The sequence below is a fragment of the Lissotriton helveticus genome, chromosome 7 (genome assembly GCF_964261635.1).
Source record: "Lissotriton helveticus chromosome 7, aLisHel1.1, whole genome shotgun sequence".
NCBI lineage: Eukaryota > Metazoa > Chordata > Amphibia > Caudata > Salamandridae > Lissotriton > Lissotriton helveticus.
In genome coordinates, this window is record NC_136068.1 from 565,705,727 (window position 1) to 566,611,976 (window position 906,250).

Sequence of the window (906,250 nt, forward strand, 5' to 3'; positions counted from 1 at the left end):
ATCTGAAGACGCTTAAACCAAAGATTGATAAAATAATTACATCTCTAAGACGTCTAAGCCACGGCCTGGCCAGTCCCTCTGCAGATCCAATGCTGACAGTACTTAGGGCTAAATTGATCCCCGCCATCACGTACGGCCATATAGCCTATCCAGGGGCTTTTGAGAAAGTGGTCCAAGCGGCTCAGGTGAAAGCTTATAAGATGGTGCTACGAGCCCCCAAACAGGCGCGGAATAACAGGGTGAGACTGGAAATAGGCCTGAAACGTCCTGAACTGGTACTACTGGGGGAACTGCTAAAATACTACATCAGAGTTCTGAAGTCGCCCGAAAACACCTTGAAGCACTCGCAAAAAACCATCTTTGGGGAGGAGGGCTCCCCATGGCAAGCCAAGGTGGAACTGGCCATTGACCTTCTGAAGATCGATGGGCGGAATCTGCACTTACACGAAATCCCATATTCCGCCTGGGCAAAAGCCATCAAGCGCCAAGTCCAGTCTATTTCCTTTGAGCTAGATCTTTCCTCGCTCCGGCCCAACCCGCTAACGTTGGCCTTGGACAAGTCCTATATTCCTGGTAAACCTCAACCATACTTCCAAGACTCACTAACAATCGAAGCAAGACAAAAACTTCTGTATATGCGCCTCTTGGCCCTCAGGATAATGGACTTTAACCCACGTTGGGCACGCTCGGACGGAGCCACTGCCTGCCGACTTTGCAAATATCGCAGAGAATCCTGGCTACACTTGCTATGTTGCTGCGCTAAGCTGGCCAGTGACCGACAGCGATTGCTACGTCCAGCACTACGTATCCTGGGTCTCAGAACTTGCAGAGAAGCCTCGGATTGGTGTTTCTCTGAAACCACAACATGTTTATTAGCCAGGATAGGCAAGTTCATCCATCAAGTTAAAATGGCACTCGAAAACCAACTAAAGGACACCATCCCGAAGAGCCCTGTGACCCGCCGCCCTAAAGTTGGTAATCCACAGATAACACAGGGAGTCGCCGGAAAGCTGGGGCCGACTCAGGGGCCGATAAAGCCCACAGTGCAACTGAGGATGTCGAACTTTTACACCTCTTCCAGACTCTAGTAGCAAGGTCTCATGATGACACTAAAAACTTTAATTCTTTTTAATATTAATAATGTATAGTACCAGTGAACACAGTCAGTATCGAGACCACATAGCTGCACCAATGGTCCCCGACCGGTGTAGGTCGAGCAGGGGGGGGGCGTATTTTACTGTATTTTATATGAATCAAACTGCATATTTATACACTATAATGATTTTAAATAATCGCACAGTTTATCAATAAACTCTACCACTGTCAAAAAAAAAAAATATGTATGGTAGATTGCAGGAAGGAATAATTTCTGTTCAAACAGCCTGCTTCTAGGTTAGATTTACTTGTTTTCTATCCTGATTACTGTTTCAGCAATGCAGATGGCCATCAAGTGTGAAGCCCTCATACTTTTCTGTGCCCCTGTTGTGAGTACTCCTTCTACTCTCTGCTGCAAGTGCTTAAATTCACACAGAGACTGTGGAGAGAAACCTGAAAATGGCATTTGAAAAGGAACAACCCCATATCAGTCTTAACACTTGGTACAGGGGATTCACATCCCCTGTGTATAAAAGCAGAATCCAAACCACCCCACGTTTTTCCAATTCTAAGTTCTTCTTGACCAAGTAAGAGAATGCTCTAGATTAGAAGAGAATGCTACACAGAGTACTTAAAGGGATGCTGTGCAAACAGTGCTGGTGTCTGCCTGACAGTCTCTCAGAAGTGTGGTAATTTCACCTGAAGTCAACACATTGTGTTGGTGTAGCCGAGTAACTTCTAAAGAGCCTGGAAGCTTAACGGTCTGCTGAGAGAGAGAAGGAGTATGCCTGGACCTGCAGCAGTTCTCCGGAAGGAGAAACACAGTATGTTCCTGACATGAGAAAGCCCTAGAGAAATCAGACAACCCAAGTGAGCAAACCAGGAGTGGTCCATGGTGTTAAGGGGTCCCCTGTGTCTCTATGCACAGGCAGGTTCATAACATGGTACTGGAACATATATTCCTCTGTCGCCTGGCAGTCTGCCACAGAATCAAGAGACTGGTGCTGTGTATGTGGAGAAGATACCTGGTTTGTCACCGAAACAGAGCCCTCACAGTTTCATCTCCCTGCGCCTGTCCTGATAATGGTGTCCTGAGTAAGGTGGTTACTGCAGCCCCTGTACACAATGAGTCAATGCAGTGGTGGTGTGAGTGCAATCTATGTCTGCCACAAATCCTGAACTGTTGTATGTAGTTAGCAGGTAAACTTCAGGGTTTAGCCTGCATCTTTGTAAGAGAAACTGCAGTGCTATGGTTGTTTTATCCAAGATGGTTTCGGGTCCTGGGATCTTTCACATGATAAGCATGAGTGAGAACATGGGTAGCATTCTAAGATCAAGAGCTGCTGCAGTGGCCACGTGTATGAAGGCATCTTCTGGAACCCTTGAAACAATTACAGCTAACGGCCTTAACACTTCTTTGCTGGCAGACATGATATTCACATGTCTGTTTCACTCTTCAAACTTTCAACTGACTATAAACCATACATACAAAAAAATCCCCTGCAATAGCTACCTCATAAAACGTATGGTATTACCTGATGTTCTATAGCAGTATGATAACGAAATTTCCTTTTTTTTGTTGCATATTATAAGGCAGTGTAAACACCCATTGAAGTTCGTTATCACAAGGCAATTATGCATTTTTAATTCATCCTTGGCCCCCACCCACCCCGCGGGAATTGGCCATCTTCCCTTATTTGTGAGCCTCTATGAAACAATGTGTAGTGTCGTCATTAAATTGGGTTCCTCTTTATAAGTTACCCATTTTTCTCTATACATCTAGTCATTGGTGCCCAGATTTGTAAGCCTTTCATTTGTGAGCGTATTCCCCTCCTTGCATAAATAGTCTTTTCCAGATTATAGTTTGCCAACAGGCGAGAAAGCCATTGCTGGAATCCGGGGGGCGATTGGGATCTAACCATGTCGTTGCCCACTAGTTGCGTTTTGCCCCGATAAAGAGTATACCCTGAGAATGTCCCATAGTGGCCAAAGATATTTGTGATTAAAGGTTGGCAGGTGACCAAGTCCTGTGGGGTCTTTAACTGAGTTTTCTTGGTAGTATCACACTTCTCAGTATTATCACTTTTTTCACTCTTCCCCCCATTCTCCTTGCCCCCACGTGTGTCGATTCGCTTCCCCCGATTTTCGATAGCCATCGTGATAGGCTGATGGGGCTGCAGATTGTGCATATTTGACTCTGGTGGTCTTCCCACCCCGACCTGCCATCCTTATTTGAATTCTGCGGAGTCTTTCTCTGATACAATGTTTCCTTTGTGAGTGGCTCTGTTTCTGATGACGAAGAGCAGGAAGCACCCCTCCGTGTCGTCCGTGCGGATGCAAGGATGACAAAGGATTTCCCTGCAGAGCCAGCAAGGCCCCAGGGCTCACAGAGAGTAGTCTAGTCAGCTGTTCGCAGGAATCCCGCCGCAGGCTAAGAGACGTCAACGATGCCGGATCGAGCCGCGCCGGTGCTGGAGCTCCCGGCGGTACAGGCAGATAACTCTCCTCACATGCTCCGCATAGATCGTATCGGCACACCACATCAATCACAAATCAAAGGTATTTCATTTGCTATGCAAATGTCTTTACTGTGCTTCAGTAGGGTATTCTGTAATTTTCTGGTTGCTCTGGGGGTCTGACTGGGGGAGTGTCGTGAGTAAGATGCTACTCAGACGCCATCTTGCCTCACTCGATGATAACGGAATTTCCAATCAGTTTGGTGACAGAAAACCAAGATACACTATGAGACTGAGGGAGATTACTAAGGGACATGCAATAGTGGGTGGATGAAGTATGAGACAAAAAGATTGCAGGGGAGGTATAGTAGAGCACAAGTGCAGCTGCACTGCTACACCATAGATGACAGTGCAGATCAGATATGTAGGGAGGAAAAGTAAGTAAAATATGATAGTAACGGATAACAAGTGGAAATGGGCAGTAAACAGTTGAGAGGTGGAAAAGGGCAGCAGGGCTAATGGTAGGAAAACCGAGATAGGTAGGGGGAAGAAAAAGAAGGAAAACGCCAGAAGAGAGGAGAGGATGAACAGGTGAGTAGAGGATGTGGGTTAGGAATGACTAGAGGAAGGAAATGGATCGTCAGGAGATATAAGAAGCACAAGATCACTGTCAAGACAAAATGTATGGCGAAAGTGTGAAGGGAGAAAGGTTGAAAAGAGAGAAAAGTGGGAAAAAGCGATGAGAATGAGAATAAGGAAAGAGAACAGGATGGCATACCTATTGTGCTTTAGCCTGCTGCCGCATTCATTAGTTCAATATTTCAGAATTTTAACACACCATTACTGTCTATTTTACTTTCACATTTGAAATTGTTTACTTCTCAAACATTTTTTTTACTCCTCCACAATCCTTCTTACCAGTAGCTGAAGAACTCATGCGTTGGCAAGATTGGAAGGAGTATTTTTTTAATGCATCTGTTAGAGTTATGTACCTTGTTCAAGTAGGGACCCTATAGTCTAGTCAGGGTAAGAGAGTTACACGTCTGAATTAACCCCTGCTCACTCCCTTGGTAGCTTGGCACAAGCGTTCAGGCCTATCTCAGAGGCAATGTGTAAAGTGTTTGCACATAACACACAGTAATACAGTGAAAACACCACAAAAGGACACCACACCAGTTTTAGAAAAATAGATGATATTTATCTGGCTAAAACAAGACCAAATGATAAATTGAACTCCATGCGGTTGAAGTCAGGAGTGGCGTCAGGTCTGCCATGTGAATTAAAGCAGTACGACATGCGGTGCCCTCAAGCCGCGGTGCAGACAGGGGCTCGCTGATGGCGTCCAGCGACATCTTTGAGACTAGGGCTGTCAGGTAACTGTGCAGGCAGCGGCAGCTCCATTGCTGAAGAGCTGTCGTCGATAGACAATCTGGAGTCCATGGTGCTGGTGTCGGTGGGCCAAGCCTGCTGTGTGGGACAGGGTGGTGCATCAAGTAACTTACAATCGGTGCCCACAGGCCACGGTGTAGGTAGCGGCTCAGTGGCGGTGGTGGTCGGTGTCGCCGGTAAGACCAGGGGTGTGGTGCAAAGCAGGGCGGTGCTCTTTGCGGTCCCAACAGGTCACAAAGCTGGCAGTGGAGTCGTTGACAGCGTTGGGTTGCCTGTTCTGCTGTTGCAACGCCAAACACACAGGTCCCAGTGCTGGTGACAAATGATCTTGAAGTCTTTGCTATTCCTGAGACTTCTTGAACAGGGGACAAGCTCTACCTCAAGCCCAAACCCTTGGAGAAACCCAGGAAAATACGTTGTATAAAGTTCAGTCCAGTCCTTTCACTGCCAAAGGCCTCTAGTATAGTTACGTTTTTGGATGGGTTGTTCCAAAGCAAAACCCACAACACCGAACACCACACACACTAAAAAAACCATATGTGTACTCCTCGCACACTAATCTCAAGCATGCTCCTTAATGCCTGCTCATTCAGCAAGCACACCACAGAGATATGGGACCTACTGGACGCTGCCACCCAGGACCACCTCTTCCTCATAGAAACAATGCTGACTACAGCTTCAGCACTGGACGTTGCTGCCACCATCTCCCCCCACATGCAAACTCACCAAGTAGAGCTGCCTAAACTGGCCCGGAGAAGGAATCACCATCATTTATAAAGACACCTTCAAGTGCACCACATCCACAGAAGACGGAACAAACTGCATGGAACACCTCAATTAAAAATACAAATTACAACAAAATTCACTGGGTGGAACTTTAATCTACCATACCACATGCCCTGAGTCAACTTTGCTATCAAGATTACAGACTTCATTGCCCAACTAGTCCACGACTCCTGTGTATTCATCCTCCTAGGAGACTTCAATATTTAGAAGACAGGAACAACTACGAACTCTGCTGCTATTCTTCACAGCTTTGAAAACTTGGGACTAATCAGGCACGTCACAGTGTCCACCCACGCCACTGGACACATCTGATTCCATCTTCAATCCCTTCAATAACATTATGATCAATTCACCTAGACCGACTGCGTCATACTCCATTTCACAATCAACATACATCGATGAAGAAGAACCCCTTCAAATTACTTTAACTTGTATACCTCCGTACAGTTTTGTCAACTCGCATGCAAGACTACATGAACTAGAGCTAGACACTCCACCATGCAGTGTTCTCACAAATTATGTCATTTGATGTCAGTGCTGTTATGAATATTATGTTTTCACATAGTATATGTGATGTAATATGAAAGGGTATGCGCATTGCATCATAAAAGCATGAGCTTTAGTTAATGTAGTGTGGCTAGGGAATTGACAAAACTGTGTACTGAGATGCTCAAGTTATAGTAATTTGAAGGTGGTGTGTACATTTCTAATACATTTGTAGCTTAAGTTTGGTTTCTATGGAACAAATACAATTTTCCTAACTATAACTCGCTTTAACCTTTGTTCTTTTCATTGAATTTGTATGGGTTTCTTTTAATTTTTCTGGATATCACAAAGGATATCCATGATTCCTTTTGTTTTTATACAGTGGCTTGGAGTGGCTTAACACCTTCACTGCGGCGGCTATTCCGCCGCAGTGCTACCGAATTTGGGCGGCCGCGCGGCGGCCGCATGCTCGTGACGGAGCCGCTCCGTCACGAGCCTCGGTTGAGCTGTGCTCGTGACGGAGCGGTTCTGTCACGGCCCGCCCCGCTCAATAGAACGCTCAGCGCAGGCGCAGAATTCGTGCCGCGCATGAGCGTTCTATCGAGCTGGGCGGGCCATGACGGAACCGCTCCGTCACCAGCACAGCTCAACCGACGCTGGTGACGGAGCGGTTCCGTCATCAGCACAGAAGGGGTTAAAGTAGAGTGCCGTAGAGTAAAGTGGGGCATTGCACAGTAGTGCAAAGTAGAGTCAAAGGGGTTGAATGAAGCAGGGTAGAGTGAAGTGGTGTAGAATAAAGTGGCATAGAGGAAAGTGGAGTAGAGTGTAGTGGCGTACAGTGTTGTGGCATAGAGTGGACTGGCCTATAATATTGTGGCATAGAGTAGAGTGGTGTAGAGTGCAGGTGCATAGAATGGAGTGGCATAGAGTATAGTGGCATAGTGAGGAGTGGTGTAGAATGCAGCATTGTGGAATAGCGTAGAGTGGCGACTCATATGGTGGAGGGCCATGGCGTGGAGTGCAATGCCGTATATTAGAGTAGCATCGAGGGGAATAGTATAAAGTGGTGTAGGGAGGAATTTCATAGAGTGGAATGGCGTAGAGTCGAGGGGAGTAAAGGGGCATATTGTGGAGTGGAGTTGCGTGCAGTACAGTGCCATTCAGTTGAAGGGCCTAGAGTCAAATAGCATAGAGTCGAGTGGCGTGGAGTGGATCAGAGTGGAGTGGTATAGAGGAGAGTTGCCCAGAGTGAAATAGAGTACAGTATCTGATAGAGACATCTAGCCGCAGATTCCTTAACTTAGAATATCCCCAGGCATCAAACTGGATCCGGAAATTTTTTGCAGCAGTACCTCTGCGTGCCGGGGGATGGCATTGGCGCCACATGACCCTGCCCTGACATCGTCCACGTACATGACGTCAGCGAGGTCATATAAGTCCCTCCCGGCACGCTGACGTCCGTTTCCTTCTTTTCCACGTGCAGCGTGGATCCGGAGTGAGCGGTTCTTATGGCATGTTTTCAGGCCTCCTTTTCGACGCTTCTCATCAGGAACAGTGTGCGATGCCTTCGAGCATTAAAACTTGTAATTCCTGTTTGCGGCAGATGTCCATGACGGACCCGCATCTTATTTGTATGTGGTGTCTGGGCGAGCATCATGACTCCACGGACTGTAAAGCCTGCCAACACCTGAAGTCGAAGTCTCGGCGGGAGCGCCGTATGAAGCTTCTCTCTGCACGGCCGTCCCGGTCGGAGTCGTCTCGCCCCCAGCCTCTTCATCGCCAGCAGGCCCCTCTACTGTCCTGTTCCACCGTCGCTCGCCCTCTGGGGCCGTTGCTCGCCACTTGGTAAGTCGAGGCGCTTGACCTCCCTTTCTTCTGTTGTCAGGGGCACTGGTTCCCGAAACATTCTTGACGTGCACTCCCGACAGTCGCCCCCCACTATCCACCCTGTGGGGGTGACGGGCCCAAATGGAGGCATATGCTGTGGCTTTGTAGGTCCTCCCTTGGGTCCTCTCCCGTTCCTGGGGTGTCCTCGGGCCTCCACTTCTTGTGAAATCCGCGACGGACGCACCAGCGGGTTTGCCCCCTCTGCCAATTGAGCCTTTGCCCCCCAGGAACGTCGGTGATGTAGTGTCGTTAGGGTGCGGCCTGGTTGGGTCCCCCTCTACGGTCCACATGGAGTCATCAAGGTGTGGCCCAGATGGGTCCCCCTCTATGACCCACGGCGCCTCTGCTGCACCGCATAGGTGACTGGTGGTTCTCATAGCCCTGCCTTCAGCCTACCCTGGGCTTCTGGCCAGGCGTCGTTCTGGCGCTGTAGGCTCGCCTTCCCGGCTGCGCCTCCACTTCTTTCTCCAGAGTGGAAGTCTGTCATGGATGAGGCGGAGTCGGCGCTGGTGCGGCGCCGAAAGCTTGCCTCCCTAGCTCCGGCGCCTTCTTCTTCGATAGGGGAGCTTGTCGTAGTTTCGGCGCCAGACGGCGCGACTCGAGGCCAATGCAGCCAAGTTGGCTACTGACGAGACACAATCAGCGCCGGCACACATCGTTTTGCCGCCGTGTCATCGCCGGGTTGTGGACTCTTCTCTAAAGGCCTCTGGAGAGTGTTCGGCGCCGCCCTCACGCCCGTAGACACCGGAGGTATTGTTGCCAGTGGCCCCTTGGAATTGTGGAGCCTCCTCAAGAGCTCCCAGATCTGGCAGGCTCCTCCCCTCCCCAGGAGCCCCATCAGGATCCTCATTTTTTAATAGGGCTCCCTTCCGTGGGTCATTGGTCGCACCAACAGTGTCTTGGGAGGGTCAGCTTACAACCTTCTCCCACTGAAGAGCTGTTGTCCCCTCAGTGGAGGGCTACCGAGGCTAGTGCGGCTTTTCTGAGAGTGGTCTCATTGACCGCTCGCATTTTAAATATGCAACCCCCTTTCGCTCCTTTGTCTGTGGACCCCTTGCTTGAGGTCCTTCCAATGTGGAGCCGCTTCTACCCTGTGAGGCTTCCCTTTATGATGCCCTTTTGGGTACCTGAGTTCGGCCTGCTTCAGGTGACCCGGCGGCTCATTTAGTTGTGCACCGCCACCGTCCAGCTCCACATGATCCTGTTTGTCTTTTTGTGCACCCTGATTCGCAGGGGTTTGTGTTGCAGACTGCCGCCTTCCCTTCTCTGCCCCCTCTAAAGCTTCCTCCCTCCCGGGAATCCAGATGGCTCGAGTCTTGGGGTAGATTTTGGAAAAGGTGATGGACAGAGTTTCTGAATGATGCAGAATACTCTTACCAAGTCAATAGATCATGGTCTCTTGACTTGGTAAGAGTATTCTGCATCATTCAGAAACTCTGTCCATCACCACCCCCCTTTTCCAAAATCGAGTCTTGGGGTAGGAAAGTCTTTGCATCCACTAGTGCAGCCCTACGGTCTTTAAATACAGTATGTGTTTTGGCTCTGGCTACCTCTGACCCATGGGACTCTGCGGAGTCTTTGCTTTCTGCCACCTCTGAAGGTGCTCGCGTTGATCTCCTTCACCTCCTCTGATATGGCTGCGACTTTGCCGAATTTACAATCCACTCGGCCTTAGATACTGAGGATTCTTTAGGTCAAGCTATGGTGGGTTCTGTTGCCTTAAGGCGTCACGCTTGGTTGCGAGATAGCATTTTCCCTGAAAATATCCGGGAGCGACATGGTTGACTTACCCTTTGATGGGGTTTTGCTGTTTGATGCTCACGCCGAACCGGCGGTTCACCGGCTCCTTGACGGATTTCGTCCTCCCACTTAGGTCTTCTTAGGCCTGTCTTCCGTGGTGGTAGTTTTTCCTTTAGCATCCTTTAGATGCGCTTTGTGTTTATCATGGGCAGTGAGCCTTATGTCTTCTTTTTCTGTGGTCAAGGGTAATTACCCTTTTATTGGCATCCCTTGGATGTGTTTTGCTTTGAGCTGACTGTTGGCCTTTTGTGGCAGTGTTCCACAGGTTGCTGCATCTGGTCCTCTGACTGTGGTATTAAGCCGGTGGCTCAGCTTGGTAATGTCATAGGGCTCGGAGATTTACGGGTTCGGTTTGTTAATGTACTAGGGCTTTATTGCCCTACGAGGTGTTCCCTGTTGTTTGGGGTGTGCATACTCCATGTGGGGTACTTGTATGCTATTATATAGCTCTGCTTATCTCACCTGGGCATGGAGATCCTGTGGGCTCCATGCTCGGTGTTCTATGTTTTTCCCTGGTGCCATCTTCTATATGCCATGGTCATCCTGCCTGTTGCCTGTTCCACCTCCTTGGGAGGTTTCATGATCTCTTCTTCTAAAGCGGCCCCTGCCTGCCCTTACCTGCCCTTACTGTACTAGGTGTTATCCGGTATGGACATGTTCATGCTCCTGGCTAGCTCTGTCTCTACATATTTATACATTTATGTATAAATGCCGGTTGCCTTGGTATTCCTCTTCTTACGTCGCCACCTCCTTAGAGGCTGTGAGGTCTGGACGTGTGGGGAGCGTTTCTGAGTTGTTTGCACGTTGCCCAAAAGTTCCTCCTTGGTTCCACTTACTGGGGTGATTTCCCAATTTGACAACTGCCCCCTTTTTGGTGTTAGACACTGTAATTGCCTTTTCTGCAGTGTTTGATCTCCTCCCACGATTCTTTACCTTGGTGTTTTTGGCCACTTCCTTCAGGTACGCCTCTTTCCAAATGATCACTAATGGGATCTTGGAGGAGTCTCAGAACGGATTCCGTGCTAAACATAGCACGGAGTCAGCCCTACTGGCCGTCACGGAACATCTAAGGGTGGCACAGGACAGGGGTGACACCTCAGCTGTGGTGCTGCTGGACTTGAGTGCGGCGTTTGACAGCGTCTCCCATGGGATCCTAGTTAGGAGGCTATGGGAGATAGGTGTCAGAGGTGATGCTCTGGACTGGTTCGAGTCATTTCTATCGGACCGTTCCTTCCAGGTTCATGCTCCCCCGTACTCTTCCGGCAGTTTTCCATTAGGCTGTGGTGTTCCACAAGGCTCTGCCCTCAGCCCCACGCTGTTTAATGTGTATGTCCGCCCCCTGGCCACATTGGCCAGGGAACGTAACATTGAATTAATATCTTATGCGGACGATACACAGCTGATCTTCACCTTCTCCAATAACATCGTGGGTGATCAAGCCAAATTCCAAGAGGATATCCTGGCCATCTCCAGCTGGCTAACGGAGAATTGCCTTCAGTTAAATTCATCCAAGACTGAAGTCCTCCTGGTTGGCTCGGACACTCAAAAGTGGGATGAGCGGTGGTGGCCCCCTACATTGGGCTCTCCGCCTACGCCTAAGAAGGAAGTTAAGAATCTGGGTGTGATCTTAGATGACGCCCTCACCCTGGATTCCCATGCGAAGAGAATAGCTGGTACTTGCTATGGTCGCCTGCGCTCTCTGAAACCTATTCTTGGCTTCTTTGAACCTTCCATTCGTCAGACAATTGTCCAGGCTATGGTCTTATTCCATCTAGACTACTGCAATGTATTAATGCTTGGGTCCAATCTGACAGTCATCAATAGACTACAGAAAGCTCAGAACGCCGCAGCTCGTACCCTGTTTGGCCTGCCTAAACGCTGCCATACCTCTCAGGTCTTGCGAAGGCTCCATTGGCTGCCTGTCAAACAGCGCATACAATTTAAAACCTTGTGTGTTATGCATAGAATGCTACACTGTTCAGGTCCTAAAATCCTGCAAGGAATTTGCTCCTTCTATGTTCCGCAGCGTGCACTCCGGTCTGCGGACCTTTTCCTTGCCTGTACTATCAGGATCCGGAGATGCAGAGCGGGTGGCCGCTCTTTCAAGTTTTTGGCCCCTAAACTCTGGAACTCTATTCCTCTAGGTGTACGTTCCATCACAAACCACCTACAATTTCGAAAACAAGTAAAAACCTGGCTGTTTTCTTCTATTTAGGGTTCCGCGGTGAACAGATATCTTGCCGCATTCCTCCGGCTGTTATGTGATTGGACCTGTCTGCAAGCGCTGGGACGCCCCGTTGTTGGGGTAGCCATGCGCTATATAAGCGTTCTATAACATAACATAACATCACCTACTATGGTAAAAGCTACTACCTGCAAGTCTATATTGTGGGTTGTTTCTCACTTTGGCTTCATACTGACCGGACGGGCACTCTTATGCTTCTTGTGTACGCCACTTTACGGTCTCTATGGCTGTTTGCCTGCTCATGTTTCTACCTGCTTCAGCGGGTTTAACATTGATGCTATTCGCCCCTTTTTCACCTTTTTGGGATTGGGTGTGCACTTGTCGTGTTTCTTGTCCCGCCGGCTATTCCCAACACATTGCTCAGGTTCTAGCTCTTGCCTTTGGTCTCTTGGCACTGGCTCCTTCAGCTTTCCTTCTATAGGCTAGTCTGTTAGGCTCTGGTTGCATTGCTTCAGGTTCTTTTCGAGCTTGGGTCGGTGTACTCATTTTGCACCATTAAGTGGAGAGTGGTCCTTCTTCCTCTCTCTCTCTCTTTCTTGTTCTGGTATATGGCTCATGCCGTTCTAGCTGTCATTTTTATACGGGTATGGTGTAGCGCCATTTTGGCATTTTTCGGATGTCTACCATCCAGGTATTTCTGCTCTTCTTAGCTGCCTAGGTTGCTGTCTGGCTGTTCCGCCACAGCCTCCCCTCTTTATCCGTCACTCTGTTGCCAGATCACATGCTGGCACTTTCTGTTGTTCTCTCACGGACCCACCTCCCCTTTGGGGTATGGCTGTGGTATCTATTCTAAGTTAAGGAATCTGTGGCTAGTGTCTATCAGATGTATGAGTTACTCACCTTCGGTAATGATGTATCGGGTAGAGACGTCGTCTAGCCGCAGATTCATTAACGCCCATCCAGGCTCCCTGTTCTGCGAGAACCTTGCTGAATGGTGTTCTCCACTGGCCTCTTCAGTTGCTATTGGGTCATCTCTCAAGGGAGTTCAGTTAGTTGCACCCCTCTGAGTGTTTCCATATACAGTTAACTTCTGCTGAGGGGCTTCTTTCTTGTAATATGGTGCTTTTTGATTCACAAGGAGATTCATTTTCCTCTCCAGTTACCTTCCCTTCCTTCCGTCTTCTCTATTAACTCGGGGTTCTGATCTCCTCCTGGTCGTCCTCTTTGGGGGTCGGTTGTGCTCTGTTTCCAACCTCTGTTATTATAGGAAACAGACCAGTCTTTTTATACCTTCCCACAGTGGACTGTTCTTCTTTCTGTGCTCCGTTCTACATGGCAATATCAGTCTATTTCCGTCTGTTGAGATGTTATTCCCTTGTTGCACTTGGGGAAGAGTCTTCGCTTAGCTTGCGGGGTTCTTTCTCACAGCTTTTCACTCATATGTAGGCAGTGTCTAATTCTGTCTTTTACGATGGTGTCTTCCACCATCCCCCTTCTTTATGTATGGATTTTTCATCCCTTGCACACTGTTCCCATACTTTCACAGTTTTTTGTTGGTGGCTCCATGTTGTGCCGCGGCAATGTTTCTCTGAAGAAAACTGATGTCAGCGCGCCGGGAGGGACTTATATGAACTCGCTGACATCACGTACGTGGACGTCGTCAGGGCGGGTTAGTGTGGCTCCGTCCCCAAGCACAGAGGTGCTGCTGCAAAACATTTCCGGATCTAGTCTGACTCCTGGAGATATTCTAAGTTAAGGAATCTGCGGCTAGACAACGTCTCTACCAGATACATTGCTACCGAAGGTAAGTAACTCGTATATCGTGGTGTAGAGTGGAGTGGGCTAGAGTGGTGTGTTGTAAAGTGGAATAGCATAGCATGGAGTGGCATAGGGAGGAATATCATAGAGTGAAATGGCCTACAGTCGAGGGGCATAGTGTGGAGTAGCGTTGTGTGCAGTAGAGTGGCATTCAGTGAAATGGCCTAGAGTCAAATAGCTTAGAGTGGAGTGGCGGAGAGTGGAATAGAGTGGAGTGGCATAGAGTAGAGTTGCGCAGAGTGCAGTTGCATAGAGCGCAGTGGTGTAGAGTGAAATAGTGTACAGTATTGTGGTGTAGAGTGGAGTGGGGTAACGTAGCATGGAGTGGCATATGGTTGATTGGCGTAGAGTGGAGTGGGGTAGAGTGTTGTATCATAAAGTGGAATAGTGCAGCATGGATTGGCGTAGAGTGGCATAGAATGGAGTGGATTACTGTGGAGTAGCATACAGTGGATTGTCGTAGAATGGAGTGGCATAGAGTGGAATAGTGTTGAGTGAAGCGGCATACAGAGTAATAGCCTACAGTGGGGTGACAAAGAGTGGAGTGGCATAGAGTGTAGTGGCGTACAGTGGAATTGCATAGTGCGGAGTGGTGTAAAATGGCATATGGTTGAGTTGCATAGAGTGGAATACCGTTGATTGTAGAGGCGTAAAGTGTAGTGGCATAGAGTGAAGTGACATAGAATAGAGTAGCATGAAGTGGCGTAGAGTAGAAATGCAAAGAGTGGTGAGGTACAAAGTGGAATGGCATACAGTGGAATAGAGAAGAATAGCGTACAGTTGAGTGCTGTAGAGTGGAGTTGCATAGAGTGGAATAGCATACAGTGGAGTACCTTTGAGTGGCATTGAGAGGACTGGTGTAGAGTGAGGAGGCATGGAGTGGCATAGAATGGAATGCCATAGTGGGTGGTATAGAGAGGAATTTCATACAATGGAGTGGTGTCCAGTAGAGTGGCTTCGAGTGGTATAACGCAGCTTGGAGTGGCGTAGAATGGAGTGGAGTAGAATAGAGCAGCATAGTGTGTAGTGGCATAGAGAGAAGTGACATAGAATAGAGTAGCATGAAGTGGCGTAGATTAGAATTGCAAAGAATGGCGAGGCACAGTGTGGAATTGTATAATGAAATGGAATAGAAATGAATAGCGTATAGTTAAGTGGCGTACAGTGGAGTGGCATAGAGTGGAATAATGTGAAGTGGTGTAGAGTGAAGTGCCATACAGTGGAATCGCAAAGAGCGTAGTGGTGTAAAGTGGCATATAGTTTTGAGTTGCGTAGAGAGGAATATCATTGAGTGTAGTGGCGTAGAGTGGAATGGCATAGAGTGGAGTTGTGTAGAGTGGCATAGATTGCAATGGCATAGAGTGGAGTGGCATTGAGTAGATAACCGCCAAGTGTCGTGGTGCACAGTGGAGTGGTGTAGAGTTGAATGACATGCAGTAGAATGGTGTAGAGTGCAGTGGCATAGAGTGAAATAGCATACAGTGGAGTACTGTTGAATGGCATAGAGAGGAATGGTGTAGAGTGAGGAGGCATAGAGTGGAGTGGTATAGAATGGATGCTATAGTGGAATGGCATTGAGTGGAATCCAGATATCAAGAGAGGGACCCCTTTACCTTACCAAAGGAAGAGGGTACTATCAACAAGTGAAAAACAAATTTTCCTTTGGTAACTCGAAAATACACACCACTCGTATTAATTCACCCAAACCGTTATAATCAAAACCAATCACACTTTTTAAAAAAAGGAACTATGAGCCCAAACAGTACATAAAAAAATGCATACATAGTAGGAAAGGTACACATTTTATTAGATTAAATAGTTTGCAGATCAGATGTTTCATATACAATATAATTACATCATCATAATAACAAGAGCCATAGGAGTATTATTCAATGTCCGCATAAAAGGAAGGGGGAGAGAGATGATAAAAAAGACAGTACCCTTTGGCATTAGGTAACATACATTTATGTTAATCACTATCTAGACTGAAATACGCTACATAAACACTCGTATTGGTATCTGTAGTTCCAGCCAACTTCATAAATTCTGTGACAGATGCGTCGAGGTGTTTTGATGGTGTACTTCAACTTTAAACCATCTTTATCAAGACAGTCATATGACTCTCGTAGTTAATCATTTAGTTGATCCTAATCACATTCCTGTACATTAATACAAATATGAATATGTATCAATGCTATGTTCGCAATCTAAAGTAAACAATGATAACAAAAACAACCATTTTCAATCCTACCATATTACAATAATATAAAAAGTGCATTTATAGATAAAACAAATTTGTGCTACAAACATATTTTGACACACTGAATGGCCATTATTATAAAAACGAGACTAAGGGCCAGATGTATCAAGCGGTTTCCCCTTCGCAAACGAGCCGATTCTGCGAATCGGCCTGTTTGCGAACGGGAAAAAGCCTTTTGAGATGCATCATCCCAAAAGGCAGTCGCAAATTAGGTAATCGCAATTTTTGTGATTACCTATTTTGCAAATGCATTTAGGGAATCACAATTTGAGATTCCTTAAATGCAATGCAGGAAGCAAGAAAAATGTGCGACCTGGCTTTAAGGAATCGCAAATTACCACCAACTTTCAGTTGATGGTAATTAGCAAAATCCTTTAAAAATGCACTTTTTAGTATTTTTCTAAGTGGTATATGGTGCACACACATGCACATGTCAGGGGTGCAACAGGGTGTCCTTCTGGCACCCTTGAAATTGCATGCCCAATTTGCGAGTACCTATTTGCTACTCACAAATTGCGATTGCAATCCTATTCATTCCTATGGGCATCTTGGCCATGCTTGATACATCTTGCCCTTTAAGACATCCCCACTTTCCCACACACACCATACCAACTTAAAAACCACATCCTTTCATGATTCCAGGTCAAGCCCCTATCTATGATGTTCGATCGATCGTGGCGTAGAGTTGAGTGGTGCACAGTGGAGTGACGCACAATAGCGTGGTATTCAGTGAAGTGGCCTACAGTCGAATAGTGGTCAAGCCCCTATATTGAGGAAAAAGTATCCTTTCTATGATGTTCGGTCGATCGTGGCTTAGAGTTGAGAGGTGCATATTGGAGTGACACACAGTAGTGTGGTATTCAGTGGAGTGGCCTATAGTCAAATAGTGTGGAGTGGTGTAGAATGGTGTGCTGTGGAGTGGCATAGAGTAGAATAAGATACAGTGGAGTAGTGTACAGTAGGGTGGAGTGGCATAAAGTGGAGTTGTGTAGAATTGAGTGGCATAGAGTGGAGTGGAGTAAAGTGGAATAGTGTACAGTGTTGTAGAGTGGAGTGGAGGGTCATACGTGGAATAGAGTAGCATGGAGTACCGTAGAATGTAGAGGCGTAGAGTGGATTGGTTTACAGTGGAGTGGCGTATAGTGGGGTAACATACAGTGGATTGGCATACAGTGGAGAAGCATAGAGTGGAGTGGTGTAGAGTGGAATTGCATTGGATGGAGTGGCGTACAGTGCTGTGCTCTACAGTGAGCAATGAAGAGCAGAGTGGCAAAGAGTGAAGTGCCATGGAGGGGAGTGCAGTAGAGTGTAGTAGTGTACACTAGAATAGCATCCAGGGAATTGGTTCAAAGAGGAGTGGTATAGAGTGGAGTGACATAGCATAGGCATACAGTGGAAAATCATACAGTGGGGGGACATAGAGTTAATTGGTGTAGAGTGCAGTGGCATAGAGTGAAGTGTCACAGACTGGAATAGCACCAAGTGTTGTGGCATACAGTGGAGTGGCGTTGAGTTTAGTGGCATAGAGTTGAATAGTATGCAATGGAGTGGCATAGAGTAGGGACGTATAGAGTGTAATGTCATAGAATTGAGTGCAATGGAGTGGAGTGGCTTACAGTGGCACAGCATACAGTAGAGTGGTGTACAGTGGAGTAGCTTAGAGTGGAATTGCGCAGCTCGGAGTGGCATAGAATGGAGTGGAGTAGAACAGAGTGGCATAGAATAGAGACGCATGGAGTGGTGTAGAGTAGGATAGCGTAGAGAGGTGAGAGGCGCAGAGTGGAGTGCCGTATAGTGTAATGGCACAAAGAGGAATGGCATACAGGAGAGTGCTCTAGAGTGGAGTGCCATAGAGTGGAATAGCGTAGAATGGTGTAGAGTAGAAAAGTGTAGAGTGGAGTGGCATAGGTAAAGTGGCGTAGAGTGGAACAGCACAGTGGAGTTGAGTAGAGTGGAGTGGCTTAGAGTGGAATTGGGTAAAGTAGAGTGGCACTCAGTGGAGTGTCGAATAAGGGTAGAGTGGAGTGGCATATAGTATAGTGGTGTAGAGTGGACTGGCATAGAGTGGAGTTACAGAGAATAGGATGGCATAGAGTGGAGTAGCATAGAGTGAAGTGGCATAGAGTGGAATAGTGTATAGTGTCATGGCATATAGTGTCATGGTGTAGAGAGGAGTGGTGTAGAGTGGAATACCATAGAGGGGAGTGGCGTAGAGTGGAGTTGCGCAGGGTGGAGTGGATTAGAGTAGAGTGGAGTGGTGTAGAATGGAGTAGCATACTGTGAATTTGCATATCGTGGAAATGCATAGAGTGGAATGGTGTAGAGTGGAGTGGTGTAGAGTGGAGTGACGCACACTAGCATGGTATTCAGTGGAGTGGCCTACAGTCGAATAGTGGTCAAGCCCCTATATTGAGGAAAAAGTATCTTCTATGATGTTCGATCGATCGTGGCGTAGAGTTGAGTGGTGCACACTGGAGTGACACACAGTAACGTGGTATTCAGTAGAGTGGCCTACAGTCGAATAGTGGTCAAGTCCCTATATTGAGGAAAAAGTATCTTTTCTATGATGTTTGATCGATCGTGGTGTAGAGTTGAGTGGTGCACAGTAGAGTGACGCACAGTAGCGTGGTATTCAGTAGAGTGGCCTACAGTCAAATAGTGTGCTGTGGAGTGGCATAGAGTGGAATAAGATACAGTGGAGTAGTGTACAGTAGGGTGGAGTGGCATAAAGAGGAGTTGTGCAGAATTGAGTGGCATAGAGTGGAGTGGAGTAAAGTGGAATAGTGTACAGTGTTGTGGCGTAGAGTGGAGTGGAGTGTCATAAGTGGAATAGAGTAGCATGGAGTGGCGTAGAATGGAGAGGCGTAGAGTGGAATGGTTTACAGTGAAGTGGTGACAGTGGAGTAACATACAGTGGATTGGCATACATTGGAGTGGCATAGAGTGGAGTGCTGTATAGTGGAATTGCATTGGATGGAGTGGCGTACAGTGCTGTGCTGTACAATGAGCGATAAAGAGTAGAGTGGCAAAGAGTGAAGTGCCCTAGAGTGGAGTGCAGTAGGGTGTAGTGGTGTACACTAGAATCGCATCCAGGGAATTGGTTCAAAGAGGAGTGGTATAGAGTGGAGTGACATAGTATAGGCATACAGTGGAAAAGCATACCGTGGAGTGACATAGAGTTAATTGGTGTAGAGTGCAGTGGCATAGAGTGAAGTGTCACAGACTGGAATAGCACCAAGTGTCGTGGTATACAGTGGAGTGGCGTTGAGTTTAGTGGCATAGGGTTGAATAGTATGCAGTGGAGTGGCATAGAGTAGGGACTGATAGCGTGTAATGTCATAGTATTGAGTGCAATGGAGTGGAGTGGCTTACAGTGGCATAGCATACAGTAGATTGGTGTATAGTGGAGTAGCCTAGAGTGGAATTGCGCAGCTTGTAGTGGCATAGAATGGAGTGGAGTAGAACAGAGTGGCATAGAGTGAAGTGGCATAGAATAGAGACGCATGGAGTGGTGTAGAGTAGGATAGCGTAGAGAGGTGAGAGGCGCAGAGTGGAGTACCATATAGTGTAATGGCACAAAGAGGAATGGCATACAGTAGAGTGCTCTAGAGTGGAGTGCCATAGAGTGGAATAGCGTAGAATGGTGTAGAGTAGAAAAGTGTAGAGTGGAGTGGCATAGATCAAGTGGTGTAGAGTGGAACAGCACAGTGTAGTTGAGTAGAGTAGAGTGGCTTAGAGTGGAATGGGGTAAAGTAGAGTGGAGTGGCATATTATTTATTAAATCTTTATTTCGACATATGACTGTCATAAAAGAAACACAGTAAAATACGACTTTAAAAATGTTAAAACATCAATTGCTATGAGGAGTTTAAAAAGAAATATACACACATATCCAACATCATGGGATGGGCGTATCCCTTAAGCTATCCCGTTAATACAACAGGAACTCATTACCCCCTACCAGGTTACACCACTCAAAATAGTTCATTATTCCAGACATTTCCTCCTGATGTTCCTCATTGAAGCCAAAAATGTTGTGACCCCAAAAACAATACATGGCGACAAGTCCGTTTTTAATATTCGATATGACTGGTGGTACTGCCTAATGCCCAGATTTTTGCAGATGGGAATAATCCACTTCTTCCTAGGGGTCATATAGGAGGGGCAGAAGAAGACCATGTGTACGTCCGACTCTAGTTCGGCATCGCACACTGGACAGTCTGCAGGGGCGTCATGGTACCATCGTGCTGTTAGACCTCTGAGAGGTAGGGAGTCATATCTCCATTGGAGGTATAGCTTTCTGTGGACGCTCGGGCTGATTATGTCCAAGACAGGTTCGAATTTGTAATTATCCTTTTGCTCAAGGAATGACATAGTTAATGGCCCTATTTTGGGGTTAGATTGGTAATCAGACACATTTTTGTGATAATATGTTTTCACCAATTCCCGCCGGGGTAGCCCACTACACGCTTCTGCAGGGTTCCTCCAAGCTTGGGGATACCCCAATCTATTGAACTCTTGCCTGATATGTTTTAACCATGGGATATTCCAGATGTTTGGCAGCTGTAGGAGTTCAGTCAATTCATTCCTATAACTGGCCAATTTGGGAGTCGCCCATAGTCGTCTCCAGAAGGTAAGAGGTTTTAGACCTAGTTCCTCCTTTATTGATCTGGGTCCCAAATCTAATCTAGTGGGGAGAAGGGGCGTGCCGGGTGGTAGAGATAGCAGCTGCCTAATAAACCTGTTTTCAGTGGTGATAATGTCTGGGTGGCAGCAGTGTCCCCATAACTCGCCCCCATAGATCACCGCACCCCGTGCCTGCAGCTTAAAAATTTCAAGAGGGGGAGATACAGGTTTAAAGGTAGTTTGTTTAAGGAGTTTAAAAATCCCGCCTATTTTTTGGGAAAGCTTTAATTGGGATTTGGTCTGGTGGTGTACCCAGGTCATATCCTCGTTCAGAGTTAGGCCCAGGTATTCGAATGTTGAGACTCTCTCCAAGCAGACACCTTCTATGATAGGGTTAGGGCGAGACGTTCTCGGTGGGTTGAAGATCATATACTTTGTTTTGGATTTGTTTACTTCCAGGCCCCTGTCATGGCAGAAGGCAACAAAGGCATCCAGGACTCTCTGTATACCCATAGGAGTGTTTGCGAGCAGCAAGGTATCGTCTGCGAACATGATCGCAGAGATACCTGCTCCCACCAACCTAGAGGTACAAAAGGGGGTGGTGATGGACGGAGCATCTGAATCAATCAAACACTCACACCCAGTCAAAAGATCTGGGTTTAATCCATCACCCTTCTTTAGCCCACTCTGCCACCCCAGTTCTGACATGGCTATATGCAAATCAGTCTGACCCTGTGCCTCATGGGAACAGTCCAGCCCGAACTGCCAAGCCATGTCTTCCCTGGACCGGAAACAAGCTTCCGAGGACCGGTTTCTGGCATTCCAGCCGTCTTCAGCCCGGCTTGCTTGAATCCAGTGGCAAAGTGAGCAAGGGACTCACGTCTGAGCATACCCTGCCACACTTATGGTGGCCAAAAGAGGTACAAAAGGGGGTGGTGATGGACGGAGCATCTGAATCAATCAAACACTCACACCCAGTCAAAAGATCAGGGTTTAATCCATCACCGTTCTTTAGCCCACTCTGCCACCCCAGTTCTGACATGGCTATATGCAAATCAGTCTGACCCTGTGCCTCATGGGAACAGTCCAGCCCGAACTGCCAAGCCATGTCTTCCCTGGACCGGAAACAAGCTTCCGAGGACTGGTTTCTGGCATTCCAGCCGTCTTCAGCCCGGCTTGCTTGAATCCAGTGGCAAAGTGAGCAAGGGACTCACGTCTGAGCATACCCTGCCACACTTATGGTGGCCAAAAGAGGTACAAAAGGGGGTGGTGATGGACGGAGCATCTGAATCAATCAAACACTCACACCCAGTCAAAAGATCTGGGTTTAATCCATCACCGTTCTTTAGCCCACTCTGCCACCCCAGTTCTGACATGGCTATATGCAAATCAGTCTGACCCTGTGCCTCCTGGGAACAGTCCAGCCCGAACTGCCAAGCCATGTCTTCCCTGGACCGGAAACAAGCTTCCGAGGACCGGTTTCTGGCATTCCAGCCATCTTCAGCCCGGCTTGCTTGAATCCAGTGGCAAAGTGAGCAAGGGACTCACGTCTGAGCATACCCTGCCACACTTATGGTGGCCAAAAGAGGTACAAAAGGGGGTGGTGATGGACGGAGCATCTGAATCAATCAAACACTCACACCCAGTCAAAAGATCTGGGTTTAATCCATCACCGTTCTTTAGCCCACTCTGTCACCCCAGTTCTGACATGGCTATATGCAAATCAGTCTGACCCTGTGGCTCATGGGAACAGTCCAGCCCGAACTTCCAAGCCATGTCTTCCCTGGACCGGAAACAAGCTTCCGAGGACCGGTTTCAGGCATTCCAGCCGTCTTCAGCCCGGCTTGCTTGAATCCAGTGGCAAAGTGAGCAAGGGACTCACATCTGAGCATACCCTGCCACACCTATGGTGGCCAAAAGAGGTACAAAAGGGGGTGGTGATGGATGGAGCATCTGAATCAATCAAACACTCACACCCAGTCAAAAGATCTGGGTTTAATCCATCACCGTTCTTTAGCCCACTCTGCCACCCCAGTTCTGACGTGGCTATATGCAAATCAGTCTGACCCTGTGCCTCATGGGAACAGTCCAGCCCGAACTGCCAAGCCGTGTCTTCCCTGGACCGGAAACAAGCTTCCGAGGACCGGTTTCTGGCATTCCAGCCGTCTTCAGCCCGGCTTGCTTGAATCCAGTGGCAAAGTGAGCAAGGGACTCACTTCTGAGCATACCCTGCCACACTTATGGTGGCCAAAAGAGGTACAAAAGGGGGTGGTGATGGACGGAGCATCTGAATCAATTCAACACTCACACCCAGTCAAAAGATCTGGGTTTAATCCATCACCGTCCTTTAGCCCACTCTGCCACCCCAGTTCTGACATGGCTATATGCAAATCAGTCTGACCCTGTGCCTCATGGGAACAGTCCAGCCCGAACTCCCAAGCCATGTCTTCCCTGGACCGGAAACAAGCTTCCGAGGACCGGTTTCTGGCATTCCAGCCGTCTTCAGCCCGGCTTGCTTGAATCCAGTGGCAAAGTGAGCAAGGGACTCACGTCTGAGCATCCCTATTGGGGACCCTGTTCAGATAGTCAATCACCCCATTTACAAAGAGGCAAAACAGGGTGGTGCTAACACACAACCCTGCCTTACCCCTCTGCCAATGGGGAAGCTTGCAGACAGGGTCCCTTGCCTCCCACATCTTACCCTTGCAAAATTCTGTGAGTGGAGGCGAATTAGAATGTTTAAAAGGGGCGGGTTATACCTAAATCCCTTAGTACGCTCCAAAGTTTCCCCCGTGGGACCAAGTCAAAGGCCGCACGGAGGTCAACAAAAACAGTATGCAGTGAGCCCCCCTTTATTTTGACCGTTTTCCAGAACAGCATCTTTAATCTAAAAATCTGGTCGACGGTGGATACCTTCTTTCGGAAGCCTGCCTGGTAAACACTCAAGATTTCTGAATCTTCTACCCATTCTAAAAGGTGGTCCAGGATCAACCTTGAAAAGAGTTTCTGCGAGACATCTATAAGGCTGATAGGCCTATAATTCAGCGGTAAGAGAGGTGAGCCCTTCTTAAATATTGGCACCAACTCGGCCCCCAGCCAAGTATTGGGAGGAGCCATTCCCCCTAGAATTGCATTAAAGATTTTTTGGAGATAGGGGGCCCATATCTCGGGTTCCTGTTTGTATAAATCCCCCGGTACCTTATCCAGGACTGCCGCCTTGCCCGTAGGGAGGTTTGCTATAGCTGTTCTTACCTCAGTCAAAGAGAAGGTGAGCTCTGGCCGGTCACATTCGGGGAGTATGCCTTTGGAGGTATGTGCCCCGAGGGGTCGTTGGGTGCTTCCTTATAAAGGTTGGCAAAGTGTTTTTCCCAAACCTCGGGTGAAATGTTCGTTGTCACTGCTAGTTCAGGCTCCACAGAGCCTGTACTTACAATTTGCCAAAACTTACGGGCATCTTTGACCACCAAAGCTGAGGTTAGATCGGCCCATTTGTCAGCTTCCCATTCCTCCCTGGCATGGCGTGTAAGGTCCCTGTATTTTTGCCTCCTTATTTTTATTAGGGGCCTGCTAGTGTTTTGTTTTAGCGCCTCTAAAAGCTCCCTTTTTGCCTGTCTGCACGCCTTATTGTACCAGGATGGCTTCCTGTAGTGCCCAACCTTTGTTACACCGACGGGATTTAAGGTTTCTTTTATGGCACTAACTAATGCTTTATGCAAATTGCCTAGTTTTAAATGGAAGTCACCCGGGGGCATATACTATGGCAGTGTAGAGTGGAGTAGACTGTATATGGCCTGGTGTCGACCGACCACCAGGGCTCCAAACACGCACAACAAAATTAAATATTCCTTTTATCAAAATATGGTATTTTTTATCCAGTATATTTCATCATGAAAGGTTCATATCATTACAGTCATCATATGCTTTTGTATAATGGATCACGAACAATCATGAAAACTCATATGTACATCAAAACTTAATTATTAAATCAATGAATCATAGATTATAACCAAAACATTGCAATGACACCCAATGCATTTCGGGGCCAAGCCCCTTCGTCAGGGGTCTGTGTAAAAGGAGAAAAGGAAACAAGAAGAAAAAGGAAAGCCTTGTTACTCTTGATGCCAAGGGGGGTTGTTGTATGCACACTAAATCTGTAGTTATTTACATTATGCTTACCTAATAGTTGCTGTTTTGTGTATTGCCACTATTGTTAATAGTGCGCGTTATCTTCTGCCTGCAATGTTCTGTGGAGGACCAGTACAGTTACTTAATGAAGGTAAAACAAATAATAGGCTAGTGATAGGAGAATTGCCATGATTTTAGAAGCTCACCTGAATTTTTCTAGATGTGTTCAATCTGGAAAACGTGAAATGGACATAATTAAGAGAAATTCTAATGAATGTGCGATTTAAGCAAAGTGTACAAAAAGCGTAAAAAAAGGCGAAGTAATCCTGTTTACCTGTGGGGTATGTGTTAGTTCTAAACCCCCAGTTAATCACTCATATGTCGAGGTTACCTGCAAAACATTAAAATTGGGGCGTGGAGATTACTTGGATTGCCAGGAGCATATTGACTTGAGCTATCGCCTCGAGGGGCGCTTCCGCTTACCTGCGGGATAAGGAGAATGACAGGTCCCGCTCTACAACTTCAGGCCAACACGTCCGTTCTAAGAAAAAGAGCGCGTGTTACAAACCTTGCCTGAACTTTCATTTCTCGTATTAACAAAGGGCGGATAGCCGAAGCTTCCGTTTCTTACCGGCTAATATTGCAAGTGCTCGCAAAAAAGAGCTGACGCCTCCGCGTTTCGAGTAAGCTGGGAGTATGAATGGAGTCCCTTTTTCTTGTTTGCTAGTGGCTACAACATTAAAGAAGGACTCATGAAAAAATATGTCGGCCATTTTGGAGTGGTGTTTTTGTTTACGGTCATATGTGTACACTACCTGACGTAAAGTGCGTAGCGAAAACGAGTAAAAAAAGGATGGGAAAGGGCAAAGTCCAAACTGCAGAAAATGCGCTATCAAAACCGAACATTAACTACCTATTTACATGCTAAATCTTATTTTCAATGAGATTTTTAACAATTGAATTTCAATCATTCAATTCAAAACAATATTTACCTATATTGTTATCAAAAAAGTTGTGCAACATGATCAACATTTCCTGATAGATATGTGCTGACAATTAAATCATCCAATTCAAAACAATGTTTAACTACATTATTATCAAAACAGTTGTGTTACATAATCAACGTTTCTTGATGGGTATGTGCTAACGTGTGAGAGTGCTCTAGGGGTTCCTATGTTTTCAAGTTCTTATGTGTTTATAGGAAACATGCCATGTCCATTTTATCATTGAGCCCCGAGGGGGCCAGTGTTTGTAATTTTCGAATCCAAAACGCCTCTCTCTGCAGTAGGATTTTGGAGTTGTCTAAACCCAATCTTTGTGGCAATAATTCAATCACCTGAAATCTTAATTGTGCGATGGTGTGGCCAGCTTCCCACCAATGCTTTGCGAGTGGCGATGTCAAATTCTTATTTCTAATCCGACTCTTATGTTCAGATAATCGCAACCTCAACTTGCGCTCAGTTTTGCCTACATAAATGAGGCCACATGGGCATTTGATTGAGTATACTACATATTCTGAGTTGCAAGTTGTATTATGCCTTAGTTGGATCTTTTCGCCTGTCCGCGGGTGTAGTAAAATGCTTCCCGGGATTATATTATTGCAATTTTTGCAATTATAGCAGCGTGTGGTGCCTTTGTACTCTTCAGGTTGTTGGTTAGAATCGATATTGCGTCTGGGTTTATTGAGCAGTTCTTTGAGATTTTGAGCTCTCTTATATGCAAACAACGGTTTATCACTGAATAGGTTGCCAAAGTCTTTCTCTACTTGTATGACTCCCACCTCTTCAGAATGATATGTTTAATGTCTCTGGAAGCAGTAGAGTATTTCGACACAAATACCATCCTTTTATTCTCAGTTTTTGGTCTTTTTTCCAGTAGATCTGACCTCGGTATGGTCTTGATACATTCCACGTGAGCTTCCAATAATTTCCTTGGATATCCTCTGTCCAAATAACGTTGTTTTTGTGCTTCAATTTGCTTATCGCAGCTGATTTTATCTGAAGAAATTCTTTTAATTCTCATGAATTGTGAGACCGGTAGGTTATTGATCAGATTTGAAGGATGAAAGCTTCCATAAAGAAGTGCGGTGTTTCTGTCTGTAGGTTTTTTATAAAGGGTTGTGTTGATGGAGTTTTCCCTGAGTTCAACCCAAACATCCAGGAAAGGTAAAGCTTCTTTATTGATGTAGTGTGTGAATTGTATCCTAGGATGCGCAAGATTCAAACTCTTGATATTTTGAATTAAATCCGCTACTGGTCGTTTCCATATTATGAAGACGTTGTCAATGTACCTCTTATAATACACGAGGCCTTCTTGCCAGGTGCAATCTTCCAGAATGTAGTCCAGCTCGAATTTGGCCATAAAGATGTTCGCATAAATGCATGCCCCTGGAAAGCCCATGGCTGTCCCAGTGAGCTGCATATAATACTCTTTTTCCCATGAAAAATAGCTGTTCAACAAACAAAATTCCAATAACTGTAGTATTAGACATTTCAACTCCTCCGGCTTGTCCTCTAGAAGTAGAGCCCACTCCATAGCTTCTAAACCTTCTTTGTGAGGAATGGATGTATAGAGGGCAGTTACATCGATTGTGCATAGAACCCAATCTGCTGCGTCTGTTGTGTCGATAGTTGAAAGACTTCGTAAAAAATCAGAGGTGTCTTCCAGATAAGTCGGCCATCTTCTGATGAAAGATTGCATATGTGCATCGATGAAGATACCTAGGTTCTCAAAGATGGAGGCGCATCCCGAAACTATCGGCCTGAAAGGAGGATCTTTCAGGTCCTTGTGCACTTTGGGCAAAAAATATATCCTTGGTCTTCTTGGATAAATTTGCCTCAGGTACCTCTTGGTTGTGTTGTTTAGCCAACCCAATTCTTCCGATTTGTCCAGTAGTGCATCCAAATTTTTAACTATTGCATTTGTTGGATCCTCGTTCAGTCTAGCGTATGTGTTGGCGTCTTGTACATGTTCACAGCCTTTCTTCACATAGAAATCCTGGTCCATTATTACTAAGCTTCCACCTTTGTCAGCCTTTTGAATTGTAATTTCCTTGTTATTAGCCAGTGCATGCAGAGTGCTGTATTGTGCTCTTGTGAGATTGTTGATTTTTTTCTTGTATTGGATTTTACTCAAATCCGTCTTAACTAGTAACTCAAATGTATCGAGACTTTTATGGGAGACTGGAGCCATGAAAGTGCTTTTAGGCTTGAACTTGACAGAGGTGTTATTTTCATTCTCGATGGGGTTAAGCACCGTGAAGAAGTGTCTTAATCTTAAGACCCTCATAAATTTGTAGAGGGCTATTTCTGTCTCAAGTTGGTTAGTATGGTAGGTATGGACAAAAGATGTCCCTTTATTAAGCAAATGTTCCTCTGATTTCGTCAGTTGATAGCCCGAGATGTTAATTACAAGGCTTTGGTCTGACTCCTTAAACCCTGTTTTTTCTTCTCTACCTCCTTTTCCTTTTCCTTTTCCTTGTCCTCGTCGCGTCTTCTGTCGCTCTCGACATATGAGTGATTAACTGGGGGTTTAGAACTAACACATACCCCACAGGTAAACAGGATTACTTCGCCTTTTTTTACGCTTTTTGTACACTTTGCTTAAATCACACATTCATTAGAATTTCTCTGAATTATGTCCATTTCACGTTTTCCAGATTGAACACATCTAGAAAAATTCAGGTGAGCTTCTAAAATCATGGCAATTCTCCTATCACTAGCCTATTATTTGTTTTACCTTCATTAAGTAACTGTACTGGTCCTCCACAGAACATTGCAGGCAGAAGATAACGCGCACTATTAACAATAGTGGCAATACACAAAACAGCAACTATTAGGTAAGCATAATGTAAATAACTACAGATTTAGTGTGCATACAACAACCCCCCTTGGCATCAAGAGTAACAAGGCTTTCCTTTTTCTTCTTGTTTCCTTTTCTCCTTTTACACAGACCCCTGACGAAGGGGCTTGGCCCCGAAATGCATTGGGTGTCATTGCAATGTTTTGGTTATAATCTATGATTCATTGATTTAATAATGAAGTTTTGATGTACATATGAGTTTTCATGATTGTTCGTGATCCATTATACAAAAGCATATGATGACTGTAATGATATGAACCTTTCGTGATGAAATATACTGGATAAAAAATACCATATTTTGATAAAAGGAATATTTAATTTTGTTGTGCGTGTTTGAAGCCCTGGTGGTCGGTCGACACCAGGCCATATACAGTCTATGTTTCAAGTGTGCAGGCACTAATCCTTACACAGCACACGCACTGGTTTAACTTGCATAAAACTGTAACACTTAGAGTGCAGCCCCCGTTCATACATTTCTATAATTCACACTGCCACACGGGAGCGAGCACCTTTAAAAATGTCGTTTGAATCAATAGCTGGAATTACAGACAACAGAGCTAACATCAGAGGATACTCTGCAGAAGAAGCATCGCAAATTTACAAACTAATAAAGGAAACTAAAACTTTTGATACTCAAGGAGGGTCCACCGCGCAGCAGCTCAAACAACTTGAGTACCTAATGCGACGTGAATTAAATCAGCGACTACATGCATCCACACTTATTCAATATCATCGTGTGAGACGAATTCCTAGGGGATTACGACTAGCAATTAGACCTATGCTATACAGACTAAATAACAACCCACAATTCATGGAAAAATGGTTTGAGATACTCAATAAATGTTCACTAGACTTAATACTACTGCTAGTGGAAGAACTGGCCAAAACTATCCAAGAACTTGAAGAGGAGATTTTCAACGTCAAAAAAGAACTGTCTAAGAGGTTAGAGGAGGAACCATGGAGCAAATTTCTAGAGGAACTTGACATTAAGCTGGACAAATATGGGAAGGAACTGCAAGAGACCAAACTACGCAAATTCAAGCGGGACACCATCGACTACAAGTTGAATGAAGCATACACCTGGGCTGAAATCTACGCTAAAAGACGTTATACAAGTAGGAAACAACATACAGCATCATCGGAAGAGAGTGGGGTATCGGATAGTGACACCAGCGCCACCAGACAACCTATGGATAAGCAACAACAACCCACATCTAAACAGCAAGATCCGACATCTAAACAGCAGGATCGTTCAGGTGCAACCGCAGATTCGTCAGCTTCAACATCGGATTCTTTTTTAGACAAGGACAACACACAACACAAACCTCCGGACATACCACCTACAGTGAGCGACAGAAGACGCGATGAGGACAAGGAAAAGGAAAAGGAGGTAGAGAAGAAAAAACAGGGTTTAAGGAGTCAGACCAAAGCCTTGTAATTAACATCTCGGGCTATCAACTGACGAAATCAGAGGAACATTTGCTTAATAAAGGGACATCTTTTGTCCATACCTACCATACTAACCAACTTGAGACAGAAATAGCCCTCTACAAATTTATGAGGGTCTTAAGATTAAGACACTTCTTCACGGTGCTTAACCCCATCGAGAATGAAAATAACACCTCTGTCAAGTTCAAGCCTAAAAGCACTTTCATGGCTCCAGTCTCCCATAAAAGTCTCGATACATTTGAGTTACTAGTTAAGACGGATTTGAGTAAAATCCAATACAAGAAAAAAATCAACAATCTCACAAGAGCAGAATACAGCACTCTGCATGCACTGGCTAATAACAAGGAAATTACAATTCAAAAGGCTGACAAAGGTGGAAGCTTAGTAATAATGGACCAGGATTTCTATGTGAAGAAAGGCTGTGAACATGTACAAGACGCCAACACATACGCTAGACTGAACGAGGATCCAACAAATGCAATAGTTAAAAATTTGGATGCACTACTGGACAAATCGGAAGAATTAGGTTGGCTAAACAACACAACCAAGAGGTACCTGAGGCAAATTTATCCAAGAAGACCAAGGATATATTTTTTGCCCAAAGTGCACAAGGACCTGAAAGATCCTCCTTTCAGGCCGATAGTTTCGGGATGCGCCTCCATCTTTGAGAACCTAGGTATCTTCATCGATGCACATATGCAATCTTTCATCAGAAGATGGCCGACTTATCTGGAAGACACCTCTGATTTTTTACGAAGTCTTTCAACTATCGACACAACAGACGCAGCAGATTGGGTTCTATGCACAATCGATGTAACTGCCCTCTATACATCCATTCCTCACAAAGAAGGTTTAGAAGCTATGGAGTGGGCTCTACTTCTAGAGGACAAGCCGGAGGAGTTGAAATGTCTAATACTACAGTTATTGGAATTTTGTTTGTTGAACAGCTATTTTTCATGGGAAAAAGAGTATTATATGCAGCTCACTGGGACAGCCATGGGCTTTCCAGGGGCATGCATTTATGCGAACATCTTTATGGCCAAATTCGAGCTGGACTACATTCTGGAAGATTGCACCTGGCAAGAAGGCCTCGTGTATTATAAGAGGTACATTGACGACGTCTTCATAATATGGAAACGACCAGTAGCGGATTTAATTCAAAATATCAAGAGTTTGAATCTTGCGCATCCTAGGATACAATTCACACACTACATCAATAAAGAAGCTTTACCTTTCCTGGATGTTTGGGTTGAACTCAGGGAAAACTCCATCAACACAACCCTTTATAAAAAACCTACAGACAGAAACACCGCACTTCTTTATGGAAGCTTTCATCCTTCAAATCTGATCAATAACCTACCGGTCTCACAATTCATGAGAATTAAAAGAATTTCTTCAGATAAAATCAGCTGCGATAAGCAAATTGAAGCACAAAAACAACGTTATTTGGACAGAGGATATCCAAGGAAATTATTGGAAGCTCACGTGGAACGTATCAAGACCATACCGAGGTCAGATCTACTGGAAAAAAGACCAAAAACTGAGAATAAAAGGATGGTATTTGTGTCAAAATACTCTACTGCTTCCAGAGACATTAAACGTATCATTCTGAAGAGGTGGGAGATCATACAAGTAGAGAAAGACTTTGGCAACCTATTCAGTGATAAACCGTTGTTTGCATATAAGAGAGCTCAAAATCTCAAAGAACTGCTCAATAAACCCAGACGCAATATCGATTCTAACCAACAACCTGAAGAGTACAAAGGCACCACACGCTGCTATAATTGCAAAAATTGCAATAATATAATCCCGGGAAGCATTTTACTACACCCGCGGACAGGCGAAAAGATCCAACTAAGGCATAATACAACTTGCAACTCGGAATATGTAGTATACTCAATGAAATGCCCATGTGGCCTCATTTATGTAGGCAAAACTGAGCGCAAGTTGAGGTTGCGATTATCTGAACATAAGAGTCGGATTAGAAATAAGAATTTGACATCGCCACTCGCAAAGCATTGGTGGGAAGCTGGCCACACCATCGCACAATTAAGATTTCAGGTGATTGAATTATTGCCACAAAGATTGGGTTTAGACAACTCCAAAATCCTACTGCAGAGAGAGGCGTTTTGGATTCGAAAATTACAAACACTGGCCCCCTCGGGGCTCAATGATAAAATGGACATGGCATGTTTCCTATAAACACATAAGAACTTGAAAACATAGGAACCCCTAGAGCACTCTCACACGTTAGCACATACCCATCAAGAAACGTTGATTATGTAACACAACTGTTTTGATAATAATGTAGTTAAACATTGTTTTGAATTGGATGATTTAATTGTCAGCACATATCTATCAGGAAATGTTGATCATGTTGCACAACTTTTTTGATAACAATATAGGTAAATATTGTTTCGAATTGAATGATTGAAATTCAATTGTTAAAAATCTCATTGAAAATAAGATTTAGCATGTAAATAGGTAGTTAATGTTCGGTTTTGATAGCGCATTTTCTGCAGTTTGGACTTTGCCCTTTCCCATCCTTTTTTTACTCGTTTTCGCTACGCACTTTACGTCAGGTAGTGTACACATATGACCGTAAACAAAAACACCACTCCAAAATGGCCTACATATTTTTTCATGAGTCCTTCTTTAATGTTGTAGCCACTAGCAAACAAGAAAAAGGGACTCCATTCATACTCCCAGCTTACTCGAAACGCGGAGGCGTCAGCTCTTTTTTGCGAGCACTTGCAATATTAGCCGGTAAGAAACGGAAGCTTCGGCTATCCGCCCTTTGTTAATACGAGAAATTAAAGTTCAGGCAAGGTTTGTAACACGCGCTCTTTTTCTTAGAACGGACGTGTTGGCCCGAAGTTGTAGAGCGGGACCTGTCATTCTCCTTATCCCGCAGGTAAGCGGAAGCGCCCCTCGAGGCGATAGCTCAAGTCAATATGCTCCTGGCAATCCAAGTAATCTCCACGCCCCAATTTTAATGTTTTGCAGGTAACCTCGACATATGAGTGATTAACTGGGGGTTTAGAACTAACACATACCCCACAGGTAAACAGGATTACTTCGCCTTTTTTTACGCTTTTTGTACACTTTGCTTAAATCGCACATTCATTAGAATTTCTCTGAATTATGTCCATTTCACGTTTTCCAGATTGAACACATCTAGAAAAATTCAGGTGAGCTTCTAAAATCATGGCAATTCTCCTATCACTAGCCTATTATTTGTTTTACCTTCATTAAGTAACTGTACTGGTCCTCCACAGAACATTGCAGGCAGAAGATAACGCGCACTATTAACAATAGTGGCAATACACAAAACAGCAACTATTAGGTAAGCATAATGTAAATAACTACAGATTTAGTGTGCATACAACAACCCCCCTTGGCATCAAGAGTAACAAGGCTTTCCTTTTTCTTCTTGTTTCCTTTTCTCCTTTTACACAGACCCCTGACGAAGGGGCTTGGCCCCGAAATGCATTGGGTGTCATTGCAATGTTTTGGTTATAATCTATGATTCATTGATTTAATAATGAAGTTTTGATGTACATATGAGTTTTCATGATTGTTCGTGATCCATTATACAAAAGCATATGATGACTGTAATGATATGAACCTTTCGTGATGAAATATACTGGATAAAAAATACCATATTTTGATAAAAGGAATATTTAATTTTGTTGTGCGTGTTTGGAGCCCTGGTGGTCGGTCGACACCAGGCCATATACAGTCTATGTTTCAAGTGTGCAGGCACTAATCCTTACACAGCACACGCACTGGTTTAACTTGCATAAAACTGTAACACTTAGAGTGCAGCCCCCGTTCATACATTTCTATTAGTGTAGAGTGGAGTGGCATAGAGTGGAGTTACAGAGAGTAGGATGGCATAGAGTGGAGTGGCATAGGGTGAAGTGGAATATTGTATAGTGTCATGGCATATAGTGTCATGGTGTAGAGTGAAATGGTGTAGAGTGGAATACCATAGAGGGGAGTGGCGTAGAGTGGAGTTGCACAGAGTAAAGTGGATTAGAGTAGAGTGGAGTGGTGTAGAATGGAGTAGTGTACTGTGGATTGGCATATTGTGGAAATGCATAGAGTGGAATGGTGTAGAGTGGAGTGGTGTAGAGTGGAGTAGTGTCAAGTTGAGTGGCATACAGTGGATTGGCGTAGAGTAGAACAATGAAGAGTGAAGTGGCATTGAGTAGAGTGGCATCGAGTGGAGTACCATATAGTGGAGTGGCGTAAGGAAGAATAGCATAGAATGGAGTGGCATAGAGTGGTGTTGCTTACAGTGGAATAGCATACAGTGGAGTATTGTAGAGTAGTGTAGATTAGAGTGCCATTGAGGGGAATACCGGAGAGTGGAGTGGCATAGTGTGGAGTGGCATAGAGTGGAGTGGCATACAGTAGAGAGGCATACAGTAGAGAGGCATAGAGTAGAGTGGTATAAAATCATTAAAAAATAGCATACAGTGGAAAGCCATATAAAAGAGTAGTGTGGAGTGGAATAACATAGTTTAGTGTCATAGAGTAGAGTGCAGTGGCGTACAGTGGAGTGGTGTATGGTGGAACGGTATGGAATGGAGTAGCATAGAATGGAGTGGTGTAGAGTTGAATAATTCAGTGTTGTAACTAAGCATGGGCGTAAAATCCGTTCCGCTCGCGGATTTTGCGGATTTTCGGCAAATTCGCAATCCGCGAACTCTCGCGAATTTGACGAAAATCCGCAAATCTGCAATCGGTGTATTTTTTTGTTTGGTGATACAATATTGCGGCGCGCGGCGTGGCGCGCGGCGTTCACTTTCCGCCATTCAGCGTTTGCCGAGTTGTTTTTCTCGATATTTTGCGAGTGCTGCGCCATTTTGGATCTTGCTTTGGAATCCCGCGGGAGTTTGGCGCCCGCGAATACGTAATCGCGGCTTGCCAGTTGCCACCACCTTGCACAGCACGCATCGCGAGAGTTTGCAATTGCAAACATGTAGGTGCGGCGGGCAGGAACAATCTCGCACTCGCGAAATAGAGATTTTGCAATTCTGCACAAGAAATCCACCAGCAAACAGCATAAACCTTCAGAAAATGATGATTTTTATCAGAATCACTCCTCAGGTTGACATTTGCCTGCACTTTTTTTTGCAAGGAGTCCATTATTTGGGGGGGGGAGGAAGGAAGTGCCCCACAGTCTCCAACTTCCTGTTCCTGTCCAGCAGGCTCCTCCCAGTGCTTTCTTCATGTGCTGGTCACTTTCATTTGGACCTTGACCTGGAAGGATTACTTTTTGTGGGTGCTGCTGGATATTTGGATTTGAGGCCTTTTAGACTTTCTTTGGATCACATTTGGATTAGAAATCAACTTTCACAAGTAAGTTTGTTTGAGGCATTACAGTTGCTGCAACTACAATTTTGGAACTTTTTCAGAACATTAAATAAAATATATTGTGGGTAGCCACAGTATCCAGTAGGACCAGGGTTGGTTATGGGTGCATGATACAACTGTTTTGTTGAATTTAAACATCATTGAGGCCATGGATGGGCTGGGATTGTGCTGATTTTTGTGTTTTTTGTCGATTTTTTGGGGCTGCTGTTGGGGCCTTTTGCCCAGGGGTAGTGGTGCATGGACTGAGTCTGCCTGTGGGGTCTCACTCTCTTTAATGTAAACATCCTGGATGGCATTGGATTGTGGTGATTTTTGTGTGTTTTTCGTATTTTTTTGGGGTGTACTGTTGATGTGGACTGGCCATGTGGGTGGTGGTGGTGGCCATCTTGAGTGCTGGTACAGGCAACATGTGCTTGGGGTTCAACGGGCCATTTTGAAGATAGGCAGTGTCTGAGGCCTGCACCCATTTTGCCCAGCTTTCATCCATTATGCCTAGGGGTAGTGAGTGGTGCATGGGCCTAGTCTTTCTGTGGGGTGTCTTCTTGAATTTAAACACCATTGAGGCAATGGATGGGCTGGGATTGTGCAGAATTTTGTGTGTTTTTTGTCGTTTTTTGGGGCTGCTGGTGGGGCCTTTTGCCCAGGGGTAGTGAGTGGTGCATGGGCCTAGTCTTTCTGTGGGGTGTCTTTTTGAATTTAACCACCATTGAGGCCATGGATGGGCTGGGATTGTGCAGAATTTTGTGTTTTTTGTCGTTTTTTTGGGGCTGCTGGTGGGGCCTTTTGCCCAGGGGTAGTGAGTGGTGCATGGGCCACCTTTGAGGCCATGGATGGGCTGGGATTGTGCAGAACTTTGTGTTTTTTGTTCGTTTTTTTGGGGCTGCTGGTGGGGCCTTTTGCCCAAGGGTAGTGAGGGGTGCATGGGCCTAGTCTTTCTGTGGGGTGTCTTCTTGAATTTAAACACCATTGAGGCCATGGATGGGCTGGGATTGTGCTGAATTTTGTGGTTTTTGTCGATTTTTTTGGGGCTGCTGGTGGGGCCTTTTGCCAAGGGGTAGTGGTGCATGGACTGAGTCTGCCTGTGGGGTCTCACTCTCTTTAATGTAAACATCATGGATGGCATTGGATTGTGGTGATTTTTGTGTGTTTTTCGTTTTTTTTTGGGGTGTACTGTTGATGTGGACTGGCCATGTGGGTGGTGGTGGTGGCCATCTTGAGTGCTGGTACAGGCAACATGTGCTTGGGGTTCAAGGGGCCATTTTGAAGAGAGGCAGTGTCTGAGGCCTGCACCCATTTTGCCTAGCTTCATCCATTATGCCCAGGGGTAGTGAGTGGTGCATGGGCCTAGTCTTTCTGTGGGGTGTCTTCTTGAATTTAAACACCATTGAGGCCATGGATGGGCTGGGATTTTGCAGAATTTTGTGTGGTTTTTGTCGTTTTTTTGGGGCTGCTGGTGGGGCCTTTTGCCCAGGGGTAGTGAGTGGTGCATGGGCCTAGTCTTTCTGTGGGGTGTCTTCTTGAATTTAAACACCATTGAGGCCATGGATGGGCTGGGATTGTGCAGAATTTTGTGTGTTTTTTCGACTTTTTGGGGTGTATAACTGATGTTCCTCTGTCTTCCATTGCTTGTAGGTGCACAAGAGAACCACCAGTGCCAGGAAGAAGTCCTGCTGCGGTGTGTGCAGCACAACGTCACGTGTGGCCACAGACAACTCTGCAACTTGTGCAACTGCGGCCTGCTGTTCAGAGTGACATCGGAAGAAGATGGCCCCCAAAAAAGTTCCCCGTAGCTCCTCTAGCAAGAAAGATGCCAGAAAGGAGCAGAAGAAGCAAGTTACCAAGCAGACTGGTGTGCCGCCCGCCACATTTTTGGGGAATAAAAAAAAAAAATACGCCTGCAGCAGCAGCGGGATCTGCTGGGGACCAAGCTGGGAGCAGCACCCCCCCTCCATTGGGCTCAGTGCCACGACCCCCACGCCAACTTAAGTCCAAGACCTTGAGTGCTGCAGAGGCAGCCAGTCTACTTGTTCAATCACCATCGTCCAGTGATGTTGGCTCATCGCAAGAAAGCAGCAGCAATGTCCCTCAATCAACACAGGTTGTTGTAACTCATCTGACGAGTGTTGAACAACCACAGCCGCAACAACAACCACATGTGCAAGTACAAGCCCAAGTACATGTTGAAGGAGAGGCAGCGCAAGGAGATGCACAAGCAGAGGTGCATGGAGGGGCACAACAAGTGCCCACAATAGTTGTTCCTTCAGAAGTAGGGGCACATCTGGAAATCGAAAATCAAGCCGAGATATCATTCGAGGAAGCCACTCCTCCTGATGATCATTCATTGTCTTCCACATCCCGAGCAAGGAAAAGATCAAGGGTGGTGGTGTCTACATCTTCTTCAAGCCCACCTCCTTCTGATGATATGGATCTTACTTGGGAACCAGCACCACTGCCGTCTGAGAGTGAGCCTGAGGCACACCATGATCTGACAAAGGTAGCTAAGCGTAAAAGGAAGGTCGTTGAAACTCTCATAGTTATGGAGTGTGATGACGCTCAACAAGAAGTGGCGTATACTCCTGCTGCTGAAGACTCTCACGATGACGACGCAGTCATCACTAACGTCACTGAAGCCCCAGCGGGCATGCAGCAAACAGACATTTTGACCCTAGCCCGACAAGCTGCTGAGCGTGATGATGAAGTCGACGAGGAGGCAATGGGAACACCACAATCATTGAAGTTAACTAGGACACCACCACCTACCGCTTCCATATTTCTTCCTCGCCAGAAGGGACCTCCATCCACCTCGACCTCATTTAGTGGTGGGCAAAGTGCACAAAGTAGTAAAGTTCAGCAATACGCATCCTCCACTTCATCTGGCATTAGCAGCATGACCACCACCAGTATCGCCTCCTCCGGCCCCCACAGACATTTCATGTCCGCAGTTTGGGACTTCTTTAGTGTTTGCCCAAAAAAGGAAAACCTAGCCATTTGTAGCATTTGTAAGCTTGCAGTTAGTCGTGGTAAGCTTGGTACCAACTATGGGACTGGAGGCCAGAGAGGTCATCTTGACAGACAGCACACTGTCCAATGGTTTGCGCACCTGGAGGAGATCAAGAAAGCCAGAATTGCAAGTCGAGAAAATGTTGATGTTCCATCTGATGATGACGAGGAGGAAGAAACGTCACACGCTTCACTTACACCCAGTACCCCTGTCAGCACACCCCTTGTGAGCCACACTAAGAGTGTGGGACTGAGTGAGACACCAATGCGAAAAAGTTCATCAGCGAGCGTAACTGGGTTGAAGAAGTCATCATCATCCCGTAAAATGGTCCAGGGCAACATTAAAACCATGTTGTTTTCAGACGCGCCATATGAACGCAACCACCCAATGGTGCGTCTGTATAACACTAAGCTGGCTAAAATGCTAGCGCTGGATCTTCTCCCTTTTTCTTTTGTAGAAGGGGTTGGTTTTCTAGAATTAGTGGCAGCGCTCTGCCCTAAATGGAAGGTTCCTAGGCGGTTCTATTTTGGCCGAGTTGCGGTTCCAGCACTACATGAAGATGTGCTGGAGGTGATTGGGGCAGCTTTGCAGAAGAGTGCTGTTCACACTATACATCTGACAACAGACATGTGGACCAGTGGCGCAGGCACTGATTACATGTGCATCACTGCACACTGGATCTCTTTTTCAGGGGTTAAAGCAAAGCTAAACGCAGGTGCAGACCTGGACCAAGTTTTTAAAGCTGCTCGGAAACATGCAACACTAGCCATGTTTGGCTTGGAGAAACGTCATACAGCACAAAACATTTTGAATGAGTTCAACTGAAAAGGTCTTTCACTGGCTGTCTCCAAAAAAACGCGGCATTGGTTATGTTTCCACGGATAATGGCGCCAATGTAGTTAAGGCCATGGAACTGGGTGACTATTTCAGAGTGCCGTGTTTGGCGCACTGTATAAACCTGGTTGTTAAAAAATTCTTGGATAAAGACAGTCCAGCATGCCAGTTAGTGGTCACCTGCCGAAAAATGTGCAACCATTTCAGCCATTCTTTTAAGGCCCGGAAGCATCTGAGGTGCCTGCTACATGAACGTCGAATGCCAGTGAAAGCACTCATCCAGGAGGTGCCAACACGTTGGAACTCAACCTTCTACATGCTTGAGCGTCTGTATGAGCAGTTTACGGTACTCGATCAGTATTTCTTAACAATGGGTACAGCTGTGAAGGAGGACCTGAGGTTAAATGCGGCGGAATGGGAGCTAGTTAAAAGCCTGACAGACATGCTTCGTCCTTTTGAGGTCTTCACGCGTGCAGTCAGTAGGGAGGACTGTAATTTGGGAAAAGCTATACCATTGTTGCGCATGCTGGAGCACAAACTGAAGGCGGTGTCTTCAAAGTTTCAAAAAGATGAAGAAAAGCAAGAAGCTTTTGTTTTGGCAGAGAAATTATTAGAGCGCCTACTTGGCGATGAACGTCTTCAAAAGATCCACTCCGAACAGCATTACATTTGTGCTACTATTCTGCATCCACGCTACAAAAAGGCGCTGGCAGGCTGTGCATTATTTCCTTTTAGTGATGAAGATGTTACAAAGTATACACGTTGGCTAGCCTTGTCAGCCATCAGGTTTGAAAGAGAACGGAAGCAAATTGAAGGAAAAGGCAGTACATCAGCATCAGCAGGCCATCCCCAGTCAAAAGACTCCACTTCTGCAGCTGTGGCTGTGGCAGAAGTGACCTCTCAGCCGTTAAAGACACCGGCAACCGCATCATCTGCACCAGACACAACAGAAATATCGGGTGATGAAGAGGATTGGCTAGTTGAGATTGGTTATGGTTCTCAAAAGGTCCGAGCAAAAATTCAGCAAAGTGGAGGAACCGTGGAGAACTTTGAGTCGATGGTGCAGGACTATCTGAATGACTCAACAGAGGTCTATGTTAATGCTGACCCATTGGCGTATTGGCATGGGAAAAAAGAATTGTGGCCAGAGATCACCCGCCTGGCTATACATTACTTGTCTTGCCCACTCGCAAGTGTGTCTTCTGAACGTGTTTTCAGTGCTGCTGGTGGCATTGTAACTTGCAAACGGACCCGCCTCTCGCCCAAAAATTTGGAGATATTGACAATGATCAAGATGAATGAGCACCTCATACCACCAGATTTCAAAGTACCAGATTGCACGACGGAAGAAGAGGAGGAGGACAGCAACTTAGATGAGGGAATTTCTTCTGTGTTAGGTGACACTGACCTACTCCTGTCTGAATTTGCAGAGTATGAGGACGAACTCTTCTTCCCTGACACCGAGCCCTGAAAATGAGCCAATGAATTCAAAAATTTTCTTTTTCGTACTTATTCACTTTTATTCCTGTGTTTCTGTCTTTCTTTGTTTTGCACAAGTTAATATAATTAAAACTTTAATCACCTGTACTTTTGCTTTTTGGCTGTTTGGGGGTCTTCTACTTGTTTTCGCCTGGGTTGATGGCTCTGGGGCCATTGCTGGGAAGGTCTAATACCGGATAAAACTGGTTTAAACAACATCCATGAGGAAAAAGGTTTTGCATTTTCTGACTTTTTGCTCAATGTAGCATTTTCGGGGGCCTGTTTGGGGGGCTTCCTGGTGTTTGTGGGTGGGTTTCGGGGTCTGGGAGCACTACTGGGTATGGATAGTTTAGATAGCAAGAGGTTTGAAGGAAATCCATGGAGGCAGAGGGGAGTTAGGGCCTAGCTGCAGAGCGCGCGCTGAGTGATTTTGCAAATTTTCTGAAAAGTGACCAAGTCCACATTTTTGTACTTTTGCTTTTTGGCTGTTTGGAGGTCTTCTACTTGTTTTCGCCTGGGTTGACGGCTCTGGGGCCATTGCTGGGAAGGTCTAATACCGGATAAAACTGGTTTAAACAACATCCATGAGGAAAAAGGTTTTGGCACTTTTTGTAACTTAGGGTTCGTTAGGGTTAGCCCTAGCAGCAGGATTGCATGTGTTTCGGGGTGTTCTTGATTTTTGCAACTGAGTTCTGGGGTTTTAGGGCACTCGTGAGAATGTGTAATTTTTGTTGCAAGTGATTTGAAGAAAATCCATGGTGGGAAAGGGGGGATCACTTACTCTGTGAGAGGCACTTAGTGTTGAAAACATTTAGCCATTTACACTTAAAGGAAGAAAATGACACAGACTTAAGTTTCAGGAAAACAAACTTACTGTTAAACCACCACCCACCAGACTCAAAAGCAGTAGAAAACAGGTATGCTCAGATAAAGTTTCAAAAAGTATATTTGTATAGCCCTAACAAAATAATCTCCCTCAAGACCCTCCCTAACCCCAACGATTGTCTTTCGAAAGTCCCAAAAAGAACCCAACTCCCAAATCCCACCCCCCAAAAGTCTCTAAAAAAGGGGCAAGGGACACTACGGCAGGATGCTGTTCACTGTAGCGGCCAGGGCATCATACTCCTTGCGGAGGGTGGCATGGTCGAAGCGGAGGCCCTCCACCAAGTTCTTATAGGTTAAGACCTCCTGCTCCAGGTAGGACACTCTGAGGGATAAGCGGCGCTGGCGTGCCTTGCAACTCCTGTGGGGGGGCAGCTGATGTCTTTGCTGCTCGGCGGTGGCGGTTGGCTTTGGTAGCCCGGCTCCGTACCGCTGGAGCACTGCGCTGGCTGGCAGCCCGTGTGGGCCCGGAGGAGGATGCAGCTGTCGCAGTAGATGTACTAGTAGACTGCATGTCCTCCTCCTCCAGGGCCAGCAGCCGCCGATATTCTGCAACAATGGCATCCAGCCTCCGTTGCCGGGCCATTCAAGCCTGCTCCTTCCTTGATGGTTTGTTGGATTTGGAAGGAGCAACTATATAAAGAAAGAAAGACATAGTCTGTAACCAATGCTCTTAAGATTAACACAAAATGATTGAGCAGAAAGTTGTGTCACAGTACAAGTAGCAACTTGAAAGCACAGTACATAACTATTGAGGCCAGTATCTATCTAACCTCCCACTTCTTCATCCTTGGCTTGCTCTAACATTAGTGTGAGTTTAAGGAACAAATTCTACGAGCACTATGGACTTCCATTACAGTCGACTATGACAGTAGTACACCAGTCTTATTCTTCTTCTTCTCTCTTGTTTATGAAAATTGGTACGTTATCTTCTGCAAGCCGGCATAATGCCAGCACAGTGAACTTGCACCCGAGAAAAACAGACGCACACCATAATGAGTGAGACAGACTTGCGTTACTGTACCGGTACAGTACATGCAGGTGGTGAAGCTCATATTTTTCCATTACAGGTGGCACTGAGAATACCCTGTTAAAAGGGCTACTGCTTAATTAATTTAACTTTCACCCTACAGTGCAAATGAGTACTAGAGAAGGAAAAAGAAGAAACTAAATAATCTGATTATCTATCACTTCACATGGGATGTATTTGATTACATATGGGATGACTTTAGGTGCTTTGCTTTTTTGAGTGAACAGTGATACACCCACACATGAATGATGTACTACTACTAAACTAAAATTATTAAAAGAGGTAGGGAGGGTCCACTGTAATAACCGGATATATGCTGTGCTTGCAGTTGCATACAAACTACTGCTACTATTCATGGTAGTATTTGGACAAATTTACAACTTATTTTCCTTGCCTATCCTACACTGGAACGGACGTGCGGGTGCGGTGTTACATGCTCTTCAAAGTAACACTTAGTTCAGGGGTCTCTAAACCGGTCCTGGAGGTCCGGATCCATGCCAGATTTTTTGGATATCCCCATTGAGATACATGTAGTTATTTTTAAAATCTGGCATGTATCCGGCCCTCCAGGACCGGTTTGGAGACCCCTGACTTAGTTCATTCAGTGACCGTCTACTCTCTCTAGATACACATATGCTATCTAAGAGTCAGATAGTACCATGATCCAGGCATCCATCCATTCAAAGTATATGCACACATACAGTTTCTGTTTCACCCACCAAGGCTGTTCTCCTTCCACCCATTCTTGCTTCATCATTCACCCAGCCATGCACCATACCATATTCTTCTCAGCCACCTTGGGGACCAAGCAAACACATATCATTCTTCTTTGCCAGTCATCATTAAATTTCTCGTCCTTCCACACTTACTTACACCCTTCTTTTGCTTTTCGTTTTTTTATGTGCACACTAACAAAAGAATCTCTGTGACAAAAGCAGTAACCACAGACATATGCACATAAAATACTGCTTTTCGTTCATCCCATCCATCAAGTTCATCTCAGATCTGATTGGGATTCTTCTTGCCAAAAACTTCACAGCTAAGTCGAAGTACATTTAGAGGAGGCTATTACCTGGTTGATACACCCGTGCAGAAAGCACACTCTGCAGTCTTCAATGTCAATAAGTAAGGAATATATAGCTTACCTCTGCCCGCCACCACCGTGTGAACCCTCACAGGCACATTGGTGTCGTCCGGCACTTGCACCGCCTCCTCCCCAGAAATGTCCTCCAAGTCCTCATCCACCACCTCCACCTCCGCGCTGGCCCCGCCACCAGATGTTCCACCTACAAAGTACATTTAAGAATGTTAGAATACACCACTCACTACTATATAATATTTGGTCTAGGAATAAAGAAATGTGAAAAAAACCCAGAAAACAATGTAATAATTTGTGACTGTCTAATCTAAAGTAAAAAATTTCCTTTTTCCAGGGAAGGCTCAGTGCATAGAGCTATTGCTGACTAGAATGGGAGTCCAATGGAATTGCCAAATGTGCAATCTTAGTTAGCTACACAGACAGACTAATGAGAATAATCTAGTAATAACACAGGGAGTCATAGTCGAGGCAGGATAAGAATTTAGATACAGTCTAGAAGAAGATCAAAGACGATTTATAAAAAATCGAATGAGGAACGCTAGGAAAAAATAGGTACTCTATATTAAAATGAAAACTTACTAGGGCCACTGCCCTCGCCTGGCCGATCCTGGCCTTCTACAGCAGCAGCAGCAGCCTCCTCCAATGCCCTCTTGCCCCTAGGGGGAGCTGATGTACAACATGAAAGAAAGAAAGACCAGAAAACATGGATGATATTTGTCAACCAAATCAAACATTTCAAAAGAACAATAACAAAATATTTTGGCGAAATAGCAAATAGACAACTATTCCACGGGATATATTGACCGATCTCATGTGGTCTACTACGTTATTAGTATTGCTTGATTTGCGGACCGTCGACTTGGAAAGTTCTTATGTAACTCACTAAACAAACTACTAAAAAGGTTCGCCTAGGCCTGGCAGGCAGCAGTCCGCAGCACGCAAAGTGACAGACAAAGTCCATCGTGATTGCAGATCAGTGAATACTCAAACTATCAATCCACCACCACTATTTCTTCTTATCCCCATGTGTACAAAGGAAGGACTGGACTTGAGTCTGTAGGGGCTAATTTAGAAGCCCCTTGCGGCTCTTTTGCTCCATTGTTGCGTGACTTTTGTGACGCAGCGGCAGAACAAAAGAGGCGCCATGGTGCGGCGTATATTAACAACGTGACGCATATGGGAGATGCATCACGTTGTAAAGCCCTGCGCCATCAGGGGGCGTTCCGGCGCAAGGGAGGGCGTTCCTGCGCAGGAACGCATCCTAAAAGTGGCTGAGGGAAATATACAAGATGACAATCAGTCACTTTTAGGACAATGATGCGTGACTCAAACCCTGCGCCTGCTTGAAGCAGACGTACGGCTTGATGCAGCATTGGGGAGATAGGGCACCCCAGAGCATTGCTGGAGCTGCGCCATCGTTGTCACGCAACTCCAGCAATGCGCCATCTTTACGGCACAGATGCGTAAGGCTTCTGTAACGTTTTGGGCCCATGGTGCGCCACATTGTAAATACGGCGCACCATGGGTGGTGGTGGCATGGCGCACAATTACTGGCGCATCCCTGCTACTTTGCAGGGATGCGCCGGTAATTGAAAATCTGACCCTTAGTGTCTAGCATTACGCAGTTCTTTACACTACACTCATACATAATTTCTCAGGCCAATGAAATGAACACAAAATAGAAAACAAATAAGCATAGTAGCAAGGCTACTGAGAAGGAGAGCAGTGCACCTGAAATGCACAGAAGATTTTGAAATATAATTTACCTACAAAGTAATCGGCAGCATTATTGCTCTTGGTAAATAACAAAAATTTGCAATATAATAACACACAGAGCGGGAGAAAACAGAGTAGTGATGAAATAGCTAGAAATAGCTACTACTACTCACCAAGCCCGGGGATCTCTACGCCGAGCACGTCCAGCAAGTCGCGTTCCCGGTCCATGAGATCCGTCCAGCGGTGGGTGGCCTGGTTATAGGTGCGCCGGACCCCAGAGTGTTCAAACATGGCCCGGCACAACTTCTCCCACCGCTTCCGGCGCTCCCGGATCCCGTAGCCGGTAGCGATCTTGCTGCCTCCCATGATGGTCTTGGGGAGGCGGCGCTGGACGTGAAAGACTAGTGCGGCCACCTCCTCCGCACTAAAAATCTCCCGAGCTATAACTGTCTCCCCCCTCAAACGCCCGGACGGGAGCCAGGCACGGGGTGCGGGACCCTTCCCCTTCGCGGGCTTCTTCCCGGCTCCCTTTGCCATGATCTGGGCAGAAAGGAAGCAAAATAATATAGAAGAAATAGAACAGGGAAGAAGAAAAGAAAAGCGTTTAAAAAAGTAGTTTAAAATTAACAAAAAGTAGCAGAAAACACAAAAATATAGAGCTAGAAAAATAGAGGGATAGATAATAAGTAAAATAGATTAAAAAAAACTTCAAACAAGCAAAGAATGGCAGAGATTCAGAGAGGATACAGAGAGCATGCCCAGAACCATAGCAATGAATGAGAAACAAGATGGCCGCGCCCGTTCACGACCGCGTGGGTAAGTTCGCGCGAGATTTTCCTCGCGATCACACGCGAAATTGTACTAGCGAGCCGCACACTTTGCGAGATTACACATAGCGCCCGGAAACGGAATTACGTCACACAAACAAGATGGCCGCGCCCATGTACGACCGCTAGGGTAACTTCGCAAACGTTGCGCTACAAGCGGCTTGCGAACACGCAAAAAATCACGCGAACAAACACGCCGCAAAAAAAACAAATCGGGTATTCGCACGAATTCGCGGCTTCCGAAATCGATCTTGCACGGATTCGCGCCCCGCAAATCGCGCGAAATTGCAGAAAAACGATTTTTGCAAAACTGAAAGCACTCAGCAGGTGCAAAAGTTCAATCTTAACATTAGTAACCATTCACTCTAGTGCTTCCTGAGGGGCCCCTCCAGAGTTCAGTTGCCTATTTGCAACTATTCTATGACCCTGCTCTGACCCTCACAGCAGGCTCATAGAATAGCTACAAGTAGGCCATAAAGGTCCTGTGAAAAAAAATTGCATTGCAACAGAAAGCAAATTACAGATAAGGAAGGAAGCAGGTGCCAGCCAGACTGGAAGTTTAAAAATCAGTGACACATTAATCAACCCCAAATTAATTCATGGCAGTTGAAGCAGTGCAGGTGTGCTTGCTTTTTTTCACCCCAATAATCTACAGTGATAAACCAACCAGAGGGTGGCAGTGATGTACCAGAGGGTGGCATGGGTGTACCAGAGGGTGGCAGTGGTGAAACAGAGGGTGCTGTGAACCTGTGATGATGAACCAGTCGTAGAAACAACATAGTCGCAGCCGTTGCGAGCCGACAAGTAAGTTCGCAATTGCGAACTGGTACACAAACCTCACGAACTGGCAGAAACCCTTGCGAACACAAAAAACCACAAAAATCCGCAAATTCGCGAGAGTTCGCGGATTTTGCTGATTGCGAATCCGTAAATACGCAAGTTCGCGTACGCCAGATTTGCAAAATCCGCCCATACTTAGTTGTAACATAAAGTGGAGTGGTGTAGTGTAGAATAGTGTAGTGTAGAGTGGTGTAGAGTGGCATAGAGTAAAATGGCACAAGCTGGAATAGTGTACAGTGGATTACAGTGGAGTGGCACAGAGAGTGTAGAGGCACAAAGTGGAGTGGTGTACAATGGAGTGCCGTGGAGTGGAGTACAGTGGAGCAGCGTACAGTGGAATAGTGGAGTGCCGTAGAATGGAGTGGCATAGAGTAGATTGTTGTAGAGTGGAGTTACATTCAGAGGAGTGAAGTAGAGTGGAATGCCACAGATTTGAGTTTCATAGAGTGGAATAGCGTAGAGGGGACCGGCATAGAGTACAGTGGAATAGCATAGACTATAGTGGAGTATTTATAGTGTGGAATAGCGTAGCATGAAGTGGCAGAGTGCAGAGTGACCTGTAGTTGAGTGCCATATAATTGAATAGTGTACAGAAGAGTGGCATAGAGTGGAGTACTGTGGAGTGGTAATAGGTAGGGAAAAAATACAAATAGGGAAAAAATGCAAAACCTTCTACTTACCTTTCTCTGAGGCCCTACCCAGAACACAGCCAAAGTGAGGTAATAACAACATGGCTGCCTTTTACTTTTGTAAAGGCAACCCTTAGCCAATCATATACTGACTTGTCATCAGTAAGTACTACAGAGTGACTGTGTCATACTGCTGCTTGGGACATCACTAAGATTTAGCACTCTATACGTTTAAAAATAATTACCCTGCTTGCCTCTACTACCTAAAGGTTCATCTATGCACCACAAGCTATATGCCTGCAAAAATTCATTGAAGTTGTACTGCTCATTTTCCCGCTACATCCCTGTAACAAATCTATGGAAATAGCATTGGTGTAAAAAGGCATTTTGGAACACCACTTATTGAATTATTATGAAATTTAGCTTCATTCTCCGATGTAGAAAAAGCAATAGGTCTGCACAATTTCATGTAGATTCATCTAACAAGGGCAAAGTTATTATGAATTAAAATTTCAAGTAATTGCTATCATTGGGAGTCCCAAATATACCTACAGAGCCTATAGAAATGTGATCACTCACAGTAACAAATAAGATTTTAAACATTTTTAAAATCCTTCAAAATTCAAAAACATTAGTTACAGGGATTTCATAGTTAGGAAATAGAACTAAAAAAGCTTAAGAAATTTCAAAGGTTTTTTTGTATTTCCTAACTAAAATGTCCATGTAACCTTTGTTTTATGGTGAATTTTGAAGGTTTTTTAAATTTTATTTCTGAACTATAACGTCCCCGTAATCACTGTTTTTTTTTGGTGAATTTCAAAAATTTTTCCCCATATTATTTCCTAACTATAACGTCCCTGTAACCTTTGGTTTTCATAGTGAATTTCAACGTTTTTTTACATTTTATTTTCTAACAGCAACATCTAACATTTGTGAGTGGGTATGTAGGATCTTCCCGTATGGGTCTGTGGGTGGGTGTGTAACTGGCTGTATGGGTCTGAGAGTGGGTGTGTGAGTGGCTGTATCGATCTCTAAGTGGGTATATGAGTGGCATTGAAGCTCCCTCTTGATACCCAGTGTTGCACACTGGGATCCCTGGGTGGGCTACAGGGCACCCAACAAAAAGAAGCGGGCCCTGGGGTCCCTAGGGCCAAAATCAGCCCTGAGAGGGGAGCTCTGTGCCCGCCTCCTTCATTAAGTTTTGGCCAGGCCCCAGGAAATGAGGGTCTCTGGGGCCACAATTTGCCTGGGGAGGGGAGTTGCGTGGCCCCCCTCCCTCATTAAGGTTTGGGCAGGCCATTCTGGCTCTGATGCTCTGTCCATAGAAATGAAAATCCAACAAGAGACACTTACAAACATAAACATAGCAGGTGCCCCAGTTGAAGTTGCACTTCTGTAAAGAACAAATTATTCTAACTTCCTGTGCTTGGCGAAGGCAAAGCAATTGTATTTTTCAGCACTTCCACATTGAAAAATTATTTGAAACCCTTGATGAAGGTGAAGGCATTGTTGATCTATCAGTGTGCAATCTGTAGTGACTGTTATGAGTGGGTTCTTTCTCAGCCTCTCCGGGTGAGAGTAGACTCCATGGTTCTCCCTTTATATGCCTACGGGTACTCAAAAGTTGCAAATCACCTGAAGCTCTGCCCCATCCAACTTAGTAGTATGCAAAGGTAGTCTAGCCTTTAACCAGAATGATGTATACCTTACCAAAAGGCCCCACCAGCGTGACTCCTGACGATTTTAGTATGGCCTTCTTGATGCCGAAGAATATGAGGACATCTCCACCAAACAAAGAAGCACTTGCTTCATATAGCTAGGAGGAAGTACCCTTGTTTAGCGGATATTCACCTCTTTGTAGTCTTGTTGTCTTTGCTATAGTATAATTCATGTTGTCACAGATTTCTGGATGAAGCAGCCAAGGAACCCTAGTAGTGTGCAACTCACAGACACATACAGCTACTCACAGATGTACAAAACCAATCACATACCCACGCAGTACTCATACACCCAGTCACATACCCATACAGCCACTCACACACCCACTCACAGACCCATACAACCACTTACAAACTGACTCACAGACGCATACAGCCACTCAAACACCCACTCACACACCTAGGAAACTACTCACACACTCATTTATGCAGCCACTCAAAAACCAACTTATAGATTCATAAAGCCACTCACACACCCAGTCACAGACCCATACAGGCAATCACTCACCCGCTCACAAAGGTTAGATGTAACAGTTAGGAAATAGAATTTCTCAGAAGTTCACAAAATAACACAAAGGTTACAGGGATGTTAGGTATTTAACATGAAAACTTAGGAAATCAAATTTAAAAAACCTTCAAAATTCACAGAATAAAGTAAAGGTTACAGGGACGTTATAATTCAGAAATAAAAATGTTTTAAAACCTTAGAAATTCACCGAAAAAACTAAAGGTTACAGGGACTTTATAGTTAGGTTCAGATTTCACTCGTACAAAACCAGTTAAATTAAGCAGTTCTAGTTACCTGAGTTAACTATAACTTAAGCCCCCACACTTCACTGCTTATGACCTGACATATTATCTCATTCATGATCCTGATATATAGTACACCCGCTTTAAAAATTGGTTTATAGATCAGATGAGATATGTTAGAAATATTATCACTCATTAATAGTACAGAATGTATCGTAATTTCACTTTCGCAGTAGCTCAGTGTATATGTTTCAGTGTCAAAAACCTTTAGGAAACACACTCACTGGAGGATGTTATCAGTGATGTCTTATAAGATTTCATCTGTGTTGTCACTGACCATGCCACGTGTAATGTAATAAGTGAGGTCATAAGCAGTGCATTGCGGGGTAATAAGTTAGAGTTAGCTTAGGTAACTATAACGGCTGAATTTCTACAATTTGGTGTGCATAAAGTTTGAACCAGCTATAACGTCCCTGCAATCTTTGCTTTTTTCAGTACATTTATAAGGTTTTTTTAACTCTATTTCCCAATTATAACGTCCCTGTAACCTTTGTTTTTTTCTGCAAATTTCTATTTTTTTCCCGCTGTTTGCTAACAATAATGTTTCTCTAACCTTTGGTTGTTTAGTGAATTTCACATAAAAAATTTTTTTAATTGTAACATGATTTGACCAATAAGTTCAATTTACCAATATGAATTTTTAAAAGTTAATAAATTCATTTTGTTAACATATTTATTCTTATTGAGCATTTATTTTTTGTCCTCATTCAACAAATAGTGCTCTGATTTCAAGAAGATAGGGCCTAGTCAGACCAGTAAGAGGCGAGAAAGAACCCGTCACTCCACACCCGAGGATAGGTATATTTTACCCCGGGATCAGTGGTAAGAGTAAACCTCCTGGATTGACTATGGCACCAGTTCTTCTACAGGCCAATGCGTTGAGATAAACTGAGCCGCCACCATAACTTCCTGTACAGCAAGTTGGTAATCATTGGACCATTGAGCACACCACTTAGTTTCTTGCTTAAATAAAAAGGAGAGAGTAAACCCCACAGAAAAGGGACCATACCTTAGTCGCGGCTAGAAGGACTTGCAGCCTAACCTTTTTAAAAAAATTGGTATGGTATGGAGGATGTCTTCTATAGTAATAGGGTTACTCAGCTTATCTATATCAGAGTCTAGCAGTGTAGGGAGTTGCAAGGGAGTTGCAAGTCTAAGAGAAAGGTTTCTACAAGTTCTTCGCTCAATGCTAAATCTTCAGAATAGAGATCTTGGAAGAATTGGGTGAAGGCCTCCTCAATCTCAGCATCCTCTGAGGTTGGGTATTTCATGTCTTTTATCATATTCCTGGTGTGGTCTGCCTTGGCTTTCCATGCCAGGAATTTGCCACATTCCTCCTCGTATTCATGAAGAGACAACCTGCTTGCTTCCCACTTCCTCTTAGTTATTGCTTCTAGATAGTCCGCTAACTAATTTTTTGCCATGGTTAGATTTTGTATGTTCTTTAAATCATTTGGTACATGTTCTAACACCACCTGTTGTAGATGTATTGTAGCTTCTAAGGTTCTAATTTCCTCCTTCACTTTCTTATTCTGGGCTAGTGAGAGAGAAGTTAATATGCCTCTCAAAAAGGCTTTATATGTATCCCAGACTATGTGCGGGGATGCATAATTTGTATTAAATAGAAATAATTCATTTGTATCTTTTTTAGCCTATCAATGACTAATGGCTCTAAGAGTATTAAGTGATTTAATGCATGGAGGTACTCTTTGACAAAGTCATTTCCAAGAGGATGGCTGAATGATCGGACAGATGTTTTGGGACGTGACTAACTTTAGTCGTGTGCTTGCTAGTGGAGAGATCTACCAGAAAAATTCGATCCTGGATCGGTGACCGCATTTTTTATTATAAAAGGTCAATTCCCCCCCCCCACAATGTCCCAGAGTTGCGTCTCTTCACCCTCCATGTATCAAGGAGTCCTATATCTGACATCAGTTGTTTCAGAACATTTCTTGTGCTCTGTGTAGCCCCTGATGCTCTCTTGGACGTTGAATCGTGCCTCGGATCTAAAGGTATGTTCAAGTCCCCCCCATTATAATAGGATCAATAACGTCAATTAAGTGGAGGAACAAAGCTTGTAAAGAGGCTGGGTCATCTGTATTAGGGCCATAATAGCCCACAAAGGTAACCCAGGAGCTATTGATTTTGGCCTGGCAATTGCCCACCTACCATGTGGATCTACTGTAACATTCCACCATGGATTTTCTTGAAACCACTTGCAATCAAAATTAGACCTTCTCAGCAGTGCTCCAAGACCCCCCGACCCACCCCCACAAATCTAGAACACCCCCAAACAGCCCCCCAAAAACATGCAATACTGGTATATTCAAAACATGGCAAATTGCGCTGTTCACAAACAATTGCTGTTTTCAGCACTTCCACTACTTCGATCCTCTTGAAACTTACCTGGACACTTGTTCCAGCGATACCCAAGAATCTCAGCAAGGCAGAACAAAATCGAACCACTCTTTGAAGAAGAAGAAGAAGAAGGTCTACGACTAGTTTTCACTGCAGTGCCATGCAGACGGTCAAGGCAGGTACCACTGAGTGAAGCAACCTGATGTAGCATACCTAGGCTCTTTGTCAGACAGACAAAGCATATCTAATTGTATGCAGCAAACCACGTAGGCCCAATTTTACATGAACTGCTGTCAGGAGTGGACTCTGCCTGGCATAACAACAACAGTACACTGCCTCGCCCTCGACCACTACATACCACGAAAAGACAGACATGTAGTTCTGCTATAGTAGTTGTTGTAGACTGGTTTACCTGTTTGCCACTCACGAATTGGCCATAGTTCTTCTGTAAACCGACGCGGATGATCCATCCATTCCAGTGAGTGACTGTAAAGAAAAAAAATATATTATTTAATCAATCATCATGGTATATTGGCAAGTGAGTCCACTCCAAGGACATTTTGCATATTGTAAAATGCAACATAGGGCCCCTGAATTTGAAGTACAATTTGAATTAAACAAGGTAAAAAAACAGAGTAGTAAACATGAGTTACAATTACTGTGTAAAAGATTAAATAATAAGTAAGACAAGACATATGATTCATTTCATGCACAAAAAACAAACAGCAATTGGTTTCATCAGAGCCAGACAGCCATTGCTGTCCACTGCATGCCATCTTCTCATTATTCATTACCTGTTCTACTTTTTGTCCGCATCTTCTTCAGAAAGTGAGGGCCCACAGGTCAGCCTCTCCTGTCAATTTCAGAAGTAACTCTGTCAGCAATCAGTAAGCATGTAGTCAGTCAGTAATTTCAGTCCCACTTGAGGGGACTCGTCTACGAAAACAAAGTTTCTTTATTCTTCGTAATCCATCCATCTACTTCGAGGGAAATGGATAGGGGGAGTCTGGAGGAGGAGGATAGAGGAGCATGATTGAGTTGTGAACTTGTGAACCTCAGGAATGCAGACTGCGGCACCTTCAAATCAATAAGGAAAATAAGATGAAGATAGTGCTGCTGATGGACTTGTTGTGAGAGTTTTGTTGTGGTAAAAGTTGCAAAACAAAGAAAGACACACAGGAATAAAAGTGAATAAGGACGAAAAAAAAGGAAGTCATTTTCAGGCCTCGGTGTCAGGGAAGTAGAGCTCGTCCTCTATGAATTGAGACAGGAGTAGGTCAGCTAATAGAGAAGAACTTCCGTCACCTAAGTCGGTGTCCTCTTCTTCCTGCGTGCATTCACGTATTTTGTAATCTGGTGGTATGAAGTGCTGATTCATCTTGATCAGTGTTAACCTCTCCACATTTTTGGGCGAGAGGCGGGTCCTTTTTGAAGTTACAATGGCACTAGCAACACTGAAAACACGTTCAGAAGACACGCTTGCGAGTGGGCAAGACAAATAATTTAGAGCCAGGTTGGTGATCAGTGGCCATAGAGGCCTTTTCCTATACCAATACAGCAATGGGTTCTGATTAACAAAGACCTCTGTTGGGTCATCCAGATAGGCCTGCACCATCGACTCAAGGTTCTCCACGGTTGCTCCACTTTGCGTATCATCTGTGGCCTTTGCAGCACTGGAACGAGCAAACCCTTGATGAGTTAGCCAATCCGCTTCCGACAATATTATGGCTGGGCCTGGTGCAGGTGAGGATGATGATACGGTTGCTGCTGGTGTCGTTAACGGCTGTGAGGGAAAGTGACTCCCTTCGGCCACAGATTCAGAAGTGGAACTTGACGCCAGATGGCCTGCTGATTCAGTTGTACTTCTGCCGGCTCCTTGAATTTTCTGCCGCTCCTTTTCGAACCGAGTGGCTGACACAGCTAACCAATGTTTGTACTTTGAAACATCTGCTTCATCAAAAGGAATGAATGCTTTGCTGGCCACTGCCTTTTTGTACCGTGGATCCAGAATAGTGGCACAAATGTAATGTTGTTCTGTATGTATGGTTTTAAGCCTTTCATTGGCAACTAGGCGGCTTAATAACCTCTCCGCCAACTGATATGCGTCTTGCTTTTCAGCATCATCTCGGAATGTTGAAGACACCGCCTTCAGTTGGTGCTCTAGCATGACCAACAATGGGATGGCTTTGCCCAAAGAACAGTCCTCCCTGCTGACTTCACACGTGAAGAACTCAAAAGGACGAAGCATGTCTGTAAGGCTTGCAACTAGCTTCCATTCCTCCAACTCTAGCCTCATGTCTTTCATAGTAGAACCCAGTTTATAGACATAATCATTTATTACCCCCCACTGCTCAGACAGACGCTCAAGCATGTAAAAGGTTGAGTTCCAACGTGTTGCCACCTCCTGGATGAGTCCTTTGACTGGCAGTCTACCTTCATGTTGAATGCTCCTCAGCTCCTTCCGGGCCTTAAAAGAATGGCTGAAATGTGTGCAGATTCTTCGGTAGGTGGTCAGTAACTTGCTGACTGTGTTTTATTTTTCAAGAAGTCTTGCACCACGATGTTAATACTGTGCGCCAAACACGGCACTCTGAAGTACTCACCATCCTGCATGGCCTTAACTATATTACTGCCATTATCCGTGGAAACATAACCAACTATGCGATTTCTTGGATGCAGCCATTCAGAGACCTTCCTATCAAACTCGTCCAAAAGGTTAAGTGCAGTATGAGTTTTCTCCATGGAAAACATGGCAACTGTTGCATGTTTCTGAGTAGCTTGAAAAACTGTGTCCGGGTCAACACCTGCATTTATCTTGTCTCTAACCCCTGCAAAAGAGACCCAGTGTGCAGTGATGCACATGTAATCAAGGGCTTGGCAACTGGTCCACATGTCTGTTGTCAAGTGAATAGTGTGAACAGCACTCTTCTGCAAAGCTGCCCCAATCACCTCCAGCACATCTTGATGTAGTGCTGGAACTGCAACTCTGGCAAAATAGGACCGGCTAGGAACCTTCCATTTAGGGCAGACTGTTGCCACAAATTCCAGAAAACCCACCCCTTCCACGAAAGAAAAAGGGAGAAGGTCCAGCGCTAGCATTTTAGCCAGCTTTGCGTTATACAGACGTGTCGTTGGGTGGTTGCGTTCAAATGGCGCATTCGACCAAAACTTGCTTCTAATGATGGGCTGGACCTTTTTACGTGATGATGATGATGCAGACTTCTTCAAACCAGTTAGGATCATTGATGTACTTTTTTGCATTGGTGTCTCTCCCAGACTCTTAGTGTGCCTCATACATGTTGCAGGGGTAGAGGGTGTGGGCTCTACCACTGCAGTGCTGCTGCCAGCGGTACTGGGTGTACCAGAAAAAATGTTGGTCGGTTCTTGACTTCCCCCCCTGCACAATCAGCCCCTCATCAGCATCAGATGCAATGTGAATGGATACATTTGGATCAGTTCTACTTTTGGCTTCCCGGATGTTCCTTAGGTGCGCATCCCACTGGATAGTGTGGTGTTTTTTGAGATGACCTCTCTGGCCTCCGGTACCATAGTTGGTACCAAGCTTACCCCGACTAACTAATACTTTACAAATCGAACAAACGACCATGTTTTCCGCCTTTTCGCTAACAGTAAAGAAGTCCCAAACTGGGGACTGGAGATGTCTGCTGGTGGTGGAGGTGCTACTTTGACTTTCAATGCCAGATGAAGTGGAGGGTGGGCGTTGTTTGAATTTTTTCCTGTTGTTCACTTACAGCACCACTACTTGAGGTAATGGAGGTCGAGCTGGATGGAGGTCCCTGCCGGCCCTTCTGACTAAAAAACTATGGAAGCTGTAGGTTGTGTTGGTGTTGTAGTTAACTGCGTTGATGGTGGTACCAGTGCTACGCCGCCCACATCCCGCTCAGCAGCCTTTCGGGATAGGGTGAAAATGTCTGTCTGCTGCATGCCCGCTGGGGCTGGAGTGACATCTGTGATGAATGAGTCGTCGTCAGACTGTTCATCAGCAGCAGAAGACACCACTTCTTGTTCGTCGTCATCACCCATAAGTCGAAGCCTTGCGGGAACCTTCCTTTTAGGCTTAGCTACCTTTGTCGGCTCACGGCGTGCCTCACTGTCAGACTGCATTGCTGGGTTCCAATCAAGATCAAGGTCATCAGAATGAAGGGGGCTTGAAGAAGAACTTGTAGTAGTAGTAGTAGGAGCAGCCCTCCTTGACCTTTTTCTTGCTGGGGATCTGGAAGACAATGGATCATCATCAGGAGGAGTGGCTTCCTCGGATGATACCTCCGCTTGAATATCAATTTCCTGATGTGCCCCTACTTCTGGAGGAACAAGCGTTGTAGGCAGTTGTGCCGCTCCATGAACCTCTAGTTGCACCTCTCCATGCACCTCTCCATGCGCCTCTCCTTGCGCCTCTACTTGCGCCTCTACTTGCGCCTCTCCTTGCGCCTCTCCTTGCGCCTCTCCTTGCGCCTCTCCTTGCGCCTCTACTTGCACCTCTCCTTGCGCCTCTACTTGCGCCTCTTCTTGCCCATGTACTTCCGCTTGTACTAGTTGCACCTGTGGTTGTCGTTGCGGCTGTGGTTGTTGAACACTCGTCAGCTGAGTTACACCCGGCGTTGATTGGATGGTACTTTCTTGTGATGAGCCAACATCACTGGTCGATGGTGATTGAGAAAGTAAAGTGGTTGCCTCAGCAGCACTTATGGTCTTGGACCTAACTTGGCGTGGTGGCACTGAGCCCAATGAAGCGGAGGTGCTGCTTCCAGCTTGGTCCCCAGCGAACACCGCTGCTGCTGCAGGCGTAGTTTTTTTTCCCCAAAAAAGGTGTCGGTGGGCACACCAGTCTCCTTGGTAGGTGGTGCCACTTGGTTCTTCTGCTCCTTCTTACTGGCAGTGGCACTGGCAACTTTTTTTGCTGAGGCGCTACGGCCACCTTTCTTTGGGCCCATCTTCTTCAGATGTCAGAACAGCAGGCCGCAGTTGCACGAATTGCAGAGTTGTTTTGTCTGTGGCCACACGTGACATCATGTGACGTTGTGCTGCACACACCGCTGCAGGACTTCTTCCTGGCACTGGTGGTTCTCTTGTGCACCTAAAAGCAATGGAAGCCAGAGGAACATCAGTTACACACCCCAAAAAGTTGAAAAACACACAAAAATCACCACAATCCAATGCCATCCATGCCCTCAATGATGTTTAAATTCAAGACACCCCACAGAAAGACTTGGTCCACGCACCACTCACTACCCCTGTGCCTAATGAAAGAAAGCAAGGCAAACTGTTTGAGGCCTGAGCACACTGCCTGGCTTCAAAATGGGCCCTTGAGCCTTGACCCCCACCACATGGCCTGGCCCTGCTTGGACCATGCCTCAAAATGGCCCCCACCCACATGGCCAGGCCCCAACAACACCCCAAAAAGTCGAAAAACACACAAAAAATCACCACAATCCAATGCCATCCATGCCCTCAATGATGTCTAAATTAAAGACACCCCACAGAAGGACTTGATCCATGCACCACTCACTACCCCTGGGCCTAATGGCTAGTGAGGCTTTACAGGCACCCCAAAATTAAAAAATATATATCAACATATAACAGTGAGCTAAAATTCCATGACATAAATGAGAATTAAGTTTTTAAAAAATCACAGAAACAGTTGTATCATGCACCCATGACTAACCCTGGGCCTACTGGACACTGTGGCTACCCACAATATATATTTTTTTAAAGTTGTAAAAAAAGTTTAAAACTGTAGTTGCAGCAACTGCAAAGCCCCAAACAAACAACACCAACTTACTTGTAAAATCTCAAGTCTAAAAGTGATCCAAACTCCAAAGTCCAAAAAGTCCTCAAATACAAATATCCAGCAGCAGCCACAAAAAGTAATCCTTCCAGCTCCAGATCCAAATCAAAAGTGACCAGGACATGGACAAAGCACTGGGAGGAGCCTGCTGGACAGGAACAGGAAGTTGGAGACTCTGGGGCACTTCCTCCCCCCCAAAACAATGGACTACTTGCACCAAAAAGTGCATCCAAATCTCAATCTGAGGAGTTATTCTGATCAAAATCATCATTTTCAGAAGGTTTATGCTGCCTGCGGTGGATTTCTTGTGCAGAATTGCAATTTTTGCAATTTCGGGAAAGCGAGCTGTTCAAATCTCCCGCCGGAAGTCAGCTGCGCCGCATCTACATGTTCGGCATTGTTTACTCCCGCAATGCGTGATCGCGGGCCCTTATGATGTACTCGCGTTGTCAAACTCTCGTGCAAGATGGCGGGCCGCGATAACGTAATCGCGGTCGCAAAACTCTTCCGCGATCACGCAGCAAGATCCAAAATGGCGCTGCACACGCAAACCAGGAGAAAAACAACTCGGCGAACACAGAATCACGGTAAGTCAACGCAGCGCGCGCGATATTGTTTTTTTCAAGCGCGACCAAGCAAAAAAATCCACAGCTTGCGAATTTGCGGATTTTTGGGCAAATTTGCGCGATTTGCGGATCTCGAAATTGCCAAAAATCCGCAAATTCCGGGAACAAAACCGATTTTACGCCCACGCTTATATTGCACCCCACCTTTGTTCCCTGGAGAGTAACCTGCTGTCGAAGGCTACAGTTTGGCCCAGGCACTCTTTATTGAGCTCTGATAGTACTGGCCCTATGCTATGTTTGTGAGGCTTCTGTCTGAACGATAAACTCCTGGGAGAAGTCAGGGGCCCTGAGCACAGGAGCTGTGCACATGGCTTGCTTCAGGGAATCAAATGCTTTTTGCATGGCTCCTCTAAATCACATTTCTAGGCTGCTTCTTTGAAGTCAGATCTGTCAAGGGGGCAACAAAGGTGTCATATCCCTTGACAAACCTTCTATAGTATCCAGTAAGGCCCAAGAATGCTCTGACCTCAGTCTGGGTTTTGGGGGGCTCCCAGACAATGATACTCTTTATCTTGAGCTGGAAGGGCTGCACCTTCCCCCTGACCACCAGGTGCCGCATTACACATGAAGCTCATTTTCCTTCATTGCACCCAATGTACCTTTAAAAAGATGCACTTGGCGCAGTGAAGGAAAGAGTGGCGCATTATGGTGAATGCGTTGCCTCCAGGGCAGCCACGAACTCGTGCTGCCCTGGGGGCAGCGCATTCACGTGAAATACAGAGTTGCTGCTTTACAGCCACTCTGTGTTTCACAGTGCATGCGGCAACCCACCTCCACTTTGAAGGGGGATTAGACATTTCCTTGCAGGCGAGTGCAGTCAGTGACTGCACCCACCTGCAAGGGGATGTCTGGGGGGTCCATGAGACCCCCTTTCTCCCCTCCAGAGGGTTTATGTCAGGGGTGACCTGGCAGTGCGCACAAGCGTCTGCGGCCCCTTCTATAACACCAGAGTGCCCCGGGGTTGTGCAAAGCAGGCGCAAATGCCAGCTCCGTCCCCGGGGCACCCTCGATTATGCTTCCACAGGTGTCCCAAGTATATCCCAGGCCCCTGCCTTATCTGGTACTTACTGGTGAGGCATGCCGATTGTAGACCCTGAATTGGAAAAAAAGGGGGTGTTTGGCTCAATGGGATAGAGGGTAGGTTGAGCCACGTAATCTTCTCAAACAAGGGGGTTTTACCTAGACCTCTAACATGAATTTAAGCAACCGATTTTTGAAAAAGGATAAACATAATTTATTAGTAGATCCCAACAATTATTTTTGTGTCATTTTTCTTTTCAGTCATATCTCAGAAACATTTAAAGGCAGAGCAAAAACGTCATCAACTTCACGTAGTGCCATACATTTTTCAACATACTATACAACAAATTAATATTCTGTACAGTGAAAAAACATTAAAAAATAAACATATAATTATACAAAAAATTGTGTTTCAAAATCACAAATATACATGTAGAAAAAATTACCAAAACAGTGAGCAAAAAGAAATTTTCAATCATGCGTATAGTTTATATGGGGCGAACAGAGGGAGTTTTTAGACTGCTGCCCTAGATCCTGTTGGAATCTCAAATTGTTTTTTTAGCACTGTGGGTGTGAGCTTGTGTAATGCAGAATGGTGTTTCTGTCTGTTGCTTTTTTATGTAATGTAGTTGTCAGTGTTTCTTCGCTAACTCTTACTGTGACGTCAAGAAAAGTCATTTTGCATCTACTGGATTCCAATGTAAATTTGATGTCATTGTGCCTGGAGTTCAGCCATCCGTGGAAGAGGTCTAACTCAGGCTGGCTCCCCTGCCACTGGAGCCAGACGTCGTCAATGTACCTCATCCACTGAATTATTTTGTCTAAAAATGGGTTGTTATTATATATGAATCTTTCTTCATATTGTGCCATATAGAACACTGCCATTTCCGGCGCATAAGGATAGCCCATGGCTGTGCCTTTGATCTGGACAAAGAAGTAATTTTCGAATTTGAAATAATTGCTCCGTAAGGTTATTTCTGCCAATGCTACAATAAATGTGGTGGGTACCCTGTGGGGTCTGTCACGTTGGTCTAAATATAACTCTATCACCTCCAATGCCTCTTCCTGGGGAATTTGAGTATAGAGTGAGGCGACATCAAGTGTCACTAATAGTTGTGTTTCTTCATCAAATGACTGCCCTTCTATTTTGTTGATGAAATCAGTGGTATCCCTGAGGTACGATTTGACCTGCACGACAAAAGGCTTTAAGAAAAAGTCAATGTATTGGGAGACTGGCTCCAGTGCGGAATCACAGCCAGACACAATAGGTCTGCCCGGTGGTACCTGCTCATTTTTGTGTATTTTGGGCAGGAAATAGAGAACGGGCATTCTCGGTGATTTCTTGTTGAGAAATTCATACTCCTTTGGGCCTAAAAAGCCTTCGTCCAGGCCTGTCTTAGTAACTGTTGCAATTTTGTTCTGAATTGCAAGCAAAGGGTCCTCCTTTGTTGGCCTGTACCACTCACGATTGTTGACCTGAGATTTGCCTTCTATCAGAACACTACCGCCCGCCTTTGTCAGCCGGTTTTATTAAAATTGATGAATCTGCTTTGAGATCACGAATTGCGGCTGTTTGTCCTTTACTGATGTTGTTATATACAAAGCTTTTTGTCTTTTCTAGTTTGGTGAGGGATGAAAGGACCGCTTGTTCAAAGGCAACAATTTGCCTCGGAATGTTTTGAGTTGGGGTGAAGCTCGATTGTAGACCCTGAAGCACTTCCTGGAGGTGAAAAAGGTGGTCCTTCCAGCTGCTGCTACAGAAGACAGCTATGTCATCCAAATAAGAAGATGCGAAGGCCTCAATACCAGCAAAGACCTGGTTCACCAGCCTCTGGATGGTGGCTGGGGCATTCTTTAATCCTAAGGGCATCACTGTAAACTAGTAGTGACCTTTGGAGTGGAGAAGGCTGGCTCCTCCTTTGCTCCCTCTGTTTGGGCAATCTACCAGTACCCTGATGTAAGATCAAAGGTACTTAAGTACTGGGCAGCCCCATATCTGTCAATGAGCTCACCCGCCGGGGGATGGAATGAGCATACGTCTTTTCACAGAATTTAGCCTTCTATAATCTACACAGAATCTCAGTTTAGGTGTGGTGCCTGGTGGGGCAGCTTTTGGTACCAGAACCACAGGACTGGACATGGGGTTACTGGAGGGTTCTATCCCCTCCAGCATCTTAAAGACTTCAATCTTGATGCTCGCCCTCACCTTATCCGACAACTAGTAAGATTTAATCTTGATAGGGAGGTTGTCTCCTGTGTCCACATAATGGATACACATGTGGGTAATCCCAGGGAGTACTGTTCGAACACTTGGCAACAGTCTCTCTTCTGTTCAGGAGTTAGAGTGGGGGAAAGGATTACCCCTTCCATAGGCTCATCCTTCTCCTTGGAGGCTAAGAACTCATGGAGTGGTTCACTCTCTCCCTCCTCTGCTCCACCTGTCACCAACAGGGTGGCGAGCTCAGCTCTCTCAAAGTGTGTTTTTACTTGATTGATGTGAAGCACCTTGTGTGATTGCCTGGGGGTCTTAAGGTCACCATGTAGGTGGCCTTACCCGTCTTCTCAATCACTTCACAGGGACCAGTCCAAGTGTCCTGAAGGGCACTGGGCTCAACAGATTCAGTGACCCACTCTTTCTATCCATTCTGTAATTTCACAGTGCTAGAATGTTGTTCATACTATTCCTTTATCACAACCTGAGTGGCTTCCAAGTTGGCAAGAGCCTGCTTCTACAGCGTAGCCATTTGGCTTCTGAAGGTCAGCATGTAGCTCATTACATCCTGGGGAACTTTCCTAGGAGCTTGCTCTGACCCCTCCTTCGCCAAACCAAGAGTTCCTCTGACGGGGTGTCCATACAGAAGCTCAAAGGGTCTAAATCCCATTCCCTATTGTGGTACCAAACTGTAGGAAAACAATAGGCTGGGCAAGAGGATATCCCACTTTTTTCTCAGCACCTCAGGCAAACTTCTGATCATGCCTTTCAGGGTCTTGTTGAATCTCTCAACAAGCCCATTGGTTTGGGGGTGGTAAGGTGTGGAGAACCTGTAAGTTACCTCACACTCTTTCCATATTGACTGCATATATGCAGACATGAAGTTTGTGCCCATGTCAGACACAACTTACACAACTTCTTTGGGAACCCCACTTGGATAAAAATCCCCATTAGGGCCTTTGCCACCGCAGGTGCAGTGGTGTTCCTCAGAGGGATGGCCTCTGGGCGTCAAGTTGCATGATCCACCACAAACAGGATAAACCTGCTGCCTGAAGCAGTCTGGGGATTAGAAGGCCCAGGAATGTTGATGCCTACCCTCTCAAAGGGGGTGCTAACGATGGGTAAGGAGGTAAGGGGTCTTTCAGCCTCTGCCCAGTCTTCCCACTGGCCTGGCAGGTCACACAGATCCTACAGAACACATATGAGGAAGTCCTGATCTTAGGCCAATAAAAGTGGGGGACAAGCCTTGCAAAGGTCTTGTCTTGACCTAAATGCCCTGCCAGGGGAATCCGGTGAGCCACCTCCAGTAGGAAGGCACAGTACCATTGTGGGACCATCATGGCCCTTGTTGTCTCATGTGCAGGAACCTTAGGCTCACTTTAAAGGAGATTGTCCTCCCAGTAAACGTGATAGATCCCAGAGACATCACCTGCTGCTTGGATTTTTACCTGTTTCCTCATGTCATCATGTGCTTCTCCTCTGTGCCCTACAAAACTCCTCCTTTGTGGGTCCTCCTTCTACATGCCAATCAATAGGTGTAGGCAGGTCACCAAGGGAATCAATGTCCTTCTAAGTGGACTTTGGTAGGCCACTGCAGGTGCCCCATTCATCTCACTGGGGGTACATCCAGGGGCTGGTTTCCCACACCCTCTGCCTTTCCCCTTTCAAGCAGCTGGCTGGGCCATTTTTTCAGGCTCCAGCCCTTTTTGACTTCCTTCCCGGGCAGCCGTGGACCTTGTTGTTGCACAGATCCAATCAGGTAGCACTAACATCGCTACATGAGCCTTGAGCACCACTTCCTTCCAAATAGAGTGCCTTTAAAGAACTCCTCCTCCCCTCTTTCTTCTGTTGGGGACCCTGATCACCCTTTTGGAAGTCTCCACCAGATACCTTCATGGACACCGTGGTGCTGTCCCATATGTCCACCTCCTCAACAAGCTCCCTAGAGTCAGTCAGCTTGCTATCCACCAAGTGTTGGTGCAGCTTTGGAAAACAATTATTAAGAATGTGCTCCTTCAAAAATAAGCTGTACAACCCTTCAAAATCATCAACTTTGCTGTCCCTATCCCAGCCCTTCAGTGCCCTACCAGCATGGTCCAAGAAATCCACCCAAGTACATAAATAACCTTTAGTAGAGAGTTCCCTACCATTTGGCTACCTAAGGCCTACCTTAGGGGTGACTATCTGTAATAAAAGGAGAGTTTAAGGCTTGCAAGTGGTTTTAAATACCAAGTCAAAGTGGCAGTAAACTGCACACACAGGCCCTGCAATGTTGGGCCGGAGAGAGGTTTGAAAGGCTACTTGTGTGGATGGCGCAAACAGTGCAGCAGGCCCACTTGTAGCATTTAGATTACAGGCACTGGGTATATGGTATGCCACTTTACAAGAGACTTGCAGGTAAGTTAAATATGTCAATAAGTTATATACTAATATGATTATGTTTAGTGGAAAAGCACACAGTGGCGGCACCTCTGCTAAGACAGAGGAGTGTTGCCCCACTGCTTTTAGCCGTCAAAATTTTCTTTGAGAACTCGCATTATCATTTAATTTGTTTGTGCTGCGACGTCTCGGCGGGCGGATCTGCTCTGCTCTGAGAGCAGGGGGAGAAGTGGTGTAGACTATGTAAGTGCGCCAGAATGTTTGACCAGCCTTGACTGGGAGCCTTGGTGCTTTCTGCTTCCCGTTTCCACAGAAGAAGTCAGGAAGAAGACGAAGGGAAGGTGGTGGCGGCCAGCCGGAAGGTAAGTGATTTTTTTTTTAACCCCCCCTCATCCTTTGTCCCCCTTCCCACCCCACTGCCGCTTCCGGGAGCAGCCATGATTGAAAGCACATGCACTTTAACACTGGTCAGTAGTGGTAGACTTTTCAGAGTCCTAAGCTAACAAAAAGATACAGCAAAAAAATGAAGGTAAGCAGGCAAAACGTTGACGGGAGACCACTCTAAGGATGGCAGGTCTAACTAATAGGTAACCATTCTCCTCTGAAAATATTTTATAACAATTTAGTTGATAGCTATTGTAAATGGGGAAATGTGTTTGCAAGTTATTATTGTGTTAGAGCTGATTAACTTTCCATTTCTCTTAAATGTATGATGAAACATGACTCTCAGAAATGCTTGGACTTGGGGGATTCCAGGATTGGCAGTTGCTGACAACGTGAAGAGGTGGTGATTGCTTGTTTTAAGCATGTGGACTAAACTCACTTCGTTACTGGAAACAAGTTGCTCTCATTGTTTCAATGTTCATAAGTTCACAAATATCCTTCTTGGCCATGTAAGAAAATATTCTGTAACGCTGAGTAAAACATGCACTTCCAATGGTGGCAGCAGTCTCTCAGTTGATCCTCTTGGGTGCTACTGCAGCTTCACCACAGGGTTTTAATGAGCAGCTAGAGTGTTTGCATTCTATATTATTGACAAAGTGGGGCAATACAAAGCATAGTGTTGCTGGCATAGGACCTGTTTTTATTTAAAAAGCTTTCCTATGGAACAGGCTGATGTAAATTAGTGTAGAGGTGGAAATGCAGCTATAAAACAAGCTGGTTTAAAGCATGTGAAGGGAAGCATAGCTTTTAGTCATTTATGGCATAATATATTTTAAAATCTGCTAATCTGTCATGAGAGAAACCTCTACCTATGTCCAACTTCCTCTCCCAACATCTGTTTAATCAGGCTTTCCATCCTCTCTGTCACTTAATACATTAAAACGGTAAGATTTTGGAAGATATTGTAGGGTTTTTCAATCTTCCATTTAAGTGTGTGGGGATCATTTTAGAGGCATATCGCATGGAAACAACTAAGGGGTCCATTAGGATGATGGGCGGACTTTGTCCGCCCGTCATCCTACCGGTGAATGGGACTACCCGCCATAAGGGCGGGGGTCCCGTTGTACATATTAAGATGCGCCCGACACAGTGGCGGGCGCTTCCCGCATTTTTAACATTGCGGCGGGCGGTGCTGAAAGCAATGCTAAAAATGCACGTTGTGCATTTCAATGCACAACATGACAGGCACCGCGAGGTGCCTGTCATGTTGTGCATTGAAATGCAGGGGGGTACCATAGGTACCCTCCATGTGCACGCCCCACCCCCACGGAGTCCCTGGGGGCCCGCAACGGGCCCCTGCAGGGGGACTCCGCATGCCTTTCCGTGGCGGCATTGCCGCCACGGAAAGGCATTCCCAAATGCATATCCTAATATGGCTGGCGGTGTCTAATAGACACCGCCACCATATAAACCCTTTTCCGCCCCGGCCGCAAGGCGACCGGGGCGGAAAAGTGGCGGACGGTCTTTCCGTCCGCTGCGGCCAACCATGCCATGATAATATGGCGGGGGGTGTTTTTAGTCAGGCCGGCGGTGGCTACCGCCTGCCTGGCGGGGGCAATCCGCCCGCCATCCTAATGGACCCCTAAATGTTTACTCAAGTGGGTAGTGAGAGCCTCTGAATGAGTTGCTATTTGCACATTTAATTTTTTTCTTTTGACTTTTTCCCACTTTCTCTTGTCAGACAAAGCAATGAAGACACTATTTTAAAGCACAGTGAAGGCTGTTGTCTAGTACACTGCACTACAGATTTGAAACAATTTAAATATGCAACCCGAACAAACTAAGAGGAATGTTTGCAGGTAAATATCGTTCACAAATAATCTTTTACAATGACGACTTTGACCCCACATACCATTACTCCGCATAGTGCACCTACCCTGCATACCATTACTCCGCATTTTTTTACAACAACGCATGTGCATTTACCCCGCATGCCTTTACAATGAAATTCGTTGTAAAGGTATGTATGATAAATGCACATGCCTTGTAAAAAAAAAAAATGTGGGCGATCCACGTCCTGAGGAAACAGAGGCTTTTCCGGTTCCGCACATCAACGTGCACCGCCCCTCAGAGACAGACGACATGAAGCAGGAACCAGGAGGCGAGAGAAACCACAAGGAGAGATAGGTAAGGGGGATTGGGCATGGGGTGGGTGTTAATGTTTTAGGGTTTAGGGTAGTGTTTGTGTTGTGTAGGATAGTGTTTGTGTAGTGTAGGCTAGTGTTTTATGGTTTAGAGTAGTATCGGGGGGTCGTGCAGGGTAGTGTTTGAGTGTAGGGACAGGATGGGGGTCGGGGGGGTCGTGCTGGTTGTAGTGCTTTATGGTAGTGTTGTGGTGTTTGTGTAGTGTAGGGTAGTATCTTAGGGTTTAGGGTAGTTTCGGTTGTTCGAGCAGGGTAGTGTTTGAGTGTAGGGACTAGACTGGGGGTCGGGGGTTTGTGCTGGCGGAAGTGTTTTAGGTTTTAGGGTAGTGTTGTGGTATTTGTTTAGCTTAGGTTAGTGCTTTAGGGTTTAGGGTAGTGTCGGGGGGTCGTGCAGGGTAGTGTTTGAGTGTAGGGATCGGACTGGGGGTCAGGGGGGTCATGCTGGGGGTAGTGTTTTAGGGAAGTGTTGTGGTGTTTGTGTAGTGTAGGGTAGTGTTTTAGGGTTTAGGGTAGTGCTGGGGGGTTGTGTAGGGTAGTGTTCGAGTGTAGGGACTGGACTGGGGGTCGGGGAGGGTCATGCTGGGGGAAGTGTTTTAGTGTTTAGGGTAGTGTTGTGGTGTGTGTGTAGTGAAGAGTAGTGGTTCAGAGTAGTGTCAGGGGTCGGGCTTGGTAGTGTAAATATAGGGAGAGGACTGGGTGTCGGAGGAGGGTCATGCAGGGGTATTACATTAGAGTGTAGGTTAGGGCAGGGTACCCTCACTTACCTTTAAAACCTTTAGTATGAGTATATCTTTACCATGCATGCCTTTGCGTTGTAATGGCATGCGTGGTAAAGGTATAGTTGTGGTAAAAGTTTGCCTTGTCAAAACTTGCGGGGTCATTGAATTTGCATTGTAAAAATTTCGTGGTGATGGTATGCAGAGTGATTGTTAGCGGGGTATCGTCATATATTCATGTTTGCAGGAACTTGTTTATTTCAGGAACGTTTAGCATCAGAGACAAGATCTTTTGTGTGTGTGTGTTTTTAGCATTTAGTTTTCTCCATAGCAAATTGGATGATTCGAAAGCTTTCTTTCCCAGCAGCGTATCTCTCAGTGCAGGCACATTCTGTGAGCTAGGTGAACACTCCAGATCATTATCAGAGCTCTCTGATCTTCACAGACATCTGTCACAGGAAGAAGGTGGAGTGATATGGAGGTTAGCACTGTAATGAGGGCCACGCCAGGTATAGATTTGAATATCCTTAGTAGATATCCACCAGCTGAGAGCCGATCAAAATGCAGCATTTTCATTAGAATACAGCAGTGTGACTTACAATCTCTGCTATTTAGTGAGTGACTGACAGTTTTCACGGAGGCTTTTACAGCGAGCACAGAAGTGCAGCGGCGTTTCTTGCACCAATCCCGCCCACACCTCGCCGCACCCGCTCCGCGGGTGCCGCATCGTCTTGTGGGTTCCAGGGCTGCATCCGCAACGGAGTGATAAGCAAGGCGGCACCGGGTGAGAGGCATCAGCGGGGCTGCGAGCGTGTGGGGACTCCAACATCCAGGAGTCCCTGCGAGACCGACATCCAGCTTCCGGTCCGCTCTCCCTGCTGGCCCGCCCCCCGCCCAACGGAGGATTTTTAAAAGCGCTCTTCCCCTTTCATCTGTGGGTTACCTGGCCTGACAGTTTTCACGGAGGCTTTTACAGCGAGCACAGAAGTGCAGCGGCGTTTCTTGCACCAATCCCGCCCACACCTCGCCGCACCCGCTCCGCGGGTGCCGCATCGTCTTGTGGGTTCCAGGGCTGCATCCGCAACGGAGTGATAAGCAAGGTGGCACCGGGTGAGAGGCATCAGCGGGGCTGCGAGCGTGCGGGGACTCCAACATCCAGGAGTCCCTGCGAGACCGACATCCAGCTTCCGGTCCACTCTCCCTGCTGGCCCGCCCCCCGCCCATCATGCCCCCTATTTCTTAGCTCTGGATTCCCGCAGCGCGGGACGCAGCTCGGGGCGAAGACCGGGCAAAGAGCGGGCCGTTTGAGGCTGGGAGAGACTGGACTGGGCCACTCTCTTTGGCCCTAATCTTCGGTTTATTTGATTAGCCAATATGTCATCCCGTGAGTACAAAGAGAGGGCAGCTAAGTCTAGACTGAAAAATGGTACCCTAGATGATTTTATCACCAGGACCCACACAGCCATTGACACAGAGATTGCCAAAATGCAGCACCGAGTCTCTATTGAACTAGATGCCGCAAGGAGACTGTCACAGGAGTTAGTAGCGGCCAAAAAAATCTTCATTAGGGCCCATAGCCTTCGCTAAAACTCCTGATCGTTTAATTGGCCCACCTCTCATCTTGATTGAAACCAAGGCAGATATTCACCAGCCATCAGTACCCACTACATCCATATCAAAGGGGGGCTCACCATTAGTATCCTCAAATTCCCTAAAATCTTCTATGGTCGGGATAGACGGGGAAGAGAAGGAGGGTGAGGGCGGTCCCCCGGAAATGGCGCTAAGACCCAAACCCATAGAACTGGGTGAGGGAAATTCTTGTATTAAACAACGAGGGCCACAAAATAAAAGGAAGCGTAACTACTTGACAGCATACGCAAGGAAAAAGGCTAAGATTGCGAAGGCACAGTTACCTACCAAGGCACTATTTCCGCTACCCCAACATTCACCCCCAATGAGCAACACACAGCCATCTGATCTAACACCAGAAATTGATACAGATTTGCTGGTGGTAACTCATGAAAATAAGAATCTCGTAATAGAGAATGAAACCAATGGGGTGCCATTCTGCGTCATAAAAGGGAAAGACGTAGATTTCCTGACTGTGGTATGGGAAACACTCAAAAAGCTCCTAAATCCCGTTGAAGAGAGACTTTCACAGATAGGATCCCAGCTCTTGGACATGGAAAAAAGTATTTCGAATTTATATAAAAAACCAACCCATAGTCAAGATAAGGACCTTATGGCCAGCCTTGAGAAGCTGATAAAAAGCCTGCTGAATCCCTTGATGGAAAAACCCCAAATCGTTAATCTAAAACTAGATCAACTAGAGTTTTTAACATCTAAAAACACTGCTTTGCTGGAGAGTCTTGTAGGGAATAGCAAACAACCCGTTGCTACTGGGGGTAATAATACTAGTAATACTAGTTTAGCTAATAAGGGTGCTAAGAATAACCAGACACAAGCACAGCAACCTAAAACTGCAGTGTCTGCAGACCCTATCGGTATTATCCCTTGTACAGCACCAGCTACCTTGTCCAAAACTAAGCTGGTGACTACTGCAGGATATAAGCTAAACAACTCTATGGTGGTGGCTACACCAATAAACACAGCTGCCCCAATCCTGCCAAATACTGAAGGGAAAGAAACTCCAGTTAGCAAACCCCTAGTTCCTAGTAAAACCCCCCTACATGGTAAACAGATCTATGTAAACATACCCCCTGAGGCTGCCCCGTTTATGGCAATTTTGACAGGTGTTCCATTAATTGCAGAGAACAAATATGAGAAAATGGAGGACCTTTTAAATAAAACAAAATTTTGGCTAAATAATAACAGGCCCCTATCCGAAGACACTGCTACAAAAATCCTAAGTGTGCGGAGGGTTCCCTGGGTTGGGCCAGACAAAAAAGATCTGGAGGGAGACTGCATCCTGATTAACTTTAGAGACATCTGGGTTAAGGATATTATCTGCAGTAAAGCGAGGTTTGGTAGGATGGGGGATATCCAGTGTGTGGGTCTGGAATATTTCTATCCCAACCTTTATCATACTGCCCCAAACCCCAACCGCCGCGGCTATAGAACAAATGGTAAAAATCACGGGGGTTGGGCACATAATTTGAACATGAATCAAGGCCCCCAAAACTATTACGCCCCTTGGCATGAGACAAATGGCCCCTTTATGGGACCACCAAGTATGGGCCCTTTTACACAAGTCCCGTTTAACCCACGAAGACCAAGGTTTCAGGGCATAGAATATCCAGGATGGATCTCAAATAATAATAATATCCCATTGATGAATCGCTTTGACCCATTAATGGGTATGGACGGGGTAGACTGACCACCAACTGGGTTTGAGGGCAATGCGCCTACCGTCCTAGTTTCGGGAAAGAGGGAAAACTTAGGGATATCTTGCAATGATGACTCAGTGTTGGTGAATGTTGATTGCGATACTGTGAGTATTGGCCCCCCATATGTAGAGAATGTTGTTACTTTTGGGGGAAATATCCCTTTGGGTTGTGAGAACCACACATTACTACCTGAACAAGACCCCTCAAGTACAAGAGATGCTTTGGGAAGCAACTATGGGATACAGGGGTCGTCTTTAATATCCTTAATATCATGGAACATTGCCGGACTAACAGCCAGATTGGAAGATGAGGCATGGCTGGACTTTGTGGGAGCCCAGGGAATCCTGTGTTTACAGGAGACTTGGACTAGGACTACCTGTGACATTGAGGGTTTTCAATCATTTACTGTCTTGGCTGTTCCATCAACATCTGGGAGGGCAAAGGGTGGTATAACGACAGCGTTGTCTATAAAACTACAGAAGTTGAAAACTTCGAAACTGGTGGACACAAACTGGTACCAATTGCTGTTATTAGAACATCTTTTCCCAGAACCTGTGTTGTTAATCAACTGGTATTATAACATCTTTAATGGACATGACATATCGATAATTCAAAGTTTGGAGGACGCAGTGGGTAAAGCACGCAGCAGACACCCTTTATCGTCTGTCATTTGGGTTGGCGATTTCAACTGCACGTTGTGCAGTTTTGGAGGCTCGAACGTGTGTGGTCTGGAGGACTCAAACGCTCAGCCCTTGACCCACTTTAAACACACACCTCAGGGGGATGCTCTGAACAATATTATCATCATGAATGACTTGTGTGTGGTAGATCCTGGGTCTGCCCCCGATACACCGCATATACCAACTTTTCAGGGTACAAGGGGGGAGATGAGCACAATTGATTTTGTCCTGGTATCCAGCAGCTTCTTCAAATATGTTGATAAGTTGGAGGTGGTGGCCAATCCCGCAAGTGACCATAACCCCCTAGTGTTGTCATTGTGCGTGCCAGCACAAGAATCACCAAAGATCTGGGAACAGTCAATTAAGTACAGTAAGAATCAGGGCGTTACCATGAAATGGGGGAAGGTAAACGCGATAAAATTGGAGGAAGATATTGTTGTTAATTGTAAAATGGAAATAGAATCATGTTTAGTCCCAGTATCTGACCCCCATGAGGTTATTGAGAGCTTTGAGAAATTGTGTGGTCATGCAGCAAAGCACCTTAGGAAACCCAAGGGGAAGGGTGGTCACAAGGCCTTTAGATGGTTTGATTCCGTGTGTTCTGTCACACACCGATCGCTAAAAGTAGCTCTGCGTCAAAAACCAAGAAACAAAGAGCTTGTAAGAACTAGCAGAAAGGCCTATAGGGAGGCTATTGCAAAAAGAAAGCAGGACCTAAAAAACATTGCCTGGGAAGACCTTGAAAAGGCTGCAGAACTAAAAGATAGTAGACTCTTTTGGGAGGTTCTAAATCGCCCCCTTTTTAAGAGCGACAATAAAGAATCTATAGTTATGCAGGTCACCGCTGAACAATGGGTTCAACATTTTACTAAGATTTTTAATCCCAATTCTATTTCAATAATGGCAAGTACGGAAAGGACAGGGGAATTGGTGGCACCTCCCTCGGCTTTGACCCTCAGCTCTTCACTTACACTGATAGAGATTGAGGAAGCCTTAGGGAAGGGATTATCACTAAAAGCCCCAGGCCCAGATGCTGTCCATTTGGACCTTTTTAAATCTAGTGTTAGTTTGTGGACACCCATACTACTGAATGTCTTTAAGGCTGTTGTGGTCGGGCGCATCCCTGGTACATGGGAGGAGGCAATCGTAGTGCCGATTTTTAAGAAGGGTGATAGGGGCGACCCACGTTGCTATCGCCCGATTTCCTTAATAGATGCTTCATGCAAAATCCTGGGTAGGGTAATCCTAGCGAGATTAGAAAGTTGGGCAGATTCTACAGGACTTATAGTTGACTCCCAATACGGTTTTAGGCGTGGAAAGGGGACCAACGAGCAGTGTCTCAACCTGGCACTAATTCTAGGCAAGTACACGAAGGCAAAAAAGTCCTCAATATATCTTGCCTTCATGGACTTGACAAGTGCATTCGACTCTGTTTGTAGACATAAGTTGTGGCGGATGATGGATGACATGGGCTTTGAGGAACCTTTGGTCACATTGCTTCGTAGGTTACATGCAGTAACAACTGTATCAGTTAGATTCGGCTCCGGAGGTGAAATGACAAAACCAATCCTTCTACTGAGGGTGTGCGTCAAGGATGCATTTTGGCGCCTTTTCTTTTTCTGGTTTATACAAATGGGCTAGAAAAGTATCTACTAAACCAGGGTTGTGACTTTCCAAAAATTAAAGGCAAAAGTATTCCCATGCTTCCTTATGCAGACGATACTGTCCTAATGACATTAACTGGAAATAGCATGCAAGTATGTCTAGATGCCTTCAATACTTTCATGCTTGACCTTGACTTAAAAGTGAACTTTGATAAATCCTTTGTAATGTCTTGTGGCCCTAAAGGGTCAAACATTAGGAAGTTTGTGGTAAATAATCGCATAATTGGAAAAGTGGAAAATTTTAACTACCTTGGTAACTTGTTTAATAGCAAATTAAGCTGGACGCCAGTCATGAAGGTTCGAGCCCAGAGCGCGACACGGGCTATAGAGGGCATCTTCCGTTTCTGTAGCAAACTGGGGCAGAAACATGTTACGCACCTCAAAACTCTCTATACATCAAAATGTATATCGGTGGCCACCTATGGGGCAGGGGTGTGGGGGACTGAAACACCATCTGTGATACAGGTGGTGGAAAATAATTTTATAAAAAGGGTTTTATCAGTTCCCAAAGGCTGCCCAAACATCTTCTGCCACAAGGAAATTGGAATGGTCAGTGTTTCGGACACGATTCGTTTGTCCCCTTTATTGTTATGGGGCAAAGTATGGCAATCTGATGACCTGCAACTTACTAAAGACATTATCACTGATTGCATGGCTTTAGAAAATTCAAAACAGATCCCCTGGTTGTCCTATGTTTGTAACATGTTAAACAAAATTGGATTGGGTTCCTATTATGACAATCCTGAAAAAATAGAGGGAAATCATAAGGTGGACATAAAGGCAATGTATTGGAAATCATTGAATCCACCATCCTCGGACAATGTTAATGTTTATACTCGTAGGCTCCAACCTCAGCTTTACCTAACATTTACCCTTAATGTGCAATGGCGATTCCTACTAACAAGGTTTAGACTGGACATTTTGCATTTTTTGCTTGCCTTCCCGAAACAAGGGGGTTGGTGTGAGAGGCTGCCCCCTTGTCCATGTAATAATAGGGATAGCCAAAGCACTATACATGCGGTCCTTTTTTGCTCCTTATATCAAGAGCCAAGACTCCGGTTCATTAAACCAATCTTGAAGGGGAGGCAACCTTGCACCTATAAGGAAGGGTATGATTATTTGTCAGCATTATCCTCTGTAGAAATTTGCTGTGCCATGCTAAATTTTATCAGAGTTTCGCTAAAGATCAGGAAGGCCTATGGTTAGCATCACATTGTATAGAATATCCTCTGGTGAAAATCATGTATTATATATTTTTATAACAGTCATTATTATGTCTTTTAAATTTGGGAAAAATGTGTATTTAAACAAAACTTTTCTTTGTTATGAGGTATGAAATATTGTATGTTCAGTACTTTTATGATCCATTTTATGAATCGAATAAAGTTTTTGAATACGAAAAAAAAAATACGAGTGGCTGGGTAAATTTAGAGACTTGTTTGAGATTTGCCTGGCCACCTGCCAAATACTACATCATCTTTGTTATTGACTTGGCAGTGGGATGAGTAGAAGAGAAAATTCACTATTTACCTGGTTGGCAGCAAAATAGCCACCGCCATAATTCAATATTTCTAGACTCTCATGCTCATGATGACTTTGTGATGATTGTGAAGAAGCTTTACTGGATTGTCATAACATGGATATTGGCACTTGTGTAATCAGAGTACTTGGGAGGATGAGGTGATGGGAGGAATTAGTGAGGAAGGTGTGGTGTATTTGCTGTGTTGTGCTACATCATCCTCAAGCACCACGAAGGGCTTTGTATCACATTTAGGAGATTTAGTGGGTTGTTGAGCATAGACAATCTGAGCAGGCAGTTGGCCTGATCCTGTGGTTGGCTGGGGTTGTTAAAAAAAAGCTCCTGTGTATTTGACCTACTACCATTATGAGAATTCCTTACTTTACAGAAGGGTTATGGGGTATAGGTGGAAGAGCGTGTAGCTAAGAACCAATGTGGAAGCAACATCAGGGCGGCTAAACTGTAGGTAGCTCAGGGTTGTGAAGGAGGTAGAATGCATAGGGTTTAATGTATGGAGCAATGTATGCAGGAGTAATATTGGGAGGGTCAAAAGGAGGGTGGCAATAGTATGTATTTGGGACTTCAAAGGGTTCTATAGTATTGTTGAGGCGAGTTAAAGATTGTATGTATCCAGGCAGAGGTGCATGGGGACCAAATGTACGACCATTTCATTTTGCGACTCGCTCATTGCAATTTTTAGCAACGTGCAATGAGCGAGTCGCAAAATGAAATGTACTGATGTGTCTCAGACACATTTAGCGATTCCCAAAGGGGTCACAAATGAGCTACCTCATTAATATTCATGAGGTAGGTGGCAATTTGCAACCCATTGGGAATGGCCTGTTACCACAGGGAGGGTGGCCTGCTGGGGACAGCAGTCCACCATGTCTGTGATTGTTTTTTAAATGAAGTTTTCCTTTTTAATGCAACCCGTTTTCCGTAAAGGAAAACAGGATGCATTTCAAAAAGAAATATTAAAAAATGTATTTTTATTTTTTAAGAGTAGGCAGTGGTCTGTGGGACCACTGCCTGCTCTTAAAAAATGTATGTGCCCACATTCACAAAGGGAAAGGGGTCCCTTGGGGCCCCTTCCCATTTGCGATTGGGTGACCACCTCCTCCATGGACTTCCCTTATGAGCATAATAATAAACATGAGAGGAAGTCTGGGTGGTCGAAGGTTGGTAAAATGTCAGTATACACTTTTCAGATGATTTGGGTTTATTTTGTTGGGAGAATGTCGGGTAGAAAACAAGGGGGATGAAGTAGGACAGTCTTGCCCTTTGAAAGGACACAGAGGACTGGAATATCTATGTAATTAAGACAGGTAAAGCAGTGGGAATCTTAAAGTTAGTAGGCAATCTTACCAGAGGACGAGTCAGTCTTGATAGAGGACAAGTCTGAGAAAGTGAAGCAGTCCCAGTCAAATAAACAGTAGATTAATGTAATTTAAAGTGGCTGGTGGCTGCTCAAGAAACATTCACATTGAATTGTAAAAGAACTAGAGATGCAGGGCTGGGATTAAGAACAGAGTGGCTGGAAGGTCAGTGAAGGCGGCCCTTAGAGCCCTTGATGATTCCTCTCCCTTCCACGTTACTGGATAAGCTCCTATTTATCAGCCACTACTGGATGAACCTCTCTCCAGTACCCATGAATGATTAAGCCAGTTCCTTTGCATGCTACTTGATTAGCCCTCTCCCTCTGCCATGTTGCAATGAGCCCCCTCAACCACCGATGAAGAGATGGGTCCCTTTTCCTGAACTATATCTAAATATTTCTCCCTTCCTTGCCCATGTCTGGGGGAGCGCCTCTCCCTTTCTCAAGACTAGATGAGCACCACAGGCCCCTGTTCATCAGGTCTGGATGAGCCTTTCCCCCTTGTCCATGTCTGGTTGAGCACCTCTCCATCTCTTTTTTGTTGTTGATATTTTACAGTTTTAAATCAAGCTGATTAATACATCAAGTTACAGGTTACAGGGGATTGGCTTAGAGTTGGGACCATTCAATTAATGGATTCCAGATTTTCAACCCCCTGGCCCTCCCCCTCCTGCCTTTTCTTTTATAAATAGCCATTTCTAGGTTAAATATGGCTAACAGTCTAGAAAACCATTGTTGGAAAGATGGAGGATTAGGATCCAGCCAGGCGGAGGCAACACAGATTCTTAAAACCGCCATGGCAATAAATACTAGTTCATGTCCCGGGCATGGTTCAGCGAGACTAGTGGCCCCGAGCATGATCAGCGCATCAGAGAGGGCTAGTTCAGTTTTTAATACGCTCGTTAAAAACCATTCAATGCTAAGTTTTAGGGAGGATAAGTTTATACAGGAAGAAAATATATGTATGCAATCAGCATTAGGTGTCATACATCTAAAACAACAAGTGCCCGTCCCATTCCCCCATTTAGCGTTTCTGTCAGGGGTATAATACATGAAAAAACAAGTTTTATAAAATTGTGTTTGCAGTTTTGTTGACATAAAAATGGTGCGGGACAGATTATACGCATAATTAAACTCTTCCGTAGTGATAGCTATTTTCCCCTGCCACTTCTGTGCTGTCAGGAAAGAGGGATAATAAGAGAGAATACATCCCCCCAATGGTGAATTTCTTGGAGTTTTTTAATGTTTCGCCTACCATTATTTTATTAAATGTGGTATTTGCTCTGATCCGTTGTAATAAAAAATCACTGATTTGCAAATAGTTAAAAAAATCCCTCCAATCCAATTTATATCTTTTGCTTAAGGTTTCGAAAGAATATAACCCTTAATTTGGAAAAAGACAGCCAATATGCGTGATTCCAGCTGTTGTCCACCTATCAATACAGGCTCCTCTAAAGATTTCAGGAAGGATCGGATTGCTGCATAGAGGGGAATAGTACGAATGTCGTCCTATACCCAACAGTTTTCTAATGGCTTTACCAGCTTTAACCCCCCCCAGCAGGCTCTTTTGACGGATTTTTTTGTGGCAGCTATCATAGAGAAATCGCCATAAATAGCCCTTGCTCTTGTTACCCAAAACTAGCTGATGGATTGAAGGTTGGTCTTCCACTGAGGCGGTCTCCTTGCTATCTAATAAAAAAAGTGTGTGATTATATAATAGCATAGATGCCCAATAATAAACCTTAAGATTAGGGAGGGCTAAGCCTCCTTTTTCTTTGGGAAGGGTTAGGAGCTTGTAAGCTCTTCGGGGTTGTGAATATGACCAAATAAAACTAGAAAAAGTGCGTTCCATCAATTTAAACCAAAGTTCAGAGATTTCCAGATTAATTGCCCTGAACATATAGAGTTAATTTGGGGAAACATTTTTTTTAAAGCATTTGCCCGACCTATCAAGGATAGATGTAGGTTATCCAAGCGGCGGAGATCTTTCTGCATTTTATCTAGCAGGGGGCTCATATTTAGGTCAACAAGTTTGTCAAGTTTGGAAGTGATACATACCCCCAGGTAGGTCGCTTTTGATGTCACACGAGGGTCTATCATAATGCATTTTTCATTTAGGACTACTTTAGTTTTACTCTGGTTGAGAGCGTAGCCGGCCACATTGCCAAAGTTTTTTCCTCAGTTTCAATAATAGGTAAGGCTGATGCGGGATCAGGTGTAACTATGGCAATGTCGTCGGCATAGGCGAGAGTTTTGGTCATATAGCCTTGGGTCAAAATAGGAGCAATACCAGCATTGGTTTCCAAGACGCGGATAAGAGGATCAATGTAGATTACGAATAGCAATGGGGAGCCTGGGCATCCCTGTCGAGTTCCCCTTGATATTATTAGTTCTTTGGAAAGATTGCCATTTACCATCACTACTGCTTTAGGGTCGATGTATAGTTTTTGTACCGCGTGGATAAATCCCTGTTTAAATCCCAGTCGACCCATTGCCAACCACAGAAATGACCAGGAGACCCTGTCGAAGGCCTTTTCGGCGTCTAAGAGTAGAAGCGCCATTGGGTTTCCTGTCACCTCTGTGTTGTCAAATAAACTGATCACTCTATGGATGTGATCTGTGGTGCCTCTTCTGGGCACGAACCTGTGCTGGGATTTTGAAACAAGTTTGTGGATTAAAGGTGCAATACGGTTCGCTATTAATTTGGAATACATTTTAGAGTCCACATTGATTAAGGTGATGGGACTATAGGAGCCCATCTGTTCTGGAGGTTTATTTTTTTTCAGAAAGACTGCTATTTTGGCTTTTGACCACCATCTTGGTGGATTACCCCCTAGAAATATGTATACACATAGATTTAGCAGAATCTCTTTAATTTGATCTAGAAATGTAATATAAAATTCTAAGGGGAAGAGTCTAAGCACGTTGCCTTCCCTAGCGGTAAAGCTTTAACTGTCTCTAGAATTTCTTCAAGGACTGGAGTCTCCTCTAGTGCATCTCGGTCTTCATCAATAAGTCTACTAGGTGTATCTTGATCTTGATCTAGGTATTGGCTCATGCTGCTTATTTCAGCCGTTCCTTCCTCAGAGAATAAAGCGCTGTAGAAGCGCCAGAATGGTTCTCTAATCTTATCGCTCTCTGAAACCAAACCTTCCACTGGGTCTACCATTTCCCGTATGAGGGTCTGAGATGTCTGTTGCCTCATACGTATAGCTAATTGATGACCGACTTGTTCGCTTACTTCATAGACTTTCTCACTATGGGCGGTGGCTTTTTTGACCATTTTGGTGGTGAATGTGTTCATGATAGCAGCTTTATTAATTGCCACCTGATATTGGATTGCGGTCAGTTATTCTATCGTTAACAAGTCACGGGTGGCCCGAATAAGTTCTTCTTCAGACCCCTTTAATTTCTCCAGCAGCGATCTATGGGAGTTTATTAACTCTCATTGAATATTGCGCGTTTTCCCCGTGGATCCCTGCTTTTAGAGCATCCCACATCATTTTTATAGAGGTGCTCCCTACATTATCTTCTAGAAAGTTGGGGATCCATGCTCGCATATGATTACAATAGTCTTCCTTGAGGAGCAGTGATTTCTCAAAGGTCCAAATTCTAGGTTTCTGGCCCTTTTGAGTTAGTCCTAGAGTGCATACAAGGGGGTTATGATCAGAGAGTAAGCGGGCAGTTTTTCTATTTGTATGATAGATGTTAATGACTGTGATACCAGTAAGTAATCAAGCCTCACATGAACCCGATGTGGGTTGGAAAAAAAAGTGTAACTTGGATCCTCAGAATTAGAAATTTGTCACCCATCCAGGAGTCCGTGCATATGACATAGATTTTTTAAGGCTTTACAGACTTTAGTTTTTCGCCCATGGTACACCCAGTTATCATTTATTGACCAATTGGAGGGTAGGTTGATATTAAGATCCCCGCAAATGAGTAATGGTAGTGGCCAATGTGCGAGCTCACTGGAGACCTCATCGATCACGGTAGGATCATCACAATTGCTCCCATAGATTGAGCAGATGGTAACTGGTTGTGATTGTTCAACCTGGCATTCTGCGATTGCCCACCTGCCGAATTTGTCTGTTTTGTGTCGGTTGAAGCTAAGTCCTCCGCCTCTGGCTAAGATTGCCACCCCCCTAACGCGAGCTCCCTGAGAAGTAGCACAGACTAAATTGTACCCCAATGATTTTAACAGATGTGTCTGTGAGCCCTCGATATGCGTCTCCTGCATACAAACTATGTTGGGGGCTGCAGTTTGTAAACCAACTGCAAAAGTTTGTCTCTTCTTGATATCGTTTAGGTCGCAGATGTTAAGTCACATAATCTTCAGTGCCCCCATTCATTTGTAAAAAAAAGAAATCCTGGAAAAGCATTCCCCCATAGGTAAAGTATTAGCTTTAGTTCTGTAGTTTGCTTTTTCACTATAATTTTTAAAAATCCTGTCTGACCTTCCTCCTGAACCCCCCCCCGAACTCCACCCCCCCACCCACCACCACCAATGGAGGTTACCTGGCCCCGGGAGGGCCAGGGACGTGACATCCGTCGAGAGCACCCCAGTGATCCCGCCGAGCTCCCCCCGAAAGTGAAATAAGTATATAATTCAAATAGCCTGAAAGGAGAAAAAAAGAGAGAGAAAAAAAATATATATATATATATCTAATATTTCCGACCCGCTATACCGAAGGTGCAGTCTATATAACAAGAGAAGCCTCCCTTAGTATGAAGTCTAACACATTATATACATCAATAACTTGTAAAACCTGCTGTCTTTACTTATTTTGCACAGTCCTTCCTAGGGCATAAATAGCGTTGAGTATGGAGGGAAAAGCAAAGTAGTAGATAAGGAAAGAAAGAAAAAAGGGCAAAAACAAAGAGAGAAAGAAAGAAACATGTAATCTACGGAATTTAACCCGCCGGTTTATGGTCCTAAAAAGAAAAGAAGGACAAGTGGAAAAAGGAAAAGAGAAGCACAATATTCCATAGTTTTATCATACTGTCCATTGCATTATGCAAACTAATTGTATGAATAGTTTTATCTATATTCATAGGATTTTACTGAGTGACTAAATTCTGTATCTCCGTTCCGGTTTATTTATGTCCTGAGATCTCATCCAGGTAATTTTTTGCTTGAATCTCAGAGACAAAGCTGCGTGTCCGACCCTGATAAACAATCTTTAGCCTTGCAGGGTTCTGGAGAAATACTGAGTCTCCTATTTTTTGGAAGGGGTCAAACAGTTTCCTCAAACACCATCTCCTCTCAACTGTTGCGTGCGCGAAGTCTGGCCTTGTAAAAAAGGTTACCCCTTCGAATGTTCTCTTACTGGTGGGTCGGGCTAGGTCATAGAGAGCCTGTCGGAGTAGGAAGTTTCTGAAAAAGAGAAGCATGGCTCTGGGATGTTGTTGAGATGGATTTTGATGGGTTTTGATCATTAAGGGAAACCTATGAGCCCGTTGAATCTCTTTCTCCCAGTCCCAGGATTGAAGTTCCGGAAAAGAGTTTTTGAGGAGAGTGATCATGTACTTCCTTGCTTCATCCTTTTCAGCCCCCTCGGGAATACCGAGGAAGCGGAGATTGTTCCATCGTTGCCGATTTTCCTGTTCTTCCAGTTTCCACATAATGTCTTTGACGGCTTCCTCATGTTCCTCCGATTTGACCTGGAGCGATGTAACGTTTTTCTCAAGTTGTTCTGTCCTTTCCTCGACAGCCGCCATCCGACCTACGATCTCTGCACAGGTTCTGCCCACCTTCCTCACTGTCCCTTGAAGTTTTTTTGCTGCCATGCGGGATCTACAGCTGTCTGCCTTGGCATCAGCTTGAAAGATTTTAATGGAACCCAAGATATTAGCCAGGGCGGGTTATTTGTCGTGCCTGTCTTGTAAATCCTCTGATTCGATGTTAGCATCAACGATGGTCTCGTTCCCCCTGGACAGGTCGGTAGAATTCGAGTGCACCAACAGAGGTGGGGTTCCGCTATAATCCCATTTTAGTTCAGGAATGGCCTCTTTATCGGAGGAGTCTGGCTCTTTGCTGTGGCGTAGGCTACCCCTTTTTTTCTTAAATAGTTTTTTAGAGGGTGGACACGGCTCCTGCTGCCCCGAGTTCGAGCTTTTGTACCAGTCTCCTCCTGCGGCCTCATCCTCTCTGGATAAGGAGATGCTCAAGTCTGACATTACAGAGTCGTCGGTTAGAGAATAATAGAGGTCAGTGTTATCTGGTGTGTTCATCAGCCCTCCTTGTGGCTCTCTCCCCACAGCCCCAGATAATTGCCAAGGGGCCACTCCTTCAACTCTTGGGGATGTAGATTGGGGGGGAAGATGGGCCTCTGGCTGCTGGATGGCAGGGAGCTAGTGGGAATATCAGGGCATAGAGTTGAAGCTGTATTAGCACACTGTGGGGTTGAGGCTGCTACGATTTGCGGAGTGTTGGTTACTGCCCCTCAACCGGTTTGTCCAGTCTTGCTGCGACCACCTCGTTATTCACTGCTTCGAAGCTAGCAGTGATAAGAGGCTGGCAGCCAACGGGTTTTTTCAGGGAGGATAAGGTGGGGGCCGAGGAGCTTTCCCCAGGGAGTCTGGCTGCTGCGAGATCTTTTTTCTGTACTTTATCTATGCCAGCTCTGCTTTTTGCCATCGGTGCCTCTGGCTTCGAGATATCCTGCCTGAGTGCATCAGTTTTCCTCTGCCGGAGAGGCATAGAGGTAGAGCCCACATTATTCACTGTGTTTGCAGCCTTAGCTGGATGTTTTGACTTAATCATCGCTCGGCCCCCCTTACCCGACATCTCCGTTGTTAAGGTACAGACTTCAAGTTCGGTAAATTCCCTTTGCTGTGCTGCGCTTCGCTTGTTTCGCCCGCCTTTCGCGTTGGAGCTGCCCCGCTGAGCTTCAATCTGCCAGTGCTGACGCATGTGTGCAATGCTCGTCAGCATCAGCCTTGACGCGCACGCTCTGTTAGATCCGGAGGAGCCGTGAATCCGTCTGCTGCTCGGTTGGCCTGTGCGGGGCTTACTCAGACCTGGCAACATCCATGGAGCCAGAGCCTGGTCCAGACTGTCACGGCAGAGCAACGGCAGCCGCGGGAGGCTGTATTCGATCTGTAAGGAGCAGGTAAGGACAGTGAAAACCTTTGTCCTTTGGTATAAGTACCGCATGCCTTCCTGGATTGTCTCAGTTCTTTTTAGGCACGTTTCATGGCTTGATGATCAGGTCGGTGATCAGAGATCGGGGATGCTCGGCGGAGCATCACTGCCGTGCAACTAGCCGGACGCCATCTTGCCTCGCCTGTAAGATATTTCTGAAAGGTGTAACAGAAGCTAGTAACTCTCCTTTCCACACCTCTCCATCTCTAATGACTAGATAAACTAACTGTCATGTCCCAGAAATATATGATCCTCTACTCATGAGCCATGACAAGAAGAGCCCCTTTCCCATGAGTAGATTTCTCTCCTTCCTGCACTCATGTTTGAAGGAGCAATTCTACCTCAACCATGACTAGATGAGCTTGTCCCTCAACTCCATGACTAGTGAGAAAGTCGACTGGCTGAGCCCTGTTCCCATGCTCATAGTGGATGAGCTCCACTCTGACTGACTAAACCCCTCTTTGTTGTCCATGTTGGGGCAGCTCTGGTATTTATGACCATATGAGCCCCATTCTCTCGTCATGACTATATAAACCAATATTTCCCAGCCATGACTGAAAGGGACATAATCCCTTGCACATGCATCTATGAACCCATCTCCTTTGCTGATGGCTAGATGTTCGCTCCTAGGTTCTCAGGTTTCACAGCCTTTACAGGCTTCTTGATTACTGCAGCTCCATCACCAATTGCTTCAGGACATTCACACCAAGAAATGCCACGTGATGGGCAGAGCTTGACCCCGGAGCCCCTCACGGTTGAAGCAAGTGGCTGCCTCAAAGCTGTGATCTCCTAGGTAGGAGTAGCAGTGGTGGAAGCAGCCTCCCCCTCCCGTGGAACCAGCTGTGGTGCTTGCGCTGCAGCTGGGTTCGCTTTAAGGGGTCTTCCTGCTTGCTCCTGGTCACCGCCCACCATTCCCTGCCATTCACAGCTGTTGCACTTTCAACTGGGTGGCTCACCCCCACGCGGATACCAGCAATTTGGGGGTTCCCCATTGAAGAGTTAAGGGCTAAGACATCTCACAGTGCCACAACCAGCCCTGCAGAAGATACGATTGCATTACCCCACAGGTGCCCATGTGAGACACCACTAATCAGCCACATAAATATTTCACCAACATTTATGCCCAAAAGTAAGGCGAGGATCGGGACTATAAGGACCCTTCCCTAGTACCAGCGCTAACACCTCCACTTGAAGCACGAACAAGGCAAAGAAGGTACAAGAAGCACTCGATCTACAAAACAGAAGACCTATCTTCGTAAAGGACAATTACTGATTCTCTCATCATACATGATCTTTGTCAAAGTAATCTCCTGCCTGAAACTCCGATCCTGTGCAACGACCCAAGCTTCCATTATTCATTTGTTTCATCACCTGCAATATACATTGCCTGGAAGCAATGTGGACAGATCATTTACTAATTATATCTCCCCGAGTTACTCAGTTTTTTCAAGGGCCACTTGGACCTAGGTGCCTGCACTGTCAAGGCTGTTAACTTGTCCACTAAACATGAAGCTGATTTCACCCAAACACAAATTAATTACCTTTTTAGGTCTCGGCCTGCGTAGGCTGCGCTTGTGCTATCTCGCCGGCGAGATCTTATGTCTCCTTAGTGTGGGGCTTGAACCCGCCCCTCTTCTCCATTGGCTGGCTTCCTAAACGGAGGCCAGCCATTAGAGAAGAGGGGCATCTGTCAGTTTAAGCCCCGTCATTTTGGGATTCGGGGGCGTGTTTTTTCATGTTCTTTCTCTCCTCTTCCCATTGGCTGGAATTTTACATTCCAGCCAATGGGAAGAGGAGAGAAATAAAACACGCCCCCGAATCCAAAAATGACGCTGCGTTTCTCCGAGGCATTTCTGCCTCGCCTCGGAGAAACATGGTGGTCTCTGAGTGTCTGTCCTTCGGGGCCCGGCTTGTTCCGGTACCGGCACCGGCACCACACAGTGCCAACAGAGATAGGGATCCATGCCTCCACCAGGGCTGTCCCGCCAGTAAGTTTTCTTGCCTCTGTTCCCTGGCCCGACATGATAAACAGTAGTGTTGTTTATGCCCGCCGACATGATAAACAGTAGTGTTGTTTATGCTCCTATATAGAGCACCTTACACGTGCTGTGCCCTCGCCTCCTCAGCGCCACCTACAGAATTTCCAGTTACTGGTAAACATCTCTCAAGATGCGATGCCCTCCTCCTACTACTATCGGGCAATCGGTGTAACTACCTCCTCCTATAGCGCCAGTTCATGCCTTGTGACATACAAATAATGACCATTACATGTAATGGGGTGACCTTGTAACCCTCAGAACCTGGGTGGGTAATAGAACAAATAATAATGGTTCTGTCGGACCGAAATACATAATGATATAGTATTTCCTATGTGTTGCTTAAGACATCCGTCCCTGTAAGGGTAAAAAGATAGTGGTACCTATACCAATATAGACAAAGCACACTGACCACAATGAAAAGTAAAGTTTTAGTCATATACTTTCATCTTCTCTGAATTGTATTAAAACCTTAGTTTTGCTGTCTAAACAAACATAAAACATGTAGACCACATACATTTTGTGCAGGACTGATATACATTAAAAACAACATACATAAATGTCAATTCACAGAGTTATTAGCAACGTCAACTATATACGCAATAATCCAATAGGTACATCAAATAATTCTTGGGTCCTAGTAGATTTTGTATAGTTGATTCATGAAAGAGAGAAATGCGTCGACGTTTCGACCCTGGGGGGAGATTCGCTGGTTGTGCGCATCAAAGGCGGGTCTTCATCAGGACTGTGCAGTTGTGGGACAGCCTATGGACATAATGGACATGTGTCAGGGGTAGGTCAGTGGTAGCGTGCAAAAAAGGTGAGACCACTATCAATGCTCACCTTTAACGAACCTCGGCTCCTCTTGGATACCTGGTCCAGTAAGAGTGGTATTGCTGGTCAGCCGACTCAGCCAATATCAAGATAGTCCTTAGATCTATAATTGAAGTTTTGGTAATTACTTCACACACAATAAACTTTGGTGGTAACTTCTCACATATTAAACTTAGTGCCTGTAGAAGCTTGAGATTGTACATACCTCTGTAATAGTTAATTATACAGCTCGGTAGGATGAGTAAGGCGTTGTTTTCCGCGATCTGTGAAAGGGATGCAAGGTATTCTATTAAAAATTGGTTATAGGGGAGGAGCTTTGCGCGCAACCGGGATGGCCGCATGAGCACAGGGCTCCCGAGACCTTCGCCACCTCCCGCATCTATCCTGAACATTATCTTGATTATGACGATGGGTTATTGAAGACGCAACCCAGCTTATATAATAGCTGCTTTCAGAAATCGATTTGGACTCCGGGAACCGTAACTACGGCACTTCGAACGTTTGTGGCCTGCTCCATGGCACTGCCCGGGGCTCGAGTCAATGTGGTGCCCAGGTAGTAATTGAACAACAACGGCCTACGGGGCCCTGCTCACAACCCCGGAGTTAACTTTCGGTTCCGTTTTTGGCTCCTCGGCCTTCTCCTGCCTCGAGACCGCTCTGGCAACCCGGGATGCAATCTGACCCAGCAACTCCACTGTTTGATTGCCATCGAGTGTCTCTGGTCGTGTGACATCGTGCAGTGACTTGTTTTTTGGTGATCCCGGTGGGTGAATCGAGAGGAGCCATTTTTACCAGGTCTCGAAGGCCCCTCAGGGGCGCAACACCCAATATGGCGGGCAAACCCGAAAGCGGGAAACGGAAGACCAAGACCGTTCACCGGGGGGGGGCGCTATTCAATCGAATATCATGGATCGTTACACTCATCCTAAGGGGTCCCCCGGTGGTACGAGTAGGAGACGACTCAACGGCGGTGGACGACTTGACCCTGCATGATGTCATGGGTGCCATTGCTAGTATGAAGAGCTCTATCGGCCAACAATATGAGGCTCTGGCCCTAAAGCTCGACACTGTGGCAATCGATGTCAACTTGATCAGGGCGGATTTATCAAAGACTAACGAAAAAGTCAAATCCTAAGATTTGAAAACCTCCAGCCTTACGACTGATGTGTCCGATTTACAGACGGAGGTTCGCAATCTACGATCCTCCAATGATCTCTTTTCTCGCCGGCTGGAGGATTTTGAAAGTCGGGCCAGACGCAACAACGTACTTATTATTGGGGTCCCTGAAAAACCGGAAGACCCAGCCGTGGATCTCCTTGTTGAGGACCTCATCCTAAATCATCTTGCCCCCAAAGGCCTGAGCAACTTCTTTGCGGTGGAACGCGCACACAGAGTGCCTGGCGGGAAGCCAAAGTTGGGCGCCCCTCCGCGTCCCATTCTCGCCAGAATTTTTAACTTTAGAGATAGAGACGCTATCCTGCAAGCATCGCGAGTGGGCGGCCCTACGAAGTTCGAAAACACTACGGTAAGCTTGTACCCAGATTTCACCCAGTTCGTTCAGAAACAAAGAATGGGGTTCCAGGGGGTGAAGCGACGATTGAGAGACATGGATATGAAATATGCGATGCTCTTTCCATCTCGGCTGCGTGTAGAATACGAAGATCGGACGTTTTTCTTTGACCGCCCTGAGAATGTGAGTGACTGGCTCGATACGTTGCCCATGCAGCGGAATCGCCCTGAACATTCCGAAGGAGCTGAAGGTGGCCCGTTGGAACAGGAGTGAGCAGTGGTTTCGGATTTCTGGACATTGTACACAACTGGCAGCTGTGGTTCGATGACTTTTACACTTGCACTATTTGTGGTGGGATACCCAGAGGTGGCGGGGGGGTGAGACTCTTTCCTCCTCCGGGTTTCTTTTTGTAGACTAGTTTAATGTTAGGGCGACAGGCACACTGCAAGTTGGGGTGGCTTTTGAGTCTAACGCAGGGGTGCAGTGTGGGGGGTGTGTTTTGGGTATTTGTTGGGTGGTGGTGGGGGGGGGGTTTGTGTGTGTTTCACTTTGTTTCAAGGCAACGCATTGTTTAACTTTTGGACCTGGGTATTGTGCTCGCTGTGGGGTGGATTCTGCATTTATTTCCTGGGGTGGGGGGTAGGGGGCTGAGGTTATTGTGCTGGAATGTTAACGGGTTGGGGGATAGGATAAAACGTGGTGTAATGCTGCAGCTACTGAGATACCTATCCCCTGATGTAGTGTTACTCCAAGAGACACATCTGATCGGAAATACATGCTACGCCATGAATAGGTGAGGTTATCGTCTCCTGGCACATTCTGGATTCACTACTGGTTCTAGGGGGGTGGGTATCCTAGTCAGGGGTTCCCTCCCCCTGGATGTCGACGATATAATCCTTGACGACAGGGGGCGCTACGCTGCTCTCACTGGTAGATGGGAGGGAAAGACTCTCTCCCTGCTTTCCGTTTATGTTCCTCCTGGCCTGCAGACTATGACCTTCGCTGATTTGGGGAGATTAATTCTTGGGCTTCCGGAAGGCATCCTGGTGATGGGTGAAGATTTTAATTCTGTTGTTTCCGGTAGGGAGGACTGTTACCCCCCCAGGGATCTCACGAGATCACAGTCTTGGTTGGGTGGCTTTTTGGAAACACTGGGGTTGGTAGATTGTTGGAGGCTACTGCATCTGGGACAGTCGCAATACACCTTCCACTCTGGTGCTCACGGCAGTCTCTCTAGGCTTGATTATGTCCTGATGCCGGCAGCGCAGGCCTCTTCGGTCAGGGAAGTCAGACATCTGGCTAGGGGTATCTCAGATCACTCCCCACTGTGGCTTATGATGGATACGAAGATGGGAGTCGAGGGTCGAGTGGCCCCGATCAATCCTTGGTATCTCCGTGATCCCAAAACCCGGGCGGAGTTGATCAGGTCTCTGGATCATTATTTTGCCGAGAATGTGGGGTCTGTGTCCTCTTCTGTTTCGCTGTGGGAGGCTTTCAAGATGGTTATCCGTGGCCAGGCACTGTCGTTGATAGCTGGCGCCAAGAAAAGCAAAAACGAGGCGGTAGTCTGCCTTGAGACCGAAATAGCTGAGTTGGAAAGGGATTTGGAATTGGGTATCACTCACGACAAGATTCATCTCCTCAGTCTCAAACAACTTGACTATAGGGCGTTGGTAACAGATGCCGCTAAAGTTATGAGTAGAGAGCAGCAGGGACGTTTATATGATGTGGGAGATAAGGCGGGGAAATTGATTGCTTGGTTGGATAGAAAGGAGAGGGCGAGTCGTGTGGTCCAAGTGGTTGAGAGAGAGGATGGAGTGAGAGTGACTGGTCCTGCCGAGATTGTGGAGTGCTTTGCGGAATATTTTCAAAAAGTGTATTCCCCAGTATCCGACAGACCAGAGCAAGACTCACATCTGCTACGAGACATTGCATTGCCTTGCCTGTCGGACTTAGACAGGGAACTGATGGACGCAGCACTTTCTGTTGACGAGTTGGCAACTGCTATTCGCTCTGTACGCTCGGGAAAAGCTATGGGCCCTAATGGTCTCCCCATCGAGCTTTACAAGCTGCGTCCTGACAAAATGGCGCCGTATCTTTGTTTTATGACCCTGGAGTCGTGAGACATCAGCTCCCTCCCTCGTGATCAGCGACTTGCTACCATTGTGGTGATCCATAAGGAGGGGAAGCCGAGGGATCGCTGCGCATCTTATAGGCCTATTTCGCTTCTGAATGCGGAGCCCAAGATCCTCGCAAAATTGCTGGCAAACCGTTTGATAAAGGTGATTAGCGACCTGATCCATCCGGATCATTCCGGTTTCATTCCACATCGTAATACAGCATTGAACTTGCGGCGCGTGCATGGCGTTCTCGCGAGAGCAGCGTCACTGCGTGAACCAGCCATCTTGGCTTCCTTAGATGCTACCATGGCCTTTGATATGTTGGAATGGCCGTATCTCTGGCCCGCTCTTGCAAAGTTCGGTTTTGTTCCTGGTTTCATTGGCTGGGTGAAACTTTTGTACGAGGAACCATTGGCTCAGATTGTGGTAAATGGTCGGGTTTCTAAGTCTTTTCTTCTTGGAAGGGGCACGCGGCAGGGGTGTCCGCTGTCCCCGCTTCTTTTCGCCCTCGCCTTAGAACCCCTGGCTGCTTTTCTGCGGTGGGAGCCATCGATGAAGGGTATTCGGTGGACCCCGGATTTTGAGGACCGGATATCACTATGTGCAGATGATATCCTGTTGTATCTTACGTCGCCTCGAAAGTCGCTGATTGTATTGTTTGATGTGCTGAACTCGTTCGGGAGAAAATCTGGTCTTGTGATTAACTGGTCCAAGTCCTGTATCTATGTACTCTCTGGAGACTCTCCTTCTTTGCCACGATTGTCCCATACAAGTGGTGCAGACTGGATTTAAATATCTGGGGGTCTTTATCGCCTTGGACCCCGTGGTCCGTTATGATCGTAATCTGCTTCCCCCGCTCCAACGATTAAAATCCGACGTTGTGGCCTGGCGCAGACTGCCATTGTCCCCCCTTGGGCGTGCAGCTCTTTTCAAAATGATGTCTTTGCCGCGGTTTTTATACGCGCTGCAGAACACAATTGATGTCATTCCGGCGAGGTATTTTCGGGAAGTGGAGAGTTTGCAGAGACAATTGATATGGGGCGGGCGGTCGCGTATTGCCCTCGCCAAGTTGCCGCTTCCCTAGTATGATGGTGGTATTGCACTTCCGGATATAAGGCGATACTATTGGGCTTCCCAGCTGGGAGCGATTAATCACGAAATGTACGGTCCTGCGTCAAATCCTGCATTTGAAATGGATAAGTGGCTGCTGCCGGGTGGCGATTATAACAGGGCGCTTTACACCAAATCTGCTGGGAAGAAACTTTCGGGACCCACTAAGATAGCTGTACGGGTGTGGCAATGTGCTTATGCGGCAATGGGATGGAGAGATCGACTGACTCAAGCGACTCCGCTCTATGCATCTGAAAGATTGGGCAGCCTGTGGAAGACGAAAGGTTTAGAGAAGTGGGATATGATTGGTATCTGCAGGGTGAGTGATGTCTGGGCCAAAGACAGGGTTAAGACCTTTGAGGAGTTGAAAGTAGAATATGAGTTGAGTGATAAGGAATTCTTCCGTTATGTGCAGACTCGCCACGCGCTGAGTTCGGTTTTTACTGCAGGTATTATTATCCCGGAATCATCCCCACTTGAAGATCGGGTGCTTGATGGATACGTTCCCGACAGCACTATTTCCTTGATATATAAGAAATTGATTAATGATCAAGTTGATTTGTTGGCCCAACTTAGAGAGGTTTGGACTAGTGATGGTCTGGAGTTGGATGACGAGGACTGGCAGTCGGCGATATCCCCACCGAAGGAGGTCGCGATTCCGGCTCATCTCCGACTCGTACAGCTTAAGATCCTGCACCGGATTTATGTGACCGGCCCTCGCCTGATTCGTATGGGATATTCTGTGGATGGGTTGTGTAAGCGTGGATGCGGTTTAACCAGTACTTTCCTCCACATAATTTGGGAATGTCCGGAAGTGGTGCGGTTCTGGAGTCGAGTGCATGCTGTGATGGAGGAGGTCACGGGTATCGCGCTGTTGCCTGAAGCAATACAAAAGGGGGTGGTGATGGACGGAGCATCTGAATCAATCAAACACTCACACCCAGTCAAAAGATCTGGGTTTAATCCATCTCGTTCTTTAGCCCTCTCTGCCACCCCAGTTCAGACATGGCTATATGCAAATCAGTCTGACCCTGTGCCTCATGGGAACAGTCCAGCCCGAACTGCCAAGCCATGTCTTTCCTGGACCGGAAACAAGCTTCCGAGGACCGGTTTCTGGCATTCCAGCCGTCTTCAGCCCGGCCTGCTTGAATCCAGTGGCAAAGTGAGCAAGGGACTCGCGTCTGAGCATACCCTGCCACACTTATGGCGGCCAAAAGCGGTACAAAAGGGGGTGGTGATGGACGGAGCATCTGAATCAATCAAACACTCACACCCAGTCAAAAGATCTGGGTTTAATCCATCACGTTCTTTAGCCCACTCTGCCACCCCAGTTCAGACATGGCTATATGCAAATCAGTCTGACCCTGTGCCTCATGGGAACAGTCCAGCCCGAACTGCCAAGCCATGTCTTCCCTGGACCGGAAACAAGCTTCCGAGGACCTGTTTCTGGCATTCCAGCCGTCTTCAGCCCGGCTTGCTTGAATCCAGTGGCAAAGTGAGCAAGGGACTCACGTCTGAGCATACCCTGCCACACTTATGGCGGCCAAAAGCGATACAAAAGGGGGTGGTGATGGACGGAGCATCTGAATCAATCAAACACTCACACCCAGTCAAAAGATCTGGGTTTAATCCATCACGTTCTTTAGCCCACTCTGCCACCCCAGTTCGGACATGGCTATATGCAAATCATTCTGACCCAGTGCCTCATGGGAACAGTCCAGCCCGAACTGCCAAGCCATGTCTTCCCTGGACCGGAAACAAGCTTCCGAGGACCGGTTTCTGGCATTCCAGCCGTCTTCAGCCCGGCTTGCTTGAATCCAGTGGCAAAGTGAGCAAGGGACTCACGTCTGAGCATACCCTGCCACACTTATGGCGGCCAAAAGCGGTACAAAAGGGGGTGGTGATGGACGGAGCATCTGAATCAATCAAACACTCACACCCAGTCGGTTCGGGCTGGACTGTTCCCATAAGGCACAGGGTCAGACTGATTTGCATATAGCCATGTCTGAACTGGGGTGGCAGAGTGGGCTAAAGAACGGTGATGGATTAAACCCAGATCTTTTGACTGGGTGGAGTGTTTGATTGATTCAGATGCTCTGTCCATCACCACCCCCTTTTGTACCGCTTTTGGCCGCCATAAGTGTGGCAGGGTATGCTCAGACGTGAGTCCCTTGCTCACTTTGCCACTGGATTCAAGCAAGCCGGGCTGAAGACGGCTGGAATGCCAGAAACCAGTCCTCGGAAGCTTGTTTCCGGTCCAGGGAAGACATGGCTTGGCAGTTCGGGCTGGACTGTTCCCATGAGGCACAGGGTCAGACTGATTTGCATATAGCCATGTCTGAACTGGGGTGGCAGAGTGGGCTAAATAATGGTGATGGATTAAACCCAGATCTCTTGACTGGGTGTGAGTGTTTGATTGATTCAGATGCTCTGTCCATCACCACCCTCTTTTGTACCGCTTTTGGCCGCCATAAGTGTGGCAGGGTATGCTCAGACGTGAGTCCCTTGCTCACTTTGCCACTGGATTCAAGCAAGCCGGGCTGAAGACGGTTGGAATGCCAGAAACCGGTCCTCTGAAGCTTTTTTCCGGTCCAGGGAAGACATGGCTTGGCAGTTCAGGCCTGACTGTTCCCATAAGGCACAGGGTCAGACTGATTTGCATATAGCCATGTCTGAACTGGGGTGGCAGAGTGGGCTAAAGAACGGTGATGGATTAAACCCAGATCTTTTGACTGGGTGTGAGTGTTTGATTGATTCAGATGCTCTGTCCATCACCACCCCCTTTTGTACCGCTTTTGGCCGCCATAAGTGTGGCAGGGTATGCTCAGACGTGAGTCCCTTGCTCACTTTGCCACTGAATTCAAGCAAGCCGGGCTGAAGACGGCTGGAATGCAAGAAACCGGTCCTCGGAAGCTTGTTTCCGGTCCAGGGAAGACATGGCTTGGCAGTTCGGGCTGGACTGTTCCCATAAGGCACAGGGTCAGACTGATTTGCATATAGCCATGTCTGAACTGGGGTGGCAGAGTGGGCTAAAGAACGGTGATGGATTAAACCCAGATCTTTTGACTGGGTGTGAGTGTTTGATTGATTCAGATGCTCTGTCCATCACCACCCCCCTTTTGTACCGCTGTTGCCTGAAGCAAGGTGTTGCTTGCTGAATGTTTGGGAACCGACTGATTACGATGTGGCACAGACTCAGTGGGGGACCCTCGGGAATATGGTTGCCAAGATAGATATCGCGCAGTTGTGGGGCTCCCAGAGACCTCCCACGGTCCTGGCATGGAAGGAGAATATGGACTGGTGTATGTTTAGAGAGAAGACGGTGTATGTGGCCCCCTGCTCCCCCCTCCTGCACTGATGATTTGTATCAAATTGTAATGCACTTCCTTCCTCGCTGGGCGCTTATCCATCTGTACTGACTTATTGCCTTGTTTGTTTATGTTTATTTGATAATAAAAAGAAATATATAAAAAAAAAATTGGTTATGGCCTGAAGTGCTACTTTCTTATGACATGAGTGCCCGTGTTACATCTGGTCAAAAAGTGAGGCCGATTGAATTGGGACGTGGCGGAACAGTGCGTACACATGCATTGCGTGATTCTATAGTCGAGTATGTTACTTCATAACCTTCAGAGCCTTAGGGGCCTTTAGAAGCCTTTTACTCGTGGTGGTGTGCTTCAATTAATCAGGGGGATTCCCTCGAATCGTTAAGCTGCAATACATGTATAAATCTTCGTGCCTGGACCCTCGATGGTTAAATGAGTTTAAGTTTAAACAGGGGGCCCATCCCTGCCATATCGCATGAGTCTGGTGGATGTTTATAATGGAAAGCGAATATCCTTAACTTGCAGCATGTGCCCTCTGGCGGAGTAATTATCGAACACGGCGTGTATTTAAAAAGCCATATAAATGCTTCGCGCGAGGTCCCTCTACATTGATTTAGAAAAAGGTATACATGTACACCCTTGATGCGCAGCGTGGGCCCTCTACCGAAGTGATTTATCAAACAGGGCGTGTATTTAAAACAGCCTGGGAAGTTAAAATACGGTGAATGTGCCATCCACATGCTTGGAGTGAAGCTATCCGTACTCGCCTAATCTCACTTTCCACTTACTTAGAAACAGGTTGACGGCGTCTATCTCCTTCGCTTCAACATGAGTGAATGCCGACCTGCTCTGTTCAAAGCTCCTTTTTATCCCTACGTTGACACCGTGCCTCGTGTCTGAACGTGACAATTGATCTGTACTCTACTGCTAATACTGCTGGCAGTAAGAAGGTAGATACCGTCATCTAGTGGTGGAAGAGCGAAGCTACTTTTCCCTATTGTGATGCAACTACTGTTATCTCCATACTTTGGTGATGTTGCGGAGTGGTGGGCCTAAAGGGGGGCTTGGGGAGGCAGCCGACCGCAGGGAGGTGGAAGGGGTTGGCGGGGTGGTTGAAGGGAGATTACTAAAAGGAAAATACATTCAAGACACAGGTGTTGGCACGGATGATGGCTTTGAGGCAGCTGGAAGTAAGGTTGAAAGTGGTACAAACACTGAGGCTGCGGGGAGTGTTAAGGAGCCCATTGCCAGTAAAGAGTTGAAAATAATTAAAAAACTTCCGTATATGGGAGTCACTAAACCTTTGGGAGCTCATTTAATGTTAGCAACAAAGGAGCGCATTTGGAAGGGTGAATATGTGGAAATTTTGAAGCTCCTCCACCGTGAGGTCCGGTCCAAGGAAGGTTCTAAGGAGGAGGAGTATGAACTGGCGAAGTGCCCTAAGGTTCCATTGACTATAGAGAATTGGACGGCAGCGTTTTTAATATATGCAAGAGTTTACTGCGATAAATTCCCAGAGTGCAGCGTTTCGATATTCAAATATATGGATGTGATTAGAAAAGCACAGCTTACTGGAGGTGGGTATGCATGGGCCCAATATGATGAGGAATTTCGGGCCAGGATGGTATGGGATCCAGAGGCTAAGTGGGGGGAGTTGGATACGGATCTCTGGCAGCATACATTGGGGGCAGCCTCGGGGGCAAAACTATTTTCACAGCTAGCGGTTTGCCTTTAATTTATCGGCCCTTTCAGGCTAAGCCCACCCGGGGTGGGGTGGGAAGTAGCTCAAGTGCACAGTCAGGATATGGTGCTTGCTGGGACTTTAATAAGGGGTCGTGTGTTAGGGAATACTGAAGATAGAGGCATGAAGGCTCAAGCTGCGGCAGGCGACACCCTCTGTTTAAATGTTGGGGTCCCAAACCTCCAGGTGGACAACAAGGGAGTCAGACAAGTACAGGTGTTTCAGGATCAGCTCAGCAGTTTCAGGGGGGTCGGGGAGTTAGAGGAGCGCAAGGTTCTGGACCCAAGGGCTCATACTCCAGTTAAACTGCCACAATTACAACGGGCCCTCCAGGATTATGAGGATGAAGGTGTGAAACGCAAGCTTTTGGAGGGATTTCAATTTGGTTTTCGTTTGGGCTATTTGGGGCCAAGGCAGAGGCATTGGGCGGACAACCTGAAGTCTGCATCTGAACACAGTGCGGTGGTGAGAGAGAAATTGAGTAAAGAAGTTCGTGAAGGACGGATGGCAGGCCCTTTTCATGACAGGCCGATCCATGATTTGATAATTTCACCCATTGGAGTGGTACCTAAAAAAGAGCAAGGGCAGTTCAGACTTATTCAACATCTGTCATGGCCGGAGGGGTCTTCTGTGAATGATTTCATTGTTGAGGAGGCTGCTTTGGTATCATATTCCTCAGTTGACGTGGCCATGTCACTTGTTGTGACCGCGGGCGCAACTGCAGAGATGGCTAAGTGTGACATTAAGTCTGCTTTTCAGCTGCTTCCAGTCCATCCAGATGACTGGAGTCTTCTGGGCATCCATTTTGAAGGAAAATGGTACGTGGACAAAGCATTGCCGATGGGTTGCTCCATTTCATGTGCTCTATTTGAACGTTTCAGCACTTTTTTGCAGTGGCATTTCACCCATCATTCTGGTCACGTACTGGTAACGCACTATTTAGATGATTTCTTTTTTGTTGGTTCCCCGGGCTCCGCGGAGTGCCAGGCAGCTCTGGACACTTTCCATGGGCTCATGGAGGATTTGGGTGTGCCTTTGGCTCCTGAGAAAACAATGGGTCCTGCCACAGTATTGTCATTCTTGGGCATTGAAATTGATTCAGGGGCAATGCGGGCTCGCTTGCCGGAGGATAAGAAGCTGAAAATGCTGGATTTGTTGAGTGGTATGTTGTCAAAACAGAAAGTGAAGGTGAAAGAAATTCAAGTTTTACTGGGGCACCTTAACTTTGCGTGTAGGGTGGTGAGAGCAGGAAGAACTTTTTGTAGAAGACTGGGCAGGGCTCTTTCAGGACAGCATTTGCCTCACCATCGTGTGCGACTGTCAGGGGGTGTCAAAGAAGACCTGCGGATGTGGGCATTTTTCCTCACTTCCTTTAATGGTGTTTCATTGGTCAGAGATGTGGATTTTCAGTGGGATGTGCAGATGTTTTCGGATGCTGCGGGAGTGCAGGTTTTGGCCTGTACTGGAATGGGAGATGGTGTGCGGAGCAATGGCCTGCAGAGTGGTTGGATGGTGGGAGGAGTATCACATTTCTTGAGCTTTTTCCTTTACTGGTGGCCTTGACATTTTGGGGGGACGCCCTGGCACACAAAAAAGTCCTTTTCCGTGTTGACAACATGGCAGTGGTTGAGATTGTTAATCGGCAGTCGGCCAGAGATGAGCAGGTATTGAAACTGATGAGAGTTTTTGTGTTGGGTTGCTTGAAGCATAACATCACTTTTCGAGCCTTGCACATTCCTGGTGTGGACAATGACATAGCGGATGCTTTGTCTCATTCGCAGTGGGGGAGATTCCGTGGACTGGCCAGGGAGGCGGACCGCTCACCAACCCCAATGCCGAGACATCTGTGGCATGTAGGCAATGTCGGGTATTACAACTGGTGGTAGGTTCTTTGTCTGTGTCCACGCGTTCTGCTTATTCTTTGGCATGGAAGGAATTTTTGGATTCAGGCGCTTGCAGGCGTGAAGAGGTTTGGCGCCGTTCCGAGGATGTCATTCAGTTCATACTAGACCTCATAGACAAGGGTCTTTCTAGAGTTACCATTGCAGGAAAGTTGGCAGGGATATCTTTCATGGGTAAGCTTTTTTGGGGCTATTCTCCTTCGGCTGGCGAGATTGGCAAAAGAATGCTTGAGGGTTGGGCCAGGGAGCGAGGGGGTGCGAGAAGGTCTAGAGCCCCTTTATCTTGGCAGACACTGGCTCGTTTATTGGCGATTCTGCCCTCTGTTTGTAGAGACGATTTTGAAGTTTGTTTGTTCTCCATGCTGATGGCTTTCATGTTCTTTGGGGCTTTTCGAGTTTCGGAATTGTTGGGTTCTAAATCTAAGGGAGGAATTTGTTGGCGTGATGTTCTCTGTTCAGAACAGGGTGTGCATGTGTGGCTTTCCAGTTCAAAGACTGATCAAAGCCTGTTGGGTAAAGGGGTGTGGTTGGAGGCGCATTCTCCAAAAATTACATGTCCATTGCTGCTGGCTCGCCGTTGGCGCATGCTCTCAGGGGGTTGCGATTGTGATCTGGTTTTTCAGCATATTAATAAAGCTCCTGTGACAGCATATCAGTTGCGCATGGTTTTGCGTGAAGCTTTGCAGCAGATTGGTCTGGATGGAGATCAATACGGAACACACTCTTTTAGGATCGGTGCTGCGACTGAAGCGTTTAATAGGGGCTGGTCTCAAGCAGGGCTCGACAAATTCACTCGACCGCTCGCATTTGCGAGTGAGATTGATTAAGGACGAGCTATTTTTAGGTCCTACTAGCCCTTTCTGGCGAGTAGGAATACAAACTTGACACTTGACCTCTGCCTCTGAAAGCAGAGGAAATGTGACAAGATAGGAAGATTTAAATGCATCTTTATTGCTCACAAAGTAAATGAGAAATAAAAATGCCTTTAAATCTTGTTAACTTGTCACATTTGCTCAGTTTTCAGAGTTTGAGGTCAAGTTCATTTAAGTTAGGTCGAGGAGATTTTGCAGGTCTAGAGCATTTTTTATGATTTGTCGAGCCCTGTCTCAAGGGGACATCATGAGGTTGGGGCGCTGGTCGTCTAACTGCTTTCAGCGATATGTGCAGAGCAACGCGGGGGAGGCGCATGCGTCATCTTCCTTTTCTTGAGTATTAATTGTTTTTTCTTTTACAGGTTCAGTTGCTGGGCCTCGTTCTGAAGTGGTGACGATTTGGATAGTGGGGCATTCGTTCGTCAAGTGGGCACGGGTTCAGGCGGCTCAAAGTTATTTTGGAGAAATGTTGGGTGACAAAATGTTCAACATTGTTTGGAAAGGAAAAGGGGGGATGCTTTGGAGGGAACTAGTTCCATGTCTTAATTCAGGAGTAGTTGGGGGTTGCTGTCCGGATATTTTAGTCATTCATTTGGGGGAGAATGATCTTGGTGCGACCAAAGGAGTGGTTTTGTTGCGGGCAATTAAGAGGAACTTAGCTGTGATTAAGGAGCGCTGGGCTGGTTGCCATGTTTTTTGGACGGAATTGCTTCCGCGTAGGATCTGGAGAGGAGCAGTGAATCCTAGAGCGATTGACAGGGCCAGGAAGAAGGTGAATGCTGAGGTTTCCAGATTTTGCCGTCAGCTGGGTTTTGGAAGAGTGTCTCATAGAGAGATACGATTTAAGCTGGCTTAAATTCTTTAGGGATGATGGGGTTCACTTATCTAGATTAGGCATAGATCTGTATTTGTTGGAATTGATAGAAGTCTTGGCGAGGTCTTTGACCGTCCGGCGGTGAGTAATATTCGGATCCCTCCCTTTTTCCTACTGGGGGGGGCAGAAAGGGGGGGTAGTGTTGCTCCCCCCCCCCCACCTTCCTGGGTGGCGGGGTCTAGTTGTTTCGGGGCAGTTTTGTGTCAGATTTTGGTGATTAATGGTCAGGTTGGTGTTATTGGCAGGGAAAGGATAAGTTGGTCATTAGTTGACCGTTTATAGGTTTTGAGGGTTTGACAGAGGTGAAGGGGCAGGCATGTGATTGGTTAATGGAGGGCCTGGTATTTATAAGTTATTGGGGTTGATATGATGACGTAATGTTTATATTGATGATGTAATGTTTTATAATGTTTTATAATGTTGTTGTAATTTTTGAAATGTTGTGTATATGGGTGGGGGAGGGGCTATGAAATTTTAGGGGAGGGGGTGGGGGGCGGGGTCAGGGTTAATTAATTATTTAGTGAGGTTTAGTTTTGGAAGGCATTTGCCAAGGTTTATTTAATCTGTGATGCGCACCTGTTCCTAATAAAGCGGCCTTTTCCATACTCAGAATTTTTCTTGGTCTGCATATACCCCCCCCCCTCGCCCTCCCTCTCAATGTAAGTATATTCGTACGTGTCCCTTTGTACTCTCGCTCATCTTGTGGTTACACGTTCTATTGGTGACACAGGATTGTTCATAGGGTGAAAAATTGTTCAATTTCACATTTATCTATAAACATATACTTCATCATTATCAATCAGCGAATCAATCGAATTGGACACTATTTTGCCAATGCTAATCTGGCGAACAAGATCTGTTTGTACATATACTACGTCTAAATTACATTTAACCAATTATTTATGTTGGTATACAATCATTTTTCATAAGCATTTCTGTATAACACTGTTCTATGTACATTGTGTTGATTTCAGCAGTAAATTAGGACTTGTGCATATACTTAAGCATTTTCAAAAGGCAAACATTGTCAATTCGCTTATTCAACCCTGCTTGAAGTGTAATGTACCAAAGGACACTATACTGATGTGAGATGTTGTCAGGTCTAGTGTGTGTGCACTCATTAGGATCCTATTGTAAAATCCTCTAAGAGCGTTGTGTGACTACAGGCGGCTCATTTGAACAAAGGTCTGTTCCTGGTCGTTAAGACCCTGTGTTGTCGCTTCCATGGTGTGTATCCAACCAAATTCCTTGTAGTTCAATTGGTTGGAAAAGTCACCACCTCTTGGATGCAGGACGATCTTTTCAAGTACTGTCCATTCTATCTCTTCTGACATGTGTCCTAGTCGTGAATAGTGCTCCACCAGTGGTGCGCCCACCACTTTACATTTAATTCTACTTTGGTGTTGGAGAATCCTACTCTTTACCTTTTGTGTTGTTTGACCTATGTAGATGAGTTGACAGGGAAATCTAATAGCATACACCACATTTTGACTATTGCAATTAGTAAACTGATTCAGGCTGTAGGGTTTTCCTCTGTGTAGAATTTTGTTGCCAGTTAAGGAGTACTTGCAAGCTTTGCAAGCACCACATCTTTGATGTCCTATGATGGGTGGCAACCCGAGTTGTGTCAGAATGTCTGCCGGTGGAGTTGTCTCTAGAAATGAGGACACCACATGGTCTTTAATGTTCTTAGCCCTTTTCAAAGCGAGCATGGGTGCCTCTGGTATGCCAATTTCTGGGCCAACCAAGTCCCAATATTTTCTGACAATGTTATTTATTTCATGGCTCTTGGTGTTAAATGTTGTAACACATATTAGTCGGTCGATTTTGCTTTCCCTTGGTTGGATTTCCAATAGCGTTTCTCTTGGTCTATACCATGCACGTTTCCTTGCACGATTTAAAAGTCCTTTGGGGTATCCCCTGTCTCTTAGTTTGCTAATAAGTTGGTCACTCTCACAGAAATAATCCTTTTTGGTACAGTTCCTACGTACTCTTAAAAACTGACCATAGGGTAGGTTGTCCCTCAAATTTCTAGGGTGGTGTGAATTGTATTTGAGCAGAGTGTTCCTGTCTGTCGGTTTTTTTAACAGGTTTGTTATGATTCTTCCGTCTTTTGCTTCCAATATTAGGTCAAGGAATGGGATAGATTCGTTCTTATTCGTCATAAAAAATTGTATGTCATCTGAGCGTGAGTTCAGCCATCCCAAGAACAGCGTTAGTTCTGTGTTTGTTCCCGTCCAGACCATAATGACATCGTCAATATATCTATGCCATGAGGTTACATTTTCTTTATATGGGTTGTGATCTGGGTATAGGTGTTTATGTTCAAAGTTGTTTATGAACAAATTCGCCAGACTTGGTGCATAGCTTGCGCCCATGGCCACTCCCTTGCATTGGAAGTAAAAGGAATTATGGAATACAAAGTAGTTTTTCGTCATTGCTATTCTGAGTAGTTGGATTAAGAATTCCATGGGTATCCATGTTGGTAAAGGGCGACTTTCCAAGACTTCTTTTATGACCTCAGTGGCTTCTTCTTGAGGGATACTGGTGTAAAATGAACATACATTAAGTGTTACAAATATTTGTTTGGATTTGTCAAACCGTTGACTCTCCAATATATTTATTGCATGCATGGTGTCATGTATGAAGGAAGGGGTCTCCAGTACGAATGGCTGTAGGAAATGATCCAAGATCTGGTTCACCGGTTCCAAAATGGAACCACACCCAGAGACTATGGGTCTTCCGTTTGGATGTTGTAGACTCTTGTGTACCTTCGCAATTGTGTATATAGTTGGAATCCTTGGTTTTTCATTGTTTAGGAATCTGTATGTGTACGCACTGTTCTGACACGCCCCAATTCAATCAGCCTCACTTTTTGATCAGATGTGACACGGGCACTCATGTCATAAGAAAGTAGCACTTCAGGCCATAACCAATTTTTAATAGAATACCTCACATCCCTTTCACAGATCGAGGAAAACAACGCCTTACTCATCCTACCGAGCTGTATAATTAACTATTACAGAGGTATGTACAATCTCAAGCTTCTACAGGCACTAAGTTTAATATGTGAGAAGCTAGCACCAAAGTTTATTGTGTGTGAAGTAATTACCACAACTTCAATTATAGATCTAAGGACTATCTTGAAATTGACTGAGTCAGCTGACCAGCAATATCACTCTTACTGGACCAGGTATCCAAGAGGAGCCGAGGTTCGTTAAAGGTGAGCATTGATAGTGCTCTCACCTTTTTTGCACGCTACCACTGACCTACCCCTGACACATGTCCATTATGTCCATAGGCTGTCCCACAACTGCACAGTCCTGATGAAGACCCGCCTTTGATGCGCACAACCAGCACATCGCCCCCCAGGGTTGGAACGTCGACGCATTTCTCTCTTTCATGAATCAACTATAGAAAATCTACTAGGACCCAAGAATTAATTGATGTACCTATTGGATTATTGCGTATATAGTTGACGTTGCTAATAACTCTGTGAATTGACATTTATGTATGTTGTTTTTAATGTATATCAGTCCTGCACAAAATGTATGTGGTTTTCATGTTTTATGTTTGTTTGGACAGCAAAACTAAGGTTTTAATACAATTCAGAAAAGATGAAAGTATATGACTAAAACTTTACTTTTCATTGTGGTCAGTGTGCTTTGTCTATATTGGTATAGGCACCACTATCTTTGAACCCTTACAGGGACGGATGTCTTAAGCAACACATAGGAAATACTATATCATTGTGTATTTTGGTCCGACAGAACCATTATTATTTGTTCTATACAAATAATAACAGCATAGCACTGTAGCGCGGGTGCCGTACGATAACACTGTCCTATTCAGTGTGGGCGTATCCATATTCAGTGGGTGGGGGTGATGGGCGAAAGAAAAACAAGCGGAACAAACTAAGCAACGGCATGCATGTGACACGAGACCCTCTGCCTTTGGAGACACATGCTTCACACATACCAATTGACTCGTGTGTGCCTGGTATGTGTGAGAGTGAGATTTGAATGCGAATATTGATCAATCACGTATGAATGTTGTTTTTCTACTCGTGCACTTTTTATGCAAATGTCATTTTTATGAAAATAGTTTTTTGTATTGTCCGTTTTGTTAATTGTTTTGAATTTCATGGTGAACTTTAAACCAACGAAAAATTACAAATTCTTAAAAATAATAAATGTGATTTATTCTGACAAAACTGTCCTAACTCGTGCTTATTTCAATTCTTAGTGCGTAGGAATTCATGTGTTTCTTCAAATAGAAATTTCAGTATTGGCTTTTGTTTAGTTGTTATAGAAGTCTAACACTTGCTAGTTTCACCTCTGGCCATTTTTGCCTGAACCCAAGCAGACCAATATGCTGCTCGTTGGTACCGGTGAGTGCTGCCATCCCTAGATTTCAGGCTAATTTAATTAGTGTAACTCTAACCCTGCTTCGCACACGGTAAAGGACTCTGTAGCTGTTTATCATGTTAGACGTGCTGAGGCCACCGCAAAAGTGCACCAGGCGCGATTCCTGTCATCGGTGCATCTGACCACCCTGTGTTTCTGGGCCAATTAATTAAGCTCCCTGTGTTGCTCATTTTGTTACACTGTACAGTGGGTGTTTTACAACGTGCTGCACATAGCCACTGATGCATGCTATCGTCATGAGATTCCGGGCTAACTAGTTAAGCTCGCCATTTCACTTGATGTAATTTAAATATGTCACAGTAATGTTTTCCCAGGTGTAGCAAAGCAATTTCTGCCATGGTATAATTGTTCAGGATTTCAGTAGTATAGGTCGAAGTTTATTCAGCATTCCACCTTTGTAATGTATTGAAAGGAGAAGTTTTGCAAGGCGATCTAAGGGCCACATGTAGGTAGCCAAATACCGGTCGTTAACGGCCAAAAATCGGTAAATTTGCCGTTACCGACCGGTATTTAGCTTTTTCCAATGTGTGTGGGTATAAATAAGATTCCGTAATTTACCAATTCGGTAATTTAAGGAATCGGTAAATTACCGAATCCTAGGACACCGAATAGGTACATTACCAAATCCTCAATGTAGGGAGCACTCAAGTGAGTGCATTTGTGATATGAGGATTCGTTATTTACCACCAACTACAAGTTGGTGGTAAATATCGAAACCATTCAAAAAGCAAATTTGTGCTTTTTGAAAAGTGCGATGTGGCAATGTGTGCCACATGTGCATACATGCACGATTAAGGAGTGCAACAGGGTGTCATTGTGACACCCTGCCACCCTTGAATATGTTCCGCCTATTACCGATTCGGTATTTACCGAATCTGTAATAGTGAATGGCTTCCCATTCATTCCTATGGGCCTCCAGGCCCATAGGAATGAATGGGAATTTCCGAATCGGTAAATACCTAATTGGTAATACCGAATATTACCGGTTCGGTAAAATTTACCAAATTTTTATCTACATACTATTTACCGATTCTGAAATACCATATTGGTAAAATTCGGTATTTTAGAATTGGTAAATAGGGATTACCTACATATGGCCCTAAGTTTCTTTCAGTTTAAATGTTGCATGGGTAATGGTTAATTAGCATTGTCAGGAATATAATATGGAGGTTATACTTAGGTTAAGCAGCTTTGAACCGCGGTCACAGAGGTCGGGAACTCGCAGATTGCCTGCAATTAAGTTCCTTTGCCTATCAACTCCTGTAAATCACACAGGCAGCTGTGCAAGGTGGCCCCAACGTGAAGCAGAGCCTGCCTCCCATCAATGCTCTAAGGGTAATCGGGGCACTGGTTCGTATATGGTTGACAATGGATGGTTTGTATAAGGTTGACAGTGAGCTGCCTTTCACACACTCATAGGAGAGGGAGGGGCTGATCGTGTGAGCACTGTGACTTGGCCTGCCTCACAGGTTGCGTTGCCACTTTTCCAGGAACGAAATACAAGCCAGTTGTTGTTTATAGAGTCTGTAGAGGCCTGAGCAGGATAATGAATAGGACATGTGACCAAAACCGAATATATTCATTTGTAACATGACTCTTCCATAGTTGTTTACTTAATGCAAAGGTCTTGTGTTCCGGGGCAGCTCATTGTGGCAGAATGTAACAGGTGCAGGCCCTTAATCAGGGGAACAGAAAGTTTTATTCGGGAAATACCCATTACAAAGCGGTCGTTACAACGCATACCATTACAGGGCAGTTGAAACAACGCATGTGCCATTACAATGCATTACCATTCCAGCGCAAAATTTTACAGCGCATAAGCCTTTACAATGCATGCCTTTACAACAAATTTCATTGTAAAGGCATGAATGGTAAAGGCATAGGCAGTTTAAATGGAAGTATTAGGTAACTAGTAAGTGTTTGAATGGCTTTTTAGGGTTTAGCGTGGGTATGGGTTTTTGGGTGGCAAAGGTAATTTTTGAGTTTAGGTTGGGTACGAGTTTTTGGGTGGCAAGGGAAATTTTAAGGTTTAGGGTGGGTATGAGTTTTTGGGTGGCAAGGGAAATTTTAGGGATTAGGGTGGGCATGGGATTTTGGGTGGCAAGGCTCATTTTAAGGTTTAGGGTGGGTATGGGTTTTTGGGTGGCAAGGGACATTTTAGGGTTTAGGGTGGGTTTGAGTTTTTAGGTGGCAATGGTAATTTTAGGGTTTAGGGTGGATGTGGGATTTTAGGTGGCAAGGGTAATTTTAAAGTTTAGGTTGGGTAAGGGTTTTTGGGTGGCGAGGTTATTTTTAGGGTTTAGAGTGGGTATGGGTTTTTGGGTGGGAAGGGTCATTTTTGGATTTAGGGTGGATATTGGTTTTCGGGTAGCAAGGATAATTTTAGGGTTTAGGGTGGGTATGTGTGAGAGGTTGTGGGGTTTTAAGGAAATGTATATATATACCTATTGGCTTTTACAGTGCTTGTCTGCTTATGCGACTACAATCTACTTATTTTTCAATGAAACTCCATATTTCTAAGCTTTCTGAGTTTTCAAGTGTGAGCTTATTCTGCAAATGTTTTCATACTACTTCATATAAACATTGTGTGGCTCATTTGAGAAATTAAAGCATAAATCTCCTCTACTTTCATCTGTATCCTCGAGCTCAAAATCTTCTATATCTTCAATAGCGGCTAATACCATTCCCTATATGTTACCTACTGTTAGTCCAAAACCAGTTACATCTTCTGCCTCCTCAATATCTCATACTACATCTGAGACCAAGAGACTCAAACTAGACCCTCCCCACCTGACAAGCCATCCTCATCCATTTGCATGGAACTCTTACTGGAGGAAATCGGAGCCCTGTGTCCAGGAAACTAAAAAGCTCATTCAGAGCCTAGTTGATAAATGTTTTTTCACTGAAAGAAGGATCTCTGAGGTGGAGCAAAGAGTTATTGATATTCAGAAAGACATCTGCAAAATTAATGTTTTGGAAAAGAAGGTAGCATTGCTAAAGAAACAGTAAGAAGACTATAGAATAGGCGGAACACTCTTTGCATTTATTGCCTTCCAGAGATAGAAGGCACAGATCCTGTTTCATTTTTTGGCCCCTTTTAATCTCAGCTTGTAGATTTGCTGCCTTTGACTGTGTTAAATATTCAAAGAGCACACAGACTTGGTCAACGTCTGAATTCTTCTACTTCTATCACCAAACACCAAGTTGTTATTATTTTGTTTTTGGAGTTTATGGATTTCCTTAAAGTCCTAAAAGACAGCTGTTGTGGTCAGGTAAAAAGATTTTCCCATCTAAGATGTTGCCAGAGCTACTGCAAATTGACGGAAGGAATTTCTGGTTCGTCATCCGTTGCTTCACGCTTTAAGGGGTCGCTGTGTATTGTTTCACCTTTGTGTCTTCAAAGCCACTTATAAAGACAAGATTACTACTTATGATGATCCAAAAGACGTTCGTAAGCTCCTCCAAAGTCGTGCTAATGAAATCATGGATAATTCTGGCCATCTCCAAGGGTCTGACTTTTTTGACTGATACAGCTTATATAGTTGAAACATTTCCCTTTATATGTAAAAACTTTGTTTCTTCAAACTGCCTTTTTTGGTATCTGAATCTTCATATTTTCTCCCTGCAGGCCTTTATATTGAATAGCGCTCTAGTTTTCATCATGTTTATCATTCATTCATCTGGTGTCAACGTGCTTTGCTCCCTAGTTGTACTGTCTTTATCATGTGTTGCTGTCACCACCCCATCCCCATTCTTGTCATTTCACTAAGGGTCGTTCTCTTCAGTCATCATTTATTTAACATGTACTGTCTTTTATGTCTAAGTCTTATTTCCATTTTCTATTTATTTCCTGTCTCCCTCTCTTACTTTCTAAGATCCCTTGTAGACTTCATTATATTTTCCAATTCTTATTTTATATTTTTCTTATTTGTTTTCTTTCGTTACTCTTGAAGACCATATATGTTTTATATGTTTTATCGTTATTATCGCTTAGAGGCATCTCATGGAATGTTAAATGTTCTTCTAATCCTATCAAACAACAGAAAATCCTATCACATTTGGGTCATTTTAATCGAAGTTTGGTCCATTTACAAGAATCTCATCTCAATAAATCTGAAGCATTGAAAATTAAACGCAGTTGAGTTGGTATAGCTCTTCTTTCCCCTGCGCCTAATAAGAAAAACAGTGTTGTTCTCCTCTATAATAAGAAGCTAGATTGTATTTCTCAAACAACATTGACTTACTCCTGGAGACTGTGTAACCACACTATCTGAGACTATACTTTTTATTCCCCAGCTCATGAATTAAAAGTTGTTGGGTTGGTATAGCTCTTATTTCCTCTGCGCCTCATAAGAAAAACAGTGTTATTCTCCTCTATAATAACAAGCTAGATTGTACTGTTATTACTCATTACATTGATAACGAAGGCAGATGGATTGTTGTTAAATTGTTGATTAACAAGATTCGTTTGACAGTTTTAAATGTATATGGCCCTGTTAAAAATTATTTAAATGTTTGTCCTAATTTAGCAAAGACATGTACTCAATACGATGATCCCTATTTTGTTATGGGGGGCTGATTGCAATTAAATCATAGACCCTTTTCTTGATCGCCAGTCACCATTGAAATTCATCCCTCATAAAATGCACAAACGATTTCAATCTATTATTTCTCAAACAGCTTTGACTTACTCCTGGAGACTGTGTGACCACAGTATCCGAGAATATACTTTTTATTCCCAAGCTCATGGATCTTTTTCCAGATTAAATCATATATATTTGAGTAGACAGTTGTCTCAGAACATTATTTGTGCTGAGACTGGGTCAGTCCTAATTTCAAATCATGCTCCAGTCACTTCTGATTTGGATTTAATCCCCGCACAATCTTCTTTGGGCAGATGGAAATGTAATAATTCTTTGTTGAAGGATGCCAAATGTTATTCTTCCTTTATTTCCTTTGTTTCAGAATTCTTCCAAATACATGGTGACCCTACAATATCAGTCCCTACAATATCAGTCTCACTGCTTCGGGACATTTTCAAAGCTACTGCTTGTGACTTTATTATTACTTATCTACGACAGAAGAGGAATATGTTAAAGTACATAAGACATTACTCACTTGTATTGAAGGTTTGAGCATCAACACTACTCATCCAACTCCCCACCAACTGAATCACAATGATTCTTTTTTGATATCTCAAAGAACTTATTTTAAAAAGACACTGAAATTCCCTGTGAATTGGAAACGTTTCATAAATCGTTAAACTTCCCTGATATTATTACCAATCTATCTGAGTTATATATCAATTTAAGCAATATGGCAAACCAGAAGATTGATGACAGAGACTTCTCCTCCCTGGAGAAAGACAAATCTCTCCAAGAAACAATTTCTGCTACATCTTCACTTAAAAAAGGTAAGAAACCTGGCCCAAACAGCTTTACAGTGGATGTTTTCCAACATTTTGCTGACATTTTTATACCACAGTAATTACCAATAATGAATTTCTTTACCTTAACCATTTCAACGACTGGCGCATTTCAGGAAGCTTAAATCTGTCTCATTCATAAAGAAGGTAAAGATCCTACTTCTTGCAAAACCTAATCTCCCTTGTTGATGTAGATTATGAAAGTTTTGCAAAAATGTCAGCTTTACCTATAGATTGCTTTTACCTACACTAATTGGAAAAGAGAAATCCAATTTCATTAGACATAGGCTTGCCTCTGATTACACAAGACTGTTTTTTAATGTCTTGAGTAGACCCAACCCCTCTGTTGTCTTACCCCTTGGCGGCAATCACAATTGATGGTGAAAAAGCCTATGATAGAGTGTGATGGGATCTTATGCTTAAATCTCTACAATGGCACAGCTTTGGTCCAATTTTTTTTTATTTCCTTGCTATTTAAAACACCTATGGCTTTGGTGATCATGAATGAGTGCTTGTCCCATTTCTTTCCACTTCACAGAGGTGTACATCAATGTTGTCCCTAATGTCCTCCCTTATTTTTACTTGCTTTGGAAAATGTTCTTGCCTACATTCATAACAATCCATTAATATCTGGCATACCACATGGTGATTCTCAATTAAAATTGACAGGCTGCGCAAATTATATTCTTCTTTTTGTATCCATTCCTGACATTTCAATGCCTGCCTTATTAAATGAACATTCTCTTTTATCACTGGTACATGGTTAAACATCAATATTGACAAAACTAAAATAATATAATAATACTTTATTGTTTAGGGTTAATAAAAACCTTTACAATCTAAAACACCTGGTGAGTTTCATAAAACAGAAATGGGTTAAGTTGAGAAACGTTCATACATGTTACAAAAATATTATATCACATTGGTTGGCTACGTGTGAATAGCAGCTAATTATTTGTTGATTTGGGCAGCACCACCTTGATTAACCCGTTCAGCGCGGCGCGAATTTTCGCGCTGTGCTGAACGTTCTAAGAAACGGGTGTGGTCATGACGGAACGGTTCCGTCATGAGCACAGCTCAACCGACGCTCATGACGGAACCGCTCCGTCATGAGCACCGAAGGGGTTAAAGTTCAAATACTTGTAGACAGACATTTTCACATAAATAATGTGAAGATTAGATGCAACAGGTGGGATCACATGAACTGCTCAATTAATTAGGTAAGTTGTCCACTGTCTTTTTTTATGCTGCCTGTGTTTTACTGCAAAAACAGAGAGTCTTTTGTGGGTATTCTCACCTCGTGAGATTCGCCTCAGCTTCAAAATGTTCCATGGCCTATGTACAGTGCCTAATGCGTGGGAGCTAAAGGCACGATTTAAAAGAGACTTGCCACAATTATGTTTATTAAAAAACATTTTAAAACCTCTAAAACATACCATGATTTGAGTCCTTTCTTAAAGTGCTTCTACAAGAAATGGTGGTGTGCTAAAATTTCTTAGTTGGGGAGAGGTACTTTTGCACCGAGGCATAAAGTGCTGGAATGATGAGTTTGCCTTGGATACCAGAAAGTATGCACAAAGGACTAATAAGGTTCTACTCAGTGCAAAGACTCATAAACCAATGGAAAACCTTCTACCACGCCAGACCAGGACTCACATGGTCTCTCTTGGTATTTCCAACTCCTTGACCGCTAGGGTCCAAAAATTCACAGCCTTGCATGCTGACTGAACCATGAACCCTCAAAATAGCTTAATCACGGCTGGCCGGCATGATCTTATTTGCAACTGTCTTAGAGATGGACATAGTAGTTTCTCCCTAAGTGATAATAACACTGGGCAAATGCACAAGGGGAGGAATGTTTCACTACTGTGTCTACAGAGTCGACACTCCGTGGTGGACCTTGACTATTTCCTTGCCGGGGTTACGTTTTTTGATAAAAAGAATCAAAGCCTAATAAGCATTAAGTCATGCTTCTTTGACTCGGAGAAGTGTGCGGACAGATTTGATTCTGGTTTCAAAACGTTGTATGTAGGCAAAACCACCCACGCTTGCCTTTTGTTTACCAAAGCTGCCTTGTCTGTTAAAAATGACTGACGTTTGGCTGCTCTCTGTTGGTCACCCTTTGAACGCAGTGTATTTTGTTATGGTGAAATGATTTACAAAGGACGTCTAGGATATAACACCGCACTTATTCGTGTTTTGGGAATTTGTTAGCATATGGTGCGATGATCAAAGGAAACAAGACCCGAAAAAATCCTACAAGGGAATTAAAAGACAAGCGTTTCTTTGATTGAAGATTTCAATACCGTAGAGACACAGGTATGGCTCCTCTGAGAATGATGCCTCTAAATTTTGAAACAGGATGTATGAATAAATAGATAAGCCGTTAAGTGATTATAATATCTCATTATCTTTACTTATCTCCCAGAAGAAGTATTGCAAGGTCTGCTCAATTTGAGAAGAGGCAACACTCATGCACTATTACGGATAATTGATGAGGTAACCACACAATTTTAAAAACCTCTGTTTAGGAGCCACGCGCGTGACCAAGATGGCCGCATGAGGGCTCGGCTCCGCCGACTTCCGATACCAGCCTCCACATCCTGGCACCAATCCTGAGTCCTGACCCGCTCCCCGCAAAGGTACGGAAAAGCGACGACTCCCACTGGTCTACCGGGCCGCCTGCGGCGCTCGGCAAGGAAGTTACGCCGCGTTGAACTCCATGGCCTCCAAGCCTCGGAAGCAGGGGACTCGAGTTGCCAAGGGGCCCGACACTGAGTGTAATAACACTGGGGCCGGAAACCGGAAGTTACCGGTCCGACCCCATGAACTTCCCCAGATACGCGTTTAGCGTTATGACGGACCTGGCGAAATCCTCCCTGGTTTTCAGTGGCACACGGAGGGAGAGATCGGCAGTGGGCCGGGACCGACGGTGCTCCGGCACGACTCGTGGGGGGGGACCCTCGCACGGCGGCCCCTGTGGACAGTGTGTTGGGGGTGCCGACCCACCTGGATACATACCAGCACTCCCGTAGTTACCGTGTGTGGTGCGATGGTGCAGGTCCCACACAGGTGGTGCCCACTGAATGGGCTGAGTGGCGAGCAGAGTTAGCCTGATTAACACCCAGCTTCAATGCACAATACTATGGACTGAGGAAAGCGGTGCCCAGGAGACTCCCCTACACGCATTACTTGACTTTGCTGTGGTGTATCTACCCTCCTGGAGTTGTTGTGGGGTGAGCCGTGCAGCTAACTGGAGACGCGGTGGACGCGCAAACCCCGCTGATGCCTCCGTTCCTGATTGTTGCTGGTGGGGGCAAGTAAGAGTCTGGGCTGCTGTTGGGGGGGATGAAACATTTGCCATGGCTCGGCCTCGTTGATTGGGAGCTGTATGCGACCGGAATTTGATCAAGTGGTCTAAGCGACATTTGCCACGGCTCGGCCTCGTTGATTGGGAGCTGTCTGCGGCCGGAATTCGATCAAGTGGTCTAAGCGGCCAGATTTGTGGGGGGGGGGTGCACCCTGGTGAAGGGTGATTCATGCAGTGTGTCCTTGCCGCCCTCCCCACATATTGGCAGAACAGGGCTGGACGTTGACCGGTCTGGGGCCCTCGCTAGACGTTGGGATTGGGTGGCCTGCCCTGGAGTGAACAGAGGACGCTTGGGGGCTTTGGGAACCCGGGCGCCGAAAATACCTCCCGTTATACCATGCCCAAGAAGCGAAGCACACGCAGTCAACAGCGGGAGACACGGCAGGCCCTTTCATCAATCCTACATTGAGAGATGTCATGGCAGCCATAAATAGGGTTCAAAACGTCCCTGGGGTAAAAAATGAAGGCTCTGGATGATAAGTGATACACGGTCACAATCGAGGTGAACTTGATACGGGCGGATCTCTCTAAGGCCAGTGAGAAAGTCAAATCGCTCGAGCTTAAGACCGCTAGCCTGATTGACGATATGGCGTCGCTGCAGCAAGAGGTGCGAGACCTGAAGACCTCGAGAACCCTGGCGGATTGCAAGTTCGACGAATTTGAGGGGAGGGCTTGTCGTAACAACGTTCGCCTTCTTGGAGTGCCTGAAAAGTCAGAAAACCTAACCCCGGATCTGTTTGTCGAGGATCTTGTCCTTAATCACCTGAAGCCCAAGGGGCTGAGTAAATTCTTTACAGTCGAACGCGCACACAGAGTGCCGGGGGGAAGGCCCAGGCCCGGAGCCCCGCCTCGCCCGATGATTGCGAGGGTTCTGAATTTTCGTGACAGGGATGCGATCCTCCTGGCGGCTCGAACAGGATCCTTCCTCCGAAATGAAAATGCGACGATCTCTTTTTTCCCGGACTTTACTCAATTGGTGCAGAAACAACAACAGAGCTTTCTGCTGGTAAAGAAGAAACTCAGGGACAAGGGACTGAAATATGCTATGATGTTCCCTGCCTGCCTGCGGGTGGAACTCAACGGGAAAGTCTGTTTTTTTGATAACCCTGAGATTGCATTGGATTGGTTGGACAGCAAGCACGCGAACGAATCGGCAGACCAAGACCGCGGAGGAGAAGACGAACAACTAGAACGTGAATAGATAAGACTGTGGGAGTTATTGCATGTGATTGTATTATGGAGGGTGGGGTGGTTCCACTGAAATTTTTTTGTCTAATGGGAATTAGCGTGGACTGACCTGGACCTGAATGTTTGTCTTCGGGAGGCTGGGGGAAGGGGCGGGGGTTTTCTATTGGCCCTCCTCCATTTACTACGTTTAGTTAATTTGTAGATTAGTGTTTGGGCGACAGACACACTGCTAGTTGGGGATAGGCGACAGCCATATGCAGGGGTACAGGGAGGGGGGTGGGGGGCTGTATGTGAAGGGGTTCTGTGGTATAGGACTGATACTATGTGCAGTTATATTTGCAATTTTCTTTCAATCTGTCCTCCTTTTTCTTTTGCATCAGGTGACAGTTTTGCAATTCAATGTTACTGGTGTTGTTATAAACTAAATTGCAGCCCTAACATAGGTGCTCTCTTTCAGAGGCACAAATCCTTCGTCCCACAGAGACAGCCAGGCCCTTTCACCTAGATTAGCCCTCCCTTTACAATAACGAACAACAGTGGGCTGTCCCTTATTTGACGTGTGCTCTGGGTGCAGAAGACGGTCCATCCTGAATACTTCATCTCCATGTTCAACAGTGACTAACCTATGTCACACAACAAATTCTTGGAAACAGGCCCTTTCTCCAAGAACACAAATTCTTGGAAACAGACCCTTTCTCAAAGAACTCATCTTCCTCTGACCAACTTTACGTCAATCCAAGGCACCTATCCGGTATAAGTATACCTCCCTTTGCCCAAGCAAAGCAGAGGAGACCGAGACTTCCATGGCGACACTCTGCCTAAGACACTGCAACCTGCATCATGCCGCAGCTCCAGCTGGCAGAGGTCCATCACCCATCTTTGGGTGTCCAGCTCGAGATCAGGATGAAGTCCCACTAAGGTAATGGGGTTAGACAAAATCCTAGGGGGATTTATGGCTCTCTAAAACCTACACACATGCTAGGTACACTTGGGTACATCTAGTTAGGCATCATAGGGGTATAGGCTTTATCTTAATGCATTCTGTATTTCATGTTTGTTTTCAATACTATTGCAAAATGGTAGAACTATACAATGCCTTTTTATTTAACTGCACTGCTGGCCATAATTCTCTGCTACTGTCCAACAGTTGTCGCAGCACATATAACCAGTACTAGAATAACAACTGTGCGCTAAATTTTATTGTAAACACACCCGACTGTTTCTTCTATGTACTTCTCTGAGATGAGTCACTGAATGAAAAGTAGTATATTGTTTCCACGATCCTGAGGGATCAGGATTTTATGTTATATGGTTGCCAGAAGCTATTCCCTTCTTGTCTTCAAGAAGTTTCTAATGGCCTCTGAGCTAGCTGGTACACAGTAATTAAGTTTAATATACATAATAGGGGCATACTGACCTCAGTCCTATGCCAAGCCTAACGTGTATGTTATTCCAATGCGCAGAACATATAAGGGAAATACGAACTACACTACATGGCACCCGACCGTGATTGTGGCACTTATTTAACAGTAGAATCTGAGTATTTCAGTCATGCTTCTTCTCAAAGACCCCTACTCACAAAACGGAGACGTCTGCAGTGGGTAGGCACAAAATTCTGCCACAGCTGAGTAGGCAAACTTCCTATGTATTGGCTGTTGGTTAATCAAGCTTGAAGGAAAAAGTTCCCGAACAATTGTGCCTTTTTAAAACCTTATCTGAAAACCCTTTTTTAGGACATTTTATTTTCACAACACAATGTCTGCCGAGGCAGCTGCTTCTGTCACTGGGATACAGGTCTCAAACGACGAAGAAGAAGCAAATGCAATACATTTTGCACCCAAAGTCAGGCATACACTCACACAAAAACTCCTCTGACATGGTTTAACAGACTGAGGAGGCACAGTGATAATTATAGAGGCACACGAAGATTATCAAACAGATGTGTTCTATTCTTGGGTTACATTCCCAGCAGTAAATGCAACAACTCAGACTTTTCATTCTTACATACATGAAAAAGTCCCAGCGGTCTACACTCCTTTTGAGGAGATTAAGATTCCGCTCACTAACCAGGATCACAATTTCTGGTTTAGTGGGGGCCTACAAACAAATAAATAAAACAAGGCTCGGTCCACTAGGTAGACCAGGAGCTACATGGCCGACATTAACAGGCTACACACCACATCGTGACATTGATATAATGCCACAAGCCGCAATGCTCTTACAACACAAAGAGTTGGAAAAACTCTTAGAGCCATGACGCAACTAGTCATGAGGACACTTCGTGTCCAGCCCACAGTAGCTACAAATAATACAGCTCCTACACAGAGCACCGCTACTAAAATCCCTCCACAAAACTCACACACAGTAATGGGTAAACTGCCCAAGAAACGTGAACGGATTCCTTTCTGGGTAACTCAGAAAATTACCCAGTTAGAAGCAGTATTTCTAAATACCACACCATTTGAAAGCATATAATGCTAACACTCTGCTTGTCCATAGGGATAACACCACAGTTAGAGGACTACACCAATTGGGGTACAGTCTTTGCTGCCATTATTATATCAGAACTCATGGTATTCCTTCCTTAGCTATATTTCCAGATGTCTTACGACAGATACAGAACAAGTATGGAGCTGAACCAGCTCTGACCTTAGGTATGCAATTACTAGGTAATTATGACCAGGTATCAACAATAATACTAGCTAACATTAAAGGGGAAGCAGCTTCAGTGGCGATCCGCCAACACCTAAGAGAGGTCAGTCTTATAGACCAATCACAAGAACTTCCCAAAATAATTAAAACTGCATATGCAGAACTGGGAAGGGACAGTTTGGGTGGGAAAGCTTTTGAAAACCATAGCTAATGGGCGGTCCTGAGAAGGACACTTCTAAGCAGACACCTACTTCTTCTAAAAAGAAGTGGGATAATAATACAAAAAATATATATATATTTTTCAGAAAAGATTCTCAGTCCCGAGGTAGGTCTCCTCAACAGGAGCCCTCTGCAAAGAGGTATATCCTTTGGAATAGGGATAATATTAGGAAACCTGCAGTGCTTAATTTGTAAAAACAAGTAGTACCGGGGCTCTTGACAATAGGACACTAGAGCTTGCATCATCCATTACCCCTGGCAGCACTGCCAATGACAGCACCAACACACTACTAATCATCACACTCTTAAAAGTGTGACAATTCATACTATAACAGGCCCCCAAAGCTATAAGAATGGCTTTGGAGGCAAATACTACTAATTGGAAATTTAAATTTAAATAATGAACAGAAGTTGTTGTGCTCGTGCCTAAATTGGCAGACATCACTATCATGTGGCAGACCGTCAAAAGCCCCACAACTAACTAAGCACTGGAAACCTGACAGGTATCAGGATACTGATACACATTCCTCTCGATAAACAACACAGGGGGAGAAGGGAAGTCAGCACACAAAGAAGAGCGCAAGCAGTCCAGGGACAAGCACGCTCAGGACTCTTCTAAAACAGAAGACAAGCCACACCTCAATTTAAAATAAATAAATAAAAAGAAGAAGGTTGCAGGTTTTAAAGTTAAGACATGCACAGAATACTAAGGACTGAACTTCTGAACAGGGATTGGGATCAGACAATGCTAAAACAGAGCGGCAGAAGTAACAATAGCTCACCAGAATTTCTGGACAGCAAAATTGAATGATTACATCACAGTGGAAACACCAGACAAAAGGGTGTGCGTCCCAACCAAGTTATATGAAATGACACTCCGCATAGAGGAGGACGAACACAGGAAAGTAGAAGGTCTCTTTGCGAATAACCTATAGTCTGGTTTTGACTGTTAGCAGAATAAGATTAGCTGACAGCATTCGTCAGGGAGCGCTCCAAAGGGAGAAAGTATATTTTTCCTGCATTTTCCAACCATGTTCCCGTTCACCTTATACATACATATGCACAGGAGTGGGCAGTAGCTCAAGCTCCAGCATTGTATAAAAATCACGCTGGATGGGATGAGGACTCAACCCACCATGTGATCCCGTTAATAGTTTCACCACATGCTCAATGACAATGTCCTATTAAGCAAGAAGCTAAAAACACAGGTCAGGGAGATCTTAGATCAACTTGAATACCAGGAGATCATTTGAAATGCACTTCACAAATGAACAATCCCTTGCATCACTTATCAAAACTTGATAATATATTTTACAGGCACTTGAACACTTGCACAAAGACATATGCTGTCCAACATGCAGATAGTGCCGCAATAATGAATAACATTATGCGGGAGAAAATACAAATCAACACTTGTTGTCTCAAATGGATGTTTCTGTCAAACTATAGCACCTGAAAACAGGTACCTAACAGCATTTAGTATATTAGAGTCCCAGCGGCAATTTTTTGTCATCTCCCCCGTGGGTATAAGAACAGCTCAGGGGTATTTTCTGAAAGAATTACTGAATTGCTAAAGCACTTTGATGAAGAAGCGTTCTATATTCTGTGATATTTATCTAAAGGACAACCTTTTGGGGAAACACTGGATCAGAGTGAGCACCATTATTATGGGATTGGCCTCTGGGGGCTACAAATTTAATTTTGAGAAATCAGAAATTGTCCACCTCAGTATGTTATTGTTGGGATATGAGCTTTCAAGTGAAGGGAAAAGCCTGGCAGCTAACTTTTTAGAAAAGTTGCGCTGCTCCAGCCTCCAAAGACATTAAACACCTTCCAATCAGTACTGGGATTCCTAGATTTTGGCAGAACATACATTTTTGATTTCTCAGAGAGAGTAAAACCTTTCTACGACGTTTTACAAACCTGACTTTTCAGTCAAACACTGGACATAAGAACACACCAATATTCTTTGTTCACTCCATTGCTTCCAAATACATACACACACGTGTAAACTGGCACCACTTGGTACTCAGTATCATTTTGGGTAAATGTGGGTACACTTATTTTATCTTTTAAAGTTGAAACTGTACCAATCAAATGCGATTCTCATCAGTACACAAACACAGAAATGAGTTTTAATTCAACAGAATAAAAAATTCTGACAACTATTCAGACTGCTGTAGTAAAAACAAAAGAACTGGCTCATGGGAAGAGGCATTATTGTCGTCACCCCAGTACCGGGGCTAGCATTCCTAATGCCAAAGCCTTAAATCCAGAATGGATACAAAGGGCTATCTCTTTTGCTGCATCAGACTTTGAATGCAGACTTGATCCAAGTTTAAAAACACAGGCATTCCTGCAATATGAAAAAGAACACTATCTACCAAATGAAATCTTGCCGCTAGATCAGTATGAATTTTAATTTACACTGATGGGTCTGTGTTATGAATCACACTGGAGCTGTAAGGTGACTTCTAGTTGATTTATTAAAAGCGGCACAGCAACAGGTAAAGACAGCTACTCTGCAGGTAGGAACAGTCAACTGACCTGACGCCTAGCAGCCGGTATAGTTCTAAATAGAACTCAAACCATAATAAGGATTACAAGACAATTAAAGGTACAGAATAATAATACACAGGTGCATAGAGATAATATAAACAGGTGAATAGAGAATGTAACACATCTCCCTTCATTAAAACAAAGTAAAGACTTCAATACAAAAATTAAGATAATATAGAAATACAGGTGATTACGAAACATAGTCAGCACATTTCCTGGGAGTACACCTTGGTCGGAAAGATGTCTTAACCCTAGATGCAACAGACTCCATTGTTTTCTGTTGTAGATCAGGAAACCTGGAATCATGAACATCAGGACATTTAGCAACCCGTTTGATGTTCCACAACTGACCATCTTGAGTGATGACACTGTTTTTAAAAACCCTGACTAGTTTCATAGGTTTACCAAATTTGTCTGAACATTTAGTAAGAAAACCTGGTCTTCTAATTAGAACCCAATCACCCACAGAGAAATTTGGAGTCTTAACATTCCATCTACTATCATACCACTCTTTAGTTTTAGCTTGTTTAGATTCAACTTTATGGCAAACTTTCTTAGCCAGCTCCTTTGAAAAGGAACTATTTGAACATTTATCCCTGAACCACCAAGGACAAATATTAGAAGCAGGATCTCGCCCTTAAAGAAGGCGAAACAGACTAACTTCAGTAGTTGAGTGTGGTGTTATACGATAAAGCCACATTTTTTCTCGCAATAGATTTTTCCAATTGGAACCAGACTTGACAACATCTGACACAAATCCTTTGAAAACCCTGTTGAAGCGTTCTACTAAACCATTGTCATGGGGTTCATATACAGAAACAGTATGATGTTTAATATTTTGTTGTTTAAGAAAATCTTCCATTTCTAATGAAGTCAGCTGAACCCCATTGTCGGTAACAAGAGTTGAAGGACACCCTTCTCTAGAAAACACTTCTTTAAAAAATTCTATAATCATATTAGTAGATGCAGAAGAAACAAATTTGACCTCGGGCCATTTAGAATGGTAGTCGATAAGAACAAATGCATAGCGAGAATCATTGGGAAGACACATAAATGGACCAGAAATATCGAATGCTATTTTTTACGACTGATCAATGGGCGAGGCTATATTCTTTAACGGAGGAACATTCACCTTTAACATTTTCTCACTTCCCATACAAACTTCACACTCTCTAACTTTGCGATCAACCATCCAATCTAAACCTGGCCACCAAAAACAATTCCTTATTAACCGTTTCATTGCAGACATACCTGGATGCGTTTTATGGGCTTGATCCAAAATAACATTATGCATAGCAAATGGTGGTACACATTTCCCAGATTTGAAAATCAAATTACTTTCAAATTCCAATTCATTATAAACTTTAAACATTGGCATAAAGTTTTCTGTCATATTCTTCTTATCAGGCCAACCCTCCAAAATATATTTTTTAATGGTCTGCAAAGAAAGATCTTGATTATCTGCAAGAGTCCAAGACTCCTCAGAAATATCTTCAAAAGAACCTAATAAAACATCTTGTAAACAAGTGACCACATCAGTATCATCCGAGATTTTGTTGCTAGAGGTTTGACAAGGAAGGCGAGACATGAAATCTGCAACCACATTTTTTTTTCCTGGAACAAATTCGGGTGTGAAACAATACTCTTGTAACCTGGACGTCAGTCTGGAAATACGTGCAGTTGAATTCCAACCCCCACCTGGAGCAAGGATGATGGCTAACTGTTTATGATCCGTTCTCAAAACGAATTTACTGCCTGTTGGACCTGCGATGGGCAAGCCCAGCATAAAGGGGGTAGCTTGGCACAAGTGACAAGGCGAGTGAAGGCTGTAGTGTTAAGCCGGCTTTGACCCAATAATAACCCCCTGTGCAGCCACACCAAAAAGAAGGACACCACACCACTGCTGTAGAAAAATACGATTCCTTTATATAAAAATTTGTGAGGGAAAGGTTGATTTTAAAAGCACAAATACATTTCCTTCAGTATCAATTTCGGGGACTCAGTTCAAGAATAAATATCATAAATAATGTCACAAATAAGTAGCATTAATAAATAGGATAGATTTCACAAATAAACATTGGTCAATAAATAGCGTCAATAAATAGTATAAATATCACGAATAAATATTGTTCAATATATAGAATAAATAGGATAACTATTACATTTGCACACAGAATCAATACTGGTTCGTTTTGGCTTATCAAACACTTGTATGTTCTGGTATCGCTGCCACCAATTAATTACTTCAAAGACATTGCATTTGCCAAATGTTTCAATAAGGAAAGATTACTCTTACAGTTTGTGCTGATTAGGGCATACAGGTTTTCCTCTGAGTACTGAATTACTTTTGGGACTCTTTTGGGACCAACCAGGGTGTATGCGCGTGAATCTAAAAGGCAAGGAAACACAGTGAACACTTCATTTCGCTTTCGGCTGCCACCGGGGGAAGACCTCTGTTGCCGGTGGAGTCAATGTGCGCTTAGGGGCTTCCAGACACTGTTAGTACTCGGGCCGCACCAGATCAAAGTCTGTAGACTGACGAACGGGCTGCCGGCAGAGTCGCACAACATTCGCGCTGTTCTAAGCAATGCCGGTTCACAGTTCTTTCCCAACGCTGCACCCCACCTCACAACGGCTGCAATCGGGGAACGATGTAGTCGGGCACAGTTCTCCTCTCGTCAGCGACGGGGTTCCCAGGGGCTCCGTGGCCTTTCCTCCGACTTCCTTCTTCGGGGTGGTTCCCGCCCACAGCTACAACTCCCGGGTCACAGAGGAGGAGCAGAGACGCTAGTCCCGCCCAAGGAAGGCCGGCCTTTCCCCGCCCCGGCGCACCACCTCACCTTCAATATGCGCAGGAAGCGCTCTACGCTGATGGGGCTCGGAGACGTCCGAGCTCCTCACTGGAGGCGCCTGTCACCAAGGGGGGCACTTCAGGGATCGCGGTCGCGGCGAACTTGCTCTCGCCTCGCGACTCGTGAAATCAGTCATGATTCACCACCGGGGGGGCGGGGAGGCACACGACACGGCCAAAGTCTTTGGGGCAATTGAGGCACTCGCTGGGCAGGCGCTGTAGGCGCTAGGTCGTTACACACGCAGCTGACTGGAACGCCAGTCAGGGTCAACGCTAGGAGCCTTAGCCACTCTACTGCCTGCGCTACCAGCCGCCTCAGGGGTCAACAGGGCAGGTGTCAATCTGGTGTCAAGTCAGGAATCTAATCTAATCTGCATCTTCTATCTTAATCCTAATCTAAAATGGCCGCCAGGGACTGGGCCTTATATAGCCAGTGCCCTGGGGTACTGGCACGAGCCAGAAGGTTCTAGAACCTTCTCTGGCTGTGACAATGACATGGCACTCTTGAGGGGTATTTTGGACACTTAGAGCCACCGTACTGTGGTTCTAGAGCAGCCATTTTGTGTACCTAAGGAAAATAAAGGAATTCCTGTCAGAAATGCGTGCCAAACAAAGGGCGCCAAAACCTCAAAAGGCCAGGGTTCATGAAGGCTCCAATGGGAGTCACTTCACATAAGGAAAAAGGGTGTCCACCATTTTAGGTCCATTTATACAGGTTGACAACCCCAGTTTGTAATGCCACAGGTTTGGGCCAGGCGCCTTGTAAATAGGTGCCACAAACCTTGTGAGCAACTGGGCGTCAAGGAACATCTAACCCCATGAAACAACACATAAAAAGTCCTGGTAGACAAAGAAAAGCGACAAATTTTGGGAGGTACAGGGGAACAAAAGAAATCATAGTGGTGAGGGGACTCTCAGAAGCAGACGGGTCTAACACGCGTCCCCCCCAGCTGAAAGTGGGGAGAGCTACCCAACCCCTTGGGAGTTCTCAACACTAAGGCAGAAATACCTGGAGAGACCGTCTGCATTGGCGTGGTCAACTCCGGGTCGGTGTTCCACCCGAAAGTCCATTCCCTGTAGGGAGATAGACCACCTCAACAGTTTGGGGTTTTCCCCCTTCATCTGCATAAGCCAGCGAAGGGGTCGGTGATCTGTCTGAACAAGGAAGTGCGAACCAAATAAATATGGTCGCAGCTTCTTCAGCGCCCAAACCACCGCAAAGGCTTCCCGCACAATGGTACTCCATCTCTGTTCCCGGGGAAGCAGTCTCCGTGACAGGAAGACCACGGGTTGATCCAGACCCTCTTCATTGAGTTGCGATAACACAGCCCCAATGCCAATGTCGGATGCATCTGTCTGGACAATGAATTCCTTCGTGAAATCTGGAGCCTTCAGGACTGGAGCGTTACACAATGCTTGTTTCAGAGTGTCGAAGGCTCGCTGACAAGCCTCCGTCCAGATGACTCTCCTGGGTTGCTTCTTGGCCGTGAGTTCTGTAAGGGGTGCCACGATAGTGCCATACCCATCCACTCGCCACTCCGCGGGGATAGGCAGATCCTCCAACAGAACCATGTCCTCCTCCGCGGACTCCGGGTCCACCTCCGCAGGTGGCCTATCTGTCTCACGGGGCACGGACATCGAGGCAGGCTCCTCCTGTCCTCGAGATGCTCCCTCATCAGCAGCTGGGTGGGCCATTATTCCAGGCTCCAACCCACGCAACTTCTCCTCTTGAGCAGCCGCAGACCTGGTACTCCCACAGGCCCAATCAGGTGTACCCAGCATCTCAGAATGAGTCCGGTATTCCACCTCCTTCCAAGCATTGTGCTCCATATCATTACCCAGCAGACAATCGACTGGCACGGCGGGGCTTACGGCAACTCAAAGTGAACCTGCAACCCCTCCCCACTCAAAGGGAACCTCGGCCACAGGATAGTGGCCCGTTCTGCCGTCAGCCATCGCGGCTGGATGAAGTACGCCTGGAATCACCTGCTCTGAGGACACCAGATGACTCCTTACCATAGTCATACTGGCTCCTGTATCTCTCAGAGCTTCCCCTCTATGGCCATTGATGGTGACCCATTGCCCATACTTGGTAGTATTTGAGGGCACCTGGATCTTTGGAACCATCTCCCGATCACCCAGGGACACTAAGGTGACACCCGCCCACTCCCTCCCCTTAACTAAGGGCATCTCCTCCCCGAGCGCTACACTAGCGACTCCCGGGGCCTTTCCTCCAGTGGGAGGGGGTGGTCTCTTTGGGCATTTCACGTCTCCCTTATAATGTCCAATACCACCGCACTCAAAGCAATGGATAACCCTTGGCTGCTGACTCTGGCCAGGATTAGGGTTCTTCTGCGGGTTAGCCTTAGAAGTGGATAAGAAACCTTTCCCCTTAAAGGTATTTTGGGGGCCTTTGGAGAACTCCTGCTTCTTGTTATCTCCCCCCTCTTTCTTCTGGGGAGCGCCCTGTCCGGACTTCTGAGAATCTCCTCCCGTCCCCTTCGTGGACACTCGGGTACTTGCCCAAATGTCCGCCTCCCCAGCAAGCTTACGGGGGCAAGTAAGTTTGCTGTCTACCAGGTGTTGCCTCAGCTCAGGAAGACATTTCTCGAGTAGATGTTCCTTGAGTATTAGGTCGTACAACCCTCAATAGTACTCCACCTCATTACCTTGGACCCACCCATCCAGGGCTTTCTTGGCAAAATCCAGGAAGTCAACCCAATTCGGTGAGCTTAGTTTGTGGCTGCCCCTAAACCTTTGCCGGTATTTCTCGGGGGTCAACCCAAACTTTCTGATGAGCGCCACCTTCATGGCGGGGTAATTTACCTGTTCCTCCCGGTCTAGGGCCAATAGGGCATCCCTACCTGTCGGGGGCATGTACCGGTATAATCCACCACCCCAATGCTTCTCATGGATCCCATGGGCTCTTAAGGAGAACTCATAGGCTGCCAGCCACTTGGCTATGTCGTCTCCAGCGGTATAACTGGCGACTACGTCCTTGGGTAAATGGGGCCTGGACTCCCTGGCAAATTCCTTTGACTCGACACCCTACGGAGTGATGTTAGGGGCCTGGAATTCGAGTTCTCGTAGCTTGAACTTGTGTTCCATCCTTTTCCCTTACATCTGCAGCTTGGACTCATGTTCCAACCTCCTCCCCTCCCTCCTTTCTTCCAACTCCATTTTTGCTATTTCCCACCTTAACAGTCTTTCCTCTCTCCTGTCAGCTAACTCGGTTTCTGACAACCCTCTCGATGACACACTGCTGCCCTCCCGTGAGGTTGCTTTGGGGCTGATTGACATCTCACCCACCCCCGGGGGACATTCCGCAGTCCTATCAATGACAGTACCTCTGTCCGATTCCTCCTCCTCCACCGTTCCCTCCGTGTGTGCTTCCACCCATGCTCGCAGACTAGTACGGAGCTCCTCTCTTTTGGCCCCTCGCCTGACAAACACTCCCCTCTCCTGACAGAAATCCTTGAGCTGTGCCACTGTATAGGTCTCCAGCTCTGACATTTCGAATTCCATCTTGTCAGTGAAAAGTGTGGACAACCACCCCGAAGTAGGTGACCAGGAAAGAATTTTGAGGGTCACTTCCACCCACCTCCAGGAAAGAATTTGGAAAAAGCAAAACGTTGAATTTGAGGGCCGCTAGGAGAAAACTCCGGGTGTGTACCTGTGGTGCACACTGAATTATTATGGGGTACAAAACAAGCACGGCTCGCAATCCCACCCATTGCGCACCAATTTTATGTTGGACCTGCGATGGGCAAGCCCAGCATAAAGGGGGTAGCTTGGCACAAGTGACAAGGCGAGTGAAGGCTGTAGTGTTAAGCCGGCTTTGACCCAATAATAACCCCCTGTGCAGCCACACCAAAAAGAAGGACACCACACCACTGCTGTAGAAAAATACGATTCCTTTATATAAAAATTTGTGAGGGAAAGTTCGATTTTAAAAGCACAAATACATTTCCTTCAGTATCAATTTCAGGGACTCAGTTCAAGAATAAATATCATAAATAATGTCACAAATAAGTAGCATTAATAAATAGGATAGATTTCACAAATAAACATTGGTCAATAAATAGCGTCAATAAATAGTATAAATATCACGAATAAATATTGTTCAATATATAGAATAAATAGGATAACTATTACATTTGCACACAGAATCAATACTGGTTCATTTTGGCTTATCAAACACTTGTATGTTCTGGTATCGCTGCCACCAATTAATTACTTCAAAGACATTGCATTTGCCAAATGTTTCAATAAGGAAAGATTACTCTTACAGTTTGTGCTGATTAGGGCATACAGGTTTTCCTCTGAGTACTGAATTACTTTTGGGACTCTTTTGGGACCAACCAGGGTGTATGCGCGTGAATCTAAAAGGCAAGGAAACACAGTGAACATTTCATTTCACTTTCGGCTGCCACCGGGGGAAGACCTCTGTTGCCGGTGGAGTCAATGTGCGCTTAGGGGCTTCTAGACACTGTTAGTTCTCGGGCCGCACCAGTTCAAAGTCTGTAGACTGACGAACGGGCTGCCGGCAGAGTCGCACAACATTCGCGCTGTTCTAAGCAATGCCGGTTCACAGTTCTTTCCCAACGCTGCACCCCACCTCACAACGGCTGCAATCGGGGAACGATGTAGTCGGGCACAGTTCTCCTCTCGTCAGCGACGGGGTTCCCAGGGGCTCCGTGGACCTCCCTCCAACTTCCTTCTTCGGGGTGGTTCCCGCCCACAGCTACAACTCCCGGGTCACAGAGGAGGGGCAGAGACGCTAGTCCCGCCCAAGGAAGGCCGGCCTTTCCCCGCCCCGGCGCACCACCTCACCTTCAATATGCGCAGGAAGCGCTCTATGCTAATGGGGCTCAGAGACGTCCGAGCTCCTCACTGGAGGCGCCTGTCACGAAGGGGGGCACTTCAGGGATCGCGGTCGCGGCGAACTTGCTCTCGCCTCGCGACTCGTGAAATCAGTCACGATTCACCACCGGGGGGGGGCGGGGAGGCACACGACTCGGCCAAAGTCTTTGGGGCAATTGAGGCACTCGCTGGGCAGGCGCTGTAGGCGCTAGGTGGTTACACACGCAGCTGACTGGAACGCCAGTCAGGGTCAATGCTAGGAGCCTTAGCCACTCTACTGCCTGCGCTACCAGCCGCCTCAGGGGTCAACAGGGCAGGTGTCAATCTGGTGTCAAGTCAGGAATCTAATCTAATCTGCATCTTCTATCTTAATCCTAATCTAAAATGGCCGCCAGGGACTGGGCCTTATATAGCCAGTGCCCTGGGGTACTGGCACGAGCCAGAAGGTTCTAGAACCTTCTCTGGCTGTGACAATGAGATGGCACTCTTGAGGGGTATTTTGGACACTTAGAGCCACCGTACTGTGGTTCTAGAGCAGCCATTTTGTGTACCTAAGGAAAATAAAGGAATTCCTGTCAGAAATGCGCGCCAAACAAAGGGCGCCAAAACCTCAAAAGGCGAGGGTTCATGAAGGCTCCAATGGGAGTCACTTCACATAAGGAAAAAGGGTGTCCACCATTTTAGGTTCATTCATACAGGTTGACAACCCGAGTTTGTAATGCCACAGGTTTGGGCCAGGCGCCTTGTAAATAGGTGCCACAAACCTTGTGAGCAACTGGGCGTCAAGGAACATCTAACCCCAGCAAACAACACATAAAAAGTCCTGGTAGACAAAGAAAAGCGACAAATTTTGGGAGGTACAGGGGAACAAAAGAAATCATAGTGGTGAGGGGACTCTCAGAAGCAGACGGGTCTAACACTGCCCCAAATGTAGTTCCTGAAATGTTCAATCGCCCAAACACAAGCCAAAAGTTATTTTTCTATAACTGCATATCTGCGTTCGGTTTCATTTAAAGTACGTGATGCAAAGCACACATTCCATTCCTCTTTGCCAGATGTCTGAGATAAAACTGAACCAATACGATACATGCTGGCATCAACAGTAATTATACATGTTTTATTTAAACAGAAAGGCTTGAGTGTTGGAGCATGTAATATCTCTGATTTAATAACCTCAAAAGCAGCCTGTTGTTCTTCTTCCCATTCAAAAGAATTTCCGTGTCTGACAAGTTTCTTAAGAGGTTCCATTTTACCAGCAAAATTATTCACAAATTTACGATAATACTCGCACATCCCTGCGAATGAAAGTAACTGTTCTTTGTTGCAGGGAGGAGGAGCATCACTTATACCTTCTACATTAGACTTTTTTGGTACAGCACCATCACCAGATAAGGTATGACCAAGATACTCTACTACACAGCGCAAATGTAAGTAATGTTCCTCACTGGTACTTAAATAGATCAGGATATCATCCTGAAAACACTTGACAAACTGGTCTACATCCCTGAAAATGATAAAACATAACCCTTTGAAATATAGAGGCCGCCGACGCTAAGCCAAACGGCATTCTTGTATATTGATACAAGCCTTGGGGAGTGATAAATGCCGTGAGACATTTAGAATCATCTGTCAGGGGAATCTGATGATAGGCCGATCTATGATCGAGCGTGGAAAAAACTTTAGCTCCCTCCAACATAGAAACTACTTCATTTATATTAGGAAGAGGATGACAGTCCACAATAATGGCAGAATTTAAAGCCCTGAGATCGACACACATTCTCAAACTTTTATCCGGTTTCCTCACCAAAACAATGGGAGAAACCCACTCCGCAGACTCTATGGGTTCAATGATCCCCTCTAAAACTAATTCATCCAAATTTTTCTTGAGTTCTTCTCGAACGTTGATCAGCACCCCCCTTAACCTCTGTTTGACCGGAATCACACCAGATTTTAGCTTTATTTTGTGAGAATAGTTCTGAATCATGCCCAAATTATCAGAAAAAACATCTTTGAACTCAGATCTGATAAAATCAGTTTTCTCTTCAGTTATAACAGAAGAAATATTTTCAACAACAACTGTTTTATCTAGCAAAACAGGATCTTTAGCACGATGATTAAGCATGATGCCAAATTTCCACTGATCCTTCCAACCTATGACATTAACACCCTTAACTGCTACATATAATTTGACATTAACACACCTAGTTCTAAAAGTGATGTCCACCAGGAAAAAAAAAAACATGTAAATTTTTGAACCATTATAACTCACTGGACATATGTCAGATGGTAAAATATTCACAAAATTCAATACAGCTCCTAAGCGCTCATCAAAATATTCTTTAGAAATGATCGTCCAGGGCGAGCCTGAATCAGCCATGAGATCAAGTTTGACCCCCAAAACAAACATCTCACATATGGGTTTCTTAATGGAATCAACTTCCAAAGAGTCATTAACATTGGAAATACCTTCGCTCAGAAAAACAACAAACCCTTTCTTTTCCTCATTACACCCAATACCACTACCACAAGTGCATTTACATACCTTGGGTGTCTCTTCAGTTACATAAGCTATTTTGCTTCTGGGATTTTGAACAATTTTCTGACATCTCTACAAACCGTAGAAAAATGTCCCAATCTTTAACACTTCCTGCACTCTTTATTTATTGCAGGACATCCAGCATATGAAGCCACATGTCCCCTACTACCACATTTAAAACACGTAATAGATTTGTCACATTTTTTGAATTTCAACTCTGAGACGTCGGTCTTTAAGAATGGCAACCCCCCTAATTGAGGAATTAAAGGAAGAACAAATGATAACTTCATAGCCAAGCTGTCCCAGTAGTTTCCTATCTTTATAAGCGATATGAGTCTCAGATAAAAACAAAATGTGGGTCGTACAATGCTAGCTCTTCACGAACCAAACGTCTTTTATTCTTATTATTTAAATCTGCAACATTCCATGCCAAACATTTTAGCCGTAACATTCCAAAATGTTATTCACGCGTATCTTTCCATACTGCGAAATCAAAACAAATAAACCTTTCCCTAGTGCCTCCATCAAAACTCCTACCCGAGTTGCTTTCTTTTTTAAACAAAAACCCTTCCCACCCCCCTCCCCCTGAGAGGCCCACGCCCCTCCCCTGACTCCCTCACCTCCCTCAGGAGGGAACACCTCTCAACACACTGCTGCCGCTGTATTGGCAGCTACCCTAGGGAGCAGCAGGGGGCTCAGCCCACTACCTTACCCGGAAATATGTGATCAGAGAGATAAGTAAGCAAAGAAGCAGAGAGAAAAAAAAATAAGTATTGAGTTTAAATAACTAGATTCTCATTCTCTCTGAATGAAGCAAATGTAGATAATACACTCCCAGCCTCCCTTTTGTCAGTGAAAAAATACGTGCGACCTCCCTTAATAACTTTTAGGCGTGCAGGTTCCTGCAGGAACACTTGTGCGCCGAGGGACTTAAACGGATCAATAAGCTTACGCAGCTTTCAGCGCCTGTCCATGGTGGCTTTGCTGAGGTCGGAACATACAAAAAAAGTGAGATTTTCAGTAGTCACGGGTGAATTAGGCTTAACCTTAAATGAGACAGCCTGTCTCAGCAAAAAATTTCCGAAATAAATAAGAAAAGGGCGGGGAAATTTATTCTCTTTGTTCTGCAGAACTAGTGGTAATCTATGGACTCTTTGGAGTTGGGAGGCCCAATCCCAGTCAGCTAAATCTGGGAATGCTTTCTGAAATAGATTAACTACGTAAGCCCTGGGATCAGCTCCCTCTGCCCTCTCCGGAATACCAAAAAGCCTCAGATTTGATCGTCTTTGACGGTTTTCTAGATCTTCAATTTTTAATTGTAAAGACGTAATCTGGGCCTCATGTTGACCCACCGTCACTTCGGTGCGGGCAGACCCTTCTTCAAAATTAACCATTCTGCATTGTAAATCCTCCATTTCTTGTGATATCCCCCCTATCTTGTGTGTAATCTCTTGCAAAGAGTTCTGCAGTTTAAAGTCTGCAGAATAATGTCAAGAGAAGAGTTAACAGCCTCTTGTGCTCCTAGTGCTCCTGGTATACTTGATCCAGGAGCAGTGATTGGAGAATGTGGTACCTCAGGAGTTGGTGAAAATGAAGTTGGAGAAGTAGATATGGTTAAGCTAGTAGGAGGTAAAGCGGCTGAAACAGTCTCAATAGATACTGTGGAAGATAAAGAATTGGGAACAGGCAGCGATAAAATACTATATATAGGAGAAGTATCCTCTAATGAAGCCGAAGAGTCTCTGGTGGAGTCGTGGTATGATATGCTCGAACCAGACAGTCTCAGAGTCATATTTTTCACCAACCCCTTTGCCTGTATCCATTTCCTAAGGGGGCTTTTCTCTACAGGATGGAATTTCCTAATAGGTGGGGCAGAAATTAAAGATGGTACGTTTACTAAGCCAAGTGAGTTCCCTCTTTTATTCTTCTTCCTCTGTAACTAATAGGCAATCAGTAGGTATAACAGCAGATTCAGGTGCCGCCTCTGCATCTGCTGCCTCGTAATTTACATCGTCCCCAACTAAATTCAAACACGTAGTGTTCTCTGTTTCCTGGTTAAAAAGCCCATCAGAAATGGTCTCCGACTGAGGGGCGACATCTAGCTGACTACTATGATTTTTAAATATCTCAGGAACATGTGGTACGGAGGGCGCTGGATCAATTAAACTGGAGAATTTCTGTACAACTTTTCGCATCAGAGACCGGTGTCAGATCAGTAGTATCAGTTCCGGTATCTATCTCAACAGCTGCCACTGCATCAATGTTATCACCAGTCTCAATATCCACCTCTCTCTTGTTATTCTTAATATTCTTATTAGACCTTGTTGGACTTGGCCCTTCTGGCAGGTTCAACCCTAATCTTTTTGCTTTTAGTATGTGATCTGTGTTAGTGATTTTTGGTCTCTGCGCACTTTTTCCTCTGTGTCCCAGAGTAAAGTGCGTGCGTGTAGTGAGGCTGGCCTGCCATCCCATAGGAATGCATGGGGAATGTGTGTGTCCATGTTAATTCCTGATGTGTGGGGAGTGCAGGCTCGAGTTTGGTATGTGCGAACTCGTGAGATTGAATGCTGCGCAATGATATATGTGGCGTGTATGTGTCTAGTGGGGAAGTTCCACTTCTAGACAATGGTGTGTGTGTGCAGTGAGTGTGCTGGCGTGTGATTGGCTGGGGAGCCTGGCAGCAGGAGTCTGGATGGGTCTGCCCGGTGGTGAGTGGAGAGATTAGCCTGAGTGATGTGAGGGAGGGGGCGCACCTGGGTCCTGAATAGGGCTGGGCTTTCCCCACACAATGCTGGCTCCGCCCCCTGCGGTGCGACTGATGACCCTAGCCTGCCTGGTGAATGGAAAGGGTGGCTGGGGAAAACAAAGTACTCCAAAACCAGCTGCGACTGGTTTCTCCCCCACCCTGCACCTACAAACAAAGGATTTACCTGTATAAAAAGGGACTGTGTCCCCATGAATGTGTTCTCTTCCAGGATCCTTTTGCTGAGGGGGGCTGCTGCTGCTGGGCGCCAGCAGGACCACCACTTGGACTGCCTCCCTGCCTGGAGACTCTGTGAGCTGGCTCTGGACCCAGCCTTGCCCCCCTGCCTGCCTCCAGAACTTTGCTGGAGCTTTATTCTTGCCCCTAGCACTTGGGAGCGCTTTACCTTGCCCATAGCACATGGGAGCGCTTTACTTTTAGCCTCCTGGCCCCCCTAGCGCTCGAGGGCGCTTCACTTGTTCTTCTCCGGTGCCCACCCGGCATTTGGCCCGTTTTGCCGATTTCAGGCCCCTGGCAGGTGCCCACCCCGCCAGGGACCTGGTGCCGTTCTTGTGGGCCCGAGCGAGTGCCAACCATGCTTTATATTTTAATTCAAGAGGGAGCCTACCCCTCGTTTGCCCGGGAGATCACCGCCGCAAGCCCGAGTCTCCGCAACCCGTGAGAAGCCTACCCCTCGTCTACCTGCGGATCTCCAGCCGCCGCACTGCTCACGGCGACCCGGAAGCAGCTAGCTGGCTGGCCAATCGTAGCGCGGCCACGGACGCAGGAACCGGAAGTCCTGCCTCCGCAGCCGCGACGAGGGAGACAGCCGGTGTCTCTCCCTCACCCCGGGGCTCCCAAGAGCGAGAAAGAGCCCCGGAGAGCGCAGGAGGGGTACGGAGAGGGCCCCAAGGAGCAGGAGCTCTCCTGCAGCAACTGCCAATGACGACGGAGTTCCCGCCGGAAGAAGCCCCAGAGAGGACGCCGCCTCCCAGCAAGTAGCCGGTGAGTGCGGGTGACGCGGGCAGGGGCCTCCCAGTAAAGTACCGAGCGGCCCCGACTGGCAGTGGGCCGCTCCGACGAGTCTCCCTAGTAGGGAGAGGGGGCAGTTGCTTCCTTTGAGTCCCCCGAGCGGGATTCCAATGGGCCGCACCAGTGTATTCAGAGCCCCGAGATGCTCACACCGCACCTTTGTTTGTTTAGAGCCCAGAGGGGCTCTTGAGGGCAGTTTATTTGACATCGAGTCTCCCGAGAGGGACTCCGACGATCCCGGGGGCATTTGTTGTTTTAGAGCCCCAAGAGGCTCCAGCCCATAATTGTTCTAGAGCCCTGAGAGAGGCTCCTGGGCCCCACAGTTGATTACGAGCCCTGGGAGGCTCTTGAATGCCATTCTGTTTGTTTAGAGCCACGAGGCTCTTAGGGGACACAAGTCAGTTGTTCAGAACCTGTGAGGCTCCCACGTGGCCCCCTCATTGTATCTTCAGCTGCCCAGCACTTAGTGGGCAGCTGCTACGTTTAGGCTTATTCTTGGCTGCCTGCGCAGCCTGCCCTGACACTATGTGCACCTTGCGCAATTTATGGTTTACTTGCTAACTTCATTTCTGCACAATTGTTATTACCTGCACCTCTGAATGTTTTATGCATCATGTGTTTTGCTTCTTTCCCTTTGCTATGTGTTTGATGCTTAGGTGATTGTTTTTCCTTCTATAGGTCCTACTAGTAAGGTCCTGGCTCCCTGCGTGATTTTCCTAAGATGGTTAGGGTTGCATAGGAGGTATTTACCCTTTACCAGTAATTACTGGTTGTGTGCTACATGTACTATTTTGGTGCTACAGTCATTATATGTTCTATGTGCTAAGTGTTATACCTACAAGAATTATTATTCCTACAAAGTGCTAATTACAACACGTGCTAGTTCTAAAAGTGCATTACCCTGACAGTGGTCCAGGTGGCCCTGTCCTGTGCATAATCCCCTGTAAATTCTGCCCGTGCTTGTTGGCACATTGTAAAGTGTGTGTTTATATCTAATGTGTTTTACTATAATACAAAAGCAATTTTTAATATAACCTTGTGTGGAGTTTCCTTTGTGGTGGGCCTTGGGTGTTGTTGCTGGGGGTACATGCGCAAACACTTAACTCACATTGCCTCCGAGTTTAGTCTTGCTGCTCGCGTCACGTCACCTAGAGGGTAAGCAGGAGTTATCTTGGTGTGTAACTCCCTTGCCCTGACTTGGGAATGGTGACCTCTGACTGACTTTGGCGCAAGCCTTGGCCAGCCAGGGGCCCCGTTTCTAACATTGGCTGGCAGCGGAGGGATCCAGATTTGTGGTTGCGTTGTACCGCAGTGGCAACAGGCCGCACTACAAAACTCTGCATTTTTAGAAAACCAAATTTTGGGGAATATTGTTTTTTTGGTGAAGTTCCAGTATTTCTTCTCCTGAAAGGTGTCATTTTGTAATTGTGTCCAGTACATTTGTTCCCCGCCCTGCTCCCAGAGTTGGTACCTGTGTCGCTTATGGTCAGGTTGAGAAATCAGGGGTGGTAGAAACTGCCTTACCGAGGGGGGTGTGTGTGAATGAGTGGTGTGTTACACTGGACAGAGGAGTGCAAGTTCTCTGAGATAGGGAGCTTGCTGAATTTTTTTTTAATTGTATACTCCTGTTAAGCTCAGACCCCTAGGTTCCCTGTGTCAAACTCTTTTTTGAGAATGTCCGCCAAAATGGAGCCTGCTTTTGATCTCTGTGGTCTTTTTAGATCCAGTAGGTTAGAGCTGGTCAGATTCTGTGAAGAGAGAGGTATGGAGGTGAGTGAGTCGGATACGCAGTCCCAGCTTAGGGACAGCCTGATCCAATGGCAAAAGGGTCAATGGGATCTTGAGAGCAGTGAGGAAGATAGGGCCCAGGCCGCACGCCATGAGGGTGGTAAGTCTGTGGAGAGCCCTGAGGAATATGAAGAGGATAAAGATGACATTGAATGGGCACCAGCAGATAGTGAGGACCCCATAGATAGGGAGTCCCTTGCTGGGTCCAGTGTCAGTACCAGCACCCCATCCCTTGTCCTGTCCCCAGAGGAGTGGGAAGATAGGAGGCAAGAAAGGGAGCATCAGCTAGCTATAGAAAAACTCCAGTTGGAGCATGCCCAGGCTATGGCCCAGCTGGGTGTTAAGAAGCAACAGCTAGAGACCGAGAGGGTCTTAGCGCAGGAGAGGATAGAGGAAGAGAAGAGGGCCCTCGCCAGAGAGAGATTAGCTCTAGAAGGTAGACTATCCCCTGCACACAGTTTTAATTTTCTGGATTCCCCAGGGAGGGTTGAGTCCAGTGATGGCAGCTATTTAAATTTCAGTGTAGAAAGTCCCACTCCCAGTTCCCCAAGTATGGTACCTGTTTCCCCAAAAGAGGAGTTCAGGTTGATGTTCAGGAACCTTAGGAAACCACCTCACCAGTCTTGGGAAGATTTTGAGGATGACTGTTGTGGGGCACTGTGTGATTGGGTACGGGTTCCCACGAAATGTGATTGGGGCGCGTTGTTCGGCATGATTGTCAAAGAGCACCTGCTCAGTTGTTGTTCGCTAGGATTGCGCCAACACCTGTTGGGGTGTGGATTGTCTACAGCATGTGAGCTTGCAGATGAAGCAGACCGCTGGGAAAGTGCGAGAGGTTCTTTAGAGTCATTAGTGAGCGATTCCAACAATAGTGGGTCAGGTGTCCTCCAGCCCAGCATGGTGGAGGAGGGTCAGGGTAGCCCAGCTAGGTCCCAGTATAGTGAGGAGGGTGTAGGGGCTTACTACCTGTTTTAGTGGAGCGGGAGTGAGTGTGTGACTGAGAGTCCCCAGATGCCCGAAGCCTTACCTCAGAGCCTGGATGGTTTCTTTAGGGAACAACAGGTTGGGGACCTAGGCTTTCCTGTTAGTCCACTTGAGGGAGATCTCCTAGTGTGTAGAGGACCTGGAGCATCTGTAAGCGGAGCTTCTATTGTTCTAGAGTCTGGCAGTACCGCTCCGGTAGGGAGGGTACAGGAGTCCAGCAAAAGGAGTGATTGGGGAATAGTATGTGAGTCCCCATAAGTCCTGGAGTGCCAGGAAATTATTCCACCAAAGGTTTTAGACCAGAGGTTGGGAGGCCAGGTTCCGGTTCAGCCTGACCTGAAGGGTGGGACTACCGTAATCAGTGTCCTGACCAGTTCTTCTTTCAGAGGTAACACCCTGGTTGGGAGGGAGTAGGACTCTGGAAGGGGGTGCAGAGGGTGGCAGAGCCCACCTCTGACCCGGTACAACCTGAGGGGTTAAACCCTAGGTTGGGAGAATGGTGTTCTGAGGCTACCCCTCGCAGGAGGAGGAGGAACCCTAGAAGAAGAGGTAGGGGGAGGAGAGCCTTCCCTGAGACTCCTGGTCCGCCCGAGGTTGTAGACCCTAGGCTGGAGAACCAGTGGCAGTCTAGCCTTGTCTTGCAGACAGGAAGAGTGGAGAATGGCTACTATGTGCCAAGGGTTACTACCCCCCAGTCTGTGAGTAGGCAGGAACCAGTGGCACCTGGGTGGCCTAGGGCCTGGTCCTGGACGAGGACAGATGGGGAGTACCAGTGGGGTAGCCCAGTTAGTCCCTACAGTAGTTTTAGAAGGAACCCCAGGGGTTCACCGTGGCGTAAAACAGGAGGGTGTCCCTGCAGTTGCGGGCCCACGTCCGTGTTTTATCGCCCCAAGCAGGAAAGCCCATCACGGTGGTGATTGGTCTACCCTGCGTTTTGGCTGGAAGGGGGTTGTGTTGGACTTGGCCCATCTGGCAGGTTCACCCCTAATCTTTTTGCTTTTAGTATGTGATATGTGTTAGTGATTTTTGGTCTCTGCGCACTTTTTCCCTGTGTCCCAGAGTAAAGTGCGTGCGTTTAGGGAGGCTGGCCTGCCCTCCCATAGGAATGCATGGGGAATGTGTGTGTCCATGTTAATTGCTGATGTGTGGGGAGTGCAGGCTCGAGTTTGGTATGTGGGAACTCGTGAGATTGAATGCTGCGCAATGATATATGCGGCGTGTATGTGTCTAGTGGGGAAGTTCCACTTCTAGACATTGGTGTGTGTGTGCGCAGTGAGTGTGCTGGCATGTGATTGGCTGGGGAGCCTGGCTTCAGGAGTCTGGATGGGTCTGCCCGGTGGTGAGTGGAGAGATTAGCCTGAGTGATATGAGGGAGGGGCGCACCTGGGTCCTGAATAGGGCTGGGATTTCCCCACACAATGCTGGCTCCACCCTCTGTGGTGCGACAGATGACCCTAGCCTGCCTGGTGAATGGAAAGGGTGGCTGGGGAAAACAAAGTACTCCAAAACCAGCTGCGACTTGTTTCTCCCCCACCCTGCACCTACAAACAAAGAATTTACCTGTATAAAAAGGGTCTGTGTCCCCATGAATGTGTTCTCTTCCAGGATCCTTTTGCTGAGGGGGCTGCTGCTGCTGGGCACCAGGAGGACCGCCACTTGGACTGCCTCCCTGCCTGGAGGCCCAGTGAGCAGGCTCTCGGCCCAGCCTTGCCCCCCTGCCTGCCCCCAGAACTTTGCTGGAGCTTTATTCTTGCCCCTAGCGCTTGGGAGCGCTTTACCTTGCCCATAGCGCCTGGGAGCGCTTTTCTTTTAGCCTCCTGGCCCCCCTAGCGCTCGAGGGCACTTCACTTGTTCTTCGCCAGTTGGCCCATTTTGCCGATTTCGTGCCCCTGGCAGGGGCCCACCCCGCCAGGGACTGGTGCCGTTCTTGTGGGCCCGAGCGAGTGCCAACCTCACTTTATATTTTAATTCAAGAGGGAGCCTACCCCTCGTTTGCCCGGGAGATCACCGCCGCAAGCCCGAGTCTCCCCAACCCGTGAGAAGCCTACCCCTCATCTGCCTGCGGATCCCCGGCCGCCGCACTGCTCACGGCTACCCGGAAGCAGCTAGCTGGCTGGCCAATCATAGCGCGGCCCCGGAAGCAGGAACCGGAAGTCCCGCCTCCGCAGCCGCGACGAGGGAAGCAGCCGGCGTCTCTTCCTCACCCCGGGGCTCCCAAGAGCGAGAGAGCTCCGGAGAGCCCAGGAGGGCTGCGGAGAGGGCCCCGAGGAGCGGGAGCTCTCCTGTAGCAACTGCCAACGATGACAGAGTTCCTGCCGGAAGAAGCCCCAGAAAGGACGCCGCCTCCCAGCAAGTAGCCGGTGAGTGCGGGTGACGCGGGCAGGGGCCTCCCAGTAAAGTACCGAGCGGCCCCGACTGGCAGTGGGCCGCTCCGACGAGTCTCCCTAGTAGGGGGAGGGGGCAGTTGCTTCCTTTGAGTCCCCCGAGCGGGACTCCAAAGGGCCGCACCGGTGTATTCAGAGCCCCGAGAGGCTCACGCCGCACCTTTGTTTGTTTAGAGCCCAGAGGGACTCTTGAGGGCAGTTTATTTGACATCGAGTCCCCCGAGAGGGACTCCGACGATCCCGGGGGCATTTGTAATTAGGAGCCCCGAGGCTCCAGGGCCCCATTGTTGTTTTAGAGCCCCGAGAGGCTCCAGACCATAATTGTTCTAGAGCCCTGAGAGAGTCTCCAGGACCCCACAGTTGTTTACGAGCCCTGGGAGGCTCTTGAGTGCCATTCTGTTTGTTTAGAGCCACGAGGCTCTTGGGGGACACGAGTCAGTTGTTCAGAGCCTGGGAGGCTCCCACGTGGCCCCCTCATTGTATCTCCAGCTACCCAGCACTTAGTGGGCAGCAGCTACGTTTAGGCTTGTTCTTGGCTGCCTGCGCAGCCTGCCCTGACATTTTGGGACTAAGGGCATTTCAGCCCTTGCGAGGCCAGTTGGCCTGAGGGGCAATTCTTGTGTTGTGCCATGCACACCTTGCGCAATTTACTTGCTAATGTGATTTCTGCACAATTGTTATTACCTGCACCTCTGAATGTTTTATGCATCGTGTGTTTTGCTTCTTTCCCTTTGCCATGTGTTTGATGCTTATGCACAGGGTCAGACTGATTTGCATATTTTATTTATTATTTATTTATTTATTTTATTTATTTGATTTATATAGCGCGTTATAACCCAGGGGTCTCTAAGCGCTTTGTCAGGGTCCACGCAACCGAGTACAGAAAGCAGCTGGTCATAAATTACAGGCCACCCCACGCTTGCTGAAAGAGCACTGTTTTTAATTTCTTCCAGAAGGACAACAAGTTGGTTTCCTTCCGCAGTTCCATTGGCAACTTGTTCCAGAATGCTGGAAGAGTAAAGGAGAAGGCGCGACCACCCACGGTGGCCAGTCTACAGCGTGGTTGAGTGAGGAGGGTAGCTTCTGCAGATCGTAGCGCCCTACCCGGCCTATAAGGAATCAGGCGGGATTTCATATAGCTTGGCGCCCTTCCATACAGGGCTTTGGGCCAGATGCATCAAGATAAAAACCGGTCGCAAAGGGGCAGATTCTCAGAATCTGCCCCTTTGCGACCGGTATTTTTGCATTTGGGATGCATCATCCCAAATGGAAAAATCGCAAATAGAGAATTCGCAAAATTGCGATTGTTTGCATTTAAGGAATCTCAAATTGAGATTCCTTAAATGCAATGCATGAAAGTTTCAAAAATAGCGAATTCGCTAATAGGGCACGCAAATTACCACGAAGTACAACTCCATGGTAATTTGCAAAAACTTTGAAAAATGCACTTTTGTGCATATTTCAAAGTTTCATGTTGCGCACACACATGCCCTAAGGGCATGTGTGTGCGCAACATATGTGCACAGATCAAAATCCGGGGTGCAACAGGGTGTCCTTTGGACACCCCTGCACCCTTGAACTCGCAATCTCAATTTGCGAATCGCTAATAGCGATTCGCAAATTGAGATTGTCTTCCCATTCATTCCTATGGGCCTATGGGCCCATAGGAATGAATGGGGAGGTATTCATTAATTGCGACTCGCAATTTGCGAGTCGCAATTAAGGATTTCTAAGGAATCGCTATTTTTGCAGTGATTGCTTCATGCATTCCATTTTGCTATTCCTTATTAGCGATTCCTTATTTTTCGCTAATAAGGAATCGCAAAATGGATGCTTGATGCATCTGGCCCTAAGTGCACAATGCACAACCCTTTAAACATTATCCTCTGCTTAACTGGCAACCAATGCAGTTCTCGCATGAGGGGGGATGCATGTGTGTTCCTCGGCTTTTTAAAGATAAGTTTTGCAGCGTCATTCATGACAACCTGCAACTTGTCCAAGAGTTTTTGCGGCAGCCCTATGTATAACGAGTTACCATAATCCAACCTGGCTAGGATCGTGGCAGAGACCACACGCCTCAGGGTGGAAAAGGACAGCAACGAGGAAATTTTCCTAAGTTGTCGAAGAAGGCCGACACAAGTGCCCACAACAGCTGTAACTTGCTTCTGCATGGACAACTTGCCATCCACATGGATGCCCAAGCTTTTAACAACAGCCGCAGGTTCCGGGGGTGACCCTAGTTCTCTTGGCCAGAATTGATCATTCCATGGGTTGCTAGCGATGGTACATCCAGTTGGCTGTGCACTTCAGAATGTTTTGTAATCTTGCGAAAGCACCCAGACCATCATCCAATTTGATGATGATCTGGGTGTCATCCGCATAGTTGTACACCTGACAGTCCATCCGGTTAAGCAGCAGAATCAGAGGCTGCAGGTAGATCTTGAATAAAAGGGGTGACAGGGCAGACCCTTGCGGCACCCCGCAGGTGATCGATGTTGTGGTGGAGAGCAGATCACCAAGCTGCACTCTCTGTGTCCTCCCCTGGAGGAATGAGGAGAGCCAGACATGTGCTGTGCCCTGCATGCCGAAATCCCTCAGCCGCGACAATAGTTGTTTATGACAAACGGTGTCAAATGCCGCGGAGAGGTCCAACAGCACCAGGGCACCTGGAGTTTTCTTGTCTGCCCTGTTCCTCAATTCATCCAAAATAGACAACATATCAAGCTCCGTGCTGTGATTCGCACGGAACCCAGCCTGGTTCGGCTCAAGCAGGACGTTCCTCTCCAAATGTTCCGACAAAATGGTAAGTACATGTTGCTCTACCACCTTCGCCAGGAACGGTAGCTGAGAAATTGGCCTGAAATTTTTCAAACATTTCACATCCTGCATGAACTCCATAGTCTGCTCCTTATTTTTCCTAAGTTCCGTAAGGACTCTAAAGATTTCTTTCTGGGGGTTCCTAGCAGTTACAATCCTCTCCTCAAAGAACTCGGCTTTCCTAGCTATGATCGCCTGCTTGTAGCTAGCGAGTGCCTGTGTATACCGGCTCCGGGAGTTGGAGTTATAGTCCTTCCGCCAAGCTCTTTCCACTTTCCGTAGCCCCCGTTTCTTCTCCCTAAGTGATTTGTTATACCATGGGGCCCCGGATCCTCTGTCCACTAAGTTCATCCTACGTATTGGTGCCACACAATCCGTAGCCTTCCTGAGTTTATCTAATAATTCCTTACAGAGGACATCTGAATTCTCTTCCCGGTTGATAGATGGTGGATAAGTTAGGAGGTAGTCTACCATTTTGTCTCCGTTGATGTTTTTCCACTTTCTTACTGCCTTCCACCCTTCCCCGGACTTCATTTTTAGTTCATCCAACAGGATCTCGCCCCTCACCAAATGGTGATCGGACCATACGCACAGCTGGACAACTACCGAGCCCTGCGCTGGAGTTGTCAGCCAGACCAAGTCAAGGGTATGACCCTTGACATGTGTCGGGCCCCTCACTTGTTGGACAAAATCCAGTGATGTCAATGCCTCATCAATCTGCCATAGCCATGTCTGAACTGGGGTGGCAGAGTGGGCTAAAGAACGGTGATGGATTAAACCCAGATCTTTTGACTGGGTGTGAGTGTTTGATTGGTTCAGATGCTCCGTCCATTACCACCCCCTTTTGTACCGCTTTTGGCCGCCATAAGTGTGGCAGGGTATGCTCAGACGTGAGTCCCTTGCTCACTTTGCCACTGGATTCAAGCAAGCCGGGCTGAAGACGGCTGGAATGCCAGAAACCGCTCCTCGGAAGCTTGTTTCCGGTCCAGGGAAGACATGGCTTCGCAGTTCGGGCTGGACTGTTCCCATGAGGCACAGGGTCAGACTGATTTGCATATAGCCATGTCTGAACTGGGGTGGCAGAGTGGGCTAAAGAACGGTGATGGATTAAACCCAGATCTTTTGACTGGGTGTGAGTGTTTGATTGGTTCAGATGCTCCGTCCATTACCACCCCCTTTTGTACCCCATTTTTATTGGTGGCGCGGGTGGATCTCGGCACATTCTTAGGAGCCATTGATATCCACAACCCCCACAGCGCCCCTATGGTACGCTCTGCTGTAGAAGGCGAGATCAAGGCGGGTCGACACCACAAACCGGACCAGCCGAGAGTCGAGCTACTGACCAGCCACGGTATAGTTTGCTGTGCGGTCCAATAGGGAGCTCGAAGCAGCCGTTGCATCCGCGGTATCTGCTGTGCGGATCCGTGGTATCTGCTGTGCGGATCAGGTTGATCTCAATAGCTACTCAAGCTATGGGTGAATAAAATGCAGTTTTAGGTGTTATCCTGAAGAAGAAAAAAATAAAAACGGCGGCACCTTTCAACCAAAACAGTGAGCAGTGAGTTTTCACCAGGTTTTCACCGGATATCCGAATCCAAATCCGAAATCTAAGTCTGAAGCCCAACGCGACTTCTCTCCGTGTTTACTCTCTCTCCCTCTCTCGGGCTGACGCTCTCCGCCGCAGTACCATGTTTTACTGATCACTGAGTTCGGACCAGAACGCTTGTTCCGTCCCGCTCTGAGTGGTTTTCCCCGTCGAGTCCCTTGCAGTTCCCGTATAGCTCACAGATCCACCGATCCACAAAATCACTGATCCGTCGAAGTGTGGGAGAAAGGGAGCATCTCAGCAGTCTACCGGGTAAGGTAAGTGGGGAGCCTCCGGCTAGCTACTGCTCTGTGGCGTCCTCAGTCCGCCATCTTGCTACATTTCATAAAACCATTTGTGATAAAATCGGACGATGGGCTATTGTGCAATTATCTATCGAAAAATGTAACTTTGTATTCTGTGTGGTTTATGGTTCCAATTGTGATGATTCTTACGTTTTTGACCAGCTGAATATTGAACTTTTGGACTGGGTGGGAGAATTAGTTATTATGGGTGATTTCAACTGTATTATGGATTACCAATTGGATACTACCAGACACGGTGCGTTCCAACGCATGCGCAGGTCCCGTGCTGCTATCTTAGAAATAGGACGAATTCATAATATTAAAGATGTCTGGCGTAGTATTCACCCCAACGATGCAGGCTACACCTACTATTCTGCCCCTCACAAATTGTGCTCTCGCATTGACATGGTCTGGGCATCTGATAATATATTGAATACTGGCTCTATTGCGCTATGTCCTCGAATCACCTCTGATCATAATCCTATTTCTCTTTTATTTAATATCCCGCAAATTCAATCAAGCCCCAGGATGTTTTCTTTTCCTAGACATTTGCTCACAAATACAGTGTTTATTTCTCAACTTAAGGCTCATATCACAGATTTTATTCTAAATAATCTTAATTCTACTTCTTGTATTATTGTGTGGGATGCTTGTAAAGCCAGCATCCGGGGGTTTACCCAGCAATTCCTTTTTAGACAAAAATCTGAGCGCCGTGAAACCAACAAAACTTTAACTAATGATATTCTCTCTGCTGAACTTTTATTGGCCAACGCGTTACAAACATCTTCCTCTAATGTGGTGGAACTGGGGCTTAAACTTGGACATTTAAAAGCTACTTTAAAATCATTACTTTGGGAAAAAAGCATCATCAAATTACATAAATCCCAAATTGCCCAGTATGAAAGTGGAGACAAGGTAGGGAAACTTCTCGCTTATAAAGCAGCCGATGAGAGAGCTACTTTTCCCATATCCCGGGGCACCCGTCAAGGGTGTCCTTCGTCGCCTCTATTATTTGCTCTCTCGATGGAGCCATTTCTTCATGCTCTGCAATTGCAATCTTGTATAATACCCTTTTACTCTGGTCCTCATTTATTGAAAATTACGGCATATGCAGACGATATTGCTATTTATTCCACGGACATTGTAAAGGCTTTACATGGAATAACTATGGAAGCTAACGGATTTGGCATTGTCTCCGGCTATAAATTAAACTTAAATAAAACCCAAATTATTGCTAATTATACACCGACAGCTACAGTACCGGGGCTATGTCATACGGCCACTTATTTAGGAGTTAAAATTTCAGCAAAAATTACAGAGATAGTATCAATTAATTATGATGCCTTAGTTAAAGCGACTACCACTCAATTAAAGAAACGGCATAAACTCCCCTTAAATATTATTGGTCGGATTAAATTAATTGATATGAAAATACTTCCCAAATTTCTTCATTTATTCCGCTCTATTCCTCTTTCTCTTAGCAACATTTAAAAAAAAATTAGATGGAATCTTTAGTAGTTTCATTTGGGGATATCGTAAAGCCCGTCGCTCCATGTCACTACTTAAAGGTTCCCTAGATAATGGGGGACTGAATTTCCCGGATTTCAAACTTTATTTTTGGGCAACTTTTATTGGTCGTTTACAAAGCTTACTTAATACAGATAACCAACTTTACTTTCAAATTTTCATGTTAAACTTGGATTCTAATATGTTCCTACTAAGAGCTAATGACCCCAACTATTTTAAAAGAGTTAAATTTAAGACTGCCAGGGATATGATTAAGATATGGTTTAACATATTGGCTTTTTGTAAAACCTCTTTCTTTCATCCTAGATTGGTATTGTGGCGTAACCCCGGACTTCCAGGGATTTTTAGTGATAATTTGACAAACATTTGGTGCACTCTCGGCATAAAGACATTGGGGGACCTATTCGGCACTCACGGTGTTTTGTGCTTTGAGACACTCAAAAATGTATATAAAGCTACAGAATCAATAAGGTTCAAATATATGCAAATTTATGATTTTTTTCGTCGCAAGATGAGAATACAAGAAATATTGGATTCTGACATCTGGGACTGCTTTTATTCATTAAAGAGTGAATCGCTAATTAGCAGCACCTATTGGTGCCTTACCTCTTATAAAACCAGTGATTGCTCAAAACTAGCAGGAAAATGGAGTGCTAAGCTTGGGTTTAACATCACCTCCACCATGATTACTTCATCTTTTCTTAATATTAATTACTTAGTACAGTCCTCAAGTTTAAGGCTACAGCAATTTAAAACCACCTGTATGCTTTATCATATACCCGAAAGGATATCCAAATGGACCACTAATGTCTCGTTTAGTGACAGGACTAAATGCCCAAAATGCGGACTAGTGGCCGCGGATCTGGAACACATGTTATTTTCTTGCCCAATTTTATCCGATTTTTGGTCTTCTTTGGATAAAATTTTGAAATTAAAATTGATCTGTCCCCCTCCTCTCACAGCAGCTTCTGTATTACTCGACATTCATCTGCTACCCAACCCGCAACAAGCCGTAGTCACTATTATATTATCCTGTGCCAAATTAGCAGTTGCACGTGCCTGGATTTCCCCTAAACCCCCGCATATTATGGAATGGTGGTCACTGATAAACGACGTTTATTCCATGGAATTGGCCTTGGCCAAACTTAGAGGTACTTGTTCTTTAACGAAATGTGATCAAATTTGGGGTTCTTTTTTCAATTGAATGGATTCTGAGATTTATTTTGCTGAATTTACTTGCAACATCATTTGCTTTTTTTTTTTTAACTGTGCTTTGTAATTGTTTTATTTGTCTCATTCTGCGAATTCTGTTATTTCTTTTCCTTGTTTGCCCTGTATTACTTAATTTGTATCTTTTTCTCTGTACCGAGTTGCGAAATAATAAAAAATAATTAAAAAAAGACATTATAAAAAAATGTGCAAATATATTTCTTTAACTTACACAAGAAAAAACCAAAAAAGATTTGTCAAATTTTTTATAGTGCCCCGCATTATTAAATCTAGCAGAATTTTCACTGGCTTGACCATCTATATGTTTAACCAAACGAACTTCATCAGCAGAATCAGATTTATGCTCATTGTGTTTTTTAACTGTAAGCATCCACTTTTCAGATTGCTCTAATGATTTATCAATGGCGATGGCCTCAGAAAGTTTTGGATCCCCCAACTCCCAAAGGCATTCTTGCGTTTTCTTATTCTTAACATGAACAATAATTTGGTCTCTCAACATTTCATCACACATACTTCCAAAATTGCAGTGTATAGATAAGGACCTTAGAGCAGTAATAAAATCATCGAATGATTCCATGTCATGTTGTGCACATGTGTAAAACTTATACCTGTTTAACCCCTTCCATGCTCATGACGGAACGGTTCCGTCATGAGCGTCGGTGCTCCGGTGCTCATGACGGAACATTTCCGTCATGAGTCAATGTGATTTATGACCCTTCAGCACTGCAGCGAAATTCGCGCAGCACTGAAGGGGTTAAAGCTATGTTAGAAACAGGTTTGAATCTCTTCTCTATCCTAAGTAATGCTTTTTTATAAACATTAGAACCTTCACTTTCACCCTCCGCAGGTGGAATTGGTGGTAAAGCCCTAAATACCATTTGGCCCTCTGACCCCAAGCAATGTAACAAGATGCTTTTCTTTCTCTCAGCACCCATACGTTCACCGTCAATAGCTTTCATGTAATTGAAGAATTCCTCCTTCCATCGTGTCCATGTAATTGGTGGGTCCCCTTTATTTTGTAGAAATTTTTCTGGCGGATCAAATTGCATTTTTTTAAAAACTTGACAATGAGGTGATAAACCGTCAAATTCTATAAAAAAAATAATGTTCAATGGAATGTCATATAGTAGACACACACAAAAAAAACGTGCTTGTTCCCAGCAAATTCCTGTATGATAGATGTAAATTGTTTTTCTTGCTTCAATGCCTACAAACAAAACAATTGCTGAAGCGATGTAGTGAAATAACAAAAAAACGATCCCAAAAACGAAATACAAACCCAAAAACAAAATGCTGTCCCAAAAAAACGCAAAAAAGTTTGAAAAATGGGAAACAGGATGTCACTTACTTAAAATATGGCACAAAAACAAAATAGATTGATGCCTCCAAATTGCGAATTTCTTCACCAAACATCGATGTTTTCACTCGGTAATGATCACCATGGAAACGAGAATAACACACAAAATGCCCGTCACGTTGCAATGTGATGATGCAGCAATGAAGGAAATCTAACTTAGCCGAGAACTCGCGTTGTTTCGACGTCATATACCATGACACTCCGGGCTCGCTCCGACTTAACCGTCACGTACCTGGAAACTCGGAGCGCGCTTGTTCCTCGTCACGCTGGAACTGTTGATCGGAGAAGAATGCTCTCGTTCCTCATCTCGCTCAAGATGCTGGTGAGGATAAACTTGAAAGTAAACCTTGATCATATTATCTTAAAAATACTTCAAAATCAGCCATTCACTGTTGGTTAGAGTTGTAGAGAAGGGAATTTCAGTCCAGAGATCCTTGAAAATGATGGTACAGTCCGTTTTCCCTTCGTAGTAATCCAAACAAAGTTGAAGTTAAATAAAAATAAAAAACTCCACACCTGTGCTGCATATATGGTTCTTCCTCTCCTCGTCGCCAAATGTTGTTATAAATCACACAGGAGCTGTAAGGTGACTTCTAGTTGATTTATTAAAAGCGGCACAGCAACAGGTAAAGACAGCTACTCTGCAGGCAGGAACAGGCAACTGACCTGATGCCTAGGAGCCAGTATAGTTCTAAATAGAACTCAAACCATAATAAGGATTACAAGACAATTAAAGGTACAGAATAATAATACACAGGTGCATAGAGATAATATAAACAGGTGAATCGAGAATGTAACAGTCTGCCCCACCGGCCGCTTTTGTTAAAGATCAGATGCTGGATCGCAAGTTCCATCCTCATTGTAATAGCACAGCTTGGTTGGCAGCTTTAAAAGCCCTGATACTTGCACTTGTAAACACGGATCGAGAATTCCCAACACTCATTGTGTGTGATTCCTTTTACTGTGTGCAATGATATAATAAATATTTACACCATTGGGAACAACATGGGTTTTTAAGATGAAACAAGGTGGCATAATTAAACACAAAAATTATGGAAACAGGTAGTGGAGTTGAAAAACGACCTACCAAAAACTCACGTGATTAACACGCTGAGTCATCAACGTGATGGCGTGCACGTTGAAGGGAATTCAGTGGCTGTTGAAGCCACAAAGGGGGGCTGTTCACACAGCTTCCATAGCTGCGCACACTCCTCCAACAACGAGAATAGACGGTTAGAATATGGTGGCTGTAATTGCTTCACGCAAAGGCAGCACAGCAGTGCCTAAGAAATTTCCACTCATATACTCCTAAAAGTTAGGTGCAAACAACATTCCATATGCTCAGATTCTTGGAGTGGGGGATAGAGTATTTCCAAATATGGATAGTAGGCAGGAATTAATCATTTAAAGCACACAAGGGCTTGGGCTCCGCGAATTCAGGGGTAATAGCTACTATTTCTTCATTGCAACAGTGCTATTGGTGGCCTGGGATCAGAAGTCAGACTATTGGCTTTGTCTTGAACTGCAACATCTGTAAACGAATGCCAGGCTACACCATCACAAGACCCGCGCAGATCCCATTGCTAGACAGCTTCAGACTGTCCACTTGATCGTGTTGTGTAACAGGACCACTGCGGCCCCTTAAATGTTGAGGTGGCTTAAAAATATATCTTAGTGGCAGTGGGTCCTTGCTCAAGTTTCCTATAAGTATGGCCTCAACACTTGGCTGACGCTCAAAACTGTTATAAAAAGATTTGCGAGTCCATAACAGGAGATACGCAATCGACGTTACACCCTGACTGTGGCCCCACACTTGGCTCTCGAGCCTACTAAGAGGCCATGGAAGGGATGGACGTAGTATTGCGGTACTCCTCTCCAACGCCATCTGAGGAGAGGAAGGACTGGGGCATAGAGCAATCCTTAACAGCTAGGGTATTAGGTGGGGGTAGTGGGGTCAAACACTTATATGGATTCATGGGGCAATACACACTCAGCCAAGAAGCTCTTTAGGAGGTGTCACTCCATTTACAAATGTGGGAACCTGATCATACATGTGAAGGCACAGTGGCGGATGAAAACCATTCTGTATCTATGATCGTTTGGCTGTTTTACAGGAACTAAAGGAAACAAACAAACAAACAAAGATTCTGTCAAAGTGAAACTGGCCGCCATTGGGAAGTCGAGGTAATCACGGCAAGTCCTGTCTGAATCCCAAAAGTCGTGGATCTGGGCAGAGAGAGAAAAAGATCGCGGACACAAAGGAATTTGGGCCCTCATACAGAAATACATGAGCCAGTCCTGAAAGTGAAAGGAACAAGAACTGTACTTCTGCCGCATCCTGCCGTGATAAAAGCACCAGATTCATTTCAAATGAAAGAATCCACCAAAACCTATGTGGCCAATACTGAGCAGTAGGCCTCGTGAATTTCACATTAGTAGACATCCCTCTCACTACTATTCAAGAAATTCAAACAGAAAGGCTCATCAAGTTTGAGAAATCATATCCATGGAGTGGGGGACTATGCAACAATGCAATGGAACCAGTTCTCCTTGAACCAACCTTTCAAATTTAAAATAAAAGTCAAGACAACACTCAAGTTGCAATTTGGCCAAAAACAAATGTGTACACCAACGTTTTTTCAACAAAAGCATCTATTAATAAAAGCTTCAACGTTTTTCAACAAAAGCATCAATTAATAAAAGCTTCTACGTTTTTTCAACAAAAACATCAAATAATAAATGTTTCAACGTTTTTCAACAAAAGCATCAAATAATAAAAGCTTCAAAGTTTTTCAACAAAAACACCAAATAATAACTTCAACATCTGAAAGTTTTTCCACAAAGACATCAACTATTAACTTCAATATTTCAAAGTTTTTCAACAAAAACAGCAGAAATAACTTCAACTAAATACGATGCAATTTCAACAATTGATCTTACAGCTACTGGCTATTTCATTAACTGTGATACGTTTTCCATGGCTCCACATGAACAGGAAGCGATAGCCAGCCCAAAAACAAACATGCAAGTACAAACTTTTGAACCTTTTCCTTTCCAAAAGATACAGACCTGACTTTACCGTGAGTAAAACTATGGGGTATTTCTGGGTTCATCTTTTTCTGTTCTGGCTTTGCTTAGAGCTAGCTTTTAGTATGACTCTTAGTGGACATTTTTCTACAACACAGGATCAACATAAAACTGAAACCACTTCCATTTTTTAATTCAAATGCAAAAGAGACTTATAAATGTATTCAACCTGAACAAGCCTTTATATTCTAAATGATGTACTTAATAATCCAGTTTTTAATTCTGATTAATGTATTTTATCATTCATTCAGTGATGTCATTACCTTCAGTCCATTTTTCTGAAAATTGGGTTACTGATACAGCGTATAATATGCTGTCTGTTTTAGGAATAATTGCTACATTTTCAGATCCTGAACTTTTGGAGATTTATTCATATTGCAACGCTTTATACCTGTTACCTTCATTAAGGTTATCAACTTCTACAGAATTGAAATGCATCTAGAAATGTGGTTGTTTAAACACCAGTAGGAATGTTGCCAAACACCACCAAACACCATCACATGGGGGTGGGATAGTTGACACACACCAGTAGTGGCAACATTAGATGCCATTTACAACACAACATGACAGACCCAGTTAGGAAAATATGGGTGGTGTGGCCTTTTGACACAAATACCTGTCACAGAAATGATTCCTGAACGTCACCAAGGGACTCAGTATACATAGGCCAGACCTACGTTATGTACAGATAACATCCAGAGGTAGTGAAATCCTACAGTGTAGGGAGGTTGTGCCTTTTTTGTTTGGCTAGAAGCACCAACACTTACAGTAGTGAAATGAAAGTTTCCTTTGTAAAATTAAAATGCTTAAGGCTATCTGAAAACCATGCTTGTGCAGCACTTTTATTTTTCATTTCACATCAGCTAAAGAAATATTTTTTCCTTTTTGCAAAATAGCACTCTTAAACACAGACTGCCCCTCTTTCCTTTTTGATAAATGTTGTCAGTCACATACAAGCAGTGTGATACACCTTGGGAATACCTAGAACAGGAACTATGCTTCTCATGGTTTCTAATATTTAAAAGACCAGTCTGAAAAAGACTGCAATGTACCTGTTCTCTGATGCCTGTTTTTTTGCAATGAAGAATGAGTGGTCATCCTGTCTGACACTTCCAAAGGAAGACGCCAGTGGCATTCAACAGCTGGGTCTGCTGAAGTCCCATGCTTGGTTGTGTCCCAAGCGCATTCCCATCAAACCAAAGCATTCCTTGCAAATCCAGTGAGTGCCTTTTGCTTCCTTTAGCAGCACCAAGGTATCAATTACTGCACCGGCTGCCTCAGAACCAGCGACTGGTAGAACTGTTCTTTTTGTGCTCCCACAATGATTCTGCGAGGTATTAAAAAGGTCTGTTCCCTGCAGCAACTAGAAACAAAAATGTTGTGTCTACCAGCCAGCACTTTTTATCTCTATTTTTTGCAAAAAAAAGTCCTGAAACACTTTTTTTCTCTTATTTCAACTTTCACCGAGTGCTTGGAGCTTTCCCTCTAAATTGACCTTTTGTTTTTTTTGTTTTTTTCTCTAAAGAAAGCATGGTCTTCTGAAAACAGCATGGAAGAGTTTTCAATTTTATAAACAGAAACTTTTTTTTTTTTTTGGGGATTATAAACTTTTATTCGCCATCCATGCACACACACAGCTTTCCGCCTACAACCCTGGGGCCGGCAGCAAACTAGGATTATGTCAATATAATATGCAAGTCCAATGCTTCTGAAAGGGAGAAAGAAAGAAATTGTACCAGACACTGCACCGGCGGCGTCTGGTCTAGTTGTCCAAGCTTCAAATAAAACAACAACATTATTGTTGCATGAACGCCGTTGCCCCAAGTCCTTACCCCCCAGTTCTCCGGGAGAATGAGTCCGGCGGCCTCCAGTGCTGCATTGGTAGTCTCATGGGGTGTGCGCACCCGACAACGTGGTCTAAGTCTAACCTTCCTAACCCAACATAACCACTAACCCCCCTCCCCTCCCCCCTCGACTGCCTGTGTGCCTTGCCCTTTTTGCTACTGTCTTCTCATTGTTATGTGTCTTATGCCCAGACCTAAGCTTCCCGCACCCTCCCCACCAGCCCATTCTCTCACTCACTTTGTGCCCCTAACCGGAATATCTCCCTGTGAGGGCAGCCTATGTGTCCTGTGGTCTCCAGTGTCAGAGATAACCTAGGTGTCCCACTTGTGCGGCCCCTCCGGGAACATTGAAATTATCTAGTCCTCGTTGCCTTCCCCCCCCTCTCGTTGCTCCTCTGTCTGTAAAGGATACACGGCGATTCTGCAGGAGCGTCAGGAATCCGAAGTATAATCCACAGCCTTCCCCTGCAGCCTTCCGACTCTATCAAGCACTAGAGCACAGGAGGCAAGCCAGGGGAAAACAGGGAGACAAAACAAGGAAAGGTAGGGGGTAACAATTGGTGTTGAGGGTCTTCAGACTGGTCGTCTCAACCTTCTTGTGGGCTTGGCAATCAAGAGAGACTGTAATGCAAAGAGTTATATTCTTTGATCTGAAGAGGACAATCACATTCCCAATTACACAACATAACCCTTCATACCTATCTGGTTGTATGTTAATGTTCCTGAATGGATATGGGAGAACCTCTGGAAATGGATATAACTGGAGCTGCAGTGTAGAAGACAAAACCCTCATAAATCTAATGACTCAATGTATATTTGTATTATGAGTGACTAACAAAACATCCTGCTCACTTTGATCTTTTGTCTTAACTGCCACGAAGCACACCCCAAAGGTTTGTTTGAATACAGTTGCCAATATTCTTGATAGTGGGAACAACATCTACAATAAACAAAACAGGGCATCAAACACTTCAATACAGTCTTACTAATACCAAGTACAATGTGCAGCGCAATAATGCGCTGTTACCGTGTTTCTGGAACAAGTAGCTGTAGCCCAATCCTCACTGGTCCACGCAAGATATCAAGTCCAAATAGGTGAAATATATCACCAGAGCTGAATCACCCCCAAGGGAATGGTGTCAGAAGGGATGGGCAGGGGTAAAGAAAGGCCCTAACTGACTAAGGAAAGAACACCAGTAACAACCCGGCCGCCAGCGGAGAAGAACCCGGCCGGCAGCGGAGCAACCCGGTGTAGGGGAAACAAGGAAGGGTGAAGGTGCGCCCGGCCTGTCAGCGGAGTCAAACCCGGCTGACAAGCGGAGCGGAAATAAGGCCAACAGCAAAGAGAGGATGCCCGGCTCGTCAGCGGAGCACAAGCCCGGCTGACAAACGGAGCAGTACTGAGGCAAAAATGATAGGGAGAGGAATCCCGCCGGATGGCGGAGTAAGGCCCGGCCGCCGGGCGGGACACCAGAACACTGGAAAGGCAGCAAAATCGGGAACCGACACGGAACGTGTCAAACTGGACAAGCGCGATGGTGAGGCACTCGGCAAATGAGAGGGACAGGCTGCGGAGGCTCACAATCGAACCCACGGAGCCGAGGACACTCTCGAAGCAGAAGAACGCCAGGACGTAGGAAAACGGAAGTCAGGCACAGGAAGTCAGGCAGAAAACAAACCCAACGGAGCTAGACGCTAGAACGTGAAGCGTCGCTCCCTGGGTCAAGGACACCTAAATAGTGCACAATTAAAGGGACAGCGCACTGGGAGGGGGCTTGAGGCATGACACTGTCTCCTCCTGATCCTCAACCGCGTCGTTCCTATTCGAGTTGTATGTCAGGTATTGGTCCCAGAAGTTCCGTGGCCTACTCACAGGGGGTAGGAGCTCACTATACAGCTGGGATTGCGTGCAACTGTACAACATATCCCTTTCCCATCCTCGTTTAGTCGGAAGCGGGCCACGCATCCAACACTTCGCGACCGCTCGCCGTGCCATAATTAACCCTATGCCAGCCAGGCGACGCGTAGCTAGAGGTAAAACTCTGGTGTGTCCCAGCAGAGCCAACGCCCGATCCACTGGGAGCTCAATCTCTAGTATCCGCCCCAGCTCAAGAAAAACATCTTCCCAGAAGTTGTTAATTCCCGGGCAGGACCAAGCTAGGTGTAGGAAGTCCGCCACTGACGCATTGCAACATTCACATTCGGGCGTCTGCCGGAGCCCATATCTGTGCAAGCGTTCTGGAGTGTAATACACCCTCTGTAGAAATTTAAACTGAATGAGCCTATGTCTAGCATTCAGCGACACCCGTTTCGTGTTTTGGCAGCAATACTTCCACATTGTGTCACTTATCTCCGTCTGTAAGTCTCGTTGCCACGCCTGTCGGGCCTTCGAGGGTTCTTGTGTTCGGTGACACTGCCCCATCTTGTACAATCTCGCTATCATCTTGCAGCTCGATTGTGTTTTTATTACGTAAGTCAGTTCCGGCAGTTCTGATGGTTCCTCCATATCAGGCCCCAGCAGCTCCTGCAGTGCTGCGCGGACTCTGTGCAGATGGAAACGGTGCAGCAACGTCGCAGCGATCTGGGAGGGAGCGACCTGGTCCCAGGTGACTACCCTCCCGTCCTTGAACAGGTCCCCCAACTTGAGTATGCCTAGCTGATGGAGGGCACGCGTGACTCCCTTTTCTCGCAGCGGTGGAAGCCATACAGCCTATTCTATCGGAACCAGTGGGGAATACAGCAGCGAGCAGTCATGGCTTCTAGCCAAAGAGTGCCAAGCGTGATTCGTAGTCGTAATAGAATCCAAAGTGCCCACCCGTCGCGTGGTCGGTTCGAATATAGTAGCCGCTGGCGGGTGGGGTTTCGTGAATAGCGTCTCTAGAATCACGTGGGGGATATTGCTATCCCCATGTATCCAAGTATGCAAGTGCATTGCATGCGCGACCCTTTAGTACTGTTCTACATCCGGGGCTCCCAGTCCGCCTTGGTCATATGGGAGGGTCAGGACTTGCCACTTAACCCTAGGTTGCTTACCTCCCCATGCCAGTCGCGTGAGGGTCTGAATTAGCGTTTTGAAGAATGCCTTAGAGAGGACCACCGGTAGGTTGTTAAAGAGAAACAAAAACCTCGGGAGTACCAGCATTTTCATGAGCACGATGCGGCCCATGAGGGACAGCGGCAACCTACACCATCTGTCAACATCTTCAGTCAACTTCGTGTAAGCTACACCGTAGTTTTCCCTGACTAAGACATCCGGGTCTGGGTGTAGCTGTATGCCTAAGTACCTAACCGGGTCTTCCGACCACTGCAATGGGTAGTCCATGACAAATTTGTTCGTCACCGGAGTCAGCGGGAATGCCACCGATTTGGACCAGTTCACCTTTAGCCCAGATAGGGCGCCGAACTGCACCACCTCCCTGCATCACCAATTCGTAGCCTGGCAGTTGGTTTATAATACAGAGCGCCTATCATTTGTAGAAAGGGTTCACCCAGGCCCAGTTTCCTAGGCACCCTGGACATGAATGGCCACTCCACGGAGTCGAAGGCCTTCTCCATATCTAGAAATATTGCCAACGCCTTATTCTCCGGCTTCACATGTTGCATCGTCCCCAGGACCGTGCAAATGTTGTATGTGAGGTTCCTAGATGGGATAAAACCCGCCTGTTCCGGGGCCACCAGTTCCGGGGCTAGAAGTGCAAGCCGCGTCGCCAGTACCTTTGCGTACAGCTTAGCATCAACATTGATCAAGGAGAGGGGTCTGTACGAGCCGCATTCCGAGTCAGGCTTCCCTGGCTTAAGTATCGTTATGATAAGTGCCTCTCGCATAGTCGGGGGCATGGAGCCTTCCAAGCATATATCATCAAATAATGCTGAGAGGTAGGGGACCAGTTGTTCCTTAAATGATTTGTAGAAGCCGACAGTCAGCCCATCGGCGCCCGGAGCACTACCAGACCGCATACTATCTAAGGCCTTCTCTATTTCCTCCCTTTGGATGGGCATCATAAGGAATTCTCTTTGCGAATTGGACAGTTGTGGCATCTGAATATAACTCAGGTATTCGTCAATTGCCCCTTCCATTCCCGTTGATTTCTATTCGTATAGAGCAGAGTAGTACCGCCTAAATTCCCCAACAATCTGTTCCTCGTCTGTGAGGATCTCTCCCGTACTCGAGATCAGCTCGCCAATTAGTAGTGGCCGTCGCTCATGCCTAATCATCTTAGCCAGTAGAGAACCAGGCCTTTCACCCTCGCCGTAAGTGCGGGCCGTAGCATATTTGCCCATGTGTTGTACCTCTCTGTCTGCCTCTGTGTGATATTCTGTCAGCAATTGTTTGATCTGGTCCAGTGCGTCTCCCTCTGGTTCCGCCTGATGCCTCCCTTCAAGGTCTGTTAGCTGGCTCTCCAAATATTTAAGCCGCTGCCTAATGGACTTCAGGACACTGGAGTGTTTGGCCATGGCTATCCCGCGTATGTAGACCTTAAAGGTCTCCCTTAGCGTCTGAAAACTTTCCACGGATCCCGTATTCGTCTCAAAAAAGGTTTCGATTTCATTCGCGAGTTCCCCTCGGAACACCTCGTCCAGTAATGAGTACGGGGGGAAGCGCCACGTAAATGGGGGGATCCCGCGCACTGGCGTCTCCAGGATCAGGAGCAGAGGAGAGTGGTCCGACAGAGTGCGTGGCAATATTTGGCAGTCCCTCAAGTTATTGGATAGCTGTTGTGATGCAAGCCAGTAATCTATTCTAGTGTGTAGAGCATGATACGCTGAATAATGAGTGTACCCCCCTCTGGAGTGATGTCTACTGCGCCATACATCCAAGAGTTCCAAGTGCACCATCTCAGTTTGGAGCGCCGTGGCAGCCGCCGACAGGCTCCTGTGTGGTCCCGCAGATCTGTCCAGATCCGGGTCAAGGACCAAGTTAAAGTCCCCGCCCCAAAGCATATACGTGTAATCATACTTCTTGCATCTCCGGGCTAAGTCCACGTAGAAATCAGGTGAATCATAGTTAGGCCCATATACATTCACAAGCAGCAAGTCATGCCCCTGGCCCCTGCATCTGCAGATGACGTACCTCCCCTCTGGGTCCGTCTCTAGAGACGTCAATATGAGTTTGGAGTGCGGGTTTACCCATATTAGTGTCCCCCTCGAGTGTGTGGTAAAGCCCGCTGCAACACTGCATCCCGCTAACCCTCTGTGTTGGAACATCCTGCTGGTGAGAGGTAAATGTGTCTCCTGTAAAAGGGCGAGATCTATGTTATGCCTGCGCAGGTAACTAAGGACCTTTCTCAGCTTCCTGAAGTCATCGAGGCCCCTGATGTTCCACGTCAGTGCCCGCAGATGAGTCCGTGCAGTGTCGGACTGTGGTGTAATGATCTCAGCCCCAGCCATAGTTTGCAATGTGTGTGTGAAGACTAACTTGCAAAAGTATCCATCGCACCCGCGAAGCGGGGTCTGGTATTCGGCATAGTGTAAATTCGTCGGTCCCGAAACTAGTGGGACTCACCCAATTGGCAGCTGGCAGCACCTTGGCAGTCAAACACAATAACAACTGGCACCCAAATACAAATACAAACCCCAACATTCCCCCCCACCACCCACAGCAGACCAGCCCCAATTTGGCCTCGCAGAATCCCGTCCCACCCAGCCCTCCCTAGCAACAAGTAAAACATTCCCATGTGCATAACGCTCAGAGGCAAAGGTAGCCAGCCGGCACGACCCAAGCGTCCAACTTCCGACTCTGTTGCCCGGCCCCCTTCCCTCCGCCCTGCACCATCAGTAATGTGTAAATGCACCAAACCTCAGGTCAATGAGTGTAATTTCCACGCAGTCCTCGTGTTGGTTCCCCTGTCCTCTCATTTCCATATGCAATCCCCTTACCCCGCCCGCACCACACCCGTCCGAGACCTCCCCAGAGCTTGGGACCAGAGTGCACTCCAGTATTAGTCATTCCACATGTCCATTCCCCAGCCCCACTTATCTGTCTCTGCTCATCAGTGAGTCTCGCATCCGAGGTAGTCTGCCGCGGTCTAGGTAACTATGGATCCCTCTCACGAGTTCACTGCGCTCCAGACAACATAGATTCAGATCACTCTTGCTCTTCAAGGCGGCTTGATTCCGCTTCCTGCCGTTGCTCCGCTTGTCCATCCGTCTTCTCTCGCGCCCACGTCTTCAAAGCTTTCTGCAGGACTGCTGGGTCCGTGAAAATATGCGAGTGGCCTTGTCTGTTCACTCGCAATTTGGCTGGGTACAACATTGCGTAGTCTAGGCCCAGTTCCCTAAGACATTTCTTGTGCGGGGCAAAGTGTTTGCGTGCTTCCTGTACCCCCGCTGTGAAGTCTGGGAATATGGAGATGGATGACCCCTCAAATTGCAGTTCTCCTTTAGCTCTAGCCAGTCTCAGCGCAGTGTCTCTGTCTCTATAATTCAATAGTTTAGCCATTATTGGGCGTGGTGGTAAGCCCGGATTGGGTTTCGGGCCTAGCGTGCGGTGTGCACGTTCCACGACAAACATAGTTGAGAACACTCCGTCACCCAAGAGCGTAGTGAGCAGCCGTTCTATGAATAGTTCCATTTTCCCACACTGAGTTGTCTCTGGCAGCCCTGTAATGCGGAGGTTACAGCGCCTCGACCGCGCCTCCAAATCCTCCGTTTTGTCTTGCAGTGTCCTTATGAGGTTTTCCGCCCTCCGTCTCTCCGTGTCCAGGTCCGTTTGTGCCTCCTCCACCTCTGTAATTCGCCGTTCGGCCATATCATGCCTTTCCGAGTGTTTGTCTAGACGCTCCGCCATGCGGTCCATTCGGTATGACATGGCGTCCATCTTGGACCCTAACGCCGCTATATTCGTTTGGATATTTTGTTCCATAGAGCGGAGCATCGTTTTAATGTCCGAGGTTTCATCTTGCGGAGTCGCAGTATGCACCTCATCATCCCGCTGCGTCGGAGTACTTTGCACTGGAGCTCGCCTCTGCGAGAAGGGAAGCTTACTCTGGGTTCTGTCGCCTTTTCCCATGTTCAGCAGCGTTTTGTGGTGGCTTCGGGAGTCTTAGTTGAGTCCGCTGTGGCGCCAACCCCTGGGCCAGCTAGACACTCGGTGCCCAATACGCGCAGCGTCTGAGGTCGTCGCGCCAACCCCACACCCAGTCCGCGCTGCGAGGCCGCGATTCTATTAGGCCTGCGGGAGTGTGCGCCCCCACTATGGCGGGCGATCAAGTCCCGGTGGGCAGATAACGGGTGTATAGTGCCCTCAGGGCAGCCACCGCCGACAGGAGGGGTTCAGTTATGCACCGCGACGAGTAGGCACAAGAACCGACATCCGCTGATTCTCTGGTGTACTAGATGTCGAAGAGCACCAATTAGTGTTGCACCAGGCGTAGCGCGTGTGTGGGAGACGGGCTGCTGTGTGATCAGTCTCGCTGGCGCCCTATCAAGGAGCTGCACCCCGCACCCTCAGTGCTGCCGCCGTCTCCTCGGCTCCACTCACTGACCTCGGTGTAATGGCGCCGCCGGATCCCTCCCCGTTCCGTTGGGCAGGCTCACCTCCGCTCGCCTGCCGACTTAGCTGCAGGGTCCGGGGCCTCCAACTCCCGCTCAGTCCGCAGGGGCCGCCAGCCGTGGTAAAATCCACCGGAGGGGGCGCACTCGTGTTCTGTCGCGCACGCCTCTTTACGCACCGCGGCTGCCCAGCGCACCGGAGGCTGCGGTCTGATGCCCACTTCACGCTCTTGGAAGCGAGCCGATTCCCGTCCTTTTCGTTGGTCGGATTCGGATTTTGAGCAGATCCCCCGGGTCCGCAGCTGCTCCGACCCACTCGAGGGTGTCAGGGGGGTGCAATCAGTTGGGTTTGTGCAGGATTTTATCAGGATCGTCGATGATGCCGGCGGAGCCCGGGAACTATGCGGCCATTTTCTTCGCTCGCTAGCTCCGCCTCCATAAACAGAAACTTTTATAAGTAACTACTGACTCGAAAGAGTATTCTTTTAATGACACTATAGATTTTTCCTGTCTCCACAGAGTCTATAGTAATTTTACATATTTTAACATGTGCTATTTTTTCAGCTCATAAACAACTCTCATGCAACTACCTGCCAATTATATATAAATGCCTATTTTAGTCATGTAGTTTGATTTTAATGGGTTATTCACGATTGTCCATAGATTGGAGTGGGTGTTATAAACCAAATTGCGGCCCTAACATAGGTGCTCTCTTTCAGAGGCACAAATCCTTCGTGCCACAGAGACAGGCAGGCCCTTTCACCTAGATTAGCCCTCCCTTTACAATAACGAGCAACAGTGGGCTGTTCCTTATCTGACGTGTGCTCTGGGTGCAGAAGACAGTCCATCCTGAATACGTCATCTCCATGTCCAACAGTGACTAACCTACGTCACAACAAATTCATGGAAACAGGCCCTTTCTCCAAGAACACAAATTCTTGGAAACAGACCCTTTCTCCAAGAACTCATCTTCCTCTGACAAACTTTACGTCAATCCAAGGCACCTATCCGGTATAAGTATACCTCCCTTTGCCCAAGCAAAGCAGAGGAGACCGAGACTTCCATAGCAACACTCTGCCTGAGACACTGCAACCTGCATCATGCCGCAGCTCCAGCTGGCAGAGGTCCATCACCCATCTGTGGGTTTCCATCTCGAGATCAGGATGAAGTCCCACTAAGGTAATGAGGTTAGACTAAATCCTAGGGGGATTCTTGGCTCTCTAAGACCTACACGCATGCTAGGTACACTTAGGTACATCTAGTTAGGCATCATAGGGGTATAAGCTTTATCTTAATGCAGTCTGTATTTCATGTATGTGTTCATTACTATTGCAAAATGGTAGAACTATACAATGCCTTTTTATTTAACTGCACTGCTGGCCATAATTCTCTGCTACTGTCCAACAGTTGTCGCAGCACATATAACCAGTACTAGAATAATAACTGTGCAATAAATTTTATTGTAAACACACTGACTGTTTCTTCTATGTACTTCTCTGTGATGAGTGACTGAATGAAAAGTAGTATATTGTTTCTACGATCCTGAGGGATCAGGGTTTTATGTTATGTGGTTGCCAGAAGTTATTCCCTTCTTGTCTTCAAGAAGTTTCTAGTGGCCTCTGAGCTAGCTGGTACACAGTAATTAAGTTTAATATACATAATAGGGGCATACTGACCTCAGTCCTCTGCCAAGCCTATCGTGTATGTTATTCCAATGCGCAGAACCTATAAGGGAAATAGGAACTACACTACAGTGTTGGGTAAATGTCTTGTACTGGTCAGGGATTAGGGATAAGAGTGTTGAGCTGGAATGTCAATGGTCTGGGTGACAAGATCAAGAGAGGGATGTTGAATCAACTAATTAGAAGACACTCCCTGGAAGTTGCCCTATTGCAGGAGACGCATCTGATGGTAATCGGTGCATGGCCCTTCAGAAAGGGGGATATAAACAGGTGGCGCATGCTGGGTTTACATCCGGGTCTAGGGGAGTTGGTATCCTTATTAAAAATTCCTTCCCATTTGAACTACAGGCTACATGGTTGGACCAGAGGGGCAGATATGTGTGTGTTTCGGGGCAACTAGGAGGTAGGATGGTTACCTTCTTGTCCATATATGTACCGCCAGGCCTTCAATCAGATACTTTTAAAGATTTGAGTGCCGTCTTTCTGCCCCTGCCCCTGGGTCTCCTGGTGCTGGGGGGAGATTTCAACGCAGTACTCGATAGGGGACTAGATAGACTCCCGGCACGGATTCATACAACATCACAGAAGTGGCTCCCTGACTTCCTTGAATCGCTGGGGTCGGTTGATAGTTGGAGGGTGCGTAATCTGATTCAAAGACACTTCACTCATGTCTCCGCCGCACACAATAGTATGTCCAGATTAGACTACATACTGCTACCAGCGGCTATGGCAGACAAAATTAGAGAGGCAAGATATCTGGGGAGGGGCATCCCAGATCATTCCCGATGTGGTTACGGGTTGAGATCGGGCAACCAGCTGTTGGCAGAGTTGCTCCAATTAATGCATGGCTCTTGAAAGACCCAGCCACAAAAAAAGAGATACGGCAAATTTCGGAACACTATTTTCGGGAGAATGTGGGCACCGTCGACTCAGCACAGTCTCTGTGGGCGGCATATAAAGTAGTACTGCGGGGCGAGGTCCTCTCCTTGATCACAGGTAAAAAGAAGAAACATCAGGCGGAGGTAACCAGTGTGGAGGAGGAAGTTGTGGGGTTGGAGAAATGGGTGGCTGAGACTGCTGCTCAGGGAGACCTGCATCTGTTGAAATTGAAACAAGATGAGTACAAGGGCATACAAGGGCCTCTCCAGAGAGAGGGCGGTATCTCAAAACAATGACATGCAAAGTCGAGTATACGAACACGGAGATAAGGCCGGTAAGTTAATCGCTTGGTTAGAACGTGGAGAGCGGGCCTCTCGTCTGGTGCCTGAGCTGGAAGGGTCGGGACCTGATAGAATTACTGATCCGCAGGCAGTGGCAGACAGGAATATATACCTCTGACAATGGTTTCACTGAGACCGAACATGGCGAAATGCTCAGAGATATAGGCATGCCAAACCTCTCGGTGGACAATAGGAAGTACTTAGACTCCTCCATGACAGATGATGAAATCGCGCAAGCAATTAGAAACAAAGTCTGGGAAGGCAACAGGTCCTAATGGGGTGCCTATAGAGCTATATAAATTGAATGCCCATAAAATCGCTCCGCATATCCGTGCCATGTTTCTAGAAAGTAGAGAAGTGGGACAACTTCCATACGACCAGTGGGTGGCAAATATTGTGGTAATTCATAAGGCAGGTAAGACTAGGACATCCCCTTCCTCTTATCGACCCATTTCGCTTCTCAATGTAGAGCCCAAGATATTGGCGAAAATACTCGCTAGTAGATTGGTCAAGGTCATTGCAACCCTGATACACCCCGATCAATCTAGCTTCATGCCGCGTCGTAACACAGCCCTGAACTTGCGAAGACTCCACAGGATTCTGGGTGGCTCCAGTAAGATACTGGAGCCAGCAGTTCTGGTGTCTTTGGATGCCACTATGGCATTTGATCGGGTTAAATGGGCTTATCTATTTGCAGTTTTGACTAAAATGGGCTTTGGCTCGTAATTTATCGGGTGGGTTCGATTATTGTATGCCGCTCCTTTGGCCAGAGTGATCGTAAATAACTTTAAATCAGCTGATTTTACCCTCGGGAGGGGCACGATACAGGGATGTCCGTTGTCCCCACTTCTCTTTGCACTGGCGTTGGAGCCTCTGGCGGCTAGGGTCCGGTGGGACCGGTCGATACGTGGCTTGCGGTGGACGCCAGAGTGGTAGGATAAAATCTCGCTTTATGCGGACAATATTCTGTTATATCTCAGTAACTCCAGGGCATCTCTGAGTAATTTCTTGGATGTCCTGGCCATATTTGGTAGATACTCCGGGTTTGCTATAAACTGGACATAGTCGGTATTATTTGTTATATCGGGTGAGCCACCTGGGGTCCCGCAGTTATGCCCTATAAAGATCGAACTAGTGGGATTTAAATATCTTGGCATATATATAATGCTAGATCCGAGGGTTAGATATGCAAACAACTTGGAGCCCCCCTTGAGTCGGTTAAAAAAGATGTGGAACGCTGGAGGGCACTCCCCCTGTCATTGCTTGGGAGGGCGGTGTTGTTTAAGATGATGGCCTTGCCTCGGTTCTTATACGTTCTCCAAAATACAATGGATCCAGTGCCTGCTACTTACTTCAGGGAGATCGAGACACTTCAGCGGCAGCTCCTCTGGGATGGCAGGTCCACATAGCTTTTGTTAAGCTGACGCTCCCGTGGTATGATGGGGGCATCGGTCTCCCAGACTTGAAGAAATACTACTGGGCCTCGCATCTTGCGGCGGTGAATCATATGATTTATGGCCCCCCCGGGAGACCCTGGCTATGCAATGGACTGTGGGCAGGCACCAGGAGGAGATATCATTAAAGCCTTGAATGCCAAGCCCCGAAGATTCATGTTGGCGGGCCCGGCGGCGCATGCCGTGCATGTCTGGCACGCGGCTACCAGGGGTTTGGGATGGGAAGGGAAACTGACAATGGCCACCCCCCTGTTTAGCTCAGAGAGGCTCGGTAGCTTGTGGAAGTCTAAGGGGTTCAATAAGTGGGACCTCATCGGAATTAGTCAGATCAAAGATGTGTGGGGGAAGGGCTGTGTGCAGACTTTTGAATCTCTCCAAAAGCAATACAGCTTGCATAATAATGAACACTTTCGGTATTGGCAGATTAGACACGCCGTTCTTGCCCGCATCCCTAGAGATATGGAGTTTCTGGAGGCTTCTCCCCTTGAGGACCGAATACTCGACGTTCACATCCCAGAAAAAAACATCTCCCTAATATATAGGAAGCTTGTAAATAATATGAAAGACCCACTGGGGAGCATTAGAACAGCATGGGGAGCGGACGGATTGGAGTTAGATGATGAAGATTGGGTGGAGGCTGTTTCCTCCCCCAAAGTGGTTGCGGTTCAGATGAGGCTTAGGTTGGTGCAACTTAAGATCCTACATAGATCATATATCACAGAGCCCAGATTAGTGCACATGGGATGAGCGGTGAGCGGAGACTGTAGGAGAGGTTGTGGAGAGCTGGGCACTTTCATACACATCCTATGGCACTGTGAGGAGATACAAAATTACTGGATGAAAATACACGATGTGATCACAGAAGTGCTGGGGGAGGGGATACGACCGGAGGCCCAGAGATGTATAGTGAATGTATGGGAACCCACGGATTTGAATGGGTATCAGAAACATTAGGTGACGTTGGCTTATATTGTGGCGAAGCGTAACATTGCTCAATTATGGGGAGCCAGCCAGTCACCCCAGCCTACCAAGTGGGCTCAGGATCTAGACTCTGTATGTTTTGGGAAAGGGCAGTGTATGTGACTGGGGTTGTCCGGAGAAGTGGGGGAAGATCCGGGGGGCCTGGAATAGTCATCGCGGCGACTTGTGTACACCCCCGACGAGACAAAGGGTAGTTGAAGCACAGGATTCCCCGTGATCCCAAATTCTGTATCTATTGTGATTTATGATTGTGTACGAATGGCACCATGCAATGACGTTATATGTTGCTCACCTGATGCTAATGGTTTTTTTTTTCTACATAATAAAAAGAGTTTAAAAAAAAAACTCTGTTTATTATCTTTTCTTTTACTAGGGTGACTTGTCACAAGTATTTATGAAAGTGTGTTGATCTCCCAACGATGCTAAACAAGTTTGTGCATCGCTTCATCAATAATTAGACTGCTTTGTTACAAGCGTTTACCTAGGCTTGTTGTTTTCCCAATGATGCTGTTCATAGTTACATGAGCTTGTCTTATTTGAAAACTTTTACTTAGGCTGTTTCTGCTCAGCTTGTATATATGTATATAAAAAAGTATATATTAATGTATCAAGCGTAAGACAGTACTTATATAGAAATTTCCCATACTGTCTTACTAATATCAATTGTGAAAAATATGATTTGGCACTGTAAATATGAACCTATGGAGTGGAGTTTATAGAGGGGGGAAACATCCTTTACCACGCAACTTTTACCACGCAGTGCTTTTACAACGTAGGTTTTACAACGAAAACCATTACAACGCATTGCACTGGGGGGCGCTCTAGGATAGGGAATAGTTTTAATTTACTATCCAACACCTTCCCTACTATCCACGGGGACTGGAGTTGGAATAGTAAATTAAACTATTCACTAACCAGCACCCCTCAAAGCAATGCGTTGTAAAGGCTTGCGTTGTAAAACTTGCGTTGTAACAGCATGCTTGGTAAAAGCATGCGTTGTAACAACGTACATCCATAGAGGGATCAGGGCCTTACATTTAACTGACTGTTCCGCCCAATAACAGTGTAAATATGTAAATAGAGGAGTAAAGGATGTTTATATAAATTGTGTCAATAATTCTGATTGTTTACGCAGTCGTTTTTATAAAAGGTTTTTAAAATATTGTATGTTGTCTATGTCTTGTCGCCCTGAAGAAGTCCTTAAATAGGACAAAACACGTTGGCTACCTATGAAGAAAATAAAATAAAATTCAAAGAAAAAAGAAATGTGTGAACTACTTCACTTGGTGGAACTGAGTCTTTGTCTTTAACGTGTGCGGATCAAATTATCTTTGTAAATATTTTGTTATGGTGTACCAAGCCTCTTCTAATTCTAGGGCTGCTATTGACTGCTGTAATAGAGTGAGTCCAGATTTTTTGGCGCTGGCCTGTTTTTCTATTTAGAGCCAGCATTGGTGGGCCAATGAGTTTGCGTCTGCTACCCTCATTCACCAGTAATATTTTATTAGGGCGCCCTGTCTGATGGGGATTTGATTATATAGCCCAAACTCCAGCCTGATGTGGGCTTGTGATATATGTCGTGGGATCCCGAACAACATTTTATAGGGACAATTTTGTAGAGTGTTCCAACTCACTGCATCTTTGCTTTTCGCTATGGAAGGGATGAATTTTGCTCCTACAACCTGCAAAAGAGGATTTGTTGAACAGTCTCTTAACTTTTGTCGCAAGGTTTTAAATGCAAACAACAATTTGTTTGGCTTTGCTTGCCTAGATAGTGCTTGCTGTTTGTAATTCAGAGGGTGGTCTGAATGCACTCTGAGATATTTGTAAGTTGTGAACTGTTTCAGAACGTTACTATTTGCCTTTCGGGTAAATCTGGGTTGTCTGTAATGCGTGCTCGAAAAACATATTACCTTTGTTTTGTTATAATTAACGTCCAAAGGCATTAGTCCAGTAATTGAGCGATTGACCCCTTCAGGTCCTTTGAAGTTTTACTAAGTAGAACAATATCATCAGCATATTTCAAGCTTCTTATTGGTTCATTGCCCAACCTCGGAGGGGGGGGGTCTCCCTGTACTTGGCATAGATGGTTCTCAAGGTGAGCTGTATAGTTGTTGAACAGACAGGGTTCCAAAATGCACCCCTGCTTAAATCTATTATTAGTGATGATTTTATTGGTTTTGCTTTGGCTGTCTCCTAGCTTTATTTGCACCCATATGTTTGAGTAGAGATTAATAAATGCCTCCAACAATTTTGCAGGCACTCCCCATTGTGCCATCTACTTCCATAAGATGGAAGGCTGCTTTGAGGTCAATAAAACAAGCGTAAAGTTTGCTGGTTTTGATGATAGTTTGCCCAGTCAAAAGGGTGACTACTGATAGATTGGTTAAGGTGCTAATTCCTGCTCGGATGCCTGTTTGCGTTTTGGGGACTAAGTTTGTACTGGTCAGCCAGTCCTCTAATTTGGACAGCAGATTTGAGACGTATATCTAATCCTCTGAAAAAACACTCTCGCAAGTGAGAGAGAAGGGTGTCACCTGCCAAATGATAATATTAGAGCGTTGTCACGTCTCAGAAATAATAACACACAAAAAGACTAAATATAGCCTCAGGGTGAATGTGATACAAAATAAATGCAAAAATTGTAATACAAATAAGCACAATTTATTCGAAATAAAATGAATACACTGAATTTAATTTATCAAGAAATATATCAACAGGCAAAATAAGCATACATAACACAAATATATAGTGTGTTGTACAAAAGGATTCAAAAATGACAAAAGAATTTTCTGGTTACTTTTTAGGCCATTGTCAAATCAGTGAATAAATAAAGATATTTCATCCCCAAATACAGAGATATCGACAATAAAAAGCGGATCCCAAACACATACACAAAAGCTCTCATTCGTCTAGCTATTCAAACAGTCAAACCAACTCACATCCGGCATTTACACAATAAATATATACACACAAATGCAAAAGAAAGGGCAGAGACCACAAAGAGAAATATATTAGAATGGGCAATAATAAATAAACATTCGCTGGAAGTTCTAGCCCAAGGGTCTCTGTCTTGGACAGTGCCAACGCGTGTTTCGGTGCTAAGGCTACCTAGTAACCACCACCTTCCTCAGGGCACTGAAATTACAAATCTCTGTTGTTAAGTGACACAAGTGGGGAGAAAAAGAGAATAAAAACAAGAAAAAAACAAGGCAGAACAGCAACAATTTATATATGCAAAAATTCAGTACGTGGCACGGATCTCAAATCTGGTATATTTCATGTACGGATGTTCCATCCAAATGTAAATCAGGAAAGGTACATGCCTAGGATGCAATCCGGATATAGCGTGAAACGCAAACAGCTGATAAAAATTTCAAACAAGCAAAGTGGGCCGGTGGCTCAAGTAAATTAAACAAGAGGCTTCATCCGGATGGAAACACAAAAGCTACTGGTTCAAAAGGCTGGAAGATAACGAAATCCCGAGAGCGCAGCAGCTCCTAGTTCGATTCAGGAAGTAGGACTCCAAGTGCGAATCAAGTATGTGGGCTTAAAAATGGAGTCATGTAGGTTCAAGGAATCTTATGAAGAAAGTGTCGTCATCATATGGTGGCGCGTGGCCGGGCAAAGACGGCAAGAAGAGTCCGCAGGTCACCCGGGAAAACCGTGGAGAATCCTCCAAAGGATGGCGGTAGGAAACGATCAGCGTCCCGGGCTCCAAACAGAGGTCAATGGTGTCCGTTGGGTCAGAGATGGTAAGTATACAGCTAAGTATCTAAGCCTCCACATCTCTTAGGGAAATTAGTCTATAGTTGCTAGGGTTTGAGCGTTCCCCCAATTTATATATTGGCTGAAATATTCTCATTGCCAAGATTCTGGGATGATGCATGTTTCCAGCGCGTAAGTAAACAGGGGGGCTAGATATGTTGGCCAGAAATGAAGCATGTGGGAGGCCGTTTGGCCCCGACTCCCCCTTGGACATGAGTTTTTTAATGCCATGCACAAGCCTCTTTGTCTCATAATGGAGAACTGATCTGAACCACTTGCTTGTTGACGGTGGTGATGTGGTTTGCTAAAGCAGCTTCTGTGGAGTCAGGGTTGTTATACTCTGCTTGCTTTTGCTCTATCTATAATTGGTTAGCCTTGGATGTTTTCAGAGTTGGTTGGGCCCTGAAAGACTCTGCATGTCTTGATGGTAAACTCGCCTGAGACGCTTACTTGTAAATTGTGGTATGGTTTGTCCAAACAGGTAAAAAAATATTTCCTTTCAACAAATTTTGTACCAAACCTATGTTTGCTTCATTTGGGGTTACTTGGAATTCTTCAAAGATTAAATATTTGGATATCTGGTTTACTGCTTTTATCAACAAGACTATTCACATCAATCTTAAGGAACATTTATCCAAATCTGTGCTTCTCTTTTCAAGTTGGAATTCTCGTTTCCTAAACTGGTGGGGCCACTAAGATTCTAATAAAATGATGATGTTATCCATTATATTTCATACTATTACTATGATACCAGTCACCATTCTTCTCACTTATTTTAAAAGACTCGACTCTCTTCTCTCAGCTTTCTTGTGACAGAAACAACATGAATTTCTTTTTGTAAACGTAGGAGACCCAAATGCTAGGGAGGAATTCCATTCCCTGATTCTCGTCAATATCGTAAGGCTTTTTGTCTTCGCCAAGCTTCTCTCTGGTTGCAAAAGGGGGCTTCACCTTTTGCTCCATTATGACTAGAATTTAAGAAAATGTTCCTTACTCCCTTCTCTTTTTGTGAGGCCATTTATGTTTCTTTATGCTCATCTATCATATCCACTGCAGTTCTATATCATTTTTTTTAACAATTGTCAGCGCACTTCCTTTCACCCTCTACTTCTTGCATGAACTGTTTTCAACTACTCTTATGGCATAACAAACTTCTTAAAATTAATAATAGATCCAATTATTGGAAAACATGGAGAGAACATGGTATTATCTGGATATCTGATCTTTTCCTGGATAATGACCCGATCTCCTTTCGTAAATTTTGATTGAGCTTTCATTACCCTACCTTATATCAATCTAGATTCTCGCGTTTATTAAACACAGTACTGGATTTTTTCCATTCTTTAGAGGATTGTCAGGACTCTTCTTCCCTCCCCACTAACTTATCTCAAATGTTGCACTCACATCCCAAAGCCTCCCTTATCTGTTGCTCCTATCTTATCCTCAATTACGACCTAAAACAAAGACTGAGGGGCATATTCTCAATTAGCCATCACCAAGTTAACAGCACTTTATCGCATCCAAAGTCGCAATAAAGATATCACTCCATTCACAAGCTGGTGCTAACAGCCCATTGCACCAGTTTACCCACGATAGCAGGCACAAAAAACATTGCCACAGACGACCCCGGCAACTATCCCTAATGAGATGCAGAGTAGGCGTTCCCATGCAAAAATTCCACGACAACACCACTCCGCAGCATTCTCAACGACCTGCCAGATCGGCGATACAACCACAAAACATGCGATAAGGTGCGTTAGCAGCAGGGAATTAACGCCTGCTTTGACCTGGTGTAAAGTCGGACGGCAGCCGGCACCAGAAAAGGGAGCCCAGCCCGAGCCACACCTGAAGAACAACAGATACCATGGAGCTACTGATCATGCAGCTCGGAGCCCCAACAGGCCCACAAACCCACCACCACCATCACCAGCCTCCCACCAGCCCCCGGACCCCCCCTGCACCACGCCAGACCACCACAGAGGCAGCACAGATACAGACTACGGATCTTCAGAAAATGCACCAGCTTCACAGACATGACACCAAAGTATCTCATTTGCCCACTACAGGCTCAAAAGGACAACCATCCTCAGCATCCTGAACCTCATTGCCCACAGGCTGACGGTACTAACACAGCGGACAACCAACATCCCTCTGCATACAAAGCTGCTGGCTGTGCTGCATCTGTTGGCCTCAGGTACCTTACAACCAACAACTGCCAGAGTCGGAGGAGTCCCACAGCCAGCCCTATCAAAGTTCCTCAAAACTGTCCTGGAAGCCCTCATCAGCTTGGTACCCCAGTACCTATACTTCCATCACACTCCGCAGGTACAGCTGGAGACCAAGCAAGGCTTCTACGCCATAGCTGGATTTGCATGTTTTGCAGGCAATAGACTGCACACATGTCCTACTTGTGCCCCCTGCCGACACTGCACACAATCACCGCAATAGAAAGCACACTCATTCCATTAATGTGCAGGCAATAGTGGACCACCGGGGACTCTTCACCAATGTCGTCGTCAACTACCCAGGCAGTGTGCATGATTCCTTCATCTTCCGACAGTCCATCATTAACTGGCGCTTCCAGGATGGCATCTACGCAAATGCGCTGCTCGTTGGTAAGTACCAAATGAACACACCACGCACCTCAACTTCATAATCATGTAACTCACAACTCTTGGAATACACACGTTACAAACTCACATACAACATGCCAAACAACATGCCCACCCACCAGACACAACAGCACAACTTACTGTGGGAACCTGGGCTAGCCATGTACACAAGTCACAACGGCATGGCATCTCAGCCACACAATAGCAGATTTTGGGGAGCAGTATGAACCAGGCATGTGCAAAGGAGGCAAGTGACCCAAAAATAATCAAATACACAATGCCAAGTGTGGCGTGGATGTGCTGGCCAGACTACAGTATGCAGACCACACACATATCCATGTCAACACACACAACTGGTGTTTGGAGTGAAGTGGACAGTGGACGCAACCATGTAACCCCAGCCAGTGGGGGAGATCAAGGAATGTAGCTTGTCACGTCCCCCCTGTAAGCTAGATTGAAATGGGCTGGCCCGGCGCCCGCCAGGCCAACATAGGGGTGTGGATAAAAGGCACTCAGGGCGTGGTCCACTTCTGGAATGCCCAATGTCTTTGCCAGGGTGGTCCTCTCACACCGCCACGAGGCCAACGCTGTAGCCATGAGCGGGGTTGCCTGTGATCCTGTGCGCCTGCTGCACTCCGTGCCGGTGGACCCCAAACCCGTCTTGCCCGCCCCTGCACACCCAGACCTCAATTATTTCACTGCCGACACTGGCGTGTGTCGTAGAGGGCCCACCACGTGCTGGTACAAGCTCCTGGCATGAGGCCCACGACCATGGCAGCCTCCTCGGACCATCACGGCCTCCGCGACACAGGCCCGCAGGACTCCATTCTCGTTGACACACTCCACTGGCATACACAGCCGACAAGTAGAACGCACATTTGGAACTGAGTCTTGATTACACCATGGCAGGGACATTTTTTAAGGCTGAGGTTATGTCACTATACTCCCTTCAATATGGTGCCACCAAGAAAGTGCACAGGACTCGCACCAAACGTTTCTGTGGGCACTTGCTGGCTGCGGCCTTCGGCCTACACTGCGGTCCTGCAGGCCTCACACCAATCCAATGCAGTCCGTCACAGGCAGGACACAGCCTCATTGCTGGCTAAACACAGGCTCAGCTCTGGTGCCACTACCTATGTCACCCACACATCTAATACAAATGCCATTCCAATGTTGTGAGTGAGAGATCCAGGAGGAGATGGCTAGACAGCTGTTAACCCGCGCTGACCGCAGCCTCCATCCGACACTGCGGCCAACTATGTCGCATTGAGTCTTGATATCTTCATGGCAGTGTACATGTCACAGTACGCAAGGAGATGAGTAAGGGGAAGACGCACTTCAGTCCGGAGGAGAAAAGGCTCACCTTTATGGAGGTGATGGGACACTACCAACAACTGCACTGGTGACCTATTCCTAGGACACCCCCGCGCCGCACGGCCACCAGCTGTAGCGTGTGCCCCCCGCCTGCCTCGCTGACCCTGCCTGCTGCCGGCTGACCACGCCCCCTGCCGTCGCTCGGCGTGGTCTCCTGCGGTCTGAGTATATGTGATTATCTGTTGCCTACTTAGGCATTTGTGCCCCCTATTCTGCTTCTGTTTGCCCCATTGTGCCTTAGTCTGTTTTCGCCTGTCCCCCTGTGCTGCTCTCCCCTCTGTTGACCCCTGTGCCCTCCCGCCCCGCTCCCCACTTCCCGCCTCCGTTAGGTTGGTCACGCCCCCTTTTCTTTCTGTGCCCTCCCCGCTCCCGCCTCCCAGCTGCTCCCCCCTCCCTCGCACTTCGCCATAAATGGCGACCGTGCGAACGCGCAGCGTTGACGCGCAGTGGGCGCGCCGATTGTGCGCCGAAGGCGCGCCAAAGGTAAGCCCGTCTGCGCCCGTCTGCGCCCGTCCGCGCCTGGACCGCGCCCAGTGCCAGGACCCCTGTCACCCGCAGACACCAGCCCACCCGCCGGACCTACGACGCCACCGAACTCTACGGACTCAACGCCGGTAGAATCCCGGGCTGCTACCGAGCCACCCCGAGACGCACCCACGGACCCTTCTGCTGCCTCTCCTGCAAGTTCACCTGCTTCCGGACCTGCACCACACCAGCACCGACCAAGCCGACCTCCAGCAGCAGCCACCTCAAGTGCATCCTGCTCAACACCCGCTCCGTCCACAGACACGCCGTCGAGCTCTGGAACCTGCTCGACACCACAGCCCCAGACGTCGCCTTCCTCACGGAGGCCTGGATGAACGCATCCTCAGCGCCCGACATCGCCATCGCCATCCCAGACGGCTACAAGATCATCCGGAGGGACCGCGTCAACCAAACAGGAGGAGGCATCGCCATCGTCCACAGGAACTCCATCCGCATCACAACCAACACCGACGACACCCTCGCACCCGCCGAACACCTGCACTTCCAGATTCACATCAACCCCAAGACCACCCTCAGAGGCACCCTCATCTACAGACCCCCGGGACCACGCACACAATTCAGCGAAGACATCGCCGACTTCATCAGCCCGAACGCCCTCCCCTCCGCTGACTACATCCTCCTCGGGGACCTCAACTTCCACCTGGAGAAGAAGAACGACCGCAACACCACCACCCTGCTGGACAACCTCGCCAACCTCGGTCTCAAGCAACTGGTGACCACCCCCACCCACTACGCCGGACACACACTCGACCCCGTGTTCTCATCCAGCAAGGACATCACCTTCAGCCACGCCACCGGACTCCACTGGACGGACCTCAGCTGCGTCCACTTCAGCTTTAGAAGGACCACGATCCACCACCACCAGCAACAGGTCACACGCAGAAGTTGGAACAAGATCACAGCCGACCAGCTCGCGACCTCCCTGAGCTTGAACCCCCCCACCAGCGTAACGAACCCAAGCCAGGCGGCCACCAACCTCACAAAGTGGATCAGCAACTGCGCAGACGACCTCGCCCCTCTGAAGCCCCCGCCCAGCAGACCCGGCAGCAAGAAAGCCCCATGGTTCACCGACGAACTCAAGAGCTCCAAGAAGAACTGCCGAGCCCTCGAGAAAGCCTGGCGCAGAGACCCTACACCGTACAACATGACTGCCCTCAAGCTCGCCACCCGAAAACACCACCAACTGATCCACGCCACCAAGAAAACTGCATTCAAGGAACGACTGGACAACAACGCCCACAACAGCAAGGAACTCTTCAACATCGTTAAAGAGCTCTCCAACCCCAACGCCGGAAACAACGACATCACCCCTTCGCAAGACCTCTGCAACTCCCTCGCCTCCTACTTCCACAACAAGATCGCGGACATACACAACAGCTTCTGCACTCAACCGGCGCACGCCACGACCGCCCCCCACCACCACCCTCCGCGCCTGGACCCCAATCAGCACCGAAGACACCATCCGTACGATGAACTCCATCCACTCCGGATCTCCGACCGACCCCTGCCCTCACCACGTCTTCAACAAGGCCGACGCAGTCATCGCACACCACCTGCGAGACATCATCAACACCTCCTTCGACACCGCTTCCTTCCCGGAGAGCTGGAAGCACGCCGAACTCAGTGCTCTACTTAAGAAGCCATCAGCCGACCCCACCGACCTCAAGAACTACCGCCCCATCTCGCTGCTCCCGTTTCCTGCAAAAGTCATCGAGAAGACCGTCAACAAGCAGCTGGCCGCCTTCCTCGAGACGAACGGATCCCTCGACCCCTCACAGTCTGGCTTCCGGGCCAACCTCAGCACCGAGACCGCCCTGATCGCAGCCACCGATGACATCCGAGCCCTGCTCGACAACGGAGTAACAGCGGCCCTCATCCTCCTAGACCTCTCCGCGGCCTTCGACACTGTCTGCCACCGCACCCTATTGCAGCGCCTCAGCAACGTCGGAATCCAGGAGAAGGCACTGGAATGGATCACCTCGTTCCTCGCCGGAAGGACACAGAGAGTCCGCCTCCCCCCGTTTAAATCAGAAGCCACCGAAGTCATCTGCGGCGTTCCTCAAGGCTCCTCGCTCAGCCCAACCCTCTTCAACGTCTATATGAGCCCCCTCGCAGCCATCGCACGCCAACACAACCTCAACATCATCTCCTACGTCGACGACACCCAGCTGATCCTCTCCCTCACCAACGACCCCGCCACCGCCAGAGCCAACCTGCACGAAGGGATGACAGACGTAGCCAAGTGGATGATGAGCAGCCGCCTGAAACTGAACTCGAACAAGACGGAAGTCCTCATCCTGGGATCTTCACCCTCTGCCTGGGACGACTCCTGGTGGCCCCCCGCCCTGGGCAGCGCACCCAAACCGACAGACCACGCACGCAACCTGGGCTTCATCCTGGACTCCTCCCTCTCCATGACCAGACAAGTCAACGCCTTCTCCTCGTCATGCTTCAACATCCTGCGCATGCTACGTAAGATCTTCCGGTGGATCCCCACCGAGACCAGGAAGACGGTCACCCAGGCCCTCGTCACCAGCCGTCTGGACTACGGCAACTCCCTCTACGCCGGAACCCCCGCCAAACTCCAGAAGAGACTCCAGCGGATCCGGAACGCCTCAGCACGACTCATCCTGGACATCCCCTGTCGCAGCCACATCTCCAGACACCTGAGAGATCTGCACTGGCTCCCGGTCAACAAGAGAATCACCTTCCGTCTCCTCACCCACGCACACAAGGCCCTCCACAACCAAGGCCCAGGATACCTCAACAGCCGCCTCAACTTCTACGCTCCCACACGCCAGCTTCGATCGACCGGCCACGCCCTCGCCGCCGTCCCCCGCATCCGAAGAGCCACCACAGGAGGAAGATCCTTCTCCTACCTGGCCGCCAAGACCTGGAACTCCCTCCCGACCCACCTCCGCCTGACCCAGGACCACCTCGCCTTCAGGAAGCAGCTCAAGACCTGGCTGTTCGAGCAGTAGCGCACCCCCCCCTAGCGCCTTGAGACCCTCCGGGTGAGTAGTGCGCTCTATAAATGCTATGATTGATTGATTGATTGACTGGTGCCACTGACTCTGTGCAGCGCATGCCTACCACACGTGACTGTGGGCCCCTGATGACCGCTGGCTCCAGCACGCACCTCGATGGAGTAGGTCACCCATTTTGTAGTGAGTCTTGCCCTCTACATGGCAGAGTCAATGTCATTGTACAGGCCTCATCTCAGACTGCATCCCCTTCCAGCTCTGGTGCCCCTGAGTGTGTGCCCTGAAATTCATGGTCGATCTCTGTTTGCACATCGGTGGCATCTGGGCCCATGGGCTGGAGGTTGTCTTCTCCAGATGTAGCTGACACTGACAAGGTTAAAAAGTGGAGTCTGTAGCATTCAACTCCACCATTTGCCTGTCCTGCTTGCTTCTGCCCTCTGCATCATGCCCTGGAGGGACACCTTTCACTGTCCTCCGCAAACCTCCACGACATTCTCCTTGGACATTGACGAGTACACTCTCAGCTCGCATGGCCCTACCTCAGTGCACCGCAAGACACCGTCCCATGGCGGTGTGCCTGTGCCGGCCACTCTGCATCCGGGGCTACAAACTCTGTGCTGCTCAAGTCAGGGACCCATGATGTCCGTACCTTGTACTGCTGAATGTCTGCTCACTGTTGTGGTTTTTGCCAGCACCACCCAACCCGAGTGGTGACTTACACTATCCAACACCCATCCAGCATAGGCGTCACTGGAGATGCAACCCTGGCAATAAAAGGGGCCGGGCGCACATGCTCGTAGCCAGTCCCACAAAGTCACTCAGTGTGTCCGTGTGGTCATTATGTATGCATGTGGGAACGGGGCCATTCCACATTACATTGTGCTGTGTACAGCGTGCGCAGCCATGTCACCGCAGGCAGTGGTGTAGACCTGGGACATGTGACCGTGTCGTATCTTCATGTGAGCTTAAGGGGGATGGACAGGTGTACAACAGTACTGCGTAGGGGTGTGGCTCCTCCACACATGGATCTGGTTGTGGTTCAGTGTGGGCCTTGCCAAGGATGTGGCTGATGCGTGTATCTCTGTTGTTGTCCTCGCCACCCTTCCCGCAATGGTCAATGTTGCTATGTGGCATGGTCGTCAGAAGGGGTACATGGGGGAGGGCATGCCCGCTCGAGGTCAGGGATCACACTTGTCAACTGTTGTGTGTTTCTATTAGTGTAGCATGAGCCAAAGATGTACCGTCAACTGCATGTCGAGTTCAGCCAGGCAGCTGCTCTTCATCTGTGTCAGCCCTGACCTTGCAACGGGTCTACACACACGTGGCCAGCCACATTCTGCATGGCATCATCACTGTGTCGTACTCAGGCTTGTAGACATGGGCAGACATGCATGTCAATGGTGTGCCGTAGGGGTGCATCTGATACGATTGCGCTGCACACACTAGTGAATGTGCTCGGGGGGAGGTGCAGCAGTGAGGCTAGGCAGTACATGCCGTTCAGGAATCGCTAAGTCACACATATCACACACCAATGAACCAGTGAGCCTGCCAACACATCATGCAGTATGAGGTCGTGACTCATGTCTCTCTGCACTGTCACAGGTGATCAAAGATATGCACTCTGCGCTTGGATGATGACACCACCCGAGCCCCGAACACACAGGCCCAGAGGCAGTACAATGTGGCCCACAAATTCACCAGGGGCATCGTAGAGCACACATTTGGCATGTTGAAGTCACGTTTCATGTGCCTGGATATCACAGGTGGTAAGCTCCTGAACATTCCAGACCTCGTGTGCAAGATGATAGTTTCATGTTGTGTGCTGCACAACATATGTGTATGCAGCAAGGCCCCATGGATATGAGTGCCAGATGGACTGGGCAATGATGATGAAGATGAGGCAGGTGGACCATACCCCACTGCAGCCGCAGCAGGAATAGCCCATAGGGACTACATCATTGACAATTTCTTCTCTGTTTGACGTCACATTGTGTGGGTCCTTATCAGTCATGGAACAGTACGTTGACTGACCACATGCACTGCATGTGCTAATAAAGGCATTCCGATACACATTCCCTGCATGCATGTTACTCAGGTTCAGGTTTTTAAAGTCTTTATTGCGATTTTTACATCATAAAAGACAACTTACAACAGAATAAGATAGAAATAAGACATACATGAATACTAATTTAAAATCATCATAATTACATTAACAATTCATCGTTAAAAAAGGAATTAAACAGTGTGATAAAGACCTCATATACAAACACCCCCCCCCCAATTTTTTTTTTTATAAAGAATCAGGATGCCTGCAGATGTCTGGCTCTTATAACCCATGCCCATCCCAGGAATTTGGCAACACCTACGACCACCACCTCGGAGGTGGTCGTACGTAGCGGCCACAATGCCTCGGCACTCCCTCGGACTCTGAGAAGGTGACAGATGGGCCTAATCCATTTGTATCTTGGTATGTAATAGGCAGGGCATGCAAATAGGAAGTGTCCAACACTCTCCTTATGGTCAGTGCACCAAGGGCAGCAATCTGTTAGGAGGGCGGACCACTTCTTAGAACAAGACCTTAAAGGCAGAGAACCAACTCAGAACTGGTGGTAAAGCTTTTTATCTAATGTCTTGGTTATGACATCCCAATAGTTCTCAAAAGAGGGGTCCAATTTGTGGGACATGAATCTGCCTGTTAGACTGGTGACATCTGAACTAATGACAGACTCCTGTCGAACAAAGGCCCAGTACAGCGCTTTAAAGTCTTGTTTAGAGGGAAACGTAGGGGACCCCGGAGAGACCCACAGCTGGTTACAGCCCATGTCTTGCAAGATCAGTTTCACTTCGTGCAGTCAGGGTATATTACTGGAGCCCCAAGCTGATCTAACTTCCTCTAATTCCCTGGCAAAGAGACTTAGTTCTGGGGATGTCCAAATGCGTCTCCACAGAGCTACTAACCGATATCGGGCCATCTCGTTAATTGGTTTACATCCCATATCCAAATAAAGTGGTTTTGTAGGAGTCGATTGGGGAAGTCCTACCAGTTTTCTCAGGAATTTATTTTGTACTTTTACCAAAGTTGATAAGTCCGTAAACCCCCAAAGATCTGCCCCGTACAAAATTGCGGAGCTGACCTTAGTATCATATATCCTAAGAGCTGGTTTAACCCGTTTGGTTAGAGACCTTTTTTGCTCCTGCAAAAGACAACAAGTAAGACGTGCAAATCTTAGGTAAAGAGTGTCAACCTGTGGTTTCCAGCTGAGACGGTGGTCCAAGATAACTCCTAGATAGGTCATAACCTCTACTTGTTCAAGACTTACTCCATTCATGCTCACAAAACTTTTAATGGGGCGGCTTTTGGTTAAGACCATGAATTTGGTCTTGCTCACATTAATTTTCAAATCGTTGGCCAGACAAAACTCCTCAAATCTATTTAGTGCCGTTTGCAGACCGCTACGAGTCTTTGAGAGGAGCAAAGTGTCATCGGCAAAGATGAGCATGGGGAACTTGGTCCCACCAAGTGAAGGAGCATCAGTGGGGGTATCAGCAAAGAACTTCACCACCTGATCGATAAACAACAGAAAAAGCGTGGGTGCCAATACACACCCCTGACGGACGCCTCGATTTACAGGGAAGCAGTCCGTCACCTGCCCTTGGCCTCCCCACCTCACCCTAGCGAAATTGCCCTTGTGTAGTCGTACTACCAGGTCAAGCAGTTCTGACGGCAGTCCCAGGTGTTTCAGGACGGCCCACAGTTTAACCCTTGGCACGAGATCGAAGGCCGACTTTAGATCTATAAAGGCAGCATAGATGGATCCGCCGCCCAACAGCACCACCTTCCAGTATATCAGAGTAAATCTGAAAACCTGGTCGATGGTGCTGGTGCCAGATCTAAAGCCGGCCTGCATGGGAGACAGAATGCTTTCTATCTCCATCCATCCCTGGACTCTAGCAAGGACCATCCTAGCAATGATTTTTTTTAGGGAGTTGATTAAACTTATGGGTCGGTAGTTGCCCGGGACCGAACGGTCCCCTTTTTAAAGATGGGAAGAATTTCAGCCCCCTTCCAGGAGACCGGAATCCGTGCCCCCTTAGCAATGGCATTCGCTACCAAGGTTATGTAAGGAACCCAGAGTTGGAGATTAGTTTTAAATAAGTCGGCTGGGATGGAATCCATCCCTGGCGCTTTCCCACGCTGGACCAAACGAATTGCAGACTCGGTTTCTAAAGGCGTAAAAATTAACACTTGGTTGTGGGTGGGGAGGGAGATTTCCCACTTAGCTTGTCCTTTACAAGATTCCAAGTCAGGATCCATAAACTGACTGGAGTAAAATTCAACCCATGCTTCTGCAGACACATGATTAGCAGGGATTTGTGAATCGGGGGGTTTCTACCCCACTTCACTATTTCCCAAAATCTAACCTGGTTAGAGGAGCTACAAGCTTCTAGGAGATCTGATAAATGGCTTTCATCCCACTCTTTTTTCGCCTCCCACTGTACTTTTTTGTACCTTAAACAAGCCTTTTTTATGTCGCTGGTAATCCTGGATTTAACTGCTTTAATTAAAGCGCGATGCGCAACCCTGCAGTTTTTATTGTACCATTTTTCCTGACAGCCCTGTGCCTTCGCCCTTCCTCGTGTTAATGGGAGGGTTAGAAGGGCCTTTAGTTTAATAAAACACTGTTCGTGGAGGTCACAGATCTGCTCAATAGCAGCCTCTGAGGGCGATAATTTCGAGATATCACTCAGAGTCGATGCCACTACCTCCGATATACCGTCAAGGAGGGAGGGATTCTCCACAACCCTTGACCATTTGAGCCTTCTTCTATCGTTAGTCAGGAGGGCATCACCCGTTAGGTGTGCAACAGAGGTAGACCTACAGGGGTAACCAGGGAGTCTTAAACTAAGAGACAATGGGTTATGATCACTTTCGGGGCGAAACATGGCTTCCATGTCGTCCAGAAATGACCAGTATTCCATTTTTAGCAGAATATAATCTATTCTGCTTTTACTAACCCCATTGTCAAAGGTAGGTTTGCCGGCCTTATCAGAGGCCGTGCGACCATTCGCTGCTCTCAACCCCCAGTCCAGACACAACCCCGCCCAATGTAGTGCCGCTTCTGTACCCCTGTTAATGTTATTCAGGGACAGCATCGGGATATTCCACACAGTGTCGTCCTCCAGCCCCAAATCCTCCCCCGCACTAAGCAAAGGTTCGAAGGTGCAGTTGAAATCCCCCGCTACAATGAGTAACTTGTCTCTCCTTATCCCTTCAAGGTAGGAATCTAATGCATTTAATATAGCAGGGCTGCGCCCTCCAGGACGGCCTCGGGCATAGATGTTAATAACTACTATATCCTGGCAATTTTTCTTACATAATTTGATTCCCAGGAGATCTGGGTTATCCACATCAATTTCCTCTGGCCTATAGCCAATGGACTGTTTGACCCAGATAACTAGGCCCCCTGAAGCTCTACCCTTATGACCCTTCACTGCTGGTTTGAAGAAATTTAAAAACCCCACCCTATAGATTGGACCGGGAGTCCAGCTCTCTTGAAACAATAAGATGTCATAGGTGTCAATGAACTCTACCCAATCCTCTGAGCCCAAGCGCCCCTTTAGCCCCGCTATATTCCACGAAGCTAGTTTAAGCGTCACTGCCTGACTGGGGGGTGCAGTGATATTCTGGACACATTGAACCACTCCCAAAATCTCGCTCTTGTTGGATTGAGGGCCCCCCTCCAGATTAACATCCATCTTATGTATTGGGACAGTCCCCTTCTCTATCTCCAGTGTACCTCCCCCCAGACCCAATGCCATGTTACAGACTACGACAGCCCCGCCTACACAATTGTTGGAGTCACTCTCGTTTCCAAAAACAGGATGAAGTCAATCGATGCCCTCCAGGCCGGAAAGGGATTCGAAGCGGTCATACAGTATGGGGCAATACGGAGTAAGGGGAATTCTATCCGCATGGAACCTCCTAATAGGTCGTCTTGGAATTACATGGTTAGGGGTAAACTCACTGAAACGATGAGGATAGAAATACCCAAGACCCAATGTCTGCACATCACCCAATCTACCAAACCTTGCTTCCCTGCGTATAAAATCCACAACCCAAGGGTCCTTGAAAGATATAATGACACAATCCCCTTCTAAGTCCTTAGTGCAGTGGCCCACCCAGTCAACTCTTCTCACATACAATATGTCTGTGGAAGAGGACGGAGGGAGGGGACGATGTTTATTCAACCAAAATACAACTTTGTTTTTGAGGTCCCCAAAGTGTTCAGTTTGATCCTCCCTAATGGGTGCGACACCTGTTAGGACGATCGTGTATGGGGTGGCTTCAGCAGGTAAATCTGTGCTGGGGGGCCCCCGTGTTTTGACCTTCGAAGAGGGTATCAAGGGATTGGTGGTTCTACTCCCTAATACTCCATCACTTCTTTTGGGCTGTGTAAATGTATTGGAATCACCCCTCACATGGGTTTGGGCCAACAAAGCCACGTCGGGCTTGGAAATACTCAGCTGGCCCAAATGGTTGTTTTTTGAACTAGCCTTCTTTGGGACCTGTAAGGTCGTGGCCAATGTGGGTATGTTATCATTATTCGTCGTGGTTCCACCCCTTGCCCCTAACCCTTCTGGTTTATTTAGAGCAGACCTTATGGATACTGGCTTAGCGGGAACTATAGGTGGCAACTTACCCGTAGCCACTGCTCCCTGTGATTTAAAATTGCTAGGGGGGATCGGGTTCAGCAAAGCACTTTGAGAATTAACTAGTTTTTTTAAGAGACCAGTATTAGTGTTAACAAAATTCTCAAGTGCATCCAATTTTGAGGTCATCAATCTAGTTCTTTCCAAAACGGGCAGTAAGAGGGTTTTAACTAAAGATTCCATTTTGCCCAACAAGCCGTCGTCACTATTATAACACGTAGGACAAGGATCTGAAGACCCATAAGTAGTTCGGAGGATGCAGGGGATCATTTAAGGCCGAGGTAGTAAGAGGTTTAGTGAAAGCTTCAGGGATAATAATTGGCTGAGATAGCCCGTTTGTTTTTGGAATCTTGGTTACGCCACCCCTCTGGCGGCCCTTACGTCTTTTCCTCTTGCGTGATAAGTTTCTCATGGGATCCTCATCCGAGGAAGAATCCGGCTGAGATTGACTAGCCAGAAGCACACTACCCTCTGCCCCACTACCGTGTGCATTGCCAGAGTTAATCTCACTGTCAGAGGAGATCAAGGACAAGCCCTCCCCCTCTGCCTCACAATGCACGTCCACCGGTGCTGTGACCAAAAGGAGACTAGCACCCGGTGCCGGTGCCTCAGGACTAGATATTGTAGCGATGGTGCCTAGCGAGGAGCGTTTCCCACCGACTGAATCAATTGACAGTCGTTTTTCGGCCATAGCTATCTCTTTTTCCAAAATACCTGTTGCCCTGGTGATAAATGCATCTAGAGGGCCAGAGACCACCCCCTTGGTGGGCTGCAGCTGAACAGTTCGTTCTTTTCCAGAGCGTAAAGGCATGCTTAAACCAAAAACATAAAAGATATATCTAGTTAATACAACGAATCAGATATATCAAAACAAAAGGGGGGTGGCCCAACCCAACCTCGGCCGACCACGGACGGCCACAGACGGTCCCGCCCTTGTCCCGGGCTTCTCCCGGGACGCTCCCGCGCAGCGGAAGTGGGTGCCGTTAATAAGGGTTTTTGGTACAAAGGGGGTGGAGCAAGCAGGGAGAGCGGGCCAGGTGGAACCAATTGGCCAAGCAGGGACTCCTGGGAAATTGAGTCCCCGCAGTTCCGCTCGCAGCCCTGCCTCAATGCCCCTTCACTCCCCTGATGTCACAATCCACCACAGTTAGTGCAAGATCCCCACTGGCTTGGACGGCGAGCAGTTGATGGTAAAAGCAGGGGAAAAACAGAAGAACAGCCCACTCAAAAGTCCAGGTAAACAGGTCCGCTCAGGATAGAGTCAGTGCGCTGGCAGTCCCAAAGTGCAAGGAATCAGGGGCGTTCTTTCAATGCAGCCTGTGGGGAGGGGGCGGGGCAAGCAGGGAGAGCGGGCCAGGTGGAACCAATTGGCCAAGCAGGGACTCCTGGGAAATTGAGTCCCCGCAGTTCCGCTCGCAGCCCTGCTGCAATGCCCCTACACTCCCCTGATGTCACAATCCACCACAGTTAGTGCAAGATCCCCACTGGCTTGCACGGCGAGCGGTTGATGGTAAAAACAGGGGAAAAACAGAAGAACAGCCCACTCAAAAGTCCAGGTAAAAAGGTCCGCTCAGGATAGAGTCAGTGCGCTGGAAGTCCCAAAGTGCAAGGAATCAGGGGCGTTCTTTCAATGCAGCCTGTGGGGAGGGGGCGGGGCAAGCAGGGAGAGCGGGCCAGGTGGAACCAATTGGCCAAGCAGGGACTCCTGGGAAATTGAGTCCCGGCAGTTCCGCTCGTAGCCCTGCTGCAAAGCCCCTACACTCCCCTGATGTCACAATCCACCACAGTTAGTGCAAGATCCCCACTGGCTTGGACGGCGAGCAGTTGATGGTAAAAGCAGGGGAAAAACAGAAGAACAGCCCACTCAAAAGTCCAGGTAAAAAGGTCCGCTCAGGATAGAGTCAGTGCGCTGGCATGTTACTCATCTGTACAGGCACTTCACTCAGACAAGTGTGGGTGCAACATGCTGTACTGTCAATTGAGGGATTTGTTAATTGATGGTGGGTGTGTCACCTCTGTGCAGTGAGGCTGTTTATGGTGTCACGCATTAGAACTGCCAGTTTTTACTATCCCACTCTTCGGCGTTTCACATGTGTCCCAAATTATTCCATTTTGGCTGTCATTTGTGGCCTACAAGTGACAATAGGGATTCTTTTGTGCTCTGATATGTGCCGCCATGATGCAGGGATGCACCCTGTGTCTCAAGTCCCACGACACGGGTAACACATACGTAAGGGGGGGTCACTGCTTCTACATTAGTCCGTGCTTTCATTCTTGTTTGATCATGGACATGGCACGTCGGTGTGCAGGGGGTGTTGTTTGTCCCTCTGCAATGTGAGGGGGAGATGCGGTTTCACTGTTTGTACCATGTTTGTTTCCACATTGGCGCAGGTTACATACTGAATGCATGTCGATGTGCATTGTGGCTGTTTGTGGGGAATTGCCTATCTGATTTGGACAATGGTCATTTGTTCTGGGTCACAGCTGTGGGGTTGTGCTAGCATGTTGTCATTTCACCGTTTATTTGCTCTACTTTTATGGTGCATTTTCCCACCAGGCGTGTGGGATTTGCTGGCCAGTCGCTGGTTTTCGGTGCTTTCTGTACCGTGATTAGCCTAATCGCAAGATTTTTTGAGTTCGCGTTTCGCATTCTTGTGGCGTGGTGTTGATTTTAAAGTGGAAATTTGACACGTTATCCGGAGACTATCACATGGTACCGCCGTGTTGAGAATGCTTGGTTAACACAGCATAAATTTCCAGCGGTATAGACTGAGATATTGGAAGTTGCGTTAAGTTACTTTTGCAATGATTACGTTCTTGAGAATATGCCCCTGAGTTGCTATGGGAGCAAGATATTGGTCTTACCTGGACAATCTCTTTTTAGAACAAAATAATTTTCAAACTTCATAAAACTGCTAGAACAGCTAGCATTACTCGGACTTTATTCTTTATTTATAAATAATACACTTAATGTTACTCCTACAATCTCTGCTAAATTCTCCCAAGCAACTTCTCATCATTGGTAGACATGTAATCAACCAAATAGTGATTTAATGCATATTGTTTTTGGTGTCCTGATTCATTTGGTCTTTTGGCAGAGGGACTGGGGTCAAATCAGATTAATCTTTAACACCTCATCCGTTTTTAGCATCATTGCTATATTTCTTGGAAGTCTTGCTTCGGCTCATGATCCGACCCTATTCCTTAATACGAATAGGGTTAGATCCATTATTAGCCATTGCTTTTCCACAAATAACCGTTAATTGGAAATGTTCTTCAAATATTTCCCACAAAGCATGATGGTATTCATCACCATCGATTGGATATAGCTTTTGCAAGTACATCACCTCATGTGGCTAATAGAGACACAATCTGGCTCCCATTAACAATCTATTTAAATACTGTTTCTAAAAATTATTTGCACATATCTTCTTTCACATCAGGGAATTTTAAACCTACTTCAATATCTATTATGTTTCTCTTTATGCACTTGTAGCATAATTGACATTTAATTTCTGTTCCAATCACTGTTATAATTTCTTCTCTATAGTTTTTGTTACTACCATTTATACTTGGTCTTCTTTTTTCTTTCACTCCATTCTATTTTTCCTGTCCTACATCTATCCTTATAAAAGTTTAAAATAAGCTCAAGTGTATTACTTATTTATTATAGATTGAATGATTTAAACTTTCCACATTACTTCATTGTTTTGTTTTGACTGATTGCTAGTGTGTGTGTTATGGTAAACTGAGCGCTGTTGTTTGTTTTAAAAACTGCTATTTGCACAAACTGTTTTTTGGCACTCGAGAAAATCGTTTTTAATAATTAGACAGTGTCCTGAGGCGGAAAGCCGGGACCTGTATTTAAACATTGCTTGCTATTTTAAAACTGATTACTATGTTTTAAAAGGAAATTGCACTCTGTTTTACCTGATTACAGCCGAGTAGAGGCTGGTTGGGGCCGCCATTTTGGGTGAGGAAAGGGAGGAAGAGATAGCATACTAGCGCTAAGCCCCTCCCGCCCTTTTCTAGATAAAATGGCACCCTCATACTGGAGGCGCAGCGGACGGGCGCAGCGGGGGCGCCGACGGGGCACCGAAGGCGCGCCAAAGGCAAGCCCGTCTGCGCCCGTCCGCGACAGGCCGGGACTAGGGACCACACCCCATGCCCAATTACCCACAGAAGATATTAACTGCACTATCTCGTACTCCTGCGCTGAGCTTAGGAGTTTGAACAAAGTAGGGGCAAGAAATACAACACATTGTGCTCGACTGGGACCATATGATGCTATGGGCCCTTTTTGCTGTCGGCACTGTCAATGGGGAAGTGATATAGGGACAGAAGTCTGTATAAAAAATACCCCAACTCTGGCCCTTAAATGCATCTATCTCAACGCAAGATCCCTACCCAAACATGCGATAGAGCTATGGGACTTATTGACAGAAATCAGACCAGACTTAGTTTTTATTACTGAGACCTGGCTCGATACCCACAGCACCCCAGACATCGCGACAGCCCTTCCAGCGGAATATAAAATACTCAATCTGAATAGAGTGAAGAAAAGAGGCGGAGGAGTAGCCCTGCTATTTAGGGAATCCCTTACCTGTAGACAAGAACCGATCACACAGTCCAGCAGTCATGAAGCAATGGCATTTTCAGTATCCGTAAACACTAATATTATATTTGGGGGAGTGATAGTTTATAACCCCCCTGCAAGCACTTTAGATTTTAGTGCCCAACTTTTTACCCAAATACTACTGGTTTGTCTCAAAAACAAGAATATCCTTGTGATAGGAGATTTTAACGTACACTTTGATAGCTGCAGCAACCCATTAACCAAACAGTTAGTGGAGGACATGGATACCCTTCAGCTGACACAAATAATTAATCAGCCAACACATAGGGCTGGACATATTTTAGATCTCATCTTCTCCAATATAGGAGCTATTGACATCAATGCAATTAAACCATTGATATGGACTGACCACTCTATGATTTTGTTCACTATTAAAGTACCTACCAAACTCTCTAAATCCATGCCCCCATCAACAGCATCAGCTAGGAGCTGGAAAAAATGTTCTGTGGAAAAATTCCAGAATCATTTTTCACAGGTATCCATAGGAAACACCAATATTAATAATGAAATAGAAGAGCTCCAGAATAATATCAAGTGTGCGCTGGAACACTGCTCAGCTCCGCTCTCTAAACATAAACGGAGAGGCACAGTTTCAGAGAAGTGGTATGGACCTGAACTAAAATCTTTAAAAAGGAAATGTACATCTTGCGAACACAATTGGAGGCTCAATAAAACCCTAGAAACAAGAGCCATATACAAAAGGGAACTTGCGCTCTACAACAAAGCTATTAGGAAAGCAAAGAAAGACTATTTCTCACAGAGGATAACAGAAAGCAAAAATTCATCAAAAGAACTATTCAAAATAGTCAAAGAGTTATGCAGCCCAGTTAATTTATCAGTGGATCTTACCCCCTCACAGGAAGGCTGCAATAAAATTAATGATTATTTCTGTGAAAAAATTGATACGATCTATGCCTCTTTTTCCAACATCGAATCAAAGCAACCACAACCTTGTGTAACATCCCCAGTTCTGGCTAGCTGTCCTAGATTCGGCCCTTTCTCAGAGGAGGAAGTGGGCAAAGCTATGTTGGAAGTAAAATCAGGCTCCCCACTGGACCCATGCCCGCATCATATTTTCTCACAATTAACATCAACAATCTGCCCAGCTGTAACCAAAGTCTTCAATCTATCATTGAACTCTGCTGAATTCCCGAAGTATTGGAAAAACGCCATAGTTACTCCCTTACTAAAAAAAGCAGGATCTGATATTCATAACCCGGCAAACTATCGGCCCATTTCCCAACTTCCTTATTTGTCTAAGGTGCTGGAGAAATTGGTCAACAGGCAGCTCTACAAATTCTTAGAGACCTATGATCTATTGGATAGTTCCCAGACAGGGTTCCGGGCTAACAATTGCACTGAGACAACACTCCTGGCAGTGTCAGACAATATCAGAACCAAGGTAGATCAGGGAAAGACAGTCGCCTTGATTCTACTAGACCTCTCGGCGGCATTTGACACCGTCCCACACCACCGACTCCTGGAAATCCTAGCAGCCAAGGGTATCCGGGATAAGGCATTAGGATGGTTGCAGTCTTTCATGCAAGACAGAATACAGTCAGTACGAATGGGTGGTTTTTTCCCCCTCCCCTGAACATCAAGTATGGCGTCCCACAAGGGGCCTCATTGAGCCCAACCCTATTCAATGTGTTTGTCTCCTCACTAGCCGATATAGGGAGAAAGTGGGGTGTTGGGATCTGCTCTTACGCAGACGACACCCAACTAATGATTTCATTAGATGAAGAAGACGACCCTAAGAATAGGCTACTGAACTGCTTGACCGAACTAGCCAACTGGATGCATAGCCATTGTCTCAAACTAAACGCAGACAAATCTGAGATTCTGCTGTTTGGTAGACATACACACCTATGGGATAACAGCTGGTGGCCCACAACTTTGGGCACCGCCCCTATCCCAGCATCAACGGCCAAAAATGTAGGTGTGACTCTAGATAATACCCTGAGTATGAAAACGCATGTATCCACAATCTGTGGCAAAGGCTTTGCAATACTCAAGATGCTCCGGCGAGTTTTTCCATGGATCCCCACTGAATGTAGGAAGATACTTGTCCAGTCTTTATTAATGAGTAGGCTGGATTACGGAAATTCCCTGTTTATGGGAATGGCGGACTATCTGTTCACGAAACTACAAGTTGTACAGAACGCTGCAGCAAAGGCAATTTGCAATAAAAGGAAGTACGACCCAGCCAAAAGCTGCCTGCGTGAGCTTCACTGGCTACCAATGAGACAGAGAGCTATCTTCAAGCTAATGTGCATAACACATAAAGCATTGCACAATACGGGCCCTAGCTTCCTAAAAAATAAAATCAGATTCTATGCTCCAACGAGGAACCTGCGTTCCTGTACGGCTGCTAGAGCAAGCAACACTCGTGTGAAAACAGCTAGGATGGGTGGACGGGCGTTCTCCCACCTGGCGCCAAATAACTCGAACAAGCTGCCGCAGGAACTCAGACTAACAGACTGTTATTTGTCCTTCAGGAAGCAACTAAAAACATTTATTTTTCCAAAATCTGACTAAACACAATCCCTACTCTGTTATCTGTTAACTATTCACTACTGTCAGGATAGCGCCGTGATATCCCATTGGGGATGATTGTTTGCGCTCTATAAATACCATAAATACAAATACAAATACAAAATGTTGGACGATTTATCTTTTGCTTGTAAACTTTGTTCCATGTTATATTGATTAAATAAAGCTTTTAAACTTAAAAAAAATTGGGGCATAGCTGTAACCCTCTGTGTTGAACAACCTTATCCACGCATCTTTGAACAGGAAAACATGCCTAATCATCTAAATGAAGTAGCCCGCAAGTACTGAGTCGCATACAGATCTGCGTTTATTTGTTCCATAAATTTTCTGGCCAAAGACAATCTCCATAACATAGACATATGCATATGGCAGCAACCTGGGTCTAGGAAACCTCCATCAAACTACAAAAGGGGGCTTAACTCTGATCCTTATCCACAAATTGATTTGCATGAAATTACATTTCAGAGGTCCTTTATCACCTAGACAAGTCAATAACGTGTAGCTCTCCCATAGGTCATTTGCAACGCTGGCCCCATTTCAAATCAGGTACAACTACTTAGCTCAAATATCACCAGATTACCAGCAAAGTTAGAGGGTAATGAATAGGTATGTTTCATTAAATGTCATCACATTTGCTGGCTACAAGAATATTGTGCTTTGAAACCATAGAGCTTGAGTGTTACGTTGCATTCAGTGTTCCTGCGATTAAATATAAAAAAGAGAGACCAAGGTCTAAAAGTCTGGCTTTCTATAACTTTTAACATCCTAAGACATGAGCCTAATATAATTAATGACAATGCCCAACATCTGAAGGTAATTAGTGAAAACTTCATGCTGGACATTTTCAATGACTATTTTCTACCCCTAAAAGGTAATTTCCAACTTTCAATGATAAACTCACTTGAGCAGATCATAAGACCGTTCAGGTATGACACCACCTCTACTCAACAAGGGGTGCCACATACTAAACCTAAGATATTGCTGATCTGTGGTAACCTGAGCATCCACCCACAAAGCAGTTTCCAGAGGAAAGAAAAAAGGTCCGAAGATCCCTCTTGGAACGTGCTGGACATTGTGTCAAATTGTACAAAGATATCAAACTAGTCAAAAGATTGGACAACTTCATGTCATCAAACATTCTTCAAACTTTAAATGGCCATACGATTTCTCAGCAAGTATGTATTATTTCAAAGAGAGAAACAGTAGTCTAATCGATTACATGACAATAAATCTGGAAGCATGGAACGTAGTTTTAGACATGAGAATCTGCAAGCGAATCACAAGCAGTCATGATCCCTTAGGAGCAGCTCCCTACACTCCCTGACAAAATTAAAGAAAATCTGGGCTCCAAATAAGTGCAAACAAAAACGTAAGCCTAATTAGAAACACATTTCATGGGTGAACACCACAAAAGTGCAGGGGAGGCTGCGCATGTCAATAATTTCTTCAAGTGAAGGAGCAAAAAGAATTGCAAACTTCTAGAGCTGGGTAGGCACCAAGATAGAGGCATGGTTCAGGGTTTTGAACAGCTGCTAGCACTTACTGATAAATGGGGAAGAAACTAAATGCTAGGTCAAGCAGCAAACTAAATTCTAGCTTCAGCCGTAGATCTGGAGAGCGACTCAGAATGCTTGTCTCAGAAGAAGCTGCTTTCTTGTGCACTCAGGGCAGGCACACTTTTGAGAAGGACAATGACCACCTAAAGGACCCCAGGAAACAATCGAAGTACCAAATTACATTTAAAAAGGGTCAACTGAAAGACACAGCTTGAAGACTTATGCAACTGGCCAATAAAGGAACACATTGCAATCAGGTTCTTGGATATGGTGAGGTGAGGATGTGAGGTTCCCAAAAGGATTCTGCAATGCAAGTTCAATAGTATGACCTGCACAAATGATTTCATCTCCATGTACCAACAAAGAGACCTCAGGTATCACCAAGGGAGGCCAGAGAATCACCAATCCTGAATAATTTTAAATTAACACAGAGGCTGTGTGACTCTCTTCCTTCAGCCCTAGCTTCTAAGCCTAACAATGATCCCGACGCTTCGGCCGTGAATAACCAGGATTTACGAAGAAGAAGTTCATGGGTTGATATTAAATCTGAAACCAAAAAGAACTTCTGACCCAGACAGCATGCCCTGTGATGTTTTCAGGAATGATCTATCAACCTGGGTCCCAGTGTGTGGGGTCAGGTTAGTGTGGAGCCTAAGAAACAGTCTTCACACTGAGCGGTAGGTTCTTCGTCACTTTATTCTAAAGAACACAGTGTGGGTGTCAGTCCAAAACAATTGAAAGAACAGAAGAAACGTAGCACTATGTCCCAGTCTTGGCTCTGGCTGGAGCTGCTGACGAGATGTTAGATGATACACCGAGGCTGCTGCAGGGGTCCCGGATACTTCTCCAGAAGGGCCAGCTCAAACAGAAAAGAAAGAACACACCCTGCGTTACTAAACACTCTGGGGGGGCTTGTTTTGAAATGAGGAGGGACGGGGTGTGAGGGGATCACCGGGGTTCTAACACCCACCACAACCACAAAACAGCCGTGAGTGCAGGGAAAACGAAGAGCGACAGGCAGACAACCCTGTGACCTCCCTCGCCCACCCCTAACTCGTCCCACCCCGTGAAGAAAACAGACCCCTTAACCGGCCCCGTACCTTGTCCAGCCACACTTCTCCTGAAGCGTGGAGGGACGGCTCGCGGTATCGGTGGCCTCCTGGCTTGTCGGCAGGCAGGACCGGGTCGTCGTTCACTGCGGGTTCAGGCGATCTGTCGGTCACCGCAACTCTCTGGGCTTTGGGTGCACCTCCGTCTCCGGCGTTTTCGTGTTCCTGTGAGGCCTCTGCTTCCTTATCCGCCCCCGGCACGTCTGATTGGGCCGACCATGATGACGCCGACTCCTCGTATTGGCTGCTGAGAGATGACGCTACGGCCGAGGGCTCACCCATTGACGTCATCCAGGAAACGTTCAAGGGGCCGACAGGGTCCTGCGGACGGGGCGGAAACGAACAGGGATTAAGGTCCGCACCCCGTCCGTCCACGTTAGTGACCCCATGACACATCCCACCCCCGGGATTGACCCGATCGGGGGAAATCGGAAATCGAGACAGAAAGTCCACATTTCCCTGCTCAGAACCCTTCCTATGTCTAACCTCAATCTGAAACGGTTGTAAGGCCAAAAACCAACGCAGAATGCGTTCGTTATGGCCTCGGTTGCGCTGAAGCCATTGTAAAGGGGCATGATCAGTATAGAGAACAAAGGGTCTGCCCTCCAAATAGTACCTCAGTTTCTCCACTCCCCACCTGACAGCAAGACATTCTTTTTCGATTGTTGAATAAGCCTGTTCTCTAGGAAAGAGTTTGCGGCTGATATAGAGAATGGGCCTTTCAGCACCCAGCTCATCTAGTTGGGACAGAATGGCTCCGATGCCCACCCCGAGGCGTCCGTCTGCAATATGAAGGGCTTCCGAAAGTTAAGCGAGACGAGAACAGGGGAGGACATGAGAGCAGTCTTTAAAGCAAGGAAAGCTGATGTTTCTTTGTCAGAGGGGACAGGCAGCGTAGAAGATTTTTGGGACTTCCGGAGTAGATCGGTGAGAGGTCCTGCCAGATCAGCAAACCGGGGTATGAACCGGCGGTAATAACCCACCAGACCCAGGAATGCCCGAAGGTCTTTCTTAGTGGAAGGGTAAGGCACAGCTTTTATAGCCTCCACTTTTTCTGACTGTGGTTCGAAGCGACCCTCACCCAAGAGATAACCCAGGTACTTGACCTTCTGGAAAGCTATTCTGGATTTTTTTGCATTGATGTGAAGCTTAGTATCTTGTAAGCTGGATAACAGTTTCTGTAAATGGACACGGTGGTCTTCCCATGTTTTACTAAAGACGACAATATCGTCCAGATAGGCCGATGAGTAATCCTTATCTGGGGCCAATAACTTGTCCATGACCCTTTGAAAAAATGCCGGAGCTCCATGCAACCCGAAGGGGAGGACAGTAAAATGATAGTGGGCTGATGGTGTAGAAAAGGCGGTTTTTTCTCTATCAGCCTGTGCGAGGGGTATCTGCCAATAACCCTTGGTGAGGTCGATGGTTGTTATATATCGGGCCTCACCAAGGCGTTCAAGAAGTTCATCAACCCTCGGCAATGGGTAGGCATCTAGCTTGGAAACACGATTGACAGCTCGGAAGCCAATACAAAAGCGAATGCTACCATCCGGTTTAGGTACCAAGACCACTGGCGAGCACCAATGGCTGAGGGAAGGGACTATTATCCCGGACTTTAACATGTTTTGCACTTCAGTTTGAAACCCTAGGCGCCTTGCCTCCGGAATACGGTATGGTTTTGTTAAGACACGCAGCGGAGCAGCACAGGTGACAAGAGAGGAAGAAATACAACACCCAGGAGCACGCCCGCCAGAACTACCACTCCCAGAAGGCCGTGCGCGTCAATCGCGCTATGCGGGCGGGACCATTTAAACAACCTGGATGACAGCGGTCGGCGTCGGATATTCTGAACCGTAGACGCAGGTTCGTGGAGCTGCGAGGAGGAAGGTGAGCTCCGTCGTATCCAAGGCTTTGGAGCAGGAGCCGTCCGTGTTCACGGTGAGCTGTCAAAGCGCTGCCTTGACCTGTGTTTGCGGGGCTAACTGCCCGCAGCGTTACCTTGTGGACTTCGGTCCTTCCGTTCAGTCTCAGTCCCCGCTCGAGGGTTCTCGAGTGTGTTAAGACTGCAATACTCGTAATACTTCCAAGACTGTCCCCGCTCGAGGTTAAACGAGCATTACGGACACCCGTTCTTTTGGTACATTCGTGGCAGTCCCCGCTCGAGGGTTATCGAGCGACAGGACGCTGAACATTGATTGTACCATATTGCCAGTCCCCGCTCGAGGGTTATCGAGCGCCAGGACGCTGAACTTTGTTTGTACCATAGTACCAGTCCCAGCTCGAGGGTTATCGAGCGCCAGGACGCTGAACTTTGTTTGTAACATATTGCCAGTCCCCGCTCGAGGGTTATCGAGCGCAAGGACGTGTTGACCCATATTGCCAGTCCCCGCTCGAGGGTTATCGAGTGTGGAGAACAGACCCGTATTATTTGCGTTGTTCATTGCGTTTGCCCTCCATTGGAAGCGTGTCAGGACGGACACGCATGCGGAGGACGGTACAGAAGGAGTAAGAGACCCAAGGGGTTCTTTTCCGTATCGAGTGGCATTGTCGGCCATTAATTAGCACAGTGTCCTCTGTTGGAAGGTGCTAGGACGAGCATCATTGCAGAGGACGGTTAGATACGTGACCGTGACATTTCGCTACCTCCATTTGTTTACCGTTGTACCCTTCGGTGGGCCTCTCTTAATAAAGAGCTTTTGGAATCCTCTAAAGAAGCCTGGTACGTCCTCTGTGTGGTTAACAGGGGGTGTGGGCTGGGTTGCTCGATCCCGAGGGACTCAGGATTACAGGTTTCTGTTTCACCACTACCCCTGGTGGTGTAGGGATGTAGTGTTCAGCCAAATGGGTGCGTCCGGGTTGGTCTGAGAACACTTCAGAAAAGCTTAGGAGGAGAGAGAGGACTTCGTCTTTCTGTTTTGGGGAGAGTTCGGTGTTTATCGGGGTCTCTCTGACGGTGTGAGGCGGTTTTTCTTCGGTGGAAACGGTATTGACTGGTTGTGGGGGTTTCCCTAGCCACTTCTTTAGTAGGTTGATATGATACATCTGGGTTTTTCTTCCTTCTAACTGTATCAGATATGTGGTGCATCCTATTTTTTTGAGTATTGGGAAAGGTCCTTGCCATTCTTTTCTCAATTTATGGGTAGAGGAGGGTAGCAAGATTAATACCCAATCCCCGATGTTAAGCTCTCTCCACTTCTTGCCCCGATCATAAAACGTTTTCTGTCTAGTTTGGGCAACGGCCAAATGGTCATGTGCAAGGGTTATAAGTTTGTGGAGACGGGACTGTAATTGTTGGGAATAGTCCAACAACGCCTCTGCTTCTTTAACTCCTTGTTTTTCCCAACTGTCTTTGGTAATCTCTAAGAGAGTTCTCGGTTTCCATCCAAACAGTAGTTCGAACGGAGAGGTGCCCAAGCTGGACTGGGTCTGGCTGCGAAGGACAAAAAGGGCAAGTGGTAAAAGCTGGTCCCAATTTCTACCGTCCACAGACAGAAATTTCTTAAGGGTTAGCTTTAGGGAGCCGTTGTATCGCTCTACCAGGCCGTCTGTCTGGGGATGGTATACTGAGGTTGTTATGTGTTTGATGTTTAGTTGTTTGCACACTTGCTGCATTAGCCTAGACACAAAGGGGGTGCCTTGATCGGTAACGATCTCTCTAGGGAACCCCATGCGGGAAAACACCTCTATCACCCTCTGAGCGATGGCTGATGATGTAGCGGCTCTAAGGGGAAAAGCCTCGGGATAACGTGTTGCATAATCTACCAACACCAGGGCATACTGGTGTCCTCTACTGGATTTGGGCAAGGGTCCGATCAGGTCCATGCCTATTCTGTCAAAGGGTACACCAATGATGGGCATGGGACACAACGGGACAGGAGGTGGTATGTAGGGATTACGCTTCTGGCATATCGTGCATTCCTGACAATATTTCTGAACTTGAGCGTATATCCCGGGCCAAAAGAAATGACGTAAGATATATTGCCCTGTCTTCTCGGCCCCGGAATGGCCAGCTAGGAGGTGTGCGTGGCCAAAAAACAAGACCTGATCGCGAAATCCGTTGGGAACCAGCAGTTGAGGTTCTGCGTCTGCTTTAGCCAACCTATAGAGAAGACAGTTTTTTTCTATGAATGTGGGGTATCTTCGGTTCAGAGGATCCTGAGCGGTTCTAGCAACTTGCCATGCATTAGTAAGGCTAGCATCGTTCAATTGAGCCGTTCTGAAATGGGTGTCTAATGCCCATGATTCTTAGGACAGGAAGCTATCATGTGTCTTAGGGATGTTTTGAAGTGCATCAAACAGCAAGGTGTCGAAAGATGGGTTGTCTGTCCCTATGATGACAGGCTCAGGGAGATCTGGCATAACCCCTACTGTTACTCTGGTTCCCTTTCCTGTCTGGCTGTAGAGTGTTACTAAGGCTACCGGGTACTCCCTAATGTCTCCGTGAACACAACGTATGTGGACTGTCTTTCCGGGGATAAGACAGGACTGATCAACAAGTTCTTTTCGCACCACTGAGTGTTTACAACCGGAGTCCAGTAAAGCCCTAACGGAAACCCCGTTAAGAGTCACACTTACATAGAATACAGTGCCAGTTTCCTGTGCATATAGTATGGACCTAGGAGCATAGCTCACATCCATGGGCTCATCCTCCTTCTCCTTTTTCTTTCGGCAATACCGGGCTATGTGGCCCCATTCCCCACAGTCATAACATTGAGGACCCGAGACGTTAGGGACTTCAAGTCTCTGAGGTCGAATACGAGGGGATTCTATAATCCCCTTTTGGGGCTTTTTTTCTTGTTTCAAAGGTAGGTTGCTTTTTGACGGTTTTTCCGGCTCCTTTACAAAAGGACGCCCCTAGGCTCTGGCATAACAAGTGGCCATTTCTATGGCATGTTCTAGCGTCAGACCTGCATGTTGTTTGAGCCACCGTTGGGTACTATAGGGTAGAGCCTCAATGAACTGTTCCAAATACACTTTGTTCATAATAGCATCAATGTTACCCTCTTGGGGTTTTAGCCACAAATCAGCTGCTTCCTTGAGCCTGTAGAACAAGGTTTTGGGCAAATCCCCCGGAGCACCTCTTTCCTGGCGGAATTTCAACCTATGCGTCTCCTCATCCACCCCTAGCCGATCTAATATATATTGTTTGACTACGGCGTAGGCGGTTGTTCCGTCGCGGTTAACCATTTGGTAAGCTGCTTGTGCTTCTCCTGTCAGTAGGGGTGCAAGATAGAAGGGCCACCTTTCTCCTGGCCATGAACTGGCTCTTGCGGCCCTTTCAAAGTTAAGGAAGAACGCCAAGGGGTCTTCTCCTGGGGTGAACTTCTGGAGGGGAACCACTGTCCCAGGTGGTGGATTGGACCTGCCCTGTCCCAGTACAGTTAGGAGTTGAGTCTGTCCTTCTGCTAGCTTCAGAAGGCTATCGGACTGTATCTGTATAGCCTGTGTAAAGGCCGTCCGGTCAGCCTCGGCCTGGGTGGTGCTCTGTTCCATGGCCCATTCCAACTTTGCTTTCCCTCCTTCATCTGGGCAATCATGTTTTCCATTCTGTATCGAATGGGGCTCGATCCAAGTCTCCTATCTGGCTCGCCACTTGTGGGGTTCAGGTCAGTGTGGGGCCTAAGAAACAGTCTTCACACTGAGCGGTAGGTTCTTCGTCAATTTATTCTAAAGAACACAGTGAGGGTGTCAGTCCAAAACAATTGAAAGAACAGAAGAAACGTAGCACTATGTCCCAGTCTTGGCTCTGGCTGGAGCTGCTGACGAGATGTTAGATGATACACCGAGGCTGCTGCAGGGGTCCCGGATACTTCTCCAGAAGGGACAGCTCAAACAGAAAAGAAAGAACACACCCTGCGTTACTAAACACTCTGGGGGGCTTGTTTTGAAATGAGGAGGGACGGGGTGTGAGGGGATCACCGGGGTTCCAACACCCACCACAACCATAAAACAGCCGTGAGTGCAGGGAAAACGAAGAGCGACAGGCAGACAACCCCGTGACCTCCCTCGCCCACCCCTAACTCGTCCCACCCCGTGAAGAAAACAGACCCCTTAACCGGCCCCGTACCTTGTCCAGCCACACTTCTCCTGAAGCGTGGAGGGACGGCTCGCGGTATCGGTGGCCTCCTGGCTTGTCGGCAGGCAGGACCGGGTCGTCGTTCACGGCGGGTTCAGGCGATCTGTCGGTCACCGCAACTCTCTGGGCTTTGGGTGCACCTCCGTCTCCGGCGTTTTCGTGTTCCTGTGAGGCCTCTGCTTCCTTATCCGCCCCCGGCACGTCTGATTGGGCCGACCATGATGACGCCGACTCCTCGTATTGGCTGCTGAGAGATGACACTACGGCCGAGGGCTCACCCATCGACGTCATCCAGGAAACGTTCAAGGGGCGGAAACGAACAGGGATTAAGGTCCGCACCCCGTCCGTCCACGTTAGTGACCCCATGACACATTGCTAACGTCTGCGTTCAAAGTAATTCGACTGCCTCAGGAAACTCCAGCGTCATGGCAAAAGGCCATTATAGTTCCAATACACAAATAAGGGCCTACCTAGTAATCCTGCAAATTACAGACAAATTTCTTTGTTAGATGCTGCCGGCAACATTTATGGGAAACTGCTGCTAATTTGCCTACAGAATTGAGCAGAGGATAATGACATTCTGTCCGAATGTCAATCTTGTTTCTGAAAGGGTCTGAGATCAATTGACCAGGCAATAAGACCTTACCTTCTGTGCTTGAAATGTACTTAGTTTAAAAAGTCCCATCTATACATGGTCTTTTCTGACTAGAAATTAGGATTTGCCTCAGTGGAGAGATCTATATTATAAGCATGTTTAAGGGAGAAAGGGTTTCGGAAAAAATGCTCATCTGACATACAGAGTCTTTATAAAAGGAATACAGCAAGAGTTCGCTAGTGTACTCTCAAGGAACAAATTGCAGCCTGTCTTGGGTCACATGATTGAGTGTAGCTGACAGTTAGACTTTGTGAATTCCTCCCAAACAGTCACACAATAGAGGGATTAGGTGTGCCTCAACGGGCCATCAACTGGCAGGATGGGTGTGGAGCTGAGCACAGCCCACTTGCACCTGAATAGGCAGTGTCCTATTTCCTCATAATAGGCCTAAAAACCCTGTAGTGTCACTGCAGTCAGTTCAGAGCCAGGGCAAGGGAGTTTGGAAATTCCATGCACTTCAAAGAACCTTTCCAGAAGCTTCTCCCACCTTCCAGGAGAAGTGCACCAGGGTATAAAAATATGAGCTTCAGACCCACTCTTCAGTTCACTACTGGACCTGCGGAAGGACCCTCAGAGGAATGCCTGCTGCTGCGACCTGCTGTGCACTCTACCAGACTGCTGCTGTACCTGGAAGGATTGTCCTGCTGCCTGGAGCCTGGCTTGATCCCTCAGATGCCAGACTGCTGTTGAGTCTTGCATATGCACCTACACTAAGGACTACCAGAAGTGACTTCAAGGGCTAGTTTGCTGGCCTTCTGTTCAGAGCCACAGGGGCATAACAGGCTCCCACAATCTTCAACCCGCACTTGGAGACAGCCTGAGTAAGTCCTAAACCTGCAAGAGGTCTTCATCCACTCCTGGAGCATTGGTTGTGGTGCTAAGGGTGCCCAGATTGCCATTTTCCAAAACTAAGGACTTCGACAACATTTGGCCAAAAGGTGTTCTATAAACCAGGAGGAGACTGGGACCGACCTGCTTGTCTATCCACGTGAGGTGCATCGCTGGTCGAATTGACCTCGAGGCTTCTCCTACTACGTTCTTTTCCGCAGTAGCAAATCCGTTTACGTAGTCTTTTGCCGAAGGGGTATCTGACCTCATAGAACTGTCTTTGGTTACAGCTCTCTGCTTCATCCCACTGGAGATTTTCGACTTCCATTTCGGAAAAAGTGTCTGAGGTATAAATCTTCCGTGCGTCTTTGCTCCACGGCCATCCGACGATGGCACTCCGTCCTCGGACACTCTTGCAGCCTTGCCCCACTGAGCTTCTATCATCTCAGACTTTTATTTTTCAAACTTTTTCCAAGTTGGAAGGTAAGCACTGACCAGGCCAAATGCATTTCTTGTATTCAAACTTCGCTCCATCTTAGTCTGCCTTTACTTTCAACTTTGATCCGGTCTTGTGTGACTAGATGTACGCTGTTGCTGCTTTGAACTTTTGGGTGCTAGATTTTACTTAAAACTTTAAAAAATCATAACTCTGATTCTACTGATTCAATTTTTTTTGTCACTTTGTTGTCAAATGACTTCGACATTGGTTTCTGATTTTTCTTGTGTTCTCAACTGTTGGTGTTTGTGTGCTGCATAAATACTTTACACTTTGCCTCTAAGTTAAGCCTGACTGCTTTTTGTGCCAAACTACTCAGGGTTAAGGACAAGTTAGTTTAGTGACTTTTTGTGGTTCACCCTGCAAGGGATTGTGGCTGGTACTTGACAAGGCTCATACCCCAGGCAACCATTAACCAAATTTCTTATAGAGTAAAAATGCCAATATTTCTTTTTGCCAACGACACAGTATTTTTGATCCCAAACAGAACAATCAATGCATCAATTACTCTTGGGTGTCAAGAAACATTGCACCAATAAAAGGTAATCAATACTGCCAAAACAAAACTTATGGTCTTAACAACTAGATAGAAGCTAAGACCAACCTTGTGAATTATGGAGTAAACCGAGAGAGAGTCAAACGTTTTGACTACCTAGGCATATTCGGTCACTAAAAGTGAGGTCACAATGAGCTAATGAAGCCATCTTTCACTTAACTAATAGATTTGGAAGAAGGTCCCTCAAACCTATCAGTGGCGCTTACAAAGCCAAAGCTATGCTGATTGCTTCTCATGGGGCTGCATTATGAGGGCTTAAGCCTCGCTATGGGCTGAAAGAAACGGAAAACAAATTCCTACACCAGTTACTAAACTTACACCCCAAAATACCAATGGCAGTAGTTGTAAAGGTAGAGCTGGGCTTCCTTGGAATCCCTTAGGGCTAGATGTAGCTGGCTTAATACTGGTCGGTAAAGCCGAAATTCTGTAAATTTCAGCGTTACCGACCGGTATTTAGCCATGTGCGATGTAGGTATTACCGAACGTCATCGGTAATAACGATTCGGTAAATTTAAGGGAAACCAGTTACCGATTCCTTATTTACCGATCGGCCGACACCGAAACACCAAAATACCGAATCGGTAAATAAGAAACCGGTAACAAATCGCTAATGCGATGTACCAAAAATCCGTAATACTGAATTTGTCAAAAATCGGTATTTAAGAATCGGTAATTACCACTGACCCAGAGCAGATGGTAATCAGGTGCAGTGCATATAAACAGCTCCAAAATGCGAACACAATGGCAGCCCTCTACGTCATAGCAAGGCGGCTACATTTGCAAGCAGCAAGACTGAGGGTTTTGAGACAGGAAGAGCGTGTGTACAGACTGCATGTCACACTGTTCCAATTGACTGAGGCAGAAATACATGATAGGTACAGGCTACACCCACAAACCATCCTAGACCTGATACGGGACGTGCACCCATACCTGGAGCATCAGACACCAAGGGCGCATGCCATAGGAACACATGTGCAGGTGCTCTGTAGCCTGCACCTACTCGCATCAGGAAGTTACCAGGGTGTGATAGCTGCGGCAGGTGGTGTGTCACAGAGTTGCCTGTCCCGTTTCTTCAACTCCTTTTTGGATGCCATGATGCAGAGAATACATAACTACATACGCTTCCCCAGCACACAGACGGAACTGCAGAAGACAAAGCTGGATTTCTACCAAAAGTCACAGTTCCCACATGTAATAGGTTGCATTGATGGGACCCACATACCAATCTGCCCACCTGTAGTTACAGAATACATATACCGCAGCCGCAAATCCACTCATTCCATCAACGTGCAGGTGATGTGATGCAGACTACATCATTACTGACATTGTGGCCAAATTTCCAGGGAGTACCCACGACTCCTACATATTCAGGAACAGTGGGATCTATACACGTCTGGCTGCTGGTGAATTCGGAGAAGGATACTTGCTAGGTAAATCAATGTGACACACCCTGATGTATACCTTGGATGAATGTATTGGTGACTCAAATTAATGGCACTTTCTTTCCCATTTAGGTGACAGCTCATATGCCGTGCGTTAATTTATCCTAACACCATACCTCAACCCATCCACCCCAAGTGAGAGGAGATACAATGTGGCACATAAAAGCACGTGCAACATTGTGGAGGGCACCTTTAGACTACTAAAAAGCAGGTTCCGTTGCCTCCACAAAAGTGGAGGTGCACGTCAGTACCGCCCCATCATCTGCTGCAAAATAATAGCAATGCTATAACCTTGCCACAAAGAAAGGAACAGCAGTGAAACTAACTGATTCTGAGGACGAGGGTGAGGACTCTCCACAGCCAGAGCACAGCCCAGCAGGTGTGGCAGCAGCACAGGATGGGAGACACGGACGGGCTGAGATAACACGCAACTATTTCTGAGTGAGTAAAGAGACATAGCCAGTTACTGTATTTGAGTGATGGTGTTTAATGATCAGAGCACACCACCAAGATCAAAAGCAGTGTCCATACAAACATGGGCTACATCACCCATTTCAGTACAACCATATCACGTGCTGCACTGCCATGTTCCTTTGCCCCACTGTCCGTACTGCCAGTCTGTCCAGGGCCAGCGCTGTGGCATTCGCTGCGCCTCCTGGTCTCTGTGGGAGGAGGCGTGATGCTACTACGGCTAGTAGCCTCCTCACTTTTATCCCATCAGCTGTAGTGGCCACCTTGTCTGTTTGGAGCACTTCAAGTGCAGTGGTCACTGTGACCAGCCCCCTAGCCACATCCTGACTGCAGTGTGCCATCTCCTCCTGCACGGCTATTGAGCGTCTGCACATGAGAGAGGTTGCAGTGGACAGGTGGTTCACCGCCTTCGTGTAATTATCCAGTTTCTGCCTCTCCCTGTGCCTAGACAGACAGTCCTCCTCTAACTTGCTGCAGGGCAGCCTCACAGCCTCCGCCACGTCACTCATGCCCTCAGCCATGGTGGTGTTCATGATTATTCCTAACAATAGTTCAGGAAGCACGAAACAAATCACAATTTAGAAAGAACCAGTGCCTTTCTTCTTAGAAGAAGAAAGGCACTGGTTCTTTCTAAATTGTGATTTGTTACGTGCTTCCTGAACTATTGTTAGGAATAATCATTGACTACCCCTGGTTCAGGTTGGTGGGTTGCCCCTGTTGATATCAATGGTGGTGTTCATGGCACTGATGCCCTTGTCAATGCGATGCATGTGGGCATTCATGTGTGCCATCTCCTGCTGCACTGACCTGATTGCTCTCCCTTGCAGGCGCTGGACTTTCAGCATGTTGCCTTCAAGCCCAGCAAACACACTGTCATCTTCGCCCTGGTTGTTAGGCTGCCCTTGCCCTGCGGTGTCTGGAAGATGTGTGGGCGTGCTCTGTTGGGGACTGTGATCCTGCCCTGTTGCCGTCCTCAGCCACTGTAGACTGTTGGCCCCCTGTGCTGTCCTCCTCGGACACCTCCATCAGCTGGAGGGTGACCACTGCATGCCTCCTGCCTGACGGTGGTGGTGGTGTTGATTGTGGCGGTGGTGATGGTGATGGTGGTGGCGTTGATGGTAGCTGTGGTGATGGTGATGGTGGTGGCGTTGATGGTGGTGGTGGTGGTGGTGGGGTGGTGTGCCCTGCAGGCGACTGGTCCTCCTCCTCTTGTCTCCTCTCTGGCCTGGGTGCCTTTCCTCTGCTCCCCTGCGAGATGTCTCGTCTGTGAAGACAGAATGTAGAAATGCTCACTTATCTGGCAGCATTTGCATTGTAATAAATGTAATGCCTGCAATCACACTGACTGTCCTCTGCTTGCTAATCGCTAATTGGTGTCACATGCCTTTGGGTTTGCTGGACTGACTGTTCTGACATGTGTTACTTCTGACTACATCTCCCATAATGCATTGCAGGTTATGAGTAAAACATGTACTGGAGTGGGAGTCCCTATGCCTCTCTGGGGATTGGGGGTAAGGAGGGGGTGCACCGCATGCTGTGCATGCATCTTACCTTGTTTGTTGGCAGCTCTGGCTGAGCTGTCTGCGTCGCCAACCCCACTCACACTCTCCGGCTGGAGGGTGGACTCAACCAGGAGCTCCAGAGCAGTTCGTGCAGGTGCTGTGTTCCTCCCTCCACCAGTTTTGCTGGCCTGCTTCTGCCTCTCTGCCATCCTTGCCTTAGCAGTCTTCCTCAGATCGTACCATCTTTTTTTATGATCATCAATAGACCGTGGGTGACTCCGATGGCATTGATTTTTTCTGAATTGCAAGCCAGATCTATCTTTTTTGAGACTCTGGCACGTGCAGGGACTGCTTGCCAAACAACTTATCATGGTACTTGGTGACATCTTCATGAGGACCTCCAGCTTCCTCTCGCTAAATTTTTGTTTTCTTTTCCTTTCAGCTCCTTCCTTCTCCCTATCCTGGTTTGCCATTTTGCTTAGTTTTGGTTGCAAAATAAAGCTGTGTTGCTCCTGGCTTCTCTGCTCTGCTCCCTGCCTCACAGTCAGCTCCAGGTTCAGTGCAGCTGCTTGGGTGTGGCCACTTCCTGTTTGGGAGGTAATGGGGATGCACAGGATTGGCTGATTCCACAATTACCGAATTTTTTAATTACCGAATCGGTATTTACCGATTCGGTATTGGGGATTCAGTATTAATGATTCGGTAGTGGGGTTTCGGTATTTTTTTTTACCGATCCATTCCGAATCGCTATTTTTTAGCGATTGATACCGATTTGGTAAATTTTACAGATTCTATATGTACATCGGAAATACCGAGTCCTTAATAACGAATCGGTAAGATTCGCTATTAAGGACTCGGTATGTCTGGATTACCTACATCTGGCCCATGGTCTCTATCAAGCCCATTTTATATTGAGTCAGACTTTGGACCAACAAGAGCACAATAAGATAGGAAGCAATCCTTTCAGAAATTTTAGATAATAGCTGTTCCACAAACTTACCTGGGCTGGGTCATATTGCCACTATCTTAAAAAACATAGGATGTCCTGATTTTTGGTCTAACCCTTGTCTCAGCACAGCATAAACATTATACAAATTCTATACTTATTAGATCAGAATACAGTGGGCTCTAAAGGAATGCAGTTTGTATAAAATGTATTTTGATCTTAAGCTATCATTTCTCTATAAACCATATTTAAACAACTTGGGTCCTAGAGCAGATACAAATTCTGTACCTGAAATTTCGACTGGGCATTTTGCCAGTGCTGGCCTATACCAGTAAATGAACTAACAGCCCAACTAGTAGAGACCAACATACATGCAAGATGGGAGGTCAGGAGACCGTTCTTCATTTTATGCTTTTATGCATTAACACACTTGCAATAAAAAGGCAGATCCTTTGCCTATTGTTTTTAAACTACTAAATTGGGAAATGCAGAGAGGCCTTATCTCTCTGCCTTTGAACAGACATTAGAGGGTGGCCCTCTGCATTGCTCTTGCATGGAAATTGATACCATCAACCTGCCCATTTTAACTTTTAAGTATCTTGACACTCTGGCAGCTCTATAGATATTAATTGAAACTTATATGCCTCACTTTTTAGCCGGCATCTTGCCATATCTTCACTGATCATTATTTTAGTGTTCTTAGGCTTTAGTGTCTTGCTGCTTCTTGTTTGGCTGTAGGACTGAAACAAATAAAATATTTATAGATTGATTGATTGCACCATGAGTAGATGAGCTACTGTCACTCATGCTTGGATAATTCCTGTCTCCTTATTCAATTCTGAATGAACCCACTCCCTCACCCATAACTGGATGACCACCTTGCCTGCACTGATGTGTCCCTCTGGCAGGACTGGATGAGCACCTCTGCTTTGACTGCGAGTGCATAGAGCCCTCTTTAAATGCAATGACTGATAAGCACCCTAATACCTTGGCGGGATGAGCCACTCTTACTAAAAGTTAACCTGATCTGTGTTAATATAATTGATTGAGATATTTCTTAAAAGTTAATCTTTCTTGTTTGCTGTGGTGGGGAAATCTTTTCTGTATAGTTCTGAATATGTATGCTGAAATACAAATGATATTTCTTCCCCACTATCGGAATTTGGGTTGTTATTTGAGTAGGATGAAACCCTACTCATGCAACAGCCACAATCCATGTCAGGGTGAAACTCAAGCAAAACCCTAAATTACCTGTGCTTAACCCCAGGGTAGCTTAGCACAGAACAGTTAGGCTTAACTTAGAGGCAATGAGTAAAGTATTTATGCAGGCACACACATAGTAATAAAGTGATAAGACGACCGAGGAAACATCCCAAACCAATCTAGACAAATAGAGTAAAATCTAATGGATATTTTAAGACCAAAACAACAAAAATCTTTTCAGTTGAACCAGAACCATATGCAACTCTAAAGATTTAGGTCAAAGTAGTGCCTAAAAGCACAAAGCACTGTGGTTTTCTGGTTACACAGGAACAGAACAAAGTCACAAGTTCAGGCTGAATATGATTGAGCGTGGGCTGGTTACAAGGAATAAGTTAATTGTGCTAAGAAATGTACCTTAAACCCTGGTTGAGAAACGTTGTGCCACGCTGCGGCATTCCCTATAAGCAATGCAAGGTCCACTTTGGGAATGGTTCACTTAGAGGTGGTTCTGATGAGCTCCGAGGGCTGAAATGAGGGCTTGCGTCAAGGATGCATCATAAAGTGGCACTTCTAATGAGGAGCTGCGAAGGCCACGTTGAGGATGAGTCATGCAGCATCAGTTTCGATGAGCTGCAAGGGTTGTGATGCGGACTTGCATCGAGGCTGCATCTCGCTGTGTCTGTTCTGATGAGGTGCTGTGTGAAGCTGCATCAGGTTTGTGTCACTCTACGTCGGTTCTGTTTGGGTTTACCGTTAGGCTGACAGAGCACCCTAAGCCCCACTTTGAAGGGCCCACTACTGGAGGGGCACCACTTGGAGTGGTTAGGACTCACAGAGGCAGAGTCCAGGTGTTGGGTTCAAGATGGTTGGACTATTTTCTGTCCCTGAGGCTCTTACCAGTAAGTAAGATAACTAACCCTTGGAGTCTTTCACAGGCCCAAAAGAGTACTGAAGAGTGGGTTTGAAGATTCAATAATTATATCGGATGCCTTCTTTGAAGTGGGAGAAGCTTCTATAGTCCTCTCCCTACAGAGGTATTTGGAATTTCCTTCCTTCCTGCCCTGGCCCAAGACAGGTGTGGATCCCTTGTGAGTGTGCTGAGGTAAAGTCTTTGGGATGTGCAAGTATGGTAGGTAACAGCAATTCTCCCTCATCCTAACAGAGACAGCTCATCCTGCCAACAACTATTCCCCCTTTGTCTCGTTGTCTTGGTGAAATACATAAAGACCAACTGCCAGATAACCTAGTCATGTGACCCAGGATACAGACTGCAGGCACCAAATGGTTAGGATAAGAAATTGTCAACTTTCTAAAAGTGGATTTTTATTTTTTAATAGTAACTTGAAATCTGACTTTACTGTTATAGAGGATTTAAATGACCATTCTTTTGAGACCAGACCAATACAATAATAGCATTTAGTAATTGTAATAAGGTAACCCAATGTTATCCTATGGGAGAGGTAGGCCTTGCAGTAGTGAAAATCAAATTTAGGAGTTTTTCACTACCAGGACATGTAAAACTTAAAAGTTCACGTCCACCTTTCTAAAGGCACTGCACTCCGCCCTAATAATGGTTTAGGGTCTATCTTAGGGGTGATATATATATATTAAAAAGAAAGGTTTAGGTTTGGCAAAAGGTTTATTTTGTCAAGTCAAATTGGCAGTTTAAAACTGCACACAGGCTGCAATGGCAGGTCTGAGACATGTTTTAAAGGGCTACTTAAGTAGGAGGCACAAGTGCTGTCGGCTCACCCGTAGCATTTAATTTACAGGCCCTGGGTCACTTTATTAGGAACTTATAAGTAAATTAAATGTGCCAAATGGGCGTAAGCCAATTTTGCCATGGTGAAAGGAGCGAGCACAAGCACTTAACACTGATTAGCGGGGGTAAAGAGTACAGAGTCCTAATGCCAACACAAATGAATTTCAGCAAACAAGAGGGGAGAAGGCAAAAGATTTGGGGGAAGACCACACCAAAGGCTGTCCGGTCTACCTCATACTCTTCCAACTGGTGCACAGTCTAAATATCGATTCCGAAATATCGACCCACAGAAATATCGAGTTGGAAATATCGAAGGTACAGAATATTGATGTCAAGAATTTGTTGGACAGAACATCGACTCTAATGTAAGTAATATCAATTTGTTTTATATCGATGTAAGTGATATCGAAGTTAGTAATATCGATATCAAATATATCGATGTTACTAATCTCGATGTTACTAATATCGATATTTGCATTATTGTAATGTATTTTATTATGTATTTAATATGTATGTGTTATATGTTTTTTGTTAAGTATTCTACTGGTTTTAAGTTACATGTATACTATTTTTATATATTAATAATGTTATTTTTAAGTCAATTTTGTGTTTTAGTACCGGAGCGGGTTGTGGGTTTATAGGGGAATAGGGTGGGAAGTAATTTAATTATACTAAATTAATTATTCACTTTTAGGAATTATAAATGAATTTTAATACATTTTGGTGTTTAAGTTCTGTAGCGGGTTGTGGGTTTAGAGGGGAATTGGGTGGGAAGTAATTTAATTGTAATTAAGTAATGATTTTTTTTATTTATTGGTATTGATAATTATTTTATTTTCAATTAATTATTAATTGGCAAATAATTTTTTAATTGGTAATTAATTTTTTAATTGGTAATTAATGTTTTTAATTGGCAATCAATTTTCTTAAATATTAATACAAAATAATAACTGATAATTCATTTTTTAATTCACAATTAATATTTTTATTGGTAATTAATTTTCATTGGAAACCATTTTTAATTATTTGGTAATTAATGTTTCATAAAAAGTATTTTTGGTATAAAAAAGATATTTTATCGTTTAATATTTTAATTGTTACTCAAGTTTTAATAATTAATATGTTTGGTATGAAAAATATGTTATTGTTTAATATAATTATTTGGTAACTAATATTTATTAATTAATATTTATTGGTATTTATTGTTAATTCATTGGTAATTAATTGTTCAATTGTAATTATGTTTTTAATAATTATTAATGGGTATTTGTAAATTATGTAGAGTTATTTAAAAATATAATTATTTTAAATATAAACATTATTTATAAGTATGATATATTTTACTTCTACGCTATCCAATGCTTTCTCTACTGTTGCACTCTCTGGAGTTGGAATAGTAGTTTTTACCCCTACTCTATCCAAAGCTTTCCCTACTGTTGCACTCTCTGGAGGGTGAATAGTAATTTTTACCCCTACGCTATCCAAAGCTTTCCCTACTGTTGCACTCTCTGTAGTGGGAATAGTAATTTTCACCCCTACGCTATCCAATGCTTTCCCTACTGTTGCACTCTCTGGAGTGGGAATAGTAATTTGTATCCCTACGCTATCCAACGCTTTCCCTACTGTTGCAGTCTCTGTAGTTGGAATAGTAATTTTTACCCCTACACTATCCAACGCTTTCCCTACTGTTGCACTTTCTGGAGTTGGAATAGTAATTTTTACCCCTATGCTATTCAACGCTTTCCCTACTGTTGCACTCTCTGGAGTGGGAATCGTAATTTTTACCCCTACGCTTTCCAACGTTTCCCCACTGTTCCACTCTCTGGAGTTGGAATAGTAATTTTTACCCCAACGCTATCCAACGCTTTCCCTACTGTTGCACTCTCTGGAGTGGGAATAGTAGTTTTTACCCCTACGCTATCCAATGCTTTTCCTACTGTTGCACTTTCTGCAGTGGGAATAGTAATTTTTACCCCTACGCTATCCAATGCTTTCCTTACTATTGCACTCTCTGGAGTGGGAATAGTAATTTTTACCCCTACGCTATCCAACGCGTTCCCTACTGTTGCACTCTTTGGAGTGCGAATAGTCATTTTTACCCCTACGCTATCCTACGTTTTCCCTACTGTTGCACTCTCTGTAGTTGGAATAGTAATGTTTACCCCTACGCTATCCAATGCTTTTCCTACTGTTGCACTCTCTGGAGTGGGAATAGTAATTTTTACCCCTACGCTATCCAACGCGTTCCCTACTGTTGCACTCTTTGGAGTGCGAATAGTAATTTTTACCCCTACCCTATCCAACGCTTTCCCTACTGTTGCACTCTCTGGAGTGGGAATAGTAATTTTTACCCCTACTCTATCCAACGCTTTTCCTACTGTTGCACTCTCTGGAGTGGGAATAGTAAGTTTTACCCCTACGCTATCCAATGCTTTCCTTACTGTTTCACTCTCTGGAGTTGGAATAGTAATTTTATCCCTAAACTATCCAATGCTTTCCCTGCTGATGCACTCTTTGGAGTTGGAATAGTAATTTTTACCTCTACGATAGCCAACGCTTTCCCTACTGTTTCACTCTCTGGAGTTGGAATAGTAATTTGTACGCCTACGCTATCCAAAGCTTTCCCTACTGTTGCATTTTCTGGAGTGGAAATAGTAATTTTAAGCCCTACGCTATCCAACATTTTCATTACTGTAATTTTTTTGGGACTTTGAATAGTAGTTTTATTTCATTAGCTATTTTTTGTATCATTTTAGATAATCTAGTATGTAATCAATTTTAAAAATATTGAAAGTATATTTAATTTTTTAAATGTATTAAACATATTTATGTACTTTTTATTTATGTTTTTGTTTTATTTGTGTGTAGATGTATTTGGAATTTATAATATTCATTAAATAATTTATAAGTTATTAAAATAAATATTAAAACTTATTATTAAGTAGGTTTATATTATATATTTTCTGTATATGTTTACTTAATGTTTTATTATATATGTATTATTTATTAATTTTAAACATTATTAAATATGTTTAACTATGTTTATTTTATTTATAATTTTTATTTACTTTATTTTACACATTTTTTTAACAGAAAAAAACGATATTTTTAATTACGATATTTTTAACATCGATATTTTATTTTCCATATTTTTGTACTTACCATGTTGTAGATAGGATGTCGATATTCTTGTCTTTGATATTCCTGCGTCGATATTTCTGTAGGGCAATATTTTCTATGTCGATATTCTGTCAGTGATCCCTTTCAACCATGTGTAAAAATTCAAATGTGATAAGAAGAAAGCAAGACTTTGATAAGCACAATGTATTTATTCAATCCTCATCACTATATACAATGGAGTCTCCTGCTAAATCACTTTTGAAAAGTACACTAAATATAGTTTTCAATATTAAAAAAACCATGAAATATTCATAATGCTAATTTAACGTACTTTTATTGTACAGTGGATGAACTTTTTTTAAGTCTTTTTATTAACCAGTTGCTTAGTACACATTGATATATATTGTTAGTACATGCTGAAAAAGGGCATCCTGTTAGTTTAGAAAACAGTACCATTACCAACAATGAGATCTCACATTTCGTAGCTAATCATCTTCAGCAGTAATCCCTTCAAGGTTAAAGATTCCGCGGCTTCAGTGTTTATTAACTTCTATACTTTTCCCTATTTTTAGGGGGATTCTCTACTTGCATAAACCACTTTTTCGGCCTGTTGACACCAGTCTAGGTCTTGTTTTCAGGCCTCCACCCTTAGCGGTTCAGCTGCAACCCATGCTCTTGCTATGTTCCTCTTTGCAACTCCAAAGGCCAGCACCAGCCACGTTTTAGTATGTTTGGGCCAGGTTAACACTCCTGTCACACCCAAGTGCCATCGCGCCTCAACGGGAACCTGCATACCCACCACTGCTGCCATATCCCGGGATACCGCCTCCCAGTATCCCTGAATCTTGGGACAGGCCCAGAGGATGTGGAAAAAGGTGGCCTCCTCCCCACAACCCCTAGCACAGTGACTGGAGTCACAGAGGCCCAATCGTTGCTGCAGTGTTCGGACAATATAGGTGTAGAATCCTAAGTTGACCTAATCGGAATCTTGTGAATAGGTCAATTTCCTTAGGGCTCTGTTTGGCCTCCTCTCAGTCGTCATCTTCCAATAGTCCCAAGTCTGTCTCCCATGCCTCTCCAAGGGGCCCAGGGGATCTGCTAGGTAATTTATAATCTTGCTATATATGAGGGAAACAGCCTTGCCCACCATTGGGTCCATCAGTAATCTATCCTCCAGTGGGGAATAGTCAGGCAACCGCCCTCCCTCCATCACATGGCACCTCGGGCGTGCCTCAGCTGTAGATATCAGTACCGCTCCCCCTCTGCCAGTTTATATTCTGTCTGCAGGTTCTCAAATGTACTAATTTTCCCGTTCCACCAGACATCCCAGAGCTTGTCGATTCTGATGAGGCTCCATCTATGGAAGCCCACCAGGCGGCCAACCTCTGCCAACTGATCATAGTCCCATAATGGGGATTGGTCCGTCAGTTTGGATTCCCACCCCAGTAGTTTTGTGGATGGCCGCCATGCCTAGATTACCGTCCTCGTATGTGCCGGCAGATGCAACTAGCGTCCTCCTGCAGTGAGGCCTGAGCCTAGCTTGTTTTCCCTGTTATGTTAGCATGAGAAGTTTAAATGCCATTTTACCTTTTTGCCGCTTTTTGCACACGATAGGTGTTGTTGTACGTTAGGCTGCGTGAAATGCTTTACATGAGAAAAGCTTGTTTTCTACATCTCGAGACTTACATCGTGCCCCTAGTCTGCACAGTGAGTGCTGAAGCCATCAAGGTTATCATAACATAGTAACTGTTGTTCTTATTGATCGGCTAACAGTCTTAGACACAACAAATGGCAGCTGCAGACCTGCCGAGATCTGGCGCCTTTATTATTACACTGCAGCTATGATTTCTCACACTTGGAAGATTTTCTGTTTCCAGGGATGCAGAGAGCCTTGTCTGATCCTGATGTGATTCACTCTTGCCGAGCTGAGAGGTAATGGGGTCCCCCAAACAAGCCTCAGAGACCTTCTTCTATACTAATATAATAAAGAGAGAACCAAACCTTTGAGGCGGGTAATCTCAGGAACCACAGCACCAATCACAACACCCAATACAGCGTTGGAAAGGGCAGTTGCAGCAGAAGGACATAGGCTATACAGACGCCCACAATATACATTTAAAAGGTAAAAGAACCGTGCCAGCAAAGTAGTCCCTTGTGGGCATGTCTGCGTAGTGCTGTGGGCGTGTGCTGGGGGCGTGACAAACGCTGGGGGCGTTTGGTACATTCCGCCCTTCAGGCCATGTCTCATATCGTGTGCTGTGGGCCTGTGCTTGGGGCGTGGGCGTGTTCGGGGCGCGGGATTGCGGAGAAAAAAAAGCGAGCATTGTGCCCAATATTTCATTATTTTTTCTTCCCAGGTTCTGTACATTCCAGCTCTGGGTGTCCACCCTGCTCCCTTTAAATACCCCTGCACCCCATAATCATAACCACCCTTACTCCTTAAAATACCCCAACACCCTTAAACACTAACCCATCTTAACCCTATAAATATACCCTGTACCCCAAAACCCAAACCTATCCCTAAACCCTAAAAATACCCCTATACCCCAAAACCCAAACCTAGCCCTGAACCCTATAAATACCCCTGTACCTCAAAACCCCAACATACCCCTGAACCCTAAAAATACCCCTGTACCCCAAAATCCAAACCTAGCCCTGAACCCTAAAAATACCCCTGTAACCCAAAACCCAAACCTATCCCTGAACCCTAAAATACCCCTGTACCCCATAACCCAAACCTAGCCCTGAACCCTTAAAATACCCCTGTACCCCAAAACCCAAACCTACCCCTGAACCCTAAAAATACTCCTGTACCCCAAAACCCAAACCTAGCCCTGAACCATAAAAATAACCCTGTACCCCAAAACCCAAACCTACCGCTGAACCCTAAAATACCCCTGTACCCCAAAACCCAAACCTAACCCTGAACCCTAAAAATACCCCTGTACCCCAAAACCCAAACCTAGCCCTGAACCCTTAAAATACCCCTGTACCCCAAAACCCAAACCTAGCCCTGAACCCTAAAATACCCCTGTACCCCAAAGCCCATACCTATCCCTATACCCTAAAACTACCCCTGTACCCCATAACCCAAAACTATATCTGAACCCTTAAAATACCCAAACACCCCAAAACATATACCTCAGTACCTCCAAAACATACACTCCTATACCCAGACTTACCTTATCCAAACATTAAAAAAAAACATGCTTTTACCATTCATGCACTTACAACGAATTTCGTTGTAAATGTATCCATGGTAAAGCATATAAAATGTAATGCCATGTGTTATACTGGCATTGCGGAGTCATGGTACTTTCGTAATGAAAGTATGCGGAGTGATGGTATGCGGAATAATGGGTGTTTACCCTCCCCCGGTAAGTACATTGGTGGCACGGCGGCCCACATCTCCAGCAACATACTCATATTTTTTCACCACCGATTTGAAAAATGCACAGATCTCTCTCATTGATGGCCAGCAATGACATACACTTTTAGACACACCTCCCGCCACAAGTTCTATAATTGCGAACTTTAGAGCTGGGGAGCTACGTTCGAATCTTGGCATCAGCTCAACATCCTGTGATTCCAGGCAAATCGCTTTGTCTCCCCGTGCCTACCACAAATGAATGTGTTCTTCTGTAATGTAAATTGTGCTCATGCCATGTTGTCGAGTTCGCGCTATATGATATTGCTAGGAAAAATAAAGTAGGGAAACTCGAGTTCACACACTACTGAACGCGCACTCCTAAGTGCATCAGCAGTACACTGTGAATCGGAGCGTTTCACAGGCCTGTCACAGATAAGAAATGCTATCAAAACGAAATCCTACAAAACAATATACTACTGGCCGGCAGCAATTCATACCTGGACAACGTCGGGACGGGCTGCTAGTTAGTATATAAAACAGAGTACCTATCTAGGGAGGGTGATTTACTAGGCGCTATAATACCTATTTTCACCATCATTGTAATATGATTTCTCCTTTTGTGTTTTATGGAATGGTAACAATGCTGATCAAATTATTTCTAATAATATGATGTTAGCAAAAATACGGCATCTACTAAGGGGACGTCATTAAAATAAACATTTTAAACTTTCCGTGTCTCCTTTTACTCCTGTTGTGGACTGGTATGAGAGAATAACAAAAGAGTGTTCTTACTTCCCACCATTCCTGAGTATAATATAAGTCGCATGTTCTGGGTTGTCTAATCATTGGGTGCTTTGCTATAGGACAAACAGCTAATGTGACACTTATGCTAGCTGGTTGGGGTTTTCTAGGCACTAAGGTGAGTTTTTGGTACACCACAATTCACTGAGGTCCTGGTTCTCTGTGCACAGTTCTGTGTAGGAGCAGAATCCTTACGACACTCCCCTATACAGTGCTGCAGGATATCCCTGAGGCCCTATTGCATGGCGGTCCGCCCTGTAGATTGGTTCCACGTAGGTGTAAATGCCCAGTCGTTCATATTTACAAGCTGAGACGCCAAACAGTAACTACTGACGTCGGGTACCGCCAGTCCCCCATCAAACACTCCCCTCTGTCAACCAGTCAATCATGGGTTTGTTAAGTGTGACTACTCACCCGTGAGGGTCTCAAGGCATTGGGGAGAGGGTGAGGGGAGGCTCAGGGTCCTGTCCATCAAGGGGGAGGGCTATTGAAGAGCTTTGTTTTGAGGTCCCTTGTGAAGATATGGAGTGATGTCATCTGTCTGAGGTGGAGCGGGAGGGCGTTCCAGGCTCTGGTCAGGAGGAAGGAGAGTGAGCGGCCTCGCGATCTGGACTTCCTGGTGCGGGGGACCATGGCGTGGGCGAGCTGGGCTGATCGTAAGGTCCTTTGGGGTGCTTGGAATTGGAGGCAGTTGTTCAGGTATGCTGGTCCAGTGTTGTGGAGGGCTTTGTGTGCATGGGTGAGAATCTTGAAGGTTATTCTTGCCTCAATGGGGAGCCAGTGAAGAGTGCACAGGTGCTGGGAGATGTGGCAGTGTAGTGGCAGGTTGAGGATTAGTTGGGCAGCGGCGTTCTGGATGTTTTGAAGCTTGTGGGTGAGGTTTTTGTTTATTCCGGCATAGGGTGCGTGGCTGTAGTCAAGTCTGCTGGTGATGAGGGCGTGAGTGACAGTCTTTCTGTGTTCAAGGGAGATCCATTTGAAGGTTTTGCGTGGGAGGCGGAAAGTGTGGAAGCAGGAGGATGCGACGGAGTTGATCTGGCGGTCCATTTTGAGTTCGTAGTCCAGGATGATTCCGAGGTTGCGTGCGTGGTCCCTGGGGTGGGCGGGCTTTAGAAGACCGGGGGCCACCAGGTGTCGTTCCAGGCGTTGGGGTGTGGGTCCATAATGAGTACTTCTGTTTTGTCCATGTTGAGTTGCAGACAGATGCTCTTCATCCATTTGATGACTGATTTCATGCCTTCTTGAAAGTTGTGTTTGGCTGAGTTGGGTTTGTTGGTAAGGGAGATGATGAGTTGGGTGTTGTCTGCGTATGAAACAATGTGGAGTCCATGCGTTCTGGCGATGGGGCGAGCGGAGCCATGTAGACAGCTTTGAACAGCGTGCGGCTGAGGGAGAATCCTTGGGGGACTCCACATGTAGTCTGTGTAGGGTCCGAGAGAGAGTCTGCATGCCGGGCGCGGTGAGAGACTGTATTGAAGGCCGCTGAGAGGTCGAGAAGGATGAGGGCTAGTGTCTCTCCTCTGTCCAGGAGGGAGCAAATGTCGTCAGTTGCAGCGAGAAGGGCGGTTTCTATTCTGTGGTTCTTTCTGAAGCCGGAATTGGGAGGAGTCGAGGATGTTGTGCTCTTCAATGAAGGTGGCGAGTTGGCTGTTGATGGCTTTCTTGATGACATTCGCTGGGAACGGGAGCAGAGAGATAGGCCTGTAGTTCTTGAGGTTGGTGGGGTCCGCCGAGGGTTTCTTCAGGAGGGGGTTGATCTCGGTGTGCTTCCAGTCGTTGGGGAAAGAGGCGTTCACGAGGGAGCGGTTGATGGTGTGGCAGAGCATGGGGGCGTTAGTGTCGGCGGCTCTGTTGAAGATGTGGTGGGGCAGGGGTCCGTGGGGGCCCCAGAGTGTATTGACTTCATCCTCTTCATTGTATCTTTGGTGGTGAGGGGTGTCCAGCTGTCAATCGTTGGCTTCAAGGTGACGGGGTGGTTGGTGAGGGTTCTGAGTGTTGGCTGTCTTAGTCGAAATTGTGGTAAACATTCTTGATTTTGTGGTGGATGTCTGTTGTCTCGCTGATGGGTTGTGCGAACTCCTTGATGATGCTGAAAAGTTCTTTGCTGTTGTGCGCGTGTGTGGAGAATCTGCCTTTGATTGCTTCCTTTCTTGTGTTTCTGATGAGTTGGTGGTGGGCGTTGGTGGCAGTTCTGAAGTTGTTGTGGGCTTCTGTACATTTGGAGTTTCTCCAGGCCTTTTTGAGGTGGCGGCATGTGTGTCTAAACTCTTGGAGCTCGGTGGTGAACCAGCTGGCTTTCCTGGCGTGTGTGTTATTGTTCTTCTTGAGGGGGGCTATGGTGTTGGCGCAGTTGGGATCCATCTGTGCAGGGTTCGGTTTGCAGTGTTGGGGTTGTCATTGTCCATGATAGTTGGGGTGGAGTTGCCGAGTGAGGTGGTGAGCTGGTTATCGGTGACTTTAGTCCAATTTCTTCATGGGAGCAGGTGCTGGGTTCTGTGGATGGTGGGTGTTCTGAAGGTGAAATGGATGCAGCGATGGTCTGTCCATGGGAGTTTGGTGGTATGGTTGAAAGTGAAGGAGTTTCCTTTTGTGAAGATGGGGTTGAGGGTGTGTCCCGCTGAATGCATAGGTTCAGTCACGGTCCGGCGGAGTCCTATGTTGTGGAGGTTGTCCAGGAGGGATGTGGTGTTGGGGTCTAGTTGGTTGTCAAGGTGGAAGTTGAGGTCTACCAAGAAGGTGTAGTTGGTGGACACGATGGCCTGCAGGATGATGCTGTTTGTGATGGAGTTGGTGAATGGTCCACAGGGTCCGGGGGGTCGGTAGATGAGGGTTCCCTGGAGGGTTGTGGTAGGGCTTGCCTGTATCTTGAAGTGTAGGTATTCCATCAGGTTTGTGGGCTCATCCGGAAGTGTGCTCAGTCAGATGGTGGGTTTGTGGGTTTGGGCATGTGCGAGACCAGAAGCTTCTGCCAGTTTGCAACATCTCTACGTAATCTCTCCAGCTGAGGATATAGATTCAGTCCTAGGAACCTCTCTGCCGACTTAATGACCCACATTCCCAAGTATTTAAATTCCTCTTTCTGCTCCAAAGCTGCACATGCAGACGTAAAGTGTCGTTTTTGGCCCGCCAAGGGAAAACCCAATGATTTATTCCAATTTATTTGGTAGCCTGAATAATTACCATATGTTCTAAAGATATGGATAAGTCTATCGATTGTGTGGTGTGGTCTGTCCGCGTAGAGGAGGACGTCATCCTCATATATGAAGATACATTCCTCCTAGCCACCGCCAATATCTATTGCTTGCACCAGGGGATCCTTACACACCCATGCCGCAAGTGGCTCCAGAGCCATTGCGAATATTATCAGTGATAGAGGACATTCCTGGCGCGTACCTCTAAAGAGCGCACATGGTCTAGATATCGCTCCATTGACAAAAACTCTTCCCATTGGGTCAGAGTATAAAAGCTGGACCAAGGCACAAAACCCAAGCCCAAAGCCCAACTTGGACAAAACGATTAATAAATATGGCCACTCGATACTGTTGAATGCAATATGGGCATCCAACGACACCACTGCTGCGTCTTCTGTCGGGCGCGCAGTCACCTCAGGCATTACCCCAGATAGGCGACGGAGGTTCAGTCTCGTGCTTCTCAGAGGCATAAACCCCGATTGGTCCAGGCGAATTATTGTGGAAATGATAGGCTGGGGTCTATTGGCCAGCACTTTTGCCAGTACCTTGGCCTCAAAATTGAGCAAGGAGATGGGTCTATATGAACCACATAGCCCAGGTGATTTACCCGGTTTGGGAATGACCACTATTGTATGATGGGCCGGAGTCTATTGGCCACCAGGGGATCCTTACACACCCATGCCGCAAGTGGCTTCAGAGCCATTGCGAATATTATCAGGGATAGGGGACATCCCTGGCGCGTACCTCTAAAGAGCGCACATGGTCTAGACATCGCTCCATTGACACAAACTCTTCCCATTGGGTCAGAGTATAAAAGCTGGACCAAGGCACAAAACCCATACCCAAAGCCCAACTTGGACAAAACGAATAATAAATATGGCCACTCGATACTGTTGAATGCAATATGGGCATCCAACGACACCACTGCTGCGTCTTCTGTCGGGCGCGCAGTCACCTCCAACATTACCCCAGATAGGCGACGGAGGTTCAGTCTTGTGCTTCTCAGAGGCATAAACCCCGATTGGTCCAGGCGAATTATTGTGGAAATGATAGGCTGGGGTCTATTGGCCAGCACTTTTGCCAGTACCTTGGCCTCAAAATTAAGCAAGGAGATGGGTCTATATGAACCACATAGCCCGGGTGATTTACCCGGTTTGGGAATGACCACTATTGTATGATGGGCCGGAGTCTATTGGCCACCAGGGGATCCTTACACACCCATGCCGCAAGTGGCTCCAGAGCCATTGCGAATATTATCAGGGATAGGGGACATCCCTGGCGCGTACCTCTAAAGAGCGCACATGGTCTAGATATCGCTCCATTGACACAAACTCTTCCCATTGGGTCAGAGTATAAAAGCTGGACCAAGGCACAAAACCCAAGCCCAAAGCACAACTTGGACAAAACGATTAATAAATATGGCCACTCGATACTGTTGAATGCAATATGGGCATCCAACTACACGACTGCTGCGTCTTCTGTCGGGCGCGCAGTCACCTCAGGCATTACCCCAGATAGGCGACGGAGGTTCAGTCTCGTGCTTCTCAGAGGCATAAACCCCGATTGGTCCAGGCGAATTATTGTGGAAATGATAGGCTGAGGTCTATTGGCCAGCACTTTTGCCAGTACCTTGGCCTCAAAATTGAGCAAGGAGATGGGTCTATATGAACCACATAGCCCAGGTGATTTACCCGGTTTGGGAATGACCACTATTGTAGCCAGCCTAAGGTCCTCTTACAGACGTCCTACCACCTGTGCAGCACTGAACATATCAAACATAGGCTGCGCCACAGTGTCAGCCACACATTTAAACATTTCTGTAGGCAGTCTATTTGGGTACGCTGCTTTCCCAGACTGCAACTCTCTTATAGCACTGGCAACCTTCTCCACTGCCAGGTCTTGATCATTTGCCTCGCTATCTTCCACAGTGAGTGTCAGTAGGGCAATATCCAAAAGGAATGCATTGCAGCCCCCTTCCGTCCTGCCTGAGGCCGACCGGTATACCTTTTCATAGTGTTGCGCAAATGCCTCTGCTATTTCTGATCTTGGCCTATAGCGTGTACCCTCTAGATCCCTGATTAAAGCCACCTAGTTCCTTTCTCGATCCCTATTTTCCAGCCAGGCAATTACCTTATTAGCATTATCGCCTACATCGTATAACTTCCTTTGCGTTGCCACTGTGTGGAAGCGGGTAGCTTCTTCCTCCAGATCCCTAAGCTCTTTTTGTTTTAGGCCTAGCTTATGTCTGAGTATCAAGTCAGTCCCCCCCCAGCTGCACCAATTGTTGTTCAAGTGCTGCAATCTCTTGTTCTATTGCAGCTCACTGACCCCGGTGCTCCTTTCTCATACCTCCCATCGCCGCCTGGACAAAGCCCCTTGCCACCACTTTGTACCCCTCCCATAACACACATTGTGAAGTAACCAAACTCTTTTTTCCCATAAAATATTGTTCAGAGCGTTTCCTAAACTTATCTTGAAATTTGTGGTCCCAAAAAAGCCAGGGATCTATTCATGGTGGAAAAACTTGGTTCCGGACCGGGCCTCGCAGGGAAACCTCCACGTGGAAATGATCCGATATACCCCTGGCTTTATGCTGTGCATCCCTAAATTGTACAACATGAACATACTGCGGGGAAATGTAGTCTAGTCTTGATCCATTACCATGTGTTGCTGAAATATGTGTGTATTGTTTAGTGGGTTATGCTCTCTCCACAGATCTATGAGACCCATTGCCTCCACAAATGTGCACAATAGCTCGGGCCCCCGTCCGGGATGTTGGCTAGGCTCTATCTAGATCCTGGGACATCGCATCATTCATATCTCCCCCCAAAGGTGATCCTTGTAGATCAATAACATACTCTATATTGTCGGTACTTTGTAAAAGGTTGCTCAGACTGAGTATTCCTTCTTCTATACTATCCCACACTTGGGAGTAGTGGGCGACCGTAACTGAAAAGATTTACTTTTGTTATTGTTAAGTAATTTTCATTGCTTTTGTCGCTTTTCAAACATTACCACTGTAACCAGTAATCCATTGGTATATGCCTACAGAAAAAACAATAAAATCTGTTTAAAAAAAATCATTCATATCTCCCCCCAGCAGGAAAATCCCAGGGTAAGGTCCAGTATTAGCTTGCTTAGCATTGGCGGCGTCTCCGTGTGAAACCTAGAAGGCACGTAGACAGAGTATCCATTAAGAGTACGTCCTTCCCAAGTCCCAGTCAGTGCCACATATCTACCTAGAGAATCATATCATATACCCCCTGGTATAAAGGGCACTGATTTTATCGCCAATATAGCCACCCCTCTAGAGCCAGAGGTAAACCTCACATGTGCCAAAAGTGTGTAACTAAACCTGTTGAGGGCCAAGTAGGAATTGCCCTTCAGGTGTGTCTCCGGAAGAAGGACCAGGTCAGGAGAGTGTCTAGGTAGGTATTGCAGTACCATAGCCTGTTTAATTTTCGGATTAACTTTTAGACATGATAGTGTGTTTTAGTAAAGCCTCCAGCCGAATGGATGACCTTCTCTTTAAGTTAGAAACAGCCATCCAAATAGAAAGTGCTTGATCTGAAAGTTGAATCGAAATCTTAGAGGGAAAAATGTAAAGACCTTCATAACAAAAAGGAGAGCAAATATTTGAATTGTCAGCATTCTGGAAAAATCCAAAGGACTGTTGCCAGGATAAATATTGGAGAATTGCTAAATTACTGAGGAAAAATGTATTTGGGGAAGTTCAGACTTTATTCCCAGAAGATCTAACTATTGGAAGAGCTCACTGGGTATCATCTGTGTCTCCAAAAAGGGATGCCCTACCAAGGACTTTTCACAATCTATTTTCACGCCTTCTCACCCAAAGAAAATATCCTAGCCAAGACTAGGAAGAAAAGAAACCTTTCAATGCCCTCTAGCTTCTCATTTTCAGTCTTCCCAGATATGGAAGATTAATATTATATAACATGATAATGAGAGCACCCACGAAGTACATATGTGGTGTTGTCTAAAGTATGGCCATCTTTTTTGCCACATAAGCATCTTCCCCTCATGTTGCCCTTGCTAGAGCCTTCCTTGTCTTTAGTAGTAAGTCAGTTACTCATGTTTTAACGCCCAAGATTGCTTTGCTCTGTGATTTGAGGTTTTAATAAAGGGAGACTGCTGCAATGCATACTGAGTTTGGGAGCAGCGTGCGTGAATCACTGGGAAAGAAGCTCCTTGGACATTAGTAACCCCTTTTCGTATTATTTTTTTTCTCTCTGAGGCTTCAGACAGATCTTTATCATGGCTCCCCCTCTGTGTGCAAGATTCAATTCTAGCTCTTTTTAGCTTTCACTTGCATACGCTTGACCTGTGATTGGGAAATCTATTGTATTTATTATAAATCTTAAAAGGGGCTTTCATCCTGCCCCCTTTGCTTATTTGGCTTTTCATTGGCTCCTGTGCTTGCTACTTACTTTTCTTCCATTTCTATTGGCTGCAGCACATTGTTTCCTGGTGTTTCTTCATTTTGTTCCTCTGTGCTTCTCTTATCAGTTTTCCATCGCTGAAGTAGCGTTTACATCTGCTTTTTTGGAACTATTTTTTAATGGTGTTTACCTGCACAGCGCTAGCGCTCTGCTTGTTGCTATTTTTAAACTGCTTTTGGAAAGAACAAAATGCCAACCCCACCACTTTTCAAATGCTCACCAATCTGAGCAAACAAATCAAAATAAATTCAGATTTGTTCGGTATGTTTTATTTATACCTTTTACTTAAGAAATTTTTAAACACTTAAGAATGATCATATGTCTGAGAAAGACACTCAACACATAACATACTACAAAAATGACAATCACATAACTAAATTATTTAAACAAACAAAAACCATGTTATACACCTTTTCTTTTTGAACAAAAAGCAGTAAATCTTTCTATATGTTCAAGAAAAACAATATAAACAATATTTCACAATTTTTCAATTCAATGATAGAGACACGTTCAAAGAAGAAATCAAAGAACACAAATCAATTAGGGACATTAATCAAGATCAGAAATTAATCCTGTGTGATTCATGTATTCTTTATATTCTGCCGACGCGTTTCGAATCGCTCATAGTTGTCCAAAATGCATCAAGGACAGCCTTGATGCATTTTGGACAACTATGAGCGTTGGACGCATGATTGTATCGGTGACCTGTTGAGTACAAGAGCGGCAAGGCGTTCATACGCCGGCTTTTTTGAAAGAAGCACATCGGCTAGGCGAGCGAAGCGGTAGCATACGAGCGCAGAACGTTTTTTCATACACTAAGAGGCCTTGCTCTGAATTGAGATTGGGACGGATAATTCTTGAAATCCAGGCTAAAAGAGGACCCATAACAAATGGAATAAATGGAAGGGAGGATTACATATACCTGTCTAAGATAACACTGTCTCGAATAAGTGATGGCACCATAACATCATCGTGACAACTGCTCCTGATTTACTAACAGAACCCCATTGATTGAGCCCTGATGAGATTCCGTACATTTTCCCACGGATTCGAAACGCGTCGGCAGAATATAAAGAATACATGAATCACACAGGATTAATTTCTGATCTTGATTAATGTCCCTAATTGATTTGTGTTCGTTGATTTCTTCTTTGAACGTGTCTCTATCATTGAATTGAAAAATTGTGAAATATTGTTTATATTGTTTTTCTTGAACATATACAAAGATTTACTGCTTTTTGTTCAAAAAGAAAAGGTGTATAACATGGTTTTTGTTTGTTTAAATAATTTAGTTATGTGATTGTCATTTTTGTAGTATGTTATGTGTTGAGTGTCTTTCTCAGACATATGATCATTCTTAAGTGTTTAAAAATTTCTTAAGTAAAAGGTATAAATAAAACATACCGAACAAATCTGAATTTATTTTGATTTGTTTGCTCAGATTGGTGAGCATTTGAAAAGTGGTGGGGTTGGCATTTTGTTCTTTCCAAATATAGTATACGGTCCTGCTGACCCTACGTCCTGGGACCTACCTCCTTAACTATTCAACATTTTTAAACTGCTGGCATTTCTGTTAGGAGGCTTAATTACTTTTTCAAAAGTATTCACCATCTGATCCGTAGTTTATCTGGTTTCTTCTTTTTCACTTGCGCTGTAAATTTTATTACTTGCATAAGGCTTAAAACACATTGTTTTCTAAGCCTCACTTTCAGCCCAAAGCCCCACCCCTGGGTTTTGCCACCGGGCCATCATTTCCCTTGCCCTATCGCTCCAGCACAGGAAAGAAATAACACCTACACGAACCCAGAAACATCATACCATGCACTTCAGCGCGCTCATGAAGCCTGCCGAATCCACAGCGCCTGTTTTATTATTGCTTTTGAACATGCACCGAGTGCATGTTTTTATTATTTATTTATTAAACTTATAGAGCGCACTATCACCTTGCAGGCATCCTGGCGCTGAGGCTCCATGAGAGGCGGGAAATGGGTATCGTGAGGCACTAGAGGACTAGAACTTAGGAAACAGCCAGTATCTAGAGTCTCTTGCTTGCAACAGCCCGCTTCCTCCCGCCCTGCTTGGCCTCTCCCCTCCCAGAGGCATGCTGTCACATTAAAGAGAGTTGGAGACAGTCCCCCCTTTTAATCTTTTATGGCAAGGTTAAGTTAAACATATTGCAAGTGATGTATATTAAAAACAGCATTACCATCATGTTCACACAGCTTTTAGAAGGTACATGTTCTATTTATAAATAGAGAGCGTTTAAAAATGTCCTTCATTATTTCACAGATGCAGCCTGACATGTGACCTACAGCTCTTTAAATACAGAGTAGCTGTGATTGTACAGTTTGTGCATGCCAGCTGCTGAGCCTCCATTCTCTCACAAGGTCCTGCTATGCAGTTATAGAACGGCAATATCCTAAGAGCAGGTGCATTCAGAGGTATCCAGTTCCTAAAGACAAGGAAAAGGGAGTCCGGAAGTGCCCGATGTATCAAGTCAGGGGATCTGATCCTTCGGGAGAAAGAGCCCTCACCACCCCAACGGGTGTCCTGCATCATCATCGGGCAGCAGAGAGCGGTAGCAGAGATCGGGGTAGGAGGCATGCTAACAACGTTTGTTAATCAACCCTGGTTTGAAACTATTCAGTGCAACTCGCTACTGACTGTGGGGTCACATCCCACCGTGAAGGCGGTCAGTTCATACACTCATTGCCTAAAGGTATACTATATACCTTTTACAGCTGGGGTAAGGTACGGATTTCGAGAACACTTGTACTTTTGACCAGTCTACCCTTGAGTAGCGTTCTCACATGTTTATGGTCCTGAAAAATTGCTGCGATCATTATTGACACATTAATGGCAAGAAACACGTTGTCCTTCCCTTGATTTTAGAGCCAACGTTTACCACCACCTGTTTTCATCACAACAGATTGATCCAAACATTAACATTAATTCTCTGGATTACCGCTATTTCATTTTAGGCTCACTGCACACCAGTCTATTCACTAACAGCACCTTCACACTGCACCTCAAACTTCAAATTCAGCAGCATCAAAAGAAATCGGGCAAAGAGCCCCCCTGCGGGGCCGTTGGACATTGCAGCGCCGGCCCATTGAGGAGCTGCCCGATGATGAAGCATGATACATCCGGCACGTCCGACTTCCCTTGTCCATGTCTTTAGGGACTGCATACCTCATGTCCGTCGTATTTAAATCATCAGCAGAACTATATGGGACATGTCATTATCCCCGTGTCTAGATTTGGCACCACTTTCTGACAACTGCTCGACTTTTCAATTGATGTATTCAGTTGTATTTCTAAGAACGTAGCACATTCACATATTTAAAGGAACATTTGCCGTGTCTGCTGTGCACAAAGTAAATATTGCAATTTGTTCGGAAAAATAAGCTAAACAGAAAACTTTGAGGTCACCTTGCAGCGAAGTATCAAATGCACCAAATGATAAGACTCTCCAATGGTTCCAAACGTTGGCCACTGAGGGGTCATCAGAAAAGCCTTACATGTAGCTCCAATTCGCAATTGTTGGCCATGCGAGTGAGTGACAGCTCAGCTGAGTGCACTTATCCCTTCGGTCCAGCACTGACACAAGTCATCCTCCATTCCTATAAGTTACTGGCACTGATTTTGTTCATTTACTTGCACCAGACGATCCGCACCAATTCATGCTAATTGTACTATGCCTGTTTGATCTACAGCTTATTTTGCCTACAGTGCTTGGGTTCCTCTGTGTGATACTGAATCCAGGGACCCATTATATTCTATATGCTAATACTATAATACCGTTTCAAATAACCTAATATGCAGTTCTCTGACTGACACTGGTTCTGGGCATCCACACTACCCCATTGTGATGAGGCTGGAAATATCTTTTTTGCAGGAGGTAAGTCTGCACTTTTGACTACATCATAGGCAGACTATGAGGGGTAGATCAGCAGCATCATAAGAGCTGCCTCTGAGGATATGCAGTGTAAGAGTCTGGCACTAGGCCAGTGCTCCCTCTGACCTGTTAGTCCTAACACTGCCTATTGGATTTTCTCATATCCTTTCTCAGTGGGCCCCACATGTGCATTTTTTTGTTCTTTTCACACTTATACTACATAGCCACTTACCGACCCCCTGTGCTGGCCAAGGTTCAATTCCAGGCACTCATTGACACAGTTCACAGACAAAGACTATCAAAAACAGTCACTGAAGGATCCATGGACAGTCACTGACCAATCGGTGTAGCCATTCACCCACTTTCCCACCTCTGTGGTAAAGCTTCTTTTGTATCAACCAGATATCTCGTCTCCTCACCCACTGACCTGTATATCAATCGCTTAATGATTTTACCATTCTTCTACTTCTGAATCTCTCTGCTGAAACACTGGCTCTGCTTGTCCTGGCACTGATCCTAAATGGCTGATCCACAAATCCCGATTCAGAGGCACCAACTCTTTCCGATATACACTGAATACTTCTTTGTAGCCATATTCGTCCTCTTTCTAGTTACTGCTACCCCTTTCCCAATCTTTCATTTATGCACTGTCTTATGACTTCCTATGTACAATCCTATCTAACTAATGAATCCCCTGACAAATAAATTACTCCCCAGTAGAGTAACACACTCCCTGTGCCATTACCGACCTTATCCCTGACTTTCCAATCCATCCACTGAACCACCATAGGTAAGTCGCTTTCCTTCTCCTACCACCAATAAGACACCAAAGTCCAGTTGCTGATTCCCTTGTTAGATTTTGCCTGCACAGCCCTTGTGCTTTGCTTGTGAAAGCTATTGCATGTAATATAAATATTAAAAGGGGCTTTTTTACGGCCCGTTTTTTTTTTTGCTTTTCATTGGTTCCTGGGATTGCTACTTATTTTTCCTCCATTTCTATTAGCTGCAGCCCACTGTTTCCTGTTGTTTCTTCGGATAGTTCCTCTGTGCTTCTCTTATCAGTTTCCTGGTGCAGAAGGTGGCATTTTTTAAGACTTATAAGTGATTCAATTATGTTTACACATGGTCACATTCATGTATGTTCAATACCACATAAATGCACCCCACATTAAACCACTCTATATCAGGTAGCAACAATCCACATACATACATGCCATATCATATCACATAATTCCAATCAGCATATTCCACTCAAAACCACATGGTTCCGTGCATCACAATTCAACTCCACACATTTCCATTCCACACCACATAATTCGACACAAAACGACATAATTCAACTTACTAACACAATTACACACACATAAATCGAATCCACTCCATAAAATTCAACATCATGACACAAACTTCAAGAGCACAACAAAAAATGTAAATCCACTACATACCACTCCATAGCACAAAATACCATCCCACGTAATTACACTCCATGACACACAATTCCACTTCACATAATTCCAGTACATTCAATACCACATAATTACTATCCACATAATTCCACTGCACACCATGCCACATAATTCCAGTACACAAATCCACTGCACAACAAAAAATTTCACTCCACACAATTCAACAACTAACAAATCCTTTCCAACCTACATAATTCCACTCCACACCGCATCTACTCCATAGCACATGGGTAAAAGACTGTCATTTGACAATGTCAATAGCTTTAACTCTCACAAAAGCTAGACCTATTCACTGGGGGGGGTGGGTCTGTCTTATGTGTTTATCACAGTGACGTCTTTTGCATGGGTGTGGGTTCATTTATTTAAGCACTGATGCATATTCAAGCATATTGCTTATACTGTTGCAGCAGCACTCAATTCCAGGTCACATTGCGTTCAAGTAATCTGTGTTCCCTTTGCACAAATTCTTTTTACGGGCTTTTATGTACGGACAATGTGGTAATGCAGTATTTGTTATTATGCTTATGCTTCAGTGTCATTTTGCTGGGCCGCTGGTGATACGATCTCTACGGCCGCTGCCTCTCGACATTAGTGAGTTTTGACCAACAGTAGCAGGTATTGGTTTCGTTGCACAGCACATGTTAGTTGGGCGGTTAAAGTGGGAGCATGGGGGCACAGCTTAATTAACCTTGAGTTGTATCAATCAAGGTTCGTTAATGACAGCGTTTCATTTACGCATTTTACCCGGGGCTTGACAGATTCTTGTGTTTCCTCCTTAAACAAAAGTGTGTGGTGCAAGTACAAAGAGCACTTTGTTTAAAACAAGATGCATGCTGGGTATTGGAGTCACATGGACATTTGTTATGTAAGACACGTTTCTTGTCTACAACCAGTGGTAGAAGTGGGCGGGGACGGAAGGCCACGGCGTGCCCCTACTTCTAGAAATTATTCCAGTCCGTTCCCCTACTTCTTGCTTTCAAAAAAGCATCCCGGGACGGCAAGAATAGTTCTACCTAATAAAAACGCGAACTTTTTTTTTCATCTTTCAGGGGCTGCTCACACTTCTCTGTTGTACTCCAGAGGCTGCAGCAGCCCCTCCCTGAGCCCCTCCCTGAGCTGATGGCAGGCCCATTGTCATTCCGATTGAGGCAGATTACCGCCTTTAGAATGACAATGCGCCCGCCATCTGCCTTTAGCATGTCATGTGCCACTGAGATTGGAGTTAGTGATTACAGAGGAGCTTTCCCTGAAAGAGCGCTTCGACACCTCGTTGGGGGTAGTAAGCACTATATAAATGCAATTACAATACAATGATTGTGTCATGTTATGTGAGAAGGCCTGGAAAAAAAAATGCCTTTTCTGTGTATAGGGTTAATCTCATTTTTTTTTCACTGATGCACTGACATTTTTTGCACTGTTCCTCAGGAAGGCAACCCAGTACAATCTAAAGAGACTGAGAAAAACTATTTGTCTCAATCTCCTCGTAAAGGGCCTGTGTGCTGGGGAATCTCTCGTTGTGACGCTACAGTGGCTCTGACAATATGATCCCCCTTGACACCCATACGACCAACTTTTCATGACCTTCCAACACTCACAGCACAATTGGGGCAGGGCTTTAAGTGGGATGAAAAAACTGGGGGGCTCTCAAAGGGACGTGGCCGATATAATTAAGGATGTGGCTTAAAACATTTATGCTAAAAATATGCGCCCAGCGTAATGTGCTGCCCGACTTGTATTTTACTGCTTCTGTTATTGCCTCCACATATATAATACAACCAGTAACATTACACCTACAACAAGCCAAGACTATTGGCTTTGTCAAAGATTGTTGGTTGGAAAAGATAAATATACTACATTCATACAACTATGGCTTTGTTGTATATAATATTGAAAATGCTTTAGTTTCCGATTGAAAATGCTTTAGTTTCCGATTGAGGCCGATTACCCCCTTTCGAAAAACAATGCGCCCGCCGTCTGCCTTTAGCATGTCATGTGCCAGTGAGATTGGAGTTAGTGATTACAGAGGAGCTTTCCCCAAACAGAGTACTGTGGGGAATTTGCCACCTTGTGTATCTTGTCAATGTTGTACACAGAATGAATGGGCCAGGAGCAGTGACGGGACAGAAGAGGCGACAGGAAAGGAGAGGTAATAGGGCAGGAGAGGTGACTGGGCAGGAGAAGTAACGGGCAGGAGAAGTGACAGGGCAGGAGAAGTGACAGGCAGGAGAAGTGACAGGCAGGAGAAGTACAGATAGGAGAAGTGGCGGGGCAGGAGAGGTGACGTGTCAGGAGCAGTGATGGGACAAAGGAGAGGTGACGGGGCAGGAGAAGTGATGTGGCAGGAGAAGTGAAGGGGCAGGAGCGGTGATTAGGAATGGGCAGGAGCAGTGAACGGATAGGGGCAGTGAACGGACAAGAGCAGCGAACGGGGCAGGAGCAGCGAATGGGGCAGGAGCAGTGAACGGGGCAGGAGCAGTGAACGGGGCAGGAGCAGTGAACGGGGCAGGTGTAGTGAACGGGGCAGGTATAGTGAACGGGGCAGGTGTAGTGAACCGGGCAGGAGTAGTGAACGGGGCAGTGTGAGAAGTTGGCCTGATATATGATGTCCACTATTCTAGTGGGCACCTTGCACCAGCCCAAACAACCCTTATGGTGATGGTTGTAAAGTCAACCTTATAGACCAGCTATCCAAGTGGTAGCATGGACAAAGCAGTTTTAGGCTAAAACTTCAGAGAGCATGTGAAGCCAGCTGTTTTACCATATATAATCCCTTGAATACCAAATGAAAGGACACCACACACGGTATATATAAAATATATATGTATTTATTACTAACACAACCCCTCTGCACTCTTTATGAGGTCAGAGTTCGAGATACAGCACAAGTTACTTAATAAGCATACTATAAGTTGCACAAATACAATTCTGCCCTAGGGGCCTCACTAACCATATACTGAATAAGTGGTATAAGAACCACTTCGGGAAAGGTGAGTAGGAATAATCGCTGGGGCTACACTGAGCAACCAAGGGATTGGAAGTAGGAGGCCCACGGGAAGCGTGTGCAGTGTCTAAACACACACGCAGGTTACCATGGAGTTTCAATGGGATCGTAAAAGTTACGAAGTAGTAGATTTTGGACACTTCCGGATGGACTACGGGAAAACCCTGTTAAACTAGGACACTTGGATAGTTAATACCCACGGGGGCACCGGAGTACTCGAGTTACCTCACCCAGGGAAGCCGGTTTGCATAGGTGTTCTTTCGTGTCGGGTTTCGTCGCTGTTTCCTATGGAGAGCTGCAAGAAAGTGCTGCAGGCGACCAGGAGAAAATTGTCCGGGTGGATCCAAGGGTAGATCGGAGTTGAGAAGAACCTGAAAGCAGAGGGGACAGAGTCTGGGTCACTAGCCAGTGACCAGGAAGGGACCAGGAAGGAACAAGGCGATGTTGAGATGCAATCAGGTGAAGAGGTGAAGCTTGTCTCTGCAGCCACGAGGACCAGGAGGCGTCGACGATGACCAGGAGCTGGAGTCGAGCTGTCCCATGACGGATCTAGCTGTTGGCGGTGTCGGTATCCAGATTGGACCCAAGAAACCTTGGCAAATGCAATCCACGCAGGATGGGAAGATTGGCTTCAGTTCAGAACTGCAAGTCTGGGGAGCTTCTCCTTCACAGAGAAGCTGGAGCAAGCCCGTTTCTTGTCTACACAACTCACAGGGTCCTGTGGTCACGTTCTCCTTTCGGCTTTTTGAACAGCAACAGATACTTTACTTGTCCACTTAATCTCTCATGCACAGTGCTGGCGCTATAATCAACAGCTCAGGACTAATCAAAGGCATGACACGAACCCATTGAAAACTGCTTAATTCCTTTAACTGTTCAGCAAATTGTTCTTTTATCCATCACCATGGAGACGATTGGACCGAATTGCTTATCGAGCATGGAATGCGTGTCAATATGCAGCATCAATTAATTTGATTTTAACAGCATTATGGCAAATTCATGATTCCATGAACACAGTTTGCAAGAAAGCATTGCTTTTCTCAATAAACAAGTCACAACAATTTAACAGACTTTCAATAACTTACACTGCACAACTGCTCATCATGCTACGACTTACAACAAAAACCAGCTTATTATTAATCACATAGGAGAAACCTAATGCATTTAGCAATGCTTGTTTGTCTTGGCTGCTGGCATTCTTCGTGCTGAGACAGCACTATTTCGCTGAATCACCTAAGTTGGCCTCTGATTTAATGAGGCTTTACAGCCAGCCATGTCCTGCATTTTGGCCCCTGTTGATCCTGATATCAGCAGGAGACTGACAGCAAGTAATCTTTACACGAACGTCTACAGAGATCTTTCAGTTTTGTCAGTGCTTTTTATCTTTATTAGTAAACTGTGCGATTACTTAAAATCATTACAGTATAAAATACAATGAACTTCAATAAAATACAGTAAAATACCCCCCCCCCCTTCTCAGCCAAAACCAGGTAAAACCATTGGTACAGCTATATTGTCACAAGACTAACTGTGTTCACTACTATTATACATTATTAAGAGAATAAAGGTTTTGAATTCACCATGAGACCATGCTTACTAGAGTCTGGGAGACATATAAAAGTTCGACATCATCAGTCGCACTGCGGACTTCATCAGACCCTTAGTCGACCCGGGTTAAATACCTCAGTCCGATGGTACCAATTTCTTTTCGGCGTCTCCCTGGATTAACTGTGGGCTACCAACTTTGGGGCGACGAGGAAAGCGCTAAGCCCACTATCGGGGCTCATCGGAATAGTAGCCTTTAGTTGGGAATCGAGTGCCATTTTAACTTGATGGATGAACTTGCCTACCCTGGCTAATAAGCAGGTCGTGGATTCTGAGAAACACCAGTCCGAGGCCTCTCTGCATGTTCTATGGCCCAGAATCCGTAATGCCGGACGCAACAATCGCTGTCGGTCGCTGGCCAACTTTGTGCAGCAACATAGCAGATGTAGCCAGGATTCTCTGCGATAGTTGCAAAGTCGGCAGGCAGTGGCTCCATCTGTGCGTGCCCAAATTGGGTTGAAATCCGCAATCCTGAGGGCCAAAAGGCGCATAAACAGAATTTTCTGTCTTGCTTCGATTGTTAATGAATCTTGCAGGTATGGTTGGGGTAATTTACCGGGGATATAGGACTTGTCCAGGGCCAGCGTTAGTGGGTTATGCCGGAGCGAGGAAAGGTCAGACTCAAAGGAAATAGACTGGACTTGGCGCTTAACGGCTTGGGCCCAAGCGGAATATGGAATTTCGTGAAGATGCAGGCTCCTTCCCTCGATCTTCAGAACTTCAATGGCTAGTTCCACCATGGAGTGCCATGGGGAGCCTGCCTCGCCAAAGATGGTTTTTAGAGAGTGCTTTGAGGTGTTTTCGGGCGATTTCAGAACTCTAATGTAATATTTTAGCAAGTCCTCCAGTAGTGCCAGCTCAGGACGATTCAGGCCTATTTCTAGTCTGAGCCTGTTGTTCCGTGCCTGTCTAGGGGCCCGTAGCACCATCTTATATGCTTTCACCTGGGCCGCTTGGACCACTTTCTCAAAAGCCCCTGGGTAGGCTATATGGCCGTACGTGATGGCGGGGATCAATTTAGCTCTAAGTACTGTCAACATCGGATCTGCGGAGGGACTGGCCAAGCCATGGCTTAAACGTCTTAAGGACGAAATTATTTTGTCTATTTTTGGTTTAAGCTCCTTCAGGTATTTAACTGCAGTGGCCCTCTCTGATACCCATGTACCCAGATAGTTATAGGATGGGGCCGTGGTGATTCGGTGCTCCCCCAGGGACCATGAACCTTTTGTTTTGTGATGGTATTTGCCAAAGATTACTATCTTGGTCTTGCTCACATTGATACGTAGCTCGTTCTCCTTGTTGTAGGTGGCAAGACTATTTAAGGCTCTTTGAAGGCCTACCCTGGTGTGGTCCATAATTACTGTATCATCTGCGTACTGGAGCGTTCCCAGGACCAGCTTCCCCAGTCTGGGGGGTGCTAGGTTGGCATCTTTCAGGGCATGCCCCATGTCCGCAGTGTACAGATTAAAAAGTAGGGGGGCCAAAACACACCCCTGCTTTAAACCAGAGTTAGTGGCAATTCTTGTGGTTGCAATTGTGGAGCTTAGTTTCACCTGGACCCAGGTCCCCTCATAAAGTGCTTTTATGGCTTTTAGAAGATCTTTGGGGATCCCCCAGGTCTCTAGTTTTGCCCAGAGCTGACTTCTGTTCACTCGGTCGAAGGCCGTTGAATAGTCTATAAAGCAACAGAACAGGGGCAGCTTATTCCTCGTGTTGGCCTTCTTGGCGAGGTACAAAAGCGCTATGATGTTGTCCAGCGTGGCCTGAAGCCAGTCTGTGAGGGCGGCAGAATACCGTTCTTATCCACCCAGGTCTCCAGGTCCTTTAGAAGAAGGCGGGCATACACCTTAGCTTCAATATCAAGAAGGGCTATCAGTCTGTGATTAGCCGGGTTCGAGTGGTCGCTGTTGGAACCCGAAGGTCTCTGGTTGGCACAGGTAGGTACTTGTGACAAGCAGGGACCCTGAGCTCCAAGTCAGGGCAAGGGAACTACTCCTTTGAATAACCCCTGCTCACCCTCTAGGTAGTGTGGCGCGAGCAGACAAGTCTAATCCTCAGGGCGATAGTAAGTTATGCATTTATGATCACACACAGTAAACCCACTGACCCACCACAAATGGACACCAGTCAAATGGTTATATCAAAAATACGTATGCTTTATATAAAAGATAGATTCAAGCAGGATTATCACAAGACCGTATAACGTTTAGCAATTCGAGGCCACCAGATTATAATAGGCGAGAGTTAGTCTTTCAATGTTCGTTGTTCAGCAAGGTACGATGACAGGGAAATAAGAACGTTGCGGACCCTGGATCCGATGTGAACTCGGGACAGAGTTCACGTGTACCTTGCTTGTGGAAGTCCGAGGCGTTTCAGGCGCGGCTGGTGAGGGCGGACTCCGAACGAGCCCGACGGTTCTCCAGAGGATCTCTCCGGCTCAGGTCCTCCTCGAGGTGCGAGGTGGAGGAGCTAGACTGTGAAGGGTTGCGGCGATCCGGGGTCGATGCAGCTCACGGGGCGAGGCGCCGTTCAGGCCTGCGGGACGTACTACTTCTTAGCACGCCGGGTCGTACTCGTGGATCTGTGAGGGGCGTCGCGTTCTATGGCAGACGAGTGCAACACCAGGCTTCCGGTACCACTGTACGGGGAGGCCTTTTTTTGAGGTGCGGCACGGGTCTTGGTATGCAGGAGGGCAAAGCGAGACAGTCGGGTACGTGACAACGTACGGACCGTCCGAGGCTATGGAATGCGCTCCGTGCAGATTCCGGCGGGAGAAGATGAGAGGTGCACAACGCGCTCCGTTAGCGGCGAGGTGACAGGAGAGCAGGCGGCCCGGCACTGAAGCGGAGAGCGACTCTGGGATGAGCGGGCTCTCTACGGCGGGGCAACCAGGCTCCGAGCTGTCACGACCTGGGAGGGGGCGAAGGCACCCGAGTCACAACTCCGGCGAGGGAATAAGAACTAAGGCCCAACAGCAGACGGGCACAAGCAGATAGAACCCAATGGTCCTGGGGTTCCGTTCAGGGGGCAAGCTCTCAATCAAGCCCTTGGAGATCGTTTCAGGCACAAGTCTACAAAGTCCTTTCTGGTCCTTTCCTCTCCGTTCTCAGCAAGGCACCACTGCAGGCCAGTCTTACAGGATTCAGACCTGTTTCCGTCCTTCAGCTTCTCTTGGTCCTTCTAGTCAGGCAGAGGTTCGTCGTGGTCAAAACTGGATCTGATTTGTAAGGAGCGGAGCTCCTATATTTATACTGCGATTCTTTTGTCTTTGCAGGCCAGGGGGCCTGAGCCTAGTTCAACCCGGTTCTGGAGTACTCTGTTTACAGGAAGCTGCCGTCTTCTTTCAGAGTGCAGGCAGGGACATCAGACGCTCCGCAGGGGGGTGGAGCCAGCATTGTGGTGGGGGAGCACAACCCTACTCAGAGTCAAGGACTACTCCGCCCACCCATCCTGGTGCAAGCACCCTATTCACCACCTGGGGGTCCCAACTGTCCCCGGGAATCTCCCAGCCCTGTCACTCACACAAACCCAGACAACCGATACACATCCTGGCAGAGGCGGGCTAAATAGTTAGGCGCGCAAAGGCTATCTTTCTAAAAGTAGCATTTGCAAACCCAGGATATTATAAAAAACCTTACTAAAGGAAGTATTTTATTATTCTGAGTTCAGGCATACTAAACTCGACCTGCTACCGTGTTCCCTGAGTCTGCCGGGACTATAGCGTGTAATAGTTCCGACAGCTCATCTTGGCCTAAGAGAACCGGTAGCCCTTCCATAGTGAAGAACGAAAAGGGCGGTAATTCACTACGAGGACATGCCACACTCTAGGCTTGTCCTACCTGACGCTTCAATGCACCCTGCCCGTAGGCCTACCATAGGGGTGACTGATATGGAGGTTAGGGAAGGTTCATGGACTGGCAAGTGTGGGCACTTGCGCAGTCAGCGTGACAGTACGGGACTGTACGCGGGGTCGGCAATGGCGGACCCGAGTCATGTCTTACGAGGCCGCTTCTGTGGGTGGCGCAACCAGCGCTGCAGGCCCACTAGCAGCATTTGTATCTACAAGTCCCGGCACTCCTCGGGCACGATACTGGGGACTGATAGTAAACCAAATAAGCCAATCGTGGAAATCAATTGTACATACACTTTACATTGGAAGCACTTGCACTGTGGCACGGGTTGGCCGTGGCGCAGTTCCCTGAGCGTCGAACACCAGCAAAACATCGGAGGCACATCAGCAAAAAGAGGAAGGGAGACTCACGCCATGGTGCCAGGTCTAACAGTCGCCTTTTTTATGAATAGGCAATAGGATTGAGGCTTTCCAGGAAAATGGCAAGATTGCGGTTGCGAATGAGTGGTTAAATAAAGGAGTAAGTTTGGTTGCGAAGAAGGCCGGAACGGTCTTGAAAACCTGGGCGGGAATCCCGTTTGGGCCGGGGGCGCCGTTGGTTCTGATGGCCTTGATGTGCTTTACTATCTCCGCCTCCGAGAATTTTCCGGGTCGGGTCGGTCTTAATTCTTCATTCAGGGCGCTTTCAGTTTTGATGGTAGCAGCTGCCGCCTTGGACCAGCCGGTATTGCAGTGAGACGGCCGATTTGGCACGCAGGTATAGAGCCCCTTTGCATACTGTTCCCACACTTTTCCTGCAACACTGTTAGCCTTATATGCGCCTCCTGATGACAGGCTGTTGATGTAGCGCCAGAGCTTGCTATTGTCTTTTCCTTTGATTAAGGGAAACACTGTCAGCCAGTTCTGTTCGGTCCGCTTTCTTTTCAATTCCCAGATGTTCTTTTTGTAATTGTCTCGCAAAACGGCAATGGGGGGCCCCCCTGGCAGGTGGATACCTTTCTTTTTTGCCCTAACTGCCTTGTTGAGTGCATGCTTGATCTGAGTAAGGCTCTGGGTTTTTAGGTGGCCTGGCCTGAAGTTTTTTTGACTGCTTCTTGATTGATGAGTATTGCCCAGGCACTTCAATATATCCTTGTTCAATGTTTCCCATAGGTGTATGGCGTTCTCACTGTCTTGTGGCCTTACTACTGCCACCCTGTTGGCTACAAATGCTGAGAGTCTGTGGCTAAGATTGGTCGACCATTTTATTCTTTAAGGACTTGGGGCCAGATGTAGGAGGCCATTTACCGACCGGTAACGGCCGATTTCGGCCGTTACCGACCGGTAAATGGTTATTTGGTATGTAGGGGGCTATTTTACAGATTCGGTAAATTTACCGAATCGGTAAATTTACCGAATCTGTAAAATTCCGAATCGGTATTTTTACCGATTCTGTAATGGCCAGATGTAGGTGGGACTCTTCAGAGTCCCTAAGGCCTTACAGAATCGGTATTTTACCACCCAATCCAATTGGGTGGTAAAATACCGATTCCAGGTGTGCATGCACATGTGTGCATGCACACCTAGCCATGTGACAGACAGACATGCCCTTAGGGCATGTCTGTGTGCCACATGGCACACATGCCCGTCTTTGGGGTGCTAGAGGGTGTCAAAGTGCCACCCCCTGGAGGGGCGCTAGAGGGCGCACTGCAGTATGGCCGCACTGCCGTGAGGCTCCTGCCGCCCGGAGCTTCTATCCGTGTATTGATCCTCTCGACCGTCGCCCATCCCTGCTGTGACCCCGGATTCTGGCTGGGGGAGCTGCCGGCCACACTCGGTCCGACTCCTGTGGCGATTGGAGCATGTTGACCGGAGATACGGGGGCTTGAAGTTCCTCCCGCCAGACACCCTGGAGGACGGGTGCTCCGTGGTCCGGCGTCCCTGCCAACTCCAGACCGCGGCTTTGCACGTGTGGTAGAGGCCCTGTCCCCTCCCCCTCTGAGCGTTTTGTCCGCGGCTGGACTCTCTGCCGCAGCGGGCGATTGGGGCCACTGCCTGTGACCCAGGGAGGCTTGTATGGAACATTGGTGCAGACGTCGCACCGGACCCCGGAGGTGCAGCGCGGCGGGGCCACGTCTGCAGTCCGAGGTGAGAGGCGGCCATTATACAGGCGGGAGTGGCGGGGTGTTCCCGCCTGCTCGTGCCCCCGGCTGTGGAGTTTATACGTCCGCTGGGACAGCTGCCGGCGACGTGAAGCGGTGGGCACAGCGTGAGCTACAGGGGCTGGAGGCGGCTGCCCGGACATTTATTGGCGCCTTTTTCATCACGGCGGTGGCTGGGTGGCGGAGCTGGCCAGTATCGATGGCGCCTGCTGCTGAAGCGCTGCACTTTTCCTTTTCCTTGTGCATGGTGGCACCTTCCTGCTGTCTAACCTCTTGACTGCTGTTCCCTGCCTTGGGCCACGGGCTATGTGATCCGGAGTGTTATACTTGCTGTTTGTGCGACATCGCTGGTGCAGGTCTGTGCGTGCCGCCCTTGGTGCAGCCTTTGCGTGGCGCTTCTCTCCTTGCGCTATGGTGTGCTATGCTTAACTACTGCTGTGCCCCCCTGGCCTACTTTTGCCTATAACCGAGGGTGCTCTCCTCTGCCACTACAGGGGCGGCTGGTTCTGGATCTCTTGGAGGGGTCTAACCCCGTAGCAGAGCGACAACATTGTGTGGCTGGCCGGACATTCCACGCTGTTCTGGGGCTGGTGTGCGCTGTGTGTTCTGGCCGGTGGGACACTCTGTTAGGGGCCCGTGGCTTTGGACCCTGCAGGCTCTTGGCTTCTCATCGTGCACTGCTGTGGGAGCTACCACACGCTGAAAGCGTGTTATCATGGGGAAACCTGACAACAAGCAGCCTAAGCTGTCCTTTGATTCTGTGGCGGCCAGGAGGGGTGCTCGTCTAGTGCAGGAGGCCAGGAGTTCGCGCTCCCCCCCCCCCACCTGCCGCTGATATTGCTCCGCAGCCTCCTACCCCAGACTTTCAGCAGATGATGCAGGAGATGCGGCAGGGTTTTGCCTCTATTGTGGATAAAGTGGACAAATTATCCTCGCGCATGGATGCAGTGGTGCAGAAACTGGATGTGCATGAGGAACGCCTGACCACGGCGGAGCAGCGCATCTCGGATCATGACGACACTGCCGCCACCCATACCACCCAGTTGGCAAGAATGGACAATATCCTGCGGGTAATAGCCGCTAAGAATGAGGAGTTGGAGGCGAGAAGTCGGCGCAACAACATACGCGTGGTAGGCGTGCCAGAGACGACAAATGTGGGGAAAATGGAGACGAATGTGGAGAGACTCCTGGTTGGCGCGATTGGCGCGGAGGCGTTCTCTACACAGTTTATTGTGGAACGGGCGCACCGCTCCCTTGGGCCACGTCCGGCCACGGGGGCTGCACCGCGCCCTATCATTGCCCGTCTCCTGAACTACCGGAACCGGGATGCTGCTCTCCGGGCGGCTCGCACTAGTCGTGCGCTTTCCTTTGAGGGGGTCAACTTCACCATATACCCTGACTTTACGCCGATGGTGCAGGAGCAACGGCGTAAATTCCTGGCGGTCAAGAAAAAACTTTGTGACCTGCAGGTGGACTACGCTTTACTGTATCCTGCTAAGCTGAGGGTGACTCATCAGGCTAAGCAGCATTTTTTCACGAATCCGCAACACGCAGAGGACTTTGTAAAGCGCCTCAAGAGGGAGCGGTCTGCGCATGACCGGCAGGATGTGGAGGAACGGGAAGGCCACCGCTCAGCGGGCGAGGAGGAGGACGTTTGACTGTGCTGCTTTCGTCACGACTGCTGTGGTGCACGCTGTGCACGGACATTCGTATAGCTGCTCTTGTGGCCTAGGCTCTTCCGGCCTTGTACTGTTGGAGGTGGACGTGAGGGTGACCGTTTTGGTCCGAGTGGCCGCTATTGAGGGTCACTGAGGGGGCGATGGTTGATGACATTGCTGTGCTCCGGGCACCCACCCCCACGCTGCGCCTGGGCTGTGTATGCGCCCTGTGGGTCGGAGTACGGCGTAGTGTGTGGGAGTGGTGATGTGCACCTCTGGTGGGCACCCCACCGGGAATGCCCCATTACTTTTGAGTTTCTTTGTGAGATTGACTTGTTGGTTGAATGGACGGATGGATGGAGGGAGGGTGCCTGGGGGTCCTGACGGTTTGGGGTTGGTCAGGTGGGTGGGGAGGGGGGACGTTGTGTTGGCGGCGCGTGTTCCACTTGCTCCTTGTGATTGTGTTGAGGTTGGCTGCGGCTGTGTGTCTGTCCTGGCGGTGACCTGGGATTACTGTTCTGCTTCGTCCTCGGCCGTACCGGGTCTAAATTGTTCTGTTGCGTGCGGAGGGGGGACTGATTTGTCCGCTCATTGTGGCCATGGTCGCAAGGGAGGGGGCGTACGAAGGCGGGCTGCTCCTGGGACACTCATGGTCATTGCTGCTGATACATGGTGTGTATGTCACGTGTTACCTTTTGAGCTGTCTGCGTGCCTGTTGCACGGATGTTGTTGTTTGGGGTTGGGTGGGGGGTGTCTGGTTTGTTGGATTGAATATGGCAGGGGTGATTGTGGTGTGAGGTTGTTGGAGAGGTTGGTATGTGCGATGGTACCGTTCCACTGCCTTGCCCCGAGAGAGTGGGATGGTGCGCTGCTTGCATATGCCCCGTTGCACATTGCTCACGGGTGATGTCGATTGATGCTATGGATAAGATATCGATCTTGTCTTGGAATGTGCGTGGACTCAATGATGCCAGGAAATGTCGTAATGTACTACATTATTTGGATAGACATGCAATACAAATAGCTTTGCTGCAGGAAACGCATCTGCGACGTGTGCCTGCTCCTACGTTTGGAGGGAGGTGGGCTGCAGTGAGGAAATTTGCATCGTGCTCCTCGTATGCTCGGGGGGTTGTTATACTTATCAAGAAGTCGCTCTCCTTTCGGGAATTAGGGTCACATGTGGACCCTGAAGGGAGATATGTGTTGTTGTGGGGGAGGCTTGGGCAGGTCACTGTGCTCTTTGTCAATTGTTATGCACCGAATGTCGATACACCTGCTTTTTTTCTTGCACTTTGGGGTCATGTTCTTGCTGTGGAAGCCTCACATATTGTATGGGGGGGAGACTTCAATTTAGCAGTTCAGTCTTTGGTGGACAGATCGGAGGGGAGTCCTCATTACAATACACAAGCTAGGGATGTCTTGCGGGGCATTGTGGAGGAAGCAGGCCTGATTGATAGTTGGAGGTATGCTCACCCGACGGATAGAGAGGGGACGCACTTCACTGCATAGGCTCGCTCCTGGGCGAGACTGGACTATGTCTTCCTCTCCAGAGGGCTGGTAGCGGGGTTGCGGGAGGTGATACACCTGGCCAGAACGTACTCTGATCATTGCCCGGTTAAAGTTGTGTTATCGGTGCCCGGGCTGCACAGGCCGCGGCCGCCCTGGAGGCTCTTCCCCTCTGCCTTGCTGGATCCCGTTTTTAAGGCGGAACTTGGCGAGGAAGTGGAAGCTTTCTATCCGAGAAATAAAGGATCTGTAGATAGTGTGGAGGTGATATGGGAGGCATTTAAGGTTACGATTAGGGGTGTCACTATCTCCAAGAGCTGTGGGGTGCTTCGGTCTATTGTTCGAACTCTCGCGGGTTTGGAGGCTGACTTACGACAGCTGGAACGCAGACTGCAGGCTGGTCCGGATTCTGCCCTCATGCATCAGTTTAGGGGTAAGCTTTCAGAGTACGAGGAGGAGGCTGCCAGAGAAGCTAAACACAGGGGGAAATACTGGGCGGCGAGGAGATATTGCGAGGGTGAGAGGCCTGGGAAGGTCCTTGCCGCACTTACGAGACATCAGAGGTATAGTTCGGATGTGTTGGAATTGGACTTGCCGGATGGCACGCGTTGTAGAGACACGAAGGAGATTCAGGAGACGTTTATCCACCACTACACTCAGTTGTACACCACTCAGCAATCGGGAGATGTGAGATATGGGGGATTCCTTGATGATCTGGCGCTCTGCTGGTTATCAGACGATCACAGGGCGTTCCTAGGTAGGCCCCTTGAGGAGGAGGAGATTAGAGGCGCCATCATGTCTCTGAACAACGGGAAGGCTACAGGGCTAGACGGTCTTCCCGCCGAATTTTATAAATGTTATGTAGATGTTATGGCTCCAGTTCTCCGTGAGGTCTTTGAAGAGTCCCTTGATGTGGGGAAATTGCCGGGGTCTATGAGGGAGGTTGCTATCACCTCGTTACTCAAGCCGGGTAAGGACCCCCTGGACGTGGGATCCTATAGGCCTCTTTCATTGCTCAACTGTGATGTCAAGATTCTGGCGAAAGTGTTGGCGACACGGCTTTCGGAGCTCATGCCTCTTATTGTCTTGCCTGATCAGTCCGGGTTCGTGCCTGGCCGGGCGACGTCCCACAATCTCCGAACACTGTTTTCCCTAATCCCGACTATAGCTCCGGAGCTCCCGGTAGCCGCCGTTTTCTTAGACGCTACGAAAGCGTTTGATTCTGTGGAGTGGGGTTACCTGATCGATGTCCTATGCAGAATGGGGTTTCCTCGGGTCTTTATCTCGTGGATCAAATTGCTGTATACTGACCCGGTGGCGAGGGTGGTCGTGAATGGTGTGCTCTCCCCCCAGTTTCCTATCACTAGGGGAACCAGGCAGGGATGTCCCCTCTCTCCCCTCCTGTTTGCCATTGCCATAGAGCCCCTAGCCTGTCGGATTCGCCAACTGCACCAACAGAGTGCGTTCAATTGTTTTCAGGGCCAAGTGGGAATCTCGTTGTATGCGGATGATGTCACGCTTTATGTGAAAGACCCGCAGGCGAATCTTAACGCGCTTTTGCGAGAGCTTGTTGCCTTTGGAGGTGTCTCTGGGATTCATATCAATTGGCAGAAATCCCAATTCTTCCCGCTCACTGCAGCGGTTCATCGCTTTCCGTTGGACTACCCTCTGGAGTGGTGTGATTCGGAGCTGCAATATCTTGGTATTGTGGTTTCTCTGAGCAAAGAGGAGACTATTAGGCTTAACTATGGCGTCGCTATCACTAAACTGGCGGATAACATTACGAGGTGGATGTCTTTGCCGCTGTCCATGGCAGGCAGGGCGTCTCTTATCAAAATGGTGGTCTTACCCCGCTTTTTGTATCTTTTTCAGAATGTTCCGTATCACCCTGGAGCGTATTTTTTTAAACGCCTCCGCTCGGAGCTGATTCGTCTATTCTGGGGGGGTAAACAACCGAGAGTGGCATGGGCTACCCTGACGTTGCCCTATGTCGATGGCGGTTTTGATGTTCCTGACTTCGAACTTTATTATTTGAGCGCTCAAACACAATATGCATACCACTGGATGCGTCCCACACCGTTTGTGCCGCAGATTGCGGCTGAACAGTGGGTCGCCCATCCTCTCCCATTGGAAGGCATGGTACTGGGCAATGTTGCCGATGTGGACACACACCAGACGACGGTAACGTGCACAGTGGATGCTTGGAAACGTGTGGCGAGGCTACTAGGTGTTTCGTTCCTCTACTCACCTGCACTACCCCTAGCGTATCATCCTGCTTTGTCCCTATTACAGGAGACCGGGTTCCAGCGTCTGTGCAGGCGTCTTGGGACGCTTACGTGGGGGAGCCTTTTTCGCGAGGGCGCCTTTCGTACCCGTGAACAGTTTTTTGGCGGTGTGATTTGTTCCCCCTTGGAAATGTTTTATTATGTCCGCTTGCGACAAGGCCTGCGGTCCTTACTGCCTGAGTTCCCTAAGGAGCCGGACGTGACCTTACCGCTCCACGTTCTGTTAGTCTCTGACAGACGTCATTTGGTTTCTAAACTGTATGGCGCGATCAGACGGCAACGTGTTACGCCGGCTAGTCGGGTGCGGGAGCAATGGAACGCTGAGCTTGGGATTACCATCTCTGATGAACAATGGGCGTACTGTTGTGGTGTGACTGCCAATCTCTCCTCTAGTTGCCGTTTGAAAATCATACACTACAAGTTCATACAGCGATTTTATTACACCCCGGCCAGGAAACTTAGATTTCGTTTGTCGGAGGACGATAGGTGTGCCCGTTGCCGGGCAGCGGGTGCCGATTTCCTGCACCTGGCATGGGAGTGTGAGGCCGTCTCGGAGTATTGGGTGCAGGTCCATGCTGCTCTTCAGACTATGACCGAGGATGGGGTACTGTTCGACCCCGTGGTTCTACTATTGGGGTATACTAAGAGAGTGCCAGCACTCCACCGTAGATTTGTAGACGTGGCCTTACTGTTGGCCAAACGACGAGTGGCTTGCTGTTGGGGGCGGGGCAGAGTACCAAAGTTCAAAGACTGGTTGGGTGATATCATTTACTGTCAGGACCAGTACAACGTATATGCGGAAATGATGCCCGTGCGCTGTAGGCCTAGGGATTTTTGGAGCCCATTGCAGGTGTACCTCCTCACTAGGGCGGCGCAGGACTCTGACTCTGAGAGTGAGGATCGGGTTGGGGTTGGTTAGTGATACGATGTTTGTTGGACTACGCTAGCACCTACCGGTCACCATGTTCTGCAGTGAATGGTGATGTCTCTATGTTCTATTGCTATGCTGATCATGCAAGTCACACTGTATTGTCCTTGTGGGCGGTATGGTGGGCCGATGACTGCTTTCCTGTGGTGGTGATGGGGGTCCCTCATCTGACCGAGTGTTGAGTGATGGCTCTACATCCGCTGTGTTGCTGCTTTTCTTCCTTCATAACCGAGTGTGAGCTACGGGTCCTTGCCCCTGCTGTCGCCAACTGTCCTGAGCGGATGCGCTACACGCAGATCGCTTGCTGTTGTTATGTGATCTTCCATTGATGTCTACACTGTACTATGCCTGGACATGGAGCCTGGATCTTTCAGGTCTATTGCTGCATTGCACTATCTCTGAATATTTGTATGTTTGTGAATGTGCCACTACTATCTCCTGCTTGTCTTCAAATAAAGGTTTAAAAAAAAAAAAAAAAAGTGCCACCCCCTGCACCCTTGCTAAAATCGGTATTTACCGATTCTGTAATTACAGAATCGGTATTGCCCATTGATTCCTATGGGCTTCAAGGCCCATAGGAATCATTGGGCAATACCGATTCGGTATTTACATATTGGGTAAATACCGAATCTTAACGATTCGGTATTTACAGAATCTGTAATACCTACATCTCCCCCCTTCATATTTACCGACTCTTAAATACCGAATCGGTAAAATTTGGTATTTAAGAGTCGGTAAATATGAATTACCTACATCTGGCCCTAGATGGCGTTCTTCGCCTGTGGTCGTACCAATTAGTTCGTAGGGGTCCGCCTGTTCTCGTGTCAGATTGAATGTGGCACGGAGGGGTCTGTGGTCGCTTTCGGCTCTGTCATCCACGGTGAAATTGCAAAGTTTGTGAGCCAGTCCTACATTGATAAAAATGTAATCTATAGTGGATACATTCCTGAAGGTCGTATAGGCGGTCCATGCGGGGTGGCTCCTTTTTTGTGTCCCGTGGGTGGATTGCAGATTGTAGTTTGCTAGAAGTTCAATCAGTTGAACTGACTTCTTACTAGGGGGTGCCACGGGGATCAGGTCCAGGCCTCTCAGATTAAAATCACCCGCTATAATTACGTCGTAGTGCAAGCGGCTTATTAATAGGTCTTCCAGGGCGATGGTAAGTGATTCCAAGGCGTGAGGGGAATGAAGTTTTGCTGGGTTGAGATAGCAGTTGATTAGTAAAAGCGGGCGGAGTGTTTGATCCGCTCTCAACCCTTCTATTGTGATGGCTTGCAGGTCAGGTAACTCCAGATCTAGTTCTTTTACATTAAATTTGCAGGCATGGCTTACGAAGATGGAAAGACCTCCTGACGGGCGACCAAAGATCGTCCTTTTGGTTGCTGATTTGAAATATTCGTAAAAGCCAGCTATTGGGGTCGTTGACCTCGCCCAGGTCTCCTGGATGCTCAATATATCCCCCTGTGCAAGATAAATAAGATTGGACGTGTCCCTGCGGATATTATTTAGCCCCGCAATGTTCCATGAGATGATGGTAAGCTTGCGGTCTTGGACCCTTGATGGATTTACGCGTGCACTGTTTTCATAGGTGTGGGCGGGGTTAGGAACCCTGTCTCCATGTGTCCTCCGTGAGAGCCTGTCCTTGCTGAGGCCGCTGCACACTGTGCTGCTTTTCTTTTAGCAGGAATTTTATTTTTAGCGGGGATCTTGGTCTCCCTGATATCAACCCCCTGGTCTGGGCTGGTGGATTTTGTGCCTTTGAGGACAGAGATAAGTTCTTGAAGGCCATAATGAGGTCTGAGGACGTGCGGGTATTTTGGAGCCCTGGGGGCGGTGACTTCTATGCCCCATTCTGCCATTCTGCCAGTTGTATTGCTTCGTGGAGGACAGCTTGTTGGGCTTGCTGATTAGCAAGTCCGACTATGGTGGAGTCACCGTGGGTATCTGTCTCCAGGCTCTTGAACATCACCCATTCGATCAACTCCAAGGTGATATGTGCCAGGGAGTCACAGGGACTGCCTCCGGCTCTCTGTCTTCTGGCCACGGAGAAGCCCGGGACCCGTTTTTTTTCCGGCAAGACACGGCTGTCGCAGCCTAGCACACGCTGTACGCCGCTTGCCACCGCCGTCGCTCAGGCACTTCCCTCAACTGCTCCGCTCACTGCACTGCTCACTAGCGCCCCTCAGGCAAAGGTATCATAGGTTGTCCTACAATGTCAGTGTATATTAATGCTTGCTTGACCTTTCCACCATCTTTGTCTGACAAGTCAAAAGAAATCTCGACAGAAACATTGTTAGGCAAAGACGAATATCCTTGAGTAGGATTCTGCTCTTCTGGGGGTGGTTTGGGACTATGAGAGAGTTCTTATGAGCTCTGTTAATATCTTTTTCAAGTTGACTTTTCTGTGTGTCCGGGTGATTCTATCCACAGTACTTTCTATTTAATTCTCCTACATATGTAGTGCAGATTTACAAGCCCCTTGCGCCACTTTTGCATCACTTTTAACATGGGAAAAGTGACGCAAAAGGTGCGCAAAAGCCTTGTAAATCTGCCCCGTATTATTTAGTGTGACGCTTTCGTTGCTGCGTCATTGTTTCCTTCAACTTTTCCCTTGCCCTGGGAGCCACAAGCCATCTCTTGAAATACTTGATGTCTAGTGCCTTCCAGTGAAAGGGCTTTCATAAACACGGTGGGCCTATTAGCAGCCCCAGGTAGGATCTCCGCCAGGGAACACCTCGCACTTCCTTCTGTGTCGCATTGAAGTTGCGTATCACAACCTCTCACAGATTGCAATGTTGGTTTCAAATTACAGAAGGTGTCGTTCAAAGCAGTTTTAGTGCCACTAGCGTGATTTGTTTTCACAATGGAGGTCAAAGTAATTTCAATTAGTACATTTGATATGGGTGGGCCAGTCCCTGGAGTTTATGCATTGCTCAGTGATTAGTTCACTTCATCACCCATTGCCTTCCAACTTACCATACTTCATTTATTGTCACAGTATTTCTTTTCTGGAGTGGACCATTTGGCACTGATTTCCTTGTTGTACTCTTACCTCTCATACCTGTTTTTCCAGTCGTGGGGGTTCGGTGTGTTCTCGCGGGGCAACTCCTACACTTCTCCTAGAACCCCATATTAAGAAAGAGCCCCTCTTCATCACCAATTTATTTTTTTAATTATACGGAAAAGGTGCAATCGATTTATTCTTAGGACATATTCCTATCCCTGAGCACATTAGAATTTTAGTAGCCCAGATATAAAGATCTGAAAACTCAAACCTTTAAAGAGAGGCACATTTATGTTTTTTCAACCAAGAAAGAATGCCCTGCTCTATGGTTCTAACCACCCCATTGTGCGCTTGAATGCGGATTATAAAATCTTTATACCATTCTACCCATTCATGTAGCTCAGTCACATGAACTCCAATGGGCAAATGTACATTTTAGACTGCCATGCCGCTCTTTCTCGTCCATACTAGTCTGCCCTCCTTGAAATGGAAATCGCAAGCAAATTCAAACAGAAGGGGCACAAATGAGTTTCTTCCAAACAATTCTTTAATTAAAGTCTTTAAAAATATAACCAGATGCTGGCCAACACGAACTTTGATAACTGGCCAGAAAAGGGTCTTATTTTGCCTTTTTGCTCTTGAATGACCTGAGCATAAAGAGATTGATTCTGAAGTCAGTGCATGTCTTTAATTGCTTGTGGTCTGATAGTTTTTAGTAAGAAAACCACAGCGAACAACTGTTCGGTACACAAATACATTTGAGTCAAGCAGAGTCTTGGAACTTTGAACTTCAGTAGCCTGTAAATAAACACAGTGGTTTATTATCATACACCAGTGCTGTGTGTGAGAGACCCCATATTATGTTTAGATGTCATAGCTTCACTAACTAAAATGGAAGGAACCACTGCACGAGCCACATACACCACATACTTATAGTACCTAATGTGGTGTGAGTGGTAGTGTGTGACGGAAGAAGCCGAAGTCGCAGCTGACATTGGAAAATAGAAACTCAAGTAGGGTGAGTATAAACATCCCTTGAAGGTGCTGCTTTCCTTCTACATAATTAGATGAACCCTCTCTTCAGCCCAGGACTGAAGAAGCCCTAATCCCTGCACTGAGTCCACCAGTCCCTCTTCATCTCACATATTTGAATATTCCTCTTTCCCTCATGCAGGTTATGGTGCCCCATTTCCCCCCTCCATTATAGGACGACTTTACCTCCTTTATCCATGACAGAAAGACACCTGCTGCTTTGCCCGTTACAGGATCAGCGCCTCACCTGACTGGACAGTACCATTTCTCATGGGTACCGCTAGATTAAGCCCATTTAATCTCTATTTCTGAATGAACTCCTCTAACCTGCCCAAGACTGGATGAACCTCTCCCCCAGTCTATGACTGGGTGGCCTCACTGATGAATTTATACCTGCAGAAGCCATTCTCATTCGTCCATTGCTGTAAGAGTCCATATTCTCTAGCCACAAAGTCTCGAGAAGCTCTCACTAGCCATTTCTGGAGGCCCCTCTTTTCCTTACACATACCTCGATGCAACGCTTACCATCTAATCTACCTTGTCTATTAATGGAGGATCCCTATTCCCTCATACGTGATTGGACGAACACATATTCCTCACTCTTGACTGGATGGTTCCATCTTCCTTGTGGATCCTTGTGGACCTGGATAGGGCCTTATTTAGCAGCCATGACTGGATTATACTGTCTCCCCCAATCCTGACTGGACGAAACCTCTCTGTTGTCCAGGACTAGATCTTTCATTCTTCCTCACCAGTGACCAATGACGACACAAGCCCTTCCCTCACCCAGGACTGTATAGCCCGGGTACTTTAGCCATGAGTGGATGTGTCCCTTCCCCATGACTGGAGCAGTACATCTCCCTTTCCTGTGACTGAATGATCCCTGCCTCCTCCCTCATAACTAGATGTGCCCTTTTGCCTCTGTGATGACTGGAAGACCCTATGGTGTGATGGAACTGAGTGTCTGTCCCTCACAATGACTGGATGTCCCCCTTTACCTCGTCCATGACTGAATTTTTTATTTTTTTATTTTTAATTGAATACACCATTGCTGAAATAGTCTCTCTCCCTTTTCAATGGCTGAGTGAAGCTGTCTCCACTGATGAGGTAACTCCTGCCTGACTCCACAGTGCCTTTAACATTATTGTACACTTCTGCCTCTTTCCCTTCCCTGTCTACCATCAGCTTTATCTCTTCGCCGTCTGTGACCTTCCCGCAAACCCTGACAGTTTATCCCTTTGCTAGCTACTGCCTGACACTGCTAACTTGAGTTCTGCTGCCTGGCGCTACTCTGAGCACTAGGTTTTCTTGAAAGACCCACCATATAGATGCATTGATCACTTCAGACTTAGAACAGTGGGGCAGCTGAGCTGTTGTTTTCACTCATCAGTGATGACTGAATATTGTGAAAAGTCTTCTTGTGGCAAATGCGGTGCATTCTTCCTTCTACAGTACATGTCTCACATGTGTTTATAAAGTGCGAGACAAAGCACAGACACAGTAGCCCTAGCACATCATTCAAAGTAATATTGTGTTATACACATGGAGCTCAGCCCCCACATTCTTACAGTGTCAGATGAAGATTGGGAAATATCTCCAGAGATAAGGAGAGCGAACAAAGAACTGAGAACAATTGTTGAGCTCTAACGTGGGTAACATTCACCCTCATGGAGTCTTTGCAACCACTTACAGAAGCCTACTGTTCATATTACAAAAGTGATCGAAACACCAATTTTCCTGTAGCATAATAAGCAAAACATTTAATTTTCCTGTAGCATAATAAGCAAAAGATTTAATTTTCAAAGAGCATAGTGTAAAATAAACTCACTCAAAACATAAACCGATAAATAGTGCAACAATGTGCAAGTGAACAGATAATCATGGTTTAGAATTTATTACAATCACCAGAAGAGAGTTCATTACAAAAACATCTTAAATATCTCCTTTAATAATTCTATTTGATTTTGAAGAGTAAATATCCCTGTGCAACCTATTTATTTCAGCGTTTGCTATCCAGGACATCACCCATTGCAATATATATCTAATCATTCTTGCCTTTCATGAGAACCTGTGAAGCAGCCATGTATGTTCTGGTTCCATATTTGTTTTAAGTTATCTTAAACACATAGAAATATTAAGCTGGGACAGGTAGAACATGTCATGCATTGCGAATCAATAAACGTTTTGATATCCATTTAGTATATTTTAATTTTATTCTTGAACAAGATTTTTTAATGTAAATACACGGCTGTATTTATTAAAGTCATACTTTAAATACAAAAACAAAATAGATAGTACTGAGAACTGATCATCATTTAGCAAAACGCATTCTCTCGCATTAATTAGCAGGGGATACAAAAATAATATTTCGTACTCATAGTCCGTTTACATCAATCCAATTCCGTGTAAAAATCTTAATTCCGTTAAGTGTTTATTTGCATATTTTTTTATTTGTAGAGAACAAACAATGGCAGACAGTGCAAATGTAAAAGCATATAAACCACCAATGTACACAAATAATCACACATAATAACCCAGATCAAACGGCTAAAAAAATTAGAAAAACATACAACTGGAGTATAAGTTACACATAATAGCACAGTCTATGTCTAGTAATGCAAAGTAGTCATGAATGTACATGAAAATAAAATGTATAAATTCTCTCGAACTAAAGGTCAAAAGTGCTTGGTTAAAATGTACACCCCACAAATTGCAGACCTTATCAAAATGCAAAAATAAAATTAACAATTGGTATAAGGTAAAAAAGGTAAATGCAGTACACCCCAATATACTGATGAGGATGGATAGAACCGAAAAGAATCATTGAGTTTCCATTAAAAGGAAGACAATTTGTGTATTACCCACTTATTAAACGATGTATTTCCATAATCTGGCGTAGAAATATTTTAGAATGATCTCTTAACTTTTTCTTTTTTTTATTCATTTTTTTATAATCAATTTCTTTTCAATAATCCATGTAATACAAAGAGACCATCATTTTACCTCAAGAAAACCCCAACCCTTCCCTGCTACACAGTTAATCAAAATCACATTAAGTAACCACAGTCCAAATCATCAATTCATGAATGATAAAAAACAAGGGGATACATAAAACTAGGTCCCACCTCTTAACTGGTCATAGTCATAGTCATTTCTGAATCGGCCTCAGTCAGACCCCGCAGATCTGTTGTACTTGTTACAATGTGTCAGGTTCATCAGGTAGGAGGACTGTTGATAAATGGAGTTCCACATAAGGCACAACATCTGCTTCCTAATTTGAAAGGCTATGGTTAGTACACAACCTAAGCCACTGCCCAACCCTTACACAGTGTCTTTCCTCATTAGACCACAAACGAAACAAAATGCAGGGGTTTGCACTGGCTCATGCCTTGGCAGCAAACACACTAATGAACAGTGCTAACATCTCGCTGTAAACACTGCTTGTACTAGCGCAGTTTGTCACCCTGGGGCGAGGACTATCCAATTAGCGGTATTAGATGTAGATGAAATGTGCAGCTTTTAACCCTGCTTGAATCTGTGCTTCAAAGGGTGAGTGGTCATCAAAATGAGAGCACATCTCTTGGAGAACACTAATGACAGGAGTGAGAGAGCAGCCCAGCAGGGCTGGTGACATAAATGGAAGATGTTCATGCTACACTCCAACACCAGAATCCCAATGTTATCACAATTTACATATAACGACTGATCTTCCACCCAAGCATTGGTTGCTGTTTGCCAGTCTAAGCCCTGGGCATCATCGTAGGAGTGTACATGTAATGATACAAAACATGCCGGTGATCAGTCAAGTCTAATTAAACCTGAAGCAGAGATGGGAACGTTTAGAACCTTTAAGGACTCAACAACAGAGTGCGCCCCCTGGAACTGTAAATTGCCCCACATGCACCTTATCCTTACCCCAGCGGAGTCTGATGGCTTGGTGGTACTGCGGTGACATGTGTTTGATCCCAAAGCCACTGGTTCAAATTCTGTCCAGCCCACTCTGCCTTTCATCTTTGTGAGGTCAATAAAATGAATACCATTGAATTGGGTAACAATAAACATCTGCTATTCAGCACCAAAATTCCCTTATGGGTGAACATGCACTACAAATACTCATCTGTGTAAGGCTGTTGAGATCACTGTGTAATATTCTCTTCCATTGCTTCGGTGTCCTGTAGAAGTATTGACATTGACCTGAAGCTTGCTGGGGTCAAATTATCTTTTTTTGTAAACTGAGAGAATAGCACTTCGTTTTATCTCCCTTGGATGAGTGCATCTTTATGCTGGGGCGTTAATAATACAAGATAAAACCGCCCCATAGAGATCTTTGTTTTCCTTAATCTCTGTAAATGGTCAGATAGCTGTTCTAGATCCCAAGAAATGTATGGAAAACGGCAAGAATTCATTACAGCCCAGGCATGGCACAGAGAGTAGAGTTCAGGATATGCATAATCATCTGTTGCTACACTTCACCATTTGTCAATAATGTGGCCTCAATTACAGCACTACTGTGAGCTAGAGACAATAGACGAAATATTGGTACCAGGAAAATACAACTCTCAATACACTCTGCAGTCTAAGAGACAACATGTCTTTACCATTGATTCAAGAGATCCTAAGAAAAACTGCACCATCCCAAGATCCCAAGAAAAACTGCACCATCATCATGGAAGCTGTAGATATTTTAGCTCCTGCTAAACAGCATTACTCCGCTAGAAAGAGCCCTTCTGCGCCCTGGTTCTCTGACAAGCTCAGACAGTTGAGGCAGGATTGCAGAAGACAAGAGAGGCTCTGGCGCGGTAATCTCGATCCCACTGAGAAGATAAAACATAAACATCTCTTAAAAGAATATAAATTAGCGATCATAGAGGAAAAAAAGGCTTTCTATGTTAATCTTACAACCTCTCTGAAATCTTCCAAAGATCTTTTTAAAATCATTGACTCCCTCTCTGCCCCCAAGACCATCGCTCCTATTGTTGAAACACAGGAGCTCTGTGACAAAATTTCCACTTTCTTCCACACTAAAATTGTTGACATTTATAACGCACTGAAATGCCTTAATCATCAGCTGGATCCCTCCCCCCTTTCCCCTTCCGCAGCAGTGCCTTTGGCTCCTGTACCTGAGACTAGCCTGCTCTCTCTCCTTTCTCCTGCTCCTGTAGCAGGGATCCAGGCCTCGGAACCTGGGCCGAGTCTGTCCGTCTTCCGCTTCTCACCCTCAATGAGACTAACCGCCTCCTTGATAACATCAAATCAGGCTCCCCCTTGGACCCTTGTCCGCTTAAAATTTTGAAAGCCTGCAGGGAGGTGGTTATTCCCCCTCTTCTTGAGGTAATGAACCTGGCAATTACTGAGGGAACCTTTACCCTCTCCTGGAAACAGGCGGTTGTCAAGCCTCTCTTGAATAAGGCATCTCTTGATCCTGCGGTACTGAAAAACTTTCGACCGATTTCTCTGCTTCCGGCCCCCGCCAAGATTCTCGAGGCCCATCTTAATTGCCACCTTACCACCTTCTTGGATGATTCAGGCCTGCTGGACACTTCGCAGCATGGCTTCCGAAAGTCCCATAGTACTAAGTCTGCCCTTACGGTGGTCGTTAACAACATCCGCTCGAGGGTCGATAGGGGCCAGATTACTCTTCTGGTCCTGCTCGACCTCATGGCAGCTTGCAACACCCTGTCTCCCCTAGTCCTGGTTGCCAGGCTCAGGGAGATAGGAGTTGGAGGCTCGGCATTTAGTCTTCTTACTTCCTTCCTACATCAGAGGGAACAAAGAGTGAAGCTGGGTGACTTCTTGTCCTCTCCCAAACCAGTGCAATGTGGGGTGCCCCAGGGATCTTCCATAAGTCCTACCCTCTTTAATATATATGTCGCCCCTGTTTCTAAGGTAGTGAGGTCGTATGGTTTTGAGGTGTTGTCGTATGCCGACGACACCCAAATCATGGTATCCCTCACACAGTCTGTGAGTGAATCTGCCCTCAACTTTAGAACCTTTATGGAGGCAGTTTCCCAGTGGATGATACGAAATTTTCTAAAACTCAACGGGGAGAAGACGGAGGTCTTGATTTTTGGGGGCCGACAAGACATCTGGTCTAATGACTGGTGGCCGGACTCCTTGGTTGTTTGTCCTACCCCCTCGCACTCCCCAAGAAATCTGGGGGTCCTGATTAATACCTCTCTCTCCTTTGACCCTCAGGTCAGCAGGACGGTCTCCACCTGTTGTGGCATTATCAGGATCCTCAGAAAGATCGCAGCCTACCTCTCCCCGGATGCCCGAAAATAGGCTGCAGTGGCTCTGGTCTCTTCGAGACTGGACTACTGTAATGCTCTGTACGGGGGCATGAATAAGAGCTTTATCCATCGCTTACAGATGGTGCAGAATGCTGCGGCCAAGATGGTGCTCAATCTTCCTAGACTCTCTTCTGCAACCCTGGCCAGGAAATCTCTCCATTGGCTCCCTGTTGAGTCCAGGATCACATTTAAGCTTCTTTGCCTTGCTCATGGGGCTCTGGTTCAGAGAGTATTAGGTCTCTCCTTCATCCCTATTCTCCCTGCAGGACCCTTCGGTCATCTTCTAAAAATCTCCTATCAGTCCCTAGATTTGCCAAAGCAAGATGGGGAGTAAAAACCTTTGTCACCATAGTTCCTACGCTTTGGAACTCTCTTCCACCTGAATTGGTGGGATTACCCTCTCTGGCGCGCTTTCGCAAAGAATTGAAAACTTGGTTTTCTGTCAGGCGTACTCTTAGATGTGTACTCGGTGAATTTGAGACGGTTTCTTTAGTTTGGGCGCCTTGATGCCCTTGGGCTAAGTTGCGCGGTACAAATTCTCAATCAATCAATCAATCAATCTAAGAAATACAGGAGTGTGATCAATATTTCACTGAGGAAAAGTGTACTAAATTTCTCCTCGCCCATCTAGGTGAAGTATGCTATCTTGGCGCATATAGCACTAAACTGTGAATTCAGCTAGTCCATGATCTGATATGGTAGCCACTGGCAGGCATGCCATGTTTCTCACTACCAACTGTGTTTCAGGAGGTTAGTGTGATAACAAAAATCCTCCATCCATTTAGTCTAACTGTTCTGGTTATAAATAGTCAATAATATTTTAGTACACAAATTGACTCTATTAAATATGTTTCCGTGCAATCAACGTCTTGGATAATTATGTGAAATAGTGAGAGTACATTTTCTGTAGAAAAATAAAAAGGTTTTGCTGACAGACGTCCACATTGAAAATCTGTTTCCTTATGATTGAAGGCAGATTTCATACATCTAAATTCAATGCAATTTAAAGTGTCCTCTTGTTTTTTCTAATTGGCTTTTGTTCTGAAGACTTCCTGCAGACTTTGCCGCGCCTGTGCTTTTGTCAGTTGTCTCCAGTCCTCTGGAAGATCAGCTGGCTGGGCTGAGTATTCCTTTGCATAAGCTTCATTAAATAGACTGAAATTATACTTCCAGTAATCTGAGGCACTGATGCTGGGATCCGGCTGAATGGACCAATCAGGATACAATGATCGATAATCCTTGTAGGGATGCCATTTGCCTTCAGTCTCAGATTGTTGAAACTTCGTTTTAGATGCTACAATAGAAGAGCACACAGCATAAACAAGTTTCTGGGTGTCCACATCCCTAACTCTACCTAATCCCTGCGGTCTGTGGACGGTGGCGAAGTGTTCGGTGTGCGCCTGACCGCCAGCCTCGCAGGGGGCTTTACAGAACGGACACTGCTTCCCGCATCCAAACACTTTGTTGAAGAGCTCGTCCTGGGGCCTCATGGTCAGTTTAGAGAATTTCTCCTCTATATCACAGTCTTTAAACCCTGACAGAATATTACGTTCTATCTCAGATAGAAAGAACAGAACATCAGCAGAAAACTCGCCAATCTCAGCTGTATTTTGAAAAAGAACAACTTGTAAAGTATCCCTGGAGATCACCAGGTGCTCCTTTAAAAGGTGACAGAAGTTTTCCAAGAATTCAGACACTGTTGCAAAATGGTTTACTTCCCTAAAAATGTCTCTGATTTTCTTGGTGATGTCAGATAGAACATTTTTTTCCAAAGTTTCCAACTGGTTCCCTCTTTTGTATTGATGTAAAATGTGGGTCCAAATCCAGCCTTTGACAAAAACCACGTAATTGTTAATGTACTCAACATAGTTTGTAAAACTGTTTTTCTCCAGAAGTGTGTCCAGTACAGTGCATTGAAAAAACATCCGGCTGCTGTATTCCTTCGAGCGCCCACTGCTGAGGATGTCGTCCACAATGTCTAGACCGAGCCTCTTATAAACGTACTCCATCAGAGCCGGCTTCAGGCACCGGACACAGAAATCCCGGGCTCTCTTCTGACTTTCATCCTTCAGCAAGTACACGTCTTTAAAAACAGAGAAGTAATGCGGTCTGAAGGTTTTCAGGCGTAATAGGGGGTCGTTCTCCCGTAAGTAATCTTCGTGCATCCTCTGAAAACATGGAGCAGCTATCCCAAAGATGTGAAGCTTCAAATCCACGGCAAAAAGAGCACTGGTGTGAAGTTTTGAAGTCGCCTTTTCCTGGAGCCGTTTATTTATGACATTCAGCAATTCTCGGCAGTAGGCTTCATCATAGTCTGCCCTGCTACGCACCTTGTTTGTGACATACGTTCTGCACTCATCTTCTAGAGACCTAACAAGATCTTCGGTTTTATACCAGCACTCATTTGTGAATAATTCTTTAAAGCCCTTATATTCATAGATACGCAAATCAAAATGCTGCTTAATCACAGTGAACTTTCCTTTTCCATGACTCAACAGATTGGGAGTGGTTTGTACCCTTTCATTCGCTGCAGCTCCAAGGGTGCCTAAATCCTTTTGAAGCACCAAGAACATGTCTTTATGGACCTCTCTTGTCTCCAGTGGGCTAAGATGTAACTCTGATAGTGTGTTTTCCCACATTTTTTCAAATTCTATTTCCAGCGATTGTTCTGTTAACGCATCTTTTCTCTTCCTGCACTCTTCTATCAGTTTGACCACTTTCTCCTCAATAGTTTTAGTGTATGCTTCCTGCAGGTCTTTCAGTTTGTGTTTTCCTTTTCGGATCCGAATGGCTTCTTCCCATCTCTTGAATGAATAATATTCAAGTTCGCTCCCAAGACTTTTTGCGTTCCTGGCAAAATCCTCTCTGAACTTTTCTATTAGACTTAAATTTTCTACTTTACTTTCAAAATATGTTTGTAAAGAATCTAAAAGTTTCCTTTCTCCAGTTTGAAGTTTTTCAGAAGATTCATGTTTGAAGTTTTGAAATGTATTATTGTTAAGTTCTTCCATGGACTGATTCTGTATTTCATTTTCCTTCTCGGAAACCCACAGCTGTACCTCCTTGCGGAAGGCCCATTCCCACTCACTGAACTTCATTGCCAGTTGGTTGTAGGCTTCTGCCACAATGCTGTTTCTAAAGCTAAAGATAAAGTTTTCATGTTTGACAGCGTTCCATAAACTCTGAACCCATTCTTTAAAGTGTGGTATATTCATAGCAGCTCTATCCTGTATATGACATTCTCTTATGAACTGAAACAAGTATCTCTTGAAGTCCTGAACATGTTCACTGTACCCCAGATTCACTGGAGCCATGGGGGGGACACCGTGCCAGAGACCCGGAATGTACCAGTTGTGTTTGTCTGGATCGTACTCCATAATGTCAGAAAATGTCATTTCCAAGTTCTGCTTCTCCATCCTGGCGGCCACCTTTGTCATTGCATTCAGTTGCTCCAGGAGATGCTTCCTGTCGCGCATGTTTTGATCATGAGCTGAAATATCACTCACATTCTGGTGCACAAACTGGCAGTTTGGCTTTTTCCCTATTTGGTCCATCCTCAGGAATGCGTGGACCACAATCTGTAGAACATCCTTCATCTCTGTGCCATTCTCCATGGCCATGTTAACTATGGTGATGTCACTTAGCCCAATCACCAAGGTCGCCAGCTCGTTGTCATGTTCATAGCTGTCCTCCAGAGCCATCAGTTCTGGGGCTTTCAAGCCTTCAGTGTCAATGACCAGGATGAAGTCACAGCCCAGCTCTTCCCTCTGGTCTTCTTTCACTTTCATGAGTAACATGAAGGCCCCTCGTGTGCATCTCCCGCTGCTTACAGAGAACTGGAGCCCAAACATGGTGTTGAGAAGGGTGGATTTACCAGTACTCTGCACTCCTAGCACCGTGACAACTATCATGCGACAGTGTCCTTGCAGTTTGGTGTTCAGCTCAGTCAGGACATCATTGACCCACTGGATGGGGATGTTAGAGGTATCACCATCAATCAGCTCTAAAGGAAACCCTTCCAGCATGAGATCTGCAGCAATGCCGGGCAGATGAATAAACTCTCTATTGTCTTCTGCCAGCTTCCCTTCCTTAACCATTGAACACTCAGCCTCATAGTACTGCCCCATCTCACGCATGAAGTGCTCAATCCCGAGGGAACTCTCGGATATTCTTTTGTCTAACTCTGCCAACTCTTTGGGGTCACTGTTGGAGTCTTTAGACTTTGCCTTGTATTCATCTCTAAGATTAGAAAGACTATGTCTTGCAATGGAATCAAGCTCAAACTTCATCCATTTTAGAAAATAATGTTTCTCTACTTGAGTCATCCATTCTATACTAGTGATAAATTGAATCATTCCATCAGTAAGATCGTTTTCATTCTGCTGCTTGCGGAGTTTCAGCAATTTCTCTTTCAGGTCAGATTTATAATTTTCTGTATGGGCTTTTCCCTGTCTTTTTAGTCTACAAAGTTCTTTCTGTATCTTACCCAGTTTTTTCCAAGGCTCCCCTTGTAGTTTCATCATTGTTGCCTTGTACTTTGCTATATCTTTGATGTCTCTAGTGATCTCATTAACACACTGCTTGGCTCTCTGGCATTCTTCATTATCCTCATCTACTCGTATTCCAAGCTCACGTGCAATGACAGCCATTCCTTCAACACACAGACTATTCGGGGGGTTCTCTACTATAGGAAACATTATAGATAACAGTTTATTTGCAAATGTCGCATCATTAATATTTTTACCTTTCTTTAGAGTTTGAAACTGAGGACTTTTGAAATGTTTAGCCAATCTTTTAATAACATTGATTGTTTCGAAGGATCTATCAGTTTCAGAAGGAATGATAAAATAATATGTTGTTTCAGAATTCAAACTTGAAAGTAGTTCATATTCTCTGGCACCTATATGTTCAACGTATATGAACACAGCGGATGAGATCGCTGTTAAAAAGCTAAACTGCTCCCAATGTGATCTAATATCCCCTCTGAGGTTTGTAACAGCTACTGGTGTTGGGAAAACATCGGAATTCACCCTACCACCTGGAAAATACCAGGAAATCTCCACTAACCCATCAGAGATTGTCCGGGGCACGTTCCCAAATTTCATCTCTCTATGGATGAAGAAGTCGTGGTGCTGCTGAGGGGGGCTGAGAATCATATTCAGAATCTTGGACTTGGATAAGCTGCAGCTCCCCAGACGCACAAAGGAAACCATGGGCATCGGAGTGAGCACCAGGCTCTCTTCCCTGAACCCTTTGCTGTCTCTCAGGGAGTGGGGCCTCCATTTCCTAAAAATGTCCCTCATGGCCCATAGCATGAGTGTGCACTTAGTGACTTCCCTGGGGGGCAGCAGGAGAGGAAGAGCAAATTGACACATGGACATTTTAAGCAAAATCTCTTGCTGTAAAAAGCTGTCTGAACAATTCAATAAGGTACAGAGGACATCCAGAGGATTGATAGAGCATTCAGAGAGGTTTTTATCACTGCTTGCATCATCACCAAGTTGGTCATTAGTCTTTCCTTCTACATCTTCTTCGTTCGAGTCGATTGTTACACTTGTGTCTCTTGCGGTCACATTCAGGCTCAGGAGCTTCTTCAGGAAGCGCTGCAGCACATCTTCCAAAGTGAAGCACAAAGAGCTGGGTCTATCTTCAGGACCAGTTTCAAGGACATCTCTCAGGGTTAGCCTTTTTAGTTCTTGACTCTTTAGACTTATCTTGGCAAAAATGTCATTTATGTTATCTGTAGAAACAAAATCCAGGTTTCCATTATTATTCACAGTACAGTTTTATTTACATTGAAAGTTAGGCTGTTGGAACAGTATCAGGAGACATCATGTTACATATTACAGACACTCAGTATAAATACTCAGGTCTAGCTTTACAAAGATTTGTGTTGGGTTTGTGTTGCATTTTTAATGCAACTCGATACGTCTTCTGCTGCGATTTAAATACCAAAGCAAATCACAAATTGCTTTGGCATAAATCACGATTTGCATTGGTTTGTGACCTAAAGTAACACAACTCAGGGCAATGCACTAACTTATGGTCCTTTGTGTCAAATGAGTTTTCCAGGGGTGGGACATGGGTATTCCTTTGGACCGACCCATGGGTATTGCAAATCCTTAGCTACAAAGAATTATAGACAGGGTTTGCACCAAAATACTGGACCTTCACGAGGAAGGAATAAAGAGGAGAAATATTTTCATTTTTCCTCGTTTTGTCCTCTTTGCATGTATGGTGCATTCTGAAGCACACATACAAAGAGGAACATGCCTTAGAGCACTGTTTCTGGGACTCCTTCCAGCACACAAACTATGCTGACTACAATGCAGGCACCCTGGCCCTATAGCACAAGGGTACTTGCTTTGGTACATGGCAACCACAAGTGCGCCAGTGCAAGGACAGAAAGAAACGGTGTTGCTTTTAAATAGATATGGCACAGTTCTTCTCTCTTCTGTTCACTTAACGCAATGCGGCGCAACAATTTACTTACTACGCTGTGCCCCTACTTTTAGAACGATAAAACAAAAACATACTTCTTACAATGTATCAAGAGTAATCACCCAAGTATTATAACACAGAGCACAGGTCAGGGTCTGGAAGTAATCAATGAGGAACATCCATTTTCTACTTCAAAAAAATAAATATACACGCTCAGTAAAATATCATTGCCTAATGTAATGTAAAGTAATTGTGTTTGACTGCCATAGGAAGACATCTCTCAGATATTTTCTATATTCTCTGACATGTTCAGTTCAGTCTAGTAATCACCCATGATATGCTGTTCATGTGCTTTGATCTTGCTGGACACCTTTAGAGGGGAAAGGTTTTAAGCAACAAAAGAGAAATTAAATGAATTTGATCCTAATTTAGAAAGTATTCACAGTAAAACACAACAATTATCCACCAGTGATACACAAAAGCTTGCACAAATGTCTACTTTATTACATTTATGTTGAACATGGAATCAGATGCTTTCCAGAGGCCCTGCGTGGGCTGAAGAGGAAGGAGTGCTTATTTTCAAATGCAATCTTTGCTCTTTGCTTTTTTATTCTCTCCCCACACTGTTTAACCTTTACATGGAGGCCCTAACTGAAATCCTCAAACTCTCCCACACCTCTTACCACATGTACGCGAATAATACTCCACAATATTTGAAAATTATATCTCCAGATGACAGCAAAACCCTTAATATTACCTTGACAAAAATGCCAAAACGGCTGACCCACAACCATATAAAACTCAATACCACTAAAGCAGAATGTTTACTGACCTCGCCACCCAGCATCGCTTCCAGTATCAAAAACTGGCTACCATATTTTACTATCCTGAATTGTACTCCACACATCATTGACTCAGCAAAATGCCTTAGAATAATCTTGGACAAAAAACTCTCCATGCATAATCCCATTAGCTCCACCACCAGAGAGGCTAATCACCAACTACATGCACTTAATAAAGTTAAACCTTTCCTTCCTGCAGCAGATCTCAAAACAAAGTTTGAAACACTTGTGATATCAAAATTAGACTATGGAAGTTCTACCCTGGTGAGCCTTACAAAAATCAGTCTACTCTGTTGAAGGCTACTTTAAACACTGTAGCAAGGCTCATCATAGGCTCAAAAAAAGGAACCATATCACCCCTGATGACCGTTCTCTGAAATAGCTACCTTATGAGGCTAGAATCCAGCTCAAAAATGCCTGTAGGACCCACAAAGCTTTACACCACAACACCCCATCTGACCTGACCCAGAAACCGACCCTATTTGGCCGAACAAGATCCTCTAGAAGCATCAGCTCCCTTCTACTTAAGCCACAAAAATTTCATAAATAGAAAACTTACAAGCGATCCTTCTTCGGAATGGCCGCAAAAATCTGGCCTCTCCCTCTGGTGACAAGATGCAACCCGTCCAAGTCAACTTTCAGGAATTAAGTAAAAATTCTACTATCCAAGAGATTCCTCTCACACTCAGCTGCCCAACGTTCCATACTATAAGTCTTCACTCACACTCACACGACTGAGATCTGTGCTGTCTCTGCCACTTCCCACCCTCTACACATTACCCAGAAACCCTCTCGACTTTGCCTATATCCGAATTTCCCTTTTTCCTTTTTTGCTATGTTACTACTTCCTTCATGTCTTATACTATGCACATGTATAACTCTTACCACTTGCATTTTTAGCTACATTCGTTATTCCTGCAAAGCGCTCTGTCACCCGCTAGAGTCTTGTTAGCACTATATATAACTCTAAAAATAAATACAAATAAAATACATTTTTGGGTTCTTTTCAACTGGAACTTTCTAATGGATTCTAGCTGTGGAATTTGAATAGCCCTTTTTAGGTCTCGGCAACGAGAACTATTGTCGCCCAGTAAGCTCGCAAGGGAGTACAGAGCGGTGCACGAGCCGGCCAGGGTCTGTGGACGCGCACACACAAAGGCAGGCAGGGCGGCACACACCAGACACACACAGACAGACACACGCACGCACACAGACACACGCACGCACACACACACACCCTCCCTCCCTCTCTGCCCACTCCCTCTCTGCCGCCCCCCCTTTACCCCCACTCACCGGGCTCTTTCCCTCCGCAGCGGGTCAGTCATGGCAGCAGGCAGGCTCTGTGTCTTCTCCGGCGATCTTCAGCTGATGTGCACGCTCACGCTGCGTCTCCTGCGCGCCCACCACGCTGTTTCGTGCCCGTTGATCCTCAGCTTGTGATTACTACTCCTTCTAACCCGGATTCTAAATTACTATTTCTTGGTTCTCTAACTCCACTCTGTTGATTCGTAACAAACTGATATTCAGCACATTTCACAGTCTCGCTTTTGCTTCTCATAAATACAATAAGATTATTTTAAGCAATGTCTACCCTTCTTTTGGTTCTGTGCCTATTATGCTTCGGACTATAGAGTTTTAGAAAGTGTGGTGGAAGATTCCATGATATCAGTGGTGTGCACAGTGCAGAGTGAGTGTGCAGAGTGCAGAGTAGTGAGTGCAGAGTAGTGAGTGCAGAGTGTGAGTGCAGAGTAGTGAGTGCGGAGTAGTGAGTGCGGAGTAGTGAGTGCAGAGTAGTGAGTGCAGAGTAGTGAGTGCAGAGTAGTGAGTGCAGAGTAGTGAGTGCAGAGTAGTGAGTGCAGAGTGAGTGGGCAGAGAGAGTGGGCAGAGAGAGTGTGCAGAGAGTGTGCAGAGGAGTGAGTGCAGAGGAGTGAGTGCAGAGGAGTGAGTGCAGAGGAGTGAGTGCAGAGGAGTGAGTGCAGAGTAGTGAGTGTGCAGAGTAGTGAGTGCGCAGAGTAGTGAGTGCGCAGAGTAGTGAGTGCGCAGAGTAGTGAGTGCGCAGAGTAGTGAGTGCGCAGAGTAGTGAGTGCAGAGTAGTGAGTGCTGAGTGCAGAGTAGTGAGTGCAGAGTAGTGAATAGTGAGTGCAGAGTAGTGAGTGCAGAGTAGTGAGTGCAGAGTAGTGAGTGCAGAGTAGTGAGTGCAGAGTAGTGAGTGCAGAGTAGTGAGGGCAGAGAGAGTGGGCAGAGAGAGTGGGCAGAGAGAGTGTGCAGAGAGTGTGCAGAGTAGTGAGTGCAGAGTGAGTGTGCAGAGTAGTGAGTGCAGAGGAGTGAGTGCAGAGGAGTGAGTGCAGAGTAGTGAGTGCGCAGAGTAGTGAGTGCGCAGAGTAGTGAGTGCGCAGAGTAGTGAGTGCGCAGAGTAGTGAGTGCGCAGAGTAGTGAGTGCGCAGAGTAGTGAGTGCGCAGAGTAGTGAGTGCAGAGTAGTGAGTGCTGAGTGCAGAGTAGTGAGTGCAGAGTAGTGAGTAGTGAGTGCAGAGTAGTGAGTGCAGAGTAGTGAGTGCAGAGTAGTGAGTGCAGAGTGCAGAGTAGTGAGTGCAGAGTAGTGAGTGCAGAGTGCAGTGCAGGTGAGTGCAGTGCAGTGCAGGCGAGTGCAGTGCACTGGAGTGCATGCGAGTGCAGTGCAGGCGAGTGCAGTGCAGTGCAGGTGAGTGCAGTGCAGTGCAGGTGAGTGCAGTGCAGTGCAGGTGAGTGCAGTGCAGTGCAGGTGAGTGCAGTGCAGTGCAGGTGAGTGCAGTGCAGTGCAGGTGAGTGCAGTGCAGGTGAGTGCAGTGCAGGTGAGTGCAGTGCAGTGCAGGTGAGTGCAGTGCAGTGGAGTGCAGTGGAGTGCAGGTGAGTGCAGTGCAGGTCAGTGCAGGTGAGTGCAGTGCAGGTGAGTGCAGTGCAGTGCAGGTCAGTGCAGTGCAGGTGAGTGCAGTGCATGTGAGTGCAGTGCAGGTGAGTGCAGTGCAGTGCATGCAGTGCAGTGTGTGCAGTGCAGGTGTGTGCAGTGCAGGTGAGTGCAGTGCAATGCAGGTGAGTGCAGTGCAGGTGAGTGCAGTGCAGTGCAGTGCAGGTGAGTGTAGTGCAGTGCAGGTGAGTGCAGTGCAGGTGAGCGCAGTGCAGTGCAGTGCAGGTGAGCGCAGTGCAGTGCAGTGCAGGTGAGTGCAGTGCAGTGCAGATGAGTGCAGTGCAGTGCAGGTGAGTGCAGTGCAGTGCAGATGAGTGCAGTGCAGTGCAGGTGAGTGCAGTGCAGGTGAGTGCAGTGCAGGTGAGTGCAGGTGAGTGCAGTGCGTGCAGTGCAGGTGAGTGCAGTGCAGTGCAGGTGAGTGCAGTGCAGTGCAGGTGAGTGCAGGTGAGTGCAGTGCAGGTGAGTGCAGTGCAGTGCAGGTGAGTGCAGGTGAGTGCAGTGCAGTGCAGGTGAGTGCAGTGCAGTGCAGGTGAGTGCAGGTGAGTGCAGGTGAGTGCAGTGCAGGTGAGTGCAGTGCAGGTGAGTGCAGTGCAGGTGAGTGCAGTGCAGGTGAGTGCAGTGCAGTGCAGGTGAGTGCAGTGCAGTGCAGGTGAGTGCAGTGCAGTGCAGGTTAGTGCAGTGCAGGTGAGTGCAGTGCAGGTGAGTGCAGTGCAGGTGAGTGCAGGTGAGTGCAGTGCAGTGCAGGTGAGTGCAGTGCAGTGCAAGTGAGTGCAGTGCAGGTGAGTGCAGTGCAGGTGAGTGCAGTGCAGGTGAGTGCAGGTGAGTGCAGTGCAGTGCAGGTGAGTGCAGTGCAGGTGAGTGCAGGTGAGTGCAGTGCAGGTGAGTGCAGTGCAGGTGAGTGCAGTGCAGGTGAGTGCAGTGCAGGTGAGTGCAGTGCAGGTGAGTGCAGTGCAGTGCAGGTGAGTGCAGTGCAGTGCAGGTGAGTGCAGTGCAGGTGAGTGCAGTGCAGTGCAGGTGAGTGCAGTTGAGTGCAGTGCAGTGCAGGTGAGTGCGGTTGAGTGCAGTGCAGGTGAGTGCAGTGCAGTGATGGTGAGTGCAGTTGAGTGCAGTGCAGGTGAGTGCAGTTGAGTGCAGAGTGGTGTGTATTGACAATGTAAATGACAATGCCATTTATTTATGATTTAAAGAAAAAAAAATGTCATGAGCAATGCCAATAGCTCTACCTTTAATGATGCCGAGACCATTGCATTGTAAATGCTTGTTCTCTTTCCTGCTGTCAGAAGTATGAAGCCTTGCTCACCTCATCATTTTTAATTACCATCTTCAATAAAGACCCCCCTTGTGGCTTTTGCCTTGTATCTGGGACCTTCTAAAAACTTGATACCTTTCACATATACTGTTCTGTGCAGGCTGGCAGTGTGGCTACTGGGAGAAGTCACTGTTTTGGGGCGATCGAGAAGGGGACTAAACCAACTGACATTCAGTCTTTGACGTTTTCTGACTTAGGCGTATTCATATGGCCTTGCTACCTTAAGTAAACACAACTCAAAATGAAATACTTTCAGCTTTTAAAGTAGAATAACACCACTTGTATCCAACTGGAATAGAGAGACAGTTAAAACGTTTCCTTCATGTTGAATGTTATCAGAGTATATCTATTCCAGGTATCGGAGAAAGTAAACTAACTTCTCATAAGCTTACTACACTGCATGAAAGATGCAAAAGAAAGTAAAGAACTCTATTGTTCCCAATTTATCTTGAGCTCATTCTCTGTTAAACACACCTATAATCCACCAGTGACATGGGCGATTGCCTGATCAAATGCCTATGTCATGGATGTGCCTTACCCATATGGAGCAGTAAAATACAATTAACTCCTAGTCAGAAAGTGACATTCTGGGAAAGGCATTTACCACTAGTCTGCAACTGAAAAGGGCTCACACCTGCAGACATTGCTCCCTTATACTATTTTTATGCAATGAGATGATCCCTTCCCTCAAAGACAGACACTCCTGCCTTCTTAAATCTAAATTCTATTTTAGTCCACATTAGCACTTCCACTATCCTAGCAGGGACCACACAGGGTGCTTCTCCCAGATGACCACGGGATTTTTGTTTGGGCTTCCTACAAAGGACTCTCAAGCGAAAGGGCTGATTTTCAACAGACATTAGCTTGTGAGAGAGCACAAGCACTGTTAAAGTGCGCAGAGTCGAGGGGCGTGGCTTGCATCGCTGGGAAATGGCAGCAGCTTAAGCGAGCTCCGGCGGCCGCCGGAATTTATCCTGTATTATCCTGCACTAATAGGGCATAAATAACCAAACGGATGAGCGATAGTGACAGCGGAGACCAGCGGGAATATTTGGGCAGAGTTTCAGAGAGTTGTGCAGCTGTATTGCCAAGATAAGTTTGAGTGTGGTGGTAAGGTGCTAGCGAGTATTGGCGCCGGCCATCTTGGACTGCTCCTCCGATCGTGCTGCAGCGAAGATCCATACAAGCTGCAACGACCGCAAGTCAAGGATTACCGGCTGTGCTTAGGAGAGCGGAGCACCTGATCGCACAAATGCCGGGATTCAACCTGATAGACGCCGTACCAGTAAGGTGCACTTGCGCGAACTGCTGCGGGCCCCGCGGCCACATTGATCAGACATTGTGGTGCGGAGGGCCGCCTGTGCTGTTCCCTGCCCGCTGTGAGTATTGCTGCCTGCCGCCATGCCTGGCGGCGAAGTGAGATGCGCTGTTAAGTGGCGACCATCATATGGACTGAAAAGCGGTGACGGCGCCCTCAGAGAAAGCAAACTCGCTCAGGTGCACATTACCCACAAGTGCAGCCTGAAGAGGGTATATTAGGCTGCATGGTTGCCCCCCAATTCAAAGGAGGTGATCATATGACCCCACATAGCCCAAATGCTGCGATAAGCCAGTAAGAGGGAAAATGGCGGAGTGCTCTAAACTCCGCGGCCCCATAAGTGTGACATAGCGGAGCGGAGCATCAATGACGTCCAGCCCGGCCTTGAGGTGAGTGCTGTGGCCTGGGCGACGAATCTTGTTCTGTAGAGGGACACGCTTCCTATATAAAACTGCCAGCTGTAGGCCCTATATACATGGAGGGTGACATATTATACCAAAGTTAAGATCAGTGAAACTCAGAACTCATAACGGCTCCCTGTGAGGGTGGAAATACATATGTGAAGCGGTCCACCCCTGCACACGAGTGAGTGACCCTTTGGTTCTATGATGTACATGCTCATCCATGCCCGAACAGTTATAGAAGGGTGATTAGCACGGCCTCTTCTTAGGATCGTGTCAAGTACTTGTGCAGTGCCTCGTTAAAAGTACACGGTGCCAGTTTCCAAGAGTGACGGAACTGCTACGGAAGAGGCCAGTGACGCAGTAATATAACAGCGTGGGGTCCTGGAATCTCGCTGTGCAGTATTTTCTTGTCAGATTCGCACACTCCACAAGGAACTCCACGGTTTGCTAGAACGATATCAACCTCGCACTCAGGCTGATCATCCTGGGCAAAGGAGACAAAACACAAACTAAAATACAATTCAGCCAGAGGCAATCGCCCAGACTATGCGACGGCGAACTGGATGCAACACCAGCCTTAGTATCAGAGGACGGTCCTGGAACTGAAGGGGATATACGGCAGATACTAGAGGCAATGCAGCGAAGTCTTTCATCTATTGACACAAAGATGGACTCCCTCTCGTACAGAATGGACAGAATGTCCGAAAGGGTAGACAAGCACGCCGAAAGGATTGATATGACGGAGCGCCGGATCTCAGAGGCGGAGGACACACACAACAAAATGGGTACAGCACAAAAACAAATGAAAAAAATGATGGCGGCGCTGAAAGACAAAGCTGAAGACATGGAAGCACGCTCTCGGCATAATAATGTATGCATCCTTGGTTTGGCGGAAACCACAGCAACCGGCAATATGGAACTCTTCATTGAAAAATTACTTGTTCAACTGTTGGGCAGGGAGACCTTTTCTGATGTCTTTGTGGTGGAGCGGGCACACAGAGCTTAGGCTGTGTGACCTCCACTGGGCGAGGCCCCATACCTGGTGACCGCCTGACTCCTTAATTATAGGGACAGGGACGCCACCTTACGCAGAGCAAGAGATCTGAAAATGCTCTGATATGAGGGATCCAAACTTTCGCTTTTCCCCAACTTCACGCCACAGCTACAAGAGGCACGCAAAAATTTGGTCCAGTTAAAAGGAAATTGTGGGACCTTCAACTCGACTATGCTATGCTGTACCCGGCTAGACTCAGGGTCAACTTCGACGATAAAACACGCTTTTATTTGGACCCGGGCCTTCTACAAAAAGGCCTCAAGAAGTATGGCACAAACAGAGTTGAGAAGGCGGCCTCAGCAGCATCGGGGGTGAGCCCCCATCAGGAAGCGGTGAATTGCGAGGCGCACCAGAGACAGAATAACTGAGATATGGAGAAACTTAAATGCCGCGAACAATCTTTACAATAAGTCGACAATTTGCCTATCAATATAAATGCTAAATATGCAATATTATGCTATGTATATCAGTGACTGGTCACTATTGCTGTGTAGTCAGTAACAATTTCATATTACTTAAACCAGCCCTATTGGCGTTAAGGGAAGTGGGCGGTCCCTGTCCCCCCCCCCCCTCTGTTTCACACCTTGGGTCAGGCCGCCGTTGTCCCCACGTGTTTGCCACATGTTATCTCTTGAAAGGGAACTGTTCAGGTGGGGATGGGCAAAATTGGTGGGTCGGTGGGAGGGAAGAGAACTGTTATTTGACCGTATCTGACTATTTTGATATGGTGTGGGTGGGAGATGCGGGGGAGAGTTTTGGAATAGATTTCAGACACTGAATACAAAAATGTACTGATGTTGTTTCAGAGGCGGAGGAATCACTATGAATGTGCTCATAACACTGCTAGGATGCTTAATGTGAAACATGGCTAAACACGATAAGAACACAAGTGTCCTTAATTTTATGTCCTGAAACGTGAGGGGATTGAACAACTGCAGGAAAATACGTTAGGTAGTGGTGTATCTATATAGACATGCCGTCAATGTAGCTCTACTACAGGAAACACATTTAAGTCCCACAACGGGGCTGTTGTCCTGCAGAAGAATGAGAGGTACTTGTGTGGCAGTGGGGTTTACATCGCACGCTAGGGGAGTCCTTATTTGGGTAAGACGCAACTCTGGAATACAGATCCAAGCTGTTGAGGTTGATGGTGGTGGACAATATATAATAGCCAAATGCAGAAAAGAACACAACACGATATTGCTGGTGGGAGTGTATGGGCCTAATTATGATGACCCTTCCTTTTATTGGACCTTGCATCAGAAATTTGTAAAATATGCACATATTCCTATACTTTGGGGTGGAGATTTTAATTGCATGCAAGATCCAGAGCTAGACATGTTGCGGGGAAACACTAAGCCTCCGTCAGGAGCAGCTCGGGCGGTGGCAGACATTGCATTGACAGAAGGATTATAGAATGTTTGGAGGTACTTAGCTCCACAAGGTAGAGACTACACCCATTATTCAGCAACCCATGATATCCACATGAGAATTGATTATTGGTTTGCTTCCTGCACCCTGCTCTCCTCAATACGAAATTTCAAGCACATGTTCCGTACACTTTCGGACCACTCCCCAGTCTTTTTCAGTGTAACAGTCCCCGCCAATGACTTGAACAAGCAGGCCGGGAGGTTCCCTCAGTATTCTTTATTGGATTCAGTATTCCGAGGTGAACTGGGCACAGCAATTGACAAATATTTTTTGACAAATATAGGTAGTGTAACCACCATGTCCTCTATATGGGAAGCATTTAAACTATATATTAGAGGGATCACAATTTCGAAGCATGCAGGGGTGCTAAAGTCCACCCACAATCGTATACAGCACACCGAAAACTCACTTAAAGAACTAGAGAGGCAACATCAAAACTCTGCCAACCACTGTGTCCTTCAACAGATTAGGACATTAATCACGGAATTTCACGAGTTAGCCGAAAGCGAAGTGAAACACTTAGAAAAATACGCCACGGCCCGGGTATATGCAGAAGGAGACAGACCTAGCTCGACATTAGCAAAGATAGATGATGAATACCTGGCATATATCACTATGACCTGGATTACGAATGAAGACAGGGACCACTTAATAGGACCACTTAGACCAACTGAAATCATAGCGGCCCTGAAGGACATGCCAAATGGGAAGGTCCCTAAGGCGGATGGCCTGATGGTGGCCTTTTATAAAGCATTTCAGGATAAGCTAATTCCACACCTAGTGAATCTGTTTGAAGAAGTGGCCAGTGAGGGACAGATGCCCCCTTCAATGAGAGAAGCTACCAAACTCACACTTTTAAAACCTAGGAAGCCGCCCGATCAATGTTCCTCCTACTGACCACTGTCATTATTAAACACAGACACAAAATTATTCGGGAAGGTTCTGACCAATAGACTGTCTCCCATTTTGCCTAGACTGGTAGGACCGTAGCAAACGGGATTTGTACCTGGCAGATCCCTCTCTAGCAGCGGTGGCCATCTTCATTGACATCGAGAAATTCTTCAATTCTGTTGATTGGCGGTTCTTGTATGTGGTGCTGCGCAAGGTGGGGGTAGGGGACATTTTCATTTAATTGTTAAAGGTGTTATACGCACTCCCCTTAGCAAGAGTACACATTAATTAGATGCTCTCAAGGTCCATAGCAATAACAAGGGGTACCAGAAAGGGATGCCCCTTCTCTCCCTTATTGAACGCCATAGTCGCAGAGCCTCTAATCAGCGCAATGAGAGAATACCACGAATATCGGGGCATTCGGTCTCCACAATATAATTTAACCATAGCGGCTTATGCCGACGACACAGTATTATATATTCGTGACCCAGAGCACAATCTGGTCCCTATGTTACAAGAAGTGGAGCTGTTTGGTACCCATTCGGGCCTTCACATTAACTGGCATAAATCCATTATTTTTCCACTGACCGCTGCTACTACACAGGTACAGACAGGTTATCCCTTAGAGTGGACTACCGACCCGTCAGATATTTGGGTATAAAAGTCCACATGGACTCTGAACTGGTCATGTCCGAGAACTATGGCTGCGCGATACAAAAACTGACAGAAGCTATGGATAGACGGATTAGGTTGCCGCTTTTGTTGTTGGGCCGTATAGCCCTGACTAAGATGGTGGTACTCCCCCTTTTTTGTTTCTGTTTGCCAATGTGCCTGTTGGGTTGCCGCAGTCATTTTTTACTACATTGTGAACCTTACTTTTAAGATTGGTCTGGACTGGAAAACAACCCAGGGTTATGTGGGATACACTGACAAAACCATTTTCAGAGGGCGGGTAAAATGCGCCCGATATGGAACGCTATTATAGAGCTGCGCAAACGATGCAAACACTGCTGGATACATGGGCCTAATAACTTACCACATTTACTAATAGAAAAAAACATAGTAACCCCAACACCACTGCCCGCACTTTTAACTGGCGCTTTTAAATGTGCTAATTTATGCTGCAATATCCTGGGAGGGTCTAAAAACAGGCAATGTTTTCTATAATGTAACTTTTGAATGTATACATAAACAGTTTTACATCAAACATTATTGTGTTTCTTTTTTTTTAAACATATTTTATTTGTCAGATTGCGCAAACATTGCAGGGCTCTGCACAACAGAGCAAACTGACGAATCAAGCCATACATAGTGATGAAATCAATTGACTTTTGTAAGTGACATCAAGATGCATAACAAACGCATATAGCATAGTACAACCCCCCCCAACTCCCCCCACCCCTCCTCAGAAGTCGCTCATTGTCCATATAGTCCTGTCCACGGCCTTTTACAGAATCTAGTAGTCCAATCATGATGACACACATCTCCCCGGGCCCCCCTCCCACCCAGCATCTCCACCGGCCCAACATGCACCAGAGATCACCCCAAAGGATGAGTCTCTACTACAGCTGGTGGCTCCAGCAACAGACCCCGATAATCTGCCCATCGTTTCCATATTTTGTAATGCTCGCACGGGCATCCCCTGGCTACAAAAATAGGCTGTTCTAGTCCCATACAAAAGTCCAAGCCATTCTTCCAGGCAGCCACCGATGGGGTCCGCGACGCCTCCAACGCCTTGGCAATATCTTGCTGCGCCAGCGTGAAGCCCAGTTGCATCAGGTGCCGTTTATAGATATTACCCCAAATCCTTCTAAAAGTTGAAGCAGGGCTAGCCGGGGCATACGCGGGAGCTCCCACCCTAAGACCTCTGACAAGCAGGAAAACACCCCCTCCAAAAGCGATCTAGGGAATTGCAGTGCCATACAGTATGTATGAACGTGCCCTCCTCCAGCTCACATCGAAGGCATTCCGGGGAGGCGATCAACCCCGCCCGCCACAGTCATACCCAGGTAAAATAGACTCTGTGCAGATATTTAAACTGGACGAGGCAAAAGAGCATCGCTATGGGTGCTCCCCGAGGGGCCGCCAGGGCCTCCCTCCAGTCCTCTTCCTCCAATGTTCCCACATCTACCGGTACTGCAGATACCGATAGAATTGCGACTGTGGCATAAGGAATTCCCTCTGCAAATCTTGGAAGGACTTGAGTGTCGTGCCCCTCATAACATCCCCCAGGGTTTAGATACTAATATCATCCCATCCCCGGAAGCCCCGAAGGGCTGCCAGATGGGGCAGGCGCCCATTATGTCTCCCGGGTCAGAGTGTTCCACCAACCCATGCACCGCAACACCTGCATCCAAACCAGGAATACCACCTACGTGGCCGACGGCATTGCACCCTGCAGCGGCGCCAAGTACAAAATGGTGTGAAGTGTGTGGGGCCCCAGGAGCCGGCGCTCCAGCGTGTAAGCCGGGTCCCCCCTATCGGCGTACCACCACTCATTAAGGACTAGTAGGTGCGAGGCTTGGTAGTACAAAAGAATGTCCGCGGACACAAGCCCTCCACAGTATGTAGACAGGAAACAGGTGCGCAAAGCCACTCGCACCCTCCCCCCCACACAAAAATTGCCCAAGCACAGAATTCACCAGCCAGAACCATCTGGGCGGGATCGGGTACAGGTGATTCTGTAGCTGGTACAGGAGCCTAGGATGCGCCGCCATCTTGAAGATTGCTGTCCTACCATAGTACCAAGAGGCATATGGGACCAGGACTTAATCTCTGCACAAACTCTCTCCCACACCAGAGCCAGGTTCCGCTCCCAGGAGATTGCCTTCACGTCTAAAAGGAACACCCCTAGGTATTCTATGCCCCCCACAGCCAACTGAACTGTGGATGCCCATGAGCCCATGCTCACCTGATCCCCAAGAGCCCATAATGTAGATTTATGGGGGTTCATGTATAGCACGATGTCTCGTCGAATATCTGCATGATCCGCAGGAGTCGTGGTCAACTGCTGTAAGGAAAAAGAGGACATAGTCCGCATATAATGCAATCCTGTTGGACAGGCCCGGAGCCAACTCAAATCCCCGGAACTGCGCATCAATGTGCACCTATGCAGCCAACGGCTCCATGGTCAGGGCAAATAAATATGGGGACAGGGGCCATCCCTGCTGCGTGCCCCGGCTAATGGGGAAGGCGGAGGAGATCACGCCTACCACTCGGACCGACGCCGTCAGATCAGCGTATAGGAGCATTAAATAAGAAAGGAAACGCGGGCCAAGATTAAGTCTATGCAGCAATGCAAATGGGTACACCCATCTCAGGGAATCAAACGCCTTGTCCATATCTGCCAAGAGAAGCGCCGCTGGCTCCCCTGCCTGACGAGCAGCTGCCACCACCACATGCGCCCGCCGTATGTTATGCCTGGTCGCCCTCTGGGGCATGAACCCGGCCTGGTCAGGGTGTATCAGCACCAAGATATGGGGCAAGAGGCGGTTGGCCAATGCCTTGGCCAGAATTCTGGCCTCCACATTTTGGAGAAAGATGGGGCGATACGAAGCATGCTGTTCCGGGGGCCAGCCGGGCTTATGAAACACCACAACCTCTGCATGCCTCCAATCCGGAGGGAGCTGGCCCTTTTCACACACCTCCTCCACCACCGCACGGTAATATGGGGCCAGCTGCGTATTATAGCGCCGATACACAGGCTCCCATTGAAGTCAATGGGTGTCCGACCGAACGGTGTTGAGACACATCGCAATCAGTCTTTCGGACTTCCTAAACCCGAGTTGGTCGGAAAGCATTCCGAACTCGATGTGGTCAGACTGCTTTCAGAATGACATTGTAATCGGCTCCTAAGTGTTAAACCTGCCTTCCTGACCATTTCTTTCCAACATGTTATACACCCTTCGAGGTATGCTCCTCCCAACATAAACCAAAGATTAAAACATCTTCCTGGCAACAACACACTCCTTTTAAAATTCCCTGAATGGAATGCATCACCCTTAGGAAAACAGAAGAGCTGAAGGCTATTTCAAAAGGCATTCTGAGACATATAAAAGACTGCATAGTTGTGATAAAATCTCTTTGCTCTTGAGAATTACGGTCTCATTTGATCTGATGGCATGAAGACACAAAGTCCAGTGACTTGAAAAATGTAGCATCGGATAATATATACAGCATTTCTGTGATATTAGGAAGGGGAAATCTGTCTGGGATTATTTCTTTATTAAGATCTTTTAAATAAATGCAAAGTCTTATTACCCCTTTGACATTTCTAGCCACAACCATTGGAGGCAACCATTTTGTGGCCTCCAAAGGCACAAAAACATCCAATGTCTGCAATTTCGCCAATGCATCAGGCACAGCATCCTGGATATTTCCCAGAATTTGTCTAACTTTGGCAACCACAGGGTAATACCTTGGTTTAAGTTTAATGTGATGGGAATATCCTTTCACAAAACCATCATTCTTATTGAAAATCTCTGGAACAATTCTTTTAACTTCTTGCTCTCGTTACACACTCAATGCACACAAACGTGTTGTAACCCATTTGGATCCAAATAGACTAATAGCTCTTTTTGATAGACTCACCCTAAAATGTTGTCCCCTTTAACAGCAACATATATCTTGCCAGGAACTGTGTGAATTTTGGGTTCAATTGTGCCCATAAAGTACTCTCTCTTTTTCATTTCTTGTCCCCCATACCTCCTAGTTGTAATATCAATCATTCAAAGATTTATATATTTGTTTGAACTTACTATCAAACAACTCATGTGAAATTATATTTAAATGGGAGCAAGAATGAATATCATTAAAATTAGCACATTGTTGATCAACACTTTTTCAATAGGATTACCTGGGTTTTTGTTACCAATTTGTAACACTATTTCCTCTTTATTTCCTTGACCCCACTTGGTTCTCTAGCATTGACATAGATTTGCTATATTTCATGCAATGACCTCTGCGACCACATTTTTTGGATGTGTCTTGCAAGGCCCTGTAATGCCACACCTAAAACAGGATTTGCCAACAGAACATCTTTCGTGACCTTGAGTCCCTTCCTTGTTAACTTTTTTTCACAAGAGTAGTGGCAAAATCTTCAATAGATTCCTTGGCTTTTTGTCTTATGCCACCAAAATGATATCTTTAAAAGAGAGCTCTAGTTTGAGGTAAATCATTTAGATGCACTTAATTGCCACTTTACAGTCATTTAAGTTTTGCTCATTTCCTCATGATGAAACAGGCAGATATTTCAGAATTTCTTGCCCTTCAACTCCTAATCTATACATGTGAAGTGCCAATTTCCTCTCAGCACTCAAACTGTTTCCACACACTCTTGCATAATTGATTACACTGTTTTGTCCACTTTACCCATTCATAGGCCGGTTCACCAGGATGCGTTAGGAAGAACTAAGGAGGCATTGCATTCTGCGTGCTCTAATTGTTCCAGAACTGTAACCTCACTGATATTTGAAAGAGGATTCATCAATGACCAGAGCTACATCATGACTTGCAGCTTGATCATCATAACCAGAGTCTAATAACATCCATTAAAAATGAATACTTTCTTGGGAATAAATATTTCCTCCAAACCAGATGCTAAATCAAAATTTTAACACTTGAAAAAAAGAAATTGCAAAGATGCCCACCCTGGTAACCAGCAAAGTTGTCTCTTCAAACACATAAAATTTGTCTGTGTTTTCATGGTAAGTAGGGCTGTTGAAAAATCTTGGACATTCAAAAATGCCCACAACGAACACCAATCACATATGTTCTAAAGTGAGTTGGGCTCACATCCAACTGGCTGATTGCATTTTTTTCTACTCACCCAAAATGGCGGCCGCTCATAATGATTGCACAACTTTTTTGTTGGAGTATGGCCGGTTTATTACCTCCTTCACAGACCACCAAGCTAACACCCTCCCCTTATGGACCAATTAACCCAACTAGCCCAGGACATCCCAGTAGGCTAGGGAGCTTCACCTTGGGCCAGAAGAAAGTCAGAGAACTCTAAGAAAATGCTGAAGTAAATAAGCAACTGGGCTTGAAAAGCCAAAAAACGTTCAGTATCAGCATGTTGAGGTGGTGACAGGCTGAATCAGTGTTCCATTCTTGCATTCCCACTGACAAGTCAGCACGTCAAACAAGTAAGTAAAGCAACAAACTTCTTTTAATGCTCCTCCATCCACCAGTCAGGATAATTTGTCACTGATTCACACTTGGATTCCAGAGGTTTTAGAACTCCCAAAGCATGAGTCATACAACAACATGAAGGGGAGACCACCACAATAGTTTATATACCTATACAAATCATAGCTGACTTTGCATTGCTTCCCCTTATATTATTGTTTCCGAGAACATGTGGAAAGTCAAATTTGTGCAGAAAATTGTGTTATAGAACCAGCGAACATTAATCCAAACAGCTATAATTAGTTGGCATAGAAATATTGTGATGTAAGTTGTTGATAGTTACGATTAAGAATGTAAAGGCTATCTCTAAATGGTATGTGGCCTGGAAAGGTCCTCCTATTTGAGGGCAGAGGGTCTAGAGATTGCTACCCCATAGTGTGGAACAGTTGCCTGTTGTTGAAGTAGTAAGAACACAAGGACGTGTGCATCAAAAAGTTTCCTAATGTGTTGAGTGGGAAGATTGACAAGTTAAGTACTTTATGCATAGATTTAGGCAGAAGTCAAATGTTGTGCCAAAATATACATTGTAATCGACATTCCCATGATAGGAAGGGATAAGGTCAAAGCAGAACTTGGGAAGTTGGTTGCTGCTAAGAATTGAACTAGTCAAATCATCACTGAATTTCACTTCTTCTCATGGCTCGACAGGTGAATAACAGGGGGAGACTGTGGGTTGACCATTGTGGACTTAACAAAATCCTGGTTTCTCAGTTCCTTTACTGAAAATAAACGAAATGTTAGCTGCGACAAAAGGAGTAAAACTGATTTTCTAAATTAGATTTGTCAGCTGCCCTTCACCACGTTAATCTGCATCCTGAGAGTGGAGCACTTGTGGCATTTATTACACCAGTTTGATGTTTTCAGTTCTGTTGAATGCCTTTTGGCTTGGCATCCACTGCTTCGAGCTTCCAGAGGCTTTTGATGAAATCTTTGTTAAAATTGGTAGAGTGGTCTGTTTTCATGATCATGTGTTTGTAATGGGGAATAATAAAGAAGAACAAGACACAGTGTTGCATAATTTGGGAAACAGCTGAAAGCTGAATTTGATCAATGGAAGCTTGCAGAGAATAAAGTCACTTATTTATGTTATAAAGTTAGTTTAAAAGGAATGAGATCAAAGGAGAAGTTGCTTCCAGTTGTCAGATAAGCACCACCACCTCAAAGTAAAAATTACCTCAGATCTTTCCTGAGTTTGGCAGACTCCTACTCTAAGTTTGTTGCAAATTTAGGACACTTATTTTGAGAGAACGTTTGAAAACTGAGGCCACATTTTAATAGTCAGATATATGTCAGCTAGCCTTTGACAACATCAAGCAGGTCAGTCAAGAAATTTGTAATTGCATATGCTTCTAGGATACTTCCTCCTACAGAAGAGAGGCATTCAGGTATTGGGAAACCTTTGTCTGTGCATGGTCTCTTGAAAATGTTCATGGAGCTAATTCGTGGGAGCAAATTGCTGATAAGTGATCACAATCCTCTTATGAAACTGTTAACTCCTGAATGTTTTTTGAGAGCTTTAATGAATAACCCATTCTTTGTAATTTTAAGATTTAATTTACAAAGTGAAGTTAGTGCCTGAAGTTAAAAGTTTGGATGCAGATTTCTGTAGCAGGTTTTCAATCCCCATGAAAGAAATTGATGGTGAATGAGAATAATATAGTGTGGCATGTCATGAAAGTAAGGGGCGGGTAATGAAGGTAAGGCTATAACAAGAGAGGAATGGCTAAGCACTAGTGTAGATGGAGTTGAGTTCAAATTGGCTAAGCTTTCTGTTCAACATTGCTGTTTTCTTTACCCAACAAGATGTATTTCTTTCACAAATCCAAATTGCTACCTGTACCACGAACTCAGCATAATTGTGAGAGACATTCACAATTGTATCAGTTGTTCCCCTTCATCACCTTATGGCTGAATTGCTTGCATTCAGTGGTTGTGGCCATATTGTAAATCAGAAAGGATTCTGGTTACCTGCAGAAATACAGTTGCTAAAATTGATTTTGAGATCGTGCATTCTAGATACCAATAGCATTTGGCACAGTGGAGCTTTCCTCCTTGCTAAAGAGGGACAGTTTCCATTATTGCTGGCAAAGCTGCTTACAAAAGCTACATGGAAAATATCCAGTGATAAGGGCCATGAACTCCTGAAGCTACCACCTTTATTCCATTTAACACAAAATCAATATTTTATTTTAGAGGGACAAGAGATGAAGATATGTATTGGACTGAATCCTGACCATTTAATGAGTACTTTATTGATGGTCTGGCATGACAGCACAGCTGCCGCCAGACATTTATGTGAGAATCACCAGGGGCTTTGGCTTCACCCATGTGTTGGGAGCCAGCAGTACATGATTTGATAGAGTAGAAGTTGTTTGCTAACTCTGAAAGAGTGGTTCTTATATAGTATGCAAGCAGCATGAGCAGAATCAGAATGAGCACAGCACAGTCTACGCATGTCACAGTGGGTAGTATCTCGATCTCTTTGAGGTGTACGATCCATGCGCCAATGATCAGGCAGCTGGAGGTGGAGTCATCTGTGTACATCAGAACAAGGCCATGTAGCGTTTTTTCTCTAATATCAAATTAGAGCTCTTCTGATGAATTGGGAGTGGTGTTAATCCGCTAGAGATTTTGTTGCTTCTCACTGGATCTGGTCTTTCAAACCAATTCCATATCAAATAGTATTTCAGAATTAAATTTAAATCAAATTAGAACAGTGGAGAACGTGGCTAGCAGCCGAGCGGAATGGCCGCAAGCTAAAGTGGCTGTGAAACCCTCGCTACATATCGTGACGATATCCGCTTTTAACTGTCGCCATTCTTCCCCATTCCTGTCGTCCTGGTGGAATCACTGGGAGCCCATGCTGCTGCGGTGGAGCTGCAGATCAGGGAGAAAAGTCTGAAGCGGCCAGCTGCCCAGAAGAACATGGCAGCAAGCCCTCGCTCTGCTGCCTGAAAATACGGCTACGACGGGCCTCACCTGCATGCCGTCCTTATCGGAGACAATCCTGTTAAAATCTAGATTGCGACTTAAACATTATCGGCGCCATCTTGTCCCTTTCCGGCTCATGTGTGCGCGTAAGCAGCAGCCATTTTGAATGCCATGGCCTCTCTGCCCACTGCCGATAGCCAGCGCGTCTTTCTCTCTCTCTCTCTCGACCTCGCAAACATCCCCCGCGCATTGACAGCCCCCGCTCTCACACGCTCGGGCCATAAATCACCTCTTTCAGCGCGACCCTGCCTCAGTAGATGTTCGATCACTGTATACCTCAATCCCGCATGATTTGGGGATTGAGGCCACTGAACAAGCATTGGTGAATTCAAATCTAGACGGAGATTTACAGACATTTCTAATGGAGTTATTGGTTTTTACACTTTACCACAGTTACTTCAAGATCAATGACAAGTGGTTCCAACAACTCTGTGGTACATCCATGGGCAATTGTGCAGCCCCGGCCTATGCTAATCTTTTTATGAAGACATTTGAGGAGACACACATAGTGACAGATCCCAATTGGTTTACACATGGCAAGCTCTACCTGAGATTTATTGACGACATTTTCCTGCTATGGTCGGGCACTGAAGAGACATTAAAGACCTTTCTTTCAACATGGAATGAAAAAGATGATCGAATACAATTTACCTGGGACATCAGTCCTCATCTCATTCACTTTCTGGACGTACAAATCCAAATACGAGAAGGCAAATTATCCACGACAGTGTTCCGTAAGTCCACCGACCGCAACTCTTTGTTGCATTACAACAGTTTTCACAGACCTGGTCTAAAAAAGAATCTTCCCTTCTCACAAATATTGCGGGTCAAAAGAATTGTTTCTAACTCTGATGAATGTGAACAAGAAATGAACAACATGATTGACAGATTCACAGCTAGAGGATATCCCCAAGAGATAGTAGAATCATCTCGAGAACGATGCAAAACGATCAATAGATTGGATTTACTGAAAGTAAAAGACAAATCAGAAAACAATAGATTAGTAGTTGTATCCAAATACTCTACTGTAGTGTAGTTCCTATTATCCCAATAGGCTCTGCGCATTGGAATAATACCATCAATAGTATAGGCCTAGACCAGACGTTAACTAGGTCTTCTACTGTCGATATTAGACTTAAAGTTTTGGGTTTGCCAGCTAGCTCGGAGTTCACTAGAAACTTTCTCGAATAGGCAAGGAGGAGTTGAACCTCCCTGGATAGACAAGAAGGGATTTAGTTTCTGACAACCATAGAACATGACAACTTTGCTCTCCCCTAATCAAGAGTGTATCTCTAGAGTCGTGTGAAAACAAAAGACAACTTATTTTACTCAGTCAGTACGTGCATTCTTAGTTTCACCAGATTGTAGAGAAAAGGAAGAGACAGGCGTGTTCAATAAAAGATGGTATTTATTGATCAGTCTCTTTTCTCATACAAGAGAAATGGATCGATATTATTGCAATACTTATGGTTAAGTAAAGTGCATACATTAAAAGCAGAAGTATAAAATAATACTGTAAAAACATTTATATGGTTTCTAAGCCATATGAAGGTTTAAAATGAATAAAATAGATACATACACATATACATTTGACTAATCGTACTCAACTGGTGTTTCTAACTACGCCTACCCCAGTGTACCTGACATAAGCCTAATACGTGGGCGGGGATAGAAAGTTACAGTTTAAGTTAAGTTTGTTTTGCCAAGTGACTGACTAAAGAATTCTCTTCAAGGGGTTATTCAGTTCTGTACCTGGAATCTAGGATGAATGAGGGATGTTATCTCTCGTCTCTGGTCTCGATATTCCAGGCTGCCTGCGAGGGCTACCCAGAAGCGCCGGAGCTGGATTTCTCGGCAGGAGAAAGCAGCGTCTCGTTCTCAGCGCGTCAGGAAGGCGGGGCTGCGCCAGCGGGGTCTGCTCTGCTCTGGGCTTCGGCAAGTCTGGCTGCTCCGATCTCGTCACCACCGCGTGTGTTTGCTTAGGGCAATATCGGTAATATTTATACCTTTAAGGTGTCGACATTGACGTAAGGATGGACATAGATACGTCAATAAGGATGTCATACGACTTGGTCGTTAGCACATTCTTTTGCTGAAGTTCTCGGTGAAATCAAAACAATGGCCGCAGGGTTTTTCCCAGGTTGTCATAGGTTTGATTTGTTTTGAGAACTCCGTATGCCTTATCAGGGGCTGGAGGAATATAGCTTGTCTAATTAGATGGCAAGCGTTATGACCTAATCAGATAACACGTTCCTGTGCCGTAGTGTGGCTTCATCAGATAACGGTTACTGCATCATGGGGGTTTTCTGCATCATGGGATGGCTGCTAGTTAACTTGTTAACCAGAACAGGGTCAGGAATAGGGGTATCGATACAGAACCTATAGGAATACATCACACCCACTCCACGCTAACTATGGACATATTTACTAATCTAGGCATAGTAAAACATACTGTAGAGTATTGTGTATACCTTACCACCCCAAAATACATAAATGCATTTTGAAATTATCTAATATACGGAAAAAGGCAGTCACATGTATTATATGCACTCAAGCTGTAGAATAATGCTAAAGTAATCACGCATATCTATACATTATCACTAATTTGTATATGACAATTTACACATGAAATGGCTCTTAATACAGAAAAAAGGTTCGAGACCATTCCATCACAGAATAAAATAATTATGAACATACCAGCGGGCAGCTAATGTCTATAAAGTATCTAAAAATAGAAATTTTTAGTTCTCTAAGAATAGTTCTTACTTTAAGCAGAAGATAAGTGTCCCGAAAAATTGTAAAAATATTTTTGGGCTGCTGAAAAAAATTGCTGTCCGTGAACTGGAGGGAAAATTGTTCATGTGACTTTATTATTAAAGTTGAAGGCCAAATTCAGGGTGTTGGGAACGCCGTGTGCTAGCTTGCTCAAAAGTCTCTATATCTGCTCTGGTGAGAACATCATATCATATAGACTGTCGAAAAAGCTGTCAACAGCTTCCTGGGAGAGTTCCACTAACTCGGAAAAAGGTGTAACCATGCATTCGTGCGCATGATTGTCTCCATTGACGTTTTGATTAGGATTGCTGACAGAAGGTCGTACCTGATCGATGCTGCTTTCATCTTGAACTTCACTACCCCTCAATCGTAGTGGTGAAGTTTCCACGAATGCCGTCATCAGGATTGGTAGCCTTTGAGGGCAGCACAAAGCATGAGCCTTTATTGGACTCAACAACTTTTCTGCATCCATTGGCGCATCCGATTGTAGCGTCAGACAGGTGTCTAACACGCATTCTTCTCCGCATAGCAAGCACCTTAATACAGGTAAAACACATCGATGCCACATTGGTCGAAATGATAGAAACCAAGTCATGTTCAGGTCTCTAAGCCGGGATAGTCCCAGGATTTTTGATATCCGGTCCCGGTATCCAATGGCTCGGATTGTTTCTTCCCTTGTCGCAGGTGTTTTGTCTGTGACACGGTTTGCCATAACGAAATATTAGGACCAAGAATAGGATTCCTGCAATTAGTCCCAAAATGAGGGGAAGTCCGCCAAAAATCGAATGGACGAAATCTGGAAAAATACCCAGTATGGCTTTGAATGGTGTTAATGCCATCGAAAATACTGTCTTAAATACTTTTGAGACTCCACTGGTATCAGAAATATTTAAGATTTCATTCAGGATTTCTGCGAAATGTATGGGGGAATTAGTTGATAACAAAGAGTGAATCTCTGCAGTCGTCCTTGCGACTTGGAGATCATACGTTTCTTTTGATGACGTGAGCCTGGTCGGCGTCTGAAGAAGCACTGTTTTCATTCTGCTTAAAGTATCTATTCGAATAGAAGTAATTTTCAAGTTGGGCCATGCCCTTGCCTCCCTGTCTGGAAAGGAGCTGGGGAACAATGAGCGTCCACAGCACTTGACCTTCGCAGTCGTAGTTATGAGATAAGGAGTCCCGGGCATAAGACTACAACATCTGCGATCTACAATTAGAACGTAACTCCCATTATAGAGTCTTTGAAAGAATGGTTCTATCTCTGTTGCAGGTGCGCCTTGCTGGTGACATGAAAGGTTATATGAATTCCCTTCACAGGCTCCATGCAAACTAATTTCATTACACAGAAGTGTACCGCTTAGTGACATCGCACAATTATTGCCACTAAGAAACACTTTCTGTCCTTTATTACTGACACATGCATGTGAATAGGGCAAGTTCCATGTTGTTTTAATGTACCCCTTTCCCAGCTTTTCGTACATGCCAGCCTGTATATATTTTTGGCAGTATTGAAACCTGAAGGTTGAAATTGGAATATTAATTATCCCGTGTATTATCCATTCACTGACAGGTCGTTCTGACATTGTCACTGGTAATCTCTCGAGTTTCTCAATGCTCAGGATTGTATAATCAGCACCCTTTTGTGCCATACTGATTTGTTTATCAGTAAGGTTAAAGATATTGAATAGTGACGTTGTGTTGATTAAACGCCAAGGCACATAGCCTGAACGCAGATTTTGTAACGTCCAGCCAAGCTGTACAATAGAACGCAATTGAGACTGACCGTGTTGTAACAACAGTAAGTCTTGCGATAATATGTCGATTGCTGAAGACACAATGCTGTCCAAAGAAAAAATTCTGGAGGACAGAGTCATTAACCCATTGTCCACTACAGAAAGTGATTTTTCCAAATTAATACGGTCAATTTCCTGTATACTTTCTGCTGTTTCAATTTGAGTCACCTTCCAGGCCTCGTTGTATGCTGCATATACAGAGGCTGCTATGAAACGCTTTTGACGCTGTTTGCGTGGTTCCATAATGAAATCACGCAAGTCAGCACCATCAGTAAGTAAAGTTAGGTGTTGCTTAATTTCTGCCAGTGTGGAAGTTTGTAGCCATTGAAGGCATAATTTGCCCACACTGTAGGTGGTTATTATCCCTGGGTGTTGTCTTTGGGAATATCTAGGGTCTGGCCTGGTCAATTTGAACCCCTGTGTTTTGTTCAGGAATCTGTCTTGACAGTTATTAGTATCTGTGGGCCAGATCAACCACTGTTTCCAATCAGGATGTGTTCTGTTTTGGTTTAATACATAGTTTACGTCTATCTCTTCATCTGTAGAGCTATTGCTGTTCATTGTTGACTTTGGAATAGACGGTTTATTTAAGTCTTTGATTTTGGCTAGGCCAAGACAGGTAGTTTGTTGAACAGTGTCATTTAAAAATATAATTTGTTCTGGGATCATGCAGGCTCTAAACAATGATTCTATACCTTGTACTTGCCATTCTTTTGTACCCCAAACACTTTTTACTTCAACATTTTTGTCCCAATAATCAAAACCAAAAGTATTCATTTGTTCAAAGAATGAGTCTGAATATATCAATTTCGTGTTTGTTATCACGGTCTTTGTCCCTGTCTTATTTGACAATTTAAAATAAAATGTTTCAGCATTACTTGTGTTAAAACCTGAAAAGTATGAATATTTGTCATAAAAGGTTCTTGAGCTTCCTTTTGGAGGGGTTGCACAATGTTCCCATTGATTATAATTTAAAACATTTCTAGGTTGTGCAGATTTATGTAGAAAATGGTTACCATAGTGGTTATAACAGTACATACTATCATAATTTGTCGAACCCTGCAAATAATCATGTTTGGTAAATTTAGCAGACATCACTAAGTCAGACATCATGTTATTAATTCTTTCGAAGTCCCAATCATCAGCAAATGAGCTTGGTTTTACAAAGTCACTCAACGAGATCTTAATTTGGTGTGGATATTTCAGGATTTCAACCGGACCATAAATTTCGTAGTCAGTGTTGTCCCATGCTACCCCACCCGGATAGGATTGGCTGTGAAGTTGACTGAAGAAAGTTCTCTTTTCTCGACGTGTGAAGATGTGTGTGGTTTGAGGATCAAGTTGATTTTCTTACTTGCTGTGTCCATTTTAGCATATTTTCCCTCAATGAAGCGTCCCAAAGTTAGTACCATGATGAGCCAAAGTATGAGGATAAATGCACCAAAACCCACCCAAAATTCGATCCATGGAGAAATCAGATATGTTTCTTTCAGTTGTTTCAAAAGTTCTTTAGCTTTATCTTTAAAGGTTTTTGTTGATGGCTGTGTCTTTGATTCACTGAGGTCTTCAGAGGAATCATCGAAGTTTATGAAGTAGCTGGATGCAGTTCTGTCAATTGTTCCAATTGCTTCTGGATTTCTGTTTCTTGCATAGTCGTTTGTTACTTCATTGTAGGTTGGTGTGTCTCTGCTAAATGTTTTTATTTGGGTTTTCAGAGGTTTAAGTTCCATTGCATTGTTGCATAGTCCTTGTTGTTCTTCTGTAGGCGTTTCGAATGTGATTAGCCTCTTAGTTAGGACCTCTGTACTGGTAGCAAACCTTGGTGTTCTGCTACTTATGGGGAGTCCACTTGGCCTACTATTTGTTATCGGCCACATGATTGTGGTTTTACCAGGTCGATGGATACAACTCGGTTCTCCTTTTTACCAGCAAGCGGCGGTAGTACAACTGATCTTGTCCCGTTGATAGACAAGACAGGAACTGCTTTTCTGTAAGAAGGCCCAAATTCCTTCTTTACCGCGATCTTTTCTCTGACTAGATCCCCGACTTTTGGAATCCAGACAGGTCTTGCTGGGACAGGTGGTGGTTCTTCAGTGGTTGTTGGCTGTTGTTTCAACTTTATGTTGCTCAGGTCTTTTCTTGTTTCGTTTAAGTCCTGTAAAATAGCCAAACGGTCTTTGATATCAAAGCTTTTTTCCTTCACCACTGAAGTCTGACTGTCGAGGTCTAAGACTAACATCCTAGTTCCAAACAATAATTCGTACGGACTGAATCCATTCAGAGAATTTCTTGGCAGGTTATTTAGACTACGTTGGACACTTATTAGATGTTTGACCCACCCAGCTCCCGAACCTAATACCCTTTCCGTTATAGATTGCTTTCTGCCTTGGTTTTTTCTTTACACCATCCCGTATCCCTCAGGAAGGAAGTGAGAAGAATCCCGCTGTGCTATGCTCATTTGGCCATGTTTCCCCACAGGCTTGAGGGCTAATGTGAAAACATTGGTCAAACGTAGCATGTTCCTAGCGTATATGCCATTTAGACTCGCTAATCTTTGTATAACAGTCTAGACGTCAGCCGAGTGCTGGAGATCTACATTATAAGTGGAAACTAGCCTGTATATGTTAATCGGACGCTTTGTTTTTTACTGTTTGTTCTTTCTGGAGTGAAACGCCATGGTAGTATACCGTTTCTCTCGCCACTGCGATCCCTGTTGCAGTTCGGGCATTTTTTTACAAAAATGTGATGCTGCAGGCTCATGCCTGGCCACCAGTACACTGATTGTAATTCTTCCAGAGAATCCTTTAGTTTGAGGTGTGAGAGACCCTCACCCATATGTGCGTCTGCAATTAACAACGTTCTCCTGTCCATGTTTGGAATTACTCTATCCCCCACTCCAGGGATTCGAGCAAAAGGGACGGAGTTTGCATCGATTATGTATGTATAATTGAGTGGATAGTTGATCGGTAGCGCTGAGCAGTCGCCTTTTGATGACGTTTTCACCGCCAGCACTGTTTCACCGTCAATGTATTTTATTGTACGCTTTTTTCTGACTACGGAAGCCGATTTAGTTGCTACCGCTGTGGCTGTCTCAGCCAATGAATTCCCTGCAACGTGAACGCCATCACGCTGATGACTCAGTGAGTGTGTCACGTGAGTCTTTGGTAGTTCTTTTTGTAACAGAACTATTTGTTCCCAAAGCAGTTTTTGCTTTATTGTTGCACCTGTGTCATCTTTGTAACCGTTTTGAATCCATGTCTGCAAATCGTTGTTATATGATTTGACGCAGTAATATGAATCGGACACTATAAGTGTCGGGAATTCGTGATCCGCATTATCTAGCGCCATTTTCAAGGCTAATATTTCAGTCTGTTGTTCTGAATTAGTTTCTACTGAGTGTGTTTTTGTTAATAGAGGTCTTAGTTTACCTCCGCGCCACACTTCTTTTGTAATCTCACATGTGGGGTTGTATGCTTGTTCTCCCCAAACGGAGGGTTGAGCATGTCCGTCTGTATAGATTACACAGGCGTACTGTCGTAAGGGCAGAATGTCGATTGGCAGAGGGAATGTTCTTTCATATTCTAGGTGTTTTAATTCCTTTAATTCTGGATCAAAATAGTAGTATATTTTGTCTGTTGTAATTGAATTCACCCATTGTATCCATTCAGGATTTAATGCTGTTGTTGGTAAATTACATGGTGTTGTTAATGCCTCAAAGGCTGATTCTGCTGTTCTGACAGTGATATGTCTACCGTCAGCTTTATCTTTTTCTCTAGCTATTGCGGTTTGAACTGCCTGAACAATGTTTTCTTTAATACTGAACTTCTTTTCAGCTTCTGTGTACAAGTGTGATTTGAATGCAATTGGTACCTTTTCTCCCTCATTAGAGGTCAGGTATGTGAATCCGCATCTTCCTGGGATGACTCGAATCACAAGATTGCGTGTGTTATCACGTGTTTCTAATTTTGTTTTAATTAACATGTCTGTTTGTAAGGATCTCGGAATTTCTGTGTGTATTTGAGTCCAATTCGTTCTTTTAAAATCTAGTTTTATTAGATCATAAAGGGGTTTGACCCTTTCTGCGTAATTTGCAATGTATGTTCTTCCGAAATTTAGGAAGCCTAGAATTGACTGTAGGTTTTTTAGTGTTCTAGGTGCTTGGAGTACGGCACATTTCTCTAGGAAATTGTCAGCCAGGCTTTTGCCTTCACTTGATAATTCATATCCTAAGAACAGGACTGTCAGATGGGCAATTCTGGATTTTTTAAAGTTGAATTTGTAACCCTCTGATGCGAACCCAAGTATTATGGTGTTCACTCTCTTCAAGTGAGTATCCAAGTCATCATCTGTTAAGTATATGTCGTCGACATAAGATAATGCTTCATCATCATATGTTTGTAGTAATTCTGTTACTCTCGCTGAAAATACCCCTGGGCTGTTCTTGTACCCCTGGGCTAACCGACAGAATTGTTTTTGAGTGCCATTTATTGAGAACGCAGACAAATATCTGCTCTCTGGTGCTATGTTTTGACAAAAGAATCCATTAGAGATGTCTAATGTTGTTTTGTATTTTTTGCGCACTATGTTATTCATTAGTGCAGCACTATGCGAGTTTTGCACTGCAAAAGTTTTGCAACATGAGTTAAGGTGTCTGTAATCCAAAACTAGACGATATGAATTGTCTGGTTTGGAGACCGGAAACAAAGGGTTGTTCATTTGTGAGGTGCAAGTTTCAATCACCCCCTGGTATTCTAATTGATCTAGGATTTCTTTTACCTGTTTTTTAGCTTCTTGCTTAATTGGGTACTGTCTTTGTGCAGTAGGTTGTGATTTTAACTGGATTTTGTGAGGAGGAGAGTCCTCATCCCATCCTACATGATTTTTATATAAAGCAGGAGCTTGAGCTACTGCCCACTTTCTAGCAAGTGTGTATTTTTTATGAATTGGGATATGATTTGAGAAGGCAGGCATGATTATTTCTTCGCCATGAGGGCAGTCCCTGACAAACTCTGGTGGCCAGTCTTTTTCAGCTAGAAGGATGTCATAGCCTTTGGAGAGATTATCCCAAAATAGGCCCCTTATTTTTCTAGTCTTATCCCCTTCTATACGTAAAGTTATTTCATATATTTTGTGAGGTTTGCTAACTCTGGTGTCTGCAGTTTCCACTTGAAGATATTCATTCGTGTCCACTGTCTCCAGATGATTCATAAGGACTTTGCGAGCTATGCTCACTTCTGCTGCGCTGTCTAGCATTGTCTGAGTCCATTCTCCGTTTTTCAGTTGTGTCCTCAGTATCCTCGGCATTGTTAACTATTTTAATGCTGGCTACCTTCTTTTTTGGAAATTGTAATTTCTTTTTTAGATGAGCAGGTTCCTTGTCTTTGGACTTGGCGTGCTCTTCTCTTTGTTCTGATCGTCCTCTTCTTTCCGATTTCTGCGAGGAAGTCTGAAAAGATTGAGAGGGGCGTGTATCAAAATCTTGATATCTATCAGGCTTTTTTATATTATCCCTATTTCTAAGGTTATATTTTTTCCCAGAGGGATCACTTTGGGGTGACCTGTGTCTTTGGTTCGGAGATCTTTCTCTCCGCCGAGGTGACCTTCCTCTGGACTGGAATTTCTTTTCTTTAGGATTGGATTGTTTGTTTCCATCCCAGCTCTTTTTTTGTGATGTTGAATTATTATTAAAAAATATTTTTTCAGGACTTTCAATCAGTTGAGGTTTTACTGGTATTCCACCTAAACTATCTCTACCTAGTTCCTCATAGGATTTTTCTATAATTCTGGCAATTTCAGCTGGTTGTTCTGCTATATCTATTTCTTTTAACCTCTGGCGGATCACCACGTTTGCTGCTTCTCCCTTTATGTTGGCTAATAATATAGCCGAGACCTGCTTGAAGTCTTTTAGTAATTTCATACCAAGAGTTAAAGCGGGTTCTGGACCGTATTCGTCTTGAATTTGTTTTAGCACATCTGGTATTACCGAGATGGATGGAACACCATGCGTTTTTGTGTAAATGGAAGCAAAGACTGTACCCCAAGTGTCACAGTCCTCCACGTGTGGTGCGATTCCCATTGGAAGACAGATAGTCAGAATCCTGTGTTTTTCTAACGGGGTGGTGTCTGGAAACACCGCCTCTATTTGGGTGATTTTTTGTGCTAGCCAGAATGGTATTTGTTCCCGTTTAGCTGGTACTTTACCTAGGCAGGACTGTATGTTTTGTGGTGTAATTTTATTTGTGTTCCCCTGATGAGGGGTCAGCTGTGGAATTTTAATTGCTGGTTGGATTGTTGAAGTCCGCATCACATATTGTACTAATTGTCTATGTATTTTTATTAATTGTTTTAGTTGTACTAAAAGATCTACTGCAGACATTCTTTCAAAGTCTGGATGTGGTGTGTATCCGGCTAGGACCGGCCACGTTGCTCCTGGTCTACCTAAGGGACCAAGCCTGGTGATGTGATTGTTATGTTTTAGGGTGCCATTAAATAAGAGCAGGTGCTCTTGAAATTTAAGTGGTACTTCCACCTCCTCGAAAGGAGTGTACTCCTCAGGAGGTTCCTCTGTTTTGTAATAGTGGAAGTACTTTGTTACAGCGTTAGCTGCTGGAAAGTGTATCCATGTGTAGAATACCTCTGTCTGCTGATATTCGTGTGCCTCTATTACGAATATGACTGTGCCACCTCTAGGTGTCAGTCCATTTTCTATAAGTTTTAAAGTTATAGATTTTCTTGTGTTGACCGGGATGATTATTATACCCGGGTCTGCTTCTTGCAGTGCATTATCAGCTGCTAAGAGTTCAGCTGCTATTCTAACTGCCTCTCTTTCATCCTCACTTTCTGACATTGTACTGTTCAGAAGGTTATTTCGTTTGTTTGCAGATCAGGTTTCTTATGGAAACAAAGATTAGATGCACAATATTTTGGAACAGTGTATCCTTCAACGTTGACTAAACCAAGAACCATACATAGGAGTTTCCTCCTGCGAGGTCTGGCGGATATGACCTTTCACCCACTCCAGACGTCTTTGGAGTATTATGGGAAAAAAGGGGTCTGAGTGAAAAAGCACGACTGAGTTACTCTAATGTCTTGCGTTAGTTTTATCGCCTTTCCAAACGTTTGGGCGCCATGTAGTGTAGTTCCTATTATCCCAATAGGCTCTGCGCATTGGAATAATACCTTCAATAGTATAGGCCTAGACCAGACGTTAACTAGGTCTTCTACTGTCGATATTAGACTTAAAGTTTTGGGTTTGCCAGCTAGCTCAGAGTTCACTAGAAACTTTCTCGAATAGGCAAGGAGGAGTTGAACCTCCCTGGATAGACAAGAAGGGATTTAGTTTCTGACAACCATAGAACATGACAACTTTGCTCTCCCCTAATCAAGAGTGTATCTCTAGAGTCGTGTGAAAACAAAAGACAACTTATTTTACTCAGTCAGTACGTGCATTCTTAGTTTCACCAGATTGTAGAGAAAAGGAAGAGACGGGCGTGTTCAATAAAAGATGGTATTTATTGATCAGTCTCTTTTCTCATACAAGAGAAATGGATCGATATTATTGCAATACTTATGGTTAAGTAAAGTGCATACATTAAAAGCAGAAGTATAAAATAATACTGTAAAAACATTTATATGGTTTCTAAGCCATATGAAGGTTTAAAATGAATAAAATAGATACATACACATATACATTTGACTAATCGTACTCAACTGGTGTTTCTAACTACGCCTACCCCAGTGTACCTGACATAAGCCTAATACGTGGGCGGGGATAGAAAGTTACAGTTTAAGTTAAGTTTGTTTTGCCAAGTGACTGACTAAAGAATTCTCTTCAAGGGGTTATTCAGTTCTGTACCTGGAATCTAGGATGAATGAGGGATGGTATCTCTCGTCTCTGGTCTCGATATTCCAGGCTGCCTGCGAGGGCTACCCAGAAGCGCCGGGGCTGGATTTCTCGGCAGGAGAAAGCAGCGTCTCGTTCTCAGCGCGTCAGGAAGGCGGGGCTGCGCCAGCGGGGTCTGCTCTGCTCTGGGCTTCGGCAAGTCTGGCTGCTCCGATCTCGTCACCACCGCGTGTGTTTGCTTAGGGCAATATCGATAATATTTATACCTTTAAGGTGTCGAGATTGACGTAAGGATGGACATAGATACGTCAATAAGGATGTCATACGACTTGGTCGTTAGCACATTCTTTTGCTGAAGTTCTCGGTGAAATCAAAACAATGGCCGCAGGGTTTTTCCCAGGTTGTCATAGGTTTGATTTGTTTTGAGAACTCCGTATGCCTTATCAGGGGCTGGAGGAATATCGCTTGTCTAATTAGATGGCAAGCGTTATGACCTAATCAGATAACACGTTCCTGTGCCGTAGTGTGGCTTCATCAGATAACGGTTACTGCATCATGGGGGTTTTCTGCATCATGGGATGGCTGCTAGTTAACTTGTTAACCAGAACAGGGTCAGGAATAGGGGTATCGATACAGAACCTATAGGAATACATCACACTACAGCCAGCCACAAATACCGCAAGATCATTCTTAAGCATTGGCCACTACTCAGTGGGGAAACAGATCTTCGAGGAATCTTTGATCAACAACCGACATTTGGCTACACAAGAGGAAGAAACCTGAAAGAAATACTGACTAACCCTACAGAAACGGGCACCTCCATCAAATACCAAGGACTGAAACCATGCTACAATTGCAGCAACTGCAATAACATCATTCCAGGAAATTGTACCCAACACCCCATGAAGGGTACGAAAATCAAACTTAAGGTTAATGCCACTTGCAATACAGCAAACGCGATTTACATGTTGAAATGCCCATGTGGCTTATGCTACGTGGGACACACTGAGAGGAAAATTCGCACGAGAATCTTGGAACATAAGAGCAATATACGAACAAAAAATTTTAAGTCAAATGTGGCAGTACACTTCATGAATAACAGACATTCAGTAGCTCAACTAAAATTCTTAATATTGGAAGTGATCAAGTTGACACCCAACAACAAGAATACACTATTGAGAAGAGAAAACTTTTGGATCCGAAACCTGGCCACGATGCAGCCACACGGGCTTAATGACAGGATGGAATTTATGTGCTATTTATGAACTGTGCAATGTTACTGTACTTATGGTTTAATCTGTCTCGCACATATTTACATTTAGGTTGATTTTTATATGACCTGATACTGTTTACATATTTTATATATATTTTTTCACAGCTTTACACTTTACATTATCCATAGCTCTACTTTCTTTGTTTAAAACCTTCCAGGTGTTTAAACGCTACGCATATACACTTTTATGCATGCTTAATGAGCACAATTTGACCACTCCAAGATGGCCCCCACACTTCCTGGTATCCTTTTAGTCCTTTTTCGCTATTTAACACAGTCCTAGTCTCGGCACAGATACACGCATTTTCGAGCACGCCACTTGATCGGCAGACAGCTTATCTACAATCTCTCTAGTAAGTACCGCACCGGACCTCTTTATTGCTCACAATGTTTTATATGCATACGGTTAAGTTATAATGAAGTTTCACATGTACTTTTGCAGGCGGAGTACGTATTTGCGCACCGCCCTGTAAGTGATCGCCGCTTTATACCGTCACAAGAACAGACACAGGGTTGCACTATGTTTACCACGGGTTCACGTATTTTTAACCTGCTTGTTATTTTAGCACTTATCAGCACTTTTTATTTTATCTTTGAACAACGACGCATCTTGGCGAATCTAGTAGCCACTTTCAGCACTGTTAAAACTAATCACACAGATCTATAACGGAGCACGTTCTTCAGTTAAGAGCCACCGTTCACAGAGCACTTTTGATATTCCCGCGCTTACCGGCCAGCACTAGAGAAAAGTATTAGTCGTGAGACTTTAACCACGAACACAGGAAACTTTAGTACTATTTCATCACCATTTATAATCAGGCATGGCATGATACCGCATGATATATTCTATGTGAGATACCCTTACAGAGAGCATTATATATTAAGTACTTTCTTTATTGTTTAGAGTGGAATCCCCTGACGAAGGGCAACAGGATAGCCCGAAATGCATTGGGAAATGAATACCCACAGAGATGTAATACAACAAATCTACTGAAGATATAAGGATAAAATGAACAATTGTTGTGAATAAACAACATTAAATATGAAACCGTTTTGAGAACTGACTCTTACAAACTTTATTGAGACTGTAAAAACCTATTGAGGTTCCCCTTAGCTGTGCACGTAGGCAGCTACCTCTATCCCAGAGGTGGCTATCCATTTATGTTTATACTTTATGCTGTATGGAACAGACAGTGATACCCACGTAGCACGCAACAAACTGTTTAATCAACACTAATTTAAAACACATTAGCTGTGCGAGTCCTAACCTCTCGAGGAATCACTGGGAGCCCATGCTGCTGCGGTGGAGCTGCAGATCAGGGAGAAAAGTCTGAAGCGGCCAGCTGCCCAGAAGAACATGGCAGCAAGCCCTCGCTCTGCTGCCTGAAAATACGGCTACGACGGGCCTCACCTGCATGCCGTCCTTATCGGGGACAATCCTGTTAAAATCTAGATTGCGACTTAAACATTATCGGCGCCATCTTGTCCCTTTCCGGCTCATGTGTGCGCGTAAGCAGCAGCCATTTTAAATGCCATGGCCTCTCTGCCTACTGCCGATAGCCAGCGCGTCTTTCTCTCTCTCTCGACCTCGCAAACATCCCCCGTGCATTGACAGCCCCCGCTCTCACACGCTCGGGCCATAAATCACCTCTTTCAGCGCGACCCTGCCTCGGAACCACATCCCGTACCCGGCCAACACCTCCCTCCGTCCCTTTGATGCACACATCCTTTGATGGACCCCCATCCTCTGTGCCCGATTGTCCGGCCCGATCCCAGGCCCCCGATCCCAGGCCGTCACCTAGCCCTGCGGATGCAATTTATTGCCCATACAGTAGGCAGCTGCCCCTCTTCAAAGGGTCTAAGACTAATCGAAACCCCCCACCCCGTGAGATCCGATCAGCCGCACACATTCCGGGAATCGGCGGAATATCCAGCTGCGCGACAGTCATCACCTGCTGAGGTCGGGGTGGGGACTTCTACTGTAAATGTGTGTGGGAACGGGCATGAAGCGGGGATTTCAAAGATGTCTTTCAGTACTTCAAAGCATTGACAGGAATGTGTTTCATGCAATAAAGTCATAAACTTGTGTATAAGAGGCCAGGCCTCAGAGATGCGGTTAGAGCACCTCGAGAAGATACCCTGTTGTCTGATTTGACGTGTTCTGCTCCGTCGGAATAAACCTCTGTTTCCTGCCTTCCAGTCTCCAGCGCCTGCCTCTTTGTTTGATAATTTCGAGTGGTGTGAGAGGCGACTAGCGCCGGGCAATACTTGGGTATTTTTCGATCGAAATCTGCCTCACCTTTTACAATCCTTGCCGGCGGAGAACTGAGTAGGCAACGACCGGACCATGAGTTGTGCCTGATTTGATGTGTGGCGCCCCCGTAACCTGCCACTGCCGGGCAGCCCTCGCGCTGCTGGAGAACACTGCGCCGAGCCGGGATGCACATAAATCGAGGCCCCGGCGTGGTCGGCCCAACAGGATGCTTTCCCGCAGGAGACGGGCTGGAGATTGAGACGGTGGCACGGAGGCAGGGAGCGTGGGATTGTGACCTGTCCCCACCCGCCAGGCCCCCACGAGGCCCCAGAAGACGAGCTGAGAGGAACTGTGACGACCTTTGGCATACCCGAGGCCTTGGTTCCAGAGGTTCTGAATATCTGGCGGCCACCGGCATTGAGGGCCAGACCCGAGGGGCACGGACGGTGAGTGTGCAGCTTGTTGAATTTGCCTTAGGCTGCGAGCAGACTACACCGGCACTGATGGTGGTCCTGTAAGGGGAAACTAGTACCCATATTCAAAGGCGTTACCCCCAGTGGCTGGGCCTGCCCACACGGCGGGTGGCGCACGCTACATAGGGCCCAGTTAACCCGGCGAAACAGCACCGCATCCTGAAACACCGACTTCAGTGGCAGTAATGAACTGATATATTGTGCGGAGCTGTAACGTACTGTCACTAATGATGGAGACCTGCGGATCCTCACCATATTCTGTGTAACTGTTGCCTTTGGTTCCGGCGCGTGTGCTCCGGTGTGCTGTGAAGACTCAGGGCCTTGCTGACAGAAGCGGAGAGAGTGGGCACTGCGCTGTGTGTCAGTCGTGAGTCCTGGTGCGCATCGCCCTGGCATGGGCCCCCCATCCCCAATACAGCTATATACGGGTCAGCAAGCCAGGAAACCCGGTAGGCTGCCAAGGGTTAACACGCTCCTCCTTGGGCAGGCAGCGGTGAGTACTGGGGCTGATCCCATGGATCTCTGGCGCAAAGGGGCCTGTACAACTGACAGCATGGCGACCGGGAGAGGTTTGCAGTATGGTTTTGGTTTGGGTTCTATTTTCCAATCACACTCCGAGGATAGTCGGATCTATTGTGGATTTCTCCCACTACGCACTTGCGATATACAGTCAGGTTGCTTCTTGACCGCTCGCTGCCAATTGGTACTCATACACACTGAACAGAATACACAACACTGCTGTTGCCCTCCCACGGGGCTCATGGGCTCCTATGCATCTCACATACTCATCGGATGGCTGTTGACACAATAGAAACTTCACTGTCTATTCTCACGTGGAATGTCCATGGACTGGGGGACAAAAGCGAGGTGTAGTATTACAATATCTTAAGAGGCATGCCACAGATCTGGTTCTCCTGCAAGAGACTCACCTAGTCGGTACAAAGAGTCAGGCCCTTACACGGTGGGGCTACAAACTCCTGGTCCATGCAGGATTTACTTCCGGTTCCAGAGGTACCGGTATCCTCGATCGGAAGAGCCTTGCACTCACTCCAACCCCCACTTGGGCAGACCCCCAGGGGAGATTCGTAGTACTAGAGGACAGCTGGGAAGGGAAGCCACTCAATATGATCTCCGAGTATCTTCCACCAAATCTGGGTAAAGAGGCGCTTGTAGACTTGGGGAAAATTATTGTAGATCTCCCGGTGGGGACCCTAATCCTGGGAGGGGATTTTAACATGACAATGGATGAACAAAGAGACAGGCACCCTCGACTCCCTCCTACCAGTCACACGACGCAAATGATGGACTTTACCCAAGCTATGGGCCTGGCGGATGTGTGGCTCTCCCTACAACCATTCAAAAAGGGGGTGGTGATGGACAGAGTATCTGAATTAAGCAGAACACTCCTACCCAGTCAACAGATCAGGGTTTGATCCATCACCGTTTTTTAGCTCACTGCACCATCCCAGTTCAGAACCTGGCTATATGCAAATTAGTCTGTCCCTGGCCCAGTGCATCATGGGAACAGGGCAGACCAAACTACCAAGCCAATTCTTTACTGGAAAGGAAACAAGCTTCCGGGGACCGGTTTCTGGCATTACAGCCGTCTTCGGCCCGGCTTGCTTGAATCCTGATGGTGCAGTGAGCAAGGGACTCACATCTGAGCATACCCTTCCACACTTGTGGTGGCCAAAACGATTCAAAAAGGGGGTGGTGATGGACAGAGTATCTGAATTAAGCAGAACACTCCTACCCAGTCAACAGATCAGGGTTTGATCCATCACCTTTTTTAGCTCACTGCACCATCCCAGTTCAGAACCTGGCTATATGCAAATTAGTCTGTCCCTGGCCCTGTGCATCATGGGAACAGGGCAGACCAAACTACCAAGCCAATTCTTTACTGGAAAGGAAACAAGCTTCCGGGGACCGGTTTCTGGCATTACAGCCGTCTTCGGCCCGGCTTGCTTGAATCCTGATGGTGCAGTGAGCAAGGGACTCACATCTGAGCATACCCTTCCACACTTGTGGTGGCCAAAACGATTCAAAAAGGGGGTGGTGATGGACAGAGTATCTGAATTAAGCAGAACACTCCTACCCAGTCAACAGATCAGGGTTTGATCCATCACCGTTTTTTAGCTCACTGCACCATCCCAGTTCAGAACCTGGCTATATGCAAATTAGTCTGTCCCTGGCCCAGTGCATCATGGGAACAGGGCAGACCAAACTACCAAGCCAATTCTTTACTGGAAAGGAAACAAGCTTCCAGGGACCGGTTTCTGGCATTACAGCCGTCTTCGGCCCGGCTTGCTTTAATCCTAATGGTGCAGTGAGCAAGGGACTCACATCTGAGCATACCCTTCCACACTTGTGGTGGCCAAAACAATTCAAAAAGGGGGTGGTGATGGACAGAGTATCTGAATTAAGCAGAACACTCCTACCCAGTCAACAGATCAGGGTTTGATCCATCACCGTTTTTTAGCTCACTGCACCATCCCAGTTCAGAACCTGGCTATATGCAAATTAGTCTGTCCCTGGCCCAGTGCATCATGGGAACAGGGCAGACCAAACTACCAAGCCAATTCTTTACTGGAAAGGAAACAAGCATCCGGGGAGCTGGGATGGGATGGGGCAGTGAGCTAAATAACGGTGATGGATCAAGCCCTGATCTTTGGACTGGGTAAGAGTGGTCTGCTTAATTCAGACACTCTGTTCATCACCACCCCCTTTTCTGAATCTCCCTACAACCAGACATGACACACTACACATTCTATTCCAATGCACACAAGAGTGTGTCCCACATAGACTACTTTCTCACTAACCTGGCAGATATTGGGCACTTTAGACACCCCCGGGCTTTATCAAGGGGCATCTCCGATCACTCTCCAGGGTGGGTGGATCTCACTTATTTTTAATAGCAACACCGTAGTGCCATATCTATTAATCCATGGTGGCTTAAGATCCCAGACATAAGAGAGAGCCTGACCACCCAGACAGCTCACTACTTCACTGAAAACGTTGGCTAAGTAGAGTCAGCACAGATCTTGTGGGAGGCGTACCGAACAGTGGTGAAGGGGCAAGCGTTAGCATTGAAAGTGGGCTATATCCGCAAACCGAATCAACAACTGCTCGACCTAGAGACAGAGCTTCGACAGCTGGAGGACCAAAACACGCGTTCACCCTGTGAAGCCACCACCCACCAATGAGCCATTAAACAGGTGGAATACAGATCTCTGGCCGGCGAGAAAACTCGGACCAAATTGTTACAAACCCAACACATAGTTAATGAGATGGGAGACAGGGCAGGAAAGATGCTAGCATGGTTAGAGACATGAACAGGGAGAGCGCTGGGTACCCAAGCTGACCCTGCCTGTAATGGGGCCAATTACTGACCCGCAGGGCATTGCGGAAGCCTTTGCAGTTCATTTGGAGAAGGTTTATACCTCCTCAACTACATATATGACAGAAGATTCATGTCAACTGCTAGCTGACATGACATTACCTGCCTTATCTGATGCTGATAGGGATAGGCTGGAGGAGGACCTCACAGAGGATGAAATCTGCAGGGCCATAAACAATATTCAATCCGGGAAAGTAATGGGGCCCAATGGCTTTCCAATTAAATTCCTTAAGACTGTGGCCACACGGGTCGCCCCCACCTTAAAAATATGTTCACTGAAAGCTTCGACACAGGAATCCTCCTGGAAAATCAGCGACTTGCTTCCATAGTGGTCATTTGGAAGCCTGGGAAACCGGCAGATAGCTGCGGTTCCTATCGGCCGAACTCTTTGATCAATGTCGAAGCCAAAGTCCTGGCCAAGCTCCTATCTAACCGTCTCATCCAGATGCTTTTATCCCTAGTTCATGGTGACTAGTCCGGCTTCATGCCAGGGCAGAACACAGCTCTGAATATCAGCCGTCTCCACAATGTTTTGGGTCGACAGCAATACATACAGGAAGATGCTGTGGTGCTATCTTTGGATGCCTCTATGGCTTCTGATTTCGTAGAATGGCCCTACCTTTTTCAGGTGCTCATGAGTCTCGGGTTTGGCCCGAAATTCCTGGGTTGGTTTAAATTGCTATATACGGACCTGCGTGCGCAAGTCAGGGTTAACAACCAACTATCTTGAATGTTTACACTGGGCATGGGCACCCGAAAGGGCTGCCCGCTATCCCCTCTTATCTTTCCTTTGATCCTGGAACAGTTGGCTTCCTGGGTACAAGGAGATGTGCTCCTTAGAGGACTGAAATGGGATAATGGATATGAAGACAGAATATCATTGTATGCCGATGACATACTGGTGTACTTGGAGTCCCCCTACGGGTCCTTACACAGACTCCTAAATATTTTTACCAACTTTTGCAAGTACTCAGGCTACGCCATTAATTGGACAAAATCATTAATATACGTTCTCCATGGCCCGACCCCCCCTATTGTCCTCGGGTTGCGACCTAGAGGTGGCTTTTGAGGGCTTTCGTTACTCAGAGATTTTTATCACCCGACCTTCCCCTCTCCTATGACAAGAAGTTAGCTGCCCCATTAGATAGACTCAGAAAATATGTTACCCACTGGAAAACCCTACCTCTGTCCCTACCGGCCCGAGCACCCCTCTTTAAGTTGCTGGCCCTCCTCTGGTTTTTATATGTCCTTCAGAACTTCCCATACCCAATTTCTGATTCATATCTCAAAAGTATTGATTGTAAGTTGAGATCACTGTTATGGAGTGGAGGGATGCCGCGTATTGCATTACTTAAATTGACTAAGAGGTGGTACGATGGAGGGATCATCCTAGTGGAAATGCAACTCTTTTATTGGGCATCGCAGCTAGTCGTGGTAAACTACTGGTTGTACCGCTCACCGCTAGACCCTGTGTATATGCTGGACAGGTACCAAATGGGGCTGGAAGGGTATTTAGGTGCTCTCTACATGAAGGACCGGAGTGGGAGGTTTGTGGGCCCCACGGCATGCACTGTGCAACTCTGGCACCAGACGATCAAACGCTTGGGCTGGACTGATGTACTGACACAGTCCACTCCATTGTGGTACACACAGAAGTTGGGACTCTTGTGCCATCAACAAGGGTTTGAAAAATGGGACGCAATTGTACTCTCCAATATAGGTCACCTCGTGAAAAAGGGACGAGTCTTATCGTTCCCGGAACTGCAGGAGAAATACGAAATGGCCCCGGGGGAGGCGTTTCGATACCAGGCATGGGTAACCTCCAGGGATCATCTTCTCTTGAGGATCGACTACTCTCTGAATCACTCCTTGACAAATCCATTTCCCTAACGTACCGCAGGCTGTGTAATCACCTACCTGACCCTTTCCTAGCTCTCCGCAGCTGGTGGCAAGCTGCTATTGGTGACATTGACGGCGACAATTGGCAAATAGCACTAATGTCACCAAGGGAGGCAGCCATTTCACTTCGCTTCCGGCTGATTCAATTAAAAGTTCTGCATAAAACTTACCTCACCGGGGTTACACTGGCTAAAATTGGGACACGCCTGGACGCATCTTGTCTGAGGAGGTGTCACCAAGATGTAACCTTCTACCATACTATCTGGAACTGTCCATTCATGTGTGCCCTATGGGAAGGGGCAAATACATACCTGCAAGACGCAGCAGGCAAACAGATGAGCCTCACTCCATCATTGGGGCTCCTCAACATTTGGGAACCATCCGACCCTACTGAAGTGGCACAACAACTGGTTACTTTGGGTTATGTGTTGGTGAAGAGAGCCATTGCAATGAAGTGGGGGTGGCGGGCAGCCTTCAATAAATGTATGGGCAGCTGAGCTGGATAAATGTATGGTAGCAGAAAAATAAGTATTCAAACTCAGAGGATGCCCCAAGAAATGGGATAGGATGTGGAGTGGGTGGAATGCTTATCGTGGAAACCTACGTATATCTCCGACTGTAGAATTGGAAATGGCAAAGGGGAAACATCTCACACTTTATATGATAGACTGAATGTATAACTATGTTCAGTAATCTGTACCTGATGTTCTAAGATCGCACTGTCTGTAATTTACACCTGTGATGATAGGAACTTTATTACTAATACAAAAACAGTTTAAAAAAATTAGAACAGTGGAATATTGAGAGCACCATTGAAGACAAAGGAGGAGCAACTGCCTGTATGAACTGGTCCTAATATACAGCCTCTGCCTCTCTCTTTCCCCTGCCTCCTGAAAATATATTAATTGAGTAGAGGAATGCGAGAGGCAGAGTCTGTTGAGCAGGGCACACAGCAGCCTTCCTCCTCACTATTTTCATAGCTCACAGTGTCACCGGAGCCGTGGAAGGAGTGGCACTGAATGCGGCGGCTAACTGTAGAATATTCACAGCTACTGATGTAAAACAAAGTCTTTGGAGCCATGGGGGTTTCAACCCCCATGGGCTCCGAAAGGCATTTGTTATTTTAATTAGAACATCCTGCCCTCATGGGGCGGAATGCTCAAATAGCTTTATAGCACACTGCAGCTGGGGTATACCAGCCATTAAAGGCACGCTCCTTTGTTAAAGCCCTCTCCTTCAGCTCAGGCCTTTATGGCTGGAGCGGGCCTTTAGTAGCTGGTAGAGCCTGAGATGCAGGCTATAAAGCCTGTTTAAGCTTCACAATAAAGACTGAGAAGTATTCAAATCAAACTATGAAGGTTGATTGAACATGAAAGCATTACACAAACCACAATAAATGGCAAGGCATCAGTCATTTGTCATCGAAAAGCATGATACTCAGATTAAAACTGCAAATAATGAAACAGCAGACCAAGGAATTATTCAGTTAAAATAAATCAGTCATAATTCAGAGGGCACACCGGTGTAGTGTCACCTAAAGATCAGGGGAGAATGAGCCCACAACTCTCAGGATGTGGCCTCTTTTATAGCAAATTACACATAAAAACCAAACATTTAGTGGGAATGGTCTGAGGTCTCACAATCTTATCCAATCATATCCAAGAAAGAACAATACACTTTGAAATCCCATTTGTCAGCACTATCTCACAGATTCATATAGTGCTGTTCTCATCCCTAGTGCTCCTTAGGTACCTCAGTAGTTAGTACAAATATTACAAAATCAAGGTTGAGTTCTCACTAGATGAGGCCTCATGAACCATTCACTATGCTAACACAGCTTAACAACGAAGCTTCGGAACTAAACGTCATGTTGTACATGGAAAAGAAGCATTTCAAAAAATTATTTACCAAGTTGCCTACGCGTACTGTGAGCATGATGAAAAAAGACAGAAAGATGAGTGTGCTGAAAAAGATGGCTGCAGACAGCAACACTCATTTTAAAACCGAGGCCTACATTGTCCAATGTTACAATAAACACTTTGCAACAGAGTATCTCAAATTCATTAGGTGTTAATAAAATGGTGCTAGTACATTTTGTAAAAGCCCTTCATCTGCTGCTATGTCAACCACTTTCAGGTACACTATCCAGTCACCTGAGTGCAAAGCCAGAGGGCAGCGTCTGAGCATATCACAGTATTTAGTGCCTCAGTTACATTGTGCATATAAGCAGCATTGGAAAACTGAAGGTATTATCCCGGACTTTTGTGTGTACAATCCTACCGGTTTGACTGGAAAAATCAATACGTGCTATTTCCTCAGAAACAGAAAACTGGCAGCATTGACGAAGTTTTGTCTGAATTTATGCTTCCACTTTAGTGTTTTCTTTCAACATCTTAAGGTTCTTAGTTGTGGAGTGAAGACACATGCTTTTTGACTTTAATCGCTGAAGTCCATAAAGGTATAGAGCTTAGCCCAAACCCCTAAGGGGTATCTGTCAAGGCTCCTCCATGGAAGGAGTGGCTCAATAGCAGTCTGGCTAAGCTGCAGAACGTCTGTTCAGTACATTTGTTTTTATCTCCATTGTGGAGATGTGGAGGTCAATGACTTCTGCCACCCAATGCATAAACATAGCTTAGGAGGAGAAAGAGCTGTTTTCGGGGAGGTATCTAACCGACTAGTGTCTTGCATGTCCTCATACCAGCAGTCGTCTGTACAGGGCTAAATGAACTCATCACCCTGGGAGTGTGGAGAATACGGTCTACCTTGTGGTAAAGCTGGTGCATAAACCTTGGTCGATTTGGGTGCAACGTCGGTTGAAGTCCGATCAGCGTTTAGTCAGCATTGTAAAGGAAAATGTGGGCCAACGGTTCAGGCTGCGAAATTGGCAATGCGTTGACTTGGTGCTAGAAAGAACAATGGAGGTCACATGTTCAGGCAGCGAAGTTGGAGTAGACGTGCCTGGGCCTGGTGTGGTAGCGGGTGCCAGAGCAGAAGCGTCTTAGTGGAGGGCAAATCCGCTGGAGATAAGCCAGTAGAAAAGCCCTCTCAGCTGCAAAGGGCCTAGAGGCTCCCCAGAGGGAGTCTGCGGAGATCCAAAGAGCCAGACCATAGCTGCACAGAATTCTTCGATCTTGAGTGCATGCCTGAATGTCTCAGAAACGCAGGTTGTGTGGGAAGCAACTGTGGAATCATTTCTGGTAACATTAACATATGCTTATAAAAGTCATAAGCTAATGAAAACAAAACTATTCACCTCTACAGCTAATGAAAACAAAACTGCACAAGCTATCTACGCACATGCCATATGGCCCAAGTGTATGTGGAATCAACACTAGAAATACTATAAAGTAGCACCTCAAAATGGCATGTTTACAAAGTCCCATAATGCAGTGCCATATCCACGCTCACATGATAGGCGCTACTACATATGCACCTAAGGTAAGCAATTAGCCATTTGGCACTATGTTGTGCACTTGGTTCAATGAATTGGGCTATATTAAAACGGGGGATTAAAGTTTGTCCCAGTTTAAAAAAATGCTGGTGCAGTTGGTCATACAATTGCACAGTGCATTTGTGGGATTCAGATGTGCTCAGAGGCAAACTTGCTACCCTCTGCACAGAAGCTAAGTACTGAGCTAGGAATACATTCCTACGTGATTTTAGCCACTCAAGTGTTTTCAGGCTGGACAGTGGGCTTGTCTCCTGCCTGGATGAAATATATTTTGGGGGGAACCACCTACAAGGTCCATCCAGCCAGGAGAGTAGGTATACACTAAGTATATCCTCCTTATATCTAAACTCTTAGCACATCAGATACTTGAATGAACAAACCCACAATCCCCTCTGTCATTACACAGTTGGGCAGCAATGATGATGAATCATAAAAAAATATTTAAGAGGTCGTCTCACTCACAACGTATCATGCTTCATAATCGGTGGCTTCTCACACTGGGGGAGGAACAATGACACCCAAGTGGACTTTAACCAATGCATGCAGACCCAAAAAGTCTTATAAACTTTATTGTGGGACAAATACTATGGTCCAGTTATGTCATAAGAATTTAAAATTCCTAGGGGTATACCCAAAGAATTTCCTTTATTATTAAGTACCCCTGGTATTGAATAAAAAAAGAGCATGGTTCATATATGAAATACTTTGATTCATCTGACCATACAGGATCTGTCAACTACCAACGTGTTTCCACCTATAATTGTGCCAAGGATAGTCAAAGGTCTTTGTCAGGGTAATAGGACTCCCTAGGTATGCTATGCATTCCTACCATGCAGAACGGAAAGTGAATCCATCCAGTTACACGTTGGATTGGATGTAAACCTGTATGATAAAACAAAAACCAAGGCATCTTAATAATCTGCCTCAGTTTTATGAACCAAAGCGGTTAATGAAATACATTTTATGACAAGAATTTTAGATATGTCGTAACCCTTTGGAAAGAGGCCCTGCTCAAAGGGAAGACATTACTTTTAAAAACAAGTTAAAAACACCACCACTTGGTGGACACTGAAAACAGTCAATCTCTACGAAAAGTATTTAGGACACCTACCCCAACAGCCATGCACTGGAACCCCTTAAGTTGCGTGCTAATACTGGCAAATACTAATGATCTCCTTAAGATAAAGTGCTGCGCACTTACCAAGTCATACCAAATGACAGGCCTCATGGTTCAGTGTGGGGGGAATTAACCTCTGTAGTCACATTCTAATCATGCGTATAAAAATACCATGATGGACAAAGAAAGACACATTAAAACAACCCACCGGCATTGGTTGACATATTGTGGTACATAGACCTCCATAGCACAATCCTTTCAAGTAATCCTCCGTTCTTTTGCCACACATAGCTTACATTAATTCACCCTTGCTTGTCTTGCGTATTTTCACATGAAAGTCGTAATTACATTATTCACAGTCTTCTCTCAAGATCTTGGTGACATAACACCATAGTGCTCATGCAATATGCAAACGAATAGGACAGACACAAACATGCAACATACTATTAGTTCGTCATTTGGTTCCAACTGTATCACCATCTGATCTTATAGGTGGCGGGATTTGAGTTTTCTGACTCGACTTAATACATATGCACCATGTACTACAAAACAAAAATGCCACGAAGTGCACACTGATGCCCCTTTATAATAAGGCACATTAATGAAAACCATAAAAGTTACATGTCAGGGCCTAAAGGATTGCCTGTATATGCTGGTTCGCCTGTTACTCTTTCACTGCTGGCGATTCCCAACTTAGCGACACACAAGCGTTGACCAAAGAGTACTTCAATGTTGTTGCTGCTTTTGACAGGAGTGCTGCCAATGAGCCTCACTCACTCACCTACTTCGTCAAAATGAACGCATTGTCTATGCACCGAATCTGAGCCCCCTTCCACTGCTATATCGTGGAACTAGCCACCCTGCCTGAGCTTCTTTAAGCGTGCTTCACCCGGCTCACTTGATGCCCAGCGAAACAGCACTCAAAACACAGGTGTCTATCACTGTGTTTAAAAGTAAACTTGAAGCAACAAATAAGGTAATTAATGAGCTTAAGGAGCATATTAAAAAACATCTAAAATAAAGAAGTTCCAGACAGACTTACAGAAATTCTGCATGGGAGGGGTGCTCCCTTACTCCAAACGAGACTTCCTGAGTGTAAAGACAGAGAAGTCAGATAGCTCATCTGCAAATGTTTACACTTTCAATTCAGAATGCAGAGACACAGACTCCCTAAGTCTCAGAACTAGAGGAGGTAGAGATAGGAGGAGACAATATCAAAAACAATATTGTGGCTCACCACAATTCCAGTAGCCACTGACTGATGGGTAATAATCCTCATCAAGGACCCCCTTAACAAAACTTGTTTGGCAACCTACCACGTTTCAACCCCCTATGCCTTTTTTAGCAAGAGGCGAAGGGAGGGGCTGAGGAAGAAAAAGCAATCTCAGAGTGCATTGGAGAGCAAAAGATGGAGCCATCCCCACAACCAGGGACAAGCACAGAGGGTGTAGTGGTCAAGGAAATACTGACCGACGCACAATTGTATTAAATAAAGAGTTAGGATATGTCCCCACACAGAGACACTACACCTTCCAACTGAGGAAAGAATTGGTGGAATTCTTTTGAATAATTCAGCTGACAGCCTTCTTCAGAGATAAACCAATGGAAGAGAAAGACACTAGTATGGGCTTGTGAAAAAAGTCATGGTTTAACCAATGGATTAACACCTTACCAAGAGAGGTATAAACATTTGAAAATGCTGTGACCAAGAAGATTGATGCACTAAAGAACAACAACAGGCATTTCCACAACAATTCTAAAAGAGAAATGAAAGCATTGACAGACCTGGCACAAGAACTCAGAGTAATAATAAAACCAACGGACAAAGACGGAGCCGTATTGGTAATACCAGTTGAGATGTATAGACAAGAATGAAAAACCTCTGAATGACAGCAGAAATTACAAATAATTGAGTAAAGGCCCCACACAGGACATAGTAGCTGATATCACATACATGATTAAAGGATTGAAAAAGAATGGATGGATTACCAAGCATGAAGCAGAATTTGTGAAGAAGTCTAATCTGGTAGTGCCGCACTTCTGCATCTTATCGAAGATCCATAAAGGGAAAATTCCACCTCCTGACTGTCCCATCGTGGCAGGCATAGGATCAGCATTAGAACCACTATTGAAGTTTCTGGACCATTACCTGAGACCATTAGTTAGGAGAATGCCATCATAGATCCAGGACACTAAGGGCATGCTCAAATTATTGAGCAACATACAGTTTGAGCACAGCAATCAATTGCTGAGGACACTGAACCCTCTACACAAGCATACCATAAGAGGTGTCCTTGAGAATATTTGTTGACCAACTATATAATTTGAATGGTCATCTAAAACACCCAGGGAGTTTGTACTGGACTGCACACATACCGCCCATACCAGAAGTTACTTCAGGATTGAATTTGACTTCTACCTACACACCCATGGGACATCTTTGGGTAGTACCTTTGCCCCTAGTGTGGCCAGCCCATAAGTAAAGTCTTTCAAGAAAGAGTACATCGACGTCTAGTTGCAACCCATACCTTGACAATATAACATTATGGAAATGATATATTGACAAAATATTTGTGGTATGGTCAGGTACAGAGGACTTGGCTAACCTGTTTGCACTGTGGATCAATGAAAAGAATGCATTTCTTCAGTTTATTTAAAAAAAAAACTTTATTTTTGTTATTTTTTGCGAAAAGAGGCAAACAATAACATCCCCCCATTTGGCATTAAAACATCACATATGCACTGACTCATTAAGGCACGGTTTGTTGGCCGAAGGCCACACTCAGATACATAGTTACGCAAGATACATTGCAAATAATCAGACAATAGCTAGCGTTCTGGGAGCACTGGGCCAGGTCCCACACTTCACCCCACCTCCACCGTGACTCCGGGGGCGTCTCCATCGTCCTCCTCAGTGCCCGAACCCATTGGTGAGAATAACTCTCCACTCGTCCCTTCTGAATCACTATGGGAGGCGTGTTAGAAGACCCCTATCGTGGCACACATTACGCGCGAGGCCAACAGGTCCTCCTGCAGCTTCTCGTCCCTCCTACAGCTCTGCATATGCGTCTCCTCCTCTAGGGACCACTCCCGCACGTCACTCAGCCACCTGGGAACCTCTGGGGCCCTCTGACCCATCCAAGTAATCGCCACCCTACGCCTGGCCAACACCAGCATCAATTGCATCAATTTATAAGACAACTTCCGTTTCTTTGGTCTAGGTACCAACGCCAACAAGCAGTGTAAAGGTGTCAAGGTAATGCAGATCCCTGTCGTGGCAACAATGTGCTCCACTACCTTCCCCCAAGCAGTCTGGACCATTGGGCAACCCCATGCCAGGTGTAGGAACCCCGCTTCCCCCTGCGCCACATCTGGGGCAATCATCTCTCCTACCCGGGGAGTAACGCTGCAACAAGATCGGAGTGAGATAGGTGCGGTGCAGGAAATTGAAGTGTATCAACTTAAAGCGAGCATTACAAGAAACCTTCTTTGTAAGGGCCCATATTCGCGTGCATTGACCGTGCTCTAGCGGGGCGCCCAAATCCACTGCATTTCTTAAGTTTACCATTTCTTACAGCAAGGTGGAAATTCATCGCCTTGACCTCATGATAAGACCTAAAGACAGCACTCTGAAAAGTAAGGTCTGCTATATGCCTAATGAGCAGAACACCTTACTTCAATATGATAGTAGCCACCCAAGAGCCCTAAGGGACAACCTCCCAGTAGGTCAGTTTCTCAGGCTCAGATGCAGGTGCCCTCATAAACAGGATTCCCAACGACATGCACAATGTCTAGCAGAGAAACGAGTAGGTAAAAAAATACCCTCAAAAAGTGATACACAGGGCTTGTAAAAGGGCTTGTAATACACCAAGGGATTCACTATAACAAACCTCACAGAGAACTACCCCAAAGGACTGACGTGTGTAACCACGTTTGGTCTGCACTCGAATATGGTTAAATAAATTGTAAGAAAGCACTGGAATATTTTAACATATGGTCCAGTGGGGCTGGAAAAGCGGATGTTCTCCTTCAAATGAGGAAAATCCATAAAAGATAAGTTGGTGCGCACACACCCAAAGTTTCAAAAAAACTAAACCAACTTAACTTTCACTTGTAATCTACCAACTGTAGTAGGTCATGTTCCTTGCTGCCATTGCAATATTTGTAGACTTACAAAAAGGATGAAACAACTGTATTTGGGCCCCACCACTCCTTGTGTCCTGGAAGGGTTCACTAATTGCAAATCAACCAATGTGATATACATGCTCACATGCCCCTGTGGTGAGAGGTATACGGGGATGGCCACATGCAAAAAAAGTATGCATTAATGAGCATAAAAGTACCATTAGATGTCTGAAGAATACAACAAAACTATTGAGACATTTCCTTGAACACAACCATTCTGAGAACAACTTTGAAAGGAGCATTATAGAACAAATCTCCTTACATGGACATAACACTAACAAACAAGCATTTACAATGCAATAGGTCTCGCAGCATTAAGGTTTGAGTTATTGGCATTGTGTATGACAATGCGTTGCATAACTTTTTTAGCAAACTTTGAATTGGTGAGCAGTCAGAGTGTGTGCAAGAGTATGCTGTTCTTGAAAGCAGTGTGGTACAGAGTGCAGGAATTTGGATGACCTGAGCAATGTGAATGATGCACCTCACGCACGGGGCTGACACAGTAATTATTCACACAGCTCTGATGATGCACCTACCGCACGGGCTCACAGTTGTTATTCACACAGCCCTGATGATGCACCTCACGCACGGGGCTGACGCAGTTTTTATTTACACAGCTCTGATGATGCACCTTAGGCACGGGTTCACAGCTGTTATTATTCACACAGCTCTGATGATGCACCTCACGGACGGGGCTGACGCAATTTTTATTTACACAGCTCTGATGATGCACCTCAGGCACGGGCTCACAGCTGTTATTATTCACACAGCTCAGATGATGCACCTCAGGCACGGGGCTGACAGTTATTATTCACACAGCTCTGATGATGCACCTCATGCACAGGGCTCACAGCTGTTATTATTCACACAGCTCTGATGATGCACCTCACGCATGGGCTCACAGCTGTTATTATTCACACAGCTCTGATGATGCACCTCACGCACGGGGCTGACGCAGTTATTATTCACACAGCTCTGATGATGCACCTCAGGCACGTGTTTATAGCTGTTATTATTCACACAGCTCTTATGATGCACCTCACTCACGGGGCTGACGGAGTTATTATTCACACAGCTCTGATGATGCACCTCAGGCACGGGTTCACAGCTGTTATTATTCACACAGCTCTGATGATGCACCTCCGGCACGGGTTCACAGCTGCTATTATTCACACAGCTCTGATGATGCACTAAATCATCCCGTGCATAACAAAACATGTATGTGTCCTTGAGTAATATAAGTGGCGCTCACGTGCAAGGATCGAATTCCCGCTATACACAACAGTAAAACAAAAAAAAATAACTCTATTCAGGTTAAACGTCAAAGGATGAGTTACTGAAACGAAATAGCTGCCCTTATTTGAACTGCACCTAAATTGAGAAGGCGCATCTTTCAAATAAAGCGCTCCTTGTATTCTTTCCACAGAATTGGTTGGGTCACAAACAACAGCCCAATAAATACGAACAATGATAGATAGCAGAAAGTTATTTTTGTATTGTGCTTACTTCCGCAGTTAACACATGTCAAAATGGTCTAAGTAACAGGTGCTGGTATTGCTCAATTAAATATTACTCGATGTACTAACCTCAAAAGGAAGAAAAGCTGTATTGGTCTGCTGGAAATCCGACTTATGGTTTATGGGCCACATCAGCTGTTAGGAGGGAGTGCTTAACTGACTAGCCTAACTAGTACTCTGGAGCAAAAATGAAATTGGAACGAAAATTGCCTCGTCGAATATATATTCAAATGAAAATGGCCTCACTTGACATATTCCAATAAGCATAGACCCATTTAGCAGAGTATAATATATGCATATGTCGTGCAATATCGCTGAGTTTGTTCTCACCCAGTCTACTGCACTCCTCTCAAAAAGTTATGTGCGCGCGCACTCGAAAACGAAACCTAGCGTGGGGGCGGGAATTCCGTCTTGTGCGCGAAGCCCGTGCCCACGGAGTTCCTGGTCCAAGGAGCAGTGCTGACGCGGGGCTCCCACGCCTGAGGGAGAGCCCCGCAGAGGCGACAGACCACCGGATTGGCGGTAAGTGGGCCTTGGGGGGCGCTTGTGTGTGTGTGTGTGTGTGTGTGTGTGGGTGTGTGGGTGGGTGTGGGGTGTGCGTGTGTGTGTGTGTGTGTGTATGTGTGCGACGGCGGGGGTGTCTCTGTATGTGTGCGTGTATGTGCGCTCCTGTGTGTGTGTCTCTGTGTGCGACGGCAGGTGGGGGGGATGTCTCTGTGTCCGTGCGTGTATGTGCGCATGCGTGCAGGGGGAGGTGTGCCTGTGTATGTTTGTGCTTCCCAGGAGACTGTCAAGGCGAGCGCGGCGCGTGCCAGTTTCAAATCGCCTCCAAGGCGATGCGCGCGGCCAGGATTGTCTCCTGGGAAGCAGACACGGCGACAATAGGTTCTCGGCGAGAATGCGCTTCCGCGCGCTTAGCCGAGACCTAAAAACTGTTCTACGGCGAACAGACATAGATACACCATTTGGGTACACCCAAAAGAGGCCTTAACGATGAAGTACAATGGAGACAGCTAGAGTCTGTCCTAGGATCAACCAAGGTGTAGATACTACTCTGACTCACAGGATGAAAATGGGCAATAGGAATATCTTGTCTGGTATTGCGCCACTCTGACCATGCAAGATGCAAGGGGTTTTCTCACTCTTTCTGGTGAACACCATATACAGTTTACTCCCTCCTGCTATATAACAGATATGTAGTAGTTGGGATCCACCTGCACCAACAGTAACATTACCATTAGTAATATTTGCCTGGTTTTCGCGTGAAATTTCTCATAAAGAATGAATTAAGGAACCCCTATTGTTTGGGTTTGGAATATGGACGTCCTATTCTTTAATTCAGGGCATCAGGACTGTGCAAGAGGGGCCGGTGCAGTCTTGGTTACTTGAGTCCACCCACTCTGGCTGCCATAAATTTGACCGTCTCCTTAATAATATTTCTCTAGATGTTTGCCGCTATTTCATCTCACAACCTGTTTTTAAAAAACAGAAACTACAGAAAGGATTTCAACATGGACTACATGTTCCATGGACGGCAAGTCCATTGAACACTCACAACACAGCTGAGCAATGAGCAGCGCCAATGGAGAGACGTGTCTGACATGGCCCGAATGCATCACGTGACAGGGCCACTGCATGCTTAAAGAAGCGCAAAGAGGGCACCTAGTTCCACAATACGGCAGTGGAAGAAGGGCGTGGACTAAGGGCAGATGCAACGCTTTCCTTTTGATGAAGTAAATGACTGTGGGAGGCTCGTTGGCGGCAATTCCATAAAGAGTAGTAAGAAGATTGAAGTACTCTTTGGTCAGCATGTGTGTGACGCTACGTTGGGAATCATCAGCAGTGAAAGAGTTACAGGTGAGCCTGCATTTACAGTTGAGCCATTTTGCCCTGACACCCAACTTGTATAGTTTTCATTAATGAGCCTAATTATTAAGGGGCATTAGTGCGAGCTTCACAGCATTTGTCTTCTCTAGTACATGGCGCATACGTATTAGGTTAAGTCAGAAAACTCAAATCCCACCGCCCTTAGTAATCAGATGGTGATACAGTTGGAACCAAATAACGAACTAATAGTATGCTGCATGTTTGTCTCTGTCTTATTTGTTTGCATGTCGTATGAGCACTATGATGTTATGTCACCAAGATAGAGAAAAGGCAGTGAAAAGTGGAATTATCATTTTCATTGACAAATACGCCAGACTATCAAGGATGATCTAATGTAAGCTATATGTGATGAAAGAACAGAGGATGACACAAAACAATTGTACCACAATGTGCATTGTACCACAATGTGCGAACCAATGACGGTGGCTGTTTAATAAGTCTTTCTTTGTCCAGTATGATATTTTTATATGCATGATTAGAGTTTGACTTCAGTCACACTGATCCATGACTCCTGAGGTTTAGTTTGACTCGGGTAAGTGTGCAACTCCATATCTTAAAGAGATCATTAGGATTTGGCAGTATTAGCACTCAGCTTAAGGGGTTCCAGTGCATGAACGTTGGGGTAGGTGTTAGACACATATTACTAGGCACATTTGGTAGTGATTGATTGTTTGTGGCCTGGTTTTGTTTTTAACTTGATTTTAAAAGTACAGTGTTCCCTTCGAGCAGGGCCTCTTTCCAGGGGGTTTTAACATATCTATCATACTAGTCAGAAAATGTTTAGTGTATTTCCTTATCCGCTTTGCGTCATATTACTGAAGCAGATTATTAATATGCCTTGGTTTTTGTTTTATCATACAGGTGTATGGCCAATCTGACATGAAACTGGTAGAATTTCTTTTTGCATGGTATAAATGCATAGCGTACCCAATCCTTTGACAATCTTTGCCACAATTAAAGGTTGAAATGTTGTTAGTTGACAGGTTCTGTGTGGTCAGATGAATTATTGTATTTAATCTATGGACCATTCCCTTTGTTTTAAACCGTTACCAGGGGTACTCAATAGTAAAGGAATTTTTTGGGTATACCCCTAGGTATTTTTCATTCTTATGACACTGGACCATTGTATTTGTCCTGAAATAAAATTCATAAGATATCAAGTCTCTGCGGACATCATTTGAGTCCACTGGGATGGCTTTGTTCCTACCCCAGTGTGAGGGGTTGCGATGATGAAGCATGCCACGTTATGTGGTGAGTGTGACGAACTCTTAAATATGTTTTATGACCCTCGCCACTGCTTGCCAGCTTTGTAAAGACAGAGGGGGCCATGGGTTTGTGACCTCAAGTATCTAATATGTTAAGAGACTCAAAACTGGGGTACCTGGACACACCAAAAGGGAATCAGACAACTCTTGTTCAAGGCTTGCAGGGTGTCACCAGTGTACAAAATTCGAAACTTTGAAAGTCTTTTCAAAATTCCAGATATTTCTGGACACTCTCAACATTCACCATGCATAGGTTCTCAGCCCAAAGTAGGATGGTGGCAGGTAGAAAGAACCCCAAATCACACTGGCCTATCTAAGTAATGTTTCTGAGTTTCATACATTTTTCTCCTGACTTTCAGTACGCCTGTTATCCAGTCGGGTCGCACACAGCTCTGCATATTCACTTCGGTCCTGACCTACATTGCTTCATATTAATCCAATCTAAAGTCACAAACAAAAGGGTCTACCAACACCCCTTTCTTGTAGTAACCTTTGCTATTCTTTTGAATCACACACAATTGTGCCATTGCCCCTCAGTACTGACTTGCATTTGTTACAGCTCTTTCTCTTTCATACACTCAAACAGTTTCCCTCTTTCACACTTATGACCGGTTGACACACACATTTCTGTCGATGCACTCTCTGACATGTAGCACGCCCTGCCACTCAATAAAAACCACACACATTTCTGCATGTAAACTGTTTGCATACCTACAGCTCTCCAGTTCACGCCGGTGCTGGGTGTAAGACACTGCTCGCTTGATAGGTGTAGCAGTCCCATCTCTCATCATTCTCCCTCTCTCATTCCTGACACACAGAAGCACCATGCTTTGCTTAGACCCTCAAGTCTGTCAACAGCTGTAAGTACTGTTCCATACCTGATGGAAAGATGGGTCCATTACTGCTCTATGGTCACAACCTTTTCATCGCACTGACCCAGTGTTGAGTGCCAAAAGGAGCCTCCGCCCTGCCAAGTTTGTCAGGTGTAGGTGACTAACTGCTCTAGTCTAGGCTTTTTCTTTGCATTCTGGGACTTGTAGTCTTGTTTGTCCCATTATAAAACCAGGGCTACTAGCTCACAATGCCAAACACATTTGAACTATAGCACCAGCAAGTCACACATGGACCTGGGAAACATGTCACTTCTTGAGCTTTGATAATGAAACTGGTCCAGCTCTCTGTCCCTGTTGCTCTATCTGTCTCTCTCCCTTCTTTTCTCACCCACCTCTCTCCTCTCCCTCTCTTTAGTCGTGCACAAGGAGGTTTGCCAAACGTCTCTCCTGACACACAATAGGCTTTTAACTCCCAACCAGGCGAAATCATTGGTATCCATTTCTCTCTGGCAAATGATTAGTTTTGCCTTCACACTTACTCACAACAACTGCTAAGTCTTACCATTTTGAGCTAACCCACAGACACACCTAGACAAACAAGTTGGGACAAATGCATGTAGACACACACACTGATAAATACAAACAGGTGCATAACCAGGCATACTATTTAAGATGGATTTAAATGAGTGACAAGAGATTACACACACAACTCTCCAGCATGTGCATTAACCACTTGAGTTACTGAGTAACATAGGCACACAACTATCTTTCATCTCACAAAAGCATCATAGTGACAGCCCTAATAAAAGACAACATATTATTATTATAAGATAAAGGTTCCTGGTTAAAAGAGTGCCAATCTCCAGGACTGAAATGAATGGTGCACTGAAATGTTTAGACCTGGCGGCATGCCACTGCCTGAAGAACAAGTGCACCGAAGAAAGAGTGCACCACGATTAGGGCAGCATCTGGAACCAGCAGAGGACAGTGCTGTGGGCATTTTAGCTGACATGCTGATCACCCACGAGCAGAGTACAAGACCACAAAGAGGCAGTGTCAGACTGCCTTCCATTTCCAATGGCTGCATATTGGTTATGACACTGGAGTCAGAGAGGGGACTGTGTGACTGATGAAAGGCTGACAGAAAAACTTCCTAAACCAGACCGCTGCCATGAACGTCTAGCCCCTGCCTTAAAATATCAAACTCGCCAATTACAGGGTGAACGCACACGCTGCAGCAACAAACTTTATAACTTGTCAATAGGACCAACCCAAAACCACCGCATCCCAAGCATTTGCCCCAACTCCAAATTTATTCCACCCCATTCACACCCCTGAAAATACGCCCAGCACGTTTCCTGATGTCCTTGGGGTTCAGTGACGCGCAGTGTTTACAGTTCTTGGAGATGTGGCTCGGCCCCAGATATCACAGGCACACCCTGTGCGGATCAGTCACAGACATCTGCTTGCAACTGTCTCCACAAGGCTTGAACCTGTTGTTTTATGGGGTGGCATCCCTTGTACTCGGAGAAAAAATTTCAGACAAATCGAGGTAAAAGTGTCTCTGAGAGACGAGGAGGCGGCTCTGAATCCGCTTCCGGTGGCGTGGAGAGAGGGGATTGACATCGGCAAGTGGAAGTGGTGCCTATATAGCCCTGCAAATCATTTCCGGGAAAGATAGGAATCAGTGCAGAGCTGAGAGTGCCACGTTTCCGGCTCACTAAGGTACTATGGAAAAGTTTCTGGATCCGGTCCGATGCCTGGGGAAATATTCAAAAGGTGAGAAAAGTGAGGCTAGAAATCTCTATCTTGAACACTCTGTTACAAGATGAAGGCGATAAAGAGACAGGATAGGCACACTGAAACTTTGGTGAAGGGAGGTTGCAGATGATTTTAAGTAGGGTGGCTGCCTTTGGATTAGGGTAAATCAGGTGTTATGTATCATATGGAGCGATCCGAAACAAATACATTGTTAATACAGCAGTCATCACAGTTTTGATGCAACTTGAGATGCAGAAACTCTGCCTAATTATTAAGTGTGAGGATGTGATAAGAGGTACTACAGGGCAACACACACTGAAAACATGTAATTGGTTCGGAAAACCTGCAGCAATGTATGCTGTTCAGGTTATTGCTAACTGTGATGATGTATTCCGGTAGGTTTTAAATAATGGTATTCTTGGTAAATTCTTACACCCATACAGTTGTTATAAAAGTGAAGCATTGGGTTGCATGTGCAAAGCCTTTAATAAATTACAATGCAGCTTTAGCTATTGGGCAAAGTTTCCAGTTGAGAATAGAATATGGCAGCGGGGATGCACGGTCTAATTTTATTGTGTTTCATAAAACACCTACTTGCTGTTTTCAACTGCTTCTGAATGCAGTGTCCTGTCTCTGATTTTGCTCAGTGAGGTTACTGTCTGAATGTGACCTAGATCCAGGGGTGAGATGTCCAGTCTCTCAAACAAGGGGTGTAACAGTGCGTTCAGGAATAAGAGCCAGTTCCATGGACTTGAGCTAGGCAGGGAGGGGTAGGTGGTCTTGAGACAGAGATTTCCCTGAACAGCACTGCCTTCTGGGTCTGTGAGTTCCTAGGTAAAGTGCTTTGCAGCTCAACTGTCTTGCCCCTGCACTCCCCACAGCAAGTTGTTCTTAGCGGGGGTTTTTGAATGGCCGTGGAGAGTCGTGTGATGGATGGTGAAGGCAGAAGCCCCTTTCAAGCATGCACAGCTTCTCCATTTAGTAACATTATCTGAACAAAAGGACATTTTTACAGGCATCAAAGACATTTTTAAGATTATTTCTTTTGTGACATCTGTTTTTTATTTTACTTATTATTATTATTACTATTACTTTCTTTTGAACTAAGAAAGTGTAGGGAAAAAAACATCACCCTGTGCCACGGCCAAACGACCCTGCACTACAGTTGCAACAAAAGATCACCCCAAAGAGGCAGCTCGATCGAAGACCTGATGCTTATGCTTAGGAGCTCAGGATACCAGACTCTCAGTGCTGAATCCAGACCCACAAGATTGACTTGGGCCCGGCCATTCCTGATCTTCTTGAGAACTTTGGGTAGAATTGGTATCGGCAGAAAGGCATACAAGAGGCCAGAGCTCCACTCAAAATTAAATGCGTCTCAAAGCGAGAGCCATCTTTGAAATTCCAGCATGCATGAATGCTTATATTGTGCATTCTCGGCAGTGGAGAACAGATCTAACCAAGTGTAGTGCTAGAGGCACTCTTGTGGTCTGACACCCTGTGATGACCTTTGACTACCAATATTTTATTTGACTTTAGTGTGTTATTTTATCCTAGCCTGAAGGTACAAAGTCCTGCATATGCCTTGCTTCTCTTAAAGGTGTATTTCTTGTAATCTTGCTATCGTTCAGTGGGAGCTGTCATGGAGTAGAACAGCCTTGCCAAGAACAGAACGTGTGGGATGTGCATTTGAAAGCATGAGAGGGAGAAAGAGGTGTGGAATGCACTTTTTGGTCTCTAAGTGCAGTGTTGTGCGCAGTATTGCACAAATGTGCACTGTGTTGTACATTGAGAGATGAAGTATGTGATGCTATAGGCAGTGGTGCACAAATGTGCATTGTGTTGTACATTGATGAGCTTTATGAAGTCCTTACTATTGGCTTTCACATGGCCTGATGTCATTCTGAATTCTGACTCTGCCTGGCTTGAGCTTTATCTGCGTGCACATCCACACTTGCAAGTTATTTGGGTTAATCACGCTCAAGGATTGTTTTTGTGAGGGATTGTTTAATGTACCCTGGAAGGTTTTCGAGAGTTTCATCAAGATAAAGGCTTGAACATGCGAGACTGTAGAGGGAACGTTGGAATTCCTTCCTGCCATGGAATGCTTACTTGGAAGCTGGCCAGTCCAGGTAAGATTCCTTTGGCACAGAGGGAAGGTTTCTCAAACCTTCTAGTGCGAGTTTTGTGACTATAAAGCTGGAGTTGGTTGACAGTTGAGTTTGGGTGCTCACTTACAGAGTACACGGACTGCTGTAAGACAAACGGAACTTAAGTCCCTGTCAAGAGTCCAAGCCAGCTGTGAACGGGCCCCTCAGCGAGAATTGGCGAGGATGTCGAGTGAACGATCGGGTGAGGTGATTTGTTTCTGACTAGTGCCATTGTGATGCGTGGTTCCAGTGGCTGTGGTCATTTGAGGTGTTTGAGCTTTGATTATTGCCATTGTGATTTTTGGCCAGTGGCTTTGATCATTTGAGGTGTTTTCTTTGTGATGTGTGACTGAGTGAGGTGCACATCCAAAGTAATAATTTGATGTATCTAGTGTGTATATATCTTTGTGATCTCTTGCAGGACGTCCAGCATATTATATTTGAGTCGTATCTCATATTATTTGCTGCTTGTTTATTTATGGTATTATTCATGCATTTAACCTTTGCATTTACCAAGAGTGTTATCATTTCTTGACTATTTATTTATTTATTTGTTTATTTTTAGCTCTTTTATAGCGCAGGAATTCGACCCCCGAAGAGGTATCTCCGCGCTTTTGTTCTTTCCGTGTGCTGAGCCAGACAGAGACATCTGTGCAACATTAGTGAGAGGCAACTAGATCGAGAATAGGTGCGTCTCCAGGCATTTCCTGAATGCAAGCAGATTAGAATTTAGCCTAAGGGTGACAGGTAGGGAGTTCCAGAGAGTGGGGCCTTTGTAAGATAAAGCTCGGCCTCCCTGTCTCTCTCTTTTAATCCTAGGTATCTGGAGCAAGGCTTGATTTTTGGAGCGCAGGGTTCGGCCTGGCTCATAAGGTTTAAAGATTTCCGTTAGGTACCTGGGGCCAACTCCGAACAAGCATTTATGGATGATGCAACATATCTTAAATTTCACTCTCTGGCGAATGGGTAGCCAGTGTAGCTTATTTAACAGAGGACGAGAGGGAGACCTGGCTGGAGCATTTAAAATCAGCCTAGCAGCCGTATTCTGGGCTACTTGTAGCCTGCCTAGCTGTTCTTCATTAGCAGAGATGAGCAGCCCATTGAAGTAATCCAGCCTGCTGATTACTAGGGTCTGCACCAACGTTTTTCTGTGATGGTCTGCTAAGTAGGGGAAGACTCTCCTCAATAAGCCGATCACCCTCAGGCAAGTTCCTGTAACCTGTGTGGCATGATCTTTGAGTACCAAGGACTGGTCAAGCTTAACACCTAGGTTTTTTACAGTTTCTTTTGGGCATGGGGCCGCACCTAATTCAGGAGGCCACCACTCAGGTGACCAGAGGAGCGGAGCATCTCCAAAGAGCATGACCTCCGTCTTGCCTACATTGCACTGCAGGCAGTTGGAGGTCATCCATCCGGCTATCGCTCTCATTCCTGCAGCAAAAGAGCTTTTTACTGCTGGTGTCATGTTCTGGAAAGGGAATAATAGCTGGGTGTCATCAGCATAGGATATTGGTGTGAACCCATGTTCTCTCACAATTTTCGCCAGGGGGGCCACATACACATTGAACAATGTGGGGCTTAGGCATGAGCCCTGTGGAACCCCCTTGGTGAGCTCCCTAAAGATGGAAGAATGAGAGCCCAATCGAACACTTTGTGAGCGGCCGGATATAAAGCTTTTTAACCATGAAAGGGCCACTCCGTCAACTCCTACCCCCTCCAGACGACTGACGAGGTTGTCATGAGACACCGTGTCGAAGGCAGCGGACAAATCTAACAGCACCAGAATCATAGAGCCTCCTCTATCCTGTGCCATCCGGATGGTATTGGTCACGGAGAGGAGAGCTGATTCTATGCTGTGATTTGGTCTGAACCCAGATTGAGAAGGGTCCAGACCGTCCGTTGCCTCGATGTATTTAGACAGGTGAGTGTTGACATGCCTCTCAGTCATCTTACTCAGATGGGGTAGGAGGGATATTGGACGGAGGTTGTTAAGGTCAGACCATGGTAACGCAGTATTTTTGCAGACAGGGTTCACAACTGCCCTTTTCCAGACACTGGGAATCTTTCCTTCCTTAAGGGAGAGATTAATCAATGATTGAAAGCTCGGAGCTAACAGGCTGTCTAATGGAGCTATCATCTTTGCAGGTAGTAAGTCTGTAGGTGAGCCTGATTTAATTAGGTTATATAGGGTAGTGACTTCTGACAGGCTGATCTCTGGAATCAAAGTAAGCCTGCTGCTTTCGCTCTTGACTGGCCGGGAGCAGGGAGAATCGGCAGTATCCCTAATATTTGATGCTTTGGTGATTTTCTCGTAAATCAGATCAATCTTATCCTCAAAAAATGCGGAAATATCATCGCATAGAGTTTGATTGAAATCATCCGGACTTTCGCAGGCTATAGGTTTGACAAATGATTGCAAGATTTCTGGTAGAGTTCCCTGCCTCAGTTATCTGTAACTCGAGTCTTTTTCTCCTGGCTTGTTTTATGTGTTTATAATAATTGGATTGTGCCTCCAAATAGTGTTTTCTGCTAATGGGTGTGTGCGTTTTCCTCCACATTTTCTCCAATCTGCTACATTGTTGTTTCTCTGCCCTTAGATCTTCCGTATACCATATTTCCTGCTTAGTTTTGGAGCATTGCTTATGTAGTTCCAGCGGTGCAAGTAGATTGATTGCTTCCAGGAGTGCTTTATTAAACTTAGATAGGCCTAGTTCAATGTCATCGTCTTCGGAGAGAGTGGGCTCATTCCATACTTTCTGCAATCCTTCTACAGTTATTTTGTGCCATTTCCATCTCCATATTGCAGGGGGAGGTTTTTGTCGTGGTGGTTGAGAGCCTAATAAGGTAAAACTTAACATATAGTGGTCTGACCAACTGATGGTAGTGGGAGGGTAGCATGTTATTTTAGGGCAGTTGGTTAAGATTAGGTCAAGTGTATGCCCACCCGAGTGTGTTGGGCCCTTGATCTGGATTTTCAGTCCCAAACTAGAGAAATCGGCGAGCAGGGACATACTATCAGAATGATTGGGTAGATCTATGTGAACATATGAATATATATATATATATATGTCTCTGTGTATTTTGAATGTTGTGCATTTGGCATCTGGGAAAGCCTTTCTGTTAGATAGCGTTGTGTAAAATAAAACCCCACGCCTTATTCTAGAAAGAGTCTTTGCATTTTGTAAAATAAAACCCTTTTCTAAAGGTGTTAGTTGTGTTTCATGTCTCCTGCTACGCTGTGGGTTGAGCCACTGTGTGGGAGATTCTGTATTATCTGAAAGGCGAAGCAAGACACAAAGACACCAATACTCTCCCCAATCTTGAAAGAGATCTTGCATCACCTACAGATGGAGACGCCATTCGTGATCAGCTAGGAATCAACAGTGGACATTCCAGCCATGTCCAGAGAGGCAGGGCCTCTTGACAGAGGGACCCTGGTCTGTTTGTTACGGTACCACATGGCAGTGGTGTTGTCACTGAACACCTGCACCATCCTTCCCTTGATTGAAGGAAGAAAGGATTTCAAAGCCAATCGGATTGCCCAGAACTCAAACAAGTTGATGTGGAGCCCAGACTCCGCTAGAAACCGATTTTAGCTCTCCTAGATTGCCACCCCAGTACAGTAGTGACAAATCTGTCACTACAATCAGCTCTGGTTGGGGACTGACAGGGGTCTGCTGCTGACCCAATCGGGGTTTGTCACACACTCTTTTGCAGTTCCCTTTGAGATCTGGACCAGGTTGGAGAGATTTCCCTGATGCTGCATGCTGCACCCAGTGGGACTTCAGGTCAAGTGTGGGTGCATCGGCCCAAAAGGCACATGGCTTTTAATGACCATATTAATAGGTTGGCAGAAGAGTACATCCTCTCACCAAAGTTATACTCCTTTTAGGATTACCTATAGGGTGGTGTAGTAGAGTATGTGCCAGGGTTAACTGGTTGTGTGGAGGCTTCCACCATCAAGCTCTCTGGGGCAGGCTGCTGGGTGAAGAAACAGGGGTCCCCAAGAGCTGGGCGATGGCAGTAGGCTATTGTCCTGTGCACAATGAGAGGAGAGTTTCTGTTGATGCGACTCCTCCCTGAAGCATCTCTGTCAAGACGTTCGTCTTGACTGACACTGAGGGCAGTGTAAGGTTGAGGACCTCTGCTACCCTCTGCACCACCATTGTGGAAGATTCTTCTTCCTCAATAGCCACAGTAAGAGGAGAGACCAAGCCAGAGTCTGGTGAGGTGTTCAAACCACTGGCATCCACCAGTTCCTTATACCAATTGTCCTCTGTCCATCAAGGGGATGTTGGCATCCATTAGCACCCACAGACCCCTCCCAACTGTCTCACTCTCCAGGCCTATTAATGGAAAAAGGTACTGGCTCCGTTTTGGAAGGCATAGTACTGGCCGGTACCAAAGTCGATGTCAAGCTACACCCATCTGGCTCTGTATTGGAGTCGGAGATGAGGATGGGGTCAATGTCACTACAAGGCATCAGTGGCGCCAGGAACATTGACATTGAAGCCAGCAGCAAGCATGGTCAGGGTCATAGCTGCTTAAGATTCAGCATCAGATCCAAGGAGCCTGACTGGTACCAAGGGTGGACTAGCCGGCAGTAATCTAGTAGAAGCCTGAAGGTGCTCCAGAGGGGTTGGGACACCCAAATATGAGGTGTATGGCTTCTTAGAAATCTTTCTTGTCTGGCTCCAGGAAACTCTGGGAACCACAGAGCAGCCCTAGGCAAAGGTTCCTCAGTGACATGCCCACGCCTTGTCCTGGGACTTGCACCAGTGCAGTGAAGCCGAATAGTGCTTTAACTTCTTGGACTTCTTACACCTGTGTGACTTACCCAAGGACTTAAACTGGAACAACGATCATTGGAAGTGGCTCCGCGAGCGGTCCCTGGACCTTCCATGTGACTGACCAAGGAGAAAAGATCTCTAAAATATCTTCATCAAAATGTTGAAGAACTTCAGTCAAAAATTGACTAGGGGTAATCTGCACTAACTGGCACAGTAAGAACATAACTAATGTCAATGCTATGCAGAGGTGTTTATTTTGGCACCACACACATCACTTCCATCACGGAACGATGTTGACGTGGAGCAAAAATATGCCACCTACAGGCACGCTGGGTACTGCTCAAGATTTTCTGGATCCAGTCTGACACCTTTGGCTAATTCTAAGGTAAGCAATCTGCAGCTAGAAGTCTCAATCAGATCTATCATTCTCAGAATTTTCTTTGGATTTGTGAACTTATCTTACTTAATTTGAAGAGTGATTTCTTTCTGTCTTCGATTTTTCACATGTAAACAGTGTTACTAGAAGCACACACAGTCTCTGACATGTGGCCAGCAGTGTGTAACTATCTATGTAAATAAATACTAAAAACATAAAACACAACCCTGTTTCAAGAGGTTTTTTTCATAATGTGACAATTCAAATACATCCAGCATCGTTATTGAATTTCTCAATCCTCCCCAGTTGTGTGCATTCTACAAGTACTTTTTTGCAAATTGCACAGGGAGGCAAAAAAGCTGTTATAAAAGCCTTTCATGTTGCAGTCCAGGCACATCCTTTGTGTATAGTGATGTTACCATTCTGGAAAACCCACAACAGAGGCACAAAAGAGGTGTGAGTTTTCTATACATTATTGTTATCAGCCTCTCTGAAGCAGTAATCAGAGACAGTCTGAAGCAGAGTTCACCTAAAGGTTTCCTCACCTTCCATAACAGTCTGCAGTCCCAATTCTAACTCTACTATTCATCAAGTGGTATCAATCAGGAAATTTTATTAGGATTTCCTTGCTAAACAAAAGGCCGTATAGAATAATCTAAAGGAGCCTTGTCTCCATTCCCCTGCCTTGAGTGTCTAGAACGTCTTTCTCCAGCCACCACAATGCAGGTAATACACTTCCACTGTCTTGAAAGCTGGCATATCTACATTTAAGTCATAAAAAGTTATTTTTAGGGTCACACATAATTAATAAATTCCATACATAGACAGTCACATGGCAACCGGTCCTCACCCCAATCCTGAAGGAGCAAAATGTTACATAATTTGCTAAATATTCAAAGCACAAAAAAAAGTTAATAAAAAAATTCTTATAGCTAGTGGTAGATGGCTTCATGTTTAAATTTGGAAGTCAGAAATTTTTCAAAAACATCAAACTTAAAATGGTACAATCATGGGCCAAAAACTGGAATAATATTAGAAAAAAACTCGGCTTGTCATACTATTCCAACTACTCCCCAATCTGGGACTCACCCGGTCTACCATCATGCTTGAGAGATAGCCTCTCTACTATAATAGAACAAGCAGGCATTACAAGATGGGGCCAACTACTCAAAGAGGGACAACTTATAGCTTGGGAAGAGATATATGACCTAGTTGGCTCAGGGCTCTCCAAATTTAAATACATCCAATTGCACAGCTGGATGAGATCCCAGAGTCGCACAGATGCCAACATTGGGAAGATAAGCATAATGGAACAAAAGCTGGTAGAACGACCAACAGGAGGGAAAGAAGTAGCCACTTGGTACTGGCTGCTGTTGGAAGAAAATGACGGGGAGTTTCAACTTCCAGATGCGTTATGGGGAACAGTGACTGGGCTCCCATGTGAGGTCAGGTGGCGAAACTCTTTTGGACTACTCTATAAAATCGTAAAGCCTTCATGGTTAAGACGAAACCACCTCTTCTCTGTACATCGTGCATACATAACTCCCTTGAAACTTTCTAAATTCCTACCAGACAAAAAATGTAACAAATGTACCCTGGAAGGTGCCTGTGATGTACACATGTTTTTAGAATGTCCTAAAATTACAAGTTTTTGGAAAGAAGTAAAGAACACCTTAAACTCCATTCTAAACACATCCTTGTCAATAACCTTCCCACTTGTCATCTTCGGGTTGGAAGATAACCTCATAGGCAAGGCGAAATCCTTTCTTTTCTATGCAATCTTACTGGCGAGAAGACAAATCTGTATACACTGGGTAGAGAAAACACCTCCATTACATTCCCAGTGGCTCTCATCTTTATATGAAACATCCAAAGTTGACCTTAAAAGAACAACAAGTAAGCGTAACATGGCTTTCTGGGGTTTCTTAATCGATTGGAGATGACTCCGGGTTTTTTTTTTGGTGTTTTTTTTTATCCCCGGGTCCAATGATTATACCATGAACACTCCCTGGACCAGGGCCAGCTCAGTTAGTTACGATAAAGGTCCTGCAGGTTGAAATATACCGAGATGGAGTTAAAAGAAAGCAATATTGTTTTCCTCTGGGACATCTCTGCCACCAGAACACTAAATCACGTCTTTAAGCCGTGCAAGGTGGTTGGTATTTCCCTTCTTTTTTTGAAGGAACGGCAAATGAGGACAAAAAATAAATAAATCTTATACCAAATAACATTACTATTCATCAAATAATTAAAATCCTTTCAATAACAGAGGACCGAGGACAGATTATATTCTAAGAATACATCAACAGTACACACAATTAATATAGATTTTTTTTAAAAAGGAGAGAATATACAATTACATCTGTCATTGATTTTGGCAAGTTTGTAGGAATCAATTGAAACAACACATGATGACAGCCAACTCCTTTTCTAATATGTTTGAGGAGCAAGCAAACTTGGCACAACAAATACTTCACCAAGTTTCGGTGGATAATATGATTTACAACTACCTTCTTCAAGACAAAAGTTATCAATTCTCTCATACGAAATATAGATAGGTTAAAAATCCTGCATAAAAGACATGAAACATATAAAAAATATGAATATAAACCAAATATTTAAAAACAGCAATTCTGAATCATATATATATATATATATTACCTACTGGCGGTCGCCAGTAGGTAGTTATAGTTAGGATTGGCTACCATAGGAAATCTGCAACATTCTATTGGGAATAACTCTGGCGCTGGTTGAGGAATTTGTGTGTAATTTTCCAAAATTTTGACCAGCTCCGCTCCGCTCCTTCCCTGGAAGTTTCGAGGGGATTTGTGAAGTGGGGGCTGAGAAAAATGGGGGGTCCCAAAACATGTTTTCCCCATGTTAATTTCCATAGGACGGTCTGACAAGTCTACAGCCCGAACCGCTGAATGGAATTACGCCAAACTTGGCAAAATTGTAGGGACTGGTACGCAGATGTGCCTTTGCTATATTTGGTGAAAATTGCTCCAGTGGTTTTTTTGAAAATTAACTTCAAAAGCACATATATATCTATAGGCGTGCTCCGAGCGCTCACCGGTACGCGTACCGGGGAGCGCACCCGGCGCGCTACGGGAGTGCGCGAGCGGAAAGCTGATCGGCTGTCGGGTGTCTGTCAACATTCTAAACAGTCCGGAGAGTCCACCATCTTGTGTCTCGGTAGAATCGAGACACAAGAGGTGAAAAAGAAAGGGGGAAATAATTAAAAGGGGGCAGGGTAGACACCCCCTGACCCCCTAGGTTTTCTGAGGGGAGCCTAGAAGAAACCTGAAGGGCAAAAAAACTTTTTTTTGTTGACATTTTCGCGGGGTAATCGCTGGGTGCGTTCCCAGTTGCGCGCTCCGGTACGCGCACCCTGAGCGCACCACAGGGAAAAATAGTGTAAGAAAATAGTGAAAAAATAATTTAGAGTGCTTAGAGGTAGGGTAGCTCTGAAAAGAGCTGTTGTGATATGTGGGTGTTTTTGGTACCAATGCAGAGTCCTATATTCAAGAGGAAAACTCTATTCCCCTCCTCTGTAAAATGCACACCATCTCTCCTATAGATGTCTTGCATGTTGTAACGCAAGTTGTTGTGGTAAATGGAACCCATACCATAGTCTCTGAGGAAAGCAGAAACCGATTTATTTACATGTTTCCTTGCTTTCCCAATCTGTGGACAAAATTGGTTGGACCAGTTCCATTTTGCCTTTGGCATATATTAGAAAATACCAATGCAGTTTTTGGAAAAAGTGACATCAATTGCCCAAAGATGTCCTTTAAAAGCATTTCCAGACCTACCCCAGTCAAAGTGCCCAGGTCATTACCACCACAGTGCACAATTATGAGGTCAGGGTGTGGTAAATGCATAAAGGATTTTACCAATGGTATCAATTGGTGACTTCTCAATCCTCTCTGTCCAATCCATACAATGTCCACATTTGGTAAATCAAGGTTGTAAATACCTCTATTAGCTGCGTATTTATGACTCCAGTGGACAAAGCTATGACCCACAAACCAGACTTTTGGCATCTTCAAGGTAGATGTGCCTGTATTCAGATGAGTTGTGGAAATTAAATGGCAGTTTGAAAGTAGGAGTTATGTAAAAAACTGGTTCAGATTCAGTGCACTTGAAAAACAAACAATGATTGGTGCTTTCTAAAAATTCAGCACTGAAAATTAGGGTGCATGCTTTTTTTTTAAAGAAGTCATTTCAATGGTTGAGGAAAAGTCATTTCAAGAAACATTGCACATGATTAGCTGAAAGATTGAGAGGTCAAACACCCTTGCTGCATTTTTTTGCAACATAGTATGATGAACTTCTGAACTGTGTGCTGGGTGAGGAGGGAGTTACCATGGTAACAGGGGAATGAGCACTGGGGGGATGGGTGAATGTTATGTGACTTTCAAAGTGTTCAAAAGTACAACCAATTAAAATGTGCAGTTTCTTACTCCACTTCATTAACTTCTTCTCTTTCGTCCTCTGTCCTCTTTGTTCTACACTCCCCTTACCTCATTCTCTGTCTGTTAGCCTCATTCTCTCCGTCCCTTTAGTCTCTCACTCCTCTCTGTCACGTTCACTCCCTATAACTCAGCCATACTCCTACACTCACCTTTTTTGAAACCTTCTCCTTTACTTCCCTTTCTCTCTCTTCCCATCCTTTGTTCCTTCATTCTTTTGCCTTCCCTTACTCTTCTTACTCCACTTCAGTAACTCCTTCTCTCAAACCCTCTGTCCTCTAATTTACTCACTCCCCTTTCTCACTCTTTCTCTGTTACCCACATTCTCTCCGTCCTCTCAGTCTCTCACTCTTTTTCTATCACGCTCACTCTCTCTCTGTTAGCCTCATTCTCTCTGACCCCTTAGTCTATCACTCCTCTTATATCACACTCACTCCCTATAACACAGCCACACTCCCTCACTTATGTTTCTTTCCTCTCTCACTCAGGGCCTCATTTATGAGAAATGATGCATCACTGCGTGAAAGCAGCGATGCATCACTTCTCAGTGCGCTCTCCTTGCGACATTCCTGATGCGTCATATTTAATGTATGACGCATTATGTCGCAAGGAGTTACAGATACGTCAGTATTTCTGACGTATCTGTAAGCGCAAAAGTGACGCATTGCTGGAGTGTGTCACAAAAGTGACGCAACTCCAGCAATGCATCCTTTCACATGGGGCCAGCCCCATGTGAAAGGACCTGCGTCAGTCTTATGCCTGCTGTGAGGCAGGCGCAAGATTTTGACGCAACGGCGTCCTAAAAGTGACGCTGTGAAATCTCATAGATTTCACTGCGTCACTTCTACGACCCTTCCTTGCGTCAATACGCCCCCTTTGCATACATTATACCTGGCGCAGGTATAATGTGGCACAGGGGTTTACAAAGTGACGCATCTACCTAGATGCGTCACTTTGTAAATGTGACTCAATAAGGTGCAATTTTTACACCACTGGTGCGTCACAAAAAGTGACGTACCGGCGGCGTAAAAGTGACGCATGGCCTCATAAATGAGGCCCTCAAGCGCACCACAGGCAAAAACAGTGTAAAAAATTATAGTAAAAAAATAATTTCCAGCAATGCATCCTTTCACATGGGGCTTCTGCGTCAGTCTTATGCCTGCTGTGAGGCAGGAGCAATATTTTGACGCAACGGCGTCCTAAAAGTGACGCAGTGAAATCTCATAGATTTCACTGCGTCACTCTACGACCCTTCCTTGCGTCAATACGCCCCCTTTGCATACATTATACCTGGCGCAGGTATAATGTGGCACAGGGGTTTACAAAGTGACGCATCTACCTAGATGTGTCATTTTGTAAATATGACTTAACAAGGTGCAATTTTTACACCACTGGTGCGTCACAAAAAGTGACGTACCGGCGGCGTAAAAGTGACGCATGGCCTCATAAATGAGGCCCTCAAGCGCACCACAGGGAAAAACAGTGTAAAAAATTATAGTAAAAAAATAATTTCCAGCAATGCATCCTTTCACATGGGGCAAGCCCCATGTGAAAGGGCCTGCGACAGTCTTACGCCTGCTGTGAGGCAGGCGCAAGATTTTCACGCAACGGCGTCCTAAAAGTGACGCAGTGAAATCTCATAGATTTCACTGTTGCACTTCTACGACCCTTCCTTGCGTCAATACGCCCCCTTTGCATACATTATACCTGGCGCAGGTATAATGTGGCACAGGGGTTTACAAAGTGACGCATCTACCTAGATGCGTCACTTTGTAAATATGCCTTAACCCCTTAAGTGCTGCCGTCGGCCAACGGTCGTCACGGGCACTACCTCCCCAGTGCTGCGTGCGACCGCTGGACGTCCAGTTCAGCACCGGATAATGGACAGCGCAGCACTGGGGAGGTTTGTTTACTAGCTCCCAAGTGGTTAACAAGGTGCAATTTTTACACCACTGGTGCGTCACAAAAAATGACGCACCGGCGGCGTAAAAGTGACGCATGGCCTCATAAATGAGGCCCTCAGTCTTCTACTCTCACTTTTTCTTTCACTTTCTCTGTCTCTTCACTCCCTTACTCACCTTGTCTCACACTCACTTGTCTTTATCCAGTCTGTATCTCCACTCTTTCCTAAACATCACTGCTCTTTTCTTAGCCTTCCACACCCCCGTTCCTTTACTACATTTTCTTCACTTATCCTCATTCCCCATGTTCACTCTCCTTCTCCTCACTCTCCTTCCCCACACTCACCTTCTTTCAGTCTCCCTACTTCACTTCTCTTCCCCTCTCGTCCCTTTCTTTGCTTTCTCACTCATTTTCCTCTACTCTCTCACTGCACTCCACTTCAGTTACTCTTTTTCATTTTTTTAAGAATACAGCTCTTTTTTGAGAATTGAAGGTAGTTCTAAAAAGAACTTTTTTTTTTCTTCTTTTTTCGTTTTTTTCAACAAAAACAAAAACAGGGAATGGCAAACTGCTCAACAGGAGCAAAAAAAATAATCAAAATTCGGGCTGGGGACGGCAGCGGTGGTTCTCCAATGCTCGAACAATGTTCAAAATACTTTGTTCCCCGTAACAAAGTAGAGCATCACAATGTTTGCATTTAATTGTGGCCTCAATCAGGCTGAATATTTGGGATCAGCTGTTCCGGTCGCCCCCTCACCGATGCAGTTGTTCCTCCAGTTGAAGTAGAGGCACCATCCCTTGGAGCCTCTCGTGCCAGAGCCCTGACACTCTCCCGGGCATAGTTTTGAGGGTGCCTCCTCTGGACGTGACGAATCATGGTTGAATTACCAAAACTGTACTTCCTTGTGGGGTCTCCTCGGGAAAGTGCAGTTTGGCAGATTTTGCATTCAACCTTTGGTGCATTTACTTTTTTATGTCCCTGAGGTATAGAATTTTTTTTCCAGATGAAATGTTATTTCACCTTGGGCTGAGGAGGCTCTTCATCAATGAATCCATCTGACTCCTCACTGCTGCTGGATGGTCTGGCAGCCATTCTATCCACAAATTCTTAGCACAGAGAAAAAGAGGTCTTGCTCTCACCAAAGTGAAAGAAGAAGTGAAGGAAAAGGGTGGGGTTTTCATTAGTTGTAAAAAAAAAAACTGTTAACAACCAATAAAAAGAGTTATTTTAAGGTCACATGACTTGACACGCTTACGCTGGGCGCACCGGGGCGCTTCCGGGGGCGCTTACGTGGCGCGCCTGAGTGACGTTTTGATACCTTTACGGAAATGCAAAATCATTTTCATTTCATAAATCAAAAATACTGCTTTTATAAGTATAGTACTGAATGTCTTGCATTATTATTTACTTTTCATACATATTTTTTTATACAAACGCAGAAATAGCGCTCTTGCTGCGCTCTCGGGAGAGCTTACCGGTGCACGCACCCTGAGCGCTCCAAGACAAAATGATACGGGTAAGCTTACCGGTGCGCGCACCCTGAGCGCACCAGGAAAAAATGATAAAAAAAAAATCTACATTGAACAAAATATATATATATCTATATTTTTTAAATATAATTTATAGTTATAAAAAAAAGCTAATAAAAAAAATCATAGGTTACAAAGTCAATATACAAAGGAATTAGCTTTTAAAAAAACTATGAAATTCACTGAAAAAACCATAGGTTTCACAAACGTTATAGTTAGGAATTAGTTTTTAAAAAACCTTTGAAATTCACTAAAAGAACCATAGGTTTCACAATCGTTATAGTTAGGAATTAGCTTTTAAAAAACCTTTGAAATTCACTGAAAAAAAACATAGGTTTCACACTCGTTATAGTTAGGAATTAGCATTTAAAAAACCTTTCAAGGAGGAGCCGCGCCAGCGACCAAGATGGCCGCTTGAGCATCGGCTCCGCCGGCCGCCACATCCTGACCGCCTATCCGGCATACTATCCTGTACCCCGTCCCCACTGTCTTGTGGGAGACCGTCACCGGAGTCACTAGGTGAAATTTGGGCTCGATTGATTGCTCTGGCGTCTGAATATCGTCGTCGGAAAAATTGGGGCCTGCGACGTCGAGGGCCGGGACCCCGGGTGTGCCACCGTCCGGTGTGAAGTGCGACAACATCGGCTACCGAGACCGGAAGTGGCCGGCCAGGCCTTCATTTGCTGTGCCCGGGTGGCGATTGGAGCGTACTTGCCCTCTCTGCAATACCCTACAGACAATCGCCGCAAGACCCTTTTCCGCTCGACTGAGGAGTGGTGGGTTTCTCCTGCCGTTGCGGTCGAGATGGCGGCACGAGACCTCGACAAGAACCTCCCGAAGGCCCAGAGATCGAACCGTCAAGTCCAATCGAACCGAATCGATAAATATGCAGTCTCAAGGGGATCCCCGTCAGATGCGAAACGTTCCCCGACTGGGGGCCCCGATGGGGATCCGGTCGGTGATGATCCGACCATGAAGGAACTGATGGCGGCCATCAGGGGGGTTCAATCCTCTTTGGGGACAATAGACACAAAGTTGGACACGGTCACTATCGAGGTGGGCCTCGTCAGGGCCGACCTCACCAAAACCTCCAAGAAGGTCAAGGACCTGGAAATAAAGACGGGGAGCCTCATCGAGGATGTGTCGGAACTATAGACGGTGGTGTCTGATCTCAAGGTGGCCCATAACCAATTCGATCGGAAGCTCGATGAGTATGAAGGTCGGGCACGCCGGAAAAACGTCCGCATCCTTGGGGTTCCGGAGCGATCTGAGGGGGCAACCCCGGACCTTTTTGTCGAGGATCTCGTCCTGCAACACCTTAAACCCAAGGGTCTGAGCAAGTTTTTTTTACTGTGGAGAGGGCTCATAGGGTGCCCGGTGGTCGCCCGAAAACTGGGGGGCTTCCACGTCCCATCATCGCCCGTGTCCTGAATTTCCGGGACAGGGATGCCATTTTACAGTCTGCGAGATCCTCGGGCCCGCTGGCCTACGAAAATGCTTCCTTGCTGTTCTTTCCTGACTTTACCCAGATGGTGCAGAGACAGCGGCAGGGATTTGTGACTATAAAAAGGAGACTTCGAGATCGGGACATGAAGTACTCGATGATGTACCCGGCCCGCCTACGAATAGAACATAGTGGCAAGACTTGGTTCCTTGACTCTCCGGAGGTAGCGGCGGACTGGCTGGATCGACTCGGGGACCCTGGTCCCGAGGGACATACCCAGACGGAAGACGAAGAATGATGAACTGTTTGTTCATAACGAACTGTTTGACCTAGGCAGCGTGCATTTACCATTATTGGCGCAGAGGGATTGACGGGGGGGTTTGTTGCTCTTTATCTTCACCCCTCCGCAATTTATCATCTCTGTTTAATATCTTTTTGTTTTTGCCGGGGGAGGGACTTGGTCGGTCTGGGGTGGTGGGGGCTGGCGACCTGTTGTAAGGTCCTCCTCCGTTTTCTACTTTTAGATCCTAGTTAGTGGGGGCGACAGGCACACTGCGAGTTGGGGATGTGAACATGTTACATGCAGGGGTGCAGGGTGGGGGGAGTTCTGTACAGGGGTTGGGGGGTTGGGATGTTGTTTTGTTCGTGGTTTGTGACCGGTGTCTGCAGTGGGATCCTTTGAAACGTACTCGCTTTTCAATGACTAATGACTTCATCTAGACAGGGCCTGGGATTCTCGGTCCTTAGTTGGTATGTTAATGGCCTGGGTGATAGGATAAAGCGCACTGCCGTGAATCAATTTATCAGACGGCGATCACCAGATGTTGTCCTATTACAGGAGACCCACTTGATGGGGAAACGCTGTATGGCTCTGCACAGGGGTGGCTATAAGCTAGTAGCACATGCTGGTTTTACTTCGCGCTCCAGGGGGGTGGGCATCCTGGTTAAAAACTCATTCCCACTTACGATCCAGTCTACTTGGTCTGACAATCGTGGGCGCTATATCGGTGTTTCTGGAGCTTGGGAGGGTAGAGCGGTCTCGTTTCTCTCTGTCTATGTCCCCCCGTCGCTGCAGGCCGACACGTTTTGTGACTTGGGTCGGGTGTTTCTTGCTTTGCCCCTGGGCCTCATGGTGATCGGTGGCGAATTCAACGCGGTTATGGACGGTGAATTGGATAGACTCCCCTCCCGCGCGTTGTTGCCCTCCCGCAGGTGGTTGCCTGACTTTCCCTCAGTTTCTGGATTGATTGATGGCTGGCGATTGCGACACCCAGGAGCGGTGGAATACACACACGCATCTGCGGCGCACCGTTCCCTCTCTCGTATTGACTATGTATTGTTGCCGGCGGCCCATGCGGCCGCGGTCGGCGAAGTAACGCACTTGGTGCGAGGGGTCTCTGACCACTCGCCATTATGGCTGCGTTTGTGTGTAGGACGGGGAGACGTGGGTAGGATCGCTCCCATCCCCGCTTGGCGCTTGCGAGACCCGGTAGTGAAGAGGGAACTGGAGCGTGTAACTAACAGCTATTTCAGCGAGAACGAGGGCTCGGTCGCTTCCAGATGCCACGTATGGGAGGCGTACAAGACAGTTGTCAGGGGGGAGGTTCTTTCCCTTGTTGCTGAACAGAAAAGGAAGAGGAGGGCTGAGCTAGACAGGGTGGAGGCGGAGCTTTTGACCTTAGAGACTGCTGTTTCCTCAGGGGGCGACCCGTGGGCGGATCATCGCCTTGGGCTGCTCCTGGATGAATACAAAACTCTAACCCGAGACACCGCTAGGGCGCAGCTCGACGTCACTCAGGATAGGATTTACGAGCACGGCGATAAGTCCGGGAAACTGATCGCTTGGTTGGAAAAGGGCGACTGGGGCTCTAGACTGGTCCCGGAGCTGCACATCGCTGGCTCTGGGGACACGTCGGACCCCCAGCTGATTGTAGAGGAGTTTGCCCGTTACTATGCTGAGATTTACACCTCCTCGGGTGCGTTTACTGAGGCTGATAACTCGGATATGTTGCGCGATATTCTTATGCCGGTGTTGTCGGAAGATGATAGGAAGTACCTGGACTCTACTCTCACTAATGACAAGGTGGCAATGGCTATCAGGGGTGTACATTCCGGTAGGGCCTCCGGCCCTAACGGTCTCCCAATTGAATTGTTTAAACCCCATGCCGATAGATTAGCTCCGTATTTGAAGGATATGTTTACAGAGAGCTTGGAGTGTGGTCAGTTGCCATACGACCAGGGGATTGCCAATATAGTCGTCATCCACAAGGAGGGTAAGCCTCGGTTGGAATGCTCTTCGTATCGTCCGATCTCGCTGTTAAATGTGGAGCCCAAGGTGTTAGCAAAATTACTCGCCACGCGCCTCGTGAAGGTTATCTCCACCCTGGTCCATCCCGATCAATCTGGCTTTATGCCCAGGAGGAATACTGCTCTCAATCTCAGGCGCCTTCACAGTGTTTTGGCCAGCGCATCTTATATTCATGAGCCTGCAATATTGCTGTCCCTGGACGCCACTATGGCTTTCGACCGTGTGGAATGGCCCTATCTCTTCGCGGTGTTGGCTAAGTTGGGATTCGGCCCCGGCTTCATCGGCTGAGTCCGCCTCCTTTACTCTGCTCCCTTGTCGTGAGTCGTCGTGAACAATCACAGATCCGGTGATTTTTCTCTTGGGTGTGGCACCCGTCAGGGGTGCCCCCTTTCGCCGTTGTTGTTCGCTCTGGCCCTGAAGCCCCTTGCAGCCTGTGTGCGCTGGGACCGCTCCATAAAGGGGTTGCGCTGGACCCCGGAGTGGGAAGATAAGATTTCGCTTCACGCGGATGATATTCTGTTGTATCTGACCTCCCCCCGGGCTTCATTGATTGTGTTTATGGACGTCCTCGCCATTTTCAGAAGGTACCCCGGCTTCTTGATTAAATGGGCGAAGTCGTTTTTGTTTGTACTGAGCGGGGATCCGCCCAGGGTGCCCGTGAACTGTCCCGTGAGGGTGGAGTCGACTAGCTTTCGCTATTTAGGGATCCATATCTCTTTAGACCCCACAGTGCGCCATCGTCTAAATTTGTTACCCCCCTTAGCCAGGCTCCGGGCGGACATGGCTCGGTGGAGGGCGTTGCCTCTCTCCATGCTGGGTCGCGCTACTTTTTTTAAAATGATGCCCCTTCCGCGCTTTTTATATGCTCTTCAGAACTCTTTTGATCCTGTGTCCCCCTCGTATTTCCGCGAGATTGAGTCTCTTCAGCGCGGCCTTCTGTGGGAGGGAAGACCGCGCATAGCTCTTTCCAAATTGATGTTGCCCTGGTATGATGGTGGAATCGGCTTGCCGAATGTTCGCAAATATTATTGGGCATCGCAGCTGGCTCCCATTAACCATGCGATTTATGGATCCCCGGTTGACCCAGGTTACACAATGGACCGTGGTCAGTTGCCGGGGGGTGAGTTTACCCGAGTTTTGTACGCGCGACGCGGCCGCTTCCCGCTAAGGGGGCCCACCTTGTGCTCAACGAGGGTGTGGCACGAGGCCAATGGCGCCCTTCGATGGGCTGGACGTCTGACTTTGTCCACGCCGCTGTGGAGCTCAGAAAAGCTTGGGATGCTCTGGAAGTCGAAGGGGTTTGATCGGTGGGACCTGATTGGCATTTCGCAGATTCGTGATATATGGGGCAAAGATAGGATTTTGACTTTTGAGGAGCTACAGGCCAAGTACCAGTTGTGTGATACTGAGCGGTTTTGTTACATTCAGATTAGCCATGCACTGAACGCGGTGGTGTCCAGCAGGGCGGCGCTGCCGGTGGCCTCCCCGCTGGAGGATCGCCTGCTTGACGGCCTTTTACCTACTAAAGCGATCTCCCTCACATACCGTAAAATTGATCAACCATTCGGACGACCCGCTGGTGCGCCTTCGCGAGCAGTGGGTCGCCGATCGTCTAGTCCTAGATAACGAGGATTGGAGGGAGGCGGTGGCATCCCCTAAGGAGGTGGCAGTTCCAATGAGGCTCCGATTAGTTCAACTTCGGATCTTGCATCGCTCCTATGTAACGGGCCTGGGCCTGCAGAGGATGGGACTGACCGAATCGCCTGCTTGCCGCAGGGGATGTGGGCTGCCGGGGTCATTCATGCACATTCTCTGGGAGGGCCAGGAGGTCCGGGAGTTCTGGCACCGTATACATGCAAAGATGAGCGAAGTGTGGAAGCAGCGAGTTGACCCCGAGGCACGGCGATGTTTGCTAAATGTGTGGGAACCCACGGACCTACCGACTCATGGCAAGGTGTGGGTGACTCTGGCGTGTGCAATTGCCAAACGCAACATTGCGCAGCTTTGGGGGGCGGCTCGGGCACCCAGGGTTGGGAAATGGATGGAAGATCTTGATTGGTGTATGTTTCGTGAGAAGTCTGTATATGTTTCTAGGGGGCGACCCCGAAAATGGGTCAATATATTGAGCGCATGGAATGCCTATCGTGGAGATATCTGTGAACCCCCTGAACTGGAGCCGATAACTGTGGACCTGGAGAGTTCTTAGGCCTGTTTTTCTACTATTTGTCAAGTACTGTAGAATGCATAGAAGTCAATGTTGGAACTTTGCGATTGTGGTCTCTGCATTTCGGTCACTGTTTATATGTGTTTTTGTTATCAATAAAAAGAATTTAAAAAAAAAAAAAACCTTTCAAATTCACTGAAAAAACCATAGGTTTCACACCAGTTATAGTTAGCTGAACATTTTACTCATACAAAACCATTGAAATTCCCACGTTATAGTTAGTTGGACTCAAGTCAAGTCAAGTCAAAACCACTTTATTCGATTAATTAAAATCATAAAAGTATACTAGACATTTATAAAACTTATTTAAAACATGTTTAAAAAATCAATTAATACAATTTCAGTCATAATGACAATTAAAAACCCGTTATAAAAAGATAATTACACCATTTCATTTCCATTCGAGCCCAACAATCCATTATACAGATCCATTATTTAAATACATAGTACAAAAATAGTTAGCTTTCTGGGTTAAAGGTCCAATCTTGATCTCCTGATTCTTACAGATGCAGCCAGAAAACTGGCGATACCGTACATAATTACGGGAGCTTCCATCATTTGCAAAAATAACAATGCGGGCTTATACTGCGTAAATCTCATCTCTTTCAGTATTGGTTTTATAAATCGATTCCGAGGTTCAGAATACAAGGGGCAAAAGAACAAAAAGTGCGCAGTGTCCTGGGCGGACTGGTCATCACATTTACATGGAGTTGAATCCTCAGGCCTGCACCAACCTTTCTCATCCCAAAGAATCATATGAATTTGATTGAAACGGAACTTTGTCAGTAACCATCTATGGTAAAAATTTGTCACCACTGACAAGTAAGGAGCCAACTCAAGGGATGTGGTTACCATTACATGTGCCCTCACAGAGGGTTTACCTAGCTCATCCGCTTCCCGCTCGGCAACACAGAGTCTAGTGAAGTTAGTCTTCACCCACACTAGATCTGCTTTACACAGGGATTCTGGTCTAGCAAAAATCTCAGGGCGTCCTAGCTTCACAGCCAAAGTCTCTACATAGGACAACCACTGAATATCCCTCATGTGATCTAATTTTAGACAATCTTTTATGATCTTATGGTTAAGACTAAGGTTCGGATTTAACCAGAGCTTAATCCATATCAGAATCAGAGCTAATTTTATCATGTCTGTGATGTATCCCAGACCTATCTCCAGGTGTAGAGAGTAAGTTGCTGGAATTTGTTTTCCTCCATTTGGATGCGGTCAGGTTTTACAAACCCCCAAATTGCAGCCCCATATCTTGCAATAGAGACTGTCTTGGCTTTGTAAATAGCCAAGATCGCCTCTGTGGGTTTTCCCCCTAATCTTTTAGCGAACTCCAAAACTGCGGTGGCAGAACTTCTCACTGCATTCGCTTTGGATGTTAGCTGTGGTATCCAAGTACCCCTATGATCGAATACTACACCTAAATAGGTGAAAACCTTTACGCTAGAGATAACCTTGTCTTTACTTTTAGAGCCCCCTACTGACATTGTGTGAGATCTGCCACTGTTAATCACCAGATCTAGACTGGACATAAAAGTTCCAAAAGAATCAAGCAGCTTTTGCAGGGCAATCGGGGTCCTGGCTATCAGCACCGCATCGTCGGCATAGAGGAGCACCGGAATTGGCGCACCCCCCATGCACGGAATATCCTGAGTAACAGCTGTTAAGTTAGCCTCCAATGAGTTCACGTACAACGTGAATAACATGGGGGCCAAGATACAGCCTTGGCGCACCCCTCTGCAGGACCTAAAACTCTCTGTACATTTCCCCTCTGTTGTCATCCTAATGGAAGCATTCAGATCTTTATGCAGCTCCGCTAGGAAATGCACCAAGGAGCAGTCAAGTCCCAATTTCAAGAGCATAGTCCACAGCCTTGATCTATTGACTAGATCAAAGGCTGTGGATAGGTCCATGAAGCCTAGGAATATGGATCCCCTTTTTGCCCTCGTGTACTTGGATATTATGAGGTGGAGATTGAGGCATTGGTCCTCCGTACTCCTCCCCGCTCTAAAGCCGTATTGTACCTCTGTCAGAATATTATTCTCTTTGGCCCAAGATGTTATTCTAGCCAGGACAACCTTCCCTAGAATTTTAATAGAGGAGTCCAACAATGATATGGGCCTATAACATCTTGGGTCTCCCCTCTGACCTTTTTTAAACACTGGGATTATAGTAGCTCTGGACCAAGATTTAGGAAATCCCACAATGGCTGAGGCATTAAAAACTTTAGTTAAAATATCAGCCCAGTACAAAGTATTTACCTTAAACATATCAGCGGGAACCCCATCAGGGCCCGGTGCCTTTCGACCCGCAGTACCCTCGATTGCTTTAATGACTTCAACTGTGTCAAATCTGACAGGCGCCAGGGGGTGTTCGGACACAGGGACTTCAAAAGATTCCTTCTCCATATTACTACCGTAGATTTTTTCAAAATGGCTAAGCCAGTCTTCCTCAGAGATGTTAAGTTCCAGCGCCGCGTTTTGGTCACGAGCGAACAATGGGGTATTAATAATAGACCAAAACTTGGCACTATTTTTTAGGGTAGCTTTGTCCATGAGCTCGGCCCAAGCTTTCCTCTTTAATTCATTTTTACGTGCTTGGATTGCCCTGGAGTAATCCTTTCTGCGCTGTACCACTAAAACTTTGTCCCTCGGACGAGCATTAAGTGCTTTTTTAAGGAGGTTATGGGCTTTACTGCAGTTATTATCAAACCAGCCCATTACTGGTCTATTTTTAACTCCCTGGCCGTTAGTTGTTAAATTCATGGCCACTGTCCGACAGATACCTTCAAAGGATGTTAAAACCTCCTCGCCCTTAGAGAGAGGATTGACACAAATATTTAAATCATGTGCAGCCATTGATGTTAAATTAAGGACAAAATATCATCAGGAACTACCTGTCCCCATTTGATCCTTCTCCCCTGATCTTTAGATTTGACTGATATTACAGCCAGTGGAGTAACAGGAGAATGTAGGAGCGAAAAACCATTAGCTAACTCCATCCCCACGGGATTGTGATCACTCAATGGCATGGATAAAGCATTATAAAAAATCACATATTTAAGAAGACCTAGTGATAGGAAAATGAAATCAATTATCGATTCACAGTCCCTTCCCGTATATGTGGCTACACGTGCACTTTTATCATGGAACTCTGCCTCGTACAGATCATTACTAGTTAGTAGGTTTTCAAGAACCTGCCCCTTCTGACTATGTTCAAAGTGCGGGGGGGGGGAAATACTGTCAGGGCCATCTGCATCGATTAGGTCACAATGTGAACACAAATGTACATTAAAATCACCCAATAAAATAAAATGGCAATAAGTGATTTGCTTTACCTTATAAACAGTTAAAAAATCTAGTAGCCACACTAAATGCACATTCGCAGGGTAGCCATGTGGTAGATTATAACAGTTTACAAAAAGTATTTTGCAACCATCAACCAGGGTTACCTCTATAGCAAGGAAATTATGTGTGGCACAATCAACCTTTGTAATTTTACCCTTTACATTCACCGAGACCAACATCAAGAGTCCCCCTCTATTCCGTCCCGCTGGAGAGGGCAAATCAGGTACAAAAAATTAAGTAAAGCCATCCAACCAAAAATCGCATTCCGTATCCCAGGTCTCTTGGATGGCGACGATGTCATACAGTTTTACAAAGTTTAACCAATTGGGGTCTCCTCTCTTGGACCGTAGCCCGGCAATATTCCAACTTAACAACCTAACCTTGTCCCCCTTGTCAGGTATACCCAATACCGGTTTATATCCATCGTTAGCAGAAGAAGGCACAGGAGCCATAGGGGCAGAGTCCACTATAACTTCATCAACCCCCTGTCAATCGCACATCTCAAGTCCTGACAGTGTGTCAAACCTATTATGTGTTGCGATGTGAGGTCCAAATCTAAAGAAATTCTCCCTACCTAGTCCCTGACTTTGACAAGTGGGCAGAGGCCCAATCGGTGTAAAGGGACTCAATCCTCGGCTAGGGGTGGGGGCTCCTGTAAGGGGATTATAAAAATATCCCAAAGGGCGCACACAGATTCTATTGTTGTCATTAGTCATCGAGGCTGCCCTTAGCAAAACTGTGGCCACGTGTTGTGGATATTTAAAATTTACTATCACGCAATCCCCACTACAGGTTTTGCGTGTGGAACCAATCCAATTTGCCCTCCTTGTTGTGATAATTTCTACTGCATATTTTGTAAGAAAACCACAGTTTGAGCTCAACCAAGATACAACTTTATTTTTGAGGGAATCATGTGACTCCTCGGGTGACTCAACCGTACGCGAGTTTTGAGGCGGGACATTTGTCAGTACAATTACATAGGGGGCACAATCCGGGGGTAAATTAATAAAATTACTTCTCCTACTTGGGGCGGCAATCGGGTTGGTAACTGGCCCTGGCTTTGGGTGTACTACTGACCTGAGTGGAGGAAGAGGGGGTGGAATTGCAGGACCGGGGGATTGTGGGTCAACTCTGTTAGACTGTTGTGAGGCGTGAGTTTGTTTATCCACCTTGGCTACGTTCTTCCCACCAACCCCTGGGGGATCTATTCTAGTTGAGGGGGTTAGGGGGTTAACCTTATCTATGAGAGCTAACTGTTTCGCTAACAATCCTCCTAGTCTTTTTACCTCTGCGGTAACAATATCCAGTTTGCACACTAGAGGTTGGAGAGATTCCGCAAGTTTTGATTCAAATTTGGCTTCAAGGGTACGAATTAACAAGCCAAACTGCTCTTGGCTCAGGATAATATTTGCCTCGTTCTTACCCTCCTGGGTCACAGTTGACTCAGGGGAGGTGTGGTTATCTGGCAAATGAGTATCTACCCTTCTTTTATGAGTGTGCCTTCCCCCCCCTTTTACTTTGCTGCTTCCTGCAGGTTCTAACGGGTCTAGTGTTTTTATGGGCAGGTACCACCTCTTCCTCCGAATCCGAGAGAGACTTGTCAAGGACTTCTATATCTGGAGCCCGGTGAATCATCGCTTCTACAGCGTTGACTACCTCGGGCCCGATATCGGTGACAATTTCCGACTCTGGAGGAACCTCCAGTGGGGAAGGACCTTCTATGAATGGATCCTGATCTGATAGATTACCTCTACCCAAGGAAGCCCTTCTATCATTATTGATCTTACTGACCATTTTTACTAGAAAGTTGTCAATGGGGCCCGCCCCCACAATAACCTTGTCCTTCCTTGACCCCGACATGAGTAAATGTGTACTTTAATGAGAGCTAACTTATTCACAGAACTAAGCCAATGGGCTCAACTTCCACTATTAATGGCGCAACAGTTACAAGTAGTCCTTCAGCTCTTACAGTCACTTTACCGGGGAGTAGATGGTCGCCGAGTGCAATACAAAGGGTCTCTGGCCCAGCCCAGCCTCTTCCTGCCCCTGATGGCCACAGACGGCCCGCCCTTTGCCCGGGCTTAGCCCAGCGCGTCCCGCGCGCTTCCCGCGGGACGAGGGACTGGCACTGCCTTTATGCGCTTCCTGGCGCTGTTGGTACATCACTGGTGGTGGTGGGAGGAGCCCGGCGGAGCAAAGCCCGGCCGGGAAGCAGGCGGAGCAAGGCCCGGCCCTTTGCTGCTGGGGCTGCGGCGGAGCGAAGCCCGGCCGTGCAGAAACAGGAAAGAATCACTCCCACAGGAACTCGGCCTTGGCGCTGCCTTTATGCGCCTCCTGGCGCTGTTGGTACGTCACTGGTGGTGGTGGGAGGAGACCGGCAGAGCCAAGCGCGGCCGGGAAGCAGGCGGAGCAAGGCCCGGCCCTTTGCTGCTGGGGCTGCGGCGTTGCGGCGGAGCGAAGCTCGGCCGTGCAGAAACAGGAAAGAATCACCCCCACAGGAACTCGGCCCTGGCGCTGCCTTTATGCGCCTCCTGGCGCTGTTGGTACGTCACTGGTGGTGGTGGGAGGAGCCTGGCGGAGCCAAGCCCGGCCGGGAAGCAGGCGGAGCAAGGCCCGGCCCTTTGCTGCTGGGGCTGGGGCGTTGCGGCGGAGCGAAGCCCGGCCGGGCAGAAACAGGAAAGACTCACTATAACTCGCACGCCCGCAATCCACTGCTGATGATGTCACATATTACATCATTCATGACATGGTCAGTGACATCACCGATGACATCACTGATGACATCTCAAATGACATCACTGATGACATCACTGATGACATCTCAAATGACATCACTGATGACATCATCCATGTGATAATATGATGCACCTCCTCACACTCTAATCTAACCTTTGATACACCCAGTGTTAAATACAAACTACCATACCTGAAATTATTGACACACCAATACCAGTAACTACATACGCACTCACTGATTTCTAGGTCTACACACACATCCACTCATTCACCCATACAATCACTCATACATACAGTCACTTATCAATAGAACACTATCATATCCACTCATACACCTATACAGACACTCACACGCTGACACTCATCCACAGAGTTACTCACACACCTAGTCAGTCATGCAAAGAATCAATCACACTCCCATTTTCTCAACTACACAGTTATACACACTAAACCTTACTTATTCAAACATATACTAACACATACTTACTCTCTTTTACAATCACTGATACAACTACACATTGATCCATATAGTCACTTACACAATCACAGGCTCTCATATATAGTCATTTATACATGCCAACTCTCACATGCACTGTGTTTTACATATGTAGTTACTTGGACATGGAGCACTGAGATAGCCATTCACTCACCAACACACCCATGCAGACAGTCAACCACCCATACAGCTCTTTCCACATGCAGTCTTGAACCCATATACCAAGTGAATCAACTGCTCACACATATATGCACAGAGTCACACACCTCCCAGCCACTCCCACACACACACACTCACCCTCACATACAAATACTTGAACAACCAATCAATAACCCATATAGCCAGTCATATAGCTACTGATAAACACATGCAGCAGCTTACACAACAACAGACATACTGATGCACACATTCAGACAGTTTAGTCACTAACCAATGCATTCAGTAAGACACATTTAATCACTCACTCATACAGTCAGTCACGCACCTACTAAATCCTTCATCTAGACACTCATACATCCACTCATTCTTCAATATATAAAACATATTTTTACTTTTCAGAAACACACATTCACTGGATGATGTAATCAGTGATGTCATTTGAGATGTCATCAGTGATGTCATCAGTGATGTCATTTGAGATGTCATCAGTGATGTCATCAGTGATGTCACTGACCATGTCATGAATGATGTAATATGTGACATCATCAGCAGTGGATTGCGGGCGCGCGAGTTATAGTGAGTCCAACTAAATATAACGTGGGAATATATATATATATATATTAACTACTGGCGGTCGCCAGTAGGTAGTTATAGTTAGGATTGATTTCCATAGGGAAATCGCAACATTCTATTTGGAATAACTTTGGCGCCGGTTGAGGAAATAGCCTGACTTTTTCAGCAACCTTGCCTCACGGCTCTCCGCTCCTTCCCTGAAAGTTTGGGGGGTATTCGTTAAGCGGGGGCCGAGATAAAAGGGGGTCCCAAAACGTGTTTTCCCCATGTTAATTTCCATAGGGCGGTCTGTTTCACTTTTAGCTCGAACGGCTGAATGGATTTTCACCAAACTTGGCAAAATTGTAGGGACTGGTAGCCCGATGTGCCTTTGCTATGTCTCAAGATATGTGCTCCAGAGGATTTTGAGTAATTAAGGTTCAAAAAAATGTATATATCTATAGCCGCGCCCCGGTACACGTACCGGGGAGCGCTCAGGGCGCGCCACGCGACTTGCGCACGGCAAGCTGATTGGCTCTCGGGTGTCTGTAAACATTCGAAACAATCTGCAGCGGCCGCCATCTTGTGTCTCGGTAGGATCGAGACACAAGAGGTGGCAAAAAACAAAGGGGGAAATGACCAAAATGGGGCAGGGTAGACCCCTCCTGACCCTCTAGGTTTGATGTGGGGGCCATAAAAGGGGCCCGCGGGGGGAGCGCCCGGTATGCGCACCGGGGAGCGTACCGGGGAGCGTACTACGGGGAAAACACAGTGAAACAGGAAAATAATAATTTAAAGTGATTAGAGGTAGGGTAGCCGGTAAGCGCAACGGGAGTCCTCCATTTTGTGTTTCGGTAGATTTGAGACAGAAAATGGCGGACAAATAACGTTGGGAATGGGTATAAGGGGGCACGGTAGGCGCTGCCTGACCCCTAGGTTTTCTGAGGGGGGCTTAGGAGGCCCACATAGGCGAAAAAAATAAAAAAAATATAAAATTTTCGCGGGGGGAGCGTACCGGGGAGCGTACTTTGGTGAAAAATAGTGAAAAAAGTTACAAAAAGATAATCATTTGGAGTGATAAGTGATAGGGTAGCTCTGAAAAGAGCTTTTGGGTTCTGTGTACAAGTAGGTACCAATGCACAGTCTTAAATTCAGGAGGAATATTCTATTCCCTTCATCTGAGAAGTGCACACCATCACCTCTGTAGATATCTTGCATGTTGTAACGCAAGTTGTTGTTGTATATTGAACCCATTCCATAGTCTCTCATGTAAGCAGAAACAGATTTATTCACATGTTTCCGTGCTTTCTCAAATTGTGGACAAAATTGGTTGGACCACTTCCATTTCTGTCTTTGGCATATATTGGAATATACCAAGGCAGTTTGAGGAAAAAGTGCCATCAATTGCTCAAAGGTGTCCTTTAAAAGCATTTCCAGACCTACCCCAGTCAAAGTGCCCAAGTCATTTCCTCCACAGTGCCCAATTAAGAGGTCAGGGTGTGGCAAATGCAAAAAGGTTTTCACCAATGGAATCAATTGGTGACATTTTAATCCTCTCTGGCCAATCCATTTGATGTTCACATTTGATAAATCAAGGTTGTGAAAATTTCTGGTTTCTGCATACCTTTGAGCCCAGTGGATATAGCTATGTCCAATAATCCAGACAGAATACATGGTGAGAGGAGATTGTGGTGCAGTCAGATGAAGTGCGGGAAAGAAATGGCAGTTGGAACAATAGGAGTTTGAAAAAATAAAATATAGACTTTCAGTGCTGTTGAATCACAAGCAATGATTGGTAGATTGAGATAGTTGAAAAGTGAAAGTTAGGGTGCATGGTTGTGTTCTGTGTAAGAAGTAATTTGAATGGTTAAAAAAGTCATTTAAAGAAAGCTTGCATCAGATAAGCTGGTGTATTCGCAGGTCAAACATCCTTGTTGAGGTGATTTGCAACATTGTAGAATAAACTTTTAAACCAGAGAGATCAGTGAGGAGGGAGTTGCTATGGTAACAGGTAGAAAGGGCTGAGGGGGGAAGAGTGTTGGTTTGAAAATACAGAGGGAAGAGTTTTGATTGGTTACCATGAGCAATATGTGTGTAGAATTAGAGATTTTCTGTGCCTTTAAGGTTTGCAGTGCCTGGAGAACATACCTTTTGCTCTGCTAAAGAAATATTGGTGTGTGTATCTGACACTGTTCTGAATCTCTTAAAGCATTTGTAAAGGTGAGTTATGATTCATTTGGATAGAGAGTTTAGATTAAGAAGCACATTGAGTTTCTTGGCTGTTGGTTTCTTTGATAGTTTTTGAAAATGCATGGTTTCTATATTTGTAAAATAAAGGATTTGTATTTTGTGTAATAGTGATGTTTCAGTAGTGTAGTTGGATGGTTGTACATAGGACCTGTGTTCTGTTCCTAAAATGGTAATTGAAAAACGATTTTAGTGCAAATCAATAGGTTTCAGTAGTAAAAATGAATCGTTGTACATAGGACCTGTGTTCTGTTCCTAAGATGGTAATTGAAAAACGATTTTAGTGCAAATCAATGGGTTCAGGTCCGGACTGGCTACCGGGCAGTTGTGTGTGCTGCCGAGCAGGGGGGTCATTTCGTTGATGGGGACCTGTGTGTGCAAAACGAAATTCGTTTTGCTTTTTTTATTACAAAGCGCACGCAGTTCCCCATCAACGAAATGAGCTCACACCACGGAGAAATCCTCCCCCTGCTCGGCAGCACATACAACTGCCCGGTAGCCAGTCCGGCACTGAATGGGTTTCAGTAGTGAAAATGAATGGTTGTACATAGGACCTGTGTTCTGTTCCTAAAATGGTAATTGAAAAACGATTGTAGTGCAAATCCATGGCTTTAACATTTTTAAAAAGGAAAAAATAGAGTGTGCTTAATTACATAAAAATATTTGAATCTTTTACAAACATGTTATCTGTTTTACCTCAGATTGGGAAGCAGACTGAGTTTCTTTGCTGTTGGCTTGTTTCATTTTTATGGTAAATGTTTGGTAGGATTGTTTTCAAGAGATAGGAAATGTATTTGGTAAAATTGTGAGTTTTCAATACTGAAATGAAATGCTTGAACTCCAGCAATGCATCCTTTCATATGGCGAAAGCTTCATGTGAAAGGATTTGCCTCAGTCTTATGTCTGCTCTGAGGGAGGCGCAATGTTTTGACGTAACACTGTTCTAATAGTGACACAGTGAAATCTCATTGCTTTCACTGCGTCACTATTACAAGGCTTTCTGCGGAGAAATGACCCTTCTGTGTGCATTACACCTGATAAAGGTATAATGTGGCGCAGAGGTTTAAAAAGTGACGCATCTACTTACATGGTTCACTTTTTAAATATGGCGGTACAAGGCTAGTTTAGTTATATCTACTGCACTCTTGGGGCAGATTTATGATGACTGGCGCATCTCCAGGGATGCGCCAGTTATCTTGCGCCGCTGCTCCGCCATTCATGGTGCGCCGGATTTACAATGCGGCGCACCATGGGGCAAAAACGGCACAGATGCATGACGCATCTTTGCCGTAAAGGTGGCTCATTGCTGGAGTTGCGTCGCAAGCGCGACGCAGCTCCAGCAAGGCTCGGGGATGCCCCATCTTCACAATGCTGCGTCAAGACCTACGCCTGCTTCAAGCAGGCGCAGGGTTTTGACGCAGCATTGTCCTGAAAGTGACTGAGTGAAAGCTCATAGATTTCACTCAGCCACTTTTAGGAGGCGTTCCTGCGCAGGAACGCCCCCCTGCGCAGGAACGCCTCCTCATGGCGCAGGGCTTTACAACGTGACGCATCTGCCTAGATGCGTCACGTTGTAAATGAGTCGTAGGGATGCGCCACGTTTACATCAGGGCCGGACTGGCTACCGGGCAGTTGTGTGTGCTGCCGAGCAGGGGGAGGATTTCTCCGTAGTGTGAGCTCATTTCGTTGATGGGGATCTGCGTGCGCTTTCTAATAAAAAAAGCAAAACAAATTTCGTTTTACACACACAGGTCCCCATCAACGAAATGACCCCCCTGCTCGGCAGCACACACAACTGCCCGGTAGCCAGTCCGCCCCTGCGCCGCAGTTGCGTGATGCAAACGTGGCGCATTCCCAACATAAATCTGTCCCTTGGACACAAGCCTCATCTTTTGTGCTCCCCTGGACAGGTTTCATCTCATCTGCACTGCTGCTTAGGTGTCAGAATCGTATCACATGGGGAAAGCTGCATGTGAAAGCGTTTGCTTCAGTCTTATGCCTGCTGTGTGGCAGGTGCAATATTTTTATGTAATAGTGTCCTAAAAATGATGCAGTGAAATCTCATAGATTGCACTGCGTCACTATTACGAGGGTTTTTGCGGAGGAATGCACTTCCTCTGTGTACATTACTCCTGACAGAGGTATATTGCGGCGCAGAGGTTTAAAAAGTGACGCATCTACGTACATGCGTCATTTTTTAAATATGGTGCAAAAAGGTACATGTTTTATGCCGCTGATGCGTCACAAAAAGTGACGTATCAGCAGTGCAAAAGTGACGCAGGGCCACATAAATGAGGTTCATCTTTTTTTGAACACTACTCCAGTTTAGTCCTGTCTACTGCACTCTTGCATACAAGCCTCATCTTTTGTGCTCCCCTGGACAGGGTTCATCTCATCTGCACTGCTGCTTAGGTGTCAGAATCCTATCTCATGGGGAAAGCTGCATGTGAAGCGTTTGGTTCAGTCTTATGCCTGTTGTGAGGCAGGTGCAAGATTTTGAAGTAACAGTGCCCCAAAAGTGTTGCAGTGAAATGGTATAGATTTCACTGTGTCACTATTACGAGGCTTTTTATGGAGAAATGACCCCTCTGTGTACATTGCACCTGACAGAGGTATAATGTGGCGCTGAGGTTTAAAAAATGACGCATCTACCTACATGCGTCACTTTTTAAATATGGTGCAACAAGGCATATGTTTTATGTCACCAATGCGTCACAAAAAATGACACATCAGTAGTGCAAAACTGACACAGGGTTTTTATAAATGAGGCTCATCTTTTTTTTGCACACTACTCCAGTTTAGTCCTGTCCACTGCATTCTAGGACAGAAGCATCACGTTTTGTGCTCCCCTGGACAGGCTTCATTACATGAGCAGTCCTGCTTAGGCCTCATAATGTTTTTTTAGAATAAAATTTGAAAAACATAGATAAGGTGAAATGTATAAGCTTTTCATTACACTGCTGAAACATTTATAGTGGAAATTAATGTGTTTTACATTTTTTAGAAAGAATAAATTGTGTGTGCATGATTACATAAAAAAAAAAGATCTTTTCACAACCATGTCACCTGTTTTACCTGAGATTAGGAAGTAGATTGTGGAGATGAGGTGAGGCATGTTCAGAGGGACAGAGGAAGTGAGGTCTATGTTCAAGATTGTAGTGGGAGAGAGGTCTTTCCTGGGAAGCATAGGTTGTGAAGCCTTTGTATAAGAGTGCAGTGGAGTAGAGTTCATGAAGTCTATCCCCTACTGGACTCTTAGACACAGGTCTCATCTACTTTGTACCTCTGGACAGAGCTGTCTTCCACTACACTCTTCAATACAGGCCTCACCTCTTCTGCACCCCTGGAGAATCTTGACTTGATTTGTAACCCTGAATAGACCGTTTGCTTTTTGTCATTGCTTTGTTGTTTGGTAATAGTGATCTATAATGTGCTATTTTTTTTCTTTAACACAGATTGAAATCAAGATTTGAGGAGTAAGACAAAATGCCTTCAAGGGAAAGGCGAAGAAAACTAGACAACCGTCAAAAATCAAAAAGAGCAACGGAATTACAGCACTCTTCCACAACAAATACTTCAAAAAACAGGACCAAAGCTCCTGGTAAGAGAACTAAGTCTTTCATACGTAACATAGGTACATCGGAAATAAATGATGGACAGCATGTAGAGGAAAAGAATGAGAGAGTGAATTTGAAAAGGAAGGAGAGAACCCCAAAGAATTCTACAACTGGAGCAGGAGAGAAAAATATGTATAGGAATAGAAGGCAGAATCAGTTTAGAGACATTCGTAAACGAATGTTTCGCAATAGGGTGGTTTTAAATTTGTTAAAAAACATTAGGAAAGGTAAACAGAGAGCTGCTTTTTATATGAAAAAGAAAAGTGTAGAGAAGATTGTTGATCAGGCTTTTGAAGTTAAGAAAAAATTATTTATTTTAATAATCAATAGAATTAGGACACTTAACAAGACAATTGATGTTTTCAAATCAAACAGTAGATGGAAAAGAGTAATTAATCGGACTAATTTTTGTAAAGTTTTTTCGGGAGAATGGATGCACAGTTCAAGTTGTGAGCCATTTTTTAATGAGGAGAGTTGCTTCCAGGATAATGATTTAGTGCATGCAGTTGGCACCAGTGGTCGAGCGTATGAAGTGAAAGACGGTTGTCCGATTGAAAAAGAGAAACTTGTGCCTAGAGAACCAGAAGACGTGTTAACTGATGAAGTTTTAGGGAGATGTACTAAGGGTCCAGTGTACACTTGGAAGTGTAGTCGTATTTGTAGTGTGCGACAGGAATCAATTGATTTGTTTTGTAATTTCTTACGTACATATAGTAAGAAAAGTCTAAAGCAGAAAGTGAAGTTGTTGCAAGACTTAGATCCTTGCAGAGTGAGAGAAAACACAGGTTTGCAAGGGCATTCACTGGCTTGTCTTTCTAGAAAAGTATGTCAGAGTGTTTTTCATAATTTTAGGATGTTAGCAGTGCATCATACTAAAATGAGGAAATTAGTGAGAATGTTGTATTATGCAAAAAGTCCAGGACTTAAGCTTAAACAATTAAACAGTGCTCTTTTGCATGGAATTAGATGTGAAGAAGATTTGTGAAGAAATTGAGATTTGTTATTTTGGTGACAAAGAGGACAGTGTAGAAATTGACACAGCAATTCAAGGTAATGTGGAAGACAATGTACAGATTTCAAATATAGAAAAGTTTGAGCAGGAAATTACCAGGTTTAAGGTGAAATCAAGTGAAAGACCGAATTTTACTTGTGTGTGTTGTCGACGAAGTCATTATAAGCATCAAACTAGATTAGTTGATTTATACGTAAAAAGTGAAAAGATGAATAATTATGAGTGGAAGGATTTTGCTACTTATTTGTGGGTGGAGAATTGTTTTCATTTGAGTTGTGATCAGCGTATTTGTAAATATTGTTATGATAAATTAAATCAAAACAGAATGCCTGCTAGAGCTGTTCATATTAATCTGGAGTTGGTAGACATTCCCCGTGAATTGATGGATTTAAATACATATGAGTCTATTTTGATTCAATGTGTCCATCCTTTTCAGGCAATTGTTCGCATGGAGCCTAAGATAGGGAAATTGCCTCCTACAGATTTGCAGAGAGGATTAAAGGGAAGAGTTGTTTATTTGCCTCTAGATTTCCCAAAAAATATTGATACAATTGGTATAGAAAAAGTAGAAGAGGAACCTCTGGTTATTTTAGTTAATGGGGTTCCGACAAAGAGTAAACAAATCTGGCAAGATTTAGTGGATGTTAGGAAAGTCAAAAAGGCAACGTTGTATTTAGTCAAAAACAATGAGTATTACAAAGATGTATGTGTTGCAGCAGAGGAAACAGCTGCAGATGAAGATAGTGATTGTTCAGGCGGCCAAATTGAAAAAGTTGATGTGTGTAGAAGTGAAGAAATATATGAACATTATACTGTTCATCCTTTGCATTCCAAAGAAGTAATGGGGAATGCAATTGAATTGTTTCAAATGAAAGCAGCAAAAGGAAGTCCCATTAGTGTATGGGAAAAAAGTTTGGAAGCTCGTTGTTTTCCACAGCTATTTCCAACAGGTCGAGGTGGACGATATGACGATCGACCACTTCAAATTCCAGCATCAGAATATCGAACTGTAAGATTATATGCTGAAGATCCAAGATTTCATCAATGCATTCCCTATTTGTTTCATTTACTGTATGAAAGTGACTTGTCTGGTCTTTCTTATGCAGTAAACCATATACTGAAAAGTGGAGCACATCTGCAAAATGTTTCGGCGAGGGACTTTATGGAGAAAGTGAATCTGCAAGATAATATTTTAGAATCTCGTCTAATCAATCTCATGGCATGTCAGCGTGGTACAAACGAGTATTGGTACCGTCGTCATGGGGAATTGAAATGTATGCTAAGAAACTTAGGAACTCCTACATGGTTCCTCACTCTTAGCTGTGCCGAGTATGCATGGGACGACTTACTTCAATTTCAACAAGAGGCAAATGTAAATATACAAAATATAGAATTCAAAACACCTGGAGAACTGTGTTCTTTGGATCCAGTGAATGTATGCAGATATTTCAATCATAGATTTGAAGCTATGATGTCTTTTGTTACCAACAAAAAAAATCCTCCCCTTGGAGAGGTGTTGGATTTCTTTTGGAGAAAGGAGTATCAAGCGAGAGGTGCTCCTCACATACATATGTTGTTATGGATTAAAGATGCACCCAAATTTGGAACAGATTCGGATGAGACAAGTGATGAGCTTCATTGAAGAGTATTCAACATGTGCTGTTCCGAAAACTACGGAAGAAAACAGTTTAAGGCAACAAGTTTTACGCTTTCAATCCCATCGTTGTGGAAAGTACTGTAGTCGAAAATTCAGAAACAAGGACAAGTTCTACACAAAATGTCGTTTCGGCTTTCCACGACCAGTGATTTCTAAAGGAAGAGTAAATAATTTGATGTCTTCTCTGCGACATACTGTGACGAGGAAATCACCAAAAAATACGTACAATTTAAAAAGAGACGAAGAGTCCAAGTACATCAACGACTACAACCCAGTGATTTTGTCCATGTGGAATGCTAACATGAATATTCAATTCGTTGCTGACAACTCTATTGCTGTGGCTCGATATGTGACGTCTTACATCACAAAAAAAGAAAAGACAGAACTGAAGGAAATGTGGGAGGACATTTCACATGAAAGGAGCCTATGCAAGAAATTATACAGTTACAGTCTGAAGATGTTGTCGCATCGAGAAATTGGAGCGTATGAATGTTCTGATCGATTGTCGTCAGCAAGTCTCTATGCCAAATCTAGAACCATCATTTGGGTGAGTCTAGGTCTTGCTGCAACACGAAATTGAGTTTTGAAATCTGTACAAGAGATAGAGTATTTGGCGGAGAAAGAACCAGAAAGTACAGATATTTTGAAGACAAACATGTTGGATACATACTATCCAAATAGAAGTCCTCATCTTGAGAACGCTTGTCTCTATGAAGTTCTGCAAAGATATATTTATAAGAGGAACATCAGAGAAGATATCAATAATGGAATATATGCTGTCATTGGATGTGAAGGATGTCTAGTGAAACAGAGAAAAGGTCATTTGATAAATCATCGAAAATTGAGTTGTGATAATCCAGATAAAAGAGAATTTTATTATTTGGCTCTTTTGCAACTCTTTAAACCATGGCGTGAAGAAGAGGAACTACTTGGAGATTTTCTCTGTTATGAAGACTCCTTTAATGCAACGAAGGATACCATAGAATGCCCTGTTTTTCCAAATTATCTGCAAATGTTGAATGAAGAAATAGAGCAAGAATCAACAATTGCTGCAGAGATTGCGAGAGACAGTTCTCAAGGCAGTCAGAGTTCTGCTTCATTGAGTCAGGATCCACTAGGAGGACCAATTATCCAAAATGAAGCTGCCACTGCCATGGATGAGGTGGAAAGAGCTATGGAGCAAGCTCAAGAGGATGTAATTAATTTAGAAGATTTGGTGAAACAATTAAACCTTGAGCAGAAACAGATATATGACGAAGTCACAGAACAGGTTGAACATGGATTGAGTCATGAGAAGAAAGAGTGCTCATGTACATCATTTAAGCCTGTCCGACTGTACGTGAGTGGAGAAGCGGGAACTGGAAAAAGTTTTCTGATTAAAGCAATTGCATCTTATCTGCAGAAAAGGACTGAATCACCGCTGTCTTGTGTTGTTACCGCTCCAACTGGGCTGGCAGCACATAATATTAAAGGGATTACTTTACATCGTTTACTGATGCTGCCAGTGGAGCATGATAACAAATTGCAATATCACAAGCTATCTGGGGATGCGTGTTCCGAAGTTTCGAGAGTCCTGAAGAAAATGAAACTTCTTATCATTGATGAAGTAAGCATGGTGTCAAATATAATGCTTGCTTTTGTGCATTTGAGAATGCAAGAAATTCTTAGAACAGACTATGATGTTTTATTTGGAGGAAAACATATTATTGTTTTTGGAGATCTTCTGCAGTTTACTCCAATGAAAGGACAACCTGTGTTCAAAAAGCTCACGCATGAAGATACCAGGAAGTGCCTAGGAAGCATTGGAAACGTTAATATATGGTTAAACTTCAAATATGCAGAACTGCTTCAAAATATGCGGCAGGCAAAGGATGAATATTATAAAAATATTTTACAAGATGTAAGAGTTGGAAAAATAAGTCAGCAAGGAAAAGAAGCTTTACATGGACGGTTAATTTCAAATTTGTACCCAAATGAAAACATTCTTCCAGAGAATATTTTTAAGAAAATTAACGAGAAGAAATCTGCCATATGTTTGATGCCAACTCTGAAAGAATGTTCCATGTTCAACAACAAAATGTTAAATTTAGAAAATGAAGAGATAGTGAAACTGGAAGTTAGAGATAAAATAGAGCATATGGGAGCAACAATTGTTTTGTCTGAAAATTTGAAGTCAAAATTGGATTCAATAGAGAAGACTATATCTAAAACTGCTGGTTTTGAAAAGACTCTGAATGTGTGTTTGAATTGTCGTATCATTTTGAGAAGGAATTTAAATGTTGAAAGAGGTCTGGTAAATGGAGCAATGGGTCATGTTGTTGGTTTTGTGAATTACAAGAATAGAGATGAAATTGAAGTTTTAAAAATTAAATTTGATGGCATTGATGAAATAGAACAAATTTGTCGTTGTTCAGCTAGATTTTGGCTCGTGAAAGACTTATATGTTCGTCGAAAACAGTTTCCTATTTGTTTGGCATATGCAGTGACAATTCATAAATCTCAAGGTTTAAGTGTAGATAGTGCTTTGGTGAACATTGGAAGTTCTGTGTTTAAAGAGGGTATGGCATATGTGGCATTATCACGGGTCAGAACTTTAGCAGGATTGTACTTGATTGAGTGTGATGAAACAAAGATTTGTGCTGATCTAGATTGTGTTAAAGAATACAATAGGCTAAGAAGAGAGTATGCTCCACATTTGCCTCAATATCCTCTGATTGAAAAACGTGTGGTAGGCCGAAAAAGAAGAAATGAGATTAATTGCAGTGAGGTATCAGCAAAAAGGCAAAAAGTAGATAAAAGTGTAATTGAAAAGAGAAAGAAAAAGGATTCTGTGGAAGATGTTGTTGGATTTCAGTTTGAAAACAGTTCTGGTGTCAACTGCTATGCTAATTTAGTAGTTAATGTTGTTTTTTTTCTTCAAAATTTAGAAAAACAGATTGTCGAAAATCAGGAACAAACATTGTGCTGTTTACTGAATTCTGTGTTAGAGAAATGTAGTAGTGATAGAGCAAAAATAGAAAGTGTTTCAGAAATTAGAAATCTTGTAGACATATGTTCAGGTCAAAATCAATTTTCACAGATAATTCAGCAGGATTGTCAGGAATTTTTAATGTATATGTTTGATGTATTGGAAGATGAAGGAGTAGATATAAAAATCTTTTTAACCATTCTTATCAATGGCAACATGACTGTGATAACTGTGCTTCATCAAGTACTACTAGAATAGACTCTGAAAGATTTATATATTTGACTTTACCAGACTGCAAATCAGTGCCTTTTAATAATCTAGTTAAATCAGCGGATCACAATATGGTGTGTACCCAATGTAAGTCTACAATGCTCTCCACATTATTTCTACAAAGTTATGGTCAGTATGTCATTTTAATGTTCCAAAGTCAAAGTCAAAATTTTTTATTTGTATTGGTACTCGACAGAGGACCACAAATATACAATTTACAAAGGTAAAAAAGGTAAATTTCACATATAATCAATACAATGGTAAAAAGGATTTTAAAAACTTAAAGAAATTGTAGCAAACAAATTCATTTGGTGGCTGTTTACACAACTGTAATAGTTCACTCACTTTGATGATTCTACAAATTTGATAAATCGGAGCGAGATATCTTGTGCGTGCAATAGATACATTTGTATTAGGACACACGAACAGCAAGTGCTCAATGTTTTGGTCTCCCCCTTCACACAGGGGGCATAGCAACGATCCTCCTGGCAACCATCTTACTGTATAAGTTAGTACTGGTAGAATGCCCAGTCTTAACATAGTGATTGACCTCCTTGCACCGTGAGTCAGGGAGAACCCGATATATGGTTGAATATGCTTGTATTCCAGAGAGTCCACGAAGGATTTATATGTTGTCAATTTTTTGCAATGTTCATAGTCTAATTCATAACTTAACTTCGGGGTGAAGCATTTTAGAAAGAGTTTCATTTGAGCTGCTGTCCAGCTACGTAAGATATCCGGGCTAATTTCTGCCATTTGGAATATAATTTTCATATTGTTTGAAAAAGTCTGATTTTTTGTTTCACCATCGAAGATTTCTTTTTTCAGTAAGTGTCTTAATGTGCCCTCCTTTGCATGGAGAAGATTGTAGCTCCACCTGATTACGTTGGCTACCGCTATGGCGTAAGAACTTGTGATCGAGAATTCCAAACGTAATGCTTGAACTGGTACGGAATCAGAGACCTTCATTATTCTTTTTACGATTTTCCCCTCTTTACGGTCCATATAGGTCCACTGTTTTATCGGAATATACTCTGTTGCATATGATAGCACAGGTGGAATTTTTGCTTTATATATTTTTATCAGAGAGGAGAAGTGCCGATTCCCAGTAGAACGATAGAGTCTTAAGAGGGCCTCAGTGTGAACTTCAGAATTCTTCATTAAGTTTTCTATATGTTTTACATTTGAGATGTTCTTTGATAGTATCCTGCCTAAATAAGGATATTCGTTCACTATTTCTATTTTTTCTCCCCCTAGGCTCCAACTGTATTTATCACTACATTTCTTTCTCGAAAAGACCACAATTTGTGTTTTCTTTAAGTTCGGGATTAAAAAGTTTGCTTTTGAGTAAGTGTAAAGGATGTCCAGAGATTTTTGCAAACCGAAAGGAGTAAGATCAAGCATCACTATATCATCAGCATAAAGTAATACTTGTATGCTTTGCTTAGCAATTTTAGGTGATAAACTTAAACCCTGCTGTAGCTGTTTGGGCAGGTCGCTGAGATATAAGGAAAATAGTAGTCGGGCCAAAAGGCACCCTTGCTTTAGACCATTAGCTGTTTTTATCCTTTTTGTTAGGCCCTTTTCTCCCCCCATTTGTACCTGGCACCAGGTATTGGTATGAAGATTCACTATAGTTTGCAGCAATTGTTCAGGAATTCCAAGTTCCCTGAGTTTATGCCATAAAGTTGGTCGATCAACACGGTCGAACGCAGTCGAGTAATCTATAAACACTGCGTATACTGTCTGAGATTTTCCTGTTACATATTTATCTAATATTGTTTGGATGATAGCAATATTGTCTGTAACTGAATGTTTTGGCCTGAAACCAGCTTGGAACATTGGAATTTTATCCAGTGAGAAAGCCCAATCTTTTAGTCTTTGTAGAACTTCCGCTGCAAAGATTTTTCCCGCTGCATCCATTAGTGCAATTTGCCGATAATTTCCAGCAATTGTCTTACTCCCCTTTTTATGTATTGGGATGATAGTACTCCCCTGCCAGGATGTTGGTATTTGTCCGATTTTGAGGATGAAGTTAAATAGATCCAATAACAACTTACTCCATTCCCTTGGATTTGCTTGATAAATCTTTATAGGAATCTGATCTGGGCCAGAGGCACCTGTTTTTCTTGCTTTTCTGATTGTCCATTCCACTGAGATAGCTGTAACTCTGAAAGTTTGTGAGTCAACTTTACCTTTATTTTTTTCTTGGCTTTTCCCATCAGATATAATCGGGTTTGCTTTGTACAAATCAGTAAGATAGGTTTCCCACTCCTTTGGAGGAACAGGTATCGATTGAAGTTTCTTTTTTGTCCCGGTTAATTTGGCTATGAGGGACCAATATTTGCGTTGATTAGAGTCTTTTGCAGCTACTTGAATGTCAATCCAGTTACGGTCTTGAATTTCTTTTTTATTTCTTTGCTTCTCTCTCCTGAGTTTATTTTTTAATTTATTGATTTCTTTCTCAGTAGATATAGACGCATTCATGTATTGTACGCGTACAAGTTTGTTCAATTTTTTCTTCGTAATAGAATTTTGGGTATTTTGTATATTGTTTTTATTGAGATTTTGATTATTCCACCTGTTAACTCCTGAGGAAGCACAATGTAATTTATCCAATAGAAAGTTCTTGAGCTCATTAATTATGTATTCAAAATTTTCTATTGGGTCTTCCGAAATTGTTTTTGCTAGGAGTTCAGTGTGCTCAATCAATGTCGATATTCTGTCCAGAATTTTAGAGCTCCAGAAATTCTTCGCTGTTCTCCATTTATCAAGACAGAACTTCTATGAAAAATTAACTGCCTATCAGATGCTGTTTGAGGCTTCCATTCAGTAGTTAGATTCATCAGCGCATGGTCGCTCTCTTGGCTTAGCTTTACTTGTAGGTGTGTAGCAGTCTCCAATAGATTCATACTGCAGATGATGTAGTCAATAATGGATAGACTTCCGTTACCCCGTCTGGTGTATGATGCCGGGATATCACCTTCTGTATTGCCGTTCAGAATTACTCCATTTAGAGTAGGTAATGTTGATAGTAATAGTTTTCCTCTTTTATCAGATTTTAGACCCTTGGGGAATTGTGGGGCTGAGAATTCAACAGATTCCTCATTGTATAGTTGAACCCATTTACTAATTTCTAAATTGGAAATTTTGCCATTTAAATCACCTGTTATTATGTATGAAATATGTAATTGATCTTCTACTATCTGCATAATGGTTTCCATTATCTCCACGAATGTGATATCTTGATTCTTGCCAGGAGGGGCATATACATTGAAAAGCAAGATTGCCTTTTCGGATGCTGTATTATGTATTTTTAAAAAGACCTTTATACATTGCAGGTGGTATGATTTAGTTTGAATAACTTCCTGGCCCCACAAGTATTCCTCCCTCAATAAAATGGCCAAACCACCTTTTGCGTGGCCCCGATTGGTGGCTGGGGTGTCGTAAACATAATAGCTTTTCTGGGAAAATGATTCAGTTGCCCTGGTTTCTTGTAGCATCAAGATATCTGGATGGTTACTTATGGCCTCCATCAATTTGGTCTTAGTTTTCCCCGCCATATTCCATGATGTTATTTTTAGGCCGTTGTTAAACAGATTGTCCTAGACATGTAGAAAATTTCTTACTATTCAAATTCTCAGATACCCATGACCAAGACTTTATGCATTCACTGAAGTCTTTTCCTTTTGAATCTTGGTGCCATACTGCCCTTTCTCCATTTTCCACTTTTATTTTTAGAAGATCTTTCCCTGAAAGATTAGTTCCTGAGTTCGACGCTCTAGTCACGTCAATGTGTCTAAGGCGATTTTTATATTGAGAATTAGAGATTGATCGTATTTGTTCATCGTATCCTATGGGGATTCTATTTTCCTTTGGATTCATTCCTGCGATAACATCGTATCCATGTTTGTGTAATGTCTCTTTTTCATTGAGTATGATCTCAGGGATAACATATGACCAAAACGTTACTATTACTTTTTTGTTGTTATCTCGTTGCGGGAAAATTACTAAATCAATTTCATTGCTATTTAGGGTTTCCAGTGGCTTTATATGGTGAAGGAGATTGATGACCCTGCTTCTGTTAAGAGGTACCGCATCCGTTGGGAAAAGTTCTTCAAGTTGTAATGTTTTGGAATATCGCATTTCTGCTCCATAATGATTTTTTCCTTCGTTGTTTCTTTCACATGTGTCATGGTGTACCGATTTTTCAAAGAGCTTATATGGATGGAATTCTTTTGCTGCCGGGTCTAATAGTTGTAATTTCTCTTCCTTTTTTTTGCAGCTGGTTTCCATATTCTCAATCAATCCTGATTTTACGGATTCAGCTTCTTGTACTTCTTGTATTTTATTGACAATTATCGACTTTTGGAATTTCAACTTGCGTTTTTTCTTTTTATGGCTACGTCTTAGTGGCTTTTTCCTCTTTTTTTTTCCTTCAACTTGCTCAGTTTCTATCTTATTATAAGATTTTCCACCTTTTTCATTTTCTAGTGTATTATTGAGGCTGACTTCTTGAGTATTTTCAACCATATCATCATTATTTAGTGTATTGATTTGATTGCTTTTGTGAAAATTGGATATTGCCTTTCACTTGGGGGTTTTTCCGTAAAGAGTTTTTTTAAAGAAAGTATTGGTGTTTCATGTTGACTTTCTAGCTTTCCCTTTTTTCGTTTTGGTACATTTGATGTCTGAGTACCACAGTCGTATTTTAGTGTCTCCTTTTCAATGTTGTAGTTACTTGTATTGTTCTTTTGTAGTTCATTATTATTGGGTTTCGAATGTTTATTTTCCATTTCAGGGGATTTTCTTCTCTTCTTTTCTTCCACTAGATGCCTAAGGATTCCAATTTGAACGTCCAAGGTTTGGTCCGAATTTTCTAATATATTTCCCAGAAAGGAAAGGACCGACTCTAGTATATCATGTAGCGAGAAAAGGGCTTTTGACATTGGTGTAACAATGTTAGCTGAATAGTTGGTTTTTATATTGAAAGGGTCTACAGATGATTCAAGTGAAAAAGGTTGTGCTGGATTTATTAACTGAGGGGAACTATTAGTTATTTTGGGCTCTGATAGTTTTTCTGATATCTTTGATTTATTAGCCCAAAGTTCTTCTAGTTGACATATATTTCCAAAGCTTTTTTTAGGTGTAGAGGATACTAGATGAATCTCCTCTTGATCCTGGGATTGTAGTTTGTTAGAGGAATTGATAGATTTTTGTTTATTGTCAGAAACCAAATTACTCAGATGTAAATTTAGATTTGATCCGGATGCAATTTCAAAACATGCTTCTAACCCTGTGGGTACTACAGAGTTGTTTGTCACTTCTGTCTCCATAATTTTTTTGTCAATTTCATCCTTAGATGTAAGGCCAGAGAAATATTCACTGATTGCCGGGGTCTGCATTATGCGACCTTGTTTTACTGATTTGTCTTTAGTTTTCCGTACGGCATCCTCTGTGCCCATACGTTTCATGAAGATAGTCCGTGATCGTAATTTTTTAAGCCCCATTTCCTTTAGCGCAAAATCTGGTGTTACTATCGAACTTCAAATCGCTCGTACTTAGGGAACAGAAATGTGCTTAGTTTGTGTGTTCAATTACAATTTAGCCTTACTTTTTAGGAGCAGATGTTGGTGGGGTGGCCCGTCCCGTCCTGGAACGTCCTCGGACGGCCACAGACGGCCCGCCCTTTGCCCGGGCTTCGCTCCGCGCTTGGTCCCGCGCGCGTCCCGCGTCGCGGGGGACTAGATGATAATTTGTACGTATCGTCGGTGGGCGTGTCCGTGGGCGTGTCGCCTGGGGGAAGAGGAACCAGCTGCTCCAGGCAGGGGTTGCTGGTCCTCGCAGTCCCCCGGGCTAGATGTGATTTTCCGCCCTGGCCTCAACCCTGTAGACTCGAGCTGGGAGCGTAGAACAGAGCGTGCCGACTGCAGCTCTCGCTCACACCAGCGAGTCCTCGGGGAGGCGGCAACACGGAACGCGGAGAGTTGATCGTTCCTCTCTGACAGCGCAGAGAGCAGGCAGCAATGAGTTGTTCAGCTCGCAGAACACAATCAGAGAACAGCAAGTTCAGGTGAGTGGCGCCGGCGAAGCGGGTGTCACGAAGTTAAATTCTTGATTCGCCGGTGGGCGTGTCCGTGGGCGTGTCGCCTGGGGGAAGGGGAACCAGCTGCTCCAGGCAGGGGTTGCTGGTCCTCGCAGTCCCCCGGGCTAGATGTGATTTTCCGCCCTGGCCTCAACCCTGTAGACTCGAGCTGGGAGCGTAGAACAGAGCGTGCCGACTGCAGCTCTCGCTCACACCAGCGAGTCCTCGGGGAGGCGGGAACACGGAACGCGGAGAGTTGATCGTTCCTCTCTGACAGCGCAGAGAGCAGGCAGCAATGAGTTGTTCAGCTCGCAGAACACAATCAGAGAACAGCAAGTTTAGGTGAGTGGCGCCCGCGAAGCGGGTGTCACGAAGTTAAATTCTTGATTCGCCGGTGGGCGTGTCCGTGGGCGTGTCGCCTGGGGGAAGAGGAACCAGCTGCTCCAGGCAGGGGTTGCTGGTCCTCGCAGTCCCCCGGGCTAGATGTGATTTTCCGCCCTGGCCTCAACCCTGTAGACTCGAGCTGGGAGCGTAGAACAGAGCGTGCCGACTGCAGCTCTCGCTCACACCTGCGAGTCCTCGGGGAGGCGGCAACACGGAACGCGGAGAGTTGATCGTTCCTCTCTGACAGCGCAGAGAGCAGGCAGCAATGAGTTGTTCAGCTCGCAGAACACAATCAGAGAACAGCAAGTTCAGGTGAGTGGCGCCCGCGAAGCGGGTGTCACGAAGTTAAATTCTTGATTCGCCGGTGGGCGTGTCCGTGGGCGTGTCGCCTGGGGGAAGAGGAACCAGCTGCTCCAGGCAGGGGTTGCTGGTCCTCGCAGTCCCCCGGGCTAGATGTGATTTTCCGCCCTGGCCTCAACCCTGTAGACTCGAGCTGGGAGCGTAGAACAGAGCGTGCCGACTGCAGCTCTCGCTCACACCAGCGAGTCCTCGGGGAGGCGGCAACACGGAACGCGGAGAGTTGATCGTTCCTCTCTGACAGCGCAGAGAGCAGGCAGCAATGAGTTGTTCAGCTCGCAGAACACAATCAGAGAACAGCAAGTTCAGGTGAGTGGCGCCCGCGAAGCGGGTGTCACGAAGTTAAATTCTTGATTCGCCGGTGGGCGTGTCCGTGGGCGTGTCGCCTGGGGGAAAAGGAACCAGCTGCTCCAGGCAGGGGTTGCTGGTCCTCGCAGTCCCCCGGGCTAGATGTGATTTTCCGCCCTGGCCTCAACCCTGTAGACTCGAGCTGGGAGCGTAGAACAGAGCGTGCCGACTGCAGCTCTCGCTCACACCAGCGAGTCCTCGGGGAGGCGGCAACACGGAACGCGGAGAGTTGATCGTTCCTCTCTGACAGCGCAGAGAGCAGGCAGCAATGAGTTGTTCAGCTCGCAGAACACAATCAGAGAACAGCAAGTTCAGGTGAGTGGCGCCCGCGAAGCGGGTGTCACGAAGTTAAATTCTTGATTCGCCGGTGGGCGTGTCCGTGGGCATGTCGCCTGGGGGAAGAGGAACCAGCTGCTCCAGGCAGGGGTTGCTGGTCCTCGCAGTCCCCCGGGCTAGATGTGATTTTCCGCCCTGGCCTCAACCCTGTAGACTCGAGCTGGGAGCGTAGAACAGAGCGTGCCGACTGCAGCTCTCGCTCACACCAGCGAGTCCTCGGGGAGGCGGCAACACGGAACGCGGAGAGTTGATCGTTCCTCTCTGACAGCGCAGAGAGCAGGCAGCAATGAGTTGTTCAGCTCGCAGAACACAATCAGAGATCAGCAAGTTCAGGTGAGTGGTTAGGTGGTTAATGTTCCAACGATGTAGACCTGATGGAACTAAATTGACAACTTCTATTAAAAATTTCGTGGCATCTCAGTTATCGATATCAGGAAGAACCTTTGCAACTGTAGCTATTATTTTTCATGATGGACCTTCTACAACATCAGGGCATTACACATGCTATTTAAAAACTTCTAAAGGTTGGACCCAATGTAACGACACTCATTTGACTTTCAAACAACGTTTGCCTTTTGGCTTTATAAATTCATACCTAGTGTTTTTACAGCCACAATTTAGGTAAAAGTAATTGGCCTATGAAGACGGGAGCAGTTAATAAAGGTTATTTTGCTGTTTAAAAATATATTGTGAGTAAAAGTGATCTAGGCAATATAAAAAATTGACTTGTCATATAGGTACTGTAAGTGGATCTCATAGTAATTGATATTAGTTTTATACAAAATGATGAACATGAGTGAGTCAGAGATGGTTTTACAAATATTTAAATATTGTGAAAATGTTGTAGAGCCTTTCTTTCAGAACGTCGGGAAAAAGGTCATTTCAGAGTGCCTTAGAATTAATTTGAAAATATACTCATCCATCTGACACTATTTGGCCAAATGGAAAGGTGCAGGAATGAGTAAAGAGTCATGACTGAAAAAAAGGAGTATATGAAAATAATCGAAATATTTCAGATGTTCTTGGAGCTTTTCTTATAGAAAGTCGATGAAATGGATTTTTAAGTGAACAGCAAAGTACTTTCCAACGAGAAAAGGACCACCATGATACAGTATTTGGCCTCAAGGAAAAGTAAGTCAATCTAAGATTAGCGTACATTTGTAATTTGTCAGTATTTATTTTATTTATTTTATTTATTTTTACCATTTATTAAGCGCACTGTTACCGGGCAGGTGTCCTGGCGCTGAAATGATATGCTTTCTCCATCCGATGTTAGTCCCTATAGATTAAAAAGCCATGTTTTAATGTTCTTCCTAAATGTCATTAGGTCAGTGCTTTGTTTTAGGGGGAGGGGCATTTTATTCCAGATACCAGCTGCTCCGGAGATAAAACTGCGACCTCCCCATCGAGCTTTCCTAATACGATCAGTCTTGACAAGCCATTTGTTGGATGATCTTAAATGTCGGCCTGGCTTGTACAGCTGGAAGTGTTGTTGAAGGAAAGACGGACCTAGTCCATTCACTGCCTTGAACACTATGCACAGTGCTTTGAACATCATACGTTTCCGTACTGGGACCCAGTGCAATTTGCTCAGTTCCCCAGAGACGGAGGCAAACTTGGGTAGACCCGTAATTAAACGGACAGCAGCATTTTGCAGCGTCTGTAGCTTGTTCAAGATCCCTTGCTGTGCTTGTAAATACAGACTATTGCAGTAATCGAGGCGTGACAGCACTAATGCTGTCACGACAGTTTTCCTACTGCTAATGGAGAGAAAGGGGAGAATTTTCCTTATTGTTTTTATTATCCAGTGGACCGAGGATGAGAGGGCATTGACTTGTGCTTTAAAAGAAAGTTGGTTGTCAATGAGTACCCCTAGATTTTTTACTGTCGTGGCAGGTATGGGAGGTTCTCCCATTTCTTGAGGCCACCAGTTGGGGGTCCATAAGTTTGTCTCATTGCCAAAGAGAAGAACCTCTGTTTTCGAGGAGTTCAATTTAAGGCAATTCCTAGCCATCCATGAGCTTACTGCAATCATACAGTCCTGAAATCTTGCTGCTGTTCCCTCCTCTCGACCCGGGAGCAGAGATACCACAATTTGTGTATCATCTGCATATGATGTCAGTTCAAAGCCAAACGACCGAATCACCGGGGCGAGGGAGGAAATGTATACATTAAAAAGGGTAGGGCTCAGGGAGGAGCCCTGAGGAACCCCTCCTGGGAGTGTAAAAGGAGTGGATTCAAAATCTCCCAGGGCTACCACCTGAACCCTGTCCGAGAGGAAAGATTTCAACAAGCTCAGCGCGACTCCCCGCATTCCGCAGCCCTCAAGGCGGTCCACCAAAATACTATGGTGGACCGTATCGAAGGCCGCGGACAAATCGAGAAGCACCAAGACTGCCCGTCCGCCCGCCCGCATCCATCACCTTCCTAATTTCTTCGGTGGACTTAATGAGGGCAGTCTCAGTGCTGTGGCCCTCCCTAAATCCATGTTGCGCCATGTCAAGCCCCCGAGAGGATCTGAGGAAATCACAGAGCTGAGCATTCATGGCCCTCTCAATAAGCTTGGCCGGCAATGGAAGTCTAGCTATGGGCCGGTAACTATTGGGATCTGAGATTTAAGTTTGTTTTAAAACACAATCTTTTAGATTGTGTTTTTTTTTCCCGCTGTCATATGATGAGTAATTTGAACTCACTGTTTTAAGTGAAATTCAATATATTCTGAGAACAGCAAAAATAAACTATGTAACATGTTGTAGAAGTTATTTTATACTTTGGATTGTGTAAATTAAATTGTATTCCCATTCTCTGACACTTACTTTCCTTTTTCCATCCTGTTTCAGCTCTTTTTACTCACTTATAATGTCTTTCTCTCACTCTCTGTAACCCCCGTTCCTTTACTCCACTTCTTTGACAACCTCTCATTCTTATTTCAACTGTGTGCATCTCCTCTCTCCCTTCCATACCTTTTCAGCTTTCAGTCTCTGTGCTTCATTTCCCTTTTCCGTATTTTCCTCCTTTTCTCTTTTAGTAATTCCTGTTTACTCACTCAGCAGTATTATTGCACTCTATCACTATAAATCACCCACTCTCCCTCGCTTATCTTTCTTTGCTCCTTAATTTTGACCTCTTCTCTCTATTTTTCGTTCACTACTTCTATGTCCTCAGTGCCTCACTCTACTTGTGTTATGTTCACTTCTGTTTATCTACCTTCTATCACTTCTTCTACAACAACTTCACTGCTCCTCTGTCATCGTTCTTCATCTCATTTCTTTTACTCTGGTTCCATTACTATCCCTCATTTTCTTTCTTTCAATGTCCTTCTCTTTACTTTCATCACCAAATTATTTTCTCTCTGTACTACTGTTTTAGTCGTCTACTCCTCTCTTTCCTTCTTTTTGCTCCCTTACTCATTTCTTTTTCTCACTCATTGTACTCCACCTCACTCAGTTTTTCTCTTAGTGTGTCTACGTACTAACTTTCTCAGTCCATTTCCCTCAATCGTTGTATGTTATCCTCTCTCCTTTCATCCTTTCTCTCTATGACTGTTCTTCACTTACTCTCAGTTATCTTCTACTCCTCATTGTTCTAAATGCATACTTAATTAGACTGTTTTCTGTCTCAGTCATTATCTTTTTACTTACTTTTGTTTCCTGATTTAGTTTTGGTAAGTCACATTGTTTTAGTATCTTTCTTACCTTCAGTTCATTTCTCTGTTCTTCTCTCTCTCTTTGTCAGTGAATCTATATGCCTTACTCTTTGTAAATTGCTCTCCTTCTATTTCTTTTTCTCTCTTTTTGTCCTTTTACCTTACTTTATTTCCCTTTCTGTGTTCTTCACTCTAATTTTATTTCTGAATAGAGTGTTATGATTTTTAATCTCTTCATTTGTATCTTTTAATTTAAAATACATATTTTACTAATTATAACTATTTTTTTCTTCTCTCTTTCACAGATAAAAAGTGTAGTTAAAAAAATTATTGAAAGTTACATTTATAATATGGTAAGTATGACTAAAAAAATGTAGTTTGTCATCACCCTTTGCTTTAAGGTCACTAACATTTTCTCAATCTACCTCACTCCTGTGTCTTTACTCTGCTTCCCTCACTTACTCTTATTCTCCATGTTTACTCCCCTTTCCCTATTTCCCCTCTCATATTCAACTTCTTTCAATCCCTATTTTTTAGTTTACTTACCATCTGTTCCCTTCCTTTGCTTCTTCACTCATTCTCTATTTCTTAACTATTTACCTTACTCCTACACACACACCTCATCCCCCTCCCAACACATACACACACCTCTAACATGCACCCCACACACACACCACACACACACCTCATACACACAAAAAATCCTTCCACACACACTCCTCAAACACATACACACATTCCATACACACCCATACATCGAACACATTCACACCCCACACTCATATACTCTTCATACATATTTTACACACCCTCACCTCCACCCACACCGAAACACCCCACACAGCCACACCCACAGACACATCTTACACACCCACACCCCAACCTACTCCCGCTGACTCCCAGGGCCGGACTGGCTACCGGGCAGTTGTGTGTGCTGCCGAGCAGGGGGAGGATTTCTCCGTGGTGTGAGCTCATTTCGTTGATGGGGACCTGCGTGCGCTTTGTAATAAAAAAAGCAAAACGAATTTCGTTTTGCACACACAGGTCCCCATCAACGAAATGACCCCCCTGCTCGGCAGCACACACAACTGCCCGGTAGCCAGTCCGGCCCTGCTGACTCCCTATAAGTCACACACACTGCATTACTTATCTTTGTTTGCTGTTTTACTCAAGACCATTCATTTACTGTTTTCTTTACTCTCTTTCTCCCCTCTCTTTGTAATTTCCTATGTCTTATCCTAATTCAATTTTTCCCCCTCTTTCACCCCTCTTTACTTATACTACGTGGTCTTTTCTCACCATCTCTCACAGTTCTTCATTTATCCTGGTTCCGTTACTACCCTTCATTCTCCATTTTTTACTGTCCTTTCTTTTTCTTTTAACAGCCAGTTACATTCTCCCACTATCTCTACTTTAGTATTCTTCCTCTCTGTTCTTTTCTTTCGCTCCTTTAGTCATTTCACTTTTCTCACTTTCATCCAATTACACCTTCTCTATTTTTTATTATGTAATAAACAATCCCTCTCTGTGTTCATCCTGCAGCTCTTTTTCCAGGGCCGGACTGGCTACCGGGCAGTTGTGTGTGCTGCCGAGCAGGGGGGTCATTTCGTTGATGGGGACCTGTGCGTGTAAAACGAAATTCGTTTTGCTTTTTTTATTACAAAGCGCACGCAGGTCCCCATCAACGAAATGAGCTCACACCACGGAGAAATCCTCCCCCTGCTCGGCAGCACACACAACTGCCCGGTAGCCAGTCCGGCCCTGTCTTTTTCTCTTAATTTAACTGTCTTTGTGTCCTTCCCTCATCCTAACTGCTTCATGAATTTTTTTTTTCTTTTTTGGGGGGGGGCGCGCCCCGGTACGCGTACCCTAAGGACAGAAAAATGACAGAGATCCTTTAAAAATATAGGTTTAATTTTATAAATGAAAGGTAGTTCTGAAAAGAACTTGTTTTAAATTCTTTTTGTTGTTTTATTTTTTTTAATGTTTTTTGAACATTTTGTACTTTTTTTGGCTTTTCAAAACAGTTTTATATTATTTTTGTATTGTTTATGGGAACAAACAAAGAGAAAGGGAATTGAAAATGGCTCAACTGGAGCAAAAATCAAAAAACGGAAAAAATTACTTTTTTGGGGGGCAATTGTGATTGTCACCAGCAAGGACGACGAGCTTCACGCTCTTTTCACCATAGGCGATAAGCTTGCCACATTCAATGCATGTTATTCTAAAATCAGCAAATCGTGGCTGAATGCAAGGCATCGTCTCCATTGATTCTGGTCCCGATTGAGTGGGTTGCTTATTTTTGGAGCTGGTCCTTGAACGCTGGGGGAGGTGACTGGCCAGTTCCCTGATCTCTGCTCGTGAATAGTTATTAGGATGCTTCCGGGTCATATGCCGAATCATGGTATTATTACCAAATGAGTATTTTTTATCTGGATTGACCATTGAGAGTTCTGCACCACAGATTCGACAAGTTACCTTGGCCGCATTAACTTTTTTCTTGCCGTCTGGAAGAGAAAAAAACTCCCATACAATATGTTCTTTTCGGTTGTATGGGGTATTTTGTTCAGGCAGCCATCCTCTCCCCTCCTCCTCTTCCTCTTCCTCCTCTTCCTCTTCTTCACCACCAATGTATTGTTGTGGTAGTCCTCTTGGTGGTGGTGGTGGTGGTGGTGGTGCAGATGCTCCAGCTGTTGCTGCTACAGTAGCCATTTCAAAGAACAGAAGTATTGTCTCTGTAGATGAAACAGGTCTTCCTCAGTCAAAGGACAAAGTCAGAATAAGGAAGAAAGGTGGGGTTTATTATCATTTGGAAATAAAAAGTGCCCTGAACCAATCAGAAGTGTTATTTACAGGTCACAAGACCCAGGCTGGTCACAAGACCCAGGCTATACTCATTTGGAAACCAAAACTGTTCTGCACCAATAGAAAGTGTTATTTTCAGGTCACATGACCTGACGCGCTTACGCTACGCGCCGTGGGGCGCGCCCGTAGTCGCGCCCGCGGGTGCGTAGCGTAAGCGTGTCCGGACGTTCCGCGATCGTATGCGATCGCGTGCTTTCGGTTGCGATTACGTTGTGCGTCATATGACGCATCACGCGTCTACGCGATACGTCACGATGTTGTTTTCGTTCGCGGGAATAGCGCTCCCGGGACGCTTCTCGGTACGCGCCCTGGGACGCGGCGTAATATTGCGCTTACCCGTGCGTTCCCCGGTACGGTCCTCGGGAGCGCCCCGGAGTCAAAATTATTATTTTTTTATCATATCTATACAATATAATTTTTTTTTTAACATTTTTCACTTTTTATACCTATAAAGAGATGCTATTAAAAACCATTGAAATTCACTGAAAAAACCATAGGTTTCACACCAGTTATAATTAGGAATTAGCATTAAAAAACCTATTAAATTCACTGAAAAAACCATAGGTTTCACACCAGTTATAGTTACCAGGAAATTTTACTCGCATAAAACCATTGAAATTCCCACGTTATAGTTAGGTTGGACTCACTATAACTTGCGCGTGCAATGCACTGCTGATGATGTCACATATTACATCACTCATGACATGGTCAGTGACATCACTGATGACATCACTGATGACACCATCCTTGTGACAGACCTCCTTTCACTGTAATGTAACCCTTGAAACAAAAATTCAAAAATAGAAACTAAAATTTTCCAAAAAATGGAGATACCCATACCACTTACAACAACCAATTCAATATTTCCACCATCTACATACACATCCACTCATTCACCAACAGTTCTATATAGTCACTCATACATATACTCACTCATCATATGTAGTGATACACCTATAATTCCTGTTACACACCGACAGTCATTCAAAAGTTATTCACACACATACTCACGCATGCAAATAAACTATTGAACATCCATTTATTTGCATATACAGCTATACACACACTACCACTTTACTTCTAAGGAAACTTACACATACTTAGGGGGTCATTATGATGGCGGATTTTCCGCATACTCCGGGCCGGCGGAAGCCACCGCCGGCCCGGAGTATGCGGGAAATCCGCCGAGGAGGCCTGAAAGACCCACCGCCAAATCAGGATGGCTGGTGGGTCTCACAATGTGTCCGCCGCTTTTCCGCCGCGGTCGGAAGGCGACCACGGCGGAAAAGCACTAACATGGCTGGCGATGTCTATCAGACACCGCCAGCCATATTAGGATGTAGGGAAAGTAATGCTTTTCCGCCGTGGAAAAGCATACGGACAATCACTTTGGGGGCCCGTTGCGGGCCCCCTGGGTGAAGGTTGCGTGGGGGGTGCACATGGGGGGTACCTATGGTACCCCCCTGCCTTTGCGTGCACGAAGCGGCAGGCACCGCGCGTTGCCTGCCGCTTTGTGCATGCAAATGCACAGCTTTCGTTTTTTACATTGCGGCGGGTGCTGCTTCAAGCAGCACCCGCCGCAATGTAAAACATACAGGATGTGACGGCCAGGGTGGTGGTCACATCCTAATTGCCATGGAGGGACCGCCGCTGCCCATGCGGACGGTCCCTCCTACTCAGGTGTGGCGGACGGACGCAAGTCCGTCCGCCATCCTAATCGGCCCCTTGCTCTCTTAAACAATCACTTATAGAAACACATACTAATTTAAGCCGGAACTCTTACAATTCCTCACTCTCACATATACTCACTTATATACATCAATATTCACATATAGTAGATTAAAACATATGTAGTTACTGATAAAGACACTAGTGAGACAGTCATTCACTCACTAACACACACATATACACACTCATCCACCCACACAGTCCTGCACATATGCAGTCTTCAAAACACATACAAAGAGAGAGTCAGTCATTCATGCATCTATGTGCTAAGTAATACCCCCACCAAACCATACAAACACTCATACTGATACTAAGAAAAACATCTAATAACCCATATACATACACATGTAGCTACTCACCAACCCATGCAGCCACTTATACAGAAAGTGAAACACTGATACATATATTTAAATATTTAAACATTACTCACTAATATTTATTTTTCAGAAAGACAAACATTCACTGGATTGTGTCATCAGTGATGTCATGAGTGATGTCACTGACCATGTCATGAGTGATGTAATATGTGACGTCATCAGCAGTGCATTGCACGCGCAAGTTATAGTGAGTCCAACTAACTATAACGTGGGAATTTCAATGGTTTTATGCGAGTAAAACTTCCTGGTAACTATATCTGGTGTGAAATCTATGTTTTTTTCAGTGAATTTAATAGTTTTTTTAATGCTAATTCCTAACTATAACTGGTGTGAAACCTATGGTTTTTTCAGTGAATATATATATATATATATATATATATGTCCAAACAACAAAGTTTGCCCAATGAGGAGATGCCACACAATGGAGATTAACAGCCTTTAATCAAGGAACAGCAGTTCGATAATGATGCAAGGTCCCCCTCTCCAATCACAGCCCGACGCGTTTCGAGCAGCCTTCGCTCTTGTTCACGGTCTCAAGTGAAAAAACAAAACGGCATTTTCCAAAGGCGCCTTAAGTGTAACAAAGGTCCCGCCCTTGTGGGCGTATGCTCACCGGCATTCTGGTCTTTGTGGTTCCTCAGAAAGTAAAATCCCAAGTGGGTGCCATTTTGCATTCATTATAACTTCATTTACATCTTTCCTCAGTGGGTCAGGTAGGTAACTTGGATCACCTCGAGCCGAACAATTTTATATCCCTTGGCAGGGCACTTCCATTCCGTTTGTGCTTGAGGTTTCAAACACTGGTTCCGCATGCATTGCGGCGGAGCATCTCCGCGACCTGGGCTAGGCCGCTTTTATGTCCAAACAACAAAGTTTGCCCAATGAGGAGATGCCACACAATGGAGATTAACAGCCTTTAATCAAGGAACAGCAGTTCGATAATGATGCAAGGTCCCCCTCTCCAATCACAGCCCGACGCGTTTCGTGCAGCCTTCGCTCTTGTTCACGGGCTCAAGTGAAAAAACAAAACGGCATTTTCCAAAGGCGCCTTAAGTGTAACAAAGGTCCCGCCCTTGTGGGCGTATGCTCACCGGCATTCTGGTCTTTGTGGTTCCTCAGAAAGTAAAATCCCAAGTGGGTACCATTTTGCATTCATTATAACTTCATTTACATCTTTCCTCAGTGGGTCAGGTAGGTAACTTGGATCACCTCGAGCCGAACAATTTTATATCCCTTGGCACGGCACTTCCATTCCGTTTGTGCTTGAGGTTTCAAACACTGGTTCCGCATGCATTGCGGCGGAGCATCTCCGCGACCTGGGCTAGGCCGCTTTTATGTCCAAACAACAAAGTTTGCCCAATGAGGAGATGCCACACAATGGAGATTAACAGCCTTTAATCAAGGAACAGCAGTTCGATAATGATGCAAGGTCCCCCACTCCAATCACAGCCCGACGCGTTTCGAGCAGCCTTCGCTCTTGTTCACGGGCTCAAGTGAAAAAACAAAACGGCATTTTCCAAAGGCGCCTTAAGTGTAACAAAGGTCCCGCCCTTGTGGGCGTATGCTCACCGGCATTCTGGTCTTTGTGGTTCCTCAGAAAGTAAAATCCCAAGTGGGTGTCATTTTGCATTCATTATAACTTCATTTACATCTTTCCTCAGTGGGTCAGGTAGGTAACTTGGATCACCTCGAGCCGAACAATTTTATATCCCTTGGCACGGCACTTCCATTCCGTTTGTGCTTGAGGTTTCAAACACTGGTTCCGCATGCATTGCGGCGGAGCATCTCCGCGACCTGGGCTAGGCCGCTTTTATGTCCAAACAACAAAGTTTGCCCAATGAGGAGATGCCACACAATGGAGATTAACAGCCTTTAATCAAGGAACAGCAGTTCGATAATGATGCAAGGTCCCCCTCTCCAATCACAGCCCGCGTTTCGAGCAGCCGTCGCTCTTGTTCACGGGCTCAAGTGAAAAAACAAAACGGCATTTTCCAAAGGCGCCTTAAGTGTAACAAAGGTCCCGCCCTTGTGGGCGTATGCTCACCGGCATTCTGGTCTTTGTGGTTCCTCAGAAAGTAAAATTCCAAGTGGGTGCCATTTTGCATTCATTATAACTTCATTTACATCTTTCCTCAGTGGGTCAGGTAGGTAACTTGGATCACCTCGAGCCGAACAATTTTATATCCCTTGGCACGGCACTTCCATTCCGTTTGTGCTTGAGGTTTCAAACACTGGTTCCGCATGCATTGCGGCGGAGCATCTCCGCGACCTGGGCTAGGCCGCTTTTATGTCCAAACAACAAAGTTTGCCCAATGAGGAGATGCCACACAATGGAGATTAACAGCCTTTAATCAAGGAACAGCAGTTCGATAATGATGCAAGGTCCCCCTCTCCAATCACAGCCCGACGCGTTTCGAGCAGCCTTCGCTCTTGTTCACGGGCTCAAGTGAAAAAACAAAACTGCATTTTCCAAAGGCGCCTTAAGTGTAACAAAGGTCCCGCCCTTGTGGGCGTATGCTCACCGGCATTCTGGTCTTTGTGGTTCCTCAGAAAGTAAAATCCCAAGTGGGTGCCATTTTGCATTCATTATAACTTCATTTACATCTTTCCTCAGTGGGTCAGGTAGGTAACTTGGATCACCTCGAGCCGAACAATTTTATATCCCTTGGCACGGCACTTCCATTCCGTTTGTGCTTGAGGTTTCAAACACTGGTTCCGCATGCATTGCGGCGGAGCATCTCCGCGACCTGGGCTAGGCCGCTTTTATGTCCAAACAACAAAGTTTGCCCAATGAGGAGATGCCACACAATGGAGATTAACAGCCTTTAATCAAGGAACAGCAGTTCGATAATGATGCAAGTTCCCCTCTCCAATCACAGCCCGACGCGTTTCGAGCAGCCTTCGCTCTTGTTCACGGGCTCAAGTGAAAAAACAAAACGGCATTTTCCAAAGGCGCCTTAAGTGTAACAAAGGTCCCGCCCTTGTGGGCATATGCTCACCGGCATTCTGGTCTTTGTGGTTCCTCAGAAAGTAAAATCCCAAGTGGGTGCCATTTTGCATTCATTATAACTTCATTTACATCTTTCCTCAGTGGGTCAGGTAGGTAACTTGGATCACCTCGAGCCGAACAATTTTATATCCCTTGGCACGGCACTTCCATTCCGTTTGTGCTTGAGGTTTCAAACACTGGTTCCGCATGCATTGCGGCGGAGCATCTCCGCGACCTGGGCTAGGCCGCTTTTATGTCCAAACAACAAAGTTTGCCCAATGAGGAGATGCCACACAATGGAGATTAACAGCCTTTAATCAAGGAACAGCAGTTCGATAATGATGCAAGGTCCCCCTCTCCAATCACAGCCCGACGCGTTTCGAGCAGCCTTCGCTCTTGTTCACGGGCTCAAGTGAAAAAACAAAACGGCATTTTCCAAAGGCGCCTTAAGTGTAACAAAGGTCCCGCCCTTGTGGGCGTATGCTCACCGGCATTCTGGTCTTTGTGGTTCCTCAGAAAGTAAAATCCCAAGTGGGTGCCATTTTGCATTCATTATAACTTCATTTACATCTTTCCTCAGTGGGTCAGGTAGGTAACTTGGATCACCTCGAGCCGAACAATTTTATATCCCTTGGCACGGCACTTCCATTCCGTTTGTGCTTGAGGTTTCAAACACTGGTTCCGCATGCATTGCGGCGGAGCATCTCCGCGACCTGGGCTAGGCTTAGTTACACTTAAGGCTGTTCCTTGATTAAAGGCTGTTAATCTCCATTGTGTGGCATCTCCTCATTGGGCAAACTTTGTTGTTTGGACATAAAAGCGGCCTAGCCCAGGTCGCGGAGATGCTCCGCCGCAATGCATGCGGAACCAGTGTTTGAAACCTCAAGCACAAACGGAATGGAAGTGCCGTGCCAAGGGATATAAAATTGTTCGGCTCGAGGTGATCCAAGTTACCTACCTGACCCACTGAGGAAAGATGTAAATGAAGTTATAATGAATGCAAAATGGCACCCACTTGGGATTTTACTTTCTGAGGAACCACAAAGACCAGAATGCCGGTGAGCATACGCCCACAAGGGCGGGACCTTTGTTACACTTAAGGCGCCTTTGGAACATGCCGTTTTGTTTTTTCACTTGAGCCCGTGAACAAGAGCATAGGCTGCTCGAAACGCGTCGGGCTGTGATTGGAGAGGGGGACCTTGCATCATTATCGAACTGCGGTTCCTTGATTAAAGGCTGTTAATCTCCATTGTGTGGCATCTCCTCATTGGGCAAACTTTGTTGTTTGGACATATATATATATATATATATATATCCCAAGAATGCCCCTGAGCTCAGAGACGCCACTCCACAGAGGAAAGGGAAACACCTTTTATTCTTTAAAACCCGCTCACTTTCCCAAGTAATTTTCTGTCCCTTACGCGTTTCAATGCACCTGCATCTTTTTCATTGAAAATCGGAGCATTTTCCAGGAGCCCACTGGAGGGCTATAAACATTGATTGAAACATTTGGGGAGTACTAATGATGACAACTACACGGACCCCACCGGAGGGTGAAATTTGGACTGCAATACCCAGCATGACACAGATTGGAGGGTGGTTACATTAACAGGGTGAAAAGCTCTTGCACTCTACTCCGTGTTTTTGATTTCCCCCTTCCCTATTGAATAAGATGCAGGTGCATTGAAACGCGTAAGGGACAGAAAATTACTTGGGAAAGTGAGCCGGTTTTAAAGAATAAAAGGTGTTTCCCTTTCCTCTGTGGAGTGGCGTCTCTGAGCTCAGGGGCATTCTTGGGATATATATATATATATATATATATATATATATATATATATATATATATATATATATATATTCACAGAAAAAAACATAGGTTTCAGGCATTATATAGTTAGGAATTAGCATTTAAAAAACCTTTGAAATTCACTCAAAAAACTATAAGTTTTAGGGGGGTTATAGTTAGCTGGATATTTCACTCATACAAAACCATCGAAATTGCTCCTATATAGTTAGTTGTACTAACTATATTTCGCGCACCCGCAATCCACTGCTGATGATGTCACATATTACATCATTCATGACATGGTCAGTGACATCACTGATGACATCTCAAATGACATCACTGAAAAATACATACAACCTAAGAAGAAATGAGGAATCCAAATTTATAAATGACTACAACCCAGTCATTTTGTCCATGTGGAATGCTAACATGGAGATTCAATATGTGGCTGACAACTCTATTGCTGTGGCTCGATATGTGACGTCTTACATCACAAAATCAGAAAAGACGGAACTGAAGGAAATGTGGGAGGAAATTTCACATGAAAAGAGCCTAAGCAAGAAATTAAACAGTTACAGTCTGAAGATGTTGTCGCATCGAGAAATTGGAGCATATGAATGTTCTGATCGGTTGTCATCAGCAAGTCTATATGCCAAATCTCGAACCATCAGTTGGGTGAGTCTAGGTCTTGTTGCAACACGAAACCGAGTTTTGAAATCTGTACAAGAAATAGAGTATTTGGCGGAGAAAGAACCGGATAGTACAGATATTTTGAAAACAAACATGTTGGATACATACTATCCAAATAGAAGTACTCACCTTGAGAACGCTTGTCTCTATGAAGTTCTGCAAACCTACATTTTTAAAAAGAACGTCACAGAAGACATCAATAAAGGTGTATATGCTGTAATTGGTTGTGAAGGTTGTCTAGTAAAACAAAGAAAAGGCCATTTGATTAATCATCGAAAATTGAGTTGTGATTCTCCAGACAAAAGGGACTTTTATTACTTAGCTCTTTTGCAACTCTTTAAGCCTTGGCGTAGAGAAGAGGAACTACTTGGAGATTTTCTTACTTATGAAGATTCGTTCAATGCAACCAAGGATACGATAGAATGTCCTGTTTTTTCAAATTATCTGCAAATGTTGAACGAGGAAAAACAGCAAGAAGCAACAATTGCAGCAGAGATTGCTAGAGACAGTTCTCAAGATAGTCAGAGTTCTGCTTCATTGAGTCAGGATCCACTAGGAGGACCAATTATACAAAATGAAGCTGCCACTGCCATGGATGAAGTTGAAAGAGCCATGGAACAAGCTTAGGAGGATGATTTGGAAAAAGAACTAAACGTTGAGCAGAGACAAATATATGACGAAGTCACAGAACAAATTGAGCATGGTTTATCTCATGAGAAAAAAGAGTGCTCATGTACATCATTTGTACCTGTCCGACTGTATGTGAGTGGAGAAGCAGGAACAGGGAAAAGTTTCCTGATTAAAGCGATTGCAACATATTTGCAGAAAACAACAGAGTCATCGCTCTCTTGTGTTGTTACTGCTCCAACTGGGTTGGCAGCACACAACATTAAAGGGATTACTTTACATCGCTTATTGATGCTGCCGCCAGTGGAGCATGATAACAAATTACAATACCACAAGCTATCTGGAGAAGCTTGTTGTGAAGTTTCAAGAGTCCTAAAGAAAATTAAACTTCTTATCATTGATGAAGTAAGCATGGTATCAAATATAAAGCTTGCTTTTGTGCATTTAAGAATGCAAGAAATTCTTAAAACAGACTATGATGTATTATTTGGAGGCAAACACATCATTGTTTTTGGAGATCTACTGCAACTAGCTCCAGTGAAAGTACAGCCAGTGTTTAAAATGCTTACGCATGAAGATACCTGGAAGTGCTTAGGAAGCATTGGAAATGTTAACATATGGTTAAATTTCAAATATGCAGAACTACTTGAAAATATGCGACAGGCAAAGGATGAAGATTATAAAAATATTCTACAAGATGTAAGAATTGGAAAACTAACTGAGCATGGCAAAGAAGCTTTACATGGACGATTAATTTCAAATTTGTTTCCAAAGGAAAATATTCTCCCAGAGAATATTTTTAAGAAAATTCCTGAAAACGAATCTGTCATATGCTTGATGCCAACTCTGCAAGAATGTTTAATCTTCAACACCAAAATGTTGAAGTTGGAAAATCAAGAGATTGAGAAACTGGAAGCTATTGATAAAATAGAACATGAAGGAGCAACTATTATTTTGTCAGAAAAGTTGAAATCAAAATTAGATTCTTTAGAGAAGACAATATCTAAAACTGCTGGTGTGGAAAAGACTCTGTATGCATCTTTAAATTGTCCTATAATTTTACGACGTAATTTACATGTGGAAAGAGGTTTAGTAAATGGAGCAATCGGTCATGTTGTGGATTTTGTGAATTACCGAAATAGAGATGGAATTGAAATTATAAAAATTAAATTTGATGGTATTGAAGAAGTACAACAAATCAGTCGTTGTTCTGCTCGTTTTTTGCTAGTGAAAGATGTATATGTCCGCAGAAAACAGTTTCCTGTTTCTTTGGCATATGCAGTGACTATTCATAAATCTCAAGGTTTAAGTGTTGATAGTGCTTTGGTGAATATTGGAAATTCTGTGTTCAAGGAGGGTATGGCATATGTTGCTTTATCTCGAGTCAGAACTTTATCAGGATTGTACTTGATTGATTTTGATGAGACAAAGATATTGCAGATCTAAACTGTGTAAAAGAATATAATAGGTTAAGAAGAGAGTATGCTCCAAATTTACCTCAATATCCTCTGTTTGAAAAGCGTGTGGTAGGCCAAAAAAGAAGAAATGAGAAAAATTGTAGTGAAGTTGTAGCAAAAAGAAAAAAAGTAGATGAACCAGTAATTGTAAGCAGAAACGAAATGGATTCAGTTAAAGATGTTGTTGGATTTCAGTTTGAAAATAGTTCTGGTGTCAACTGCTATGCTAATGTAGTGGTTAATGTTGTTTTTTTCTCCAAACTGTACAAGAACAGATTGCTGAAAATCGTGATCAAACACTCTGTTGTTTATTAAATTCTGTATTAGAGAAATGTAGCCATGATAGAACAAAAATACAAAGTGTTTCTGAAATTCGAAAGGTTTTAGACATATGTTCTGGTCTAAATCAATTTACACAGAATATTCAGCAAGATTGTCAGGAATTTCTAATGTATATGCTTGTTGTTTTGCAAGATGAAGGTGTAGATATAGAAAATCTTTTTGGCCTTTCTTATAAATGACAACATGACTGTGGCAATTGCTCCTTTTCAAGTAGTACTACACTAGACACTGAAAGATTTATATATTTGACTTTACCAGACTGCAAAGCAGTGTCTTTTAATAATCTAGTTAGAGAAGCAAATCAAAACATGGTCTGTAGTCAATGTAAATCTGCAATGCTATCAACTTTATTTTTACGAAGATATGGACAGTATGTTATTTTAATGTTCCAACGATGTAGACCTGATGTAACCAAATTGACAACATTAATTAACAAGCATTTACAATGCAATAGGTCTCGCAGCATTAAAGTTTGAGCTATTGCCATTGTATATTACAATGTGTTGCATTAATTTGTTATCAAACTCTGAATTGTTTTATAAAGATTGATTGCAAACTGTCAAATGTTGCTGAATAGTAAGCAACGTTGTGAATAATATTGTTTGCTAGTCATCCTTGGGTACCAGAGTACTTCACTTGAGGCAGAGGTATTATCTTTAGACTACAGGTGCCGGTGCCGCTTGAGCTAGAAACAGGGCCAGCCACTCACTACTCTGCACTCACTACTCACCACTCACTACTCTGCACTCACTACTCACCACTCACTACTCTACTCACCACTCACTACTCACCACTCACCACTCTGCACTCACTACTCTGCACTCACTACTCTGCACTCACTACTCTGCACTCACTACTCTGCACTCACTACTCTGCACTCACTACTCTGCACTCACTACTCTGCACACTCACTACTCTGCGCACTCACTACTCTGCACACTCACTACTCTGCACACTCACTACTCTGCACACTCACTACTCTGCACACTCACCACTCTGCACTCACTACTCTGCACTCACTACGCTGCACTCACTACTCTGCGCACTCACTACTCTGCGCACTCACTACTCTGCGCACTCACTACTCTACTCTATATACATATATTTTGCTTACATACTGCAGCTGTCTGTTTGCTCTGCTCCTAAAATCACTATACGTGCTAACAATTCTGAACTGGATAGTAACTCTCCATTAGTATTGTGGCTCACTGGCCATATTAAATTGCAATTGCTTTTTTGCAATGTTCATTTACAAGTGTAATTGTTGACTACAATGACTGGCTGATTCGAAAGGTTAATACCTGAAAATGAGAATTACTATTGGAAAAAAAACGTCTAGGATGTTATGTGCACCTACTAGCTTCTCAGAGTTCATAATATGGCTTTCCAAAATCAGAGTTTCGCCAATTTCTGCTGTTAAACTCGTCAATCACCCACTATTCAAAAGCAAGTTACATTTAAATGGAATTGTTTTCTTAACAAATACACGACCCTTGACAGACAACATTTACTAAGAAATGGACGAGGGGATTAGGAGGCAGAATGGGGGCAAAGTAAACAACTGGTGTTACTATTATCCAGCTCATCTGGACTCATGTCTTTAACTTTATTAGCATAAAAACCTGGCCAGTTACATTTTGCCCACAAATTTCCACAGTAAGAACATGACCATAATGTGCATGTTTAATGCATTTTGTCAGCGCAGCAGTTTAAACTGTGTTCTGCATGTATGTATCCTGCGAGTCTGACCTTGCAACGCTGATACACTAGCAGTTGGTTCCTGTGTCTGCTGAAGAGCAGCGGGTCTAAGCTGCAGGTCAGAAGCTTCAATCGTAGTAAGATCTTACTGGGTGATCATTTATATTCAATGCTGCAAGACAACTCATTAGGTAATGCATTTGCGAAAAAGACATACCTATAACGCAGATGGCACAAATATACACTGCTCCGAGGTTAGAGGATACTGAATGGGATAAGTTCAGTTAACATACCTGCCAACTCACACGGTGCCACGATTTCCACCCCCTTCACTCATTCCACCCGGTGAAGAGACGTAATCACACGGTGGCATGGAAAACGAACTGAAAACCACTGTAAACAGGAGGTTTCAGCTCATTTTCGGAGGCTTTGAAGTGCAGACATCCATTAGGAGGTGTGAAAACACCAAAGGACATCAGCACCAGCCTCAATGACCCTTTATTACTGTTTGATAGGCGCGGGAGGGGGGGCTTTTTGAGAAGCTCTCAGCACTCAATCAATCAATCAATCAGGTCATTTGTAGAGCGCACTACTCACCCGTAGGGTCTCAAGGCGCTGGGAGGGGGGGGGTGCCGCTACTGCTCGAACAGCCAGGTCTTGAGCTTCTTCCTGAAGGAGAGGTGGTCTTGGGTCAGGCGCAGATTGGTCGGAAGTGAGTTCCAGGTCTTGGCGGCCAGGTAGGAGAAGGATCTTCCTCCTGTTGTCGCTCTTCGGATGCGGGGGACGGCGACGAGGGCGTGGTTGGTTGATCTGAGGAGGCGCTTGGGAGTGTAGAAGTTGATCCGGTTGTTGAGGTAGCTCGGGCCTTGGTCGTGTAGGGCTTTGTGCGCGTGGGTGAGGAGCCGGAAGGTGATTCTCTTGTTGACCGGGAGCCAGTGCAGATCTCTCAGGTGTCCGGAGATGTGGCTGCGTCGGGGGATGTCGAGGATGAGTCTCGCCGAGGCGTTCTGGATCCGCTGGAGTCTCTTCTGGAGTTTGGCAGTGGTTCCGGCGTAGAGGGCGTTGCCGTAGTCCAGTCGGCTGGTGACGAGGGCTTGGGTGACCGTCTTCCTCGTCTCGGTGGGGATCCACCGGAAGATCTTACGTAGCATGCGCAGGATGTTGAAGCATGACGAGGAGACGGCGTTGACTTGTCTGGTCATGGAGAGGGAGGAGTCCAGGATGAAGCCCAGGTTGCGTGCGTGGTCCGTCGGTTTGGGTGCGGTGCCCAGGGCGGGGGGCCACCAGGAGTCGTCCCAGGCGGAGGGCGTGGAGCCCAGGATGAGGACCTCCGTCTTGTCTGAGTTCAGTTTCAGGCGGCTGGTCGTCATCCATTCGGCTACGTCTCTCATCCCTTCGTGCAGGTTGGCTCTGGCGGTGTCGGGGTCGTTGGTCAGGGAGAGGATCAGCTGGGTGTCGTCAGCGTAGGAGATGATGTTGAGGTTGTGTTGGCGTGCGATGGTCGCACTTAGCCCTGACCCCGCCTCACACTGTGTTATCAACGTGTAAATTGGCAGGTATAGAGTAAGCAAATCATAATATCAAGTGCTAATAAACGAATCACTATGCTTTCTGCAATTATTAATTTAGACCCATAATACATTGCATAAATAATAAATTCTCAAGTGCTACTAATCTTGCCTGCCCTCACCACAGGATGCGCCACATCTTCCAACAATTCCTGCAGACTCCTGATGTTGCTCTATGCGCATTTTTGGCAACTACCGTAGAAAATAGCACTGATAGAAAAGAGGTTTTCATTCACGGTGGGTAAATATCCTCCAGACAGGAAGCGCTTGCGTTGAATGAATAACGAGAATCCGTTTCCAAGCCGTCTAGAGCCACCACCTTTGGGCAGAGATACGTTATCGACAGAGCCGATATTTTTGAGTTAAGGACCCACAAAAACAAAGAGAGCCACTATTGCTCGCTTATACTACATGCCCCCCCAAAAAATCAAACAGAACGGAAAAATCACTTTAAGGGCGATTCGAATAATCTAACGTACTGCTGAATTTTTATTGGCAGAAGCAGAACTGCTAAGTTTAAAAAAATATACACGGGACATTTTTCTAAGTCACATTTACTTAGCACTGGCCCTATGCGCTCTCACATTCTACACGGCATGTCTCTCTGAGGAAGGCGGCAGCCGCTGTTGAAGGACAGGGACACACTTCCACCTAAAGCCATGTCCGTGGCTCGGGGCCCCCCACCAGCCCGCTGAAAGCCCCACATACTTGCGGGCTGGCACTGCTCGACGAGGGGGCGTATTTTGGGCTATCGGCGCGGCGGCGGTTAGCTCCAGCGTTTGAACGGCCAGCAGCGCTCGTGAAAGGGGCCGGTGCAAGTTTACTACTTCTACGCGACTGGCAGAGGCGGCTCATTATCATAAAAGGGGTCGGGCCTGGCGGGCGGGGGCCGCTTCTTCCTCCTTCCCCAGTCAAGGCGCAGCTTCTACGCGACTGGCAGAGGCGGCTCATTATCATAAAAGGGGTCGGGCCTGGCGGGCGGGGGCCGCTTCTTCCTCCTTCCCCAGTCCAGGCGCAGCAGCGGAGTCTGTCATAGCCCAGCCCCCGCCTTCCTCCGGTCCGACCGCGGGTCTTTGTTATCCGGGCCCTGCCTGCGACACCCGAGGTGAGGTGGGAGCACCGACCACGCGCGTGAGGTGACTGAGGAGCATTGCCCCCGCGCGTGCGGTGACGGGGTGCTTTATGGGAGAATTACCGGGCGCGCTAACGGCACACACTTGATGTGTGTATGCGCATGCGTGTGTGCTTCACAGGAGACAGCGCCTGGCCGCAGCGCTCGTTCGCGTGCGCGTGTCACTTTCAAATCGCCTCCAAGGCGATGCGCGCGGCCAGGACTGTCTCCTGGGAAGCACACATGCCGACAAAAGGGGCTCGGCGGAGACGCGCTTCGCGCGGCTAGCCGAGACCTAAAAATGTTGTGGCTTCTCAATTATCAATTTCAGGAAGAACCTTTACAACTGCAGCAATTATTTACCATGATGGTCCTTCAACAACATCAGGACATTACACATGTTATTTAAAATGTCAAAAAGGCTGGAAGCTCTGTAATGATACTCAATTGACTTTCAAACAACGTTTGCCTTCTGACTTAGTAAATTCTTACCTAGTGTTCTTACAACCGAAATTTTAGGGAAGGTAATTGGCCTATGAAGATTGCAGCAGTTAATATAACTTAGTTTACTTTCTGAATGAGAGTGATGAAGATAATAAAAACATGTAGTTCTCATAGAGATAGTATATGTATATCATATAGTGTGTGCTGTGAGTATTATACAAATTATTTATAAAAAGTAAGCTAGAGGTGGAAGTAAAACTCTTGTTTCATAATGTAAAAGATGTTGGAGCTTTTCTTTTAGAAAGTCGGGTAAATGAGACATTAAGAATACTCTGGACTAATTTCCATAGAAAAGGAATTTCCATATACTATTTGGCCTCGTGGAAAAGTGGATGGATCAAAAGTGAGTTTAGATATGTTTTTTAAAATTTTACATTATTTAAGAAATTATTTAATGGGTTTTTTAAACACAATCATTTTGATTGTTTTTTTTTTTTTGCCCGCTGTTATATGATGAGTACTATTGAAGTCACTGTTTTAAGTGACATTCAATATATTCTGAGAACAGCAAAAATAAACCATTTAACATGTTGTTGAAATTATTTTGTATTTTCAATTATTATTAAATATATATCATTTTCCCATTCTCTTATGGTCACGTATCTATTTCCACCCTCTATCACTCCTCTTAAGTCATCCTCACTGGCCTTTTTTCATTCTCCCTCACCTCCCTTCCCTTATTCCACTTTCCTCACTTATTCTCATTAACCACTCCTTCACTGCCCTTTCCCTCTCTCCCATTCACTACTTTCCAGATGTCAGTCACTCTACTTCACTCCCCTTCCCCTTGTTTTTTTTCTTTGTTTCCTGAATAATTCCCCTTCTCTCACTCACCTTATTACACTTCACTCACTCCTCTCTCACTTCCTCTGTCCTCTCACATCCTCACTCCCTTTCCCTCCCTGTCTCTTAGCTTCAGCCTCTCGATCCTCTTACTCTCTCACTCCTCTTCTGTCATCCTTACTCCCTAAAACTCACCCACACTCCCTTACTTATCTTTCTTTGCTCTCTTACTCAGTTTCTTTCTGTCAGTGTTTCCTTCACTACCTCTATGTTCTCACTCTTTCACTTCCTTTGTCTCAAGCTCATTTGCTATTATCCTCTTTTTATTTTCCTTTTTTATCTACCTCACTCTCCTGAACTCACCCTTACTCATCCTTATTCCCTTACTTCAGTTTGTTCAATTATCCTCAATCATCATCTTTAACTACCCTTCTTCTTTCTTTCGTCACGTACTCACCTTTTCCTAGTCCCTTTGCTTCACTTTTCTTCCCTTTCTTCCCTTCCTTTGCTCTCTCAGTCATTCTCCTTCCCTTACTCACCTTACTGCCCTTTACTCACTGTTTGTCTTACTCCCTCTATTCTCTCATATTCTTACTTGTCTTCCCTCACTCCATCTCTGTTACCTTCACTCCCATTGTGTCCTCACTGTCTTACAAGCCTACATTCACCCTCACTGAAATTCCATGCCTCATTGGCATTAATCCACTGTTATTCACTCCTGCTTCTCTGTCACTCACTCCCCTTTCTTTTCTCCCCTTTCTGCTTTTAGTTTTCGTAATGCATATTTCTTTAGGATCTTACTCACCTTCAGTTTATTTCTCTCTCCTGCTCTTGTTCACTGTCACTGAATGTATCTATGTCATTATCCTTTTAGTAATTTGCTCTCTATTTCTTTTTAACTCTCTCTGACCTTCACCATTCCTTTGTTTTTCGTTGTGACTACTTCACTTCGACTTTATCTCTTACTAACCTTTTATGACTTTTTATGTCGTACTTTGTCTCTTGTATTGTAAAATATATATTATAAATATTCTAACTTGTTTTTGTCTTTCTCAGATATAGATTTTAATGGAAATATGATATTAAGTTTACATTACTTATAAGGTAAGTTTGATGTACAAAATGTATTTTCTCTATACTGTTTTCCTTAACCTCACTACTCTTCTTTGATGCTCCCACACCTCTGTTCCCTTATTGCGCTTTCCTCACTTATTCTGAATTCCCACATTTACTCCCCTTTTTCACACTCTTCTCTTACACTGACCTTCTTTCAGACCTTCTCCTTTACTTTCTTTCCTCTCTCTTCTCTTACTTCATTGTTTTACTTTTTTCCCTTTCTTTACTCTCCTTACTCCACTTCACTTAGTCCTTCTCTTTCTTTCTCTGTCCTCTTACTTCTATACTCCCCTTCCCTCAATCTCTTTCTGTTAGCCTCATTCTCTCCATCCCCTTAGTCTCTCACTCCTCTTCTGTCACGCTCACTGCCTACAACTCAGCCATACTCCCACACTCACCTTCTTTCAGACCTTCTCCTTTAGTTTGCTTCCTCTCTCTTTCCTTCCTTTGCTCCTTCACTCTTTTCTCTTCCCTTACTTCTTATTCTACTGTACTAACTCCTTCTCTTACTCCTTCTGTCCTCTTACTTGTACACTCCCCTTCCCTCATTCTCTCTCTGTTAGCCTCATTCTCTCTGTCCTCTTAGTCTCTCACTCCTTTTCTATCACGCTCACTCCCTATAACTCAGCCATACTCCTACACTCACCTTCTTTCATACCTTCTCCTTTACTTTCCTTCCTCTCTTTTCCCATCCTTCACTCCTTCACTCCTTTCCCTTCCCTTACTCCCCTTAATGCACTTCAGTAACTGCTTCTGTCAATCACTCTGTCCTCTAACTTACTCACTCCCCTTTTCTCACTCTCTCTCTGTTACCCCCATTCTCTCCCTCCTCTTCTATCACGCTCACTCCCTATTACTGAGCCATACTCTCTCACTCACCTTCTTTCAGACCTTCTCCTTTACTTTCCTTCCTCTCTCTTCCCATCCTTCACTCTTTCACTCTTTTCCCTTCCCTTACTCTCCTTACTCCACTTCGCTAATTCCTTGTCTTACTCCCTCTGTCCTCTTACTTCTATACTCCCCTTACCTCATTCTCTCCGTCTCTTTAGTCTCTCACTCCTCTTCTGTCACGCTCACTCCCTATAACTCAGTTATACTCCCACACTCACCTTCTTTGAAACCTTCTCCTTTACTTCCCTTCCTCTCTCTTCCCATCCTTTGCTCCTTCACTCTTTTCCCTTCCCTTATTCCCCTTACTCCACTTCAGTAACTCCTTCTCTCAATCCCTATGTCCTCTAACTTACTCACTCCCCTTTTCTCACTCTCTCTCTGCTACCCACATTCTCTCTGTCCTCTTAGTCTCTCACTCCTCTTCTATCACGCTCACTCCCTATAACTGAGCCATACTCCCACACTCACCTTCTTTCAGACCTTCTCCTTTACTTTCCTTCCTCTCTCTTCCCATCCTTCGCTCTTTCACTGTTTACCCTTCCCTTACTCTCCTTACTCCACTCCACCGGCGGCATAAAAGTGACGCATTGCCTCATAAATGAGGCCCTCAGTCTTCTACTCTCACTTTTTCTTTCACTTTCTCTGTCTCTTCACTCCCTTACTCACCTTGTCTCACACTCACTTGTCTTTATCCAGTCTGTATCTCCACTCTTTCCTAAACATCACTGCTCTTTTCTTACCCTTCCACACCCCGTTCCTTTACTACATTTTCTTCACTTATCCTCATTCCCCATGTTCACTCTCCTTCTCCTCACTCTCCTTCCCCACACTCACCTTCTTTCATTCCCCCTACTTCACTTCCCTTCCCCTCTCGTCCCTTTCTTTGCTTTCTCACTCATTTTCCTCTCCTCTATCACTGCACTCCACTTCAGTTACTCTTTTTCATTTTTTTAAGAATACAGCTCTTTTTTGAGAATTGGAGATAGTTCTTAAAAGAACTTTTTTTTTCTTCCTTTTTCGTTTTTTTCTTAAGAAAAACAAAAACAGGGAATGGGAAACTGCTCAACAGGAGCAAAAATAAATAATCAAAATTAGGGCTGGGGACGGCAGTGGTGGTTCTCTAGTGCTTGAACAATGTTCATAATACTTTGTTCCCCGTAACAAAGTAGTGCATCACAATGTTTGCATTTGATTGGGGCCTCATTAAAAGCAGGCTGAATATTTGGGATCAGCTGTTCCGGTCGCCCCCTCACCGATGCAGTTGCTCCTCCAGTTGAAGTAGAAGCACCATCCCGAGGAGCCTCTCGTGCCAGAGCCCCGACACTCTCCCGGGCATAATTCTGAGGGTGCCTCCTCTGGACGTGCCGAATCATGGTTGAATTTCCAAATGAATATATTCTGGTAGGGTCACCCCGTGACAGGACAGTGTGACAAATTCGGCACTCCACCTTTGGAGCATTTACTTTTTTTTGTCTGCAGGTATAGAAAAAAAATTCCATATGAAATGCTCCTTTACTATAGGCTGAGGAGCCTCTTCCTCTATGAACCCATCTGAGTCCTCACTGCTACTGGTGGGTCTAGGAGCCATGATAATCCAAAAAAGATTAAGCAGGAAAAAGACAGGTCTTGCAGTCACAAAAGTGAAAGAAGAAGTGAAGGAAATGGGTGGGGATTTCATTCTTTGTAAAAAAAACTGTTAGCAACCAATGAAAAGTGTTATTTTAAGGTCACATGACTTGACACGCTTACGCTGTGCGCACCGGAGCGCTTCCAGGGACGCTTACGAGACGCAAACGTAGGCGCTTCTAGGGGCGCTTACGCGGCGCGCCTGAGTTCTGTTTAGGTAGCCTTATGGAAATGCAAAATCATTTTCATTCGGAAAATCAAAAATACTGCTTTTATAAGTATGGTACTGAATGTCTTGCATTATTATTTAGTTTTCATACATATTTTTTTTTACGAACGCAGATTTAGCGCTCTCGCTGCGCTCTCGGGAGAGCTTACCGGTGCGCGCACCCTGAGCGCTCCAAGACAAAATGATACGGGTAAGCTTACCGGTGCGCGACCCCTGAGCGCACCAGGAAAAAATGATTAAAAAAAATATATACATTGAACAAATAATTAAAAAAATATATATATATATATAATTAATAGTTATAAAAAATAGCTAATGAAAAAAAAAAATCGTAGGTTACAAAGTCGATATACAAAGGAATTAGCTTTTAAAAAAACTATGAAATTCACTGAAAAAACCAAACGTTATAGTTAGGAATTAGCATTTAAAAAACCTTTGAAATTCAATAAAAAAAACATAGGTTTCACAATCGTTATAGTTAGGAATTGGCATTTAAAAAACCTTTGAAATTCACTGAAAAAACCATAGGTTTCACACCAGTTATAGTTAGCTGAACATTTTACTAATACAAAACCATTGAAATTCACATGGTATAGTTAGTTGGACTCACTATAACTCGCGCGCCCGCAATCCACTGCTGATGATGTCACATATTACATCATTCATGACATGGTCAGTGACATTACTGATGACATCACTGATGACATCTCAAATGACATCACTGATGACATCACTGATGACATCTCAAATGACATCACTGATGACATCACTGATGACATCATCCATGTGATAATATGATGCACCTCCTCACACTCTAATCTAACCTTTGATACACCCAGTGTTAAATACAAACTACCATTCCTGAAATTATTGACACACCAATACCAGTAACTACATACGCACTCACTGATTTCTAGGTCTACACACACATCCACTCATTCACCCATACAATCACTCATACATACAGTCACTCATCAATAGAACACTATCATATCCACTCGTACACCTATACAGACACTCACACGCTGACACTCATCCACAGAGTTACTCACACACCTAGTCAGTTATGCAAAGCATCAATCACACTCCCATTTCCTCAACTACACAGTTATACACACTAAACCTTACTTATTCAAACATATACTATCACATACTTACTCTCTTTTACAATCACTGATACAAGTACACATTGATCCATACAGTCATTTACACAATCACAGGCTCTCATGTATAGTCATTTATATATGCCAACTCTCACATGCATTGTGTTTTACATATGTACTTACTTGGACAAGGAGCACTGAGATAGCCATTCACTCACCAACACACCCATGCACACAGTCAACCACCCATACAGCTCTTTCCACATGCACTCTTGAACCCATATACCAAGTGAATCAACTGCTCACACATATATGCACAGAGTCACACACCTCCCAGCCACCCCACACACACTCACCCTCGCATACAAATACTTGGGCAACCAATCAATAACCCATATAGCCACTAATATAGCTACTGATCAACACATGCAGCAGCTTACACAACAACAGACATACTGATGCACACATTCAGACAGTTTAGTCACTAACCAATGCATTCAGTAAGACACATTTAATCACGCACTCATACAGTCAGTCACACACCTACTAAATCCTTCATCCAGACACTCATACATCCACTCATTCTTCAATATATAAAACATATTTTTACTTTTCAGAAACACACATTCACTGGATGTCATCAGTGATGTCATCAGTGATGTCATTTGAGATGTCATCAGTGATGTCATTTGAGATGTCATCAGTGATGTCATCAGTGATGTCACTGACCATGTCATGAATGATGTAATATGTGACATCAGCAGTGGATTGCGGGCGCGCGAGTTATAGTGAGTCCAACTAACTATAACGTGTGAATTTCAATGGTTTTGTATGAGTAAAATGTTCAGCTAACTATAACTGGTGTGAAACCTATGGTTTTTTCAGTGAATTTCAAAGGTTTTTTAAATGCTAATTCCTAACTATAACGATTGCGAAACCTATGGTTTTTTTAGTGAATTTCAAAGGTTTTTTAAATGCTAATTCCTAACTATAACGTTTGTGAAACCTATGGTTTTTTCAGTGAATATATGTGTATTTATATATATATATATTCACTGAAAAAACCATAGGTTATAGACCATATATAGTTAGGAATTAGCATTTAAAAAACCTTATTTTACTCACACAAAACCATTGAAATTCCATATATAGTTAGTTGCACTAACTATATATCGCGCACCCGCAATCCACTGCTGATCATGTCACATATTACATCATTCATGACATGGTCAGTGACATCACTGATGACATCACTGATGACATCACTGATGACAACATCCAGTGACTGTATGTTTCTGTAAAGTTAAAATATGTCTTACATATTGAAGAATGAGTGGATGTATAAGTGTCTGGATGAAGGATTTAGTAGGTGCGTGACTGACTGTATGAGTGAGTGATTAAATGTGTCTCACTGAATGCATGGGTTAGTGACTAAACTGTCTTAATTTGTGCATCATTATGTCTGTTGTGATGTAAACTGCTGCATGTGTTGATCATTAGCTATACGAGAGGCTATATGTGTTATTAATTGGTTGCCCAAGTATTTCTATGGGAGATTGAGTTTGTGTGGGGGTGGCTGGAAGGTGTGTGACTCTATGCATAGATGTGTGAGCAGTTTATTCACTAGGTGTATGAGTTCAAGACTGCATGTGGAAACAGCTACATGGGCAGTTGACTGTGTGCATGAGTGTATTGATGAGTGAATGGATATCTCAATGCTACATGTCATAGTAAGTACATATGTTAAACACAGTACATGTGAGAGTTGGCATATATAAATGACTGTGCATGAGAGCCACTGAATGAGTGAGTGGTTGTATCGATCATTGTGAACTTGTATCAGGGATTGTATAAGAGAGTAAATATGTGTTAGTATATGTTTCAATAAGTAAGGTGTGTTTAACTGTATAGTTGAAGAAATGGAGGTGAGATTGTTTCTTTGCATGACTGACTGGGTGTGTGAGTAACTCCATGGATGAGTGGCAGTGTGTGAGTGTCTGTATACACTGAGTGTATCTAAGGTTATATTAGAGTCTGAAGAGGTTTATCGTATTAGCACAAGAATGATGTCAAATGAGATGTCATCAGTGATGTCATTTGAGATGTCATCAGTGATGTCATCAGTGATGTCACTGACCATGTCATGAATGATGTAATATGTGACATGATCAGCAGTGGATTGCGGGTGCGCGATATATAGTTAGTGCAACTAACTATATATGGAATTTCAATGGTTTTGTGTGAGTAAAATAAGGTTTTTTAAATGCTAATTCCTAACTATATATGGTCTATAACCTATGGTTTTTTCAGTGAATTTCAATGGTTTTTTAATAGCAAATATCATAAGCTGTCGAATGTCAAGTACGTGGTAAGTAAAAACATTTTCGTGTTTATGCACACTGATCTGCTTTGAATGCTGCCCCCCACCCCTCATTTCTATTAGGAGTACTCTCTCTTTGCAGATAGTGAAGGGTAGTTAACGCAGGCCTTTGCCCCCGTTGCCCCCGTTGTAATCCGTCGTGCCTGCTTCTCTCTCCATTTGATTGATTGTTCTCTTTGGTTCATTCTCTATTTACAAACAAGCACAGAGTCGCAATACTCTGTTTAGTCTTTGCAGATAGCAAAAATCGTGTAAAAAAACAAAAGGAATCGAGCAAAATCAGTAGGCCACTAATGGGATCTCTTTTTGACCTCCCTAAAATAGAAACATTAGGAACAACCTGTTGATAATACCAATGTGTATGTACATAAGCGGCGTTCATTTGTGTTCACAGTACCCCTTGTTGATTGTTTGAATCGAGCATTGAATTGTTCGAAGTTGATTCTCTTAAGAATCTTCTCTGCCTGCAAACGAGGAAGAATAGGAATATTCTCTCTCCCTTTGCAGATAGTGAAGGGTAGGTAACGCAAACCTTTAACACGTCGTGCCTATTTCGTTCCTCATTGATTGATTGTTTCCCCAAACATTGACTGTTTGAGAATTGGTTCTTTTTGGAGGTATTCCCTGTTTGCAAATATACGTAGGAAAATCTTTGCAAATAGTGAAAGGGTACGTAATGCGGACCTTTCTCCCCCGTTGTAATCTGTCATGCCTATCTACTCCCCACTGATTGATGCACCTGTTTCACCCGGACCATTTACTAGAGATACGTCATCTGGCCCGACCAGAGAGCACCCCTAGTGAAAAGGACATATGCAATAATAACGAAGTGATCACTGTATCCTGTTAACAGAAACTTTAGCATGAAACAACCTGGAAAGAAAAGAATAGGAAAACGAAAATCAGTAGGCCACTGATGAACATGAACTTTTATTAAACAACGAACAAAGAAACGATAACATAACGTAATGATAAAACCTATTAATGTCCTAGAAACAAGAAAACGTTAAAATATGCCAGTGGTGAGAGACCAGAAAAACAGTAAGAGAAACCAAATCACCCCTCGCTGTCCCACCGCCAGCCACGCCAAAAAAATCGATAGACTAGGGAAAATGCAAGTCAGTAGAACATCCGCCCCCACTCTGGAAACTTCCAAGGTGGGGCAGGGTTGCGGCTACGCCCAGCCGGGAGCAGCCCATATAAGGCGGGTCCTGCTGCCACGCCTCGGCCAGGAGATCCTAACGTAGGGTGTAGCCGGAGGAGAGGCCGAGGCCAGCGGGACCCGGCCAGGGGATTGCCTTTACAACGCTGAACAGTTGCAGGGGGGGGGGAATGTCTCCTCGACCCTCCCCTCTCTCTCCCAGTCCGGCCGCGGTGGCCCTTGAGAGTTGCAGGTAGTCCCGCCACATGCTCTTCCGGTCCGGCCACCAACGGTCGGGGGGCCGAGGCCGACGGGATCCGGCTGCAGCCGATAAACCAAGAAACCCGTTCATGGGGCCAGAGCCAGGGGCGTCCGGCCGACATCTACCGGAAGCCCGGCCCGAAGACGGACGGGACACTTCTTCTTTCTTGAATAATGGCTGCGACAACACTGGGGGGGGGATGTCTTGCACATGCCTCCGACCCCCCCCCCCCTCGTCCTCATCGCCTGGTCCGGCCATAACAAATCTCAAGCGAGACGCCGTGGGGTGCACTGGGAGGGAGAGACGGTGCGAACAGGCCTCTCCCGCCTCCCCAGGTGGAGGCTTCCCAGCTGCACCCTCAGCGCTCCAGGCGCCCGGAAAAGGGTTCTTCCACTGTGGCCATGCTGCAACGTCTCGCCCGGCAGGGTGGAGCCCGTCCGCTCATTTGACCCCGCGATCGCCAGTAGCTACCGAACTCTCAAAATGGCGGTCGACCTGGCAAGAGCGGGCCCAGCATAAAGAAATGGCCCGGTCACTGGTTGACTCCACCACCGTAGTCCTCCACGACCTTGAAGATTCTAGAGGAGCCGCGGGAGTCTCCGACCCCCGATGGGGAATGACTGCCATGATCGCCCGTGGAGTGACGAAACTGTATCCGCGGGACGTCGGCGCTCCCATGCTGGCGCCAGCCTCACTTTGAATTACTAGAATCCTGCAGACCTCACTTCCGGTGAAAGCACAGTGTGACCCGGTAGGAAAAATTGTTGCACCCCCTCCCCTTTTTGACTGATAGTTCAAACCACCGATCCTTTCCTTTGCCCTTTTAACGGAACTTTGGACTGCCTCCCCCTCTTTTACATTTTCTAGAGAAAACAAAACATTAACCACTACATTAGCATAGCAGTTGACACCAGAACTGTTTTCAAATTGAAAACCAACAACATCTTCAACAGAATCCTTTTTGTTTCTGCTGTGACCCTGCTACAGCACAGGCATTGTCCCCAGCAGTAATTCTGCAATGCCGGTAAGAATAGCTGTGGTGCCTACTGGACTCACTCACCCCCGCGGCGCCCCACGCCGTTATTTGCTGGGCGGCAACTTACTAGACATCACTTTCGTGCCATCTAGATTTCAGCGCGTTCTGCTGCCTTGGAACTATTCGCACAACAGACTGCTACTGACGACCCACCCCCAGGCAACATCTTCTGAATTTTCATAATTTGAAAGAACTAGTAACATGTCCTCATCAGGAATTCAAAAGAAATTGCCACGGTCTCTTCGTTGTTTAAATGTTTTTACTGTTTTTGTTTTGTTGTATATATTTATATGTTATTAAAGTTTTATATTCCTACTACTTTGTTGGAGTGCTATATATTTTTAATGTGACACATAATTGTAAAAACTTTGATGTACAAAGAGTCATTCCTGGAATCTTCCGCTTCAGGCTCGGTCCCCTCCCCAATCACAATACAGGATGGTTTTCAGATAGTAGGAACACGTGTGGTGTGACGGATCTCATCGGGTGTGGGCCTTGATCTACTATAACTCCTTTGAAGAGGGGTGATTCTTTACAGCTGGGGCCATAAACTACATCTGCAGGGCTAGGTGATAGCCTGGACAATCGGACACAGAGGAAGAGGAGTGTCAGAGGGTGCGGTAGTGAATAGGGCGAAAGGGAGGTGTCGGGCGGGCACAGAGTGTGATTTTCAGGGAAGAGCAGCGCAGATGGGGGGAGGTTTATTGCCGATGCATAAGACAGAGAGCGGGGGTGACCAGTGCCTGGGGAAGATGCTTGCGAGGGTGGGGAGCCATGCTACGAATCGACAGCGTGCAGAGAGTGGGTCTGGTCAAGGCATCTAAAATGGCTGCCGTGCACGACAAAAGTGTGGCATTTCAAAAAAGGCAAGATGGCGCAGACAATGTTTTTCAACACTTCCTCATTTCCTTCGAATCGAACGTTAACAGACGTTGGTGCATATTACCAAAGTTAAGCGATATTTATCGCTAACGATGCTTACCAACGAATTTTTTACCGCTAAGCATCGTCAGAAATTATCGAAGATAAACCTTGCTATTATCAAGGTTTATCGCAAATGCGATAATAAACGGCCGCAATGCATGAATATCGCTAAAAAGTCAGCGATATTCATGCATTACCGAGCTAATGCTCTTAGCCATGTTATCCACCTCCCATTGGATAACATGGCTAAGAACTGCTCAGGGCAGGTGTTACTTTTTGGAGATATTCGCGCTTAGCGCGAATATCTCCAAAAGTTGGTAATAGGAGATAGATATCTTGCATGTTGTAATGCAAATTATTGTGGTATATGGAACTCATACCATAATCTCTCAGGAAAGCAGAAACTGATCCTTTTGGGACCGCCTAAAAAGGCCTAGGGGGTGAGGGGTACTCTACTTTGCCCCCTTTTCACGTTCCGAACTATTTTATTTTACTCTCTTCTGTAATTACACAAAATAGCAGCGATAAGATGCATCGGAGACACACAGTGAGAGAAAGGAGGCCGGAGATGAAGAAGAGATGTCAAATACACATTGGAGATAATATAGTGGCAGAAGGGAAGTAAATATGAGTAAACTTACCATGTAACATAAAAATGTTGCACTCTATACTATAAGTCTCATTTTATACTACAATCACTTCGCTACAACCTCATGAATTAAAAATAAAAATGAATAATGTCTCAAACAATTTTTGATTTCTAAATATAAATTTATTCTTCAGAATTTTCTAAATTTGAAAGAACTAGTAACATGTCCTCATCAGCAATTTCCTCATGAAAAGTCTGCAATGATGATTCTTGTAACTCTATGGTCTCCAAACATTCGATAAATTCGCCATCAACAGATTGATCAAAAAAATCATTCAAGTCATCTCCTCCTTGTGACAATATTTCATTATTGGTGCTGTCAATTTCAATCAATGTAGTGGAATCATTCAAGTCATCTCCTCGTGACAATATTTCATTATTGGTGCTCTCAATTTCAATCAATGTAGTGGAATCATTCAAGTCATCTCCTCCTTGTGACAATATTTCATTATTGGTGCTGTCCATTTCAATCAATCTAATGGAATCATACAAGCCATCTCCTCCTTGTGACAATATTTCATTATTGGTGCTCTCAATTTCAATCAATGTAGTGGAATCATTCAAGTCATCTCCTTGTGACAATATTTCATTATTGGTGCTGTCCATTTCAATCAATCTAATGGAATCATACAAGTCATCTCCTCCTTGTGACAATATTTCATTATTGGTGCTCTCAATTTCAATCAATGTAGTGGACAATTCAAAAGAAATTGCCACGGTCTCTTCATTGTGAGCCATTTTATTTTGAAATTGCTTGCTGTAAATTGCAGAAAAAAATAATCACTTTCATTTATCGTTTTTAGTTATACATAATATAAAACTAACTTTATCAAGTATTTAGTATAACAGAAGGACTGCAAATAAATAACAGAAAACATTTTTCAAATTATCTTCAAGTGTACAACATAGTTCCCCTTACAAATTAACAACTCACCTTTTTAAAAGTAGGAGAAGTGTTAGTACTGTGTAAATCAAACACCAGAAATTCACCACCAAAAATTCCTCACAAATGTACCTCAGACAGTAGTATCACAAATTGGCTGTGGTTTCCTCTCATTTGACATATATACATAACCAATTAACTTTCATCACACACAAATACAAAACCAAAGTAACATTTTAATTGGTTCTAAATTTCAACACTTTCAAATGTGTTTTCCCCATGCAATTTTCCATAGGACATGTACATACGTCTACAGCCTGAATGGCTGAAAGGAATTACACCAAACTTGGCAAAATGGTACATCAAACCTAAGAGGTCAGGAAGGATCTACTATGCCCCCTTATGGTCATTTCCCCCTTCGCTTTGGCCTCCTCTTGTCTCTCAATCCTACCGAGAGACAAGATGGCGGCCGCTACGGACTGTTTGGAATGTTGACAGACGCCGGAGAACCAATCAGCTTCGCAAAGCTCCGTAACGCGAAAAGTACGCGAAGCGGAGCGCTGTTACAGATATATATCTTTTTTTGAACGTTAATTTCTCAAAATCCACTGGAGCACATATATTGAGACCTAGCAAAGGCACATCGGGCTACCAGTCCCTACAATTTTGCCAAGTTTCGTGCAAATCCATTCAGCCGTTCGATTATTATTATTATTTTTTTTTTTTTGCCCCGCGGGGCCCTTTGAAAACCTCCACATCAAACCTAGGGGGTCAGCGAGAATCTACTATGCCCCCTTATGGTCATTTGCCCCTTCGCTTTGGCCTCCTCTTGTCTCTCGATCCTACCGAGAGACAAGATGGCGGCCGCTACGGACTGTTTGGAATGTTTACAGACGCCGGAGAACCAATCAGCTTCGCTTCACAAAGCTCCGTTGCGCGAAAAGTACGCGAACCGGAGCGCTGTCCGGTCCGCTGTTACAGATATATATCTTTTTTTAAACGTTAATTTCTCAAAATCCACTGGAGCACATATATTGAGACCTACAAAAGGCACATCGGGCTACCAGTCCCTACAATTTTGCCAAGTTTCGCGCAAATCCATTCAGCCGTTCGGGCTAAAAGTGAGGCCAACCGCCCTATGGAAAACTCAATGTTAAAAACACGTTTTGGGACCCCCCTTTTTTCTCGACCCCCCCTGGACGAACCCCCCCCCCAATTTTCAGGGGCTGCTCAGAAACAAAATGTGCCATTTTCCTGAAAATTTCAGCCAATTCCGTCCACAAACGCCAAAGTTATTAGACATAGAATTTTCAAAAATCCCATAGAGAAAAAATCCTAACTATATATACCTACTGGCGAACTGCTCCAAGGACTCCGATTTCGAGGCGGCTGCCTCGGAGTGCATAGAAAGATTTTCCATGAGGGGGTACGGCACCACCTTACTTTCTAAGACCCTTAAAAAAGTAAGGAAGATGCAGAGATCGCAACTCTTGGCCATTGAAACTCCTATAGTTGGTAGGAACAGAAACTCTAATAAAAGTGAAGGTAAATTCAGACTCATCACTCCTTATTCAAAAGGAGCGGGGGATCTGAAAGCAATGTTAACTAAGAATTGGAACATCTTGAAAACAGACAGTGTTCTTGCAGACGACCTACCTGCCTACCCTTTAATCACATTCAGCAGGGCTAGGTCACTCAGTGACATGCTTGTCTCAAGCCATCTTAAGAAACCAACACCTAAAGCTAACTCCCTGAAGCGGATGGCAGGCTTCTTTCCTTGCGGCCATTGCAAGGCTTGCAGTGGCAGCAAACGGGTGCTATCATTTGAAATATCTGATACCGGGATGAAAGTGCCCATAAAGCACTTCATTACATGCAGCTCCCAGTTTGTGGTCTATTGCTTGGTCTGCCCGTGTGGCTTACGCTACATAGGCAGCACGATCAAGGAGCTCAAGCTGAGGATCCTGGAGCACCAACGGGCGATCGAGAAAGTTGACATCTCATATCCGGTCGCCCGGCATTTCACAGAGGAGCATAGCAAAGACCGTAAGCTACTCCGATTCTTCGGATTGGACATGGTTCCACCTAATGTAAGAGGAGGCGATAGGCTGAGGCGACTCCGCAGATTAGAGTCCAGATATATTGTAGATCTATCCACGAAACAACCTGGTGGGCTCAACAGCGGGGAGGAATTAGCATATCACTTGGGCAAGTAACGACATAGGATAAGCAGAGTGTCCATTCCCACAGGAAGCTATATACACTGTGATGAAAATCCAACTAGAACAGGTATGCTCCATGGGACAACATATATGTGGACTCTGTAAGATCAGCAACATCCTTCCCAATCTGTTCTGTTGGCAGTCTTCCAATTATGAGATCTATGAACCTGACCTATGAGTTTCTGTATACCTCGCACATTTGTTTTTTGAATTTGTTGTCTTTTGAATTAGTATGTAGAATTTGCAAAACCCATACACCTTTGCCCCCCGATGGAAATGAGTATGGACTACCATGGATGTGTTAATATACCCATAGACATTCCATTCCAACTGGCATATACATACACTATATATGTAAAGTGTGGGATTTCATTTGTATATGTACTTGTAAATAACCGGATGAAGGGTATAATTTTGTAATTATAGGTTTGTCTCCCCTACTATGATCGATATTGCATCACTAGGATAATCACATAAGATTGTGACCCGGAAGTATCCATCTTGACAACCTATTATATTTTTCATTTTCACACACACGTAGATATGGTTTAGTCCAACTTTACTCTTGTAAATAGTGTAAATACACCTTTCCTTTGCAAGCTTCTTGAATCTAAAGGAGTATTTTCCTGTTATATATCCTGTAAATAGCATTACTTAGGAACCATGATGAATTATGACAGAATATTTGGTTCATTGGCTGCTATAGGACAGGCACGAATTCCTTTTTGATTCTTTTCGTTTTTTGCTTTCATGTGCTTGAGAATTTATATGACTTCTTGTATGTTTTCTTTGCACTGATGTGACTATATTAGCATTGTATATACATGTCATAGGACACTTGCCGATCCACGGCTTTATCTTTAACCATGATCACTTCATGTTTAAATCTGTATAGACCCTTGGAGAGAACACCATTCCAAGATGGCGCCCACAGCGGCGTAAGGGGTGTAGTCCTATGTCCATGACAATGCTTATGGTTTGTGTGTATGTTTATAACATGGACTGTTAGATGTGGACGAATGACACACTGACGAAGGCTCACGCCGAAACGCGTCTGTGCTTTTCTTTTTCCCTCTGATTAAATCCTGGTTTGACTTTGATCCGCGAGTGCTGCCTCTTTCTTTTGGACTTTGAGAGAGTCGAGCGTAATATATATATATATATATATATATATTACCTACTGGCAGTCGCCAGTAGGTAGTTATAGTTAGGACCTAGTTTCTATAGGAAATCCTCAACATTCTATTTGGATTAACTTTGGCCCTGGTGGATGAATCTTTGCGAATTTCTCAAAGAAGATGGCTCGGTCCGCTGCGCTCCTTCCCTGAAAGTTTGGGGGGGGATTGGTGAAGTGGGGGCTGAGATAAAAGGGGGGTCCCAAAACGTCTTTTCTCCATGTTATTTTCCATAGGACGTTTAGACACGGCTACAGGTCGAACGGCTGAATGGATTTATAAGAAATTTGGCAAAACTGTAGAGTCCGGCTCGCAGATTACACTTTTTTTGGAATGGTGTAAATCCGTTCAGTAGTTGCTGAGAAAATGAAAGTTAAATTCAATTATATATCTATACGCGCGGACGGGTGCGCGCACTCAAGCGGCTGCGCGCGAGCGGAATTTTTTTTGCTGCGTGACGTCTGTTAACGTTCGATTCGAAGGAAATCAGGAAATGTTGACCGCCATTTTGTCACTGCGAGTAAATATATTGTTCATTTCAAAGCGTTGGAATATGGAAAGGGGAGAAGGTAGAGATTGTTTTGCTGCGTAGGTTTTCTCAGGGTGTGCAGTAAGGCCCTTAAAGGCAAAAATATATATATTTTTTTTTTTTAAGTTGCGGGGTGCACGCACTCGGGCGCACACACCTATTTACAAGAGTGTGAAAATGGAGATAAATCAGAAGTTTGAGTGCTTTGATATAAGGTGGCTCTGAAAAGAGCCCTTGTGTTAATTGAGTTTTTTCTGCATTTATAAGTAAGTAGCGATGCAGAGCCTGATGTTGCAGAGGAAGATTCTGTTTCTGCCTTCCTTCTTACCTAGTTATGGTTTTTTCACTCCCACTCCAGGCTTTTAGTCTGTGGATGGAAAACATGAACCTACACTCACCTATGAAAATCTTACTATTGATGCTTGACTGAGGCCAAGGAGATCAGAGTGCATGTCTGTGTAAGGTGATGTACCTCTGGGGAGATGATGTTAAGTTTAAACGTAGCCCCTGAGTGCTTAGTTCGGTTCTGTTCTCTGTCACTGTTGTTGATTTAGAGCCCCAAATACAAAGGCTTGTTGTTGCTTGTGAATCCCCAAGTGTATATTTGCCCATACTGATCCATAACGCCCGGCCTATCCATGTCGTAGGCCGCAAGAGTGGGCGAAACTCAGCTGGCCGAGCGAGACTTGGGGAGGGGGCAGGAGCCAAGAGGAAACAAGGAGGGGTTTTCATCATTTGGGACAAAAAATAGTTCTAAACCAATGAAAAGTGTTATTTTTAGGTCACATGACCTAGCCTTACATCATTAGGAACCCAAAAGTGAAATGAACCAATGAAAAGTTTTATTAACAAGTCACATGACCTGTTATGCTTACGTTACGCGCTCCGCGCTGCGCCCCGGATTGCTTCCGGGAAGCTGCGCTTCGCGCCTCGCGCATCGGAGCATTTCCGGGTGCGCTAACGCGGCGTGTCATATGACGCATTATGCAACAACGCGATACGTCGTTGGGGCTCCACCGGAACTGATCGAATTGGTAGTCTACAGTGTTTCTGGATGTTTCAGACTGAAGCTGGCGTCAGCATGAGAGCACCCCGTGGCTACGTCGTGGCCATTCCGCGAGCAATCATGGTAGTCGCTCCCCACTGGAACTCTGCGGGAGTCGGGGGCCCCGGTGACTCTTGTAGAATCTTCAAGGCTGAGGGGACGCTTTTGGGAATGGGGCCCATGCCCTAGCAGTCAAGCGTCCGAGTTCCAGGGTTGCCCAGAGCCATCCTTGCAGGCCAGGCCCAAGTCTGTTGAGCCGACCGCCATTTCCTGAGCTCCGTGGCAGCCGCCTGTCGCTGTATCGCAAGAGTGGGTGCAATTCAGCCGGATGGCGGGGGAGACGCTGTAATATCAAGAGCAGGCATAATTCAGCTGGCCGAGCGAGGCAATGTGCCGCAGGAGCGGGCGCAACTCAGCTTGTCAAGTGAAGCGCTGGGGTGTAGCTGAGAAACCTCCACCTGGGGAGGTGGGGGAGGCTCGTTCGCGCCGCCTCTCCCTTCCAGTGCACCCCACGCCGTCTCCTGGCGCAGGTATATGTGATGGTTGGACCAGGGCACCGCAGGACGTGTCTTTAGGTCAAACCCTCAACTATGGCACCCAACATCCAGGACTTATGCCATTTGTGCAAGGCAGTGACATCGAAGCATGTCAGGGACCAAGCATATCCAGAGTCCTTCCTACAGTCTCTGCCTTCCTTCTTACCTAGTTATGGTTTTTTCACTCCCACTCCAGGCTTTTAGTCTGTGGATGGAAAACTATGAACCTACACTCACCTATGAAAATCTTACTATTGATGCTTGACTGAGGCCAAGGAGATCAGAGTGCATGAGTCTCATGCTCGATCGATTGAGCTGGCCGGATCAGGCAACAAGAAGGTGGTGGGGGTGGCGGCATCAGCAAGGCATCCCCCCACACAACTTGTCGGACATCACCTCTGGATGTACTGGGGACGAGCCTTGGCGCATGGTGTCGTCCCCCGGGTATTTGCACAACGGTCCTCCACCCCTAGGCCGCCAGCTATGCTACCTCGACAGGAACAGCGTCATGCATTTGGATCGATGTTGCAGCAGGCTGCCATGTAAATAGTTATTTAATAAAACGTTTTACCCTGTTACTTTGCTGGTGTGTTGTATATATTTATAATATTTTCATAGGGTTTGTCGTTATTTTGGGCGCGGTGGGCGGCGGAGCCGAGCTGTCTTGCAGCCATCATGGCGTCGAGCTCGGTTCCTCTCACTAGTTTCATATTTCTCATGAGGGGTTGTTCCTAATGTTTCTATTTTAGCGAGGTCAAAAAGAGATCCCATCAGTGGCCTACTGATTTTGCTCGATTCCTTTTGTTTTTTCTAACGATTTTTAAGTTAAAGTTTGCTAGCACGATACAGCGGCTAGTCCGCATTTTATATATATGTCCTTTTTATTAGGGGTGTCCTCCGGTGGAGTCGGACGATCTACCTCTAATAAACGGTAAGTGTTCCTCTGAAGGAATGCGTCTTGAAAGTGGCTGACTGTAATGCATGATATTTCACTCAGTGACTTTCAGGCCCATGCTGTTTCAAAACTGTGCATGTGCTTGAAGCAGGCGTAGGTATTGACGCAGCATTGTGAATATAGTGCATTGGTGAACCTTGCTGGAGCTGCATCACACTTGCGATGCAACTCTAGCAATGTATTACTTTTTCAGCACAGATGTGTTACGCATGTATGGTGTTTTTGTACCATGGTGCGCCACATTTCAAATGTGGCACTGTAGTGTAGCTCCTATTTTCCCAATAGGCTCTGCGCATTGGAATAGTACCTACAGCAGTAAAGGCCTAGGCCAGACGTTAACTAGGTCTACTACTGTCGATACTAGACTTAATTTTTGGGTTTGCCAGCTAAGCTCAGAGTTCGCTAGAAACTTTCTCGAATGTTCAAGGAAGGATTAACTCCCCTGATTAGACAAGAAGGGATTTAGTTTCTGACAACCATAGAACATGACAACTTTGCTCTCCCCTAATCAAGAGTCAATCTCGAGAGTCGTGTGAGCACAAGGCAATTATTTTACTCAGTCAGTACGTGCATTCTTAGTCTCATCAGAATGTAGAGAAAAGGAAGAGACGGGCGTGTTCAATAAAAGATGTTATTTATTGATCAGTCTCTTTTCTCGTACAAGAGAAATGGATCGATATTATTGCAATACTTATAGTAAAGTAAAGTGCATACATTAAAAGCAATAGTATAAAATAATACTGTAAAAACATTGATATGGTTTCTGAGCCATATGATGTTTTAAAATGATTAAAATATATTTACATACACATATACATTTGACTAAACGTACTCAACTGGTGTTTCTAAATACGCCTACCCCGTGTACCTGACCTAAGTCTAATGCGTGGGCGGGAATAGAAAGTTACAGCTTAAGTTAAGTTTGTTTTTGCCAAGTGAATAACTAAAGAATTCTCTAGGAGGGGTTATTCAGTTCTGTACCTGGAATTTAGGATGAATGAGGAATGGTATCTCTTTCTCTGCTCTCGATATTCCAGGCTGCCTGCGAGGGCTGCCCAGAAGCGCCGGTGCTGGGTCTCTCGGCTTGAGATAGCAGCGCGTCTCTCAGCGCGTCAGGAAGGCGGGGCTGCTGCCTGCGGGGTCTGCTTCTGCTCTCGGCTTCGGCAAGTATGGCTGCTCCGTCTTGTCACCACGCGTGTGTTTTGCATAGGGCAAGGTCGGCAATATTTATACCTTAAAGGTGCCGGGATTGACGTAAGGATGGACATAGGTACGTCAATAAAGATGTCATACGACTTGCTCGTTAGCACATTCTTTACTAAAGTTCTCTGTGAAATCAAAACAATGGCCGCACGGATTATCCAGGTTGTCATAGGTTTGATTTGTTATGAGAACGTCGTATGCCTTATCAGGGGCTGGAGGAATGTCGCTTGTCTAATTAGATCTCAAGCGTTATGACCTAATCAGATAACACGTTCCTGTGCCGTAGTGTGACTGCGTCAGATAACGGTATCTGCATCATGGGGGATTTCTTGCCTCATGGGCTGACTGTTAGTTAACTAGCTAGGTAGTTTAACCAGAATAGGGTCAGGAATAGGGGGATCGATTCAGAACCTATAGAAATACACGACACCCACTCCACGCTAACTATGGTCATATCTACTAATCTATGCATAGTATAACATAGTACAACATACTATAGAGTATAGTGTATACCTTACCACCCCAAAATACATAAATGCATTTTGAAATTTTCAAATATACTGAAAAATTGCAGTCATATATATTGTATGCACTTAAGCTATGAATTAAATGGAAAAGTAAACACGCATTGTTATGCATTATTGCTTGTTGGTATATGAGAAATACACATGAAATGGCTCTTAATATGGCTATACAGAAAAAAAGTCGAAACCATTTCATCACATAAAATATATTTGTGAACATACCAGCGGGCAGCTAAAGTCTATATAAAGTCAATAAAGTATCTAAAAAAATAGAAATCTTAGTTCTCTAGGAATAGTTTCTTACTTTAAGCAGAAGATCAGTGTCCCGGGGAAAAAATATATAGAAAAATATTTTAAGGGCTTGCTGAAAAAAGTTGCTGTCCGTGAACTGGATTGTAATTGTTCATGTGACTTTATTTTTTAAAGGTTGAAGGCCGAATTCAGGGAACGCCGTGTGCGAGTTTACTCAAAAGTCTCTATTTCTGTTCCGGAGAGAACATCATATCATTCAGGCTTTCGAAAAAACTGTCAACAGCTTCATGGGAAAGTTCCACTAAGTCGGAAATAGGGGTAACCATGCATTCGTGCGCATGATTGTCTCCATTGACATTCTGATTTGCATTGCTGACAGAAGGTCGTACCTGTTCGATGTTGCTTTCATCTTGAACTTCACTACCCTTCAATCGCGGTGGTGAAGATTCCAGGAATGCCGTCATCAGAATTGGCAGCCTTTGAGGGCAGCACAGTGCGTGAACCTTGGTAGGAACCAACAGTGTATCTGCATCCACCGGCGCATCCGATTGTAGCGTCAGACAGGTGTCTAACACGCATTCTTCTCCGCATAGCAGACACCTTAGTACAGGTAAAACACACCTTTGCCACATTGGTCGAAATGATAGAAACCAAGTCATGTTTAGGTCTCTAAGCCGGGAGAGTCCCAGGATTTTTGATATCCGGTCCCGGTATCCAATGGCTAGGATCGTATCTTCCATTGTCGTGAGAGTTTGTTCTGTGACATGGGTTGCCATAACGAAAAATAAGGACTAGGAATAGGATTCCTGCAATTAGTCCCAGGATCAAGGGAAGTCCGCCAAAAATCGAATGGACGAAATCTGGAAAAATACCCAGTATGGCTTTGAATGGTGTTAATGCCATCGAAAATACTGTCTTAAATACCTTTGAGACCCCAGTGGTATCAGAAATATTTAAGATTTCGCTCAGGATTTCTGCGAAATGTACGGGGGAATTAGTTGATAATAATGTATGTATCTCTGCAGTCGTCCTTGCGACTTGTAGATCATACGTTTCTTTAGATGACGTGAGCCTTGTAGGCGTCTGAAGAAGCACTGTTTTCATTCTGCTTAAAGTGTCTATTCGAATAGAAGTAATTTTCAAACCGGGCCATGCCCTTGCCTCCCTGTCTGGAAAGGAGCTGGGGAACAAAGAATGTCCACAGCACTTGACCTTCGCCGTCGTAGTGACGAGATAAGGACTCCCGGGCATAAGACTACAACATCTGCGGTCTACAATAAGAATGTAACTCCCATTATAGAGTCTTTGAAAGAATGGTTCTATTTCAGTTGCAGGTGCGCCTTGCTGGTGACATGAAAGGTTGTATGAATTCCCTTCACAGGCTCCGTGCAAACTAATACCGTTACACAGAAGTGTGCCGCTTAGTGACATAGCACAATTGTTGCCACTAAGAAACACTTTCTGTCCTTTGTTACTGACACATGCATGTGAATAGGGCAGGTTCCAAGTTGTTTTAAGGTACCCCTTTCCCAATTTCTCGTACATGCCAGCCTGTATATATTTTTGGCAGTATTGAAACCTGAAGGTTGAGATTGGAATATTTATGATTCCGTGGATTATCCATTCACTGACAGGTCGTTCTGACATTGTCAACGGTAATCTTTCTAGTTTTTCAATGCTCAAGATTGTATAATCAGCACCCTTCTGCGCCATACCGATTTGTCTATCAGTAAGGTTAAAGATTTGGAATAGTGACGTTGTGTTGATTAAACGCCAAGGCACATAGCCAGAACGCAGATTTTGTAACGTCCAGCCAAGCTGTACAATAGAACGCAATTGTGACTGACTATGTTGTAATAACAGTAAGTCTTGCGATAATATATCGATTGCTGAAGACACAATGCTGTCCAATGAAAAAATTCTGGAGGACAGAGTCATTAACCCATTGTCCACTACAGAAAGTGATTTTTCCAAATTAATACGATCAATTTCACGTATTCTCTCTGCTTTTTCAATTTGAGTAACCTTCCAGGCCTCATTGTATGCTGCATATACAGAGGCTGCTATGAAACGCTTTTGACGCTGTTTGCGTGGTCCCATTATGAAATCACGCAAGTCAGCACCATCAGTAAGTAAAGTTAGGTGTTGCTTAATTTCAGGCAGTGTGGAAGTTTGTAGCCATTGAAGGCATAATTTGCCCACACTGTAGGTTGTTATTATCCCTGGGTGATGTCTTTGGGGATATCTAGGGTCTGGCCTGGTCATTTTGAAACCCTGTGTTTTATTCAGGAATCTATCTTGACAGTTATTTGTATCTGTGGGCCAGATCAACCATTGTTTCCAATCAGGATGTGTTCTGTTTTGGTTAAGTATATGGTTTATGTCTATTTCTTCATCTGTATCAGAGTTATTGCTAAACATTGTTGGCTTTGGAATAGACGGGTTATTTAAATCTTTGATTTTAGCTAAGCCAAGACAGGTGGTTTGTTGAACAGTGTCATTTAAAAATATCATTTGTTCTGGGATCATGCAGGCTCTAAACAAAGCTTCTATACCCTGTACTTGCCATTCTTTTGTACCCCAAACACTTTTCAAATCAACATTTTTGTCCCAATAATCGAATCCAAAAGTATTCATTTTTTCAAAGAATGAATCAGAATAAATCAATTTTGTGTTGGTTATCATGGTTTTGGTCCCTGTCTTGTTTGACAATTTATAATAAAATGTTTCAGCATTACTAGTGTTAAAACCTTGAAAGTATGAATATTTGTCATAAACGGTTCTAGAGCTCCCTTTTGGAGGTGTAGCACAATGTTCCCATTGATTATAATTTAAAACATTTCTAGGTTGTGCAGATTTATGCAAGAAATGGTTACCATAGTGGTTATAGCAATACATACTATCATAATTTGTAGAACCTTGCAAATAATCATGTTTTGTAAATTTAGCAGACATTACTAAGTCAGACATCATATTGTTTATACTTTCAAAGTCCCAATCATCAGCAAATGAGTTTGGTTTTGCAAAGTCACTCAAAGAGATCTTAATTTGGTGTGGATATTTCAGGATCTCGACCGGACCATAAATTTCATAGTCAGTGTTGTCCCAGGCTACCCCACCAGGTATTGGAATTGCTGTGAAGTTGGCTGAAGAAAGTTCTGAAGAAAGTTCTCTTTTCTCGACGTGTGAAGATGTGTGTGGTTTGAGGACCAAGTTGATGTTCTGACTTGCTGTGTCCATCTTAGCATATTTTCCCTCAATGAAGCGTCCCAAAGTAAATACCATGATGAGCCAAAGTATGAGGATAAATGCACCAAAACCCACCCAAAATTCAATCCATGGAGAAATCAGATATGTTTCTTTTAGTTGTTTCAAAAGTTCCTTCGCTTTTTCTTTAAAGGATTTTGACGATGGCTGTGTCTTTTGTTCGCTGAAACCTTCAGAGGAATCATCGAAGTTGATGAAGTAACCGGATGCAGTTCTGTCAATTGTTCCAATTGGTTCAGGATTTTTGTTTCTTGCATTTTCACTTGGTACTTCAGTATAGATTGGTGTGTCTCTGCTAAATGTCTTTATTTGGGTTTTCAGAGGTCTAAGTTCTATTGCATTGTTGCATAGTCCTTGTTGTTCTTCTGTAGGCGTTTCGAATGTGATGAGCCTCTTTGTTAGGACCTCTGTACTGGTAGCAAACCTTGGTGTTCTGCTACTTATTGGGAGTCCACTTGGCCTACTGTTTGTTATCGGCCACATGTTGTGGTTTTACCAGGTCGATGGATACAACTCGGTTCTCCTTTTTTCCAGCAAGTGGCGGTAGTACAACTGATCTTGTCCCGTTGACAGACAAGACAGGAACTGCTTTTCTGTAAGAAGGCCCAAATTCCTTCTTTACCGCGATCTTCTCCCTGACTAGATCCCCGACTTTTGGAATCCAGACAGGTCTTGCTGGGACAGGTGGTGATTCTTCAGTGGTTGTTGGCTGTTGTTTCAACTGTATGTTGCTCAGGTCTTTTCTTGTTTTGTTTAAGTCCTGCAAAATAGCCAAACGGTCTTTGACATCAAAGCTTTTTTCTATTACCACTGAAGTCTGACTATCAAGGTCAGAGATCAACATCCTAGTTCCGAATAATAATTCGTACGGACTGAATCCCTTCAGAGAATTTCTTGGCAAGTTATTTAGACTACGTTGGACACTTATTAGATGTTTGACCCACCCAGCTCCCGAACCTAATATCCTTTCTATTATAGATTGCTTTCTGTCTTGGTTTTTTCTTTACACCATCCCATACCCTCAGGAAGGAAGTGAGAAGATTCCCGCTGGGCTGTGCTCATTTGGCCATTCTTTCCCCCCCCAGGCTGGATTGCCTGAGAAAAAGAAAAAAAAAATGGTCGAACGTAGCATGCTCTTAGCGTATATGCCATTTAGACTCGCAAATCTTGTATAATAGTCCGGACGTCAGCCGAGTGCTGTGGATCTACATTATAAGTGGGAACTAGCCTGTATATGTTATTCGCAAGCCATTCTTTTTGCTGGTAATATTATCTGCCTTGATACGACGAGGTATTAAACTGCTTCTCTCCCCACTGCGATCTCTGTTGCAGTTTGGGCAGTTTTTTACAAAGATGGTAAGATGGAGGCTCATGCCTGGCCACCTGTACCGTGATTGTAAATCTTCCAGAGAATCTTTTAATTTAAGGTGTCTGTGACCCTCGCCCATGTGTGCGTCTGCGATTAACAAGTTTCTCCTGTCCATGTTTGGAATCACTCTATCCCCCACTCCAGGGATTCGAGCAAAAGGGACGGAGTTTGCATCGATTATGTATGTATAATTGAGTGGATAGTTGATCGGTAACGCTGAGCAGTCGCCTTTTGATGACGTTTTCACCGCCAGCAATGTTTCACCGTCAATGTATTTTAATGTACGCTTTTTCCGATCTACGGGAGCCGATTTAGTGGCTGCCGCTGCGGCTGTCTCAGCCAATGAATTCCCTACAACGTGAACGCCATCACGTTGATGACTCAGTGAGTGAGTCACGTGAGTCTTTGGTAGTTCTTTATTCAAAAGAGCTACTTGTTCCCAGAGCAGTCTCTGCTTTATTGGTGCATCTGTGTCATCTTTGTAACCGTTCTGAATCCATGTCTGCAAATCCTTGTTATATGCTTTGACGCAGAAATATGAATCTGACACTATAAGTGTCGGGAATTAGCGATCCGCATTATCTAGCGCCATTTTCAAAGCTATTATTTCAGTTTGTAGTTCTGAATTAGTTTCTACTGAGTGTGATTTTGTTAATAGAGGTCTTAGTTTACCTCCGCGCCACACTTCTTTTGTAATCTCACATGTGGGATTGTATGCATGTTCTCCCCAAACGGAGGGTTGAGCATGTCCGTCTGTATAGATTACACAGGCGTAATGTCGTAGAGGCAGAATGTCGATTGGCAGAGGATACGTTTTTTCATATTTTAGATTTTTTAATTCTTCTAGTTCTGGATCAAAGAAGTAGTATACTTTGTCCGTTGTGATTGAATTTACCCATTGTAACCATTCTGGATCCAATGTTGTTGTTGGTAAATTACACGGTGTTGTTAATGCTTCAAAGGCTGATTCAGCTGTTCTGACTGTGATATGTCTACCGTCAGCTATGTCTTTTTCTCTAGCTATTGCGGTTTGAACTGCTTGAACAATTTTTCCTTTGTTGCTGAATCTCTGTTCAGCTATTGTGTACAAGTGTGATCTGAATGCAATTGGTACCTTTTCTCCCTCATTAGAGGTTAGGTATGTGAATCCGCATCTCCCTGGGATGACTCGGATCACAAGGTTGCGTGTATTATCACGTGTTTCTAATTTTGTCTTAATTAGCATGTCTGTTTGTAAGGATCTCAAAATTTCTGTGTGTGTTTGAGTCCAACTGGATCTTTTAAAGTCTGGTTTAATTAGATCGTAAAGGGGTTTGACCCTTTCTGCGTAATTTGCAATGTAAGTTCTTCCGAAATTTAGGAAGCCTAGAATTGACTGTAGGTTTTTTAGTGTTTTAGGAGCTTGGATTACGGCACATTTCTCTAGGAAATTGTCTGCCAGGCTTTTGCCTTCACTTGATAACTCATATCCTAAGAATAGGACCGTCAGATGGGCAATTCTGGACTTTTTGAAGTTGAATTTGTAACCCTCTGCAGCGAAACCAAGTATTATGGTGTTCACTCTTTTCAAGTGAGTCTCCAAGTCATCATCTGTTAAGTAAATGTCATCGACATAAGATAATGCTTCATCATCATATTGTTGTAGTAATTCTGTTACTCTCGCTGAGAATACCCCCGGGCTATTCTTGTACCCCTGGGCTAACCGACAGAATTGTTTTTGAGTGCCATTTACTGAGAAAGCTGTTAAATATCTGCTCTCTGGTGCTATGTTTTGACAAAAGAATCCATTGGAGATGTCCAAGGTTGTTTTGTATTTTTTGCGCACTATGTTATTCATTAGTGCAGCACTGTGTGAGTTTTGCACTGCAAAAGTTTTGCAACATGTGTTAAGGTGTCGGTAATCCAAAACTAGACGGTATGAATTGTCTGGTTTGGAGACCGGAAACAAAGGATTGTTCATTTGTGAGGTGCAAGTTTCAATCACCCCCTGGTATTCTAGCTGATCTAGTATTTCATTTACTTGTTTTTTAGCTTCTTGCTTAATTGGGTACTGCCTTTGTGCAGTAGGTTGTGATTTTAACTGGATTTTGTGAGGAGGAGAATCCTCATCCCATCCTACATGATTTTTGTATAAAGCAGGTGCTAAGGCCACTGCCCACTTTCTAGCAAGTGTGTATTTTTTATGAATCGGTATTTGATTCGAGAAGGCAGGCATAATTACTTCTTCGCCATGAGGGCACTCCCTGACAAACTCTGGTGGCCAGTCTTTTTCAGCTAGAAGGATGTCATAGCCCTTGGATAGGTTATCCCAAAATAGTCCCCTAATTTTCCTAGTCTTATCTCCCTCTATACGTAATGTTATCTCGTATATTTTGTGGGGCTTGCTAACTCTGGTATCTGCAGTTTCCACTTGAAGGTATTCATTCGTGTCCACTGTCTCCAGATGATTCATAAGGACTTTGCGAGCTATGCTCACCTCTGCTGCGCTGTCTAGCATTGTCTGAGCCCACTCTCCGTTTTTCAGTTGTGTCCTCAGTATTCTCGGCATTGTTAACTACCTTGATACTGGCTACCTTCTTTTTTGGAAATTGTGATTTCTTTTTCAGTTGAGCAGGTTCCTTGTCTTTGGACTTGGCGTGCTCTTCTGATCGTCCTCTTCTTTCCGATTTCTGCGAGGAATTCTGAAAAGATTGAGAGGGACGTGTATCAATGTCTTGATATCTATCAGGTTTTTTAATATTATCCCTATTTCTAAGGTTATATCTATTCCCAGAGGGTTCACTCTGGGGTGACCTTTGTCTCGGGTTTGGAGATTTCTCCCTTCGCCTAGGAGACCTTCCTCTGGACTGGAATTTCTTTTCTTTAGGATTGGATTGTTTGTTCCCATCCCAGTTCTTTTTTGGTGAATTATTATTATTATTAAAAAACATTTTTTCTGGACTTGTAGTCAGTTGCGGTTTTACTGGTATTCCACCTAGACTATCTCTGCCTAGTTCTTCATAGGATTTTTCTATGATTCTGGCAATTTCAGCTGGTTGGTCTGCTATATCTGTCTCTTTTAACCTCTGGCGGATCGCCACGTTTGCTGCTTCACCCTTTATGTTGGCTAGTAATATAGCCGAGACCTGCTTGAAGTCTTTTAGTAATTTCATACCAAGAGTTAAAGCAGGTTCTGGACCGTATTCATCTTGAATTTGTTTTAGCACATCTGGTATTACCGAAATGGATGGAACACCGTGCGTTTTTGTGTAGATGGAAGCAAAGACTGTACCCCAAGTGTCACAGTCCTCAATGTGTGGTGCGATTCCCATTGGGAGACATATAGTCAGAATCCTGTGTTTTTCTAATGGGGTGGTGTCAGGAAACACCGCCTCTATTTGGGTAATTTTCTGTGCCAACCAGAATGGTATTTGTTCCCGTTTTGCTGGGACTTTACCTAGGCAGGATTGGATGTTCTGTGGTGTAATTTTATTTGTGTTCCCCTGGTGAGGGGTCAGCTGTGGAAGTTTAATCGCTGGCTGAATTGTTGAAGTCCGCATTACATACTGAACTAATTGTCTGTGAATTTTTAGTAGTTGTTTCAGCTGTATTAACAGCTCTGCTGCAGGCATTCTTTCGATGTCTGGATGTGGTGTGTATCCGGCTAGGACCGGCCACGTTGCTCCTGGTCTTCCTAAAGGACCGAGCCTTGTAATGTGATTGTTATGTATTAGGGCGCCATCAAATAAGAGCAAATGCTCTTGGAATTTGAGTGGTACTTCCACCTCCTCAAAAGGAGTGTACTCATTAGGAGGTTCCTCTACTTTGTAATAGTGGAAGTACTTTGTTACAGTATTAGCTGCTGGAAAATGTATCCATGTATAGTATACCTCTGTCTGCCGATATTCGTGTGCCTCGATTACGAATATGACTGTGCCACCTCTAGGTGTCAGTCCATTTTCTATAAGTTTTAAGGTTATAGATCTCCTTTTGGCGACCTGGATGAGTATTATATCCGGGTCTGCTGTTTGCATGGTAGCATCAGCATCTGCTATTTCAGTAGCTAATCTAGTAACCTCTCGTTCTTCATCGCTGTCCATTTTGCTGACAGGATGGTATTATGTTTATTTGCAGATCAGGTTTCTTTATGGAAACAGAGATTAGATGCACAATATTTTGGAACTGTTTTATCCTTCAACGTTGACTAGACCAAGAACCATACATAGGAGTTCCCTCCTGCGAGGTTTTGGAGGATATAATAACCTTTCACCCACTCCAGACGTCTTTGGAGTATTTGGGAAAAGGGGTCTGAGTGAGAAAGCACGACTGAGTTACTCTAAATGTCTTACGTTAGTTTTATCGCCCTTTCCAAACACGTTGGGCGCCATGTAGTGTAGCTCCTATTTTCCCAATAGGCTCTGCGCATTGGAATAGTACCTACAGCAGTAAAGGCCTAGGCCAGACGTTAACTAGGTCTACTACTGTCGATACTAGACTTAATTTTTGGGTTTGCCAGCTAAGCTCAGAGTTCGCTAGAAACTTTCTCGAATGTTCAAGGAAGGATTAACTCCCCTGATTAGACAAGAAGGGATTTAGTTTCTGACAACCATAGAACATGACAACTTTGCTCTCCCCTAATCAAGAGTCAATCTCGAGAGTCGTGTGAGCACAAGGCAATTATTTTACTCAGTCAGTACGTGCATTCTTAGTCTCATCAGAATGTAGAGAAAAGGAAGAGACGGGCGTGTTCAATAAAAGATGTTATTTATTGATCAGTCTCTTTTCTCGTACAAGAGAAATGGATCGATATTATTGCAATACTTATAGTTAAGTAAAGTGCATACATTAAAAGCAATAGTATAAAATAATACTGTAAAAACATTGATATGGTTTCTGAGCCATATGATGTTTTAAAATGATTAAAATATATTTACATACACATATACATTTGACTAAACGTACTCAACTGGTGTTTCTAAATACGCCTACCCCGTGTACCTGACCTAAGTCTAATGCGTGGGCGGGAATAGAAAGTTACAGCTTAAGTTAAGTTTGTTTTTGCCAAGTGAATAACTAAAGTAATTCTCTAGGAGGGGTTATTCAGTTCTGTACCTGGAATTTAGGATGAATGAGGAATGGTATCTCTTTCTCTGCTCTCGATATTCCAGGCTGCCTGCGAGGGCTGCCCAGAAGCGCCGGTGCTGGGTCTCTCGGCTTGAGATAGCAGCGCGTCTCTCAGCGCGTCAGGAAGGCGGGGCTGCTGCCTGCGGGGTCTGCTTCTGCTCTCGGCTTCGGCAAGTATGGCTGCTCCGTCTTGTCACCACGCGTGTGTTTTGCATAGGGCAAGGTCGGCAATATTTATACCTTAAAGGTGCCGGGATTGACGTAAGGATGGACATAGGTACGTCAATAAAGATGTCATACGACTTGCTCGTTAGCACATTCTTTACTAAAGTTCTCTGTGAAATCAAAACAATGGCCGCACGGATTATCCAGGTTGTCATAGGTTTGATTTGTTATGAGAACGTCGTATGCCTTATCAGGGGCTGGAGGAATGTCGCTTGTCTAATTAGATCTCAAGCGTTATGACCTAATCAGATAACACGTTCCTGTGCCGTAGTGTGACTGCGTCAGATAACGGTATCTGCATCATGGGGGATTTCTTGCCTCATGGGCTGACTGTTAGTTAACTAGCTAGGTAGTTTAACCAGAATAGGGTCAGGAATAGGGGGATCGATTCAGAACCTATAGAAATACACGACAGCACACCATGGGTAACGGAGCACTAGCATACTGTGGTGCACATTAACTGGTGCATATCTGGGTATGAAGTAGTTAACATAAATCTGCCCCATAGGTTACAAATCCGCGTTTAGTAGAGTGTTCGGCCTTTGTAGTGTTATGTTTTTTCTGTTATTCTATGTAGGTATGTAATATTGCAAGATTTTTGTCACGAAAAAGAAGCCATGAGTATTGGGTTTGTGAAAGATTGCAAGATTTTTAAAATTAAAAAGCAACAACCATGGCATTGTTTAATATAGTATTGTAAATACTTATCTTTAACAATGATGAGAGAGTAAAAAAAGGTTAACCTGATGTTTTAAAGTTATTCACAGGCTTCTTTAGAGGAAGTGTTCTATATGATTGTAGCGTGGGTGTTTCACTTTTTTATAGGTAATAGAATGCATTCTGTATGCTGTAGCAGGAGGAGTACTACATACTTGAATATTCTTCAGTGCTTATTTTCATTTCGTAAGTGGTATTGAGACCGACACAGAACTTCAATGGATCGGAGGGGCTGTTCCTGTGCATCTGGAGGACTGCCAAGCCGTTGCAGCAGTGGGAGTGAGGCCTCTCACAGGGGCGTAGCGCAGCTCCTTTTGATGCTCACAATTGCAGATAACAGGGTAGAGATGTCCGTGGAATTTATGGATGGTTAGTCACACTAGAGTGTGCGCGGCGCCCCTAGCACCTCATTACGGCACACAGGGGAGCCGCGTTGCACAGTTTGAGAATCAGAGACTTAGGAGATAAACCTTCATAATAGGAAGGCTTCTAAGCGATAAAAATCGCCGGTGCTCGGCGTTAAAAATATCACTGCTATCGGTGGAATTTTCCACGGTGTTAGTGCTTCAACAGCAATGGGAACACATATCTGATAGAAAATCCTGTAACAATCTCAGTATTTCACATTATCGCGTGAAAAGAAAGTCTTCCGAAAGATGTTGAACGTTGTTCTCTTTTGAGAGTAGAAAACATAGTGAGGGAAGTGGGTGGAGTGCTCCGTGTAAATTGCAGAATAGAAACTACTAAGAACCAATTGGAAGTGTTGTTTTCAAGTCACATGACTTCACATGCGCGTCTCAGGACGTGTACGCGGTGACAGTATCTGGTCACATACGTCATTTGGAAGTAGCGGTCTAATTCAGCGAAGTTTCAAAACGTGAAAAGGAGTATATCCAAACACATCCGGATTTAATATATCTTCTGAGCTCGATTCAAGCATACAATTGTTAAAGTATAAAACCTTTTATATTTTTTTTAAAAATACCAAGGTGTGTACATTCGGTCACGCACGAAAGTTTAAAAAGACATTCCGCTCCATTTAATGAAAATTTTCATAATAATAAAAAAGAAGCCTAGGTTTAGTCTCTTTGACGTAGTATAAGTTCTTTGATGGGTCTATGAAGAAATTTAATAAGTTGCAATTGCAAAGTTTTCACGAAATATATAGGCGGGTGCGCGCACACGGTTGAGCACGAAAGCCTGGAAATGCGCTATCCATTTTATTGAGAACTGTTGCCGAGAGTGCGCACACCGGGGCGCGCACGAAAGTTTAGAAAGTCTATTTTTATTTACAGACAAATTTTAATGCGTTCAAAAAAAGGCAAGGTACAGACTTTCTAATTCTGTATCGCTTTACAAGGAGTCTCTATGCAACTTGAACAGTGAAGAAAACGGCTTGTTTCCGAAAAAAATATTGCCAGAACTTTATTGACAAAAGTATAGGTTGCATACACGAGATATTTCTGAATTAGCATTTTAAAAACCAATGAAATTCACTGAAAAAACCATAGGTTTTACACACGTTATAGTTAGGAAGTAGCATTTACAAAACCTAGGAAATTCACAAAAAAACCATAGGTTTTACACACGTTATAGTTAGGAAGTAGCATTTACAAAACCTATGAAATTCACTGAAAAAACCATAGGTTTGACACCAGTTATAGTTAGCTGGAAATTTTACTGATATAAAACCAATGAAATTCCACGTTATAGTTAGTTGGACTCACTATAACTTGCGCGTGTAATGCACTGCTGATGACATCACATATTACATCACTCATGACATGGTCAGTGACATCACTCATGACATCATTGATGACACCATCCTTGTGACAGAGTAACAGATCTCCTTTCAGTGTAATGTAACCCTTGAAAAACATTCAAAAAAAGAAAAAAGAAACTAAAATTTTCCAAAAAAAAGAGATATCCATACCAGCTACAACCAATTCAGTAATTCCACCATCTATATACACACCCACTCATTCACCAACAGTTCTATATAGTCACTCATACATATACTCACTCATCATGTGAAGTGATACACCTATACTTCCTGTTACACACCGACAGTCATCCGAAAGTTACTCACACACATACTCACACATGCAAATAAACTATTGAACATCCATTTTTTCGCATACAGAGCAATGCATACACTACCACCTTACTTCTATTGAAAATTACACATATTTATTCTCTTAAACAATCACTTTTCGAAACACATACTTATGTAAACAGGAACTCTTACAATCTCTTACTCTCACATACACTCACTTATATGCATCAATATTCACATATTCTAGATTAAAACATATGTAGTTACTGTTTAAAACACTAGTGAGACAGTCATTTACTCACTAACATACACATATACACACTATTCAACCATACAGTCCTGCACATATGTAGTCTTCAAAATACATACAAAAAAAGAGTCTGTCACTCATGCATCAATGTTGTAAGTAATTCCCACACTAAACAATACAAACACTCATACTGATACTAATAAAACATCTAATAACCCATGTACATACACATGTACCTACTCACCAACCCATGCAGCTACTTATACACAAAGTGAAACACTAATACATATATTTAAAAATTTAAACATTACTCACTAATATTTATTTTTCAGAAAGACACATATTCACTGGATGGTGTCATGAGTGATGTCATGAGTGATGTAATATGTGATGTCATCAGCAGTGCATTACACGCGCAAGTTATAGTGAGTCCAACTAACTATAACGTGGAATGTCATTGGTTTTATATCAGTAAAATTTCCAGCTAACTATAACTGGTGTCAAACCTATGGTTTTTTCAGTGAATTTCATAGGTTTTGTAAATGCTACTTCCTAACTATAACGTGTGTAAAACCTATGTTTTTTTTAGTGAATTTCATAGGTTTTGTAAATGCTACTTCCTAACTATAACGTGTGTAAAACCTATGGTTTTTTCAGTGAATATATTTATATATATATATATATATATATATATATATATATATATATGTTCACTGAAAAAACCATGTTATAGACCATATATAGTTAGGAATTAGCATTTAGAAAACCTTATTTTACTCACACAAAACCATTGAAATTCCATATATAGTTAGTTGCACTAACTATATATCGCGCACCCGCAATCCACTGCTGATGATGTCACATATTACATCATTCATGACATGGTCAGTGACATCACTGATGACATCACTGATGACATCTCAAATGACATCACTGATGACATCTCAAATGACATCATGACACACCAATACCAGTTACTACATACGCACTCACTGATTCCTACGTCTACACACACATTCACTCATTCACCCATACAATCACTCATACATACAGTCACTCATTATTACAACACTATCATATGCACTCATACACCTATGCAGACAGTCACACACTGCCACTCATCCATGGAGTTACTCACACACCAAGTCAGTCCTGTAAAGAATCAATCACACTTCCATTTCTTCATCTATACAGTTAAACACAGAACACCATACTTCAGTGACATCACTGATGACATCACTAATGACATCTGAAATGACATCACTGATGACATCTCAAATGACATCACTGATGACATCATGACACACCAATACCAGTTACTACATACGCACTCACTGATTCGTACGTCTACACACACATTCACTCATTCACCCATACAATTACTCATACATACAGTCAGTTATTATTAGAACACTATCATATGCACTCATACACCTAGTCAGTCCTGTGAAGAATCAATCACACTTCGATTTCCTCATCTATAGTTAAACACAGAACACCATACTTTTCACACATATACTAACACATACTTACTCTCTTATACAATCACTGATACAAGTACACATTGATATGCACAGAGTCACACACCTCCCAGCCAGCCACACACACACTCAGTCTTCCATACATCCACTCATTCTTCAATATGTAAAACGTATTTAAACTTTACAAAAACACACAGACACTAGATGATGTCATCAGTGATGTCATTTGAGATGTCATCAGTGATGTCATCAGTGATGTCACTGACCATGTCATGAATGATGTAATATGTGACATCATCAGCAGTGGATTGCGGGTGCGCGATATATAGTTAGTGCAACTAACTATATATGGAATTTCAATGGTTTTGTGTGAGTAAAATAAGGTTTTCTAAATGCTAATTCCTAACTATATATGGTCTATAACCTATGGTTTTTTCAGTGAATTTTCAAGGTTTTGTAAATGCTAATTCCTAACTATATATGGTCTATAACCTATGGTTTTTTCTGTGAATTTCATTGGTTTTTTAACAGCTAATATCTGTAGCTGTAAAATGTATTCTTCTTTAAATCCAAAAATATATTTTATATGTTTATGAATAATTTTTTTTTTAAATATTTTTTTTTCTTCGTTCCCGCTTCGCGAATCGGGAAGCTTCCCGTTAGCTGACCTTGATACCGCGAAATAGACCGCGAGCCGGTAAACGTTTCTTTACCGCAAGTGCCGCGTTAGAAAACAACATCGTGACGCCTCCCGTCCGCATGACGTTTCACGTTGTCGCGTGATACGTCATATGACGTGCTACGTTAGCAAACTGGTACGCGAAGCGAGTCGCAAAGCGCAGGTTTCTGGAAGCAAACCGGGAGGCCCTGCAAAGCGCTTAACGTAAACACAGCAAGTCATGTGACTTGGTAATAACACTTTTCATTGGTTTATTTCACTTTTGGTTTCCTAATGATGTAAGACTAGGTCATATAATCTAAAATGAACACTTTTGATTGGTTGAGAACTCTTGTTTTTCCCAAATGATGAAAATCCCTCCTTCTTTCCTCACTCTGACTTTCATCATTGTGAGAGAAAGATCCTTTGTGATCACTGAGCAATGGCTTCTTTAGTAGCTTCAGCTGGTGCTTCCCCACCACCTCCACCACATCCAAGGAAGAGTGGACCACCTGCTCAAGTTATAATTCAACAAGAAGAGGAAGAAGAGGAACAGGACGACGAGCACGAAGAGAGGCAGTTTTTGCCTGAGCAGCCCAGGACGTCTCACCGGAAAGAAAACTTCATTTGGCAATTTTTTTAAATTCCCAAAGGTCAGAAAAAAGTAAATGCAAGATACGTAACTTGCCTTATATGTCAAGATAGACTGTCCAGAGGAACCGAGAAAAAATACAGTTTCGGAAACTACACAATGCATCGCCATATGACTAGGTGGCATCCTAACAACTACAGTGCTGCACAGTTTCGGAACGACCTAGATAATCTCCCTATTATGGCCAGAAGATCTGTTGTACCGGAAGTAACGGGACCAGAGGGCAGGGAGATGGTGCCAAATATACAAATGAAATTTGGTGAAGTAAAACACATCTGCGTATTTTGCGATGGATTCATTTCCTACGGAGAAAGAAGCATCACTCTGATCAACAGAGCTATTGACTATCATATGCAAGTTTGTACGAAACGCCCAAAATAATAAATACTTCTTTTTTTGTTTTGTTGCTCCTGTTGAGCCCTTTACAATGAATCGTTTTCATTGCCCCCTCCAAGAAAAACCCAAAAAAATATAAAACTGTTCAGAAAAATTCAAAAAAAGTAAAAAAATGTTCCGAAAAATAATAAAAAAAATATAAAACAACAAAAACAATAAAAAAAAAAGTTCTTTTCAGAACTACCTCCCCGTTATTAAAAAATTGGTACAATATTTGGAACTGTGCCAACCTCTATTTCTCTTAGTTCGCTTCCCAGTTCGCTCGCCGGTACGCGAACCGGAAGCGAACCAAAAACAGTAAGTATAAGGGAAGGAAACAGACACTTATGTTAAAGACAGCTATAGGGGAGTAAACTAGAGATACTATTACCCGTAATTCACTGCTGATGATGTCACATATTACATCATTCATGACATGCTCAGTGACATCATCAGCAGAGGATTGCGGGTTTTTTGGCAACGTGCCTTATCCACGGTTTAATAACGCTGCCTTTTGCTTTATATAAGTTTTCAAATTGTATGAAATATATACCAATAGGTCGTTATGAACCTTTAGGTAGTGCTTTTCTTCATGAGGTCTGGTCGCTTCCATACACATACAGATGTTTCAAAGATGATCAAGAAGTTTATCTGAATGGAGAGGAATGCACTGAGACGCCAGATCATTCACTAATGTGTAGGCACATACAGTTACACGGTTCATGCAACAAACACCGACCAAATATGGCTTGCGTGTTGCAAGGCACGCCAGTTCCTGCTATCATCCCCACGTTCAAGTTGTTGGAAAATGGTAGTTATTTGATGCTCAATAATGAAGATTGTTCTGAGTTAATTAAAAGTATTCCTTTTATCGTAACAGTAAGTGAACGGGTTATTTGCTGCAGAAATGTTCTATTTCCTCCCACACATGAACATAGGGAGTTTTCAATCTGGCCACAAATACCAACCTTGGGACAGATTTCAACGGCATGGCAAGAATAAGAGCTCTTTTGTCTCAGAGAGAGGTGGCCTTGAGTTCGGCCCGTGAAACTTTCGTGCTTCACATAGCGAACACCCGTACAGAGGTGCAGACCCTTTTCAATACAGATTTGCCTTTCAATTTCAGCAAGATGGTTCCGACTATCTTTAACGCATCCTCCACAAAGGCCCTGGCGCACTTTTTTAAAGTTGTTACCAGTGGTCTCGTGACTTCATTTGAGAAAATCTTTGGAGTCATCCCTGCTTCCTTTCATTCTATTTTCTCCACTCTGGTTCGTGGATTGGCATTTTTACTTGCATTACCAGCGGACGCTCTTGTGCTTTTTTAAATTTTTAAATATGGATGTCCCTCCTATGCAACCTCCCACCCTGCAGCTGCTGACACTGTTCCGCAATCGCATGCTAGAATATTATGGCACAATGCCGTTGGCGATATTAAGCACGGCATATGGATTATCTTTTCGATTCTCCTACTTCACCTGTGTCCAGCCTGTATTTCACTGCCTGACCTGTGATTTCGATTGGGCCATTGATTTGTGTCTCTGCGGACCGGTTTCTCCTGACGTCGACTTTAATCAGCTGATGACTCCTATCATTACTCACGAGTTGGTTTGTCCTGGCGAAAGGATTATGGCTGTGGCATTGATGCATGGACTACTTGGTCCCTGGAATTTACTGGCGGCAGCACAGTCTTTCTTGGAACAGAGCTTTCTTGAAAACCCACCGAGCTGTCCTCTGATGGTGATAGAGGATCCGGTGCTGGGAGAGCACGTATGTTCTTTTCCGCTTTTAAATTGGATGGCTGAACTGGTTTCGGATGAAGACGGTGACTTCCTATTGGAGGCTGTTGCAGCTTATTTTGCATACACAGTTATGTCATAGACCTTTTTCATGTTTGATATGCTGAGTACTAGCATTTCATTGACAATTCATTGACTTATTTGTCAAGTTTTTATTATTTACCTTGCCTATTGGCTTAAGACTCGATAAAGTACTTGGCTGTTTTATTTTTCTTTAGCATTACATTTTCCTAGTTTTTAATGCTTTACCTTGCGGACCGTCCACATATAAACTTGCAATCTGCTCTCATGAGATGGCACTTCTATTATCTTATTCAGTTCGTTTCCGGATCATGGGGAGGTGTCATCTAGGTCCTGGATATCTTTACACCGTGTTAAGTTAGCATGGGCTCATTACCGGTTTAAACGCCATTTTTCCTTTTTTGCAACTTCTGCACACGACACTTAGTTGTTGCTTTAGCTTTCCACCTAGTAGTTCATCGTGGTTTACATGAGAATAATATGTTATTGCTCTACTATCTGCTTTGCTTGTTAAACTATATCTGTACAGCGAGTGCTAAAGTTTCAAGAACAACACGATACAGAATTGTTATGAGGTCTGATCTCCACGACTTCATACTCATAACATAAGTGCAACTTCTGCCAATTCTGGGCATGAGGCGGGTTTTATATTGCTTTGCCGAACACACATACACAACAGTTGATGCGGTTCACATGAAGAGAGAGCTGGTGTATGCTGATGTGATTCCTTCAAATCTAAGACACTAAAGTATGGGCACGCCCTAAACCAACACAAAGAGACCTTCTTAGCAAATAATATAATATGTGTATTAGGGAGGGTGAGATATAAGCAGCCGCGGGCCGTGGAGGGAGTTACGGTGAGGCAGGGAGGCGGGGAGGGGGAGAAGCAGGGTGGAGCCCTCTCTACCTTGCCCCTCCCCCTCCCCGCCTCCCTGCCCCACCGTAACTCCCTCCACGGCCCGCGGCTGCTTATAAGTGTTGCTAACTCTTATTCATTTACAGCATGTTAACATACTGTCACCATTCGCTTTTTATGTACTAGTAACTATGCTGGTAATTTTGCTACTGATAATATGTGTACTTGTATTCTCCACCCTGCTTCTCCCCCTCCCCGCCTCCCTGCCTCACCGTAACTCCCTCCACGGCCCGCGGCTGCTTATAAGTGTTGCTAACTCTTATTCATTTACAGCATGTTAACATACTATCACCATTCGCTTTTTATGTACTAGTAACTATGCTGGTAATTTTGCTACTGATAATATGTGTACTTGTATTATCTAAGATACTACGCCTGAGAAGACGGCATTAGTAAATAAACATTTCAAATACACATGTGTTCTTCTTAACTCCATGTTCTGGTTTCTAAGAAATATATAACGACCGACTGTTCATGAGTTCCACGTATCCTGAGGTACTATAAGTTCATATTCTGGATTGTCTAAACATTGAGAGTTTGTTATATCCAATGTGACACTGTACCTAGCTTACTAAGGAGTTTTTGATTACTAACGTGAGTTTTGGGACACCCTAATTCGCCGAGGTTCCAATCCTCTGTCCACAGTTCTGTGTGAGAACAGAAACCCTGCGACAGGGGCACCCCCGACCCTTGCTGGAGCTTCATCACACTTGCGATACAACTCCAGCAATGCGCCACCTTTACGGCACAGATACATCACGCATCTGTGCTGTTTTTGCCCCATGATGCGCCGCATTGTAAATGCAGCACACCATAGGTGACGGAACAGCGGCACAGAATGACTAACACATCCCTGGTGATGAGCCAGTCATCATAAATGAATCCCTATGCTTCTTATCTTGTTAGAGATGAACCGCCATATGTATCATCAAAGTTTTTTGCATTTCCTAAATAGCGAACTTTAAGGAATAAATAGCGATTCTTTACCATTCCTAGTTTGCGATTAGCTATTTGCTAATTACAAATTACCCATTCATTTCCTTCATTTCCATAGGGCGGTTGGACTCACTTTTAGCTCGAACGGCTGAATGGATTTCCACGAAACTTGGCAAAATTGTAGGGACTGGTTGCCCGATGTGCCTTTGCTATGTCTCAAGATATATGCTCCAGTGGTTTTTACGAAAATTAACTTTGAAAAATATATATTGGGCTACATTGGCCTATATATATGTTGGAGCCCAAATGTAGCCCAATGTAGCCCAATGAAGCCCAATGTAGCCCAATGTAGCCCAAAGATGGCCGCCAGACACACAAAAAAACAAATGTAGCCCAAATATCAGCCAGATGTAGCCCAACTATAGCCCAGTGACAGAATGACCAATCAGCTTCGCAAACCTCCGTTACGCGAAGCGGAGCGCTGTTACAGATATATATCTTTTTTTGAACGTTAATTTCTCAAAATCCACTGGAGCACATATATTGAGACCTAGCAAAGGCACATCGGGCTACCAGTCCCTAATATTTTGCCAAGTTTCGTGCAAATCCATTCAGCCGTTCGATTATTATTATTATATTTTTTTTTTGCCCCGCGGGGCCCTTTTAAAACCTCCACATCAAACCTAGGGGGTCAGCGAGGATCTACTATGCCCCCTTATAGTTATTTCCCCCTTTGTTTTGACCTCCTCTTGTCTCTCGATCCTACCGAGAGACAAGATGGCGGCCGCTACGGACTTTTTGGAATGTTGACAGACGCCGGAGAACCAATCAGCTTCGCTTCACAAAGCTCCGTTGCGCGAAAAGTACGCGTCCTGGGACGCTGCCAGGTCCGCTGTTACAGATATATATCTTTTTTTAAACATTAATTTCTCAAAATCCACTGGAGCACATATATTGAGACCTACAAAAGGCACATCGGGCTACCAGTCCCTACAATTTTGCCAAGTTTCGTGCAAATCCATTCAGCCGTTCGGGCTAAAAGTGAGGCCAACCGCCCTATGGAAAACTCAATGTTAAAAACACGTTTTGGGACCCCCCTTTTTTCTCGGCCCCCCCTTGACGAACCCCCCCAAATTTTCAAGGGCTGCTCAGAAACAAAATGTGCCATTTTCCTGAAAATTTCAGCCAATTCCGTCCACAAACGCCAAAGTTATTAGACATAGAATTTTCAAAAATCCCATAGAGAAAAAATCCTAACTATATATACCTACTGGCGACCGCCAGTAGGTTATATATATATATATATATATATATATATATATATATATATATATATATATATATATATATATATATACCAGAACAATTCCTGAATCTTTTGGAAACCTCAGACGCCTGAGACAGGTACAGACCTCAAAATGAGCTCCAAACGTTAAATTAGTGCATGAATCTTTATTTCACGATGGCGTTCGTCAGCATGACGCGTTTCGGCTGCACCCAGGCAGCCTTGATCACATTTTTATATATATATATATAAATATATATATATATATATATATATATATATATATATATATATATATATATATATATATATATATATATATATATATATATATATATATATATATATATTAGAGTGGTAGACCCTGATGCAGAGGTCTGGCCCGGGACCAGGGTTCAATTCTCGCCTCGGTGGGTCTTGGGCTCAATTTCCTCGGACCTGATAATTCAGGGGTGTGGAATTTTCAAAATAATCTACTTGTCCAAGGGACAAAATGCCACTGAGATCTACATGTCCCGTAAAATCCACTTGTCCCACCTACTCCCGTCCATACATCAAACATAAGGGCTGACAGAGAAACAAGTGTATGCATCACCATAAATGCATGCACCTATGGAATGAGGGGCTAAATGTTTTGAAAATATTTATTTACTGATTAAAAATGAACACCCTTTGGCTTGCCTACAGACAGACATGTTTCATGCCCTGCCAAGGAGAAAACGGAACCCTCATGATCGGTTTGCCCACGCCATCAGTCTTGACATTCTTGAAGAATGGACGATGTACCGCACTGATGACAGTGCCATTAGTAAACCAAGAGGCACGGCAGAAGTGAACACTGTATGTGACCAGGATATAGAGCAACATTGTAGTCTATATTAATTCAAAAACGGGTTTTTGTACAGCTCATATTCTGAACACATGCATTTGAAAGTGCTTCTCTTGATTATTTAGAAAAAGTTAGTTTTGGTGAATTAAAATATTTGCCTATGATCACACCATTTAGGCATGGAAGCCAATTTTCAACTAGCCAGGTTCTCTTTCACAAACTATGAGTATTTAAATGGAGGCTCCCCGGTTTCATACAAGCACTGTCCGAGTGTTCTAGTTGTGTTTATTGGCAGAGCTCTGCATATGTATAAACTAGCACATGGTAGCACATACCAACTGAACAAACCACCAGATTTTTGTACTGCTGCCGAGTGAAATCAGCATTTTCTCTTCTTTAATGGCACCCTTCATACCTCACCACCATTTCACTAGTCATTTTAAGACTTAACTAGTATACTGGACGTTATTCTGATGAATAGAGCAGTTTTAATGATTATTTTTAATCAAACACAAGTCAAAGATGTCTGAACAATGAGAATGCCTCAGGCAGCAAGTCAGGTCTCGGCTAGAGTGAGAAGTTGCAAACGGGTAGCAGTGAGTTCCTGCTCCACTATGTAGTTCTGGTCTACCTTTAGAAGCTAACTTGGGCCCCCCTAACATTTCAGTTATTTGGGGCACACAAGCAACACTTATTACAGTGCTACACTTTACACACTGTAGAATTCATTGCTCTTTATTTTGAGGATGAACAGCTGAGTGGGGCCCAGTAGCGGCTCTCGCTCCCTCTTCCAGCTGACAGAGCGAGGGGGAGGCGGAGGTGGGAGGTTCACCACACCACTGAGTAACAGATAAGAAGGTGAGGAAAAAAACCAGCTTCAACCTTTTGAAATGGAAATAGAGCCATTGCGCTGCCTGTTCTTGCCCGGGTCAAGCATTGCCTTTTGTGCTGCTGTGTGCAGATATTGTGGAAATACCCGTGGGCGGTGAGGCTTGCAGAAATGTCCCTCATGCAGACCCCCTGTGCGGTTGTCTCACCTTGGGGCACAATAGAGGAGGGAAAGAATGTCTTGCTTCTCAAGGTGGATCCAGGCTCTGAGCAGATGGCCTGTGCCCACAGCCACTTGCTCTGTAGGTAGTGTGCACGCACTTTAAAGTGGCGTTTGGTGCTTTAAAAAAAAAAAGCTGGACATTCTTTATCTTCACCGTATGGATCGATGTGAATTTTAATATGGCATGAATACGCTAGCATTTTACTTTCAGTGCTAATAAAAGAAGGTATTGGAGCGCTTTACAGGAGCGCCAGTTACATTTACAGAAGGACACGTTCATTTTTTTCGCTTCACTATTACATTTGCGCAGTTGCACAGGAAATGAAATGTGTTATGCAGAGGGGACATTTAGGTTGTTGAGTCCCAAAATGCGCCTTCTAATCCAAGCTCATGTCCTCACTTTACCAACGTGGTGTAATCTGGACAACCTCTTTACCTAATTATCAAGTGTCCTTTAGTTAGCAATTAAGCAAGCCTGGCAGCTTAAGAAAGAAACTGTAGCGCCGTGGCAGCTTAAAAGAAATGCGCACAACGGGCTGAATTATACCCACTAAAATACTAGGCACTCGCCAATTGAGCATTTTCTCACACAAATGGGAAAGATATCGCCCATTTGTGAAGGAAATTGCCCAATATGGCAATTCTGTGTCACACATCTAGTGTGAAAGGGAGTTCTAATCTGCTCTCTGCACAGCAATGGAAACGTGCTCTGTTGGCACGATTTACAGCACAGCTCCTATAGTAGCGTGTGGGCACATCTGTTGGTACTTCAGGTGTGGAGTTAACTGAATTCTGGTGCACCCGGAGCTACAGCACTTACACCGAACATCATGGGCAACAAAGACACTTGTTCCTGATATGTTGTCAACAGCACAAAACGGGGGGGGGGGGGATGGAGGAGACTGGGGTGGCAGGGCAACAGTGAATTTGAAATGCAAGGCCGAAAGTGATATATATGAATATTCAAAACCCCACAAACAGGCAGCGTAATGCTGGGAGGATTTGGTAAAAGGTCACAAGCCGTAGTAAACAGGCAGTGACTGGGCCGCAATAATAGGGACTCAGTGAGTTCTTGATCAGGCCAGGCTTGAAACCCGATAATCTTTTAATCTTTGAAGAAAAATATCCACCCTGCTACCCTGCTCCATCCCTTACATTACCCAAACGCATCAGGTTCATTTAGCTTTAGGGTATACACACTCCTGCTCCCCCTCCCCCCGCTTGCTTTTGGTTGTTGCTCTATTTCACTGACTTGCTCTTTAGAATATAGGTGACGGCTCCACTTCACCCCCTGGCGTGCACACAACCATGGAGGCGTTAGCTAGCTGCAGTCTACATGTAGCTTTTGGACATGCCCGTGCCTCCCATCATCATCATCATCTTACAGGTCGGCAGTGACGGTAAGGTAGGTGGAAGGTGGAAGGGGGTTGGGGGACAGGGGGTAGGACTGCTGCCTCAAAGCACACAAATGGAACCGTCCTACCCGAACCAAGACAGAGGCAGCAGCGTGAAGAGCTGATGGCTCGCAGGTCCGGACTGGCCGTTGTGGGCACCGGGCAATCCCCCGGTCGGCCGCAAGGGTGGGGGCCGGTTTTGGGCCCTGGGGGCCGTTTTTGTTGCAGAGCCGTTTTTGCAGCATAGCTGCAAAAACGGCCCTGTAACAAAATCAGCTGAAAAGCGGCCCTGGCAAAGCGCTCGCCCCCTCCCCCCCCCGGGGGGTGGGGGGGCTGGCCGAGCACTTTGCCAGGGCCGCTTTTGGTTCCCAGTCCGGCCCTGATGGCTCGTAAGGCCGATCAGACTCCCCACCTTACTGTGTTTGATGCAAATGCAGCGGTACCCGGATCCTTTGGCGGGCTTCTCTGGAAGTGAAAACCAGTGATCATGTTTATAGTGGTCTGCTAGCGCCTGGCACGCAACACCCATTGGGCTCACGGGGCTTCAGCCCCCCCCGTCGTGTGAGTCAGCCCGGGCAGAGACAGCTTCGGAGGCTGGCGACAATCTAATTACAGCCGCACCCGAGTATTTAACAGGTCTTTAAAAGACCATCTACTTGTAAATGAGGCTTTTGTTGTGTTGTCACCCCATTTTACAGCCACTCTGTCTATAGTTCGTAAAATTAGCCCCACCCGAAATATTTTTCAAACCCCCCCCCGAAATTTGGCTGTAGTTGCCCGCCTGGCTAGCGCCCCGCCCACCGCCCCTTCATAACCTCGCAGTCTGCTCTCGCTCACTCAACCCCGAAGCAGTGAGGATAGGAAGTCAGCGGCAGCACTGATCTCTGGGTGCCCATGGGACAGCAGGACTAGGTAGTGGCGGCGGCAGGGTCCTGCGTCATAACGGGCCCTTGTGTAAACAAGGGGGGGCAGAATGTCATCTGATTTTGGATCTTGGATGGTTAGAGACACTTGATAGTGCCGCAGTGTGTGGAGTAAGTTGAAGTTAGCGTGGCTGTGGTAAAGAGACAGTGACTGTTCTCTTGGACAGTGGGATACTGCTCCCAGCTAATTCGGTCTGCAGCTTGTTTTCAATACTCTGTTGACTCCGGCCCTATCTATCGGCAGTCTCTCCGAGGCCCAAAGACAGGTCCTTAATCAGGCCGGGTCAAGTTACCTCTTATTTCGGATCCCCCGTACTGCGGCTCCGCTTTACTGGGCCCTATGTATCAGCGCCCACACGTTTTATGCTATCTCACGCTCCAATAGCAGCGATGAGAGCCCGCGCTTTCTGGAACCATAAGGACACGCAAGATACACGGTCTCTCACAGCAGGCATGCGCACCAGTTATCTTCTAATTACAGAGCAATCTGCAAGCTGAGCAAAATATAACCCTTTCGAACACTCTACAAGTGCTATGGCGGGCATTTTGGCAGTGCTTATTTTACCTTAATGTATTGCCTCGCGGCGGCCACAAACTCCTGCTTGCTGAGACTGAGTGACGTTTTCACTCCCTAAGCCAATCACTGTCTAGAGCCCAGTTATGGGCTGCTAGCCAATCAGAAGCCTCCAAAGGCTTCTGGCACGCTTATCTGATTGGCTGTGAACCCCAGAGTGCCCACAGCCTGTCTTATTTATGTGATTTAATGTCTACTTGTCCGTCGGACGAAATAGACATTAAATCTTCTTGCCCACCGATAAAAACAACTTGGTTCGGGCGTCGAGCGATATGATTCCCCCACCCCTGATAATTCTTGCCTTGGTGCCTAATCTAATCATGGGTCCCACTCTGCAACTCTGGGTAATAGCTTGCTTAATCTCCACAACGGCCCCAACAGCACTGGGATGCCTGGCTTCACCTTGGGGGTGCCCAGGAGTGGGCATTTCACAGGGAAAATCCAGGAAGGGTTCCAGAGCAGGTATAAGTGCGCTATACAAGTACAAATTCATTTAATTTCATTTCATATATATATATTCACTGAAAAAATCATAGGTTTCAGCCCCGTTATAGTTAGGAATTAGCATTTAAAAAACGTTAGAAATTCACTGAAAAAACCATAGGTTTCACCCGTTATAGTTAGTTGGACATTTCACACATACAAAACCATTGAAATCCCCCCGTTACAGTTAGTTCAGCTAACTATAACTTGTGCGCCCGCAAGGCACTGCTGATGATGTCACATATTACATCACTCATGACATGGTCAGTGACATCACTCATGACATCACTCATGACATCTGGAGGTTCCTAGTGGGCAAGTTGGCCCCCAGGGACCCCCGGTATGCAAGGGGAATTAGCTCCCTCTCTGCAAACGTGCCAGTGGGTGCATTTGCTGAGAGGTGCAGGGAGGGGGCGTGGCCTCCTCACGATCCCGTTAAAAAAAAAAATTAGCTTTTAAGAAGGGGGGCTTCTTTTTCTTTTTTTTAAATGTTTGGGCCCTGGGGACCCCATCCCCCAAAGCCTGCCCCAAGTCCCTTTTTTTTTTTAAACAAAAAATCGGCACGGGGGCCATGTGGCCCCCCTCCAAGGGCATACTCTGCCCCGGGGACCCCATCCCCTGGGCCGGGCAGTTTAAAAAAAATATATATATTTTTTTTTGGGTAGTGGGGCCACGTCCGCGTGGCCCCACTCTTGGGCTACTTCTGGCCCCGGGAACTCCATCCCCTGGGGCCTGGTCCTCCTCGGGGGCCGTGGGGGGGGGGTCCCCAAGCACCCAACGGTCCCTGCCAGCTCCCCGCATCCTGCGGGAGCCGACATTGCTTTCCTGCATGGGGAGCAGCTAACATGCTGCTCCTCATGAAGAAAAGCAATCCGCTTTGATTTTTTAAAAAGAGAGAGCAGGTTTCCTGCTCTCTCTGTCAAAAACCAAAGCAGTTTGCTATGGTAGGGCAGGAGCTGTGAGGCCAGAAACCGGTCCTCGGAAGCTTGTTTCCGGTCCAGGGAAGGCATGTCTTGGCAGTTCGGGCTGGACTGTTCCCATGAGGCACAGGGTCAGACTGATTTGCATATAGCCATGTCTGAACTTGGGTGTCAGAGTGGGCTAAAGAATAGGGATGGATCAAACCCAGATCTTTTTTTGACTGGGTGTGAGTGTTTGATTGGTTCAGATGCTCCGTCCATCACCACCCCCTTTTGTACCGCTTTGGCCGCCACAAGTGTGGCAGGGTATGCTCAGACGTGAGTCCCTTGCTCACTTTGCCACTGGATTCAAGCAAGCCGGGCTGAAGACGGCTGTAATGCCAGAAACCGGTCCTCGGAAGCTTGTTTCCGGTCCAGGGAAGGCATGACTTGGCAGTTCGGGCTGGACTGTTCCCATGAGGCACAGGGTCAGACTGATTTGCATATAGCCATGTCTGAACTGGGGTGGCAGAGTGGGCTAAAGAATGGGGATGGATCAAACCCAGATCTTTTTTTGACTGGGTGTGAGTGTTTGATTGGTTCAGATGCTCCGTCCATCACCACCCCCTTTTGTACCGCTTTGGCCGCCACAAGTGTGGCAGGGTATGCTCAGACGTGAGTCCCTTGCTCACTTTGCCACTGGATTCAAGCAAGCCGGGCTGAAGACGGCTGTAATGCCAGAAACCGGTCCTCGGAAGCTTGTTTCCGGTCCAGGGAAGGCATGGCTTGGCAGTTCGGGCTGGACTGTTCCCATGAGGCACAGGGTCAGACTGATTTGCATATAGCCATGTCTGAACTGGAGTGGCAGAGTGGGCTAAAGAACGGTGATGGATCAAACCCAGATCTTTTGACTGGGTGTAAGTGTTTGATTGGTTCAGATGCTCCGTCCATCACCACCCCCTTTTGTACCGCTTTGGCCGCCGTAAGTGTGGCAGGGTATGCTCAGACGTGAGTCCCTTGCTCACTTTGCCACTGGATTCAAGCAAGCCGGGCTGAAGACGGCTGTAATGCCAGAAACCGGTCCTCGGAAGCTTGTTTCCGGTCCAGGGAAGGCATGGCTTGGCAGTTCGGGCTGGACTATTCCCATGAGGCACAGGGTCAGACTGATTTGCATATAGCCATGTCTGAACTGGGGTGGCAGAGTGGGCTAAAGAACGGTGATGGACCAAACCCAGATCTTTTGACTGGGTGTGAGTGTTTGATTGGTTCAGATGCTCCGTCCATCACCACCCCCTTTTGTACCGCTTTGGCCACCATAAGTGTGGCAGGGTATGCTCAGACGTGGGTCCCTTGCTCACTTTGCCACTGGATTCAAGCAAGCCGGGCTGAAGATGGCTGTAATGCCAGAAACCGGTCCTCAGAAGCTTGTTTCCGGTCCAGGGAAGGCATGGCTTGCGAGTTCGGGCTGGACTGTTCCCATGAGGCACAGGGTCAGACTGATTTGCATATAGCCATGTCTGAACTGGGGTGGCAGAGTGGGCTAAAGAACGGTGATGGATCAAACCCAGATCTTTTGACTGGGTGTGAGTGTTTGATTGGTTCAGATGCTCCGTCCATCACCACCCCCTTTTGTACTACCATAGCAAACAGCAGTGTCCCGGGGGTAGGCACCCAGGGACACTGCAGGAGCCGGCCCTGGGGGGTGGCGGTCCCCAGGGCCATCAAGGGCTCCAGGAGGGGGGACGCGTGGCCCTCCTCCCACTAGTTAAAAGCCCCGGGGGTGGTGGTCCCCGGGGCTGGAAGGTCTGTCACGGACACCCCTATTTTAAATATTAGTGCCTCGGGGAGGTGGCGGTCCCCGGTGCGTGTAGGGGGCTTGAGCCCCCCACATAGGTTTTTATTGTTTATTTTTTTTTAAACTAAGCCCCGGGGGTGGTGGTCCCCGGGGCTGCGGGGGGGTCGTGAGCCCCCCGCATACTTTACAATAAAGCCCCGCGGGTGGCGGTCCCCGGCTAATATAATTACTTTGCCCTGGGGTGGTGGTCCCCGGGGCAGTGTGGGGGGGGGAATGGGGCCCCCGCACACTTTTTTTTATTATGCCCCCATATCACTCAATTTGCAATTTGTATTGAAAAAAGTTCAGGATTTTTAACTAATTGATGTATGTCTTTTAATGTATTTTTATTCTATGATAAACTGTAATGATATTTGGTATCAGAAATGTTTTATGAATTTTTTGTGATTTGAATATTTAGCAAATTGTGTAACATTCTGCTCATTCAGGATTGGGGTGATGCATGGCTGCCATGTGAGTGTCTATGTATGGAATTTCTGAATGATTAGAGATCCTAAAGGATCTACCTTGAAAGTTGTTTACGAAGCCTTGTCCCTTTGGTCTGTCAGGCCCCCTCATTGTATTTACCTACACATCCACATTTAAGACGATACTAAATCATGGGCATCCAAAATCACACTTAGCTTTTGCAATTAAGACTGTGAGACAAACTGTAAGGGTGAACATCAGAATATGTCCACTCCAATGTTTGCAGACTACCCTTCTTAGTGTTAGCAGCATCTGCCCCATATATTCTCTCATCCTTCCTACGATCCCATGATTGCTGCTCCCTTCAAGTTCAGCATATAACTTTTGAAATTTCCCTACATATGCATCAAACCATTAATTTACGCTTTCAGACAATGAGCGGATCAGCTGTGCATGCTGACGTGATGGTCTAGCTGTAGGCAGACTGTTCGCCTGATTCTAGTGCACATCAAAAGTACCTACCATAGCACTATCTCACAAGAAAATGTAGTCCCTTTCTACAGTTTTGTATTCTCAAGTTGCATTCTACCTCTGAAACCCTCTCCCATATTACTAACGCCCAGTAGGAAAAACATAATCAGCTTCCAGTTGTTGCCTCTCCATGTTTCTTTTGAATGATCCTCTTTTTACTTTCCATTCTCTGCAAGCCACCTCTCTATCCGCACAGGCATGTTTGCTTTTATCTTTAGGATTGTATTTCTGCAAATTTCCAAAAACTAATTTCTCACAACTTCTCCTTATTAGAAAGTTGTACTCCTTTAACCTACACATATGTAATCTCGTCTAGGACATCAGTTAGATCCTCTGTCTAACATACCCCACAAACCTAAATCCTATCAATTCAATCTATCACAAAGAAAGTGGAGCAAGCACAAGGAATAGATTCCTCAAGCACACATTCCTATCGAAAGCAAAGAGAACAACAATACATCACATCACTCCAGCCTGTTCCCTGCATTTGACTGAACTGATACAAAACAAAACAGGACGTTCCAGGTTATGGTCTGTCAATATATCAACGTGATGGGTGAAGGAGTGTGTTTTTGCGAAGTTTTCGAGAGAATTGAGTTTATAAACCTGTATGAAAGAGGCATGAAACACTTCATATATAAAGTGAAGAACAAGCAAGAGGACAAAGAGGCAATTCCAAAAAAGTGGAGGTGGAGGGTAATATAGTGTGAGGGGGAACAATGCTGTGAGTGGACCAGGGGAGGCCAGGGATAGAGACTTATGTGTGTCTTGTGCTGCTGGTCCTTCTCCCTTTACAGAGCAGGTGTCACATTCTCAGCTCATCACTTTAGCTCTTGGTTCTTTTTATTCAGGCAACTGGAGAATACCACTGAAATGTTTGTATGTGGGAATCATTCTGGCTCTTCTTGCAGGATACTGTAGGGGTGCTGATCATAGGGTCAGTTGAGGAGACACAAATCTGAAGTTCCTCCCTAAAACTCAGGAGTTTGAGGTTGTGGCGTGTGACTCAACCTCAATGTTCCCGAAACTCCTGCTCTTTTTCCTGGACACTTTTTCCATGGACATTGAATGCTAAATGACTTGGGCAGAGTCTATTCCCTCTCATTTAGTATTCATTTGCCCAGCAGCCCTTGCTCTTTGCACTGATCCATTGATGATTTGGGCATCAACAAAGATCAAAGTTTGCTGGGGTTTTACTATGGTACAACGCCAGCTGTACACTTCAGAGCCTGCACCTTCCTAATGTTGCCAGGAGCAATGGCAAGGATCAACAAGAATTGGCAAAGTCATTGTATGTGTATGTGGGTGTATATGTAGCAGGTGTGAAAAGGTGCAGTTGGTCAGACACTCACGTCTACAACCAAACTCACCTTTGAGAATTGGGCCCAATGTTTGCTTAATGGTTTTAAATTCACATCATCACAATAAAGCCGCAGCTGCTTGACAGCCCAAATATATGCAAAAATGCAGAGCAGCAGAATCCTAATGAAGGTACATGTGCTTGAAAAAGAACTGCAATTAAAAGCAACGTGTGAAAAGAAAGTTCAAAATATCCAGGTAATCACCGGTTTCAGAAATGACCTCGCCCTCCCAAAACCCCCAGACCCCCAGCCTCCCTCATTACCATCCCTACCGAACCAAGAATAAAAGAGTCCCCCCGTATACCAACTGCATGCTCATAAATTGCAGATCTGCCACAAAACACTCTACAGAGCTGGCAGAACCCATCCTCAACCATAACATAGGCGTAGCCTTCATAACCGAAACCTGGCTAAACAAATCCTCCCCGCCTATCCTGGATATGCTCGTTCCTCGGGGCTTCGCCATCATCAATAAAGATAGGAAGGGCCAAAAAAAAGGCGGAGGCGTGGCAATCATCTACAACAACAGCCTATCAGTGGTTGAAACCGATACCTTTAAATACAACTCCTTTGAATACCTCATTGCCAACATCAAAACCGCCAACAACAATCTATTATAATGCTACCTACTATACCATCCCCCTGGTAAAACCGCCACGTTCACCGAACAACTGTCAGACCTGATCGCTCATTGCTCGCTCCGAGAGACCAACAACCTCATTCTAGGCGATCTCAACCTTCACTGGAACGATGTGATTAGTGCTACAATACAATCCCTAAATGAGCTACTACTTTTCAACAACCTTACCCAACACTGCTCTAAAGAGACCCACAACAAGGGGGCAATCCTGAACGCCATCATCGCCCAACATGATGCAATCACTATAGACCACATCCTTCCGGTTGATTGGTCAGATCACCACCTAATCCTATTCCACTTCGCCCAACCGATCCTGTGCCATCCACCCATTGCTGTCCCCCCTACATGGTCTAGGAACCTATCTCAGATCAACACAGTTGAACTAGAAGAAAGAATAGCCTCCACCCTGCCAATCTGCTTGGACGGCCTCTTTACTACTGAACTCACCTCACACTACAACACGACCATGTCCGCCATCCTAGACCAATTAGCACCCCTGAAACAGAAAAAACCTAGGAACATCCATTCCAGAACCTGGTTTAACAAGGACATCAATGAGGAAAGAAGACATGTTAGAGCCACAGAACGTCATTGGAGAAAGAACCCCTCCTTCAGCCGCTATGAGGAACTTAGAGCAGCAAGAAGAAGATACAAAAAGCACATCAATAGCGAAAAAACAAACTTCTTCTGTACTGCGCTGGACAAGGCAAAAAACAGACCAAGATAACTCTTTGACATCAATAAAAAACAAACTTCCAAGCCATCTACTATCCATGTCCTACCCTCCAAAACCATTTTATGATAACTTCACCAACTTCTTTAACGAAAAAATCTCCAAGATCAAACTCTCCCTTGACATCAACCTTTACCCTCCTCGCGATAATGACCTCACAGCTACCGAAACCACTGTTGGAGGTCGTCCCACATTCACCTGGTCCTCCTTCGACCTCATCCACGAAGCCGAGATCCTCAATCTAATCTCTTCTTCCAAACCCTCATCGCACAACCTTGATCCCATTCCCTCACAAATGGCCAAAGATCTGAAACTCACACTTGCTCCACTCTGGTGTGAAATCATAAACAGCTCACTAAAAACTGTCATCATACCAGACTGCCTCAAAGTCGGCCAAGTTTCACCTCTTCTGAAGAAACCAGGCTTAGACACCAACGACCTGAATAACTTCAGACCAGTCTCTAGTCTTCCCTTTCTAGACAAAATCCTAGAAAAATGTGTGCTCCGCCAACTAAACAACCAGATCGAAAACATTAATCTACTAGACCATCACCAATCAGGATTCAGAAAAGGCTATAGCACCGAAACTGCAATCCTCAAGACATCCGCAACTCCCTTGATTCAGATCGTTGTTGCCTACTCATCCTCCTAGACCTGTCAGCAGCCTTTGACATGGTAGACCACAGGCTGCTCATCAAGGCCCTCAAAGAACGAGTAGGTGCGGATGATGTGGTCCTTCAATGGTTCTCCTCCTTCTTCCAGAATCGCTTCCAAAGAGTTAAAATCGAAACCTTCACATCCGACCCTCTTCCCGTGACAAGAGGTGTCCCTCAAGGATCCGTTCTCTCCCCGCAACTGTTCAACATATATATATTGTACCCCTCACCACCATACTGAAAAAAGCTAACATCCCTTTCCATCTCTATGCAGATGACACCCAGATCTACCTGGAAACCTCCTCCTTTAATGACATTCTAAGGCTCAACAACACTCTCAGAGAAGTGCAAGACTGGTTAGCAATGAACCACCTCGAACTCAATCAGGGAAAAACTGAGATCCTCCTTATCTCTAACTAGGAGGACAACCCGCAAATCATTGAATGGGTAAAAGCAATCGATACCCTCAATGGTAAGTAAGTAAATTTATTGTGCATATTTAATTAAAACCAGTGCAAAGCGTAGTACAAAACAGTAGAAAACGGACTTTAAATTATCATTAAAATGTGTACATTGTTATCGTCATTAAAAAGCATGCACAGAGGAACCCAGTCTGATTAGCCAGGAGCAATTGTCTTTATGACGGGCAGCGTATTCCCGTGAGTCCTGTAGGCCGCCTACATGTTGTCTGTGTCAATGATCGAAAGTTTTTTATTTTGACAGTTTTTGCTCGATCATTGCAAGGAACTTAACGTATCTGCAATTCAGTTTCGTGTTCGAAGGGTTCAGGCAGGCGAGGACCGCTTGCCTTCTCGTACAAGTCCCTAGCTGCTTAAGCTGGGCCTTTAAGAGCTGTTGACGGGCTGGCCGTAGCTCTTCGCAAAGGCAGGTCAGATGAAGTATATTGCCCTTGTTTGTGTTACAAAACGGACAAACCTCGTGGCCATTACTCCTGAGCCATGGTGGAAGATACTCTATGCTGGGCAGAACCCCTAGTCTGTATTTCAAGAACTTCAGTTTTGTTGTCTTAGGATAACCCTGGCTGAAGTAAGGTTGTGGTGTCAGCATTTTATAAGAGTTTAATGACATCCAGGCATGATTTCTTTTGGCGAATGTGGCCTTGTCCTCTAGTAAGGATAGTGTTTTAACAGTTTTCCAGACTAGTTTTTTTAATGGGTTGTGCCCGAGTTGCATGTCCCAAATCACAGTTAGATTAGTAGCCACCAGAGCTGTCTTCAGGTAGGATCTTGCCTGAGATATATCCCTATTTTGAATGTCTTGCCATAGCAGTGAGTTTAGAGTGTTGGTGGGGGCCGAACAGAGTTTGTGGCAGCAGTTGATGTACGCTCCCTGTCTGGCAAGGGCTTGCTTTTGCAATCCAAATTCCAGCCTAAGTTGGGCCAGCGATGTGTAGGATGGAAGGGAAAACCTTGTTCTATAGGCTTTTGTCTGGATTGTGTCCAGGTTCTTGGAGTCTCTCCCACGAAGCGCTTCGCTGGCATAACAGATAGAGGGGAGTAGCTTAGCCTGGATAACTCTCAGATAGGGGGTTAGAATTGGCCCCATCAGTTGATTGGCTATGTTTTTTAGTGTAACGGCGATGCACGCCCCTCTCCTTTTTGCTTCCTGCTTTTGTTGTGCAAAGGTGCCATTTCTGTCAAAGAGAACTCCCAGGTATTTGTAAACAAGTGCCGACTCTATTTTTTGACCGCCTAGTGCCCATGACTTCTGAGGCTTCTTCTTGGTGTTGATCGACATGGTGCGTGTCTTACTCAGATTTATTTTAAGTTTGTTTTCCGTGGCGTAGCTGTGCATTTGGATCAGAAGCTGCTGGAGGCCGGTGTAGGTATGGCTAAGTAGCACAACGTTGTCCGCGTACAGCAGGTTGCTCAAGGTTTTCCCTCCCAGCCTCGGGGAATGGGAGTTGCATGTGTTGAGTGAGTCTGATAAATCCGCCATAAACAGATTGAACAGTATTGGGGCAAGCACGCACCCTTGCTTCAGGCCTTTGGTGGTACGAACTTTAGATGACAGGTGTGTGCCGCCTCCTAGCTCACCTGCCCCCAGGTATCAGAGTGTAGAAGCTTCAGCATGCTTAGAATCGGCTGCGGTATTCCCCATTGTGCCAGTTTCCCCCAAAGTCTGCCTCTCTCGATGTTATCAAACGCTGCACTGAAATCGATGTAGCACATATGCAGCTGCAGTTTTTTTGTTTTTGCTGCATCGATCATTAGAGAGATGGCCAGAATATTGGTAGCTGTTCCAGTATTTTTCCGGAAACCGGTCTGGTTCAATGGTATGATCTGATTTGAATCCGCCCATAGCGCAATTTCCTCTAAGAGAGTTCCCGCAAAATATTTTGCCTCATTATCGAGGAGGGCTACTAGTCGGTAGTTGTTAGGGTCCATTTTGTCGCCTTTTTTTAATATGGGGACAATCGTCGACCCTCTCCAAGATTCTGGGATTTTGTCTAAGAGTCTTACTTCCGAGAATAGCGGTTGCATGTTGGTAGCCCATTCTGTGATCTTTTCCTTAAATAGGGCTGGCGGAATACCGTTTGGACCCGGAGCACCTTCCTTCCTGCCCTTGCAAATCTGTGTTTTTATGATTGCTATTTGCTGGCCGGCTGTTGTATCCGAGATGTTTTTTGGGTAGGCTTTGCTCTCTCTTGGTCAGGGCCTTCAACGCGAACATTGTGGAGTTAGGCTCTGTGGTGTTCGTTTTTTGCGCTCCTGCGTGTTCCGGCTGGTCATTGAAGTGGCTAGAGAGGTAATTGATCCATGACTCTTCCAGAATATGCGAGCCTAGATCTTTATGCTGTGGTCGTAGGATCCTGTTTGCTGATTGCCAAAAGCGTGCGCTGTTACTACTTTTGCTGTGGTGTAATAATTTTGCCCATGTCTCATTTTCAGCGTCTTTCTTTATGTTCCATTTTATGCTTTTGAGCTCAGTTCTTTGTTTCTTCAACACTGTCCGAAGCTGTGCGTTGTCGGGGGCTGATCTTAGCATTCGTAAGGGCGAATTTACTAATCTTTTATGCTGCCTTAATTCTGCTCTCGGTCCTTTTTTTGAGTTGGATTTTACTGCTCACATTGTGCAAGTTAATTTTTGCTGGGGTCTTGCTTGCCAGTTCTTTTAGCAAAGATCCTGTGTATTGCTCCCAGTGTGGGATATGCCCACGCTGAATTTGGTTTGTGTGTGTTATATCGTTGAAGGGCAGTATCGGCCTGAGTTGTTAGGTTAGTTGGTGTGCATTTGATCCTTTTTCGATTTATGGTATAGATCGCCCCTAACGTTTTGTCTGGCCTGATTGTAATAGGCGACTTTAATGTCAGATGGCATTCCTGGGGACGATGGTCACTTTCTCCCTTGTCCCCCATTCTGAATTCCAAGATGTAGGGGAAGAGTGCCAGACTGACAAATGTATAGTCCAAGATGGAGCTGGCTGTTTGTGAGTAGAATGTTTCTACTGGAGGTCGATCTGTCATGAATCTACCATTTAGTGCCCGGAGATTTAAATGTTCTAAGTCTTTGAGAAAGGAATTGTATTGGTGCTTTCTCCTGTTTTGCGGGGAGCTTTGTGGTGGTATGGTGTACATTTTATTCAGAGCCAAGACCTCTTCCTCTGCTGATGAGCCAAGGAGGTTTTGGTTGAAGTCCCCTGACAGGAGAAAGAATGGCTTTTCCATCTGGGAGATATACTCCGTGAGTTGATTAGAAATTGTGTTGGAGTCTTTACCTCTGTGTTTAGGGTGGACGTATGCATTGACAAAGCATATTTCTTCTTCTTTGTTACAGAGCTTCAGTTTTATTTTTACTGTTAAGGTTGAGGATGTGGACGAGTTCATGAGAACTGCCGACGATATTGTTGTGTTGGATATATATGTAGCCAGGCCTCCTGACTGGTGGCCAAATCTGTTGGTTCTAACTGCTGCTGTTGAATAGCCAGTGAAGCCCGTGATGTGTTGTGTAGATGTTAGCCAGGTTTCCTGCAGCATTACTATATCAAATAGAGAGATGTACTTTTGGAAGTCTGGGTCATCCATTTTTGAGATTAGGCCGTTTATATTCCAAGAACAGATGCCTATGGATGGTGCACTGCCCTTTATGCCATCTCTCATTTGTTGGTGGCATCAGTCCTCTTCAGGACGTATGAAGATCGTTCGAGAGAGAATTTCTCTTGTTAGTGCTCGATTTTGATGTAGCGCCCCCCCTTGTGCTCGCTTCTGTCCATCCCCGAGGGCTGCGTGTGTTTTTAATTGTCGGACTTCCTCTCAGGGGCTTAGTCATAATGGGAGTGCGGATCTGATGGTGCTTTTGCACTGGACTTCTCCCACTTGATGTGAGTGCTAGTTCCGAGCCCACTACCGCCCTCGGCCTGTCTTCCGGACGCTGCCAGTGTATGTTCTCTCTTTTATTTGGGTGAACTTCCCAAGGCGCCTTTAAGGACACTAAGGGTGTTTGCCTGTCTTGCCTCCAATTTTGAGCTTGTCCTCCTCTGTAGGGGTGAGGGGTAGGCTGGTTTTAGTATCGGGTCCAGCTTGATGCCCCAGTTCTTAAATTGCTCTGCTTCTGCTGCAATAGACTCTGCGACATTGTTGAAAGACCAGGTGGTCTTGGTCCCCTCCGGGCTATTTCGATTTGCGGCGGGCAAGAATTCAACCGAGATTAAGTCCTTAGTACTTATCCCCTCCAGGCTGGGAATATGTTCCATTAGTTTAAGAATGTTGCCACGGTTGAGCGTGTCATGCTGCCCTTGTGACTTATATTCCGGAAAAAAGACCAACATCTCTGTTGTTTGTTTGGTGTTTCCTACCTCCTTGTATTGTGAGTGATGTACTTGAGCTAGTGATGCATGGCCTGTATGAGTTTCGCGAGGTACCGAGGTTGAGCCTTCACCTGGCATGTTGGCGGTGATTGTTGATGCTTTAAATGAAGTCATTTGCTTTGATATTGTTCGTGTTTCGGATGTCCGTTTTGCTTGGGGACGCTCCGTTTGATTAGAAACAGGGTGATTAGTGAAGTCCGATGTGTCTGTGACATGGGCTCCGTAAATTTGGCTTAGCGATGGTCCAAGTTTTCCGTTCCTGTCCCCCACCTCAGCCTTTAACCTGAGAGGGTGGTTGCTAACATTTATTGGTTGTGAGTCTTGATTGATAGTTGGTTCAGGTTTTCCCCTTTCCATTTGGAGAGGAGGCTCCTTGCTTTGCCGTGTTGAGACTCCCGCTTGATCCTCAGAGGCCCTTGCTGTCTTGTTCTTGGCACAGTTTGGCAGTATAAGGTGATTGATCTTTGCTGCCGCCTCTCTTACTCCGACTATTTGTTCCGGTTGGTCTCTTACCCGTGGTCCTTGGGACCCTTGCCCTTCTTGCTTCGGGTGGCTACTGTTTGTTTTATGCTGCTGCTGATTTGTGCCTAGGGGCAAGTGGTATTCGCTATCTGTGGGGTTAGCGTTTTTTGTGTTATCCCAAGATCTCTCCTTTGTGTCATAGAAGATGGGGAAGTATTTAGACGTGGATGTTTCAGTTTTTTGCTTACGCCCTTTTCTTTTTTGTTGGCATCGCTGTTTGGCATTGAGTTTTTGCGAGAGCTCCTGTCCTGTTAGGGTTGTCTCTTCGTTTGCGGGTGCGGAATGGGTGGTTGGCTCTGCTGCGGTTCTGGATGCTTCACTCCTGATGTCTCCTGTTTCAGGGTTAGTGGTCCCCATTTCTTTAATTGCGTATCCTCTATGTAGAGTCTTTATATCTCCTATTAGGTCAGTTAGCATTGAAGGCAGTGAGGCTACTTTGTCTAATGCCTGACTGCAATTGCAGCTCAGATAGGTGTTTGATTGTGCTCTCAGAATCAGGTTGTTTAGATTGCCTAGCTTGTCATCGATGCCAGCTGTAAAGACTGCCAGTGTATTGAGAAGATTAAGTTGAAGCTCCATTTTCTCTGATTGGTATTGCAGGGTATCTACTGCTAGTTGGATTGTATTTAGCAGTGAATTCCACGTTCCGATGTTTTGTTCCTTTCTCCGCTCATTCTCTTTAAAGTCGTTGCCGGGCATGTTTAGGTTTTTGGCTGCCAAAGGTGAGTCAGGGGCATGAGTCCCTTTGGGATCAGGTGTGTGAGTGGCTAGCATATCTTCCCATTCTTGTGTGTTGAGATAGGACACTAGTGCTCTTGCTTCGGCTTTGCTACTGGAGTCGTGAGAACTTGCAGCCTCCATACCAGAGGCGCTTCTTGCTGAGTTGTGGGTTTCCTGATCTGTGGGTGATAGAGCGCGTCCAGCCGTTGGGTGAGACTTGATGGGTGTACTATGAGTATGGCTCTTGGATTGCAAGTCCAGCTCCGGACATGGTGCGGTTTCTTTTGCTGGAACCGGTGCTGATGTCTGTAGGCCTGCCCCAGGAGCCCTTTCAGTGGGGCAGCTGTCTAGTTTGTCAGCTGGTATTTGGACTAAAATGAGTTTCTTCTTCAGGTTGACTTTAAGGTCATCTAGTGGGGTTGATAAGGTGTTTTCCCGGCTGCAAAGGACCAAGCCAGCTGGGTGTGCGTGCAGAATCTTCTGGTTTTAGACGGCGGAGTTAGAAAACTTCCCTCTTTCGTTCGAGGTCTCCAAAGGAGTGCTAGCATTCCCGTGCCCCGAGGTACTGCTCTGCGCAGGATCCGACGAAGGGCCCCCTTGTGCCAACGGGCCTTCGGGTACAAGCAGTGGTGGCGATGAGCGTGCTAATCCCAAGACAGCAGGAAGCAGTGGTGTTTGCAGTTCGGACAGGTGCCTGTTACTCGAGAATATCGCTGTGCCCGCGTCCTTTAGGAGTTCAAACTTTGTGTATATTTTGGGCTGATAGAGTTTTTTAGCAGTTTGTGAAGCACTTACTACGGTCTCTGGTATCAGGACCGTTAGGGATCCTTGCTCTGTTGTATTATAGCTCAGCCCCAGTGCCTGCTCTGATGTGGAGAGGTTCAGATCCGTGCTGGTAGTCGAGTTTGCGCTCATTTTCCTTTTCTTTTTCTTGTGCCCTTTCCCATTTCCCTGTTTTTCGTTCGTTTTTGCTGTGGGCTTTGGTTTGACTTCCAGTGGCCCCCTGGCCTTTCCTGACCTCATGTCGTTAGTGGCGATGATGGTAGGCTCGCTAGTTTTCTGTCCGTAAGTTGGCTGGATATGAGCTGGCTGCGTTTTAAGCTGGCTGCGTTTTCAGCTGAGCGGAGCGGAGCGCGCAAAGGGGCCGTAGGTCAGTCAGACCTAGTCGGACTGCCTGTCAGACCCCCCGGGCTCTTACTTAGCGGCCGCCTCTACCGGCAGTCGCGCTCACGCTTGTAGGTTCGCCTTCTCTCGGGAGACCTTGTGCCTCGCCAATGGTCGATGGTCGATTAAGGTGAGTGGGGATGATAAGTAGAAAAGATTCCAGGTGTGCAGCCTCACTTTTTACCCCCGCTCCGCCTCTTCTCTTCTTCTCCTCAGTACCGGGCAAATGAGCAGAGGGACCTGAATTGCGGGGCTTGTAGCGAGCGGAGAAGAGCGGCGAAGAGCCCCCAGGTGACACCGGCGAAGACAGCAAAGCAACTGCTGCCCCCGCAGCCCCCGCTCACCTCTCTACTCCTTGCTCCTCGCTTGTCCGGACTCACTCCTCGCTTGGTCTCCCGATTCTTTCAGCCTTCCGATGCTCTCAGCCTTTTTTCCAGCCTTTTTTGCCACTGGCATAGGGAGAGGCATAGGGAGAGGACAGGCTGAGAACCTGAGAACTGGGCTTGGATCAGAACAGCCCTGTAGCCCCTGCGCCCACGGCTCCTGACTACCCTCGGCGTTGTAGTCACTTTTCCAGGGTGGGCGGGCCGTGACCAGGACGAGCCGGGACCAGGACGGGCTGGGACCAGGGCGGGCTGAGGCAGCTGGAGCGGCGTGATTAGCTCTTGCAACTCTGGCTGACTCTACGGCTAGCCGTCTTAGCCCCTCCAAGGCCCCCCAGGACACCTTCAGTGAAAGCTTCCGCCCCTTGGTTTTCACCGGCGCTAGCCGATAAGCGACGGCAATGTAAAAAAGCCGAAAGGAAGTGGCGTAAGCTCTATGACGCCAGCTCGAAGGAAGCTTATAGGGCTATGGTCAGAGACTATCACCACGACATTATAGCTGGCAAAAAGTCCTATCTGGCCAGTAGGATTGAAGATGCTTCCAGTTCCTGTAAAGAAATCTTCAGGATAGTCAAGGACTTTATCTCCCCTCCGTGATGCACCCCCAGTTCCATCCATTCAGAGTCCTGGATCTCCGAACTTGCTGACTTTTTCGCCAGCAAAATTCGGACTATCCAGGCCTGCTTCGGAAAGGCAGACACGTTTACCACCTTTAATTGGCAGTCCCCTTCCCCTTGCCCTTGCCCGATCTCTGCGGGCCCCGCCCTCTGGAACTTTCCATTTTTGACCTTACAGGCTTCCCTGGATCTCCTTTCCAAATTGAAATCTGGCTCCCCTTTAGACCCTTGTCCTGCTAAATTCCTCGCGCAAATGGCCCCTACTCTCAACCATCTTATTAACCCGATACTCAATCTCTCTCTTAGCACGGGTGAGGTTCCCCAACCGTGGAAACAGGCTCTTATTCTGCCATTGCTAAAGAAATCCAACCTGAACCCGGAATCCCATGCCAATTATAGACCAATCTCCCTCCTGCCAGCGCTTGCGAAAGTGGTTGAGCAACATGTCCATACTACCATGTCCCACTTTCTTGAGACGAACGACATACTACATAAGTCGCAGTCCGGTTTCCGCTCCAATCTGAGCACGGAAACAGCGTTGCTCGAGGTCACCGAGGCTGTTAAGGAAACCTTAGACAGAGGAGGCAAAGCCATGTTGGTTATGCTTGACCTCTCTGCGGCTTTCGACATCGTCCCCCATGACCGTCTCCTTTCTAGACTCTGGGAGATTGGTCTAAGGGGGACGGTGTTCCGGTGGTTTAGGTCTTTTCTCTCGAATCGCCAGCAAACTATCTGGGCCCCCCCTTTCTCTGCCGCAGTGCCGCTTTTGGAGGTCGGAGTACCGCAGGGCTCAATTCTGAGCCCCTCGCTCTTTAACATCTATATGACCCCTCTGGCGGCATTGGCGGAGGATTGTGGAGCCCAGATCGTGTCGTATGCGGACGACACACAACTCCTGTTCACCTGCGACAAGGGCTGCGATTTTGATGGGACGTCCATCCGGGGTTGCCTTGGGGCAATGTTTGACTGGTTTAGTCGCAATAGCCTCAAGTGCAACTCCGATAGGTCCGAAGTGCTCTTCTTCGGTTGCCCCGTGATCCCCAGATGGAAGGAGTGGTGGCCTCCTGCCATGTTCCCTCCCGCCAGCGATTCGGGGGCTGCTAAAAATCTGGGCATCCAGATCGACAACAGCCTCTCTTTCAAAACTCAGGTGGCTGGTCTGGCCGGCAAGTGTTTTGCAATCTTAAAGATGCTAAGGAAGTTTCTGCCGCTCTTATCTTTATAGCATAGAAAGATCACGGTACAGGCCTTGATAGGCTCTCGCCTAGACTATTCCAACATACTGTACCTAGGCCTTCCGGACTTCCTTCTTGCGCATCTCCAGGTTGTGCAAAACTCTTGGGCCTGGGCCATCTATGGGTTCACTAGGAGAGTCAGGGCCAGCGATCTCCTCAGAACCCTTCACTGGCTGCCCATTAAGAAGCGGATCACCTTTAAGGCCCTGACCATTGCCTTTAAAGACCTTCATGATACAGGTGCCTGTTATCTTCGGAAACGGATCAGCTTCTATTTGCCTTCCATATCTTTGCGATCCTCCACCCAGGCTAGGGCTGTCACCCCAGTGATCCGACGTGCGCGCTGCAGGGGGCGGTCCTTTAAACATCTTGCCCCCCGGTTATGGAATGCTCTTCCTCTGTCTCTCAGATCCAACACCAATCTACTGGCATTTAGGAAGGATCTGAAGACTCTGCTGTTCACGCAATAATTCACTACATTCTGCTATTAGTTCTCCTCCTGTTCTGCCTTCCACTCTGGATCAGTGATGATCTTTAGCGCCGGGACACTCTTCGGAGTAGCTGTGCACTATAAAAGTACCACCATTAACATAACATAACATAACATTAGCCTGGAGCCGCCGCTCGGACCCGCGGCTCACTGACAGCCCCCGGCAGCCCCTGCTGGAACTGATTCTCAAGCAGGGGGGATGCAGGGGGATGCAAGCGGACTTCGGATGGCAGTGGGAGCCGGTGAAAAACCGCCGCGGTTCGGTGAAAGTTTCTCATTTCCTGGCTCCGCGGTCCGCGGTGTGTGATCTGCTGCAGCGGGCTCTCTCCTGTCGGCGTGTGACGTCAGGCACCAAACAACTCACAAAGCCCTCAATGGGAATCCCACCCTGACTAACTCTGTAAAATCACTTGGAATCACCCTTGACCACAAACTATCAATGACGAACCACATCAAGAACTCCGCTAAGAGCGCCTTCCTCAATCTGAAGCTCCTCAATAAAATCAAACCGCACATTCCGCAGAGAGATCTCAAACAAGCCACCCAATCATTGGTGCTGTCTAGACTGGACTATGGGAACGCAACCCTCTCCGGAACAGCTCTCTCCCACCTAGCGCCACTAAAAACTACCCTCAATGCAGCTGCCAGAATGGTATCCGGTGCAAAGAAATTCGACCACATATCTCCCGCACTCAGAGATCGAAAATGGCTCCCAGTGGAAATGCGCGCTAGCTTCAGAACTGCCTGCCTTACACACAAAGCCCTTCACACTGGGAAACCAGAATACCTAGCCGCTAAGCTTAAGAAAGCTGGTCACTCCAGAAATCTCAGAAGTTCAAACTCCCTCCTACTCATCCCCCTGAAAACACGTAAACAAAAAACTGCAGCCCGCTCTTTTGCAGGTAACGCTCCTAAAATCTGGAACTCCATCCCTGTGGACATCAGAACTACCCCCTCCTTTCCAGAATTCAAGTGCCGACTAAAAATCCTCTACCTCAACCGTGCATTCCCGAACTCAATTACGTAACTAACACGCCTGTCCTGGCTCAAAGAAGTTCAATAACAACTTTGACCTTGCATCGAGAATACTATGAATCGAAAATGTCTCCGGATTGCTCCACCTCAACAGCACACCCTGAACTTTTGACCGCGCTACCTCGAAGTCGCACCTTAGCCGCTACATAATTTTTAACCTCCGAACATGTATGACTCTATTTTGCTTTATTGTTATGTACTTGTCTTCTCTCCATCCTCTATAAAGCGCTCCGATACCCTCGGGTCTGGCCAGCACTATAGAAAACTTCTAAAATTAAAAATAAAAATAAAATAAAATAAGGCTCATAGATATACACATTCCTCTGTGCTCCGATGCATTTCGGGCTATTTTGCCTTTCGGCGGATGTGAAATCGCTATATACCTCAATACCGCATTCGGGAGAGATGGAAGCGATGGAATTGGCAATCCTAAATACTGACATCGAACCATCCATGCAAAAATTCTTAATGGAACAGTGCTTTTCACCTTGTACCAAAGTTACTTTGAATACAAAAACGAATGGTACCTCCAACTCTCCGGAACCTCTATGGGGAATTGCGCAGCACCGATATATGAGAGTATCTATATGAAGCAGTACGAGGATACCTATATATATCCGAACCCCACTTGGAAGAACAACACAAAGCTGCTAGTAAGATACATCGATGATGTTTTTATACTATGGAACAACACCAGAGAGAAACTACAGGAGGCATTAATTGCCTTAAATGACATTGATGACAGAATTCAATTCACATGGGAGATACAAAAAGAAAAAATAACCTTTTTAGATGTGGAAATCACCCTGAACGGAACATGTTTAGAGACTGACCTTTTCAGAAAATGAACTGATAGAAACAACACCTTACACTACTCCAGCTTCCACCAAACATCTCTTAAACACCATCTACCATTCTCTCAAATGATACGCCCTAAAGGGATAACATCCAATGAGTCCAAAGCAGAATTAAGGATTAAGGAAATGGGACAAAGATTCGAAATGAGGGGTTACCCAAAAAATAATGTGGAACAAGCCAAACAACATGTAGCTTTCATTCCCAGAATTAATCTACTGAAAAACACTGAAAAGGCACAGAATACCAGATTAGTCATAGTCTCGAAGTACTCAACATTGAGTCCAGCTTTTAAAAAGATAATTTTGAAGCACTGGCCAATCCTTAGCATGGAACCTGATTTCAAATCCTTGTTCGCAGAACCTCCCATATTCGCATATTCAAGAAATAACAACCCGGGAGAACTATTGAGCAGAGAGACACCACACACACAAGAACACAAAGGCACCAGAGCCTGTATGAATTGCAACAATTGCAATAACATTATTAAAGGAAGCTCAATAACCCACCCTATGAAAGGGTTTAACATCAAATTAAAAACAAATGCAACATGTGACACAGCCAACGTAATATACCTTTTGAAGTGCCCATGTGGAAAAGTCTACGTTGGTAAGACAGAAAGGAAGATAAAAACTTGAATTAACAACCATAAATCAAGCATCATGACAAAGAATGAGAAATCGTCTGTTGCATCACATTTCAATTAACTGAAACACCACATCTCACAGCTCAAGTTTCTTATCTTGGAAACTGTGATGAACAAGGAAGGCAGAGACAATAATAAATACCTATTACAAAGAGAGAATTTTTGGATCTATAAATTGAATTCCATGCAACCATTTGGTTTAAATGACCGTTTGGAATTTACATGTTATCTATAATATATCATATGTTATTAGCCTTATTAGGCTCTTGATGTGAGTTCCTATGTAGCTATTAGTATGCATACATACATTGATCACTGTTGCGTACATCATACGCACTTACTGACTAAGCATATTTTTACACATGTTTTTTACATATTCACTTTACCATACATTCTACCTTTTTTTTAAACCTACATCCATTCAGAGTGGCCCCCGATTTACTGTGATTCACCGAGCCATTTTAACCATTCTAATATGGTCGCCACTTCCAATTCTGCCCTTTTAGTCCGTCTTCTCACTCAATGCCCCCTATTTACATATATCGCGGTAGCGTGTTCTTTATTGACACAGGTGACCGCTTACAACTCGTTAATGATACCTGACACAGAATTGAACAGCGCGTAATTCTTCGGCGTCTTTTCAAGTACGTTTCACATATTGGTTTGGCGTGGACGCCACACGCTTACCGCTAGGTTTTTTGTGATGAACTCTCTTTTCAAATGTTGTTACGTTTTGGTTGCAGCTTACAACGTTGCAAAAACTTCATCGATTATACGCAAGTCCACGCTACCTTTTTTCACCGACTCCACAATTACGGGCACAAACACTATTATCACGGACCGGGTCACACATAAACACTGGGCTCAGAGTGCACTAAATATTGAATAGTTTCTATTGATGTAAGCTTAATGGCTGTACATTTAAACGAGTACAAAGATGCTATGTCCTTTATGTTCCATTGTAGACAAGCTCCCGGAAGAAGGGCAAAATAGCCCGAAATGCATTGGAGCACAGAGGAATGTGTATATCCATGAGCTTTATGAATATCTTGAATTTTTTTTAAATGGAATGAAACTAATTCCCATAAAGGAGAATTCAGAATGAAAAGCATATAATAAATCAAAAGCCTTTTTGAAAAAGCATTTGCGGAGTCTTTATTTATAGAACCAAAGGAGTGCCTTAACAAGGGATGCTTCCAATGTATGGAAGCACATATTAACTACATTGATCTTGACGTGATCGCAGTACGGACACGCCACCTTAAGAGCACCCGACCTCCCAAAAAATTGGAAACTACCAGTTTATCAAATCAAAATATATATATATAAAACTAATAGGCTGTGCACCAACCACTCTAATCTATATAGATACACTGGGGAAACATGAAAAATGAGGAAGCAAGAGAAAAAAAGACCAGCCAAAAGGGAGGCATTGGAAGGAGTAACAATATGCTGATACACAAGGGGAAAGAGAAGCAGAAATAGAAAAGAAAACCATAGAATCATGACGAAGGGGTAGACCCAAATCCAAAGTGCATACATCAACAAGTCTATGAGTTACAGGTAAAGCAAGATGAAGCAACATGGTAAGTCAAATTACTGAGTAACCGGAAAGGTTTGTTAATTTACAATGCTATATGTGACTACATCTGTGTAGTTATGGGTCAGAAACACGCCATTCATACTGAACAATGGATTTGAGAAAGCAGAAAAAACAGTACTTTTATAACCAAAATGACTGGCCAGAATGAACTGTATTGCTTACCAGGTTTATGAGAAGAGCTTGTTGACTTTAAATCTTCAATCTGAAAAAAAATTCACATTCACTTGATTACATTTGGCATATATAGAAACCTAACGCAGCCATTCTATGATGTTTCAGCATGGGGTTTATTTTATCCAGTGAAGACATTCCTCAATAGCTTTAACCAGTGTGGGTAAGAACCCACCTCAAATAATAATCACAATTCTTGTCAGGGTGGACCATAAACTTCACCCCTAAACCTGTGCTCACCCCGTATAAGCTATGACACAGAGCTATCAAGCTTAACTTAGGGGCTATGTGTAAATTATTTAGACATTAGTCAAATAGTAATAACGTGAAAACCAATTTAACAAACTAGAGAATATTTAATTAATACAATGACACCAGAATGACACAAATCCAATAAGTAGAACCAAAGGTATTTATTTTTAAAGTTTGAGTAAATAAATCGCAGCAAACAGCGCTAAGTGCCAACGGCAGTCTTCTGGTTACACTGTTGTGTTCGATTTTAGATTCCGTATGAGATTCCCGATTCATGCCCTTATATAGGTACAATTCGCGTTGTCCTTATATAGGCATAGAAAACCAGCCCTTATTTCGGCATAGCTCATGCTACCCAAACACAGGCATGGCCACTTCCATCCGCTCATCTACATCACAACGATTTCTTGGAAAACCAGACTCTTAAGACCGTTAGGGACTTCCCGTTGCTTGAATATTGATTTTCCCAAGAACTCATTTATTATGCATGAACATCTATTCCTTAGGGCTGTGGTTCCCAAACTGTGCGCCGCGGCTCCCCAGTGCGCCGTAATGAGATGCCAGGGGCGCCGCGCACAGCTAGGGTGACCAACCGTCCGTAAATTCCAGGGCCATCACAGGTAGCAGCGCTGCTTCCCTGTGAGAGGCCTCACCCCCGCTGCTGGAGCCGCCTCACACTCCTCCAGGAGCACAGGAGCAGCCCCTCTGCCCATTGAAATTCGGTATGGGGCTGATTGCCACTTACTGAATGAGCATGTGGCGGGCTCCTCCTGCCTCAGTTAACAGAAGGGCATTCTGTTAGATAAGAAAAAAGTAAAACGCCCACGCTGCAATGTTAGAGAACACTTCATTTAAAGAAGCCTGTGAAATAAGTTTAAAGAAACAGGTTAACGTTCTTTCACTGTCTCATCATTTTTGAACTGAAGTATTTTCAATATTATATTCAACAATGCCATGGTTGCTGCTTTTATATTTTAAGGAACTAGCAACCATTGACAAAGCCAATAGTCCTGGCTTGTTGTTGGTGCAATGATACTTGCTGTATTATATATCTGGATGCAATGACAGAAACAACATAATACCAGTCGGGCGCAACACTATGCTAAGTGCAGATTTTTAGCCTAGGTGTTTTAAACTGCGCTCTTAATTACATCCAACACCCCCTTTGAAGAGACCCCCCATTTTTTTTACACCGCTTAAAGCCCTGGAAACAACACCATGTTACAGTAACCTCACATCCTGGCACTGTGCATCATGTGTGACTCATGAGTTCTACGTTTTCAGTCTGCCTATGTGCAGGGGCATAGTGAACTCTCCACGACCACACCCCACCCCTTGCTGTAGTTCGTTCTTGATAGGCCTCTTCTGTCTGCAACTCTGCAGACAAAGGCTCAGCTCATAATGTGGAAAGGTGGGTGAGTAAATAAGTGAAGGAATGTCTGAATGGCTGGATGGATTACTGAAAGGATGAATGGAAGTATGCATGAGAGAAAAGGTAAATAGATGGATGTATGGGTGGAAAGGTATATGGATGGGTAAAAGTGTGGATGGGTGTGTGAAAGGATGGATGGATGAGTGAAAGGGCAGCTGATGGGTGAGTGAATTGGTGGATGGGTGTGTGAAAGGATGGATGGATGGATGGATGAATGAAAGGGTAGATGATGGGCAAGTGAATGGGTGGATGGATGAATTGATAAGTGAAATGGTGAATGGATGGATGAGTGAAAGGGTGAATGTAAGGATTGATGAGTTAGTGAAAGGGGTAGATGGACAAAAGGATGGATAGATGAGTGAAGTGAAAGGGTGGATGGATGAGAGAACGGATGGATGGATGAGTGAACGGATGGTTGGATGAGTGAAAGAATGCGTCCCAATTACTTTAAGGAAGATAACAGGAGGTACATACCACCCACCCACCCACCGGTAAAAAAAGAGTGGGGAGCCGCGGCCAACTGCCGATTAGGTCAAGGGAGCCACAGGTCAAAAAAGTTTGGGAACCACTGCCTTAGGGGTTCATTCATGAGGTTCATATTTCCGACTTTACGTCAATATTGGCATTCCTAAAAATCTTCAAGGTATAAATATACCTTCACTTGCTATGGCAAAGCACGGTGTGGTTCGGTGCAGTTCGACTAACTACTTGCACGACGCTACAGCAAGTGCTGAAGGAAGCCAACTCTCCAGCTGATGCACTAATTAGAAGCTGTCATCCTCCTGCTGAGAAATCCAGCTCCAGTGTTTCTGACTCAACTTGCGGGGTGTTGGAAAATCGAGTCCCGAGACAGAGATACCAACCTCTCTCATTCTAAGGTATGGAGCTGATTAAAACCTAGAGAAACCTTTGGCAATTCTTGGCAAAACTAAACCTATGCTAAAGACAACTCTTACTTCTTCCCTCGTACTAGACCTAGGTTAGGTACACTGGGGTAAGCGTATTTTAGAAGCACCAGTTGAGTATTTTAGCCTGTGTTATTTATGTATGTATTTTTATATATGTAATTGCAACAGACAATGCTATTACAGTATTATTTTATATTACTGTTTACGCTGTACGCATTATACTTTGCATTCTGTCTAACAATTGTAGCAGTTCACCTCTATTGCATAGAAAAAAGATTGTTCAATAAACCCCTTTAATTGAAACACCCGTCTCTCTATTTCTGTGCAGACTCTGTAGAAACGAAGCATGCACGATTGACTGAGTGAAATAGTTATCTATTGTTTCCACGACTCTGAAGATACGTTTTGATTCTTGGGGAAACAAAGTTGTCATGTTTATGCGGTTGTCAGAAACGAATCCCTTCTTGTTTATTTGGGAAAGTTTCTAGTGACCCCTGAGCTAGCTGGCACACACAATTAGGATTAGTATACTCGATAGAGACATACTGACCTCAGTCCTATGTCCAATCTATAGTGTATATTATTCCAATGCACAGAGCCTATTGGAAATATAGGAACTACACTACATGGCGCCCAACGGTTTGGTAAGGCACTAATTTAACGCTAGATACTGGAGTAACTCAGTCATGCTTTTCTCAGAGACCCCTTTTCCGTAAAACTCCAATAGACATCTGGAATGGGTAAGGGATAATATCCGCCATAGCTGAGTAGGACGAAAAATTCTATGTATTAGCTTTTTGGTTTGTTCAACGATGAAGGATACAGTGTTCCAAAATATTGTGCACCTTATCTTTGTTTCCTTGAAACTTGCTCTGCAAACTTTCAGTCAATAAAATGCCGGATAGCGATGACAATATCGAAACCGGTAGAGCTGCAGGCGACCAAGCCACAGCAGCCTATAACTTACCAGGTTTCCAAGAAATGGACGAGGATGCTATAGTCGTTCCTCCAAATTTAAGGAAAGCCATCACTATAACACTTATAAATCATGGCCTAACCTGAGAGGTGGTAGGGCAGTTTGTGTGATAGAGGCACATGAATATCACCAGACAGAAGTATTCTATTCATGGACAGTCTTCCCTGAAGCAAATCCAGTAACACATGTGTTTCACTTCTACAAGGAGGATGATCCACCAGAGGAATACATTCCTTTTGAGGATATTGAAATTCCACTCACATACCAGGAGCATGAGCTCTGGTTCAAAGGCGCCCTAAAACATTTAAATCACATTACCAGGCTTGGTACACTAGGTAGACCAGGAGCAACATGGTCAGCCTTAGCTGGCTACATACCTTACCCAGACATTGAAGCAATGTCGGACGAACAATTACTTAGTAATATACAAAGTATAATAGAATTATACAGTGAAACCCCAACTGTCTGAAAGTCCTGAAAAGACCTTTACTAAAAGCACTCCTACTCCTTCTAAAAAGTAGTGGGAAAATAGTAAACAAACTTCTAAAGAGAAGCGTTCTCATTCCCGAGGGAGGTCTCCTCAAATGGAGCCCTCTGAAAGGATGTATAACCTCAGGAACAGGGATAATTTGAGAAAATCTGATAGATATCAAGATACTGATACACGTTCCTGAGAAGGTAGCAGGTCTAAAAATCAGACATGCCGAGCATCTTGATGACACAACTCAAGAACGGAGAATGGGCTCAGACAATGTTGGACAGCGCAGCAGAAGTCACAATAGCTCGCCAGAACCTGAAGGATCTTCTGGAGACAGTGGACTTGAATGAATACATCCAAGTTGAAACTGCAGACACCAGGGTTAGTTCTCCACATAGGTTATATGAAGTAACACTCCGGATGGAGGGAGACATACCAAGAAAAGTGAAAGCACTCTTTTAGGAGTGACTTTCTAAGGGTTATTACATTCTTCTAGCTGAACAAGACTGGCCACCAGAATCTGTCAGGGAGTGCCCACATGGCGAGGACATCATTATGCCAGCCTTCTCCAACCACATTCCAATTCACTTAAAAAATACTTATGCCAGTAAATGGTCAGTCGCCCAAGCCCCAGCATTATATAACAAGCATTTGCAATGCAATAGGTCTCGCATTTACGCGAGTTTAAGCTATTGGCATTGTAAATGACTATGCCTTACATTTATGTTTTAAAACGAAAACAAAAAGAAAAGGCATTGTTATTTACAATGTGAATAGTTCAAATTCGCGTAAATGCAAAACCTATTGCATTGCACATGCTTTTTGTCTGTGGTATGCCCTGTTGGGTTCAGTTCTAGAAGGCACTGGAATTCCTTTGTACTTGGGAGAGGGCAACCTTGTGAAGAGCTCTGTCTTGATAATGATGACTTGGGCCACGTTGGATCTTGACTTCAGGGAGATTTCCTCAGATGTAAGGTTGACACTCTGCCAGAACAGGAGACATCTTAAACCAGTGTGTGTGCTACTTGGAATATTTCCCGTACCAACAGCAGGGAGCAATATCCAACTCTTCTCATGAATCTACTGGAAAACCTATCGGTAACCTGCAACATGTTTGCTTGTAAGTCATAAGTAAGTCATAAGTATCCACATTTGTAAAGCGCACAATCACCCGTAAGGGTCTCTAGGCGCTGGGGGCCGTCGGGAAGATTAAGCAAGCTATTGCCCAGAGTTACATGGTGCTGGGCTAACCTGCCGCCGGGGCCGTGGATCGAACCCTGATCCCCAGATTCCAGCGTCAGTCGCCCTGGCCTCGGCGCCACACCCCTCCCTTGTTGTGTAGGTAGGTATATTTTAGCACTATCCCTGTGATTTTGTCACTTACCATTCCTTCCCCATATTATTAAAATGAATGTATTCCTTTAATTCTTTTGTTTTTTTAACAGCATTGTTGTTTGGTTGCTTTGTTAAAAACACCACACATCACAAGAGGGGGGCGGGGTGTTACTGCTTATGGCACAATACCAATAAACACTGGCAAAGCCAATAGGTACGGCTTATTTAGGTTTATGTGCTGAATGTTCTTCAGTAACATGGTTGTATACTGCATGAACAGAAAAAAACAAATCTAAGCTCCCCATATTCACTAGACAATACCAAGTTGCACATATACACTCAGAAACACACAGAGAAATGTATTTAGATATGCATTCAGTCAAACAACACACATAAGTTCCCATACAGTCATATTTATATGACAGCTGGATGAATGTGTGGATTGATGGCTATGTACAGAAGGGTGAGTATGCAGTTCAAAGCTGTGGGTGTTTACAGTGTTGTGGGGAGATTGAAGCAGTTGTATTGTTGGACTGATACATGCAGACTTGGTGTGGGCGGACAGGTGAATGCATGGATGTTGGTGGTGGATATGACCTGGAGGGACGGCGAATGGTGTGCCCATGGCCGGGATAGGTGGATGCATGCCTGTGTGTAGGCACAGGAGGCAGATGGCCCAGAAAGAGCATCAGGTGGAAAGGGAGCACACAAGCAATGTAAAGGTGTCAAACAATAGCACAGGAGACTTCTAGCACACAAACAATGTACTGGAACCGAAGGAATACAGGTAGCACAAGGGGTTAACTGTCGAGGAACTAGGTGGAGATAAGGGAGAGCACAAAAACAGTAGGGCCTGGCAGCAGGGAAGACATAGGCTGGGGCTCAAAAGGAGCCAGGGCAGAGAGAGATGGGCAGCCATGTCAGACAAGCTAACAGCTATGTGGTTATACTAAATAAGCGGTTCCCTACGTCAAATCTCCTTATTAATGTAATACCTACACTTTCACAATTGCTTCATTAACCTTCCTGCTTTCTCAAATATTCATGGAAAGGCACCATTTGCCCATTCTTTTTTGCAAACTTTTCTCAGGGAAGAATTCTGACCTTCTGTCCTGAATTTTTGTCCTGAATTTTGACCCTTTGTCCTGAATTTTTAGACTCACTGTCCTGAATTTGCACCCATGCCAGTTGGTCACCCTAAGACGAACTGCTATACATGTTGTGAGGTTTGTAGGTAAAGTAGATAAGAAAGAGGGCGTTATAAAGTAGCAAACACATACGTTTTTGAAGAATCCAATTGTGCCAGAATTTGGCTGTGATTTGAAAGGTGTGCATATGCTTCATTTAAAGTCTATATTTGGTATATACTAATCCTTGCTTTAAATGTGCAGTGCCAAAAAAATATAAAAAAGCTAAACGTGGTGTATTATTGTTAATTAGCACTTGTATTTCGCCCAAACTACCATTAGTATGGCATAACAGGGCTTTCTAGTCCAGACGACGTATCTTGGATGATTACAGGTGGCTCAACACAAATATGGTTTATAATAAAGAAGAAAACTCTTCATCCAGTTTTCTGATTAATTTGTGCATCATAAACCACTGTGTTCGAACTAATGAGGCCGGTGTAGAAGAGGCTTTAAAAAAATGGAATTTAGACGATTTGGTGTAAGTTAGTGGAAGTGCAAAACCTACCTATTTACATAACGGATTGAATGTAAGCTTCGGGATGCGGATACATGTGTTCCAATCCCGGCTTTGGCACTTAAGCAACAAGCGTGTGAGTCTAGGTAAATTTGTTTCTCTCCCTCCACTTGACACTATGAATACGTATATTGTAAAAGAGTTGACTCTTCCTACTGATGCTCCTTTCTGCAGTCGAGCCTCAATGGGCCAGTCTTACCCAAATTATGCCCCGAACGTCCTTTTGAGATCTTCAGCAACAATAAAAAAGGCCTTTTGAAAAATCTTCTTTGGGGCAGCAGTCCATTGTATCAAAGTTATGCAAGAAACCTGAAACATCTGCATTAGCATCTAGAGACATAAACCGACACTAGTGTGCTTTAAATCGGATATCTTTTGCAGCACTCAGGAGTGAGGAGTCACAATACGAGCGGTGGCGCGAGGAGAGAGGAGAGAGGAGCAGAGCGGAGCAGAGCAACGGTCGCGGGCAGTGTGGCGTGCTTAAGCCCACAAGAAGTCCGTAGCACGTAGCCCGTTGCTGCAGCCCCCGTTTTCAGCTGCGCCAATTCTAATGAACTACACCGATTCACAACCATAACTTAAAGGAACTTAAGCTGCGATTGTAGCAGCCAACGTCAGAGCACAAACCAGAACAGAACAGCTGAAAGTCATCTCCGCCGCGACCGTTGCAGCTATTGCTGCCGCCGAAGTGGAGTTGGAGGCAGGATGCCGTGACGAGGGGAGTTTGCCCTGTTCAACCTGTTCAGCCTTGGGGACCAATCGAATCTGGTCCCCGCCTTGGCCGCGCCCGTGCCGGGTTGTAGTGCCAGAGCAGGGGGTCATCCCAGCTCCGCCGAGGCGCTACGGTTTTCAAGGTGGTCGTGTGGCGCAAGAAGCCGCACTCACAGAGGAAAACAGCTTCTCCTGCTGGCTTGCTTGCTTGCACTGACGCGGAGATGCTCTGCTGCGGTGAGAGCAGTGAAGGCGGCGGTGGCACAGGTGGAGAAAGTGGGGAAAACGGCGAGTCAAGGCTGCTCCTCAGAGGCTCAAAGAACAGTACAGGACTGCATCGCTGGACGACGGCGGAGTCAGGTCAGTGGTCAGCACCCACACAAAAAAAACACAAAAATGAATAACCTACAATCCATAATTATAATTGATTTCCTCGCGCATCGCCACAGCCAACGCAAGACTTTTCGCGCTTGAGCCCGCAGCCTGCAGCACGCAGCTCGTAGTGCGTAGTTGCACTGGGTGAAGCCGCGTGGAACAAGGACATAAGCTAACATCAGGGGAAAGCTCAGGGGAATGCTCAGGGGAGAGCTTAACCTCCAGGCGGTGAGGCGGCAAGGCAGAAAGGTGGAGATAGAGGGGGTGCAGGCACATTAATCCCCTGCACCCGCACTCGCACCAACTTGACCTAACTCGTACTAACTCCCCATCATGAGATAGGGAAGAGTTAAAACAGAGCCAATCAAACACAAAAGACGCCAACAACAACGCAGAAACATGAGTGAAGGTGCAAGCGATCCTTTTGATGAAGAACTAGCAGAGGGGCTTGACACGAGTGTCAGCACCCCCATCGACAAGACACAAAAGACAATTCCAGGCCTTAAAAACGCCAAGATCACAGACTTTTTAATTTCTTTGACACCTTCCTCACCGTTTTTACCTTCTACATCTTCGGCACCGCCGATGCCCTTGGCGCCTTCGTTGCGGCAAGCACAGATATTTAAGTCCGCCATCAGCAACAAAAGAATGCCCTAGTCAGTGGGCGTGCCAACGAAAGCCCTGCAGCCACAGAGTAACACTTCACAAGACACCAGCCAAAGTCCCTGGATAACCCCCAAAAGAACGACTGACAAAGTAACAGATAAAGGGCAAATAAACACTAGAGAAGCGGCAAACAACCCCAACCCCCAAAAGGAAATGCACACAGAACCATCGGTGCCACCAGAGGAAAACCCCCCAAATGTTCAGGCTCAGCAAACCAGGGTCCATTCTTTTGTACAGCGGGGCCCGATCCAGGGGCGGCCCACATATCATCCATAGGAACGGCTATCAGCGACTCATGGGACAGGAGCATTACAGTCACAGAATCCACAGAAAGGCTACAGGGCGAACAGTTGATCGGCAATGCGCACCTAATCCCGGAAAGACTCAGGGCACTGGAAAGCCCAATAATTATCGAGGAGCTATCTAAGAATGATAAAACATTAAAATCTCCAGCAGGTTTAGGCACACAGGTAGCACCCGACCGCTCAAGCGAGAACAGCTCAATAATTTGCAATGAGGTCACAGGAAAACCATCAAAAAGTCCATTAGGAGATGCTTACCTCCATCACACCGTCTTTTCACCAATCAAAGTAACTTCACCAAAAGGCCCAGAGTCCCAGAAATCAATGTACAAACAAACATCAACTTCGGGATCAGGTCCGGAAGGTGTTTCACAAGACGCCGTTCGGAATAAACTAGAGGACAAAGCCTGGCACAGTCCCCAAGTTGGTGGCAATCAATCAGACCTTTTTCTACCAGTACAGGCTCCACTATGGACTCCATTTATAGGCATCATGGAAACTATCTCGTCAGCTTTACTCCAACACTCAGAAAAATTAGAGTTACAGATTGACCTTTTGCAAATCCTGGCATCTCACGTAACAGGAATAGATAGACAAATAACTGAGTTTAATTCCCTCATCGAACGGGTGCAGAAAGACCCGCACACAATGTTCCACGAATGCCAGTGTTTTGAAACAATGAACCATCTTGCAGCTCTGCCAACCATATTAACAGACATTTTGTCAGAGGTAAGAAACAATACAATCAAGATTCACACAACCATTGAAGATCCTGGTGCAAGAAATGCCCCTAATCCCCTGATACGTACAACTAGTGGGGACATTTTGACCAGCGAGGACACAATTGAGGATCCAACGGGAGGAAGCACCACAGATACCATTTCAAACACCGAGACAGTAACTTCTAAAAGCATACAACCTCAACCCATTGGCACCGACGATCCAGCCAATCAAGGTAGTCAAGACCTAGGGCCACTGACCATTGGGCAACCAAAACAAACCAACTCTTTAACAAAACGTGAACGCAAGCGCTTGAGGAAAGCCAGACAAAACAAGCAACAAGGAAAAAAAGTAACAACATTGCTCAGTAGGCACCAGCACCAAGAGACCTCACTGGCCAGCAACATAAAACAAAATCCAACAATAGAATCAACAGTGAATGGAAAGAAGGGCAAAGAGTCAAGTATAAAGGCCCAGGAAGATAAAGGGGAAATGTGTCTGTACTTTTCCCCCCCAACTCCGTCACAGTTAGAAACGATAAATGAACACCAAAGTACCCATAAATCCCACAATCCAGCGCAAGAAAAGACAAAAACGCAACTGGTGGTCGGGCCTCCTCCGCAGAAGACTCAAACAGAACAAAAAACCATTTCACATTATTTCACAAAGTTGGTCACGTCACAAAAAGAAAACTTGTTGGCCAACGGGCCGCAACAAAGAGTTCTAACAGAAGGATCAGAGCGCCCAAGCCTCCCTCAACCAGTATTAGAGAACGAGCCAGTAGCTCAGCCCAATCCTTTATATCAGGGCTACCGAGCTAATAATTCAAAAACCACCCAAATCAGGCAGGTGGCGCCAAAAGAAGAGTCAGAAGCATCTTATGCAGCTGGCGTACTTGCCCACAAACTTATCCCACACTACAGCTCCAGGGGGAAGCACGACATTCTCAACCGGAGCGCCATTTTAAAACTTATTAATTCAATTGAAACACTGAAACACTTGAACACTAACCACATTGAAAGCATCAAATTTAAAACAATTCCAAACGCAAATGGAAGAGAGACGACAGTGGTAACATGGAAGGATCCCTTGAAAGCCAAAGAATTTTGGCAACACAGAGGAGAGTTCGCAAAATGGGGAATCGAGATAAGACCGGTCGAAATCGAAAGATACCCGGCCCCGTTATCCACGCTGGCAGAGGCAAGACCACAGTCCGACAGTGGAATACTCCGGGGTGCAGTCGGCCGCTCGTACAGTAGTAAGGGAGGATGGACCAACCTACGGATCATCCATCAAGGCTGGTCAGGAGCTTCCAGCCAGGCACGGAAAGTCCTACCTCCAACGGCAAGCCCAGCGGACAATAAGATGGACGAAGCATGAAAACCGAACCTGAAGGTATGCTCCTGGAATATAAACGGACTGGGAGGTAAAACAAATGACGTAGAACTAATAGCATTCCTCAAACAATTTGATATCATACTATTCCAAGAGACCTGGTCAACTTCATCGGACCACATAAATGGCTTCAAAGAAATTCAACAACATGCCATTAAAACAGGCCTATCGGGCAGGGCAGCTGGAGGCCTATCGATATATTTGAACACCAGCATCCCATGGTCGTATAAGTCAATCGACACAGGACAAACATGGATCCAATGCATCAAAACCATGCTCCCGCCTGACTCCAGTTTAGGACAACAGGATACCCAAGAGTTTCGGTCATTGGTCATCTGCAACACCTACATACATCCGGCATCCAAGAAGAAACTAGAGAAAATTTTGACCTTGAAAGCACTTGTCAAATCCATGCAAGCTACTTACCCACAGGCGGGTCTGGTTGTTTCTGGCGATCTGAACATGTTCCTATTACAAAGTGATCCCGCATATGACACCCAACGAAACAAGTTGAATGGGAAAACAATCCCTCCAACAATAACAAACCATCGGAAAAAGGACAACCATGGCCAGCAGTGCGTCTAAATGTTAGCCGGAATTGGACTGATTACTCTGAATGGCCGATTTTCGCAAGACCAGCCGGCATCCTCGGCCAGAATTGTCAAACAGGCTCAATCAATTCTGGATTATACTATGTTGGACCTTGAGGTATTCCAAACAGTCGTCACCTATAGAATAATCCACAAACTGGAGAGTGATCACAGTCTGCACGCAATAGAGTTCAGACTCCACAAGGGCCCCAGCATGCAAAGACTTGACAGAAACCCCGACCCTTTACAATCTTACACGACTAGCATGGAATGGAAAGAATGTAGGAGAAATCATGATCCATGTGAAAACCATGTCGGCAGAAGACGTCGGGAAAAACCCATTAGCATACCAGGATAATTGGGGAAAAATGACTGCAAGCCTAACTGACAAATTTGGTCAACAAAATCAGCCCAATAAAAGAAAACTTTGTAAGGCACACCAAGTGCAACTGGGCGCAATAGGGAGCAAAAAATGGATTTTTAATCAGGAAATCAGAAAACTTCAAAGTAATGTCACAAAAAGGGGTGAAGACATCAAGCGGCAAATCCATAACTTAAGGCAAACATACAAAAAAGAGATTTGGTCTGCAAAGATAAAACACCAAACTGAAATCTGGCAACAACTATTAGAAGCCAGTAAATCCAACAACAACAGGAAATTTTGGGCAGAAATTAACAAAGTAGCTAATGGAGCAGCCCACGCCTTTAATGCAAACATACTACAGGAAGATTGGATCCACCACCTAGAGCAAACTCAAATGACCAAACCGCAAGCAAGGAATCAACATCATCTCACTTACCTGCTGAATGAAAAGCATGAAGAAGATCAAACCCTCGGGTAAACTGGATCACGCAATGCCAAGTCCAACTGGTCCTGAAAAAATTGAGGTCAAAAGGTGCGCCAGGCCCGAATGGCCTGCCCAATGGGCTCTTCAAACACGACCAATTATTTTGGGCGGAATACCTTACCCCACTGTACAATCACGCCTTTCAATCAGGAAGTATTCCCCCTTCATGGAGAGGGAGTATTTTGCACCCAATCTTCAAAGCAGGCGTTCGAACAGACCCAGCGAATGACAGACTGATTGCGCTTATTGATGTAGAGGCCAAAGCATATGCATCAAACCTCCTGAAAGCACTGGAAGACTGGGTTAGCCTCAACAACATCCTTCCAATCACCCAGACGGGGTTCAGGCCTGGAACCAACACGTCATGCAATCTGATAGCGCTAAACCTTCTTGTCGATAGAGCAAAGGCCAAATCAACAAAACTGTACACCTGTTTCGTTGATTTAAAAGCGGCGTTCGACACAGTACCAAGGGAGATCTTATGGGAAAAGATGGCTAATTGGGGCACACCTCCAAAGTTGTTACGGGCCATCATAAATCTATACAAATCCACCTGGGTCAAGATAAAACTAGGCAATGGGGACAGAACAACATCAAAAATCCCCACCCACATCGGCCTAAAGCAGGGGTGTGTATTGACCCCCACCCTTTTCAACATCTTTACCGCGGACCTCGACAAGAGCATTTCGGAGATACAAAGAGACCCACCAAAGTTAGCCCAACACAAAATAAGGAGTATGCAGTATGCCGACGACATCGTCCTTTGCAGCCAGACCCCCCTGGGTCTTCAACGCGCCATAACAAGATTGCACAAATACATCTGCATGCATGGGTTGCAATTCAACTACAAAAAAACGAAAGTGGTATGCTTTGCGTCACAGCCAGGGCAGCAAACATTCAGATGGCACATTGCGGGAAACAGCATAGAGCAAAGTCCCTCTTATAAGTACCTGGGAGTACTGGTCGATTCAAGATGGTCATTAAGAGAACACACCCTTTACAGAAAAGCCCAGGTAAACAAATTGCGGTTCGCCCTAAACATACTAAAAACAAAATTAAAATGCCCATCCAATGTATACCTGCTAAAGGAGATCGCTGCAAAATTTGTACCCTCGCTCACGTACGGCTCTGACTTATATAGAGGCAAAGATGCAAACTTCTTGAACCTCCAACAGTCAGCGCTGTTCAAATACATTTACCAGATTCCGTTGTTCGCCTCACAGGCGCAGGTATGCCTTGAATTCGGGTTAATAAATCAGCACCAAGCCAGACAAGCCACCATATTAAAAACGTTCTGGGAATTAAGAGCAGCCCAAGAGGACACGCTGATGGGTCACTGTTGGTCCGAAATAAACAATCAAACAAAAGGAAAAAAGGCATGGAAAATAACACTGGAAGAAGCATTGAAAACCTCGATATGCAAGAGACGTGGAATACCAATCATACCTCCGTGGCCTTCAAAAAAGCAGCCAACGGTGCGGCAAAACCCAAATCCTGGATTGCAGACAAAGCCGCGCTTGCTAAGAAAAAACACAGCTGGATGGTATTGGCCACGTACGAGAGATGCGTCCCGCAACCGTATTTAGTCAACTATATAATACCGTCTACTCAACTAATGCTTTTACGATTACGGCTGGGAACCTATACTTCAAAAGACCAGATCCCGGCATGGAGGCAAACATGGCCAACATCATTGTGCAGACTTTGTGGTCTTTCTGAAGAAACCCTGATTCACATTTTGTGCATTTGTCCAGCTCTGAGTAACTTGAGACGGTACTATCTTCTTCAAATATTTCGCCTTTTCCAAATCAGAACATGTCGGCCGGCAGTCATGTTAGCACTGAACAGTCAACAGCTGCAGATAGCCTGCAGGGCCACCAGATTCTTCCAGAAAGCGAGCCTCCTATTGTCGAAAGATGAAAAATAGGTGAACAATGGGATAAAACCCAAAGCCTAGGGCAACAAAAGGGGGAACCTCCTTTACAACGCAACTTTTACAACAAAGTACCTTTACGACGCAACCATTACAATGCAACTTTTACAACGATTTGCGCTGGGGGGCGCTCTAGGATAGGGAATAGTTTCCAACACCTTCCCTACTATCCACGGGGACTGGAGTTGGAATAGTAAATTAAACTATTCACTATCCAGCGCCCCCCAATGCAAGTCGTTGTAACGACTTGCATTGTAAAACTTGCGTCATAAAGGCATGCGTTGTAATAGCATGCGTTGTAACGTCATACATCCCAACAAAAGACTTCGAATTTAGACAACGAAAAATAGTCTTTCTTACTTTTAAAGGGACATCACAGACTGCAGATGCATTTTTATTGATTTTATGGAATACGATCTCTTGAAAAACAAATTGTAAAGGTTTTAATTAACCACACACAGTAAATATTTACTTACTTACTTACACTCAGGTTTGAGTTGCAGTCTACAACTGTGGGAGGCAGTTGCACCTAAGTAGGTATTCTTGGACCCCTCGGGGGCTCCTATCTAATTAACAGCCCATTCGCTGGTCCAAACATTTAAATACCACTTGCTGAGCTCCTGTAATCTCAATAAACTTTTATTTTTAATCTAGTTATTTTACAATTACGGTGGCCATCTGCTCTTTACAAGTACATTGACATATTTTCAGATTACTTCTATATTGCGATGGTAACATTATCATGTCTTTTTTATTTGTATAGATACTAGAACACATTGTAAAAGCTCTGTCCTGTCTACCTCGTAACCAGTGGCGGTTCCTTTATATGGGCGGAGGGGCTACGCCCTCGTCCTTTTTCTGCCCTCTAATTTGTGCTTTAATTTTATTGCACAATTGTGACTACATTTACGAGTGAAAACAACTTTGTGCCAAAGTGCCAGTAAACTGACTCGGGCTGTCTGATGACTTCAGGCAGCGTTCGCAAGTCAGGTTTATGGCAGGCACAAATCATGCACTCTGAGCATGCGGCTGAGGAGCTCACAGCCCCGAGGGTTGTGACGTCACCAGCTCGGCAAAGCTATTCCTGGGCGCTGACGGCTTCAGCTCCACAGAGCCAGGGCTACACATCAGTCATAGCTGAGCAAGCCTCACTGTAGTGTTAACCCCACCCTGCCCTGACTGTGACCAATCAAATTACGGTGTCTGTCAGTTCCCTCCTACTGCCTGTGGGAGCGCGGGCCAGGGCACATTTCAAGTTATTGCTGCTGGCTGTGTACTGTGAAAGTTGTGCTAAGATGGCGCCTGTACTTCAAAGTGGCGCCGTTCAGATTTTGCATCCGTTGTAATGTACACCAAACACCAACCAACCCAGGCTTACAGGAGGTGTTTCGTTGGCAGAATTACTGTGGCTACTGCCACTGCTGAGGAGAACGAAGAACGGCGCCAGAGAGAGATCTGCTGTGTCTCTCCTTGCCATGTACTTGTGGGACGGTGAGGGGATGTATTCCCGAAATTGGAGCTCCTTTCCGCCATTAGATGCAGCGAGAGCTTCTTCGTGGTGAGTGGGTTTATCTGTTTGCAGTGTAGAGATTGAAGTAAATGAGGGGTGCACTGAAAAGGAATGCAGCAGCCCATGACAGGCTTACTGCCATGGTGCTGGGGGCTTCCAGGCCCCGGAGCAACCACCTCACTCGGGCTGGAGAGGTTTGTCCCAGTTTACAAAACTAGAACACGCACATAATGAGGGTTGTGAGAAAGAATGCTGCTGGTCGAGGGCAGGTTACGAGTGAAAAGCAAGACTTTGCAGTAGGTTGGTCATTAGCAGCTTGTACGGCTCAAATCAGCTGCGTGCCTTTGGAGTAAAACATCAAAGCCTCGTTCCCCACAATTGTAATTTATTTAGTGCATTTTTATAAAGCCTGACATTACCCGAAGGTGTCAGAGTGATGTAAAAATAGATTAGAACCAGTTACGTTACAAAATTGTTATTTATTTAGTGCATTTTTATAAAGCCTGACATTACCCGAAGGTGTCAGAGCGCTGTACAATAGATTAGAACCAGTTACGTTACAATGCCCAGTACGCACGTGATGTCTGGATGCATATTCCTGTCAGAGCGGTGGGGGGAGGGGGTTCATGTACAAAAGCTCCATTCCGCTCGGGCATTGGAGCCTCCTCATGCCTTCCTCCGAGCCACAGTCACCCGTTACAGTTGGGCTGCAGAAACAATAGGTAGGCAGACTACGGGGGTTAACTTATGCCTGCACAAACCTGCCTTAACAATAGGCATATGTAATTGGGTCCCTCCTACACCTCTCTTGGTACGGGACATCAGTATAAACCTTCTTTTAATCCTCTCCTCCTGTGTGCCTCGATGTGTTTCCTTTCATCAACACACCCTTCTTGCTCTCTTTCACTTACTTCAGGGCCTGCTGCTAATTAACATACCGCATTTCTGAGCCTTGCTATCGAACCACATGCCCCAGGAAGGGTGAGAAGCAGGCCTACTGCAGTGCCGCCTGTGGTTTACCAAGCTTCCGTTTTACTGGCAGAAGGCTGCCCTTCACAACAATGCTCAAGGAATCGATTTTTATTAACTCTGGTGTGTGGGATCAGGTTGGGGTTCAGACATTGCCGGAGTTGTTGTAGGGTTGGCAGGGGCTCAGGACCTGTTCCTATGGCCCATGCCTGTTTGATTTTCAGAAAGGAGGAGTTTCATCTGCAGGTCATATCTGATTCGGCTTGAACGGGGGTAATTTTCACACATTTGGAGTTGTAATCCCATACAGTAGACCTGCTTTTCACACGTTTATTTTAGGCGCCATATCAAGATCGTGTGAGTCTGGGCACATTACTTAATCTCCCTGTGGCTACAAAAATGAATATGTTGTTCTGTAATAGCTGGTGTTCATGTAAAGCGACAATACTTTCAGGTTGATATTACGCCATATAAAACTGCAAAAAAATAAACATAAACCTGTAAAGCAACAAGTAATAGTTGCTTGCCTTTACTGGCCAGAAAATCTTTGCGATGTTGTGACATTTTTATTGCAGAAGCACACAGGGTTAGGGTTGGAGACTTAATACGAGCTAAAATAGGCCAAAGCCTAAATAATGGGTCTGATGCCTTTTTATCCTCGCATTCCATGTGTACTTGCCCTGTACTGTACACATTTCCAGCCCGGGTTAAAGTCCCCTTAGATCTGTGCAATTAACTGTGGTTTTGCGTTTGTAGGCCCCATAGGCGCTGGTTTGCAATGTAGTGCTGCAGCCCTTCGACACAACTAAACAAAGCACTTTTTTCTTTAGTGTTTCTTAGAAATAGAAAACCAAGAATAAGTCACAGCACATTAAAACCCAAGTTCTTTGAGGTAAAGCTGATTGAATCGCATGCATGATTTAAAAAATTGCATGTTTACTCATGTATTTTTCCAACTCAGTTGTTTGGCAATCATTGTAGTGGTTTTTATATAGCACCATTGAAACCCATCAGTGATAGAGTGCTTTACACAGAAAATAGTTACTTTAATGGAAATGAGGCATAGGTGAAGACAAAGCAATCAGATTTTTTAAAGGTACAGTAGGGATCAGATTTACAACATTATGCAAACCAATTCTGTGAGTGGTGATGAGGATGGGTGGCTTTCAGCGTTCATCTGTCTAGGATCAATAATATGGTTATTATGCTTTTACTGTTTTCAATATGGCCTGTTCATTAATTTTAGGTGTTGTATGTGTAATGCGTTGGCTTACGGAGCATACAATGCTCCTACCATCCTTCATTGTGACTCTGCATGTCATTCTTTAAAAAATTGTCTCTTAGAACTTTAGTGATTGCTACTTAATTCAGATGGGTCTATAATGTTTTATCCAGATATTGGGCCTGCAGTTTGCAACCAGAGATGTGAAGTTTGACCTTAAGTCTATTTTAAATGCTGAATGTAGTAATGTAGTATTAAGAGAACTGGGGAATATTAGATCTGTAGGTTAAGCAACCACTGCATCGCATTGCATTATCAGCTCGAGCGAACCCCCATGTTGTTCATTACATGACCACAACGAGACTATGAAAGTTTGTTTGCCTGACATGTGGTGTGAAGGTGAATAAAGTAATGACGCATGTTGTTAGCTTCCGGCAGTCGCTGCAAGCGCTGGCACTGATCTCCTTTGTGTGTGAGATTTCCGTAATCTCACTTTTGTTTTCTTATTGAGACCTAGAAGAGTAAAGAGCAGTGATTAATTTGGAACACACATAGGTGTCAGTGCCCAAAATGGTTCTAAGGAGGCCGCCACCCACTTTTAACCCCTGGTTTGGCCCACATTCGAATGGTAGGTGTAAGTGTGGGTGTGGGTGGGTGTGTGTGTGTGTGTGTGGGTGTGTGTGTGGGGGGGGGTTGTATGGGGGGGGTTGTGTGTGGGGGTTCGTGTGTGTGGGTGTTGGGTGTGTGTGTGGGTGTGTGTGTGTGTGTGTGTGTGTGTGGGGGGTGGGTTTGGTTGGTTGGTCTGCCATGAGCAAGGACCTAAAACTTAAATTATAAACAGTAAGGTGGCTATACGTCATCCCTGTCCTATTAATGAGTAATCCTATTAGTGAGCACTTACCTGCTGGTACATCCAACCAAGATAATTTTGTTTGTAAAGCGCACACCGTTACTAGTTAAATTGCTTCTAGGAGGTGCTTTCGAGAGCAGCACCAGTACGTGTGAGAGAGGTTTGCACTCAGCGCTTGTGATTGTATGCTGCATTCATTGGTTGGCGTTGTCTTCCCTGCTGTGGTTACAGTTGTGGTCACTGCGTTGGTCTCTACCCTGATGGCACCTTTGATCACTACTGGAGTCCTGTTATATCATTAGCTCTGTAGTACTTGCAGCCGTTGTTACTGCTGTTGCATCAGTTGTTGCTACAGTGGTGGTGGCAATTGTCGCATCGGTTGTGACTCAATCGAAACTGTTGATGCTATTATACTCCACTGGTGTGGTTACTACTGTGGTCGCTGCTGTTGTCCCTGCAGTGCAGACAGCGGTTGTTGCTTGTATAGTCCTTGTCATGATGGAAGCTGTGATTGCTTCATTGGTAACTGCTATGACAGCACATGTGTTACTGCTGTAGTGACAGCTGTTGTTGCCGCTCTGGTCCCTTCTGTGGTGATAGATGTGGCTACTACTGTAGTCTCTGCTGTGAATGCTCACTCAAGTCACTGGGAGTACCGGGGGCAGAATGTGTGTCAGGAAAACTGCATAGTTCAGTCGCATAAAGGGACTGTTTTTCATTGCCCTTACGAATGAAAAACTCAATTCAAAATGTACAAGTGCTCAAAAAAGCCCCGAAATCCCCTGTTTATATTTTCCCAGGCATTCTCATGTTTGCTGTTAAATGAGATCTTGCCAACGCAAAATCTGTCTCTAGCAGACCTGATAAGATGTAGCCAGGGGCCACAAAGATAGAATGCAATTTTCATTTTAAAGGGCCAGTAAAGCATTTTATCCCGCTCAGTAAACTGTTCCTTTCTCTAACTGTCAGTACCAAACAGAGTCGAGCTTCATCCCCATTCAGGGAAACATTCTGTTTACAAATAATGGAAACAGCTGGTAGCCGAAGTGGAATATTTCCGTGTAGCGTATGTAAACACAATTCCCTTTTTCAAGTGCTACTGAATAGGTTTTCATATTATGGAAGGCAGGCATTAGCTCAACTCTAGCTTTTCATGATGTGTGAGTAGTGAGACAGACCGACCCTCTGTTATAATCCATGTCAATGTTGTTTGTAAGGCGCACGCAACATAATTGAACTGCTTCTAGGTGCTTTTCTGAACAGAAACGGTATTAAGTGTGAGGGTGGTTTGCATAGAGGGGGCTTGTGGGATTTTAAGGCAGGCAGGCAAGCATTGCTGGCCGGGTTAGGTGGATCGACTCTAGCTTTTCATGGTGTTGTGACGAAGGGACTTCACTGCCCACAGGGCCACTGCTGTAGGGTTACTTGGCGATCTGCTTTGGGTCCAACACTTAGGGTTGAGCCTCTGGACATCAACAGCAAAAAGGGGTCTGGTTGTCAGAGGACAGTAGTCGCTGACTGCCCAGGCGCCCCTAAAAGAACAGGAGCTACCGAGGTCTATTTGGTGCTGCTGACACTGCTTAGTGCTGGGCTCATGGTAAGGGGGGCCGAACTATAGAGGTGAAGAACTGAATAGAATTGACTCAGTTGGAGCCCATGACCCCTCATTGACATGGGACACCCTAAAACACTCCCCACATTGCTCTGCCATAATTTGTGGCCCCAGGTCATGTTTATCATAGAGAGAGATCAGAGTTTTGTCTAATGGAGGTTTTGACTCATGGAAAGGTAGCAGAGAAGGTTAATATGCCTGCTGCAAGGAACATGTACCTGATCCAGATCACAAAATGCTGTAAATAGGTCAGTGAGTCACTGCATTTGTCTGTTATGAAGCTTTGTTGTTATACTGAATAAGCAGCTACCTAGTATGTTATATGACAGCTCTTTAATAATGTAATACCTGCACTTTCACAATTGCTTTATTAACCTTCCTGCTTTCACAAATTTGCTTAAAAATGCACCATTTTCCCACTATTTTTTCAAAATTTTCTCGGGGGGAAATCCCCCCGAACGTTCCTTAGGGGGTCCGGGCTCGCTCGCTACGCTCGCTCGCTAGGGTGCAGTATCATTATCAGTTTACGCCGTACCACTTTCAAATCTCACCAGCCGCCACTGCTCGTAACAAAGGATAGGACTCCTTTATCAAATCCCACATAATTATAATGTGAATAGACCAATATAAAGCTGTAAATAGACTGTTGACTGGATAACTAGAATCAGCATTGTAGGGAAGTTCATCTGTGTCCATGGCGCAGACTGGCTCCTGCAACCAATCCGGGCTCACTGTCTAGTCAGTGCAATCAACTTTGCACCCGCCTCCTCGCAAAGCACCCTGAGGCGGCTGGCAGCAGACTCTGGCGCTTTACCAAAACCCTGAAATATCTAAAACAATCTAAAAGGGTATTCCGATTATTGATTGAATGCGAATTACTGGAGTCATAAATGTCATATAGGCAAAGAGGCGCACAATCGGTGTCTTGTGTACTTGTGCAGAGGCACCGAGTGTACGTTACATTAACATTACGAGCAGCAATCAAGTACAAACTAATCGGCCCCTCTTTCGCTCAACACACATTTTGGTGTTTGTGTTTATCGTTTTTCAGTAGAAAGCTCAGCTGAGCCAATCACTGATATACCGGGAGCCGGATTAAATGCACTGCACTCATTGGCTATTTGAAATAACAAACAATTGCAAAACAACACATGTATGTACTAGCCGAAAGCAATAAAAATAGTGAGAGGCCGAGCAGAGTCGTGCACAATCTGTCCACCCCTCCTCCCCCCGCACTACTTGCCGTTTATCTGTAAATGACCGGCTTTTTTTTTTTTTTTAAAAGAAGGTATCTCCAAAGTGAACAAAATGTCTAATTTTCTTTTATTGGGCCAGTCTGTAAAATGTTACCTTTGGGAAATGCTGAAATAATGTAGACATTGTGTGACAGCTATTTTTACAGACAGTTTTACCAAAACGCGCACTCCCTTTTAACTGAATTGTTGTATACAAATTACGTGTTCTGCTTAACTAGTTTCCTTCTATATTTTGTGTATATGTTCGGAATTGTGTGTTGGGTGGAGTTCTGTCATGACGTCATAAAAGGTTCACTCCTCTGGTAAGTAGTGTAATTATGATTGCATTGCGTGTTTTTTTTTTATTACAGACGCGTTTACACATACAGTTTTGAACAATGGAATTTCATACACAACTTTTTGCAAGACTGTCACGGGTGCTGGGCGAAACCCGAGGCGCACCACAGCCAGAGTCTCCACAGGCGTGCACCTGCATTTAACAATAACACCTAAAGCATTCTTTGCCACCTAGGTGCTAGTAAACTACCTCAGTAGTGCTTCCCAGTTCAAACCTGAACATTCAAATATTCTTCCAAGCTTGCAAAACAGCTCATTAATAGTGGCAAAAACCAACACTTAAAACACGTTTCCTTCCTGTCATGAATCCCTGCTACGTCATTATATCACTAATTCACGTGCTCTGCCAACTTTTTGTGCGTGGACCGCCAACTACTGAGGGTGGTTTAAAAGAAGGTGGGAGGTTTCCTGCACCTGGGGACTGGGGGCCCCCAATCTACTATTCGCACGCGGACCCGGATTGAGTATTCTGGCCCACTAGAGTGAGAGGCCTAACTCGACATCACCTGGTGCCTCCCATACCCCCAATTGAGGTACCTACCACGCAACACCACACTATTGGCAAGGACGGGCCACAAAGAGGGGTGCAACAGACAAAATTCGACCAATACACTGCATAGGGAGGGCAGAAAAACCGGACCACCAGTGTGAGCCTCCCGCATCGAACACTGCAACATTGCAGTCGGGACCCTCAGGGGCTCAAATCCTTGCAGCCATAGAGGCCCCATGCACAGTCGTCCAGGCCAAAGTTGACGTGATGTCACTAGACATCGGGTTACTGTAAGCCGACCGCCGCAGAGTAGCAGGGAGATCACTGGCCCCAGAACAGAATGTATCTAAGCTAGAAAAAGAAGTCTCCACACTGAAATCAACCCTTGCAGAGTTAGCTGAAAAAACTGCCACGCTGGAACGCAGAGTTTAAGATGCGTAAGGGAGATTGAGACGAGGCAACCTCCGATTTGTGGGGTCCTGGAGGGCACTGAGAGTAGGCAATCTTTGTAGTCAAGCAGGCCCACCAGGCACTCATGCCAAAGCCTTCTGCAGGTGCGCCTCTCAGGGCACTCATTGTGCTTAACTATAGGGAAAGGGACTGCATACTAAGAGCAGCATATCAAGGAGGTGACCCCTAATATGAGAACCATGCCATCCGTATCTTCCCGGATTATACGAAATCAACACAACAACAAAGGGCATCCTTCAGTGGTGTAAAGCAGAAACTCAGGGAGATGGGCCAGCAATATGCGCTACTCTATCCAGTCAAACTGAAGGTGAAACAAAATTATTGAGCTCATTTCTTTACCAAGCCTGACGCCACTTGGGACTGGCTAGAAGTGTGGGGAGAGGCCAGGGTGATCTACAAAGCGACAAAAAGACCGAACATACCAGCAACAAAAAGAACTGTTGGCGGGGGAAGATCCACATAATCGTCAAGGTCATCTCAGAAAGTGGTGGTCCGCCAAGAGTGCTCCCTGGACCTGGAGTCTGCAGACTCCGGAGGCTGTGGCTAGAGGCCACCCCGTGTGGCTGTGCTCGAGCAGCAGGCAGACCGAGAGGCGGAGATGGGCCCTGGTGGAGATGGCCAGGGCATCCAGTTACGATGCCAGCACAGGAGAAATGGTGGAAACAAGCCACAACCCAATAAACATTGAACTGCCCACAATCCGGACAATATAAGTATAATCCAGAATGGGAACTTTGAATTTAATGATTGTCAGAATGTGTGTCACGTGACTGAGACTAAGGAGATGACTGTGTGAACTCGCAAAGCTTCTGTGAGGACTGGTAAGGGAAACGGTTGTGCTGGCAGCTAATACACGACAGGTGGGGACGTGCCCTCTATCTACCTTCCACCTTACCTACCATGTTCCCACTATTTTCTATCTCCTCTATAGTGTTATATCTCTACTAGTCTCACTTCTATCTTTTTTCTTGATGTTAACGGGTGTGTGGTGTGGTTGCGAAATAAATGTTTGGATGATATGATTGGTATTTGAGTGATGAGAGTCTGGTGGTATGCCTGGAGGTCAGGAGACAAGGTGACATGCTGAGCGATCCACAGCTGTGGCCTGATGCACTTAAACCCTCTCAGGCTGTAATTTCGATATTGGATGACTGGAAGTATACGTTTATGTGTGATAGTTGGGAGAATTGAATAGCGCTGAAGTTGCTAATAACCTATTATCAGAACATAACAGCAATTGGATGGCATGTGCTCTGGCATACATGCTACAGATATATGCTACAGATGTTGCTGTGAATTTAATGCTATTGTATGTTGGTTGGGGTCTGGAAAGAGGGGTGGGGATCTCGGGGGTTAAAGGCATTGGGAATTGTTGGGGCAATGTCTACCCGCGGGGAGGGAAAAGTTAAAATGTTACAGAGGGGCAATATTACGCTTTTTAGCAGCAGTGACAGTGATGGACCAAAGATGGGTAATGCTGGGGCAGGGCAGATAGCCAGTTACATGGGACAATTAAGATAATAACATGGAATCTGAGGGGGCTTCACATATACAAAAAGACATACCGGGTACAGATGTACCCGCACAGGCAAGGGGCACAAATAGCAATGTTGAAAGAGACCCATTTATTATATCCGGAAATTCAGAAACGACATAAGAAATGGAGGGGCCAATTATATATGCTTCCACATATTCCAAATATGCAAGGGGGTTATTAGTGTGGGTCGTACCCAAAGTTCCCTTTGAGATGCACAATTACACAGCAGACATTAAGGGTAGATACATAATAATACATGGCACGCTAGATGGAATGGAGGTATGCCTTGTCAACATATATGCCCCCAGCATAGATGACGGCGGCTTGTACCTGGAGCTAGAATATCTACTCATTACATACGCAGCAAAATCCATTTTGTGGCCCGAAGACTTCAACTGCATAACGGATGCCAGTATGGATAGCCCACCTAAAGAATGCACATCATGACTGCTACAATGCGGGACGTGATGTGTTGCCTGCTGTGTGTGGATATCTGGTGAGAGATAGACACAGAGGTGCAGGGATACACGTGCTCTACACCGGCACGAGAGGTCCACAGTAGACTGGATAGATTCCTCCTCTCCAGTGAAGCCATACCAGCTACTGTACAGACTTGTATCCTTACACGATTCCTTTCAGACCACGCCCCGGTCCTACTCGAATGGGGCCCAATCCAAGCTAGACCGAAGCAGCCTATTCAGCGGCTAAGACCCGATGTGCTTAGGGACCCTATGGTCCTTACGGAACTTAAGGAGTCGATTGTTGGATGCTTTACCTCAATTTGGTCCATCGCTAGCTCAACAGGAATGGAATGGGACACACTTAAGGTGGTGATCCATAGAGAGTGTCTCGCTAAAGTTGGTGGGACATGACGCAAGCTAGAAAGGGAACTAAAAGAAGCGGAAGACAAGATTTCCCGGTTGCAACATGGATTGCAACCAACGGCATCATACAATGCCTTCATGCTGCAGGCCCACCTCCACATGAGTGAAATATGGGAGAGACTTGACAGTCCAACCAGGCAGGAATATTTCCAGCTTTTGCACAAAGGGGGTGACAAATCGGGAAGACTTCTAGCATGGTTATTGAAGAGAGAATGCCCACCCCTGCTAATCCTCAAGTTAATGTACCCAGACAGGAGCATTATAAACACAAATACAGGAATTAATAGTCACATGTACGAACACCTATAGAGCCCACCAATCTCGAGTTCCTTAGGAGCATACCTCTCCCTTGTATTACGGGAGAACAGGCACAGGCCTTGGAGGCTGCGATTCAGTTAGATGCAATATTGAGGGTGTGTGAACGATGGCTCAATGCAAAGCCCCAGGCCCTGATGGACTAAGAGGTGGACAAACACAATATCGATTTTTCAATATCGACCTACATTAATATTGAGTTTTAAATATTGTAGGGACAGAATATCAACGACCAGAATATCGACGACCAGAATATTGACCTGAAGGTAAGAAATATCGATTTTGTTAATATCAAAGTTAGTAATATCAATAGCAAAAATTTGATGTTACTAATATCGATGTTTATATTAGGCTTATGTATTTTAGTACGTATTTCATATGTATGTGTTCTATTTTTTTGTTAAGTATAGTACTGTTTTTTTAAATATGTATATAACATTTTTAGAAGTTAGTAATTTTTTTTAAAGTAAATTATGCCTTTTAGTACCGTAGTGGGTTGTGGGTTTATAGGGGAATAGGGTGGGAAGTAATTCAATTATAGTTACTTAAATAATAATTTTTAGGAAATATTAATTATTTTTAATTACATTTTGCGTTCTAGTTCTGTAGTGGGTTGTGGTTTTATAGGGGAATAGGGTGGGAAGTAATTTAATTGTAATGAAGTAATTATACATTTTTATATTTGGGTATTGATAATTAATTTATTGTTAATTATCTATTAATTGGTCATTATTAATGAATATTTATTAGTATTGATAATTGATTTATTGTTAATTAATTGTTAATTGGTAATTATTTTTCATTAATTTGTATTTATTGGTATTTTTAATTGATGTATTGTTAATTTATTCATAAATCATTATTTAATTACAAAATTTTTTTAATTTATAAGTGTCATTTTTAACCCCTACTCTAGCTAACGCTTTCCCTACTGTGGCACTCTTTGGAGTGGGAATAGTATTTTTTACCTCTACGCTATCCAACACTTTCCATACTGTTGTACTCACCGGAGTGGGAATAGTAATTTTTACCCCTACGCTATCCCACACTTTCCCTTCTAGTGCCCTCTCTGGAGTGGGAATAGTCATTTTTATCCCTACGCCATCCAACACCTTCCCTACTGTTGAACTCTTTGGAGAGGGAATAGTAATTTTTACCCCTACGCTATCCAACACTTTCCCTACTGTTGCACTCCTTGCAGTGGAAATAGTCATTTTTACCCCTACGCTATCCAACACTTCCCCTACTGTTGCACTCTTTGAAGTGAGAATAGTCATTTTTACCCATACGCGGTCCAAGACATTCCCTATTATTGCACTCACTGGAGTGGGAATAGTAATTTTTACCTCTATGCTATCCAACACTTTCCTTACTGTTGCACTCATTGGAGTTGGAATAGTAATTTTTACCCCTACGCTATCCAACATTTTCCCTACTGTTGCACTCTCTGGAGTGGGAATAGTAATTTTTCCCTCTACACTATCCAACACATTCCCTACTGTTGCACTCTCCGGAGTGGGAATAGTAATTTTTACCCCTACTTTATCCAACACTTTCCCTATTGTTGCACTCTCTGGAGTTGGAATAGCAATTATAACCGCTACGCTATGTAACACTTTCCTTACTGTTGCACTCTCTTGAGTTGGAATAGTAATTTTTACCTCTACGCTATCCAACACTTTCCCTACTGTTGCACTCACTGGAGTGGCAATAGTAATTTTTATCCCTGCGCTATCCAACACTTTCCCTACTGTTGCACTCTCTGAAGTGGGAATAGTAATTTTAACCTCTACGCTAGCCAATAATTTCCCTACTGTTGTACTCTCTGGAGTGGGAATAGTAATTTTTCCCTCTACACTATCCAACACTTTCTCTACTGTTGCACTCACCGGAGTGGGAATAGTGGAGTAAGTATATATATATTATTTTTTATATGTAAATGTTTAATTTATTTTAACATTGTATGTATTAGTTATTATTTGTAAACATGTTGTAATATTTTTAACTGTTTATATTTTTTACATTTAAAAAAACGATATTTTTTACAACTATTTTTGACATCAATATTTTTTTGTTCTATAATTTTGTACTTACCATGATGTAGATAGGATGGCGGTTAACGTGGGCCCTGGTTGGGTGTGTGCAGAGCCCGCCGCTGCATATTGTTCAGTGGCCGGGGCTGGTGCCAATGCGGCACGGACTTAGTGGGCACGAGGCCGCTCGGGGGCTGCGGCAGGGCATGCGAGCCTGAGCCCCTGCACATGGCTGCAAGAGGTACGCCCAGAGGAGCACAGGAGTGATCCCGAAGGCAGCCTTTGAAGATGACGGAGTACAAGCTGGTGGTGGTGGGAGCAGGTGGTGGTGGGAAGAGCGTTCCGACAATTCAACTCATTCAAAACCACTTTGTAGATGAATATGACCCCACAATAGAGGACTCCTACCTAAATCAGGTGGTGATAGATGGGTAAACATGTTTGTTGGACATCGTGGACACTGCGGGTCAAGTTGAGTACAGTGCGATGAGAGAATAGTACATGAGGACAGGCGAGGGCTTCCTTTGCATCTTTGCCATTAACAACACAAAGTCCTTTGAAGACATTCACCAGTACAGAGAATAAATCAAATGGGTGAAGAACTCAGATGACGAACCAATGGTGTTAGTGGGAAATAAATGTGACCTCCCGGCAAGGACGGTGGAGACACGACAAGCGCATGACCTGGACAGGAGTTATGGCATTCCTTACATCGAGACGTCTGCAAAAACAAGACAGGGGGTTGAAGATATCTTTTATATATTAGAATGGGAGATCCGTAGGCACAAGCTTCGCAAGTTGAATCCTCCAGATGAGAGCGGCCAAGGGTGTCTGAACTGCAAGTGTGTGATATCATGACTAAGTTGACATGGCACTGGCTCTGTGGAGAAGGGAGGCCATCTCTCCAAATGAGTGAGAAGGACGGGACTCAGCAGAGCACGCGATCCCATTAAGGACAAGAAGTCAGCGGACTGCATATCCTGGCAGCCGCTTTCCCTCAACCCTCCAGGCTCAACCGATTACTTGAGCCCCAGACACAAGTCCAAGGCTATCTGCTCGAGGATGAGGCCTCTTAAACCTAAAAATTGCCGTCCCGCCTTCTAAGCTGTAGAAGCCCTTCTAGGCTCCCCAAAGACACGATAAGGTGATCGACCTTACCATTAAGGCTCCGACTCTAGATGCCCGCCGAACGTCACTCGCCTATTTGGTTTCGGCTTTTAATAGTTCAGGCAATAGCACAAATACTAGTCCAGAAGATGATCCCAGTTAACAATTGGAGTTGGGATCGAAACGTCACGTCAACTGTTATAACAGAACTGCATGTTTCTACTGTATATATTAAGTGCAGTGACTGTTTGTGCGCGCCTACACAAGACTGCATTGTATTGCTTTTAATAGTTCAGGCAATAGCACAAATACTAGTCCTGAAGATGATCCCAGTTAACAATTGGAGCTAGGGATCGAAACGTCACGTCGACTGTTATAACAGAAGTGCATGTTTCTACTGTATATATTAAGTGCAGTGACTGTTTGTGCGCGCCTACACAAGACTGCATTGTATTGTAAGCCGCCACTTGCTCCAGCCCTTTTGCCTGTTTAAATTTTCCTTATTCTTTCCTATTTAATTTTTCCCTCTAACTTGGTACAGGATTGTGCCCAGTCTTTTGATTCATGTTGTGTCTCACGTATTTGCAAAATTTCTAGAAAAACCTTAAAAATAAATAAATCCTTGTCCGGCTGGACATTGGAAACTAAGCCATAGTTCTTATTTAAGTCTATGTTTGCCATTTTTACTGAAGTATTTGTTAAGCTCAGGACCTATGTTCTTGATAAAATCTCTCCAATTGGTGCACAACAACAAACAAAGGAGATGAAGAACAAGACAAACCAAAAAACAAAGCACCCAGAAGCTAACAAAATAATAATTTGAAGAAACGCACACAAAATGGTCAGCGCCATTTCAAACCCCTGGCTCTTTTGCCTTGCATGTCATGAGGTATTGTCATAACAAATCACCCTATTGGAGAAGGTTGCATCAACTAACCGAGAACTCATCTTTTTCTGTTGCAGATGCCACAGCTTTCAAACCACAGGGAATCATTATTTGATGATGCTTACGTTGATTACGTTTGAGACTGTCCTCAACTGTTCTTTGGAGTTCTGCACTGCTGTTTTATTTATTTTTCTCAATTCACTTTTTATTGAACTTTTATTGTATTTTTTTATTTGTTTTTTCTTCTTTTCATTTTACTATCAATGGAAGACCACAAACAATGACCACTTGACAGGGAAAAGAAAACAAAAACAGGATGTCGATATTCTTGACTTCAATATTTTTGTGTCGATATTTTGCTACCTCGATATTCTGTCCGTCGATATTTTGTAAGTGATCCAGGCTACCAATAGAGCTCTACCAGATATACAGCGACCTATTACTCCCTAGATTATTGGAAACCCTGCAAGAAGCTAAGGTAAATGGAATCCTCCCACAATCTATGAGAGATGCCCTCATAGCTATGCTTCTGAAACACGGTTGGGACGAGTGAGATTCGGGATTCTATAGGCCCCTCTCCATGCTGGGAGTGGATGTCAAAATACCGGCTAAGGTCCTAGCCACTCACCTTAGCCATGTGGTATCCCATCTTGTCCACAATGACCAGTGTGGATTTTTTTACAGGAAGGGGAACACACAAGAACATATGCCTCCTCTTGCACATGCTGCATTCAGTGTCAGGCGGAGCAGATAGGGTGGAAGTGGTCGCCTTTGACATAGGAAAGGCGGTTGACACTCTGCAGTGCAACTACTTGTGGGAGGTACTCAAAATAATGGGACTTGGCAATGAGTTCATCACTTGGGCGCATCTATTATACCGAGGGCCAGGGGTACGTATGGGGCATCAAATATCGGAGTACATCACTATTGAATTAGGCACCAGCAATGGTGTCCTCTTTCCCTGTTGCTGTTCACCCTGACAATGGAGCCATTGGCGATCCAATTGAGGAGAGATATGGACGAATGGGGAATCACTGTCAATGGCTGCACTCATGTAGTGTCCCTATATTCGGATGATGCATTACTCTATATCGGGCACCCGGAGGAGGCGATGCTGTCTCTATTGGGCATACTATGCTTATTTGGGCAGTCATGGGGCCTCCGTATAAATCATCGTAAGACTGTTATCTTCACGTCAGCCACTCTAACACAAGTGGCTATACAAGATCTCCCGCCAGTAGAGTTCAGCTGGGAAATTGATCATTTTAGTTATCTTGGCATTCAAGTGACACATAGTCCTGAGGAGTCAATCCGGTTCTGGTACAAGGTCCCCCTCCCCATTAAGGGGCGTGTTGCATTGGCTAGAATGGTCATGTTGCCTAGGTGCCTCTATGCCCTACAGAATGCACTCTGCTATATCCCAGATACCATGTATGTTACCTTGAATAAGTTGGTTTCGCTAGTATGGGCTGGAGGTCACAGTAGAAAAAAATTAGACATACTCAAACTGGACTCGGACCTGGGTGGACTAGGCCTCCTGGACTGTAGACTATATTATTTTGCTGGACTGCTTCAATATGCAGCACAGTGGTGTATGGAGGGACACAATATGGAGAAAACATTAGGCCCCAAACTCATGCCCATTTATAATATGACAGGTAGCGGCGATCTGGGAACAGCGATCATCCAGGTGGTTCATAAGGCACCTTACATGATCTCCTGCCCCCTAGAATGGTTGCAGGTGTTCTGTCAAATTTAGTTAGTTATGGACATCTCCAAAATGGCAAGAGGGTGGATGCTCGACCGCCGGGGATCTATTCGCTAATGGGTCCTTCCTGACGTATGAGGAAGCAAAGGAATGGCACTGAACACCTGAAGGACACTTCTTACAATATGCCAAGATTGCACATACTGTTAGGGGAATATGGCCCTCCTTTTCTGATGAGCCGTTAGTCACACACACTGGCCCTCCTGCTGGACCCGGGGTCAACTAAAGTCCTAATCTCCCGCATATATAAGGCCCTTAAAGAAGACTGCATCACTGAGACGTCACAGATAAAAGACAGGTGGTCTGCTGACCTGACAGCCCCCTATGGAACAGGAGTGGAAAAAGGCGTTTGCGCAGGTCCTGGAGGCGGCTAGTAATGCTAGGTTGAAACTTACCCAGTTCCACTACTTACATCGTACTTATTTGGTCCCCTCAGAGATTAGCACGCTTTAGCTCAGCGCACCCTTCCCACTGCCCCAGGAGCGGCTCTGACCCTGCCACATTCTTCAATATGACTTGGACATGTATCAGGTTAAAAAGGTACTGCAATCAAGTTATTCAGATACTCCGTGCCACCACAGCAGTTCAGATAGAACAGACGGTTAAACACTGCCTACTGGGGGGTACTCCTGACACCAAAAAAGGGAACATGCAGCAGACACAAATTTGCCCTCCTAGGCCCAGTATTGGCTAATCATCACATTGCCATACACTGGACACAAACGCTTCCTCCAAAAATGGATGCATGGCTGTCAGACATGCGGGAGTGGGAGGTGCGGAAGAAAATCATCTAAAAACAGTGTGCGCAGACGAACATGCTGAGCGAGATTTAGAGTACTGGGGACACATGCTGGAAGGGTTGCAAATACCGTACTCACAACTGGAGTCGGAATTGGATAATACACAAAGAACACAGCCAAACACCTCTTTAGCACAGGCAGCAATAAGGATTAGTCTGAACACCGGTGCGCAGGAGAGTCAGATACTGCTAAGCAGTGGGGCCCTCTCCCAAACCGGTCAAATAACCCCTGCATGATGGGCAGTCACCCGGTCCCACAAAATGGACAATTGACAGATTGGTAACCTCAATATTTAAACTGAATTCCATCACCAGTCACTGCTGCGCAATGTTATAGGTTTTTGTTTTCTTTCATACTGTATGATTCTCATTATTGTAATTCCTGGATGTGGACTGAAGGCATGAATGCTGAGTGGGTGAATAAACCCTGGTGCACCACGCATATTGCAATGTAATCCTTGTCGATTGCCCATGGTCAGACTATGAGTAAATGTACAATGTACCACTTTCTGTGATTAACAATGAAGTATTATAATAAAAATAATTCTAACTTTTTAAAAAACTATTTTAAGCTTTACAGTATATTTAATTGTTAATATATTTGTAAGTAATTTCTATTTTAATAGCGAATTGTTAGTTTTTTAGGGGAATAGGGTAGTGATATATTGAAGTTATGTATATTTTTTAACTTACTATTAATATTATGAAATCATATTTAATTGGTAATTATTTATGTATTTTTAATGGTGGACATATGCATTTCTTTAATTGGGTTTAAGTGTTTTAATAATGTTTCTAAACAGACATTTTATCAGTTGTATTTTAAGTTATTTTTTCAGGTTATTTAATTTGTGACAAAATATTTTTGGAATCATTATTTTAATTTTTGGGGTGATTACTGTTTGGTTTTGGTAGATAGAGACGTAGATTCTATTCCAATGTAATTTTTTATTTTACGTTTATTAATGGCTTGAATTAGATCTTGACGGATGTGACGGACATTCACACCCCCTTATTACAAGTGCAATAGGATGTAATGTAATAAAAAAAGAATTATTAGAGGTTTGTTAGCAAGCCTTTTTGGGCCATGCTCCCCGTTCATGGGCGGAAGCAACGATAGTGGTTTTTAAGAAAAAAGGTAAAAATGCTGAGGAGGTGGGGTCATATCGGCCGATATCCTTACTGAATTCGGATAGCAATTTTTTTTCTAAAATAATAGCTAACCGGCTAAATTATCTGATGCCAGACTTAGTGTCCCTCCGACAACATGGATTTATAAAGCATAGAGGTACTACTGATCATATAAGACGGTTTATATCCTTGCTGGATTGGGCACAGGGCACACACTCTCCTGTCGGTGTGGCCCTGTTGGACGCAGAAAAAGCGTTTGACAGGGTTGCCTGGGATTTCATGTGGCTGGTTTTGGAAAGGAAGGGGTTTCCTGCGGAGTTTATTAGGGCAATCCAGACACTATATAACCACCCGTTTGCTACTATTCGAATTTCAGGGAAGAGGTCGGGGAAAGTATCAATAGCAAGAGGGACAAGACAGGGGTGTCCCTGTTCCCCTTTGCTGTTTGCTTTGTACATAGATCCCTTTATTACTAGCCTAGAGGATAATATTGCAATTAAACCCGTGCAGATAGCAGAGCAGGATTATAAAGTTTGTGCATACGTGGATGATATCGCGATAGTGACGTCCGATTTGAGTGCCGCACTCCCAAATATTATAGAATCAGCTGAGAAGTTTGGGCGCTTCTCGGGATTCAAATTGAATATTGATAAAACACAACTCATTCACTCAGAAGCTGGCTGACCGGAGAATATCAAAATTGTAAAAGAAGCCAACTATTTGGGGATCAAAATTACAGCTAAAATTGAAGAAATTATCCCTATAAATCTGGACCCTATTATTGGCTCCTCTATCAAGCTGCTAGAAAGAATAAATAATTTAAAGCTATCACTGTTTGGTCGCAGCAATGTACTAAAGATGTTAATTTTTCCAAAGTTTTTGTATTCATTTCGGTCTCTACCATTTATTATCTCCTCTAGCTACTTCTCTCGAATAAATAGAATGTGCTCCAGATTTCTATGGGGATATCATCGGGCTCGGAGAGCATTAGCAAAATGTGTGCTACCCCGAGAAAGAGGAGGCTGGGGTATTCCGAACTTTCAATTTTATCACTGGGTTGTGATTTTGCAACACATGGGTGTATTCATTCTCCCGGATGATCCGGTCGAGGACTTCGCCTCGCCCTCTATTTACGAGATGCTTTTGGGGGCCGAGGCTAAACAATGTTTAAACCGGATTATTGAGCCTAGTTACTACAAAAAAACTAAGTTCAAGACTATTTATTCCGCTTATATTATATGGAGGACGATAAAAAAGAGATTTAGAATGGGCCCAAATATAAACATTTATACTCCTTTGCAGAAAAGCCCTTTTCTCCCAGAATTATTTCGAGACGGGGTAATGCAAAGGTGGTATAATCTAGGGATTCGGAATTTTGGTGATTTGTATCAAGGGAATGATTTTGTTTCATTTGATTATTTAAGGAAGGAATATCATGTGTACCACGGTGATTTTTTCAAGTATCTTCAGATACGAAGTTTTTGTGGTCAGAAACTGGCAAAACAGATGATACTGTTGGGGAAAATAGCAATAGTTGAAGCCATAAAGGAACGGCATAAAATAGGATCTTTGTATCAGCTGCTTCTGGAGAAGGTGGAAGATGATTTAGAGGATAGAGCACTTAAATGGCAAAGCAAGCTGAATGTTGAACATGTCAATTTAGATAGAAGTATGGAGATTGCGGGGAATACGCTACTTAATGGGTAAATGATTATTCAATACATTATATCAGTATTTGATTTATACTATACGCCTGGTAAACTGACAAAGTGGAATTCAACGCGTGGGAGGAATTGCAGTCGCTGTAATTTACAAGCAGTAGACGCCGCCCATATGTTTTATAGATGCCCTAGACTATCGCAATTTATCGCGGATATTGAGCTTTATTTAAGGAGTAGCTTGAGTATCTCTGTCAAACTAACAGCTCCTCTGGTTATTTTTGGATGTGACGAAAGTACGACATATCAGGGATCTGAATCTGAGGAAGGATTCATCTTTATTTGCATGTCGGCATTTTGTTCTTGCATCACATCTCAATGGCTGGACGAAGATCCACCAAATTTTATTACATGGCAAACTAAACTACTGTCTATGTACCATCTTGAGATAGCATTATATAAAATTAAGGGCATTAAGAAGAAAACGTATGGGCTCAAAATATGGTCTCCGCTAGCTAATTGGTTGGACTTGTAAGGAAAATTGTTGGTGAAAGTAATGTATATGGTATTTCTTTTTTATTTACTTTTTCTTCTTTCTTTTTTTGCTGTTACTTTATGAATCTATGACTTGAAGTAATGGATAAGATACTGTTTAATTTTTAATGGAATTATGGCAAAAAATGTGCTTTCGTTCTTTTGTTCTTTACTGTCTGTAAGCTGTCATAAAATTCTATAAATAAAAAAAAAAAAGGATGTAATGGAAGGCAGACAGGATATTCGTCACGTTTGTGAGGGAGTATCCCTACCATGAAGATCTAAATCAGGCTCTAAGTTTTTCTATATTGTATCATATGTAATTATTTATAGCATGATTTCCCTTTTTTACGATATTAGGTATTTATGGGCCATATGTAGGTAGCTCAATACCGGTCGGTAATGGCCGATATTCGGTAAATTTGCCGTTACCGACCGGTATTTAGGCATTTGAAATGTAGGAGGCCAAAAGTAAGGATTCTGTAATTATGAATCGGTAAATACCAATTCATCGTTACCGAATTCTAAATTACAGAATCGGTATTTACCTATCCTTATTTACCGAATCGGTAAATAAGAAACTGTAAAAATGAGAATAGAGATGTAGGTAACTTCGAAAATACCAAATTTCATGAAATTCGGTATTTAAGAGTCGGTAATTACCATGGATTGAAAGCAGGTGGTAACCAGGTCCAGGCCATAAAACTGCAACAGTGTGATCAGAATGGCGGCTTTCTATGTGATAGCAAGGCGGCTACAGCTACAGGCAGCAGGAGAGAGGATCTGGAGATGGAAGGAGCAAGTCTACAGACAGCGGATCACACTCTTCTGACTTATTGAGGCAGAGATCCATGAAAGGTACAGGCTACACCCCAACACCATCCTGGACTTGATAAGGGACCTGCACCCAGTCATGGAGCACCCAACACCAAGGGCGCATGCCATACCACCACATGTGCAGGTGCTCTGTAGCCTACACCTACTTGCATCTGGCAGTTACCAGGGGGCGATAGCTGTGATAGGTGGGGTGTCCCAGAGCAGCCTGTCCCGTATTTTCAGGAAGTTCCTGGAGGCTATGATGCAGAGAATGCATCATCATTAGATCAGCTTCCCTGACACACATGCGGAACTGCTGAAGGCCAAGACTGACTTTTACCAAAGGGCACAGTTCCCACATGTCATCGGCTGTATTGATGGCACAAACATCCCAATCTGCCCACCTGCAGCCACTGAGTACATCTACAGGAACAGAAAGTCCACCCACTCCATAAATGTGCAGGTAATCTGTGATGCTGCCAACATAATCACAGACATTGTGGCCAAATTCCCAGGAAGCACTCACGATTCCTACATCTTCCAGAACATTGGGATCTACACACGCCTGGCAGCGGGGGTAATTCGGAGAAGGATACCTGCTAGGTAAAACACTGTGACACACCCTGACAGATATTGCAGATGTAGGTGTTGTTGTGCATGTGAGTAATGGCTTTCTCTTTTCCACATAGGCGACAGCGCATATGCCGTCCGCTCATTCATCCTCACTCCCTGCCTGAACCCATCAACCCCGAGTGAGAGACGTTACAACGTGGCAAACAAATCTACACGCAACGTCATGCGGTACAACTTTGGGCTGTTAAAAAGCAGGGTCCGCTGCCTCCACAAAAGCAGAGGCACACGTCAGTACTCACCCCATATCTGCTGTAAAATCATTGCAACTTGCGCAATGCTGCACAACCTTGCTGCTAGGAAAGGAACAGCAGTAGAATTAACAGATATTGAGGATAATGATGACGAATTTGCACAGCCTGAGCCCAACACAGCAGGAGTGGCACCAGCAACAGATGGGACACAGAGACGGGCAGAGATCACACGCAACTATTTTTAAGTAAGTAAGGAGACACAGCCAGGCATTGCATGTACATGAAGTAGTTTAATAACTGGGCACTACGACAATGAACCAATGGCACACCATGCCAGTCCAAATGGTGACAACCTTAATAGGTAGTCATGGGTTACTTCACCCTAAATATGTTCATAAATGTGTGGGCAGCATTAACGTCTGTCCCCACGCACAACAGTGCTGGAAGCCTGCAGCTGGCTATCCTCACTGTCTGCTGAGCCAGGGCCCACAGCATGCCGCCTGTTGCTCCTCCGGGTGTCTGGTACAGGGGGGTAATGCTGCTCCTGCAGGTGGTCTCATCACTCTCCCCCACACCTAGAGCACCAGTGTTGGCTGACTGGGTGGTCAGCAGCACTTCCAGTGCGAATGTCACCTTCCCCATCCCCCTGGTGACATCAGTGCAGCAGAGCACCTGCCCCTCCTGTATTGTCACGGACAGCCTGCAGAGCAGGGAAGTGGCAGTTTCCAGGCGGTTCACTGCCCTGGTGTGCTGCTCCATATTATGCCTCTGCTTGTGCCTTGTTGCCCTGTCCTCGTCCAGTTTGTCACACAGCACCAACACAGACTGGGACATGTCCCGCATGCCCTCAGCCGTCTCCTTGATGCCCTCCGCCAGAGCTGATGCCCCTGTCAATGTTAACCATGTTCTGGTTTAGGTGCCGCATTTGTCTCTCTACTGATTGAATCGCTTTCCCCTGCAGGCGCTGCACCTTCACCATACTGGCCTCCAGCCCTCTGAAGACCCCATCACCCTGCTGAGTTGTGCTGTGCTCCCGAGCCCTGCCCCTGTATGCGCACCCTCCGAGGTGGACTGTAGCCCAGAATTTGTTTCCTGCAGTGGACAAGATGGTGTGTCACCCATCCTTGTGTCCTCAGAGGACGACTCCAAGACATGGAGAGTGGCAAAAGCATGCCTCCTGGCCTTTACCGCCACAGGTGACGTTTCTGCTGGTGAGGCTGAGAGTTCTTGTGAGGCTTGCTGTGGTGGTGAGTCAATCAGCTGTGTTGATGCTGGCTCTGGTGTTGTCGCTGGCTCTGTTGGTGCATCTGCTTGTGGTGTTGATGTCGGTGGTGGTGAAGTGCTGTGACCTGCACTTGTGCTGGCATCCTCTGTTCTTCCCTTACGGGGTGCCCTTCCCTCCTTCTGCGCTGTCCTGCGTGATGACTATCCTGTGGACAGATATGGACATTAGCTCAGTGGTCCTGCAGCCCTGCATTTCAATATTAAATTACATTCCTGTCACACTATCTCAATGTCCTCAGCTGCTTCTAACTGATGCTTGTGGCATGCCTTGTTGTTTAGTGTGATGACTGTGATGATGGGTGTTTCACTGACTACATCTCCCATAATGCATTGCTGGTGTATACTAAGACCTGTACTAGAGTGTGAGTCACACAGCCACATTGGGGAATGGGGATAGGGAAGGGGGGTGGGATTGATGTGCATGCTTCTTACCTTGTTTTGTGGCAGCTCTGGCTGAGCTGTCTGCATCCCCGATTCCAGAAACACTTTCGGGCTCCAGGGTTGACTCAACCAGCTGCTCCAGGTCAGTAAGGGCAGGCGCCCTGCTCCTTCCTCCCACTGTGACACTGGCCTCTTTCCTCTGTGCAGCCAGCTTCCTCTTGGTGATGATCCAAAGGTCATACCACCTTTTCTTGAGGTCATCGATGTCCCGTGGGCTCACCCCAATAGCATTCTCCTGCGCCTGGATTGCCAGCCAGATCTTCCTTTTTACAGCTTCTGCTACCTGCAGGGACTGCTTTCCAAAAAACTGTGTGTGGTGTTTCACCACCTCCTCCACAAGGACCTGAAGCTCAGTTGCACTGAGCTTCATTTTCCTTTTCCTGTCTGCTCCTTCCCTCTCAGATTCATTGGATGCCATCCTGCAGTTCTCCTCAGCCATGTTCAGCCAGTGGCTCAGTTGCTCTCCTCTGCACTCCCAGCTCTCCAGAAGGTTTTGATTGTCTGCACCTGCATGGGTGTGGCCACTTTCTGGTTGTGGGGTGGGGTGGATGCACAGGATTGGTTGATTCCTCAATTGCCTGTTTTTTTAATCTCCGATTCGGTATTTACCAATTCGGTAAATACCGATTCCTTGCACATTTTCCGAATTTTTCCGAATCGGTAAATGTTTCCGATATTTTTTTACCTACATCTCATTTACCGAATCCTAAATACCGAATCGGTAAAATTCGGTATTTAGGAATCGGTAAATATAATTTACCTACATATGGCCCTATATGTTTTGTATTAACTGATTTTGAGGCGGAATGCTATTTGTATTTCCTCCAAACTACAGCACTTTTCCTACTGGTGTTACAAATGGAGTGGGAATAGTCAATCTAATCCCTCTGAATTCCAACACTTTCCCTACTGTTGCTTAAAATGGAGTCAGAATAGTGGATCTAAGCCCTCCGGAGCTCAACACCTTCCCTACTGTTGCTTGAACTGAATGAAGTGTGAATAGTAAATGTAACCCCTATGGAGTCTAACATTTATTGTACTGATATTTAAAGTGGAGTGCGTTCAGTAAATGTAACCCCTCCAGAATGTAAAATTACCGTACTGTTGCATAGACTGGAGTGTGAATAGTAACTCTAATAAGTACTACAACACTATACTGCTTAAAAGGGTGGAGTGAGATTTGTAAATTAAGCTTTTATAAGTTATACATTTTATGCAACTTTTCTTACACAGCATTTATTGCAATTATTTTTGGAAATGGTGTTTATGCATGCTTTTATTTTTCTAATAATTTGTAATTTTCATAGTAGGTTTCAACTGTGTTTTACAATTTACATTTTTCACATTGATTGATATATATTTTTTCCCACAATGTGATCCTAAAGATCCTGCGTGCTCAGCATGGGGGCCGGATCCTGGCTGAAATCATCAATTTTCCACCAAAATATGCGGCACTTTGAGAATCTGGTTACTGCTTATTTTATTTTAAATTCAGCACTCTGACCAGTGTCTGAATTTAAAATAAAATAAGCTGTAACAAGATTCGATTCTCTGATTGCCGCGTATTTCGGTGGAATATATATATATATATGGAATGGAATATATATACAATGGAAAGAGCCACTCAAATTGTAGGTTTAAGTATATCTTCACTTTTTATTAATCACGTGGTGTGCTTCACGAACAGAATGAAAAAAATGAGTATTTATAGGTCTCTTTTCACAATGTACCGTTATGTGATCAAGGGTAGTTCCTACCCGAAACGCGTCATGCCAGAAGGAGAATCAATGGGATAATAAATTGACCTGTGTACTGGATAAGCTGTGTGGCGGTCTTTGTGTCCTGCATGCCGTGCCTGGAGAAGCAGGAAAGAGTTAAATATATATGTTAGAGGTTTAACAATATGGAAACATCAACAGTATTTTTTCTGTTTCCTTTGCATGTGATGGCACGTTGCACTTTAAATAGGTGAACAGCCCTCTTGACGCTTGTCATATGATCAAGGCTATCTCTAGCCGAAACGCGTCATGGCGGACTGGTGCTGGGCTAGCATTAAATAAAATTCAATATTTGCACCATTTCTGGGTCTCGCTGCTCCTGTTTTCCTGTTCGACAGTAACGGCTGTTACTGAGTATTTCGACGTGGGAGCACTACGTACCTCGTATCCTAGCTGGGAGAGCTTCCCTGGCTTGTGCGAGACCCCTCCACGTTCTGGGCTACAAACGGCAAGAAGCTAACTTTCCTTCGGAAATTTGAAAAAACTCCTTGTTGGGAGACGCCGCCACGCCCCAGGGACCAACGGATCTGTGTGCTGTTCGTTTTCGTGGAAAGACCGGAAGTAGTTCCGGGACTGCTGGCCGGCGGGTGTCGGTCGCGGTTTCCGAGGCTCATCCCTCGAGTACCGAGGACGGCAGCTGCAACGGACCAGGATACCCCCCCTGTGTGGAGTACAGAAGTTGTTCCGGACTGTATTACCGGTAGGAACCACTCTGTGTGTGCCTGACTGTTATTCTGCCCACTGCTTGCACCATGTCCGCAGACACGTTGAGAGGGCGCATGGAGATGTCCAAGGGAATGTTTTCGGACCCCCCGGCTGGGGAGTCCACATCAAGTCACACTGCAATAACTGTACCTGAGCAACGCTCAGAAATGAAGGAACTGTTCAAGCGCCTAGAGAAATGCAGTAAGGGCGAACAAGCCAAGTGGTGGGAGTTTACATCGCTGTCAGGCTATCTGGAGGTGGGGCGGGTGCCAAGGGGTTTGCGCACACTGTTGGCCCCTTCATATGAGGATCCCGACCCCCAAATGTTAGCCGACTGGGCGCAGTGCAATTTGGAAAACTCCAAGCGCCTAATGGGCATTCTCGTCCAATATGCTCAAAGCGACAGAGCTAAATTGCTTGAAAAAATCGAGGCAATCAATGCAGACATTGACAAATTACCTCCCTCTCCAGAGATATTAAAAATGAGAGAGGATATGAATAAAAGGCTCAAACGCGAGGAAGACAGCATTATGAAACGCAAAGCATACAAGTTCCAGCGTGATAGACTGGACTATGAAAACGGGAAGATTTTCACATTTGCCAAAAAATACGACAAAATTAAACAGCGACAAACCACTAATAATTCTAACATGTCTACCACAACCAACAGCAATGGTAATACTGCATCAACCTCTAGCACACGAACAGTTGAGGTATCTTCAGCATCAGTTTCAGAAGACAGTTCACAGTATGAGAGTGAATCAGAAACTGAGACCAGGCGACAACAAATGGTGGGGTTTCGCAAACTTACTCCGGCACAGGAGATGGCAATTGTGCAGCAAGATCGCAAGGCCAGCCTACGCTCCGCAGCGCAGACTACCGCCGGCAGCGCAACAACAAGCAACGCGCAGAGAGGCGCAAGTGCAACAAGCGTCGCAAAACCAGACGCCAGGCCCAAGAAACAACGCTTCAGAAAGCAGTGGAATTAACTGCATTCAATGCGGCCCCCCCAGCATCAATGGCAGAACAGAATGTTACTGATACCAAGGCCGTCATTAATCTATCTGACACAGTTCTGACCACAAAAGAAACCTCTCTTTTATCGTTGGGTTTGTCTTACAGTCCTAAGGGCAATTTTGACTACGCAACAACCAAGGTTGATATTTTCAAGTTTGTTCGTAAACTTAAACTACGAAAATATTTTGCTGCCCGGGGTGGACCCAACCGCAATTCCTCACAGTCAATGTCACTTAATGCTCCTTTATTAAGTGCACCGGATGATGTCGGTGAGACTTTGGTAACAGGAGCAGCTCTTACTCAGGAATTGTTAGAGCTTCAACAAGAGGAACTGTGTCCGGCTACAGAGAGTCAATCTGCCCTTGGAGGCGAGCCTCTACCTATCGCCTGTCCTACCAACTTTAAAACAAAATCTAAGTTCTGTCCTCTGATGCTAAAAGACAATGTTGATATCTTCCATGACCGTGTTACCTCACAATTGAAAGAGCTACAAATTAAAACAGCCAACTCCTTAAAACGCCACACCTATAGAGACAGAGAATATCACACTTTAATCAAGAAGTTGAGAGACAACAAAAATCTAGTGATCCGTCAATCAGATAAAGGAGGGAACGTGGTATTGTGGCCACGGAAAATGTACCTGGAGGAAGCCTATAAACAACTCAATGATAGGGATTGCTATAGACGTATCTCTGTGCAGGACGCTATGCAAACAAGAAACGCAATCTATCTCAAGTTATCTGCTTGGAGAAGCAAGGGCTTGATCTCGATGGATGAGTATAAATTCCTCAAAAAGGATTATCCGGTGATGCCAGTCATATATTTCATCCCTAAGGTACATAAAGACTTGAAACATCCTCCTGGTAGGCCTATTATATCTGCTCGCAACAGTCTGTTGGAGAATATGAGTAGGTATATTGATTTTTTCCTACAAGACTTTGTGAGAGGCCTACCTTCTTTCATTTTGGATACCAGTGACCTGTTGAGAAAATTACAAGACTTTGCATGGAGCCCTAACTATGTTTTGGTATCCATGGATGTGACTTCATTGTACACCAGCATTGTCCACATTGACGGCTTGAAGGCCACACAACATTTTCTTGACAAAAGAGACCCTGGTTTCCATGAACACTCTAAAATGATATTTGACATGATCACAACTTGTCTTGAGAACAATATTTTTCTGTTCGCCAACCAACTTTTCTTGCAGACTCGTGGAGTGGCTATGGGGGCCTGCTTCTCTCCCAGTTACGCCTGCCTCCATATGGGGTACTGGGAGGAGCAGGTCCTGATGAAACAACATGCTTCCACCGTCAATGCTAAGGTTAAACTTTGGTTAAGGTATATAGATGACCTACTCATTGTATGGGATGGCACTGAAGAAGAGGTTGTTGAGTTCATTGAGTCATTAAATACCAACAACTTTAACATCCACTTCACTAGTACCCATAGCAGATCATCTATTGTCTTCCTAGATGTGGAGTTGTTTGTACAGGCAGGAAAACTTCATACTAGACTACATCGTAAACCTACAGCAGGGAACACATTGCTGCACGCAGAGAGCCAACATCCTGCGCATCTGATTCGCAGCATCCCTTATGGGGAGATGCTGCGGATTCGGAGAATCTGTAGCAATGAGCATGATTGCCGGACGGCACAATCCCTCTGTAAGGCACGCTTTCTGGAACGAGGCTACAAACCAGAAATTATAGACAATGCCATGGTTAGGGCCAACACGATTGATAGAACCACACTCCTGGGTACAGGAAGTTCCCGATCTAAAACTTCGACTAACAGGGTGGGTGAGGAGACTAGACTAATTATGACATACAATAGTCAACATAAAAGTATTCATAAAATAGTCAAGGACAATTGGTTCCTGGTCTCCAGCGACCCTATCATTGGTTCTCTATTGTGCCCACAACCTAGCATTACCTATCGTAAAGCCCGGGCTATGCAGGATAGCCTTGTGTCCAGTAGCCCTGAGGTAGTTCAAGCCTCATGGCTAAGTGGCAGTAAAGGTTTTTTGAGGTGCTCGAGCTGTAAAGCATGCAAACATGGCATTAGCAAAACAGAGGTGACTACTCCTCTTTCTCCCTTTCCCATCAAAATTAAACAGAAACTAAACTGTAAATCAGAGTTTGTTGTTTACGTCCTGGAATGCCCTTGTGGGTTGAGGTATGTGGGAAGTACTCGACCACAAGTTCACAAGCGGATACTACAACATCTGCGAGCAATCGCCCACGCTGATGTGACTTACCCGGTAGCCAGGCACTTTGAAAGCAAACATGGAAAGGATGCTTCCCTTTTGAAATATTTTGTGATAGACTGTGTTCCTCCCCAACGGAGAGGTGGTGATAGGGAATCTCTTCTGCGGAAATTAGAGACCCGGTATATAATTTTATTAGATACCAAGGCACCACAGGGCCTTAACATAGGGGAGGACTGCCACACCTATCTCTAGACATCAATGTTCAACTCATGCCATGTTCACCATTAAGAGCATCTCTGTTTATGCCCACTTAGAACGTGTAGATATATGTATATGAAGTTTTAACCTTTTTCAATTGCAGTGTGACTTTTGATACTTTACCTGATGATTATTAACTATTTTCCTGATGAATATAATCTCCATGACCATTTTAATTTCACCAATCACTTTATATCACTAATTGTGGGAGCACTTTATACCATCACTGCGTTTGTAGAAAATTGCGAATTTTGCACATGTATAGTACCTGTTATTGGTCTGCAAGACTACCAGCCCACTTGGGCACTATTACACTGAATTAGGAGTTCATGACAATCGGAACCTTAATTTATTTTAAGTTTTGTACAGAGTTTTGGTGATTTTAATGGTTATATTTTAGATGTATATAACTATTTATCGGCTTTTAACTTTTATATCATTTTAAAAGTTGGTTATAGCCGTTGCCATGTTGACTCTTGTAAATAGATGCCTAATTTATTAAGATGGTATTCCTGATGAATGATAACTATGTATTTCACATATTATTCATTGTTTGTGATGAGTTTCTTGTATACATGTGCAATTCAGACATTTATGTCGCAATGTTAGAGGTTTAACAATATGGAAACATCAACAGTATTTTTTCTGTTTCCTTTGCATGTGATGGCACGTTGCACTTTAAATAGGTGAACAGCCCTCTTGACGCTTGTCATGTGATCAAGGCTATCTCTAGCCGAAACGCGTCATGGCGGACTGGTGCTGGGCTAGCATTCAATAAAATACAATATTTGCACCATTTCTGGGTCTCGCTGCTCCTGTTTTCCTGTTCGACAGTAACGGCTGTTACTGAGTATTTCGACGTGGGAGCACTACGTACCTCATATATATATATATATATATATATATATATAAATAAAATCTACTGACTGTCGCCAGTAGATAGTTATAGTTAGGACCTATTTTCCATAGGAAATCCGCAACATTCTATTTGGAATAACTTTGGCGCCAGTTGACGAATCTTCAGGAAATTTTCAAAACTTACGGCCAGCTCCGGTCCGCTCTTACCCTGAATGTTTCACGGGGGGGCGGGAAAAAAGGGGGGGCCCAAAACGCGTTTTCCCCATGCAATTTCCCATAGGACCTTGAGCCGCAGCTACAGCTCGAACTACTGAACGGAATTACACCAAATTTGGCAAAGAGGTAGTCCTTAGTTCAGACTCATGGCTTTTGCTTAAATGGTGTAAATCCATTCAGTATTTCCTGAGAAAATGACATTTAAAAGTACATATATATCTATGGCCTCGGAGGGTCTGCGTACCCTAAGCGCACGCTGCCTTGCACAAGCTGTATTCTAATAGGCTGTCAACACTCCAAATCAGGAAGTGTTGGCAGCAATTTTGTGCCTCGGTTGAAACATCCTAAAAAACCTCACAAAACGTGAAAAGGGGGCAGAGTAGAAACACATTGGCCCCCTAGGCCTGCTCAGGGGGTCCCACAAGGACCCCCAAGGCCAAAAAAAGGCCCAAAAAAAAGGATGTGCGCAGGATCCACGCATTCTGCTGATTAAAAAAAAATATTAAGCGAGGGCCCGTTGCAGAGAGGGGCTACAGGCCACGCCCCTTTTTACACCTCTTTGCAACGCAGCCTTGTGGCGCTTGCTGGAGGTACCTGGTGGGCTAGTTGGACACCAGGGACCCTCATGATTCAAAGGGGACTTAATCCCCAAACTTAAAACACGCCACGGGCGCATTTGCACAGTGGTGAAGGTAGGAGGCGCCACTGTACAAAAGCGCCCCCTGGCGTGTTTTAAGTTGTGGAATTAATTCTCTTTCAATAGTGAGGGTCCCTGAGGGTCAAATAGCCCAACAGGTATCTCCAATTGGCGCCAGGGAGCTGCGTTGCAGACAGGTGTTCAGAGGCCACGCCCCTTGTTACACCTCTATGCAACGCAGCTCTGTGGCGCTTACTGGAGGTACCTAGTGGGCTAGTTTGACCCTAGGGAACCTTAGGATTGAAGGGGACTTAATATCTCAACTTAAAACGGTGACAGGGCGCTTTTACACAGTTGTGAAGGGAGGGGACGGGGCCTGACATGATGTGTGTAAACACGCCCTGTGGCGCGTTTTAAGTTGAGGAAAAAATTCTACATCAAACCTGAGGGACCATGAGGGCCAAGTAGCCCACCAGGTGCTTCCAGGAAGCGCCACTGCGCTGCGTTGCAGAGAGGTGATGCAGGCCGTGCCCATTTTTACATCTCTCTGCTACGCAGCTCCGTGGCGCTTACTGGATGTACTACAAATTCCGATTTACTCACCTGTTATCAGGAGAGAACCCAGTGCTGCATCTTTGAGCCCAGTACTGATTCTGAAAAGTAATTCTAGCCATACCTACTAGTAACTTGAATTGCCTTACATAGGCTAACATTGACTTGTTTCACTTGGAAATTCTTTTAAGTGTGGAGTTTTGGAACTTTAAAATATTCACCTAAAATCATCCGAACAACGAATTCCGATTTACTCACCTGTTATCAGGAGAGAACCCAGTGCTGCATCTTTTAGCACAGCGCTGAACCTGAAAAGTAATTCTAACCGTACTTACCAGTAACTTGTATTTCCTTCCATAGGAATCCATGATCTGGTTTTCACCAAAAAAGTTTCTAAGTGTCTATTTTCATAAACTGAAAATATTCCTAAAAAATCACCTGTATGACTTAAAGGCATTCTTTCAACTGTTTACAGGAGATGAAGCAGTGCTGGATCCAGGATCTACCACTGAGTAAGAAAAGGTAACGATAACACTACTTACCTGCTAATTGAATTTCCTTCCATAGGGTAACATTGACTGGTTTCACTTGGAAATTCCTCTAAGTGTGGAGTTTGGAAACTTTGAAATATTTGTAGAAAATCAGCAGAACTACGAATTCCAATTTACTCACCTGTTATCAGGAGTGACCTCAGTGCTGCATCTTTGAGCCTAGTACTAATCATGAAAATTAATAATAACTATACTTACCAGTAACTTGAATTTCCTTCCATAGGGTAACATTGACTGGTTTCACTTGGAAATTCTTCTAAGTGTGGAGTTTTGGAACTTTAAAATATTCCTATGAGTGAATGTATAGGTAAGTGTTTAGATGTGTGTGTAGATCTACAAATCACTGAGTGGGTTTTTAAAAACTTGTGTTGATGTGTCAATGGTTTCAAAAATGGTAGTTTATATTTTATAGTGAGTGATGAAAGGTTACACTAGTGTTTGATGAGGTGTATCTGACTGTCATGTGGATGATGCCATCTGTGATGTCATCAGTGATGTAATTTGAGATGTCATCAGTGATTTCACTGACCATGTCATGTATGATGTAATATGTGACATCATCAGCAGTGGATTGCGGGCGCTCAAGTTATAGTTAGTACAACTAACTATAACGGAGGAATTTCAAAGGTTTTGTACGAGTGAAATGTCCAGCTAACTATAACACCCCTAAAACCTACATTTTTTTCAGTGAATTTCTAAGGTTTTTTAAATGCTAATCCCTAACTATAACATGTCTGAAACATATATATATCGACATCGAGAAAGGCACTTCCGCCGAAATGCGTCTGTTGCTGTTGCTGTAACCAATAAAACAAGAAACTTGCATTTCAAGCTGCCCGGAGTGCGGTTTTCCTTGTGTACGTCAGTACAATTGGGATTTGAGCTGAATATATATATTTATATATATATATATATATATATATATAAACACAAACTATTTATATATATATTAGCACGACATCCCTCCACACAAGAAGAATTGGGGACCAGAGGGGGTTACAGAGTAAACCAGGCTTTAATTGGCAGTAGTTGCACGGGTGGCGAATGCATTTCAGACAAACTCCTTCCTCAGCGCCCTGCCGTGCGAGGTAAGCCTTCACAAATGAATCCCAGTCCTGCTTCCCATAGTATTCGGGTCTGGACACTCCTCCCCCAGTCAATTAAGCTCACCTGTTGGTGTCCAGGAAGAGTGCAAGGACTCCAACTCCCAGAATGCACTGAGTGGGTGCAACTGGGTCGGCGGTGTGGGGGGAGCGTTGGAATTGGAAAATCGTTAGTCCAGATATTGCAGGTAGGGAAGGAGGGTACCCACAAGACGCTGCCAACAATTTACGGGTCTCCCCAGGGCCCCCTCCGTCGTCAGCTGCCTCAGAGACCATGTCGGAATTTCAGCAGGGACAGCCATTCAGCATAGCGTCCAAACGGAGGTAAAATACCTCCTGCCGCCTGAGATCTTCTGGAGAGTGAGGAGGACACCGTATCTCTCGGTACCCCGAGCAGTAACGTTGCTGCAAAACAACGATGATTGTCAGATAAAGTCCGGGTCTCTTGATGCTGCAGGGCCATCCGTACTGCTCCTCTGACTGGAGCAGAAAATATTAGCACGACATGCCTCCATATATATATATATATATATATATATATATATATATATATATATATATATATATATATAGACCAAGTTTCCATAGGGGGAGCATTTTTTGTTTTGCTTATAACAGTGGCGTAGTTGATGAATCTTCATGAAATTTTCCAAACTAATTCTTTGTTCATATCAGCTCCTATGTTGAAAGTTTGGGAGTGATTCGTCAAGGGGGTCCGAGAAAAAGGGAGTCCCGAAACGAGTTTTCTCCATGCAATTTCCATAGGAAACTTTAGCCAAGGCTACAGGTCGAATGGGTGAACGGAATTAACCCAAATTTGACAGGGACACAAAGCACACTTTTGTTTATTTGATGTAAATCCATTCAATAGTTTTGGAGAAATATCGAAATGTACAGATATCGATATTTGGGAATTCTGCCATCTGATTGGCTGAGGTGTTACGAGCATGAGCTTGCTGGTTATTGGCTGCGCACGGTTGCAACTAGGAATTTTTCTGGGGCACCCGCGTATGCTAACATTTTTATGACTCAGTTTGAAACAGAACACCTGATGAACACACATTGGTGGACACAAATAAAAATGTATTGTCGATTCATCTACGACATTTTTCTTATTTGGCAGGATTCAACAAGTAACTTGGAACAAATGATAAAGGAGTTAAATATGGTAAATCCAAGAATTCAATTTACCCATAAGATTAACCTGAATTCCATTGAATTTCTGGATGTGAGGATACTTAAAACATCTACAGGTTTACAAACAGAATTGTATTCAAAACCCACAGACCGCAATAATGCACTGGTGTACACCAGCTTCCATCCGAGAAGTCTTATCAAGAACCTACCATTTTCTCAATTAATCCGAATTAAACGCATTTGCTCAGAACCCCAAACTTGTCAGAAAACAATGGAAGAACATCTAAAAAAGTATAAAGACAGAGGATATCCTCAGGAACAGCTGCAAAAGTGTTTGTGTAGAGTAAACAATCTCAATCGTAAAGATCTGTTGCAAACAAAACCCAGAGAGACTGATACCAAACTGGTGTTTGTTTCAAAATATACTACACAGTAATAAGAGATTAAGCAAATAATCAACATGAGATGGGAACTGTTGTCAACAGAACCAGATTTCAACAACCTATTCAAAGATTTGCCTGTACATGCCTACACCAGAGGGAAGAACTTCAGACACACTTGAAACGACCCAATATCAAGCCAACACCAATTACATGTAAGGAAACTATGCGATTCCAGAACTGCATACATTGCAACAACGTTATCATAGGGGACTCATTTGTGCATCCAACCACAGGAAATCAGATTAAACTACAACACACGAGCGATTGCAATACTTAGAACGTTGTCTATGTGATGTTATGTTATGTTATGTTATAACATCTTGTATAGCGCACGAATCACCGGGGGGCATCTCGGTGCTTTTTCTCAGTCACAACCGAAGGAGACAAATAGCAGGATGACAGCGTTAGTACAGGTGCGCTTTCAGATGTTTCCTAAAGGCATGGTAGGAGGGAATGCCTCGAAGGGTAACGGGGAGACTATTCCAATACTTAGGGGCCAGATAGGAAAAGGCCCTGCCCCCAGACCTACTGCGTTTGATGCGTGGAATGTGAAGCAGTTGCAGCGTGCTAGACCTCAGTGGGCGGTTAGGAATATGTTTTATCAATTTCTTTTGAAGATATGCTGGGCCAAGACCCTGGAGAGCAGTAAAAGTCAGGCAACACACTTTGAAAAAAGATCTTTGTTTGACTGGAAGCCAGTGCAAGGTTTTCAGCAATGGCAATGAAGGGGTGCCCGCTGGCTGATTCAGGACCAGCCTAGCGGCCGTATTCTGAATAACCTGCAGTTTCTTCAGGTAAGTTGCTCCGACCTCGGCTAGCAAGGCATTGCCATAGTCCAGCCGGCTAATAATCGTTGCCTGGGTCAGCGTTCTTCGATGTATCATGGGAATAAAAGGAAGAATCTTTCGTAGCAGTCTTAACCTATAATAACAAGCCCCAGCTATCGAGGAAATGTGGTCTTGCATTGAAAGGGTGTGGTTCAGCTTAATGCCCAAATTGTTCACGCTCTGTGATGGCACAGGGGCAGACACAAGTTGCGCCGGCCACCAATCCGGAGACCAGGACTCCTCGGCCTTTCCCAGCAGCATGACTTCAGTCTTGCTCGGGTTCAATTGGAGGCAGTTGTTGGCCATCCAAATTGAGATCTCCAACATCCCTCTGCGAAAACGGAGTCTGTCGGCTTCCCTATCTGGCCCACAGTTGAACACCAGCTGGGTGTCGTCGGCGTATGACACCGTTTCGAACCCCAGGGCTTCCACCACCCTAGCCAATGGCGCCATATAGATATTAAAGAGGGTGGGGCTAAGGCAGGAGCCCTGGGGAACACCCTTGGTCAACAGAGTTTTTTTGGACTGATATGGGCCCATGGTAACCGTTTGATGTCTGTCCAGCAGGAAACTGCAGCCACTTAAGGGCTAAACCCTGTATGCCTGCGGAGCTCAACCTCTCCGCGAGCTTAGCATGGGAGATGGTATCAAAAGCCGCGGAGAGGTCGAGCAGCACCAGCATTGCCGAGCCACCTGCATCTATGGTCAGCCTTAGGGAGACCGTTACCGCCAACAGGGCAGTCTCGGTGCTAAAGCCCCGCCGGAACCCAGATTGTGAAGGGTCCAAGATGTTTGTTTCTAGGTACCTGTTTAGTTGCTGGTTTATGAAACTCTCCAGCATTTTTCCTAGTAGAGGGAGCAGGGAGATGGGGCGATAGTTACCTAAGTCCTGGGGGTTGGCAGTGGGCTTCTTAAGTATGGGACAGACAAAAGCTTCCTTCCAAGATGCTGGAACCACACCTTCCAGGATCGAAAGATTAAAAATCCTTTGAATGGAGGGGGCCAGAGTGTTAGAGAGAAGTGACATAACCTTAGGGGGACAGGGGTCTGTCGGGGACCCTGATTTCGCAGCCTCCAAGGCTCTTTGTGTCTCCATAAGGGAGATCGACGAAAAATATTCCAATGAGCAATCTGTCTACGCAATACGGCCTCCTAAACTACAGTCAGGTAGTGGGTGAACCTGTTCCGGGGTTGGAAAATTGCATAAATTCTTTAAATTTTCTGTTGAATAAATTCAAATTCAAATTCAAATTTAGCTTTATTCGATTTAACTGCGAAAATCATAAAAGCATACAGGTACATTTTATACACAAATTTTTTAAAAGGTTTTCACCATCAAGAAATTTTATAAAAAACCTATAAATCAGTTTTCCATATGTAAAAAGTCACAGATAAAGATATGACCGGAAGTCTACATCATAGAATTTCTATACTTCATTACTGACATTAAAAACCGAGAAACGACAAAGATGACATACACCTCATCTAGCAAGAGTAACCTCAAGTAAGCATTTTTACATGTTCTTATGCCCCAACGTTTAAGGAGAGGTAAAAGGAACAATTTCCTTGGGGCTGAATACAGGTTGCAGAAAAACATAATATGAATATTACTTTGTAATGAATGATCATCGCATGGGCAAATTAGATTCAGCGAAATCCAATCATTTTGTTTTGGAAGAGTGACCATACGGAAGAAAGTGCCTAAACGCAGCCTGGTAAGAAGCATACGAGGATAAGGTGCAATTTCAGTTTTAAGATACAATTGTAAGCCTTCAATAGGGGTAATTTTTTGGTAACTCAAGGTGGTATTTTTGAGTTTCTCAGTGTCCCATCTAACGCTTTCCAGGTGTGTAATTAAAAGTTTTTTGAGGGCTGGCCTAGACAAATGTTCTATGGACTCTGGGTCATCATAATATTCAGGATGTCCAATTTTAGAGAACATCAGCCGGACGTGTCGTAGCCATTTGATTTTGGATGCAGCATCCAAGTTCATACAATCCGTGATGAGTTCTCTATTAAATTGGCATTCCATGGTGGTCCAGATTTTGTGCCAAAGCAAACACGGTGATAGCTTTATAGTGTCGCTAAGGTATTTGAGGCCAGTCTCAATGTGAGTAATAAAAGTTGAAGTAGATTTACTCACGCCTAGTAAATAGCGAATAAAAAGATTCTCACAAATTTGGAGTGAGGACACATTTTCGAAGCCCCATAGGCCTGCACCATAAGTGACTGTTGCTACACACTTAGCTTGGTAAATCTGTAGCATCTCGGCAGTTGGTTTGCCCCCAATTTTAGCTGCAAAGGTTCTCAGGGCCCCAATAGCACGGATAAAGGCAAGCTTTCTAGCAGACACTGCATGTTTCCAAGCTCCTTTCCTCTCAAAAACAACACCCAAATAACAGAAAGTGTCTGTACACTCAATTCTTTGCTCGTCAAGATATATCGAGCATTGTAACTTTTTGCTTTTTTGAGTGCATTGCATAGAGAAAGTTTTAGAGATGTTCACTTTCAGATTTCTTTTCCCCATGTAGGATGAAAATTCACTTACGGCTCTCTGCAACCCTAACTTAGTCCTAGACATGATTGCCGCGTCATCGGCGTATAATAGGATGGGTACAGGCCTACCATTGACAAGTGGGTAGTCAATTGGCAGGTTTATTAGATGGTCTACAATAGAGTTAATATAAAAGCTGAATAAAAGGGGCACAAGTATACAGCCTTGCCTCACCCCTCTATTTATGGCAAATTTCTGAGTACATTGCCCCTGAGTCCCGAACCTCACTCTGGCACCGGCATCTCTGTACAGTTCTTTTATAAATGCGACGATGGTAGGATCCACCCCAATAAGTTCCAATGTTGACCAGAGCTGCAGATGATCCACACAATCAAATGCTGAGCTAAGGTCAACAAATGTAACAAACAGATCCCCTTTTTTGGCCTCAGTATATTTGGACATCAATAAGGACAGGTTTAGACATTGTTCCTGAGTACCCAATCCCTTTCGGAAACCATATTGGAATTCCGAGATAACCTTTTTTTCTGTCTCCCAATGCTGAATTCTCTTAAGGACGATCCTTCCTGCAATTTTCATGAGGCCGTCTAGCAACGATATGGGACGGTAGCAAGCAGGATCGTCCCTATTTCCCTTTTTAAAGATGGGCACTACTATTGCGTCTGACCAGGTGTTAATTAAGCCGCATTTATTTCCCATATTTAAAACATTAGTTAACATGGGAGCCCAGAATTCTAAGTTTGTTTTGTAAAGATCCACTGGTGTATGGTCGGGGCCAGGTGCTTTCCCTGAGGGGCTTTCCCTGATTGCATTTTCAACTTCTAGGTTAGTGAAGACCAGATCAATTGGATATGGGGATACTGGGGGGTCATTTGACTGATATCCCTGAGTTAATTTATTCAAGGAAGAGATTACCTTTTGTTTGTTCTGGGTGTCCCCCTGGCTATTTGTGTAAAGTTTGCCATAATGTTCCACCCAGAGCTCTGCCGTGATTGCTACATCTATGCAATTGTCTGTATCTTTTGTGTTGTATACTGATCTTATAACTTTCCAAAAGAGGTTAGTGTCCTTTTTCCTAGCAGCTTCCCCCAAAGCTTCCCAGGCCTCCCTTTTCATGGTTGCTTTCCGATGATTGATTTCCCTCTTGTACTCTCGTCTGGCCTTGGAAATGTGAACCCTGTTTTTCGGAATGGTGTTTAAGGCTTTCTTCAGATTCTTTAGGGCAGCTGTACACCTAGAGTCAAACCACCCGCAAGCGTGATTCCCATTCTTTTTGTGGCTCTTGGTTAAAGTATTTTTTATGTACAGCTGGATATTAGCGAATGCTGCCATAATCACCTTGGGCTCAATATCTTCTTCCAAACAGACAGATATGTCTGCAAAGCAAGATGATATAAGGTTGTGGAAGAAGATTGTCGGGTTCAATTTCTCCCACTTGATCACGTAACCATTTATCTTCGTTAAGGTGACCTCTAGTGGATAAAGTGGACCGCCAGATTCCTTTGCTTTCTCCTCTAGGAGCCTAACCCCAAAGGTAATAGGGTAATGATCACTCATTGGGTCATCCCCTATCTCCCAAAAAGTTATAAAATCAGGTTTAGTGGGGGATCGAATAAAGTCACCCAATGAGTCACATAACTCATGTGATTCAGTGGGAGGAAGGGAGCAGTGAAGTCCTTTACAATGTCGAATAGGGCTTTGGAAGAACTGTCTGCTCTTTCAATTTGACTCACAATATACTGACATCTAGCTGCCTTTAGATTGTGATGATATACCGCCTGTGCGGATTTAAATAGCGCCTTCGACTGCGAGGACTTATTCCGTCACCAAATTCTTTCCAGCTTTTTATAAGATGATTTTTCCTGTTTCAGTTCGATCGAGTACCATTGGGCCGAACGACGGCTTCATATAGGTCTAGCCTGTCTATTTGCAGGTATGATTGTATCCAGAACATGTACCAGGCCCTCCCCAAATCCCTTCAGGGCCCTTGATACATCTTGGTCCTCAAACGGGGGCAGCGCCTGAAATTCGGCTTCAAAGATCTGAGAAGACAGCTTGTTCCATTGGCGCTGGAGTAATTTCCCCCTCCCCGTCGGCTGACCAACGGCTATCGGCAGGCTAGGGGCCGACGTGAACTTGATCATCGCGTGATCCGTCCAGGTGAGAGGTGCTGGAGGGTCAAAGCTGAGAAAGTCTATATTTGTAAAGACTAAGTCCAGGGTGTGACCCCCTTGTGCGTGGCTCCCAGGACTCTCTGTGAGAGCCCCAGCTGTTCCAGATCCGTAAGAAGCTTACTCACTTCGGGGGATGTGAGTAGTTCTCCATGAAAGTCAAAATCGCCTAAGAGTAAAAAATTATTCACAGCGAGAGCATGTGAGGCTATCAGGTCCACAAGTTTGTCCGCCAAGTCCGCCTTAGGACCTGAAGGGATCAAATGCCCCTGTGGCAAGATGTACGTGGGCAAAACGGAACGTAAGATTAAAATCAGAATCTCTGAACATAAAAGTAGGATTCGCAACCAAGCAACGACATCACCTTTAGCAACCCACTGGAATGCCACTAAACACACTATCTCACAACTACGATTTTTAATCATTAAAAAGGTCAATATCCAAGCAGGAATCTCTGATCGCCAAAAACTGTTGCAACGTGAGACATACTGGATAAAAATGCTCAACACTATGGCTCCTATAGGACTTAATGATAGGTTTGATTTATCATGTTATTTGTAGGGAGTTATATTAGTCATATACACCACTAGATTCTTATAGACTAGCGCGCCAACAGACTAGCATCAAAAACCTCTAGGTTGACAACACAGAGTCTCTTTATGATTACTATTACACGTACATCGTATACTCCGCAATGTTACTTTGGGACTAATTATTTTTTGATATATTAGTTTATTGCTGATTCATCGATTTTTTCCTTATGTTTGTATTGCATAACTTCATCATGAACAGTTTTATATGTACATATTATGTCATTTTATTTGGGCTACATCAACTCTACTAATGATGGTTACTGTAAACGTAAATCTTCTTCAACATTGTCTTATATCTGTTTACACATTTTGTCATGTTGGGCAGCATAATACAACAACATAACACAACAAGCACCAACTGCAGACCAGACACATGTAGACAGCGTATGAACGGAATTAAATAGCTGCACTTTCTTCCTTTTTCTTGAACTCCATGCATTTTGAATGTTTTGAGCATTTTTTCGTGTTCAGGCTCGTTATTATCAACCTAGTCTAAGATGGCGCATAGAGAATGATCGCAACCGCTTTGGTGGTTTTTTAGCATAGTCCATTTTCCATGGTCAACGTAGGGGACCTATATCACGTTCCGGCTTATGGCGTCGCGTTTCAGTTTGTTTACGCGGACGCGGTGGTTTCATACGCAGAGACTTGGCATTTCATTCAGGTATGATCGCGGTCTTTACATCGGGCTATACAGTTTCATTACATTGTTCATTGGTTGAGTCAGTTACTGACTGAGTTGCGCTTGGATTTTTGTACCATTAGGTTTTCGACGGATATACATTATACAAGGTACGTGGTGTAACAGGTTGTTATTTCAGGCGAGCGTGTTTATAGACATTCCGCAAAGTGACTGTAGCATTTGTTTCTAAACAGAGTGAAAACCCTGTGCACATCCACACAGGTATGTCGTTTTTTAAGCGAAGTATTTCTCTCTAGATCCCCTAATTTTTGACAAAGACTGATATTGATTATGGCATACATTCCATCTCTTACAGTTGTATAGCTGCTCTCATTGCGGTGATTTTGGTAAGCTGGCAGTAAATATATTACCATACATGACGATGATGCTCTAGATTCCAACGTTGTTTCTCTAGTAACATTATATTTAGCTACACTTTGTTTTTCTAGATTTTATACCGATATATCATCACTTACAGGTATGTTGATTGAATTAGTTGGTACCGTCAGTTGAGACATTAACATGCATACAACAACACAGACTACCATGGGCATCTTAAGTCAAATTACATTTATTCATTTCTTTCAGATTTTCCCCTGAAGAAGGTACCATAATGGTGCAGAAATGCATTGGGCATGGATTATAAATTGTGATGGATATGTTTAATTTTCCAACTGTTAAAAAACACATATAATGTATTATGACTATTATGTGATGAAATGATCAGTGTTTGATTAACACTCACAGTTGAAATGCATTTATCTTTGAATGTCATGAGATTTAGATAATGACATGAACTAAAGACTATAAATTGCAAATTTGTGGTGAATTTTTATTTGAATTATTAACTTAGGTGTTTTCTCACCGAGTGAACAGTGCGCGACTGCACAAGTACGTTACTAGTCTTAACCTCCATTTAGTCTTCAAGGACTGACAGCCCTTCAACAGTCGCAGCACCAATGTGCAAATAGATTACAATTGGTATAATATATTAAACAGGAGTGCTCCCCAATAACCTAATACCCTCATCTTTTGTTAACTTGGCCTAATGGTATCCTTTTGGTCATCATTCATTTTTGCAATGGTTTCTTTGTTGCTAAAGAATGTAATAACAACTTTAAGCTGTCAGGGTTTATTTTGGGGCTCGAATCAGAATTAGCACACCTGAATTTGGGGTTCCATGTTGCGGGTGCGGGAGATTTTAACATCAAGCTTGGTTATTTGTTCGCGGTGATGGGCCAGCCATCCTGACTACAGCTTGTATGAGACAAGGGGATCCTTCAAGTTGGGGGACCTGAAAGCCTGGGCTCTCTTGAATGTTGTTAACAGTTTTGACCTCCTCAATGCTTGTGAAGCCTTTGATCCAACTCACTGTTCAAAAACGACCTTTGTCAGGGGTAGCTACGAGTCAATTTTTGAACATATGTATGTCTCTACGTCCCTTAGGGAGAGGATCACATGTGAGGGCACTAGTGTCACTGCATTGGGTGATCATCATCCTTTATGGTTAGGTTTTGGTTTCCTCAAGGAGAAGGTTAGGCCGGGTGGTATCCCCTCTTCTTCTTTATCTGATAAGGTCCAGGGGCTTTGCCTAGTCCAGTGGAACGTGGACCAAGGGTGATGCTATAAACCCTGTGTACTAATCATCTTGATATTATACATAATTGTACAACTCACCCTGATCCATGTCTGTCAACAACGTTGTCTTTCTGGGGACTGCCATTACTAGCCTACTTATGAAACCAGTCAGGCCGGTATCTGTCGGGGCAAACTGAATTGACTTTTCGTGTAGAAAGGCTTCCACATCTCTGCATAGGGCCCTAAAGGAGATACCAAGAGACTGGCAAAACATTAAAGAATACAGAGAGGTGTACAAAAGGGCTTTGAAAAGGTGTAAAGAAATAAAAAGGGATCATTGAGGGAGGTTGGTACAATCTTGCAAGAAAAAGGACTCTATGTCCTTCCGGAGGGTCTTCAAGGATATTAGCTCCTTGGAATCCACTGACAATTGTGATTATATTAGGTTTACTGTTCTTAGAATCAGAATTTTATTAAAGACAAGGAGGCTAGCATTATGCATAATACTTTTATTTCCCACTTCTGAGCAGCTCCTTTAAAGCTCATGGAATCTTTAAACATCACAATCCAAAAGAACTTTAACAAACATAAGTAACGTGAGGCCACCATCTTCCTCCTCTTTTCGTTTGCCTCTTCCAACTCTTCTTCAAATGTTCTCCTTAAATATCCATACGAAAAATATCCAACATTCAATTCTCTACAAAAGAAAAAATTCAAATCAATTCACATTCTTAAACACAGCATACCAGTTTCCATCCAAGAAACAGAATAACTCAACTTAAAACACACCAATCCACACCCAGGGAAGGGTGGGAGGGGTAATGCTAGCATCCTTGTCTTTAATAAAATCCCGATTCTAAGAACAGTAAACCTAATAGAATCGCAATTTTATGTCAAGACAGGAGGCTAGCATTATGCATGTTTAAAGCTTTTCTAAAACACATTTAGAAACATGTTCCACAGATTTAAAATAGAACCTTTTAAAAGTAGAAGCAGATGACCAGTCCGCTGCTTTCATAATATCTTCCAAGCTACCACCCAACATGCTTACCTTACTAGCCATATCTCCACGTACAGAATGAGCAGTAAACTTACTCACATTAACACCAGCTTCACTCATAGCACATTTAACCCATCTAGCAATATTTGCATTTGATACTGCCTTAAAAGGTTTCACATAAGAAATTAACACTTGATCTATCCCATCAGCCCTATTCTCCAACATTCTACTCTCATATTCTTTCAAACATCTAACCACACACAGACTAGAACAATCATCAAAAGATGGGTAGAACACAGAGGACGACATAGTCTTAGTCCTTCTACAAATTTCAAACAACACACCATTCGGCTGGAAAAATCTATGAGAAATCTCCAATGCTCGAACATCAGAAACCCTTCTAAAAGAAATGAGGCTCAATAAAGTTGCTAATTTCCAAGACAACTGCTTAGAATCCAGAAAATCATTACTTGGCCAAGCCATGAATAACCTAAGAACCAAATCCACATCCCAGAGTGCTTTATATTCCGATTCAGGAGGTCTCCTTACACGAATCCCTTTCATAACCCTACAAACTAAAGGACTCCTACCAATAGTGGTTCCATGAACTAAAGAATGACTGGCCGAAATAGCTAACAAAGCAAACAAAGATGGCTGGGTAAAGATTGTGCTGGGCCACAGTGATATCAATATTATTGTATACAGTACAGAAAGCTCCAAGGATAAGGTTTAGGCCATCTATCTACCACCAGCTGGCATGATCAACTCATAACCATATAAGCAAAATACAACATATATCCTGAGCTAACAAGAGAATAAAGTTGTGAAAGGATCAAATAACAAGTCAAAGTTTTCTTCTTTTCTTCTTTTATTTCATGTGGTAAGCGTTCTTAAAATTCTCTAGCCGACCCGTGTTTCGTCTCTAGTGGTGTTTAACCACAGACTTCTTCAGGGCTGTTCCTTCTAAGGTCGATCTATAACTTTCTCCTTCCCATTACCCCAATTCATTACAAAACTCAACTCTTCCTTCAATATTTTTAAATCCTGATTCATTATCAAAATATCGTCTAAATAAACAATAATCCTTATTCCTCTTTCTCTTAACAAACCCACAACAGTCCTCATCAACTTGGTAAAACACCAAGGCGCAGAAGAAAGGCCAAAGGGAAGACTCTTGAATTGATATAAACGACCCTTCCATCTGAACTGAAGAAATCTTTGACTTTCCTCTGCTATCGGAATTGTGAAGTAAGCATCCTTCAGATCCAACTTCACCAACCAATCTCCTTCCTGTAAAACCTCCCTTAACAAATGAATTCCCTCCATTTTGAAATGTCGGTACTACACAAACTGGTTTAGACTTTGCAAATTTATCACAGGCCTCCAACCCTTTCCTTTCTTCTCTACTAGAAAAAGAGTACTTACAAACCCTTTTCCTTCCTCTCCTACTTCTACGATCACATTTTTCTCCAACATCATACAAACCTCGCTCTCCACTATCATCATCAGCTCCTCTTGAAACCTCAGCTCCATAGGTTCTTTTCCCTGAATTGGAACTGAAACAAACTCTACCCGAAAACCTTCTACTGTCTCTAGGACCCAAACATCTTTTGTTACCTCTTTCCACTTCTCATTGAAATATTTGAACCTTCCTCCTACTTCTTTCGGGATAGAAAAAATACCAGTCCTCGTACTCACCCTGGTTCTGATTTTGAGACTGTCCTTGTCCTCTTCCTCTAGTTCCATGTGACCTGCTTCTTCCTCTTTGCGGAAAGAAGTTTTAATTATTCTGTCCTCTACCGTAACTGCCTCCTTGGCTTTGGTAATGGGCTCTGTTGTTTCCACGGCCCGCAGATTGGCCCCTTCTACCAGCCCGTCCATAAAAACTATTGTTGTGACTGAAAACTCTACGCATATTGAATTGCGCTCTGTCTAAACTTGTGAATGTATTCAGAAACTTCGATAAAGACTTAACCATTCCATCTCCAAAAAGAAGGCCCTTAGCCTCTTCACCTGATTCTCTATAATCAAATTTCCCAATCTTGGATTAATCCTCATAAGGATCGTCTTCCTTCTCTCAGAAATAATACCTGTGTTTGCATTTCTTAAAAAACATATTGCCCTTTGGCACCAGCCTCGCAATAAAGAAAGATCCAGATCAATATCCTTTAAATATGCCTCCTCAACTGCATCAACATTTTTTGCCAAAGGACCTAATACGTGAAGAACCTTATCTTGACATTGTTTCAAAGAAGGGTCCAAACCCTTTCTAGGGTCCTTCCCCATCTTAAAAAGATAAGTAATCAAATCTGGATCTATGATTGGAGTCATCGTTAATTTATCCTCAATATTCGGTCTAGAACACTCTGCTCTCATAATATTCCTCTCCTCTATTTCCAGAGACTTCCTCAATCTAGCCTTAATATAATCAGCCACATGTTCCAGGGGCCACCAATCCTTTCCCAGAGGATGCCTAATCTCTTTCGGATTAAACATAGGTTCACCATAAGGGTCAACCACAGCATCCTTTGTCTTTTCCTTCACATTTCCTTCTCTCTTATCTCCTAAATCATCTTTATAGTCCAAATCTAAAATATATTCATCTAACTCCTCATCACTCTCTGCATCTCCCGATGCACATCCTCTCCTTCCAGTGAATGACTGGCTCTCCTTTGTACCGCTCAGGATACCCTTCTTTCTTGAGCCGCTTTGGACTCCACTCAAATTCTTTTTCTCTTCCAGATGTTTCTTTTTCGCCAAACATTTCCCCCCTGGACCTCTTTCAACTTCATCCTCTGAAACTGAAAAATATTCTTCTTCCTCAATATTCCTTCTCTTCCCTAAAACCTGTTTCTCTGATTCCTGAATAGATTCCCTTATCTCCTTACTTATTAACTCCCTTATGATTTTCTCTTGCTCTCCGCCTGAAGACTCCATTACAAAAAAAACTCAGACACACCTATAAAAGGGGAAAAAATTCCTACTCAGTAATCTTTGAAAATAAATTATTCCTCAAAAATACACCACTTTCTTCACAAAAAGAAAGATCTTCGGTGATCTTTCCCTCAGCCCGCCGAAAAAACGGACTCCGTTTCCATGGGAACCAGCAACAAGCTAATTCCTCTAGAAACAAGCCCCTCCAAGCTCAAACACCCTTAAAAACTGGCCAAGCGCAAACCAATCAGCAATCACGCTACCTGCGTGATCGCCTCATCAATCCTTCCACATTTCTCTCGAGCCCTCGCTCCTTAAGAAAACAAACCGGTAAGCGTGAGCTCACTTCTTAACCCCTTCCATGCTCATGACGGAACGGTTCCGTCATCAGCGTCGGTGCTCCGGTGCTGATGACGGAACATTTCCGTCATGAGTCAATGTGATTTATGACCCTTCAGCACTGCAGCAAAATTCGCGCAGCACTGAAGGGGTTAAAAACCTACCGCCTAAACGAACTGCGCAAGCGAAATATTTGCCAAACAGAATCCTCCTGCTAATATTAAAAAAATAATTGCTGAAACTTACAGTCTATATTCCGATGCATGCTATGCCATAAAAACGCGAAAAAGACGTGAAAAACTCACCACCTTCTCTATTTAAAAGCGTCATACTCATGAAGCTAGAAACGTCAACTCTCTTTAAATTCCTTCATCCATTAACCCTCTGTTAACATTTGGAAAACGTTAACACTTCTAACACTTACCTCTCTTAAATAGGAAACTCTTACAAAATTCTCTTCCTTTCCCTTTTTTTTAATCAAAAAAGACACACCATTACATAACCCATACACCCATAAATTGGGTTTCAAACACTCCTTTCAATCAAAAATTACCCAAAAAACCTTAGCAATACTCAAAGAATACTTATCAGCTCAGAAGCAGCAAACAAAAGAGTAGGAAGATGGTGGCCTCATGTTACTTATGTTTGTTAAAGTTCTTTTGGATTGTGATATTTAAAGTTTCCATGAGCTTTAAAGGAGCTGCTCAGAAGTGGGAAATAAAAGTATTATGCATAATGCTAGCCTCCTGTCTTGAAATAAAATTCACTCATTACCACCATCAGCCCAGAGGCCTGGGAGAGCCACTTCCATGCTTTATATCATTCTGATATGCCACTGGATGCTCAGAAGCCAGAGGGGGCCTACCCTATTCCTAATAGATTTATCAGTGAAGAGATCTGTGAGGTTGTCACTAAGTCCCTCTCTAATAAGGCTGGATGTGGAGATGTATAAATATGCCCCAGAACTGTGGGCACCATTACTTCGTTATTGCTTTAATGCCTTTACTTACTTTGGTCTTCAAGATTCATGGCATACCTCCGTCATTGTCCCTATTTTTAAAAAAGGTGACCCGCAGTCCCCCTGCTGTTATCCTCCAATATCATTGTTGGACTTCACGATCAAAATTGCTTGGAGGGTAGTATTGAACCATGTTTTTTCTTGGGTCACTGAGTCTGCATCTGTTAGGGACAGTCCTGTTGGCGAGCTCACCCCCAGCTTCCCCCTGGGAAAGGGCATCCTACAGGGGTGTGTATTTGCCCCATACTCTTCCTGTTGTATATCAGTGGATTGAGGAGACTTTCCACCTGTGTGGTGGACATACAGATGATAGGCGTGAAAAGAGTCCCCGCATCACTTTACGTGAATGACGCTGTCCTAATGGGTAGAACATGCATAAGCTTAAACACCCTCTTCCGGAAATGTGTGAGTTTCATAGGGTCCCTGGTTTAACCACCAATTGTTCTAAAACCTATATCATGTCCTGTGGGCCCAAATCCATGAAACAAAAAAGTATTTATCTCCAGGACTATCAGGTTGCCCCTACCAAGGAGTTCTGCTAACTGTGGTGGTTCTTGATTTCAAGGAAAATTGGGGCCCTTATAAGAACAAAACAGCCCAAAGGTTTATATGTGCTATGGGTTTCATCTATAGCTTAGCTTCATGCATCACCAGAAAGTCCATGCCCCCTTGCTGGAAGTTTCTAGAAGGAAATGCCTCACCATCCTCACTTGTGGGACTGGCATATGGGGCTACTCCAACAATTTTGCTCTCCAGATCAAAGGGAAGAGGGCCCTGTGTAGGCTTCTGGGTGTTCCTCCATTTTGTGCCTTGTATATTGTTCATCAGGAGCTTGGAGTTGGGTTTGTTGAGGACTATTAAATCGGCCCTTTTGATACTCTGGTGTGCCATCTGGGCAAACCAGCATGCAGGCCTGAACAGGAAGGCGACCCTAGATTGCCTTGCTTGTGCTAAAGGCCTAGCTATTCCATGGCTGACCAATATCAAACAGGAAATGATCGAGCTGGGGAGACCCGAGATTTTTTGTTGCCCCCTCCTGTAATTCCAAAGCCGCTCTATCTTGGGTCAAGAATTCATTCATAAACAGTTATAGATGGCATAGGAAGCTATTTGAAGCAATCACCATTTTTGTTACGCAATATGTTAGCTTGCAATCCACTGTCCATATGGAACCATACTTGTCCTGAGTGGACACCACCTGGGACAGAGTGCTGCTAACTATATTTAGGCTGGGCCTAGCAAGGTGACAACTAAGCTTTCCACATGGTCAATTTAATTGCACTATTGTGTTAATTTGTCCTTGTGACGACTCCTCTCATCGGAGCTTGCTTCATTTCACTTTTCTTCTGTAAATATTACAGGGCCTACTCCAAAAAGTCCAATAAATCATAGAAGGAGGCGTTAGAAGATGTGCAGATGCCTTGTTGTACCTGCAATCACTGAATTCCACCACTCTTTTCTGCTTCATTTGTTCCTTTTTAAAATGTACTCTAGGAGAAAACAAATGGCTTTTTGATGTTTTGCTACTGTGTTTTGCTGGCATTTTGCTCATGTTTTTACCGTGAGTATTTTATTGTGTAGTTATGACTTTTTTTTACTAATGATTAATTGTGGGTATATTCTGTATTAGGGATGTTTTACATGATTGTATTGTGTTAAATGCCTTTGTCTAACTACTGAAATAAAGATTTTGAAATGAAATGAGTTTGCTTCACTGTTTCTTTCTTCCTAGTTACATTCTTTCTTCCACAAAATTTTGTTTATTTAATATTAAAGGCACACCAGTGTAGCACAGCTTGCTTGCCACTCATTTATACTGTAGTGTGTCACATCCAGTGTGACCAATCTGTCTGAACCGGTTGGCCATCTTGTATGGATTTGTGAGTGTATCATTGTCCCACCTTTCTAAGTTGGTCACCATATTTAAAAGCAACATGGTTTCTTGGATCAATACAACAGTGATACCCCATTCATAATACCAATTGAATATGGCTGTCCAGTGCAATGTTCACTTAGCTGCGCACGTGGACCATTATTGTGCATGGAGTTACATTGCCTTCTATAGGCGGTGGCTATGTTGGACCATAAAAACAGCAAAACACTTCACATAATACCATCCCAAGATGAATAACATGTACTATTTTTAATTTTTCATGTGTTTTATTCTCATTTAGCAACATCCATTTTCCTCTTTTCTACTGTTCTTGTATTACTATAGCTTCCTTATACTTTCTGAATTTGTGTTTCTTATTGTAGAGGCTGAGTAAGTGAAGGCAACAGAGAGTCATTATCCTTGTATTTCGACCAGTTCTCCCTACCTGGAGCTCTTACGCATGCCGGCATAGGGCAGTACATGCATTCCTTGGGCATCACTATATTGAATGAATACTGTTTAAAATATATTTGGCCTCCTTCCCGTCCAATGGTTACAGTGAACTGGTAATTTAGCTAGGGATATAGCACTAAAAGTGAACAAGTGAAGAAAGGTTTTTGTCACATGCCTGTTCAGTGCAGCCAAGTTAATATTGAAACTGAGAAGTTAGCATATATGCATGTTCTGTGCAGCTTCATAAGGATACGGAGGAACGCGTGTCCATATTTCAGTGTAGGTAAGTCAGTGTGGGCTTAAATCAGAGCAAGAAAGACAGAGCGAGAAAAAGAAAAAGAGAAATCAAGCTGGATGCATAGATGAACTAGATAATCCATCTTCTATATCTGTCAGTATTGGTATTATCGTAGCTGAAAGACCACTGGTGAAGACACAATGTACAGATAGAGAGGGATGTAAATGAGCCTGTCGCTACAAGAGGCAGAAGAGAAGACAAAATATGGTTCTTACCAAGTCTGCGGCAGGTAAAGGAAATGCTGGACAAAGGGAATCCTTCTCTCTCCTTATCACCACATTGAAGATATATTTTGCTGATTTAATTTCATGCTCCCTTTTCTGCAGCACCTTCTCCTGGGCTGTACAGAAAAACACAAAAAGACATCAGTTCTTCATGACCTTGGTAGGTTCTGGTCTTGCAAGTAGCAGGTTTGAGGATCATTATCCTACAGTATGTTCTCTGATTACTTACTGGGGTGTCCCACCTTTACATCGCAGGAAGTACAACAGGAGTCATTAAATTGCAGAAAAGTTTTGCAATATTTACATTGGAAGTCATTTCTTAGCAGTTAAGAAGATAAATATTTTTTTAAAAGCTGCAAACGTTTCCAAAATAGATCAATAAATTAATAAATCGGAGTGATTCGTCAAGTGGGGACAAAGAAAAAGGGGGTCCCAAAACGCACTTTCCCCATGCAATTTCTCATAGCAATATTATATACAGCTACAGCCAAAACTGCTGAACTGAATCACAACAAATTTGGTGTAGCTAGATCTTGGTCCAGAAAGCGTGTCCTTATGATATGGTGTAAATCCGTTTAATAGTTTTGAAGAAACTAAGGTTCAAATAAGTATATTTTATGACACTGAAGATCAGCGCCTCCGACGGATCTTAATATGAGATCCATTTGGCTGCTACCACATCAACAAAGATGTGGCAGCAGCCATTTTGGGACTTAGTAACTCAATCTTCTCTCCTATAGAAGTTTTTTTAAAACCCATAAAATTGTCTGGGTAGGGATTTCCTCCACTGATTGGCCAAAATCTTTTTAAAACATTTTACAGCAAATTTAAAGAAGATGCCTTTAAGCAAAAAAGAAATGGGAGTGGCCCAAACCCCCAGAGTGGATGCACCAATGTAATCGTTTGGGAAAGGTCGCCCTGCAGCCCCCCTGCCCTGAACCATTGGAGTCCCAGGAGATCCCATCTTCCAGGGCAACATTACAAAACGGGGAGGAAGGCATGCTGCCCCCTTTTCCAGGCTACTAACAGGCCCAGGGAGTCCATGCCCCTGGGCTGCTACACATTAAAAGGGGATGGGTGTTTGTGGCCCCCTTACTAGGCCATTAACAGGCCCTGTGGACCACATCTTCTAAGGGAGGTCACCATTATCAAAAGGGAGGGGCTTGTTGCCCACCTCCTCAAGCCATTAACAGGCCATTAGCCCCATTTCCCAGAGCCGGAACACATTATAATGCCGAGGTGACCCGGTGAACTGCATGGTCCCCGCTGCCACTGCTGGCTCCCCTGTCCGACTGATCATCTTGTGACAGGAGGTGGCTGTAGTGATTTGCTCCCCCACAGCAGGAGCAGTTTTTGTTTGCTCAGGCCTGAAACGAAGATACCTGTATTCCCTGTCTCTTGCAGGAAGGGAACTAAAGTGCCAGGGGTTGAGATCACTGGGACATTACTTCCATCACTTCCGGAATGGGGTCCCAGGGCACACTGGATCACTCGGACAGGGGCTCATGAACCCCTCTCCAAAATAAAATGACCGCCCCAGGGAATGGGGTTCCCTCCTGGACCCTTGGATGGCCTGGGGAGGGGCAATCCATGACCCCTCCCAAAAAAAGAAAACAGCCCCAGGGGAAGGGTGACTTGGCAAGTAGAAGGTTTATGGGAGGAGGCAGCACTACTCATTCCCAAAAAATAAAAAAACAGGCCCAGTGGGTCAGGAACAGGGGCCCTACACCACTCCTCTCTGTACAAAAAATGGCTTCAGGGATGGGGTTCAATTTGCATATAGGAGGGTTGAGGAGGGAAGCCGTACACCCCTCTCTACCCATCCAATAAAAGAAGTCGGCACTGGGGGATGCGGTCCTTTGGGGTCACAAAATGCCTTGGGAGAGGGAAGCGATACCAAAGGGGATGCAGCATGCCCCTCCTCATAAAAAACAAATCACATATATATATATATATATATATCAATGCTCAAGGGGTGTTTGAAAAACGAGCAGCACACAAGTCACGGACCTCTTGTTCCCCAACAACAAGGCTTCTATTGGTATGGGCAAGCACACGTAGACCAGTTCATTCCACAGGTAGTTGACCGCTGCCTGACGCGTTTCAAGTTTCCCTCTTCCTCAGAGGTGGTTCCTGTCAGGAGGAGCAAAGCGGGCTGTAACTTCCTTATTTATGCAAATTCGTATGTCCTTGATAGGACGGCTCAAATGAGACAATACGTGGCACTCTGGGAGTTGCAGTCCCGAAATTAAATTTGCCTATCATGCTTTCTGCCAAGTTCAATCCTGAGCTCTGAATGAGCCCCAGCCTGCGAGTGCGCCCTCAATCCATTGCCCGCACGCCACAAACAAGCCCCGCTCACACGAAGCTCCATGGCCCCCTGCAGCTGGAGTGGTGCTAGCTCAATTCTTAGCTTTATTCGATTTTAGTTTAAAATCATAAAAGCGTACAGTTAAAACAATCATAAAAACGTAGATACATTAAAGACATTTGTACAAACTGTGGGAGTAATTTCCTTAGTTCCATATGATAATTCAAAGTTTTCCATACTAGTGGCCAATGTGCGTTGTTACGGGGTGATTAAAGGCGGAAAGGTCACTACCACTCAATGCGCAGATGCTACTACCCCCCAAATAAATTGTCTCTGTCCTTGATCTTGGTCGGGGGATGAATGCCATGCTTGGATAGAAATCGTGTAGGTCTCAGGCGGATATAGGGCCGTCTCCTTCGTGGGGATACAAAGTTTTGAGGTAGGGTACAATTAGTCTACTTCTAAATCTTATTAGGACCAAGTCGCCGGCAATGTCTTTTTGTAGGGGACCTAACCAGCCCACCCTTCTAACAGTCATGATTGTACCATCAAGGTCTAGAGGCAAGGGCCTATTTTTAGTTAGCCAGTACGTGACTTTATTTAATAGATCTTGTTCCCATTCGGTTTTTCCGTGTTTGAGTGCTAGGACTCCCGCAAAGATACATACAAAAGGTGCAGCCTCCGGAGGTAGCTGTATATGAGTTGTTTTATAAGGCTTTACTCTAGTAGCAGGGTATTGTGGTAGACCAGGTTTGGAGTAGACTTTAGGGGCAATTGGGGGTGGTGAGTTAGAGGCTAGAGGATGAGTTTGATCATTACTGTTTTTTTCTGGTGGCATAGGCACTTTGGTTGTATCAGGTGGGTGAGAACAGTTAGGTGATACAATTTTTCCAGTGGGAGGTAAGTTGGCCTTGATACTTTTCTCTATTCCCAACAGCCTATCCTCTAGAGTGATAATATTTTCAATCAACGGAGAAATGATTGATCTAACCAGTTGTTCGATCTGGGACAGAAAAGTCAAGTTGAGAGGAGGTACTAGTTGGTCTAATTTTTCCTCTGAATTTGGGGGGGATTAGCTACGGTCGATGAGGACTAGAGCACAGTTTTTGTAGTTTGGGTTCGTTCCCCATGGGATTAACCCCATCCCACTTACTTTTACTGGATGAGAGCAGTGGAGCTACCATATTTTGCGTATTTGCATTTTTGGGCAATGAAAGGTGTTCCAATGGTCTGACGCTTGGAGTTGGTATACTCGTTATTTCAGCTCGGCAAGGTGGGGGACTTTTGATTTCATTTCTATCATCTACAAAGGCGTACCTGGTTTTACAAAGAGAATTTAACTCGGCCAGTAGCGAGAGGTTTTGCACTGTACTATTCGTTAGATCGGGAGATTGCTTTGTGTGTATGCTATCTATAATCTGGCAAGATTCATTCGTGTTAGCGGTGAACGGAGATGACCTGCCATGATCTTGTGACCCAGGACGTGAGCCTCTCTGGCTGATAGGTTTCCTGGTAGCCCCCTTGCGAGTCATGATGGGGTTTGCTAGTGTTAAAATATTGCAAGACAACAAGACAATCTAGGGATGTTTGGAAGGTTACGGCTAGTGTCCAGTGGGGATATCCCTTAACAAGTGTATAGGGACGGAGTCGTAGTCTCATTACCTCTGTAATGTAAAAAGGTCAAGGGAGGTGGCCCGTCCCGTCCTCCTCTGGCCGTAGAGGGCCCGCCCTTTGCCCGGGCTTGGCCCGCGCGCGTCCCGCGAGGGGCGTGGCGTCAGCTGGTTTTATCCATCCAGGCAAGGGGAGGGGCTGCTGCTGCTGCCGGTCTCTGGAGGGATTTCTGGGCTGTGTAGTCCTGCCCCCACTCAGTTGCCCAGGTCCGCCGGTCACACGAAGCGTCTCCAACGAAGCGGGAGGCGTGAGGCGTAGAAATAACCCCCGGTGTCAAGGGGGAGGGGCTGCTGCTGCTGCCGGTCTCTGGAGGGATTTCTGGGCTGTGTAGTCCTGCCCCCACTCGGTTGCCCAGGTCCGCTGGTCACACGATGCATCTCCCGCGAAGCGGGAGGCGCGAGGCGTAGAAATAACCCCCGGTGTCAAGGGGGAGGGGCTGCTGATGCTGCCGGTCTCTGGAGGGATTTCTGGCTGTGTAGTCCTGCCCCCACTCGGTTGCCCATGTCCCCCGGTCACATGAAGCGTCTCCCGCGAAGCGGGAGGCGCGAGGCGTAGAAATAACCCCCGGTGTCAAGGGGGAGGGGCTGCTGCTGCTGCCAGTCTCTGGAGGGATTTCTGGGATGTGTAGTCCTGCCCCCCCTCGGTTGCCCAGGTCCGCCGGTCACACGAAGCGTCTCCCGCGAAGCGGGAGGCACGAGGCGTAGAAATAACCCCCGGTGTCAAGGGGGAGGGGCTGCTGCTGCTGCCGGTCTCTGGAGGGATTTCTGGGCTGTGTAGTCCTGCCCCCACTCGGTTGCCCAGGTCCGCCGGTCACACGAAGCGTCTCCCCTGCTAGCTCAGTATATATATATATATATATATATTTTTTTTTTCATCCAAAGTGCCCCAAAGCAATGGAAGCGCACACGACTTTCAAAAGAAACCATGAGGTTTATTTCCATGGAAAACAAGTCAGCATTCATGTAAATTTCTTTTCCGACGCGTTTCGAAGCTCATGCTTCTTAATCATGGATAATTGACATGCACTGCGCAGATCGCTCTGCCAGCCTGCTCATTTAAATACCCCCAGTGGGCCTCATTGGTTACGTGAGTCTCTCAGTGCAGGCTGGAACTTGTAGTTAAGATCAGAGTTCAGTGTTACCCTTCGTGGGCTCTGCCGGGTGCATGATATTAATTATATTGTTACCTTGGTAGGCCATGCTGCTGAACAAGTATTATCTATCCGCTTTTGAAGTGCTGTAAAGTGAGTTTAGGCAAAGTTCCAACTCGCAGCCTCTCACTCGCAGTGTTGGAGATGGTGCAGCTTCCCACGGCAGGGCTGCCATGTTAAACATTTTTCATCCAAAGTGCCCCAAAGCAATGGAAGCGCACACGACTTTCAAAAGAAACCATGAGGTTTATTTCCATGGAAAACAAGTCAGCATTCATGTAAATTTCTTTTCCGACGCGTTTCGAAGCTCATGCTTCTTAATCATGGATAATTGACATGCACTGCGCAGATCGCTCTGCCAGCCTGCTCATTTAAATACCCCCAGTGGGCCTCATTGGTTACGTGAGTCTCTCAGTGCAGGCTGGAACTTGTAGTTAAGATCAGAGTTCAGTGTTACCCTTCGTGGGCTCTGCCGGGTGCATGATATTAATTATATTGTTACCTTGGTAGGCCATGCTGCTGAACAAGTATTATCTATCCGCTTTTGAAGTGCTGTAAAGTGAGTTTAGGCAAAGTTCCAACTCGCAGCCTCTCACTCGCAGTGTTGGAGATGGTGCAGCTTCCCACGGCAGGGCTGCCGTGTTAAACATTTTTCATCCAAAGTGCCCCAAAGCAATGAAAGCGCACACGACTTTCAAAAGAAACCATGAGGTTTATTTCCATGGAAAACAAGTCAGCATTCATGTAAATTTCTTTTCCGACGCGTTTCGAAGCTCATGCTTCTTAATCATGGATAATTGACATGCACTGCGCAGATCGCTCTGCCAGCCTGCTCATTTAAATACCCCCAGTGGGCCTCATTGGTTACGTGAGAGCGATCTGCGCAGTGCATGTCAATTATCCATGATTAAGAAGCATGAGCTTCGAAACGCGTCGGAAAAGAAATTTACATGAATGCTGACTTGTTTTCCATGGAAATAAACCTCATGGTTTCTTTTGAAAGTCGTGTGCGCTTCCATTGCTTTGGGGCACTTTGGATGAAAAATGTTTAACACGGCAGCCCTGCCGTGGGAAGCTGCACCATCTCCAACACTGCGAGTGAGAGGCTGCGAGTTGGAACTTTGCCTAAACTCACTTTACAGCACTTCAAAAGCGGATAGATAATACTTGTTCAGCAGCATGGCCTACCAAGGTAACAATATAATTAATATCATGCACCCGGCAGAGCCCACGAAGGGTAACACTGAACTCTGATCTTAACTACAAGTTCCAGCCTGCACTGAGAGACTCACGTAACCAATGAGGCCCACTGGGGGTATTTAAATGAGCAGGCTGGCAGAGCGATCTGCGCAGTGCATGTCAATTATCCATGATTAAGAAGCATGAGCTTCGAAACGCGTCGGAAAAGAAATTTACATGAATGCTGACTTGTTTTCCATGGAAATAAACCTCATGGTTTCTTTTGAAAGTCGTGTGCGCTTCCATTGCTTTGGGGCACTTTGGATGAAAAATATATATATATTCACTGAAAAAACCATAGGTTATAGACCATATATAGTTAGGAATTAGCATTTAAAAAACCTTATTTTACTCACACAAAACCATTGAAATTCCATATATAGTTAGTTGTACTAACTATATATCGCGCACCCGCAATCCACTGCTGATGATGTCACATATTACATCATTCATGACATGGTCAGTGACATCACTGATGACATCACTGATGACATCTCAAATGACATCACTGATGATATCACTGATGACATCTCAAATGACATCACTGATGACATCACTGATGACATCTCAAATGACATCACTGATGACATCACTGATGACATCTCATTTGACATTACTGATCACATCACTGATGACATCATTCATGTGATAATACGATGAACCTCTTCAGACTCTAATATAACCTTAGATACACTCAGTGTAAACAGACACTCATAGACTGTCACTCATCCATGGAGTTACTCAGACACTTAGTCAGTCATGCAAAGAATCAATCACACCTCCATTTCCTCAACTATACAGTTATACACACCTTACTTATTCAAACATATACTAAAACATATTTACTCACTTATACAATCCTGGATACAAGTTCACAATGATCCATACAGCCACTCACACATTCACTGGCTCTTATGCACAGTTATTTATATATGTCAACTCTCACATGTACTGTATTTTACATATGTACTTACTTTAACATGTAGCACTGAGATATCCATTCACTCACCAATACACTCATGCACACAGTCAACTGCCCATACAGCTGTTTCCACATGCACTTTTGAACCCATACATCTAGTCAATCAACTGCTCACACATCTATGCAGAGAGTCATACACCTCCCAGCCACCCACACACACACTCAGTCTCCCATACAAATGCTTGGGCAACCAATCAATAACCCATACAGTTAATCATATAGCTACTGATCAACACATGCAGCAGTTTACAGAACAACAGACATAATGATGCACAAATTAAGACAGTTTAGTCACTAACCCATGCACTCAGTGAGACACATTTAATCAGTCACTCATACAGTCAGTCATGCCCCTACTAAATCCTTCATCAAGACACTTATACATCCACTCATTCTTCAATATGTAAGACATATTTTAACTTTACAGAATTATACAGTCACTGGATGTAGTCATCAGTGATGTCATCAGTGATGTCATTTGAGATGTCATCAGTGATGTCATCAGTGATGTCATTTGAGATGTCATCAGTGATGTCATCAGTGATGTCACTGACCATGTCATGAATGATGTAATATGTGACATCATCAGCAGTGGATTGCGGGTGCGCGATATATAGTTAGTACAACTAACTATATATGGAATTTCAATGGTTTTGTGTGAGTAAAATAAGGTTTTTTAAATGCTAATTCCTAACTATATATGGTCTATAACCTATGGTTTTTTCAGTGAATTTTCAAGGTTTTGTAAATGCTAATTCCTAACTATATATGGTCTATAACCTATGGTTTTTTCAGTGAATTTCATTGGTTTTTTAAAAGCTAATATCTGTAGCTGTAAAATGTATTCTTCTTTAAATCCAAAAATATATTTGATATGTTTATTAATAATTTTTTTTTTTAATACTTTTTTTTTGTTCGCTCCCGGTTCGCGAACCGGGAAGCTTCCCGTTAGCTCATCTTGATGCCGCGACCCAGTCCGTGAACCGGTAAACGTTCCGTTAGCGCAACTGCCGCGTTAGAAATCAACATCGTGACGCGTCGCGGAAGCGCGACGTATCACGTTGTCGCGTAATGCGTCTTATGACGCGCCGCGTTAGCGCACCCGGAAGTGCTCCGGTACGCGAACTGAGACGCGAAGCGCAGCTCCCCGGAAGCGATCCGCGGCGCGTCGCGAAAGCGTGACGTATCGCATTGCCGCGTAATGCGTCTTATGACGCGCCGCGTTAGCGCACCCGGAAGCGCTCCGGAGCGCGAACCGAGGCGCGAAGCGCAGCGACCCGGAAGCGATCCAGGGCGCGTTCCGCAGAGCGTAACTTAAGCGTAACAGGTCATGTGACTTGTTAATAAAACTTTTCATTGGTTCATTTCACTTTTGGTTTCATAATGATGTAAGGCTAGGTCAGGTGACCTAAAAATAACACTTTTCATTGGTTTAGAACTATTGTTTTTCCCAAATGATGAAAACCCCTCCTTCTTTCCTCACTCTGACTTTCATCTTTGTGAGAGGAAGACCATTTTTGATAGTTGAGCAATGGCTTCATTAGTTGCTTCAGCTGGTGCACCCCCACCACCACCTCCACCTCCTCATGGGAAGAGAGGACCACCTCCCCAGTTCATCAGCAACACAGAGGAGGAAGAGGATGAACTAGAGGAAGAGGAGACAGAAGGACCACAGTTCTTACAAGAGGTGCCCCGGGTTTCCCGTCGGAAAGCCAGCTTTATTTGGCAGTTTTTTTCACTCCCTCGAGGGCAAAAGAAAGTAAATGCTAGGTATGTCACCTGCCTCATTTGTAAAGACCGGTTATCTAGAGGCACTGATAAAAAGTATAGCTACGGTAACTATACAATGCATCGTCACATGAACAGGTGGCATCCATTAAACTACAGCCAGGCGGAGATACGTGACATGCAAGATAACCCAACAACAACTCCTGTGGCCAGGTCAACATCACTGATATCGTTGACAGGAGCAGAGGCACGGGAAACCGTGCCAAACATACAGGAGAACTTTGCTCATATGAAATTTACTTGTATGTATTGCGGTGCATTGCTGTCATGTGGTAACATGAGCATTACGTTAATAAACCTAGCTTATGTAAATCACAATTGCCCTAACCGCCCCAGACAGTAATTTTTTTTTTTGCTCCTGTTGAGCCCTTTTCAATGCCTGTTTTTTGTTGTTTCCCCTCCATCAAAAACAAAAAAAAAACATAAAACTGTTCAAAAAATACAAAAAAAACAAAAAATGTTCAAAAAAAATAAAAAATATATAAAACAACAAAAACATTAAAAAAAAGTTCTTTCAGAACTACCCCCCCTTTAAAAAAAAATTGCTAGAATGTTTAGCACTCTGGCAAGCTCTATTTCTTTTAGTTCGTTTCCCCGTTCGCTTCCCGGTTCGCGAACCGGGAGCGAACCAAAAAATTTAAAAAAAACAAAAAAAAAAGAAGAGTAAGTATAAGGGAAGTAAACAGAGAGTAATGTTAAAAGAAAGACAGCTATAGGGAGTAAACCAGAGATACTGTTTAATAGATCTATTTACCGAAGAAAAGATGGAAAAGGGTATAATTGTGAAAAACAAAATAGATAAGGAAGTGAAAGAAAAAAAAGAGAGTAGAACAATAACAAAGAAGAGTTTCTTGGAGAATGTGAGTGAATGTTCAAAATCAGATTAAAACATGTGGAATAACAGAGAGAAAAAACAGAAAACAGAAAAGAAAAAATAACAGAAAAATATTAATTGAAACAGCAAAGAAATGTAAATAACATAGAGTCATATCATCAACATAGGCAATAAAAGTTTTGCAGCTTTTATCGGCAGAAATGTGTCGCTAAAGCCGCTTTTGCGGCGGAAAACTGCTGCTAAAACCACTTTTGCAACAGTTTTCTGCCAATAAAAACAGCAATAATTTTATTGGCTGTGTTCATAATATGCCCCTTAGTGTGCTTCAACTACACAGAAGAAGCATAATGAACAAGTAGTGAAAGAGTGATCAGTCAAAGACACTAAGAGTAATAGAGACGGAGTGAGTGAACAAGTGTGAGGAACTATGAGAAGAGAGGGACTGAGAAAAGGAGTGGAAGGAGTAGAGTAAGTAGGTAATAGAGAAAGGAATGAGGGAAGTAGCAAAGGCAGGAAACTGAGGGTTAAAGAAATGAAGCTGTCGAACTACTAGTAGGTGAATGTGATAGAAATGTAACGAAAAGAGTACAAAACATTTACCTTATAATTGTCGTTAACTTACTCACTTTTTGTTTTTATACTTTCAATCTGTGAAAGAGAGAACAAACATTTGAAAAATATTAAAACATGTATTTAAAAATTAGAAAAGACAAGGGAAAAGATTGTAGGACAAACAGTTTTTCAACAACTTTGACACTTACAGAAGCTTCTGCTTCTCCAGGCCCCCTACACAGTCCTAAAGATATACATTTTAAACTAACAGTATCTTGATGCAGATGAAGTGAGGCCTATCTTAAAACATGGTGCATCTTTTGCACTGCTGTTGTCTCACAAAAGTGTCGCAAGACACTAACATTTTAAATGATTGTTTCAGGATGCCAATAAGATGTGTCCTATCCAGAGGTTTGTTTGAGGTGAGGCCTACTCAGGGTTCCAAATGAAATTTCGAGTTGTTGAAGAGAACAGAGGACATAATACATGTGAAGGCCTACCAATGAAGTAAGTCATGTCCACTTCACTCTTGAACAAAGGCCAGACCTCTTCTGTGTCCGTGGACAGACCTAAACTTCATCTGCACAATGTCATTCGTAAACTTAGGAAACACAGGTGATGTAATTGAAAAATGTGGAGTTTCTTTTCCTCATTTCACAATCACATCACCTGTGTTGCCTTTGGTTAGGTATCTCATAGTGCAGATGGAGTCTAGCATATCAAAGAGTACATAGAAGTTGAGCAGTATATACAACAATTTTGACATTTACAGAAGACTTAGCTTCTTATCTTGTTGGAGATGAAGTCAGGCCTGTCTTGCAACATGGTGCATCTTTTGCATCACTGCTGCATCGGTTTCATGTGGCACGGGTTTTTTACAGCATGACACATCTGCCTAGATGCATCAATTTGTAATTTTGTCGCCTCATAGCAAATCTTTTGCACCGCCGCTGCATCACAAAAGTGACGCACAGTGGCGCAAAAGAGGCATACACCTATCATAAATCTGTCCCTAACATTTGAAATGATTGATTCAGGATGACGATAAGGTGTGGCCTCTCCAGAGGTTTGTTTAAGGTGAGGCCTACTCAGGATTGCATATCAAATTTATGCTTGTTGAAGAATACAGAGGAGATAATACATGTGAAGGCCTACCAATGAAGTAAGTCATGTCCACTTCACTCTTGAACAAAGGCCAGACCTCTTCTGTGTCCGTGGACAGACCTAAACTTCATCTGCACAATGTCATTCGTAAACTTAGGAAACACAGGTGATGTAATTGAAAAATGTGGAGTTTCTTTTCCTCATTTCACAATCACATCATCTGTGTTGCCTAGGCTTAGGTATCTCATAGTGCAGATGTAGTACAGCATATTAAACAGTACCCAGAACTGCAGCACTGCATGCAACAACTTTGACACTTACAAAAGCTTCAGCTTCTGCATGCCCCCTACACAGTGCTAATTATATACATGTTAAACTGATGGTATCTTGCTGGAGATGAACTGAAACCTATCTTGCAACATGGTGCATCTTTTACACAAAAGTGACCCACAATGGAGCAAACGAGGCGCACGGCCACCATAAATCTGACCCTAACATTTTAAATGATTGTTTCAAGATGCCAATAAGGTGTAACCTATGCACAGATTTATTTCAGGTAAGTCCTACTCAGGGTTGCAGATGGAATTTAGGTTTGTTGAAGAATACAGAGGAGATAATACATGTGGAGGCCTACCAACGAAGTGAGTCATGTTCACTGCACTCTTGAACAAATGTCAGACCTCCTCTGTCTCCAGGAACAGGCCTAAACCTCATCTACACAATGTGATGTGTAATGTTAGGAAACACAGGTAATATAATTGAAAAACGTGCAATTTCTTTTGCTCATTCCACAATCATATCACCTGTGTTTCCTTTGCTTAGGTATCTCATTGTGGAAATGTAGTCTATCATATGAAAGACTACGTAGAATATAAGCACTGTATGCAACAACTTTGACACTTACAGAAGCCTCTCCTTCTCCATGCCTCCTACACAGTTCTACATGTACATCATAAATGCAAACAGTACAGAATTAATTATACATGTTAAATGGTTTATTTTTGCTGTTCTCAGAATGTATCAAATTTCACTAAAAACAGTGACTTGAAGGTATTCATCATATAACAGCGGGGAAAAAAAAGACACAATCAAAATGATTGTGTTTAAAAAACCCATACAACATAACAAATCAGAATTCAGAACTCCTTAAAGTTAACTTACTTTCCATGACGTCGAAGGATGTCCTATGAACAGCTTACACTCTGTTGTGCTGTTATTACTTTCAGACCGCCACTTTCTGAAAGAAAACCTCCATCGTTTTGAAAAACATGTTACATACAATAAATGACTTCTCGCTCTCTACCACACGTTTCCACAAGGCCAAATCATGTCTGAGCCATTTATAACTCTTAGAATTCTTGTAAGCCAATCCCGTCATGTTGTATTTCCGCAACTTTCACAATTAAAATGTTGAAGATCATTTTCACAATCCTGGACTAGTAATATCTTCCCCTTCTTGCTCAGTCATGTTCTACATTTCCTATGACACTGATACTGCTTACTATGAAGCAGACTTACACTATCTCTATGACTACTACAATTATTTAATTCTCTACATCACTTTTAATCACAAAGCAATGTAAAACAGTAGACAGCATTGCAGACTTACATTCCCTCTACTCCATGTTTTGATTGGCTGCTTCAATTTGCTTATAAAAAGAAACAGTTTTTCTGAATTCATTCAAAGTGCAGTTATTTCTCCATGACGTCCAGTGTTATGGTAAGAAGTTATGTCTCTGTACTACACTTATCCTCAAGGCCAAATCGTGTAGGAGCCATTAGAACTTCTTGAAATTCCTCAGAGCACATCCCGAGATTCTTTCCCTAAAATTTTGGTTTTAAAAACACCAGGTAAGAGTTTTTAAGGTCATACGGCAATTTTTAAAAAAAAATTAAAACAGAATCATTGCAGAATGACCAGCCATTTCTAGACTTTAAATAAGCTGTGTAATGTCCTGATGTTATTGAAGGACCGTCATGATATATAATTGCTGCAGTTACAAAAGTCCTTCCTGATATTGACAACTGTGAAGCCACAAAATTTTTAATTAAAGTTGTCAATTTTGTTCCATCAGGCCTACATCGTTGGAACATTAAAATAACATACTGGCCATATGTTCGTATAAATAATGTGGACATCATTTCAGATTTACATTGGCTACACTCCATGTTGTGATCAGCTGCTTTTACTAGTTTATTAAAAGAGACTGATTTACTGTCTGGCAAAGTTAAATATATAAATCTTTCTGAGTCTACACTAGTAGTACTTGATACCCTACAGTTCTCGCAGTCATGCTGCCATTGATAAGAAAGCCCAAACAGGTGATCTACATCTACACCTTCAGCATGCAATACATCAAGCATATACATTAAAAACTCCTGACAATCTTGCTCAATATTTTGAGAGAATTGTGTTTGGCCTGAACATCTGTCTAACAGATTTCGAATTTCAGACACACTTTCTATTTTTGTTCTATCAGTGCTACATTTCTCTAACACAGAATTTAACAAACTGCAAAATCTTTGATCAGAATTGACCACAATCTCTTCTTTTACATTTTCTAGAGAAAACAAAACATTAACCACTACATTAGCATAGCAGTTGACACCAGAACTGTTTTCAAATTGAAAACCAACAACATCTTCAACAGAATCCTTTTTGTTTCTGCTTATAATTTCAGGTTCATCGACTTTTCGTCTTTTTGCTACAACCTCCCCAGTATTGGTCACATTTCTTCGTTTCCGGCCTACCACACGTTTCTCAAACAAAGGATATTGAGGCAAATGTGGCGCATACTCTCTTCTTAACCTATTGTATTCCTTAACACAATCTAGATCCGCACAAATGTTTGTGACATCACACTCAATCAAGTACAATCCCGATAAAGTTCTAACTCGTGACAATGCCACATATGCCATACCCTCCTTGAACACAGAACTGCCAATATTCACCAATGCACTGTCTACACTTAAACCTTGCGATTTATGGATTGTCACCGCATATGCCAAGCAAACAGGAAACTGCTTACGGCGAACATATAAGTCTTTTACAAGCAAAAATCTAGCAGAACAACGACCAATTAGCGGTACTTCCTCAATGCCATCAAATTTAATTTTAAAAAATTCAATTCCATCTCTATTTCTGTATTTTACAAAATCAACAACATTATCCATTGATCCATTTACCAGACCTCTTTCAACATGTAAATTCCTTCTTAAAATTATACGGCAGTTCAAGCACACATTCAGAGTCTTTTCAAAACCTGCAGTTTTAGATATAGTCTTCTCTAATGAATCCAATTTTGTTTTCAAATTCTCAGACAAAATAATTGTTGATCCCATATGCTCTACTCTGTCAATAGCTTCCAGTTTCACAATCTCTTGCTTTTCTAAATGCAACATTTTGTTGTTGAATTTGGCACATTCTGCAAGAGTTGGCATCAAACATATTCCAGATTTCTTCTCAGTAATTTTCTGAAAAATATTCTCGGGCACAACATCTTGTTCTGGATATAAATTTGACAGTAATCGTGCATGTAAAGCTTCTTTCTCATGCTCGGTCACTTTTCCAATTCTAACATCTTGTAGAATAGTCTTGTAAACTTCATCCTTCGCCTGACGCATATTTTCATGCAGTTCAGCATAATTGAAGTTTAACCATATATTGACGTTGCCAATGCTCCCTAGGCACTTCCTGGTATCTTCATGCGTGAGCATTTTGAACACAGGTTGCCCTTTCACTGGTGTCAGCTGCAGAAGATCTCCGAAAACAATGATGTGTTTGCCACCAAATAACACATCATACTCTGTTTTGAGAACTTCTTGCATTCTCAAATGCACAAAGGCAAGCATGACATTGGAAACCATGCTTACTTCGTCAATGATAAGAAGTTTCATTTTCCTCAAGATTCTTGAAACTTCACAACAAGCATCTCCAGATAGCTTGTGATATTGTAATTTGTTGTCATGCTCCACTGGCAGCATCAGTAAACGATGTAAAGTAATCCCTTTAATGTTATGTGCTGCCAGTCCAGTTGGAGCGGTGACAACACAAGACAGCGATGACTCTGTCCTTTCCTGCAAATAACATGAAATTGCTTTAATAAGGAAACTTTTTCCAGTTCCCGCTTCTCCACTCACGTACAGTCGGACAGGCTTCAACGACGTACATGAGCACTCTTTCTTATCATGACTTAATCCATGATCAATTTGCATGGTAACTTCATCATATATTTTCCTCTGCTCAACGTTGAGTTGTCTTTCCAACTCTTCTAAGTTAACCGCATCCTCCTGAGCATGTGCCATGGCTCTTTCCACTTCATTCATAGCAGTGGCAGCTTCATTTTCGATAACAGGTCCTCCTAGTGGATCCTGACTCAATGAAGCAGAACTCTGACTGTCCTGAGAACTGTCTCTGGCAATCTCGGCTGCAATCGTTGCTTCCTGCTCAATTTCCGCATTCAACATTTCTACATATTTGGGAAAAGCAGGACATTCTATGGTCTCCTTGGCAGCATTGAAAGAGTCTTCGTAACAGAGGAAATCTCCAAGCAGTTCCTCTTCTGCACGCCAAGGCTTGAAAAGTTGCAAAAGTGCTAAATAGAAAAACTCCTTTTTTTCAGGAGATTCGCCACTCGATGGTTTACCAAGTGGCATTTTCTTTGCTTGACCAGACATCCCTCACTTCCTATTACAGCATACACTCCTTTCTCAGTATCTTCTTTGATGTTCCTCTTGAATATGTAATTTTGAAGAACCTCATACAGACAAACATTCTCGAGGGGACTGCTTCGATTTGGATAATATGTATCCAACATGTTGGTCTTCAAAATGTCGGTACTGTTTAGCTCCTTTTCCGCCAAATACTCAATTTCCCGCACAGGTTTCAGAACTCGATTACGCGTTGCAGCAAGACCAAGACTCGCCCAAACGATACTCCTGGACTTGGCATAGAGACTTGCTGAAGACAACCGGTCAGAACATTCGTAAGCTCCGATTTCTCGATGCGACAACATCTTCAGACTGAAACTGTACAACTTCTTGCTGAGGCTCTTTTCATGGGAAATGTCCTCCCACATATCCTTCAATTCTGTCTTCTCTTTTTTGGTGATGTAAGATGTCACATACCGAGCCACAGCCATACAGTTATAAGCCACAAACTGTATATCCATGTTAGCATTCCACATGGACAAAATCTCCGGGTTGTAGTCGTTGATGTACTTAGACTCTTCGTTCCTCTTCAAATTGTATGTGTTTTTAGGTGATTTCTTCATCACATTATGTCGCAGCGAAGACATCAAACTGTTTACTCTTCCTTTAGAAATCACCGGTTGTGGAAAGCCGAAACGACATTTGGTGTAGAACTTGTCCTTGTTTCGGAATTTACGACGACAGTACTTTCCACATCGATGGCTTTGGAAACGTAGAACTTTTTCTCTTAGGCTTTTCTTCTCCTTTGCGTTTGGAACAGCACACATAGAATACTGTTGTATGAAACTCATCACTGAGTCTTCTGGATCCGTTCCAAATTTAGGTGCATCCTTGATCCACAGCAACATATGTATATGAGGAGCACCTCTTGCTTGGTACTCCTTTCTCCAGAAGAAATCCAACACCTCTCCAAGAGGTGGATTCTTCTTATTCATGATGAAAGACATCATAGCTTCAAATCTATGATTGAAGTACCTGCATACATTGACTGGATCCAAAGAGCACAGTTCTCCGGGTGTCTTGAATTCGATGTTTTCGATGTTTCCATTTGCCTCTCGTAGAAATTCAAGTAAGTCTTCCCAGCCATACTCGGCACAGCTCAGAGTGAGGAACCATGTGGGAGTTCCTAAGTTCCTCAGCATACATTTTAAATCACCATGACGACGGTACCAGTACTCATTAGTACCACGCTGACACGCCATGAGATTAATCAGGTGAGAATCCAAAATACTGTCTTGGACATTGACTTTATCCATAAAGTCACTTGCCGAGATGTTTTGCATGTGTATACCACTTTTCAAGATGTGGTTCACTGCATATGACAGTCCAGACAGATCGCTTTCAAACAGGAGATGAAACAAATAGGGAATGCATTGTCGAAACCTAGCATCTCCTGCATACAATCGCAAAGTCCGGTATTCAGAAGCAGGAATTTGATGAGGTCGCTCATCATATCTTCCTCCCTGACCTGTTGGAAAAAGCTGTGGGAAACACCGAGCTTCCAAACTTTCCTCCCAAACACTAATGGGACTCCCTTTGGCTTGTTTCATTTGAAACAACTCAATAGCATTCCCCATGACTTCCTTGGAATGCAAAGGATGAACACTATAATGTTCATATATTTCTTCACTAGTACAGGGTTCTACTTTCTCAATTTGACCAGCACACAAATCGCTATCCTCTTCCTCACTTACTTCCTCTTCTGCAACATATACATTCTTATAGTATTTATTATTTTTTTTCAAATACAATGTTGCCTTTTTAACTTTCCTAACATCCACTAAATCTTGCCATATTTTCTTATTCTTTGTCGGAACCCCATTAACTAAGATAACCAGAGGTTCCTCTTCCACTTTTTCTACTCCAATTGTGTTAATGTTTTTCTTCAAATCTAGAGGCAAATAAACAACTCTTCCCTTTAATCCTCTCTGTAAATCTGATGGAGGCAATTCCCCTGTCTTTGGCTCCATTCTTACAATAGCCTGAAAGGGATGGATACTTTGAATCAAAATAGATTCATAAGTATTTAAATCCTTCAATTCAGAAGGAATCTCAACCAATTCCAGATTATTATGAACTGCTCTAGCAGGCATCTGGTTTTGATTTAATTTGTTACAACAATAAGTACACACACGTTGATCCAATCCCAAATCAAAACAATTTTCTACCATCAAGTATGTTGTGAAATCCTTCCATTCACTATTATTTTCCCTTTCACTTTTTGCATATAAATCCACTAACTTAGTCTGATTCTTATAATAAGTGCGTCGACAACACACACAAGTGAAATTTGGCCTCTCACTTGATTTCACCTCAAATGTCGCAATTTCCCTCTGGAAATTATCTGTACTGGAAACCTGTACACTATCTTCCACATTACCCGCTTCTTCTTGGTCAATTTCAACATTCTCCTCTTTACTTCCAAAGTAACAAAACTCAATTTCTTCACATATATTCTTCACATCTATTTCAGAACCATGCAAAAGAGCAGCGCATAATTGTTTAAGCATAATTGCTGGACTCTTAGCATAATACAACATTCTAACTAATTTCCTCACTTTATTATGATGCACTGCTAGCATCCTGAAATGATGAAAAACACTCTGGCATACTCTCCTGGAAAGACAAGCCAGTGAATGACCATGCAAACCTGTCACTTCTCTCACTCTGCAAGGATCTAATTCTTGCAACAACTTCATTTTCTGCTTCAAACTTTTCTTATTAAATGACCGTACAAAATCACAAAGCAAATTGATGGAATCCTGTCGCACACTGCAAATACTACTACACTTCCAGGTGTACACAGGACCCTTAGGACGTCTTCCTAAAACCTCATTACCTAACACCTCTTCTATCTCTGTTGTCACAAGTTTTTCTTTTTCAACTGGACAACCATCTTTCACTTCATAAGCTCGACCACTGGTGTCAACTGCATGCACCAAATCATTATCCTGGAAATAACTCTCCTCATTAAAAAATGCCTCACAGCTTGAACTATGCATCCATTCTCCAGAAAAAACTTCACAAAAATTACTACGATTAACTATTCTCTTCCATCTACTATTTCTTTTGAAATCATAAATTGCCTTGTTTAGCTTCCTAATTCTATTGATTATCAAAATAAATAACTTACGTTTAATTTCAAATGCCTGATCAATAACTTTCTCAACTATTTTTTTTCTCTTATAAAAAACCACTTTCTGTTGACCTTTCTTAATATTTTTTAACAAATTGCCAATTATCCTGTTGCGGAACATTCGTTTACGAATGTCCCTAAACTGTTGTTTCCTTCTTCTATCATGCACAGAGTTATCTCTTGCTCTAGCAGTAACATTTTTCATTGGCCTTTCCTTTCCGTTTGAATTGCTTCTCTTTTTCTGGACTGAAACATTTTCTGTAGTAATATTTTTTTTACTACAGATATTTCTTATGAATGTTTTTGTACTCTTACCCGGTGCTTTCTTGGTGACTTGACAAATCTTTTTGTTAGAGGACTGCTGCTTTTTTTCATTGACCTGCTGTCTTTGACGTTTTGCAGCCTTTCTCAGTCTTTCTTTGGTTGGCATGCTGAAATCTTGAAATGATCTGCAGTTGAATCTGTGGTAAAATATAATAAAAAATGTTATTAACCACTATTACCCAACAGTAAATCAATAACAGTAATCAAAAACTTAAAACACTACTTGACATTTTTACATAGAAGATTTTTTAGTGCTTGGCAAATTTAGAATACAGAAATAGCAGAAAAGAAATGGAATTTATATTCATTTTACCTGTGCTGTTTTATATGTGAATCTGATCTAATTTTATGAGCATATTTTAATATTTTATTGAAGACACTACACATAACCTGTTTTTGAAGGTGTCTTTATTTTTAAATTAAACGGTTTACATTTTTACTTTTTATTTATTATAAATTTTTAAAATAAATGTTTATAGTTCCATAGGCTCAAGCACGTCAGCTTCCCATCCTATGTCATACAATTCTGACAAATCTGCATCCTCATCACGTTCTTCTTCATCCTCAGGATTTAAATCATCCAAGGGATCAACATCCACTGATGTTTCAATTACGAGTTCAATGATGAGGTCGAAATCAACTGATTGCTGATTGTCGCTCATGTTGATGTTGTCTTTATCTTTAAAGAAAGATAACAACAATGAGATGTTGCAGAGTAAGAGACAAATCTCAGAGATTATAATAGTAAAATTGTTTAACAAGAGTAACATTTTGCAGCTATTATTTAGCCATGTCCAGCGATGCTGAGGAGGTGAAGCCTATGTCCAATTTTTCAGTGAACAGGACTCATCTCTTCTTAACCTTGGATAAGCCTCACCGACTCTGTGTCCCCTGCACATACTTAAATGTAAAGGGGCAGATTTATGTTAACTGGCACATCCCCAGGGATGCACCAGTTAACGTGCACCGCTGCTCTGCCACCCATGGTGTGCCGCATTTACAATCAGATAGGACAAAGCTGCGTCAAAACCCTGCGCCTGCTTGAAGCAGGCATAGGTCTTGACGCAGCATTGTGGAGATGGGGCACCCCTGAGCCTTGCTGGAGCTGCATCGCACTTGCGATACAACTCCAGTAATGCGCCACCTTTACGGCACAGATGCGTCACGCATCTGTGCCGTTTTTGCCCCATGGTGCGCCGCATTGTAAATGCAGCACACCATGGGTGGCGGAACAGCGGCGCAGGATGACTGGCACATCCCTGGTGATGCGCCAGTCATCATAAATCTATCCCTAAGCTTCTTATCTTGTTAGAGATGAACCGCCATATGTATCATCAAACTATTTTGCATTTCCTAAATAGCAAATTTTAAGGAATAAATAGCGATTCTTTACCATTCCTAATTTGCGATGAGCAAATTGCTAATTGCAAATTACCCATTCATTTCCATGGGCCAGGAGGCCCATAGGAATGAAGGTGCAATTTGCGATTAGCAATTAGCTCATCGCAAATTAGGAATTTTTCCAAGGGTGCAGGGGTGCCTCAAGAACACCCTGCTGCACCCCTGAAAAAGAAATTTGGGGGCATATGGCGCACATACATGCCCTAAGGGCATGTATGGGCGTCATATGGCACCTTTTGTTTTTTGGAAAAAAAGCTTTTTGAAAAGAATTTGCAAATTACCACCAACTAGAAGTTGGTGGTAATTTGCAAATCCTTAATGGCATTTTTTGCATATTTTTTGTTTGATACATTGCATTTAAGGAATCGCAAAATTTGCAAATCCTTAAGTACAATCGCAAAATAAGGAATAGCAAATTTTGCTATTCCTTATTTTGCATCAAACTTGTTTGATACATACCATTTGTCTAATTAGCATTCGCAAAGGCCGAAATTCGCAGAATTTCGGCCTTTGCGAATGCTAATTAGCTTGATACATATGGCCCCAAGTGAGGCCTGGCTTGCAACATGGTGCATCTTTTGCATCACTGCTGCATCGGTTTCATGTGGCACGGTTTTTTTACAGCATGACACATCTGCCTAAATGCATCAATTTGTAATTTTGTCGCCTCATAGCAAATCTTTTGCACCGCCGCTGCATCAGAAAAGTGACGCACAGTGGCGCAAAAGAGGCATACACCTATCATAAATCTGTCCCTAGCATTTTAAATGATTAATTCAGGATGACGATAAGGTGTGGCCTATCCAGAGGTTTGTTTAAGGTGAGGCCTACTCAGGGTTGCAGATCAAAGTTACGCTTGTTGAAGAATACAGAGGAGATAATACATGTAAAGGCCTACCAATGAAGTAAGTGATGTCCACCTCATTGCGCCAGTCATCATAAATCTATCCCTAAGCTTCTTATCTTGTTAGAGATGAACCGCCATATGTATCATCAAACTATTTTGCATTTCCTAAATAGCGAATTTTAAGGAATAAATAGCGATTCTTTACCATTCCTAATTTGCGATGAGCAAATTGCTAATTGCAAATTACCCATTCATTTCCATGGGCCAGGAGGCCCATAGGAATGAAGGTGTAATTTGCGATTAGCAATTAGCTCATCGCAAATTAGGAATTTTTCCAAGGGTGCAGGGGTGTTTCAAGAACACCCTGCTGCACCCCTGAAAAAGAAATTTGGGGGCATATGGCGCACATACATGCCCTAAGGGCATGTATGGGCATCATATGGCACCTTTTGTTTTTTGAAAAAAAAGCTTTTTGAAAAGAATTAGCAAATTACCACCAACTAGAAGTTGGTGGTAATTTGCAAATCCTTAATGGCATTTTTTTGCATATTTTCTGTTTGATACATTGCATTTAAGGAATCGCAAAATTTGCAAATCCTTCAGTGCAATCGCAAAATAAGGAATAGCAAATTTTGCTATTCCTTATTTTGCATCAAACTTGTTTGATACATACCATTTGTCTAATTAGCATTTGCAAAGGCCGAAATTCGCAGAATTTCGGCCTTTGCGAATGCTAATTAGCTTGATACATATGGCCCCAAGTGAGGCCTGTCTTGCAACATGGTGCATCTTTTGCATCACTGCTGCATCGGTTTCATGTGGCAAGTTTTTTTTACAGCATGACACATCTGCCTAAATGCATCCATTTGTAATTTTGTCGCCTCATAGCAAATCTTTTGCACCGCCGCTGCATCACAAAAGTGACGCACAGTGGCGCAAAAGAGGCATACACCTATCATAAATCTGTCCCTAGCATTTTAAATGATTAATTCAGGATGACGATAAGCTGTGGCCTATCCAGAGGTTTGTTTAAGGTGAGGCCTACTCAGGGTTGCAGATCAAAGTTACGCTTGTTGAAGAATACAGAGGAGATAATACATGTAAAGGCCTACCAATGAAGTAAGTGATGTCCACCTCATTGCGCCAGTCATCATAAATCTATCCCTAAGCTTCTTATCTTGTTAGAGATGAACCGCCATATGTATGATCAAACTATTTTGCATTTCCTAAATAGCGAATTTTAAGGAATAAATAGCGATTCTTTACCATTCCTAATTTGCGATGAGCAAATTGCTAATTGCAAATTACCCATTCATTTCCATGGGCCAGGAGGCCCATAGCAATGAAGGTGCAATTTGCGATTAGCAATTAGCTCATCGCAAATTAGGAATTTTTCCAAGGGTGCAGGGGTGTCTCAAGAACACCCTGCTGCACCCCTGAAAAAGAAATTTGGGGGCATATGGCGCACATACATGCCCTAAGGGCATGTATGGGCGTCATATGGCACCTTTTGTTTTTTGGAAAAAAAGCTTTTTAAAAAGAATTCGCAAATTACCACCAACTAGAAGTTGGTGGTAATTTGCAAATCCTTAATGGCATTTTTTGCATATTTTTTGTTTGATACATTGCATTTAAGAAATCGCAAAATTTGCAAATCCTTAGGTGCAATCGCAAAATAAGGAATAGCAAATTCTGCTATTCCTTATTTTGCATCAAACTTGTTTGATACATACCATTTGTCTAATTAGCATTCGCAAAGGCCGAAATTCGCAGAATTTCGGCCTTTGCGAATGCTAATTAGCTTGATACATATGGCCCCAAGTGAGGCCTGTCTTGCAACATGGTGCATCTTTTGCATCACTGCTGCATCGGTTTCATGTGGCACGTTTTTTTTACAGCATGACACATCTGCCTAAATGCATCAATTTGTAATTTTGTCGCCTCATAGCAAATCTTTTGCACCGCCGCTGCATCACAAAAGTGACGCACAGTGGCGCAAAAGAGGCATAAACCTATCATAAATGTGTCCCTAGCATTTTAAATGATTAATTCAGGATGACGATAAGCTGTGGCCTATCCAGAGGTTTGTTTAAGGTGACGCCTACTCAGGGTTGCAGATCAAAGTTACGCTTGTTGAAAATACAGAGGAGATAATACATGTAAAGGCGTACCAATGAAGTAAGTGATGTCCACCTCATTGCGCCAGTCATCATAAATCTATCCCTAAGCTTCTTATCTTGTTAGAGATGAACCGCTATATGTATCATCAAACTATTTTGCATTTCCTAAATAGCGAATTTTAAGGAATAAATAGCGATTCTTTACCATTCCTAATTTGCGATGAGCAAATTGCTAATTGCAAATTACCCATTCATTTCCATGGGCCAGGAGGCCCATAGGAATGAAGGTGCAATTTGCGATTAGCAATTAGCTCATCGCAAATTAGGAATTTTTCCAAGGGTGCAGGGGTGCCTCAAGAACACCCTGCTGCACCCCTGAAAAAGAAATTTGGGGGCATATGGCGCACATACATGCCCTAAGGGCATGTATGGGCGTCATATGGCACCTTTTGTTTTTTGGAGAAAAAGCTTTTTGAAAAGAATTTGCAAATTACCACCAACTAGAAGTTGGTGGTAATTTGCAAATCCTTAATGGCATTTTTTGCATATTTTTTGTTTGATACATTGCATTTAAGGAATTGCAAAATTTGCAAATCCTTAAGTACAATCGCAAAATAAGGAATAGCAAATTTTGCTATTCCTTATTTTGCATCAAACTTGTTTGATACATACCATTTGTCTAATTAGCATTCGCAAAGGCCGAAATTCGCAGAATTTCGGCCTTTGCGAATGCTAATTAGCTTGATACATATGGCCCCAAGTGAGGCCTGTCTTGCAACATGGTGCATCTTTTGCATCACTGCTGCATCGGTTTCATGTGGCACGTTTTTTTACAGCATGACACATCTGCCTAAATGCATCAATTTGTAATTTTGTCGCCTCATAGCAAATCTTTTGCACCGCCGCTGCATCAGAAAAGTGAGGCACAGTGGCGCAAAAGAGGCATACACCTATCATAAATCTGTCCCTAGCATTTTAAATGATTAATTCAGGATGACGATAAGGTGTGGCCTATCCAGAGGTTTGTTTAAGGTGAGGCCTACTCAGGGTTGCAGATCAAAGTTACGCTTGTTGAAGAATACAGAGGAGATAATACATGTAAAGGCCTACCAATGAAGTAAGTGATGTCCACCTCATTGCGCCAGTCATCATAAATCTATCCCTAAGCTTCTTATCTTGTTATAGATGAACCGCCATATGTATCATCAAACTATTTTGCATTTCCTAAATAGCGAATTTTAAGGAATAAATAGCGATTCTTTACCATTCCTAATTTGCGATGAGCAAATTGCTAATTGCAAATTACCCATTCATTTCCATGGGCCAGGAGGCCCATAGGGATGAAGGTGTAATTTGCGATTAGCAATTAGCTCATCGCAAATTAGGAATTTTTCCAAGGGTGCAGGGGTGTTTCAAGAACACCCTGCTGCACCCCTGAAAAAGAAATTTGGGGGCATATGGCGCACATACATGCCCTAAGGGCATGTATGGGCGTCATATGGCACCTTTTGTTTTTTGAAAAAAAAGCTTTTTGAAAAGAATTAGCAAATTACCACCAACTAGAAGTTGGTGGTAATTTGCAAATCCTTAATGGCATTTTTTTGCATATTTTTTATTTGATACATTGCATTTAAGGAATCGCAAAATTTGCAAATCCTTCAGTGCAATCGCAAAATAAGGAATAGCAAATTTTGCTATTCCTTATTTTGCATCAAACTTGTTTGATACATACCATTTGTCTAATTAGCATTCGCAAAGGCCGAAATTCGCAGAATTTCGGCCTTTGCGAATGCTAATTAGCTTGATACATATGGCCCCAAGTGAGGCCTGTCTTGCAACATGGTGCATCTTTTGCATCACTGCTGCATCGGTTTCATGTGGCACGTTTTTTTTACAGCATGACACATCTGCCTAAATGCATCAATTTGTAATTTTGTCGCCTCATAGCAAATCTTTTGCACCGCCGCTGCATCACAAAAGTGACGCACAGTGGCGCAAAAGAGTCATACACCTATCATAAATCTGTCCCTAGCATTTTAAATGATTAATTCAGGATGACGATAAGCTGTGGCCTATCCAGAGGTTTGTTTAAGGTGAGGCCTACTCAGGGTTGCAGATCAAAGTTACGCTTGTTGAAGAATACAGAGGAGATAATACATGTAAAGGCCTACCAATGAAGTAAGTGATGTCCACCTCATTGCGCCAGTCATCATAAATCTATCCCTAAGCTTCTTATCTTGTTAGAGATGAACCGCCATATGTATCATCAAACTATTTTGCATTTCCTAAATAGCGAATTTTAAGGAATAAATAGCGATTCTTTACCATTCCTAATTTGCGATGAGCAAATTGCTAATTGCAAATTACCCATTCATTTCCATGGGCCAGGAGGCCCATAGCAATGAAGGTGCAATTTGCGATTAGCAATTAGCTCATCGCAAATTAGGAATTTTTCCAAGGGTGCAGGGGTGTCTCAAGAACACCCTGCTGCACCCCTGAAAAAGAAATTTGGGGGCATATGGCGCACATACATGCCCTAAGGGCATGTATGGGCGTCATATGGCACCTTTTGTTTTTTGGAAAAAAAGCTTTTTGAAAAGAATTCGCAAATTACCACCAACTAGAAGTTGGTGGTAATTTGCAAATCCTTAATGGCATTTTTTGCATATTTTTTGTTTGATACATTGCATTTAAGGAATCGCAAAATTTGCAAATCCTTAAGTGCAATCGCAAAATAAGGAATAGCAAATTTTGCTATTCCTTATTTTGCATCAAACTTGTTTGATACATACCAGTTGTCTAATTAGCATTCGCAAAGGCCGAAATTCGCAGAATTTCGGCCTTTGCGAATGCTAATTAGCTTGATACATATGGCCCCAAGTGATGCCTGTCTTGCAACATGGTGCATCTTTTGCATCACTGCTGCATCGGTTTCATGTGGCACGGTTTTTTTACAGCATGACACATCTGCCTAAATGCATCAATTTGTAATTTTGTCGCCTCATAGCAAATCTTTTGCACCGCCGCTGCATCACAAAAGTGACGCACAGTGGCGCAAAAGAGGCATACACCTATCATAAATCTGTCCCTAGCATTTTAAATGATTAATTCAGGATGACGATAAGGTGTGGCCTATCCAGAGGTTTGTTTAAGGTGAGGCCTACTCAGGATTGCAGATCAAAGTTACGCTTGATGAAGAATACAGAGGAGATAATACATGTAAAGGTCTACCAATGAAGTAAGTGATGTCCACTTCATTGCGCCAGTCATCATAAATCTATCCCTAAGCTTCTTATCTTGTTAGAGATGAACCGCCATATGTATCATCAAACTATTTTGCATTTCCTAAATAGCGAATTTTAAGGAATAAATAGCGATTCTTTACCATTCCTAATTTGCGATGAGCAAATTGCTAATTGCAAATTACCCATTCATTTCCATGGGCCAGGAGGCCCATAGCACTGAAGGTGCAATTTGCGATTAGCAATTAGCTCATCGCAAATTAGGAATTTTTCCAAGGGTGCAGGGGTGTCTCAAGAACACCCTGCTGCACCCTTGAAAAAGAAATTTGGGGGCATATGGCGCACATACATGCCCTAAGGGCATGTATGGGCATCATATGGCACCTTTTGTTTTTTGGAAAAAAAGCTTTTTGAAAAGAATTCGCAAATTACCACCAACTAGAAGTTGGTGGTAATTTGCAAATCCTTAATGGCATTTTTTGCATATTTTTTGTTTGATACATTGCATTTAAGGAATCGCAAAATTTGCAAATCCTTAAGTGCAATCGCAAAATAAGGAATAGCAAATTCTGCTATTCCTTATTTTGCATCAAACTTGTTTGATACATACCATTTGTCTAATTAGCATTCGCAAAGGCCGAAATTCGCAGAATTTCGGCCTTTGCGAATGCTAATTAGCTTGATACATATGGCCCCAAGTGAGGCCTGTCTTGCAACATGGTGCATCTTTTGCATCACTGCTGCATCGGTTTCATGTGGCACGTTTTTTTTACAGCATGACACATCTGCCTAAATGCATCAATTTGTAATTTTGTCGCCTCATAGCAAATCTTTTGCACCGCCGCTGCATCACAAAAGTGACGCACAGTGGCGCAAAAGAGGCATAAACCTATCATAAATGTGTCCCTAGCATTTTAAATGATTAATTCAGGATGACGATAAGCTGTGGCCTATCCAGAGGTTTGTTTAAGGTGACGCCTACTCAGGGTTGCAGATCAAAGTTACGCTTGTTGAAAATACAGAGGAGATAATACATGTAAAGGCGTACCAATGAAGTAAGTGATGTCCACCTCATTGCGCCAGTCATCATAAATCTATCCCTAAGCTTCTTATCTTGTTAGAGATGAACCGCTATATGTATCATCAAACTATTTTGCATTTCCTAAATAGCGAATTTTAAGGAATAAATAGCGATTCTTTACCATTCCTAATTTGCGATGAGCAAATTGCTAATTGCAAATTACCCATTCATTTCCATGGGCCAGGAGGCCCATAGGAATGAAGGTGCAATTTGCGATTAGCAATTAGCTCATCGCAAATTAGGAATTTTTCCAAGGGTGCAGGGGTGCCTCAAGAACACCCTGCTGCACCCCTGAAAAAGAAATTTGGGGGCATATGGCGCACATACATGCCCTAAGGGCATGTATGGGCGTCATATGGCACCTTTTGTTTTTTGGAGAAAAAGCTTTTTGAAAAGAATGTGCAAATTACCACCAACTAGAAGTTGGTGGTAATTTGCAAATCCTTAATGGCATTTTTTGCATATTTTTTGTTTGATACATTGCATTTAAGGAATTGCAAAATTTGCAAATCCTTAAGTACAATCGCAAAATAAGGAATAGCAAATTTTGCTATTCCTTATTTTGCATCAAACTTGTTTGATACATACCATTTGTCTAATTAGCATTCGCAAAGGCCGAAATTCGCAGAATTTCGGCCTTTGCGAATGCTAATTAGCTTGATACATATGGCCCCAAGTGAGGCCTGTCTTGCAACATGGTGCATCTTTTGCATCACTGCTGCATCGGTTTCATGTGGCACGTTTTTTTACAGCATGACACATCTGCCTAAATGCATCAATTTGTAATTTTGTCGCCTCATAGCAAATCTTTTGCACCGCCGCTGCATCAGAAAAGTGACGCACAGTGGCGCAAAAGAGGCATACACCTATCATAAATCTGTCCCTAGCATTTTAAATGATTAATTCAGGATGACGATAAGGTGTGGCCTATCCAGAGGTTTGTTTAAGGTGAGGCCTACTCAGGGTTGCAGATCAAAGTTACGCTTGTTGAAGAATACAGAGGAGATAATACATGTAAAGGCCTACCAATGAAGTAAGTGATGTCCACCTCATTGCGCCAGTCATCATAAATCTATCCCTAAGCTTCTTATCTTGTTATAGATGAACCGCCATATGTATCATCAAACTATTTTGCATTTCCTAAATAGCGAATTTTAAGGAATAAATAGCGATTCTTTACCATTCCTAATTTGCGATGAGCAAATTGCTAATTGCAAATTACCCATTCATTTCCATGGGCCAGGAGGCCCATAGGGATGAAGGTGTAATTTGCGATTAGCAATTAGCTCATCGCAAATTAGGAATTTTTCCAAGGGTGCAGGGGTGTTTCAAGAACACCCTGCTGCACCCCTGAAAAAGAAATTTGGGGGCATATGGCGCACATACATGCCCTAAGGGCATGTATGGGCGTCATATGGCACCTTTTGTTTTTTGAAAAAAAAGCTTTTTGAAAAGAATTAGCAAATTACCACCAACTAGAAGTTGGTGGTAATTTGCAAATCCTTAATGGCATTTTTTTGCATATTTTTTATTTGATACATTGCATTTAAGGAATCGCAAAATTTGCAAATCCTTCAGTGCAATCGCAAAATAAGGAATAGCAAATTTTGCTATTCCTTATTTTGCATCAAACTTGTTTGATACATACCATTTGTCTAATTAGCATTCGCAAAGGCCGAAATTCGCAGAATTTCGGCCTTTGCGAATGCTAATTAGCTTGATACATATGGCCCCAAGTGAGGCCTGTCTTGCAACATGGTGCATCTTTTGCATCACTGCTGCATCGGTTTCATGTGGCACGTTTTTTTTACAGCATGACACATCTGCCTAAATGCATCAATTTGTAATTTTGTCGCCTCATAGCAAATCTTTTGCACCGCCGCTGCATCACAAAAGTGACGCACAGTGGCGCAAAAGAGTCATACACCTATCATAAATCTGTCCCTAGCATTTTAAATGATTAATTCAGGATGACGATAAGCTGTGGCCTATCCAGAGGTTTGTTTAAGGTGAGGCCTACTCAGGGTTGCAGATCAAAGTTACGCTTGTTGAAGAATACAGAGGAGATAATACATGTAAAGGCCTACCAATGAAGTAAGTGATGTCCACCTCATTGCGCCAGTCATCATAAATCTATCCCTAAGCTTCTTATCTTGTTAGAGATGAACCGCCATATGTATCATCAAACTATTTTGCATTTCCTAAATAGCGAATTTTAAGGAATAAATAGCGATTCTTTACCATTCCTAATTTGCGATGAGCAAATTGCTAATTGCAAATTACCCATTCATTTCCATGGGCCAGGAGGCCCATAGCAATGAAGGTGCAATTTGCGATTAGCAATTAGCTCATCGCAAATTAGGAATTTTTCCAAGGGTGCAGGGGTGTCTCAAGAACACCCTGCTGCACCCCTGAAAAAGAAATTTGGGGGCATATGGCGCACATACATGCCCTAAGGGCATGTATGGGCGTCATATGGCACCTTTTGTTTTTTGGAAAAAAAGCTTTTTGAAAAGAATTCGCAAATTACCACCAACTAGAAGTTGGTGGTAATTTGCAAATCCTTAATGGCATTTTTTGCATATTTTTTGTTTGATACATTGCATTTAAGAAATCGCAAAATTTGCAAATCCTTAAGCGCAATCGCAAAATAAGGAATAGCAAATGTTGCTATTCCTTATTTTGCATCAAACTTGTTTGATACATACCATTTGTCTAATTAGCATTCGCAAAGGCCGAAATTCGCAGAATTTCGGCCTTTGCGAATGCTAATTAGCTTGATACATATGGCCCCAAGTGAGGCCTGTCTTGCAACATGGTGCATCTTTTGCATCACTGATGCATCGGTTTCATGTGGCACGTTTTTTTTACAGCATGACACATCTGCCTAAATGCATCAATTTGTAATTTTGTCGCCTCATAGCAAATCTTTTGCACCGCCGCTGCATCACAAAAGTGACGCACAGTGGCGCAAAAGAGGCATAAACCTATCATAAATCTGTCCCTAGCATTTTAAATGATTAATTCAGGATGACGATAAGCTGTGGCCTATCCAGAGGTTTGTTTAAGGTGACGCCTACTCAGGGTTGCAGATCAAAGTTACGCTTGTTGAAGAATACAGAGGAGATAATACATGTAAAGGCCTACCAATGAAGTAAGTGATGTCCACCTCATTGCGCCAGTCATCATAAATCTATCCCTAAGCTTCTTATCTTGTTAGAGATGAACCGCCATATGTATCATCAAACTATTTTGCATTTCCTAAATAGCGAATTTTAAGGAATAAATAGCGATTCTTTACCATTCCTAATTTGCGATGAGCAAATTGCTAATTGCAAATTACCCATTCATTTCCATGGGCCAGGAGGCCCATAGCAATGAAGGTGCAGTTTGCGATTAGCAATTAGCTCATCGCAAATTAGGAATTTTTCCAAGGGTGCAGGGGTGTCTCAAGAACACCCTGCTGCACCCCTGAAAAAGAAATTTGGGGGCATATGGCGCACATACATGCCCTAAGGGCATGTATGGGCGTCATATGGCACCTTTTGTTTTTTGGAAAAAAAGCTTTTTGAAAAGAATTCGCAAATTACCACCAACTAGAAGTTGGTGGTAATTTGCAAATCCTTAATGGCATTTTTTGCATATTTTTTGTTTGATACATTGCATTTAAGGAATCGCAAAATTTGCAAATCCTTAAGTGCAATCGCAAAATAAGGAATAGCAAATTTTGCTATTCCTTATTTTGCATCAAACTTGTTTGATACATACCAGTTGTCTAATTAGCATTCGCAAAGGCCGAAATTCGCAGAATTTCGGCCTTTGCGAATGCTAATTAGCTTGATACATATGGCCCCAAGTGATGCCTGTCTTGCAACATGGTGCATCTTTTGCATCACTGCTGCATCGGTTTCATGTGGCACGGTTTTTTTACAGCATGACACATCTGCCTAAATGCATCAATTTGTAATTTTGTCGCCTCATAGCAAATCTTTTGCACCGCCGCTGCATCACAAAAGTGACGCACAGTGGCGCAAAAGAGGCATACACCTATCATAAATCTGTCCCTAGCATTTTAAATGATTAATTCAGGATGACGATAAGGTGTGGCCTATCCAGAGGTTTGTTTAAGGTGAGGCCTACTCAGGATTGCAGATCAAAGTTACGCTTGATGAAGAATACAGAGGAGATAATACATGTAAAGGTCTACCAATGAAGTAAGTGATGTCCACTTCATTGCGCCAGTCATCATAAATCTATCCCTAAGCTTCTTATCTTGTTAGAGATGAACCGCCATATGTATCATCAAACTATTTTGCATTTCCTAAATAGCGAATTTTAAGGAATAAATAGCGATTCTTTACCATTCCTAATTTGCGATGAGCAAATTGCTAATTGCAAATTACCCATTCATTTCCATGGGCCAGGAGGCCCATAGCAATGAAGGTGCAATTTGCGATTAGCAATTAGCTCATCGCAAATTAGGAATTTTTCCAAGGGTGCAGGGGTGTCTCAAGAACACCCTGCTGCACCCTTGAAAAAGAAATTTGGGGGCATATGGCGCACATACATGCCCTAAGGGCATGTATGGGCATCATATGGCACCTTTTGTTTTTTGGAAAAAAAGCTTTTTGAAAAGAATTCGCAAATTACCACCAACTAGAAGTTGGTGGTAATTTGCAAATCCTTAATGGCATTTTTTGCATATTTTTTGTTTGATACATTGCATTTAAGGAATCGCAAAATTTGCAAATCCTTAAGTGCAATCGCAAAATAAGGAATAGCAAATTTTGCTATTCCTTATTTTGCATCAAACTTGTTTGATACATACCAGTTGTCTAATTAGCATTCGCAAAGGCCGAAATTCGCAGAATTTCGGCCTTTGCGAATGCTAATTAGCTTGATACATATGGCCCCAAGTGAGGCCTGTCTTGCAACATGGTGCCTCTTTTGCATCACTGCTGCATCGGTTTCATGTGGCACGTTTTTTTTACAGCATGACACATCTGCCTAAATGCATCAATTTGTAATTTTGTCGCCTCATAGCAAATCTTTTGCACCGCCGCTGCATCACAAAAGTGACGCACAGTGGCGCAAAAGAGGCATACACCTATCATAAATCTGTCCCTAGCATTTTAAATGATTAATTCAGGATGACGATAAGGTGTGGCCTATCCAGAGGTTTGTTTAAGGTGAGGCCTACTCAGGATTGCAGATCAAAGTTACGCTTGATGAAGAATACAGAGGAGATAATACATGTAAAGGCCTACCAATGAAGTAAGTGATGTCCACTTCATTGCGCCAGTCATCATAAATCTATCCCTAAGCTTCTTATCTTGTTAGAGATGAACCGCCATATGTATCATCAAACTATTTTGCATTTCCTAAATAGCGAATTTTAAGGAATAAATATCGATTCTTTACCATTCCTAATTTGCGATGAGCAAATTGCTAATTGCAAATTACCCATTCATTTCCATGGGCCAGGAGGCCCATAGGAATGAAGGTGCAATTTGCGATTAGCAATTAGCTCATCGCAAATTAGGAATTTTTCCAAGGGTGCAGGGGTGTCTCAAGAACACCCTGCTGCACCCCTGAAAAAGAAATTTGGGGGCATATGGCGCACATAAATTTTAAAAACATTCCTTTACCTCAAAAACGATTTTCAAGTCATAATTTGAAAACTCTGCCCACGGGGAAATGACTTAAAATGTCCTTAAGACACATGAAAGTGTTTTTTTAAAGCCTTTGCAACTTTTTTGGGTCACTTTTAACATGGCTATGTAACTCAAACAGTCAAAATCTAAATTTACCATGCACAGGTGGGAGCATATTTACAAGGAATTTGCTCCACGGGGAAAGGTCTTTTAATTTAATATGGGAAAAATAACATCAGAGACACTGAAATGCCTTATAAAGAAGCATACACCATTATGTCCTTGTCATAAATTTTAAAACCATTCCTTTTCCCCAAAAACGATTTTCAAGTCATAATTTGAAAACACTCCACATGGGGAAATGACTTAAAATGTCCTTAAGACACATGAAAGCGTTTTTTGATTGCCTTTGCAGCATGTTTGGGTCACTTTTAACATGGCTATGTAACGCAAACATTCAAAATCTAAATTTGCCATGCACAGGTGGGAGCATATTTACAAGCAATTTGCTCCACAGGGAAAGGTCTTACATTAAAATGGGAAAAATAACATCAGAGACACTCAATTGCCTTATAAAGAAGCATACACCATTATGTCCTTGTCATACATTTTAAAACCATTCCTTTTCCTCAAAAACGATTTTCAAGTCATAATTTGAAAACACTCCACAGCTCCTATGCACAAAAAAACCCTATCAGTACTAATACTTCACATTTTCTCCAATTACAGTTTCTCAAAGAAACAAAATCTATTTGTAAAACACTTGAGACAAAGCAACATTTGAAAAACACAACTTTCTTCATAATTTTCTCCTTAAAGCACACTATTCTCTATCTAAATTAAAGAAATCTTTTCTCACCTTAGCAAATACTTTATGAGTTTCAAAACAGTCTCAGAAACACACCAATTTGTCTTCAGCAGAGCAAAAGGTATGCACTCCAGAGTCTGCAGCTATCAAAAGCACAGAAATGCTGTTATTCTTCACACATATCTCTCATGTCACCCAATCAAAACTCTTCCCTCACTTTTTTCAAATCAAAACCCTTCCCCCCTCTGCCCTCTCTGCCTTTTTTGCATAGCAACCACCTCTTGGAAGACTTCTGGTGTTTGCAAGTTCACACAACAATGTTTCAATTGAATTCTGAACTCTCAGTGCACCTGCATATCCAGTGCATTCTTTCATTTAATGATTTTTTCTTGACCACTCAAAATACATCTTTCAAAGAACTCATCCATGCACCCTAACTTTCTGTTTTCAGCAATCAAAATCCACCAATCACTGTTACTGCTTCATTAACACAGAAACTCCACAGTTTTTTCATTTTAAACTCTTATTTTTTCAACTGCCATTTCATTGCCACACTTCATCTGACTGCAGCAGAACTTTCTCTCACCATGTTTTCTGTCTGGATTGTTGGACATAGTTACATCTATTGGGCTCAGAGGTATGCTGAGAACAGAAATTTACCTAACCTCAATTTACAAGATGTGGAAATTAAGTGGTTTGGCCACAGAGGATTAAAATGTCACCAATTGATACCATTGGTGAAAACCTTTATGCATTTGCCAAAACCTGACCTGTTAATTGTGCACTGTGGAGGTAATGATTTGGGCACTTTGACTGGGGTAGGTCTGGAAATGCTTTTAAAGGACACCTTTGAGCAATTGATGGCACTTTTTCCTCAAACTGCCTTGGTATATTCAAATATATGCCAAAGACAGAAATGGAGGTGGTCAAACCAATTTTGTCCACAAATTGAGAAGTCGAGGAAGCATGTAAACAAATCTGTTTCAGCTTACATGAGAGTCCATGGAATGGGCTCCATGTACAACAATAACTTGCGTTACTACATGCAAGATATCTACAGAGGAGATGGAGTTCACTTCTCAGATGAGGGCAACAGAATTTTCATTCTGAATTTAAGACTGTGCATTGGTACCTACTTATAAGTACCTAAATGTACCATAAACCCAAAAGCTCTTCTCAGAGCTACCCTACATCTGATCACTCACAATTATTATTTTTCTCTAACTTTTTTCACTAATTTTCAACAAAGTACGCTCCCCGGGGCGCTACCCGGTACGCGAACCGGAAGCTAACCTCGCGAAATTTTTAAAAAAATGTTTTTTTTCGCACATATAAGCCTCCTCAGCCACCCTCAGAAAACCTAGGGGGTCAAGATAAGTCTACCGTGCCCCCTTCTACCCATTCTGAACATTATTTGCCCTCCATCTTGTATCTTAAGTCGACCGAAACACAAATTGGTGGACTCCCGTAACGCTTCAGGTTCGCGTACCGGGGCACTCGCCAGTTCGCGTACCGGGGCGCTCCCCGGGAAGCGCACCATCAAAAAAGGTGGGAAAGTAATTTACAGAAAAACGACTGGAGACACTCTCACCAAATATAGATTAGCTCATACTACATACCAATCCCTATCATTTTCACAAATTTGATTGAAATTCCATTTAGCCATTTAGCCTGTAGACCTCTCTAAATACCGTGAGGTAAATTACTTCTCAAAACACATCTGAAGTGTTGGAATTGACAACCAATGAAAATGTTACTTTCATTTTCTACTTTTATTACCTGACATTTGATTGGTTATATACCTGAATATATATAAAGGAAGAGAAGGAAACACAGCCATTTTGACTACTACTTCTTGTTGTACATTTCAATTGGATTTTCACTAATCACTTCAACTTCTTTGTAAAGGTAAGTTGTTATTTTTAAAACTGAAGTATATTGTGCACCAAAAGTTAATATGGTAAACTTTTTCTGATAGTTATATACTATCCCTCTGTAGTAGTTATAGATTTAGATAGACTTCTCTGTTATAGTTATGGATGGAGTTAGGTTTCTCTTGTATAATTATGAAATTACTTACGTTAAATCACATACACTTTTTTATATTCCTACTTCCACTCTGATACTATACACTGCCCAAAGATAAATTCACTGATAAAAGCTGCCTATCTAAAATTAATCCCAACAGTGCCCTATCTCTACTAATATATATTTTTTTATCCAAATTTCAGGCAACATGGAAGGCGAACAGAAAGTTTCATTTCAAATTGTCCTGCAAGAGAGGAGCCAAGAATTAATTGATCCAAATTATATAGAATTTATGGATGAAACTTGGGACCAAGAACTACTGCAATGTGTGCAAGCAGTAGATGACCTCCTTCAAAATGAGGACATTTTACACCCTCAGAGATTACAAACTATGTTCAATGAAAATGACGACATTTCAGACAGTGAAATGTTAGAAATGTTATTAAATTTTGAAACACAATCACAATAATAAATAATTGCTTAAAAAATAAAGAAATTAAAAAATAATCAACAAAACCAACAATCAATTAACATACAGTATTTGAAAAGTCTATCATTCTTTTTTCCTTATAGTAAGCTCCCCAGAACGCTTCCCGGTTCGTGAACCGGGCGCTCCCCACGCAAAAAAAAAAAAAAATTTTTTTTTTTTGCCCTGCGGGGCCCTTTGAAAGCCTCCACATCAAACCTAGGGGGTCAGGGAGGATCTACTATGCCCCATTATGGTCATTTCCTCCTTTGTTTTGGCCTCCTCTTGTCTCTCGATCCTACCGAGAGACAAGATGGCGGCCGCTCCGGACTGTTTAGAATGTTGACAGACACCGGAGAGCCAATCAGCTTCGCTTCGCAAAGTTCCGTTACGCGTAAAGTACGCGAACCGGAGCGCTGCCCAGAGCGCGCTTACAGATATATATCTTTTTTTGAACGTTAATTTCTCAAAATCCACTGGAGCACATATATTGAGACCTAGCAAAGGCACATCGGGCTAACAGTCCCTACAATTTTGCCAAGTTTCGTGCAAATCCATTCAGCCGTTCGGGCTAAAAGTGAGGCCAACCGCCCTATGGAAATTAACATTGGAAAAACACGTTTTGGGACCCCCCTTTTTTCTCGGTCCCCCCTTGACGAACCCCCCCCCCAAATTTTCAGGGGCTGCTCAGAAACAAAATGTTCCATTTTCCTGAAAATTTCAGCCAATTCCGTCCACAAACGCCAAAGTTATTAGACATAGAATTTTCAAAAATCCCATAGGGAAAAAATCCTAACTATATATACCTACTGGCGACCGCCAGTAGGTAATATATATATATACACATATATATATATATATAATTACAAAATGAGCAAAACGAATCAGGAGAAGAAATACCCTCTACCACGCTAAATCAAAATCCTGGGCGTGAAGTAGCAAGAACATCTTTTAAGCCCAAATCCACTTTTAATCCAATTTCTGTCCATGATAATCTGGATATCTACCAGGAACTAATAGTGGAGGACCTAAAAAAACTGTACATTAGTACAAATAAAAAGAGCCAAGCCATTGCAAGACAGAACCAGTGTTACAACTCACTAATCAAAAAATTAAGAACCAACGAGGGTTTAGTGGTGAAACAAGCGGACAAGGGTGGGAATATCGTCCTCTGGGGGCGTGAGCAATACCTAGCGGAGGCAGAAAAACAACTAGGTGATACATCCTGTTACCGCAAAATCAACATCACCGTGATTAGAGCGGCCTGGAACGAACTCAATGGCAAACTTATTGGCTGGCGGAGCAGTGGGTTGATCACATTAGATGAACTTAAGTTTCTAAAAAAGGAATTTCCGGTGATACCCACTTTTTACCTTCTGCCGAAGGTCCATAAGGATCCTCAGGTCCCACCGGGTAGGCCCATAATATCGGCGATTGGCAGTGCAACAGAAAACCTCTCAAGGTACATTGACTATTTTTTACAGGAGTGGGTGAAGGGATTGAACTCTTACATAAGAGATACTACTGACTTTCTATGTAAATTGTCGAAATTGAATTGGAAAGAGAATTACATATTGATGACACTGGACATTTGTTCTCTTTATACCTCTATAAGACACATGGATGGCATGAAGGCAGTTCAATTTTTCCTAGATAAACGTCCTATGCATGACATTGAACACAACAGAATGCTCATGGGGATGTTACAAATTTGTTTGCAGCAAAACTTCTTTTCATTTGGTGGCCAAGCCTACCAGCAGCTTAGGGGGGTGGCCATGGGGTCTTGCTTTTCCCCCAGCTTTGCATGTCTTCACATGGGGCTGTGGGAAGAGCAGACCCTCATGGGACAGCACAGGACAATCGTTGAACAGAATATTGAATTATACCTCAGATACATAGATGATTTGTTCTTTGTCTGGAGTGGTTCAATGGACAGTGCTGTTGATTTTGTTGCTAAACTGAATACTAATGATGTGAACTTAGAATTTACATCGTCAATTAGTGATATTTCAGTGCAATTTCTGGATGTAGAAGTCTACATTGATAGACAGAATAACAAATTGGAGACCAGATTACATAGGAAGATTACTGCCGGTAACACGTTGTTACATGCTTCGAGCAGCCATCCTCAACATTTAATACGCAGCATCCCTTATGGGGAGATGCTGCGCATTAAACGCATCTGCAGTACTGATTCTGAATGCAGATCAGCCCAGGAGCAGTGTAGATCACGCTTTTTGGAGAGGGGATATGGTAAGAAGGTAGTGGATGATGCCATAACCAAAACTAACAAACTTACCCGAGAACAACTATTAGGAATCTGTCCAGAGAGTAACAGTGACATAGCTGAGACTCAGCCTATAGTTAAGGAGAAAGCACAGTGTCGAGCCATTGTTACATATAGCCAACAACATGGTGAAATACGTAAGATCTTTTCACGGAATTGGAACCTGGTTCGGGGTGATCCCATAATAGGAGATCTGGTTAAGAACAAACCTGAGATCACCTTTAGGAAATCTCCCTCATTAGGCAATGCTATTGTCAGTAGCACCATGGACGTTCCCAAAAAATGGTGGGAACGCATTACTGGCTTTAAGAAATGCCAGAGCTGTAAGGCCTGCAAACATGGCATAAATAAGACCCATTTCATAAGTCCTTTTCATGATACTCCTGTAGCCATTAGACAGAAATTGGGATGCAAGACCGAGTATGTTGTGTACATACTAGTGTGTCCGTGTGGCCTACAATATGTGGGGAGTACTCGTCTCCCGGCCCACAAGCGCATCCTCCAACATTTACGAGCGATCACTGGGAAAGATCAGGCATACCCCGTGGCTAGACACTTTGAGAAACACCATCAAAGTAATGCAGACCTTCTGAAGTACTATTTGGTAGATTCTGTATTACCCTTAAGGAGGGGAGGAGATAGAGATGGGAAATTACGTCTCTTAGAAACACGCTACATCCTCGAACTAAATAGTAAACAGCCTGGGGGACTGAACTATAGTGAGGACCTTCACACATGTCTTTGATGATCTATGGTTCGTTTTGAGGATTCTCTTGCAGGACACCGGTATGTCTTTTGAGCTAAAGGAATCTGTATGTAAATATGTATATTAGGCAGCCTGAGAATACTTGTATTCCTATTGAAAAATAGGTACAATTTTAATGCACTGTCACTTTATTGAAAGCTGAATGACCCCCTAGGAAGTACATAGCAGAAAATGGGAATTCACGCAAACTTGGGGTAAATCAATGGAGAACTGTTGTTTGGTTTATATGTAAAAGTGGTATTTTTTTTATATTGAATCATGTTATAATTGCAGGGTAAGGTATTAAAACCTATGAATTATAGGGTGCATTTTTACATTTAATGACCTGAACATGCCAAGGGTATTTATACCCATTAAGATAATGAAAGGGCTATTCGTAGTCTGTCTTGTGTGGCAAACTAGGGTCAATGGAATACTTGTAAAATAGGGTGTAAATATATGAAATTAGAATATGTATTTATGTACATTTTTAAGGAAATGAAATTTTCTTTTCTTTTCTTTTTTGTATTGAATATTCTTATTGGGTTGTTTCCCTTTTATATATATGCTTGCCTTTTTACCCTGAACAATATCTATGGAGAGTGATCAGCAAAACGGATACATGTAATGAAATGTTATTTTTGCTTGGACGATGCACTTTAAACCAACAAACAATGTAGAGCACTATGCTCAAAAACTTTGTTTTCTCCACTGGTTGTGAATTGGTGTATATCCCTTTAAATTTTAAAGGTTGAAGTACTGACCATGTGATTCATCACACTATATATGTCACTTCCTTCTTCTTGACATGACATGTGATCAAGCCTCGGCTGAGGCGAAACGCGTCATGGCGACTGGTGGGCGTTTAATTGCACAATAAAACTCACTGGAACGAGAAGCACCGAGTTTGTGGCTTTTTTCGAACTTTTCGTTAAGCAGCAGAAGCGGATGCCGAGCTGGTTTTCGAGACTTATGGAAATATATATATATATATATATATATACTGAAAAAACAGAGGTTTCAGGGACATTATCGTTAGGAATTAGCATTTAAAAAACCTTAGAAATTCACTGAAAAACCACAGGTTTCAGGGACGTTATAGTGAGGTTGATATTTCATTAAAATAAAACCAGAGAAATTTGGCCTTTATAGTTAGCTGAGCTAACTATAACTTGCATCCCCACAATGCACTGCTGATGACGTCACATATTACATCACTCATGACATGGTCAGTGACATCACTGATGACATCTCAAATGACATCAGTGAATTTCTAAGCTTTTTTAAATGCTATTTCCTAACTATAACGTCCCTGAAACCTGTTTTTTTCAGTGAATTTCTAAGGTTTTTTAGATGCTAATTTCTAACAATGCCTATATAACTAGGACATGTGCAGAAAGAGGACGACAGGTGCAGAAAGAAGCAACAGAAGTGCAGAACGAGGAATACATGTACAGAAAGAAGCAAGAGAAATGCAGCAATAGGCAACAGAAGTCCAGAAAGACAAAAAAGGTGCAGAAAGAAGCAAGAGAAGTGCAGAAAGAACCTACAGAGGTGCAAAAAAGGCCTTCTTTGACTGTACCTTACAACAGACGCATACAAAGTAGCCTGATCACTAATCCTTCTCCCAAGATGTGTTTAACCCCACTTTTCTCTTGAAGGTTCACTATTAATCAACTGCTCAGAATGTTAGGCCTACCAAATATAAAATAGCAATCCTAAACATATCACTGTTGTAAGTCTGACCAAGTTTGTGAAGGTATGCATGCATGTCTCTGCTTTTACCTAGCGACATGTTACATAAAAATAAACATACACATACTTAAATACCTGTGTTTCAATCAGCATACTCAGTAAATATGTGTACAAAAATGTGTATGTATTTTTTTCTGTAGACCTGAAGTGTCGGGTAAAGAACATAGCCAAAAAGGAGAGATTTTTTTCAGCAGGAAAGAAAACTTTCTTTCTTGAGTCCCTTCACTCACCAGGGTTTCCCCACGGTGACATGCTTCATCATAGGGGCCATCTCAGTCCGCTACGAACTGAGGCATGCTATGATTTGCGGTATTATGAAGGAGCACTTTTGTGAAGACTATGTGTGGGGCAAAAAGTGTGGTGAAGTGGACAAAGGTGAGTTAAAAATACCTAGCTCCAGAGTGAGTGATGCCAGCAGTCAGAACCCACTATCCGAAAGCTTGGGGCAGAAATTATCCCCCCTTCTGTAGCTAGGCACATCCGGGCACCTACATCCAGTGGGTTTATCCTGGTCTCAATGGACCACTAACTGGGCCGTGGATTAGAAGTATTTTTTTTTTCATACATTTTTTATTTGTTATTCATTCAAGATTGAAGTAGAAAGCGAAGAAGAGTAAGAAAGAAGAAGAGAAGGAGGAGAAGAATAAAGGAACAGGCGACAAACCGCCACATATCCCCACACAGGGGGTGCTGATAATATTGCTATAGAACCCCAGGTCATATATATTTTTTATTTTTAATATGTATGTCATCAATGCATATATCCTGATTGGGTACTTACTCTCACATTCTCACCCCTCTGACAAGGGCCCGCCCTCCGGCTCTTGTATTCATTTTTATAGGGGTTTTTAACGAGTTGGGCACTCACTTTGGGCGGCCCGTACTATACCTACACACCGCCTCGCATTGCACTATTCACATTGCTCCCCGACGCTCATGCGCAGCCGACCACAAGCTGATCTCTGCACACATGCGTGCTACTGAAGAAAGCGCGCTTTACACACACGCAGACTCGCTAGTAGCAGGCATGACTAGGCATGATGGGGCATACTGGAAGTAGGAAACTCCCACATTGCTGATTGACTTTAGTACATAATCATGGCAAGAAACCACAGTACTTAATCTACAGGCAGGCGTCAGGACGGGCGGTTTTACTGAAGCCGATATTTGAGCATATACATGAGTACAACAATGATCGTGACGGAGAAGCCCCCCTTAAAGTAAGTCAATGTAACTAGCTGTTCTTGTGTGATACGAGTCTTACCTGGGTTTCTCTATGCTTTTCCATTACTTGTTTCCTCAGCCCTGTAAGATGTGGGCACCCTACGCATCTATCCTATGGAGCACTGCTAGAACCACTTTGGGTAAGCACACCAATTATAATTGAAGGTGCGCACTATGTGTTTGACGCAAATGACAATAGCTGTGCAGGGGCATATATGAGGCGTTTGTGGTTGGCCCCTCTACCAGGCCACTGAGTGTACAATGGTGTCAGAGGTACAGTGTGGTTCAGTTTGAGTGTGTGAGGTAGCTCCTTTTTACAACCTGTTTTTTATCTGTGTATAGCCCCCTACTCCCTGCAGGCACCAGGGTGGCATCATGAGGGGTTTGTGACGGGGAACCGTTTGGTTTGACTGCATGCGTCATGCTGATGGCCTATGGCTCTCCTCCTTACTCTCTTTGGGTGCCATCACCCAGGGCCTTACGCAGATGTAGGGTGGTCTATCTCACTAGTCATGTCTCGCGCAGCAATTTCTTCCGCAAGGGATGCCTTCAGGACACACACCATGCAGAGACATCTTTGCAAGCTTGATATAAGTATTTGAGACCTGTGTTTCTTTTTGCTTTTTTGTGGTTTTCTCTCCCTTCACCCCTCTCTAGGTCACGATCGAGAGGGCAAATGTGGACTAATTAGCCACAGCCGTCACCCATAGTATTTCAGGGTATGGCCCTCCCTCGGATCGTTTTGAGAGCTAATGATACCCTCTACTTTTACACTTTTGTGCACAACATCACCTTGACAGTTATTTCTGGTCCTGATAAAATGCCAGGGATCTTTTTGACCAAAGAGGCGTGAAACATGTCGACCTTATAGTTACCTGGGCGCATTACGCCTCTGTTGGTAACACTTAACCTACGGGATTTTTACTCTGTCAATGGTACCTCTCCATTGAAATTTCTCTTGGTAACCCTTAGGCAGATTTAACTCATTGCATGCATGATAGCACCCTTCACTTAGGACTCTACCCACACACCCATATGCACCCAAAGGCAGTTCTCTTTAAAGATCTCCGCTAAAGTGACCCTTCGGGGGACCCGTAGGGCATTTCACTGCCGGCCCGACGAGGAGCAACCGCCCAATGATGGAGCATGACATCCTTCAGGGTGTGTGACAGCAACAAGAGACAAGATTTGTCTTTCCACTGAGTCCTAGACCTAGCACCCCTGCCTCTCCCTTTCTCTTTCTTTCCTGCTCTTTCCCCCTCAGTGAGTACTTAAATGCTGGCATGACTCACTCTGGAACAGTGCCCCCCTGTGTTGACTTCATGGTTAGTTTGCTGCACGGGCAATGGACCATTAATTAGCTCCTGGTCCCCCCCCCTCTCTGTTGACATAGTACATATACAAGTAGACTTATACCTCAGTCATAAGAGCACGCCAACCTTAAACTTGACAGCTTGGACTTCTTATTCGAGTACAGAAAGAGGTGAGAGAAGTGCAGAAAGAGGCAAGAGAGTTACAGAAACAGGCAAAAGAGGTGCAGAAAGAGGGAACAGGGGTGCAGACAGAGGCAAGAGAGGTGCAGAAAGAGGGAAGAGGGGTACAGAAAGAGGCAAGAGGGGTACAGAAAGAGGCAAGAGAGGAACAGAAAGAAGCAAGAGCAGTGTAGAAAGAACGAACAGAGGTGCAGAAAGAGGCAAGAAGTGCAGAAAGAAGCAGAAGATGTGGAGAAAGAGGCAAGAAGGGTGTAGACAGGGCAGGAAAAGTGGAGAAAGAAGGACGAGGGGTGCAGAAAGAAGCAGGAGGGGTGCACAAACTTGCAAGAGGTAAAGAAAAAAGCAAGAGCAGGGCCGAAAGAACCAACAGAGGTGCAGAAAGCCGCAATAGGGGTACAGGAAGAGACATGAGAAGTACAGAAAGAAGCAACAGAGGTGCAGAAGGAGGCAAACGAACTGCAGAAAGAGGCAAGAGATTTGCAGAAAAAAGGCACAATAGGTGTAGAAAGAGGTAACAAGATTGCAGAAAGAAGCAAGAGCGGTACAGAAAGAGGGAGGATGGGTGCATAAAGAGGCAAGAGCAGCACAGAAAGAAGCAAAAGAGGTACCGAAAGAGGCAACAGGGGTGCAGAAAGAGGCAAGGGAGGTACAGACAGAGGCAAGAGAGGTACAGAAAGAGGGAAGAAGAGTGCAGAAAGAGGCAAGAGGATTGAAGACATTTGCAAGAGAGGGTCAGAAAGAAGCAAGAGCAGTGCAGAAAGAACCAACAGAGAAGCAGACAGAGGCAAGAGGGGTGCAGAAAGAGACAAGACAAGTGCAGAAAGAAGTAAAAGATGTGCAGAAAGAGGAAACAGGGGTCAAGAAAGAGGCAAGGGAAGTGCACAAAGAAGCAACAGAGGTGCAGAAAAATGTAAGAAGGGTACAGAAAGAAGCAAGAGAAGTGCATAAAGAAGCAGGAAAGGTACATAAAGAGTCAAGAGAAGTGCAGAGAGAGGCAATAGAGTTGCAGAAACAAGCAAAAGATGTGAAGAAAGAGGGAACAGGGGTGCAGACAGAGGCGAGAGAGGTACAGACAGAGGCAAGAGAGGTACAGAAAGAGCTAAGAAGAGTGCAGAAAGAGGCAAGAGTATTATAGACATTTGCAAGTGAGGGTCAGAAAGAAGCAGGAGGAGTGCAGAAAGAACCAACAGAGAAGCAGACAGTGGCAAGAGGGGCACAGAAAGGGACAAGAGAAGTGCAGAAAGAAGCAAAATATGTGCAGAAAGAGGAAACAGGGGTCCAGAAAGAGGCAAGAGAAGTGCAGAAAGAAGCAACTGAGGTGCAGAAAAAGGCAAGAAGGGTGCAAAAAGAATCAAGAGAAGTGCAGAAAGAAGCAAGAGAGGTACAGAAAGAGGCAAGAGAAGTACAGAGAGAGGCAAGAGAGTTGCAGAAACAAGTAAAAGATGTGAAGAAAGGGAACAGGGATGCAGTCAGAGGCTAGAGAGGTGCAGAAAGAGGGGAGAGGGACACAAAGAGGTAAGAGGGGTGCAATAATTTACAAGAGATATGCAGAAAGAAGCAAGAGCTGTGCAGAAAGAACCAACAAAGGTGCAGAAGGAGGCAAGATGGGTGCAGAAAGAAGCAAGATGGGTGCAGAAATTGGCACAAAAGGTACAGAAAAAGCAAAAGAAGTCAAGAAACAAGCAACAGAGATGCAGAAAGGGGCAAGAGCAGTGTAGAAAGAGGTAAGAGAAGTACAGAAAAAAGATGCAGAGGTACAGAAAGAGGGGTGAGGAAATTTGCAAGTAAGGTGAGGAAAAAAGAAAGAGCCGTGCAGAAAAAACCTACTGAGAAGCCGAAAGATGGAAGAGGGGTGCAGAAAGAGACAAGATAAGAGCAGAAAGAAGCAAACGAGTGCATAAGGAGAAAACAGAGGTGCGGAAAGAGGCAAGAGATGTGTAGAAAGAGGCGAGAGGTACAGAAATATGCAAGAGAGGTACTGCAAGAAGCAAGAGGGGTACACAAAGAGGAACAAGAAGTGCAGAAATTAGCAACAGAGGTACAGGAAGAGGCATGAGAGGCACAAAGAAGCAAGAGGGCTGCAGAAATTGGCAAGAAACGTACAGAAAGAAGCAAAAAAAGTCTAGAAACAAGCAACAGAGATGCAGAAAGAGGCAAGAGCAGTGCAGTAAGAGGTAAGCGAAGTGCAGAAAGAAGATACAGAGGCTAAGAAAGAGGCAAGAGAAGTGTAGTGAGAGCCAAGAGAGTTGCAGAAACAGGTAAAAGAGGTGCAGAAATAGGGAACAGGGGTGCAGACAGAGGCAAGAGAGGTGCAGAAAGAGTAAAGAAGGGTGCAGAAAGAGGCAAGAGGGATGTAGAAATTTGCTAGAGAGGTGCAGAAAGAAGCAAGAACAGTGCAGAAAGAGCCAACAGAGGTGCAAAAGAAGGCAAGATGGGGGCAGAAAGAAGCAAGATGGGTGCAGACATTTTCAATAAAGGTGCAGAAAGAAGCAAGAGCAGTACAGGAAGACCAACAAGACAAGATGGGTCAGAAAGGCAAAATAAAGTGCAGAAAGAAGCAACAGAGGTGCAAAAGAAGGCTAAAGAACTGACGAAAAGGGCAAGAGAGTTGCAGAAAAGGCAAGAGAGGTACAGGAAAGGGTAACAGGGGTGCAGAAAGAGGCAAGAGAGGTACAGACAGAGGCAAGAGAGGTACAGAAAGAGCTAAGAAGAGCGCAGAAAGATGCAAGAGTATTGTAGACATTTGCAAGTGAGGGTCAGAAAGAAGCAAGAGGAGTGTAGAAAGAACCAACAGAGAAGCAGACAGTGGCAAGAGGGGTACAGAAAGGGACAAGAGAAGTTCAGAAAGAAGCAAAAGATGTGCAGAAAAAGGAAACAGGGGTCCAGAAAGAGGGAAGAGAAGTGCAGAAAGAATCAACAGAGGTGCAGAAAAAGGCAAGAAGGGTGCAGAAAGAATCAAGAGAAGTGCAGAAAGAAGCGAGAGGTACAGAAAGAGGCAAGAGAAGTACAGAGAGAGGCAAGAGAGTTGCAGAAACAAGTAAAAGATGTGAAGAAAGGGAACGGGGTGCAGACAGAGGCTAGAGAGGTGCAGATAGAGGGGAGAGGGACGCAAAGAGGTAAGAGGGGTGGAATAATTTACAAGAGATATGCAGAAAGAAGCAAGAGCTGTGCAGAAAGAACCAACAAAGGTGCAGAAGGAGGCAAGATGGGTGCAGAAAGAAGCACGATGGGTGCAGAAATTGGCACAAAAGGTGCAGAAAAAGCAAGAGAAGTCAAGAAACAAGCAACAGAGATGCAGAAAGGAGCAAGAGCAGTGTAGAAAGAGGTAAGAGAAGCACAGAAAAAAGATGCAGAGGTACAGAAAGAGGGGTGAGGAAATTTGCAAGTAAGGTGAGGAAAAAAGTAAGAGCTGTGCAGAAAAAACCTACTGAGAAGCCGAAAGATGCAAGAGGGATGCAGAAAGAGACAAGAGAAGAGCAGAAAGAAGCAAATGAGGTGCATAAGGAGAAAACAGAGGTGCGGAAAGAGGCAAGAGATGTGCAGAAAGAGGCAAGAGAGGTACAGAAATATGCAAGAGAGGTACTGAAAGAAGCAAGAGGAATGCACAAAAAGGAACAAGAAGTGCCGAAAGAAGCAACAGAGATGCAGAAATAGACAAGAGGGGTGCAGAAAGAACTAAGAGAAGTGCAGAAGGAGACAACAGAACTGCAAACAAAATCAAGTGAGTAGCAGAAACAGGCAAGAAAGGTGCAGAAAAAAGGGAACAGTCGGGCAGAAAGAGGCAAGGGAGGTGCAGAAATGTGCAAGAGAGGCAAAGAAAGAAGCATGAACAGTGCAGAAAAAACCAACAGTGGTGTAGAAAGAGGAAAGAGTGGTGCAGAAAGAGGCAAGAGAAGTGCTGAAAGAATAAAAAAGAGGTACAGAAAGAGGTAACAGGGGTACGGAAGGAGACAAGAGATATGCAGGAGAGGCAAGAGAGGTGCAAAAATATACAAGAGAGGTACAGAAAGAAGCAAGAGAGGTGCAGAAAGAGGCAAGAGAAGTGCTAAAAGACGAAAAAAAGAGGTGCAGAAAGAGGCAACAAGGGTGTAGAAAGAGACAAGAGAGGTGCAGAAATTTACAAGAGAGCTGCGGAAAGAAGCAAGAGCAGTGCAGAAAGAACCAACAGAAGAGCAGAAAGAGGTAAGAAGGGTGCAAAAATAGGCAAGAGAAGGGCAGAGAGAGCCAAGAAAGTTGCAGAAACAGGCAAAAGATGTGAAGAAAGAGGGAACAGGGGTGCAGACAGAGGCAAGAGAGGTGAAGAAAGAGGCACGAGAAGTGTAGAAATAAGCAACAGAGGAGCAGAAATTTGTAAGAGGGTACAAAAATTTGCAAGATAGGTGCAGAGAGAAGCAAGAGCTGAGCAGAAAGAACCAACAGGGGTGCAGAGGGAGGCAACATGGGTGCAGAGAGAAGCAAGAGGTGTGCAGAAAATGGCAAGAAAGGTGCAGAAAGAAGCAAGAGAAGTCCAGAAACAAGCAACAGAGATGCCGAAAGAGACACGAGCAGTGAAGAAAGAGGCAAGAGAAGTGCAGAAAGAAGATAAAGAGAAACAGAAAGAGGCAAGAGGGGTGCATAAATTTGCAAAAGAGGTGCAGAAAGAAGCAAGAGCCATGCAGAAAGAACCACTGAGAAGCTGAAAGAGACAAGAGGGGTGCAGAAAGAGGCAAGAGAAGTGCAGAAAGAAGCAAAATAGATGAATAAGGAGAAAACGGGTACAGAAAGAGACAAGAGAGGTGCAGAAAGAAGCAAGAGGGGTACAGAAAGAGACAAGAGAAGTGCAGAAAGAACCAACAGAGGAGCAGAAAGAAGCAAGAGGGTACAGAAATGTGCAAGAGATGTAAAGAAAGAAGCTTAAGCAGTGCAGAAAGAACCAACAGAGGTACAGAAGGAGGCAAGATGGGTGCAGAAAGAAGCAAGATGACTGCAGAAATGGGCAAGGTACAGAATGAAGTCCAGAAACAAGTAACAGAGATGAAGAAAGAGGCAAGAGCAGTGCAAACAGAAGCAAGAAAAGTGCAGAAAGAAGATACAGAGGCAAAGAAACAGACAATATGTCACTCATGCTGAAGGCAGGCGACACTGTCCCTCATGCTGAAGACAGGCGACATGGTCACTCATACTGAAGACAGGAGACACTGTCACTCATGCTGAAGACAGGAGACAAGGTCAATCATGCTGAAGACCAGAGACATTGTCACTCATGCTGAAGACAGGAGACACTGTCACACACTGTCACTCATGCTGAAGACAGGCAACACTGTCACTCATGCTGAAGACAGGGGACACTGTCACTCATGCTTTAGAAAGGAAAGACTGTCACACACTGTCACTCATGCTTAAGACAGGAGACACTGTCACACACTGTCACTCATGCTGAAGACAGGAGACACTGTCACTCATGCTGAAGACATGCGACACAGTCACTCATTCTGAAGACAAGCAACACTGTCACTCATGCTGAAGACAGGAGACACTGTCACTCATGCTGAAGACAGGAGACATGGTCACTCATGCTGAAGACAGGAGACACTGTCACTCATGCTGAAGACAGACGACACTGTCACTCACGCTGAAGACAGGAGACACTGTCACACACTGGTTCTCATGCTGAAGTCAGGAGACACTGTCACTCACGCTGAAGACAGGAGACACTGTCACTCATGCTGAAGACAGGTGACACCGTCACACACTGTCACTCATGCTGAAGACAGGAGACACTGTCACTCATGCTGAAGACAGGCGACACTGTCACACACTGTCACTCATGCTGAAGACAGGAGACACTGTCACTCATGCTGAAGACAGGAGACACTGTCACACACTGTCACTCATGCTGAAGACAGGAGACACTCTCACTAATGCTGAAGACAGGAGACACTGTCACAGTGCAACTCATGCTGAAGACAGGAGACACCGTCACACATTGTCACTCATACTGAAGACAGGAGACACTGTCACTCATACTGAAGACAGGAGTGACTGTCACTCATGCTGAAGACAGGAGACACTGACATTCATGCTGAAGACAGGCAACACTGTCACTCATGCTGAAGACAGAAGACACTGTCACTCATATTGAAGACAGGTGACACTGTCACTCATGCTGAAGGCATGAGCCACTGTCACTCATGCTGAAGAAAGGCGACACTGCCACACACTGTCACTCATGCTGAAGACAGGAGACACTGTCACAAACTGTCACTCATGCTGAAGACAGGAGACAATGTTACTCATGCTGAAGACAGGAGACACTGTCACTCATGCTGAAGACAGGAGACACTGTCACACACTGGCGCTCATGTTGAAGAAAGGAGACACTGTCACTCATGCTGAAGACAGGCAACACTGTTACTCATGCTGAAGACAGAAGACACTGTCACTCATGCAGTAGACAGGAGACACTGTCACTCATGCTGAAGACAGGCAACACTGTCACTCGTGCTGAAGACAGGAGACCCTGTCACTTATGCCGAACACAGGGGACACTGTCACACACTGTCACTCATGCTGAAAATAGGAGAAACTGACACTCATGCTGAAGACAGGTGACACTGTCACTCATGCTGAAGGCAGGCAACACTGTCACTCATGCTGCAGACAGGCGACACTGTCACTCATGCTGAAGACAGGCAACACTGTCCCTTATGCCGAAGACAGGAGACAAGGTCACTCATGCTGAAGACCGGAGACACTGTCACTCATGCTGAAGACAGGAGACACTGTCACACACTGTCACTTATGCTGAAGACAGGCAACACTGTCACTCATGCTGAAGACAGGGGACACTGTCACTCATGCTGAAGACCAGAGACACTGTCACTCATGCCAAAGACAGGAGACACTGTCACACACTGTCACTCATGCTGAAGACAGGTGGTACTGTCACACACTGGCACTCATGCTGAATACAGTAGACACTCAATCATGCTGAAGACAGGAGACACTGTCACACACTGTCACTCATGCTGAAGACAGGAGACACTGTCACTCATGCTGAAGACAGGAGACACTGTCGCACACTGTCACTCATGCTGAAGACAGGAAACACTGTCACATACTGTCACTCATGCTGAAGACATGAGACACTGTCACTCATGCTGAAGACAGGAGACACTGTAATACACTGTCACTCATGCTGAAGACCGGAGACACTGTCACACACTGTCACTCATGCTGAAGACAGGAGACGAGGTCACTCATGCTGAAGACCAGAGACACTGTCACTCATGCTGAAGACAGGAGACACTGTCACACACTGTCACTCATGCTGAAGACAGGCAACACTGTCACTCATGATGAAGACAGGGGACACTGTCACTCATGCTGTAGACAGGAGACACTGTCACACACTGTCACTCATGCTGAAGACAGGAGACACTGTCACTCATGCTGAAGACATGCGACACAGTCACTCATGCTGAAGACAAGCAACACGGTCACTCATGCTGAAGACAGAAGACACTGTCACTCATGCTGAAGACAGGGGACACTGTCACTCATGCTGAAGACAGGCGACACTATCACTCATGCTGAAGACAGGCAACACTATCACTCATGCTGAAGGTATGCGACACGGTCACTCATACTGAAGACAGGAGATACTGTCACTCATGCTGAAGACAGGCGACACTGTCACTCATGCTGAAGACAGGCGACACTATCACTCAGGCTGAAGGTATGCGAAACGGTCACTCATACTGAAGACAGGAGATACTGTCACTAACGCTGAAGACAGGAGACACTGTCACTCATGCTGAAGACAGGAAACGCTGTCACACACTGTCACTCATGCTGAAGACAGGAGACACTGTCACTCACGCTGAAGACAGGAGACACTGTCACTCATGCTGAAGACAGGTGACACCGTCACACACTGTCACTCATGCTGAAGACAGGAGACACTGTCATACACTGTCACTCATGCTGAAGACAGGAGACACTGCCACTAATGCTGAAGACGGATGACACTGTCACAGTGTAACTCATACTGAAGACAGGAGACACCGTCACACACTGTCACTCATGCTGAAGACAGGGGACACTGTCACTCATACTGAAGACAGGAAAGACTGTCACTCAGCTGAAGACAGGAGACACTGTCACTCATGCTGAAGACAGGCAACACTGTCACTCATGCTGAAGACCGGAGACACTGTCACTCATGCTGAAGACAGGCGACACTGTCACTCATGCTGAAGACAGGCAACACTGTCACTCATGCTGAAGACACGAGCCACTGTCACTCATGCTGAAGAAAGGCGACACTGTCACACACTGTCACTCATGCTGAAGACAGGGCACACTGTCCCTCATGCTGAAGACAGGAGTCACTGTCACAAACTGTCACTCATGCTGAAGACAGGAGACACTGTCACTCATGCTGAAGACAGGAGACACTGTCACAATCTGTCACTCATGCTGAAGACAGGAGACACTGTCACACACTGTCGCTCATGTTGAAGACAGGAGACACTGTCATTCATGCTGAAGACAGGCAACACTGTTACTCATGCTGAAGACAGAAGACACTGTCATTCATGCTGAAGACAGGCAACACTGTCACTCATGCTGAAAACAGGAGACACTGTCACTCATGCCGAACACAGGAGACACAGTCACACACTGTCACTCATGCTGAAAACAGGAGACACTGGCACTCATGCTGAAGACAGGTGACACTGTCACTCCTGCTGAAGACAGGCAACACTATCACTCATGCTGAAGACAGGCAACACTGTCACTCATGCTGAAGACAGGCGACACGGTCTCTCATACTGAAGACAGGAGACACTGTAACTCATGCTGAAGACAGGAGACATAGTCACACACTGTCACTCATGCTGAAGACAGGAGACACTATCACACACCTTCTCTCATGCTGAAGACAGACAACACTATCACCCACTGTCACTCATGTTGAAGACAGGAGACACTGTCACTCATGCTGAAGACAGGAGACACTGTCACTCATGCTGAAGACAGGGGACACTGTCACTCCTGCTGAAGACAGGGGACACTGTCACTCATGCTGAAGACAGGCGACACTGTCACTCATGCTAAAGACAGGGGACACGGTCACTCATGCTGAAGACAGAAGACACTGTCACTCATGCTAAAGACAGGGGACACTGTCACTCATGCTGAAGACAGGTGACACTGTCACTCATGCTGAAGACAGGCGACACTGTCACTGATGCTGAAGGCATGTGACACGGTCACTCATACTGACGACGGGAGATACTGTCACTAACGCTGAAGACATGAGACACTGTCACTCATGCTGAAGACAGGAAACACTGTCACACACTGTCACTCATGCTGAAGAAAGGAGACACTGTCACTCATACTGAAGACAGGAGACACTGTCACTCATGCTGAAGACAGAAGACACTGTCACTCATGCTGAAGACAGGGGACACTGTCACTCATGCTGAAGACAGGCAACACTGTCACTCATGCAGAAGACAGGTGACACTGTCACTCATGCTGAAGACAGGCAACACAGTCACTCATGCTGAAGACAGAAGACACTGTCACTCATGCTGAAGACAGGGACACTGTCACTCATGCTGAAGACAGGCGACCCTGTCACTCATGCTGAAGACAGGTGACACTGTCACTGATGCTGAAGGCATGCGACACGGTCACTCATACTGAAGAAAGGAGACACTGTCACTCATGCTGAAGACAGGAGACACTGTCACACACTGTCACTGATGCTGAAGACAGGAGACACTGTCACTCAAGCTAAAGACAGAAGACACTGTCACTCATGATGAAGACAGGTAACACTGTCACTCATGCTGAGGACAGGCGACACTGTCACACATGTCACTCATGCTAAAGACAGGGGACAATGTCACAAAATGTCACTAATGCTGAAGACATGTAACACTGTCACTCATGCTGAAGACAGAAGCCACTGTCACTCATGCTGAAGACAGGCAACACTGTCACACCCTGTCACTCGTGCTGAAGACAGGAGACACTGTCACTCATGCTGAAGACAGGCAATACTGTCACTCATGCTGAAGACAGGCGGCACTGTCACTCATGCTGAAGACAGGAGACACTGTCACTCATGCCGAAGAGAGGAGACACTGTCACACACTGTCACTGATGCTGAGACAGGAGACACTGTCACTCATGCTGAAGACAGGAGACACTGTCACTCACGTTGAAGACAGGAGACACTGTCACTCACGCTGAAGACAGGAGACACTGTCACTCACGCTGAAGACAGGTGGCACTGTCACTCATGCTGAAGACAGGGGCCACTGTCACACACTGTCACTCATGCTGAATACAGGAGGCACTGTCACTCATGCTGAAGACAAGTGGCACTGTTACACACTGTCACTCATGCTGAACACAGGAGACACTGTCAATCATGCTGAAGACAGGAGACACTGTCACACACTGTCACTCATGCTGAAGACAGGAGACACTGTCTCTCATGCTGAAGACAGGAGACACTGTCACACACTGCCACGCCCAGCTGAGACCTAAAAAGAGGTGCAGAAAGAGGCAACAAGTGTGTAGAAAGAGATAAGAGATGTGCAGAAAGAGTCAAGGATGGGTGCAGAAATGTACAAGAGAGGTACAGAAAATAAGCAAGAGAGGTGCAGAAAGGAGTAAGAGTAGTGCATAAAGAAGCCCCAGGGATACAGAAAGAGGCAAGAGAAGTGCAGAAAGAGGCAAGAGAGTTGCTGAAACAGGCAAAAGAACTGCAGATAGAGGGGACAGGGGTGCAGACAGAGGCAAGCCAGGTGCAGAAAAAGGCAAGAGAGTTGCAGAAACAGGCAAAAGAGGTGCAGAAGAATGCAAGAAGGTGCAGAAAGAGGCAAGAGAAAAACAGAAAGAAGCAAAATAAACGCAGAATGGGGCATAAGGGGTACAGAAAGCGGCAAGAGAGGTGCAGAAATAGGGAAGAGAGTTGCACAAAGAGGGAAGAAGCGTGCAGCAAAAGGCAAGAGGGTTATCAAAATAAGAAAGAGAGATGCAGAAAGTAGCAAGGAAAGTGCAGAAACAAGCAACAGAGATGCAGAAAGAGGCAAGAGGGGTGCAGAAAGAAGCAAGAGATGTGCAGAAAGAACCAACAGAGGTACCGAAGGAGGCAAGAGTGGTGCAGAAATTTCCAAGAAAAATGCAATAAGAAGCAAAAGCAGTGCAGAAAGAACCAACAAAGGTGCAGAAAGAGGCATAAGGGGTGCAGAAAGAGGCAAGAGAAACACAGTTAGAAGCAAAGTAGGTGCAGGAAGAGACAATCAGGATGCAGAGATTTGCAAGAGAGGTGCAGAATAAAGCAAGAGCAGTGCAAAAAGAAGCAACAGAGGTGCAGAAGTAGGCTAGGGAACTGCAGAAAGAGGCAAGAGAGTTACAGAAAAAGGCAAGGGAGGTCCAGAAAAGGGAAACAGGTGTGCAGAGAAAGGCAAGAGAGGTGCAGAAAGAGGGAAGAGGGGTGCAGAAAGAGGCAAGAGAAGTGCAGAAAAAACCAAGAGAGGTGCAGAAAGAAGCAAGAGAATTAGAGAAAGAATCAACAGAGGTGCAGAAAGAGACAAGAGAGTTGAAGAAAGGGAAAAGCAGGGTGCAGAAAGAAGCATGAGAGGTACAGAAAGAGGCAGGAGAAGTGAGGAGAGAGGCAAGAGAGTTACAGAAACAGGCAAAAGAGGTGAAGAAAGAGGGAAACTGGTTGCAAACAGAGGCAAGAGAGGTGCAGAAAGAAGGAAGAGGGGTGCAGACAGAGGCAAGAGCGGTAAAGAAATCTGCAAGAGAGGTGCAGAAAGATGCAAGAGCAGTGAAGAAAGAACCAACAGAGGTGCAGAAGGGGGCAAAATGGGTGCAGAAAGAAGCAAGAGGAGTACGGAAATTTGCAAGAAAGGTGAAGAAATAAGCAAGAGAAGTCAAGAAACAAGCAACAGAAATGCAGAAAGAGGTTAGAGCAGTGCAGAAAGAAGCAAGAGAAGTGCAGAAAGAAGCAACAAATGTGTAGAAAGAGGAAAGAGGGGTGCAGAAAGAGGCAAGAGAAATGCCAAAAAAAGAAAAAAGAGGTGCAGAAATAGGCAACAGGGATGTGAAAAGAGACAAGAGATGTGCAGAAAGAGGCAAGAGAGGTGCAGTAATGTACAAGAGAGGTACAGAAAGAAGCAAGAGAGGTGCAGAAAGGAGCATGCGAAGTGCATAAAGAAGAACAAGAGGTACAGAAAGAGGCAAGAGAAGTGCTTAAAGAAGAAAAAAGAGGTGCAAAAATAGGCAACAGGGGTGCGAAAAGAGATGAGATGTGCAGAAATGTACACAAGAGGCACAGAAAGAAGCAAGAGAGGTGAAGAAAGGAGTAAGAGAAGTGCATAAAGAAGCAACGGAGCTACAGAAAGCGGCAAGAGAGGTGCAGAAATAGGGAAGAGTGTTGCACAAAGAGGGAAGAAGCGTGCAGCAAAAGGCAAGAGGGTTATCAAAATAAGAAAGAGAGATGCAGAAAATAGCAAGGAAAGTGCAGAAACAAGCAACAGAGATGCAGAAAGAGGCAAGAGGGGTGCAGAAAGAAGCAAGAGATGTGCAGAAAGAACCAACAGAGGTACCGAAGGAGGCAAGAGTGGTGCAGAAATTTCCAAGAAAAATGCAATAAGAAGCAAAAGCAGTGCAGAAAGAACCAACAAAGGTGCAGAAAGAGGCATAAGGGGTGCAGAAAGAGGCAAGAGAAACACAGTTAGAAGCAAAGTAGGTGCAGGAAGAGACAATCGGGATGCAGAGATTTGCAAGAGAGGTGCAGAATGAAGCAAGAGCAGTGCAAAAAGAAGCAACAGAGGTGCAGAAGTAGGCTAGGGAACTGCAGAAAGAGGCAAGAGAGTTACAGAAAAAGGCAAGAGAGGTCCAGAAAAGGGAAACAGGTGTGCAGAGAAAGGCAAGAGAGGTGCAGAAAGAGGGAAGAGGGGTGCAGAAAGAGGCAAGAGAAGTGCAGAAAAAACCAAGAGAGGTGCAGAAAGAAGCAAGAGAATTAGAGAAAGAATCAACAGAGGTGCAGAAAGAGACAAGAGAGTTGAAGAAAGTGAAAAGCAGGGTGCAGAAAGAAGCATGAGAGGTACAGAAAGAGGCAGGAGAAGTGAGGAGAGAGGCAAGAGAGTTACAGAAACAGGCAAAAGAGGTGAAGAAAGAGGGAAACGGGTTGCAAACAGAGGCAAGAGAGGTGCAGAAAGAAGGAAGAGGGGTGCAGACAGAGGCAAGAGCGGTAGAGAAATCTGCAAGAGAGGTGCAGAAAGAAGCAAGAGCAGTGAAGAAAGAACCAACAGAGGTGCAGAAGGGGGCAAAATGGGTGCAGAAAGAAGCAAGAGGAGTACGGAAATTTGCAAGAAAGGTGAAGAAATAAGCAAGAGAAGTCAAGAAACAAGCAACAGAAATGCAGAAAGAGGTTAGAGCAGTGCAGAAAGAAGCAAGAGAAGTGCAGAGAGAAGCAACAAAGGTGTAGAAAGAGGAAAGAGGGGTGCAGAAAGAGGCAAGAGAAATGCCAAAAAAAGAAAAAAGAGGTGCAGAAATAGGCAACAGGGATGTGAAAAGAGACAAGAGATGTGCAGAAAGAGGCAAGAGAGGTGCAGTAATGTACAAGAGAGGTACAGAAAGAAGCAAGAGAGGTGCAGAAAGGAGCATGCGAAGTGCATAAAGAAGAACGAGAGGTACAGAAAGAGGCAAGAGAAGTGCTTAAAGAAGAAAAAAGAGGTGCAAAAATAGGCAACAGGGGTGCGAAAAGAGATGAGATGTGCAGAAATGTACACAAGAGGCACAGAAAGAAGCAAGAGAGGTGAAGAAAGGAGTAAGAGAAGTGCATAAAGAAGCAACGGAGCTACAGAAAGAGGCAAGAGAAGTGCAGAAAGAGGCAAGAGAGTTGCACAAAGAGGGAAGAAGCGTGTAGCAAAAGGCAAGAGGGTTGCCAAAATAAGAAAGAGAGGTGCAGAAAATAGCAAGGAAAGTGCAGAAACAAGCAACAGAGATGCAGAAAGAAGCAAGATAAGTGCAGAAAGAACCAACAGAGGTACCGAAGGAGGCAAGAGTGGTGCATAAATTTCCAAGAAAAATGCAAAAAGAAGCAAGAGCAGTGCAGAAAGAACAAACAAAGGTGCAGAAAGAGGCAAAAGGGGTGCAGAAAGAGGCAAGAGAAGCACGGTAAGAAGCAAAGGAGCAAAGTCTAGATAAAGAGGTGTTTGATCTGCATGGCTATTTGTACAATTTCTTTCCAAATATCTCTGGCTAAACACTTATAAGGTCCCAAAGACGAGACCTATTGGCTATGCCAATGCTTGTTTTTTTACTGTGCTGTCAATAAACCTCACCAGTGTGCAGTTTAAGTGTGTATTCCGTGGGTCGAAGCAAGCCAATACTGCAGTTCTACACGATCTAACTCCCTTGTTGTTCCAGGCCCTCCGTAGGAGCGACCTTCTTTCTTTCAGAAGGCTTGGACACAGGCACAGTACATGAATTATATCTTCCCTATGGTTGCCACAAAGTCGACATGGCTGCGAAACTTGTTCCCTTTTCTATTTGGGAAAATGGCAGGGCAAGTTGATCACCCCCATCTTAGTTTTAAAAAACGGAGTTTGGCGCGTGCGCTAAAAGTACAAGTTAGGTAGCTCTGAGGTGTCAGCTGATTGTATGAAGTGGGGGTCATCCAGCCCTGGCTACTTTTTGCGAGACTAGCCTTGTCTTCCATTGAGGAGAGTTTTTTGCACTTATTTTTGCTAGCCTTTTAAACTCGTTTTGGCTAACGTGTAGGTCCCATACATCGCTCAGACCTAGGGTTTTTAGCCCACTTAACAAATAGCGATGCCCCGATTGCCATCGATTTGTATTCAGATTGGACCATAGGTGTTCAGCTAAGCTGCCCTCTTTTGGTGGCCTCAGCTTGTGACAGCACATTAGGAAATTCATCATTCTGCGTAATGTTTGCTTACAAATGCCCAGTTCCAGACTAATTTGTGCCGGTGACGTAAAAGGTGGTAGCTGGAAGAGTGTTCTAAAGATTTTTGCTACAAATGTGTCTAGGTGGGTGCTATCCAGACCTTTTAGTACCTCACTTCCATATGTTAAGGTTGGGATGACTTTTGCCTGTGCCACCTGGAGTGTAGGAGCGAATGTTGGGTCATGAATGGAGCTAAGAGCAAATGCTAACGCTGTTCCTTTTTTTTTTGCTCTCCCAGGTGGCTTTTATATCTTCCATTGTTGTTAAATAGGACTTCTAAATACTTGTGGCATTTAGATTCTGTGATGCTTTCCGAATTTGAACCCATGCCAGCTTTTTAGGCCTTCCCGGGTCAACCGCCAAGATTTTTATTTTCTTGTTGTTTATCTGAAGCTCGTTCTTTTTGGAGTATGCGGCAGTTGCGTCCATGAGCCTTTGTAAACCAACCTTTGTATTACTTAGGAAGACCACGTCATCAGCATATAATAAATTAGACAGCTGTAATCTGCCTAGTTTGGGAGCATGATAATTAACTGTGTTTAGGGCTTCCTGAAGATCTGATAAAAATAGATTAAAAAGTGTAAGGGCCAAGACACATCCTTGTTTGAGTCCTTTTGTTGTAAAAATTGGTTGTGACAGTCTGGAACCGTCGCCAATCTTAATCCTGACCCATGTGTCCTGGTGCAGTAGCTGTAGGGCTCTCAGTAAACCATATGGAATGTTCAGTGCAAAAAGCTTCTGCCATAGATTGGCCCTATTGACTTTATCAAATGCCGAACTATAGTCTATAAACCCCATATAAACCGGTCTGGTGCTGAGCTCTTCCTGATCTATCAGACACGATGGAGCCATAAGGTTAACGCAGTGCTAGTTCCGCTTGTAAAGACAGTTTGGTTTGGGGGAATTATTGAGTGTTCCTCGGCCCAGTCCCGCAGTGAATACAGCAAAATCCCTGCAAAGTACTTTGCTTCGTTGTCAATAAGAGCGACTAACCGATAATTGCCTGGGAATTTTTTGTCCCCTCCTTTAAAAATTAGAACAACAATCGAACCTCGCGAAGAGGGTGGGATGTTGTTTTTTGCTAAAATTGAATCGAAAAGTGGAGCTAGTTTAGAAGCCCAGAAGGCCGGATTCTCCTTGAACACAGCTGGAGGAATACCACCTGGTCCTGGGGCCCCGTCATTCCGACCCCTTCAAATTGAGGTCCACTCTGTCGAGAGATCACTGACATAATATCGATTACACAAATATAGAACTACCAAAATATCGAGGAAAAAATATAGAATGCAAAAATATCATATTCCTATCTCCAAACAGGTAAGTACAAAAACTATTGAATCAAAAATATCGTTGTAAAAAATATAGTTAGTCAAAATATCGATTTTTTTTAAATGTCTTAAAAGTAATAAAAAATGAATGAAATAATAAATATAATTAACTTAAACATACTTAAAATACTTAAGTGACCTTAAAATTATTATATAATTAATGTAAGTAAAAAAAAATAAACATACAATTTGATTTTTAATAGGGATATATATATATATATATATATATATATATATATATATATATATATATTCACTGAAAAAACCATAGGTTATAGACCATATATAGTTAGGAATTAGCATTTAGAAAACCTTATTTTACTCACACAAAACCATTGAAATTCCATATATAGTTAGTTGCACTAACTATATATCGCGCACCCGCAATCCACTGCTGATGATGTCACATATTACATCATTCATGACATGGTCAGTGACATCACTGATGACATCACTGATGACATCTCAAATGACATCACTGATGACATCACTGATGACATCTCAAATGACATCACTGATGACATCATGACACACCAATACCAGTTACTACATACGCACTCACTGATTCCTACGTCTACACACACATTCACTCATTCACCCATACAATCACTCATACATACAGTCACTCATTATTACAACACTATCATATGCAATCATACACCTATGCAGACAGTCACACACTGCCACTCATCCATGGAGTTACTCACACACCAAGTCAGTCCTGTAAAGAATCAATCACACTTCCATTTCTTCATCTATACAGTTAAACACAGAACACCATACTTCAGTGACATCACTGATGACATCACTGATGACATCTCAAATGACATCACTGATGACATCTCAAATGACATCACTGATGACATCATGACACACCAATACCAGTTACTACATACGCACTCACTGATTCGTACGTCTACACACACATTCACTCATTCACCCATACAATTACTCATACATACAGTCAGTTATTATTAGAACACTATCATATGCACTCATACACCTAGTCAGTCCTGTGAAGAATCAATCACACTTCGATTTCCTCATCTATAGTTAAACACAGAACACCATACTTTTCACACATATACTAACACATACTTACTCTCTTATACAATCACTGATACAAGTACACATTGATATGCACAGAGTCACACACCTCCCAGCCAGCCACACACACACTCAGTCTTCCATACATCCACTCATTCTTCAATATGTAAAACGTATTTAAACTTTACAAAAACACACAGACACTAGATGATGTCATCAGTGATGTCATTTGAGATGTCATCAGTGATGTCATCAGTGATGTCACTGACCATGTCATGAATGATGTAATATGTGACATCATCAGCAGTGGATTGCGGGTGCGCGATATATAGTTAGTGCAACTAACTATATATGGAATTTCAATGGTTTTGTGTGAGTAAAATAAGGTTTTCTAAATGCTAATTCCTAACTATATATGGTCTATAACCTATGGTTTTTTCAGTGAATTTTCAAGGTTTTGTAAATGCTAATTCCTAACTATATATGGTCTATAACCTATGGTTTTTTCTGTGAATTTCATTGGTTTTTTAACAGCTAATATCTGTAGCTGTAAAATGTATTCTTTAGGTAGTGCTTTTCTTCATGAGGTCTGGTCGCTTCCATACACATACAGATGTTTCAAAGATGATCAAGAAGTTTATCTGAATGGAGAGGAATGCACTGAGACGCCAGATCATTCACTAATGTGTAGGCACATACAGTTACACGGTTCATGCAACAAACACCGACCAAATATGGCTTGCGTGTTGCAAGGCACGCCAGTTCCTGCTATCATCCCCACGTTCAAGTTGTTGGAAAATGGTAGTTATTTGATGCTCAATAATGAAGATTGTTCTGAGTTAATTAAAAGTATTCCTTTTATCGTAACAGTAAGTGAACGGGTTATTTGCTGCAGAAATGTTCTATTTCCTCCCACACATGAACATAGGGAGTTTTCAATCTGGCCACAAATACCAACCTTGGGACACGTTTCAACGGCATGGCAAGAATAAGAGCTCTTTTGTCTCAGAGAGAGGTGGCCTTGAGTTCGGCCCGTGAAACTTTCGTACTTCACATAGCGAACACCCGTACAGAGGTGCACACCCTTTTAAATTAAGATTTGCCTTTCAATTTCAGCAACATGTTTCCGACTATCTTTAACGCATCCTCCACAAAGTCCCTGGCGCACTTTTTTAAAGTTGTTACCAGTGGTCTCGTGACTTCATTTGAGAAAATCTTTGGAGTCATCCCTGCTTCCTTTCATTCCATTTTCTCCACTCTGGTTCGTGGATTGGCATTTTTACTTGCATTACCAGCGGACGCTCTTGTGCTTTTTTACATTTTTAAATATGGATGTCCCTCCTATGCAACCTCACACCCTGCAGCTGCTGACACTGTTCCGCAATCGCATGCTAGAATATTATGGCACAATGCCGTTGGCGATATTAAGCACGGCATATGGATTATCTTTTCGATTCTCCTACTTCACCTGTGTCCAGCCTGTATTTCACTGCCTGACCTGTGATTTCGATTGGGCCATTGATTTGTGTCTCTGCGGACCGGTTTCTCCTGACGTCGACTTTAATCAGCTGATGACTCCTATCATTACTCACGAGTTGGTTTGTCCTGGCGAAAGGATTATGGCTGTGGCATTGATGCATGGACTACTTGGTCCCTGGAATTTACTGGCGGCAGCACAGTCTTTCTTGGAACAGAGCTTTCTTGAAAACCCACCGAGCTGTCCTCTGATGGTGATAGAGGATCCGGTGCTGGGAGAGCACGTATGTTCTTTTCCGCTTTTAAATTGGATGGCTGAACTGTTTTCGGATGAAGACGGTGACTTCCTATTGGAGGCTGTTGCAGCTTATTTTGCATACACAGTTATGTCATAGACCTTTTTCATGTTTGATATGCTGAGTACTAGCATTTCATTGACAATTCATTGACTTATTTGTCAAGTTTTTATTATTTACCTTGCCTATTGGCTTAAGACTCGATAAAGTACTTGGCTGTTTTATTTTTCTTTAGCATTAAATTTTCCTAGTTTTTAATGCTTTACCTTGCGGACCGTCCACATATAAACTTGCAATCTGCTCTCATGAGATGGCACTTCTATTATCTTATTCAGTTCGTTTCCGGATCATGGGGAGGTGTCATCTAGGTCCTGGATATCTTTACACCGTGTTAAGTTAGCATGGGCTCATTACCGGTTTAAACGCCATTTTTCCTTTTTTGCAACTTCTGCACAAGACACTTAGTTGTTGCTTTAGCTTTCCACCTAGTAGTTCATCGTGGTTTACATGAGAATAATATGTTATTGGTCTACTATCTGCTTTACTTGTTAAATTATATCTGTACAGCGAGTGCTAAAGTTTCAAGAACAACACGATACAGAATTGTTATGAGGTCTGATCTCCACGACTTCATACTCATAACATAAGTGCAACTTCTGCCAATTCTGGGCATGAGGCGGGTTTTATATTGCTTTGCCGAACACACATACACAATAGTTGATGCGGTTCACATGAAGAGAGAGCTGGTGTATGCTGATGTGATTCCTTCAAATCTAAGACACTAAAGTATGGGCACGCCCTAAACCAACACAAAGAGACCTTCTTAGCAAATAATATAATATGTGTATTAGGGAGGGTGAGATATAAGCAGCCGCGGGCCGTGGAGGGAGTTACGATGGGGCAGGGAGGCGGGGAGGGGGAGAAGCAGGGTGGAGCCCTCTCTACCTTGCCCCTCCCCCTCCCCGCCTCCCTGCCCCACCGTAACTCCCTCCACGGCCCGCGGCTGCTTATAAGTGTTGCTAACTCTTATTCATTTACAGCATGTTAACATACTGTCACCATTCGCTTTTTATGTACTAGTAACTATGCTGGTAATTTTGCTACTGATAATATGTGTACTTGTATTCTCCACCCTGCTTCTCCCCCTCCCCGCCTCCCTGCCTCACCGTAACTCCCTCCACGGCCCGCGGCTGCTTATAAGTGTTGCTAACTCTTATTCATTTACAGCATGTTAACATACTATCACCATTCACTTTTTATGTACTAGTAACTATGCTGGTAATTTTGCTACTGATAATATGTGTACTTTTATTATCTAAGGTACTACGCCTGAGAAGACGGCATTAGTAAATAAACATTTCAAATACACATCTGTTCTTCTTAACTCCATGTTCTGGTTTCTAAGAAATCTATAACGACCGACTGTTCATGAGTTCCACGTATCCTGAGGTACTATAAGTTCATATTCTGGATTGTCTAAACATTGAGAGTTTGTTATATCCAATGTGACACTGTACCTAGCTTGCTAAGGAGTTTTTGATTACTAACGTGAGTTTTGGGACACCCTAATTCGCCGAGGTTCCAATCCTCTGTCCACAGTTCTGTGTGAGAACAGAAACCCTGCGACAGGGGCACCCCCGACCCTTGCTGGAGCTTCATCACACTTGCGATACAACTCCAGCAATGCATTCGCCGAGGTTCCAATCCTCTGCCCACAGTTCTGTGTGAGAACAGAAACCCTGCGACAGGGGCACCCCCGACCCTTGCTGGAGCTTCATCACACTTGCGATACAACTCCAGCAATGCGCCACCTTTACGGCACAGATACATCACGCATCTGTGCTGTTTTTGCCCCATGATGCGCCGCATTGTAAATGCAGCACACCATAGGTGACGGAACAGCGGCACAGAATGACTAACACATCCCTGGTGATGCGCCAGTCATCATAAATGTATCCCTATGCTTCTTATCTTGTTAGAGATGAACCGCCATATGTATCATCAAAGTTTTTTGCATTTCCTAAATAGCGAACTTTAAGGAATAAATAGCGATTCTTTACCATTCCTAGTTTGCGATGAGCTATTTGCTAATTAGCCGAATGTAGCCCAATGAAGCCCAATGTAGCCCAATGTAGCCCAAAGATGGCCGCCAGACACACAAAAAAACAAATGTAGCCCAAATATCAGCCAGATGTAGCCCAACTATAGCCCAGTGACAGAATGACCAATCAGCTTCGCAAACCTCCGTTACGCGAAGCGGAGCGCTGTTACAGATATATATCTTTTTTTGAACGTTAATTTCTCAAAATCCACTGGAGCACATATATTGAGACCTAGCAAAGGCACATCGGGCTACCAGTCCCTAATATTTTGCCAAGTTTCGTGCAAATCCATTCAGCCGTTCGATTATTATTATTATTATTTTTTTTTGCCCCGCGGGGCCCTTTTAAAACCTCCACATCAAACCTAGGGGGTCAGCGAGGATCTACTATGCCCCCTTATAGTTATTTCCCCCTTTGTTTTGACCTCCTCTTGTCTCTCGATCCTACCGAGAGACAAGATGGCGGCCGCTACGGACTGTTTGGAATGTTGACAGACGCCGGAGAACCAATCAGCTTCGCTTCACAAAGCTCCGTTGCGCGAAAAGTCCGCGTCCTGGGCCGCTGCCCAGTCCGCTGTTACAGATATATATCTTTTTTTAAACGTTAATTTCTCAAAATCCACTGCAGCACATATATTGAGACCTACAAAAGGCACATCGGGCTACCAGTCCCTACAATTTTGCCAAGTTTCGTGCAAATCCATTCAGCCGTTCGGGCTAAAAGTGAGGCAAACCGCCCTATGGAAATTAACATGGGAAAAACGCGTTTTGGGACCCCCCTTTTTTCTCGGCCCCCCCTTGACGAACCCCCCCAAAATTTTCAGGGGCTGCTCAGAAACAAAATGTGCCATTTTCCTGAAAATGTCAGCCAATTCCGTCCACAAACGCCAAAGTTATTAGACATAGAATTTTCAAAAAACCCATAGAGAAAAAATCCTAACTATATATACCTACTGGCGACCGCCAGTAGGTAATATATATATATATATATATATATATATATATATATATATATATATATATATATATATAAACGTAATATTAATAAAAAACACACAATATTTTTATCGTAGGATAGCGGGAGGGTAAAATTTACTATTACCACTCCAGTGAGTGCAACAGTAGAGAAAGCGTTGGATAGCGTAGGGGAAAAAATTACTATTCCCACTCCAGTGAGTGCAATAGTAGGGAAAGCGTTGGATAGCGGGAGGGTAAAAATTACTAATGCCACTCCAGAGAGTGCAACAGTAGAGAAAGCGTTGGATAACGTAGGGGTAAAAATAACTATTCCCACTCCAAAGAGTGCAACAGTAGAAAAAGTGTTGGATAGCATACGGGTAAAAATTACTATTCCCACTCCAGACGGTATACAGTCATAATATCGAATAAAAAATATCGAATGGGCAAAATATTGAGTCAAAAATATAGAATGGACACAATATCGAATGGACACAATATAGACTACAAAAATATTGAATAGAATAGCAAAATATCGAATAGAATAGCATTAATTTCGAATCCAAAATATAGAATGGACAAAATATCGAATGGATAGAATATAGACAACAAAAATATCGAATTTGAGGTAAGTATGTTAATATCAAATTTTTATAGTGTTTTTTATGTTACTATATGTGTGAAAAGTGTATATTCTTGCGTAATTTAATTCTGTAGCGGGTTGTGGGTTTATAGGGGAATAGGGTGGGAAGTATTTTAAATCTAATTAATTAAATATGTTAATTTATTTATTGGTATTTATGTTGAATTATTGGTAATTAATTATTAATTGGTAATTAATTAAAATATAATGGGTAATTAATTGTAATTAATTGATTAATTGATAATTATGTTAATTAAATTAATGTATTTTCTGTAGCGGGTTGTGGGTTTATAGGGGAATAGGGTGGGAAGTAATTTAAATCTAATTAATTAAATATGTTAATTTATGTATTGGTATTTATGTTGAATTAATTGGTAATTAATTATTAATTGGTAATTAATTAAAATATTTTTGGTAATTAATTTTAATTAATTGATTAATTGATAATTATGTTAATTAAATTAATGTAATTTCTGTAGCGGGTTGTGGGTTTATAGGAAAATAGGGTGGGAAGTAATTTAAATATAATTAATTAAATATGTTAATTTATTTGTTGGTATTTATTTTGAATTAATTGGTAATTAATTATTAATTGGTAATTAATTAAAATATAATTGGTCATTAGTTTAATTAATTGATTAATTGATAATTATGTTAATTTTCTTAATTTCTTTTCAGTAGTGGGTTGTGCGTTTATAGGGGAATAGTGTGGGACGTAATTGAATTATAAATAATTAAATTGTTTAATTTATGTATTGCTTATTTTTGTTGTAATATTTAATTATTTATTAATTGTTAATTAATTTAGTGTTCATTGGTAAATATTATGTTTTAGTAGGTAATTGTATTAAATAATTAAATTTCATTTGTAATTTTAATTGATTAATTAATATATTATATAAAATTGTTAATTATTTTATATTATTTATAATTGGAATACATATTTAATTTAATTTTATTCATATATGAAGTATTTACTTTCCCTACTGTTGCACTCACTGGAGTGGGAATAGTAATTTTTACCCCTACGCTATCCAACGCTTTCCCTACTGTTGCACCCTCTGGAGTGGGAATAGTAATTTTTACCCATACGCTATACAACGCTTTCCCTACTGTTGCACTCTCTGGAGTGGGAATAGTAATTTTTACCCCTACGCTATCCAATGCTTTCCCTACTGTTGCACTCACTGGAGTGGAAACAGTAATTTTTAATCTCCCGCTATCCAACACTTTCCCTACTGTTGCACTCACTGGAGTGGGAATAGTAATTTTTACCACTACGCTATCCAATGCTTTCCCTACTGTTGCACTCTCTGGAGTGAGAATAGTAATTTTACCTCTACGCTATCCAATGCTTTCCCTACTGTTGCACTCTCTGGAGTGGGAATAGTAATTTTTACCCCTACGCTATCCAACGCTTTCCCTACTGTTGCACTCTCTGGAGTGGGAATAGTAATTTTTACTCTCCCACTATCCAACGCTTTCCCTACTGTTGCACTCATTGGAGTGGGAATAGTGATTTTTACCCCTACGCTATCCAACGCTTTCCCTACTGTTGCACTCACTGAAGTGGGAATTATAATTTGTAACTCTATGCTATCCAACGCTTTCCCTACTGTTGCACACTCTGGAGTGGGAATAGTAATTTTTACCCTCTCGCTATCCAACGCTTTCCCTACTGTTTCACTCTCTGGAGTGGGAATAGTAATTTTTACCGCTACGCTATCCAACGCTTTCCCTACTGTTGCGCTCTCTGGAGTGGGAATAGTAATTTTTACTCTCCCGCTATCCAATGCTTTCCCTACTGTTGCACTCATTGGACTGGGAATAGTAATTTTTACACTCCCGCTATCCAACGCTTTCCCTACTGTTGCACTCACTGGAGTGGGAATAGTAATTTTTACCCCTATGCTATCCAACGCTTTCCCTACTGTTACACTCTCTGGAGTGGGAATAGTAATTTTTACCCCTATGCTATCCAACGCTTTCCCTACCGTTGCACTCTCTGGAGTGGGAATAGTAATTTTTACCCCTACGCTATCCAACGCTTTCCCTACTGTTGCACTCTCTGGAGTGGGAATAGTAATTTTTACCTCTACGCTATCCAATGCTTTCCCTACTGTTGCACTCTCTGGAGTGGGAATAGTAATTTTTACCCTGCCGCTATCCAATGCTTCCCTTACTGTTGCACTCACTGGAGAGGGAACAGTTTTTTTTAATCTCCCACTATCCAACGCTTTCCCTACTGTTGCACTCATTGGAGTGGGAATAGTGATTTTTACCCCTACGCTATCCAACGCTTTCCCTACTGTTGCACTCACTGAAGTGGGAATTATAATTTGTAACTCTATGCTATCCAACGCTTTCCCTACTGTTGCACTCTCTGGAGTGGGAATAGTAATTTTTACTCTCCCACTATCCAACGCTTTCCCTACTGTTGCACTCATTGGAGTGGGAATAGTGATTTTTACCCCTACGCTATCCAACGCTTTCCCTACTGTTGCACTCACTGAAGTGGGAATTATAATTTGTAACTCTATGCTATCCAACGCTTTCCCTACTGTTGCACACTCTGGAGTGGGAATAGTAATTTTTACCCTCTCGCTATCCAACGCTTTCCCTACTGTTTCACTCTCTGGAGTGGGAATAGTAATTTTTACCGCTACGCTATCCAACGCTTTCCCTACTGTTGCGCTCTCTGGAGTGGGAATAGTAATTTTTACTCTCCCGCTATCCAATGCTTTCCCTACTGTTGCACTCATTGGACTGGGAATAGTAATTTTTACACTCCCGCTATCCAACGCTTTCCCTACTGTTGCACTCACTGGAGTGGGAATAGTAATTTTTACCCCTATGCTATCCAACGCTTTCCCTACTGTTACACTCTCTGGAGTGGGAATAGTAATTTTTACCCCTATGCTATCCAACGCTTTCCCTACCGTTGCACTCTCTGGAGTGGGAATAGTAATTTTTACCCCTACGCTATCCAACGCTTTCCCTACTGTTGCACTCTCTGGAGTGGGAATAGTAATTTTTACCTCTACGCTATCCAATGCTTTCCCTACTGTTGCACTCTCTGGAGTGGGAATAGTAATTTTTACCCTGCCGCTATCCAATGCTTCCCTTACTGTTGCACTCACTGGAGAGGGAACAGTTTTTTTTAATCTCCCACTATCCAACGCTTTCCCTACTGTTGCACTCACTGGAGTGGGAATAGTAATTTTTACCCCTTCGCTATCCAATGTTTTCTCTACTGTTGAACTCACTGGAGTGGTAATAGTAAATGTAACCCTCTCTCTATCCTACGGTAAAAATATTGTATATGTTTTGTTAATAATATGTATATATATATATATATATATATATATCTATATATATAAATATATATATATGTGTGTGTATTAAAATTATTGTTATTCTTTTTTCAAGATACATTAATTATTTATTAATTTTAAGTTTATTTAAGTATTTTAAGTTTGTTTAAATTAATTATATTTATTAATATATTATTTTTAACTTACTTTTAAGACATTTAAAAAATTCGATATTTTGACTGTCTATATTTTTTACAACGATATTTTGGATTCAATATTTTTGTACTTACCTGTCTGTAGATAGGAATTCGATATTCTGGCATTCTATATTTTCTCCACAATATTTTGGCAGGTCGATATTTTGCTCCTCGATATTCTGTCAGTGATCCCTCCAGACAGTGCAACAGTAGGGAAAGCGTTGGATAGTGGGAGGGTCAAAATTACTATTCCCACTCCAGTGAGTGCAACAGTAGGTAAAGCGTTGGATAGGAGGAGGGTAAGAATTACTATTCCCACTCCAAGGAGTGCAACAGTAGGGAACGCGTTGGATAGCGTAGGGGTAAAAATTACTATTCCCACTCCAGTGAGTGCAACAGTAGGGAAAGCATTGGATAGCGGCAGGGTAAAAATTACTATTCCCACTCCAGAGAGTGCAACAGTAGGGAAAGCGGTGGATGGCGTAGGGGTAAAAATTACTATTCCCACTCCACTGAGTGCAACAGTAGGGAAAGAGTTGGATAGCGTAGGGGCAAAAATTACTATTTCCACTCCAGTGAGTGCAATAGTAGGGAAAGCGTTGGATAGGAGAGGGCTCAAAATTACTATTCTCACTCCAGAGAGTGCAATAATAGGGAAAGCATTGGATAGCGTAGAAGTAGAAATTATTATTCCCACTCCAGTGAGTGCAACAGTAGGGCAAGAGTTGGATAGCGTAGGGGTAAAAATTACTATTCCCACTCCAGTGAGTGCAACAGTAGCGAAAGCATTGGATAGCGGGAGGGTAAAAATTACTATACCCATTCCAGTGAGTGCAACAGTAAGTAAAACGGTGGATAGGGGGAGGGTAAGAAATACTATTCCCACTCCAAGGAGTGCAACAGTAGGGAAAGCGTTGGATAGCGGGAGGGTAAAAATTACTATTCCCACTCCAGAGAGTGCAACATTAGGGAAAGCGTTGGATAGCATAGGGGTAAAAATTACTATTCCCACTCCAAAGAGTGCAACAGTAGAGAAAGTTTTGGATAGCGTAGGGGTAAAAATTACTATTCCCACTCCAGAGAGTGCAACAGTAGGGAAAGCGTTGGATAGTGGTGCAACAGTAGGTATGGCGTTGCATAGTGGGAGGGTCAAAATTACTATTCCCACTCCAGAGAGTGCAACATTAGGGAAAGCGTTGGATAGCGTAGGGGTAAGAATTACTATTCCCACTCCAAGAGTGCAACAGTAGGGAAAGCGTTGGATTGCATAGGGGTAAAACTTACTATTCCCACTCCAGTGAATGCAACAGTAGGGAAAGCATTGGATAGCGGGAGGGTAAAAATGACTATTCCCACTCTAGAGAGTGCAACAGTAGGGAAAGCGGTGGATAGCGTCGGGGTAAAAATTACTATTCCCACTCCACTGAGTGCAACAGTAGGGAAAGCTCTGGATAGCTTAGGGGTAAGAATTACTATTCCCACTCCAGAGAGTGCAACAGTAGGGAAAGCGTTGGATAGCATAGGGGTAAAAATTACTATTCCCACTCCAAAAAGTGCAACAGCAGAGAAAGTGTTGGATAGCATACGGGTAAAAATTACAATTCCCACTCCAGACGGTATACAGTCATAATATCGAATAAAAAATATCAAATGGGCAAAATATAGAGTCAAAAATATAGAATGGACACAATATCGAATGGACACTATACAGACTACAAAAATATCGAATAGAATAGCAAAATATCGAATAGAATAGCATAAAAATCGAATCCAAAATATAGAATGGAATAATATCGAATGGATAGAATATAGACAACACCAATATCGAATTTGAGGTAAGTAAGTTAATATCAATTTTTTAAAGTGTTTTTTATGTTACTATATGTGTGAAAAGTGTATTTTTTATTTTATAATTAATTTTATTTAATTAATTTATAAGTATTTAATTTTTGCGTAATATAATTCTGTAGCGGGTTGTCGGTTTATAGGGGAATAGAGTGGGAAGTAATTGAAATATAATTAATTAAATATGTTAATTTATTTATTGGCATTTATGTTGAATCAATTGGTAATTAATTATTCATTGGTAATTAATTAAAATATAATTGGTAATTAATTTTAATTAATAGAATAATTGATAATTATGTTAATTAAATTAATGTATTTTCTGTAGTGGGTTGTGGGTTTATAGGGGAATAGGGTGGGAAGTAATTTAAGTATAATTAATTAAATAAGTTAATTTATTTATTGGTATTTATTTTGAATAATTGGTAATTAATTATTAATTGGTAATAAATTAAAATATAATTGGTAAATAATTTTAATTAATTGATGAATTGATAATTATTTTAATTAAATTAATGTATTTTCGGTAGCAGGTTGTGGGTTTATAGGGGAATAGGGTGGGAAGTAATTTAAATATAACTAATAAATATGTTAATTTATTTATTGGTATATATTTTGAATTCATTGGTAATTAATTATTAATTGGTAATAAATTAAAATATAATTCGTCATTAGTTTTAATTAATTGATTAATTGATAATTATGTTAACTTTATTAATTTCTTTTCAGTAGTGGGTTGTGCGTTTATAGGGGAATAGTGTGGGAAGTAATTGAATTATAAATATTTAAATGTTTAAATGTATGTATTGCTTATTTTTGTTGTACTATTTAATTATTTATTAATTGTTAATTAATTTAGTGTTAATTGGTAAATATTTTCTATTAGTAGGTAATTTTTCTAAATAATTATATTTCATTTGTAATTGTAATTGATTAATTAATATATTATATAAAATTGTTAATTATTTTATATATTTGTAATTGGTATTAATATTTATTTTAATGTTATTCATATATGAAGTATTTACTTTCCCTACTGTTGCACTCACTGGAGTGGGAATAGTAATTTTTACCCCTACGCTATCCAATGCTTTCCCTACTGTTGCACTCACTGGAGTGGGAACAGTAATTTTTAATGTCCCGCTATCCAACGCTTTCCCTACTGTTGCACTCACTGGAGTGGGAATAGTAATTTTTAGCACTACGCTATCCAATGCTTTCCCTACTGTTGTACTCTCTGGAGTGGGAATAGTAATTTTTACCTCTACGCTATCCAATGCTTTCCCTACTGTTGCACTCTCTGGAGTGGGAATAGTAATTTTTACCACTACGCTATCCAATGTTTTCTCTACTGTTGCACTCACTGGAGTGATAATAGTAAATTTAACCCTCTCGCTATCCTACAGTAAAAATATTTTATATGTTTTGTTAATATATATATATATATATATATATATGTATTAAAATTATTATTATTATTTTTAAGTTACATTAATTATTTATTAATTTTAAGTTTATTTAGGTATTTTAAGTTCGTTTAAATTAATTATATTTATTATTATATTAATTTTAAATTACTTTTAAGACATTTAAAAAACTCGATATTTTGACTGTCTATATTTTTTACAACGATATTTTGGATTCGATATTTTTGTACTTACCTGTTTGTAGATAGGAATTCGATATTCTGGCATTCTATATTTAATCCACGATATTTTGGCCGGTCGATATTTTGCTCCTCTATATTCTGTCAATGAACCCTCCAGACAGTGCAACAGTAGGGAAAGCGTTGGATAGTGGGAGGGTCAAAATTACTATTCCCATTCCAGTGAGTGCAACAGTAGGGAAAGCGTTGGATAGGGGGAGGGTAAGAATTACTATTCCCACTCCAAGGAGTGCAACAGTAGGGAAAGCGTTGGATAGCATAGGGGTAAAAATTACTATTCCCACGCCAGTGATTGCAACAATAGGGAAAGCATTGGATAGCGGGAGGGTAAAAATTACTATTCCCACTCCAGAGAGTGCAACAGTAGGGAAAGCGGTGGATAGCATAGGGGTAAAAATTACTATTCCCACTCCAGAGAGTGCAGCAGTAGGGAAAATGTTGGGGGGCGTAGGACTAAAAATTACTATTCCCACTCCAGATAGTGCAACAGTAGGGAAAGCGTTGGATAGCGTAGGGGCAAAAAATTACTATTCCCATTCCAGTGAGTGCAACAGTAGGGAAAGCATTGGATAGCATAGGGGTAAAAATTACTATTCTCACTCCAGAGAGTGCAATAATAGGGAAAGCATTGGATAGCATAGAGGTAAAAATTACTATTCCAACTCCAGTGAGTGCAACAGTAGGGAAAGCGTTGGATAGCGTAGGGGTAAACATTACTATTCCCACTCCAGAGAGTGCAACAGTAGGGAAAGCGTTGGATAGCGTAGGGGTAAAATTACTATTCCCACTCCAGAGAGTGCAACAGTAGGGAAAGTGTTGGATAGCGTAGGGGTAAAACTTACTATTCCCACTCCAGTGAGTGCAACAGTAAGGAAAACGTTGGATAGGGGGAGGGTAAGAATTACTATTCCCACTCCAAGGAGTGCAACAGTAGGGAAAGCATTGGATAGCGGGAGGGTAAAATTGACTATTCCCACTCCAGAGAGTGCAACCGTAGGGAAAGCGTTGGATAGTGTAGGGGTAAAAATTACTATTCCCACTCCAGAGAGTGCAACAGTAGGGAAAGCGTTGGATAGCGTAGAGGTACAAATTACTATTCCCACTTCGGTGAGTGCAACAGTTGGGAAAGCGTTGGATAGCGTAGGGGTAAAAAAATACTATTCCCACTCCAATAAGTGCAACAGTATGGAAAGCGTTGGATAGTGGGAGAGTAAAATTACTATTCCAACTCCAGAGAGTGCAACAGTAGGGAAGGCGTTGGATAGCGTAAGGATAAAAATTACTATTCCCACTCCAGAGTGTGCAACAGTAGGGAAAGCGTTGGATAGCGTAGAGGTACAAATTACTATTCCCACTTCGGTGAGTGCAACAGTAGGGAAAGCGTTGGATAGCGTAGGGGTAAAAATTACTATTCCCACTCCAATGAGTGCAACAGTAGGGAAAGCTTTGGATAGTGGGAGAGTAAAAATTACTATTCCCACTCCAGAGAGTGCAACAGTAGGGAAAGCATTGGATAGCGTAGAAGTACAAATTACTAGTCCCACTCCAGTGAGTGCAACAGTAGGGAAAGCGCTGGATAGCGTAGGGGTAAAAATTACTATTCCCACTCCAGAGAGTGCAACAGTAGGGAAAGCGTTGGATAGCATAGGGGTAAAAATTACTATTCCCACTCCAGAGAGTGCAACAGTATGGAAAGCGTTGGATAGCGTGGGGGCAAAAATCACTATTCCCACTCCAGTGAGTGCAACAGTAGGGAAAGCGTTGGATAGCATAGGGCTAAAAATTACTATTCTCACTACAGAGAGTGCAATAATAGGGAAAGCATTGGATAGCGTAGAGGTAAAAATTACTATTCCCACTCCAGTGAGTGCAACAGTAGGGAAAGCGTTGGATAGCGTAGGGTTAAAATTACTATTCCCACTCAAGTGAGTGCAACAGTAAGGAAAACGTTGGATAGGGGGAGTGTAAGAATTACTATTCCCGCTCCAAGGAGTGCAACAGTAGGGAAAGCATTGGATAGCAGGAGGGTAAAAATTACTATTCCCACTCCAGAGAGTGCAACCGTAGGGAAAGCGTTGAATAGCGTAGGGGTAAAAATTACTATTCCCACTCCAGAGAGTGCAACAGTAGGGAAAGCGTTGGATAGCGTAGAGGTACAAATTACTATTCCCACTTCGGTGAGTGCAACAATAGGGAAAGCGTTGGATAGCGTAGGGGTAAAAATTGCTATTCCCACTCCAATAAGTGCAACAGTATGGAAAGCGTTGGATAGTGGGAGAGTAAAAATGACTATTCCCACTCCAGAGATTGCAACAGTAGGGAAAGCTTTGGATAGCGTAGGGGTAAAAATTACTATTACCACTCCAGAGAGTGCAACAGTAGGGAAAGCGTTGGTTAGCGTAGAGGTACAAATTACTATTCCCACTTCGGTGAGTGCAACAGTAGGGAAAGCGTTGGATAGCATAGGGGTAAAAATTACTATTCCCACTCCAATGAGAGCAACAGTAGGGAAAGCGTTGGATAGTGGGAGAGTAAAAATTACTATTCCCACTCTAGAGAGTACAACAGTAGGGAAAGCGTTGGATAGCGTAGAAGTACAAATTACTATTCCCACTCCAGTGAGTGCAACAGTAGGGAAAGCGCTGGATAGCGTAGGGGTAAAAATGACTATTCCCATTCCAGAGAGTGCAACAGTAGGGAAAGCGTTGGATAGCGCAGGGGTAAAAATTACTATTTCCACTCCAGAGAGTGCAACAGTAGGGAAAGCGTTGGATAGGAGAGGGCTCAAAATTACTATTCTCACTCCAGAGAGTGCAATAATAGGGAAAGCATTGGATAGCGTAGAAGTAAAAATTACTATTCCCACTCCAGTGAGTGCAACAGTAGGGCAAGAGTTGGATAGCGTAGGGGTAAAAATTACTATTCCCACTCCAGTGAGTGCAACAGTAGGGAAAGCATTGGATAGCGGGAGGGTAAAAATTACTATACCCATTCCAGTGAGTGCAACAGTAAGGAAAACGTTGGATAGGGGGAGGGTAAGAAATACTATTCCCACTCCAAGGAGTGCAACAGTAGGGAAAGCGTTGGATAGCGGGAGGGTAAAACTTACTATTCCCACTCCAGAGAGTGCAACATTAGGGAAAGCGGTGGATAGCATAGGGGTAAAAATTACTATTCCCATTCCAAAGAGTGCAACAGTAGAGAAAGTTTTGGATAGCGTAGGGGTAAAAATTACTATTCCCACTCCAGAGAGTGCAACAGTAGGGAAAGCGTTGGATAGTGGTGCAACAGTAGGTATGGCGTTGGATAGTGGGAGGGTCAAAATTACTATTCCCACTCCAGAGAGTGCAACATTAGGGAAAGCGTTGGATGGCGTAGGGGTAAAAATTACTATTCCCACTCCAAAGAGTGCAACAGTAGAGAAAGTGTTGGATAGCGTAGGAGTAAAAATTACTATTCCCACTCCAGAGAGTGCAACAGTAGGGAAAGCGTTGGATAGTGGGAGGGTCAAAATTACTATTCCCACTCAAGTGAGTGCAACAGTAGGGAAAGCGTTGGATAGGTGGAGGGTAAGAATTACTATTCCCACTCCAAGAGTGCAACAGTAGGGAAAGCGTTGGATTGCATAGGGGTAAAACTTACTATTCCCACTCCAGTGAATGCAACAGTAGGGAAAGCATTGGATAGCGGGAGGGTAAAAATTACTATTCCCACTCCAGAGAGTGCAACAGTAGGGAAAGCGGTGGATAGCGTCGGGGTAAAAATTACTATTCCCACTCCACTGAGTGCAACAGTAGGGAAAGCTCTGGATAGCTTAGGGGTAAGAATTACTATTCCCACTCCAGAGAGTGCAACAGTAGGGAAAGCGTTGGATAGCATAGGGGTAAAAATTACTATTCCCACTCCAAAAAGTGCAACAGTAGAGAAAGTGTTGGATAGCATACGGGTAAAAATTACAATTCCCACTCCAGACGGTATACAGTCATAATATCGAATAAAAAATATCAAATGGGCAAAATATAGAGTCAAAAATATAGATGGACACAATATCGAATGGACACAATATAGACTACAAAAATATCGAATAGAATAGCAAAATATCGAATAGAATAGCATAAAAATCTAATCCAAAATATAGAATGGAATAATATCGAATCGATAGAATATAGACAACACCAATATCGATTTTGAGGTAAGTAAGTTAATATCAATTTTTTAAAGTGTTTTTTATGTTACTAAATGTGTGAAAAGTGTATTTTTTATTTTATAATTAATTTTATTTAATTAATTTAAAAGTATTTAATTTATGCGTAATATAATTCTGTAGCGGGTTGTCGGTTTATAGGGGAATAGAGTGGGAAGTAATTGAAATATAATTAATTAAATATGTTAATTTATTTATTGGCATTTATGTTGAATCAATTGGTAATTAATTATTAATTGGTAAATAATTAAAATATAATTAGTCATTAATTTTAATTAATAGATTAATTGATAATTATGTTAATTAAATTAATGTATTTTCTGTAGTGGGTTGTGGGTTTATAGGGGAATAGGGTGGGAAGTAATTTAAGTATAATTAATTAAATAAGTTAATTTATTTATTGGTATTTATTTTGAATAATTGGTAATTAATTATTAATTGGTAATAAATTAAAATATAATTGGTAATTAATTTTAATTAATTGATGAATTGATAATTATTTTAATTAAATTAATGTATTTTTGGTAGCGGGTTCTGGGTTTATAGGGGAATAGGGTGGGAAGTAATTTAAATATAACTAATAAATATGTTAATTTATTTATTGGTATTTATTTTGAATTAATTGGTAATTAATTATTAATTGGTAATAAATTAAAATATAATTCGTCATTAGTTTTAATTAATTGATTAATTGATAATTATGTTAACTTTATTAATTTCTTTTCAGTAGTGGGTTGTGCGTTTATAGGGGAATAGTGTGGGAAGTAATTGAATTATAAATATTTAAATGTTTAAATGTATGTATTGCTTATTTTTGTTGTACTATTTAATTATTTATTAATTGTTAATTAATTTAGTGTTAATTGGTAAATATTTTCTATTAGTAGGTAATTTTTCTAAATAATTATATTTAATTTGTAATTGTAATTGATTAATTAATATATTATATAAAATTGTTAATTATTTTATATATTTGTAATTGGTATTAATACTTATTTTAATTTTATTCATATATGAAGTATTTACTTTCCCTACTGTTGCACTCACTGGAGTGGGAATAGTAATTTTTACCCCTACGCTATCCAATGCTTTCCCTACTGTTGCACTCTCTGGAGTGGGAATAGTAATTTTTACCCCTACGTTATCCAACGCTTTCCCTACTGTGTCACTCTCTGGAGTGGGAATAGTAATTGTTACCCCTACGCTATCCAATGCTTTCCCTACTGTTGCACTCACTGGAGTGGGAACAGTAATTTTTAATGTCCCGCTATCCAACGCTTTACCTACTGTTGCACTCACTGGAGTGGGAATAGTAATTTTTACCACTACGCTATCCAATGCTTTCCCTACTGTTGTACTCTCTGGAGTGGGAATAGTAATTTTTACCTCTACGCTATCCAATGCTTTCCCTACTGTTGCACTCTCTGGAGTGGGAATAGTAATTTTTACCACTACGCTATCCAATGTTTTCTCTACTGTTGCACTCACTGGAGTGATAATAGTAAATTTAACCCTCTCGCTATCCTACGGTAAAAATATTTTATATGTTTTGTTAATATATATATATATATATATATGTATTAAAATTATTATTATTATTTTTAAGTTACATTAATTATTTATTAATTTTAAGTTTATTTAGGTGTTTTAAGTTCGTTTAAATTAATTATATTTATTATTATATTAATTTTAAATTACTTTTAAGACATTTAAAAAACTCGATATTTTGACTGTCTATATTTTTTACAACGATATTTTGGATTCGATATTTTTGTACTTACCTGTTTGTAGATAGGAATTCGATATTCTGGCATTCTATATTTAATCCACGATATTTTGGCAGGTCGATATTTTGCTCCTCAATATTCTGTCAATGAACCCTCCAGACAGTGCAACAGTAGGGAAAGCGTTGGATAGTGGGAGGGTCAAAATTACTATTCCCATTCCAGTGAGTGCAACAGTAGGGAAAGCGTTGGATAGCATAGGGGTAAAAATTGCTATTCCCACGCCAGTGATTGCAACAATAGAGAAAGCATTGGATAGCGGGAGGGTAAAAATTACTATTCCCACTCCAGAGAGTGCAACAGTAGGGAAAGCGGTGGATAGCATAGGGGTCAAAATTACTATTCCCACTCCACAGAGTGCAACAGTAGGGAAAGCGTTGGATAGCGTAGGGGTAAAAATTACTATTCACACTCCAGAGAGTGCAGCAGTAGGGAAAATGTTGGGGGGCGTAGGACTAAAAATTACTATTCCCACTCCAGATAGTGCAACAGTAGGGAAAGCGTTGGATAGCGTAGGGGCAAAAAATTACTATTCCCATTCCAGTGAGTGCAACAGTAGGGAAAGCATTGGATAGCATAGGGGTAAAAATTACTATTCTCACTCCAGAGAGTGCAATAATAGGGAAAGCATTGGATAGCATAGAGGTAAAAATTACTATTCCAACTCCAGTGAGTGCAACAGTAGGGAAAGCGTTGGATAGCGTAGGGGTAAACATTACTATTCCCACTCCAGAGAGTGCAACAGTAGGGAAAGCGTTGGATAGCGTATGGGTAAAATTACTATTCCCACTCCAGAGAGTGCAACAGTAGGGAAAGTGTTGGATAGCGTAGGGGTAAAACTTACTATTCCCACTCCAGTGAGTGCAACAGTAAGGAAAACGTTGGATAGGGGGAGGGTAAGAATTACTATTCCCACTCCAAGGAGTGCAACAGTAGGGAAAGCATTGGATAGCGGGAGGGTAAAATTGACTATTCCCACTCCAGAGAGTGCAACCGTAGGGAAAGCGTTGGATAGTGTAGGGGTAAAAATTACTATTCCCACTCCAGAGAGTGCAACAGTAGGGAAAGCGTTGGATAGCGTAGAGGTACAAATTACTATTCCCACTTCGGTGAGTGCAACAGTAGGGAAAGCGTTGGATAGCGTAGGGGTAAAAATTACTATTCCCACTCCAATAAGTGCAACAGTATGGAAAGCGTTTGATAGTGGGAGAGTAAAAATTACTATTCCCACTCCAGAGAGTGCAACAGTAGGGAAGGCGTTGGATAGCGTAAGGATAAAAATTACTATTCCCACTCCAGAGTGTGCAACAGTAGGGAAAGCGTTGGATAGCGTAGAGGTACAAATTACTATTCCCACTTCGGTGAGTGCAACAGTAGGGAAAGCGTTGGATAGCGTAGGGGTAAAAATTACTATTCCCACTCCAATGAGTGCAACAGTAGGGAAAGCTTTGGATAGTGGGAGAGTAAAAATTACTATTCCCACTCCAGAGAGTGCAACAGTAGGGAAAGCATTGGATAGCGTAGAAGTACAAATTACTAGTCCCACTCCAGTGAGTGCAACAGTAGGGAAAGTGCTGGATAGCGTAGGGGTACAAATTACTATTCCCACTCCAGAGAGTGCAACAGTAGGGAAAGCGTTGGATAGCATAGGGGTAAAAATTACTATTCCCACTCCAGAGAGTGCAACAGTATGGAAAGCGTTGGATAGCGTAGGGGCAAAAATCACTATTCCCACTCCAGTGAGTGCAACAGTAGGGAAAGCGTTGGATAGCATAGGGCTAAAAATTACTATTCTCACTACAGAGAGTGCAATAATAGGGAAAGCATTGGATAGCGTAGAGGTAAAAATTACTATTCCCACTCCAGTGAGTGCAACAGTAGGGAAAGCGTTGGATAGCGTAGGGTTAAAATTACTATTCCCACTCAAGTGAGTGCAACAGTAAGGAAAACGTTGGATAGGGGGAGTGTAAGAATTACTATTCCCGCTCCAAGGAGTGCAACAGTAGGGAAAGCATTGGATAGCAGGAGGGTAAAAATTACTATTCCCACTCCAGAGAGTGCAACCGTAGGGAAAGCGTTGAATAGCGTAGGGGTAAAAATTACTATTCCCACTCCAGAGAGTGCAACAGTAGGGAAAGCGTTGGATAGCGTAGAGGTACAAATTACTATTCCCACTTCGGTGAGTGCAACAATAGGGAAAGCGTTGGATAGCGTAGGGGTAAAAATTGCTATTCCCACTCCAATAAGTGCAACAGTATGGAAAGCGTTGGATAGTGGGAGAGTAAAAATGACTATTCCCACTCCAGAGATTGCAACAGTAGGGAAAGCTTTGGATAGCGTAGGGGTAAAACTTACTATTACCACTCCAGAGAGTGCAACAGTAGGGAAAGCGTTGGTTAGCGTAGAGGTACAAATTACTATTCCCACTTCGGTGAGTGCAACAGTAGGGAAAGCGTTGGATAGCATAGGGGTAAAAATTACTATTCCCACTCCAATGAGAGCAACAGTAGGGAAAGCGTTGGATAGTGGGAGAGTAAAAATTACTATTCCCACTCTAGAGAGTGCAACAGTAGGGAAAGCGTTGGATAGCGTAGAAGTACAAATTACTATTCCCACTCCAGTGAGTGCAACAGTAGGGAAAGCGCTGGATAGCGTAGGGGTAAAATTGACTATTCCCACTCCAGAGAGTGCAACAGTAGGGAAAGCGTTGGATAGCGCAGGGGTAAAAATTACTATTTCCACTCCAGAGAGTGCAACAGTAGGGAAAGCGTTGGATAGGAGAGGGCTCAAAATTACTATTCTCACTCCAGAGAGTGCAATAATAGGGAAAGCATTGGATAGCGTAGAAGTAAAAATTACTATTCCCACTCCAGTGAGTGCAACAGTAGGGCAAGAGTTGGATAGCGTAGGGGTAAAAATTACTATTCCCACTCCAGTGAGTGCAACAGTAGGGAAAGCATTGGATAGCGGGAGGGTAAAAATTACTATACCCATTCCAGTGAGTGCAACAGTAAGGAAAACGTTGGATGGGGGAGGGTAAGAAATACTATTCCCATTCCAAGGACTGCAACAGTAGGGAAAGCGTTGGATAGCATAGGGGTAAAAATTACTATTCCCATTCCAAAGAGTGCAACAGTAGAGAAAGTTTTGGATAGCGTAGGGGTAAAAATTACTATTCCCACTCCAGAGAGTGCAACAGTAGGGAAAGCGTTGGATAGTGGTGCAACAGTAGGTATGGCGTTGGATAGTGGGAGGGTCAAAATTACTATTCCCACTCCAGAGAGTGCAACATTAGGGAAAGCGTTGGATGGCGTAGGGGTAAAAATTACTATTCCCACTCCAAAGAGTGCAACAGTAGAGAAAGTGTTGGATAGCGTAGGAGTAAAAATTACTATTCCCACTCCAGAGAGTGCAACAGTAGGGAAAGCGTTGGATAGTGGGAGGGTCAAAATTACTATTCCCACTCAAGTGAGTGCAACAGTAGGGAAAGCGTTGGATAGGTGGAGGGTAAGAATTACTATTCCCACTCCAAGAGTGCAACAGTAGGGAAAGCGTTGGATTGCATAGGGGTAAAACTTACTATTCCCACTCCAGTGAATGCAACAGTAGGGAAAGCGGTGGATAGCGTCGGGGTAAAAATTACTTTTCCCACTCCACTGAGTGCAACAGTAGGGAAAGCTCTGGATAGCTTAGGGGTAAGAATTACTATTCCCACTCCAGAGAGTGCAACAGTAGGGAAAGCATTGGATAGCATAGGGGTAAAAATTACTATTCCCACTCCAAAAAGTGCAACAGTAGAGAAAGTGTTGGATAGCATACGGGTAAAAATTACAATTCCCACTCCAGACGGTATACAGTCATAATATCGTATAAAAAATATCAAATGGGCAAAATATAGAGTCAAAAATATAGATGGACACAATATCGAATGGACACAATATAGACTACAAAAATATCGAATAGAATAGCAAAATATCGAATAGAATAGCATAAAAATCTAATCCAAAATATAGAATGGAATAATATCGAATCGATAGAATATAGACAACACCAATATCGAATTTGAGGTAAGTAAGTTAATATCAATTTTTTAAAGTGTTTTTTATGTTACTAAATGTGTGAAAAGTGTATTTTTTATTTTATAATTAATTTTATTTAATTAATTTAAAAGTATTTAATTTATGCGTAATATAATTCTGTAGCGGGTTGTCGGTTTATAGGGGAATAGAGTGGGAAGTAATTGAAATATAATTAATTAAATATGTTAATTTATTTATTGGCATTTATGTTGAATCAATTGGTAATTAATTATTAATTGGTAATTAATTAAAATATAATTAGTCATTAATTTTAATTAATAGATTAATTGATAATTATGTTAATTAAATTAATGTATTTTCTGTAGTGGGTTGTGGGTTTATAGGGGAATAGGGTGGGAAGTAAATTAAGTATAATTAATTAAATAAGTTAATTTATTTATTGGTATTTATTTTGAATAATTGGTAATTAATTATTAATTGGTAATAAATTAAAATATAATTGGTAATTAATTTTAATTAATTGATGAATTGATAATTATTTTAATTAAATTAATGTAGTTTTGGTAGCGGGTTCTGGGTTTATAGGGGAATAGGGTGGGAAGTAATTTAAATATAACTAATAAATATGTTAATTTATTTATTGGTATTTATTTTGAATTAATTGGTAATTAATTATTAATTGGTAATAAATTAATATATAATTCGTCATTAGTTTTAATTAATTGATTAATTGATAATTATGTTAACTTTATTAATTTCTTTTCAGTAGTGGGTTGTGCGTTTATAGGGGAATAGTGTGGGAAGTAATTGAATTATAAATATTTAAATGTTTAAATGTATGTATTGCTTATTTTTGTTGTACTATTTAATTATTTATTAATTGTTAATTAATTTAGTGTTAATTGGTAAATATTTTCTATTAGTAGGTAATTTTTCTAAATAATTAAATTTCATTTGTAATTGTAATTGATTAATTAATATATTATATAAAATTGTTAATTATTTTATATATTTGTAATTGGTATTAATATTTATTTTAATTTTATTCATATATGAAGTATTTACTTTCCCTACTGTTGCACTCACTGGAGTGGGAATAGTAATTTTTACCCCTACGCTATCCAATGCTTTCCCTACTGTTGCACTCTCTGGAGTGGGAATAGTAATTTTTACCCCTACGTTATCCAACGCTTTCCCTACTGTGTCACTCTCTGGAGTGGGAATAGTAATTGTTACCCCTACGCTATCCAATGCTTTCCCTACTGTTGCACTCACTGGAGTGGGAACAGTAATTTTTAATGTCCCGCTATCCAACGCTTTCCCTACTGTTGCACTCACTGGAGTGGGAATAGTAATTTTTACCACTACGCTATCCAATGCTTTCCCTACTCTTGTACTCTCTGGAGTGGGAATAGTAATTTTTACCTCTACGCTATCCAATGCTTTCCCTACTGTTGCACTCTCTGGAGTGGGAATAGTAATTTTTACCACTACGCTATCTAATGTTTTCTCTACTGTTGCACTCACTGGAGTGATAATAGTAAATTTAACCCTCTCGCTATCCTACGGTAAAAATATTTTATATGTTTTGTTAATATATATATATATATATATATGTATTAAAATTATTATTATTATTTTTAAGTTACATTAATTATTTATTAATTTTAAGTTTATTTAGGTATTTTAAGTTCGTTTAAATTAATTATATTTATTATTATATTAATTTTAAATTACTTTTAAGACATTTAAAAAATCAATATTTTGACTGTCTATATTTTTTACAACGATATTTTGGATTCGATATTTTTGTACTTACCTGTTTGTAGATAGGAATTCGATATTCTGGCATTCTATATTTAATCCACGATATTTTGGCAGGTTGATATTTTGCTCCTCAATATTCTGTCAATGAACCCTCCAGACAGTGCAACAGTAGGGAAAGCGTTGGATAGTGGGAGGGTCAAAATTACTATTCCCATTCCAGTGAGTGCAACAGTAGGGAAAGCGTTGGATAGGGGGAGGGTAAGAATTACTATTCCCACTCCAAGGAGTGCAACAGTAGGGAAAGCGTTGGATAGCATAGGGGTAAAAATTACTATTCCCACGCCAGTGATTGCAACAATAGGGAAAGCATTGGATAAAGGGAGGGTAAAAATTACTATTCCCACTCCAGAGAGTGCAACAGTAGGGAAAGCGGTGGATAGCATAGGGGTCAAAATTACTATTCCCACTCCACAGAGTGCAACAGTAGGGAAAGCGTTGGATAGCGTAGGGGTAAAAATTACTATTCACACTCCAGAGAGTGCAGCAGTAGGGAAAATGTTGGGGGGCGTAGGACTAAAAATTACTATTCCCACTCCAGATAGTGCAACAGCAGGGAAAGCGTTGGATGGCGTAGGGGCAAAAAATGACTATTCCCATTCCAGTGAGTGCAACAGTAGGGAAAGCATTGGATAGCATAGGGGTAAAAATGACTATTCTCACTCCAGAGAGTGCAATAATAGGGAAAGCATTGGATAGCGTAGAGGTAAAAATTACTATTCCAACTCCAGTGAGTGCAACAGTAGGGAAAGCGTTGGAGTGCGTAGGGGTAAACATTACTATTCCCACTCCAGAGAGTGCAACAGTAGGGAAAGCGTTGGATAGCGTAGGGGTAAAAATTACTATTCCCACTCCAGAGAGTGCAACAGTGGGGAAAGCGTTGGATAGCGTAGGCGTAAAAACTTACTATTCCCACTCCAGAGAGTGCAACAGTAGGGAAAGCGTTGGATAGCGTAGAGGTACAAATTACTATTCCCACTTCGGTGAGTGCAACAGTAGGGAAAGCGTTGGATAGCGTAGGGGTAAAAATTACTATTCCCACTCCAATAAATGCAACAGTATGGAAAGCGTTGGATAGTGGGAGAGTAAAAATTACTATTCCCACTCCAGAGAGTGCAACAGTAGGGAAGGCGTTGGATAGCGTAAGGATAAAAATTACTATTCCCACTCCAGAGTGTGCAACGGTAGGGAAAGCGTTGGATAGCGTAGAGGTACAAATTACTATTCCCACTTCGGTGAGTGCAACAGTAGGGAAAGCGTTGGATAGCGTAGGGGTAAAAATTACTATTCCCACTCCAATGAGTGCAACAGTAGGGAAAGCGTTGGATAGTGGGAGAGTAAAAATTACTATTCCCACTCCAGAGAGTGCAACAGTAGGGAAAGCGTTGGATAGCGTAGAAGTACAAATTCCTAGTCCCACTCCAGTGAGGGCAACAGTAGGGATAGCGCTGGATAGCGTAGGGGTAAAAATTACTATTCCCACTCCAGAGAGTGCAACAGTAGGGAAAGCGTTGGATAGAATAGGGGTAAAAATTACTATTCCCACTCCAGAGAGTGCAACACTATGGAAAGCGTTGGATAGCGTAGGGGCAAAAATCACTATTCCCACTCCAGTGAGTGCAACAGTAGGGAAAGCGTTGGATAGCATAGTGCTAAAAATTACTATTCTCACTCCAGAGAGTGCAATAATAGGGAAAGCATTGGATAGCGTAGAGGTAAAAATTACTATTCCCACTCCAGTGAGTGCAACACTAGGGAAAGCGTTGGATAGCGTAGGGTTAAAATTACTATTCCCACTCAAGTGAGTGCAACAGTAAGGAAAACGTTGGATAGGGGGAGGGTAAGAATTACTATTCCCGCTCCAAGGAGTGCAACAGTAGGGAAAGCATTGGATAGTGGGAGGGTAAAAATTACTATTCCCACTCCAGAGAGTGCAACAGTAGGGAAGGCGTTGGATAGCGTAAGGATAAAAATTACTATTCCCACTCCAGAGTGTGCAACAGTAGGGAAAGCGTTGGATAGCGTAGAGGTACAAATTACTATTCCCACTTCGGTGAGTGCAACAGTAGGGAAAGCGTTGGATAGCGTAGGGGTAAAAATTACTATTCCCACTCCAATGAGTGCAACAGTAGGGAAAGCGTTGGATAGTGGGAGAGTAAAAATTACTATTCCCACTCCAGAGAGTGCAACAGTAGGGAAAGCGATGGATAGCGTAGAAGTACAAATTCCTAGTCCCACTCCAGTGAGTGCAACAGTAGGGATAGCGCTGGATAGCGTAGGGGTAAAAATTACTATTCCCACTCCAGAGAGTGCAACAGTATGGAAAGCGTTGGATAGCGTAGGGGCAAAAATCACTATTCCCACCCCAGTGAGTGCAACAGTAGGGAAAGCGTTGGATAGCATAGGGCTAAAAATTACTATTCTCACTCCAGAGAGTGCAATAATAGGGAAAGCATTGGATAGCGTAGAGGTAAAAATTACTATTCCCACTCCAGTGAGTGCAACACTAGGGAAAGCGTTGGATAGCGTAGGGTTAAAATTACTATTCCCACTCAAGTGAGTGCAACAGTAAGGAAAACGTTGGATAGGGGGAGGGTAAGAATTACTATTCCCGCTCCAAGGAGTGCAACAGTAGGGAAAGCATTGGATAGTGGGAGGGTAAAAATTACTATTCCCACTCCAGAGAGTGCAACCGTAGGGAAAGCGTTGAATAGCGTAGGGGTAAAAATTACTATTCCCACTCCAGAGAGTGCAACAGTAGGGAAAGCGTTGGATAGCGTAGAGGTACAAATTACTATTTCCACTTCGGTGAGTGCAACAATAGGGAAAGCGTTGGATAGCGTAGGGGTAAAAATTGCTATTCCCACTCCAATAAGTGCAACAGTATGGAAAGCGTTGGATAGTGGGAGAGTAAAAATGACTATTCCCACTCCAGAGATTGCAACAGTAGGGAAAGCTTTGGATAGCGTAGGGGTAAAAATTACTATTACCACTCCAGAGAGTGCAACAGTAGGGAAAGCGTTGGATAGCGTAGAGGTACAAATTACTATTCCCACTTCGGTGAGTGCAACAGTAGGGAAAGCGTTGGATAGCATAGGGGTAAAAATTACTATTCCCACTCCAATGAGTGCAACAGTAGGGAAAGCGTTGGATAGGGGGAGGGTAAGAATTACTATTCCCGCTCCAAGGAGTGCAACAGTAGGGAAAGCATTGGATAGCGGGAGGGTAAAAATTACTATTCCCACTCCAGAGAGTGCAACCGTAGGGAAAGCGTTGAATAGCGTAGGGGTAAAAATTACTATAACACTCCAGAGAGTGCAACAGTAGGGAAAGCGTTGGATAGCGTAGAGGTACAAATTACTATTCCCACTTCGGTGAGTGCAACAATAGGGAAAGCGTTGGATAGCGTAGGGGTAAAAATTGCTATTCCCACTCCAATAAGTGCAACAGTATGGAAAGCGTTGGATAGTGGGAGAGTAAAAATGACTATTCCCACTCCAGAGATTGCAACAGTAGGGAAAGCTTTGGATAGCGTAGGGGTAAAAATTACTATTACCACTCCAGAGAGTGCAACAGTAGGGAAAGCGTTGGATAGCGTAGAGGTACAAATTACTATTCCCACTTCGGTGAGTGCAACAGTAGGGAAAGCGTTGGATAGCATAGGGGTAAAAATTACTATTCCCACTCCAATGAGTGCAACAGTAGGGAAAGCGTTGGATAGTGGGAGAGTAAAAATTACTATCCCACTCTAGAGAGTGCAACAGTAGGGAAAGCGTTGGATAGCGTAGAAGTACAAATTACTATTCCCACTCGTGAGTGCAACAGTAGGGAAAGCGCTGGATAGCGTAGGGGTAAAAATGACTATTCCCACTCCAGAGAGTGCAACAGTAGGGAAAGCGTTGGATAGCGTAGGGGTTAAAATTACTATTCCCACTCCAGAGAGCGCAACAGTAGGGAAAGCATTGGATAGTAGGAAGGTCAAACTTACTATTCCCACACCTGTGAGTGCAACAGTAGGGAAAGCATTGGATAGGGTGGGGGTAAGAATTACTATTCCCACTCCAAGGAGTGCAACAGTAGGGAAAGCGTTGGATAGCGTAGGGGTAAAACTTACTATTCCCACTCCAGTGAGTGCAACAGTAGGTAAAGCATTCGATAGCGGGAGGGTAAGAATTACTATTCCCACTCCAGTGAAAGCAACAGTAAGGAAAACGTTGGATAGGGGGAGGGTAAGAATTACTATTCCCACTCCAAGGAGTGCAACAGTAGGGAAAGCGTTGGATAGCGGGAGGGTAAAAATTACTATTCCCACTCCAGAGAGTGCAACTGTAGGGAAAGCGTTGGATAGCGTAGGGGTAAAAATTACTATTCCCACTCCAAAGAGTGCAACAGTAGAGAAAGTGTTGGATAGCGTAGGGGTAAAAATTACTTTTCCCACTCCAGTGAGTGCAACAGTAGGGCAAGCGTTAGATGGGGATGGTAAAAATGTACTATTCCCACTCCAAGGAGTGCAACAGTAGGGAAAGCGTTGGACAGCGTAGGGTAAAACTTACTATTCCCTCTCCAATGAGTGCAACAGTAGGGAAAGCATTGGATAGTGGGAGAGTCAAAATCACTATTCCCACTCCAGAGAGTGCAACAGTAGGGAAACCGTTGGATAGCGTAGGGGTAAAAATTACTATTCCCACTCCAAGGAGTGCAACAGTAGGGAAAGCGTTGGATGGGGAGGGTAAGAATTACTATTCCCACTCCAAGGACTGCAACAGTAGGGAAAGTGTTGGATAGCATAGGGGTAAAACTTACTATTCCCACTCCAATGAGTGCAACAGTAGGGAAAGCATTGGATAGCTGGAGGATAAAAATAACTATTCCCACTCCAGAGAGTGCAACAGTAGGGAAAACGGTGGATAGCGTAGGGGTAAAAATTACTATTCCTACTCCACTGAGTGCAACAGTAGGGAAAGCGTTGGATAGCATAGGGGTAAAAATTACTATTCCCACTCCAGAGAGTGCAACAGTAGTGAAAATGTTGGAGAGCGTAGGACTAAAAATTACTATTCCCACTCCAGAGAGTGCAACAGTAGGGAAAGCGTTGGATAGATTATGGGCAAAAATTACTATTCCCACTCCAGTGAGTGCAACAGTAGGGAAAGCGTTGGATAGCATAGGGGTAAAAATTACTATTCTCACTCCAGAGAGTGCAATAATATGGAAAGCATTGGATAGCGTAGAGGTAAATATTACTATTCCCACTCCAGTGAGTGAAACAGTACGGAAAGCATTGGATAGTGTAGGGGTAAAAAGTACTATTCCAACTCCAGAGAGTGCAACAGTAGGGAAAGCGTTGGATAGCGTAGGGGTAAAAATTACTATTCGCACTCCAGAGAGTGCAACAGTAGAGAAAGTGTTGCATAGCGTAGGGGTAAAAATTGCTATTCCCACTCCAGACAGTGCAACAGTAGGGAAAGCGTTGGATAGTGGGAGGGTAAAAACGTACTATTTCCACTCCAGTGAGTGCAACAGTAAGGATAGGGGGAGGGTAAGAATTACTATTCCCACTCCAAGGAGTGCAACAGTAGGGAAAGCGTTGGATAGCGTAGGGCTAAAAATTACTATTCCCACTCCAGTTAGTGCAACAGTAGGGAAAGCTGTGGATAGCGGGAGGGTAAAAATTACTATTCCCACTCCAGATAGTGCAACAGTAGGGAAAGCGTTGGATAGCATAGGGGAAAATTACTATTCCCACTCCAGTGAGTGCAACAGTAGGGAAAGTTTTGGATAGCGTAGGGGTAAAAATTACTATTCCCACTCCAGAGAGTTCAACAGTAGGGAAAACGTTGGATAGCGTGAGGGTAAAAATTACTATTCCCACTCCAGAGAGTGCAACAGTAGGGAAAGCGTTGGATAGAGTCGGGGTAAAAATTACTATTCCCACTTCAGTGAGTGCAGCAGTAGGGAAAGTAAATACTTCATATATTAATAAAAAAAAAAAATATTAATACCAATTACAAATGAATTAAAAATAATTACCAATTTAATATAATATAATAATTAATCAATTAAAAATACAAATAAACATTATTTATTAAAAATCATTACCTATTAATACAAATGAAATACCAGTTAACAATTAATTAATTAACAATTGAAAAATAATTAACAATTAATTCAAAATAAAAATACCAATAAATAAATTACAATATTTAATTAATTACAATTAAATTACTTCCCAACCTATTCCCCTATAAACCCACACACTACAGAAAATAAATTAATAAAATTAACATAATTATCAATTAATAAAATAAGTAAAATTAATGACCAATTATAGTTTAATTAATTACCAATTCAAAATTGATTAACAATTAATTCAAGATAAATACCAATAAAGAAATTAAAACATTTAATCAATTATAATTAAATTACTTCCCACCCTATTCCCCTATAAACCCACAACCCGCTACAGAATTAAATTAGGCAAAAATGAAATACTATAAAATTCATTACTTAAAATAAATTATAAAATAAATATACACTTTTCACACATATACTAACATAAAAAACACTTTAAAAAATGTGATATTAATAAAAAATCGATATATTTAATACCTATATTATATACTTCGATATTTTGACTTTCTATATTTATGTAAATCAATATTAACTTACTTACCTCAAAATCGATATTTTTGTTGTCTATATTCTGTCCATTCGATATTTTGTCCATTAAATTCGATATTTTTGTTGTCTATATTCTGTCCATTCGATATTTTGTCCATTCTATATTTTGAATTCGATATTACTGCAATTCTATATTTTTAACTCGATATTTTGACTGTATACCCCTCCGAGGTGTTGCTGCCATTTGTGCCGGTAGCCTGATTCGGAGTGTGGTTTTATTGATCGTTGAAGTGTGTATGCAGAAAGAGATACCACTCAGACTCCAGTATGCTTGACGAGGCAACTTTCGGGACACAACCCCCAAGTCTATTTATGGTACGCCAGAATTTAACTGAGTTGTTTGACCTTATATCTTGGTGTAATTTGGCCCAAAAGGAATTCCAGTGGGCCCTTCGATGTTCTCTTTTTGCTTTCTTTAGGTGGGTGCGAGCTGCTCTCAATTTGGTTATAATTGATATGTGCGTTGGTTTTATTTGTAATTCCCGCCATAGCCGGTTCATGTTTTTTTTTTGCTGATCGTATTGCCGGATCCTATGCGATCGACTGTTGAGTCCCCATTTTGCATGCGTTATTGGCTTTGCATATCTGGCTGTCAGTTTCCTTGCAAAACTTGTCCAGTTTGCAATTTGATCTTCAACTGTCAAGCCACAGTTCTCTATCATATGCTTTGCCTCCTTTGATACTTGCTGTAGGTTATTGACCGAGCACTTGATACATTTTAAATTGATCGTAAAACTTTCAGAAGCTGATGCCCCCACCTCATGTTGCACCAGTCTGGTGCTGAGCAAAATTTCTTGAGGGCTGTGATCGCTTTCATGTCTGTTGCCGAACCAGAAGGTGATTACTTGATTCAATAGAGAAAGGTTGACAAAAGTGTAGACGATTAAATGAGAGGCCAGGAGGCTTGTCCGGAGTGAAACGCCCATTGAGGGCTCTGAGGCCAAGATGTTCTAGATTTTCTTGTAGGATGCGGCCTTTCTGGCCATCCTTGCGCCATCTGGGGCGATCTTGTGGTGGTATGGCCCAAACACTTTCCTGTGATGTGGTTACCTCAGTTTTTTGTAGGTCCGACATTAGCCACATGTTAAAGTCTCCAGAAAGTACGATGTCAGTGTTGGTGAATCCTGATCTTATTCTTAGCACTATCGCTGTCAATTCTTCTGAGAGTGTTTGCCTGGACACAGAATTTGGATGAAGGTACACATTCAATAAGATTATGGTCCTAAACTGGCCTTGCTGGGTGTTGAGGGAAATTCCCACAGGCTGGAGAAAGTAGGAAGGGCTTTCAAGGTCCCATGAGGCGATTGCATTTTTGGTTGATATATACATATCTAGACCTCCGCTGCCACATCCTGGAGATATCATTTTAAGCTGGCGTCGGGTGTGTTTTGAACCCTTCCAGATGCAGCGGCTCTAGGAGCCATGTCTCTCGTAGTAATAAGATCTAAAATGACCGTAGATAAGAGATCGTGGCTTCATCTCCCATTTTGTTTGATAGCCCTTTGATATTCCAAGAACAGATCCTTTGTGGGCAGGCATCTTGTTCCTTTTGACTGTTTTGTCAGCGTAACAGCCGGGTTGAGTTTAATGAGCCTGCCAACCATGACCATGGATAGGCCTGTTCGATTCCCCTATTTGAGGTATGCTGGCCATCTCTTGCTTTTCGTTCTTCCAAGCCGGGGGTAGGAGTTTTATCCCGGGCACTCCTCAGAACTGAATAGACCTTTTTCTGTCCAACTTGCAGGCGCTCGGTAGCTCGTATTTTCTGCACAACATGGGGGTATCCTGGTTCCATGCCAGAGATTATAGTAATACCCCACTGATTGAAGGTATCCGAGTGACTTAGGATCTTGTTCATTACCTCTCTCGAGCGTCAGGTGACCTTCGTGGCTTCATTTCTTTGCCCCTGGCCTGGTGTTATAAATTATATTGAGATGAGGTCTTGTGAGGTTACAGCGTTAGACAAACCAATGGCTTCTATTAATTTCATGATGTTCCCGTGATTTAGTATGTCACAGCTACCTTTGGACGTACACTCTGGGTATAAAAGCGTGAAGGTTGTAGCTCGTTGATAAGTGGCCTTGCCATCCCTGAATAGTTACTCGGGTCTTAGCACAGCGCGAGTTTGGATTTCAACAGGTCCTGTCAAAGGTCCAAGTGTTCCTCCCATCATTGTTTTGTTCTCTGGTGTGGGAGTCAACCTGTTTAATGCTCTAGGACTCTTTTAGATTGCACTGCTTCCGTTTTGTGCTTTACTTCCATTGTCCTGTGCCGATGTTGAAAGGTTTGCCCAGATGACCGTTTTGCTGGTTATTGGCTTGGGCCTGAAAGATTACTTTGATGCTGCCAGACAGCTCCATAAGCCTACTGCGCCTATGGCCCTCTTCTCTTGTCAATGGCATGGGGTCCGGGAGTGCCATTTGGATGTTGGTATTTGGCTCAGTTTTACCCTCTTTACTTGAATGTACCTGGTCTGCTCCTGCAGGTGCCTTTTCCTTCTCAGTGGATGAAGAGCCCGTCCAGTGCTGTATGGCACTGTTGGATGGGGTTGTTGGGGTCTCTATTACCATGATTTCCTCATCTATTCTTATTGGAACCTTTTGCCCAATTGAATCTGCTCGTTTGTGAGTGTTGAACAGTGAGTAGATGCTCAGGTCTTGCCTGGACCGGCGATTCTTGTTGCGGCCTTTCCGCTTCTTTTGTCTTTTCCCCTTTCCGTTAAGGTCTTCTAAGTCTTGATCTGAATGAAATGGTGAGGCGGAATCTGCTTTGCCTGCAGCTGAAAGTTTTTGTTGGTCAGTCGTTGTATTGCCAGTGGCCGGAATTTCCATAGGTGGTGGCATGGCCCTAACAGTGGCCCCTCATGCCCCTAAATTTGCCATCGCCTTAGCCTCGTTTGCGGGGCATATGGCGTCTTCTCCTTTGCTTAAGGGGAGAGTTTTTACGTTTGTGGTTTCTTTTATGTCCTCCATCCATTTTGACATCATATTTGGCAGCGTGCTTAGTTTCTCAATTATCGGCAAGCAGTCACATCCCTGTCGCGGAGGGTTGACGTCCGCTTGGGCCCGTCTGATCAGGTTATTTATATTTGTGATTTTATCGTCTATATTAGCAATGTACACCGACAGTGTGTTTAAAAGACTTATTTGTATGTCCATTTTGTTGGCTTGGTCAGTCATAGCATCAGCTGACCTTTGTAAGATGTCCAAAGCTGTGGCCCATGCAGTCTCCTGTTTAATGTCCTCCTTCTTCCTCTCATTCGGGACCGGTGATGGCCTAGGATGGTGTGGGGCGTCTTTGCCATATGATGTGAGCATGTTTTCTCATTCTTTTTATTCAAAGAAGGAAAGGTCTCTCTCCACGGCATGAGCCTCTTCCTCACCTGATAAGTGCATAGACCAGCTCTGCCTTTGGTTTGAGGGCTGGACTGGGTCTCTTCCGCCCTCCCCCCTAAGTAGTCGATGCTCTCCTGGTGCCAACTGAGTAGTTGCAAGAAAGATCGCTCCTTGTTCCGTTGCGTCGATTGTGCTGCCTTTTGTGTCTGGCTTTAGGAATGATGTGGCGTGCTTAGGCATGGGGTCAAGACTGACCTGGGGGGAAGATGTGGTTTTGGCTGCGAAGTCGCTCGTTGTCTCTAGGTGAGTTTGCGCAGTCATGGATTGGATGCGCTCTGCAGCCAAGACTGGGGGTGGGACCCCTAAGATACTCAGCAAGGTTATGTCAGGGTCACCTCCACCCTGGGGTGCTTCAGCGTCATCAAGCTTGCCGGTATCTGTTGCTTGATGTATTTGTGGCTTGCTTATCACTATGTTCTCACCTAAACTATCCTTGCGGATGGTCACTATAGGACTCAGAGGAACTGGTAACCACATCATTTTCGTGTTACTTGACAAGACAGCTGACCCTGCGTCTTTCAAGAATGAGAATTTGTCGTTATTTTTGGTTGAGAACCTGATGATTTGTAGCCCACAAAGCCAGCTTCATGTAGATGTAAGTGGGATTCACTAACTATCGTGCCTCCAACCACACTTGGGGACAGGTCAAGTATCTGATCGATGGGAGCGTTAGGTGTCTCGAGCTTTCCTCTCCGTTTATTCTCATTATGTGGGGCTAACCCCTTTTGCTTCTCTGATCGCATTCTGTGCTTTAGCCGGTTTCGTTGCACAAAGCCAAGGTCCCCATTAAAAGTTATACTAAAAGAGTAGCTCTAGAGACATGTGAATTACATTGCACGCCTTAATGCACAATAGTTCTGGGTGCATTATGGCATTCTGAAAACTGAAATTTTGAGCCAGTTTTTAGGTGCTAGAAAAGCACAGTGCACAAGAATAAAAAATAAAAAAAAAGACAGAAAAAGTTACATCCTATCTTTAAAATATCACCACCGGAGTCAGCCCCTCAGTCATGCTTCTCTGGAGTTACTTTGAGCTGTGATGCCTACATGGGGATCGCCTTGCTTAGACAGGGGACACCAGGTTTAAGGGACAAAGGCCAAGTTCTGGATTTAGAACTGACCAGCACTATTGAAAGCAAAATGTCCACACAGGGAGTTTTGGAGCATTTTTTTTATCTGAGGTTAGCTACTGTGACAGTGTGTGATTTCCACTTTAAGGGGACTACAGTACACTATGAAAGCATCCCAAGTTTCCTGATGTGTACATGTATATATATATATAATTGTGTAAATGCAAGTTGTACATTTAGTCTATAGCCCTTGTAGTAATAATACAAATAATACATAAACATGGCGGTATTCGAATCCAGATCCTGGTCATGGTCGACGCCTCCTGGTCCTCGTGGCTGAAGAGTCAAGCTTCACCTTCTTCACCTACAATCACCTGACATTGGTGGGCATCCGCCTATCGTGCTCCTGGTCACTGGCAAGTGACCCAGACTCTGTCCCCTCTGCTTTCAGGTTCTTCATATCTCTGATCCAGGCTTGGATCACTCCGGACACTTTCCACTTGGACGCCAGCCGCACTTTACAGCAGATCGCCACTGAAAACAACAACGAAACCCGACAAGAAAAGTCACCTATGCACCCTGCTTCCCTGGGTGAGGTAAATCGAGTACTCTGGTGCTGCTGTGGGTGTTGAATCTAGAATCTTCTAGTTCTACAGGGGTTTGCTCCAAGTCCTCTTCTAAGTGTCCTTTATCTTTAAAATTCCAACCGCGACTTTCTCCATAGAAGTTAATGGTGATTCGCGGCTGTGTTCACACACTGCACGCATCCCCATGGGTCCCCTGTGTCACTACCTTGGATGGTTCCTGGTGGCCCCAGCAATTCTAAAGTCTCTAGGCCTTGTGTCTATGCAAGTCGTGGTTCTTATATCACTTTCTTAATATATGGTTTGGTACGCCCCTAGGGCTCAACGTATATTGTGCTAATTTACTGTGTGCTATTAAGTTTACTGAATGTACTTTTGCCACTAGTCTCATAAAGAGACTAGTGGGATGTGTTTAGAATAAATACATATATTTTATATATACATGGTGTGGTTCTCCTTTCATTTGGTCATTCACTGGATTATAGACTGGTAAAACAAGCTGCTTTACATTCCTTCAAGACTTAGCCTGAAGGCTGCTTTCCACAGCTACGACTAGGATAGCTTTCTATTAAGGTTGTCTTTAACCTACCATCAATAAGGGTGGTAGAGTGCCTGTGCGCCCTTATAGATATTGTTAAGTTGGCTTATACCTCATTGGAACATTTAATTTGCTTGGAAGTCCCTCCTATATGAAGAGAAAGTGAACACAGGGTCCGGAAATGTAGTGGCACTAGAGGACTGCAGTGCCTATAGTGGTATCAACTACAGCGGCAGGGCAAACATGACTTCAGGCCTACCCTGTGTATCCTGACTGTTGCACTGTAAAACCTACTGTGCATTCATTCAACATAACTTTTTTTGATCGGTAAAAACATTTCTTTCAAATATTAATAAGTCACCCCTTTGTAGGCCTTGTAGCCCACAAGGCAGTGTGCATGGTATATAAAAGAAGGATAGTAGAAATACAAAGTTAACATGCCCCAAAAGCTAGTTTCACTGTAAGAAGGTTTTTGCTATCCCAAAGAGAAATACTGGAAAGCAATAGTAAAAATAAATGATGGTATCTCCGGTTAGGGTCCAGCTACAAAAATTATAAAACAACTATTTTTTATTCGTTATTAAAATCCCAACTCAATGGTGTGAGGTCATATTTTTAATGAATATTAGGGAAAAGTATATTTTAGAAAGGTAACTTTTCCCTACTTGTAGTTGCTTGGGGCTAATTTGCATTCAAACATAAGCAGTGGCACAGCCAGGAATCAGCCGTGATGAATGGTATAAAAACTGATCATAGGATAGGCACAATGGCTTAGGAGTTGGGAGGTGTTTTTCTCTTTTTCTTGCAGGAAGACAGGTGGGCTTGGCCCAGGAACTTAAATTACTTTGATGGGGTGTCCCCTGTAACAGGCAAATGTTTGGTGACTCCTGGAAAGGACCTGGCTTTTGTCCTACTAATCAGGGTGGCCCCAAACGCTGTGGCAGGAAAGCTACCTCCAGAACCGGTATAGGGTGACCTCAGAGAAGGAGAGTGTTTATTTCCCTGGTCATACATCTGGGTGGGCACAAAGGCTCATCATAAAGAGAAAATTATTTCCCCCATCCTGAACTTTGAGAGTGAGGGGGGACTGTGGGATAGTTTACAGAAGGGCAAAAAGAAGTAGTTTCAAAATTGGGTAGGGTTACCTCTGGGGACTTTTACCCAGTTCCTTTTGGAGGAGCAAGGAGTAATACACTAGTTGTTGCCAGGCTTAAATATGGTACCTCCAGAAATCCTTTTTTGAATACTTTATGGACCCATGGACGAGGAGAAGAGGAATGGACCTATGTATGTAACCAGAGAGAAGCCTTGAGGTTGGACTTGCTTCCCCTTGTAGCTAGGACAAAAAAGTGGACTCCAAGTGTCAGTTGGCTGATTTTTGTAGCTGCAAGGCCACAACAAGCAGCAAGAGGACTTTTCCTGGAGGTGCCCAGGTGACCAGTAAGAACTGAAAATGACTTGGAACCTGCTTATGACCTCTGCTGGAGTGAGTCTTGACTCCTAAGTGCTGTTTCTCAGGGCCTGAAACCTGATCTGTCTCTAACTGCACTTGTCATATCACCATCGACTTGATCATGGCATAATTGTTTTTGGTGCTATTATCACATTAATCTTTATAAGTTCATATCTTTGGGACTCCTTAATAGATTGTTCTTGTTTTGGTGTCATTTTACTTATTGCATTTTACTCTTTTTTTCTAATTTGTTTTCGGGCTTTTATTGCTTGGTGTTTTGACGTTATTACTGTTCTGACAGTGGATAAATATGTCATGCATTGCCCTAAGTTAAGCCTGTCAGCTCTGCACCATTGCTATCAGATGGTGGCGCTCAGGTTAATTGGTGACTGTGAAGGTTCACCCTGTCTTGAGTTGTCATTATTCCTTAGGAGAGGCAGTCGCTCACCCCAAATAATACTACCATTTGTTAGAATCTTAGAAGAAATCCTCTATAATTGGACACCATTTATTTACTTCTCCTTCCATCAGAAGAGTTGACAAACTTGTCTTGAAGACATTTGGGGGTCCTCGGAGAGTTCCATATTGGTGCAGAACTACTGTAGTATGGTATTCCCAATGTTAATCTGACTCGATACCATAGCTTTTAAGCTGCCACCAGTAACTTCAGCCTAACCCTTTTAAAATAATTTGGGTGTCCAACTTTAAAGAAAAAATAGTCCCTCTCCAAGGGCAAACTTTTCGTCATAGCTTTGAAAAGTGGGTCAAACTTTTCGTCATAGCTTTGAAAAGTGGGGTAAAGGCAGAGTTATCTAGAAGAAGAGATCCTAGAAAGCCCAACAGTATTAATTTAAGTCTGGACTTGCGATGCCCCCATGTTCTTTTTTCTGCATATTTCCTCCATGCAATTCTCACCTTTTTTGAGGACAATATGAAACTGCTCAGATACCCCAGCAATAGCATGCATTCCAATTCACTGAGAGATTAATTAATTTGCAAAGAATTACAGGATTTAGTTCCTCCCAGCTAGGCTTCAACCTGCTTGCCCAGCTTCAAGATCAGTTGCTCCATTCCTAAAACCACATCACCTCTCCTCTCTGTGGACATTGAGCTCCTCATAGAAGATGGCTGACACTCCTTTGAAACACACAATTAATAAGCATTTCTATCTTGCACGTTGCTCTGAGACCGCGTTTCTACAGAAGCGCTCTTTCCACAACCACGGCCCCCCTGCCCTCTGTTTTATTAAGGAAGAGAAGAAGAATCAACATGTACACAGCATGTCGCCTATAACCCTTAGACGGGCCGGCTGCATGATGAGGTAAACAAGCAGTGAGCAAGGGTGTGGCATTGTGAGGCTATGCATGGAAATTGGATTACACAGCAAGTCGTCTACAACCCAAGCTGGGCCAGCCGTGTAGCATGACAATCAAATGTGGTAGGTGCAGGTTTTAGGGCTTCTCCAAATGGGAAGAGAAGACCAGCAAACAAATGAACACAAACATGAAACAACATGCAAACAAATGACGAGAATTGAGAGGTGGGGATGAGCCCCCCCGAGACTCTTAGAGGATATAGCGTGAGAAGAAATAAAATAAACAGAGAAAAAAGAGAGACGAAGAGAAAGAGAAGAGAAAGGGAGGGTGGGGCATATGGGGTGGTTATTGCAGAGAGCGTGGCCGGGAGGACAAATTGCAGAGTGTTGACGTTGGAGTCAAGGGAGTGTGTCGGAGATAGGAAGGTGTATTGCGTCTTCAAAAGGGCGTAAAGCCCTAAGTTTCGGGGGCTGAAGATGGGCATGTTGTAGCCTACAGAAATGATCTATTAATGTTTGCCAAAGTTTGGTGAACTGGGTGTCTCTGGACTGTAAGCGCGCAGTGAGTAATTCCATCGTCATGGTATGCCACAAGCGAGTGAACCAAATAGTGACTGGGGGAGTCTCTGCTTTTTTCCATTATAGGGCTATGAGTTGTTTAGCTGCTCCCAACATAGGAAGACAGATGGGCCAGTCTCTATGTGTCAGCGCGCGCAGATTGTCAGGCTTGATACCCAAGAGAACCGTAGCTGGAGTTTCAAGCAGGGGGAAACCAAGAATCAATTTAATGTGGTTGAGGATCTCTTTCCAGTAGGTGGTCAGAAGTGGACAAGTCCACCAAATGTGAAGGAAATCTCCGGGAGAATGTGAGCATCGCCAGCCAAGAGGGGAGGATGTAGGGAACATTTTATGTAGCCTGTGAGGGGTGTAGTACCACTGGGTCATCACCTTATAAGTAGTTTCCCCCTGGGAGACGCAATTGTAGACCTTTGGAATGTCGCGCCAAAGGCAATCCCATTGTGCGGGTGTGATGTCTGTGGATAGGCGGGATTGCCATCGAGATTAATAGGGATATAGGGTGCTGGAGAATGTGATACGTATGAAAGATAAGGCCCCTAGAGTTATCAAACAAGCGAACTAGCCACTCGAAGGGAGTAAGGGCACATGTGGCTGCCTGCATCAGAGATGCGGTTTGTAGCCAGTGTCAAAGTTGTAAATATTGTAGACGAGCCCCTTCGGGGAGTTGGAACTCCTGTTTACATTGTTCATAAGTCTTGAAGGTGGTCCCTAGGTAAAGGTCCCTAATGGTTCTACACCCACCATCCAGCCATTCAGCGAAAACGGGGGGATGTAGGGCAGGTAGGAAGAGGGAGTTGCCAGCAATGGCAGTGTGGGGGGATGGAAAGGTAGTGAGACCTTTGGACACTGCTACCTTGTCCCAGATGTCAAGAACTGTCTTGGTAGGAATGAATATGTACGCACTGCGGGAGCGAGAGGCCCAGTGTTGCCATGGTAGGTCCCATATAGAGCACCCAGTCACCGTCCTGTCCATATGAAACCACACCTTCTCGCTTTCCCATGCCATCCATTCGGAAATGAAGAGGATGTGATATGCCCAGTAGTATTCTATCAGGTTGGGGCAAGTCAGGCCTCCCCTATCTCGAGGCAACATGAGGATATTATTGGAAAAGCGCTGTCTGCGACTCCCCCAGATGAACCAGGTGAATTCCCGCTGAATGCTTTCGATCTGGTGTTCTGGGATAGGAGTGGGGAATAATTGGAATACATACAACATTTTCAGTAAGATGGACATTTTAAGGGCATGGAGACGGCCCAGCCACGAGAGAGAAAGAGGCATCCAAGTTTGCAAGTCCTCTAGCACTGACCATCTGCATTCCTGCCAGTTGGCTTGCGACCAGGTGGAAAAGGTAGGAGTCAGATTAGGCCCAAGATATCTGATGGAGTGAGGGGCCCACTTGTAGGTGATAAACGCCTGGAGCGTCAGGAGGTCCTCTACCGGAATGGTGAGATTCAGGGCCCAGGATTTCTCATGGTTAACCTTGAGTCCCGATGCTTGCTCGAATAAGTGCAAAAGATGACAGTGTGTGTGGTTGGAATAATGTAAGGAGGAGGTTGTCTGCGAACAGGGCCACCTTGTGTTGGTGGCCTCCAAGGAGGATGCCATGTATGTCTGGCGCCTGGCGATTCATAATGGCGAGAGGCTCCATCACAAGGGCGAACAAGAGGGGGGAGAGGGGGCAACCCTGTTGTGTGCCTCTGTATATTGAGATGGGGTTGGTGAGCTGACCGTTAACCTGGACCTGAGTCGTAGGGGAGAGATAGGGAGCCATGATGCGGGACAACATCAAAGGGCCTAGCCCAATTTTGCAAAGAACCGTTTAGAGAAAGGTCCAGTCCATGGGGTCAAACGCTTTCTCCGCATCAAGGGCTAATAGGTAAGCAGGTATATTCCCATGATGGGCTTTCCCGACAAGATGCACAACTCGTCATACATTTTCTGCCCCCAGTTGCTGCCGAACAAAACCGACCTGATCGGGGTCAATAAGGCCTGGGAGATGGGGGTCTAGGCGTTTGGCTTGGATTTTAGTATATATTTTGAGATCCATGTTGAGAAGTGCAATAGGGTGAAAAGAGGAGCAGAGTGTAGGGTCTTTGCCTGGCTTAGGGAGGAGGGTTATATCGGCCAGTCCCATGGATAAAGAAGGATCTATCGTGTCCGTGAAAGAGTTAAAAAGTCAAAGAAGATGGGGTTGAAGTTGCGGAAGAAAGACAAAATAGAAGGAAAGTGGCAATCCGTCCAGACCCGGCGATTTTAAAAGAGGAAGATCCTTCAGAGCACCAGCAAGTTCGCTCTGAGAGAGTAGATCCTCCAGTAGCTGCGCATGGTATGGAGTTATCGGAGACCAGGGGTAGTTGTCTAGGACATTCTGAATCTGCTCCGGTAGGGGCGTCTCCTTAGCGTACAGAGATGATTAGTATGCATGCATTCAAGTTTAGCTGCCTCCGTGGTGGCTCAAGTATCATTAGGGCACTTAAAATTGGCTATGTGTGCTTTGGCCGCTCGCACCCGTAATCGCCGAGCTAGAACTGTGCCTACTTTGTCCCCTTCTTCATAGTAGTGCTGCTTAAGAGCTAAAAGAGCCCACTTAGCCTTGTTGGTGCGGTGTGCACGGAGCTGACCTTGGGACATTGGCCAAGCACCGTTTGTAAGTAACCTGTGGCTGATCCTAATCAAGCTTCTCTAGTGCCCTTATGTCGCAGGAGAGAGTGGATTCAAAAAGGCGTAACTCCTGCGCCCGAGCGCTCGCTATGGACGTGATGTGCCCGCGGATAGTGGCATTGAAGTCATCCCAGACCACGGTGAAAGGAGTCTCGGGCAAATCATTCATCTCGAAGTAAGAGATAATGGCGGCTCTAAGTTCCGCAACATCAGCCGGGTCCCGAAGGATGTGAGAAGGGAGCTGCCAACGCGGCGGGTTGCCAGTATGTGTAGACAGATCTTTTAAGAGAAGTTCAATGTGAGTGTGATCAGAGATCGAGATGTCCGACATAGAGGCAGAGAGCGTCTCTCCGATTAGAGAATGTGAGATGAAGAAATATTCGATGCGCGAGTAGGAGGGATGGACATGGGAGTAATACGAATAATCCTGTATGTCAGAAGAGTGGTAGCGCCAGGCATCAATTAAGCCTAAGTCCTTCTATTGTTCTTTATGGGTGAAAGACATAGCCCCCGCCCCATGAAAGCAGCTATCACTACGGTCTACGTTAGCATCCCACACCAAGTTAAAATCACCCCCTATGATGAGAGAGGAGTCCGCACACGACACTCGTTCCTGCAGCGTCTCCCGGAGGTAAAGGTCTTGAGCCTGATTAGGAGGTGAAACATTACAAAGAGTGATGGTCCTACGACCGATTCTGACTGCCACTTTGTGAAACCTGCCATCAGGGGTGCAAAGTACTTTGGGTTCCCCCTTGTTGAATGCCGGCTCAACACTGGATTGCCACTCAGGCAACTTTAGACGGGGCAGATGCCCAGAATTGGAGCAGAACGCAAGGGTGGGCCATGCGGGCTACATCCGCCTTAACCAGGTGTCGCCTGAAGGAAAATTATATCAGGATTCAGCTGTAGGAGATAGCGCCATACCTGACGTCACTTATTAGGGGAGTTAAGCCTCTTCCCATTAAGGGACAGGAATTTCAAGCAGGGTGTGTTGGTCATGACTAGTGAGAGGTGAGGCCAGGCACATGCTGCAGCGGGAGAGACAACAATACAACATGAGGCAGGGGAGGAGAATAAAGGGAAGCCATCCTAGTGCATAGAGGCATGATCCCATGCCACAAAGTGCCACCCTCCCGACAGAAAGAGAAAAGAGAAACAGAAACAGAATCATAAGAAGAAAACACAAAGAGCCCCAAAAAAAAACAAAGCCAACTTGGCCAACTGGGGTAAGAGTCCTGGTCCAGAAAGGGAATAGGCTAGGCTCACCGGCACAAGCCATCTCGGAGAAGTCACTATCCAAGGAGCAGGTAAGGGGGCGGGTCTCTAGACGAAAAGACAATTCCTGGAGAGTACTCCGAGGTCGCTACCAAGATGCTGACAATGCTGGGGAGAGTCCATGAAATATCACGCAAGTCCGTTACATCCATCACTAAAGGCCACTGAAGAGATCAGGAAGGATTGTAGTGTCTCGAGGCAGGAGGCTGCTTGTTAAGGTGTTGTGGGGCGAGAAATGGAGGTGGAGCGGATGTGTTGTATGATATCCTGTCGGGCCTGTGAAGAGGCCTGGTAATCAGGGTGAGACAAACAGTGAGGGCGACGTATCTGCGACCATTGTGTTTTCGCTGGTTCCCTTTTCAGGGAAGGCAATCTGGTAGGGCTATGTGGTGGCGTGAGGGAAAGACGGAGCAGGTGTGCGGCCTCTTGGAGAGATCGTACCACCCTGTGCTTGGATTCCCATTGGCAAATAAGGGCAAAGGGATGACTCCACTGATACTGGATGCCCAGACTTCTCAGCTTGTCCGTGACGGACTTAAAGTCCCCCGTAGTGTAGTGTGTGCAAGGTCCTAAAAGTGCTGCATCGTGGCATTGTTGCATTTAAGTTCGGGTTTAGAGCGTGCAGCTTTGAGGATTGCCTCTTTTTTAGTGAAAAAATTGAGGTGGGTCAAGATGTCGGAGACTAGACCAGGGCGGGAGAGATCATCATCACGCCGTATGTCCTGGAGAAGGTCACCAACAAAAGTCATGATGTCCGTTCCCTCGGCCCCAATTGGCACCCCTCGGAGGCGTAGGTTGTTGCGATGCCCCTATTTTCCAGGTCCTCCTGCTTGAGTTGGAGGTCAATGTGTTGCTCCTCTAGGGTGTCCAGATATTGCCATAGCTGTTCCTAATATTCCGTATGGGCATCCACTGTTTTCTCGAGGTCGACAACCCTTTCGCCGTTCTCCGTAACCTCCTTCCTAAGTTCCCGGACACAGGAGTGAACTTCAGAGTGGAGCAAGCCTATTTCAGATTTCAGTTCCTGAATGAAGCTAGCTATGAAGGCTTGAGTGACGGGTCAGAGGCCCCTCCTGTTGAGGACAACATGTCGCCAGAGCCTGTATGGCCAGGCTTGTTCCAAAGTGCAGCAACAGAGTTGTCTTTCGGGGGTATCACTGTGTCCTTTACAGCTTTCGTGTGAGTCATGGCCTCACGGATGACCTTGCCTCAGAGCCCAGATCAGACAGGCAGTGAGGGAGGCAATAAGTAACCAGAGAATTCACGGGCCTCTAGAATGTGGTAGGGGCGCTCTGGTGTGAGCTTGCAAGAGAAGACTACCTGGAGTAAACAAAAGGACAAGATGTCACCACCGTGCGGCGGGGAATGTTCAACGGGAGGATGGCAGGTTGGGGGAAGGATCGCCACGGCGGATGCCAGGGGGCGCCAAGAGATCCCAGCAGACACCCCCGCAAGATGCCAGAGCGTGATGCACACCACCACCATGCGGGTCCGCCAACAGAGGATGGCGTCATGGAGACTCAGGCCAATGGCGGGCTCCCCCAGCCCAGGAAAGAGCGGAGCGCACCCAGACAATGCGAGGAGGAAGGAGAGAGGGCTCCACTCAACGAGGTACTCACCAAGTCTGGTACGCCCACAGGTTCAGGCCTCGTCGCAGCCAAGCATCAGCTGGTCCCATCTAGCAGAGAGTGTCTCCGGTTGCGGTGAGGGGGAGCCACAAGCTGCCCAGGGCCGCCTCCAGCCTTGAGGGGGCCAAGCGTCTCATACGGGCCCCACAGCAATATGGGCCGCCCACGGGTTGCGGCGTGAGGACCAAAATGGCGGGCGCCGGAGTCAGGGCCGCAGAAGTCCTCAATCCAGCAGCAACACCCTGGGCATCCCGGCCGACTGCTCCGCGGACCGAAGCCCCAGATGTGAAGACCAGCAGGCAGAGGCAAGGAACAGGAGCCTCAGCAGTCCCCGGTGGCGAAGGAGAGTCAGGGCCTGGTGCGGACAAGATGGCGGCTGCTGAGATTCGACCGCCACAGCGAAGGGAGGCTGGGACCAGCCCCACAGCAGAACAGCCCAGGGAAGGGTCTTCGTGCCAGGGAGTGCCCCGTCGGTTCCTCAGTCCAGGCAGGTAAGGCAGGGTCAGCAATGTTGCCCCAGCACTGCTTTAGAGGCTAGAGAAGGCAGCGGCCAGCCGGCCGGAGCTCCCAACGCATGCGTCTCACCCCATCAGCAGCGAGAGCACGCTCCCCCCACAAATTGTTTAAAGAGAGTGGACTCACGGCACAGTTTCAACCCCCTCTTCTTTAACATTACTAACAAATAGCTCCATGACAATGTGGGATGATTACATATACCCATGAGTGCTCACTTTCTTATCGGCATATTCATGAGTTGCTCTAGCGGAAAAATAACTGCCGGATAATTGTGCATTGGAATGTATCAATAGGAAGCACTTAATCCCATTTAAAAAATAATAGTTCCTGATACTCACCTCAAATTGCCCTGGAGATAATCACACTAGTGATACAGGTATGTTGCTGGCTCCCGTTGACTTCCCTAGCTGTGTTACACTCACTGTCTGTCCCTCACGCAAGTATGTTGTATTATTGACATATCTTGGGGAAGGTTGGTGGGTCTGTGACTCAGAAGGGTGGGAATCGGGGGCTGCCTCTGGTTTGCATACACTCGATTACCCCCAGCATTTAAAGAAAGGGAAACAAGCTACGTTTTATTGACAAGAAGTGGGGGTCATATTGTACGTGACAGCAGTGAGAAAAGGAGTTGCCCTTAATGCTCTGTCTCTTGAAGACCAAGAAAGCGCCTTGTCCGGACCCGGAAACCGGTAAATGCGAAACAACAATGCTGCCTTAGAATTCTTTTAGGGAAGAAGGCATTGAAAACATTACCAGAGCAATGAAAACAAACAGCTCCACAAAGGCCCATTCATGCACGCTGTCACATACGCACTCAGGATACCACAGCATCTCATGTATTCCAAAGGGCAAATTACTTCTACAGAAGATGTGGCATAATGGCTAACACTGCCGACTTTGGAAGTTCGAAACCAGGTTCAAGTCAAAGTATTCACTCATCATATTATGATTCTGACCAAAACACTTTAATGTCTCCGCGCTTGAAATCAAAACGCATTGGCAAAGCCAATAGATTTCGCCTTTGAAAAATCTATTGGCTTGGTTAAAGTTTTTTACATGTTTCACAGCAGATGAGCAGCTTTGCAACATGGCTTAAAGCTAAAAGAAAATAAAAGTGCTGTGACGCAGTCAATGCTGGCCACATTGTAGTATTTTTTAAATTTTACTTTAAGCCATGTAAAAAAATATGTTAAATCACACATGACAAAGCCAATAGATTTCTCAAAGGCAAAACCTTTTGGCTTTGCCAATGCTTATTCAGTTGGCATGGACACATACATATAGGTCAGACTGCTAAAATGCCAACAAGGTTGTATGCATCTACCTAAGCATGTACTGTTATTGAACTTACTGTTCAAGATATATGTTTGTCAATAACACCTTGTAAAATATACATTACACAAAAAAACGTTATTTCCCCGTTTTACTATCTTGCTTTTGCTCATTGCCTTTCTTTACCTTCACCCTTTAATCTTCCGCACATTTTGATATTGGTTCCCCCCTCATTTTAGCCCCTGCTGTTGTTTCTATCCTCTCTCATGCTCTTCCCCTTGTGTTTATTTTGTTATGCTGCCATACGCTCCAGCAAACATTTTCCTTTCTTTCATTATGCATATTAACTTAATTGTCCTTTATATGATGTTTCATTCTTTGTGTTTATCACACTTTCTGGCTGTCTCTACTCGTGCAGCATTAACAAGCTGCAATATTAGACAAGTTACAGGTGATTTATAGCCAGTGCTTGAATTGGAAAAATAGAAGTGCAGGTATTCTGTAACAGAGTACCTGCTTGTTTCTGAGAAGTGCTGGTACTCTCCAATTAAAAGTATAGCATTTCTCTTGAGAAGTGCTGGTACTCTCCCGCTCAAAATAAAATAGTGCTAGTACATCCGTACCGGACAGTACCGGTCCATTTAAAGCACTGTTTATAGCCAGAGCTGAGTTTGGCAACCAGTTGAATCCTGTATCCCCTAATTCAGCCCTAGCTGCGATCAGTTGCTTCTGTCTGAAGCTGCCTGGGTGGAGTTTCGATTCTGCAAAATGCAGAGGAGCAGGGGGTAAATGTTCGGATGGGGATACCATATATTACACAAAATCTGCTTCTTTTTTATTCCACTTAAAAACATTGGCTTAACTGTCTTAGGTTAATGATACTCTCAAAAAACCATACTAACTTAAATGAACTGCACACTCAAAAGCCCCCCCCATTACGATTTGGCCGATAATTACCAATAAGGGGAATAGTTCCTGTTACCGCACGTATTGGAATTATGAGTTTTTCATTTATCACAGCCAGTGTAAATTAGATGTGATAAAAAAACACACCGTTACTATATTTTGGCAGGTTAATGCTGTTGAAATTTAAAAGGGAGAAAAATGCCCCGCAATTATTGGCATATTTGGATTTTGTTGTGCTAAGGACCAAAATCCTCATGTCATGCTACATTTTAGGGGGGACTCATAATAGGAGCCATTAATCACAACCCAATTAATAACGTGCTCAGTATTGTTATTTATCAGGTGCAATAAAGATCACGCCTAAGACCAGACCACTTGTAATTATGAGAGAGTGAGTGAGCGAGAGGGAACTTTCCACCACAAACGTCAGAATTCTAAGCAGTGGTGGTTGGTACCATAAAGATTTAGTGGGGAAACCAACCAGCCATTGACCAGCATGAGGTCAATGCCAAAGATGTCAGATAAGGCTTGTTATAAACAGTGGGGTTTATTGGGGTGGTGTGTCTCTTTTTATGATGCTCTGGCAGCGCAGAGTGCAGACCCATATCTATGTCGCCACCCAATGCCACTTTGCATGGATTTTCATGGCCTTATAGATATAGTGTATGGCAACGCAGCACAAGTTGCTGCATTGCATTACACTGCATCATAGGGATGTTCCATGGGTGTTGCAGTGGGTCTTTCCACGCAACACCCACAGGTTTTGACACATTTCCAGATTTACAAGGCTCTGTAAACCTGAGAATGTGTCAAAACTGTACGCTTCCTCAGGGGAGACCTAACGAGGAGAAATGCCTTTATTCCTCTGTGTTTTTCCTCTTTCTATGTGTGGTGCATTCTGCCTCCACTTACCCTGTGGTCACATGAGCACACCACTCACCCTTCGCTCACAGTGATCACACTACACTCACCATGCACTCACACTTTTCACCCTGCACTTACACGAGCACATTACTCACCTTGCATTCACGTGACACTTCACTCACCTGTCACTCTCACTGCTCACTCTGCAATCTTACTCAAACAAGCACATCACTCAGCAGGCATTAATTCTTCTCACGCTGCAATTTCACCCGCACTCAAACTCATATGCACATCACTTACCCGGCAGTCAATCGTCTCACCCTACTCTCTCACTGTCACATTGCTCACTGTGCACTCACATATGTGCTCTTGTAACTGACACAGCTCACCCTTCACTGGCATGGGCACAGCACTCACCCTGCACTTACAACACACAAACAAGCACAACACTCACCCTGGAGTCACAACACTCACCCTGTACTTCCTCCTCTCACCTTGCACTCACATGGACAAGCATATCAGCCTGCAGTTATACAGGGACTCTGTTCATCCTGCTTGCACGCAGGGATAATAGGCTGCCACACACTCTACACTACCTCCTCTCATCATGCACTCACCAGTGAGTCTCACAGATCACCCTTCACTCTTGCCACTCACCCTGCACCACATGCAAGCACACCACTTACCCTGCATTTACACCGCTCACACCACCCTGCACTCACTCCTCTCACTCTACACACACTTCTCTCAACTGACACTCCCATTGGCCCTCCTCTCACATTGAATTCATGCAGCTCACCCGATTCTCACATCGGCAAATTTTTCAACCGGCACTCGCACCACTCATGCTGCACTCACTCACACTATTCTCTATCGACCAGCACTAACATGAGCACACCTCTTACACTGCGCATGTAGAAGTTACACTACTCTCATAAATACTCACATATTTCTATCCAGGCACCCACAGAATACCTGCTTTTTCCATAGTTCTAGATGCCTACTTAATTCCTTCTGCATAAACGGGGCTGTTGCAAGAGGGGAGAGTGTACTGAGAATGTGGGATGGGGCAAGGAGGGAGATTAGGGCTGAAGCTTTGGTGTATGGTGATGGATTGTTGATCATGTGACACCTTCAGTATTTCCTGGCATTTCATTCATCATAATGCTTCATTTCGGGACATGTCATTATTTTTTGCATTGTAAGTTGGATCTCAAAAACCCCAAAACGCAAAGTGTTACCATAGTTGCTGAAAAAGTCAAGCATTTCATAGGATCAATTGGATGCTGTGATATTACATGTTAGAATGTGGATTAGTTCATTTCCAGTACTGTAACTGCTTGATACACATCTGGTACCAAATGTAAGCCCCATACATCTATTTTATGGAAGTGTACTCTTCATTCACATCATACTTGCAACAAACATTGACAAGGCAATGTATTATCATTTTTGAATAGAGTATAGAGAATACGTTTTTATCAACTTTTTATCAAGTGCCTTGCCTTCACTGAAAGACAAGGCATGTATATCAGAAGCAGCAAGGCAAGCTTATCTAACACAATAAAAGCTAATTGACTATTGGAAGTGTGAGTTACAGTGTGTCTGTGTGTGAGTGTGACAGAGTACAAATGTACGAAAGAGTGCAAGAGATATAGAGCCTGATTTTGACTTTCAACAGTGCAGGAGCAGTGGAATGCCACCGTCACACCCCAGCACCACCAAGAGTCACTGCCGCCCACCAGATTACAATACATTTTGTGGTATGATGGGTGGGAGGCATGGCGTTCCAGAGGCAGTGCTGGTTAAAGCCTCATTGTGAGCCTTAAACAGCACCGCTGCAGGACCGCCAGTGCAAGATCCTGCACAGGAAGAAATGCACCATATCATGCATTCCTCCTGTGCAGGAACTGGGGGTGCAAACCAAAAGGGGGCACAACATGTGCACCCATGCACAGGGGCAAGAGGGAGCCTTGTAGGGTCTCCTTTCTTTCCTCACCACCAGCAGTTACATGGAGGAAGGATCTCCATGACACCGCTGGCGGTGAGGAAAGTTGTAATTTGTAGTTCTGGTTGTAAGCATATTGCGGTCCTCAGACTGCTGTGGGACCACCAGGGAATGCGGTTCCCTGGCAGTTGCGGCTGTGCAATGGTGGTCTGACCGGCAAAGTCCTAATAGGGCGGTCGGACAGCCAGTGTGCCAAGGGCTGGACCGCTGCGCCGCCAGACTCGTAATCAGGCCCATAGTGAGAATGTGTGTGTCAGTGTATGAGTGGTGTTAGTAATGGGGGTCTCTAGTTGGCAGAGGTTTGCACCTTTGTCCAAATAGGAACCCTTCTTCCTAGTCAGGGTAAGGGGGATACAATTTGAATATAACCCCTGCTCACCCCCTTGGTAGCTGGACACAAGCAGAGAGGCTTATCTCCGAGGCAGTGTGTAAAGCAATTGTGAACACATACAGTAATACAGTAAAAACACTACAAATGGACACCACACCAGTTAAAAAATATAAGTAATCTTTATCTAAACCAAACAAGACCAAAACAACAAAAATCCACAATACAGTAATATGTATATGGCTTTTAAAAGGTAGAAACAGTTCTGTTCAAAGCAAATTGTAGATGGAACACTTTCAACACAAACCACCTTGGATGCGTCAAAATCAAGAACAAAAACAGCCACAGGGAAGGTGATGAGTCGGTTCCTTGCGTGCAGGGTAGGTGATGCATCGGTTCCTTACTCCAGGGGAGGTGATGTGTTGGTTCCTTACTGCGGCCTCAGCGTTGATATAGATTTGGCGTCCCCGTGTGATGTGTGACGATCGGGGAGGCATCGGTTCTCGATGGGGATGCGTCGACAGCCGCGGTCCCACGATGCGTTGGTTCTTGCAGCCGCACAACAGGGCCTGCGTCGGAATCGGTGTGGTGATCTTGGCCTTCGTGGATCGGTGCACTCAATGCGGTGTGCAACAATTTCTTGAGCAACGGGCAGGCGCTGCATCGGTTTCTTCAGCGATGCGTCAGAAACAGGTAGAGATGCACCGCGTTTCTCCTCGTCACATTACTTTTCCAGCTCCCAACGGCAAACAGCCTCCAAAGGTCCAAAACAGCAGCAGGCACCAATTAGCAGGTCAGAACTCCCAGCAAGGAAGTTCAGGGGATCTGCTGGTGATGTCTTTGTGTTACTGAGACTTCAGAACAGGAGACAAGCTCCACTTCAAGCCCTTGAAGATCTTCCTCAAGCAGGGGACACAGCACACAGCAAAGTCCTTGTACTTTCCTTGGCAGAAACCGCCACTGCAGGCCATCCCCAGACAGCAAACAGCAAAGGGGCAGTACCCGTCCTCAGTTTCTCCAGCTCTTATCCTTCGCAAAGGTTTCTCTTCAGTCCCAAAAGTAATCTAAAAGTCTGAGGCCCCTCTTTTTATAATACAAAATTATTTGTTCTCTGTGGCAGAGAAGCTCTTTGCCCAGCCAAAACCAGTTCTGTCTCTCTGGCAGGAGGTGGAGACCGCATTGTCGAAGGCAGACCAGGCCTACTCAGGTGTGAAGGAAATCTCCTCCTCCTACTCAGAATGCAGCCCAGGTACATTCAGCCCAGCCCTGACTCACCCTGTTAAGGCAGGACAGACCTAACACCCCAATTGACTGTCTGAATAGAATGCACATCCACAACCCCTATCATTCCAAAGCCAGTCAGTCAATACAAAACTTAGCAGAGGCACACTGGATGGTTAGGCAAGAAAATACCTACTTTCTAAAGGTGGTATTTCAAAATCTAGAATGTAAAAATCACTCTCACTAAAATATGCATCTTAACATTCTGAGTTCAGGCATATCAAACTTTATTTTTCTATCTTGTCCCATTGGCAAGTTATATTTATAATGTCATGTGGCCGATGGGTACATTGTCGACATTACTAAGTTAACATGAGCCCTGCAGCCATGATGCCACTTTTGCGCACATTACTACATAGCTATATTTTTGCAAGACTCTGTTTATGCCTTTCACATGAGAACTGTCTGCTGTGTTCTTTCTCTGCCTGTTCATGGAGTTTTGTCTGAACATTGTGAACAAAGTCAATAAACAATGTGCCTTGTTAATCTGTTCTGGTCAGGCCCTAGTACCTAGACAAAACACACTAACGCAGCTGCTGCTGGAAGCTCGTACTTTGATATTAAGGGGATACATGTTTAGGTGACACACACTCAGAGAGGGAGCTTTCCAGGGAGAAGAGGAACAAGCACCTACGATGTAGAAATACCATAGATGGTCTAAGGCCGCCAGGCCATTCCATGCGGCCCCCAAGGAAATCAGCAGATACAGAATCGGCCACTATTTTTGCCTGTTGTAATTCCTCGGGCCGCATTTGCTGGGAAAAGCATGAAACGGGCATGTGATGACAACCATTGTCTCGCATGCTCACCCGTAGCCCCCCACCCTCACCTGCCTCTCTAGGGTCACTTGCTCACTTGCTCACCCTGCTATTGAGTGTATTGGCTGTGTTGCCTGTACGTGCTGCTCACAGTGTTTCCTCTTCAATTTCTCAATTGGTGCCGCTAAAACAGAGCTGTCTTTGTAGTGAAATTTATGTTTTTAAGGCCCCAGGTTAGGGTTTCCGCCGAGAATGGACTAATGTGGTGTAAACAGAATAAATAAAATAAGGATGCAGCAATGTCCTCACGTGGATCGGTGGACTGCGCCTAGCCTTTTGTTTTATGGCATGGCTTCACTTTAGGTACATGGGATGCTACAGGCTGTCATGGCCCATGGAAAGTTTACAGGTGCAATTGTGGAAGATGAAGTTTATATACAAAGGTATGTGCCTAGAAGCAGCCCAACAGGATAATTATGTATAAATCCCATCTTCATGAAGCGCTCCCCTCTTTTATTTGCACTGCTTGGAAACCTAACCAGTAGGCGTCTATGTATTATTCATAAAGGTTCTATCAGATTTGAAGATTCGGGTTTTCAAGATCTATTTTATTCAAGAAATTACCAATGAGATTTTTTGTAACTCATTGCCATTCGTGTTCATGATGATCCCAAAAAATTCAAAATTTAAAATGCTTGGTTCATGACAAAAAAAGTCATCCAATCCCAATGCGTTTCCAAGTTTCCCTACTTAATTAAATTGCGCAATATCGAGTGCAACATTTATGTGCGTGTGTTGTGGACAATATTTCTAACATTTATTACAGGCAATTCAGCTTGCTTTGTGTGTAACTTAAGAATGTGTATTAATTTATAGTCATCCAACACTACCCGTCTGGGTCATGGTACAGATGCGGCATCAGGTCTTTAATGCTTCAGAATTGAACAGCAAATAGTTATTGGTTTTGGCATGTTTTAGGTAAAGTCAGAGCAGAGGGGACAGGGGCACAGTGTGCACATAGAGATGAATGGGCAGAGATAGAATGAAACGTTAGAGGGAAGGGTCAGAGAAGGGAAAAACAAAGGGATTGGCAATGCTCTGTATGAGTAAAGCAGAAAAGCAGAATGAAAAGAGCAGTGAGGAGGTATGGAAAGGTTAGGAGTTAACAGAAGAGAGAGAGTGAGTAGAAGCAATGTGAATTATGAGTGCAGAGTAAGGGTGCACAAGTTACTACTTGTGTAACGATATATCTGTAAGAGACATTGGTTAGTGATACATTCCTTACCTTAGAATAATCCCCAGGCATCAAACTGGATCCGGAAAGCTTTCATCAGCAGTACCCCTGAGCGTCGATAGGCGTTGTCGTACGGTTCCGTGTGCGTCGTTGGCGTTGTATTCGCCGAGAGGACGTCACTGGAGATACTGCGACGCGCCCACGCGCGCTGAAGTCAGTTCTGTACACAACTTTCCGCGACAGGAACGCAGTGCCATATAAGATACTGACCACTGGTGCATAGAAACTAGGGCCCGAAAGGATGACCTTAACCCTAGAAATCAGTTCGCAGAACGGGGAGGATGGGTGGGACGGTAAGGAATCTATCACTAACTAATGTCTCTTACAGATATATCGTTACACAAGTAGTAACTTGAGCATCTGTAAGAGACACGTTAGTGATAGATTCCATACCTTAGAATAGATACCCCAGCAATACCAACCCTGATGGTGGGTCTGCAAATAAGATTACACCAGAAAGTCACGGAGAACAGAACGGCCAAAGAAGCCATCGCTCCGGACCTGACTGTCAAGGCAATAATGCTTTGTAAAAGTGTACAGTGAAGACCACGTTGCAGCCTGACAGATGTCTTGCAGGGGAACACCACTTCCCAAAGCCGTAGTGGCTGCTGTTGCTCTGGTAAAATGGGCAAGCCGCCCCACCTGAGGTTCCTTTTTAGCCATAGAATAACAGGGTTTGATACACAAGACGACCCAGCGGGAGATAGTCCTCTTGTGAAGAGCCTGGCCCTTCTTGGCACCTGCGTAGCCAACACAGAGCTGGTCATCCATGTGGTAAGTTTCATGAGCTGGGGTTTGTTCAGCGGGCAGGACAGAAGACAGGAAACCCACTTCTGTCAATGTACTTTGCATGTACGCTTCTGAGTTTTGCTGGATGATCTTGGGGCTTGGTACTGTAAACTCTCAACAGGGCCATTAGAGTTGTTCGGGCAACTTTAAGAGGCAAAGGGGTATGAGTTGTGCCTTCTGAGAGATAAATGAAGGGTGTGTCTAAATGTCTTCGCAACTAAGGGCCTAAGAGCAGGGAACTGTGTGCTTGTCAAAACAAGGCACAGATGGAAAACTATGGTCAGAAACACACAGATCCCAGTAAAAATAAAAAATATTGAAAGTATTTATTCGGGGTACATACATTTTGAAATACAGTGTTGTCTTGTAATGCTCTGAAAAGGTTTTTTTTTTACCCCAGTACCCCGACCCCACTGATCCCTTCCCTCCTATCGACCCCATCACCATCGCTCAGGCCCATCTGTGTGGCCCTCGGCCACAATCCAGACTGCAATTTTGGCCCCCAGATAAAGATTGTGAGTACCCATGGTCTACGGTATGGGGTCTGCTGACTAAGCCCAGAGATCTTCTATTATATAACAATACTTCACCTGGCCAGGGGGTGGGAGGTTAGGCACCATAGTCCTTTCTCCAAAGTCTTTATGATATGACATCTCCCTTTATGATGTCTGGCCTAGCTGCAATGCTAACTATATGTGTGATATGCATTTTTCTGCTTGTGTGGCACGTATACTGCATTTAGAGCACGATAGTTAAAATAAACATTTTAAACTATACTCGTGTCTCAGTCAGATCTTATTGTGGACAGGTACAAGAGTGTGAGCGAAAAGGTGTGTCTTGTTACCATAATTCCGTTCTGGGATGTCTAAGCATTTGCTTCTCTATGATTGTGCAGGAGAGCGAGTGAGACACTATAGTAAGTCGGTCCTGGGCTTGTGGGCACTAAAGTGGTAGGAAGGCACAGTCCCTATACACCGAAGTCCAATAATCCTGCGCATAGTTCTGTGTATGTGCAGAATCCCTGCAACATGGCGCCACCAACATTTGGTCTGGTACTTATTTGCAAGTCCCCTGAGTAGCGCTTGTGCTTGTCCACAATACCCTCTCAGCATTTTCGGAGAGGTCCGTGGTGCGGGGGGGATTTACCTCCTATAAATGAGACTTTATAGGTTTTTCAAGCTTGAATTTTAAAAGGTTTAGGGCCAGATGTAGGAGCCGTAATACCGGTCGGAAACGGCCGATTTCGGCCGTTTCTGACCGGTATTAGGGTTTTCAGATGTAGGAGCATGCTTTACAGAATCGGTATTTTACCGAATCTGTATTTACAGATTTGGTAAAATTACCGAATCGGTAAATACAGACTCGGTAAAAATACCGATTCTGTAAAAGCACATGTAGGTAGCACATCTTTGAGTGCCGCAGGCCTTTCAGATTCGGTATTTTACCACCCAATCCAATTGGGTGTTAAAATACCGAATTCAGGTGTGCATGCACATGTGTGCATGCACACCTAGCCATGTGACAGACAGACATGCCCTTAGGGCATGTCTGTGTGCCACGTGGCGCACATGCCTATTTTTGGGGTGCCAGAGGGTGTCAAAGTGACACCCCCTGCACCCATGCAAAATTCGGTATTTACCGATTCTGTAATTACAGAATCGGTATTGCCCATTGATTCCTATGGGCTTCAAGGCCCATAGGAATCAATGGGCAATACCGATTCGGTATTTACAGATTCGGTAAATACCGAATCTTAAAGATTCGGTATTTACAGAATCTGTAATACCTACATCTCCCCCCTTTCATATTTACCACTTCTTAAATACCGAATCGGTAAAATTCGGTATTTAAGAAGTGGTAAATAAGAATTACCTACATCGGGCCCCTAGTTCTCTTTGTTCTTAACCCGGTATTGCGCTACCATTTTCTTTGCTTACAATCAATATTACCTCTAATTATTTTTTTGCTGTGCGGCAATGGAGTGTCTAGTTGCACACTTTTCTGAGTTGTGTGCCTAACTGCATCGTAACAGCAGTGAGCGTGCTACCTCTAAAAAAGTTGAAAGGCACACCTCTCTTTCATTTTTGGATAAAATGGGATGTGGGGTGCAGGGCCTAAAGTTTTCTTTTTAAATAAGTGCTATGATGCAGCCATCATTGGCAGCACCATATCTCTCTCTTTTGTTTATGGCAGGTACAGGGGCAACATGGACAGCAAGAGGAGAGAGGGAGGGAGCAATCAAGAACACAGAGAGTTGTAAGGCAGCAGCAAGAACACGGACAGCATTTGGGGACAAGCACGTAACAGCACGGAGAGTGGGAAGAAGCAAGCAACAATACTGAGAGCTGGAGGAAAGTGGGGGGGACAAGCTACAACACGGATAACAGTGGGTGGAGAAAGTAACTATACAGACAGCAGGAAGGGGAGAAGTACATAAGGGAGCCAGATGTAAAAGACCCACTCGGGTAGAGTGCTTAAAACCTATAAAAAAAAGTAGCACCGAATAAAATGAGCAGTGGAAGGATGCAAGTAATGCATCAATACTTGAGGGGAGATACAAACGAAGAGGAAGGAAACTTATGGCAGCCGACCAATAAGATGCAACCAAAGCTAAGTGACAACGAAGCCAATGGTAAGTAATAGGTGGCCTCCAAGCCCACTGTATATAAAACAAGAGATCTGGCATGAGCTGTCCTAGGAAAAAACCTAAATAACGGGTTACATTTTCTGGTGCACATATAAAGCCGTCCAAGGTTCTTGGACCTGGGTTGCACTACACAAAATTGTGGATTGAAGATTGCTTCCTGGTGTGTTAGCTAAAATGGATAAGCCCATATAAACTGAGAGCACAACTCCTAGACTGCACATGGTTGTAAAATGAAAATCCAACTTTCAGCATATTAATGGAATTGAAAACGGTGGACATTGAAAAAAGGGCTAACAAGAACAAGGGCCAGTTATGCAAAGACATTTTGTGTTCACAAAAGGTCTAATTTGCAATATCGGACTGTTTGGACCTTCAAAAATTCATTTTGGTATGTAGCAAATCCAAATTTCAATACAGTAACATGTTATCAAATTCCAATTTGGGTTTGCTACTAAATACCAAATAAGTATTTGTAAATTATATATTTAGGGCATCCCTTTTAAATACCAATTTTGAATGGGATGAAATATTTTTGCGATCAAAATCAGGTCCTAAATATTAATATTTTACTAACTACACAAAACATTTCTGAGAGTATGCGGTGGTCCCCTCCCTACTCTTGAAAAAAAATGAACTTTTCTTTTATTAGGTTTTCTTTTAAATGGATACCGTTTTCCTTTTAGGAAAATGGGCTGCATTTTAAAAAATATACATGTTACTGCTTTTTTTTTAAAGCAATCACAGTCATGGTGATCTGCTGACCCAAGCAGGCCATTCTCCTTGTGATGGCTGTGAATCATAGTTGGTCTCATGTTGACCTACCTTATAAGTATTCATGAGGCAGGTTGAATTGTGACCCACTGTAATTTGGCATGTTTTGCAAACCGACCTCTTAATACATAGGTAGGTTTGCAAAATGTCACAATGGTTAAAAAATACTGGTTGCAAAATGCGACCAGTATTTTGTGACAAGTGCTCCATACATGTGGACCAAGATATTTAGTAAAAGTACTTTTTGTAAGTAAATTAACTGCCATCACTGGTGTTTACTGCAGCGTTTCCCAAACCTTTTAGAACCATAGCCCACTTTTTAGTAGGACAAAGTTTTGCAGCCCACCTTGCTTTAATGGACATGAGGCGAGCGATATTTTTAATGTAACTAAAGGATGGTGTGTTAGCGCATTTTCATTTACGGACAGTGCATTTCCATTGATATGGTCACTAAATTTACACAGACATACACTTTTAAACTGTTTTGTACATACATGATAATGTGTGGAAATCAGGGTAAAGTGAATATTATTTGAGGGTCTTAATTTCTTCTGATGCTATTAAAATCTGTATCAATCACACTTCAGAATTATTCAGAAATGTGCTTTATTTTTGATTTCATAGCTGCTGAACTTATACAGTTTATTTACGGTTGTATGTCGTTACAACGAATTCCGTTGCAAAGCATGCCTTTATCACACATGTGTTACAACGGAATTCGTTTTCTACGTATAACCTTTACCACTAATATTCCTTTACCACGCATAGATTAACAACGTTTTTCGTTGTTATTTTATGCAATTTTGTCAGACCACAACCCGCTTAAGATTAACCTAATGAAGGGTCCTGAAAAATCTAATACAAATACATGGACTTTCGAAAGAGCTTTACTATTTAATAATGCATATAATTCACATATGAGAACTTGGATCCCCGCTTTTATATCAGATAATATCGGGTCGACCGCTATCGACATTGTGTGGGACACTCTGAAGGCCGGGGTTCGGGGCGAAACTATGAAATTCTCCTTTCATCACAATAAAATCGAAAAAATAAAAATAATATCACTAGAAGAAGATCTATGTAAAGCAGAAGAAGGACTTATTAAAACGATTCAGGAAGGTAGTCCAATTGCTAATGCGGAGCACAAAGTCGCTATTGTTAAAAATAAAATCTTGTCAATTTTAATTGATAGAGCAGCTATTAAAGCTAATATCAACAAGGGTAAAATCTACGAGCTGGGGGAAAAATGGGCCACCAACTAGCTGTCAGAACCCGCGAAGAAACATCTTTTGCTCTAATTAAAGACATTAGCGACCCGGATTTAGGCCTAAGATCAGATCCATCTGAAATAAGAACATCGTTTCAAAAGTTCTATAAGAACCTCTATCACGAGGATAATATCGAATGTGGTGATCCCATTATGTATTTGGAATCATTTACCCCGCCGCACCTGGAAACTATTGTGCAGGAGATGTTAGATGGCCCAATCACCTATGATGAAATACTCTTGGCAATTAAGGGCCTGGCTACCGGAAAGGCAGCAGGCATGGACGGAATTCCAACTGATTTTTATCTTACATTCGCCCCTCAACTTGAGAATATTGTAACTCCCCTCTTTCAAAATATCTTCTCTGGGGGGAATCCGCCCAGGTCATGGTCCATTGCCAAGATTATAGTATTTCCTAAAAAAAACAAAGATGTGAAAGAATTGGGCTCATATCGACCAATTACACTGATTAATGGGGATTCTAAAATCTATTAAAAAATACTAGCAGATCGATTGGCACCCGTAATTCACAATATCGTATCAGAAAAACAACATGGCTTTGTTCCAGGCAGGTCCACGACTGATCATATTCAAAGGGTTATTTCCCTTTTTGATTATACGAGTGTCACAGGAGACCCTATGGCCCTCATACTGCTCGACGCGGAGAAAGCGTTTGATAGGGTCTCCTGGAAATTCCTGTGGGCGGCCCTATCAAACTGTGGGATTGGTGGACATTATCTAACAGCAATTCAACAGCTCTATGTAAACCCCAGCGCGCATGTTTTAATTAATGGGGCTTTATCTGAAAGTTTCGCCATAACACGTGGTACAAGACAGGGCTGCCCTTGCTCGCCCCTTCTCTTTGCTATCTATATTGATGTGTTTATTAACAATTTGGAAAATAACAACTCTATTCCCTCAATTCAAGTTCGTAACGTAAAAACTAAATGTCTAGCATAAGCTGACGATATAGCCATTACTACAGGTGACCCCAATAACGCCATTATGTGGATAGAACGAGAAGCCCATGCTTTTGGTAAAGTTTCAGGCTATAAACTAAACTGTAGTAAAACCCAGATCATTATTAATAACAAAATCACGATGCAAGACCCAAGAATAATTAATAAAGCAATCTACCTAGGCGTGAGTATTGATGCTAATATTACAAACATAGTCGACGATAATCTTAACCCTCTCATAAGTCGCTCCAAGAAAGAACTACGGCGCCTTCATAATCTACAGCTTACTATTGGGGGGAGAGTTAATGTCGTTAAAATGCTATTCTTCCCGAAGTTTCTCTATTATTTTCGTTCAATTAACCTTGAATTCTCCGAAGCAGTTTTTAAAAATATAGATAATTTGTTTTCACGATTTATATGGGGATATCACAAATCACGAAGAGCACTCAGGTGGCTTACTTTAACTAGAGATCGAGGGGGATTGACACTTCCAAACTTTAAATTGTATTATTGGGCAACAGTGCTGCGATACAGCGCATACCTTATAAAAGGAGACATAGACGTCCATAATATTCCCACCCCGCAAGAACTTATTCTGGGTGACGGCTGTGCAGGTTGCTTATGGCGGCACCTAAACGATGATTACTTTAAAAAGGTGAAATTCAAGACTATCTCTAGCACCATTAAAGTATGGCGGAATGTAAAAAAATTAGCTTGGTTAGGCCGGTATTCTTTTTATACACCTATAGCGCAGAATTTAGATCTACCGGAAATATTTCAAGATTTAGTTTTGAATAGATGGGCCGTATTGGGGATAAAACAACTCGGGTGCTTTTTCTCTGCGAATGGTATAAAGTCGTTTGAGGAACTAAAAATCAAATTTAAATTATCTAACAGAGATTTCTTCAAATATCTCCAAGTGCGGGATTTTATTTTAAAGAAAGGGGGAGGACGCATTAAATTTCAACCATGGCAAATTATGGATAAATTACTGTCTATAAAAATCCCTAAAATTGGTGAGATTTATGAAGGGTTTAATTTACTGATGTCTGACGATCTGGAGAAACATACGGTGGCATGGCAGAGTAGACTTGGCATCTCCCCTCGAACCTCTCTGGAAGCCTTAGAGATGTCAATATCAACTCTAATGTCCATGAATCTCCAAGCACAATTTTATAAAACTTTTTTTTCACTTTATTATACCCCAGGCAAATTAGCAAAATGGGGGAACGGATCTAAGACACACTGTCCGAGGTGCTCCCTTCCATCAGCAGATTCAATTCACATGTTTGCTACTTGTCCTTTACTAGGGAATATCATATCGACAATCTCTGACTTTCTTTCCCTCCTCGCACATTGCCGTATTAATATTTCAACTGAAGAAATTCTATTAGGTACATCAAACACACACCGACCCCATTCAATGCACAGGCTTATCTTCATTGCTATGGCTGTTTTCAGATTGTGCATTGCGTCAGCCTGGATAGATCCATTAGCACCATCGTTTGTAGAATGGAGAACCAGGCTGTTAGCAACTTGCAACATAGAAGTAGCGATTTATAGAAACAAAGGGAGGACAAAGCGGAATAGGGGTTTGTTGATATGGGCTCCTTTGCTAGATTGGATGCATGAGGAGTGAAATGCTTCAACCGCGCTGGTTTTACATCTTATGTCTCCCTCTCTATTTGCTTATATTTTGTTCTCAGTTTGTTAGTGTAAATGTTCATTGTACAAATATATATACTTTTCTCCATATCTGTTAAAATTAACAGTAAACTAGATTGTGCTACCTGTTCTGCAGGGGTGGGGGGTGGGGGGGTAAATCATGGTAGATAAAATTTAAATGCAAATAAAAATTGTTAAAAAAAAAAAAAGTTATTTTATGCATGGTGAGGGCATATTCTTGTTAAAGGTTATACCTCTCCCCTTACACGCCCCAGCCTCCACTCCTTATAATTACCCCTGCACTTAACACTTACATTTTTTTTTTAAATTACATTTCCCCTTACCTTTTTAACTGTCTCCTCTCCATCTTCGTTGGTTACGTCGGTCGTAGTCGTAAAGAGGAAGCGGAAGTTTAATTCCGTTTCCTCTCTAACAACGCTAATTGCTTGATCTTCGGCACTGCAGGTTAGTTTTTTTTTTTTTTTTGGTGGGGGGAGTCCCCCCCAACAACCCCTTTTTAATCCCATGCTTTTTTAGTTTTTGGGGGACACCCCCAAACCCCCTTTTTTTTTTCATTCACCACACATACCTTTACTACGTATTTCGTAGTAAAGGTATGTGTGGTAAAGCCTCTCGTTGTTACGACGCATGCGTGGTAAAGGATTTTGTGGAAACGGCCGCGTTGTAGTGGCCGTTTCCCTTTATTTACAAGTATTCACATGCTTGCTTTGTGCTACGAAAAAACAACACCCTACAGCCTTTCCATTTTTCACACTTCATATACCCCAGCAAGATTGGCACATAATTCACTTTGCTATTCTTTCTACTCACTGCATAGTGAGAGATGTTTAAAAACACTGGTTCTGTGTAAAAGCAAAACAAAACATAAGCAGCAAACAACATAACCTGAGTTTTTGATCTACGTGTTTGAAGCGTGCAGCAAACTTGACAACATAAACACAGAATTCAAAGGCGTCTTTATGTACAGCTTGGATGTAGCACCATAAATAAAGTTTCTGGAAACAATGGGTTAGAGCTAAAATTAAGAGTGTCTGTGAACTGAAAACAGAAAGGTAGAAACTAAGTATAGTCTCTGCCTAAATAAGTAACTCTTTGTGATGTGTTAATACCTTTGATTTGATGTGTTTTTCTTTATTAAATACTAGTTTTTTCTGTAGCACAACAGAAAAATGTCACAGCATTTGAAGGCAGCCCACAGTAATCGTCCTCCAAAGGGGTTAAATATGGTCCACTCTGCTGTGCTTTAACTAAAGCCAGACAGTTTCCCCTGCCCAGAGTTGTCCTTTTTATTGCGGGCGCCCGTATCTTTGTTAGTTTTTAGATGCCCATAAAGATCTCTCCTGCTGATCAGCATTAGGGCCCTTTGTAATGCGCACTCTGAAGGGCCCCCTGCGCAGTGATAAATGACAATGTGAGCGGCCGCCCAGGCGTGCACTCTAGAGAGAACAGTGCTTACAATACAGTATCTATATTGGCAATTAACATTGCTGCATCAAACCGCGCCTCAGTGACTGTGCATTTGACCCAATATGGAGTCCCGGTTGCGGAAGCAGATTTTATATTTGTCATGGAGGTGGATGCTGCTTTCCACTTCAAAGTGTTTTACTCCTGGGTTAAGTTTTCAGCTGTTGATGGAATGGATAATTTCTTTCATGAATATGAATGTGGTGCGGTTCCACAAATTTACCATCCTTATCGTTTACTTGAAGTTCCGTTGTCAGCTTGGGAGCATACCATATGGTTTCATGGTGCCCTTTCTCATCCTGTTGCAGTGGTCCAGCTAGCCCCTTTATCAGTCGACCGGGCCACATGGCCCATTTGGCGAGATTTACACCTGATCTAAATTATCTTGGCGTTACACATGCAGAGCTTCACATATTGCACACATATTTGATGCAGTGATGGGGAAACGTCCTCAGAATAGAAATGATTTTACTTTCTTGTTGGCCTAAACTTTGAGCAACTCGAAGCTTTTTTTCCTCATACTTCTCCTGTGGATAAACACAGGATCATCACAATGATTTTACTGAAAGGACTTCTTCCCAATCTGGCCGATTGCACCACTTGGGAGAAGGTGTTTGCGGCGGTTTATCCGCTATGTTTTGGCACCCCCTCCATGACAGTGCTTCCAATGGTTATCAAGAAGGTTCAGGATGAACATGGGGCAGAGGCTGCCCTGGAATTGAGGATGAGATTAGTTGGCATGTTCCCTATTGTCTCCGACATGATGCATGGTAACATCAAAGGGGAAGCAGTTAGCTTACAAGTGTGTCAGCATTTAGGGGCAGTGCCTGATGTAGATCAACAATGTGAATTGCCGAAGATTATTCCGTACGAATATAAATCCTTGGGATGTAATACTCTGGGAATTAGACCTTTTACTCAAACACAGAATAAGCCCCCAGCTGATAAGGAGGGGTGTCCAGTCTTCCCTAAAATGGCTTGGACTAGAAATCAGCGGCAGCACCAACTGAAGCAAGGTTCACCGACACCTGTAACTTTTGAGCGTAGATATGATTTGTGTGCTCGCTCTAAAATTAAGACACTGGAGAGGTTTCAGGTTCCTGATCCTCGCTCTCCTCATTCCTTTCACGAATCATCGGATCAACAGTTCAGTGGAGCGGAGCAACAGGATCACAGAAAAAGCTAAACCACTCAACAATGATGTGATCCGCCACATCAGTTCGACGTAAAAGCCAAACCGGAGGGACAACCTCCTCATCGTGCCCTGTTTCAGAAGAAGAAAGTTGCTGCTTTAATAGTGAAGTATGCCTCAGACGGTGAGAATCCTACTCCTCGATTGGAGATGGGCGGTGACACTCCTCAACAGCGCAGCAGAAGTTACTGTATTGCGGGAGGCACTCCATCCTTGTCTGTAGGCCAGAGCAACTGATACTTTCATTACAGTGGAAACAGCAGTTACACGAGTTGCACCCCCGCATAGGTTTTATGAGATAGTACTCCAAATTGAAGGTGATATAAAATGGACAATTAAGGCAGTCTTTTGGGACAACATTACCTCATCTTATGACATTTTGTTGGCGGAGACGAATTGGCCTCCTCCATTCATTTTGTCTTCCTTCCCGGATGAGGACGTAATACTCCTGACTTTTTCCCGTTACGTCTCGGAGGAGGTGAAAGAAGCTTATGCGTCAGAAAGGGCATTAGCCCTAGTGCCAGCTGGGTATCGCAATCAAGTGGGCTGGGATAGAGATTCCCCGGTGCATGAAATTCCTTTACGTTCCATGCCACAGCCACAAGTGCAATACCCAATCAAGCGTGAGGTAAAAGAATCGTAAATTATATTTTAACTCAACTGGAATATCGGGGTGTGATTGAACCCTGTGTTTCATCAATGCATAATCCTCTTTTTCCGAAACTGGACGGTTCATTTTACATAGTTTTGGATTACAGTAATTTAAACAGTCATGTTCATATGTTTGCAGTACAGAACGCCAACAGCTCTGCGTTGATAAATAACATAGTTCGTAAGAAGTATAAGACCACTCTGGTGGTGGTGAGCAGGGAACTTACGGACTGCGGGAGGGAATGGGGAGGTAGGGGAACAAAAGAGTTTTAAAAGTAAAGGGGCTGTTAGCAATGGAAGGAGAAAAATAACGACATGGCCGTCAGGAGGCGGGATTAAGTTGCCAAAAACCAATCAGATTGCAGCATTTAGGATTTCAGCCAATCAAGAACATAGGAAGAAAGTGGGCGGAGCTTCCCTCACTATACTGTATACAGCATCTCTCGACGAGACAGCGCATGCACTGCCTAGTCGAGACCTAAAAACTATTACCTTGGTATAGTAGAAGTAATTTTTGACTTAAGATGTTTGAAAAAATAAGATCTACTCCTAGGAAAGCCAAACCAAAGGGGATGATGGACGGAGTGTTGAAAATTGCAAGCACTCACCCCCAGTCAACTGATCTGGGTTTTATCCATCATCATTCTTTAGCTTACTCCGCTACCCCAGTTGAGACATGGCCATATGCAAATCAGTCTGGCCCTGTGCCTCATGGGAACAGTCCAGCCCGAACTGCCAAGCCATGTCTTCCCTGGACCGGAAACAAGCATCCTGGGACCGGTTTTGGGTTCATAACCCTCATCAGCCAGGCTATCTTGAATCCAGTGGCAAAGTAAGCAAGATACCCACATCTGGGCATACCATGCCAACTTAGGGCGAGCAAAGCAAAACCAAAGGGGATGATGGACAGAGTGTTGAACATTGCAAGCACTCACCCCCAGTCAACTGATCTGTGTTTAATCCATCATCATTCTTTAGCGCACTCCGCCACCCCAGTTCAGACATGGCCATATGCAAATCAGTCTGACCCTGTGCCTCATGGGAACAGTACAGCCTGCACTGCCAAGCCATGTCTTTCCTGGACCAGAAACAAGCATCCTGGGACCGGTTTTGGGTTCATAACCCTCATCAGCCAGGCTATCTTGAATCCAGTGGCAAAGTAAGCAAGATACCCACATCTGGGCATACCATGCCAACTTAGGGCAAACAAAGCAAAACCAAAGGGGATGATGGACGGAGTGTTGAACATTGCAAGCACTCACCCCAGCCAACTGATCTGGGTTTAATCTTTCATCATTCTTTAGCTCAATCCGCCACCCCAGTTCAGACATGGCCATATGCAAATCAGTCTGACCCTGTGCCTCATGGGAACAGTCCAGCCCGAACTGCCAGCCATATCTTCCCTGAATTGGAAACAAGCATCCTGGGACCATTTTCGAGTTCATAACCCTCATCAGCCAGGCTATCTTGAATCCAGTGGCAAAGTGAGCTAGGGAGCCACGTCTCGGCATACCATGCCAACTTAGGGCGAACAAAGCACAACCAAAGGGGATGATGGAATGAGTGTTGAACATTGCAGGCACTCACCCCCAGTCAACTGATCTGGGTTTAATCCATCATCATTCTTTAGCTCACTCCGCCACCCCAATTTAGATATGGCCATATGCAAATCAGTCTGACCCTGTGCCTCATGGGAATGGTCCAGCCCGAACTGCCAAGCCATGTCTTCCCTGGACCGGAAACAAGCATCCTGGGACCGGTTTAGGGTTCATAACCCTCATCAGCCAGGCTATTTTGAATCCAGTGGCAAAGTGAGCAAGGGACCCACGTCTGGGCATACCCTGTCAACTTAGGGCGAACAAAGCTAAACCAAAGGGGATGATGGATGGAGTGTTGAACATTGCAAGCACTCATCCAAGACAACTGATCTGGGTTTAATCCATCATCATTCTTTAGCTCAATCCACCACCCCAGTTCACACATGGCCATATGCAAATCAGTCGGACCTTGTGCCTCATGGGAAGAGTCCAGCCTGAACTGTCAAGCCATGTGTTCCCTTGACCAGAAACAAGCATCCCAGGACCGGTTTCGGGTTCATAACCCTCATCAGCTAGGCTATCTTGAATCCAGTGGCAAAGTAAGCAAGGGACCCACGTCTGGGCATACCCTGCCAACTTAGGGCGAACAAAGCAAAACCAAAGGGGATGATGGACAGAGTGTTGAACATTGCAAGGACTCACCCCCAGTCAACTGATCTGGGTTCTAATCCATCATCATTCTTTAGCTCACTCCGCCACCCCAATTCAGACATGGCCATATGCAAATCAGTCTGACACTGTGCCTCATGGGAACAGTCCAGCCCGAACTGCCAAGCCATGTCTTCCCTGGACCGGAAACAAGCATCCTGGGACCGGTTTTGGGTGCATAACCCTCATCAGCCACGCTATCTTGAATCCAGTGGCAAAGTGAGCAAGGGACCCACGTCTGGGCATACCCTGCCAACTTAGGACAAACAAAGGAAAACCAAAGGGGGTGATGGACGGAGTGTTGAACATTGCAAGCACTCACCCCTAGTCCATCATCATTCTTTAGCTCACTCCGCCACCCCAGTTCAGACATGGCCACTTTAGGCCCACATGTCTGTACTGGGGTGAATGTATGGCATTGTTCTACATTCTGTCTATCAACTATTGTTTTTGCATTTGTCACCATGAGTGGGACGGGTATGCCCAGGCGTGGGTCCTGTGCTCTCCATGCTACAGGAATCAAGCTATCCTGGCTGAAGAGGGGTGAAACACCAAAAACGGTTCTAGGATGCTTGTTTCCAGTCCAGGGAGGACCTGTCTTGGCAGTTCGGGCTGGACTGTTCCTATGAGACACAGGATCAAGACTGATTTGCATATGGCTGGGTACAAACTGGAATGGCATGGTGAGCAAAAAACTATGGATTTAGGTCCAGATCTCTGTACTGGGATGAATGTATGACGTTGTTCTACATTATGTCCATCAACTATTGTTTTTGCACTACTCTTAGGAAAGGCCAACCTTCCCTGGTTCACCATGAAAGTACTGGAATATTTCATAAATGCCCATAAAGGTCTGCTGGGTTTTAACAAATGTGATCCCAAAAGTTTCAAAACATTCTCAGGGGAGAGGCTACTCTCCCTTAAATAATCTACAAGAAATCTGTTGACTTGTTTTGCTTACCGGAATTTTGGGAAGTATCACACCCCAACACTTACATTGACCTTTTTCCTTATATAATGGGTATGGGGTGAATGTATGACATTGTTCTACATTCTGTCGATCAACTATTGTTTTTGCATTTGTCACCCCAAGGGGACGGGTATGTCCAGAAGTGGGTCCCGTGCTCTCCATGCCGCTGGAATCAAGCTATCCTGGTTGAAGAGGGGTGAAACCCTAAAAACCGGTTCTAGGATGCTTGTTTCCAGTCCAGGGAGAAACTGGCTTGGCAGTTCGGGCTGGACTGTTCCCATGAGGCAAAGGTTCAAGACTGATTTGCATATGGCTTGGTTCACACTGGAATGGCATGGTGAGCAAACAAACGATGGATTTAGGCCCAGATGTCTGTACGGGGGTGAATGTATGCCATTGACCTACATTCTGTCCATCAACTATTGTTTTTGCATTTGTCGTCCCGAGTGGGACGGGTATGCCCAGACGTGGGTCCTGTGCTCTCCATGCCACTGGAATCAAGCTATCCTGGCTGAAGAGGGGTGAAACTCCGAAACCGGTCCTAGGATGCTTGTTTCCAGTACAGGGAGGACCTGGCTTGGCAGTTCGGGCTGGACTGTTCCCATGAGGCACAGGGTCAAAACTGATTTGCATATGGCTGGGTTCATACTGGAATGGCATGGTGAGCAAAAAAACGATGGATTTAGGCCCAGATGTCTGTACTGGGGTGAATGTATGACATTGTACTACATTATGTCCATCAACTATTGTTTTTGCACTACTCCTAGGAAAGGCCAAGCTTCCCTGGTTCACCTTGAAAGTGCTGGAATATTCCATGAATGCCCATATAGGTCTACTGGCTTTTAGCAAATTTGATCCCCAAAGTTTTAAAACATTCTCAGGGGAGAGGCTACTCTCCCTTAAATAATCTACAAGAAATCTGTTGACTTGTTTTGCTTACCGGAATTTGGGGAAGTATCACACCCCAACACTTACATTGACATTTTTCCTTATATAATGGGTATGAGGTTAGCTTACACCACATTCCTGGAAATGCTTGTGCTGTCCCATTGCTGGGAGCAGGACTGGCTTGAGGGAGGTGCTACTGGTGCAGCTACACTTGGAATTGACTTTGGTGTGGGATGCTGTTTTTAAACATTATTTTTGGTTTAATAGCACAAGCTTGCTTGTGCATAAGGTAGTTTTCAGGCAACAATTAAAATATCAAGATAACTGGTGATTAATGTTCCTACCAGTGAGAGTTCAGAATTTTATCTAGTTGCAGTTTTGACTCATCGTAAGAGATGAAGTGCACTGCTGGAGAGTGCTAGTGAGGGAAATCATAGACAATGAGGATATGGGGAGGAGAGCACCAAAAAAGACTGTTGTAACGTCCACAATCAGCACTTGCCCTGGGTGGGAGTCTTAGGCTCCCCCCCTGAAGTATGGGTCCATTTGCGCCCCTGATTCTGGGGTGGGTGTTGTATTTTGCATTCTGGGGCAACAGGCGCGCACGTGGTCACAACCACCAGTCTGTCAGCATCAGGTAAGTGGAAAATTTGTTTCAAAAAGCCAAAACTGCTAACTTGAACCAGGCGGTATTCTAATTTTATTCCCCACCATCCTGTATGTGTCTTAGGCCCTTATTATGAGTTCGAGACTGGATGCCAGTACTGTGCAACAAATAAACCTATCTCACATGAATGAGCTAGCAATCGCTCATCCAAACAGACCACTCTTTCAGTCAAATGTCTTGTGAAAATATATCAATTTATTAGATTTATAATTTTTATTTTTATATTTCAAAATTCATAGCTTATTTTGCATTTTAGATTTTAGTTTTGTTTTTGATCCACATTGTGCTCAGTGAACATTTAAGGGATATGATACAGTGGAAGAGGGTAACTTAGATTCTTGTCTCTAGGGAAACGATATCACAAAGACATAACACATTGTGATGGACAACATAAATTGACACGAAACTTTAGACACACATGAATAACAAATATGGGGAAGGAATTGGGAATGGGATTGGAGAGTCAAGGGTAGAAGGAGGTTTGTTTGTGGGTTTGTTTATTTTTGCAATAGAACTTGTCATTCAGTTCCTCAGAGTAAGGTAATTAGCTAGTCCTACTTCAGATTCCAGTTGAAACCAAATACATTCAATGAAGGTTCCATATTTCCGTTATCTTATCATCATCTAGACCATCAATACTTTGTGAATTTACAATCAAGTTTTAACTTGAAAAAACGATGATTGGTCTAGGTACTCAAAAAATGCAACAATATAACACCACAAATAACAAAAATTCGGTCGACGCGTTTCGAATCCTTTTAGGATCAAAGGATTCTCATCAGGACCACACACAATGAATCTGTAAGACACAAATTTAATAACATGCTGTCAGTCTTTTGCCCAGAGAAACTCTCGACTTTCATTCGGTCCCACACACACTCTCTTTGATTTACCTGTGTCACATGAAAGGGCTGGGGCTTGGTTGACTGTAAATGAAAACAGGGGACAACCTCTGTTACATTTGTTACATTTGAAATGTACTTTCGAGCTGTTATGATTATAAGTCTGGGGGGGTGTTACTCACATTATGATGTTTGAAGCTCAACCCATATATAATAATAGGTAGCCGTAGTCGCGATGTCCCCAACTGGTCAAATTTGTGTATTATTTCTATGGAAAATGAAAATGTGCAATTACTCTTTGTTTGCTATGAGTTGTCTTTTGCGCTATAATCTCCTGAACTTGGCTCAACTGCTGTCACCTTTCACGGGTGAGTGATGTGTGAACCTCTTATGCCGGAAATCTATTCCTGTTTCAAAGTCCAATGGTACACGAATCTTGTCTAACGATTGAGAGTAGTGCCAGCCTCTAACTCAGGCATGCATATTCTGGGGGCTCTGCTTTCCGGGAGCTAGTAGTTCACTTCAGTTAAACACTCGAAAAAAACTAAAAAAACTAGAAAACTAAGCCTGCTTCTGAGTCCACTGTTAGACACATCTAGTCTCACGATAGGGTAGAGTGTCCGCCTCTAACTTTGGCTTTATTTTCTTTGTGGCTCCGCTTTGGGGAAACCGGTGGTTCGCTAGAGTGAATACTCGTGACTGCTAAGCCTTTATCTATTTGGCGGCGGTTTACTTAGTATACGGCTAGCCCATTAACTGCATGGCGATGGAAATTACCTTTTAGCAAGTTCGATCGTCTCCTCCGGTCTGCGTCGTCTCCGAATGTGAGAACGCTGCAGCAGTTCCGGGATCAAAGGTCTATATTAGAGACATTTTCCGCTTTCCGTGTGGCTGCGCTGGGATTTGTAGTTCGGTGAAACTACAATATCGTGATGTGTACAGATTTTTCAGTAAACATGACTGGAATGATGTCAGGTCACATTGTTAGACAAATCGTGGCTCATATTAGAGTGCAAACATATATATATGTATTTGGCTACAAGTCGTCTGACCAATTATTTTTTCTAGTGGCAACATAAGCAGCGGAGACCTACTCAAAGACTATATAATTCCGACATCTCGTTCAAACCACTAATGGTGGTATTGAATTTCAGTATAAGCATTGCTTCGCGCTGTCTCAACTTGGCCTCTACATCTCCGCCTCTCGGGTCTTGTTCTATTTTCGATATGATCGTCCATCCGAGGTCATTTTCACCATGTCCGCACTCAATCCAGTGTGATACCAGTGGGGCTGTCAATACTTTTTTCTTTATCCTGGATTTGTGTTGGGACATTCTTTGTCTGACTTCTTGGTTAGTTTTGCCTATGTATAGTTTGTCGCAAGGACAAAGTATACCATACACGACATTCCGTGTTTTACAATTCGTGAATTGATCGTGTTTCCACGATATTACTGCGTGCTGGAAAAGGTTTCCTTCGATGGTAGTGTTGCAACAAAGGCATGTTCCACATTTTCGGTGGCCTATTACAGGTGGTAGTCCGACGTAATCTCTTAATGTCGGGGCTGTTGTTTTTGGAATCGCAGCTCTTACAATTTGATTCGCTATACTTTTATCTTTCTTGTATGCGAAAAGTGGTACTTCTGACAGTTGGGCGTCCAGATCTTTAAGTAAATGCCAGTTCTGGTGGATTGTCTTTTTGAAGATGTTGGATGTTGGGCAAAAGGTGGACACGCACACTATACGTGTTTGTTGTACTTTTTCTTTTTTCTTTAAAAGGTCCTCTCGAGGAGTCCACCATGCTCTCTTAATCGATTGCTTCAGCAGTTTGGCTGGATAGCCACGTTCCAAGAGTTTTTCTTTCAAGATGTTTGCATTCTCCATATATTCATCCTTGAAGGAACAATTTCGACGTATCCGGAGGAATTGTCCTATGGGTAAATTCTGTTTTAAGCTCCTTGGATGGTTGCTTGAAAAATCCAGCGCTTTATTTCGATCAGTTTTCTTTCTATATAGAGTCGTCACCAGTTGACCATTTGTGCAATAGACTTCCACATCTAAGAAAGACATTTTCGTCGTGGACATTTGGAGGGTAAATTTAATGTCCTTAGTCCTATTGTTAAGCCAGTCGTGGAACTCTGTTAGCTGTTCTGTGGTGCCTGCCCACGTGAAGAAAACATCGTCTATGAATCGAACCCATCCTCCTATCCATTGTTGGAATGGGTTATTATTATGGACGAATAAATCCTCATATTGACCCATGAACAAGATTGCCAGTTCCGGGGCAAAGGGACAGCCCATGGCGACTCTCTTGATTTGGTAGTAGAAGTCATTGCCAAATTTGTCGTGTATGGTATACTTTGTCCTTGCGACAAACTATACATAGGCAAAACTAACCAAGAAGTCAGACAAAGAATGTCCCAACACAAATCCAGGATAAAGAAAAAAGTATTGACAGCCCCACTGGTATCACACTGGATTGAGTGCGGACATGGTGAAAATGACCTCGGATGGACGATCATATCGAAAATAGAACAAGACCCGAGAGGCAGAGATGTAGAGGCCAAGTTGAGACAGCGCGAAGCAATGCTTATACTGAAATTCAATACCACCATTAGTGGTTTGAACGAGATGTCGGAATTATATAGTCTTTGAGTAGGTCTCCGCTGCTTATGTTGCCACTAGAAAAAATAATTGGTCAGACGACTTGTAGCCAAATACATATATATAGACGCAGACCGGAGGAGACGATCGAACTTGCTAAAAGGTAATTTCCATCGCCATGCAGTTAATGGGCTAGCCGTATACTAAGTAAACCGCCGCCAAATAGATAAAGGCTTAGCAGTCACGAGTATTCACTCTAGCGAACCACCGGTTTCCCCAAAGCGGAGCCACAAAGAAAATAAAGCCAAAGTTAGAGGCGGACACTCTACCCTATCGTGAGACTAGATGTGTCTAACAGTGGACTCAGAAGCAGGCTTAGTTTTCTAGTTTTTTTAGTTTTTTTCGAGTGTTTAACTGAAGTGAACTACTAGCTCCCGGAAAGCAGAGCCCCCAGAATATGCATGCCTGAGTTAGAGGCTGGCACTACTCTCAATCGTTAGACAAGATTCGTGTACCATTGGACTTTGAAACAGGAATAGATTTCCGGCATAAGAGGTTCACACATCACTCACCCGTGAAAGGTGTCAGCAGTTGAGCCAAGTTCAGGAGATTATAGCGCAAAAGACAACTCATAGCAAACAAAGAGTAATTGCACATTTTCATTTTCCATAGAAATAATACACGAATTTGACCAGTTGGGGACATCGCGACTACGGCTACCTATTATTATATATGGGTTGAGCTTCAAACATCATAATGTGAGTAACACCCCCCCAGACTTATAATCATAACAGCCCGAAAGTACATTTCAAATGTAACAAATGTAACAGAGGTTGTCCCCTGTTTTCATTTACAGTCAACCAAGCCCCAGCCCTTTCATGTGACACAGGTAAATCAAAGAGAGTGTGTGTGGGACCGAATGAAAGTCGAGAGTTTCTCTGGGCAAAAGACTGACAGCATGTTATTAAATTTGTGTCTTACAGATTCATTGTGTGTGGTCCGTGGTCCTGATGAGAATCCTTTGATCCTAAAAGGATTCGAAACGCGTCGACCGAATTTTTGTTATTTGTGGTGTTATATTGTTGCATTTTTTGAGTACCTAGACCAATCATCGTTTTTTCAAGTTAAAACTTGATTGTAAATTCACAAAGTATTGATGGTCTAGATGATGATAAGATAACGGAAATATGGAACCTTCATTGAATGTATTTGGTTTCAACTGGAATCTGAAGTAGGACTAGCTAATTACCTTACTCTGAGGAACTGAATGACAAGTTCTATTGCAAAAATAAACAAACCCACAAACAAACCTCCTTCTACCCTTGACTCTCCAATCCCATTCCCAATTCCTTCCCCATATTTGTTATTCATGTGTGTCTAAAGTTTCGTGTCAATTTATGTTGTCCATCACAATGTGTTATGTCTTTGTGATATCGTTTCCCTAGAGACAAGAATCTAAGTTACCCTCTTCCACTGTATCATATCCCTTAAATGTTCACTGAGCACAATGTGGATCAAAAACAAAACTAAAATCTAAAATGCAAAATAAGCTATGAATTTTGAAATATAAAAATAAAAATTATAAATCTAATAAATTGATATATTTTCACAAGACATTTGACTGAAAGAGTGGTCTGTTTGGATGAGCGATTGCTAGCTCATTCATGTGAGATAGGTTTATTTGTTGCACAGTACTGGCATCCAGTCTTGTTCACTCTCTGCTTGGCGCAGCCTTACTGTGCTTAAAGCCAAAACCCTAATTGTTTTCTTGCTTATTATGAGTTCAGCAGTCCAATGGACCGACAAACCCATGGTGGGGTCTGTGGATCTCCAAACTGGTGGTCAGCCCGCCGCATTAGGACTGTGACGGTTGGACCACAACGAGGCCGCTGCTGCCACCAAGGATCCACAATCCCTGGAGGTGGCACAGTGGTCTGAGACCCCTAATATGCTGGCACTACAGCTGCACCACTGTGAGCTTTGCGATGGGAATAGATTCACAGAGACAGGTACTGTGGGCAACGCAGGCTTTATTTTCAGAAGACGTCTGCGATGTATCAGTTTGCGATAGTAGGGAAGGGGTATTTCAGCTGCAGCCTCTGTGGCGGCACGCCGCTCCCTGCGTCTTTCCAATCCAGTTCCTCTTCTTTCCCGAGGGCTTCTGGGACTGGTAGTCCGGTCCTCTGCTCTGGCGCCTTCCAGCTCGGAAAACAGAGATATGGGGCAGTTTTAGTCCTAGCGTATATATACAGTGAGTAGGGAGGGGAGTGAGGGTCAAACGTGCAGAAACACACCACAAAATCCTCGGTGCCGGTACAATGCAGATAAGGGTGGGGGTTAGTGCAGAGGATGCCGTGTGAGTGTTCAGGGTGGTTTGTTCAACCTACGTCCAACCTAACCCGAAAAGCGAGATCGTACCTGTGCAAGCCACACTTCCCTTGAAGTGTGGCTGGGCAAAGCGCCTTCCCGTTGGCCTCCTGGCTTGCTGCTGTAGTCGTCGTCTCTCGCTCCCGGCATGCCTCCAACCGCCTCCTCCTCGATGGTCCGGGCTCCTCCGCCGTCACTGCTCTCCGCTTCAGTTTCTCATCCGGTCATCCACAGCTCCTCAGTTCCCGTACTTCTCTCAACTCCGTCGCTCTTCTCCACGTCTCCCAAACCGCCTACTCCTCCGGGTGATGAAGACACCTGGGTGTGTTCAGGGCTGGGTTTTACCTCTGAGTCCTGGGCGGGGTTCGGATCGAGTTCAGCCCATTTAAAGAAGCAGTGTTCCTCAGACCCGAGTCCGGGCGGAGCTTCCTCGTTCCTACTCCAGTTTTCCTGTTGCTGTTTAGAAAGGGGCGACAGTAACAGGACGTCGTTCAGAGGGGGTGGTGGACCGGTAAACTGCATAAAGGTGTCCGAGTTCCCCGCGTCACACACCTCCCCCCTAGGATTCTCCCGATCGGGGAGAGGGAATCGGGACAAGTAATCGGCACTGACATTGTCTTTCCCTTTTCTGTGACATACCTGAAAGGAGAAAGGCTGGAGGGAAAGGAACCAGCGCATAACCCTCGGATTGTTAGATATATTGCGGCTCATCCACTGCAATGGGGCATGATCTGTGTAGAGGGTGAATGGGTGTCCCTCCAGGTAATAGCGCAGTTTGTCAACGGCCCACTTAATGGCGAGACACTCTTTTTCTATCGTCGGGTACCTCACCTCTCTTGGGAACAGTTTGCGGCTTATGTATAGGATGGGGTGTTCAACTCCTGCGTTAGTCTTTTGGGATAGTACCGCCCCTATTCCAAAGTCGGAGGCATCAGTGTGTAGTATAAATGGTCGGGAGAAGTCGGGGGAAGACAACACGGGGCTGGTTGTGATAACCTTTTTCAGTGTTTTGAACGCCCGCCACATCTCGGGGTGGGCTTCTGGTAGTCCGGGGCTGGCGACTGTTTCTTTAATGTGTCTGTAAGAGGGGCAGCGACGTCTGAAAATGATGGTATGAAGCGGCGGTAATAGCCGACTAATCCCAAGAACGCCCTCATCTCTTTAGGGGTTTTGGGAAAAGGAGTGTCGGCTATGGCTCTGACCTTTTCGATCTGCGGTTCTATAACTCCGTGTCCAAGCATGTATCCCAGATACTTTACTTTCTGGTACCCTATGCGGGACTTTTTGGAGTTTACGTGGAGCCCAGCTTTCTCCAGTTGTCGTAGGATGGTTTGGAGGTGTTGAAGGTGGGTCTCCCAGGAAGGGCTGAATATTATGATGTTGTCCAGATATGCTGAGCTGAAGCTTTGATGTTCTCTTAGTACTTCATTCATCAGCCTCTGGAAAGTGGCTGGCGCTCCATGTAACCCGAAGGGTAGCACATTGAATTCGTTGAGTCCGTCTGGGGTGGCGAAAGCGGTCTTCTTTCGGTCTTTTTCTCTTAGGGGAACCTGCCAATATCCCTTGGTCAGGTCTAGGGTGCTGATGTATTGAGCTTACCCTAGTTTTTCGATCAGCTCGGCAATTCTGGTATTGGGTAGGCGTCAAAGGAGGACACCGCGTTTAAGGACCTGATGTCCATGCAGAACCTGCTACTTCCATCCGGTTTGGGTACCATCACGATCGGTGAGGACCCATTCGCTACTTGAGGGGCGGATCACTGCGAGTTTGAGCATTTCCTGGACTTCTTGGCATACGGCTTCTCTTTTGGCCGCGGTTATCCTATAGGGTTGTTGCTTAACCGTGGTCCCGACTGGGGTTTCTATTCGGTGCTCAGCTAGGTTTGTCTTCCCGGGTACGTTGGAGAATAATCGTGAGAAGGGACGTAGAATCCTCTGTAACCCTTCCTGTTCAGTCTGGTAGAGCTCTTCGTTGATCACAAGCTCGTCTAGTGTGGTGTCCTCTTTGGGTCCCGTGGGAACGGCCAGATGGTGGCTTATGGGTGGAACACCCAACCATTTCTTCAGCAAGTTTATGTGGAAGATCTGAGTTTTCTTCCCCGAAAGCTGTAGTTTGTAGGTGGTCTTTCCTATGGTGTCTATCACCCGGAAGGGTCCTTGCCATTCATTGTGGAACTTCTTGGTAGTGGATGGTAACAACACAAGTGCCCAATCGTCTACGGCGAGCTGTCTCAATTTTTTTCCCTTGTTGTAGTAGATACTCTGGTTCTTCTGGCTGTCTTCCAGACGGGAATACGCCAGATCCCGTATCTTCCCCAACTTGTTTTTCAGGTTCTGACTGTAGTCCAACAGTGTCTTTGTTTCTCCTCTCTGTTCTGCCTCCCAGACCTCCTTGGTCATCTCCAGAAGGCTCCGGGGCTGTCGTCCGTAAAGCATTTCAAACGAAGAACAGCCTAGACTGCTCTGTTTCTGACCCCTAATTACGTATAGGGCCAAAGGAAGGAGTAGGTCCCAGTCGTTTCCGTTCACGGTGAGCATTTTCTTTAAGGTCAGCTTCAAGGTTCCGTTGTAACGCTCCACCAGTCCGTCCGTTGGGGGATGATAAAAGGAGGTCCGGATATGGTGGAGGTTCAGTAGCTGGCATACTTCTCTCATTACCCGAGACATGAAAGGGGTACCTTGGTCTGTTAGGACCTCTTTGGGAAACCCCACCCTTGAGAATAGCTCCAGGAACTTTTCTGCGATGGTCTTGAAGGTTGGTGCCCGTAGCGGAAAAGCCTCTGGGAATCTTGTGGCGTAGTCCACAATGACTAGAGCATACTGGTTCCCTCGTCGTGTTTTGGGGAGGGGGCCTATGAGGTCAATGGTCACTCGCTCGAAAGGAGTCCCTATGATAGGAAGGGGTTGAAGGGGTACACCTGGAGGTCTCTGCGGATTCTTTCGCTGGCAGATATCACAAGTCTGACAATGGGTTTTTATGTCTTTATAGACGCCGGGCCAGTAGAAACTCCCTAGTACGTTCTGGGTAGTTTTCTCGTTGCCGGTATGACCGGCCAACAGATGCGTATGTGCATAAAACATGACCTGTTCTCTGAAACATACTGGTACTATTAGTTGGAGAGGATCGTCAGGATTACCCTGCCGGTATAACAGTTCGTCTTTCATCACAAACTGGGGATACTTGGGAGCGGGGTTGTCTTTGTCTGCATGTGCTTGTTCCCAGGCATTAAATAAGGTGGCATCGTGTGATTGTGCGAATTTGAAGCTACGTCGCCCACCCAAGGGTCAGGGGAGGTTAAGGCGGGGACGGGAATGGGCTCTGGAGCTTTCTCCTTTTGTAAGGTCCCTGAGAATAGATCGAGAAAGTGGGGGTTGTCCGTCCCTATGATCAATTCCTCGGGAAGAGTGTCAAGTACCCCAACCTTAACTACTAGGGATTTCCCCTCCCCGAGTTCTAAGGGTATGTAAGCTACTGGGTAACTCTTTACGTCTCCGTGGACGCATTTTAAATATACCACGGTATCAGGCATTATCTGTTGGGTCTTAACAAAACCCCCCTGCACTACAGACTGCTTGCAACACGAGTCTAAAAGTGCCCTGACGTTGGCCCCATTCACCCATACACTTACGTGAAATGCCCCTCCAAGCTCTGCGTTGTACATGATCGCTTTGGGCAAGTATCCAACATCCATTGGCACCTCCTGGTTCCTTTTCTGGGGGCACAATCTAGCGATATGGCCCCATGCACCACAGTCGAAGCACTGGGGTCCTTTGAACACAGGGGCCTCCATTGTCGTAGGTCGGGGTAAGGGAAGGCCAGGGGGTGGTCGTGGCTTCCTTTCCAACTAGAGGATGGGTTTGTTTGCCCTGTCTGCCTCGCCTGGGTGTATACGGGGTTGTGCACGGGCAAAAGTAGAAGCTATCTCCATGGCCTGAGCGGTGGTTAGGTTAGAATGTTGCCTTAGCCATTTCTGAGTTGCGTAAGGCAGGGCTTCAAGGTACTGCTCCAAGTACAACTTGTCCATTATTTCTTCTTTGGTGCTCACTGTTATAGTGAGCCATTTGTTTGCCGCCGTCTTCAATCTAAAGAATAAGGTTTTTGGGTTTTCTCCCGGAGTCCCTCTCTCCTTGCGAAACCGGACTCGGTACGCCTCTGCATCTAAACCCAAATGGTCCAGTATGATAGCTTTGATTTGGCCATAAGGGGTTTGACCTGTATTATTAGCCACCTGGTATGCGGCCTGGGCCTCACCGGTCAGTAGGGGTGCAAGGAAAAACGGCCACTTTTCTACCGGCCACCCACACGCCAGAGCGACCCTCTCGAAGTTGACCAGAAAGGCATCAGGATCCTCTCCGGCTATATATTTTTGTAGGGAGATACCCGATGAAGTGGGGTGAGACCTTCCGATATCTCTTGGGGGAACGCTAGGGGTTTCATGTATGACTTTCTGCAGTCCTTCAATCTGTGTGGAGACGGTGGTTCGAAACGTCTCCCTGTCGGCTTGGGCGGAAGCGAGTTGCTGCTCCACCACCCAACCTAGTTGCTCTTGGCCTTTAATTAATGCTTGTAGTAGTTCCTCTATCTTTGTGTCCCAGATGGTCACACTTGTGCCCGCATTCTCCACCACTTGTGGGCTTTGCAATGGGAATAGACTCACAGAGACAGGTACTGTGGGCAACGCAGGCTTTATTTTTAGAAGACGTCTGCGATGTATCAGTTTGCGATAGTAGGGAAGGGGTATTTCAGATGCAGCCTCCGTGGCGGCACGCCGCTCCCTGCGTCTTTCCGATCCAGTTCCTCTTCTTTCCCGAAGGCTTCTGGGACTGGCAGTCCGGTCCTCTGCTCTGGCGCCTTCCAGCTCGGAAAACAGAGATATGGGGCAGTTTTAATCCTAGCGTATATATACAGTGAGTAGGGAGGGGAGTGAGGGTCAAACGTGCAGAAACACACCACAAAGTTCTCGATACCGGTACAGTGCAGATAAGGGTGGGGGTTAGTGCAGAGGATGCCGTGTGAGTGTTCAGGGTGGTTTGTTCCACCTACATCCAACCCAACCCGAAAAGCGAGATCGTACCTGTGCAAGCCACACTTCCCTTGAAGTGTGGCTGGGCGAAGAGCCTTCCCATTGGCCTCCTGGCTTGCTGCTGTAGTCGTCGTCTCTCGCTCCCGGCTCGCCTCCAGCCGCCTCCTCCTCCTCGATGGGCCGGGCTCCTCCGCCGTCACTGCTCTCCGCTTCAGTTTCTCCTCCGGTCATCCACAGCTCCTCAGCTCCCGTACTTCTCTCCACTCCGTCGCTCTTCTCCACGTCTCCCAAACCGCCTACTCCTCCGGGTGATGAACACACCTGGGTGTGTTCAGGGCTGGGTTTTACCTCTGAGTCCTGGGCGGGGTTCGGATCGAGTTCAGCCCATTTAAAGAAGCAGTGTTCCTCAGACCCGAGTCCGGGCGGAGCTTCCTCGTTTCTACTCCAGTTTTCCTGTTGCTGTTTAGAAAGGGGCGACAGTAACAGGACGTCGTTCAGAGGGGGTGGCGGACCGGTAAACTGCATAAAAGTGTCCGGGTCCCACGCGTCACAACCACCAAGCATAATAGGAGTTTCCTCACCGCCACACTTTTCATGGCCGGTCGACCGCCATGAAAAGTGTGGCGGTGAGGAAACAAAGGGGGCCCCACAGGGCCCCTGTTGCCTCTGCCCCATGGGGTGTATTCAAGGGGGTACATGCAGTATCCCCCTGTATGCATGCACTCCCAGTTCCTACAGGGCATGGATTTGACAGTTCATGCCTTGCAGAAACTGCCTTTGATGCTCCCATTGGGGTGCCTTATTAAAAGGCACCTAGTGAGACCACCAAAGAACCCGCCCGTCGGAGTAAAAATAAGTTGTACTCTGGGGGTGGTCTTTAATGGCTTTGACGGTCTAGGAGTGGGGTGTTCCGATGCCGACCGGCCCAACACCGCAGGAGTGAAGAACGTCCCAATCCTCTACCCTCACCATGACCCCCAACACCCGCAATCAAAACGGATGGTGGAGAACACGACACCGGGAGAAGGTGGGTAACAAAACAAGGGAACCCAAGGTCTTGGGGAACACAACTCGTCTCCTCTGGCTTCTCGGCAGCTGACAGCTTGACACAGACAAGACCGCTAAAATGAAAGAAGGAGACAAGATTAAACACACCCCTACTACTATTACCAGTGCCAAGTACACACACGAACCACCGACCTCCCTGCTTACCCCAGATAACAAACGGGAGTGGCTTGATTCGAAACAGGAATTCTTCCACTGCAATCGTATTGTTTGTTTCTTGCGTAACCCCAGACCAACCACGCCCCCTCGGGAAACACCGAGAATGACTAAGGGGGTGGAATTCACAATTCTTAGGACAAAAAAGGACAGGGGAAAAATGGCATCAAAGGGAATACGAAAGACACCCAAAAAAACCTGGAATCTAAAAAAGAACACGAAGGTAGCACAAAAACGGCCGTTATTCAGCTCCTTCGTGAAACCACCCAAACACAGCGTATAACAAGATGGTTTGGATACAAAAAAGGGATAATAACGGGACGTTAGAACTCAAAGGAAACGAAACGCAGCCGCGAATCCCAGAACGTCACCGAAGATCAAAAACAGGTCCCCAATAAAGGTTTCAGAAATGCCCAAGGGAATAGGAAAACAAGGGAGCAGGGGAAAAAAGGGGATCAAAACCCAGCACTAGAAAAGACCGCTGGAAAGGAGCTCGAAGGAAGGGAAACAAGGTAGAACCACAGGAACAGGAAACACACGGCAAGGGACCAATAAAGAAACCAAGCACCTGTTTCCTGTTGGCAGCCCCCTTTTAAAGCGAGCTCTAGGGAGCGTCCATAAATTCGCATATGCACTTGGCACTTTTCAGAAAAACCGCTAACGGGGAACTAGACAGAAGGAACCAGGCCCCCTTGAACCCCAACAGTACCCCCTCCTGAAAGCCTCCCTACAGGCCTTGGCTTCCCAGGGTGCAGGCGATGAAACAGACGAACTAACCGGGCAGCATGAACCCTACTTGCCGGAACCCAAGAACGGTCCTCTGGGGGATAACCCTTCCAGTCAATCAGGTAATACAGCCGTCCCTTCATCCACTTGGAATTCATAACAGTTTTAACCTCATACTCCACGTTATCATCTATTAAAACGGGAGGGGGAGGTGGCAACTCTTGAGAAGTGGTGACGTATGTCTTCAACAAAGAGGTGTGAAATACAGGATGAATACCATACTCAGCCGGTAAAGCCAACCTGATCGCAACTGGATTCACCACCTTCTGCACAGGAAAGGGACCTACAAACCGAGGCTGTAATTTTCTTGGTCCTGGCAACTTCAGATTCTTCGTTGATAGCCAAACCCTATCCCCAACTGCATACAGAGGAGCTGGCCGTCTATGCCTATCTGCCTGTTCTTTCATGGCTTTCTTGGACTCAAATAAATGCTGCTGGGCTTTCTTCCAGATTTCAATCAAACCCCTACTCAGGGAATCCACTGCTGGTACCCTCTCAGATGGCTGAATAGGAATGGTCTTGGGATGGAACCCCATTGAACAATAAAACGGTGACATGCCTAAAGCTGAGTGCATGCTAATATTATATGCAAACTCAGCCACAGGAAGGGCTTGTACCCAACTGCCCGTCAGTGACGTTAGCAAACAGCGCAAATACTGCTCCATGGTTTGATTGGTACGTTCTGTTTGCCCGTCGCTTTGTGGATGGTAAGCTGTTGACAAACGTACTTCCATCTTTAATGATCGATACAGGGCAGTCCAAAAATGTGAAACCAACTGTGCCCCTCTATCTGAAACGATGGCAGTAGGAACCCCATGCAGTCGGATCACTTGGGCCATAAACACATCAGCCAATTCTCTAGATGTAGGTAACCCTGGCAAGGGAACAAAGTGAGCCATTTTTGTGAATAAATCCACAACAACTAAAAGGGCCGTAAACCCTGAATCAAGTGGCAAATCGGTCACAAAGTCCATACTGACCGTATGCCAGGAGGAAGGAGGCACTGGCAATGGGAGCAACAACCGAGACGGAGACATGTGCGAGGACTTACTAACAGCACACACCGGGCATGAGGCCACAAATACCTGTACATCATGGGCCAGAGACTTCCACCAAAACCAACGCATGCACATCTCTTTGGTCTTATTGACCCCCGGATGCCCAACCAAGGACGATGAATGACAATATGTAAGAACCCGTGTACGCAATTCGGGGGGCACAAACAACTTCTTTGCCTGATACAATAACCCATCCTTTAATGTGATTCCAGGTTCCGACAGCCACGGAGCCGGATCTAACTGCTTCATTTCATCCTGCACTTTAACCATGAAATCGTCCATGGAAGCACAACCAACTATCTTATCACCAGGAATCATAAAACAGGACTCCTCCGTCTTGTTTCCTTGTGACGGATCCGCATAAATCCGAGATAATGCGTCAGATTTCCCTTGTTGAGCAGCTGGCCTATACGTGATGGTAAAATCATATTCATTGAAGAATAGCACCCATCTCATCTGTCTGGGAGTTAAAGCCCTAGCGGTCCGGAAAAACTCCAAGTTCTTGTGATCCGTATAGATGGTGATGGGGTGACGAGCCCCCTAAAGGTAATGGCGCCATTCCTCAAAAGACAACTTTATGGCCAATAGTTCCCTTTCGGCAATCGTATAATTCTGCTCAGCAGGTAGTAGTTTCTTTGAAAAGTACGCTATTGGGTGCATCAACCCAGATTCATTGTCACGCTGAGACAACACGCCCCCAACGGCTAGCTGGGACGCATCTGCCTCTACATAAAACGGAAGAGCAGGATCAGGATGCATCAACACAGGAGCAGATGTAAAAAGCCCAATCAATCTTTCCAAAGCCAACTGTGCCGCAGGCGTCCACTCAAACACCACTCCCTTCTTCAACAATGAAGTCATTGGCGAAACAATGTCAGAGAAATGACTGATAAAACGCCTGTAGAAGTTGGCGAAACCAAGTAGCACCTGTATATCCCCTACACATGCGGGTATGGGCCAGTTAACTATAGCTTCGATCTTCCGGGGATCCATCTTTATACCATCCGCAGATATCAGGAATCCCAAAAACTCAACATGTGTCGCACCGAAAGTGCATTTATCCAGCTTGACAAATAAACGGTGTTCCAACAACTTAGACAAAACCTGCGAAACATGAGCATCATGTTCCTCAAAGGACGGGGAAAAAACCAAAATATCATCAATGTAAACAATCACACTGACATCCAAAAACTCACGCAAAACCTCATTTATAAAAAACTGAAAAGCGGCAGGGGCATTACACAAACCAAAAGGCATAACACAATATTCAAACAAACCAAACTTAGTACGGAACGCCGTTTTCCATTCATCGCCCTCGCGGCCGCGAACTAGATGGTAAGCACCTCTTAAATCAAGCTTTGTGAACACCTTGGCATGTCGCAGCTGGTCTAACAACACCGGTTTAAGAGGTAATGGGTACTTGTTCCTTATTGTGACCTTATTCAACGATCTGTAGTCTACGCAAGCGCGAAGATCCCCCTCCTTCTTCGGTATAAAAAATATGGAGGAAGACACAGGCGAAGAAGAAGGCCGAATAAACCCATTCTTTAACATCTCATCCAAATACTGCCGTAGCTGTTTCTCCTCCGGCTCCGACAACGCATAAACCCTACTACAGGGCAAAATGGCCCCCGGAACCAAATCAATACGGCAATCAAAAGCCCTGTGTGGTGGCAATACACACGCCTGATCCTTATCAAACACCCCCTTATATGCCACAAACGAAGGAGGCAAACCGTTCTGATCGCAACCACTCGCTGCACAAGACAACGGAGACACCCTATCAGTCGCCTCACAATAACAGTGAAGTAGACAATACTCCGAATCAAGCGTAACCAGCCTCTGCACCCAATCGATTCTGGGATTATGGGCCTGTAGCCATGGTACCCCGAGTACCACCCCAAATGCTGGTGCGGCAATCAGATCGAAACAGACCGTCTCTGAATGCCCATTATCAAATGTCATCAACAAAGGTTCGGTTTGTCGTACAATCGACCCAGAGGTTAGCTCCGTGCCGTCAATAGCCCTCACGGGTTCAGGTTGTTTCTTCATCACACAGGGAACCATCAACGACTCGGCCAACCCAATGTCCATAAAGTTCCCTGTGGCCCCACAATCCAATAATACCGACAAGGAAGCTCTACCACAAGATGAGTAAGCGAAGCAACCCGATATCGTGAAATGATGCGGGACTCTTTGAACCACCCCTTGTACGTCATATTGGTTACAAAAACCTCTTTCATGGACTAAAGGACTCTCGCAATCCCTTCCCACGAAAGCCACAGCCTTATTCTCCGGGATCCGAGACGGTTTCACTGGACACTCTCGAGCAAAGTGTCCACCCCTCCCACAATACAAACACAACTGCAACAAGCGCCTTCGCTCCTTTTCCTCCTTGGATAAAGGACCCCGCACCCCACCCAAAGGCATAGGTTCAGGATCTATTTTCACGCCCCCATTCTCAGATGTTTCTCTCTTGGTTACAGTTGTCCTTGGGGGTTGAAACCTGATCTTTTCCCCTTTTCTTTCACTCATACGATGGTTGAGTTTGACAGCCAAATCGATGAACTCAACACAATCTTCAGGGTGGTCTACAACCTGAGAGACTATATCTTTTAAGTCCTCGCACAAGCCCTGATAAAACAAAGAGGTTCTTTTTGCCATGGGCCATTGTGTCTCTGCTACTAGGCGATTGAAAGTAGCCACATAACCCAAAAGATCCTGCTTACCCTGCCGGAGCTTTAACAATTCAACATCGCTTGCCTGCATAAAAGCATGCTTAGCAAACAGACTATGCATCTGGTTCTTAAAGGCCGGGAAACTATTCAACACAGCGTCATTATTTTCCACTAAGGGGACCGCCCAACTAGCTGCAGTACCCGAAAGATATGAGATCACAAACGCTACTTTAGTAGTGTCGTCAGGAAAAGCGGTTGATCGACACATAAAGTGCAAATGGCACTGGTTCATAAATATAGCATATCTGCTACTATCCCCGGAAAACCTCTCTGGAGCTGCTAGAGGCACCGACACGGGAGTGTTCACTGTAACGGACAAAGGAGAAGGAGACCCACTCTGCCCCCCACTCCTCTCATAATGAAATGTGGCTGGTTGAATCAATGGGAGCTTAGCCTTAACTGAGGGATCCCTCCCTCTTCTTTTAGTGCTTTCCTTCACCTAACTCAGTGTCCCCCGTAACTCCTGGTTCTCCTGACGCAGGGATTGGACTTCACCCTGTATGTGCGCTAAAGCCTGCATGATTTCCTGCATCGAAGAAGCCCCCCCTGCTGCCTCCTCAACCATTCTTCACTCGGGCGGTGTGTTAATTCGTGGGCTTGGTTTTCTGTTCCGATGCCGACCTGCCCAACACCGCAGGAGTGAAGTACATCCCAATCCTCTACCCTCACCGTGTCCCCCAACACCCGCAATCAAAACGGATGGTGGAGAACACGACACCGGGAGAAGGTGGGTAACAAAACAAGGGAACCCAAGGTCTTGGGGAACACAACTCGTCTCCTCTGGCTTCTCGGCAGCTGACAGCTTGACACAGACGAGACCGCTAAAATGAAAGAAGGAGACAAGATTAAACACACCCCTACTACTATTACCAGTGCCAAGTACACACACGAACCACCAACCTCCCTGCTTACCCCAGATAACAAACGGGAGTGGCTTGATACGAGACAGGAGTTCTTCCACTGCAATCGTATTGTTTGTTTCTTGCGTAACCCCAGACCAACCACGCCCCCTCGGGAAACACCGAGAATGACTAAGGGGGTGGAATTCACAATTCTTAGGACAAAAAAGGACAGGGGAAAAATGGCATCAAAGGGAATACGAAAGACACCCAAAAAAAACCTGGAATCAAAAAAAAAACACGAAGGTAGTACAAAAACGGCCGTTATTCAGCTCCTTCGTGAAACCACCCAAACACAGCGTATAACAAGATGGTTTGGATACAAAAAAGGGATAATAACGGGACGTTAGAACTCAAAGGAAACGCAGCCGCGAATCCCAGAACGTCACCGAAGATCAAAAACAGGTCCCCAATAAAGGGTTCAGAAATGCCCAAGGGAATAGGAAAACAAGGGAGCAGGGGAAAAAAGGGGATCAAAACCCAGCACTAGAAAAGACCGCTGGAAAGGAGCTCAAAGGAAGGGAAACAAGGTAGAACCACAGGAACAGCAAACACACGGCAAGGGACCAATAAAGAAACCAAGCACCTGTTTCCTGTTGGCAGCCCCCTTTTAAAGCGAGCTCTAGGGAGCGTCCATAAATTTGCATATGCACTTGGCACTTTTCAGAAAAACCGCTAACGGGGAACTAGACAGAAGGAACCAGGCCCCCTTGAACCCCAACATGAGGCAGCAGCATCGTGGCTCTGCTCTGAGACCGCCAAAGTCATAAGGCCCTTACCCCCAGATTCATCAAACCCAAATTCTGCGATTCCTAAATTGCGAGAAATACCGAATCGCAATTTAGAAATCGCAGAATGGGATGCATGAAAAATTGCGATTAAAAAAAGCGAATCGCAATCGGCCGCAATTGCCGATTGCGATTTTCCTAAAATCGCATACAATTTGCAGAATCTGCCGTTTTCCTTGTTGAAATTGCGATCTCGCAATTACCGAAATCGCAAATTGCAATCTCGCTAATTGCGAGCTCGCAAAAACGGGAAGTTGCATTTCGAGCACAGTGATGACATCACAACCAGGAAGCAGGCAGTTCCCACCCTCATTCTGCATACTGAGCCTGAAGTGGAAGCAGCACTGTCCAGAGCTCCACTCCAGACCACCTCCAGCTCAAAATCAGGAGACACCCCAGTGCAGAAAATGTCCCAGGAAGCAGCAGGGGGCAGTTCCTCAGGAAGGAAACGCAAAATAAAATTTTCTGAACAAGAATTGGAATACCTCATTGAGGGAGTGAGCTTAGACCACAACTGGCTCTTTCGGAAGGACTCAAGGAGGGTGCCTGAGGCGGACAAAAGAAGGATTTGGATGCACATCCGCGCCAAAGTAAATTCCGTGGGAGTGACCGAGCGCTCCATAGAAGATTTAAAGAAGAGGTGGTACGACCTCAGAGGGCGTGCCATGGAGAGGATCGCAGAGAGGCTGGGGGAGCGTGTCGCAACAGGAGGAGGAGAGCCCACTGTCCCACCCAACACCCCACTTGAGGACCTTGTGGAGGACACCCTGAACCCCCAGGCATGCGTGGGGGTAACCCAGCTGGACTCCTCCTGACCCACCCAAGATTCCCAAGGTAAGTGCCATGCGACTGCGACCCTGTCCCTTAACAATGTCCATGACCCCAGAGCAACCCATTAGAAACCCCAGTCATGCAGCCCATGCACACCAGAAAAACCCTATTGCATTGTGGGACATGTAGTCTGACCACAAATTCCATCTAGCCCCATACAGCCAGACCTGTCCAGTGAGAGTCAATCATACAGCCAGTCAGGGAATGTTAGCCTGCATGCATGTAGCAACCTTCCATGTGCAAGATACATGTAATTAATCAACGTCCACTTTACATCACAGGTGGCGCTGAAGAACCCCGCACTGATAGCGAGGCCCTGCAAATTGATGACAATCCTGAGGACACCGAGGGAGACGTCCATCCTTCACCTCAACCAGGACCATCAGGGCAAGCCGCAGCACCAGCAGTAGTACCACCACCTGCCTCTGTGGACAGTGCCACCTCAGCAACAACAGGTGCGCCACAACTGCAGCGTGTGACACACACGCCAGTGTTACTGACAACAACAGCTGCAGCACGGAAACAAACCCGGCGCACTGCCACTGTGAGAACACAGTCCAGCGGACTGGTTAGGGAGCCGCGCGACACAACACCACGCGCTGGCAGGGTGGTGAATGTGCGGGTACCTGGCCTCTCAATTGAGCGCTGTATGCTCCGCATACACCAGAAGCAGGCCCGTCATCTCGCAGCAATTCACCTACAGCTGCACAAGACTGCTAGGAATGTGGGACAGCTCTCAGACAGAATGCAGAGGATGACCACTGCAGTGGAGGACAACACCCAGGCCATGTTGACCCAGCGGGACGTCAACCGGCGCCGCCACCGCCAGCTGCTGACCCGCCTGACTGCGTACACGCGGTCGAACTACATCATAGGGAATGCCACCTCCCAACTCTCTCGGCGCTTGTTGGCCATGCAAGTCCAAATGGTCCAATGCTGCCAGGATGTCGCTAGGGCACTGGAGCAGGTTACCACTGCAGTGCAGGGTCTGCAGGCAACTGGCCATGGCCAGGCAGGTGGGGGGATGACACAAGTGAGGCAAATTCAAGCCACAGCAGCCAATCGGTGCCACTGGTGATAGTACCCCGCCGCAGCACCAGGCCCACTGCTGCCTCAGGGGCAAATCCTGAGGAAGAGCTGGAAAGGCGACTGGGAGCGTCCGCCCGGAGGCGCCATTGACCATTTTTTTTGTACCAGGAAGGGCCATGCTGCTGAGACAAGCATGCCCTCCTCACATACATGGGGACGTATCACTCAATATGGCTCTCATGTAACTGTGTGAAAAATTACCACTTTATTGTGAACAAAACAATTACATATATTCAGTACCAGTTAATCTGACTCATGTCATTATTTCAATTGTCATGCATGAGTGAAGTGTTGGGTGAGGGGAGTAGGTGCAGTAGAAACAGTTAATAGTGATTTGGTTGCGGCGCCTGTGTCCTTCTGCAGGATTCTCCCCGCGTGCATGACGCACATGTGCAGGTGGGCAGTTGTCCCCTTCCAACTCACTGCCAGAGATCTCTACAGGTATCCTGCGCTTGGTTGCAATGTTGTGGAGTATTGCACACACGGCCACGATGCGGCAGCAGACCTCTGGCTCGTATTTGAGGGCCCCACCAGTCTTGTGAAGTATGCGGAATCGGCTCTTCAAAAGCCCAAATGTCCTCTCAATGCAATTTCTTGTGCGTATGTGTGCAGCATTGTAACACCGTTGCTGTGGTGTTGCAGGGTTGAGGTATGGGGTAAGGAGGTACTCACGGAGACCGTAAGCGCTGTCACCTGAATGAAAGGAGCAAAGGGTGAGTGCCTGTTATGCGCAGCTACATGGTCACAATGTCATATTTGGTGGCATGTGTACTTACCTAGTAGGTGTCCTTCGCCAAAGTCTCCCCTGGCCAGTCGTGTGTGCATGCCGCTGTGCCGGAATATGAAGGAGTCGAGTGTGCTCCCAGGGTATTGTGCCACTATGTCCGTGATGATTGTCTTAGCGTTGCACACCATCTGGATATTCAGGGAGTGGTAGGACTTGCGGTTCCGGTACATGTATTCTGTTTGTGCAGGTGGGCAGATGTGGATGTGGGTACAGTCAATGCATCCTATTACATGTGGGAATTGCGCAATGTTGTAGAAATGAAGCTTGGTTTGATTCAAGTCCTGTTGGGTGTTCGGGAATGTGATGTAATGGTGTAGCCGGGTCAGCATTGCCTCCAGGAAACTCCTTAGGCAGCGGGACATGGTGCTCTGGGAGATCCCCCCTGCAACAGCGACTATCCCCTGGAAGCTTCCGGAGGCCAGGACGTGCAGGCTGCACAAGACCTGGACATGGGTGGGCACGGCATTGGTCCTCCTTGTTGGGTGCTGCATCATGGGGTCTAGGTCCCGGATCAGCTTAGTGATCATTGCCCCATTCAAGCGGTACTTGGAGTAGATTTGCTCCGCAGTTTGGCCCAGAAGGGTGATCCGCTGGCGGAATATTCGCTCCTGGATCCTGCGTCTGTTCCTTGCTGCAGCCTGGAGCCTTCGCCGCCTGACCACCATGTAGAGTCCTGGCATTGTGAGAGTCCTCATGCTCCTACTGTGTCTCCTTAAGTGTGTTTGATCAGGCCTACACCTGTGGCTAGTTATTTTATTTATTTATTTTTTTATTCATGGTTACCACCTGGTTTGGGTTCTCCTTAAATTGCGCGTCGCAAATAGCGATTTTCTGATTTTTCGCATTTTGCGAGTTTTCATGAATTGCGTTAGCGATTATTTAGCGAGTTCGCAAAATATTTCGCAGAATCCATGGATTCTCGCTAAATCCGAATCGCTATAGGGGTTCCTCCTAGATTCTGCAAATTATTTTGCGAATTCGCTATTTTATTTTAGCGATTTCGTAAATTTAAACTTTTTCTAATCATGAATTGCTTTTCTTTAAATTGCGATCGCAATTGCTAATTCGCAGCTATTGCGATCGGAATTTTGGTTGATGAATCTGGCTGATAGTCAAGTATAAATGAGAGGTAAGAGAAAAAGTGCGATAAAAAAGCGGAATATAAAGTCGCTATTTTGCCACACTTTTTCCCCACCTTCCTTGCAAAAAAATAATTTTTTGGGGCTGTTAAACGCCCTTTCTCCGCAGGTGCAAACATCGTTTAAATATGTGGGAAAATTGCAGAGCCGGAAAGCACTTTTTCGTCTTATGTACGCTATTTTCCCGGATTTCCGCGGAGTATATATGAGGGTAAAGTAGTTCGGTGCTTTAAATTTCCCACCCGACATTAAATTTCGGATGGTCAAAGTGCTGGGATTTACCAGAGAAAAAAAGTTCCATATTTGTTGAAACAGTGATTTTTGTACACTTACTACCAAATTCTACATGTTTTTCCCCATAAACTCAGAACAAGTGCATTAGTGCAATAATACATTTCGAATGCGGAGTACGATAAATGCCACCCTCGCCCCAGGGCAGCTCTTGTGATTGCAGTTCACTTTTACGATAACTAGAGGTAATCACTTCAAGTAAAAGGTCATATTTTTAGGATAGTTGGACTTCTTACCGTCTTTTGAGGTGTAGGTGATCCTGCACTCTGTCGGGCTGAGCTGGGTCACCTCGCACTCCCCTCCTCCATTCCTCCGGACAGACAGGTGTCTGTGTAAAGCTTTCACCTGCTGTTCATCTAAAGCCGCCTCGGTTGTAGCGAGGATAGAAAACCCAGGCTCTGCCATGCTGGCAACGTGCGCAGTTTCCTGACGTAGTGGCGGGGGTGTTTAGAGGGTTGGTGTAGGGAGCTGAGGGAGATGGACACACTGAGGTGACGGGGCACACAGATGTCTTGAGAGAGCAGGTGACGGAGCGGGGATGCGGTGCAAATCCAGTGGTTACAAATTGAACTTGCGTGTGGATAAGGGAGGGGGAGGAACACTGGACACTGGGCCTGAGGTGGCGTCGCTGCCGATAAGAAAGTCCCACTCCTTCTCTCCGCTGCACCTCCGTAGCTATTACTGGAAAATGTCCCTCGAGGAGCTTGAATATCAGGTCCTCGAAAGTGAAAGCAGGAAGGCTAGACTTCTCCCCTTTCTTCAGTTCACTCCCTTAGAAGAAACAGTACTTTGCTGAATGTATTATCCTCTCTTGAAACTTGTCTTGGCATCTAGGCAACTATAGAGCATATTTATTCTATATGTATCCAACCTCCTGCGCTATTTCATGTGGCTGAACCTCCTCTGGGGCCCCTGGACGAGGAAGGGGGTTGGCTGGCTGAGGTGGTGATGTCATCGTGAGGGCTGGAGAAATGAAACTTAGCAGAAACGAAACCTAGCAGGTATTTAAGGCTGTAGGTGGGGGGGGGGGGGGATTGATTCTTCTCTTTGTCCCTTCTGAATACATACAGCCTGGGCTCGTCTTGGCACCTGTTGTTTGTTCTTGGGCATTTCTCTTTTGGCTTTGTGGCGACTTCAAAAAATGAATTGGGGGCGTTCTCAGACTTGCAGGAAGTGCTGGGAGCAGAGTGACGAGGTGCAGCGAAGGATTTGCGTGTAAGATAGGAAAATACATTTTCCAAATACAGAGCAGATATGCTTGCAACATCCTCAGCGCTATTGGATCACACTTAATCATAAAATACACATACATGTACAAACGATAAAGCAAACCCTTACCAAAATTCTGCTATTCAGTTCATCCAATTTTTATGAGAGGGCAACAGAGACCAATTAATGGATTGTTTCTTGTTACACAATAAGGCACAAAAGGATTTAAGACTTAACAAAAAGGGACAAAACTAATAATAAATGAATGAGTATAAACGGGCCAGAAATGAAGCAGTTGACTATTCAGGGCTAACAGGATGTGGTCATTTCTTTATTTAGGAAATGTAATTTACTTTTGAATAAATGCATATTGGACATCTTAGACTGGAACAAATAATAGGCCTAGGCAAAACGAAAAACAGGCCTGCCACTGTCTTTGGTTCTGGCTCTGCACAGTGAGCGCTGCGATGAATTTTGCGATTATGTCGCTGAGTATATTTTGTACTGGGGGAGGGGCCTGAGTGTGTTGGGTGAAGGGGAGTGACCCGAGCAGTGTCTCTGGGTGGGAGCTCCATTAAGCAGACCCCTCCCCCCCCCCCCAGGAGATTGCAGAACAGATTTGCAAATTTGGCGGCACAAAATAATTGAAATGTAGTAGCCTTAAATCAATGGAACCTGTTTAGCAAAGTATTCCACTTTTAAATAGGCATGTTTACAGTTTCTGAAGCTCTACGGCAGCACCTGCATCAATCCTAACAAGGCATGACACCTCTTCCTCAGGCATCTTAAGGTACAGGATCGTAGTGGGTGGAGAAATACATTGCAGATTTGTAGGTGATTTTCCCTGTGTTTAAAACAATGCTAGCACAATCCATTTACCCTTAAACATGGTTTAAAAAGTTGTGTTCTGGGATATATTGTTTATTAAAATAGTGTCTGGTCTGGAAACATATGGCAGACACCTTGGGTGAAATGTATTAAAATTAGACGCATTTCTGCGTTGTGTCAAAAAGAATAGAGCAGTGCAATGTCTGCTAAGTGTGCGCAGGGAAAATGATAATTGGGGTATGAGAATTGTGGCACGGAATGTGCAGCGGACTATTGTGCTTTTCATTGTATAGGAATGTATGTGTTTTCCCCACTTAACAGTACTGTTTACATTTTCTCTTGCCAGTATGTGGTCCTCGCTGAGAAGGCAGCAGCAAGTTCCAGAGAAAGTGACCAACATTTTCGGAGTGGGTGTGGCCAGCCAGCCGAGGTAGACACGCAACGTTTCTGAAGTCCATCAAAAGCAGCACACCTGGTATCAGGTGCACTTAGGGTATCGGTTGGTGTAAAGCAGGCATGTTGAGCTTTTTCTCCATAATGCGCTATACCGCCCTTGGGCAGTGCTAGACACTCTCTAAGTAGGGCCAGGGTGCTAGGTTTCAATAAAGGTGACTCATAATCACATGGTCCAATTTTTTGGGCGATGCCGCCAGGAGGGTCTGAAACGAGCAGCACGATCGCCCAACTTTCACAGGTATTAGGGCGTGTCAGTGCAGTGCCAGTGGGCACCGCTGTAAAGTTAGCATGGGCAGCACAGGGTATGGTTAAATTGGCCGTATAAATGTATGAAATAGTTACTTATTCACGGGAGTGGATGTGGCACGACGGCCTGGGCTGTTGACTTCAAAGCCGGTTGGAACCAGGTGCTAGCCAGGAGGCATCAACATTCTGTGATTCTGGGGAAATACAGCAGGGGAGCTTCACAGGTACATTGTAAATGTTTTATAAACTGGCTACATTTGGTGGTGGCCGCATTCACGTTGGTTGTTCACTGTATATTTACAAGGAGATGACTCATGGCCACAGGTCCAGGCAGGATGCAGCGGGGTCGTACATGATCCGGGATGGCAGCCTGGAGAGTCCACTCTAGGATCACCCAGCCTTTCATCCTTCCAAGGTCAATTTAATGCCAACTACTGGGGGTAATTAGCACCAGGAATAACGGGGGTGGTTGAAAGCCCCATAACTTAGGTAGAGATGTGTTACTTCCGTTTGAATACACATGACATTTGCTACTCGGTGTTAAAGATTGCGTCAATGGTTACACAAGTTCTAACAAGAGGAACACTATAGGGGCACAGGATCTGGTGGCGTGAAGTGGTCCCTCAAGATACCATAAGAAAGTACAGTATTTTGGCTATTCCTCAACGATTCATGCCTTATACAGGAGGGTACGCATATCTTTCAGTGCCGGGGTGCAAGATGCGTGCCTGCACACTACATATTATCTTGGTGTGGTCTTATTACCTTGGAGATTAAGCAAGATTTCACCGCCTCTCCTCGACTAGGGGAATGCCCGAATACATAAGAACCATCGCCACTTAGGTGAAGGGGGCACTGTAGGAAGCTGGGGTGTGAGGGTCCAGAAGTCTTTTGGGATAATTACCAGGGAAACAGCGAATGATCTTGGTGGGGCCTTGGGGTCCACACCAGGAGCCTCCACGGGTAGTAGTGGCCCAGAAGTCTTTTGGGATAATTAACAGGGAAACATCACATAAAGTGTGGTGTCTGGTACCAGGGGCCTGGTACATGGGTAATCCGTGTGGTTGGCAGTGCTTATCTGAGTTGTAGTGGTGTTTTAGCTTCTTCCCTGAGAGGTTGCTCTGCTATCAAACGAACCTTGTCTGCTCCTCCTTAAGTATGTTAAGCAGTACAGGTTCCAGATTTGAGGTTAACAAGGTGGCTATAAGTCAACAGCAGCCTTTAACAAGGAATTAAAGAGGAAACCGTTCTTCTCAGAGTCCTGGCCCTTCTCAATTTCTTGCGGCATGAGCTGGTTAGAAGACCGGTTTTAATAAGGGCTACAACAACTTTTATCCAGACAAGCAGTGCATATTATCTTGTTCAGCTGGTCGTGGGCATTTAGGACAGTTGGCTCATGCTTTGGTTAAACACGCCGGTTCAAATGATGGTCAGTAGCATGACTTGGTGCTTCAACGTTAACAGCACGAGGGTTGCAACCCCCTTTTATCCGGGCAAGCAGGGCATATTATCTTGTGTAGCTGCTAGACGCCGTTCAGGACAGTTGGCTCATGGCGGGCACCTACCACCGTTGATTCTGCTATGGATCGGCAGTGAAGTCAATGCAGTGCTGACCGATGTCCAGCAGGTGAAATAATTTGTTTGCTATCAATGGAACCCTAAAAGGGCCACTTTTGCATTTTTAATGTTTCTCCACTATTTACTTACTTTCTGAGTGTGTCTCTTGGCGTGATTTACAGGGCACACAGGCCTGTGTAGGTGGGGTTGATAAAACGTCTACTACCGATTTCACTTATATATCCAATGTATTATGGAACACGGCATAGGTTTGTAGCGCTCTATCACTCAGCAACCCTCAGTGCTGGGGCAGTTGAAGGCTTGTCTAACAGCTAAGAGTACAAGCAGAGTACACCCCCAGAAGTGCGTTCGCAGGGCTTCTACACTGGCTAATAGTACCTTCATATATTTCATATGCTCATCGCCAGAAATATGGTGGTGGGGGTTCTTATACGGTGTCACCCTTTGGCCAATAGTACCTTCATATATTCCGTATGCACATCGCCAGAAATATGGTGGTGGGGGTTCTTATACGGTGTCACCCTTCAATCTTTACAGGAAAACATAGCAACCCTCATCAGCGGGGAGATTGTGGGGCTTGCGGCCAAGATTGGATTTAGCTTTCTCTATAAGAATTGGTACTAGCTTCTAATATGCATCCCGCAAAACACGAATCAAAGCCGTTATAAAAACTCAATCATTTTGCGGCCACACATACCTCAGCCCCAATTTACTGGATGAAGGGAGCAGGGTACAGTCGCCACAGGGCGGTGCCCGTAGCAATAGTCCTTTAAAAACACTGGGCTAACATTAGAAGCTAGTTTTAGTGACAGTAACTTAGCATGCATTGTTATCAAAGTTCATCGCTTTGTAGCGAGTTAGCACTCTTCATAAAGTGGCCAACAATAACAGTATGGGGCGGGGATCCTCATAGTTTATTACTAGGAGTCTCCTGTGATCAAATTTTTAACAAAGGAGGGAGGGAGAGGGAAAGTGGATTCAGTCTCCCCTAGCAATTTACATAAACAGAATGGAATCCACTCAGGTAGTGGTAGTGGTCCCTACAGTGGTGGGGAACACACAGTGTTGTTTAGAATATCCCTCACACACCAACAGGCCCCTTGGTGTCATGCTTCATCATTGGGATCTTCGCACCCCTCTACGGGATGCGGCGTGCTACGACTCACGACTACGTAGGAGCACTTAAAGTGTACTATGTGTTGGTGTGTGTAGGGCAATAAATGTGAGTGGTGAGGTGGTGAAATGTGATAGTTAAAAGATACCTGGCTCGTAGGGTGAAAAATAAAATTTATTAAGCCCTCGGCTGGTATCATTAAAAGGGGTGAAGGGTGAGGTTGTTACTGTGTTTTAAGGTACATCAACCTCAGAAAGTGCGTCGACATGACATGTTTCGGAGTGTAAGAACTCCTTCTTCAGGACGAGGGAATGCACAACTCTCCCCACCTTACTCACATGTAGTGTAGATGTCAAAGTGAATTCTACAAAAATTCTATATACAAAAGTTAGGTGTAATGTTCCTATTAGTGTTTATATTATAACAGTCTGTTGCGCCCAATTGGCGATATTAGAACAAGACTTATGTGCTAAGGCAGGATGGCCTCATGAGCCCTGCATGATATTGGGGGTTGTCTTCCGGCTCAATGCGGCAACGGTTTCAGCAAGACTCGATAGGCTGCCTTCCCCTCAATGCGGCTCCGAAGTAATGATCAGGCATCCCGATGGCACTGTTTCCTTTGTGAACAGTGAGGGCTGGTGCCCAATTTTCTTCTGCTCCGATGCCCACTATTTGAACATAAGTGCTGTTCCATGTAAATAACTTAGTGCACAGTGCGAGTGTTAGAAATGGGGTAGCGTGGTGCAGACCGGGCAGGCCAAACTCCGGAGGAAATGTGTAAAGCATCCGCACAGCACACACAGGCGACACACAAGTCACACTACAAAAAGAGACTCCACACCAGGTTGGGTGAAAAACAGTATGTGTATTGTAAATAAAAACATCAGAAGGGAATCACAAGTGCAGATAAACCGTGCCAGCCAGCACCGGGGAAGAATTCATAGGGGGACTATATACAGGGCAGCGCCAATCGGGCCGCTGCCAGAACCATCACAAGTCCAAGGATAATTGAAAGTCCATAAGCAATAAAGGGATGACGGCCAGTAGTGCTGGCAAAATCCTGAACTAAGCAACTTCCCATTAGCCTAAGAGCCCCAGGCCTAACCAGGTTAGCATTGGCAACATTGCCATAAAACAGAAGCATTATCTTCAGGCACAATCCTGTGGGCATAAATCACATTAGATTAGGCATCACATTAGCAGAAGGCACATTGGCATTAGCATAATCACCTGGCCTTAGGCATACTTGCATGAGGCGTCTCAATGTGCATAAAACACATTATGCAGCAACATGTGAGCATAGAGACATCCTTAGGGCGTAAACCACCCCTCCTGCACTAGGCAACCTCGGGCGTAGATGCATTAACCTTGAATGATATCTAGGCATAAGGTCCATCAGCAATAAGCAGAAAAGCATTATTATTAGACATGAACCAGTGGGTCTAAACCTTGTTAGCATTGATCACAGGATATAGTAACATGTGAGAATAGGGGTATTGTCACATTAGCCTGAGGCAGAAATCAGAGTAGGCAGAACACCCACAGCATAAATCAAAGTATGAGCAACCCCGTAGGCATATAAACTCATTATACCTCATAGGCATAAAGCATATGAATATGGAGGCATAACTTTAGCATTAGGCATAGTAGGCATAAATCATGTGAGCATTAGGCCTAAAAGCATTAACATGAACACAATAGCGCAGGCCTAGCCTTTGCACATCATAACCTGACGTTAGGCATGAAAACACATTTGACAAAAATTATGCGCATAAATCAAATTAGATTAGGCATAAGCCCATTATGCAGAACTTCAGGCATAAATCACTGTTGCAGTAGGCCTGGAAGGGAAACATCAGGTTAGGCACAGTATACAGAACACCAACGCTGTAGCCTTAGGGGAAAAGAATCCCTAGCATTAGGCATAGATGCATTATGGAGACATCATGGCATAAAAACAAAATGTATCTCATTAGGCGTCACCACCTTAGATCAGGTAAAAGCTCCTTATGCCTTCAACCAGCAACGCAAGCATTAGGTATCATCCTAGGTACAAATGCATTATGCAACAATATTATGCAATAAATCATATGGGGCAATAGGCCTCGTCAGCATAAACACAGTTTGCCCCAATCGGGAGCACAACACTCTCAAACTTGTCCCCGGGGCAACTGGCCTCTCTCCGGGGCTCAAATGCCCTATGTCCCGCAAAGTCAGGGCTGGCTGCCAGAACAGCAAAAGCAAAGTGCGCAAAGCACTGGGGCAGGGCAGGAGTGACTCTCACTCCTCTCTCTCTTTTCCTGAGGAGTACGATGCCCCCAATACATTGCAGCTGCCCACTGTCAACCAAGCAGGCAGGGGGGAATCCCACACGCCGGCATCCCCTTGTGGCGCTTTAGAATCCCGGCGCTGCAGATGTCCGCTCCTCATCTCCTGGGCACAGTTGTAGTGCCTTGGCAACAAGCAGAGCACAGTCAATGCGAATAAGGCACTCTGGCAGCACCACAATGCAGCACACACGCAGGGGAATTGAAATATAGCGCTTTGATAGCACAGCGCTGCAGGCGTCAGCTCCTCTTCCCCTGGCACCTTGAATATAGCGCTTGCGAGGCACTAGGTCTCACTAGAAGCTTCAGGGACAGAAGATTGCATACCTCTTCTGGTAATCAGGAAAACAGTGCCCACCAGGCGCTAGAGTGCAGGCAGAGCAGCACAGTCACTTCAAATATGGCACTCACCAGGAGCTAGGTGACTCACAGTTCCAGGGTCCCACCCATGGGAGTAGCGCCCACGCTCCTTACCTCCTTGGAGTGCAGGCAGTCAAAGTATAGCGCTCACGAGGCGCTAGGGCAGCAGAGCAGGCAGGCAAGGCTGGGCAAGATCAGCAGACAGTGGGCACTCATCAGTACAGGACAGCAGCTCCTAGAAGCAGTCTTCTCCCATAAAGTGGCACTCCTCCTGACTTAGCAGTCTTCACTCCAGCAAAGGCTCTAACTGGCCCTGTGGACAGCAGAGGAGTACAGATGGGCTCAGGGGCCAGCACACATGCCCTTGCGGCGGTACCTCCTGGCAGAGTGTCCCCTCTCAGTCAAGTCCACCCTCAGTCTGAGCACATGGCTTCTCTACTGCTCTACATATACACCACTCCTCCCACCTACCAGAAAGGGCTGGAAGCTTCTAGTAGGTCCCTGGCAGTACCAGCCTCACTGTCACTGTGGGGGAAGTGTAGAGCACCTTGTCACTTCAAACACAAGACCGCCAACCCGCCTCAGGCAGGCAGCACAAGCAGACAGAAATGGTGTCCATTTTAAAAGTGACATTTCTGCAATGGTAAAAGAGCACTAGACCATCAACCCACTGCAGGCAGGCGGCACAAAGCACACAGCAATGGTGTCCATTTTAAAAGTGACATTTCTTACAATTGTGAAAATGAACTCACGCACACCATTGCGCAGCTTTTATTATTTTCATTCCACACCACACATGGCCTCTACATTTTCTACCATGGGGGGGTTCCTAGGGAAACCCTATGTAAGGCAGAAACACACACACTTTGCCCTGCTAACCAGCGCCAAAGTGTCCAACATCCTGAACCCACCACTTCTATATTAGAAAAAAAAAAACTAGGGGGAAGGCAAAATATTTCGGGATGACCCTGCAAGCAGGGCCAAGCCCAACACGACCCCCTCCCAGCCAAAAGCCAGGGTAGACCAATCAATGCCTTGATGGGCTTCCCTGCTTGGAGCGAGAAAACGTGGACGCGGGCCGGCAACTGCAGGGGCACCCGCAGGTTCTCCGCCACTCTGGAACCCGATGGTTCCCTCTCTCAAACCTCCCTTGACCAACTAAGCCACCCCACTGGTGCTCTCTGGCTGTTTGTGGCCAGGACCGGCCCCATGGCTATCCAGATGTCTCTGGCCTTGCTCTCCCACAGAGTGGGGGGCTTCAGCCCCAGGCCCGTAGTACCTATTTACAACTCTCCTTCTCCTCCGTGCAGTCCCAAAGTGCCACCGGTCCTCCCACCTGGGGTCCGCACCCTCAGGCTGACCAGCCCTCAGGGGTGAGGCTCTCCTTCTGGAGTTCCGCCCTCTCCTCCTACGCGGGGCACCCTCGGACCACCACTCTCTCACTCGTCCAGGGCTGTGGCCCTCCAACTGTTCCATCAACCCAGGGTCTAAACCCTTAGGTTGACCGGTGCCAGGGGCAAGTCCTCCCTCCCCCTGCACCCCCTCCCAAAGTTCCGCACCCTCCTAACTGGAGTAGTACCCCTAGAAGACAATTCTGGGGGGACACTGCTTACAGATGTCCCACACTCCAGGTCAGGCAGTACCTGTCCCTGGCCTCCCAACCCAGGATCCAAGCCCTGTGGCTGTGCCAGAGGCGAGACCTTCCTCTCCCTGCACCCCCTTCCAGAGTTCGGCACCCTCCCACCAGGAGAAATACCTCTGGAAGTCAGACCGGTAGGGACCTTGATTACAAGTGCCCCTCTCTCCAGGTCAGGCAACCCCTGAACCTGGCATCCCAGCCCAGGATCTAAACCCTGCAACTGGAGCTCCGATTACAGATGCCCCGGGTTCTCCTGACACTAGGGGCTCCCCCTCACTGGATGGCCTATCAGGACAGCCTAGGCTCCCAACCTGGGGTTCCCTTATGAAACTCTCCAGGCCCTGAGACTGCGGTTGGGGCACCTCGGGACACCTACCCGTCTCACTCCTTCGTGTAGATAGGACGTGAGGCCCTACAACCCTCTTACTAACCCGGGACCTAGCTGGGCTATTCTGCACCTCTCACGCCTCGCTGGGTCAGAAGATCCCTGCACCACTCCCTTCAGGACCACTCCCCACTACCCTTTCAGACTCTCTGGCACTCACCCAAATGTCTGCCTCCCATGCAAGTTACCTGGGGTCGGAGAACCCACACTGCAACAGGTGGTGACACAACCTGGGGAAACAACTTCTTAGCAGGTGCTCCTTGATAACCACCTGGAACAGCCCTTCCCCATCACTCACTGCGCTATCCACCACCCAATCCTCCAATGCAGTCCAACACACGTCCACATACTCCCCCCAGGACTGGTGGGACAGTTTTCCCGTGCCCCTGAACTCCAACCTGTCCCCCTCCTGGGATTCAGGCACCGTCTCCCTGGCTCTGGGAGTGAGACTCCCTGCACTGGATTCACTCTCGTTACCACCACTGGATCCCACCCTCACCGGTGAATCCAGACCACAGAAACCACTCTCAGGGCACAACCTACCCACCTGAGCTAGTCTCTCCCTAGCGAAGGACCTCTCTGCCTCCGCCATCCTCTCCTGCGCTAGGACCTTCTCGGTCTCTAGCCTCTTCTCCTCCACCCTCAGCTGCGCTATCTCCTTGGCGTGCTCTAACCTGAGCCGCTCCAAAGCCAGCTGATGTTCCCTTTCTTCCCTCCTGTCTACCCACTCTTCTGGGGACAGGGAAAGGGATGGGGCAGGGCCCCCGGGACTGGACCCGGCACGGGATTCCCTGTCTATGGTGTCCTTATTCACTACTGGCGTCTCCGCCCTATCAACTTCTTCCTCCTCGTCAGTTTCACCACCCTCCAGGGTTATGGACAGGGGACCCTCACTCTCAGAGTCCTCCTCCTGGTCTCCACCAAATCCACCCTTTAAATATGCAGAGGGGTAATCAGAAAGGTCCCCACAGGGCTCTAAGGGTCCCCACTCTTGAGGGCCTCATAGAGAAACAACTTCCTGCGAGTGTTGCCTACTGGGGGTATCCCTCTCTCTCTGCAGAAGTCCATCACTTCCTGCTCAGTGTACTCCATAAGGTCATCCTCATTGTAGGTTAACCCCATCCTGGCGAGATACACCCGGGACACACCACCCACAGTGCAACGGGGGAACACAATTCAAAACACCACTGTCAGTAGGAAAGTACAATCAGGACAAAAAACAACCATCCCCAAAACCTGTGATTCTTTCAAAGTTCAGTTTGAAGTGCAACCCGTTGTCGCTGTGGTACTGTGCAAACACAAGTCCTATCCCGCCGCTGAACACCAATGTGAGAAATGGGGTAGCGTGGTGCAGAGCGGGCAGGCCAAACTCCAGAGGAAATGTGTAAAGCATCCGCGCAGCACACACAGGCGACACACAAGGCACACTACAAAAAGAGACTCCACACCAAGTTAGGTGAAAAACAGTATGTGTATTGTAAAATAAACACATCAGAAGGGAATCATAAGTGCAGATAAACTGTGCCAGCCAGCACCGGGGAAGAATTCACAGGGGGACTATATACAGGGCAGCGCCAATCGGGCCGCTACCAGAAACCATCACAAGTCCAAGGATAACTGAAAGTCCATAAGCAATAAAGGGATGACGGCCAGTAGTGCTGGCAAAATCCTGAACTAAGCAACTTCCCATTAGCCTAAGAGCCCCAGGCCTAACCAGGTTAGCATTGGCAACATTGCCATAAACACAGAAGCATTATCTTCAGGCACAATCCTGTGGGCATAAATCACATTAGATTAGGCATCACATTAGCAGAAGGCACATTGGCATTAGCATAATCACCTGGCCTTAGGCATACTTGCATGAGGCGTCTCAATGTGCATAAAACACATTATGCAGCAACATGTGAGCATAGAGACATCCTTAGGGCGTAAACCACACCTCCTGCACTAGGCAACCTCGGGCGTAGATGCATTAACCTTGAATGATATCTAGGCATAAGGTCCATCAGCAATAAGCAGACAAGCATTATCATTAGACATGAACCAGTGGGTCTAAACCTTGTTAGCATTGATCACAGGATATAGTAACATGTGAGAATAGGGGTATTGTCACATTAGCCTGAGGCAGAAATCAGAGTAGGCAGAACACCCACAGCATAAATCAAAGTATGAGCAACCCCGTAGGCATATAAACTCATTATACCTCATAGGCATAAAGCATATGAATATGGAGGCATAACTTTAGCATTAGGCATAGTAGGCATAAATCATGTGAGCATTAGGCCTAAAAGCATTAACATGAACACAATAGAGCAGGCCTAGCCTTTGCACATCATAACCTGACGTTAGGCATGAAAACACATTTGACAAAAATTATGCGCATAAATCAAATTAGATTAGGCATAAGCCCATTATGCAGAACTTCAGGCATAAATCACTGTTGCAGTAGGCCTGGAAGGGAAACATCAGGTTAGGCACAGTATACAGAACACCAACGCTGTAGCCTTAGGGGAAAAGAATCCCTAGCATTAGGCATAGATGCATTATGGAGACATCATGGCATAAAAATAAAATGTATCTCATTAGGCGTCACCACCTTAGATCAGGTAAAAGCTCCTTATGCCTTCAACCAGCAACGCAAGCATTAGGTATCATCCTAGGTACAAATGCATTATGCAACAATATTATGCAATAAATCATATGGGGCAATAGGCCTCGTCAGCATAAACACAGTTTGCCCCAATCGGGAGCACAACACTCTCAAACTTGTCCCCGGGGCAACTGGCCTCTCTCCGGGGCTCAAATGCCCTATGTCCCGCAAAGTCAGGGCTGGCTGCCAGAACAGCAAAAGCAAAGTGCGCAAAGCACTGGGGCAGGGCAGGAGTGACTCTCACTCCTCTCTCTCTTCTCCTGAGGAGTACGATGCCCCCAATACATTGCAGCTGCCCACTGTCAACCAAGCAGGCAGGGGGGAATCCTACACGCCGGCATCCCCTCGTGGCGCTTTAGAATCTCGGCGCTGCAGATGTCCGCTCCTCATCTCCTGGGCACAGTTGTAGTGCCTTGGCAACAAGCAGAGCACAGTCAATGCGAATAAGGCACTCTGGCAGCACCACAATGCAGCACACACGCAGGGGAATTGAAATATAGCGCTTTGATAGCACAGCGCTGCAGGCGTCAGCTCCTCTTCCCCTGGCACCTTGAATATAGCGCTTGCGAGGCACTAGGTCTCACTAGAAGCTTCAGGGACAGAAGATTGCATACCTCTTCTGGTAATCAGGAAAACAGTGCCCACCAGGCGCTAGAGTGCAGGCAGAGCAGCACAGTCACTTCAAATATGGCACTCACCAGGAGCTAGGTGACTCACAGTTCCAGGGTCCCACCCATGGGAGTAGCGCCCACGCTCCTTACCTCCTTGGAGTGCAGGCAGTCAAAGTATAGCGCTCACGAGGTGCTAGGGCAGCAGAGCAGGCAGGCAAGGCTGGGCAAGATCAGCAGACAGTGGGCACTCATCAGTACAGGACAGCAGCTCCTAGAAGCAGTCTTCTCCCATAAAGTGGCACTCCTCCTGACTTAGCAGTCTTCACTCCAGCAAAGGCTCTAACTGGCCCTGTGGACAGCAGAGGAGTACAGATGGGCTCAGGGGCCAGCACACAGGCCCTTGCGGCGGTACCTCCTGGCAGAGTGTCCCCTCTCAGTCAAGTCCACCCTCAGTCTGAGCACATGGCTTCTCTACTGCTCTACATATACACCACTCTTCCCACCTACTAGAAAGGGCTGGAAGCTTCTAGTAGGTCCCTGGCAGTACCAGCCTCACTGTCACTGTGGGGGAAGTGTAGAGCACCTTGTCACTTCAAACACAAGACCGCCAACCCGCCTCAGGCAGGCAGCACAAGCAGACAGAAATGGTGTCCATTTAAAAAGTGACATTTCTGCAATGGTAAAAGAGCACTAGACCATCAACCCACTGCAGGCAGGCGGCACAAAGCACACAGCAATGGCGTCCATTTTAAAAGTGAAATTTCTTACAATTGTGAAAATGAACTCACGCACACCATTGCGCAGCTTTTATTATTTTCATTCCACACCACACATGGCCTCTACATTTTCTACCATGGGATTGTTCCTAGGGTAACCTTATGTAAGGCAGAAAGCACACACACTTTGCACTGCTAACCAGCGCCAAAGTGAAAGTGTACAACATCCTGAACCCACCAATTCTATATTAGGAAAAAAAACTAGGGGGAAGGCAAAAAGTTTTGGGCTTTCTCTGATGCCAATTAAGAACTGCCCAGTGGGGCCCCGACGCTGCGTGAACCGGCCATCTTGGCGTCCTTGGACGCCACGATGGCCTTTGATACAATCGAGTGGTCTTATCTCTGGGCGGTACTCGCCAAGTTTGGATTCGGCGCGGGTTTTATCGGTTGGGTCAAACTCCTGTATGAAACACCGCTAGCCCAGGTGGTGGTTAATGGCCGCGCTTCCGTGCCTTTTACTCTCGGAAGGGGCACACGACAGGGTTGTCCATTGTCCCCACTCCTTTTTGCTTTGGCGTTGGAGCCTCTTGCCGCCTGGCTACGGTGGGAACCCTCGATGAAGGGTATACGCTGGACGCCGGAATTTGAGGATCGCATTTCCTTATACGAGGATGACATTTTATTGTACCTTACTTCTCCCCAAAAATCGCTCAATGTGTTGTTTGACGTACTTACCTCCTTCGGGAAGAACTCGGGCCTCATCATTAATTGGTCGAAATCCTACATTTATGTACTGGCAGGTGATGTCCCATCCAGTTGTCACAGTCTGGTTTTAAGTACCTGGGTGTGTTTATCTCCATGGAACCGGCGGTTCGCTACGAACGTAATTTGCTCCCCCCACTCCAACGGTTACGCTCCGACGTAGCGCGTTGGAGTAAATTACCGTTGTCTCCCCTAGGGCGTGCGGCCCTTTTTAAGATGATGTCCTTACCTCGGTTCCTATATGCCCTCCAGAATAGTTTTGATGTTATCCCGTCGACATATTTTCGGGAAGTAGAATCGTTGCAGAGGCAACTAATATGGGACGGACGTTCGCGCATATCTCTTCCGAAATTGACACTCCCCTGGTACGATGGCGGTATAGCGCTCCCGGATATTTGTAGGTATTACTGGGCTTCCCACCTTGCTGCTATCAACGACGGGATGTATGGCCCGGCGTCGAATCCAGCATTTGAAATGGACAAGTGGCTGCTCCCGGGTGGTGATTATTATAGGGCACTTTACTCGGGGCCCTCCCGTTCACACCTCACGGGACCTACCGCTATAGCTGTGCGGGTATGGCATAGCGCGACGGCGGCTATGGGCTGGAGTGATAAATTAACAGGTGCGACACCGCTCTATGCTTCTGCGAAGTTGGGTGGCCTATGGAGGACGAAGGGAATTGATAAGTGGGACATGATCGGTATTGGTAAAGTGCGTGATCTCTGGGTTAAAGGTAAGGTTAAGGCCTTCTCTGAACTGCAAATAGAGTATAAGCTGAGTGACAGGGAAAGGTTTCGTTACATCCAGGTACGTCATGCTGAATTCTGTGTTGCCAGTGGGTAGTGCTGTTCCAGATTCCTCCCCCCTCGAAGATCGTATACTAGATGGCTATGTGCCGGATAGTACAATCTCACTGTTCTATAAGAAAATGATTAATGACCGATCGGGTCTGCTTGATCATCTCCGTGAGGCCTGGATTGCTGATGGTATTGAACTGGATGATGAGGATTGGCAGTCCGGGATCTCCTCTCCCAAGGAGGTGGCGATTCCGGCCCGCCTCCGTCTGGTCCAACTCAAGATCCTCCACAGAATCTATGTCACTGGTCCCCGTCTAATTCATATGGGCTTCTCTACGGATGGTATGTGTCGGCGTGGGTGTGGTCTCCTTGGCACCTATCTCCACATCATATGGGAATGCCCTGAGGTGGTGCGATTCTGGAAGCGTATGCATGAAATTATGGATGATGTCACGGGTGTTGTTATGATGCCGGAAGCCCGACAATGTCTATTGAATGTATGGGGTCCGAATGACTATGACGTGTCGCAGCTTCGGTGGGTTACTTTGGCCAATATGGTTGCGAAGAGAGATATTGCCCAGTTGTGGGGATCCCCAAGGCCGCCTACAGTGACTGCTTGGAAAGAGAGTCTGGACTGGTGCATGTTTCGAGAGAAAACAGTATATATTGCAAGAGGCAGGCCCAAAAAATGGGGGAAGATTTGGAATCCGTGGAACTCATACCGTGGAGATATTTGTACACCCCCGCTCACCGCTATCCAGAGTCCTTCCCCGTCGCCCTGACCTATATCCCTTCCGGCTGTGGTGTATCGTACTGCTCATATGCAATTCTGCCTCCGCCTCCCTCCCCTCATCTGTATTCAAAGACTTATTTTCTCCTGCTATCATGTATCTCCCGTCCTCCTTGAGCACAGATCAAATGACTGTATTATTACTGTACTGCCTTGCTTGTTTGTTTGCTGTATTGTTTTTTTTTTGTGTTTTACATAATAAAAAGTAAAAAAAAAAAAAAAAAAGAACTGCCCAGTGGACCAATGCGGTATGCAGTGCCCGTGGTTGGTACAGTGGTCAGAATCACTTTTCAGCAAACTTCCTGCAGGAACGGACAGGTATGTCTTGGGTGGAACCTGGGGAAAGGCTGTTGCAAAGCGCGGCCTGCTGTCATGCTGCACCCAGCGGACGTCTCAAGAAGTATAGATACTTTGATCTTCCGAGCACACAAAAATAGTCTTTATATGGTTTTCACTATGTCTTTTAATGTCCAATGTTCCTCCAATTCAATCCAATTTTCATCAAATGATTATTTGCAGCCAACGCACGTTTCGTCAAGTCCGTTCAGGACTAGTGACTTCCTCAGGGCTGCAACCCAAATACACACAGTCAGTCTTGAATTACACTCTTTAAAAGTAACATGAACTTAGTATATACATACGACCTCAAATTGGGTCCTATACGTTTACCAAATAATAACAATTCAGTTAAATAAAGAAGTGCCAAATATACCAAAACCGTGTTAGCCACATTATTCTAATGCAAACCATTCATGTTACAAAACATCACAAACTGCAAAAACATATGAGTCATATGTAAAAAATCATGATACTGGGTGAGAGGTTATGGCCCCTGATAACACCCTTTGCTTACAGGTTCTCTAATATTTCACAAAAACCACCTGTCTAAAAACTCACCTATTCCCAAAATGAATCCGCACTTTATTTAATCAATTGTAGTGAACTCGGTAGTTGTCAGGTATTAATTCTATTCGTCAAAGAAATATATATCTCCCCATCTATAAGTGAAAATAACAAATACTGCTGTCAAAAACTATATACACGATGCTACATTAGTCAAATAATGGCCAATCCAGGTCCCATGTAAGCAGTATACTTATAAATGAACCGATAGTAACACTCACCAAATTGTAGTGGGTTTATTATCTTGTATTCTAAATTCCAAAATCCAAGTAGATTATGTACCAAAAAGTCGCTGAATGACCAAGTCACTACCTAAAGTAAAGTCACAGCGCAATCAGTATTCTTGGTTCTACATATACCAACTTAAACAAAGTGTCAACAAACTACATGTATCTGTTGCCTGTCTCTCACCTTTTACTTCTATGTCACTGTCTCCGTTTATTTCTAAGTCTCCTCTTCTTCCTTGTATTCTTAAATATAGTGCACGTGTCCGTGTCTAATAAACTAAAATAAAATAAAATAACAGGATACTTGTAAACTCTGAAACCACTCTGGTACATCTCTGCAAAGTCATGTTCAAATCGCGTGCTCACCCTCAGTAAGTCCGGAGTATTCCGAGTTCGGCGTTCAGCACGGGTGCCATCTTAAAGTGGCAATTTATAGTGGAAAAACAAGGGCGCCATCTTGTAACGTCCAACTATCGCACTAAGCGCGCATTCCAACTTAAAGTAATAATCTCAACTAAAACCTGTGGGCGCCATCTGTTAGTGGGTTCGAGTCTCCCTTATGATATCCAACACTAGTATCCAACACGAGTATTCTATCGAGTTATTTAAATACGTGTAGACGCCATCTTGTAATAGGTTTGATTAACGTGAACCCTTCTAGCGGATTCACAACAAAATCAGTATCCCGTTATAATTATATTGCTAAAATTAAAAACCATAATTGTTAGGTCATATGGTAATTAGTCGATATATTTGTCACGGTCACGCGTGCAACCCCAGACCTCGTATTATAGTTAGTCTTCACTGATGCGTTCCAAACTATAGGGCTAGTTGCCCGTGAGATCTTAGTTTCTTTTTCTTCTCACAGTACAATTAGAATTATTATAACATCTATTTATAATTAGTACTCTTTTGAACCTGCAAGCCGTAGGTTCAAAAGAGACACTAAGCATATACTGAATTTACTTGATGATATTGTTTGGGAGGAAGGCATGTTACTAGTTACATTGGATGTGGTATCCTTGTATACCATTATTGATCATGATATGGGTATACGTGCATTGGACCATTTTCTTAGTGCGAGACCAGCAGAAATGTTTGACCATACTCAAATGATCTTGCGGATGACCCAATTGGTATTGGAGAATAATGTGTTTTTATTTGAGGGTCAATGGTACAGGCAACGCTTGGGGACTGCGATGGGTTCCAGATTTGCTCCGTCTTTTGCCAACCTGTTTATGGGTTGGTTCGAGGCGGAGCGAATCTGGGGCCCAGAGGGAACTGAGTGGACCCCATATATACACTATTGGGGTCGATTCATCGACGATTGCCTGATGATATGGACTGGCACAGTCGAGAAACTTAAAGGTTTCTTCGACTATTTAAATGAAAATTCATGTAATCTGAAATTTACTACTTCCTATGACATGCAGAGGATTACTTTCTTGGATGTGGAGTTGTATGTGGAGGGGGCTAAGATACTAAGTCGGATGTATCGTAAACCTACAAGTTGTAACTCTATTTTACATGCTGAGAGCTGCCACCCAAATTATCAGAAGAGAGCTATACCTTATGGTGAACTAATCAGAGCTCGACGTAACTGCTCATCAGATATTGAGTTTGAAAAAAATATAGCAGATATGTCATCTAGATTCTCTAATCGAGGTTACAAACAGGATGTAGTTACCAAAGCTGTATATAGAGTAAAAAAAGTTAAAAGAGAGACTACATTGATTAGAGGTAATAAAGCAGGCAGAACAGTAGATCAGAAGGTGAGACTGATTACCAACTATGGGATGGACAGCTCCAAGTTATTTACTATTTTGAATAAATACTGGCATCTACTTTATATTGACAATGATTTGAAACCGTTTATTTATGAGAGACCTAGTGTGACATTTAGAAGAGGAACTACTTTGAAGAACATGTTGAGTCCTAGTTATCCGATTAAACAGAATAAAGCAGACTGGTTGAGTAGCTTTAAGGGCTTCTACAAATGTGGAAGATGTATATCATGTAGATGGGCGATGAAGAAGACACTGTGTTTTGAATATAACAACTCTGGCAAATATACTATTGGTATGTTTATAAATTGCGATACAACCTACGTGGTATATGTGATTTCATGTAAGTGTGGTAAAATTTATGTTGGGAGCACCAAGAGGAGACTCAAAGATAGGATTGCTGAACACTTTAGGGCCTTAAAGAATGGAGATACAAGGTATCCGATTGCGTCACACTTGGTTCAGAATTTTGAGAACAAGGACCAACATGTTTTCTGTTACCATGGGATTGACCACATAAAACCAGACCCACGAGGGGGTAATAGATTGTTAGCTTTGAGGAAGCGTGAGGTACTTTGGTTAATTAGACTGAAAGCGGTTGAGTGTGGTCTCAATGTTGACCATGAATATGAATTCTATTTAGGCAACTGAAAGTGTAGGGATAACAGTAGAGACCAATATAAGTGAGATATCTTATGTCAGCTGCTTATTATTTTATTTTATTTTATGTTATTGTATTGTGTGTAGATAAATGTCTCCCGACACAGAGAACTCCATATGATGAGAAAATATTATGTTTCACATGGTTAGCACATACTGATGTAGAGACCTATGAGGTCAAAAACTGAACTGATTATAAGTACGAACCTACAATCTCTCATAATTGTCTTTTTACGATGAACACTTAAATGTGATGGATGTTAAATTAAGATGGTTTTGGGGAGAGGTGGTGGCATACCTGAGGACCCCTACGGCTTGCAGGTTCAAAAGAGTACTAATTATAAATAGATGTTATAATAATTCTAATTGTACTGTGAGAAGAAAAAAAAACTAAGATCTCACGGGCAACTAGCCCTATAGTTTGGAACGCATCAGTGAAGACTAACTATAATACGAGGTCTGGGGTTGCACGCGTGACCGTGACAAATATATCGACTAATTACCATATGACCTAACAATTATGGTTTTTAATTTTAGCAATATAATTATAACGGGATACTGATTTTGTTGTGAATCCGCTAGAAGGGTTCACGTTAATCAAACCTATTACAAGATGGCGTCTACACGTATTTAAATAACTCGATAGAATACTCGTGTTGGATACTAGTGTTGGATATCATAAGGGAGACTCGAACCCACTAACAGATGGCGCCCACAGGTTTTAGTTGAGATTATTACTTTAAGTTGGAATGCGCGCTTAGTGCGATAGTTGGACGTTACAAGATGGCGCCCTTGTTTTTCCACTATAAATTGCCACTTTAAGATGGCACCCGTGCTGAACGCCGAACTCGGAATACTCCGGACTTACTGAGGGTGAGCACGCGATTTGAACATGACTTTGCAGAGATGTACCAGAGTGGTTTCAGAGTTTACAAGTATCCTGTTATTTTATTTTATTTTAGTTTATTAGACACGGACACGTGCACTATATTTAAGAATACAAGGAAGAAGAGGAGACTTAGAAATAAACGGAGACAGTGACATAGAAGTAAAAGGTGAGAGACAGGCAACAGATACATGTAGTTTGTTGACACTTTGTTTAAGTTGGTATATGTAGAACCAAGAATACTGATTGCGCTGTGACTTTACTTTAGGTAGTGACTTGGTCATTCAGCGACTTTTTGGTACATAATCTACTTGGATTTTGGAATTTAGAATACAAGATAATAAACCCACTACAATTTGGTGAGTGTTACTATCGGTTCATTTATAAGTATACTGCTTACATGGGACCTGGATTGGCCATTATTTGACTAATGTAGCATCGTGTATATAGTTTTTGACAGCAGTATTTGTTATTTTCACTTATAGATGGGGAGATATATATTTCTTTGACGAATAGAATTAATACCTGACAACTACCGAGTTCACTACAATTGATTAAATAAAGTGCGGATTCATTTTGGGAATAGGTGAGTTTTTAGACAGGTGGTTTTTGTGAAATATTAGAGAACCTGTAAGCAAAGGGTGTTATCAGGGGCCATAACCTCTCACCCAGTATCATGATTTTTTACATATGACTCATATGTTTTTGCAGTTTGTGATGTTTTGTAACATGAATGGTTTGCATTAGAATAATGTGGCTAACACGGTTTTGGTATATTTGGCACTTCTTTATTTAACTGAATTGTTATTATTTGGTAAACGTATAGGACCCAATTTGAGGTCGTATGTATATACTAAGTTCATGTTACTTTTAAAGAGTGTAATTCAAGACTGACTGTGTGTATTTGGGTTGCAGCCCTGAGGAAGTCACTAGTCCTGAACGGACTTGACGAAACGTGCGTTGGCTGCAAATAATCATTTGATGAAAATTGGATTGAATTGGAGGAACATTGGACATTAAAAGACATAGTGAAAACCATATAAAGACTATTTTTGTGTGCTCGGAAGATCAAAGTATCTGTTTGAACCATTGGTTTGTCTTGGAGACTGTGGTAACCAGTCTCCCACCTCTTCCTGAGCACCTGTTTTTCATGTTGCTTTACTACTGATACCTGGACTCTGTGCTGTGCGCTCTTCTAAACCGTTACCATTTATTGTCTCAAGAAGTATGTTCTCCACTGATGGTGGACGAAATGGGCATGTGGTGAAGTTATCCTGCGTATTTTCCAGTGTATGCCATTTATAAATGGGTATATTCGCCACTGATGGTAGACGAAATGGGCATGTGGCGATGTTAGCCCGCATATTTTCCAGTGTATGCCATTTATAAACGGGCAGGGATGTCCGGATGGGAACCTGGAAAAGGTTGTTCCAAAGCAGGTCCTGCTGACACACTGGGCACAGCGGATGACACATTAATATGTGCTGGATGTTCTGAGAATGAGAAAAGTGATAGTTCACTTGGGTATTCAGCTTCTAGCTTGGGAGTTAATAATACCTGCAGTATGGGCTGGGAGGGGCTCCAGTCCAAGCGGAGCAATAACAACTTATTCAAAACGATTTTAGCAGGTCCAATAATAGGCACAATTGGCTCAACTCATTCTAGTCAGGACTTTGGCGTTGTTTTGTAAGAATAAGGTACATCTGTAGGCAAAAAAGGAAGGTGTTGTGGAGCACGGTCAGCGTCGGGGGTGGGAGGACGAGTACACTGGGGAGCTTCTCACCCACTGGCGGAGCGCTGACAGTTAACAACAAATAGGGATGCACAACAATGTAGGAGCAGCCATTCGATGGACCCCATGAGGGTGTAGATTCCACGTGTGTAGTGAGTCGGCAGTATGGTGACTGAATTTGGGGAGGAGGGAATGTCACGTTGTGCGCATACTATGAACAGGCACCCCCTGCACCTAGGGGAGGGGCGCCCTTAGTTCCACCTTGGGGCTGAGCCTTTTCCAGGGCCCCTAGAGAAGGAAGGGGGCTGGCTGGCTGAGGTGGTGATGTCATTGTGAGGCACTTAGAAATGAAACTTATTAGAAACGAAACCTAGCAGGTATTTAAGGCTGTACCCCGGGGAGGTTTCGTTCCCTTTGTCCCCTCGGACTACAGCCTGGGCTACAGGAGTGTCGTCGACCACCCACCCACCCGGCAGAAGAGCAAGGCTTCACGGAGGCGGAGCACTGACAGGTAACAACAAAGAGGGATACACAACAATGGAGGTGCAGCCATTCGATGGACCCCAGGAGGGGGTAGATTCCACATGTGCAATGAGTTGGCGGGGAGGAGGGACTGACCTGCGGGTAGTCCTGGACTCTACTGCCCTAACCCACAACATATGGACTGAGTAGAATCTTGGGGAGGCTGCCTGTGTTCAGGCACCCCAGTAGGCCGGTGCAGGATGCGGTGCCCTGGATTTCAAGTAGTGCAACTGTTGGCTGTAGCATGTTGGGGCCTGCCGGCACAATGTGTGCAGCAGAGTGGGACATTGATGGCCGAGACGGCCAAGTTCAAATGTACGGGCAAGTCCTAGTGTACAGCCGAGTTAAAAAAGTTAAAGTGTAAAGTTCAAATGTAAGGCCAAGTTGTTCTAGTGTACGGCAGAGTTAAAGTTAAAGTGTAATGTCATACCTAATTTCCTTACTGCCGTTGACATGTTGATGCAGCTAAGGTGTGATGCTGTGAATAATTCTTATATATCCAAGAAGGATACTTTTCTTTGGTAATGGTCTGTGGTAAATTACTTGGATTGATGTGAATAAAAGGCTACGCCGTGGACAACATACCCTGATTCTGAGAGTTCTTGGGCTTAGTGGGCGGTAAGGTGAGGAAATTTGGGGAGGAGGGAATGTCATGTTGTGCGCATACTATTACTTTCATTCAGTCTTTGTTTTCAAGCGAGCACAGGCTTTGCTGGAATGCAAAAAGGCCCAGATTGCCGGCTCGCCTTATTATCGCCAAAATCCTCAATTTTAGGGATCGTGGCGCAATACTCCGGGAGGCCAGGGAGAAAGGTGAGATCCGCCACCAGGGCAATTCCCTGTCATTTTACCCCGATTACACCCTGGCAGTACAGGCTGCCCGCTGGGAGTTCCTGCCTGCGAAGCGTATTCTCCAAAAACATGAGAACCCATACACTCTGGCATATCCAGAGTGTATGAGATCTCGTGGGCTCCAAGACACTCATCTTCCCGGATCCTAAGGACGCCCTTGTATTTGCCAAGAAGCTTGATCACACACATCGTTCCACCCCTGCCAATTCTCAAGACTCTGCTACCGGCAACCTAAGCAACAATGACTGACTCTGTAGCCTCCAATGACTTTACCAGTTTGTTTTCCCACAGCTGCCTGCTCACCGATTTAGTCTGGCCCTATCTACACCCCCTGGCTCCATGATGGCTTATCGCCGACTGAAACGCTTAGGGGCCAGGCACTTCTGTTTTTTTTAACGTTCTCTACCCTGATGTCTGCTACTTCACCTGGCTTGGCCACCCTGCCTTGTCGGCAGGGCTGTATGCCGAGCGATGCCATGCCTCCACGGGATGATTCCCACTTTGGCTATAAACTTTCCCCTTCCTAGTTGTGGTTCCATGGGGTGGTTGTGGGTGGTTTCTCAGCCTGTTTGGGGTGCTCCTTACTTTGTTTGCAGGCACTCTGTTGTTCTCTTGTATGTCCTACGATGCTGTACCATACTTGATCTTCTGTGTTATGTTGCATCGCTCCCTGCACTCACTTGAGGTTCTTTCCTTGTGTACTACACTCTTGGACATTTCCTTTCCTGATGTGTGTGGTTTGTGGTTCCCCTTTGAGGCTGAATCATTTGCTACAGCACATTATGGTTTGTTTGCTTACACCCCCATGTTGTTGCACTGCTCATCTCTGTCTCTCTTATGCTGCACCATCACACGCATCTGCACGAGGGTCAAGCCCTATTCACCACATCCCGTGTCACTATTTCTCATTATATGACTCTATGACAGACACAACCTTTTGGACCTGGAATGTCCGTGGTCTCAATGACCACTGCAAGGCTCGACTGGTACATGCTCATCTCCTCCAACACAAAGTGAACATCTGTCTCCTCCAGGAGACCCACCTGCTCCCTGCATCCACCTCAAGACTCCTCTCCCGGTACTGGGGAGAATCACACTCTTCTTTTTACTCCAATTACTCCCGGGGGTATCCATCCTTATTCGCAGAGGGCTTCCTTGGAAAACTTCCTAGGTAATTACTGACCCTGCGGGGCATTTTGTTATCCTCCACGGTAACCTTCAGGGCCAACCTTTGACAATCGCTGCGATGTACGGTCCCAGCATTGATGACCCAGACTTCTTTGTACAAGTGTGACACCGCATTTCGTCCCTTGGCCCTGCTGTGCTCCTCTGGGGTGGGGACTTTAATGTAACACTGTCCACTGTCTTAGATTGTTCTGTCCCCCACGCCTCCGACCCACGCACTGCGGCACTCCTTACCTCTATTCTTGCTGAGAACTCCCTGTTTGATGCTTGGCGTCACATGCGCCCTGAGGCTCGCGAGGGCACTTTTGTTACTGGCACCCGAGGTTGTTGGTCCCATCGGGATCTCTGGATCACCTCTCCAGATGCTCTCTCCTGGCTCACCTCTGTCGATCATATGACGCACACCCTCTCAGATCATGTGCTGGTTCAGCTCAGTCTCCATCTCCCCCAATCCCCTCAGCTCGCTTTCTCCTGGTGGCTCCCTTCCAATGCATTGTGAGACTCTGTCTTTTGTGACGAGATCCAGACCACGATCACTAACTACTTCGAGCTCAACGAGGGTACATTGGATTCCACCTCTACTCTCTGGGAGGGCTTCAAAGTTTTCATTCACGGGGAATGGATCTCTAAACAGTCCGGCATCCTACACTCCATTCTCAGCACTCTTGATAAACTAGAAATGGAAATTAAATCTGTGGACTCCTCCCATGCTCTTGACCCTAGCCCCGACACGCTTGCCCAGCTCAGAGAGAAACACACTGGATTAGCCGACGAGGCCAATAGAAAGCTCTTGTTCCTCGGTAGGGAGGCCCAAGCGCGCCGCTTCGGCGAGGGTGACCGGCCCGGTAAAACCCTGGCCAACCTCCTCTATCCGCCTCACGCTGAGTCCTATATAACAGCCCTCCAAATTGGTGGCGCAGCTCGGACCACCTCCCTTAAAGAAATTAAGACATGATTTACAGTTTTTTATATGCAATTGTACACGCCCGGATCCGCCCGCACCGCGTGAGGTCCTCTACCAATATTTTGATACCCTTGAACTCCTTTGGCTTAGGAATTCCTTGACGAGCCCTTTGTTAAAAAAGAAATCCTAGCCGCCATCAACTGTATGCCTGGTGACAAGGCCCCCGGTCTGGACGGCTTGCCAGTCTCCTTCTACAAGACCTTCGCTCCGCTTTTGGTACCGCACCTGGCCCCCATGTACAATGAGTCCTCTGAGAGCGGTCAGTTCCCCTCTTTGCTCCGCGAGGCTATGCTTACTCTACTTCTCAAGCCAGACAAATCTTCCGAGTTGTGAGATTCCTACCGCCCCCTGACCCTTATTAATACGGATAACAAAATCTTCACCAAATTGCTTGCTTCGCGCCTTCTCCTTCTCATGCCGCACATTGCCTGTCCGGACCAGTCTGGCTTTATTCGCGGCCGAGCGACTTCTCACAATCTTCGGACAATCGTCTCTATTCTCCATCAAATTAACTCAGAACTCAGCGCTCCCTGCAGTGGCCACCCTGCTTGACACCACCAAAGCCTTTGATACCCAAGAATGGCCCTTCCTTTTTTTCCTCCTTCCACGACTGGACTTTAGCCCGGTCTTTATATGCAAAATTGTACTCCTTTACACCCTTCCCACTGCCCGTCTCCAGATCAATGGCCTAATATCTGATCCCATCCCCATCGGACAAGGCACCCGTCAGGGGTGCCCGCTGTCTCCTATGCTCTTCCCCATCCCGATGGAACCACTGGCGGCTAGACTCCAACAACATCACACCCAGAGAGGCATCGGATTCGCAGCTCGCGCCCTCTTAGTCTCCTTGTACGCGGACTATGTCACCTCATATGTCTGCAACCCCCAAGAAAATCTCAGCCCTCTGGTACGCAAGATTATACGGTTTGGTGGCTATTCAGGTATACAGGTGAACTGGAACAAGTCCGTCCTATTCCCTCTTACTGATGCCACCACGCCTTTCACCCCAGACTACCCCTTTGTGTGGGCGATGGGCCCTAGTCACTATTTATGTATCTGGCTGAGCAGGGACATGGACGAACTCTGGAGGGCTAACTTAGGTCGCGCCGTATACTGGTTCGAGTCCAAGATTCCCCTATGGAGCCAGTTGCCCCTGTCGTTAGCCGGTCGAATCATGAACGTACCTGTTCCCCTCACTGCTCACTTTTTTCGCAGGGTCTGCTCGTTGCTTATCTCTCTGGTCTGGGCTGGTAGGCAGCCCAGTATTGCGTATGACACTCTCACTCTTCCGATGTCACACAGAGGCATTTAAGGACTTTTAAGCTCTAATCTCTGTGTGCTGAGGCCAGTTTTCTGCATTTTGGGCTTCTTCCCACTCCTATCCAGCCACATGTGGCAGTAGAGGCTGATCTTGCTGCCCCGTGGCCGCTTACCACTGCCCTGTTTGCCCCAGCCAAACTCCCATGCACTGAGATTGACACAGTCGAGACCCTACGGTGGGCCTGGGAGGGACTCTGCTGTTTTTCCAGTGCTCCTATGCTTTTGGCGAATACGATGCCGATCGCTCACCATCCGGCTTTACCTCCTCTCCAGTCCTCCGGAATGGTTAAACATGCCACTCGTCTGAGCTTGACTACAGTAGCGGATCTCTACCCGGGGAACACATTGTTCTCTCTTGCTGAGGATTCTGGTCCTATGGACACTTTACTTTATTATCAACTCAGGGCGATCTGCAGGGAGCTACATCCCCTGTTCCCCCAACCCTCCCCCCTCGATGGCCTCTCTTGATTTCCTGTATTCGTCTTCCTCCCCTCGAAAGTTAGTGACCAAACTCTACGCCTTTAAGCTGGCAGCCACCTCAATCTCCACTGACCGGGCACGCAAAGCATGGGGCGAGGACCTTGGTGTGGAAATCTCCCAAGCTGATTGGCTTTACTGTTGCAACCAGATTAAGGGATTGTCCCCAAACTACCGCCTGCGCCTCATTCATTTGAAATATTTGCATAGGCTCTATTGTACTTCCGTTCAGCTGCACAAGTTGGGACTCATCCCCAGTGATAGATGCCTGCGCTGCTCTGCTCCTACGGCGGACTTCTCTCACCTTGCCTGGCTGTGCCCCAAGTTCTCCACTTACTGGTGTGAGGTCTGTGCTGCTATTTCTGAGATCATTTCATCGCCGGTCCAGCCCGACCCCCCGCTCTGCCTCCTTGGCTTTGTTAAATTCTGCCCAGACGCCTCCCGCCGCTTGATTGCCATGCTGCTTGTCCTCGCGTGGCATAGGGTTTCCATGTGCCGGGGCCACAAACCTGCACCTAAGTTTGCCCATTGGCTCGAGGATGCATTGCACTGCCAGACTCTACTGTCCGAATTTTGGGATCTTATGCCAGCTAGATCTTGCCCACTCGACATATGGGGCCCTCTTGTGTCTTACCTCCTGGGTCGTACCTCCCAAAACCCAGCAGCCTCTCCTGTGCTCCCCGCCGGTGCTCCGCCCGCGGCGGCCGTCATTGTAGGTCAGTGATTGGCTCCCCCCTGTCCCTACTCCCTTCAGCTTGGCCCGTCCCTTCTCCCGCAGCTTGGGTGCCTCTCATCAATTACTGTTCACTGTCCTGGTGCGACTACGTTATATCTGTCATGTTGTTGCTTTCTGACGATTTGTACTATTGGTCAACCTCGTCATATTTGATTGTATTTATGTATATGGTGCTCTGATTCGGTGCAAGTATGTAATCTGTCTATGCAATTTTGTCAATAAAGGTTTTTGAAAATAAAAAATAAAACAGTGGAAAAACAGCTTCCTTAGCCTCCTGCTCTTCAGTGATTTCTTCTGTACGTTGATCAATCAATTTTTCTACACTATTTGACAGCATTCCCTCTTGTTGTTGGTTCTGGCCTGCTGTAGTTGGGTTATCTGTGCTTACCATTTCACTCGGGCTGTCAATTGGACAGCATCACTTTGCTGTTTTATATTATTAATTGATCCAGTGTCCCTTATTTTTCTATTTTCCCCTTGTTCCTTGTGTTTTCCGTTTTGAAGACTCAGTTTTACATCTTCAAGTATTGAGTTCATTACATTCAGTTTTGTTACCAATTTACTAATTATTGGGGCACATGTACAGTCAAGGTATCCTGCGGTGACTTGGGTTTGAGCTCTTATTATCAGGCTATTTACCTTAGCCAATTTCTGATCTATTTCAGCCACTGCATTTGCCATCACATTAAGTAAGTCAATTTGGATCTCCATTTTATTCGATTGAAATGTCAGAGCTCCTAGTGTCAGTGATGACGTTCGATAGAAGACGTCCCATATTGACCCCAAATCCTGATTGCCTGCGGCTGGTAACTTCTGATTTTGCTGGAATTCGTAATCACATTGAGTGATATTAACAGAACTCACTAGGGGATTTAATTGCTCTTCATCTGCATTTTTTTGTGTTGCTAGGGATATTTTTATCACTACAGATATTCCTGATGCTCGGAGTACTGCAGAGCTGTATATCATCCTCTTTTATTCCTAATTCTCCTTTTTTTCCTCGATGGTCATCTAATTAATCTGTACGATGGTTGAAGGGTATGCTGTTCTCCATATCCGGTCTTATTTCTGACTCTGTACCCAAGGAGGCCTTACTTCTATTCGCTCCGGACTGTGTTGCCTGGGAACCAGCTACTAATGGTTCTTGAATTACCTGGATGACAACCGGCAGTGGAGGTATAGACTCCATCTCCATCTCATTTTGTTTCTTCTTAATTTCTACTTTGACCTCCAGGGGTGGTAGAGTCCTCGTTATCCACATTTTCTGAAGTATTTCTAATGCATCCATATCATTTTGTTCCTCTTGCATTGTTGGTACTATACTTAGCATTTCAAGGTCTGTGATATTCCCCTCTGTCATGCCTACATTTTCCTTGTCCCCAAACTGAGTACACTTGTTCAAACTTTGTGGGCCCGATTCACAGAACTAACTTAAGACAAAATCCTAAACTTACTACTTTTGGTATTCACAAAAGTTAGGATTTTGTCTTAAGTTTGTCTTAAGACAGACTTAAGAGAAAATCCAAACTTAAGTCTGTCTTAAGTCTGTCTTAAGTTTGTCTTAAGACAAACTTATGACAAAATCCTAACTTCTGTGAATACCAAAAGTAGTAAGTTTAGGATTTTGTCTAAAGTTAGTTCTGTGAATCGGGCCCTGTGAACCTAGATCTTGACAGACAACTTGCATCTTATTGATTGGTTTGATTGGAGATTGAAGGTTGGTTGCTTCTGTCCCCGTTTGCATTGTCTTGATAGCTCCAAGTGGATCTTTCATAAAAACAAATTATGTGGGATTTTCATAGACTTTTTAAACATACGTGCAATTGGTGACATTAGCGATTGGTTCCCTCCAGCTGTATTTGCTTTTACTTTTTTTTCTCGCTTTTGAAGCTTGCATTTTCTTTGCTCTTCTTATGTGGGGACCAGGGGCTCTTTCTTTTCCTGAGTGCATGCTACCTATTAACAACGTTGATGGTAGTGTTACATTAGTCTCAAACCTTAGTTTATACCTTGTTTTATTCCTTATTCCTGAAGATTTTTGAGATGTTTTGATGATTTTAAGTCGATATGGGTGAACTTTCTAATTTATGTCTGGTTTTTTGCCAATCTGAGAGCTGAATAATAGTCAAAGTAATGGTATGCTGGTGTTTATGCTGTAATTAGGTGAGCTTGTTGCAGCACCTTATTCGGAGGACAAGGGTAGATAGTAAAGGGGCGACCCAGAGTTGTGCCCCAGATACCCTTAGGGCAAGTGAAACCAACTTGAAGACCTCAGGCTAGCCTGGGCCACCTCGGAGGTATGCACTCGGCAGCCACTCACTGGTGGGAGCCACACTCGCCAGCAAGCAAGCAAGCACTGAGTCTCTATGTTCCAGACCAACTACAGACCTCCAGTGCAAGTACTCATGGCCCAAAGCTGAGGAACTATGAGATAACGTGGTGCAATCGAGCTTCACCCTTTCCGCCGTGGCACCACTCACCTCTTCCTGTCCTTCTTAGCTGGCTTGGCTTGTTGCAATCATGGCAGGGTGCTGCTGCAATCACTCCAGCTTGTATCAGGTGAAATATCTGGTCAGGATGCTGGTGTCTCAAAACTTAGTACATGCCTCAATCTCGGCTCTTTAGGCACTGTGAGCACTCTGAGGCACTGTGAGTCACTGGATTAAACCCAGATCAGTTGACTGGGGGTGAGTGTTTGTATTGTCAACGCTCCGTCCATCAGCCCCTTTGGTTTTTCTTTGTTCGCCCTAAATTGGCAGGGTATGCTCAGACGTGAGTCCCTTGCTCTCTTTGCCACTTTTTTCAAGCAAGCCCGGCTGAAGACGGCTGTAATGGCAGAAACCGGTCCTGGGAAGCTTGATTCCGGTCCAGGGAAGACATGGCTTGGCAGTTCGGGCTGGACTGTTCCCATGAGGCACAGGGCCAGACTGATTTGCATATGGCCATGTCTGAACTGGGGTGGCGGAGTGAGCTAAAGAACGGTGATGGATTAAACCCAGATCAGTTGACTGGGGGTGAGTGTTTGTATTGTCAACGCTCCGTCCATCAGCCCCTTTGGTTTTTCTTTGTTCGCCCTAAATTGGCAGGGTATGCTCAGACGTGAGTCCCTTGCTCACTTTGCCACTGGATTCAAGCAAGCCCGGCTGAAGACGGCTGTAATGCCAGAAACCGGTCCTGGGAAGCTTGATTCCGGTCCACGGGAGACATGGCTTGGCAGTTCGGGCTGGACTGTTCCCATGAGGCACAGGGTCAGACTGATTTTCATATGGCCATGTCTGAACTGGGGTGGCGGAATGAGCTAAAGAACAGTGATGGATTAAACCCAGATCAGTTGACTGGGGGTGAGTGTTTGTATTGTCAACGCTCCTTCCATCAGCCCCTTCGGTTTTTCTTTGTTCGCCCTAAATTGGCAGGGTATGCTCAGACGTGAGTCCCTTGCTCACTTTGCCACTGGATTCAAGCAAGCCCGGCTGAAGACGGCTGTAATGCCAGAAACCGGTCCAGGGTAGCTTAATTCCGGTCCAGGGAAGACATGGCTTGGCAGTTCGGGCTGGACTGTTCCCATGAGGCACAGGGTCAGACTGATTTGCATATGGCCATGTCTGAACTGGGGTGGCGGAGTGAGCTAAAGAACGGTGATGGATTAAACCCAGATCAGTTGACTGGGGGTGAGTGTTTGTATTGTCAACGCTCCGTCCATCAGCCCCTTTGGTTTTTCTTTGTTCGCCCTAAATTGGCAGGGTATGCTCAGACGTGAGTCCCTTGCTCACTTTGCCACTGGATTCAAGCAAGCCCGGCTGAAGACGGCTGTAATGCCAGAAACCGGTCCTGGGAAGCTTGATTCCGGTCCAGGGAAGACATGGCTTGGCAGTTTGGACTGGACTGTTCCCATGAGGCACAGGGTCAGACTGATTTGCATATGGCCATGTCTGAACTGGGGTGGCGGAGTGAGCTAAAGAACGGTGATGGATTAAACCCAGATCAGTTGACTGGGGGTGAGTGTTTGTATTGTCAACGCTCCGTCCATCAGCCCCTTTGGTTTTACTGTGAGTCACTATCCAGGCTGTCTCCCAGGCTGTCTCCAGGCCTGCCAAGTATCACGCATCAGGTGTGACAATAACGCATTTAAGTGTGGTGTTCCGCATCACCGCACTGAAATGCATTGTCGCGCATTTTTGCCACTGACAGCACTCTTCTAACAGTGCTGAAAGTGGCTGCATACGCTACCCCAGGTGCTGGCACGGGCGCCGGCGCCTCTGACACCTGTGTGCCGTGGGCCCAGCCCAGGCCGCAGCAGACTTAACTTGCCAGCACTGGCTCAGTAAGAGTTAAAGATCTCTCAGTGCCGTGCTTCAATGTTACAATCTGCCCTCTGCTGAGGGGAGACCCGTGCGGGGCCTGCCCTCAGCAGAGTCATTCCCTTATGGGCTCTGTGGCGCTTTGGTGGGGGGGATGTGACCTCTCGTCCCTGGAACACAAGTCTGAGTGCGGCTGACTGCTGCCTGCAGGAGTGCAAGGCAATAATTTACTGACTTATGTTGAGTGACACAGTCAGATGTAGGCTCCGTGGGATGTACAGCAGCTACAGTTATTGTGGGAGCCTGGCTGGCAAGGCTTCAAAAATCATGGCAGTGCTGTTCGCAGTAAATTCAAACAGTGATGAAGGATTCAGAGGAGGCGGTGGCCGGCCGGTAAACAAAATGGCTCTCCTCGCAAGTAAATGACACTTTGGAGACAATGTCAGCTGGGCATTATTAATCCTCTACAAACTTGCTTTTTAGCAGCAGCACACTATCAGCTGCCTGCCGGTAAATTACTCCTGGCTGAAGTTCTGCGCTTGCTCGAATCAAGGCTGCAGCCTGCGGCTGTGACCTTACGTGTGTACCTCAGCCTGTGGCTACCTTGCCCAAATGAAATGCCCTGGGGTTGTGTGCTAGTGTCTGCCGTGGTGACGACTTGTGAAAGTGCTGGCTCACAGGTACTTGAGTTCAGAATTAGAGATAATCCTGCATTTGTATTGTGGTTCACGTTTTTCCAGATGTGCAGGTGCACATTCACAAGCTAGAGTGGGTTCACTTCAGGTTTCTTTGTAATCTCACATGTGTGGCGATGGCAAGAGTGTGAGTGCATGTTTGCCTTATAATCTCAGGTGTGAAGAGGTCGATGCACTGATTATCTGTGAGAACATATACATTTGAGAATGTAAAGTCAGTGCGTTGCAGGTGAATGAGTGCAGATTGTAACTTGAGGAGCAGAGCACGGTGTAACGCATACGTTTTGTGCCAACAACTCCCCTTTACACTAAAAAGTCCGATGGAGAGTCCTGCTCGAGTCATCAGACATGTCAGACGTCAGGCCAACAGCTCTAAAGACAAACCAAACTGCAGCGAGAAGCCTTATCGAGGAGCAACTAGCCCTTTCTTCTGCTAGGTCTCTGCTGTTAGAGCTCAGGGCACAGTAGTCAAGTCGTCACCTAGAAAGAGAGCGTTTATACATTGCAGAGACTTGGCATAGCACTGCACATCTCACAGAAAAGCGTGTGGAAGCTTGAATACGCAGTAAGGAAGATGTTAGAAATGTCTTTTTTTAGTTACAAAAATAGTTTGAAGTTCTCTGGTTACGTGTTTTTTTTGAGATCTAATGTGTTCCTTGTGTATTCTGGTTAGATGCAAGGGACATGAATATCTTTACACACTGCCTACGTGTCGCAATTCCTTCGTGTAAGAGGTTACTTTCTTAATCTGTACCAGCCAGCCTCTCTGTGGCATACAAACCCCAAAATGCTATATTACCATCAGCACATTTCACTCATCATCGTCAAAGTGAAATGATGGGCTCCTGCACAAAACTGTTTCTTGGAACATTTTGTATTGCTTTGGTTAATGACAAACTTTCAGGGCAGTTGTAACTCATGTTGCTAACACCCAGCCACTACCATGTTTTTTGGCTGGGTGTCTGCAAAATGAGATACAACTGCCCTGTGCTTTGGAGCAGTTTTAGTTTTTCGTTAGTCAAATAGGTGTAATTATTGATGTTTGTATGTTTTTCTTGTCTTTATTGCTTGATTTTGCTTGCGAGAAAGTGTTACTCATATTTGTTGAATGTCACTCATAATTACACTGAAAATATGAAAATGTCACACGTAAGCTATATGAAAGGCCTGCGTGGGGTTTTTGGAAGCGGGCAGGAAAGTGGCGCTCAAACAGTAGTGTAAGTGGTTAACGAGTAGTAATTGAAACAAGTTTCACGGTGCAACAGTGCAGAGGAATAAACCTAAACCTCTTCAGTGAGCTGAGGATGGGCACCCTAGTCACTAGAACAATATATAGCAGTTACTGGGTACACATGTAAAAATAAACAGTATTGGTACTGCGAGATTTAAAGTTGACACCGATAGTATAACAAACACGTTGTTTATGTAGCTTTTTTCTTCTGAATATACAACGCCAGCCGACACATGTTTCGTCGACAGGGGGATCAAGCAATCAATCAATCACTGAACTTGTAAAGCGCACTACTCACCCGTGAGGGTCTCAAGGCGCTGAGGGGGGTGGGGGGGTGGCTGCTGCTACTGCTCGAAGAGCCAGGTCTTGAGGAGCTTCCTGAAGGTGAGCAGGTCCTGGGTCTGCCGCAGGTGGGTGGGGAGGGTGTTCCAGGTCTTGGCAGCGAGGAAGGAGAAGGATCTGCCTCCGGAGGTGGTACGCTGGATTTGTGGGACGGCGGCGAGGGCGAGGATGGCGGAGCGGAGCTGGCGGGCGGGGGTGTAGAAGTTGAGTCTGTTGTTCAGGTATGCTGGTCTGGAGTTTTGAAGTGCTTTGTGAGCGTGGGTGAGGAGCTTGAAGGTGATCCTCCTGTTGATGGGGAGCCAGCGAAGGTCTCTGAGGTGGGGGGTGATGTGGCTGCATCGGGAGAGGTTGAGGATCAGGCAGGCCGAGGCGTTCTGGATGCGTTGTAGTCGCTGTAGGTGTTTGTTCGGGATACCTGCGTAGAGTGCTTTGCTGTAATCCAGCCGGCTGCTGACGAGGGCTTGGGTCACCGTTCTTCTGGTTTCGATCGGGATCCACTTGTAGATCCTGCGAAGCATGCAGAGGGTGTTGTAGCAGGAGGAGGAGACAGCGCTGACCTGCTTGGACATGGAGAGGGAGGAGTCGAGGATGAATCCCAAATTGCGTGTGTGGTCCGCGGGCATCGGTGCTGTTCGTAGTGTTGTCGGCCACCAGGAGTCGTCCCAGGCAGACAGGTTAGGGCCGAGGATGAGGACTTCCGTCTTGTCCGAGTTCAGCTTCAGGCAGCTGCTCCTCATTCACTCGGCGACAGCCTTCATACCCTTGTGGAGGTTGGTTTTGGTGGTATGCGGGTCCTTGGTAAGGGAGATGATGAGCTGGGTGTCGTCGGCGTAGGAGATGATGTTCCGGTTGTGTTGGCGGGCCACTTGTGCGAGGGGGCAATGTAGATGTTGAACAGCGTCGGGCTAAGGGATGAGCCCTGGGGTACGCCGCAGATGAGGTTGGTAGCTTTGGATCGGTAGGGTGGGAGGCGGACACTCTGGGTTCTGTCAGAGAGGAAGGAAGTGGTCCAGTCCAGGGCTTTCTCCCTAATTCCGGCTTCTTGGAGGCGTGTTCTTAGTGTGTGGTGGCAGACTGTGTCGAAGGCGGCTGACAGGTCCAGGAGGATAAGGGCTGAGGTTTCGCCGTTGTCTAGTTGGCGTCGGATGTCGTCTGTGGTGGCAATGAGGGATGTCTCGGTGGTGTACTTCTACACATCTAGATAAATGGTCAACCATTACAACAAAATATTTCATGTGGTTGGGCAGAATCTGAAACAGACCTAAAAAATCAACCCCAATACGTTGCAAAGGGTTCCCAGGACAAGGATTGATTGATTGGATTTGAGGTTCAGTAATTAGAACTTTATCACTGAGTTTACATTTTGTACAATTAGATACAAATTCTTCAATTTCAGAATCCATGTGTGGCCACCAAAATCTTTGTCTGATCTTTTTCTTAGTCAAAGTGGAACCCAAATGACCCCCATGTGCTAATTAATTAAATGTTGATGAAAGCATAGCGGAGCAACCAACTTGTCTCCACAAACTAAAATTTCACTTTCAAGAGACAATTCATCTTTTACTTTCCAAAATATTTGGAGTTCGTGTTGTAATACATTTTCTTTGGGCCAACTAGACTTTACAAATGTAGTGACTTGATTAAGAATAGGATCAGAATAGCAAAAATCCAGTCTTTTTCGCAAATAGAAGCATCCTCAATGTAAGCAATTAAACACTCTTCTATTTCGTTTTCCCATTCTTGATTTTCAGATTCATCAATGGGAAGTCTGGATAGAAAACGTGAATTCTAAAAGTTTAGATCCTAATCTTGAAATGCGAGCTGTGGTGCATTTTATATTTTTGCCAGAAAGTATATTCACTACAGAAAAATGATCAGTTTTGAGTATGAAAGGTCTTCCCCAAACATAAGCTTTAAATTTTTCTACACTCCAGACACAAGCTATAAGTTCTTTCTCAATAACTGAGTATTTACACTTGGTGGTTCTGAGAGTTCTAGATGCAAATCCTACAGTAAATTCATGTTCATTGTCCATTTGAGTGAGAACAGCTCCAATACCATATTCACACGCATCAACAGTTATAACGGTGGTTCTACCTTCAAGAAAAGGTTGTAGAGCAGGAACATTCACAATTCTCTCTTTGATTTCTTTAAAAGATTATTCACATGACTCTGACCATGCAAAATCTGCATTCTTCTTTAACAATGGTCTGAAACATTCTGTTAGATTGGCAAAATTGTTAAGACATTTGGCATAAAATTCACACGTGCCTAGGAAAGAAAGTAATTGTTCTTTGTTTTTTGGAGCTGGAGCATCTGTTATACTTTTGACAAGGCAATGTTTAGGTTTAATCCCTTGGTTAGAGAAAACATGTCCTAAATATTCAATTTCCCTGGCCTTAAAGATGCATTTATCTTTTCTCAATGTTGCTCCTCTAGATTGAAGTATATTCAAAACTTTTGTTATTAAAAGATCATGTTCAGATCCATCTTTAGTGAATAGTAAAATGTCATCTTGGAAAATAGCTACTTGAGAGATACCAGAGAACATTTCCAACATTAGTCGTTGAAATACAGCCGCAGCTGAAGCTATGCCGAAGGGCATTCTACAAAATTGAAAAGTCCCATCAGGTGTGACAAAAGCTGTAAGATGACGAGAAGCTTTGTCCATTTCCACCTGGTGCTAAGCAGATCTGAGATCAAGTTTCGTGAACCAATTGGATTGTCCAATTTTTGTTATTAAGTCTTCAATCCTGGGCAAGGGAAAATGATCTACTCAAATGGCATCATTGATACTCCTTAGGTCAACACACATTCTAATTTCACCTGTCTTTTTTTAGCTAAAACTATGGGAGAAAGCCATAAAGTACCTTCTACTTTTTCGATAATCCCTTGCATACACATGTCAGATAGCATACTTGATAGTTCTTTTCTAAACCTGAAAGGTATGTTACGTACTTTATGTTTAACAGGTGTAACATTTTGTTTAACTTTAATAGAGTATACAAAATCTGAAATTGTTCCCAATTTGTTTTGAAAAACTTCAGGGAATTTGTTTTTTCAATCAATATTGATGTTAGTGACAGATTTGACATCATGTTTTTCAATAGTAATAGGATTTTTTGAACCAGGTCTGATAGTTAGTTTGAATTCAGCTTGGTGAATGAGACCTAAGACATTAATGCCTTTACGTGCTACATAGATTTTTCCATTTATGGTAGAATGCAATAGTTTCATAGATGACCAAAAATATCCTATTAAATCCACTTTACTGCCTTCAAAAGCCACAGTAGTGACATCAGGAGGCAGTAAGTGTTGAGAACCCCAAAATTGTTCATATTTGATATGATCTATGATAGTGATGCGAGCTCCAGTGTCTACCAAAAGCATAATGGGGATGTCATTAATCAACACTTCAATTTCTGGATCCGCAATAGAAGAAATTTGATCTTGTTTGATGCATCTAACACATAATGATAATTCTTTAACTAAAGGGTCACCAATGTTGTCGTCAGTATCATGATCATCATTAACCACACAACGTACAGGGTTGGAATTATTGAACCAACTTCCAATATTAAACCTTCCACTTCTGCAAGCTTTAGAAAAAAGACCCACTTTACCACATTTTTTACATTGTTGGCCAAGTGCAGGACAATATTTAAAATTAGAAACATGGTTTGGTGAGCCACATCTGAAACAGATAATGTTTCGAGAAAAAGAATGAGTAGGTTGAGATGTAGGTTTAAAAACTATTTTGTTATTTTTACCATCGCTTTTAACAGGGTTAGAAATAATCTTATTGACAACAGCACCTGAAATTGTAGTCTTGTTGAGTGAGTCTTCTAAAAACTTTTCATATTGACATGAGCCTTCAATACGTTTAGCTATATCAACAGCTTTATCTAAAGATGGATTCTTAGAGGTGAGGAGACGTTCTTGTATTTGTTTCGAATTACATCTAACAACCAATTGATCTCTTGTGAGCTGAGAAGTAAAGTCTTCAAATTCACAGGTTGCAGCTAACACTTTTAAAGCAGTGACATAGGAGTCAATGCTTTCTGAACATGTGTAAAAAATTTAAACCTATGGACAACAAGATGTTTGGACTTGGAAAAGTATTTATCCAATTGAGCAGTAGCAAGTTGGTATTCATCAAGCTCAGTTTCATCTATGTCTGGATAATCGGGTAAGTGGTCAAAAATAATTTGTCCGCCCACCCCAAGATGATAATACATCAAGCCTTTTTTTACTATCAGGTTTAAATTTTGTAGCATCAATAGCTATTAAATAAGCATTAAATGAACAAATCCACAATTTCCATTCTAGTATAGGTTCACCTGGTTCTTGCTAAAAAGGTGCTGGTGGTGAGATACTCTGCATTTTTTGCGAGCTAAATGGGCAAATCACAAAAGTATAAAATTATACTGAAATGTTGTGTGCACTTCACAGTAGAAACATGTTATATGTGCTTATCACTTAAAAAAAATTATATACATATAAATGTAAATAGTATAAAAAATCGCCTTGACTTGCACTTGAATAAGAACCTTTTGACTTGAAGTGAAAATTGTGTGCAAATCACAGAAGAGATTCTCCCAGAAGATAATGTGCAAATCACTGAAAATTTGACTTGCACTAAGCTGCTTTTGTAAATAGTGTGCAAATCACTGAGAATTTTGACTTGCAATAAATTGCTTGTAAATAGTGTGCAAATCACTGAGAAATTTGACTTGCAATATACTTCTTGTAAATAGTGTGCAAATCACTGAAAAATGTAACTTGCACTAGGATGAGAAGTTTTATTTCTTGAATATTTGCACTTAAAATGAAAATTGTGTGCACATCACAGAAAGGATTGCTTCAAATGCTGCTTTTATACAATAAAAATCCACAGGGTGGCAGTGTTGACCATGGAAAAGAAGAAAAACTATACACTCTATGGTAAAAGAAAACTCTATGATAATGATGATTGACGAATGAAGACGACAGAAAGTTTTCTCGAATGAAGCTTCAAAACGTGAGCAAGTCCACTTTCTTGCTTCTTTTGTTTAAAAAGAACCTTCGCTAATGTTATTTCCTTGTGGAGATTTCACTGTACACGTATGGGAATAACACTTCAGCTTCAGTGAAGAGCTCGCGTTTCACTTCATACAGGCAGAATAGGAATGAATCTTCGTTGGTAGAGCTCGCGCTTCATCTCACGCACACACAGTAAGCCTTAGTTGTGAGAAGGAATCTTCTTTAACACTTCGCTCGCGCTAGGCTCGATGCGCAGACAGTTAGTTTAAAAAGCCTCCCACAAGCATTTTTTATTGTTTAAATTCAATCCAGAAAACACGCTCTAAATAAAATTCAATGTCAGCGTGTCACTCGATGCCTGCCTGCTGAGGCTCAATGTTTATAGAATGCGCTCCATAAATAGACGAGTTATAGCGCTTGAACTTATCGTTGACAACAAGGTCTACACTCCGCTGGAATCTTGACAAGAGTCTGGATAATTGAAAAGAAAACTTCTCACCTCATTTGTTCACTTACTGGTGAACAACAATGTCTTTACGAGCTGCTCTCTGGCCCCTTTTCTTAATCAGTCTACTGGAAGTCATCAAGGTCATCATCCCAGATCGTCGCCAGTTTGGTAATCATGGACACACAAGGTTAAGATGATTTCCACATGTTTATTTCAAGAAACATGTCTCTTCAACACTGGAGCAACTGCCTCTGTTGGAATACCATGCCCCATGACATCCACACATTCTAATACATTACATTCTGTGGCTGACATCACTACAGAAGGCTTCCGCACCCATGGTGGACAGTAGCATTTTCTCTACATATTCCTCCATCGTCCCAATATTAGTTGATTCTGCTATTCCCAGTATGCGAATATTATTGCGCCTACTGCGTGCTTCCAAGTCCTCATTCTTTGCGGCAATGACCCTCAGTAGGTTATCCATCCAGGCAAGTTGCGTGGTATGTCTGGAAGTTGTGTCTTCTGAGTCTGATATGCGCCTTCCTGTTTCTTTTATTCACTCCTCATGCCCTTCCACTTTATGAGCTGTGGCATCCATTCTGGACGACATTTTGTCCACCTTATCCACAATGGTGGCGTAGCCCTGCCGGACCTCCTGTAGGATACTCTGTATGTCAGTAGCTTGCGCCGCAGCTCCTCCTTGGGCCTCATTCTGCCCGTCATGATCCTTATCATCCTACGAGGTCCGAGCACCTCGACTCGCAGCCTCAAAATTTAATTTCGGCTATCTGGTATCCTGCTTGCCCATGATGTACCAACAGTGCAATGCAGGTGCGTGCCTCCACCGCTCGTCTCCATTCAGGCCAAAAGTTATGCGGTCCCCTCCTCGCTGTCAGCTAGGCTTTACCAATGTCCCCCAGACAGTGGAAATGAGGCACTTCAAGTAGCTTGCCACAGTCCAGCCCTCACACCTCAACAGCCGCCACTGGTGCAATGCCCTCCTATAAAGCTGCGTTCCAATTCTGCCCTCTCAGGTCATTACTCCAATCTGCCACCATCACAACTGCCTCACAGTCCCAGCCAGGTCGTCTGGTGTTGTAAGCGTGTCGTATTTGGGAATTACAAGAAGCTAATCAAAGGGGAGTGCCGCCACGAGGCCAAATAGATTCCCAGTCTTCCAGGCATTGCTTTAGATTATGGAGAAATCCCCATGTCCACAGGGAGGCATACATGATAATGACTTAGTCCCGGTCCTCCCGCAGCACACTCAGCAGCACGGCAGCCAGCAGCACTCCACCACATGCAGGCGCAAGAAAGGCTATCTCACAAGCACTCAGTTTGCTGCCAGTAGTTAGGACCGATCACCTCCTCAGTGCCGGGTCGCGGCATTAGAGTGGGCCTCCGTCGATGCCCAGGGCCCCAGCGGCTATGCAGACCAACTTCAGCAGCAGTGGAAGGCTCAACGTCCGTGATGCGGCAAGGCGACGCATCCACCGCCGGATGTCACCGCAGGCTCGCACATGTATCTCTGTAAGCGGAGGGGGGACGCGCTGTCCCTAACGCCCTTCTCGACCGTGAGGCACTGGACCAGTACGACGGCAGTGACGGACCCCCTGCTTTCGTGAGACCTGGTCTACCCGCTGTCAGGTAATCGATCTTCTGCTCACTGTCTCCTTCTCACGAGGCGCTAGCAGCCCCGCTGGGTCAAAGCCTCAAGGGCAGAGAAGCTGCCGTGTCCGTGTCAGCAAGCTTCACCCTCCGCTCCGGTTGCAGTACATGAAGCCCCTGCCTCCGATGTCTGAGCCGCGCCACATGGCCCTGTCACCTCGTGTGCAGCCGCGGTCTCGAGTAGTCGCAGGGGCCGCCCCAGGTCAACACCGTGCTTCACTGCTTCTTCCGGACCAATCTTTAAAACAGCATATTGGAGGCTACCGCGACTCTTCCAAAACTTGCAGCGAGTCTGCAGACAGGCTGTGTCTAACGTTTAGTTTAGTGCAGGTACAAGCTGTTTCTGACACCATTGAGCAGGATCATTAAAAGGATAAAGTCACTGGGCTGCAGGAGCCTCACTCTAGTGCGGCCATCTTGCGTGTGCGCCACCTAGCGCCCCATCCATCCAACATTTATGCGTTTGCCCCTCCTCAACCACAGCCCATTCAGAAACATCTGTCACCCACATCTATACCTAGGGAGGGGGAACATCCTTTACGACGCGGATGTTACCCCGCGCTACCATTACGGTGCATCTCTTACAACGCAAGTCGTAACCACGACTTGCGCTGGAGGGCGCTCAAGGACAAGGAATAGTTAATTTACTATTCCAACAACTTCCCTACTATCCACGGGGACTGGTGTTGGAATAGTAAATTAAACTATTCCTAAGTCCGCACCCTCACGACTTTCGATGTAAAACACACGTTGTAACGGTACGCGTGGTATTAGCTCGCGTCGTACCGTCATACATACCCTAAGGAGGGGTAGGGGAAAGCCAATGAATGGCAATCTGCCATTTTACCAGGACTAACCCCAAAACAAGGAATTTCTCTCTCCGGGCTGCCCATCCCGTGGCCATGTGCAGCCTATCTGTCACAATCTGCCAGTACGTGTTTAATGCCTGTCATCCCCATATCATATGCAGGAAGTCTGCTGTCCTGCACAGCAGCGGGGGCAAACAGAGGCCGTTCACGGGAATATCATGTGTAAGACGGGGTTAAGTAACTTGGTGAATGACATTATATCGAATCAACTTAAACCTCAGGTTAGCTGTGGTTTTTTGCACCACTGCATGCACTGTGTCCCACTCCCTCTCTGTGATTTGTTCTCCTAGCACAGTCTGCCCTTTATCCTGTATCAGTAAAGTTCCACTGGGAACATCATCTCAGAGTGCCCTGTATAAAAAGGAGATCAATTGCCTGCATCCCACCATATTCAACAATGTAACTAGAGTACCAGACTCCGGAGGAGCCTCAGGGAATGAGGGCCATATGTCATGGAGCAGTGGCTGCCAGCTTAGCAAATTGCAAACATTGCCCCTTAACAAGGTGAAAGGGCTCCACAGCATCTTGAAGTGTTATAAATCTATTATTTGGGTACAAATCTTGGAGTGTGGTACAGCATCCCTCTTGTCAAAAAAGGAGAAGGGGACCAGGAGCTGGTTGCGGTCCAGTGCCTGTGCTCCACTGTCAAGTCATTAGACCAAAAAGGGGGTCACTGTTCCATAGGTGTGGGTGCTGGAGTGTCACCCTCACACAAAAAGGAGAAGAGAGAAACAAGTTAGAGCTAAAGAGGATGGGGCTAAAGAGGATGGGGCTAGGTCTAGGATCCACTTTGTAAGGGGAAGAACACAATTTGTCTCTTGTTGCCCTCACACACCCCAAGGGATGTCATGTTTCATCACCGGGCGTTTGCTCCTCGTTGGGCCGGTGCTGCAATGCCCAAAGGGTCCCCTGAAGGGTCACTTTGGCAGAGATCTTTTAAGAGAACAGCCGTTTGATGAATGTGGGTGTGTTGGGGGAGTGGGTCCTATGTGCACAGTGAGTGTGTGTGTGAGAAAAAGTTAAAAATGGCTAAAGGATATCAAAGGGGGAAAGGTTTATTACTGTGTTGATCCCTTTGCCATGCTAAAAAAACAGAAGGTTGTGCGTTACATCTCTGGGCTATAATGTGCCCTTGGTAACTAAAATAATCAGGTCGACATGTTTCATGCCCAGACGGTCAGAACGATCCTTGGCGCTTCCTCAGGACCAGTAATAAATAGTGCAGTGCTCAGTGTAAGTGAAGAGAGGATATTATCCCCCTGTGTGAAAGGAGCAGGCTCGTGCTATGTAAAACTATAGCTAAGATACAACTCAACCGTTGACTTGTCCCTTGGAAATGACCTAGATAAGGAGAGGAAATAGAGGAAAATAAAAAGACACAAAGCGCTCAATAATCATAGATATATGAAATGTGTCTGTTTTTGAAAGCGCCAAGCACTATCTGTTTTATGTGCAAAGAACATGACACTGGTGCTGGCTTCAGCAAGGGGTGGATCTCCGGGGGAGGGCAGTCCAAGCCTACCACTGTGCAACCCGCTGGTTGCGGCCAGAGTCTATTGAGCTCATGGGTGTTCTGGAATGTCACTTCAAATATAAGATGGTATATATTCACTACGTGCGACCACTCAGATTGTGTTCCGGATAAGGGGCATCATAATCAGGCATACATGATCAATACAAGTGTGGATTAATATATATTCGCTGCTTACAACCATTCACATTGTATTCCGGAAGCTGATAGCTAACTTTAAAAAAGAAGATACTGCCTTGATGACAATTTCAGTCTCCAATTGTTGTAACTTTAAAAATGTGACCCTGCACCTATTTAGCCCCCAACTTTTAAATATAGGGATCAGAAACCTTTTTCTTGGATCCAAGTAAAATTTGCAAAACAGGATGCTATGCATATTAGATTGATGGGATATATCATCACATGGGCACTTTGGCAGATCCTTTGACCAGTCGTTGATTTCTGGGAAGGTTATCAGTCTATAGAAGGAGTCGGTACGGAAGCGTGCCAATAGCATCCATGAATAGCTACTTGATTCAAGTAACAAATACGGTTGAATCCCCTCACAGGTGGTCATCAGCTGATTTTCCATGACTGTGCGTTTCACCTTTTCGGACAGCCACCTTTTGTTCTCTAGGTGTTCCAAGGCCACCTTTTCAAGTGTATTTCTAGGTACTGATTCCATACTTGTTGGTGTTTCAAAGTATTCTGGGTGCCCGATCTCATGCATCATGTTTTTTATGTACATGATCCATTTTATATTGGCGACTCTATCTAGGATAAGGCAGTCTGTAATTATGTCTCTAATTAGGCCTGTCTCTGGTGTAACCCATATTTTGTGCCACAGCAATAAGGGGGAAATTTTGATGGTATCAGTAATGTGTGTTAGACCCAGATCACTATGGCAGCTGTAAGTAGCCGTGGATCTAGGTACTGCTAATAAATAACAGGCGAAATAATGTTCGCATCGTTGTATCAATTCCACATTTTTAATCCCCCAAATTCCAGCCCCATAGGTACCAGTAGAAATACACTCAGCTTTATACATCTCCAGCAGTTCTGGCACAGGTCTCCCACCCAAATTCTTAGAGAAATTCATCACAGCTCCTATTGCCCCGGAGAAGGTTAATTTTCTTGCGGTCATAGCAGCCTGCCAGGTTCCATTCCTATCAAAATGAATTCCTAGATAGGAGAATCTATTAGTACTCTCAATCTTATTCTTATCCAGAAAAATATCACAAGTGCTCTTTATCCTATTTCCACAGGTCATTGAATAGGTCTTACTAACATTTACTTAAACCCTCTATCTTTAATGTACGCTGCAAATTTTGTTACCACCCTCTGGAGACCAATCTTGGTCCGTGACATGATTACGGCGTCGTCCGCATACAGGAGGATTGGGGTAGGGATGCCACTAACTGTTGGATAGTCATGCTGAAATTCGCTGAGGTGGTGTCCTATGCTGTTAATATAGAGGGTAAAGAGAAAGGGTGCTAATATGCACCCTTGTCTAACCCCTCCCCTTACTTCAAATTTGGTCAAACACTTTCCTTTCCTGCCATACCGTACCCTGGCTCCCGCTCCCATATACAGTTCCTTTATGAATAATAGAAGCTGAGGATCTACGCCTATGTCATTAAGTATATTCCATAATTTTTCGTGATCTACACAATCAAAAGCTGAACTTAGATCAACGAACGTCAGGAAGAGGTTCCCCTTCTTGGCCTGTGTATATGTGCCTATTATCAATAAGAGATTGAGACCCTGTTCAATCGTACCTCTCCCTGTCCGAAATCCATATTGCAGGTTAAAGATAACCCCCTTCTCCTCAGCCCATTCTTGTATCCTATTTAAAATGATCCTGCCGGCCACTTTCATTAATGTAAGTATGAGCCCTGGATAACCCGGGGCTGCTAGTTGCACAGCTAATGGGCAGAACGCCTTAGCAGTTTCAACGAAATTTTAACACATGTATTCAAATGCTCAAGTTGACATTTATTTTCACAAAAAATAATAATCTGATATTTTTACTCATGAACAGTATATGTCAAAAATAATTATGTACATTCATGTTATTTCAAACTTTTCATATTCAAAACATGTAGCATTTGAAAATATTATCACATCATATTTTCAATACAAATAATGTAGTAATAGCGATTCATCAATTAGTGCAGTTCAAATTCACAAACAAAAACCCAATGCATTTCGGGTGCATCTAGCTCCCTTCTTCAGGGGATTAAACGTATCCAAACAAAATTCAAAAATCGGCTTTCAAAGGTCCATAAGTGCCTTAATTCTCTCAGATTGCTGATTCAACAGGATCTAGAATACAACAACATACCGAATTGTAATGAATAATTACATATGTACAAAGTATCATATCGCAAAAAGCTTACTGAAGTGAACACTGAGGGAAAACAACGTGTAGTCCACACCACCATAATGCACCCGTGCTGTTTAAGTGCAATCCTGGACATAAGTAAACAGTGAAAGCCAGCCCTTTATACTGAGAACTGAAAGAAAGAATATGTGCATTCTCTAGAGTGAAAAGAAAATAAAAGAAAGAAGAAAGCTCCCTGTCATACCATCCTAAAACACCGTGTTGATGTCAATCACACCTAGTTAATTGCTGTGCTCAACAATAGACCCTCACTCCAGACAGATGTGCTAACAATTCAAAAATACGTACAGACTTATGAACAACTGCTATGCTCATATTGCGACTCCAACAGAACACTCCCTCTTTAATCCAACACCTGAACGGTAAACAAATACCAATCAAAAGCCTCTTCCTTACGAAATCCTATGAACCCCTGTTACATTCCGAATGTGTAACGAGTCTTACCGCCACTTGTAGATGCGGGTCCACTCGATGTTCAAGAAAAGTCACCCTGCTGCGTTCTATTTAAAAAGAAACTATTGGTGAGTAAGGTGTTGCGCGGCTGCCTCGCCTGCTAAAAATCTCATTTCGCCATTCTCGCTCTAACCTGGTGCCTCCAATGTTGGCGTCCTGAATGGATTCTCTTCGCGAGTCCGCCCTGCATGTCACATGGTGCGGAACTCGCCACTTTCATTAAGGCATCCAATAAGGATATGGGACGATAACAGTTTGGGTCGTTTCTGTCCCCCTTTTTAAAGATGGGGATCACAATGGCTTCCGACCAGGTTGAACTAAATTTATATTGGTTAAAACAGTTTAACACGTTGGTTAACAATGGGGCCCATAGATCTATTTTAAATTTATAGACATCAATCGGAACGCCGTCCGGCCCTGGCGCTTTTCCTGAGGCACTTTCTTTGATGGCTCTAATAACCTCATTACATTCAAATACAATATCCAGGGGGAACGTCCTGGATAGACAATTATCTTCAGGTATTATAATTGGATTGCCCATGTTACTTCCATCTACCGTGACCTTATCCTAAAGGCCCGTAAAATGTTTAGACCAGGTATCCCCTGAAATAGCTAGATCTATTATTTCTGTTCCCTTATTTGATAATACAGGGGCATTTACCGCTTTCCAAAAAGATGTGTTATTGTTCCTTAGACATGCTTCATGTAGCATCTGCCAAGCTTCCCTTTTTATTTGTTTTTTCCTTTTGGCGATGGCTGCACGGTACAATATTTGTGGTCTCTGCACTATCTCATTTGATCTGGGTTCTTCGTGCAAGGCACGTTTCAAGTTAGTATGTGCCTTTGTGCAATCCTTATCGAACCATCTCTGGGGTTTATCGATACTTTGGCGTTGATCCCTTGTTAATAATTTCCTTACCTCCTCAGTTATTTTATAAAAGGAGTCATAGATAATGTGATCTTTCTCAGTTTGTGAAAAACATAGTTCAATGTTATTATAGGTCTGTTTAGTTAGATTTTGGAGGAAGACCTCGGGTTCGACTTTGGCCGATTTAATAGAATACCCGTTTGAGCTTGCACGATTAATGGGAAGGTTATAAAGGACATCTCCTTTCGTGTTTTCCTCCATCCCTTTTGTTTTCAAGACAAATGAGATAGGATAATGGTCACTCAACAAGATATCAATTATTCTCCATAAAGACACGTTTGCCGACTACCTTGATGACAGGAGTGAACAATCGATTATCGAATTGCACCCTCTCCTATTAAAAGTAGGCTGAAATGGTACAGGTGTTGAACATAATTCATTCACATGGGACAGATCAAATTGAAAAATCAAACTGTTTAACAGATCCCCTAATTTTGAGTGTATAAAATGCGTAGGGGTATCCTCCTTATTATCACCTAGGCCGCAGGTACCCAGGGCACTCCGTTGACACAGTGAACAATTAAAGTCACCCATCCCTAATAGAACCATATCTCTTGTCATTTGTTCCTCTAGATAAAGCAAAATGCTATTAAGATTTTTTAAGACATTTTCAAGCAATAATCTAGGGATGTTGTTGTAGAATTTTATTATAACTATATTTTTTTCTCCTCCCCAAGTACCTATTAAAATCTGGAAGTACTCTGTTGTAATGAATTTTACAACTGTAGCTCCTCCTGAGGTTGACACATAAGTACATAACCCCCCTTTATTTCTCCCCTGTGTACTAATACTCGCTAGTGTGTGAAAGGTTTGATACCCATTTATATGAATTTCTTGCACAGACCAGGTTTCTTGGAGGCATATTATGGTGTATCCTTTTATTAAGTTTGACCATTGGGGGAAGCCTACTTTATCAGACAGCCCGGCGATGTTCCAACTCAAGATTTTTGATTGCCTATGTGTTTTCCCATTAGCAAGAACCCCTTCTGTGGCCATCTCTTTGCCTTTGCTCCCTTGGGCGATGTCAGTTCTACTATTGTGGGGGCATTTCCTATTTTTGGGAAATCCTTTAATTTCTCTGATTGTGTCTTCTTTTGGCCTCTGTTAATATCTATGTGTGATCTCTGTATATCCCCCTGTTCACTCTGGAGGTCCACAGCCCCTCCCAGAGGATCACTCATATTTGATTGTGTCAGTACTAGGTCATCTTTAGGGATACCTCCCGCCGCCTGCGCTTTCCCTGCCAATCTTGATCATCCATAGATGATAATAACTCGTACCGATTGTGCATTGGTATACTCCACCTTGGTGTATGCCCCGCCCGCTGGATTCTTTCAGAACAATTTATGTCATGCCTACGATTGAATGAGCCCGGGAGGTAAAAGGCGCCCAGTGGTTGTACGCTTATGGCATTACTATCTATCGGGATATGTCCAGTTCCTAAGAGGATAGCGTGGACAAGACTGGGGTTGCTAAATGTCAAGACTATAGAGTCTCCGAGTGTTGTCTTGCATTCCCTGCCAACCCATGCAATTGGATTGGGAAAGTATTCATTTATCATTTATTAAATCAGAATCCACATGTATTTTCTCTGTAACCTGTTGGTATTCTAGGATATAAGGAAACAGTTATATGTTTATTTATATAAATGAAATCCCATGTATGATGTATAATAAATTCAAGTACTGCCTGACTATAAACAGTTAAACTCGTTTTACCTCATAACATCACAGAACAAACTGATTGGTTAATGGTTTACTCAAGTCACTATAAATTGTATTGTCATGTGCCCTAGCGTGTCATGTGATCAAGGCCGTGGAGACACTGCCAAAACGTGCCATGCTGACTGCAATGCAATAAAGCACGATATTTGCAAAGCACATGGTGGTCCTTACCTTTTTCCAAATAGGGACTCTTGCGTCTAAGTCAGGAAAAGGGGGAAGGGGATTACACTACTGGATAACCCCTACTCACCCACTCCGTAGCTTGGCACGAGCAGACATGCTTATAACAGAGGCAGTGTGTTAACCATTCATGAACACATACAGTAATACAGTGAAACACTACAAATGGACACCACACCGGGATGTATAAAAATAAGTATTCTTTTTATAGACTTATCACAAGACCACAAACGAAAGAAAGTCTACAATCCGATAAAATAGGCTCTTCAATTCAATCAGTCTCTAGCAACAGATAACCCCAACGGGGGTTATCACCACAGCGAGGTTAAAATGTTCTCAAGGTACGGCACCAACTGCAAGGTGTGCAGGGTCGGGCCCGGAGTCAAAACTAGACCCCCATAGAACAGTACCTGAAGAAAGTAAACAAAGGCCGTTCACGGCGTTGGGAAGATGCAATGTCGTTGGCGCGTTGCATCATCAGTTCCTTGCCTCGGGGGAAAGCGATGCGCCGTTGTCCTTGCGTAGGCAGGGGAGGCATCGGTCCTGACCAGAGAGGAGATGACAATGCAGCGGTACTGGCACCACTGTTGCTTACAATGTCGCTAGGTCAATGGATTATTGGTCACCTTTGTCGATGATCGGCTCCATGCAGATGTCGGTCTCGGAGTTGATGTGGCACAGCAGCAGGCGTCAGTCGACAGTTCAAGTCGGAGCAGCGCTCACGACTTCGGTGCAGATGGCGTCGACGTTCACTGGCTCTTGGAGTTGAAGAGATCTTCTGTGGCATCTGAAACAGCAATTTCCAGCAGCATGCAAACAGAAGGGGTGAAGTCTGGTATCCCTGAGACTTCGGTCAGTAGGCAAGCTCAAATCAAGCCCTCAGAGTAATATTCTGCCAGATGATGAAGTTCCTTTTAAATGGTTCCTTCTCCTCTCCTTAGCACTGAAGACACCACTGCAGGCAACCCACAACAGCACACTGGCAGAGGGCAGTACAACACCTCCAGCTTCCTTTGGGGTTTCTCCTCAGCAGAAGTTTGTCTTGTGTTCCCAGAAGTTATCTGAAATCTTGGGGCCTGGGTCTGGGTCCCCATATTTATACTCAGAAATCCTTTGTCCTCTGAAGGTAAACCAGTTCTGGGTGCATTCTGTCAGTGCACAACTTCTTCCTTTGTCAGAGTAGGCTAGGGTCAAGTCAAGTCAAGTCAAAGGATCTTTATTCGGCTATATAAAACATATAAACATAAAAGTACAGCATTATCACACAATCCACATAATAAATGATTAAAACAGTATAAAACAATTTAAAAATATACAGTGAATTTGTGCAATGGATGCATGGCAATTATATTTGATAGGGACCATCAATCATAACGTTGTAAATACATCACTTTATAACTTGGCTGGCACTCAGTAATTGTAGACAATGTATAAACTAATTGGCTATGTACAAAATGTAAACAGTATATAAGCTGATTGGCTATGTGCAAAATATCGCCGATGTCCTGTGCGGACAACTATAAAGTGCGAAAGTGCAAAAGAAGATATTCGGACACTAGTGCAAGCCACAGTATTATACAAGTAATTCAGTTCATCAAGGCATATTCATAGTTGCTCGAGAACGTGTCGCTGATAGGAGGAAGCAACTTACTCTAAAAATTACTTCATCACAATTCAACAGTAATATTTCCTTAAATGCTAGATTAAAATCCACCATGGCATGCTCTTTAAAATATGGAATTAAATAAAGTTTGGTATATCTAGCATAAAAACCACAAAAGAACAAAAAGTGTAACAAGGTTTGCTTACACCCTCGATTACAGGGATATTGCAAGGTTTGTACGTTTTTATTAAAGCCCAGTGGAAATGATAAGGAAAATCTAATACTTCCATCCCTAAGACGAAAGAGCAAACGTCTGTTCCACCTCCCCAAGTTTTTTGTAAGGTATCTCTGCGGCATGTTATTAAGCCTGCTACCCTGTACCAGGAGGTGAATGTATCTTATGATGGCAGGTTTATATTTCTCAGATGTTTCTCTCTCTTTCTGGTATAGGTTATACAATGCCCCTCTTACTAGCTTATGTTGTGCTTGTTCAGTGGCTTGAAAGGAAAAAAATAAGTGCTCCATGCCCACACTTGATAAACTGCTTTTTACTGCCCCTAGCCAAGGTATGTGATGTGCCCTGTCACACCGTAGGCAATCCAGGATTATTTTTTGGGTCAAAGAAGAGGCAGGGTTCCGCCATATTTTTAGCCAGAATAATGTTCCACATAAAAAAGATTCAGCTCCCTATGACAAATGTAAGTGGGTGCTGAGATAGAAGCCCCCAAAATCTTTCTACAAAATCTATTCTCTCCGATCTGAATATTGGCGCTGTTAGAGTACCCCATACCTCTGCACCATTAGTTGCCGTTGGTAGGCATTGGTTCTGTAGATTTGCAGTAGCGGGTTTACTACGTCAGCACGTTTAGGTTGCTGAAGGCTGATTATGGAGTTAATTTGCCAAAACCTAAAGTTCGACCCCAGGCTCATCAAATGTTGTGTCATTCCATCTGACACATACTTCGCTGTATTGTTCTTTTCCATCTGAATATTCCTTCTGGCGCCAGGATACCCGTAGGGTGACTGCTGCGCGGTATAAAAAAAATAAATTGCCTTGCCCAGTTTGTTCCTCCCCTGAACCACATGGGGCTGCCAAGAACATGTGTTAGAGAACATCAGGCCTAGATAAGGGAAAGTGCTAGTGCTTTTTAGGGCATCGTTCCCAGAAACGATGCGCTGGATGTTATATCTTTTAGGGCCCGCACGACATTATATACGATTTGTTAAAATTGGTGCACAGCCCAAGATCCGCCATATAAGAGACAAAGCCCGTTATTAAAGTGCGCAGTGCTTTCGGGGTGCGGCCCATGAGGGCCACATCGTCTGCGTATAAGAGGCAGGGGAGTAAAGTTCCATTGATACTAGGCACATCACTAGTTAGATTGGACAATGAGTTGCTTAATTCGTTTATATGCAGGATAAAAAGCAGGGGGGCCAAGACACAACCTTGTCTGACCCCGCCTGCCTATTAAAATGTCCTCTGAGACCTCCCCTTCATTATTTACTCTGACGCGGGCTTTTAAGTCACTGTGCAAGTGGGCCAGAAAATATACAAGTGCTTTATCCAACCCATAATTTAAAAGAACCACCCATAGTTTGGAGCGGTTAACAAAATCAAAAGCTGAACTTAAATCCATAAATCCTAAATACAGGGGGGCTTTTTTGGCTATGATGTATTTGCCCATTATTAGGTTTAAGTTCAGACATTGCTCCACAGTCCCCACGTTGCTTCTAAAGCCTAACTGGCAAGGGTGTAAAATCCTGTTCTCCTCCCCCCAGGCCCTGATCTTATTAAAAATGACTCTGCCTAAATTCTTTAAGGTATTATCAATTAAAGATATAGGACGATAACAACTGGGGTTGAGTCTGTCACCCTTCTTAAAGATGGGGACGATGATGCTATTGGACCAGATTTCTGGGGCGGGGGAGTCAGACAGGTTATTAAAAGCGTTACACAACAGGGGTGACCAAAATTTGGGCTCTGATTTCATTTGGTCGATGGATAGCCCGTCAGGACCAGGTGCCTTGTTACCTGCGCTTTGATTTATGGCGTCATCCACCTCCGTTATCGTAAAATTAAGTGCCATGACTGGGTAAGTGTCGACTGATGCACATGGTGCTGCATAAATATGTGAGAAATGATCTTCCCATGTTTTGCTTGATATATTGCAGTTAATAGGGGTAATATTTAATCCTAAGGACCTCAAAGATTTAACCTCGCCCCAAAACCCGGCAACATCTTTTAGGGCGGCTGTGCGGGCAAGGGAATCCCACTTATCCTTCAAACTTTCTTCGGCCCGGGTTTTTGTGGCATGCTTATAGCGTGCTCTTAATAGTCTTACCAGGGGCTGGTCTCGAGGTTCTGCTATGAGAGCCTCCCATAGTTCCCGATTTGCTTTAGAACAAGAGCTGTCAAACCACCTGGGATCTTTATTGGGGCGTTTTATTGGTTTAGGGATCTCCTCTTTAAAAGACACGCACAGTCGAACAAAAGCCGCTATAATTTCAGGGTCCTGGAGGTCGGTGGATAAACAAGTATCGATCAATTGGGGATGCTTGTTCAAAATGCATGATAAAAGCCCGTTATTATCAATCCCCTTCCAAATTACTCTGAGTTTAACAGTTGATGCCGTCAGGTTAGTTGCCCCTATTTCCTGTCGCTTATCCAATCTTTTAATAGAGTTAAAAATAGTCAGGATTGGATTGTGATTGCTATATACAGTGCTGGGGACATCGGCCTTTATTAAACAGTCCACAAGTAGAGAGGAAATGAATACATAGTCAATGGTGGAAGAACAGCCACGCCCTATGTATGTAGCCAAGGGACCTTCGCCCGTGGTACGGCTGGCTATCTCCATAACATTGACTAAGTCACGAGTAGCTATGTGATTAAGCAATTCCTCCCCTCTTTTACAAGGAGGTACCCGTCCAGAAGGGGCAACTAGGTTGGAGTTTCCCTTGTGTATGTGGGCATTAAAATCGCCTCTCAGGATGATCCCATCAAATTTACCATAAGTATGTCCATCCACAATTTTATCGATAAAATCAAACAACCTTATAAAATTATTATTGGGTTAGGATGAAAAATCATTGTTATAAAAATTAATTAAACATAACTTAATTCTACCTGAATAGATCAAAGCCTGGAATTTTTCATCATGTGTCTCCAAAGTTTTAGTCTTTCCACTTGCGGTGATCTTTACCCATAATGATAAACCTCCGCTGGGTCGTCCCACCGCCGGGCATGGTACAATATGATTATGGCAAGACCACTAGTATACCATGTTTCCTGAAACATTAGGATATCAAAGGTCTTAATCCAGTCAGACCAATCGATAGATTCCGTTTTTGTTTTTAAACCAGAAATATTCCAGCTTAGTACAGTTAAACCATCATTAGGCGTGACAGCAAGGGGGACAAGATCAGTTGTATTTGAGTTCCCTAATGGTGTAACCTCCATGCAAGGCTTGAGCGTGGTGGTAATAGTGCTTAAATTGTTGTTATGCTGGAGAGCTCTATCATTGGTCATGGGCCTTTCTGTAACATCTGGGTCAACCGTTGATGGTCAACCTTGGCTCTCTAGATCGGATAGGGCACTAGGGGCCAGATGTAGGTAGCCTAATACCGGTCGGTAAAATCGGTGTTTTCGGCCGTTACCGACCGGTATTTGGAAAATGAGATGTAGGTCGGCTAAAACCGGAAAAAATACAGAATCGGTAGATTACCGGCTCGGTAAAGATACCGAGTCGGTAAAAGGTCCGACTCGGTAAATTTACCGAGTCGGAACAAATACCGAGTCGGTAAAAGGTCCGACTCGGTAAATTTACCGAGTCGGAACAAATACTGAGTCGGTAAAAGGTCCGACTCTGTAAATTTACCGAAATGGAAAATACCACGCAATCGAGATGTAGGTGAGCCTTAAATTACCGAATTGCTCAGAAATTCGGTAATTAAGAGTCGGTATTTAACATGGATTGCAAGCAGGTGGTAATCAGGTGGAGCCTATAAAAAAGGGCCCCAAAATGCAACACTGGAACCATAATGGTGGCTTTTTACGTCATAGCAAGACGGCTAAGGCTACAGGCAGCAGGTGAGAGGGAATGGAGAAGGGAAGAACAGGTATATAGGCAAAGGATTACACTCATCCAATTGACAGAGCCAGAGATATTGCAGAGATACAGACTGCACCCTGAAACCATCATGGACCTGATCCGGGACCTGCATCCACTCCTGGACCACCCAAGACCAAGGGCCCATGCCATCCCACCCCATGTCCAGGTGCTCTGTAGCATACACCTCCTAGCATCTGGGAGCTACCAGAGTATAGTGGCAGCGGTAGGTGGGGTGTCCCAGAGCTGCCTGTCGCGTTTTTTCCACAAGTTCCTGGATGCCATGATGCAAAGAATGGATCAGTACATCCACTTCCCGGACACTGATGCGGAGTTGCTCAGGACCAAGACTGACTTTTACCTCATGGCAAACTTCCCACACGTGATTGGCTGCATTGATGGAACCCACATCCCCATTTGCCCCCCATCTGCCACAGAGCACATATACAGGAACAGGAAGTCAACACACACAATTAATGTCCAAGCAATCTGTGATGCCAAGTTCATCATCACCGATATAGTGGCCAGATACCCAGGAAGTACCCACGATTCATATATCTTCCAAAGCAGTGGGATCTATACCCGCCTGACAGCGGGTGAATTCGGGGAAGGATACCTGCTAGGTAAACAAATGGGTGACACTCCCTTGATAGATGAAGCAGACGTATGTCAATGTGTGCATCAGAGTAATGTATATTTTGTCTTCCACTTTAGGGGATAGTGCATATGCACTCCGTTCCTTCGTCCTGACACCCTACCTCAACCCAACAACCCCCAGCCAGAGACGTTACAATGTGGCACATAAATCCACCCGCAACATCATTGAGCGCACCTTTGGCCTCCTGAAGAGCCGGTTCCGCTGCCTCCACAAAAGTGGGGGGGCACGGCAGTACTCACCTGTAACGTGCTGTAAGATTATTGCTACCTGTGCGATGTTGCACAACCTCGCTACTAAGAGGGGCACAGAGGTGGAATTGGAGGACTATAAAGACCATAATGATGAGCAGGCACTACCAGCAGCCAACACATTAGGAGGACCAACACCCACAGACGGGAGACAGAGACGGGCAGAAATCACACACAACTACTTCTGAGTAAGTATAGAGACAAAGCACGTGTTGTACTTCAAAGCACGGAGTTTAATTAGCACTACGTCGAAATGACATGAAACACAGAATACACATACTAGTGTGCCCAGCACTACTGTGTGGACGGGGGTTACCTCACCCTCACATGTCCATCTGCAAATGTCTGACTCACTGCTTGCGTCAAGAACACCCAGGCGTGATGCCTGAGGTTGATTAGGTTCAGAGTCTGCTGTGCCTGCGCCGGTACTCTGGCGTCTGCTGCTCCTCCTTACTTCAGGGGCAGGGGTGCTGCTCATGCTACTAGGGGTATCTGTGTCCCCAACAGCTTCTAGTCCTGTGGTGGCTGACTGGTTAGTCAGCAGCACTTCAAGTGCTGTAGTGACTCTCCCCATCCCCCGGGATAGATCAGTACAGCAGTGCACCAGCCCCTCCTGCATTGCAACTGAACGGCGACACATGAGTGAAGTCGCAGTTGCTAGTTGGCGCATTCCCCTTGTCTCATGGTGCGTGCGATGGCTCTTCCTGCGCCTTTGTACACGGTCCTCTCGCAGTTCCTCACACAGTGTCATCACACACTGAGACATGTCCCTGACTCCCTCTGCCATGTCCTTCATGCTATCTGCCATTGATGAGATTCCCTTGTTAATGTCTGTGAAGTTGCTGTTCAGAATTCGCATCTGCCTGTGTACTACACTTATCCCTTTTGCCTGCAGGCGCTGAACCTTCACCATTGTGGTCTCGAGGCCTTGGAACACACTCTCATCACGGCCACTGCCGCCTGACTCCCGGACCCTGCGACGTCTTGTTCCTTCAGATGCCCTGACAGGAGTGGATGTGTGACCTGGTGCATTCCCTGCCATAGACTGCATTGCCTCATCAACTTCCCCTTCCTCATCCGAGGATGTTTGTAGGATCCTATGTGGGGGACCCTCATGCCTCACAGGCCTGAGGATTTCAGACACCTCGGAGCCTGCTGGTGTGTGTGACTGTACTGACACAGGTAGTGGTGAGCCAATGAGCACAGGCGATGCTTCCAGTTCCATGGTGTCGTCTGCCTCTGGTATGCCTGCTGCTTGTGTGCATGGTGCTGTGGGTCTTGCACTGCTGGGCCCAGCATCCCTGCCTTCTTCCTCAGTGCTATCCCTTTGGGGATGTGTCTTCTCCCTCACCTGCTGTGACTTGCGTGATGTCTCTCCTGTGGACAGACATGGACAGTATCTTAGTGGTGCTTTCACCGTGTACATCAATATTAAATTACACTTTCACATCACTATTTTCTGCTCCTCCCATGTGTCTGCTTGTATTGTGTGGCATGCCTGACGACATTTCATGTGGACTGTTCATATGGGTATTCTCATGACTACCACTCCCATAATGCATTGCAGGTGAGTACTAAAGTCAGGACTGGATTTCCTAAATACATAGCCACATTGGGGGAGATACACAGGCAGGGGGTGTGGGATGATGGACATGTCCCTTACCTTTCTTAGCTGCAGCTCGGGCTGAGCTGTCTGCATCACCAATCCCCAGGACGCAATCTGGCTCCAGTGTGGACTCCCCTAGCTCTTCCAGGTCTGTGAGTGGAGGTGCCTTGTTCTTCCCACCACCTGTTAAATTGGACTCCTTCCTTCTTGCAGCCAGTTTCTTCTTAGTGACGATCCTTAGATCGTACCATCGCTTTTTTAGGTCGTCCACTTCCCTGTTGGTCATTCCTATGGCGTTGATTTTAGTCTGGATCCCCAGCCAGGTGCTCCTCTTCACAGCCTCTGGTACCTGCAGGGAATGCTTTCCAAATATTCTTGGGTAGTGCTTCACTACCTCCTCCACCAGCACCTGCAGTTCTCCGGTGCTAAACTTCATCTTCCTCTTCCTCTCTGGTCCATCCCTCTGTGAGTCTTGTGGCTCCATTTGGTTTACCTGCAGGGATCTGCTTCACAACTGGCTGTCTCTGTGTGTCTGCTCTCCTGTGTGATCAGTTGCACTGCACCTGCATGGGTGTGGCCACTTCCTGGTTGTGGGGTGGGGTCGATGCACAGGATTGGTCTATTGCTCTGTTGGTTGGCTGAGGGGCGGGATGGAGACACGTGATTGGTTGATACTTCAACTACCTGATATTTTGTATCCCCGACTCGGTATTCACCGACTCGGTATTTACCGGTCGGTAAATACCGAGTCGGTATTTTCAATGCATTCCTATGGGCATCCGGGCCCATAGGATTGCATGTGACTTACCGACTCGGTATTTGCCGTATCGGTAAATACCGATTCGGTAAATACCGTGAATGGGTTACCGATTTTTACCGAATCGGTATTTTTTACCGGATTTTGACCTACATCTCGTTTCACTTTTCTTAAATACCGATTCGGTAAAAATCGGTATTTTAGAGTCGGTAAAAATGTGTTACCTACATCTGGCCCTACATCTGTTAAATAAAGGAAAATTGGTGTAACTGGGTTAGATGGTCTCAGTGGGGGTCTATAAAAATATCTCAGAGATAAAGGGGTCACAGCAGTAGATGGGCTGAAATAGGTGTTGTTACAATTTAGCAAGTGATTTACTGTAGCGGGATGCCTGAAATTCAAGACAATACAGTCTCCGTTAATGTTCTTAGACGAGGGACCTACCCAATCTACCCGTCGTGCTGTCAGGATTTCGCTAGAAATCTGCAACCCCACACCTTTATGCCTAGACAGCCTGTCGATGGACTTATTTTTTAACTGGACCCAAGACTCTCTTTGATCCTCCTTCAAGGGGGGGACTCCTGCTAAAACTAAAACATAAGGGCAAGTTTCATGGGGCAAATGGAAGACCGGCCCTGTTTGTTTTTTGGGCCGTGAGACATTAGTTAGCCCAATTTCGGAGGCGACCTTTCCTGGTTTGCCTGCTTTTCCGGAGACAGGCCCTGTTACAACTCCGGGCACCCCTCCGGCAGGACAGGGCTGCCTGTCTGGTACTCGTGGCCCAGGTTGAGATGGTTTGACCAAAGTGGTATCCTGTGATGGCAAAGGCTGATTGCTCCCTGTGGGGCTGTCCCTAATCACACTCCTGATATCAGATGTAACACGGGTGGTGCTTTCCCCCATAATTCCCCTGTTGGCTGTCTCCATATCTTTCAGGAATCGGTCTCCCCTTAGCTTATCAATACTAATAGAACCTTTAGTTTTTGCATCTTCCCTTTTCACCAGGCTCTCTAGTCTATCCATCCTTTTAAAAATCATATTAAACTGTTTATCCATTTAACTTTTCATTTGGTTAAAAATTGAGTCTACGATAGTTTCAATAAAATTCCCATTTGGTTTGTCCTGTGAGGCATTTCCCATGATTAGCTCAGTCTGTGTGCAGGCAGAGTTTCGCTCGCAACATACAGGAACAGTGGCGATGTTGGTAACAACCAGGGGTGCGGACTCTGTGTCATAGCCACCACTGGGTGGCGTTTTCCCACGGGACCACATACTCTGTGGGGTCGGTTGCCCTTTATTACGTGCAGGTTGTTTCCTCTTGTTTAATGTTGGTTTAACGGGGCCTCTCTTCCTTTTCTCTCCTGCTGTCTTATCGCTTGGAGTCATGGAGAGGATGGCAGTGAGGTCCGTGGGATCTTGTTGTGAGTCAGTGAGGGTAATAGTATTACTGTCCGCTGATAAGACAGGAGGTGTAGGTGCCTGCAGAATGGTCTTAGTGATTGTGACCACTGGGGAAAGAGGCAAAATGTTGGACGTACAAGCTAGCTGGGTTTCAGGCGGTTCCAAATATGAGCTAGACAATCCAATAGACATTCTTCTTTCAGTATTTGCAATTTCAGTGGTGACTAAATTGAAAGCATTTTCCAGCATGCTTTCAATTGAGGCAGGTATCACCGAGGGAATTTTAGTGGCCTGGCTCGGGATGGTGTTATTCCGTTTCCCCATGATAATATAAGGGTGGCTCACCTTTGTTGCTGCTTAGTGGGGTGGCCCGCCCGACCACTGTCCACCCCTGACGGCCACAGACGGCCCGCCCTTTGCCCGGCGCGTTCCGCGCCCGTCCTCGCGGGACGAGGGAGCGGGCAGTGCTTTATGCCCCTCCTGGCGCTGGATGATGAGGGGGGCGGTGTCCTGAAGTCGAGGCTGCTGGGAGGTGTAGTCCTGACCGGCGGAGCCAAGCCCGGCCAGTCAGGAAATGCAGTGCAAGTTGCTCGGCGGAGCAAAGCCCGGCCGCCACACAGGAGCAGGAGACTGTTTAAACGCCTCAGCGGAGCAGGGTAAGCTCGGCCGGCGTGGAGACCCCTTTATAGCTAACACCAGGTCCTCGGCAGCGGGCGGTGCTTTATGCACCTCCTGGCGCTGGATGATGAGGGGGGCGGCGTCCTGAAGTCGAGGCTGTTGGGAGGTGTAGTCCTGACCGGCGGAGCCAAGCCTGGCCAGTCAGGAAATGCAGTGCAAGTTGCTCGGCGGAGCAAAGCCCGGCCGCCACACAGGAGCAGGAGACTGTTTAAACGCCTCAGCGGAGCAGGGTAAGCTCGGCCGGCGTGGAGATCCCTTTATAGCTAACACCAGGTCCTCGGCAGCGGGCGGTGCTTTATGCACCTCCTGGCGCTGGATGATGAGGGGGGCGGCGTCCTGAAGTCGAGGCTGCTGGGAGGTGTAGTCCTGACCGGCAGAGCCAAGTCCGGCCAGTCAGGAAATGCAGTGCAAGTTGCTCGGCGGAGCAAAGCCCGGCCGCCACACAGGAGCAGGAGACTGTTTAAACGCCTCAGCGAAGCAGGGTAAGCTCGGCCGGCGTGGAGACCCCTTTACAGCTAACACCTAGGGTCATCAGACGCACCACAGGTGGTGGAGCCAGCATTGTGGAAGGCAAGCACAGCTCTAATCAGGCCCAGGTGCTACTCCTTCCACCACTCTTCTGGTAAATCGGCCTATTCAGTCTAGCGCTGACTCACCCTGTCTCCTACAATACACACACTAGCAGAGGCAGGCTGAATGGTTAGGTAAGAAAATATTTTCAAACACAGAATGTTAAAACCAACTTCACTAAAAGACGCATTTTATCATTCTGAGTTCAGGCATACTAATCGAATCTCTACCTACATAAGATGTTATAATCAAACTGCCCATTCTGGCCTATGGGAACAGGTAGCCTTGCAGTAATAAAAGACAAACAAGGTTGGGATTCACTATCAGGTCATGCCACACACACCAGGGCATGACTTTCCTTTTACATACAACGCACCCTGCTCGTAGGCCTACCGTAGGGGTGACTGATATGCACAAAAGGGAAAGGTTCAAGGACCGGCGAGCGCACCAACTCCCCCAGACCCAGACTATCCCAGACTGCCTACAGGCTCTGCGAAGGCAGGCCCCAGTTACACTTTACGGGCTGCTTTGGTGGGTGGCACGATTGGTGCTGCAATTGTTGGCGTTTTTTTGTCTACTGACGTATGATTCGCTTGCTATTAAGAAATGCCTTTATGCATCTCTTGTCATTAATGTACAGATCATGTACGCGCAATCCCATTACATTGCTAATGGTTGTTTTGCGCTAATTTTGATGGACACTACTTTTATTTCAGCATTATATAGTGTTGGTGTTGCAGCCCTCTGAGCATTGTTTAAAATTATGGGAATATCTTGCTCGAATGTCCTACTTTACAAGGCTCGCACTGTTCATTATTCCCCTAAAATTATTGCATTCTGAGGTTTTGCTATTTCGTATAACAATAGTAATGACAACAGGCCACTTTTCAAGATGGTGCCCGCTTTGCATTCCTTACTTTTCCAAGATGTCTCCCGACTCCAAGAGGTGGTCTCCCTTCCTTTTTCTATTTTTAAATCCGATGCCGGCTCAAGCTCGAGCTGTGTGTGTCGCAGCTAGCGGTGCCACAAACTGTGCCGCGTAACCCACGTACTTAGTAAGTACCTATTTTCAGGTCTGTTACAGTTTCAGTGTAATGTTACTTGCGGCCGTCGTGCCATTCACTATGCACGACTAATCCTGAGAGAAATGTTATATGTGGACGGTCTCTGGTAAACAGAGCGTTGCATAATTACATTATGAGACCCTAGTTTAATACGAGTTAGCACTTTTGACTACATTAATGCCGATTAATAGCGGGGGGACGTATCTATGTGGATGGTCTCATCCAAGCAGAGTGTTAAATAATCGGTTCCCTGCTTGTTTTCTCTTTTTAAATGGGGCTGGTGCTAAATGAGTAAGCATCCAGGCTGTATTAAGCGCAAAGGCGATACACGTAATTTTAAATAATCGTGATGTCTTGTCTTTCGTGCAACTATTCTTAAGCTTAACATCTCGTGACGCTAGACCCCCAACTTGTTTTAATTACAAATTAAGGAAGCTCTAGAGCGACCGAACATTACTGCAGCCATTTTTGTATTATGAGTCTTTTGTGACTCTCGGTACAAGATTAGCGCAGAATGACATTCTTGTCTACCACCCTTTATATTTTCAGCGCCGATTGATTGGGCAAACGATGGGCCATAATTAAATGCTCTCCACAGACTTTCTTCTCTTGCTGAGATATCCAGGACTGCAAGTTTAATATCATTCCTCCATCCTATGTATGAGGATTTCTGACTTATTTATTAAGTAAGTATATGATTGGCTCGTGTGACCAATGTATTGCCTTTACCATCTAGTATGGCAATTAGACTTGGCCTATCAATAATAATGATCAAAACATTTCTCTGAATTGCAGATTTTAACGTATTGCACCCGCCCTTCAATTTTTGAAAGGTCTGCTTCTAATGCTGGTGATTATTATTTAATTGATTATTCTTGGGATTATATTATCACCCGTGCTGTGGTGTCAGTTTTCTATTCCTTTTTATTTTCTTTCACAACTGGTGCTTTTTTACTTCTAAGTTTTTTCCTCTAAAGAAGCCTACCCCTTTGAATGTGATTATTTATTGTATCTTCCTTTTTGTACAGCTATTGAAAACGCTCAAGTTATTGCTTGTCCTGATGATGACTGCATAGTTGCCTAGCGGTTGAAACGCCGTCGACACCCCTTGTGGCCATAAGTTGTGAAGGACACATTATTTTTGTTTTTGTTGTTCCTTTTGTACATGTAATGTTTGTTTGTTAGCCACGTGTTTGGTATATAATTGGTTGTGTTTGTTTTGCCAACATTTTTCCTTGAGCGTTTATTTTATCGGAATGTTTTATGTCCAATAAATTAAAAGTAATTTCTGAAATTAGTTTGGGAATATAGGCTTCTTTCTTTTTCTTTTCTCTTTATGAATCTTTTTTCTTATGAATTTGCATTTGTTATCTAATTTTTGTACCTGAACCTTCTGTTGGTTGTTGCAAGCCAACCAGCAGCATTTGATTTAAAAGCCCCGGGCACAAGTGTGCACAATATTAGGGTCTGACAGGAAATCAAATAAGTCAATCATGGAGTCACTAATCAAAGCATCAATTTAACACAGGGAGCACTTGCACCGTGGCACTGAATAGCAGTGGCACAGTGCCCAAAGCATCTAAATCTAGCAAACAGATCAAAAACAGAGGAGGCAATCAGAAAAAATGGAAGGGAGACTCACGTCAATGGTACCAGGTCTGACACATGTCCCCTCCAGCTGAAATGGGGGGAGAACTACCCTTCCCCTTGGGAGTTCTCTTCACTAAGGCAGAAAAATCTGGACAGACCATCAGAATTGGTGTGTTCTGTACCAGGGAAGTATTACACTGTGAAGTCCAACCCCTTTAGGGAAATGGACCACCTCAACAACTTTGGGTTCTCACCCCTCATCTGCATTAACCAACTGAGGGGCCTGTGGTCTGTCTGAAACCGGAAGTGAGTCCCAAACAGGTATGGTCTCAACTTCTTCAGTGCCTAGACCACAGCAAATGCCTCATGCTCAATTGCACCCCACTCTGTTCCCGTGGAAGTAACCTCCTACTGATTGGTCTACAGGTTAGTCTAGGACACGGGTACTCATTGTTTGGCCCGCGGGCTGCCAGCGGCCTGGCAAGCCTTCCTTGGCAGCCCACGGACCTTACAGACATCATACCTGGGTTCTTTTTTTTTTTTTAAAGAGTGTCAGCAAACACTGCAAGTTGCTTCTCTATGAGGGCTGGATGATTCCAGTGATAAGTAAGAGTGGAGATGCAGGGGCACTAAGAAGAGGTGAAATACAACAAAGCCTCATTAACAAGTAAATGGTCTTGTAAAGACCTGAGAAGTACTCGGGTAAATGGCACCAAAGGGGGGCTTAGATCTGACAGCTCGGGGTGAGAGTCAGAGTTAAAGCTAACAACAGATGTGACCCCAAGCCCAGTGGTGGGACACAATCCCCGAGAAAACGAGCTGGCTTTTACATTACACAGGGAGAGGGGGGTGTGGGGGGTGGGATGCCTCTGGGCTGGTGACAGGGACGTGTAGACACAGTATCTGTGCACTGCCCGAGGGACAGAGACAGAAACAGACAGAGACAGATAGAGACAGAGATAGACAGAGACAGACAGAGATAGATAGAGACAGAGATAGATAGAGGGAGAGAAAGAGACAGATAGAGACATATAGAGCCAGAGACAGATAGAGGTAGAGACTTACAGAGACAGACAGCAATAGAGACAGAGAGACAGAGACAGATAGAGGCAGAGACAGACAGAGATAGAGACAGAGACAGACAGAGATAGAGACAGACAGAGACAGGGACAGAGAGACGGAGAGGGAGACAGAGGGAGGGAGAAAGAGACAGGGACAGACAGAGACAGGTACAGACAGAGACAGGGACAGACGGAGACAGATAGAGGCAGGGACAGGGACAGACAGATAGAGGCAGAGATAGACAGAGACAGAGAGACAGAGAGGGAGATGGAGAGGGAGACAAAGGGAGGGAGAGGGAGGTAGAAGGTGACAGAGAGAGAGAGACAGAAAGAAAGGGAGACAGAGGGAAGCAGAGGGAGGGAGTCAGGGGAGACTTTTTTTTTTAAAGAGTGTCAGCAAACACAGCGAGTTGCTGCTCTCTGGGGGCTGGGCGATTCCAGTGATAAGTAAGAGTGGAGATGCAGGGGCACTAAGAAGAGGTGAAATACAACAAAGCCTCATTAACAAGTAAATGGTCTTTTAAAGACCTGAGAAGTACTCTGGTGGCTGGCACCAAAGGGAGGCTTAGATCTGACAGCTCGAGGGTGAGAGTCAGAGTTAAAGCTAACAACAGATGTGACCCCAAGCCCAGTGGTGGGCCACAAACCCCGAGAAAACGAGCTGGCTTTTACATTACACAGGGAGAGGGGGGAGTGAGTGAGACAGAGGGAGATTAGAGAAAGAGGGAGAGAGGGAGAGAGAGAGAGAGAGAGAGAGCGATAGGGAGGTAGACAGAGAGAGACAGAGAGAGAGAGAGAGAGAGAGAGAGAGAGAGAGGGAGGCAGAGATATATAGAGAGAGAGTGTGAGAGAGAGAGAGAGAGACAGAGACATACAGAGATAGAGACAGATAGAGACAGGTACACACAGAGACAGGGACAGACGGAGACAGATAGAGGCAGGGACAGGGACAGACAGAGAGACAGAGAGAGGGAGACAGAGAGGGAGACAGAGGGAGGGAGAGGGAGGTAGAAGGTGACAGAACGAGGGAGACAGAGAAAGTGGGAGACAGAGGGATGCAGAGAGAGGGAGACAGAGTGAGAGGGAGACAGAAAGAGAGGGAGACAGAGGGAAGCAGAGGGAGGGAGTCAGGGGAGACTTTTTTTTTAAAGAGTGTCAGCAAACACTGCGAGTTGCTGCTCTATGGGGGCTGGGCGATTCCAGTGATAAATAAGAGTGGAGATGCAGGGGCACTAATAAGAGTTGAAATACAACAAAGCCTCATTTACAAGTAAATGGTCTTATAAAGACCTGAGAAGTACTCGGGTGACTGGCACCTAAGGGGGGCTTAGATCTGACAGCTCGAGGGTGAGAGTCAGAGTTAAAGCTAACAACAGATGTGACCCCAAGCTCAGTGGTGGGCCACAAACCCCGAGAAAATTAGCTGGCTTTTACATTGCACAGGGAGAAGGGGGGTGGGGGGTGGGATGTCTCTGGGCTGGTGTCAGGGCTCCACGAATTTCCAATTCTTGTCTCTATGTCGACTTGCACAGGAACAGAAGATGCTTGCTTTCCAACTCCCTCTCTCCAATCAGTCTGAGTCAGATTAAAATCATAACTCCAAGCAATCAGAAAAAGGGAAGGGGAAAAGTGGAGAAAATAACCATAAGAAAAGAAAGGCACAGAAGAGACTGGTCCGGTCCCTCGATACTCCAGCGAATCCTCCTCTGACTTTATCAGCCAAACTAGGTTCCTGTGAATACTAAACACATACAAATATTTTAGCCTATAAATCTTAACTCTGTTCTACCTGCTTCTATTGATAACTAAACCTACATACCCATGGGACTGCATAGACCTGTAGCTCTTCTTTCTACTGTGAGGTTTCTTTAACTGGAGTTGCCTTGTGTTCAGTCTCACTAAAATGAAATGACTCTGTTAATATTCCACTCTAGCTATTCTCTTAGAATATGTGTTTTCTAGACTATAAACCTACCACGCTATGCAACTCTGTGTCTTTTATTCTTCCTCTTGTGTTATATGTTGGCTTGTGAATACCTCATCTGCAAAACAGTCAATTGATTAATTTCCTGCTCTCTCACTTTCTATTATCTGTTATCTTCCTTTATCTCTTTTGACCTACCAGTACTGTATTCCGCTATCCTTATAATGTGTTCTGTACTTGTCTTTCTTCTTCTTTTAGGACTGCTGCTTTCCTGCTCGAGTTATTCGCCTCACTAGATTCAGGTAAGCTTTTCTTTCCTTTTTACTTCAAGTAATTGTCTAAATTACATTTAAACGAACTATTTACATTTCTCTGAAGGACGTGTTTAATTTCTTGTTGCTGTATCTTGAAACACCTGCTTCATTAACGCTACTGTTTTCTCTTCGAATTATAAATGTCACAGGCTGTAAGCGTAATACAATTTCTGCCGAATACAGTCTAGATTTAATTGTCACTTAGCTCTGTGAAAACCGTTTTCCTTAACGTGAAGACAGCTTGCTCTGCTCCTGAAGCGGTGACACGTTGTCTTGACGGAGTCTCTCTGAATGTCTCTTTTCTTTCAGCTGCTAGTCACCTACGTGGCAATATCTGCAGGGAAACTATTATACTGAGTTGCTACTAGGAATATATCTCTTACCACTCTGGAATTCTGAAAATAACTTTTCTCTACAAACGTTTCTACTCTGACAGGATTTATCTAACTGACTCGGGCTGAATTCTCGGTGAAGTGCGCAGCTCTGATAGAGCGCGCGCCTCACCTGAACTCCGTTCTGGAATGTTCAGAAAACTAGACTGGCAACTTAGGCTGGCAGTTGTCCTGCTCGCCCGCCATCTTGGAATTCCGTGAATTCCACGCCTTGGACCAGGAAGGAGCCAAACTCCAGTCCTGTTGCCTCATTTTGAGAACTCTTGCTGACCGTTCATTAGGAAGGATCCTGACAGTACCCCCCACCAAGGAAGGCCCTCCCGGTCCGGGTGTGGTTGGGTTTCGCTGATGGAAAAGTCTTACTAACCTAGGTGCATGTACATCTGACTCTAACTCCCAAGAGCGTTCCTCTGGCCCATAGCCCTTCCAATCCACCAAATAGTACAGTTTACTCTTCACTCTTTTTGAATCTAAAATGTCCTTAACTTCAAATTCCACACCAGCTTCCAACTGAACAGGTGGTGGAGCACTCTCTCGTCTTAATCCTGGAACTGCCTTTTTTAACAAAGAAACATGGAAGACTGGGTGAACTTTGAGTTTCGTAGGTAGTGTCAGTTAATAGGTCACTGGATTAATTTGTGCTTCAATAGGATAAGGACCAATGAATCGAGGCTGGAACTTTCGATTTCCTTTCAAGCGCAAGTTCTTTGTGTTTAACCAAACCTCCTCCCCTATCTCTAGGTGAGGGGAATCTCTCCTCTTCCTATCTGCATATTTCCTATACTTAATCTTTGCCTGTTCTAAATTTTCTGATGCTGCATTGTGTACCTGACTCAAATGTGTCACCAAATCCTGAACTGCTGGAACTGGAAGCGAAACATCCAGCATGGTAACATTTGGATGTTTGCCATAGTTCAAATAAAACGGAGAGTAACCAGTGGACACATTTGTGGCGTTGTTATGAGCGAACTCAGCAGCCCACAAATAGTCCAACCATTCCCCACCCTGTTTTAAGGTAAATAGCCTCAAGTACTGCTCCACCTCTTGGTTCACTCGTTCTGTTTGTCCATCCGTTTCCGGATGGAAACTGGTGGAAAAACGTGTCTCAACTCCAAGTGCCTTCATGAAGGTTCTCCAGAAATGAGACACAAATTGGGTTCCTCGGTCTGATATAATAACCTTAGGAATTCCATGCAACCGCACAACCTTAGCACTGAAATGAGTTGCTAACTGTTTCGCCGTTGGAATCCCTTTCATGGCCACAAAATGTGTCATTTTGGTGTATGCATCGACTATTACTAAAATAGTATTGAAACCTTGACAGGAAGGAAGATCTGTTATTAAGTCTAAGGTGATTGTGTGCCAAGGATAGGGAGGAGTAGGTAAGGGTTGTAAAAGCCCTTTGGGTGCCTGTCGTTCTGACTTCCCCTGCGCACATATCTCACAAGTTTTCACATATCGCTCTATGTCTTTGTTCATTTGTGGCCACCAATAACTTCTTTTCATTAAATCCATCGTCTTCTGCTCTCCCTTGTGTCCTGCCAACAAATGATCATGACATTCCTTCATGACTTGGTTCTGCAGTGTAGAAGTTGGCAAATACAAAGCTCCTGAGTGATAAGGTAGACCATCTACTACTTCTCTATTATCTTCCTGCTGCGTCCACTCCAACATCTTTGCTGGTGACAAGGCTCGAGATATCTGTTCTTTCACACTCAGAGTTTCAACAACGCCTATGATTTTGGTATCTGGAATGATGGCTTGTGTCTTGATTTGATCTTTTTCTTCTCCTGTTCCCATACGGGACAAAGCGTCCGCCTTGCCATTCTGCGCTCCTGGCCTGTATGTGATGACAAAATCATAGTCAGCAAAGTATAATGACCAACGAAGCTGTCTCGGGGTTAGTGTTCTAGCAGACTTTAAGAATTTTAAGTTTCGATGGTCCGTGTAAACTGTTACAATATGATGAGCTCCCATCAAATAATGTCTCCATTCCTTGAAGGCATCCTTTATTGCCAACAGTTCTTTTTCCGTAATTGTGTAATTGATTTCTGCTGGTGACAACTTTCTTGAACGATATGCAACCGGATGCAATTGACCTGTCTCCTTATTTCTCTGAGACAAAACTCCACCCACTGCCAAATCTGAGGCATCTGTCTCTACATAAAAGGGTTCTGATGGGTCTGCGTGAAGAAGAATTGGAGCTGACGTGAATTCTTCCTTCAATGCCTTGAATGCTGTCTCTGCATCTGCTGTCCACTGAAATTTTACTCCTTTTCTCAATAGTTGTGTGAGAGGCAGAATTTGTCGAGAGAATTCACTGATAAATCTTCGATAAAAATTGGCGAAGCCAATAAATGCCTGTACTTCTTTCACACTGGTTGGAGACTTCCACTCCAAGACGGCCTGAATTTTTCGCTGATCCATGAGTATTCCAGCTGGCGAGATGACAAACCCCAAGAATTCCACTTCTGTCACGTCAAAGGCACACTCTAGTTTGACGAACAGCTTATTTTCTCTCAGCTTCTGTAATATTCTTCTCACTTGACTCTGCTGTTCCTGGGTGTTGACAGGGTATATCAAGATGTCGTCTATATACACTATTGCACATTGATCTATAAACTCACTAAGGACATCGTTTATGAAATGCTGGAACGCAGCTGGGGCGTTGCACAACCCATAAGGCATCACTTGATATTCAAATAATCCAAAGCGAGTTCTAAAGGCGGTTTTCCACTCATCGCCGGCACTTACTCGAATGAGATGATAGGCCCCCCTCAAATCCAGTTTGGTGAATATCTGGGCTCCTTTCACCTGGTCCAACAAAACTGAGATGAGAGGGAGTGGGTACCTATTTTTCTTAGTTATCCGATTGATTGCGCGATAGTCTATGCAAGTTCTTAACTCACCCTCTTCCTTCTTAGGCACGAAAAACAAAGGCGAAGATACCGGAGATTGGGAGGGGCGAATGAATCCGTTAGCCAAATACTTGTTGATGTATTCCTTTAAATGATTATGCTCCTTCTCAGTTAAAGCATAAACTCGGCTACATGGCATATTTGCTCCTGGTTCAAAGTCTATTTTACTATCGTATACTCTATGGGGAGGTAGTTGTTCAGCTTCCTGCTCATCAAACACATCTTCGAAATCTTGATATTGCGATGGTATTGACTGTGTGTTGATTACGCACACAACTGCATTCGCTGAACACAAGGCCTGAGCTGGATTGTCTTGATCTTTTTTCTTTTGGTCTCCAAAGCAATGATTCTTGCAATAATCCGAAGTCATTTCTACAGTTCTTGCTGCCCAATCGATGGTCGGGTTATGCTCTGTGAGCCAAGGAAGTCCTAGGATTAGCTGGAATTGAGGAGCATCAATTAGATTAAACTGGATTTCTTCTTGATGTCCATCTTCTCTCATCAACCGCACCATTTCGGTATGACTCACTATGGGCCCAGAAGATAGGTTCGTCCCATCGATGGCTCTAACTGGTTCACTTTTCTCCTTGAGTATTGCCTTCAATCCTATTTTGGCAGCAAACTTTTGATCGCAAAAGTTCCCTGTTGCCCCTGAATCCACCATCACCGTCACTCCTTTCTTAACCTCCTGACGGAATTTAATTGTCATGGATTGAATTAGATGCGGGGAGGATGACTGCAGCGTATTGGCCAGTTGATGCTCTTGTGGAGTTGGATTTTGACTCGCATCCACCTGTACAACTCCTTCTACAGGTGGTGCAACTAGTTTTCCTTCGGCTTGTACGATCCTTTGGGTTTCTTTGGGCAATTCCTCACAAAATGTCCGCCGGAACCACAATACATACATAAATTACTGGCTCGTCTCTTCTCTTTTTCTTCTTTGGTAAGCGGACCTCTTATTGCCCCTATCTGCATGGGTTCTTGGTTGTTGGACCCTTCCGCAACTCTTCCTACGTCAGTTCTTGCCCTGTCAAAACGGGGCACGGTGCTTCGAAATGCTCGCTTCCTTTCTCCTCGCCTTTCACCTTGCCGGAAATCCAACTCCAGGACCAAATCTATGAGAGCTGAAATCTCTGTGGGTCGGTTGGGAATCTGCGCCAGCCCATCTTTTAATTCATCCCTCAGGCCACGATAAAAAATTGCTGTTCTTTTGCTTTCCGGCCAATCTGTTTCCATTATCAACTTATTAAAGTGGGCCAAATACGCCACCAAATCTCGATTTCCCTGTTTTAATTCCAGTAGCTCATTATCTACAGCTTGAGAGATTCGCCTTCGATCAAAGATGTGCAAGAATTCTTTTTTAAATTCATCATAATTCTGCAGGAGAGGGTCATCTCGAGTCACTATGGGCATTGACCAGGCTGCTGCATCTCCGCTCAAATAAGACAAGATGAATGCCACTTTAGATTGTGCGTCGGGGAAGATAGAAGGACGACACATGAAATGCAGGGAGCATTGCGTGATGAACACTTGTGCTTTCTGTGGGTCCCCACTAAATCTCTCTGGTGCAGCTAAGGGAATGACTGGTGACAAAGAGTGTATCACCTGTGTAGTTAACCTATTGACATCCCCAGCGGATGTGATAGGAGTTTCCCTATTTCCTGGAGGTGGTTGCCTAATCCTCTGCGCTAACTCAGCTGTTTCCTTTCTGGCATTTATCACCTCCTGCCTCACACCCCGATTCTCTTCTGTAACTGTCACTAACTCTTTTTGGATGGCATCCAATACCGCCCCTAAGGTCTGCAAATTAACCCCCTCAACCATTCTGTTCGGGTGCAAATTTACAACGTGGGCACTTCACTCTGTCAGGGCTCCACGAATTTCCAATTCTTGTCTCTATGTCGACTTGCACAGGAACAGAAGATGCTTGCTTTCCAACTCCCTCTCTCCAATCAGTCGGAGTCAGATTAAAATCATAACTCCAAGCAATCAGAAAAAGGGAAGGGGAAAAGTGGAGAAAATAACCATATGAAAAGAAAGGCACAGAAGAGACTGGTCCGGTCCCTCGATACTCCAGCGAATCCTCCTCTGACTTTATCAGCCAAACTAGGTTCCTGTGAATACTAAACACATACAAATATTTTAGCCTATAAATCTTAACTCTGTTCTACCTGCTTCTATTGATAACTAAACCTACATACCCATGGGACTGCATAGACCTGTAGCTCTTCTTTCTACTGTGAGGTTTCTTTAACTGGAGTTGCCTTGTGTTCAGTCTCACTAAAATGAAAAGACTCTGTTAATATTCCACTCTAGTTATTCTCTTAGAATATGTGTTTTCTAGACTATAAACCTACCACGCTATGCAACTCTGTGTCTTTTATTCTTCCTCTTGTGTTATATGTTGGCTTGTGAATACCTCATCTGCAAAACAGTCAATTGATTAATTTCCTGCTCTCTCACTTTCTATTATCTGTTATCTTCCTTTATCTCTTTTGACCTACCAGTACTGTATTCCGCTATCCTTATAATGTGTTCTGTACTTGTCTTTCTTCTTCTTTTAGGACTGCTGCTTTCCTGCTCGAGTTATTCGCCTCACTAGATTCAGGTAAGCTTTTCTTTCCTTTTTACTTCAAGTAATTGTCTAAATTACATTTAAACGAACTATTTACATTTCTCTGAAGGACGTGTTTAATTTCTTGTTGCTGTGTCTTGAAACACCTGCTTCATTAACGCTACTGTTTTCTCTTCGAATTATAAATGTCACAGGCTGTAAGCGTAATACAATTTCTGCCGAATACAGTCTAGATTTAATTGTCACTTAGCTCTGTGAAAACCGTTTTCCTTAACGTGAAGACAGCTTGCTCTGCTCCTGAAGCGGTGACACGTTGTCTTGACGGAGTCTCTCTGAATGTCTCTTTTCTTTCAGCTGCTAGTCACCTACGTGGCAATATCTGCAGGGAAACTATTATACTGAGTTGCTACTAGGAATATATCTCTTACCACTCTGGAATTCTGAAAATAACTTTTCTCTACAAACGTTTCTACTCTGACAGGATTTATCTAACTGACTCGGGCTGAATTCTCGGTGAAGTGCGCAGCTCTGATAGAGCGCGCGCCTCACCTGAACTCCGTTCTGGAATGTTCAGAAAACTAGACTGGCAACTTAGGCTGGCAGTTGTCCTGCTCGCCCGCCATCTTGGAATTCCGTGAATTCCACGCCTTGGACCAGGAAGGAGCCAAACTCCAGTCCTGTTGCCTCATTTTGAGAACTCTTGCTGACCGTTCATTAGGAAGGATCCTGACAGCTGGTGACAGGGTTGTGTAGACACAGTATGTGTGCACTGCCCGAGGCACAGAGACAGAAACAGACAGAGACAGATAGAGGCAGAGATAGACAGAGACAAAGAGAGAGGGAGACGGAGAGGGAGACAGAGGGAGGTAGAAGGTGACAGAGGGAGGGAGACAGAGAAAGTGGGAGACAGAATGAGGCAGAGAGAGGGAGTCAGAGAGAGGGAGACAGAGAGAGAGGGAGACAGAGGGAAGCAGCGAGAGACAGAGGGAGGGAGTCAGGGGAAGCAGACAGAGGGAGCTAGAGGGAGGGAGACAGAGGGAGGAGACAGAGACAGACAGACAGACATGGGGAGACAGACTGAGGGAGGGAGTCAGAGAGGGAGACAGATAGAGAGGGAGACAGAGAGAGGGAGACAGTGGGAGGGAGACAGAGGAAGACAGAGGGAGACTGAGAGAGGGACACAGACAGAGGGAGACAGAGGGAGAGAAAGAGAGTGAGAGGGAGAGAGGGAGGGAGAGAGAGAGAGAGAGGGAGACATAGAGAGAGAGATGGAGACAGACAGAGTGAGTGAGACAGAGGGAGAGAGAGAGGGAGAGGGGGAGAGAGAGAGAGAGAGAGAGAGAGATAGAGAGAGGGAGGTAGACAGAGAGGGAGAGATAGAGAGGGAGGGAGACAGAGAGGGGGAGGCAGAGATAGAGAGAGAGAGAGAGAGAGAGAGACAGAGAGAGAGACAGAGACAGAGACAGAGACAGACAGAGATAGAGACAGACAGAGACAGGTACAGACAGAGACAGGGACAGACGGATAGAGGCAGAGATAGACAGAGACAGAGAGAGGGAGACCGAGAGGGAGACAGAGGGAGGGAGAGGGAGGTAGAAGGTGACAGAGGGAGGGAGACAGAGAAAGTGGGAGACAGAGGGATGCAGGGAGAGGGAGACAGAGAGGGAGGGAGACAGAGAGAGAGAGAGACAGAAAGAGAGGGAGACAGAGGGAAGCAGAGGGAGGGAGTCAGGGGAGACGTTTCTCTTTTTTTTAAAGAGTGTCAGCAAACACTGCGAGTTGCTGCTCTATGGGGGCTGGGCGATTCCAGTGATAAGTAAGAGTGGAGATGCAGGGGCACTAAGAAAAGGTGAAATACAACAAAGCCTCATTAACAAGTAAATGGTCTTTTAAAGACCTGAGAAGTACTCGGGTGACTGGCACCAAAGGGGGGCTTAGATCTGACAGCTCGAGGGTAAGGGTCAGAGTTAAAGCTAACAACAGATGTGACCCCAAGCCCAGTGGTGGGCCACAAACCCCGAGAAAACGAGCTGGCTTTTACATTACACAGGGAGAGGGGGGAGTGGGGGGTGGGATGCCTCTGGGCTGGTGATAGGGTCGTGTAGACACAGTATGTGTGCACTGCCCGAGGCACAGCGACAGGAACAGACAGAGACAGATAGAGACAGAGATAGACAGAGACAGACAGAGATAGATAGAGACAGAGATAGATAGACGCAGAGACAGATAGAGAAAGAGACAGCTACAGACATATAGAGCCAGAGACAGATAGAGGTGGAGACTTACAGAGACAGACAGCAATAGAGACAGAGAGAGAGTGACAGAGAGAGACAGAGACAGATAGAGGCAGAGACAGACAGAGACAGGGACGGAGAGATGGAGAGGGAGACAGAGGGAGGGAGAAAGAGACAGGAACAGACAGAGACAGGTGCAGACAGAGACAGGGACAGACGGAGACAGATAGAGGCAGAGACAGGGACAGACAGATAGAGGCAGAGATAGACAGAGACAAAGAGACAGAGAGAGGGAGATGGTGAGGGAGACAGAGGGAGGGAGAGGGAGATAGAAGGTGACAGAGAAAGGGAGACAGAGAAAGTGGGAGACAGAGGGAGGCAGAGAGGGAGGCAGAGAGAGGGAGACAGAGAGAGAGGGAGACAGAAAGAGAGGGAGACAGAGGGAAGCAGAGAGAGACAGAGGGAGGGAGTCAGGGGAGACAGACAGAGGGAGCTAGAGGGAGGGAGACAGAGGGAGGAGACAGAGACAGACAGACAGACATGGGGAGACAGACTGAGGGAGGGAGACAGAGAGGGAGACAGATAGAGAGGGAGACAGAGAGAGGGAGACAGAGAGGGAGACAGTGGGAGGGAGACAGAGGAAGACAGAGGGAGACCGAGAGAGGGACACAGGCAGAGGGAGACAGAGGGAGAGAGAGAGTGAGAGGGAGAGAGGGAGGGAGAGAGAGGGACCGAGAGAGGGAGACGGAGAGAGAGGTGGAGACAGACAGAGTGAGTGAGACAGAGGGAGAGAGAGAGAAATAGGGAGAGAGAGAGATAGAGAGAGCAAGGTAGACAGAGAGAGGGAGGTAGACAGCGAGAGAGAGAGAGAGAGGGAGGGAGACAAAGAGAGGGAGGCAGATATAGATAGAGAGAGAGAGAGAGAGAGAGAGAGACAGACAGAGATAGAGACAAGTAGAGACAGGTACAGACAGGGACAGGGACAGATGGAGACAGTTAGAGGCAGGGACCGGGACAGACAGATAGAGGCGGAGAGAGACAGAGACAGAGAGACAGAAAGAGGGAGACGGAGAGGGAGACAGAGGGAGGGAGAGGGAGGTAGTAGGTGGCAGAGGGAGGGAGACAGAGAAAGTGGGAGACAGAGGGATGCAGAGAGAGGGAGACAGAGTGAGAGGGAGACAGAAAGAGAGGGGGACAGAGGGAAGCAGAGGGAGGGAGTCAGGGGAGACTTTTTTTTTAAAGAGTGTCAGCAAACACTGCGAGTTGCTGCTCTATGGGGGCTGGGCGATTCCAGTGATAAGTAAGAGTGGAGATGCAGGGGCACTAAGAAGAGTTGAGATACAACAAAGCCTCATTTACAAGTAAATGGTCTTATAAAGACCTGAGAAGTACTCGGGTGACTGGCACCAAAGGGGGGCTTAGATCTGACAGCTCGAGGGTGAGAGTCAGAGTTAAAGCTAACAACAGATGTGACCCCAAGCCCAGTGGTGGGCCACAAACCCCGAGAAAATTAGCTGGCTTTTACATTACACAGGGAGAGGGGGTGTGGGGGGCGGGATGTCTCTGGGCTGGTGACAGGGTTGTGTAGACACAGTATGTGTGCACTGCCCGAGGCACAGCGACAGGAACAGACAGAGACAGATAGAGACAGAGATAGACAGAGACAGACAGAGATAGATAGAGCCAGAGATAGATAGAGGCAGAGACAGATAGAGAAAGAGACAGATAGAGACATATAGAGCCAGAGACAGATAGAGGTAGAGACTTACAGAGACAGACAGCAATAGAGACAGAGAAAGAGTGACAGAGAGAGAGACAGAGACAGATAGAGGCAGAGACAGACAGAGACAGATAGAGGCAGAGACAGACAGAGATAGAGACAGAGACAGACAGAGATAGAGACAGACAAAGACAGGGACAGAGAGACGGAGAGGGAGACAGAGGGAGGGAGAAAGAGACAGGGATAGACAGAGACAGGTACAGACAGAGACAGGGACAGACAGAGACAGATAGAGGCAGAGACAGGGACAGACAGATAGAGGCAGAGATAGACAGAGACAGAGAGACAGAGAGAGGGAGTCAGAGAGAGGGAGACAGAGAGAGAGGGAGACAGAGGGAAGCAGAGAGAGACAGAGGGAGGGAGTCAGGGGAGACAGACAGAGGGAGCTAGAGGGAGGGAGACAGAGGGAGGAGACAGAGACAGACAGACAGACATGGGGAGACAGACTGAGGGAGGGAGTCAGAGAGGGAGACAGAGAGAGGGAGACAGAGAGGGAGACAGTGGGAGGGAGACAGAGGAAGACAGAGGGAGACTGAGAGAGGGACACAGACAGAGGGAGACAGAGGGAGAGAAAGAGAGTGAGAGGGAGAGAGGGAGGGAGAGAGAGAGAGAGAGAGAGAGAGAGAGGGAGACATAGAGAGAGAGATGGAAACAGACAGAGTGAGTGAGACAGAGGGAGAGAGAGAAAGAGGGAGAGGGGGAGAGAGAGAGAGAGAGAAATAGAGAGAGGGAGGTAGACAGAGAGAGAGAGATAGAGAGGGAGGGAGACAGAGAGGGGGAGGCAGAGATAGAGAGAGAGAGAGAGAGAGAGAGAGAGAGAGAGACAGAGACAGAGACAGACAGAGATAGAGACAGACAGAGACAGGTACAGACAGAGACAGGGACAGACGGATAGAGGCAGAGATAGACAGAGACAGAGAGACAGAGAGAGGGAGACCGAGAGGGAGACAGAGGGAGGGAGAAGGTGACAGAGGGAGGGAGACAGAGAAAGTGGGAGACAGAGGTATGCAGAGAGAGGGAGACAGAGAGGGAGGGAGACAGAGAGAGAGAGAGAGACAGAAAGAGAGGGAGACAGAGGGAAGCAGAGGGAGGGAGTCAGGGGAGACGTTTCTCTTTTTTTTTTAAAGAGTGTCAGCAAACACTGCAAGTTGCTTCTCTATGAGGGCTGGGCGATTCCAGTGATAAGTAAGCGTGGAGATGCAGGGGCACTAAGAAGAGGTGAAATACAACAAAGCCTCATTAACAAGTAAATGGTCTTTTAAAGACCTGAGAAGTACTCGGGTGACTGACACCAAAGGGGGGCTTAGATCTGACAGCTCGAGGGTAAGGGTCAGAGTTAAAGTTAACAACAGATGTGACCCCAAGCCCAGTGGTGGGCCACAAACCCCGAGAAAACGAGCTGGCTTTTACATTACACAGGGAGAGGGGGGAGTGGGGGGTGGGATGCCTCTGGGCTGGTGACAGGGTCGTGTAGACACAGTATGTGTGCACTGGGAGACAGAGAAAGTGGGAGACAGAGGGAGGCAGAGAGGGAGGCAGAGAGAGGGAGACAGAGAGAGAGGGAGACGGAAAGAGAGGGAGACAGAGGGAAGCAGAGAGAGACAGAGGGAGGGAGTCAGGGGAGACAGACAGAGGGAGCTAGAGGGAGGGAGACAGAGGGAGGAGACAGAGACAGTCAGACAGACATGGGGAGACAGACTGAGGGAGGGAGACAGAGAGGGAGACAGATAGAGAGGGAGACAGAGAGAGGGAGACAGAGAGGGAGACAGTGGGAGGGAGACAGAGGAAGACAGAGGGAGAGAGAGAGAGTGAGAGGGAGAGAGGGAGGGAGAGAGAGGGAGAGAGAGAGGGAGACATAGAGAGAGAGGTGGAGACAGACAGAGTGAGTGAGACAGAGGGAGAGAGAGAGAGAGAGAGGGAGACAGAGACAGAGACAGACAGAGATAGAGACAGACAGAGACAGGTACAGACAGAGACAGGGACAGACGGAGACAAATAGAGGCAGGGACAGGGACAGACGGATAGAGGCAGAGATATACAGAGAGAGGGAGACCGAGAGGGAGACAGAGGGAGGGAGAGGGAGGTAGAAGGTGACAGAGGGAGGGAGACAGAGAAAGTGGGAGACAGAGGGATGCAGAGAGAGGGAGACAGAGAGGGAGGGAGACAGAGAGAGAGAGAGAGAGACAGAAAGAGAGGGAGACAGAGGGAAGGAGAGGGAGTCAGGGAGACGTTTCTTTTTTTTTAAAGAGTGTCAGCAAACACTGTGAGTTGCTGCTCTATGGGGGCTGGGTGATTCCAGTGATAAGTAAGAGTGGAGATGCAGGGGCACTAAGAAGAGGTGAAATACACAAAGCCTCATTAACAAGTAAATGGTATTTTAAAGACCTGAGAAGCACTCGGGTGACTGACACCAAAGGGGGGCTTAGATCTGACAGTTTGAGGGTTAGAGTCAGAGTTAAAGCTAACAACAGATGTGACCCCAAGCCCAGTGGTGGGCAACAAACCCCAATAAAACGAGCTGGCTTTTACATTACACAGGGAGAGGGGGGAGTGGGGGGTGGGATGTCTCTGAGCTGGTGACAGGGTCGTGTAGACACAGTATGTGTGCACTGCCTGAGGCACAGCAACAGAAACAGACAGAGACAGATAGATACAGAGATAGACAGAGACAGACAGGGATAGATAGAGACAGAGATAGATAGAGGCAGAGACAGATAGAGAAAGAGATAGATAGAGACATATAGAGCCAGAGACATATAGAGGTAGAGACTTACAGAGACAGACAGCAATAAAGACAGAGAGAGAGTGACAGAGAGAGAGACAGAGACAGATAGAGGCAGAGACAGACAGAGATAGAGACAGGTACAGACAGAGATAGAGACAGACAGAGACAGGTGTTAGGTTTTACCCACCTCTAAGCCAGTAACTCTACAGGAACGAAGTATGGCCCAAACCTCTACCACTGCCCCAATGTAGCTCACCGGAAATAACACAATGAGCAAACAGGGGAGCACCGGGAGGGGGTGGGAGAGACAAAACAAGGATAAATGGAAAGAAAAACACTGTGTAGTCCGTAGAACCACCCAGGAGCCCAGATAGCCTCTCGAAGCAGCACCTATAGGAAAGGACACAGGATTACTAATGGGGCACAATCATAAACAAGAAAAACCCCTCCCAGCCTCTTACAACCACGCTGCATCCAACACAAAACAAAGGAATACCCATAGGGAAAAAACACCTTACCATAAGTGGTGTTGAGTAACTCCCCGAAGAGGGCTGGCTGTGGTAAACACGCAATGTTGTCTCCAAGTCGAAATTCAGAGGAAGCCAAAAAATCGCTCTCCCACCCGTTTTCCAAATTACAATAATGGGGGAAAAAGTCAAGGACATAAAAAAAAACCACAAGTCCAGTTTATTGCCAGAAGGACTTAAATCCGAAGGAAGAACAAAGATCAAGTACTTAGTGTATTGGCGTAGCAGCCGCTAACGCCGATCCAACTCAGGCTTCGTGAAATGACCCAAAACCGCCTCTAACGATGTAGAGCGGCTACGCAAGATGCGGAAGTCCGTGATGCTAAAGTACACGCATCCGTGTGTAATTAATGAAAGCAAAACAGCAGAGCTGCGGGACGCGTGTACAGATAAGCACAATGCTCCAAACAGTGGCGGTCTTTACTAAAACGGAGATCACTGAGCCCAGCAACCCCCGCAGCAAGGAATCCACGAGCACAGAACAAATCCCAGGGAGCAGGAAAAAAAACGTAAATGAAACGCCAGGGAGCTCTTTCACAATGCTCACGAGCCCGTGAGTAATGGACAAAAAGTCGAAAAGAGAATTCCCAATTCCGGGGGCAGGAACCAAGACCTGGAGCACAAGAAAAACCCAACAAGGAAAAGAAACCAAGTAGGGAATCATGGGAGAACACCACTTTTACCTATATCCAGTAAGTCATGTGATGATGCAGCATGGTAATAGAGAGGGGACTGACCTTATTCCTAACAGTACCTCCCCCCCAAGACCCTCCCAACCGGACGAGGCTTAGATGGATGATGTAGATGGAACAACCGCACCAAACGCAGAGCGTGCACTCCGCCAGCCGGTTACCATGTACGATCCTCGGGGGTATAGCCCTTCCAATCCACAAGGTAGTATAACTGACCCCTCCTCCTTCTGGAATCTAAAATAGCATGGACCTCAAATTCCTCCTGCCCATCAATTATCAAAGGAGAGGGGGTGGCACCACCTGCTGAGACTGTACATAGGGTTTCAAAAGGGATGTGTGAAACACGGGATGAACCCGATATTCCCCAGGCAATTCAAGCTTCATAGCCACAGGATTAATGACCTGAATGATGGTAAAAGGGCCCACATACCTGGGCTGCAGTTTACGAGAACCCTGAATTCTAAGGTTTCGAGTAGCTAACCAAACTTGCTGTCCCACCTTATATGCTGGAGCTGGGGTTCTATGTTTATCGGCCTGCACCTTCATTGCTTCCTTAGCCTCCTGCAACTTTCCTCGTGCAACTACCCAGATGTTACTCAAGGTCTTACACATCTCGTCTATGGCTGGCACATGACCCGTAGGTTGAATAGCTAGTGCTTTAGGATGATAGCCGATAGAACAAAAGAAAGGAGTCATCCCCAAGGCGGAATGCAAGCTGTCATTATAGGCAAACTCCGCCATGGGTAATGCCGTTACCCAGTCATATGAAAGAGAAGACACCAGGCACCTAAGATATTGCTCCATCGTCTGGTTGGTCCGCTCTGTCTGCCCATCAGATTGGGGATGGTAAGCTGAAGACAACCTTATCTCCATCTTCAACACAGAACAGAGCTCCATCCAGAAATGAGACACGAACTGTGCACCCCTATCCGTAACCACCGCAGTTGGTAAACCATGCAATCTCACTACCGAACTCATAAACACTGTTGCCATCTCCTTAGCCGTGGGAAGCTTAAACAGAGGAATGAAATGTGCCATCTTGGTGAATAAATCCACCACTACGAGAATAGTAGTATACCCTGACATAAGCGGAAGGTCTGTCACGAAGTCCATACTAACAGTATGCCATGGTGAAGGTGGGACCATCAGGGGATGCAACAATCCAACCGGCTTGCAATGGGAAGGTTTACTCATAGCACAAACAGGACAGGCAGCTACATATCCCTGGATGTCACGGGTCGTTGAGTCCCACCAGAACCACTGTAAACACATGTCCCTGGTCTTCTGTACCCCTGGATGCGCCACCAAGGCCGACCAGTGACACCACTGTATAACCTCTTCCCTCAAATCAGAAGGAACAAATAGTCACCCATCATGGTACAACATCCCATCCTGAATAGAGAACTGCGGTTGAGACAACCAAGGGGCATATCTATCTGCCTTATCCTGTTCCTTACGGAAGACATGAACTCATCTGCTGATGTTACCCCAATAATACGCTCTCCTGGAATCATAGATCTCATTTCCTTCACAGGCACCACCCCCATGTCCCCCACGTGTATGCGAGACAAAGCATCTGATTTAACCTGCTGTGCTGCTGGCCATTAAGTAATAACGAAATCATATTCATTGAAGAACAGAACCCACCTCATCTGACGTGGGGTCAATGCGCGGGCAGACCTAAAGAATTCCAGATTTTTATGGTCTGTATAAATAGTGATGGTATGTCGCGCACCCCACAAATAATGCCTCCACTCCTCAAACGATAGTTCAACCACTAACAACTCCTGTTCAGCTACGGTATAGTTTCATTCAGCAGGCAACAAAGTCTTTGAAAAGAATGCAATGGGGTGTAAATGACCCGTCTCCAAGTCCCTCTGCGATAACACTCCTCCAACTGCACACAAGGAGGCATCCGTCTCAACAAAGAACGGCAGGGCAGGATCAGGATGCACCAACACGGGTGCTGTTGTGAATCTCTCAATCAACTGCTGGGAAGCTGCCTGTGCCTCAGAGGACCACACAAAAGGAACCCCCTTTCTAAGCAACCGTGTCATGGGCGCTACCACCTCAGAAAAGTGACAGATAAAACGCCTGTAAAAGTTGGCGAATCCCAGAAGGACCTGTATGTCTTTGGCCGTAGTTGGGATAGGCCAGGTCACAATAGACTCGATCTTTCGAGGATCCATCTGAATGCCTCCAGCTGACACAATGATACCCAAGAATTCCACTGAAGAGGCACTAAACTGCCACTTTTCCAACTTAACCAGTAGATGGTATTCTTGCAACTTCTGCAGCACTTGAATCGCATTTCTCTGATGCTCACCATCATTCTCCGAAAAAATCAATATATCATCGATATAAACTATAACGTTGACATCAAGATATTCCCTGGACTTCATTAATAAAAAACTGAAAGTCTGCAGGAGCATTGCACAAGCCAAATGGCATTACGCAATACTCGAACAGCCCAAACTTGGTTTTAGAAGCAGTCTTCCATTCGTCCCCAGGGCGTATTCGGATAAGATGGTACGCGCCCCGCAAATCCAGTTTGGTGAACACAGTAGCTCTTTTCAATTGATCCAGTAACACTGGAATAAGAGGCAGGGGTTATTTGTTCTTAATAGTGACCTTGTTGAGGGCTCTATAATCCACACATGCCCTCAACGTACCCTCCTTCTTCAGAATGAAGAAGATCGCCGAGGACACTGGTGAACAAGACGGACGGATGAAACCCTTTCTCAGCATTTCATCAAGATAGTCCCGCAAATGCAACTCTTCAGGTTCCGATAGTGCATACACTCAACTACTAGGTTATATAGCACCTGGCACCAGATCTATCTTACAGTCGAACGAGCGCTGCGGGGGAAGACCCTGAGCATGGCTTTCATCAAAGACCGTCTGAAACTCTTTATACGGGGAGGGCAATGTCACTACCTCACCCGTAGCACAAGTCAAAGGCACAACCCAATCCGTCGCCACTTGATAACAGGTCTTCAAACAATGCGCAGAATCAAGGGTCACAGAACGACGCACCCAGTCTATCTTAGGGTTGTGCTTCTGCAGCCACGGTACTCCTAACACCAGTCCAAATGAAGGGGCGTCGATTAGATCAAAACAGAGGGACTCAGAGTGTCCATTCTCACACAACAAACACAACGGCTCCGTCTGTCGCGTAATCGACCCAGATGTTAACTCTGTCCCATCAATGGCACGGACGGGCTCTGGCTGCTCTTTACGTACACAAGGTATCTGCAACTTATCTGCTAAGGATATGTCCATAAAATTACCAGTGGCACCTGAATCCAGTAAGACGGATACCGTCACCCTGTTGCAATTAGACAACAACAGACAAGCGGAGATTATAAAATGCCTAGGGACCCTCTCCACTGCCCCCAGCACCTCATATGCAACTCTGGACTCCTCCGTAAACAAGGGACCGCCATCCTGAACACAAGCCACTCCCTTACCATGAGGTACACTGGAGGGTTTTACCGGACATTCTCTCGCGAAATGACCACACTGTCCACAATACAAACACAAACCCTTTTCTCTTCTTCTTTTCTTCTCTTCGGAGGTCAAGGAGCCTCGCACTCCTCCTATCTCCATTGGCTCATGGAGTGCCTTGTGCTCCACCACTGGTTTCACCCCGCCTCTCGGACAACCTATGATTCAGTTTCACCACCAGGTCAATAAACGCCGCACAATCATCGGGGGGATCAACCACCTGGGACACCACGTCCTTAAGGTCTTCGTTCAAGCCCTGGTAAAACAAGGACGTCCTCTTGGCCATAGGCCACTGAGTCTCAGACACCAGCCTATTAAAAGTAAAAATATAAGTTAGGAGATCCTGCCTGCCCTGCCGTAAATTCAGCAGCTCAGCATTGCTTGCCTGCATGAATGCATGCTTGGCAAACAGCCCCCTCATTAACTCCTTAAAAGCCGGATAACTATACAAAACCCGATCATCATTGTCCACAAGGGGTATAGCCCATAACGCAGCCGTACCAGCCAGATACGAGATGATAAAGGCGACCTTTGCCGAGTCATCTGGAAAGGCATTAGGCCTGCACATGAAGTGTAAATGACACTGGTTCATAAAAGTGCTATACTTATCACTATCTCCTGAAAAACTCTCAGGGGCAGCCAGGGGCACTGGAACAGGCGCATTGACAGTCACCGCAATTGGGGACCCCCCACTCCCACTAGAATCCGCCCCTCTCTCATACTGAAATGTTACAGGCTGTACAACAGGACCTTGACCCCGGGTCTGCTCTCGTGTCTTTACAGACCCCTACTCCTGTCTTAGCCCAAAATTCTCCTGCCGTAGGTCTTGTACCTGGGATTGTAGGGAGGCTATCGCTCCCATTAAGTCCTGCAAAGTAGGCGGACTTGCCGCCCCTCCTGAAGGGTTCAAGTGTTCGTCCATACTCGTCCTGGCAGTGTCTATAATTCGTGGGCTTGGTTTTCTGTTAGATTTTACCCACCTCTAAGCCAGTAACACTGCAGGAACAAAGTATGGCCAAAACCTCTACCACTGCCCCAATGTAGCTCACCGGAAATAACACAATGAGCAAACAGGGGAGCACAGGGAGGGGGTGGGAGAGACAAAACAAGGATAAATGGAAAGAAAAACACTGTGTAGTCTGTAGAACCACCCAGGAGCCCAGATAGCCTCTCGAAGCAGCACCTATAGGAAAGGACACAGGATTACTAATGGGGCACAATCATAAACAAGAAAAACCCCTCCCAGCCTCTTACAACCACGCTGCATCAAACACAAAACAAAGGAATACCCATAGGGAAAAAAACCCTTACCATAAGTGGTGTTGAGTAACTCCCCGAAGAGGGCTGGCTGTGGTAAACACGGAATGTTGTCTCCAAGTCGAAATGCAGAGGAAGCCAAAAAATTGCTCTCCCACCCGTTTTCCAAATTACAATAATGGGGGAAAAAGTCAAGGACATAAAAAAAAACACAAGTCCAGTTTATTGCCAGAAGGACTTAAATCCGAAGGAAGAACAAAGAACAAGTACTTAGTGTATTGGCGTAGCAGCCGCTAACGCCGATCCGACTCAGGCTTCGTGAAATGACCCAAAACCGCCTCTAACGATGTAGAGCGGCTACGCAAGATGCGGAAGTCCGTGATGCCAAAGTACACGCATCTGCGTGTAATTAATGAAAGCAAAACAGCAGAGCTGCGGGACGCGTGTACAGATAAGCACAACGCTCCAAACAGTGGCGGTCTTTACTAAAACGGAGATCACTGAGCCCAGCACCCCCCGCAGCAAGGAATCCACGAGCACAGAACAAATCCCAGGGAGCAGGAACCAAAACGTAAACGAAACGCCAGGGAGCTCTTTCACAATGCTCACGAGCCCGTGAGTAATGGACAAAAAGTCGAAAAGAGAATTCCCAATTCCGGGGGCAGGAACCAAGACCTGGAGCACAAGAAAAACCCAACAAGGAAAAGAAACCAAGCAGGGAATCATGGGAGAACACCACTTTTACCCATATCCAGTAAGTCATGTGATGAGGCAGCATGGTAACAGAGAGGGGACTGACCTGATTCCTAACAACAGGGACAGACAGACGGAGAGGGAGACAGAGGGAGGGAGAAAGAGACAGGGACAGACAGAGACAGGCACAGACAGAGACAGGGACAGACGGAGACAGATAGAGGCAGAGACAGGGACAGGGACAGACAGATAGAGGTAGAGACTTACAGAGACAGACAGCAATAGAGACAGAGAGAGAGTGACAGAGAGAGAGAGAGACAGAGACAGATAGAGGCAGAGACAGACAGAGACAGATAGAGGCAGAGACAGACAGAGATAGAGACAGATACATACAGAGATAGAGACAGACAGAGACAGGGATAGACAGACGGAGAGGGAGACAGAGGGAGGGAGAAAGAGACATGGACAGACAGAGACAGGTACAGACAGAGACAGGGACAGACGGAGACAGATAGAAGCAGAGACAGGAACAGGGACAGACAGATAGAGGCAGAGATAGACAGAGACAGAGAGAAAGAGAGAGGGAGACGGAGAGGGAGAGGGAGACAGAGGGAGGGAGAGGGAGGTAGAAGGTGACAGAGGGAGGGAGACAGAGAAAGTGGGAGGCAGAGGGAGGCAGAGAGAGGGAGGCGGAGAGTGGGAGAAAGAGAGAGGGAGACAGAAAGAGAGGGAGACAGAAAGAGAGGGAGACAGAGGGAAGCAGAGGGAGACAGAGGGAGGGAGTCAGGGGAGACAGACAGAGGGAGCTAGAGGAAGGGAGACAGAGGGAGGAGACAGAGACAGACAGACAGACAGACATGGAAAGACAGACTGAGGGAGGGAGACAGAGAGGGATACAGATAGAGAGGGAGACAGAGAGAGGGAGACATAGAGGGACACAGTGGGAGGGAGACAGAGGAAGACAGAGGGAGACAGAGAGAGGGACACAGACAGAGGGAGACAGAGGGAGAGAGAGAGAGGGAGAGGGAGAGAGGGAGGGAGAGAGAGGGAGAGAGAGAGGGAGACATAGAGAGAGAGATGGAGACAGACAGAGTGAGTGAGACAGAGGGAGAGAGGGAGAGAGAGATAGAGAGAGGGAGGTAGACAGAGAGAGAGAGAGAGGGAGGGAGGGAGACAGAGAGAGGGAGGCAAAGATAGATAGAGAGAGACAGAGAGAGAGAGAGAGAGAGAGACAGAGACAGACAGAGATAGAGACAGACAGAGATAGGGACAGAGAGACGGAGAGACGGAGAGGGAGACAGAGGGAGGGAGAAAGAGACAGGCAAAGACAGAGACAGGTACAGACAGAGACAGAGACGGACGGAGACAGGTAGAGGCAGGGACAGGGACCAAAAGGTAGAGGCAGAGATGGACAGAGACAGGGAGAGGGAGACGGAGAGGGAGACAGAGAGGGAGACAGTGGGAGGGAGACAGAGGAAGACAGAGGGAGACCGAGAGAGGGACACAGACAGAGGGAGACAGAGGGAGAGAGAGAGAGAGTGAGAGGCAGAGAGGGAGAGAAAGAGAGGGAGAGAGGGAGGGAGACATAGAGAGAGAGATGGAGACAGACAGAGTGAGTGAGAGAGGGAGAGCGAGAGAAAGAGGGAGAGAGAGAGAGAGAGATAGAGAGAGGGAGGTAGACAGAGAGAGAGAGAGAGGGAGGGAGACAGAGAGAGGGAGGCAGAGATAGAGAGAGAGAGAGAGTGAGAGAGAGAGAGACGTGCCTATGCTGTATCTGGTGGCTCAGTGGATGAAGGCGTCCACTGCAGGTGCCTGTGTTCAACCTCATGGTCACATTTAATTTTTTACTCAAGCCAGCCCCCCTTCCCCACTGACCCTGCTCCCAGCGGTTCAGCCCTCGGCCACAAACCACACTTTAAATTTGGCCCCTGAGAGAAAGTTTGCGAGTACCCATGGTCTAGGCCCAGTTCGTTATTCTGTGATAGAACAGCTCCCACACCATGCTCTGAACCGTCTGTTTGGACAATGAATTCCTTTGAGAAGTTGGGCACCTGAAGTACCGATGCCGTACACATGGCAGTCTTCAGGCCGTCAAAAGCCTTCTGACAGGTATCAGTCCAATTCACTAACTTGGGAAGTCAGCTCATTCAAGGGTACAATGCTGTTGCCATACCCCTTGACAAACCTCCTGTAGTAGCCTGTACGTCCTAAAAAGGCTCTCACCTGCGTCTGAGTCTTCGGGGTTTCCCATGTCAGGATGGTATCAATCTTGGGTTGTAGTGGCGCCACCTGGCCGCTCCCTACCTGATCTCCCAAGTACACCCCTGAACCCTGCCTGATCTGGCAATTACTCGCCTTGATTGTGAGACCTGCCTTCCGCAGTGCCATCAACACTTCCCAGAGGTGTCGCAGATGTTCTTCCCAACTGATGGCTGAACACTGCGATGTCATCCAGGTAGGCGGCACTGAAATCTTCCAGCCCAGCAAACACCTGGTTGACCAACCTCTGAAAGGTGGCAGGGGCATTCTTCATCCCAAAGGGCATAACCCGGAATTGGTAGTGCCCATCTGGTGTGAAGAATGCTGACCTCTCCTTTGCCCCATCGGTCAAGGTGATCTGCCAGTACCCAGAGATCAAATCGAACGTACTGAGGTACCGGGCAGCCCCTGGCCGATCAATGAGCTCACCAGCTCTGGGGATGTGGTGCGTGTTGGTCCTGGTGACTGAATTGATTCCTCGATAGTCCACACAGAACCGGAGTTTGGGTGTGGCACCCGGCGTGGCAGCTTTCGGGACCAAGACCATTGGACTGGCCCACGGGCTGTGAGAGAACTCAATCACCCCTAACGCAAACATCTTGGAGACCTCCTCCTTGATGTGAGCTCTGACGTGGTCAGTCACTCTGTAAGACTTGTGCTTCACAGGAGGACTGTCTCCGGTGTCAATGTTATGGATGCACCACTCAGTGACACCGGGAACCAGGGAAAACAGATCAGAGAATTGCCCCAACTGGAGGCGACAATCTTACTGCTGACCAGGGGTCAGAGTGACAGATAGGCAGACACCCTCCTTTGACCCGTCTTGCTCGGTCGCAGACAGGAGGTCCGGAAGAGGCTCTGTCTCCTCATCCATTCCATCATCCATCGCTAACAGCATGCCCACTTCGGACCTTTCTAAGTGGGGCTACAGGCGGTTAACATGCAGGACCTGCAAAGGGTGCCTCGGAGACCGCAAGATCACCAGGTAGGTGACATCACTCTTGTGCTCCACCACCTCATATGGTCTGGACCACCTGTCTTGGAGTGCACAGGGCTCTACAGGGGCCATGGCCCAAACGTTCTATCCAGGCTGAAGCTCGATCAGAGTGGCATTCTGATCGTACCCCAGCTTCATCTCCTCCTGGCTGGCTTCCAGATTTCCCTGAGAGAGCTGTCTGAAATGCCGAGTCTGGTTCCTGAAGGCCAGCATGTAACTGTGTACATCCTGGGGAGGTTTCCTGGGACATTGCTCCCAGCCTTCCTTGACCAGACTCAAAGGACCTCATACCGGATTGACCATACAGCAGCTTGAAGGTGCTGAGCACTACGGACTTCTGTGGCATCTCTTGGTACTCAAACAATAGGCATGGCAAGAGGACGTTCTATTTATGCCTCATAGGTTCTTTGAAATCCATAATCATGCCCTTAAGGGTCCGGTTGAATCTCCCAACCAGCTCGTTACCTTAGGGGTGGTAAGGAGTGGTGAACTCCACACTCCTGCCACAGAGACTTCATATAATTCGATATGAAGTTGGTATCACGGTCAGACACCACCTCTACCACGTCTAACAATGTATCCCTCCCATCACCCACAAAGCAGCCCCACAACCCAGTGCCCCAATCCTTCTCAGGGACCCGGTGGACCAACATTGCTATCTCATAGGCTGCAAACCACTGTCCAATATCTTCCTGTCTATGAAACTCCTGGATGCCATCGTTCAGGATGTGGACTCTGCCTTCTACAGGCAGAGATGGTGTGCTACCACTGGAGGGATTAATGTCTAAAGTTTTTGATTTGAGCTCTAGCTCCCTCAGCATTCGCTCATGCTCCAAACTCATTCTCTCTCTTTCCAAAGACACCCTACTATTCTCTAAGTCCCTCTGACCCTCCATCTTGAGCTTGGCCATCTCCAGCTTGTGCATTCAATCTCTCTCTCTCTGTCTTCCAACTCTACGGGAGACAGGCCTTTGGAAGAGACGCTACTGCTAGGCGGGGATGGTACCCCTGCCCTGACTGTTGTAATTTGGCAGTGATTAGGTTAGCATTAGCGGAAGCCATCCTGCATATAGAGACTATCTTGTCCGTTTTATGGAATCCATTTTGTATTTCTGTCAGCCATTTTGTTTGCCATGTGCTACCATGTGCTCGCCATGTACTCTGTCCTACCTCCCTGTTAACTGCTCTTGAAATCTGCCTTTAGACAAGATTTATTTAGCCTTTTCTGCTTCGCACATGCTCAGTTGAGCTTGCAGCTGTCCTTGCAGCTGTCCCCAGTCTGTGGCTGTCAGGATGTGTTCACCAGAATTAGCAACTGTTTGCTCCTCCCACTTGTTGACTGTGCATTTTATGTATGATCTTACATGTACCTAAAACCAGCATTTTGTACTTGTACCTCCTTCATTTGAGCCCCTGTGTGGGTATAAAAGGACCAAGCTCCTTCCATTCAGTGTGCTACGTCATACATTACCGAAGGGTGTTGTGTGAATGTAGTTCCACCTCATGAGGTTTAATAAACTCTGTATTTTCTATTCCAGTTTCTGTGCCAATTTTTCCTACTGGTCTGAGGACTCTGTGCAGAGAAGGGTGAATCCCTTGCACTGGTAGGCCTTGCTGAGGCTCAACACCACATGACTGGAATCAAGGGATAATCCAGCAGCTCTCCAGCCCCGGCTGGCTCCACCACCAGGTATGGGGCATTTCGTGCTTCGACCCAGGCCCTAAGCGCCTTTTGGTACTCATCTTTCTTGGTGATACCAGGGGTCGCAACTGTAATTTTCCGCAAAAGTACTTCAGCTGTTTCACTTTGTAGTTTTCCAACCTCTCTTCCTCAAACTCGAGATCCATGGATACAACGGATGCTGGTCTGCTCATGGCAGTACAAATAGGCAGCTCTCAGAAGCAAAAAATAGCGGTCCAATGGAAAAAAGAACTACTGAAGAGGACGTGGTCGTGTTTTGGTCTGCACTCACTAGTAGTGCACACCAATCACTGTATATGCGTCAGAAATGCAAGTCCAAATCATCACCGCTGACCACCAATGTTGTAACTCGGGTCTCTAGTTGGCAATGGTATGCACTTTTGTCCAAATAGGGACCCTTGCGTCTAAGTCAGGGAAAGGGGATTACACTACTGGATAACCCCTGCTCACCCCCTTAGGAGCTTGGCACTAGCAGACAGGCTTATCTCAGAGGCAGTGTGTTAAGCATTTGTGAACGCATACTGTAATACAGTGAAACACTACACACAGACACCACACCGGGATGTATAAAAATAAGTATTCTTTATATAGACTTATCAGAAGAGCACAAACGACAGAAATCTACAATATGATCATCACGAGTAATACTTCACGATGGTAGAAGTTATTCATAAATAGGTTCTTCAATTCAAATAGTTTCTAGCAAACAGATAACCCCAACGGGGGTTATCACCACAACGAAGCAAAAGTGTTCTCAAGGTACGGCACCGACTACGAGGTGCGCAGCGTCGGGCCCGAAGTCCAAACTAGACCCCCACAGAACAATACCTGAAGAAAGTAAACAAAGGCCGTTCACAGCATTGGGGAGATGCGATGTCATTGGCCCGTTGCAGCATTGGTTCCTGGCTTCAGGGGAAAGCGATGCATCGTTGCCCTGGATGCTTGCGCAGGCAGGGGAGGCGTCGGTCCTGACTGGAGAGGAGATGACGTTGCGGCGGCGCTAGCACCCCTGTTGCTTACGATGTCGCTAGGTCAAAGGATTCTTGTCACCTTTATCGATGATCGGCTCTGTGCAGATGTATGTCTCGAAGTCGATATGGCACAGCAGCAGGCATCGTTCGATAGTTCAAGTCAGAGCAGCGCTCACTACTTCGGTGCAGATGGCAGCGGCGTTCACTGGCTCTTGGAGTTGCAGAGATCTTCTGTGGCGACTGAAAAAGCAATTTCCATCAGCACACAGACAAAAAGGGGTGAAGACTGGTATCCCTGAGACTTTGGTCAGGAGGCAAGCTCAAATCAAGCCCTTGGAGTAATATTCTGCAAGATGATGAAGTTCCTTTTAAATGGTTCCTTCTCCTCTCCTTGGCACTGAAGACACCACTGCAGGTCAACCCACTACAGCACACTGGCAGAGGGACAGTACAACTCCTGCAGCTTCCTTTGGGGCTTCTCCTCGGGAGAGGTTTGTCTTGTGTTCCCAGAAGTGATCTAAAATCTTGGAATCTGGGTCGCCATATTTATACACAGAAATCCTTTGTCCTCTGAAGGCAGAGGGTCCTGTACCTAGTCCACACCAGTTCTGGGTGCATTCTGCCAGTGCACAACTTCTTCCTTTGTCAGAGTAGGCCAGGGTCATCAGACGCACCACAGGAGGTGGAGCCATTATTGTGGAAGGCCAGCACAGCTCTATTCAGGCCCAGGTGCTACTCCTCCCACCACTCCTCAGGTAGACCAGCCTGTTCAGCCTATCACTGACTCACCCTGTCTCCTGGAGCCCCCCAGACCCTGCCACTCACAAACCCAGACATACAATACACATGCAGCAGAGGCAGGCTGGATGGTTAGGTAAGAAGATCCCGACTTTCTAAAAGTGCTATTTTCAAACACAGAATATTAAAACCAACTTCACTAAAATATGCATTTTATCATTCTGAGTTCAGGCATACTAAACTCGAATCTCTACCTAGTTCCCTGAGTCAGTTAGGAATATAAGATGTTAAAATCAAGCTGCCCATTCTGGCCTGTGGGAACAGGTAGCCTTGCAATAGTGAAAAACGAAAAAGGTTGGGATTTACTATCAGGTCATGCCACACACACCATGGCATGACCTACCTTTTACATTCAATGCACCTTGCCTGTAGGCCTACCGTAGGGGTGACTGATATGCAGAAAAGGGAAGGTTTAAGGACCGGCAAATGGGTGCGCTCGCCGAGTCGACACGGCAGTCCCAGACTGGCTACAGGCTCTGCGATAGCAGGCCTTAGTTACACTTTATGGGTTGCTTCAGTGGGTGGCACAATCAGTGCTACAAGCCCACCAGCAGCATTTGATTTACAAGCCCCGGGCAGACGTGGTGCACGATACTAGGGTCTGATAGGAAATCAAGTTGGGCAAAAAGAGGCCAAATGTATTTGTTGCTTAAAAGTAACACATAAGTGTTGCCTTTAATCGACAAATACATCTGGCCTCTTTTTGCCTAACTAGGAGTTCCCTATTACCACCTCTCTCTCCTACTAGTTCATGGTCAATCCCATGGAACCAAAAGGAGGTCTCATCAGGGTGTACAGCTTTGTAGTGATTTGTCAAAGAGTATCTGCTGTCTTTGTTTAGTATTGCCCTACAATACTCCTGTATTCAGTTCTTTAGATTGCGTACTGTGCTACCCACATATATCATTCCACATGCGCATCCTAGCACGTATATGACATGCGTGGTATTGCAATTCATGACATTTCTGATATTATATGGGCTGGACATATTGTAAGCGAAAGTCATGGTCTTATTTCTGCCAAAAGGACAGATATTGCATGTGCCACAAATAAAAAAGCCATCTGGTTTAGATGGTAGCCGGGCATAGGGTGTTCCGTAGGGATAACCCCCTTCTGTAAGTTATCGAAGGCTTGCTGGTAAGGAAAGTTAATGAACCAGGTACAACCGTAAGAAGGCACCAGTTTTTTTTCACGATGCAGAACATTTTTTTACTGTTAGCAGTGTATTGGGTCACAAACCTGACTGGGCTTTTGGCTGTAACCTCCTTGCTTCGTTTTGGGTTATCCTTAAGCGTGGCCTCCCTGTCTGTGTGTTGTATCCTTGTTAAGGCTCTATCCAACACTTGCTTCTCATTTCCTCTTTTCAGGAATATTTTTCTAGATTCCATGATATTGTTTCATCCTCATTGTAGTTCCTTGTAATTTGTGTAATCTCCCTGTAGGGGATATTGTTAATGACAGAGCGTGAGTGTGCGCTGGAAGAGTGCAGTACAGCATTACAGGCTGTTTCCTTCCTATATAGTACACTTTGTTTGAGTCCATTCTTGACATAAAAATGTATGTCCAGAAAGTTTATTTTCTCCTTGTGAAAAGTCAGTGCTATATTGAAGAAACAGGATATTTGTGTAATGTTCTATGTGTATAAGTATTGAATAGAATATGGTAATGAGCTAGAATAGTTGTTGGGAGTGGATAGACTGTTTTTAACTGTTTTTGGGCGATGCAGAAGTTTTGATTGAAGAACTCCAAATGTGATTAACATTTAAAGTTTGTGTTTAATACACCTTGAAAAAACAACTAAAACAAAAGAACATGTATAGAAATGGTATGAATATGTAACTGCATGCAGCTCTTAGTAATTCCAAACTGGCGCCTTGTGACATGCTAGGGAGTTAAGCAGTGTAGATGCTCTAGGCAGGAAATGAGAAAGGAGCATGTGATTTTTTTTAAACACAGTGTTTGTGGGTAATGGGGTTGCCTGGTTGAAGCCGTAGGTTGAAGCATGTAGACGTCCTGTAAAGGTTGTTGCTACATATGAAAATATTGGAATGAAATATTGCATTAGCACCTGGACAACGTGTGGTAGCTTCTTGGGGGTGACAGGGACTGTGCGGCTGGTTTGTCAGACCTGATGTTTTCTGAGAAGTTATATATATATATATATATATATATATATGAGAAGAACTCCGTTTTTAGTCCCAAGGAACCTCCGAACAGAAAAACGAATCCGGACCCAAATAGGAAATTGCAAAAATTTATTTAATCATCAAAAGTGCAGAAAAACACACACGCCGCCATGACACGTTTCGGGACCTCGGCCCCTTGATCACATGACATGGTCTGGCAACCCACCAATCAATATAAAGTGCAAGTGCTTCGTCATCTGACCCATCAGCCTGTGGAAATAAAAAACAGACTTCAGCCTGGTTTGAGGAGAAAATATACTTCAGTATATCGTAGCTTGCTTGAATTGCTATTATGTTTACAGATCAATTATTGGTCCTCGTTCACTCATATTGGAACATTAACATGCATAGATATAAAAAAACAACATCCGAAATCTATTATTTTTGCTTTCTTTCCTACACATGTTAGCTTTAATTCCTCAGATCATGCCTATTGTGCATTCCCATTAATTAAATTGATTTGGATAAAATCAATTAAAAAGATAAATATACAATTATATAAAGCATGTTAAAATCATGACTAAAATTTATACAATCTCTTATAATCTGTGCAAATTCGCTATATACCGTGCAAATATTGCAAATGGGAAAATCACAGGTATTTTGATGAAGGAAATACATGTTGAGGGACCTTATGATCTTCAAATACCGCCCAAGTGGGCATTCTTACTCCTATTACCACTGCGTACACACTGCTGCTTTGTTATGGGATAATAACTATTTGCACTTTAAATTGCATCCTACTTTTCTAGTCATATCCAGTGAATATCATATTTGTTAAAAAAACAGATTCAAAAATTATACAAAACAAACCCATCACCATAGAATCTGTCTGTTAAGCCAACCATCGAATGTTCTTCATTATAATTTGATCGTCCTGGCACATTGCTAACCCCGAGCCCTGCATCCAATAGCCCCATCCTTTACAAATTCTGTTTACATCTCATATAAGCACGAGTGAAGGTCCTCAGTTTGGTTAAGACCATTAGGGGTCTTAGTGTTGAGCTCTAGGATATACCGGGTCTCCAATACCCTTAAACGTGCCTCCCTATTTCCCCCTCTTCGAAGTGGTGGCACCATGTCTATAGCATAATATTGGAGACACCCAATGTTTCCATCATGGCAAGAATTTATATGTCTCGCGACTGGATAGGTCTCATCCTTATTATTGACTGCCCTTAAGTGTTGGAGAATGCGCTTGTGGACCTGCAATTTCGTCCTTCCCACATATCGCAGTCCACAAGCGCACTCCAACACATAGATCACAAAATCAGATTTGCAGGTGATTTTCTTACTTATGCTTCGAACCTCTCCACTGAAAGGAGTAGTGTAGGTAGTGCAGCTCTTCCCTATTCTGCACGCCTTACACACTGCGCATCTGATAAAGCCTTTGCTCTTTCCCAGCCAGTTGTCCTCAACTACTTCAGGACTACTACTGACCAACATGTCGCTCATGGATCTGGCTCGACTGAATGTTAATGCTGGCCTATCCGCTAGAATCCCCCCGAATACTGGATCTCCTTTGATGACCTGCCAGTTTTTGCGAACTATGTTATGTATCTCCTTGTGTTGTCGGCTGTAGGCTATTATCAACCTGGGCTGCCCAGTCTCCTTAATCTCCTGTGTATCATCTGAGGCAACATCTGGACCCTCACTATGGCCCGAGGGTTTATTAGCTCGTCTGATTGCTCCCTCCACCATGTCTCTTGAGTACCCTCTCTCTATAAATCTTTCTTTGCTTGCATTTTGGGCTCTAGTACAATTTTCCTCTGTGCTGCAGATCCTCCTGATCCTAAGCATCTCCCCATAGGGGATGCTTCGAATCAGGTGGGCTGGGTGATGACTAGTGGCGTGCAGGATCGTATTGCCCGCTGTTTCCTTACGATGTAAATCTGTGACCAATTCACCATTGACAATGCTGATCTCCACATCCAGAAAAGTAACAACGGTTTTGCTAACACGACCAGTGAATCTCAGATTCAAATCATTTTTATTTATATCTGAGATAAATAGAGATGCATCACTCTCAGACCCTCTCCAAATAATGAAGAGGTCGTCAATGAACCTATACCAAGAAACAATATTGGTGGTCATTGTCTCTTGATAGGTTCCTCCAAGGACCTGCTCCTCCCAAAGCCCCATGTGCAAGCACGCGTAACTCGGGGAGAAGCAGGCCCCCATCGCAACTCCCCTTAGCTGTTGAAACACCTGTTTTTGAAACAGAAAGTAGTTGCTTCTAAGGCAAATCTCTGTCATTTCATTGATCATATGGTTGTGTTCTAGCATGCAGGCCGGTCTTTTCTGTAGATAATGAGCTACTGCCCGCAAACCATCCACATGGTTGATACTAGTGTACAAGGATGTTACATCAAGAGTTAGTAGTAAATAATCCTCCTGCCACACAACCGTGCCAATTTTATCAAGAAAATCCCCGGTGTCTCTAATATATGAAGGTAAAGCCTTCACATGATCTTGCAGAAAGTGGTCGATATATCTAGAGGTGTTTTCAAATATCCCTTGACAAGCTGAAATTATTGGCCTGCCTGGTGGCTTCATTAGGTCCTTGTGGACTTTGGGAATCATATAGAATACAGGGATCACTGGATAATTCGATTTCAAGAATTTCTGTTCATCGCCACTTAGTAATCCCAAACTTTTCCATCTGTATAGTCTGGTGTGGTAGGTGTCCCAGGCCGATCTGGCAGTCTTCCAATCACTCCTACAATAAAAATTCCTGTCATTGAGTTGATGTAAGGCTTCCTCCATATACATTTTCTTGGGCCATAGGACAATATTGCCCCCTTTGTCTGATTGCTTGATAATTACATTTTTGTCTCCCTGTAGTTTTTTCATAAGATTGCCAAATGCATTGTTGTGTTGTTTAGTCTTGGCATCTCTGGTCAGGGATACCTGATGTAACTTCTTCAAATCTGATATTACCACGTTGTTAAACACCTCTATATTGTCAAAGGTCAATATCGGATTGAAGGTTGATTTTGGCTTGAATTTTCTTAAGGCAGGAGCATTTGTTACCAGTTGTCCTTCCACAATAGTATCATCCAGTGTACCCCCTTCTCTATTGAGTTCATCCAAAGCCCCATATAGATCCACCTCTCCTGCTAGGCATTGGGCTGCATTCTCATTTGCCACAATCCCCATCTGTGATGGTGCGCGTGCTTTGAACTTTCTAAGTAAGAACAGCTTTTTCAATTTTAATTTTCTAATGTATTTCAAAAAAGTCCATTCTAGTGCACGCATAATTAAATGTACATGGGGGGCAATAGGTTAAACCCAATGATAACGTTCTAGTTTCACTGGGAGTCAAAACGATGTTAGACAGATTGATGATAGACATTTTGCTGCTTACTTGTGTATTTAACGACGATTCCACCGTTTGCGTCCTATATATATATTCACTGAAAAAACCATAGGTTTCACACCAGTTACAGTTAGCTGGACATTTTACTCATACAAAACCATTGAAATTCCCACGTTATAGTTAGGTGGACTCACTATAACTCGTTCGCCCGCAATCCACTGCTGATGATGTCACATATTACATCATTCATGACATGGTCAGTGGCATCACTGATGACATCACTGATGACATCTCAAATGACATCACTGATGACATCACTGATGACATCATCCAGTGAATGTGTGTTCCTGTAAAGTTAAAATATGTTTTACATATTGAAGAATGAGTGTATGCCTGAGTGTCTGCATGAAGGATTTAGTAGGTGCGTAACTGACTGTATGAGTGAATGATTAAATGTGTCTTACTGAATGCATAGGTTAGTGACTAAACTGTCTGAATGTGTGCATCATTATGTCTGTTGTTGTTTAAGCTGCTGCATGTGTTGATTAGTAGCTATATGACTGGCTATATGGGTTATTGATTGGTTGCCCAAGTATTTGTATGTGAAGGTGAGTGTGTGTGGTATTGGCTGGGAGGTGTGTGACTGTGCATAGATGTGTGAGCAGTTGATTCACTTGGTGTTTGGGTTCAAGAGTACATGTGGAAACAGCTGTATGTGCGGTTGACTGTGTTGGTGAGTGAATGGATTTCTCAGTGCTACATATCCAAGTAAGTACATATGTAAAAAACAGTGCATGTGACAGTTGGCATATATCAATGACTATACATGAGAGCCTGTGATTGCGTAAGTGACTGTATGGATCAATGTGTACTTGTATCAGTGATTGTAAAAGAGAGTAAGTATGTGTTAGTATATGTTTGAATAAGTAAGGTTATGTGTGTATAACTGTATAGATAAGGAAATGGGAGTGTGATTGATTCTTTTCATTACTTAGTAGATTAGAGAGTAACTCCATGGATGAGTGGCACTGTGTGAATGTCTGTTTAGGTGTATGAGTGCATATGATAGCGTTGTATTGATGAGTGACTGTATGTATGAGGGATTGTATGGGTGTATGAGTGGATGTGTGTGTAGACTTATGAATCAGTGAGTGTGTATGTAGTAAGTGGTATTGCTATGTCAATGGTTTCAGGAATGGTAGTCTGTATTGAACACTGGATGTATCAAAGGTTAGATTAGAGTGTGAGGAGGTGCATCGTATTATCACATGGATGATGTCATCAGTGATGTCATCAGTGATGTCATTTGAGATATCATCAGTGATGTCATCAGTGATGTTACTGACCATGTCATGAATGATGTAATATGTGACATCATCAGCAGTGGATTGCGGGCGCGCGAGTTATAGTGAGGCCAACTAACTATAACGTGGGAATTTCAATGGTTTTGTATGAGTAAAATGTTCTGCTAACTATAACTGGTGTGAAACCTATGGTTTTTTCAGTGAATTTCAAAGGTTTTTTAAATGCTAATTCCTAACTATAACGATAGTGAAACCTGTTTTTTTAGTGAATTTCAAAGGTTTTTTAAATGCTAATTCCTAACTATAACGATTGTGAAACCTATGGTTTTTTCAGTGAATTTCAAAGATTTTTTAAATGCTAATTCCTAACTATAACGTTTGTGAAACCTATGGTTTTTTCAGTGAATTTCATAGTTTTTTAAAAAGTTAATTCCTTTGTATATCGACTTTGTGACCTACGATTTTTTTTTATTAACTGTTTTTTATAACTATTAATTATAATTATTTAAAAAAAATAAAATTATTTGTTCACTGTATTTTTCTTTTTTTTAAATCATTTTTTCCTGTCCTGGTGCGCTCAGGGTGCTCGCACCGGTAAGCTTACCCGTATGATTTTGACTTGGGGCGCTCAGGGTGCACGCACCGGTAAGCTCTCCCGAGAGCGCAGCGAGAGCGCTATTTCTGCGTTCGTAAAAAAAAATATGTATGAAAACTAAATAATAATGCAAGACATTCAGTACCATGCTTATAAAAGTAGTATTTTTAATTTTCCGAATAAAAATGATTTTGCATTTCCGTAAAGCTACCAAAACGTCACTCAGGCGCGCCGCGTAAGCGCCCCCGGAAGCGCCTACGTTCGCGCCACGTAAGCACCCCCGGAAGCGCTCCGGTGCACGTAGCGTAAGCGTGTCAAGTCATGTGACCTTAAAATGACACTTTTCATTGGTTGCTAACAGTTTTTTTTACAAAGAATGATATCCCCACCCATTTCCTTCACTTCTTCTTTCACTTTTGTGACTGCAAGACCTGTCTTTTTCCTGCTTAATCTTTTTTGGATTATCATGGCTGCTAGACCCACCAGTAGCAGTGAGTACTCAGATGGGTTCATAGAGGAAGAGGCTCCTCAGCCTAGAGTAAAGGAGCATTTCATATGGAAATTTTTTTCAATACCTGCAGACCAAAAAAAAGTAAATGCTCCAAAGGTGGAGTGCCGAATTTGTCACACTGTCCTGTCACAGGGTGACCCTACCAGAAAATACTCATTCAGAAATTCAATCATGATTCGGCATGTCCAGATGAGGCAACCCCAAAACTATGCCCGGGAGACTGTCAGGGCTCTGGCACGAGAGGCTCCATGGGATGGTGCTTCTACTTCAACTGGAGGAGCACCTGTATTGGTGAGGGGGCGATCAGAACAGCTGATCCCAAATATTCTGCCTGTTTTTAATGAAGCCACAATCAAATGCAAACATTGTGATCAATTACTTTGTTATGGGGAACAAAGTGTTATGAACATGGTTCGAGCAATAGAGAACCACCGCTTCCGTCCCCAGCCCTAATTTTGATTTTTTTTGTTTTGCTCCTGTTGAGCAGTTTGCCATTCCCTGTTTTTGTTTTTGTTAAAAAAAGGAAAAAAGAAGAAAAAAAAGTTCTTTTTAGAACTACCTCCAATTCTCAAAAAAGAGCTGTATTCTTAAAAAATGAAAAAGAGTAACTGAAGTGGAGTGCAGTGAGAGAGGAGAGGAAAATGAGTGGGAAAGCAAAGAAAGGGATAAGAGGGGAAGGGAAGTGAAGTAGGGGGACTGAAAGAAGGTGAGTGTGGGGAAGGAGAGTGAGGAGAAGGAGAGTGAACATGGGGAATGAGGATAAGTGAAGAAAATGTAGTAAAGGAACGGGGGTGTGGAAGGGTAAGAAAAGAGCAGTGATGTTTAGGAAAGAGTGGAGATACAGACTGGATAAAGACAAGTGAGTGTGAGACAAGGTGAGTAAGGGAGTGAAGAGACAGAGAAAGTGAAAGAAAAAGTGAGAGCAGAAGACTGAAGGCCTCATTTATGAGGCCATGCGTCACTTTTACGCCGCCGGTGCGTCACTTTTTGTGACGCACCAGTGCTGTAAAAAATGCACCTTGTTGAGTCATATTTACAACCACTTTTTTTTACATAACTCCTACTTTCAAACTGCCATTTCATTTCCACAACTCATCTGAATACAAGCACATCTACCTTCAAGATGCCAAAAGTCTGGTTTGTGGGTCACAGCTTTGTCTACTGGAGTCAAAAATACGCAGCTAGCAGAGGTATTTAAAACCTTGATTTACCAAATGTGGACATTGTATGGATTGGACAGAGAGGATTGAGAAGTCACCAATTGATACCATTGGTAAAATCCTTTATGCATCTACCACACCCTGACCTCATAATTGTGCACTGTGGTGGCAATGACCTGGGCACTTTGACTGGGGTAGGTCTGGAAAAGCTTTTAAAGGACATCTTTGGGCAATTGATGTCACTTTTTCCCAAAACTGCTTTGGTATTTTCTAATATATTCCAAATGCAAAAATTGAACTGGTCCAACCAATTTTGTCCACAGATTGAGAAAGTAACAAAACATGTGAATAAATCTGTTTCTGCTTTCCTCAGAGACTATGGTATGGGCTCCATTTACCACAACAACTTGCGTTACAACATGCAAGACATCTATAGGAGAGATGGTGTGCATTTTACAGATGAGGGGAATAGAGTTTTCCTCTTGAATATAAGACTCTGCATTGGTACCTACTTGTAGGTACAAAAAACACCCACATAACACAACAGCTCTTTTCAGAGCTACCCTACCTCTAAGCACTCTAAATTATTTTTTTACTATAATTTTTAACACTGTTTTTCCCTGTGGTGCGCTCAGGGTGCGCGTACCGGAGCGCGCACCTGGGAATGCACCCAGCGCTTACCCCGCGAAAATTTCAACAAAACCCAGGGGGTGTCTACTCTGCCCCCTTTTCATTATTTCCCCCTTTCTTTTTCACCTCTTGTGTCTCGATTCTACCAAGACACAAGATGGCGGACTCTCCGGACTGTTTAGAATGTTGACAGACACCCGACAGCCAATCAGCTTTCCGCTCGTGCACTCCCGTAGCGCGCCCGGTGCGCTCCCCGGTACGCGCACCTGTGAGCGCTCGGAGAGCGCCTATAGATATATATGTGTTTTTGAAGTTAATTTTCATAAAAACCACTGGAGCAATTTTCACCAAATATAGCAAAAGCACATCTGCGTACCAGTCCCTACAATTTTGCCAAGTTTGGCGTAATTCCGTTCAGCGGTTCGGGCTGTAGACTTGTCAGACCGTCCTATGGAAATGAACATGGGGAAAACACGTTTTAGGACCCCCCTTTTTTCTCAGCCCCCACTCCACAAATCCGCCCGAAACTTCCAGGGAAGGAGAGGAGCGGAGCTGGCCAAAATTTTGGAAAATTACACGCAAATTCCTCAACCGGCGCCAGAGTTATTCCCAATAGAATGTTGCGGATTTCCTATGGTAGCCAATCCTAACTATAACTACCTACTGGCGACCGCCAGTAGGTAATATATATATATATATATTCACTGAAAAAACCATAGGTTTCAGCCACGTTATAGTTAGGAATTAGCATTTTAAAAACCTTGCAAATTCACTGAAAAAACATAGGTTTCACACATGTTATAGTTAGCTGGAAATTTCACTCATACAAAACCATTGAAATTCCCCCGTTATAGTTAGTTCAGCTAACTATAACTCGAGCGCCCGCAATGCACTGTTGATGAGATCACATATTACATCACTCATGACATGGTCAGTGACATCACTCATGACATCACTGATGACATCTGAAATGACATCACTGATGACATCACTGATGACATCATCCAGTGAATGGATGATTTTTGGAAAATTAAATATGTTTTATTTATGTACATCTCAAGGTCAATGGAAGAATAAATGGGTATATAAGTGTCTAAATGGATGATTTTTTTTGTAAAATTGATTGTATAACAGACTGATTAAGTGTATCTTAGTGAATACAAGTATTACCGAGTAATTTTTAAATATTTAGATATCTGTATCAGTGTCTCACTTTGTTTATAGGTGGCTGCATGGGATGATGCGTAGCTACATGAGTTATGGGTTATTAGTTGTTTTTTAAACTATCAGTATGAATGTTTGTATGGTTCGGTGGGGAATATTACTTAGCGCATAGATGCATGAATGAGTAACTCACTGTTTGTATGTGTTTTGAAGACAGCATGTGTGCAGGACGGTATGGGTGGATAAGTGTATGTATGAGTGTGTTAGTGAGTGAATGACTGTCTAAATACTATCTTTATATGTAAGTACATATGTTTTAAACTACTATATGTGAGTATTAATGTTTATAAGTGAGTATATATGAGAATGAGAGATTGGAAGAGTTCCTGTATAAATAAGTATGTGTTTCTATAAGTGATTGTTTAAGAGAGTAAGTATGTGTACGTTTCTGTAGAAGTAAGTGTAGTGGTGTGTGTATAGCTGTATATGCAACTAAATAGATGTTTGATAGTTTATTTGCATGTGTGAGTATGTGTGTAAGTAACTCTATGGATGAGTATCAGTGCGTAACAGGATATATAGGTGTATGAGTACATATGATGAGTGAGTACATGTATGAGTGACTATAAAGAACTGTTGGTGAATGAGTGGATGTGTATGTAGATGTTGGAATTACTGAATAGGTTGTTGTAACTGGTATTGGTATCTCCATTTTTTTGAAAATTTTAGTTTCTATTTTTGAATGTGTCTATCGAAGGTTATATTAGGGTGAGAGGAGGTCTGCCATTCTTTCACAAGGATGATGTCATCTGTGATGTCATCAGTGATGTCATTTGAGATGTCATCAGAGATGTCATGAGTGATGTCACTGACCATGTCATGAGTGATGTAATATGTGACGTCATCAACAGTGCATTGTGGGCGCGCAAATTATAGTGAGCTGAACTAACTATAACAGGGGAATTTCAATGGTTTTGTAGGAGTGAAATGTTCAGCTAACTATAACGTGTGAAACCTATGTTTTTTTCAGTGAATTTGCAAGGTTTTTTAAATGCTAATTCCTAACTATAATGTGGCTGAAACCTATGGTGTTTTCAGTGAATTTTAATGGTTTAGTAAATGATATTATTTAAATGTATAAATTATTACATTTCTTTCTTTTTATACTAATTTCTTAAATTTTTATGAAAAATATTTATATTAATTTTATTTGTTAAATTATATTTCATATTCTTAATGTAAAATAATAACTAAACTAAATCCCAAACAATTTTTCTCCATTTTTTACAATTAGAATCTCTATAATTCCTTTTTTATATTTTTTGCGATAATCGCACCGTACACGTACAGTGATCACACCACACTTTGTACGGCAAATGGTCCTCTGCGCAAAGCCACGCACTCGTTACAGATACACTTTGACCTTGCGCATTACATCAACGCTTTTGCGTGATGTCATACAAGGCGCCACGTAAGCATACGGCGCAAAAGTTTCTAATTGTTCAAAAACATATATTTATGTATTTAATGTACATATTAAGGGAACACAGTATCTAGGCCAAACATGAAAATACTTTTTTTTACTTTCAATAAGCAATTATTACTTTTAAAAGCAATTACGCAAATCGCAAAGGTACGTCATACATACTCGCATCTTAAGAGCACTGTAAGAGCACTGTAAGCGTACGCAAAGTCATCTGACCATAAAAGGAGAGTTTTGATTAGTTCATAATACTTCCTATTCCAACTGTTGAAAGACCCCTCTCATTTTGATTGTCCTACTTCGACTGTCCCAGGATAAACATCTATTCTGTGGAGCTGTAGTCTTTTACAACCAAACTCTACAATGGCTGCTCTTTTAGAGACTTTATCAGTACATTCCTCTAAAAAACATTTTGTTACTAAGTCACCTCAGAAAAAGAGAAAAGAAGCTTTCATTTGGAAGTTTTCTTCATTTCCGGAGGGACAGAAAAACGTGAATGTACCGAAAGTAACATGCAAGATCTGTGAGGTTACACTTTCCAGGGCTGACCCCACTAGAAAGTACTCTTTTGGGACAGTCTCAAAGGTTCACCATGTCAAAAATTTGCATCCAAATAATTATGGAAGGATGACAACACAAAGGTTCCAGGAAAACCCTCAACCTGCAGTTCCTTCTACCTGAACAAATGAATTAGTAGTGTATCGTGAATGTGAAAGTACAAATAGTATAAGAGAGTGCTACAGCATAAATGTATAAGGTGTTTACCTATACTATACTGTAGTACCTCCGAAGCACTTCAATGTAACACATCCATATAAATATGTTAGAAGTCTATACTTCAATTTGCACTGCTAGTGAAACTGCCTGGGTGAATCTGTATGTGTTAGGAGCGAATTTACAACCCCCTTGTACCTCTTTTACACATCTTTTCCGTCACTTTTGTGATGCTGTAGTGTTGCAAATGATGTACCATAGTACCTGATATTTACAATGTGATGCATATGGAAGGTGCATCATATTCTAAAGCCCTGCGCCAGAAAGACACTTTCCTGGGCAGAGAGGGGGGGGGGAGTGCAAGTGTTCTAGCATAGGAACACCTCCTAAAAGTGACTGAGTGAAATCTTTAATATTTAATTGAGTCACTTTTAGTGCTATGCTACATCAAAACCCAGATCCTGCTTGAAACAGGTGTAAGGATTGACACAGCTTTGTGAGCATAGAACCCCAAGAGCATTGCTGGAGCTGCGTTGCACTTGGAAACCAAGTCAAGCAATGCACCACCTTCACAACACAAAAACATCACATATCTGTGCCGTTTTTGCTCCATAATACACTACATTGTAAATACGGTGCATCCATTGTGCTGATATCACAGTGCACAATAACTGCCATATCTCTGGGAATGTACCACTTATTGTACATCTCCTGATTACTGTTTCAATGTAGAGAATGGATTACTACACACTGATCAATGAGTCACTACAAAACTATAAGAGGAATGAGTGTTTGCTGGAAGTGTAAGGATAGAGACTGGGGAATTCAAAATATAAAAGGTAAATTTGCAGGTGCATAGAACAGTACATGCATAGTAAATAGGAGTTTGAAGCAGTCCATATACTAAGGCCTACTTTGCTCCATAATTACTTGGGTACTGACTGCATGATTACAGTTCTGCAAAGAGAGTGCATGACTGAATTTATAAGAGCTTCAGTTTTACCACAGTACATATATAAGGAAATACTGCTGAATGGCTCACTACAATATTGAAACAGTAGAGTGAGAGTGGATTGACTGCTGCTGAGGGCACTGATAGACCCTTTCCCTTTCAACAACGTGCGGTACCCGCTTCGCGGGTCCCGCTGCGCACTGTGACCGTCCAGGAAGTTTGGACTTTGCATCTTCCCTGAGCGTGTGATGGACCAGGGCTGCGAGCGAGCGGGGCCGGACTTCAAAGCCCAGAAGTCTCGGCAAGCCGCGCCTCACGCCACCTGGCCGCTCTCCCTGTCCACCACGCCCCGCCTGTACTCCTGAAAAGGCTGGGGAGGAAACATCGCCGTGGGACACTCTATTGAGCGGATTGACTGCTGCTGAGGGCGCTGATAGACCCTTTCCCCTTCAACAACTTGCGGTACCCGCTTCGCGGGTCCCGCTGCGCACTGTGACCGTCCAGGAAGTTTGGACTTTGCATCTTCCCTGAGCGAGTGCTGGACCAGGGCTGCGAGCGAGCGGGTCCGGACTTCAAAGCCCAGAAGTCTCGGCAAGCCGCGCCTCACGCCACCTGGCCGCTCTCCCTGTCCACCACGCCCCGCCTGTACTCCTGAAAAGGCTGGGGAGGAAACATCGCCGTGGGACACTCCATTGAGCGGATTGACTGCTGCTGAGGGCGCTGATAGACCCTTTCCCTTTCAACAACTTGCGGTACCCGCTTCGCGGGTCCCGCTGCGCACTGTGACCGTCCAGGAAGTTTGGACTTTGCATCTTCCCTGAGCGTGTGCTGGACCAGGGCTGCGAGCGAGCGGGGCCGGACTTCAAAGCACAGAAGTCTCGGCAAGCCGCGCCTCACGCCACCTGGCCGCTCTCCCTGTCCACCATGCCCCGCCTGTACTCCTGAAAAGGCTGGGGAGGAAACATCGCCGTGGGACACTCCATTGAGCGGATTGACTGCTGCTGAGGGCGCTGATAGACCCTTTCCCTTTCAACAACTTGCGGTACCCGCTTCGCGGGTCCCGCTGCGCACTGTGACCGTCCAGGAAGTTTGGACTTTGCATCTTCCCTGAGCGTGTGCTGGACCAGGGCTGCGAGCGAGCGGGCCGGACTTCAAAGCCCAGAAGTCTCGGCAAGCCGCGCCTCACGCCACCTGGCCGCTCTCCCTGTCCACCACGCCCCGCCTGTATTCCTATAGGCCCGCTTATTTAAGAGAAGGTCTCCACCCGCGGCACGGGAGCGCGCGGGAGCGTCCCGGGAGAAGCCCGGGACAAGGGCGGGACCGTCTGTGGCCGTCAGGGGCCGAGGGAGGCTGGGCTGGGCCCATCCTCTTTCGCCTGCACCTTCTTGATCCTAGCTGGACTGCGGTATAGGCCACGGTCATGCCCTCGCCGGCCCCAGGTGAAACCCCATCAGGGGCGGGGGGAGGCAACATTGGGACGCTGGACAACTATTTCAAATCGGCTAAAGGTGAAAGGGGTAAGGAATGCTCCCTAGAGAAGCGCAGGGCAGAGCGTCGTCGCTCCATTGAAAATATGAAAAACATACCTCTCAGTGAGATAATTCCCTATCCCATCTCCCAAGAGGACAGCCCCCTCCATGGCAGTCAGGATCCATCAACCCAAGAAGGTGTCCCCCTACTATTACGGGACAACACTCCCAATCCCGGCACATTCCCCGAACTGATCACGGAGGCTATCCCACTCCCAACTTCAGCTAGTATGGCTGTTGATCTGGTTACCCAAACACCCACTGCAGCTAAAACCAGGAAAAACAAGCCTAAGCAAACTATTGTGGTGGAGGTGCATGGCCCCCCACCCAATAAGCGTAGAAGGAAGATGTGGGGCGGCCAGGGGAAAACTAAAATACCCCACTTAGACTTTGGGAAAAATCACAAGCCGGCCCACATCCCAGATAGGTCCATAGAGAGGGTGCACATCGCTGCTTCCCCTAAGGGTACCAGTACTACTACCGCTGTCGACAACAGCGACCTAGGGGCTAACCCGCTTAACACAGCACCCCCCGTTACATCTATGGGGAACATAGAATTCCTACTTAGATCACTCCTGTTGCCTATTAGCGAGAGTTTAAAAAAAGTAGAGATCAGGCTCACCATCCTAGAGGCAACCTTAACTAGCCTGAGTACCACGGTTAGCAAGCAGACTAAAATCACTGGGCCCAATTCACCTTCAATGATCCTCCCCCACTCACAAAACCCTTGTTTCAACGTAGGACCCACTCAGGGTGCTGCCGTTGTTCCCCCTCTGCAGCCACTCATGGCTATTCCAGTTCCAGTTCCACCTAATATTTCTAACGCCATGCTTCCCCACGTAGCAGTTCCAGCTCCTCACAGCCTAGCCTCAGGCATAAATCCCAGGGCCCTACCAAATGTCATTACTCCTCCTCCTCTGTCTGGCAAGCCCGCTCCCAGACCACGGAGACCGGACTTGCCACCGGAAGTTAATAGCTTTATGGTGGTGTTGGCGGGTGCCCCTCCACTTGAAAGGGGCGAAAATGAAAATTTCCAATCACTCAAGAGGAAAGTCATTAAATGGCTGAATTGGAACAGACCTTTACCGCCCCACCTCAACAATGAGATCATCATGGTTAGAAGGGTACCATGGCTGGGAAAGACGAAGAAAACAATAATAGGGGACTGCATCATGGTGTCTTTTCGAGACCCTGGTACTGTTTTACATATCTGTGCAGGGTCAAACAGATCATTGGATTCCACCATACAGACTCTGCCAGTCTCCTTCTTCTTCCCTCCCATTCGCATGCACCATGACCCTCCGCAAGGCAACTGGACAAGGGTAGAACGGAGACCCAGATATAAGGAGTACGCTGCACGTCCAGCTTACCAACCACCTGACACTTCCCTTTTCCACTATAACCGTTTTAATTGTTTGAGCGGGTTGGATGGGGTTGATTGACTGTCTTCAAATTCAGATCCCAACCCGGTGACCCTGGACAATGGTTCCTGTGACCTCTCTGAGCCAGCTGGATTTACTGTCGATAGCGTTCCTGAGGTAGTAACTGGTGCAGCACCCGGCACTGGCTCCCCCATACTCCCATCCCTGCAACCCTTCCTACTAAGCAGCTGAGACTAATCTGGTGGAATGTGGCTGGATTAGCCAGCAAGCTGACTACTCCAGACTGGGTAACTTACATTGAGACCTGGGCAAGGGAGGAATACAGGCACCAGGGCTACCAGCCATTTTCCATCCCGGCCAGCTGGGAGGGTAAAGGCCGCCCTTCAGGTGGACTAACAACGTGGGTAGCATCCCACCTAGGCTGTGAGGCCTCACGTTTACCGGTGCCATCTGATGATATCCTTGTGGTTTTACTGTCCTGGCCGAATAAAGCGAAACTCGCCCTGATTAATATCTATTCCAGGCCAGTGGGAGTTGCTAGGGAGTCGCCCACCATTGAGGAACTCTCAGTTTATCTAGCCGAAATACCAAGAGACCTACCCTATGTAGTGGGAGGGGATCTAAACTCCCATTTTGAGCCGCTGCCTGGCCTCCTAGAGGGTTTCCCGACGGAAGAAGAGGTCAGGTGGTCGGTACCTTCGGTAGAAGCCCCCTCCCCGAAGGCATGGACTCCGGTAGCATTGCAGATCACAGCTCTCACCTTAAGATTTGGAATTAGAGCCTGTAATGGGCGCACTAGTTCCGATTTACCTAGCAGAACTACCTATAATAGAGCGGGAAGAGAATCCCGCCTGGATTATGTCCTGGTACAGATAGTGAACTGGCCATCTATTCAGGATTTTAGGGTTACTGAAAGGCTGGACAGTGATCACAACGCTCTTGAACTTGATTTTGTTCACCCCGGCCTTCAAATCTATATCTCAACTGTGGAGGAGAATAAACCTGAACTTCTATTGGCCAATAATAGGAGAAGAATCAGGTGGGAAAAACTAGCCTCAAGCCAGGAGAAACTCCCAAGGCTATATGCAGGGTTAATCCCTATTTTGGAGACTGTGGGAGATCTAGCCACCGAGGCGGGCAATAAAGATTCATTTGGCAGATTATACCAGGCTCATGAGGACCTCTTAAAGGGAGCTGCCCCTATCCTCTTCAGTAATGTACAGAATCAGAGGAGGGGGCAGCTACACAAATCCTAATGGTATAATACAGCCTGCAGAAAGGCAAAGGGAGAACTACTCAGAAACATCAAGGAGGGCTTAGGGGGTGAGAAGTTAAGAGAAAGCAGACAGGCATATAAAAAACTAATTGCCCATGCTAAAACTGAATGGGAGGAGAATCAATGGGAGGAGCTTACTAATTCTCTCGCAAAAAGAGACCACCGAATGTTCTGGAGAGTAATGAACGGGGGGTCGGGGAGCCTCCACTCAGCTATTGAGCCTAACATCGCAGCAGGGGTGTGGCAGGCACACTTTCAATCTCTTTATAGCTCTGAGTTGGGAGAAATTAGGAATGATACCGGTATTGGCCGGGCTGATTACGAGGGGGATCTAATAACAGTGGGGGAGGTTAGGGCAGCAATAGCAGGACTGACCTCGGGTAAGGCGCCAGGATTGGATGGCTTACCCGGGGATTTGTTCAAGCAGGAGCCCGATGTTTGGGCCCCCTACCTTGCCGTTCTGTTTAACGGAGTTCTGAGTGGCATGGAAATCCCGAGTACCTGGCTGGGGGCAGAGGTGGTTCCCATATTCAAAAAGGGCTCGCCTCTGCTCCCAGCCAATTACAGACCAATCAGCTTAATTGATGTGCCACAGAAGCTGTTTGCTAGGGTACTGCTGAACCGGCTTCAGGATTGGGCAGAAGAAATGGGGGTCCTTAGTCCTTATCAGGCGGGCTTCAGAAAGGGAGTTTCCACAGTAGACCAGGTCTTCCGATTGAATATCATCTATTGGAGGGCAGCGATATTCGAAGGCGGCAGCTTATACACAATATTTGTGGATTTGAGGGCCGCCTTCGACCTGGTGCCCAGAGGGAAACTTTGGAGTGTCCTGGCCGAGATGGGCGTACCCCCGGATATCCTGTTAATCTTACAGAGATTGCATTACAATAACTATGCTCGAGTGAGGTGCGGGAGGTCTGGGGAATTGACGGATAGATTCCCCGTTGACAGGGGGGTTAGGCAGGGCTGTGTGTTGGCACCGACCCTGTTTTGCCTCTTTGTCAACGGGGTAATCGCCCATCTGAACGGCACTGAATATACCGACGCCCCAAAACTGAACGGCAGCAGGGTGCCTGCAATCATGTTTGCAGACGACACCCTGCTGCTGTCTAAAACCCCTATGGGGATTCAGAGGATCCTCGACTCATTTGTGGCCTTTTGCACAGACAGGGGCCTAGAAATTAATGCTGCAAAAACTAAGTTCATGGTCCTGAACCCTAGCAAAAAATTGCGCCCGAACCCACACCTGGGAGCATCACGGCTAGAGAGAGTCTCCATCTTTGAATATCTAGGTGTAACCCTGAACGAAAGTATGTGCTGGGGACCACATCAGACTAGGGCTAACCTCAAACTAGTACAGACCACTGGGGGTATCACCCGGATGATGAAAAGCTCCACATACCGTCCACTGGGGCCGCCCATCCAGATCTACAAGGCTTAGGCCAGGGGGGCTATTATGTACGGGGCGGAACTATGGGGCCATACATCTTCCCGCAGTCTGTCTTCAACTGAGAACAACTTTATCAGACAGATAGTTGCACTTCCGCCCAGCACCCCACTCCTTCCCCTGAGGCTGGATCTGGGACTGAGACCAATAGCTGACGAACTAGGTCTCAGACCCATAGTCTTCTGGCAAAGGCTTTGGAGTAGTGAGGAACTCTCTGCTTATGGGGCGGAACTGAGGGAGCTTTTAACTCATCCTAAAGCGCTACAGATCCCCTGGATAAAATATATTCAAAAATCCTGTACGAGACTGGGGTTCCCTGACCTCTGGTCTGATCCTGCTAGCGCCTCACTAAACATCTCACGGAGAGCTCTGGTCAATGTATATCATGAACAGAAACTAGTCATTGCCTTGGATTCCCAGGGGGAGGGTTCGCTAACATCTATATTTGCGCAAAGCAAGGACTCATATAGGCTGGAGAGGGTTTTGGACGCTATATTCCCCGTGTTGGCCAGGAAGCTGTTTCTCCAATGGAGATATGGCACACTGCCTCTGCGATCCTTTACCAGCTCCTGGTCTACCCCTCCCTCTTCCAAGCAGTGCCCGGCATGCTCCTGTGCCGAGGAAAGCGATTTACATGTGGTCCTGTTTTGCACAACTTACAAGGCAGCTAGGAAATATTGGCTCCTTCCACAGAAACCTTGGTTGTAGGGAGTATCTCCCGATGTACAGAATTTTAAAAACCGATGTTTCAAGTCCAACCGTTTTTGCATTAGCAAAATTTCTCACCAACGTCTGGCACACCCGCACCCGTATTCTGAAGTCGCAGGTTCCCATTTAATTTTAAGTCTACAAATCTAAATGTGACTGTAGTAGTTTTAAAATTATAGAAATGAACAATTTTACAGTGTATAAATTTGTATTGATTGTGGATGATTTTAGAATGGTTGTATATGCTTTATTGTTTATCTTTGATGGCCATACGGCCGAAATAAAGATTGCTAAAGTAAAAGATTGTGAAAGTCTAATGATACAGACTGGACAATTGAATGTATAAAAAACAAATGTACACCTACATAGAAGAGTGCAAGCATACTCTATACAGGTTTAAAGCAGTACATGGCCTAAGGCCTACTTTGCACCATGATTACTTGAGTACTGACTGGATAATTACAGTTCTGCAACGAGAGTGTCTGTCTGAATTTGGAAGAGCTTCATTTTTAGCACAGTGCATACATAAGGGTATTCTGCTGAATACGTCACTACAATACTGAATCAACAATCACAAAGAGTTTGCTAGAAGTGTAAGAACATAGACTGGATAATAAAAGCTATAAAAGACAAGTTTGCTTGTGCATAGAAGAGTGCATGCATAGTGTATAGGACTTTGAAGCAGTCCATGCCATAAGGCCCACTTTGCACCATGACTACTTGGGTGCTGGCTGAATTATTACAACTCTGCAATGAGAGTGTCTGGCAAAATGTACAGTAGCTTCACTTTTAGAACAATGTATACATAAACACATACTGCTGAATGGCTCACTGTAATACTAAAATAGCAGTACCAAAATGTATGGAGGAAGTGTAAATATAGAGATTAGGCAATTGAAAGTTTAAAAGCCAAGTCTACAGGTGCATAGAAAAGGGCATTTATTATTTAATATCCTTCCCAAAGCCCCAAGCGCCAGCACACCTTTCAAAGGGTAGGATTACGATCTACAAATGCTAGCATTTTTTAAATTAAAAACCATAAAAATAACAAATATTAAACCTTTTTTTCTTCTAATGATAACGATATTTTTTTATACGTCTTCTATTTAGATGATTTTAATCATGAAAATGCAAAGAACACAGTTTACCGAGTAACAGTTTCAGTTTTTAACGTCTTTATTTCGAAACTTCTTTCATAAAAGACAACAGATACAAATACACAACATAATCAATACAAATCCTAAAAACGGTTCTAAATAACCATCAATAGCATCACAAGACGTTATTAAAAATCACTTAAAAAAGGATTTACAGTTCACAGTTCATACGATCAAACAATGGGAGCTACACTGAATGTATTCTTACTTGTACAGTTATCATATTAATCACAGTTATCTTCCTGAAATGTGCCTAACTCTGATGGTCCACGCCCAACCAAGGTATTTGGCCATACCTATAGAAATCCATTCAGCAGTGTTAAATCTCAAAATAAGCAATGCTTCTTCCCATACCCGTGTATTGACTCTTCTGCAGATCGGTTTTAACCATTTTTGACGAGGTGCGCAGTATGCTGGACAAGCAAAAAGGAAATGGGCCATAGTTTCCTTATGTTCACTACACATGGGACAGTGCAAGGATGGTTGGTTATGCCATTTGTTGGTAAACTCTCTTATTGGCAATGTACCAACTCTAAATTGATGATAGAGTTTCCTATCAGCACTTTTTGTAATGATGTCCCAATATATCTCTGTGTGGGGAACCACTTTGTGGAGTAAGAATATACCTGTCAAATTAAGGTTCTGTGAGAGCAAAACCAAGTCTTTTTTAACCGTGGCCCAAAACATTAGTTTGAATTCTTGTTTTGACGGTAAAACCTGGTTTCCCGGATCTAACCACTGTTTGTGTAGACCCATTCTAGTGAGTGTTGCTTTCACATTTTTAAACCATGCTAGATTCCCAGACCCTGTTATTGATCTCACATCCAGAATTTCAGTTCTGGAGTGGACCATATACGTCTCCAAAGGGATGCCATCCTATATTGTGCCTGATGTTTAATTGTTTGGCAGCCCATGTCTAACGTAAGGGGGAGAGATGGTGTCGATAAGGGGAGACCTACTAAACTACGTAAGAACTTGGTCTGGATTTTATCAAGTGAGGCAAGATCTACATAACCCCACAAGTCCGAACCATAGAGGATGGCTGAACTAATTTTGGCGTTAAAAATTGTTAGTGCTGGCAAAACTCTTTTGGTATGGGAGCATCGCTGTTCTTTAACAAGGCAACCCGTTAAACGGGCAAATTTTAGATAAAGTGCCTCAATCTGCTCCTTCCAGCGCAACCTGTAGTCTATAACCACCCCTAGGTAGGTCATCACGCCTACTTGTTCCAAGTTGGTATCATTCATAGTAACATGACCCCTTAATGGTTTCGTCTTAGTCAGAACCATGAATTTGGTTTTTGAAACAATAATTTCGAGGTCATTTATTTTGCAGAACTCCACGAACTTATTTATAGCAGTCTGGAGACCCATTTGTGTTTTTGCCAAAATCATAGTGTCGTCAGCGAAAATTAGAAGGGGGAATCTTGTCCCACCCAAAACTGGTGCATCTGTCGAGGTGGATGAAAGAAACTGAACTACTTGGTTAATGAAGAGTAAGAACAAAGTTGGGGCCAAAACACAGCCTTGTCTTACTCCACGGGTCAGTGGAAAGGGCTCTGTTACCTGGCCCTGGCATCCCCATCTAACTCTAGCAATGTTAGATTCATGTAGCCTAATGGTAAGCTCAAGTAAATCGGAGGGCATACCCATTCTCCTTAAGGCCTCCCATAGCTTTTCTCTAGGGACCAAGTCGAACGCAGATTTTAAATCCACGAACGCTGCGTATATGGTGCCTCCTCCTAAGTGCACTGTCTTCCAATAGATAATAAGAAATCTAAGGACTTGGTCGATAGTGCTTATACTAGCCCTGAAGCCTGCTTGCAGTGGTGATAGAATGTTTTCTTCACTCATCCAAAACTGGATTCTACCCAGCAGCATTCTGGCAATTACTTTCTGCAAGGCATCGATGAGGCTTGTAGGGCGATAATTCCCCGCAAGGGATTTATCACCCTTTTTAAATACAGGGAGGATTTCAGCCCCTTTCCAGGAAGCTGGTATACTGGCTCCTCTGGCGATAGCATTAGCTAGGGTGGTTATATAGGGAACCCAGTTTGCTGTATCAAGCTTAAAAAGATCCGCAGGAGCACAGTCCATTCCAGGTGCTTTACCATTTTGAATCTGTTTTATTGCAGTCTCTGTCTCAATTTATTTTAAAACTATGTTCTCGCAAATAGCTACAGGAGTGGGAGTCAGGTTACTCTCACCTACATTAGAACTTCCTGTAACTGTACCACAGAACTGTTCCGAAAAATATTCGACCCAATCCTCGGCTGAAACATGGTTACCCGGGGTTTGTGAGTCGCCTGACCCCTCCCATTTCACTACCTGCCAAAACTTAAGCTGGTTAGTGGACTGACTCGCCTCATAAAGTTCCAACCAACGTTGGTCGTCCCACGCCGCCTTTGCTTGCTTTATCACTTCCCTATATTTTTCCCTCTCTATTTTAATATCCAAAGTTATCCTGGTTTTAATAACAGCTATCAAGGAACTGTGTGCTATCCGGCAAGTCTTATCGTACCATTTAGCTCCCAGGTATTTCCTGTTAGTTTTCAACAAGCTACCCTGTTTTATAAAAAATTATTTAAGTTTAGAAAAAAGGGACTCATGAATTGAGCTAATTTGTTCCAAAAACCCCATTTCGTCTAGCAATGGTGTCACTTTTTTGGTCGCAGCTACTACTTCCAGTGATATTCTTTCAATGGTGTCTGGAGCTTCCAAAACCTGGCCCCAGCGTACCCTACGACAGTTGTTGGTAAGGAATGCCTCAGCTGTAGTATAGTTTGTTACGTTTCTTCCTGGCAACCCACTGTCCATTTCCAGATTTATAAAAAGGGGATTGTGATCACTTTCCGGTCTATCGATTATTTCCATATCACCTAATAAGCTCCAAAACTCTACTTTGATAAGGAAATAATCAATACGGCTGGTACTGTGGCCATTATCAAAAGTGGCTTTTCCCGCCTTGTCAGATATAGACCTCCCATTAGCTGCCCTCAAGTCCCACTCCAGACAAATCCCAAGCCATTGCAAAATAGCCTCAGTGACCTTTTTTATTGGCGATAAGGCCAGGCTGGGTATATTCCATAACTGGTCCGCCACACCATAGCTGTTATCTTCCATAGTCGGCAGGGGTTCAAACGTACAGTTTAAATCCCCTGCCACTACTACACACTTGTCTCGGCCAATATTGTTCAGTAGGATTTCTAAGTCCTCAATTATTCCGGGGCACTTACCTCCTGGACGACCCCTTGCATATATATTAATTAAAAACAAATCACGTTCATTAGTTCTACTAAGTTTGAGTCCCTGTAAGTCAGCACTTGGGACAGCTAACTCATGAATGCTATAACATAGTGATTGTTTAAGCCAAATAACAAGCCCCCCCGACGGGCGGCCCTTCTGCCCTTTATGCGCAGGTTTATAAAAATCAAATAACCAAGTCGAAAAACAGCATCAATTGACCAACTTTCTTGAAACACAATAATATCAAATTTCTCTATAAAGGCTCCCCAATCAGTCAAGTCCATTTTCCTCTTCAGTCCCGCAATATTCCATGATAATATCTTCAGTGCGTTAACAGGAACTACCGGTGGCTCATCAGGTGAACCTTCCAACCCTCCACATTTCTTGTACATTAAAGGGCTACCCATACTTTCCTCTACTGAATTTGTTATGGTAGGGCCATTCCTTATCCGATCCCCCAATAGAGAATCCGCATCATTACTTGGGCTATTGAGTAACACTTTTTAAACTCTCCAACGTATGTAGATAATAATACCTTATACGTGTTACTATCAGAATCCAAACCTTTACAGCTTCACAGTTTGAAACTTTTCCGAACACGTGCAGACGAAAAACAGTTAAAACGTGAGCACGTGTAAACTGCAAAACGTGCCATCTACATAGGCGGAGCCACATCTTCCTTCCATAGACTACTAAACACAAAAAACTATATAACCACACCTACTGTGCAATTAGTTTCGTTTTCCCAAGTTATTTCTAAATCGCCAATCTCTGTTGCAGGTTCCGTTCTCCAGCAGCGGATTCTCTTTTTGCGTCAACGAACATATTCTGGAGTTGTAAGTTGTTTCAAGATGGCATAGGCATAGTACTTAGTTATAAAGTGTGACAATTTGTCAATATTTAAACAAATGTTATTGCATGTTTTTCCCTTTTTCTCTGAAACGTCAGCACTTTTTCTTAGAAACAGATATATTATAACAAATATTACTCCTTTTCTGGCTCCTTTTACCTTATATATAGTGACTTTTTATATTATAATATTGATACTGTACTTCGTTCGAGAGGTGTTGGTGACCCGTCGACGCAAACCCTAAACATTTACAATCAATGTCACCATCTTCCACTTATTATTGTGTTTTCCCCTAGAGATCACATACTGTTAAAATGTATATTATAACATTAACAGTCTTTTTTTTTTTTTTTTTTTTAAACCTTTATTCAGCTTATGGACAGTACACAGCGTCTGCCTACAACCACTACGGGCCGGCCGCCATGACATACAGAAACATTACAGGTCAACGCAAAAAGCGGAAAGCGAAAAACAATAGCGCTACAATGTATTAACAGCAGACAGAAAAAGAATCATGCAGGTTTCATTTTATGAGATTAGAGAGAAATCGTACATTCAGTTCAGACAATCGACAAGGCGGGCCATACGACAGAAAATCAACCCAAGGAACCACAACAATGGGAGTCGTGCGTAAAACATTGCAAACAGTATACACAAACGATACACTACAGTCCCCGCAAGACCGTGCCCACCCAATCGACAAACACCTTCAGGATGTATGTGCAAACGTAGCCACTATCCAGCAGGACTTAAAAGGGCACTTTTTATAGCAGGAAAAGAGGATACGGCGTCATACAATGAAGCAAATTGTATCGGGAACAAGCCACGAAGGAGGAAAAACACCCATTGAAAACATAATCGGGAGAAGAAACAGGATATGCGAGCATTCAATGGGTACGTATTGTTATCAGCGCTATGCATACAAAATCCCAGAAACAGCGCAAACCCCATAGGCACAGAGTGCGGAACCCACCCAGAAAGGAACACCACCCGATCCCCGGCCCGATCTAAATATACAAGAAGAAGGGAGAATACAAAAAGGGAATAACAAAGGAAAAAGGGAAAACAACCAAAACCACGAAGAATAAAGAAGGCCATAGAAACATAAGACAATACAAAACATCATCCCCCCACCCTGCACCACTGCATGTGACTACGGCCCCCCCCCCTAGCAGTGTGCCTGTCGCCCAGTATGAACCCGAAATATAGACAAAAGAGACCAAAAAAGGGGGAATAAAACACAAAAGAAAAAGAAAAAAAAGGAGAAAACCAACAAAAAGAAAGAAAGAAAGCAAAAAGAAACTAACAGCGGGGGAGGAGGAGAAACATACAAGCCCTCGGCCCCACGACCTCCCAACCACAACCAACATCCCCGGGCACAAAACCAACTGGTATGCAGACAAATCAAAAGTCAACAGCACCCGGAGAAGACGCTTGACCCCGCTTCACCACTCGACAACAGAAACGACGGATATCTAGCTCACCACACGTTCCAGGAGTCCAACATAGTCAACAAACTCACCCCTGACCCCTACGAACCAGCACACAAATGTCCGTAGCCTGTACCAGCACCCCCTTAGGACAATACAAAGTCCCATAACGTCCATGAATCCACGCAGCGGGTCCGGCTCGATCCGTTGGGTCTCCACAGCCAAGAGCCGCCATAGCACTCGCCTCCACCAAATAAAGGACCATAACCAACAAAGTCCCCAACGAGACACTAGGCAGATAATCCAAGGGTATCGAACAAGACCGTTGGGTCCTCAAAGCAACAATTCCAGACGAGGACAGGATTGCGAACTCAACCATAAACAGCAATGATGGCGGGTGGGGTCTTGGAACAATAGGGTCGGCTTCCCCAAGCGGTCGGGGTGACGGTGGCAAGGCTACCACACAAAGCGGGCCCGAATCACTTAGGTCCAGGCGTAGCGCAGAATAAGCGGCAAATCCAGGGGGATCAGACAGACCAGGGCCCGCACATAATCGGCCCGTGGCGACGGTATCTGCGATCGTTGTGTGGAACAAAGAAGCCATGTAGGAGTGTAGGTCTCTAATGGCGGCCATCACGGCTCCCAAAGACAAACCGTCCCCATCCCGCACCGCCTCCATCGGGGCAGCTCCAAGCATCTGCGTGTCCACCGCGGGGCCGGTCGCACCCGGGGATCCAAGCTCATGCAGGGCGGGCGGGAACTGGAGGTGCAGCGTAGAGCAATGTGGGGGCCTCTCAGGCGGGGGTCCCGATCCGGCGGGACGGGCAGTAGCCGGGAAGGGGGCCCCCCACCTCACAGCCGCTGCCAGGAGTAATGCACCTCCGCAATACGTAGGGAGCCTCAGACGAACCACCAATTCCGGGACAGGATATCTTCCACAGCCACGGTCCAGACCGCGTCCGGATCCCCAAACCGCTGTTGCTACGCCACAGTCCGATAAGGCCAGCACTCGCGGACCCGGCTCGCCAACGGCGTCAGGCCAGGAACGTCCGCACGGTACAACTTCGCCAATCCGGGTCGGAAAGTGACCGGGGACACACCGCCGAGATCAGCATCAAGTAAGCCACCCGGGGATGGAGCAGGAGAGCAGAATTATCGACAGGATATTTGAGCAACGGGAGGGGGTCAGCGGAGCCGAGAGCCTACGCGGCCATCTTCGTTCGTCGCTAGGCTCCTCCCTCAACATTAACAGTCTTGATGATCTTAGAGGAGTTCACGATCCGTCGTCACAAAGAGTAACTATAAGTAAGCAACGTTACCGACTTGCAGCTTTCTGTCTATTTTCACCTTGTGATCATATGCTTTGACAATATATACATATTATTATTCTCACCGTCATGATCTCAGAGGAGTTTATGACCCGTCACCAGGAAGATCGAATTTTTTCACCTCCCAGGGAAAAGAAGTTCAGTAAATAATTACCGCTCAAAACTATTTCATTATGGATGTTCTGTTAAATACATAACTTTATTTTCCTTTTCTTTTTACTCTAACAATGGTCTCAATCGTTATATTATATTAGATTTTCCTATTGCTACAGAAGAGGAATGGGAGATTTTTCAGCGCCATCTGTAATATAATTATCAAATATTTATAAAAACTTGATCAGATATTTTTATACATATTAAAATATAGCTATCATGCATACTTTCTTACTTTAAATATTTAATAAATCCTACATTTCTGAATGTTATTTTCTAATTTCTATTCTTATTTGCGATTCCTATTCACCTTCTCCCTAAAGAATATATAGGATGTGTACTATATATTATAAAAGTAACATTCTACATATTCTTTGGTGAGTATGTGATTTATTAGCGGAACAGTCTGCAACTTATAAACACTACGACAGCATGTTTCTAAATTGTACAGAATACATATTTTAAAAATAATAATGCATGCATTTCCATGTAATTTGAAACAATTTAGATTTTACTATTTTACTTGTTCTCTTGATCTGAGATAATGTAGTGCGGGAGTATTTGTTGTAGCACTTCTATTCTACTTTATCTGAAAGTAACTGATGCCCTCCTACCTTAACAAGAATGTGGGGATACACTTTTACAAACTGTAGCACAAAAATGAACTATATAGGCACGCTTAACTGATATTATATTAAATTCCATTTTTAATTGTCACCCCTTTCATATATACTGCAACAGTTTCTGAAGAAAGTTTATTTGTATTTGCTTAATAAAAACAGTTTTAAACCTGACTGAATTTTTTGCCGCGCAACCACACCTCCCGATCATGAAAGTAAACACCACATTATAAGTAAATAGTAGTACTAAGAAGTATGTCACCTAAAAACTTGATAAAAGAAAACAGCACATAACACTGTCATTTTTCCGGCGTGAGTTATATACCACACGGCAATTATATAAATGGCCCTTGAAACATATATAAAAAATTGTTTACCTCATAATTCCTCTCCACCACCTTATGGGCACTATACACAGTTAATAGTTTTCCTAACTTACCATCTACTACTTTCTTTCCCCATAATCCTTTGGAAAATGCATCACAATATCACTGACAACAATGAACCGTTCCCACCCAATAAGGAGCAAACTTGTGTCGGAACACTTTAGCTAATGAAATGTCCATGTTCTCCAAAGACGAGCAAGGAATGACTGCCAAACCTTCTACTTTTAATACTTTACAGCCAATGAACATTAAACTTCGTAAAGTCCCGCTTGGAGAACATTACCCTAATACTCCCCGAACAGGAAGGAATCCTTAATAAAACTTTTCCACAAACTTCTTCTACGACTAACGGTTCCTATGAAAAAAAAATATATACATTTCCAGCACAGTAAGTATTTCAATTACCAACATATTGTGGTGAACTTCTAACCTCTCGACTCACGCAAGTGATCCATGAACTGTTACTATGAAAACAGGCAGAAAGGTAGTGGCTCTACAAAAAACCGTTATATTTCCCTTGGATCCTCTACAAGACAGAAACGAAACCAAAATACCACATTTGCAACACCTTTGCACAGTTTTTTTTTAAATAAAAAGAGGCCCCGGAGGTGGGGGAGGGGGAGGGAATTGAGTGGAGAAAGCGGTCCCCGGAACTCCGGGGGGCCATGAGTCCCTCCGCATACATATACTTAAACATCCGGGGGGTAGCGATCCCTGCGCAGGGGAGACCCTCTAGGCTCCACATTATGAAAAACAAATAGCCCCAGAGATTTGACCCCCCCGGAGGCTAATTAACAAAAAGCGGGCTTCACAATTTTTTTTTCTTTTTCACCCAAAGCGCGTACCCTGCGTCTTTTTAATAAAAAAGATCCCGCGTGACGTCATATACGGCGCCCCATACACGTACTCCACGTAAGATTCTAATTATTCAAAAACATATATTTATGTATTTAATGTACATATTAAGAGAAAACATTATCTAGGATAATCATAAAAATAGTTTTTTTAAACTGTAAAAAAGCTTATATTACTTTTAAAATCAATTACGGAAACATCGCACGTACATCGTAAGAGTAAAGATAGTTTGAAGACTTATACATTTTATAAAACAATATAGCACTGCACACTAAAGAAGAAAAGTCAACACAACTATTGACCCCTCTTCCAACATTTAAAAGCCCCTGGGGGAGGTGGTAAATTAATCGAGACTGAATACGTTAGTACAGCCTACTGTGCTTACCTTACCAGAAAAACACAACAACAGTACAAAGCCCAGATTTCCATAGTAGTGATTTCTTAGTTGCAGGTCTAGTTGTCAGATCGACACACACTCTCTCATCGCTGGTATACACCCACACCAATCCAGCACATCCGTCACTACACACGTGACCCTATGCATAAAGACGGGGCGCACGTGTTCTACGCCATTTTAGAGTTGTTCCTAAAGCACCAAACAAGGGGCCCACTACCACATGGCTGGCCTCTTTGGTCACTGAGTTAGTGGTGCCCGAAGCACTGAGCGGGTGAAGCACCTGCGATGATGATGATGGGAGCACGAATATATCGTTAGCCATAGAGATATCAAGACTCGGCACCATATATGAGACTTCTTTGCTGGAGGTCGGAACTACCTCATGAAGAAGGTGTCTTTTCCACAAAAAGGTGAGCAGTGAGACTTGAGTATGCATCGCAAGGAGTCAAAGGGTTGTAGCTGACTACATACAAAAATGCAACTTAGTATTTTAGACGAACGCACTGCTGCATAATGTATTAATTTATATGTTTAATTTTTTTCCCCAATTGCAGTAACGTTTTTATAATCGCTGAAATGTCCGAAATATATTCACAATGCAAACAGTTAATAGAAATCCGACAATCAAACGTCTATAAAAGCGCGATATTATCTAACTCCAAATTAATGTAGCAAGAATTACCAATCATAACATCTTTCTTTTAATATCTTTTAGATGTACAGCTTCAGGATGGATTATGTAACATGGACAACGGCAATAGCACATGGTGAGCAAACAAGCTTGTTTCTGAAACAACGACAAGTTATCTGTCAAAGGAGAGAATATGTAGTATGCAGCAGGCGCAAAAAAAACATTGGGCTAACGGGGCTTCAGCAAGGATGACATAGCTTCCTGGGCCCACACACACTCGCACCCGAGTACCTGACACGTCTTTTAAAGACATTTTGCTTGTTAATGAGGCTTTGATAATCCCGCCCGCTTACAGCCCCTGCAGCTCCACTCTTCTTTTTGCTGCAACTAAAGCCCCCACCCCAAATCTTTTCTAGCCCCCCCGTTATTTTTGACTGGTTGCACCTCTGGCTTCCCTGTTGTGTGTGTCTCTCCCACGTTTTAATATCCTTTTCTCCCTTTCTCTTTCTTATTCTCTCACATAATTTCTCTTTCTTTTTTAAAGATTTGGTCGCTGCTATCTCCACTCTGCTGTATACAACCTTATCTGAATTGAAATGATTAACTCTCTTGACTACAGTGAAGGGTTCTTCCACACGTAGAGCACCATGTTTCAATCACGCCAATGGCACTAGGTGACAAACTATTTTGTTTTCGAAACAACAGCAAATTATCTGTGAAAGGAGTGAGTGGGTAGTGTGCAGCTTCACTGTCTAAAAGGTTAAATTAGCTCTTCCGGTTGCGGTGCAGGCTACGGCTCGTTGACGGCATCGAGACGGAGTCGGTGAGCTCAGAGCTTGCGTTGTTCGAGGCGGACGTTGCTCATTGCGGTGCTTTCAGCTTTACGGTGCGGCGACAGAGCCGGAGTTCGGGAGCTGGCGTCTGTCAGTCCGGACAGCAGTGCGAGTCGGGCGGTGCGCCGCGAAGCATGCGAGGTGGTGCCCAACTCCGGTGCGGTCAGCAGCAGTGACCGCGTCGGTCAGACCAGTTTGATTCAGTGTAGCGAGGCGTTGCACGTCGCGGTGTCCTTCCAATCGGGGTGCAGGCTACGGCTCGTTGACAGAGTCGGTGAGCGCAGAGCTTGCGTTGTTCGAGACGGATGATGCTTGATGCTGTGCCTACAGGACACCGGGCCGGTCGTGAGAGTCGGTCACAGCTCCCTGCCTCTGTAGCCACTTGTTTCCAGCAGCAATTCACAGAGGCTGGTGAAGTCCACTGGTCCTGGGACTTCAGTCAGGGGGCAAGCTCTCTTCCAAGCCCTTGGAGATCTTTGCACAAGTTGAAAGAAAAGTCCACACATTTCTTTCTCTTCCCTTTGGCAGTAAGGCAACCACTGCAGGCCAATTCCCCAAGCAGCACTTCAGCTTGAGAATAGTCTCTCCTCAGGTTCCTTCTCCTTAGCAGAGGTTCGTCTTGTAAGTCCAGAAGTGATCTAATTTCATGGGATCAGGGTCCCAATACTTATACCCCTAAATCCTTTGTTCTCTGAGAAGAGAGGGGCCTGTGGGCAGTTCAAGCCAGTTCTGAAGCACTCTGTTTACCAGACTTCGCCTTTCCTTTCACAGCACAGGGCAGGCACATCAGACGCCCCACAGGAGGTGGAGCCAGCATTGTGGAAGGCAAGTACAGTCCTGGAGCACTTTGTTGGCAATCTTCCTTCTCTTCTTTCAGTGTGCAGGGCAGAGACATCAGACACACCACAGGGGGTGGAGCCGGCATTGTAGAGGGAAGGCCAAGCCCTATTTAGGTCCCAGGTGCAACTCCTCCCTCCCATCTAGATGCAGATCTCCCTATTCACCACCGGGCAGCACCGGCCTGTCTCCTGGAATTCCCCAGTCCTGTCACACACTAACCCAGACAAGGAATACACAACCTCCCAGAGGCAGGCTCAAATGGTTAGGCAAGCAAATACCTAGTTTCTAAAAGTGGTATTTGCAAACGCAGAATATTAAAATAAACTTTACTAAAAGATGTATTTTATTATTCTGAGTCCAGGCATACTAAACTCGAATTTCTACCATGTTCTCTGAGTCTGCTAGGATTATAAACATGTAACAATCCAGCAGCCCATTCTGGCCTATGGAGAACAGGTAGCCTTGCAATAGTGAAGAACGAAAATGGCTGTAATTCACTATTAGGACGTGCCACACACACCAGGGCTTGTCCTACCTTATACTTACAATGCATCCTGCCCCTTGGGCCTACCATAAGGGTGACTAATATGAAGAAAAGGGAAGGTTTAGGGACTGTCAAGTGGGTGCACTTGCCCAGTCAGCATGTCAATACTAGACTGCACGCAGGCACTTCAATGACAGACCTTAGACACATTTTACAAGGCCGCTTATGTGGGTGGCACAACCAGTGCTGCAAGCCCACTAGTAGCATTTGGATTTACACGCCCTGGGCACACTCAGTGCACTGCACAAGGGTCTGACAAGTAAACCAAATATCCAATAAGGGAACCACTAATCAATACATCAATTTACAGTAGGAAGCACTCGCACTGTGGCATTGGACAGCAATGGCACAGTGCCCAAAGCATCTAACACCAGCAAAAACACATGAGGCAACAGCAAAAATGGAAGGGAGACCCATGCCAATGGTGCCAGGTCTAACAGTAAAGTATAAAGAGGCATGTAATTCAAGTACAGTTTATATATGCAGATGGATACATTTTTTAATATAAGTTGCTTTGTTTTATGGGAGCAGTTAGTTTTTAATTTGTAAGCAAATAAGCCCTTGGGCCGAAAGCATTCCATACAAACCTGCAGTTGGTGTTATTGAATGTCAGGTTGTCTATGCAAGGCTTCACAGTCTTGTTCCAAACTCATGCCTCTCAAAAGACACTCCCCGTTTCTTTATCCCACTCTTGCATGCTCTATTTTTTCCCTGCTGTCCTTTGTCACTGTGTCTCTGTCATTCTCTTCTTACTTATTTTTCCTTTTTTGTTTTTCTCTCTCTGGATCAATATCTGTCAGTAAAATTAAGTGCCAGTCCACAAAAATGAGAGCAGGGAATATATATTTATATATATGTATCAGAAGGTGTTGTTGGCCCCAAGGACCCTCTGCAGCCAAGAGGTCTTCATTCCCAACAAGTAGTGGGCCAGGAGGCAAGCTTGCAGAGCGGTACTAAAAGAGGGCGTGGCCTTCCACAGCTCTTAGTAATACAGCTTTGTGGGATGGTAACAGGAGACATTGTTGGCCCCCAAGTACCCTCAGCATCCAAGCATATATATATCTATATATAACCTACTGGCAGTCGCCAGTAGGTAGTTATAGTTAGGAACATGCTTCCATAGGAAAAGCGTGTTTTGACTTGCCTATATCTTTAGAGCCATTTTACTAATCTTCACAAAATGTTGCAATAAAAGAGCGTCAGGGATTTTAGTTGCGCATGGAAAGTTTCGGGGTGATCCATCAAGTGGGGGAGTGACAAAAAGGGGGGAGGGGTGTAAAAAAAGTGTGTTTCCCATGTTAATTCCTATATGACCTCTGAACTGCTAGACGGAATTACACCAAATCTGGCAGGAAGCTAGCTTTTGGATTCAGATTGATCTTTTTGTTATTTGGTATAAATCTATTCAGTAGTTGTTGAGAGTTAAAACAAAAATACAGCTAGTGATTTATGTGGCCTTGATCACTTCACGAAAAATAATGAGCTTATGCAGGGAAATTCAGAGCGCTGATTCAATCAGGAAGTGTTGGCAGCCATCTCGGGACTCGGCTTCAATGAGTCCCCGTAAAAATTGTTTTAGAAAACGAGAATGAGGCAGGGTAGGAATACCGTGACCCCATAAAGTTGGTTCTGGAGTCCCAGAGGAACACCAACAAGCCAGAAAAGCATTAAAAAATGCTACTGCAAAATCATGATATTCACAGTAAAAATAAAATAAAAAACAAGCTCTGGCTCCCACCCTTGTTTTTAATTAACCACGGGTGGGCCAGGTCCCGGGGACATACCTTAAAATAAGGAGTGGGCACACGGGGCTCGCCTTGCAGGGCTTATCAAATCCCAGGGACCGCCATCCCCCCAGGGCATTCTTTTTTATGGACGGAAAGGGTGCCCACATGTACCCCCTGCACACCGGGGACTGCCACCTTAAAGGAGAACATTTTTGTAATTAATGCGTTAGGCACGAGAGGCCCCCTTGCAGCCCCAGTGACTGCCATCTCCCCGGGTCTAATGTTGATTAAGAAGTGTGGGGCCCCATGAGGCCCCCATGCAGTCCTGGGAACTGCCACCTCCTCGAGGCAAAACTTTAATGTGGGTGGGCAGTACGGCGTCCCCTGCAGCACCTGGGACCACCACCTCCATGGAGCTACTTATGAAATAAATACTCGTTATAAAATAAATGTTAGGGGCCCACATGGCCCCTTCAGCCACTAGGACTGCCAAATCCCTTGTACAATTTATCAAAAATAAGGAGCAAGCATGTGGCCCCCATAGAGCCCTGGGGACCACCACTTCCCCGGGGCTGAAATACATTGATGTAGGGGTCTGTCATGGCACCCCGGTCCTCGGGACCACCACTTCCCTTGGGCTAACTTCTATGTCAGAGGGGGGTGCCATGGATTACACTTGGGAATGCCATCCCCAAGTGCTGGCTCCTGCTACCTCCGAAGGTACCAACCCTTGAGAGGCAGCTGACACCTCCTTCCAAGCAAAAACAAACATAACTCCAATTTTTCAAGCTACAGCTGTCAACAGCTCTGTGTCGCAGAAAGTGGAGTTTTCATCTGTTTCTCTGCATGCAAATATGCATGCAGGGAAACAGATAAAAACTGACAGATGGCTTATTGTATTTCAGCAGGCTCCTGTCTGTCACAGCAATGCCAGTTCAGACAGGAGGCAGGGACCCGCAGGGACTGCAAGAGCCTTGAGGCTCCCCAGCAGTCTCCAACACAGGGAATGCGGTGCCTAGGGGCTGAAACCGGCCCAGGATGGGGTCCCAAGTAGTATGGGGTCTCCATAGTGTAATGCCCAGGACCTGGGGGAAGAAGTCCACAAGGCAAAAATCAGCCGGGGAATGGGGCCTTAAAAATCTATATTTTATAAGAAACAGACCAGATATTTGGGTATTGGGTGCCCAGGGCCGAAATCGGTCTGGGGAGGGGGGGCAATGCAACCCCTCTCCCCATTACAAAAATAAAAAAAATAAAAAACTTTTTAAACACTGGCCCTAGGGGGAGTTGTCAGAGGCCTGGACCCCTTTCTCCATCACTCTGCAAACACGCCTGCTGGCGCACTACTGGTTGGGGGATGAAGTTTCCTTAGATGCTGAGGGTCCTTGGAGAACAAGCAACCCCCTCCTGTTACCTCCAATAATTTCCAAACAGTGGGACTGGTGAGAGCTTGTGGAAGGCCCCACCCCTTTTCTCACTAGTTAGGATATTGCATTAAAAAACCATAGCACTTCACTGAAGAAACAAAGGTTACATGGACAATATAGTGAGGAAATAGAATTTTAAAAAACTTAGAATTTCACAGAAACAAAGTTTACAGTGACGTTATGGTAAGTAAATAGAATTAAAAACAACTTACAAAGTCCCAGAAAAAAACAAAGGTAACAGGGATGTTATAGTTAGGCTCACATTACACTGGTAGAAAACAATAGAAATTCAGCAACTATAGTTAGCTAAGCTACCTATAACTTACGCCCCTCAATGCACTGCTTAAGACCTGATATATTTCATTCCCAACTTCCTCTTCCTGTCTGACATGATATATTTCATCATTCATGACATGGTCAGTGACATCACTCATGACATTACTGATGACATCTGAAACGATATCACTGATGACATCTCAAATGACATCACTGATGACATCATCCACAGAACCAGTCACACACCCAATTACACCTTTACAACATCTCACACATACACTCCCACACAACCCCAGACATTCCTATATGCGGACTAATAAAAACAGTGACACACCTATACACTGATCCATAGACCATAAATTATATTTTCTGTTTTTGCGACGACGCCCGAAGTCACAATGACGTTGGTAAATGCGCACATCATGTGACAAGGAAACAAAGAGAGGTGATTGGAGGAGACACTTTTCATTAAACTTCAAAGGAAGTTCCCACCTGTTTCTTCCTTCTTTTATGTTCCTCTTATTATTTGATACACTTTTGAAGCTCTGGTTTTACTTACAAGGAAGGAGTTCATTTGATAGTTTGTTTGGCATTTTTCTTCAATATAAAATGGTATAAGGGAGAGGAGAAAATTTGAAACAACTTCCTGATGAAGCTGAGGTGCAGGAGGTGCCAGCTGCAGTTGAAGAGTCTGAAGAAGTGAACAGACAGAGTGTGGCATAGGAGACTTTATACCATTCCATCTGCTAAGCAGAAGCATTGCTAAATTTGTGAAGTACACGCTGTGCAACAAATCCTTGTCACTGGGCTTAGCAAATAAGTGCTCAAGTGGTACAACGTCCAAGCTCTACCATTTAAAAACTTACCACAGATCACAACTTAAAACTGTATAAAAGTAGAAAAAAGGTGAGCAGTCATCGAGATCTACAGCACCTTGAAGCGAGAGTAGCAGCAGAACTGGAGAGGAGGCAGTCAGAAATCTCCCCACAGTTGAGGTGAGTGGGAACATACTGTCTGGAGTGTAAGGCCAGTCGGAGAACACTGTGTGGATATTAGTTTGGACATAGCCAGCAAACACACCTGTTAATTTTTGTTATAGTTTTCCTCAATGTTTGCACTGTTCTGTTTCAAGTTACAATTTTTTTACCCTGATTTCTGAAAAAATTATAAATGGTAAAAAAATGAAAAACAAAATAGATTTCTTTTCAGAACCGCCTTTCATGGTGAAAAATAAGCGAAACTGTATATATGTGAATATGTAAGAAAGACTGGTTATATGGGTTGCAAAACGAGTGCATCAGTGAGCGCATGAGTGGTGTATGACTCGGTGACTGAGTGCAGGAGTGATGTATGGGTGAGTGAGTGAATGCATGAGTAGGTATATGAATGAGTGCATTTGTGGTGTATGTGTGAGTGAATGAATGAGTATACACATGGTATATGGGTGATTGACTGAATGCATGAGTGATGCATGGGAGAGGGACTGAGTGCATGAGTGGCTTTATGGGCAAGTAAGTGGCTGTTTGAGTGGCCATATGGGAGTGTTTGTGGTAGTGAATGTATAGGTGAGTGAATGGCTGTGTAAGTAGCTGTATGCAGACGCCACAGGATATTGCGGCATGGATTAGCAAATTTAGAGGCACAAATATGGAAATTTTGCGGTACAAATATGGAAATTTAGCATAATTTTTACAGCACTTTCCTTTACTCATAATCATTAATTTTCAGCCTAAACACAATGGAAACAGTTTTAGCAGAGTATTCCACTTTGAAATAGGCATGTTGGAAGTTCATCAGCTCTATGGAAGCACAGCTTCAATCCTAACCTCCTGAGAGGGGGCTCTATTTCTCCCTGGGATGCTCTAGCACATGTTCACAATCAATTTTGCTCTATATCTGTAAGACTGTAACATGAACCAAGTTAACATTCTTGTTGATAACCTCCACAGGCATTGCATGTCCAATATGATGTGAGAACATTATTGGCGAACTCTAGGAGAGGTTTGATATTTTATTAGATTTTATTTGGTCTAGCTGAATACACAACTTTCTCTTTCGAAAAATATACCTGAAGGTGTTGTTAACAACACAGTAGAAACTGTTCTACATCATTTGATAGTCTTATAATAAATGAATAGCCTGGCTTGATAGCTTACTGTTTAAAGGTTCGAAACCGTTTTGTACTTGGAAAATGCCCCCAGGAGGCAAAAGAGAATGGACAGCTCTGAGTAAGCCTTACATTTCCTGCACAACTTCATTACGTTACCAAAATACAATTTAATATAGTTCTTAGGTACTTTCAGGCTCACTTTGTGTATTAACTTCAAAAGTTGACAAAGGTAGAGCGTCCATTTTATGCAAGGGTACTGGAATGATTTGATTGGTAGGAATAAATTAAGCAGGTGCATTGTCTAAATTATTGATAAAAAAGCAAAATATGTTGCGTAATGTGGGACATTTTGTGACAGTAGTTTTGTCATTTTACATTTTAACACTCTATGGGCAAAGATGTCATCTTAATACTATCAGTTCGAAACCTAAATACTGCAGTCAATGACTAAAAAGGCCTGACTGTATCTGTACCTCTTACGCCCAGCAGTAGTAAGCCTCTCTTGAAAACCTTTCCCTTTAGTAGCCTCATCCACCTGCCAGACCTTCTCCCTGCCCGGTCTCCTTCATCACCCAGGGCACTACCTTCACTCCCTCCTCTGTCATCACCTTCGCATCACCTCAGTTCCCCAGCTGCCCCCCTCACTAGCTCACCTCTCCTGTAGGAGCAGCATATCTCTTTCCTCCTCAGACCCTTTTATTGCATCTCTCTTCCTCCCTACTTACTGGTCCTCTCACACCAGGACCTGTCTTCACAGCTACCCTCTCCTCTCCAGCTCTCCTCTCCAATACCTCCATTCATACTTCTCCTCTCCAGTACCTCTCCTCACTGGCCCCTCTACCTCCAGAAAGGGAGTAGCGGATGAGAGGGGGCCTGGGATTTCAAAGGTCACTTAAGCGAATGCTAAAGTGACGTGCCTAAAAATATAATCTGACTGCTAATTGAGGAGCGGGTTTGCCACACGCACAACCTAGTTGCATTGACTCTGCTTGTCGCAGTGTGGATGGAGGAAGCAGAGAGAAGATGATGAACATGCATTCATTTCATTGTATTTCTAGCAGCTATTCAGCAAGTGGCGCTACCTGATTACACTACATCACAACAACAGCATTATCAAGAGGACAAAAGAAACAATATTTTAAATTAAAACAGCAATAGATGGTAACTTTCACCTTTCATTCTCCCCCGCTTCCTGCAGCTTCTCACTACTCTTCCCATCCTTTCTCCACTGGTGTTTGTGGACCCCCTTCTCCCCACTCTGCCTTTTTTGTCTGATTTTCTCATGTCCCTTTAAATCTCCCCCATATCTCTTAGCTTCCCTCCCTATAATGCTATACAGAAATACATAGAAACGTGTTTGCGTACAGCCAATAAGATGCCACAATTTTTTAATGCCTGCGAGGAGACCTTTTTTGCTGCCAAAATAGTAAATATTGCAGCCATTGCACTACTCAGCTGATTTCGTGATGTTTTCATGAATCGTGAAATGCTGGAGGGTCTGTGTATGGGTGAGTTATTGCATATATCAGCAGCTGTATGGGTGAGTGAATGGGTGTGTGAGATGCTGTATGATTGAGAGGCTGTACAGCTGAATGAGTGGGTGTGTCATTGACTGTATGGGTAAGTGAGTGACTGTGTAACTTGCTGTATATGTGAATTAGTGGTAATGTCAGTGGTTATGTGGGCAGGTGAATGGGTATGTAATTAGCTGTGTGAGTGTGTAAGTGGCTCTATTCAAGAGTGTCTTTTGAGTAGCCGTATGGGTGAGTGACTGCTAGTACCACTGGCTATATGAGTGAGTGGAAGGAAGTGTGAGTGGCTGTATATGTGAGAGAGTGTGTGTACAAGTCACTGTATGGGTGAGTGTGTGGTAGTATCAGTGGATGTATGGATCAGTGATAGGCTGTGTGAGTGGCTGTTTGTGTGACTGACCACTACTGTGAGTGGGTGTATAGGTCAATGAATGCTAATGTAGGTGGCTGTATGAGTTAGTGGCAGAGTGTGTGACTAGGTATATGGGTAACTGAGTGGAGTGTTAGTAGTTGTATGGGTACCTGAATGGGTGTGTGAGTGGCTGTATGAGTAAATAGGAGAGTGTGTGACTAGTTGTATGGGGAGTGAGTATGCTGTAGGAGTGACTGTATGGGCGAGTGAGTCGATATGATAGTATCTTTTATTATTGAATACTGAAAACAAACTATTAGGAAATTAACACAAGAGTAGTTTATGTTTAAAAACACTTTCAATGGTTATGTATAAGCAAAATGTTTGTAGGAAGAAAAATGTTGTGAGACATCTAATGACATTCAACAGCACCTGGTATGGAAAAATAAAGGTATATTAGTATTTGATTTTCATTATTATAGAATTACACCAACATGTATAACTTGTAATGTAACATTGTATTACAATGTAGTTAAAATATAATTATCACTCTTTTTATACTTCACTATAAACAGGGGTCTGTATGAGGCATCATCTTCGAACAGCGGGAAAAAAACAATCAATGTATTGTAAAAAACATAAATCTACATTGCAGCACAATGATTGAGTGATGCTACAAATTGCACTCACTACAATTCTTTAAGTGATTGCTTTTTTCTACAATTTCTTCAGCAACATACACAAACCTAAGTTAAAAATATTTCTACATTTATTATATCTGGTAAAGTATTACAAATAAATACAAAGAACTGTTACCTTTTAGAGATCCTTGTGAAAAGTTAACTCTTGGTTGGTCGAATGATATTTAAGTATTGGTGATCCATTTAGAGAACATTCCATAGTGTAGTTTTAATACACAAATAATACATAGAAAGTTGGTTGATTAAACAAAAGGGGCCATTTCTTAGTTACAAAGACAGTTTTTGCTTTTAACCTAAAGTTGCTATAATTTGATGATGTCCCTTCAGTTTCCCACTTCAATTACAGTGCAGTATTTAGATGTGATATTTACTCCTTTGTGGAAGATAAAACATCTGCTGACATTTGAAACACTATTCAGACATTACACCCAATAGGCCGTAAAATGTCTAAAAGACTGATGAAACACGTAGAAGAAGCACCACACACCACTTTTAAATCAAGAACTCCTCATTAGAACTTAGGTTGAAGAAAGAGAAGATAAACGTTTGGTAATTTTAAAGGAAGTCTTGGTTTGAATCTTAGGTTGTTGTCATTACATTAATTACATTCTGTCCATCTAGTTTCACTCTTTAAAAACTACAGTGTAGTGTCCAGACGTTGTATTAATTCCTTTGTGAAAGATTATAGCTGAAAGAGTTTAAGTTCTTCCTGAAATATTTATTTCGACAACTTTGAAGTCTGTAATATGAATTCCAATTTGGAACCAACTGCTCTGCATCATTGTAGCATTACTATACGGTATTTTCTACTTCTTGTTAGCAATATCGTAGAGAAAATATCTGATCTATACTTTGGACAGGTCATATTTTGGTTAGCATTCTTCAACAATTTCTCAGAAGGCACAGTTTTGGAATCTGTTAATGTTAAATAGAGAAAATGCTCAGAATTGTTTGAGTGATAGATGAATAATCACAATCTTCACAGTGATGGTTCTATGTGTAACTTAGTCCAAATAAATCATCAATATTTACACCTTCTACTTTTAAAACACCAAATATCACCATGATGAATACTTGTGGGTCGTGTTGACTGTTGAGAGTAAACATTACTGATCCACTAGAAATATCTTAAAAGTGTTGAGTACCTAAAGCAGAAGGTGTCACAGTCCTGTCACTCATTAAATGCTTGAGTACCTGATATTTGTGCAGAACATACTCTTATTTGTTTTTGATGAATTGGTTTACTAGATGTGGTAAATTAAACACCAAATTGAGAACTACATTTGCATAGCAGTTGACACCTGAACTGTTTTCCAACTGGTAACCTACAATATTTCTGTCATTTTCCAGTTCTCTCTTCTTACCAGCTTTTACTTTTGTCTTTTCTTTTCCTCAGCATCTGCACAATCAATCAATCAATCAATCAATCAAAAACATTTGTAGAGCGCACTACTTACCCATGAGGGTCTCAAGGCGCTGGGGAAGGGGTGCTGCTACTGCTCGAAGAGCCAGGTCTTGAGGAGTCGTCTGAAGGTGAGCAGGTCTTGGGTCTGCCGCAGCTCGGTCGGGAGGGTGTTCCAGGTCTTGGTGGCGAGGAAGGAGAAGGATCTGCCACCGTAGGTCGTTCGTTGGATGCAGGGGACGGCGGCGAGCACAAGGCTGGCGGAGCGGAGCTGGCGGGTGGGGGTGTAGAAGCTGAGTATGCTGCTCAGGTAGGCTGGTCCGGTGTTGTGGAGAGCTTTGTGTGCGTGGGTGAGGAGCTTGAAGGTGATCCTCTTGATGACGGGGAGCCAGTGCAGGTTTCTCAGGTGGGGGGTGATGTGGCTGCGACGTGGGGTGTTGAGGATCAGGCGGGCGGAGGAGTTTTGGATGCGCTGTAGTCATTGTAGGTGCTTGGCCGGAATTCCCATGTAGGGTGCATTGCCGTAGATCAACCTGCTGCTGACTAGGGCTTGGGTCACCGTTCTTCTGGTTTCGGTTGGGATCCACTTGTAGATCCTACGGAGCATGCAGAGGGTGTTATAGCAGGAGGAGGAGATGGCATTGACCTGTTTCAACATGGAGAGAGAGGAATCGAGGATGAATCCTAGATTACGTGCGTGGTCTGTGGGTGTTGGTGCTGTTCCCAGTGTGGTCGGCCACCAGGAGTCATCCCAGGCAGAAGGGGTAAGGTTGAGGATGATGACCTCCGTCTTGTCCGAGTTCAGTTTCAGATGGCTGCTCCTCATCCATTTGGGGACAGCCTTCATTCCCTTGTGGAGGTTGGTTTTGGGGGTGTGCAGGTCCTTGGTGAGGGAGAGGATGAGCTGGGTGTCGTCGGCATAGGAGATTATGTTCAGTTCATGCTGGCGGGCCACTTGTGTGAGGGGGGCCATGTAGACTTTGAACAGGGTCGAGCTGAGAGATGAGCCATGGGGTACACCGCAGATGATGTCGGTGGCTTTGGATTGGAAGGGCGGGAGGCGGACTCTCTGGGTTCTGCCGGAGACGAAGGACGTGGTCCATTCCATGGCCTTGTCCTGGATTCCGGCTTCTTGGAGGCGTGTTCTTAGTGTGCGGTGGCAGACCATGTTGAAGGCGGCTGACAGGTCTAGGAGGATGAGGGCTGATGTTTCGCCATTGTCTAGTTGGCACCTGATGTCGTCTATGGCGGCGATGAGGGCTGGCTCGATGCTGTGGTTTCGTCTGAATCCGGACTGGGATGGGTCTAAGATGTTGTTGTCCTCTAGGTGGCGGGCTAGTTGTATGTTGGCGATTTACCCGATGACCTTCGCCAGAAAAGGGAGCAGGGAGATGGGCTGGAAGTTCTTGAGGCCCTTGGGGTCAGCCTTGGGCTTCTTGAGGAGGGCGTTGATTTCTGTGTGCTTCCAGCTTTCTAGGAATGTCGCTGTCTCGAAGGAGGTGTTGATGATCTTCCGTAGTTGGGGTGCGATGGTTGTGTCTGCTTTGTTGAACACGTGTTGTGGGAAGGGGTCTGACGGTGATCCTGAGTGGATGGAGTTCATAACCTTGCGTGTCTCATCGTCGTTGACATGGGCACAGGAGGTCAGGTGGTTGGTGCAGGTGGTGTTCATGGGGGACAAGGTCTGCCGTGGTCAGGGCGGACGGGGTGTTGAAGCAGTCGTGGATGTCAGTGATCTTGCAATGGAAGAAGGTGGCCAGAGAGTCGCAAAGATCTAGCGAGGGTGGGATGTCGTTGGTGTTGGCGCTGGGGTCTGAAAGTTCCTTCACTATGCTGAAAAGCTCTTTGCTGTCGTGTGCGTTGTTGTCCAGGCGAGCTTTGAAGGAGGATCTCTTGTAAGCCTTTTGTAAGCTTCCATGTTTTACAGATTATCCATTTCTCATAAACAGGGTATTGGCCTACATGAGGAGCGCATACACTTCTTAATCGATTGCACTCTCTTAAACAGCTTGCATCAGCACTAACCTTCTTTTCATCAAAATCAATCAAAAAGAAACCAGACAATGATCTAACTTGTGACAAGGCTACATATGACATTCCTTCTTTAAATAGAACACTTTCTATATCAACAAAAGCTGTATCTATACTTAAACCTTGTGATTTATGGACAGTAGCAGCATATGCTAGAGACAGGGGGTACTCCTGGCGCCGCACATATACGTCTTTCACTACCAAAACTCGTACAGCACAATGGCCAATCAGCTTCATGCCATCTATCTGATCAAATTTTAAAACCAAGTATTCAACCTCATCTCGATTGGGAAATTAATAATATCAATTACTTTACCTATTGCACCATTTCCTAAACCTTCCTCTACATTTAAATTACAGTGCACAATTACTCAGCAGTCTTTGCTGACACGTAAAATCTTTTCTAATCCTGCAGTTTTTGATATAGACTTCTCCAAATCATCCAATTTTGCTTGTAGTTTATCTGAGTAGCATTGTGACTCCCTGATGTCCCATTTTATCAATAGATGTACCTTCAAAAATATCTTCGTTCTCCAGTTGTAGTAATTGTTCATTAAACTTGGAGCACTCTTTAAGTCTTGGCATTAAACAAATTATACACTTCTGTTCTTCAATGAAATTGTGCATTAGTACAGCTTCTGTAATATTAAATGGAAATACTTTATCCATAAGTCGACTTTCCAGCGTGTTCCCCTCTTTTGTTAGAACTCCTATTCTAATGTCCTTCAGTATATCTGCATAATCCACATCATTTGTTTGACACATATTTTTAACTAGTTGCTGGCATTCAAATTTGTAATCAAATATTTACCATGCCAATACTCTCCAGAGAATTTCTTGTTTCATTATGCACAAGGGTTTTGAAAACAGGTTGTCCTTTTGTGGAGGTGAGTTGCAGTAGGTCACTGAATACAACTAAATGTTTTCTTCCACATCTAGTTTATTCTTAAAATCATCTGCTACGTTCTTAAGTGTATGAAAGCAAGAATTAAGATGGATACCATGCTGACCCCATCAATAATTAAAAGCTTCAGGGGGATATGTACAAGGAAGTGGGGGAGAGAGGAGTTAGCCCTACTAGCTCAACACCTCTCTCTTCCACTTCTGAAACTCAAGGCTTCACCATGTTTACAAGAATGTGATGCAGCCTTGCTTATCCACCTGTGATGGCGCTAGGTTTATCAACTTAGCGCCAACTCAGGCACTCTTGCACCAGAGTGCAAGGGTGTCTGCGTGCAGGGTAGGATTGTTTATGTGTTGGAAGATGTTATTCTGTCACTTTCATGCATGCTGCTTCATGCAACACACTTGAAAGTGACAAAATTGATTTTTTTTAAATGTTGTTTATGTACAGGAAGGGACACCTTCCTGTACATCAACAAACAATGGCATTTTGCTTTTTCCATGTGTGCTGCACAAGGCAGCACACATGGAAAAAGCAAAAACGAGGAGAAATAATTAATTTCCAATACCCTTTCATTAGACAAAATAGTGTTTGTCAATAGCTTAATCTATTTCCATAATATTGTAGCCAGGGGACGGAAAAGTCCTGATTTAGTAATAATACATTTTTATAATAATAACTTTTTAAACATAGCAGAGGTAGCAGCAGAGCTGGGGCATATATTGGAGGACCTACTATCTAATTACATCAGACGGCCATCTATCATATGGGTATGGACTTTAACTCCCACATTTGCAACTATACAGATCATAATGTATGTATGGGAAAGAAAAGGGGAGATCACCAAGGAAGCCTGGGATAATTTTAGAGCAGCATCCATAGCCAAGGACAGCAAATCTTTCCAGAAAATAATTAATGGGAAACATCCTTTACAACGCAACTTTTACCACGCAGTGCCTTTACGACGCAACGTCTACAACGCAAACCATTACAACGCATTGCGCTGGGGGGCGCTCTAGGATAGGGAATAGGTTTAATTTACTATCCAACACCTTCCCTACTATCCACGGGGACTGGAGTTGGAATAGTAAATTAAACAATTCACTATCCAGCGCCCCAAAGCACTATGCGCTGTAAAGGCATGCGTTGTAAAAACCGCGTTGTAAAGGCATGCGTGGTAAAAGCATGCGTTGTAATGTCATACATCCATCATTTCCCCCCAAAAATATTTCAGGAACAACCAGCCACTATCCCAGAGCCACCAGAGCAACATTTGAGGACCCCACTAGCACTGGAGTTCTCTATAGGTGAAATAGAACTTGCATTAAATCAATATCCAGCATTGAAGGCTCCCAGGCCAGATAGGGTATCCATCCTCACAACTGTATTTAATGCCAAAGCGAAAGTTGGCCCTCTGCCGTCTTAGAGACAGTCTGTCAAACTCCGAAACTCAAAGAAGGGGAGTGGTGCAGCCCAATTTTATTTCTGGAAAGTACAGCAAAGTTAATGGGCAGACTGCTGCTAAACAGGCGGGATGAGTGGGCAGAAGAAAACAAAATCCTTGCTAAAGCCCAGTATGGCTTCAGAAAGGGGAGAGGCACAAGAGACCAGTGCCTCAACCTTGCCCTAATTGCTGCAAAATATTCAGTTCCCAAACAGGGGTAGCTTTTTCTGGCATTTATGGATCTGTCCGTGGCCTTTGACTGCATGAGCCACAATAAACTGTGGTCTATCATGGAGTCTCTGGCCGTGTACCCACCCATAATCTCATTCTTCAGATACCTGTACAGACACGCAGAGGCAGTAGTCCTTTGTGGGAAAAAAGGGTAGTGTACAAAATCTTTCAGGATTCAGAAAGGGGTAAGATGGTTGTGTTCTTGCCCCTTTTCTCTTCTTGCTTTATACAATTAAACTTTTAGAAGCCCTGATTGGAAAATGCAAGGACGTCCCAGTGGTAGGCTCAAATCCCCTACCTGTCATGCTTTACGCAGATGTCGCAGTCCTTATAGCCAGACACCAATGGCCTTACAGCTTTTGATCGAGACATACTCCACATATATGGCAGACCTAGGACTACATGTTAATTAAACAAAAACGGATGCGACGGCCGTGGGCAGGGCCAAGAAACAGAAAGTAATGGGCGTTCATATTAATCTCAGAAGACTGGATAGAGTGGACACTTTTATGTATCTGGGAATTTTTTTCCACGATAAATTAAAATGGTCTACTATGTCCCTGATGTTCAAAAGCATAGCTGGCATCTGGAACTTTGCAGCAAAAATAGGGAACAAACCAGTAAAAGAAATGTAAGACATTTATCTTGCAAAAACAAGATCTATATTGTCATATGGTGTAGCCGTGTGGGGATTTGCAGACATTACCTCCCTTCAGGCAATAGAAGACACATTTCTAAAGAGATTATTAGCCACCCCTACATTGTGCCCAAGCATTATAATTCACAAAGAATTATATTTCCCGTTCATTTCTGAAAACCTGAAAATTGCTCCCCTTCTAGCCTGGCTTTCAATCTGGAAAAGGGAATTGCTCCCTCTGAACCATCTAGTATTAAGGGACCTCCTAAACTTGGACCACGCTTCTTGAATTAGCTGGTTAGCTTACACGAAACAGTCCCTCACAGAATTAGATCTGGAGCATTTGTTCAATTCACGACTGAGTGCATATTCTTCCCTAAAACGTGTCTAAAAGAGCTTTTTTTATAACAAATGCAACTCACACAGGTGGCAAGAAAATCTGAATAAAATCACAGTGACCACATACTTTGCATCACCTGCTCTAAGCAGTGGTTATTTATCCTATATTTCATTTGTTACGTACACCAGCCACCGCTTTGTATTGACTAGATTTAGACTGAACTATATTCCATTAATGGCCGCTTATCTGGCACAAGTATTTTCAATAAACCAGCTATCTTTCTGCTCTTGTGACAGTCTTTCCCCCAATCCATTTCACATCTTTTATTCTTTTGTTCATTCTACACGGCAGAGCAGAAAACATTTAAAATTCCACTGTTGATAAAATTCAGTATTTGATCGCACAAACAAGCCCTTGAAACTTTTCGATTATTGGGGACTCCTTACATATGTTTTATGCTTGCCAACTTTCTTCTGGCTGTTCTAAAAATCTGAACAATGCACTTTAATCCACATTGGGTACACTATTAGAACTTGTATTACCACCCACCAGCGGGGCAAGCTGTTTTATGTATACGGTTTTACGACTTTTTAAATCAATTCTATAGCTGTTTTATGAACCTGATACCATCTTTTTTCACAGTTACTAAAGATGAACCATTGTTTCATATGATGTATACTACACTTTACACTTTGATGATTTTATGTACTCTTCATGCATTTATTTGATTGCAAAAAAAAATGTGATTAATGCATTTATCCTTGTTTCGCCATCTTAAGACCATTTTTTATCCTAGTCTTAATTTGGGGCTGCCTCCTATGTATGTCACCCTTGTACATAGGGGGCAGCATCAAAGTGAATGGATTTTGCGGTGGAACACCCACCGCAACACCCACTGCCCACCCCTTTTACGCTAACATAGCATGAAAGGGGGCCATATGTACCAGGCAGCGTTAAGCCGCATTAAGTGGCTTAACGGTGCCTTGTATATAAGGCGCAGCCCCTATTGCCACCACAACGTCACTATAGGTGATGTTGTGGTGGTGACAGGGGCTTGTACAGTTTCTTCAATAGTATTGCTACTTCCTGGCAAGCTTTACCAGATTCTGGTATTCCAGTTTATTGTCATGTAGAATTAGTAGTTGAGGTAAATTAATTCCTTTAATGTTATGTGCATCTAATCCTGTTAGTGCTTTTACAACACATGGCAAATTTTATTCTATAGTCTTCTGTAGATAACCGGTGCGACTTTTATTAGAAAGCGATTTCCATTGCTAGCTTGACCACTGATGTATAGTAGTATCGGTTTAAACGAAGAGTTTTCACATCGTTTCTTGCAGTGGAGAAATACATTCTCTATTTTATCTTTAACTTAGTTGTAAATTTATTTTTGCTCATTGTTCAGTTGTTTGATATCCACAGATTCCTCTCTTGCTTCCTACATTGCAGTCTCCACCCCATTCATAGCTATAGCTGCTTCATTTTGAATAATGGGTTCTCCAGCAGAATCTTAACTCGCTGGTTCAGAACGTTGGCTGCTTAGTGAACTCTCCTTGGCTATCTCAGCAGCAATGATTTCTTCCTGTTCAACCTCATCTTTCAACATTTGCAGGTCGGTTGTAAACACTGAGCCCTGAATGGTCTCTTTCACAGTGTTAAATGAGTCTTCATAAGTCACAGTGTGTAAACAATTCTGATTCTGCGCGCCATGGCTTGAACAACAGCAATAGGGCCAAGTAAAAAAACTCTTCTCGCTTGCGGTTTGGCAACAAAGCTTTTGGTGGTTAATTAAACTTATTTTGTTGTGTTTGACCAAACAACCATAACATGCAAGTACTCCATATCTTCCTTCTTCTATGTTTTCAGTTGCATTACTGCTCAAGTACTTCATAGAGACACATGTTTTCAAGATGAAGACTCCTTCTTGGGTAGTATGTATCAAAAATGTTAGTTTTCAAAATGCCTGTACATTCAGAATCCAATTCAGCGAGATACTGTATTTTTGGAAATGACTTAAGTAGACTATTTCTACTATTCCCATGGCCTGGACTTACCTACATAATTCTTCTTGACTTGGAGAACAAACTAGCCAAGCTCAACCTGTCCGAGCATTCATAAGAACCTATTTCTCTGTGGGAAAGCATTTTCAAGCTGAAGTGTACAAAGTCTTTTTAAGACTCTTTTTTGCAAAAATCTCCTCTCACATCCTTTCATCTTTGTCTTTTCTGATTTTTCGTTTATATACAATGTCACATAGCAAGCAACAAGAATGGAGCTGTCTGCAACAAATTGTAGATCCGTATTTGCATTCCACATTGTCAGAAACATAAGGTTGTAGTCATTGATACACTTGGAAGCGTCTGTCCTTCTCAAGTTGTATGAACTTATTGCTGATTTCTGTGTCAGGTTATGTCTGATTGCAGACAAAAAGCTGTTAACTCTTCCTACTGAGATGTAAGGTTGTGGGAAACCAAAACGACATCTTGTGTAGAATTTTCCTCTGTATCTGTATTTTTGTCGACAGTACTGCTCACATGTATGAGTTTTAAACTGTAGAACTTGTTTTCTCAAACTCTTGTCAACATCATCTTTTGGTATGGCACATCACATATTGTTTATGAAAGACCCATAACCGAATGTGAATATATGGAGCACTTCTAGCTTGGTACTCTTTGCACGAAAATAAATCAGATACTTGGCCCAGAGAAGGATTAGTTTTGTTGCAAATGAAAGCCATCATTGCTTAAAACCTGTGATTAAAATACCTGCATACATTTACAGGATAAAGTGAGCAAAGCTCTCCTGGTGTCTTCAGGTTGATGTCTGTTTTTTTTTTATTAGATGCTCCTAGAATTCTCGACATGCATGTCAGCTCACTGTGATGGTGATACCAATATTCATTGGTGCCACATTGACATGCTATTGAATTAATCAAATTGTATTCCAGATGTTCATCTTTTCCTTGAACTTTGGGAACTTGTTCCCTTGCTGTAAGGCTTTGCAAATTTACTCACGTCTTGAGAATGTGATTTACTGCATAAGATAGGCCAGACAAGACACTCTCAATTAAAAGGCAAAATATATAGTGATAAAACTGATGAAATCTAGGATCCTCTGAGTATACTCTGGTTGATCTATACTCAGCCAATGGTATCTGTACAGGCCAGTCATTATACCTACCACCAATTCCTGTAGGGAAAAGATGCAGAAAACATCAAGTTTCTAAACTTTTCTCCCAGACACTCAAGGGAGCTACTTCTGTAGCTGTCTCTATAGCTAAAAGAGAGGCTCTTTGCTTTTGAGAATATTTATGTCAATTGTTTTAGGGCTGGCATACTCTATGCAGTATTTGGCATAGAGGCCTGCAAGTGCACAAATAACATATTCAACTCAAAAGGACATCTGTCAATGTCTAAGTACAAAGCAGCATCCTTTATGGCATAACTATAGCATATCTTAGAAGTCTGAAAGACCTGTAACATGCCAACTGAAGCTTGCAGTGAGAGTGCACATACAGGGTCTGCACTAGTAGCCAACAACCAGGTTTGAAGGACTATTTCTGTACATTGTTGACAAGGTTATATCAGTACTTGCCTACATATCTGAGAGAGTGTAGGTGGGCATCTCTGTCAGTGCCATGAGATGTTTAAGTTAATGTGTTGGTATGTAACAGCCTGCTAAAATATCTCTATGGCTCTCTAAATGTGCATGTACGTGGCTGCTGTATTTAAGTGGCTCCACAAATACTTCTGAACCTATGTTACACAACAGAGATCTATGTAGGTATCACTGCAACTACCTTTGAGTCTGCTACTTGGACACAGAGATGTTTTAAGGCATGGGCAAAGTGGGTCCTGACCTTGGGCCCCAGCCTTTTAGGGGGCCCCTGATAGAACTTGCTCTGTCCTTGCCCTGATGACCTTGAATAGTTCTTAACAGATTTTCCTTTAATTCATTTTTATTGTGGGTGATGTATTTGAGTTCAGTACAGACATTTGGCAGAAAAATCTTTGTTTTTCAATCCCATGCAACATCCATTAAAACAGTTTCTTTTAAATCAAAACAAGACCTCACCTATGATAAATAGCAGGGGATCATAAACATTATTTGCAATAATATCAGTGAGATGCTGCTGAATATTTGATGTATCACATTTAGAATTCAGACGAGTGTGCCCGTACACTGTTAGTGACCCGGCCAAAGAAGGCATAAAAGAGCTGAAATTGGATCATAAATTCAAAGCTTTTACTAACAGGTGTCCCCAAAGTATGTATGACCCAGGGCCCTCACACTCCTTAGGATATCCCTGCACGGATAAATAGTTTTTGGTGAGTGACTGAATGTATAAGTGCTTCTGTATCTGTCTCTGTAACTGAAAGACAGGATCTATAATTTTGTGAACATGTATGTCAATTGTTTTAGGGATGGCATACTCAATGTAGTACTTGGCATTGAAGTCTGCAAGTGCACAGTAACTTATTCAACTCAAATGGATATCTCTCAATCTCTTAAGCATCATCCATTATTGAATACCTACAGGATATCTTAGAAGATTATTATGTGCACTAAAATGTGTGTTTGATACTTGAGAAAGACCTATAACATTCCAAGTGAAGTCTGGAGTAAGAATACACAAACAGGATCTGCACTAGTAGCCATCACCCATGATTCACAAACTATTACTCTGCATGGTTCAGACTTTCCTACATATGTAAGTGATTGTATCAATACACCTGTATGAATGTCATATTGTGTTTAAGTAAATGTGCTGTATGTGACTGTGTGTTTTAGTAGCTCTATGGCCATCTAAATGTGTGTGTACGTGGCTGCAAAAATACTTCAGTGCCTGTTTAAGCAAATAGAGAGCTACGACCATGTGACTGCAACTACCTGTATGTCTGCTGTAGGAATAAGTAGTTTATAGTAAGTGACTGAATTTGTTTGAGTTTCTGTAGCTGTCTGATTAGGTTGCAGAGTGAGTCTATGCTTTTGTGAACATAAATATCAGTTGCATGCTATAGTACTTTGCATAGGGGCCTATACGTACTCAAGTTACCTATTCAATTCAAAAGGTAATCTGTCAATCTCTTAAGCACACAACAGCATCATTTATGGCATTGGTACAGCTCCTCTTAGAAGTGTGTCATGTGCACTAAAACATAGGTTTGACAATTCAGAAACACCTATGACAATTCAAGTGCAGCTTGAATAAACAGGGCAGACAGGGTCTGCACTAATGCCGTCACCCATTTTCAAATACTATTTCTCTGCATGGTTGAGAAGATTGTGTGAGTTCTTGCCTATATATCTGAGAGAGTGAAGAAGTACACCTCTATCAGTGCCATGACATGTTAATGTAAATGCACTGGTATGTAACTACCTGCTATAATACTACTTTGACTGTCTAAATGTGTATGTAAGTGGCTGCTTCAATACGTCAGTGCCTGTGTTTGGCAATACAGAGCTATGTAGGTGTGACTGCAACTATCTTTGAGTCTGCTGCATTTATTAATGAATGGTTTCTGGAGAGTGACTGAATCTATATGTGCTGTCTCAGTAGCTGAAACAGAGGCTTTATGTTTTTCTGAACATGTATGTCAGTTGCATTTGGGGTGACATACTCTAGGTAGTACTTGGCACAGGAGCATGCAAGTGCACAAGTAACTTAGTGTACTGAAAAGAACATGAATATGTTCTAAGTCGGGCATTGTCTAATAGTGCAGTCATTTACTTGATCTAGCTAGTTCATTTTGTACAGAAATAGTAAGACTTCTTAAAAACCATGAAATCATTGAAAAACTTGATACAGCAAAGACCAGTGGGGGTAGGGGAGGGTTAGTTTGAAGAATCCTAATCTCCTCCATATGATTTCTGGTACTGAAATTCCTACAAATAGGAACCATGTATTTCAACCTAGGACTGGTATATGTAGGGCACAGTTTGTTTGGTATGCCCACAAGTAGGGTAGCTTTGGTCCTTGGTGTCAGCAGCTCCTGCCCAACCAGATGTAAATATGCAACATACCCAATCTAAATTGCACATAGGTTTTTTAGCCAGCATAGGTTCAATGTGCAATAGGTTCAATGTCATCCAAAAATGATTCCATTAGAAAAGAGTCTGCCAACTTAGCCAAAACAGGGGGCATGTATTACAGTATTATTCCCTTGACCTGTTCCATCAGTGTTTCCTTGAAGTTATCCAGCCAATAGTGTTTTAAATTAAGTTCCAGGGCTTCCTTGACAGTAGTAGTATTATGAGTAGTGCCAGGCGGGGTATGTACATATTCAGCCGGGACCCCATCTTTATTTGCCTTCCTCTTAAGGGCCTGTTTGGCCTTTTTATGAGCATGAATTGACTCCTCTACTGCATTTTCATGACTTGAACCAATACTATGTAGGGGGCAAGAAGATTGCCTGTCTTGCTGCAATCTGCATTTGGCCTTTTAGTTGGTTGGTTAGGGGCCTCAATGTCAATTATAGAGGGGTGGAAATAGGGAGCCTGGGTCCTGTATGTGGTCATCGGCACCCAGAGATAAGCGCCTCGCAGTAAGCTCTATTTCAGTCCCTTTTGCCCCTATTGCCTTCAGGAGCATCTTGTCTATAGAATTAGGTTTAGTATAAGGGGGAGTAGAGGTCCCCCACTTTTTTCGTGCCTATGCTGGTTTCAAACTAAAAACCACAAATAGTACAAGTCACTTACCAAAATTGTCAGACAGGGTATTGGGTAAAAAATGGAAAGAGACTGGCCCAGCCGAGCCTCTTCCGGGGGATGATGGCCTAATACGGGCTCAGTCTTGGCCCAGGCATGTGCCCAGGCTCACCCTGCACAACGAGAGCCCTGCAGGAATTAATAAGCGCCTCTGGGCACTGGCAGCAATGTTGGCAGCCTCCTTCCACAAGGAAAACTGGGGCTTTGAGTACAGTCCCCACCACCGGCAACAGACTTCGCTTCCTGGAATTAATAGGCACCTTTGGGCACCAACTTAATATTGGTGGCTTCCTGCTGCAAGGGGAACTGGTGTTTCGAGTCCAGCACCGACCTCTGGCAACCTAGGCTGCATGCGCAGAGGGAGCCTGGCAGGAATTAATAGTTGTCTCCAGGTGCTGACAGCAACGTTGGCTGCTTCCTGCCGCAAGGAGAACTAGAGCTTTGAGTTCACGCCCTACCACCGGCACTACACTTCTCTTCCTTATACATACTAATTCAAAGCAACAGACTGTAAACCAACCTCTCGAAAACCCAGTCTGCAAATCATACTGTCATTTTTTCATACACTCATAAAACATCTTACTCGCCTGTTTTTAAACATACAAGGCCAGTCATAAAACCACTCATATATTACCTCATAAACTTCCAATACTTTCATATAACATTCTCACATACACATATATCATTTCATTTTTTCCTCCAAATTAAATGTGATTCATATACATGAACATCAAGTTTGTTGATCAAATATTACTTGTTGGTCTTAGATCGATACAATACTGTCAGGAAATGTAAAAGTTAAGCATAAGAATGTCACACAACTTTCACACAAAGCAACCATTATTGGCAGCTTTTTCAATTTTGCACCCTCTGATTGTGCAGAAGGCAGCAAATAAAAACATATCTTTAATTTCTTTATTTTGTCACTTCATTTTGAATGGTTAGTATCTGCTAACCCTTTCCTGCACTTTTATAAAGAAGTCCAATATGCGTGGTTGTTTTGCACCCGTCTGACATAGGCTATACTTGAAATACATCTGGGGGATATTTGTACTACATTTGGCTCTTTTCTCTCTGGTGGCCTTCTTGGGAGACCTGTTAGTTATGAAGCTTGCTCCCTAATCTTATCATTTACTGTAGTATCCTAGGTAATGCTTTCAGTTTTCACTTGGATTTCATCAAGATGGCGGCCAGATGTGCCACACTTTTGACATAGATTCAGAATGGTAACACTCTAGTTACCCATCAGAACATTACAGAAAACTGCTGATCACCACAGAGTTAACTGGCAAGTCTGCTGCTGGTATTTAAAGTGCATGTTTTAAGCTACGTGTCAGAATGTTTTGATGAAGGTATTTGAGAACTCACTCAAAATGTGTCCTAATTTTTCTTTCTATAGCACTAACCACAATTTCTATGACAAAATGAAGTCCCTCATGTTGTTCCATTCTAAATTAAATGTGTTTTGTTTTACCAGTTTGATTCAATCAAGATGGCTTCTGGTGTGCCACATTTTTGTCATAAGTAAGACTGTTAGCGCTCTAGCTGTTCTTTTAAAACACTCTGGGAGGCTGCCGTACAACACAAAGGAATCAACTGACAGGCTGCTCCTGTTGAAGCATTTTTTCACGTGGAGACTGAGGGTTCCGTCAAGCCATCATTGGGGTCCCACATTAGGTGACATGAAGAGTGGCCTTCCTACTTACATGAAGAGGACTCAGTCACAGATTATTAATTAAATCATTCTATGATCACTATATGTGTTCAAGTTTGAGAATTGTGGAAAGACTTTGAACTATAGTAACGGCTAAACAACATTAAGCCACAAGGTAGCCATTTTTTCGTCCCAGTAGAAGACTAATCGTGGTGCTATTTGAGATTTGATCAAGATCGATATGAGAGTGGCGTTTTGGAGCCCTGTGGAGCCCCGTCTGACATTGAGCCAAACATTATGAATGTTTGTGCTTTCCTTGACATGACAGAGGAAAATATTGTATCAATTTGATAAAGAGGCTGATATATAATATAAGTCTTGAAAAAGGTGGTTTAAAACTGCATAACACCACCGAAACGTGTCGACGCCTGTGTTTATATGTGGTTACATCCCAGGAACACGTCAATGCCTAATAGAAAATTAAAGACTGTGGACATTGAAATCTGTAAAAATTTGGAATTCCATAGGGAGTAACCCAGAATAGATTCCACTATTCAGTTGCACTTTACTTTTCAGTCTCTTATTTGATGTATATTGCTGTGTATTAATGTGTTTTAACCTTTTTGTACTTCTTGATACATTGTGTTTTTATGCATATTGATTACTTTTGGAGTACATCTCATTATACAATTAAAGAAAAAGCCTTTTTACTGTATCCAGGTGGTAATTCTGTATATATTATAATTGACTAGTAGGGTCTGGGGCCGCTTTGTATGATTGTGTATGACTGATGTCTGCAACTTGTTGGTGAGACAAGTAGTGTAAAACATGTGGATGTGAACACTCCTGTATTTCCTCTCCAAGAGAATTTCTTTTTGCTCCTGTTGAAGTACATGTTTTACTGACAACATCAGACTTCATTCTCATATGGCTGAGAAACAGAGTGAATTTACAGAAAAAATGCTATCATTTTAGCTTCTGTAGCGTCTACTATAACCTCTATGGGAAAATCATAAGAAAACTCATAAGAAACAGTTTTCTCTCAAACATGATTCTTGAAATCCCAGCAGAAGGCTTTTTTCCAGGGTAAAATCACATTAGCAACACATTATTTATATTGTAATTAAAATCTGTTATCACCCTTTATACGTTCTCCATTTTGTCACCCTCAAAACCTGCCATTCACTACACTGTATTTCAAAAGGTTGTTATCATGTATATTGGTACCAAGTGGGCTGCTCTCAATTTCTGGTTGAAGTGATGATAGACAATCAGATCTCACCATGAGATCTGTGCTTAGGCTCCACCCAAATATCCCAATTAGCTTGCCCTTAAATTTCTCAACACATACTAAACGGATTTACAGCAGATAAATGAAAGCGTGATCTGCAAACCAAAATCTACCTTCTTGCCAAATTTGGTGTAATTCCGTCCAGCGGTTCAGGCTGTAGTTGTGTTCAAACCTCCAATGAGAAATAACATGGGAAATCGTTATATATATATATATATATATATATATATATATATTCCAAAACTCCCTTCGCAGGTAATTGAAAACGCACTCGAGGATTTTTCTTTTCACAGTTGTTTTATTGCACCCTTGCTCTCACAGATACCAACGCGTTTCACCGCCAACAGACGGCTTGATCACGGTCAATCCTCCTCCCCTCTCATCCACCTATAAGGTGTCATTGTGCAAAGTCATGTGATTGAATTTTTCTTATCTTTGTAGGGGAATTCTGGGTGATGTAGTTTGTATCCCATAATTGTATCAACAGACACAGTTATTGACCACACACATTACTATGTCATTCTATTGATTAACAGAACGCTCACACATTATTTAAATGTCACTCGCCCTCTAGTGGGCTGCCGTTTTTCATTCAGACCATTTCATGCCCTCCAGTGGGCTTACGACAAGTTTCATATGTGTTGTGCGTTACTCTCCCCTTAGAATAGCAAATCATTAATTACAAACTCCCATTGCTAACCCATTCCCTGTATCTTATATGGTAATACTCAATATCCTTGACATTACCTATCCATTATACGAAATATTTTACATATATACAAATATACAAATGAAGTCTCCCCTTGTGATCCTGCAGTGACACAGGTTCTTATTTACAAAATTTCTCATAGATGCACATAAAGTTCTTCGCTCTGATTAAGGCCTTCCGGATGCAGAGTTCTGAAGTTTAATATTTGTCGAGATTCCCTACATCTCAATTTGCGTTCTCTGTCCCCACCTCTCACATGTGGAACAATGGTTTCTAATGCATAGAATTTCAGAAGCTTCCAGTCCCCGTTGTGTGATGCTTCCATATGCTTCGCAACGGCGTTTGCTCTGTCTTTATTCGCCGTCGCTCTTATGTGCTCCAAAATTCGCAGCTTCAGCTCCTTTTTTGTGCTGCCAATATATTTTAGTGCACATGGGCACTCGATCACATATACGACGAATTCTGTCTTACAATTAATTAACTGTTTGATCACCCAGGTTTTCTTATTTGGTAAAGTCACTTCTTTCTTGTTCACTGCAATTTGGCAAGCCTTGCATTGCTGACATTTTTGAAATCCTTTTGTTTTCAACCATTGAATTCCCTTTTTCTTAATTTCAGGGTTTTGGTGGTGGCTGTGCACTAACTTGTCCTTCAGACTCGTAGCTCTTCTATATGTTATTTCCGGATGGTTTCCCACAATTTTTCCTACAGGCTCATCCAGATGCAATATTCTCCAATTTCTCCTCAGGATAGTCACGATTTGTTTAGATTCCTTTGAGTGGTCCATGATGAGTCTCACTTTCTTATTTTCAGGTTGCTTTGGTTTAACTTGCAAGGTATCCTCCCTTTTCGTCTCATTTGCTTTCGTCCAGCATTTCTTGATGACACCTTTTTTGTAACCTCGTCTGGCGAATCTTCTCGCCATTTCGCCACTGTTTGCGGTCCACTCTTTTTCCTCCGAGCATATCCGACGGAGTCTCAAAAATTCCCCGTAGGGGATATTGTTTTTTACTGAGGCTTGGTGAAAGCTATCCGCATGTAGGGTTGCGTTCGTTGAGGTTTCTTTCCGATGGAGTGTAGTCTCCACTTTGTTTTCATGGATATAGATTTTGGTATCCAAGAAAGTTACTTCATCCCGGCTGATTTCGTAGGTAAATCTTAAGTTCGTGTCCGTGGAGTTCAGTATTTTAAAGTAGGTCTCGAATTCCTCTGCTGTTCCGTCCCATACTATCAAAAGGTCATCAATGTATCTTAGCCATTTAGCTATCTTCGATACATGATGATCGTTGTCCGGATGCCAGGCCACCTGTTGCTCCCACCATCCCATTGTGAGACACGCAAATGCTGGGCTGAAGGAGAACCCCATCGCACAGCCCTTGACTTGCTGGTACACTTCTTCCCCAAAGAGAAAGATATTTTGGGTGAGGCATAGCTCAATCATGTCCAAGAGCATCTGGTTATGAGCGTTGAGTTGTATATTTCTTTCTTTGAGAAAGAAGGCACATGCCTTTATTCCAATGCTGTGCTCAATGTTAGAATACAGGGCGACCACATCCATTGTTATTAACATGTAGGTGGGTTGCCATGATAGGTCTTGTAAGTTTTTCAAGAGATCCCCAGTGTCTCTTAAGTATGAGCTTAAATTCAGAACGAATGGCATCAGGAAATGGTCGATGTAATTCGCCACCGGTTCCATAAGTGAGCCTTTTGCCGAGACAATCGGCCTCCCTGGTGGTTTCAGTGGGTTCTTGTGAACTTTGGGAAGGAAGTAAATGGTCGCTGTGACCGGATGTTTCGTTGTTAGAAATTTACTTTCATCCACATCAATTAGATTTTCACTGGACCAATCCATTATTTTTTTATCCAAATTTGATTTGAAAATTAGAGTGGGGTTTTGTTCAAGTTTCCTGTAATATAGTTTGTTTCTCAACTGAGAATGGGCTTCGATGATATAGTCTTTTGTATATAAAATAACAATGTTTCCACCCTTATCGGCCATTTTTATAGTAATTTTTTGATCCTCCATGAGGTTTTTCAGGGCAGCCCTTTCTTCCATTTTTAGGTTGTCATGAAAATTCTTGCCTTTGATTTTATAGATGTCCTGGATTACCGCCTCCTGAAAAAGGTCAATCTTGTTGCCTTGAGGTAATTGCGGATAGAATTTGGACCGCGGTCTCTTTCCACTGAGGCCGGCTCCTATTTGAGGGCAAACAATTTCTTCAGGAATCGCTTCACTGTCATCCATATTATCCAGATTTACAAGTGTCATAAGCGCTGGTAAATTACTCGTTGTCAGTCCTTGCGCTTCCATATTCATTTCCGGTTGCTTTTCCTTTTTCTTTTTAACATAATTCGACATTTCTTGATTTTCTTCAAAGATCTTTGCCAGTTTAATTTTCCGGATATATTCGAAAATTATATATGAGACGAAAAGGGAGGATACCTTGCAAGTTAAACCAAAGCAACCTGAAAATAAGAAAGTGAGACTCATCATGGACCACTCAAAGGAATCTAAACAAATCGTGACTATCCTGAGGAGAAATTGGAGAATATTGCATCTGGATGAGACTGTAGGAAAAATTGTGGGAAACCATCCGGAAATAACATATAGAAGAGCTACGAGTCTGAAGGACAAGTTAGTGCACAGCCACCACCAAAACCCTGAAATTAAGAAAAAGGGAATTCAATGGTTGAAAACAAAAGGATTTCAAAAATGTCAGCAATGCAAGGCTTGCCAAATTGCAGTGAACAAGAAAGAAGTGACTTTACCAAATAAGAAAACCTGGGTGATCAAACAGTTAATTAATTGTAAGACAGAATTCGTCGTATATGTGATCGAGTGCCCATGTGCACTAAAATATATTGGCAGCACAAAAAAGGAGCTGAAGCTGCGAATTTTGGAGCACATAAGAGCGACGGCGAATAAAGACAGAGCAAACGCCGTTGCGAAGCATATGGAAGCATCACACAACGGGGACTGGAAGCTTCTGAAATTCTATGCATTAGAAACCATTGTTCCACATGTGAGAGGTGGGGACAGAGAACGCAAATTGAGATGTAGGGAATCTCGACAAATATTAAACTTCAGAACTCTGCATCCGGAAGGCCTTAATCAGAGCGAAGAACTTTATGTGCATCTATGAGAAATTTTGTAAATAAGAACCTGTGTCACTGCAGGATCACAAGGGGAGACTTCATTTGTATATTTGTATATATGTAAAATATTTCGTATAATGGATAGGTAATGTCAAGGATATTGAGTATTACCATATAAGATACAGGGAATGGGTTAGCAATGGGAGTTTGTAATTAATGATTTGCTATTCTAAGGGGAGAGTAACGCACAACACATATGAAACTTGTCGTAAGCCCACTGGAGGGCATGAAATGGTTTGAATGAAAAACGGCAGCCCACTAGAGGGCGAGTGACATTTAAATAATGTGTGAGCGTTCTGTTAATCAATAGAATGACATAGTAATGTGTGTGGTCAATAACTGTGTCTGTTGATACAATTATGGGATACAAACTACATCACCCAGAATTCCCCTACAAAGATAAGAAAAATTCAATCACATGACTTTGCACAATGACACCTTATAGGTGGATGAGAGGGGAGGAGGATTGACCGTGATCAAGCCGTCTGTTGGCGGTGAAACGCGTTGGTATCTGTGAGAGCAAGGGTGCAATAAAACAACTGTGAAAAGAAAAATCCTCGAGTGCGTTTTCAATTACCTGCGAAGGGAGTTTTGGAATTTGAAATCGGCAGGGCTCTGCCGAGGAAAACGCACCGGTGGGAGAGCGCCAGGGGTCACCAGAACTGAGCCAAGTTGTGGAGATATATATATATATATATATATTTATTACTTTTTTTTCATAAAAAAACACAGGTTTCAGGGACGTTATAGTTAGTTGGACATTTCAGTCGTACAAAACCAGAGAAATTTGGTCGTTATAGTAGTTAGTTGAGGTAACTATAACTCGCTCCCCCGCAATGCACTGTTGATGACGTCACATATTACATCACTCATGACATGGTCAGTGACATCACTGATGACATCTCAAATTACATCACTGAAAACATCACTGATGATATCACCCACGTGATCATCTGATGCACCTCCTCACACCTTAATATAACCTTTGATACACTTTCTCTGAAAGACAGACTACCATTTTCTAAACCAATGACACACCAATACCTGTTACCCACTCACTGGTTCCTAAGTCTACACATACATCTACTCATTCACCCATACAGTCACTCAACCATGCAGTCACTTATCAATACAGCACTAACATATGCCCTCATACACCTATACAGTCAACACCGCCACTTACTTATAGAATTACTCACACACACAGTCAGTCATGCAAAGAATAAATCACACTCCCATTTACTCACATACACAATTATTCACACACTACCTCACGTATTCATACAGATACTAACACATTCTTACTCTCTTATACAATCACCAACACAAGCACACACTCATCCATACAGCCCTTCTCACAATCAATCACTCTCACATATAGTCATTTATATAGTCCAACACTCACATAAACTGCCTTTCACATATGTAGTTACTCACACATGTACCACTGAGACATCTAAACACTTACCAACATACCCATACACACACACTTACCTACTCATCTTTCACAGATGTACAAAGTATGCACAAAGACACACCCCCACCCACCCAACCAGACACACAGGTACCTATATAGATACTCAGACAATCACTCAATAACCCATATAGACACTCATGTAGCTGTATGGGCAGTTGACTGTGGGCAGTTGACTGTGTGCATGAGTGTATTGGTGAGTGAATGGATATCTCAGTGCTACATGTTAAAGTAAGTACATATGTAAAATACAGTACATGTGAGAGTTGACATATATAAATAACTGTGCATAAGAGCCAGTGAATGTGTGAGTGGCTGTATGGATCATTGTGAACTTGTATCCAGGATTGTATAAGTGAGTAAATATGTTTTAGTATATGTTTGAATAAGTAAGGTGTGTATAACTGTATAGTTGAGGAAATGGAGGTGTGATTGATTCTTTGTATGACTGACTAAGTGTCTGAGTAACTCCATGGATGAGTGACAGTCTATGAGTGTCTGTTTACACTGATTGTATCTAAGGTTATATTAGAGTCTGAAGAGGTTCATCGTATTATCACATGAATGATGTCATCAGTGATGTGATCAGTAATGTCAAATGAGATGTCATCAGTGATGTAATCAGTGATGTCATTTGAGATGTCATCAGTGATGTCATTTGAGATGTCATCAGTGATGTCATCAGTGATGTCATTTGAGATGTCATCAGTGATGTCATCAGTGATGTCATTTGAGATGTCATCAGTGATGTCATCAGTGATGTCACTGACCATGTCATGAATGATGTAATATGTGACATGATCAGCAGTGGATTGCGGGTGCGCGATATATAGTTAGTACAACTAACTATATATGGAATTTCATTGGTTTTGTGTGAGTAAAATAAGGTTTTTTAAATGCTAATTCCTAACTATATATGGTCTATAACCTATGGTTTTTTCAGTGAATTTTCAAGGTTTTGTAAATGCTAATTCCTAACTATATATGGTCTATAACCTATGGTTTTTTCAGTGAATTTCATTGTTTTTTTAAAAGCTAATATCTATAGCTGTAAAATGTATTCTTCTTTAAATCCAAAAATATATTTTATATGTTTATTAATAATTTTTTAAAATATTTTTTTTGTTTCGCTCCCGGTCCGCGAACCGGAAAGCTTTCCGTTAGCTCAAATTGATGCCGCGACCCGGTCCGCGAACCGGTAAGAAATCAACATCGTGACGGTATCGCGTTGCCGCGTAATGCGTCTTATGACGTACCGCGTTAGCGCACCCGGAAGTGCTCCGGGGCGCGGACCGAGGCGCGAAACGAAGCTCCCCGGAAGCGATCCGCGACGCGTCGCGAAAGCGCGATGTATCGCGTTGCCGCGTAATGCGTCTTGTGACGTACCGCGTTAGCGCACCCGGAAGTGCCCCGGGGCGCGGACCGAGGCGCGAAGCGCAGCGACCCGGAAGCTAACCGGGGCGCGTTCCGCAGCGCGTAACATGAGCGTGAGAGGTCATGTGACTTGTTAATAAAACTTTTCATTGGTTCATTTCACTTTTGGTTTCATAATGATGTAAGGCTAGGTCAGGTGACCTAAAAATAACACTTTTCATTGGTTGAGAACTATTGTTTTTCCCAAATGATGAAAACCCCTCCTTCTTTCCTCACTCTGACTTTCATCATTGTGAGAGGAAGACCTTTATTACTACTACTTTAGAAATGGCTTCAGTAGTTGCTTCAGCTGGTGCACCCCCACCACCACCTCCACCTCCTCATGGGAAGAGAGGACCACCTCCCCAGGTCATGACCAACACAGAGGAGGAAGAGGAAGAAATGAAGGAAGAGGAGGGAGAAGAACCACAGTTCTTGGAAGAGGTGCCCCGGGTTTCCCATAAGAAAGCCAGTTTCATCTGGCAGTTTTATTCAATCCCTCCTGGCCAAAAAAAAGTGAATGCGAGGTATGTCACCTGCCTCATCTGTAAAGAAAAATTATCCAGAGGGACGGATAAGAAATATAGTTATGGGAACTATACTATGCATAGGCATATGACCAGGAAGCATCCAATCAATTACAGCCGGGCGGAAATACGGGATTTGCAGGAAAATCCAACATCAACTCCTGTGGCCAGATCAAGATCAACAATTTCATTGACACCAGCAGAGGCACGGGAAACTGTGCCAAACATACAAGAGAATTTTGGCCACATGAAACACACTTGTATGCACTGTGGTGCGTTGATAGCATGTGGCAATATGAGTATAAATGCTATCAACCTGGCTTATGAACATCATAATTGCCCTAACCGCCCCCAGTAATTTTTTTTTTGCTCCTGTTGAGCCCTTTTCAATGCCTGTTTTTTGTTGTTTCCCCCCCAAAAAAAATATAAAATCATTCAAAAAATACAAAAAAAACAAAAAATGTTCAAAAAAAAAAAAAAATATATAAAACAACAAAAATATAAAAAAAAAAAGTTCTTTTCAGAACTACCTTCCCTTTCAAAAAAAATTGCTAGAATGTTTAGCACTCTGGCAAGCTCTATTTCTTTTGGTTCGCTTCCCGGTTAGCTTCCCGGTACGCGGACCGGGAGCTAACCAAACATTTTTTTTTTTTTAAAAAGAGTAAGTATAAGGAAAGTAAACAGACAGTGATGTTAAAAGAAAGACAGCTATAGGGAGTAAAGAAGAGATACTGTTTAATAGATCTATTTACCGAAGAAAAGACGGAAGAGGGTATAATTGTGAAAAACAAAATAGATAACGAAGTGAAAGAAAAAAAAAGAGAGTATAACATTAACAAAGAAGAGTTTCTTGGAGAATGTGAGTGAATGTTCAAAATAAGATTAAAACATGAGGAATAACAGAGAGAAAAAATAGAAAACAGAAAACAAAAAATAACAGAAAAAGATTAATTGAAACAGCAAAGAAATGTAAGTAACATAGAGCCATATCATCAACATAGGCAATAAAAGTTTTGGAGCTTTTATTGGCAGAAATGTGTCGCTAAAGCTGCTTTTGCGGCAGAAAACTGCCGCTAAAACCACTTTTGCACCAGTTTTCTGCCAATAAAAAGAGCAATAATTTTATTGGCTGTGTTCATAATATGCCCCTTAGTGTGCTTCAACTACACAGAGAAAGCATTATGAACAAATAGTGATACAGTGATCAGTCAAAGACACTAAGAGTAATAGAGACGGAGTGAGTGAACAAGAGTGAGGAACTATGAGAAGAGAGGGACTGAGAAAAAGAGTGGAAGGAGTTGAGTAAGTAGGTAATAGAGAAAGGAATGAGGGAAGTAGCAAAGGCAGGAAACTGAGGGTTAAAGAAATGAAGCAGTGGAACTAATAGAAGTTAAATGTGATAGAAATGTAACGAAAAGAGTACAAAACATTTACCTTATAATTGTCGTTAAATTACTCACTTTTTGTTTTTATACTTTCAATCTGTGAAAGAGAGAACAAACATTTGAAAAATATTAAAACATGTATTTAAAAATTACAAAAGACAAGAGAAAAAATTGAAGGACAAACAGTTTTTCAACAACTTTGACACTTACAGAAGCTTCTGCTTCTCCAGGCCCCCTACACAGTCCTAAAGATATACATTTTAAACTAACAGTATCTTGATGCAGATGAAGTGAGGCCTATCTTAAAACATGGTGCATCTTTTGCATTGCTGTTGTCTCAGAAAAGTGTCGCAAGACACTAAAAATTTAAATAATTGCTTCAGGATGCCAATAAGATGTGTCCTATCCAGAGGTTTGTTTGAGGTGAGGCCTACTCAGGGTTGCAGATGAAATTTCGAGTTGTTGAAGAGAATAGAGGACATAATACATGTGAAGGTCTACCAATGAAGTGAGTCATGTCCACTGCACTCTTGAACAAAGTCCAAACCTCCTATGTTTCCCTGGACAGACCTAAACTTGATCTGCACAATGTGATTCATAATGATAGGAAACACAGGTGATGTAAATGAAATACGTGCAATTTATTTTACTCATTTCACAATCACATCACTTGTGTTTCCTTTGCTTAGGTATCTCATTGTGCAGATGTAGTCCAGCATATGAAAGAATACGCAGAAGTGCAGCACTGCATGCAACAACTTTGACACTTACAGAAGCCTCACCTTCTCCATGCCTCCTACACAGTTCTACATATACATCATAAATGCAAACAGTACAGAATTAATTATACATGTTAAATGGTTTATTTTTGCTGTTCTCAGAATGTATCAAAATTCACTAAAAACAGTGACTTGAAGGTATTCATCATATAACAGCGGGGAAAAAAAAACACAATCAAAATGATTGTGTTTAAAAAACCCATACAACATAACAAATCAGAATTCAGAACTCCTTAAAGTTAACTTACTTTCCATGACGTCAAAGGATGTCCTATGAACAGCTTATACTCTGTTGTGCTGTTATTACTTTCAGCCCGCCACTTTCTGAAAGAAAATCTCCATCGTTTTTAAAAACATGTTACATGCAATAAATGACTTCTTGCTCTCTACCACAAGTTTCCACAAGGCCAAATCTTGTCAGAGCCATTTATAACTCTTGGATTTCTTGTAAGCCAATCCCGTCATTTGGCATTTCTGCAACTTTCAGAATTAAAATGTTGAAGATCATTTTCACAATCCTGGAATAGTAATATCTTCCCCTTCTTGCTCAGTCATGTTCTACATTTCCTATGACACTGATACTGCTTACTATGAAGCAGACTTACACTACCTCTATGAGTACTACAATTATTTAATTCTCTACATCACTTTTAATCACAAAGCAATGTAAAACAGTAGACAGCATTGCAGACTTACATTCCCTCTACTCTATGTTTTGATTGGCTGCTTCAATTAGCTGCTTCAATTAGCTTATAAAAAGAAATAGTTTTTCTGAACTCATTCAAAGTGCACTTATTTCTCCATGACGTCCAGTCTTATGGTTAGAAGTTATGTCTCTGAACTACACTTATCCTCAAGGCCAAATTGTGTAGGAGCCATTAGAACTTCTTGAAATTCCACAGAGCACATCCCGAGATTATTTCCCTAAAATTTTGGTTTTAAAAACACCAGGTAAGAGTTTTTAAGGTCATACGGCAATTTTTTTTTGAAAATTAAAACAGAATCATTGCAGAATGACCAGCCATTTCTAGACTTTAAATAAGCTGTGTAATGTCCTGATGTCATTGAAGGGCCGTCATGATATATAATTGCTGCAGTTACAAAAGTCCTCCCTGATATTGACATACTGGCCATATGTTCGTATAAATAATGTGGAAATCATTTCAGATTTACATTGGCTACACTCCATGTTGTGATCAGCTGCTTTTACTAGCTTATTAAAGGAGACTGATTTACTGTCTGGCAAAGTTAAATATATAAATCTTTCTGAGTCTACACTAGTAGTACTTGATACCATACAGTTCTCGCAGTCATGCTGCCATTGATAAGAAAGCCCAAACAGCTGATCTACATCTACACCTTCAGCATGCAATACATCAAGCATATACATTAAAAACTCCTGACAATCTTGCTGAATATTTTGAGAGAATTGTGTTTGGCCTGAACATCTGTCTAACAGATTTCGAATTTCAGACACACTTTCTATGTTTGTTCTATCAGTGCTACATTTCTCTAACACAGAATTTAACAAACTGCAAAATCTTTCATCAGAATTGACCACAATCTCTTCTTTTACATTTTCTAGAGAAAACAAAACATTAACCACTACATTAGCATAGCAGTTGACACCAGAACTGTTTTCAAATTGAAAACCAACAACATCTTCAACAGAATCCTTTTTGTTTCTGCTTGTAATTTTAGGTTCATCGACTTTTCGTCTTTTTGCTACAACCTCCCCAGTATTGGTCACATTTCTTCGTTTCCGGCCTACCACACCACACGTTTCTCAAACAAAGGATACTGAGGCAAATGTGGCGCATACTCTCTTCTTAACCTATTGTATTCCTTAACACAATCTAGATCCGCACAAATGTTTGTGACATCACACTCAATCAAGTACAATCCCGATAAAGTTCTAACTCGTGACAATGCCACATATGCCATACCCTCCTTGAACACAGAACTGCCAATATTCACCAATGCACAGTCTACACTTAAACCTTTCGATTTATGGATTGTCACCGCATATGCCAAGCAAACAGGAAACTGCTTACGGCGAACATATAAGTCTTTTACAAGCAAAAATCTAGCAGAGCAACGACCAATTAGCTGTACTTCCTCAATGCCATCAAATTTAATTTTTAAAAATTCAATTCCATCTCTATTTCTGTATTTTACAAAATCAACAACATTACCCATTGATCCATTTACCAGACCTCTTTCAACATGTAAATTCCTTCTTAAAATTATACGGCAGTTCAAGCACACATTCAGAGTCTTTTCAAAACCTGCAGTTTTAGATATACTCTTCTCTAATGAATCCAATTTTGTTTTCAGATTCTCAGACAAAATAATTGTTGATCCCATATGCTCTACTCTGTCAATAGCTTCCAGTTTCACAATCTCTTGCTTTTCTAAATGCAACATTTTGTTGTTGAATTTGGCACATTCTGCAAGAGTTGGCATCAAACATATTCCAGATTTCTTATCAGTAATTTTCTGAAAAATATTCTCAGGCACAACATCTTGTTCTGGATATAAATTTGACAGTAATCGTGCATGTAAAGCTTCTTTCCCATGCTCGGTCACTTTTCCAATTCTAACATCTTGTAGAATAGTCTTGTAAACTTCATCCTTCGCCTGACGCATATTTTCATGCAGTTCAGCATAATTGAAGTTTAACCATATATTGACGTTGCCAATGCTGCCTAGGCACTTCCTGGTATCTTCATGCGTGAGCATTTTGAACACAGGTTGCCCTTTCACTGGTGTCAGCTGCAAAAGATCTCCGAAAACAATGATGTGTTTGCCACCAAATAACACATCATACTCTGTTTTGAGAACTTCTTGCATTCTCAAATGCACAAAGGCAAGCATTACATTGGAAACCATGCTTACTTCGTCAATGATAAGAAGTTTCATTTTCCTCAAGATTCTTGAAACTTCAAAACAAGCATCTCCAGATAGCTTGTGATATTGTAATTTGTTGTCATGCTCCACTGGCAGCATCAGTAAACGATGTAAAGTAATCCCTTTAATGTTATGTGCTGCCAGTCCAGTTGGAGCGGTGACAACACAAGACAGCGATGACTCTGTCCTTTCCTGCAAATAGCATGAAATTGCTTTAATGAGGAAACTTTTTCCAGTTCCCGCTTCTCCACTCACGTACAGTCGGACAGGCTTCAACGACGTACATGAGCACTCTTTCTTGTCATGACTTAATCCATGATCAATTTGCATGGTAACTTCGTCATATATTTTCCTCTGCTCAACGTTGAGTTGTCTTTCCAACTCTTCTAAGTTAACCGCATCCTCCTGAGCATGTGCCATGGCTCTTTCCACTTCATTCATAGCAGTGGCAGCTTCATTTTCGATAACAGGTCCTCCTAGTGGATCCTGACTCAATGAAGCAGAACTCTGACTGTCCTGAGAACTGTCTCTGGCAATCTCGGCTGCAATCGTTGCGTCCTGCTCAATTTCCGCATTCAACATTTCTACATATTTGGGAAAAGCAGGACATTCTATGGTCTCCTTGGCAGCATTGAAAGAGTCTTCGTAACAGAGGAAATCTCCAAGCAGTTCCTCTTCTGCACGCCAAGGCTTGAAAAGTTGCAAAAGTGCTAAATAGAAAAACTCCTTTTTTTCAGGAGATTCGCCACTCAATTTTCGATGGTTTACCAAGTGGCATTTTCTTTGCTTGACCAGACATCCCTCACTTCCTATTACAGCATACACTCCTTTCTCAGTATCTTCTTTGATGTTCCTCTTGAATATGTAATTTTGAAGAACCTCATACAGACAAACATTGTCGAGGTGACTGCTTCTATTTGGATAATATGTATCCAACATGTTGGTCTTCAAAATGTCGGTACTGTTTGGCTCCTTTTCCGCCAAATACTCAATTTCCCGCACAGGTTTCAGAACTCGATTACGCGTTGCAGCAAGACCAAGACTCGCCCAAACGATACTCCTGGACTTGGCATAGAGACTTGCTGAAGACAACCGGTCAGAGCATTCGTACGCTCCGATTTCTCGATGCGACAACATCTTCAGACTGAAACTGTACAACTTCTTGCTGAGGCTCTTTTCATGGGAAATGTCCTCCCACATATCCTTCAATTCTGTCTTCTCTTTTTTGGTGATGTAAGATGTCACATACCGAGCCACAGCCATACAGTTATCAGCCACAAACTGTATATCCATGTTAGCATTCCACATGGACAAAATCACCGGGTTGTAGTCGTTGATGTACTTGGACTCTTCGTTCCTCTTCAAATTGTATGTGTTTTTAGGTGATTTCTTCATCACATTATGGCGCAGCGAAGACATCAAACTGTTTACTCTTCCTTTAGAAATCACCGGTCGTGGAAAGCCGAAACGACATTTGGTGTAGAACTTGTCCTTGTTTCGGAATTTACGACGGCAGTACTTTCCACATCGATGGCTTTGGAAACGCAGAACTTTTTCTCTTAGGCTTTTCTTCTCCTTTGCGTTTGGAACAGCACACGTAGAATACTGTTGGATGAAACTCATCACTGAGTCTTCTGGATCCGTTCCAAATTTAGGTGCATCCTTGATCCACAGCAACATATGTATATGAGGAGCACCTCTTGCTTGGTACTCCTTTCTCCAGAAGAAATCCAACACCTCTCCAAGAGGTGGATTCTTCTTATTCATGATGAAAGACATCATAGCTTCAAATCTATGATTGAAGTACCTACATACATTGACTGGATCCAAAGAGCACAGTTCTCCGGGTGTCTTGAATTCGATGTTATCTACGTTAGCATTTGCCTCTCGTAGAAATTCAAGTAAGTCTTCCCAGCCATACTCGGCACAGCTCAGAGTGAGGAACCATGTGGGAGTACCTAAGTTCCTCAGCATACATTTTAAATCACCATGACGACGGTACCAGTACTCATTAGTACCACGCTGACACGCCATGAGATTAATCAGGTGAGAATCCAAAATACTGTCTTGGACATTGACTCTATCCATAAAGTCACTTGCCGAGATGTTTTGCATGTGTATACCACTTTTCAAGATGTGGTTCACTGCATATGACAGTCCAGACAGATCGCTTTCAAACAGGAGATGAAACAAATAAGGAATGCATTGTCGAAACCTAGCATCTCCTGCATACAATCGCAAAGTCCGGTATTCAGAAGCAGGAATTTGATGAGGTCGCTCATCATATCTTCCTCCCTGACCTGTTGGAAAAAGCTGTGGGAAACACCGAGCTTCCAAACTTTCCTCCCAAACACTAATGGGACTCCCTTTGGCTTGTTTCATTTGAAACAACTCAATAGCATTCCCCATGACTTCCTTGGAATGCAAAGGATGAACACTATAATGTTCATATATTTCTTCACTAGTAGAGGGTTCTACTTTCTCAATTTGACCAGCACACAAATCGCTATCCTCTTCCTCACTTACTTCCTCTTCTGCAACATATACATTCTTATAGTATTTATTATTTTTTTTCAAATACAATGTTGCCTTTTTAACTTTCCTAACATCTACTAAATCTTGCCATATTTTCTTATTCTTTGTCGGAACCCCATTAACTAAGATAACCAGAGGTTCCTCTTCCACTTTTTCTACTCCAATTGTGTTAATGTTTTTCTTCAAATCTAGAGGCAAATAAACAACTCTTCCCTTTAATCCTCTCTGTAAATCTGATGGAGGCAATTTCCCTGTCTTTGGCTCCATTCTTACAATAGCCTGAAAGGGATGGATACTTTGAATCAAAATAGATTCATAAGTATTTAAATCCTTCAATTCAGAAGGAATCTCAACCAATTCCAGATTATTATGAACTGCTCTAGCAGGCATCTGGTTTTGATTTAATTTGCAACAACAATAAGTACACACACGTTGATCCAATCCCAAATCAAAACAATTTTCTACCATCAAGTATGTTGCGAAATCCTTCCATTCACTATTATTTTCCCTTTCACTTTTTTCATATAAATCCACTAACTTAGTCTGATTCTTATAATAAGTGCGTCGACAACACACACAAGTGAAATTTGGCCTCTCACTTGATTTGACCTGAAATGTGACAATTTCCCTCTGGAAATTATCTGTACTGGAAACCTGTACACTATCTTCCACATTACCCGCTTCTTCTTCGTCAATTTCAATATTCTCCTCTTTACTTCCAAAGTAAGAAAACTCAATTTCTTCACATATATTCTTCACATCTATTTCAGAACCATGCAAAAGAGCAGCACATAATTGTTTAAGCATAATTGCTGGACTCTTAGCATAATACAACATTCTAACTAATTTCCTCACTTTATTATGATGCACTGCTAGCATCCTGAAATGATGAAAAACACTCTGGCATACTCTCCTGGAAAGACAAGCCAGTGAATGACCATGCAAACCTGTCACTTCTCTCACTCTGCAAGGATCTAATTCTTGCAACAACCTTATTTTCTGCTTCAAACTTTTCTTATTAAATGACCGTACAAAATCACAAAACAAATTGATGGAAACCTGTCGCACACTACAAATACTACTACACTTCCAGGTGTACACAGGACCCTTAGCACGTCTTCCTAAAACCTCATTACCTAACTCCTCTTCTGCCTCTGTTGTCACAAGTTTTTCTTTTTCAACTGGACAACCATCTTTCACTTCATAAGCACGACCACTGGTGTCAACTGCATGCACCACATCATTATCCTGGAAATAACTCTCCTCATTAAAAAATGCCTCACAGCTTGAACTATGCATCCATTCTCCAGAAAAAACTTCACAAAAATTACTACGATTAACTATTCTCTTCCATCTACTATTTCTTTTGAAATCATAAATTGCCTTGTTTAGCTTCCTAATTCTATTGATTATCAAAATAAATAACTTACGTTTAATTTCAAATGCCTGATCAATAACTTTCTCAACTGTTTTTTTTCTCTTATAAAAAACCACTTTCTGTTGACCTTTCTTAATATTTTTTAACAAATTGCCAATTATCCTGTTGCGGAACATTCGTTTACGAATGTCCCTAAACTGTTGTTTCCTTCTACTATCATGCACAGAGTTATCTCTTGCTCTAGCAGTAACATTTTTGATTGGCCTTTCCTTTCCATTTGAATTGCTTCTCTTTTTATGGACTGAAACATTTTCTGTAGTAATATTTTTTTTACTACACATATTTCTTATGAATGTTTTTGTACTCTTACCCGGTGCTTTCTTCGTGACTTGACAAATCTTTTTGTTAGAGGACTGCTGCTTCTTTTGATTGGCCTGCTGTCTTTGACGTTTTGCAGCCTTTCTCTCTCTTTCTTTCGTTGGCATGGTGAAATGTTGAAATGATCTGCAGTTGAATCTGTGGTAAAATATATTAAAAAATGTTATTAACCACTATTACCAAACAGTAAATCAATAACAGTGATCAAAAACTTAACACACTACTTGACATTTTAAATAGAAGATTTTTTAGTCCTTGGCAAATTTACAATACAGAAATAGCAGAAAAGAAATGGAATTTATATTCATGTTACCTGTGCTATTTTATATGTGAATCTGATCTAATTTTATGAGCATATTTTAATATTTTATTGAAGACACTACACATAACCTGTTTTTGAAGGTGTCTTTATTTTTAAATTAAACGGTTTACACTTTTACTTTTTATTTATTATAAATTTTAAAAATAAATGTTTATAGTTCCATAGGCTGAAGCAGGTCAGCTTCCCACCCTATGTCATATAATTCGGACAAATCTGCATCCTCATCACGCTCTTCTTCATCCTCAGGATTTAAATTATCCAAGGGATCAACATCCACTGATGTTTCAATTACAAGTTCAATGATGAGGTCAAAATCAACTGATTGCAGATTGTCGCTCATGTTGATGTTGTCTTTATCTTTAAAGAACGATAACAACAATGAGATGTTGCAGAGTAAGAGACAAATCTCAGAGATTATAATAGTAAAATTGTTTAACAAGAGTAACATTTTGCAGCTATTATTTAGCCATGCCCAGCGATGCTGAGCAGGTGAAGCCTATGTCTAATTTTTCAGTGAACAGGACTCATCTCTTCTTAACCTTGGATAAGCCTCACCAACTCTGTGTCCCCTGCACATACTTAAATGTAAAGGGGCAGATTTATGTTAAATGGCACATCCCCAGGCATGCACCAGTTAACGTGCACCGCTGCTCTGCCACCCATGGTGTGCCGTATTTACAATCAGATAGGAGAAAGCTGCGTCAAAACCCTGCGCCTGCTTTAAGCAGGCATAGGTCTTGACGCAACATTGTGGAGATGGGGCACCCCTGAGCCTTGCTTGAGCTGCATCGCACTTGCGATACAACTCCAGCAATGCGCCACCTTTACAGCACAGATACGTCACGCATCTGTGCCATTTTTGCCCCATGCTGCGCCGCATTGTAAATGCAGCACACCATGGATGGCGGAACAGCGGCGCAGGATGACTGGCACATCCCTGGTGATGCGCCAGTCATCATAAATCTATCCCTAAGCTTCTTATCTTGTTACAGATGAAACGCCATATGTACCATCAAACTATTTTGCATTTCCTAAATAGCGAATTTTAAGGAATAATTAGCAATTCTTTACCATTCCTAATTTGCAATGAGCAAATTGCTAATTGCAAATTACCCATTCATTTCCATGGGCTAGGAGGCTCATAGGAATGAAGGTGCAATTTGCGATTAGCAATTAGCTCATCGCAAATTAGGAATTTTTCCAAGGGTGCATGGGTGTCTCAAGAACACCCTGCTGCACCCCTGAAAAAGAAATTTGGGGGCATATGGCGCACATACATGCCCTAAGGGCATGTATTGGCATCATGTGGCACCTTTTGTTTTTTTAAAAAAACATGCTTTTTCAAAAGAATTCGCAAATTACCACCAACTAGAAGTTGGTGGTAGTTTCCAAATCCTTAATGTCATTTTTTACATATTTTTAGTTTGATACATTGCATTTAAGTAATCGCAAAATTTGCAAATCCTTCAGTGCAATCGCAAAATAAGGAATAGCAAATTTTGCTATTCCTTATTTTGCATCAAACTTGTTTGATACATACCATTTGTCTAATTAGCATTCGCAAAGGCTGAAATTTGCAGAATTTTGATCTTTGCGAATGGTAATTAGCTTGATACATATGACCCCAAGTGAGGCCTGTCTTGCAACATGGTGCATCTTTTGCATCACTGCTGCATCGGTTTCATGTTGCACGTTTTTTTTACACCATGACACATCTGCCTAAATGCATCAATTTGTAATTTTCTCGCCTCATAGCAAATCTTTTGCACCGCCACTGCATCATAAAACTGACGCACAGTGGCGCAAAAGAGACATACACCTATCATAAATCTGTCTCTACCATTTTAAATGATTAATCCAGGATGACGATAAGGTGTGGCCTATCCAGAGGTTTGTTTATGGTGAGGCCTACTCAGGATTGCAGATTAAAGTTACGCTTGATAAAGAATACAGAGGACATAATACATGTAAAGGCCTACCAATGAAGTAAGTAATGTCCACTTTATTGCGCCAGTCATCATAAATGTATCCCTAACCTTCTTATCTTGTTACAGATGAACCGCCATATGTACCATCAAACTATTTTGCATTTCCTAAATAGCGAATTTTAAGGAATAAATAGCAATTCTTTACCATTCCTAATTTGCAATGAGCAAATTGCTAATTGCAAATTACCCATTCATTTCCATGGGCTAGGAGGCTCATAGGAATGAAGGTGCAATTTGTGATTAGCAATTAGCTCATCGCAAATTAGGAATTTTTTCAAGGGTGCAGGGGTATCTCAAGAACACACTGCTGCACCCCTGAAAAAGAAATTTGGGGGCATATGGCGCACATACATGCCCTAAGGGCATGTATTGGCGTCATGTGGCACCTTTTGTTTTTTGGAAAAAAATGCTTTTTGAAAAGAATTCGCAAATTACCACCAACTAGAAGTTGGTGGTAGTTTCCAAATCCTTAATGTCATTTTTTACATATTTTTTGTTTGATACATTGCATTTAAGGAATCGCAAAGTTTGCAAATCCTTCAGTGCAATCGCAAAATAAGAATAGCACATTTTGAATTAAGGACATTTTAAGTCATTTCCACATGTGCAGTGTTTTCAAATTATGATTTGAAAATCGTTTTTGGGGAAAAGGAATGGTTTGCAAATTTATGACAAGGACATAATGGTGTATGCTTCTCTATAAGGCATTTCACTGTCTCTGATGTCATTTTTCCCATATTACATTATAAGACCTTTCCCCATGGAGCACATTCCTTGTAAATATGCTCCCACCTGTGCATGGTGAATTTAGATTTTGACTGTTTGAGTCACATAGCCATGTTAAAAGTGACCCAAAAAAATTGCAAACGCTTTAAAAAAACACATTCATGTGTCTTAAGCACATTTTAAGTCATTTCCCCGTGGACAGTGTTTTGTAAGTGGCGCAAAAGAGGCATACACCTATCATAAATCTGTCCCTAGCATTTTAAATGATTAATTCATGATGACGATAAGGTGTGGCCTATCCAGAGGTTTGTTTAAGGTGAGACCTACTCAGGATTGCAGATTAAAGTTACGCTTGATGAAGAATACAGAGGACATAATACATGTAAAGCTCTACCAATGAAGTAAGTAATGTCCACTTCATTGCGCCAGTCATCATAAATGTATCCCTAAGCTTCTTATCTTGTTAGACATCAACCGGCATATGTATCATATAACTATTTTGCATTTCCAAAATAGCAAATTTTAAGGAATAAATAGCGATTCTTTACCATTCCAAATTTGCGATGAGCAAATTGCTAATTGCAAATTACCCATTCATTTCCATGGGCCAGGATGCCAATATGAATGAAGGTGCAATTTGCGATTAGCAATTAGCTCATCGCAAATTAGGAATTTTTCCAAAGGTGCAGGGGTGTCTCAAGAACACCCTGCTGCACCCCTGAAAAAGAAATTTGGGGGCATATGGCACACATAAATTTTAACAACATTCCATTACCTCAAAAACGATTTTCAATTCTTAATTTGAAAACACTGCCCACAGGGAAATTACTTAAAATGTCCTTAAGACACATGAAAGTGTTTTTTGAAAGCTTTTGCAATTTTTTTGGGTCACTTTTAACATGGTTATGTAACTCAAACAGTAAAAACCAAAATTAACATGCACAAGTGTGACCATATTTACAATGAATGTGCCCCACGGAGAAAGGTCTTTTAATATAATATGGGAAAAATGACATCAGAGACACAGAAATGCCTTATAAAGAAGCATACACCATTATATCCTTGTCATAAATTTGCAAACCATTCCTTTTCCCCAAAAACGATTTTCAAATCATAATTTGAAAACACTGCACATGAGGAAATGACTTAAAATGTCCTTAAGACACATGAAAGTGTTTTTTGATTGCCTTTCCAGCATGGTTGAGTCACTTTTAACATGGCTATTTAACATAAACATTCAAAATCTAAATTTGCCATGCACAGGTGGGAGCATATTTACAAGCAATTTGCGCCACAGAGAAATGTCTTACATTAAAATGGGAAAAATAACATCAGAGACAGTCAATTGCCTTATAAAAAAGCATACACCATTATGTCTTTGTCATAAAATTAAAAACAATTCCTTTTCCCCAAAAACGATTTTCAAATCATAATTTCAAAACACTGCACATGGGAAAATTACTTAAAATGTCCTTAAGACACATAAAAGCGTTTTTTGATTGCCTTTGCAGCATGTTTGTATCACTTTTAACATGGCTATGTAACACAAACATTCAAAATCTAAATTTACCATGCACAGGTGGGAGCATATTTACAAGCAATTTGCGCCACAGAGAAAGGTCTTACATTAAAATGAGAAAAATAACATCAGAGACATTCAATTGCATTATAAAGAAGCATACACCATTATGTCCTTGTCAGAAATATTATAACCATTCATTTTCCACAAAAACGATTCTCAAGTCATAATTTGAAAAGACTCCACAGCTCCTATGCAGAAAAACACCCTGTCAGTACTAATACTTCACATTTTCTCCAATTACATTTTCTCAAAGAAACAAAATCTATTTGTAAAACACTTGAGACAAAGCAACATTTGAAAAACACAACTTTCTTCATAATTTTCTCCTTAAAGCACACTATTCTCTATCTAAATTAAAGAAATATTTTCTCACCTTAGCAAATACTTTGAGTTTGAAAACAGTCTCAGAAACACACCAATTTGTCTTCAGCAGAGCAAAAGGTATGCACTCCAGAGTCTGCAGCTATCAAAAGCACAGAAATGCTGTAATTCTTCACACATATCTCTCATGTCACCCAATCAAAACTCTTCCCTCACTTTCTTTCAAATGAAAACCCTTCCCCCCTCTGCCATTTCATGCCTTTTCTGCATAGCAACCACCTCTTGGAAGACCTCTGGTGTTTGCAAGTTCACACAACAATGTTGCAATTGAACTCTGAACTCTCAGTGCACCTGCGTATCCACTGCAATCTTTCATTTAATGATTATTTCTTGACCACTCAAAATACATCTTTCAAAGAACTCATCCATGCACCCTAACTTTCTGTTTTCAGCAATCAAAATCCACCAATCACTGTTACTGCTTCATTAACACAGAAACTCCACAGTTGTTTTCATTTTAAACTCTCATTTTTTCAACTGCCATTTCATTGCCACACTTCATCTGACTGCAGCAGAACCTTCTCTCACCATGTTTTCTGTCTGGATTGTTGGACATAGTTATATCCACTGGGCTCACAGGTATGCTGAGAACAGAAATTTACCTAACCTCAATTTACAAGATGTGGAAATTAAGTGGTTTGGCCACAGAGGATTAAAATGTCACCAATTGATACCATTGGTGAAAACCTTTATGCATTTGCCCAAACCTGACCTGTTAATTGTGCACTGTGGAGGTAATGATTTGGGCACTTTGACTGGGGTAGGTCTGGAAATGCTTTTAAAGGACACCTTTGAGCAATTGATGGCACTTTTTCCTCAGACTGCCTTGGTATATTCAAATATATGCCAAAGACAGAAATGGAGGTGGTCAAACCAATTTTGTCCACAAATTGAGAAGTCGAGGAAGCATGTAAACAAATCTGTTTCAGCTTACATGAGAGACCATGGAATGGGCTCCATGTACAACAATAACTTGCGTTACTACATGCAAGATATCTACAGAGGAGATGGAGTTCACTTCTCAGATGAGGGCAACAGAATTTTCACTCTGAATTTAAGACTGTGCATTGGTACCTACTTATAAGTACCTAAATGTACCATAAACCCAAAAGCTCTTCTCAGAGCTACCCTACATCTGATCACTCACAATTATTATTTTACTCTAACTTTTTTCACTAATTTTCAACAAAGTACGCTCCCCGGGGCGCTACCCGGTACGCGAACCGGGAGCTAACCTCGCGAAATTTTTTAAAAAAATGTTTTTTTTTCGCACATATAAGCCTCCTCAGCCACCCTCACAAAACCTAGGGGGTCAAGATAAGTCTACCGTGCCCCCTTCTACCCATTCTGAACATTATTTGCCCTCCATTTTGTATCTTAATTCGACCGAAACACAAAATGGTGGACTCCCGTAACGCTTAAGGTTCGCGAACCGGGGCGCTCAACAGTTCGCGTACCGGGTCGCTCCCTGGGAAGCGCACCATCAAAAAAGGTGGGAAAGTAGTTTACAGAAAAACCACTGGAGACAATTTCACCAAATATAGATTAGCTCATACTACATACCAATCCCTACCATTTTCTCAAATTTGATTGGAATTCCATTTAGCCATTTAGCCTGTAGACCTCTCTTAATACCCTGAGGTAAATCACTTCTCAAAACACATCTGAAGTGTTGGAATTGACAACCAATTAAAATGTTACTTTCATTTTCTACTTTTTTTACCTGACATTTGATTGGTTATGTACCTGAATATATATAAAAGAAGAGAATGAAACACAGCCATTTTGACTACTACTTCCTGGTGTACATTTCAATTGGATTTTCACTAATCACTTCAACTTCTTTCTAAAGGTAAGTTGTTATTTTAAAAACTGAACTATATTGTGCACTATCAGTTAATATGGTAAACTTTTTCTGATAGTTATATACTATCCCTCTGTAGTAGTTATAGATTTAGATAGACTTCTCTGTTATAGTTATGGATGGAGTAAGGCTTCTCTTTTATAATTATGAATTTACTTACGTTAAATCACATACACTTTTTTATATTCCTACTTCCACTCTGATACTATACACTGCCCAAAGATAAATTCACTGATAAAAAATGCCTATCTAAAATTAATCCCAACAGTGCCCTATCTCTACTAATATATATTTTTTTTATCCAAATTTCAGGCAACATGGAAGGCGAACAGAAAGTTTCATTTCAAATTGTCCTGCAAGAGAGCAGCCAAGAATTAATTGATCCAAATTATATAGAATTTATGGACGAAACTTGGGACCAAGAACTACTGCAATGTGTGCAAGCAGTGGATGACCTCCTTCAAAATGAGGACATTTTACACCCTCATAGATTACAAGCTATGTTCAATGAAAATGACGACATTTCAGACAGTGAAATGTTAGAAATGTTATTAAATTTTGAAACACAATCACAATAATAAATAATTGCTTAAAAAATAAAAAAATTAAAAAATAATCAACAAAACCAACAATCAATTAACATACAGTATTTGAAAAAGTCTATCATTCATTTTTCATTGCAGTACGCTGCCCAGAACGCTTCCCGGTTCGCGGACCGGGCGCTACCCACGCAAAAACCCTTTTAAAACCTCCACATTAAACCTAGGGGGTCAGGGAGGATCTACTATGCCCCCTTATGGTTATTTCCCCCTTTGTTTTGGCCTCCTTTTGTCTCTCAATCCTACCGAGAGACAAGATGGCGGCCGCTCCGGACTGTTTAGAATGTTGACAGACACCGGAGAACCAATCAGCTTCGCTACGCGAAGTTCCGTTACGCGTAAGGTCCGCGAACCGGGGCGCTGCCCGGTCCGCTGTTACAGATATATATCTTTTTTTAAACGTTAATTTCTCAAAATCCACTGGAGCACATATATTGAGACCTACAAAAGGCACATCGGGCTACCAGTCCCTACAATTTTGCCAAGTTTCGTGCAAATCCATTCAGCCGTTCGGGCTAAAAGTGAGGCCAACCGCCCTATGGAAAACTCAATGTTAAAAACACGTTTTGGGACCCCCCTTTTTTCTCGGCCCCCCCTTGACAAACCCCCCCAAAATTTTCAAGGGCTGCTCAGAAACAAAATGTGCCATTTTCCTGAAAATTTCAGCCAATTCCGTCCACAAACGCCAAAGTTATTAGACATAGAATTTTCAAAAATCCCATAGGGAAAAAATCCTAACTATATATACCTACTGGCGACCGCCAGTAGGTAATATATATATATATATATATATATATATATATATATATATATATATAAATAAAACATAATTAAATAATTAAACGTTTTAGAAACACTCAGTCACTGGATGATGTCATCAGTGATGTAATTTGAGATGTCATCTGTGATGTCACTGACCATGTCTTGGATGATGTATTATGTGACTTCATTCGCAGTGCATTGCGGAGGCACGAGTTATAGGTACCCCAACTAACTAAATGGCCAAATTTCCCTGAAACCTGTGTTTTTTTCAGTGAATTTCTAAGGTTTTTTTAAATGCTAATTTCTAACTATAAGGTCCCTAAAACCTATCTTTTTTCAGTAAATTTCAAAGGTTTTTTAAATGGTAAGTTCAAACTATAACGTCCCTGACACCTATATTTTTTAGTGAATTTCAAAGGTTTTTTAAATGCTAATGTCTAACTATAACGACCAAGAAACCTATGTTTTTTTCAGTGAATTTCAAAGGTTTTTTAAAATGCTAATTAATAATGATAAGGTCTCCGAAACCTATGTTTTTTTCAGTGAATTTCTCAGGTTTTTTAAATGCTAATTTCTAACTATGCCTACATAGGAAGGACATATGCAGTAGGAGGAAGAAAGGTGCAGAAAGAAGCAACAGATTTGCAGAAAGAACTATCAAAGGGGCACAAAGAGGCCGTGTTGCAAAGCCATCCTGTGCCCCAAACTTTTTGCTGACTGGTACTGGTGGTAACTGACTCTGACTAACTAGGCCCTGAGCCAGTGCTACGCTAAAATACACTTTGAATACAGTGAAAACACCTACATACCCTAGGGTACACTATAGGTTGGGGTACCCCTGTGATTGACATGACCTCCTCTGTAAGGCCCCAGTACATAATAGGGCAGGGGGATTAACCCTTTCGCTGCTAGTCCTTTTCCCCCACTGTGCTAAGCCTTTTTTGGCTATTTGGGGGAGTTCACGCTTAGACCCCTGTAACTTTTTGATCACAGAAGATATCCACCCCATATTTGCGTCCTTTTCTTCCACAATCATGGGGATTCTAAAGGTACCCAGGGTTTGTGGACTCGCCTGGAGGGGACCCAGAAATTAGACAAAATACAGCAAGATTTTGTTTTTTTGGAGGAAAAATGGGAAAAAACTGCTGCAAATGAAAGCGTCTGTTTTTTTCCCTGCAAATTTTATCCAAAAAAGGATTTGTGGGGCTGAAATCAACATTTCCCCAGCTTTTAGGGAATTACAAACTTTTGTCAGAAAACTAATATTTTTTACCCAGTTTTGGCACTTTTCTGGGACATAGCCTATTTTTGCTATTTTTTGTGCTTTCAACCTCCTTCCAGTTAATGGTAGAAATAGGTATAAAAGCAATATTGGATCGTAAAAAGCTATACATTTATGAAAAGTAGACACAATCCTGAATTCAGCAAGGGGTCATTTGTGTAGATCCTTCAAGGTTTCTTCATAGAAACTAACAGTTAAATATAGGAAAATTGAAAATTAGTTGAAAAAAACAGCTTTTTGTGTCAACGTTTGCACCTGTAACTTCATCTAATTATGACAGCTCCTTGAAAGCAATATACTGTTACATCCGCTGGACCTTACTGGTTGTGGGGATATATAGGACTTGTAGGTTCATCATGTACTCGACGAACCCAGAGCCGAAAACTGAGCAGCGACTTGCAATGGTTTTTTATTATGTACCAGGTATACAGAAATTATTCTGGGAAAATGTATACATGGAAAAATCGGTATGAAAGACACCTATGTATTTCTGAAATGGAAACAAAGTATAGCTTTTAGAAACAGTAGATATTTGCACATTTCTAAAATTGGGAATACTCATACTAGCATGAGAATCAGCGGTCATTTTTCAAAATGACTTCTTTTTAACACAATGTCTTTCATTTTCAAGACAGAAATGCATCAAAAGTCAATAGGTAATAACATTTGCTTTACAAATCTGAATTACCCTAAGTCTCCCAATATAAATGGTACCTTACTTGTGTGGGTAGGCATAGTACCCACGACAGGAAACGGCTCAAAACGCAACGTGAACACACCACAATTTTACAATGAAAAATTACCCTATTTTTGCAAAGTGCCTAGCTGTAGCTTTTGAACCCTAGCTCTGCCGGCACTTAGGGAAAACTAGAAAACCTACACATTTTTTAAAACTAGACACCCAGGGAAATCCAGGATGGGTGACTTGACTGGCTCTCACCAGGTTCTGTTACCCAGAATCCCTTGCAAACCTAAACATTATCAAAAAAACACATTTTCCTCACATCTCTGTGGTGGAAAGTTCTGGAATCTGTGTGGAGCCACAAATTTCCACCCACATCGCGTTTCCCAGAGTCTACCAAGAAAAACGGTACCTCACTTGTGTGGGTAGGCCTAGTGCCCGTAACCGAAAACGGCTCAAAACGCAACGTGGACACATCACAATTTCACAGAGAAAAATTACCCTTTTTTGGCAAAGTGCCTAGCTGTAGATTCTGAACCCTAGCTCTGCTGGCACCTAGGGAAACCTAGTAAACCTATACATTTGTGAAAACTAGACACCCAGGGGAATCCAGGATGGGGTGACTAGACTGCCTCTCACCAGGTTCTGTTACCCAGAATCCCTTGCAAACCTAAACAAATGTAAAAAAACACGCATTTTTCTCACCTTGCTGTGGTGGAACGTTCTGGAATCTGCGTGGATCCACAAATTTCCACCCATCCTGCATTCCCCAGTGTCTTCCAAGATAAATGGTACCTCACTTGTGTGGGTAGACCTAGTGTCGCGACATGAAACGACGCAAAACACAACATGGACACACCACAATTTCATAGTGAAAAATGACCCTTTTTTGGCAAAGTGCCTAGCTGTAGTTTTTTAACCCTATCTCTGCTGGCACTTAGGGAAACCAAGCAAACCTATATATTTTTGAAAACTAGACACCCAGGGGAATACAGGATTGGGTTACATCACTGCATCTCACCAGGTTCTGTTACCCAGAATCCCTGGCAAACCTAAAAAAATGTTAAAAAAAACAAATTTTCCTCATATTTCTGTGGTGAAAAGTTCTGGAATCTGCGTTGATTTACAAATTTCCACTCGACCTGCGTTCCCTAAAGTCTTTTGAGAAAAATGGTACCTCACTTGCGTGGGTAGGTCAAGGACCCGTGACAGGCAAGGGCCCAAAACTTATTGAGGCAACATCAAAATTACCTATTACAAACCAAGCTGATTTTGCAAGGGGTACCATGAGGTTTTGGCCTTGGGCTCGGCGACCATCTTGGCAAACCTACCAAACCCACACATTTCTGAAGACTAGACACCCAAGGGAGTCTAGAGAGGTATGGCTTGCATGGGTCCCCTAAAGCTTTCCTACCCACAATCCCCTGCAAACCTCAAATTTATCTGAAAAAAATCACTTTTTTCTGAAATATCTGTGTGGGAAAGTTCTGGAATCTACCTGGATCCACAAATCTCCTCCCACCCAGCGTTCCCCCAGGTCTCTCGATAAAAATGATACCTCACTTGCATGGGTGCGTCAAGTACCCGCGACAGGCAAGGGCCCAAAACTTATTGAGGCAACATCAAAATTACCTATCACAAAACAACCTGGTTTTGCAAGGGGGGCCCATTTTTGGCCCCGGGCTCGGCGGCCATTTAGGGAAACCTACCAAACCCACACATTTCTGAAAACTAGACACCCGGAGGAGTCCAGAGACGAATGGCTTGCGTGGGTCCCCTAACGTTTTCCTACCCAGAATCCCCTTCAAACCTCAAATGTAGCTGAAAAATCACTTTGTTCTCAAATGTCTGTGTGGGAAAGTTCTGGAATCTACCTGGATCCACAAATCTCCTCCCACCCAGCATTCCCCCAGGTCTCTCGATAAAAATGATACCTCACTTGCATGGGTGCGTCAAGTACCCGCGACAGACAAGGGCCCAAAACTTAGTGAGGCGACATCAAAATTACCTATCACAAAACAACCTGGTTTTGCAAGGGGTGATCTATGAGTTTTTGGCACCGGGCTCTGCGGCCATCTAGGGAAACCTACCAAACCCACATATTTCTGAAAACTAGACACCTAGGGGAGTCCAGCGAGGTATGGCTTGCTTGGGTCCCCTAATGTTTTCCTACCCAGAATCCCTGCAAACCTCAAATTTAGCTGAAAAAATCACTTTTTTTCTCAAATTTCTGTGTGAGAAAGTTCTGGAATCTACGTGGATCCACAAATTTCTTCCCAAACAGCGTTCCCCTAGGTCTCTTGATAAAAATGATACCTCACTCGCATGGGTCGGTCAAGTACACGCGACATGCAAGGGCCCAAAACCTATTGAGGCAACATCAAAATGAAATATCACAAAACAACCTGATTTTGCAAGGGGGGGTCACCTGGGTTTGTGTCCCCGGGCTCGACTGCCATCTTGGGAAATTACCAATCCCAAACATTTTTGGAAACTAGACACCTGGGGGAGTCCAGCGATGTATGGCTTGCACGGGTCACTCAACGATTTCCTACCCAGAATCCCCTGCAAATCTCAGGAGGCAAGATGGCGGTCGCTGCTGCAATCGAGTGAGCGGGTCATGGATGCTGCCTCGACTGACCCCCCATTCAAAACCTCCTGCGGAATGATATCCAGAATTCACCAGGATATGCAGTGGCTGTTCCTGGTTTCTGAAGTTTCTTTCCAGGCCGGCCGAAGCGGTCGTAGTGGACAGCAGAGCTCCCTCCGGCACCCGTGGAGCTCGGGAGCGGGCTACCTGTGGCTTCGGCGGTTATCCGAACTCTCGGGTGCAAATCTGGTGCAGAGTAGCAGGACTGTAATGACCCAGAAGAACACCAGTAAGGGTGCCAAGATGCGGGGGGCTTTAGCGGCTACATCTGTGGGCCGACCTCCCCCGCCCCCTCTGCAGCCGCCGAGAATGGAAACAAAAATGCGGGGTGAGACGAGGAGATGGCAGGTTCTTCTCCCGGACTTGCATGAAAGGGAGGTAATTCCGCTCATAAATCTTTAACGGTCCCTGGGATCTTTAAGAAGCAGCAGGGCAAAGGTAAGTGCCCATCAGACTTGGATACTAATGTTTTCCCGGAGGCTACCAGTAACAAAGTATCAGTAGCAGTATCAGCGCAGAAGCTGAAACAAAAATCTTCAGCACCACCTGGGTCAGAAACTCCGATAGCAATAAAAGAAGGTGTCCCACTACTTAGCGCTGGGGGTGTAGGGAATGATTTGCGGGGTGATGACGCTAGCGCGGCTGGGATTACTGCACATCAAGTCAGCTCGTCTCAGAGTGAAGCTACCTGTATGGGTAATAGAGAAGCGAATAGACTAAATGAGGATGGTGAAATACCAGAGGTAAAGGTGACACTTTACTTTCCCCATCTTACACCAACAGCACAAATGTTACCTGCTCACTCCCAAGGGGATGCCCTGATTTTGGCCCATAAAACCTATAGCACTGATAACCAGAATCTTGGAAACAGCTTCAGAGAGGAGATACAGGTTACGGAAAATATGGGTAACATGGAGATCTCTGATAAAGATTTAATTAAAGATCTGGTCTCGGGGGATTCAGGAGGAAAGTTCTATTTGATGTCGGACCCCTCTAACTCTTCTGCGAGCGAGAGCTTAGCTGGGGGGTGGGCAGATGACAAGAGCGAAACCAGTAATTATCAGCAGGATGACGAGGAAATGAGTCTTGATGCTTCCATGGACAAAGGAACAATACGTAAATTAAGGGACATTATCAATGCTTTATCGAAATAAAAAACTGATAAAACCGGATCATTTGTTTGGGACTATTCGTTTTCCCCACAGCTTAGTGAAGATGGGGGTTCTGGCAGCAATATTGGAGAAATTGAGGGAGCTGGAGCCCTGGCAGAAGGGGAGATTACCCTCAGCACCATATATCAAGATATAATGGCGCACCGGGAAGAGAACAAAGCGGAGGAACTAAGCACTAAGGGTGCTGTTAGTAAACTCCAAAATATAGTGCGCTGAGTCGCAAAGACTTGAACAGAGATGTCAACAAGGGTTGTGGAAGCGGAGGCAAGGATTTTAGCAATTGAGGATGAAATAGTTCAGCAGAAGGAGACGATTACATCCATACAATCTTTGAAAGACGATACTAACTGGAAACTTATAGATTTGGAGAACCGTTCCAGAAGGGACAATTTACGTATTTTGTGGGTACCAGTAGGGAGAGAGGGCAATGATCTTTGACATTTTGTCATTGAACTATTTTCAGAAGCCTTCCCCCGAACTCAAGCACTGGAAGTAGTAGGTAGAACTTCAGAGAGCATGTAGGTTCCCATTTCATCTGTGTGGTGGAGTAGGGGGACCTAATGAGAAGGCTAGGGCCATACTGATTTGTCTCCATAATGTTTTTCTTCTGGAATCTTTATATGATTTGGCAAGGCCTGACAGGAAGAGAGGAGAGAAGGGTTGTGAATTTTTGTTTGCCCTGATTTCTGTCAGGCCACAGTCCAAAAGAGATGGCAAATGCGTCAAATGATTTCACTTTTTCAAGCTAAAGAGGCACAGGGCTTTTTGCTTAACCCGTCTAAATTGAAAATTATTTATAAAGATAAAACACATTTTTGTGTCTCTGAAATAGTAGCGAAGGAATTTCTAAGTACAATATAGAACGAATTCAGTAATAAGAGAACATTGTGTTTTTTAGTGCTCTGGGTGTCCTTATATTAATGGTGCAGGCGGTATCGCCGTACATTGGTTTTCCTTATTTTCTTTTTCTATTTTCCTCAGGGGGCCGGGTGGGGTTCCTTTTCCACTCTCCATTACAAGAGAACTATACTAGTCCTCATGCCTCATTTGGGTGGGGATGGCGAGGAGGGGGAGCTGTTCGGGGAGGGCAAGGGTGGGGCGGAGGGAGGGGGGAGGAAAAGCAGGTTTGTGATTTAGTAATTGTTAGGCAACATGGTTATGGTACTTATTTTTTGTTAAGGATAATGTTTTCTTTATTGTCAAAAACTAGTTTATGGAATGGGCAGAGTAAACAAGGAGTGACTGATCCAACTACAATAATGACTAGTAAATGTTCTATTTGTTCGTGGAACATCTGTGGGTTAAATGATGAAAAGAAAAGGGGGGTGATGGCTCAAATTCTGCAGGCGATGCAGGTGGATTTGCTTTGTGTACAAGAAATACATATTATGTGGAATACATCGAAAGTGGCTAAATTATTTGGGTTTGTAGGTACTCAGCTGCTCTAGGCAGAGCTCGACTACCAGAGGTGTGGCAATTTTTAAGAGATATGGTTTTGGGGTCTGAAAACAGTAAAGGAGAATGTCTGGGGGTGCTGGGTTATTGTTGAATTAATGATTCATGGTTCCCCAATGACGATTTGCTCTATATATGGTCCTAATTTGGATGATCCAGAGATGATGCATTATTTGAGTATTGAATTAGCAGCCTGCCATCCCCGTTACTCCTTTGTGGGGATTTTAACCTTCATATGGAGGGAGTATTCGACATTGCCAGTGATCGTTCATATAAGGGGAAAAAATTAAAGTTTTTAAAGCCACCAGAGGCTTAGTAAAAGAGTTTTGGTTAGTGGACGCATGGTGTGCGCACAGTAAAGGTGCCCCTGGGGCAACTTTTTATTCAGCTCCTCATAAAAAACATGTGCACCTGGATTATTTTTTCATTACAGCTGAAAAGGCAATAAGTGCTAAGATTGAGATCAAACCCAGGATCATCTCAGATCACAACCCGGTTGTTTTAGAATTGGACCTTAGCTCTAGGCCCCTGCCCAAGGCATGGACTTTTAAGCGTAAATTCCTAATGGATCCCGCATATTGTGAGCATATGCGCAAATGGATTGAGGATTTTTTTTTTAAATCAACCGTGGTACATCGTCAGATTCTATTGTCTGGGATACATTTAAGGCTGGGGTCCGGGGAGAAACACTAAGCTATTCTAAAGATAAGCAGCGTTAAAATATGGGAGGAAATTCAGGATGGGATGAATAAGTATGGGGGTGGTAATCAGGCAACAAAATACGGAAAAAAAATTACAAAGATATTGCAGTGCAAAAATGAGTATTTATCAACATTTTGTTATGAAATTAGCCGCAAAATGGCTTTGCATATGTCTGAAATTTATGAAACCGGCGAGAATTCTGGTAGGATCCTAGCAAAAAGATTACATCAGAAGGAAATTGCAAACAGGATCAATAGGATTCAGGATCATCTTGGTCAGATTTAAGATACCCCAGTGGAAGTGCTGAATGTGTTTTGCAAATTCTATCACAAACTTTAGTCAGAAGATGTAATAACAGAGTCAGAAGAGAAAATGAAGAAATTTAATTTGGATATGGAAATTAAGAAACTTACACAAGATCAAAATGAGGAATTAGCAGCATATCTAACCTGGGAAGAAGTCAAGGGGGCAATAATGTCACTTGCAGCAGGAAAAGCCGTGGGTCCAGATGGTATCCCCCTAGAATTTTATAGGACATTCCGTCAAGTTTTAAGATCAGAACTTATGACGCTTGTTCTTGACTGCTCAAGGTGGAATTGCTCCATTTTACTCGGGAGAACAAGGGGAACGCTGGGTGGTAGGACATTTGTGTCAGCACGGTGTTTCCATGCAAAAATATGTGGAAAATATGTTTTTTCAGCCAAATTTGAGGTTTGCAGCGGATTCTGGGTAGGAAAACGTTGGTGGATCCATGCTAGCCATGCCTAATTGGACTACCCAGGGTGTCTAGTTTTCAGAAACATGTGGGTTTGGTAGGTTTCCCTAGATGGCGGCAAGCCCGGGGCCAAAAAACCAGACCCCCCCAAAACCAGGTAGTTTTGTTATAGGTAATTTTGAAGTCTCCACAATACGATTTGGGCCATTTCCTGTTTCAGTCACCTTGCCTACCCACACAAGTGAGGTACCATTTTTATAGGGAGATCTGGGGGAATGCTGGGTGGGAGGACATTTGTGCATCCCCACAGATTCCAGAACTTTCCCACACCGAAATTTGAGAAAAAAGATTTTTTTTCAGCTAAATGTGAGGTTTACAGGAGATTCTGTGTAGGAAAATTTTGGGGGACCTAGGCAAGCCATATCTCGCTGGACTCCCCCAGGTGTCAACTTTTTAGAAATGTGTGGGTTTGGAATTTTGCCACGATGGCCACCGAGCCGGGGGCAAAAAACCCAGGTGACCCCCTTTGCAAATCCAGGTTGTTTTGTGATAGGTAATTTTGATGTCTCCTCAATACATTTTGGGCCCTTGCCTGTTGCGGGTACCATTTTTATCAGAAAACCTGGGCAAACACTGGGTGGTAGGAAATTTGTGGCTCCATGTAGATTCAGAACTTTCCCACATAGAAATTTGAGAAAAAAGTGCTTTTTTCAGCAAAATTTGAAGTTTGCAGGGGATTCTGGGTAGGGAAAGTTGGGGGACCCACGCAAGCCATACCTGGCTGGACTCCCCTGAGTGTTTAGTTTTAAGAAATGTGTGGGTTTGGTAGGTTTTCTGAGATGGCCGCTGAGCCCGGGGCCAAAAGCCTAGGTGACTCCCCTTGCAAAACCAGGTTGTTTTGTGATAGGTCATTTTGATGTCTCCTCAATACGTTTTCGACCCTTACCTGTCGCGGGTACTTGAACCACCCATGCGAATGAGTTTTTTGGCCCTAGGCTGCCAAATTTCTGTTTCCCTATCCAGAATACCCTGCAAACCCCAAATTTACCTGAATAAAACATATTTTCCACACATTTGTGCGCAGAATCACTGTGCTGGCACAAATCTCCTACTACCCAGCATTCCCCTTGTTCTCCCAAGTAAAATGATACCTCAATTGTGTGGGTGTCTAAAGCAGAATTGGCTAAAACCTTTTTTTTTAAATGTAGCGCTTAGAATTCTCGGTGCTATACTCCCTATGTTTCGGGCTCTTCCTAGTCACAGGCCTTTGGCACACCCACACAAGTGAGGTATCATTTAACTCTGGAGAACAAGGGGAACACTGGGTGGTAGGCCATTTGTGTCGGCACAGTGATCCCACACAAAAAAGTGATTTTTTTTCAGCTAAATTTGATGTTTGCAGAGGATTCTGGGTAGGGAAACATTAGGGGACCCATGCAAGCCATACCTCACTGGATGCCCACGGGTGTCTAGTTTTCAGAAATGTGTGGGTTTGGTAGGTTTCCCTATATGCCCGCCGAGCCCAGCGTCAAAAACTCAATGGACCCCCTTTGCAAAACCAGGTTGTTTTGTGATAGGTAAATTTGATGTCGCCGCAATAGGTTTTTGGCCCTTGCCTGTCATGGGTACTTGACCCACCCACGCGGGTGAGGTATAATTTCTATCAGGAGACCGGGGGGAACGGTGGGTGGGAGGAATTTTGTGGATCCACGTAGATTTCAGAACTTTCCCACACAAAATTGGAGAAAAAAGTGATTTTTGTCCGCTAAATTTGAGGTTTGCAGGGGATGGGTAAGAAAATGTTAGGGTACCAACTCAAGCCATACCTCGCTGGACTCCCCCGGGTGTCTAGTTTCTATTACTGTGTGGGTTTTATAGGTTTCCCTAGATGGCTGTCGAACCTGGGGTCAAAAACTAAAGGGACCCCCCTTGCAAAACCAATTTGTTTTGTGATAGTTAATTTTGATGTTGCCTCAATAGATGTTGGGCCCTTGCCTGTCACGGGTACTTGACCCAGCCACGCAGGTGAGCTATAATTTTTATCGGGAGACCTGGGGGAATTCTGGGTGGGAGGAAATTTGTGGCTCCACGTAGATTCCAGAACTTTCCCACACAGAAATTTGAGAAAAAATGATTTTTTCAGCTAAATTTGAGGTTTGCAGGGGAAAAGTCGGGTAGGGAAACGTTAGGGGACCCACGCAAGTCATACCTCACTGGACACCCCTGGGTGTCTAGTTTTCAGAAATGTGTGGGTTTGATAGGTTTCCCTAGATGGCCGCCGAGCCCGGGGCCAAAAACTTGTGGGACCCCCCTTGCAAAACCCGGTTGTTTTGTGATAGGTAATTTTGTTGTCCACTCAATAGGTTTTGGGCCCTTGCCTGTTGCGAGTACTTGACCTAACCCACGCAAGTGAGGTACCATTTTTCTCAGAAGACTTTGGAGAACACGAGTTAGGTAGAATTTTGTGGATACACGCAGATTCCAGAACTTTCCTCCACAGAAATAGGAGGAACATTTGTTTTTTTGGACACATTTTTAGGTTTTCATGGGATTCTGGGTAACAGAACCTGGTGAGAGCCAGTCAAGTCACCCCATCCTGGATTTCCCTGGGTGTCTAGTTTTAAAAAATGTACAGGTTTACTAGGTTTCCCTATGTGCCGGCTGTGCTAGGGCCCAAAATCCACAGGTAGGCCGATTCCTAAAAACAAATCCGTGCCTAGTCTGCTTTCTGCCGCCCTTTGGGGACTTTCGGGGGGGTTTGCCCCAATATGCCCCAAGGGCACACTGTGGCTATTTCTTTGGGGGGTGGGGGCATTGGTATGCCGATTCGGGGCATCCCCCACCCCCACACATAAAAAAGCTGGTGCAATCTTTGGCATCTAGTGGGCTTTTTGCCTCCTGGGGGGCAGATTGGGGGCTACTACCCCCATCTTCCCCCCAGGGGGGCATAAAGGCTGTAATTGTGTTGGGTGGGGGGTGGGGCATTGGCATGCCTGTTTTGGGCAGCCACACACTAATTAAAATTTGACCAAAAATTTCCCTGGCGTCTAGTGGGCTTTTTGCCCCCCCCGGGGGCAGAATGGCAGCTACTGTCCCATCTCACCGCATTTTGCGGGTCCTGCTTCCACGTCTCTTTGGCGGCCATCTTAGTTTGGGGGGTAGCTTGCACGCTCTAGTCCTCTCTCTAGGAGGCGAGCAGTGCATAAATTGGGGCTAATTACTTCAGTTTGCTCCTTACAGACGAGCATACGACCAGCAGCGCTCTTCTAGCAGCGCGACCTTGCCAGCAGCTATCTGGGATTTTAAAACTCCCGTTTTTGGTCATTTTGTTTAATTATTATTTTAGCTTCTACCCTGTTTTTAATACTGCCTGCCTCGCATACTTGCATTCCTGGCCCCTCTCCCGCACTATAATCGGTCATTTCACCGCATTTTGCGGGTCCTGCTTCCACGTCTCTTTGGCGGCCATCTTAGTTTGGGGGTTGCTTGCACGCTCTAGTCCTCTCTCTAGGAGGCGAGCAGTGCATAAATTGGGGCTAATTACTTCAGTTTGCTCCTTACAGACGAGCATACGACCAGCAGCGCTCTTCTAGCAGCACGACCTTGCCAGCAGCTATCTGGGATTTTAAAACTCCCGTTTTTTGGTCATTTTGTTTAATTATTATTTTAGCTTCTACCCTGTTTTTAATACTGCCTGCCTCGCATACTTGCATTCCTGGCCCCTCTCCCGCACTATAATCGGTTATTTCACCGCATTTTGCGGGTCCTGCTTCCACGTCTCTTTGGCGACCATCTTAGTTTGGGGGGTAGCTTGCACGCTCTAGTCCTCTCTCTAGGAGGCGAGCAGTGCATAAATTACGGTCATGCTTACGCGCAGCGGTGACGCACTGCGGGGACGCCAGATTGATGCCGGAGTTACGCCAGAGTTCAGCCCGTCTGCGCCCGTCCGCGCTGAGGACGGACTGCGGGCTGGGCTGGACCTGGTTTCTTCATCTTTGCTATCCGGTAAGTCATTTAGGCGCAATGCTCCATCTGCGCTACTGGCTCTTAGACCTCCCGCATGCCCTGCTCTACATTGTTTTACACCGTTAGGGCTACTACAGTCTCGCTGCTGTATGGCTTGTTCTTCCTCCTTCCATCCCTTCGGCTCTTGTCCTATTAGTCTCTGTCCGTCCTCTTCAATGTCCACCATCTCGTACAGAAATGGGTTTCTATTAAATGTGCGTTCGCTAATTAAACACAACCTAGCCTTCCACGACTTTGTTGACGAGAGACAGCCGGACTGGGTCTTCATTACTGAGACCTGGGCTTCTGACTCCTCCGGTCATGACCTTCTTTTAGCTATCCCAGAGGGCTATTCTCTACATAGGCTTGATAGACCTAAACGTAGAGGTGGAGGTATTGCTATTCTTTTTAAATCCTCCTTTCAATGCACGGTTAACCCACTTTCCTCGCCTCAAGATCGTTTTGAAGCCTTATACTTCTGTATTACATGTGCTCCATCGGTCTCTTTCACGGGGATCTTGATGTATAGGCCGCCGGGCTATAGAGCTAATTTTGCCTCGGAAATACTGAGCATTCTCGAACCCTACTTTGGAAAGCCATGCTTCACCATTTTGGGCGACCTCAATTTCCATCTCGATGAGGTCAATTCTAGGGACACTCTATCATTAGTCGAATCCCTCGGAACATGTGATCTTGTTCAGCTTGTTACCAGTCCCACTCATATGGCAGGTCACACCCTCGACGGGGTATTTTCTAATGATCTTAGACTTTCCTGCGGCTCACCTTTGCCGTTGGTCTGGACAGATCATTTTGCAGTCCCTCTTCACCTAGCCTTCTCCACCTCTTATTCCACTAAGAAGGGGATTACCCCGTTTGTTTCTAGAAGAAATTTTAGAAACCTCACGGACGAGGCTCTTGCCCCTTTTGTTCCTTCACCTGAGGCTCTATTCCCAAAAGACGCGGATGAAGCAGCCCAAGATTTGAAGGATTCCATCACCAATGCAGTAGAAAAACTTGCTCCTGTATCCCTGCAATATGTAGCCCGACGTAAACCATCAGCACCGTGGTTTTCGGACCATCTTAGATTATTAAGACAGGGCTGCAGAAGTAGTGAGAGGAGGTGGAGGAAATCCTGGGACCCTACGGACCGGGAGGCTCATAAGTCTGCTCTACGGGAGTATAAGCAGAAAGTGATAATGGAGAAGCAGGAATACTTCTCCAATCTTACTAGCTCACTCACTTCCTCTAGGGAGCTTTTTAAAATTGCAGATTCCCTATGCTCCCTTCAACTTCCAGATCCCGTAGTCAGTTCTCAACGTCTTTGTAACGACATTGCAGACTTTTTTCACAAAAAAAATTCTGATATTCATACTTCCTTAGAAGTGCAATGTCTCTCCTTGGGCGAAAATATTCTTTCAGGCATAAGCTCTCTTGAGTCACTGGATACAGCCCCCTCTAGCCTTCTTTCGGACTTTTCACCTCTGTCTTTGGAGGAATTAAATCTTCTTCTTGACTGGACGAAATCCTCTTCTCCATTGGACCCATTGCCTCTTAAAAAGCTAAAAGAGTGTAGGAGCAGTCTCCTTCCCTCCCTGCTTGAGGTGATGAATAAGGCGATTGCCCAAGGCTCTTTTCCACTGGTATGGAAGATGGCTATCGTGAAACCGCTTCTCAAGAAGCCTTCACTCGATCCCGGCCTCCTGAAAAATTTTCGACCCATTTCCCTGCTTCCCGCACCTGCGAAAATTCTGGAAGCACATTTGAATCGCCACCTATCTTCTTTTCTTGAGGCCTCTGAGTATCTAGACACTACCCAACATGGTTTTCGAAAACAGCATAGCACAGAATCTGCCCTCACCTTTGTAGTCGATAACATCAGACGCAAGGTTGATGCTGGACAAACTACCGTTCTAGTGCTATTGGACCTCACGGCCGCATTTGACACCTTGTCTCCTGCCATTTTGACATCTCGGCTCAGGGAGGCAGGTGTCACTGGTTCGGCCCTGAGCCTCCTCCAATCCTTTCTCCTTGATAGGGAACAGAGAGTGATGCTTGGTAACCACCTCTCCCCTGCGAAGTCTTTGCAATGTGGGGTGCCTCAGGGGTCGGCATTAAGTCCGACCCTGTTCAACATCTATGTGGCCCCCCTTGCTAGGCTTGTTAGATCGCAGGGGATGGAGGTGGTATCATACGCCGATGACACCCAGATTATGGTGTCATTCACCCAGTCCTCTGTCATAACATCTGCCTCTAGCTTCAGGTCCTGTATGCAACATGTTGCAGACTGGATGGTTATCAACTCCCTGAAACTAAATGGCGACAAGACTGAGGTCTTGGTCTTTGGGAAGGACCAAGATGTCTGGTCGAAGGAGTGGTGGCCTTCCTCTCTTGGCACCTGCCCCACTCCCTCTCAATCTGCCAGAAATCTGGGTGTGGTGTTTGATACCTCACTCTCGATGTCTCTTCAGGTGAATCGGACTGTTGCAACCTGTTGGGGTGTGATCAGGACGCTCAATAGAATTCGCAGCTATTTGTCTCTCCAAGCACGCAAGCAGATTGCAGTCGCCCTTGTTGGTTCCAGGTTGGATTATTGCAACTCTCTCTACATGGAGGCCAACAAGGGCCTTATACATCGGCTGCAAATCGTGCAGAATGCTGCTGCACGTTTTGTCCTAGATCTCTCTAGAGCTTCTTCTGCTACTACTGCAAGGAGAGACCTTCATTGGCTGCCTATTCAGCACAGAATCCATTTTAAGATTCTGTGTCTGACCTATAGAGCTCTCGAGGATGGACCTAAAGGCGCTATTAGCTCCCTGCTTACTCGTTACCACCCTACAAGGTGCCTTCGCTCTTCGGGACTATTCCAGCTTGTTGTCCCTCGTTTGAAGCTCACCAGATGGGGAGCCAGGGCCTTTTCTGTTGTCGCTCCCCAGCTCTGGAACATTTTGCATATGGAGATTAAGACTCTACCCTCTTTAGTTTTGTTCAAAAAGGCATTAAAAACGTGGTGCTTTTCAAGGGCCTACACTGGCTGAATCGTAAGGTCTTTGTTATGAGCTGATTCTGTAATTAGGCGCCTTGATGCCCACTGGGCTAAGTCCGCGCACGATAAGATCCCTTTATTATTATTATTATTATTATCTGCCCCCAGGAGGGGCAGGAAGGCTGTAATTGTTGTGAGGGAGGGGTGTGGGCATGGGCATGCCTGCTTTGGGCAGCCCCCACCCTAATTCAAATTTGACAAAAAAAATCCCTGCCGACTAGTGGGGGGCAGAAAGACTGAATTGTGCCCTTTTTTATGAGGAGAGTGAAGGCCCTTGCCCAAGGGGCCACTCCCCCCACCCTGGTGTTCAGTTCAGTTCAGTTCAAAGTTATGTTTATTAAGATCATAATCTTTAAACAAGCATAAAAGGCAATGCCACGAGTTTAAAATGTCCACATAAAAGTTAATAAAATCATTAACAATTGCTCCAGTATTGATTAAAGAATTCTTACCCACCCTCATACATTTCATATCACCCGTATAATTGTAATTATAAAAACACAGAATAAATTATCTCCTTTAAAACCATCTCATTTCCTTACATCAAGTATATATTTTGTTGGTATAAAAGCATAAAATCCTGCAAATTACTCCTGTCCTCTTAATAGGCTCTGTACCGCCTTTATATATTTACCTAAGGCAATTGCAACATCAATGGTGGGCATTTCAGTTAAGAGGATAGCCGTCTGCGCTCTAGTTCTTATGTCATGTTTTAAAAATATTGGGCGCAGCCATTGTTTCCGCAGCTCTAGTAAAGTTAGGCAGTCAAGAAGAATATGTATAAGGTCGCCTTTGGAGCCCAGGTTACATCTGCAGTACCCTTTATTATCTAACATTGTTGATTTTAAGTTTCTGTTTATTAACCAGGGATTGATCCCAATCCGCGACCTTAATATCTCCTGCCTATAGCAACGGTTTGGTAAGATGTAGAGGTAGGGGAACCCCTTCTCATTTGACCAAGAGTTCAACATGAATTCTACTGATTTTTTCTTTACTAAGTAGGCCATGTCAGTCTCCCTCGAGGCTTCCTTTCCGTTCAATTTCAGCTCACTCTTTGAGAAGGCTAATTGGTGCGTGTCCTGGTTTACCTCCACCTTTAGCCCTGTGCAGACCTGTCTCATTTTTTCTCTACAAGTTTTTGCCCACTTTAGATCGCTGTTTTGAATTTCCTTCCTGCACCATTGTGCTATTTTTTGACCTTCTGTCTCTTCCAGACGTTTCCAAAGTCTGATTATCGCAGATTGTATTTGTACCTCCCAAGAGTTTGTGCCTATCTCTATTCTTATGGCTTGGACCATAGATGATTGTGGTAGGAATAAAAGGCTTTTGAGGCATTTCCCTTCTATCAGGTCCCAGGCTCCCTTACCGCTCAAATAAAGGATTTCTTCTCCGTATAAGACCTGTGAGGGTATCATTGCGTTAAAGACTTTCAGAAGTGGACGGTGCGACAGATCACCGTAGTCCCGGTTAAACATTTTTAGACCACAAATTGATGTATGGGCTTTTGCTCTTTGTGCTTCCAAATGGGTTCGCCAATTTAGTAATTTATCGAACCATATACCTAGGTAACGGTATTCTTTTACCGTCTCCAATTTGAGATCCCCTAAGTACCAATTGAACTTACTTATCTTTTTTCCGAAGCATACGGTTTTTGTTTTATCTAAGTTTACTGTTAAGAATTTCCTCAAACAGTATTCCTTAAATGCATTCAGCTTTCTTTGGAGGCCTATCTCCGTCTGGTCTACTATTACTAGGTCGTCTGCATAAAGTAGGCAGGGCACCTTTTTTCCGTCCATTCTAGGGCTTGCACTTCCTTCTACCTCTAGATGGGCCGGTAGGTCTGATAGAAAGATGGAGAATAGCTGTGGTGCCAGAACGCAACCCTGTCTTAGGCCATTTTCAATGGGTATTTTTTGTGTCAGTGTACCCCCGGTATCCCTAATTACTTGAGCCCGGTTTCCTTGGTGTAGTTCCTTTATTATAGTTAGTAGATCTTTAGGAATTTTTACCTTTATTAATGTTTCCCATAGGCAGACCCGATCAACTGAGTCGAAGGCAGCTCGGAAGTCAACGAAACAACAGCATAATTTACCGTTTTGTTCCGATGACTTCTTTGCCATTGCCCACAGTGCGAAACCATGGTCTATTGTGGAGGGCCCCTCCCTGAATCTGCCTTGTTCTATAGGTATGATTTGGAACTCCTTAGCCCATGCGTTAAGTTTATTTAGTACAATTTTTGAAAAAACCTTCTCTCCTATGTCTAGGAGGTTAATCAGTCTGTAGTTTTGTGGTTCCTCCATGCTCCCTTTCTTATGGATTGGCCGGATTACTGCGCCTTTCCAGTTGGGTGGCATTATGCCTTCTGTTAATATTATGTGGAACATCTGGCCAAAAATTTTTGCCCACCACTTTACTTCTGACTTTATTATTATTGCGGGAAGGTTGTCTGGTCCTGCCGCACGAGTCAGCTTAAGTTCTCTTATTACCTGTTCTACTTGATTCTCGTTGAACTCGGATTTGAGGTCTTCAGATATTTCCTGCCATTTTTGGGGCTCTACATGATTTCGAGGAGTTCGTACCCCGTACAATTCCTTTATGTACTCCTCCCAGGCTGCCTCACTGACCACACATTTCATTTCTCCATCTGTCGGTCCAGAGGCTGCCTTTACTATTTTCCAGAATTTTCTTAGTTTTTTTTCCTCAATTGCTTCTAACAAGTTCAGCCAGCATTTTTCTTTATATGACCTCTTTGCATCATTTACCATTTTTTTTAAATCTGCTTTCTGCTTGTTTATACTTTCCTGCCTCTCGAGGGTGAAATTCTTTTTTTGTCTTCTTTGTGCTGCTCGTATCTCCTTTTTTTAGATTGACACTCAGCCGAGAACCATTTCACTCGGCTGACCGGGAGTTTTGGGTTGTTCTTATTAACCTTTTTTAATTCTATTTTTAAGCACTGGACTACTTGATCTATCTTCTCTGTATACCATTCCAGATTTTTTCCTTCCAAGTTTCCTAGTTTCACCTTTGCTTGCATAGCCTTCAGTTTTTCCTGGTATTCCTCAGTAAGTCGTGTTGTTACCCGTTTGGGGTACTCGACATCCTGTGGAATCACTTTGTCTCTTGGCATCTTACTTCCCCTAGAGATCCTTAGGAGCAAAGCATTATGGTCACTAAGTTCTTTTTGTTCTATTTTGAAGTCCCGTACTAGATGGAAGTTCCAGGCTGGCATAAACATATAGTCAATTGGGCACTTCTGTAGGCCTATTTTAAATGTCTTCCCTGCTGGGCAGTCTGACTTCATTCTACCGTTCAGACATTGGAGACCCCTACCTCCTAGGAAGTGTATTAGTTCTGATTCCTGTTTCGTGGGTTCACCTGCTGGGAAACTAGCGTGGTTTATTCCATACTCTCCCAACAATTCTCTATTCCAACGGTCTACCTTTTTTGGATTTAGTTTATGATTAAAATCTCCCATAATTATCAATGTATCTGAAGCATATTTTTCTAAAAGAAGGTCCATGTCCTCTATAAAATGACCCATCTCCCTCTCATACTCTACTGTGTTTTCCCACTGCATATATACATTCATCACAGTCAACATTTTGTATTTCATTTCCAAAGTCAACAATTCAAGTCTACAAGCTAGAATCCATTTACATTTCATTTTTAGTGGAGTCGCTTCTCGCAATACTTTTGTTGACACTAATATCATTAAACCCCCAGACGGGCGACCAAATCTTTTTCTCGTGGCTGGGCGATTCAATTGTAGATAACCCTCAATGATTGGGGTTTCATCGCATGTCCAAGTCTCTTGTAGGCAGGTAATTTCCACTTTATTTATTACTTCTTTAATGTATTCCCGCTTTAGTTCGCTGCCTAAACCATTTATATTCCATGTTAAGAGACTTAGACATTGCGACACCCCCCATCCTATTCTACCTCACTTAAGCCTCCATCTTCTGCCCCTTCCTCCGTATAGTGCTCGTTTAAATCTCCCACATAGCTGCTACTTAGAGACCAGTTGTCCCATGTGGCATCATTTCCTGCATTGTTTATCACTATATTCATGCAGCTCCGGTTTTCCAGATTATCTCTGCATAACTTTACTTGTCTCCTCCCCAGACCTGCATGGTATTTTAGAAAGGTACTACTCAGGAGGCCTTTCACTTCCCTCTCTGGTATTACCCTTATACCCATTTGGTTTATCTCACTGGTGGCTTTTAAGATTGCCGTTTTTACCAGGTCTGAGTGCAGTGACACTTTAGTTATTTCTTTACCGTTTCTATTTTCTTCGAAGCCAACTTGTCTTAGATCCCTTGTACTAATCCCACTCAGGCTGCTGCATTTGGAAAAAGCGGTCAGAATCTGTGCCCTATTTAAGGGGTTCGTATTTCTAACCGACTTTCCCCTTTTCACAGCTTGTAGTTGTTCCAGGTATAGCCACTTGTTATTATCCACCTCTAATATTTCCTTGGGAGTTTCATATTTTAGCTGTCTGCTCTTTATTCTCCCTTGTGGTGGCCCCTGACTTTCCACTTCTGTTAGGTCTCTGGAATGTGGGCTAACTACTCTTTGACCATTTTTGGGCTGTCCTGGAGCTATTCTTACTTACTTTTTAATATTACTTCTCCCATTTTTCCTAAGTACTAACGGGGTCATTGTTATTTTGGGCACAGATTGCGTGGGTTCAATCGGTACATAGATTGGGGCGAATGCATTTAAGTTTGGCTGTGGTCCCCCCTCTGGTTTCTTCTTTTGTCTCTTTGTCGAATGGTACAGGGCCCGCTTCTTACCATTCCTATTTCTAGTGGGAGCTACTGCATACACCCCTTGCCTTTTTATCAGCATTGGCTGTCTAGAAATATATACATTGTTTGATGTCTCTGTCGCTTCATTTACTCTACTTTGTTCTATTGGTTGGGGTGTGACTGCTGAATTTGCCACAACTACCTCTACGGGGTCACTCTCTATATTTTCTTCTATAGACTGAGGAGTGGCTATCATAATTGGCATTTGGCTCTTAATCCTCACCAGTTCCTCGCCAATCTTTTTTAGGGACAGTTTCTGTGCTTTCAACACTCCATTATTTGATAGTGTTACTTCTAAAATTCCTTGGAGTGTCTTCTGTAACATCAATATTAGTTCCAACAGGGAAGATGTGGGAGTTACAGAAAGGATCGAATCCTGTAGGTTGTTTATTTCTGGATTTGCTTGATTTTCCGTTCTTACAACGTCCTGCTCTGAATGATTTTTTTGGGCATTCGCTTCCTGCCTTTGTTGATCTCTTGCGTCTCCCCAGACCAGGCTCGGGCTCTGAGTTTCATTTCCCTTTTGCCTTTCATTTTCTGTGGATTGCAGCGAGAACATTCTTGGAGACGAGGAGAGCCGAGGCGCTGCTATTTGTAGATTTTGACTTAGAAGGGTAAGGTTTATTAATATTGGGTCCTCCCCTCCTTCCTCTATGTCTATAGATTGTTCATCGGGAGGTTCTCTCACTTCTTTCCTTCTTTGGTTCACGTTTTCTGCCCCCGCCTCTTCACTGTCTTTTGCGCCGTTTTGTTCCTCATCTTCTACTTGTTCCAAGTTTATTTGCTCTATAGATTTGTAGTGTTTCCCTACAAAGTCTTTTATGGAACTGGAGGCTGCCAAATTTTCTTTCCGTTTAGTGGTTGTTTTAGTGCAGTCCCTTTTGGCTTCCGGTACATTTTTGGTTGCCCTTTTAACTTTTCTTTTCTTACGTCTCCCCTTGCTGTTGTCCAATGCAGAGGTCTGGCTTTCCTGGGACTCTTCCAGTGAAATTGAAACCTCCATTACTTTACTCTTCCCTAAGCTATCATCTTTGCGCACTTTTTGCCCTTTTTTCGGGGCCATCTCATGGGGTTGTAATGTCTTTAACTGCAATGCTACTGTAAATGTTTTCACAATTCTGTTCAGGGGTGGCTCATAAATATACACAATTCTTTCACTTACCTCTGTTGTGCCTTATATCTGCCAGCCTGCCTTGCCGCTCTTGTTTTACTCTCCGGGATATTTCTCCTGTTGCACCTTCTCTCCTAGGCTTCTTGCACCTCAGGTGCCTTAGGTACTGACTGGGTGCAATCACGCTATCTGAGGTCCAAATTCTGGCGTTCTTCAGGGCCCGGGCTATGCCCCCCCCTCCAGCGCTGCTGCACCACTGACCGGCGTGCCTCTGTTAGTAGTCCTAACAGTGACCATGCAGCGCCCTCGCTGCTTTCCTTTCACTGGGCTAATGGCTACAGCGTGGGGGAAGGCTAAAAGGTATTTCCTCCCCTTTGTCTCGCGTGCTTCCTCACAGTGTTGGGGGCTCCCGGCGGCCGGCGGCCGGTTTCCGTGAGTTCGCGTTCGCGTTTAGCCGTCTCCTGCTGCTCCTGCTCGATTGCTCAGGCTGCGTCTCCTGGTTGCGTCCTGTGAAGGCAAGGCTAGGTGTGGCTAGGCGCAACAGAGGGATTTCAGCTGATTCCCGTGCTCCGAGCAACACAACCACCCTGGTGTCTAATGGGTGGATCCCTGCATGGGGATCACCCACGATCCCCAAGCAGGGATTCACTGAGGAGGGGTACCATTGGAAAGGGGAGATTCACCCCTTTCCAATGATACCTCTCCCCTCTTTCTACATGCTCAGGGGGCTGAGATAACCCCCTGAGCACATAGAAAGTGAAACTGAAATGAGACTAAAGAGAGCAGTGCAGAGAGTCAGGGTAGAGACAAAATGGAGTCTCTCTTGTATAGGCCTCTAGGCCCGAAAAGAGGCAAAAGAGACATAGAATCATGTCAAAGCCAATAGGCAAGCCTTGCAAATAGGTAAGATAAAGTCGGAAATAAAGGACCTATCATCATATACTGAGATGGCAGTGGACAATGGTCACCACCAGTCCAATTGGTACAAATTATCCTGTCGCTACAGATGCTGAAAGAGGTACAAATGGTACAGAAAGAGCAAGAGAAGTGCAGAAAGAAGCAACAGAGGTACAGAATGCGGCAAGAGAGGTGCAGCAACAGGCAGTAAAGGTACAGAAAGAAGGAACAGGTGTGCAGAAAGAGGCAAGAGAGGTACAGAAACAGAAAAGAGAGGTGCAGAAAGAGGCAAGAGGGGTGCAGAAACAGACAAGAGAAGTGCAGAAATAGGTAAGATAAAGTCGGAAATAAAGGACCTATCATCATATACTGAGATGGCGGTGGACAATGGTCACCACCAGTCCAATTGGTACAAATTATCCTGTCGCTACAGATGCTGAAAGAGGTACAAAGGGTACAGAAAGAGCAAGAGAAGTGCAGAAAGAAGCAACAGAGGTACAGAAAGAGGCAAGAGAGGTGCAGAAACAGGCAGTAAAGGTACAGAAAGAAGGAACAGGTGTGCAGAAAGAGGCAAGAGAGGTACAGAAACAGAAAAGAGAGGTGCAGAAAGAGGCAAGAGGGGTGCAGAAACAGACAAGAGAAGTGCAGAAATAGGTAAGATAAAGTCGGAAATAAAGGACCTATCATCATATACTGAGATGGCGGTGGACAATGGTCACCACCAGTCCAATTGGTACAAATTATCCTGTCGCTACAGATGCTGAAAGAGGTACAAATGGTACAGAAAGAGCAAGAGAAGTGCAGAAAGAAGCAACAGAGGTACAGAATGCGGCAAGAGAGGTGCAGCAACAGGCAGTAAAGGTACAGAAAGAAGGAACAGGTGTGCAGAAAGAGGCAAGAGAGGTACAGAAACAGAAAAGAGAGGTGCAGAAAGAGGCAAGAGGGGTGCAGAAACAGACAAGAGAAGTGCAGAAATAGGTAAGATAAAGTCGGAAATAAAGGACCTATCATCATATACTGAGATGGCGGTGGACAATGGTCACCACCAGTCCAATTGGTACAAATTATCCTGTCGCTACAGATGCTGAAAGAGGTACAAAGGGTACAGAAAGAGCAAGAGAAGTGCAGAAAGAAGCAACAGAGGTACAGAAAGAGGCAAGAGAGGTGCAGAAACAGGCAGTAAAGGTACAGAAAGAAGGAACAGGTGTGCAGAAAGAGGCATGAGAGGTACAGAAACAGAAAAGAGAGGTGCAGAAAGAGGCAAGAGGGGTGCAGAAACAGACAAGAGAAGTGCAGAAAGAGGCAAAATATTTACTGAAAAGCAACAGAGTTTTTTAAAAAAGCAAGAGAAATGCAGAAAGAGGAAAGTGAGGTACAGAAAGAGGCAAGAGAGGCGCATAAAATGGCAAGAAAACAGTAGAAAGAGGCACAAGGGATGCAAAAAAGGGAAGGGTGCAGACAGACCCAAGAGAGGTGCAGAAAGAAGCTAGAGAAGTGCAGAAAGAAGCAAGAGAGGTGCATAATGACAGAAGACAAGTGCAGAAAGAGACAACAGGGGTGCAAAAAGAGACAACAGGTGGTACAGAAATAAGAACGAGAGGTGCAGAAAGAGTCAATAGAAGTGCAGAAAGTGGAGAGAGACGTGCAGAAAGAACCAAAAGATGTGCAGAATGGGCCAAGAGAGGTGCATAAAGAGGCAAGAGATGTGTAGAAGGAGGCAGGAGAAATGCAGAAAGAAGGTGGAGAGGGAGGAATAGATAGGGGAGAGGAGTTAGCCTAACAGCTAAGGGGGTCGACCTCGAATTTGGAGAACTGGATTCGAGTCTCGGCAATGACGTTGAGCATCCTGTGATTCTAGGCAAATCACTTAATCTCCCTGTGCCTAACAAAAAAAAGCATTTACAATGCAAGGGTCTTGTCTTTGTTAAAGTTAGAGCTATCGGCATTGCTCATGACATTATTTTTGTTTTTAAAACATATAAATAAATGGCATTGTCATTTACAATGCCAATAGCTTAATCTCTCGCAAATGCGAGACCTATTGTATTTGCACCCACACACACACAGCCACACACATACAGAGCCACACACACACAGACAGAGCCACACACACAGATAGAGCCACACACACACACACACAGACAGAGCCACTCACACACAGACAGAGCTACACACACACAGACAGAGCCACACACACACACAGCCACACACACACACAGACAGAGCCACACACACACACACAGAGCCACACACACACAGAGCCACACACACACAGACAGAGCCACACACACAGAGACGGAGCCACACACACACACACACAGACAGAGCCACACACACACACAGAGCCACACACACACTAGCCAGCACGCTGCATACCAAGCACAACTCTATAGGAACAGTTGTGAAGTCCTTCACTAAATTAAACAACACAGAAACACAACGTCAACAAACTTTTTCTCTCTATAACTTAAAGCCAGAGAACAATTCTTGACAGAACATTCTGAATCTTCTTCAATATAAATTGAACACGTCATTAAGGCACGCCCACCTCAGCAACCGCTGTGGAGGCAAGTGACTCACAAACACGAACAACTCATTAGGCACAACACCACACACATCCATCTCAAAGACACAGAACCACACACTCACACGTGTAACACACCTCATCCACTGCACGCAGACACCGGCAGTGTACCCAGCGTACCGCCACCTGCCAGGGATGGACATCTCACCGGTGTGGGGTGTGTCTAGACACAGCAAAGCCCAGGGCCACACCTTACCAACATCAACATCACACACTGCAGCTCCGTAAACAAGCCACCGGTGCGAAACCGAGAGCCACACCAGAAGCACCACGCCAAACACCAGCCAGGCCTAGGGCAAGGGACCAGTAAAAAGATGGTGTCAGATATATCAAGCACTCTTACCTGTGTGTTCTTGAACCCTCCCCTGTAAGGTGCTTGATTGGTTTTGCAGAGACGCTATGTGCCAAACTCCCAGAAACCCTATCCTACAACCTGTGATTCTTTTATAACACTAGGATGAAAGATAACAATCAGGGAGGAAGGCCGGAATCGGACGCTGGGGTTTTTCTTGTCGTCGACCTGCGAAGCAACAAGAAACTCTCTTTAACTTTTGTCCTATTCTTTAAACATTAGTTTTAAGAACATTTAGCATAAATCCGAATGGTGTTTTCTAAGGTTCCTACCTGCAATCTACTATATTAGGCTTCGTGTCCAGGAAGTCGAGGTTGTCTTGGTGGGCGAAGTCGGGTCGGCAGGAAGTTGTTTCTTAAAGGTGGTGGGATCTTTTTGAGGCTTGTGTTTTGTTGAGTTGTCACCCCTTGACCTTTTGCATTGGACTGTGACTCGAATGTTCTGTGTGAAACAACGACATTAAATTAGTGCATTTTCTAATTCAGCCTTTCTTACTCTATCAAACCGTTCCTTATTTTACTTACTTAGTATCCCCCTGCTTGATGCTCAATTCGACTTCGCACTTTAAATCTAAAATTTAACATATAATCAAAACAAACAGAAATATTCTACAGCCTTTTAACTGTACACTTTGTATTTGGTTGAACTTTGTTTTTCATCTGTAAATCTTCTAATCCCTTTATTCCAAAAGAGTGTCCAAAAATTATTCTTTCTTTGAAGAGAAGTCTTTTGCTAGCGGTGGGCGCCTTAAAGAAAATAAATTGTACTTAGCTTTCTTCTTTCTTTTGCAGGTGCATCGTGAGTTCCTGAAGACTCTGGCTGGTATGCTGTACCGATGTTCCTAAAAGCCCAGAGCTACTCTGGAGATCTCAGGTAAGTATTCAGTCAAGCGGGATGTTCCTCTGAAGCTTTCCGGAAGGCTAAGCACCTTCTGGAAGTCCGGGTGTGGCTTTTATAGTCTTGCCACACCCTAGGACGTTCTGCCGCCTGAGTGAACCTCGCCCTTACGTTGTGCTCAGAACTGAACACAGCGCGAGGGGATAACTGCCATTGATGCGTGCAGCTTAAACGCTCCCTGAAAGTCTTTCCTTTTGCAGTACTTCCTCGCGCTGTGTTCAAAAATTCACACAACGTGAGAGCGCTAAACTATTGTTTATTTTCCTCAAAGAAGACCGGTGATGGTGCAATTGTAAAACAAGCATTGGCATTAATAATGGTGCAATTGTAAAACAAGCATTGGCATTAATATCACAGAGTGCAATTGTAAACAAACATTGGCATTTAACAAATATCGTCATTAATCACAGAATGCACCAAACATACTTATATACATAAGGAGTGCAGGATGCACGGGACAGGGGCGGGTTTCTTGAAGGGAAGATCTCCTTTAATAGTTACAAGGAGATTTCATAGATGTAGTGGAACATGGATAGCAGAATCATGACAGTACCCTCCCGTAGAATCCCCCCTAAGACCATAGGGACAGGTTTTGCTTTCTCAGGATATCTGACATGAAAGGTTCTAAGAATCCTTGGGGCATTTTTCAAATTGGCAAGGGGTTCCCATGAACGGTCTTCAGGACCGTAACCTTTCAAATCTACTAAGTAGAATAGTTTACCTTTAATCTTTTTTTAATCTAGTACAGCTTTGACCTCAAATTCAGGCATCCCGTCTACTTCTATAGCCGGGGAATTATCTAGTAATCTAGTTTCTGGATTGCATGGTTTAATCAAAGATACATGGAATACTGGATGAATCCGATAAGTAGCTGGTAACTGTAATTTCACACAAACAGGATTGATTACCTTTTCTATGGTGAAAGGACCTATGAATCTTGGACGAAAAGTTTTATGGCACTTCAATTTTAGATTCTTGGTTGCTAACCACACCTTGTCTCCTACTGAATAAAGTGGTGGCTTAGAACGATGTTTATCAGCAATCAACTTTTGAGTTTCTTTTGCATGTGTTAAGTGTTGTTGGGCCTTTTGCTGGACAGCAACTAAATGGTTCACATAATTGGTAACTGCTGGAATGAAGGTTGAGTTTTTACTTACACCTAACATGTCTTTTGGATGAAAACCATGTACACAGAAAAAAGGAGACATTCCAATTGAAAAGTGATCAGTGTTGTTATAAGAAAATTCTGTAGCCCATAAAATTTCAGACCATTCCTGTTCACAAGTAACCAACATACAACGCAAGAATTGTTCAATAGTTTGATTTGTGCGTTCAGTTAAACCATATGTATGTGGGTGATAACTAGAAGACATGCGTACTTCCATGTTTAGATATTTCCCTAAGTTCTGCCACAAATGTGAAATAAACTGAGGGCCTCTGTCCGAAATCACTATGGATGGAATACCATGTAATTTAACAATCTGTTCCACAAAAATTTGAGCCATTTCAATAGCTGAAGGAAGCTTTTTTAGGGGAATGAAATGGGCATGTTGTGAAAAATGATCGACAACAGTCAAAATCGTGGTGAATCCAGATTTAGTACGAGGCAATTCCACAATAAAATCAAGTGATACTGTATGCCATGGCTGTGGAGGTAAAGGTAGAGGCAAAAGCAGACCACTTTGAGATTGATGAGTAGGTTTGCTTTGACTACAAACAGTACAAGTTTCTACATATTTTTGAACATCTTTGAGCATAGTTGGCCACCAAAATCGTCTTTTAATTAGTTGGTACATTTTAGTTACTCCAGGATGAATTGACAGATAAGACTCATGATATGTTTGCATTACGCGTTTTTGGAGTGACTCAACTGGGACAAATACCTGATCATTCATGCACAATAAATTTTCTTTCCATTGTAATAACGGATAACTTTTGTTCCAGTCTTCTTTCGGTTGAATTTTTAGAGAATTTTCTATATCAGATAATACATCAGAATCAATAAGACCTACAACAAAGCGGTCTGCTGGAATAATCGGATGAACAGTTTCTTGTTTTAAATTCAAATCATCACTTATACCTATTCTGGATAACGCATCTGCTTTGTTGTTTTCTTTCCCTGGGCGATAAGTGATGATGAAATCATAATCATTAAAGAACAGTATCCAGCGCAACTGGCGAGGAGATAAAGCCTTAGCAGATCTAAGTGATTGTAAATTTCTGTGATCTGTATAAATTGTCACTGGATGACGAGCCCCTAGCAAGTACTGTCGCCATTCTATGAACACAGCTTTTATGGCCAATAATTCCCTGTCGGCTATGGCATAATTTTGTTCCGTAGGAGATAATTTTCTAGAGAAATATGCGATTGGATGCATTTGACCTGAACTTTTGCTTCTTTGGGATAAAATACCTCCTATTGCAAATTGGGAGGCATCAGCTTCCACAATGAAAGGTTGAGTGGTATCAGGGTGTTTCAATATTGGGGCTGTAGTGAATTGATTTTTTAAATCTTGAAAAGCCAATTCAATTTCTTAGGTCCATTCAAATTTCGTGTTTTTTCTCAACAGTTTAGTGATTGAAGTTATCCTTTGTGAGAAATTATTTATGAACCACCTATAGAAGTTCGCAAAACCCAAGAAGCTTTGAACTTGTTTCACTGAAGTTGCCTAGGCCATTCTATTATTGCTTGAACCTTTTTTGGGTCCATTTTGATGCCAGCTGGACTAAGGATATATCCTAGAAAATCTACTGTGGTAACGTGGAACAAGCTCTTTTCTAATTTTTCAAATAAAGAATTTTGTAAAAGCTGTTGAAGAATGGCTCATACTTGCTTTACATGCTCAGATTTGTCTTTGGAATTAATGAGAATATCATCTATAAAGACAATACAATAGATATCAAGAAAATCTCTTAAAACTACATTTATAAAAAACTGGAATGCGGCTGTAGCATTGCAGAGTCCGAAGGGCATGCCCTGGTATTTGTATAGTCCAAATTTCGTACAAAATGCTGTCTTCCATTCATCGCCCTCTCGGACTCTCACCAGATGATATGCTCCGCATAGATCCAGTTTTGTATAAATGGTAGCATCTTTGATTTGATCCAGTAATGTAGGAATTAATGGTAGTGGGTATCGATTTTTTACTGTCACATTGTTAATTGCGCGATAGTCAATTCATGAGCGCAATTCTCCTCCCTTTTTCGGAATGAAAAAGAGAGGGGAAGAGACCGGGGACTTAGAATGTCTGATGAAACCGTTAGCTAAATATTCATCAAGGTAATTACGTAGGTGTTCATTTTCTTTCTCTGTTAGCGCGTAAATGCGGCTACAGGGTAAAGTCGTACCAGGAATTAAATCAATCTGCCAATCAAAGTCCCTATGAGGTGGCAAGGTGTTGGCTTTCTTTTGATCAAAGACATCCAACAAATCATGATAATCCTCTGGAACTCCAGCAATAATCAAGACACTTTTTGACTCCTTTGGAAAGTCATAACCTTCTATTAACAATTCGGAACCTGGATATTGCTGAAAAAATTTGGCATGACAAAAATCTGATTGAAACAATATGGTTCTATTTGTCCAATCTATATAAGGATTGTAAAGTACAAGCCAAGGAATGCCTAAAATTAAACCAAACTGAGGAACATCGATTATATCAAAGGTTATTTCTTCTACATGTTTCTTAGCACAAGTCATGTTCAATAACTCAGTATGATGTTGTATTGGTCGTGAAGTCAATTCCTTACCGTCCACTGCTCTAACTATTTCTGGAGAAACTTTCACAACCTTTTGTAAACCTAATTTATTAAAAAACTGGGTGTCAATGAAATTACCAGTAGCTCCAGAGTCAATCAAGGCATCTATAGACCAGGATCGAGTTTTATCATTTTGTGACTGAAGCAAAATTTGCATGCTTAGATGGCAATGTGAGGCAGTTGGTGTTATGGAGGCCAAACTAGTATGTGCACTCGGTAAATTTACCTCTTTGTCTACCAAGTTCGTTAGTTTTCAGACTGTTGTATAGCTACAACATCTGTGATTTTAGTTTTTGGTTTTACTGGATGTGTGGGACAGTCTTTTACAAAATGTATTGTTTTTCCACAGTACATACATTGGTTTAATTTCCTACGCTTCTCCTTCTCATCCTTTGACAGAGGTCCTCTAATGGTCCCTATTTGCATAGGTTCTACAGTGTCTAATTTAGGAGTGGAGGATTCATTCTTAGTGTTTGCTCTTTCTCTAAACAAAGTCATCCTATTGTCAGATTTGCCTCTTTCGTCTTTCCTTTCGGAAATTCTATGATTTAGTTTAACTACTAGATCAATGAATTCTTCACAATCAGTTGGTGGATCTAAGGTTTGTGTGACCATGTCTTTTAATTCTTCTCGCAAACCACGATAGAACAAGGACACACGTTTTTCCTCTGGCCATTCTGCTTCAATGACTAGTCTATTGAAGGTGGAGCTATAATGCAAAAGATCTGATGCTCCTTGTTTTAAATTAAGCAGTTCATGATCAGCAGTTTGAACTAAAACATGTTTTGCAAATAATTTCTTCATGGCTAATTAGAACTGTCTAAAGTCATTTAAAATTGGATCATTCCTTTCTACGTACGGTACAGACCACAAGGCTGCGCCTCCTCCCAAATATGATAAAACGAAAGCAACCTTGGAGGAATCATCAGGAAATGTGGCAGGTTTTGCCACAAAATGTAACTGGCACTGATTCAGAAAGATTGTAAACTTATTACAATCTCCATAAAACCTTTCTGGGGGTGCTAAGGGTACTGTAACTGGTGTTACTACCTGAATCTGGGTATTAGCAGAGGTTGAAGGTGTGGTATTCCCACTGTACAAGGTTTGCAAAGTATGTTGAAACGCAGATGGTTTTAAATAAGATTTTTTTTCTGAGGAGAATGTCCAGGTTGCGGGACTAGCAGCTTGCAATCTACTCTGAATTGCTGTTACCTCTCTTCGCAAATCTACATTTTCAGTTCTTATTTCAGTTAACATTGCGACTATTTGCTGCAGTGAATTCTGCGAAGATTGATTCATAGCGTCTGGGCAAAACTAAGTCTGTGTGCTTAGCATTCTGTCAGATATATCAGGTACTCTTACCTGTGTTCTTGAACCCTTACCTGTAAGGTGCTTGATTGGTTTTGCAGAGACGCTATGTGCCAAACTCCCAGAAACCCTATCCTACAACTTGTGATTCTTTTATAACACTAGGATGAAAGATAACAGTCAGGGAGGAAGGCCGGACTCGGACGCTAGGGTTTTTCTTGTAGTCGACCTGTGAAGCAAGAAGCAACTCTCTTTAACTTTTGTCCTATTCTTTAAACATTAGTTTTAAGAACATCTAGCATAAATCCGAATGGTGTTTTCAAAGGTTCCTGCCTGTGATCTACTATATTAGGCTTCGCGTCCAGGAAGTCGAGGACGTCATTAAGGCACGCCCACCTCAGCAACCGCTGTGGAGGCAAGTGACTCACAAACACGAACAACTCCTTGGGCACAACACCACACACATCCATCTCAAAGACACAGAACCACACACGCACACGTGTAACACACCTCATCCACTGCACGCAGACACCGGCAGTGTACCCAGAGTACCGCCACCTGCCAGGGATGGACATCTCACCGGTGTGGGGTGTGTCTACACAACCAGCAAAGCCCAGGGCCACACCTTCCCAACACCAACTTCACACACTGCAGCTCCGTAAACAAGCCACCGGTGCGAAACCGAGAGCCACACCAGAAGCACCACACCAAAAATCAACCAGGCCTAGGGCAAGGGACCAGTAACAAGATGGTGTCATATATATCAAGCACTCTTACCTGTGTGTTCTTGAACCCTCACCTGTAAGGTGCTCGATTGGTTTTGCAGAGACGCTATGTGCCAAACTCCCAGAAACCCTATCCTACAACCTGTGATTCTTTTATAACACTAGGATGAAAGATAACAGTCAGGGAGGAAAGCTGGAATCGGACGCTAGGGTTTTTCTTGTAGTCGACCTGCGAAGCAACAAGAAACTCTCTTTAACTTTTGTCCTATTCTTTAAACATTAGTTTTAAGAACATCTAGCATAAATCCGAATGGTGTTTTCTAAGGTTCCTACCTGCGATCTACTATATTAGGCTTCGCGTCCAGGAAGTCGAGGATGTCTTGGTGGGCGAAGTCGGGTCGGCAGGAAGTTGTTTCCTAAAGGCGGTGGGATCTTTTTGAGGCTTGTGTTTTGTTGAGTTGTCACCCCTTGACCTTTTGCATTGGACTGTGACTCGAATGTTCTGTGTGAAACAACGACATTAAATTAGTGAATATTCTAATTCAGCCTTTCTTACTTTATCAAACCTTTCCTGATTTTACTTTCTTAGTATCCCCCTGCTTGATGCTCAATTCGACTTCGCACTTTAAATCTAAAATGTAACATATAATCAAAACAAACAGAAATATTCTACAGCCTTTTAACTGTACACATTGTATTTGGTTGAACTTTGTTTTTCATCTGTAAATCTTCTAATCCCTTTATTCCAAGAGTGTCCAAAAATTATTCTTTCTTTGAAGAGAAGTGTTTTGCTAGCGGTGGGCGCCTTAAAGAAAAGAAATTGTACTTAGCTTTCTTCTTTCTTTTGAAGCTTTCCGGAAGGCTAAGCACCTTCTGGAAGTCCGGGTGTGGCTTTTATAGTCTTGCCACACCCTAGGACGTCCGTTCTGCCACCTGCGTGAACCTCGCCCTTACGTTGTGCTCAGAACTGCACACAGCGCGAGGGGATAACTGCCATTGATGCGTGCAGCTTAAACGCTCCCTGAAAGTCTTTCCTTTTGCAGTACTTCCTCGTGCTGTGTTCAAACATTCACACAGCGTGAGAGCGTTGCATCTAAACTATTGTTTATTTTCCACAAAGAATACCGTGATGGTGCAATTGTAAAACAAGCATTGGCATTAATAATGGTGCAATTGTAAAACAAGCATTGGCATTAATATCACTGAGTGCAATTGTAAACAAACATTGGCATTTAACAAATATCGTCATTAATCACAGAATGCACCAAACATACTTATACAAATAAGGAGTGCAGGATGCACGGGACAGGGCAGGGTTTCTTGAAGGGAAGATCTCCTTTAATAGTTACAAGGAGATTTTATAGATGTAGTGGAACATGGATAGCAGAATCATGACAGACGGATGCACAGCACGAAACCTTCCAGAGTAAAGCGCCTGGAGCCCCTACTCTCAGACTGCACGATATAGGAATGCCAAAAACGTAACACAACATAACACACACATACTATGTAACATAAGCAAATAAGGGATAAAACATGACAGGGGTGTAGCATACAACACAATAGAGGACAGCGCTTAAGAGAGTGATATTCAGAACATGTCATAAGACACAGCACCTGGTATTCAGCACACGTCATGAGACACAGCTCACCGTCGGGGGGAGGGCATTGTGGGGGGCTTGCACTCACCTCCAGCACCCTCTCCGTCAGCTGAAAGTGCTTGTGCGAGAGCCTGTCGGGCCCCACGGGCTGGTGGTAGCAGACGCACAGCACCTCATAGCGCTTCAAGGCTGGCTTCAAGCCGCGCTCCGCCAGCTCCAGCACCCGGTCCTTGACGTCATAGGTCGGGAAGTCTAGACCCTCCTCTGCCCAGCAGAGCGCAGGCAGAAGGAGTAGTGCCATCAGATAAGGCTAATATTATGAAACTGTTTGCTAGCCCTTCAGTCACACGGCACTCCCACCAGATCTGCGTGAGAATTCCCCGGTCCCGCCCCTCCGAAGAAGCCGCCCAGGCCACCACGGCCTCCCGAGGAGCCGGGCCCGCTGGTGTCCATGCTGCTGAGTGTTTCAGGCACCGTCAGCGGTGAGGTAGGAGATGGCTGCCGGAGAGGAGTGGGCTCGTACGGCGGCAGGTGAGGAAGATGGCTATTGGGGAGGGGCATTGGTTGTGCAGGGGAGAGGGCTGGAAGGAGGGCGAGGGCCAGTCAGACCCAGCCGCGGAGAAGGGGCGACGCAAGGAGGGCTGGCTGCAGAGTGTGGAGAGGGGACTGGCGGCGGGATTAAAGGGCGCATGCTCACTGGAACAGAGGGGTCTGGGGGGCTGCTGAGGGTACTGGAACGGAGGGGTCTTAGGGGCTGCTGAGGGAGCAGTGCGGGGGACCGTTCTTGCTGCTGGGGAGTGGGGATGGCCCGAGTCTGTAAGAGGAGGGGGCATGGGAAGTGGCAGGACCGAAAAGCAGTTTCCTTTGTGGCAGGGTTAGCATATAGTGAGGCACCAAAACAAACCCCAGCTCGCGCGCAGGCAACCGGGGACAGGCTCTAAGCTCCGGCTGGAAAGCAGACCACGCAATGAACACCACCATGTTTCTCCGAGGTCCAGCAGAAATGGCTCGGAGAACCGCCCCGTCATTTTCAGACTGGGGGGCGTAAAATTCCAGTCAATGGGAAGAGGAGAGAAAGAAACTAAAAAACACACCCCTCAATCCGAAAAAGATGGGGCTTAAATGGAAAGACAGAAATACGCCCCTCTTCCCCAATGGCTGGCCTCCGTTTAGGAAGTTTAGGAAGCAAGCCAATGGAGAAGAGGGGTGGGTTTGAGCCCCATACTCTAAAACATAAAATCTCGTCAGCCTACGCAGGCCGAGACCTAAAAATTAATGTGTCCTTATGTAATGCAACTGGTGCTAAGTAAAGTGCCCTGATACCTGATTCGGGTCAAGTTTGCGCTATATTAAAACCTGTAAAATAAAAAAGGAAAGGAAGTGCAGAAAGAAGCAACAGAGGTGCTGAAAGAAGCACACAGAGTGGAGAAGGAGCAAGAGAAATGCAGAAAGAAGCAACAAAGGTACAGAAACAGGCAAGAGAGCTGCAGAAACAGGCAAAAGGCATGCAGAAGGAGGAGGGAACAGGTGTGCAGACAGAGGCAAGAGAGGTGCAGAAAGAGGGAAGAGGGGTACAGAAATAGTCGAGAGGGATGCAGAAATTTGCAACAGAGAAGCAACAAGAAGCAAGAGCAGTGCCAAAAGAACAGAGGTGGAGAACGGGGCAAGAGGGGTACAGGAAGAGGCAAGAAAAGTGCAGAAAGTAGAAAAAGAGGTGCATAAAGAGGCAAGAGAACTGCAGAAAAAGGCAAGTGAGGTGCAGAACGAGGCAGGAGAGGTACACAAAGATGCAAAAGGGGGGTGCAGGAAGAAGCAAGAGAAGTGCAGAAAGAAGTGACAGAGGTGTTTAAAGAAGCAAGAGGGGTGCAGAAAGTGGCAATAAAAGTGCAGAAAGAAGCAACAGAGGTGCCAAAAGAGGCCAGAGAGGTGCAGAAACAGGCAAGAAAGGTACAGAAAGAGGGAACAAGGATGCAGAAAGAGGTAGGAGGGATACAGAAATATGCAAGAGAGGTGCAGAAAGAAGCAATAGCCGTGCAGAAAGAAGCAAGAGAAGTACAGAAAGAAGCAACATAGGTGCAGAAACAGACAGGAAAGGTACAGAAAGAGGGAACAGGGGTACAGAAAGAGGCAAGAGAGGTGCAGAAGGAGGAGAGAGGGTGCAGAAAGAAGCAAGTGAGGTCCAGAATGAGGCAAGAGGGGTACAGAAAGAATTGAGGTGCAGAAACAAGTAAGAGAAGTGCAGAAAGAGGCTTAATAATTGCTGAAAGAAGCAAAAAAGGTGTGGAAAGAAGCAAGAGAAATACCGAAAGAGGCAAGTGAGGTGCAGAAAGAGACACAAGAGGTGCTGAAAATAGCAAAAGAACAGCAGAAAGAGGCAAGAGGGATGCAAAAAAAGGAAGAAGGGTGCAGAAAGAATCAAGAGAGGTGCAGAAAGAAGCAAACAAAATGCAGAAAGAAGCAAGAGAGGTGCAGAAAGAGGGAAGACAAATGCAGAAAGAGACAACAGGGGTGCAAAAAGAGACAAAAGGGGTGCAAAAAGAGACAACAGGGTTGCAGAAAGAAGCAAGAGAGGTACAGAAAGAGGCAATAGAAGTTCAGAAAGAGGATAGGGAAGTGAAGAAAGAAGCAAGAGGTGCACAAAGAGGCAATAAAGGTGCAGAAAGAACCAACCGATGTGCAGAATGGGGCAAGCGAGGTGCGTAAAGAGGCAAGAGATGTGCAGAAGGAGGCAAGAGAACTGCAGAAAGAAGGAAGAGAAGTGCAGAAAGAAGCAACAGAGGTGCTGAAAGAGGTGCGAAGGGTGCAGACAGAGCAAGAGAAGTGCAGAAAGAAGCAACAGAGGTACAGAAAGAGGCAAGAGAGCTGCAGAAACAGGCAAAAGGAGTGCAGAAGGAGGGAACAGGGTGCAGACAGAGGCAAGAGATGTGCAGAAAGAGGCAATAGGGTATAGAAAAAGGCACTGGGGCTTTAGAGAAATTCAACAGAGGAGCAAAAAGAAGCACGATCAGTGCAGAAAGAACCAACAGAAGTGCAGAAAGATACAAGGGGTACAGAGAGAGTCAAGAAGAGTGCAGAAAGAAGCAAAGGAGGTACAGAAAGAAGCAAGAGAACTGCAGAAAAAGGCAAGAGAGTTGCAGAAAGAGACAGGAGGGGTGCACAAAGAGGCAAAAGGGGTACAGAAAGAGGGGTACAGAAAGAAGCAAGAGAAGTGCTAAAAGAAGTCACAGAGGTGCTCAAAGAGGCAAGAGGGGTGCGTGCATAAAGAGGCAAGGAAACTGCGGAAATAAGCAACAGAGGTACAGAAAGAGGCAAGAGAGGTGCAGAAACCTCGGTCTAGGTCCACCCTCTCCCCGCAGCTCCACGGTGCCGTCTCTTACCTCCAGACCCGACCTCCTCCTTGGGATGCTCGAGGCTGCTGCCATCTCCTGTGCCTACTGCCCGCTCCAACTGGCACTAGACTGCCTGCAACCACCGTAACCTTTCTCAGCCATTTTCTCTTAATTTTCCCTATTGTGCCACTGTTTTTGTGCTCATCTGTGTCTTGCTTCAATTACACCAGTTTTTATTTTCTCGTGCCTGCCTGATCCTATTGCCTTTTGCCGCTGCTGCCCCTGCAGCTCCTCCCCCCGGGAATTCCCCCCGGATTCCTCTGCTCCCACCTCCAAGCCTATCCTGCCTCCCACCTCCCCTACTTAATGGCAGCCGTGCGTGCAGCGGGTGTGCCAAGGGCAAGCCCATCTACAACCCAACCACAGCCAATACCAGGATCCCTGGACTTCCCACTGCCCATTGCTACAACACCACCACCCTCCTCGCACTCAACCCTGGAAGACTTAGAGCCGGGGTCTCCAACTGGTCGATAGCGAGCTACCGGTAGCTCGCGGAGACCCCGGAGTAGCTCGTATAGCTCTAGCCCTTCGCCTGGATTGGGCATATGTGTGGTTGGGGCGGGAGAACAGGATGACGTTATGACGCGATGACGCTACTCTCCTGGAGCTTCCGGCTTCTCTCGTCTACTGAAAATGCTCTGGCATCGCACTGTCTGCCATTGTGCGACGGGTGCCAGCGCGGAGCAGTAGGAGACCGCCAGAAGCAGCCAGGAGAAGAGACGTGCCTTTGACTGCAGGTAAGCTTCTCCCCCCCTGATTGTGCCGTTTGAACCTCGTGCAGTGGGAGGGGTGCTTTTCTAGAAAACAGAATCAAAAATGGGCAGTGAAAGTAAGCCGCTGCTCTGTTACGTTGTGCAGAAGTTTGTTTTACAACTTTATCTCTCCCCATGAATGCCCCTTGAAGCAGAAATTTTCCAGTTACTTGTCCAAGTGGAGGCGTAATGCTGGAGCGAGGTGGTGTCGGCCAGTGGCGGACGGTAATGTTAGCAGAGAGGGGGGCGGGTGGCCCACACATGCACGCATGTTCACTCATTCACACCCAGCATTCACAAACTTGCGCACACACAGATTCACAACATTCACTCACCAAAAATGTTCGAAAACATCAAATGTACCTGCTCTGCAGCTCCAAGGCGCTATTCGTAGAGTGAAAACCTTGCTAGAAGCAACGGTGCACTGAACAATAGTAGGGGCCCTCAGCTCTGACTCGGGGTTATTAACAAGCAGGATGTTCATGGGTAGTGAACTCCAGCCTGTCCTGGGAATTGTTAACGTTCTCTCGAGGCCAGGCCCTTCTGTTCCTTTGCACTGCTTTTATTTCTCTTACCGTTTTTTCTGTCCAGACAGAGCATTTCGAAATATAACTCTTGGATGGTTCCCCGCTCTGGATACCTACACATTTATACTGACTGCCTAGAGTTCCTTGTTGTGTATTCCTGTTTTTGCATATGCAAATGCTGTATTTTTTCTACTTTTGCCCTTAGCTTGAACACGTTTCCGTGTCCTCAATTAGACAGTGCATGAACAATTCACATGGTAACTAAAATACGCACGCGCAGCTCAAAGTCAAGCACTCGTCTCATACCCTAAGCAAGTTCAAGTCAACTCTTTTAAATGTATAAACCACCATCATTTTGCAAGGGTGAAACATCATTTTTAATGGCCGTTCGTGTATTTGCGAACAGCAAAAACCTTTTAGAATTGGCCCAGGTGTGTACAAAAAGCACTGGTGAAACTGAACATTTAGAGTTAGACTCAGTGTATCCAGAAAACGTGAGCAATTCCCAGGTGTCTGCCCCAGCAAAGATCACCAATGGAGTGCTCTGAACTAGACATACAATGGAATCAAGCACTTTACAAAACACCTAAAAAAACGTGAGTGCTTGTGTTTATTCTGTGAATGCCATTTTCTTTTCCCGAATTGCCAGCGGGCAACGTGTTCATATCTGGACCCAGACTGGTCAGTGAAACCAGCAGCTTTATGCACGTGCAGGTAAATATGCAGATTTCCTCCAGTGTGGACAGGAATATTGTAGGAAAACCACATACATGAAAATGAATCAAAGAGCAAGAGAGCGCAGCGGCGGAGTGAGAAAGCAAAATGGAGAATACAAAGGATAGAGATAGAGCAAGAGGTGGCAAGAGCAAAGACTAGAAGAGCAGAGATTGTGCGAAAAAGAGACCGACATACAGAGAGGGGGAATGAGACAAACCACAAGAAAGACAGCTACAGATAGCAAGAGAGAAAGATTGACTAAGAGAGAGGGAGAGAGTTAGAGGGAAAAGAAAGTGTGGTGTAATCATGGGACGGACGGGAGATGGAGAATTTTGTAGAATGGACCAAAATACATGTCTCTGCATCACAGTGCCAACCACCTGAGCTCCCAAATCCATGGAAGTGAGAGGCAGTGTCACTGTGCCAGTCCCCTGAGCCCAGCGTGCCCTAAAAGTGACAAACCCCAGTACAGCCCTACCAGTGCCTGACCCAGAATCACATTGCCAGTCTTCTGAAACGTCTGAGATTCAAGCTCAGCACTCTGAGACTTCATCCCCCGACTCTACAAGCCTCCACTGATGGAATAGTGCATCCCCATATCAATTCACAGAGCTCTGCACTCCTAGAGGTGTAAGGCTTGATGTACCATTGCTCATCTCCTGGGTCTCTCCAGTCCAGGAAGGTACAGTTTTCAGAGCCTGTACTTGTTCAGAGATGGCCTGTCTCCCAGTTGTTAATCCCCTTTACAAGCCAATATGAAAACCTGGTTCAGTGGGGAAGGTGTTGCATACATGATTATGTTCTTGGAGGTTAAAGGTCAGCGAGCAAGGTTATAGATTTTCCAGCATGTATGCTGAACGATGTGAGGACAGGCTGCGCTACTGTAAACTTTTGACATGTGTTTACTTGCAATACCCCAAAAAAATCACTTATTTTAAAACTGCAATATATTCATTTATTAGTATTGGGTTCAGACAGCTGATGCCCCCAAGCTTGGAACCTTTTGTTTTGGCATGAAACGTAGTAAAAGGAGTTCTTGTGTATTGAATTACATGCCAGCTTATATTTCTAATATTGCACCAAACGCCTTGCTGTGATAAATGTCATTTTCTGGGTATGTGAGTAGAGGAAATAAATGTCAGAGTTCTACACTTAAATGCATCACTCAATTCTACATGATTTACAAGGTCAAACACACTACTTAAATCAGTGTAACAAAATGGATGTGCCCTCCTTTAGAAAGAATGCATTTACTAATAATAAGATGCAAATTAATTCATTGTTCCTCCACCATAGAAGATGTCTGGTCCTTGAGAAAGGATTGATTCATTATGTTCCAAAATTAAGTCATATCTCGTGTGTCCGCTGTCTGCACTTGGTTATCCCATGCCGTCTCTTGTAGCGCTATTTTTCTCTTGTTTAGAGGCTGTTGATAGAGGTTCTCATGGTTTTGATCTTTTCACTATTTCTTGGCCTAACTGTTAGGGATTTTTTAGGGTCCTGGCTTGCTTTTGACCAGCGATGAGCGAACAAACCAGTATTTCTTTTTTTAGATATTCTTATCCATGGTTTTTAAGTTGTTTGCAATTGTAGCTGTGATATTACAAAAGGCAGCGATGATATGGGGCAAAGTGGTATTCCCATCATTACATGCTTTCAATTGCAAAAGGTTGTCCTGTACTATTTTATTAAGGAAAGAGGCCACATCTGTATCTGACCACTTAATGCTCATTCCATTATTACCTTGTGTTTCAATATGTGATGCTAAACATTCCCCATCCCTATAATTTGTTCTAATCCTAAGGGACAATAGTAGGGGTTGGTGTTCACTGCTCACTGGGACTGCTGACATCATCAAAGTTTCTATTACTCTTACGACATTTTCAGATACCAATATATGATCAATAATAGAGCAATGCATATCTCCTTCAAGGTTAGAATCACTGGTCTTCCTGCGTCATGGGTCTGCTCTATGAGCTCTACGTTATACCTATATATCATTTCATTAATGGCCTCGCGATAGGAGTAATGGGAAAAAGAGAACCAATAAAGGTAGTTCTCCTTGTTACGCCTCACCAGGGGTGGCATATAATTTTTTTTAAGCATTCCCAGGTCCACCATTAATAGTGAATGTGATATTTCAACATTTTGGTGTGTGGTTGAAAGTCTTTTCCTTGGTTTAATTGTCTGCATTACAGCATTATTAAAGGTGTCCATGTGGTATTCTTGCCTTTTATGAATTGGATGTGGACTTCATCAACATTTTTACTCTTGCTACAGCCTCAACAACCAATGATGGGTGAAGAGCCAGGTCCCTCCAAAAAGGCCGAAGACTTACAACTTCCATCAAGAGTGGGAGAACAAATTTTTATTTACACAAATCAAAGACAGCTGTGTGTGTTTAATCTGTGGAGCAAAAGTTGCAGTGGGGAAAAAGGGCAATGTTGAGAGGCATTTTTCAACAAAGCACATGCATTTTGAGAGGAAGTTACCTAAGGGAAGCAGCCTGAGGTCACAAAAAGTAAATGAACTGAAATCAGGATTGCAGACACAGCAATCTTTTTTTACAAAACCAACGAAGAAAGCCACTGCGGCAACTGAAGCATCCTTCGTAGTTACTCATCACTTGATCATGCACAAAGCGACATTTTCAGATGGAGCAATTGTGAAGGAAGCAATGCTTTTAATGGCCAACTCCTTATTCAAAGACTTTAAATATAGCCCTGAAATTATGTCTGGCATTTCAGATGTGCAGTTGGGGTCAAACACTATGGTAAGAAGGGTATCTGCATTATCGGTCAACATGAAAGAGCAGTTGGAGCTGGATTTAAAGACATGTAAATATTTTTCTCTGCAATGTGATGAATCTGTTGATGCAAGAGATATTGCACAGTTGGCTATCTTTGTTAGAATGGTTTTTGAAGATTTCACTTATAAAGAAGAATTTTTAACTCTGTTGCCTCTGAAAACCACAACCAGAGGATCTGACATCCACAATGAGATGAAAAATTATTTTGTGAAACAAAATGTCCCATTGAAAAAGTTAGTAGCGATAACAACTGATGGTGCACCCGCAATGATTGGGCGTCATTCTGGCTTCATTGCCAATCGTAAAGCAGATCCAGATTTCCCTCCGTTATTAAACTACCATTGCATTATACATAAACAGGCAATATGTGCCAAGGTAATGGGGTTTGATCATGTGATGACTCCTGTTGTTAAAATTATTAATTCAATTTGTGCAAAGGCCAAGCAGCGCCGAACATTCAAATTGTTCCTTGAAGAACTTTCAGCTGAGTATGGTGACCTTTTACTGCACACTCAGATACGATGGCTTAGCTGGGGAAGAATACTGCGAAGATTCCTTTCCCTATTGCCAGAAGTCAAAGCTTTCACGGAGTCTAGAAATGAAGATACCACACAGCTGTCAAACACTGAATGGTTGCTCGATTTAGCTTTTTTGACAGATGTCACAGAGAAATTAAATGTATTCAACTACGAGTTGCAAGGCTAAAACAAGACAATAGCCAACATGATTAGTTCTGTGAAAACATTCAAAACAAAATGTAACCTTTTCATACAGCATGTACAGAAAAGAATGATGCAGCACTTTCCCTCTGTGCTCCAAATCCTGTCAGAAAACAACACTGAGGCTGAGATCCTTGACATACAAAAATACAGTAACCTCATCATGAGGCTTAATCAAGAGTTCAGTGACCGGTTTAGTGATTTTGAGCAACTGGAGCCCTGTGTGATGTTCACTTCAAACCCCTTCATGAAAGTGGATGTTAGTGACCTTTCAGAGAAAATTAGTGTTCTTCTGAACCTTGACTCTGACACCATGGAAATGGAGATGGTCTCACTTCAAAATGACATTGAATTGAAATCAAGGCAATCGGACATTAATTTCTGGAGTCTTGTAGATGCAGAAAAGTTTAAGAACATCCACACAGCTGCATTGAAACTTTTTTCCTTGTTTGGCTCTACATATCTTTGTGACTCTGCATTTTCCGATATGAACTTCATAAAATCTAAGTTTCGCACACGTCTGACTGACGAACATTTAAATGACTCCATAAGAGTTGCCCTCTAAAGCTACACCCCAGATTACAAGGCATTACTGGACAAAATGCAGTGTCAAGTCTCTCACTGAAATTATTTGTATGCAGTCGTAATCAATACTTGTTCAGTCACAGTTCCTGGTGAAATCACAATTCTGTTTCATTATCAAAACCAAGATTAAATTCGCTGCAGAGAAGAATTGTCAGCCTCCTGCAAAGCTTTTTTATTATTTGAACAAGAACAATGCAATGTGTACTGTAGGCCTGTATTACAAACAGAATAAAATGTAGCTAGAGAGAAGAATCTTGAGCATGTTTCCAAATGATTATTTTCAGCATAAGAACGAATCAGTTCCACATTGAAGGTAAGATCGCTATCCATGTATGTTTGTTAATTGAGCCGCATTACAATGATTATTTCAATGACAACTATTACTGGAAGGTCTTAATTTTGGACCTTAATTTTGGACCTATTAATTGAAATGTCTTGAAGCGTCACAAATCCAAAGTCATTCCTTTTGGTGTTCTAGGGAACTTTTAAATCAGGCCTGTCTTGGGTATTTTGTTCAAACCACAGTATGGGCTCTGATGAAATTAGGCTTAAAGTCAATGAAACTGGGCGTGGGGGGGTCTCTCGGAAAAATGTGCGAGTTGTTTCGGGTTCAGTAGCTCACGACAATTTTAACTGGCCAGAAGTAGCTCGGACTACACAAAAGGTTGGAGACCCCTGACTTAGAGCATGCCAACAGGCCTTGCCGAACACGACCCACAGCCAGTTTGCCTGCTCCACTGCCACCTGACCCTCACTGCCACCCCGGTCTCCAACACTGCCAATGCCAGCACCAGCAACACCCTAAAATGCATCCTCCTCAATGTACGCTCTGTACACAAACCCGCCATGGAAATCTGGAACCTACTCAATTCTCTCTCGCTCGACATTGCCTTCTTCACGGAGACCTGGACCAACGCATCCTCCGACAACAGTACCGCAATCCCAGATGGATACAAAATCCAGAGGAAAGACTTCGCCAACCACCCAGGAGGGTGGCCTCGCCATTGCCCACAAGAGCACCCTCCGCCTCACCACCTCCAGCGAAACCTTCCCCTCCTCTGAACACCTGCACTTCCAGATCCAGACCAACCCCAAAGCCACACTCTAAGGAACCCTCATCTACCGACCCCCCGGCCCTCGAACACTTTGCCACCACCATCACTGACTTAATTGCACGCTACGCCATCGCCTCAACAAACTACATACTCATTGGAGACCTGAATTTCCACCTCGACAACCCCAGCGACCCCAACTCCACTATTCTTCATGACAACCTCACCAGCATCGGACGTAAACAACTCGTCAACACACCGACCCACAGAGCAGGACACACCCTTGACCCCATCTACGCGGCAGGAAACAGGGTCCAATTCAGCCACACAACGCAGCCGGCATGGACTAACCACCACTGTGAACACTTCGCCATCAACAAACCCAAGGCACCCAAACCAGCCCCGCGCCCACCACGAAGGAACTGGAACAAGGTTACCGATGAGCAACTTAACTCCACCCTCACCCGAGACAACCACACCTGGGCACCCAATGCAAACGACGCAGCCAGAGAATATTACACCTGGATCTCCAACTGCTCAGACCAGCTCGCCCGCTGCACAACCCTGACAGGCAATGTCCCGGGAAAGATGCCTGGTTCACCACCACTTTCCAAGAAGCAAGACGCACCTGCAGACGCCTGGAGAAGAACTGGAGAAACACCAAGACAACCGAAAACCACAGCACCTACAAGGACACCATAATGGACTACTGCAACCAGATCAGAGCCACCAAGAGGAACTTCATCCACAACAAAATCCAGGCCAACTCCACCAACTCCAAGGAGCTTTTCAGTGTCATTCAAGAATTCACCAACCCATGCAGCAAAGCCACAGACATCACCCATCCCCAAACCCTGGCGACAAGCTTGGAACCTATTTCCACCTCAAGATCAAAAACCTCTACGACAAGTTCATCGACCATCCACCAGGTGCCACAGTCGGCACCCGCCACCAAGAAACACTAGCCAGCCAACCATCTTCAACTGGATACCGATCACGGCTGAAGACACTGCCTCAATAATGAAAAGCATCCACTCGGCGGCCCCCATCGAACCCTGACCCCTCACATCTGCCACAGAGCTGCGGCCGCCATTGCACTCGAACTACAACCACCTTTAAAACAGGCACCTTCCCATATGACTGGAAGCGTGCAGAAGTCAGACCCCTGCTGACCCCACCGACCTCAATAACTATTGGCCCATCTCACACCTCCCCTTCACAGCCAAAGTTGCAGAGAAAACAATCAACAGGAAACTGACATGATTCATTCAAGAGAACGCCGTCCTCGACCCATCCCAATCCGGATTCTTCATGACAACCCCACCACTGCCAAACTCAACTTCCAGAAAAGAGTGCAAGACGTTTAAGTCTAGATCACCAACAGCTGCCTGAAGCTCAATGCCGAGAAGGTAGAAGTCCTTGTCCTCGGTACCACCCCTTCTGCATGGGACAGCACCTGGTGGCCGACTGCCCTTGGAAGCCCACCTACCCCCTCAGACCACACCAAGAACCTTGGCATCTTACTCGACTCATCACTCACCACGAATCGACAGTTGAACGCCGTCACCTCCAGCTGCTTTGTCACCCTCTGCAAGACCTTTAAGTGGATCCCGCTGAGTCAAGGAAGACAGTCACCCACACACTCATCACCAGCAGACTGGACTACGGAAACACACACCACGCCAGCATCAACAATTCCCCACTCTGCAAAATCCAGACAATACAGAACACCGCCGCCAGACTCGTCCTCAGCATCCCCCGACACGAACACATCAGCCAACACCTACGAAGTCTCCACTGGCTCCCCATGGAGAAAAGAGTCACTTTCAAAATCCTCACTCGCGTCTACAAATGCCTACACAACAACAGACCCAAATACCTCATAGACAGAATCAACTTCCACGTACCCAAAAGAAACCTCCGATCTTCTAACCTCGCACTGGCCAAAACCCTGCACTTCCACAGAGCCAGGGCAGGGAAAAGATCCTTTTCTTACATTGCAGCCAAGACCTGGAACACGTTTCCGGCAGACATCAGATGTGCCCCCTCCCTGAACACCTTCAGGAAGACCCTCAAGACATGGCTCTTTGGCTAAACAGATCTGCGGACCCCCCCCCCCCTTCAGCACCTTGAGACCCTCAAGGGTGAGTAGAGCGCTTAATATTCCCTGATTGATTAATTGATTGATTGAAACAGGCAAGAAAGGTATAGAAAGAGGATACCATGATTTGCAAGAGAAGTACAGAAAGAAGCAGCAGAGGTGCAGAAACAGGCAAGAAAGGTACAGAAAGAGGGAACATTGGTACAGAAAGAGGCAAGAGAGGTGTAGAAAGAGGGGCGAGGGGTACAGAAAGAAGCAAGTGGGGTGCAAAAAATGCAAAAGAGGTGCAGAAAGACACAAGAGAGATGCAGAAACAAGCAA

At 44.5% G+C, this 906,250-nt stretch overlaps 2 protein-coding genes and 1 pseudogene across 15 annotated transcripts; 2 read left to right on the forward strand and 1 right to left on the reverse strand.

Annotated features, from left to right (window-relative positions):
- Nucleotides 1–256,353: 256,353 nt before the first annotated feature.
- Nucleotides 256,354–683,131, reverse strand: LOC144768753 (interferon-induced very large GTPase 1-like). The gene is made up of 4 exons (XM_078652646.1): nt 682,402–683,131; nt 526,425–526,549; nt 459,098–459,137; nt 256,354–262,967 (listed from the first exon to the last, which is right to left on the reverse strand). The coding sequence occupies exons 1-4, from the start codon at nt 682,568–682,570 to the stop codon at nt 258,253–258,255; spliced, it is 5,049 nt and encodes a 1,682-aa protein (XP_078508772.1). The 5' UTR covers nt 682,571–683,131; the 3' UTR covers nt 256,354–258,252.
- Nucleotides 475,015–903,020, forward strand: LOC144768755 (general transcription factor II-I repeat domain-containing protein 2-like). 14 transcript variants are annotated; one of them, XM_078652648.1, is made up of 8 exons: nt 745,269–745,341; nt 745,900–746,036; nt 746,146–746,200; nt 750,184–750,227; nt 756,114–756,157; nt 774,334–774,485; nt 885,780–885,861; nt 900,944–903,020. In XM_078652648.1, exon 8 carries the CDS (start codon nt 901,134–901,136, stop codon nt 902,175–902,177), a length of 1,044 nt encoding a protein of 347 aa, XP_078508774.1. In that variant the 5' UTR covers nt 745,269–745,341; nt 745,900–746,036; nt 746,146–746,200; nt 750,184–750,227; nt 756,114–756,157; nt 774,334–774,485; nt 885,780–885,861; nt 900,944–901,133; the 3' UTR covers nt 902,178–903,020. The 14 variants fall into 12 exon arrangements, 13 of the variants coding, with proteins under 13 accessions (XP_078508784.1, XP_078508781.1, XP_078508786.1 ...); XM_078652651.1 differs by lacking the exon at nt 774,334–774,485 and adding an exon at nt 819,417–819,553; XM_078652655.1 differs by lacking the exons at nt 745,269–745,341; nt 745,900–746,036; nt 746,146–746,200; nt 774,334–774,485 and adding exons at nt 475,015–475,289; nt 684,549–684,632; nt 819,417–819,553.
- LOC144766895 (GTPase HRas pseudogene) lies at nt 487,505–488,074 on the forward strand (annotated as a pseudogene).
- Nucleotides 903,021–906,250: the final 3,230 nt, after the last annotated feature.

Excerpts from the sequence above, each read along its gene's own strand:
- LOC144768753 (XM_078652646.1), bottom strand. The coding sequence starts at position 682,570 with ATGGCAGAGCCTGGGTTTTCTATCCTCGCTACAACCGAGGCGGCTTTA. Across the intron at positions 526,550-682,401 it reads CACCTACACCTCAAAAGACG|CCCAGGAGAAGGTGCTGCAG; the intron begins GTAAGAAGTCCA and ends TTTTCTGTACAG. Across the intron at positions 459,138-526,424 it reads CTTTACCTGCCGCAGACTTG|ATTGAAGATTTAAAGTCAAC; the intron begins GTAAGAACCATA and ends ATTTTTTTTCAG.
- LOC144768755 (XM_078652655.1), top strand. The coding sequence starts at position 901,134 with ATGCATTTTGAGAGGAAGTTACCTAAGGGAAGCAGCCTGAGGTCACAA.